The following is a 981,792-nucleotide window of genomic DNA, read 5'->3' as shown; positions in this document are numbered from 1 at the left end:
TGCGTGCACAGCATATCCTAAAGAAAGTCTCAAATATCCTAGGAAAAGTTTACCGCCTTTTAGTCGCCAACTCGCCACTATGTTTAATGCTGACATCTTTTTTATTAGAAATTCAACGGTATTTGCTCGTAGTAATGGCAGTGCCCAGTGTGGATCTGAGGAAACGAATACTCGTAATCAAAATTGGGCAGGAATTGGATTTTCGGGGCATTAAGTGAAGTGGTACAGCGGGGGTGTGGTTGGTAAGCATTTCTAGACACGCACGCCAGAGAGAGGTATGCAGAAACAGGCCTCGTTACTCATCAACAGACACCGGCCATATGTCCGTAACTGGAGCCTGGCAGGGATATAACCAAGGGAGGAGCCGCCCTCGTGCATTCTTACACTGAGACTCATTGCACAAGTGGCACGCCTCACACAGGTGGCATGCCTCCCGTGCCAGCTGTGCATACCCTGCTGATGCAAGGTGCAGCTGCGGCAGGGGCATGTCGTTTGTCTTTCTCATCTCTTGTCATAGGATGTCTTCACATTAAATAAAACAGCATTAAATATAACAATACCATATATTATCATTTCCATCGGCAGTACTTTTTTAGCTGGCTCCGAACGTGTTTTGGAGATTTCGGCCGTCCCTCTCGCAGAATGATTGCCAAGCGGAAGCCACGGTGGGGACTCTGTTCTAATTTCACGTTCAACAATATTACAGAATGTTCTTACGAGTATTGCTTCTGCACATTGACCATTGTGTGTGAATTATAGTGGCAAGAAGGGAAGGTAACTGAAACAGCAAGTGATCAACTGAATTACCATTTACGTTTAATGAATAATATCTTCCGATGGGTGATGATCTAATCCTAGGTGACGTCACAAACTCAAGTGAGGCAAGGCTGTGCAGCCTAATACTCAGTGCACACCTCATGCCCTAATCTTTCAATCTCAATGTCTTTGGATATAACTTTATTCGGATTTTTTTAAATAATAGCTGACAATTCTCCTGATTTAGAGGAAAGCCTTTGGTAATGGAAGTAATGTGATAATCAGGTTACCTCATATTTGTAACAATTATCTGGATTTTAGATAATGCGCTAATTCCTACGGTGCAGTCATGAAATGCCACAGGAACAGGTTTCATGGGCCATGTACATTCTTACTAACTGCAATATATCCACATGCGCCAAGCATGTGGATATATTGTCACCTCAGCGGTGCACACAAGGGATTACATGCGCACAATGCAGAAGGCAGGGCCAGTCCAAGGCATGGGCAGGGCACAAAAACCCCAGGGACACACCTTCCCTCACCACACAGCAGCACACCCCATGAAGGCACAGGCAGGTGCCCATCCTGGGCACTCCCATGCACAACAATAAGCTAGATCGATTCACACTCTGCACCACACAACAAACAACCAGGGAGACAGCCACTGCAGGAGTGGCTGCACAGGAACACACAACACACAGCACAGTGCCAGAGAAACACACACACCACAACACCACCACACACATGGAAACAAACATGAGTACAAGCACCAGCACTCAGTGAAGTAGTGTGGCTCACTGGTTAGAGGCGGCAGACCCGAGAGCAGTGGATGGCCCGGGACCAGGGTTCGATTCCCGGCGCGACAGGTTTCTGGACCAGGGTCAGCGGACTCGATAATTCTCTCGCCTCGGTGCCCACTCTGATCAGCGATCACACTCGGCAACTCTGGGCATTAGCTTGCCTCATCTTCACTAACGGCCCCACCAGACCGCCGGGGATGCCTGGTCTCACCCTGGAGATACCCATTAAGGGACCATCTCTCAGGGAAGCCAGGAAGGGTTTCGCAGCGGTCGAAGCGCCTTGGGACCCTACGGGTAAGTAGTGCACTATATAAATGCCTATACATTTACATACATACACCATAGTAACACATACAAGGAACAACATACAAATGGACACACGCGCTGCATAGTCACACAGACATACCACACACTCACACAGGCACTCAAAATGCCAACAGCAATGGAGCACAATAAATCAGCAAGCCAAAGTGGGATGTACACAAATGGAAGGCCATGGAGACACACAAAAAGCATGTGCACATCACATTCAAGACAAGGAACACAGAACACCCCCCTCAGGCCATCAAACCACACGTGGCTGATACAGTCAGTGAAGATAAACCACAGGCACCACAGTGCAACAACACAAGGAGACAGCAAGGCATACCACCTAAAGGCACAAGGAAGGAAGGAAGGCCTGGAAGTCTAACTGGGAACAGTCACACTTGCATACAACTGCCCCACATTAGTACACGTGCAGCACAACACACACGCCCATATACATACTCCATTACTGACGAACACCATGAGGAATGTACACACATACCCCCCCTCACAACAGCAGCACACAACACCAGTGCCCCACACACTGACGACTGCTAATACTTGCCAGTCCATAAACACACACACATACACACACCCTGGGTGTAGCCACAGACATAACACACACACAGGGATGCCAGAACAGATGTCTGCCTAAAAACAACACAAAACACAACCAAAACACACACAGTGTGCACAGACAAAACAGGAGTGCACAACCTCATCACTCAGGCAAAACACATACAATATACCACAAATCACACAAGAAGTGCACCTTCACAGAACAACAATGCCACATCAAACCATCTACAGATGCACATGAAAGAAAACTGAACAAACCCTGCAGGACATCAGGGGATGCACATTAGGCAATGACAAGGCAACATACACACAGCACTGTATGCACAACAAGCAGTGTGAGCACACCAACAGTCACACACAGATATGAGTGACACAACATCAACCCACACAACACAAATCAGCACAGCCTAAAACACAACAGCACACACAGGAAGTGAAGCAATACCACAGCCAACACACATACATCCAACACAACAACAACAGATGCACAAATCTGGGATGGAAAGGCAGAACCATCTTGACCAGAGCACTGGACAGCACACACAGCTGAAGTGCACATGAGCAGCCATGACTGATAAATAGCACAAGAACATCACATATAATCCATTGGGGCAATGTCCAGAGTGGAACATTTCTCTTGGCCCAAGAACTGCACCACAAAGCACAGTGTCACAAATGAAGTGATGGGAAGGCACAAACACATGTAAACCAAGGGTACAGCTGACATCAAAGTGAAGTGTCTTGCATGTCAGTAGTCGACATTTAAGGGGTGTACCATATACAAATAGAGGGAGTGCAGACTCACAATGGGTAGGCATAAGAAGCACACATAGGGGATGGCATTAGACCACACACCATGTCATACAGGAGGATACAAGTCACCATGTGCTTGCAATGAATGAGAAACACAACCACAAAGGCAGTGTGGAGCAGCAGGTCGGCACAGTCTACACAAACAGACTCAAGACACATGGATGATCAAACACAACACTGATGTGCAAGTCACACAATCTGCACACTCACAAGTGACTAAAACAACAAGTAGGAGTCTGACAGAACAGCACAGACACACCAACACACTGCACAGTGCACAACAGACAACTCACACATGTGTATACAACCACATCCGCAGGGCAGAACAATCCAAACAACAGGCACACAACTCCAGGGTGACACATGTGTGTGTTTGACAATCCAGGGGCACACACACATCCACACCCCCCTAAAAAGTCATACCCTTCACACTGCGCACCTCTTGACTACCCAACAGCACACTTCTCATGTAGGCCATGGGACCAGGATAACGGGCCATCACAAGATGACCATACACATACACAGCTGGGCACATATAAAGGAATAACACACATACATGATGACATTGCCCAGCCTGCATACAAACCTGTGCACAGTATCACACCCTGTGCTGGTAGTGTCCCCCAACCTGACATGTGAACAATGTAGTCAACAATAGCAAACCACGAAAAAGAGAACTGCATCACAACACAAATATCAATGTCTGAATGGCCTGAAGTCTCTGTCACCCCTGTGAAAAAATGTGATGCGGGCAAAGTGCTTGGCAATGTTGAAGTGCCACATAGAGAATGTCACATGGAGTGATAATGCAAAAACTCAAAATGAAACTGATAAATTAATGAGATTAAAGAAAAAGCAAATAGGGCAGAGCTTCATGGCCATTACGTGTTGCAACACTTAAAGTCAGGGACAATTCCTGGTGGTCTCCAGATACGGAATGTTCCAGTAAAATTTTCTGATGATCCATTATACAAAAAAGGCTACAGTTGCTTCGAAACTAAGTGCAACCGGGACCTTATGGTCCTAACAATTGAGACGGCTTAACGGATTTCGAAACAAGAACTGATCGAAATTGCGAAATTAGAGCAAGAAATAAAAGACAAACAAGCAATATTGGACGCTAAAACTTTATTGGCAAAGGTTGAAAAGGAAATAGCTGAATTCAAGGACTACACAATAAATCAAAAAGAGATCAAATTTTATAAAGACAAAAATAATTTTTCTTTGGACACAACGTACCCTTACTTACAAGTGATTTGATTAGCTTTATTCGATTTTGTTTAAAATCATAAAAGCGTACAGTTAAAAATACAATCATGATTAAAAAGTACATACATATGAGACACAAATTATCTACAGATAAAAAGTTAAAAAACATTTGCTCACCCTGTGAATATAACTATCATGATAATAAAATACTTTACAGGGTTCGTATTAGCAATTCTTCCATTACATCAGAAGGGAAGTTGATAGGGGTTACAGTGCTTAAGACTATTATGCGGTAAATCAAATCTGTTAGACGCGGGGATACTACAACAATACGGTAAGCAAACTCCTCTACCCAGCCTGGTACCATCCTCAGCCATTGGCCTGGGAGCAGGGATATACGAGGTGCTTGGGTAGAAGTCGTGAAGATCCCAGGTGGATATGGGGCCATCGCCTTCTTTAAGTTGCCAAGTTCGGAGGTATGGAACAATGTTTCTACTCCTGAATCTTATTAATACCAAGTCACCAATGATGTCTTTTAGAAGGGGGCCTAGCCAACCCACTCTCCTCACGGTCATAATCCTGCCGTCAAGATCATGAGGCAGGGGTCTATTTTTAGATAGCCAAAACTGGACCTTATGTAACAAGTCATGTTGTCTCTCTGGTTTTCCCTTTTTCAGTTGCGGGACTCCTGAGAGGACGCATACGAATGGAGCTGCCTCTGGTGGTAGATGAATTCGAGAAACCCTGTTGCGCTCTACTCTGGGGACAATATTATGTGCTGTAGTGGGTTTAAGAGGGGCTTTAGGAACATTTGACAAATAAGTGGGAACTAGTACTTGAGTTTGGGCAACTTTGTTTTGAGTGGTTAGTTTAGGCGCATTAGGAGGAGCAGTTGACAAGGGATGGTTAGATATAGTAGCGTGGGTAGAGGGTAACAAATTAAATTTGATTTTTTTCCTCAATCCCTGTCAGTCTATCCCCCAAGATGTTAATTTTGTCAATCAGGGGGTGTATAATAGATTTGATCAGTTGTTCGATCATTGACAATAAAGCCATCTGGGAAGAGGGAGCCAGGTCGTCTAATTTTTTAGCCACCTCTGCAGTTGGGGGGGAATTGGTAGGGGGCAGAGTTGAGGTTGGGGGCCCATTTTGTATTTTTTGTATTTTAGATTGGCTCTCATTATATTTATCCCTGTCATGCTTCCCTTTGGTAGGTGTAGCCCGGGCGGGTACTATACATTGGATGTTTGTTTTTGTGAATATGGAAAAGGGTTCCACAACTCTCTCATTTGGAACTAACGGATTAATGTTATTTGGTGGGGAGGGTAATCCTGCAGGGGCATACCTAGTCTTACACAGACTATTTAATTCCTCCAACAATGAGAGGCTACACGCTGTATTGTTTGTTTGTGGAGAGGAATGATTACTAGTTGGACTGTCTATAGGCTGGTCGGAATTATTTTTATCAACATCTCTACGCGTAGGTAACAGTGTGTTATTTGTGTACTTATCTTGCATCCTCGGGCAAGAAACCGGCCGAAGCGCTAGTTTTGTGGCAACCCCTTTGTGGGTCATAATATGACTTGGATGTGAACGAAATTATTGAGTTTGTTAGGCAAATACTACTGTCCAGTACAAAATGTCAATCAGTAGCTTTACCTCCACTTGAAAGGCCAAGTGGGGTGGCCCGTCCCGTCCTCCTCAGGCCTCTGAGGGCCACCGAGGGCCCGCCCTTTGCCCGGGCTTAGCCCGGCGACGTCTGCACGCGTCCGCGACGCGGAGGACGCTGCTCGTCTTTGTGCACCTCCGTGCGCGGTGGTTCCCGGAAGTGGGCGTGTCCGCAAAGGAGTCTGGGAGCTGTAGTCTTCCCCCACTGCAGCTCCGCGATCGAGTTTGCTGTGGCGGCAGGGAAGACCGACAGCGTCAGGGCCCCAGACGATTGGTGCTGCACAGATGTCCAAACCACCCTCCAACAGGTGAGTGTCCGCTTCAATGTCCCCCGCTCCTGAGTGGGAGCTGCTCGTCTTTGTGCGCCTCCGTGCGCAGTGGTTCCCGGAAGTGGGCGTGTCCACAAAGGAGTCTGGGAGCTGTAGTCTTCCCCCACTGCGGCCCCGCGATCGAGTTTGCGGTGGCGGCAGGGAAGACCGACAGCGTCAGGGCCCCAGACGATTGGTGCTGCACAGATGTCCAAACCACCCTCCAACAGGTGAGTCTCCGCTTCAATGTCCCCCGCTCCTCAGTGGGAGCTGCTCATCTTTGTGCGCCTCTGTGAGCGGTGGTTCCCAGAAGTGGGCATGTCCGCAAAGGAGTCTGGGAGCTGTAGTCTTCCCCCACTGCGGCCCAGCGATCGAGTTTGCGGTGGCGGCAGGGAAGACCGACAGCGTCAGGGCCCCAGACGATTGGTGCTGCACAGATGTCCAAACCACCCTCCAACAGGTGAGTGTCCGCTTCAATGTCCCCCGCTCCTGAGTGGGAGCTGCTTGTCTTTGTGCGCCTCCGTGCGCGGTGGTTCCCGGAAGTGGGCGTGTCCGCAAAGGAGTCTGGGAGCTGTAGTCTTCCCCCACTGCTGCCCCGTGATCGAGTTTGCGGTGGCGGCAGGGAAGACCGACAGCGTCAGGGCCCCAGACGATTGGTGATGCACAGATGTCCAAACCACCCTCCAACAGGTGAGTGTCAGCTTCAATGTCCCCCCTTACAAGTGGATTTTTACTCAAGACAAGAATCACGGCGATTCCTCTCTGTTTATCAAGGGAGATCAAGTGACAAGGTTATCTCATTCTCAGACACCTCGTCCTCATCAGGAGGCGAATCAGAAAACAACGAAGGTAGATTTAACACCTTTGACCCTAACAGACTGGGAAACAGTCAACAACAAGGATATTCACCTTTTCCAAATAGAGGCACTCCTTTTTTAGGGAGAGGTCAAACGAGGCCCCGCGACAGAAACAGATATCCAAATCAACCATGGGAGATGAGAACGAGACGTCAATATTACAAAACGTAACTGTATCTCCAATTTTTAATATTTCCAACCGCCAACTTCTCCAGCGGAAGAAAGCTTATTAAACAAAGGATTATCGTATGTACCTGCTAAACAAACAGACTTCATAAAGATGAAGAAAATTACGATTTAAGACTTTCTTTTTGGAAAATTCAACACAATGGCTACGGAGGTCACTGGATTAAGAAATAAATTGACGTATTGTCCACCTGTTAATAAAATACTGAGGTATATACTTTTGAAAAAACAGTCTTATCTGCTATTTCTCATCAAGAAAGAAAAAGGAATTTTGTCAAACATAATATTACTAAACTTGAAAAAGAGGCTATTTCAACCCTAAATAATGATACATCAATTGTAATAAAGCAAGCCGACAAAGGCGGATCGAAAGTGGTTTGGAATACTCAAGAATACATCACTGAGGTCAAAAGATAGCTGGACGTGAAGGAATGGTATAGAAAAATTGACAAAGACCCAACATTGGATATCCAAGACGAGCTAATCCCAATATTGGAATATAGTAGAGAACAGGGATTTGTTGGACAGAAAGAATTCAACTTTTTGAATAAGAAACATCCTAGAGTTCCATTATTATACATTCTCCCCAAAGTTCATAAAAACCCGACCCATCCACCCGGGAGACCTATAGTTTCAGGGTGCGAATCAGTTTTGGAACCCATTTCAAAATATGTAGATTTATTTCTAAAACCATTCATGGAGCAGGTACCGTCTTATATATTCAAGATACAACAGACTTTCTCAATAAAATTGATAAAATTAAATTTAAACCTGGACATCAGATTTTGGTAACACTGGACATTGTATCCCTTTACACTCAGATCCCACAAGAAGATGGGCTGGAGGCAATACAGTCCTTTTTAGAATCGAGACCTCAACCGAGCAGAGTACCCACTGACTTTATAATGACGCTCGCGAGGTTTGCATTGAGAAAAAACTATTTTAAATTTGAGACTGACTTTTTTTTCCAAATGAAGGATGTGTTATGGGCAGTCCTTTAGCACCAGAATTGGCTGTTTTCTACATGGCCAAATTTGAAGAAAAGTTTGTGTACAACAACAATCCATTCATCCAAAAAATATCGGATTGGGTCCGATATATCGATGATATATTTATGATGTGGACAGGGAATGAGCAGACTTTACTTCTTTTCTTTGAGTGGCTCAACAGGTCAGTGGGAATCAAGTTCAGTATCAATCATGCACCACGAAGGATGACATTCCTGGATGTGGAAGTTTATGCATCAGATGGGGGTTTGGCAACAACATTGTACAGAAAAGAAACAGATCAGAATAAATCATTGCATTACAGCAGCCACCACCCAAGGAACCTAAGGGATAATCTCCCTTATGGTCTATTTTTAAGGATAAAACAGAATTGTTCATTCTAGGATGAATATTTCTTCCATGCCAATCAGCTAGCTGAAAGACTATAGGACAGGAATTATCCCAAAAATGTATTAAAACGTGCTATGAAAAGCGCATGGTGGACCCCGAGGGAAGCATTACTGGAAATAATAACGAAAAGTCAATCGGATCGTTTGGTATGTGTGACCACATTCAGTCCTAGTACGAATTTTCTTAAGAAAGTCATTTGTCAGAATTTGGACTCCTCTCTGACCCAACGCCCACTGTTTGTGTTAAAAAAAAGAAATAAGTATTGGCAATCAAGCGGTCCCAGAAACCTTAGGGTCCACACGCGGCACAGGAAGTACAAACAGGAAGCCAAGCACTTTTGCAGGGCTCTTGTCTGTTTGATTGAGACGCAGAGAACGGCCATCCAGAAGGAAAAACAGGATAATCATTGGTATGTACCTAAAAGTAACCGTCAGTGACGGTATGGCAAGACCGCGTTTGCCTACGCGGTGAGGACAATTACATTCCCGCTTTGTTTGGTGATGCCTGAGTCTTAGCGCTCGCCGTAGTGATGGATTGTGACATTGATGTGGCATAGAGCTGAGTCTAGCAACTATTGTAGAGTGGCGGCATTACTATAGCGAATGTTGGACGCATGATGTCTGGCTGCTTTGTGCATTAAATTGGCTTAGGAAACATGCTCGAAGGAGCGGTACGAATACCGAAATCGCATCACAGTGCCTCGTGAAAATCATAATTACACTCTGTGCTGCCCCATCGCATTTGGTCAATAAGTGAATTGCATTAAGGAAGCACAATCCATTAAGAGCATACATGCAACTAGTGTTTCACTAAAAAAGGCTGAAGACGATACGATCCTTGTGCAGAAACATGAAACGCCGTCTGTTTTCCGGGTGAAGCTTTTTGTCTAAATCGTGCAGACACGAGTATGGCCGTTGCGAAAATATCGCCTTAGTATGTGTTGTGTGTAAACATTTGGCACGCTTTGAACAACTCGTTTTTTAAATGTTTTGTAGGTCATTGTTCTGGAAGAATTGCCGCTAAAGCGTAAAATACAATAACAAGGTATGTGGAAGACACTATGGTGTTATATTGGCAACAGTCGATCTTGCAGAAATAAAACAAATTTCCCATTCTTTTAGTCTAATAGAAGCTGTTACTACAGCAAGGATGGCCGCCTGCCACCCCCACCTGAAATATACAAGTGGTCTACATCACACACAGGCCATGAGAGGGCTTTTCACAAATACAAGACTATGATGATTTGCATTTATTCTTTTTTCTTCTTTTATGGTGAACCTGTCGTTGGTTTGATTCAGTTTTGGAGTGACTAAGGTATTGAGAAGTATTCAAAAAAATATCTACTGATCTTTGGATTTGAAGGTAAATGAAGGGAGAAATGGAGCATTTTGCAGAGTGATTGGTAGTGGTTATTAGATAAGAAAATAATGGAGTGTCATTGTTATTTTTTCAGTCACTGGTCCTGATGAGAACCCGGTAGTACATCAACTGGGTTTGAAACACGTCAACCTTATATGTTCTTACAACAAGTGCAGCAAATGAAAAAAAGTCCCAGTGCTTAGAATAAAAACATAAAAACTAAGGGACAAGCAGTTCCCACAGAGGGATGTGGAATAGAGGCATTGTTGTCTTTAGGATAGTATATAAAAAAACTTATAATCAAAAAATGTTTTTCTGTACATAATTTTTATATGTATCTTGTTTAGTTTGTATTTTGAAAATGTTTTTTCTTTTGTTGTTGTATTGTACCTAGGTAATGTCTAAAAAAATGTCCTTTTATTTGCTGTTCAATGTATATATGTATGTAAATTGTGGGTGTGGGTAGTAGATACTAAGTTTGCAAGATGAAAAGAAATTGTTTTTGATACAACGTAAACAGAAATAGAATTTGAAAAAATAAATAAAAGACATGAGACAAATACTGATTGATTTATGGATGTTACCTATATATTAAATAAGACGTGAAGTGATACACAGTATTGCCATTTGTTGTGTTGTTTGGACATAGAGCATGGGGCACAGTCAACCAAATGCACACACCAAAATAACTTTATTCAGCAAGGACACTAACAAAACAGAAAACAGGAGTACCTGTCTTTATTCACATATTGCACAGATGTGACAGTAGAACAACAGTAGAGAAGAGCAAGTCACAGCATGCTGAGCATATGCAAGAGAATCTGCACAGGCCAACTCAAAATAGGAAGGCCAGTGTCCATGGCAGGGTGCACAGCAAGTACATGAGAGGCTGCACAGGGCAGAGTCCAACACAGCAGAGCAACAGGGCCAGTGTCCATGGCAGGGTGCACAGCAAGTACATGAGAATCTGCACAGGCATAGGACAGAGCAGGAAGGCCAGTGTGCATGGCAAGGTGCAGAGGGGGTACGTGAGAAACTGCACAGGCAAGGGCAGAACAGGAAGGCCAGTGGGCATGGCAAGGTGCAGAGTCAGGACATGAGAAGCTGCACAGGCAAGGGCAGAAAAGCAGTGAATGACAAGGCCAGTGGGCATGGCAAGGTGCAGAACCAGTACATGAGAATCTGCACAGGCAAGGGCAGAACTGCAGTGAGTGACAAGGCCAGTGGGCATGGCAAAGTGCAGAGTCAGGACATGAGAAGCTGTACAGGCAAGGGCAGTACAGCAGTGAATGACAAGGCCAGTGTGCATGGCAAAGTGCAGAGTCAGGACATGAGAAGCTGCACAGCCAAGGGCAGAACAGGAAGGCCAGTGGGCATGGCAAGGTGCAGAATCAGGACATGAGAAGCTGCACAGGCAAGGGCAGAACAGCAGTGAATGACAAGGCAAGTGGGCATGGCAAGGTGCAGAGCGAGTACATGAGAATCTGCTCAGGCAAGGGCAGAACAGGAAGGCCAGTGGGCATGGCAAGGTGCAGAGCGAGTACATGAGAATCTGCACAGGCAAGGGCAGAACAGGAAGGCCAGTGGGCATGGCAAGGTTCAGAGCGAGTACATGAGAATCTGCACAGGCAAGGGCAGAACAGCAGTGAATGACAAGGCCAATGGGCATGGCAAAGTGCAGAGCGAGTACATTAGAATCTGCACAGGGGAGTGTCTTTGACTGTACCCTTCCATGGGCAGCAACACCCTCAGGGGGTTAACAATGGGCAGGACAGTCCCACCTGTATGAGAGACAGGTGTGTGAGGGGGACTACCTCTCACAATTGGCTGTCAGGTGGACTTGGAGCTGGCTGTATGTCGGGACGGCAGGACCACTTGACTGGGGAGAGAGAGGACCAGGTGAGGTAGGGCTATCAGTGGCTTGGCAAGCTGGAGGGCTGTTTGGACCAGGTGGTGTAGTGGCATGTGGAGGTGGAGTCATTCAGACCTGTGACACAGTGTGGGTGGGAGAGGTTTGAGGGGTGCCTTTCCTCTTCTTGGGAATTCTAAATGGCTTCCCTGTAATGGGGTTAATGGGAACTGGTGATGACACAACAGGCACACACACACCAACAGAGCCGCATCAGGGGCAGACACTGGCACTCTCTCTGGTGATGTGCTGGATCCTGCGGAATGCGTAGTCTGTCTACACCTCTGGGCCTCCTTCCCCTGTTTGCCAGGTGTACCCCCTACAGTGCCCTCCTTTCCCTGTTTGCCAGGTGTACCTCCTATAGTGCCCTCCTTCCCCTGCTTTACTGGGCTTGGAGTGGGAGTCGATGTAGTGTGGGAATGTGGCTCTAAGCTCTTCCTAGGTGAACCCTTGCCATACAACACCTCCTCAGTGGGCACCGAAACTGCATGCCTAGCTTTGTGTGAAGTTTTATGGACAGGAGAGTCCTTCGCTGGGGATGCCTCTGAGGCATGTGAGCCTGAGGTCTGCTTCTTTGCTTTTTCGGCCTTGCTCTTCCCAGATGGGCTCTTGTCTTTGCATTCTGGGGTGGCTTTGTTCTTCTGTGGGGATGGTGTCTGCGGGCCGGCTTGCTTCGTTTGTTTCTGCTGGGTGCTTCTTATGCTGTATCGTGACTGTGACGCATGTGAACCGTGGTCACTATCAACAGATGTGGCCACTAACTGGGGGTGGACAAAGGCCCTAGAGCAGGGATGGGAGTATGTGCCTGTTGAAGGACAGACGTCACTGTGGATGACAAAGCCTGGATAGTACCATGCAGCCCACCCACGTCAAAGTATATTCCCTCCATGTAGGCAACCCCCTGGCCTAATTTTTGTCATGGTCACTGAAGGCATTGAGGAGGGCTGTCTGGCCAACACAAAGCTGGTGCAGACACTCAACAGACTCAGCACTGAGGGCAGCAGGGGGGACAGGTGCAGGGTCAGCGGTGCCAGGTGTGAATGTAACTCATCCCCTCTTACTGACACGGACACGGGCAGCACCAGAGGAAGTCGATGGGAGGGTGGGCACTGGCCGCTGTGTGGTAGAAGATGATGCAGAGTCCCCATTCCCTGTGCCTGCCAACATGGATGCATCCCCGCAGGCATCAAATGATGTGGTACTTTGTTTCTCAGGCAGGGATTCCTCCTGCATACTCCGGTCCCCCTCTGAGGCGCTGGTGACCGCTGTGTAACTGGGCTCCTGTGCAGCTGTAGTGCTAGCCTCACCACCACTGGTGTCTGGCTCCTGTCCCTTCGTGACCACTGGCGAATCTGCATGAGAGAGAGATGCAGGGTCAGGTTAGTGGCATGAACAGGACAAAGCTATGCAATCAATGCAGTACAAAAGAGGCACAAATCTACCTGTTGCACACCACACTCTGCAATCCCATTGTAGCAAATCACTACATAGAGCACAACAGTGCATGTAACCCTGATAATCTGCCATGACTGTGCCATGTTAAGGCCACACAGCACAACACCCTACCCATGGCTGAAGTCTACCAGACACAAAACTTGCTCTGCGCACACCTAGGGACATGATGTGGGCACACCACTTGTTGCCACTGACAGACCTTGAGGGAACAGGAGGGGACACCACAGACACCTATTACAACATGACAGTTCAAAATGGCAAATAGCCCATGCCGAATACCATGTTGTACTCTGGGGCACATTGTTGTCAGATGTGTAGGCCTCAACTATCATGGTGCACGCAATGTACACATATATGTTGTCACACTCAGATTGTGAACACTGCTGTTCACTCCCAAATAGATTCCCCAGACTATCCCAATGCTGAATAACCATGAAGATCATAACACATACAGCTATGGGAATGCACATCAGGGAGGATCACCTTTGTAAGAACAGTTTGGGCTAATGCATGACACTGGCACCCATCCCAGCAGCACTTACATGATACAGCACTGCACCACCCCACAAACATCACACATGCCACCGCTGCCACATTCTTTGCAAGCCGGCTGATGTGGCAGTGGGTGTGTCATCGGTTAGATACCCCCAGAGCTCGCACCATTGCTGCAATGGCCCTCCACACGGCCTTACGCTGGTGTACCTTATGCTACAGGCATGGGTGACAAGAGGGGGAAAGGATCAGTGACACAGTGTCATTTACCAACATCTATCACTACAGTAGAAAGACACAGACTCATTCCCAAATGTAATCTCTGTCCATCCCACCCTGAGGTACATCTCACATGGGCACTCTGTATGGACTAAGCTGATGTGATTGCATGCATTTATGAGGGCGTACAGAGGCCCTGCTATTCTTACACACATGCAGGATGACAGCACTTAACCCCCTCTGTGGCTTGCACGCATCTCCAGTCCTATGCGTGTCTGGCCACAACATACATCACATATCGACCTGTGTCTGTGGGTAGACTCACTGTGTGCATGGCTGTGCAGCATTCAATGACCATGTTCTGTGAACATATCTGTATGTCATGTGTGTGGCATTGACTCACCAACAAAATATAGATCTACACAAGTGTGGTCATGTGCAATTATACAGGGCTGAGATGGTGCATAGTTAGATTTCAGTGTGAAGAAACAAGAGTAAGGACATAGTAAGTGCAGTGATGTGATCTCGTCTTGGTGGGCGGGCACTGTGCAGAGCATCTGGGTTCAGACTGAGTCAGACAACAGGGGCACACAGAGCCATTCAGCCAGCAATCACTGTCCTGGAAACTGCATGTCCAACATGCTGTGTCTCTGTATGGCTGACAATGTAACACACTTCACTCAGATATACAACTGCAGGCAGGGAAACCTGTTACATTGGGAGACACACTCCTTCACCCTGGAAACAACATGTTTGTCAGTGCAGGACACAACCCCACACCCTCAGGCAAATACTGCAGCAGTTCAACTACATGTGTGCCCCCCCTGCCCTACACCTCCATTTTTAATTACTTACCATGACATTTGGGACCCCACACAGCCTTGGGTACTCTGAGAGCACCAGGTCCACCAGGACCTCCAGCTCCTCGCTTGTGAATGGACTGGCACAGATCTTCTCTGTCCTTGCCATCCCTGTGGACATGAACACCAGTGGTGGAAGCGGATGGTGAGGGGTCTCGGGCAGCAGTCCCTGGAGGCAGCAGCAGATGAGGGTCTCAGGCAGCAGTCCCTGGAGGCTGCAGCAGATGTGGGTCTTAGGCAGCAGGCTCTGGAGGCAGCAGCAGTTGAGGGTCTCAGGCAGAAATCCCTGCAGGTAACAGCAGATGAGGGTCTCAGGCAGCAGGCTCTGGAGGCAGCAGCAGATGAGGGTCTCAGGCAGCAGTACCTGGAGGCATCAGCAGATGAGGGTCTCAGGCAGCAGGCTCTGGAGGCAGCAGCAGATGAGGGTCTCAGGCAGCAGTCCCTGGAGGCAGCAGCAGATGAGGGTCTCAGGCAGCAGTTTCTGGACGCAGCAGCAGATGAGGGAGTAAGGCAGCAGGCTCTGTGAGCAGTGGAAATGTGAGGCTCACTCCCACACATATATAGCCACCTGGGGTTGTTTCAAAGGTGCCAAGCTGCAACAATTGATTGTCCAAGTCTGCCTCATTCAAAAGCATCCAATGACTGCCTCCGCGGTGGCGGAGCACACCTACCGTGATGTTCAAAATTGCATCATGCCACCGCAATCATCGTTACTATTGGCTGTAGGCAATGCTCAATGATGGTGATGCACTGCAGGGGCCCGGGGTGTGCTACCACGATGGTGCTTCTTTCAACAGCATCCAATGTCCGCCTCCACGATGGCGGAGCACGCCTACTGTGATGTTCAAAATTGCATCATGCCACCGCAATCATCGTTCCCATTGGCTGTAGGCAATGCTCAATGACGGTGATGCACTGCAGGGGCCCGGGGTGCACTACCGCGATGGTTCATCTTTCAAAAGCATCCAATATTCGCCTCCGCAGTGGCAAAGCACGCATACCGTGATTTTCAAAATTGCCTCATGCCAGCACAATCATCTTTTCCATTGGCTCTAGGGCATGCTCCATGGCGGTGATGCACCACCAAAGCCAGGCAGTAGTTACCGAGATTTGGGTGGTGGAGCATGCCACCCACCATCTTCACATGTCTCTGTGGCTATCACGACCGCACTTGTGTGGGTGGGGGGTGCTGGTGACACACCGCCGGGTCCAGGCAGCAGCTACCATGATCTGGGGGGCGGAGCATGCCCACCGTCATTTGGGCATGTCTCCCTTCCAATGACTACTGCACCTGTGTCAGGGGGTGTGCCAATGACATAGCGCCGGGGCCAGGTGGTAGCTACCGTGATCTGGGGCACATACAATGGCAATGTCCATCAGTACCACTTCAATAGTACACAGTGGCCACATGGTGAAGGGCACGTCATCGTGCACACATTGCCAATGTCCCATTGACTCCACAGGTGCGTACACATGCCATGGTTGTGTATGTGTGATGTTCATTGGTCTGTAGTCCCTACCATGTCACGAATGCATTAGATGGTTGATGAGGCAGGACAGTGTTGTAGTGGACTCAACAATGTGTACACATATCAATGTGTTGTGGGTCAGTGATGACCTCGGCAAGGCTTGTCTCACTGTATGATGTTGTTACTTACTTGTGCTTTTCTGTCTGCTCATACACGCAATGGCCAGTTCACCACCGACTGTGAACATTGTGTTGTGGATGTGTGCCTAGTTTGAAGGATGCATTGAGGTGTGACAGGTACAGCAGATGAGTATGAGACAGTTGTGTTGATTTGTCGCACAATGGCTGGATGCCACGTTCCCAGGCATGCACATGTGAAATGTGGGCATGAAAATATGTGCATTCACATTGACCAATGTGGTGTTTGAGGCACTTGTGTATTGTAAATAGAGAGGTGTGTCCTCTGTGTGGCTCAAACGTCCACCCATGTAATCTGGTGTGTCACATATTCCTCAAGTCAGTCTTTGTTTTTCCTGTGGCTTCCTGAACAGGATATGCTGTGGCCATCTCATGATGGATGCCATTGACATGTGTCTACTTTCATCTCAACTAGGAGGAAGCCTAATCTGATCCGTCACTTGACACTGCTGGAGGACATGAAGGATGTGGCGATCATTCGCAAATTCTGTCTCGATAGAGCCGCCCTGAAGACCCTTTGTGATCTGTTGGAGCCCCAACCGCAGCCTCGCCACACATACCCAACAGCTTTCACCCCAACTTACAATGTGATGGCAGACCTTCATTTTTTTCCCACTGGATCGTTCCAGGAGACCGTGGCCAGCGCTGCAAGGATGTCTCAACCCATGTTCAGCATGGTGCTGCGGGATGTTCTGTCCGCCATGATGGTCTACGAGGACAGACATATACAAGTCCACAGGGATGCAGAATTGGCAGGTGTGAAGGGAGACTTCTATCCCCTAGGGCACATCCCCCATGTTGTTGGGGCCATAGATTGCACACATGCCAGTCTTGTGCCACCACAGGTAAGTGAGTACATTTTCCAAAATAGAAAACATTACAACTCGATCAATGTGCAGGTGTTGTGCCTGGCAGATATGACCATCTCGTATGTGTGTGCCAGATTCACTGGCTCTGCCCATGACTCATATATCCTGAGGAACAGCATTGTGCCCAGGCTGATGGCTAATCTGCCTCCCGAGCGTGCTTGGATTGTGGGTGAGTATGCCTAGTTGTATGGTGTGCTGGTTGTGTGACCTGCTCCCCTCTGCCTGTGCAACATTGCAATGTGTGTTTGTCATTCCTAGGTGAATCTGCATATCCCAGACGTCCATGGCTGCTGAGCCCACTGCGTGATCCCAGGACCCCTGCTGAAATCCAATACAATGAGGCCCATGACAGGACGCGTCTTGTGGTTGAGTGTACATTTGGCCTGCTCAAGTCACGTTTCTGCTGCCTTGACAAAACTGGAGGTGCACTGTAATACTCGACTGTGAAGGTGTGTAAGATAGTAGTGGCTTGCTGCATGCGCCACAATCTGGTCATTCACAAGGATATTCCCCTACTCCTGGATGTTGATGAGGACCCAAGGCTACCACCTGCACAAGAACATGAGTCCAGTGATGAGGACAGTGGAGAGGAGGAAGGAGGTGACATGCATCAACAGCTCATCAACCGCGACTTCACTTGGAGGTGGGTGACAAAGTACAACATGTACATTGTCTTGTGTGATTGCTGTTGTCGTGAAGGGCTATGTGTGAATGGTACAGACAGCCAGATGTAATGTCACCTGTGTGTGGATATGTGACAGTGACATGCAATCTGTGAACGTATACAGGACTTGTTTGTTGACACTTGTTGCCCATTGTGTTGTCTGCATGTTGGCTTATGTAGATGGTTGGTGTAGTGTAATGTCTGTGATGCCACACTCACACCAGTGAATGTTGTTTTGTTGTGTTCCCCTAGGTGCATCAAAATTATCCATTGCTACATACAGTACATCTTTCTGATAAAGTATGGACATTTTGAAGACTGTACATTTGGCATTAAAGACAAAGCTGACACATTGAAAGTGTGTAAGGTACTTTATTTACAATGTTGACATGTGAGGGGGCGGGCAGATTTACATAAAGGTGGTGATGAAGCAGTGAGTTGACAGTCATGATAAATGAGATGCATGAGTAGACACCACATCGATGTGGTGACCCAGTCCAACAGACAGGTGCCATTCACAAGGCAGTGTGGGGAAGGACAGTCCAAACAGTCAATGCAGTGGGGAAGAGGGTTGCCTTCAGGGCTGGCTCCGTGATTGGCGTTTGGCTGGTGCTTTGCCTCCAGAGACTCCCAAGCTCTTCTTTGGACAGCCCCTTGGTCACTTCGCTGGGGTGGCCCTGCTGTGGTGCCAGCAGCGTCTGAAGACTCACCCCTCTCTTTGGCCGCAGGGGAGGATGGTGAACTGTCATCCTGCAGCACAACAGAGGGGGGTCAAGTCAAGTCAAGTCAAGTCATAGGATTTGTATAGCGCACTACATACCCAGAGGGTTTCAAGGCGCTTAGGAAGGGGAGGAGGATTACTTGTCAAATATCCACGTTTTAAGTTGCTTTCTGAACGCTAGGTGGTTCTGGGTAAGGCGAAGGTAGGCGGGGAGTGAGTTCCATGTTTTGGCAGCCAGGTATGAAAAGGATCTGCCTCCCATGGTGGTCTTGTTGATGCGAGGTACAGTGGCGAGGGCTTGGTTGGAAGAACGTAGTTGGCGGGAGGGGGTGTAGAAGGACAGTCGTGAGTTGAGGCAGTCTGGTCCGATGTCGTAGAGTGATATGTGTGCGTGGGTAAGCAGTCGGAAAGTGATCCTCTTATTGACGGGCAGCCAGTGGAGGTCTTTAAGGTGACCAGAGATGTGTTCGTTGCGTGGGAGGTCTAATATGAGCCTGGCTGAGGCGTTTTGGATTCGTTGGAGTTTCTTCTGGAGTTTTGCGGTAGTACCCGCGTAGAGGGTGTATCCGTAGTCCAGTCGGCTCGTGACCAGAGCGTGGGTGACTGTTTTCCTTGTATCGGAGGGGATCCAGCGAAATGTTTTTCTGAGCATGCGAAGAATGTTGAAGCAGGAAGAGGATACGGCGCTGACTTGTCTGTTCATTGAGAGTGAAGAATCCAGGATGACGCCTAGGTTCCGTGCGTGGTCTGTCGGGATGGGTGCTTTTCCGAGGGCTTCCGGCCACCAGGAGTCGTCCCATGCAGAGGGGGATGTACCTAAGATGAGGACTTCTGTTTTGTCTGAGTTCAGTTTCAGACGGCTTTGTTTCATCCATTCGGCAACTTCTTTCATTCCTTCGTGTAGGTTAGTTTTGGCGGTGCTGGGGTCATTGGTGAGAGAGAGGATCAGTTGAGTGTCGTCCGCGTAAGAGATGATGTTGAGGTTGTGTTGGCGTGCGATGGCCGCGAGGGGGCTCATGTATACGTTGAAGAGGGTGGGGCTGAGTGAGGATCCTTGTGGTACGCCGCAGATGACTTCAGAGGCCTCGGACTTGAATGGAGGAAGGCGGACTCTCTGGGTTCTTCCGGTGAGGAACGAGGTGATCCATTCAAGTGCTTTTCCTTGGATTCCGATGTTATAGAGGCGTTGTAGGAGGGTGCTGTGGCAGACTGTGTCAAAGGCTGCGGAGAGGTCGAGGAGGATGAGGGCGACTGTGTCTCCATTGTCCAGTAGCGTTCGAATGTCGTCTGTTGCTGCGATGAGGGCGGTCTCAGTGCTGTGTTTTGCTCGGAAGCCAGATTGTGAGGGGTCGAGGGATTTGTTGGCTTCGAGGAAGGAGGCGAGTTGGTTGTTGACAGCTTTTTCGATGACTTTGGCCGGGAATGGGAGAAGCGAGATGGGACGGTAATTTTTGAGTTCGGTGGGGTCCGCTGTTGGTTTTTTCAGAAGGGCGGTGAGTTCAGCGTGTTTCCAGTCTTCCGGGAAGGTGGCGGAGTTGAAGGAGCAGTTGATGACGTCTTTGAGGTGCGGAGCTATGACGGAGTCTGCTTTGTTGAAGATGTGGTGAGGGCATGGGTCTGTGGGGGATCCTGAGTGGATTGAATTCATCAGGCGGATGGTGTCCTCAGTGGAGATTGGGTTCCAATCGTTGAGAATGTTCACGGGGGGAGGATGAACAGCAAATGGTAGGGTGGGTTGATTTCCGGGTTGGTTGTCAAAGCTGTTGTGGATGTCTGCGATCTTGTTGTGGAAGAATGATGCTAGGGAGTCGCAGAGGGTTTGAGAGGGGGTGATGTCGTTGGAGTTGGCCGAGGGATTGGAAAATTCCTTGACGATGTTGAAAAGTTCCTTGCTGTTGTGGGCGTTGTTGTCAAGTCGATCCTTGAATGCTGTTTTCTTGGCTTTTCGGATCAGTTGGTGGTGAGTGCGGGTGGCGTTTTTGAAGGCGTCCTTGGTGCTGGTGGTTGGGTCTTTTTTCCAGGCCTTTTCAAGGGAGCGGCAGAGTTTCTTTGACTTCTTGAGATCATCGTTGAACCATGAGGCCTTCTTGCTGCCAGGTTTGCTTTGCCGTTTTTTCAGTGGTGCTAAGGTGTCGGCGGTGTTGGATGGCCATAGGGTGAGGTTAGCGGCGGCTTCGTTGGCGTTAGAAGAGGGGGCTAGGGAGTTTTGAAGGAGTGATGCGGAGATTTGGTCCGTGGTGATTTTGTTCCAGTTTCTTTGCAGGGTAGGTTGGAGGTGGAAGTTGGGTTTTGGTTTGTTGTAGGTGAAGTGGACGCAGCTGTGGTCAGTCCAGAGGAGGTCCGTGGTGTGGCCGAAGGAGACATGATTGCTGGATGTGAAGATGGGGTCGAGTGTGTGACCTGCGATGTGGGTGGGGGAGGTGACTAGTTGTTTAAGTCCGAGGTTGGCGAGGTTGTCCACGAGGGTGGCGGTGTTGCGGTCGTTGATATTTTCAAGGTGAAAGTTGAGGTCTCCCAGAAGGATGTATTCTTTGGAGGGGAGCGCGTGTGGAGTGATGAAGTCCGTGATGTCTTCACTGAATTTTGCGCGGGGTCCTGGTGGTCTGTAGAGGAGAGTGCCTCGGAGTGTGGTTTTGGGGTCGATGGGGATCTGGAAGTGAAGGTGTTCGGAGTTGGCGAGGTTGGCGTCAGAGCTGGTTGAGATGCGGATGGATTTCTTATGGACGATAGCGATTCCTCCTCCTGTGTGGCTGGTACGGTCTTTGCGAGTGATCTTATAGTCTTCAGGGATGGCAATGGTGATGTCTGGTGCGTAGGAAGCGTTCATCCATGTTTCCGTAAGGAAGGCGATGTCCGGAGAAATGGTGTCTAGTAGATTCCATAGGTCAATGGCGTGCCTGTGGACCGATCGGGTGTTGAGAAGGATGCATTTTAAGTGGTTGGGGTCGGGAGTCTGAGGTGTGGTCGTAGCAGAGATGTTGTCGGTGCCGCTGAATTTGCAGGAGTAGCATGAGAAAGGTCCATGGGTTTGTCCAGGGGCGGCTTGGACGCAGTTGGGGGCACGACTGGGGTTAAGGGCTAGGAGGGCGGCGGCAGCGTAGGTAATGCGGGGGGGCTGGGCAGCGCGAGGGGCAGGGGGTCTGGCGCTGGGCACGGTCCAGGCGCGGACGGGCGTAGACGGGCTTACCTTTGGCGCACCTTCGGCGCGAATGGGGTGCGGTCGCTGCGCGTAAACGCTGCGCGCTTGGGCTGCTGTCATATATGGATGGTGGGAAGGGGGAGGGACGAGGGCGTCTCAGCTGGGAGGCGGGGCGGGCTCAGGTCAGCGCACACAGAGGCACAACAACAACAGGGACAAAATGGAGGGGGGGGAGTAGAGCAAGGCGCCGAGGGATAGGGATAGGTTAGGATGCTGGCCTGTCCCTCAGTAACGCCACTTGCTGGCCCATGAGGTCCACCATTTGTCCAATGCGGGTATCGATGGACCTCATCAGCAGGATGAGCTCTCGTAAAAGTTTGTCAGAACGGCCACTTTGTCCCTGGACCTGTTCGTAGGCCCCAATAACTCTGGTGAAGTGGTCCGGGATGGGGTCCCAACTGCTTGATGTCTGGGGGTGACCCTGGTCCTCCCACCTGCCCTGCTTCCACGGGCATGTTGCCTCGTCACTGTGGATCCACGCACACTCTCCCTGCTGTCCACAGTTGTTGGTGTGGGTTGGTCATCCCCTGGGACATGGAGAGTTTTGCGGGTTGCACTGGTGGTGGCAGTGATGGCGGTAGACACACAGGCCATAACAGCAGGGCTCTGCTGTGCAGTTGTTGTTGCAGCAGACATTGTGGTTGGGAGGATGGGGTCCTGGCACCTGGTGCTCCCTGGCTCACCAGATGGGCCGGCCTCGAGCTTATTGTTCTGAGAATCCTGGGAGTCTACATCCGAGAGTCCCTGTACCGGGCATGGAGACTGGCTCTGCGGGTTGTTGATGTTGTTCTCAGCAGTGAGTTCTTGGTCACCTGTGGATTAGATGGGGAATGGTCAGTCTTGTGCACTCTGCAAGAATTCTGTTAGCTCTGTGTCATCCAGAGTCAGTACACTACACAAGTGACTGTTCTTCACATTGTTTTCTATGTGCAATGCTGTGCCTCATAAAATGATGCAGAGGTACATAAATTACTCGTACATGTTGTCAGGTATCAATGCATACCATGCAAATCATGCTGTGATCATGTTCACAGGGACGAGCTGCCATGTAGGGACCGTCACAAATTAGTTTCATGGTTCTCTCATTGTTGATTCGTATGACCTGGCAGACGTCTCATCTGGCCACGGAGTGGCCATTGTATTGTACTGCATGACTTTGTCCTGTAATGTACATATTTGGATTTATAAGCCCACACATGCTTTCTGTAATTTTAAATGGTCCTTGTTGATTGGGCCACATGGCAATGCACTCATCAGTGTGTGCTGTGCATGGTTGTACTCAGTCTTCCTTGTGCATGTTCATTGGTGTGTGAATCTTTGGTAGCTGTGACAGTTCCCTTTGCTTACCTGTGTGCACACTGTGCGTGTCAAGCGGGGTTGGTGTGCATATTTGTGCAAGGAGAGGGCTAGTGTTGACATATAGCACCATTTCATTGGTGACAAATTTGTGGGTGCACGTACATGCTACATACCTGTTAGGTGAAGGGGAACAATGCAATGGCTTCCAAGTGCTTGTGGGTGGGGGAGTGCTCCATCCTGCTAAGGTGTGGGACAGGGGGCATGGTGGGAGTAGTAGTGCATGCCTCCCACCCACAAACACCCTCACTGAGAAGGTGGCTGCCTACCTGTTAGGTGAGGGTGAACACTGCAATGGCTTCCAAGTGCTTGTGGTGTGGGGAGTGTTCCATCCCGCTCAGGTGTGGGACAGGGGGCATGGTGGGAGTGGTGGTATAAGCCTCCCTCCCCCAAACAGGCCTCCCAAGCAAGATGGCTACCTGCCTGTTATGTTGTTTGGAGAACTGCAATGGCATCCAAGTGCTTGTGGGTGGGGGAGTCCTCTATCCTGCTCAGGTGTGGGACAGGGGGCATGGTGGGAATAGTAGTGCAGGGTGACTGTGCTCATGCTCCCATGGTAATATTGCTAGCTACATTATTGTAAATGGGAGTGAGTGACTATTGGATCTGTGAGACAGGTTTTTCTAGGTGTGTGGTGCAGATGGATGTGATTTTTCTGGGGTGGTATTTGTGCAAAACAGTACATATGAGTGTGTTGGTTAACATTTGTATTGACCAGCCTCCGCTACCCCAGATACTCCTGTGAGACTCTCGGGATGCAGTATGGCATGCACCTTCTCCTCCGATGGTGTGAATGTTTTCTATGGGATGGGAGGGCCACTGACAGTCCGGTTAGCCAGCTCCCAGTTCTTGCTCCTCCTCTCTTTGACAACCCTCTTGAGATCATGCCACCGCTTCATGATTTCCTTCTTGGATCAGGAGTGGTCCCTACTGCATTGACCCTTTGGACTATTCTTTGCCACATTTGAGTTCTTGTGGCTAATGGTGTCTGTTGGACAAGGCTACCAAACAGTTGTGGTTCCACTCTGACTATCTCATTTACCATGACTGTCAACTCACTCTCTGTGAATTTCTGTGATGCCATGGTGTCTAGTGTGCAAAGTGTTTGTGGGTGCAAGGGTGTGGGTGGTGGGTGTGGTGTTTGTGTGTGAAGTGTGTTATTTGCTGGGGGATTTTTGATGCTGGTGTGATGGTGGTGGTGGTGATTGTACTGTGTTCTCTTGCCTCTCCTGTCAGGTCTGGTATATGCCCTTGTCTTCTGGAGTGTTGCAAAGGATTGTGGTCATTGAAGGGACTGTTTTTATACTCAGCTATGTGAGTGTGTCCAAATGGGGTCTTGCTGTCAGGTGTGTTGTGGGAGTTGTCCTGGGGATTGTGTGTTTCTGTTTGGCATATATTTGTTTCATTGGGATGTGTTTTGTGTATTTGGGGGGCATGGCTACTGTAATTTGTCGACTGTTTAGCATTGCTGTGGTGTTTTTGCATCGTCCGCCATGTTTCGTATGGATCGTCTGCTGCGGTGGCTATGCTGCAGCTCTTCCGCTGGCTCTCCCATTCACTCCAGTGTGCGACCACGGCGGTCGGAAACAGCATATGGTACCGCAGGACCATCAGGGATATCCTTTTTTGCTTTGCGGTGTCTCCGCTATGCTTGCGTGGGTTGTAGCTTTTCCGCTGTGATTCCGACCGCTGCGGTCAGTTTTTGGACGTCACCGCCCGCATTGGTCGGTTTTTATTTGCCCGATACCGCCGCGGTCGGTCTTTTTTGGCAGTTGATCCTAATTTGACCGCCGGTTTAGCCACGGTCCCGGCGGATGGTTGTTTTCCGGGTCCTTGGCGGTCGAGGAGGTTTTCCGACCCCCATCATAATGGGGCCCATAGGGTTTCCCATGACATTTTCATGGTCGTAAACACACATTTTCCCACCACCTCCAGTATAACTTTCAACACTAAGAAGCAGAACATTCTTTTAAGAGTGACATAACTGTGAGCCACTAGGCCCAACAACTTTGTGCTTGGCAAAGACAGAGTGGAACAAGGTTAGGCTGTATGGGAAAATATTACACACCTTTATCAAGTGTAATAACACTATTACCCATATGAACAGGCATTTTAAAGTGCACTTGTTATTCATAATTCACACTGCACAGCTAGCTGTAAAGGCTAAAAGGCTAGCAGTTGCCAAAAATCAGGGTTCAGAAAAGAATGATTCTGGTGGGTACCATGGACAAGCAGGATGTATTACTATCACATTACCAACGAGATAGGGAGATTGATGAGAGGTTGAATACAATTCCGAGAACGTGATATATTGTCTGGTTGGACAAGTAATGAAGGTGCAGGATATCGTCCCGGGATGCCTAAAATTGGAAGCAAGTTAATGCTGAGAAGGAATTTATGTTCTGTCTAGTTTAGAGAGAAGAGGAGGTTATTTCAGAACTGTGAACACACTCCCATTAGGAATGAACTTAGAGGTAGACATTATTTCAAACTTGGCCTAGTATATAAAGGAATCCAAGAAGCTAGATGCAATTCAGAAGGTAATGAAACAGTATTTATGGAGAAACGTTCCCGACAAAATAAAACCCTGTCCAAGAAGTGTACATAGTGATGACGGAGAAGTCAAGATTAATTTAGAAGTGTCCTGGACTTTACACAGTGCTGAATAACACAAGTGATGTGAACAGCTTCATTGATTCTTTCTAGTCAAGTACAGTAGCTCTTTGGTGTGAACAGGCTTAAGCCCCAATAGAACAGTGCTGACAGTATACCTTTTAGTAGCAGCCAAAAGGAAGGTGTGCGCCTTGGCTAAATGAAAATAGATGGCTCAGTAAAGGGAACAAATAGGGCAGTATGTTGCTGTTCCCTCAAGCAGGTGGTAAGTAGAGGCAGACATTTTAAGAAATGATTGTAGACTGGGAGCCTTGCAAAGCCAGATCTAGTGAACCTCTTCTTGGGCCTCACTAAGGGGCTTATTTACAAGCGCCTTGCGCCACTTTTGCGTCATTTCTCCTATGTTAGAAATGACGCAAAAGTGGCGCAAGGGGCTTGTAATTAAGCCCCCGGGTATTCAGCACCACAGTGAATTGAATCCCTAGTTGCAAGAAGACCTTTCAGATTCGAAGGAAGCCCATCCGTAACATTAAACATTCCTTTCATTAATAATTTACTACCGTGCAGGAAAGAAATGGCTATCTTTGGGAGAATGTGTTTGCCATTGCTTAGACAGTATGCTCGGTACATACTTCGTAGTGCAAAATGGGCACGGGACTCTAAAGAGGCCGTTGAAATAAAGGTATGAAATACAAAGAGCATAAGCCAGGCAAAATGCCCTTATGGTCTGAGCATGTCTCAATAGGCCAAGGAGCAGGCAAGAGAATGCAGGCGCCCTCTTCGCGTTTTTCTGCCTTCATTAAAAACATTCACTCAAATGTAGGTTAGCCATATTTACCAGTCCTTTACCTGCAGAGACTGTGACAGATTATAATGTAGCCAGATGATTTAATAAGAAATAAAGCCACTCTACGGCAAACGCTTCCTTTTAATTTAACACGGTTTCAGTTGAGAAAGCTCTGTGCAAATTAATGCACGGATAATAAAACCTATACATCAATTTACCAGGAATATGCATAACTGCGTGCTTTATTTTATGGAGTTTGTAAAGCGCGCAGCTACCCCCGAAGGGGTGTCCCGGCGCTGAAATCCAGGAGTTACTGAGTGGAGGCGGGGAAAAGAAAAGGAAGGTGCAGGGAAGTTAGAGTCCGGAGAAGAGCCAGGTTTTGAGCTTGGCTCGGAAGATAGTTTCAGAGGGGCAAAACCTCAGCTCAAGAGGAAGGGAGTTCCAAAGTCTGGCAGCAATGACACCGAAACCTCTGCCACCGGTTCTGGAAAGTCTGAAGCGGGGCGAGATGAGGAGGCGGAGGTCATTGGATCTCAATGATCTGGTGGAGCAGGATATCGAGACCCGAGTTTGTCTATGGCATCCTGGATCCAGAAATTATATAGCTTAAGGTCCTTAGACCACTCTCCCGTCGGATGAGGAGGAGAGTGGTCCAACTATTCTAGAGCCTGAGGGGTCTCGGGGAAAAGCATGGGATGATTAGTAAAAACAAATGTTTTTTAAATGCTTTAAATGCTTTAATTTGAATGTATGACATTAGTCTGCAAAGAATTACATATATTGCATATTATACTAGCGAAATAATTATGACAAATTAAATACATTTTTTCTCCTACTACCAGCATTTTAGAACCACTTGTCATTATTGGTTGCCTCTGTCAATTTAAACGCTAGCAGCAGCTTAGATAACGTAGTGAATTTTCACATACATGTACAGATGATAGCAAACCTCATACATTTCTTTCGGTTTTTAAAGATTATGCTTAAAAGTTATATGCGTGGGCAATTTGATCTAATTAAAATTAAGTCGACACATTTGTGCACATTTCCTCTATGAAACAGCAAAAGTCAAAGGCTGCCCCAACACTGACATTTCTCACGGGGTTGAACTTTTTTTTAAACTTAGAGTTAAGCAAGCCCTTTGAATTTTTGCAAGGCGATGCTTTGCATAACTGGAAGAGATCTGTTGAATTTATATTGCAAGAGGTAAGTAGAGAGCTTGTTGCGACAACTACTGAAAAAGGTCTCCCTCCCCAAAAGGGGGCATCCATTTGCAGTTCATCAGGCCACAGAGCCTATTGGTGTCACTTTGTTCCAGTGTGCAAATGAATACTGCTGGGTGGTAGCAGGGCGAGAGGATTAGCAGATGCCACAATTTGCAAGACTACACAATATTGGTAGCCTTCAGTCTTCCCTACTGCAGTTGCCTAGCCAGGTGATCCCATACTGTTTATCAGCAATTGCAGGCAACAGCAACGTCTGAGCACCGTCCTTACCATCAGGTCATGCTTCTGAGAATAGCACAGAGCCCACATACAGTGGTGGCTCGCAGAGGTAACACTGTGGGGTGGTGAGGTGGGGCGGGGCTGGGTGGGGCTGTAGTAGAGTCTGACACACGACGGTTCACCTTTGCCGTCGTGTGTCGGACTCCACTACCCACCCGCCCTACCCCATGGACTTACATCATTACCTCTGCAAGCCGCCACTGCCTACATTAGAGCCTAGCTGCTGGTTCAGACTGTGCCCTGCTGGCAGCTGGCTATAGTTGTGCTTTCGGTCCAAGAGACATACTGATGATAGTTTATGTCTCGCACCATGCTGAGAAGTAAGCAGCATGTTAGGAGGCAATATATTTACTCCTCTTTGATCTCTGTCTGTGGTTAGACACACTGCAATGCCTCTGTCCAGAATCATCAAAAGAGTCTCCTCACTACAGAGACTGGTGAATGTGCTAACAAATGGGCAGTAAACAAAAATCCTCAATTTTTATTTAAGAACTTGCTAAATTCATCAGAACATCTTTAAGATGATTTTTCTTACTTATGGAGCTTCTTGTCAGATGAAACAGTTTGAACGCTTTCAGATGGTCTGAAGGTGACAAGAGGCAAACAATACCACATGCAATAAATGTAGACTATACATATTAACAATAATAGGTTTAATGAGTATGGAAACTGTAACATGTTGAGTGATCAGACATTTTGAAAACTCCGATTGTAGATGCCAATGAGTCTTTTGAAATTGGACTGTATGGTTGGGGGAGATTAACTTTAATACAAAAGCCACTAAATATTTTTCCTTCTAAATCAAAGGAGTTTGAGGGTTTGAGTTTTGATAAAGTCATAATATTGACAAAGCTATAAAAGAAACACTGAGATGGCTTATCCCAAAAGGTTATTCTCAATAAACGTTGTCCAGTAAATCGAAAAATGAGTTTGCAGTTTTCCTTAAATGATGGAAGTTGAGTTAGCAAATAGAACAAATGAACATATCATACGAAATTGAGAGAAATATCCATATATTACGATTTCTTTGAGTCATTAGCAACCACACACTAGGCAAAACAGACAACAATCTCAAATAATTTCCAGCTTTAGTTAAGAAAAAGAAATATCAGCTCAAAATGCCAGAATGCCTCTGATAGGGTGACTTGTTTAACCCACCTTTGGAAAATATATTTATGAAAAGTAACTTTTCTAATAAGAGTGACCATGTATGTACCACCTTGATGTCTGAGAACTCATTGGGGTATAAAAAGGTGCAGGAGCAGTTGTATTAAAATACATTCTAGGCTCAATCGTAGTTTAAGTGACCTATAGTACGCATTTTTTAAATACAGGACACAAATTCTTCTTTACAGTGGAAATGCATCTTTTTAAACTTCAAAGATTGATTTGTCCCATACTTGAAATATAGTAATTCCATTTCTTCCCTTCTTGTCTCATCCCACCCCTCACTAACACGTCCCCCTGATTCTTCTGGCATTTCCCAACCCCAATATATTCGTCTTAGCACCCCAAACCTATTCTCACCTCTGTTCTAAACCCTCTAACCTCTAGTGAAAGCACTTCACACTTTATACTAAAACAACACCAAAATCTATAAATACTCCATATTCAGAAATGTCTGTAACTTTCTACCCAAATGGGCAACTTATAGACCACTTGAAATTATAATATATTGTTCTGACCTACTACCAGAGTGGCAAAAGATTCAGTTCTACACTCAGATTACTTCTCATGACCTAGCTGTACCATGCACCTATCCCAATTTTAATCTACTGGTTTGAGACATTGTGAGAAAGTACCTCTTTTTGCGTGGTCCCTGCAATTTGTAGCCCACTAGGCAAGTTGTATGTTATTTAAAGGTAGGCCATGTAGAAATTTTAAGTTCACATATCTTTACAGTGACTAGCACCCAGAAGCTACTTTCACTTTGGAAAGGCTGGCTGACCCATTGAGACGTACAGGGAAGCAATCAATCAATCAATCAATCAAGAAATTTGTATAGCGCACTTCTCACCCGGAGGGTCTCAAGGCGCTAGGGGGAGAGGGGTCCGCTGCTGCAAGAACAGCCAGGTCTTGAGTCGCTTCCTGAAGGATAGGTGGTCTTGGGTAAGACGGAGGTGGATGGGGAGGGAGTTCCAGGTCTTGGCTGCCAGGTAGGAGAAGGATCTTCCTCCCATGGTGGCTCTTAGAATGCGTGGAACGGCGGCGAGGGCGTGGCTGGTCGATCGTAGCTGGCGGGTGGGAGTGTAGAAGGTCAGGGGGTTGTTGAGGTACCTGGGGCCCAGGTCATGGAGGGCCTTGTGTGCGTGGGTGAGGAGTCTGAACGTGATTCTCTTGCTGACGGGGAGCCATTGCAGGTCTCTCAGGTGTCCGGAGATGTGGCTGTGTCGGGGGATGTCCAGAATGAGTCGTGCGGAGGCGTTCTGGATGCGTTGGAGTCTTTTCTGCAGTTTGGCTGTGGTTCCGGTGTAGAGGGTGTTCCCGTAGTCCAGTCGGCTGGTGACGAGTGCCTGGGTGACCGTCTTCCTGGTTTCGGTGGGGATCCAGCGGAAGATCTTTCGGAGCATTCGTAGGATGTTGAAACACGATGATGAGACAGCGTTGACTTGTCTGGTCATCGAGAGGGAGGCGTCCAGGATGAAGCCCAGGTTGCATGCGTGGTCCGTTGGTTTGGGTGCGCTGCCCAGGGCAGGGGGCCACCAGGAGTCATCCCAGGCAGAGGGTGATGATCCCAGGATGAGGACTTCCGTCTTGTCTGAGTTCAGTTTCAGGCGGCTGTTCTTCATCCACTCGGCTACGTCTTTCATCCCTTTGTGTAGGTTGGTTCTGGCGGTGGCGGGGTCGTTGGTGAGGGAGAGGATAAGCTGGGTGTCGTCGGCATAGGAGATGATGTTGAGGTTGCTTAACATCAATTAATTGATTAATACAGCCAAGCTATCAATCAGCTAGAAAAATAATCCAAGTGTTGTTTTTAATATTTAGCAAATGCACAGGTCAATGGTGGAGTTGGAATCATAATAAATAGTAAGCAAATGCAATTTTATAACAATATTTGCATTAGCCTCCAACTGTCAGTCAACTGGTGAAAGCCCCAGATGAATTGCGCAGAGAAAATGGCCTGGGTGTAAGGAGGTGGTGTTTTTGCTCCTCTGGCAGGAAGGCCAGCTAAGCAGTGCTCAGGAACTTAATTTAATTCAAAGGTGCTTCCCAGTCACAGTTGTCAGATGACACTTGCACAACACCCTTCTTTTGTCCTAACAGTCAAATAGACACCAAACCTAGTGGGGGGAAAGCTGCCCCCGAACTGGCTTGGAGTGACCCCATGTAACTTTTACCCTATTGGTTAGAGAAGGGCCAGAAGTCACTCCATTCACAAGCTAATGCCACGCATAAAGGTGGCATCTCAAGACACTTTTTTCAGAACACTATAAGACCTGTGGAAGAAATAAGGTTGGACTGCATCTCATGTTTGACACCTATAAGAAAACCTTAAAGGTTGGACCTGCTCGGACCTGTTCACAGTACAAAGAGGTGGACACTAGGGTCAGTTTGCTGGCCTCCTGTGCAATCTACAGGGTCTAGCACAACTTCTTGATGACTGTGTGACAACAGGAGTAATCATTCCTTGCCAGTCCATGAAGTTAATTAGAACCTTTGACAGGTTTGGCTCAGAAAATAGGTCAAGGAACACCTGTCACACACATTTTCCCTCACAGACAGGATGCTCACTGGGCTCTGGCAGCCTCTACTTGATTACAAGTATATGGTGGAACACCTCTGTTTCCAGTTGCCCAGACTACATGCCCTTCACTTGTTTGACTGATTACGCCATATATCTTCCTTGAGCTTTCCTGGCATTTAGCCTTTCACACTGCGGAGATGCCCCCGTACACTTTCGACATTCCTTACCTCCTCCCCTTGCCTTCATTGTATCGCTCTTTCTTTCCCTCCCTCTCCTCCCTGCCCCTGTTCTACTACTTGAAGCAGTAGCATTTCTACTTTTTTATTCAGCTGGAGAGTATCATTTCCTCACTTTCTTGTTATACACCAAAGGGCTGGTTCTCCTCTTGTTCATACTCTAAGATGATGGTGGACAGATCATCACCATTGTCCCGCCTCTGTTCCATTACTTCTCTGGAGCTCTCTTTATGGAGGGTCAGCCATGTGACACACAACAAACACTCACCTCTTGAATCTCGAGATACCTGACAGGAATGCAGGGCCTTCCTTGCACATAATGCTTAAATGTACCAGAAGTGCTGAAGCATGCTGACATATTTAAAATAATTAAAATTAATGGGGAGTATTTAGTTGTGTGCCTGTAATTATTATATTTTTCCTTTTTCTAAAGAAAAAGCACTGACTGGGCAACCATTTATTGGGTGCTATAATGTCATGCTAGCGAAGTCTGATTACAAGCTCAAACCACCTCCCCTGAGTAGGCCTTGGACTGCTCTGCTTCACCAACAATGGGGATCTTGGTTCCCAGTAAGGGGAAATAGTGGACCTACTACTTGTACAGGCCTCAAATTGTGCACAACTAGAAACACAATTTCCTACAAGCACAAACTAGAATAGAAATGTACTTAACTATATGTAGTTCCCTTCCCTTCTGCATAAGAACTGGATTAATCTAAGATAGTTTAATCTGCCCCTAATTGTGATAGGTATCCATATTCATTATTAAACCTCCATCAAATCTTAGATATAGTTACTGCATAGTGAATTCCAACGTTGTTTCTAAGGAAAAGCAATAAAACAGTGATTGCATCAGTGCAAAGAAACAGGATCAAAACAGTTTAACATTTTCAATAAGTAAGCAGGGGTTTAGGTCCTATTACGTCATATGAAGTGGTGTTGGCTCTTCAGATTTCCCAGTGTTTTGAAAGAATTCAAAATACATCACTTAAGTGTGTGTGGTACGTGGTGATGACATGGAATTGGGTAGATTGCTCTGGTTTGTTAGACTTTCTATCAACAAAAATAATCTCATGACATGTTTTGCGATATACCCTATTCGCTGCTTTGTTTAAAGCCTTCCTGGAATATCCCCTTTTTCTAAATCTCAAAATAAATTCTCTCCGTGTATTGACAAAGGAACGCTTGGTACTGCAATTTCTCTTAGCTCTAACAAATTGTCTGTAGGGAATAGCTGATGTAAAAGAGGATAGATGACAACAATGGGAGTGTAAGATCAAATGACCTGCTGTTCCATTCCTAGACAATGAAGTCTCAATACTATTGTCTTGAATGTACAATAAGAGATGTAGAAAGACCAACGAGGTACAGCTTGAATTTATTGTCAATTTTAAGTTTAAATCATTTCGATGTAATACCTTCACAAATGCCCTCAGGGCTGAACCAGATCCCTTCCATAAAAGAAATAGATCTGTGCTGCAACTCATCCACACCACAATATCTTTACCATGTTTTCCAAGGCTTAAGTCAAGACCAGCAGCTTCTCCCACCAGCCCATGAATACATTTGCCTAGATGGGGATGGCTGTCCTTTGTATTTGCCAATAGTGCCAGTTGTCAAATAAAAAACAATTCTGTGAGGCAGATCTCAATCATTTCAAGTAACGTGTGTGCATGTTGCAGTAGGTTGATACCTGTTGTGCTTAGGTAGTGGCTGCAGGCCCCGAAACCACCTTGATGTCAGATACTGGTACAGAGGGAAATTCATATCCATTGTCACCAGTATGTAATACTCCTCCCATGTTTTGGATTGTCTTGTAGTCTTGCTATAAAGTCTTGAGTGTCTCTTAGATTATTCAAGTAAAGAGAAAGTGGTCAAAATTCACAATGTATTTTCAAACAGATTGTCTGTTGATGATACTATGGGCATGCCTGGGGGATTCAGAGCATCCTTATATACCTTAGGTAGAAGACAAAGTAGGAATTACAAATGTATAATTTTTTCAAAAACAATATTCAGCCCATGAGAGCAGGGGGCATATGTATGAAACAAATTTTTAGTCGCAAATGCTGTGAATCGCAAAAAAAGCAGCGTTTGCGCCAAAAAATTCGCAAAACGCGGTGTATGAGGAAAATTGCATTGCAATATTAGGGAATCGCTACATTTGCGATTCTTTAATTTTGCGTAAGCATTTAAGGAATCCTGTTTTGCAATTCTCAAATAGCAATTCTCAAAAAATCGCTATTTGAGAATCGCAAAAACGGATTTTCATACATATGCCCCCAGGCTACTATCTTTCTAGTCCATTTTTAGCTCTGAGAATCTATCCCTAAGATCAATATAATATTGCCTAGAATATTATTGTATATGTTAGTGCTATTGTAATATAATGTGCATTTTTATGCTGAGTTTAATTATATTTTACATGTAAATTAGTATTCATTTTTTAGTATTGTTATATACTGTAAAAAATGTTTAAACTATATATAAACACACACACACAGAGTATTAGTATTTTTATTTTTATTAGGCAGCCATTGCTACCTGTATATTTTATTCTACGTACATCATTGTTCGATCATTCATCTTCCAGTCAGCTTTTGTTCGTTACTGCTTTTCACATTTTAGTATAAGACATATTTTAGCTTATGTTTAAGAGTTTTTGGGGTAGTGGGATGTGGAATGGTGTTTTTACTGAAGTATATTGTGTTAGATTGTAGCTTTTGTTTTGTTTAGTGTTAGCGCTGTGGTGTAATGTAGTGTAAAGTGGAAGCCTTTACTGTAGTTTGTGTAGTGTAGGTAGTTATAATAGTTGTTGCAGTTATGTTTTCTATGTAATGGTGTAGTGCCTGTAATGTGTTTGGACTTTAGATTTATTATAGGTTGTGGAGTACAGGCTTTTCCCTATTTTTCTATGCATTCTTTTGTAAAGAGTTTTTGGGTTCATTTTTAGCCAATATTATTTTTGCATTTCCTTTTATTTTTCAGTTTTTGTGGAGTGGCTCCTTAATTAATGTGATATCAGACCCCCCAGGATATAGAGGCATGTATTAGCAAATTTAGAGGCACACAAATGGAAATTTAGTGGGAAAAATATGGACATTTGGCTGCAATTTAGCGGCATTTTATTTGGCGGTTTTTACTACAACAAACACAGATATCTGTGTGTGTTGGTGCCTGGTGTGTCTGTGGTCTGTGTGTTTTAGTCTCTGGTGTGTTTGTGGTCTGTGTGTGTTGTTCCCTGGTGTGTTTTATGGTCTGTGTGTGTTGTTCCCAGTGTGTTGGTCTGTAGTGCGTTGACGCCTGTGCTGCCGGTCAGTGCACGTCTCCAGACAAGGGCCCGTCCGAGAGCCAGGAGAGTGAAGGAAGCCCCCAGAAGGGCTGGGGCAGAGTCAGGCTTCCGGCAGGGACGGATCCCCTGGTCTGCAGTTGCATTGAAATATTCCTGTAATTACAGACACGGCTTTCTTTGAAAGAGCCATCATTGACAGCACCCCTTCCTGCACAGGTCGGATGCTCTCCTTGGAGCCTCCAATTTACAACGCGCCTTTCTCACCCCACAATCGTGGGATCAGCAGAGAGCACCCCTGGAGGGTCCCACAGAGCGGCCCCTCCCCAGGCTTCCCACGGAGCGGAGGCTGCCACTAATGATAGTAGTGATGATAACCTAGGAGCAGAGTTTCCTCCTCGGATGGAGGCATGGATGCAGGTGCCTCAGGTCATTGGATATCCTGGTGTTTGTCGGGAGATATGATCCACTATGAAAGGAAATGGCCAGATCCGGCTGTGGGTATATCTTTTACTAATTTTCTCATGATATCTATCGGCGCATGATTGGCGCACGTGCCTCCTTTTAGAGAATGTGTTAAATCAGTGGTGTCCAACGTTGTCCAGGAGTTCCGTATCCATGTAATATTTTCAGGATATCTACATAAGCTATATTTGCATGCACTGAATACGACTGGAAATGATTTGCCAGTTCAGTGTTTCTCGACTCCGGCTCTCCTGGTGGACCTATGCAGAGAGCGGTAGAGTAAAATAGCAGCATAAGTTGTTTCAGGAAATTACTCTCTCTCCCATTTATACAACATAAACAGAACATTTCACTACAAAATGTAAGACACACATATCACCCCTCCGCAGACCGGCCCCACCACCTTGAAAGGGGCCTGGATGCCTAGATTTCGCGGGCACCTATGTAAAAGTCCTGCCATTTTTACAAAAAGTGCCGATTTTGCGGGCACTTTTGTAAAAGTCACAGCATTTTTACAAAAGTGCCAATTTTGCGGCAAACCCTGAAATCGCGAAATCCTAGAGGGTCTGGTTAATGGGTTTTTTGGTGTTCTAAGATTATGGACCATTTCTATGGATTTATGATTGGACTTTCAGTTTTTGTTTTTTTAGGTTTATTGTTGCCAATGTTTGTGGATTCATGGTGCATCATGGCCATCAGCTACAAAACCATATATTTTTTTTTTTTTTACAAAATTCAGTATGAAATGTTATTGTTACAATATTCATTTGTTTGTAATATAAAATGTAATGTGTAATATATTATTTGTTTGCATGTGATGTGGAGTTTTCAATGTATTGTGACTGAATGTGTTTTGTTGAGACATATTTTTGTCATAACATTTTTAGTTTTCAGCCTTTTTCTATATTTTCTTTCTTTATATTCATGTTATAGACCGATGAGAAAATATATTATGTGTAAGATGTATTACCGATATTTATGTTTTGTGGTAGGCACTTTGTGTTGAGTTCTATTATTAGTGAGATGGGTAGCTTGGTTAGGGTACTATTTTAGCTGTCATTTGGATGTTGTGTATTCATTTGTTATTTACTTTTTTTTTTAATGTTATTAAGATTTTTTTCCCTTTTTATATGTACAGGGCACAGCAAAAACAAACAGAAAAGCAATAATATTGTAACACATTACATTTACATTTTCCCACAGGTAGTTCTAATACATATTAGAGCATATATATTGAGCAACCCAAGTTAAGCTACACATAAAACATTCTGTACCAATCTAACCACTTTTCTCTTCCTTCCATCTACTTATAGGATCCCAGATTTGCCTACCCAGTTTCCTTCCCTTTTTACCCTTTCTTGCATAGATTGCCTTCTCTAGATTATAAGTCGCCAATAACTTAGCTAGCCATTGATGATATGACGGTGGTAGGCAGTCGAGCCATGCCGAAGCAATGCATAACCTTAATACTGCCATTGCTACAAAAATAAAGTATCCACCTTCCATCTGTCTATCAGCATCATTCACTCCAAGCAGTATTATTGAAGGTGCTAAAGTAATCTGTATTCCTAATGATCTTTGAAGAAACATCTCAATATCTTTTAGTGCTGTATGCAGGTAAGTGCATGTCGCATACATATGCACAATGTCGGCCTCCTTTCTTCCACATCTTGGACAATTAATTCCCTTTGTACTCCCCCATTGTGCAATTCTTGCAGGTGTATAATATAATCGGTACAACGTTTTATAATGCTGCGCCTGGAGAGCCGCTGAGCACAAGATGTTCTGTCCCATATCTAACGACAAATTAAAGCACTCCTTTCCCACACCTAACTTCAGAGCCCATTTATCCCCCCACTTTTCCAAATCATCCTGCTTGCTTTTTATCAATTAAGAATAAAATCTTTTAATTGTACAATCTACCCCACCCTGGACAATCTCCATGATTGTATTCTTTTCAAATCCCGCCGGCCCCACTACTTTAGTTGCTATAAATCTTCTCATTTGTAAGTATTTAAAAAAATGTCTTGACTCTAATCCATATTTTGACTGGATCTCCGAGAATTGCATCATTCCCTGTATGCCCATAACATCCCCGATCTTTGTAATAACCTGTCTCCCCCGCTCTCTAAACACTGAATCAGCAAAGATATCTTGGGGAAATGTAGAATTATTAATCATTCTAGTATATGCGTTATATTTCCCTAGGCCAAATCTTTTCATAAAAGCCTTCCAGCATCTCTGCACCAACTAGACTGCCAGGCAATACAGGCCCCAGAGATCTCTAAGGGCCGGCAGGTAGGAGGTGACAGCGCTGCGGGTCCAGATTGGCAATTACCGGCACCTATTACTGAAAGTAATGAAAGAAATGACTCTCTGGACGATGGTAAAAGTAGCCGAGGGGGCAATACTGGGCAGATTCTGTGCTTGAGTACTAACTTAAACATGAATGGGCGATTGGAGGGAACTGAACAGGCTATAGGGGGACAGACAATAAGCAGCACGAAAGCCCCAATGGTGGGGAACCTTAACAAACTACCTGCTAATACTATACCCATTGTACAATGCCCATTCACTACCACTTTAATTCCTGGCTCACCCAGTGATGATTGGTTTTTTTCTGTCAATGATGAAGAGGGCGAAGAGGAGGAGGAAGAAGTATCAGGAATAGGATCACTCAGCGGCAGAGAGTTGTACAGGGGCTTCGGAGCTAGAGTCAGACACTTCAGAGGTAGAGGGAGACACAGTACACAGGGCCTCCTCTCGTCGGAAAGAACCAGAAAAAATTAGCGAATCATCTCCGGCAAAAACAACTGGCCAAAACCAAGGTTCGCAAATAAACGCACGAAGAACCTAAAAGACGTGCTGGTACATACACGCCTAGTCAAAAGGAAGACCATGTCACAGATTAGAGATATTAACATGATGCCTATCACTGGACGTTACCATTGTGGAACTTGTTTGGTGTGCAAACTCACAAATATGACAAAAACACTGCAACTCACAGAAACCCTAGTATGGACTCAAAGACAACATACAAACTGTAATTCCACACATGTGGTATATCTGGTGAAATGCCCATGCCAAAAGAAATACGTGGGCATGACCTGCAGAAAAGTCAAGGTGAGAATAGGAGAGCACATGAGCAATATAAGATTGAAGAAAAACCCCACCAAACTGTGCTCACATTTTGTAGAAGCAGGCCACGCCTGTGAAGAACTGAGATGGACAGTTTTAGAAATGCTAATAGACAAGACTATCAATGCAGAAAAAATATTGGTTGAGAAAGAACAAAGGTGGGTGAACCGCCTCCAAACATACCTTACAGGTCTTAATGACAATATACCGTGGCACCAATTCACATAAAATCTCTGTGAATCCAGTTCTCTTAGCAGTTATCCCTACCGTACAGGCAGTCTCTTATGTCATCACACTAGAAGGCAGACCTAGTCTATTCTACTAACAATTAGAATATTCAAATGGCGAATATCTCTTGGTCAATACATATATTTTCTCTCTACCTTTTTTCTCGCCACGCACCAATTTTAGTTAGGTGGGATCATCATTTCAACCATCTTCTGGTCCGTATTATTACCTATTTAAAACGAGGGTATTTAATATGAGAGGATATAGTGATTAACGCTCCCTGTGATCCATCACATAGTCCTCTTTCCTTTTTCTTACCTATTTGGCCATCCCACACGACATCATTATGAGTTAGGTACAATCTAACTTTGTCGTAATTTAGATGCCAACACATTCAGATGTTTGTATTGATTTACGACATATTTATAATGTTTAATATCGCAAATCAAAATAATGATTGTAATTACAATACACATCAATTCCTTCACGATTATACACTTCTAGACTATCTCGTGACTAACTAAGTACAATTTTAGTGTACCACATAAAGTTTCAGGGATTTTAATGTGCGGCAAGACCTAGTCCTATCTCTATAGAGATGCCTTTACAAATATGCAGTGGGAGCGGCCTACGCTCGTCCAGGGGCAGAGCCAGCACAGGACGAGGAGACCGCTCCAACACGCGGGTAAGAATGGCGGCGCCGCAATGTCAAATCAACAAGGTATAACGGCAGCGCTCTGCAATTTGTTAACCATGGTCCCCCCCCTTTTTCCTCCTTCTCTTTACCCATAGTAGCTCGGGTTTAATTCACCCAGGCACCCAGAAGACGAATGTTATCTCCCTAATGAAGGTAAATCCACCTTTTCTGAGAATAGCGTGCATGTCATGTTTACTCTTTCCGTATGTGCTACGAGTTCATATACTCTTATTAACAACACACATTGGATCGCTAAAATAAGTTTTACAAAGTAATCACATTTCTACTTTCAATTTAACAAAAGAATTCAACTGACAGAGTCTATCTACTTAGTCTATTCAGTCTAATGGGTGATAAAACGATAACATCGATATAGAGAGATGCCAATATCACCAAATATATAATGATTAATGTCCACGCCTACATTGCCGGTGAGGTCATAACTACTTATCTGTTATTTTGAATTGCCTTGAATTTGTCGAATGAACTATCGACATGGTCTCTCGGCCGTGTTTGGAATTTTAACAGTTGCCATTCTTTGCCCGCCTTTGAGAGACGCTGTCTCACAGCAGATTGATGAGTACAAAAACTTTCAATGAAATAATGATTCTATGTGCCAAAAATTTGAAAGTATAACTATGATCTATACATTTTTTTCGTATAATAAGCTCCAAGTGATATCCACTAGGACCCGTTGTCCCCTCCATTGGTCCCCCCCTTTCCTTTTGTTCTTAGTGCTTGAGATACAAAGCAGCTGTATTCGTTTAACCCTCTGCAATTAGAGTATACCCACAGTGCTATATTGTACAACCCTTACATTCATAATGTGGATGTTTGTTCTGTTGTTTCTCCCTTTTTTGTTTCTTTACTTTAGGAATGAAATATATATGAAATCAAGTGTTGAAAATTACATACCTTTTTTTGAATACTGCACAATTGTAGTAAGAACTATTTTTGTTGTCTTGTATGTCCTGACGAATGCTCTATAGTCCCGGTTGGGCCTGAAAGAGCAGAAACATGTCAACCGTTTTTTAAGAGATATAAGGTGATCCAGTAACTTCATTGACCACTATATCCATTTATTTTTAATAACATTACCTCTCCTTTTTACATTAAAGTTTTTTTACTGGAGAAGCAATGTTTTTTAAGCAAAATCTTCTTTTTCTTTTTTCACCTTCACCTCTGGGGGTGTCCCTCATTCTCTTGACACTGCTACCCAGACCAGAGGTTTCCTCAGGATGAGGCTGGCATATAGCACGAAAATTGGACACCCGATGACTATGCCATAACGCTGAACGTGGGGCGGATAACAGATATACACTGCATTCAATATCATAGCATTTATGAGGGTGTTCCATTATAACCAATGGGTATGAAGCTACAAGTGTCCATTTTCCTTTTTGATTACCTTACTACTGTATTGGGGAACTGAATGGATCTCTATTCCTCCTCCCTACTGATTGATTACGTTATGTGTATGACTAGACTACTTTCTTATTTCTAATTCCTGTCTCTCTGTATCAAAAATCGAAAGGTTGCCTCACATACTCTCTGACCACAACCCCTTGATTTTGAACTTAACCTCGGAAACAATGCACAGAAGTGAGAGGGTATGGACTTTTGAGAGAGGGTTGCTGAATGATGATAATTATATACAACATATAACACAATGGATTGGAACCTTTCTCGAGATAAATCGGGACAGTACTGCTGCAGGCAATGTGTGGGATGCCTTTAAGGCGTGAGTCCGGGGAGAGGCCTTAAGTTTTAACACTCACAAACGAAAGCAGGAGCAGGTGAGAAACCTGGAATTAAATAATGCAGTATTGGAGGCCGAGGAGGAGTTGTCTAAATGTGTGACATGAGGTACACCGCTTGACCAGGCTCTCATTAAAGTGGCAAAGGCAAAAATGGACGCAGAAGAGGATGTATCGAAGAAGGCTGCCAAGATCTATCTAGCTAATAGGGAGAGATGTCACGAGTTTAGTGAAACAGTGGGACGCACTCTAGCGGTACGTACTAGACAAAAGGTGGCTACAGGAGAGGTAAGGGAAATTAAGGATAGGGCAGGAAGACTAGTTACAGATCCGCAAGGGATTCGTGAAGCATTTAAGCAATTTTATGCAACGCTATATGATGAGCAACAAGGCAAAGATCCTGATGAAATAAGTACATATCTACGAGATATACCGCTGGCAACTTTAGCAGAGCAAGAACGTGAGAGATTAGACACCCCTTTGGAGCTGGAAGAGATCAAGGCTGCCAAGATGAGTCTCCCCTCTGGGAAGGCAGCAGGGCCAGATCAATTCCCAATCGAATTGTTTAAGGTGTTTTGGAATATATATTGGGCCAGGACATGATAAGTACGATGCAACAAGCACAGGCGGGGGGATCCATACCGGGTTATTGGGCAGGGGCAGACATCGTCATTATTTTAAAGAAGGGGAAGCCGCCAACCGATCCTGGCTCATATGGGCCAATCACTCAAATGAACGCTGACACAAAGGTTTACTCTAAGGTGCTGGCAATAAGGTTCGCTAGTATAATAGATACATTGGTGAGTGGTAACCAGCATGGCTTTATTCCAGGGAGAGGCACTACCCACCATACCCGGAAAGTTATCACTCTATTTGATGCCACAGAAGTCACAGGGGACCCGATGGCGGTAATGTTGTTAGATGCTGAGAAGGCTTTTGATCGGGTCTCCTGGGACTACCTGTGGTATATTTTGAGTAGAGCCTGTTTTGGGGATGGGTTTGTTAAAGCAATACAAGCACTATATAGAGCCCCAGCAGCCTGTATTAGGGTAAACGCGGGATCAACTCTGCCACTACAAATCAAGAGGGGAGTGAGGCAAGGGTGCCTGTGCTCCCCATTGCTATTTTCTATGTATCTGGATCCGCTGAAAAGTAGAATGGAGACGAATGATAACATCACTCCACTGTCCACACACAGGGGTCAATATAAGATACTGGCATACGCCGATGATGTGGCGGTCCTTACACCAAACCCCACAGAGGCAATAGCACACGTGGAAAGGGAGGCTTTGAAGTTCGGTAAGGTGTCTGGACACGCATTAAATACCTCCAAAACACAAATTATAAAGAATCAAAAGGTGGATTGTCTTGACCATCGGGTGGTTCACTCGGGAGTATACTTAGGGGTTACGATTTCCTCCAACCTAGACACTCTAGTGGAAGCAAATATAACCCCTATAATTGCTAAAGTGAGGAAGGACCTGGATAGGCTTCAGAATCTGCATCTATCTATAGTTGGCCGTACCAATATTGTGAAAATGATGATCCTCCCTAAGTTTCTGTACATTTTTAGGGCAGTTCCGCTTTTTTTTTTAAGCCAAATGGTTAAAGATCTTAGAGCATATGATTAACAGGTTTGTTTGGGCTAAGGGAAAGACTAGAAGAGCACTGAGATTTATGGCACTCCCAAGGGACAGGGGGGGTTGGGCACTCCTGGATTTAAAACTCTACTACTGGGAAGCAGCCCTACAGTACATGACGGGTCTATTAGGGGAAGCAGAGACAGAAGGGCAGGACGAGCTGGGTACAATAGTAATATATGCTCTGGTTTGGGAGGATGAGGCGGAAAACTTGCTTCTGAAACACTCTGATTCGAGTTATTTTAAGAGGACCCGGTTCAAGACGATTATTGCAGCCTACAACATCTGGAAGGCTTTCATTTGTTATTTACAATGATTTGCATTTTAAAATACAACATTTTATGCTTCTCTGCCCTGTTTAGATGTTTAGGTTTAATTTGACTTACTGACTGTTCTGTTCTTAGTTGTTAGTAGCTGGTTCTTTTTGTAGGATTTCTAGTAATTTATATAGAATAGAGTGGCTATGTCCTGATATGGCTTGGAATGCACATCCACACGCTGCATTGTTTGTTTTGGGTGGTTGGAATATTTTGCCATTGTATACATCCTCCTTTTGGATTAGGAACCTGGATTGGCGTCTGTGGCCAGGATGGAGCAGTCTGCCAACCCACATGTCTTCAAAGTAGCCCAAGATTGTACTTAGTTTTTGTTCATTACTCTAGTATTATGGAATTCTAATATTATGTTATAGTATCTACTTCTATTACAGGTGAATAGGCTATGGCTATTTTTTGTTTAATTTTAAAGGCAAACTCGCTGTTTATTGCATATTCTACACATGTTGAAGATTTTCACAAGTTTCTTCAAATGCTTTGAAAAAAACTGATACTAGCAGCCTTGTACTGTTGTGTATGTGGAGTCTTTGACATTTTCTTTAATCAATGCTTGCTCAAAATCGATAATTATTTGATTGTGGGCGTTAGTTTGAATTTCACTTTTGTTTATAGTTAATAATATGCTGCACTTTGATTGTTATGCAGCAATATACATTAGGGGTATGGTACTACTATGATATTCTCCATTTATTGTGACTGGTGGAGGGCCCAATTTGAAGATGCCATCCATCGCCCACGTTTTACTTTGAGTTAGTCTGAGAAAATTGTTTTGGCTGCACATGTGATTATTCTTCTGTCTTTATTTCTGTTGTTGTGGAGGAGAAAGGGTTCTTCCTTGTGTTATAATTAGGTGCTCTACAAAGTTTACTTCGTCCTAATTTCTAGAAGCTGCATGGGTATGGGTTGTGGCTTTTTTGTGTGTGCTAATAATCGTTTTAGATTTGGGATTGCCCTCCAATGTACTCAGGAATTTTAGGCAGTATATTGTTTTAAAGAGTGCCAGTTGCTTCCTGAGGGTTATCAGTTGTTTCTCGGAGATCTTGAAGACAGTGCTTTACTTATATTTTAGTTACATTTGGGGGTGGTTGTGTTCCTTAACATTAAATACAGTAACATTTTTAGTTATGTTCCTCCCATAACAAACATTAGCATAATTGTTGTGTGTGTGTGAGTGTCTTATGTAAGATACAATTTGTTTGCCTTTCTGAAAAGTGATGTACCTGGCTCCTTGTGCCATTTTATTTGAAAATGGCAGTCGTATATATTTATTACTGTTAGACCTGTCAGCCTTAGTGTGGTCTTCCCCCAAACTCTTTGCCTCTGCTCCTACATTTTACTGAACTTATTTTGTTTGGGCCCTAGGCCTCCTCCAAACCTTTTGCCATTACCCCACCTATTTTTGCTGAATTCATTTCTATTGGTTTTAGGCCTCTGTGCCACATTACCACTGCTAACCAGTGCAAACGTATTTGTGCTCACTTCCCTAAAACAAGTTGGCTTACACCCAATCGACATATTTTATTTACTTGTAAGTCCCTTGTAGAGGCATATACCATATAACCAGGGCTTGTAAGTTCAATGCTAACAGTGGACCTGCAGCACATATTGTGACACCCATTGAAATAGCACCTTAAAACTTGTCCTAAAACTGCCAATGCATCCAGAATGCAGTTTTAAACACATTTCAACTTGGCATTAAAACCCCCTAGCCAAGCATTAAACCTCCATTTTTATTATATATAATACACCCCTAATGTAGGCCATAGGTAGCCAACTAGGCAGGGTTCTATGCAATCAATTAGTTGGACATATAAAATTGGGAGCAGGTAGCTATCTCATGTTTGGCCTCCTCGGAATTGTAATGAAAGACTCTATTTAATGGTAAAGTCAGGTTTTTGATTACAATTCTGAAAATGACCCTTTTAGAAAGCTCCAAATGTTCTGCTCTCTGCCCTTTCTGTGCCTGCAGCCTATCTTGGATCTCATGATTGGTTGTAACTGACAGTTAGACTTTGTGAATTTCTCTCAGACAATCACATAATAGAGGGATTGGATGTGCCTTGAAGGGTTATTAGCTGGCAGGATGAGGAGGAGGGGCTGAGCACAGCCATACTTGCAACTGGATAGAGAGTGCTCTGCCCTCACACAAAGAGCCTAACACCCACATATTGGCACTGCAGCCAGGTTAGAGCTAGAGCAGGGGAGACAGGAACTTTCATGCACTTCAAAACTTCTGTCTAGAAGCTTCTCCCACCTTCCAGAAAGGAGGGCACCAGGGTATAAAAAGCTGACCTCTGACACCATCTCTTCAGTACGATCAGGACCTATTGATACTGCGCTAGGAGGAAGGACTGCTGTGCTGCTGAAAGGTCTGCCACTCTGCTCGACTGCTGACCTGCTGCTGCCTTGCTAAATTGCTGCCTTTTGGTCCTGTTGCAATCTTGCCTGGAGAAGAAGGGCTCGACCTATTACCTTAACCCAGGACCATCAGAGTGTTTGCTGAAGGTGACCAGATAGCCAAAATCCAAAAGTGGGGACTTGGAAATTTTTGGTTTAAAAACTGCTCCAAGAACCAGGAAGAGACTAGGACCAACCTGCTTACCTAGCCGCTTGAGGTGCATCGTCAGGTGGATTTACTTTGCGGCTTTTCCCACTACGTTTTAATACTCAGAAGCAAATTCTTTGCAGCAGTACTTCACAAGAGGGTTATCCGGCATTGTGGAACTCTTTTTTTCTACAGCCCTCTGCCTTTTCCAGCTGGAGATTTTTGACTTCCATTTCTGAAACTAACTGGAGATTTTCGATTTCCATTTCAGAAATCTTCACTGCTGCTTCGACCCAAAGCTATCCGATAACAATGCTCCTTCCTCTGAGACCTCCTGCAGTCTTTCCCACTAAGATTACCTCTCAGAAATTTTTTTGAAGAAACGTTTCCAAGTCTGAAGGCAAGCGCTGACAGGGTCCAATCCAGTCCTTGTATCAGAACCTCGCTCTTTCGCAGTCGGCCTTATATTTTTACTCTAACCCCATCTTGCATGACTAGATATCCAAGGGTGACATTTTGATCTTTTAGGTGCTAGGTTTTAATAAAAACTTTCTAAATTCATAACTCTGGTTCTACTGATAGTTTTTTTTCGGGGCATTTTGGTTTTAAAAACGTTATCATAATTTACTCTTTTCCTAAAATGGTGTGGGATATTCCTTGTGTCATGTTTTTACTGTATGAGTGTTTGTATGCTACATAAATACATTACATATTGCCACTAAGTTAAGCCTGTCTGCTTATTGCTCCTAGCTACACAGGGTTAAGAGCAAGTTAATTTTGTGACTTTTTGTGGATCACACTGCAAGATATTGTGGCCATTGCTTGACCAGGTCACCCACCCCAGTCAACCAACTACTCAATTTCTCACAATTTCTTTGTGTCATTTTATTCTACTCATTAGCATACTCATAAAATGTATTTTCTATTACATGTCATACTTACATATTTGCGGTCCTTTTAATGTGCTGTTTTTTATGAGTGGGGTTTCTGTTTAATTCAGTCAAGATGTAGTTCATGTGGGGTGTCTCTTCCCGTTAGGTAGAAAGTGTTTGTTTAACACTGGGTTTAGGAAATTGCTAATTTATTAGTTGGATTTGTTTGGGGTTAGTTTTTAATTCTAAATGTTAGAGGGTAAGTTTTGGGATATGTTTAATGACTTTTACCTACTTGTAATTTGTGTTTGCTGATTTTCATGTATATGAAGGTAGGGTTTTTGGTCTGGAGGATGGCTTTTTCCCTTGCAGTGTTGATGTAGTAACTAGAGTTTTTGAAAATAAATGAAAAGGTGGATATTAGCTACCTCCCATAAAAAACAAGGACCTGGGGGATAGGGTCCCAAGGGATTAATAAGGTTCCAGAACTACTTGATACCCCTCCTCTTAAAAAAAACATAAGGCCTTGGGCCCCACTGGCATTATGGGCTTAATGTGGCTCAGGGAGGGGGCCACTTGCTCCCCACCCCTTTGAAAGGCATTAGACCCTTTGGAGGGTTTGTAACAGGGACTGACCACAGGCCAGATCCTGCAGGCAGGCGATTTGCTTTACATATGGTAATAGAATATAAGTTTATGTTAGAAAAACCCTAGAAATTCACTAAAACATTAAAGTAATATTATAGTTAGGTGAATATGTCAGTGACAACATTAACATCTTGAATTTAAAAAAACCCAGAAATTCACAAGTTATAGTTAGCATAGCTAACTATAACTTGTGGCCCCTGCCATGCACTTCTAATGACCTCACATTTTACATCACCCATGACATGTTTTATGAGATCATTTATCATAACACTGATGGATGACATCTCAAATGACATCATTGATCACATCACTGATGGCATCATCCAAGCTGTGTTTTTGCACATATTGCTCTATAAATAAGTGAGGCATTAGAGGCCTGAAAGTAAGTACAAAATAACTCAGAAGAATATGGGGTATCATTAATGCCATCACAAATAAAACTCCCTAAGGTGGGTTATGTGCAACATCGACCCTATACCATGAACTTCACATGGAGCGTAATTTACATAAACAATCAACCATATATATGTGGGAAACCCTCTTTGCATTTAGTATTTAGACTGTGAACAATTGTTCAGATAAAGCCACATCCATAAAATACCATCTATTCCAAAACGAATGCCCTACAATGGAAAGGTGTTCTTTGTATAAAACTCCTGACCTACAGTGAGAAGTGTTAAAAATGGGGGTCTCTAGTTTCTATAGCTCCCATACCATAGCAAAAGCTTCTCTTTCAATTGCACTCCACCTTTGTTCCTGGGGATGTAGCCTCCTACTAATAAAAGCTGGTACACAGTCAAAATATCGAGTCAGAAATATCGATGTACCAAAATATCGTGTCAATAATTTCGAAGGTGCAGAATATCGAAGACAAGAATATCGTTGGACAGAATATTGACCCTAAGGTAAGTAATATCGAAATGCATAATATCGATGTAAGTAATATCGAAGTTAGTAATATCGATAGCATATATATCGATGTTACTAATTTCGATTACACTAATATCGATATTTGTATTATTTCTGTTGTTTTTTATTATGTATGTGTTATATGTTTTAATTAAGTAATTAAAATAAGTACTATTATATGTGTATTACATATATATATTAATACATTTATTTTTAAGTTAATTATATGTTTTAGTACCGGAGCGGGTTGTGAGTTTATAGGGGAATAGGGTGGGAAGTAATTTAATTATGTTAAATTGATTAATAATTAGTAGTTAATATTAATTAATTATAAATAATTGGTAATTAAATTTAATTAATTGGTTAATCATTTTAATTAATTGATTAATTGATAAATATGTTTTATAGCGGGTTGTGGGTTTATAGGGGAATAGGGTGGGGAGTAATTTAATTATGTTAAATTGATTAATAATTTGTAGTTAATATTAATTAATTATAACTAATTGGTAATTAAATTTAATTAATTGGTTAATCATTTTAATTAATTGATTAATTGATAAATATGTTTTATAGCAGGTTGTGGGTTTATAGGGGAATAGGGTGGGTAGTAATTTAAGTATGTTAAATTATAAAATAATTAGTAGTAATTATTAAATAATTTTAAATAATTGGTAAATAAATTTAAATAATGGTTATCTCATTATAAATAAATGATTAATCGATATATATGTTCTGTAGCGGGTTGTGGGTTTATAGGGGAATAGGGTTGGAAGTCATTTAATTATGTATAATTAATTATTCATTAGTAGGAATGAAAAATTAAATATAAATAATTGGTAATTATAGTTAATTAATTGGTAAATAATTTTAATTGATTGGTAAATAATTTTAATTAATTCATAAAGAGATAAATGTGTTCTGTTGTGTGTAGTGGGTTTATAGGGGAATATGGTGGAAGTAATGTAAATGTAATTAAGTAATATTATATTTTAATCGATTGTTTTGAAAATAATATAATTGTTAAAAAATTATTAATTGGAAATTACATATTATAAAATGGAATTTTTAAATATTTATTTTTGCTTAATTATATTGAGGTAATCATGTATTTTATAATGATGTATAGGCATTGTATATGGTTAACATTTTTTATAATACTTTATATCATTATTTAAATAAACAGCTTTTATTTATAAGTATGTTATTTTAACCCCTACGCTATCCAACATTTTCCCTACTGTTGCATTCTCTGGAGTTGGAATAGTAATTGTTACCCCTACGCTATCCAACACTTTCCCTACTGTTGCACTCTCTGGAGTGGGAATAGTAATTTTTACTCCTACGCTATCCAACGCTTTCCCTACTGATGCACTCTCTGGAGTGGGAATAGTAATTTTTACTCCTACGCTATCCAACGCTTTCCCTACTGTTGCACTCTCTGGAGTGGGAATAGTAATTTTTACCCCTACGCTATCCAACGCTTTCCCTACTCTTGTACTCTCTGGAGTGGAAATAGTAATTTTTACCCCTATGCTATCCAACGCTTTCCCTACTGTTGCACTCTCTGGAGTGGGAATAGTAATTTTTACTCCTACGCTATCCAATGCTTTCTCTACTGTTGCACTCTATGGAGTTGGAATAGTAATTTTTACCCCTACTCTATCCAATGCTTTCCTTACTGTTGCACTCTCTGGAGTGGGAATAGTAATTTTTACCCCTACGCTATCCAACGCTTTCCCTACTGTTGCACTCTCTGGAGTGGGAATAGTAATTTTTACCCCTACGCTATCCAATGCTTTCCCTACTGTTGCACTCTCTGGAGTGGGAATAGTAATTTTTACTCCTACGCTATCCAACGCTTTCCCTACTGATACACTCTCTGGAGTGGGAATAGTAATTTTTACTCCTACGCTATCCAACGCTTTCCCTACTGTTGCACTCTCTGGAGTGGGAATAGTAATTTGTACCCCTACGCTATCCAGCACTTTCCCTACTGTTGCTCTCTCTGGAGTGGGAATAGTAATTTTTACTCCTACGCTATCCAATGCTTTCTCTACTGTTGCACTCTCTGGAGTTGGAATAGTAATTTTTACCCCTACACTAGCCAATGCTTTCCTTACTGTTGCACTCTCTGGAGTGGGAATAGTAATTTTTACCCCTACGCTATCCAACGCTTTCCCTACTGTTGCACTCTCTGGAGTGGGAATAGTAATTTTTACCCCTACGCTATCCAATGCTTTCCCTACTTTTACACTCTCTGGAGTGGGTATAGTAATTTTTACTCCTACGCTATCCAACGATTTCTCTACTGTTGCACTCTCTGGAGTGGGAATAGTAATTTTTACCCCTACGCTATCCAACGCTTTCCCTACTGTTGCACTCTCTGGAGTGGGAATAGTAATTTTTACCTCTACGCTATCCAAAGCTTTCCCTACTGTTGCACTCTCTGGAGTGGGAATAGTAATTTTTACCCCTATGCTATCCAAAATATTATATAATTAGTTGTAAAAATATTAAAAGTATATTTAATTTTTTATGTTTTGTACATTTTATTTATGTTATTGTTTTATGTTTGTAAATGTATTAGTAAATTAGAATATATTTTAATAATTTATAAGTTAGTAAAATAATTATTACAACATATTGTTCAGAACATATATATTATATATTTACAGTATATATTTAATTAATATATTATTATTATATATGTATTATTTATTATTTTTAAACATTATTAGATACTTATAACTATGTATAATATATATATTAGTGTTATTTAATTTATTTTACAATTATATTAAAAAAAATAAAAAACGATATTTTTAACATCGATATTTTTAACATCTATATTATTTTTTCGATATTTTTGTACTTACCATGTTGTAGATAGGATGTCGATATTCTTGCCCTCGATATTGTTGACTCAATATATCTGTAGGTCGATATTTTGGAGGTCGAAATGATCCATGAAAGCTATGGGTTGATCTAGGCCCTCTTCATTCAGCTGTGAAACCACGGTTCCACACCATGCTCTGAGGCATCAGAATGCACCAAAAACTCCTTGGAGAAGTCAGGAGCCTTGAGCACAGGCACCTTGCACATGGCCTCATTCAGGGTATCAAAAGTGGTCTGGCATGTCTCAGTCCAGATCACCTCATGCAGCAACTTCCTTAAAGTCAGTTCAGTCAAAGGGACAACAATGGTGCCATACATCTTGAAAATCTTCGGTACACTGTGAGACCTTAGAAGGCTCTAACCTCTGTCTGGGACTTTGGGGGTACCCAAGCCAGAATGATGTCAATCTTGGGTTATAGGGGAGCCACTTGGCTGATTCCTACCTTGTGTGCCGAGTACACCACAGACCCCTACCCTATCTGGCACTTACAGCCTTGACAGTGAGGCCTACACTCTGCAGGGTCTTCAACATTTCCCAGAGGTGGTGAAAGTGGTGCCCCTAATTGGAGCTGAAAACAGCAATGTCGTAAAGGTAGGCAGCACTGATGTTCTGAAGCCCAACCAGGACCTGGTTGAACAGCCTCTAAAAGGTGGCAGGGGAATTCTTCAACCCGATCACTGACCTCTCTTGCACTCTTGGTCAAGACAATCTGCAAGTACCCAGACGTTAGATCAAAGGTACTGAGAAACTTAGCAGCTCCAAGCGGATCAATAAGCTCATCAGCTCATGGGATGGGGTGTGCGTCAGTCTTGATGATGGCATTGAGCCCATGGTAGTCCGCATAGAACCGCAGTTCTGGCATGGCACCGGAAGCAGCAGCTTTGGGAACCAAGACCCCTGGGCTGGACCAAGGATTGCTGGAGGGATCAATCACCCCTAAACCTAACATCTTGGACACCCCTTCCTTGATGCGAGCTTTCACTCTGTCTGTCAACCTGTAAATCTTGTGCTTCACAGGTGGACTGCTGTCATTGTCAATGTAAGGAGTGCACCAATAGGTGACTCTTGGAGTGCGTGATAGCAGAGTGGCAAACTGCCCCAGCAACTGGCAACAGTCACTCTGCTGGTCTAGGGTCGGTTAGGGGAGAGGATCACACCTGCCACTGACCCATCCTTCTCCTTGGCAAACAGGAGGTTGAGGAGAGCTTTACTCTCCTCTTCCACTCCATCATCCCCAGCCGAGAGCATGTTACCTCAGACCTCTACAAGTGGGGTTTGAGGCTGTTCACATGCAGGACCCTCAAGGGGTTCTAGGAATCTGTAAGTCCACCAGGTAGGTGACATCACTCTTTATTATTATTATTATTAATTGGGTTTTGTAAAGCGCAAACAACCCGGAGGCCTCGTAGCGCTGTGTATAGTCAGACTATTGTAGGGGGAAGAAAGTTAAATGAAGAGATAAGTTTTCAATTCCTTCCGAAATTTTAGAAGGCTGGGTTCACCACGAAGGAGGATGGGCAGGGAGTTCCATGCCTTTGCGGCATTCCAAGAGAAGGAACGCCCACCCCATCTGGTGCGTCTGATCTTGTTGACAGTAGCCAGGAAAGCTGTACTAGATCGCAGCGCTCTGTGGGGAAGGTAGGGGTTTGCTAAGGAGCAGATCATGGTTGGGGCGGTCTTCCACATGGCTTTGTGCATGATACACAGGGATTTGAACAACACTCTGGCTTTAATAGGAAGCCAGTGCAGTTTCCTCAGGGCCACTGTGCCTGATTCCCGTTTCTTGAGGCCCAGTAAAAGGCAGGCTGCAGCGTTTGTGTCACCTGCAGCTTCCTTATTGTGGAGGTGGGAGCCCCTAAATATAGGGAGTTCCCATAGTCCAGACGGGACAAAATAATGGCTTGCACCATTATTCTACGGGCTTCGAAGGGGAGAAGTGGTAGCACCTTCCTCAGCATACGCATGAGCCCAAAACATGTGGTGGACAGATTAGTAGCTTGTTGCAAAAAGCTGAGGTTAGTGTCCAGCCAGATGCCTAAACTTTTTATATGGGGCTTTGGTTGGGGCGGAGGGCCCATGCACGGGGGCCAGTCTGACATAGGACTGGGGATGGTTGAGTTGCCTAGCATCATGAGCTCTGTTTTCTCGCCATTTAATTTCAAATGCGAGGTAGCCATCCACTAGGCGACCGCTACCAAACAATTACTTAGATTCGAAGGGGAAGAGTCAGACTGGTTCATAGATACAACTAATTGTGTATCATCGGCGTAAGTCACTATGTCAAGGCCGAACGAATGCACTATATCAGCAAGAGGCTGCATATAAATGTTAAAAAGGGTAGGGCTCAGAGCTCCTTCACCTCATATGGGCCAGACCACTTGTTTTGTAAAGGCTGGGGCTCTACTGAACACCATCACCCGAACCTTCGGACCAGGCTGAAACTCAACCAGAAACTCAACTGGTGTTCTGGTCGTACCAATGTTTCATGTGCTCCTGACTTGATTCCAGGTTCACCTGAGTGAGTTTCCTGAAGCGGGCTGTTTGCTTTCGGGAGGCCAGCATGTAACTGAATACATCCTGGGGTGGCTTCCTAGGAGCTTGCTCCCAGCCCTCCTTGACCAAACTGAGAGGTCCTCTCACACGGTACCTGTACAACCAGGGCCAGACTGACTACCGGGCAGTTTGGAAAGCTGCCGAGCTGGGGGCTGATTTAATTGCAGTGGGGGCTGGTTTCGTTCAAGGAGACCTGCGTGTGTTTCGAAATAAGGAAAGCAAAACAAATTTTGTTTAGTACACGCAGGTCCCCATCAACAAAATCAGCCCCCAGCTCAGAAGCATTCCAAACTGCCCGATAGCCAGTCCGGCCCTGTGTACAACTCAAAGGAGCTAAAGCAAACCCCCTTCTGCAGTACCTCCTTGTAGGTGAAAAGAAGGCATGGAAAGAAGACGTCTTACTTGCACCTCGTGGATTCTGACAGACCCCCCAATCATGCCTTTCACAGAACAGTTGGAACTCTCAACAAACCCCATTACTCTGGGGGTGGTAAGTGGATGTGAATTTGTAGTTCACTCCACACTCCTTCCACATATCCTTTATGTACATCATCATGAAGTTGGTACCCCAGTCAGACATCACTTCCTTAGGGAAACCCACATGGGTAAAGAACCCCATCAGTGCCTGGGTAATGACAGGCATTGTCACTGTTATGAGATGGCTAGCTTCCAGATACCAGGAGGCATGGTCCACCAAGACCAGGATGAACCTGTTGCCCATGGCTGTATTGGGATGGAGAGGCCACAAAATGTTAATGCCCACCCATTAGAAAAAGGGGTGCTCACAACAGGGAATGGTTGGAGGGGAGCCTTACATCTTCCCCCACTATTGCCACTTGCCTAGCAAGTCTGACAAGACCTACAAAAAACATATGATTGCCTTTAAATTTGGGGCCAGAAACAGTGAGTGACAACCCAGTCAAAGGTCTTGCCCTGCCCAAAATGTCCTGCAAAAAGGCACATCATGAGCAAAACCCAGTAGGAAGGTTCTAAAGTTCTAGGGTACTACCAGCACACGGGCTGCCCCAGGCTCAGCAACCTTAAGCTCACTACACAGGAGACCATTCTCCCAGTATATTAAATGTGATTTGGACTCTCTGACAGCTGCCTGGTCCTCGGCCTGCTGTCTAAGATCTACAAGAGTAGCGCACTCCGAATGCACAGCACAGAACTCCTTCCTCATGGGGCCCCCTTCCTGCTGCAAATGGGTCAACTCAGGCAGGTTCCCCAGTTCAGCCACTTCTTCCACTGTGGGTTATGGAATGTTCCCCTCAGGTTCAGCCTCCTTCTGGACTGTGAGAGTTCCTTGAGTGGGTTTCCTGATCCCTTTGCCCCTTCTCTTCTTCGCAGACACCTGGGCCACTGTTTTAGGCTCCAGAATCTCTTGATTACCCTGGGCTTCCATGGACCATGTATTCAGGCACGCCCACTCAGGCAATCACAACATCTGTAAGTGGGACCTGTATTCCATCTCCCTCCAGGCGGTGCTCTCCAGGTCATTCCCCAACAGACAATACATAGGCATGTAAGGGCCCACAGCCCCTCAAAGGGAACCTGAGCCACTTTACATAAGCACTCACTGCTGTCTACTGCCACAACTTGTAGAAGTATATTAGGGACTACTTGCTCTTTAGACACCTTTACACTCTGTCCATTAATGGACGCAGACTCCCTGTATTTCTTAGTGTTATCAGGCAATAGATTTCTCTAGACCATCCTACTGTTCCCTAGTGAGACAAGGGTCATCTCAGCTGATCACAAGCATAACATTTCCTGGGACCCTTCTCTGCAGGTTTACCGGAAAAGATAATTTTTTTTATCGCCGGGGGATGGGCCTCTTTACCCTAGGAACTAGATTGGGGCCCTTTAGAGAACTCCTTATGTTTACACTTATTCCCTCCACTCTTTGGGGGGGGGGCTGCCCACCCTTGGTGGAGTCTCCCCCATACAGCTTCTTTTGGACCCTGGTGCTGAGGCAGCGGTTCACATTCATTCTGGTGTCAGTAAGCTTACTTTCAATCAAGTGCTGGCACAGCTGCTCTGGAAAACACAGACCAGACAATTGCTCTCAAGCCATCAAATTGCAAAGCTCTTGAAAATCTTTGACCCTACTGCTCTTAACCCAACCATCCAGTGCTCTGCAAAAAATATCACTACACTACAGCCATGTCTGGGAAACAAGCTTCCTATTTTCCATAAACTTGACCTTGCACTTCTCATGAGTAAGGCCATATCTCTTGATCAGGGCTTCTTTCATCTCTGGATAGGTAAGCACCTCTAGTGACCCTCACGCCAACAAAGTACTCTGACCTTTTAGGTCCCTGCAGACATGCTTACATTGCTGTACATTGCAGGAATGTAATCTTTCCTCCTCAAATACCAAATTTGCAGGTACAACCGGTGACTCCCTAGACTGAGACATGCTTGTAGCAGCCAAACTCAAAAAGGTTAAAAGACCAAAAGAAAAACAGAATGTGTTTGCCTAATGGTCTGCGATCTGGTAGTAGTGTACACTAATCACTGCATGTAAAGTACAGACACATGTCCTATACTCACCGCTGACCCCCAATATTAGAAATGAGAATCTGTAGATGGCAGAGGTTTGCACCGTGTCCAAGTAGTGACCCTTTTCCAGTCAGGGAAAGGAAGTCACACAGCTAAGATAATCCCTGCTCGCCCCCTTGGTAGCTTAGCACAAGCAGTCTTATCTCAGAGGCAATATGTAAAGCGTTTATACCAACACACACAGTAACATTGTGAAAACTCTACAAATGGACACCACACCAGTTTAGAAAATAACCAATATTTATCTGAATAAAACAAGACCAAAATGGCAGAAATCTAACATACACAAGAAAGGATATCACTTTTAAAACGTTCAAAATAGTTTAGTCCATAGTAAACTAAGGATGTGTGACTTTTACCTCAAAGTACCTGGGATGCATCAAATTCAAATCCAAAAACAGGCTCAGGGGAGGTGAGGCACCAGAAAAGCAAAGCAATGCGTCGATTTCATATTCCCATGGGAGATGATGTGTTGATTCTTTACTGCCAGGGGAGGTGATGCGTTGGTTCCTTATTGCTGTGCAGGGGAGGTGATGTGTCAATTCCTTCTTTGAGGGGAGGTAATGCGATTCCTTACTGTCAGGAACTATAAGAACAACTATGAACATTTGCAAGTTACCAGCGTACATACAAACAGCGACCTTTAACAAATTGTTGCCCTTCCTCGCGCTTCCCATGATGGTAGTAAGGGGCTCTGGCATTTACCGGAGTTCTCCCACAAATGGACTCTCCACTCACAGTTTACTCCTGGAAAATCAAGCACCAAATCCAGTTTAACACAGGGTAAAAGGAGAGCTGAGTTCCTTAGGCTGGCCAATGGAAACATCTTACCCAAAGCTAATAATTCATCTATACAACAGAAGTTACCTGTGGTTATTAGAAAGAGTAGCACGGAAATGCCCAGCGCAACATTTAACAACAAGGTGGGGTGCCATTGTGATTGATCTCTCAATCCATGTGCCACAGATTCCTTACCCCAGGGCCCCCAACTTTTCTGAAATTGTACTGCATGGTAGTTGGTGCTTTGTTTCTAGAACATAGCAGGGCTTAAGGCTAAAACTGATACTGACATGTGGGTCGACTTTATGGAGGCCTTCACAAAAGTCTGTTTGCAAGAAATCCTCCAGCGGACAGATGGGAAGTTTGTTAATTTACCTCTCAGTCATGATACATACCAGAATATTTTTTTACAAAACAGCTACATCTTTTTGCTCAGCCTTGAATTCAGATATGGTAAAAGGTTACTATATTTAACTGGTATACTAATAAACTTCTTTCTAGTAAAACCAGTGTATTGTCTAGGTTGAATATGGACTTGGATTCTTTCACTTTTAGAGAAGGCAAAAATATGGGCATTTTGTCGGGGAGATATTAATGCCCACCTATACCCCCCAGTGCTTCGAGATACTTGTGGGGTTCTAGATGCAGATGGGTTTATAAAGACTTACTTTTTGCATGCTGGTAATGGAAGCAGCCTTAATTTTATCATGTTTATGTATAACCGGGGTTGTGCTAATGAATCTATTGGAAATAACATGCCTTTCTCAACCATGTTTGTGGATAAAGGAGAGGGCTCTCTCATTGAATGTATTATTTTTTTGGTCAATTTGTTTTCCTGTATTGGCGATTTTACTATCCATCAGAGACTTTTTAGTGATCACACGCCGCAAAGTCTATTCATTGATATTTGTTCCTAGCAGACTACTTGTTGCCCAGACAAGCTGTAGGATTAAGTGGGAATGTGTAAACATCCAGGACTTCATATCAAAACTGGTAAAAGGCAACCATCCTCTGCTCAATATTTGCTTGGTTGATGAGACGCACCCTCGTCATATTATTGAGGCCTTTTGTTCCCTCTCCGAGGCCATTAAGGCTGCTCTTGATATGCTCTGCTACCTGCACTCAGGGAAATGGAAGGGCTGGTTTGATACACAATGCTCAAGTACTCATAAGGCACTTATGCTCTATCTCTAAAAACCCTCAGGATAAAGCAAAAACTGTCTCAGTGCAGTAAAATCTACTGGAAGTCAGTTAAGGCCAGGAAAAAAATCCTAAAAAATGAAAACCTTGCTAGCCATAAGAAAGAGCTCAGGGCAATTTGGGGTATTGCGGATCGGCCCTTTTGAAGCAAGGCCGATGAGCAGTCTTTAGAAATAGCTATAGCAGGGCAGGAATGGGCTGCACAGACTCAAGGGATAACTTCCAGCCCAAAATACCTGCCATGTTTTGAGGAAGTGCTGGCGGCTATTAAATCAAGCCCTAGTAGTAAAGCCCTAAGCCCCAACTGGGTCCCCCTGGAATGTTTTAATACCCAGACTGAACTCTGGGCCCCACTGGTCACTAATGTTCTTTCGGCAGCAAACTGCTCTGACAAACTATCTACTTGGTAGCAATCAATCATAGTCCCCATTTCTGAAAAGGGGGACATGGTGATGTGAGTTTTTACTGACCGATCTTTCTCCTGCACTCATTGGTGAAAATACTGGGCTGTGTCCTTTTATTAAATCAAAGAAGAGGGACTGAGAGCCGGGTTAGGAGGTCCTTCACACAGGCTCCGGGGTAAGACTAAGAACTAGAAAGGAGTGTGCAGTTCCTATAAAGATGAGTGGGGAAGACAGGTCTTTCTCCCCGAGAGGTGTCATGCTTCATTATGGGGCGTTGCCCGTCATCAGGCCGGTGCTATAATGCCTGACGGGCTCCTGGAACTGGGGCTCTTTGGTGGGGATCTTTTGAAGAAGCAGCTGTATGGTGCGTGCGGGTGTGGGGGCTAGGTGGTGCACAAGGAAGTATGGTAGTTAAAATAGGTATAGAGCAGTCCTATTGATTCAATTTTCAATAAACTAGGTAGCTCTAGCCTAACTAAAAGCAGTGTGTGTGCCCCTGTATGGAAGGTGTTTTCCCTTGCTTCCTTGTGTTCTACGTCCTTTAGGTCTTCCTTTCTGCTTTGCTGTTTTCGTTTTCTTACTACTTTTTTTCCCACCCTAGTGCCATGTTTGAACAACAGGCAGCAAATGGCGGTACGAGTCCGGCAGCAACAAGCTGCTCGCCTTGCATTCTCCGGCGGTGCCAAGCTGTGCAGACCTACCCCATTTTCTCAGGGGCGCTTGTTTTTTTGTGCAGCGCCAACTCCCCTCAATGCTGGCAGCCAGCGACAGGCCTGGAAGAGAGTACACCATATTGGAGCATCAGCTTCTGTGGGGAGAGTATGCCTGTACATGTGCCATAGCACTGGGGTGCAGCGCATGACACAGCAGCTGACACACAGCTGGCCGACCTGCTAGACCACAAACAGGACCTGCTCGACCTGCTGGGTGTTGAGGTTGCAGGACTCAGTGAGTAATTATTTATTTTTTGTTTTCTTAAAATGCTATTTTTTTTCAAATAGTCTGCTGCTCACACTCAGAGGTACATGAAGTTTACGTAATGAATAATATGTAATTTAGCTTGAGTTAGCCAGGTGCTCGGCGCTACCTATTCATACTCGTCGATGCTCAGTTATGCAGATCCTATGTCCTGTCACGAAGATAGTGGCTCTATATAAATGAGTTAGCATTCCTTTTGCCTTATGTTATGTAGTTCATACAGTCCCAATCTCCCAGTGATCTGTAGTATCTATGCATTGAAAAGGGAGACCGAGTTGGCCCAACCAAGGGGACTGAGATGCAAAGATCATTCATTGCAATGCAATGCAGTCCAAAAAAATGTAGTTTAGGGAATTAGGAATAGGGCTTAGGTTCAGGAAAATAGGAGTAAGTCAACTCTATCCTAATAATATAAGCATTCTGATTTAGAAAAATACAATGCTACTGCATCTGCCTGGCAAAATATTTTTAGGGAGATTAACTGTTTCACTAATCTTTTTTTTTATCTTCTTAATTTCTTACATAACCACCCAAGGGCAGGAGGGCACCAGAGGTGGGTGAAGCTACTGCCACCACAATTTCCCTAACTTGTATCTCTCCCCACTATTAAAATTTGCCTTACTTCTTTTTACACTTTCTCCTTTTTTTTAACTCCTCTATCTACTGCTGGTTAAATTCATGTTATCCCTCCATTATCCTTTTTTTCCATATTTCATGTTTCTGTAGCAGACTTCCTCCATCAGCCGCCATCAAAACGCTATACACTGCTTGTCATATCTTCCAGACATTGTAGCTCTAAGACTTACCTCCTCCCTGTTATTCGACCACAACTGCTCCCCCCCTTAATTGGTTCAACCCCAAGACAACGTGTAATCTATGGGGTTATCTCGGGACTCACGTACTACCTCAATGCTGCTCAGCATACTTGGACTGCTGAACCTATATGTAAAATACTGCTTATTGTATGAATCTTGCTTAAAAACTGTTGTCAAGCGCTCCAATACCCTTTGGTCAGGTTAGCACTGAATAAAACTTCTTCATAAAATAAAATAAAATAAATAAAATGTGAAGAAAATCAATGTGCAAATAAACTAACACCCCCCTTTTAAAAAACGCTGATTAAAGCAAACCGCTTGTGACCTTAAACATGTTTTCACAAAGTTTCCTGAACTCAATATACTGCGTCTCATATGAGAGCAGGAGTGCTGGTCTAGTGGTTCATATGGCTGATGAAGACGCGCACCTGGATGTTACGACGTCACAACGTATGTGTCTCAAAGCTCCAAGCACGATTCTGAATGCTCGGCTGCTTTTAACTCCGGGACCCGGCATAGTGGTAACTGCGGGGTCCTGAGGAAGGGAGCAAGCAGGTTCCACCTGGTTGCTGAACTTTGGTGTAGTGAGGATTGCTTCTCCACACGCATCAGGTCATTGAAGGCAACACCTAATGGTTTACATAACCTTCTGTTATTTGATTTAACCTGCACAAAGTGTGACTACAATTTCTTGCCCCCCACCAGGACCCATGGGGTAAAATTACCGGATATTTTAAGTAAGCCCGGATCTTTTCCACTTTGTTATTCTGTCTAACCTTTGACAACAACAAGCTGTATGTTCGAATGCACTTTGGAGTTCAGTCATGCCCTTCATTTAACGATCTGCATTGTCCGTGTCGGCGCACTAGACTAATACCCGCCTAGCTTTGCATTTAAAAACTATGAAATAACCAGAACTCGATAGTCTCAAATGGCACTTAAACATCACTGAGTACTTACGCTTCAAATACATGGATGTTTATTTATTATGAACATTGCTAGGCACTCCAATCCACTATGGTATTGCCAATAGTGGTATTGTAAAGAGCATCTTTTAAACGGCATGAGCATGTTCACTTGTGGGACTATTCAAGTATGCTTAACCCAATATTTGTATGGTAGTGTGACTTGTACTGTCTCTGTGTATGTTTTCTTTTCAATACAGATACACGTGGCTTTGGCTAATGCTGAGGGCACTACTAAAAACCATAGGTTACACTGGTTTCTTTTACACCACAGGTTAGGGTGCACCTAAGCATGTGCATACCGCTATGGTGCTTTTGGTCCTGATGAAAGCCTTGCAAACAGCAAATGGAGGCAGAAACATTTTGACCACACCGTTTTCTCATTTATACTAGGGATGTATCTGGTCAGTTTTTGTAACATCTATCACACTGCTTTAAAGCAGTGCTTGGTTCACCACAAATAAAGTTTGTTTACAGTTGAACTGAGCACTTTTTAAATCACTCTTCATGTATTCACACTTGTATCACACAAAAACCAGCTCCGATGTAACCAGGTGTCGTAGCACACCAGGGAGGCATTCGGCCTCTCTGGTGGGAACCCAATGATGAAACATGTCACCAACTAGGTTGGTGAGTGAGGGTTCTTTCAACTAACAAGAGTGACTTATTTTGCTGTCTTTCTCCTTTTCCTTTGGACGCACTCTTTTGTTGTTTATTTCATTTGCTTTCTAGCCACACAGCCCACAAGTGTCAAGGTTGGCAGCATCAGCAGCCCAGTAAGACAGCACCAGCCCAGGAGATGGTTTGAGGGGTAGTCCAAGCGATGGCAGGGGCGAATGGCGGTCGGTAACATTGTTTGTTTTTTGACAAATTAGGTATTCTGTACTTGTAAAGCTAGGCAGATGTCCAAACCACCATCATTCATCATCTCCCTGCCCATGGCATTTTGCCACCCATAACCTAACTGTAGCATTGTTCAATTCATCACTGCAATGTTGACTGTGCAATGTGCATCTGCTCCAGTTAATGCGGCATTACGAAGGTTTCAAAGCATTACCGTTAGACCTGGCATGCTGGTTTTCCCCGGTATTTTTGCTGCTGCCGCTTATGTTTTTGCTGTGTGCTGGATTTCGTTTTTGCTTGTCTAGATGCTATTGGCACTTTGCCACTGCTGATCAGTGCCAAAGTGCAAGTGCTCTCTCTGTAAATTGTGAATATATGGATTGGTGTTTCTATGATTAGGGTATTTGACTTACTAATAAGTCCCTAGTATAGTGCACTGTGTCTGCCCAGAACCTGAAAGTCAAATGCTGCTAGTGGGCCTGCTGTAGCAATTGCACCACTCACACAGTCAGCCTTCCAAAGGGTTCTCAGACCTTCACTGCTGTGTCTGCGTGCAAGTGCAATGCCTTGTCAGGCCCTAACCTTCCCTTTACTTACATGTAAGTCACACTTAAGGTAGGCCCAAGGTATACCTGTGGGTAGGGTGCAGTGTATGTGAAAGGTAGGACATGTACTGGTGTGTGTAACATGTCCTGATAGTGAACTACAGTGAATTTCGTTTTTATCTATTGAAAGGCTATTGGTCCCATAGGATAGAATGGGAGTTCATTTATAACATCTTAGAGATATAACTTCCCATTGGGACCAGATGGAAAGGTAAAGTTTAGTATGCCTAAACTCAGATTATAAAGATGCATCTTTTAGTGAGGAAGATTTTTATGTTCTGTGTTTGAAAAGTCCACTTCTAGAAAGTGGGTATTTTCTTGCTTAGCCATCCTGTATGCCTCTGCTGGGCTGTGGATTGACTGTCTGGCTTTGGAGTGACAGGGGCTGGGGATGTGCGTTCATTGTAGACAGCCACTGGGGGGAGGGGGGGTTGAGGTGTTTCATACCTATCCTGGATGAGTCAGGGCTGGGCTGAAAAAACCTGGTCTGCATTTAGAGTAGGGGGAAGAGAATTCCTTTATACAATGCTGTCTCCGCCTCCTGCCGGGAAGCTGGACCAGAGAGGACAGAACTAATTTTGAGAGAGCAAATAGAATTGGAATATAAATATTGGGGCCCAGACCCCAGATCCTTTGAATACTTCTAGACTCAAAAGGAACCTCAGCCAAGGAGAAACGCTGTGAAAGCTGAAGGAGAAGTACTGCCCCTCTGCTGTGTGCTGTTTGGTGTTGGTCTGCAGTGACTGTTTCTGCAAGAAGAGGATAGATACTTTGTTGTGAACTGTGTATCCTGCTTGAAGAAGGTCTCCAAGGGCTTGAAGTAGGGCTTGCCTCCTTTTCTGAAGTCTCATGAACACCAATACTTCACCACCAGCTCCACTGAACTTTCCTTGCTGGGAGTTCTCACCTGCCAATAGGTGTCTGTTGCTTAGTTGGGCCTCTGGAGATTGTTCCTGTGGTTGGGAGCTGGAAAAGAGAAGCGTGATGCATCCGCACCTGTTTCCGACGCATAGCTGAAGAAACCGATGCAGCGCCTGCCAACGGCTGGAGAAATCACAGCACTCTGTATTCTGTCCACCGAAATCCAAGATCATCGCACCAATTGCGATGCATTTTAGAAGTGTATCCCCTTTACCCTGACTAGGATGAAGGGTCCCTACTTAGACAAAGGTGTAACCCATTACCAACGAAAGACCCCCGTTTCTAACACTTACAAACTGAAAACAAGGTGTGTTTCCCAGTGCCCACTCAGTTGCCTCCAACTAGTACTTCACTCCATTATTCTTTTTAAGTTCTGTCTGTAGATTTATGTGATATATATTTCATGGGTTCCATAACTGATTTATGCCTGTTCACATTTTTCCCTTTTGTCATCAGTCAACTGCAATGGCTGACTGAGGCAAAGCTTAGCACATGAAGATCAGTGACACCCCACTATACTATGGCAAAACCTCTACCTAGACTAATCCCTTTAAATCACCTTGCAGTAGAGTAACATTTCTCACTGCTAAGCGAAGGTATTTATTGAAAATAATTTGTGGTGGAAGGCGAGGCCAAGGAGTAAAGTAGGACTTACTGATTGATTTAGGGTTTGGGGGATGGGATGCTCTGTGATGAATGTGTCAAATAAAATCTATATTCCGTTCCTTTCCCTGTATATCAGTGCATTGTTTTTTCCACTGTCTACTTACCGCAGGCAGGATCATTAGCTGCTGTCACAACACAAAGGTGGAGGAGCTGGGAGGGAGGGACGGATAGGCGGAGGTGGGGTGGGGTGAGAAAAAGGAAAAATAATATATTTTTTTAAAACATACCTTTTCCCCCAGCCGCCAATGGCCGCCCCAGCCTCGGAGCTCTCCCAACAGTCTCTAGGAGAGCAGTACCAGGATTGGTCTGAGTGACCTGCTCTGCCGCTCAGACACTGCATGTGAGCATGTAGAATTTTTCAAACCCAGCTGTAAACACTGGGTTGGAGTAGTGCCACAACCTGCCTGCCATGGCCGGCCTGGCCCAGCTCTCCAGACATGTCAGAATTAGTCAAAGAAAAATAAAATGATAATGTTTCATTATTATTATATTATTCAATGACTCTGACTAGTAGGTTTACACCCTGGACAGGATATCTACATTTTGTACATGACATGTGCGACGTAGTAGTAGTAGTAGTATTCATCTGCCTACTTCTAGTCAGGATATAATTGAAAGGCAGTTAGAGAAGAGTAGGGCCGTTGAAATTAAACGAAGATATTAAATTGTCCATTACAGCTGCAGACTTCAAAGAACAGCAAAGTAACCGATGCTAGCATGCCACTATTACATCACACAACAAGACTGCTATTAATTGTGCTGCATATTGCCTTACTCATTAATGAGCGGTAATTTCTATTTTCTTTTTCCAAACAAAGTGTCTGTTTCATTTTATTTACTAGGAAATCCTTTAAAAGAAACAAAATCAGTTAGTTTTCATTTGGTGGTATTTTGCCTTAATTCATTGCAGCCAGTCAATGCTTTTATGTGATGCACGTGTGGGGAAAACTTTGCCCTGTGACTAATCACTTCACATTTCCAATAGTCCTAGGAGACCAGCAATGTATTGCTACTGTTCCACTATATAAACAAGTATGCACATTGAGAATTATTTAAAAATTTTCTTTTTCATTTTTTTCTTTCTTGATATAACTACTCCAGCTGGTCCACCATCATAGCATAAGATAGCAGCGTGGCCGCTGCAGCAATGGGTGGAGGTCATCCAGTCCGAATATTGCCGACTGGTGGCCATGGAGGAGAAGGGGGAGGCACATGCCTGCCCAAGGCCCCAGTACCTCCATCCTGCAGCTAGCACCTCCATCCCAGCCACACAATCAGCAGCCATGTAGGCAGCTATGATCCACCTCTGCTTCCCCTTCCTCATCATTATACCCAGATTGCTTTCAGTTCAGGTCCTACGCGGACTTTGTCTGTTGTGGGTGGAGAGGATTGGAACTTGGGAAGGGAAGTTGGACTATGAACTTTAATTTCTTCTTTTGCTGGAGATTGGCTGTGGTGATTTATTTATTTGTTTGGGAGAGGGGTAGGCATGTTGTGGGTTGAGAGGGTGGATTTGTATTCTTAGAAAAATTGAAGAGAAATTGTTTATGCTGGAAATCTGTCTTTTGTCTTTTACTTTGCACTGTTACCTTTTATCCCTGCCTGTTAGTTTTTTTTCAATCCAAATCAAGTGTATATCAGTTAGCTATACCCTTGTCTTACTATCATCTGTTACAATATTGACCACTAGGGAGGTAGGTCTATGCCTATATTGCCTAAAACAACCTAATCTAAAAGTCTTAATATGCAGTAGAAGATAGCTACTAACTATACTAGTTCACTTCACTCCATAGCTCTCTTATCTGAATAGATTAAGTGATGGCTGCTATCTCTCTCAATCTGCCAGAACATTATTATAGGAATTCCCAGGGTGCCTTCTTTATGGTGATGTTAGTAGTAGCAGGCTAGCGCATTAACAAGGAAGACATGACAAGCGAGGTCCCACACCCTCGTAGGTGAACTCCTACTGTACAATTAATCAGAAGGATTATTCATCACAAACAACGGAAAATGAACCACAGAGTTAGTGGGTTATTTATTTGTATCATAACTTATCAAAGACTGAGACCAGACTACCACCATGACACAAAGATGTAATATTATAACAGACATTAGTCATAGTAGCTTCTTCTAAGCAATGGGGAGCTAGTATTTCATTTATTAAAACAAATAAAACGAAACTCATGAAATCCTGGAGTCAGGAGTAGTAGATTCAGGACAAGGTTATGTATTTAAGTGACACAAGGTCTGAATGATGAAGTTGACGAGTGGAGTGGATCCATCAAGTAAATATAGCTAAGTGTAAAAAGGCCAATACCTTCAGGCAAAATCACCCATCAGGCCTTAAGCATTGCATATCATTATCCAAATTAGTTAAACACCCTCCCTCACTGTCTACCACCACATGAATCATCAAGCATCACTCACAATCACTCAATCATATAGCCCTCATTGGTGCAATCGTTACTTGTTCAAATCCAAGCACAATGGTACACAATTGAATCTCCCCTTTAATGGAAGCAACACATTGGTAGTCTTGTAAATCAAATGATCTTTATTGTGGCAGCCCTGCTAGGGAATGAAAAAAAGAAGAACAAGGATGGGACAGAGGCAGGCATTGTCTCAAATGTCCTTGAAGGGAATGGGAGGCTTCTTCACAGAACACTGGTCCAACTTCAATCTGTCCATTTATGTATCTAAAATGGTGGGGCTGCATACGTCAGACACAATATATAATGTTCCTCTAGCTATCTATGCAAGTTCAAGTTCAAAGTTTATTGTTTGATTACTTAAAATCATTTTAATTTACAAAAAGATAAAATATCATGAAATGCTCAACGAAAATAGTCACTGAACCATAACAATCAATGTTCACGAGGCAGTGCCAGAAAACATATGATTAATAAAAAAAAACGTATAAAATGTGAAACACAAATGGGTCTCGGGCTAAAGTGCTGTCTGCTGTACCACAGGCGAGAGTTCTTCTGAGTTCTTCAAGTATCATATTAGCGCTTCCTGAACAGACTCAGATGTATTTCTGAGTGCCATATAGCCTTATAAGAATTCTTAAACAGCAGCTATCGGCATTCGCTGCTTGGTGGAGCTTAGTTGGCATAGTTAATATGAAGGTGTTGCAGTGACTCAAGCCAGTTCCTCTAGCTATCTATGCACTTTTTTGGGGGGAGCACTGCAGTTCAACCATAATTTAAAGGTGCTATGGTAGCCTACTCAGTACTCAGTCAGTAAACTAGAGTTTGCCCTCAAACTCAGATGGCTTGCCCCGAAGTTGCTAAGCTAATGCACTTAAGTCTGACCAATCTCCCTCATCCTCCTCCTCCTTCTGTGTTGTTTAGTGAACAGTCTAATTGTGAGGTATGAAGTTTTGGTTTATTTTATCCATGGAAAATCTCTCCACATTTTGAGGAAAGAGACTGGTCCTTCTGACCGTGACAACGGCGTCAGCTGCACTAAAAACACTCTCAGCAGACACACTACCTGCGGGACAAGCCAGATACTTTATTGTCAGCCTGTTGTGCTCTGGACATTAGTGAATCTTTCCATACAAAGAGACCAATAGATTTTGATCCACATAGACTTCTTTTGGGTCCACCAGAAAGTGCTGGGACATCCTTTGAATGGTCATTGGTACTGCCACTTGCTAAACCTCTTTTGCCTTTGCCTCTAAACGCGACATAAGCCCTTCCACGTTAAACCAATCCATTGTAGAGGTTGGGTCTGAGTTTTCTTTTGCCCTCTCTAAAGTTTGAAGGCTGCATGCCAGAACTTCTGCCCGGGGCTATAATTTACATCTGTTCTTCTTCCAGGTCTCTTGCTTGATCAACAACCCACATCTTCTATAGTGAAACATCAACTTCTGAAAAAGCAATAAAAGTGGCCTGTATTGTTTTTCACTGTGGATCAAGTATTGTGACACAGATGTACTCTTTGGACAACACAAAGCCTCTTTGCTGCTTTGGATTACCAGCCAAGAGAACGATTAAGTTCGCAGCCAACTCATGTTCTTCTCCTTTGCCGTTCTCCCAAGTGAACCTTTGCAGCAGCTTTTTTGACTGGTCTTGTAGCCGGTCCAACAATGGGATAGTTTCGCACATTGTACTGTGCTCCTTGCTTAACTCCCATGTGAACGCCTCAAAAGGAAGTAGCGTCTGTGTCAGGCATTTGACTAGACCCCATTTGTCCTCCTCCATGATCAGACTTTTTCCAGTTGCATTTCTTCCTCTTTAAATTTCATAGTGATTGATTGGTTTGTAATGCTCAAACAGATGTTGCAACATGTAATAGGTTGATTTCCAATGAGTTGGCAACTCCAGTATGGTGGCTTTAACTTGTACTCTATTAGTATGCTGAATGATCCTCAAATGCTTCCAGGTTTTTAAAGAATGGTTGAAATGAGTGCAGATTCTTCTGCAAGTGGTCAATATGTTGCTGAATATGTCTTCTTTTTATTGAAGTCCAGCACAATCAGGATGATGCAATGTGCGAAACACAGTACCCTGAAATAGCTACCTTCTGAAATTGCCTTAACTATGTTACTGTCATTGTCCGTGGGAACAAACCCAATTCTGAGACTTCTGGTCACAGCCATTCAAACACCTACTATTAAAGTCTTCCAAGATGTTTGTAGCTGTATGGGATTTATCCATACGAGCATGGCTACTGTTGCATGCAACAAATGCCCTTAAAGGTTTCTTCAGTGTGGAGACCTATAGAAAGCTGTTGTCTAACCCCACAAAAGAGATCCAGTGATACACATGTAATCAGTTGCTTACCAACTGGTCCACATGTCTATCATCAGGTGGATAATGTGAACAGCACTCTGCTGCAAAGCTTGTTGAAGCAATTGCAGTACATTGTGATGGAGCGCTGGAACAGCTACTCTGGCAAAATAGGTCCAGCCGGGAACATTCCATTTTGAGCAGATGGCTGCCACAAATTCTAAAAAATCCCACTCCTACAACAAACGAAAAAGGGAGGAGGTCCAGCAGCAACCATTTAGCCAGCTTCCTGTTATATAAACATGCTGTTGCGTGATTGCGTTCATAGGGTCCCTCCTGTCTAAACATGCCTACAACAGTAGCTTGGATTTTCTTCTTTTCTGATGCCACTGGTGCAGGCGGCTTCCAGAAAGAACAAGGAGGTGGTAGACTCAATGTGGTTCTTGGCGATGTCACTGTATGCTGCTGTGTCTCCATCTCACTCTTGTGCCATTTCAAGGTTACTGAGGCTGGTGATACTGGTACACTGCTGGGGACAGGGTTGTTTTGCGTAAAGCTGTCATCCTCTTCTTCCTCGTCACTTCCCATTGTGATCAGAGCTGATATTCCTCTCTCATTAACACCACCACCTGCTGCAATTTTTTCAGGTGTGACTCTCAATGGATTGCTTGATGTTTTTCATATGGATTGTTTGGCCTCCAGTAATATAGTTTAAACCAGACTTACCTGGATGACCAGTGATGTTGCAAATGGAGCCTAATGCAATGTTATCCTCCTGCTTACTAATGGTGAAGAAGTCCCAGACTGAGGAGGAGAACTTTTTTAGTGGGTCACTGGTGCCACTGCCAATGCCCAAAGAACTGGAGGTAGTTGGGTTTGTCGCTGATTGCCTCTCTGCAGTGCGAACTTTTACTGAGGTAGTGGTGGACTCAGGTCTCAGCTAGGGCCTTACAAATATGAAAGCTACTGGTGGTGGTGATACCAGTGCCACATCCCTCAGAGCAGGTTGAATAAGAGGGGTACTGTTGGTGTCCTCTGAGCCAGCTTCCATGACAATAACTGGCTTGTTCTCCTTATCCCAGTCCAAAATTAGAAGGCCTTCAGGAACTTTCCTTTTCAATTGTCTCTCTTGGCTAGTCTTGTACTCAGCCGGGGTCCAATCCATGTCCAGATCATCATAAGGGGTTCTTGGAAAGGATGGTAAAGAACACTTCCTTTTTCTTTGTGGAGATCGGGATGCCAATGGTACAAGAAGAGATACATCTTGCTGAGTAGGAAACTCAACCTCCTGTTCGGCTCCTACTTTGGGAAGATCTACCATTGCTCGCTGTATCTCCTCTTGTCCACTTTGCTTAGCTTTCAGCAATGTCTGGGTAGTAGTTTGCTTCTAAAACAAATCTAATTCTGACTCACTGCTTGTCACCATGATTGCAGTGGCTGCATAGCTAGTCCTGAGGGGGATGGGTATGCCCAGACGCGGGTCCTGTGCTCTCCATGCCACTGGAGTCATGCAATCCTGGTTGATGAGAGCTGAAAGCCCGAAACCATCCTAGGATGCTTGTTTCCAGTCCAGGAAGGACCTGGCCTGGCAGTTTGGGCTGGACTGTTACCATTGGGTGCAGGGTTAAGACTGATTTGCATATGGCTGGGTCCATACTGGAATGGCATGGTGAGCATAAAAACGATGGATATAGGCCCAGACCTCCATACTGGGGTGAATGTATGACATTGTTCTGCATTCTGTCCATCAATTGTTCTTTTTGCATTTGTCACCCCGAGTGGGACAGGTATGCCTAGACGTGGGTCCCATGCTCTTCATGCCACTGGCATCAAGCTATTCTGGCTGATGAGGGCTGAAAACCCGAACCCGGTCCTAGGATGCTTGATTCCAGTCCAGGAAGGACCGGGCCTGGCAGTTTGTGCTGGACTGTTCCCATTGGGAGCCGGGTCAAGACTGATTTGCAAATGACTGGGTCCAAACTGGAATGGCATGGTGAGCAGAAAACAATGGATTCAGGCCCAGATCGCTGTACTGGGGTGAATGTATGACATAGTTCTGCATTCTGTCCATTCTGCATTTGTTCTTTTTGTGGCTGACAGACATGGCCTTGGTATTAGGTTGTGGTGGTGACGTTGTTGCGAGGTCTCACATGTTGTGGTACTGTTACTTTATGCCAGCCTTCTGTCTGGCAGTACTGTGGGTGGTTTCTCTCTGTGCAACTAAAAGCAAACAAGCAAGAAAAACATTTAGTGAATTGTGACATTTTTTCAGTTTGAAAAATTCCTGGTACTGACCATATAATTTACTGTGGTTACTTATTACCCTAAATAATGAACAAAAATAGGGTATCCGTTCCAAAGTCAAACCACACCACCATAAAATAATACTTCATTTGCAATCAGGATAACAACTTACAGATGCTTATGTGCATCTAAGGGTAGACACCTGTGGAAGAAATGGGATCCAGGGTGTGGCATTTTACGGAAATGACCCAGCAATACATGTTTTGGTTTTCCTTATATGTGGTTTATTTATTCATAAAGAAGACTTGTAGTCCATATTAGCTGTTCCTCTTCTACTTTTTTTATAGGGTCTTCTTTGTGTTCTTCTTCTAGAGTGCTTCTGGCCACCGGTGTACCTCTGACAAGAAAAGATTCAGGTAAGTATTTTTTTTCCTTTTGGTAACTTAAGGAAAGGGGAGTGGAGGGAATAGAAAACGTTACTTCAATTAGCCTCCACCAGTGACATGAAAGAGAAAAAAAAGAAAAAGGAATTCTTTTGACCAACTTTTCTTTTCCCCACCCTTACCAACTTCAGTGCTTTTGACTATTGTAATTCCTTTCTTCCCAAGAAGCCCCATATGCGTCCACATACTTGGGAGTGCCATGCCCCTCCAGGGACGTGACGGGTCACTTCACTGTGTTTCTCTCCTTCCTGGTCTCCTCTCCTTTCTGGTCCTTCTACCAACACTTGGGTCACGTTCCCAACAGGTTCTGATTCAGTCCGCTCTCCAGCCTCTAGCAAAGTCTCCTCCTTCTTCCAGGATTCCTCTTTCAGTGTCTTGTCCTCCGGTAGAATGCCAAAAATGACTCCTCCAGCCTCCGAGTGTTGAAATTCTTCCAGTTGCACAAATAGCTGGAGCCCTGTGGTTTGTTCCTGCTTCCTGACGTTAGCATGCACAGACATCTGCAAGCCCATTTTCCTAAAGTGACAATCCTCTTTGCCCTCCCGCTGGCTGATGTCCCAATATGAGCTGTGTGGTGGGGGCTGAAAATTGAGGAGGGAAGAGATGTAAGTGGGAAGCTTTTAAGTGGGAAGCACGTCTTCTTCCCCCTCAATTGTCACTTTGTGACACAGGTTAAATTTGAATAATGCTTAAAAATTAATGCTGGTGTTTGCCTATGGCAGGCAGGGGGGTCACAAGAAAATAGAATAATCCTCCTAAATGACTGCTGACATGCACCAATGGCAGGCAGGAGGTCCGGGGGAAAATGGAATAATCCTTTAAAAATGAATGTGGGTGTGCGCCAATGGCTGGCTCGGGGGGGGGGGGGAACACAGGGGAAATCTTAAAAAATGAATGCTGCTGTGTGCCTATGGCAGGAAGGGGGTGCAGCGCAAAATAAAATAATCCTTGATAAATAAATGCTGTTGTGTGCCTATGGAAGGCAGGAGTTAGGGGGAAGATAGAATAATTCTTACAAAATAAATGACGGTGTGTGACTGTGCATATCTGGCAGTTAAGGGGGTTCAGGGGACAAATAATAATGACAATCCCTAAAACATTAATGCTGGTGGGCATTAGGCTTCTATGGCAGGCTGCGGTGGATAGAGAACAAATGTAAAAAAAATTAAAAAGATATACACCATAAAGGTAAAAATAAACAATGAATTGCTGATGTGCTAGGGGACTATGGGAAACCCACTGGGAGGCAAGGCGATGCAGGAGAAACAAGCATCTAATATTAAACTGTAGCATAAAAAAGGATTGGCAAAACTGAGAGATGACCCTGCGCACTCGCACACAGATGTCAGTTTATCCAGCTGACAAAATATTAGTTGACAATAAATAGGGTTATGGGGAGTTAGCATAAGAATATTATATAAACCACAGAGAAAAGGTGTTGGTCTGCTATTATCATATTTAGTTGTTAGTATATGAATACAGAATTATGACAAAATGTCAAACATCAGTTGGCAAGTAATAATCAATAGCAACCACACTCAAAATGATTTCTAACAGATTACATAAAATTTGAGGATTTTGAAAGCCAAGGTAATTACTTTGTAAAGATACAAATAATTATAGCACTAAAGTAACCATAACACAAGATTAGTCAGTAGTCATAGAACTGACGTAGCAACACATGTTTTGCAGAATCTCCTCCTGGTCAGGAACTTCACACTACACAAAATCTAGAGAACAGCCTGGAAATGTCACTTAAAAGAATAACCACCCAAAATAAGTTCTAGGGTTTGCAACAGTGGAATTGCATCCCATCTCTAGAAGTTGTGCATGAAAGTGGGACACCAAAAAACCCACTAAATTCCAGTTGCAAATCATCTATGACCAAGTAAAAGAGTGCTCGGTCAAGTATCATAGGCTGCTATGCAGCCATTGCTGATATCTGCCTGATACTCAATCAAGCAACTGACATCAATGATGTCATTGAGCATGTCATGAGAGCAATAATGTGTGAGGTTGTAAGCAAAATAGGGTGGGGCACAAGGTATAGTTAGCTTGTGAACTGTAACTGATAAATTTCAATGTTTTGAATTTGAAAATTACATTTTTAGATGACAATTTCACCTAACTAGAACCTAACTTCAGTGAAATTCAAAGTGTTTTTTAATGGAAAGGAAGATATTCTTACCAGACATAAATGTTGGAGTAAGAATTTTTACCTGCACAGCTATCCAAGGACACACCTGTCACCTGCACAACATAACCCCTGTGTAGGCCCTGCTGTTTAGAGGTTACAGGCCTCAGTTACATTGCCCTGGGCACTGCCATTTTCTCTTAGCTTAAACAGAAGCAGAAAGCAAGTCTGACCCAAGATTCACCCAGCCGCTCTTGCCTGCAAGGACCCGCACCCCCACCAGGCCCCACCTCATTGTATATTTCTCACAAACAGCAGAAGTCAAGTTCCTCTATAAATCTTGCAACATACCCCACGTCCCCCACCTAAGCCATGAATGGAATAAGGGAAGTTCCCACCACAGCTACGTCAAGCCAGATATCCGATAAACTGAGGCTAAGGGTGGCGAAATAGTATCGCAGATTGACTGATTGACACATGAATAGGACCCCTCGAAGCAATACTAACACATTTCTGTCGTCCATTGATAGTTTATTATTGGACTTCCAGTCAAGTGGCAGTTCTCAGTCTAGACTGAAGTATGTACCACAATTACAGGAAAAAGGCCATACCTAACCCTACGGGTGGGAAAGGTAGAGAGCAGTCCAGTAAATGACAATGGACAATGGACGGGTATGTGATACGTGGTGGCGTGGGATGACGTAATTATCGTCTCACGTGTTTTAGACAGTATAAGAAGGAGCCCCGCAAGAACATCAGCGGGCAACTCCTCGTCTGTTTGTAGGTATTCAGACCGAGAGTTGTCTCCAAGGGTCCTTGATCAAATGTTCATACTTTTGTGCATGTAAATATTTTACTTATGTTATGTTTTAAACTGCTTTTTAGATAAAGTCATTTTATATCTGCATATGTACTTTTTAACTTGTTCTCTACATTTAAGCATTTATACTGTGGTCTTAGGACATCTCACTGAGATAGCATTTTGAGTGTACCTAATGATAAATAACATGTACTCTGCATTCTAATGTATCTTGCAGGATTACACTTATGAGCAAATGTGAGTATTCATCTATGTGAACAAGCACAACCGTTTTTAATCTGCCTCAGTACTCATAGGTGTACCAAACAAAATCTCTCTCTCTTAGCAAATGTTAAACTGCACTTTGTAAACTATTGTAAACTAAAGCTGGTCCATGTGACTTTCAAGAGAATGCTGGGTACAGGACCAAGTACTATATAATTTTTATGTTATCACTGATTATTTCTAGAAGCTGTGTCTTCAAATAAATTGTACAACTCCAAGCTTCAGTCTCCAAAAGCTCATATGTATGTTTTTTCCTGTTTTAGAGCAAGTGGTCCAGGACAGCCCCGGTGCAATTTAAGCCGCCCTATTCCCCTTAGTTCTCACTCACGGTCTCGCCAGCGCGGCTTCTGAAAGCTGCTGCACTGAGTCCCCCTGGCCCCTCCTGCCCCTAGTAAATCATCCCCTTCAACAAGTGGTGACCTCGACGTGATAATAAGGAATTAAACTGACAGGATGCAGCTGGTTCCTAAGGAGGAAGTACTAAACTGCTAAACGACTCTGCAGCCATCCTGCTGGACCATTGTGAGGGAAAGACTGCGCTGAGGGTAAGCATACATATTATTGTGTCTGCCCGCCGCTGCGCTGTCTCTCTCTCCCTTGGGTTCGGCCGAATGGTGGGCTTTGTTGTGATACAGTGGTACATCTGCCAATGGTCCAGGGGTTTCCTGTCTATTAACCTTATTATTTGATTCCGCGCAAAGGAAGGGATTGTGTGCTATCTGGAGACTGAGACTGACAGTTGGGTAATTACTGAGATACATGTGCTTTTTGTTGCTAAGAGTAGCTTCATGTTTTTGCTGTTTCTTCTGTGATTGCTAAGAAGGATTGTAGCAGTCGAATTGTCAAGGCTTATTCTATATTTACTCTTAAAGCGCGGTGCCTCTCTAGAGGGAGGGGACCTTTAGTACATCTTTTAGGCTTTTTTTTTAAGTGACCCTCTGAAGTTTCAGGGAAGGAGGGCCGCACGTGGCAGGTCTCTCAGCTTATTGTGGAGCCTCTCCAGAGAGGGGGAGGACCTTTGATGCATCTGCAACAGGGTGTCAAGGAAGGAAAGGGTTGCGTCTAGCATCTTTTTCAGTATATTCGTGCAAGTGATCCTCTGTTTGATAGGAGTGACAGAGACGAGGTAATCTCTCATGTCAGTAGTCCATGAGAAAGAAGGAGTTTCAGCAGGTCCGATTAGCTACCGTGACCTTTGATCTTTCCTTAATTTAGCTGTGATATCCCCTACTGTATGTCAAGGGAAGAGTTCTGTGCGGGACTAAGAAGTTTATATGCTCATATTGTAGGCATTATATTTTTTGCCAAGCTAAACGTGGTTTATTAATTATTTTTGGTTTGCCTCACATGTATAAGGAGCACTCTAGCACACTCTAGTGGCCATAGAGCGTGATTTTTGTAAAAGAATTGTTGAAGTGTTTACATTTTATTTTTCTCTTTTTAGATACCTGTTCAGGCACAGGCCTGTATGATAGCGCCTAGTGTTTAATGTTGAATATATTTCTAGGTTCATAGAACTAACTTATATGATCCTTACTGTTTTCATGGTCTCTTTTGTTAGGAGTCACTGGCTGGCACAGAGGCTGACTATAGCGAGACTATACTATACTATTGATATATAAGCGCATTGTGATTGTTCATCTTTCCTTGGCTAATTATAAACTGTGAACATCGAATTTCTGTAACAATTGCTGCTAGTATATTTTGTGACCATCACTTGAGAACTGTTTTTGTAGCGAGATTCAATAACTAGGGAGATTGTAAATGCATTTCTGTGTTTCCCATGTATGTTGATCTGCCACTGACTGACTGAAGAGAGTCTATAAGCTACGGCATTTCGAGCCCCACGGTTGTCACATATATACATATTTATTGTTTTCCTTTTTTCTTGCTGCTATTAAACTGCGTGCACTTCTGGCATTCAGGATTTCCCCTTCCCTCTACAAGCAACTGCAGGCTTCACAAGGGAAGTCTCAGGGAATTGCTCTGCGTTATTTTTAGACTACAGATCGTTTAGAATAAATAAGAAATGTTTCTTTTTTAGCTGCATTCCACGTTAGGAATAGGATACATGAGTATAAGAGGTATCCAGTCATCATAGAAGCATTGTGCTTGTGGTAAACTGCCCCGACCCCGAAAAAACTGACAGGAGGTCAGCCTGTTTCTAATACATATATATACATATAAACAAAAGGAAGTACAGATGAGCCAGGGTGGCCAGAATCAGATTGAGGTGGTCCTGCACATATTGGACGATAAGATAGTGGCAATACAGAACACTGACGCACGAACTATAACTAAACTTGACAGACGCCAGATCCCCTTGGTAGCTAAGGCGTGGACACTGCTGGGACTCCCACTCACGCAAGGCACAGAGATAAAAATATCTACACTACATTTGACGCGACTGTGCCTCCCAGTGCAGACTCACACACCCCTCATTGACAATAGTCAACTCGTACGTGAAGTGTCACAGAATTCCACTTCATTGGTAGAGACACCACACATACCCTTGCAAGCGTCACGAGTGACCCCACCAACACCACATACTGTTGAGGAAACTTCTATAGAATTAAGTCATTCAGTAGAAAGTTTAGTGAGTTGCAGAACTATTGACCTCACCGTCCCGCCCTTGGTGACCTCATCGTCCCTGAGCACAAGCTGCCAGGGAAGACAGGAAGACCCACACGTTTCCCGTACCTCATCAGACTGCGAATTCTACACATTGCTCCTACAGGGACTGTCCATTCCCGACTTGCCCCTGGCCTGTGAGCAACACGCCCAAGAGCTGCACGTGCAGCTGGGGCAGCAGCCTTCACCCAGCATTGTTGAGCAACTGCAGAGACACCCCTTCACAACACATTGCCCCTTATTGTGGGCATATTTACAAAACCGCATAGTAAGCAGTGAGCACAATTGTCAGACTTCTCCGCCACCACTTGCCCGCCCCCCAAGATAACTCTAGGATATGAACAAACAGCCCGCACAAAACAATAGATTTGACATCACAATACATTTAGAGAACGGGCGCGTTACTACCATTACTGAGGATCCTTCAGTATCCTCAGCCCAGGTCCCACCCCTAGTGGGTACAGTTATATTGGCACTAATATCTACTCTGGGAATAGACACAACAGATTTACAGACGGTGACTCTGACTTTAGCCCCCAGTGGAGGTACACCTTTTATCACTTTCCCACCCCACGCTGAGTAACAATGACAACGCCCCTGGAACACGTGATAAAAAACTTTACAGACCAGGAAAAGCGCATTAAAAAACATTGTAATGAATTGCATGAACTTACACGAAATGCGCCACATTCCTGGCCCAGAGAAGGGACTTTTGACAAGATAGTGCTAGACCATGCGAGAACTTTCTTGGAAGGTAAATACTCTGGTAATAGACTCAAAAAGCGTAAGGACACCCTCGCTATGTGGGCTGTCTTTAGGGAAAATGACACAAGTACCCAAACACCTGAAGTACCCACAGCCCAAACACCCACAGCCCAAGCGCCCACAGCCCAAACACCCGAAATGCCCACAGCACCCCCACCTGCCTACTCTGAATCTCGAATTTATCCCGAACTGGTTCTTAAAACAGACCTAGAACAAACTACAAATGATAGGGCAGCCGTAGGCTATGAAGATATCTCTGTCCCAGACCGTGATGCCTTCTCCCCAGACTTTTTAAATGGTCTGCAAGGAAGTACACAAGATAGTGCGCAAATGCACCAAACACTGAGACCCCAAGCCCAAGTGATGCAGGGTGCCACATCTGGAACATCAGGTCAGATTGCAGGACAGATTGATGCACAGTTTACTATAAAGATGACTCGTGCATCCAGTACCCCAAGCCCCCAGCTAGATGAAGATGGAGAGAGTGATAGGGTCTCAGGTGGTTCACAGCACAGCTCTCACATGCCTCTCCCCAGACCCCACGGCCCAGCCCCGATGTCCATTGGAAGGGAACACAGCACATCTGAGGCCAGAATTAGACATTATGGCCCGTTTCTGACGCCTATTCAGCAGAATAGCGAAGCACAAACACTCCAAGAGGAGTGGCGACCCCTTAATACTAGTCCCAATAGACAGGAAGAGCGCCAGATACAGTTTCTTGAAGAGAACAGGGATGGCGAACAACGTATCCCTGGCATAATGAATGAAAGAGATATCGTTAGGTGGAGGACAGAACAGGATTTATACCATGGAGCAGGCAGGACAGTTGGGGACATGCCACTCGAGCATTGCGTGGGAAACGCCACTGACAATGCACTAACTTATCAGCAAAGGCCCTTACAAAATGATAGAAAAAATGAAAGAATGACAGAACTGATGGGTGGGCTGGGCCAGCTGAGTGAAAGGCAACAACCACCGACACTCAATGAATTGGCAAGAGGTGCAAATGATGTAAGGCAACACAGTGGTGGGATCCTAACAACAAGGCCACAGCAAAGGCCATGGATACAATTAGACAATGAGGCCCAGGGTGAGGCCCCACCACAGAGTAACACAGCAGTTAACATAACACAAGCCCCTCGCGCATTCCCTAACTACAACCCCCAGAGGTCACTGCCACAGACACCTGTGCGTCAGGCATCACCTCCTGCAGCCGCACCACGCAGGGCCCAACTCAGAGAGGTAGACATTGATAACTTAGGACTGTCCAATGTGCTTGAACGGGCAGAAAGGAGATACAGGCAAAGGAGGACAGAGGTAGAGAATATCGCAGTGTTAGGTAACCATGGGAGACCTGACGACATCCCAGAAGAATATGATGTAACAGGTAAAGCACGCCTGCGCACCACCAGATCTGGAGCACTGTACAAGATGGCCGTTAGTAGGCCAGGACGGGTGTCACCCAAAGATCTGACACCATATGAGATAGTGGTGCTAGGAGAAGGGAGTAACTATTATGGCGACAAATTCACAGATGACTTGGCAGAATGGACAGAAAGTAAAGCCCCCCAAATGATGGTGTGGCCTCGAGAAGGGTCTTTTCACCCTGAGGACATGGCAACAGCTGAAGACTGTATCTTGAGGGGGGAGGGAGATGAAGACTGGGATTACAATTACATGCGCAGAGGCTTGAGAATATGGCAGAAATACGCACGCAGGTATGACAGCACAAGGCCCACAGGGGTGCTGCGCCAGCTGCCACTGCTATATAAAAATATCGAGGACCGTCCCATCTACACCCCTTGGTCCCTTATGGACAAGGACAATTTAAAAAAGCAACTTCCGCCCCTCACAGAGGGTGCTGGGAAGTGGATACAAGCCTTTGAGAAAAACACTGCAGGGGTGCCATTGGCTGCTGGAGATGTGAAAAGTCTGCTCGTTTCCCTGATTGGAGAGGATGCAGAGGAAATGTTCACACGTATTGACCACAGACTTTCCATCACAAACTTGGAATTGGATGGTAATCCTTTTAATACAATAAGGTCTGCCCTGTGGAGTGAGCTGCGTAGAAAGTTCCCTGATATCCCAGATATCGGGTCCCTAATGTCTCAGACAATGCAAAGCAATGAAGATCCTGCACAGTACATTACTAGAATGAAGGAAAAGTGGCAACAGGAGTTAGGAGAGAAATGGGATATAACAGGAGGCAATTGTAGGTTCTTCTACCATACAATTAAGAAGGGACTGCCAACTGCTGTGCAAGAAAAATTAGATGGAATAGTAGCAATGGAATGCAAACCATGGGCAGAAATACAACACCATATCATTCACTACTGTAAAAAGGAGCAAGAGCAGGAGAAGAAGAGGCAGGTGGCAATTGAAAATGCGGCAGCTAAATTGGTGCAACAGAAATTAAAGAAAAAGGAGGCTGTGGACACAATAATGGTAGCCACACCAGTGAGTCAAATGACTACTGTCACCCAATTTCCACAAAATGCCCAGAGCGCATTACAAGGAGACACACAGGCAGCAGTCCAGCAGACACAGGCACAACACCCCAGAAACAATCAGAGGCAACAACAGTATTATGATAACAGACAAACAAGGTCATCAGGAATGCGAGGAAGAGGTAGGGGGATGGGCTATCAAAGACCCACACAGCAGCCAGGACCCCCACTGTGCTACCACTGTCAGCGACCAGGACACATGATAAGGGAATGCCGCACTAAAATGCATGAAGAATTAGCAGGCAGAGGCCAACCACAGCAAGTCCAGGTACCAGTGCAATACGTTCAGCAGCAGACACAGCCACTGCAGCCTAACGTAGTGTACACCTACCCGTCTGCAGGACAGCAACAGCCAATGTTGCAGCAAGTACAATTACAGACACCAGTCCAACAGATACAGCCACAACTGGTTCAACAACAGGGGCCTGTGTACCAAATGGTGCCACAGACACAGGTTCTTGTACCTCAGGGAGCCACAGTACTGCAGCCCGCCAATACGGTTCTGCAGGGTACAATTCAGCAACATCAGGCTGGAAGGTACACCAGCTAAGATAGCCCACAGAAGACCCTAGTGTGTCCCTTGTTGTCGTGCCTCACAAATATTAGAGAGGACCCAGTTGTGTATGTCACGATCAACAACAAAACGTATAAATTTCTGATTGACACAGGTGCAACATTTTCCTGTATAACAGAGGGAGCACTGCCTATTTCCAATCAAAGTGTAGACACACAGGGTTTCTCTGGGGCAATCACAAGGGTCCCTTTCACCAAGCCAGTACCAATGAAAATAGGAGGCAAAAACATTCAGCAACGACTGCTTTACTCGACAGAATCCCCCGTAAATTTATTGGGCCGTGATCTTATGGCCAAATTAAACATGACAATTCATTTTGATGAAAAAGGCACAATGACTTGCTCCATCCCTGGCACATCACTGGCAAGAATGATGGCTGTCACTGTGGACTCTTCCATGAGAGACCAAATTAGAGCTCGCCCAGTGGATGAACTAGCATTCTCCACAGCTGTGCAAATGGTCATTACCAACTCACCAGAGATGGCGGGGCGCACTGTACAGCTACCCAAAGAATTTCTTTTCCGTCCTCAATTACAGGACATGCCAGGCCCAGACAAAAATATGATCCTAGGAATACAATGTTTTAACATGACACCAACATATGGTGTCTTTATAGCATGTGATGACTATGGCCAGTCATGGGCCTGTGTCATTTTTATTGAGCCTGGACATCGGGTAAGAGACATTACAGATCAGGAATTATTTGGTGATAGAGAAGACATTGTATACCAGATTCCAGTCCCCGTGTCCGTGACAGTTGAAATCAGAACACCAACACAACCCACAGTAATTGATGAAGCACGTGACTCAGACCTAGCTCAGGTGCCCAACATCCTTTGGACTACAGGTCCCAATGATGTGGGGCTCATTCGATCAGCAGAACCATTCAAAGTGACACTGAAACCTGACGCCATTCTTCCCAGAGTGCGCCAGTACCCTTTGTCCAAAGAAGCCGAAGAAGGAATAGCCCCCACCATTCAAGCATTACTGGATCAAGGTGTGATATATCCATGTATCTCACCTTGCAACACCTGTCTTTTTCCTGTGAGGAAACAACAAACAAATCAATGGAGGCTAGTACATGATCTTCGCTCGATTAACAGCATAGTGATACCTGAGTTTCCCATCGTCCCTGACCCTTCAGTGATCCTTACTAACATCCCACAAAATGCAAAGTACTTTTCCGTCATTGACCTGAAAAATGCTTTTTTCAGTGTCCCACTGCATCCTGAAAGCCAGTACCTATTCGCATTTTCATTCAGGCATAGGCAATTTTCGTACAAAAGGCTCCCTCAAGGCTATTGTGAGTCCCCCAGTGTATTTAACAGAGTTGTCAAGGATGACCTATCAAATTTCCAATGTGACAGCACCTTGCTGCAATATGTCGATGACATACTCCTCTGCAGTGCGACAGAGCAAGAGTGCAGAAAAGATACAATTGCCCTGCTTACAACATTAGCACATAGAGGATACAAAGTAGACAAGCAAAAACTACAATACTGTCAGGAAGAAGTACAGTATTTAGGCCAACTGATTTCAGCATCAGGAAGAAGAGTTACACCAGGAAGAGTAGAAGCAATAAGGAATACTCCAGAACCACAGACAGTTAAGGACATGCAAAAGTTCCTGGGACTAGTGAACTATGTCAGACAGTGGATCTTTGATTATGCTACTATAACTGGACCACTCTTGAAAGCTGTCAAAATGGCTAAGGACAGGCATAACAAGATTGACTGGACACCTGAAATGACATCAGCCTTTGTAAAATTAAAGGATGAGATTACAAATGCACCAGTGTTGGGATCTCCTGATTATACAAAGGAATTCTATCTGTTCACACACTGTAATGGACAGGTCATGACAGCAGTCCTCACCCAGAAATACCCCTTGGGTCCCAAACCAATTGCATACTTCAGTGGCATGTTAGACTCAGTGATGAAAGGCCACTATCCTTGTGAACAGGCTCTTTCAACAGCAGCATTCGCCGTTGAGAAAAGCACCCCCATAGTCATGGGCTCCCCTCTGACGCTGTACACTGAGCATGCTGTCTTTGCAATAATACAGAAAGCTAAAACAACTCTTACCACACAGAGAGTATCAGGATATGAAGTCATACTGTCATTGCCTTCATTGAAGGTTGTAAAATGCCACACTGTGAATCCAGCCACGTTCTTTGCACATCCGATTGCGACAGCTGACGATGACACCCATGATTGTGCCACATACTGCCCAGATGAGTCAGGCACAGCAAAGGAAGACCCATTACCAGACAGTGTAATTTACTTTGTTGATGGTTCTTCTACGATTGATCAAGAGACAGGGATCAGGCATACAGGGGCAGCTGTAGTCAGAGCACAACAGAATAACTCCTCAGACACTCTAGACATTGTACAGCAGATAACATTGCCACCCCATTACTCAGCCCAGGCAGCTGAGTTGGTGGCATTAATAGCCGCCTTGAAGCATGGAGCTAATGAAAGAATTACTGTGTACTCTGATTCAGCATATGTCACCACAACAACGCATTCCAGCATATTGAGATGGAAAAGGCGCGGGTTTCTTAAAACAGATGGCACGCCTGTAATGCACAAACAGTTACTTGCAGAACTAATTGACTCCTTGACACTGCCAGCAGAAGTAGCAGTAGTGAAATGTGCAGCACACACGAACGGTCAAGATTTTGTTTCCAGAGGAAATGCAATGGCAGATTGGGCTGCTAAAGCAGCAGCTAAAGGCCAAAGTTGTACACAACAACCATCCCCGACACAGACTGACTGCACCCCCATCTTGCTTGCCAAAAATCCACCCCCAATAGCGCAGGAAGATATGCAGAACGCAGATGAGGACACCAGTAAGTCACCACTCCCAGATACACCCGACCCAACACTTCCATATACAATTGATGACACACAGCAGTTTGACATCATTGCACAGTTGCACCTCAGAGAGATACAAGAAAGTGCCCAAGCTGAAGAAAAAGAGTTATGGAAGAAGAGGGGAGTACAACAGGATGCCTCAGATTTTATTTACAGACAGACAATGACAGGGAAGCCTGTCATGCCACGGGCTCTTTTGCAAATAGCACTTACCCAGCTGCACCTTCCTACACATGTCCCTCGTGATATCATGTCCTCTAACCTGCAGGCAGAATGGTTCATCCCCAATGCACATGAACAGATACAACTCTTTGTCCATCAGTGCCTTATCTGTCAGCAGTATTCACCCAACCCAGCTATGAAAACAGTTGCTTCAACAATCCCAAGGCCTAAGGGTCCCTTTAGGGAACTCCACATTGACTATGTGGACATGCTTGACAGATGTAACAATTACCGATACCTCATCGTGGTAGTATGTCCCTTCTCACGATGGATTGAGGCTGGACCTTGTGTCCATTGTGACGCAAAGGCCGCAGCTACCTTCCTACTTCGTGAGGTCATATGTCGCTGGGGATTACCAGAATCTATCCGCAGTGACAATGGCGGCCATTTTTCAAACTCCATCTTTGAGACGATAGCCACCATGTTAGGACTTAAACATAAACTTACTTCAGCCTATCACCCACAGAGCAATGGTATTTGTGAGCGCCTCAACGGATTGCTCAAAGCCAAGATCAGCAAGATAAGTGCCACTATTGGAAAAAAATGGCTCTATTGCCTCCCAATTGCTTTGTTTGCACTCAGGAACAGCCCCAGCTCTGATCATCACCTCACACCTCACCAGCTTGTCACTGGCAGATCAATGAATATGGTTGTTCCTTCCACCAGACCTAAAGTAGACAATGAAACGTCTTCTGAGATTGTAAAAGCTGAATTATTTGATTATTTGTGTGCCCTAACCCGTGCTGCTAGGTTTCTTTCCATTCAGACATCCAAGACAAAGAAAAAGGACGGCACAATTTCCGATGAACTTTTGCCTATCCGCCCTGGAACACAGATCTTCATAAAGAAGCAAGTGCGGAAGTGGAGAGACCCTAAGTACGAGGGACCATACCTGGTCATTGACTCTTCACCCACTGCGGTCCGAATTGCCGAACGCAAAGCATGGGTTCATTTGAACCACGTGAGGATCCACCCGGCACCAACAGAGACTTGAACTTCAACAGGAAGGAGGGCATCTTATTTCCTATGACGATCCAAGACTGTGAATATGGAAATCGAATGAGGGTCTATGGAATAAGAGACAGTAACAGACCAACGCCTCTTACCAAGATTTCAGTTAAAAAGATATGTACAGTCACTCTTATATTATTTGTTATGTTCGTTGCTTCAATGGCTATATTACATTGGCTTGCATTACAAGCAGAGAGAGAGAAGGCTATATCAAGTCAAGTTAGGCCTACCATCTCAGTAGGATATCACATGCCTAAAACAAGTCCTGGTAACATACTAGATGAAGAATACACCAGCAATGGCTGCACCACCCCTGTACCCACGACACCTTCCACACCCTCTGTAGACCACACCGAGTGGGACAGGGTACTTGATATCACTGTAAATGCCCCTGGGAAAGGTGTCCCTAGACGTTTCCGTCAGCATAAAAGGAGTGTCAGGTATAAAATGGGTCGCAATAAAACACCAAGGAGATATACCCCTCGCACACAACGTAAGGAGAAAGACACAGAACAAATATCAAACTGGGTTAGTGATCTCCAGGACACAGTTGTGTACACATTCGAACAACACTCTATGCCTGATTTTTTCTCCCAGCGCCCTGGTATGTCAGTACAGAATGATGGTACCCATAATGCATTGTTAGATAATATGTGGTACAGAGACATGAGGGAGGTGGGGAGGAAAGCCACAAATGATTCCTGCTTTGTGTGCTCATACATTCCACATGCTGTAGGTGCAGACAAATTGCTCATTCCCAAAGAGATTCCACCGGCCACTGCCAAATGTCTCCTACACCTGTTCCTTTGCCGCATACATGGTCAGATACAGCTCCAGTCAGCAAAAATTAATACAGCATTTGTAAACGTCTCAGACTGGGACAACAAGTATGTTACGTTCACTGTTGTTTCTGACCAAGTAGAATTTGAGAGAAGAATGGAAGTTTACCATGAAATGGGAGTACCTGCTAACATGATACAGGTCTGGGAATATCAGTTTAGAAAATTAGGATACTTCACCTTCCCAACATTCCCCCCTCATAAGGTCACTTTAACATTTACTTTTTTTCATTGAAAAGAAAAAATATATATGGTTTCCATTTTGTCCTGAATTGAGGACACACTCAACAGCAGCCAATTTATCTGAATTCTTTATTTACAGGAGAACCAGCATTTTGCATTCCAGTCAGATGCTGTGTCTGACACGTTTCGGTGCCCCTAGCTTCTTAATCACAGGCATTCCTGAAACTTTGCAGATTCTCTCAAACACTCCTTTACCTACCTCATAATGAAGTCAGTTGCCCACTGATGGGCCTCACAGGTGAGTGACTTCCCAATGCATGCTGGAATTTATAGTGTGTTGAGTCTATTCTTCTCCTTCTGTGGGTTCTGCGTTGTTACAGTGTCATGTATAAATATTCAAAGCCCTCCAGTGGGTCTCAGAAAGCAACTTGCTCAGTTTAATTAAAAAACTGTGGTGCCGTTTGCAGGTTTGGCACAGTTCCATGCCCCTGCTGCCACATACTTTATTCAGATGGTGGTGTAGTCCTCCATGGTCGTTCTGCCTTGAATTATGTTTCCCATTTAGTCCTGAATTTTTCATAGACTTTTGTATTTTGCATGGTGCAAATATTGTTAACTGGATTTTTGTGAAATTTGGAAGCATTGCATATTAGATGGTGTAGCTTATTCTTCTGGCTACTGCAAGCAATGAAATTAAGTAAACATTACGTTAGAAAGTTTTATTTTTAGCTACATCTGTGGCCGTTGGTACATAGTGATGAAAAGGGATAATCTGATTGGCTATTGATGACTTCTGAGAAACATAATTGCAGCCATGTTGTTTTACACAGCACTTTTACTTTTTTTTAAAAGCAATGACATGTTGCGTTAAAAATGCTTTATGACTCTAATTTTAATGAGACTGAGGTTGCAATAGTTGCCTTATGTACAGTTAAAAGTTGCGATATATTGATTTAAAAAAGAATAACGCATACTTATTGACATATATTAAAGCCCATCTTAAGTTGGCTAAATATTGGGAATTTACAAATGTTGTGGTAGGAGTTGGCGCATGTTGGAAATTAAGATGTTATTGCCAGTTGTAGTGAATTGGACACCATCAGCTTGTTAAAGGGAAGCATCTGAAAACCGAATATTGAGGTAATACATGGAGGACATGTTGTGATCTTTTAGGAATGCAGACATCATTTTGTTGATATGTCTGCAGGTTTTTAGTTTGTATTTCTGAGTATTTTGTAGAGTATTTCCATCAGATCTATTGGCAAATTTTCATATACACAAAATGGGTGTTAGGAAATAAATGTATCAAAGATGTAAAAGTTGCATTCATGTCAATTTCTCTTCTTACACCTGTTAGGTAACCAATGCAATTGCCTCCACATTGAATAATGATGACATGAGGATGCTGACATTTACAAAGTGATGAAGTGAGAGGAACATGTTATTCGACCTTCAATCTCTTTCTCACAACCATGTGATGTCAACATTTAGAATTCCTAAATTATGCTGTATTTCTGTTCTTTTGGCATACTCTCTTGATCCAAAAATATAGCTGTGTCCAATTATCAACACACTAAGCACCTGATTTCGATATCAGGCAGAATTGCTTCTGCCCAGCACTGACACAGTCCTGGGACCAACCAACACCCGGTCAGCAGTCCCGATGCCTCATTAGGATGCGATCGAACACTGTTTGGTCGCATTCCCACATCTCTCTATGGGAGCATGCAATATGGCTGTAAATGTATTCTCCCATAGTGTAATGGGAGTTGCAAGTTCATCCCAGCACCCCGTGGCAGTCACCGCAAGATGCCTACCGCAAGGTACATGGATCAACAGGGTGGCACCATAGATGCCCTCTCAGGCTCCAACCGGAGGACATGCACTAAAGGGGGCCCTGCTGGGAGCCCCCAAACACTATTTCTGACATGGTTTCCAAGTCAGACAGGCTGGTATGGAAACCTTGTTGGAAACCATGCACTGTAATCTCAAGGACGGAAAGGCCCATCTTTGAGAGATCACTGGCCGGATTCTGAGTGGCCCACAGGCTCTCTGAGCCCATCCGTAGCCAGCCTGTTTACTTTCAGACAAAGTATATTTTAATTAGGAGGTCGGAAAGTAAACAGAGGAGCCTATTATGGTCGGAGCCGTCGTTGCTGCATCGTAATCGACGCCTATGCATTTTTTCATTTATCACAAAGTAATAGCTTCAATAAGCGGGTACTGAATTAAGTGAAGTGAACTCTTTAGATAATACCCTACAATATTGCCAGATGATCTTATTTGTCACATAATATACATCTGAAAGAACCATGCTGATTGGTTCAATATGAGATTGGGCTCAGAACATATCCCAAACAGTACAACTTAAGCACATTGATTCTTTGAAAGACTAGACTGCTAACTTTTAACATACAACTGAGTATATCAACTACTTAAGTGAAGTTCATTTTATCATACTAACCGGTAGACAATAGTATTAAAAATGTACATCTCAATGATGGGGCTTGCAACATATTATACTTATAAAAGATGCATGTTGATTAGTTTAATATGACATTGGACTTGTACAAGTCAAGGCCATTTATTTCTACAATAACTAGACCGTTAACCTTTAACAAACTTCTCACTAAATACAGCTATTTCAGTAGAATTTAAGGTTATAGAACCATATTTACCAATACAGTATAGGATTACAAATGTCCAGAAATTGATCTTCTGTATAACTTCTTCTACTTCAAAAAGAAGCTTGCTGATTTGTTTAAAATAACACTGGCCTGCTAATGGAGCGGAAACAGTACAAATTAAGTCCTTTACTTCTGAAATATACTATACTATTACTATTAAAATATACCACACTCCACTGTATGCCACTGCACTCTAAAGTTGTACATTCTAAGCTATTGTACTGTACGCCACTCCACTCAATACAACTACACTGTATAACACTCCACTATATGGTTTTCTTCTCTACACCACTCCAATTGAACCCACTCCACTCTACGCCACTCCACTGTATCCCACTCTACTCCAAAGTATTCCACTCTACACAACTACACTCTATGCCACTGAACTCTACCTTATACAACTTTATGCCACTGCACTGTACCCCTCTCCACTATACAGTACTCCACTGTACATAATTATAATGTCAGGTACCTTACTCCATTGAACCATACTCCACTGTACCCACTATACACCACTGCACTGAACGCCACTTCACTGTATACTATTGTAATGTACACCACTCCACTGTATGCTACTCAACTGTACGCTACTGTACTGCATGCCAGGGAACTGTACGGCACTCCCCATCCTCCCACTCCACTTTATGCCATGCTGATTGGTTTAAAATAACATTTGCCTGTTAACATAAACCAAACACTACAACTGTAGTACATTAAGTCTGAAAAATACTCCTCTGTTGCTATTACAGTGCACTCCACTCCATTGTAAGCTACTCCTCTGTAAAGCTCTCCTTTCTATGGTACTGTACTTTATGCCACTGCACCTTACACCATCACACTGTACAAAACTCCACTATATGCTATTCCACTTTACAATGCTCCTATTCAGGCCACTCCGCTGCACGACACTCCGCAGTATTCCATTCAAATATAAAGTATTCCAGTAAACATAGCTACACTGTAAGCCTCTAAACTGTACCTTATTTAACTCTATGGAGCACATGCATCAACCCTAATTTTTGCGATTAGCAAATAGTGATTTTTAAGAAATCACTATGGTAATCTCAAAATGAAATGTATCAAAACAGGGTGCAAATAGCGATTTTCTAATTGTGATTCCTTAAGAATCACAATTGCAATTAGGGAATCGCCATCCGCTACTGCAACTCCATTCTTTCCAATGGGCATCAAGGCCCATAGGTGGGAATGGTCATGCATTGTCTAAATCCTGATTAACTAATTGGTAATTGCAAATTAGGTAATGCAGAGGCAAGGGTGCCAGGGGCCTAAGGCCCTCCTAGTAAATAAATGTGCACATGTTTGGCACGCATATGCCCTAGGGGCATGTGAAAAATGCAGTTTTGTGCATTTTTGAAAGTATACACATGGTTAACATCAACTTCAAATTGATGTCAATTAGCGTGTCCTAATACACAGTTTGCAATTAGGAAAGGCGTCTTGCATGAGCATTAGGGAATCACAAATTGTGATTCTCTATTTGCATTTGCAATTTAGGTAAATCACATGATCTTGTGATTACCTAAATTGTAAATCTGAAAACTTTCATGCATAGCAAAAGGCCATTTTGTGATTGCGAACACAAAATTACTTGATGCATGTGCCCCTATGTCAATCCACTGTACCCCACTCCACTGTTTGCGATTACAATGTAAGCTACTCTATTGTAATCTAGTCCACTGTATGCCAATCTAAGCCACTGCACTCTACGCCACTCCACTCCATACTATTCCAATTTACACCACTGCAGTGTATGCCACTCCACTGTAAGCTTCTTCAGTGTATGCTATTTCACTGTGTGGTACTCCACTCAACGCTATTCCACTGTATCACAGTCAACTCTACACCACACCCCGTTAGACCACTTCACCGTATGCTTTTGACTATATGCCACACTATTGTACAACAGTCCAGTTCAAGGTAATCCACTGTATGCCGCTTCACAATACGCCACTCCTCAGTACAGCGTTCCACTGTACCTATTCTACTGTATGCCAGTCCACTCTACACGTCTACACTGTACAAGACACCACTATATGCTTTTCCACTCTACAACACTTTAATGTATGCCACTGCACTCAACGCCTCTTCACTGTATCCCACTCCACTGTACAGTATTTCACTCTATACAACTACACTCTATGCCACTTAACTGTACAGTATTTGACTCTATACATTCCATTTTGTCCCACTCCACTATACACTACTTCACAGTACGTGACTTCAAGCTACTGCCCTCAACACCACTCCATGGTATACTATTCGAAAGTAGAGCACTGCAGTGTATGCAACTCCAGTGTATCATATTAAATGCATAGTTTGCATTTAGGAAAGGCTTCTTGCAAGTGTATGCTAGTCTTCTGCTTTGTATTCTAGTGTATGGCACTACAGTTATGCCACTCTACTTTACGCCACTCCTCTGCATGCCACTCCGATGTACAACACTGCACTGCACAGTACTTACTGTATGCCTTGCACTCTACATCGCTATACTATGTGCTACTGCACTGTACCTCACTACATTGTATGCCTCTACACTATACGCCACTTCACTCTACAGGACTTCACTGTATGATATTGTAATGTACACCACTACAGTGAATGGCACACACTGTCCCGTTCTCCAGTCTACCACACAGTACTGCACGTGATACCCTGTATGTAACCACACTCCACTCTACGCTATTCCATTCTATGCCACCTCAGTATATGTCACTGTACTGACCGCCACAACACTATACACTATTCTACTGTACGCCACTCTACTGTGCACCACTTAATTCTACACCACTCCGATGTTTATACATACTTATTAATCATTTACCTTCAAGTCTTTAAGCCTTTGCTGCCTGAACTCCCACAAAACAATACCAGAGGATGCAGATGCACTGGAAGAATTCTCTAGAGTTCTGTACCAGAAGACAAAACAGGCAAGCTTCTTATAGGCTGGCAAGATAATTTTTACCTTATTAGATTCAATGTTAACTTCTCAGTGTACTGCAGAACTCCTGAGTTTGTTGTTACGTATCTAGGGCTCTAGTGTAATTTTCCCGATTTATGCCCTTACATAGATATAACTTATCATATCCTTATATAGGCATAAGAATCATAACCATATTTAGACACAGCCAATGCAGTCCAAATACTACATGGCTACTTCCACCAAGCTCCCAGAGTACAATGAGTTCTTGAAGACAACCAGCCTTCAACAGTACAGGAATTCTCCCTGCTTCAGTATTGTTTTGTCCCAGAACTCCTGGAGTGTGTAAAGAACTTCGAGTTCTTGGTGACGTTAATATGTCCACCCTTACGTCAAACTCATCACCTTCCAGGTATAAATATACCAGCATCTGCCCTAGCAAAGACACAGTGGTTTTGGAGCAGATCGACTAACTACTTGCCCGACGCCCTGCTGTATGCGAGTGCCGAAGGAAGACGACCCTCCCTGCTGAGGCACTGAGAGAGACGCTGTCTTTTCTCCTGCCGAGAAATCCAGCTCCAGTGTTTCCCTGCTACCCTAGTGGGTTACTGGGAGATCGAGTCCTGAGAGAGAGATACAAGACCTACTTCATTCTATAACCAAGGTACAGAGTTGATTAGACCCTTAGAGAATTCTTGGATAGATTCTTGGCAGAAACTATTTAAGTCAAGCTACACCTCACTTACTTCTTCCCTTGTACTAGACTTAGGTTAGGTACACCGGGGTAGGCGTATTTTAGATGCACTAGTTGAGTACTTTTAGTCATTATTTATCATTGTATGTATTTTATCTATTTCATATAAATGCTTTTACAGTATTATTTCTTAATACTTTTTTTACTGTATGCACTTTACTTCATAGCAAGTATTACGATTGTAGCAATTCACTTCTCTTGCATGAGAAAGAAGACTGCTCAATAAATAACCTTTTTATTGAAAACGCCTGTCTCTCTATTTCTCTGCACTTCTGGTGAAACCAAGCATGCACGATTGACTGAGTGAAATAGCCATCTATTGTTTCTGCGACTCAGGAGATATATTTCTTATTCTTGGGGAACAAAGTTGTCATGTTATATGGTTGTCAGAAACTATTCCCTTCTTGTGTATTGGAGAAAGTTTCTAGTGACCTCTGAGCTAGCTGGCATTCACAATTAAGTCTAACATATTCAATAGAGACCTAGTTGACTTCAGTCCTACATCTAAACTGTCGTTTATTTTATTCCAATGTGCAGAGCCTATTGGGAATATAGGAACTACACTACAAGTTAGTACCGATGTAGCGGCAGACTTCCATAAAAATATATATATATCACCCAAACATTCAATTAACTATAACTTGCCATACGTAGATGTTTTAATTTCACCATTACAAATGGAATAAAACACCTGTGATAATATATAAATGTATGTTGGCAAGAAAACATTTTTGCACCTACTACTTACAAACAGGGTGAGTTATAGTTCATTGAATGTTTGGTTGATGTTACTATTAATATGTTAATGTTAAAGTATAAAATATGGTATATAATAATGTATTGCAGTACTGGGTTCAATTAGAAACTATAAGTATGATATTTGTAATGTTTTTGCAGTGTGAAAGTGTTGTTATACAAAAATAGATTATGTCACTTTTTTTTAGGGGGGAACATGTATATATTACCTACTGGTGGTTTCTATTCAAAAAGTGTTTTTTCTTTTGCTAATATCTTTGGCATCATTTGACGAATCTTCGCAAAATCTTCAAAACTAATGGCCCGCTCAGGTCAGCTCCGATCCTGAAAGTTTTGGGGTGATTCATCACGAGGGGGAGACAAAAAATGGGGGTCCCAAAATGCGTTTTCCCCATGTTAATTTCCATAGGAAAAATTGGAACAGACTATAGCCCGAACTGCTGAACAGAATTACACCAAATTTGGCAAAAAGGTAGCCCTTGGTTCAGAAAGAGACCTTTTTTTAAAATGGTGATCTGTTCAGTAGTTCCTGAGGAATTAGAAAAAGAAAAGTTTCGATATTTGAGCTCTGAGGAGGGTTCACGAACCCTCCCGAACACGAGCTTCATTCTGATTGGCTGCCAACACTCTAATTCAGAATGTGTCGGCAGCCATATTGTGACTCAGTCACTGAGTCACAAGAAAAGAGTCAAAACAAAAGGTGAAAAACAAGAAAAGGGGGCATGGTAGAAACACCCTGAGTCCCTAGGTCTGCTCAGGAGGTCCCACAAGGACTCCTAGAGCCCAAAAAAGAATTGTTTTTTAAACTGCAGAATTTGCGTTGGGGTCTCGAATCCTGCCGCGAAAATAAAATAAAACGAAGGGCGGGCTCCCAAGCTTTGTGTTTGAAAGCCAGCGGGTGGGCCAGGTCCTGGGGTCACTCGCAAATTAAATTACAGGGGCCCATGGGGCCCCCGCAGCCCCAGGGACTGCCACCTCCCTGGGGCCTATTTAATTAACTGCAAGGGGCACTACGGCCCCACACTGCCACAGGGACTGCCACCTCCCCGGGATAAATTAAATAGGGGTGGGGGCCTTGTGGGCCCCCACACTGCCCGGGGACCACCACCTCCTCGAGACACTCTGTAATGAAATGCAGTGGTCCTTTACGGACCCACAGGCCACAGAGACCACCACCTCCCCAGGGCTTAAAACATTGGGAGGAGGGCCACACAGCCTCCCTGCTGGAGCCCTTGATGGCCATGGGGGCGGCCATCCACCAAGGCCGGCTCCTGCAGTGTCCCAGGCTGCCCACCCCTGGGACACTGCTGTTTGCTATGGCAGGGCAGGAGCTGTCATAGCAAACTCTGCTTCGCTTCTTGGAAGCGAGAGCAGGAAACCTGCTCTCGCTACATGAAGCAAAGCAGAATTGCTTTTGAGCAAGGGGAGCTGCATGTTAGCAGCTCCGATTTCTCAAAAGCAACCCTGGATACCGCAGGAGGCGGGTAGCCGGCGGGACCGTGGGGTCATTGGGGATCCCCCCACAGTCCCCAATGGAGAGGCCAGACACCGGGGATGGGGTCCCCGGGGCCGGAAGTGGCCCCTGAGGGCCCCTATAATAATGTGTTTGTTTTTTTAACCGCGAAAAGACCGGCTACATTGGATGGGGTCCCCAGGGCCATAAGTGACCTGATGAGAAGGGCCACACAGCCCCTCCCAAAACAAAAAGTAAAACAAAAAGGCTGTCCATGCCCTGGGGGGTGGGGTCCCATGGGCCATAATTGGCCTCTGGAGGGGGGCCATGCTGTCCCCTTCTCCAAAATTATTTTAAAAAAAGAAAACAAGACTGCCAAACCCCGGGGTATGGGTTCCCAGGGGCCAAAAGTGGCCCAGGGATGAGGAGCCACGCAGTTCCCCCTCCCATAACAAAAAGAGGAACCGGCAACTCGCCGTAGGCACTGCCCTCTCCCTGCGCCACTCTGCAAACCTGCCCCCGGTGCATTCTAAGTTGAGGAATTAATTCCCCTTCAATTCTGAGGGTCCCTGGCGGCCACCTAGCCCACCAGTTACCTCCAGTAAGCACCACAGAGCTGTGTTGCAGAGAGGTGGTCTGAGGCCACACCCCTTTTTACACCACTCTGCAAACACGGCTTCTGGTGCACTGGTGGTGGGGCGATGAGGTCCCCTTGTGTCCTGCGTACCTCAGGACACCAGTGGACTTCATCCTCTGATCACACACATATATGCACACATACATAGATATACAATTAAGCACAAAGGTACCCCCTATTTTGTTGAGGCCTAAGAGGCGGGAAGGAAATAAATACAAAGAGAAAACCTCGTATCTGGCCTATCTTATTTCTCAAATGGTAAAGACTCTAAACAAAACATTTATTTTGCAGCATAGAAACTAAACACAAAATTTGTCTTGTATTGAGTTTTGTTTGTTTATCAAAAAAGATTTTTAGAATTTTTTTTATACTATTTTTTCTCACACTTTTTTGGTATTTATTGCAAACATAGTAATTCAGAAAACCAATTCACATTATTCTTTCAAATTAGGCAAAAACATCCTTAAACTTTTCTGAACAATAATTTGTATGTCCCATAAAATGTCTTAAAACTAGTCTGTTTCTTCAAGACACATTCCCCATTCTATCAGATATTAAATCATATACAGCCGGTATCACACCTGAATACCTGGGTTAGCATGACAACATCGAATCTCCCTCACGGATAATAAGATAGGCCAGATAAGAGGTTTTCTCTTTGCATATACATATATATATATAAATTCACTGAAAAAACATAGGTTTCAGGCACGTTATATTTAGAAATTAGCATTTAAAAAACCTTGGAAATTCACTGAAAAAACCACAGGTATCAGGGACATTATAGTTAGTTGGACATTTCACTCGTACATAACCAGAGAAATTCGGCTGTTATAGTTAGTAGAGATAACTACAACTCGTGCCCCCGCAATGCACTGCTGATGAGGTCGCATATTACATCACTCATGACATGGTGGTGACATCACTGATGACATCACTCATGACAACTCAAATGACATCACTGATGACATCACTAATGACATCATCCAGTGAATGTGTGTTTCTGTAAAGTTTAAATATGTTTTGTATAGATATATGCTAAGTTGTATTGAAGAATGAGTGGGTGTATAAGTATCTGAATGGATGATTTAGTAGGTGCGTGACTGACTATATAAGTGAGTGACTAAATATGTCTTACTGAATGCATGGGTTAGTGAGTAAACTGTGTAAATGTCTGTATCAGTCTATCAGTTGGTGTATTAGTGGCTGTATGTGATGGTGAGTAGCTACATGACTGTCTATATGGGTTATTGATTGGTTGTCTGAGTATCTCTATGGGTTCCTGAGTGACTCTGTGAGTTGGTGGGGGGTGGGTGACTGTGCATAGATGTGTGAGTGGGTGATTCACTGGGTGTATGGGTTCAAGAGTGTCTCTGTGAAAGGCTGTATGGGTGGGTGAGTGTGTGTATAAATGTGTTGGTGAGTGAATGGATGTCTCAGTGGAATATGTGTGAGTAACTTCATATATGAAAGGCAGTATATCCACCGATACACCCCGCTCCCTGCCGCTGCTCCCCCACAGCCCCACCCCCACTCCGTCCAGCATCACCGCTCTCCTCCCCACTCGCCATCCCGCTTCCGCCTCCCAGCTGCTCCTCCCTCGCTCCGCCCCCCCACTACGCCACTTATGGCGGAGTCCACATGCACGTGCAGCGTTCACGCTCAGTGGGCGCGCCAAAGGCACGCCAAAGGCAAGCCCGTCTGCGCCTGGACCGCACCCAGCGCCAGAACCCCTGGTCCCCGCAGATGCCATCCCACCCGCCGGACGTACGCCGCTGCCACCCTCATCGCACTCAACACCGGCCGGATCCCCGGCTGCCACCAAGCCACCCCAGGACACACCCACGGACCCTTCACCTGCCAATCCTGCAAGTTCTCCTGCATACGGACCTGCACCGCACCCGCTCCCACCAAGCCGAGCACCAACAGCAACCACCTGAAGTACATCCTGCTCAACACCCGCTCCGTCCACAGACATGCCATGGAACTATGGAACCTGCTCGACACCACTTCTCCAGACGTCGCCTTCCTCACAGAAACCTGTATGAACGCCTCCTCAGCACCCGACATCGCCATCCCGGACGGATACCAGATCACCCGAAGGGACCGCGTCAACCGACAGGAGGACCATGTCATGAGTGATGTAATATGTGACGTCATCAGCAGTGCATTGCACGCGCAAGTTATAGTGAGTCCAACTAACTATAACGTGGTAATTTCAATGGTATTATGTCAGTAAAATTTCCAGCTAACTATAACTGGTGTGAAACCTATGGTTTTTTCAGTGAATTTAATAGGTTTTTTAAATGCTAATTCCTAACTATAACTGGTGTGAAACCTATGGTTTTTTCAGTGAATTTAATAGGTTTTTTAATAGCAAATCTCTTTTGGTATGAAATTTAATATTTTTTATAATGAATTTTATATTGTATATTTATGTAATACTATTTTTTTTATGTATATATTTTTATTTTTTTTATTTTTTTGCCCCGGAGCGCTCCCGGGGCGCGTACCGATGCGCTTACCAGTAAGCGCAGTTTTGTCGCGCCCCGGTTCGCGTACCGGTGAGCGCCCCGTTTGCGCTATTGCCGCAAACGAAAACATCATTGTGACGTATCACGTAGCCGCGTGATGCCTGTTATCACGTATCACGCGTAAGCGCACCCGGAAGGGCTGGAGCACATACGATCGCGCTACGTAAGCGCTCCCAGGGCGCGCCCTGACACGCTTACGCTACGCGCCCCCGGGGTGCATAGCATCAGCGTGTCAGGTCATGTGACCTGAAAATAACACTTTTCATTGGTTCAGAACACTTTTGGTTTCTAAATGATGAAATCCCGGGTCATGTACCCTGAAAATAACACTTTTCATTGGTTCAGAACAGTTTTGTTTTCCAAATGATGAAAGCCCCACCTTTTTTCCTCATTCTCACTTTGTTGTTTGAGGGAGGAAGACCTGCTTCTATTGTTAGAGAAATGGCTACAGTAGCAGCATTAGCTGGAGCACCTGCACCACCACCACCACCACCACCACCACAAGGACCACCACAACATCACATTGGTGGTCAAGAAGAAGAGGAGGAGGAGGAGGAGGAGGAGAGAAGGCAGAGAAGGCATTTCCTGCCTGAAGACAATGCCCCATATAAACCTAATGATCACTTTATATGGGAGTTTTTTTAAATCCCAAGGGGTGCAAAGAAGGTAAACGCTGCAATGGTGACTTGTCTCATCTGTGGCGCTGTACTATCCAGGGGGAACCCTGCAAAAAAATATGAATTTGGGAATCACACAATAATTCCGCACATGCAACGATTGCACCCCAATAACTATTCTGCAGCAGAAGGGAGAGAACTGTGCAGAAACCTTCCACAATCGTCTGCCAGCACCTCAACAACCAAAGAACCCACTCCATCTGGTCCAGAGGCAAGTCAGATGGTTCCAAACATACAAACTAAGTTTGGTGATTTCAAATTTGTTTGCATATATTGTGGCAAAACCATTACTTATGGTGAGAAGAGTATTACCCTCATCAACATTGCTGGTTATAACCACAAGTGCCTGAAGAAACCCTAATTTTTTTCCTGTTTTTTTTTGCTCCAGTTGAGCCGTTTATAATTCCCTGTTTTTTGTTTCTCCCCATCAAAAATAAAAAAAATATAAAACTGTTCAGAAAAGCCAAAAAAGTAAAAAAAATCAAAAAAACAATAAAAAAAATATAAAACAACAAAAAGAATAAAAAAACAGTTCTTTTTAGAACTACCTCCAATTCACAAAAAAAACCTACATTTTTAAAAAACTCTGTCATTCTTTTTTCTCCTGGGTATGCTCCCCGGTACGGTCCGCAGTGCGCTTACCGGGCGCTCCCACCGCGCAAATAAAAAAATATCTATTTTTTTTTTTGCCCCGCGAGGTCCTTTTATGGCCCCCACATTAAACCTAGGTGGTCAGGGGGGGTCTAGCCTGCCCCCTTTTGGTCATTCCCTTCTTTGTTTTAGCCACCTCTTGTGTCTCGATCCTACCGAGACACAAGATGGCGGCCGCTCCGGACTGTTTGGAATGTTTACAGACACCCTAGAGCCAATCAGCTTTCCGCGCGCGAACTCGCGTAGCGCACTGGTGAGCGCCCCGGTGCGCGTACCGGGGCGCGCTTATAGATATATATATTTTTTTGAACCTAAATTACTCAAAATCCATTGGAGCACATATCTTGAGACATAGCAAAGCCACATCGGGCTACCAGTCCCTACAATTTGGCCACGTTTCGTGGAAATCCATTCAGCCGTTCGGGCTAAAAGTGAGGTCGACCGCCCTGTGGAAATTAACATGGGGAAAACGCATTTTGGGACCCCCTTTTATCTCGGCCCCCGCTTGACGATTCCCCCCTAAACTTTTCAGAGAAGGACCGGAGCTCGAAGAGGCCATTTTGAGGAAATTTTCAGGCAGATTCGTCAACCGGCGCCAAAGTTATTCCAAATAGAATTTTGAGATTTAACATTGAAAAAAATCCTAACTATAACTACCTACTGGCGACCGCCAGTAGGTAATATATATATATATATATATATATATATATATATATATATATATATATATATATATATATATATATATATATGTCTGCTTCAACAATCCCTCCCCGCAATCCTCGGGAAACAGGAGGCAGCACTCCAAAGATAGGTTACACAAAGTTCTTTTAATCTCTCACAAAGCGCTTTCGGCACTCGGCCTTCGTCAGTAATGAGACGCTGGCAACAAACATCAGCTTGCATTTAAACACCCGCGTTGCACGGGTAGTAAACATAAAGATAGGACTACCATCACAAATCAAAATTGAAAAAGTGGCGGTCGCCATCTTAGAGTGGTTGTAGTCGTAATGTGTTAATCGCATATGCTATCAATAATACACAAGTGTATACCATGGGAGGCAGATCCTTCTCATACCTGGCAGCTAAAACATGGAACTCACTCCCCACTTACCTTCGCCTTACCCAGAACCACCTAGCATTCAGAAAGCAACTCAAAACGTGGATATTTGACAAGTAATCCTTCTCCCCTCCCTTAGCGCCTTGAGACCCTCTGGGTATGTAGTGCGCTATATAAATTCTTTGACTTGACTTGACTTGACTATCCAATTATTGAAAAAGCACACTAAGGCCATTATCAACCCACAATGCGACTGTATAACTTAGGTCATAGAATCACGCCCTGGATGGGCAAGTACAATTTCAGACGGCGTCTGCCAATTCAGAGTGGGTGCAAAATGCAATTATATCATACAAATATAACAGTGTTAGAATGATATGGAGATCGAAATTGATCCCAAACGCCATATGGCCACAATATTAACTCAAACTCATAGTCCCACTTTCCTCTTTATGTTATAAAGCCCTGGATGGGCATAAATCAATCATAATGTCTGCAACGTATCACAACCCTCATGGAAAAAATTCATTAGAAATTCATTCATCATTCTAGTTGAAAACCATTAGAGAACATGAAACAATGTTACTGTCAATTCAAGTCAAATCATCCCAGGTGTACAGCTAGATCCTCATGCATGTTCAGTCCAGTTGGCATTTTACTTAACAAGTCTATAATATATCGTGATTCCAACCGCCTTAACTTTAAGAGTCTGTCACCACCCCTAACACTCACAGGGACAGAGTCCAAGCAGAAGAAAGTAAGCAATTCTCTGTTGCGTGCATGCTCTTTATCAGGCTGGTGCGAGTGGAGCGGATATTTATATATATATATATATATATATATATATATATATATATATATATATATATATATATATATATATATATATATATATATACATATATATATATATATCAGCTCCAAAAGTCCCTCCCCGCACTCAAACGGGAATCAGGAAGCAGCACTCACAGGGTAAACTCACAGTAGTTTATTCTCTTAAAACGCGCTTTCGGCACTCGGCCTTCCTCAGTAATGAAACGGAGAACACGGCAAACACTTTCCATTTAAACCATCACGTGTCAAATCAACTCGACATAGAAATAAGACTCGATGATGGAAAGATAGCCACCATCTTAGAGTGGGTCAGTGATTGGATAATGATATAACATATATACAGAATACCACGAGATACATACAATTCATGAGTATCTAAAAATCAAATAGATCGCATTATGGCTCGATAAAGTGTGCTATCAATATCACGCCCATAATGGGCTATACAATATATATCCTGCTGTCATCAGACCTGCACCACCGGTGCAGTTATACTGCCCTGTATGGGCAAATGATCAACCCCATCGAGATAACGTGATGGTACAAAAAGTCAACCGAATTATGTGTAACATACAACCATTCATATATAAAATAGAAGATAGAAGATAGAAGGGAGCAAAAATTATGGTTAATCATTCACATTTCATATTTACCATTTCAGTTATATTAAATGGACAGCCAAGTCCTCATGCATGTTAAGTCCCATAGGCATTTTGCTTTGCAGATCGATTATATATCTCGATTCAAGTCGCCTGAGTTTTTGTAATCTGTCCCCCCCCCTCACACTAAAGGGGACAGAATCTAGACAAAAGTACGATAACAGATCCCTGTTCCGTGCATGTTCTTTATCGAAGTGTCTAGCTACAGGATAGCTCACATCTGCATTCTGGATTGCTCTCTGGTGTTCTAAGATTCTTAATTTCACTGGATTCGTGGTACTGCCTACATACCTTCTGCCACAAGGACATGTCAGACAATACACAGCGTATGGCGTAGTACAGGTGACAAATTTTTGTATTTTTCTAGGCTGTTTCACCCCTGGCACATGATATTGTACAGTGCGTTTACTTGCTTTGCACGCCTTGCAGCGACCACAGGGAAAAAAACCTTTCATGGGTTCTGACTTGGGTTTAGGTTTGAACTCTTCATGGTGACTATGGACTAAATAGTCTTTCAATGCTCTTGCTTTCCTAAAAGTCACCAAAGGATAAGAGGGTAAATCTTGTTTTATGACATTATCCGTCATCAGGATATTCCAATGCTTACGCATTTTGCGTTTGAGATCTGCAGCATTACTAGAATAGGTCGTGATAAGTCTAAACGACCCTCCATCAGTTTTCTTGTCTATTTTATCTTCTAACAACCCTTTCCTTTCTAGGTTGTGAACCTTGCTCAAAGCCTGCCTGAGTACCCCATCTTTGTACCCCCTAGCTTTGAATCTTTGTATGCTGCTGCTCGCCGCTTTCCGGAACTCCTGTTCTTTAGTATTGTTCCTCTTTATCCGAAGTAATTCTCCATACGGTATACTATTTACTAAACTCTTCGGGTGGCTGCTGGTCGCAAATAAGGTGGAATTCCCAGCGGTCGCCTTATGGAAGAGTTTAGTTTGTAAACTTCCATTCTCCACAAAAACTGTTAAGTCGAGATAATTTACTTCAGTTCGACTCACTTCTCCTGAGAACTTCAGATTATTGTGATTGGTATTGAGTACCTCAATGTATTCTTTGGCCAATTCGACTGAACCCTCCATAACTATAAAGAGGTCGTCGATATACCAGTACCAACATTTCACAAGGTCATACCATTTCTTATTACCAGGCGACCAGGCTACCTGCTCCTCCCACCACCCCACGAATAAATTCGCAAAGCTGGGGGCGTAGCAGGTACCCATCGCCACTCCCGTAAGCTGTTTAAATAAGTCCTTACCAAAGAAAAAGATGTTATTGTTTAGGCAGAATCGTAGAAATTCGAGCAGCATCTTATTATGCTCAAAATATTTCACTGGTCTACTCTCCAGAAACCAGGAAATAGCTGCCAGCCCTTCTTCGTACGTAATACACGTGTACAGGCTGGTAATGTCAATAACCAACATAGTATACCCATCACACCAATTGATGCTGTTAATGCAGTTCAAAAAATGTTTCGTGTCCTTAAGATATGATTTGAGATTAACCACATGGGGAGAAAGAAAAGAGTCTATATATATTGACAAATGCTCTGTGAGGCTACCTTGAGAAGCTACAATAGGCCTACCAGGGGGATTCAATAGGTCCTTATGTACCTTAGGTAGGTAGTAGAAAGTAGGAGTTACTGGATTTAGGCATCTTAAAAATAAATGTTCATCACAACTCAGCATATCTCTATTATACCACTTAAGAATCATATCATGGTATTCCTTAATGCTGGTATTGTATACAGATTCCGTGACTTTCATATATGTGGTGGGGTCGTTAAGCTGACGTAGCGCTTCCTTTTCGTACTGTAGTTTAGTGAGCAAAACAATATTCCCTCCCTTATCCGAGGGTTTGCACACCAAGGAAGAGTCCTCACATAACTTTTTAAGTGCCAGATGCTGTTTATTAGTGAAGTTCTGCTTCTCATGTTTGAATTTCATAGTACTCCTCAAATTGCGCAAATCTTGGATCACAGCCTCAGAGAAAGTGTCTATAGCATCCGCCCCCATCACGGGCATGAAAGTGGAAGTTGGTTTGAAAGTCGTAGCACCACCTTTCTGCTGAACTTCCATATCCTTAACCAGCTATGTGTTCCTCAGATTAGAAACTTCGTCCTCCTCCGCCTCAATCCTGAGTTCTTCTAGAGATCTAATACCAGCCAGATCTCTACAGGTCAATGTATCATCCTCTGTACTTCCAACAGTCATTGGTTTCGCCGGTTGAGGTTTCAATTTAAAGTATTTATGCAATTTCAGTTTACGGGTAAACTTAAAAAGATCGATGCGTGTCTGTGTGAACTCCAAGTTTTTCTGTGGGCAGAACGTGAGTCCAAGTTTGAGGATGCTTTGCTCTTCATCAGTCAGGGTCTTAGGTGTCAGATTGACTATGGTTAGATTGTCCATAGCTTCTACGTCTTCTTCTTGTAGAAGTTCTTCCTGCTCCTGGTTAAGGGTGGCGAGCCTACGATGTTTCCGGCTCCAGCCCCCCCTCCTCGTCTTCCTCTTGGTCCTCTTTTTTCCGGGGGTTTGCCCCTTCCCCCCTGGAATTGTTGTTTCCGCATCACCTGATACTCCTCGTGAAAAGCCGACGACTCAGGTAAACCATCTTGGCCGTCTTCGCTAGACACTTCGTCACCCGTAACTGACGATTCCGAAGTTTCTGGAACTGTAGCAGTTGCTGCCGGTTGCTTCTTTTTCAATTCCTTTCTGGGTTTATCATATTTTTTCGAGAAGGTTAGAACTCTTCCCATGCTATAGTCTCTCTCGTCTCTTTCAAATTTTTCTTCTTTTCTTTGTTTAATCTTTTCTTCATATTTCTTTAAACGTTTTTTCATTGCTTCCCGTTTTTCTTCTAATTTCGATTGATCTTCTTCTTTGGCTAGGTCATGTTCAATGTCTTTAATTTGTGCTAACGCTTTATCTCTGTCGCTCCAAGCAAAGCGCACCAATATCGTAAGACTCCCCTTACAGGACTGGGCAGTGTGTTCAGCCCATGCATCCAATAATAAGGGTCCGGATTTTCGTATGCCAGGATCGTGTAAATCCTAAGTCCTCTCGGGACACGGTCAACATCAATATAATTCTGGAGAGAGGTGGCCTCCCACCATTTTCTACATTCTCTCCCATATAACCGCTCCAATGTCATTAGTTTGGCATTCAAATCCGTTACATTTTTGTTTAGGGTTTCCGGTGCTCCTCCCTGTGCCCCATCAGTTTTGTTTTTGTTTTTGAACATGCCTTGCTCAGCTTTACGCCGCTCCGTTTCACAAAACATTACTCCTGCTCGTAGTCACAGCCGCAACCACGATATTCATATAGTGAGCCCTGATGCCAGCAACAATCTGACATTCGTTTATTGGTAACAATCGGAGATTGCCTTACCCGGTGTAGCCTTAAATCGCCTCGTTATTCCAATCCTTCCAGAAGGCGATGGACACCGTGTGGGACTCCGTTGATATATCCAAAGTCGTCAACGTTGATGTGCGACGGGAATTAATATCCACGCTCCACTTGCACCTGCCTGTCGCACTCATAGGCTGGTGCCTGCTAGTCGGGGGTGCACCCGACAACAATATCGACTAGCAGGCACCAGACTATGAGTGCGACAGGCAGGTGCAAGTGGAGCGTGGATATATATAAATATATATATATATATATATATATATATATATATATATATATATATATATATATATATATATATATATATATATAAAATATTATCTATACTATCGCACAGACAATGGCCGCTTCTGGATCCAGTGCTTAACCGGCGGTAGAGCCTTACTGCATTAATATTTCCCAAAAATCTCCTACTGAAGATTAAATGGACCGGAGTGCCGCAAGGCAAATTTGAGGAAATTTTCAGGCAGATTCCTTAACCAGCGCCACAGTTATTCCCAATAGAATGTTGCGATCTCCCTATTGAAAATAATCCTAACTATAACTACCTACTGGCGACCGCCAGTAGGTAATATATATATATATATGTATATATATATATATATTACCTACTGGCGGTCGCCAGTAGGTATATATAGTGAGGATTTTTTTGAATAGGGATTTCTGAAAATTCCATGTTGAATAACTTTGGCGTTGAAGGACGGAATTGGCTGAAATTTTCAGGACAATGGCACATTTTGTTTCTGAGCGTCCCCTGAAAGCTTGGGGGGGTTTCGTGAAGTGGGCCCAAGAAAAAAGGGGGGCCCCAAAACGTGTTTTTAACATTGAGTTTTCCATAGGGCGGTTGGACTCACTTTTAGCTCGAACGGCTGAATGGATTTCTATGAAACTTGGCAAAATTGTAGGGACTGGTAGCCCGATGTGCCTTTGATAGGTCTCAAGATATGTGCTCCAGTGGATTTTGAGAAATTAACGTTCAAAGAAATATATATATCTGTGACAGCGTCCCAGTTAGCGCCCCGGTTCGCGTACCAGACGCGTAACGGAACTTCGCGAGGAGAAGCGGATTGGCTCCCCGGTGACTGTGAACATTCTAAACAGTTCGGAGTGGCCGCCATCTTGTCTCTCGGTAGGATCGAGAGACAAGAGGTGGAAATAAACGAAGGGGGAAATGAATGAAAGGGTGCAAGGTAGACCCCTCCTGACCCCCTATGATTGATGTGGGGGCTATTAAAGGGCCCCGTGGGCAAAAAAATTGAAAATACAAAATTCTGATTTTTCGCGGTGGAAGCGCTACCCGGTACGCAAACCGGGTAGCTTACCGGTAGCGTAACGGGAGTCCGCCATCTTGCGTTAAGGTCTAATTTGGACACAAGATGGATGATAAACAATGCTGGGATTGTGTAAAAGGGGGCAAGGGAGACATATCCTGACCCCCTAGGTTTTGTGAGGGTGGATGAGGAGGCCCATATATGTCCAAAAAAGAAAAAAAAATTCAAATTTTCGCGCGGTTAGCGCCCGGTGCGCGAACCGGGTAGCGCTCCGGAAAGCGTAAATCGTGAAAATTAGTTTAAAAAAAAGTTACATTTAAAATGTATTTAGAGTAATCATAGTTAGGGTAGCTCTGAAAAGAGCTTTTAGGTCTGTGGAAGATTTAGGTACTTATAAGTAGGTACCAATACACAGTCTTAAATTCTGGATGAAAACTCTGTTCCCCTTATCTGAGAAGTGCACACCATCTTCTCTGTAGATATCTTGCATGTAGTAATGCAAGTTATTGTTGTAGATGGAGCCCATTCCATGGTCTCTCATGTAAGCTGAAACAGACTTATTTACATGCTTCCTCGCTTTCTCAATTTGTGGACAAAATTGTTTGGACCACCTCCATTTCTGTCTTTGGCATATATTGGAATATACCAAGGCAGTTTGAGGAAAAAGTGCCATCAATTGCTCAAAGGTGTCCTTTAAAAGCATTTCCAGACCTACCCCAGTCAAAGTGCCCAAATCATTTCCTCCACAGTGCACTATTATGAGGTCAGGGTTTGGCAAATGCAAAAAGGTTTTCACCAATGGTATCAATTGATGACATCTCAATCCTCGGTGGCCAATCCATTTGATTTCCACATTTTGTAAATTGAGGTTGTGTAAATTTCTGTTATCAACATACCTGTGAGCCCAGTGGATGTAGCTATGTCCAAGTATCCTGACAGAAAACATGGTAAGAGGAGGTTCTGCTGCAGTCAGATGAAGTGTGGGAATGAAATGGCAGTTGGAACAGTAGGAGTTTGTAATGAAAAAAATTGTGGACTTTCAGTGCTACTGATTCAGTAGCAGTGATTGGTGGATTTTGATTGCTGAAAACAGAAAGTTAGGGTGCATGGATGTGTTCTTTGAAAGATGTAATTCGAATGGTTAAGAAAAATCATTTTAAGAAACATTGCACTGGATAAGCAGGTGTACTGAGAGTTCAGAGTTCATTTGAAACATTGTTGTGTGAACTTTTAAACATGAGAGGTCTTTCAGGAGGTAGTTGCTATGGAAAAAAGGCAGAAAGGGCAGAGGGGGAAGGGTGTTGATTTGAAAAAGTGGGGGTAGAGTTTTGATTGGGTGACATGAGAGATATGTGTGATGAATTACAGCATTTCTGTGCCATTGTTGGTTGCAGCCTCTGGAGTGCATACCCTTTGCTCTGCTAAAGAAAAATTGGTGTGTGTCTGAGACTGTTTTGAAATTCAAAAAGCATTTGCTAAGGTGAGAAAAGATTCATTTAATTTAGATAGAGACTAGTATGCTTTAGGGAGAAAATTAGGAAGAAAGTTGTGTATTTAAAATGTTGCTTTGTGTCAAGTGTTTTACAAAAATATTTTGTTTCTTTGAGAAATTGTAATTGGAAATAATGTGAAGTATTAGTACTGACAGGGTGTGCTTGTACATAGGAGCTGTGCTGTGTTTTCAAAATATGACTTGAAAATCGTTTTTAAGGAAAAGGAATGCTTTTTAAATTTAAGAGAAGGAAAAAATGGTGTCTGCTTTTTTAAACAAATATTTCACTTGCCCCATGATTCAGGGAGAATAATTTGTTTACTTGATGTGTTTAAAAACGTTTCTTGAAGTCATTTAGGTTTCTTGATATGTACTGCAAGAGTTTCATAGCCAGTATGGGGCATGTTTACAAGGCCTTTGAGACACTTTCAAGTTATTTTCCCCATGTTAAAAGTGACGCAAAAGTGGTGCAAGGGCCTTGTAAATACGCCCTCATGTGTGTTAGGGCATTTTAAGTCACTTCCCCATGAATGGGGAGAATAATTTACTTACTTGATGTGTTTAAAAACGTTTCTTGAAGTCATTTAGGTTTTTTGATATGTACTGCTAGACTTTCATAGTCAGCATGGGGCATATTTACAAGGACTTTGAGCCACTTTCACGTCATTTTCCCCATGTTAAAAGTGACGCAAAAGTGGTGCAAGGGCCTTGTAAATACGCCCTCATGTGTGTTAGGGCATTTTAAGTCACTTCCCCATGAATCTGGGAGAATAATTTGCTTACTTGATGTGTTTAAAAACGTTTCTTGAAGTCATTTAGGTTTCTTGATATGTACTGCTAGAGTTTCATAGCCAGCATGGGCCATATTTACAAGGCCTTTGAGTCATTTTCATGCCATTTTTCCCATGTTTATAGTGACGCAAAAGTGGTGCAAGGGCCTTGTAAATACGCCCCCATGTGTGTTAGGCCATTTTAAGTCACTTCTCCCATGAATCTGGGAGGATAATTTACTTACTTGATGTGTTTTAAAATGTGTTTTTTGACTTAAAATGGCTCAAAGGCTTTGTAAATATGCCCCATACTGGCTATGAAACTCTAGCAGTACATATTCTGTCTATGCTGCTAAATTACCATAGGTCGAATTGACAACTAGTGTGTTAATTGCTTGCTTACTGTTATTGGTTTACTGTTTGGTAATAGTGGTTAATACCATTTTTTTTTTAATTTACCACTGATCCAACTCAAGATCTTTTGAAAAATTCAAACATGCCCTCAAGGCAAAGGAAAAGAAAAGAAGCAAAGTGACTTACACCCCACCTTGGTAAACCTTTGCAGCAGTCCTCTACAATAAAAACTTGTCAAGTCACCAAAAAAACTGCGGGTAAGACAACAAAATCTTTTTTAAGAAACATTTGCAGACGAAAAAGTATCACTACAGAACATGTTTTAGTCCAGAAAAAGAGAGCCAATTTAAATGGGAAGGAAAGGCCCCTCAAAAATGTTACTGCTAGAGCAGGAGATAACTCTGTGCATGGTAGTAGAAGGAAAAATCTGTTTAGAGACATTCGTAGACGAATGTTCCGCAACAGGATATTTGGCAATTTGTTAAAAAATATTAAGAAAGGTCAACAGAAAGTGGCTTTTTATAAGAGAAAGAAAAATGTAGAGAAAATTATTGATCAGGCTTTCGAAATTAAGCGAAAGTTATTTATTTTGATAATCAATAGAATTAGGAAACTAAACAAGGCAATTTATGATTTCAAATCAAATAGTAGATGGAAGAGAACAGTTAATCGTAGTAATTTTTGTGAAGTTTTTAAAGGAGAATGGATGCATAGTTCAAGTTGTGAGGCATTTTTTAATGAGGAGAGTTATTTCCAGGACAATGATTTGGTGCATGCAGTTGACACCAGTGGTCGAGCATATGAGGTGAAAGACGGTTGTCCGGTTGAAAAAGAAAAACTTGTGTCAACAGAGGCAGAAGAGGTGTTAGGTAATGAAGTTTTAGGAAGACGTCCTAAGGGACCAGTGTACACCTGGAAGTGTAGTAGTATTTGCAGTGTGCGACAGGATTCCATCAATTTGCTTTGTGATTTTGTACGGACATTTAATAAGAAAAGTTTAAAACAGAAAATGAAGTTGTTGCAAGAATTAGATCCTTGCAGAGTGAGAGAAGTGACAGGTTTGCATGGTCATTCACTGGCTTGTCTTTCCAGGAGAGTATGCCAGAGTGTTTTTCATCATTTCAGGATGCTAGCAGTGCATCATAATAAAGTGAGGAAATTAGTTAGAATGTTGTATTATGCTAAGAGTCCAGAAATTATGCTTAAACAATTAAGCACTGCTCTTTTGCATGGTTCTGAAGTAGATGTGAAGAATATTTGTGAAGAAATTGAGTTTTGTTACTTTGCTAGTAATGAGAACAATGTTGAAATTGACCCAGTAGAGGAAGGTAATGTGGAAGAGAGTGTACAGTTTTTCAGTACAGATAAGTTTCACAAGGAAATTTCCACGTTTATGGTGAAATCAAGTGAGAGGCCTAATTTCACTTGTGTGTGTTGTCGACGGACTTATTATAAGAATCAGACTAAGTTAGTGGATTTATATACAAAAAGTGAAATGGTAAACAATAGTGAATGGAAGGATTTTGCAACATACTTGATGGTAGAAAATCGTTTTGATTTGGGATCAGATCAACGTATGTGTACTTATTGTTTTAACAAATTAAATCAAAACCGGATGCCTGCTAGAGCGGTTCATAATAATCTGGAATTGGTTGACATTCCTTCTGAACTGAAGGATTTAAATACTTATGAATCTATTTTGATTCAAAGTGTCCATCCTTTTCAGGCTATTGTTCGAATGGAGCCTAAGACAGGGAAATTGCCTCCTTCAGGTTTACAGAGAGAATTAAAGGGAAGAGTTGTTTATTTGCCTCTGGATTTGAAGAAAAATATTGATACAATTGGTGTAGACAAAGTGGAAGAGGAACCTCTGGTTATCCTAGTTAATGGGGTTCCGACAAAGAGTAAGAAAATCTGGCAAGATTTAGTGGATGTTAGGAAAGTCAAAAAGGCAACGTTGTATTTGATGAAAAACAATGAGTACTACAAGAATGTATGTGTTGCAGAAGACGAACTAAGTGAAGAAGAGGACAGCGATTTGTGTACTGGACAAATAGAGAAAGTAGATGCCTCTAAAAATGAAGAAATATATGAACATTATAGTGTTCATCCTTTGCATTCTAAAGAAGTCATGGCGACTGCTATTGAGTTGTTTCAAATGAAACAAGCCAAAGGGAGTCCCATTAGTGTTTGGGAGGAAAGTTTGGAAGCTCGGTGTTTCCCACAGTTATTTCCAACAGGTCGAGGAGGAAGATATGATGAGCGACCTGATCAAATTCCTGCTTCTGAATACCGGACTTTACGATTGTATGCAGAAGATCCTAGGTTTCGTCAATGCATTCCCTATTTGTTTCATCTACTGTATGAAAGTGATCTGTCTGGACTGTCTTATGCAGTGAACCACATCCTGAAAAGTGGTGTACAGCTGCAAAATATCTCGGCAAGGGAGTTTATGGATAAAGTCAATGTGCAAGACAGTATTTTGGATTCTCACCTGATTAATCTCATGGCATGTCAGCGTACCACTAATGAGTATTGGTACCGTCGTCATGGTGACTTAAAATGTATGCTGAGGAACTTAAGAACTCCCACATGGTTCCTCATTCTCAGCTGTGCCGAGTATGGCTGGGAAGACTTACTTGAATTTCTACGAGAGGCAAATGGAAACATTGAAAATATCGAATTCAAGACACCCGGAGAACTGTGCTCTTTGGATCCAGTCAATGTTTGCAGGTACTTCAATCATAGATTTGAAGCTATGATGTCTTTCATTACGAACAAGAAAAATCCACCTCTTGGAGAGGTGTTGGATTTCTTCTGGAGAAAGGAGTATCAAGCAAGAGGTGCTCCTCATATACATATGCTGCTATGGATCAAAGATGAACCCAAATTTGGAACAGACCTGGATGACTTAGTGATGAGTTTCATAGAACAGTATTCTACATGTGCTGTTCCAAAGAAAAAGGAAGACAAAAGTTTAAGAGAACAAGTTTTACGCTTTCAAAACCATCGTTGTGGAAAGTACTGTCGTCGTAAATTCAGAAACAAGAACAAGTTCTATACAAAATGTCGTTTTGGGTTTCCAGGATCAGTAATATCTGAAGGAAGAGTGAACAATTTGATGTCTTCGCTGCGACATAATGTGACGAGGAAATCACCCAAAAATACATACAATTTAAAAAGAAACGAAGAGTCCAAGTACATCAACGACTACAACCCAGTGATTTTGTCCATGTGGAATGCTAACATGGATATACAGTTTGTGGCTGACAACTGTATGGCTCTGGGTCGGTATGTGACGTCTTATATCACAAAAAAAGAAAAGACAGAACTGAAGGATATGTGGGATGACATTTCACATGAAAAGAGCCTCAGTAAGAAGTTGTACAGTTTCAGTCTAAAGATGTTGTCGCATCGAGAAATCGGAGCATACGAATGTTCTGATCGGTTATCTTCAGCAAGTCTCTATGCCAAATCTAGGAGTATAATTTGGGTGAGTCTTGGTCTTGCTGCAACACATAATCGAGTTCTGAAACCTGTACGGGAAATTGAGTATTTGGCAGGGAAGGAGCCAAACAGTACAGATATTTTGAAGACCAACATGTTGGATCCACATTATCCAAATAGAAGCAGTCACCTCGAGAATGTTTGTCTGTATGAGGTTCTACAAAATTACATATTCAAGAGGAACATCAAAGAAGATATTGATAAAGGAGTGTATGCTGTAATTGGAAGTGAAGGATGTCTGGTCAAGCAAAGAAAATGCCAATTGGTAAATCATTGAAAATTGAATTGCGAATCTCCTGAAAGAAAAGAGTTTTTCTATTTAGCTCTTTTGCAACTTTTCAAGCCTTGGCGTGCAGAAGAGGAACTGCTTGGAGATTTCCTCTGTTATGAAGATTCTTTCAATGCAGTCAAGGAGTCCATAGAATGTCCTGTTTTTCCAAAATATCTAGAAATGTTGAATGCAGAAATCGAGCAGGAAGCAACAATTGCAGCCGAGATTGCTAGAGACAGTTCTCAGGACAGTCAGAGTTCCACTTCATTGAGTCAGGATCCACTAGGAGTACCAGTTATCGAAAATGAAGCTGCCACTGCCATGATTGAAGTGGAAAGAGCCATGGCACATGCTCAGGAAGATGCGGTTAACTTAGAAGATTTGGAAAGACAACCCAACGTTGAGCAGAGGAAAATATATGACGAAGTTACCAACCAAATTGATCATGGATTAAGTCATGAGAAGAAAGAGTGCTCATGTACGTCGTTGAAGCCTGTCCGACTGTATGTGAGTGGAGAAGCAGGAACTGGAAAAAGTTTCCTCATTAAAGCAATTTCATGTTATTTGCAGAAAAGGACTGAGTCATCGCTGTCATGTGTTGTCACCGCTCCAACTGGTCTGGCAGCACATAACATTAAAGGTATTACTTTGCATCGTCTACTGATGCTGCCAGTGGAGCATGATAACAAATTACAATACCACAAGTTATCTGGAGATGCTTGTTGTGAAGTTTCAAGAGTCCTAAAGAAGATGAAACTTCTTATCATTGACGAAGTAAGCATGGTTTCCGATGTCATGCTTGCCTTTGTGCATTTGAGAGTGCAAGAAGTTCTTAAAACAGAGTATGATGTGTTATTTGGTGGCAAACACATCATTGTTTTCAGTGATCTTCTGCAGCTGACACCAGTAAAAGGACAACCAGTGTTTAAATTACTTACGCATGAAGATACCGGAAGTGCCTAGGGAGCATTGGCAACGTCAATATATGGTTAAACTTCAATTATGCTGAACTGCGTGAAAATATGCGTCAGGCGAAGGATGAAGATTATAAGAATATTCTACAAGATGTTAGAATTGGAAAAGTGACTGAGCATGGGAAGGAAGCTTTACATGCACGATTATTGTCAAATTTGTATCCAGATGAAGACGTTCTGTCAGAGAATATTTTTCAGAAAATTGCTGAGAAGAAATCTGGGATATGTTTGATGCCAACTCTGCAAGAATGTTCCATCTTCAACAACAAAATGTTGATTTTAGAAAACCAAGACATAGTGAAACTGGAAGCTATTGACATAATTGAGCATATGGGAGCAAAAATTATTTTGTCTGAAAATTTGAAATCTAAATTGGATTCATTAGCGAAGACTATATCTAAAACTGCGGGTTTTGAAAAGACTCTGAATGTGTGCTTAAATTGCAGTATCATTTTGAGAAGGAATTTAAATGTTGAAAGAGGTCTGGTAAATGGATCAATGGGTAATGTTGTTGATTTTGAGAAATACAGAAATAGAGATGGAATTGATTTAATAAAAATTTAATTTGATGGCATTGAGGATGTACAGCAAATTGGTCGTTGCTCTGCTAGGTTTTTGCTTGTTAAATACTTATATGTTCGCCGTAAACAGTTTCCTGTTTGCTTGGCATATGCGGTGACAATCCATAAATCGCAAGGTTTAAGTGTAGACAGTGCTTTGGTGAATATTGGCAGTTCTGTATTCAAGGAGGGTATGGCTTATGTGGCATTATCACGAGCCAGAACTTTATCTGGATTGTACTTGATTGAGTGTGATGAGACAAATATTTGTGCAGATCTAGATTGTGTTAAGGAATACAATAGGTTAAGAAGAGAGTATGCGCCACATTTGCCTCAATATCCTTTGTTTGAAAAACGTGTGGTAGGCTGGAAACGAAGAAATGTGACCAATAGTAGCGAGGTTATAGCCAAAACACGAAAAGTCGATGAACCAGAAATTGTAAGCAGAAAGAAAATAGATGCTGTTCAAGATGTTGTTGGTTTTCAATTTGAAAATAGTTCTGGTGTCAACTGCTATGCTAAATAGTGGTTAATATTGTCTTTTCTCTAGAAACATTAAAAGAACAGATTGTGGTCAATTCGGATCAAAGATTTTGCTGTTTGTTAAATTCTGTGTTAGAGAAATGTAGCACTGATAGAAGAAAAATAGAAAGTGTATCTGAAATTCGAAATCTCTTAGACAAATGTTCAGGTCAAACGCAATTCTCTCAAAATATTCAGCAGGAATGTCAGGAGTTTTTAATGTATATGCTTGATGTTTTGCAAGATGAAGGTGTAGATGTAGATTATCTGTTTGGCCTTTCTTATCAATGGCAGCATGACTGCGAGAACTGTAGGCTATCAAGTACTACTAGTGTAGACTCAGAAAGATTGATATATTTAACTTTGCCTGACAGTAAATCAGTATCCTTTAATAAGCTAGTAAAAGCAGCCGATCAAAACATGGAGTGTAGCCAATGTAAGTCTGCAATGCTGTCCACATTATTTATACAAAGTTATGGCCAGTATGTCATTTTAATGTTCCAACGATGTAGGTCTGATGGAACTAAATTGACAACTTTAATAAAAAAATTTGTGGCTTCGCAGTTGTCAATATCAGGAAGGACTTTTGTAACTGCAGCAATTATATATCATGACGGTCCTTCAACAACATCAGGACATTACACAGCTTATTTAAAATCTGGAAACGGCTGGTCGTTCTGCAATGATTCTGTTTAACTTTCAAAAAACGTTTACCGTTTGACTTAAAAAATTCTTACCTAATGTTTTTACAACCAAAATTTTAGGGAAGGAAAATGGCCTACGAAGATTGGAGCAGTTGATAAATTTTAGTCTGCTGTTTTAAATTGCTTTGTGAATTAGAGTGATCATAATAAATAAAAATGCAAAGTAGTCATAGAGATACATAACTGGTCTATAATGATTCAAAGAGTTGATATGATTTACTCTGTTGTTTTAAATTGCTTTGTTAGTAACTGAGATCAAGAGAATGAAAAAATTGGAAAAGTCATAGAGGTAGTGTAAGTGTGCCTCATAGTAAAAGGTATCAATGTTATAGGAAATGTGAAACATGAGTAAACTAGAAGGGGAGATATTATTAGTACAAGATTGTGAAAGTGATTTTGGACGTTTTCTTTCTGAAAGTCGGGGAAAAAGAAAATGACGGGATTTGCTTTGAGGAATTCGAAGAGATTAAAATGGCTCTTACACGATTTGGCCTTGAGGAGAAGTGTAGTAGAGAGCAAAAAGTCATTTATTGTTTCTAACATATTACTCAGAAAGAAAGAGCTTTTCTTTCAGAAAGTGGCGGGCATGGATTTTTTAGAGCACAACAGAGTATAAGCTGTTCATCGCATATCATTCAAAGTAAGTAAGTGTACTTTTGATGAGTTCTGATTTCTGATTTGTTATATTATATGGGTTTTTTAAACACAATCATTTTGATTGTGTTTTTTTCCCCGCTGTTATATGATGAATACCTTCAACTCACTGTTTTTAGTGAAATTTGATATATTCTGAGAACAGCAAAAATAAACCATTTAACATGTATAATTAATTCTATATTTTGTATTGTGATTTTAAATTTGTTCTCAACTTGTCTCATGCTCACTTGTCTTTTGCTACCTTATATCGATTCTCTTTACATACTCACATTGCCTTTTGTTTTATTCTCTTTCACCCTTGTTCTCTAACTCCACTTATCTTTCAACCTTTGTTTCCTTATTCCAACTCTGCTTTTTTTCTTTTCTCTCATGCACCATTTTCTAGCTTTTAGACCCTCTGCTTCGCTTCTCTTTTCCATCTTTTCTCCCTTTTGTTTTCAAAATTAAATAATTTTGGGCTCTCCTTTTTTGTTGCAATCAGTTAGTATAACTCACCTTCACTCATTTATCTTTTTTTGCTGCTTCACTCAGTCTGTATCTGACACTCTTTCCTTCACTTTCTGTGCCCCCTCTCTCCCTCACTCTCTTTTCCTTATTCACCCTTTCCTTATTTAGTTTATCTTACACATCTTTAGTTTGTTTTTCTCTTCTATCCTTCTTTTCTGTCACTGAATCTATCCTCCTTTTTATTCACTTAGTAATTTACTCTATTTCTATTTCTTTTTGACTCTGTCTGTCTTTCACCGTTACTTTATTTTCCTTTCTGAATCTTTATCTCTAACTTTATTTCTTTGTAAAATTGTATGATTTTCAACCTTATGCCTTGTCTTTTCTATTTTTTAAATACATGTTTTAATATTTTTCACATTTTTGTTCTTTTTTTCACAGATTGAAATTAAAAAAATTATAAGTGATGGAGTGAACAACAACTATAAAGTAAGTATTTAGTACATTTTCCCTTACATCTCTATCACATTCAACTTCCATTACTTCCACTGCTTTATTTCTTTAACCTTCAGTTTCCTTCCTTTGCTTTTTCCCTCATTCCTTTTCAATTACTTACTTACTCCACTCCTTCCACTCCTTTTGTCAGTCCCTCTGTTCTCACAGTTCCTCACTCCTTTTCACTCAGTCCGTCTCTCTAACTCTAACTGTCTCTGTCTCTTCACTCTTTTACTAGTTGTTCTTTATGCTTTCTCTCTGTAGTTCAAGCACACTATCTTATTTACATTTTTTTGCTGCTTCAAATATTTCCATCAAAGCAGAGGGCTGGATTACACCCAATGAAGAAAGACTCAGCACTTGTGGGGGTGTTCTACTCGTTTTCTCCTGGGTTGACGGCTCTGGGGCCATTGCTGGGAAGCTCTAATATGGGATAAAAGTGGTTTGGACCAAATCGGAGGCAGATTTGTTTTTGTGTTTTTGCTGACTTGCTTGCCTTTGAGGAGCTCTTTGGGGGGGTTCCGGGTGTTTGTGGGTGAGTTTTGGGGTCTGGGAGCACTGCTGGGACAATCTAATCTTGATTGCATTTGATTTTCAAGAAATCCGTGGTGGAAAACTGGAGTTATGACCTAGCTGCACAGCGCGTTTGGACCGAAGGCCGAGAAATATTGTAAGTATGAGATTTTCCTTTTAGGTTGTTTGGGGGTGTTGTGCTTTTTGGCGGGTGGGTTGGCGGGTCTTGGGGCATTCCTGGGAAGGTCTAATACCGGATAGAAGTGGTTGGGACAAAATCCATAAGGAAAAGCCTTTTGGCACTTTTTGTAACTTAGGGTACATTAGGGTTAGCCCTAGCAGCAGGATTGCATGTGTTTCGGGGTGTTCTAGATTTTTGCAACTGAGTTCTGGGGTCTTAGAGCACTCGTGAGAATGTGTAATTTTGGTTGCAAGTCATTTGAAGAAAATCCATGGTGGGAAAGGGGGGATTTGGCATAGTTAAAGAAAGCCTCTGCCACTCTTCTTAACTTAGGGCTCGTTAGGGTTAGCAGTATTTCTATTGCATGTGTTTGGGTGGGGGGGTTTTCGAGTCTTGGAGCGATGCTGGCTATGGATACTTTTGCTTGCTTGCAAGTGGTTTGAATACAATCCACGGTGGGTAAGGGGGTATTTGGGCCTACTTTTACTTTTGAAGTACGTTTTGTCACCAGTTTTCTGCTAGGCCTCGTTTTTTGAGATCTGATTGGGGGTCTTCTACATTTTTGCGACTGGCTTTAGTAAGGGTCTGGGTGGGAGCACTGCTGGGAAGATCTAATTTTGTTCTAAAACACAGTTTACAGTACACCTAGCTTGAGGGGAAAGATCCGTTAAAATTAATTTGTCCATACTTATTTATCCTTCAAAAGGTGACTCAGACAGAGTACGCACTTTAAAAAATGTTGTACTGTCTATTAGGAAAATCAAAGTGTGACTTTTTGCACTACACAGCGTACATACCTTATATTTATTTATCAGTGTTGTTTTTCGTTCATTAATTACAGGCCGGGTTTCAGTCTGTGCAATGGGGAAAAAAGAATGGAGTCAGGCTTCACATTAGCTAGCCGCAATTCAGCATCCGCCAGGCAGGCAGTGGACAGGGTGTCTTCTGGACACCAACATTGATGGACGAAGCATCAGCTGGAACGGAGGAGTGCCGCTAATAAGAGGAATTGTTTGCTGCATGCAACTTACTTACCAAATTCAACAGGACAACTACAACAATACAGATACAGCATCCATTCTTTTCTTCTATGAGTGTGTGTGACTGCATTTCTTTGATCTCTCTCTGCTTCTAAATTGATCCCTACAGCCATTCTGTAGGTTTAACTTCGGCTATTTTTTAAACCTAATTTAATGTAGCCCTGTACTGTCGCATTCTGTCATTCACGGTTGTCGAAAGTACTACTTACTTTTCAGTAACAATGCATTCAGTAGTGCATGCACTTCCTTTATGTCACGTAAAAGATTTATGGTTAGCTTTGTACCCAAAAATTTGTTTATGTTCAATTATTGTTTGTCCATGCTGTGATTTTTTTTTTCTCTCATCAAAACCTACCCAAAAAGAAACCCCCATTCCCATCCATTTAACAAACCCTAACCCTCTTCCCCAGGGCTGTGTGGTTTTGCTTGATGTGTGACTAAATGACATCAATAATTCCACACACTTGCTGGGGAGGATAAGGTCATAGCAACAGGCTGGTGAAGGAATCCGAGGATACATTCTAGACTTACTCAGCTTCAGTACTATTTCTTGCAGTAGTAGCCAATGTCAAAGAAATCCTACACAAGTACAAGTTATACTATCAATACTTTACCATTTGTTAGGCTACATTGTGGCACTGTTCTAGTCTAGTGTACTGTCACCTGCTATATTCTCTATCGTACCGTTGTAATGCTACAGTAAGGACAAACCAGGTTTCATTTTCTTTTTTTCCATAGCCATGCAACTGCCACTGTGTCACACCACTAGTACCACCGCAATGAGGAGGAAATTTCATCCGCCCTGGATTGCCAACCTTAATCGCCATTTCCAGTGGAGCCAGCCCTGTGCCTAGCCCTACTTTCAAACACAAATTACAGGTAAGATAAGCGTTTGGTTGGAGGTAGTATAATGGAGTATTAGGAGAGACGAGAGATTGACGGTAGTACTACTAAAGTCCTAGGACTATTCAGGAAAACAAACTTACTGTTAAACCCCCACCCACCAGACTCAAAAGCAGTAAAAATCAGGTATGATCAGATAAAGTTTCAAAAAGTATATTTTTATAGCCCCAACAAAATAATCTCCCGCAAGACCCTCGCTAACACCAACGATTGTCCTTCAAAAGTCCCCAAAAAACCCAACTCCCAATTCCCACCCCCCAAAAGTCTCTAAAAAAGGGGCAAGGGACACTACGGCAGGGTGCTGTTGACTTTAGCAGCCAGGGCATCATGTTCCTTGCAGAGGGTGGCATGTTCGAAGAGCCACCAAGTTCTTATAGCTTAGGACCTCCTGCTCCAGGTAGGACAGTCTGAGGCATAAGCGGCGCCGGCGTGCCTTGCAAATCCTGTGGGGGGCAGCTGCTGTCTTTGCTGCTTGGCGGTGGCGTTTGGCTTTGGTAGCCCGGCTCCGTACCGCTGGAGCACTGCGCTGGCTGGCAGCCCGCACGGAGGAGGATGCAGCTGTCCCAGTGGATGTTGTTGTAGTACCAGACTGCGTCTCCTCCTCCTCCAGGGCCACCAGCCGCCGATATTCAGCGACAGTGGCATCCAGCCTCCGTTGCCGGGCCATTCGAGCCAGCTCCCTCCTCCTTGATGGTCTCTTGGATTTGGAAGGAGCAACTATATAAAGAAAGAAAGACATAGTCTGTAACCAATGCTCCTTAAGATTAACACAAAATGATTGAGCAGAAAGTTGTGTCACAGTACAAGTAGCAAATTGAAAGCACAGTACATAACTATTGAGGACAGTATCTATGTAACCTCCGACTTCTTCATCCTTGCTCTAACATTAGTGGGAGTTTAAGGAACAAATTCTACGAGCACTATGGACTTCCATTACAGTCGACTATGACAGTACACCAGTCTTATTCTTCTTCTTCTCTCTTGTTTAGGAAAATTGGTACGTTATCTTATGCAAGCCGGCATAATGCCAGCGCAGTGAACTTTCACCCGAGAAAAACAGATGCACACCATGGAGAGTGAGACAGACTTGCGTTACTGTACCGGTCCAGTACATGCAGGTGGTGAAGCTCTTACTTTTCTATTATGGGTGGCACTGAGAATACTCTGTTAAAAGGGCTACTGCTTAATTAATTTAGCTTTCACCCTATAGTGCAAATGAGTATTAGAAAAGGAAAATGAAGAAGCTAAATAAGCTGATTATCTATCACTTCACATGGGATGTATTTGATGACATATGGGATGACTTTAGGTGCTTTGCTTATTATTGAGTGAACAGTGATACACCCACACATGAATGACGTACTACTACTAAACTAAAGTTATTAAGAGAGGTAGGGAGTGTCCACCGTAATAACCGGATGTATGCTGTGCTTGCAGTTGCAATACAAACTACTGCTACTATTCATGGTAGTATTTGGACAAAATTACAACTTCTTTTCCTTGCCTTTCCTACACTGGAACGGACGTGCGGGTGCGGTGTTACATGCTCTCCAATAACACTTAGTTCATCCAGTGAACGTCTACTCTCTCTAGATACACATATGCTATCTAAGAGTCAGATAGTACCATGAATGATCCAGGCATCCATCCATTCAAAGTATATGCACACATACAGTTTCTGTTTCACCCACCCAGGCTGTTCTCCTTCCACCCATCTGTCGTAATTTGACAATGGCTGGGTTAGCGCTTAGCTTTGCTACACGTTATTCCTCTTAACTTGGCCTTATTCGAAAACGCCATTTTGTATGCTACGGCGGCCATTTTAGGGAATGAGCGGCCTCGTGGTCAGCATGCCCTTTAGTCCTTTGTCCGTGCCGTTAACCACTCGAGATTGCCCAGTAACAGGCTATTTTTAGTAACGGTCAAGCCTGTACATGCGCAGTTCCAACTGACCAGTCACCCCTCAGGAATGTTCCGCCAAACTGACCAGTGGAGTTGTAACCCCTCCCATGAGTTGGCTGTGCTCCAAAAATGACCATATATGTACCTAAAACTCTGTAACCTTGTACCGCCTATCTTTTTATTACCTGTAAATTGTATAAAAGAAGGACTCACACCAACGTTCGGTGTGATACTTCTTGTATTGCCGAAGGGTGCTGTAGGAATGTACCACCACCCCATGGGGTCTTAATAAACTTGTCTTTTGTACTTTTCAGTTTCCGTGCCAACAGTTCTTTTGGTGTAAGTGGGTATTTCTGCGGAGCATGTAGGCCTTGGGAACCCAAATACCACAAATTGGCGACCACGAAGGGACTCATCGGCGACTCGGATGCCCGAAGAAGAGGTCGTGACAAAGGATTGGAAACTCGCCATGGACGCGTACGCTGCCACTGAGTGACCCTAGTCTTGGTACCCACGGTGTTTTCTTCCTTTCCTTCTGATCTGACCTTACAGGTGGCGCCGGTCTCCGACTGAGATCCTGATCGTCTGCGTTGCTGTACAGTGCCCGTTTGGCTGATTCGATTAAAGACCTTGGCAGTTGGAATCTGGATATTTGAGATTGGGTAAGATTTGTGATCGGTAAGGTAGTCTATGGACGCTTACTGAAGTTCTATGATTGTGACTACGATTTGAGTTAGCTAACATTTTGACTTTGGGAACTTTGAATATATATGTGTAGTGCACTCCACATAGGCAGGCATGTAGAGATGTTTCTCTAATTTTGTTTGTACTCTGAGCGGCACATTTGTGTGAAGTACTGTAAGTGCCATTTTTACAGTATCACGCTTTCGTGGTACTTTTTGAACATGCCTGTTTTAAGCACACTCCGAGGGATGTGCTGTCTTGGAAATGGTACCACAATTAGGTTAGCGGAATCTCAGCCGGCTCCTCCAGAGGGAACTCCCAACCGTGAGATGTATGTTAAATTTGGCCTTCCCCCATACTGTACAGTAAATTATGGCATAAATACACTAGAACTGATCCCGAGTTGCAATGGCCATTACATGGGTCGTTTGATTTGCGAAAGGTTCAGTTTGTGGAGCAATGTTTGTTTCAGCGCAGGTCTAGAAAGAATATGTTTGATTGTGTGCGAATGTGGGAGAAAGCGGTGCGTGAACGTATGAAGCGTGAAGTTGCCTTGGCGGACAAAGAGCAGCGTAAGGCTGCTCGAGATAAAGCTTTACAGCTTGAGGAAAAGGAGGCGCAGGAAAAGAAAGAGAGGGAGGCACAGGAACGTAATTTGCAAATGACCGGTCAATTTCCTATTCGACGACCGCTTTATCCTGTCCTTCATAATGAAATTGATGATTTTTCGTTATTAGATCGATCTCCGCCTCCGTATGTTCAGCCTACGGCTCCGACTGAAGACTCTGGTGATGAAGAGTGGGATAAGACGGATAAGTCGAGTGTCAGGTTATCTGCGGAGAGAGCCGCGGATTTGCGTAGTTTTGCTAGAAAGCTAAATTTGAATCACGTAACTGTGCCTGAAGTTTTAGCTGAAAAGAATACGTGGACAGAACGAGAATTGTTGTGTTTTTTGAATACTTTTACAGAGGAAGTTATTACTCGATTTCGTAAACATTCAGAGACCCTAGAACCCAAGGCTCTGTTAGTCCATCGTGAGAACTTGGATAAAGGTTTATTTGTTCTTACAGATGCCGATGACCTTTTCACGCGATTGCTCCAGCTCCGGGATGAGGCGTCCAGATTGCGGGAAGAAGGGAAAAAATCTAAGGAACCCGTGCCGGGGTCGATGGAGAAGTCCAAAGAGTGTTCTCTCCGGGGTTCAGATAAGAATTTTGAAGTGCATGTTATGCCTATGCCTGAAGCTGCACCTCTGTATGTTCCCCCTAAAGGGGACGGTACAGATGAAGATAAAAAGTCGGCAAATTCAAAGGGGTATTTTGTATATAATTGGGTGCAGACGCCGTGGAATAGAGCAGATGTTATGGCACTAAAAAATGCTTTACCCGATCTTCGTAAAAATCCAGCCGCATTCTATGAAGGGGTGGAAGGGGCCATTTCCTCTTGTGTTATGACTCTTGTTGATATAGATCTCTTTTTTGGGTTAATTCTTCTGCCTGATATGTGGAGGTCGATTCGTAAAACTAATGATCAAGCGATGTTTGGGGCAACTTGGAAAGAAATAAACCAGGCTGATTTAGACAGGGAACCTGCATGTAAACCATGTGATTTGATTTTAGAACTCCCAACGGCTATTTTGAACAAACTAAAAACGCTTGTTCCTTCTAAAAAGATCGATTGGACTATGTTAGCTTCGTGCAAACAAAAGCTAGATGAATCGGTATCAGATTTCTTTACACGTTTCGAAGAAGCGTTTCATGATTACAGTGGTCAATCGTTAACAGATGATACGGGTAGGCATCTGTTTGTTGATAAGTACGTGGCTAATCTCCTACCGGAGATTGCAAAGCGGTTAAAAACGAGTGAAAGTTCCTGGGCCACGGCGACCCCTGCGTCTTTGTTAACAATGGCTCAGTATTACGAGCGGCAGGAATTAGAGGCTAAGGAAAGTGCAGATAAGAAAACGAAGGAATTGAAAACGAAGGTGATGTTGGCGCAGGTTCGCGGTGCGCAATCTAAAGGAAATGATAGAGGCAGGCGAGGAGGGGGTAATGCGTCCTATGGTCGTACCGACATTGCTGAGGACCAATGTGCATATTGTAAAGAGTTTGGGCATTGGGCTGAAGATTGTCCGGTGCTTCGTGAGCAACGTAGTCAGCGTGGTCGAGGAGGTGGAAGGTCGAGGAATAATTATTCAGGAGCGAGAGGTGGAGGAAGTGATCGTGGTAGGTTTGAAACGAGGGGTCGTGGTCAGGATGAACGTAATACTTTTGATAGACGAAATCAATACCAGATCTCGGAGGGTGAGAATGTGGAGCATCAGGATTATGTGCATGCATAGGACTGCGTAGGATGGGGTACGGAATCAGTTGAAGTGCCAGTAGATCAAAGAGGTCCATATGTATCAGCGGGCATTTTGGGTTCTACTGATCAGTTTTTAGTTGACACAGGAGCTACTCGTAGTGCTTTGTCCAAAAACTTGGTTCCAAGGGCTCCCCTGTCTGGCGAAACGATAACATGTATAGGGTTTGATGGCACACCCTCTCCTAGTCCATTATCACAACCCCTTGCACTTTGTATTGACAAATTTTTCAGTTTTTGTCCATTTTTGTTGTCACCTCACACTCCAGATAACAATATGGGCATTGATTTGCTCAAATATTTTCGAGCAACGATACGCTGCGCTCCTGAAGGAGTGCGGGTTATTTTGAATGACAATTACCCAGATTCAGACAGATTTTGTACAATAAAGGAAATAGAAGCATTAGCCTCTCTCCCTCATACGTTGTGGGCGACCTCAGATACGGATGTGGGACAGATGCTTATTCCACATATTCGAATTACTGTCAAGGAGGGAGTACTTTTGCCACGTGTACCACAGTATAAGATTTCTAGGGAAGGTGAAATTGCCCTGACGCACATCGTTCAGGATTTGATCGTTGCAGGAGTAGTGGAGGAAGTTCCTTATAATGTCTGTAATAGTCCTATTCTCCCGATTCTTAAGAAAGACACTGACGACAAAGTCTATCGATTTATTATTGATTTGAGAGAAATTAACAAAATTGTCATCCCTCGATACCCAGTGGTGTCTGATATCACGACATTGCTTACATTGGTCCCTCCAACAGCGACAACCTTTTCTGTCATTGATCTTAAAAATGCATTCTTTTCCATTCCCATCCATCCCGACAGCAGATACTTATTTGGCTTTACGTTAAATAATAAATCGTATAGATTTTGTCGTGTTCTTCAAGGTTACACAGAGAGTCCTAGCATCTATAGCCAGGCTTTAAAAAGACAGCTTGATTCTTTTGAACTGCAATCCGGAGTAGCCCTTATACAGTATGTTGACGACCTCCTGTTGGCTGCAGACACTTACGCACAATGTGAGGAGAGTACACTTGCTTTGCTTTCCTTTTTGGCTCAGAACAACCATAAAGTCTCTAAGAAAAAGCTTCAATACTGTAGACCCAAGGTGACCTACCTCGGTCATCTTTTGTCTAAGGAGGGGCGTGCATTAACATCAGATCGAATTCAGGCGATTTTAGACACACCAGTCCCCCGCACTCAGAGAGATGTATGCGCCTTCATAGGATTAACGTCATTTTGTAGACAATGGATCATGGGGTTTTCACACATTATAAAACCTTTGCTAGCGTTACTGTCCAAAAGTACACCAATGCCCCTTGAATGGACAGATGAATGTCAAAATGCTTTTGAATAGTTGAGACAGGCCCTTTGCTCTGCACCCGTGCTAGGTACACCAGATTATTCAAAGATTTTCACATTGTACGTGAACGAGAAAGATGGGTGTGCGTTATCAGTGTTAGTGCAAGCACACGGGGACAAGCAGAGGCCATGCGCGTACTTCTCTGCCATTCTTGATCCTGTAGCACGAGGGTTACCTGGGTGTTTTCGAGCAGTTGCAGCAACAGCGGTAGCTATACGGCAGAGTGAGGGAATAGTGTTATCGCACAAACTGTTGGTGCTAGTTCCCCATGCAGTAGATGCCCTGTTAAATCAAACAAAGACTCAATATCTTACGAGCGCACGTTTAACAGGATATGAGCTCACACTCTTGGCGCCACATATCACACTGAAAAGATGTGCTACCCTGCACCCTGCCACTTTATTGCCTTATCCGGTCGAGGAGGGTCAGGAGGAAAAACATCACGATTGTGTTTTCCTGACTGAGGAACAAACAAAGGGTCGTGTCGACTTACAGGATATGCCACTTCCAGATGTGGATGGGGAACTGTGGGTTGATGGATCATGTTTGAGGCTGCCAGATGGCACGACTTCTGCAGCATATGCGATCATGACACTTAAGACAGTGGTAGAAACAGCACGAATACCACAGAAATCGGCTCAAGCAGCAGAGCTGATAGCCTTGACAAGAGCCTGCGAACTGAGTGCTGGCCTATGTGTGAACATCTACACAGACAGCCGGTACGCCTTCGGAGTAGCGCATGACTTCGGCTTACTCTGGAGAGAGCGTGGGTTTTTGACCTCTCATGGAGTACACATTATGCACGGAGAACTAGTGCGTGATCTCCTAAACACGTTGCTTTGCCCAAAGAAAGTAGCGATAATTAAATGCAGTGCACATAAAAAGGTCACTGACAAAGTGGGACAAGGCAATGCTTTTGCAGACAGTAAAGCAAGACAAACAGCTATGTCCCAAAATGACTCCCCCATGTATGTAGCGAAGTCGCAGGCCGAGCGATGGCATGATGCTAGAGCAGAGATACTAGACATCCAAAAATCAGCGACTGAAGCAGAACTTGTAACATGGGCAGCAGAAGGGGTACTGGATGACGAGGGTTGTTGGAGGAGTAGGGACATGGAGAGATGGAAATTGCCTGCAGCTTACCTGCAAGCGATGGTCCAGATGACACATGGGCTAGCACATGTGGGAGCTCTTGCAATTACTCAATTGTTAAGACGAGTTGGGGAGCATCCTGAGATTGCCAATACTGCTAAGAGAGTAGTGCAGACCTGTTTGATATGTTTACAGCACAATCCTGCAAAAGGGACGCATACTCCGAAAGGAGGGTTCGTTCCACCTTCTGCACCATTCCAGGTACTTCAAATGGATTATATCCAGCTTGAGCGTTGCAATAACCTTAAGTATGTCTTAGTGGTGGTGTGTGCTTTTAGCAAATGGGTCGAGGCCTTCCCCACGAAAGATAATACAGCTTTGACAACAGCTAAGGTTTTGCTCATAGAGTACTTCCCTCGATTTGGAGTTTGCAAATTTTTGTGGAGCGATAATGGTCCTCATTTTGTTGGGAAAATTGTGGAGTATGTGCTAAAGGGACCGGGGATCCAGCAGAAGTTTCATGCTGTGTTCCACCCTCAGTCAGCAGGTCTTGTTGAGCGGTACAATGCCACGTTGAAATTGAAACTGGCTAAGTTTGTGGCGTCCACGTCATTGAAGTGGCCGGATGCCTTGCCGCTAGCATTACTCTCTCTTAGATCAGTGCCCCACTCTCGAACTGGCCTCACACCGTATGAAGTGGTGTTTGGAAGGCCTATGAACATATGGGGAGTTCCTAAGCCGCGATTGTTACATGATGTGCCTTGTATAATGATGAACGATTATTTGGCATGATTAACAAATGATTTGCTTTCTATTCATCAACAGGTTCGAGAAGCGCTCCCTGACAATTCCATTGGAGAGGCCCATAATCTCCGTCCTGGAGATTATGTTATGGTGAAGTCGTTTGAGAGAGCGAACAGCTTGGAACCGAGGTGGCGTGGCCCCGAGCAGGTCCTCTTGGCGACTCGAACGGCTGTGCGAGTGACCAACAGAAAGCGGTGGGTGCATTCAACTCACTGCCGTCGCGTCTCTCCGGACCTGGTGAATCCTACTGTGTTGTCCGACTACAAAGAGATCTTGGACAAAGAAAAGAGCCCAGCTGTGACGTCGGCCGAACCTGAGGGAGCCTTCCCGGACCACACCGTTTCTGGACGACAGCGCTACGATCTGCGGCCAAGATAGGAAGAAGATTTTTTTTTTGTGCGAGACTGGTTGGTTACCGCTCTGGGGTTTGTGAAATGGAAGCCGGGAATCTCAAGGGGGGGGATCAGTTCTGCCAAGAGTAGCGACACCCGTCTTGACCCCGGAGAAGAAAACAACGGCTACCTCGGAGCTCAGCACCATCGTTTTTATTTTTATTTTTTTTGTAGTTGTGTATTTGAGACATTGTGAACTCTTGAACTATGGCGTCTTCTGCATCACGGGACAAGAGATTGCTTGGTGCCATCGTGTTTGTATTGACAATTGTGGTGATAGCAGTGATAGCCTGGGTAGTAGAACTTGTGGTGCCTGTACGAGAACATTTGCTGCCGACTACCCCGGCTCCATCTGAACATTTTCACTTCACCTTACCCTACCATGAAGAACGGCACCGACAGACTTACTTGAACAATAGCTTCATTCAAATTTTGCATCATACTCACAATATGACGAACACTTCTAACTGTTGGGTGTGTGGGATGTTGCCTGGGCATCAGAAGAAAGGGGGCCCCCCCGCTCATCCCACTCCCATTTTCCCACAATGGTTCCTGTAATGCCTGGTATACTCTTTTATTCACTCTACGATGGCCAACAAAAGGGCGGGTGCTTTTCCGTTTAAACAAGATATGTTATCATGATTGAGATGGCTATCCACGAGCTGAGGGTACTCGATTCGAATGGGAAGAGTACCGCCCGACAACGTGTCTGCACCCCGAATTTACAGCAATCAAAGGAACATTAATATGTCCAGCTCCCATGTCATTAATGTTATAGATACTAAGGCTGATCTTTGTATACGTAATAAAGGTACAATCCCGGTTGGAAAAAGTGAATGTAACACTACACTTACATTTGACAGTCCAAATGGCATATCATTTGTTGCATCTCAAAATACATACTTCATTTGTGGTAATAAAGGCTATCATCAGCTCCCATTAGGATGGTTAGGTACATGCTATATCTCTTTTGTATTGCCCCCTGTATTCATTGCCCCACCAATGTACCACAATGATTATGTGCTCTATCATGACTTTGTGTTAAATAGAGTTAGACGTGCTGTGGTCTTGGATGATATCGACCAGACCGATACTGCCTTACAGCAATATGTAGACTTTAATTTGGGATTGTTTTCCTTTGTGGGGGCTGCTCTGAACAGTCGGAAAATACGACGACTGACCCGTGTTGTTGAGGCTGTAGCTAATGACACTGCTTTTGCATTAGGAAATATAACGGAAGAACTTCAAATATCCAGAATTGTTACGCTTGAGAACCGAATGGTTCTTGATGTGGTTCTAGCTGATCGAGGGGGGGCATGTAGAATTATCGGAAGTAACTGTTGCGTTTATGTGCCTGATAACTCGCCATCTGTATATGATGCGATTTACAAACTCCACAAAATCGCTGCTGAAATACACCCGAACAATGGTACATGGACTCTTTCGGGGTGGTTCTGGTCAATGCTTAGTACTTGGGGCTGGAAGCTACTGACGATTTTATGTATCATAGTTGGGATACTATTCTTTGTGTGTTTATGTATACAATGTGGCCCTGCCTTAAGTTCTATGTGCTTATCAGCTTGCATTCCATCTAGACGAGCTCTTGCCCAAAAGGAATTGATGCTTCATAAAGAAGTCGCTCAAATAATGTCAATTGATATCGAAGATGAGTATCCCGACTACGTCCACTATGAGGTAACTTCAGCTAAACGCTAAAAGGGTCGTCTGTCGTAATTTGACAATGGCTGGGTTAGCGCTTAGCTTTGCTACACGTTATTCCTCTTAACTTGGCCTTATTCGAAAACGCCATTTTGTATGCTACGGTGGCCATTTTAGGGAATGAGCGGCCTCGTGGTCAGCATGCCCTTTAGTCCTTTGTCCGTGCCGCTGGCCACTCGAGATTGCCCAGTAACAGGCTATTTTTAGTAACGGTCAAGTCTGTACATGCGCAGTTCCAACTGACCAGTCACCCCTCAGGAATGTTCCGCCAAACTGACCAGTGGAGTTGTAACCCCTCCCATGAGTTGGCTGTGCTCCAAAAATGACCATATATGTACCTAAAACTCTGTAACCTTGTACCGCCTATCTTTTTATTACCTGTAAATTGTATAAAAGAAGGACTCACACCAACGTTCGGTGTGATACTTCTTGCATTGCCGAAGGGTGCTGTAGGAATGTACCACCACCCCATGGGGTCTTAATAAACTTGTCTCTTGTACTTTTCAGTTTCCGTGCCAACAGTTCTTTTGGTGTAAGTGGGTATTTCTGCGGAGCATGTAGGCCTTGGGAACCCAAATACCACACATCCTTGCTTCATCATTCACCCAGTCATGCACCATACCATATTCTTTCCTTCCCAGCCACCTTGGGGACCAAGCAAACACATATCATTCTTCTTTGCCAGTCATCATTACATTTCTCGTCCTTCCACACTTACTTACACCCTTCTTTCGCTTTTCGTTCATCCCATCCATCAAGTTCATCTCAGATCTGATTGGGATTCTTCTCGCCAAAAACTTCCCAGCTAAGTCGAAGTACATTTAGAGGAGGCTACTACCTGGTTTATTTATAATATACCCGTGCAGAAAGCACACTCTGCAGTCTTCAATCTCAATAAGTAAGGAATATATAGCTTACCTCTGCCCGCCACCACCGTGTTATCCCTCACAGAATTGTCCGGCACTTCCTCCGCCTCCTCCCCAGAGTTGTCCTCGTCCAATGCCACCACCACCTCCGCGTTGGCCCGCCTCCAGATGTTCCACCTACAAAGTTCATTTAATAATGTTAAAATACACCACTCATTACTATATAATATTTGGTCTAGGAGGAAGAAAGAAATGTGAAAAAAACAGTATACAATTTAATAATTTGTGACTGTCTACTCTAAAGTAAAAATTTCCCTTTTTCCAGGGAAGGCTGTTGTCTTGCTGCACTTTTTGTCACAACTGATGAATGCTTGCTTTTTATTTTCAACACGCACCACTTTTTCTCCTAACAGACAGAAGCTTGACTTCTAAGAACACGAGCAGGATCAAGTTCAAACCAGGTGAGAGCTCGGCTCGACCACAAGAAATGTGTCCAATTAATCGTCAGCACTAAGCACTTTTCCATTTTCAGCTAAACGTTTACTTTTATGACAAACTTGATTTTAATAAATGTGTTTACTTTTAATAAAGCTTTTAAACTTAAATAGACTCTGTGGTTTTTGGTCCTCCAGACTAGAGTGGATGAGCTAAAGGTTTTGCAATTTTTGCAAGCATGAGTCCGTGTCTCTGACATCATTGGGGATCAATCATCAGTGACTTTGGGAGCTAAATGACTCTGCCACACTATCTAGTCAGTAAGGAGATTGGGGGTTCAACTACAAAGTCTGTTATCACTGAGGTATGTGGAAAGTCTAACAGCACCTATTATAATTGATAAGCTAAGCAATGCATTATTTAGTGTCCATAGTTCTGTTTGTGCAGATTTGTCCCTGCAACAGTAGTAGAATGGATTGTCCTCCTATCCAAACCAAAAGTAAAGTAGTATCTTATTCTTTCTTGGTGGTCATTCACCTTTTTATTGTTGGCAATTGTCAAAGCATAAACATTTAGAAGACTTGAAAAGACATCATGGACAATCCCAGAGGACTGCACTCAGTGCATAGAGCTATTGCTGACTAGAATGGGAGTCCAATGCAATTGCCAAATGTGCAATCTTAGTTAGCTACACAGACAGACTAATAAGAATAATCTAGTAATACCACACGGAGTCATAGTCGAGGCAGGATAAGAATTTAGATCCAGTCTACAAGAAGATCAAAGACGATTTAGAAAAAATCGAATGAGGAACGCTAGGAAAAAATAAGTACTCTATATTAAAATTAAAACTTACTGGGGCCAGGAAAGGAGCCCTCGCCTGCCCGATCCTGGCCTGCATCCTGAACAGCACCCTCCTCCTCCTCCTCCTCCTCCTGTGTCCTCCTCTTGCCCCTGGGGGAAGCTGATGTACAACATGAAAGAAAGAAAAACAGAAAACATGGATGATATTTGTCAACCAAATCAAACATTTCAAAAGAACTAACAAAATATTTTGGCGAAATAGCAAATAGAAAACTATTCCACGGGATATATTATTGACCAATCTCATGTGGTCTACTACGTTATTAGTATTGCTTGATTTGCGGACCGTCGAATTGGAAACTTCTTATGTAATTCACTAAACAAAGATCTAAAAAGGTTTGCCTAGGATTGGCAGGTAGCAGTCCGCAGCACGCGAAGTGACAGCGAAGTCCATTGTGATTGCAGATCAGCGACAACACTAAAGTTTCCTACTACATTAACCAGTCATTAAAATGCTCAAACTATCAATCCACCACCACTATTTCTTCTTATCGCCATGTGTACAAAGGAAGGACTGGACTTGAGTCTGTAGGGGCTGATTTAGAAGCCCCTTGCGGCTCTTTTGCTCCATTGTTGCATGACTTTTGTGACGCAGCGGCAGCACAAAAGAGGCGCAATGGTGCGGCGTATATTAACAACTTGACACATGTGGGAGATGCATCATGTTGTAAAGCCCTGCGCCATCAGGGGGCGTTCTGGCGCAAGGGAGGGCGTTCCTGCGCAGGAACGCATCCTAAAAGTGGCTGAGGGAAATCTACAAGATTTCAATCACTCACTTTAACGACAATGATGCGTGACTCAAACCCTGCGCCTGCTTGAAGCAGACGTACGGCTTGACGCAGCATTGGGGACATAGGGCACCCCAGAGCATTGATGGAGCTGCGCCATCGTTGCGACGCAACTCCAGCAATGCGCCGCCTTTACGGCACAGATGCGTAACGCTTTGGTGACGTTTTGGGCCCATGGTGCGCCGCATTGTAAATACGGCGCACCATGGGTGATGGTGGCGTGGCGCACAATTACTGGCGCATCCCTGCTACTTTGCAGGGATGCGCCGGTAATTAAAAATCTGAACCTTAGTGTGCAGCATTACGCAGTTCTTTAAACTACACTCATACATAATTTCACAGGCCAATGAAATGAACACAAAATCGAAAACAAATAAGCATAGTAGCAACACTACTGAGAAGGAGAGCAGTGCACCTGAAATGCACAGAAGATTTTGAAATATAATTTACCTACAATGTAATGAGCAGCATTATTGCTCTTGGTAAAAAACTAAAATTTGCAATATAATAACACAGCAGGAGAAAACAGAGTAGTAAAGAAATAGCTACTACTACTCACCAAGCCCGGGGATCTCAAGGCCAAGCAGGTCGAGCAGATCTCGTTCACGGGTCAGGACATCCGTCCAGCGGTGGGTGGCCTGGTTGTAGGTGTGCCGGACCCGAGAGTGGTGGTACATGGCCCGGCACACCTTATCCCACCGCTTCCGGCGCTCCCGACACCGATCCTGCCGCCTGCCATGATGGTCCTCATAAAAAATGAGTGCGGCCACCTCCTCCGGGCTAAAGATCTCCCTGGGTACGACCTGCTCCCCCCTCAAACGCCCGCACGGGAGCCGGGCACAGGGTGCGGGACCCTTCCCCTTCTCGGGATGCTTCCCGGGTCCCTTCACCATGGTCTGGGCAGAAAGGAATAAAGAAAATAGAATAGGGAAGAGAAGAAAAGAAAAGAGTTTAAAAAAGTAGTTTAAAATTAACCAAAAGTAGCAGTAAACACAAAAATATAGGGCTAGAAAAATAGAGGGATAGATAATAAGTAAAATAGATTAAAAAAAACTTCAAACAAGCAAAGGATGGCAGAGTTTTAGAGAGGATATAAGAAGCATGCCCAGAACCATAGCAATGAATGAGAAACAAGATGGCCGCGCCCGTTCACGACCGCGTTGTTAAGTTCGCGCAAGATTTTCCTCGCGAACACGAAATTGTACTGGCGAGCCGCACACTTTGCGAGATTACGCTTCGCGCCCGGACACGGAAATACGTCATGCAAACAAGATGGCCGCGCCCTTGAACGACCACGAAGGTAACTTCGCGCCTTGCGCTACAAGCGGCTTGCGAAAACGCACAAAACCTTGCGAACTAACACGCCGCAAAAAAACAAATCGCATATTCGCACGAATTCGCAGCTTCCGAACCCGATCTCGCGCGTGTTTGCGCCCCGCGAATCCCGCGAAATTGCAGAAAAACGAGTTTTGCAAAACTGAAAGCACTCGGCAGGTGCAAGAGTTCAAACTCATCATTAGTAACCATTCCCTGTAGTGCTTCCTGAGTTCAGTTGCTAGTAGCAACAAATGTATGACCCTGCTCTGACCCTCACAGCAGGCTCATAAATTAGCTACAAGTAGGCCACAAAGGTCCTGGAAAAAAAATTGCACTGCAACAGAGAGCAAATTACTGATAAGGAAGCAGGTGCCAGACCTGGAATTTTAAAACAGTGACACATTAATAAACTAACCCCAAATTAATTCATGTCAGTTGAAGCAGGGCAGGTGTGCTTGCTTCCCCCCCCCCATAATCTACAGTGATGATGAACCAGAGGGTGGCATTGATGTAAAAGAGGGTGGCATGGGTGAAACAGAGGGTGGCAGTGGTGAAACAGAGGGTGCTGGGAACCTGTGATGATGAACCAGACGTAGAAACAACATAGTCGCGACCGTTGCGAGCCGACAAGTAAGTTCGCGATTGCGAACTGGTACCAAACCCTCGCGAACTGGCAGAAACCCTTGCGAACACAAAAAAAAAATCCGCAAATTGGCAAAATTCGCGAACGCCAGATTCGCAAAATTCACCCTTGCTTAAAAAGAACATACTGCTGACTGGCTCGCTACAATACTAAAGCAGCAGTGTCACAGTGTTTGCAGGAAGTCTAAGGATACAGACAGGGCAATTGAAGGCATAAAACACAAGTTTGCAGCTGCATACAAGACTGCATGTATACGCCATACAGATTTTAAGCAATCGATACCCTCAAACCCACTTTGCATATTTTAAATCAACACAAGCATTTAAAGAATATATAACTGAATCTATAACTGCTTCACTTTCAGTACAATAAATACATTAGTAGATAGTGCTCAAATCTTTATTGTTTTTCAACAATAAATTCATTCTTGTAACATCTCATAATTTAACAGACATTCCAATGCAACTTCATCAGATATATCATTCAGATCAATTTCCTCGTCAGCAGTTTCTGACTTAATTTCTACTAAAATTTCAACATAATTTAAAACTTCCAGAAATTCTCCATCAAAGCTTTCGTCTTCAAAATCACAATTCATGTCTGCAGCACTAATTTCTCCTTCTTCACTCTCATTGCCTGTGACAGATACCATTAGTTCTTCAATTATACTCAAAGTAATATCCAAAATCTCCTGAGTATGAGGCTTTTCTCTTTCCATAATTTTTACTTTATGTTCTTGCTCCTTGTATAAAAATATAAACAGTTAATTGTATATATATTACAAAACTACTGTTTTCACCTATTTTGGCCTACAAAAAATACTGTATAAATACTATTATCTAATAACAGTCTATTAATAGAGTTTTAGCTCTTTGCAAAATTATACAACTATAATTACGTAACATTCATTAACCTAGGCCTCACAGTGTATTGTCAAATTTTTATGTCATTAATCTCCTCGTGTTCTTCTACTAACTTTTCTTTATGCAGTTGCTTGTTATCTATGCTCTCAATCCTTCAATATCTTATGTTTTTCATTAATGTTCCTTCTTAATTCAAAAGTTTTCATACTATTCCTAACTCAATGTGTTCTTTTCCCTTAAGACCTTCTTTAACACGAATTTTATCGTTTCTTGTTTTAATTTAGAGAAAATACATCGACTGAGTACATTCAATATTGTCTATAATGTCAGGTAAATTTACTTACTCACTAACTTGTCAAACAACGTTCTTTAACTCTCACAGAAATATTTCCACTTTCTCTTCATTTCAAGCGTCACCGCAAGAGCTCCTGTGCCCTTTTTCTGGATAACACCCGAGGAGAAAACCTGACCTCTGCCTTTCACCAAACCCGACTTCCGCCCTTATCCAAACCCTGTTGCGTGTTTATCTAGGTTCCTGATCGATACTGTGACCTTATGCCCCTATTCGGCTATAAATCCATTTATTCCCTATATTGGCATAACCGTTCAAGTGCGATATTCAAAAAGTCATCTCTGGCCTCACACGAACAGAGCCACATTCCAGCATAGCTCTCTGCCACTTCCTTTGCGACCAATTAGTGCAATGACAGAGCAGGAGTCACTATCTGATATTCCTAGATTAACACTCCGAGTTCTTCAACAAGATAAAAACTCAGCAAACCTGGAAATCCCCGCTTGCTGTGTTTTGATTAGTAATGGAACTCTAATGAGCAACTGATAGCTATCACTTCCTAGTGACATCTTTAATTGACGTCTTATGTCCAGCAAACTTGCGTCAAACCCGGCACCTGTCAGGTATAAATATTACCAACGTTGCCTTAAGCAATAGCTCGTTGCTCGTTGCCTGTTGTTAGCTGTCTGCAAGACCCCGTGTTGGTGAAGCTAGCACCCTGTCGCTGCAGCCTGCTGTCCCTTGGTGGTGAAGCTACTGATACCATTATCGCTGCCAAAGCGCGTACGATGGTGCAGTACGCTTAGGAGCTGAACAGCCGTCCCTCTGCGAAGACATCCAGCAGATTCCAGCTGCCCGCGGACGCTGTCCCCCCTCCTTCCTCAACGCGCTGAAGAGAGCCGCTGCCTTTCTCCTGCAGAGAAATCCAGCTCCAGCGTTTCCGGTCTGCCCTCGCGGGTGACTGGGATATCGAGTGCCCCCTGAAGGAAATACCAGACTTCCATCATTCTATTCAGAGGTATGGTGTTGACTAAACCCTTAGATGAGAATTCTTGAAGCAAACCTTGGCAAAACCAACTTAACTTAAAGCTACTTACTTACTCCCCTTCCACGTGTTAGGCTTAGGTCAGGCACACTGGGGTAGGCGTAGTTAGAAGCACCAGTTGAGTATGTTAGCCTAATGTATATATGACTGTATATATGTTTTATTACTTTTAAACCATTGTATGGCTAAGAAACCATATCAATGCTTTTACAGTTCTATTTCGCAATCCTTATCTTACTGTACGTACTTTTTATAATAACAAGTCTTGCAATTGTGGCAATACATTTCTCTTGTACGAGAAGAAAGACTGTTCAATAAATGTTAACCCTTTATTGACAAACGCCCGTCTCTCTATTCTCTACATCTCGTGAAAGTAAACTGCACTAAACTGACTGAGTGAAATAAATGTCTATTGTTTCACACGACCCTAGAGATTGACTCTTGATCTGAGGAGCAAAGTTGTCATGTTGCACGGTTGTTGGAAAACTGAATCCCTTCTTGTCTGTGCCAGGGAAGCTGATCACTTTCCATGCAGAGAAGAAAGTTTCCAGTGACCTCTGAGCTAGTTGGTAACACACCCAATTAAGCTTAGCATAATCAGTGGAGGCCTGGAATATCCGCAGTTCCACGTCGATACTACTGTTTATGTTATTCCAATGCGCAGGGCCTAGTGGGAAACTAGGAACTACACTACATGGCGCCCAAACGTTTGGTAAGGCGATAAACTAACACAAGACATTAGAGTAACTCAGTCGTGCATATTTCACACAGACCCCTTTCTCCCGTAAATACTCCAATAGACGTCTGGAGTGGGTGAAAGGTTAAAATCCGCCCGAACTCAGTAGGAAGAGATTCCTATGTAAAGCTCTGGTTTATTCAACGTTGAAGGATACAGTGTTCCAAAATATTGTGCACCTACTCTGCAAACCTTGCATTTTAACAATGCCAGGAGAAAATAACGGAACCACTGGGGCCGCAGTAGATGCGACTCAGCAAGGTCCCGAATACACAGACCCGGATGCTATTATCCTCCCGGTCCAATTAAGAAAATCTATAACGTTAAAACTTATAGAGAACGGACTGACACCACAAGGTGGTACAGTAATTTTCGTGATAGAGGCTCACGAATATCGGCAGACAGAGGTATTCTATTCATGGATAAAATTTCCAGCGGTAAACGCTACAACACAAGAATTTCACTATTACAAAATAGAGAAACCTCCGGAAGAGTACGCTCCTTTCGAGGAGATTGAAATTCCACTTAAATTTCAAGAGCACCTGCTCTGGTTTAATGGCGCCCTAAAACACAATGATCACATAACTAGGCTCGGTCCACTAAGTAGACCAGGAGCCACGTGGCCGGTTCTAGCCAGCTACACACCACATCCTGACATTGTAAAAATGTCAAGAGAAGAGCTGTTAGTACAGCTAAACACATTAATAAAAATACATAGGCAATTAGTACAATATGTAATGCGGACTGCAACAGTCCAGCCAGCTGTTAATGCACCACAGCTGACCCCTCATCAGGGGAACACTAATAAAATCACACCACAGAACATACAGTCATGTCTTGGTAAAACACCTGTAAAACGGGAACAAATTCCTTTCTGGTTAGCACAGAAAATCACTCAAATAGAGGCAGTATTTCCTGATTCTACCCCTATGGAGAAACACAGAATCTTGACCATCTGCCTTCCTATGGGAATCGCATGACATGTGGAGGACTGCGACACTTGGGGTACAGTCTTTGCTTCCATTTACACAAAAACACACGGTGTTCCGTCTATGGCGGTAATACCAGAAGTGCTAAAACAGATTCAAAATGAATACGGTCCAGAGCCCGCTTTAAATCTAGGTATGAAATTACTGAAAGACTTCAAGCAGGTCTCGGCTATATTATTAGCCAACATAAAAGGAGAAGCAGCATCTGTGGCGATCCGCCAGAAGTTGAAGGAAACAGATATAAAAGATCCTGTTGAGCTTGCAAAAATCATAGAAAAATGCTATGAAGAATTAGGTAGAGACAGATTGGGTGGGAAACCGGTAAAGCCCCAACTGCTCGAAAATCCTGAAAAATTATTTATTACAAATAATTTAAACACTCCTAAAAAGAACTGGGATGGAAATAAACAATCCACTCCCAAGGAAAAAGTTTTCCAGACCAGAGGAAGGTCTCCTCGACGGAGGGAAAGAACTCCTACTCGAGAACGCCAGTCTCCCCAGAGGGAGCCCTCTGAGAAAAGATATAACCTTAGAAATAGGGATAATCTGAAAAAACCTGATAGATATCAAAGTATTGATACACGTCCCTCTCGATCTTTTCCACAGAATTCGGAAAGAAGAGGACGGTCAGACCCAGGAGAGCACACCAAGTCCAAAGACAAGGAACCTGCTCAGAGTAAAAAATCTCAATTTCAGAAGAAGAAGGTAGCCAGTATTAGAGTAATCAACCATGCCGAGAATACTGAGGACACAGTTGAAAAACGGGGAGTGGGCATTGACAATGTTGGACAGTGCAGCAGAAATCAGTATAGCGTGCAAGATCTTGATGAGTCATCTGGAGACAGTGGACACAAATGAATTCATTCAGGTTGAAACTGCCGACACCAGACTTAGCGAGCCCCATAAAATACACGAAATAACATTGCGTATAGAGGGTGATAAGACTAGGAAAATTAGAGGTCTATTTTGGGATAAGCTCTCAAAAGGCTACGATATTCTGTTAGCTGAAAAAGATTGGCCCCCAGAGTTTGTCAGGGAGTGCCCTCGTGGCGAAGAAGTGATTATGCCTGCCTTCTCGAATCACATTCCGATTCATAAAAAATATACATACGCAAGGAAATGGGCAGTAGCCCAGGCACCTGCATTGTATAAAAATCATGTAGGATGGGATGAGGATTCTCCTCCTCACAAAATCCAATTAAAAAGTGAACCAACTGCCCAACGGCAGTATCCCATTAAGCAAGAAGCTAAAAAACAGGTCAGGGAGATCTTAGATCAACTTGAGTACCAGGGGGTGATCGAAACATGCACCTCTCAAATGAACAATCCTTTGTTTCCTGTCTCCAAGCCAGACAATTCATATCGTCTAGTTTTGGACTACAGGCATCTTAATACATGTTGTAAAACTTTTGCAGTACAAAACTCGCATAGTGCAGCCCTAATGAATAACATAGTTAGGAAAAAATATAAAACAACATTAGACATATCTAATGGTTTCTTTTGTCAAAACATTGCACCGGAAAGCAGATATTTGACCGCTTTCTCCGCATTTGGGTCGCAGAAAAAATTATGTCGACTCCCACAGGGGTTCAAGAACAGCCCAGGACTATTCTCAGCTAGGGTAACAGAGTTACTACAAATCTATGATGATGAGGCATTATCTTACGTAGATGATATCTATCTCACAGACGACGACTTGGATACTCACTTGAAAAGGGTGAACACCATTATACTTGGGTTCGCAGCAGAGGGTTACAAATTCAACTTTAAAAAGTCCCGAATTGCCCATCTGACAGTACTATTTTTAGGGTAAGAATTATCAAGTGAAGGGAAAAGCCTAGCGGACAACTTCTTAGAGAAGTGCGCTGTACTCCAAGCTCCAAAAACGCTGAAGAATTTACAATCCATTCTAGGTTTTCTGAATTTTGGAAGAACTTACATCCTAAATTACGCAGAGAGGGTTAAACCTCTCTACGAACTAATTAAACCCGATTTTAAACAAATCAATTGGACTCAAAAACACACAGAAATTTTGAGATCACTGCAAACAGACATGTTAGCAAAAACTAAATTAGATACACGTGACAACACGATCGATCTTGTAATCCGAGTCATCCCAGGAAGATGCGGATTCACGTACCTGACCTCTAATGAGGGAGAAAAGGTACCTATTTCAATTAAATCTCACTTGTACACACAAGCAGAAAAAACATTCAGTCACACAGAAAGAACTGTGAAAGCAGTGCAAATCGCATTAGCAAATGAACGAGAACTAGCACACGGCAAACGGATTAATATCCTTACAGCGGAATCCGCCTTCGAAGCGCTATTCAGCCCAGTAAACCTGCCTACAGTGTCACTGGATCCGAAATGGATACAGTGTATAGATTCTCTAGGAGCGGAAGACGTGAAATACTATTTCGCCCCACAATTTGAAGAACAGAATGATTTAGAATATGAAGAAGAATATCCTTTGCCAATCGAAATTCTGCCTCTCCCACAATACGCCTGTATAATCTATACAGATAGCTTTGTACAGCATTTCAACGTAGAGAGAAAATCCTACGATGCAGCATGTGCGATCATTAAAGGTCGTTGGCTGTGCGGTAAATTCAGACCGAAAGTAACAAAAACTGAATCTGTAAGAAACTGTTCGGTTCAGAGAACTGAAATCAGATCTTTAAAGATGGCGCTCGAAAATGCAGAACGTGAATTCCCGACACTTATCGTGTGCGATTCTCATTTTTGCGTCAACTCTTACAATAATAAACTGCATAGTTGGATCAAAAACGACTACAAAGATGACACAGGTGCCACAATAAAGCATAAATTGCTCTGGAAACAAGTAGCTCTTTTACACAAAGAACTACGAAAGACTCACGTGATTCACGCACAGAGTCTTCAATGTGATGGCGTTCACGTTGCAGGGAATTCATTGGCTAATACAGCCACAGCGGAAGCAATTAAACCGGCTTCCGTAGCCACAAAAAAGCGTACAGATAAATACATAAACGGGGAAACCATGCTGGCAGTAAAAACGACCGTAAAAGGCGACTGTGCAGCACTACCCGTAAACTATCCACTCAATTATGCATACATAATCGATGCAAACTCCGTTCCTTTTGCTCGAATCCCTGGAGTGGGGGACAGAGTAAATCCAAACACGAACAGGAGAATATTTTTAATAGCAGACGCACACATGGGATTGGGTCTGAGACACCAAACAATCAGGGACTCTCTGACTGAATTACAATCAGTATACTGGTGGCCGGGAATGAGTGTAGAACACCAAATATATGCAAACAACTGTGAAAACTGCAATAGGGATCGCAGTAGTGAACCATGCTACTGGCTACCGATCAGAAACAGCGTAACGCTGCCTGCACCCCAACCTGCGTCCTATTAATCAGTTAAGGCTAAACACACTTAAAAAATTAGGCTTCCAGCACTCGGCTGACGCTAGAACGGTTATAAAAGATTTGCGAGTCTTTATCGGCACATACGCAACTACCACGTTCCATTCTGACCAGGGTCCTGCTTTCAGCTCTCGAGCCTATAAGTAGGCCATGGCTAGCATGGGAATTGGGTTGCGGTATTCTTGTCCGTCGCACAAGTGTGGTAGAAAGAAAAAACCGTGACTTAAAGCAATCTATAACAGCGAAGGTATTAGGTTCAGGCGCTGGGTGGGTCAAACATTTAATAAGTGTCCAGACTAGTCTTAACAACATGCCAAGAAATTCTTTAAAAGGTTTCAGCCCATACGAACTATTGTTCGGAATTAGAATGCGTATTCAGGACCTCGATAGTCAGATGTCAGTGGTACAAGAAGAAACAACGCACTTTGATGTAAAGGATCGTTTGGCTGTTTTACAGGAACTGAATGAAACAAGAAAATCCTTAAGCAACATAAAGTTAAAGCAACAGCCAAATACCACTGACGAGGCACCACCAGCAACAGCCCCAGCAAGGCCTGTCTGGATTCCAAAGATTGGGGATCTAGTCAGAGAAAAGATCGCGGTGAAGAAGGAATTTGGGCCTTCTTACAGAAAAGCAGTACCTGTCTTGGCAGTCACCGGAACAAGATCAGTTGTGCTACCGCCCCTTGCTGGTAAAAAGTGGAACAGAGTCATGTCCATCGACCTGGTAAAACCACAAGCATGTGGCCTATAATCAACAGTAGGCCCAGTGGACTCCCAAGAAACAACAGAATACCCAAACTTGCAACAATCCAAGAGGTTCAAACTGAAAGACTAATCACATTCGATCAGCCTGCAGTGCACAATGAAGGACTATGCAATAATGCCATGGAGCTCGTGACTCTTGAGACACAGATTGAAACAGTTCGTCAAGAAACAACACCAGTCTACACTAATGTGGCATCAGAAAATGCTACCGAAAGACAGATTGAAAGAACAATCCCATCAATTGACAGAACTGCCTCTGGTTATTTCATCAACTTCGACAACTTCTCTGAAGATCAAAACGACCCCGAAGTGATGCCAGAAACAAAAAAGTATTCTAAAGAACATACAACAGGACTCCTTCAACAAATCAAATAATTATATCTGGATTCTCCGTTGATTGAGCATTGGATTATTTCAGGGGTATTCATACTCCTACTATGCCTAATTTTAGTTTTAATTTTAGGAAAATATATTACAATTGACACAGCAAGTCAGAACATCAACCTAGTCCTGAAACCACACAGATCATCACACGTGAAGAAAAGAGAACTATCAACAGTAAATGTCACAGCAATTCCAATACCTGGTGGGGTAGTATGGGAGAAAACTGACTATGAGATATATGGTCCGGTCGAAATCCTGAAGTATCCTCATCAACTAAAGGTTTCCTTAAGTGACTTTGGAACACCGAGTACATTCTCTGATGATTGGGACTTTAACAGTATTAATGACATGATGTCTGATTTAGTAATGTTAGCTAGATTCACAGATCATGATTATTTACAAGGTTCATCTAGTTATGAGCAGTTATTCTGTTACACACACTATGGTGATCATTACTTGCATAAACCTGCACAGCCTAGAAATGTTTTTATGTATAATCAATGGGAACATTGTGCTACACCACCTAAAAGCAGTTCTAAAGCATTTTTTGAGAAATTCAAATACTTCTCAGGGTTTAACACCAGTAATGCAGAAACGTTTTATTACAAACTGTTAGATAAAACAGGAATGAAAACAATGCTGACAAATTCTAAATTGATATATTCAGAATCATTTTATGACAACATGATGACATTTGGTTTTGATTATTGGAAAAATAATATTGAAACAAAAACAATTTGGGGTACAAAAGATTGGCAGGTACAAGGCATTGAAGCACTATTTAGAACCTGCATGATACCAGAACAAATGTTGTTTTTAAATGACACAATACACCAAACATCTTGTCTTGGCCTAGCTAAGATCAAAGACCTTAAAACACCGTCTGTACCAAAGCCAATACCTGAGAATGCAACTGCAGATATTGAGTTACATGTAACACAAATTTTACATTTCAACAGAACACATCCTGATTGGAAAAAGTGGTTAATCTGGCCTACTGACACAAACAGCTGTCAAGATAGATTCCTGAATAAAACACAGGGATTAACAATGACCAGATTAGACTCGAGATATTCCCAGAGACAACATCCAGGGATAATAACAACATACAGTGTAGGGAAACTCTGCCTTGAATGGCTAACTTCATCCACACTGGCTGAAATTAAGCAACACTTGTCTTTACTAAAAGATGGCGCTGATTTGCGCGATTTCATTCTTGGACCACGCAAACAGCGTCAGAAGCGTTTCATAGCGACCAGTATCTATGCTGCTTACAATGAGGCTTGGAAAGTCAAACAAATTGAAACTGCTGAAAAAATACGAGAAATTGATCGTATTAATTTGGAGAAATCACTTTCTGTAGTAGACAATGGGTTAATGACTCTGTCTTCCTGAATATATTCGTTGGACAATATTGTATCCTCTGCCTTTGATGTGATAGACAGAGACTTGCTAATGTTACAACATGGCCAGTCGCAATTACGTTCTATTGTAGAATTAGGCTGGACGCTGCAAAATCTTCGTTCAGGCTATGTGCCTTGGCGTTTAATCAACACAACGTCATTATTTTCCATTTTTTAACCTTACTGATAAACAGATCAGTTTGGCACAGAAAGGAGCAGACTATACAATCCTGAGCATCGAAAAAATCGAGAGATTACCATTGACAATGTCAGAGAGTCCTGTCATTGAATGGATAATACACGGAATTATCACCATTCCGATAACAACTTTCCGATTTAAAAAGTGCCTTGAGTACATACCTGCTGGCCAGTATGAACAATTGGGTAAAAGATATGAAAAATCTGAATGGAAATTACCATACACACATTCTTGCTATAGTGACAGCGACAAAAATTTATTTCTTAGTGGTGACAACTGTAAACATTCACTAAGCGGTATACTTTTGTGTCAGGGTATTAATTTACACGGAGCATGTGATGGAAATTCTAACAACCTTTCATGCCGCCAGCTAGTCACACCTGCAACTCAGATAGAGCCCTTCTTCATGCAACTCGCTAACGGGAGTTACATTCTTAGAACGGATCACAGATGTTGTGGCCTAGTGCCAGGGAAAAGTTATCTAGTAAGTGTAACATCCATGGTCAAATGCTGTATGCAAGCATTGTTCCCGAGTGGGCCTGCAGACACAGTGACTCCCATCTGGCCTCGTCTGAATCTCTATTCTATACGAATTGATACTTTAAGCAAAATGAAGTCTGTGCTTTTGCAGACAACAGTGCCTATAACGGCATCAAAAGAGACGTATGATCTTCTAGTTGCAAGGACAGCTACTGAAGTTCATGACCTTTTATCAACAAATTGCCCGGTGCATTTCGTAGAAATGTTGAGCCAACTCCTTAACATGTCTAGTGCCACAAGCATCCCAGGCATATTTAAGACAGTCTTTACGGGACTTATAACACCCTTCCAGGCAATTTTGGGAATCGTTCCTAATTTTGTACACTCTGTTTTTGGCGGCATACCATTATTTTTGGGACTCGTCGCAGGGATTTTATTTTTGACCCTCCTGCTTCGTTATGGACAGGTGTCCAACACGCATTCTTCTCCGCATAGCATATATCGAAGAACAGGTAAGATGCAGGTCTGCCATATAGGTCTGAATGAAAGAAACCAGGTCATGTTCAGATCTCTCAGCCTGGCCAATCCAAGGACTCTAGTTATGCGGTCCCGGTAGCGTATTGCTAGGATCGTTTCTTCCATCCCTGCTGGAGTCATGTCTGAGTTTTGGCTTGCCATATCGGAGCAGGAGGGTCAAAAATAAAATGCCTGCTACAAGTCCCAAAATCAGGGGTATGCCGCCAAAGACTGAATGGACAAAATTAGGAATAATTCCTAGGATTGCTTTAAATGGTGTTAACAGTCCCGAAAAAATGGTCTTAAATACGCCTGGGATGCCTATGGCACTTGACATATTTAGAATTTGGCTAAGCATTTCTGTGAAATGCACGGGGCAATTTGTTGATAAAAGGTCATGTATCTCCGAAGCTGTCCTTGCAACTTGGAGATCATACGTCTCTTTTGATGACGTTATGGGCACTGTTGTCTGTAAAAGCACAGACTTCATTCTGCTTAAAGTATCAATTCGTATAGAAGAGACATTCAAACGAGGCCAAATGGGAGTCTCGGAGTCTCCAGGGCCGTTTGGAAACAATGCTTGCATACAGCATTTGACCATGGAAGTTACGCTTACGAGATATGCTTTCCCTGGCAAAAGGCCACAACAGCTGTGATCCGTTATTAGAATGTAACTCCCGTTAGAGAGCTGCTTAAAAAAAGGCTCTATCTGCGTTGCAGGTGTGACATGTTGGTGGCATGAAAGGTTGTTTGAAGTTCCTTCACAGGCCCTGTGTAAATTAATACCCTGGCACAAAAGTATACCGCTTAGTGAATGTTTGCAATTTTCACCACTAAGAAATACATTTTTGTTGCTGTCACTATAGCATGTGTGTGTATATGGTAATTTCCATGCTGACTTAATGTATCCTTTACCCAATCGTTCATACTGGCCAGTCGGTATATATTCAAGGCAATTTTTAAATTGGAAAGTTGTTATCGGAATTGTGATAATCCCATGTATTATCCATTCAATGACAGGACTTTCTGACATTGTCAATGGTAATCTCTTAAGTTTTTCGATGCTCAGGATTGTATAGTCTGCTCCTTTCTGTGCCAAGCTGATTTGTTTATCAGTAAGGTTAAAGATGGAAAACAATGACGTTGTATTGATTAGACGCCATGGCACATAGCCTGAACGAAGATTTTGCAGCGTCCAGCCTAGCTGTACAATAGAACGCAATTGCGACTGGCCATGCTGTAACAATAGCAAGTCTTTGTCTATTATATTGATGGCAGATGATACAATACTGTCCAGTGAATATATTCTGGAAGACAGAGTCATTAACCCATTGTCCACAACAGAAAGTGATTTTTCCAAATTAATACGATCAATTTCTCGTATTTTTTCAGCTGTTTCAATTTGTGTTACTTTCCAAGTCTCGTTGTATGCCGCATAGATGCTGGCCGCTATGAAGCATTTCTGACGCTGTTTGCGAGGTCCCAGAATGAATTTGCGCAAATCAGCACCATCTTTAAGTAAAGATAAGTGTTGCTTAATTTCTGCCAGTGTGGATGATTCTAGCCATTCAAGGCACAGCTTCCCTACACTATATGTTGTTATTATCTCTGGATGTTGTCTCTGGGAGTATCTAGGGTCTGGTCTAGTCATTGTTAACCCCTGTGTTTTGTTCTGGAATCTATCTTGACAGTTATTCGTGTCAGTAGGCCAGATTAACCACTTTTTCCAATCAGGATGTGTTCTGTTTAGATGTAAAATTTTAGATACGTCTATTTCAATTTCTGTTGTTGCATTATCAGGTATTGGCTTTGGAATAGACGGTTTGTTAAGGTCTTTAATCTTAGCTAGGCCAAGACAGGATGTTTGGTGAATTGTGTCATTTAAGAACATTATTTGTTCTGGGATCATGCAGGCTCAAAATAATGCTTTTAGGCCTTGTACCTGCCAATCTTTTGTACCCCAGATGGTTTTTGTTTCAATATTATTTTTCCAAAAATCAAAACCAAATGTCATCATTTTTTCATAAAATGCTTCTTAATATATCAATTTAGTATTTGTCAGCATTGTTTTCAACCCTGTTTTATCCAACAGTTTATAATAAAATGTTTCTGCATCACTTGTGTTAAACCCTGAGAAGTACTGGAATTTCTCATAGAATGTTTTCGAACTGCTTTTAGGTGGAGTAGCACAATGTTCCCATTGGTTATATTTAAAAACATTTCTAGGTTGTGCAGATTTATGTAAGTAATGGTCTCCGTAATGTGAGAAGCAGTACATCTGTTCATAATTAGACGAACCTTGTAAATAATCATGTTCTGTAAATCTCGCTGACAACACTAAATCAGACATCATATTATTAACACTTTCAAAATCCCAATCATCAGAAAATGTACTTGGTTTTACAAAGTCACTTAAGGAAACCTTGAAATGGTGAGGATATTTCAGGATTTCGACCGGGCCATATACTTCATAGTCAGTCTTGTCCCATACCACCCCGCCGGGTATTGGAATGGCTGTGACATTTACTGTTGATAGTTCTCTTTTCTTCACGTGGGATGATCTGTGTGGTTTTAGGACTAAGTTGATGTTCTGACTTGCTGTGTCCATTGAACTGTATTTTCCCTCAATGAATTTTCCCAAACAAAGTACCATGATGAGCCAAAGCAGGAGGAAAAATATACCTAGACCAAACCAAAACTCTAACCATGGAGAAACAAGGTACATTTCCTTGAGTTGATGAAAGAGTTCTGTTGCCTTTTCTTTGAAAGTCTTTGTTTCTGGAGTCACTTCAGGGTCGCTTTGATCGTCAGAAAAGTTATCGAAATTAATGAAGTAGCCAGAGGCAGTTCTGTCAATTGTTGGAATTGTTTTCTCCATTTGTCTTTTGGTAGCACATTCTGATTCCACATCATTGTAGACTGGTGTTTCATGATGAACTGTTTCAATCTGTGTTTCAAGAGGCACGAGTTCCATGGCATTATTGAGTAGTCCCTCTCTGTGCACTGCAGGTTTATCAAATGTGATTAGTCTTTCAATTTGAACCTCTTGGATTGTTGCAACTTTGGGTATTCTGTTATTTCTTTGGAGTCCACTGGGCCTACTGTTGATTATAGGCCACATGCTTGTGGTTTTACCAGGTCGATTGATACAACTCGGTTCTCCTTTTTACCAGCAAGGGGCGGTAGTACTACTGATCTTGTTTCGTTGATTGCAAAGACAGGTACTGCTTTTCTGTAAGAAGGCCCAAATTCCTTCTTCACCGCTATTTTTTCTCTGACTAGATCCCCAATCTTTGGAATCCAGACAGGTCTTGCTGGGGCTGGTGGTGCCTCTTCAGTGGTAGTTGGCTGTTGCTTTAACTTTATGTTGCTTAAGGATTTTCTTGTTTCATTCAAGTCCTGTAAAACAGCCAAACGATCTTTTATATCAAAGTCTTTATTCTTATCTTTTACCACTGATGCCTGACTATCGAGGTCATGAACATGCATTCTAGTTCCGAACAATAGTTCTTACGGGCTGAAACCGTTTAGAGAATTTCTATGCAAATTGTTTAGACTAAGTTGGACACTTATTAAATGTTTGACCCACCCATCACCCGAACCTAATACCTTCGCTGTTATAGATTGCTTTATGTCTCTGTTTTTTCTTTCCACTACACTGTTCCCTTCGGGGTGTGATGGACATGAGTATCGCAACCCAAGCCCATACTGGCCATGGCCTCCTTATAAGCTCGAGAGCTGAAAGCAGGACCCTGGTCAGAATGGAACATGGCAATTGCGTATGTGCCGATAAAGACTTTTATAACAGTTTTGGCGTCAGCCGAGCGCTGGGGCCACATTTTCTAAGTGAATTTTAGTCCTTATAATTAATAGGACGCTGGATGGCATGTAGACAGCATTATCCTGTCTATAAATGGTAACTGGGCAACAGGCAGGACCGGTTCTATACTGCCATCCCTGTCACAGTCGGGACAGTTCCTTACATATATTTGATGTTGCACGCTCATCCGGCCACCAGTATACTGATCTTCTATATGTGCCTTGGACCTTCACCCGTCTGCTATTAATAACTTTCTCCGTTTCATGTTTGGAATTACCCTATCCCCCACTCCCGGCATTCGAGCAAAAGGAACGGAGTTTGCATCAATTACGTATGCATAATTGAGTGGATAGTTGACGGGTAGTGCTGCACAGTCGCCTTTTAAGGACGTTTTTACTGCCAGCATGGTTTCCCCGTCTATGTATTTTTCTGAATGCTTTTTTGTGGCTACGGAAGCCGGTTTATTTGCTTCCGCTGTGGCTGCAATAGCCAATGAATTCCCTGCAACGTGAACGCCATCAGGTTGATGACTCAGAGTGTTTATCACGTGAGTCTTTTGTAGTTCTTTCTGTAAAAGAACTACCTGTTTCCAAAGCATTTTATGCTTGATTGTGGCACCTGTGTCATCTTTGTAATCATTTTGAATCCAGCTCTGCAACTTATTATTGTAAGAGTTGACGCAAAAATGCGAATTGCACACAATTAGTGTCGGAATTCACGTTCTGCATTTTCAAGCACCATCTTTAAAGATCTGATTTCAGCTCTCTGAGCTGAACAGTTTCTTACTGATTCAGCTTTTGTTATTTTCGGTCTGAATTTACCGCGCAGCCAGCGACCTTTAACAATCGCGCAGGCTGCATCGTAGGATTTATTTTCTACGTTGTAATGCTGTGCAAATCTGTCTGTGTAGATTATACAGGAGTATTGTTGTAGAGGAAGAATTTTGATTGGCAGAGGATATTCTTGTTCATAAGTTAAATCATTCAATTTTTTCATGTGCGGGGCAAAATAGTATTTCACATCTTCCGTGCCAAGAGAAGTTACACACTGTATCTATTTCGGATCCAGTGACACTGTAGGCAGGTTTACTGGGCTGAATAGCGCCTCGAAGGTGGATTCCGCTGTGAGGTCATTGATCCTTTTGCCGTGTGCTAGTTCTCGTTCATTTGCTATTGCAGTTTGTACTGCTTTCACAGTATTTTCTGTGAGACTGAATGTTTTTTTCTGCTTGTGTGTACAAGTGAGATTTGTAAGGTATTGGTACCTTTTCTCCCTTATTAGAGGTCAGGTACGTGAATCCGCATCTTCATGGGATGACTCGGATTACAAGAATTCATGTATTGTCACGTGTGTCTAATTTTGTTTTTGCTAACATGTCTGTTTGCAGTGATCTCAAAATTTCTGTGTGTTTTTGAGTCCAGTTGATTTGTTTAAAATCAGGTTTAATTGGTTCGTAGAGAGGTTTAACCCTCTCCGCATAATTTAGAATGTAAGTTCTTCCGAAATTCAGGAAGCCTAGAATCGATTGTAAGTTCTTCAGCGTTTTAGGTGCCTGGAGTACAACGCACTTCTCTAAAAAGTTGTCCTCTAGGCTTTTTTCCTTCACTTGATAATTCGTATCCTAAAAATAATACTGTCAGATGGGCAATTCGAGACTTTTTAAAGTTGAATTTGTAACCCTCTGCTGCAAACCCAAGTATTATGGTGTTCACCCTTTTCAAGTGAGTCTCCAAGTCGTTGTCTGTTAGATAGATGTCATCGACATAAGATAATGCCTTATGCCTCATCATCATACATTTGTAGTAACTCTGTTACTCTGGCTGAAAATAGTCCTGGGCTGTTCTTGAATCCCTGTGGGAGCCTACAGAAATTTTTCTGAGACCCCATTACTGAGAAAGCGGTCAAGTATCTGCTTTCTGGTGCAATATTTTGACAAAAGAAACCATTTGATATGTCTAGTGTCGTGTTATATTGTTTTCGAAGTATGTTATTCATTAGTGCAGCACTATGCAAATTTTGTACTGCAAATGTTTTGCAACATGAGTTTAGGTGTCTGTAGTCCAAGACAAGACGATATGAATCATCCGCTTTGGAGACAGGAAACAAAGGATTGTTCATTTGAGAGGTGCATGTTTCAATCACCCCCTGGTATTCAAGTTGATCTAAAATCTCCCTGAATTGTTTTTTAGCTTCTTGCTTAATTGGATACTGCCTTTGTGCAGTCGGTTGACTTTTTAATTGGATTTTGTGAGGAGGAGAGTCCTCAACCCATCCTACATGATTTTTATATAGTGCTGGTGCCTGGGCCACTGCCCATTTCCTTGCATATATATATTTAGTGTGAATCGGAATGTGATTTGAGAAGGCAGGCATAATCATTTCTTCGCCACAAGGGCACTCCCTGACAAACTCTGGGGGCCAATCTTTTTCAGCTAACAGGATGTCATAGCCTTTTGAGAGTTTATCCCAAAACAGACCCCTTATTTTCCTAGTCTTATCACCCTCTATACGCAGTGTTATTTTGTATATCTTATGAGGTTTGCTAACTCTGGTGTCGGCAGTTTCTACATGAATGTATTCATTCGTGTCCACTGTCTCCAGATGACTCATCATGATCTTGCGAGCTATGGTGATTTCTGCTTCACTGTCTAGCATTGTCTGTGCCCACTCCCCGTTTTTCAGCTGTGTCCTCAGTATTCTCAGCATGTTCGATTACTCTAATACTGGCTACCTTCTTTCTTGGAAATTGTGATTTCCCTCTGGGGAGACTGGTGTTTTCGAGTCGGAGTTCTTTCCCTCCGTCGAGGAGACCTTCCTCTGGACTGGAAAACTTTTTCCTTGGGAGTGGACTGTTTATTTCCATCCCAGCTCTTTTTAGGAGTGTTTGAATTATTTTTAATAAATAATTGTTCAGGATTTTCGAGTAGTTGGGGTTTTTCTGGTTTCCCACCCAAGCTGTCTCTACCTAATTCTTCATAACATTTTTCTATAATTCTGGCAAGCTCAATTGATTGATCTGTTATATCTGTTTCCTTCAATTTCTGGCAGATCGCCACAGATGCTGCTTCTCCTTTTATGTTGGCTAGTAATATAGCCGAGACCTGTTTGAAGTCTTTCAGTAATTTCATACCAAGAGTTAAAGCAGGTTCTGGACCGTATTCATTTTGAATCTGTTTTAGCACATCTGGTATTACCGCCATTGACGGAACACCATGTGTTTTTGTATAAATGGAAGCAAAGACTGTACCCCAAGTGTCACAGTCCTCCACGTGTGGTGCGACCCCCATTGGAAGGCAGATGGTCAGGATTCTGTGTTTCTCAATAGGGGTAGTATTCGGAAATACTGCCTCTATTTGAGTAATTTTCTGCACTAACCAGACAGGAATTTGTTCCCGTTTTATGGGTATTTTACCAAGACATGATTGTATGTTCTGTGGTGTAATTTTATTTGTGTTCCCCTGATGAGGGGTCAGCTGTGGAACATTAACAGCTATTTGGACTGTTGCAGTCCACATTACATATTGGACTAATTGTCTATGTATTTTAATTAATGTTTTTAGCTGTGCTAAAAGTTCTTCTTTCTGCATTTTTACAATGTCCGGATGTGGTGTGTAGCTGGCTAGAACCGGCCACGTTGCTCCTGGTCTACCTAGTGGACCGAGCCTGGTAATATGATCGTTGTGTTTTAGGGCGCCTTTAAACCAGAGCATATGCTCTTGGAATTTTAATGGGATTTCAATCTCCTCGAAAGGAGCGTACTCTTCCAGTGGATCCTCTATTTTGTAATAGTGGAACTCGTGTGTTGCAGCGTTTGCCGCTGGAAATTTTATCCATGAATAGAATACCTCTGTCTGCCGATATTCATGTGCCTCTATCACGAAGACGACTGTGCCACCTTGTGTGGTCAGTCCATTTTCTATAAGTTTTAACGTTATAATTTTTCTTATGTTGACCGGGATGATTATCGCACCCGGTGGGTAAATTCCTGTTTCATCGGAAGCCTGCTGAGTTGCATTTACTGCGGCTCCAGTGGTTCCGTTCTCTTCTTATGACATTTTACTGTCAGGAAGGTCTTTTTGTTGCAGATCAGGTTTCAAGGAGGACAAAGATTAGGTGTATCTGTTGTCACTGCTCAAAGGTAATTATAGATTTTACAGAGAAGCTGCTGTACTCTAGGCACACTCGCATAATTTTGTCGCCCAGGCTTGCCTGGGCGACAAAATTATTGCCACTTTGTCGGCAGGAAATTGCTGCTAAAGTGGCGATAATGGGTTTGATAATATCAACACTCGAAACCAGGAAGTGTTGGAGGCCATCTTGTGCCTCGGTAGCACCGAGTCACAAGAAAACAGTAAAACAAAAATTGAGAAATAAGGGAAGGGGCAGGGTAGAAACATTCTGATCCTTTAGGGTTGCTCAAGGGGTCGTATATGGATGTTTACTCTCTTTATTTTTTTAAAGAAAAATCGTGCAGTACGCTTACAGAAATCCGTACAATTACAAGCAGGAGCTGAATGCTGATTGGCTGTCAATACTCCAAACCAGGAAGTGTTGACAGCCATCTTATTTGTCACGACAGCCGAGTCACAAGGAACCAGTAAAATAAAGTTGAGTAATAAGGAAAGGGGGTAGGGTAGAAACATTCTGAACATATACTGTTGCTCAGGGGGTGGTAGATTTATTGTACGCGTACCAAGCACGTATGGACGACGTACAGCTGGAATGTTGAAAGTCGTCACTTAAGCGTACGTAAGCAAGAAAAATAAAAATCATTTTAGATATTTATGAAGTGTATTTGTTTATTTGTTGTGCGGCTCTAAAAAGAGCTGTTGTGTTTATTGGGAGATTTTAGTACCTAAAAGTAAGTACTGATGCAGAGTCTTAAGTTTATGAGCAAGACTCTGTTCCCCTCATCTATGAAATGTACACTATCTCTCCTATGGATGCCATGCATACTGAAACGCAGATTGTTGTTGTAAATGGACCCCATTTGGTAGTCTCGGAGAAAGGCAGAAACAGATTTATTCACATGTTTCCTAGCTTTTTCAAACTGTGGACAATAGTGGTTGGACCGCTTCCATTTCTGCCTTTGGCATATATTAGAACATACAAAGGCAGTTTTGAGGAACAGTGTCATCAATTGTGCAAATGTGTCCTTCATAAGCATTTCCAGAGCTACCCCAGTCAAAGTGCCTAGGTCATTCCCATCACTGTGCACAATTATGAGGTCAGGGTGTTGGAGATGCATAAAGGATTTAACCAATGGCATCAATTGGTGACTCTTTATTCCTCTCTGTCCAATCCATTTAATGTCCACATTTGGTAAACCTAGGTCTTTGTGAATTCTTTTCTGTTGTGCTTACCTTTGGCTCCAGAAAATATAGCTGGGTCTCACAATCCACACTGTAATAATTTTGAAGAGAGGTCTGGATGCACTCTGATGGCGTCTGTAAATGAAATGGTAGTTTGAAAAGTAAGATTTTTCTAAAATGGTGGACAACATGCAGTTTTGAAAAAGAAAAGAAGTGATTGGTTGTTTGACAACATTTTATAGAAAACTAGGTTGCATATTTCTGTTTTTAAAAAGCCTTAATTTTATTGGTTAAGAAAAAGTGATAGAAAAGAACGTTACATAAAATAAGCTGGTATATTCCCCAGTCAAGCATACTTTCTGTTTCAATTTGCAACAATGTATGATGAACTTTTCACCTGTGTGCTGAGTTATTTGTTCCCTGAAGTGTTTCTATGGTAACTGGCAGATTTTGGAATGGGGGAAGGGTTGAAAGTTTTGTTACTTGGAAACGTTTGGAATGTTAAACCAATAGAAATGTGTGTTTTATTTTTAATTAGCGTGTTCAGGATTTTAATTGGTTATTTATATGTATGTATGTGTACAATGAGAGGGAAAATGTTCCATTTGACGGTTCTGCTGCAAACACGGAACTAGAGAGATTCTGTACAAGAATATCCACTGTGTGAGTGGTAATCTTCTTAATCTACAAATCAATTTGAAAGGTGAGTTGATAAATTGTATGGGAGTGTGTGCGGTGCATCTTTGTACAGTAAGGAATTATGCGGTATATCAAGACAGGCGACAATATTATTGCTGCTTTATGGATAGAAAACTGCAGATAAAGCAGCGATAACTTTATCGCCTATCTTGATAATATGCCCCCCTATTCGTCCGTTGTTAAACATTTTATAGTAGTAAATGTGTTTTGCTATAATGCATGCTGTTATGTTTTTTTGTTTAATATCATTTTGTGCGTCTCTGTACATTAAAGGATTATGGGCCATATTATCAAGAAAGGGCGATAGATTATCGCCGCTTTTATCGGCAGGAAACTGCAGTTAAAGCGGCGATAAAGATCTCGATAATATATCCTTGTGAATTCTCATAGAAGCCCAGGTTATGGTCTTAACCTGGGCTTCTATGGGAATTCACAAGGATATATTATCGAGACCATTATCGCCGCTTTAGTGGCAGTTTTCTGCCAGTAAAAGCAAAGATAATGTATCGCCCTTTACTGATAATATGGCAATGACGGGCATATTATTAAGGACCGGTGTAAAAATTATCGACGTTTTATGGGCAGGAAACTGCTGATAAAACGGCGAAAATGGGCTTGGTAATAAAAGGCATATTACCAACAGGTAGCGATATTTATCGCTAAATAGGCTTAGCGACGATTTATTTATCGCTGCCTATCGCTGGATATGTTAGCGGAGAAAACATGCTATTAGCAACGTTTTTCTCCATTGTGCTCAAATATCCAGCGATAGCGGCGAAATGCGTGAATATCGCTGAGAACACAGCAATATTCACGCATTAGCGACTAAATGCTCTTAGCCATGTTATCCACCTCCCATTGGATAATATGGCTAGGAACTGGCCTGGGCAAGTGTTAGTATTTGGAGATATTCGCGCTTAGCGCAAATATTTCCAACGCTACGCCTGCTTTGCTAATAGGCCATAGCGACGTTAGTGACTGCTTACAGTCGCTAACTAGTTGGGTACCCCCACTTTGCATGTCATTAGCGATAAACATCGCTGACATGCAAAGCGGGCCCCAAACCGCTCGCTATCGCCTAAAAGCTGTCGCTAACATCAGTTAGCCACAGCTTGCTAATAGGGCGATATAATTATCGCCGCTTAGCGGCAGAAAGCGGCCACTAAATCGGCGATAATTGCCTATCGCCTCCGTTGGTAATATGCCCCTAGGTTCTTGTAAATAGCTATAGTAGCCCAGGTTCTGGTGTTAACCTGGGCTGTTATGGGAATTCTCAGGAGCATATTATCAAGATCATTATCGTCGCTTTATCAGCATTTTCCTGCCGATAAAAGCAGCAATAATCTATCGCCTTTTGTTAATAATATGTCCCGAAATTCGTTTTATTAATTTAATTGTTTACTTACCTGCAATGATCCACATTCCGTTGTTTATCACTCCTCACCATGCCCCTCCACGCCCCGCCTGCCTGCCCCATCGCAACTCCCTCCACGGGCCGCGGCTGTTTCTTTATTCCGTTATATTGCAGTGTCTATTTATACTCTCATTTTTTATTATATTTTCCTTGTTTCATACTCCTTGTTCTTTTGTTGTAAGTACTTTTATTTTTATAGTCCGAGGTTTGTACTCATAATCATCCCTCTGTTCTTGGAGGCAATATAATAGAATATTTGATATATTTTTGTTTGTAATGTTATATATATATTTTTATTATAGGTTGTGTTTATCGATACTGCAAATACTCTATGATGCCAACGAAGTTCTAAAAGCGCAGGCAACGAAAGAAAAGTGTGTATTTGAAGAAAAGTCATCAAGAAGATTTACATGAAGAGACATATCTTAAAAAAAAGAAAGAAGGTCCTGGTAAGAGCAGGAGCACTTTTTTGAGGAAAATATTAAAGACTAAGAGTAGTGTTCAGAAAGGGAAAAATGTTTTAAGTGTATCAGCAACGAAAAAAAAAATACTAATAACGAAAAGAATAATGGAAAATCAAGTGCAGACAAAACTGTGTATAGTAAAAGGAGAATTTTTTTTATAGAAATTAGGAAACAAATGTTTTATAATAGATTTGTAACAAATTTAATTAAGTAAATTAAGGTATGTAAGAAAAAACAGTATTTTATAAGAAGAAAGCTATAGAAAATGTAGTTGAGAAAGCTTTCGAATTGAAAAGAAAATTGTTTATTTTAGTAATCAATAGAGTTAGATCACTAGATAAGCGAATCCATTTAATGAAGTTCAAAAGTAAGTGGAGAAGTAATTTTTGTGAGTTTTTTTCGGGTGAATGGAAACATAGTTCAAGTTCTGAGCCTTTTTTAATTAAGAAAGTTATCTTCAGAGTAATGATTTGTTACATGCAGTTGATACCAGTGGTAGTGCTTATGAGGTTAGAAATGGTTGTCCTATTGAGAAAGAGAAAATTATTTCTAGAAATGCAGAAGAGGTGTGAGCTGGTGAAGTTTTAGGGAGACGTCCTAAAGCTCCAGTGTACCCTTGGAATTTTAGTAGTATTTGCCGTGTGCGGCAAGAATCTATAGATTTTTTATGCAATTTCTTACGCAATTATACTAAGAAAAGTGTTAAGCAAAAGATTAAGATGTTGCAAGGACTAGACCCTTGCAACGTGAGAGAAAATACTGGTTTGCAAGCTCATTCTCTGGCTTGTCTTTCTAAAAAAGTATGTCAAAGTGTTTTCCACCATTTCAGGATGTTAGCAGTTCATCATACTCAGATGAGGAAATTAGTAGGAACATTGTATTACGTGGAAAGTCCAGCACTAATGTTCAAAAAAGTTGAACAGTGCTCTTTTGCATGGATCTGTATCAGATGTAACAAATGTTTGTGATGAAATTCAGATTAGTTACTTTGGTCCTCAGGAAGACAGTGGAGAAAGTGAGAGATTAATGGAAGAAAATGTGGAATAGAATGTAGGACAGTGCAGTGTAGAAAATTATGATCAAGAAATTATACAGTTTAAGGTGATTTCAGGTGAAAGGCTACATTTTTCTTGTATCTGTTGTCGACGAATTCATTATAAAAATCAGACCAGGACTGTTGATCTATATTTAAAAAGTGAAAAAGAAAATAATAATGAGTGGGAGGATTTTGCAACTTATTTGTCTGTAGAGATTTGTTTTGATTTGGGTTCTGATCAGCGTATTTGTAAATATTGTTATAACAAATTAGATGAGAACAAAATGCCTGCTAGAGCTGTGCATAATAATCTTGAGTTGGTAAATATTCCTTCGGAACTGATGGATTTAGATACCTATGAGTCTATTCTTATTCAATGTGTGCATCCATTTCAGGCTATTGTTCGTATGGAGCCTAAGACAGGAAAACTGCCTCCTTCTGATTTACAGAGAGGATTAAAGGTAAGAGTTATATATTTGCCTCTAGATTCAAAGAAAAATATTGAAACTATTGGTGTAGAAAATGTAGAGGATGAACCTTTAGTTATTCTTGTTAATGGCGTTCCTACTAAGAGTAAGAAAATCTGGCATGAATTAGTGGTTGTTAGGAAAGTAAAAAAAAGCAACATTGTATCTGGTAAAAAATAATCAATATTTCAAAAATGTGTATGTGGGAGATGAAGAATTAACTGTACAAGAAGATATTGACTTGCCATCTGGACATACTGAAAAAGTGAATGTATCCAGAATCAAAGAAATCTACGAACATTACAGTGTTCATCCATTGCATTCCAAAGAAATGATGGGGAATGCTATAGAGTTATTTCAAATGACAGAAGCAAAAGGAAGTCCCATTAGTGTAGGGGAAAAAAGCTTGGAAACTCGTTGATTCCCACAATTGTTTCCTACAGGAAAAGGAGGACGATATGATGAAAGACCTGTGCAGATTTATGCATCTGAATACCGGACATCAAGATTATATGCAGAAGATCCAAGATTTCGACAATGTATTGCGTATTTGTTTCATTTTTGTTTGAGAGTGATTTGTCTGGACTTTCTTATGCAGTGAACCATATATTGAAAACAAGTAGATATTTCCAAAATGTTTCGGCAAAGGAATTTATGGATAAAGTACAGCAGAAAGATAATGTTTTGGAATCTCAGCTGATTAATCTGATGGCATGTCAGCGTGGTACTAATGAGTACTGGTACCGTCGTCACAGAGAACTCAAATGTATGCTAAGGAACTTAGGAACTCCTACATGGTTCCTTACTCTAAGATGTGCTGAATATGCTTGGGTTGATTTACTTCAATTTCTTCAGGAGGCAAATCCAAATATACTAAATATCGAATTCAAGACACCTGGAGAACTGTGCTCTTTGGATCCTGTTAATGTATGCAGGTATTTCAATCATAGATTCAAAGCTAGGATGTCTTTTATCGCCAATAAAAAAAGATCCTCCTCTTGGAGAGGTTCTGGATTTCTTTTGGAGAAAGGAGTATCAAGCAAGAGGTGCTCCTCACATACATATGCTATTATGGATCAAAGATGCTCCCAAATTTGGAACAGACTCAGATGATACTGTGTTGACTTTTATTGAAGAATATGCTACATGTGAAGTACCCAAAAGAACACAAGATAAGGACTTAAGACAACAAGTCTTACGATTCCAAAGCCATCGTTGTGGGAAATACTGTCGTCGAAAGTACAAATCTAAGGACAAATTCTACAGCAAATGCCAATTTGCATTTCCTCGACCTGTAATATCAAAAGGAAGAGTGAACAGTTTTATGTCATCTTTGCGTCATACTATCACAAGAAAGTCTCCTAAAAATACCTACAACTTAAGAAGAAATGAAGAGTAAAAATACATAAAGGACTATAACCCAGAAATTTTGTCCAAGTGGAATGCTAATATGGATATTCAATATGTTGCAGACAATTCCATTGCTGTTGCTCGATATGTGACATCGTACATAACAAAGTCAGAAAAGATGGAATTGAAGGAAATGTGGGAAGAGATTTCCCATGAGAAGAGTCTAAGTAAGAAATTATACAGTTACAGTTTGAAGATGTTATCTCGAGAAATTGGAACGTATGAATGCTTGGATCGCTTATCATCTGCAAGTCTGTACTCTAAATCTAGAAGAATCATTTGGGTGAGTCTAGGTCTTGCTGCAACACGAAACTGAGTTCCTAAATCTGTACAAGAAATTGAATATTTAGCTGAAAAAGAGCCAGAAAGTACAGATATTGTGAAAACATATTATCCAAATAGAAGTCATCATCTTCAGAACATTTGTCTCTATGAAGTGCTGCAAAACTATATTTTTAAACAGAATATTACCAAAAACATCAATAATGGTATATATGCCGTGATTGATTCCGAAGGATGTCTGGTGAAACAAAGAAAAGGACATTTTATTAATCACCGGGAATTTTACTATTTAGCTCTTTTGCAACTTTTCAAGCCATGGCGTTCAGAATTGGAATTACTTGGAGATTTTGAGAGCTATGAAGATTCCTTCAATGCAACTAAAGGTACTATAGAATGTCCGTTTTTTGCTAATTATGTGAAAATTTTGAATGACGAAATTGAGCAAGAAGCTATAATTGCAGCTGAGATTGCTAGAGACAGTTCTCAAGACAGTCAAACTTCTGCTCCATTGAGTCAGAACCCATTAGGAGAACCAATTGTTCTAAATGAAGCAGCAACTGCTATGGAAGAGGGGGAAACAGCAATAAATCAACGTCAAGAAGATGTAATAAACTTAGGAAACTTGAAGAATAACTAAATCTTGAGCAGAAAGAAATATATGAGCAAGTGAGAGTTCAGATTGACCATGGATTACTTCATGAGAAGAAAGAATGCTCTTGCTCATCATTTGAACCTATCTGTCTGTATGTGAGTGGACAAGCTAGAACAGGAAAAAGATTTTTAATTAAAGTAATCACACGTTTTCTATAAAAAAAGACCTAAGTCGCATTTGTCTTGTGTTTTCACTGCTCCAACTGGATTAGCAGCTCACAATATTAAAGGAATTACTTTGCATTGTTTATTAATGCTACCAGTAGAGCATGACAACAAATTAGAATACCACAAGCTATTTGTAGAAGTTTCAAGAGTGTTGAGGAAAATGAAGCTTCTCATTATTGATGAGGTAAGCATGGTCTCAAACTTAATGCTTGCCTTTGTGCATTTAAGAATGCAGCAAATTCTTAAAACAGAGTATGATGTATTATTCGGGGGAAAACACGTCATAGTTTTTGGAGATCTTCTACAACTTACTCCTGTAAAAGGACAGCCAGTGTTTAAAACAATGGTGCATGAAGATACTAGAAAGTCTTTGGGGAGTATTGGCAATGTAAACATTTGGTCATATTTTCAGTATAAGGAACTTACTACAAATATGCAACAGGCAAATGGTGTTGATTATGGAACCATTCTTCAAGATATAAGAATTGGAATATTGACCAAACGTGGCAAACACACTTTACAGAGACGAGTACTTTCCAATTTGTTTCCAAGTGCAAATATTGTCCCAGAGAAAATATACATGAGAATTGCAGAAAACAAATCTGTAATCTGCTTAATGCCAACACTGCATGAATGTTCTATATTCGATGAAGAAATGTTAAAGTTGGAAAATGAAGAAATTATAAAATTGGAAGCAATTGATAAAATAGAACATGAAGTAATCAGTATTATTTTGAGTGAAAAGTTGAAGAGGAAATTGGATTGTTTAGAGAAATCGATAAGTAAAACTGCTGGTTTAGAAAAGAATTTATATGCATGTGTAAATTGTAGGGTAATTTTGCGACGTAATTTGAATGTGGAAAAAGGTTTAGTAAATGGAGCAATGGGTAAAATTGTTGATTTTATTAATTATGTAAATAGAGGTGGGATTGAATTTTTGAAAATCAAATTCGATGAAATTGCTGTAGTACAACAAGTTAGTCTTTGTGCAGCTCGTTTTTTGCTTGTAAAAGATTTGTATGTTCGCAAAAAACAGTTTCCTGTTTCTTTGGGGTATTCAGTGACCATTCATAAATCTCAAGGTTTAAGTGTAGATTGCGCTTTAGTGAATATTGGAAGTACCGGGTTTAAAGAAGGTATGGCATATGTTGCATTGTCTTGAGTCAGAACTTTATCTGGATTGTACATGATTGATTTTGATGAGACAAAGGTTTGTGCAGATGGAAATTGTGTAAAAGAGTATAATAGGTTAAGAAGAGAATATGCACCCAATTTAGGTCAATATCCAGTAGTTGAAAAGCGTGTGGTAGGTAGAAAAAGACGATTTTAGAATATCTGTTGTTAAACTCTAGAGAAAGAAAAAAACAAGATGATGTTGTGCCTGCAAGTAAAAAGAAAAATGACAGTGTTGAAGAGAATGTTGGTTATCGGCTTGAAAATAGTTGTGATGTCAACTGCTTTGCTAATGTAGTTGTTAATGTTGTTTTTTTTCTCGAAAGTTTGCAACAGCAAATTGTAGAAAATCAGGACAAAGGATTCTGTTCATTGTTGAATTCTGTTTATCAGAAATTACTAGTGATGTAAGTAAAACACAAAGTGTTTCAGATATTCGAAATGTTTTGGACATATGTTCTGGTTGTACTCAATTTACGCAGAATATTCAGCAAGATTGTCAGGAATTTTTAATGTTTATGTTTGGTGTATCGGAAGATGAGGGTATAGATATTGAAAACCTTTTTGGCCTTTCTTATAAATGACAAAATGACTCAAAATTGTTTGTTTACATGTGTCACTGTTCTTCTTCTTTTGGTTAGGATCCACTTGTAAATGTTGCAGAGCATGTGGAGGGTGTTATAGCAGTACGAGGAGACATTGTAGACTTTGTTACACATGGAGAGGGAGGAGTTGAGGTTGAATCCTATGTTGCGGACATGGTTGGTAGGAGTTAGTACTGTTCACAGTGCAGTCAGGTAGCAGGAGTTGTCTGAGGCTGAGGGGGCGGGTCTGAGGATGAGTACCTTCATCTTGTTATAAAGAATGAAATCTGGATGATTGCAGGTAAGTAAACAATTAAATTAATAAAATGAATTTCGTATCCTGCGCCCTGCATTCCAAAATGCGCTGCAGGGCACCGAACGAAGGGGCATATTATCAACAAAAGGCGATACATTATCGCTGCTTTTATCGGCAGGAAACTGCCGATAAAGCGGCGATAATGGGCTTGATAATAGGGCCTTGGAAATTCCCATAGCAGCCCAGGTTCTGGTGTTAACTTGGGCTGTTATGGGAATTCACAAGGGCTTATTATCAAGCCCTTTATCGCCGCTTTATCAGCAGTTTTCCTGCTGATAAAAGCGGCGATAATCTAATATGCCCCATAGTTTTACCACGCATGCTTTTACAAGTACTATTTATTTACCACGCATAATCTTAATAATGACTTTGTGTTGACGAACACGCGTTGTAATGCCTGTGACTTACGTCCTTCAAATTAGTTTTTAGGCATACGTGTGACCAAGTCTGATAACATAAGAGTTTAAAGACAAACACAGTGGTGTCCGTGCCTTGAAATCTCGTTGATCACAAAGAAAATACGAGGACGATAAAATGAAAGTAACAGATATAATAAAAACAACGGTGAAAAACGACTAAAATGGCGCTGGACGGAGTACTTGATCAACGTTTGGTGCCTCGGCACTACGTTTCAAATAAATCTAGATAAAATACGATTACTAATATATTACAAAAGTACAGCAGCGGATGGCACACACGAACAAAGCGGCAAATTTAATACCTGAAATAAAGAAAGGTTTGTTTGTTGAACTTGAAGAAAAAGAAAAAAAAGTGGACTTTGAAAAGAGGCTGCGCATACGTACTGAGTAAAGCTGCTACACAATAAAAAGGAAAGTTTTACATACTATCATAGAAATGAAGGGGCATATTATAAAAAAAAAAGGCTATACAATACCGCCGCTTTTATCGCCAGTAACTGCCGATAAAGCGGCGATAATGGGCATGATAATAGGCCCTTGTAAATTCCCATAGCAGCCCAGGTTCTTGTATTAACATGGGCTGCTATGGCAATTCACAAGGGCATATTATAAAGACCATTTTCACCGCTTTATCCTGCCAATAAAAGCGACGATAATGTATCACCTTTTGTTGATAATATGGCCCATTGCTCATTTTTTGACCAGTAAACTTAGGTGCATATTATCAAAGACCGGTGTAAAAATTATCGCCGTTTTATTGGCAGGAAACTGCGGATAAAACAGCGATAATGACCTTGATAATACGGCCTTGTTATTTCCCATAGAATCCCATGTTAACACCAGAACATGGGCTTCTATGGGAATTAACAAGGATGTATTATCAAGCCCACCCTCCCAACATTAATTAAAAAAAACAGACAGTGCAGATACCCGGAGCTGGAAGGTTATTTTTACATATTACTGCCCTTAAAACGTGGCATTCCCCGCGATGTGTACGGGGATAGAGGGAGGGGGAACTCAAAACATATATTTTTTTAAAAAGACCCGAGGGGTGCCGCTCCCCGAGACAGCTGGGAGTAGGACCGAAACCCCCGCATACTTCAAAATAAAACCACAGCAGTGCGGTTCCCCAGTGCTTACAAGCCCCCATTATGCAAAATATTTGACCCCGTAATTTGCCCCCCGGGACCTAACAAATAAAACTGACTTTTACTTTTTTTTCCACCTTTTCCACCGTGTTCGAAAACTGGACGAGTACCCCGCAATTTTTGATTTAAAAAATAAATACAAATTGAGCCTAAAGATCCATATACCACTCCCTGACCAACACTATAGGTTCAGAATGTTTCTACCCTGCCCCCTTTCCTTATTTCTCAACTTTATTTTACTGTTTTCTTGTGACTCGGCTCTCGTGACAAATAAGATGTCTGCCAACACTTCCTGGTTTGGAGTATTCACAGCCAATCAACATCCATCTCCTGCTTGTAATTGTACGGATTTCCGTACGCGTACACCGCGATTTTTCTTTATATAAAAAAAAGAACCTAAACATACATGTACGACCCCCTGAGCAAGCCTAGAGGTTCAAAATGTTTCTAGCCTGCCCCTTCCCTTATTTCTCAACTTTGTTTTACTGTTTCCTTGTGACTCGGTTCTACGGAGGCACAAGATGGCCGCCAACACTTGCTGGTTTCGACTGTTGACAGACAGTTCACAGCCAATCAGCATGCAGTGTGCGCTCGTAATTGAACGGATTTCCGTACGAGTGCTAAACTCATCTCTAGATATCGCTATGATTTTCTCAGAAACTACAGAATGGATTTACACCATTTAACAAAAATCACAATCTGCGAACAGAACTTCACCTCTCTGCCAAATTTCATGTAATTCCGTTCAGCCGTTCGGGCTGTAGCCCTGGCTAAAGTTCCCTATGGAAAATTGCATGGGGAAAACAAGTTTTGGGAACCCCAATTTTTTCTCGGTCCCCACTTGACGAATCATCCCCAAACTTTCAGGTAAGGAGCGGAACCGAGCAGGCCATTTTCTTGGAGAAATTCATGAAGATTCGTCCACCGGCGCCAAAGTTATTCCAAATAGAATGTTGTGGATTTCCTATCAAAACAAAACCCTTTCAGGTATAGAGTGAGACATAAATTATGCAAAAAAGAAGCGGAGAACTCTGGGTAGTTATCCAGTTTAAATGGAAAGCAGCTCCTGTATAGAGCACCCTCAACACCAGTGACAGTCTAGATCTACCTCAAATGTCTGCATGCATTTATATAAAAGACTTTAAGCATAGGAGTAGCACAGTGCCATCCACGGTGAGATAGAAATGGACAAAGTATTTTGCCATTTCTACAGCAAAGTCTTTAAGCAAAGGACTAGCTAAGTGCTGTCCATGCCGAGCTGTAAAATGACAAAAGCCTTATACCATTCCAGACACAGCATTACAGCTCTGAATTGGTAAAATACCAACCAAGCCAATCTTTTTTTTTATGTTCAGAAAGATTTTATTAAATTTTAAGGCAAAAGGAAAAAGAATAAGTACAATACAAAAAAGAGGAAGGAAGTTACAAGCGTAAGCGATCAAATAACCAATATGAAATGCATTCAATCAAAATACGCAATATTAACATATAATAATACAAGAGAATCGCAATTAAAGAGGAAGGGTAAGGATGAAAGGGAGGGAGAGGGGATGGAAATAACATGTCATAGGAACGGGAATTCATAAACTACAGAGTTACAGTTAAAATGTAATGTAAAAATAGAACATAAGAAAATGTATAACAATATCATTGCAAAACATATGAATCAATAGGAGACCAAAACGATTGAAATGATTGTGGATTATGAGTAACGCCTTTAAGAGAAAGCTGCGCACCTCTTCTCGTAAAGGTAATCCATGACCACCAAGCATGGACTGAAAGAGAAGAAGCATCTTTCCAACAGAAAGCAATGGATTTTAAGGCAGCTGTGATTAGAAAATTAAACAATTTTGCCTCTGACTCAGAAAGGGGATGAGTTAGGGCAATCGATTTGCAAATTAATAAATTAAAGGAAATATCATCTTGTAAAAGTATAATTTTCAAAATTACATTCCATACTTCCAACCAAAATGTCATAATAACTGGACACTCAAATAACATATGGCGAAGTGAACCAGGGCTAGCGTTGCAGTGCCAACAAACATCAGAAAGTAACAGTTTTGCATGAAATAGACGTGATGGAGTCCATAAAGTGTTAAATAAAATATAAGCATTGGTTTGATAAAGGGACACTGGGAGCCAGCCAGAGATACTGTCAAGCCATATAGAGGACCATGAGTTATTTGACAGGGAGATGGAAAGTCCATTGTTCCAAAACGACGAAATAATCTGGACATTGGAGCCCTGTGAGGAGGAGAGTTTTTTATAAAAAACAGAGACAGCTTTAGGGGACGATGTTACAGCTGTGAGGTAAATTAATAGGTCATTTGTGGTGGAAGAGGGAATACCATTGGGGAAGGAATCCAAAATAGAGTTACACAAAAATTGATATTTTAAAAGGTAAGTAGCTGGGATACCAAACTTTAACTGTAGCTGTTCAAAAGGAATAAAAGCATTACCATTAAATACATCTTTAAGATATAAAATTCCTCTAGAAATCCAAGGGGACCAGAAGGAAATGTTTCTGTTCAATTTAAGTAGCGCACTGTGCCATAAAGACAAGTGGACTGTGGAGAGTAGGGGTAATTCAAAATTAGAATCTAAGTCAACCAAGCCAATCTGAAATGAATAAAAGCAACACCCTGACACATATTTTGCTCCTGTTTTCCATGCAAAGCTGTACAATGACAAAAAGCCTTTTACACAGTATTACAGCTCTGAATTGGTAAAATGCCAACCAAGCTAACCTGAAAGGAATAAATGCAACCCCTGACACGTGTTTCGCTCTCAGTAGAGCTCTTCAGAGAGGTATAGCTATGTCCAGACACAAGGGAGCACACAGTATAAGTAAAAACAAAATACTTTCATGAATAGAGTGACGGATAAATTATGCAAAAAAGAAGCAGAGAACTCAAGGTAGTTCTAAAGTTTAGGTGGAAAGCAGCTCCTGTATAGAGCACCCTCAACACCAGCGACACTCTAGATCTGCTCATCTCAAATGTCTGCTTTTCTATCAAAGTCTTTAAGCATGGGATTACCACAGTGTTATCCACGCCATTTCTGGTTTCATGTCTGTAAATTCATCTCAATATCTCAATGGCCATTTAATTCTGATTCTCGTTTAAGATAAGCAGTTCCTATACCATCAAAATAACTTTGAGGAGTGGCTCACTTTTGTCTTGAATATTCTTTGTCTTATATTCCAGTTTTCCTTGTTGTTTTTGTATACTTTCATTCCTTGCACTGTTTACCTCTCTGTCTTTCTTAGTTTTATATTTGTGGTATTCTTTCAGTTAAGTGTGGTCAGTCTGCTCTGCCTGTTATTTGCCATTACCTGTTCACAGTTAAGCATGAGCGGATTTTGCGGATTGGCAATCCGCGAATTTTGCGGATTTGCGGATTCGCAATCCGCAAAATCCGCGAATTCCCGCGAATTTGCGGATTTTTTTTTTTTTGTGTTCGCCCGTGTTTCTGCCGGTTCGCGAGGGTTTTTACAATTTCGCAATTTGCGAACTTACCTGTCGGGTCGCAAGTTGTTTCTACGTGTCCAGCCTGTTTGGGACACTCTTCTTCATCACTGCCACTCTCTGTCACCACTGCCACTCTCTGACTACTCATGCCACCCTCTGGCCCACCCATGCCACCCTCTGTTTCATCACCACACCCTCTGGTTGTCCAGTGTACATTATTTTCCGCAAAGCAAAGCACACCTTTCCTGCCTCAAGTGACCTGAATTAATTTGGGGCTGATTAATGTGTCACAGAATATTTTTTTAGCTGGCACCTGCTTCCTTAGTGCGCCCTGATTAGTGATCTTTTGCACTTGCTAAGTGCTTTCATTGTTGCAAAATTAGTTACAACACCTGCCCTGCCCCAACTGACAATAATGAATTAGGGGCTGATTAATGGATTTTAACTTCCAGCCTGGCTCCTGCTTGTCTCCCTTAGCTGCAATTCAGGACCTTTGTGGCATATGTGTAACTATTCTGAGGTTCAGAGCAGGGTCACATAATAGTTTCAACTGGCAACTGAACTCTGGAGGGGCCCCTCAGGAAGCACTACAGGAAATGGCTACTAATGATGTGCCTGAACCTTTGAACCTGGTAAGTAGTTACTTTCAGTTTTGCTAAAATCGTATTTCTGCAATTTTGCACTTATTCGCGGGGCGCGAACTCACGCGAACAGTGCGAGCAGCGCGAGCAAAATCCGCTGCTCGCGGATTTGCGGATTTTGCGGGAAATTCGCAAATCTCGCGGATTGCGGATTTCCCGAAAATCCGCAAAATCCGCGAGCGGAACGGATTTTCCGCCCACGCCTATTCACAGTACAGTTTCCTAGATGTCTATCCTGCTACTCCTGAGTCTATTTTATCGGCATAGTTGTGCTTGTTATATTTCCTGCTCCTTTGTTGTTCTTCCATGGGTATGTGTTTGCATTTGGTTCCTATCCCCCTGTATCTTTATTCTCTCTTGTATTTGTGTTAAATACTTTGCTAGTGTTATCAGTTGGTGCCAGTGAGTTCTAAGCCTTGAACTGGAACTTACTTTGACACTTCCCTTAAGGCCGATGGGTGTCTCTTGAGACTTTGTGAGAATACCTTATATGTCTCACATTGTGACCTCTTTCAATTAGAAAGATATTATTTTAAATGGAGCATGTTTGTTGTAACATGTTTTACACCCTACAGACAATACCAAATTACTGTTCAGCCTTCAGATTTCAGTCCAGCCACCTGATCCTATCCAGTTCCTGTTAAGCCTACTCCACTGCTCAGCTTGGTCTACTCCTTATTCTCAGACTACACAAACTCCATGGTATATGTTATAACCTATCCTTCCAAATTTAGTTATCAACAGCAACCTTCCCATATTATTGTGCATAGCACTTCACCCTACTCTTTGTCTAGGAAGTGGGAATACATAGGAGGACATTTGGATAGCTGTCCATTTTTGCAGCTGTTTCTTAGCCAACAGTACATGCTATTACAGGCTTCTCAGGGAGGTAGAGTGAGGTATCCAAGCTCAGAGCTCAACAATTAACCCAAATACTCAATAAAGTAAACATCTAGCCCACAGCTTAGGTGCAGTTCGAATACTCACAGATTAAAAATACACTTGTTCTTTTTATCTTACCACTTATTGATTTAGATGAGTGCTCGTAAGTCCTTTCTAACGTGTCTGTGCACCCACAGCTTCTCTTCCATCCCCTTAAAAGAGCCCAAGTGAACCAGCAAGTCTTTGTTGTAGTCCTTCAGAGCCATATGTGGGCCATCTTCAACAGCGCACCCTCCCTGCATTTCTCTTATGGTAATTCATTTAGGTACCATGGAGATGAATTGAGGATACAACCATTGTAAATGAAGTATACTTGTAAAGCGCACTGTTACTCCATCTCGGAGTGTCCTGGCGCTGTATACCGCTGGGGAACCCGTCCTGGCTTTCCCTGTGAGATGGTCCCTCCTAGGCACCCCCAAGGTGAGACCAGGCATCCCCAGCGTTGAAGGGGCCATTGTGAAGATTAAGCAAGCTATTGCCCAGAGTTGCAGAGTGGAGCCCAAGGTTAGAGTAGGCGCCGAGGCGAGAATTATAGAGTCCGCGGACATTGACCCAAGACCCTGCCGCGTTGGGAATTGAACCCCGGTCCCGGGCCGATCTCAGCTTCCAGGTCTGCCGCCTATAACCACTGAGCCACACTTCTTCACGAAGCCTGGATGTAGCCTGGATGGTGTGGCTCTGGCATAGCAGGTACATTGCATGGTCCTGAAGTGATGCATTCCTGACCAGACTAAAGGTAAATGCAGTCCCAAGTGTGATCCTCTATGATCGACAGTTGCATGGCCCATCTGGGCAAACTGTTCAGCAGATGTGTCCCAGCTGGGCCTTAAGCAAATCAGCAGTTCCAGCACTCCTTAGGCCTTCAGCAAATCGACAGTTGCAGCCTTGGCCGGCCTCTGCAAATTGGTAGTTACAGCCCCACTGGGACTTCAGCAAATTGGCAGTGCCAACCCAGATTGGGCTTTCAGTATCACTATTTTCCACAGAAACCAGAGTGAGAGTCTGGGGGAACCAAAAGACACTGAGATCCTTTCAGATTGCTCTCGTTCAGCATGTCTCTTCCTGGGTGCCACAAAGCCAATGGGCATGCACTGCACCTCGCTCCTTCTTGAACAGTTTCTCCTCCTGCATATACTGGCAGGCTCCTACCCTCTCTCACCTTCTCCTACCCTCTCTCAGCAGGATAGCAGTCATCTAGGAACTTCAAGGCAGGTACACAGCTCCTCTTCTAGAAAACCACACTTCAGGTGATATCCCAAAGATTTTGCGTAGTTTGGACTTGCCACCTAATAATGCTTACCTATTGCTAGGCCCTGCAGCCAACTACACACAGGCTGCCAACCCCCACCCCCCTGCCATCGCCTTCGGCCCCCAAACCTTTTTATAATTTTTTTGTTTGTTCCGCTAAACTCTATAGGGACTACTACAACACTCATCAACTGGGTTGGCATCGGCAGTGCCAACCCAGACTGGGTCTTCAGTATCACAGTTTCTCCCAGGAACCAGAGTGAGAGTCTTGGGAGCCGGTAGACAGGAGGTTCCTTCTTGATTGCTCTTATGCAGGCTGTCTATTCCTGGGTGCCCCAAAGCCATTTGAGATGCAATGGACCTCGCACCTTCTTGGAGATGTTTTCCTTCTGCAGAGATGGGAAGGTTCCTATGCTCTCTTAGCAGATAAGCAGGCACCTAGGCACTTCGGGACAGGTATGCAGCTTATCTAGCAGGGAACCCACACTGCGGGTGAAGTCCTCAAGTGCATAGAACGGGCTAACCACCTAATGGCGCTTACCTATGGTTGTGCCATGCAGCCAACCTAACACAAGCAACCGACACCGCCACGTACTGCCTTCGACCCCCAACCTTCATCTTTATATTCTTTTTTTTGCCATGCTGGACTCTTGCAGGACTCCTATGAGAGTCCTATGTGACAATACAGGGGGTTCATGCTTGGTTGTGCAGGACCATAAGAAACCCACATTTTTTTTATTTATCCTCCGAGTTGGCCCTATGGAACCCCCACTCAAGGGCTAGTTGGTCACGGTTTCCCTACCATGTGCCTTCTATATGCTTTTCTAAAAAAAATCAGGACTCAGTGACCGAGTCCCAAAGGCCTGTTATGGTGGCCTCAACATTGTTCTTCATGTTGTGGCCACCAATCACATTGATTGTTCCCATTGGACCAGCAAATAAAAAACGCTCTATTTTGCTGCACAGTCCACCGGAAGTCTCACCTCTACAGATATCTGTAAATTTTTAACCCTAATTTCTTTAAAACAGCTGAACAGAATTACATCAAATCACAAAAAGCAAGATTTCTGAGTAAAAATCTAGCTTTAGGTCGAATTTCCTGTAATTCTGTTTATTGGTTTTTCCTATATCATTGTCTTGCATTTTGTTATCCCCCCTTTTTGTTGGGCCATGCTTGTAGGATCCTTTAAGCTTTCCAGGAAGGAGCAGAGGTGAAGAGTCGACGAAAAAGATATTAGGAAACAAAATGCGACAAAAAAGATATTACCTAAACAAAAAATGTTCTTTCTATGGGAACACTAACCTACCTGTAACTACACAATGGCAATTGTACCTTATGTTAAAAAACTCCAAAATCTACAACAGTTCTTGTGACGTTATAGTTAGGGGTTAGAATGACACATGAGTTCAAGTTTAAAAAAAACAAAAGCACCGAACTATGCCAGTTAAAGTTTAGTGAAATAAGTATAATTTCCTAAAAGGCTTATGACCTCACATATTACGACACTCCTGACATGTTAAATGACATCATTGATGACAACTCTGCCATGGCTTCTGACCAGACTCTGCATCCAGTCTGCATCAGGACTTTGACTCAAATGCTTATGCTCCAGCAAGGCTCTGCATCAAACACCCTGCAAACATCAAACCTCAACTGCAAACAATCTTCACTCACACACAGGGGTTTAGCCTGTGGCCAGGGTCTACTCTGCATCCACTCTTCCACAAGCAACCATCCCCAACCATGCACAGATTTTGGACATATCCAGTGGAGGTTTCTCAAAGGCCGTGTGTCACACCAGACTCTTCATTCTAAACACTATAGGGGTAGGGCAGCGGGCTTGCACTAGGGCCATGTGTTGTGCCCAGCCCTGCGTGTGAGGCCATTCCCAACTCTGCATGCAAAGTGGGTGATTGGACACTGTGTCTCACTTGTGGCAAGGCCCTGTGCCTACCTTTACATAACCACACATACATACATACATACATAACATTCTACTAGTTCAGTCTTAAGTCCTTCACAGCAAATGTTGACCAAAAGGTTTATTGTTCAATAATATTCAATGGCCCATTCTCCACAAGTGACCTACCCCTAATGAAACCATCCTTTGAGTGAATGCAAGTGAAAACACAATCATGAAACATCTGAAATATCCAATCAATTTTTTTATCTTTTTCACATTACAGACAAGCTTATGTGTGTCTACACTTCGATTTGCATTGTTGTATTACTCCTCATTCGGTTCAAATCCTACCACATACTGTCAAAAGCATTGGTTGTTTGCATTAGTAATTTCAGCAATGTTTTTATTTAAATCCATTCAGTGATTCCATCAGTCATGTCATTTGACATGTCATGTGTTATGTAATACTAGCAGCCCGCCCCAGCGTTGCCTGGGGCAGAAGGGGGCTGGGGGCAGCATTCCAGGCTTGCATGCACCTTACCTCAGCGCTTGCTCCCAGTCTCACAAACCCAGGCCCCCGCTCCAGTCCGCCTCACTTCACCGCCCCCCACTACTCTCACTTAAATGTCTGCACCCTCCAATCCGCCTCACTTCACCGCCCCCCACTACACCAAGCCAGTGTACACGCCCCACTGCAGTCCGCTATCCCGCTCCATTCCGCCTCACTTACCGCTCCTCCCCTCGCACTTCACCGCTCCTCCCCGCATTTCACATACCTCATGGCGCTGCAGTCTTGCTACGTCCTCCGCTCCTCCATGTGCTGTTGTCCTCCATTCTGCTCCAGTCCCCCTTACTTCACCGCTCTTCCCCGCAGTTCACGTACCTCATTCCCTCCAGTCTGGCAAAGTTTTCCGCTCCTCCCCGCGCTGTTGTCTGCTCCTCCTCGCGTTCCTGTCCTTCGATGATGTCAGCACGCATGTTGTTAGCACACACAGCCAGCGCTACTTCTTAGGGGCTACTTTTTGTTTATTGTTTATTTTTTAAATAACGTTTATTTTTATTTTTTATAGCCTATGTCCATCTACTGGACCCCCCCCCCTTTCCAACGCTGTATAGGGTGTTGCGATTGGTGGTGTACTTTGCGAGTTTACCTGGCTCAAAGGACACAGTTCTTTCTTTATAATAGTAGTATAGATATAATGGCATAAGCAGTGCACAATGAGGTCAAAAGTTATAATTCAATAAACTATAAGTGCCGTATTTCAGTGGTTTGGGATGTTTTTAATGTAAGCTGATGTCTCATTCCAACATCTAACTATAATGTTACTTTATTCTTGTTATTTTCAGTGAGTATATAAATATCACCCAGCGATTTTCATCAATGAGTAGTCATTGCTAGTTCTATGTTTCCATAGGAAAAGTATTTTTTTAGTTTGCCACTAACTTTATAAATATTTGATGAATGTTCAGAAAACTTGGCCCAAAAAAGTCTCATCCACCTCAACTTCTTCCTGTGAGGTTTTGGGGTCGTTGGTTAAGGAAGGTCCAGAAAAGGGGGTGGGAGGGGGGGTGGGGGGGAGACACACTTTTCCAAAGCATTTTTCCATAGGGACTTTAGACACAGCTGCACTCAAAACAACTGTAATTTGGTGTAAATCTGTTCAGCACGTTTTAAGAAATGTAAGCTCAAAATTCATGTATATTTTTTATTGCCACTGTTCCAGCGCGGATCCTCTGCAGTGGAGCCGTGAGCTCAAGCACAAATTGTGATTGGCAAGACGTAACCTGAAGGAATAAATGCAGTCAATATCTTACGACTTGAGGACTCACTGACCTAGTCTTACAAAATAAGTTCAAATAAGATAGAAGGGGCAAGGTATGGGTTCCCTAAGCAGCAGGGCCATGTGGAGGGGGTCCCAGTAGGATCTGTCAAGGGCAACATTTATAAAATCTGTGGATCTATGGGGGAATAATATAAAACATAAGTGGCATTGGGCACCTGCAGGGGGATGAGTCCAAGGCCTGTCCCATGACCGCAGCATGGGTTAAGCACCCAATCCCACCAAAAGACTGTACGTGGCCTTGGATTAGGTGCCCACAGGGGATTGGGCAGACGGGCTGGCTGGAGACCAACTCCTCACCATACACGGCGATGGACATCTTATTTTACATTAAAAAACCCGTGGAAATTCTCTGATAAACCAAAGGTTTAAGTGACTTCATAGATAGAAACTGTAATAATATCTTACTTTACATTAAAAAAACGTAGAAATTGACAAAAAACACCAAAGGATAAAGATACATTATAGTTCGGTAAAAATGTCAGTTATAATATAATGTTTTAAATTGACGCAACCACTGAAATTCACCATGTATGGACTACTTGTACCCTGTGTTTCTGAATCAAACAACATGCATACCTTGGCACAACATCCACAGGTCCTTCCTTTTCCTTGTCACCTACTTGGAGCACAATCTTGCACTCGTCATCTGACCCATACTCCACATCTCTCACCTTGCCTCTAACTCCACTAGATCTACAATTGGATGTTAAAAGGCCCTTGCGACCACATTTTCAACAAATGACCTTCAAACCTGGACAATCCTTGCTGTTGGACAGGTGAGACAAGCTAACACAACAGAAAAACCATATTTCAGTTTTTCTAACATCTTTCAAACGTTCTTTGGTGTCTTTACATTATTCTTTGCTTTCTTTAAGAATGTCTTTGTTATAGGATTTAGCTTTCACACTACAAATCTTATCTCCATCACCCCTGTCACATTCTCCCTTTTCTTACAGGACTGATTCCTTCTTAATAGCATCAACATATACCATGGAATATTCTAGCGTTTTTGCTGTAAAAAGTACCTCACTCAGGGTAGGGCTGTGTTAGAAATGGGGTTTCTGGTTGGCTAGGGTATGCACCTAAGGCAGGCAGAACCCACCACACTAATCATGGGAAGTGGTTTACACACACAAGATAACCCTGCTCACCTCCTTGGTAGCTTGACATAGTGGTCAGGCTTATCCCAGGGGCAATATGTAAAGCATTTGTGCAACACACACACACACCAGTGACACAAATGCACACCACAAAAAGAGACTTCACACAAGGTTGTGTAAAAATATCCTTTGCATTATACATCAAAACACATAGACCACAATCTCATAAATTAATACTTGTGTTTGTCAATCACTCTGTAATTAAATGAGCATTGTGAATTAGGAAAACCTAACATCACCTTCCGTGTACTAGAGCCAATACACACACTTTGCACATAGACCACTATGTAAATGCATGAGCATTGTCAATCAAGCAGAGATAACCTCATCTTCAGTTCACTGGAGCCAGTGCACGCACATTGCACATAGGTCACTTTTAAAAGAAATGCATGTTATAGTGAGGCCCTGCAAACATGGTGCTGGTTCTCTGGTCATGGACAGGAGAACGAAAGAAATGGCCGCTAATCACCTTCTGAAATGACACTGCTAGTGAGAGAACCATACAGGGTTGTTGCGTCATTGTCAGAACTGCTCCAGTGCGAGGTTGCTGTGGCAGGTAATGGGCCTGCCTGCCCGTCCACCACAGTAAGTGTGGCCAAAATCAGGGAAAGTGCCCCCATCAAACTTGCCCAGGTCGGAGGCACGGGGTGCCACTCCTGCACCGGTGTGTGGTGTGTCAGGCTTGTGCGGCTGGTGCTGTAAGAGCAGGGCTTCTGTCGGTGGTCCCTAGCTGACGAGCACCTTGCTCAGACTCACTTCGGGGACTTCTCTTGGTGGGGCCGGCTGGCTGGGCAGCTGCTGATGATTCCACGTCCTCTTTGGCCTTTGGAGGTGTAGCTGAGCAATGCGGGGAACTAAAGTCAGCTGTGCAGGTGGCCCAGCAATGTTGTAGACTTTCTTGCACTAGTCTCGCTGATGAGCGGTCGTGCTTGCACTTATAGATCTTCCCCAACCTCGGGCTCCACACAAAATGGGGGGGGGGCTCAGCCCAGAATCCTAAAGCCAGATTAACACTCACTTGGGCTGAAAGGAGCGTAAAGTCAGGGATTCTTCCAGAAAAGTAAAAGCATTAGGCAATTCTTCACATGGCCAGGAAGTCTTCCTGTAATAAAGCATGGGGAATCTTCTCAGCAAACACAGCCCCCAGTAATTCTTTAGCAATGTGAAAAAACTGCGGAAACTTTGATGACCCTGAGTTTCCCAGAACAGGAGGCAAGCACACGCAGGCCCTTGGAAAGTCCTTCACAAGCAGGATACCACAGCAGGGTAAAAATAATCAGTCCTTTTTCTCCACCACAGACAGAACCAGCAACTGCAGGCCAACCCATCCCTAACATGGAAAATGCAGCACTTCTCACACAGTCCTTCAGGCCCTTTTTCTTGGCACTGTCCTCTTGTTCCTAGAAGTAATCTAAAGTCCTGGGGTTATATGTCCAATACTCATATCTCATTTTGTAATTATTCTCTTTGTGGTAAGGGTCTCTGAACCGAGTCCACACCAGTGCTGTCCTCCCTGGTTCAGCATGACCACAGGGTATGGGGACAGCATTGTGAAGAGGAGCCACAGCCGTTACAGGTGCAAGCAAAACTCCTCCCACACTCTAAATGCAGACCAGGTCTAAGCATGGGCGGAAAATCCATTCCGCTCGCGGATTTTGTGGATTTTCGGTAAATTCGCCATCCGCGAACGCTTGCGAATTTACCGAAAATCTGCAAATTTGCACGCAGCGGATTTTTTTTTCTTGGTGATACAATTTTGCGGCATGCGGCATTCACTTACCGTCATTCAGCGTTTGCCGAGTTGTTTTTCTCAATATTTTGCAAGTGCTGCGCCATTTTGGATCTTGCTGCGGGATCCCGCGGGAGTTTGGCGACGCATCGCGAGAGTTCGCAATTGCGAACATGTAGGTGCGGCGGGCAGCAACAATCTCACACTCGCAAAATTACAAAATTTGCAATTCTGCACAAGAAATCCACTAGCAAGCAGCATAGACCTTCTGAAAATCATGATTTTTATCAGAATAACTCCTCAGGTTGACATTTGCCTGCACTTTTTTGGATTTGAGGCCTTTTGACTCTCTTTGGATCACTTTTGGATTAGAAATCAACTTTCATAAGTAAGTTTGTTTAGGGCATTACAGTTGCTGTTCTGCAGAAAGCACTCAGCAGGTGCAAAAGTTCACTCATCATTAGTAACCATTCCCTGTAGTACTTCCTGAGGGCCCCCTCCAGAGTTCAGTTGCCTATGTTTGTTTAGGGCATTACAGTTGCTGTTCTGCAGAAAAATGAATTTTGCAAAACTGAAAGCACTCAGCAGGTGCAAATGTTCAAACTCATCATTAGTAATAGTAACCATTCCCTGTAGTGCTTCCTGACTGGGGCCCCTCCAGAGTTCAGTTGCTAGTTGCAACACTTGTATGACCCTGCTCTGACCCTCACAGCAGGCTCATAGAATAGCTACAAGTAGGCCACAAAGGTCCTGGGGAAAAAAATTGCACTGCAACAGAAAGCAAATTACAGATAAGGAAGCAGGTGCCAGACTGGAATTTTAAAACAGTGACAAATTAATAAATCAACCCCAAATTAATTCATGTCAGTTGAAGCAGGGCAGGTGTGCTTGCTTTTCCCCCCCATAATCTACAGTGATGATGAACCAGAGGGTGGCATTGATGTACCAGAGGGTGGCATGGGTAAAACAGAGGGTGGCAGTGGTGAAACAGAGGGTGCTGGGAACCTGTGATGATGAACCAGACGTAGAAACAACATAGTCGCGACCGTTGCGAGCCGACAAGTAAGTTCGCAATTGCAAACTGGTACAAAACCCTCGGGAACTGGCAGGAACCCTTGCGAACACAAAAAAAAAAATCCGCAAATTCGCGAGAATTCGCAGATTTTGTGGATTGCGAGTTCGCAAAAACGCAAATTCGCGAAAGCCAGATTCGCAAAATTCGCCCATGCTTAACCAGATCTATTCAGTCCAGTGATGAGTCACTGAGGCAAGGCAGGACACACATCAACCCCTCCCCATTGACTGTCTAGAGTGAATGCACATCCCTAGCTCCTGTCACTCCAATACCAGATGCCGAATACATAAACAGCTAGAAACACACAGGATGGTAAAGTAAGAAAATGTCCACTGTTTGAAAGTGGCATTTTCAAACACAGAATTTAAAAACCACCTTTACCAAAAGCTGCATTAAAGACATTCTGAGTTCAGAGATTCTAAACTCAATTTTCCCATCTTTTGAAAGCTACACATTTAAAATGTTACAGCGCAGCCCCAATAATAAGCCTGTGGGACAGACAGCCTTTCAATAGTGAAAAACAAAACACACAGTATTTCACTATCAGGACATGTTACACATACCAGTACATGTCCTACTTTTCACATACACTGCACCCTGCCCATGGGGGTACCTTGGGCCTGGCAAGTGGGTACACTTGTTAGCAACATGGCAGTTTAAAACTGCATGTGCAGACACTACAGTGGTAGCTCTGAGACAGGTTTATTCCTGTGGGTGACACAACCAGTGCTGCATGCCCACTAGTAGCATTTGATTTACAGGCCCTGGCACACACCATGCACTTTACGAGGGACTTACCAGTAAATCAAATATTCCAATCATGGATAACCAATCAGATGAATAATTTATCCAGGGAACACTTGCACTTTGACACTGATCAGCTGTGGCAAAGTGCCCAAAGCATCTAAAACAGAAAACCAAAAATCCAGTATACAGTCAAAAATTCCAGTAGGCAAAAAAGTCACGGGACACCATGTGAAGGATGCCCAGGCTAACAGGCTGTCTTTCTGCCATAAAGTTTCCCTTGCTTTCTCAATGACACGCCCTACCATAAATTGATCATGGTAGCGCTCCTCACATGAGGCGCTCAAGTTACATAAAGAGGCTAGTTTGCGCAAGGAAGTAATGTATATCTCCACTGATTCATCCAACCTCTCCATTCGCTTACTAAAAGGGTACCACTCTAAGACCATATTCACCTTTGGTAAAAAATGCAAATCCAATTTCTTTATGCTGATTTCGAAATCATTTAATTCAGCTGCCTCAAGATCACTCAAACCTCTAGCCCTTCCAAGCCCAAACAGTATATTAGCAGTGAATGTTTCCATTCCACACTTAAATGTGTCCCACATACCTTACTACAACGAAACAAAATTTTTTTTCCCATTTAGCCCAACACAGAATTGGCTCTCCAGGAGAGGATAAGAAGAATGGAGCGGGGCTTACATTTCGCATATTAACAGAGCACAGATTAGCCAACAGTAAATGTGGATGAAAAGGAACAAATAAATACACAGTATATTCTATTAATTAGACCAGAAACAACTGTACATGAAAGCAGACAATTTTCTTTTTTTAAACGGTGGTATACGATTTATACCAGAGATTCCCTCTGACAGGAATAAATGTTGGTTAACAATCCTTATTCATTAGAGAACTCATTACATGTATGCTTTGTAATTTTTAAAGGCGGTGTGAGAATCACCAATACAATATACCATAATCAGCATAACAGAAAGCCTGCCATAAATGAGCGAATAATCGAAAGCAGTACTAATGATTTGACAAGTCAAGGAAAAACAACAATGATGCAAATCGCCAACATTTTTAAAACTTGAATGTGATGGCTATGACCTTTCCCAACTGCTATAAATGCTCACAATGGATTTGTAATATGTATATATTTTTTTTAATTGGTGTACGAATCACCAATACCTCAAAGAGCCTGTCAGTTCCCGATGTGATGCAACACCAAATATATACTTGAGGGTATTATTTTGTCAGCTCTATTCTATTTTGTTCACTGACTACTCCTAGATGTGGGTTCTTAAAAGATTTTTGAGAAGTCATCTCACCCTCAAAAGTAAATTATAAAATATACCTAGGGGTATACTCAAAATATTATTTATTTAACAAGTACCTCTGGTTTGTGCACATTACAGCAATGAACAGGGGGTAAGGATAGGTGAATACATCACACAGATCTCCTGACGATTGCGTGACTATAGAGGAGGCACCCCCAAACGTAGCTATGGAGCCTGCAGTTTAATATGACTGGGGTATTTTTCTCTGAACCGTTAGAGGGACCGGTAGGGTGCACATTTTTCACCTTATTGCATGGTTTGAATGTACACCATTGCCTTATAGTTGTTCTACCCTGAAGAAGACCCTAGACCTTTTTGGCTCATACCGAGGTCGAAACATTTTGGTAACGCATAAATACTAGGTCAGGTTATCCATTGTATTTCACCTAATGACCATTTCTTTTTAAGGTTTTTCTTGAAAAGGGGTTGGCGGGATTTGTGTAATAACGGTACGCAAATCTCAGCAAAAGCGCCCCAAAATCTCAGCAAACACATGGAAATATTGCAAAGATGTGGAAGTGTTTGCCCCGCCTGTTCGCAATGTTTTTTGCGTGATCAAGTTGAAAATGTGTCGACAACATCCCCACGTGGTCGCTTATGGGCCCGGCCATCGTGTTTTCCGGCCGCTTGTGTTACTTATTTCCTGTTCCGGTTTGCTCATTGAATGCTCCCGCCCGTTCGCGATATGTATTTCCAGTTCGGGAACGCGTATTATATGTTTGCTCGAGAGGGGAAATATCTCGTGAACTTGCCCATGCGGTCGCAATGGGTGCGGCCATCTTGTTTTTTACTCTATTGCTATGGTTCTGGGACCTGCTTTTTAATCCTCCCTCTATCTTTTCAATCCTTTGTTTCAGGAAACTTTTTTTTTAACTAATTTATTTATTATCTATCTTTCTATTTTCATGATTCTATATTTTTTGTTTTTGTCTATGTTTTGTGTGGATTTAACTACTTTTTCACTCTTTTTCTATTACCTGCTTTTTCATTTCTTTTACTTACTTTTTTAATTTTTACCTTTTCTTTTCCGCCCCCCCCCCACCCCGCCTACCCAGAACCATGGCAAAGGGCCAAAAGGGCCAGGCTTGTCATAGCCAACGCTGCAACTGCCTTCCGGAAGGCAGCGCCCACAAGGGTGCAAGCATGGCCCTTATTTCGGGAAGTAGAGTTGGCTGCACTGGTTTTGTTTGTGCAGCGCCACCTCCCCTTAACCCTGGCAGCAGGCGGCAGGCCTGGGTCTGGGTACGGGCTCCGGGAGCATCAGCAACATTGGAGAAAGGTGCGCCGTGCAGTGTTTCGCTGCTCTGGTGTCCAGCACACCCATAACCAGTTGACGCACTGGTGGTCTGATATCCTTGACCGGGAGCAGGATCTGCTGGACCTGCTAGGAGTGGAGGTCCTGGAGCTTGGTAAGTAGTTATTTAATTATTACTACTTTGTGTCTGTTCTTCTGCTCTGTGTTATATAATGGGAATATTTTTTTTCCGACCAGCTAGAATGCTGCTGATTACATTGCTGATAATTTACGTTTAAACGTCTTCTGTGATTGTTATGACACAGGTGCTCTGCGCTACTAATCCTACTTGTTTGCAACTTTGCGCTTGCTTAGCGTGATTATGTAAGAGTTTCTTTTAGAGAACTTAAGTTAGGTAATGCCAGAGTGACTCTAGTCCTTCCTTTGTCCTGACACTAAGAGATAGTGGTGGATTAATACTTAAGGTATAGTTACCTATTAGTATCAGTTGGTAATTTTTTAGTGGTCTGCATGACGCATCCTCTGTTATGTCACATGCTGCTGAGTGCTGCTTATCCCAGTCCTTAGTACAACCTTTTGTAGTTTGTTCAGTGAGTGGTAACAGCACTATCAGAACATCAGCAACAACCAACCAACAATTTGGTGTATGCAAAAATGTAGGCATGTTTCCTCCATTTATGCATTTTTGAGGACTAAAAGAAGTGAATATGCAGACTTAATGAACAATTGGATTGGCACACCTGGAATTGGTGGGGTAGGTCAGGTGGTACTTAGGCTTAGTTAGTATACTGGAATCAGAATGGAACACTGGATTAGTGTTGATAAATAATAACTAGTCGGTCCGCGATTCTCTCGATACTACTAGTCGACCAGATTAGATAGGTAAAATGTATTGCAATTGTTGTTTACATAAATATTTTTTGGACAGTTTAAAAAAATATTGTAATTGTTTCATACCAATCATCAATGTTTATCTCTTACTTTCTTATATCTTTCAGGGGCAAGAAGACAGGGTCTGAGTCGGCGGGAGCAGTTGAACACCAGGGTCAGGAGGACCAGGACCAGGGCTCTGCTGCTGGCCCCATTCAGTCTTCTTGGGCCATATTACCAAGGTGAAGTATCACCGCTTTTTTGGCGAATTGTGCCGAGAAAGCGGCAATACTTTTAGCGCCCTATTAACAAGGACATGCTAACGCCTGCCTCAAGCCCACTTTGCATGTCAGCGAGAAACATCACTAATGACATGCAAAGTGGGCGTTCCCACGTCCAACCACATGTAAAATGTGGTTGGAGGTTATAACACCCTATTACCAAGGCAGGCGTTGGGAGAAGGAGACCTGCGATAAACTTGTTTATCGCAGGTCTCCCAATGCCTGCTCTGATCACGTGTTAGGCATTGATAACATAGGGGTGTGGATCATAAAGCTGAATCCACCCCCCATATTATCAAGGCACACATTAGCGCGTGTCAACAACGCTTGTTTTCACGCGCTAATGTTCCCTATTGCCGGATTTAATATCAAAAACGTGTTGCACGTTGATAATGATGCGCTAACACGGCGATAAAATCCGGCGATAGCCGGCGATAGGGAAATGTGATATGTGCGTTTTTTAAGGCACATCTTGGTGTTATGGCCCCTTGTTTTTAATATTAATAATTCTTCATCTCTAACTTTCACTGCACCATATTTTTTTCCAAATTATTGTTTCCATTTCCTAATGCTATTTTTTACCAATTTACCTTCGATCTAGATTATCTGTTTCTAAATTCTTGTTATTCCTGCCCCGAACCGCCTCTGCTATGACTCTCTGTACTACTACTATTAGTCTGTCTTTAGATAAGCTTGCCCATTTGGCGGCCACTCTTTATTTAAAAGGTTTGAAATAAAACTCAGACACCAGTAGCTCTAACCATTGAGTCCAATCCTTTGGGTTGTCCTCTTCTACTACTTCTAGTCTTCTTAATCTTGGGGCTTTCTTAATCTTGAGGCTTTTCAACAATTCCCACCATCAAAATGCCCAACCAGATTTTACTATTTTTGATATGATAGGACATACTACTACTTTTGTAAGGATTTTGCACATACAGAACTTTGCACAAGAAAATAGGACGTTGGTGATGGGAGGTTGGACCTCCCTCACACCTCAATCAGAACCCAACACAATCCCCTGCCCGACTAGTTATAGTAGTGTCTCATTACTATTAGCTCTCCGAACTCCCCTAGGCTACCCATTGAGTAGACAACCCATAACATAACATTCCTGACCTCTCAGTCATGGAAGCAATGCACATGCACACCCTTCCTTTAGCTCACTCACTCGTGTAAGTCCACACCAAATACCACCAAATCTATGTAAGTTAAAAAGGTTTATTTTCAACTGACAAGCTCTGTACGTTGTTCTATAATGCAGCACCAATATCAAAATGCATTAGGTTTAAACAATAAACATTGTTACATTTAGTTACACTTACAACAACTACAAGTCCATAGAACAAAGACAAAATGCAAAATCATGATAACTGAACAGTGGTGGAAGCACCACCATCCCCTTGATAGGAATATAGTTTATATAAAATTATAAATGAAGATCTCTGAGAGAATTCTGGGGACCTCTCACCTTAGAAGACCCTATTACTGGTTTCATCATAAGCTCTGCAATGATTTGGTTCGTAGAAGGTAATCTTCCGTCTGTTATGAGAAAAATAGTGAGCGTTAGTATATTGCAAGCATTTCTCAGTCGTGCCAAAAAGTGTAGCATTTTTATGGATAAGCAATATGGACTAACACTAGAACTCCATAACAAAGTGTGTTGTTAGACCTTGTATGCAGCGCTTAGACAGTAGCAGTATGAGCTCATGTGGGCGCAAAGGTGTCTTACACAACAAATTACGAGGAAACATGCGCAAAAATAAAAGACTAGAATGCCCCTAGGGACCATATAACTACTAATGTCTACTCTACTACCTAATTTGTACGAGTGATGTATGGTGTATATGTATGTATTAACTCTTTTTTCAATCTTGCTAGTGAAAAATAGGGGGAGGTGTATATGACATCTAAAAAATGTGGGCGTACTACCGACCACCAGTGCCGGGGCCAGTGGTGAAGGCGACTCGGCTGCTGAGGATGCAGCAGTTGTTGAAGGAGCAGCAAGGGGTGAGCCAGCACTAGTGGAGGGCGGTGGTGGGTTATATTCCTAACCCTTACTTATTGACATTGGACTCACTGCAAGGGTGTACTGTATACTGTTGTGTTGAGACTTACTAAGTAAGAAGTTTTTGTGAGCGCCCCAGTTAAAGACAGCCTTAGTAAAAGCATTAGCGGCGGGAGTGTTGAGTAACCAATGGCCTCTTCTATCTAACTTCAACTCTGCTATGAAAGTTTTATGGAGAAGACTAAAAGTCAGATCAGATGACCTTGATGGATGGGTGGAATGAAAAGGGAAAGAAGGGTGGAAGGAAGAAAGACGGGAGAGATTTAATATTTATGACTGGCAGATAAGGATACGTAGGATGTATGCATGCATAATGCTAAACAATAAGAGGAGTATCACCAGAGAGAATCGTGGATTCTTAATGGGACGTGTTCTGGGAAAAGGAAAGAATTCTTCCTTTTGTAAAAAAACCCTCACTCACCAACCTAGTGGTGACATGCTTCATCATCGGGGTCCACCCTGATGACCGAATGCCATCAGGGTGTGCTACGACACCTGAATTACAGTGGAGCTGGATTGTGAGTGAAAAGTGCAAAAAAGGTGTGTTAAAAATTGTCCTGGTTTAACTTAATAAAAATGTATTATTTGTAAGTAACTGGACAATGTTAAAAAGAAGTGTGGAGATACTTTGAGGGAGATCATGACCAAGAGTATCTCTGGAGGTGGTCTGGTCTACATGTTTCAATCTATGTGTGGAAGTTACCAGGTTTTCGTCAGGACCAGGACATTACAGGCACGTAATTACATTTATTTATGATTCCTTTCCTTTCCTCCCACAGGTCTTTTTTATTACAAGCCCGCCCACTTTGGCAGGAGCTTATACCGATAGCAGACTTTTTTGCTTATCTGGTCACGATAATTTAGGATAGGGTACACCTTTTAGGGGTTGTATACCATCCACTTTCTCCCCCCCCCCCTGGTCCTGACGAGAACCTGGTAACTTCCACTGTAATTCAGGTGTCGTAGCACACCCTGATGGCATTCGGTCATCAGGGTGGACCCCGATGATGAAGCATGTCACCACTAGGTTGGTGAGTGAGGGTTTTTTTACAAAAGGAAGAATTCTTTCCTTTTCCCAGAACACGTCCCATTAAGAATCCACGATTCTCTCTGGTGATACTCCTCTTATTGTTTAGCATTATACCTTACCCAGGGGAATAGGAGTAATCCACATTCACCTTTTGTGAATACAGGGGCATATTATCAAGGGGGTTTATCTCCGCTTTTTTAGCTTTAAAAGCCAAAAAAGCAGAGATAAAATTATCTCCCTATTACCTAGCTGTCGCTAACACCAGTTAGCGACAGCTAGTAGGAGATAGCAACCATCTTGGGCCCCACTTTGCATGTCAGTGATATTTATCACTAATGACATGCAAAGTGGGCGTGCCAAGATGTTAGCGACTGAAAACAGTTGCTTACATCGCTATCTCCTATTACCAACTTTTGGAGATAGTCTCGCTAAGCGCGAATATCTCCAAAAGCTAACACCTGCCCTGAGCAGTTCTTAGCCATGTTATCCAATGGGAGGTGGATAACATGGCTAAGAGCATTAGCTCGGTAATGCATGAATATCGCTGACTTTCCAGCGATATTCATGCATTGCGGCGATTTTTATCGCATTTGCGATAAACCTTGGTAATACCTAGGTTTATTTGCGGTAAAGATCGCCGCAGCTCAGCGGTAAATTTTTGTCTCTAACCAAGCAATAGCGATAATTATCGCTATTGCTTGGTAATATGACCCACAATCCCTTATTCTCCCTTTTGTTGTTACATGTCCTGGCAGCGCACAGCTGCGAGAGTCTACACTTTGCAAGACTACCAGTGTTCAATACGACATTCACGACCACCATGTCGGACAACCAAGGCCTATCCTACTCGGTAGAGGAGATAGACTCTATCATGAGTAACCTCACAATGTTTGCTGACACCAACATCTCCAATACAATTTCTCAGACTACTGACTGGGAAAAACTCTCAGAATTAAAACGCAACAGAATAAGGACAATATTACACAGTACTATATTGAAGGAATACCTGACAAACAAGATGGCACCTAAGGGACTACTAGTTACCAACGCTCCATGCATCTTCCTAGAAGAAGCAGAATTTAGAAAAGACTGGGCCCTCATTGCGTGGCATTGTACACATGATTGGATCCTGCTCATATTAAAAACTGCCCTACGCCTATCAGAAAAGATATGATAGAAATACAAGTCACCAAAACTCAAATCAAGGCCAGCATCACGGGTTACAAAAAGAAACTGGATGACCTGAATAAAGATATCAATGAATACTGGGACAATCTAACGCAACAAAAAGTCCAAAAATTCCATAAAGATCTCAAACAGTTCTCATTTGTGAAAGCATACCCATACTCTGACGCTGACTACAAAGCACCGGCATCAGCAGACCCAGACTCCGATGCCTCGAGTAACACCTCGAATAGCAGCGGTGGATCCGGCTCGGGAAACACCCGACAGAGACAAAGAGGAGGCTACAGAGGCCACCACCAATGGCCCCAATACAGTCAACCGACGTTTCATGGTCCATTTAATCCACAACAACAATATCTGATATATGGATGGCAACCATCCTTCCAACCTCACCCATTTCAGCAGATTCAATTTCGCCCTCCTTTTTTAGCCAGAGGCAGGTGCGGAAGAGGAAGGAAAAAATCAGTGAACAATGTCCAATGGGAGGAAGACGACCCAGTAGGCAGCTACACCAGGAGCAAAGCAGGTCCGAGCAATGTGCGGACTTAGTGACAAACTTGTCATCCAGACCACTCTCTGTGACAGAAACCCGGGTCCTCAACGAAGGACTTGGTTGTGTCCCAACGGCTCGCCTGGACAAATTCAAACTACACTGCGGGCTCGCAGCTTTCTTTAGGAAAAACAGGATAAAACACTGACAGAGGAGACCACAACCACAACTGAGACCACCAATGAGACTGGACTCAGGATAAAATCCACCTTCATACCACCTCCACACACTATCCCAGTGGAAATCAGTACTTTTGAGCAGGCAATCTACAATGACATAGAGGCGATGGAAGTCACCTCCCAATTCCAGAACCCGAGCAAAGCTGAGAATAACGCTATACAGGAACTCAAGACTGATGACACTATCATAATAAAACCGGCCGACAAAGGCAGGGGCCTTGTGGAAATGGACAGATCAGCATACAATGCAGAATGCATGAGACTTCGGGGCGACACAAGAAATTATCGACCCTTACCATCAGACCCAACTGAAGAACTTCGGGCTGAAATCCTACAACTAGTGGAGTCAGCGGAAATAGCGGGGAAAATATCAAAACAAGAAGCGGACTACCTGGTCAAAAAAGATGGAAAAACCTGTACTTCTATATAGTACTGAAAATGCATAAAGGAAAAATTCCTCCCCCTGGAAGACCTATTGTATCAGGGATAGGTTCTCTTTTAGAACCACTATCCAGATTTTGTGATTTCTTTCTAAAAACATTGGTACAGTCCACCCCCACATACCTACAAGATACAAAAAGCTTACTAATACTCCTAGAGGACATAACAGTGGATGAAGATACTATTCTTCTGAGTTTCGACTTCAGAAGCTTGTATACAAGCATACCCCAAGATGCTACACTATCTGTACTGAAAAAAACCCTTGACAACTGCACATGGACTCACAACACTCCAAAGACGTTCATACTGGAATGTGCTACCCTTGCCCAGAAAAGGAATTATTTCGAATTCGAAGGATCCCTATACCTACAGACAGGGGGCACTTCGATGGGCAGCGTTTTTGCCCCCAGCGTGGCAGGCCTATACGTACACAATTTTGAGCAGGAGTACATCATGAATGATCAGAACCCATATGTGAACAACATAAAATTCTGGAAGAGATACATTGACGACGTCCTGGCAATCTGGCAAGGTCCACTAGACACACTGAATGAATTCATCGTCTGGATTAACACATGCGAATCCAACCTGAGGTTCACTCACTGCTTTGATAAAAAGAAATTGATCTTTCTAGACATCGAGATCAGCAAGGTCAACGACCGCCTTATGACAAAAACCCACTTCAAACCCACGGCCAAGAACAACCTGTTGAGGTATGATAGCTTCCACCCTCGCCCATTAAGAGAAAACCTCCCGTACGGCCAATACCTGAGACTCTGCCGCAATTGTTCCCAATTAGCGGACTTCAAAGATCAGGCTAAAGACCTCACCACGAAACGGAAACAACGTGGCTACCCCCCTATAATTGTCCAAAAATGCCAGAAAAGGGCCAGAAACCAACCGAGGGAAGCACTACTCGAGCCTAAAACCACCACCAGTGACACAATTCCTCTGACATGTGTCACCACGTACAATGCCATATGAAACCAAGTGAGCAGAAGCATCAATAAACATTGGTCAATACTCAATACCGGCAAACTCAAATGGGACAAACCACTATTTTCCTATAAGAGGTCACAGAGTCTTAGAGACACCTTGGTGAATACAAGACCTAAAGAAATTGTACACACCACAGCCCAAAGTATTACACAAACTTGGGGTCTCCCAGATATAGTGGGACACTACCGATGCGGTGACTGCAGCGTCTGCCACTTGACAGAGAATACTAAAACTCCCAATCTGGAAGAAGGCAAAATCTGGAAACAATGATCCCACACCAACTGCAACAGCAGCAACGTCATATATCTGATCAAATGCACATGTGGGAAACCATATATGGGTATGACGACACGGAAGGTCAAACAGCGCATCAGCGAACATCGGAGCACTATACGCTGTAAAAAGAATGCAACAGGACTGACAGAACATTTCCTGTTAGCTCGTCACACCCCCAATGACATGAGGTGGACAATAATTGAGCTGGTCAAACCAGGACCCAACCTGCACAATCGCCTCTTTGAAAAAGAGCAAGATTGGATTTATAGAATGTCCACAAACAGCATTGGTTTAAATGATAACATTCCTTGGGCCTCAATATTTGAGTAACCGTGTAAAAAATCCGAGATGAACAATCCACTGAGCCTGATACCGGACCCTCTGGTCACCCTCCTCTCCCCCTCTAAGAATTGGTCCAGGTTTCAATGTTCAAATCCTTTCTCTAAACCTGCAGCCACGACCCATTAGGGGTACATCACTCTCTTGCCCGATCAACCACGGGCATTTTTGCTTGTGTGGCACACTCGTCTACCGGGCATTCCCCGGCACCATTTGCCATACAGGCTTTGAGTACCCATTTATTTTTCTTTACCACCTTTCCGACACTCCTAGTACATCGCTGTACTCACACATGGAGGTACGGACCCCGTAATCACACTCACTTAGCGCACGCTTAGTGAATGTCCTCCCTGGCAATACCGGGCATCCAGATCTCCTAGCGTGACTATTCTGAACTTCCTTCGTTTTTAAGAACTGCATATAAACATGCTTTTGAATACAACCCCTACAGTTCTGAACATGTCAGGCCACCACACGGCTGGCACACCGCGATCACCATAGCAACCCACACGTGACCGCGACTTGACCATGCCCACCCCGGAAGCCAGCTCCGGTCTTAACAGACCCGGGAAACGGCAGTCACTGTAGCGGGTCAAGCGGACATGGTAGATACGTAAACAGCCATTGCTCACTCAGCTGCACTGTAAGTAATGCCTTTCTTTACAGCCCGATGCTCCCACTTCAATTCTTTGAGCTTGGACTATGCGCTACGAACCGCACCTCTATGCGGTCCCTGACCAATAGCGCATTAACTCTACCCTTATCTCTCACTACGCACAGAATATGATTTAGCTGAGAAATACCCATCCCCTGCCCTCCAAAGCCTAAAGACACCTAGTAGGAGTAAGAAGGACCAATTAACCCGCATTATATGTCTGTTTGTCGGTCTTGTCCATTTGTTGGTCTAAGTTTGTCCGTTGGTAATACTGGTAAAAATTGCATGCTTTTAATCCCGTCCTCACACATAATTTTGCGAGGCTGCAAAAGCACTCCACTACAGATTGGACGTGCGTGTGACTAAATTTAAGCCACCTCTCACACACGTATTGATCAGTGTGAATGTCGATGGCTCCCTACCCCTCTAGGGTTACCCAACAGCGACACAATAGCACCGTATAGTCGATATTACTATAAGCAATCCCCCTTAACCTTCGACAGGCGGCGCACTGGAACTTAATGGGAATGGCATGCTGTATGTTGACACGTGTGAATCGTCACCACGTTACAGGCGCGTAATTAAATTTATTTATGATTCCTTTCCTTTCCTCCCACAGGTCTTTTTTATTACAAGCCCGCCCACTTTGGCAGGAGCTTATACCGATAGCAGACTTTTTTGCTTCTCTGGTCACGAGAATTTAGGATAGGGTACACCTTTTAGGGGGTGTATACCATCCACTTTCTCTCCCCCCCTTGGTCCTGACAAAAACCTGGTAACTTCCACACATAGGTTGAAACATGTAGACCAGACCACCTCCAGAGATACTCTTGGTCATAATCTCCCTCAAAGTATCTCCACACTTCTTTTTAACATTGTCCAGTTACTTACAAATAAACAATGTTTATTAAGTTAAACCAGGACAATTTTTAACACACCTTTTTTTGCACTTTTCACTCACAATCCAGCTCCACTGTAATTCAGGTGTCGTAGCACACCCTGATGGCATTCGGTCATCAGGGTGGACCCCGATGATGAAGCATGTCACCACTAGTTTGGTGAGTGAGGGTTTTTTTATAAAAGGAAGAATTCTTTCCTTTTCCCAGAACACGTCCCATTAAGAATCCACAATTCTCTCTGGTGATACTCCTCTTATTGTTTAGCATTATACCTTACCCAGGGGAATAGGAATAATCCCCATTCACCTTTTGTGAATACCATCCTTTACTCTCCCTTTTGTTGTTACATGTATGCATGCATGCCTGAAACTCCCACAAATGTTACAGGCCAAGGAATTGGGAGGATAGATACATACCACAAATGTTATGTACTGTGCGTGCTAGTGCTACCGTGCCTCTATGTGTAGAATTAATTTGTCTTACTGCTTTGCTAAGAGTATATTTTACAATAGTCTTGTTTTTTCTTCTTGATATAGCTATTCCTTCCAAAGGGAAACCGGACAGGAAGTATTTGGCAGCCAAGGCCCGGCGCCGGAAGCTGGAGGCCATACAACGGGAATACCGTCGGCTGGTGATTCTGGCAGAGGAGGAAGAGGAGGCGACAGCAGCTGCAGCCTCCTCTAATGCTCGGGCCCCAGCAACTCCCCTCCAGTGTTACGGCACCACCGTCTGGCAGCTACTCGCCGCCGCCCCTCTTTTATTATCACTGCAGCCTCCCCTCCTGTGGATGCAATTGCCGCGCATTGAAGCGCTGTGTTGCTCGGCTAGAGGAGTAAGTACGTGTCCTCCAGGAGAGTCAAGGTCACCGATCATAAAACCCTGTAAACTGACACTTTTTTATTTCTTCTTTTGGTGGGTGGGAATCGGGCGTTGGAGTTAACTTTCTTTGGACAATTGGACATTCATTTAGGTTGGACTTTTTCGTTACGGACATTGGCTGGGGTTAGGGAGAGGGGTGAGTCAGGTGTTGTTGTGGGATTTTTTTTACATAGTTTATTTTTGTTAGCGGATTAAATTATATATTTATACTTTACATACAACGTTGTTAATGTTTTGAGGGTGGGGTTACTGTTTTAAGTCACACTGTTTATTTGCTGGTGCAGGGCCACAGCCAGTGTTTGATTTAAATAATTGGCTGACTTTGTAAGACACAAACAGATAGATGCATCACCCCTCACTGAGTGACTTGTCCTACTAGTACGTCAGTCTCTCCTCCTAGTCTATGCATTCTGTATACTGTACTTTTGAGACTTACTAAGTAAGACGTTGTTGTGAGCAGCCCGGTTAGACACCCTTTACTTAGCATTAGTAAAAGCATTAGTGGCGGGAATACCGTCGGCTGGTGGTTCTGGCAGAGGAGGCGGCGGCAGCTGCAGCCTCCTCCATTGCCTCAGGCCCCAACAACCCTCCTCCAGTGTTACTGCGCCACCGTCTGGCAGCTACTTGCCGCCGCCCCTTTTTTAACATCACTGCTGCCCCCCTCCTGTGGATGCAATTGCTGTGCATTGAAGCGCTGTGTTGCCCGGCTAGAAGAGTAAGTACGTGTCCTCCAGGAGAGTCGAGCCCGCCGATCATAAGACCCTGTTAATTGCCCCTTTTTTATTTCTTCTTTTGGTGAGTGGGATTCGAGCGTTGGAGTTAACTTTCTTTGGACAATTGGACATTCATTTATTTTGGACTTTTTCGTTATGGACATTGGTTTGGGTTAGGGAGAGGGGTGAGTCAGGTGTTGTGGGATTTTTTTTACATTTTTGTTAGGGGATTACATTATATATTTATACTTTACATACAATGTTGGTAATGTTTTTTGGGTGGGGTTACTGTTTTAAGTCATACTGTGTGTTTGCTGTGCACAGCAACAGTCAGTGTTCGATTTAAATAATTGGCTGACTTTGTAAGACACAAACAGATAGACGCAGCACCCCTCACTGAGTGACTTGTCCTACTAGTACTGTCAGTCTCTCCTCCTAGTTTATGCATTCTGCAACTGGACTCAAACGGGTGTGTGAAATTGAATTAATGAAAAAAGTCCATAATTTATAACCCTCCACCAAATTTCTCTTACCTTTGCTTGATGTTTAACTTAGGCACAGCGATGGCTGTAAGGTGATGATGTTTTTTTTTCCTAACATGCCATGGTTGTGGTGGTAGTAGTAGTAGTAGGCACTGGCAGTAGCATTTGCAAAAAATAAAATGAGACAGTCAGTAGCCTGAGAGAGACTGTTGGAGGAGGAGTAGTAGAATGAAGTACAGTACAAAACTTACTGCCAAACAATAATATGAAAAATACAACAAAACGTAATGGTGGTGGGGATAGCCTAGTACATAGTGTTACAAACTCTAGTTGTGTCGAGTCAATTGACTAGGCCTACAGTGCACTGGACACAAGCGTAACTGTTAGTGCTGTGTAGGAGGTGACAACAAATCCAATCAAAGCCGGCAATTAATGCTAATGTATTAGGTTCCTTTGGTAAAAAAATTACCTCATAAATATACTGCTCATGGGTGAGCAAGCAGAAGAAGATCTTCGCCCTGCCTTGAAATTGAATTACTGTTGCTTTTGCCACATCCGCCCCAGCAAGCGTGTGATAAAATATTGGTGTACATTTAATTTAGTCACACCTTAATAAGTCACACAGCCTGGGGGAAGAAGGTTAGGGTTTGTTGAATGATTGGGAAGGGGGGTTTGGGGAAAGGTTTGACAAAGAAAAACAGTATGCATGGACAAACAACAAAGCCCAATCTTTGTAGACTACCATATCCATTTCAATCTGTTAGGGAAGAAAAAGGAAATGAATGCATGATGATAAGGAGACCCGGATTGCATACACTTTGTGTTCAGTTGTACCGGGCTTACTTTTAAGGATTGCAAAGAAAGTTTAAAAATATCTATAGGGATGAATTATAAACAGAGAGCAAACATAATGATAATAACAACAACACACTGTAGTAATGATTGAAGACAAAAAAATGAATCAAATTATTTAAAAGATGATGAAAGTTGATACTGTTACTGTGTTATCCTGGTCAAAATGGGGAGTTTCATCTCGGCATTCCTCTTGGTCCTGCTCCGTCCATCAATCTTGGGTGATGCCACTGCCTGCCTGGCAGACGTAGATTCATTGGTAAGGTAAATCTGCATTGTTTTCCCAAGTTTAGCATAGGGTAATGTAATTGTAGATGGAAAAACAAAAGGGATATTGAGAAACCAAGTAAAAATAATGCAGAAGTTATGGATTAGTGGCACAAGAACACTTTCAGAGGCAGCATGGATGGATCATGTCTACTCTAGTCTGTTTCCAGCATTAACCTACAACAACAACAGGACAGAGCAGGCCCACAGTGATGGCACCCTTTGCACATCGTCCATTTAGCGTACAGTTTTTGAAAGAGTGGGACAAAGCACATATCCAGCAACATAGCATTTTATAATTTAAGTGACTAAATCAATGCACCGCAGTCATACCACACTATACTCGACTCCACTGCTACACAGACATTTAGGTCTGCTGTGGTTGTTGTTGACTTGTTTACCTTTTATGCCACTCATGAAACACTCTGACTTATTCCATCAATCATCTCCGATCCTACTGAGTGACTGCAAAGATACTATGTCGCTGTGGTCATCATCATGATGGTGTTGTTCAACTCAGTCTGCAGTGTACCAAGGGAGTTCAGATTCCATATTCAAAAATGAAATGGATCGGCCTGCAGTAGAAGTACAATTTTGTTATTAAACAACAAGAGTGGAAATATTGACTTGAGTCACTGTTAGTGTGTAGATTAAATAGTACACTTTAACTTCACTTCATGCACAACAAACAACAACACAAACACCAATCACTCAGAGTGTGTGTCCAATGCATGCCATTCATTACCTGTTTCTTCTCATCTTAAGTGAAAGGGGCAGTCTCGCTCATCATCATCATCATGGTGTTGTCCTACTCAGTGTGCCGTGTACAGATTAAGTACCTTTCTATATTCAAAATGCAATGTATCCGCCTGCAGTAGAAGTGCAAATTTGTTATTAAAAATACAAGAAGCGAAAAATTGCTGTGAGTTACTGAGTTAATGGGCAGACTCTCTCGGCTTTGAAAGGAGGATAGCTATAGTACGCTTTTAATCAAAAGGGGGGGAGGGGGGATCACTTGTCCTGTATAACCTGGGTACAGTTCTAACTAGAATGACCCTTGTTTAAAAGACCCTCATACACGTGCAATCATGGTGGTATGGGCGGTGTATCTTGATTCTCCGCCTTCGTTTACACGTCTGTGCAAAATCACGGGGTCAGTTGGTATGCACCCTCCACCCGGAGGAGAACACCCTAGGTTAAAACAGTAGTGATCAGTGATTACTGGTGAGGTGACTGTGCTCTTCTTAAAAACAATCCAATCTTGCCGGGAATGAGATAACTTTATTAACCGGGATTGAATTGACAATGGAGGATATGGTTGAATACGTGGGAGAGGAACTATTAGGATTCATACATATTCAATCCTCCTGTGTGCAAAAATGGTCGACATGTTTCGGCCTTTGTCGCCCTGAGGGTCGGTACGGCTTTCTTCAGGACCAGGTGAGATTGGTGAAGGGAGTGGCTAAGGCCTACTCTCTATTGACGGTCAAAATTGGACCTATGAGTGAAAAAAGGGATTGTGTTGCTAGGGTGTGGGTCATGATAATTAATACAGAAAATTAGTTTGGTATACTTTGACAAATTAAAAACTGCGCTATCAGACTCCTTGACTCAGGGGGACGAAAACCACCTACTCAGGACTGGCAAAACTAGTCATGTAAGGGAACCTTGACTCGTACTACGTTGGAAGGAAAAGCTTTGGTTTTTAAGTTCATGCTCCTCCCCTTCGGTACCTTTGGACATTTAGTAAATCCGTGGGATGTGTAGAGATCCCTGTAAAGAAACTATAAAATCCCCTTCAGAATTGTGGGATATGTAGGAAGTTATTGTTATTAAAGGAACGCTGTTTGTTATACTACAACAAAAGCACACCCCTTTGGACATTAGTAATTCAGTGGGATACGTAAAGATCCCTGTAAAGAAACTGTGAATTCCCTTCAGAATTTTCGGATATGAGGGAAGTTATTTTGACTGAGAGAACACTGTTGTTATACTACCCCAAGATGAGGCGATAAAAAACACACACAGCCCTTTTAAACACATACCTTCCATTAGTTATACTCAACTTCTCACGGGTGATTGCTACGGATAGCTATAGTAGTCATCATCATGTTCCACTTCTTTTGGAGGGACTCAACAAGGAAAGATTTTATTTTTTCTTCTATTTTGCATCATTCAATCATCATCTGGCTTGAGGGCAATGGATTTTGGGAGATTCAGGAGGATGGAGGAGCAGGATTTGGAGGAGTGGACAGTGAAATGCTGACAGCTCAAACTCGTATATGGCAATAAAAAGACTAGAAGACGGTGGTGATGGATTTGTTGTGATTCGAAGTTTCTAACCAGAAAGAAAGACACACAAATAAAAGACAATAAGGGAGGAAGACAGTAAGAAGTGTAAGCCTAATTGTCAAGGAAGTAGAGCTCATCCTCAAACTCTGGGGGTTCAACCAGAAAGAGGTAATCATCATCTAGCACACTACTTCCGTCACCTGAGCCGATGTCCTCATCTTCCTCCCTTGATTCATGTATTGTGTAGTTCAGTGGTATAAAGTGCTGATTAATTTTGATCATGGTTAACCTCTCCACTTTTTTGAGCAAGAGACTGGTCGTTCTCACTGTTACAATGGAGCCAGCAGCACTGAAAACACATTCAGAAGAGACACTTGCAACACGGCAAGCCAGATAGTTTATCGCCAGCCTGCTGAGCAGAGGCCATTGGCCCCTTTTCTCATATCAATACTACAATGGGTTTTGATCAATGTACACCTCTGTTGGGTCATCCAGATAGGCCTGGACCTTTCGCTCAATGTTCAGGAGTGCTACACTTTTTTCGGGCTCTTTTGTCTTTGTATCAGCACTGGACCTACCAATTCCTTGCTGTAAATACCAATCATTTAACGATTTGACTGGGTCTAATGATCCAGTTCTTGCTGTTGTCGATAGTGTTGGTGAGTGTTCTGAGCCAAAGGCACTGCCCTCAGGCACCAAAGTTGAACTAGACGCCAAATGCCCTGCTGCAGTACTTGTTGTGGGTTTATCTAGTGGGCTTTTAATTAGCAGCCATTAATTTCCCAACTTACTGGCTGGCTCAGCTATCCAAGTTTTGTATCAGGTGTTAGACCTGGCATCAATGGCATGAGTCTCCCATCCATTTTGACGGATTTCCTCCTCTGTTTTGATATGTTTTTGCTGGGTTTATGCTTTGCGCACTGAGCCACTGGTAATCAGTGCCACAGTGCAAGTGCTCCCTATGTTAAATTAATGTACTAATTGGTTATTACATGATTGGGTTACTTGATGTATCTGTCAGCCCCTAGTACAGTGTACCATGTATGCCCAGGGCTTGTAAATCAAATACTGCTAGTGAGCTTGCAGCACTGGTTGTGTCACCCACACATGCAGCTTGTAAAGTGTGTCTCGGGCCTGCCATTGCAAGCCCTGTGTGCAGTCTAGCACTGTCATGTCGACTTGGCTAAGTGCACCCACTTGCCAGTCCCTAAACCTTCCCTTTGCTTCATATTAAACGCCCCTATGGTACGCCCAAGGACAGGGTGCATTGTAAGTATAAGGTAGGACATCCTCTGATGTGTGTAGCATGTTCTAATAGTGAATTACAGCCATTTTCCTTTTTGACTATTGAAGGCTACCTGTTCTCATTGGCCAGAATGGGCAGTTAGATTATTACATGCTAATAATCCTAACTGACTCAAGGAACACTGTAGAAATTCGAATTTAGTATGCCTGAACTCAGATTAATAAAATACATCTTTTAGTAAAGTTTATTTTAATATTCTGTGTTTACAAAAGCCACTTTTAGAAAGTAGGTATTTGCTTGCCTAACCATTTGACCCTTGCTCTGCTGGGTTGTGTATTCCTTGTTTGGGTTTGTGAGTGACAGGGCTGGGGGATTCCACGAGACAGGTTGGGGCAGCCCAGGGGTGAATAGAGAGATCTGCATATAGATGGGAGGGAGAAGTTAAACCTTGGCCCTGAATAGGGCTGGGCCTTCCCTGTACAATGCTGGGTCCACCCCCTGTGGCTTGTCTGATGTCTCTGCCCTGCGAATGGAGAGGAGGAATCATTTCAACAGAGTGCTCCAGAGCAGTATCTTCCCTCCCCTGTGCTGGCGTCTGATATCTCTGCCCTGCACAGTGAAAGGAAGAAGAGAGTCATGTAGCTGAGTGCTCAGGAACTGGTTTGGACTAGGCAAGGCGTCTCTGCCTTCAAAGAACAAAGGATTTTGGGGTATAAATGTTGGGACCCTGATCCCAATAAATAAGATCACTTCTGGAACAAGAATCCTTCTGCCAAGGAGAAGAACTAAGGAAGCTGCAGGAGTTGTACTGCACCTCTGCCAGTGTACTGTTTGCTGGGTTGGCCTGCACTGGATGCTTCATTGCCAAGGGAAAGGAGAAGAAACTTTGTAAGGACTTTCATCTACAGAATATTCTCAAAGGGCTTGAAGTGTGCTTGCCTCCTACTGAAGTCTCAGGGACAAAAGACTTCACCTCCAGCTCCCTCCTGAATTTCCTTGCTGGGAACTCTGACTCCAGTCACTTGTTTGCCGCTGGGAGCTGGAAACGCGACGCATCGAGAAGAAGCGTGTCACCGCCGCAGCTGAAATCATCGCAACGCGGGAGAAGCGTGCCTTCGTCGCATCTCCCTGGAAGCGTGTGTTCATTGAAGCTGCCTGCTGTTGCATCACCGGAGAAGCACGACGCCATCAAGAGAGTCGCCAACGCATCACCTGAGAAGCGTGTTGCAGGGCGTGTCGCGGCTCCAAAGTACAGAGTCGTCGCAACGCTGCCTGGGTGTCATCGAATCGTCATCGCATCGCCACATCAAGGGCACCATCTTCTCGCATCGTAACCGGATCATTGCATCACCGCATCATAGGCGCCATCTTCTCGCATCGCAACCGGATCATAGCATCACATCAAGGTGCCATCTTGCGCACCACAATGGGTCCGCAGGCTGAGAATCTACGCATCACCTCCGCACCGGTAAGGGTCACGATGAGTCCCCTACTCTGCGCAAGCATTGAGGAAGGACGCAACCATTCCCCCGGGTCACAGAACCGACGCATCTCCCCTTTTGCGAGCCTTTTGTTCACTTTGCGTTACACATCCAGGTACTTTGTTGAGAACTTTGTCGCATTTACCAACAACTTGAGCTAAGCATTTGAATCATCTTTTAAGTAATCTTAAGTGTAGTATTGTGGATTTTTGTTGTTTGTAGTCTTGTGTTTAAGTCTATATAAAGAATACTTATTTTTATAAAACATGTGCTGTGTCCATCTGTAGTGTTTCCACTGTATTACTGTGTAGATTCTCAAATGCTTAACACACTGCCTCTGAGATAAGCCTGTCTGCTCGTGCCAAGCTACCAAGGGGGTGAGCAGGGGTTATTAAGGAATGTAATCCCTTATCCTGACTTAGAAGTAAGGGTCCCTATTTGGACAAAGGTGAATACCATTGACAACTAGAGACCCCCAGATCTAACACTGGGCAACATCCATTTCTGAAAAAGGAATTAATGTCTCACTTTTTAGTGCCATTTTTGACCGTGGATCCAGAATTGTGGCACAAATGTAATGTTCTTGTGATAAAATCTTATTTTGCACCCTTGTATTGTCAGCTAAGCGACGGGCAAAGCTCTCCACTAAATCATATGCTTCTTTTTTCCCTGTACACCTTTGTATGCTTTAGGCACTTCCTTCAGATGTTGCTCTAGCATTTGCAACAATGGGATAGCTTGGCCCATGATACAGTCCTCCTTGCTGACTTCACATGTGAAGACCTTGAAAGGAAGAAGCATCTCAGTCAGGCATTTAACTAGGCATCATTTGTCCATCTGAAGGGTCATGCCTTTCACAGTAGCATCCCCTCTCCATATGACATATACATTGATTGGCCTGTACTGCTCAAACAGACGGTCTAGCATGTAATAAGTGAAGTTCCAACGTGTTGCCACCTCCTAGATGAGTGCTTTGACTGGCATTCTATAGTCACGTAGAATGATCCTCAGCTGCTTCTAAGCTTTAAAAGAATGGCTGGTGGTCCGTAAGTTGCTGACTATGGCTTCTTTTTTCAGAAAGTCTTGAACTATAATGTTAATGCAGAGCGCCAAACACGGGACTCTGAAATATGAACCAAGCACTATGGCTTTCAGTACATTACTGCTATTATCTGAGGAAACAAAACCTATCTTAAGCCCCTTGGGTGCAGCCATTCAAAAACCTTGCTGTCAAACTCTTCCAATATGTTTGCAGCAGTATAAAATTTCTCCATGGCGAACATGGCTACAGTTGCATGTTTCCTAGTAGCATTAAAAATCTCATTTGTGTCAACAGCACCTACTTCAGATAGCTTATCTTTAACCCCCACAAAAGAGACCAAGTGTGCAGTGATGCACATGTAATCAGTGGCTTGGCAACTGGTCCACATGTCTGTTGTCAGGTGGATATTGTGAACAGCACTCAGCTGCAAAGCTTGGCCAACCAATTCCAGCACATCATGATATAGTGCTGGAACAGCAACTCTGGCAAAATAGAACTGGCTGGGAACCTTCCATTTAGGGCAGGTGGCTGACACAAATTCAAGAAAACCCACTCCTTCCACATATGAAAAAGGGAGAAGGTCCAGCACTAAAATTTTTGCCAGCTTCGCTTTGTACAACCGTACCATTGGGTGGTTGCGTTGGTACTACCCCTCCAACCTAAGCATGCTCTCAATGGTAGGCTGGATTATTTTCCTTTGTGGTGCAGTTGTTGTCTTGAACCCAGTTAGGCTCAACAACACACTTTGTTTCATTGCAGTACTCGGTTGCCTTGGTGTCTCAGGATGACTCTGAGTATGGCTCTTACTGCGGTGCCACAGAGATGTTGCGGAGGATGTGGGCGGTACTACTACACTGCTGGGGACAGGGCTAGAAATGTATCCCTCTTGTTCACCTTCCACCACTATAATATCTTCCCCTGATTCTTCATGCCCAACGACAACTAGTTGAGTTTTACTTTGTTCTAAGCGAAGTAGTGAGCCTCTCACATGATATTGTGGTGTATTTTGAGATGACTTGTATGGCCTCGGTATCATAGTTTGCACCTAGCTTACCCCACCTAACAACATGTCGACAAATTGAGCATATAGCAATGTTCTCCTCCTTACTGCTAACCGAAAAGAAGTCCCAAACTGGGGAGAAGAACTTTCGGGCACTGCTGGATGTGCCACTTTCAATACTAAATGAACTGGAGGGTGTGCTTGGAATGTGACACTGTGCAGCTACACTGTGACTTCTACCACTACCTATTGAGGTGGTGGTTGAGCTAGATGTAGATCCCTGCCGGGCCTTTGCAAATGCAAATATGGAAGCTGGAGGTCGTGGTGGTGTTACCTGTTTTGGTGGTATTCGTGCTACATCCCTCGCAGATATTTTGGATAGGGTAATAATGTTGCTCTCCATCTCCTTTGGGCTGGAAGTGATTTTCGTGATGACTGGCTCGTCATCATCATCATCCCCCTTTTGTACATCTACCTCCATAACTCTAGGGCTTTCTGGAACCTTCCTTTTCACTAGCCTTTTCTTGTGGCGTGCATCACTCTCAGACTGAGCTGGTGGCTTCCAAGTGGCATCTCGATCATCAGAAGTAGGGCGTGAAGAAGGAGATGATGAACTAACCCTCCTTGTCCTTGCTGGGGGTCTGGAAGACAATGGATCTTCTGAAGCAGTGGCTTGCTCCACTTTGTCTGCAGGAAGCTCGATTTCCTGAAATGCCCCTTCTTCAGGAGGAACAACTACTATTGTGGGCTGTTGTTGTGGCTGTTTTTATGGCTGCTGCTGTTCTTGCGGCTGCTGCTGTTCTTGCGGCTGCTGCTGCTGCTCTTGCGGCTGCTGCTGCTCTTGCGGCTGTGCCATCTGCTGCACACTTATCTGCTGAATTTCCTACTGCGTTGTGTACTACTTTGCAAAAATGACATTTCAACATCGCTGCTCTTTTAGCAGACTGGCTACCTCTGCAACACTCATGGGCTTGGGCATAGGTTGTTGAGGTTAGCCCGCTAGTGCGGAGGTGCTGTTCCCAGCTTGGCCCCCGGACAACGCTGCTGCAGGCATAATTTGTTTGGTCCCAAAAAACACATTGGCCGGCACACCATTCGTGGTAAGTGCCACTTCCATTTTCTGTTCCTTCTTCTTCTCACCGGTAACTTTCTTGGTACTGGAGGACTTGCTACCTTTCTTTGGGGCCATCTTCTTCAGATGTCAGGCAGGACGCAGATACATAAGTTGCAGAGATGTCTGTGGTTACACGTGGATCTGATGTGATGCGCAGCAGAACTTCTGTCTGGCAGTACAACGGGTGATGATGATACCTCCTCCTCTGTCTTTTTGTGCACCTAAAAGCAAAGAAGCCAGGAGAAGAACATCAGTGAAATGTTGCATTTGTTGTTGTGGTTCAATTACTCCTAGTACAAACACACTCACAAATCACAAGCAACAAGCAGGAGGCCTGGGAAACAATGTACTGACAAAAGTCCTAAAATAGTCAGGCAAAGGATACGTGCTAAACCACACTGCTTTGCCTTTTTAATGCAATAAAATGCAAAAACAAAAATCCACAGGGCAAAACAAGGTCTGCAAGGTACACACCAACACACCACAGACACACAACAAAGGCATTTCTTTAACACACACCCAAAAACAGAAATACCCCCCTAAAAAACACATTTTGCAAATCAATCCAATGCCATCCAAGCCCTAAATGATGTTTGAAATACATTCAACACACACCAAAGGAACAGTTGAATTATCCTGCACCCACGCATTACTAGCTCTGAGTCTACTGGCTACCAACAACTATTTAAAAAAAATTAATGATAAGTACCAAAATTGTAGTTGCAGCAACTGCAAGGCCCCCAATCAAACACACACCAACTTACTTGTAAAATATCAAATTCAAAAGTGCTCAAATCCAATGATAATGATGCAGCAGACACAAAGAGTGATCCTTCCAGCTCAAAATCCAAAGGCAGAATGAACAGGAGATGGACAAAGCACAGGGAGGAGCCTGCTGGATAGGCACAGGAAGTTGGGGACTCTGTGGCACTTCCTCCCTCTCCCCTCAAAGTATTTTTTTTAAAAGGACTCCTTGCACAAAAAAGGACAGTCAAATGTCAATCTGAGGAGTGTTTTTCATCCAAATCATCATTTACAGAAGGTTTTATGCTGCTAGATATATTATTCTTCACCAGATTGAAAATGTTGCGTGTTCGAGATCGCAAGCTTCACCACACTTCCGCCGGATGTCGATGGCGCGTCCAAAATGATGTGTTCACAATCTCACGCTCTCTGTCGCAGTAAAGAGCTACATTTTCATGACCTTATGCTCTCTCTCACGGTGGAGAATGACGTGTTCACGATATCAGTCTCTTGCGGTGTCTGATGGCGAGGCGAATAACAGGATCGCAATCACAAACTCCCATGGGATAGCGCGACCGGCTACCAACAACTAGTGGAGCACGGGAACGGATCGGAAAACTCACCAGCGAACGCAGGGATCCCGGTAAGGCAAACGCGAGCGAGCCAAGAACGCATTTTCAAAGCGTGAACATGCTAAAAATCACTGCTACACCCAAAGATCGCGGAAATGTCAACATTTACGCGTTCTCCGTGGGAAGCAAAAATGTCAAAATATCACAAATTCCACGAGCGGAACGGAATTTGACGCCTATCCCTATTGTTGAACAAATAATATTTTGAGTATACCTCTAGGTATATTTTAGATTTAACTTTTTCCACAGGACCCAGTGTATTTTCCTGATCAGAGATTTATAAGAACTCCTAGGGATAGACTAGCTTTCCCTGGTCAAGTCCACCGGGGCACTATTGCTCCTACTCCGGTCCGAGAGGTCGTCAAATGACAAAGCATGCCTCGATAAGTTGAGGGTGAGATGACTTCTCAAAAATCTTTTGATGATCCACATCTAGGAGTAGTCATTAAACTAAATAGGATAGAGCAGACAAAAACATACCCTCAAGTATATTTTTGTGTTGCATCCTGTTGGACTTGGTCCTTTTTGTAGGGTCATCCCAGAACTTTTTGCCTTCCTCCTGGTATTTTTTCTGACCTGGTGTTGGTAGTTTTAGGACTCTGGGCACTCTATCATTGCTGTCCAGTGTAAAGTGCATGTGCTCTCTATGGTAAAACATGGTAAGATTGATCTACACCTGTTTGGCGTATTTAATTTACCTATCAGTTCCCAGTAAAGTGGTATCTCATATACCCGGAGCCAGTAAATTAAATGCTACTGGTGGGCTTGCAGTGCTGATTGCGCCAGCCACCAAAATAGCCTTTCAAACCTGTCTCAGGCCTCTGCTATTGCAGGGCATGTATATGCAGTTTACTGCTGCTGTGACATGGCACATAAATTGGTTGCCATGCCTGTGACTCCTCTTTTACTACATATCAGACATCCCTACGGTAGGCCCTAACTAGCCCTATGGGCAGGGTGTACTGTAGGTAAAAGGTAAGACATGTGCCATAACTGTATGGGCTGTCCTGGTAGTGAAAAACAGCCATTTTTGATTTCTCTCTGCTGAGAGGGTGCCCTCTCATAGGAATGCTTTGGGGATTTCCTGATGTGTGTTTCAGTGGTAATTCCTGATATGAGAGGAGCAGTGTGATCATGTTTGGCATGTTTGGAACAGTGGTGATAAATTCTGAGTGGTGGTGTGCGAAGATTTATTATCACTATTTTAGAAATGCCACTTTTAGAAGTTGGCATTTCTATTTGTTATGTGTCTTTGTGCCTGCCTGTTGTGTATTGCATGTCTGGCTCTAGAGTGACAAGAGACTGGGGAGGTGCAGAGGCTCGAGAGGGGCTGGGTGAGTCAGCACTACGCTGAATGGGCCTGATCTGCATTTGGAGTAGTAGGAGGAGTAGCCCCTGAATAGGTCTGTGCCTGCCTTGTACAATGATGGCTACGCCCCATGTGATGTGTCTGGGGTCAGAAACTACACTGACAATGGGGACTGTTGTGCACTTGTTAAGTACCCCTCAGAACTGGTTTGGACTGGGTCCCAAGCCCGATGCCAGGGCAGAACAAAGACCGACATCGGTATAAGTATTAGGGCTGTGACCCCATAAAAATAGTTTTACTGCTTAGGGCCTGCTTGAGGCCGGCAGGCTGCCGGACTGCTAGGAGGAAACGCCAATAGAGGACTGACCTGCTGCCCTGCTTGGCGGCTGAAGGACCTGCTATTATCCAGGGAAACCTGGTGTGCTGGCTTCCATGTGCACTTTGGGGAGAGAAGGATGCCCGCTCCCTACTGCTGTCTGCAGAGGAGAGACTAGCCGGGTGCTGCTGGGGCCACCAGTGATATGAGGAGCGCAGTGACCAGATCCCCTACTACTGGGGGGCATGTGAGGGGGCATTTGGAGCATTTTCATTTCGCGCTCACAAGCAATGTGTCCTGCGGTAATCGGCCTTCAAAACCGGAAGTCAGGCAGAGCCTGATTGTGGGCAGAGAAAGGAAGCCAGGCGAGGACTGAGCCTTGTGGAAGGTGTGGTGACCAATGAGAAGGGATGCTGTCATGCCAACCTTCAGGCGGGAGCCCACCCCGCATTGCTGTGTCCCATGGAGATCCAAGGAGGAGTGCGGACCAACTGAGACTTCGCTCCGCGATCCCTGCGGTCAGGCAATTTGGTGCCTATTTGTGGGTGGGGCTCCCGGGAGGAAAGGGAGAGCCCCACACATTGCCTGGAGCCGCCGGGAAAAGAGGAAGTCAGGTGACGGATGCCTGGTTGAAGGAGGGCCGATGGAGGCTTCACTCCGTGCTTGACTGCTCTTGTATCGATTTGCCTATGACAGAGAGCAGCCCCGAACAGGGGGGGTCACAAGGCACACTGTTGGTGCCCCCTGGTGCCCCGGTGAGTGGGGTTCCCAAGGTACACTATTGGTGCCTGCTTGTTGCAATTTCACTATGAAGGGGAGCCCCCAGTGGGGGGGCTCACAAGGCACATTGTTGGTGCCTGCTTGTTCCAGCTGCACCACCAGATTGCGGGCAGCTACAATGTGGGGATCATTTTTTGTATCACCGAGAGACATGGCTGAATTGCACCCTTGTCCCCATTTGTGTACCGGCCCATTGGGGCCAGTACTCTGCTGCATCAGCAGCCTGGTGGCCAATATAAGGCCACATGCTAATAGAGGCCTGACGTTGGGACCAGGGACATTACGGGACAGCCCAAGACGGACCCCCGAGGAAGGTCAGTTGGCCTGGCGGTCACCTTAGGTTCTAGTGGGGCGTAAGGCCCTAATATGATGTGTGCACCTCAATAGTGTTACTGTAGTGCTGTGGTAATTTAGGATGTATGCCTAAGATGTTATGCAGAATGTGCTTATGCTACCTGCAACATTACCAGTAGTTACTGGTTGTGATTTTCAATACTTGTGTGTTCTAATGGTGATGACAGTGGCCCGATTGGCCCTGTAATGTATATAATCCCCTGTAATGTAATACCTAGAGCAAGGTGGCACAGTGCATATATGTGAATATGCCCTGATGTATTTTATTGATAATATAAAGGCTATTTTTGCATGACCTTGTGTGGGGGTCTTCTTTTGTGGTGTGTGAGTGTGTTGCGCAAACGTTTTACACATTGCCTCTGGGATAAGCCTGACTGCTTGTGCCAAGCTACCAAGGGGGTGAGCAGGGGTTATCTTCAGCATGCTACTCCCTTGCCCTGACTAGAATGGTGGTTTCTGCCTGGCATAGGCGCTTGCCCTAGCCAACCAGAATCCTATTTCTAACACATCCTTTCGTATTTATAGTGCCAATGGTCCAGAACTAAAAAGATGAACAAATAACACTCCTGAGTGTTCTTCTTCATGTGTAATATACTGTGTAACATTGTATCACCAACCTGTGAGATGTTTTTTTGACACAGAGAAATTGCTCTGCATAGACTGTTGACGAGTGCACAGGCACATTGTTGTTTTGTTGACCTTGTGTACATTTCAGGATTCCGGGTTAGCCCCTACCTGTGGCACTGCCTCATATTCATTGTAGCTACATATAAATGCACACCTGTTGTAGGTGCCATTGCCTACCACATATACTGAAACCCTGTCCTTTGAAACGTTTAGGTTTAACACCACCCTCGCCAATTACATGATCCAGCTATGTTACTGTACGTTCAGCAAATTTGCATTTTCGAAATTCTCCTATTAAAGTGTGCACCTCCAGGATTCCTAAAATTCTTTGTAGCCTGGCATCATGAACGTACTTGTCTTCACAAAAAAACGAGCATGTCATCCTGGAAGAACATCACGCCTTCCTCTTTACAGAATAACTTGTGCATTAGCTTTCAGAATACAGCTGTAGCGTAGAATGCGGCCACTGATGATGCGTGATGTGTTCTGTGGAGGACTTCAGGCTTGAGAGGTGTAGGACCTACCTTCCGTTACTGCGACCTGAATGGGAATAAATGGAATAAATACTCTTTAAAGCATTCGGAGCAGAGTGGTTAATGTCTTATTAGTTACCGTTAATCATCATTACCCCGATTGGGGGCCTCCCCGTCCCAATCCTTACAACGTGAGGCAGTCCTGCCTCCACCAAGCCAATCACAATGCCAGTATTCTAAAGCTTACATAAGCCCCTCCCACCTACCGCCATGCCTGATATCAACAAGACTCCAACACAAACACAACGGGAGGGCGGGAGGGTAGAGGACTGGGACAGGGAGGACCCCAATCGGGGTAATGAAGATTACCGGTAAGTAACAAGACATTACCCCCTAATGGGTCCTACCCGTCCCAGTCCTTACAACGTGAGGAACTCACAAGCAGAGAACCAACAAAAAATGCAGGACACCAGGGATCCATGCAAAGCACAAATCTGTGAAGATCAACGAACAGCAACGTTCAAGACGCCAACAGAAAAACTGCCAGCAGAGGCATGTAAAACATCAAGCCAATAATGTAGCACAAATATGTGGCGGGACAGCCAGGTGGCCGCCCAACAAACTCCTGGATAGAAACCCCCATTGCCCCAGCCCAGGAAGCAGACACAGAACGCGTTGAACAACCCAGCCCCAGAGACAGAGAAGGCAGATCCAAATGACTGAAAAGGCAGGCAGACCGCCAAATGCACTCACTGACCAACCATAGAATCGGAAACCCACATTTCCAAAGCCACAGCCCCGACAGGAGACAAACAGGGCAGGAGAAAACCAAAAACTTCAGGGAATGATGGAGGGAAAAACCGGAGAGTCCAGCGAACAAGCAAGGAAGGGGGAACAAAGGACCCCCGCCCCAGCAGGCAAATCAGGAAGAATCACCTACAGCTGCCAAAGCTAATGGGAAGAAACCACAGGTAGAAAGGCTGGAACAAGCCACAAAACAACCCTATCCAGCAGGAATTTAGGAAAAGAAACTAGCAAAGCCCCCAACACATCCAACCGACGAGCGGAGGTGATGGCTAGCAAAAAACCTACCATAGCAGACAACCAGAACAAGGGCTCAAAAGGGGGCAACAGCAGACCCCCAAAAGAGCAGGCAAAACCCAAGAAACCACGAGCACAGGAGAGACCAGCCAACGAAGCCAAAAGCCCTGTAGAAACCGACTCACCAAAGGAGCAAAAACCACCAAGGAGGCCCCAGGACCCAGACAAGCATGAACCGCGGCCCACTGAGAAGACAAAGTGGAAGGGGCAAGACCCAGTAAAAAAAATCCCTGAGAAAATGTAACACAGAAGTAAGATCCCCCAGCACAGGAACTACCCAATGGGAAGAACACCAAGAGAAAAAAGTACCCTAATGACGACCACAGCACTCAAGGGTCGAAGGCCGACGCGACAAACGGATGCCACGAGCCACCACAGAGGAACAGCCCAAAGACGCCAACGACAGCCGCACAAGAGCCAGGCCATTAGAAGCAAGTGACAAAGAGAGGGCAAAAACCAGCTGCGGACCCAAAATCTGAGCCCGAGTCAATGGAGTCTGGCCAAACCCGACCCCCGCCAGCAGGTGTGGAAACCAAAGACAGCGAGACCAAGGATACAGACACCTACATACCCCCTTACAACCCGACTATTCGGGAGGAGAAAATAGGAGGGAAGGCACACAGAAAGCCTGAAGGCCAAGGAAATGTGCACGGGCCATGCAAATCCACACCAAATCGAACCAAACAATGAAAAGGCGCCATCAAAGTGAGCACCAGATGGCACAAAACAGAGGACAGGAGAAAACAGCCCAAGCTGCGTCTGTTAGACTTGGCCCTTCTGGCAGGATAACCCCAAAAATGTTTTGCTTTGTGTGGTGACCCAGTGCTAGTGATTTTTGGTTTCTGCGTCCCAGTGGAAAGTGTGTGCACACTCTGAGTGCGTGTAGTGAGGTTGGCCTGCCCTCCTATAGGAATGCATGGGGAATGTATGTGTCCATGCTAGTTCCTGATGCGTTGGGAGTGCAGGTGCGAGTTTGGTATGTGCGGACTCGTGTGATTAAATGCTGTGCAATGATGTATGCGGCGTGATTATGTCTAGTGTGGAAGTGCCCTAGAAGTTGGCATGTTTGTGTAATTTGTGTCTGGCGTTTGATTGGCTGGAGCTGGCTGATGAGCCTGGCTCCAGGAGTCAGAATGGGTCTGCCCCGGTGGTGAGTGTTGAGATTAGCATGCTGATGGCTGGGGAGGAGTACACCTGGGACCTGAATAGGGCTGGGCTTTCCCCACACAATGCTGGCTCCGCCCCCTGTGGTGCGACTGATGACCCTACCCATCCTGTGAATAGGCAGAGGGGCTGAGCCAAAAAAAAAAGTGCTCAGGAACCAGTTGTATCTGGTTCCCCCCTTGCCTGCACCTTTAGACAAAGGATTTATCTGTATAAAAAGGGGCTGTGTCCCCATGAAAGTTGTTCTCTTGTTCCTGATCTGAAGAGGGAGGCCTGCTGCTGCTGGGCACCAGGAGGACCGCCACTAGGACTGCCTCCCTGCCTGGAGGGCCCAGTGAGCTGGCCCCTGGGCCCAGCCTTTGCCCCTTAGGGACTGGTGCTTGAACATTTCCCTAACGCTTGGAGCGCTTTATTTTCCCTACAGTGCCTGGAAGCACTAGATTTGTCCCCCTAGCGCTGGGGAGCGCTTTCTTGTTACTCTACCAGGAGCCCAACCTGCAGGTTTGCCGCTTTTGGGGCTTACATTCCAGAGGGTGCCCGCCCCTCGCTTTGCCCAGTGTTTTTGCCCCGTGTTCAACTCGCCGGCCCTGGAACTGGAGGGGCCATTTCCCAGAGGTCGCTGTCGTCAGGGGAACGCCACGCTGTGATTGGCCACAGCGTTGGGCGTCCCCTAGCAACCTGCAGCAGCGACCCGGAAGCGAAGGGAAGGCGGCCCGAAGTACTTAGCACACCGTAACGGGTGCCCACCCCACCTCCACCGGACCCAGCGCGTTGCCCGCTCCGCACCGGAGCACAGGAGAAGTCCGGCTGCGATAGTCACGAGGTTCCCCGAGTGAAGGGAGAGCCCCACAGCCAGTGAAGAGAGCCGCCCCAGCAGCAGAGTAGCAGGAGGAGCCCCCCGCCACAGGACCGGGTGAATGGGGCCGCTGTATCTATTTGGGAAGAGAGGGAGGCGTCGGGGCACATTGCCAGTGCCCCGACCCCCCCTTCGCAGCGTGGCCTTCAGTTTGGGGGCACTCCGCATTTTTCTAAGAGCCTAAAGGGCCCCGGGGGCATATCTTTGAATCTGAGTCCCCCGAGCGGGACTCCAACGACCGGGCAAGATTTGTTTTTGAGCCCAGAGAGGCTCAAGGGCCTTGCTTTGTTTGTGAGCCCACGAGAGGCTCAGGCGGCATTTTTGCAAGTGGGACTCCACCAATTAAGGGGCATTTTGTTTAGTTTGAGCCCAAGAGGGCTCCGAGGCCATTTGCTCACTTAGAGCCTGTGAGGCTCCCCTGAGGCTCCTGGACATACTTGTTCACGAGTCCTGAGAGGCTCCAAGGCACCACATTTGTTTCAGAGCACACGAAGCTCCTACGTCCCGGGGGCATTTAGGGTAGTAGAGCGGCCCCGGTTGGCAGGGGGCCGCTCCCCCCAGTGGTGACATTTATTTATTGGGCCCACAAGGCCCCAAGGGGGGGCTTTTGTCTACTGAGACTGCCAGGCTCCCTTCTACAGCTGCCCAGCACTTAGTGAGCAGCTGCTCCGTTTAGGCCCCCTGCGTTCTTGTTTGGCTGCCTGCACAGCCTGCCCTGACATTGGGACACAGGGCGTTTCAGCCCCAGAGAGGTTAGTTGGCCTTGAAGAACCAGGCCCTAAATCTCCGAGTTCACCTGCTTTGTTGTACAGAGACACAGGACACTCTGTTAAGCGTAGACAACAGGATTTATTAGCTGCAGCTACACACAGTGATCCTAGAAGTACACCAATGGTATGTTCTCAGGAGACTGCCCCTTTACTCCGGGGCTCACAGTCTTTTATATTCTTTTACATCTGCATAAGAACGCTCCCAGTGCGCAAAATTTAAACCAATGAAAAGATATGTTTTTCGGGAAAAATAAGACGTCACATGATTAAATTATCCACCCTCTAGGTCATGTTTTGACTAACCCCACAGGTGATTCAATAATGGTGTCCCTGAGTTAATCAACAGTGGTAGACATGTTTGTGTATTGCAGAAAAGGCTAATTTGCAAGGTAGGATAAGGCGGGAAGAAGGACAATGAAAACCAACAGATGGTTTGAAACAAGGATTAGTGAGTCAGGGCAAGAATACTGAAGGCCAACAGACAGTTTGGATAAGGATTAGTGAGTCGGATTGATTCCTGGAATTGACTTCACCTCAAGGATAGAGGTGTTGGTTGATACGTGGCAGTACGAAGGGCAAGAGTTCTCTGTTTGTCGCGCTGCCGGAGTGAGGGCAACAGAAAATGGTGGTGCAACACAAAATGGAGTCGGAACCAAATTCCCTCAGACCCTCCTTTTGCCATTACGCAGGCAATATATAAACTCACGTTAATCTCAGTCTATTTCGATGGCCATAATGTCTTTAAGCTGTTGTTGCAACATCATTTGTATGTTTTCTGTTTTCTGCGGAGTAGGTCTTGGCACACACATGGTGACATAAAAGCCACAGATGGCGGGACCACATTGTAGGCAGAGGCAACATGTAAAGACAATGGCTAAAATCATTCCAATGAACGTCAGGATCTTCCATCCCCTTGTGGACAGTAATTTAGAGATGGCCTGGTATACTGTAGGTGCGTTATCAGGTATGTAAATGCAACAACTAGATCCGATCAATTTACAGACTCTACCAGGATCTGCAAGAATGATGTCTAACACCATTCTGTTTTGTAATGTCATAAGGCGATCCGCCTGAAGCTCGGCGGTGATATTACCCAGTGCTCCAACAGTTTTATTAATTGTTGCTTCAACTACTCGAATGAGATTCCTGATGTTTCCACTATTGGCCATAGGGCCCCAAAATGGGAGGAATCATTTAAGGAAGTCACCTCCTTCTTGTCCTGCTGTGTCTTTTCGATTAAAGACATCTCTCTTGTACTAATTTCTATGATGTCCTGAAGGGGCGGTATATGTTGGAGGGAGGAGAAAAGCTATATAACAAGTTCCTGAGTATTCGGCTGGTAGCCATGTATAGGCTCTGTCATGGCAAATGAAATATGTTCCTTGGGACGTTACCAGTGGTGGAGACATTTGAGATGCATAGGTATATGTGATGTTACAAGTGCTCTTTCCCAATTGGGCCTTAGGACTTTGACAATTTCCTTGGAGACATAGGTGACCTCGGTGGGGTACAGTATATATAGGTGGGGATCTTTTCCTTTTGGCTCTTTCAGTAAGACTAGTGACGTAATGTGTCACATTCCAATCAATGTATGCTTGTCGTTCGTCAGTAGGGAATTCATTAAATTAGTTATAATGTTTTAACATAGCCACTGTTCCTTTTATTAGTGTGTCATGACTAACGTAAACTCCATCCCTATATGGACCAACAGGATGCGATGTTGGTTCTCATAGGCATTGGCAAACAATAAGCCCAAGCGGATCCTTTTAGGGAGAAGGGTAGAACTAAATATGGCATTCCTTTATCTGTATTGTGGGGTAAAAGTCCACATACCCAGCAATCGGTGGTATTGATCAACAATTGATGCTGGTGTAACAATTAAATAAAGGAATTGTTGTAATACTCCATTCTCCCAACTTGCTCATGCTCTGGTAGTGTATAAAATTGATGTGGGGAAGCAGTAGTGCGAAAAGGTATGGGCTGGGAGGTAGATATATGTTTGTGCTGTACAATGTGAACAATCCAACCCACACACGCTAATATAATACATAAAGAGATTAAAATACACAAGGTTATACTACATTTGGTATATAATAGTTTGCAATATTTTTTCATTATATTATTTTCAACATTTTTCTCTAACATGGCAGAATCCATCTTCTAGGTGTTGCTCGTGGCAGTCTTCCTTTTTCACTTAGTTGTGATTATTAGCCGTCATATGACACTGCAAGTCCCACAGACCTATTACCACAACTCGGGTCACTAACTAAGATTCTTACCACGACCCTGCAACCTAATTAGATGGTAAACGTTACAAAGAGCAGAAGTTTCCTAGTTGTCCTTAGTTACTTTAGATCTCAAATTGTATCTAGTTTTGTTCGGCACAGTTTGTTTCTGAAAAGGTGTCTCTGGATCGGTTGTGTTTAACCTCAGATGTGGTGGGACAGCTTCTTGTAAAACATCATCATCTTCTGTTTAAGACTGAGTCCAATACAGGTGTGCATCGCTAAAAGGTACAAATCGGGGGATTCTTTCACTTTCAAAATCACCAATACCTTTGCGGACCCACTGGTCATAGGGTAACGACAAGGGTACCTTTTTGCAATGCACACCATGGATCCAGTTCTTTTTGCCAACCACCTTTACAGCTGTACGTGTGGTGAGTAAGACTTGGCAAGGCCTTCTCCAACGAGGTTTCAAATTCTTTGATCGCTGAAAATTCATGATGCAAACCCAATCACCGGGTTGTATGGTATGGCCAGGATCAGTGGAAGCCTGAGGCAAGGTGTCTTGTACCTGTTGATGAAGGACACACAATTTAGGGGTGAGGTCATGTAAATAATCAAAACAATGGATGCTCTATCTCAGAATATTTCTTTGGTCTTGGGACTCCCCAAACATTTGCTGTGGGTCCAAACACGACCTCATAGGGGCTGAGTCCCATACGGGAATGAACAGTTATTCGAGTGGACAATAGTGCTAAGGGTAAAGCATCGGGCCAAGCAAGACCCTTGCTGGCCTATATTTTTGCTAGTTTGAGTTTAAGAGTACCATTATAGCATTTCCACTAAGCCCGCTGACTGAGGGTGATTTGCTGCATGACATTTCTGTCTTATTCCAAGACCTGCACATACTTTTTGCATTATCTGACCTACAAATTCACTTCCATTGTTGCTTCAAAGGATTCGAGGCAGGCCGAACCTCTGGAAAAATTCCTTCAAAAGAATTTTGGCTGTAGATAGAGCAGTATTATCCTTTAGGGGGTAGGCCTCTAGCCATCTAGAAAAGGCACACACTACCACCAGGACATACTTGAGATTGTTGCATCGCTCCATGTGAATGTAGTCGATTCGCAACACTTCAAAAGGATATGTTGGAGGAGCAAAATGACCTGCTGGGGTCGGTGTTCGTTTTCCAGGGTTATGCATCAAACAAACAATACAGTGTCTAACTAGGTTGTCTGCACATTTCAGAATCCCCTCATTCTGCCACACAGGAGCTAGAAGTTTACATATTCCTTTAGCACTGATGTGGGCTGGACCATGTGCCATGGTAACAACCGGAAGCACATAGGCATCTGGTAATAGCCAGCGCTGATGTTCAGATAATTCTATCCAACATCCTGTTGCATCTAACATTCCTTTAGTCTCTCTCCACTCACTTAACTCTTTCTCTGTAGCTTCTTCTTGAATCATTTTCATACTTTCTAATGTGTCCTCACACATCCCTCCTTGTTTGATCCATCTAGCAGGGCCTGCAACATTCATGCGGCTTGTAACATCTCTAGCTGTTTCTTTCGCTGTCTGATCTGCAAACTTATTTCCTTGACCCATATCATCAGCAATCTTCTTATTTGAGTAGGCAAGGTAAGTGATTTGAGAAGATCATTCACCAAATCACCATGCTGTATCTTAGCACCATGGGAGGTGAGAAATCCTCTCTCCCTCCATAAACGGCCAAAACTATGGGCCACTCTGAACGCATATTGACTATCGGTGAACACATTTACTCTTTTTCCTTTAGCCAATACACAAGCTCTAGTAAGAGCTATTAATTCAGCTGCCTGAGCTGAATTCTGTTTAATACGTGCAGTTTCTACAATTGTATACAGAGTCGTAACTGCATAGGCTGAGGTCGTCTCAACATTTGGGAGCTTAAAACAAGAACCATCAACCCATAAGGTTCCGTCTGGATTTGAGAGTGGAGTATCTCTTAGATCAATTCTACCTTTTGTCTCCTCCTCTGTACGGAAGAAACAATCATGTTGTTCTTGAGTATTTGCTTCTACTAAAATTGGTAACAGTGTGGCTGGGTTTAGGGTATTGCATCGTTTTATATGCACATGACTAGCAAAAAGTGTCAGTTCGTACCCGGACAAACAGGCACTAGTAAGATGCTGGGTCTTTGTCCTATTTAGGAGTATATCTACTGCATGTGGTACCATGACAACAAGAGTATTATTTAACACCAACCCAGCAGACTGGTGAATGGAAACTGCCGTTGCTGCTGAAGCTCTCAAACAACTGGGTAATGCCTTGGCCACAGGGTCTATTGTGGCAGAAAAATAGGCACATGGGCGTATCGGAATCCATTGTCTACAATAAGAGGTAATGCCCAGGAAAGCACGTACCTCCTTTTGGGTATTTGGTACAGACATTTGAGCAATTGCTTGGATACGTTCTGGTGTTAATTGTCTTCCCTCCTTTAACAAGAGATGACCTAGGTAAGTGACTTTTTGGCTGCATTATTGCATCTTGGAGAGTGAGACCTTGTGGTCAAAATTAGCCAAGTGTTGTAACAATGTAATAGTAGCCTGTTTACAAATGTCCTCAGAATCAGCAGAAATCAATAGATCATCTATATATTGGATAAGGGTGGCACCTGGAGGTAGAGTGAGAGTATCGAGCTGTGTTTTTAAAGCTTGACTATAAATGGAGGGACTCTCACAATAGCCTTGAGGTGCACGTGTGAATCGGAAACGTCGGCCTCTCAAAGAGAAGCCAAAAATATCTCTACTTTCCTCAGCAATGGGAATACTGAAGAATGCGTTTTTCAAATCAACAACAGAAAACCAAGTAGCAGAAGCAGGTACCGTTGTTAATAGGGCAGTGATATCTGGGACAACAGAAAATTGGGGTGCAACAATCCTGTTGACCTCCTGGAGATCGATCACAAAGCAATAAACTGGAAGGTTGGGAAGGATCAGTATGTTTAAGAATAGGTATAACAGGACTATTGCATATATTTCCTCTAGTCTCTTCAATTACACCTTTCTGAACGAAATCATAAATATTAGCCAAAAGAGCTTTTTCACCATCGCTGGAGACTTTGTACTGGGGAATATGTGGTAACTTAATATTGGGTTTGAGGGTAACAACGTAAGGCGGGATTTTCAAAAGGCCAACATCATTAGGACCTGTAGCCCAAAGAGTGGTAGGAAGAGAATGCAATTCAGGGGGAAGTTTGTCTTTAGACAAATACACTGGGGAAATCAATTCTCTACCTAAAGTGAGGTGTACACAAGAAGGAGAACAATGTAGGGTTGCATACAATCTTTTTAATAAATCCAGACCCAACAGATTTTCACCACAACCAGTTGTTAAAATAAGTGGAGCCTCTAGATCATAAGGACCTATCGAGATGGGCAAAGGTTGAGAAATTGGGTTTTTAAATGGGGCGCCAGAAAATCCTACTGAATTATTCGTTAAGCCAGACAAAGGTGCCCCAGGGAGTTTAGAGTGGATGATAGAACTCTTTGTTGCACCAGTGTCCAATAGAAATGGCTCTGAAACCCCTAATGTAACTACCTCAACATAAGGCCCATTCTGATCCACTGGAACTGATGTGACTCCCTTACTTTGTCTATGGCTGTCCTAGCTGGTATGAAAATCTTGACTCTCATTCTCATTATAATAATTCTCATTATAGTGTTGAGCAGATTGAGTATTTTGTTGGTCAAAATAATTCAATGCAGTTTGAGGGGTAAAAGATTGCTGATGCTGATCGTAAGATGACCTACCTCGTCCCCTACCCCTAGGTTTTGACTGATAGCCATCTCGGCTACTAACCCAGACATATCACCAGTATGATGTAACAAAACCGGACAACTTGTCTTGAAGTGACCTTCCTCCTTACAATAAGCACATTGATTAGGACCCAATGGAGACCTTGGAACAAAGGGTTCAGGTTTCTGTAATAACCTCTGAATTTGGGGATGTGACTGTTGGACGCTGAGCAGAACGAGGAGGATAAGCTTGTTGTGAAAGAACCTTCGTTTTGAGGTCTTTATTTTTCTTTTCCGTCTTCTCTTTCTCCTCTAAATCCCTATTCTCATAGTATTGAACCATCGTCAAAATTCCCGAAGGCGTTGCCACAGGCCACGCACTTTCGGACATTTTGAGTCTGGTAGATAATTCCGGAAATAAATTGGAGATGAACTTATCTACAAACAATCTTTGGCCACCAGGCGTAGCCATATCTTGCCCGCTGTGACCAACAAATGATTCCTCGAAACGCGTGAAGAAGTCAGACACTGACACATCCTTCTTTTGCCTACAGGCAGACAATTAGTCCCAATTAACTGCTTTGCTGGCATCAGAGTCTTCATTAGTGTTATTAATTTGTCAGGTAATTATGTAATCACTTGTTCTGGTTTAGCTCCACCCACTTGTCTTCGGTCTGCTTGTAAAATGGCAGTCCAATTACCACCTAGCTCTGCAACATGATCCTCCTTACGAATTTTATTCCACATTTCAGACGGGACTACTTGACCCATCAACATGTCTATATCAGATAATGTTAGAGTGCAAGAGGACAACGTTTGCGTTAATTCTTTATAATATCCTGCCAGATTTTTACGTGGATCAGGCAATGCTTGCTTTAATGCAATAACCTCTGATCATTTCCACGGAACATGTTCCCAAACTTGTTGAAAATGAGCAGCCACAGGGTGAGCTCCACCCACAGCATCACGCCATACTGGTTGTACCTCTCGCATAGGGTTTAATTTGTCTGTTGTAACAATTCCTTCTGCCCCTGAGTTTTTACAAGATAGCAGATTTCTATACGTTACTAAATTCGATATCGCATCTTTATAATCTTGTCCTATCACTGCTCCAGAAGCTACTTCCCTTCTTAATTCTATTAATCCCCTAGGTGGGCCATTTTGAATTTCACTCTCCCACATTTGAATCAATATCTCACACATGAGATCAAACACATAACGCTGAGTGGGTGTAGGCCATTGCATTGCTGAATCTTGAATACCAGATGACCCATACATATTACCATTTGTCATCCATTTTCGAGCCTGAGATTAAAGTATTGTTTCCTCATGGAGGTCAAGATGACTATGACTTCAAAGAGTTGTTTTCATAATAGGGGAATTACGAACTCGGTCTATTATAGGGGAAAAGGCTGAAAAGAATCTATTCTCCTTTCGCCGAACCGTTTGTGAGGTAGAAGCTTGTGACAAAGGAGTAGAGGTGGAGACATGTGTCGATGCGGGAGGCATCACAGGGTCTACAGGACCCACAGGAGTAGCTGGGATCATATGTTGAAGCACAGGCAGAGGTGGAGGTGGAGGTATAACAGGTAATATAGCAGGTACTGGTGGAGGAACCAAGGCTGGCACATAAGGCGGTGGAGCAGACAACATAAGGGACATCAATGGATCTTTTTCATTCTCCTCATCTAATGATGAAGAAGTAGGCAAAGCTGGATAACATTTATCTACTGTCATACGATGTTGTCTATCTGAAATCTCAATTGCATGATCTGATCAATTTCATTATCTTTAAATTACTGAGCTTGTTTAATTTCTTTCTGTTTTGATTCCTTTCGCCAAATGCAAAATGAGTCAAACATTGCCGGCCGGGCTTTTCTCTTAAATAATCTTTTCTCTAAATTATCCAACACACAAGGCTCAAAACTACCATCCTTCGGCCATTGTAAAATACCATCATTCTTAGTGTATTTTCCCCAAAGGTCGACAAAGATAATAGGACCAGTTTCATGTTTGGAATAAACTTCATATTTTTGAGTCCCTACTGAAGGCACTGGACAAGTGTCTTCTAATCGGGAATCTCTTAAGCAACAACAACAACACCATTTCTTGAACTTACTAAAACCAGGCATCGTTATTGCACTGGCCCCTTACTAACATCAAGGGGTTAATCAACTAACACAGTACAAATGTACTCACCCCTCGGCGTCGATTATTGCAACACTCGAATCAAAGCACAATCAAAAACAAGGTTGGGGGAGCTACCCACAATTACTTAACCAAATTGTTCTCTCACACCAACAGAGGCCCGTCTATCGTCTTGAAATGCCAGTCATCACCAAACACGAACCAAAGCAGGGCGGTGGTCAGGGCAGCAGTCATCAGCAGCCGTCGGAAAGGACCTACTGGATGAGGTTGTAATTTTTTCCTTTTTTATATTTTCTCCACTGTGTAGTACTGAACACCTAGGTCCTGAAGAATTGCCATGACAGCAAGAAACATGTTGACCTGACCTGAGGGTTGCAGATATTTTACTGTGAATATTCCCAGTTTATATCTCCCCTCCCACCCTTTTAACCAAGGGAGCCAACCACACCAATAAAGGCCATTGTGGACTGACTCACCTTTTTTAACCCACTTTCACTTCACGACTACACCTTTCCTTGCCCTCTCACACGCATGCACCTTATGGCTGGAACAAAAGATCTCCGTTAAAGAGCCCCTTTACGGGTGCCCGTCAGACATTGCAGCGCCAGACTGACGAGGAGCAGAACCCATATGATGAGGCATGACACCTAGCTTGCTGGATTTGAGAGGGTTTTAGTTCCAAAAGGAATTATCCCCCCTTTTCTTTACTCTACGCCACACACTGTCATTTACACTTCTCTTGGGGAACTTTGTACTTCTTTGTGTTACTATGTTTATATATAACCTTGTGTGGAATTTCCTTTGTGGTGGGCCTTGGGTGTTGTTGCTGGGTGCACGCGCAAACGCTTAACTTACATAGCCTCCGAGTTTAGCCTTACTGCTCGTGTCACGTTACCAAGGGGGTGTGCAGGGGTTATCTTGGTGTGTAACTCCCTTGCCCTGACTTAGAGTGGTGGTCCCTGACTGGTTTTGGTGCAAGCCCTAGCCAGCCAGAGATCCCATTTCTAACAGCGTCTATGATAAAAAAATGCAGACGTTCCCGAACAGAAACTCAAATCCAACAGAGGAGACACCGCCCAGAGTAAATGTAAATGTAAATGTATAGGCATTTATATAGCGCACTACTTACCCGGAGGGTCCCAAGGCGCTTCGACCGCTGCGAAACCCTTCCTGGCTTCCCTGAGAGATGGTCCCTTAATGGGTATCTCCAGGGTGAGACCAGGCATCCCCGGCGGTCTGGTGGGGCCGTTAGTGAGGATGAGGCAAGCTAATGCCCAGAGTTGCCGAGTGTGATCGCTGATCAGAGTGGGCACCGAGGCGAGAGAATTATCGAGTCCGCTGACCCTGGTCCTGAAACCTGCCGCGCCGGGAATCGAACCCTGGTCCCGGGCCGTCCTCTGCTCTCGGGTCTGCCGCCTCTAACCAGTGAGCCACACTACCTCTGTGCCACCAGGAACACAAGACATACCAATGAGCTATAGAGTTGTGGGAACAAAACAAGGAAGCCAGCAGGAACAGAGACATGCAACTGACCCCCCCCCCCCAAGAAGGCCCAAGTAACAATGAGCCACAGGAATTCCAGCATTAATTAAAAAACTTGTCAGCCACCAAGGACCCCAACGTGGACCCCAACCCCAAGGACAGGTGTCTGAGGACAATAAGGGGAGAGAAGGGAGCTGAAAAAGCACCCCAAACACCAGGATGGGAGAGCAAAGCCACCAGGCCAAAGTTGGAACCAGTATAAAATAAAATAAAATATGAAAAACCTCTGACCTCAACCTGGAAAAACAACCGGATGAGATGTAGACGATGAGACCACAAAACTCCCAAAGCTGAAAAGCGTCCAGTTTCTGGTTCCCAGGAATAATGAGCATTGGACCAGCTATATAACACATCAGGAGTATCCTCCATAAAGTGATACAAAGAACAAGGAAAAACACTGAGAGGAGCGTGACACAGAATACCCAGTATCAGAAACGTCACTACCCACGGCTATTCCCTAATATATAAAAAAATGATATAACTTGAACCCATGGAATCTAAAACGCATTCCCAGGCTCTGATATTCTAACATTTGCAGAGGATAAAGAGACAATCTGATCAACATATACTACTGGTAGAAGTCTATGTTGGACAAATAGAAATGAGAAGAATCCCCAGCTTTTCAATGAATACTAATATCTACTGGCCCTGATGAAGGTTGCATTCCTTTTGGTTGCACCGAAACGTACCGAGGCCATATACAGGCATCTGAGAAACTCCACTGAGAAGGACCCCTAAGAGAAGGACATGGAATTAGAATATTGGGGATGATGCCCATGGACAACATTTGAAATAATTCTTCTTATTTTGGGCTCATAAAACTCAGTTAATGTCTGTTGTTTCGGTATGTGTAGAATGTGAGAGAGTGTGAGTAGGAGTAGATTGAATTGAGAGAATGATATGAATGAGTGTATAAACCCACTGTTGTACATATTTTTGTCTTTTCAATTTAAGACTAGCCCCCTACATGGCATCTTTCTCCCCTAGGTTCCTTAGCCAATCGTGCAGGTCCCAAGGGAACAGACTGCGGGGCACCTTAGGAAACCCCCTAGGGTAAGCATCAATATACTTGTTTCCTTAAACTTTTAGTATCTTCTTCCTCAGTCTCAATCGAGATTGCCATTGCTTTCACGATGCCCTGTGCACCTCTGTTTTTAAAGTTTCTGTATATGTGTGTCACGTAGAGTACTTGCGATCTAACAATCAAGAGAATATCGCACTGACCATATTCCCTCTGTCGCTTTTACATATTTTCTAGGTTGCATTATTAGAGTAGGACCATTTGGCCTGCCACTTCACTGACCTACCTAATGAGTGTATAAACTGTAAGCATGGGCTAAATTTGCGGATTTCCCTGCAAAATCGCAAAAACAATCCGCGAATTCACAAATTTTCCAGCAAAATCGCGGATTTTTTTGCGATTTGCCCTGGAGTACTTTTTACTGGCTAATCCAGTAAGTGCTCCCTCATTGGGTAAATGTATAGTGCTTTTACTACACTGCAGCTGCGTAAAGGGCCAGAAGATGTGTCTCCAGTGACCCTGTGTGCCTGTAACACAGGCACAGGCACACATGGTCACTGCAGACACATCTTCTGGCCCTTTACGCAGCTACAGTGTAGTCAAGCACTATGGATCAGATTACAAGCCGCTTGCGCCTCTTTTGCGCCGCAGTTGCGTCACTTTTGTGACGCAGCGGCAGCACAAAAGATGCACCATGGTGCTGGGTATTAAAAACGTGACGCATCTGAGAGATGCGTCACGTTTTAAAGCCCTGCGCCATCAGGAGACGTTCCGGCGCAGGGGAGGGTGTTCCTGCACAGCAATGCCTCCTAAAAGTGGCTGAGTGAAATCTACAAGATTTCACTCAGTCACTTTTAGGCCAATGCTGCGTCAAAACCCTGTGCCTGCTTGAAGCAGGCGCAAGGCTTGATGCAGCATCAGGGAGATAGGGCCCCCCAGGGCATTGCTGGAGCTGCGTCGCACTTGCGACGCAGCTCCAGCAATGCGCTGCTTTAAGGCACAGATGCGTGATGCATCTGTGCCGTTTTTGACACATGGTGTGCCGCATTGTAAATGCAATGAATGCAAGTTGCTTGCAAGGGATTTTTTCTGATGTCTATTGATTTCAAAAATGACTTAGAAACAGGAAATTGATCAAGCTTGACTGACTTTGATTTTGTGATCAACTTAAACTAATTAAAGAACCTGTTTTTGATCTGATTCCACATTCATTGATTTGACAAAGGAGTAACAACTCTCTATAGAAAATGCTACACAGGGAGTAGTTTTATGAAAAAAGTTTTATATATCAAATTTCATTTTATGGGGTACAGTTTTGATAAAAACCAATAATGAATAATCAGCAATGTACAAGTGGATAAGACATTTTTAAATTGTTCTTTGAAGTCCACTTGCGTTGTAGTCCACTCTTGTAATAAGTAATCACACAACGAAACAATGTCTATGTAAACAAAAATAACGTTGTATAAAGCTTAATCCAACATAAAACAAGAAGAAGAAAAGATGTGACATTGTAAATGCGGTACAAAAGGGGGTGGTGATGGACGGCGCACCATGGGTGGCGGAGCTGCGGCACACAATAACTGGTGCATCCCTTGGGATGCGCCAGTTATTGTAAATCTGCCCCTATACATTTAGCCAACAAGGGAGCACTTACTGATTAGACAGTAGAAATTACTCCAGTTGAGTAGAGGTATTGCACAAAAAGGTGGCATCTTCGTGGACAAACAAGCAGGGCGGGATTCATTTTCCCCCCTGTTAGACTTGTTTGTTGTGCCCTACTGCCCTCTGTTAGACTCATTTTTTCCTTGTTTTTCTGCCCTTCTGCCCCCTGGTAGTCTCGATTTTTCCCTTGTTTTTCTGCCCTTCTGCCCCCTGTTAGACTCGTTTTTTGTGCCCTTCTGCCCACTGTTAGACTCATTTTTCCCTTGTTTTTTTGCCCTTCTGCCCTCTGTTATTCCCATGTTTTTGTGCCCTTCTGCCCTCTGTTAGACTCGTTTTTTGTGCCCTTCTGCCCTCTGTTAGACTCATTTTTGTGCCTTTCTGCCTCTTGTTAGACTCGCTTTTTGTGCCCTTCTGCCCTCTGTTAGACTCGTTTTTCCCTTGTTTTTCTGCCCTTCTGTCCTCTGTTAGACTTGTTTTTTCTGCCCTTCTGCCCTCTGTTAGACTCGTTTTTTCCCTTGTTTTTCTGCCCTTCTGCCCTTTGTTAGACTGCTTTTTGTGTCTTTCTGCCCTCTGTATCACCACATCATCACTCAGCGCTACCCCAGCATCACTCAGCAGCACCACATTATCAGTCAGCACCACCACATTATCACTCAACACCACCACAGCACCACTCAGCACCACCACAGCATCACTCAGCACCACCACAGCATCACTCAGCACTAGCACAGCACCACTCAGCACCACCACATCACCACTCAATGCCACAACAGCATCACTCAGCACCACCTCAACATCACTCAGCACCACCACATTATCACTCAGCACCACCACAGCACCACACAGCACCACCACAGCATCACTCAGCACTACCACAGCATCACTCAGCACCACCACAGCACCACTCAGCGCCACCACAGCATCACTCAGCGCCACCACAACATCATTCAGCGCCACCACAGCACCACTCAGCACCACCACAGCGCCTTATACAAAGTTGGAACCAGAACAGGGGAGAGAGGAACCAGAGCCACGTAGCCTGCATGGAAAAGGACCCAAGGAGTCAATCAGAAGAAACACCAAGGACAGGAGGAGAAGGCAAGCCCAAGGAACCTACAGCCGTGGAGGCAACCACCATCCCCTGGATCCACAACCAACCCCGAAGGGTAGAAGGGTGACACAGCAGGATGCGCAAAATAGTCAACAGGGAAGAGAACCGAGCCGGAGGGAGAAAACAGCCCCCTGCAAAGCTACGAACAGGCCCCAAGAAATCGAAGGCCCAGAACAGTAACCAGATGAAAAATGTCCAGCACCAATACGAATCCCAGAAACCGGAACAAGGCCATCAACGCCACCATCGCCAGAATAGCCACAAGGAGGGTGGAAGCAGAAACCAGACAAAAGCCACATAGGGAAAAGCCTACAGCACCTGCCCATCCCAGGCGGTTATCCATCCAGGTATTGAATAGGCCTGACCCTGCATAACTTCTAAGAACAGAAGAACAGGTGGCAGCAGCGGTGGAATTGCCAATCAGCAAACAACCCGCACAGCAGGAGCCAGCACCACTGAAAAACCTGGGGAGCAGGAGAGAGGCCAAAAGGCAACACACGAAACAGAGAAAGGAACCCATCAACAGCAAACCGCAGGAACCGCGGACCAGCCGGACGGATGGAACGTGAAAAACAGTCAACTCCCAAATCCAGGGAAGCCACTAGGAAGAGGGGAATGACAGACCGCAAGGGGAACAACCGCCCAGCGGCATCAAACGGTATAAAGCCCCGGGACACAAAACCGTGCAGAAAGGAACCAACAGGCGCCAGGACCAGAAGCAAAGAGGAAGAGGAACCCTGGCCCCGCTCCGCCACCGGAACCAGCACAACAATGCCCAGAGACAAAAACAGGCCGACGCCCAAAGAAGAAGGAAAAACGCAAGAAGGGCCAAAGGACAATGGAGCAACCGTGAAAATAGCCCAAAATAGGGGACGGCCCGGAAAGGAATCCGGCAACCAAGAGCGAAGACTGACAGGACCCACCAGTCGGAAAGAAGGCCGGACCAACAAGCCAGGAACAACGGATCAGAGCCCCCAAAACCGCAACAACAACAGCAACGGAGACAGGGAACCCACTACCAGATGAACACCAGGAGTGGAACACAGACCCCAAGAAGAAGAGACGCAACCGCAACCACCAGGTCACGGAGACCCCCCTAGGGCACAACAATACCCAAAACCCCGGACGACCAACACCCAGGGGCAGCCGCAGGCGCAACAGAGGCCGGGAACCAAACGGAACACAGCCACCCCACCACCCAACCACGAAATGGCCGAGAGGAAGACAGAGCACCACCACACAGACTGTCAGTAGAGAGAGCCAAAAAGCCAAGGAGCCACAGAAAAAAAGACAGTGGACTGAGGCTCCAGTTCAACGTCAGCCGAGGAGAAGACTCAACCCACCAAGCCAAGACAGGAAGGAGGGCCCGTAAACAGCAAAACAACTCCACACAACGCATGAGAAGGACCAGTGACGTACAGGCCGAACAAGAGCCAGCACGCACCCCAAAAGAAGAAGCAGCATATGGAAATGCAGGACAGTGAGAGACAAAGTCTGCCAGGTGAAACCGCCATCCCAGAAAACGCGGAAAACCCTGTATATCTGCCGTAAGCCATAGTCAGGCTATCCAACAGGACATCATGAAAGGGAAGTTCAACCACCATAGAGGAAACAAACTGTGCAGAAAAACTCCACGACAGCCAAGGAGCTAGGGCCACAACCTAGCATCACCCGAATAAAGACCTATCCTCAGGACAACGCACCGCAGGCCCCGGCAGCACAGACTTGACAGCCGAAATCATCAACTGTGTAAAAGCAGAGATTGAAACTTTACCACCTCAGGGCAATGTGACAGCATGGGCAGGTGCCGAACCCCTTCACAGTATCCAGCGCAGCCCCAGAATCTGCAAAAATGTCATCCACTTGCAGAACCAGGAAACTGCCGCATTGAAACAGCCCAAGCAGGCACAGGTGAAGACACCCCTTCACACATTGTGAACGAACCCGAGCAAACCAAACAGGAACTCATCACACAACAAAAGAAGTGCCCAGCAACCTTCAAGTAACACTGCCCCCAATCACCAAATCACGCAACGTGAGACCGGTGAAATGAAAGAAAAAATATAAGGGCAGCCCTGTAGTCACCACCCACAGCCCTAGGTCAAAAGACCATGGCCTTGGTGGCCGAAAGCTGCACTAGAACCACAGCGCAGGAATGACCCGGGGCCAGGATACCACAAAAACTCTCCGCCCCAGCCCAGCACATATACGCGGAGAGTCTCTGACCCCCGAACAGGAGCGCAGCTGACCGGGGGACCGGAGCTGCTGCGCAGAGAGAAAAACACACAGTAAGCAATGCAGAAGTAAAAAACTGAAAATGAAATACTCCTGTAAAATTCACACAGTAAATAATGCAGAAGCATAAAACTGCAAATGAAACACCCACGGCACAGTCTTGAAGAAAATCCGAAACAAAACCGGAACCTGGAGCACCAGCGTTCCGACCGCCGTCGGAGCAGAAAAAAAACAGGCATGGTGGTAGGTGGGAGGGGCTTATGTAGGCTTTGAATACTGGTGTTGTGATTGGCTGGGTGGAGGCAGGACTGCCTGACATTGTAAGGACTGAGACGGGGAGGACCTGTGAGGGGGTAATAAACACAACATACAGCTGTTCCCAGGGAGGCATGCAGAAGAAATCATTTTAAAAGCACACGGGCCTCCACAGAGCGATGCCGCAACTCAGCCTAGCTGTTCTTGCAGCAAAACTCTCGCCAGGGAGACCCACCGCATAGCTTGTAAATCGGGAGCATCTCCCAGAACAAAACACAGCGATGCACAGCAGCTACTGTCCCTTGCAGGCAAGCCAAGGAAGGGCAACCTAAATCATCTCAACCACAATTCCCACAAAATGGCTGCAACATAAAGAAGGACAAGAGCCTCACTGGAATCGAGCCAATAAGGTAAGATCAACCAGGGGAAATTAATAACAGACACTCATTTTAATAGAACCACAGCCTCCAATAAAAATAATGAGGTGGCGTAAATACACGTCAAAGGAAAGTATCTCCAGACAGGGTTGGATTGGGATTGAAAATCGGCCCGGGCACGCAGAAAAAAAATCGCCAACATTTGCATAATCACACCTCAAATCACTGCTATGGCGTCATCATATTAAAACAAATTTAGGATGGGGGTGTAAAAAAATGCACGCGTTAGTTTACAGTGGTGAAAAGAGTTAGGCCACTTCAACTCAGGCCCCCTACCACCACTCAGTGTGTGCACACATTAATGGGCAGGCCAGCGAGAGAAAGGGAGTGACACCTCTTGCTTGTTGCTAAACGGAGGTAATGAGCGCCCATCTGCCTCTAGAAAGGCCACTCAGACACCCACTGGGCCCTGGCTGTATTCGAACAATGGAGACAGCGCCCAAATGGCCCCCCAGACTGCAAAAAAAAGAGGCCCACAGCAGCACTCGGACACCGGCCCCTCGGGCATTGCCCGAATGCCCACGTTACCAATCCAACGCTGTATTCAGACTCCTGGCCTTGTTTTGTGCACTGCACAGAGTCTACTTACCAGGATTCGAAGAAGTGCTTGGAATCTTCCTCGAGGAGGTAGGTTCATAGTCCCCATAGGTCCTGCGATCCCTGTAGAGCAGAGAGGAGAAACAGGAAGTATGGGTGCTTCCGGCCTCTTATTAGCGTAATGGAAGGAGGGGCATGAAGAGAGAGGAGTGTTTTTTTCTATGTACTTTCCATTGGTTCAGCTAGATCAGTGGTGCCCGGGTAGAGGTTAGACAGCTCATACGGTAAGCAGACTTAAGAGAAAATGGGTTGAAGAGGTATTTACCAAAATGGCAGCGGTCTGCACTTGCCCGAGTAAGAAGACCATAGATACATCGAACTGAAGTGGAGTAACAACTAACATATTGCTCAGGAATCCACTGGTAGAATAATAAAACGCGAAAAGTGTCTTCTCTAAAGCAAAACAAAATTTGCAATTATAAAAATGTTTCGAAATACTATTGACGCAGCATCAATCAGTAATTGTAACACAATATCGCCCCCTGGTGTTTAGATGGAATAAATGCAGCCTGTTTCATTGTAAAATAACTCCGCAAATGCAACTTTAATGTACCCAGTACACGGAAAATGTTGGTGCTGCTGGCATAAACCATGCACTTGGGGGATGGGGTACGTACGCCGTAGCGAGTGGTACACTACTAGACATACGTCGATGCACCTCTCCATGGGTTAAGTAATGAGCCCATACAGAAGGTTGTCAGTGCTAGTAAAGCTGTGTGTGGCGGACTGGGTACCAGTTGTAAATCTCTGAAGCAGGAGGAGTGGTTCTCTGGGGCTGTTTTGAGTTTGTGCGATGAAGTAGCTCTAATAATGTCAATGTGCTAGGAGAGAAAAATACCTGGATATGGAGGTGGCAAAGGGTGGTAGCCCAATGGTTAGGAGATGTAGGCTCAGATCATGAACATGTCATGCAACGCAAAACAGCACCCAAAAGAGACTGCGCTGGGTTGCGTGACAGGGAGGGAGTAGGAGAGCGTAATATTCACATAGAAAGGATTCGCTCCTCTCCTTAGCGCTGACGCTGATTTCAGTTGCTGAGCGCCATGCACACACCTTATCGCGTAACACTAGGGTGTGCGCTTGAGGTTTCGTACAGGAAGGGTCCTGTACAAAATACATTGCTTCGACAAGTAAAAAAGCATTTCCTACTTTGTAGGTGTGCTGCACAGTGCAGAATGCATGCAAAGTCAGCAAAGCATGGAGAAATGAAAACATTTCTCCGCTTAACTCCTGCTTTTCAGCAGCGCTAATTTTTAGCACTAAACCCTTTCTGCTGATGTTTGAGAACTGGTTTAGCATTAAAAAGAATGGTTGGTAGCATGGATACGCACATACACTCCCAATTGAAGGCCCCCTTGACACAAAGTAATGAAAAGCAACGTTGTGTATTGCTTTTGCTTTGAGTTATTTGTGTTGGTTTGTGAATCCCCAAAAAGGTTTAGCGTTGGTTTATCATCTCAAAATTAAGCTAACCTGATGCTAAACCTTTGAGAATCTGTGACATAGTGTTTAAATATGTGTGAGAGAGTAGAAGGCGAAGGCGTGAGTGGGGAACAAGAGGAGAACATTGAACGATTTGAACACGAAGGTGAGATCTTTAAACAGGAGTCTCTCTCTGGCTGGTGCTGGAAAGGAGAGAGGTTAAAAAGAGTAGTAAGCACAACGTTACATTCTTTCTTCAGCCGTAGGAAGGATCAGTGAAGGGGACCAACGAGGAACCTACTGCAGTACTTTAGGATGGTGAGGACTGGGGTTTTTGCTCGGGGACTTTCTGAGAAAAATTAAAGGCGTGCCACTGTGGAAGCTGACTAAGACAGAGGGGAGAGTTAAGGTTGGGAACCAACGTAAATTCAGGGGTAACGGTTGAAAACTTCTTTTCATGGCCATATTGACACTAGTTAGTGCTTATATTTGGAGTTGGATTTTGAAAGCCTATGAAAATGTTTAAATACATGATTTACTACCTGGTTCTTGGCGTACTATACATCAACTATTGTCAGCTCTGAGAAAGTTTCACTCACAATTTGACCGCAATACGCAAGTTTATCCACTTGCTCACTGAGCTTCATCTAAATTGCTGTAACACAACTCCTGTTTAAACTTTCAAGTTACTACCAAACTAACAACTAGTAACGCTCAAGTTCTTAATCATTCCTTGCAAGAGTGAAAACTACAAGATTTCACTCAGTCACTTTTAGGCCAATGCTGCGTCAAAACCCTGCACCTGCTTAAAGCAGGCGTAACCCCAAGATTTGGCAGCTAGGGCTACAACATGCATCAACTTAAAAGGAATTTTCAAAGCATTCAAACAATATTTTATCTATTTTCATCAACACATTTAATATGTTATTTTCTTCACAGATTACACTTTTTGAGATTTATCACCAAGAATCCATGATACATTTTCTTAAGCATAAATTCTACCAGCAGTTACAATTCTTGAGAACCCAATGCATTTCGGGACTCACAAAGGTCCCTTCATCAGGGGTACCTGTATTACAAAGAAGAACAAGGAAACAATTTTATGTGATGCCATTATGAGCCTATGTAAAATTCAATACAAAAACAACAATAGAAATCAGTACATCAGTAAAACACTCATTGTGTAATTCGTTTCAAATGCGGTCATGACACAACATGTAATTTATTATTTGCCAACTAGATGTGCATTTATATAGTACTTGGATCACTGTTAAGAAGTACCTGTTCTACTTCTTACCCTTCCAATAATCAATGGAGTCAAATATGTTTCTAAAAAAGACAACTATACTAATATATGTTCACAATTCGCTTACCTGAATTGTGAAAAAGATAAAAGAAACTGCCTGCGGATACAAAAATTCATGGGTTTTCAATAATTTTGCGGTAACGGTAATATGATGTATCAACTAATACCAGATACAAAATCTCACCTGGTATCACCGTGATCGTCACGATAAGTGATAATGCAATCTAAAAAAACAACAAGAGTATATCCTAATTTTAGCAACCGGAATGTAGAGAAAGCCGATTAAAACGACACAGAGGTGAAAACGATATCACATCTCACCTGCTTTAATAGCGTTTTAGTCCCTCGAATAGCGAGAACAGGGTTCGCCGACCTAGTGCTCTAAAAAGCAAAAGGATACATACTGTTGGAAAAAGACCCAACAATTGACATATCAAACACATTAAGCAAATTGCTTGAGAAAGCAGAAGAACTAAATTGGATTGACAGTAAAACAAAGCGCTTTCTTTAGCAGCCATTTCCAAGGAGACCAAAAATATATTTTTTGGCAAAAATCCATAAAAACCTGGAAAACCCACCGTTCAGGCCAATTGTATCCGGATGTGGATCAATTTTTGAATCTCCAGGTATCGTCATTGACCATTTCTTGCAATCATTTGTCAGACGATGGTCTACTTATATTGAAGACACGTCAGATTTTTTGAGGAGCTTGGCTGAATTACCCACAGATTCAATGCAAAACTGGATTCTTTGCACAATCGATGTTGTATCATTGTATACTTTAATCCCTCATAAATCTGGTTTGGAAGCCGTGGAATGGGCTCTATTACAGGAAGAAGGACCTGAAACTTTGACATGGATGATTTTGCAGTTACTGGAATTTTGCCTTGAGAACAGTTATTTTGAATGGCAGAACAAATTCTATAATCAAATGAATGGAACTTCCATGGGCTTTCCAGGAGTGCCCATGTACGCTAATACGTTCATGGCCAAACTAGAACATGAATATATCTTATAATACCAGACAAGATGTATCCCTGGGGATGCGCCAGTTATTGTAAATCTGCCCCTAGATTTTCATGATATTTGGAACAGCCCTGTTGTTTTTACCTGGCCACAGTACCATATTTTCTCACTTTGGGTTTGCATCACTGATTTTGAAAACGATAACCCAGCTGAATACTATGAAAAATGTTACTGCCTCATCACTATAAGCCTTTCTTGCATCCTGAACTTGCAGCTTTATTTCCAAGTGGTAGATGCCTTGTTTTGTTCCTTTCTGGTACTTGCTTTCAAATACTAGGCATGTTTTTTACTTTGAAAAAGTGCCTAACACAGTTTGTTTCTGCACCTTGATACTGAATCTACTCTCTCTCTGGATAAAGAAAATTAAGACCAAAAACTCACCTAAACTCTTCCATTAAATTCATAGCAATCTCATTCAACACTGTAATTAAAAGTTATAACCCCACTGAAGTTACTTATAACAAGATCAGGAATTTTGCATCTATGGCATCTCAGTTTTAGTTACCATTCACTTTTTGCTCCCCACCTCTAAAAGTTTATGTTTACACTGCTGCAGGGATAGTGGGCACCTTTTTGATAAGATTTTTGTTTTTTTGTCTCTTCCATATTACTCATCTCAATGAAACTCACTTGATCCTCCAATGGATCTACTGTTGTGCCACTGAGTGGTTGGATATAGGAGATCTAGCAGCTAGATATCCAATGAGGACCAGGAATTAGATATCCGATTCACAAATTTGTAATCAAATTCATGTATATGCCTCTTAACTCCAGACTATGTAAATTAAGGATTATTGCTGCGTCTCTAAACTTTCTGGAGAAATTTAGCCAGACTAAAATCATGCAAACCAATAATTCTGTTAAGGCAATGCAAAACAATAACATCATTTTATTTATTTATTTTAGAAGCTTATAAAGAACGCACCTACCCCCAACGGGGGTGTCCCAGCGCTTGGACAGGCGAAGGGGATGAGTAGACTCAGCAGTTTGAGCACTAGAGCAGAGCTAGGTCTTAATATCACGTCAGAAGATAGATTTGGATTTGGTCAGCCTCAAGGGCAGAGGCAAGCTGTTCCAAGTCTTGGTGGCGAACACTGCAAAGGCTCTACCGTCCATTCTGGCGCTGTGTAAGCGGGGGTGACATGGAGGTGAAGGTGGTTGGATCTAAGTGTGCGGCTAGACTGTGCATGCTTAAGCCGAGCTCTTAGGTAGGCCGGGCCTGTACCCTGCAGTGCTCTAAAGCCGAGAACCATTGACTTGAATTGGATGCATTTGGTCACCGGGAGCCAGTGAAGCTTCTTCAAGTATGGGGAGATTGAGTGGCGATAAGGAATGTTACATATCAGCCTAGCTGCCGCATTCTGAATAGTCTGTAAGCATCTGATCAGGTACCCAAAAGCCCCAGCGTACAGACTATTAGCGTAGTCGAGATGTGAAGTGATCAGTGCGTGGACAATGGTCCTGTGAGATTCCTGAGGGAGAAAGGGGAAAAAATGTCGTATCATATGAAGTTTTCCGAAACAGGGCTGCAGATATCAATCCGGAATCCCAGATTCCTTGCTACTGGTTCCGGAGGGGGGTTCAGTTCTGATGGCCACCAGAGTGGAGGAGGGGGAGGGCTTGTTTGATTAAAAAATAGCTTCTCAGTTTTATCTGACATTAGCTTAAGTGTGTTTAGGGCCATCCAGGAGAAAATATTGAGCAAGCAGTGTCTAAAATTAGAGAAGGTTGCTTTGTTGTGGTCCCTGAATGAAAACACCAATTGGGTGTCGTCAGTGTAGGAGATTGCCCTGACTCCACAGGATTCTACTACAGTGGCCAAAGGGGAGAGATATATATTAAAAAACAGTGGTCTTAGTGCGGAGCCCTGAGGGACACCGGAGTTCAGTGGTTTCTCCTCAGACACAAAAGGCTGAAGGAATACCTGTTGAATGCGATTTAAAAAAAATGATCTGATCCAGGATAGAGGGGTGCCCTGGATCCCGAAGCTGAGTAGTCTCTCAATCAAAATAGCATGAGAGACCGTATCGAATGCCGCGGACAAGTCGAGGAGCACTAACATTGCCGCTTCACCTGTGTCCACGCATTGAACCCTGATTGTGAGTCATGTAGAATAGAATAGAAGGGATTCTTATATAGTGCATGGCTACCAGGAGGCATCCCAGCGATGTATGATCACTAGAGTAGGGACTGCCTTTTAAGGACAGAGCCAGGAGTTGTTTCCGAAAAGCTTAGTGACTGCAGTTGTCTCCACAGCTGCAGTTGAAGGCTGTTCTACAGCTTGGAGGCATTATATGAAAAGCGACTGCCTCCGCTGTAAGATGTGGCCTGATTCAAGATAGATGAATAATTGCTCCAGGTCTTGTTTTTCAATAACTTTGGCTGGTTTTGGTAGTAAGGAGCTAGGGCAATAGTTTTTTAAAAACCGAGGTGTCAGCATTTGATTTTTTTAGGATAGGTATCAGCATGGCCTGTTTCCAGGCAGAGGGGAAGACCCCAGACTGCAATGCGGAGTTCCATATGGAGTTCAGGGGTGTGATAATGATAGGGGCCACAGAACTAAAAAGTGATGCCAGGCAAAGGTCCTCAGGGGAGCCAGATTTACAGGCAAATCATTTTTGAAGAGCAAGTTCAGTGGGGTTGTGAGAAAATGAGGTGAACGAGCTGTGATTTGAAACCACAGGGTTTTAGATCGAGTGCTTCTGGGTGGGGCCGAACGTGGAGAAAATGTCCAGAATTTTGTCGTAAAAAAAGTTAGATAGACCATCATAGAGTTCCTGAGTAGGGGGAATCCTACTGGATAGAGAGGCAGATTTAGTAAAATCTTTGACAATTTTAAAAAGAGTTTTGGAACAATTACAGGCAGAGTTTACCTTTTTAACAAAGTATTCTTTCATTTCGGCGCGCTTTAGTGTATGAAAGTTCTTGATTGAGGCTCTATAAATAGCTTTGGCCTCAGTATTGTAGGTGAGTCTCCAGCTTCGCTCCAGTTTTTGCACCGACTTTTTTCAGCACGGGGTAAACCAGGGAGCGGAAGGTTTTTATCTGGCAGAGACTGCGGTTTGAATAGGGGCAACCTTATTAAGGGCAGAGGATAGCTAGTAATTGAAGCTCGAAACATCAAAATCCAAATCCCCCCCCCCCTCCCCCCCCCCCGAGCCTGGGAGACAGATAGGGCAGGGGCCAAAGTATTACATGTAATTTTGCACCATTTCCTGCTTAGATCACGGTAGGAGATAGCTTAGTGGATCGGGGGAAGGTGGTCATACTGAATGGGATTAAAAAATGGGTCGACCAAGTAAGCGGAAGAGGTGAGGCAATGAGGAGATTTGGGTTATTTGTGAACAGTAAATCTAAGGTATGGCCTGCCCGGTGGGTGGGGCCTTTAACCCTTTGAGTTAGATTAAGGCGTTCCAGGCTTTCTAAAAGTTGGCCAGCTTTAGCACAACAGGTATCATCAACATTTAGGTTAAAATCACCAAGAACTGTGAATTGTGCGTGTTTAAGTGATAGATTAGCCACAGTATCATAAAAATCTGAAATATGTTGCAGTAGGAAGTTAGGGGGTCTGTAGATGAGGATTCCAGCCAGCACAAGGTTGGATGTGGAGGAAATGCCGAAAAACATAGCTTCCAAATGGTTAATATTAGGGATTTTTCTCGAAGACATATCCCATCCTACCCGAAGAATCACTGCAATCCCACCCCTAGAATGTTGTTGGCCCTATTTATTCCATCAAAGCGGTATTTGGGAGGTAAAGCCAAATTAAGGTCGGAGTTGGAGGAGTCTCTGACCCACATTTCCATCAGAAACATTATGTCCCAGGCCCAGTTGCCAAGGAGAGCCAGATGTCCTCGGAATGGTTGGGAAGTGATTTACAATTAAGTAGGCAGGTTTTCATGGGCGAAAGCGGGCCCGTTTATTCTTTTGAGGAAGTAGGGTGCATGAGGGGGAGGGGGGGACCAGGAAATTGGAGGGGTTCGTGATCAGGTTTGAGTGTGGCTGTACAATTAGTGCATTGAAATTGAGAGAGAGGTTCAGTGACTTTATACAGGGTCGGGGCGCTGCAACCTCACCACTTGTCTCTTATATCTAGTATGTGCACTTAGACCAGCGAATTCGGGCACTAGAGGGGCAACCAGCAACGTGGCTGGTGCTGGCCGTGGAGCAGGCGGGGACAGGCACAGACAGACTTACCTTAGGCGCGCCCTAGGTGCAACAGTGGCTCACCTTCTGCGCACGAATGGTGTGCGCGTCCGCTGTGCATCTGTCCAGGCATGGGTTCATATAGAGAGGTAAGCTAGACTGCTAATCTACCGACTGATGATCGGAAATTTCCTTTTGCTGATCTCTCCCTGTTATTAATAAATCAATTGAAATGCTCAACTAAAGCAGCCAGAGTCTATGGTTTTGTTAAAGGTAAACTTATCAAAGATATTCAGAAGGTCAAAAGATCATTTATAAACATTTAGAGGCAGTTTTACAATTACTGGCGCATCCCTGTTAATTAGCAGGAATGCGCCAGTAATTGTGCGCCACAGCTCCGCTACCCATGATGCGCCGCATTTACAATGCGGCGCACCATGGGGCATAAACGGCACAGATGCATCACGCATCTGTGCCGTAAAAGCGGCGCATTGATGGAGTTGCATCGCAAGCGCGACGCAGCTCCAGCAATGCTATGGGGGGCCCTATCTGGACAATGCTGCGTCAAGCTTTACACATGCTTCAAGCAGGCGCAGGGTTTTGACGCAGCATTGGCCTAAAAGTGACAGAGTGAAATCTTGTAGATTCACTCAGCCACTTTTAGGAGGCATTCCTGCGCAGGTACGCCCCCCCTGCGCCGGAATGCCTCCTTATGGTGCATGGCTTTACAACGTGACGCATCTCCCAGATGCATCACGTTATTAATACCCCGCACCATGGCGCATCGTTTGCGTTTGCGCCGCCGCTGCGTCACAAAAGTGACGCAACGGCGGCGCAAAAGAGGCGCAACGGGCTTGTAAATCTGCCCCATCGGATCTAAAGAGTGCAGGACAGTCTAATTAGTTTGGGCTTGCCATGAAGTGAAAAAGTAGCTTTGGAAAGTTCAGCAAGGACATGAGTTATGACAGCTCATGGGTAGTGTCCCATTGAGAAAGAGTCCAACATTGGTGCACGCAGCATATGGGAAAAAGAGCAAGTAGAGTCCACAGAGGTTCCCAATGGGAAAATGCAGGAATCAAAGGACAGTCTCTGGAGTCCGTCAGTGAACCAGAGATACTGTTCATCCATCAAACCAAAGTATAATATAATCCTCCAGTTCCAGGTTAACCCTACCTTAGTTACCTTATTTGGTGACCTGACCTCGGGTCACTCCCCACGCCTCACGGCTCCTCCTGGTGCCCGTGCCTCACTCCCGCTGCCACCGAGGGTTCGCCGCCCCTGGTTAACTGCTGCCTGGACAGCTAAACTCTTCTTTTCTCCCATTGCCTTCTGTATCCTGCTTTTTCTCCCATTGCCTTCTGTAACCTGCTGTTTGTATTTTTGCACATTGTGCTTTGTCTTCCCTTTTGCATGCTAGGCGCTCTTTTTCACGCCACTGCCCTCTGTGCCCTTCAATTCTCGCTGCTGCTCCCCACGGCCCGCCCCCTTTTTGCCTTCTGTCGCCCATGCCCTCACCCATTGGCACCCCGCTCCCGCCTCCCAGCTGCTCCTCCCTCCCACTTGGCATCTTATGGAGGTCACCGCGCGGCAGTAAGTGTGACCTGACCTCGGGTCACTCCCCACGGCTCCTCCTGGTGCCCGTGCCTCACTCCCGCTGCCACCGAGGGTTCGCCGCCCCTGGTTAACTGCTGCCTGGACTGCTAAACTCTTCTTTTCTCCCATTGCCTTCTGTATCCTGCTTTTTCTCCCATTGCCTTCTGTAACCTGCTGTTTGTATTTTTGTACATTTAGCTTTGTCTCCCCTTTTGCCTGCTAGGCGCTCCTTTTTGCACCACTGCCCTCTGTGCCCCCTCCTGCGCCCCGCTTCCCGCCGCTGCTCCCCCGTGGCCCCACCCCCTTTTTGCATTCTGTTGCCTGTGGCCTCGCCATTGGCCCCCCGCTCCTGCCTCCCAGCTGCTCCTCCCTCCCACTTCGCCTCTTATGGAGGTCACCGTGGGGAAGCGCAGTGGACGCACGTAGCAGGCGCGCCGAAGGCACGCCAAAGGCGCGCCCGTCTGCGCCTGGACCGCGCCAAGCGCCAGAACCCCTGGCCCCAGCCGTTGCCAGGACACCCTGGAGTTCTGGACTTTTTGGTACTGTCCAGAGGCGTCAGGGACAACACCCGAAGACCCCTGAGTTCTACCTGTCTCGGTGCACAAATAAACAGAAACACGGGCTTCTCGATGGTGGCGTCAAAGACCAAAGGTTTATTACTGCAGGGACACAGAAGTCACAGAAACTACACACGGGCAGATTCTAGGAGCCTGTTCGATTTGTACCAAGTGGGTTGCTTCTTAAATAAAGAATTTTTAGCTAGGGGCAAAATTCTTCACATGTTGGTATGTTTCTAAACCTTTATGTCCTAAACAATAAATATTTGGCGTTACACAAGAATCGTCAACAATATCTGATGTCAAAACATTACGAACGAGGGGTTCCCACTGTTCCATCATAATCCCATGTCAACTTTTCATTCAAGAGCCGGACCGCCTCATCGTAAATTTCGTTACCTCCCCCTAATAAAGGCCCAGAAGGAAAGGAGCAGAGCCAGGTGCAGAAGATAGAAAAGCAGGATAAGAGATGTTTGTGGGTTGTAAATGGGCAAGGCTACCAGCTTCGGCCGCCTAATCATGATCAGGCCAACGAACACGAGAACCAGTATAGCAGGACTGGCCTCAGGCTGGGGAGGCAGCTTTTGCCGAGTCATGCGGCCACAGCGTTTCTGTTCTAAAGTGCACGTGTCACTAGCAAGGTGAATCGCCGGCTAAAGCTTACGTGTCCTTAAGCGAAATGGGTTGATCAGAGGTCACTGCGTGTCCATTGACTATGTGAGGGCAAGGAAACAAGATGGATGCCATGATCTAAAACGGATGCCATCGGTGTATCAGAAATGTGGTTATAACAGGAGTGCTCTTGCTCGTAACATAGTGAAAACACCAGGATATGCTAAATGGATCATTTGCGGTTCATTGGTACCAAAATTATGAGTTTACGACAATGTTGAAAACACGGGTTCAAATCGTCACAGAACCTCAGACCCTCCTTTTGCCCTTACATAGGCAATTACTCAGTCTATGTCAGAGTCTATCTCGATGTTCATTAGGTCAGTGATATGTTGTTGCATCATCATCCTTTCTCGTACCTTGTCTCCAAACACAGGTGGTTTTCTAAAACAGGTTGCAGCACAGAGGCTACATAAAGCGGGACCACATTGGATAATAAGGCAGCACGAGAATAGGAATACTAGGATAATACCAATGACCATATGAACCTTCCATCCCCACGCTGATATTAGAGTCCAGAGCCATTCCATTAAGGACCAATTTCCCTTGTCTACGTGAATAGAGTCAGAAATCTTGTGTAGCTTGGAGATCGCTTCATATACTGTCGGAGCATTATTGGGGATAAAAACACAGCAGCTCGATTGGATCATCCTGCATACCCCACCTCGATCTGCAAGTATTACGTCAAGAACCATACGATTCTGTAACGTCATGAGACGATCCGCCTGGAGCTCAGCTGTTAAGTTACTAAGGGCACCAGCAGTTTCTGTAATAGTAGATTCAACTAACCGTGTTAGCTGACGTAGATTTCTACTATTGGCCATAGGCCCCCAAAATGGAAGGAAACCTTTGAAAAAGTCTCCGGCTTCCTGACCAGCGGTATCTTCTTTGCTGAAAACACATCTTGCTACTCTGGTCTTGTGATAATCTGGGGAAGCAGTGTACGTCGGAGGCAATAGTCGAGCAATATAGCATGAACCTGAAAAGTCAGCAAGCAACCATGTATATGCCCTATCCTGACAGATGAAGTAGGTACCCTTAGCAGTGAGAAAGGCAGGGGAAGAGTTAGACGGATACACATAAGTCTCAACGCAGTCACTCTTCCCTAGCCGAGCTCTTGGATTTCTCCCATTACCTTGCAAACAGACTTGACCTCGGTGAGGCACGACCCAAACTGGAGTGGAGCTCTTACGCTTGCTTTCACCCAAACTAATGCGATACTCTGTAGAATTCCAACTCAGATATACTCGTAGTTCATCCCTAGGATAAGATGGGGTGTTATTGACGTCTTTAATCATGTCAATGATTCCCTTGACTAGAGCTTTATTAGCGGAGTTATATTTAGAGGAACGTGGTGGACGCGGGGGATAGGTCTCAAGGGCATAGACAAATATAGTCTGAAAGGCCGAAATGATCCATTGTAGCTAAAAGGCAAGACCAGATAGGGAATGCCTTTATCCATAGTGTGTGGTATCAATCCACATACCCAACAGTCTGTTGTGTTAACTACCAGTTGGTGTTGATGCAAGAGTTGTACAAAAGTGTTATTTATGAATTCTGAGCGTCGAGCTTGCTCATGTTCAGGGAACAGGTGAAAAGAATGGTAAGAAGCAACAGTAGAAGAAACAAGATCAAGGGGAGGTACTGTACTTGTTATCGGTGCAAAAATTAAATGTACACCAAAGACGATTACACCCACCAACGTTATTAAAACAATCAAAAACGTAATTGGACATTGCATCAGAAAACATTTGTTACGAAGAATCTTGTAGAGTCTATTTCTGCGAACATAAATTACATTCTCTCGGTGCAGCTCAGGAAGCTCCATCTTCTAGAACCGCTCGCGACCACTGATGATATGTACGTAGTTGAAAATGCCTCTATCAGCCCTGGGAGTTCCCAGAACTAACAGAAAGACCGACCTTGTGTCTGGCCCCCGCAGATTCAACTAGGCACAAAGCCACGACCCTACGGCTACCCAGACGGCAAGGTAATTAAAACAACAAAATATACTTAGAGAAATACAAAATATTAGCAAACTTCCTGGCTGGAGGCAATGTATCAAATTAAAATATGAAAGAGATAGGCAGTTTCCTGCTTTATTTGTCCTTAAAATGAGAACGGAGGTTGTATCTCAGTTTTCCTGGCGTTGTTTGGTCTGGAAATAGACTGTTTTCAGCAGGAGTTTCAATGTTCGAGTCCACAGATGGCAAGTGTTCGTTTGATGCAGAGGACAAATGTTCAGTGTTCAAAGGAACAGTTTCAGAAGGGGAGTCAGAGTTCGGTGAATCAGTAATTAATTCTGCATCGCTGAAAGGAATGTATCTAGGAACTTGTTCTGTTTCAGAGGCACCAATTCCTTTTCTCACCCAGTTATCATAAGGAAGTGGAAGGGGTACACGCTTTGCATGTGTCGCGTGGACCCAATTCTTTCTGCCAGCCACACGTATAGCAGTCCTTGTCGCCAAAAGAACTTGAAATGGTCCGACGAACTTCGGTTGTAGATTTCTGGTCCGTCCAAAGTTCCTGATGACAACTTGGTCGCCGGGTTTCAGCTGATGACCTGGACTTTCCGGTGGCTTTGGCAATGCATCGAAAACCTGTTGGTGAATGAGACTCAATTTAGCAGTCAAGTCAAAAAGGTAATCAATTAGCATTGGATATTCCAGTTGTTTAAACTCTTTCGGTCTAGGTACCCCCCAAACGTTTGCAGGTCGACCGAACACAATCTCATAAGGGCTAAGCCCTACTCGAGAATGTACAGTCGTTCTTCTGGATAACAGAGCCAAAGGTAGTGCGTCTGGCCAGGACAAGCCCGTGGAGGCTTGTATCTTGGCCAGCTTCAGCTTGAGGGTGCCATTGTAGCCTTCAACTAATCCAGCAGACTGGGGGTGATTCGCACTGTGAAATTTTTGTTTAATATTTAAACCTGCACACACACTCTGCATAACTTTCCCTACGAATTCACTTCCGTTATCTGACCATACAATCCGTGGCATACCATATCTGGGGAAATATTCTTTTAGAAGGATTTTGGCAGTGGACAGGGCAGTATTGTCTTTCAGTGGATATGCTTCGATCCACCTCGAAAAAGCACAGACTACCACTAGAACGTACTTGAGGTTGTTACAACGATCCATGTGAATGAAGTCTAACTGAATCACTTCGAAGGGGCAAGAAGGAGGAGCGAAGTGACCAGCGGGTGTGGGGATTCCCTTGCCAGGATTATGCATCAGGCATATCATGCAATTTCTCACCACTCTTTCTGCACACTTACTAATTCCATCATTCTTCCAGACTGGAGCCAACATCTTACAAATCCCTTTAGAACTGATGTGCGCTGCTCCATGCGCCATCGTTACCACCGCCAGCACATACGCATCAGGCAACATCCACCGCTGCTGTTCCGACAAATCAATCCAACACCCATTCGAGTCCAACTTACCCATGTTCTCTTTCCATGCAAGCTTTTCCTCTTCAGTCGCTTCTTCCTGAATTGCTTTCACACTTTCCACTGTATCCTCACACATTCCTGATTCAGTAATCCATCTTGCAGACGTTGCAACATACATTCTACTCATCGTTTTTCTAGCTGTCTGTTTAGCGGTCTCATCAGCAAAAGCATTTCCACGCCCAACATCATCCGTGATTGCTCGATGAGCACTGCACTTCACAATCGCAACTTCAGTCGGCAAGGTTAGAGATTCCAACAGGTCATTGACTAGCTGACCATGTTGGATCTTAGTCCCATGGGACGTAATGAAACCTCTTTCCTTCCACAAACGGCCAAAACTATGGGCAACGCCGAACGCGTACTGACTATCTGTGAACACATTCACTCTCTTTCCCTTAGCTAAAACACACGCTCTTGTCAATGCAATTAATTCTGCAGCTTGGGCAGAATTCTGACTCACTCTTGCAGTCTCCACAATCGTACTCAAAGTCGTTACTGCGTAGGCAGCCGTTACATCACCATTCTCCAATTTAAAACAAGACCCGTCAACATACAACGTGCCATCTGGATCTGGTAACGGAGTGTCTTTGAGATCAATCCGTCCCTTTGTCTCTTCCTCGGTTCTGAAACAACAGTCGTGAGGCTCAGAATCACTCGACTCCTGACTAGTCGGCAACAATGTTGCTGGATTCAATACATTGCATCTTTTAATCTGAATATGACTTGCTAGCAGTGTCAGCTCATAGCCTGATAATCTAGCGCTGGTAAGGTGTTGTGTCTTGGTTCGGTTCATGAGTGTGTCCACGGCGTGAGGAACCATGACCACTAGCATGTTGTTCATGACCAAACCAGCAGATTGTCGAATGGACGCTGCAGCTGCTGCTGTAGCTCTCAAGCAACTAGGCAACGCACTGGCTACCGGATCTAATGTTGATGAAAAATACGCACAAGGGCGTTGTTTATCACCAAATCGTTGCGTCAGAACACTCAACGCGCAACCTTCTCTCTCGTGGACATAGAGAGTGAAAGGTTTACTGTAGTCGGGTGTACCCAATACAGGAGCTGAACACAATGCATTTCGTAACTCAGAGAAACTTTGCTGGCATTCGGCAGACCATGGCACCGGACTCGGAACACCTTTTCCAGTCAAGGCCACCAATGGTTTTGCCAAAAGAGAAAAATTTGGGATCCATTGCCTACAGTATGAAGTAATACCTAAAAAGGCACGCACTTCTCTCTGTGTACTAGGAACATTCATCTGCGTTATTGCTTTTATTCTCTCTGGGGTCAACCTTCTTCCCTCCTTTGACAAGAGATGACCTAGGTAGGTCACTTCTTGGCAACAGTATTGCATTTTGGAAGGTGACACCTTGTGATTTAAATTAGACAAATGATGCAGTAAGGAAATTGTAGCTGCTTTGCAAGTTTCCTTGTCATCGGCAGCCACTAGAAGATCATCGACATATTGCACTAAAGCAGAACCAGAAGGAAGTACAAAGGAATCTAACTGACTTTTTAATGCCTGACTGTAAATGGATGGGCTTTCACAATAGCCTTGTGGAGCACGTTTAAACCTGAAGCTTCGGCCTCCTAAAGAGAAGCCGAAAATATCTCTGCTTTACTCGGCTATCGGAATGCTGAAAAAGGCATTCTTCAAGTCGATAACTGAGAACCATGTGGCTGTAGCAGGCATCAACGTTAACAATGCAGTAATGTCTGGAACCACAGGAAACTGTGGAATCACAATTTTGTTAACCTCTCTAAGATCGATTACAAACCTATAGACTGGAGGCTTTGAAGGATCTGTGCGTTTTAAAATAGGCAATACAGGACTGTTACAGACATTTCCTCTAGTTTCCTCTATTACGTCTTTCTTGATCAAATCTTGCACGATCAATAAAAGGGCACGTTCACCTTCACTAGAGATCTTGTATTGTGGGATTCGTGGAAATTTGACATTTGCTTTCAAAGTGACTACATATGGTGGAATTTCTAAAAGACCAACATCGTTAGGACCAGTCGCCCAAAGAGTATCAGGGAGAGAACGCAGCTCCAGTGGGAGCGCATCCATTGACAAATACATCGGGGAGATGATTCTCTTACCTAATGTAAGCTGTACTCCTGCCGGAGAACAGTACAAAGTCGCATACAGGCGTTTTAACAAGTCTAAACCAAGCAGATTTTCATTACAACCAGTGGTCAAAATCAGGGGTGCTTTCAATTGACGTGGTCCAACCGAAATAGACAAAGGACCAGATACGGGGTTGTGAACAGGGGCGCCTGAAAAACCTACTGAAATATTTGTTAAGCCAGACAAAGGTGCGCCAGGGAGTTTCGCATGTATGATAGAACTTTTTGCTGCACCAGTATCCAACAGAAACGGTTAGACTACACCTGATGTGGCTACTGCGACATAAGGCCCACTCTGATCTACTGGAACTGATACTACTCCCTCTCTTTGTCCATGGCTGTCCTAGTACTCATTTTGCTGAAATTCCTCACTAACTTCACAGTAGTCTTCAACATGATACTGTTGAGATCTAGTAGGTTGAGCAGACTGTCCGTTTCGCTGATCAAAATAATTAGAAGGGCAATCATTCATTTGTGGAGGTATAGCACCTCGTCCTCGACCTCTAGAATTTTGCATAGAACCACCACGACCTCTCTGAGCTGCTGCAGCATTGTTTTGTGCTAGTACTGGACACTCATTCTTATAATGACCTTCCTTTTTGCAGTACGCACACTGATTCCATTGGTATTGTGGTCTCTGAGAATTATAGTCTGTCCTCTGATATGGCCCTTGCTGGGTATTTGTCTGATTCGTGCGAGGCGGATATGCTTGTTGCAAAAGGACTTTAGTTTTTAAATCTTTTGTTTTCTTATCTGACTCTTCTTTTTCTTCCTTATCCCTATTTTCATAGTACTGAGCAGTTGCAAGTATCTGTGCAGTCGTAGAGACAGCCCACGCACTTTCAGAATCTTTTAATTTATTACTGAGCTCTGGTAACAGATTGTGCACAAATTTATCAACAAATAATCTCTGGCCTCCTTCTGTGCTCATATCCTGACCACTGTGATCTACGAAAGTTTCTTCAAACCTTGTGAAAAAGTCGGAGACACTTTCGTCCTTCTTTTGCCTGCATGCGGACAACTTGTCCCAGTTAACACGTAATGCTGGCATCAGAGTTTTCATTAATTCGATTATTCTACCAGGTAGATCAGCAATTAGAGGTTCGGGTTTAGAACCACCTATTTGTTGACCATCTGCCGCTATTATAGCTGCCCAATCACCACCTAGGGCAACTGGATGATTTTCTTTACAAATTTTAGCCCAAATTGGTTGTGGTACTACATTGCCAAATAACATGTCAATGTCCGCTAAATTCATAACGCAAGCTTCAACTGTTTGGGCCAACTCTTTGTAATATCCAGCTGGATTCTTACGCGGATCTGGCAAAGCCTGTTTTACTGCTAACACTTCTGCTCGCTTCCACGGAATATGTATCCACACTCTTTGGAATTGAGCCGGAGCGGCTGCAATACCAAGCACTGCATCAGCTTGCACAGCCTCGCGCCATATTGGAGGAACTTCTCTCATAGGATATTGACGACCTTGTTTCGTACTACGCTTGTCTAAATCTCTTGGTGAACGAAGGGAAGGATCGAATCTAATATCTAAAATTAATTCCATTGCTTCTTTTATCTCTTGACCAACTATCATACCTGCAGCGAATTTTTGTTGAACTTGGATTAATTCATCCGGTACCTGTTCAGATTCGCTCTCTTCCCATTCTTCACGTAAAAGGGAACACATGACATCAAACACATAGCGCTGTGTCGGTTCCTTCCATTGCATGAATGTATCTAATACATCTCGTACATTATACCTCCCAACTTTTGAAATCCACCTAAGGGCAGTGGAGTCTAAGATTCCACGTTCTTCACTACTAGGGAGCTGACTACGTCTCTGAACGGAATCAGAGACAGGACTCCTAATCAAAGTTTTGTAAAAGGGAGATAGAATATTAGTGACAGAATCAGTGATTCTCCAACGAACAGAAAGCGGAGTCATATAGCTTGCAGAGGTTTGGAGGAGAGTTGTAGTCGGGACAGAGGAAACAGCAACAGTAGGGGTAACAGGCAAAGTATCTTGTGAAACAACAGGAATCAGCGGTACAGGCATAGGCAGAGGAGCCGGCAACCCTGGAAGAGGGGGTGCCAGAGGAACATTAAGATTAACCACAGGAAGTACAGGAGCTTGATTCGGGGGTGCAGTAGCAGGTATACCAGGCTGTCCAGCAACCGGTAATTGAACATTCGGCAAGGGTGGAGCTGTAGCACCCTGTGCATATGGTGGGGGTGACCTCAACAAGTAAGACAATAGGGGATCCTTTTCAGGGTCCTCTACTATCTTAGCTGTACTTGATGGCAAGGCAGGATAGCACTTGTCTATCGCTAAATTACGCTCTCTATTGGCCACCTCCATTGCTTTCTCAGATTCATTGAGTTGCAGCTGCTTGGCAGACTGTTCTAAAGTCAACTCTTGTTCTTTTTGTTCTTTCTTTAACTTTTTAGTTTCTCTCTGTTTGGATTTTTTTCGCCAATAACGGAAAGAATCAAACATTGCCGGCCGGGCTTTCTTCTTAAACAATTTCATTTCTAAATTATCAAGAATTTCAGGTTCAAAACTACCATGCAGTGGCCAACTAAGGACACCGTCTTTTTCCGTGTAGCGGATCCATACCTCGTTATAAGAGATAGGGCCCACACCGAACTTGCAATAAAGATCATAAAGAGGAGTTCCAATCGGAGGAACCAGACATGAGTCCTCCAACCGGGAATCCCTGTTGCAACCAAAACACGACAACATACAATTTTTCCGACTTACCATTTTATAATCCGGAACACAGAACAGACAAAAACAAAGGTGCGCACTCGAACCAAGAACTTAGGCCTACCAAAGCGAACAAATGTATCGATACCCAAACTAAACCAAATGATTATCGTAACTAGAACAACCAGTGATAATCTTACGAAACCAAACCAAACCAAGGACTAAAAGGATTATCCAAACAGGAGCAAACCCTTACGAAGTAACCAAACAACTAGCAACCACTTAATACTTAACTGAGGCACTGAAGACGTCACCAAGGAGAAACCCGTCTTGTCTCGCCGTACTAAGGTCTGCACCTCGGGTCCAAGACAGGGCGACAGTCAAGGCAGCGGACCACTGCAGCCGTCCGAACGGGAACCCTCGTGGAAGAGAACGTCGGGCCACTTTTGCGATATGCCGGGATCGATGAAGTGGGGCGCCTCCCTCTGGAATCTTCGCACGAAGCTTCTCGAACTCTTCAGGCTTTTGGACTGGTACCGAATGACGTCGCCCTACGTTGGGCGCCAATTGGAGTTCTGGACTTTTTAGTACTGTCCAGAGGTGTCAGGGACAACACCCGAAGACCCCTGAGTTCTACCTGTCTCGGTGAACAAATAAACAGAAACACGGGCTTCTCGATGGTGGCGTCAAAGACCAAAGGTTTATTACTGCAGGGACACAGAAGTCACAGAAACTACACACGGGCAGATTCTAGGAGCCTGTTCGATTTGTACCAAGTGGGTTGCTCCTTAAATACAGAATTTTTAGCTAGGGGCAAAATTCTTCACATGTTGGTATGTTTCTAAACCTTTATGTCCTAAACAATAAATATTTGGCGTTACACAAGAATCGTCAACAATATCTGATGTCAAAACATTACGAACGAGGGGTTCCCACTGTTCCATCATAATCCCATGTCAACTTTTCATTCAAGAGCCAGACCGCCTCATCGTAAATTTCGTTACCTCCCCCTAATAAAGGCCCAGAAGGAAAGGAGCAGAGCCAGGTGCAGAAGATAGAAAAGCAGGATAAGAGATGTTTGTGGGTTGTAAATGGGCAAGGCTACCAGCTTCGGCCGCCTAATCATGATCAGGCCAACGAACACGAGAACCAGTATAGCAGGACTGGCCTCAGGCTGGGGAGGCAGCTTTTGCTGAGTCATACGGCCACAGCGTTTCTGTTCTAAAGTGCACGTGTCACTAGCAAGGTGAATCGCCGGCTAAAGCTTACGTGTCCTTAAGCGAAATGGGTTGATCAGAGGTCACTGCGTGTCCATTGACTATGTGAGGGCAAGGAAACAAGATGGATGCCATGATCTAAAACGGATGCCATCGGTGTATCAGAAATGTGGTTATAACAGGAGTGCTCTTGCTCGTAACATAGCGAAAACACCAGGATATGCTAAATGGATCATTTGCAAATTATGAGTTTACGACAATGTTGAAAACACGGGTTCAAATCGTCACGGAACCTCAACCCGACTGACTAAACGACACCGCCACCCTCACCGCACTCAACACAGGACGACCTGTCGCCTGCCACCGAGCCACCCCGAGGCGCACCCACGAACCCTTCACCTGCTAGCTTGCAAATTCACCTGCCACCGAACCTACTCCCCGCCCACCGAACGCAGCAACGACAACAACAACCACCTCAAGTGCATCCTCCTCAACACCCGCTCCGTCCACAAACACACCGTCGAATTCTGGGATCTCCTTGATACAGCAGCACCAGATGTCGCCTTCCTCACGGAAACCTGGATGCACACCTCCTCGCCCCCGACATCACAATAGCCATCCCGGATGGCTACAAAATCACCCGGATGCACCGCGTCAACAAAACCGGAGGAGAAATCGCCATCATCTACAGGAACACCATCAACATCACAACCAACGCTGAAGACACACTCACCGCCGCCGAACACCTACACTTCCAGGTCCACACCGACCCCCAGACCACCCTCAGAGGAACGCTCATCTACAGGCCCCCGGGCCCAGAGACACAATTCAGCAAAACCATTGCCGACTTCATCAGCCCGCACACCCTAGCCTCACCAGAGGACATCCTCCTAGGGGACCTGAACTTCCACCTAGAGAAAAACAACGACAACAACAACACCACCCTGCTCGACAACCTCGCCAACCTCAGACTCAAGCAACTGGTGGACACGCCCACCCACCTCACTGGCCACAGGCTCGACCCCATCTTCTCCGCCAGTAACCCCGTCTCCTTCAGCCACTCCACCAGACTACACTGGAAAGACCACACCTGCATCCACTTCACCTTCAAGAAGATGACATCCCATCACCACACGCCACAGATCCCCCGCAGATGCTGGAGCAAAGTCACCACAGACCAGCTGACCACATCGCTGAGCCAGAACCCTCCTGTCCACACCCCTGACACCAACGAGGCAGCAGCAACCTCGCACAGTGGATCACTAACTGCGCCGACAACCTCGGTCCACTGAAGAAACCCCCTGGCAAGACTAGCAACAGAAAAACCTCATGGTTCACAGACCCCCTCAAAATCACAAAGAAATCATGCCGAACCATCGAAAAAACTTGGCACCACAAACGGACATCTGAAAACATTACAGCCCTCAAGAGCTCCACCCGCGAATACCACCAGATGATCTGCACCACCAAAAGGACATCGTTCAAAGAGCAGCTGGACAACAACTCCCACAACAGCAAAGAACTCTTCAGCATCGTCAAAGAGCTCTCCAACCCCAGCGCCAGCAAAAATGACATCACACCATCACAAGACCACTGCAACTCCCTCGCCACATTCTTCCACCGCAAGATCGTAGATATACACGACAGTTTCGGACACCAGAGTCCGCCTCCAGCCATCAAACCAATGACCCCCACCACCAGCCTCCGCGCATGGAGGCCCATCAGCACTGAAGACACCACCCGCGTCATGAACACCATCCACTCCGGCTCCCCCTCCGACCCATACCCTCATCATATCTTCAACAAAGCCGACACCATCATCGCATCCTACCTCCGGAACTTCATCAACAGCTCCTTCACATCAGCCTCCTTCCCTGGAAGCCGGAAAGACGCAGAAATCAACGCCCTTCTGAAGAAACCAACAGCGGACCCCAAAGACCTCAAGAACTTCCACCCCATATCCCTGCTCCCCTTCCCGGCTTAAGTCATCGAGAAGACCGTCAATAAACAGCTGACTGCATTCCTCGAAGCAAACAACTTGCTCAACCCATCCAAGTCTGGATTTCGAGCCAACCACAGCACCGAGACCGCTCTAATCGCAGCTACCGATGACATCAGGACCATGATGGACAACAGAGAGACAGCCGCTCTCATCCTACTGGACCTCTCGGCAGTCTTTGATACCGTCTGCCACCGCACCCTAATAACCCGCCTCTACAGCACTGGGATCCAAGGAAAGGCCCTGGCTGGATCACATTGTTCCTCTCTGACAGAACCCAGAGTGTCCGCCTCCCTCCCTTCTGCTCCGAGGCCACCAAGATCATCTGCGGTGTACCCCAGGGCTCCTCACTCAGCCCAACCCTCTTCAGTATCTACATGAGCCACCTCGCCAACATCGCACGCAAACACAACATCAATGTCATCTCCTACACCGATGATACCAACTGATACTCTCCCTCACCAAAGACCCTCTCTCCACCAAAGCCAACTTCCAGGACGGAATGAAAGATGTCGCAGAATAGATGAAGCCCAGCCGTCTGAAGCTCAACTCGGACAAGACAGAGGTCCTCTACAATCCCCATCCACCTGGGACGACTCCTGGTGGCCCACGATGCTGGGCACCGCACCGACACCCACGGACCACGCAGGCAACCTAGGATTCATCCTGGGCTCCTCCCTCATGATGACCAAGCAAGTAAACACAGTCTTGTCCTCATGCTTCAACACCCTGCGCATGCTCCGAAAGATCTTCCGATGGATCCCCACCAAAACCAGAAAGACGGTCACCCAGGCCCTCGTCAACAGCCGACTGGACTACAGGAACGCCCTATATGCAGGAACCACAGCCAAACGTCAGAAACGCCTTCAGCGCATACAAAACGCCCACGCACGACTCATCCTCGACATCCCTCGCCACAACCACATATCCGCCCACCTGAGAAACCTGCACTGGCTCTCCGTCAGCGAGAGGATCACGTTCAGGCTGCTCACCCACGCACACAAAGCGTTCCACAACATGGGCCCGAATACCTCAACAACCGCCTCTCGTTCTACACCCCCACCTCCACCAGCCTCGCCCTCGCCACCGTCCCACGGACTCACAGAGCCACCACCGGAGGAAGATCGTTCTCCTACCCGGCAGCCAAGACATGGAACTCCCTCCCCGCACACCTACGACTGACCCAGGACCATCTCACCTTCAGGAGACACCTCAAGACCTGGTTATTCGATCAGTAGCAGCACCTCCCCCTCCCTTCAGCGCCTTGATACCCTCACAGGTGAGTTGCGCGCTCTACAAATGTATTGATTGATTTATTGATTGATTGATTGATTGATTGATTGATTGGTCAGACCACTCAGTCCATTGGTCAGTTCGTTTAAGATGATTGTCATATACTATAAAGGAAGACGCATATTATAGAAAGAGGCAGTACTGATCATGTAAGTTGTCAGATCATCTGATATATGTAAACTTCCAAACAATGATCCTTTAGCAACCAGCACATAAGCGAGTTCAAGAGAACAGTTTTCCATAACAGATGTTCTCAAATGATCAACTTTGGTTGCAAATTGTCCTTGTAAGCGAGTGAAAACTGTTCTTGTGAGAGACAGTTTTGCTTCACATTTAAGGTTTAGGAAATCTTCTCACAAGTGTAAGTCAAAGCAAAGTAGGAAAAATGCAAGCCTATAATAAAGCTAATTTAAAATATGCAGTATATAAAGTAATGGAAACTTGCATTTCAAGGGGAAAAATCAATATTCTAAAACTCCTTTCAACTTAGGAGCACTCAGTCTACGTTATTTGTTGCATTACAAAGATTACATGTTACTATGACATATTACTGCATTTTCAAGATAGTAAAGTATACAATTATTTCAAATCTTAAAATACTAATATTGCCTCAAATGTTTTACATTAGTACGTAAATGGAGATTATTGTCCGACAGTTTCAGGACATTTGTACTAAATATGGCAATGCAGCATCAGTTTTTTTTCTCATTCGGTGCACAATTTCACATATGCAAATGATTAGAAGGAAATCCTTCAATATCACATGTAAAATTGTCTAGATTACGTTAGATTTCATTAAGTCTTTACACACATTATTATTTCAATAAGGATGATTAGGAATTTCATCACCCTTGAGTACATCCTTTTAACTTTTTAATGCACATTGATTATACATGCTAAAGCTGGTTAATAAAATATGAGCCTATATTATTCAAATGAATATGATTTCTTCTATTCTACAATTATCTGCATGTTTTTACAATGCAGTAACTAAGTTCTCTTACATTTATTTCTCATGTTTCTTTAATGTGTGGTTAGTGCACGTTTATTCATAGACTGCTTAAAATGGCTCCTAAGCGGGTTATGTGTCAAGCAAGGGTTCTGACAGCTTTTCAGCTGTATTAACACCATTTCATTGTAGCAAGCCCAAGCAAAAAAATTCAAAAGAATCATACCAGTGTTCCTTAAGGTCTAGTCAGAATCCTACCGGAATCCTACCAGGGCTGTTAAGGTCTAGGCAGAATCCTACATGTGTCGAGCATTCTAGAGTTGTCCTTGAGGTCTACCCAGACTCCTACAAGTGCACCTTAAGGTCTAGCCAGAATCATACAGGTTGTCTATTAAGGTCTAGCCAGAATCCGACCAGAATTCTACCAGTGTCTCTTAAAGTCTAGCCAGAATCTTACCAGTGGCCCTTAAGGTGTAGCCAGAATCCTACTGGTTGTCCCTTAAGGTCTAGCCAGAATTCCACCAGTGTCCCTTAAAGTCTAGCATGAATTCTAACAGTGCCCTTAATGTCCTAGCCAGAATACTAACAGTGTCCCATAAGGTCTAGCCAGATTGACTCTTACAAATGTCCCTCAAGGTCTAGGCTTTGTTCTTCACAGTTGCATAATGCCAACAACTTTCTAGTAAAATAATTTAACTTAGATTCATGGGCCCCTGGGCACTTCAGACCTATTGTGGGTCCTCCAGTAGTTAGAACAATGCTTAAAAGGGCAGTGAATAAGCAATTGTTGAATAACCCGAATAAAGCTCTCTTATTTCACTCCCATTAGAAAAGTCAAAAGGCCGAGACAGAACTTCTGAATGTCGAAGACACATAAAATACATCCTAGCTTGGAGTGTAGACCATGCTAGCATTCATGGGGCTCCTGTTCATCGCTTTTGAGACAATAGGCCACGACCTCCTGCTAGAAAAAAATACATACTCAGGCGCAGAGGAGCGTCACCCCACAAAAAAATTGCCCCCAGAGATAAAAAAAATAAACAGTAATAAAGTTCATTTATTACCGTTTTGTTGCAGTGACAGGCAGGGCATTTTAATTTTAAAGTGTGAATTTTTTTTTGACCAGTCAGACATACACATTTTAAACCTGTCTAGCTTAGACAGCTGGGTTAGAGACAGTATAGGGCTCCAGTGCCCTCGGAAGTGCCGAAGAAGGCCAGTCCCCTCAATCCTGGTGTGTCTTTCATGCTGCATTAGAGCAGCGCCAGGCCTGTTTACTGCAGTTTCCTGGGTCCCACGTTGGAACCTGCCTGCCTGGGGAAGACCCATGCGAAGAGGAGGACGTCATGCCAGGAAGGTATGTTTACTTATTTATTTACTTTTATTTTTGTCCTCTGCCCCAACACTCTCATTACATGCCAGACACCATTGTACATACTGTGTTCACACGGGAGGACATAATGTTGCCTTTCTTTAAATCATCTTTGTCATGTCATGCATCCCCACCCCAAAGGCTTTAGACTGCAAGTCGCTGCAGAGCTCCCGTTCCCTTTGTATACATACCAGTCCATTAATCGTATTAATTAATTAATTAAAGGAGGTTTCCTGCATCAGTTTTAGGTGGAGGATACTTGATTGTTGATTGCACTTAAGACGGCTTCACATTGATACCTATACCTCTGTGTTGCTTTATGACATGTTGACCGCTGAAGGCATTACATATGGAACAATTTCAAAGAAGATTTAATTTAAGTTAGTTGTTTGTGGTAGCAGGGCTCATCTTTATATTGGCTTGCATGGGAAGAGCCATTCACTTTTGACCAGAATGCTAAACTGGCTCATATTTTAAAAACACATTATGTAACAGGATTACATTTAACATCAGTTAAGTTTGCATGTGTTGATAACATATAGGGGCCGAATACGATTCAGCCTGGAAAGGCTCCGACCAACGGTCGGAGCCTTCCCTGGCCAAATCTTGGTTTAATTTCCGACCGCCGCATTACAATGCTGATGGTCGTAAATTAAACTGGCCGGCCTGTAATCCCCAAGTGCAGCCTTTCCACCCTTATGATTATGAAACTCGGTCTCAGGCAAGATTTAATGTTTGGATTTCCAACATGGAAAGCCTGTCTGATAGCGAGTATGGGGGCCCCTAGCAGGGCCCCCTTGCCTGGGGCCCCCCTGTTAATTCCTGCTCCCCGTGGTAGGCACCTTGAGGTGCCTGCCACGGGGTGATGGGATTTAAACCACCTCCCATTTCTCTATCGGAGCATGTACTATAGCCAGTTTATTGCCACAATACATGTACCCCTAGGGAAATGTCGGAATGCAACTGAACAGTGTTGGCTTGCATCCTAATCAGGAGGTCAGGACCGACTGACCTACGGGTCAGGACCGCTGACCGTAGGTCAGTCGGTCCCAGTTCTGAGATGGTGTCGGGCGAACGCAATCGTAATAGGCCGCTATATATTTTTCTTGTTTAAACTTTGTAAACATATCCTCTTAGTTCCACCATCTTTGAGATTAAATATCATTGGACACTTCCGGCCAAGAGAGGAAGACCAGGGTGCGAAAACTGCAGAGCTCTACATTGGTAGATTAAAAATAAGATGCAACTTACAAAATATGTGTCTGATTCATTGGTGTCCAATTAGAAAAGCTCATATTTATCTGAAAAGTAAATTTGGTTTACTCTGACCCATCAGAGCCTGTAAGTCATCTGGCACAGAACATTTGTCTGCTGACCCATTTTAATGCCGGTAGATATTAGCATCTCTCTGCATCAAAATGTGTAACTATTGGTATTACTATTGAAGGTAACCGGATTACTCGACTCAACTCTCGCTTCTTGTGACAATACACCACACAAATTGTCAGACTTTATTTGTGAGTAATGGCCACAGTTTATTCAAGATTTAGCAATTTCTTTTTTTTTTACTAGTTTTTATTGGAGTTTTTATACATACAACATAAAACATATAACATATAATCATCAGCGCTATGTCGGTACATGGTAGCAGCCCAGCCTGGCTATGTTACTGGTAGTACAGGTTTGCAGTATCTATGCTTGGCTGCCCCCAATCCACTATCCCAGTGAGGTGGGACGGAGGGTGTGAGAGTGGGGGGAAGTAGGAAATTAAGGTGGAGAGAGAGAAGAAAAAGATGGTAGCATACCCTAAGCGTGGTAAGTTCTCGGTGGAGTTTTGGTCTGGTGGGGGGGGTGTAGCTTTGTTGCTGTTCATGGTGGTTCGTATGGGCCAAGGATGCCCCTTCGCTGCTGTATCCATGGTGTGTTACGTAATGCAGCGTTGTCAGCCCTTCTGAGGTATATCACCCAGTTGAGCCAACACTTGAAGGTTGCTTTGGAAGTGTCTTTCCAGTTGGTGAGTACTATTTTGACAGCTGCTATTAGTGGGAGGTCTAGTAGGTCCCTGTCCTGTTGTGAGTCTAGCTCTGTTGTAATGAAAACGGTGGTGAGTGTAGCAAAGTCGTCTTTTGATGTGCAACCTAGTGTTTTATTTATGAGGGTGAATATTCTGCTCCAAAATTCTTTAACCTTGGGGCAGTGGTGGATGAGGTGTGCCAGGTCCCCCTTTTCTTTGTCGCAGTTCCAGCACTGGTCGTTTTCCCTCAGACCCAGGGATGCCAGGCGCTCCGGGGTTCAGTAAATTTTGTGAAGAAGCCAGAATTTTGTCTAGGCTAGCACCGGGGAGATCTTGTTTTGCGCGGGGGAGGACCAGAGGAGATGGCTGTCTTTCTTGCTGAGTGTGGAACCAAGCTGTTTTTAACAGTATGTGGTGGTTTTCTCATTAAGCTTGAAGAAACTGGGACATAATCATCTCTAGAAGTGGTATACCTGGTGGCCTATTCTGTTGAGATTCCCCATGTATTGGATGCGTCCTAGCCCCTACTCTGTTTAATCTTTTCCTAGCAGACCTACCAGGAGAATTTAAAACCATCAAATCGCATGCCTCACGTTTGGGAGACATCAGGCTGTCCAATCTCCTATACGCCGATGACCTGGTCCTAATAAGTCGCACTCCAACTGGTCTCCAGCACCTTCTAAACACCACCAGCTCATTCTCACAGCGTAACGGACTAATTATCAACTTAAAGAAAACACGAACTTTGGCAGTGAACTATAAGAAGGCTAGGAAAAACAGCTGGTACCTGGAAGGACACAAATTGGACCATGTATCGAGCTACAAGTACCTGGGGGTCTTATTAGATAGCAGAGGTTCGTTTAAGCCCCAACTAGAGACGCTTCATCGAAAAGGCACCATGACTTACCTAGCGATGAAACCCCTGAAAAAAGTACTGCCTGACTGCACGCTTGACCCGCTTCTACAAGTATTGAGAGCTCACCTTCAACCGACGCTGACATATGGGAGCGAATTTACATTTGGTACAGACACACCGATCCTCGACAAAGTGATCAGTAAAACCTACAGATCCATCTTCCAGTTACCCACCTATGTATCCCCTGCCCAAATTCGCCTTAAATTAGAGGTACAAAAACAGACAGTGGAAAGAAGGGGCAGCTATATAAAATGCTGGCATAAGATTAAAAACGCAGAGCAAGGTACCTTAAATGCCCATCTTTGGATTGAGCTGCAGCAACGAGAACGATCACATGCCAGAGAGTATTTGATGGATTCATTAGAAAAACTCGATTTGACTGATCTCTGGGACACCTCAGTAGACCATAAATGCTTCAAAAAGTTAGTAACCAAAGTAACAAAAATAATATCGCTAATGGAAGACAAGGAAACTCTAGCTAAGAGGGCACATGGATGGACAGTCCTAAACGACTATAAAATATTAAAGCCTCAAACGTACCTGGCCCACGGATTCAAACAGAAGACTAAAGAAAAATTTCTAAAGCTGCGCCTCGGAATATTACCGATTCTCCCTCATCTGGCTCCATGGAAAAGAAACCAGGAAGATCAAACTTGCCATCTCTGCGGAGCAGGACCTAAGGATCTAATTCATATAATATGTGTCTGCCCATGCTTAATGGACAAAAGGAGATCCTTACTACGTGCAACATGGAACCAGAAGGGCACCAGATCTTGCAGACAGGCAGTCAAACTATGTCTTAATTCGCAGGAGACTCAATTAAACTGCCGATTTTCAAAATTCCTTGACCCAGTGACGGAGAGAATCAAGGCAACACAAAAAGAGGAAACTAAGCAACAGATAGACAGTACTTCCGAGTATAATTTTGGGTCCGCAGCTCAAACGAACAATAATAAAAAGTAAATTGATAAGATGATCTTCACATATTATCGCATAATATGGCGATTGGAAAATTTTATTTTTTGAAAATCACTTTTTTATCTCTGATATTTATCTCTTTTAAAGCTATGTATTTTAAATTGTGAGTTTTTATTAACTGTGCAATAAAGGTACTTACTTACTTACCATGTATTGGATGATCGAGGGTTTGTGTTTTGTGAGTTTTGTTTTGGACAGGACAGTTCTAATTTTAAGGAAATTGTACATTTCTATGTCTGGTAGGTTGTGCTTAGCTTTTAGCATGTTGAAGGTGCAGGGGCTTCCTTCCTCCTCCAGCTGAGCGGGGTAGGAGATCCCTAGTCTTTTCCATGTATCCATGGATGCAATTTTCCCCTTGTATTTTATCTTTGTGTTTGTCCACAATGATTCCCACCTTGAGTTTTTTATGCTATGCTCTATTTTTTGGTCTATTTTGAGCAGTGCGTTTCTTGTGTTTTTAAATATCGGGTTTGAGTTTTGAGTCTGCTTGTTGGCTGTAAGGAGGGCTATTGGTTTGAGGTTGTTTAGTATGACTTTTTCTATAGTAAATCAATATAATGAGTCTTTGCAAAGCAAAGACTGCGTGTCGCACAGCTACACAGGCCCTGAATCAGGCCTAATGAACATTTAACTCATTTTTCTCTAATTACATCATAAAGAATTTGCAAACATACTCAGAATGAGATTGCTTCATATTTTTCATCTTTATATGAATTGCAATGTATTGTCGCTCTTTTAAACTGCAAAAATTATTCTTTAAACAAAATATCAAATCAAGTAAACAATCCAAACTGTTTTCATCAAATGACAACGTATTTAACAACTCAAAAATATGACTCTTCAATTTTTCCTTCCCAATGCATTTCGGGTTCAAAATTGAACACTTCGTCAGGGGATTAGCAAATTACAGAATGAAACATAGTTTGATGAAGAAGATTCCGAAGTAGTTCTCGTCCGAATCTATAACACAAAGTAATGTGCTTAGTATTACATAATTCTGTACATTCTATTCCTATAAACAATACTGAGAGCTTTACTGTGAAATTATGAAAACCCCCGGTAAGGCAAGTGTAAAGAAAACCAAAGTATTAGATCCAAATTTTCTCCGAATGGAAGTGAAAGCATTAATATAGCCCAAGTGATCTAAAAAAAGGTGAATAGAACTGTAACCAGACACACTATATCCCCCGTGGTGTGTTGATCAAGAAACATGCAGATATGTCAGGTGTTATTATCCTCAAGTGCAGATGTGAACTGCGGTGTTTGAAACCTAAAAATGTGACCCGATGTGACTGCCCGTTCTAGAGACACATGCTATCCTAACTTCCGTATTACGATATTAAACAAAGACCGTCGTAACCTGCCAAATAGTATAATGGGCCTTGTTATATTGATTCTTATTTAGTAGAATTACACAGTGTAATTTGACCGTTATCAAAGAGTCTTACCCACTGATCTTGTGAAACCACAGTAGTAAACGGGTGTAGAACTCGTATATCACACTGACTGCCAACTTCGTCCGGGAATCTACATCAACAAATCTAATAAATACTAGATCCCACACGGGGATGCAAAAAGTTCAATTCTATGCAATTTAAAGATTTAACTCACCCTGGGTTCTTTTTCTGTAGCGTTCTATTCTGCCGCCATGTATTGAATCTGCGTGGTCACGTGTACTCGATTTTCCAATCTACTGCGATTAAAAAAGAGCCTAGAGGTAGAAAACGGACTACAATACCTCAACAAGTCTCCGGGGTAGAAAGGTAGAAAACGGACTGCAATTTACGTGCAAACTCTAAGAGAGAAACTTTATTGTTCCCCTTTATAAAAAACGGCCAAACTTATCATTGATATGTTTAAAGATGAAACCAAAATATTTCAGTTGTGTGTATACTGTAAATAGTGGAAAAAAAGAAGAGAAGATTGAAACAAAAGGAAACCAAAGAAGTGATGTGCAACACTAAGCTCCCTTACAATCTAATTGTGATATAAACAATTTTACATGATAATGCATGATGAGTCATTGAGACCTATTTACAAGAAGCATAATAACTCATAATGATCATTCAGACCCCCTGGGATAAGAGTCCCTAGGTGTTTTATCCAAAATGTTTCCCTGTGCGCCAGTAAGGTATTTATGTCTGTGTCGGTGCGCTTGTCAATATGCTCAAGAATTGTGAAGCGTAATTGTGGTATTATATGTGAGGTAGTTGCCCAATGGGCAGCTAGGGCAGAACTCATGTTTTTATTCCGAATGCGACTCTTGTGTTCTACAATTCTTGTCTTGATCATTCTACTCGTTCTCCCTACATATATTAAACCACAAGGGCATTTAATTGCATATATCACTCCTTCTGTTGTGCAATCCGACGTGTGTCTCAAAGTGATGGCTTTGCCAGTATGAGGATGTCTGAATTCTTTGCCAGTCATTCTTCTCATCATTGAGGAGATCTCGAAAATTTTGAATGAACTAAGCTACGACATCAATAAACTTAAAGATGATATTGCCACTAATATCGAAAAAGAAGATTGGTCGGCTGTGTTGTTGCTCCAGTTGAGTGTAAAGGCTTTGTTGATTCCACGGAGGAAAGGATTCTGAGCAGGACTTCTGGGCGCTGAGTCGGGCTCCGCTCCGTGCAGGGCTTCTAGGCCCTGAGGCGGACTCCGCTCCATGCAGGGCTTCTGGGCGCTGTGTTGTTGAGGGATCCCGACTAATCAAGGTGACAGTGGTCCTCAAATACAATTGCCACTACGCTACTTATAAAGATATTAAGGAACCATAATTGGAGACTGTTAGACCTGTCTGCTTCTGAGGGTCCCCTCACAATTATGATTTATTTTGTCCCCTTTGGCCTCTGAGTGTTATTATTTTTTTTTTTATGTCCACCAGGACTTTTGGGTTGTCAGCATTAACTGGGGGGCTAGGTGTTCCTTGAGCAGGACGTTTCGCCTTTCCCTTGAGGCCTAGTCATCCTCATGAAAATTTAGTGAGATCCAAGAAACCTAAAATGGAGTCCACCAACTGTCATAACGGTCATCTCAACCAAGCTGACCCATTGAGTTGCATGGAGAAGGTTCTGGAACCCTCTAGCAGGTTCCAACAGACTAGGGTCAGCCTATAAAAAGGCCAGTACTCAGGTGGCCATTTTGTGTAGAGAAACCTGTGACCAGAGAAGGAGAGAGGCAATATTGTGAGGAGGACAGTGCTTTACCAGGGAACGATCGACTTGTGGGCCGGCAATCACCTGTTCTGACGCTGCCCCTCTGGTGTTGACCAAACCCTGATCTGGCTTGGGACAGTGCCGGTTTGGAAGGAATCTCTCCGCGGCATTCAGTATCCTCGTTCCTCTCGTGCAAAACAAGTGCGGAATTACCCATCCCACTACTGGAAATCCCGTGTGTGCAGTACATCCCTTCGGGACCCCACTGGGAGGGCCACTCCCTCCGTACCCAGTTGTGATTCAAGTCCAATATCTTTTACCACAGTCGGGCAGAAGTAATTAAGCCGACAGAGCACAACAACACAGCTCTACATAAATAAGAAGTTGAGAATCGTACGTCTCATTGGGTTTAATCAATATACCCAATCCCAGATTCTAATACGGAGGGCCGTGTGTGAATTCCAAGTCACCCCGATAGAACAGACTAGTACTAGTTCTACTCACACCTCAACCCAGCGTGGTTTAATGAAGGCTGTCTTGCTATCCATCACAGTCCTGAAGAAGACCCGTTTTTGACTTTACACGCTTGCTAGTTTAGGGTCGAAACGTCGACGATCAAGTGGATTAAATGCATACATATCATGTATCATTACTGATTAATACTGTGTACATTATGATATTTGTATAATACGCATTGACCACACGTTTTCTTCTCTTCCAATTTTTTAAAAACAATTGTACAGTATTCACTATTTGTGTACAGTCTTCTTTTGCAAATTAATTACTAAAACTAGTGTTTATGAATGACTATAATTGATAAAATAGTGCATAAATACGTAGATGGTCTCTGGATTCTGTTTGTGTGTATTAAATATCTACATAACTTTATGAGATAACAAAAGTAATTTTGTGTTCCCCAATGAACCAACTGTTTTTGAATATAACAGAGAAGGAGAGAGGCAATATTGTGAGGAGGACAGTGCTTTACCAGGGAACGATCGACTTGTGGGCCGGCAATCACCTGTTCTGACGCTGCCCCTCTGGTGTTGACCAAACCCTGATCTGACAGAACTATAAATAATTTTCGTGCCCAAACTATTAATTTGCATCACAAAACTTGTGAATAGAAAATCAACCCCAAAGTCTGGCAGTCGGAAGGAGTACATACATCAAGGACTGCCCGACATTTCAGAGACTCCAGAACTCCACCTGACACTGACTGTGGAGCCTGCACCCCGCTACAGAATCGGCCTTGCGTGTGAGACGCAGAACTCACCGAGCGGAGAGAGAGCGGAGACTCCGGCGTTGGCGGCAAGAGGAGCAGCGGTCGTATATCCCGGAGGAGATCGGGAGAAGCTGTCCCGCAGCATCGTCGAGGTGACAGGCGGATCAACGCCAGTGAGGGCGGAGCGGAGGGAGAGCTTCCGGAGGTGCCCCCGGCATCAGCAGAGAAGGGGAGGAGCCGCGGCCGCATCCGGTAGGGGATCGTGAGGAGCGGACCTGCAGCACCTTGACAGCGCAGCGGAAGGAAGGTACAGCTAGCGGTTCTGGGTCGCTGTGGAAGAGCGCTGCACGGCGACATTCAGACCCCCGTGGTGAGGCCGCCCCCTGAGTCTGACTCGCACAGGCAAAAGGACACCAGCGGAGACAAAAGTAAGCTGGGGCTTCCCTTGGGCGAAGGGTGGAGTCAGTTCTAGGAGGAGCGGTGCCTAAAAGGGTGTCAGGTGATTCCCGCGAGAAATAGAAACCGGCCAGAGTAATTTCCCTGAACTATTCTGCCACAATACGAGCAAGCTATAAGAGAACTAATCCTGATGAGCACGAGGACTGCCAAGCGAGTAGGGGGAGGAGATTGAGAGGAGAGAGTGGAACTCGTGGGGGGGTTTAGATCCCAATAATAAGGAATTAAGGAGAGAAAGGCTGAATCCCTAGCACAGGGGAAAGTGTAGGTACAGTCACACGATCAGAGGAAACAGTGTATTAAGATCCTGCCAAGCTGTATTTATGACAGCAGGGGAAATGTCACTGGAGGCAAAGTGAAATGTGATGTTAACCTACCTATTCTTTCCTAGTGATACAGCCGTGCCAACCATTGTGAAGTATTGTGTTACAGTGAATGTTAGAGCGTTTTGATACTGCAGTCGTGGGGGTGAAGTATACTCTGGTTCCCTCTAGGGAATCATCTAACTCAACAATCTTTCTGTGTGTAATTGTAGTGTATTGATTTCTCTAGGAAAAAGGAGGGACATGTAAACTGATACTGAAACGTGTTATGAAATGTATTAAGTGATATAAACTGCATTAATTTGAAAGGTGATGTACTAATGTAACAAAAGAGCTATCAAACCAAAGAGAACAGAGTCTATTTTTATAAAGTACGAACCTTATTTTCCTAACAAGGTGTAGTGTCATTTTTGGAATGGATGGGCGCTGAGTTCCTGAGAGGTTTTACGCAAGCTTAACAAACTAAGCCTTTGGAATTAGTCTTCCCCTCTGTGCCAGGCTATCCACGTGTTGGCTAGGAAGCCCCTAGGTCTAACATATTGGTGTTTCAGCGGTGGGATGCTACTTGTGCTTGCGTATACCTTGCAGTAACTCAAGGTGCACCATAGGCCTACACCTGGAGTTTTCTCCAAGCGGTCTCCCAAATTTATATTTTGATGTTCCAACTTTACTCCTGGTGGTGGGTGGAGGTTGTCCTCAGATTACACTTCTTAGTTCTCTCCTGAGTGCCCATTTGATACCATATTTGAAAAATGGAATTGAACCTTGAAGAGATAGAGACCTACACTGTGGCCCAACTTAGAGAGTGGTGTCAACGTCAGGGGGTGTTCTTCAAGAAAGGTGCCAAGAAAAGCGAGTTGCAGACAAGCTTGAGGGCATGGGTGGAAGCTCATATAGAGGAGGAACGGGAAACAGAAGAGAGTGATAGAGACACTGTCCTTGGGGCAGGGCTGCTGCACCAAACTGAAGGGGGGAATCTGCTGACAGGTCCCAGGACACTTTCAAGGGAGGGCAGCAGTGTCTCAGTGAGGAGCTTTACTGAAGCCGAGCTGGAAGACAGGAGGGAAGAGAGGAGACTGAAATTGGAGTTAGCTAGATTAGAAATGGAGAGGGAGGACAGGAGGTTGGCCCACGAACTAACAATAAAGGCGCTAGACCTTAAAGCCTTAACATTAGGGTCCCCCAATCCTAACAATGGTGGCAGCAAAAACAAAGAGATCACCAGAGAACCCAGACCCCACTTACCCAAGGATGTCATTGCTAGTTACACCCCAGGTGATGATATTGCCAAGTGGCTAGCCGCCTATGAGGTCTCCTTAAGGGCCCATGGGATCTTGGAAACCCACTGGGGGGGTGGGCTGTATAAGTACATGCCGCCTGCTGGCAGGCATACATTGTTGGCCCTGGAGCGGGATGAGCAAACCCACTACCCTACTATGAAAGTGGCGCTGGTGAAAAAGTTTGGACTAACCCCGCAGAAATACCGTCAGAAGTTTAGGGGGAGTCACAAATTAAGCACACAAAATTGGGTGGATTTCTTGGATTATGCAAAAAAAGCCTTGGAGGGTTGGGTGAAAGGCAGCGAGGTAGGGGATTATGAAGGTTTATATGACCTCATACTCAAGGAACACTTACTCGAGAAATGTTTTCCCGAGCTGCGACAACACCTGGTGGACAGCAAGCTGACCAGCTCCAGGAAGCTTGCTGAGGAGGCGGACATCTGGGCTACTACCCGGGTGTCCTCGAAGGGGACTGGAGGGATTCCCATAAGTCTGGACAGGGCGCCCCCCAGAAGAAAGAGGGGGGAGATAACAAGAGGGAGTTCTCAAAAGGTCCACAAAATACTTCTTAAGGAAGGGGCAGAGGATTCATCCCTAAGGCTAACCCACCCCGAAACTCTAATCCTGGCCAAAGCCAGCAGCCAAGGATTGTCCATTGCTTCGAGTGTGGTGGTGTGGGACACTATGAAGGAGACGTGAGGTGCCCAAAAAGACCACCCCCTCCCACTGGAGGAAAAGCCCCGGGAATAACTAGTGTAGTGCTCGGGGAGGAGATGCCTTTGGGTAAGGGAGGGGAGCGGGCGGGTGTCACTTTAGTTTCCCTGGGAGATAAGGAGATGGTTCCAAAGACTCAGTTGCCCCCAAATACTACCAAGTATGAGCAGTGGGTCACCATCAATGGCCAAAGAGGGGAGGCTCTGAGAGACACAGGAGCCAGTATGAATATGGTGAGAAGTCATCTGGTGTCTCCAGAGCAGGTCATCCCAAATGTACTCCATCCCACTGTGATGGCTGACAGCAGATTGGGCCACTATCCCATGGCCGAGGTTCCCTTTGAGTGGGGATGGGTTGCAGGTTCACTTCGGGTTGCCGTAAGCCCTGCCGTGCCTGTTGATTGCCTGTTAGGAAATGACATGGAGCACAATGCTTGGAGGGAGGTGGAATACTGGACTCATTCTGAGATGCTGGGTACACCTGACTGGGCCTGTGTCAGCACAAGGTCCGCGACTACCCGGAGGGGGAGTTCGCTTACGCTGGAGCCTGGAACAATGGCCCAGCCCGCTGCCAGAGAAGAGAAGGACAGTAGGCAGGAGGAACCTGCCTCAACATCTCTACCTCATGAGATAGATAGGCCACCTGCGTAGGTGGATCTGGAGTCCACGGAGGAGAATGTTACTTCCTTGGAGAACCTACCCATCCCTGCTGAGTGGCATGTGGAGGGAGGTCCTTCCAGGGAGGAATTCTGCAAAGCTCAGAAGGAGTGTCCTACTCTTGAGGGGCTGCGGCAACAGGCCAAAGCCCAGGCAGCAGGGAACGTTGTAGGGAACTACCAGATTTACTGGGAGGATGGACTCCTCTACAGTGAGCCCAAGGCACCCGGACATGGTTCATCCAGGGCCTTGGTGGTCCCTCAACGTTTTAGAGCCTTTCTTCTAGAACTGGCTCACAAGATACCCTTGGCAGGTCTCTTGGGTCAGGACAAGACCTTTGCCCGGCTTGTCCCCCACTTTTACTGGCCTCGGATGAGAGTGGCGTCTGATACCTACTGTCAGACGTGTGTGTCTTGCCAAGCCAGTGGGAAAACAGGGGTGAAGCTGAAAGCTCCCCTGGAACCACTTCCTGTCGTTAGCACCCCCTTTGAAAGGGTGGGCATCGACATTGTAGGGCCATTGGATCAACCAACTTCAGCTGGTCACAGGTTCATCCTGGTTCTAGTGGATCATGCCACACGGTACCCAGAGGCAATTCCTCTGAGGACCATCACTGCACCTGCAGTGGCAAGGGCCCTGATGGGGATCTTTACCCGAGTGGGTTTCCCCAAGGAGGTTGTGTCCGACAGGGGGACTAACTTCCTATCAGCTTACATGCGGGCTATGTGGAAGGAGTGTGGTGTCACCTACCGGTTTACCACTCCTTATCACCCACAGACCAATGGTCTTGTGGAAAGGTTTAATAAAACCTTGAAAGGCATGATAAGAAGTCTGCCTGAGAGCCTGCGGAGGAAATGGGACGTCCTCCTACCCTGTCTCTTGTTTTCCTACAGGGAAGTGCCACAGAAGGGAGTGGGCTTCAGCCCCTTCGAACTTCTGTATGGGCACCCTGTACGGGGTCCACTCAGCCTGGTGAAGGACGGATGGGAAAAGACTCCCAGGAAGCTTCCCCAGGACGTGGTGAGCTACATGCTGGCCTTCCGGAGCCAAATGGCCAAGTTGTGAAAGCAAGCTTCGGACAACTTGGGAGCCGGCCAAGCAGTAATGAAGGAGTGGTATGACCACAGTGCTCACCCAGTGGAACTGGAGCCTGGACAAAAAGTGTGGGTGATGGAACCTGGAGAGCTAAATGCCCTTCAGGATCGTTGGACAGGCCCCTTTGAGGTATTGGAGAAAAAGGGTAAGGCCACTTACTTGGTGGACCTTAAGACCCCGAGACAGCCCCACCGGGTGCTTCATGCCAATCGCCTCAAGCCACACCATGAGAGGCCCGAGGTCGTCTTGATGATGGTGACCGATGGAGCAGAGGAAGAGGAAAGCGAGCCTCTCCCTGATCTTTTCTCGTCTCAAGAAAAGGATGGGTCGGTGGAGGGAGTGATTCTCTCACCATCCCTGATTCCTGAACAGCAGAGAGATTGCCGCCAGATCCTGGAGCAATTTTCCTCACTGTTCTCCCTTGTCCTGGGAAGAACCCACCTGTGTACCCATGATGTGGACACAGGAGACAGCCCACCTGTGAAGTCTAAGATCTACCGGCTGTCAGACAAGGTGAAGGCCAGCATCCATGGTGAAGTCGCTAAGATGCTGGAGCTAGGAGTGATCGAACCTTCTAGTAGCCCTTGGTCCAGTCCGGTGGTTTTGGTACCAAAAGCTGCCCCACCGGGCGCCATACCTGAATTAAGATTCTGCGTGGATTACCGAGGACTAAATTCAGTAACAAAGACAGATGCTCATCCGATCCCCAGGGCGGATGAACTTATTGACCGGCTGGGAGCTGCCCAATGCTTAAGTACCTTTCACCTTACTTCCGGGTACTGGCAGATTTCCCTTACTGAAGGAGCAAAGGAAAGGTCAGCCTTTTCCACGCCTCAGGGTCACTACCAGTTCTGGGTGATGTCCTTTGGGCTCAAGAATGCCCCTGCCACTTTTCAGCGGCTGGTGAACAAGGTCCTTTCTGGTATGGAAGCTTTTTCTGCTGCTTATCTGGATGACATTGCTGTCTTCAGTAGTAGCTGGGAGGATCATTTGCAACACTTGCAAGCTGTTCTCCAGGTCCTGCAACAGGCTGGCTTGACAATCAAGGCCAGCAAGTGTCAGATCGGGCAGGGGTCGGTGGTGTACCTAGGCCACTTGGTGGGCAGAGGGACGGTACAGCCCCTCCAGGCGAAGATCGAGGCTATCATGGCCTGGGAGCCCGCCAAGACTCAAACTGAGGTCCGAGCCTTCCTGGGCCTCACTGGATACTACCGTCGCTTCGTGAAGGGGTATGGCAACATTGTGGCCCCCCTCACTGAACTTACTTCTAAGAAACAACCCCGACGGGTAGTCTGGACGGAGGCTTGCCAGCGAGCCTTCGTGACTTTAAAACAAGCATTGTGTACTGCTCCAATACTCAGGGCCCCTGATTTTTCAAGAGAGTTCATTGTCCAAACAGATGCATCAGAACATGGCATTGGGGCAGTGTTATCGCAACTAAATGATGAGGGCTTGGATCAACCCGTGGTCTTCCTGTCCAGGAGACTACTCCCCAGGGAACAGAGGTGGAGTACTATAGAGCGGGAAGCCTTTGCGGTGGGTTGGGCTCTGAAGAAGTTGCGTCCATACCTGTTTGGCTCGCACTTCCTGGTTCAGACCGACCACCGGCCCCTTCGTTGGCTGATGCAAATGAAGGGGGAGAATCCCAAGTTGTTGAGGTGGTCCATCTCCCTACAGGGAATGGACTTCCGGGTGAAACATCGGCCTGGAGAGGACCACGACAATGCAGACGGTCTCTCTAGGTATTTCCGCCTTAGTGATGAGAACTCCCAAGGGATTGGGTAGTTCTCCCCACTTTCAGCTGGGGGGGACGCGTGTTAGACCTGTCTGCTTCTGAGGGTCCCTTCACAATTATGATTTATTTTGTCCCCTTTGGCCTCTGAGTGTTATTATTCTTTTTTTGTATGTCCACCAGGACTTTTGGGTTGTCAGCATTAACTGGGGGGCTAGGTGTTCCTTGAGCAGGACGTTTCGCCTTTCCCTTGAGGCCTAGTCATCCTCATGAAAATTTAGTGAGATCCAAGAAACCTAAAATGGAGTTCACCAACTGTCATAACGGTCATCTCAACCAAGCTGACCCATTGAGTTGCATGGAAAAGGTTCTGGAACCCTCTAGCAGGTTGGCATGGACTAGGGTCAGCCTATAAAAAGGCCAGTACTCAGGTGGCCATTTTGTGAAGAGAAACCTGTGACCAGAGAAGGAGAGAGGCAATATTGTGAGGAGGACAGTGCTTTACCAGGGAACGATCGACTTGTGGGCCGGCAATCACCTGTTCTGACGCTGCCCCTCTGGTGTTGACCAAACCCTGATCTGACAGAACTATAAATCATTTTCGTGCCCAAACTATTAATTTGCATCACAAAACTTGTGAATAGAAAATCAACCCCAAAGTCTGGCAGTCGGAAGGAGTACATACATCAAGGACTGGCCGACATTTCAGAGACTCCAGAACTCCACCTGACACTGACAGTGGAGCCTGCACCCCGCTACAGAATCGGCCTTGCGTGTGAGACGCAGAACTCACCGAGCGGAGAGAGAGCGGAGACTCCGGCGTCGGTGGCAAGAGGAGCAGCGGTCGTATCCCAGAGGAGATCGGGAGAAGCTGTCCCGCTGCATCGTCGAGGTGACAGGCAGATCAACGCCAGTGAGGGCGGAGCGGAGGAAGAGCTTCCGGAGGTGCCCCCGGCGTCAGCAGAGAAGGGGAGGAGCCGCGGCCACATCCGGTAGGGGATCGTGAGGAGCGGACCTGCAGCACCTTGACAGTGCAGCGGAAGGAAGGTACAGCTAGCGGTTCTGGGTCGCTGTGGAAGACCGCCGCATGGCCACATTCAGACCCCCGTGGTGAGGCCGCCCCCTGAGTCTGACTCGCACAGGCAAAAGGACACCAGCGGAGACAAAAGTAAGCTGGGGCGTCCCTTGGGCGAAGGGTGGAGTCAGTTCTAGGAGGAGCGGTGCCTAAAAGGGTGTCAGGTGATTCCCGCGAGAAACAGAAACCGGCCAGAGTAATTTCCCTGAACTATTCTGCCACAATACGAGCAAGCTATAAGAGAACTAATCCTGATGAGCACGAGGACTGCCAAGCGAGTAGGGGGAGGAGATTGAGAGGAGAGAGTGGAACTCGTGGGGGGGTTTAGATCCCAATAATAAGGAATTAAGGAGAGAAAGGCTGAATCCCTAGCACAGGGGAAAGTGTAGGTACAGTCACACGATCAGAGGAAACAGTGTATTAAGATCCTGCCAAGCTGTATTTATGACAGCAGGGGAAATGTCACTGGAGGCAAAGTGAAATGTGATGTTAACCTACCTATTCTTTCCTAGTGATACAGCCGTGCCAACCATTGTGAAGTATTGTGTTACAGTGAATGTTAGAGTGTTTTGATCCTGCAGTGGTGGGGGTGAAGTATACTCTGGTTCCCTCTAGGGAATCATCTAACTCAACAATCTTTCTGTGTGTAACTGTAGTGTATTGATTTCTCTAGGAAAAAGGAGGGACATGTAAACTGATACTGAAACGTGTTATGAAATGTATTAAGTGATATAAACTGCATTAATTTGAAAGGTGATGTACTAATGTAACAAAAGAGCTATCAAACCAAAGAGAACAGTCTATTTTTATAAAGTACAAACCTTATTTTCCTAACAAGGTGTAGTGTCATTTTTGGAATGGATGGGCGCTGAGTTCCTGAGAGGTTTTACGCAAGCTTAACACACTAAGCCTTTGGAATTAGTCTTCCCCTCCGTGCCATGCTATCCACGTGTTGGCTAGGAAACCCCTAGGTCTAACAGAGACCATCAAAACTATTTGTCAACAAGTCAGAGGGAAATCCCTAGAGTGCGCTCGTTTACTTAATGTATCTATACCATTGCAGTTACACTAGAACATTTAAATAGCAGGCTACTATATTTCGCTGTGCTATGGTGTCAAATTTAGTAATAATTTCCACAGAAAAATAAAATTCGTTAACAATCTATGTTTAATAGAAAATGTCATACAATAAAAAAGGCACAATATTTAAAATTTCAAAGAAATATTCCTTGAAAAGTAAAAATACATAGAATCAATCTCTCATATGCACAGTTGGACAATACAGTAATTAAAACTACAGAGCAAAGGAATACATATATAACACATTTGCAATTCATAAACCGTAAAAAGTTTTACAAAAACACACTATAAAGTAATAAACCCCTATTATGACTGTGGCTCCTGGATATTCTCGCCACAGTTGATTTCTAGATCCAACAGCCTAGGATTGCATTAACTATCGTACACAGCTGTGACAAAATTGTATGTACATCCAGTGTGTACTAGGCTTCACTTGGATTCTTTAATTAAGAAATGCGTCGACGCGTTTCGGTGCAATACATTTAATTCTGTGGCACCTTCCTCAGGACTTCTTGATAGGGGTTTCCTGTGTCAAGAAGATTTCGAGTTTTAATTTCTCTGTTTAGGGAGCAAGATAATAATATGTCAATATCCATTCTCTTAGATTGTGCACTATTCACAATTCAAAAGTTATCTATGTTACTTAGGTTTCTACTTTACTATGGACATTCGTATACCTATACGATACGATACAATCTGGGATTTCTACCTTCAATCTATGATCTCATAATAACAGATACAGTATACATTACTGCGTTATAGCAGGTTTTTCTATTGGTATTGTAGTGCAATGTCATTCTGTACCAGTATCATACTTTATCTCTTATTACAGTGCTCACATTAAAACATTTGTATACGTTGAACCTTATTCCCTCCAAATCCATTTCACTGTGGAAACCATCACTTTTAGGGTTTCTGATTAAAGAAGTGGAATTAAAGTGGCTCGAGCATCATTCTCATATTCTCACCTTTACATAGAGGGTGTTCTCACCACTAATGGATATGATAAGGGATCCGGTCAGGGCCTGTGCAGCGTGTCGTTTAATGTCTACAGTCTCTTGCTGCTATGGCCTGATAAGAGACATATATAGTTGGTCAAGGGCTGATTATTGAAGGAATAGCGTTAGCCCTCAAATAAATGGGAGATCGATTACTGTTTTAGTGACCTTTTTATCTTCGACAAAACTCTTCGTATAGGGTTTTCTTTTTTAGTTTATTCGGTCTTTTTGCTTTTTAAGTGCGTGTATCTATTTAGACAAAAGAATACATTCGTAATTGCCTTTCCGTTTCTAACTTTAGTAGTGTTAATATAATTTTTTATCACGCGGGTATCTTACCTTAAAATGTTATAAAACCCTCTTCGAACGGGCATAGGATATCTGGGAACCTCACAGGAACTGGATATGTTCTAGTGGGATCAAAGAACGTATGGAACGATTATTTTGAATGCTAACCAAGTTTGGCTATTGTCTATTCTGTTCTGGAGCATTATATGGGATGTTTCACTCTTTAACTGGACACTTTCCACTTGAAAACTTGTATTTTTATGATTAGCATTAATCCCTTAATTATGTCTGGCTCTCTGTATTACTCCATGTGTGGTGTTGTCACCAGATTATACAATAGATCGTGGCGGTGGTTATAAAGTTCCATGTTAGGTTAATCACCTCCATCCCCTCCCGGGGTAATGCCCTGTTAGATTGCTACAAGTTGCATTTTAGCTCGGGCGCCTCAGCGTAGCGTTAAATGTCTTTTATCTCCACTGTTCTATCTATTTAAAATACCCCCATTTATCTGGTTGTGCTAGTTAAGGCTCTCTCGCCCTTACCTCCGTGTTTTTGGCGCCGCGTCTCTGCCTCGTTCAAATCTCTCTCTGGCGTCTATGCTAAACGCGCTTCTATTTACGTGTATGTTACGCCGATCAATTACTGACAGCTGGTTAGTCAGTTTCCGTTTGGGGCGTTACGTGTGTGCGTAGCATCGCCATCTTGGAGTGGTGTCCGTATCTTCAATTTTATAAATATATTACTGTACCCCTCCCTTTTTATTCTCTTGGCCAGTTTGATGCATGTATATGTAGATTTTCCGGGGTAACGGACCTCAATAGGGAGTATTCCGTGTCTTTTTATTCAAGATCGGAACCTCGCCGTTCCGTCATAACAATGTTTGTGGCCAGGAAAATCCCTCAGTGCCATCTTAGAACAGTATCTGGCCGTCAAAGATATTTATGTATTATACAAAAATAGCCGGTGTTCATCTACCATTGTTTATCTTTGTTGGGCCCCTGATATTTCATGACATCTACATTTCTTAACTGGAGGGAAAAGTAATTTTTTCATTGGTTTATTTATTTATTTATATTCCCTTTGTCAAAATTCTATGTGTTTTTTTATTTGTTATTTATTTATTTATGTTCCCTCGGTCAAAATTCTATGGGTTTCGTTGGTTTTTGAGTTTATTGTTTATATTCCCTTAATCAGTGTACTATGGGTTTCATTGGTTTTTAAGTTAGAGGGAGAACTGTTCCACTTTAATTAAATAAGCATTGTACATACCTTTATTGGTAGATATCTCATGGGGTCAAAAGCCCACTCCATTGTGTTTGAAAATCTCTTTTAATTCTGGACATTGCGTTGGTTAAACAGCCCTCTCTGTTGTGTCACGGTTTGTAACTTTTGAACAACATGGGCATGTATGTTAGTTATTTGATTTTGGAGGAACTCATCATATATATGGGGACTGGTTTCATTGAATAGGAAAGGGGATCGATTTGTCCTGCATTAAATAAGGGCCTCCCATTCTTCCCTTGAGTTGAGGCCTTTCTTAATTGTGTTGAATTTAATCATATACCACTGCTCTTGTTGTTTACGTCTGGTGGTACTGTTGCCTAATCTGGTCAGCTCTTTTATTCTTTCTAAAACGATCCATCTAAGATCTTTTCACTGTGGCCTTGTTCTTTCCAGTGTGCTACCAGAGGGGCATTTTCTTTGTTGTTTTTAATGGCGGACTTGTGTTCACTAATCCTTAGCCTTACCTCACGGCCAGTTTCTCCTATGTACGCCTGCTCGCATGGACACAGGATCATATATATTACGTTTTTAGTTCTGCAGTTGTTTAAGGTGGTAATGTCATGTGTCACTCCATTATGCACCACCTTTTTTGTAACTACACATAAGTCACAGATGCAGCAATTGCCGCATTTGTTGTTTCCAACTGCTTTATTTCCAGTAAGGGTCGTTTGGCTTTCTATGACATCATCCCTGTATGTGTGTACAAGGTTGGATCTCAAATTCTTGTTTTTTCTGTATGCATATAACGGACGCTCCAAGGTACTGGTATCTGGTCCATTATTAAGGATTTTTCAATTATGGTTAATTATATTTTTCACCTGATTTGCTATCACAGAGTGTTGGCTGACCATCACAATTTTATCCTGTACTTTCTTCTTCTCTTTTTTAATTAGTAGACACTCCCTGTCGTAATAGCGTGCTCTTTTCATAGAGTGATCAATCAGTTTCTTAGGGTAACCTCGCTCTCTGAATTTCTTTTTCATTTCCCCAGCATGCCTATGGAAATCTGTTAGATCTGTACAGTTTCTTCTCAGGCGGAGAAACTCCCCAAATGGTATTGAGTCTTTTTGACTTTTGGGGTGATAGCTGTTATAGTGCAGAATGGAGTTACGATCTGATTCCTTTTTATAGAGTTCTACTTTGAGTTGTCTGTCCTCGCTCTTAATACAGATATCCAAAAAGTTTACCCTCGTTTTACTATATGCTGCTGTGAATCTAAGATTAGGGTCTCCCAGATTTAGCCATGACAGGAATTCCTCCAGTAATTCTGTGGTTCCCAGCCAGATGAAGAATATGTCATCAATGAAGCGAGCCCAGTTTCGAATATTCTCAAAAAATGGACTCACTTCATTGTATATATGCTTGTTCTCAAATAAGCTGACATATATACAGGCCAGACTGGGCGCACAGGTTGCGCTCATGCTGGTCCCTTTCTTTTGAATATACAGATCTTTTTTAAATAGAGAGAGAGAGAGAAACTCTGTTTATTTAGACCGTGGTCTTTAAACAATGAGATCGAAATGCATCACATCAATATCAAAACCATACAAAATGTATAAAATCAGGCTGTTACTCTCCATGCCGCTTTCTATATGTTATACAAAATTTAAAAAGAAAAGGCATTCTATGGGTAGCACAGACATAAAAAATGTTAAGAGGAATTTTAAAACACATGCTATACATAATAAAACTGGAAGATATTACATTAAAAGTAGGCAATTTCGATATGTTTCTCATTACAGTACTATCCGATATCTTATAGGCTTGCAATCCCTCGTAACTTAGCTTTTACTTGTGTGTATCGATATAGGTTCCTCAATTTGATTTATTTTGTTGTTCCTGTGCTATGCGATTCACCTTTTTCAGAAAGTTACCAAGTGCAATTGCTATTTCCAGATTTTCCATTCCTATCAATAAGTTTGCCGCTTGTACTCGTTGTCTTATGCCATATTTTATAAATAAAGGTCGTAAGAACCGTTTTCTCACTTCTAGACATGTCAAGCAGTCAAGTAGTATGTGCAGCATTTCACACTTGGCCCCCAGGCCACATTTACATGTACCATCTGGATATAACATTTCTGCCTTGACTCTCCCTTCCATTAGCCAAGGGATGGTGCCAATTCGGATTTTCAGTATCTCCCACCTAAATGCATAATTTGGCAGGGTTTCTAAGTATGGGTACCCAGTCTCGTTTTCCCATGATTCTATCATATTTACCACAGATTTTTTGTTTCTTAGATATCCTATATCCTGCCTTCTGGAGTACTCCCTTCCTTTTACTCTGAGTGTACTCTTCGTGAACTCTACATCTAGAGAATTTTGGTTTACTCCCACTTTTAGATTCCCGAATATTTCCTTTATTTTTCTTTTTGCGTCTAGTGCCCACCTTAGGTTACTGTGGCGGATTTCTTCACTACACCAATGTGAGACCTTTTCCCCTACCCCCTGGGATTGGCGTTTCCAGAATCTTACCATCGCCATTTTGGCCTGAGTAGTCCATCCAATCATATCTGTTTCCAGTCTAATTGCCTGTATCATAGATGACTTAGGTAGTGACAATAATGTTTTCAGGGCCTTACCTTCCTCACGATCCCAGCCTCCCTTTCCGCTTAGAAGGAGTACTTCTGCACCATACAGTACTTGGGGCGGTATCATGGACTCGTATGCTTTTAATAACGGTTTGTGTGACATATCCCCATAGTTTTTATTGAATTTTTTCAGGCCACAAATGGAGGAAGATGCTTTTGCGTTTTGGTGTGCCAAATGTATGTCCCATTTTAAGGAGGGTTCAAACCAAAGACCAAGATATTTATATTCTTTTACCGTTTCTAATTTTATTTTATTTAGGTACCAGCTAAAATTCTTGGTCCCTTTACCGAAGCACATGATCTTTGTTTTTTCCATGTTCACTGTCAGCAATTTATCCTTACAGTAATCATGGAATACATTTAGTTTTCTTTGTAGCCCGAGCTCTGTCTGGTCAGTAATCACAAGATCGTCTGCATACAGCAAGCAAGAGACCTTTCTACTATTCATTCTCGGGCTCGCGCTTCTTTCTACCTCTAGTGCTGCTGATAGATCCGCTAGAAATATTGAAAAAAGGAGCGGAGCTAGGACGCAGCCCTGTCTCAGTCCATTCCCTATTTCAATTTTCTTTGTCAGCGCCCTTTGTATATCTTTAATGACTTGGGCCCAGTTCCCTCTGTGTAATTCTTTCAAGATTTCAAGTAAGCACACAGGGATTTCATATTTAATCAGGCACTCCCATAGTTTCCCCCGGTCCACTGAGTCAAAGGCTGCCCGGAAGTCGACGAAACAGCAGAACAGGTTCCCCTTTTGTTCTATCGACTTCCGGGCAAGGGCCCAAAAGGCATAACAGTGATCCACGGTGGAGTGCCCTTCTTTAAAGCCTCCCTGTTCCACCGGGATAATTGAGTTCTCTTCCACCCAGTCCTTTAATTTGCCAAGAACTATTTTTGCAAATATTTTCTCCCCGATGTCCAGTAGATTAATTAATCTATAATTTTTCGGGTTGTTCATCTCCCCTTTCTTATGTATTGGCCTTATTATGGCCCCATTCCAGTTATCGGGGAGTTTACTAGTATCTAAGATGACTTCAAACATATTTGCAAAAAATTCCGCCCACCAATCTACTTGAGTTTTGATTATTTGAGCCGGGAGGTTATCTGGGCCTGCTGCTCTTGTGAGATTCAAACCTTTTATCGTCTTTTTAACCTCTGGGGCGGAAAAACCGGGTTTTATTTCTGCTACCAGACCGCTCCAGTCTGTGTACAGATTTTCTTCCCGGTCTTTCCCTGGGCTGTACAGATCGTGTAAATACTCCTCCCATGCGGACTCTTCTACAATGCAGTTCATTTTCCCTGGTTGGCGATCTGCTGCTGAGTGGACTAACTTCCAGAAGTTTCGTAAGTTCTTAGTTTCAATTGCCTCGAGTAATTTTTGCCAGCATCCCTCTTTAAATTCCCTTTTTGTCCTTCTGATAAGCATGTTATATTCTCTTTTTAGGCCCACTAGGGTGTTTACATTATCTTGGTCACTCTTTTGCTGAATGCGGCGGGTCATTCTCCTAACTTCCCTTTTTTTCTCCAGGCATTCTCTAGTAAACCAGCCGGTAAGTTTCTCTATCTTCTCACTTTTCGCTTTATTTTTGTTTTTGCCTCTATTTATATTTTTTATACCTATACCAAGAGTTTGAACCACCTCCTCGATTTTTCGTACATACCAATCGAGGTTTCGACCCCTTGCTACATTCAGGTCTAGGTTCTGTTGTAATTTTATTAATCTGGCAACATATTCTTCTGTAAGCCTAGTTGAACGGCGTCTGGGATAATCCACCTCTTGTTCCATAACCTTTGGGCCAGATTCGAAGTGCACACCCGGGATCTCTAAGGCTACCATGTTATGGTCACTTCCATCTCTATTCACAATTCTGAACCCTGAGATTAATCTAAAATTCCATGGTGTGGTAAAGGCATAATCTATGGGGCAGATTTGAGAGCCTGGTTTAAATGTTTTTTTAGCGGGGCAGTCTAGCTCGCATCTTCCATTTAAACAGAACAGGTTTTTTGTTCCCAGGAGGTTTCCCAACTGCAAATCTTTAGCACTAGATATACTTTCAGGGAATGTTGCTTGAGGTATTTCATAGGCCTCCAATATGTCTAGAAACCAACAATCTACCTTCTCGGGGTGAAGTTTGTGATTAAAGTCGCCCACGAGAATAAGCATATCCCTGCCGTATTTTTCACTAAGGTAATCTATATCCTCCTTAAAGAGAGCCATTTCCTCTACATATTGCTCTGTGGTGGCCCATTGCATGTACACATTTAACATTAGAATTGTATCCATTTTTATACACCCTGATAGTATTATTCTACATGCCAACAACAATTTGCATTTCACATTTATTTCAATTACTTTCTCCATGATCTTAGTCGATACCAGAGTCATAATTCCACCAGCAGAACGCCCAAATCTACATTTCTTTGCAGGTCGGTTTAGCTGGTAGAAGCCATCAAAAATCGGGGTCTTGCCACATAGCCAAGTCTCCTGGATACACATAATGTCTATATTTTCCCCCAATTCCCTTATATTATTTTGTTTCAAGTCATTTCCTAGGCCATTTATATTCCAGGAGATTATCCTTATGCTATGTGGCATACCTTTTCCCTATTCAGTATCATCTAGCCAACCTTCCTCCCCGCAGTAATTTGTGTATCTCGATGAGGGTCCTGCCTGGTCAGCCTCCTTACTCCAGTTTCCCCACCCATGTGCCATCTCTGAATTGTTTGCAACTATTTTTATGTTTCCTAGGGGCAATACCTCCTCGTCCTCCAGGTCACATAACCTAACCTGTCTCTTTCCTAGCCCTGCGTGGCATTTTAGAAAGTGGTTTCCCTGCCATCCCTTTCCTTCTACTTCTACTAAAACTTCGTTCTCATTTAGTAGGCGGATACCTTCTTTTTGTAACTCGTTTACTGCCTTTTCAATCGTGTCTTTTACCAGGTTTGAGTACAACGTGATTCTAGTAATCTCTTTTCCTTCTCTATTTTGTCTAAAACCCACTTCCCTAATATCGCTTGTTCTTATCGCTTTCAGCTTTTGGCATTTGGAAAAGCCTTGCAGGAGTTGAGACCTATTCAGAGGCCGCCTCTTACCTAGCTTTTTCCCCCTAGCCTTAGCGGGATTTGTTCAAGGTATAGCCTCATATTATCGTTTTCATCTTTCCTTGACCTGCTGGGTATAGGATGTTCATTCGTATCTACCTTTTCTGACTGGATATAGGGTCTGTTTACTCTCACCTCCCGTGTTACCCAAGCCTCTAAGTTTCCTCCCAGTTTCTCCCCCCCCCCCTTCGGCTGGCCTATGTGTTTGTTATCGACTGCCTTCTTCAGGGGTTTGTGTGGGCCTGCACCTTTTCCCTGAGGCTTTGTGTTGTTTGATTTTGGGATGCTCATCTGCAGGTGGGGACCTTTTATTTCCTTTCCAGTAATCCTATCTTCCTCTTGCGTCGTGACTACTTCCTCCAAGGAGGGGCACACCTTCCTAACTGGTTTAGTTCCTGCTCGTCTTACTCTATTTATTGGCCCACGTCTTGTCTGCTCTGCCCTTCTTATTATCCTCATTGGCCACTTCGAAATATATATCTGGTGGCCCTCATTGGATTGATTGTCAGATTGGGGCAGGGCCTCCCTCAGCGGGGCTGGATCAGGGTTAGGGATTTTGCCTACCGTACTTGGTTTGTGCTCATTTCCCTTTGGATTTTTTACGGTTTCTCCCTGTGCCTGAATTTGGGGCTCCGGATCGGGGATTTGTTTTATCATGTTTGGCATATGTGATTTAATCCCCCGCAGCTCCCCCTCTATATTTGCAAGATATGTTTTCTGAGTTTTTAAAATAGAGTTATTAGACAGGGTGACCTCTAAGAGGCCTTGCAGGGTCCTTTGTAGCATTAACATTAAGTCCAGCATTGATGTGGCTGACAATGATGAAAGATCGCGATTAGGTTCGAGGTTTAATTCAGATGTTTTATCCAGTTCGGCACAGTGTTTTGAGCTGGTGTTTCCAGTTTCCGATGGACATTTATTTTGGCTCCTGTTCTGACTTGTCCTTTTATTCAGGGAGGTTTCTTTCTCCGTTCCTACCCGAAGTATTGGGCTGTCCAATGGGATTGGGCTGTCCAAGGATCCTCCCTCCACTTCATAGGAGAAGGATAGACGAGGTGATGATGACAGCCGTGGCGGGATCAGGCCCCCCTGGTCTAGTAAAAGCTGTAGCGATTGATTAGCCAAATTGAGGGAGTTGGACCCATGTATCTCCAGGGGTAGGGAGGCCCCTGCGTTCTTCTTCCCCTCTTGGCTTGCATTCAGAGATGCCACTTTACTAGTTGTAATGTCTTTGTCTTTTGCAGGTGAAAACACCTTTTTAAAGTGCTTCCCCATAAACTCCTTTATTGAGTTTGACGCTGCACTACCCGGGGTTTTGGCCGTCACCTTTGGTCTTTTGGCTCCTTTCTTTTTAGTTTTCGGTGTAAATTCCAAACACTCACTGCTCTCTTCCAAGCTGCCCGGGTTTGTCGCATTTATAGTGTTTACAGCGTTGAGTCTTGGTCTCAAGTTATGTTCTACCAGTTTTTTCCCTTTTTTTGAGGCCATAATTGGCTTTCACCCAGCGCTGTTAGAGCTCACCGGGGCTTGGTCTCCCTTATTTCACCTGATGAGTTCTGTTTTTATCCTTACTCTATGAAAGTTGATTCAGTTAAAGTCTGAAGGATAGTTCCGTGCGTCTATTGGATCAGAAAGACTTTTTAGGCTCACTACTAGTATCTAGACGTGCTCTGTAGAAAGTCTTTACTTAAATTTGGAGCGGTCCAGACATCATATATTTATTCATAAAAAAAAAAAAACGGGTAAAAATGCAAAGTTGTGTTCAGCGTTTTCACCACCTCGCCGTATCCCCACTTAGGTGAGTGGCAGGTGAGCAGGCAAGCAGGTGGTGTTCTGAGGCTAAAAGAGCTGTCCAAAACTAAGAGGGGCCAAAATAAGCTGATATCAGGAGCGTGGGCAGAGTATGAGCGAGCAGGATGCAAGGTAGTGCCGCTCCTCTCCTCCTCTCCCACCCCCTGCCGTATGGCTCCTGGCTCCTGACACCCAACGCTCGTCTTTCGGCTCACCTGTAGTGATTGCAGGATCGAAGTGGTACGAGGGTAGCGCGGTGCAATGTCCCGTATCCCGTGATACAATCAGTGTTGTTGTCCCGACTCCCGGGTACGCTCCTGCACCTCCTGCGGAGGTGAGGCTGGGGCTGGGGCTGTCAGCTGCAGGTCGATTCGTCCGGTGGGGTTAACGAGCCGTGGAGCCTAAGGCGGCCCGTCACCTCCAGAAATCGGGAGTCGGGCGAAAATACTTTCTGCCGGTCTGCCTGCCGTTCTGCCTGGAGCAGCGATGTAAGCAGCTCCTTGCACTCCACTTCAAGTTTCAAGCTCCGGCACCGGCACCAGGCTCCTGCTCCAAGCTCCTGCTTCGCAACAACGCTCTCACTGATTCGCTTTTTTAAATAGGAAAATATTGTTAAGAAGTACCATGGAGACACATCTAACAATAAATTCTTTGTTTCCACCCACAATCTCGGTATCTTCTAGGAGACTGCTATGATAGTATCTTTCTGCGGTATATTAGTGTAGAGTGACTCTACATCGAGAGTCACCATGAGTTCATTATCCTCGTCAAAATGGGTCCCTTCAACTTTTGCTATCATGTCCGCAGTATCGCGGATGTAGGACTTTTGCTTTTCCACCAGTGGTTTTAAGAACCTGTCCGCATACTGGCTCAGGGGTTCCAGTAGCGAGTCAATAGAAGCCACTATCGGTCTCAGCGGCGGATTATTGAGACTTTTGTGGACCTTTGGCAGTCCATACAGGGCTGGTGTTTTGGGATTTGGGTTATTCAGGAATTTCCATTCATCTTCGGTAATGCCTCCCTCTTCCAAGGTTTTTTGGAGCAGGGTTTCTACATCTTTTTTTAATTTATTGAGTCTGGATTGGGGGACTCTAGCGTAGTGTTGTTCGTTAGATAAAAGACACCTTACTCCTTGGTCATAGTCGATTGTATCAAATACTACGACTCCTCCCCCTTTATCCGCAGGCTTTATTGTTATGTTGGTGTCTGCGGATAAGGAATTGATGGCCTCTCTTTGCTCCTTATTGATGTTCTGTTCTTGGAAATGTTTTTTCTCCAATAACATACCTATCTCTAATTTTACGATGGATTCAAAAATCTCCAGATTTTTGTCCACCATACCTAGGCTGGGGGTGAATGTAGATTTATCTCGTAGACCCGAGTCTGTTGGTGGTTCTCTATTCGGTCTATTCTCAAAGAACCTACGTAGTCTAATTTTACGAAAAAAAGCTCTGAGGTCTTTCTCTAACTGAAACTTATTTATACCTGTAGTTGGAACAAAGTTAAAACCCATACCCAATACCTGCTTTTCTGTATTAGTTAAAGTTCTCTGGGATAGATTTATGATTGGAGTTGTATCTAGCGCCAGCATATTTTGTTCCTGGTCCGCTTGCATTCCTGAGGGGCCGGGTTTTGTTGATAGTCCTGCTCCTGTTCTCTTTGGACAGGTCTCTTGGAGTATTGACCCCTCCCTCTGCCACGGAAGTTCCCGCGACTTCTCTGTGGGCGCTGGTCTAAAAAAGGGGTTTCGTATTCCCTATTTGGTCCGGCATATTCCTCATCTTCTCTACAGTGTTCTTCCTCCTCTATACTGCTTTCTGATGTCCCTGAGAAGTGTACGTGTCTTGGTCTTCTAGGTTGGAACCTTGTCTGGAATCTAGGTTTTGAGCCCTCATTTCTGTAGTTATCAGATTTTTCGGTGTGATAGTCTTTTTGTAAGAAAGGGTAAACTACTTCTTGGCTGAATTTGTTTATGTCTTTTCTCAGCTTTTGAGTTTCACGGTTGGTTAGATACTCACAATAACCTTTCACATCTCTATTGATTTCTTCAAGTCTTTTCTTAACATCCTCAACTATATTGTTCTCTAGCAGTGCTTTTTCTAACTCCTCCATTTCTTTTATTTCTATGAGGACAGTGGTCTGGGCAGTTTCAATGATGAGCAGCATAAGATCTCTACTGCATCTATTGCAAATGAATGTCCATCTTTCCAGGAACTTTTGGTTGTCTACAAACAGCCCTGGTTCATTGCGAATTTGCAATCCTATTGGTATCTTGCCTGCCCTTACATACTGTGTCATAAATTCAGCATGTAGTTCAGTCCTAATGATTTTCTTTTTTAGGTTAATCAGTTGATTCCACTTTTCCCCTCCATTTGGGATAACTGTGATGTTACTGCTGCCTCTATTAGAGCTTAATATTCTGTTGAGTTGATCTTCACTAAAGCCAAAGGTCTTTAGTGTATCCATTCTATGATTGGACAAAGACTATTGGGTTTTATTTGGGTAGGAAAAACTGTAATAGTCACCATGAAAAACCTAAACTCTCCAGCACAAGGCCGTACTTAACAGATTTCAAGAGAGAGGGTACCCCACTGTCACCAGGGAACAGGGCACAATGACAACAAGTCAGAGGGAAATCCCTGGAGTGCGCTCGTTTACTTAATGTATCTATACCATTGCAGTTACACTAGAACATTTAAATAGCAGGCTACTATATTTCGCTGTGCTATGGCGTCAAATTTAGTAATAATTTCCACAGAAAAATAAAATTTGTTAACAATCTATTTTTAATAGAAAATTTCATACAATAAAAAAGGCACAATATTTAAAATTTCAAAGAAATATTCCTTGAAAAGTAAAAATACATAGAATCAATCTCTCATATGCACAGTTGGACAATACAGTAATTAAAACTACAGAGCAAAGGAATACATATATAACACATTTGCAATTCATAAACCGTAAAAAGTTTTACAAAAACACACTATAAAGTAATGAACCCCTATTATGACTGTGGCTCCTGGATATTCTAAAAACTATTTGCCCTGAGGAAGCTCCCGATGTGGGAGAGAAACGCGTTGGCTGATTCTTGTATGATTGATATGATGAACTTTTCCACAAAACTTAATGAATAAAGAAGGAATAATTTTGATACAAACTTTGCCTTTTTGGACTTTGTGATGGTGCGCCCCCACTATTCTTAAAATGTTTCTGGATCTGGCTACACAGTGACGTTACTCAGCAGCATATGTCAAGGGAGGCAGCACATTTGCTAATACTTATTTGGAACTGGGACTAAGGTGCAGCACCTCTAAGGCCCGCTGCTGTTCTTGTTGAAAAATATTCAATGTAGGTGTTCCCGTGTTAAAAGGCACGTTAACCCCACTTTGCGATATTCTCAATGATTGCACGGACCAGCGATGCGATGAAAACACATACGCTGAGGCCCGTTAGCTGCTGGAACTTAAGACCAGAAAAAAGGAGGTCTTAAAAATGATGATAAATAGCAGTATATATGGAAGACTAACCCAGAGCTTCATCTGATGAGCCACTGATGCCATGGAGGTACTAATCAAGCAGCTTGGAGCACCAAGAAGGCCACAACAACCACCGCACCACCACATCCCCCAGGACCACCACCGAGTCTGCCCCGAATAGGACAGTGTGCCCATCGCCTCAGCCTCACAGACCTAACGCCAGAGGAAGTCATTGCCCACTACAGGCTCAAAAGTACATTCATCCGCCGCATTGTTTCCTGCCACGGATGGTGGAGAGGCGAGGCGAGGCTGTATCCTCTCTGGATATGATGTAAATGTACGGAAGGTCAGGTTGGAGCGTGTGCGGGCGCAGATGCTGTATGTCATTGGGGTGGACAGGACTGTGCACCAGTGGAAGCACGGCTGTTAGGATGGCCTGGCCCATGAGGGTGACATGCTGGACCACCTTGGAGTCATTGTTGGCCTACAGTGTGGCAAGTTAAAACTCCAAATTTGATTATGAACACTGTAATGTAAAGCCAGAATTTACGTGTATGACACACTGGTGTCCAAGTGCAAATATGTGGCAGAGTGAGGTGGGAGACGTAATGCGTTCACGCCTAACGTTAGCACATCAGAAACACAATGCTGCATCATATTGACAAGCATAGGGTCCCGGTTGGTTTTATCCACTGAGCTTGCCCAACACTTAGCACTGTAGTGCCAAGGCTGGCACCATTATGCAATACTCCGTGCAGGACAAAGGTCGTTTGTGCACAGGAAGGGTGACTGTACATGAACAATCCAAGGCATTGTTTCGGGGACCTGTGTGCTACACAAAAGGCTGTATATTTCCCATGTCATGCACTGGCATGTCAGTCTCCCCAGCATGTAGTCACTGATCCTGTATTCAAGATTTTGCTGTGCAGGTCACTCTCTGAATACACATAGTTAGGCCAGAGTTTAGGCTCCCACTTTTGAGTGATCATGTATTCCAGATTTGTATGGAGAACACTGACATAGTCCAAAGGACTCACAAATGTCCATTGTTCATATTTTGCAGACAAACGCCAGAGAAGACCCATGCCTTCCAGGTGAGGAAGGACCGGTACCTCCACATTAGGAAGGTTGTGATAGGGTACCGTAACGTGGAACGGAGGTACCAGGAAGACAAGGACGCTGGCACTTGGAAGTTGGTGCCCGAGGTAGCAACACGTGGGAGAAAAAGTTCCACACAGCCCATCCCAGGACCCTCTGATGTTTGTGGTGGGTCCCAGCATGGACAGGCAGTGTCCAATCCCCCTATAACTTCACACACACAAGGGACAATGCCACCTTCACCTGCTGATCAGGTTGTGACTTTCACTTTGTGGGACAGGAGGACTCTGATGGTCAACAATATTATGCTGGCAAAGAGTAGGAGAGAGATGTCCGAGCAGACCAGGCTCATGGAGGACATGAGGAAAGCCCTGGGACTCCCATGATGCCTGCCCATGTAGAGCCCCATCACACTCTTCTCCCTTCCCCAATGTATCATCTAGTATATTAGGTAGTGTTAGGTAAGTATATTAAGTGTTAGGTAGTGTAGTTTTACTGTAGGCAATGGTATTGTTAGATTTTAAGGTAGTCTTAGAATATTACTGTTCTATAGTATTTGGGGCTAAGTTTCCTTTTCCTTTGGGTGGGGGGGTAGATGTATTTGTTGTTTAAAATAGTTTCAAAAAATATAAATATACCTTTGGTTAGGTTAAGTGTGTAATTCGTTTGTGTATTGCTTAGATGTCTTTGTCCTGTCTGATGATGTGCCTTTAAGGTGGGAGGGGGGTAGATGACTTAGATATATTGTTGCATGCTTAGGATTAGTTAGGGTACAGAGTTCATGTACTTTTTCACTTCATTCTAGTTAGCTTAGATTAGTAGTAGTTAAGATTATTGATAGTTTATATAAGTAAACATTTGTAATTTTTTAATAAATGGTTACTAGTTTTCATTTCTGCTTACACTTCTGTCAGGAGTGATGTGGTGGAGCGTGGCTTTTCACCTTGTATGCATCTCATATCATCACTGGAGACTCATTTGAATGTGTAAGTGTGGTCATGACATGTTACTTAGCAGGATGGATTGTGTCAGGATACCTTAGATGTGAGCACAGTAAACTTGCATGGATAACAATGTGGCAAGTAGGATTTACGGCCTAGTCTAGGGCCAGTCGTTTGTGAAGTTATACATCTTAAGTGTGTCTCACAGATTCGGACAGCACATTGTTGCCCATTTACAATACTACGTAGGGACATGGCATTGAGAGGATATTGTAGTAGCTACTGTTATCCATCATAGAGATGGATGTATGCACCGGGTACCACAGAGTCATAGCCCTACATCTCACATGCTCTTGGCGCTGAGTCCTTCTACATTGCACATACCTTGGCACACTTGCTAAGTCATGCAAGTGTATCAGATTCATGTGAATTATATGTTCCTGTGCATGGAGTCTGAGCCTCTGGGCCATGCAAGAAGTAGTCTTTCTGTGGGTCGATTGGGAAATACATATGGCAGAACAGTGGGCCTGATTCACATAAGTCATCTGAGAGTAAGTAATGAGTTTACGTTTTCTGGTATTCACAACTGGCATTTAGGAGTAGTACAGTTAGATGTACTGACTTCTCCTCTCCTAAATGCCTTTTGTGAATCACTGAGTTGGAACGTCATGATTTTGTCACCTTTAGCATTTTTGTGCATGCACACAGTTCTAGTGCACACAAAAGATGAAATGTTGCATTGCGCCCTTTGTGCCAGTGTCATGGCAACTTCTCCCAGCTGTTGCCTTTTGGCATTGGCTCATAGTGATGCAACCATTGAAATGGTGGCACTGCTTCTGACTATATGGTCAGTGCAGTGTACCACGCATCCCTTGTCACATTGCCCTAGCCGCTCACAGTGGTCATAGCATGTGAGGGTTCAAAAGTCAGTAAACATTGTTCATCCACAGGAAGGGACTGACTGACGCCTTACACTTTGAGGTGAGTCCCTATTGCCAACTTCACTGAGGCAGAGATTGTGGTTCAATTAGTGGCTGGTAGACATGTGCCCTTACGTAGTTTCATCAATGTATATATGGTGTGCACCATCTAAGGATGTGAAATGCAATGTGTACCTTCACAACAGACTTCGTCCACCCTGTAGAGTGTGAGTAAAAATGCAAGAGATATTCTTTTTGCAATTGTAAAGGGGGAAACTACTTGTGGCCTGCAAAAGACGTTTGCTTTTTTTACACACATTCCTATTTTCTTCATGGATGTGGGGCTAAGTTGGGATATTGTTAGATTGGTGTATTGGAGCAATGGGGCACAGCTGGTCCACACATACCCGGTCCTCTCACTGCCAGTCCGGATCACAGTAAAACATGTACACTTGTATTATTTCCCTGGGTGTACCTTTTGGTGGATTCAATGCTCCTACGTGTTAACAGACTGCTATACTGGATTGGTCATGGACAACAGACATCTGTGTGATTTAAAAATATTTATTCACATGTCTGTTGACACAGTTGGCCACTGGACCAGTACTTGGCCATGTAATCCCCACATTAAATTGATGCCCAATAGGGGGGCCAGACAGAGGCCTTTAGGGTTGATAAGTCCAAAGGATGAAGAAGAGTTCAGTCAGCAGTCCATGTCGAGGTCCAAGGTGAGTGTCACAGAGTGTATTGGGGGACAGTGGAAGGTGATATTCTAGGCTATGATACTGAGCCCAGAACCAAGTAGAAACTGGCCATTTGGCATAGATGAATGCCACTGCTGCCTTCTTTGAAAAAAGTCACAATAATCCACATCTTTGTCCTCTGATGTGTCATGTGCCTCACATGTGGGTGGTGGTAGGTTGGCTGTAGCTCTGTGAGGCACTGACACACGGGGCGGAGATGTGGCTGTTGAAGCAGCAGCATTCATCTGCACCAGACCTTGCTCCAGCAATGCAGTGATGATGATCTGCAGGGCATGGAAGATTCCAGCTACATCTTGCTGGTGTGCAGCCATGGCAGCCATTTGTTCTAACTACATCCGCTCCAGGTCTTCCATTATCCTACAAATGCGGCCCAACTCCTGGCTGCCATCACTGGAACCACTCTGACTGGACAGTTGTTCTTGTCTCTAAGTCATGAATCCAGTGATGTCAGCCATGGAGTGTTGGAGAGCATTAAGCAGACTGTGGGTGTCCGTGATGTTGTGTAGGTGGTCCCGGATGGAACTCAGACACCCATATGCAAAATCAAGATTGGCCGCCAGGCTGTCAAACCCCACCCGCACCTGATGAGCCGTCTTCTGCTGGACCTCTAACACACGGCGTTGGAATGCCGGATGTGGGTCCAGGTTGTCCTGGGAGACAGCCGTGGTGGTAGGTGCTTGCTGCTGTGTGGTTTGTGCAGGGAGTGGGGTTTGCGCGATGCAGCTGGGTTGCCCTGCTCATGTAAGTGGTGGGCTGATGGAGTCTAGCAGCTATTGGAGGGTGTCCGTGTTGAGGGTGGCAAATTCATCCTCTTCATCAGTGACGAGTGGGACAGGCTGCTGTTCAGGAGGTAATGTTTGTCCCTCTACAATGTAAAGCGGAGATGCAGTTTAACTGTGTGTTTCATGTATGATCATGCATTAAATGAGTTTACAAGCAGACTGCATGACAATGTACATTGTGACTGTTTGGGAGGGGCTGCCTATTTGTTGCGGTATGTTGACATTTTATACTACATCACGGATATGAGGTTGTACTTGTACATTGTCATCTCACAGTTTACAGCTATGACGAATGTGATTGGCAAGTTCATACACACAAGTGGCACCAGTTGTGTCCTCTGTTCAGTTGTGAAGGTGATGCAGTTTGTCCCACATTGTAGTCAATGTTGATGAGCTCCAATTTTTATGTGTGCGCTGCATCGTGGGACACTCACCCATGCAGCTGTGGTTTTAATGCCCCTTATCCCTTTCAGACAGTGAGCCTTCACTTCTGTCCATTTACAAGGCTGAGATGTTGGAAGCTGGAGTAAATATGTGTCTTGCTCAGAGTTGGAACACTTGTGCATTGCTTTCATGCAGATGTCTTTGTTACGTCAATGGTTGTATGTTCACAAGTATGTGTCCGAGTGTGACCTGCTCCTTTAAGGATATGGTCCACACTCAGTCACCTCAATGATGTAGCCTGCACCATGTTGAGAGGTTCGGGGTGCAGGCATGCTATTCATCATGCACTGTTACTTGCCTTGTCAGTGTGGCTTACAGACCCGCACCTTTGCTGTGAACTGCACATGTGCATGTGTTTTTTTTGCGAGATTAGTTATGTGTGAGGAGGGCCCCCTTTGGGCCCATTGGCTACTGAGGCCTGCTTGCTGTTTCAATGTGTGCTGCACTATGCTGTACACATGTGCATCTAGGTAGCTTTTTCTATTTGGATTTGTCTTGTGTGCATGTCGTCAATCATGATTTGTCTTCCATGCATTGCTTACGGCCCTCATGTTGGCTTACCTGTTGTGAGTGTTGTGCTGCGTGAGTTTCTATAGTTGTTGCTGTCTGGACAGACAGTGGAAACATCCATTACCCTCAATGTTGACTCCACGTGTGGTGTGTAAGGGGCCCTGGATTTGTTGGATGTGGATTTCCTAATGCATATTTGTGGTGCTCAGGCCTTGTCACCGCCACCCTCCCAACAGAGGCAAATTGCAGGGTGATGTGTGGTTGTGTGTGTGCCATGCAGCTGGTCACATGGATGATACATACTGTCCTGGTTACAAATGTTCAATGCATGGCTTTGCGTGTGGGTGATAACAACCGTGACTGCATATTTGTTCACTGACACAGTTGACTTAGGTTAGCGATAGTGTTCACCCATTGTTGGGAATATCCCCCCAGGTCTTTAGATATGTGAACTCTCTTTTCCTCATGAGACACTGTGATTTTGATACCACCATTTTTGCTGGACCCTGTGCTTTGTTTGGTCTTCTTTCATGCAGGGCGGCCAGTTTCTTTTCTTCAAGGGGCCCTGTTGACTTGAACCATCTCCCTTGCCAATGCTTTCTCTCCTTTAGCCTTCTCCTTTGCTAAGTCTCTTTCTGCCTTAGCCTTTCTTTCATCTGCCTCTATCTTATCATGTATAGCTGCAGTCTGAGCTCCCTCTCTGCCCTCCTGTCCTACAGCTCCTCCTGGGACAGATTGCAGTCAGATATGCTACTCCCTGCTCCAGATATGAAAGGGAAGCCTGCACCTGTGGGCCCTCTTTTCTCCTGTGGAACCAAACGCAGGGGGTTGTCATCCTCCCCTTCTATTCCCTCCTCCTGCTAGTCCTTAACGTCCACCTCCTCATCGTTCTCCTGTGCTTCAGCCTGGGCCTCCCACCAGATCCTGAGGGCCTCTGGAACTCCTACTTCTTGGAACTCCTGTTTGCTGGAGGCCCTTCTCTCCAATACGATTACCTTGAGCTCAGCAGAGTGCAGCTCTCCAGGTAGTTAAGCTCAAACGACATGCTTGCAGCAGGCAGAGTCACAGGTGCACAAAATCAGGTGGAATAGAAGTGAGCTTGGAAAAACAAAAGAGGCTAATCAAGGAGAATTTGAAAATGAGGTTGAATCTGGTGTCAAAATATTTATATGTGATTTTTAGCGTTACACAAAATCACTGTATGGCACTGCACAAACAGAAGTACTGAATACCACCATTGAGCACCAATATGAGAAAATTGGCTACTGGTTAAGAGGGGTGAAACTCTACTCAAGCATCAATCACAATCCCCATCAGGGTGAACCACAAAGAGTCACTAAATTAACTTGTGCCTAACCATCTGATAGCGTTGCAAAAAAGCAGTCAGCTGTAACTTAGAGGTACTGTGTAAAGTATTTATACAGTACAGAAAAAAGTAATAAAATGAAAAGACAACAAAAGAAAAATCCCACACTAATTTAGAAAAAAGAGTAACATTTAATAAATCATTTGACACATAAAAATGACAGCAATCCAACTAGTAGAACTGGAGATATGCACTTTTAAAGATTTAGGTGAGTACAAAGCACTACTTGTGGTTATTTGGTCTTTTGAGATCAGATAAAATTCACAAGTTCAGGTTGACTGCAATGGAGGCTGATTGGATATAGCGAACATGTCAGTCCTGCTGAAAAGATACATTCTCAAAGTCTGGTGCGAGGAGTCCAGTTTGCAATGTAAAAGGTGGAGGCAGAGCATTGTTGAGTGGATCGTCATTACTGTAGCACAAAGGCCAGCCTGCGCATTGAAGATGGTATTCACTATAGAGTGAAGATCCTGTTGGGTATCGTGTATGGTTGCTACTTGAGCTTCATGTTTTGCAGTCAATGTGGGCTGTCAATGCTGTAGAGTGATGTGTCGATCTTGCATTGCAGATTATTTCTGGCAGTTGCTGAGTAGTCGGGTTCACCAGAGCTTTACATTGGCAGTCAGTGTAGACAGCAAGATTGTGGTACAAAAGGGCCCCTTTCAAGGTTGCGAAGAGCCCAAAACTTTGGGATTTCTTCCAGGAGGGGCTTAACGGATGCTACACCAAGGGTCTAGGACCTTGGAGGCATCTCTTTGGGATCAGGAACTCACTCCAGCAGAGGCCAGCAGGGATCAGGCAGGTTATGTTGCAGCAGGTGCAGAGAGGTGCAGAGAGGCTGCTGGAGCTTGTTGTGTCTCTGTAGTTCAGAACAGAAGAGCAGCTAACTGGCCCTTGGATTCACTCAGGTAGCCTGGGAGGGATGAAACAGGCCCAGTCTTCCTTCTCAGACAGCAGGACAGGCCTCCAACAACAGGACAATCCTCTGGTAGCAGGGCAGTCCTTGTACTGTAGTGTCCACAGGTGCAGGAGTATATGGAGGAGTTGGTCAGAGGGTCCAATATTTATACCTGGTGCCAGCTTTGAAGTATGTGAAACTTCAACACTTCCCCCCTTATCTTGTTCGGGGATTTCCATTCCTCCCCTCCCCTAGCTCCAAGGGGTATGGGCTGACAATAGACTAATGTGAAGTCCATTGTGAATGGGCTGAGGCAGTCCCTTGAAAATGCAAGTGTGGTAGATAACATCTTTGGCCCTCACATCTTGAAAAGATGGCTTATCCTAGCAACACCTAGTCCCCTTGGTATCACTGTCTTGGAAGCATACACAAAGAATAAATGCGAACTACACCTAATAATGCGACCCAGGATACAAGCTGCAGGCACTAAATGGTTAGAGCAAGAAAATGGCAACTTTCTAAAAGATGTTAGGATTGTAAATTTAAAAATTCAACTTTACCATTAAAGAGGGCTATACATTACAATGCATTTGAGAACAAACTTGCCATTCCTACCTCCTCCCAATTAAAGCTTATCACATATTAAATATAATAAGGTATAACAAGGTAACCCAGTGTCATCCTATGGGAGATATAGGCCTTACAGTATTGAAAAATACATTTAAGTTTTTAACTACAAGGACATGTAAAACTTGAAAGTACACGTACAGTTTTTTTTAAAACACTGCACCCTGTTGTGAGGTTGAGGACTGGCGAAAGGGTTATTTTACTGTGTCGAAACAGAAGTTTAAAACTGCATACGGGCTACAATGGTTGGCCTGAGACATGTTTAAAAAGACTATTTAAGTAGGTTGCACATGCAGTGCTGCAGGCCCACTAGTAACATTTAAATTACTGGCCCTTTGTACATGTAGTACCCCTTTACTAGGTTCTTACAGGTACTTTAACCATGCCAATCAGGTGTAAGCCAATTGTACCATACACAAGCTCATTAGTACATTAGCACTGGTTAGTAGTGGTAAAGTGCCTAGAGTCATAAAGCCAACAAAAACAAATTCCGTAAAACAAAGGGGTGAAAGCAAACTGTTTGTAGGTGATCCTGCATAGAGGGCCAGTTCCAACACCAGCCATTCCCTACCCCCAACAGGCTCACATCCTTTGCACAATTAGCCTTGGGGACCTGCACTTATGTTTTTACAATTAAGTATCAGACTAATTATTTATTAGGTTCTCTGAGGAGAGACAGAGAAGGAGTTCATGGTGTGCACTTGGTGCAAATAGCTAGGGCAAGTGCCCTCCAGAGTCAATCTGAAGTGACCTGGAGGAAACAGTATAGTGAGTATCTGGTGCTGCCAGGACTAATAGTGCTGACGGTTGGGAAGAGCGTGGATCTGCTAATGGAAGAATAACAATGGTAATTGTTCATGCTTTCATAAACTAATGCTGTATATCTGTGATATAACGTGGGTAATACGTGCATATATTTACCTCAAAAGTCTGTTTTCATTTTTAATTTCAAAGAATTGAAGTCCGTGAAATACATCTTATTCTGTTTTATAGAAGATAAGTTTGAAATGCAGTTAACAGTGGAACTAAATACGTTTGGCAAAAGGAAAATGGAAAATCATGATAAACCTATATATCAGCAGATTGACAGAAAAGTTCTTAAATGTACAATAATTCTATCCATCAAATAAATAAAACAATTCACGGGGCTTTCAAGGCAATAAGAGTAATGTTTCTTTCCAAAGGACCATGTCACATTACATTGTGCACAAAAGCCATTGTCAATAACTGTAAAAAGAAATTACTTTCTAAAGTGTGAATTTGCCACACTTTGAAACTCAGTAGTGTAGAATTGTTCCACTGTATTGTGAGGTCTAAGACCACCGGCAGTGAGTCCCAAAAACTGATTATTTACAAAGAAAACTGAAATGTATTTTTGTCATAGATCTGGGACCCGACGAACAACTGGCATCGCCTCGCTGAAACACTATGCTGATCTGCTTGCAGTCTGCTGGGAGGTATAGGACTCCAAATCCCCAGCTTTTCCAGGGTTACCACTGGGCGCAATGATTCATTGGGAAACTATGCTGAAATATTGCGGATCTGCAGACCAAACAAATGTTTATCTTTGCAAAGATCATTTCAAAAGTTGACTTTTTCTATATGTGGTACACAAAGCTGCAATTTCCACAGCTATAATCACAAAATCAGATACACGATCTGGAAGGATAAACTTTAATACAGCGAACTACAAATATTTTCGCAACTGTTGCTTATAATGACATAACATTAAATAAATAGTGGCTCAGGGACATGCTTTCTAAGCATAACAATTTAAGGGAATAGCGTAAGGCCTGGAAAATAAAACATTACATTACAAATAGCTTCTCCACACTTTGAGCAAGGTTAAACTGTGCTTTGTTGCCTTTGTTTAAATTTGGCTTCGTCTTTTTTTGGTGATAGATTTGGACTTATTGTGGTTTGTTTTGACACAGTGCAGAGTTGCCAAGGAGAATTGGGGCATATTTACAATGCCCCTGTGGCACTTTTACGCCACCAGAAGGTCACTTTTGTGACGCTCTGGAAGCTCAGTGTGCCAGTCCATATTTACAAGGCTATGCAAAGTCACCCTGCATGACTTTTCATGGCTTTGTAAATATGGAGTAAGACAACGCATTACTCTATGTGGAAGGGGCCTTCCATGGGTGTTGCTCTGGGTGTTCTCACACGACATCCATGGTTTTTGACACTGCCTCAGATTACCAACATAATTTTAAATCACAGACAGCGTCAAAACTAACTTCTTCCCAAAGCTGGAGAACTGAGGAGACATGTTTGCATTTTTACTCCTTTTTTCCTCTTGCCACATGTGCTGCATTCTGCAGCACACAAATAATGAGGAAAACACCTCCTTTGATAGTTTTTGTGCAGAAAGATGTCCCTTCATGCACAAAAACAATCATGCCAACAACATAGACGCCCTTGCTTCATGGTTCAAGGGTGCCTACATTGGCGCTCGGATGTAGTTGTGCTCCAGCAAAAGGACAGGAATGGGCCCTATCTTGTAGATGCAGTACATTCCTGCCCTTTTCTTTTGAGACAGGGCAGTACAGCTAGAAGGCTTGCGGTGCTGCCCTACGCCAAAATATTGTAAATATGCCCCCTTGTCTTATTTCCTCTCTGCCTTAGTCTAACAGGGTTTTGCGTCACTTACACCTTTATTGGTGTTGGGTCCAGGTAGCAGTGCTGACAAATAGACCCCATCTTGTCCCTTATTTGTCCTAGTCTAACAGAGCAATGTGGCACATGCACCTTTCTGTTGCTGAGGATTTTATGGTGGTGATTTAACTCCCTTGCTAATTAACGATTGAATGAATAGCTAGGTGCGGCAAACCTGCAGCTGCTTACACATAATGGTGCTGGGGCCCAATTATATTGATATCTCTTTAGTGACCAATGTTGAGCTCCCTAAAGATTTGGATTTTTCTCCTTGCTTACATCTGCAGACAGCAGTACAGTTCAGTTCATATTTGGCCATTCCGAAACACAACAAAATGTCAAATGCAGTGTCTGTTTACCCCTGATTTCAACATATTAGCACCAATTAACAACATATTTTTTGCATATCTCGATCTGGGGTTTAGCACTAACCTGCATAGTAGCAGCTCATACCCTGGTCTAAAAATATTGGGACATAAAGGGCATCAGGCTTAAACACTCATAATGCTACCAGCTTAGTCAGTGAGGTCCAGGAAAACCTCAATCAGAGTCTCGCACTGATAACATCTCGATATTTCTTTTGTTGCAATAGGGCAAACAGCAACCCAACAATTATCTGCATGGCAGAAACTGTTCACATTTAGTCTGGGAAACATATACCCATTGTATTTAAAACGTTACGGCTCACACACACTTTGGTGGAGTAATGTCCCTACTCTCCTGCACAACAAACATGAGTACATGCTTCATATGGGGCAGTGAATACCCAAACGTGTCCTACTCTTGTTTGGTAGAAGAAACAACTGTGAGGTTACAATAAGAATGTACAAGCTAGTATGAAGTTCCATCCTGTATGCTCCTTCGAGGGTCACCTAATACACTGACTATGTCAGGAATCCTGCCTTGAAAGCATTACGTTGCTCTACGTCTGAGGGCTAAAGTTTACATGTGGGGCTTACCTATTACGGAGATGTAATAGGATGTCAATGTATGTTCTAAACTTACCTACATAAGAGGGTAGCTTTAAGGTGGTGGTGATTCACAGCCACTTGCTGCCTACTCTTATATTCATTCAGGTCCAGGTCCAGCTATTCTTCCCAAGCCTCCATGTGTTGCTGCATCTCTCAAGCAAAGGCCAGTGTTGGGTAAACACGGAGGTGTGTTAGCAGCCCTATGATGAAGCATGACACAGCTTGCTGTGTGTGAGGGCAGTTTTAAAAGCAAGGTGCTTTTTCTTCACTCTCTCATAAACTCTTTATGAATTATTTTGATCCCTCTTCTGATAAAAGTCTGAGCGGGAGACCGAAGGGGGTTTTGATCCTCTCACCCCTCTTTTCTAGTGTGTTTTCTGGGTGAGTGTTTGACATTGTTCAGCATTCCGTACATCATTTGTTCTTTTTGCATTTGTCGTCCTAAGTGGGATGGGAATGTTCAGACGTGGGTCCCCTGCTCACCATGCCACTAGAGTCCAACTATACTGACCGATGAGGGGTGATACCCCGAAAGTGGTCGTGGAATGCTTGCCTCCGGTCTGCGGAGTACCTGGCTTGGCAGTAGGGGCTGGACTGCTGCTGTCACTGATGATACCTCAAATGACATCACTGATGACATCATCCAGTGACTGTGTGTTTCTGTAAATTTTAAATATGTTTTATATATATATATATATATATATATATATATATATATATATATATATATATATCAAACACCACAGTTGCCCATGTGGGGAGCCACACACCTCCAGAATCACACCACTTCGTGGGGGGGCGTGGTAGCAGCAGGCACTCCGCACTCCTTATCGCCATACGCGTTTCGAGCTCTTGGCAGCTCTTGTTCACTGGCATGAATAGGCAGGAAGCTGGTAACAAAGAACTGCACTTTATTTAAATAATTGGAGTCCCGCCCCAGTGGGCGTGTCGAACAAGGCACGCTGGTTATAGTAGTCCATAGATACTGCCTCAGACTCCTCGTGTTCTCTTACCAAGTGGCCCCAGTCCTGCCACTCACTATAATAACAAATCCCTGTAGGAAGGAGAGCTGAAAGTGTCCCGCAGCTGTACACCTCCAATGTCTCCGCGAGTGAGGCTCTGTCTGTCCAACGAGTGCCGGTATATTCCAGCACTCAGGGTCCGTTATTACAACGTCGGGGCTCCCCGCGACCGAGCAGGCCGCTATAAACCAAACACCACAGTTGCCCATGTGGGGAGCCACACACCTCCAGAATCACACCACTTCGTGGGGGGGCGTGGTAGCAGCAGGCACTCCGCACTCCTTATCGCCATACGCGTTTCGAGCTCTTGGCAGCTCTTGTTCACTGGCATGAATAGGCAGGAAGCTGGTAACAAAGAACTGCACTTTATTTAAATAATTGGAGTCCCGCCCCAGTGGGCGTGTCAAACAAGGCACGCTGGTTATAGTAGTCCATAGATACTGCCTCAGACTCCTCGTGTTCTCTTACCAAGTGGCCCCAGTCCTGCCACTCACTATAACAAATCCCTGTAGGGAGGAGAGCTGAAAGTGTCCCGCAGCTGTACACTTCCAATGTCTCCGCGATTGAGGCTCTGTCTGTCCAACGAGTGCCGGTATATTCCAGCACTCAGGGTCCGTTATTACAACGTCGGGGCTCCCCGCGACCGAGCAGGCCGCTATAAACCAAACACCACAGTTGCCCATGTGGGGAGCCACACACCTCCAGAATCACACCACTTCGTGGGGGGGCGTGGTAGCAGCAGGCACTCCGCACTCCTTATCGCCATACGCGTTTCGAGCTCTTGGCAGCTCTTGTTCACTGGCATGAATAGGCAGGAAGCTGGTAACAAAGAACTGCACTTTATTTAAATAATTGGAGTCCCGCCCCAGTGGGCGTGTCAAACAAGGCACGCTGGTTATAGTAGTCCATAGATACTGCCTCAGACTCCTCGTGTTCTCTTACCAAGTGGCCCCAGTCCTGCCACTCACTATAATAACAAATCCCTGTAGGGAGGAGAGCTGAAAGTGTCCCGCAGCTGTACACCTCCAATGTCTCCGCGAGTGAGGCTCTGTCTGTCCAACGAGTGCCGGTATATTCCAGCACTCAGGGTCCGTTATTACAACGTCGGGGCTCCCCGCGACGGAGCAGGCCGCTATAAACCAAACACCACAGTTGCCCATGTGGGGAGCCACACACCTCCAGAATCACACCACTTCGTGGGAGGGCGTGGTAGCAGCAGGCACTCCACACTCCTTATCGCCATACGCGTTTCGAGCTCTTGGCAGCTCTTGTTCACTGGCATGAATAGGCAGGAAGCTGGTAACAAAGAACTGCACTTTATTTAAATAATTGGAGTCCCGCCCCAGTGGGCGTGTCACTCAATGCTGTCACTGAATGCTCGCGGAGACATTGGAGGTGTAGAGCTGCGGGACATTTTCAGCTCTCCTCCCTACAGGGATTTGTTATTATAGTGAGTGGCAGGACTGGGGCCACTTGGTAAGAGAACACGAGGAGTCTGAGGCAGTATCTATGGACTACTATAACCAGCGTGCCTTGTTTGACACGCCCACTGGGGCGGGACTCCAATTATTTAAATAAAGTGCAGTTCTTTGTTACCAGCTTCCTGCCTATTCATGCCAGTGAACAAGAGCTGCCAAGAGCTCGAAACGCGTATGGCGATAAGGAGTGCGGAGTGCCTGCTGCTACCACCCCCCCCCCACGAAGTGGTGTGATTCTGGAGGTGTGTGGCTCCCCACATGGGCAACTGTGGTGTTTGGTTTATAGCGGCCTGCTCGGTCGCGGGGAGCCCCAACGTTGTAATAACGGACCCTGAGTGCTGGAATATACCGGCACTCGTTGGACAGACAGAGCCTTACTCGCGGAGACATTGCTGGTGTACAGCTGCGGGACACTTTCAGCTCTCCTCCCTACAGGGATTTGTTATTATAGTGAGTGGCAGGACTGGGGACACTTGGTAAGAGAACACGAGGAGTCTGAGGCAGTATCTATGGACTACTATAACCAGCGTGCCTTGTTTGACACGCCCACTGGGGCGGGACTCCAATTATTTAAATAAAGTGCCGTTCTTTGTTACCAGCTTCCTGCCTATTCATGCCAGTGAACAAGAGCTGCCAAGAGCTCGAAACGCGTATGGCGATAAGGAGTGCGGAGTGCCTGCTGCTACCACGCCCCCCCACGAAGTGGTGTGATTCTGGAGGTGTGTGGCTCCCCACATGGGCAACTGTGGTGTTTGATATATATATATATATATATATTCAATACAAAGAAATGAAATCGCTGCACACTTCTTGGGTCTTCACGCAGTTATTTATTCAAACGTGCCACACTCCTACGTGTTTCGAACCGTAGTACCTGGTCACGGTAGTAATTGTGAATAGTCCCTTTTTAATCCTTTTTAATTTCTGTATTTATACTGATGCACACCACTTTCATTATCTAGGGCATGCTGGGACTTGTAGTTGTCACAAGTATTTTGCTCGAATTGAATCGCCTTTGGGGGCCGCGGATGCTAGCGGGGTGTAGATTTAGTTACCTCACTGAAAGCGTTCCCAGAGTTATGGGATATCGTCGCTTTCTGCTCGTAGTCGTGCCATGCACGAGCGGAATGGATCCTGAATCAGTGTCTGAGGACATGTTGTCCAAAGTTACACACTAAGATCAAGGATCAGGTACACTGATTCACGATCCATTCCGCTCGTGCATGGCACGACTGCGAGCAGAAAGCGACCATATCCCATAACTCTGGGAAGTCTTTCAGTGAGGTAACTGAATCTACACCCCGCTAGCATGCGCGGCCCCCAAAGCGCGATTCAATTCGAGCAAAATACTTGTGACAACTACAAGTCCCAGCATACCCTAGATAATGAAAGTGGTGTGCATCAGTATAAATACAGAAATTAAAAAGAGACTTTTCATAATTACTACCGTGACCAGGAACTACGGTTCGAAACGCGTAGGAGTGTGGCACGTTTGAATAAATAACTACGTGAAGACCCAAGAAGTGTGCAGCGATTTCATTTCTTTGTATTGAATAATTTTTGAGACACTGTCCTGGTCTCAACGCTGGCACCTACTGGACAGTGCTCCCGCTGCGACAGGACAATTTGTTTTGCTCATATCTATGTATATATATATATATATATCCCAAAAGAACGGCGTTCCGACGAGCGCTCAGAAAACAACACTAGGAGTCAGGTACAGTACACCAGAGCAAAAGGGTTTATTCCGTCATAAACCTTGCGACGCGTTTCGCGCTTGAAAAGCGCTTGTTCACACAAAGTCTGTAACAGTTAATTCTCGCTTTATGGACTCAAACACTTCCGCGTTGGAGGACATCGAAATAGGACTGACAGTGTCCGCCATGTTGCAAAAGTATTTTACGAACAAATGGTATATACAAAATATATAAACACGTAATGTTTCATATCTGTTTACAGCACGGTGGTACATGTCTGATAGCTCAAGAGAAGTAAGCTCTGGTGCACTATACCTGACTCCTGGTGTTGTTTTCTGAACGCTCGTCGGAACGCCGTTCTTTTGGGATATTCATTCCGGCTGCTCCGCCGGACACGAGCCACTTCTTTGAGCATTTGGATTGCCAGCAGGAGTGGCGTTGCAAGTGATATATATATATATATATATATATATATATGTTCCAAACAAAAGGTTGCCCTGTCGTGGAAACTCGCCGCCAGCAAGGCATAAATCCATGACGACTTGCCTTTTCAGTCTATAGTTATTTATTAAAATCCTTACGTGTTTCAAGACCTCGCGGTCTCTTCATCAGAGGAAAGGGACATTAAACAACAGAAAGTGCTTGCCAGGGTATTTAAGCGCATGCGCTATAATTTCCACAGGTGTGCTTATATATCTTTGGCATGCTGGTACCTGTAGTTTTTAACTCAGCCAGCATTACCTCAGTGGGTTTCTGGCGAGATAATGTTGTAATTCATAGTCCAGTAAAACCTCAGTGGGCCTCCAGGCCGATCAGGCAAGAGATTAGCACAGTCTTGCAATGCCACTCTTACGACGTGAAAATCCTTTCCTTCGTCGTCGGCCCCGCAAATCACTCCGCGGTGGCAAGTTTCCTGCGGCCAGGCTGCCGCAAATAATGCTTCAAACAAAAGGTTGTCCTGTTGTGGAAACTCGCCGCAAGCAAGACATAAATTCATGACGACTTGCCTTTTCAGTCCATAGTTATTTATTAAAATCCTTACGTGTTTCAAGACCTCGCGGTCTCTTCATCAGAGGAAAGGAACATTAAACAACAGAAAGTGCTTGCCAGGTATTTAAGCGCATGCGCTATAATTTCCACAGGTGTGCTTATACATCTTTGGCATGCTGGTACCTGTAGGTTTTAACTCAGCCAGTATTACCCCAGTGGGTTTCTGTTGAGATAATGTTGTAATTCATAGTCCAGTAAAACCCCAGTGGGCCTCCAGGCCGATCAGGCAAGAAATTAGCACAGTCTTTCAATGCCACTCTTACGACGTGAAAATCATTGAATATGCTTATCTACTCAATAGAAATCCGAAGGTAGCGGCATTATACCTCCTGCCGAAACTGCACAAAAATGCCACCTCCCCACCAGGACGACCCATTGTGTCTTCCATGGGTTCTCTACTCGAGAACACATCGAAGTATATCGACTTCTTTTTACGTCCTTATGTGGAAGGAGCTCCCTCCTATCTTAAGGATAGTAGGGATTTCATCAACAAAATACAGAAGTTTGTTTTTGGTTGGAGAGCTATCTGCTGATTACTCTTGACGTGTTTAGCTTATATACATCAATAAGACACAATGATGGAATCGATGCATGTAGCAGGCTCCTTAAGACCAGATCCATTTCCTATCTAGAACACACAGAAATGATCATCCAGATGATGACCTTTTGCCTAGAAAAAAACTTTTTTGTTTTCAAGAAGACCTATTATAGTCAAAAATAGGGGCTGGCGATGGGAACTTGTTTTGCTCCCAGCTTTGCTAATTTGTTTATGGCTAGCTGGGAGCAAAAAGTAGCGAGGACCCATCACCTGTACCGTAGCCATGTGAAAATATGGCTGCAATATATAGATGATCTATTCATTGTGTGGGATGGCCCTGGAGAACAAGCTGAATCATTTATACAAGATCTGAATGATAATACTCTCAATCTGAGACTAGAAGGAAAAATCAGTAGCTCTGAAGCTACTTTTCTAGATTTATCCGTCGAGGTGTTCAACAAAACCTTGACGACAAAACTTTTCCGCAAAGAGACAGCTGGGAAAACTCTGCTTCATGCAGATAGTGGACAGCCTAAAGCACTGATCCGCAGTATTCCATACGGCGAGTTCCTCCGGGCTCGGAGGAACTGTAGTCAGGATCAAGACTTTGCCAAAGAGAGTAAATGCATGAAGGAAAGATTCGAAGAGAGAGGTTACCATCCTAGAGTCATCGAAGAGGCATTTCAGAAGGCTAATAAGATTAGCCATGAATCTCTATTGAACCCTGAAAGAAATGATAAAGGGCAGGATAAGGAAATCATCAGATTTATATCAACTTACCATTTTAAATTATGGAAAGTTCAGAAAAGTCTTATCAGACACTGGAAAGTGCTCAAGACAGAATCAGCTTTGTTTGACGTTTTGGGTGACAATCCCAGTATGACATACCGGAGGGCAGACTCATTGAGAACCAAAGTGAGTCATAGTGAGTGAAGTAGTGTGGCTCACTGGTTAGAGGCGGCAGACCCGAGAGCAGAGGACGGCCCGGGACCAGGGTTCGATTCCCAGCGTGGCAGGTTTCTGGACCAGGGTCAGCGGACTCGATAATTCTCTCGCCTCGGTGCCCACTCTGTTCAGCGATCACACTCTGCAACTCTGGGCATTAGCTTGCCTCATCTTCACTAACGGCCCCACCAGACCGCCGGGGATGCCTAGTCTCACCCTGGAGATACCCATTAAGGGACCATCTCTCAGGGAAGCCAGGAAGGGTTTCGCAGCGGTCGAAGCGCCTTGGGACCCTACGGGTAAGTAGTGCGCTATATAAATGCCTATACATTTACATAATGAAATTAGCACAATAAGATCTAAGACCAGTACCATCCAAGGTTTCTTTACATGTATGAAATGTAAAGCGTGCAAATATAGCTCTAACGTGAAAAAGGTATTCTTCCCAGTAGAGGAGAAAGAAAAGAACATCCGGAAACATCCAACATGTCTCTCTGAATATTGTGTATATATTCTGGTATGCCCTTGCCCCAAAAAATACGTTGGGAGCACAATGTTCCCAGCCAAAACACGAGTCCTTCAACATATGAGGGCTATCCAGAATAAAGATCAAACCTCACCTGTGGCTCGTCACTTTGAGGAGTATCACAAAAGTAATCGGGATCTCCTAAAAATTTTTGTCATTGACAAACTTCCACCAATGCCAAGGGGAGGGGACAAAATCCGAAAATTGAGACAGTTGGAAAATAGATATATCATCAATCTAGATACCCTGATCCCTGGAGGCCTCAATTCTGAAGAGGACATGATATGGCATCTGGGAGACACGTAGACTTTGCCTGACCATGCAGGGTTTTTTTCAGTATTTGTATGCATATATCTCTTTCTGTAGTATGTCTTCTGTATATAATGTAAATACACTCACCTGAGTCTCCTCCAAGAACTTGTTTTTAAACATTTATCAATTGATTTATTGTTTTTCACATGTTTAATTCATTTGGGGAAAGAATAGAGCACTGGTAGAAAGTCATTTGAAGTCATCATTATAGGTGTTATGCATGGATATTAGCATTGACAGGCATATTTTGCTTTGTATTTTCCCCTTTCCTGCAGAGAGCTGTGGAGGAGTGTGATTGCTGAGAGACATTCTTAAAGCTTTATTAATTTGGACACTGGCCATGATACCTTCCCACTGGGGTAGCAGGATGTTCTCAGATTCAGTTCTTCTGGTCTGCTTACGTGTTTCTCTCCTTCTCTAAATCTACAATTTTGGAGTTGATGATTTGCTTTGTTACCTTAATCCACTGGGAATTTAATTGATTTACACAAATATATTAGGCACTTGCGCTATATAAATTGGTTGTAAATGCTGGGCATTTCAAGAGATCAACTAATCTTGCAATGGAATTTTTAATTTGAACATTGTGAGCAACTAGATAAATTGATGTATATATAACGTTAATTTTCGAATTCATACAGATATTGTCTCCCATGAATTTCAGGTCCTGCAGCAAACAGGGTGCAAATACTACAGCAATTGAAATATTAATTCTTTTGAGCAGCAAACATAGTATGGTTGACAGTTTCCTTTACATGTGTTTCATAATGTTTTACTATGCCCAAACACCACTATAAGATGACCACCACAATTTGACTTTTCTGTCCTTTGTTAATGTCTTCACTGAGGTAATCACGTGTGCATTAGTGTTTTTTTGAAACTTTATTTATACATGTTTTGACCATTACTCAACTACCCGTGATCAAGGCGACTGGTTCGCTGAAACGCTTTGGGCTGTTTCATGTATCTGTGTGTGGAACCGATGTAAATAAATATCATCTTTGCAAGCACACCTGACTGTTCGAGTGATTGACGTGCCACCTGAATGGAGTGCATCGGCACAGTTTTTACTGTGCTTTGTGAACTACAATATATATATATATGTAAGAGTGGGTAATTGTGAGAGCGGCTGTATAGATGGGTGTTTGCTTGTATTATTTATTGTATAAGAGTGTAAGTATGTGTTTTTATATGTTTGAATAAGTGAGGTGGTGTGTGTATATCTGTATTGGTAAGTAAATGGGAGTGTCATTGATTGATTCTTTGTATGCCTGACTAGGTGTTTGAGTAACTCTATGGATGAGTGGTGGTGTGTGAGTGTCTGTATAGATATATGAGTGCATATGATAGTGCTGTATTGATGGCTGACTGCATGTATGAGTGACTTTATGGGTGAATGAGTGGATGAGTGTGTAGACCTAGGAATTAGTGAGTGGGTATGTACTAACTGGTATTGGTGTGTCTATGGTTTCGAAAATGGTAGTCTGTTTTTTAGAGTGGGTATATCAAAGTTATATTAGGGTATGAGGAGGTGCATCAGATTATCATGTGGATGATGTCATCAGTGAAGTCATCAGTGATATCATTTGAGATGTCATCAGTAATGTCATCAGTGATGTCACTGACCATTTCATGAATGATGTAATATGTGACATCATCAGCAGTGCATTGCAGGGTGCGAGTTATACTTAGCTGAACTAACTACAGCAGACATATTACTATGGTTTTGTACAAGTGAAATGTCCAACAAACTATAACATCCCTGAAACTTGTGGTTTTTCAGTGAATTTCAAAGGTTATTTAAATGCTAATTTCTAACTATGCCTACAAAGGCAGAACATATGCAGAAAGAGGAAGAATGGCGCAGAAAGAAGCAAGAGAAATGCAGAAAGAGCCACCAGAAGTCCAGAAAGACAAACAAAGGTGCATAAAGAAGCAAGAGATGTTCACAAAGAACCAACAGAGGAGAAGGAAGAGGCCTTGTTGCAAAGTCATCCTGTGCCCCCATATTTTTGCTGGCGGGTACTGGTGGTAACTGACTCTGACTAACCAGGGCCTGCAGTCAGTGCTATGCTGAAAGACACTTAGAATACAATGAAAACACCTACATTTACTAGGATACACAATGGGTTGGGATATCCCGGTGATTGGCATGACCTCCCCTGTATGGCACTAGTACATAATAGGGTAGGGAGATTAAAGCTACCTCTACCTAAAAGGTGCAGAAGGAGGCAAGAGTAGTACATAAAGAAGCAACAAAGGTGCTGAAAGAGGCAAGAAAGGTGCAGAATAAAGCAAATGAAGTGCAGAAAGAGACATGTGAGCCCCAGAACGAAGCAAGAGCAGTACAGAAAGAACCAACAGATGTGTGAAAAGAGACAAAATGGGTGCAGAAAGAGGTAGGAGAGGTACACAAATATGCAAGAGAGCTACAGAAAGAATTAAGAGAAGTACAGAAAGAGGCGAGAGAATTGCTGGAAGAAGCAACAGTGGTGTAGAAAGTAGCAAGAGAAGTACAGAAATAGGCAAGTAAGGTGCAGAAAGAAGCAAGAGCAGTGCAGAAAGAACCAACAGAGGTGCAGAAAGAGGGAAGAGGGATGGAGAGATAGGCAAGAAAGGTGCAGAAAAAGGTAGGATGGGTGCTCAAAGAGGCAGGAGAGTTACCGAAAAAAGGCAGGAGGAGTGCAGAAAGAAGCAAGACAGGTCCAGAAAGAAGCATGGAAAGTGCAGAAAGAAGCAACAGAGGTGCAGAAAGAGGCAAGGGAAATACAGAAACAGGCAAGAGAAATGCAGGAAAGGCAAGAAAAATGCAGAAAGAGACAAAAGAGGTACATAAAGAAAAAACAGGGGTACAGAAAGAAGCAATACAGGTGCAGAACGAAGCATGGAAAGTGCAGAATGAAGCAACAGGGGTGCGGAAAGAGGCAAGAGAAGTGCACAAATAGAAAAGAGATTTGCTGAAAGAAGCAACCGAGGTATAGAAAGAATCATAAAAAGTGCAGGAAGAGGCAAGTGAAATGCAAAAACAGGCAGGAAAGGTACAGAAAGAGGGAAGACTAGTGCAGAAAGAGACAACAGGGGGGGAAACATTGGTTACATTGCAGTCTTCACACTGCAATACCTTTACAACGCGGCCATTACAACGCAAGTCATTACAATGACTTGCGCTGGATGGCGTTCTAGCTAAGAAATAGCATGATTTACTATTTCAACACCTACCCTACTGTAACGTAGGCCGGAGTTCGAATAGTAAATCATACTATTCCTAAGTCCAGCACCCTCCAGCATGTAAATGTACATGTATTTATATAGCGCAAATCACGGACCGAGGTAGGTATCTAAGCGCTTGCTTAGGGAACCCGTCCTGGTATTCCCCTGTGAGATAACCCCGGCAGGGTATCCACAAGGTGAAAGCCAGGCATCCCGCCGCGAGGGGCCGTTGTGGAGATTAAGCAAGCTATTGCCCAGAGTCGCAGAGTGTGAACCCGTGAGTCGAGAAGGCACAGGAGCGAGAATTATCGAGTCCGTGGAATTTTTATGAGCCCAAGAGCCGCCAAGGCGGGGAATTGAACCCTGGTCCAGGGCCGATTTCGGCTTCCGGGTCTGCCGCCTCTAACCCCTGAGCCACACTTCTCCACTTATACGCATACGTCCTTGTAATGACTTGCTTTGTAATGCCTGTGTTGTAAAGGCACACAGCGATGTAACATCATCTATTCCAACAGGGGTGCAGAAAGAAGCAAATGAGGGACAGAAAAAGGCAACATTTGAGCAGAAAGAGGGAAGAGAGGTGCAGAAAATGGCAAGAAAAGTGCAGAAAGAGGCAAAAGAGGTGCATAAAGAGAAAACAGGGGTACAGAAAGAAGCTAGACAGGTGCAGAAAGTTGCATGGAAAGTGCATAATGAAGCCACAGGGGTGCAAAAAGAGGTAAGAGAAGTGTAGAAAGGAGCAAGTGAGGTGCGGAAAGAGCCAACAGAGGTGCAAAAAGAGGCAAGAGAGGTGCACAAATAGGCAGCAGAATTGCTGGAAGAAGCAACAGAGGTGTAGAAAGAAGCAAGTGAGATGGAAAAACAGGCAGGAAAGGTACAGAAAGAGGGAAGACGAGTGGAAAAAGAGACAGCAGGGGTGCATATAAAAGCAAATGAGGTGCAGAAAGAGGCAACAGACATGCAGAAAGAGGGAAGAGAGGTGCTGAAAAGGCAATAAAAGTACAGAAAGCTAAAGGAGATACATAGAGACAACAGGGGTGCAGAAAGAAGCAAGACTGGTGCAGAACGAAGCATGGAAAGTGCAGATTGAAGCAATAAGGGTGCAGAAAGAGGCAAGAGAAGTATAGAAAGGAGCAAGTTAGGTGCAGAAAGAGCCAACAGAGGTGCAAAAAGAGGCAAAAGAGAGGCTGAAACCTGGGAGAAAAATGGACAAAGAGGCAAGAGAATTGCTAAAAGAAGCACCAGTGGTGCAGAAAGAAGCAAGAAAAGAGCAGAAAGAGGCAAGTGAGATGCAAATACTGGCAGGAAAGGTACAGAAAGAGGGAAGACGAGTGCAGAAAGAGACAACAGGGGTGCAGAAAAAAGTAAATGAGGTGCAGAAAAGGCAACAGAAATGCAGAAAGAAGGAAGGGAGGTGCAGAAAAAGGCAAGAAAAGTGCAGAAAGAGGCCAAAGAGGTACAGAAAGAGAAAACAAGGGTACAGAAAGAAGCAAGACGGGTGCAGAAGGTTGCATGGAAAGTGCAGAATGAAGACACAGGGGTGAAGAAATAGGCAAGAGAAGTGTCAAAAGGAGCAAGTGAGGTGCAGAAAGAACCAACAGAGGTGCAGAAAGAGGCAAGAGAAGAGCTGAAACAGGCAAGAGAAGTGCGCAGAGGCAAGAGAATTGCTGAAAAAAGCAACAGAGGTGTAGAAAGAAGCTAGATAAGTGCAGAAAGAGGCAAGTGAGATGCAAATACAGGCAGGAAAGGTACAGAAAGAGGGAAGACAAGTGCAGAAAGAGACAACAGGGGTGCAGAAAGAAGCAAATGAGGTGCAGAAAAAGGCAGCAGACGTGCAGAAAAAGAGAAGAGAGGTGCAGAAAAAGGCAATAAAAGTGCAGAAAGTGGCAAAAGAGGCACAGAATGAGAAAACAGGTGAACAGAAAGTAGCAAGATCGGTGCAGAAAGAAGCATGGAAAGTGTAGAATGAAGCAACAGGGGTGCAGAAAGAGGCAAGAGAAGTACAGAAAGGAGCAAGTGAGGTGCAGAAAGAGCCAACAGATGTGCAAAAAGAGGCAAGAGAGGGGCTGAAACCAGCTAGAGAAATGCACAAAGGGGCAAGTGAATTGCTGAAAGAAGCAACAGAGGTGTAGAAACAAGCAAGGAAGTGCAGAAAGAGGCAAGTGAGATGCAAAACAGGCAGGAAAGGTACAGAAAGAGGAAGGCAGAGTGCAAAAAGAGACAACAGGGGTGCAGAAAGAAGCAAATGAGGTGTAGAAAGAGGCAACAGACATGTAGAAAGATGGTAGAGAGGTGCAGAAAAAAGGCAAGAAAAGTGCAGAAAGAGGCAAAAGTCTTACATAAAGAGACAACAGGGGTACAGAAAGAAGCAAGATCGGTGCAGAAAGAAGCATGGAAAGTGTAGAATGAAGCAACAGGGGTGCAGAAAGAAGCAAGAGAAGTACAGAAAGGAACATGTGAGGTGCAGAAAGAGCCAACAGAGGTGCAAAAAGATGCAAGAGAGGTGCTGAAACAGCAAGAGAAGTGCTCAAAGAAGCAAGAGAATTGCTAAAAGAAGCAACAGAGGAGTAGAAAGAAGCAGGAAAAGTACAGAAAGGCAAGTGAGATGAAAAAACACGCAGGAAAGGTTCAGAAAGAGGGAAGACGAATGCAGAAAGAGACAAAAGATGTGCAGAAAGAGGGAAGAGAGGTGCAGAAAATACAAGAGATTTGCAGACATATGTCAAGAAAAGTGCAGAAAAAGAGGGAAACATGCAGAAAAAAGCAACAGAAATGCAGAATGAGACAAGAGAGGCACAGATGGTACCAATTTAACACCCACATTAGCAATACGTAACAGGTGACCATTCTAGGTTTGTAAAGGGCTTTCCACCATGCTGTAACACTTGTCGCTGCATTTTTGGTAACGTTTGACCCGTTTCAGCTAGAAAGGCTTCATTTGTTCAAATCTGCAGATTAGGGTGCAGATGATGAATTATGTGGCATATGCAGAAAATGTATAATTGTGCGAAAGTCAGTGCAGCCAAACAGTCACATAATTCCCATGGCTCTGCTCATACCACTAACTAGGTCCACAAGTGCTCCTCAGTGATTCCATCTTTTTTTGTCTCACTGAGTTCATAGTTGAGCATCTATGGAAACGAGGAATACTAACCCTGAGGTTACCACTGCACAACACAGACTACCAAACCACATAATTACTCTACATAACTCATTATCCCACTATACATCATTCCTATACACTAAATACCACATACTTTCTATCCACATAATTTCACTGCACAACATACCACATGATCCCACTACACACAACATACATCCACTCCACTCCAAACAAATGAGCCTAAACCTTTTGCTTTTACAAAGCCAATAGCTCTAATTCTCGCAAATGTGAAACCTATTATATTGCAAACATGTATTTAACTAGTGGTCGGGTTTGCAGAGTGGTGGTGAAAGGGTGCTGGGCCTCCAATCAGCGCTCAGGTACATGAGGTACCAGTAGGGCTTCTTGGCCCCCGAAGTCCCTCAGGAGTAAATTGGACTTCATCCCCCATCCCATAGTCTGCCAGGAGGCGGGTTTGTAGAATGGTGGAGAAAGGGGGGCATGGCCTCCGAAGATATCTTAGCAATCCCACTGTACAGGACTTACTAGAGGTAACAAGAGGGGTAGTTGGCCCCCAAAGACATCTTTGGGGGCCAACTTCCCCCTCCTATCACCTCCAATAAGTCCCACACAGCAGCATTGCTAAGTTCGAAGAGCAGGCCACGCCCCTTCTTCCCACCACTCTACAAACTCGCTCCCTGGTGCGCTCTTGCATAGGGATTGAAGTCCCCTTCGCTGCTGGGGTTCCTTTAGGGGCCAACTAGCCTCTTCTTACCTCCAATAAGTCCCACACAGTGGGATTGCTGAGAGGTGGACAAAGGCCATACCCCTTTTCTCCACCACTCTGCAAATGCACCCCCTGGCGCATTCTAAGTTGGGGGAATAAGTCCCCTTGAATACTGAGGGTCCCTGTGGGCCAACTAGCCCACCAGGTACCTCCAGTAAGCACCACACAGCTGGATTGCAGAGATGTGGTCCGAGGCAATGCTCCCTTTATTCACCATGCTGCAAACACAGCTCTGGTGCACTGCTACACTTGCGTCCTGACGTCCTCAGGACACAAGAGGACCTCATCACGCGACCAGCGGTGCACCAGCAGTGCACCAGAAGCCACGTTTGCAGAGTGGTATAAAAAGGGACATGGCCTCAGCCCACCTTTTTCCAACCCAGCTCTGTGGTGCTTACTGGAGGTACTTGGTTGGCTAGTTGGCCCGCAGGGTCCCTCAGGATTGAAGGGGACTTAATCCCTTAATTTACAACGTTGCAGAGGGTGGTTTGCACACTTGGTACATCAGGCCCACCCCCTCCCTGCATCACTGTGCAAACAAACCCCCAGGAGCATTGTAACTTGTGGGATTAAGTCCCCGTGAATCATGAGGGTCCGTGGGGGCCAACTAGCCCATCAGGTACCTTCAGTAAGCCCAAAAAGCTGTGTTTCAGAGAAGTGTAAAGAGGGGCGTGGGCTCAAACCACCTCAGGCATGAAGGGAAATTAATTCCCCAATTTACAACATGCCAGTGGGCGCGTTTGCCACTTGTCATGTCAGGCCCCGCCCCCTCCCCGTATCACTGTTCAAACGCGCCCCCTGGTGCATTGTAATTTGTAGAACTATGTCCCCTTGTATCCTGAGGGTCCCTCTGGGCCAACTAGCCCACCAGATACCTACAGTTAGTGCCACAGAGCTGTGTTGCGGAGAGGTGGTCAGAGGGCATGCCCCCTTTTACACCTCTTTGCAACGCAGCTCTGTGGCTCTTACTAGAGGGACCTGGTGGGATAGTTGAACCCCAGGGACCCTCAGGATTAAAAGGGATTTATTCCCCCAACTTAAGATGCGCCCCTTTGCGCGTTTGCACACTTGTCACATCAGGTCTGCCCCCTCCCTTCACCACTGTGGAATCGGGCCCCCTGGCATGTTGTAAATTGGGGGATTAAGTCCCCTTGAGTACTGAGGGTCCCTGGCAGCCAACTAGCCCACCAGCTACCTCCAGTAAGCACCACAAAGCTGTGTTGAAGAGTAGTGTAAAAAGGGTGTGAGGCCGTGGACCACTTCTCTGCAATGCAGCTCTCTGCCACATACTGGAGGTACCTGGTGGGCTAGTTGGCCCCCAGGGACTCTCAGTATTCAAGGGGAATTAATTCCCCAACTTGCAATGAGCCAGAGGGTGTGTTTGCAGAGTGCTGCAGGGAGAGGGCTGGGCCACCGGCACAATGCCAATTTTCCTTTGTTTAGAAGGGGGTCTGTTTTAATTTAAAAAAACGGGAAGCGGGCTGCGCAGCCCCCCTCCTGTGGCCAATTTTGGCCCCGGGAACCCCATATGCCAAGGCATGGCTACATATTGATTTATTTTTAATAAATATTTTTTAAGGAGGGTGCCCAACCCTCCTGAGGCCTCTATTAGTCCCTGGGACCCTACCCCTCGGGGCTGGGCCTCTTTTAAAAAAAATATTATTGAGGGAGGTCGGCCACATGGCCACCCCTCCCAGGCAACTTCTGGCCTCAGGGACCCCATCCCCCGGGGCCTGGCCGATCCATTGGGGACCGTCAGGGGAGCCCCAATGCCCCCACGGTCCAGCCGGCTCCCTGTCTCCTGCAGGAGCCAGCATTGCTTTTCCACAAGGGGATCTGCTTACATGGAGCTCCCCTTGTGGAACAGCAATGCTGCTTTGATTAATTGAAGTGAGAGCAGGTTTCCCTACTCTTGCTTCAATGAAGCAAAGCAGAGTTTGCTATGACAGGGCGGGAGCCGTGCTCCTGCTCTGCCATAGCTAACAGCAGTGTCCCAGGGGTGGGCTCCGCTGGACACTGCAGGAGCTGGCCCTGGGGTTGGCGGTCCCCAGGGCCATCAAGGGCTCAAGGAGGGGGGCCGCGTGGCCCCCTGCCAAAATTTAAAGCCCCAGGGAGGTGGTGGTCCCAGGGTACAGGGGTCCATAATAGACCCCCATATTTAAATACAAAGTGCATCGTAGAGGTGGTGGTCCCTAGGGCAGTGTGTGAAGACTTGAGCCCCCCCACATTCATTAATTATCACAGCCCTGGGGAGGTGGTGGTCACCTGGACTTAGGGGGGCCCGTCAGGACCCCCACCCTTATTTAATAAAGCCCCGGGGAGGTGGTGGTCCCGGGGCAGCGTGGGGGAGGTGAGACATCCCATGCATTATTTATTGAAAAAGCACCGGGGTGGTGGCAGTACCCGGGGCTGCTGGGGGCCACGTGCCCCCGTATATAATCAGCATAGCCCCGGGAGGTGGAGTACCCCAGCTATTATTTTTTGCCAATTCCCCCAGGACCTGGCCTACCGGGGGCCTCATTAAAATGTAGAGCGGGAGCCTTTGCTTTATTTTTTTTTCCAGTGGGATTCGCTACCCCAACGCGAATTCTGCCATTTGAAAAAAAAAGGTTTTTTTGTGGGACCCCCTGAGCAGGCTTAGGGGGTCAGGGTGTTTCTACCTTTCCCCCTTTTCTTCATTTTTCACTTTGCTTCACTGTTCACAATATGGCTGCCAACACTTCCTGGTTTGGAGTGTTGGCTGCCATTCAGAGTGAAGCTCATGCCCGTGAGGGTGTGCAAATTCTCCTTGGTGCTCAGATATCGAAACTGTCTTTTTCTAATTTCTCAGGAACTACAGAATGGATTTACACCATTTAAAAAAAGGGTTCTTTCTGAACCAAGAGCTACCTTTTTGCCAAATTTGTTGTAGTTCCGTTCAGCAGTTCATGCTGTAACTTTGTCTAAAGTTTCCTACGGAGGACAGAAATCGAACCATTTCTTTTTTTAATTTCTCAGGAACTACTGAACAGATTTACTCCATTTAGAAAAAGGGCTATCTCTGAACCACGACCTACCTTTTTGCCAAATTTGGTGTAATTCTGTTCAGCAGTTCGGGCTGTAGCTTTTTCTAAAGTTTCCTTTCGAAAATACCATGGGGAAAACCCAGTGGCGAGACACTATAAACAACACCATAAGAGTAATAGTGAGCAACTGGTGTACTTTGCATTAGACCACGTGCCTGCAAACCCAAGAGGGGGAGACAGATTGCTGAAATTGAGGAGGATAGAATCCAGGCACATCATAGACATTGGCACTAAGAACCCCAGGGCCCGAATAGCCATGAAGAAATGACAGTACATCTGGGTTAAGGGGACCCTTACTCCAAGGAAAGTTGTACAGTACAAGTTGACCCGCAAGATCCTCAACAATATGAAATGAAAAGGATGTTTTAGATGTAATCTATTTTATTTTGGTTGGGCATTATGATTTGCACTGTGTGTTTTGTTTTGTAAAAGTCTAGAGAGAGATAGTATTTGAGGGACTGTCGATTAATGAAAGGTTTACCTTCAGCACCCCGGCCCATCCAGGGCGAAATAATGTTGTATATGAATAACTGAGAATGTAAATCAAGTATAACACTGCTTTAAAAATGTAATCGCATGTAAATATATAAATCAAATTGGGGTAGCGAATAAGAAGGTTATGGCATAAGCCCATCCAGGGCGGTATGTTTGGGATGATGATCGTTTAATACTGCAAATAACCGTTCCAATATGGCGCACATGTATGTGACATAAGTCCTCTTTCTATCTCCATGACAATGTATAATGTATCACGTGAAGGGTATTTAAATAAGAAAAAATGGCGCGTCAGTGTACCACTGACAAAGGCAGTAGCCGAAACGCGTCTGGTGCTCTGAGGGTATAAAGTAAAACCTTTGATCCTCCTCCCGTGAGTGCTGTCTCTTCTTTAGGGAGAAAGAGAAGTGAGCAGCTGCGATAATAGCGAGGCACGCCCCTCACCAACAAGCACCCGTGCTGGAGTGCATGGCCCGGCGTAACAAGGGAGCAACAATATATATATATATATATATATATATATATATATATATATATATATATACACACACACACACACATACAGTTACATTTCTTCAATGAATGTTTTTGGCACTTTGATTGTTCGACCTGATATCTTGTCATTGGAAACTAGGAAATATCACCGTCAATGTCCAGGATATGCGTTGACAGTGGAGAGACAACAGCAGTCACTGGTGCATCAGAACAAGTCTCTCCTTGAACATGTAGAGCGAATAAATGATGAGTTAAACATCGAAAGGGAGAAGAGTTTCTGGTAATACACTTTCCAGGGTGTTGGGCAGTCACCATGTGTCCCTTCCTAGACACCACTTTAAAAAAAGGTTCTGCAATAAATGGAGCATCAGATTTTCTTTTCTGCATCTGCTGTGTGAGCACTCGATCTCCTCTCTTAAAGATGATGTTCATAGACTATCTTTTGTCAGCATATGCTTTCATCTTTTGTTTATGAACCACGTCCTTCACACAATCTGAGTTCTCGTCTTTCTCTCTCTGATTGGTCGACTGAGATACCTTGGTTGTCATTGCTCTCTCAAACGTCAATGTCGCAGAACTTTCACCTGTGGTCAAGTGAGGTGTTAAACAATAATCTCTTAGGTTAGAAGTTAAGGCAGTTTTTAGATTGAGCTTTTAAGGAATAGCACAGAGCATGGCTTTCTTTAGTGTATTCATAAAGAACAAACCATGTCCATTTGCCTGCGGTCACAGAGGTGTGCTCTTCTGATGCTTTACATTCAGATGCTTTAAGAAATCCTTGAACTCTCAACTGCTAAAAGGTGGGCCATTGTTAGGCTTTAGTATGGCTGGAACACCCTATGCCGCAAAGTTGCCATCTAGTCTCTGAATGACCCGGTCTTAAGTGGAAGATGAGAGATCCCCAATTAACGGAAATCGGGAGTCTTCATCCACAATCACCATCAGGTGATGTCCATCGTCAGGTACACTGAAAGCTCAATGGCTACACTTTCCTAGGCATGCTTTTGGAGTTCTAACATGTTTAACCCTTTCGCTGCTAGGCCGTTTCCCCTCCTGTGCTAACCCTTTTTTTGGGCTATTTGGGGTAGTGCGCGCTTAGGCCCCTGTAACTTTTTGACCACATAAGGTATCGACCCCAATTTTGTGTCATTTTCTTCAAACATCATGGGAATTCTAAAAGTACCCAGGGTTTGTGTATTCCCTTAGAGAAGTCCCAGAAATTAGCCAAAATACAGGACAAAGTTGTTTTTTTTTTTTTTTAAATGGGAAAAACAGGCTACAAATGAAAGCGTCTAGGCTTTTCCCTGCAAATGTTATCAAAAAAAGGTTTGTGGGGCGGAAGTCACCATTTACCCAGCTTTTAGGGAATGACAGACTTTTGTTAGAAAACCAACATTTTTTACACAGTTTTGGCATTTTTTGGGACATAGCCTATTTTTGCTATTTTTTGTGGGAGGTGGGGGCGGAGTCCAAGATGGCGGAGTGAGGACTCTGCTTGCGGCGGACTAGGAGCTCTCTCCCTCCTCTAGGCAATATCGGCTGTGCTAACGGTTCTGTCTAAACCCTCCCGACCCTGATAGCTGGTCCCAGTGAAACGCAACAAGCTGGGCGGTGATGAGCCGTGAAAATCTGTACGGAGTACACGGAGCATAATAACAACTGGGAAAGGGTGAGATAAGCAGAGCGGCAAAAGCAAACGCAATGCTCAGACTGACTCACCCGCGCTAGCTGTCTGACGTGAAGCATCGGATTCGGTACAGAGTCCGTTTTCTGGACTAATAGCTTCTAATCATTCCTGTCGCCCTTTGCAGCGTCTCCGACGGTGTAAGGGAGAGAGCTCTTTTCAGCAGTTTCAGCAATATCAGCCGGGCAGGGCAATACCGGCCGGCAGCTTCAGCCAGCGACGGCCCTTGGAGGGAGTTACGGTGGGGCAGGAGGGCAGGGAGGGGGAGGGGCAGGGTGGAGGTTGCTAAAAACCGGCATATGGATAATTGCAGGTAAGTAAACAATTTAATTAATAAAACGAATTTCGTAGTGCGCCTTGCATCGCAAAATGCAATGCAGTGTGAGCTACGAAATTCGTTTTATTAATTAAATTGTTTACTTACCTGCAATTATCCATATGCCGGTTTTTAGCAACCTCCGCCCTGCCCCTCCCCCTCCCCGCCCTCCTGCCCCACCGTAACTCCCTCCACGGGCCGTCGCTGGCTTCAGCGCTACGCACAGAAAAACGCTGGAAAACATCGCTGCAACTTTGTTTCAATTGCCACAGCTATCTTTCATCGCAGCCGAAGGTTGACGAATGCTGTGGCAAACTACGAAGATTTGGAGAGCTGTGAAGATCTGGCTCACTCGCTCTGGGATCATTGTGTTTGGTCTGGCTAAAACAAGGTTTCAGTTTACAGTTATAACTACAGCTACTGAAGGCATGTCACCTAAACACCCTTCGCGAACAACGCGAAACACAAAAAACTCAACAACAGCCGCGGCGGCAGCAGCGGTGACCACTGTATCTGTACCTGTTTCTTTGCCCTCGGCAGGAGACTTATCGGCAGCTCTGACCCCGGGCCCTATCCCTGCTCCAGCTCCAGCCCAACAGACTGCAGGGATTCCAGCAACTAGAACGCAGGGGGGCGTGGAGAAAACGACAGCGAGTATGGAGCCGAACGAAAAAGAAGCAGAAATGGCAATGAAAGTTCCATCAGCTCATGGAGCTAAAGGCAATCCTGAAAAAAACGAAAAAACTGCTACTGTCAAGGGGAGCGATAAGAAGATGGCAGGTAAGACGGTCCTGCACCCTCCTTTACTTAACTGTGGAACAGTTCCAAAAAAAAATACAATGTTAAAAAAAAATACAGACACTAATGAAAGTGCTAAAGTCGGGACAAATTTAAGGGGGGAAGGAGGCTCACTCAATAAAAACGATAATAATGATAACACTCCTACTATGACCGAAGGCAATAAGACTCATGATATAATAGAGCTGGAAAGCCCCGAGATAATTATTGAGCTAGAAATGGCAACTGAGGTACCAAACACTGCTAAACCATCATTATCGGCAAGGATGGAAATTACCGCAGATAATGGCAAAAATACAATGGAAGAGTTTAACTATCTTGCCACTGAACCCTTGAGTAATCACATGTCAGAGCAAACTCCGGAACTTAATGATGATCACCCCTCTTCTGAGGATTGTGACTATGACACAGAGGAGGAACTAGACAAAACTACGAACAAGACCTTGAATAAACTACCTTCACGGAAACGCAGAGGCAAGGTCAAGACGATCAATAAAAAAAAAGGTAGAACTCTGACCAACATTTTAGCAGGAGTAATACCCTTGAGTACAAGAAAAACTACTATCGACAAAAGCCCTTTAAGAAAGTGGATGGAGGCTAAAGGACTAGTTAAAAATATGACCTTAAGGCTCTCAGGGGGCAGCCCTACAGACTTTGACAATGGGATAGAGCAGCCTCAGGAAAATGGGTCTAACTCAATGACGCAAACTCCGAATCTTATTACTAACGAACAGGTTAACGAACAAATCAAAGGGGGGAATGAAGACCTGGCAGGTGCATCCTCATTGGATTCAGCAGTTACAGTGGACCTGGGCTCGGACTCTGAACCAAACCAATCTAATGCTGAAAGCAAGCAGGGTAAATCAAGGGAAGAGCCCAAGTTGGGCAATACCGACCACCCTCAGCTAGATGCCATCTTAAATCTTCTTGTGAATCAGAGGGCAGAGTCGGAGGCACACTATCAGCAGCTAAAAAATTATAATATAAGACTGCAAACCTCAATAACTGACATAGCCTCCATACTAAAGGGAGTCACACAGGAGATAACAGAGCTACAACAGCGCACAGTTTTGGTTGAAGAAAGAACGCAAAGGGTTGATGCCACTGTGGAGCGACATGACTCAGTACTAACCCAGCTGCAGGGGAAAGTGGATGACCTGGAAAATCGCTTAAGAAGATCAAATCTCAAACTGTATGGTATTCCGGAAGGGGCAGAGGGGTCCGACCCTAGGGCCTTCTTGGTGAAACTGATGCCCCGAACATTTCCTGAACTCTCTGATTGGGACTGGGACTCCCAAATTCAACGAGCACATCGGCTCCCACTTGGTCAAAAACGCCTCAACAGTAAATTCCCGTGCCCGTTTTTGATCTACTTTGGCAACTTTCTGCTACGACAAGCGGTGTGGCAAAAAGCTAAACCCAATACTCCAATTACTATTGACAACTTTACTATCTTTGCGCGCTCAGATTTAAGTAAAGCTACGATGGACAAGAGATGGGAAATGCGCAAATTAATTGACCCAATCAATAAACTGGGTGGCTCAGCATATTTGCAGGAACCAGCTCGACTCAAAGTGATCTTGAAAGGACACACAAACTTCTTTTATGAAGTACAGGAAGCGCAGGCATTCTTAACCAGTGTTAAGCGTTAATAAGAGTAAATAACCACAAAGTTGAAATGAAAGGAGGTAGCTTATAACAAAAAAAAAAAAGAAGAGGGGAGATTGATCCAATACTACTAGCAGATGTAAAATCACTAAGGATGGAGGGGGGCGGTCCTAGGTTCCACGCCGCAAGTGCTGCCTTATCAACGGCAGCAGTAGGTAAGGGGGGGAGGGGGAGGGTAGGTCTTCGCAGTTTGGGGGGGTTGTGTGCGGGGTGGACGGGTGGAGAAATGGCTGGGGAAAAAGGGGGGAAGAAAAAAATATTTTCAACCTGGTAGAAAGACTTAAGAAGAGATTTAAGTTTGTAAAGTACTTTTTTTCATATGTGAGAGAATGTCAAACTATGCTGTTAATAGGCACTATTGTTTATTCTTATTACTTTAAAGATGCAAAGTATTAGATGTTTAGCATGGAACGTCTCAGGGCTAAACAATAAGCACAAAAGACACTTAGTCGCTGAAGAATTAAATTTATACAACCCCCAGCTAGTATTTCTGTCAGAAACCCATATCATAGATAGTGATAAGAAGCTGCTGAATCAATTGGGCTTCGAGATGATAACATATTCAGCAGCTGCCTCACATGTCAGAGGGGTGGCCATATTAAAAGATAAAAGATTTAAGGTAGAGATAATTAAGACGCAATCTGACAAACGGGGGAGGTGGGCAATCACTCAATTATGCCATAACAATATGAAGCTTGTGGTTTGTGTTGTATATGGACCAAACAGAGAAGATCCGAGAATATATGAAGAATTAAATATAGCTTTATTAGACTGGGAAGGAGAAATTATAATAATGGGTGATTTTAACTGTATCATGAATTGTCAGACGGACACAACACGCCCTGGTAACCTTATCCGAATGCCCAGAACCAGAACATCTATCTTAAATCTGTGTAAGCTACATAATGTTAGAGATGTTTGGAGGTCATTATATTCTAATGCCCCAGGATATACATACTACTCTGCTCCTCACAAGCTATGTTCACGTAATAGACATGGCTCTAATATCAGACTCTTTGATGAGCTCTATCACAACAATGGTCATATACCCACGCATCACATCTGACCACAACCCTATTATGGTGGAACTAACTACCTTTCAAAAACACAATCCTCCTAGAGCCTTTACGTTTCCAAGGAATTTAATATCGAATACGATTTTCACTTCACAACTGAAACAACATATTATAGAATTTCTGATTTTTAATAGAAATACTGCTTCCTGTTTAACAGTCTGGGACACATGTAAAGCTAGTATTAGAGGGTTCGTACAGATGTATGTCCTAAAACAAAATCAAGAAAGACGTAAATATAACTTAACCCTGACATCGGATATTGTTGTAGAAGAGACGAAACTAGTGGAGGCTTTAAGAGGAAATCTTCCAACTTTGGCTATCAATACCAATCTTAGCCGGTTAAAATGTAAGACCAAAGAAACTTTGATAAAGAAAAGAAGTGCACAGATTCATAAATATAAATTCGCACAATATGAAGGGGGTGACAAAATTGGCAAAATTTTAGCATTTAAGGTAGCAGAGGATAGAGCAGAATCCACGATTTCACAAATTATAGGAGTTGACAATAAGAGATACAATCAGACAGACAATATAATACAACAGTTTGCCAAATATTACGAAATGTTATATACTCCGGAAAACACTCCCAACGGCGACACAATTGATAACTACTTAAAAGAGAACTTAACGAATAAAATAACAACCTATGAAGCAGAAAACTTGGCTTTAGAAATAACTAGAGAAGAACTAAGAGAAGCTATAAAATCATTACCATCAGGTAAAGCTGCTGAGGAAGACACCATTCCTCTGGAATTGTATAAATCATGTATGGAAGAGTTAACACCCCTCCTCTTAGAAGTAATCAACCATATAAGCAGAACAGGGTCCGCTCCGCGCTCTTGGAATAAGGCGAAAATTATTTTTTTTCACAAAAAAGGTAAACCCAAAGAGGAGATGGGCTCATACAGACCTATATCCTTAATCAGCGCCGACGCTAAGATATTTTTGCAAAATGCTTAGCAGGAAGACTAGCACCGCTATTGCCTAAAATAGTAAGTACACAACAACACGGATTTGTGATGGGGAGGGATACATCAGCTCACGTAAACACGGCAATACCAGCTTTTGACATAGCAGAAGTAGAGTCCACTCCCTTAGCAATGATAATGCTTGATGCTGAAAAAGCATTTGATCGGGTGGGGTGGGATTATTTATGGCATACAATGGGAAACTTTTTAAATGGGATCCAGGCACTTTATGATAATCCATCCGCATATATTAGTTATTGCGGCCTCACGTCAAATCACTTCACAATCCGGAGAGGCACACGTCAAGGGTGCCCCTTATCTCCTTTATTATTTGCCTTATCATTAGAACCGTTTCTAAAGGCATTGGATAATCAACCAGAAATAATACCCTTCAAAACCAATAGGCAGAGCTTAAAAATAACCGCATACGCGGACGACATAGCCATATATTCTACTGAGGTTATCGATTCTCTGAAAATAATTAATCTAGAAGCATCCAAATTCGGCAATGTATCTGGTTACAAATTAAACACTCACAAAACTCAAATAATAGCTAACTTTGTTCCCCCCCAAATAATGCCTGAAATTTGTAAGACTGCGACATATTTAGGAGTACAAATCACCTCAAATATCAAAGAGATAAACAAGATCAATTATAATAAACTAATGAAAACCACCACCTCGAATCTTAAAAAATGGCACTGACTTCCACTAAACTTAATCGGCAGAATAAATCTAATAAAAATGAAAATCATACCCAAATACTTATATCTATTCAGATCAATTCCTCTGGCACAAAATAGGCTTTTTTTCAAACAATTAGACAGCGTTTTCTGTAACTTTATCTGGGGTTATAAGAGAGCTAGGAGATCGCTAAAGATGTTAAAAAATCAAATAGGATCAGGCGGTCTCAATTTTCCTGATTTAAAACTTTACTTTTGGGCGTCATTTATAAGGCGTATTAGATCCTTATTAGATTCAGAGAATCTGCTTTTCTACCACCATTTACTTTTAAAAGGAGATTCCAAACAGTTCTTACTTCGTATTACAGACCCGAACTTTTACAAAAGGGTTAAATTTAAGACTGCACGGGATCTAGTAAAGATATGGAAAGATATACTAACCTACTGTAAAAGCAGCATATATCACACCCAACTAACCTTATGGGACAATCCTGGACTACCTAACATATTTAGTGACGGGGAATCCCGAAGATGGCAATCGAAAGGAATCGAGACACTAGGGGACTTATATACCTCTCAAGGCATAATGGATTTTTGCACCTTAAAACAAATATATGGATTACTCGACACACATGAGTTTAAATATAGGCAAATATACGATTTTCTAGTGCGGAAGAACAGAATTAAAGTCTTATCGAGCGGGGGTATCTGGGATATCCTAAACTCAAAAAAGGAGAAATCAATAATCAGTTTGGCATACAAGATATTGATAGATTTAAGAACGAATGATAACGAAATAATAGCGAATAAATGGAATGTAAAATTGGGAATCAATATAACAGGAAAACAAATAACCAATTCGTACACTAACATTCATCACTATGTAAGATCCTCTAGTCTACGTCTACAGCAATATAGAACCATATATATGCTATACTACACACCAGAAAAGATCTCTAAATGGGCCCCAAATAATAATCTGGGAGAAAAAACCAAGTGTCCAAAATGTGACGAATATGCAGCAGATCTAATACATATGCTGTTCACATGTCCTAAACTTGGGAAGTTCTGGGAGAAATGGAAAAAATCTTAGCTATAAAAAATGTTACCAGCACACCAATAACAGCCCCTATGGTAATATTAGGTTTACACACCACAAATCAACCACATCCTGTATTATTATCTATCCTACTATCCTGTGCTAAATTAACTCTAGCTAGAGCTTGGGTCAGCCCTAACTCACCTAACGCCTTGGAATGGTGGTATTTGGTTAATGAAATCAGCACCATGGAATGTACCTTGGCAGAACTTAGAGGTGTCAAATCGTTGCAGAAATATGAGAAAATATGGGGGAAATTAGAATTGAATTGAATTGACATTAAGTCTCGATTTATGTACAGTAATGATATTTTATAAGATGAGAGCAGATCATGTATGTATATGACGAACTTGTTTAATCTGAAATAATATTTGAATGTTATTGTAACTTTATACCAGGTGAAAATAATAAAATATTTTTTTTAAAAAAGAAAACCAACATTTTTTACACAGTTTTGGTATTTTTCTGGGACATAGCCTATTTTTGCTATTTTTTGTGCTTTCAACCTCCTTCCAGTTAATGGTAAAAATGAGTGTAAAGAAAATAATGGATCCTAGAAAGCTATACATTTTAGGAACGTAGATAAAATTCTGAATTTACCAAGGGGTCATTTGTGTAGATCCATCAAGGTTTTTTAATAGAAACTAACAGTTAAATATTGTGAAAAGTGAAAATTAGTTGAAAAAAACAGCCTTTTGTGATAATGTTTTCACCAGTAACTTCTTGTAGTTATGAAAGATCTTTGAAACCAATATACTGTTACATCCACTGGACCTTCCTGGTTGTGGGGATATATATTACTTGTAGGTTCACCGAGAACCAGACGAACCCAGAGTCAAAAACTGAGCAGCAGTTTGCAAGGGCTTTTTATTATTTACCGGGTATATAGCAATCACTGGGGGAAAATGTATACATGGAAAAATCGGTATGAAAGACAACTATGTATTTTTGAAATGGGATCTAATTATAGAGTTTAAAAACAGTACATATTTGCACATTTTCGAAATTTGGAATACTCATACTAGCATGAGAATTATCGGTCATTTTTCAAAATGACTTCTTTTTTACACAATGTCTTTCATTTGGAAGACAAAAATGCATCAAAAATCAATAGGTAATAACAGTTTCTTTACAACTATGAATTATCCTAAGTCTCCTGATAAAAATGATACCTCGCTTGTGTGGGTAGGCATAGTGCCCATGACAGGAAATGGCTCAAAACCCAACACGAACACACCAGCTTTTCACAATGAAAATGTACCTTTTTTTGCAAAGTGTCTAGCTGTAGTTTTTTAACACTAGCTCTGCCGCCACCTAGGGAAACATAGCAAACCTATACATTTTTTAAAACTATACACCCAGGGGAATCTAGTATGGGGTAATTTGATTGCCTCCCACCAGGTTCTGTTGCCCAGAATCCTTGCAAACCTACAATATTGCCAAAAAACACACATTTTCCCCACATTTCTGTGGTGGAAAGTCCTGAAATCTGTGTGGATCCACAAATTTCATGCACCCCGCGTTCCCCAAAGTCTTACTAGAAAAATGGTACCTCACTTGTGTGGGTCGACCTAACGCATGCAACAGGAAACAGCACAAAACACAATGTGGTCACACCTCAATTTCGCAGTGAAAAATGACCCTGTTTTGGCAAAGAGCCTAGCTGTAGTTTTTTAAGCCTAGCTCTGCCGGCACCAAGGGAAACCTAGCAACACTATACATTTTTGAAAACTAAACACCCAGGGTAATCCAGGATGGGGTGACTTGACTGCCTCCCACCAGGTTTTATTACCCAGAATCCCTTGCAAACCTAAAACATTTTCTAAAAAAACTCATTTTCCCACCATTTCTGTGGTGGAAAGTTCTGGAATCTGCATGGATCCACAAATTTCAACCCACCCCGCTTTTCCCAAAGTCTTCCGAGAAAAATGGTACCTCACTTGTGTGGGTCAGCCTACTGCCTGCGACAGGGAACGGCTCAAAACGCAACGTGGTCACACCTCAATTTCGCCGTGAAAAATGACCCTTTTTTGACAAAGTGCCTAGCTGTAGTTTTTGAACCCTAGCTCTGCTGCCATTTAGGGAAACCTAGCAAACCTTTACATTTTTGAAAACTAGACACCCAGGGAAATCCATGATGAGGTGACTTGACTGCAACCCACCAGGTTTTGTTACCCAGAATCCCTTGCAAACCTAAAAAATTGGCCAAAAGAACAACTTTTCCCCATATTCCTGTGGTGGAAAGTTCTAGAATCTGCATGGATCCACAAATGTCTACCTGCCCTGCATTTCCCAAAGTCTTACGAGAAAAATGGTACCTCACTTGAGTGGGAGACCAAAGTACCTGCGACAGGCAATGGCCCAAAATGTCGTGAGGCGACATCGAAAATGCCTATCTCAAAACCACCTGGTTTTGCAAGGGGAGTCACCTGGGTTTTTGGCCCCGTGCTGGGCGGTCATGTAGGGAATCCTACCAAACCCACACATTTCTGAAAACTAGACACCCGGGGGCTTCCAAGGAGGTGTAGCTTGCATGGATCCCCCAATGTTTCCTTACCCAGAATCCCTTGCAAACCTCTATTTTAACTGAACAAATCAGTTTTTTCACACATTTTTGTGTGGGAAAGTTTGGCATCACCGAGCTCACACAAATCTCCTACCACCCAGACAAAATTCTGAATTCACCAAAGGGTCATTTGTGTAGATCGATCAAGGTTTCTTTATAGAAACTAACAGTTAAATATTGTACAAATTGAAAATTTGTTGAAGAAAACAGCCTTTTGTGTCAACGTTTTCACCAGTAACTTCTTGTAATTATGACAGATCTTTGAAAACAATATACCGTTACATCCACTGGACCTTCCTGGTTGTGGGAATATATATGACTTGTAGGTTCACCAAGAACCAGACGAACCCAGAGTCAAAAACCCCGCCCCGCATTTCACAAAATCTTACGAGACAAATGGTACCTCACCTGTGTGGGTCGGCCTAGTGCCTTCGACAGGAAATGGCGCAAAGCGCAATGTGGTAACACCTCAGTTTTGCACTGCAAAATGACCCTTTTTTGGCCAAGTTCCTAGCTTTAGTTTTTTAACCCTAGCTCTGCCGGCATCTAAGGAAACTTAGCAAACCTATACAGTTTTGAAACCTAGACACCCAGAGGAATCCGGGATCAGGTGACTTGACTGCCTCCCACCAGGTTCTGTAACCCAGGATCCCTTGCAAACCTAAAACATTGTAAAATAAAAACAAATTTTCCACACATTTCTGTGGTGAAAAGTTCTGGAATCTGTGTGGATTCACAATTTTCCACCCACCACACGTTTCCCAAAGTCTTCCGAGAAAAATGTTACCTCACTGGAAGAAGCAACAGAGGTGTAGAAAGAAGCTAGAAAAGGATCGTTGGAACTTAACTCTGCCATTCCTTTGAACCAATCTGCTGCCGCTCACTTTCCTGGCACCACAGACCCCTTGGACCAACGCAGCAACTCGCCGGACCCCCTTCGCGGGTCCCGAAGCGCGGTCCTAACCGCAGGGAGCTGCTGCTGACAGAGTGGGGTTCTTTTCTGACAGCTAGGGGTGCACAGCGGACTCCGGCAGGGCTGCAACCGGAAGGCAGGGACTCCGTGGACCAGGAGTCCCTGCGCGCATGATCTTTTCCACCTGGGCTGCTCTCTTTGCCGGCCCCGCCCACCCGCCCACGGAGATAAAACGGGAGCACTCGAACTGTGCCGGTGGGATCGTTGGAACTTAACTCTGCCATTCCTTTGAACCAATCTGCTGCCGCTCACTTTCCTGGCACCACAGACCCCTTGGACCAACGCAGCAACTCGCCAGACCCGCTTCGCGGGTCCCGCAGCGCGGTCTTAACCGCAGGGAGCTGCTGCTGACAGAGTGGGGTTCTTTGCTGACAGCTAGGGGTGCACAGCGGACTCCGGCAGGGCTGCGAGCGGAAGGCAGGGACTCCGTGGACCAGGAGTCCCTGCGCGCCTGATCTTTTCCACCTGGGCTGCTCTCCCTGACGGAACCGCCCACCCGCCCACGGAGATAAAACGGGAGCACTCGAACTGTGCCGGTGGGATCGTTGGGACTTAACTCTGCCATTCCTTTGAACCAATCTGCTGCCTCTCACTTTCCTGGCACCACAGACCCCTTGGACCAACGCAGCAACTCACCGGACCCGCTTCGCGGGTCTCTCAGCGCGGTCTTAACCGCAGGGAGCTGCTGCTGACAGAGTGGGGTTCTTTGCTGACAGTTAGGGGTGCACAGCGGACTCCGGCAGGGCTGCGAGCGGAAGGCAGGGACTCTGTGGACCAGGAGTCCCTGCGCGCCTGATCTTTTCCACCTGGGCTGCTCTCCCTGCTGGCCCGCCCACCTGCCAATCACGCCCCTAATCGGCTACTTTAGAAGGTCGTGCACCCGCTGCGCGGGAGCGCGCAGGAGCGCCCGGGGCTAAGCCCGGGCAAAGGGCAGGCCCTCTGTGGCCCTCCGAGGCCTGCAGATCCTGGCCTTGGCAGGTCCCTTTGCCTTTCTTCTTCCCACGGTTAGCCTTCCTGGTTGCTGCACTAAGTCACTTTTTCATTCTTATTTGTTTCATTTTTGCTGCTCTATTATTTACCATATCTGCCCGTAAAACACGAAGTCAAAGAGCGGGCAACGATAAAACCAAAAAAGTAATTGGCACTTTAGATAATTTTATTTTGCGCACTGATTCTTTGATTGACCAGGGATTTTTACTCATGGAAAGGAGGGTCTCGATGGATCTTGTCCAAGCCAAAAGATCATCATTAGGCAATATTGCCCTAGTTCGCTCCCCGATTAAAAATGGTTCAAATAGTTCTGATCCTGTTTCTAGCCAACTCGTTGAACGTTTGGCTTCCCCTTCGTGCTCCGCACCACCACCCCCGACTCTCCCCTTAAGAGTACACCTCCTACTGCCACCCCCTCGTCGAACAACATAGTATCAATAGTAGTTGATATTCATCAAGAGAGTAACTCTTTACAAGTGGGTAGTGCGGAAAGTGCAGCGTCAGTCCCAAAAAACCTGAATCATATGATTGATAACCCTATTCCTACTGCACTAGAGGCCCCGGGACAAATTGATAGGGAGGTTGTTACGGGTCCTTTGGTGGTAGAAGATAGGGACCACTTGGTTATTAATGATCATTTGGAGAGTGATATTGCCGATCCTGCTCTTCACTTATGTTCATTGGGTGTCCCAGATGATATAACTCCTGATAGCAGTTTGGCGAGTATCCTGGATGCTAGTAGTAGTGATGAATCTTCATCAGACCAAGAGGGTAGTAATGCCTCTTTAATTAATTCTATGTCTAGCCTTATTAAATCACTACTCTTGCCTTTAGAGACCAGATTAGTGAAAATCGAACAACAGCTTGGGTCTATTCTTCTACTGCAAGAACCAAAGATGGTTATTCCTGTTCCTGTTACTCCTGTTGTATCACTTCCTGTCCACAACAAGGTGCCTATTCCTAAAAAGCACCCTACAGGGGCCAACACCATTCCCAAGACCCGCCCACCCAACATACCAATACCAGTGAGCAATAAAACTAGTACCAACCAGCCCTCGACAACGGCTCACACTCATATTGAGAAGGGTACCACTCTTACTACTCCAGCTCCTAGTTTACCCCCTTCTTACTCTAAAAAGACCAGCATACGCCGGAGCATCAATCTACCACCTGATGCCTGCCCTTATGTGGTAGTCTTGACTGGCATTCCTGAACTGGCTCCTGCCAGCTCCGAACCTTTTTGGGCACTCAAAAATAAAATCTGTCACTGGCTAGATAGAAATTATCCCCCACCTCCTGGATTAAGTATTAAAATCCTTATGGTAGAGAGGGCCCCCTGGGTAGGTGGGAATAAGAAAAGTTTAAAGGGTGATTGCGTTGTTGTCACATTTGAGGATTCACGGTTGGTAGAATTCATTTGCTCCTCTCCTCCCTGTGACAGCAAGTCTGTGGTAGCAGCCAAACCCTTGTCATTTTTCTATATGCAAGAGAACCATCAAGATGCTAGGTGGAGCTGGCTGAGGTCGTCCAACCCAGGGACTGAGAGAGGGAGAAACAGGAGGGAGAATCTTAATAACCAGATCCCCCAAAGGTGGGGTGGGATTGAAGAGGAAGGTTGGAATCTAGTTGGTAGGAGGGCGGGGAGACCATGGGTGGGTGATTGTCAGCCGAATGGAGAAGGGTTGCGTCCTCAGCTAAACCGTCCTTTATTCCCCTGCTACAATCGTTACAGTGGGTTAGAAGGGGTGGACTGACTACCATCACAGTCCCCTGAATTATTCGGGGAGATTGGGGAACCTACTTTTCCGGGCCCTAGAGCAAACAACATGGTCAGGGAGGTACCACTTATCAAGGCCAGCATTAGTCCAGGTATAACAGAAAGGGAGCCTGATACGCTGACCTTGTCCAAATAATTATCTTCAGCACACACCCCCATCAAGATCTTGTCAGGGAACATAGCAGGTCTTAAAAAAAATCTTGATAATCCTGCCTGGAATGATTTCATAAATGACTTCCATATATGTATGTTCCAAGAAACTTGGTGCACCCGGCCACAATATAAAAATGGTTACTCAACCTTCTTCATTCCTGTGGTTTCCTTGGGGAAAGGACGCCCGTCAGGAGGTTTACTCATTTGGGTCAAGATAGACTTAAACTGTGTCATTACTACTCATAATACCTCCTCTAATGACATCCTGCATATCTCTGTTAAAAGTCCTTCCGGCAATAACAAACTAGAACTTTTTTGTGTATATGCTAGAGGTACTCCGGGTGGCCAAATTTCACCCATATTAGATTCGTTAGATAACAGGCTATCCTCCCTCCCCACTAGATCTAAAATATTGGTGGGGGGTGATTTTAATTGTACCTTCGAGCCCCTGGACGAGGAAGATTTTATGGGTTTATATAATGAAGCCGGGAGTCAGTCCATACCACCTCTAGCCCTCACCCCAATCAAGAAATGGACCGAGAGAGCAATCCAGTTAAACGCTCTGGTACAGGAACACAATCTACGGGCCCTCAATGGTCGTACCCTATCCGATCGTGAGGGAGCAATGACCTTTAATCGGATAGGTAGCCCATCACGGATCGATTATATCCTTCTGGATATGCAGTCATGGGTGAATTTAGTGGATATGAAGGTCATACAAAGGAGAGACAGCGACCACAATCCTCTATGTATGGTAATTTACTGGGGAGACAAGTTTAGTAAAAGCGGTCCCAAAGAGATGACCACTAAAGAGGTAGTTCCCTCTAACTGCAATCGCAGGCTCAAGTGGAGTGCAGTTAGGTGCGATGAAGGAAAACTAGATAATACCAAGGAACTAGTTATGGCCGCATTGTGTGACCTGGCACCGGTCACTACAACAGTCCCCCATACCCCGGGGTTAAACCTAGCAGCTAAGTATAAGAATTTTATGCGGGAGATAGGTGGGTTTTTTATTAAAATATCTAAAGGGCAGAAACAGGTTCAGCATAATCAAAGTAAGAATAATCTCTGGTACACAGCCAACTGTAGGAAAAAAAGGAAAGCAATTTCCTTGGCTATAAAAAGCAAGGACCCAATAGTTCTAAGAACTGCTAGACAAGATTATCGCAAAAGTATTGCGACAGCTAAGAAGTTATGGGAAGAAGACCATTGGCAGGTGCTCAAGGATGCGGCATATGGGAAAAACCCCACTCTTTTCTGGAATCTAATTAATATCCTCGACAGGCGAGGGGTAGAGCCCATCCCAAACCATATCACCAAGCTCCAATGGCACTCCCACTTTTTAAAATTATATTGTGAAGGTAGCGTGGAAGTTTCATTGACATCTCCTGCCCTGGGTATTGCTAGCATGGTCAACTCAGATCATGGCAGTATCGATGAGACATTCTCCCCCCGTGAAGTTCAGGATGCCATTTACAAAATAATTCCAGGTAAGGCTCCTGGTCCTGATGGTGTTCCAGGGGATTTACTGTTGTATGATCCTATAGTTTGGGCAGATCTCATAGCTAGAATTATGAATCTCATTCAGTCTGGCCATCCTGTACCCGATTCCTGGAAGGGTGCTGAGGTCATCACTATTTTTAAGAAAGGCGATAGAGAGGACCCTGCCAACTACAGACCAATCAGTTTAATTGAGACCGTTCAAAAAGTAGTTGGCAGGGTCATTATAAATCGGACAGAGATGTGGCTAATGGAAAACAATATTCTGACTCACTTCCAGGCCTGTTTTAGATGTAATGTAGGGGCAATGGACCAGGTTTTTAGATTTTGTGCGTTTTTTGGGAAAACGGTGTTAATAACTAGAGGGAGCCTGTACCTGGCCTTTATAGATTTAAAAACGGCTTTTGACGTAATCCCCCGCGCCAAACTTTGGGAGGTTCTTTTGGACATGGGATTCCCTTGTTATTTGCTACAGTTTATAATCAAACTACACAAAGGTAACTTTACTAGGATTAGGTGGGGGGCTCAGGGGCAACTCACCAAGAGGATTCCTGTCAATAGAGGGTTGCGGCAGGGGTGCGTGATGGCTCCGACCTTGTTTTCTCTGTTTATAAATGGAGTGGTGGACCATCTAAGAGAGGTACCGGCAGACTCTCCTGTCATGGCCGGGGAGAAAACACCAACACTCCTCTTTGCAGACGACACCTCCTGTTGCCTAAAACACCCAAAGGTCTGCAAACACTCCTTGAATGTGTTTTGTAAAGTGCGGGGGCTAACGATAAACACTTCAGAAACGAAACTAATGATTATGACTGCAAAGAGAAACCACAGGAAGACCCATCTCTCCTTGAATGCGTTACCCTTGGAGGTAGTGGACAAATTTGATTACCTCGGGGTTAGAATTAGAAACAAAATGAACTGGGAATCCCATTTGAGGAAAATGGTTTTAAATCTCAAAAGAGTATCTGGTGCCATTTTAAAGAACCAACGCCTTTCAGTGAGTAGACCAATTGCCCCTACACTGATAGTCTATGAGGGAAAGGCGTTAGCATCAGTGGTCTATGGATCAGAATTATGGGGCACTGAGAATACCCAAGCATTGGTGGTGGCTGAGAATAAGTTCGTGAGAGACTAAGTCTCGCTTCCCGTCTCAACTCCTCTGAAACCTTTATTTGCAGACTTGGGTAAGAGATCCACTTGTGACATTGTCCAGCTCCGACCACTACTTTTCTGGGTGCGTCTTAGGAGGACCCCGGAACTAGTTAATTATGCTTTAGTATTGGATGAATTGATTGTCCTGAATGCTTCGAGCAAGATAAAGTGGTTAAATGATTTAAAGAAGCTTATGGTTACCCTAGGTTTAAGTGACGTCTGGGCATCACAAACTCCCTCACCTAAACAAACAGTTAAAAAACTTTATTGGGATTGGATAGAGGCTAAGGTTCTGTTAAACCCAAGTTGGGGTCAATTAACGGAGACATTTTAATCCCACAAGCTTACTACTAAGCTAGAACCATTTCTGGATTTTTTTCAGATTCCTCGTGACAGAACTCTATTTCTGAAATTCAGACATGGCACTCTCCCTCTCAAAAATTTTATGGTAGGGTGGAAAGGGAGAAGGGAAGAGGACATGAAATGCCCGGGGTGTCCCTGCAAGGAAGAATCTTTAGGCCACTTTCTTTTTGCATGCAAATCCTATAAACAGGCTAGGAATAAATGGTTGAAGCCAGTTTTTATAAATCTTGGAGTTAGGGATTGTAAAACAGCCCTAAGAATCATTGTTTCCAATACCACCTGCATGGTTACTGTTTGTGGGGTCGCCAAGTTTTTATCAAGTGCTTGGACCATTAGGCTAAGGTTGATGTCCCAGTTGTCCACACCCCATATCCCCATATGAATTTTAAATGTTTAACTTCTCTATCACCTTTTAATGCCATAATGTTGTGTTTTAAAAAGTGTATTTGTGGAATTTATGTGTAGGTATTTTATGTTGTACTTTTATGATACATGTATCGAATAAAGTATGAAGTAAGTAAGAAAACTAGACACCGAGGGAAATCAAGGATGGGGTGACTTGACTGCCTCCCACCAGGTTCTGTTACTCAGAATCCCTTGCAAACCTAAAGAATTGTCCAAAAAAACAAATTTTGTCCACATTTCAGTGGTGGAAAGTTCTGGAATCTTCGTGGATCCACAAATTTCTACCCACCTCTTGTTCCCCAAAGTCTTCCACAAAAAACTGGCACCTCACTTGTGTGGGTTGGCCTTGTGCCCGAGACAGGAAACGGTGCAAAACGCATCGTGGTCTCTCCTCAATTTTGCAGTGAAAAATGACCCTTTTTTGGCAAAGTGCCTAGCTGTCATTTTTTAACCCTAGCTCTGCCGGCACCTAGGGAAATCTAGCAAACCTATACATTTTTTAAACCTATACACCCAGGGAAATCCAGGATGGGGTGACCTGACTGCATCCCACCAGGTTCTGTAACCCAGAATCCCTTGCAAACCTAAAACATTGTAAAAATAAACAAATTTTCCACACATTTCTGTGGTGAAAAGTTCTGGAATCTGTGTGGATTCACAATTTTCCACCCACCACACGTTTCCCAAAGTCTTCCGAGAAAAATGTTACCTCACTGGAAGAAGCAACAGAGGTGTAGAAAGAAGCTAGGAAAGTGCAGAAAGAGGCAAGTGAGATGCAAAAACAGGCAGGAAAGGTACAGAAAGAGGGAAGATGAGTGGAAAGAGACAGCAGGGGTGCAGAAAAAAGCAAATGGGGTGCAGAAAGAGGCAACAGACATGCAGAAAGAGGGAAGAGAGGTGCTGAAAAAGGCAAGAAAAGTACAGAAAGCTAAAGGAGATACATAAAGAGACAACAGGAGTGAAGAAAGAAGCAAGACTGGTGCAGAACGTTGTATGTAAAGTGCAGAATAAAGCAACAGGGGAACAGAAAGAGGCAAGAGAAGTGTAGAAAGGAGCAAATGAGGTGCAGATAGAGCCAACGGAGTTGCAAAATGTGGCAAGAGAGGTGCTGAAACAGGCAAGAGAATTGCTGAAAAAAGCAATAGAGGTGTAGAAAGAAGCAAGAAAAGTGCAGAAAGAGGCAAGTAAGATGCAAAAACAAGCAGGAAAGGTACAGAAAGAGGAAAGACGAGTGGAGAAAGAGACAACAGGGGTGCATAATGAAGCAAATGAGGTGCAGAAAGAAGCAAAAGACGTGCAGAGAAAGAGAAGAGAGGTATTGAAAAAGGAAAGAAAAGTGCAGAAAGAGGCAAAAGAGGTACAGAAAGAGGGAAGACGAGTGGAGAAAGAGACAACAGGGGTGCAGAATGAAGCAAATGAGGTGCAGAAAGAGGCAAAAGACGTTCAGAAAAAGAGAAGAGAGGTATTGAAAAAGGCAAGAAAAGTGCAGAAAGAGGCAAAAGAGGTACATAAAGAGATAACAGGGGTGCAGAAAGTGGCAAGACAGGCACAGGAAGGGGCATGGAAAGTGCAGAATGAAGCAACTGGGGTGCAGAAAGAAGCAAGAGAAGTGCAGAAACAGGCAAGAGAAGTGCACAAATAGAAAAGAGAATTGCTGCAAGAAGCAACCGAAGAATAGAAAGAAGCAAAAAAGTCCAGAAAGAGGCAAGTGAGGTGCAAATAAAGGCAGGCAAGGTGCAGAAAGAGGGAAGACAAGTGCAGAAAGAGACAACAGGGGGAAACATTGGTTACATTGCAGTCTTCACACTGCAATACCTTTACAACACGGCCATTACAACGCAAGTCATTACAATGACTTGCGCTGGATGGCGCTCTAGCTAAGGAATAGTGTTATTTACTATTCCAACACCTTCCCTACTGTAACATAGGCTGAAGTTGGAATAGTAAATCATACTATTCCTAAGTTCAGCACCCTCCAGCGTACGTCAATGTAACGACTTGCATTGTAATGCCTGCGTTGTAAAGGCACACCGCGATGTAACATTATCTATTCAAACAGGGGTACAGAAAGAAGCAAATGAGTTACAGAAAGAGGCAACATACGTGCAGAAAGAGGGAAGAGAGGTGCAGAAAGAGGCAAGAGAAGTGTAGAAAGGAGCAAGTGAGGTGTAGAAAGAGCCAACAGAGGTGCAAAAAGATGCAAGAGAGGTACACAAATAGGCAACAGAATTGCTGGAAGAAACAACAGAGGCGTAGAAATAAGCAAGAAAAGTGCAAAAAGAGGCAAGTGAAATGCAAAATCAGGCAGGAAAGGTACAGAAAGAGGGAAGACGAGTGCAGAAAGAGACAGCAGAGGTGCAGAAAAAAGCAAATGAGGTGCAGAAATAGGCAACAGACATACAGAAAGAGGGAAGAGGGGTGCAGATAAAGGCAAGAAACGTGAAGAAAGAGCTAAAAGAGGTACATAAAGAGACAACACGGGTGCAGAAAGAAGCAAGACTTGTGCAGAAAGTTGCATGTAAAGTGCAGAATAAAGCAACAGGGGTGCAGAAAGAGGCAACGGAGGTACAAAAAGAGGCAAGAGAGGTGCTGAAACAGGCAAGAGAAGTGCACAAAGAGGCAAGAGACTTGCTGAAAAAAAGCAATAGAAGTGTAGAAAGAAGCAATAAAAGTTCAGAAAGAGGCAAGTGAGATTCAAAAACAGACAGGAAAGGTACAGAAAGAGGGAAGACCAGTGCAGAAAGAGACAACAGGGAGTAGAAAGAACAAAGAAAAGTGCAGAAAGAGGCAAGTGAAATGCAAAAACAGGCAGGAAAGGTACAGTAAAAGGGAAGACGAGTGCAGAAAGAGACAATGGGGTGCAGAACGAAGCAAATGAGGTGCAAAAAGAGGCAGCAGACATGCAGAAAAAGAGAAGAGAGGTAATGAAAAAGGCAAGAAAAGCGCAGAAAGAGGCAAAAGAGGTACATAAAGAGACAACAGGGATGCAGAAAGAAGCAAGACAGGTACAGAAAGAAGCATGGAAAGTGCAGAATGGAGCAACATGGGTGCAGAAAGAAGCAAGAGAAGTGCAGAAACAGGCAAGAGAAGTTCAAAAATAACGAAAGATAATTGCTGAAAGAAACAACCGGGATATAGAAAAAAGCAAGAAAAGTGCAGAAAGAGGCAAGTGAGATGCAAAAACAGGCAGGAAAGGCACAGAAAGAGGGAAGACGATTGCAGAAAGAGACAACAGGGGGGAAACATCGGTTACATTGCAGTCTTCACACTGCAATACCTTTACAATGCGGCCATTACAACGCAAGTCATTACAATGACTTTTCCTGGATTGCGCCCTAGCTAAGGAATAGCATAATTTACTATTCCAACACCTTCCCTACTGTGACGTAGGCTGGAGTTGGAATAGTAAATCATACTATTCCTGAGTCCAGCACCGTCAAGCGCACGTCGTTGTAACGACTTGCATTGTAATGTCTGCGTTGTAAAGGCACACCTCGATGTAACATTATATATTCCAACAGGGGTGCAGAAAGAAGCAAATGAGGTACGGAAAGAGGCAACATACATGCAGAAAGACGGAAGAGAGGTACAGAAAAAGGCAAGAAACGTGCAGAAAAAGGCAAAAGAGGAACATAAAGTACAACAGGGGTGCAGAAAGAAGCAAGACAGGTAAAGAAAGTTGCATGGAAAATGCAGAATGAAGCAACAGGGGTGCAGAAAGATGCAAGAGAAGTGTAGCAAGGAGCAAGCAAGTGAGGTACAGAAAGAGCCAACAGAGGTGCAAAAAGAGGCAAGAGAGGTGCACAAAGAGGCAAGAGAATTGCTGAAAGAAGCAACAGAGGTGTAGAAAGAAACAAGAAAGTACAGAGAGAGGCAAGTGAGATGCAAAAACAGTCAGGAAATTACAGAAAGAGGGAAGACGAGTGCAGAAAGAGACAACAGGTGTGCAGAAAGATGCAAATGAGGTGCAGAATGAGGCAATAGACATGTAGAAAGAAAGAATAGAGGTGCAGAAAAAGGCAAGAAATGTGCAGAAAGAGGCAAATAGGTACAGAAAGAGACAACAGGGGTGCAGAAATAAGCAAGACAGGTGCAGAACGAAGCATGGAAAGTGCAGATTGAAGCAATAGGGATGCAGAAAGAGGCAAGAGAAGTGTAGAAAGGAGCAAGTGAGGTGCAGAAAGAGCCAACAGAGGTGCAAAAAGAGGCAAGAGAAAGGCTGAAACCTGCAAGAAAAATGGACAAAGAGGCAAGAGAATTGCTGAAAAAAGCAACAGTGGTGTAGAAAGAAGCAAGAAAAGAGCTAAAGAGGCAAGTGAGATGCAAATACTGGCAGGAAAGGTACAGAAAGAGGGAAGACGAATGCAGAAAGAGACAACAGGGGTGCAGAAAAAAGTAAATGAGGTGCAGAAAAGGCAACAGACATTCAGAAAGAGGGAAGGGAGGTGCAGAAAAAGGCAAGAAAAGTGCAGAAAGAGGCAAAAGAGGTACATAAAGAGAAAACAAGGGTAAAGAAAGAAGCAAGACAGGTGCAGAAAGTTGCATGGAAAGTGCAGAATGAAGCAACAGGGGTGAATGAATGAAAGTAATTTGTATTGCGCTACTAATACCCGAAGGTGTCAAGGCACCTACCAAAACTGAACAGGAAGGGCAGGGCCCGACTATAGGTAAGTCCGCATAAAGAGATGGGTTTTAAGTGCATTCCTAAAAAGCTGAAGGGTAGGAAGAGAAGGGGTGAAGAAAGAGGCAAGAGAAGTGTCAAAAGGAGCAAGTGAGGTACAGAAAGAACCTACAGAGGTGCAGAAAGAGGCAAGCGAAGAGCTGAAACAGGCAAGAGAAGTGTGCAGAGGCAAGAGAATTGCTGAAAAAAGCAACAGAGGTGTATAAAGAAGCAAGATACGTGCAGAAACAGGCAAGTGAGATGCAACTACAGGCAGGAAAGGTACAGAAATAGGGAAGACAAGTGCAGAAAGAGACAACAGGGGTGCAGAAAGAAGCAAATGAGGTGCAGAAAGAGGCAGCAGACGTGCAGAAAAAGAGAAGAGAGGTGCAGAAAAAGGCAATAAAAGTGCAGAAAGTGGCAAAAGAGGTACAGAAAGAGAAAACAGGGGAACAGAAAGAAGCAAGATGTGCAGAAAGAAGCATGGACAATGCAGAATTAAGCACCAGGGGAGCACAAACAGGCAAGAGAAGTGTAGAAAGGAGCAAGTGAGGTGCAGAAAGAGCCAACAGATGTGCAAAAAGAGGCAAGAGAGGGGCTGAAACCATCCAGAGAAATGCACAAAGGGGCAAGAGAATTGCTGAATGAAGCAATAGCGGTGTAGAAACAAGCAAGGACGTGCAGAAAGAGGCAAGTGAGATGCAAAAACAGGCAGGAAAGGTACAAAAAGAGGAAAGTAGAGTGCAAAAAGAGACAACAGGGGTGCAGAAAGAAGCAAATGAGGTATAGAAAGAGGCAACAGACGTGTAGAAAGATGGTAGAGAGGTGTAGAAAAAGGCAAGAAAAGTGCAGAAAGAGGCAAAAGTCGTACATAAAGAGACAACAGGGGTACAGAAAGAAGTAAGATCGGTGCAGAAATAAGCATGGAAAGTGTAGAATGAAGCAACAGGGGTGCAGAAAGAGGCAAGAGAAGTACCGAAAGGAACAAGTGAGGTGCAGAAAGAGCCAACAGAGGTGCAAAAAGATGCAAGAGAGGTGCTGAAACAGCAAGAGAATTGCGCAAAGAAGCAAGAGAATTGCTGAAAGAAGCAACAGAGGTGTAGAAAGAAGCAGGAAAAGTACAGAGAGGCAAGTGAGATGAAAAAACAGGCAGGAAAGGTACAGAAAGAGGGAAGACGAATGCAGAAAGAGACAACAGATGTGCAGAAAGAGGGAAAGAGAGGTGCAGAAAATACAAGAGATTTGCAGACATATGTCAAAAACAGTGCAGAAAAAGAAAGAAACATGCAGATAAAAGCAACAGAAATGCAGAATGAGACAAGAGAGGCGCAGAGGGAAGAAAGAGTGGCTTGTACACCATTAGTTCCAATTTAACACCCACATTTAGCAATAAGTAACAGGTGACCTTTCTAGATTTCAAAAGGGCTTTCCACCATGCTGTAAAACTTGTCGCTGCATTTTTGGTAACGTTTGACCCGTTCCAGCTAGAAAGAAGGCTTTATTTGTTCAAATCTGCAGATTAGAGTGCAGATGAGGAATTATGTGGCTAATGCAGAAAATGTATAATTGTAAGAAAGTCAGTGCAGCCAAACAGTCACATAATTCCCCTGGCTCTGCTCATACCACTAACTAGGTCCACAAGTGCTCCTCAGTGATTCCATCATTTTTTGTCTCACTGAGTTCATAGTTGAGCATCTATGGAAACAAAGAAGACTAACCCTGAGGTTACCACTGCACAACACAGACTACCATACCACATAATTACTCTACATAACTCATTATCCCACTCTACATCATTCCTATACACTAAATACCACATACTTTCTATAAACATAATTTCACTGCACAACATACCACATGATCCCACTACACACAACATACATCCACTCCACTCCAAAGAAATTAGCCAAAATCTTTTGCTTTCACAATGCCAATAGCTCTAATTCTCGCAAATGTGAAACCTATTATATTGAAAACACGTATTTAACGAGTGGTCGGGTTTGCAGAGTGGTGGTGAAAGGGTGCTGGGCCTCCAATCAGCGCTCAGGAATTCCGATGCATAGAGCTTACAGGAGGTACCAGTAGGGCTTCTTGGCCCCCGAAGTCCCTCAGGAGTAAATTGGACTTCATCCCCCATCCCATAGTCTGCCAGGAGGAGAATTTGTAGAATGGTGGGGAAAGTGGGGCATGGCCTCCGAAGATATCTTAGCAATCCCACTGTACAGGACTTACTAGAGGTAACATCTTTGGGGGCCAACTACCCCCTCCTATCACCTCCAATAAGTCCCACACAGCAGCATTGCTAAGTTCGAAGATCAGGCCACGCCCCTTCTTCCCACCACTCTACAAACTCGCTCCCTGGTGCGCTCTTGCATAGGGATTGAAGTCGCCTTCGCTGCTGGGGTTCCTTTAGGGGCCAACTAGCCTACCTCTTACCTCCAGTAAGCCCCACACAGAGGGATTGCTGAGAGGTGGACAAAGGCCATACCCCTTTTCTCCACCACTCTGCAAACGCACCCCCTGGCGCGTTCTAAGTTGGGGGAATAAGTCCCCTTGAATACTGAGGTTCCCTGGGGGCCAACTAGCCCACCAGGTACCTCCAGTAAGTGCCACACAGCTGGATTGCAGAGAGGTGGTCCAAGGCAATGCTCCCTTTATTCACCATGCTACAAACACGGCTCTGGTGCACTGCTACACTTGTGTCCTGACGTCCTCAGGACACAAGAGGACCTCATCACCCCACCAGCAGTGCACCAGCAGTGCACCAGAAGCCACGTTTGCAGAGTGGTATAAAAAGGGACATGGCTTCAGGCCACCTTTTTCCAACCCAGCTCTGTGGTGCTTACTGGAGGTACCTGGTTGGCTAGTTGGCCCCGAAGGGATCCTCAGGATTGAAGGGGACTTAATCCCTTAATTTACAACGCGCCAGAGGGTGGTTTGCACACTTGGTATATCAGGCCCGCCACCTCCCTGCAACACTGTGAAAACAAACCCCCAGGAGCATTGTAACTTGTGGGATTAAGTCCCCTTGAACCATGAGGGTCCCTGGGGGCCAACTAGCCCATCAGGTACCTTCAGTAAGCCCACAGAGCTGTGTTTCAGAGAAGTGTAAACAGGGGCGTTGGCTCAAACCACCTCAGGAACGAAGGGGAATTAATCCCCCAATTTACAACATGCCAGAGGGCGCGTTTGCACACTTGTCATGTCAGGTCCCGCCCCCTCCCCTTATCACTGTGCAAAGGCGCCCCCTAGTGCATTGTAATTTGTAGAACTATGTCCCCTTGTATCCTGAGGGTCCCTCTGGGCCAACTAGCCCACCAGATACCTCCAGTTAGCACCACAGAGCTGTGTTGCAGAGAGGTGGTCAGAGGGCATGCCCCCTTTTACACCTCTTTGCAACGCAGCTCTGTGGCTCTTACCAGAGGTACCTGGTGGGATAGTTGAACCCCAGGGACCCTCAGGATTAAAAGGGATTTATTCCCCCAACTTAAGATGCGCCCGGGGCGCGTTTGCACACTTGTCTCATCAGTTCCGCCCCCTCCCTTCACCACTGTGCAATCGGGCCCCCTGGGACGTCGTAAATTGGGGGATTATGTCCCCTTGAGTACTGAGGGTCCCTGGGAGCCAACTAGCCCACCAGCTACCTCCAGTAAGCACCACAAAGCTGTGTTGAAGATTAGTGTAAAAAGGGTGCGTGGCCTTGGACCACCTCTCTGCAATGCAGCTCCCTGGCACATACTGGAGGTACCTGGTGTCATTTGAGATGTCATCAGTGATGTCATTTGAGATGTCATCAGTGATGTCATCAGTGATGTCACTGACCATGTCATGAATGATGTAATATGTGACATCATCAGCAGTGGATTGCGGGTGCGCGATATACAGTTATTGCAACTAACTATATATGCGAATTTCTATGGTTTTGTGCGAGTAAATTAAGGTTTTGTAAATGCTAATCCCTAACTATATATGGTCTATAACCAATGGTTTTTTCAGTGAATTTTCATGGTTTTGCAAATGCAAATTCCTAACTATATATGGTCTATAACCTATGGTTTTTTCAGTGAATATATATATATATATATATATATATATATATATATATATATATATATATGTATTACCTACTGGCGGTCGCCAGTAGGTATATATAGTATATATAGTTAGGATTTTTTCTCTATGGGACTTTTGAAAATTCTATGTCTAATAACTTTGGCGTTTGTGGACGGAATCGGCTGAAATTTTCAGGAAAATGGCACATTTTGTTTCTGAGCAGCCCCTGAAAATTTGGGGGGGTTTGTCAAGGGGGGGCCGAGAAAAAAGGGGGGTCCCAAAACGCGTTTTTAACATTGAGTTTTCCATAGGGCGTTTGGCCTCACTTTTAGCTCGAACGGCTTAATGGATTTGCACGAAACTTGGCAAAATTGTAGGGACTGTTAGCCCGATGTGCCTTTGCTGGGTCTCAATATATGTGCTCCAGTGGATTTTGAGAAATTAACGTTTTTAAAAAACAGTTATATCTGTGACAGCGTCCCGGATAGCGCTCCGGTTCGCGAACTTTTCGCGTAACGGAACTTTGCGAAGCGAAGCTGATTGGCTCTCCGGTGTCTGTCAACATTCTAAACAGTCCGGAGCGACCGCCATCTTGTCTCTCGGTAGGATCGAGAGACAAGAGGAGGAGAAAAAAACGAAGGGGAATTTAATGAAAGGGGGCAAGGTAGACCCCTCTTGACCCCCTATGATGTTGGGGTTATTAAAGGGTCCCGTGGGGCAAATAAAAAAAATTTGATTTTTCGCGGTAGAAGCGCTTTCCGGTTCGCGAACCGGTAGCGAAACGGGAATTCGCCATTTTGTGTTTCGGTTTAATTAAATTACAAGATGGAGGAAAAACAATGTGAGAAATGGGTATAAGGGGGTACGGGAGACGTATCCTGACCCCCTATGTTTTCTGAGGGTGGCTGAGGATGCTCATATATGTTGATACATGTCTTCCAGCGGCTGCGCGTGAGCGTTTTTTTTTTTTATTTGCTGCGTGACGTCTATTAACGTTCGATTCGAAGGAAATCAGGAAGTGTTGACCGCCATTTTGACACTGCGAGTAAATATATTGTTAAAAATAATTGTTATAAATTAATCCGTATTGATAAACATTGTCTGCGCCATCTTGCTTTTTTCCAATGGCACACTTTTGTCGTGCACGGCAGCCATTTTACATGCCTTGACCAGACCCACTCTCTGCACGCCGCCGATCGTGACGTCTGTTAACGTTCGATTCGAAGGAAATCAGGAAGTGTTGACCGCCATTTTGACACTGCGAGTAAATATATTGTTAAAAATAATTGTTATAAATTAATTCGTATTGATAAACATTGTCTGCGCCATCTTGCTTTTTTTCCAATGCCACACTTTTGTCGTGCACGGCAGCCATTTTAGATGCCTTGACCAGACCCACTCTCTGCACGCCGCCGATCCTCAGCATGGCTCCCCACCCTCGCAAACATCTCCCCCACGCACTGGTCACCCCGCTCTCTGTCTTATGCATGGGCCATAAACCTCCCCCCATCTGCGCTGCTCTTCCCTGAGAATCACACCCTGTGCCCGCCCGACACCTCCCTTTCACCCTATTCACTACCACACCCTCTGACATTCCTCTTCCTTTGTGTCTGATTGTCCAGGCCGGTCCCAGGCTATCACCTAGCCCTGCGGATGTAGTTTATGGCCTCAACTGTAAAGAATCACCCCCCTTCAAAGGAGTTACAGTAGATCAAGGCCCCCACCCGATGAGATCCGTCACACCACACGCGTTCCTACTATCTGATAACGATCCTGTATTGTGATTGGGGAGGGGATTCTCACTGTGAGGGTGTGTGGGACCGAGCCTGAAGCGGAAGATTCCAGGGATGCCTTTTTGTACATCAAAGTCTTCACAATTTAGTGTCACATTAAAAATATATAGCACTCCAACAAAGTAGTAGGATTATAACACTTTAATAACTTATAAATATATACAATGCACCAAAAACAGTAAACACGTTAAAAAAACATTTTTAAACAGGAGCAACAATGGTCAGTAGCGGTCTGTTGTGCGAATAGTCCGAAGGCAGCACAACGCGCTGAGATCTGGACGGCACCCAAGTGATGTCCTTTACTTGCCGCACTGGTTTTGGCATCCTACAATGCTGCTCCGAAAAACGGCGTGGGGGGCCCGGGGGGGGGGGGAGGCGGCGTGAACGGGCCTCCCCAGGTGGAGGGTCATCTGCTGTAGTGGGGCGCCCCTTTAGCATTTCACTTGCCATTCAGCGGTTTTCCGCCCGCTTTTGCTACGCTGTGCCTCGTCAGTAGCGGTCTGTTGTGCGAATAGTCCGAAGGCAGCATAACGCGCTGAGATCTGGACGGCACCCAGGTGATGTCCTTTACTTGCCGCTCTGGTCTTGGCATCCTACAATGCTGTGCTGAAAAACGGCGTGGGGCGCCCCGGGGGGGGGGGGGGGAGGCGGCGTGAACGGGACTCCCCAGGTGGAGGCTCGTCTGCTGTAGTGGGGCGCCCCTTTACCGTTTCAGTTGCCATTTAGCGGTTTTCCGCCCGCTTTTGCTGCACTGTGCCTCATCCGCCATTCAGCTGTTTACCACCCGCTCTTGCGGCTACAGCGTCTCGCTCACCATCTAGTTGAATTGCGCCCACTCTTGCGGTGCAGCGATAGGCGGCTGCCACAGGACTCTTAAAATGGCGGCCGGCTCTCCGGATTTGGGCCTGGTCCACTAAAATGGCCCTGGGACAGCTTGGAACTCGGACGCTTGTCTGCTAGGGCTTGGGCCCCATTCTCGAAAGCGTCCCCTCAGCCTTGAAGATTCTACAAAAGTCTTGGGGGCCCCCGACTCCCGCAGGCTTCCGGTGGGGAGCGGCTGCCATGATTGCTTGCGGAATGGCCACGACGGAGCTACGAGATGGTGGTGCTCTCATGCTGACGCCAGCTTCAGTCTGAAACATCAAGAAACACTGTAGACTATCAATTCGATGAGTTCAGGTGGAGCCCCAACCTGACCCGGTAGGGAAGAACTTGCCCTCCCCTTTTTTGAGTGATGGTTCTTGTTGCCTGTCCCCTCTGTTGTCATCTAACCGAACCTTTTTGGATTGCCGAGTGAAAAAAAAAAGGTGGGTCTTTCATCGTTTGGGAAAAAAAAATGTTTTAATCCAATGATAAGTGTTATTTTCAGGTCATATGATCAAGCATTTCATCATTAGGAAACCAAAAGTAAAATGAACCAATGAAAAGTTTTATAAACAAGTCACATGACCTGTTATGCGGCTTTGGGCTATAAAAAGCCTACAAAATCCGTTGGCCTGTGAGGCGGACCGATGTGCGAATACGCCGAAGGCAGCACAACGCGCCGAGATCCGGATGGCACCGAGGTGGTGTCCAGCAAGTTGCCGCACTAGTGTGGCCATCCTACAATGCTGCGCCGAAAGTCGTCGTGTCCAGCTGAATTGCGGTTACTTTTGCTGCTACAGTACGCCGAAGGCAGCACAACGCGCCGAGATCCGGATGGCACCGAGGTGGTGTCCAGCAAGTTTCACTGGTGTGGCCATCCTACAATGCTGCGCCGAAAGACGGCGTGGGGTGCCCGGGGGGGGGGGAGAGGCGGCGTAAACGGACCTCTTCCGCCTCCCCAGGTGAGGGCACCTCATCTGCAGTGGGGTGCCTCTTAGCGTTTCACTTGCCTTCCAGCTGAGTTTCTCCCGCTCTTGCGGTACAGTGACTCGAACGCGCCGAGATCCGGATGGCACCGAGGTGGTGTCCAGCAAGTTTCACTGGTGTGGCCATCCTACAATGCTGCGCCGAAAGACGGCGTGGGGTGCCCGGGGGGGGGGGGGAGGCAGCGCAAACGGGCCTCTCCCTCCTCCCCAGGTGGAGGCACCTTATCTGCAGTGGGGCGCCTCTTAGCGTTTCACTCGCCTTCCAGCTGAGTTCCGCCCGCTTTTGCGGTACAGTGACTCACCCGCCATCTAGCTGAATTGCGGCTACTCTTGTGGTGCAGCGATAGCCGGCTGCAACAGGACTCTCAAAATGGTGGCCAGCTCTTTGGATTTGGGCCTGGTCCACTAAAATGGCTCTGGGACACCTTGGAACTCGGACGCTTGCCTGCTAGGGCATGGGCCCCATTCACGAAAGCGTCCCCTCTTTTGACTGATTGTTCTTGTTGCCTATTTCTTCTGTTGTCATTTAACGGAACCTTTTTGGACTGCCGAAAAGGGTTCTGGTCCGACCGCTGGTTGGTGGAGACATTTTGACTATATCCTGGACCTGCCCGGCCTCGCCCAAAATGGCGCCGGTATAAATGGGACTCGTAACTCCTTGTTGTGTACTGGTTGCCCAACCTTGATTTCACGAGATACGTATGCAGTTTTGAAGCACATGGCGGGCGGGGACGAGAATTGATTGAACATTTGGACATCCCTATTGATATTAAGTTCTGATGTGTTATTGATTACTGTACTATTGAAAGTTCGAATTAACGTCACCCATGGTACTTGCCCGCAAATGTATATCTAGATAATTTTATTGTAACTGGCCCTGTCGTACTTTAATTATAAAATGTACGTCCACCGATTCCGCAAATGTTAGACACCTTAGTTCTTGCAACCTAATGGGTCGCCCGTTACGTTCTTCTACAGTGTAAATGTCCCCTCATCATATACGATTCCAGTTTGCCCCGTGGCCGGCCCACGTGGTTATAGGCCCGTATTTGTATACTGACATTTTCACAATAAAGGTTTTTAAAACAAAACATGGTAGTAGTACCTACATTGGTAAAGTTTTGAATAATAGCCACTGTTTTCGAATCAATAAAAGGCAAGTGAAATAAAGCAGTCCAATTACATGACGGTTAAAAGGTATAATACGCAGGAACGCAGTAAGGATAAATGGTCAAGGGCTGTTGTGTTTTCCACTCCTGCAACATAAAGTGATCGATAAGAATCTGATATTCATGCCTATCAGCGACTAAGACAGCAGGCCGAGCCTCTTTTGTTCAACGGCTCCCTCATGCGATGAAGAAACACCCTTTTTCTCAAAATAGGAATATTTTACTTGCAGGACAGTTGTAAATTTCCCGGGGAAATACATTAGTCCTTTGCTTTACAAGTCAGAGTGAGAAAAAAAAGGTGGGGCTTTCATCATTTGGGAAAAAAAAATATTCGAAAGTAATGAAAAAGTTATTTTTAGGTCATATGACCAAGCCTTTCATCATTAGAATAACAAAAGTAAAATGAACCAATGAAAAGTTTTATTACAAGTCACATGACCTGTTATGCTTACGTTACGCACTGCGCGCCGCACTCTGGATCGTTTCCGGGAAGCTGCGCCTCGCTCACCGGACCACTTCCGGGTGCGCTAACGCGGCGCGTCATATGACGCATTACGCGACAACGCAGGTCCAGAATATAGTCAAAATGTCTCCACCAACCAGCGGTCGGAACACAACCCCTTTCAGCAGTCCAAAAAGTTCTGTTAAATGACAAGAGAAGGGACAGGCAACAAGAACCATCAATCAAAGAGGGGAGGCCAAGTTCTTCTCTACCGGGTCACGTTGGGGCTCCACCGGAACTGATCGAATTGGTAGTCTACAGTGTTTCTGGATGTTTCAGACAGAAGCTGGCGTCAGCATGAGAGCACCACCATCTTGTGGCTACTTTGTGGCCATACCGCGAGCAATCATGGCAGTCGCTCCCCACCGGAAGTTTACGGGAGTCGGGGGTCCCGTTGACTGTTGTAGAATCTTCAAGGCTGAGGGGACTCTTTTGGGAATGGGGCCCATGCCCTAGCAGTCAAGCGTCCGAGTTCCACGGTTGCCCAGAGCCATCTTTGCAGGCCAGGCCCAAGTCTGTGGAGTCGACCGCCATTTCGTGAGCTCCGTAGCAGCCGCCTGTCGCTGTACTGCAAGATTGGGTGCAATTCCGTTGGATGGCGGGTGAGACGTTGTAATAGCAAGAGCAGGCGCAATTAGGCTGGCCGAGTGAGGCACTGTGTCGCAAGAGCGGGCGCAAGTCAGCTGGTCGAGTGAAGCCCTGGGGTATAGCTGAGAAACCTCCACCTGGGGAGGTGGGGGAGGCTCGTTCGCGCCGCCTCTCCCTTCTACTGCACCCCAGGCCGTCTCCTGGCGCAGGTATATGTGATGGTCGGACCAGGGCACCGCAGGACGTGTCTTCAGCTCAAACGGATTGTGGGACAAGGTGTGGAGCAGGCGCAATTATCTCGGGGGCCTCCGTCAAGTGGTTCAGGGAGGCACCGCATCACATTGTTTTCTAATGCAGTCAGGTCCACAAACAGCCCCCATTTACTTTGAGAATAGTGAAGCTGTAGCAGGTGCAAATAAGCTTCAGACAGTGTTACAAGCGTTGCTCGGAACCCTTAACTATTGCACCCAACATCCAGGACTTATGCCATTTGTGCAAGGCAGTGACATCGAAGCATCTCAGGGACAAAGCAACATACCATATCCAGAGTCCTTCCCACAACCTCTGCCTTCCTTCTTACCTAGTTATTGTTCTTTCACTCCCACTCCAGGCTTTTAGTCTGTGGATGGAAAACCATGAACCTACACTCACCTATGAAAATCTTACTATTGATGGTTTATTTTGAGCCCAAAATACAAAGGCTTGTTTGGATCGATGTTGCAGCAGGCTGCCATGTAAATAGTTATTTAATAAAACGTTTTAGCCTGTTACTTTGCTGGTGTGTTGTATATATTTATAATATTTGCATAGTGTTTGTCGTTATTTTGGGTGGGGTGGGCGGCGGAGCCGAGCTGTCTTGCAGCCATCATGGTGTCGAGCTCAGTTCCTCTCACTAGTTTCGTATTTGTCATGAGGGGTTGTTCATAATGTTTCTATTTTAGCGAGGTCAAAAAAAGAGCCCATTAGTGGCCTACTGATTTTGCTTGATTCCTTTTGTTTTTTCAACGATTTTTCACTATCTGCAAAGACTAAACAGAGTATTGCTTTCCTTCACCATCAGCCTCTGAGGAAGAAAGAATTTGAAACGCGTAAGGCTACGATGGTAGCTGGACTGTGAATAGGGAACAGCCGGCTGGAGCCTTTTTACCTGTTTATTGGAGCTGAGGCTTGGAGCTCTTCACCTCTTCTCGAGTGCACCTCGCACGACGACACCAAGCTGGGAGCAGTAATACATAGGCGGCGGTCGTGCCGCCGAGATGCACCACCCTTTGAAGCAGGGGGCCACGGGGGCCAGTATCCCACGAGCCTCTGACATGGAGCAGAGGTTCTGGATCTGAAGACACATGCAGACTGGGGCTCAATCTATGAGCTTGAATTACCCACAGTAAAGAAAGATGCAACGAGGATGAAATGGATGCAAATAATATTTTTTTCCGACCACAACTCCCACAAAGCAGCACGCAGTCTCATCTCGAGCAGCCCATCAGAGGGCGTGTTATCAAGCTAGAAAAGGGACTGTGGTTGGATACTGCACGTTGCTTTCCTTCACCATCAGCCTCTGAGGAAGAAAGAATTCGAAATGCATAATGCTACGTTGGTAGCTGGACTGTGAATAGGGAACAGCCGGCTGGTGCCTTTTTACCTGTTTAATGGAGCTGAGGCTTGGAGCTCTTCACCTCTTCTCGAGTGCACCTCGCACGACGACACCAAGCTGGGAGCAGTTATATATATATATATATATATATATATATATATATATATTCACTGAAAAAACCATAGGTTTTACACCAGTTATAGTTAGGAATTAGCATTTAAAAAACCTATTAAATTCACTGAAAAAACCATAGGTTTCACACCAGTTATAGTTAGCTGGAAATTTTACTGATATAAAACCATTGAAATTCCCACGTTATAGTTAGTCGGACTCACTATAACTTGCGCGTGCAATGCACTGCTGATGACATCACATATTACATCACTCATGACATGGTCAGTGACATCACTCATGACATCACTGATGACAACATCCTTGTGACACAGTGACAGACCTCCTTTCACTGTAAAGTAACCTTTGAAACACATATTCAAAAATAGAAACTAACATTAACAAAAAAGTGGATATACCCATACCAGTTACAACAACCAATTCAGTAATTTCACCATCTATATACAAATTCACACATTCACCAACAGTTTTATGTATTCACTCATACATATACTCACTCATCATATGTAGTGATACCCCTATTCATTCTGTTACACACCGACAGTCATCAAAAACTTACTCATACATATACTCACACATGCAAATAAACTAATAAACATCCATTTATTTGCATATACAACTATACACACATTAGCACATTACTTCTAAGGAAACTTGCACATACTTACTCTCTTAAACAATCACTTATAGAAACACATACTTATTTAAACAGGAACTCTTTCAATCTCTCACTCTCACATATACTCACTTATATACATCAATTCTCATATATACAAGATTAAAACATATGTAGTTACTCATAAAGACACTAGTGAGAGAGGCATTCACTCTCTAACACACACATATACACACTCATCCACCCATACAATCCTACACAAATGCTGTCTTCAAAACACATACAAACAGTGAGTCAGTCATTGATGCATCTATGTGCTAAGTAACAGCCCCACCAAACCATACAGACACTCATACTGATACTAAAAAAGCATCTAATAACCCATATACACACACATGTAGCTACTCACCAACCCATGCAGCCACTTATACACAAAGTAAAACACTGATACATATATTTAAATATTTAAACATTACTCGCTAATATATGTATTCACTAAGATACACTTAATAAGCCAGTTAACCAATCAATTTTTTTTAAAAAAACATCCATTTAGACACTTATTTAAACATTTATTCTTCCATCGACCTTAACATATAAATATATAAAATATATTTATTTTTCAGAAAGACACACATTCACTGGACGATGTCATGAGTGATGTCATTTGAGATGTCATGAGTGATGTCATGAGTGATGTCACTGACCATGTCATGAGTGATGTAATATGTGATGTCATCAGCAGTGCATTGCACGCGCAAGTTATAGTGAGTCCGACTAACTATAACGTGGGAATTTCAATGGTTTTATATCAGTAAAATTTCCAGCTAACTATAACTGGTGTGAAACCTATGGTTTTTTCAGTGAATTTAATAGGTTTTTTAAATGCTAATTCCTAACTATAACTGGTGTAAAACCTATGGTTTTTTCAGTGAATTTCATAGGTTTTTTTAATGCTAATTCCTAACTATAACTGGTGTGCAACCTATGGTTTTTTCAGTGAATTTCATAGGTTTTTTTAATGCTAATTCCTAACTATAACTGGTGTGAAACCTATGGTTTTTTCAGTGAATTTCATAGGTTTTTTTAATGCTAATTCCTAACTTTTTATACAGACTCATACCTATGTGTTTTTTAGTGAATTGCTAAAGTATGTTTTTGTAAAAATGAACACTATAATGTATATTGAGATAATATTTTTAATTTAAAATATTTTTTTTTTATATTTCACTTTGGTGCGCTTTCGGTGCGCGCACCGGTGCGCGTACCGTCAGCGCACTTATAAAAAAAAGGAAAAAAAAAATAATGAAGGAGGGACTGTGTAATAGATAGTAAGACAGATAAAAAGTGTAAAAGGAAGTAACTAAGAAAAGAAAAATGAATAAGGGAGCAAAAGAAAGAGAAAAAGGAAGAACACTAAAGTAGAGGTTAAGGGAGAATATAAATGGATATTGAAAGTAAAAAGAAGGACAGTTAAGTATGAGAATGACAGGTAGTGACGGAATCAGAGGAAAAGAATAGCAGTGATTGAGGGAAAGTAAATATCAGTGAATATAAGTAAAGAGGGGTGAAAGAGGGTACATATAAGTGAATAAGGGCAACACATGGGGAGTAATAGAGAGAAAGAAGAGAGAGAGTAAAAGAAAGACAAAAGGAAGAACTAACTGAACTACAGTACAATGAGTGTGAAAGAAAAAAAATGGAGAAAGAGAAAGAGGGTTAGGACACTAAAGCAGTGGTACTGTGAGAATATAAAAAAGATAAAAAGTGGTGGAAGGAACTGAGGAAATGCAGATAGTCCCTATTAGATTAAGAAGTTGTGAATGAAGTACAGTAAAGAAACAGCAATGAAAAAAGAGTGTAAATTAGTAAAGAGAGGTAAATAAGGGTGAAAAAGAAAATGAGTGCATAACAATGTGAACACAATATAAATTACATAATGCAAACTACACAATAACTTCTACAATATGTTACATTATTTATTTTTGCTGTTCTCAGAATATATTGAATTCCACTTAAATTAGTGAGTTCAAAGTCTTCATCATATAACAGCGGGAAAAAAAAAACACAATCTAAAAGATTGTGTTTAAAAAAAACCATTCAAACATACATCTCATATATGTACACTAATCTTTGATTCACTTACTTTTCCATGAGGCCAAGTAGAAGATAGTGAAGGTCCTTTTGGTAGAAAAAAAGTCTGCTGTTCCTTATAAGTTCCATTTCATCGACTTCCTATGAAAAAAGATCTAAAAACATCATACCATACACAATCCTCACGGCCAATTTGTGTCTGATATATCGGTATTTTTTACTTTGAGATCCACTTAAAGTATCTACATGAGATAAATAATTTAAAATATTAGATTAACTAACTAACTAACTAACTTTTATTAACTATTCCCGTCTTCAAAGGCCAATTCCCTTTACTAAAACTTTGGTTTTAAAAACACTAGATAAGAATTTGTAGAGTCATAAGGCAAACGTTGTTTATAAGTTAAATGAGAATCATTGCAGTAACTCCATCCATTTTCAGATTTTAAGTAGCATGTATAATGTCCTGAGGTGGTCGAAGGTCCATCATGATAAATAATAGCTTCAGTTGTAAAGGTCCTTCCAGAAATTGATAACTGAGAAGCCACAAAATTTTTGATAGAAGTTGTCAATTTAGTTCCATCAGGTCTACATCGTTGGAAAACTAAAATGATATACTGCCCATACCTTTGTATAAATAATGTGGACAGCATTGTACAGTTACATTGGGTACACACCATATTATGATCTGCTGCTTTAACTAGATTTTTAAAAGACACTGATTTACAGTCTGGTAAAGTCAAATATATAAATCTTTCAGTGTCTATTCTAGTAGTACTTGATAAACTACAATTGTGGCAGTCATGCTGCCATTGATAAGAAAGACTGAAAAGATTATCTACATCTACTCCTTCATCTTCCAAAACACCAAACATATACATTAAAAATTCCTGACAATCCTGCTGAATGTTTTGTGAAAATTTATCTTGACCAGAACACAAATCTAAAATATTTCGAATTTCCGTTACACTTTCTATTTGTGGTGTACCACTGCTACATTTCTGAAACACAGAATTCAATAAACCACACAATCTTTGATCCCGATTTTCAACAATCTGTTCTTGTAAACTTTTAAGAAAAAAAACAATATTAACCACTACATTAGCATAGCAGTTGACACCAGAACTATTTTCAAACTGAAATCCAACAACATTTTCTCCACAATTCTTTTTCTTCCTGTTTTCAATTACAGTTTTCTCTACTTTTTGTCTTTTTGCAACTACCTCACTACAATTATCCTCATTTCTTGTTTTTCGGCCTACCACACGTTTTTCAAACAGAGGATATTGAGGCAAATGTGGAGCATACTCTCTTCTTAACCTATTGTATTCTTTAACACAATCTAGATCGGCAGAAATCTTTGTCTCATCACACGCAATCAAGTACAATCCTGATAAAGTTCTGACTCGAGATAATGCCACATATGCCATACCCTCTTTAAACACAGATCTTCCAATGTTCACCAATGCACTATCTACACTTAAACCTTGAGATTTATGAATTGTCACCGCATACGCTAAACAAACAGGAAACTGTTTTCGGCGAACATATAAGTCTTTTACAAGTAAAAATCTAGCAGAACAACGACTTATTTGTTGTACTTCTTCAATGCCATCAAATTTTATTTTTAAAAATTCAATTCCATCTCTATTTCTGTAATTCACAAAATCAACAACATAACCCATTGCTCCATTTACCAGACCGCTTTCAACATTTAAATTCCTTCTCAAAATGATACGACAATTTAAACACACATTCAGAGTCTTTTCAAAACCAGCTGTTTTTGAAATACTTTTCTCCAATGAATGCAATTTAGTTTTCAAATTTTCTGACAAAACAATTGTTGCACCCATATGCTCTATTTTATCTATTGCTTCCAGTTTCACAATCTCTTCATTTTCTAAGTCTAACATTTTTTGGTTGAAGATGGAACATTCTTGCAGAGTTGGCATCAAACATATCCCAGATTTCTTCTCAGTCATTTTTTTAAAAATATTCTCTGGAAGAATGTTTTCATTTGCATACAAATTTGAAATTAATCGACTATGCAAAGCTTTTTTCCCTTTCTCAGTCATTTTTCCAATTCTTACATCTTGTAGAATATTTTTATAATCTTCATCCTTGGCCTGTCGCATATTTTGAAGCAGTTCAGCATAATTAAAATTTAGCCATATATTAACATTTCCAATGCTTCCAAGGGACTTCCTGGTATCTTCATGCGTGAGCATTTTAAACACTGGTTGTCCTTTTACTGGAGTCAACTGCAATAGATCTCCAAAAACAATAATGTGTTTTCCTCCAAATAACACATCATAGTCTGTTTTAAGAATTTCTTGCATTCTCAAATGCACAAAAGCAAGCATTAGATTTGAGACCATGCTTACTTCATCTATGATAAGAAGTTTCATTTTCTTCAAGACTCTTGAAACTTCAGAACACGCATCTCCAGATAGCTTGTTGTAATGCAATTTATTATCATGTTCAACTGGCAGCATCAATAAACGATGTAGAGTAATCCCTTTAATATTATGTGCTGCCAGACCAGTTGGAGCAGTTACAACACAAGACAGTGGTGAATCAGTCCTTTTCTGCAGATAACTTGCAACGGCTTTAATTAGAAAACTTTTTCCTGTCCCCGCTTCTCCACTTACATACAGTCGGACAGGGTCAAATAATATACATGAGCACTCTTTTTTCTCATGTCTGAATCCATGTTCAATCTGCTCTGTGACTTCATCATATATCTTTTTCTGCTCAATGTTTAGTTGCTTTACCAAATCTTCTAAGTTAACTCCATCTTCTTGAGCTTGTTCCATAGCTCTTTCCACCTCATCCATGGCAGTGGCAGCTTCATTTTGGATAATTGGTCCTCCTAGTGGATCCTGGCTCAATGAAGTAGAACTCTGACTATCTTGAGAACTGTTTCTAGCTATCTCTTCAGCAATTGTGGTTTCTTGCTCCATTTCTTCATTCAACATTTGCAGATAATTTAGAAAAATAGGACATTCTATGGTATCCTTAGTTGCATTAAAAGAGTCTTCATAACACAGAAAATCTCCAAGTAGTTCCTCTTCTGTACGCCATGGCTTAAAGAGTTGCAAAAGAGCTAAATAGTAAAATTCTCTTTTGTCTGGAACTTCACAACTCAATTTTCGATGATTAATCAAATGGCCTTTTTTCTGCTTCACTAGACATCCTTCATTGCCAATGAGTGCATATTTTCCATTATTGATATCTTCTGTGATGTTCCTCTTATAACTGTAGTTTTGAAGAACTTCATACAAACATGTGTTCTCAAGGTGAGTACTTCTATTTGGATAGTATGTATCCAACATATTTGTCTTCAAAATATCTGTACTGTTTGGTTCTTTTTCCGCCAAATATTCAATTTCTTGTACAGATTTCAAAACTCGGTTTCGTGTTGCAGCAAGACCAAGACTCACCCAAATGATTGTTCTTGATTTGGCATAGAGACTTGCTGATGATAACCGATCAGAACATTCATATGCTCCAATTTCTCGATGCGACAACATCTTCAGACTGAAACTGTATAATTTCTTGCTTAGACTCTTTTCATGTGAAATGTCCTCCCACATTTCCTTCAGTTCTGTCTTTTCTTTTTTGGTGATGTAAGATGTCACATATCGAGCCACAGCAATAGAGTTGTCAGCAACGAACTGAATATCCATGTTAGCATTCCACATGGACAAAATCACTGGGTTGTAATCGTTGATGTACTTAGATTCTTCATTTCTTTTCAAATTATATGTGTTTTTGGGAGATTTTCTCGTCACAGTATGTCGTAGAGATGACATCAAATTATTTACTCTTCCCTTAGAAATCACTGGTCGAGGAAATGCAAAACGACATTTCGTGTAGTACTTTTCCTTGTTTTTAAATTTTCGACGACAGTACTTTCCACAACGATGAGATTGAAAACGTAAAACTTGTTGCCTTAAATTGTTTTCTTCAGTAGATTTTGGAACAGCACATGTTGAATACTCTTCAATGAAACTCATCACTGTTTCATCTGAATCTGATCCAAATTTGGGTGCATCTTTAATCCACAACAACATATGTATATGAGGAGCACCTCTCGCTTGATATTCCTTCCTCCAAAAGAAATCCAAAACCTCTCCAAGGGGAGGATTTTTTTTGTTGGTAATAAAAGACATCATAGCTTCAAATCTATGATTAAAATATCTACAAACATTCACTGGAACTAAAGAACACAGTTCTCCTGGTGTTTTCAATTCTATATTTGGTATGTTTTCATTTGCCTCTCGTAGAAATTGAAGTAAATCGTCCCATGCATACTCAGCACAGCTAAGAGTGAGGAACCATGTAGGAGTTCCTAAGTTTCTTAGCATACATTTCAATTCTCCATGACGACGAAACCAATACTCGTTGGTTCCACGTTGACATGCCATGAGATTGATTAGCTGAGATTCCAAAATACTGTCTTGCAGATTAACTTTCTCCATAAAGTCCCTTGCACAAACATTCTGCAAATGAGGTCCACTTTTTAATATATGATTAACTGCATAAGAAAGCCCAGACAAATCACTTTCAAACAGTAGATGAAATAAATAAGGAATGCATTGACGAAACCTTGGATCTTCTGCATATAATCTTAGAGTCCGGTATTCAGCTGCAGGAATTTGAACTGGTCGATCATCATATCGTCCACCACAACCTGTTGGAAATAATTGTGGAAAACAACGAGCTTCCAAACTTTCTTCCCATACACTAATGGGACTTCCTTTTGCTGCTTTCATTTGAAACAAGTCAATTGCATTTCCCATTACTTCTTTGGAATGCAAAGGATGAACAGTATAATGTTCATATATTTCTTCAGTTCTAGACACATCAACTTTTTCAATTTGACCAACTGAAGAATCACTATCTTCTTCTGTAGCTGTTTCCTCTACTCCAACACTTACATTTTTGTAGTACTCATTGTTTTTAACTAAATACAACGTTGCCTTCTTGACTTTTTTAACATCCACTAAATCTTGCCAAATTTTCTTACTCTTTGTTGGAACCCCATTAACTAGAATAACTAAAGGATCTTCTTCTACTCTTTCTACACCAATTGTATTAATATTTTTCTTTACATCTAGAGGCAAATAAACAACTCTTCCCTTTAATCCTCTCAGTAAATCTGATGGAGGCAATTTCCCTGTCTTAGGCTCCATGCGTACAATAGCCTGAAAAGGATGGACACATTGAATCAAAATAGATTCATAAGTATTTAGATCCATCAATTCAGAAGGAATATCTATCAACTGAAGATTATTATAAACTGCTCTTGCAGGCATTCTATTTTCATTTAATTTTTTCAAACAATAATTGCAAATACGCTGATCCAAACTCAAATCAAATGAATTCTCCACCAACAAATAACTTACAAAATCCTCCCATTCACTATTATTTTCCAATTCACTTTTTGCATATAAATCAACTAACCTAGTCTGAATTTTATAATGAGTCCGTCGACAACACACACAAGTTACATTAGGCCTCTCACTTGATTTCACCTTAAACTTGATAATTTCCTCATCAAACTTTTCAATACTTGAAATTTGTCCATTATCTTCTGCATTACCATCCATTACTATATCTATTTCTACACTGTCCTCTTTGTTCCCAAAATAACAAAACTCAATTTCTTCACAAATAGTCTTCACATCCACTTCAGATCCATGCAAAAGAGCACTATTTAACTGTTTAAGCTTAAGTGCAGGACTTTTTGCATAATACAACTTCCTCACTAATTTCCTTACGTTATTATGATGCACGGCTAACATCCTAAAATGATGAAAAACACTCCGACAAACTTTTCTAGAAAGACATGCTAGTGAATGCCCTTGCAAACCTGTGCTTTCTCTCACTCTGCAAGGATCTAACTCTTGCAGGATCTTCATTTTTTGTTTGAGACTTTTTTTACTATATGTACGTAAGAAATTTCGAAGCAAATCAATTGATTCCTGTCGCACACTACAAATACTACTGCATTTCCATGTGTACACTGGACCCTTAGTACGTCTCCCTAAAACTTCATCAGCTAACACCTCTTCTGCATCTCTAGATACAAGTTTCTCTTTTTCCATCACACAACTATCTTTCACCTCATATGCATGACCACTGGTGTCAACTGCATGCACCAAATCATTTTCCTGAAAGTAACTCTCCTCATTAAAAAAAGGCTCAGAACTTGAACTATGCATCCATTCACCAGAAAATACTTCACAAAAATTACTCCGATTAATAATTCTTTTCCATCTACTGTTCGATTTGAAAACATCCATTGCCTTATTAAGTATCCTAATTCTATTGATTATTAAAATAAATAATTTTTTCTTAACTTCAAAAGCCTGATCAACAATCTTTTCTACACTTTTCTTTTTCTTGTAAAAAGCAGCTTTTAGTTTACTTTTCGTATCATTTTTTAGCAAATTTAAAACTACCCTATTGCGAAACATTCGCCTACGAATGTCCCTAAAAACATTTACCCTTCTATTGCTAACCATTCTCTTCTCTCCTGGTCCAATGGAAACATTTTTTGTGGGCTTCTCTTTCCTTTTTACATTTGTTGACTTTTTCTGTATATTCACATTAGCAATTTCATTTTTTTTCCTACGACATATGTTGCGAAGAAAGGGCTTAATTGGCTTACCAGAAGCTTTTCTGGTGTTTTTTGAAGTACTTGTTGAAGAGGATTCCATAAAGTCTGTTGTTGATGTTCTCCTTTTCCGTATGGTATTTTTGATATTTCTTTGCCTTGATGGCATTTTTGCTTCCTTTTCAGAAGTTGATTTGAATCTGTTGTTCTGTTAAAAAAACACATTAAAGACCACTATTAGCAAACAACAAAGTAATGTTAAAAAGCAAACAATATAAACAATAAATTGCAACATATTTAAGTTTATACAATAGCAACTCATGGCTTTATTTTTAAAGGCCTTGCCCCACCAGTGCGTCACTTATTACCCATGTTTAAAGTGATGCATCAGCTGCACATGGCATTCATAAATAAGGGCCAAATGCAAATACCAATCAATTGCACCCAAAAATCGATTTTTGAATAACATGTAAGAAACACTGCGCAGAACCTATGTACAACCACTCAATATCATCAAACAAAGTCAGGGCCTTATTTATGAAAGCCTTGCGCCACCAGTGCGTCACTTATTACCCATGTTTAAAGTCATGCATCAGCTGCAGATGGCAATCATAAAAAAGGGCCAAATGCATATACCAATCAATTGCACCCAAAAATCGATTTTTGAATAACATGTAAGAAACACTGCACAGAACCTATGTACAACCACTCAATATCATCAAACAAAGTCAGGGTCTGATTTATAAAGGCCTTGCGCCACCAGTGCATCACTTATTACCCATGTTTAAAGTGATGCATCAGCTGCACATGGCATTCATAAATAAGGGCCAAATGCATATACCAATCAATTGCACCCAAAAATCGATTTTTGAATAACATATAAGAAACACTGCGCAGAACCTAAGTACAACCACTCAATATCATCAAACAAAGTCAGGGTCTGATTTATAAAGGCCTTGCGCCACCAGTGCATCACTTATTACCCATGTTTAAACTGATGCATCAGCTGCACATGGCATTCATAAATAAGGGCCAAATGCATATACCAATCAATTGCACCAAAAAATCGATTTTTGAATAACATGTAAGAAACACTGCGCAGAACCTATGTACAACCACTCAATATCATCAAACAAAGTCAGGGTCTGATTTATAAAGGCCTTGCACCACCAGTGCATCACTTATTACCCATGTTTAAAGTGATGCATCAGCTGCACATGGCATTCATAAATAAGGGCCAAATGCATATACCAATCAATTGCACCCAAAAATCGATTTTTGAATAACATATAAGAAACACTGCGCAGAACCTAAGTACAACCACTCAATATCATCAAACAAAGTCAGGGTCTGATTTATAAAGGCCTTGCGCCACCAGTGCATCACTTATTACCCATGTTTAAAGTGATGCATCAGCTGCACATGGCATTCATAAATAAGGGCCAAATGCATATACCAATCAATTGCACCCAAAAATCGATTTTTGAATAACATATAAGAAACACTGCGCAGAACCTAAGTACAACCACTCAATATCATCAAACAAAGTCAGGGTCTGATTTATAAAGGCCTTGCGCCACCAGTGCATCACTTATTACCCATGTTTAAACTGATGCATCAGCTGCACATGGCATTCATAAATAAGGGCCAAATGCATATACCAATCAATTGCACCAAAAAATCGATTTTTGAATAACATGTAAGAAACACTGGGCAGAACCTATGTACAACCACTCAATATCATCAAACAAAGTCAGGGTCTGATTTATAAAGGCCTTGCACCACCAGTGCATCACTTATTACCCATGTTTAAAGTGATGCATCAGCTACACATGGCATTCATAAATAAGGGCCAAATGCATATACCAATCAATTGCACCCAAAAATCGATTTTTGAATAACATGTAAGAAACACTGCGCAGAACCTATGTACAACCACTCAATATCATCAAACAAAGTCAGGGTCTGATTTATAAAGGCCTTGCGCCACCAGTGCATCACTTATTACCCATGTTTAAAGTGATGCATCAGCTGCACATGGCATTCATAAATAAGGGCCAAATGCATATACCAATCAATTGCACCCAAAAATCGATTTTTGAATAACATGTAAGAAACACTGGGCAGAACCTATGTACAACCACTCAATATCATCAAACAAAGTCAGGGCCTTATTTATGAAAGCCTTGCGCCACCAGTGCGTCACTTATTACCCATGTTTAAAGTCATGCATCAGCTGCACATGGCAATCATAAAAAAGAGCCAAATGCATATACCAATCAATTGCACCCAAAAATCGATTTTTGAATAACATGTAAGAAACACTGCACAGAACCTATGTACAACCACTCAATATCATCAAACAAAGTCAGGGTCTGATTTATAAAGGCCTTGCGCCACCAGTGCATCACTTATTACCCATGTTTAAAGTGATGCATCAGCTGCACATGGCATTCATAAATAAGGGCCAAATGCATATACCAATCAATTGCACCCAAAAATCGATTTTTGAATAACATATAAGAAACACTGCGCAGAACCTAAGTACAACCACTCAATATCATCAAACAAAGTCAGGGTCTGATTTATAAAGGCCTTGCGCCACCAGTGCATCACTTATTACCCATGTTTAAACTGATGCATCAGCTGCACATGGCATTCATAAATAAGGGCCAAATGCATATACCAATCAATTGCACCAAAAAATCGATTTTTGAATAACATGTAAGAAACACTTCGCAGAACCTATGTACAACCACTCAATATCATCAAACAAAGTCAGGGTCTGATTTATAAAGGCCTTGCACCACCAGTGCATCACTTATTACCCATGTTTAAACTGATGCATCAGCTGCACATGGCATTCATAAATAAGGGCCAAATGCATATACCAATCAATTGCACCAAAAAATCGATTTTTGAATAACATGTAAGAAACACTTCGCAGAACCTATGTACAACCACTCAATATCATCAAACAAAGTCAGGGTCTGATTTATAAAGGCCTTGCACCACCAGTGCATCACTTATTACCCATGTTTAAACTGATGCATCAGCTGCACATGGCATTCATAAATAAGGGCCAAATGCATATACCAATCAATTGCACCCAAAAATCGATTTTTGAATAACATGTAAGAAACACTGCGCAGAACCTATGTACAACCACTCAATATCATCAAACAAAGTCAGGGTCTGATTTATAAAGGCCTTGCGCCACCAGTGCATCACTTATTACCCATGTTTAAAGTGATGCATCAGCTGCACATGGCATTCATAAATAAGGGCCAAATGCATATACCAATCAATTGCACCCAAAAATCGATTTTTGAATAACATGTAAGAAACACTGCGCAGAACCTAAGTACAACCACTCAATATCATCAAACAAAGTCAGGGTCTGATTTATAAAGGCCTTGCGCCACCAGTGCATCACTTATTACCCATGTTTAAAGTGATGCACTAGCTGCACATGGCAATCATAAAAAAAGCCAAATAAAAATACAATTCATTTGCACCCAAAATCGATTTTTGAATAACATGTAAGAAACACTGCGCAGGACTTATATACTAACATACAATTTCACTTCTAAAACATAACTATCTGCTTCCAAATATTCTCCATAGAGCAAATAAATCTTTATCTAAATTAAATGAATCATTACTTACCTTTACAAATGCTTTTGGAGATTGAAAACAGTGTCAGACACACACACCAATTTTTCTTTAGCAGAGGAAAAGGTGTGCTCTCAATACACTGAAACCAAGACTGGCATAGAAAATCTCTATCTTTGTACACATATGCCTTAATTCAACCAATGAAAACTCTTCCCTCACTATTTTCAAACCAACACCCATCCCCCTCTCAAACCTTTCTATCTGTTACCATAGCAACTCCCTCCTAACTGAACTGTAAGGTTCAAAAGTTTATCTTACAATGTTGCAAATTAACTCAGCAAGGATGTTTGACCTCTCAATACAGCAGCCTATACAGGGTATTTTTGCTTTTGGTGACTTTTTTTAAACCATTCAAATTGCTTCTTTCACACAACATAACCATGCACCCTAACTTTCAGTTTTCAACTATCTGAATCCACCAATCATTGCTTGTGATTCAAGAGCAGAGAAACTCCACAATTATTTTTTTGTAAACTCCTACTGTTCCAACTGCCATTTCATTCCCACACTTCATCTGACTGGACCAGAACCTTCTCACATCATGTACTCTGTTTGGATTATTGGACATAGCTACATCCACTGGGCTCAAAGGTATGCAGCTAGCAGAAATTTTCATAACCTTGATTTATCAAATGTGGAAATCAAGTGGATTGGCCACAGAGGATTAAAATGTCACCAATTGATACAATTGGTGAAAACCTTTTTGCATCTGCCAGAACCTGACCTGTTAATTGTGCACTGTGGAGGTAATGATTTGGGCACATTAACTGGAGTAGGTCTGGAAATGCTTTTAAAGGACACCTTTCATCAATTGATGATACTTTTTCCCCACACTGCCTTGGTATATTCCAATATATGCCAAAGACAGAAATGGAACTGGTCCAACCAATTTGGTCCACAATTTGAGAAAGCACGGAAACATGTAAATAAATCTGTTTCTGCTTACATGAGAGACTATGGAATGGGTTCAATATACAATAATAACTTGCGTTACAACATGCAAGACATCTACAGAGGAGATGGAGTGCACTTCTCAGATGAGGGGAATAGAATATTCCTCCTGAATTTAAGAATGTGTATTGGAACCTACTTGTAGGTACCTAAATCAACCACAGAACCCAAAAGCTCTTCTCAGAGCTACCCTACCTCTGATCATTCAAAGCGTTTATTTTTTTTCTAACTTTTTTCACTATTTTTCACCAAAGTACGCTTTCGGGTACGCTTAAGGGTGCGCGCACCGGGCGCTCCCCCCGTGGAAAATTAATTTTTTTTTTTTTTTTTTACCGTTTATGAGCCTCCTAAGCCCCCCTCAGAAAACCTAGAGGGTCAAGAAGTCTCTACAGTGCCCCCTTCTACCCATACCGAACATTGTTTACCCTCCATCTTGTGTCTCGATTGTACCGAAACACAAAATGGAGGACTCCCGTTACGCTGCCGGTGCGCGCACCGGAGCGCGCACCAGTAAGCGCACAATAAAAAAAGGTGGGAAAGTAATTAACGGAAAACCCAATGGAGACACTTTCATCAAATATAGAATACGCCCTACTACATAGCAGTCCCTACCATTTGCCCAAATTTGGTGAAATTCCATTGAGACATTTAGGCTACAGCCCTGTCTAAATATCCTGAGGTAAATTACATGACAAAAACACACTTGTAATGTTAGAATTTACAACCAATTAAAAAATATCTTTCATTTTCTACGATTATTTCCTGACGTTTGATTGGTTAAGTACAAGAATATATATAAAAGAAGAGAGGGAAACACAGCCATTTTGACTACTGCTTCCAGAAGTACATTTGAAAACAAATTTCACTGACAACTTCAACTGATTTCTCTAAGGTAAGTTGTTATTATGGAAGTATATTGTACACTTTAAGTTAATTTCTGAAAAAATATTCTGTTAGTGATATGCTATCCCTCTTTAATAGTTAGAGATAGAGATAGACTTCTCTGTAATAGTTATGGATTGAGTTAGGCTTCTCTGGTATACAGTACCCTAACTCTACTAATATAGTTAATTTGTATGCAATTTTCAGAAAGAAAATGGAAGGAGAAAATCAGGCAAATGATACTTCTATCAAAGTAAAGGTGGAAAAACCAGAAGATCAAAAAAAAGAAGTTGATTTCATGGATGACTCTTTGGATGAACAGTTTATAGAATGTTTGGAAGAAATGGAATCATGTACATATAATTATGAGGAAATTCCGGACAATATTATGTTAGAAATTTTATTAAATTATGAAAAAGAATCAGAGGAATAAATTTATCTTTAATAATTTCAAATTGTTTCAGACAATATTCTTTTTTATATGTAATTCATAAAGTATTACCAAAAATGTTTAAAATATAAAGTGAGACTTATAGTATACTGTTCAACTATTTTTCTGTTACATAGTAAGTTTACTCATAGTTACTACCTTTCTCCCACTATATTATCTCATATGAATATTTTACGAATGTATGATTAAACAACTACCTTTTATATAACGAATGCCTAAAGCACGAAGGCTAAACAACGACCAAAGCCAAACAACTATGTACTTAACCACGACTTACTGAACCACGAAAATGAATCTATTGGCATATACTCTGAATCTACCACTACGTTCACAACAATGCATGTTTGAAACACGATCCCAAAAATGCAATTTATTTAAATTAAACAACACTTCTATTAAAAACTATTTTTTTGTGTTCAAATCATTTTTATTAGAGAATAACAAGAAGTGAAAAAAAAGGGCAGGAGTGCATCAATGATACATATATTAAAAACTATTTTTAATAAAGAATCTAGTGCCTCTACTGTTCCCGACATGCCCAGGGACTCGCACTGAAGCAATGTATTGCTTCAAATCAACCCTTTTCAAAGAAAACACAGCGACGCTTTTGCCATTACTAATTGTGTCACCCCTTTCCGAAAATTCTTATCTTGGAAATTGGGTCATCGCTGGTCATTAAATTGATATTTGTTAATTGCGTGCTGTCCAAATAAGCGAGTGTGTAATTTTAACCGTGCCGTGTCAAGTTACATCCAGCCACTAGATGTCAGTTTTGCCAAAATTACTGTACACCTGCTGTTTATTTGCAGCTAGAAGCGTCTGCTTGTAATTAGTCCAGTTTCAGTTTTTGCACTCGGTCGGGGTTTTAAACTCAAGGTCATGAACATGGACATACTTTTTAGCCTCCTACCCTTGTCACATACTTTAAATAAATACAGATGGCTCACTTAATTGTCGTGCTTGCTTTTAAAAAGATGTTCATATTTTAGTAAACATGATAATGTTGAATTATTTAATTCAACCAATTACACTAATATGATCTGTTGAAACCGTTTACCATATTTGTGTACTTATAAATACACTTGCCTCTGAAAATTCGTTCTAAATGAAGTATTAAGGAGGTCGTGGTTCAGGTCAAGTAGTGGTTAATGAGGTCGTGGTTCAGGTACAGGTCGTTGTTTATGATTCGTTGTTAAGCCCACTCGTTGTTAGATATTCGTTATTAAGGTTGTTTCCCATATTTTACACCTCATTTTCATAAGTGAGCAGGATAGACTACTCATGATCCCCTAGAAATTCTCAGGGAGTGCTTAAAAGATCTGTTTCTCCTTTCCAGACAGACTATGTTATGAATTCCATATACCACAAAAACATACAATAACAACATGCAAGATATCTACAGAGCAGATGGTGTACATTAAATGAAAGTCTCTGCATTGGTACCTACATGTAGGTACTTACATAAAATAAAAAAAAACAATTAATAAACATACAATTTTTTAAAGTGATTATTTTTCCATAGTACCCTCCTTGGAGCGCTTCCCGGTGCGCGCACCGGGCGCTTCCCCCGCGAAAAACGCAAAAAAAAAATTTTTTTTTGAGGCCCCGCGGGGCCCTTTAATGGCCTCCATATCAAACCTAGGGGGTCAGGGGGGGTCTACCCTGCCCCCTTATAGTCAATTCCCCCCTTTGTTTTTGCCACCTCTTATGACTAGATTTTACCGATAGACAAGATGGCGGCCGCTCCGGACTGTTTAGAATGTTTACAGACAACTGACAGCCAATCAGCTTTCTGCGCGCAAGTCGCGTGTCGCGCCCGGTGCGCTCCCCGGTGCGCGTACCGGAGCGCGGCTACAGATATATATATTTTTTTGAACGTTAATTACTCAAAATCCACTGGAGCACATATCTTGAGACATAGCAAAGGCACATCGGGCTACCAGTCCCTACAATTTTGCCAAGTTTGGTGGAAATCCATTCAGCCGTTCGGGCTAAAAGTGAAATTGACCGCCCTATGGAAATTAACATGGGGAAAACGCGTTTTGGGACCCCCCTTTCATCTCGGCCCCCGCTTGACGAATCCCCCCCAAACTTTCAAGGAAGGACCGGAGCTCGACGAGGCCATTTTCAGGAAATTTTCAGGCAGATTCGTCAACCGGTGCCAAAGTTATTCCAAATAGAATTTTCAGATTTAACATTGAAAAAAATCCTAACTATAACTACCTACTGGCGACCGCCAGTAGGTAATATATATATATATATATATATATATATATATATATTCTCCACCAAAGCGATCCCCAGGCTCTATGAGCTCAACTGTGGGTGCTGTGCAAAGGAGCCGGATCAGGGCCCAATCAACAATTTTCTCACCAAGGATGCGGCACTCAGCGTTTGTAAGTTTTAAACAGCTTATACTTTATTTCTCCAGCTCGGACCAACGCCATCACAGGCTTTGTTCACGGTAAGTGAGCTTTTTTCTATGCAGACTGTAAATCGAACATCGTACCATAGGGTACTATACCCAGATAAAAGACTAATGTTTGACAATTTGATATACTGACACAAATCTCTATTAGAATTGTTATTCATGCTAGGAGTAGCGAGAGATGATATATGTCGGGAGATTATCAATGGTTAATGAGAATAATGCTGTGTTGGAAATGGGTACTATACCCGACACACAAGAAAATGTCTACATATGATGATAATATGAGACCTTAAGCATGATGTGCGCGTAAAGCAGAGCGTGTGTATTAAGAACTGTAAATATTATGATTATACGTTGCAATTTGCAATTGAAATATAATTAACTACTAGTCCCATAATGCACCATAACTGTCTAAATTGGGATAAATAGTGGGCATAGAAAAAAGCTCACTTACCGTGAACAAAGCCTGTGATGGCTGAAACGCGTTGGTCCGAGCTGGGGAAATAAAGTATAAGCTGTTTAAAACTTACAAACGCTGAGTGCCGCATCCTTGGTGAAAAAAAAAAAAAAAATGTATATATATATATATATATATATATATATATATATATATATATATATATACATATATGTATATATTACCTACTGGCAGTCACCAGTAGGTAGTTATAGTTAGGATTATTTTGTATAGGGAATTCGCAACATTCTATTGGGAATAACTTTGTTGCCGGTTGAGGAATCTGCCTGAAAATTTCCTCACATTTGCCTCACGGCACTCCGCTCCTTCCCTGAAAGTTTGGGGGGATTCGTCAAGCGGGGGCTGAGATAAAAGGGGGGTCCCAAAACGTGTTTTCCCCATGTTAATTTCCATAGGGCGGTTGAACTCACTTTTAGCCCGAACGGCTGAATGGATTTCCACCACACTTGGCAAAATTGTAGGGACTGGTAGCCCGATGTGCCTTTGCTATATCTCAAGATATGTGCTCCAGTGGATTTTGAGTAATTTAGGTTAAAAAAAATATATATATCTATAAGTGCGCCCCAGTACGCGCACCGGGTGTGCTCCAGCGCCCTACGCGAGTTCGCACGCGGGAAGCTGATTGGCTCTCGGGTGTCTGTCAACATTCCAAACAGTCCGGAGCGGCCGCCATCGTGTGTCTCAGTGGGATCGAGACACAAGAGGTGGCAAAAACAAAGGGGGAAATGACCAAAAGGGGGCAGAGTAGACCCCCCTGACCCCCTAGGTTTGATGTGGGGGCCATAAAAGGGCCCCGCGGGGCAAAAAAAAAGTCTTTTTTTCTTTCGATTTGCGCGGGGGGAGCGCCCGGTACGTGCACCGGGGAGCGTACCATAGGGAAAAAACAATGACAGAGTTTTTAAAAAATGTAGCCTTTTTTTATAAATTGGAGGTAGTTCTAAAAAGAACTGTTTTTTTTCTTCTTATTGTTGTTTTATATTTTTTATTGTTTTTCTGAACATTTTGTACTTTATTTGGCTTTTATGAACAATTTTATATTTTTTTTGTTATTTTTAAGGGGAGAAACAAAAAACAGGGAATTGTAAACGGCTCAACTGGAGCAAAAAAAAAACAGGAACAAATTAAGGTTTTTTGGGGAAATTGTGGTTGTCACCAGCACGGTTGATGAGTTTTATGCTTTGCTCACCATAGGTAATTGTTTTACCACAAAATATACAACTGATTTTGTATTGTCCAAACTGGGGTTGTATGTTTGGGACCATCTCCCTTGTCTCTGGACCCGATGGAGTGGGTTGCTTACTTTTGGAGGTGCTGGGTGAAGATTGGGGATGGTTTCTGGCCAGGCAAGTAACCCTTGGCGCATTTACTTTTTTGAGGTCCTTTGGGATTGAAAAAAACTCCCAGATAATGTGCTGCTTTGGCCTATATGGGGTATTATCTTCTGGCAGGAACATCCTTCTCTCCTCCTCCTCCTCCTCCTCCTCCTCTTATTCATCTCCACCATTGTGGTGTTGTGGTGGTCCTCTTGGTGGTGGTGGTGGGGGTGGTGGCTGAGATGCTCCTGCTGCTACTGAAGCCATTTCTGAGTACAAATTAGTAATAGCTCTGGAAACAGGTCTTCCTCACTCAAAGTACAAAGTGAGAATGAGGAAAAAAGGTGGGGGCTTTCATCATTAGGAAAAAAAAAACTGTCCTGAACCAATGAAAAGTGTTATTTTCAGGTCACATGACCAGGGCTTTCATCATTTGGAAACCAAAACTGTCCTGAACCAATAAAAAGTGTTATTTTTAGGTCACATTACCCGACGCGCTTACGCTACGCGCCCCGGGGCTCGTGTCGCGTAAGCGCGTCGGATGGTTACGTAGCGCGATCGTATACGCTCGAGTGCTTCCGGGTGCGCTTACGCCCTGCGTATCACGCGGACGCGGCTACACGATACATCACCATGATGTTTTCGTTCGCGGCAATACCGCTAACGGGACGCTCACCGGTACGTGCCCCGGGGCGCGCCGCAAAACTGCGCTTACCAGTGCACTCACCGGGGCGCGCACCGGGAGCGCTCCAGGGCAAAAAAAACCAAAAACCATGAACAATATACATAAAAAAACATAGTAATACATAAATATACAATATAGGATTCATTATAAAAAATATTACATTTCATACCTATAGAAATTTGCTATTAAAAAACCTTTGAAATTCACTGAAAAAAACATAAGTTTGAGGCCCTATATATAGTTAGGAATTAGCATTTAAAAAACCTATGACATTCACTGAAAAAAACCATAGGTTTCACACCAGTTATAGTTAGGAATTAGCATTTAAAAAAACCTATGAAATTCACTGAAAAAACCATAGGTTTCAAACCAGTTATAGTTAGGAATTAGCATTTAAAAAGCCTATTAAATTCTCTGTCACTGTGACAAAATGTCACTGACCATGTCATGAGTGATGTAATATGTGACGTCATCAGCAGTGCATTGCACGCGCAAGTGATAGTGAGTCCAACTAACTATAACGTGGGAATTTCAATGGTTTTATGTCAGTAAAATTTCCAGCTAACTATAACTGGTGTGAAACCTATGTTTTTTTCAGTGAATATATATATATATATATATATATATATATATATATATATATATATATATATATGTGTGCATATGTAAATATACACACACACACATTCAGTTACATTTCTTCAATGAATGTTTTTTGGCACTTTGATTGTCGACCTGATATCTTGTAATTGGAAACTAGGAACTATCACTGTCAATGTCCAGGATATGCGTTGACAGTGGAGAGACAACAGCAGTCACTGGTGCATCAGAACAAGTCTCTCCTTGAACATGTAGAGCTCATAAATGATGAGTTAAACCTCGAAAGGGAGAAGAGTTTCTGGTAATAAACTTTCCAGGGTGTTGGGCAGTCACCATGTGTCCCTTCCTAGACACCACTTTAAAAAAAGGTTCTGCAATAAATGGAGCATCAGATTTTCTTTTCTGCATCTGCTGTGTGAGTACTCGATCTCCTCTCTTAAAGATGATGTTCATAGAATATCTTTTGTCAGCATATGCTTTCATCTTTTGTTTATGAACCACGTCCTTCACACAATCTGAGTTCTTGTCTTTCTCTCTCTGATTGGTCGACTGAGATACCTTGGTTGTCATTGCTCTCTCAAACGTCAATGTTGCAGAACTTTCACCTGTGGTCAAGTGAAGTGTTAAACGATAATCTATTAGGTTAGAAGTTAAGGCAGTTTTTAGATTGAGCTTTTCAGGATAGCACACAGCATGGCTTTCTTTAGTGTATTCATAAAGAACAAACCATGTCCATTGGTGTGCGGTCACAGAGGTGTGCTCTTCTGATGCTTTACCTTCAGATGCTTTAAGAAATCCTTGAACTCTCAACTGCTAAAAGGTGGGCCATTGTTAGGTTTTAGTATGGCTGGAACACCCTATGCCGCAAAGTTGCCATCTAGTCTCTGAATGACCTGGTCTTAAGTGGAAGATGAGAGATCCTCAATTAACGGAAATCGGGAGTCTTCATCCACAATCACCATCAGGTGATGTCCATCGTCAAGTACACTGAAAACCTGATAGCTACACTTTCCCAGGCATGCTTCGGGAGTTCTAACATGTTTAACCCCTTCGCTGCTAGTCCGTTTCCCCTCCTGTGCTAAGCCTTTTTTGGGCTATTTGGGGTAGTGCGCGCTTAGGCCCCTGTAACTTTTTGACCACATAAGGTATCCAAGGCAATTTTGTGTCATTTTCTTCAAACATCATGGGGATTCTAAAAGTACCCAGGGTTTGTGTATTCCCTTAGAGGGGTCCCTGAAATTAGCCAAAATACAGCACAATGTTGTTGTTTTGTTTAAAATGGTAAAAACAGGCTACAAATGAAAGCGTCTAGGCTTTTCCCTGCAAATGTTATAAAAAAAAGGTGTGTGGGGCTGAAGTCACCATTTACCCAGCTTTTAGGGAATGACAGACTTTTGTTAGAAACCAACATTTTTTACACAGTTTTGACATTTTTTGGGACATAGCCTATTTTTGCTATTGTTTGTGCTTTCAACCTCCTTCCAGTTAATGGTACAAATGAGTGTGAAAGCAATAATGGATCCTGGAATGCAATACATTTTAGGAAAGTAAATAGAATTCTGAATTTACCAAGGGGTCATTTGTGTAGATCCATCAACGTTTTTTTTTATAGAAACTAACAGTTAAATATTGTAAAAATTGACAATTAGTTGAAAAAAACAGCATTTTGTGTTAATGTTTTCACCAGTAACTTCTTGTAATTATGACAGATCTTTGAAAACAATATACAGTTACATCCACTGGACATTCCTGGTTGTGGGGATATATATGACTTTTAGGTTCACCGAGAACCAGACGAACCCAGAGTCAAAAACTGAGCAGCAATTTGCAAGGGCTTTTTATTATTTACCGGGTATATAGCCATTACTGTGGGAAAATGTATAAATGGAAAAATCGGTATGAAAGACACCTATGTATTTCTGAAATGGGATCTAATTATAGAGTTTAGAAACAGTACATATTTGCACATTTTCGAAATTTGGAATACTCATACTAGCATGAGAATTATTGGTCATTTTTCAAAATGACTTCTTTTTTACACAATGCCTTTCATTTGGAAGGCAAAAATGCATCAAAAATCAATAGGTAATAACAGTTTCTTTACAACTATGAATTACCCAGATTCTCCTGATAAAAATGGTACCTCGCTTGTGTGCGTAGGCATAGTGCCCATGACAGGAAATGGCTCAAAACCCAACGTGAACACACCACATTTTCACAATGAAAATTTACCCTTTTTTTGCAAAGTGTCTAGCTGTAGTTTTTGAACACTAGCTCTGCCGCCACCTAGGGAAACCTAGCAAACCTATACATTTTTAAAAACTATACACCATGGGGAATCCAGTATGGGGTAATTTGACTGCCTCCCACCAGGTTATTTTGCCCAGAATCCCTTTCAAACCTAAACAATTGAAAAAAAAACCACACACATTTTCCCCACATTTCTCTGGTGGAAAGTCCTGGAATCTGTGTGGATCCACAAATTCCATGCACCCCGCGTTCCCCAAAGTCTTACTAGAAAAATGGTACCTCACTTGTGTGGGTCGACCTAACGCATGCAACAGGAAACATCACAAAACGCAATGTGGTCACACCTCAATTTCGCAGTGAAAAATGACCCTGTTTTGGCAAAGTGCCTAGCTGTAGTTTTTCAAGCCTAGCTCTGCCGGCACCAAGGGAAACCTAGCAACACTATACATTTTTGAAAACTAAACACCCAGGGTAATCTAGGATGGGGTGACTTGACTGCCTCCCACCAGGTTTTGATACCCAGAATCCCTTGCGAACCTAAACAATTGTCCAAAAAAACTAATTTTCCACACATTTCTGTGGTGGAAAGTTCTGGAATCTGCGTGGATCCACACATTTCCACCAACCCCGCATTCCCCAAAGTCTTATGAGAAAAATGGTATCTCACTTGCGTGGGTCGGCCTAGTGCCTGCGACAGGGAACGGCGCAAAACACAACGTGGTTACACCTCAATTTCGCAGTGAAAAATGACCCTTTTTTGGCAAAGTACCTAGCTGTAGTTTTTGAACCCTAGCTCTGCCGGCACTTAGGGAAACCTAGCAAACCTTCACAGTTATGAAAACTAGACACCGAGGGAAATCCAGGATGGGGTGACTTGACTCCAACCCACCAGGTTTTGTTACCCAGAATCCATTACAAACTGAAAACATTGTCCCAAAAAACACATTTTCTCCATATTCCTGTGGTGGAAAGTTCTAGAATCTGCGTGGATCCACAAATTTCTACCCTCCCCGCAGTTCTCAAAGTCTTACAGGAAAAATGGTACCCCATTTGTGTGGGTAGGCCTAGTGCCTACGACAGGAAACGGCGCAAAACACAACGTGGTTACACCTCAATTTCGCAGTGAAAAATGACCCTTTTTTGGCAAAGTACCTAGCTGTAGTTTTTGAACCCTAGCTCTGCCGGCACTTAGGGAAACCTAGCAAACCTTCACAGTTATGAAAACTAGACACCGAGGGAAATCCAGGATGGGGTGACTTGACTCCAACCCACCAGGTTTTGTTACCCAGAATCCCTTACAAACCGAAAACATTGTCCCAAAAAACACATTTTCTCCATATTCCTGTGGTGGAAAGTTCTAGAATCTGCAATGATCCACAAATTTCTACCCTCCCCGCAGTTCTCAAAGTCTTACAGGAAAAATGGTACCCCATTTGTGTGGGTACGCCTAGTGCCTACAACAGGAAACTGCGCAAAACGCAATCATGGGAATGTCTATGAAATCAAAACGCAACCTGGTCACACCTCAATTTCTCAATGCAAAATGTTTTTGGCCAAGTGCCTAGCTGTAGTTTTTTGACCAAAGCTCTGCTGGCACCTAGGGAAACCTAGCAAACCTATACAGTTTTGATAACTAGACACCTAGGGGAATCCAGGATGTGGTGACTTGACTACCTCGCACCAGGTTTTGTTATCCAGATTCCATTTAAAACCTAAAACATTGTCCAAAAAAACACATTTTCGCCACATTTCTGTGGTGGAAAGTTCTGGAATCTTCGTGGATCCACAAATTTCTACCCACCCCGTGTTCCCCAAAGTCTTCCACGAAAAATGGTACCTCACTTGTGTGGTTCAGCCCTGTGCCCGCAACAGGAAATGGCGCAAAACGCAACGTGGTCTCACCTCAATTTCGCAGTGAAAAAGGACCCTTTTTTGGCAAAGTGCCTAGCTGTAGTTTTTTAACTCTAGCTCTGCCGGCACCTAGGGAAATCTAGCAAACCTAAACATTTTTTAAAACTATACACCCTGGGGAATCCAGGATAGGGTGACTTGACAGCCTCCCACCAGGTTCTGTTACCCAGAATCCCTTGCAAACCTAAAACATTGTCACAAAAAAGAATTCTCCACACATTTCCGGGAAAGTTCTGGAATCTGCGTGGATCCACAAAATTCCACCCACCCCGCATTCCCCAAAGTCTTAGGAGAAAAATGGTACCTCATTTGTGTGGGTCGGCCTAGTGCCTGCGACAGGGAACGGCGCAAAATGCAACGTTGTCACACCTCAATTTCGCAGTGAAAAATCACCCTTTTTTGGCAAAGTGCCTAACTGTAGTTTTTGAACCCTAGCTCTGCTGGCACTTAGGGAAACCTAGCAAACCTTTACAGTTTTTGAAAACTAGACACCCAGGGAAATCCAGGATGAGGTGACTTGACTGCAACCCACCAGGTTATGTTACCCAGAATCCTTTGCAAACCTAAGAAATTGTCCAAAAAAACACATTTTCCCCATATTCCTGTGGTGGAAAGTTCTAGAATCTGTGTGGATCCACATATTTCTACCCGCCCGCATTCCCCAAAGTCTTACGAGAAAAATGGTACCTCACTTGTGTGGGTCCGCCTAGTGCCTGCGACAGGAAACAGCTCAAAATGCAATGTGGTCACACCTCAGTTTCGAAATGCAAAATGACCCTTTTTTGGCCAAGTGCCTAGCTGTAGTTCTTTTACTCTAGCTCTGCCGGCACCTAGGGAAACCTAGCAAACCTATACAGTTTTGAAAACTAGACACCCAGGTGAATCCAGGATGGGGTGACCTGACTGCCTCCCAACAGGTTCTGTTACCCAGAATACCTTGCAAACCTAAACAGTTGTCACAAAAAAGAATTCTCCACACATTTCCGGGAAAGTTCTGGAATCTGCGTGGATCCACAAAATTCCACCCACCCCGCATTCCCCAAAGTCTTAGGAGAAAAATGGTACCTCATTTGTGTGGGTCGGCCTAGTGCCTGCGACAGGGAACGGCGCAAAATGCAACGTGGTCACACCTCAATTTCGCAGTGAAAAATCACCCTTTTTTGGCAAAGTGCCTAACTGTAGTTTTTGAACCCTAGCTCTGCTGGCACTTAGGGAAACCTAGCAAACCTTTACAGTTTTTGAAAACTAGACACCCAGGGAAATCCAGGATGAGGTGACTTGACTGCAACCCACCAGGTTATGTTACCCAGAATCCTTTGCAAACCTAAGAAATTGTCCAAAAAAACACATTTTCCCCATATTCCTGTGGTGGAAAGTTCTAGAATCTGTGTGGATCCACATATTTCTACCCGCCCGCATTCCCCAAAGTCTTACGAGAAAAATGGTACCTCACTTGTGTGGGTCCGCCTAGTGCCTGCGACAGGAAACAGCTCAAAATGCAATGTGGTCACACCTCAGTTTCGAAATGCAAAATGACCCTTTTTTGGCCAAGTGCCTAGCTGTAGTTCTTTTACTCTAGCTCTGCTGGCACCTAGGGAAACCTAGCAAACCTATACAGTTTTGAAAACTAGACACCCAGGTGAATCCAGGATGGGGTGACCTGACTGCCTCCCAACAGGTTCTGTTACCCAGAATACCTTGCAAACCTAAACAGTTGTCAAAAGAAACAAATTTTCGGCACATTTCTGTGGTGGAAAGTTCTGGAATCTACGTGGATCTACAAATTTCTACTCACCCCGCATTCCCCAAAGTCTTATGAAAAAAATGGTACCTCACTTGTGTGGGTTGGCCTAGTGCCTGCGACAGGGAACGGCGCAAAACACAACGTGGTCACACCTCAATTTCGCAGTGAAAAATGACCCTTTTTTGGCAAAGTGCCAAGCTGTAGTTTTAGAACCCTAGCTCTGCCGGCACCCAGGTAAATCCAGCAAACCTATACATTTTTGAAAACTAGACACTCAGGGAAATTCAGGATTAGGTGACTTGACTGCCTCGCACCAGGTTCTGTTACCCATAATCCCTTGCAAACCTAAAATATTGTCAAAAAAACACATTTTACCATATTTCTGTGGTGGAAAGTTCTGGAATCTGCGTGGATCCACTCATTCCCACCCACCCCACATTTCCCAAAGTCTTCTGAGAAAAATAGTGCCTCACTTGAGCAGGTCGGCATAGTGCCAGCGACAGGAAACATTGCAAAACGCAACGTGGTCATACCTCAATTTCTCAGTGAAAAATGACCCTTTTTTGGCAAAGTGGTTAGCAGTAGTTTGTGAACCCAAGCTCTGCCAGCACCTTTGGAAACCTACCAAACCCACACATTTCTGAAAAGTAGACACCCGGGTGATTCTAGGGAGATATGGCTTGCGTGGTTCCCCCAACGTTTCCTTACCCAGAATCTTTTGAAAACCTCATTTTTAGATGAAAAAATCACTTTTTTCACACACTTTTGTGTGGGAAAGTGAGGCATCAATGGGCTTACACAAATTTCCTACGACCCAGCGTTCCCCTAGGTCTCCCAATAAAAATGGTGCATCACTTGTGTGGGAGGCCCAAGTACCTGCGACAGGCAAGGACCCAAAATGTAGTGAGGCAACATCAAAAATGCCTATCTCAAAACTACCTGGTTTTGCAAGGGGGGGTCACCTGGGTTTTTGGCTCTGTGCTGGGCAGCCATGTAGGGAAACCTACCAAACCCACCCATTTCTGAATACTAGTCCCTCAGGGGCTTCCAAGGAGGTATGGCTTGCGTGGATCCCCCAATGTTTCCTTACCCATAATCCCTTGCAAACCTCTATTTTAACTGAAAAAAACATTTTTTTCACACATTTTTGTGTGGGAAAGTGTGGCATCACAGGGCTCACACAAATCTCCTACCACCCAGAATTTCCCCAGGTCTCCCGATAAAAACAGTGCCTCACTTGTGTGGGAGGCCCAGTACCCGTGACAGGAAAGGGCCAAAAACGAAGTGCGGCGACATCAAAATTGACTATCTCAAAAAACATCTGGCTTTGCAACTGGGGTCACCTGGGTTTTGGCCCCGTGTTCGGCGGCCATCAAGGGAAACCTACCAAACCCACATATTTATGAAAACTAGACACCCGGGGGCTTCCCAGGAGGTATGACTTGTGTGGATTGCCCTATGTTTCTTTACCCAGAATCCCATGCAAACCTCAATTTTAACCTACAAAATCTGGTTTTTCACACATTTTCGTGTGGGAAAGTGTGGCATCACTGGGTTCACACAAATGTCCTACCACCCAGTGTTCCCCCATGTCTCCCGATGAAAATGGTGCCTCACTTGTGTGGGAGGCCCAAGTACCCGCTACATGCAAGGACACAAAACGTTTTGATGCAACATCAATATTGCCTATCAAAATTTTTTTGGGGCCCTTGCCTGTTTCCCTATGTGCCGGCTGTGCTAGGGCCCGAAATTGACAGGTAGGCATATTGCCAAAAAAAATCAATCCCTAGTTTGCTTTGTGCCACCCTGGGGGGATATTGGGAGGGGTGAGGTTGCCCTGATATGCCCTTAAGGGGGTCAGAAGCACTGTGGCTATTTGTTTGAGGGGTGGGGGAATTGGTATGCCCATTCTGGGCAGACCCCACCCCACACATAAAAAAACAGTGTAATCATTGGTGTCTAGTGGGCTTTTTTCCCCCGGTCAGCAGATTGGGAGCAACTGCCCACATTTTCCCCCAGGGGGGCATAAAGGCTGTAATTGTTGCAGGTGGGGGTGGGGCGTTGGTATGCCCGTTTTGGGCAGCCCCCACCCCAATTAAAATGAGCCCCCATAAATTATTGGTGTCTAGTGAGCCTTTAGCCCCCCGGGGGGCAGATTGGGGGATACTGCCCCATCTTCCCCCTAGGGGGGAGTAGGAAGGGTGTAATTGTTGTGGGGGAGGGGTTGGGGGCATGGACACAACTGTTTTGGGCAGCCCCCACCCTAATTCAAATTTGCCCCAAAAAATCCCTGGCGACAAGTGTCCTTTTAGCCCCCCCCCACAGGGGTGCAGATTGGGGCTAATGCCTCCATATGCCCCAGAGGGGAGGCATAAAGCCTTCTAGACACCAAGGTTTTTTTGGAGCAAATTTCAATTAGGGTGGGGGTTGCCAAAAACAGGCATGCCACCGTAATAAAAATGTGCCCCAAAAAATCCCTGGCGTCTAGTGGGCGTTTTGCCCCCTGTCTGTTTTGGGCAGCTCCCACCCTAATTCATGTTTCCTTAAAAAAAATCCCTGGCCACTAGTGGACTTTAACCCCCCCCCCTGGGGTGCAGATTGGGACCTAATGCCCCCATCTGCCACCAGGGGGAGCAGAAAGTCTATTATATGGCAGGAATTTTTTTGAGCAAATTTTAATTAGGGTGGGTGTTGCCAAAATCAGGCATCCTAATAAAAATTTGCACAAAAGAATCCCTGGTGTCTAGTGGGCATTTTGCCCCCTCAGGGGCAGATTGGGGGCTCCTGCCCCATCTGCCCCCCAGGGGGGGCAGGAAGGCTGTAATTTTTTGGGGGGAGGGGTGGGGCATGCCCATTTTGGGCAGCCCCCACCCTAATTCAGATTTGCCGCAAAATGACCCTGGCTTTCTATACAGGAATACATGGAAATGTTCAAGAACCCATACTATGGCTGAACTTTCTTTTTCAGGTTGTGAATAAGCAAGTTTTGCTTGGGACAAACCCCTTTTTGCAAATGCCACAAATCCTGGGCTAGGATTGACAACAAGCTCTGTAGTAAGCTTTGCATTGAAATAAGCCATTTCAGTAGCATTCTCAGTGGCTTGTTTGATTTTCTTAAAACTTTTTTCACATTTACGTGATCAATTAAATGAAACCTTCTTTTTTTGTCAAATCTCTCAATGAAGCAATTACAGTGGCAATGTCTCATATATATCTGTAACAATAGCTGGCCATGCCAAGAAATGAATGTACCATGGAAACATCTTGTGGAAGATCAGCATTTGACAATGCTTGCACTTTAGCAGAATCGGGTGTCATACAAAGATATAGAAAAGATATGGCAAAAGAGTTTTATCTATGTCTTGTGGAACTCACAATTATCTGCATTCAACGTCAAACCTTCATCATCTGTTAAACATACTTTTGTGAGAGCCTTATCATGTTCTTTTTGTGTAGCTCCAAAAACCAATATGTCATTTCTATATTTGAACACATGATACGTTGATTGACATCAAGAAAAAGTTCTGCAGCAGATGACACACTAAAACATCTGTATAGAAATATATCTGCATGTGTAGAAAAGGTTGAAATGTACCTGCAATTTTCTTTGAGTTTCGACTGATGATAACCTTTATTCAAATCAAGGTGAGAGAAGACCTTTGCACCATTTAATTGTGTTATCATGCCAGCAATGTGTAGACCTGGATGTCGTTCTTCTTCAGTTGCCTTGTTTGCCTGATGCTTGTCAATGCATATGCATACAGACAGATCCTTCACTGTCCTTTTTGGGCACTCCCACTATTGGAGAAACCAATGACATGGGACCAGTAGAACGTTCAATGATATCATACTTAAGTAACAATTTAAGTTCCTTTTCAACACCATTGTGTAAATAAAAAACAATTTGTCTATGTCTTTGAGCAACAGGACGAACATCCTCATTAATATGCATCTTTACTTTCATAGTCTTAAGCTTTCTTAAACCATGAAACAATGTAGGGAATTGACTTACTATTTCCTGGTGAACATTATGGAAATCAGTCTCATATCAGTAGCTGTGCTGGAACTGAGTAGGCAGGCACTTGATGCTGTACCCTGAAGCACATGAATTGGTGCTTGCACATTTGTTTTCTTGTGTTTCATTGTCGCTAAAAATAAACCATGACTTTTCAAGATCGTTGATGTAGCCCATGCGTTCCATTTGGTTTTTGATTGCTTAAGTTGCAGTAATGGAGACAATTAATTATATTTCTCCTTCAGGCATAGTGTTTATTGAAGCACCATTGGCAATGTATTGAACAAACATTTACTTTCAGTGTAACGTTCAGACAATGTTTGAGTGACTTTGGTGCTTTAGCATGGTGACTTTTCTTTGACTGACATTTTTCTTCACATGCGGCCAGTCCAACATGCGCACGCTTTTTTGAAGTAAACATCGACATGACATAGCCATCTTCTTCATTTTCATTTGATACTCATATAGATGTTTGACGCTGATTTAGATGACAATTTATTTTGTTCAGTATCGATTTGTCTTAATTGATGTCACCACTTAGCTTAGTGGGTGTGTGTCGAACTTTGCTTCTGGAATGTTCCGGCAGCCATTTTGTCTTCTTCTGTGACACGTTTTCTTTTTCCTTCACTTTGCAAACAGTCACAAAATGGTTCCCAAAGCCTTTACATGTCTGTCCAATGGCGGTACATTTACCTTCATGTGAAAAAAAATTCTTCATCTAAAGCACAACTCTTTTTTTATATAGACATCACCTAGTGGAATTCAGTCTTTTTCTTAAGTTTATTTTTCACACTCACAACCAATTCTTTCAGGGCACATTCAGCCTCCATGTCAGCAGCTTGTCCATTGCCACACTCTTCAGCTCTGGCAGCCATTAATACTCGCTCCAGACTACAAGTGTCTCTCAGCATTCATCGTCTGAATGAAGCTGACAGGCATCCATTAATAACTATAAGACGTATAGCTTCTTTATCATTAAAATAATTGAACTTACAGTGTTTGATGAGTCTGTCGAGTCTCTCCACAAATTCATCAATGGTTTCACCAACTTTCTGTCATTATTGACTTAAAGGGCCTGATGTAGGTAAATCCCATTTACCGAATTTGAAATACCGAATTTTACCGATTCGGTATTTCAAAATCGGTAAATGGGATGTAGGTCCCAACATCTGGAATCGTTACCGATTCCTTACAAATTCGGTATTTACCGATTCGGTAAATACCGAATCGGTATTTGCTATTGAATCCTATGGGCCTTTGAAGCCCATAGGATTAAAGTCAAATACCGAATCGTATTTACCGAATCGGTAAATACCGAATTTGGCAAGGGTGCAGGGGGTGTCACTTTGACACCCTCTAGCACCCCCAAAACGGGCATGTGTGCAATGTGGCACACAGACATGCCCTAAGGGCACGTCTGTCTGTCACATGGCACATGTGTACATGCACAGATGTGCATGTACACAGGAATCGGTATTTTACCATTTGTATTCCATGGTAAAATACCGATTCTGTAAGCCATGTGCTGATGGAACATTGGCTACCTACATTGCATTTTCGGTAATTTTACCGAATCGTTATCATTACCGAATCGGTAAATTTACCGATTCGGTAATGATAACGATTCGGTAAAATTACCGAAAATGTTTCCCTACATCTCGATAGCCCTTTACCGATCGGAAACGGCCAAAATCGGTATTTTCGGCCGAATCCGATCGGTAAAGGGCTACCTACATCGGGCCCAAAATGTATCCTTTGTAATCCACACTGGTCATTGGATTACATTTGAAATTCAAAGTTTGTTTAACTTGAAAGTATGTGATTTTTTTAATCAGATCAAAGCATCTTCCTTATAACTTCTTTTACTCCATCATCAGCAAGATTTTTGAGATATTTGATAATATGTTTACCAGTCTCTTCAAGTGTATCAATGAAATCTTCAAAATTCCCTATCCAAACACTCCATCTATGGCCAATATTTTACTTCTTGGTGTCATTGAACAGTGGCGGTAGTTTGAAAAATGCAGCAGCACTGTAGACCAATGTAAAACTTAATGAGGCAGATTGTGGATCACTGTGACTTGGTTTATGCAAGTCATCTGTGAGGCCTTGTGACGTGACTTGCTGGCCTCTGGAGCATATTTAATGATAGCTGGAAGCGTAACTTTCTTCAATGCCATCTGAAAACTTTCACTATCCTGAGAGTCGCTCTAGGCTCTTTATTTTTCGAAGACCTCTGAAGTTGTTCTGAGCCCCACTCAGCAGTTTTTTGTGGCTGACCACTTCGGATATGGATGGCTTGGTAATCACGACCTTCGGCACATCTTGCACAATCTCACCAAGTACAGCAGTACGATAACTCTCTTTAATGATTTCAATACGTTCATTATTTCTTCTTTTCTAAACGTCAATTTGCACTCTCTGACACCTGGTTTGTCTTCACCTTACATTGCTTCTGTTTTGCAGCATTGACACTCCATATAGCGTGCATGTCAGCGCGCTACCATTATGTATGGTCTGACCAGCAGGTTCTGAGCCAACAATGTGTAGATTCTCTGCAATGTTTCCATTCTCTTCACCTGCTTCACAGCAGCTCTTTGACTCCTCTTGCATTGAGCATCGATTTTGCACTTTGAGGACGGCACACTTGTACCAACACAAATTCTCAGATACAGCACTGTTGATCTTCGGGTTACTTATCCCCTATGTCATTGACAATTGTTGCATCCTCCCCACCCTGTTTACCCACCAATGACTGCACCACACACGGAACTTAAACTTGATACAGGGCACATAGAGCTCTTGAACCTGCACATTTTGTATTTTAGCAGTAACTTTTTAAAGACTGAAGGCTTTTTTATATGTTTACTTTGCGCCAACCTTAGTGATTTATTTTGAATCCTACACTAAATTAGACTGCTGATAATCCTTACCCTTCTTGCGAGAGCACTCGGCTTCCTGCAGTCTCCTCGGTCCACCAACAGTCATAAGCGGACTGCTTGTTGTGGAGGGAGACTCCAGGGCTAGCCAAGCATTACAGAGTGCCGCACTTCCTGCTAGGCCCACTCAGAGCGGCCATCTTCAGTATGTTAGCAACTAGTGCTCCGGGAACAATCAGGACGAGCACTACAAATAGGACAGATGCAGCAAACGCGCGGCGGACGCGCGCAGAGGACGCACCAAATGCAAGCCTGTCAGCGCCCGTCCATGCCTGGCCCGAGCCCAGCGCCAGTCCACCTGGTGGTCCACATACAATGCCCACTCCAATTATCCACACCTATTCAAAACCTCAGTTGCTGGATATAAAAAAACCCAATAATAACAATTCCTGCCTTCCTTTTGATGAGGATGCGCTATTCAATACAGAACTCTCCACCTGCCCCAATTGTAGGGGCAACATAGAACCTACTAAAGCCCGCTCATTCCTTAGATCCCACATTCCCTTAGCTAAACCTGACACCATTTGTTTTGCGCTCCTAAATGTTCGATCTCTACCTAAGCACAAGCTTGAAATACATGATTTTCTTTCTCATTATATTTTGGACCTGTTATTCCTAACTGAAACCTGGGGTGACTTATCCTCTGGTCGGGATTTCTGTGCTGCTACCCCGAAGGCTATTGTGTATACAGACAGGAAAGGACGGGAAAGAAGGGCGGGGGCTTGGCAATTATTTACCGCAACAAATATACAATTAAAACCGGCATCTCAAATTTTTCAGTGTGTGAAGCTTTATCTTTCTCTTTTACGCTTTCAAATACTCAATCTTTTAAAGGAACCTTACTATATTGACCACCAGGCTCACAATCAGATTTCCGTACGGAACTACAAACCTCACTAGAATCAATAGCCGGTATACCAGAATTCACTATCCTGGGAGATTTTAATTTCCATTTGGAATGTCCATCTGATGTCCATCTGATACGCAAGCCTCCTCTCGGATTTCTGATCTGTTATTACTAGGTTTACAACAGCTGGTCACCGTACCTACACATAGGGCAGGCCACACACTGGATGGGCTATTTACCAATAATTAAATTCAGTTACCCCATGACATGGACTGATCACTATGCAATATTTATTAATATCAAGCTTAGGAAATCTAATCACATAGGAATCAGCCACCAAACACCCAGAAAGACTTGGGCATGGAACAAAATTGATGCCCAACATCTGCAGGAATCTTTGTACTCTTTCCATTATATGCCCTGAGAGGATCCTGAAATAGCCTCCAAAAACTATACGGACTAGCTACACAATATCTTTGCCTTATCAGTACCACTTAAAAAGATCTCCATCACTCGTAGGGTCCATTCCCCCCCCTGGTTCTCAGAGAAACTAAGACTAGAGAGACAACACTGCAGGAACCTAGAGAGACACTGGCGCAAAGACTACAATAACACAGCTAAAATGCTATACAAAGAGGCAATGACAAAATATAAACATCTGATCACCTTGCACAAGAGTAAATACTATTGTACTCAAATAGAATCTGCTCAAAATTCGCCAAAAGAACTTTTCAAAGTGGTAACCAATCTCTCCACACCACCAACGGGGTCTACGGTTCAAGTCTCCCATTAGCTATGTAACTCGCAGGCTGAATTTTTTAAGGATAAGGTAACTCGCATCTACTCTGACTTTGCCACTCAGATTAAGCCAGACCTTTCTACGTGCAATAACCTCCAAAACCTCCTCTACTTCTAGTTTTTCGGAGCTTACGCAGGTTTCTTTTGAGCAGGTACGCAAACTTGTCCTCTCAATCAAATCTGGATCTCCTTTAGACCCCTCGCCACCTTCAATCGTTAAATTAATTCTGTAGCCTACTTCGACCATTCTTAGTGATATCTTTAACTCTATGTTCTACACAGGGGTTTACCCCATACTCTGGAAAAGGGCTATCATTAAACCTTTGCTCAAGAAAACCAACTCGGATCCCTTGGAACTGAAAAACTATCGGCTCATAGCATGTCTTCCTCTCCCATCAAAAATCATAGGATGATTTTGGATAAGGGAGGAGCACCGGTCCTCATTCTGCTGGATTTATCCACAGCGTTCGACATGGTCGATCACTCCATCTTGATCGCCGGTGTCGCTGCCATTGGCATCAATCATCAATCAATCAGCCAGGGCCTTACTCACTTCTTTCCTTGAAAATCGGATACATTCTGTCAAGCTGGGTGACTTTCAATCTCCGGTCTTCTCCCTCCCATGCGTTGTGCTTCAGGGAACTTCCTTAAGTCTGACCCTATTTAATATATATGTATCGGACCAGGCGAGAATCATCAAAACCCATGGGATGGGGGTGACCTCGTATGCCGACGACACCCAACTTGTTCTTGCTATACATAATGATGGAGCAGAAGTTGCAGACAATTTTCAGGAAGGTATGCGTGACATCAGTCTTTGGATGTCTCGCAACTGCCTGAAACTAAACTCCGATAAAACAGAGGTAATGACTTTTGGCAACTTAGTCCCTAGCTGGTCCCCAACCTGGTGGCCAACTGAAATGGGACCTCCTCCACCCCCTCTAGCAAAGGTTAGGAATCTGGGAATGCTGTTCGATGATAAACTTTAATTTAAACATCATGCCAATGCTCTTGTGTCCTCATCTTTCTTCACTCTTAAAATTATCAGAAAACTCCTTCCTTTTCTTCCAATGAGTGCAGGAAAAACTTTGATGTGCACTTTGATCTTATCGAAGATCGACTATTGTAATGGTCTTTTTTTAAATGCCCAGGACAAGTATTGAATAAATTGCAGCTAATTCAAAATCCAGCAGCAAGAATTCTATCTGGCACACCGAAGTTTAATTCGATTTCTCCGGTAATACGCCAGCTTCATTGGTTGCCAGTTAGGAATCAAATTAAATTCAAAGCCCTCTGTATAGCATACAGGGCGGTCAACAATTCAGGACCTAAGTTCCTAAGAAGGTCACTAGGGCGCTATATCCCCAGTAGACTTCTCTGCTCCTCTTCTGCCTGTCTTCTAACTGTCCCTCGTCCAAAAAAATCATTTTGGGGAGACAGATGTTTCTCAATTACCAAAGTTATGGAACACCCTTCCTTCCCACATCAGGGCTAGCCCCTCTCTCCTCACCTTTAGGAAGTCAGTAAAAACCTGGCTTTTTAACCAGTAAACACTATCTCGATCTGCTCTGTATTATTGTTTTTCCAGCGCCGAGACACCTCCGGGTATTTGTGCGATATACAAATTGCATAAATAAATAGTATTACATGTATTTATTATTCTACGTTTAACTGCGAACCCAACGTTCTAAGTCAGCCTTAATTGCATTCCATTCTCACACTTATGTCACAACTCTTCGGAGTCATCAGGAGCCAAAAGAGTCCCGTCACTGCTACCTTACAATACACTACAGGTACTATTTGTAGGTAATTTGCTTGCTGTAGCCATTCAGCCTACTGCGTTTAACACCTTCGCTGCTAGGTGTTTTCCCCTCCGGTGCTGGACGATGCCAATTTCCATTGTTTCATGACGAGCTCAGCTCGTCATCAGCACAGCTCAACCGTGCATCATGACGAGCTGAGCTCGTTATGAGCATGGAAAGGGTTAATATTGTTTCATGAATTTTTAGGTCTCATTTGTTGTTTTGCTTTGCCATTTTTTGTACTACTGAGTAACTCAGTTCCATATTGAGTAAACTAATGGTACATTCACGATCCTTTACTGCAGTCTTCAGGTTCCTTAACACATTCTGGCAAGTACACTGAAGGAGAAAAGCCACCCTTACCACAACACATCCAAGCATAAATTATTCATATTTGCTGAAATCTGCAGTTTTCAATGGAAGATTTATAGAATCACAACAATCCTTGAGACCAAAATCTATAGCAAAAATGTATAAACAGAAAGCGTGCTGCCTTGAGCGCCCTAAGAGGATCCATATATATATATCCCTAATTATGCCAGACATTACATTACTCAAACAGTCATTCTAGATTCCAAAATACAAAGCCTTAGTCTCATGTCATACCTTCTCCAAGACTTCATTTGGAGCACATGTAACATTTTACCGCCTTAACTACTTGGGCTATTCCCACTAATGCTGAGCCCTTTTTTGGCTATTTGTGGAAGTTTGTCCTTAGGGCTTATTGCAAGGTCATCCCTGTGCCCTGGGCACAGCCAATTTGTTTTGCTAACAGATACTGATCGTAACTGACTTTGACTGTCTCTGCCTAACCCCCCAGTGGTGAGGGGTCAGGTATTTATAAGGAAGCCCCTTGTAAAATGAGTTTTATATAACCTAGGTTTAGCAAATTTGCGCATTTCACTCCCCACAATGTGGTAAAGTGCTTCCCAAAATCGACTTTTGGTCTAGGAGCCCTGTGGAATGAGGATTTGCAATATGTGTACATATTGAGAATCCCTAAGTCTCCCCTAGGTGTTCCAGGGGTGGGGGTCCTGTACATGTAGGCAGTGTCCTTATAAAGGATGTTTTATAAGCTCTGGTGGTGGGAAATTGCCAGGTTCAATTTCTCTATTGCAGATCCCCAGCCACATACGTTAACATGGCAAGGGGCTAGTGATTAAGAACTAAAGAAAGGGGTTTCATAAAATATCATTCAGGGTCTCAGTAGACTGGTATTGATAAATCCAACAGCATGATATTGTTGAATTTATTCTAAAATGTATTGGCAAAAGCTATAGGAATTTCTTGTCTGTAAGCAAAAATTTGGCCTTCTAGCTGGATAAGCCAAGAGGTGATAAATGACCTATAGGGTTAGGGATCCCTTCTTGGAGGAGAAGGTGCTGGGATAGGAATGGAGGTAACAGGCTGGAGAACTCAGTTTCATTTACACCTCTACCCTCTGCCCCCAGCCCGATGGCAGGCTTAGAAAGGAATTGGCAAATGCAAAAGGGAAGGAAATTTTATAAATGAGTCATCCTGTAGGCTGGTTCGGTTAGCTCTTCTTCCTCTGCTGGAAAATCAGTTGTATTGAATTTTAGAGAAATGGTGCTCTCTGGGAGACTATAGTGCCACACTTTGCAGGATGTGGTCATATCCTGGGGTGTTTACCTGTACCTCATTGGACAGAAGAGCTCTCCTCCTTGCCACAGGGAACTTGGAAAAAGTATCTGAGAGGGGAAGAGCCTCACAGATCTGCTGCTTGAAACTTAAGGAAGAAGAAGGGTCCATGCTTGAAGTTTGATTAGCACCTACCAGGCTCAGTACTCTGAATGACTGCACATGCTGCACAATCTGGAACCACAATCCTGTGGATCAAACCTGCTTTAAAAGGACTAAAGAGCGGACTCCCTACAAGCTACAGGTTATCAGAGCTTACCTGGACCATCACCAGCTAAGAAACCCCGGCCTGGAGTACTACCAGTGGACATGTAAGGGTTTTGTCCAAGTGGCTTGTGGGAATTGCAGTCCCAAACTTTCACAGACCATCTTGGAGCTACCAGACACTTGTGGTAAGTTTTGGACAATTTGTGACACTTAAAGGAAATTAAGGAAGATGTTCCAGAAGTTTGAAGAAGTTTGGAGCAACTCTGAAAGAATGTTTCATAAGTGGACTGACTCAACCTGGCTAGTCAAGCTGGAGATCCTCAACTGCAAGCCAGCCTGCAATCTAGGTCCGTCCCATCAAAGTCTCAAGAGGTCCAACTTCCTGAGTTTAACCAGGAGTTGGCTGAAACCCAAGCCGGCAAATCCTCACCCAATCCAACCTGGTGAATAGCATTGAAGGACCCCGCAAGAAAAAGCGATGTGAAAGTTTCTAAGTCCGAATGTAGAAAACGGTGATCGGGAACAACCGCAAGAGTCAAACCGCCCACCTTCAACCACGAGCTGGCCTGCATCTATAATTCATCCCAGTGGAAAACTCCGGAGGCCTGACTTAAAGGAGTTTGACCGGGAGCTCGTCGCAAGGCAAATCGGCGAATCCTCACTGAATCCAGACTGACTGAGAGCTTCGAGGAACCTCGAGAAGAAAAGCTTCATAAAAGTCAGAAGGTAAAAACTTTCACAGAAACCTACAGTGAGAGGTAGCCACGCAGGGCTCCATCACGGTCGGTTTGAAACTTTGACTTTGTTCATTCAATGTCATTCATTCATATGAATGACAATTCATATCTCTGGTTACATTGGAATGTTTTCATGTCATTTTAAAGATAAAAATATTCCCTATTTCTTAAAATTGGTATTGGATTTTTATTGTTTGCCGTGTTTTAATTATTTACTGAATTGTTTTTTTTAAATACTTTACAGACCTAACTTTGAAGTTAAACTTGTCTGCTCGCAGCCAAACTACCAATGGTTGAGCGTGGGACTAATTTTCTAAGACTTATACTGGTAGATATACATTTACCACTACTAATAACCGACTTTCTAACAGGGCTCAATAACTTTTTTTCCACATAAGTTGTCCACTTCAAATTGGTGTCCTTTTTTTCCAACATCAAGGAGATTCTAAAGGTACCCAGGATTTGTGTGTTACCCGGTAGGGCATTGATAAAATGCCCAAAATATAGCTAAAGTTTGATATTTTGGGAAAAGTAGGGAAAAAGTGCTCCACAAAATATTTCTGCTTTTTTCCTAAACATGGCACCAGCAAAAGGTTTGCTGTGCTAAAGTCACCATCTTCCCATTTTTCAGGACTATCCAGAGTGGAATCAAAAAATTGAGGGACATATTTACAAGCCCTTTGTTCCATCAGTGCACCATATTTTCTGATGCAGCACAGTGTGGTGCTCCATATTTACAATGTCCTGTAGTTCCTATATTAAATATACAGGATCTGCTCATTTAGACAACATACACTGTAGGATTGGTGTCAGACGAACTCTCATCACCCCCACCGGGTATGCTGGCCCTTTTGTACCAAATAGCTTACAATGCCACTAGAATCTCGTCTTACAAAGGAGGGAATAGTTCTTTGCAACCATCAAACATGACAACCCCGATCCCTCAGGACTATGGAAACAATGTACTACCTTTTGTTCAGTCACTCGTGCTTACTTAATTTGTCTCAGAGAGATACATGGAGTGAAACAGGCTGGGCATTTTCAATAATCATTTATTGAACAGTTGTTATACTGGTGTAAAAAAGATGTGCTGCAACAACTGTTAGACAGTATAAGATGTAAATGATCAACAGTACTATGAAGGTAAAAGGATGGTATAGTTCTACCATCTTACTAAAATCATAAATACATTCAAGTATATAACACACATGATAAATGATGCGTACTCCCACGATGCCTCCCTGTCTAGATGTACCTAAGTGTACCTAGCATGGGTGTAGGTGTTAAGCCAAGAATCCTTCTAGGATCTAGTCAACCACAACACCTTAAGTGTGACTGTGGGACCCCATTCTTGTCTCAAGCTGGACACCTCGTGAGGGATGTTAGACCACTGTGAGCTGGAGCATCTACATGCAGGAACCTCAGCGTCTCTGGTCAGTGTGTCTGCCGGGAAGTCTCAATCTCCTCTAACTATCTTAGCAATATGAGATGTATATATACCCATTGGTCTCCCTAGGGGTCCTACTTTGCTGTATTAATGTGTCGGCCTAATGATGACATCTGGCATGAACTTTGTACACAGATTTTTTACAGGAGATGGCAGTCCTGCTGTGCTTCCAAGAACCCTCATGCATAATGTATGAGATTTCGAACTAGGGAAAACCCGTGTTCTGAATGCAGTGTAATATCTAGGTAAAAGGTCTGTCCCTGTAAACCGTGACAAGTGTAATTTAGGGAGAGAACATAGGTGAAGGGTAACAAGTTTACTGAGGCCTATATTATAATATATATATATGGAATATAACACCCACTCCTCTTCAAAATGGAAGACATTGTTAGAAATTCTACACATACTACTAGGTGTTCTAGATATGTGTACGCAAATATATAAAACATTAGTTTGTCATCATGTTAAAAACATTCGTTGAAAATGTTTTACTTAAAAAACAAATTACATTAGAAAAAAGGGAAAGTATTAGAAATTGACAGATAGGCTACTTCTCTAATATGTTGGTAGGTATAGTCTGAAACACTAAAAGCATTTTGAAATCCATACAAGCGTTAAAGGAATGTCAATTTTGATATAGAGTTTTAATTATCGGGTTTGTTTTTCAAAAGCCGAATTTCTTCCCAGTACACGCCGGGCCAAATGCGTCAAATGTTTATGTGTCCTGGCTGGAAGACGCAACATTCTTGTTGCTGGCTTCCGCAGTTGGCGGTCCCTCTAACACTCCACAGATTATGTCTATTGAGCACAGATAACTTTCTGTGCAGTCCACAGCCGTTGCTGGGACAGCCTGTGCACCATCCAAGGCCTAGGTGTCAGAGGAGGAGCCAGTGTCCGTACCAACAGGCACTGATGTTACCTGTGGTGGCTCTAAGAATGCCAACATCAACATGGGAATAGCTGGGGACAATGCAAAACATGGGCCGTTCTCGGGTCCAGTAAAGAGTCAACGTCTGGTCACGCACATGATGGGAGTGTCAGACAGACATCCAACATGCATTCATCTCTGCAAAACAGGCATCGAAGTACAGGAAAGATACAGTCCATCCAGACTGGTCTAAACGACAAGAACCAAGAAGCACTTAGTTCCCTTAGGCGAAGTGTGCCTAGAAGTTGTACCATGCGATCATGGTATTTTCTCTCCAGGACTACTGTTTTCATCTCCAGTCAATGGACTAGGATGTCCATTGCATAGCAGAAACATGACAATCAGGATACCTGCTATTAGAACAGGATCAGCGGCAGTCCTTCAAAAATGGTTCCAAATACGGAGTGTATAAAGTTTGGTATAACACGAGGACCGTCTGAAAGGTGCTTAATAGTCCAGAACCTATGTTCTTAAAAAGGTGGACAATGCCTGTTATATCAGACATGTTAAAGATACGATCTACCATTTCTGCAAAATGGAAAGGGCAGTTTCTACATATAAGTGCCTGTATCTGAAGACCTTGCTACTTGGAGCTCAAAAGTCTCTTGAGCGGAGGTTAAGGGCACGGATTTCAGTGTAAGCATGGTTATCATTCTGCTCAAAGTATCAAACCGTATTAGTGAAATATTTAATGAACGCCATACCTGCGCCTCCATGACTGTATGTGTTTGGGAAACAATACTTGCATGTATCAAGTAACCCTGAGGTTTACAGTTGCCTGATATGCGATGCCCAGAAGCATTCCACAAAAACCTTGATCATTCAGCATCAAGTATCTCCCAATCGAAAGTAGTTTGAATACTGAGTGATCACGGCAGCAGGGGCACCCTCTAAATGACAGGATACATTTGCTACCAAACCATTACAGGCCCCATGAGGCATGATATCCTGGCATATAAGTGATGCACTTAAGGTATTCTCATAGTTAGAACCTCTAAGAAACACTTCTTTTTCCCCTCTCCGGCATCAAAATCTGTACGGCAATTTCCATGATTCCTTGATGAATTCCTTACCCGCTTCATATCTGCCTGCCTGCATTTGTTCTAGGGAATACTGGAACTTAAAGGTTGTGGAAGTTATGTGGCCATGGATTAACCATTCTGTGGATGGTGATTCTGCCACTGTGAAGGCTAGTAGGTACAGTTTTTCAATGTGCAGCATCTTATACTTCGCTCCCTTCTGTGCCATTTCTATCTGTTTATCTGTCAGATTGTATGAGGAAAACAGAGAAGTGCTGTTTATAAAACGCCATGGCACATAGCCTGTGCACAAAGATTGCTGCGTCCATCTTAACGACATAACAAAACGCATTTGTGATTGTCCGTGTTGTAATTTGGAAAAATCCTGTTCTAGTACATAGATAGCAGAAGATACAATGTTGCCCAGTGAATATATTCTGCATGTTAATATTGATGTTAACCCATTATCTACCACTGCTAGTGCTTTCTCCAGATTAATACGATCTATTTCTCGTAATCTTTCCGATGCCTCCTGTTGCGAGAACTTCCAAATCTCATTGTAGACAGCATATCGAGGCATAACTTCTCATCATGGTACAATGTCTCTACCCCGGAGGTGTTGTCTTTGTACATAACGTGGATCTGGCCGATTGATACTAGATCCTTTAGTTTTACCCAAGAATCTTTCTTGACATTTATTGGTGTCTGTGGGCCAAATCAACTATCCCTTCCAATCGAGGTCTAATCTGTTGTAATGCATGATGTTGTCAAGTGTAACTTCTTTTTGTGTTATTATTTTACCCTCAATGTGTGATGGTTTAGGCAACTGAGGTGTATTCAAATCCTTACTCCTGGCTAATCCAAGAGAGGTTGTTTGCTGCACTGTGTGAGAAGTTGGCCTGGCATATGATGTCCACTATTCTAGTGGGCACCTTTCACCAGTCCAAACGACCCTTATTGAAGGTAGGTTTAAAGTCAACCTTTATAGAAAGCTATCCTAGTGGTAGCTGTGGAGAGCAGCCTTCAGGCTAAGACTTAGAGGCAAGTGAAGCTAGTTGTTTTACCAATTATAATCTCTTGAATGACCAATTGAAAGCACACCACACAAGGTATAAATCAAATATAAATGTATTTATTCTAAACACAACCCCTCTGGACTCTTTATGAGGTCAGAGGTAAAAGTAAAATACAAGGAACTTAATTAGCATACGATAAGTTGCACAGTATACATTATGTCCTAGGGGCCCTCACAAACCATATACTAAAATAGTGGTATAAGAACCATGTGAGAGTTAGAATGGAGGCCTAGGGCTGGTAGAACAGCTGGGGCTACCAGGAACCACCCAAGGTTAGGATGCAGGAGTCCCATGGAGGACGAGTGCAGTGTCTAAACACAGCCGCGGATCACCATTGACTTTCTATGGAGAACAAACAAGTTATAATTTTAAAGATTAAGGGCACTTTAAGGCGAACTATGATGAAACCCTTTTAGACTAAGACACTTCCAGAGTCAAGACCCACGGGAGCACCTCCTTTACTCGTGTTACCTCACCCAGAGAAGCTGGGTGCATAGGTGTCTTTTGGTGTCGGGTTTTGTCGTCGATTCATATGGAGAGCTGCAAAGAAATGCTGCAGGCGACCAGAGGTAAAGTGTCCGAGTGGATCCAAGGGTGGATCAGAGCTGTGAAGAACCTGAAAATAGAGGGGACAGAGTCTGGGCCACTAGCCAGTGACCAGGATGCGAGGAGAAGATGCCAGCTGATGTCAGGTGTTTTCAGGTGAAAGAGGTGAAGCTTGACTTTTCAGCCAGGAGGACCAGGAGGCGTCAACAACAACCAAGAGCTGCATTCAAGCTCTCCCACAAATGTTCTAGCCGACTGCGGCGTTGGAACCCGGATTGGACCCAACAAGCCTTGGCAACAGCAACCCACGCAAGATGACAAGATTGGCTTTGGTGCAGAACAGCAAGGTCTTAGGGACTCCTCCTTTGGAGAGGAATGGGAGCAGGTCTGGTGCAACCAGAAAAGCTAAAATAAAAAAGGATTGGCCTTCATGGGGGCTTACTAGCCAACGGACTAGGAACCACAAAGGCGCCTCGAGCTTCGTTGAAGAAATGGGACTCACGGGTCACTCGTTGAGTGCTGGCCTCTGTACTTTGGTGCAAAAGGAGCTCAGGCCTTCAAATAACCCAATGCACAACTTCGGGATACCTCGGGAAGTAGGTGCAGGTGCAAAAATGGAGGCTGTCCAGGAGTTCCGGTCCCACGTCTCTCGTGTCAGCTACGGGTCTCAGCTTTGCTGGGAGCTCGGGTCAGCTTCAGAGATGTCTGGAAGTCCATGTCCTGTGTCGCAGATTCTTCGGGATCCGTGTGGAGCTGTCAGGATTATTAGGGCGGCTTGCGGTCTAGGGCCCGCCCCATGTCATGTACCATGCTTGAGGTATTTGTGTGGAAAGGTTCATAGTTTTCCCTCAAGGGGGCGTTGGTGGTTCACTTGCACAGCCCAAAGAAGTATATGTTGATGTAAGGTGAAACGTACTTTGAATGTCCTGAAATGTGCTCTTTATACCCCCTTGTCCGCCTAATGCGTGAGGTTTGGCAGCCTCACGCGAAATGAGTGAGGTTTGGCAACCTCACGCGAGATGCGTGAGGTTTGGCAAGCGGCTTATAGCAGTCTCACGCGAAATGCGTGAGAAACGGCAAGCGGACGCTTTAAACATCGGGCGTAGCCACGTAAACGTGCGCGACCACGCCCAGACCTCTTTGCTCACTATTCCTAGGATCTTGAAGGTGTAGCTGCGTCCTCCAGTTGCTCTGAGTGGTGTTCAGAGTTTAGGAAGCATTTTTCTTGGCCTTTACTTCAGTAAGTGGTTGGCATCCAGCTGAAGGTCCTTGGGGAAGGCGCAACCTGCTGTGGAAGTAATTTGGAATCCTTGGCTGTACCTGTAAGTTGTTTCTCCGAAGCCTTGGTTTCTTCGGCCACGCCCTGTGTTTCAGTAGAGTAGGTCGTACTCTACAGGTAGGACCTTTTAAGCTATTTACTAGACCAACATTTGACGCACATCATTGAGAACATGTTTAAAATGTGTTTTTGAGTCTATTTCTCTGCGCAAATTAAACATTCTTTGTTTCTTGTGAAATAATTCACTGAGAGCTTAGGCTCTATCTTGTTGGGTCTACTTCTTATGGTTTTTGGTCGCAATTCTTAACAGTCGCAATACGAATTGTAATTACAATAGAAAGAATTGTTTTGTTAAAGAAAGGATATTCAAGTGAAGATTTAGAACTTGAGATTATTGATGTAAAACTGCATATTTACCCTATCAGAGGTTATCCATGTAAAGTTTATATTTTACAAGGCAAAGAGACATTTTTGACTGTCATTGTAAAGCGGTTATTTACAAGAAAGGTGTCATTACGTCTGTGTGGAATCTGAGATTTAAATGTGTTTTCTTTTAATGCTCAATTCAAAGGAACAATCCTATATATGTTGATTTGGAGTTAAGCCCAGGTTAAAGACAAAAGTCTTTTATTGTGAGGCGTAATTTTAGTTCTTTAAGTTGTTGCAGAGTTCTGAGTATATTGGTAAAGACTTGCAGCACTAACTTTTCCTTTTCAGATCTCCTTCCCTGCTGTTCCCTTCCCAACACCCTTTTCCCCCCGCTTGATCACTTCAATATTCTGTGTATTTATTACAATCAGAATTGGAGGTATCGAGAGGTGGGCCCTTATATCAACTCGACAGATCCTGAGGAAGACCTCGTCTGACAGAATAGTAAGCCCACGAATTTTTTTCCTCCTGATCTGTCGGAGTTGCTGTAATGGCCACCTTAGATGATTTGATGGCGGTAATTGTTAAAATGCAAGCTGATCTAAATGAAACCATGAATGCAACTGCGTTATTGGCTGAAAAGGTGGAGAACATTCAACTTCAGAATACACCACTTCCTGACGAAGTTCAGGATACAGGTGCTCGGGCTCCCACTAATATCTCTGTTACTGTACCCCCGCAAATTCCTTTAGCATCCCCAGAACGTTTCACTGGAGATCCTTCTAAGGTGCAAACCTTCTTGACACAAATTGAGTTACATTTTTCTTGCAGACCTGCAGCCTTTCCTACTCCTCAATCCAGGATTGCGTTCCTTATATCCTATCTGTCCGGAGATGCCGCTACCTGGGCGGTTCCGTTAGTCAGACAAGATAGTGCTTTATTATATAATTGGAGACGTTTTGTAGGGGAATTTGAAAAGGTGTTTGATAGGCGAACTGTGACTTTATCTGCAGATAGAGAATTATTGCAGTTAAGACAAGGGAACAGAGACCTTATTTCTTATTTGTCCCATTTTAATAGACTGGTGGCCGAAACCTCTTGGCCCGAAGAAAAGAGAGCTGCTCTTTTTTATCAGGGTTTGCGGGATGAGCTAAAAGATGTTCTTGCACAAATTGATCCCCAACCAACAGCATGTTCGGATTTGATTAATCTGACCTTACGACTAGATCACCGGCTCTCTGAAAGAAGGTCAGATAAAAGAAAGAGCGAGAAGCCAAATTGGAAGAATGAACCTAAATCTCGGACTCAACTATCTCACTCTGAATCCAGTTCAGAGCCAATGGAGATCGGAGCTCTTAGACAAACATTATCTAAGGAAGAAAAAGAAACCCGACGTAAAAATGGACAATGTCTTTACTGTGGTCGCAAAGGACATTTCGTAAAGGATTGCATGATGAAACCAAAAACTAAATCCTTCAGTGCAAACAAGGTGGCAATCCTAGAAAAAACAGATCAAACGTCGGAAAACTAGTTTGCCCGAGATGTTTAGAAGGGGATCTCTTGGGTACCATCGCTTACCCTTCCATAAACTCTTGTGTGTCCAATTACAAAGCTCATTTCAGGTTGGCAGTGCAAATCCAAATAACTCTTAAGATTTGGCAAATGGAAGTTTTAATCGACTCTGGAGCTACTGGGAATTTTGTTGATCTAGAAACTGTACAGAGACTAAGTATCATTTGCGAGAAAAAAGAAACTCCAGAAATTGTTCAAGCAGTCGATGGGAAGGTTTTGTCCGGAGGGCCAGTTACAATGCAAACCTCAAAGGTGGTTATGGTCTGTGAGGATTCAAAGAAACAAAGACATTTGGAAGAAGTGCAATTCGATGTGATTCAAGCTCCTCAATATGGGTTTATTCTGGGCATGCCTTGGCTCTGCTTGCATAATCCTCTAATCGACTGGCAAAAAAGAGAACTTGTATTCCTCTCAGAGTTTTGTCAGTCATCTTGTTTAAAAATCTTGGAACCAATTGTGAGTAAAATCGCAACTGCAGAAGAAAAAGAGACAATTTTACCCAAAGCATACTGAGAATTTCAAGAGGTGTTCAGTGAAGAGAAAGCAGCAAAACTTCCACCTCATCGAAGCTATGATTGTCAGATTGATCTTATGCCAGGATCATGTGTACCCAATTGTAGAATTTACGCATTATCGGAAAAAGAAAATCAACATTTGAGAGACTATCTAGACCAATATTTAGAAAATGGTTTTATCCGTCCTTCTAAGTCTCCAGCTGCCTCCCCTTTGTTTTTTATCCCAAAAGCGAATGGGGAATTAAGAACTTGCATCGACTATAGGGCACTGAATAAAATAACCATCAAAAATAAATACCCATTGCCGTTAATCCCTGTCCTTTTGGATCAAGTCAAAACAGCAGTGATTTACACCAAACTTGATCTTAGAGGGGCTTATCACTTGGTACGAATCCGACAGGGAGACGAGTGGAAGACTGCATTCAAAACTCGATATGGTCTGTTTGAATACTTGGTAATGCCATTCGGTCTTTGTAACGCCCCAGCAGCCTTCCAATTCTTCCTCAATGATGTTTTAAGAGAATTTTTAGATCTGTTTGTTATCGTCTACATCGATGATATTTTAATCTACTCAGACTCTGTGGAAGAACATGAAGGTCATGTAAAACAAGTTTTGAAAGCCCTACAAAAACATAATTTGTATTGTAAACAAACAAAAGTTGACTTTCATGTATTTGAAGTGGAATTTTTAGGAGTCCTACTCACCCCAACAGGTATGAAAATGACTGATCGAAAAATCCAAGCAGTAGCTGAGTGGCCTATCCCAACTTCAGTCCGGGATGTGCAATGTTTTTTGGGTTTTGCAAACTTTTACCGTCGATTTATTGATCACTTTTCTGCAGTGGTAGCTCCTATCACAAGATTGCTGAGAAAAAAGGTAAAGTTTGAATGGTCTTCCGAGGCAAATGATGCATTTCAGAAATTAAAGAAAGCGTTCACAGCAGCTCCAATTTTAATGCACCCAGATGTTAAGGAACCTTTCATAATCGAAGCAGATGCTTCAGATGTGGCAATTGCAGCTATTCTTTCTCAAAGGCACTCTAAAACTGGCCAAATGCATCCGGTGGCATACATGTCACGAAAACTGACCTCAGCCGAACAAAACTATATCATCGCAGAAAAAGAACAACTTGCTATTCTAGAAGCCTTCAAAGAATGGAGACACTATATAATGGGAGCTAAATTCACGGTAACTGTATACACGGATCATAGAAATTTGCAATTTATGAGCTCAGCCAGAATGTTGACACCCAGACAACTAAGATGGATGATGTTCTTTGCAGAATACGATTTCGTAGTAACTTATCGTCCGGGTCAAGACAACAAGAAAGCCGATGTTCTTTCTAGGAAAGATTCTTCTTTGCACAGGTTCGAAGGAGATCCACAAGCGATCATAAGCCCAGATAAAGTACTTTGCTTGTTATCAGCTGATCAATTCCTAGAGAAAATACATGAAAACTTCTCTCCTACTCAATGGAAAAAATGGGAGAATAAGGAAGAGAATCAAACTATCAAGGAGGGACTACCATTTCATGGAAGGCAGATCTATCTACCAACCAAAGAATTACAAAGAACTGTTTTCAGTTGGTTACATTCCCATCCAATGGCAGGACATCCGGGTCCGAAAAAGACAGTAGAAAAAATACAAAGAATATTCTGGTGGCCAACTCTGCAGAAAGATGTGACTCAAATGGCTCAAAACTGTGAAACTTGTGCAAGATTCAAAACGGATCATAGTAAACCAAAAGGTCTGTTGCAAGTGCTACCCACACCAACCAGACCTTGGGAACATATTTCCTTGGATTTCATTACAAATCTTCCGCAAAACAGTCAACATTCAGTTATCTTGGTAGTTGTAGACAGTTTAACAAAGTATGCACATTTCATAGCTTGTAAACGATTGCCTACAGCAGGACAGTTAGCACAAATCTTTCTAAAAAATATTGTGAAACTACATGGACTGCCTTCAGTACTGATATCGGATCGAGGTTCTCAGTTTTCATCCAAGTTCTGGCAACAATGGTGTCAATGTCTACAGATTTCGTCAAATATGTCAACCAGTCATCATCCTCAAACGGATGGTCAAACCGAACGATTAAATCAAACCTTGAAACAATATCTGCGATGTTATGTAACAGATTCCAAAGAGTCTTGGTTGGATTTGCTGAGATAGCCTATAACTCATCACCTCATTCATCTACAGGATCTACTCCTTTTGAGGCCCTATATGGCTATCTACCAAAGACAATTCCTTTAAATCTGCCCAAAGAAGAGAGCAATGCACCTGCAGTTCAAGAGACAGTACAATTTATGCAAAGCATTCATCAGAAGATTCACAAAAGGCTATTACAAAGTAAAGAGAAATACAAGCAGCAATATGATAAGCGTCATCGGGCAGGACCAGTGTATTCTTCTGGAGATAAGGTGTGGTTATCCACTAAGAACTTACAGTTTAAACACAAGAACATGTTTCGTCCCAAATTCATTGGTCCATATTCAGTAATCCGTCAAGTTAATCCAGTGACATACAAACTACAACTTCCCAAGAACTTGCGGATTCATCCTGTATTTCATACGTCATTGTTAAAACCAGCTAGACAAGGTGTAACTCCCAGACCAGCACCGATCCTGATTCAGGGCAATTGGGAATATGAGGTGCAGAAAATATTGGATTCTAAACGCAGGGGCACAAAACTATGGTATCTGGTTTCTTGGAAAGGTTACGGTTCTGAGAATGATTCTTGGGAACCGGCTGAACATGTTCATGCCCTCAGTTGTCACGCAGATTCCACCTCCTTCATCCTTCAAAGCCGGGCCCTAGACCGCTCTTGGGAGGGGGAGGTACTGTCAGGATTATTAGGGCGGCTTGCGGTCTAGGGCCCGCCCCACGTCATGTACCATGCTTGAGGTATTTGTGTGGAAAGGTTCATAGTTTTCCCTCCAGGGGGCGTTGGTGGTTCACTTGCACAGCCCAAAGAAGTATATGTTGATGTAAGGTGAAACGTACTTTGAATGTCCTGAAATGTGCTCTTTATACCCCCTTGTCCGCCTAATGCGTGAGGTTTGGCAGCCTCACGCGAAATGAGTGAGGTTTGGCAACCTCACGCGAGATGCGTGAGGTTTGGCAAGCGGCTTATAGCAGTCTCACGCGAAATGCGTGAGAAACGGCAAGCGGTCGCTTTAAACATCGGGCGTAGCCACGTAAACGTGCGCGACCACGCCCAGACCTCTTTGCTCACTATTCCTAGGATCTTGAAGGTGTAGCTGCGTCCTCCAGTTGCTCTGAGTGGTGTTCAGAGTTTAGGAAGCATTTTTCTTGGCCTTTACTTCAGTAAGTGGTTGGCATCCAGCTGAAGGTCCTTGGGGAAGGCGCAACCTGCTGTGGAAGTAATTTGGAATCCTTGGCTGTACCTGTAAGTTGTTTCTCCGAAGCCTTGGTTTCTTCGGCCACGCCCTGTGTTTCAGTAGAGTAGGTCGTACTCTACAGGTAGGACCTTTTAAGCTATTTACTAGACCAACATTTGACGCACATCATTGAGAACATGTTTAAAATGTGTTTTTGAGTCTATTTCTCTGCGCAAATTACACATTCTTTGTTTCTTGTGAAATAATTCACTGAGAGCTTAGGCTCTATCTTGTTGGGTCTACTTCTTATGGTTTTTGGTCGCAATTCTTAACAGTCGCAATACGAATTGTAATTACAATAGAAAGAATTGTTTTGTTAAAGAAAGGATATTCAAGTGAAGATTTAGAACTTGAGATTATTGATGTAAAACTGCATACTTACCCTATCAGAGGTTATCCATGTAAAGTTTATATTTTACAAGGCAAAGAGACATTTTTGACTGTCATTGTAAAGCGGTTATTTACAAGAAAGGTGTCATTACGTCTGTGTTGAATCTGAGATTTAAATGTGTTTTCTTTTAATGCTCAATTCAAAGGAACAATCCTATATATGTTGATTTGGAGTTAAGCCCAGGTTAAAGACAAAAGTCTTTTATTGTGAGGCGTAATTTTAGTTCTTTAAGTTGTTGCAGAGTTCTGAGTATATTGGTAAAGACTTGCAGCACTAACTTTTCCTTTTCAGATCTCCTTCCCTGCTGTTCCCTTCCCAACACCCTTTTCCCCCCGCTTGATCACTTCAATATTCTGTGTATTTATTACAATCAGAATTGGAGGTATCGAGAGGTGGGCCCTTATATCAACTCGACAGATCCTGAGGAAGACCTCGTCTGACAGGAGCCTCAAAAATGCAGACCAGCAAAGATGCTGATGTTGCCTGTTTGAACTTGGTGGTCACTCCTTGACCACTAGGGAGATTTCTTCCATCTTGCAGTCGATATGGAATGTCGAAGGTCCGAGATATATGTTGCAGAGTTTCGTCCAGGGTAATCTAAAGTCCTAGGGACTGGGTTCTATACTTATAGAAAGTTTAGGGGTTGGACTACCTCTAAGGTCCCTCCTATGGGTGGACCTGGAGAGGGGGTGGTTACACCCCTTCCTCTTTGTCCAGTTTTGTGCAAGAGCTGGGGCTGAGTGCCCCAGCAACCGGTTTGAACTGGGAAATGCATGGAGTACCTTGTGGGCCCCAGTCAGTGCCTGAAAAGCATTCACTGATTGAAACTCACCCTGCCCCAATACACTAAAGTCTGTCTGGGGAGGTGCTAGTAGCTCCCTGGACAGGAAACCTATTGTCCAGGCCTCCCATGCCAGAGTTTTGTCCAGCGCAGGAGGGCAGACTCGTGTCTGTGTCAGCAGCATCCATTTTGTGATGCTGGGGCTCTGTTTAACTTTAACCGGGTTTACCAGTGTGTACATGTCTTCTTCCTCTAGAAGGGTGGAATGTTACCCTCACCACCAGAACTGGTGGGGGATAGTATTCCAAAGTGTTTGACACCTTACACAACATGTTTTGATAAAGCCAAACCAAAGTTAGCAATACCAGCGAGGATTATAATGCACTTAAGAGTATATGGTATGGCTTTATCATAGGACAGCTATAAGGAGATGGTTCTGAAAGCTGCAGAGGGGCTCAGCTCATACTAGGGCACCCTCTCACACAAAACCAAGCACTCTGCCTTCAGGATTGTCAAGGCCTGCCATAGGGGTGAATTATAGGTTAATATGTGTCTTTATGTAAAGGTAGATATAGGTATACTATATTCCTTACCCAGGCTGCAAGTGCAGAGCTGTGGTTTCAGTTTGGAAGACTAACCAAAGTTGGCACAATGCATGCTTCAGACTCTGGTAGGCCTCTGGTGTACCTATGCCCTGGATACATAAGTTACCAGATACAGGGACTAATAAGGGTGACCCAGTAACCAATCTAGTATGTACCTAAAGTACATGGTATCAATTTAGAGAGAGAACAGCTAGGCTGTAGGCCCGATTAGCAAGGCCACATCCATATTAAAGTCGAAAAACCAGTGAAACACAGCAAAAATTGGGGTTACCATAGGAAGCAGACCCTACTCTCCTACTTACTGTTTCATTCAAAAACATTATTTAATGAGGAATCAGGCATACTCTAACTAGTGCCTCTGTTCCCTGGACTTGCCAGTCTCTAGTAGCCCACAGATTTAAGGACGATGGTGTCTTTCCATAAGATGAAACCATGTTCAGACAAATGGGCAATAAAGGCTGCAGAATAGATCTGATTGGTATTTGTCAACATATTTTTTGTGATGGTGCTGTTGCAACCCTCTAGTAATATGAGGCTGGATCTGATGTATTAAACCCTGAAAAATATGGACATTCTTATACAGATGTTTTTGAACTGCTTTTCGGCGGTTTCGGGAAATGTGCCCATTGGTGATATGTTGAAACATTCTTAAGATTAGCAGATTTATGCAAAAAGTGATGACCATAATCTTGATAGCACTATATTTCCTCAAATTCAGATGTGTCCTCCAACATTTCATTATTAGAAAAAGCAGCAAACTTTTCTAAATCAGGCAACATAATATTTGCAGTCTCATAATCCCAATCATCAGAAAAGGCACTTGAGGTAATGATATCGCTCAATGATATATTAAATAAATGTGGTATTTTTAAAAGTACAGTCAGGCCAAATATATTGAAATTCACCTTGTCCCATACTATACCATCAGGAATAGGGACTGCTGTAATATTCACTGATGACAGGTCTTTTCTTTCAAAATGTGACGATAGGTACTGTTTCCGAATCATATTCACTTTTTGTGCCACAGAGCTTTCTCAAAGATAAATTCCATTAATAAGCATACTAAAAACAATGACTTGGCCTATACAGAAAAGAAAGAAAAGTATTCCTGTTGCTACCCAGAGTTCCACCCAAGGTGATACCAGGTAAGTCTTTTTTTAAAAGATCAGAAAGTCTTTACATCGCTGTAGACGAGTTTTTGGGCTGGCGTCGTTTCAGGTTCTCTTGGATCCAATGAAAACGTATTAAAGTCAATGAAATAGCCAGATGCAGTTAGATTAATTTTAGGTAGTTCTGCAGGTTTTGGGGAAACTGTAGTTTGCTCTTGTTGGGGCATGTTGACCTAGATATCGTGTTTGGTCAAATTGAAATTTGTCTTTCAGTTGAGTTCTCATTTTGAACTTCAGTATCAAGAGGAACGAGTTCCATTGCATTGTTGCTTAGCCCTTCATTCTGAGTTGGTGACCTGTCAAACGTGATGAGTATTTCTGTTTGAACTTCTTGTATAGTTGTGAGAGGAGGGTGTCTGTTACTTCGGAGTCCACATGGCCTACTACTCAGTATCTGTCACATAGTGTGGTTTGATTAGGTCAATTGAGATTAATCTTTTCTCCTTTTTACCGGCAAGAGGTGGCAGAAGTACTGTTCTTGTTCATTCAACTGCCAGAACAAGGACAGGCTTTCTGTACGATAGCCCAAATTATTTTTTGTCCGCTATACAGACAGGTCTTGCTGTGACACTTTTCACTTCCCCAGTGGTGTTCTTCTTTATATTGACATTATTCAGCTGTACCCTGGTTTCGTTCAGGTCCTGTAACACAGCCAAGCGTTTATGGATGTCAAAAGGATTTTTATCCGCCACAGTGCCTTCACAATCAAGATCAGGTACCCACATTTTCATCCCAAAAGGGACCTCTTCAGGAGTGGCACCCCCTTGAGAGCTTCTTGGCTGATTATTTAATGCCCTTTGTACTCCATACCGATGTTGTACCCAATTTCCACCCAAGCCTAATACACTAGCTGTTAAAGCTTGTTTAAATCCCGGTTTTTCCTTTCCACAACCAAATTTCCCTCTGGATGGTACAGAGAGGAGTATCGCAATGCTACAACGAGACTTCCCGTAGCTTTCTTGTAAGCCCTAGAGCTTAACGCAGGGCCACGGTCAGAATGAAGTGTACCCATTGCGTATGTCCACATAAAGACTCACAAATCTTTTATAACAGATCGAACATCAGCCGAGCGCTGGGGCCACACCCATAGGAACCTAGAGCAGGAATCAACTGCAACCATGATATACTTGTAAGCCGCATCAGATTATAAGGGGCCACAGTGGTCTAAATAAACACATGCTTGTGGTTTGTCTGATATTAATAATTGTGTCTACACTGGAGGTGCATTTTAAGACATAGTCTTTAGTCTGCCTTCTTAGCCCAGGCCACCAGTAGTGTTGTTTCAATAGAGAAACTGTAGCAAAAACCCCTGCGTGTGCAGAAAATATACCCTCATGTGCTATTAGAACTAAACCTAACCTTCGATCCATATTTGGTATTACTCTATCCCCCACTCCAGGAATTTGAGCAAATGGAACACTGTTTGAATCTAACTTGTAGGAGTACTGGAGTGGAAAAAGGTTTGGTACTGCTAAGTTGTTGCATGTAGCAATAATTGTAATCATTATTTCACCTTCTATCCGTGATTGCAGCTATGGGAAGCCGTGCGTACAGCCCCCTTCAATGTGAATGCCATCACCTTGATGACTCAGTGTGTTTATCACATGAGCACTTGGTAGTTCTTTTTTTAACTCCACCACCTGTTCCCAAAGTGTTTTATGTTTATCTATTGTTGATTTGTATTTTTTCGCACAATGTTATTCATTAATGCTGCACTATTTTGAACTGCAAATATCTTAGTGTAAGTGTTCAACTGTCTGTAATCTAAAACTAAATGATAGGAAATGTCTGGTTTTGATAATGGAAACAAATGGTTATCATTTGAGAGGTGCAAGTGTCAATCACCCCTTGATATTTAAGTTGATCTAAGATCTCCCTGGCCTCTTTTTAGCTTCTTGCTTTATAGGATACAGGTGGATTGTTTTAGTGGAATAAGGTAGTGGTTTGAATCCTCATCCCATCCAACATGGTTTTTGTATAATCCTGGAGCTTGGGCTACCTGCACATATGTATATTTTAAATGTTTGGGATCATAATCGGAAAATGCTGGTAAAATGACTATTTCTCCCCTTGGGGAGGACAGGAGGTTGCGAGATTAGAGCCAGGCAGACTGTCACATGACACATTAGTGATGTGTTACCCTCAAGGGGGGGCATGCGTGCTCCCCGTGAAGTCCTGGTTTGCTGGGCATTTGACCGCCCAGAGTGCTTGACCAATTTATGCAGCCTCTGGAGGTCATTCCCCGAGGAGGGGAAAGCCAGGGTCAGGGTATAGCCTGACCTGGAAGGCAGGGCATCTGTAATCAGTGTCCTGGCCGGGTTGCCTCCTAGGGGTACCCCTGTGAACACAGGTGGGACTCAACTTAAAGTGAAGAGACCCTGTGTTTCCCAGAAGGGGTGGTGCACGCCTCGCTGGGATCTTTAGGGTCCCTGGCTGAGTATGGTAGTACTACCCTGAGAGCAGGAAGGGCCCATCTTAAAGGAAAGGGACCCTGCTCTACAGTGAGAGGGTGCAGAACTCTGGAAGGGGGTGCAGAGGGAGGGAGCCCTCGCCTCTGACCCCAGTGCATCCGGTGAAGTAGATCCCAGGCAGTAGACCCGTGATGGAGAGAGGTCCTGAAATGGTGGGAGAGTTGTGTTCTGGAGGGTGCTCCCTGGGAGGGTGCGGAACCACCAAAGTAGAGATAAGATGGTGCACTCTTGTCCATGACCTCTGGTCAGCCTGAGGGTGCGGACCCTAGGTTGAAGGACCAATGGTAGTTTGGACCTACACTGAGAGGGAGAGTGGAGAATGGCTATTGTGGGCCAGGGGTTACTGCCCCCCACTCTGTGGATTGGCCAGGACCTGTGACATCTGGATGGCCTAGGGCCTGGTCTTGCTGTTGCGGGCCCACATACGTGTTCTATCACCCAAAGCAGGGAAGCCCATCAAGGGAGTGATTGGTCTGCCCTACGTTTTGGCTGGAAGGGTGTTGTGTTGGTTTTTGCCCTTTTGGCAGATTCACCCCGAAACTTTTTGCGTTCTCCTAGCCTGTTTCTGTAACCTGGTGTTGATGATTTTTCTCTGCGCACTATTTCACTGTGGTCCAGTGTAAAGTGCGTGCACTCTCTGTGTATGTGTGGTGAGACTGGCCTGCCCTCCCATACGAATGCATGGGGGATAAGTGTGTCCATGGTAATTCCTGATGTGAGAGGAGTGCAGGGACGAGCTTGGTATGTGCAAACTCGTGAGAATAAATGCTGCGCAATGGTATGCGCAGATTCATTGTGACTAGTGGAGAAGTGCCACTTTTAGAAGTGTGTGGTGATATTGTAGTTGTTGTGTTTTGAACTTGAGCTGTATTAGTTGTTACCATTGCTAGCTGGATTGTGAATGTCCTCATGACGCATTACGTCATGTTTCTATAAAGTTTTATTTATTCTTTGTGAAGTGTGAGTGAGTCTGGTCCTGGCATTGTTTCAATGTCAGGATGTGGTGTGTAGGCTGCAAATATTGGCAATGTCGCTCCTTTTCTTCCGAGCGGACCAAGTCTTACTATTCTTCTTATGTGTGGTAGGGCGCCTTTAAACCAGTATGAGTGTTCCTGGTACATAAGTAAAACCTCAATGTCCTCAAATAGACAGTATTCCGCTGGTGCATCACCTTCTGTGTAGGTGTGAAATGTTTTTGTTCTTGCATTTGCTGCTGGGAATGTAACTCATGAATAGAATACCTCTGTTCTGTATGATTTGTGTGCCTCAATAAGTAAAGCGACTATGCCACCCCTAGGTGTTAAACAATGTGCAAGCAGTTTCAGGGTGACTGCATTTCTAAAATTCTCAGCAATTGGATTTGCATTTGCATCTTTCTCGCCATCTGTGAGGTGCAGGTTTAGCACAACTCCTCCCACGTTATCCGCGTCTTCAGTCATTGTTTTTAGAGACGAAGTACTATTCCAGGAAATTACAGATAAGGTTTTTTGCACAATTTTAGGAACTTTGTGTCCTTCTTGCTTGATTAACCAACAGCCAATAAATAGGATGTTTGCCTACTCAGCTGTGGCGAAATTCAGCCTACCCACTCCAGACGTCTCAGTTTTTTTGGTGAATAGGAATTTCTGAGTATAGCACAACTGAACTACTCAGATTCTACTGTTAAATAGGTACCCAACCAACGTTGGTGGTGCCATGTTTTGTAGTTCCTATAGAAAACATACAGGATCTGCACTTTTAGACAACATACACTGTAGGATTGGTGTCAGACGAACTCTGATCACCTGCACCGAGTATGCTGGTTCTTTCGTACCAGCTAGCTCACAGGGCCACTAGAATCTCCTCTTACCAAGGAGGGAATAGTTCTTGGCAACCATGGAACATGACAACCCTGATCCCTCAGGACCATGGAAACAATGTACTACCTTTCGTTCAGTCTCTCGTGCTTACTTCGTTTGTCTCAGAAATATACACCGAAGGAAACAGGCTTTGGCGTTTTCAATATCATTTATTGATCAAGGTGTTATTCTGGTATAAAATAGATGTTCTGCAACACCAGTTAGACAATATAAGATATACATGGTCAACAGTACTATGAAGGTAAAAGGATGGTATAGTTCTACGATAATACTAAAATCATAAATACATTCAAGTATATAAAATACATGATAAATGATGCGTACTCCTACGATGCCTCCCTATCTAGATGTACCTAAGTGTACCTAGCATGGGTGCAGGTGTTAAGCCAAGAATTTTTCTAGGATCTAGTCAACCCCAGTACCTTAAGTCAGACTGTGGAACCCTGTCCTGGTCTTGAGCAGGAGACTAACCCTGGGCGAAGTACTACCCTACGCTCGAGTAGTTTGCTAAGTTTGTGCTACTTCGCACTATTCGAATTGCACGTAGCACAGTGCAAACATGCGTAGCAGTAATTTTTTGCTTGCTCGTGGTCCTCAACGTCAAGTTGGCGACTGCGAGCGAGCAAAATTACATCCCGGAGAGACTTTTTCCTTATTCGCGATCAGCAAAATCAAGTTGCTGATCGTGACCGTGGAAAATAAACCTCCCGGAGAGATTCTCAATGCAGGGAGGTCAGGTATCTCATTGCGAGTGGTCGCGTATGCTCGCGACCGCTCGCGATGAGAAACTACCAGTCCACGTTGAGAAAGCTGCAGCTGGAGTAGAAATCTACACGACACATGGTGTATCATCTTTATCCAAGGTCCTAATGTTAACATTATCTATGCTCTATGAGCAGGAGGGAATTAATTCAGTATTTAGTGCTTATCAAAAAGAACGGAGCACAACATTTCAAACTAGGAAGCTGTCAGGTCACAACAAATGTTGAGGCACAAGAGAAAGCAGACATGGTGGCACACAGACCTATAGACATTACACCACTTGGCATGTAAGACTACATTTCCCAGAGTCATTCGTATCTCAGCCACTAGAAGAAATGTGCTGTGCGGGTGAGTAGTGTGCTATACAAGTATCAATTCACAATTTACAATGTTGCTGTCTGTATATGATAATGTGTTTTCCCGCTATTGTTTAGTAAAATATATGTGACGGTGTGCTCCAAAATGCAGGTACATACTGTACCCTTAAAACTCTTGCTCAATGGCCATGACTCATTTGTAACACTTGTTCTTTGTGTGATACTTGTTTTTTTTTTAATCCTCATGACATCAGTGATGTAACATTGATGGCAGCACCCCCACTCTGAAAATTGTTCCATCATCACTGGTTTGCCCTGGAAGCCATTTTGTCTTCTTGCCGCTGCCTGCCTAAAGAACAATGCTTCAGTGGTGGGATCGATGAGAAGACACCCAGTCAATGGTCAGGAGACCCTTAGTGCAGCATCTCTCTCCTCTGCTTCATCTGGCATTGCAAGGGCCTGGACAAGTAAAAGGACCAGGGGAAAGTGAAGCAGTCACACCTGCCAGGAATGCCAGACCTGTACAGCTGGTGCCTGTAGGTTGATGTATCCTGAAAAGTGGGCTTCTGATTTGTGCCGGAGGAGAGTGTGAAATGCAGGTGGCTTCAAGCTGGCAGGACCCCTCAAACAGACATATATCATTTTAATATGACATTTCTTTTGTAAAAATGGCCACCTGCAGTGTCTGGTTTGTTTTGTGCACCTTAATCCTTTTGAAATCCTATTCTTATTCTTACTCAGGGAAACACATAAGAGAGTTCAGGTTTGCAACGGTCATGTCAGGTGATGAAGGTAAATTCATTTTTGCTGGATTTTGTGAACATTCTTAAAAACAGGAATTTGACCTTTGACAGCGGTACACTCCTGTATGATAAATATTGAAGGGAAAGGTATGCTCCACAAAACCAGGACTTTGATCATATTTCATGGTGAATAGTGTCAATGGCACTTTGATGGTCTGTAGTTTTTTTTTTTAGCTTAAACGATTTGATTAAATGAAATTCATATTTTCCAGGGAAAATCTGTCTTACAACATTGGCAGTATGGGACTCATGTGAAATGTTCTTTATTTTCATGCACATTGTTTAGTTTATGACATTTGTGGAATTTCATATAACATAAATTATGTGAATTTTCAAAATTTATGCAGCAGCAAAACTTCAGATGTTTATTTTTGCCATCGGGGTTTCGTCCGAGCAGTAATTGCCTTGCAGGAGATGGCGCCAAGCTAAATATTTCTAGCCAGTTCCATAGCCAGTATGTCGAGTGCTATAACCTTGTGCTCAATTTTCACTCAATGTGTCCGAAGCACATTTTGTGTAAGTTATTCATAATTTCCTCACATTTTTCTACAAAAAGTATATCATTTGGCGCATATCTGGTCCAGTAATTTAGTGGTGGGAGGGAGATCATAGACCAAAACAAGAGTGCTTGAACAATACTGTGAAAACCTGCCACGGTTCAGTAGGAGCAAAGACAATTGTCTTTTATCATTTAAAAACATTTGCTTACTGAGCAACATTCTGGTAGGTAGGTGTTGTGATGTCTGGAAAAACAGTTGTCAAGTCACAGGGATGGGGCACAGGTCACAACAAAACAATAGGAGACTGTCTACTCCATTCTTAAAGACAGTCAGCAGCCAAGACAGCCAATATACAGCACAGCAATGGCACCAAACAGAAGCCACAGTTTTATAAAGTAAAATGCAAATATTGACAGGCTAAAAACCTGTTTTCTTGCCCGACTACTGTGGCATGTTTCAGATTTTTTTTTAAATAATCGTTAAGGTTATTAAAGCTGTACTTATTAATACAAAGTGATGCCGCACAGGAGGATATGGAACCTTTTCACAAAGGTAAATGTACACTGTAAATGTACTCTTGTGTAAACCTACTACTGCAACTAGTAGTAACTTTACATTTACTAATCAGTGCAAACTTACATGTCTCCACCCCCTCAAAACAGGGTATGGTGCAAGCAAGAACTGGATTTACAAGTGCAAAATTACTTCTGGTAAGTTTTCACATATAGATGGAGACCTCAAACACCAAAGTAGAAGTCTCCCTGTGGTAAAGTACATGGAAATATTTAATACAATTGTTATAATTAATTAATTCAGTAGCTAAGATTAAGGATGAAGGCTTATTGTTCTTAGTTCTTAAGATGGTCTTGTAGTAGATCTGTATTCAGCCCCACCAGGAACAGCCTCCCTACTGCTCAGCCCATACTCCAAATGACACTCCACATCACAGGCATCCGCACATTCCATTACATCACCATGCACAGCAACACTCCACACATCATATTCACACTGGCTGAGCAGCAAGGGCAGAGAAACAGGAAAGATGCATTATATCATAAACCAGATACAACACATCTTTCCCTTTACAATAAAACATATGAAATTGTGAATACAAGAAGGAAGCATAGCAATTACATAAAGAAACTTGCATGTAAAAATGCTGCAATCACATCATGGAAACATTGCATATGATGGAACACAACGCAATTCATGAGATGATATGCATACAAATACATAAGATAAAATTCAAAGAAAACATTGCCAAATGTAAGATGTAAACATTGCATTAACTTACCAAAGGTGACACACATATCCCCCTTTGCAGAGCAATTGAAAATACCAACAAGAAGAATAAGAAGGCAACAATGCTCTAATTTGAAGGTAAAACTTGCATACTAAAGGGCTGAAGATGGAACAAAACAGTCCAAAAATAACATCCAAATAAGGAAGGATACATAAGTGAAAATACATATTTCCCTCCACAAGCGTATACGAACAAACATGACGCTCAGTGTTACCAGCACAACACATCAGCCGGCCAGGCTAGCATGGAAATGAGAAATAAAACAGAACACCAACCATAACAGTAAAAGACACAACCTCAAAGATAACACAGTGTACTCCCAAAAAAATATGCCACACAGGACTCTCCAACTCACACACGCAAACAACAACCACTAAACCTGACAATAAAGCAATGGGTGAATTGCACCCATCACATCTTCCCTGTGGATAGGGCATCTACTGAGAATCAATGAGTGGGTGAAGTACGCCCTAATGTAACAGGAAGCAGAAAAGCAAAAACAGGTGGACTACACCCACACTAGTGTATCAACAAGGGGCATGACAATAAATAAGTGCAGACTCCATGCACTAGAACCTTGTGCAAAGGTGAAAAAGCACGAAAATCCAATAAAACAGCAGAAGAAAAAGAATACTATCCCCAAAGGTACACTAAGAAGAAAATGTAAAAATAGATCACACAAGCAAGTTGTAGAGTATAGAACACTAGCGTGACAATAACAAGGGCAAACCTCACGCACAAGAACCTTGGCAGAGGTGAAAAAGCACACTGTCACTGATACATTCTAACACAAAAGCAGAATCACAGAAAAATTCCCACACAGGAAAATTAGCATACCAAATACTGAAAACTAAACTAAAGTGAATGAAAAAAATACATAGGTGAACAAGTCCATGCAGAAGAATTTGTGCTACGGGTGGAACATCACACTATAATTGGAAAACCTATAAGTTAGCAGAAAACACAAATACGTTCTCACACACCAAAACAAAAAAACTCATATGACAGTAATAAAAGGTATAATTTCATGCAAAAGACTCCTGCGCACAGGTAGAAATAGACACTGCTGCAATGAACCTTTTAAGATAGCAAGTTCACAATAATAACACACACACACGAAACTTGCATACAAGAAAAGGACGGAACATCATGACTGAAACAGAGTAAGGAAATTACATATTAACCAACTGTGAATAAAGGAATTGAAGAATTGCACCAGTAACTACACAATACTTGAAAGCTAGCAATAACTCCTAAACATGATAAGATCCCCTGAGAATGGTGAAAAAAATAAAAACACACTGCAGCAAAATAAAAGCTAAACAAATGCATGGCACTGAAAGCAACTGCCATTCAATAGTGTATGACTTCCAAACTAACACCTTCATGGTACATGGTACTTTACGCAGGTGTGCCTGTCCCTGAGAAATGCAGCAATAAGCGATGACAGTTGGGAGAGTAAATTATCAGGGTTGCGATGTACAGTTAAGACTTTAGACCCAGACAGTCAAAGTAGTAAAGAACCGCGTTTCACCTGAGCATGCCCCAGCACAACTTAACACTCCTTCCCACTACACAAACATCCTATCAAGCAACTCCTCGGAAAAGAAATTGCATCACTTCCCACCATACCGGACGGCTGAGCTTGGGAGAAATCGAAGCTGGTACTGGACAGCTTGCTCCAAAATCAAGATGGCGGCACGCAGGGTTGGCACACGCCGGAAGGCTCCAGATGCGTTGGTGTTCGAAAGTGTCCCCCAGCAGCTAGAATTCCAGAGATTCTGACTGGCAGCAGAAAGACATATAGAACATCCAGCAGCACCCTCGCGTGACCGGGTGCGCGCTCTGTGAATATGAATTTATCGTGGATCTTTAGAATGGTGCACGTTGGTAACGGTAATGGAAGTTTACTATTAAAACAATACGCCGTACAAAAATACCATTAATCCCAAATGTGGAAACTCAAAATAGGATCCCGGCATCCAATATTGAACAGTTTTTCCTCAAAAAGGGCATCTGCCGGATGGTGTCTCACAAATCCTGAGATTTTTAAGGGAATACCTTAAAACTTAGTTGTCCATTCAATGCACCACTGCACAGATGGCCAATGTCCCCATCGTCAGAATGAGTATTGCTAGATCTGCCGGTTCTCATCCTCGTTTGTAGATAACGAGTACACAACAGTGCCAATAACTTGAAAATCTGCTGCTGTAACATTGCCAGGCAAATATAATTAACAAAGCAGAGAAGAGTAGTTTCACGCAGCTGCACTCTTCAGCATACCTGAAATAAAAACTGTCCCTTGAGATGTACTGAATGAAAACACTTGGATGTTTGATCTGCCAATAGGCTGTCCGATGAGACAAGACACTGGTGGGGCTGCAGGGCGTTAAAATCCTTCAATCAGGTTCTTGACTAAATTCTCAACTTGTTTCTTTAGTTAAGTTTCCTTTATAGTAGCTTAGAGTAGATCCTCACGCCAAGTTTCTGTAAATTGTTCTCGAAATTGTCACCAAAATGTTGTAATGAATTGATTCAGTAGCCGAGATGTAGATTTAAGATGAAGGTTTATTGTTCTTAGTTCTTAAGATGATCTGTAACTAGCCCCACCAGGAGCAGCTCACTGCTGCTCAGCCCATATTCCAACTGACACTCCACATCACAGGCATCCTCACATTCCATTACATCACCATTCACACCAACATTCCACACAGCACGTTCACATTGGCTGAGCAGCAAATGCAAAGAAATAGGAAAGATTCCTTATACCATAAACTAGATACAACAAAAATGCTCTACTTCTTTAAGAAAAAACAATAACAAATGTTGAATGTAAAATAAAAATGTTAATTTTATTAAAATAATTATTAACCTTAAATTAAAAATGTTGCAAAACATTAACTTTTCAAATTAAATGTTTAATAAATACATGTATTAATTACATTTATATTTATTTTAAATAATTTTAAATTCCTCACTCACTTTCATTAAAATAATAATTTCATATAAATAATTATTCATTAGTTCATTTTATTAAAACTTATTTGCTTGGTTAAATTATTTTATAAACAAATGTAAGTATTCATTTGTCAATCAAAATAATTTTACATTCAATATAATTTTTAACACATATAAATTTACAATATATGTAATTTAAAACTCAAAATGATTTATTTTATTTAACATTGTTTTCGTTGGTGTATTATTTTAAGTCCCTGCCATTATTTTCTATGAGAGTGTGTTGAAGAGAAAGAAAGCTGGAGGTTAAGTACTGAGCTGGTAAAAAAGGGAGACAGAATCCAATAAAATTAAATATATTTACTGAATGTGAGGAGTCAGCTTAATGCTGTTTAGGTATGATGTCCTAACAGCACTCTAGTGCTAAAGATGTCACCTCAATGTCTTCAACACGTGAAACAACATTTTTGAGCATTTCGAAGAAAATAGAACTTAATAGAGAAGGGGCCAATAGAGATATGGGATCTGTTTTCGTTTGAAGTGTTTAATGCATGAGAAATCATGCTCACGCATGTATTTTCTATTATATATTATAGAGTCATGCGTTTTTACTTACTTGTTTCTTTTGTCTATACCTTAACATACATTCATTTTGATTTTTACCACCCCTTGAAAAACACATTTTTCTTTTTTTAGTTAGATCTTACATGTATCCGCAGCACAGAAGAACATTGTAATGAATCACTTTTCCATCTGTATTGATATTCATTACTCATTTTATAATCTAGTCTATCTATGTTTGGGCATTCTTGCATTCACCTTGTGACAGTTCTAATGGTATGTTTTGTGCGGGGTTTGAAATGATCAAGTGATTATTGAATTGACGTGTTTTCAGGTGATATATGTTATAGCTTGCTGTCATTTTCTGTAAGTATCAGTTTCCTTCACTATCCTACTGATGATCAACTACATTGAACCACAACAAAGAAAGAGACAGTACAGGATCGTCTGGCATGCAATCATTGCCTACTGGAATGTACTGCTTTATTTAGGAGGGTGTGGTACCAAAATATTGAATTTCAAAAATTGACGCGCAAAAATGTTGTTACAAGAATATCGGCAAACATGATATCCTGAAGCTAAGTGTATATATAGATTAGTATAGGTATGGTACTTTACGATACATACATTCTAAGGACACGTAGATGTGGAGTTTAGAATAGTTAATTCTATACATACCAATATACCACATTGTGGTTTTCAATATTCTGGCCATGATATGCTAGCATGTTGATATTTTGTATTTGATTTTCTTATACATAAGCCAATACCTTAACTTTCAGTAGAGGATGTATCACTATCTCCTAAAAGCACACGATTTTCTATTACCAACCAACTACTGCACTACCACTGCCAAGGTGGTCCTTGTCCAAAGAATTCTCAAATGCAGTCAGCAGCACCTCCTCTCTGGAGCAGGAATCCCTTCATTTACTCTCCGAAAAGACTGCATGCAGATATTCTCATTTGCCACACATTTCTGAATATTCTGTTACAGCATTATTCACTCTTTTCTTGAAGGCAAGAAATGTCAGTTTGGTTTTTATATAGGACATTTCAGAAAAAAACAATGCTACTCAATGAATAGCAGGTTGTATAGCATTCACAAATCTGAACATAAAATGCTCTTTTTGTGGAGAAAATTGTATTCTAGTCAGTGCACAAACTGCCTGGGAGCAGAGTGCATGACATTCTGCCTCTCTTGGCACCTTAAACATTTGTACATTATTCCATCTTTGTAGAGAAAAACACATTTGAAGACCTTTGTTAGCTGCAAACAGAAAGGAAGAGCATTAAATTGCAACAGATGAGGAATACCAGGGCCATAACCCTGTGACCAAGAATGCTGTGATACAAATAATGAAATTGAAATTACAGAGCCTCAGAGGCCACATACCAATAAAAATAAACTGTTTTGTTAAGGGTATACTCTGTATCACACTGTATTTAATTAATTTAAAAATAACGGTGATTTGAATGTGTTTAATTTAGCATAACTAGGCTGTAGTCAGAGACTAGGCCACAGCCAGCTTGTATTGACATTCATTTAGAAAAAGTGTGAACTTTTATTCTACAATGAATAAGCTTTGCCACACTCATTTTTGTGTGTGGATGTTTGCATTTTAGAAAATATGTAAAATAGAAGTTCCTTACAAGGTGTCTACTTTTTGATTTAAAAAAATGTGTTTTAATTTACCTCCTCACAAAGAAGCTGTGCTGGGTATTATTTAAATGCTGCAACATTTAAGGCCTCATGTCTAAGGTCTAATGAGAGAGAGGTATTCATTATGGTTTGATAGGTACGCCTTATCATAATTATGTATGAAAGTAAGTGTTCTTAAAGGTTTCCTATTTAATGTATCACATTCATGTTTCTATGGGCTTATGTGCTAGTTACTTTATTAGTAAAGCTCTATGGGCCAGATGTACGACCATTGAATTTTGCGACTTGCAAATTGTGAAAAATTTCAAAATTCAATGTACACCAGTGTCTCAGACACTGTTTGCGATTCCCAATGGGGTAGCAAATTGCATGCCTCAGGAATTTTAATGAGGCTGTCATAATTTGTGACCCTATTAGGAATGGCTCGCACTCACAGGGATGGTGGCCTGCTGGGGTCAGCAGACCACCATGTTTTTAAATAAAGCAGTCTACAAAAAATGCATCCTGTTTTCCTTAAAGGAAGACGGGATGCATTTAAAAAAGAAAAATGAAACGTTGCAGTTTCATTTTTTAAGGGCAGGCAGTGGTCCCTGCTCTTAAAAAATATGTGCGCGCCCATTCACAATGGGAAAGGGGTCCCATGGGGATCCCTTTCCGTTTGCCAGTGCGGTACCACCCTTCAGAGAAGGGTGGTAAACTGTGAGCCCTTGGCACGCCCCTTCCTAATAGCGAGTCGCTAACCACATTTTAAGAGTCGCTAATTGGTCAGAGACTCGCAAAATAGGGTTAGTACATTGGCCAGACATTTATTGCGGTCGCAAAGGGGCCAAATACTCCTCTGCAACTGCAAAACATGGTCGTACATCTGCCTCTATAATAGATACTAGATATCATCTTGTTGAGAGTGTGTTTTTGTCTGTTGGAAAGCTATAAAATGTACCCTTTTTGGGACGTGTACCTGACTTTTTGCTTACTTTCTCGAAGGCAGACTCTATGTTGATCTGTCTGCTGATTTATACTATGCAGACTCTGCTCTGGTCTGCCTAGTGATTTATACTTAGACTTTCCTTGATTTGTAACCTAAGAAGAATTATGCCAGCCCTTTTGCTGAACTATACTTTAGCTCTGGCTATTTACTTGCTTTGGAGGTTTACCTTATATTGTTCTATTGTTACCTCTCACAATTGTCATTACTTGATGCATGATTGATGCTGATTTATATCTAACAAACAAATTACTTTTTGCCTTGTGTAAATACACTTAAACATGCATAAACCTTTTATGGTTTTGACTTTGAATAATGTCTTGTGATGGTTATCTTGTTAAGTGTATGTGATTGTTATAATTTCGCATTGTAAACAATTGCAAGATTATTAAATAAGCCACATCCAGTATGTAACTCTAAAATGCACTATCACTCCTTTTGTGCTTAGGCAACAAGAATGTCCATGATGTTTAAAGGATTTTTAGAAAAAATATACCTTAAATCAAATATAATATATTGATTACACAACACAATCATTTGTTAGGCCCTTGTCAACCAGCTAAAACGTTTTTTATTAAGCTCAAATATGTAAGTGATATTGAAGCAGAAGTTGTATCTCAAAGTCTGTATTCATGCATGATATCCTATACAATTAAAAAAGGAGTATTGTGTGCTTGAATATACATAGAAAAACAGCAGCATTGCAGACAAAGCTTTTTGGGCGATCATAGGCCAGAAGGTGCAAGTTATATAGAAATGTTCAAATACTGCATTTACTATTAACTGGTTAACTGCAATATTTTCTGGTTAATCAGTTAAACGCCCCCCTACCCCAAGAATCCTAACACCACCCCACCAGCACAGTTAAGAATGTCCATGGTGTAATTCATGTTCACACACATCGTCCATTTTCTGATTCTTCTTCAATAACCTCTTCTGTTGCATCAGAATGAGGAAGCATAACGAAACAGGCAGAGGATGCTGGATTGTATTCAACACTTGGGACCGTTTCAGCATCCCCAACTAGGGAGTACAGAAGAAAACAGAATAATATTTTCAAAACATTATTAGTAAAGCATTAAATAACATTTTCACACTAGCATTTCCCTGAACCAGAAGAACTAACCTCTATCCTTGGTCAATATTGCATAAGAAACAATATTAGATTGTGATTCAGGGCTCATTAGCAGTGTGAGTCATTCAGAACAACTACCTTCATATATGTCAATTTTGTACGCAGTCTCAGCTGAGTTCCACCATTACAAGAGTTTTCATTTGTTCTGTTGTTTTTATAGAGTGTCTTCCCAGAGGAAGTGAAGATCAATCCAAATACTCAAAAACAAAACACGTATGTGGAGGGTCCAGGGGAATGTTTAACGACCTGTCTGCTCGCTCCCCTAAAGTCAAATTACAAAACACAAGAAAGAGCAGAACAGGTCTGGGAATGGTGTGTGACTATGCTGATCACTGTAAGACAGTTGGATGGATGTGTGCAAAAAACGATTGAGAAACATACGCTAGAACCAGACCCATCAGCCCAACCTGCAGTACACGAAGACCAGGACGGAGCAGAAGCGTTTGTGGGTCAGTCTCACCATTTATTGCTCCCATTGGCTGGGCTGGAGGGGCAGCGAGACAGCGAGAGGGTGCTTGGGATAGGGAGCGGCACAAGAACCGGGAGCCGCGGCAGTCCGGGATAAAACCCGCACCGGTACGTAAAGTTTACCTAATTCTCAAATCAACCACATTGACACACAGTAGTTTGTCATCAGTGTATGGGATTGAGGTCCAACAACGCATAGTGGTTTTCATGGGAACAGAAAATGGACAGCTCCTCAAGAGCGGGGCCTCATACTCCCGAGCGGTTGCCGGGTGAGATGAGGTCTTCACCCACAAAAAGCTGGGAAGAAAACATACGTCTCTCCCTCCAGTGGACATACAATCTTTTAAGTTCCTGGTAGATATGTATACTTTTGATATTTTTCACTTCACATACGTTGTAGTTGCAGTAGTTATTCCATGATTAAGGGTCCTGAAGAAAGCCGGGGAAGTCCCCCATCAGGCTGAAACATGTCGACCGTCCTGCGAAGCGCCTAAGGGTAGTCTTACTACTTGGCGTGTTTTTAATTCTTGACACTCAGACTTCTATTCGAACCTTCTGTTGAATCTGTGTAGTCATTTTTATCCCACAACCACTTGAGCACTGCACCTTACTCACATTACTCCACGATGAGTCACATCGCTAGAGTATTGACATTCTGTCCCGCACCGGCACTATATGGCTGGATGTGGCGAGGAATAACCAGTAAAACCCCCACATGACGTAAACTCAGACATAAAGGTTGGGCTTATGGGTCTGGTTCTAGCGTATGTTTCTCAATCGTTTTTTGCACACATCCATCCAACTGTCTTACAGTGATCAGCACGATCAATCCAAATATACATGTTAACATGCAGTGTTCACGAGGAATCTCAAATAAACTCTAGAACATATCGCAAACAAAGTAGACTGCTCAAACTTCAATATATTGTTTGTTACAGGTATGGGGAAGTGCATGTACCAAAGTGGGAAGTAGGATTGGGATGATACTCATGAAATTCACACAAACAAAAGTGTGCAATAATAAATGCCTAATGCAACATACTGAACTCAAATTTACAACTGTGAAGGATCAACCACTCCTTTGGAATCTCATATTTATATTGTAAGAGTATTAGCAATACTCAATTCATTGTAATTTCAAATAGCATGATCTTTCTTTATTCTTATTGAATAGTCTCTTTATAAATATGCATTTGTTATGGTTTCATAACAAAACTTTTTTTCCTGCAGAATTCAAACATATTTACTACGTAAATAACGGTGTGACTTTTTTTTAGCTTAGTCTGTTTGGCATTACATTTAGATAGTGATATATTTGGTACGAAATTAGGCAAGAGCACAAGTAGCAGGAGTGTGTGCAAATATTAGCACCTATTTAGTTATCAGTGCAGATTGTAATTGATCTGTGGCTCTTTGTCTCAGCAGGCTAATAGCTAGTAACAACGATGTGAGTAAACTAATCAAACGGAATAAAATCGTTTGGGCCTTTTATACTCTAGATTTGGGGCTCTATTACAATGTCATTCGGAGTTGCCTCCGACCAACACCGTTGTGGTCTCAGGACCGACTGACCGCTGGTCGGCAGTCTCAACACCACAATTACAATGCGACCGCACATGGTGCGGTTGCATAATCCCATTTCTCTATGGGAGCTGGTGCTTCAGCTGTAAACCGCCATAGCACAAGCTCCCATAGAGAAATGGGAGATTGTGGTAATCCCTGCACCGCGTGGGAGGCACCTAAAGGTGCCTGCTACATGGTGCAAGGTTTAACTGGTGCCCCCTATCATCCCAACCAGAGGCTGCAAGAAGAAGGGGGCCCTACTGGGGGCCACAAACCTACTTTTTCAACACACAAAGGGCCCAGTGGGTTATTGCATCACAATGCTACAAACATGGCCCATCTACTGAACTATATTGTTGTTGTAGATGGATATCTGATCACTACAATGGCATTCAGTATTTTGGGGGACAATTTGTATGTAGATAGGTCTTGAAAATGTAGAACTTGAGTTTGAAATGGAATTGGCCTTCGGATCAGGAATACCCGGCCAATTCGGCTGCCATAAGTTCATGCGTCACAACCTTTTATTGCAAGAAAGGGATTGGAAGGTACCCATAATACATATTGCAGGTCAATCCCATTGTGAGTGTGTCCAACACGGAGCTCCTTGACTGAAACTTCAGTGAATAAAAATAGGGATATTTTCTTTTGACACAATCTATGGCTGATTTACCCCAAGCTTAGCTTGAAAAATGTGTCTGTTTGTAAGATGTGCTGATAAGCGGTTGAAAGACCATTCCCTTGCCTATGGCATAATCCATAACGCTTATCGCATCATTGGATAAAGGCCTGGAGCTTGCGCCCCCCAGCTTGTTTTGCTAAAACTTGTTTGAGATGTGGCCTTTCACAGTCTGGACATGGGTCCCTTGGAGATGTAAAAGGAAGACTAATAAGGGTAGTCAGATTGCATTTCATTGTAGAAGACTGATGTTCAATGGTCATTCCATAGGAGACTATTCGGCACTGAATCTTTCCCAATTGCTCCCCCATCTTTGAATGTGTAACAAGAATTATAGATATGATTACATTTATTTTTCTGGGCAGTGATTATCACATCTATGGTGAATTCTAGTTGGCACTATGCTCATTTATTATATATAGATATCAGCAAAACACATCTCTGTGGTTTGCAGAAAGTCCAAAATGCTGGCATTTATCTAGCAAATGAGCAAGACACACACCCTGTTGGATACAGGTAAAATTACACTGACGTCCCTTTGCCTGATTTGAAGTTCACTGTGCAACAATAAGATGATGTGTACTTCATAATGACATTGCTATGGCTCCAAAACAAAAAACGGTGTCTACATATATAGTCTTATTTTTTTATAGAATGTTGCAGAATGGTTGTATGTATATGGTATGGTCTATGACATATCCTGACAGCTTTATTAGCCCATTCAAAAAATTTCTGTTTTAACCCTTGTTATGGCAAATGTAATTCCTTTTTAGGTTACCACCGGGGTCCAAGGGCAGCAATGTTTCTACTGTACGATTTAAACGGCCTAGGGCCACATGTAGCAGTCGTAAAATTTGAATCAGCCTGTTTGCAACAGCTAAGAGCCTTTTGCCATATATTAACACTATTTTGCAAGTCAGTAACCTATTACTGACTCGCAAATAGTGTTTGCAAGTTGGCATTAGGAAGGGGCATGTGAAGGGCGTCCCTTCCTAACAGCCGCAGGGGGATAGGGGGATGTACAAATGCTTTGTGTCCTTAATGCAGTTGCAAAACATTTGCAGTTTACTGCAAACTTCAAGTAGGTGGTAAGCCAGTCGCAAATGGGAATGGGTCCCCCGGGACCCCATCTCCTTTTTAAATGGCAGCAAAAACTTTTTTTAAGAGCAAGGAGAGGCCAGAGGGACCTCTGCCAATTCTTAGAAAATGTAACTGAAATTTTTACTTTTAATTTTGAAACGCATTCCATTTTCCTTAAAGAAAATTGGGTTGCATTAAAAAAAAGTTGATTTATTGAAAAGCAAATACGGATATGGTGGTCTGCTGTCCGCAGCAGGCCACATCCCTGCGTTTTTTGTGATTCACACATTGAGTCCTAATTAATAAATATCAATGAAGTAGGTCAATCCCGTTTCAATTAGGGATCACTAAATGTGTCTGAGACACATTTGTACATCTCGTTTTGCTAGTTCCTATTTGTGAGTCGAAAAAAAACTCAATTTGGGACTTGCAACATGAAATGTTCCTCAAAGCAAATATTTCAGTATGCGGATGACCTGATCAACTCAGAATGCAGTGCAACAAGTTTTGATAGCAGTTAATAACTTGAACGACAAGTCTGTGCTTTAAAAAATGTAACGACTTAAATAAACATAAAAAATACATGTACACTTACAATCAACAAAGAAATCCAGAAGATTCTGGCATAGAGCACTTTCTCATTAAGTGCTAGAAAACTGTTTAACATTGAGGCTTATATCAAATGTTGTCCCATGGGACATGCTTCAGACCAGTTGGTGGGAAAAAAGCATAGATACAAGAACCGTTGTTATATTTTGATCTAGACAGATGTGATCCCGAAGGCTGCTCCTACATAAAAGGAAGTGCCATTAAAATACCAGGGAAAGCACATAGGGTTGTGCAGAAAACGAATAAGAGCTCGCCATGTCAAAGCCATAAAAAGGACTTTTGGCCTAACAGCACTCCAGAGAACTTGTGCCTAGAGACGACTTGTGTCAAAGTGTTGCACTATGACAATTCTGCTCACATTAACTTTTGCATTTACATTGGTCTTCCTGTTTGCAACGTTCTGGACTTAAGTATAAGAACAATTTTAACCTTTCAAAGTGAGTTGCCTCCTGTTTTGAATAATAGTAGGCTTTTTAACTTTCTCTTAGGTCCTCGTTTCGTTACCCTTGATTTATTTTATTTTTTGGCTGTGTGCTTTCTCTACAGAATATTTTAGAAGCATATACCAGAGCATGTATGATTGGAACCAATTCACCTACATCACTAAGGGCCCAATTATGATTTTGGTGGTGCAGCATTGCGTATGCCCTGTTTCCTCACTGCCAAACCTGTGGTAAGGCTTCCCACCAGATTAGGAGTTTCCTCCTGTCTGGCTGGATTTTTTTGGGCGTTCTGATGGCGGTGTATGTAAACACGGTCACTTCAATGGGAATGGCAAAAACAGTTTCTGCACAGCATGGACTGAAAAGTCCATGTCATGCAGGTACTAGTGTGCATACACACAGGGGGGCACATGTTGTGCATGCATCCAAAGCGTGCAGAGGCACCAGAGTTTCATCTCTGTCAGGCTTTACAGGGAGGAGGAATTGCTATGAAAACCCTGGTGGAGAGGAAACTCCTAATATTCTTGATGGGACTGAACTACTGTACCCTGATAGTGTTGCAGCAGGTCGAGAGCAGCCCCACTGCAATATCTCGTAGTGGGGTGGTGGGGGGACTGCCACCACGGTGACCCCTTGAGTCTGGCTGTCTGTCGACCAACAGACTTGTAATCAGCCTCAAGTGCAGGGAAGGAGGGAGAGTGCAGCAATACCAGAGACAGCGGGAGGGGGCAGGAGGACAAGCAACACAAGGGTGGGACAGGAGACGGAATGTAGACATGCACTCTTAAAGAATACACGTCAAAAAGTAAAATAAAAAGTGCCTTCAGGAGCATGCGGCCAGTGAAAGGACACTGGCCATAGAGAAACCTGCACTAGGTCCATGCTCTGCATCAGGGACCAACACTGGAGGTGCCTGGAGAAAGCAAGAAGCAGCAGGTGGCTCTGACCAATTATAAGCAAGGAAACAAAGGACATAAACGCCTATTTTTAGGCTTGGTTTTGTATTAACAATATATTTAACTGACACCCATACATGAAACCTAAAAACTATGCAAATTTGCAAGTTGATCATTGCTCCGCATCAGAACCATGTGAGTTATTAAAAACCGAGCAATAGGATTTGACGCAAAGTCAGAAGAACTATAACGGCCTAGCTCTGTGGTGAAAGAGTATGTTAAGAGGAGCTAGGCATAAACAAGGGTCACAGTGGTAATCTGCATGTGGAACCTATGTGTGATATTTGTGAAGTAAGTTCACTCACACATCTGCCATTATTAGCTTGGCCTGCAGTTTATTTTATGTATGAATTGGTACTGGAGGGTGTTCCTCTTGTACAAAACCTATGGTAACTTCTGCTGGGTTGTTCTTGGCACCTTGCAGCTTTTTCTAATATCAGTGCTGGTGATGACATCTTCATTCAACAACACTCTGTAAATCCCGAACTGCACATTCCCGAACTGCACATTTTCATACAATGCAGCACTCCATCCTTTTCAGCTGCACTCTCTTATATGAAGGATAGTCAATTTAGGTCTTAGTTTATTGTTGATTAACCAATCCCAAAACAATAGCTGACTTAGTTTTTTCACATCCAATCTTGCAATTGTCAGGCAGTGGTGATAGAGAGTTATTACCAATTTCAATCAAGCTTACTGGTCTGTGGCAGAAGTGGTTTGTGATAGCAGCTGCTTGACTAATTAGAATCATCATTCTTCTGTATCATGATTCTGGGGAGATTGTTCCACATGCACGTTTTTCAAAGCTAGTCCTAAACGTTCTGGAGTCCTGGAGCCTTATAATGTTCCAGGTGATCAACTGCTTTTCCATAGTCCGAAGTTAAACATCATTTTTTAAATTCTTCTGCTTCAGTGACATCATATAAAGTTTTAGGTTTGGCTTGGCCGCTTTAGCTGTCTCCAACCTATTGTTTACAATATATATAGAGTGGTTATTGGGTCAGCATCTTTCAGCCCTTGGCTTGTTTTGTTCTTCCCACTGCAGCCAAAGCTTTAACACTTTAGCCTTAGCAGTCCCATCTCTGATCAAGACCAAGGAATGCTTCTACCTCATGTCAAGTTAGTGGATGCAATGATGTATGATTCCACCTCCGAGGGAGCACTTTCACTGCAATGCATAGAGAGCATTGTTTTCTGAAAGTGGCAGGATGCTTTAAATGCAAATTATAGTTTTATTCTCCCTGATCGACTAAACACCTGCTATTATGCATAAACTGATTCTCTCAACTCATATCGGAGTACCGCTTGGAAGTCCAATATGGCTGTCTTATTTAACCTTATGGTTGGGGTCTCTATTCAGCCAGTCCTTCATATATTTATGTGCTGCTGCCCTTGTTCAAGGTCCTAGTACATTTTTTTATATATTGAAGCTGCTTCGCTGATCTCTTCCTTTCACTGCAGCTTTATTATTTCCTGTGATACATGTCAGTTACAGGGGGTATCTGCAGCTCCATGAAGTCTCCAGCTCCACCACATCACTAGTTCGAATCCTTCCCCCATTCTCTGTTGCAGTTGGTTATAGCCACTTCATTGCAAATTCTCGCACTTTTAGGCAACTTCAACGAACTAGAAGAACTGACAAATGCACTATTTTCATTCCGATCCAACTTTATTTGAGCTGGGGTTACTGGGACATTAGATACTAAATGAGCCGGATCAGACTCTGTATCACTTATTTAGAGTTCAATAACCCAGGGCTCCCTCCATTTTCAACCTCTACCAGCAGCATTTACTGCCACCAGCAGCTGGTAGACCTGAGTGCCCACATTTAGTGCGACATTCTGATGATGCACAGATGCAGAGGAGAGAGCAGCGCAGAGCAGAGAATCGATTGTCGAGAAGCCTGGCAGGAAGTTGAGGTTGAAGAGCCGGTGTACCGTAGTTATGATCTTCCCATCTGGATGATCTTCCCCGAACAATCTGCGCATGCGTATTTCACTACGCACGCGCATATGCTGCAAGACTACTTTCGCCTGTCTGTATGATCTCCCCCTCAGCCAACGCACCTCAGCCCTGCCACAAAGTACTACCTGCGGTTGATGCCATTAACATCGCATGCAATTACAATGCATGCGATGTTAATGGCAAAATGCTGACTCTCACATGCCAATACGACGCACAGTTGTTCCCTTCTACAAACTGAAGACTGCAAATAATCACGTCACGGAAACGGGCTTTATTACAATGCATGCGATGTTAATGGCAAAATGCTGACTCTCACATGCCAATACAACGCACAGTTGTTCCCTTCTAAATTTGTGAGCCCCGTAGGGGGAGACCAAAACTACGGGAGCGGAGCTAGTTAGCTTAAGGCTGTAATTGTAATCTCCCCTCTGACAGGGGGAGATCAAACCGACGGGGAAGAGGAGACAGTTAGCTTCGAGCTGTATTTTTAAACTCCCCTCTGACGTAGGGGGAGATCAAACCGACGGGGGAGATCATCTAGTTAGAACACCGGCACCAGCAATCCAGCACTCCGTTAGCCCCAAAGTTCTCATCTGGTGGCGCAGTAATCAGGAATTTAGCGGCGAGCCACAAACCATGAGTTAACCGCAGGCTGTGCATCGGCATCCTGCAACCTGCTTCTTGCGGTGGGATAAAGCAGGAGAAAAGAAAAGATGCTGCAGCTGCTCTGCAGAGCCAATGGGGCCAACAGGTGAGCAGGTGCCAGCTTGAGCTGAGAGCCTCTTATCACGGTGAGGTGAACAGAGCTTCCTACTCCACGGCATTCTCCTCAGCATTTTACAGTGCAGTGCCCTCCCATCCTTCCACTAACACACCAGCCTGCTGGCCTGGCCCAGGGAAGCTTGTGCACTGACAGCCCACTGCATTCCTGGCACAGGAAGCTACGGCAGGATGAGATGATTGATCCAAGTCGGTAGTCAAAAACCATCAGGATTGGGGGCATGGTGGCCTGTTGAGTATAAATCTCTCCCCCACTATTGATAGCCCGCAAATGCAGCCCTAGACTTGCCCCTGACCTGCCAGTCTACAATTTGCAAGTAGAGGGGGCTTGCAAAAGAGATAAGACAATCAGGCAACTGGGTCAAATGAGCGAGTCCACCGACATATGTGAGTTGACACGTGGTCGGACATAGGTGGTGCAAAAGCAGCCAGCCTTGTGGTAAGTGTGGCTTGCACCCCAATTGCCCGAGCTCCAGATTTACCTGCAAGACCCTCAAGGAGGGTGTAGCCTAATTTACCTGAATTACCTGGCTATACCATGATATCACCCCCTATGAGGGCAAGGTACAAGGAGAACAAAAAACAAGGAAGGATTAAGGAAGCCTGGAAAGTATGTAAAGAAGGGGTAGTTAACCATGATCATACCCTCTCAACCCTGACCAGGTGAATTTCTATCCAGGCCACACGGGGTCGCCCAGTGTACATTGTGGTGTACATCCATAGGTTGAGAGAAGGTGGTGGCAGGTTCCACACCAGGCTACACCAAACAGCACAGCATCAAGGCAAAACCTTAAATCACAAATCTTAGCGCATTCCAGGAGAAAGGTTCAAAAGAGGAGAATGAAGTCAGGATAAACCCAGCAACCTTTGCCTCATAAAACCTGAAAATGCCCAAATCAGATGGATTCAACTTTGTGTAACAAAACTTCAAATAATAACATAACCAGCTCCTCCAAGGCAGGAGTCTCCTAAGGGCACATTCTCCTAACTTCACCAACAGTGACATTCTTTGTGAAAGCCAAACCAAATCACAAATTTGCCTTTTTTCAAGACCCCATGAAAATGAAAAAGTTCCTCTTTTGAAATGATTAGCTGCCACTTTTTGCCTGGTTTTGTTGTAGTTTTTTAATGTATTGTACATATCCACCCTGTAAATTCTTGGTAAATGGTACCCTGGGTACCTAGAGCCTGGGAGCTGAAGCGGGTCCCCTGAGAACAACCTCATGAGGACCATGCCACTGCTCTTGTAGATTTCAAATCCCTGTGAGGTGAAAAACAACAAAGTGTACATGGCATCCTGCCTGGGTGCCATGCCAGCAAGCACTGCCTGAAGGTATAGGTAAATCGTCACTCTAGCAAGCCTTACAGCCCTAAGGCAGAGTGCACTATATCCCAGGTGAGGGCATATTTGAATGAGTAGACATGCCCCTACAAAACATAAGTAAATTCTTAAATATTGTAAGTGCCAGGGAAGCCATGAAGAGTAAATTGGCTGGAAACTCTACAACTCGAGTTCCCCAGTGCCATTATGGCTACACTGAAACCAGGAGTGTTTGGTCCCAAACGACTCCATGTAATAAATCCCCACTGATGCCAGTGTGAGATTTATTACAATAATGTACTCAGAGGACACCTCAGAGGTGCCCCCTGAAAACATACCAGCTCTGGTTGGGTCACTGTTTGGCTTTAGGCAGCCTGCCAAACACAGACATGTTTTTGGACTCCTGGGTGGAGAGCCTCTGCTCTCTGGGACCGGTAACAATGCACATCCTGGGCACAGGTATCACACCTTCTTCCCCAGCATGGGCCCAGTTCTCGAAGGGGAAGCTTCAAAGGCCTGCCACCTTTGTAATGCAATTCCCAGCCTCTGCTGCTAGCAGAGATGGCAGCCCCAAGTTTACACCACCACTTTGGGTGGGAAAATCAGAGGGGAAATTAAGAAAGACTCAGAGATGTGCCCACCTTTGCCAACTCCACTCCTCAGGCGGGGAAGGCAAAGTTAAGCACACTTTTCAGTTTCCTTCATCTTGAAAATGAGGGGACTCCTTCGATCAGGGCTAGGACTAAGCCCCCCTTCCACAGGAGGTTGGCATAATAGAGGGTGTAGTCACCCCAGGTAAGGTGCCCATTGGCCCTACCTGTTACTTCCTTAAAACATCCCCTAAATATAGTATTTAGAAGACTCCATCAGACCTTAAAACTAGATCTGTGATGACCTAAGAAGACAGACGACATCCCTGTAGAGAAGCCTGAAGACGACGACTGCCTTGGCCCAAGCCCTACCAGCCTGTCTCCACTTTGACGATCCTGCGATCTGTCTTGCAGCCAGTGATGTCTGAAAACCCTGGAGGACTACTGCTTTTGAAAAAGACTTGAATCTCCTATGGACAGCGGACATGTCCCAAAGAACCTAAACTCCTATTACTCCCGGATCCCACCCTGCACCTGACGCCCATGGCCTGAGTGGCTCACCTGTCCAGTGAAATCTCCCCAGAAACCCTGACCTCAAATCCAGCATTGGCTGACCTCTCCTAGGCTCTGTGTTGGCACCTGCAGCCTAATTCCAGAGGCTTTTCCTGATGGCGACCGGCTGTGGTAAGAAGAGTCCGACGTTGAAATGTACCCCTGCACCCCTAGCCCCTTCCAGGCAGAATGTCCTTGGTTCCAGTAGATTTCTGATATGGTAGTATCAGGGGTCCAGGACTTATACCCAAATGTGCCTTTTGAATTTGGGGTGTCATCAAAGAGGCCTTTGAAGATCACAAGACCCTTTCCTGTCCTGGCTCACTACAGGGGGTATGCAGCTCTTTGTGTGTGGATCGGCACATCCCTATTCAGGTCGAAGTGTCAGCTCCTGCCTGCCAATCTACCTCAGAAAGGTCCATCAGCCTGCTGATGGGCCGTCAGGATGCACGTGTCAGCCTCCTTCTCCCTTTGTGTGACTGTCTAGATGAAATACACAAAGCCCAGCTGCCATCCAACCCAGAGGTGTAGTCAGAGACAGGCAGAGGCACTGAATGATTAAAGTAAGAAAATGCCAAGTTCTAAAATTATCATTTTCAGACTTACAATTTAAAATCCGACTTCACCATGAGTTGTGATTTGAAATTGTGAGTCCAGAGACACCAAACTCCAAATTTCTATCTGCTCCCAATTGGAAATTACACTTAAAAAGTGTTTAAGGCAATCCCATTGCTAACCAGGAGAGACAGGCCTTGCGAATTTAAGAGTATTTCACTACCAGGACAAGTAAAACATAAAAGATTATGTGGTACTTTTTAAAGACACTGCGCCCTGCCATGGGCAAGTCTGAGCAATGTTTAAAGGGCTATTGAGTGGGTGGCAAAATCTGTTCTGCAGGTCCACTATTAGCATTTAATTTACTGGGCCTGGGCACATATAGTGCACTCTACCAGGGACTTATAAGTGAATTAAATATGCCAATGGTGTATAAGCTAACGTTACCATGCTTTGAGTAAAGAGCATATGCACTTTGCTTGGAGAGGATGTAGTCTTACGGCTAGAGCAGTCGACCTCAGAGCTGGGGAACCGGGTTCAAGTTTCGGCAAAGATGATCAACATCCTGTGATTCTAGGCAAATCACTTAATCTCCCTGTGCCTAACAAAAATGAATGTGTCCTTCTATAACGAAACTGGTGCTCATGTAAAGCTCTTCGATACCAGATATCTTTGGGTCTAGTTCGCGCAATATAAAACTCTTTAAAAAAACAAAAAAAACGTTATCACTGGTTAAAAGTGATAAAGCACCCAGAATCCAAAAGCCAGTAAAAATGATGTCAGCAAAACAGAAGGTGATGAGGCATAAAGTCAGGGGAAAGGATGCCAGGTCTAATAAAAGTCAAACTACAGGTCAGCTCCTAGCAATTCTCAGGGAACAGGACACTTATTTTCAATAAACCAGGGCATACAATTGGACAAAATTCCAGATTGGTAGTCAACACTCTTAACAACGTTACAATCTTCAAGGGGACGTGGCTTTGACGCCGATGGCGATGGTCGCCTGAGAGCTCGGCTCTGGGACTGAGCCCGCTTTGATCCTGCAGATCGGAGTCCGCGGGGCACCCAAGCCCCCGCAAACCGGAGATCGGACCAGTGGGGTCCTGCTGGGACGCCCGGCGACACTTGAAAACCGGCGGTTTCGATGAAAAACCGAAGTTAAGAGGACCGCGGAGCGGGACCCAAGATGGCGCCCGGACCTTCTCGATTGCTTTGTCGAGACCCTAGACCTGTGGGAGCCTAGTAGGACTTCGCGCATCCTATCTACATCCTATCTCTCGTTGGTCTGGTTGAATATTTGGAAGGGTCCGAGCGCGGTGGCCATCCCCAGACGAACTGTTCATCGCATTTTCGGTGAAATCTGACCACGGACGACCAGAGGCCCCGTGTGGGGAGACGATTCCACGGGCCGCAAAAGACTGCCCCCCACTGAGCGCCTGAACTCGCCGAAACCCCTTGCACTTCATGGGCAGCACAGCGACCTGGCGCCACAGAGTTTCCGGTGGCACTGGTGATTCTCGTTCCAGATCCACATCGATCAGGCGGACCTGCCAGACCTGGCGCCGATCATCCCCGACTCCCTCTCGTTGGATTCCGGCGACACGACAGTGGAACGGCCTGAAGGCTCGGAGGAGTAGTGGACCCTGGCGACGATACTCGACGGCCCTCAGCACAACAACTGCGTGCCAGGAGCGCCATAGTCGACGTCCACACTTGGTGGTGCCTCTGACGAACTTTCCTCCGCGGGATTCAACCGCCATGGGGAAACCAAGGGGGCCCAAAGGAACCACCCCGGCTGCCTCGGACACGGAGGCGCCGGATAAAGATGATCGAGGTGACCCGCACCTGCAACAACAATTTGACCGGGTTCTGGAAGCGATCGCAACCACGCGCTCAGCCCTACAGCAAGACATCGCCCAGGTAGCGACGAGCCTGGGCCTCCTGAGGGCAGACCACGGCAAGCTATCTGACAGGGTTAAGGAGGTGGAGGATTCGGTGAAGGTCCTGGAACCGGCACAGAAGACTCTGGCCGCGACAATGAAGGATGCCCTGACCCGGATTGAGGCCCTGGAGAGGCGGGCGGAGGATGCCGAAGGCCGTAAAAGGCGGAACAATATTCGGGTGGTGGGCCTGCCGGAAAAGATCGAAGATGGCGACATGGTGGCCTACTTGGAAGCATGGCTCCGGGACAAAGTAGCTCCGGAGGGCCTGTCCTCCTTCTACACCTTGGAACGGGCGCACAGGGTGCCGGCGAGGCCGCCGCAACAGGGCCGCGCCCCGCGACCGGTGGTGGCACGTTTGCTGCACTTTCGGGACAGGGACCTCATCCTCAATGCCGCCAGGCATAACGGCCCTTATCAGGTGGAGAATAGCCAGGTGAACATTTTCCCAGAATACACGTATGAGACCCAGCGCAAACGGGCTTCTTTCCTGGCGATCAAGCGTGAGCTCCGGAGCGAGGGCATCCAATATTCGCTCCTGTTCCCTGCAAGGTTCCGCATTATCATGGACGACAAAACCCAGTTCTTCGATTCCCCGGAGGAAGTCTGCAATTGGCTAGAACTTTATAGGGCCGGCAAGGATGGCTTCGGCTCGTCGTCTCAGCTGGCCGTAGAACCTGGGCAGCAACGTCGTTCCAAGAGGCTCCGCAGCCGCCGTGGCAAGCCAGGCAGGCCTTCGACTATGGAGACAATGGCGGAGCGGCGAGGAGTGCTGGAGATGGTGTCTACTCTGTCTGGATTGCAAAGTGGCCCCATTGTGGAGGAACTGGAACCCGGAGGCGAGGGGGCGCAGACAGACACGGAGGAATCAGAGACTGATAGTGTCCACTTGCCAGTGGTTACTCCAGACTCGGCTGAGGGCATGCTGGACGGACAGGGATGACTGGGTGAGCTCCTTCCATTTGGGTGGGGGTCTGAGGCGGGTGTGGTAGGGGAGGCGATTGATTGCGGGATCCGGTGGAGGAGGGAGGGTGCCCTGCTCGAGCAGTAGTTTTTTGTTTTGGGCTCAATCTAGTCTCGGCAGTCCGAGACTCGAGGGCCCATCACTGGCGCCCAGCCCGCACCTAGCCCTTAAGGCTTCCCTGCGGTGGCGACCGCAGGATTAGTCGGGATTGTGGGATTGTTGGGGACATGGTTTGGATGGGAACTAGATGGAACTATTTGGGTCCTGTTCTGGGGAGGGTGGGAGGGGGTTTGTTTCAGAAGGGTGTTGTTCTTTTGTTGGGGAAAATGGCCACCATCAGTGTTGACTTGACTGTCGCTTGCCCTTTGTTGGAGCCTTGGTTGGGAAGCCCGGAACAGACACTATGGGACAATGGTTGATATTGCTAATGTGAAATGCATCACTTGGAATGTGCGGGGGCTTCACACTATGTCTAGGAGGCACAAAGTTCACGCTTATCTAGTGCGTAGAGGAGTACAGATAGCTCTGCTGCAGGAGACTCATCTCAACAAGGGGCGGCGCTTCAGCGTAGATGGAGGGGGCAGGTCTTCTATACCTCGTACTCAGCGTATGCAAGGGGGGGCGCTAATATGGATCAGGGCTGGGGTTCCCTTTCAGGTTGCGAAATCTGTGGTAGATACGGAGGGTCGTTACGTGGCGCTCTCAGGCACACTTGGGGGTAGGGACTTAAGCATTTGCTGCATTTATGCACCTAATGTGGACCAGCTTGCCTTCCTCTCCAGGTTATCAGGTTCGTTGGCCCACTTTCTTTCGGGAACCCTCTTACTTGGCGGTGATTTTAACTCGGTAGTAGACGTAGAGGCCGACCGCTCGCACCCCCCCCTCCCAGACTCCCCTGTCCGCCGGGTGGCTAAAGGGAGGAAGGAATGGCAGACGCATTGGGGGCTCACGGACATCTGGAGGGCACAACACCCAGACTCTAGGGATTACTCCTATTTCTCTGGCCTACATGAGTTGCACGTGCGATTGGATGGGTTTCTGGGATCGGCGGAGTTGATATCCGCAGCGGTCCGCTCTGAATATTTGACCAGGACCCTCTCGGACCACAACCCCCTCCTGGTGGACTTCCGTTGGTTTCCCGGGGTTCCTAATGTGCCCACCTGGAAAATGTGACCGGAGATCTTGGAGGACATAGTCTTTAAGGCGGACCTGGGGGACAAAATCTCGGAGTATTTTACGTCCAATGGGGGTACTGCGGGATCGAGGGCGTTAGAGTGGGACGCCTTTAAGGTTGTGATCAGGGGCTACTGCATTTCTAAAAAGGTGGGCATGCGGCGGGTCATCCTTGATGACTTGGCCGCGGCGGATCGGAAGCTCCGCGACATGGAGCTTCGCCGCCCCGGTCATCCTGAACTCCAAGAGCGTACGGCAGCGGCGAGAGAGACTGTGGCGGCGGAAGTCGAACGGCTACGCTGCTTCGATTATAAGGCCTACACTACTAGGTCGCTCACGGAGGGGGACAGGTCGGGCGCGCTGTTAGCGTGGCTAGACAATCCTACGCGCCGGACCTCGCTGACGACGTCCATGCGTACGTCTGAAGGATCTGAGGTGCACACCCAGCCGGAGATTTTGGGCTGCTACCTGCGCTACTATGAGCAACTGTACTGCAGCTCCTCGGCCAGGGACCCCGCCCTGATTGATGAGTATCTGCAACCCCTAGAGTTGCCAACGCTGGAGCCGGAAGTGGCAAAGGCTCTGGGCTCCGATATCGAATTAGGTGAAATTCGTAGCGCCATTAAAGGGATGGCGAGGAATAAGACCCCGGGCCTGGATGGCCTCCCGGTTGAATTCTACTCCGCCTACGCTGACCTCTTGGCGCCTCGGCTGTTAATAGTCGAGCCACCTTTCGGCTATTACGATCCATGGTGGTGGGATTCCTTTGGGGTTCGGGCCGCCGGAGAGTGGCCCTCAAGACCTTGATGAGGCCGAAATCTGAGGGTGGCCTCGCGGTGCCGGATTTCGAGAAATATTACCTGGCGGCGCAATTGCAGACCTTCACCCAGGAGGTCGCCAGGGAGTTTCGTGGCCCGGAGACCGGGAGGGGCATGGGGATGCCTAGGCATGCTATCTCCTTCATCACCTTACGACAGCGTTTGGCCTTGCAAGACCTGACGCTTGAGGAAAAGACCATTCGATTATGTTGGAATCGCGCCCACGCCCGGGGACAGCTGAGGGTTCCATATGCACCTGAAATACCACTAGGGATGTTGACGGCACTGCCTCACGGGGGAGATTGGTCATGCCTGGGACACTGGGAGGACGCGGGATTGCAGTTAGTGGGGGACCTTTATGAGGACGGGGTGCTATTGCCCTTCCAGGAGATCATAGACCGCTTTGACGTCCCTCGAGGCGACTTCCTTTTATACACGGCTTTGGTCCGAGCGATTCAGGCGCACTGGAAAAGTGGACTGGAGGAGCCGCCTACGTCCCCGGTGTGCCAGTATGTTATGATGTCGGCGGGGACGGTCAAGACTGTCACATGCCTGTATAGCAGATTGGCTAACGATGGGTTGACCCCCCTCGCCACTTTACGGACCCGCTGGGAGGCAGACATAGGGAAGGAGATCCCAGAGACGACCTGGTCACAGCTCATGCGTCGGGCCTGGAAGGGCACATGCCATGCCCGCTTCCAACTGGTCCACTTCTACATACTCCACAGGGCCTATTTGACCCCGGTGAAGATCCAGCAATATTTCGCCGCGGACTCTGCAGAGTGTCCCAGATGCCGGGCCCCTGAAGCGGACCTCCTTCATATGCTGTGGTCTTGCCCGGCGCTGTCCTCCTATTGGCCTGGATTGGGGGACACTCTGAATAGGGTAACGGGGAGGTCCTTAGCGGTCGACGCGGCGGTGGGGCTCCTACATTGGTTCCCGCATACCCCCAAAAATAACATTTCAAGTAAATTTATTGACTTGGGGCTCCTCCCTGCTAAGCGGGAGGTGACCAGGAATTGGAAGGCAAGAGTTGGTCCGACAGGGGCTAGGTGGCACAGCGAACCTTTGAAATGGGCGGCGGGGGAGAGCACTCTGCGATACCAATTGGCTAGGCAGCAGCATAACGAGAGAGCTCAGGAATCAGCACTAGAATGGGAGACGTTAGTGCAGGCCCTTAGAGATTATTGCGCTTCCAGCGATTCCGAGACTGATGATGCGGCACATCTCGAGTCCCGATAATCTATCATACTTCAGATTACTATAGAATCACCCGGGGTTTTCCCACAGGCCTTCCTACACGTACTACAACACACACTGATGGCTGGGTTGGGATGGGAACTAGTTGAATCATTGGGCGGTTGGGGGGGGGGTTTCTTTTGTCCCTTTTGTAGGTTGATCTAGAAAAGCAGATGAAGACCATTGGATCATCCGGACCGGCTTCGACCTTCTTTCAGATCCCCTCTGGTATTCGCCGCCCGACCCTCGGGTTGTGGGCTGAATGGCTGTGTACGCTTATCTTTTTCTAAGTGGGGATTTGATATGTTCGATATCTCTGATTGCACCTGTGGTGCTAGTCCGATATGTAATCTTGGCTAATTCCTGCAATAAAAATATATTTAAAAAAAAAAAACAAAACAAACGTTACAATCTTCAATAGATGCCCTAAACTTTCAGTCAGGCAAACTTGACATCCAAATAGACTCCATGAACCTAATTGCATCACACATTTCTGGAATCAACACCCAACTGGAAACGCTGACTGAACTAATAACCAGAGGTTAGGCTATATACTCTCCTTCCCGGAGAAAGTGTTCTTGTGTTCCAGTACTAGATAAACTGTCCACCCTTCCGGAAAACCTTCTAAGTCTTCTGGAAATATGGCAACCATCTCATCCAAGTAAGCAAACCATAGGGGCCCGTTTGAGAGTCTTAAATGGGCATGAACAAGACTGGAAAGGTGCCTCGAAACCGCACAGATAAACAGCTTACAAGAAGACAGTATATATACTATAAAAAAAAAGGAACGTGAAGAAGTTCAGTCTCAAACCTCCCTCTCCAATATACCTTCTCCATTGAGAGAGGCAGGGAATTCCCCTCCTAAACTCACCAAAATACAGCACAAACATGCCAGAAAGGCAAGGAAAAAGGAACAGAAATCCAAGGAGGCCTAACCAAAGGGGATCTACACAATATCTAGGCCAAAACAAAATGATAGTCAAAGGCCTCCTACAAACAATACACCAAACTCTCTTATCGACACATTGTCAATTACAGACTTTTGCAATAAAAGACACTTTTCCATTGATAAAAAAGCAATAAAAAGTCCAGAGAGTCAAAGGGATTGTTACACACTAACAGAAACCGGCAATCGTAGTGAAAAAGAATGGAAAAAGAAGCATTCCCCCATCAGCACCCTAGTGGCATTCCAACTAATAGTCTGTGAAGGCGCAGTGAGCTTGAACCACATCGTCAGACCTGACCCGGTCATCGACTTACATGAAACTTGTGCCACACCTGAGCAGGGCCTTGCTCCAATTAATACTCTCTCTGCTATGGACAAGGCAAGGCAGGGGCCATCCCAAACAAGAGGGCATATGAATCTCCAATTAACAGATAATGAGTAACCACAAATCATGATTATGAGCGATAAAGGACACGATTGAAGAATCATGTTGTTGCACCAAATGGTTAAAAAGCACTTCAACCACTCCAACTAAACAGCGGCATGCAAAGCACTCATCAGTTTCTGTAAAGCCGTCAAACTCATCAATAGAACACCACAAATCAACCTCCTCTAAACTCTCTTACAATATAAACGCTTGCTCACATCATGAGACTTGCAGTAACCAACTTTTACTAGAACCTGAATATACTTTTTAAGGGACAAGGGAAACCCAATATGCGATTGGTCAGGGACTTTGGGTAAGTACATGATTACTAAGGACCGTGGTCCCTAGACATCTTCTGGATATACTCGATAGTAAATATAGACTAGATAGGTTCTATATTCTTTGTCCAGCTGGACAGAATTTTAATATTCAATAAATATATATAGAGAAAAACATTCATGCACAATTCAAGTGGGACACCACCTGGGTCCTACTACCACATTAAGACAAACAACAAAATAAGGGAAAACGGTTCAGGAAACAGGAAAAAGTCTGCGAACATAAAATTATAGTAGACTTAGATAGCATGGAGACACCATTGCCGGTAAAGTTATACAGTATATTAGCATGCATATGGAGTACAAATCGTCGACGACGTTTCGATCCCTATGTCACAATAAAGGGATCATCTTCAGGACATTAGAAAATTCATGCCTGTATACTTTCTGCCCAAGACAGTACAATTTGGGTCTTAGTACATTCAGTAGCAAGTTTACTACATTTGGTGCAAACCACACGATGGGAAGGAAGAGGGAAAACGGGAAGGAAAAAGAGCAAATAGGTTATCTAGGAGCTAGTGAGCCCTGTATACACATAGAAAATAGCATTAGTGACGGGTGATGCGACGAAACGAAATTAGAACTAGTGAATCTAACGACCGTGTGGAGAGACAAGCGAGACGTAATAGAATAGAGGAGCACTAAAAGGAGGTAGTTTGGCCGTGCGGGTGAAGAACTAGTTTTAAAAGAATTTTCTAGTCAAGGAGGGCAAGGGTCCTTACTGGTTCGTGACTTATAAGATCACAGGGCAGGTAGGTTAAGTGATGTAATAACCGGAGAAACTTCGAGGGGTTTTAAGAAAGGCTTAGGTACAACCATAAATATCCTAGCAACCTCCTTAAAGAGTGACCCTGCCTGCTATAGACCTATCTCCCTCATTGACTCTGCGGTTAAAATCTTGGGCAGAGTCATTTTGGGGAGGTTAACATCTTGGTTGGAAGGCAGGGGAATCTTATCTAACGCACAATATGGTTTTAGGCCCAAAAGAAGCACACTGGATCAGTGCCTTAATTTGCATTTGATCATCAGCAAATATACCGTAGTTAAAAAAGGGGCCTTATATATGGCATTTATGGATCTCTCCTCAGCCTTTGACCTGGTTAACAGGTCAAGGCTGTGGGGGGTCCTTTTGGAAATAGGCATAGAAAGTTCACTAGTAGGCTTCTTGGCTGATCTGCATCAAGGATTGGAGGCATCGGTCAGAGTTACCAGGGATGGTAGATGCACTAAACCCTTTAACTCTGAGAGAGGAGTGAGACAAGGGTGTATCCTTGCCCCTCTCCTCTTCACACTGTATATAAACACACTCGAGCCGGTGTTTTCTGCCTTGGGGGCCGATGTTCCGCGTGCGGGAGAGATTAACATTCCGGTCCTCCTGTACGCGGACAATGCGGTCCTCTTGGCACGAACAGGTGTTGCACTTAACAAGTTACTGGCCTCTTTCGGGGACTTCATGAGTTCCTTAGATTTAAAAATAAACACGCAAAAATCACATGTTATGATTATGGGACTCAATGGCAGAAAAAAGAAACCCATAACTTTTGTTTGTACAGGAAAGGAGGTACATAGGGTCCCTTCTTTTACTTATTTGGGTGTCTTATTCGATGATAAAGGTACCTGGGGTGCCCAACATAAGGCCAAATCGAATGCAGTGAGTAGATCTGCTGGAGCCATCTTGAATTTTGCTAAGAAATTGGGGTCACGACCGACGAACGCCATTCTTAAAGTGTATAACGCTAAAGGCATGGCGATCGCCATCTATGGGGCCACGATTTGGGGAAATACAAGTCCAGTCCTCATTCAGAGGGCAGAAAACAGGTTTCTCAGATCATTACTCACTGTCCCCCAGTCCACCCCCACCTTTACTATCCATTCAGAGCTGGGCGTTGGGTATGTCTCAGACGTTATAAAATCCGCCCCTGTCATTTCCTGGCTAAAAACTTGGCTAAACGATGAGATTTCATTAAATCATAAAATCCTCGAAGATTGCTTAAGTATGGATGGAGCCTTAAAGATCCCATGGTTGACGTATGTAAAAACAATGTTAACCAAGGTGGGATGTATTGATCTTTTTAACTCCCCTGAGGGCATCCAAAAGGAGGATGTCAAAACGATAAAGGCATCACTGATAAATCTTTTTACAGTAGAGCGGGAGGAAATAGAATTAAAAAAAACAACAGTGAGAAGATAATTTTGCGCTTAAAACTGTCCCAGGTCCAGAACCATACCTGGTATTTGTTAATAAACCATTTCACCTCTTTCTTTTAATTAGATTTCGTTTGAATTTAATACATTTTCTGTTGGGCACATACTACAGATGGGATACTCCTGATAACAATAAGCCATGCGACTGTGATCACTTTTCACCTCAGGATACATTACATTTTATTATGTTTTGCGATCACTACGCTAAAATCAAAAGAAAATATCTTGTTCCCATCCTTAGAGAGGCTGGCTTTTTACAGGTTAGGCCTGCGCTCCTATTTCTGCAACTTTTGCACAATACACAAATCACTTTTCATGTTGCTAACTTTTTAGTAGCAGGAGTACGTATCAACAAAATGCGCAGTAAAGGTAACATTGGATTAATTATAAACAAAATACCTTAAGTGTATCTATAACAGATAACAGATATCATGATGTCTTAAAATGTTTTAATAGTCTTTTTAAACATTTGGATTGTATATATTGTTTATGCACATGTCACTTTAAAAATGTTCTCCTTGATGATATGATTTATGATTCATTATGTAAATACATTATGTACATATTTTTGATATTGTCTTTTTATACTTGGTGTATTTCATGAACTGTATCCTGTGTCTCTTTTTATGATTTTCAAAAATCGAATAAAAGTGATTGACTGACCTCCTTTATAATTGAACAAAGTAGAAGGCTGAAGAAGAAATTACATCTCTGAATTGTAGATTTTAAAGCAGCTTTTGACTGTGTCAGGAGGGGGAACAAGCTAAGGAAATGGGGAATTCCCCAAAACCTGCTTTGAGCAATAGAACAGCTTTACTTAGATACATAGATTTAAGTCAAAAGAGAAGATGGTGTGAGAATATCTAGGAAAATACCAACCAACCAAGAACTTAAGCAGGGCTATGTGCTGGCACCTCATCTTTTTAATCTATTCATGGTAGACCTTTCTACAGCTTTCGACCAGGTAAATTCTCATCCGCCTTGGGTGGGTTCGCTCCACCTCTAACATTTGTCTTACGTAGACAATATCATTCTGTTCAGCATGACAAAAGTGGGCCTACAAAAATTAGCAAAGGCACTGGCTACTTATGCTAACACCAACCACTCAGAGGTAAACACTACAAAGACAAAAGTAATGTCTATCTTTAATCAACCAGGGCAGGCACCCATTATATTCCTAAATAATACCCCCCCTGAAAAAGTTTCACAACTTCAAATATCTGGTACTGTATTTGACCTCAATGGGTAGTTTCTGTGTCCAGAAACAATACATAGCGAAGAAAGGGCATGTCCTAACCCACATTTTCAGCATGTTAGCGAAAAAACTGGACTGCCACTCCTTTTAGCCACTATTAGCAGTCATCTCTGCCAAGTAACTCCCAACAATAACATAAGCAAGCGCCACTATGAGAGGGTTAGATGCAGTCTTACTAGATAAAGTGGAGACCAACACCTACAGGTGAGCATTCTCCCTGCTTCAAACATCATCTCCAGCACAAATCTGGCTTGAGTTTGGACTGGCAAAGCAAGACGTGGATAAAAGATCAAGTTCAATGAAATGCAGGTTCAAGATATATCAAACACAAGATACCCTCCTAAATATCGCAATATGGGCAACCCTACAAAATGACCCGCAGTCGGCGAATAAAGCTCTTTGTCCCGCAGTCTTTTTTCCCGCATGGAATCACAACGCGGTCGTTACCATGACCGCGTTGTGATTCCGCATACCATTACTCCGCAAGTCGGAACAACTACTTGAAGTCTGTGTGGACACTAGGGAAGGTGTTGGATTTTAAGTCCAACACCTCCCCCCTCCTCCGCAAGTCGTTATTCCGACTTGCGGAGTAATGGTATGCGGAATCACAACACGGTCCTGGTAACAACCGCGTTGTGATTCTATGCGGGGAAAAAAATCATCATTAACGTTGTTTACCGCAGTCGGCCTACCACAAATATTTAGAAAATTCCATCAACCAATTGTATTTAACTGAATTGTGTGGCACAAACATCACACGACACATTTTAAAAAAGAGCAATATAAACAAAGCTGTAAAATTGTAATGGAGCCTGGAAAACAAACATAAATTCAGCTCTCGATCTCACTCCTGGATGGTGATCAAAAGTTATGACGTCTAGAAATCAGGAGCGAAGCTGGGCATCCCCTTTTCAGCGCGCATTAAACATAGACTAATGATCCTGTGTTTTGGAAGAATACCAGCATTGGCTAGTTGGCCACTTTGGGACTATAGTGGACCCACAGAATGTACACTTTTTAAAGCAAAAAAGAGAACTTTATCCACCTAGTCTGTACCTGTCCAAAACTGCACAATCTCCAATCAATGTTATTTTAAAAACTTTTAATGACAGAGCCATTTTATCATGTAGAGATGTCATATTAGCGAGCCTCAAGCCAGACGACCTGTAATTGAGTTGCAAACGGTGAAAATCCTGGCAATGGCCTCCATCTGATATATAATTAAGTAATTTTCATGCTGTAAATAAAACAGCCTGGCTGGTAAATGGACCAATACCAGTAATCAGGATGATTGCCCGGGGTGGTAATTATTTTAAGTCAATGTGTACTTGGTTTTAGCATTGCAGAGTCACGCTTTTACCTTTGTTCTATTTTAACTCTCTATATAGACAGAATTGCAAAAAGAAATATTGCTATACTTTTAATAAGCTGAAACAATAAAACTATGGTTTGATTGATTTACCTGAGTGCAATAAAGTGTTATTATGACTAGCCCCAGCCTCCGGGTACCTGCCTAAACAAAGTATCCTAACGAAGTGCTTGTACTAATGGAGATTTGTATCAGTTTTAAGAACAAATAAGGATAGTGATCATTTCTGGTAAACAATGCACTCTGGTGTTAGGGAGAAAATAATATTGCAGTCTCTAGAATGATGTATATAGCAGGCTGCAGTGATGTTGATGAATCCAGTTTGCCTGAATGGCCACTGAGACATTTTAAGTGACGCCAAACAATGTGGACAATTGCTATAATGTGCTTCCGGTCCCAGAATCTTCCTACTGATGATGTATTTTATGAACCTGCCCGACTCATGATTTCAATAGCAGGTCTCAAACCGTGACAACACCAGAGCAGGGTCCCGGTTATGTGTTGCTCTACCATGCCAAGCATCCAAGAGAAGGGCATATTTGTGATAACAATTCAAACTGCTGTTTTTTAACCAAAAGTTTGAAGAATCTCGGCATAATTAACTGAAACTTCAATGCCACATAGGCAATAGGTGGTTACTGAACCTGACCCATGTTGAAAGCTAACTTGTTTTATCTGACAAGGGCACGTGATTACTTCCAATAGGATGAGTTAACCAGCAATGTTTCTCACTCCTGGAAAGAAAAGTTAGATCAGATGTTGTCCTTTTTATAGCCCACGCTGCTTCTTAGACTACAGACTCAGAAATGCAACACAAAACACATCAGGTTATACATCTATGTACACACTGCAAGAGCCCTAGCTGAGTTCACAATGGAATCTAAAGCAGCTAGTATAAGTAAATCAGCACTAGGCTAAATCTTCTTATATCTATATTTTAAATAGTATTTGTTCCTTTGAATTTGAAGCCAAATCTTGGGTTTTGGAATATGTTTGTTCAGCTGTCTTGGCTGGAAATATTTGTCCACAATCTTTACAACTTTGTGGGCTGCTTAATTTATGTGGTTCCCTTGGCCTCCGATATCAACATTGCCTTATGGTTCTTCTTCAATGGTAAACAAATTCCACAATTAGGATTCCTCGGTCTTTTCATTTGGGACTTTATGCTTTTTGTTTGGTTGACTGCAATGGTTTGAGTGCCTGAATGTGTACTGAATCTTGGACATTAACTTGCTTCTCTTGACCCATGATGCGGTTGCTTCTTGTTCTAGTTTTTCTCCTTTATCATCCCCCTGCTTGGCGTCGTTTCCCAGAAAATGTGTTGTTAATGTTCTGTTTATATTTATACAAAGTGACTTTATGAAAAGAAACCGCAAAGGGCCTAAAAGATTATGTTATGCAGCAACCAGATTTTGGTAGCCTTTAATATTTCTACGGGGTTTTGTCTGCTTAAAATGTATAATAGGGTACACTGACCAGGGTAATGTGCTCTGCTTTACAGTGATTTTGAATTATTTGACAAGAACTCAAAGGTTTATAAAAGTCGGGGCCTGTGTAGTTGCCTACCTTTCATTCAAGTTATATTCTATACTTACCAGTTAAGGAACGGTATAATTTCGGCCTTTTCCCAGATTCAGAAAGCTGTGAGTAAGCACCTTCCCTCTATGAATTCAAAAAAAGAAAAGATAGTTTGTAGAATCATTGAAATAAAGGGTCACATGCTAAGTCTAAACAAACAGCAATTCCTAACCCTGAAATACCAATATTTAATTCTTTACAGAAATTTAAATTTGAAAACTGAAGGATGCTAATTAAATATTTAAAATTGAAATGAAAGGTTTCCAGTAATAAGAACATAGTGATAATTGTATAGGTGTTAAAAAGTTTATGATATATGCTGTCTTCTAAGGAAATGAAACTGCTTCACAGCCTTAAGTCTGTGTCTAAATCTAAATTGTGTTTTCAAATGAAGCTGCTCATGTCTCTCACGGGTGCGATATTGTCATTCCATTAAAACAAGTAATGCCAGAAGCAATAAGGTTACAGAACTTTCCTCAAGCTATAATCAAGATATCTCGCATGTCATGGACGAATACAATTCAGATATTATCATTAAAGCCATCACAGATGTGTCAATGGGACATTGTTAAATAAATCAGTGAGAGCAATGTTAACAGGTATGGGTTCAGGCACTTTGCATATTTCAGATGTTCAAATATCAGCCCACCTCAATCACTCAGAAGGCATCCTTGAACAAGTGACATGGATCCATTAGTATGTGCATCAGTGACTGGTTGCATGAAATAATGGCGGTGATGTCTGTATCACCACATGCACATTAAAGGCATATACTTTTTGCCTAAACAATGTTAAAGAAACGAACCATTTTTAAAGACGCGTAATTGCAGAATATCCTCTGACGGACTGCAATATTTTTCAACTATGATTGAGCAGATGAATAAAATTGTAAGACAAGATCATTGTTTGAAGTGCTGAATAGGAAAGAGCACATTTTGGACAACCTCTGAATCACTGTTACCCTCCACTCTATATTCTTCATCACATCTGCATCAAATGCTAGTCAAAGATTAAGTGGCCCACAACACATTGATTAGACATTTTGGTTTGTATAATCAACATTGGGCAAGGCTAAACGCTGCAGAATACAGCCTTGGATATTTAATCTTCACTATCCTTGTAGTAACAAATAATTTAATTCAGGAAGCTATGAATGGCAATATTTAGAGTATAACTATACTAGTACAATTATAAATGAAGATAGAAAATTACTTTGACCAAAAACAAGAGAGAGTGAGAAGAAACGCTAGGTTCATCATCCATGTAAAATTTTGCTTCACAAAAAAGGTGCCTAGCTGTTAATTTATGGAGATAAAACTCTTCACTTTTATCTCCACAGATGAACTTTATAACTGTTGATCAGGTGAATCACCAACAAGGTGGTAATTACATATACTTCACTAACCATGCAAGTGTATGTGCATAAAGTACAAAGCGCAGGAGTGGGCCCGGGAAATTAGTTACCCTAGGTCCTGATGAAAAGCCAATAGGGGTAGAGCTAGAAACATGTTGACCTTGTAGGAAGCAAACCTATCATTTCCCCTTTCCCCCTCCTCCCTTGTACAAAAAACCATCTAGGGGTTATATTAAATTGGTCACACCCACTAGTCAGGTATTTTTAAACTTCGCTCTACACTTTAACCCCCCACATCGTCTTTATCATTCTACAGAAGTGGAAAGGGTATGCCAAAACGTGGGTCTTGTGCTCACTCCGCCACTGGATTCAAGCTAGCCTGGCTGATGAAGGCTGATGCCCCGAAACCGGTCCCAGGAAGCTTGTTTCTAATCCAGGGCTGGCTTGGCAGTTCGGGCTGGACTGTTACCCTGAGGAAGAGGGTCAAGACTGATTTGCAAATGGCTGGTTCCAAACTGGGGTGGCGTAGTGAGAAAAAAAACAATGGAGTAAACCCAGATCTTTGTGACTGGGGGTGAATGTTTGCATTGTTCAGCAGTCCATCCATCATTTGTTCCTTTTGCTTTTGTCGCCCTAAGTGGGAAGTGTATGCCCAGATGTGGTACCCGTGCTCACAGCGCCACTGGACAAAATATAGCCTGGCTGATAAGGGGTGATGCCCCAAAACTGGTCAAGGATGCTCGGTTCCGGTCCAGGGAGGGCCTGGCTTGGCAGTTCAGGCTGGACTGTTCCCATGTGGAACAGGGTCAAGACTGATTTGCATACAGCTCGGTTAAAACTGGGGTGGCATGGTGAGAAAAATAACAATAGATTAAACCCAGATCTTTGTGACTGGGGGTGAATGTTTGCATTGTTCAGCATTCCATCCATCTTTTGTTCCTTTTGCTCTTGTCACCTTAAGTGGGAAGGGTATGCTCAGATGTGGGTCCCATGCTCACTGCACCATTGAATTCAAGCTAGCCTGGCAGATAAGGGGTGATGCCCCGAAACACGTCCCAGGGTGCTTGTTTCTGGTCCAAGGAGGACTAGGCTTGGCAGTTCAGCCTAGACTGTTCCCATGAGGAACCGGGTCAAGACTGATTTGCATATGGCTGGGTCCAAACTGGGGTGGCATGGTGAACAAAACAACATAAAAAAAACAGAACCCAGATCTTTGTGACTGGCGGGTGACTGTTTTCATTGTCCAGCATTTCATCCATAATGTGTTCCTTTTGCATGCCCAGTAGAGGCATTTAATTTACAGACCCTGGGCACGCATCGTACCGTGGGGACTTATAAGTAAATTAAATGTGCCAATCAAGGTGATGCCAAATGCACCATGTTTTATGGTGAGAGCAAACACACTTTACTACTGGGTAAAAGGCAAAAAGTGCATAGAGTCCAAATGCCAACAAAAACAGGCTCAGCAACTGAGGCAAAAATCTGGGGGTGAGCCTGCAAAGGTCCAGGTCCAACAGATTGTAAGAAATCGGGTTATTAGTTCAGGGGGATGACTATCCACCTTAAGTAACACATGCAATCCTTCTCAGGGTGAACAGTTAAAGTCACTAAATGTAATCTGAGCTCAACCCCTAGAAACTATGTCACAGAGCCTATAGGCTTAACTTACGGCAATGTGTAAAGTATTTATGCAGAACTTAAAACAGTGATAGAGTTAAGATACAAAACAACAAAAACCCCGAACCAATTTAGAAAAATAGAGAGTTTTTTATTTAATAAAATGACACCAAAACAACAACAACAAAAACAACAATGAAAACTGGAGAAATTAATGTTTACATTTTCAACTAAAAAAGTGCCCAAAAGTGTAAAAAGCCTAAAGCGCTAGCCTCTGTCAACTGGTTGTTCAGACTGGTACCTAGTCGTGATTTCAGGCTAACCGCGATGGAGCACAGGTAAGATACAGATATCAGGTTTGACCTGGTCTGGTGTTCTGCCATGGGACTTAGCTGAAGGCTCCACTATGTCAGATAGCCATTCTACGGTGTCCCGGAGAAGCCGTTAGTTTTTGGTACTAAAGCTCTCAGCAGGAGAAATTTGAATTTCAAGCTCAGAGAAAGTCCATCTATGGCAGGATACTTTTAGTATCTTTGCTCTGTGCAGATATCTTTGTTCTCACTTAGTCAATCTTTTAGAGCTCTGATTCCTCCAGCAGGACAAGGCTGCAGGTTATGGCAGAAAAGGGCTCCACGAAGGCAGATATAGTCTCTGTGAGGTCCTACTACAGAGGATTTGCCATTGTGAAAATGCTCCTGAGGGGGCTAACCATGAGTCTGAGGCCATTCACCAGGCACCTTGATCAGATCAGCTTGCCAGGTTGGTAAGCATTCTCCTGAGGTCTTTGGACCCAAACATTTTCTAAATTCCAGGTTTTTCAAGGGTGATATGAGAAATCTAGCCACACTCAACCAAGAGTTTCAGGACCAGCTCTTGACAGTCCGGACCCACTCCAGCAGAGTCTACCAGCAGGGTCTTTGGCAAGTTTAATTGGAATTGGTCAGCTGGTAAATTGCATAAAATACCTCTTGTAGCTTATTGTGTCCCTTTAGCTTGAAATAGGGGGTCAGACTACTGACTCTTTGCGTCACTTGGTTATACTGGGTGCAATAGCAAGTAGCTCCAGTCCTTCAGAGCTCTCTTCAGGACCAGAAAGCGTTCTGTGGAGAGTACATGAAATGCCATATTTATGCCTGGTACAAGCTAAAGAATGAGATTGACTACTGGTTCCTATCTAACAAATGGGTTAAAGTTCCTACTGGTACTTCCACAACAAGATCGCAGCCATACACAGCAGCTTCAGCACACAAATGACACACCCCACGACCGCACCAACGCCACCCACCTCCACCCTCCGCGCCTGGTCCCCGATAAGCACCGAAGACACCATCCGCACGATGAACTCCATCCACTCCAGATCTCCTACCGACCCCTGCCCTCACCACGTCTTCAACAAGGCCGACTCTATCATCACACCCCACCTGCGGGACATCATCAATACCTCCTTTGACACCGCTACCTTCCCGGAGAGCTGGAAGCACGCCAAACTCAGCGCACTACTGAAGAAACCATCAGCGGACCCCACCGAACTCAAAAACTACCGCCCCATCTCGCTCCTCCCGTTTCCGGCCAAAGTCATCGAGAAGACCGTCAACAAGCAGCTGGCCGCCTTCCTCGAGACGAACGGATCCCTCAACCTCTCGCAGTCTGGCTTCCGGGCCAACAACAGCACCGAGACCGCCCTCATCGCAGCCACCGATGACATCCGAGCCCTGCTCAACAACAGAGAAACAGCGGCCCTCATCCTCTTGGACCTCTCCACGGCATTCGACACTGTCTGCCACCGCACCCTAGTGCAGCGCCTCAGCAACGTCGGAATCCAGGAGAAGGCACTAGAATGGATCATCTCCTTCCTCGCCGGAAGGACACAGAAAGTCCGCCTCCCCCGTTCAGATCAGAAGCCACCAAAGTCATCTGCGGCGTTTCTCAAGGCTCCTCGCTCAGCCCCACCCTCTTCAATGTCTACATGAGCCCCCTTGCGGCCATCGCATGCCAACACAACCTCAACATCATCTCCTACCCCGACGACACCCAGCTGATCCTCTCCCTCACCAACAACCCCGCCACCGCCAGAGCCAACCTACACGAAGGGATGGCAGAAGTAGCCATGTGGATGATGAACAGCCGTCTGAAACTGAACTCAGACAAGACGGAGGTTCTCATCCTGGGCTCCTCGCCCTTCGCCTGGGATGACTCCTGGTGGCCCCCCGCCCTGGGCAGCGCACCCAAACCAACAGACCACGCACGCAACCTGGGCTTCATCCTGGACTCCTCCCTCTCCATGACCAGACAAGTCAACGCCGTCTCCTCGTCGTGCTTCAACATCCTGCGCATGCTATGTAAGATCTTCCGATGGATCCCCACCGAGACCAGGAAGACGGTCACCCAGGCCCTCGTCACCAGCCGACTGGACTACGGCAACTCCCTCTACGCCGGAACCACTGCCAAACTCCAGAAGATACTCCAGCGGATCCAGAACGCCTCAGCAAGACTCATCCTCGACATCCCCCGACACAGCCACATCTCCGGACACCTGAGAGACCTGCACTGGCTCGCGGTCAACAAGAGAATCACCTTCCGTCTCCTCACCCACGCACACAAAGCCTTACACAACCAAGGCCCAAGATACCTCAACAGCCGCCTCAACTTCTACAATCCCACACGCCAGCTTCGATCGACCAGCCACGCCCTCGCCGCCGTCCCCCGCATCCGAAGAGCCACCACAGGAGGAAGGTCCTTCTCCTACCTGGCCGCCAAGACTTGGAACTCCCTCCCGACTCACCTCCGCCTGACCCAAGACCACCTCGCCTTCAGGAAACAGCTCAAGACCTGGCTGTTCGAGCAGTAGCGGACCCCCCCCCCTCCCCAAGCGCCTTGAGACCCTCCGGGTGAGTAGTGCGCTATATAAATGCTTTGATTGATTGATTGATTGGTATTATTGAATATTTCTTCCGAGTGTTAATCTAAGTCAAGTCAAGTCAAGTCAAAGAATTTATATAGCGCACTACATACCCAGAGGGTCTCAAGGCGCTTAGGGAGGGGAAGAGGATTACTTGTCAAATATCCACGTTTTAAGTAGCTTTCTGAATGCTAGGTGGTTCTGGGTAAGGCGCAGGTAAGTGGGGAGTGAGTTCCATGTTTTAGCAGCCAGGTAAGAGAAGGATCTGCCTCCCATGGATGTCTTGTTGATGCGAGGTACAGTGGCGAGGGCTTGGCTGGAAGAACGTAGTTGGCGGGAGGGGGTGTAGAAGGACAGTCGTGAGTTGAGGCATTCTGGTCCGATGTCGTAGAGTGATTTGTGTGCGTGGGTTAGCAGTCGGAAAGTGATCCTCTTATTGACGGGTAGCCAGTGGAGGTCTTTCAGGTGACCAGAGATGTGTTCGTTACGCGGGATGTCTAATATGATCCTGGCTGATGCGTTTTTGGATTCGTTGGAGTTTCTTCTGGAGTTTGGCGGTAGTACCTGCGTAGAGGGTGTTTCCGTAGTCCAGTCGGCTCGTGACCAGAGCATGGGTGACTGTTTTTCTGGTTTCGGTGGGGATCCAGGGAAATGTTTTTTTGAGCATGCGAAGAATGTTGAAACAGGATGAGGAAACGGCGCTGACTTGTCTGTTCATTGAAAGTGAAGAATCCAGGATAACGCCTAGGTTCCGTGCGTGGTCTGTCGGGATGGGTGCTTTTCCAAGGGCTTCCGGCCACCAAGAGTCGTCCCATGCAGAGGGGGATGTACCTAGGATGAGGACTTCTGTTTTATCTGAGTTCAGTTTCAGACGGCTGTGTTTCATCCATTCGGCAACTTCTTTCATTCCTTTGTGTAGGTTAGTTTTGGCGGTGCTGGGGTCATTGGTGAGAGAAAGGATCAGTTGAGTGTCATCCGCGTAAGAGATGATGTTGAGGTTGTTTTGGCGTGCGATGGCCGCGAGGGGGCTCATGTATACGTTGAAGAGGGTGGGACTGAGTGAGGATCCTTGTGGTACGCCACAGATGACTTCAGTGGCCTCGGACTTGAATGGTGGAAGGCGGACTTTCTGGGTTCTTCCGGTGAGGAACGAGGTGATCCATTCAAGTGCTTTTCCTTGTATTCCGATGTTTCTGAGGCGTTGTAAAAGGGTGCTGTGGCAGACTGTGTCGAAGGCTGCGGAGAGGTCGAGGAGGATGAGGGCGACTGTGTCTCCATTGTCCAGTAGAGTTCGAATGTCGTCTGTTGCTGCGATGAGGGCGGTCTCAGTGCTGTGTTTTGCTCGGAAGCCAGATTGTGAGGAGTCGAGGGATTTGTTGGCTTCGAGGAAAGCGGCGAGCTGATTGTTGACAGCTTTCTCGATGACTTTGGCCGGGAAAGGAAGGAGTGATATGGGGCGGTAATTTTTGAGTTCGGTGGGGTCCGCTGTGGGTTTGTTCAGAAGGGCGGTGAGTTCAGCGTGTTTCCAGCTTTCCGGGAAGGTGGCGGAGTTGAAGGAGCAGTTGATGACGTCTCGGAGGTGCGGTGCTATGACGGAGTCTGCTTTGTTGAAGATGTGGTGAGGACATGGGTCAGTGGGGGATCCTGAATGGATGGAGTTCATCAGGCGGATGGTGTCCTCAGTGGAGATTGGGTTCCAGTCGTTAAGGGTGTTCAAGGGGGGAGAATGTTCAACATATGGTTGGGTGGGTTGGTCTCCGGGTTGGTTGTCGAAGCTGTTGTGGATGTCTGCAATTTTGTTGTGGAAGAATGAGGCTAGGGAGTCGCAGAGGGCTTGAGAGGGGGTGATGTCGTTGGAGTTGGCTGAGGGATTGGTAAATTCCTTGATGATGTTGAAAAGTTCCTTGCTGTTGTGGGCGTTGTTGTCTAGTCGATCCTTGAATGCTGTTTTCTTGGCCTTTCGGATTAGTTGGTGGTGTGAGCGGGTTGCGTTTTTGAAGGCGTCCTTGGTGCTAGTGGTTGGGTCTTTTTTCCAGGCCTTTTCAAGGGAGCGGCAGAGTTTCTTGGACTTCTTAAGATCATCGTTGAACCATGAGGCCTTCTTGCTGCCAGGTTTGCATTGACGTTTTTTCAGTGGTGCTAAGGTGTCGGCGGTGTTGGATAACCAAAGGGTGAAGTTGGCGGCGGCTTGGTCTGGGTTAGAAGAGTGGGCTGGGGTGTTTAGAAGGAGCGATGAGGAGATCTGGTCGATGGTGATTTTGTTCCAGTTTCTTTGCAGAGTTGGTTGGGGGTGGGTGATGGGTTTCGGCTTGTTGTAGGTGAAGTGAACGCAGCTGTGGTCAGTCCAGAGGAGATCCGTAGTATGGCTGAAGGAGACATGATTGCTGGAGGTGAAGACGGGGTCGAGTGTGTGACCTGCGATGTGGGTGGGGGAAGTGACCAGTTGTTTAAGTCCGAGGTTGGCAAGGTTGTCCAAGAGGGTGGTGGTGTTGCGGTCGTTGTTCTTTTCAAGGTGAAAGTTGAGGTCTCCCAGAAGGATGTAATCTTTGGAGGGGAGCGCGTGTAGGGTGATGAAGTCCGTGATATCTTCACTGAATTTTGCGCGGGGACCTGGTGGTCTGTAGAGGAGTGTGCCTCTGAGTGTGGTCTTGGGGTCGATGTGGATCTGGAAGTGAAGGTGTTCAGAGTTGGCGAGGTTGACGTCAGAGCTGGTTGAGATGTGGATTGATTTTTTATGGACGATAGCGATTCCTCCTCCTGTGTGGCCGGTACGGTCCTTGCGTGTGATCTTATAATCTTCAGGGATGGCAATGGTGATGTCTGGGGCGGAGGAAGCGTTCATCCATGTTTCTGTTAGGAAGGCGACGTCTGGAGAGATGGTGTCTAGTAGATTCCATAGGTCAATGGCGTGTCTGTGGACCGATCGGGTGTTGAGAAGGATGCATTGTAGGTGATTGGGGTCGGGAATCTGTGGTGTGGTCGTAGCGGGGATGTTGTCGGTGCCGATGAATTTGCAGGAATAGCAAGAGAAAGGTCCATGGGTGTGTCCAGGAGCGGCTTGGACGCAGTTGGGGGAGCGACCGGGGTTAAGGGCTAGGAGGGTGGTGGCATCGTAGGTAATGCGGGGGGGTTGGGCAGCGCGAGGAGCAGGGGGTCTGGCGCTGGGCGCGGTCCAGGCGCGGACGGGCGTAGACGGGCTTACCTTTGGCGCACCTTCGGCGCGGGTTGGGCGCGGTCGCTGCGCGTGGACGCTGCGCGTAAATGCAGTGGTCATATATGGATGGAGGAGGAGGAGGGGCGAGGGCGTCTCAGCTGGGAGGCGGGGCGGGTCCACGAGGACGACAACAACAAACAAACAAAATGGAGGCGGAGGGGGGAGCACAGACGCGCAAACCAAGTACAAAGTACACTTTAAATTACAAATGTGCAAATGCAGCTAAAGCGGCGAGCAGGCTAAACGCAGGCAATATGAAATTGGCAGTAGTAACTGAAGCAAAGGAAATGCAAGTCGCTAAGCAGCCCAACGATACCAGATGCCTGCAGGGGACACTGGGAGCGACCACTCAGCTCGAGTGAGAGGCAACCAGCCTTCCTACTGTGAAAATAGCTTTGGGACTATTCACTGTAAGAGCATATTTAACATTATATTTCTACATGTCCTACTTTTAAGTATCATGCACCCCCCTTTTGGACGATAAGGCCTACATAGGTGTCACCTATTGATATTTTAAAGAAAGGGTTTGACATGTCGAAAGGGTTTATTTTGACACATTTAATTGCATTTTTGCACGGCTATGGTCAGGCTGCATTGTTAGGTCAAAAGAGAGGTTGGCACTGCCACTGTAGTGGTTGGCAGAATAGTTGTTGCAGTTCACACGTCACATGTAACCTACATGGGATATGTGTTTGTGAACTGATGTTCCTTCTTTTTAAACAAATAATTGACGAGGATAAATCTTTATTGTCAAATGTTTCGCTGATAAAGGGCTATTGTTCCATTTCCAGTAATTAGCCACTTATTTAATCCATTATACTCTTTGTTTGTGTCATACATTTTTATTGAGGAAAACAGCCAGCTTTTATTGATAGTGAGGAAAACAGCCGACACGTGTTTCGCACTTATGGCAGATCATGCCAGGGCTTTTTTCAAGACTGCAACAGAATAAGAATGCAATCAATGCTTTGTAAATAGCAAAAGAGTGACCCCAAAGAGTGAGCAAAACAAACCAAGAGGCTGGTGATCAAATGCAGGGAGAGACGAAGGCAAAAAAGCCGAAGTGACTTCAAGGAATTTGTCTTTTTCCAAAGAGATCTAAACAAGGTCAAAAAGAAGCAGGCAGGAAAAAGAAGAATCCTGCTTCCAGAAATCACTGTGCTTACAGGATTTTGTAAAGGTGAACCTTAAGCCCAATAATAAAATATCAAAAGCGCATTATCTAAACTGAAGTATGCCACAAATTGTGACATCTTATAATGGCACTGATAGTAGTTTCAGATGTTAAGAGAGTATTTTAAAATGATTTTTTTTTTGTTGGAGAATATATGAGGAGGTTGCCTTCGATTATTCAGAGAGAGTGCACAACAAATAAGAGTCAGTGCTTCTGTTAGTCAAAGAGATTCATGCTTGAACAAGGCATGCAGTATGAAACAAAGTTTGTAACAGACCACAGATGGTCATTTGTAATACCTAAACAGTTTCATCAATTCTTGTGATTAAATCACATTAAGCAGCTTTTCAGTAGTTTGAGTTGAACATCCAAATTTCTAAAAGAAGAGTCGTTTGTTATAATAAGGGTGCATTAATCTCCATTTGGTTGTGACATTGAGCTTTTGAAAATTAGTACACAAATTGTTTACAGCTTACAAGCTAGCATCCGTTTCTTACAAGACTAGTTAAGGAATCATCAGTATGTTCTCAAATGGCAAATACAAGTACACATTCCTAAAAGTTTCCAAATGAAATAAGACAATCCTCCTTTGGGCTCCCCTAAATACGGAATTGTTGGACATTAGGGGGTATAGGGCAGTAGCCAATGGGCTACTTACCCTGGGGGACTCAGTTCTCTATATACCACTTCCTGGGGGAAGTGGGTATAACCCAGTCCCAGAGATCCAAAATTGGCCATCACCAAGATGGCCAGTTGTGAAAAGTTGCATCTGCTTCAGGTAGCCCAGTTCAAGGGTGGTGCTAGCCTGAGGGTGGACGCTCCTTTCTTGCCAAGCTCATTTTCCAGCCTCTCCAGGTGCCAAAGGGCTCTGGGCAAAGAGATCGGTTTCCTCTCCTATGAGAGAATCCACCTTCGCAGACCAAACACAGTGACCCTCTTTGAAGCTCGCCGGCCCTGAAATGCTAAGCACTCCCTACTTGAGAAGGCTTCGCTTATGGCCCCGAGAGCAAAGACCCTCAACCTTGGGGGTCAGCAACTCGTCTCTGCTGGCAGACTGTGTTATTGGAGAGTAAAGAAACAGAAAGAGTTAACACCAATGCCACCCAGAACCCAAACTTCAGGCATTTCACCATTTTTATACTGATTTAGCACAGGTGAAGTTGACACACCAAATTGGAGAATTCACATGTGGCAGGTTATTCATTGTGATATAGCGCAAAATGAATTCCTTTCATCTGTAGGGTTGCATCATAGTCCCGAGTAGTTCGCACCCGCATATATTCCTTTGTTACATTAACCAGAGACAGTAGAACATGGACTGTAATAATGTGAACTGTGGTGTATTAGGGACATTTTATTGTAAACGTGAAGAAATCAACATTGAAACTAGATGCATTTAGTTGAAAATATAAACGTGTAGAATTTGTGTATGCTGCTGACAATTATTCACATACTTTATGTGCTATGTAACATGTTCATTTAGAAGTGCTCAGTAAAAGGTGTTTATTTTATATGTAATTTCATAATGCTTGCATGCTATTTCCTTATGTTGGCTGAATTATGTAGGCCTGAAATGTTTTACCCTGGAAGCTCTCGCATTAGATTTAATAGTTGAATTTCATGTGCATGTTGGATTTGTTCTTCTTCATGTTTCTTCAGGTGGAAGAATCTTCTTCTCATCGGACCAATCCTGGGAATCAAAGTCATCTCACCAAATCTTGGGAGTATCGCTGCCTAATGGAAAGTTACCTATGAGGAGGTGGCCTGACTGGATGGCGTGAATTGCAAAGCACCCTGGGATACTGCCTGTGGTATTGATGTATCATAACTATGATAAGTAGGGAATGTGTCTGGGGAATTCTCCCTTACCTGCGAGAGAGGGAACATCTTACAACGAGCTCAGTTGCTTTATGATACTTGACCAAACTGACGTGAAGAGACTTCTTAGGAAGGCTTCACACACTGACACCATAACTGATCCTGCCTTGGGAAATAATATGTAGTGATGTCATGTTAGTGCTAGAGTAGGGACAGCTTAATGCTTTATACTCATAAAGTTACGATGAAGGGGAATTTGGATGTCTGCTCAATAATCTTTTGTAGCCTGATTCTCAAACTAATCATCTTGTGTATGTTGCACCGCCTTAACTTCATCCATAGATTTGGCTTTGTGTTAGTTCCAATGTATTTCCACGCCCTCACATTGAGGTGCTTGTACGTCCAGTTATTTCTTAAGAGTCATAGTAAATTGGAACTGAAATGAATGATCTGCTATCAATTCCCCCCCACACACTTTCACGCTGATAAAAAGAACCATTGACACAAGGTTCCAGAGCAGATCTAGAACATGGAATCCGGCTCCTTCAATAGTTTGGAAGACACATAAACTTAAAATGTTGAAACTACTAGGGTAGAACTTCCATCAGCAGAGAGTGCAGAAGGATCTAGTATTTGCAGTGATCTGGTGGGTGAATGTGGAGCTGCTGCATGTATTAGGAGTAGGAAGAGAGACATTCAGGGAGGTGGTAGATAGCTGGGAAGCCCCAGGCCAACTGTGACCAGCGGAACACAATTATAGGAGGCCATTGGGCTTTGACGTAGGATTACTTACTCATGTCTACTGCCCCTCCTGGGTGATAGGCTATCAACCAGGACTCCAGTAAATTCCCAACTACCTTTGGCAGGGTCACCTATGAGATTTCACATACGCCCTGGGCAACTCCCTAACACAAGCAGGTGTAAGTAGCAGATATGTATGTTGGCATTGCCAGGCTACATTGGTTGAACCTGCCTAGCTTGGGCTAACATTTTTCTATTAGGGAAAATATCACTCACCTACTGCACTATGTCTGTCCAAAGGGCATGACTCTGTCTAAATATTCTCTGTCTTATCCTTCCCTGCTTGGTTTCTAGTTCATGCGTCCTCACATGTTTTTGTGCGGGATGGGATGCAATGTTCATTGAGATGCTGCATGTTCTTCCACAGCCATTGACATTTCCTTATGGAAATAGATACACATTGCTATCAACTGTATGTATTTGTTTTTAATTGGTTTTGGATAAATTGACTCAAATGTCCCAAATACAATCATGAACTTATCATGAAAAATACATAATTTTATACTGAAATTCTTGATTTTTCTTTTTTCTATTAAATGTAAGTTTGATCTGCAACTATCACATATGGACAAATTCTGCCTTATGTGCCTATCCATCACCACTGCATGGTAGTAATATTTATTACATGTTGAATATTTCCATCATCATCAAGTCAATGTTGGGTACCACCCTATAAATATTATGACAAAAATTACCACCACCTGTAGGTAGGAACACAGGTAACCCCAGATTTGCTTCTGCCTATTTCTGCCTCTTCAGTGAAGTATAGCTTAGTTCCTACAAATCAGTAAGCATGGGATCCCAAACAGACATACTTGCTAGGGTTTTTTTTTTGGTTCCTACGTGTCATTCCACTTCCTGGCTTGCCCGTCTCTCCTACGGCCTCCCCCCTGCATTCTCCTTCCATGCTCTTTGTGTTTTTAAACTTCTGCTTACAAACCCTTTAGGAAGTGTTCCGCTCAATAAAACCGGCCCGCTAACATGGAGCCATTTCCACTTGATCCACCCTGCTCTTGTAGTGTCACTGACAGTGACCTGGCTGCCGTGGGCATCCTTGTGATCACTGATTTTCTTTGGTGCCTGACGCCTCTCAGGGCAGTCCTGATGGACACTGGACAAACTGCTGATATCATGATGCCAGCCTGCAATCAGCACCAGTTGTTGCAGCGGGATGTTTTTAAATTTCCAACCAGCCCAGGCCCCCATGCACTGCTGCTGTAAATTATATGACAGAGTCCGCCCTGACTTCGCTCGTGTTGTTGCCCTGTTCTGTGTAGGAGGGGGTAAGTGCGTCCAGTCATGGTGAGAGAAGAGCCACACAGCACAGCGTAGCCACCAAACCAAGAGCTCTGTTTTGTGAACACTACAAGGCAGGGGCTTCACAGATTATCCGTCAAGCTTATCTTTGCCCAGCCTGCTTCCGAGTCGAGTCGAGTCTGGGTAGCTCTCAGCAGCCCACTTGGTCTGTCTAAGCAAGCAGTGCTTTTTTTGGCCAGATCAGGAGGCAATAAGCATGATGCGCCTTGCATGTTTTGCGCAAACGGTGAACAGTTGCGCACACAGACAGCAGATTTGGCGCTGGCAAACTCAATTGTTGCGCCCTCCATGAGCAGACAAGTGATCCTCCCATACCCTGCTCACCCTACTGGGCCATGTTGACCCCTCACAGTGCTCTCCCTACTATGGGGCAGAGTCATGCTGGCAGGAATTCTTCTGCGTCAGCTCATTCTCCAGCCTAGGAAGACATCATTGGGGCCCACCGTAGACTGTGGACAATCCTACGATCGTACACTGCATTGAGCCTTTTCTAAACTTGGAGAAAGCCCCTCTCTTACTGCACTGGAAAAGCTTGCAACAGTAATCCAAAAGTGACCATTCGCAAGATGGCCAACGCTCTGAGCAGAGTGTAGAGTATAGTTCCCTGGGCACGGATAGTGATTAGTATCCATCCCTAGCTTTGTAACTATACAGACTTTGGAGCGCAGAGCAAGTCTATGTTAAGTGAGTTGTATCCTCCACTCGTTGCTGCAATTATGCAATAGGATTTCGTATGATGACTCGCCTGAACCGACAGACTTTGATTCAAGTTAAACACGCCTCAGGGATCATGTCTTCAGAGGAAGGAGTTGGGGAGTAGGGTCGGGAACTCACCCTCTGTGCCCCTCCCTGTGAGCACGAGAGGCACTTCTAACTTCATTTACAAAGCACCTCAAAGCCACCCCTGGGTATTTCGGTGCTACAGTGCATAGAGCAAAACACTTCACATTCCCAATAAAATAGGATGTACAAGATATGATGCAGTTTATGGACTATTAACGGTAAAATACTTAAACATATTTCAAAGTTAAGACTGGATAGATTGAGAAGGTTTGTACCATGCTTTAAACCCATTATCTGAAGACAAATTTCCATTTATTACCTAAGACATGCAAGCTGTTGTACCAAAGATGGCCCATGATACATTGTGTTGCTGTAAGCATGGTTAACGGCCGTTAATACAGTTGTTCAAAATGATCATTCTATTGAGGATTTACTCGTGATCTAATCTCTGATAATATTGAGCCCACTTTTGTAGGAGTATTATTGATCCTCGCGACGGGCCACTAATGTATGTACCTTGAGGAGCCACAGATGCATGCATTGCAAGGAACTATGGATGACTGCAATGTAAAAGGGCCACTGATCCATGTATTTTGAGTTACCACTAATGCATGTACTGCTTACGGCCCCTGATAGAGGTCTATGGTGAGACTAAGGATGCTGCATGCACTCCACCTCTTCTTAGCTTGGAACATTTTTGCATAGAATGATTGAAGTGATGCAAATGCAGCGAGTTGCAGTTTTGTAACAACAGCCCATATGAAAAGTGAAACAGCAAGTCACAGAATGCATTTTCACACTGTTCGCTAAAAAAGCCAATTTTGATAAACATATTACACTGGTTTCCTTTCTTAATACATGTTTAGCCACTAGGACCCCTCTCTTAACTGGGGATAATTTTTGATAATGTGAGATTAAGGTCTTGAAAGTCAGTTTGGTGAGCTGTGTTTACGTTATTTTCACCCCATGTAAGGTGGCCCCATTGAGAACCATCTACTGTCCGTTAGTGCTAGTGCAGCATGCAATTCTGACATATTTCCCGGGCCTAGCCATGCATACACACTCCACCATCAAACTGTGGGTGAGAAACAGAGAGTGGAAGTAGGAGAAAGAATTTGCATAAGCTGTTCAGATGTGAGACAGTTGTTTTGAGACCATTCGATTAGTACAAAAGGGATCATTTCAGAAACATCTCAGGGATGTAACTGCTATTTTCTGTTCTTGAAACAGTGTCACTCAAAATATCTCCCAAATGCCACCCAAATGACAATCACAAAAAACGTCACACATATACAACCTGAAAGCTTGGCAGCTATGAGGCTCCGCGCTGGGGCCCCTCCCAACTCCTAGTGCCCTTCCATCTCTACTGCTTTGCAGCACTTTTAAGGTCTTAGAGATTCTCGTTGCTCAAATGAGTGAATTTCTGATATTTATATGTTTTCATTGTCTTCATTGCTTGGTTTTACTCGAGAGAAAGTGTCTTTGAATGTCACTCATAATTACACTGAAATTATGAAAATTTAACTTAAATGGCAACAGGGGATTACGCCCCTACTCTTCACTTTTTGTAGGATTTCGCTTTATTAGACACGTCTTTTTTTCCCTATATGTTACTAAAATCCTTTCTCTGCATATCTCGCATGCAATCTTCATACTTTCCATCACTGTTTTCACTGTCCTACAGGTACTTGTGCATGTACCTCTTTGTGTGCTCTCTTACTATGCCTGCTGTCATACACACACTAATGTCTGACCTTTAAACACGCTTTTTTCTGTTTGTCAATAATTCGTCAGGTTTGTACCTCCACGCACTTTGACACAAATTGGTAATTACCACTGGAAAATAAGTGTCCATTGCTCAGTGCGCTATGGTTTGAGGTTTAAGGATTGGATGAGCACATAGTGTCAACACCTCTAAGATGCAGTGACATGCACTGTGAGAAACTCCTTACCTGCCTTTAGCCGCAGCTCCAGAGCTCTGTCATGACTATGCACAGAATACTTACACTCACCAATCCCTAGAGGTCAGTTTACAGTGTGCGCTAGAATAGTCATACTTAAAAAAAAAGTCAGAAACACGAAGCCTGGTGAAAACAAAGGGCCTCATTTATGAGAAATGACGCATCGCTGCGTGAAAGTAGCGATGCGTCCCTTCTCTGTGCGCACTCCTTGCGACATTTCTGATGCGTCATAGTTAATGTATGACGCATCATGTTGCAAGGAGTTACAGATACGTCAGTATTTCTGACGTATCTGTAAGCGCAAAAGTGACGCATTGCTGGAGTGTGTCCCAAAAGTGACGCAACTCCAGCAATGCGTCCTTTCACATGGGGCAAGCCCCATGTGAAAGGGCCTGCGTCAGTCTTACGCCTGCTGTGAGGCAGGCGCAAGATTTTGACGCAACGGCAACCTAAATCTCATAGATTTCACTGCATCACTTCTACGACCCTTCCTTGCTTCAATACGCCCCCCTTGCATACATTATACCTGGTGCAGGTATAATGTGGCGCAGGGGTTTACAAAGGGACGCATCTACCTAGATGCATCACTTTGTAAATATGGCGCAACAAGGCACATTTTTTACGCCAATGGTGCGTCACAAAAAGTGACGCACCGGCGGCGTAAAAGTGACGCACAGCCTCATAAATGAGGCCCAAAGAGTTTTAGGCAATGCAAGAAAACACGGGCTGCTTTTATCACATGTTAAAATGTGTTAATTTCTCCATGCTAAAATCAGTGCCACCTTGGAAAGGGTTAGTATCTCCTCTATGGTGCATTGTATGCACAAATGTTTCTTACATTAAGGCCAAACCTGTTGGCATTGCCATTCTTGTTTTACACACAGCTAAGTCAGCTCATACTTCGCTACTTCTGCCACTCAGCAACGTAATTCTCTCTTCCCACTGTCCAATTCATTTTTTTCCCACATCCTGCTTTATTTAAATTTGATTATGGGCTGCTCTTTCATTCAAAAAGAAAAAATGTTTGCCCTCTCTTTATAGAATTTTTTTTAATTTAGCTCTCCAAGATGGATGTCTAACTATCCTAAAATGGTAAATGAAAACAAAATAGACACCATGTGTGGTGCATTAGCAGGTATATGTACTGAAAAATGAACGCCTATGTGTCTGTTACCAAGGAGAGGGTCAGCCACTTTCCTGAAGTTCACAGGTGTCACTTTCTATGTGTGAGCTTTTTTTTAATATGCATTTTTATTAAATAAAAGGTAGTCCCTGTTACCTGCTATACATTCCATCTTGCATTTTATGATCCTTTTCCCTATTTTTATTCATAATAAGTGATGATATCTTTCATTTATAGTGGTATCAAGTTGCTAGATACCACTAAACCTCTGGGCTTGTTACCTTATCTGGCTTCCCCTACCCACAATAAGGGGCACTTGCTGGATCAAATTTTCTGTACAATGCCCATTGCTGTTGCCCCCCCTCAACCAGTGTTGTGGTCCCACCACATGTTGGTGTACTTTGATATTCAGTACAAAGCTAGCCCTTCCTTCAGAGAGATTGGCCCTCCGCCCCAGACATCTTGCGCGTTCCATAGAGTATCTCCGGATATGGTTGCACAGTATTTGCTGGCCCACCCGTGCCCGTCAATAGGTGACTTAAAGCAGGATCTTGATCTTTTTCAAACATGGTTAGCGCAGTGCCTTAAGGAACTGATCCATCCTCAGCGGAAGCTTAAGATCTCCTCTCGTGCCTCAGCACCGTGGTTTACGCCAGCGCTTAATGCCAGCCGCAAGTTGTGTAAGAAGGCCGACTACGATGAACCTATGAAGGAGGCCTATAGGCGGTGCGTCAAGGCTTACAACAAGGAGATTTTTGTGGAAAAGAAATCCTACTTTGCTAAGAGGATTGAGGAGGCCTCCTGCACCAGCAAAGAAATTTTCCTGATTGTGAAGGAATTCACCTCCCCGGCCTCTATCACTCCTAAGTGCTCCTTTTCGGAATCTTGGGTCACCCAAATGGCAAACTTTCTTGCTAATAAGATCACTAGCATTCAGGCAACTTTCTCTCCTGCTGTGAGGGTGGCTATTTCCAACATTGTACCGCCCTCCCTCTTGCCTGCAGAGGGGCAGCCCATTCTTGCAAATTTTCCTCTTATTGAACCGCAAGCCTCACTGGAAAGCCTATCCAGAATGAGATCTGGGTCACCACTGGACCCCTGTCCTGCAAAGTACCTGGCCAAAATGGCACACGTTATTAACCCCATGGTTAACCCAATTTTGAATCACTCCTTTGAGACATGGGTCGTGCCACCAGCTTGGAAGCAAGCCTTGGTCCTCCCTCTTTTAAAGAAACCGTCATTAGTCCCTAGCATTCATGCTAACTATCGACCCATATCGCTGCTCCCGGTTCTGGCTAAGGTGACGGAGAAAGATGTGCAGACAGTTCTGGCGGACTTTGGGGAGTCTCACGGCGTCCTTCATTACACCCAGTCCGGTTTTCGGGCAAACATGAGCACTGAGACAACTCTGCTGGAGGTGTCGGAAGCAATCAAGGAGGTCCAGGATAACGGAGGGAAAGCACTGCTGGTGCTGTTAGATCTGTCGGCGGCATTTGACACCGTTCCTCATGACCGTCTCCTGGCAAGACTCTTTGAGAATGGTGTGAGGGGAACGGTGTTCAGATGGTTCGAGTCTTTTCTTTCTAACCGACAACAGACAGTCAGGGCCCCTCCGTACTCGGCTGCAGTGCCGCCTTTGGAGGTGGGAGTCCCACAGGGGTCGATTTTAAGCCCCACCCTCTTTAATATCTATATGCCCCCTCTGGCGGCGCTGGCTGAGTCTTATGGTGTCCAGATTGTCTCTTACGCCGATGACACCCAGCTTCTCTTCACCTGCAGTAAGAACAGGGACTTCGACGGAGATCTCATTAAGAGTTGCCTGGGTGCGGTGTTTGGCTGGTTTCAACAAAACCAGCTGAAATGCAACTCAGACAAATCGGAGGTCCTCTTCTTTGGGTGTCCACCGGACCCCTGCTGGAAGTCCTGGTGGCCGGCGGCTATGTACCCACCCTCCTCAAACACGGGGATGGCTAAGAATCTCAGAGTTAAGTTGGACAACGGTCTGACCCTCAAACCTCAGATTCTGGGCCTGGTGGGTCAATGCTTCAGGATATTAAAAATGCTCAGGAAATTTCTCCCTCACCTATCCATTGCCCACAGGAAAAGCATGGTGCAAGCCCTGGTAGGGTCCAGGCTTGACTATGCCAACATGCTCTACCCCAGCCTCCCTTAGTACCTCCTATCGCGTTTGCAGGTGGTGTAGAACTCGGCTGCTTGAGCAATCTTTGGCCTTGGCTGGAGGTCTCATGTCTGTTGAAATCTCTCCACTGGCTACCGATACGGAAACGTATCGAGTTCAAGGCGCTGACCATGGCATTCAAGGCACTCCACGGTTCAGGTGCCTGGTACTTAAGGAAGAGGATGGGATTTCACTGTCCGTCTAGAGCCTTACGTTCTGCCTCCCTGTCACTTGCCACTGTTCCGGCAGTTAGGCGTGCTCGCATCGGGGGTCGCTCTTTCAAATATCTTGCACCCCGGGCCTGGAATGCACTGCCACTGTCACTAAGAAGAAGCGAGAAATTACTGTCTTTTAGAAAGGAGCTTAAGACGTGGCTGTTCTGTAAGTAATCCTCCTCTACTGCGATGGTCGTGTTGTGCGGTGTCTGATAGCGCCGGGACACTCGGTTCGAGTAGCTGAGCGCTCAATAAAACTCCAACTAACATAGCATTCATCCATTTACACCCCTTTAGGTTAACATAGCCATAGCTTTACTGTACAGTTTCTATAAAAGCTTTTAGTATGGTATAGGGTGCACCTTTTTCTTTAAATTATCACTCCACTTACAAAATGCATTTTACAATGCCAATAGCTCCAAATCCAACAATTGCGAGACCTATTGTATTGCGAATGCTTGCTTATTGTACTGGCGATACAGCTAAAGCTAAAAGTTGCTCTAAGTTCGTGAATTCTGTGTTGACAAAATAGTATGCAGCATGAACTCATGATAGTAACTGTCGATATATCACTTATAACACAAACTTACCTGTTTGTCATTCAAGTCAGAGTTATGTCTTCTGTGGTTCACGCGAAAGCTCTGACGTCTCCGTATTAGGATTTCCTTGGCCTGTTTTACACCAGTTTCTGTTGGCAGCGTGTGCCTGTTGTATGCCGGTGTCTGATCTCCAAACATGAAAAACACAATCATTAACAGGACTATCTACAAAGTTTGAATATGCTGGCAGATGCACTGATGTATCTTGCTTTGGAATTCAATTCTCTAACATAAATTACCCTCCACAGCTTTCCCCCTTCTTTCTCCCTAGGGCATGTATCAGGCTCTCAAATTACCTTGTATATATATGCACATCAATTTGTCTCAATTCGTGTTTTATATCATGTTATCTTCATTATGCATATACACCATAAGTATCTGTCTGTTTCATTGTTTGCATTCACATAGGTATCTTTTCATGTTCTTTTTATATTCAGATTTAGTGCTTATTTTATGCAAAATCTTTCATGTAAAGTGCTCTGACACACTTCCAGTCTGTATCTCACATAATAAAATAACTAAAACCACTAAATACATGTGATTGACTCACAACGTTATTCGTTGTTAAAACTCACACCAAACATTAAAAGGGCGAATTCAAACAACCATGCATTCATGCATTTCAGTAGTATTTGTAAATGTAAACTTGTCACAATGGACATCTGCTGTTTGCTAAACACTTTCAGCTCTGAAGAATAAGACAACCGAGGAACAGGAAGGTGTTTCGCCCAGGACCACACAATTCGGGCAACTGAGAAGATCAGATTAGGAGACTGATCTCACGTTTTACAGATCACCGTCACCGTGTTCATATCTTCTCAACAGCATAGATGTTAAGATGCAGGGCCGGCTTTAGGGGGGTGCGACCGATGCAGCGGCACTGGGCGCTGACCTGGAGGTTGGGGCACTTACTTTAGGGGGGTCGCTGTGTTTAGCAATAATTTACAATTTAAAATCCCCTGCTGCAGAGTTACTTCAGCATCCAGCTTTCAGGCAGCAATAAAAATGTCAAGATAACTCTTGTGATCAATGTTCCTGCTAGAGAGTGAGAGACTAGAGTTTCCTCTAATGGCAGTTTTGACTCGCCATAAAGAAGAGCAGATGGTTAATAGGCCTGCTGCAAAGAACAAATCTGTATTTTATGTGGGTAGCTGGGTGGATTAGTAAAGCCAGCCTTTACCAGTGCTTGAAAACAAATTAAATGTATGTGAGAGAGGGGATATGGAGAGATGAGGTGTACTTTTACAGGGCAGAAGTGAGTGAATCCGAGGAGGTGTTGCCCAAACAGACTGCTGCGCCAGGCACTACCAGCGCTAAAGCTGACCCAGTTAAGACGTGCATTGTTTTCCAGCGACTTTCCACCTTGGTATTCTTGAGAGGCATGGCATGCAGCTGCCCATGGAAGCCATCACCTGCAGATTTATGACTTCAGCCAGTGAGAAAAGAGAGGCGTGCGAAGACAGAGGACAGCTAGTTAAGAGCACAGAGGCATTTTTGTGAGAGGCTTGCATCACGTTTGCACCATGCAAAATGGTACATGCATTCCGCAAGCCTCTAAGTCAGATTTATGTAGCTAAGCAAAGGTACACTGAATGGTTTTGAATGGCTTCATAAATATGGAATAAGGCAACATAGCACAGATCACTGCGCTGCCCTACTCTGTGGAAGGGAGGCGTTCCATGGGTGTTGCGGTGGGTGTTCCCATGGACATCCCATGGCTTTATCTTCTGCAGCACACATAGAAAGAGGAAACACCTCTATGGATTGTTTTTGTGCAATGAGGTGCCCCTTCCTGCACAAACGTTATACTGCTTTTAACAAAGGCACCCTTGCACTACGGTTCATGGGTGTCTGCGTTGGCACTAGGCTGCTGAAACGGTGCCAATGCAGGGGGAAAGGACAGAAAAGTACTGTATTGCTTACATATGGTGCTTTCCTGCCCTTTTCCAGTGATGCAGTGCAGCAAGGTGACTTGCTGCACTGCCCAGTGCCATTATTTTCATAAATATGCCCCATAGTGTGACAGCTTCTGAAGGGTATGCTCCCACACCTCCACAGTAGTATGAGAGGTGGCTGAGCACACCTTCACTGGAATGCAGTTCTGCGCTCTGGCCCACACGTTATTGCTCTCAGAGAACAGTGGTTAGAAATAAATCCACACACTTGGCAGCACCCTAGTGTGTCTGATTTAAAGAAGAATCTCCTTCACTATACTGAGTGAGCGGGAAACAAAAGGACCATATAAGAGAGTGACATAGTTAGAATGGCCTGCCCTATACTGCTGCTTTCCCTCAGGCAAAGTTAGCTAAGCATGTATTCCATTATCTGAGAATGTAGGAGTCAAGACAGAGGTGTAGAAGCCTTCCATGACAACCAGAAAACATACAGTTATAGGTGAGCTCCAATAAATAAGTGGAGATTAAGGGAGTGAACACCAGCCATTTTATGCACAAGGGCATTAGAAAGATGGTAGGTGGAAAGATGGAATGAAACAAGAAGTAGAATATTGTATATTATCCAGTGCTTAATTTGTGAAAGAATGAGTGCTGGTTCCTAAACCTCTGCTTAGATGCTGCTGATCAGTGCAATACAATGTCGATATGCAGAATACCAGGGCTTTTAGTCAATTGTAAACTTTATTCAGTGCTTTTCAGTATAATAAAAGTGCAACACAAAAACATTTTAAAATGCATTAAAATGTTAAAAGTGTAACTCTTCATATAAACAATTCAGTTAAATGTAAGGAGAGGAGTGACTGGTTAAGAGAAGAACCAATTTCATCCATTTATGTAAGTCATTTAAAGTGCAACGATTAACCTGTTGCGTGCGTTAATTGTGGGAAGTCCCAGTGCAGACCTTTCCTTGTTTTCAATAGCTGCTATAGGTAAGAGGGCATAACACAGCACACGTAGGGGGTATGTACTTATTGTAAAAATAAAAGTGCTGCTTTGCACTGCCTAAAATTAAGTGTTTTGAGTGTAGGTAAAATATATCTCTTCCCACACAATTTTCAATAGAATACTAGCTGCAAATTGGTTATGAGTGTCACAGTGTCGCACGGCATAAGGCTATGTCTGACAGGGAGTGACAGTTAATCAGGAACCCTAACATCAGCAAGAGCATATTTACCCTAAATCGGGTCAGGATAAACCTTTGTTTGTCATTACATACCAGGGTCAAATATGGTTTCACGCCCTCCTGTGGGGCTAGCCTGTTGTAAATGACTACAGACTTACTCCCTCGCCCTCCCTTCTCTTTTTCCATGATATTATTCTGGGAATGTTGTTTCAGCTTATCCTTATCTGGTGATTTACAGGTTTTAGAGTTCATAAAATGTTTCGGTAGGCCGATCCTCTCGCATATAGATTTGACATATCTCAGCAAGGGAATTTCTAGCAAGTGGTCTTATTTCATTGCTTCATTGAAAACTGAGGGGCATAATATCAAGGGGGTTTATCTCCGCTTTTTTGGCTTTAAAAGCCAAGAAAGCGGAGATCAAATTATCTCCCTATTACCTAGCTGTCGCTAACACCAGTTAGCGACAGCTAGTGGGAGATAGCGACTATCTTGGGCCCCACTTTGCATGTCAGTGATATTCATCTCTAATGACATGCAAAGTGGGCGTGCCAAGATGTTAGCGACTGAAAACAGTCGCTAACATCGCTATCTCCTATTACCAACTTTTGGAGATATTTGCGCTAAGCGCGAATATCTCCAAAAGCTAACACCTGCCCTGAGCAGTTCTTAGCCATGTTATCCAATGGGAGGTGGATAACATGGCTAAGAGCATTAGCTCGCTAATGCATGATTATCGCTGACTTTTCAGCGATGTTCATGCATTGCGGCCGATTTTTATCGCATTTGCGATAAACCTTGGTAATACCAAGGTTTATCTGCGATAAAAATCGACGCAGCTCAGCGATAATTTTTTCACGCTAACCAAGCAATAGCGATAATTATCGCTATTGCTTGGTAATATGCCCCTGAATTATTTAGCCCCATTTCTTCTCACAACTAGATCATTTGCCAGAGCGAAATAGGGGTCATCTTTAGTCTCTCAGAGACATAAGGGCGTCCTAGTTCAGCGTGAGATATGTAGTTCGAGCGACTAAAGGGGAGGGAGAGAGTATGTTTAAAAAAGGAGTTCTCAATCCCTTGGATGCTCTGTGTGTTAACCATTCCCCAGACCACTGCACCATATGAGGCCACCACCACTGTTTTGCATGCATCTGTAGTAAGGAGATCCCTTATTGCCTTAAAACCCAATTCTTTGTGAATTATGATGTCCCATTAATGGATTCTAACCTCTATTGTTTACCATCAGAGACCACATATTTTTATTAACAAAAGTATCTCTAGGAAGGAAAAAGTGGATGATTCGCTCAGTTTATGCCCCTCCGCATAGAAAACAGGTTTTATATTAGGTTTGGCCCCATAAGTCATGATGTAGGCTTTGAAGCCATTTATCTTCAGGTCCAGGTCTGCCATAAAAGTAATATAATCATCTAATAGGCCCTGTAATCCCCTCCAAGTTCGAGTGATTAAAACAGCGTCTTCTGCATACAAAAGAACTAAAAAGGGGATAAGAGCCTGGCTGTGTCCCTGGTGGAGGATCTTAGGGCTGAATCTGTCCTGCTCGTGTAGAGTGAGAATAGGAAGGGAGCTAACACACAGCCCTGCCTGACCCTTCTTTTGATGTTGAACCTCACTGAGCATTCACCGTCCCTTCCAAAGCGCATGCACGCACTTGCATCCGTATACAGTTGCCTTATGTAGTTGGTAATTCCTCCCTCAATCCCCATGTCCTCCACGGCCTTCCACAGCCTCGAATGAGAAACACAATCAAAACCTGCAGACAAGTCCATAAATGAGAGGCATTGATGTACTGTACTCAAGCCCTTTTTGAAGCCACATTGAGTGTTCACCATAATGTTGTTTGCTACTGCCCATTCTTCCAGTCTGTTAAGGAGGATAAGCCCTATAACCTTTGCGATGGCATCCAACAGTGATATTGGCCGATAGGTTTTGAGATATGGACTTGTCACCCTTTTTATGGATCGGAATAATAATTGAAGTTTTCCATGAGTTGTGGGCCGGCACTGATGGTAGCGCTATAAACATTTGTGAACAGGGGATCCCATAGTTTTTGCTGATCCCTATACATATCTGAAGGGGTTCTATTTGGGCCTGGGGCCTTTCCTCTGCTGCTCTCGTGTAAGGCTCTTGTGACCTCAGCCAGTGTCATGGGCTGGAGGGTGTTTTGTGACATAGTTCTAACATATGTCTTAGGATTCCTAGGGGTAATGTGTGCCACATGGTCTACTCCTATAAGTGGAGGGTCTTTAGATATGGCTGAAAAGTGATTGACCTAGACCTCCCCAGCAACGTGGACCTTCGTTGACGGCTCATGGGGTCCCCTGAAGTAATTAATATTTATAACCTTCCAAAAGGATTTACTGTTGTTTGAGGCGCTTGCCTGAACCAGCTCATCCCCATACTGTTTTAGTGATGTTTTTCTTTCTATAAGCAATGGTCCGTTTGAAGTGGGCACAAGCCAGCCTAATTGATTGTCGTTTATTCAGTTCCTGCTTTAGTGCTATATGTAGCTTTCTCTTTGCTAATGTGCACTCAGCATCTCTCTCATGCGCTCGTGTTGGTTGCATCCTATGTGTCAACCCATGTTTGATGCAACGTGAAATTGCGACAATCGAAGTGATAGTGTGTACTGGCTCAACCTTGGGATCTAGACATCGAGCAATGGATGGGAGAGTGGCGGCCTGGTCTACTTTCTCCCTTTTAATGTAGAACCAATTTTCAATGCCAAAATTAGATCACAACTCACTTTGTTCTATATTTCGTTTGCGTGGGAGGGGGCCATCCTTATCTCTAACATGACATGATCACTATATCCTGCGAAGGTGGCATCAAATCTTTGAAATATAGGCCTAGGGATTAAGAGGTCATTATGTAATCTATCGTAGACTCACAATCATTTCTTAAGAAGTTAGGTACTAAGCTATTACTCTCACTTAACACACTATTTTAGATCCTCTGGCGTACTTTCACAATGAGACTATTGAGCGTTAGACCATATGTATCATGAGTAAAATGGGGACCACACCCTGTGTATCAGGGATGCTGCATATTGATTTGGCTACATATGGGCAGTAGTGTATGTTAATATCACCTACCCATATAATGTTTACAGGGTTGTGATGTGAGTCTGAGACTCTCTGAATAACGCTTTTCAGGTCTCTTATAACTTGGGTTCTTGTGCTATCAAAGCTGTTATTATCGAAATTAATTAAAATGATATCTCCTCCCTCACCTGCTTTGCATAATAGCAAGTGAAAATAAGGAGATTCGTAAAAAAATTCCCGCATTCTCCATGATGTAGTATTCAGGATATAGGTTGCACAAAACTTCCCTTCGCCCTTCCCCTTTCAGAGGGTTCAGCCGTGGTAAAGAAGCCTAGATATTTATCAATATGATGGGCCGACTTCGCCTATGTTTCTTGCAGGCAAAGAATATGGGTGTTTGATAACAATCTATTGGAGTCAGATATACCAATCTTGTTTTTGAGCCCTGAGACATTCCGTGAAAGAAGCCTCACCCATGGACTATAGGTGCATGTGCAATGTTATTTTTACCTATGATTTCCTTCACCAATGGGTTACTTTTCGCAGTCCCCAAATGGTCCTGCTCAGGCACTGGCTCTGGGGGTTCTTCTGTCCTGCACTGAGAACATTTCAGTGGGTAGAACCAGATCCAGTCTATTCATTTATCCCAGAGAGAGACTCAAATCTATTACCCACTCTCCAGGAATCTCTTGGGATTCTAGGGGTCTCTGACTGTAGTCCCAGGTGGGTTTTCCATCTACTTTAGTATGGCTTAAAGCTGGTAGTCCTGAATCGATGCCTCTCAAATCAACTACCACACACGCCCTCCTCTTTTATCTCACTCCTGTACATTCCTGTTTTCTGCCTTTGTGAAAGGTTTGCCATCTTTCTATTCCTCAGTCTTTCTCATCTGTGTGGTTTACCCTCGCTTGCTCTCGGGAAACAGCAATTCCCCAAAAACAAGTATACATGTCCCTCACTGGCAAACACTCCTCAAATTAAACACTGTAATTATCCCTTATGACTATGCTTTATCCCTTGTCAATCGGGAGAGTTGTGGAGAAAAATTCAAATGAGAGAGGGTGTTAACAATTAGATTTAATTATGATTTTATGAATTATCGTCTCCCTATTTCTAAGATTTGGACTGGGGCTGCTTGGGCTCCTTTCTGAAGGGATGGACACTACCTAGCAGTTTGGGCTGCTGGTGTAGCTGGACCAAGATTGATTTGCTTATCATTGGTCTCTGCCTATAGTTACACAGTAGGCAAAAAGCAATTTGCTGGAAGGTGGGCTAAGCGATCATCAGTAGATGGGATTAATTCAAACATTCCTTCACCACTTTAAAGTTTACTGCAGTAGTGACACTAAGTGCAGCAGGTGTGCCTAGACTTGTATTGTCCTTGTCACAGGATAAAACCAATACCATACTGATGAGGTCCCAAACTGATGATGGTGGAGCATACTATTTGATTTGATGCATTTTTAGAAAGAGTTTCTAAGTAGTATTTCAAGTGTTCCAATATCTATTGAGCACCTGTGATGGGGTGATAGTTGTTTGGATCTGTGCTGTATAGGGTATTGTAACAAATTGGGTTATTGTTTAAGGGGGGTGGAAACCCTACTGAAGTAACAATCACCATCCCTGTCAGGGTAAACCAGAGAAGTAATTAAATTAACCTGTGCCTAACCTTCTGGTAGCTTGGCACAACCACAGTCAGGCTTAGCTTAAAGGCACTTTCCAAAGTATTTATGCAGCAGACACAGAATTCTTTACAAACTCACCCGTTTAGAAGAGCAGAGCACATTATATTAAATAAAATGATACCAAAACAACAGAAATCCAATTAGTAGAACCGGAGATATTCAATTTTAATTTTTTTGGTAGATAGAGCACCTAAAAGCACAAAGTGCCACTCATGGTCATTTGGTCATACTAGACTGGGGAAGTCACATGCTCAGCCTGACCATGATGGGGCATGGTCCAGATACAAGGAAGAAGTTAGACCTGCTGAAAATGTTACTGTTAGACCTGTCATCCCTATGGTGGTCTCCCCTCAACTTTTTGCTTGCTTACCTCCATTTTTTGCTGTATCTTTGTGTAGGTATTAGATGTCCGAGCACTTTACCACTGCTGACCAGTGCTAAAGTGCATGCACTTCTCCCCTAAAACATGGTGAGATTAATATATACCTGATTGGCATATTTCATTTATCTGTAAGTCCCTTGTAAAGTGTTATACCATATACCCAAGGCCTGTAATCTAAATGCTACTAGTAGACCTGCAAAAACAACAGTTGATGGACAGAATGCAAAACAATGTCATACATTCACCCCAGTACAGAGATCTGGGCCTAAATCCATTGTTTTATTGCTCTCCACACCACCCCAATTCAGACATGGCCATATGAAAATCCCCCTTGACCCTGTGCCTCATGGGAACAGTCCAGCCCGAAATGCCAAGACATGTCTTCCCTGGACTGGAATCAAGTATCCTAGGACCGGTTTCTGGCTATCAGCCGTCTTCAGCCAGGATAGCTTGACTCCAGTGGCGTGGAGAGCACAGGACGCACTTCCGAGCATACCCGCCCCACTCGGGGTGACAAATGCAAAAACAACTGTTGATAGACAGAATGCAGTACAATGTCATACATTCACTGAGGGCTGGACTGGGAACAACAACCGGCCCTGGCAAAGTGCTCGGCCGCCCTCCCTCCCCACTCGGGGGGGTTGGAGGTGCCGCCAAGCTGTTTTCTGGGGCCGGTTTACTGCCAATTTTGGTACAGGGCCGATTTTGCAGCTATGCTGCAAAAACGGCCCTGTAACAGAAACGGCCCCCTGGGGTCCAAAACTGGCCCTCACCCGCAGGGCGCTCCTGGGGACTGCCCGTGCCCGCTATGGCCAGTCTGGCCCTGTATTCACCCCAGTACAGAGATCTGGGAAACCGGTCCCATGATGCCTGTTTCCGGTCCAGGGAAGACATCGCTTGGCAGTTCGGGCTGGACTGTTTCCCATGAGGCACAGGGTCAGACTGATTTGCATATGGCCATGTCTGAACTGGGGTGGTGGAGTGAGCTAAAGAATGGTGATGGATTAAACCCAGATCAGTTGACTGGTGTTTGATTTGCTCAAACGCTTCGTCCATCACCCTTTTGGTATCACTGGTAGACCTGCAGCACTGATTGTGCAATCCACACAAGTAGGCTTTTAAACCCATCTCATGTCTGCCATTGCACGGTTTGAGTGTGCAGTTTACTTTTATTTGGCATTTAAGACCACTTGCCATGTCCCAAACGCCTCTTTCTGTTACACATATGTCACCTCTAAGGTAGAGCCTAGGTAGCTTTATGGACAGGGTGCTATGTAACTAAAAGGCAGGACATTTACTTTTAAGTTTGACATGTCCTGGTAGTGACATACAGCTAATTTAATGTGTCACTACTGCGAGGCCTACACCTCTCATAGGCTAGCACTGGGAATTCCTTGAAACACGTTTAAGCTGTAATTCTTGATTAGAAAGGAGTTGCTAAGTCATTTTTCATATCTTTGGAATGGTAATGATAAATCCTCTTTAATGGTAAAGTTGGATTTGACATTACTATTTTAGTAGTGCCACTTTTTGAAACTGCACATTTCTCTACACTAAACTTTGATCTGTGCCTGCAGCCGGTCTCCAATACATGCATTGGCTGACTGACAGTTACACTTTGAACATTCCCTCTAGACAGCCACACACACAGGAAGGTGAGTCTCCTCTGCATTCTGAGCACTCTTCTGCATTCATCTGCATTCTTATGGGCCTTCCTGGAGGAATGAGAGCGGCTGACACCTGCACTTCAATAGGTAATGGCCTGTCTCCACAACAAGGATTAATCCCCCCCACAGTTAGACTGGCAGACAGGCCTGGGTTGAAAGAGATCTTTGTGCACTTCAGAGAAGTCATCCCTATATCAGTGGCACTTTTGGGTGTAAGTGCCGGAGCTCTGATCCTACCAAATCACTACACTACTGGACCTAGGAAGAACTCTGCTAGAGTAATAGTTGCTATGTTGTAAAGATTACCACTCTGCCTTGGCTGACTATTCTGAGGATATGCTTCTCTGCTTTGCTGAGCTGCCCTGCTGCCTGCTGATCTCTGCCCTGCTGAAGGCAAGGACTGGACCCATCTCACTTGAACCTGGAGTGACGTCAAGGGCTTGCTGGCTTGCCTCTTCTTTTCTAAAGTCTCAGAGACACAAAAGGCTTCCTGCAATCCTGCTGGAGCTGCTGGACTCTGCTATCTGTGAGTCAAAACCTTGCCTGAGGTGCCCCCTCCAGTCCTGGGCCTCAGAAGTGGGTTCTGTAGCACCTGGCTACAAACTGTAAACTGTATTCAGAGGATCCAAAAGGTTGCTACTGTTTTATCAAGTGTCTAAAGCCAGGAGTCACTTTATCCCCAATTATACAAAAAGTTCTCAAGCTCCTTCCCAGAGCCTGTTTCTAACTCAAGATCCTCGGTCAGAGCAACTGGTGCGTTGGTTGAAAAGCCATAGGCGCCAAGAAGAACACATCGGGAGCTAAACAACCCCTACACGCATGTGATCTGCCATTTATTTCACTGTGGTCCACTGATCACACCACCTAGAAATTCAAAAAAGCTTCACCTTTTCCAAGACCCCCAATATTCATAAATGCCCCCACTCTCTCCAAGTCTGCATACCAGATGATGTTGAGTGCTTCCACCCCAGCTGACACACAAACTACAGTTATAAGTGGGTTCATCCTCTCAGCACCTGCAACCAATGATGAGTTCTGCTCCACCTCATATCCCTTGTACCGTTGATTTATTTAACTTCATGTGACGGAAGGTTTGCAATAACACAAAGTCAACTAAATAAATAAATTGTACAAATAAATAAACTAAATAGGTGAAACACACCATACTAAACAGTTGTTTTTTCTACTTTCTCTATGCTGCTAATATAATAGGCAATGGTCAAACGTGATGCATCTGGCAACACACTTTTTAACTTAATATGTTTCCAGTTCAAATAGAGCCTAGTAGTCAATTGATGTAAATAGACAAGATGCTTGAAAGGGTCATATCTGGGAGTTCAGCATCCAAATGAAAAGCTGCAAAAGTACTACTGCTTGGATTTCATCCTCAGGGAGATATTTTCGTTTACCAAAAAGCCCAGCTCAAATGTCAAGCAAGCTCTCTCTCTGGGCTTCAATCTACTATGTGGCTTCTCTAGACATATGCTGTTGCAATCAGTGATTTGCGAGTTTCAGAGACAAATAATGCAAACTGTCTATATATTTTCCCAAACTTCTTTCCACCACAGGAATGACTCTTGAAAAATTAGCTCGCATTATGGCAATAAGGTAAGCTGAGGACAGGTTTGCCTCATTAAAAAAGAGAAGAAATGCTCTGCCTCCAGGAAAACCATTGACCAACCAGCCTAAGAGATCAGATGTGTCCACAAATAACTGCTCTGAGTGAAAGCTAGACTTAAAAAGACACATCTGTGTTCAATGATTGTTACTCCACAGAGCAGAAAAGATGAACTGTCTCACTCACACTACAGTGCATTACAAAAAATTAAAGCCCATTCTGCTGTGCAGTGTAAATTTCTTTGAACCAAGGTGATGCACATAGGCCCTTGAGGTATAATGGCATGCTGTTTATTCTCTTCTGGGAGAAAATTAAAGAAGGCTTTTCAGTCAAATGCATTCTTAGTATTGGGATCTGATTACAAATGGCATTATTTTAAAATAAGCAAATGTTATCTATTAAAATGTGTTTTGGGATCTTGCAGATAGGCAGAGATACTCTAATATTCAGGTTTGTCAAAAAATGAGTCATGCTGAAGAAAGTGCAACTCTGCAGAAATAGAGCAGTATGAAAAGTTCTTTGGAAATGGAGCACCATTGCCTACAATCAAAAAATTAAACCTAGACCTAAATCTGTTTTCGGACACTTTTTTTTATCATTCTTTCATTCACCTTGAATGATACAACTCGGGGGACGATTACGATGTGGTCGTAAAAGTTTCCAAACCTTGTTTGGAGCCTTTACAACCCCATCGGACTATGCCGGTCAGATTCCTTTATGACCGCCTCATTACAATGGAGGCATTTATTCTGGCTGTCTTCCGATAGGCTCAGAGAGCCCGTCAGCCATTCAGATTGCAGACTCTAACCCCAAGGGCAGCTCTTTCCACCCTTGTGATGATTACGATGTCGGGTTTCGGCAGACTTTCCGTGCCTGCCTTTCTGACTCAGAAAGGCTGTCGAAACTTGTATTTTGGGGACCCCAGCAGGCCCCTTTGGGTGCATCGGCACTGCACTCTGTCCGGAGAGCTCCTAATTTAGCCCGGAGGGGGCCCCCTACATACCTTGCAGGGAGGCCCCCTCAATTTTTGTTATGCCAGTGGGGTGCATGGCCTCCGGTAAGAGGCTGAGTACCCCTTGCTGATCTCTACACCCCATGGCAGACACCACAGGGTGTAGGAATGAGCTTCACCTCTCATTATTTTACAATTGGAGCATGCATTCTGGACAGTTTACGACCAAAATGCATGCTCAGATTGTAAAATGTAGGAATGCGACCCAACAGTGTTGAGTCGCATTCTAATGGGCCGGTGGGGACCGCCGACCTGGTGTCAGTCGGTCCTATGACCAAGAAGATGTTGGGTTGAGGCAACTCCACCCAACATCGTAATCAGCCCCTAAATGTAATATTCGAAATGAGAAAAACTAAAGTCGAGTAACATATGTAATAAATAATTGCACATAAAAACAATTCAAGCTAATTTCATTAGTCTCGTATCTGAGGTGAGGTTCTTACCGTTTTTCTTATTTGATAAAGATTTCTTGATAAGATTTTCTGTATATTGTCAATCTGCTCTGGTGAGACTAGACCTTTTGTACTTGAAATTTGGTTGTGGGTGCTGAAAAATATAACATTTTATTAGATCATCATAGTTTCACACAATTGCAAATGATCTATGGTACATTCTATTTGGCTGTCTTTCTATCTACCTCTCTGTCAGTCTAGCTCTCTGTTTAGCTATCATGATGACAGACAGCCTACAGAATCCCCCATCAAAGCTTAAAGAGGAAACAGGTAAACATGAAAAAATGATGAGAATTCAGAAAGTTGGAATTACCATTATTCCTCAAACACACTCTTAAAATAGAAACAGGCCAGAACTTTTGATTAAAAAATTAGGGGCATATTATCAAGACAGGCAATAAAATTATTGCTGATTTAGCGGCAGAAAACTGCCACTAAATTGGCAATAATGGGCTTGATAATATGCTCTATGGTATTCCAATTGAAGCTCAGGTTAGATGCCCTTCAAATCTAACATGGGCTTCAATTGGAATTTCATAGAGCATATTATCGGCCAGAGTGGCAATAATTGTATCACCTGTCTTGATAATATGCCCCTTAATTCTTTAACAAGGGATCACTAAGCATGGGCGGTAAATTCGTTCCGCTCGCGGATTTTGCGGATTTTCGGTAAATTTACGATCCGCGAACGCTCGCAAATGTACCGAAAATCGGCAAATTCGCACGCAGCGGATTTTTTTTCTTGGTGATACAATTTTGCGGCGTGCGGCGTAAGTTCGCAATTGCAAACATGTAGGTGCGGTGGGCAGCAACAATCTCGCACTCGCGAAATTACAAAATTTGCAATTCTGCACAAGAAATCCACTAGCAAGCAGCATAGACCTTCTGAAAATGATGATTTTTATCAGAATAACTCCTCAGGTTGACATTTGCCTGCCCTTTTTTGGATTTGAGGCCTTTTGACTTTCTTTGGATCAATTTTGGATTAGAAATCAACTTTCACAAGTAAGTTTGTTTGGGGCATTACATTTGCTGTTCTGCAGAAAAACGAGTTTTGCTAAACTGAAAGCACTCAGCAGGTGCAAAAGTTCAAATTTATCATTAGTAACCATTCCCTGTAGTGCTTCCTGACTGGGGCCCCTCCAGAGTTCAGTTGCTAGTTGCAACAATTGTAGGACCCTGCTCTGACCCTCACAGCCGGGTCATAGAATAGCTACAAGTAGGCCACAAAGGTCCTGGAAAAAAAAATTGCACTGCAACAGAAAGCAAATTACAGATAAGGAAGCAGGTGCCAGACTGGAATTTTAAAACAGTGACACATTAATAAATCAACCCCAAATTAATTCATGTCAGTTGAAGCAGGGCAGGTGTGCTTGCTTTTTCCCCCCATAATCTACAGTGATGATGATGAACCAGAGGGTGGCATTGATGTACCAGAGGGTGGCATGGGTGAAACAGAGGGTGGCAGTGTTGAAACAGAGGATGCTGTGAACCTGTGATGATGAACCAGACATAGAAACAACATAGTCGCGACAGTTGCGCGCCGACAAGTAAGTTCGCAATCGCGAACTGGTACAAAATCCTCGCAAACTGGCAGAAACCCTTGCGAACACTGTAAAAACAAACAAATCAGAAACTCGCGGATTTTGCGGATTGCGAGTTCGCAAATTCGCGAACGCCAGATTCGCAAAATTCGCCCATGCTTAATCATTACCCTACTGGATTCAAAGGAAAGTAAGACCCTAACTAACTGATAGAATCTGATTGACCAATGCGGTCACCGAGAGAACTAGACACTGACTGGGGAGGCCTTAACTAGGGAATGTGATTAAAAATGATTGTTATTAAATTCATTCGAACCTTTCCAATAAGAATAAAGAATGTTTGCAAAGCCATGAGGCCTAGGAAAAAAATTAGGCAATGGTTATTTTGTTTCTTTTTTTTATTGCAGTATATGTATGCCACAAATAAGGAAAAAACAAAGGTTTGAAGTTGCCTAATCATGGCAACTACATGGCTGCAATAAACATTTTAAATAAAAAAGAATAATTTTTATAGAACAATACTGGTGTATCCAAGCGAGCATGTGTGCTTAAAGATGTTTAGAAAACATTTCTAGTTCAAATGCACATCATAGAAAAATAAACATTTTTCACACAAGAATATGCAAAAGAAGTGCTGGATGGAATGCTTGAATTTGATCTCAGCCACTGATAATTAATTGGGCGGGTATGCAGACATAATATCGATGTTTCAATATCAATATACCATTATATCGATGTTTAAATATCGATATGACAGAATATCAACCATTAAGAATATCTTCGACCAGAATATCGAAATGCATTCAAGAAATATCTAATTAATTAATGTGGATGTTGGTAATATCGTTAGTCAAAATATCGTTGTTAATAATATATACTTTTTTTGTGTTTTTTATATTAGTGTTAGAAATGGGATCTCTGGTTGGCTAAGGCTTGCGCCAAAGCCAGGCAGAGACCACCACTCTAGTCAGAGCAAGGGAGTTACACGCCAAGATAACCCCTGCTCACCCCCTTGGTAGCTTGGCAAGAGCAGTCAGGCTTATCCCAGAGGCAATGTGTAAAGCATTTGCACATGCACACAGCAACACCAGCCCAGACACACTACTAAAGGAACTCCACACAAGGTTATATATGAAAATAGCCTTTGTATTCTCATGACACATTAGAATAGTAAACACATAACATACACTATGCCAACTGGCACTGGGCAATATTTACAAGGGATTATGTACACCTGACAGGGCCACATGGACCACTGTCAGAACCATCACAAAGTGAACTTGGTAAAAGTAAATCAGAACATAAATGTACAACCAGTAACCACTGGTAATTACTGTACTCCACCTCAACCTGTAACATAAACTACATTATGCACAGTCACATCAGGCGCGGATTACATTCTGCGCCAACCTCTCCAGCATAAGCACAATATGCAATCTACTCATTAGACTAAACACATTAGACCCTACCTCCTAAGTATAACGCACATTAGAGGTGTACCTGACACGATGAAACATAATCTCACTTGCATAACCACATGAAATGCAAAGTAACCTCATAATCACAAGCCATATGTAGAAGTATCAAAACAGGTTGCGTAAAACATACTAAATGCATTACATTTCCTAGCACCACATCGCATGAGCACATCAATCACATTAGGGCCTTGACCTGTATACATCTACCAGTCCACATGGCCAACTGGCCATCTCCAAAGGGGGCTCCAATGCCCTGTGTCCAGAATGTCAGGGTGCGCTGCCTAGACAGCGGCAGTCAGGGGTGCGCCATCTGCGCAAACCTAAACGTTGCAGCTGCTACTAAGTCCTGCGCAGCTTTGTCAGGGGCAAAGGAGCTCAACTCACTCCTACTCAGACATGCCCCTGAAGTCAAGAATTGCGGCCTAAACTGTGCAGCTGCCCACTACTTGAGGGCAGCAGTAAATACTCAAGTGAGGCCTGGCACCACTGTGCTGCTTCTGTCCCTCTCAGGGACTCTCTCAATACTGCAGAAACGTGGGCACCACTGTGCCACATCACAGGGGAAAACATAGCCCCTCTGGGCACTCATGGAAGTAATTGCGCCCATCGTTGGAGCCACACGGGGCTCTAGAAATAAGGTTCCCTGGGGCACATGAGTCCCTGAAATTATTGTGCGCCACATAAACAGAATAAACTTGCCCCCAAAATGTTGCAGCGGCCCACAACTGCAGTGCTGCTGTGAAGCAATCAAAAGAAACGGGCACCACCGTGCCTGGCGACCCCCACGTGGGCCCTTCAACAATTATGGCAAAGTTAGAGCCAGCCACACGGGGCTCTTTCTGAAGAGACTGTCCCCTCGGGATAGGGTGGCCCTATGCCATTTGGGGCCCCTCGGGGAATGAGTCTGCCATGCCCCCTGCCCAGCCCTCATTACCGGGCTCCGGTGCAGGGGACTTCTCCTTGTGCCAGTACTCGGCTTCCAGCGGGGCTCCATCCCAATCACCAGAGCCCTGCTCACCACGCTGCCTTCCTCGTCGGGTGTAATGATTCACCCGTCCCTCATCTCGGGACCGGGACTTCAAGGGAGGAGCTAGCAAGGCTCCATGCTGCCGCCTCCTCACTCCTCTTTGTATGCGGTGGGGGCAGGCACCAGCTATGCGCTTCTGTCCCCCTCCACTGCCGTCACCATACCTGTGGGGCTCTCCCAGGCTCACGGGAGTACCGCACTCACTTCCGGCCACACTTCACTTCCTCTGGACTTCCTTCAGGCCTCACGAGGCCACGCCCATGTCCCCACTGGGTTGCCTGACAACCGGGTCGCATTTGCAGTGGCCCGGCAACGGTTTTTAAAAGCGGCTCGGGCTACGGCGGTGAAATGCGGGGTGGTCGCCTGCAATTTACATAAAAATAAGCGGGTGGGCACCCGCATTCAGGACCACATAAAAAATGGCAGTGAGGGGTAGGCTCCCTCTGAATCGTCATGCAGCCCCGGGGCAGTGAAGCTCCAGCTCCCCGGGGAATTCGTGCAGAGCGCTCCAGTGCGCAGAGAGAGACCCAGGGGCATTTCAAAAACAACGCCAGCACTCACAAGGTGCTGCATCAACCCCAAAGTCCCATGGCTACAAGCAGTCCAACAAAAAGGTTCCAGGGAAAGCTGGGCCCAGGGAGGCAGCCTCCTGGCAAGTCCTCCTGGGCCCCAGCAGCCGCACAGTCCCCCTGGGCTCTCTGCACCCACATGCAGAACAGAAACATGGGGTCACAGACCCTCTTTTATACAACTTATCCTTTGTCTAAACGGTGCAGGCAATGGGAGAACCAGATACAACTGGTTCAGGGGAGCTCCTGAGCACTTTGTTTTGCTCAGCCCCTCTCTCCCTTTCACTGGACAGGCTAGGGACATCAGACGCACCACAGTGGGTGGAGCCAGCATTGTGGAGGGAAGGCACGGCCTATTCAGGTCTCAGGTGCAACTCCTCCCTCCCATCTACATGCAGATCTCCCTATTCACCACTGGGCAGACCCATCCTGGCTCCTGGAGCCAAGCACACCAGCCAGCACTTGTCACTCACAAGTCAGACACGCAATTCACATCACACTGCACACAGAAATGCCAACTTCTAAAAGTGGCACTTCTCCTCAAGCCACAATCAATCTGCGCACACCATTGGGCAGCATTAATTGGGGTTTGCACATACCAAGCTCACCCCTGCACTGCTCTCACATCAGGAAATACCATGGACACACATATCCCCCATGCATTCCTATGGGAGGGCAGGCCAGTCTCACCACACATACACAGCGAGCGCACACACTTTACACTGGACCACAGTGAAAAAGTGCGCAGAGGCCTAAAATCACCAACACCAGGTTACAAAAACAGGCTAGGAGAACGCAAAAAGTTTCGGGGTGAATCTGCCAAAAGGGCCAAGTCAAACACAACCCCCTTCCAGCCAAAACGTAGGGCAGACCAATCACCCCTACAAGGCAACCCGGCCAGGACACTGATTACAGATGCCCTGCCTTCCAGGTCAGGCTATAACCTGAACCTGGCTTTCCCCTCCTTGGGGAAAGACCTCCTGAGGCTGCACAAATTGATCAAGCACTCTCTGGGCGGTCAAATGCCCAGCGAACCAGGGCTTCATTGGGAGCACGCATGCCCCCCTTGAGGGTAATACATTACTAATGTGTCGTGTGACAGTCTGCCTGGCTCTAATCTCGTGACCTCCTGTCCACCTGACACGGCGCAGAGATCACCCAGGACAGAAGTGGCGTCACCATGGTCACTCACTGGTGGCTCAGCCCTTCTGGCTGGCCCCAGACCCACTGGTTCTTCCACTGGGTACTCTTTCCCCCTCTCACCCCTCAACCAGGACTTCTGCACCCTCCACTTAGGAGGGGTACTGCCCAACACCAGGCCTGCAGGAGCTCTGGTTACGGACACTCCACGTCCTCTAGACACAGGAAGATCCTCCAGAAATGATCTGTAAGTACAGCCTAAGCCCCCGACCTGGCGCTCCCTTAGGGAATCCTCCAGGCCCTGAGACAGGGTTTCGGGCCACCGTGGGACTCCTCGTCCCACACTCACTCCATCTCCACTGAGACAGAACGTGAGCCCCTACACCCCTCCCATTCTACTGGGACCTAGCTGGGCTACACATGAACCTCTTCTCCCACACAGGACCAGAGGATACACAGGCCATTCCTTTTGGAATCACTCCCCAATGCCTCTGCAGGACCTCCAGCACACCGCCAGAGGTCCACCTCGCGTGCAAGCTCATTGTGACCAAAATAACTCACACCCACTCGTCCAGTGCCGCTGCAGGACCTCCTGCACACCACCAGAGGTACACCTCCCATGCATGCTCCTTATCACCAAAAGAACTTACACCTACTTCTCTAGTGCAACACATCACTCGCCCACACATGCCCCCTACAGACTGGTGAGATAGTTCCTCACTGCCCCTGACTCTCAACCTACACCCCTTTTACTGAGCACCAGGCACCATACTCTGGGAAATGGGAATGGGACTTCACGCACCGGACACACTTTTGCTGCCACTACTGGTTCCCACCGTACTGCGGAATCCAGACACACTCACTACACTCAGGCGTTAACCACCCTCCTGAGCTAGCCATTTCTCCTCCACACTCCCTCTCTCCTATCTACCCACACCTCTGGGGACAGGAATAGGGATTGGGCACTGGACCCAGCAAGGGATTCCCTATCTATGGGAACCTCCCCACCTACTGGCGTCCCACCATGTCAATTTTTCTCTTCTGCCACTAAACATAAAAGCGCAGGAAACACCATTTAAAAATGACACTCCTGAGGAACAAAACTAAATCAAAAACAATAATCCCTTTCCATGTGACTATCTAAAATGCAGAGTTTGGTAGTGAAGCCAGTTGTCGCTGTGCTACTGCGCAAACACAAGTCCTAATCCTCACCGCTGGCAACCAGTTGTAGAAATGGTATCTCTGGTTGGCCAAGGATTGCGTCAAAGCCAGGCAGTGACCACCACTCTAATCAGGGCAAGGGAGTTACACGCCAAAGATAACCCCTGCTCACCCCCTTGGTAGCTTGGCACGAGCAGTCAGGTTTATCCCGGAGGCAATGTGTAAAGCATTTGCGCATGCACACAGCAGCAACATCCCAGGTACACTACAAAAGGAACTCCCGACAAGGCTATATAAAAATAACCTTTGTATTCTCATGACACATTAGGATAGTGAACACCTAACAAACACTGTGCCAACTGGCACCAGGCAATATTTTTCAAGTGATTATGTACAGCTGACAGGGCCACATGGACCACTGTCAAGACCATCACAAAGTGAACTTGGCAAAAGTAAATCAGATCATAAACGTACAACCAGTAACCACTGGTAATCACTGTACTCCACCTCAACCTGTAACATAAACTACATTATGCACAGTCACATCAGGCGCGGATTACATTCGGCACCAACCTCACCAGCATAAACATATTATGCAATCTCCTCACTAGTCTAAACACATTAGACCCTACCTCCTAAGTAGAGCTCACATTAGGGGCGTACCTCACACAGTGAAACATAATCTCACTAGCATAACCACATGAAATACAAAGTAGCCTCATAATCATAAACCATATGTAGAGGTATCAAAACAGGGTGCGTAAAACATACTAAATGCATTACATTTCCTAGCACCACATCACATGAGCACATCAATCACATTAGGGGCTTGCGCCGTATACATCTACCAGTCCCCCTGGCCAACTGGCCATCTCCAAAGGGGGCTCCAATGCCCTGTGTCCAGAATGTCAGGGCGCGCTGCCTAGGCAGGGACAGCCAGGGGTGCGCCATCTGGGCAAATCTAAACGTTGCAGCTGGCACTAAGTGCTGCGCAGCTGTGTCAGGGGCAAAGGAGCGCAACTCACTCCTTCAGACATGACCCCGAAGTCAAGAATTGTGGCCTAAACGGTGCAGCTGCCACGTACTTGCTGGGCAGCTGTAAATACTCAAATGAGGCCTGGCACCACTGTGCCACTTCTGTCACTCTCAGGGACTCTCTCAATACTGCAGAAACGTGGACACCACTGTGCCATACCACAGGGAAAAACATGGCCCCTCTGGGCCCTCAAGGAAGTAATTGCACCCATCGTTGAAGCCACACGGGGCTCTAAAAATAAGATTCCCTTGGCCACACGGGCCCCTGAAATAATTGTGTGCCACATAAACAGAATAAACTTGCCCTCAAAACATTGCAGCGGCCCGCAACTGCAGCGCCGCTGAGAAGCAATTAAAGGGAACGGGCAGCACCGTGCCTGGGGACCCCCACTGGAACCCTTTAAAAATTATGGCCAGGTTAGAGCCACACAGGGCTCTTTCAGAAGAGACTGTCCCCTCGGGATAGAGAGGCCCTCTGCCATTCAGGGCCGCTCGGGGGATGAAGCTGCCATGCCCCGGTCCCAGCCCTCACGTACCGGGCTCCAGCGCAGGGCGACTTCTCCTTGTGCCAATACTCGGCTTTCAGCGGGGCTCCCTCCCGATCACGGTTGCCCTGCTCACCACGCTGCCTTCCTCGTTGGGTGCAATGATTCACCCAGTCCCCAATCTCAGGACGGGTACTTCAAGGGAGGAGCTAGCGAGGCTCCATGCTGCCGCCTCCTCACTCCCCTTGGTATGCGGTGGGGGCAGGCACCAGCAATGTGCCTTGGGCCCCCTCCGCTGCCATCACCATACCTGTGGGGCTCTCCCAGCCTCATGGGAGCCCCGTACTCATTTTTCGGCCGCACTTCACTACCTCGATACTTCCTTCAGGCCTCACAAAGCCACGACCATGTCCCCACGAGGTTGCCTGACTTCCAGGTCGCATTTGCAGCGGCCCGGCAACGTTTTTAAAAGCGGCTCGGGCTGCGGTGGTGAAACGCGAGGTGGGCACCCGCAATTTACATAAAAATGAGCGGGGTGGGCACCCGCATTCGAGACCACATCAAAAACGGCAATGAGGGGTACGCTCCCTTCGAATCTTCATGCAGCCTCGGGGCAGCGAAGCTCCAGCGCCTCGGGGAATTCGGGCACAGCACTCCAGTGTGCAGAGAGAGGCCCAGGGGCACTTCAAAATCAATGCCAGCACTCACAATGTTCTGGGGCAACCCCAAAGTCCCATGGCTACAAGCAGTCCAACAAAAAGGTTCCAGGGCATAGCTGGGCGCAGGGAGGCAGCCTCCTGGCAAGTCCTCCTGGGCCCAAGCAGCAGCAAGCCCTGCGGGCTCTGCACCCACAAGCAGAACAGAAACATGGGGTCACAGCCCCTCTTTTATACACCTAATCCTTTGTCTAAAAGGTGCAGGCAATGGGAGAATCAGCTACAACTGGTTCAGGGGAGCTCCTGAGCACTTTGTTTTGCTCTGCCACTCTCTCCCTTTGACTGCACAGGCTAGGGACATCAGACGCAGGTGGTGGAGCCAGCATTGTGGAGGCAGACGCATCCTGGCTCCTGGAGTCAAGCACACTAGCCAGCACCTGTCACTCACATCACACTGCACACAGAAATGCCAACTTCTAAAAGTGTCACTTCTCCACTAACCACAATCAATCTGCGGACACCATTGCGCAGCATTCATTCTCACGAGTTCTCACATACCAAACTTGCCCCTGCTCTCCTCTCACATCTGGAATTACCATGGACAAACATATCCCCCATACATTCCTATGGGAGGGCAGGTCAGTCTCACCACACATACACAGAGAGCGCACGCACTTTACACACAACCTCAGTGAAAAAGTACGCAGAGGCCTAAAATCACCACACCAGGTTACAGAAACAGGCTAGGGGAAGGCAAAAGGTTTTGGGGTGAACCTGCCAAAAGGGCCAAGTCCAACAGTTAGTATTTGTGTTAAAAATATAGCTGATTTTCGTAATGTATATTTGAATGTTTTATAAGTAATTAATTTTATGTTAATTAATTGTTGCGTATTTTAGTTCTGTAGCGGGTTGTGAGTTCATAAGGGAATAGGATGGGAAGTAATTTAATTATAATATATTTATTAATAATTTTTTTGAAGTTATTTTTTTTTTAAAAACAGAAACATTGTGTTTTACTTCTGTAGCGGGTTGGGGGTTTTTAGGGGAATAGGGTGGGAAGTAATTTAATTTGTATTAATTAATTAATAATTCAGAAGTTCAGTCACAAGAGTCTATGGGTCGCAGGACCGATTGCAGTATGTTTCCCGAGGACCCCAAGGCTCTGATCATGGCTTCCTTGCTTGAGCTTTACCGGACCCCTCATTTGCGCGGATAGATTGGCAAAGTCATACTGTGCGTAGTCACATGAGGCAGCACCCAGGAGTTCTAGCAAATCTGGGCTGTTTCCACTCCAGTGATCCTTGATAAGTTGCACTTCCCTCCTTGCTCCAATGGGGCTCCAGTGATGTCTTTGATCCTCTGGCTTCTTTGGCTAGACCCACCTTGGTCACAGGAGCAATTTCTCAGCCCCGGTTGACGGCCCAAACCCTTGGCCTCAGCTTCTCCGGCTGCCCCATCTGGCATACACGTCCCTAGCCACGCTACTCACAAGTCCGGTCATGCTGACGCCTAAACAGCGCCCTGCACCCAGCCACCCTTGTGCTGCTGTGGGTGTACTTTGGGTGCTAACTCGGATCCCCCTTTGCCCTGATCCAAACACCAGGATCTTTACTCCCACAACCCTGTGGCCAGCTCATGAGCAGCTACCAATTGGAGGCCCCATTACCCCATTGGATAACATTGGGGCTCAGCACTCTGCAACCGACCACCCTAGTGCCACTGAGGGTGTTTTAAGAGTGCATCCTTGATCCTGGGGGAACCCAGGTTCTAACCCCAGAATACCAACTCCCACAAACAAGTGCATACCTGTAGACCGTTAACTTCATTTTTCTCCATAGGAATACATTGACTGTTTTTCCTTGAAAATGGTTCGAAGTGTGGAGTTGGTTTTGTATGAGAACATGAAAAACTGCAAATAACTAAGAACTGCTTTACTTATATTTTCTCTAAGAAATGTCCCAATCTGATATCTACTCTGTACTGCCTTCCTAAAGAGAAGACTTGTTACTCCAGTGAGGGCTTGGAGTAATCATCATGCATTGAGCAAACCGTTTACATCCAGTAAAGTTTTTGTGGTAAAACTGCTTTTCAAGTGCAGGCTTACAGCCTCAGGGATGACGGTAAAAAAAAAAAAATGTTGTAAAACAAAAATAAACAACAAATTGTTTCAAGCCGAAATAGGTAATAACCAGGTGCCTTCCAGCCTTTACATGTATGCTCATAGGTTGTCATACATGTAAAGGCTGGAAGGCACCTGGTTCTTGTGCTGCTGTAAGTCCTCATTTTAAGCGCAGAACGTGCGAAATAAAACACATCTGTAACGCCAAGGCTGCTAGAAGGGTTCACCTTCTAGTTCTGCGCTCTAGCGAGAATGAGCACTAAAGTGTTAGTGTTAGTTCCCCAATAATTCTTATGGCAAACCTCAGCCCTGAGTCATACTTGGGGTTGTCTCCCTACACTACGGGTGCTTGCAGCCTGACAGTGTATTGCAGGGTCCCTCGATGCACGTGAACGAGCAGTCATGTGGTTAAAGATTGTGCATGAGTCTATGTTTTCCCCTGACAAGCTGAATGATCCTCACATACAACCACTGCACACCCACAATTGCACAGTTTAAGGCCCTCTAAGCCCTCTTTACGATCTACCATGTTAACGTGTTCTTGCCGGGGCAGAGCAATTCGCTTCTCTGACGGTTTCCATAGATATGAAATGCACTCTGTTTTCTATGGTTGAAGCCAACCATGAGAAATGTACCTTTTTACCGCGCAAGAAAGGCGTCTTCTCCAAAATGGATTCTTTGGGAACTCTTGCTGAATGAACGGCAATGGGAACCCCCCCTTACCACCAGCCCTCCTCTGACAGGCTTTACTAGGGTGCAGAAATAATGCATTTCCTGCGCTCATACCATGCCCACACTCTAGTTTAGAAGTCCTTCTCAGGAAACTTTGTCCGAGGTGATGCTAGATGAAATCGAGTTTTAATGCTTTTTATTTGTCTTTCTTTCACTCTTAACTTTGCCTGGTCCTCATCTGCTGTTACTCTCACGCTGTGCATTTGTTTTTGGCTGACTTTCTCTACTCTCTGCTGTGTATGGACCATATTTATACTCTGCTACAGTATATGAGTATTTTTGTACGTTAAACATTAAGGTACAGTACTGTAACCATCTCCAGGGTTTAACATGGTTACAGCAATAACTATAAAAAAAAACGCATTTGCAATGTAACAGGTCTCGCATTTACGCAAGTTTTAGCTATTGGCATTGTAAATGACAATGCCTTTTATTTATAATTTGGTTTTTGAAACATAAATAAAAAACATTGTCATTTACAATGCCAATAGCTTAAACATGTGTAAATGCGAGACCTATATTCATTGCAAATGCTTGTTTTTTAATGACATTCTCGTGAGGGTTGTGTGCCATCTGTACTATTAAATTAAAAGAGTTATCATCCATTCTTTTGACTGCTTGACCAGAACAAAACAGACATACACTTGATTGAGGAACATAGACACATACAAAAAGCTATAATGGAACAGGAAGACACAAATATGGACAATAGAGTGATTTAACACAGACACATAGGCACTGGGTCACAGAGAACAGGCACAGGAACCGACTCTAGGACAGGGAGACATTGCGTCAGGAATTTTAAAAGATGAATACTCAGTGATGCAGATACATGCACTGATGTAGGGAAATGGATACCAGGATTATAACGCTGGAACAGTGAAATATGTGTGTGAGGAATAAAAAGACAGAGAGGGAAGCAAGGGACTAATAATTGGACAGAGAAACACAGACTTGGACACCAGGTGAGAAGAAGCCATATATGGGCACTGGAACAAGTCACAAACACTGACGCTGGGTTATCAATACCCAAACACAGATGCTGAAACTTACGTATACGAGAGCCGAGGGGCACAACCGGAGACTATGAGGCAAGAAGATGCTCAATGGGGTTGGTAAACAAAGGCAAGGGAGCAGGAAAAACTTAGGCACTTTGAAAGTGAGTCATGAGCTCCCTGTCAAAAATCTGGGTTCAAACAGTAGTTGGCATACAAGAATTATATGTTGTTGCATATCAAGCACAGAGTTAAAACAGGAATTAAAAATTTGCAAACATTCGTGACAAGAATTTTCAATTCTATTAAGGACAAGGAGGCGAGGATTATGCTTAGTCTCATTTCTTTACTGACACATAGCAGCCAATCACATTACAGTAAAGAAAAAACAGAAACAGGGCAACCATAGAGTACACCCCTAGTATATAAACAGTCTCAGAGGTAACCACTTCCTCTTTCTTTGTCCAAAATCCAAAATGAAGAACCAAGTAACATCAGAGGAACCCAGGAGAACATCATCCAAAAGGGCCAAAATCCGAAGTAGAAGGCGGAGGAACTTCCAAAATCCAAAGGAACAGGAGCAGGCCAACGAGGAGTAGAAACTCGCAGCAGAACTTCCACAAGGACGGAGCCGGAGGAACCTCACTTGGGATCAGAGCCTGAAAAAAGACACAAAGCCGTAATACACATCCTGTGTAATCATGAGCAAATAAGGGTGGGTATAGAAAAAATCAAAGCATTCTTCACATATCATTATGAAAGATTTTTTGAAGTATTGCATAGTAACAATCTAATCAATACATGCATAGGCAACGGGTGGGATAATCCTCGCCTCCTTGTCCTTAATAGAATTGAAAATTCTTGTCACGAATGTTTGCAAATTTTTAATTCTATGTCAGGACAGGAGGCTCCGATTATGCTTGTTCAAAGCTGATCCACTACTACAGACGCAACACTATTTATAGGTTTAAAATAAAAGGTCTTAAACACAGAAGCAGATGACCAATCTGCAGCCTTCATTATATCAAACAGAGTAACACCCATGGAATAGGCTTTGGACGCCATCGCACCCCGTGCAGAATGTGCGCCAAAAACAGAAACATCAATTCCAGCTTCAGTCATAAGACCCCGCACCCAGCGCGCCAAGGTAGCTGGAGAGACAGAGCGGAAAGGCTTTTGCAATGCAATAAAAAGTGGACCCTGCATGTCAGAGCGCAAAGAAGCAGTACTCACCTCATAAGCCTTGAGGCATTGAACCACACAGAGGTTGGGGTGAGAAGGGAAAGAAGGATAAGAAATAGAAGGTGTATTAGATTTGGTACGTCTGGAGAGACGAAAGGAAACTCCTTCAGGAGTAAAGCTGCGACCCGCCAGGTCCAAAGCGTGTACGTCTGACACGCGCTTGCAGGAGACCAAACATAACAACATAGTTAGTTTTGCAGATAATTGTTTGCGGGATAAAGACGCATTGGGAGGCCAGGCCTCCAAAAACTTGAGCACAACCGACACATCCCACAAAGTAACATACTTAGGAGTGGGAGGTTTCGCGAAACGAACCCCTTTAAGTAACCTGGAAACAAAAGGATGTTCACCTGCGGGTTTCCCATCTATGTGGGCATGACCCGCCGAAATAGCCGATCGAAAACCGTTGATAGTTGAATAAGCCAGACCAGAGGTGGCTAAGGAAGCCAAGAAATTAACAATCATGCTGATATCTGCTGAAACGGGATCAACTTGGTGTTGTGAACACCAATCACACCAACGCTTCCAAGACCCCTTATACCGTTTGTGAGTATTGGGAGCCCATGCTTCACTAAGGAGCTTGGAAGCGTCGCTTGAAAGGCCTGGGAGCGACCAGCGATCCCCGAGATCCTCCACGCGAGGAGTGGGAGGGAGCCTGAGAGGATCAGGGGATGAGGATCTCCGAGAGGGTCCAACAGGAGATTCCACAAAGGGGGAAGGAGAAACGGTGGAGCCGAACACATTTCTAGAAGGACCGGAAACCACGCTTGAGCCCTCCAGAGAGGGGCAATCAGAATCAGATCCGTCTGAAATCGTTTGGAGTAGGCCAATACCCTGGGAATCATCAGAAATGGAGGGAAGGCATAACAGAGGGTCGATGGCCACTGCTGGAGAAAAGCATCCGTGGCCAGAGCCTGAGGGTCCGGCCTCCAACTGTAAAAATGCGGAAGTTGCGCATTGAGGCGTGAGGCAAAGAGATCTAGTTGGCAAGGACCCCAACGCCGATGGAGAGCACGGAAGACCCGAGGATGCAGCCTCCAATCGCTGTAATCCCGGAGATGTCTGGAGTGCCAGTCCGCTATCTGATTGTGGCATCCCGGAAGGTACTCCGCAATAACAGTGATCTTTTTCTGCAGACAGAAGTGCCAAAAATCCTTGGCAATCTCCGCCAGTATTCTGGACCTGGTCCCGCCTAGTTTGTTGACATAGCGGACCGCTGAAACATTGTCCATCCGGAGGAGGACACAACAACTGGTTTGCAGAGGGGAAAAACATTTGATCGCAAAGGAACCCGCTAGGAGTTCCAGACAGTTGATATGAAGCGTCAATTCCTGAGGGGACCAACGACCCCCTGTCGAGATCGAGCCGCAACGGGCTCCCCAGCCCCACCGACTGGCATCGGACTCTATCACTAGATCCGGAGACACACCGAAGAGGGCTCGGCCGTTCCAGGCCTCCATGTGGTCCAACCACCACTGCATCTCCCTTCGGACCTCCTCCGTAAGAGGAATCTGATCGGAGTATCCGAGGCCTTTCCGGAGATGAAGAATTTTTAGGCGCTGCATTGCCCTGTAATGTAGGGGACCCGGAAAGATCGCCTGTATGGAAGAAGCCAGTAGACCGACTACACGTGCCAACGACCTCAACGACACAGTCGGTCTGGAAATAACAGATGTCAACTCTCTCTTGATAGAACGCATCTTTTGGTTGGGCAAGAGAAGCTGACAAGACATCGAGTCGATCTGAAAACCCAGGAAATCTATACGCTGGGACGGGATCAGCACTGATTTCTGAACATTGATCAGGAACCCCAGAGACTGTAAAAGAGTGATGGACAATTCCAGATGTTGAATAAGTTTGATTGGACAATCCGCCATAAGGAGAATATCGTCCAGATAAATAATCAACCGGACACCCAGAGACCGCAGATGCTCCACAACTGGTCGTAACAGCTTCGTGAAGCACCAAGGTGCCGACGAAAGACCGAACGGGAGAACCTGATACTCGTACCAGACTCCCTGCCAGCGAAACTGAAGAAAACGGCGATGCGGTTTGTAAATCGGAACCGAGAGATATGCATCTTTGAGGTCCAGCCTGACCATCCAATCCTTTTCTCGAAGGAGATCCCTCAAGAGATGGATTCCCTCCATTTTGAAATGTCGATAGACGACTCCCCCGTTGAATTCTTTCAGGTTGAGAACAAGGCGAGCACCTCCTCCTTTTTTCTCGACCAGAAAGACAGAGCTGGCAAACCCCTGGGGATGACGGGTGGTCGGAATCACCGCCCCTTTTTTGAGAAGAGAATCTATCTCCTTGGAAAGACAAACTTGATCTTGAAGATAAAAACTCAGACAAGGAGGGGGACAAGACTGATGCATCGGGTGATAGAATTCTATTCGGAACCCCTGAACAGTTTGTAGCACCCAAGCATCGCCGGAGAGCATGCGCCAAGTCTGCAGGAAAAACTGAATGCGACCCCCCAACATCACCTCGCATGCAGGAATCAGCCTCACCTGTAGAGTGGGAATCCTGGTACTGTCCCTGATGACCACCGGAACGTCCTTTGCCGTACTGGCCTTTTCCCTTTCTGGAAGGATAGAAGTTGGCTCTTGAGGAGTAACCTGCGTCGTAGGAGCCTCTGTGTTGAGATGAATTGCCCCTCTGGGACTGACTGGCAGAACCACGGCCGAACGAGCGTCCCCTACCTCGTCCGGCCTTTCCAAAAACCGGACGCATGGCTCTCCGCAAGGAGGCCTGCGCCTTGTCGATGCCACTAAAGGTTGATACAAAGCGCGTGAGTTCCTTAAGGAATGGTTGGCCAAACAGGAGGCCGTCCGCCTCAGGGCCCGACTCAGAAGTGGCCAATTCAGAGAGCCTAGGGTCAAGCTTTAATAAGATGGACCTGCGACGTTCCGCAGATATCGCACAATTCGCATTACCTAACTGGCAAATTGCCCGTTGCGCCCATTCTATCATCTCCTTAGGGTTGACGAGGGCAGAAGCTTCCTGGGCTCTGTAACCTAGGTCCAAAATTTTTGTGAGAGGCCCAAGGACGTCCAACATCTTATCCTGGCAGGCCCGCCAGGATCTATCTAGGCCCTTCTTCGGGTCCTTGGCATATTTTTTCAAATATGTGACCATCATTGGGTCAACTTCAGGGGTATCAGCTAAATGAGCAGACAAATCAGGCCTCGGGCATTCCGAGCGCAGTCTGGCACGAACCGAAGCCTCAAAAGGCTGACGGATATGTGCCTCAATGTAGGCAGCTACAGCCGGAGAAGGCCCCCATGATGAAGAGTTGGGGTGAACAATGTCTGCCGGCTCGAAATTAAGCACTGGAGGACGCTCAGGGGCGTCCACAAAATGCTCCTTACAGACCCGTTTTTTAGGTGGAGGGGAAAGATGGTCTGAAGAAGCGGAGGATAACCCATTGTCCGAATCAGCCTCCTGAAGACCAGCAGTCGTGGATGGCGCAGATGCTAAACTTTTCGCCAGACGCTGAAAATCAGTCTTGTGAGGGTTAACCGGCGACTTCGCCGTCTTCTTAGAAGCAGGCAACCAGCCCTGCTGTTGAGCATAGAGACTCAGATGACGTTTCAAAGGGTTAATAGCACGTACTAGTGCTTTGTTGACTGACTTTTGAACACCCTTATCCAATTGTTCAACTAAGTCTTGTTCCAAGGAGCCTTCCTCCTCATCAGCATAGTAGTAGTCGTCTTCCACGTCATCAAAATATTCAGCCATTCTACACCAAGGTAGAGGTAACAGCCCACAAGACGACTAGAATATGGAGTGTTGGAGACACCAGTCAAGGGGGAGTGTATAACCCCAAAGCAGGCTTAAACGCAGGAAAAACCTGCCTTGATAGCAATTAGAACGTGGAGGGAGCCAAAGCCTGCACCAAACTACACTCTAGGCAGAGCCTATGCCAAGAAACACCCTACCAAAGTCCTAAAAGACCTCAGCGTAGGACGGGGTTAACTGTACTGACAGGTTGTGGGCAAACGTCAACAAACGCCTTCGTCAAACCAGCTGAAGAGAAAAACAGCCGGAAATGGGACAGCGCGCATGCGCGACTGTCGCCTGCCAGTTAGAACCGTCAAAGAGCGCTCGCGCTCTCAAAACCAACGGAACCCCTGCTCCCGCTCCACAAACAGCGCGCGAGCAGCTGGGAAGCGCTCGGCGACTCAACGGAGGTGAAACACACGCTCCGGTAAACAAAGCAATTGCACGCTGGAAGCCGGCGAAAAGACGCGACTAACAACACCGGAGCACAAGCCCCAGACGCGCGTTACACACAGCGCAATGGCAAAGCATAAAGCGGCAATAATCCACAAGGCACAATAACAATAGCCAAGCAATGAAATTCAAGTAAGTAAGATAATGCACTTAACTGGCTGCGGAGCAGCAAAGAAAGAGGAAGTGGTTACCTCTGAGACTGTTTATATACTAGGGGTGTACTCTATGGTTGCCCTGTTTCTGTTTTTTCTTTACTGTAATGTGATTGGCTGCTATGTGTCAGTAAAGAAATGAGACTAAGCATAATCGGAGCCTCCTGTCCTGACATAGAATTCGAGTTAAAGTTATTAGTAGCCTTGTGGAGTCTAAACAACGTGGGCCTGAGGTCAGGGCCCTCTAGGAGCACATAAGCAACTGGACAAAGATGGATCCAAAATATGTTATATATCTGGGTTTTTTCTATCAATAACGAAAGGCAATTCATTGCAGTGCACCCTTACCTGCCTGAAACAAGCAAGGATGACGAGATGAAAGGTACTGTGCAATGCCACCAAGAAATGAGCGAAAAACCAAGGACTTTCACGGTTTGTCCCTCCTAAATAACTACAGTGATATTACTGGAATTACATACAGTAGCAGAATTGTTGTAGACCGCCATAGGTTTCTCCCAGAAATATACCCGCCCACAATAAGTTCAAGGTCCTTATTGATTGGTTCGTTCTTGAATTGACCATAGACTCTCTCTGCAGTTTGTGTAAAAGGCACACTTACTTTAAAGACATGGTAGAGGGCGCATGAGACAGATGCCCGGATTCTGCCAGTTCGATTGCATGTTTCTTCTCCAGTTTCTGATAGAGCAGCACGATGCTGGAGCTCGGCTGGCTGTGGTCATTGAGCAGAATCCTCTGCAGGTATTTGGTGTTGAAATACTCAAATCTGCAAGGAGACAAGGTGAACAGAGACTCGAAGTTATCCCTTTTAACCAAGTGTAATTGAGAGGATCTGGGATTTAGAACAAGTAGTGTAATCGTACAATGCCTAACTCACTGAAGAGAATAAGATGGCGCTGCCATGGTTACAACAAGTGATGCTAAGGTTGGCGCTGAAACAGGAAAAGGCTCGCACCTTCCTCATATTATTTTTACCAAGCCATTTTTTTCCCACAGAGAACCACATTTTTACATACATTTATTTAAAAGTCAGAGTTCAACAAACGTTATTCCTATGTAGAAAAGCCATTCCCAATTACGAACTGCAACGTTATGAAGAGCTGCACAGAACATTCACAATGTGGTACAGAAGGCTTTGGATACTCACACTTGGTTGCGATTAATTACCGTTTGGGCACCCTTCTTAACTCTTTTGCAGTATAACATTGGGTAACACACACGCAAGCTGAGTACTAGTTGCTTGTTCACCATTGATTCTAACTCATGTTATTATTTTTACTTGAGACAATGTGCGATTCTTCCATCTAAGACCCAGTATATATGTCACTTTCATTTGCAGAATGTTCCCCTGACGAAGGGCAGAACTCATGCCCGAAATGCATTGGGATTAATTAAAATACGGGGATAAATATGGATTTGAACATTCACTAAACTTAAGTGAACATCATGATGATGTAATGATGATTCATTGAATGGAGTAAACTTTGATAAAGGACTGTTGGTCATTAAATTAATCAACAACTCATTGTACCTTCTTCATTATATTCAGTCAAGAACAAACCAAATCTTTGGCTTTTTACGCCGTGCAAATGGGGGACAACTCTTATTCAGGAGTTGCATCAGTTTGACGTTTACTTAACACTTCAAGGAACAGAAAGTGAAGCCCCGGTAGCACGCGACACTTATTCAACCCACAGATTACTCTGAACACCCCAGGTCGTGCGTGTCCTTCCATTGAATTTATATACTTACTGTCTGTCCTCCGACACGGCACACCCACATTTACAAATATGAATTATGATACTATAACAAACCTTACAGACTCTAAAGCAGACACCTTTGCATTCTCAGAAGACGATGCCAATAAAATATATGGTCTTATCAAGGAAGATATATCGCCTTCGTCCAACACCATAAATAAAGAAAGCAATATTAAACAGCTATTGTATTTATTGAAGAAAGAATCCAACCAAAGATTACACGCCAGCACGCTTGTTAGATACCACCGTGCCCATCGCATCCCTAGGGGCCTGAGAGTCCTTTTAGGACCTTTATTATGCAAGAACAACTCCCGCTTTGTTGAGAAATGGTACGCCATTCTCAACAAATGCTCTTTAGACCTTATCTTGTTGATAATTGAGGAGCTATCAAAAGCCCTGGAAGAACTCTCAGCTGAGATTAACCTCATCAAAACCGAATTGACTGACACCATGGAAGCCATTGACTTCAACAAACTTTGGATGATATTAATGTACAACTACACAAATACACTCAAGAAATTCAGGAACGTAAGATCCGTAAGTTTAAAAGAGACACTATTGACTACAAACTTGGCGAGGTATACACTTGGGCAGAAGTGCATGCCCGCCGCCGTCAAACCCAGCCATACAACCCATACTCTGCTACAGATACTGCTACATCGAATCACAATTCAGAATTTCACAACACAAAGAAGGACCAGTTGATAAATCTCTTACAACAACCAGCACCGCGGTTCATTTTTTAGAGGAAGGCCCAAGTGGGCAGGACGACCCAGGCGGGACCAAAACTGTAGAAAAACCAAAAGAAACCACAGAGACCAAAAACAATCGTGGCAAGAAGAGATAATGGACTTTAACAACTTAGTTATCAACATCTCCTCTCAAAAGCTAGCTCAATTTGAAATACAAACCTTACAAAAGGGACAAACGTTTGTACCCACAACAACCAAAAAACACCCTTGAATTAGAAATCAGTTTCTTTAAGCTTATGAGAAATATCAGACTGAGAAATTATTTTGAGAATGTGGTCCAAGCAACCACCCAAGAAGATGACATGTTAATGGGCCTACGGCCACGAAGTACCTTTTTAGCCCCAGTAAGTCACAAAATCATTGACACCTTTGAAAACCTAGTGAGACAAGAAATCACTTCGCTCAAATTCCAACAGACTTCCAAACATTGCAATCTTACTAAGAAAGATAGAAGCATCTTGAAGAGACTCGATAACAATCGTTCTAAAATGTGCCAAAATGCAGATAAAGGCGGGGCCTTAGTTATCATGGACAGTTCATACTATCGAGAACAAGTCTTGCTACACGTTTCGGATACCAACACTTATGCCAAATTGGATTACAATCCTAAACAAGAATTTAAGGCTCTATTGTTGAACATCATACACAAAGCATTGGATGAAGGGATCATTACAGATAGGGTTAAAAGATATCTGATCCAAGAGAACCCCAGGTCGCCATCACTGTACATGCTACCCAAAATCCATAAGAATTTACAGAATCCTCCATTCCGACCTATTGTTTCCACCAAAGGCAGTATTCATGAGCCCATCGGAAAGTTTATTGACAAATATTTACAGCCCATCGTTGCCAATATTCCATCATACATTCGAGACACCACTGACTTCATGATCAAAATCAAAGCCATTTACACTGACCCTGAAGAAGAATTATGGCTTTGTATAGTTGATGTGAAATCACTGTACACTTCAATCCCTCACAATCTGGGCATAGAAGCCATTGAGCGAGCTCTCCTTCATTCTAACATTTCACCCAAACTGCAAATACTGCTGATGGAACTACTGATGTTACACTCTATCAGAGTTACTTTAAATGGGATGAAAATTGGTACTTACAGTTGAGTGGCAAGTCCATGGGCAGTTGTGCGGCTCCAGTCTATGCCAACCTGTTCATGCACCACTTCGAACAACAACATATTGTCAACAAATCAATCTGGTTAGAGCATGGTACGATTTTTCTTCGTTCTATTGACGATATCTTCATCTTATGGTCAGGTACAGCTAACTCACTGATGCAATTTTTACATCAACTTCATGAGATAGATGATCGCGCACAGTTTACATGGATGTCCAACTACAATTGGAACATGGCAAATTCTCTACCAATCTATTTAGTAAAGATACAGACCGAAACAGCATTCTACACTACACCAGTTTCCACCGTCCAGGTTTAAAGAACAACTTACCCTTCTCCCAATTCTTGAGAGTTAAACGCATTGTATCTGATCCTGAGGAATGCGACAAACAAATTAATGAGATGTCCAGCAGATTCAAAAACCGTGGATACCCTGAAGAGATTTTGGTACCCTGCCAAAATAGATGTGATGCCCTAAATAGACGGGACTTACTGTCGGCTCAACCCAAAAAAGATATGAACTGCATGGTAGTGGTTTCCAACTACTCAACAACCAGCAATAAGTATTGTAACATCATTCTCAAGCATTGGCAATTACTCAGTAGAGAGACAGATTTCAGAGGTCTTTTTGAACACAAACCGATTTTCTCATATACCGGAGGACTAAACTTGAAAGATTTGCTTACATGTACCCCAGAAGACCAGCAGGCTACCAGATATAAGGGCTTGGTACCATGTCACAATTGTAGTAATTGTAACAATTCCATACCTGGAAATTCTTTGCATCACCCCATTAAGGGTTCCACCATAAAACTGAGAGTCAATGCGACATGAAACACTTCTAACGTTATCTATTTACTCAAATGCCCTTGTGGCCTATGTTATGTTGGCCACACAGAAAGGAAAATACGCATCCGTATTTTGGAACACAAAAGCAACATCAGAAAAAACAATTTGAAATCTACAGTGGCTTCACACTTTGTGGAGAAAAGACATAATGTTTCACAACTTCGCTTCCTCATCCTAGAAGTTATAAAACAGGTTGAAGGCAGCCACAACAAGAATAGACTCCTTCAAAGAGTAAACTTTTGGATACGTTATCTGTGCATGATGCAGCCTAACGGGCTGAATGACAGAATGGAATTTCTGTGTTATCTTTAATATAGTTCTTTTATACGGTGATATATAACTTGTTTTTCTTTACAGGTACTTCAGTATATTTGTTTATCATTTTTATGTTTGACTATTACCTTTATTTCATGCATATGTATAGTTGTCTCTTGCATCTCTTGTAGTTCTATAGAGGTCTCTTTAGTGCACGTGACCCTTTTACCATCACGTTTTTCACTCACATTGACTCGCGTTCTTATCACATACTCCACTATAAGATGGCGGCCACACTTTTTGTTTTACCAGTCCTCTTTTGATGTTTACACTTGACTGCGGTGTGTCCGCTCGTCAATCCTCTCCCTATTTATTAGTCGAGTGTTTTCTCACACCGTTCATCCTCCTTCGGCTGTTCGATGTGCTGCCGTACAATCTCTAGCGTTTACAAGCTCTCGTAATCTTCCAACAGTAAGTACCTCTTCACGAGGACCCGATTTTTGTTCGGTTTAGCACTTCAGTTTTTTCCTACCTAATATGTTTTTTTCCTTAGCGTGAACAGTTTTCTCTACTGTTGTTTACACGTGAGATTTCATTTTTTGTCATCCCGCTGCACCCAGCCCCGCATGTTTCCACTTTCACCTGCACCGTTTTAGTGGTTAGTAATCTGTGCTCGTATGCACGTCACATCGGTCCCCCAGCACTTCATCCTCCGACCGCTGTAACTTGCTCTGTTTCACGTTGTGTCCTATGCCTCATGCACTCACATTATATTCCTTATACTTACGAGACCTTGTTTTCTGACTCACCCTTGGTCGCGAATAATTACCGTTTGGGCACCCTTCATAACTCTTTTGCAGTATAGCATTGGGTAACACACATGCAAGCTGAGTACTAGTTGCATGTTCACCATTGATTCTAACTCATGTTATTATTTTTACTTGAGACAATGTGCGATTCTTCCATTTAAGACCCAGTATATATGTCACTTTCATTTGCAGAATGTTCCCCTGACGAAGGGCAGAACTCTTGCCCGAAATGCATTGGGATTAATTAAAATACGGGCATGAATATGGATTTGAACATTCCCTACACTTACCTGTGAACATCATGATGATGTTATGATGATTCATTGAATGGAGTAAACTTTGACAAAGGACTGTTGGTCATTAAATTAATCAACAACTCACTGAACCTTCTTCATTATATTCAGTCAAGATCAAACCAAATCTTTGGCTTTTCACGCTGTGCACATGGGGGACAACTCCTATTCAGGAGTTGCATCAGTTTGACGTTTACTTAACACTTCAAGGAACAGAAAGTGAAGCCTCGGTAGCACGCAACACTTATTCAACACACAGATTGCTCTGAACACCCCAGGTTGTGCGTGTCCTTCCATTGAATTTACATTCTCACCTGTTGCCATGACTGCCATGTCGACCTCAGGAACCGTTATTTGCTCGGCAGTGGAGTGGCACAAAATAAGCAGGCCTTGACCCAAAATATGTTGCGAGGCGTCTCAGATCTCCAAAAAAAGAGGTATATCTCCTTAGATATAGGTGCTCGCCTACTCCAATAATTTAATTGAGCATGTGGTTCTGATTTTTAGCAGGATCTGTGGCCTCGGTGTTAATGACAATGAACACCCCCTTGGATCAGTGCTCGCTGGAATAATCCTGACCTAGCAGACCCAGCTGCCTATTGCTGTTCCATGTGCAGTGCATTGGCCAGCCCTCTGGCTGATGGAGGTACACAGGTTCCACCGTTATCCACCTGGAAGCGGTGGGGTATTGCCCGTTTAGACTCGGGTGAGTGGTGGGCAGGTTGGTTCCGAAAGTGAAATGCATAGAAAGTAGTAAGAAGCATTTTAGGACCGATTAACAACATAACATGTTCTAGACACATAAACAACACAGGAAGTTATGCGTGTATGTATGTGTAGTCTACAACATCTAACATAATTAACTGTGACTCACGTATGAATACACGTGTCCCAATACTTATCAACACCTCTTTGCTCTTAATATACATGGGTGGTTTGCACATGTTTTCCAAATCTCAGCCTTGCGTGTTTTATCCACAGGTTCATTACGTAAGCATATTGTAGAAAAAACACACATTCACCGTATTTAAACTATTACATACTTCATTAAAAATGGTTTGCACACCGCCTCCCTTCTTGCACATATCTTGTAAATATAACTTAAACTGGTATACTCCAAAGCATGTTCGGTTTTACTTACGCAAATTGAGATTAGTGTGGCAAGGTACGAGGAACTACTGCATGTTCTAACCAATGCCTACACCTAGAAAAAAACTTTTGTCAAGTTGTTCCAATTTGCATTCAATTTTACAACATGGATTCCTTCATATAAATACAATGAAAATACACCACTTACCAGATTCTTTTTGTATTTTCATCAACTTCATCAATTAATAAATCATTTTAAGGTACGAGATTACAAAACAATTATTGTAATTAGAAACTTGATTAAAATAAATAAATAAAATAAAAAACAAAAGTTAAAATCATTGTTATTTTTAACACCAACAACTCTAACTTTAACAAATGCAAGACCGATTGCATTGCAAATGCTTGTTAACACATATGTCATCCTTAAGGCAGGCCCTGGACAGGCCCTAAGGCAGGGTGGAGTGTATTTAAAAAGTTGGGCATGTACTTTTGAGTTTTACATGTCCTGGTAGTGAAAAACTATTTCGCTCCCCAAACGCTCCTGGACCTGTCTTTAGCGAGTTCCTGCCCCAAGAGGTGTCCCTTCAAATCCTGGACCCTTGATGTGGTTCTTGAGCTCTCAAATTCAAGATTTTGGGCTCTTCGTGACTGTGAATGGGCTCATTTGTGCCAGAACTGCGCAGCTTGCATGGAAAATCAGCATGAGCCACTGCAAGTTCGTCTCCTCACACAGCAAGAATCGATCGCCTGGGTGGGTTGCCAACATGAGTCACCAGCCCATCCATCTGCTCCTTATGCCACACCACCCACCACCATTCACTCTCTTCTTTTCCCGACGATCTTCTTCCATGCGAACTGAACTCTTGGTACAAAACATGAAAAGGTAAACCTTCTGCTGGACTAATCTGGACTGTAACCAACCCACGCTCCATCAGAGTCTTACTTACTTATGCTTACTTGCCCTTCTAGTGTATAAGCCATTAACCAGGATTCTCTAGCCATCTCTGTCCTAGGCTTTCTTTATATCTGATGCCAGGTGTAACCCATCTCCCTGCAGTCAGCCTCGAGGCCTCGTCTCCAGGGATTTCTTGGCCTTCCTCTTTAAGTTTTCCCTTGAGGGTTCTAGGTCAGGGCTTGCTTGGTGGTGTTTGATGTGGGTTTCCAGGGGGTGGGACCTATCCAGCGCCAATGTCTGTTCACAATATATTAATGAGCAGGAAGTTGGAAAGTCTGCTGCCGTAGGTTGTTCTTGCTGATGATGTTTGGCTAGCGAATTTGGAGTTTCTGACCAAATCCACTCTGTGATGAGGTGTCAGTGCTTGACATTCAGCCTGGATACTGAAGTGCTCAGGTCTGAGACAATCAGTGACACTCCCCCGCATCCAGGGGGGGGGCTTTGAGGTGTTTTGCAGGATGAAGAGGTTAATCCCACAGGAGCTGTGACATCTTCAGCCCAGCAAAGTTTAGTTCATGCCACCAGGAGCCTGCACACTTATTGCTTGTCTAGCTCCTGGATGCCTGACCTAAAAGAAGTTGGGCTGTGAGAATTGCCTTCCCCGCCTCACTCTTTGATGAGGTATCAGTGATTGACCTGAAAATAAAGAGTGTCTGTCAGGCTGACCTTACTCAGCCTGACAGACACTCTTGTTTTTGGCCAAAAAGTGAGGGTGTGTGGCCCCTTCACTACTTAGCACTGGCTGCTGCTGGTTTGTGAGAGTAGGACCAGGTCATCTGCAGGATGAAGAGGTTACTCCCACATGAGCTGTGACATCTTCAGCCCAAAAAAGTTTAGTTCATGCCACCAGGAGCCTGCACACTTATTGCTTGTCTAGCTCCTGGATGCCTGACCTAAAAGCAGTTGGGCTGTGAGAATTGCCTTCCCTGCCCCACTCTTTGATGAGGTATCAGTGATTGACCTGAAAATAAAGAGTGTCTGTCAGGCTGACCTTACTCAGCCTGACAGACACTCTTGTTTTTGTCCAAAAAGTGAGGGTGTGCGGCCCCTTCACTACTTAGGACTGGCCGCTGCTGGTTGGTGAGAGTAGGACCAGGTCATCTGCAAAGTCCATTCCGAGCTGGGTACAAGGTGTACACTAGGTCCCATTTCTTCTACTAGCTGTGGATCTATTCATTTTCCAGTCTATGGCCAGCAGGAAAAGAAAAGGGGAGAGAAAACAAACATGTAGGAGTCCGGTCCTCACTTGGAGGCTTCTGTGAGTCATCATCCATGGACTATCTTACACGTCATTCCCTCAAAGAGGCATAGGAGTTTCCAAGTGGTCTCTCTGTCCACGTTGTCAAATGTCTTCTCATAGTCAATGAAGTTAACACAGAGAGGGGAGTTCCTTTCCATCCACTGCACAGTGTTGCAATCTAGTCTGTGAAGAATCTATCTATGTAGACACCAGCTTGCTGGTCTTACAACTTAACTTTGACTTGTTCCTTCATTCTGTTCAGGTTGACTATGTTTAACAATTTGCCTGGGGTTGATAGAAGAGGTAATACTCTATAGTTCATGCAGTTACTCTGGGTCACCTTTCTTGGGGATCTTGATGAGATATCCTTCCTTTCAGTCTGATGGTATCTTTTCCTCTTCCTAGATCTAGCCGAACAAAGGGTAGAGTATGTCTACTGATGTTTCTATGTCTGCCTTTCATGCCTATTGCCAAGTCCTGCTGCCTTCCCATTTTCCCAGGTGTGTAATGGCTTGGTTGGTCTGCTGCATTCGATTGGCAAATACTTGTCAGCTGGCTGTATCTGTCTGGTGGAGACTGTGGTACGGGCTGGTTCAGCAGTTTTTCAAAGTGCTCCACCCATCTTTGATGTTGGTCTTCATTACCCATGATTGCATTCCTAGCTTTGACATTAAAAGGTGTTTCTGGCTTCCTGTATCTGCCAGAGAGTTTTCTTTTTATGTCGTAGAGTTCTTTCAATGTCCATGTCTTGCTGCTTCCTGGGCTTCTGTAGCACGACCATCGAAGAATCTTTGCTTGTCTGCTCTTAACCTTCAATTTGCTTCCTTATTGGTTTTGGAGTATTCGCCTTTGAGCTTTTGCTTCTTTTGCTCTTTTTCGGCTGGTGTTGACTGCAGCTTTCTTTTTCTTTCTCTCTTGGATTTTGCAGAGAGTCTCTGTGGAGATCCATTCTTTATGTTGATGTTTCTTGAGACTCAGTACTTCCTGGCAGGTTGGTGTCACTGTTTCTTTGATATTCTCCCACTGACTTTCTACTGGGTTTCTGTCATCTTCTAGTTCTTGCAGGACTTGAAACTTGTTACAGAGGATGACTGACTATTCACTATTTTTTGTGCATCTTTGAGGAGGGTGGTGTTATATCGCTGGCATTGGTTTGTCAGTTCCATCCATCTTTACTTCAGCTTAGCCTTAGTCTGGCCTTAACAAGGTGATGGCTTGACACTACGTCAACTCCTCTCACCACTCTCAGATCCTGCAGGGACCTCGAGAACTTCTTGGCAACGCATAAATGATTGATCTAATTCTCTGTCATTGCAGTTGGCTTGAACGTTTGACTTTGACCTGGTCCAGCATGATCAGAAAGCTCTACATTGCAGTTTAGTGTTTCAAAATTCATAACTCCGGTGCAACAGATTGAATTTTTGTTGTTTTGTCTTGTTTTATTTATTACATTTTGCTCTATTTTTCTAACCTGCTGTGGGATATTTTGTGTGGTGTTTCACTGTTTTACTGCTTGAAGTCTTACACAAGTACTTTACACATTGCCACTCGTTTATGCTGGACTGCTTTGTGCCAAGCTACCAGGGTGTTCAGCACAGATTAATGCGGGATGTGCTTGTGCCTTACTCTAACTAGGATTGTGGTTACTGTTTGACCTGGGCTCAGACTGCAGTCAACCAGTAACTCCATTTCTAACAGTTTTTAAATCTAAATATTGCCTCTGGCCTTCATGCACATTACTAAGTTACCATATGAATGGTAAGAGGATAAAAAACTAAAGAACAGGAGGCCTTGGTTGTAGGACTGTGACAAAACAGATGTGGGCCCCAATCGTGATTGGGTTGCAAAGGTAAGCTCCAATTTTAGCACCTTTAATTCACAATATAGTTGGACGAATCATGATAAGGCCATTGGAATATGACTGATTCATATTACTGGTAGACAAGAAAGAGAAAACCTCCTTGTCCACCTTTTCATCTCATTACGTGCTCAATAGCCTACCATGTTTCAACTGACTACTCCTCCACAGATAATATCTAGAGAGCACCCCTCCATTTCCCCGTGGAACACTGATTGTTCTGTAAGGTGGGGTTGTGCGGCAACTTTAGGGTGTCAGTTTGTAGTGGTGCCTAATTACTGCAAAATTCACAAAAATAGCCCCCTGTTGAGTCAATGGGATTGATGGGTCATTTTGGGCAACATTTTATTTTGTCTAGAGAACCGAAAACCCTGAAAACACTGTCCTTGAACCAAGGCTGCAATTGCAGCATATCAGATTATTTGACCAACCTGAGTACCTTTCTGTAAAAAGAATCATATTTGGAATCAGTTACCTGTAAAAATGTCTGCTTTACTGACTATGACGTATTCCTATGTCTTTCATTTAGAGGGTATTTAAGCAAATTGCTCATACCACCTCTTTTCAATACTACATATAATTCTAGAAAATAAAAGGGGATATTTAAATTTGATTGATAACTGTCCCTACTGTCCAGACCCGATCTCTATCCCAGGAACAAAGCAGGAACACTATGCTTAGTCTTTAGATAAGTCAAGGTGGGGTGGATTGTTTGTTTCATAGCCATAAACATTGTTTTGAACTCCTTGCCATCCTGTAGGCTTTCACATGCTGTCACCGGCAATACCTTTGGGTTCTCCATTTGCTTTTCACATTGAGGCACAAGCACTGCACTTCTCCTGGATGCTGCCCGTCAGTGCCAGCCATGCTTTTAACAAGTGCAGTGGATCTACCCTTCCAAGAGTGGATGGGCAGTGCAGTCTGGTGATGGTGCCCCACTACAATTTTCCACACGTCAGATTACCTTACACTACTGATACCTCTTTGGTACCTCTGTGTGCATGAGGGAAACTTGGGCCACTGGTGCCCATGTGGTTTTTTTTGGGTTGTAAGCGAAACTTGAACTGATGTTGCCCATGTGTTTCCAGTTAGGCATGCACAAAAGTATTTTCCACTCCATTTGCTACCACGTCTATGCGTTCATAGGCAGATATGCCCTGCTGCAGACTCAGATGTACGTTTTCAGGGAATATAAGAGAATCTTTCCACAGCATTGCACCCTGTGCATCATTTGCATGTTGCACTAATAATTACACACTAATTTCCCTCCTCCCAGGGCCCCTGATATTTCTCTCTGTGCCCCTCTTACAGTGTGTCCACTTGAACTTTCCACACTCCCCCCATTACTCCCTGCTCTTCATTTCCATTTTCCTGACCCCCACCCTTCATTTACAAAACTTTGTATCATGAAAAGTTCACCAAGTTTTAGTAACATCCAGCCTGGAGCTTGACTGAATTAAGTCAAGGTTATTTTTGTCACTAACAGAGGTCTGTTCCTGTTTGATCACCAATCTCTATAACAAATTAGATTGGTAATGTAATGTATATAAGGGATGGGGTAATTGGCTGCATCCGCAATTGATGTCTTCAATAGTGGGCTCACCACTTCCATTTTCAATCGTTTTGGTAAGTAAGTAAGATTGCAATTGGAGAATTTAAGTTGTGCTTAAACTGATATTTTCCTCTACCTATAACGTCACTTTAACCTTTGTTTTTTGTCAGTGAATTACTAAGGTTTTTTAAAAAAATTAAGATATTGTCCCCATACTTAGCTTGAATGTCATTTTAACCTTTGTTTTTATCAGAGAGCTATCTAACTATAACTAGCGCCCTCGCCATGCAGTGCTTATGACATCATCTGTTACATAATTCCAATATCTTAGAGTTACTTTTTTCCTCCCTCACAGGATCCTTGATAAAACTAACTAATGTATAATTGTAGTCCCATGTTGAGTAGTCCATTGCCAACAACACATACTCGGGACGATTACCTGGTCCAGAGTAATGTGAACTATCCCTCACCTCACACTAGCGATTTCAATTAGACCTTTAAACCTCTTATTATTATTCACACTAACAAAAGAGAGGAGGATAGGAATTGGGACATTCTTGCACTATCGGCTCCATCCCTAAAAAAATGGCTCTATTAAATAGAAATGACAAAGTATGCTAGGTATCATGATTTAATTATGTTAAATCCTGGTTCTATAAACTGGCCATAGATGAGGTCTGGGACAGTCTAAAATCCATCTCTAAGTGAACAGATCTACTGAAATCAAGTCATTGGTTGTATGTTCATGAAAGGTGGCTTCTAGAGCCATGCTTATTTAGCCTGCCTGAGAGGTTTTTTGATTTCAAAAGTGTGCTGGGATTTGAACAGTTTAGGGATCAGATAGAGCCTCCTGAAGCAAGATCACAATTTCTGCAATTTAGGCATCACATTTTAACTCTTAATTGCTGTTGTTGCAACTGACATATATCGGCTGAAAGCTCAAATGTCTGTCCATCTTGTAAATCCCACCCAGAAACCACTGCACGCCTAATGTTTTTCTTTATCCTGTATACCTTAATATTACAAAGACTTGGATAAATCCATAGTTGTCGAAATTTGGCCAAAAGATAGCATGAAGCAGTACTTAGTATTCTAAGATTACACAATCTCGTGCTGTGGTTAAGATGTACGATACACACTTGAAAATATGGTTTTATGGTGCTTTTTCATGTAATGATCTGACAGTTGATTTCATTAAATAGATAAATGGACTTAAAATGTGTCAGTGATGGTTTTTATCTGAATATTTAAATTGTATTGTTGTATGTTTGATCGGGCTGATCCCCCAAAATAAACATTATTTATACACTTGAATTATGGATTTATACTCATTTGGCTATGAGATTACAAATCACTCGCACTGCTTCGCTTACCTTAGACCTTAGGTCTTCCACACCTGTTCAGGATATTGTTCCATCACATATGTTCAATGGTAACTCCATTGTAGGAGGCGTAACACATTCCTCTTTGGCACCTATGAAAACAATTCTACACTCTGCGGCTAGAATGGCTTCTAGAGCCAGAAAGCTTGAACACATATCACAAGTATTGAAAGAACTTCACTGGCTTCTACTAGAAGACATAAATAAGCATAAATGTACATGCATCGCATACTCGGGCATTACAATTAATACAAGGACTATATCAAAGCCTGCCCTAAAATCTCTGGAGCCATCAAGAATTCGATGAGTATTGATAAACGTAGTATAGAATCCGAAATAATCGACTCCTGAAAAACTAGCACCATCAGGAACTCACTACCAATTGATCTGAGATGTTTTAAAACCTCTACAGTTTCACAATACACTGAAGACACACTTGTTTAATATCTACCTGAGTTAATTTTATTCACAAACTTTCTGCTTCTATTTTCCTACCCTGGTCGCCCTTTTTTTAACACATTCCTTAAGCTCTTCTTCTATTGACACCCTATTCTACTTCTACCCCCTCTCACACCAAAATATTATTCGTGCACATCATCTTTAACCCTAGGTCTTATTCTACCCACCCTCTACTCATTCAATTCCTCAAAGCCACCCTCCTTTAATCTCTAGTTATCTTCATATCCTACGTTAGTTCTGTTATAACCCATCACCTAACTCTTAGTGCTTTTCAATTTGAGATTTCCACCAAATCTATCACCCTAGTTAGGTGTGCATCTAAATCACCATTGGTGAGATAGATGTCATCAATGTATGGTAGCACCTCCCAGTGGGTAATTTGTGAAAAAATAAGTCCTGGGTCTCTCGTCAGGAGGCAGTTTGCACCATCCCATTGCTCCTATCAGTGCCACCTATAACAAAACCAACTACTAACCATGAAACCCTTTAAGTGGGGAGAGGATGTGGTGTAACAGGCAAAGCTGCCCACTTTGGAGCTGGGGAACCAAGTTCGAGTCTCGAGTGTAGGCTCAACGTACTGTGATTTCAGGCAAATCACTTAATCTCACTGTGCATACCAAACTTGTATTGTCCTTAACTGGTGCTCATGAAAAGCACTCCAATACATTTGGGTCGAGTTTGCGTAAAAGCGCCAGTGTTGACAATTAAGTGTCGGTGATAAGCACGGCTCAAATTAAGCACTGGCCCCTCCAGATCTAGTGGTCAAATCTACATTATGAATGCTGATAATAGGCCAGGGCTGTTCTTACACCCCATTGGCAACCTTTTCAAAGAGTACTGCACTCTATCAAAACCAAAGGCGGTTAGATACTCACTTTCAGGCGCTATGGTTTGGCTAAAAAACCCATTGAAAATATCCAGGGTGTCTTGCATTTTTTTCTGTACTAGGTTTATCATTAAATCTGTGATGTGAGCATTTTGTACTGCTTATATTCATGTGTGAGTGTTTGTTTATTAAGAATTGTAAGAGTATCTATCTGAATACTGATACTGTTCTGGATTTTTAATCTTCTCACCGTCCCTTAAATTATAACCACCCTGACTAGTCTCCTGCAATACACAAGATCCAGTTCATCTTTTCTCTCTCCCCCTCTGCTTCTTCTTACCTTCCGTTACATGCTTTTTCTTAATGAATCTCTGAATTTCACTTTTAGGTTTTAAATGCAGTTTAATGGCTTGTGTTCCTAGTGTGCCAAGTCGCTCAGTGGAATAATCTGTCAAAATTATTCTAAGTAGTTCCCGGTCTTAAACCAGAACTCTGGAGTATGGCCAAGGCCATGTTTCTCTTTTTATGTTGCTTAGGACGATTGAGGAGACAGGTATGATGTTATTGAGAAACTTATCTACAAATTCCAGAGCTGGTGCATCCTCATGCTCATTTTGTACTTGTTTCAATACTTCACCGAGAACTGTCAATGAAGGTCTGCTGAACGTGTTAGTGTAAATGCATGCAAATATTCTACCTCGGGCGCTGCACTCCTCTTCAGGTGGCCCCATTCCAAAGGGAAGACACATAATCAATATTCTATGATTGTCTTGGGGTGTCATGAGAGGGTAGAGTACATCTACCGGGTTGGTCTTGTGAGCAATCCAAAAGGCAGTATTGTTGTGCTTCGTGGGCAGCTTTCCCATGATAGTGTTTATCTTTGTAGACTAATCGCTTTTACAGGAACCTGCCCCTGTTCTACTAGTTCTGTTAGAACTGGTCTAGAGTTTATGTTTTGCAGCACATAATGAATCAATTTCCTATATAAGGAGACTGTATCAATCAATCAATCAATCAATCACATAATTTGTATAGCGCGCTACTCACCCGGTGGGTCTCAAGGCGCTGAGGGGTGGTCCTGGGTCAGTCGGAGGTGGATGGGGAGGGAGTTCCATGTCTTGGCTGCCAGGTAGGAGAAGGATCTTCCTCTGGCTGTGGCTGCGTGGTATGGCGGCGAGGGCGAGGCTGGTCGATCGTAGCTGGCGGGTGGGCGTGTAGAAAGTCAGGCGGTTGTTGAGGTACTTGGGGCCCAGGTCATGGAGAGCCTTGTGTGCGTGGGTGAGGAGCCTGAACGTGATCCTCTTGCTGATGGGGAGCCAGTGCAGGTCTCTCAGGTGGCTGGAGATGTGGCAGTATCGGGGATGTCCAGGACGAGTCGTGCAGAGGCTTTCTGGTCTTTTCTGTAGTTTGGCTGTGGTTCCAGCATAGAGGGTGTTTCCGTAGTCCAGTCGGCTGGTGACAAGTGCCTGGGTGACCGTCTTTCTGGTTCCGGGGGGATTCATCGGAATATCTTACGGAGCATGCGCAGGGTGTTGAAGCATGATGACGAGATGGCGTTGACTTGTCTGGTCATCAAGAGTGCAGAGTCTAGGATGAAGCCTAGGTTGCATGCGTGGTCTGTTGGCTTGGGAGTGGTGCCCAGGGCAGGGGGCCACCAGGAGTCGTCCCAGACGGAGGGCGATGATCCCAATGAGGAAATATAAATTTTATGGTCGAGAAATGTTCCCTAACGTGTACCCCACCGTCTCCATGTACGAGCTTAAAGTGCATGTAACTTCCCTCCTGTGACAGCTATGAAGACGCAAATACATTTGCGTCCAACGTTAACATGTCCTCTTTCAGATCCACCCTGAATGGGTCGGATATTCCGTTCCTAAATATGCCTTGCCACCGTCTTTGTATGGTGCACTTTCACATATTCCTGGCTCTGTGCGAGTTAGGCCCTGTTTTCTGTCACCGAGCCTCTTTTCAAAGTCATCTCTGCCTCCTGAAACTGCAACGAGGGATGCCCTCCCCCATGAACTCTGTCCTACTCCCTGCGAGGCGAGCGGAGCCTGGCTCGGCCTGCCTGCCTGCCAAAGACAGTATTTTACCTTCATGCTATCAGTATAGCCAAGCTCAGCTTCCCGAAAACACATTCCAGTCCAGTAGAATAGATAAACAATCCCCGGCTGCAGAGCAAAGGGCCCGGCCTCTCTGTCTCCATGCAAGTAATTCATAGCTCCCGTTACCATGGTAGGCCCATGGCCCCCTCGCTTTACACATAGACACGTAGGCACATATGCACGCATTCATAGTCAAGTATAGGATAGCCTCTGCCCAAGAGACCTTTCCTTCTAGATAATATGGTTCCCAAACATCAGATATCAGATATGATATAGGAACGAGTTGATCTGACATCCCAGACTTCTGTCTCTTTCCTCTAGTGTAAATGTCAAGTCCCCTGCACCCTCCAGCTTTACGTCAATCGCACGTCATGCAGCTGCGCGCGCATCCAGACCTCAGATTTCTGCTGACATTGCAAGATTCTGCCATGTACCCACCCACTTGTGACACTTTCATATGACGTTTTCTAGCACACACCTCTGTACACGCTCTAGTTCACGCCTTCTGATTACGTATTGCTAACACGTGTGTGTTCTTATCTTGTTTCTCTCAGCTGTTACGCCTTCTGCATTGGTTTTCATTATGTGCATTAAGTATAAAAGTTATGTATTGTCAATAAAGTATGCTCTATCCCTTCCTGAACCCCAGTGGTGTCAGGAATCCGATATCCGGTTCAAGAACCATTCCTTTTTAAGGAATAAAACCCCTAAGAACTCTAACACCACGGACTCTGCGTCTTTCTTTCCGATTGAGTTATTTTATTTTAAGTACTTACCTGCATAGAAATTAGGACGGTAATTAAATATTTACCACATTAATTTGGCGCCCGAACAGGGACCCCTCCCCCACCCCACGCGCCGGTTGGTGCGTTGCAGCCTGTGCCCCCTGCCACAGTCAAGACGGACAACTACGCGTACCCGCAGGATTTTCTGTATCTCCCTCAGACCTACGGAGGTGACGGAGACTGCGATCAGCACCCAGACGAGGCGGTGAGGAGTGCGGAGGATCCCGACCAGAGCCTAGCCGAAAGAAGCAAGGTCCGAGGTGTCAAGAGGCCCACCAGTTCCGAAGTGTTCACGTATCGAGTCGAGTCCAGTCCAGTCCGGTCCAGTCCAGTCGAGTTTTCCGAGGCCTTCTGTTCCGTGCTTCCCGGTGAGTACCGTTGCTAGGGACGCATCTAGACGGGTGCATTATTATGTATCCGGTAAAGACGGGTTTGGGTACACAAACACGGTCTGCACTGTTTTAGACAGTGTATCTGTGCTGTTTAGCAGTACAGCAGGCATTCAAGTTCTTGCACTCTTCTGGGCAGTGTATCTGTACTGTTTAGCAGTATATAAAGTATTCAAGGTTTCGATTTTTGTCCTTGTTTTCTGGAATTCAAGGGTAGTTCATATGTGTTCAAAATGTTTCATGTGATAAATGTCGTGGTATGAGTGACTGTTTGATGTTTTTGTGTAACTAGCTGTGTTCAGAGTAAGTATCAAGTATTGAGGGACCAGTACCACGTAACAAGATGCCGTTTTTCAATAAACTAAGACAGATAGGAACTAGGAAAGGGATACTAGAGGAAGAAATTCCTGTCCCCCCTAGGGACACTCCTTGAAATTTTATGTACCATAAGCATGGCTTAGATGCCATACTGTATCTAGATTTATGGGCCGATTATACCAAGCACCTAGAAGAGAGACACAGGTGGCCTGCTACAGGAACATGGGATGCCGAGTGCATCATGAGAGTAGAGGAAGCGCTATGGAAAAAGAAAGCCAGACAATCCCAGAAAGATGCCATAGAATTGTGGCGTAAAAAATCGCATAAGCGTACAGAAAAAGCACTCCGAAAAGCTGAGAAACATAGAGAAGAGTCAGATGAAGTCCGAGAAAATGAATTAGTTATTGAAGGTATCCGAGTAAAAGCAGAACAAGTAGACCGCATGCGAAACACTCTTGCCAATGGCATGTATTTAGTGGCCGAGGGTTCGCCTAAGGCCACTCCAGAAATACCGAAAGATCTGCCGCCACCATTGGTTCCGACTAAAGTAAGTCACAGGACCACCAAAGACATATTCCTTGCCTCCTATCTAGACGATGTAGCTCCCGCTTACACCAATTCACGTACTAACGTACCGCCTACTGACGGTGACGGTGGTGGCAACCCACTCCAAGACAATGCCCAGCCCGTACCGCAACAGAGTTCACCTGTTCGAAATCCTGTTCCACCTGTTCCTCCACCACTTCCTACACCTAAGATGAATACACTGAATCCGTTTGGGCCTGATCCTGGTAAAACACCAGTTCAGTTACTTACACAGACTCCACAGACAAGTCATGCTCAAGCCTCCGCCTCAGACGGTGCGACAGGAGGTCACCAGACCCCGCCACAAACACATAGGTTAAACCTTAGGGACATATTAAAGCAACGTACACCCCGAACACCAAGTTACGACATGCTTAAAGAACCCCTTCCAATTTGCAGATACGATCCAGTACCCGGTAAAGACGATAGGATGTTGTTAGCATCTCTACGCTTACGAAAAGTTACAGATTATTTAGTGTTATTCCCAGGAATGACTGAACACCTAGATAGAATATATCATTTTATCCAGACTGGGGAAGATCCTGAAAGTATTAAAGAGGCCCTGGCTCACCAGAAAGTTGACACTCAAGGTTGTATATTACGCTTCTTCATAAATTGTTTAATAAGAGAACGAGACAGGCCTGGAGTAGACAAGGACGAGATGGACGCACTAAACAAGTGGGGTCAGAATATAGCCGATGGAAAACACGATAAACAGAGTTGTATAGCAAGTATGTATAAAACAATCAGGAAAGAAGTAATAGAAATGCACGAAAGAAAGGAACAAGAAAAGGATGGAGATAGCGACAGGAATAACTCCTCCGAGGAGGACGAACCAGAGGAACAAGAGTCTGCTAAAGAAATAATAGCATATGTAGGTAAGGGAAATTACCTTAAGAAAGGCATTCGTCCAGAAAGCAAGAGAGTTTTTCTCTCTGGCATCTCAAAAACGAGTTCTCCTGAATATATGTTTCAGGTTACCGATAAAATTCTTCAAGAACGAATGGGGTACCATGTACTCAATTCCATGGATGAACAAGAACTAGCCCGGTCAGCAGTACTATGGGCTGACAATCCTAGTACATATAATGATAATACAGTAGCACAGACATTTTTGAACCTTTCCCCAGACGAGCAGAAATTGGCTGGTATATACATGATTCAGCATCTCATCACGTTATACAGACATCAACAGTCTGATCCAGGTCCTTTACCTGATACATTAGAAGCACTACTTATGAATAGATGGAGAGGCCTAAGTACCAGGTTAATTCAAATAATTCTAGAACAACGGCACAGATATAATGCTTTCTTAGGCCCACAATATGTTCCAGCTCCGCCCCCAGAAAGGAAAATGTTTCATTTTGACAGGCAGAATCCTTTACGAGAAGTACACCCAGTTATGAATGCTGATAATACCCTACGACGTGTGTTTGTGTACACACCTTTAACAAAGTTGGAATTGTTAGAAATGAAGAAACTAGTGCCCTGTCACGATAAAGACCCGGCAGGTTTTCACCGAGAACTTAAGGACATGTTACTCATGGGAGATTACACGTATACGGATATTATGAAATTGTTAAAAGTACTGCTGCCCACGGATATTTACGAGAAACTAAAGGAAAAAGAATGGGAGGTGGGAGACAAAAAGATTACATGGACGGAAATAGAAGATGAGGAAAAAGGTCGTACTCCAGGGCTAGGCCTTGGGGACAAAGCTAAAGCATTACCAGGTTTAATAGTACAGGTTCTGCCAAGATTACTGACAACTAAAAAGGAAGATTGGGACGCAATCTCAGCTTGTAAACAGAAACACGATGAAGATACTAGTGACTTCTATTCAAGATTCGAGAAATGTTTCATTATTAATAGTGGCCTGAAACCAGGTAGCGAGTCATACCCGCACCTTTTTGTAACAAAATTAGTCGAGAATTCCCTGACACAAGTTAAGAACCGTGTATATAAAGTCGAAAGTACATGGCAAGCAAATACGCCATCCCAGATGTTACAAATGTTACAATATCATCAGAACAGAATTAGAGAAGAACAAGATCATGAACAGAGACGTAAGAAAGACACGAAAATGAAAATGTTAGTGGCCCAGTCGGTTTCAGCCGACGGTCAGAAAAAGGGTGTGACCCAGACAAGTAATTCAGCAGCTCCTGTTAAAGGGACATGCAACTATTGCAAACAACCAGGTCACTTCGTAAACGAATGTCCAGTCCTGAAACACAATATATCAACAGGTAAAACTAAAGAAAGACCGCGTCAGCCTAGACAAGACCAGGTCCAGCAACAGACTTCACAGAATATACAGCCTATGCATGCTTCCCCACATACAGCGCAGACCGTAGCGGTATCACAGCCACAGCCCATTGCCGCGACCCAGCAGGTTTCGCAGCAGATGTACCAGTATGCCCAATCTGATTATCCCGATTATCAGCGATACACATAAAATAGCCTAGAGAGGGAGGTTGGCTTGCCTCTTATTGAGATTCCTGTAGATCAAGAGGGTCCTTATGTGCATAGTCAAGTATTAGGAAAAGACAGAAAGTTTCTAATTGACACAGGGGCAAGTCGCACCACGATAAGTCACGACGAAGTTCCAGGGGCACCCCTCTCAGGCTCACAGAATGTTTCCCTTGGTTTTTCAGGACAGCCAATTGTAAATGAAGTATCAGAACCTGTCCCCCTAGCAGTAGGTCCATTATCACGTGTTACAGACCTGTTACTCACAAAATCATGTCCAGAAAACTTGTTAGGTATCAAGACACTGAAGGCTCTAGGAGCAGTGATATGTTGTTCTCCGGAAGGAGTTAGACTTTTTCTACGTGACTTTAAGGGTCACTATGTATTACGGGAGTTTGATGTCAGATTGAAAAATGTACCGAAACACCTGTGGGCACAAGGCCCAACCGATGTAGGTTGTATGCACATTACACCATACCGTGTTACACTCAAACCAGAAGTTGTTTTACCCCGAATCAGACAATACAAGTTACCACCTGATGCTGTAGTGGCTTTACTGGAAATTATTGAAGAGCTCATTGCCCAAGGAGTGGTCGTAGAAACCGACTCCAATATCTGTAATTCCCCTATCATTCCGATTCTTAAACGTACTGATCCCAATGCACCGCCAGTATATCGGCTGGTGATTGATTTATGAGAACTGAACAAATGCATTGTACCACAGTATCCTGTGGTTCCCGACATCTCATCCTTATTGACTGCTATTGATTCAGAAGCGACGTTCTTTACTGTAATTGACCTCAAGAACGCCTTCTTCAGTGTACCCATTGATCCAGAGAGCCAATATCTCTTCGGTTTCAGTTTAAATGGCCGAAGCTTCAAATTTTCACGCGCACCTCAAGGATTCACAGAAAGCCCCAGCATCTATAGCCAAGCGCTAAAAAGACAACTTGACTGTATCCAAATGCCAGTTAACACTGCCTTACTCCAGTACGTCGATTTTTTTTTATTTATTTATTTATTTGAAGCTTATAGAGCGCACAGCTACCTCCGACGGAGGTGTCCCGGCGCTAGAATTACCTGATTATCCCCATAAAGAGAGACCAGAATCAAATCATACAGATGGACTAGGAAAAGCGCAATTGATCGTGTCCGATCCTACTGCTTAGTGAACAACCAGGTTTTGAGTTTGCGACGAAAGATAGGCTCAGATTCGCAAAACCTGAGGTCAAGGGGGGGACCGTTCCAGAGCTTGGCGGCAGTGACGGTGAAGGATCTGCCGCCAGTCCGAGAAAGCTTGAATCTAGTCCGAGAAAGCTTGAATCTAGTCGATGATCTGCTGATCACCGCACGAAGCGAACCCGAATGTGAACAAGCATCACTGACAGTTTTACATTTTCTGGCCGACAAGGGACACAAGGTGTCTCCTTCGAAGCTGCAATTCTGTGTTCAGCAAGTGGTGTACCTTGGGCACTTGCTGTCCAAGTGGGGAAGACAGCTCACACCTGATCGAGTTCAGTTAATTGCACAGTTACAACAACCCAAGACACAAAAGGAAGTGCGGGCCTTTATAGGCCTCACCTCGTACTGCAGACAATGGATTCCTCAGTGTGCATTTCTAGCTAAACCACTGATACAGTTGACAACACAGGAGGCAGCAACTTCGACTGTCCTCCCTTGGACTCAGGAACATACACAGGCTTTTGAGGAATTAAAGAAAGCTTTATGTCAAGCACCAGTTCTAGCGACACCATGTTACAGCAAACCTTTTACACTTTTTGTTACAGAACGTGATGGTGCAGCGTTGTCTGTCCTCACACAAGATCAAGCAGGTTCACATAAGCCTTGCGCTTATTTTTCAAGTACATTGGATCCAGTGGCCCAGGCTCTGCCTGCATGCCTAAAATCAGTTGCAGCGACAGCCTTAGCAATCAGACAAAGCGATTCAATAGTATTAGGACACCAGTTAACAGTACAAGTGCCACATTCTGTAGAAGTCCTTCTAAACCGAACACAGACTCAACACCTGACTATAGCACGACTGACAGGTTATGAATTGACACTATTCCAGCCACACATAGAAATCAGACGCTGTAACATTCTAAATCCTGCCACATTGTTACCCTCGGTTGTGACAGAGTCAGCCCCGCATGATTGTATAGAGATCATTAATGCAGTAACAAAGCCCCGACGAGACTTAACAGATGTTGCACTGACCAACCCAGACCTGACACTTTACGTGGACGGTTCATGTTTGAGAACAAGCACAGGAGAACTAGTGGCCGCATATGCAGTGACCACCGAAACTGAAGTCAAAGAAACACACCGTATTGATATACTGTCCGCTCAAGCAGCAGAGCTTATCGCTCTGACCCGAGCCTGTATACTAGCCAAGAACAGAAATGTTAACATATACACAGATTCACGTTACGCTTTCGGAGTTGTACACGACTTCGGAATGTTATGGCAAGAACGAGGTTTCTTGACCTCTCACGGTGCCAAGATCCAACAGGGTCCCCTCATTCAAGCACTGTTAGAAGCAATACATCTGCCTTCAGGCATATCCATCATGAAGTGTAAAGCACATACTAAAGTTACAGATTCTATTTCCCAGGGTAACGACCTGGCAGACCAAACAGCAAAACATACCGCATTAACTCACACCCAGACAACTGATGTGACAAAGACAATAGTACCGACACATTGTATGACAGTTAGGGATCCCACACTAGATGTAATCGATATTCAGACACATGCTACTCCAGACGAAATCAAGAAATGGACTGAACTAGGAGGGGTCCAGACAGATCAGGGATGGATGACGAAGGGAAAATCTACATGGTTTCTCCCCGACTCTATGGTTCAAGTCATAATAAATACAGCACATAGCCCAGCACACCTGGGAGAAAAAGCTATGTTAGACAGTTTACAGAATCTCTGGTTCAACAAACATTTACGAGCAGCAGCAAAACAGAAAGTGCGTACTTGCATGATCTGTTGTCAGTTCAATCCAGGTAAAAGCGTCCCTGTAGAGCAAGGTGGATTTCATCCTCCCGATCACCCTTTTGAAGTCCTCCAGATGGATTATATCCAGATGGAACGTTGTCGAGGATTCAAGTACGTCCTCGTAGTTGTTTGTGCACTTTCCCGTTGGACAGAAGCATATCCAGTCCCAGATTACACTGCCCCGACCACTGCCAAGCAGCTGGTTCGAGAATTCTTCCCACGGTACGGCTTGCCTTGTATCGTGTACTCAGATAACGGACAGCCATTCTCATCCGAGCTCATGAAGCAGGTTTCACTCCTGCTAGGATATCAGTGGAAATTCCATTGCGTCCGACATCCCGAGGCCGCTGGCCTTGTAGAGAGGCACAACCAGACACTGAAAACCCGTCTTGCAAAAATATGTAAAGAGAAAGGGGTCGACTGGATAGTCGCCCTGCCAGTTGCACTATTCTATATGAGAATGGTCCCACATTCGAGATCAGGGCTATCCCCGTATGAGGTGGTCTTTGGCCGGCCACCAAATATGTGGGGGACGCCCATGCCTAAGAAATTAACCGATGTCGACTGTAATATGCTGACAGATTACCTTGCCTCCTTGATGTCTGCACTCCAATCATGTCGTTCACAGGTTGCCGCAGCTTTTCCCGACAACACTGACGTGAAGCCACACGATGTCCGTCCCGGAGATACTGTCCTGATACGTAATTTCGACAGGAGGAGTCCGCTGGAGCCCCGTTGGCAGGAGCCGAAGCTCGTCCTTCTGACCACGAGGACTGCAATCAAGGTCGAGGGCTGCAAGGGGTGGATCCATACGAGTCATATTAAAAAATGTAATGAACTATTGCCAGAGACTGACTCTTCCACCCCCTCAAAGGACTGCCCAGATTCTAGTGACTTTAAACTCCCCATGGTAGAGAAAACTCCGCAAGAGGAGTATAAATTAAAATTGCGGTCTAGCAAGTCAGACAGTTTAATTGTTTAAGTCCTCCCCTAGGTGAATCGGTTAAATAGTTTCTGACATGTATCCCCTAGACCCCAATAGAGAGAGAGATAGAGAGAAACAGATCAAGAAGCAACGATATTGCAAAGCTCTCAAAAGTTACTGTATTGTTACCTTATGGATTATGTTTTCTTTAAGTCTTACTATTATTGTCACAAGTATAATTTTACATATCTATTTTCCTATTGCTACTCGTGCACATTCTAATAATACTGCTGAGCATTCTTTTAGTGAGTTACCCCCTCACGAGTTGTCTTACCGACTTGCACTGCGCAACAATACATTCATTAGTATGTTACATCACTCTCATCAGACCAGCAACGCTACTAATTGTTGGATATGTGGCCGACTCCCTCCCTACCAGAAATACAGGGGAGTTCTGCCCCTCTTCCCGTACCCGTTCACACACAATGGTTCATGTGGAGCCTGGTTTAGTTTGATTAATGCCTTAGATTCACATTCCATAGTTTATCAGGGTAACTGGGTATGGGGAAACCTGAACACAGTTCTGCATAAAATATGTTATCCTGACAAAGAGGGACTTCCCAAAAGGACAGGGACTGATCTAGAAAACGAAGTATATGGATTAGGAAAGTTTACACTTAATCTCATGATTCTGAATGTTGAATCCGAAACCGAGCCAGACTTGCCCACTATGTCAGTACTACCAGTCAAAGGTGAATTATGTGTCAGAAAGAATGGTTCCGTACACCTTGGTCATAGTAAATGTACTACTGTGGTCGAATTTAGTGATAAGGGCAAGTCCACATTCAAAGCTACACGTCATTCCTATTTCATTTGTGGTCAGACAGCATACATACGTTTGCCTCTAGATTGGGATGGGACCTGTTACATTGGATTCTTACTGCCACCTGTTTTCCTAGCTCCAGCTGATTATCATAGAAATTCCCGTCTAGTCCACAGACCAAAAAGAGATCTCCCAATTGTCGACTATACTGAGACAGCATGGGAACAGTATACAGATTTCAATAAAGGTTTCTTTCCCTATTTAGGAGCTATTTTTAATAGTAAGTCTATCCGTCACTTAACCAGAACCCTTGAAGCAGTAGTAAAAGAGACTACTTCCGCCCTAGGTAACTTGACTGAGGAACAGTCTGCTATGAGACTTGTCGTTCTTCAAAACCGTCTTGTTATTGACGTCATACTAGCCGATCGAGGAGGAGCCTGTAAGGTCCTCGGGTCAGCTTGCTGTGTTTTCATCCCAGATAATGCTCCGTCCGTATATAAGGCTATTACACGTCTCCATAAGATAGCTAGTCAGATACATAAGAATCCAGGCACTTGGACTTGGTCCGGTTGGCTCTGGACTACTATTTCAGCCTGGGGATGGAAAATACTGTCACTCCTTGGAACAATATTACTCATAGTGTTCAGTTGCTGTCTATGTTTACAATGTGGGCCAGCGATTTGCGGCTTGTGCGCCACATCCTGCACTCCCCATTCAAGTCAAAGTTCTAAAACTCGTGTGAAAAAGGATGAGCAGATGATTCTCACTACACAGATAAATGGATTAATGAAGATTGATGTATCATGAAGGGTCCGTAGGGAACAAGGAGGGAATGAGGAAATATAAATTTTATGGTCGAGAAATGTTCCCTAACGTGTACCCCACCGTCTCCATGTACGAGCTTAAAGTGCATGTAACTTCCCTCCTGTGACAGCTATGAAGACTCAAATACATTTGCGTCCAACGTTAACATGTCCTCTTTCAGATCCACGGTGATGACAGAATCCTCGCACTCGTGATTTTTGAAATAAAGTTTGTAAGTCTTTCGTTAAATGTATGTAGGTGCTAGATGAGATCTCCCTTCTGGGTCATGGGAGTATAGTAAACAACTGATAGTAGCGTTGCTCCAGCAGGGAGCAACGTCCTCATCAAGCACTCAAGAAAAATATTCCTTAGAACTGTGTTAGTGTCTCTTCAATAAAGTTTTATTCAAATGATTTGTATCACAGTTAAATCATATTTTCATTCGTTAATGTTATCCTTCTTATAAATCAAAGTAAAATGCCCAATGCATTTCGGGCTTTTAGCCCTTCTTCAGGGGCATGGTATTCTGTTGAGGAAAAACAACACACTTGTAATGTAGTCATGTAAACACAATAGAAGTAATTACATTGTTTTCATCAAGGTCTCTTTCATGAAAAGTTCCTTATATCCCTTCAGAACGTGATGTTTATGATTGACAGTCTCTTTAAACCTCACACTTAAAAAAACATTGTAGCTGGTGTAACATCAAACATGTGGGTTGCGTGACTTTATCATGCTACATGCGTTGTGATACTGTGATTTTATCCCAGATGTGTACAATTCGGTTACCTTCGTCGTCATATGAAAGTATCTAAATGTCGATGGGTTGGGTGCCCAGAAAATGTGAGAAACCTGTGATGTACACAAAAGTGCGTTTTAGCCACATTGTTCAAAACGAAAAGGGTGTTGGAAGGTTGAATTAGATAGATTTACATACCGGCGTCGGTATCCGGCGTTCTACGCTTTGCGGGATGCTTTTGTGAAAAGCCTTAAACATTCATGCGAGACTTTTTCTAAAACGAAAGGCGTGCAGATGATTACAAATCGGCAAAGTCGGCATTAACATGAGGCCAAATTATATTTCGCACTTAGCGGAGCTTACCGGCAAGGTAACCAAAGGTCGAAGTAGTCGGGTCCCGAAGCGATCCGAGTGGCGGTAGCAGTACACGACTTTTGGGAAACGGGATGAATTTAACCCGGAAGATCCTGTGAACAGGCCGGGCCTGGTGAAACATCGACATAAACGTAGGACTTAATTCGCGGAAATGAATTCCCACAACAAATATGGCGGGGCTAAACAACGAAGCGCTGTTAAAATCACGTGTGTTCTAAAAGTAGATGGAGTGGATCGATCGGTTTCGAAGGGATATTGGAAAAGGTGTAAATGAATGAATAAAAGTGCAATTCTACTGTCCAAGAAAACAGTAAACAAAAACAACATTGGTTAGGCAATTAAATAGAGTGTGACTGTCCTTCAATAGTTGAAGATGGAGTTAACACAACTATTATTTTACCAAACATCATCATTATTAAATATCATCATTATTAAATAAAGCATCATCATGATTCAGATAAATCGAGCAAAATCATTATCACTATTAAATGAAACAGTTTAGGTCCATACGGTCATTAAGACCTTTTGGTTGGCAAGTGTTCAAATAGGATATCCAGAATACTTCTCTACGTAGAAGGTGTTGTGAGTTGTCTCTGCCTGGTAAAATGGGAACGGATTCCAAAATCAAGAAACGCAGTTGGCTTGGAGTGTGATTATTGTCATTGAAGTGACTTGCTAAAGGCGACTTAAGATTCTTGGTTCTAATGCTGCTCTTGTGTTCAATTATTCGAGTTTTAATTTTTCTCTCAGTTTTACCAACATATGCCAAGCCGCACGGGCATTTGATAAGATAAACAACATTCTTGCTGTCGCATGTAGCGGTCACTCGTAGAGGAATGGTGGTACCTTTACTTGGATGTTTGATCTCCTTTCCCTTGATTATAGCATTGCAATTTCCACAATTTAAGCAAGGGATGGTTCCTTTGAATGAAGCTTGTGGTTCCAAACTTTTTTTGTTTAGCACTTCTTTTATGTTCCTTGATCTTTGATATGCAAACCTTGGTGGGTGTTGAAAAATACAATTGAAATCATCCTCTGTCGATAGTAAAGGCCAATTTTTCAATATTATTCGTTTTATTCTGAAGCTTTCAGTTGAATACTTAGAAACAAAGACCATTCTATCTTTTGTAGGCGATTTTGGTCTGGGTTGCAACAAAGTCTGTCGGTCGAGTTTGCTCATTTTTAGTGATGCTTGTTCAAGAATCTCTTGGGGGTAACCTCGCTCACTGAATTTCTCAATGCAGATTTTTGTGTTTTTTTGTAGTGAATCCTCTTTCAGATCCACCCTGAATGGGTCAGATATTCCGTTCCTAAATATGCCTTGCCACCGTCTTTGTATGGTGCACTTTCACATATTCCTGGCTCTGTGCGAGTTAGGCCCTGTTTTCTGTCACCGAGCCTCTTTTCAAAGTCATCTCTGCCTCCTGAAACTGCAACGAGGGATGCCCTCCCCCATGAACTCTGTCCTACTCCCTGCGAGGCGAGCGGAGCCTGGCTCGGCCTGCCTGCCTGCCAAAGACAGTATTTTACCTTCATGCTATCAGTATAGCCAAGCTCAGCTTCCCGAAAACACATTCCAGTCCAGTAGAATAGATAAACAATCCCCGGCTGCAGAGCAAAGGGCCCGGCCTCTCTGTCTCCATGCAAGTAATTCATAGCTCCCGTTACCATGGTAGGCCCATGGCCCCCTCGCTTTACACATAGACACGTAGGCACATATGCACGCATTCATAGTCAAGTATAGGATAGCCTCTGCCCAAGAGACCTTTCCTTCTAGATAATATGGTTCCCAAACATCAGATATCAGATATGATATAGGAACGAGTTGATCTGACATCCCAAACTTCTGTCTCTTTCCTCTAGTGTAAATGTCAAGTCCCCTGCACCCTCCAGCTTTACGTCAATCACACGTCATGCAGCTGCGCGCGCATCCAGACCTCAGATTTCTGCTGACATTGCAAGATTCTGCCATGTACCCACCCACTTGTGACACTTTCATATGACGTTTTCTAGCACACACCTCTGTACACGCTCTAGTTCACGCCTTCTGATTACGTATTGCTAACACGTGTGTGTTCTTATCTTGTTTCTCTCAGCTGTTACGCCTTCTGCATTGGTTTTCATTATGTGCATTAAGTATAAAAGTTATGTATTGTCAATAAAGTATGCTCTATCCCTTCCTGAACCCCAGTGGTGTCAGGAATCCGATATCCGGTTCAAGAACCATTCCTTTTTAAGGAATAAAACCCCTAAGAACTCTAACACCACGGACTCTGCGTCTTTCTTTCCGATTGAGTTATTTTATTTTAAGTACTTACCTGCATAGAAATTAGGACGGTAATTAAATATTTACCACACCAGGATGAGGACTTCCGTCTTGTCTGAGTTCAGTTTCAGGCGGCGTCTTTCATCCCTTCGTGTAGGCTGGTTCTGGCGGTGGCGGGGTCGTTTTTGAGGGAAAGGATCAGTTGGATGTCGTCTAAGGGTGGGCGGGCAGCTACGCTCTGTGCACGGAGTGTGCGTAGTGCCGGCTTCTACGCATTTTGCGTAGCAGGCGTGGAATTCGGCACTACGCACGCTCCGCAGATGGAGCGTAGCTGGCCGCCACCCACCTCCCTCCCACCCTCCCCAAATACTTTAATTTTAATGTGTAAAAGAATTAAAAGGCACTTACCTTGCCCGCCGCTGCCCGCCGCGTCCCCGGGGCTCGCTCTATTCGTCGCTTCCGTCTTGGGTACTAATGCGCATGCGCGGGCGGCCGCGCATGCGCATTTCTCACGAGAAATGCGCATGCGCGGCCGCCCGCGCATGCGCATTAGTACCCAAGACGGCGGCGATGAAGAGAGGGTGCCCCGGAGACGCGGCGGGCAGCGGCGGGCAAGGTAAGTGCCTTTTAATTCTTTTACACATTTAATTTAAAGTATTTAGGGAGGGCGGGAGGGAGGCCTGCGGTGCGTAGTGGGGCTACGCGGAGTGCGGAGGTGGGCGTAGTTTCTCGCCCACTTCACGTAGCTCCGCGAAGCCCCACTACGCCCGCTACGCCCAGGGTTAGTGTCGTCGGCGTAGGAGATGATGTTGAGAATGTGTTTGCGTGCGATGGCTGCGAGAGGGCTCATGTAGACGTTGAAGAGGGGTGGGCTGAGTGATGATCCTTGTGGTACGCCTCAGATGACTTTGGTGGCCTTGGATCTGAACGGGGTAGGCGGACTCTCTGGGTTCTTCCTGCGAGGAACGAGATGATCCACTGCAGTGCCTTCTCTTGGATTCCGATGTTGCTGAGGCGCTGCACTAGGGTGAGGTGGCAGACAGTGTCGAATGCTGCAGAGAGGTCTAGGAGGATGAGGGCCGCTGTCTCCCCGTTGTCGAGCAGGGATCTGATGTCGTCAGTGGCTACGATGAGGGCGGTTTCGGTGCTGTAGTTGACTTGGAAACAGGACTGTGAGGGATCGGTTCGTCTCGAGGAAGGCGGCAAGCTGTCTGTTGACGGTCTTCTCGATGACTTTGTCAGGAAAGGGGAGGAGCGAGATGGGGCGGAATTTCTTGAGGTCGGTGGGGTCCGCTGTTGGTTTCTTCAGGAGGGCACTGAGCTCGGCGTGATTCCAGCTCTCCGGGAAGGTGGCGGTGTTGAAGGAGGCGTTGATGATGTCCCGGAGTTGGGGTGCGACGATGGAGTCGGCCTTGTTGAAGACGTGGTTGGGGCAGGGGTCGGTTGGTGATGCGGAGTGGATGGTGTTCATCGTGCGGGCGGTGTATACCTCAAGATCCATACAACCTCAGCGATGGGTGGGTTATAAGATTGTGAAAAGGCAGGTATTCAGCTAATACTGGCCTTGTAGCCACTTCATTACTCAGGGGACTTATCTAACATTCCTGTATGTCTGTGGCAACTCACCAGCAAACCAATTTTGGTGTTCTTAATAAGTCAAAGGGACTTTCAGATACTTGTATGCCCTGTAGTGTGCAGGCGGTGCTGCCAGACTGTAAGACTGAAACTGACCTGAGGCAGCGACTATAGCCTCAATCGTCACTTGTGAGTAAAATATCTCAAAGCCATACACTACACGTGCAGCTGCTATACATGTAACTCCCATCCCACTGTATTGGGGACACCTCTAACCCTAATATGTTGTGTGACTGCCTCTCTGTAATTTACTCTATCCCAAAAGTATCTGCCATTTGAACCACATGGATTCAAAAGTCACTGGAGTCAAAAGTCACAGAAAATCCACAGATGAGGAATAGCCTTTTAAAAGGCAAGCATGACAAACTACAGCAATAGGTGATACTTGTTCCCTGTAGGAAGTATATATAATTTCTACAGAAGTATCTGTGTCTCTGTAATGATGGGTTTCTTGTGTGCATATTTAAAGACTACTCAAAGGTCCAGAAAATCTGAACGCTGGCATTGGGTGCCAGGATACATAATTTGACCCATTGACTTAGCTCTACAATGACCCTTCTACCCACTGGTGCCTGACCTTAGTTCTGGGACCCAACACTTGAGAGTGTGGAAGTACAGTTTGTTGTAGTCCCACATAACCCTCTCAATACATAGCTGATGTGGTGTTTGAGCTTTCTGGATTACTAACTGTCCCTTAAAAATGGGTCAGGGATGCAGTGGTAACTGAAACCAAATTTAATTCTTTAGAATATCACACACTAGTTCCTCACTAAGGGCCAGATGTACGATCAAGAAAATTGCGACTCTTTTGCGAGTCGCAATTTGCGAGGCGCAATTTCGGATGTACAACAGTATATGTCACACTGTTTGCGAATCTTAATGGGGTCGCAAATTGCGAGGCTCATTAATATAAATGAGCCTCTCACAATTTGCAAGTGGGAATGACAGCCCTCCCAGGGATGTTGGCCTGCTGGGCTCAGCAGACCACCATGTCTGGGACCCCTTCTCCTTCGCGAGTGGTTTACCACCTACTTTAAGTAGGTGGTAAACTGCGAGTATTTTGCGGCCGCAAAACACTAGAGCATAGCATGCGGACTCGCTATTAGGAAGGGATGCCTCTTCCTAATAGCGAGAGTGAAGGACTCGCAAAATAGCATTTGTCCATGCTATTATCCTTTTTTGCGGCCGCAAACGTGAGGTTCTCCTGTTTGCGGCTGCTAAAAAGGGTAGTGCATCTGACCCTCTGGGAAAAGTCACTTTATATTTAAGTGTTTAATTTCAACAGTTGCATCATGTTGTTTAGCAGATGCAAAAGAGCAACACAGAATATTATTTAAACAGTACTGATGCATGTTACTAACAAGAATAATAATATGAACGTTTCTAACATAGTAGAAATGTCATTTGGCAACCTAACACCCTTAAGACAACTTTTATGTGCTATATTATGAGATCATTGAGAAGTTCAGCACAGTGCATACCTGTTTACGGCAAGAAACTGTAATTATCAGTAGCCAGAAGAGGATGTTGCCTCCAAATAAAACAAACATCAGCTGAGCTACGCCTCTCGGACTTGACTCGGTATCAGCTTGCAGCATAGGACTGGATGCTGCTGCAGTATAGCAATCTGGCGGTCAAAGTGAAAATATCTGGCTGTATCATGTTTGATAATCTATGGCAAAGGACCCCTCTAACCCAATGGCCACTTTATGTGCCTCTCAAACTGTTTATCTCCAATCTTATCCTAAATGTGGGATTTCTGACATAACCTGTATGCATTGATATATTAGTCTTAGACACATTAGTATTTGCAGATATGGTAAAAATGTGAATTCAGAATACAATGTTTATGTTGTCATTACTTGACCTTGAAATATAGACAACAAGGCACTCAGTCAGCGTCTCGAGACAACGACGGACAGAGCGGGGTCTCACATATCCTGAGCCAGGTCCAGGAAGAGGTGAGGTCCACTCCCCGGACACACTGGATAAATTTTAGAAACCAGGTGCCGAAGAGAGGAGTTTACAGATGAGGGAATAATATATCGTTTACTGTTGTGTTTCACATGTGTGTTTTTTTCATATAGTTTTTTCACACTTTTGTCCACTTACTAGCGGTAGCAACAATATAGAACAGAGACCCTGACGAAAGCCTGGGGCATCTCCCGGTGTTGCTTTAACATGTTGGTCTGTCCGCAGCTATTTGTGTGTACTGCGATGATTGTGCTAGACTGTTCTTGTTTTTAACTTGGAAGGGGCTGACGTTTATTAAAATAGGTTTTTGTCAAGTTCCCTATCCTTTTTTAACTACAACATATATTGTTTTTGCACTGCACATTCCCATCATATCAACACCATGTGGTTCAACCAGGTGATTGTGGGTGACTACCCCGAACCGTTTATCAGGGTATGCTAGTGGTCTCAATGATCAAGAGACACAATACCCGATAAGGATTACCAGATGAGAATATTGATTCATACAATACTTTGATGGGAATCCTCAAACCATGGGTGACTCACGATTGCTGGTGTTTCGCATTTTGGTGATATGGTCTGTCAATTTTATGTGATTTTTCCTACGCACATTGTTTGGCATAAGGAATATATTTTGGAATCACTAGTGGATTTCTAGTGTAGACCCCTAAGTTTTTTGTTTATAGCTCTAGTTCCATTGGGGGATATTACTTAGGCAGGGTCTTTAAACATCCCTCTAGCCCTTTAACAGTGCATGTTTTTTGTGAACAAGGCACTTGTCCCAAACTGATGTTGCATTAGGTATCTTATTGATGTTTTTGTCTGGAGGATTAAGCACCTTCACAGGTTCTTGGGAAAGATAAGGACAGAACACATCCATGTGGAGAAGTGTGGCTCAATGGTTAGAGCGGCAGACCCTGATGCAGAGGTCTAGCCTGGGACCAGGGTTCAATTCCCCACCTCGGTGGGCCTTGGGCTCAAAATTCCACGGACCTGATCATTCTCGCCTCGGTGCCTATTCCAATCATGGAGTCCCACTATGCAACTCTGGGCAATAGCTTGCTTAATCTCCACAATGGCCCCCACAACGCTAAGGATGCCTGGCTTCCACCTTGGGGGTTCCCAGGAGTGGACGCCTCACATGGAAAGCCAGGATGGGTTCCACAGCGGTATTCGTACAAGCGCCTTGAGACCCTTGCAGGTGAGTAGTGCGCTATACAAGTATCAATTTACATTACATGTAAAAAAGCCTGCTTTTTAGCATGCAGATAATGGAGTCCTGGTCTGCTGAAAATGAAGTTTGGCCTTAAGGTCTTCATGTCATGATGATATAAGCTGTGATGGCATGAGCTTGATCCTTGACCCAATACAGGACAGGAAATTTCCTTCAATCACAATCTGGATTTTCGATTTTAACTGAGGTAGGCCACTTAGTAACTGTCGACTGTAATGATAGCATGAGTTTAGAGTTAATTGTATTATTGCCTACCGTTATATGCTATATGGAAAGGTTTAAAGTACAAGATACCGCCACACATATTATTTTTTAGGACCATCATTACCTGTATTGGTGGTGGAAATTCTAGGCTTTCTTGCTCGCCCCAACAGGGTAATCCCCCTTGTAGGAAGCTGACCCTATATATACTATACCAAAAAGAGTTATAGTGTGCACAGAGTCCAGTGAGTCCCCAAAGGTATGGCAGACTTTGAAGTAGATAATACCTTACTCTCAATTTAGTGGGAGTTGGGCTGAGCAATTAGGCTTATTAGAGGGTAGTGTGAATGCATTTGGTGTTAATACTTATACAACGGAACTCAGTTGCAAATAAATAGACTTTTCAATTGCAATTCTTTCAGATTATTGGCAAGAGGCTTGTGTAGTATCAAACAGTACTTTACATGTGCATAAAATACTTTTCAATGTAAAGAAAGATACTTTGTATTCAGGATCACACTTAGGGCCTGGTTTCGATGTCAGGCGGACTTATGTCGCCTGACACCGACACGGAAGCAGGACCACCCGACTAGGAGATGGAGGTCCCTCTGGCTACATTACGATGCGACTGCCTTCATGGTGGTTGCAATGTGTATGTTTTGTATTGCGGTGTGTGCTGCAGGCTTCCGATATCATATGAGGAATGAAGTATCCCCTGTTGTACATTAGAAAGATATTTCAAGTCGCCAAGGAGTTCCATAACCATATAAAAGAAAAAGGCAGAAGGCCGATTTCCTTTATAAGGTTGTGGAACTCCAAGGTGACTTGCATCCTTATAATGTATGTCTGGGGGCACTTTATCCCATGTAATACATGGTCACACCATCACCTTTCCCACAAACCACTTAAAACCTTGGTGTGCAGTTCTAAAATACAAAGAGTGAGCATGATTGCAAACATGTGGAATACAAATAAAACCTTTAGGGCAAAATTAAACACTTCAAGAACCTGCTAGATATGTTTTGCAACCAGATATAAGAATTAATTCCTTTCAGACAATTAAAAAAAAAACTGCTCGGAACATGTAGAAACATGCTGAAAGATTCTAGCTATTGTCTAACTATCTAAAGAGTGGCAGACATAAACATGTTCTTTCGGCGTGTCATTGTAAGCCAGAAAAATAGAGCAGAAGAAAGAAAAGAAACATTCTGTTTTTGTTGCTTTAAGCAGATGCTTTAATTAGGCTTTGTGACCAATTCGTCCTGGAGGAGTTTGTAAACCTCACTAGGAAGCTCATCCGTGCCAGCTGCCTTGTTCTTCTTACATTTGTTTAACTGTATTCTAATCTCGCTCTCGGCATTAGGAGCATCTAGACTATCTCGACTACCTTCCATTAGTTCTGACAGAGCTTCATCTTGCAACCATTTTTGAAGAGTTTCAGAGCTAGGTGCTATCTCTTCCTTGTACAGCTCTGAGAATAAGGAGAGGAGGCGGGATTGCATGTCCTCCACTCTACTCGATGTTGCCCCACTATCATTTATTATTATTTCGTTAATGTTGTTTTAGCACAATCTACTCTTGCTTTCCATGCTAAGAGGGCACCCGCCTTCTCTCCATACTCGAAATTCTGCATATTCTAGGTCGCCCACTGAGCCTTCACCTTCTGGTCTTACCTACCCCTGTAATCCTGGTGGGCACAATCCAGGTCGCTAAGAACTTGTATCAACCTATCTGGGTTTCCCTGAATACAACAAGACCTCTCATCCTCTAGGTTAAGAATTTTCCCTTCCAAGTATTGTAACTCCTGTACCCCCATCCTATTCTTAGAACAGATCAAGCTATGTAACAGACCCCTTAAGTGGGCTTTAAAACCATCCCATACAAAGTCCATGGAGGTTGAACTGATAATTACAGAGAAATAATGTAGGGCAGCAGTTTTAAGAGCACTAATTATTTCTATATCCGACAGCAATGACCTTTTTAACATCCATCTAAGCCTAAGACTATACATCTTCCCTAGATACACAAATGAGAAAGGGGCATGGTTTGATATGTGACTAAGTAAGATAGAAATAGAGGATACATTTTCCAAACTAGGCCTATCAACTAAAACATAATGGATTCTGGACGAGTGACCATGCTTCTTACTGGAGAAAGTATACCCCTGTTTATCACCCATCTTTGCTCTCGAAACATCAGCAAGGCCGAGATCGTGTATCATGTTGCTCGGGGCCCGACGGATACGTGGGACTCCTACATAATGGCGCTGATTTGATCTATCTCTTAAAGGGTCAAAAAGAACGTTGAAGTCACCACCGATAATTGTAGGTGATGGGACTTCCATTAGTTTAGACTGTAATTTGCAGATATGCGTCGGATCATCAACGTTTGGGCCATAAAAGAAGGCAACGGTTAACTCTGAGCCTCCAAAATTTAACAGGGCTACAATCCATCTCCCTGTATTGATTTAATGGTGCTCTTTGCCCGCTTTTTAATCAGAATAGCCACCCCTTTACTATGAGTTATCTGCTCAGAAGAGCAAAAATATTTTACCCAGGGATATTTAGCAAAGGTAGCCCAACATTCCGTATGGCTTATATCTGTCTCCTGAATGAGAAAGACTTGGGCGAGAGATTGTTCTAAATATTTCATGGACAATCCTTGTCTATGTGGACATCTCAATCTGTTAATATTCCACGAAATAAACTTTATTTCACTACAAATCGGGGCGACTCATTCCACCCGGGACAGAAACTCTACGCAGACGGTCTAATACTAAGTGGAGATTGAGGATATTTTTTTAATTATTTCCCGCTGCTACCCCCGTGCACCCCACCCCCATACCTGCTAGGCATTAAGCTTGTTTGGCCTCTGTCCCCCAGGCTTAAAGCAAAAAGAAATAAACTTAACGTTTCATTACCAGGTCCCTCAGAAGAGCCCTGAACACAATTGACCCCTCTATACCCCCTTACACCCGACTCTCATTCCTTGTTTTATCAATGAGGACATCAACCTCCTCCACTGAATACAGCATATGCATGTGATTATTCCACATAATACACAAAGATGCTGGGAACCTCAATTGAGCCTAAACCTCAAGTTTGTTTAAGGTCTCCATTCTTTTACCCAGCTCTCACTGTTTTGTGGCTGTAATATGAGAGACATCTGACCTAATAGAAAAGGAAAAGGGGTTGGAAAAAGATTTAGATTTAATCAATCCTTGTTTCAGAGCCGACGTTAAAATAATTTCTTTAACAGTGTACGTAAGAAAGTTTACTAAGATTTTCCTTGGCTTCTGTTTTGCAGGATTTCTTTTGAACGGGTCGCAGTGAACTCGCTGTATTTCATGAACCAGGTCTAGATCCGGGGAGTCCTTCAAGACTGTATCTTTTAACAGGGATATCACAAAACCTTTGACATCTGCTCCTTCCATATCTTCGGGCACATTAATGAGTCTTAGGTTATTCTTTCTTGTATGGTTCTCCAGGCGCCCCAAGTCATCTTTTAATTCCCAATTTTGGTTGGCTAAGTTAGCCATCTCTCTTGTGGAGGAGTGGAATGCCTCCTTAATTTTGGGAATATGAAATTCTAATGCACCTGTTCTTAGAGATACCTCTTCCAGCTTGAGGTCTAGCACCTCGCACAATGATTGAATTGCTGCTTGGTTGGTCTCTGAAACCGTGAATCTTTTCCCTATATCATCTTTAAGAGCCAGTAAGATATTCATCAGAGACCCAGGCCCAGATCCAACAGAAGCTACTGGGTCCTTTGAAGTTGCTAGTTCAGGGTGGGAGCCCGGTTGGGCATCTTGATCCTCCAATGCCGAAAATCTATTGGAGGTTCCAACCGAGGGATGTATGGTAAAAGGATGGTCCCCAGATACTTCAACCTCCACTGCCCCTGAGTTACTGAAGGGACCAGGTGGTGCGAGGGACTGCATGATATTATGAGATAGAGCTGGCTGATCTGGAAACTTAGACAGAGGAGAGTTTGGTGAGGAAGTGAATTGTGGACTATTAGGCGCCAAAGAACTTCCTTTATTAGGGCACCAATTTACAGGAGTGGAGGAAACCTTGTAGAACGTCTTTAAAGAAGGAGTAATTTTCACTTTGGAAGATGGGGCTTTCTTTCCTCTACCTTTCCCTCTTCCCCTGACTGCAGTAGTATACTACATAATAATTCTTCCCTTGCCCTGCCTGGCAGACACTCTAACTTCAGCAATAGGGAGAAAGGCCCGAGTCAAAACTAGAGTGTCTGTACTTAGATAGGACTGAAAGCCCTAGTGTGCAGGGTATATCTACACACATTGGGTAGTAAGATGTCAAATTGCTGGACCTGGGCAGCGCTATTCTCCATGCAATACAGAGAACCTTCTTGTACTCTGCCTGTCTCTGAGGGCTTCCCCTGCCGATATAAGATTTCATAACGAAAAAAAGTCACCAAGGCGTCTTGAGAGGAACAAAAATAGCTCTCATCTTGGTCCCAAGAGACAAGATCAGCTTCAGAAATATCGAGAGTGCCAAAATCGGGACTCCCTAGCTTACACGGACGTCATACCGCGCACTCCCCTCTCCGGACACCGATCTTCAAGCTCGCATAGTCACAAGTGCTGACTCTTCCGCATGTGACCCGGGCATGAAGGCAAGCAATGCTGCAGCGCTTCCAGTCACGGGCTGCGCCCTCCCACCACCAGAGCGCTGGCTCTGGCAATCCGCCTCTTGACTTGGAAATCATTAACTGCCCTGCTCCACGCCAAATGCGGCCCCCGGGGGAATGCAGGTCGGCAGACTAGTCTTCCCCCGGGGTGTTCGCGCGAGGACACAGCAGGCGGAAGTTAGGTCAGGGGGTTAGGTCAGGGGTGGGAGGGGTTAGATAGGAGGCTATTTTAGGGGGGGACAGGAGAGGAACAACTTCCTTTTCCTGTCCCCGGTGCCTCAGGGAAGAGTTAGGTTTTGCAGCGTAGGCGGAGTGCTTTTGTAGGTAGGCGGAGTGTGATTTAGTGTTTGGCTCATCGTTCTGGTGCCCCAGGACGGCGGTTAGGCTAGTTTCCTACGGCGCATTTAGGTTGGGTGTGATTTAGTGCTTATTTGCTTATATCGGCACAGGAGCTCCGGGCGGCGAGCGAAGGGGTGCTAAACGTCACGCATCTCGCGGACGGAACGAGCGGGTGCCGAACCTCACGCATCTCGCGGAGGGCATTTTTGACGAATTCCACATGGCTGTCCCTGACGCTGAGGCGGTGAGGGCTGCATTGCTTGTACTTGGCCGGGCTGGGAGGGCAGATCTCCTCCAGCCCGGTGTCCTGGACCAGGCTTGGGTTGGCATGACCCGCCCGACCAGGTCTGCATCAGCAGGGGTGGCTGCAGTGGTGGCTGCCTGCATGGATGAGCCTTCTGGGTCTCGGGAGGGGGGGCCCAGGAAGGGGAAGGCCAAGAACCTGCAGGAGCCCCCCAAGAAAGGGGGGAGGAGGTTGAGTCTCCCTGCCAAGGTAGGGGCAGGGGGGGAGGTGGTCACGGAGGAAGGGGGGGGGGCCGTGGGTGGGGGGCCTGAGGGCCCGAGTTGGCAGTTGAGGAGCACGTGCAGGGCCAGGCTCCACTGGCGTCGCAGGCCAGGCTGTCCAGGAGCTGAGCCAGTTGGCGGGGTACGGGGAGAGCAGCGATGGCAGTGGGGGGGGGGAGGACTCTGATGAGTGGGAGGTGGCTGCTGGGGAGGATTTTTCCCTCATGCTGTCTGGGGAGGAGTCTGGGGAGGAGGCTAGTTTCACCGTCATTGAGCAGCCGGTCGAACTGTCGGGGGGCCGGAAGGGGGTGGTGAAGTCCCAGGGTTCCAAGGGCAAGGGCCCCCTAAAGGTGCAGCAGCGCGGAGGGGCAGGGCAGGGAGCGGGAGGTGCTGCAGCACCCTTGCCCGGGAAAGGAGGCCTGGGGGGCCGGGGCAGTCATCGATGTTCGACCGGTGGGCCCAGATGACCGAGGAGGAGAGGGTGAGGGACCAGCGGCGTGTCATTGAGGAGTATGAGAGGGAGTGGCAGCGCCTATGTGCCGCCAGGGAGGAGAAGGCGGGAGGGGTGCCCATGGGTGATGGGGCCCAGGCACCAGGGCGTGGCAGGGTGTTGGCCGATGGCCGAGGTAGGGGGTCCCCGGGGGCGCAAGCGCAGTGGGTCTGGGTGGAGAGTGCAGGGACTGCCTTGACAGATCAGAGACCTGGTGGCACCCGGGCCTCCCCGAGCGCATACGGCTCGGGGGGGGGTCAGGCCAGCAGGGTCAGCTGGCAGAGGCCGGGGTGGGCCGGCAGGGTGCAAGACGACCTCCAAACGCCGGGACGAAGAAGCAGGGGGGTCCGCGGCGGCTTGCCCTCCACCGAGGGAGCGGGCACCGACCATGTTGGAGTGTGAATTTACGCCTGGTGTGAAAGGGAAGGGTGCTAAGAGAGTCGTGACTGAAGTGGTGCCACTGGATGTTCAGGATGAATGGTTGGACTATGAGGATGAGGAGGATGAGTTGGAAGAGGGTGAGTTGCGTGAGCCTGGACGTGGGTGTAAGGCTAGGGGGGCAGTGACCAAGGTTGGTGCTTCCCAAGAGGCACGGGATGGCGCCAGTCGGGCCAGCAGAGGGATGTCGAGGCCGGCGGACGCACGGCGACAGGAGCGGGAGGCTCCTGCAACTTTGTCAGGTGAGGGCTCTTGGTGGGACGCCTGGTTGGATGGGGGGGAGTGGGGGGAGAAAGAAGCCCTGCCGGTCGGTGGGGGTGGGAGATGGGTGTGTGCGGGCTGGAGCCCAAGGGGGTGTGGACCTGTGAAGGCCGGTGGGGGAAAGCAGGTCGCGACGGCCAGCACGCAGACAGACAAGGTGGAAGACCTGGAAGGGAAGGAGGAGGGTGTGAGTGGGGTGGAGAAGCTGAGGAAGAAGTTGCCGTACATGGGGCTTGCGATGCCCCTGGGGTCACATTTGTCAGAAAAGACTAAGGCAAGGATCTGGAGGCACGAGTATGTGGATGTGTTTAAGCTCTTACACAGGGAGATTCAGGCGAAAGAAGGGTCTAAGGAGGAGGAATGGGAATTGACCAGGCGGCCGAGGGTGCCGGTTACAATGGAAAATTGGACGTCTGCCTTCATGATTTATGCGAGTATATATTGTGAGAAGCATGGGGATCGGGCTATTGCTTTGTTCAAATATATGGACGTGATAAGGAAGGCGCATCTTCATTTTGGGGGTTTTGCCTGGTTGAGCTACGACGAGGAGTTTAGGGCTAGGGTCAGCGTTAACCCTGACAAGCCGTGGGGGGATGTGGATCAGGAGCTTTGGATTCAGTGGATGTCCTCGACGCAGGCGGCGCCGTCTACCCATACGGCCAGTGGTCTTCCGGTCACGTATCGGTCTTTTCAGCCGCACCCCGTCCAATCTGGGGTGGGTAACCAGGGAGCTCCAAGTGGACATGGGAGCCAGCCTGTGTGGTCTGGCTCAGCAGGACAACAGTACAAGCCGGTCGCTTCGGGGGCCTGCTGGGGGTTAAACAAACGTTTCTGCAACCGCCCCTCTTGTAAATTTAAGCATGAGTGTTCAAAGTGTGGGGGGCGTCACCCGGTCACGCAGTGCCTCACCTTGGCTACGCCATCAGAGCAGTGGAAATTTGCCAAGGGTAGGGGGCAGCCTGGGCCGAAGGGCCCGTACTCCGGTTAAGGTGGAGGCCATGGGTCCTTGGCTCTCCCGGTACCCTGATAAGGAGGCGGCGTTGCGTTTGATTTGGGGGTTTGTGGAAGGTTTTCGGATTGGTTATCAGGGGCCCAGGGAGAGGCGTTGGGCTGAGAATTTGCGGTCTGCTAAGGAGTTGCCGGGGGTGGTGGCGCGTAAGTTGGAGAAGGAGGTTTCGGAGGGCAGGATTGCAGGTCCTTTTTCGGAGTGGCCACTATCAGATCTCATTGTATCACCTTTGGGGGTGGTGCCCAAGAAGGAGCAGGGGGAATACAGGTTGATCCATCACTTGTCTTGGCCGGAAGGTGGGTCGGTGAATGATTTCATTGCTGAGGAGGACTTGAGAGTATTGTACGCTTCGGTGGATGATGCCATTGGGTTGGTACGGTCATGCGGGAGGGGGGCGGAGTTGGCCAAGTGTGACATCAAGTCGGCCTTTCGGCTTTTTCCCATTCATCCGGCGGATTATCCTCTATTGGGTATGCAGTTTGATGGGGCAATCTTTGTGGACATGGTGTTGCCAATGGGTTGTGCAATTTCCTGCGCGCTCTTCGAGACTTTTAGCTCCTTTTTGCAGTGGGCCTTTGTGGACCGCAGTGGGCACCGGCTGGTGTCTCACTATTTGGATGACTTTCTGTTTGTGGGATCTGGACGTTCTGGCGAATGTGGTCGGGCTCTGCAGCAGTTTCAGTTGTTGGCTCAAGATTTTGGGGTGCCGTTGACACCAGAGAAGACGGAAGGGCCCAGTTGTTGTCTGACATTCCTCGGTATTGAATTGGATTCGGTGAACTGGCAGGCGCGTTTACCGGTGTCGAAGGTGGCTGAGATCTAAGATGCTTTGAGGGGCGCCCTCACGGTTCAGAAACTGGATTTGAGATCTGTGCAGCGTTTGCTGGGGTTGTTGAACTTTGCTTGCAGAGTGGTGAGGGCCGGGAGGACGTTTTGTAGGTGGCTCGGCATGGCCATGTCGGGTGTAGCCCTCCCACATCACAGGGTCAGGATTACACTGGGGGTCCGGTCGGACTTACGAGTGTGGCTGGTTTTCCTCGAGGACTTCAACAGCGTGTCTTTGGATTTTGTGTGGGACAGGATGGTGTGGCAGGTTCAACTCTACTCGGACGCGGCGGGGCGGCTGGTTTCGGAATTTTCTGGGACGGTCGATGGTGCGCGGAACGGTGGCCGGATCATTGGCTGCGTCAGGGCAGGAGCATTGCGTTCTTGGAAATCTTTCCCTTGTTGGTGGCATTGCTGGTGTGGGGCCCGGAGTTCAAGAACAGGTCTGTGTTGTTTCATGTGGACAATATGACGGTGGTGGACTTGGTCAACAATCAGAAAGCGAGGGACCTGAGGGTGCTGCAATTGCTGCGAAGCTTCATGCTGCTGTGTCTGAGTTACAATGTGCTGTTTCGCGCGCAACATGTGCCTGGCGTAAGTAACGAAATTGCGGATGCGTTATCTCGTTCGCAGTGGCTGCGCTTCAGGGAGCTGGCGCCGGGAGCGGAGGCTTGCAAGACCAAGGTGCCAGAGGGTATCTGGGCATGGGGGGAGTGAGAGTGGTTGGTCTGGTGGAGAGGTCGTTGGCGGAGTCTACTAGGTGGGCGTACAGATTGGCTTGGAGTGAGTTTGGGAATTTTGTGGGCCTGGGGACGGAGGTGGTGAGTTTGCCAAAGGAGGAGTGCGAAAGGAGGGTGGTGCACCTTGTGTTGGATTGCATGGATAGGGGGTTGTCGCAGACAACAATTGCTGGCAAGTTGGCGGGTGTGTCTTTCTACTGCATGGTGTATCTGGGTTTTTATCCGGCTAGTTCGGATCTGCTGAGCCGAATGTTGAAGGGTTGGGGGAGGGTGCGGGCAGAGTTGGGTGGGGGGGAGTTGCCTAGAGAGGCAGTCACGTTTGACTTATTGAAAAAGGTTTTGCAGGAATTGGACTTTTGTTGCTACGACGGGGGGGAGGTGGCGATTTTTCACCTATGCATGATCTGGATGTTTTTTGGAGCGTTTCGGGTGTCCGAGCTGCTGGGGGCTCGGGGGGCGCCGGGTAGGTTGTTTGCTGATGTGCGTGGGGATGGGTTCCGGTTGGGCATTTGGTTGGGGCTGTCCAAGACTGACCAGGGGGGGCGGGGTAAATGGGTGTGGTTGACGGAGAGTGGGTGTGCAGGTGTGTGTCCGGTGCGGGAGTGGCTGAGTTCTGGGCAGAAAGTACGGAGGACGGAAGGGGAAATCTTTGTGCATGCGTCACGGAAGCGTTTGACGTCGGGGCAGTTATTGGCGGTGTTACGGATGGCTTTGAGGAGGCTGGGCAGGGATCCGGCTCAGTTTGGCACGCATTCCTTTCGAATTGGGGCGGCTGCGGCGGGTTTGGGTTGGTTGTGGGAGGAGATCAGGAGGATTGGTCGCTGGAGGTCGCGGTGCTGTGAGCGCTATGTGCGCAAGTGAGGGCGGGGGCGCAATGCTTGGACGGCGGCGCTGCTTGGCGTTTTTTCTTGTCATGCCTTGGTACTAATATCCTTTTCTTCGTAGGTTGTGTTCGTGGACCGGGGGCCGAGATGGTCACTTGGGTCGTGGGGCTCTCTTTTGTGCATTGGGCTTCGAAGTATGCTGACAGGCAGGTGTACGGCCGTAGCCTGGGCCTGAGGAGCAGCCATCATGAAGTTCAATGGTGAGGGAAGAGTGGAATGAGGTGGGTGGGGGTGAACTGTTGCCGTGGCTGACAAAGAAAGTGTCGCAGCTGGGCTGCCCGGACATGATCATCGTCCACCTGGGGGAAAATGACTTGGTGAAACAATCGGGGGTGTCACTGTTGCATTTGATGCAGAGGGACTTGGAGGTGATGAAGCGCAATTTGGCTGGCGCCTGCATTGTGTGGACTGAATTTGTGCCACGGAGGATTTGGAGGGGTGCACTCAAGCCTGCGGCCGTGGAAAGGGCCCGCAGAAAACTAAACAGGGCTATGAGACTCTTTTGTGCGGATCGGGGTATTAAAGTGCTGGCTCATGTCGGGCTCCAGCTGGAACAACTTCTTCTTTCAGGGACGACCGCGTGCACCTTTCTCACATGGAAAATGCATTCTACCTGATGGAGCTGCGGGACTTGATTAGTTGTCTATGGAATGAGTCAATCTGGTGTAGGCGGGACTGAGTTCGAAAGGTGCACGCTTGGTGGGGCAGGTAACCGCCCTCCGAGGGTTCCCTGGGTGGCGGGAACTGGAAGGGGTGGGAAGTCCATGACGGGCAGAATCACCCTTACAGGGAGGGGGTTACAGGCGCAGGATGGGAGAGAGTGGTAGACGGGAGTGTGATGGATGGAAATGACCGAGGAGTCGGAAAGTGGAAAGGGGAAGTGAATGAGATGCAAAGAGGTTGTGGTGTGATTTGGGAATGGCTGGTGGAGCACGTGAGTGGATGACGGTTGAAAGGCAGGATGTTGGGGGGATTGTTAAGTTAATAATGTTATGTTTTTGTAAGCTGTCATGCCTGTCCTAATAAATGGCCTTTTACGCAAACTGATGCATGGAGTGGTTATTGCGCGATGCGGCCCCCGGGGGAATGCAGGTCGGCAGACTAGTCTTCCCCCGGGGTGTTCGCACGAGGACACGGCAGGCGGAAGTTAGGTCAGGGGGTTAGGTCAGGGGTGGGAGGGGTTAGATAGGAGGCTATTTTAGGGGGGACAGGAGAGCAACAACTTCCTTTTCCTGTCCCAGGTGCCTCAGGGAAGAGTTAGGTTTTGTCACCCGCCCACCCTACATTGCAAAAGGGAGTTTTGGCGCGGTGTTGTTGTAGTTGCCACGTTGGGCAACATGCCAGTTTAGGACAGGATGGCACCTGAGGGGTACGTTTCCGGGAACTGGGAGGGGTGGGGAGTCCATGACAGGCAGAATCACCCTTACAGGGAGGGGGTTACAGGCGCAGGATGGGAGAGAGTGGTAGACGGGAGTGTGATGGATGGAAATGACCGAGGAGTCGGAAAGTGGACAGGGGAAGTGAATGAGATGCAAAGAGGTTGTGGTGTGATTTGGGAATGGCTGGTGGAGCACGTGAGTGGATGACGGTTGAAAGGCATGATGTTGGGGGGATTTTTAAGTTAATAATGTTATGTTTTTGTAAGCTGTCATGCCTGTCCTAATAAATGGCCTTTTACGCAAACTGATGCGTGGAGTGGTTATTGCGCGAAAGGGAAACACATTCGAATTTGGGGGATTGGAGAAAATCAAGAATTTTGTTCAGCAGCTGGGTGTACTGTAAGCGAGGGTTCCCATAAGGGTACTGTTGTTGTCTGTTTGTATTTTTAAGTGTAAGTGTTCCAAGAGGTTGGTGTCAAAGATGTGGCGGTGGTGCAGTCAATTGTGTTTTGTTGATTATCACGCGCTGTCTACCTGGTTTGTGGGTACGGTCTTGGCGTATGATTTTGTAGGTGGGCTGGATGGCTGCAGGGATGTCCGGGTTGGATGATAGGTTAATCCAAGTTTCGGTCAGGTATGGAAGGTCGGGTGCATGCATTACTGATTAGGAGGTCCATAGTTTCTGTGTGAGCAGACATTAAGGAGCTTAGCTGACAGATGGTTTGGGGTGGTGATGGTGATGGGTGTCAGTTGTATGGTGAGGAGTGCTGGTTGCTTTGTGGTGGTTGTGTCAGCGGGTGGAATGTCGCAGCTGAAGTTGCAGTAGGCACAGGTGAAAGGTCATGCTGTGTTGTGGGAGGAAGCACGGTAGCAGTGAGGAGGTTGGTGTGTGGTGTTGAGGTTGTGAAGGAAAACAGCAGAGTAGATGTGGCATTTGTTGGCTCTGGGTTTGGTTGTGGCAGCTGATAGGGGTCCTGCATCGGGTGGTATGGGGCAACGGTTCCTGGTTCTGGGCACAGTCCAGGCTTGGATGGACGTAGATGTGCTAAGCACACACACTGCAAAATTTCACAGCAGCCTGCATTAAATAGGGTCTGGGGTAGGTGGGGCTACGAGAGAGCAGAAAACCTTTTGGGAGAGCGCAAAACCTGGCAGTAGCAGAGAGAACGGGGCATCAATGAGCTGCCCAGAGCAAAATAGGCTGAGGGAAGCTGGTGCAACAGCTAGCAGTATGAGCCCAGGTGTCTACTTATGGTATGATAGGAACATTTTGCAATAGTTAGTTTACAAATGAGTCAGAGCTGAAGACTTTGGCAGGATAGATTCATAAATCAAATTGATCAACTCAGAGCTTTCAGAGTCCAATGGTATTGCAGAGAACAGCTAAGGGATAGAACATTGTTTCAGTAAACATAAACCCAGAACAGCAGAATCAGTAGTTTTAGCGAAATTTGCTCCTTATCTCTGGATTGATGTGGAAAAAACTGGAGAAAAAGGAGCAAGAGGCATTTATAAAGTCAAACTGTGAAAGACATACCTATTTTTTCATGTTTTTTAGAATAGACTCTTTTTTTTAGATATATGCACACGTTGTCAGTCTGCAGAATGAGGAATCACCCCCATAGAGTAAGGAAAACGATGACAGAAACAGACAATGCAGTAATGGTGTACTTGTAGCTTACTTCTAGTTGTAAAAGTTCATGTTTTGTGAGCAGATCTCTCCAGATGACATGTACGTGGTTGTGTACTTTTCAAAATGTAATGGTATGACCCATAAATAGGACCCATACCATTAGAACAGCTATTTATACCAACATGAAAATTGTATGTTTGTCATGTACTTTTTGCCCATTTTTGTAAAGAAAACATTCAATTCTAATGCTGTCTTACATAGCCTCTTTATAAACCACAAGATGCCTCCAAAGATTGGTGATCAGGAGGGAAAATTCATATTGTCCAATTTAGATTAATATTGAGCAAATGCTTCTATATATTGTTGCATATGCTACACAATTAGCCTGTGGGTCCCATTCTTTAGAACTTACTGAGAGAAGACCAAGTAAAGGAAAATTATGCAAAAGACTCTCTGATTGAAAAAAACGAACACCCACTCCTAACCGAACACACCTCTGACTCAACCTTCTTTCCATGATTGTCTGTAAGGTTAAAAAATGCGGACCAATAGCTTTGGTGTAAATGTATATTCCACACCTGGCCTAATCACGAGAAATGATGGTTGAGTTTTAGATAGTTTTACAGTACTTGTCACTTTCAAAAGCATACTATGAATCTACAATGAAAAGCGGTAACTGTTAAGGTTAGAGCGCACAGCAGGTAAAGGTATATTATAACTTGATTGTCCAAAGTGGTGCTCAAAATGAAGCAAGTCGGTTACCACGACAAGAAATATGCTATAAATAGCTCAAACAATTATATATTCCATCGAGCACTCAAATAAGTCCAATAAATTCTTTTTCAAGTAGTGCAATTGTTATTTAATCTTGAATATTTCAGTTCTTCTCTTCATTGAAATACAATCTTCAACAATCTCCAAATGTGCAGCCAACACGTGTTTCGTCTAGTCTGATTTGACTTATGACTTCCTCAGGGCTGCAACCCAAAACAAAGTATAAGCACTATTATAGCACTATATCATAGTTAGGTATAACAGACTAGTCATTTTAACCATATGTGTCAGGGACACTTCCCAAAACCGACCCTGTGTATAAAAAGGGGGTATAAAGTGTATAGTATAGTCCTCAACACCAAGAGAGAGCTAGAATGCTCCACAGTGATCTATAGACACTTATATACATATCTGAGAACTTTATGATCTAAAAGTATCTCTATAAGTAAAAGAAAGAAAAAAGTGTATCAAAAAGTATCAAGTGCACAGAAAACGACCATGTGTAGAGGGTGTCATACCTATATGCCTCCTCGCTGAGCCAACCATTTCAAAAATGTTGTCCTTAATTCTCAGTATATCAATCTATAAAGTATTGTAATAATATGAGTCAGTACGAGATTATTTAATGTCATGTTATACAAGAGACAAATTCTAGCGGTGAGCGCTACCCGCTATCTTACCTCTTTATAGTAGGTTAATACCCGTAATATGCGTTTTGTATTCAGGTGAACGTATCTGTCACCTGAAATAAACATAAATCTTAGTGTTAGATTAGCGAGTTAAGTTAGTGTAGGGGTACCTATCCTAATATCTTACATGCTCGACTCCGTATCCAATCTCACCTAGTATAGGAATCTCCGTACTTCGAACCGCGTCTCGTCTTCTCGGCATTCTAGTGTAGCGCCATCTTGAGTTTCTAATTTATACTTTAAGTTGCGAGATGCGCCATATTAGTATAGTTAAATTAGTAACTCGAACGAAACTATAGAGTGTCGGATGGGACAGAAGTATGCTATGGTGTATTTAGCAATGTTTATGTCGATATGGCGTATTGTGTATATCGGACCGTAATATTTTTTGCCATCATTAGAAATTTCCGTAGCTATCAGCTAAATTATCCGTAACGCTAATTGAGGTCTATATATTGTTTAAGTAGTCTGTCTAGTAGTAGTAATAGTATTAGAGTATACGTATTGTGGTATGTCTAAATTCATAATAGTACGAACATACGAAAAGTCGTCCGCCATCTTGGAACAGTCTACAAATACTGTCATTCATACTAAGTGAGGTATTGATTTCGGCTCTGTATTCCGGTTCACACTGTGGTGGGTACCTACTCTAAATAAATGGTGTATTAACGAAATTAAGGTTCTATTGATGACCATCTCGATATCATCTAAATAGAGTCACAATTAATGGTGCTTATTAAAAGCTTATCCTTATATATTGCTTAGCGCTACGATGTGGCACACACGTAATCAGCTCCTCTTCATAGTCGAAAAGTGTTATTGGAAGTAAAATACTAGCAAGAGGATTGGAGGTTTGGGTTTGGAAAAGGAGGTCATAGTTCTACACTCCACATATTTGTTGTTTATGTCATATACATATGCTCTTTTTGGTTGACACAGTATCCAGTCATCATTAAATTATTAACAACAACAAAACATCCATAAAATTGTATGGGAGAACATTTGCTATATGAAAACAGTATACTTGTGACATTACATTAAAAACATTGAAGTCTATACATATCATTTACATGAGTTCAAGTAAAGAAAGCCTTCTCATAGGTTATTTATAATCACTCATTTCCTAGGAAGAATTCATACTCATTATCGACATTGAGTCCCTTCTCAACAGCTTTAAGTTTTATGAGCCATGTCACTTCCTTTCTCCTAAGTGTTAAAATCCTATTCCCTCCCCTGGGTTCTGGATCAACACGTTCAATGCCATGATAGCTGAATGAGTGTTTCAAACTATCTTGTGAGTTCCTAATCAAGTGTGCAGTCGTAGGATAGCGCGTATCACCTTGCTTAATGGCTCTAAAATGTTCTGCCATCCTGTCTTTAAGTCTCCTCTTGGTGCTTCCCACGTATATCATTCCACAATTACATGAAATGATATAGACTACATAGGTCGTGTCACAGTTTATAAATTTGTCAATAACATATTCTCCTGTGTCATTATAGTTAAATGTAACTACCTTTTTCTTGGCCCATCTGCATGAAGAGCATTTACCACATTTGTGGAAACCCCTAGATCCAGAAAGCCAGAGTAGGTACCCACCACAGTGTGAACCGGAATACAGAGCCGAAATCAATACCTCACTTAGTATGAATGACAGTATTTGTAGACAGTTCCAAGATGGCGGACGACTTTTCGTATGTTCGTACTATTATGAATTTAGACATACCACAATACGTATACTCTAATACTATTACTACTACTACTACTACTACTACTATTACTACTACTAGACAGACTACTTAAACAATATATAGACCTCAATTAGCGTTACGGAGAATTTAGCTGATAGCTACGGAAATTTCTAATGATGGCAAAAAATATTACGGTCCGATATACACAATACGCCATATCGACATAAACATTGCTAAATACACCATAGCATACTTCTGTCCCATCCGACACTCTATAGTTTCGTTCGAGTTACTAATTTAACTATACTAATATGGCGCATCTCGCAACTTAAAGTATAAATTAGAAACTCAAGATGGCGCTACACTAGAACGCCGAGAAGACGAGACGCGGTTCGAAGTACGGAGATTCCTATACTAGGTGAGATTGGATACGGAGTTGAGCATGTAAGATATTAGGATAGGTACCCCTACACTAACTTAACTCGCTAATCTAACACTAAGATTTATGTTTATTTCAGGTGACAGATACGTTCACCTGAATACAAAACGCATATTACGGGTATTAACCTACTATAAAGAGGTAAGATAGCGGGTAGCGCTCACCGCTAGAATTTGTCTCTTGTATAACATGACATTAAATAATCTTGTACTGACTCATATTATTACAATACTTTATAGATTGATATACTGAGAATTAAGGACAACATTTTTGAAATGGTTGGCTCAGCGAGGAGGCATATAGGTATGACGCCCTCTACACATGGTCGTTTTCTGTGCACTTGATACTTTTTGATACACTTTTTTCTTTCTTTTACTTATAGAGATACTATTAGATCATAAAGTTCTCAGATATGTATATAAGTGTCTATAGATCACTGTGGAGCATTCTAGCTCTCTCTTGGTGTTGAGGACTATACTATACACTTTATACCCCCTTTTTATACACAGGGTCTGTTTTGGGAAGTGTCCCTGACACATATGGTTAAAATGACTAGTCTGTTATACCTAACTATGATATAGTGCTATAATAGTGCTTATACTTTGTTTTGGGTTGCAGCCCTGAGGAAGTCATAAGTCAAATCAGACTAGACGAAACACGTGTTGGCTGCACATTTGGAGATTGTTGAAGATTGTATTTCAATGAAGAGAAGAATTGAAATATTCAATATTAAATAACAATTGCACTACTTGAAAAAGAATTTATTGGACTTATTTGAGTGCTCGATGGAATATATAAATACTATGAATCTAATTGCATGTTAATTTGATACGAAGTATTATGGGGATCCTTTGGCTGCAGTGCTCTCATGCATTGATAGTTAAAAATTCTTTCTTAACAAGACTGTGCGCTGTTCCTCACATCTTTGAGGAAAGTTATGCATCCCACAGCCACAATAATTAAGGCCCAGATAAACTTTGGCAAACATCACCCCAATTGTATTTGTACTCTACTGGTTCTAACAACAAATAAGCACATTTTAACTGATTTCTTCTTGGTAGACTTCCCATTACTTGATCCTTCCATGTGATGTGACAAGAGATTGGGAAGTTGGTACGAAATGGGCAGAAGCATGCAGGAAGAGTGTGTGTGTTTGTATGTGTGTATACCTATCTGTGTGTCTGTGTTTTTCTCTGTGTGTCCAATGCTGTCTATTTCCCCGTTGTCCAGTTCACTGTTAATCAACCTGGGCTTGAACAGGTGGCAGTATTTTGGTGAGGAAAATCCAGGTCAGTAGAGGTGAAGAATCAATGCTGATGTGGGTCCGAATATTCCCAAATTCTTCAAATCACCAGCCGCTGGTAGGCTCCCCAGAGAGCTCTTGGAAAATGTGGCTTGAGGGAGGACTTGGGCAAAAGAAATGTGATTGTAGATGTAGCGAAATCCTTCTTTACTCTGTTTTCTCTTTTTCATTCTGGAAAACAGGTGTTTTGCTCTCTGTAGTAGTTAGTGGCCTGCCCCGTCCCATATGCTCAGTTTAAAAGGATAACCATGTTATTCTTAATTGCCAAACTTGTATCTCAAGTCAATTTACAAGGTTGCTTTGAAGTTCTGCTGAGTATTGATGTGAGAAGACAGAGGGAAAAATAATTGCCCCATCGGCATCTAAAAAAAACATATGCATTGAAAGTAATTCTCACTGGACTCAGTGTGGAATTACATTTTCCCAAAGGATAAATCATGAAAACCAGAATTCAGCAATATTTTGTAGGAATGTGTTTCAGAAACCAAATTTGCAATGTATGGGAAAGCTAGGCATAAAAGAACAGTGTAAACTAGTAAATTAGTATTACATGTAAGCCTTTTACTAGTTTGTGAATAATAAATACATGTGCCCACTGCATCTCCTTAAAGGATCCATTAAATGTTCAGTCAAATAATGCTAATGATTCACTCAGTAGTGCCTTACAGCTTAACCAAATGATTTGCAAGTTGGTTCATGATAATGATAAATTCAGGTTGCACTATCCAGTATCCTTTCTAAAAAAAAAAGAAACAGTTGTTACAACTTTGATGCTTTTTCATCCTAATCTTCAGCTACAGACAGTATTTTCCTCTGCACCAGGTTAACTTAACACAATTTTGAAGTAAAATCTGTCACTCCATGTAACAGATATTTTGTTGATATATTTTAGAACAAAGGGAATAAGAGCAGCATGTAATCTAGGAAGATGGCACAACATCCCTAAAGATTAGGGATTCAAAATTTGTCTCAATTGGATTGGCCTTTTCTGTCCCTCAGAAATGGATCTTGTTAGACCTGGCCCCCTTGGCATTGGTCTCCTTACATTACTCTCCTGGGCCGCCCCCCCACAACAGCCCGTACACAGCCCCCTTTATGTAACCCATATAGCACCCCCTATCCCCCGGACTCCTGAAGCCTAGCCCTAGAACGAAACAGTCCCCAAGCCTAATTAGACTTCACCCGTCCTAAGACCCCTGACTCCAAAAAACCCCCACGAAGGGCCCCGAACCGAGAAGAACAGGGACGCCAAACGCTCATGCCAGGCTCGGAGCAGTGAGCCTTTCACAAAGGAGGAGGGTGGAGGAGTTTCAATCCCACCTCCTACCTCTCCCCCAGATGGCCCCACTCCCCGCTGGTCGTCTGGGCATCGGGCGGCAAAAATTCAAAGAAGCCAGACACCAGCTGGCAGGAAGCCCTCGATCAACACCGCAGCACCAGAGACCCGCCTACGACAGCTCCAAACTTCAAAGGAGAAATGGGCTAAAACTGGCTGCCGGCGGCTACCAAAGGTTGTTCTGATGCTGTTGCCTGAGAGAGCCCAGCTGACCTGGTCGCGGCTCTCCCAGTGATTGGAACCAGAAGAAAATCCCGAGAACCTGAAGCAAGCCCAGATGACCTGGTCGCAGCGCTCCCAGTGATTGAAACCACAAGAAGAACCCTAGAACCTGGAGCAAGCCCAGCTGACCTGGTTGCGACGCTCCCGTGATTGAAACCACAAGAAGAACCCTAGAACCTGGAGCAAGCCCACCTGACCTGGTCGCAGCGCTCCAGTTATTGAAACCACCAGAAGAACCCTAGAACCTGGCGAGAGCCTTGCTGACCTGGTCGCGGTGCTCCAGTGATTGAAACCACCAGAAGAACCCTAGAACCTGGAGCAAGCCCAGCTGACCTGGTCGCGGTGCTCCCAGTGTTTGGAACCAAAGGAAGAACTCTAGGCCCTGGAGCAAGCCCAGCTGACCTGGTCGCCGCTCTCCCGGGGATTAGAACGTGGAAGAAGAACCTGCTGTGCCCCCCACTCGAGCCCTGCTGATGTGCTCGCGGCTCGAGCTTGGCACTGGCCCGCATTTGTGCGCAGAAAGAACCCCGCCCCCCTCTCTGGGTGCAACTCGCACATTTGGTACGTGGCGTACTGACTCCGTGTGCCCCGCGGCTCAAAGTATCCGAACCGAGCCCGAAGTGCGACCCGGACTGGGAACTAGAGCAAGAGGTGGCAAAGCTCCGGGTGCGAATCGCCCATTGGGTACTTGGCGTACTGTCTCCGTGTGCCCCGCGGCTCGAAGGATCCGAGCCGAGCCCGCGGTGCGACATGGACTGGGAGCCGGAATAAGAGCGTAGTACGTCGCGGACTATCTGTCTCCGTGTGCACCGCGGCTCGAGAGGTCTAAGCCAAGCACCCGGTGCAACCCGGATTGGGAGCTAGAGAAGACCGTGGCTAACCACAGCGGGCGAACCAGACCTTGGAACACTACGCCCAGGAGATATCTAAGACACGCGTGGCTCGTGGATTGACAGCCCCCTGCGTGGAGAATCCCGCTTCTGCCAACCACAAAACCTTCCCCGTGGCTTGAGGATTGAGTGCCGGTAGTGCCCCTGCTACTGCCCACAGCCCCGAGAGACCGAGTCCTGTGTGGAGTCCTTTGAGCCCGGACACTGGTTACTCCCCTCCCCTGTCAGACTGTGAGTACGGCCAGAGCCTCCCCCAAGGAATCCCCACCAAACTGACCCATATTGCCCCCGTACTAGGGATTGCTCCTATCCCCCACCTAATGGCCTAGTGTATTCTTGGACTGTGCGAACCTGATTACTTTTGTGTTATAAAGAACTTGTTTTGTACCCTCCACTGGTGTGGTGTCCCTTTGTGGGGGAGGTGAGATCTTACTGTACATAACTGTAAATGCCTAACCCTCCTCTATGAGTGTCAGACTCTAAGTGCTTGGCAACGTTCCTGGAGGAGGAGGGTCCCTGGGTGGCCAGAGGTAGCAACCCCTGCCATCCCGAGACCTCCCCCCTCTAACACTGGAAGCAATGGAAAGGATATGAACAGGCATTTATAGTGACTGTACAGTGAGTGACTGACCTACCACCTAAAAAGGACAGACCCTAACGTAGCCATAAGGTTGGGAAACTGAACCCATTTGTACAAACTCGCTCCAAAACTGGCTGGAGAGTCTTACCGGGCCCCACGTGAACCCGACCTTTCCGGAGAGCCAACTAGAAAGTTACACCCATATGGAGTTAAAACAATTCGGTAAAGACTTACAAATCCCTACCACGGGCCTAAGCACCAAGGAAGATCTCCAAGAGGCCCTGAAGGCCTGGGCAGGGTCCAGGCCCCCCCCCATGTAGAAGGGAAGGGGCAGCAGGACAAACCCGGGGTACCGGAGAAAGAGAGAGCAGTCTCCCCTACGCGTAGTAGCGCGTCAGAGAGAGGCCTGTCCCCCGAGGAGCTGGCGGACGGAGAACGAAGTAGAGCCCACGAATTAGAGCTAGCTAAGCTCAAGATCGAAGGGGAAATAAAGTTAGCAGAGAGGAATTTTGCTATGGAGGAGTTGAGGTTACAAGGGAAGTTAGAAGAAAAGAAATTACAGTGGGAGCATAAGGGCAGTAAACTCCAGTTAGAACATGAACGCAGCATGAGGGAACTGGAACTCAAAGCTAGGAATGAGGAGGCTGGACCCCCTGGGAACAAGGCCCCCCCCACCCCTCTGTAGAAGCCAAGGTACACTTCCCCAAATGCTATAGGAATACTATAGGAATGACGACATTCAACAATGGTTTAAAGCCTATGAGGTAGCTATGACCTCCCAACGGGTCCCTGAGAAGGATTGGGGGGCCGGGTTGTGGGGGCGGTTCCTGAGCGAGGGAAGGGATACCTTGCTAGAACTCCCCTCCACGGTACTGAATTCCTACAGCCACATGAAGGAAGCCCTGTTAACTAGATATGGGCTCACCCTCGAGATGTACCGACAACGATTCAGGGATTGCAAAAAGCTCCCTGGTACCACTTGGGTAGAGTATGTTAACTTTTACAGCAGAGCCTTGGAAGGATGGATAAAGGGTAGCAAGGTCACCACTTTTGAAGAGTTATTTGATTTGATAGCCTGGGAGCACCTGTCCTTAAATTGCTTTGTAGAACTACGCCAGCACCTCCTTGACAGCAAGCTTACTAATCCTAGAGGGCTTGCTGTAGAGGCAGACCGCTAGGTGAACACCCGGGTCCCCAGTGGGAGACTATGCCAGAAGTGGGCAAGGTCTCCGACAGCGGGGAGGGGGAGTGGGGGGAAGGTAGGCAGAGGGATTCTCAGCCAGGGCCCCCACGAAGCCCCCAAGGGAACCCGCAGCAAAGATCACAGTCTCCTCCCGTAACTAGTCCTGTGGCACCTCCAGGCAGACGGGGCCCAGGAATGCCATAGCTTGTTACAAATGCCAATAACCAGGCCACTATGCCAGTGATACTCAGTGTTCCCTCTACAAAAAGCCAGCCATCTCTGGCACCCCTGCCCGAGAGGTAGCCTCTGTCGCCCTAGGGGAGGAGCTAGAGGCTCCCGATGAGTGGGAACCAGCAGCCATGTCCCTAGTCTCCCAGGGGGATGGAGAAATGGTCCCCGGAGCCCCGCTGCTGGCCAACACTAATAAATACCGGCAGTAGGTGACCATCAATGGGCGCCGGGGAGGAGCCCTCCGCGACACTGGTGCAAGTGTCACGGCTGTCACTTGGTATCCGAGGAGCAGATTGTCCCTCATGACCTCTGTCTCATCATTTCGGCAGACAATTCTGAGAGCCTCTGCAAAATGGCCCAAATTCCCTTTGAGTGGGGGGGAGTCTCAGGCACCTCACAAGTTGTGGTCCGATTCACCATGCCTGTCGATTGTTTACTGGGCAACGATCTGGAGAATTCACCATGGACACAGGTGGAGAGGAAAGCTCGCCAGAAAATGGTGGGACTGCCAGAGTGGGTGTGCGCCATCACTCGGGCCATGGCAGCCAGGATGGGCGCTCAAGAGGATTCAAAGCCAGAAGGGATGGCCCAGAGCCCCGCCTCAGAGGGGGGCGAAGGGGAGTCCGGGCAACCAGACCCCTCCACTCCCACCATCCAAGCGGAGACAAACCCTGAAGGGGGTGCCCTGGGCCCTACCAGTGAGCAGATTGAGGAACTGGGGGACCCCCCTGGATTGGCCCAGTGGCTACAAGAGGGTGGGCCTTCTCTGGAAGAATTCTGCCAGGAACGGAACACCTGTCCCACCCTCATAGGTGAATGGCAGCAGGCCGCCGCCCAGGCCACCGGCGACCAGTCCGGGTCCCACTGGATCGACTGGGAAAATGGTATCCTCTATAGCAAGCCTAAGACTGCGGAGCTAGGGTCAGCCCAGATGCTGGTGGTACCCCTCCGCTGACTACATCCTCCTGGGGGACCTCAACTTCCATCTGGAGAACAACAACGACCGCAACACCAGCACCCTGCTCGGCAACCTCGCCAATCTTGGACTCAAGCAGCTGGTGTCCACCCCGACCCACCTCGCCGGACACACACTCGACGCAGTCTTCTCTTCCAGCACAGACATCGACTTCAGCCACGCCACAGAGCTTCAATGGACGGACCACAGCTGCGTCCACTTCACCTTCAAGAGAACGACGACCCACCACCACCAGCAACAGGCCGCCCGCAGAAGCTGGAACAAGATCACAGCAGACCAGCTCGCCACCTCCCTGAGCCAGCACCCTCCTGCCAGCTCAGCGAACCCCAGCCAGGCCGCCGACAACCTCACGAAGTGGATCAGCATCTGCGCGGACGAGCTCGCCCCGCTGAGGACCCCGCCCAGCAGACCCGGCAGCAAGAAAGCCCCATGGTTCACCGACGAACTCAAGAGCTCCAAGAAGAACTGCCGAGCCCTCGAGAAAGCCTGGAAAAGGGAACCTACACCGGACAACAGGACCTCCTTCAAGCTTGCCACCCGGAAGCACCACCAGCTGATCCGCGCCGCCAAGAAAACAGCATTCAAGGACTGGTTGGACAACAACGCACACAACTGCAAGGAACTCTTCAACATCGTCAAAGAGCTTTCCAACCCCAGCGCAGGAAACAACGACATCACCCCATCGCAAGACCTCTGCAACTCCCTCGCTTCATACTTCCACAACAAGATCGCGGACATACACAACAGCTTCAACAACCAACCAACGCACACCATGACCAAACAACCACCCCCCACCACCACCCTCCATGCCTGGACCCCGATCAGCACCGATGACACCATCCGCACGATGAACTCCATCCACTCCGGATCACCGACCGACCCCTGCCCTCACCACGTCTTCAACAAGGCCGACGCTGTCATCGCACCCCACCTGCGAGACATCATCAACACATCCTTCGACACCGCCACCTTCCCTGAGAGCTGGAAACACGCCGAACTCAGCGCTCTACTCAAGAAACCAACAGCAGACCCCACCGAACTCAAGAACTACCGCCCCATCTCGCTCCTCCCGTTTCCAGCCAAAGTCATCGAGAAGACCGTCAACAAGCAGATGGCCGCCTTCCTCGAGACGAACGGATCCCTCGACCCCTCACAGTCCGGCTTCCGAGCCAATCACAGCACCGAGACCGCCCTCATCGCCGCCACCGATGACATCCGAGCCCTGATGGACAATGGAGAAACAGCGGCCCTCATCCTCCTAGACCTCTCCGCGGCATTCGACACGGTCTGCCACCGCACCCTAGTACAGCGCCTCAGCAACATCGGAATCCAGGACAAGGCGCTGGAATGGATCATCTCCTTCCTCGACGGAAGAACACAGAGAGTCCGCCTACCACCGTACAAGTCAGAGGCCTCCGAAGTCATCTGCGGCGTCCCTCAAGGATCATCTCTGAGCCCCACCCTCTTCAACGTCTACATGAGCCCCCTCGCGGCCATCGTACGCAAACACAACCTCAGCATAATCTCCTACGCCGACGACACCCAGCTGATCCTCTCCCTGACCAACGACCCCGCCTCCGCCAGAGCCAACCTGCACGAAGGGATGAAAGAGGTAGCCGAGTGGATGACGACCAGCCGCCTGAAACTGAACTCGGACAAGACGGAGGTCCTCATCCTGGGCTCCTCACCCTCCGCCTGGGACGACTCCTGGTGGCCTCCTGCCCTGGGCACCGCACCCAAACCGACAGACCATGCACGCAACCTGGGCTTCATCCTGGACTCCTCCCTCTCCATGGCCAGGCAAGTCAACAACGTCTCCTCGGCGTGCTTCAACATCCTACGCATGCTACGGAAGATCTTCTGGTGGATCCCCACCGAGACCAGGAAGACCGTCACCCAGGCCCTCGTCACCAGCCGACTGGACTACGGCAACGCCCTCTACGCCGGTACCACCGCCAAGCTCCAGAAGAGACTCCAGCGGATCCAGAACGCCTCAGCCAGACTCATCCTCGACATCCCACGAACCAGCCACATCACCGGACATCTGAGAGACCTTCACTGGCTCCCCGTCAACAAAAGAATCACCTTCCGCCTCCTCACCCACGCACACAAAGCCCTACACGACCAAGGCCCGAGCTACCTCAACAGCCGGATCAACTTCTACGCTCCCAAACGCCACCTCCGATCAGCCAACCACGCCCTCGCCGCCGTCCCCCGCATCCGAAGAAGGATTACAGGAGGAAGGTCCTTCTCCTACCTGGCCGCCAAGACCTGGAACTCCCTCCCTCCCGACCTGCGCCTGACCACCTCTCCTTCAGGAAGAAGCTGAAGACCTGGCTGTTCGAGCAGTAGCGGCACCCCCCCCCCCCCCCCCCAGCGCCTTGAGACCCTACGGGTATGTAGCGCGCTCTATAAGTGTCACTGATTGATTGATTGATTGATTGAACCTGGCCTGGCTCATGACATGCCTCTCGCCGGACACCTGGGACAAGATAAGACCAACCACCGGCTGGTCACCCATTTCTATTGGCCCCGGATGCGGATGCGCCACACCGTGGAAACCTACTGCAAGTCCTGCCTGACCTGTCAGGCAAGTGGGAAAAGTGGGGGAAGGTGCAAGGCTCCCCTCCAGCCCTTCCTGGTGGACAGTACACCCTTTGAGCAGGTGGGAATCGACATTGTGGGACCTCTGCATCCCCGGACTGCCATTGGCCACAGATTCATCCTAGTCCTGATAGACCATGCCACCAGGTACCCCGAAGCCACCCCCCTCCGAAAAGTGATGATGGGGTGGGCCCTGATGGGAATATTCACGCGGGTGGGATTCCCCCGTGAGGTAGTGAGCGACAGGGGGACCAACTTCATTTCCAAATACATGAAGTCCCTGTGGCAGGAATGCGGGGTTGCTTACAAATTCACCACCCCGTACCACCCCCAAGGCAATGGCCTGGTTGAGAGGTTCAACCGGACCCTCAAGGGAATGATCATGGGCCTCGAGGAGCCCCTGAGTTGTAATTGGAACATCCTCCTGCCCTGCCTCCTGTTCGCCTATCGAGAAGTTCCCCAGAAGCCCTTGGGGTTCAGCCCTTTTGAACTGCTCTAGGGTCACCTTGTCCGAGGGCCCCTAAGCCTAGTCAAAGAGGGCTGGGAGACAGCCCCCGGAACCCTCCCCAGGATGTGTTTCGATACTTCCTGGCCCTAAGGAATCAGACTCGGAAGTTCAGGGAACTCGCGGAGGCCAACCCAGAGGCTAGCCAGGAAGAAATGAAACGCTGGTGTGACCAGAATGCCACTCGGGTCGAGTTTCAGCCTGGTCAGTAGGTGTGGGTGATGGCCCCGGTGGAACCTTGCGACCTCCAGGACAAATGACCGGCCCTTCAAGGTAGTGGAGCGCAAGAGCCAAGTCACCTACCTAGTGGATGTGCAGTCCCCAAGGAACCCTTTAAGGGTCCTTCATGTGAACCACCTCAAGCCCCACTTCGAGCGATCTGAGGTGAGCATGCTCCTAGCCACTGATGACGGAGTGGAAGAGGAGACCGAACACCTACCCGATGTCCTATGTGCTAAGGAGAAGGATGACTCTGTGGAGGGGATGGTTCTCTCCCCCTCCCTGACCCCTGAACAGCACAAGGTCTGTTGTCAGTTATTATGACAGTTCTATGACCTATTTTCTCTGGTTCCCTGTGTCACCGATTGGTGTGTCCACGATGTAGACGGGCCATGTACCTTTCACTTGTAAACACGCAAAATCCTTACGATAGTAAAGAAACCTTCAGAGGACCCTAAAGAACTAGCCAACCACAGGTCAATATCTTTACTTCCAGCCTTCTCTAAGGTATTGGAAAAATATGTATACACAGTCAGTGGCAAGATGGCGTCGGGATGTGTAGTCGCTGGCTGAGCACTTTCCTGCTCCTGAACTCTGCCCCTTAGCCCTGCATGAAGGTGATGATGATGAGGGTTAAAAAATCCTGCTGGCTCGGTTCGGTTCAATTGAGTTGCTGAGTTATACTGAGCTAAGACTGAATTGGGGTAAAAACTTTTATGGAATTAAACGGTACTAAACGGAAAACTTTTTATGGCACAAGGATGTGGTCTGTCATCTGCCAGATGATGATTTAAACCTGGGCATGTTTATGGTTTTGCAAAATCTGACATCTGAGGCGCTACGGACACTACAGATACAGATATTGGCAGATACCGATGGACTCTGTGGGCTCTGCGACTTTGCTACTTTGTGAGCACTCGTTGATGGCTCGTTTCGTCCCCCAACTCCCTGCCTATACTCCTGTCTCCTTTCTCTCGCACTGGTGCTGCTATCCGTGGATTGCTCGTGAATTAACTGCCTGCGAACTTGCGAACGCCCTGGTGAAAGGTAAGATGCGACGCCTCAGAGCTCCGCTGGGGGTAATAACAGAACTGTAACATTTATATGCGGCATTTCAGATCTAAAATGCCTGGTAGCACTGAGAGGTCGTCCGGGGGTGCTGGAGTGTACCGCTTACCGTGCTGTTAAATGCTAACGGCGGAGATGACCAAAATATTTCCCTTGTCCACAGCCGGGTTACAAGCCCTGCTGGGAAGGTTCTGATCTCGTCATCGCTCTGCTGCTAATCACTTGTTCAGTGGTTACAACTGATGTTTTAAAGGCTTCAGAAGGAAAAAAAGCGGGAGAAAAAAAACGGAACCTAGTCTTAAAGCTACAGCTTACAATGAGAAGAGGGCCTCGCTGCCTGAACATCTCATCAAGGAGGCAGCTGGTAGGCTCAAAAATGCCTACTAAGTGCATGCAACTTGACAAGCAACAGGTAAAAAAAAACGAAAACCTGAATGTAGCATTATTAAACTGACTCAGCTCTGTCATTTAAATTGTAAAATACGCGCTTATGTCCCATATATCATATTCAGCGCTTTGATCACATTGAAAGTATTAAAACTGGCAAATGTAATGGAACAGAACGCAAGGCAAAAAGAGACAGAGATAGAGACAGAGAAAATTAATGGCATGGATCAAAGCTTGCTATTTGAAGAACCTATGCCACGATCTGATCGCGAGGTAGACACAGGAGACCAATGCACTGAAGAAACTGAACTTAGTGAAAAGGTACAAGATGCACCGGATAATAATGCGCATACATCAAAGACATTGAAGCCAAATCAGAGACGAGTAGAGACAAGAGGAGCAAAAGCAAAGGAACTTAAAAATAAAGATCAAGAACAAGATAAAGATAAAAACAAAGGGAAAGATAAAGAATTGGTCAAGGATAAGGAGAAGGAGAAGGAGAAGGAGAAGGAGAGAGGCAACAAAAGGGGCTTAGAAAGGAGAAACATAAAGACAAAGACAAAGCTAAATGCAAAAACATGAGTAGCTGCGACCAACAAGGAGACTTTGAAAAGCCTGAAAAGGATGAGAAGAGTGATAAAAATGTAGTCAAACCTAACGGCATGGATTTAGAGAAAAAGAAGGAAAAAGTCAAGGAGAGATCCAAGCAGAAAGAGAAGGACTTTGAAGATACCGAAGAGATGGAATTAATGGTCAAAAAAGCAAAGCGGCTACAAACCATTAAGGATTTGAAAGCAAATGCAAAATTGACTGGGCAATCAACTGCCTCGCAGCCTAGTATTTTAAATATCTTCAGCCCAATATCCAAAATGGGGGCGAATACAGGGCCAAGTCATGAGCCTGTGGGTCAGGACTCAACAACACGAGTGGTGCAAGTGGGGCAAGTTCAAAACTTGTTCCAGGGATTAACGCTCATTCAACCCAGAATCCTCTCTTGGATAAACAACTCTCCCTGGAAATTACCTTACACTCAGATGAATCTGATGCAGATATTTACAAAACTGGTATATCGACTTCCAGTGAGGCAAGTGATGTTAACCAAGGCCAAGACCAAGATGTATCAACCCCAGAAATATCAGGCGGATCGGATATTAGGAAAATGAGCGATCCTGGGCAAGGAATTACACCTAGGAAAAAACTTGAGAAACGAAGAATAAGGAATAAAAAATTAAACAAATCAACTTATAAAGACACCACTGATCAGGGAAGCAATCCAGAGCGAATCAATACACGAAAAAACCTAAAACCTAAGAAATTAACGGAAATAGCACTGGCTCAAGAAAGTGCAGAGTACTCAACCTTGGACATCTCTCAAGACGATGAAATAGGAGAAGCGATCGAACCGTCTCTGAAAGATATACTAAGCTCCATAAGGAAACTTCATAAAGATGTTAAAATAGACACTCAAAAGCATCATATAGCCATCAAGCAGCTGCAAGGTGCGGTTAACAAGGTGGGAAGCACTTGTCTAGCGATATCAGAAAGGATGGTGTCAGTTGAAACACAAACTGACCATCTAGAGAAGGATGTCACTTGCCTTCAGAAGCAAGGAAAAACACAAGAAGGAATTATACAGGACCTGTTGACCAAGATCGAGGACCAGGAGAATAGATCAAGGCGAAACAACTTGCGCTTCCTGGGGCTTCCTGAAGGCATGGAAGGCAATGACCCAAGGGGGTATGTAATTAGACTTCTTAAAACAGCCCTCCCAGAACTGCAAAACTGGGAACTGGAGAGAGAGGTTCAACGAGCCCACCGCTTCCCTCTTACCCAGTCTAAGCAATCACAGAACCAATCTAAATTTCCAAGGGCAATGCTGGTGTTTTTGGGAAGTTTTTTACTTCGGGACACTATCTATGACATAGCTCGTCCTACAAGTAAGCGAGAATTTAATGGCACCATTTTCTTTGTAAGACCAGACTTTGCCCACGCAACCGTCGAGAGGAGATGGAGGTTTAGGCAGCTATTTACTCCCTTCGAGGAGATTGGAGCGAAAGTATTTCTACAGAACCCTGCCCGACTAAAAATAGTCTTTAGGGGATCAACACGCAGCTTCACTAGCGAAATACAGGCTGAAAATTACCTCAAAGAAATCTCAGAGACCGCAAAAAAATAATATCAATAATGTTCAAGAAAGAAATCTTTCGATATGATGTGGATTGGACCATATGTACTATATAAAGAATCTTTTTGTGAAAAATATGGGGAGAACAATATCAATCACTAATCAAATATGGTATAATATATGACTATTAATAACTGGGGTTAAACTCTGATTTTCATAGATCTTCACCCTATGTAACTATTAAATTAATGTGGGGCGGGGGGGGGGAGTGCACAAAGGCGTACTGACCAAACGGACGCCCACACCTGGATCCTCCAGGACCCAGGATGCCTCAAGGGGAGGTAAAGCGGGGAGGAGGAAGGGGGGGGGGGGTGAAACCAGGTCCAAAGATGTTTATCGGGGGCTTGAGGTACACACAGAGAAACATAATGAAAGAAACTACTGGGCGGCAGTTACCGTTTTAAGAACGCAATATATAAAACAATCATTGTGTAATAATAAACAACCATTATGGCTAAACTAAAAATACTTTCAATGAATATATGTGGCCTCAATGATGTAAAGAAAAGGCAGAAAGTGGCAGAGGGACTCAAGCTTTCATCTGCCAATATTATTTGTCTGCAAGAAACACATATCGAGGGGGCACAAAGCATCTACTTCAAACACTTGGATACCGGCTTATTTCCGCCACTACACAAGGATCACGTACCAAGGGGGTGGCGATTTTAGCAAAAGGGGCAGGGTTCCAGTTTTTAAGATCCGTTGCGGACAAATCTGGACGATATGTTATAGCAGAATGTGGATATAATAAAGGGAAGAATAAACTAACACTTTGCACCATTTATGGAAATATTAGTGACGATCCAGACGTGCTGATCACTGTTTCTGATGAACTTGTGCATTGGCCCCTTCCATTGATAGTGTGTGGGGATCTAAATATTCACTTACCTAGCGACTGGTCTATGGGTCCAGAGTTTAAATTTTGTGGGCGGAAACAGAAAGTTTTTCAAGCACTAAAAGATATGTGTGGGATACATGGTTTAGTAGATGGATGGACAGCGAAACATCCAGGGGATCCCGGGTATACCTATTTTTCTCACCCGCACTCACGGCACGTAAGGCTGGATTACATGTTTATGTCTAATGCATTAAAATCAGAGTGTTAAATAGAAAAATTACCTAGAATCCTCTCGGATCATAATCCATTAATGCTCAGCCTTACGTGTGGCGCAGATAAACCTTTGCTAAACACATGGACATTTGAAAAGGCACTCTTGCACAACGAAGGATATTGTCAACATATGAGAACATGGATTCCGGTTTTCCTGTCCGAAAATAAGGGGTCCGCAACAGTGGACGTAGTGTGGGATACCATGAAAGCCTGCATTAGGGGCGAAACTATGCGTTTTTCTTTCCAGCTTAATAAAGAAAGGAGGTTAAAAATGATAGCTCTTGAACATAATTTACGTAACGCTGAGGAGGATTTGATCAAAGCAGTTAAGTATGGGCGGAAAATCGGTTACGCTTGCGGATTTTGGGAATTTTCGGTAAATTCGCAATCCGCGAGATTTGCGGATTTCCCGCAAAATCTGCAAATTCGCATGCAGCGGATTTTTTTTTTCTTGGTGATACAATTTTGCGGCGCGCGGCGTTTATCATCGTTTACCGAGTTATTTTTCTTGATATTTTGCGAGTGCTGCGCCGTTTTGGATCTTGCTGCGGGATCCCGCGGGAATTTGGCAAGCGCGATTACGTAATCGCGGCTTGCCAACTAACGCGAGTACGCCGTGATCACGTATCGCGGTACTTCGCAATTGCGAGCTTTGAGAAGCGGCGAGCAGCAACAATCTCGCACACGCGAAAATATAAAATTTGCAATTCTGCACAAGAAATCCACCAGCAAGCAGCATAAACCTTCTTGAAATGATGATTTTTATCTGAATAACTCCTTAGGTTGACATTTGCCTGCACTTTTTTTGCGAGGAGTCCATTTTGGGGAGGGGGGGGGAGGAAGGAAGTGCCCCACAGTCTTCAACTTCCTGTTCCTGTCCAGCAGGCTCCTCCCAGTGCTTTGTCCATCTCCTGGTCACTTTTCATTTGGATCTGGAGCTGGAAGGATTACTTTTTGTGGATGCTGCTGGATATTTGGATTTGAGGCCTTTTTGACTTTCTTTGGATCACTTTTGGATTAGAAATTTCACAAGTAAGTTTGTTTGGGGCATTACAGTTGCTGCAACTACAATTTTGGAATTTTCGATTTTTGGGCTGTTTTGGGGCCTTTTACCCAGGGGTACTCAGTGGTGGGTGGACTGAGTCTTTCTGTGGGGTGTCTTGAACTTAAACATCATGGAGGGCATGGATGGATTGGGATTGTGCTGATTTTTCAGTGATTTTCGTTTTTTGGGGCTGTACTTGTGGCCTTTTCACCAGGGGTATTGAGTCTAGCATGGGCCTAGTCTTTTTGTGGGGTGTCTTGAACTTAAACATCATGGAGGGCATGGATTGAATGGGATTGTGCTGATTTTTCAGTGTTTTTCGATTTTTGGGGGTGTTCATGGGGAGGGACAGGCCATGTGGCTGGGGGCCATTTTGAGTGCTGCTACAGGCCCTGGCCATGTGCTGGGAGGCAAGTGGCCATTTTGAATGCAGGCATTGTTGTTAGGCCTGCAACCATTTTGCCTACTTTTCAACCTTTATGCCCAGGGGTAGTGAGTCTTGCATGGGCCTAGTCTTTCTGTGGGGTGTCTTGAATTTAAACATCATGGAGGGCATGGATGGAATGGGATTGTGCTGATTTTTCAGTGATTTTCGTTTTTGGGGGCTGTACTTGTGGCCTTTTCACCAGGGGTATTGAGTCTAGCATGGGCCTAGTCTTTCTGTGGGGTGTCTTGAACTTAAACATCATGGAGGGCATGGATGGAATGGGATTATGCTGATTTTTCAGTGTTTTTCGATTTTTGGGGGTGTTCATGGGGAGGGACAGGCCATGTGGCTGGGGGCCATTTTGAGTGCTGCTACAGGCCCTGGCCATGTGCTGGGAGGCAAGTGGCCATTTTGAATGCAGGCATTGTGGTTAGGCCTGCAACCATTTTGCCTACTTTTCAACCTTTATGCCCAGGGGTAGTGAGTCTTGCAGGGGCCTAGTCTTTCTGTGGGGTGTCTTGAAATTAAACATCATGGAGGGCATGGATGGAATGGGATTGTGCTTATTTTTCAGTGATTTTCGTTTTTGGGGGCTGTACTTGTGGCCTTTTCACCAGGGGTATTGAGTCTAGCATGGGCCTAGTCTTTCTGTGGGGAGTCTTGAACTTAAACATCATGGAGGGCATGGATGGAATGGGATTGTCCTGATTTTTCAGTGATTTTCGTTTTTTGGGGGTGTTCATGGGGAGGGACAGGCCATGTGGCTGGGGGCCATTTTGAGTGCTGCTACAGGCCCTGGCCATGTGCTGGGAGGCAAGTGGCAATTTTGAATGCAGGCATTGTTGTTAGGCCTGCAACCATTTTGCCTACTTTTCAACCTTTATGCCCAGGGGTAGTGAGTCTTGCATGGGTCTAGTCTTTCTGTGGGGTGTCTTGAATTTAAACATCATGGAGGGCATGGATGGAATGGGATTGTGCTGATTTTTCAGTGATTTTCGTTTTTGGGGGCTGTACTTGTGGCCTTTTCACCAGGGGTATTGAGTCTTGCATGGGCCTAGTCTTTCTGTGGTGTGTCTTGAACTTAAACATCATGGAGGGCATTGATGGAATGGTATTGTGCTGATTTTTCAGTGATTTTCGTTTTTTGGGGCTGTACTTGTGGCCTTTTCACCAGGGGTATTGAGTCTTGCATGGGCCTAGTCTTTCTGTGGGGTGTCTTGAACTTAAACATCATGGAGGGCATGGATGGAATGGGATTGTGCTGATTTTTCAGTGTTTTTCGATTTTTGGGGGTGTTCATGGGGAGGGACAGGCCATGTGGCTGGGGGCCATTTTGAGTGCTGCTACAGGCCCTGGCCATGTGCTGGGAGGCAAGTGGCCATTTTGAATGCAGGCATTGTAGTTAGGCCTGCAACCATTTTGCCTACTTTTCAACCTTTATGCCCAGGGGTAGTGAGTCTTGCATGGGCCTAGTCTTTCTGTGGGGTGTCTTGAATTTAAACATCATGGAGGGCATGGATGGAATGGGATTGTGCTGATTTTTCAGTGATTTTCATTTTTTGGGGCTGTACTTGTGGCCTTTTCACCAGGGGTATTGAGTCTTGCATGGGCCTAGTCTTTCTGTGGTGTGTCTTGAACTTAAACATCATAGAGGGCATGGATGGAATGGGATTGTGCTGATTTTTCAGTGATTTAAATTTTTTGGGGCTGTACTTGTGGCCTTTTCACCAGGGGTATTGAGTCTTGCATGGGCCTAGTCTTTCTGTGGGGTGTCTTGAACTTAAACATCATGGAGGGCATGGATGGAATGGGATTGTACTGATTTTTCTGTGTTTTTCGATTTTTGGGGGTGTTCATGGGGAGGGACAGGCCATGTGGCTGGGGGCCATTTTGAGTGCTGCTACAGGCTCTGGCCATGTGCTGGGAGGCAAGTGGCCATTTTGAATGCAGGCATTGTTGTTAGGCCTGCAACCATTTTGCCTACTTTTCAACCTTTATGCCCGGGGGTAGTGAGTTTTGCAAGGGCCTAGTCTTTCTGTGGGGTGTCTTGAATTTAAACATCATGGAGGGCATGGATGGAATGGGATTGTGCTGATTTTTCAGTGATTTTCGTTTTTGGGGGCTGTACTTGTGGCCTTTTCACCAGGGGTATTGAGTCTAGCATGGGCCTAGTCTTTCTGTGGGGTGTCTTGAACTTAAACATCATGGAGGGCATGGATGGAATGGGATTGTGCTGATTTTTCAGTGATTTTCGTTTTTTGGGGGTGTTCATGGGGAGGGACAGGCCATGTGGCTGGGGGCCATTTTGAGTGCTGCTACAGGCCCTGGCCATGTGCTGGGAGGCAAGTGGCCATTTTGAATGCAGTCATTGTTGTTAGGCCTGCAACCATTTTGCCTACTTTTCAACCTTTATGCCCAGGGGTAGTGAGTCTTGCATGGGCCTAGTCTTTCTGTGGGGTGTTTGAATTTAAACATCATGGAGGGCATGGATGGAATGGGATTGTGCTGATTTTTCAGTGATTTTCGTTTTTGGGGGCTGTACTTGTGGCCTTTTCACCAGGGGTATTGAGTCTAGCATGGGCCTAGTCTTTCTGTGGGGTGTCTTGAACTTAAACATCATGGAGGGCATGGATGGAATGGGATTGTGCTGATTTTTCAGTGTTTTTTGATTTTTGGGGGTGTTCATGGGGAGGGACAGGCCATGTGGCTGGGGGCCATTTTGAGTGCTGCTACAGGCCCTGGCCATGTGCTGGGAGGCAAGTGGCCATTTTGAATGCAGGCATTGTTGTTAGGCCTGCAACCATTTTGCCTACTTTTCAACCTTTATGCCCAGGGGTAGTGAGTCTTGCATGGGCCTAGTCTTTCTGTGGATTGTCTTGAAATTAAACATCATGGAGGGCATGGATGGAATGGGATTGTGCTGATTTTTCAGTGATTTTCGTTTTTGGGGGCTGTACTTGTGGCCTTTTCACCAGGGGTATTGAGTCTAGCATGGGCCTAGTCTTTCTGTGGGGTGTCTTGAACTTAAACATCATGGAGGGCATGGATGGAATGGGATTGTGCTGATTTTTCTGTGATTTTCGTTTTTTGGGGGTGTTCATGGGGAGGGACAGGCCATGTGGCTGGGGGCCATTTTGAGTGCTGCTACAGGCCCTGGCCATGTGCTGGGAGGCAAGTGGCCATTTTGAATGCAGGCATTGTTGTTAGGCCTGCAACCATTTTGCCTACTTTTCAACCTTTATGCCCAGGGGTAGTGAGTCTTGCATGGGCCTAGTCTTTCTGTGGGGTGTCTTGAAATTAAACATCATGGAGGGCATGGATGGAATGGGATTGTGCTGATTTTTCAGTGATTTTCGTTTTTGGGGGCTGTACTTGTGGCCTTTTCACCAGGGGTATTGAGTCTAGCATGGGCCTAGTCTTTCTGTGGGGTGTCTTGAACTTAAACATCATGGAGGGCATGGATGGAATGGGATTGTGCTGATTTTTCTGTGATTTTCGTTTTTTGGGGGTGTTCATGGGGAGGGACAGGCCATGTGGCTGGGGGCCATTTTGAGTGCTGCTACAGGCCCTGGCCATGTGCTGGGAGGCAAGTGGCCATTTTGAATGCAGGCATTGTTGTTAGGCCTGCAACCATTTTGCCTACTTTTCAACCTTTATGCCCAGGGGTAGTGAGTCTTGCATGGGCCTAGTCTTTCTGTGGGGTGTCTTGAACTTAAACATCATGGAGGGCATGGATGGAATGGAATTGTGCTGATTTTTCAGGTTTTTTTCCGATTTTTTTGGGGTGTATAACTGAACTGATGTTCCTCTGTCTTCCATTGCTTTTAGGTGCACAAGACTCAAGAGAACCACCAGTGCCAGGAAGAAGTCCTGCAGCGGTGTGTGTGTGCAGCATAACGTCACGCGACGTCACGTCTGGCCTCAGACAACTCTACAATTCGTGCAACTGCGGCCTGCTGTCTGACCTGCTCTGAAGAAGATGGCCCCAAAAAAAGGTCTCCGTAGCTCCTCTAGCAAGAAAGTTGCTAGTAAGGAGCAGAAGATGCAAGTTACCGAGGAGGCTGGTGTGCCGGCCGCCGCGTTTTTTGGGAGCAAAAAAACAAGTACTCCTGCAGCAGCAGCAGGATCTGCTGGGGACCAAGCTGGGAGCAGCACCCCCGCTCCATTAGGTTCAGTGCCTCCACCACCACGCCAACTTAAGTCAAAGCCCTTGAGTGCTTCAGAGGCAGTCAGTGTACTTCTCCAATCACCATCGACCAGTGATGTTGGCTCATCGCAAGAAAGTAGCAGCAATGTCCCTGAATCAACACAGGTTGTTGTAACTCATCTGACAAGTGTTGAACAACCACAGCCGCAACAACAACACCATGTGCAAGTACAAGCCCAAGTACATGTGGAAGGAGAGGCAGCGCAAGGAGATGCGCAAGCAGAGGTGCATGGAGGGTCACAAGTGCCCACAATAGTTGTTCCTCCCGAAGTAGGGGCACATCAGGAAATCGACAATCAAGCCGAGGTATCATTGGAAGCCACTCCTCCTGATGATCATTCATTGTCTTCCACATCCCTAGCAAGGAAAAGATCAAGGTTGGTGTCTACATCTTCTTCAAGCCCACCTCCTTCTGATGATACGGATCCCAATTGGGAACCAGCACCACTGCCGTCTGAGAGTGAGGCACACCATGATCTGACAAAGGTACCTAAGCGTAAAAGGAAGGTCGTCGAAAAACTCATAGCTATGGAGTGTGATGAGGCTCAACAAGAAGTGACGCATACTGCTGCTGATGAAGCCCTTCACAACGACGATCCAGTCATCATAATGGTCACTGCAGCCCCAGCGGGCATGCAGCAAAGAGACATTTTGACCCTATCCCGAGAAGCTGCTGAGCGTGATGATGATGTCGACGAGGAGTCAATGGAAACACAACAATCATTGGATTTGGAGTTAACTAGTACACCAACACCTACCGCTTCCATATTTCTTCCTCGCAAGAAGGGACCTCCATCCACCTCGACCTCAATTAGTGGTGGTGAAAGTGCAAAACGTACTGAAGTTCGGCAATCCACATCCTCCACTTCATCTGGCATTAGCAGCAGGACCACCACCACCAGTATCGCCGCCTCCTCCGGCCCCCAAAGACATTTCAAGTCTCCAGTTTGGGACTTCTTTAGTGTTTGCCCAAAAAAGGAAAACATAGCCATTTGTAGCATTTGTAAGCTTCGAGTTAGTTGTGGTAAGTTTGGTACCAACTATGGTACCGGAGGCCAGAGCGGTCATCGTAGGAGAACGCACGCTGTCCAATGGTTTGCGCACCTAGAGGCGGTCAAGGAAGCCCGAATTGCACGTAATGAAAACGTTGATTTTTCATCTGATGATGACGAGGAGGAAGAAGACGATTCAAACACTTCACTTACACCCAGTACCCCTGTCAGCAGCACACCCCATGTGAGACACACTAAGAGTGTGGGAGAGAGTGAGACATCAATGCGGAAAAGTTCATCAGCGAGCATAACTGGGTCGAAGATATCATCATCATCATCCCGTAAATCCTTGGTCCAGGGCAACATTAAAAAGATGTTGTTTACAGAAGCGCAATATGAACGCAACCACCTACTGACGCGTCTGTATAACACTAAGCTGGCTAAAATGCTAGCTCTGGACCTTCTCCCTTTTTCTTTTGTAGAAGGGGTTGGTTTTCTAGAATTAGTGGCAGCGCTCTGCCCTAAATGGAAGGTTCCTAGCCGGTTCTATTTTGCCCGAGTTGTGGTTCCAGCACTACATGAAGATGTTCTGAAGGTGATTGGGGCAGCTTTGCAGAAGAGTGCTGTTCACACTATACATCTGACAACAGACATGTGGACCAGTGGCGCAGGCGCTGATTACATGTGCATCACTGCACACTGGGTCTCTTTTTCAGGGGCTAAAGCAAAGCTAAACGCAGGTGTTGACGCGGACATTGTTTTTAAAGCTGCTCTGAAACATGCAACACTAGCCATGTTTGGTTTGGAGAAACGTCACACAGCAGAAAACATTTTGGATGTCTTTAACACAAAGGTCCTTAACTGGCTGTCCCCAAAAAAATGCCAGGTTGGTTATGTTTTCACGGACAATGGCGCCAATATAGTTAAGGCCATGAAGCTGGGTGACTATTTCAGAGTGCCATGTTTGGCGCACTGTATAAACCTGGTTGTCCAAAAATTCTTGGGTAATAAAGCCAGTGCAGCGTACAGTGTATTGGACACCTGCCGAAAAATGTGCAACCATTTCAGCCTTTCTTTTAAGGCCCGGAAGCAGTGGAGTTCTGGACTTTTTGGTTCCGTCCAGAGGTGTCAGGGAACAACACCCAAAGACCCCGGAGTTCCACCTGCCTTGGTGCGCAAATGAACAGAAACACGGGCTTCTCGATGGTGGCGTCAAAGACCAAAGGTTTATTACTGCAGGGACACAGAAGTCACAGAAACTACGCATGGGCAGTAACCAGGAGCCTGTTCGATTTGTACATTGAGGGTTGCTCCTTATATACTAAAAATTGTGCTTCAGGCAAATATTTCACATGTCAGTACATTCCTAAACCTTTGTATCTTAAACAATAAATATTTGGCGTTACACAGGAACTGTCGATAATATCTGATGCCAAACATCACGAAGAGGGGTTCCCACTAGTCCATCACAATCCCTTGTCAATATTGCATTCAAGAGCCGGACCGCCTCATCGTAAAGTTTGTTACCTCCCCCTAATAAAGGCCCAGAAGGAAAGGAGCAGAGCCAGGTGCAGGAGATAGAAAAGCGGGATAAGAGATGTTTGTGGGTTGTAAATGGGCAAGGCTACCGGCTTCGGCCGCCTAATCATGATCGGGACAATGGATACGAGAACCAGTTCAGGTGGGCTGGCCTCGGGCAGAGGAGGCAGCCTTTGTCAAGTCATGCAGCTACAGCGTGATCTGGTTTAAGGTACACGTGTCATGAAAGAGGTGAATCTCCGGCTAAGGCTACGTGTCCTTAATCGAAATGAAGTGATCAGAGGTTATTGCATATGTGAGGGCAAGAAACACAAAATGGCGGACATGATCTAAGATGGATGCCGTGGGTAGATCAGAAATGTGTTCATAACAGGAGTGCTCTTGCTTGTATCGTAGCGAAAACACCAGGATATGCTAAATGGATCATTTGCGGTTCGCTGATACTAATATTATGTATTTCCGACAAACTTGAAAACACGGGTTCAAATCGTCACGGAACCTCAGACCCTCCTTTTGCCCTTACATAGGCAATTACTCAGTCTATATCAGAGTCTAGTTCTATACTCATCAGGTCAGTAACATGTTGTTGTATCATCATCCTTTCTCGTGCCTTTTCTCCAAACGCAGGTGGTTTTCTGAAACAAGTTGCAGCGCAAAAACTACACAGAGCAGGACCACACTGGATAATCAGGCAGCATGAGAATAGGAATACTAAGATGACACCGATGACCATTAGAACCTTCCATCCCCACGCTGAGATCAGAGTCCAAAACCACTCCATAAAGGACCAGTTTCCCTTGTCTACATGTATAGAGTCGGAAATCTTGTGTAGCTTAGAGATCGCCTCATAGATTGTTGGAGCATTATTAGGAATAAAGACACAGCAGCTCGATTGGATCATTCTGCATACCCCACCTCGATCTGCAAGTATAACATCTAGAACCATACGGTTCTGCAACGTCATGAGTCTATCCGCCTGAAGCTCAGCTGTCAAATTGCTAAGGGCACCAGCAGTTTCAGTAATAGTAGATTCAACTACCCGTGTTAGCTGACGTATGTTTCTACTATTGGCCATAGGCCCCCAGAACGGAAGGAAGCCTTTGAAGAAGTCTCCAGCTTCCTGACCAGCAGTATCTTCCTTGCTGAAGACACCTCTCGCTATTCTGGTTCTGTGGTAATCAGATGAAGCAGTGTATGTTGGAGGCAACAATCGAGCAATATAGCATGAACCTGAAAAGTCAGCAGGCAACCATGTATAAGCTCGGTCTCGACAAATGAAGTAGGTACCCCTAGCAGTAAGGAAGGCAGGGGAAGAGTTAGCCGGAAACACATAAGTCTCAACGCACTCACTCCTCCCTAGCTGAGCTCTCGGATTTCTCCCATTACCTTGCAGACAGACCTGACCTCGGTGAGGTACGACCCAGATTGGAGTTGAGCTTTTACGCTTGCTTTCTCCTAAACTAAGGCGATACTCTGAAGTATTCCAACTTAAATACACTCGTAGTTCGTCTCTAGGGTAAGATGGAGTATTATTGACATCCTTGATCATGTCAATAATTCCCTGGACTAAAGCTTTGTTGGCAGAGTTATATCTAGTGGAACGTGGTGGACGCGGAGGATAGGTTTCAAGGGCATAAGAAAAGATGGTTTGAAGGGCCTGAAATGATCCATTGTAGCTGAAAGGCAAAACCAGATAGGGAATACCTTTATCCATAGTGTGGGGTATCAAGCCACACACCCAGCAGTCTGTAGTGTTAACTACCAATTGGTGTTGGTGCAAGAGCTGTACAAAAGTGTTGTTAATGAACTCTGTGCGTCGGGCTTGCTCATGTTCAGGAAACGAGTGAAAAGAGTGTATAGAAGAAACAGTAGAAATGGCAGGATCAAGGGGAGGTACTGTAGTAACTGGCACAAAAATCAGATTTATACTAAAGACGATTCCACCCACCAATGTTGCTAAAATAATCAAAAATGTAACGGCACATTGCATCAAAAAGCATTTGCTACGAAGAATTCTGTAAAGTCTGTTTCTGCGAACATAAATCACATTTTCTCGTTGCAGCGCAGGAAGCTCCATCTTCTACAATCCGCTCGCGACCACTGATGATGTGTACGTAGATGAAAATGCCTCTGTCAGCCCTGGGAGTTCCCAGAACCAACAGAAAGATCGACCTTGTGTCAGACCCCTGCAGATTCAAACTAGGCACACAGCCACGACCCTACGGCTACCCAGACGGCAAGGCAATTTAAAAAAAAACAATAAACAATAGCAAACTTCCTGGCTGAAGGCAAATGTTCAATATATCAAAATCACAATATGCAGTTGCCTGCTTTATTTGTCCATGTTACGTTTTCTCAGGTTGTATCTCTGCTTCGCAGGTATTGTCTGATCGGAAAATAGTGTATCACTAGCAGCTGTTGCAGTGTTTAAGTTCGCAGATAGCAAAGTGTCTTCTGATGCTGGAGACAAATGTTCAGTGTTCAAAAGAGTCTTTTCAGGAGGAGAGTCAGATTTTGGAGTGTCAGTAATCAATTCGGCATCGCTGAAAGGGATGAACTTCTGTGTGCTTTCAGTTTCGGAGGCACCAATTCCCTTTTTCACCCAGTCGTCGTAAGGTAGCGGCAAGGGTACACGCTTAACATGAGATGCGTGCACCCAATGCTTGCGGCCAGCTACACGAACTGCTGTCCTCGTTGTCAGTAAGATCTGAAAGGGCCCCACAAATCTTGGTTGAAGGTTCTTCGTCCTCGCGAAGTTCTTGATGACAACCAGGTCTCCTGGTTTCAGCTGATGCCCTGGACTCTCCGGAGGTTTTGGCAAAGCATCGAAAACCTGTTGATGAATAAGACTCAATTTAGCAGTCAAGTCGTAAAGGTAGTCTATCAACATAGGATATTCTATAGACTTAAATTCCTTAGGCCTTGGCACACCCCAGATATTTGCTGGGCGGCCAAAGACCACCTCGTATGGGCTAAGCCCCACTCTAGAATGTACAGTTGCTCTCGTTGATAACAAAGCCAAAGGAAGTGCGTCTGGCCAGGCTAAACCTGTGGATGCTTGTATTTTAGCTATCTTCAGTTTGAGGGTACCATTGTAACCCTCCACTAAACCAGCTGACTGGGGATGGTTCGCACTGTGAAATTTTTGTTTCAAACCTAGGCCTGCACATACACTCTGCATAACTTTCCCTATAAACTCACTTCCGTTATCTGACCATACAATCCGTGGCATTCCAAATCTAGGGAAATATTCTTTGAGAAGAATTTTGGCAGTTGATAAGGCAGTATTGTCCTTCAGTGGGTATGCTTCTATCCACCTGGAAAAAGCACAAACCACCACCAAGACATATTTTAAATTATTACAGCGTTCCATGTGAATGAAGTCTAACTGAATCACTTCAAAGGGGCAGGAAGGAGGAGCGAAATGACCAGCTGGAGTTGGAGTTCCCTTGCCAGGATTATGCATCAAGCACACCATACAATTTTTCACCACTCTCTCTGCACACTTACTGATTCCCTCATTCTTCCAGACCGGAGCCAACATCTTACATATCCCTTTAGAACTTATATGCGCTACTCCATGCGCCATTGTCACTACTGCAAGCACATACGCATCCGGCAACATCCAACGCTGCTGCTCTGTCAAATCAATCCAACATCCATTCGAGTCCAACTTGCCCGTACTCTCTCTCCATACACGTTTCTCTTCCTCAGTTGCTTCTCTCTGAATCTCTTTCACACTTTCCATTGTATCTTCACACATCCCAGACTCGGCGATCCATCTTGCAGACGTTGCAACATACATTCTACTCATCATGTCTCTAGCTGTCTGTTTAGCAATTTCATCAGCAAAAGCATTCCCACGTCCAACATCATCCGTGATTGCTTTATGAGCACTGCACTTTACAATTGCAACTTCAGTCGGCAAGGTTAGAGATTCCAACAAGTCGTTAACTAGCTGACCATGTTGAATCTTAGTCCCATGGGACGTAATGAAACCTCTTTCTCTCCACAACCGGCCAAAACTATGGGCCACGCCAAATGCGTACTGACTATCTGTGAATACATTCACTCTCTTTCCCTCAGCTAAAACACATGCTCTCGTTAGAGCTATTAATTCTGCAGCTTGGGCAGAATTCTGACTCACTCTTGCAGTCTCCACAATCGTCTTCAACGTCGTTACCGCGTAAGCAGCAGTCACATCACCATTCTCCAATTTAAAACATGACCCGTCCACATACAGCGTACCATCCGGATCGGATAACGGAGTATCTTTCAAATCGATGCGTCCTTTTGTCTCTTCCTCCGTTTTAAAACAGCAGTCATGTGGCTCAGAATCACTCGACTCTTGATCAGTCGGCAACAGCGTTGCTGGATTCAATACATTACATCTTTTGATCTGAATATGACTCGCTAGTAATGTCAGCTCGTAACCAGATAATCTCGCACTAGTAAGGTGTTGTGTCTTCGTTCGGTTCATGAGTGTATCCACTGCATGAGGAACCATGACCACTAGCATGTTGTTCATCACCAAACCAGCAGATTGTCGAATGGAAGCCGCAGCTGCCGCTGTAGCTCTCAAACAACTAGGCAACGCTCTGGCTACCGGATCTAATGTTGATGAGAAATACGCACAAGGGCATTGTTTATCACCAAACTTCTGTGTCAGGACACTCAACACGCAACCTTCTCTCTCGTGAACGTAGAGCGTGAATGGCTTACTGTAATCAGGTGTACCCAATACAGGAGCTGAACACAAGGCTTTTCGTAATTCAGTAAAACTCTCTTGACATTCATCAGACCATGGCACCGGACTCGGAACATTTTTCCCAGTCAAAGCTACCAATGGTTTCGCTAAAAGAGAAAAATTTGGAATCCACTGCCTACAGTAGGAGGTAATACCTAAAAAGGCACGTACTTCTCTTTGTGTGCGTGGAACACTCATTTGCGTAATTGCTTTTATTCTTTCTGGGGTCAACTTCCTTCCCTCCTTTGACAAGAGATGACCTAGGTAGGTCACTTCTTGGCAGCAGTATTGCATCTTGGAAGGTGATACCTTGTGATTCAAATCAGACAAATGATGCAATAACGATACTGTAGCTGCTTTGCAAGTTTCCTTGTCATCGGCAGCCACTAAAAGATCGTCTACGTACTGTACTAGGGCAGAACCTGGAGGAAGGACAAAAGAATCTAACTGGCTTTTTAATGCTTGACTATAAATAGATGGACTTTCACAGTAGCCCTGTGGAGCGCGTTTAAATCTGAAACTTCGACCTCCTAGACAGAAGCCAAAAATGTCTCTGCTTTCCTCGGCTATCGGAATGCTGAAAAAGGCATTCTTCAAGTCGATGACTGAGAACCAAGTGGCTGTAGCAGGAATCAATGTTAACAATGCAGTAATGTCTGGAACCACAGGAAACTGCGGAACCACAATTTTATTAACTTCTCTAAGGTCTATGACAAACCTGTACACTGGAGGTTTCGTAGGATCAGTTCGTTTCAGAATCGGCAATACAGGACTATTACAAACATTTCCTCGAGTTTCTTCAACCACACCTTTCTTAATCAAATCTTGCACAATCAATAAAAGTGCACGTTCTCCTTCACTAGATATTTTATATTGAGGAATTCTTGGAAATTTTACATTTGCTTTCAAAGTTACTACATACGGTGGTATTTCTAAAAGGCCTACATCATTAGGACCAGTCGCCCAAAGAGAATCAGGGAGTGAGCGCAGCTCTGGCGGGAGTGCGTCCATTGACAAGTACATCGGAGAAGTGATTCTTTTACCCAAAGTAAGCTGTACCCCTTCCGGAGAACAGTACAATGTCGCATATAGTCGTTTTAACAAGTCTAAACCAAGCAGATTTTCATTACAACCTGTCGTCAAAATCAAGGGTGCTTTCAATTGACACGGTCCAACAGAAATAGACAAAGGACCAGATATCGGGTTGTAAACAGGGGCGCCTGAAAAACCTACGGAAACATTTGTTGAGCCGGACAAAGGTGCGCCAGGGAGTTTCGCATGAATGATAGAACTTTTTGCGGCACCAGTATCCAACAGAAACGGTTCGACTACACCTGATGTTGCTACTGCGACATAAGGCCCACTCTGATCCACTGGAACTGATACTACTCCCTCTCTCTGTCCATGGCTGTCCTAGTACCCATTCTGCTGAAATCCCTCATCCACTTCACAATAATCTTCAACAAGATATTGCTGAGATCTATTTTGTTGAGCTGACTGTACATTTCGTTGATCAAAGTGATTGGAGGGACGATCATTCGTTTGCGGAGGCATAGCACCTCGCCCTCGACCTCTAGAATTCTGCACAAAACCACCACGACCTCTCTGAGCTGCTGCTGCATTATTTTGCGCTAAGATTGGACATTCATTTTTGTAGTGACCCTCTTTCTTACAGTACGCACACTGATTCCACTGGTATTGAGGCCTGGTTGAACTATAATCTGTCCTCTGATACGAATTCTGTTGCATATTAGTCTGATTCGTGCGAGGCGGATACGCCTGCTGTAAAAGAACTTTAGTCTTTAAGTCTTTCGTTTTCTTCTCTGATTTTTCCTTTTCCTCTTTATCCCTATTTTCGTAGTATTGTGCAGTCGCAAGTATTTGCGCCGTTGTGGAAACAGCCCACGCGCTCTCTGAATCCTTTAATTTATTGCATAATTCAGGTAACAAATTATGCACAAATTTATCGACAAACAGTCTCTGTCCTCCTTCAGTGCTCATATCCTGACCACTATGATCTACAAAAGTCTCTTCGAACCTCGTGAAGAAGTCGGAGACACTTTCATCTTTCTTTTGCTTGCATGCGGATAATTTATCCCAATTAACACGCAACGCAGGCATCAGAGTCTTCATTAAGTCAATTATTCTACCTGGAAGATTAGCAATTAGGGGTTCGGGTTTTGCACCACCCGTTTGCTGACCATCCGCTGCAGTTATAGCTGCCCAATCACCACCTAAGGCTGCTTGATGATCCTCCCTACGAATTTTAGCCCACACTGGTTGTGGAACTACATTGCCAAATAACATATCGATGTCCGCTAAGTTCATTATACAAGCCTCAACTGTCTGTGTTAATTCCTTGTAATATCCAGCTGGATTTTTACGCGGATCTGGCAAGGCCTGTTTCACCGCTAGCACTTCAGCTCGCTTCCATGGAATGTGTATCCACACTCGTTGGAACTGTGCTGGAGCAGCTGCAATACCCGCATTATCATCACGTTGTATTGCTTCGCGCCAAATTGGAGGAACCTCCCTCATAGGATATTGGCGACTTGGCTTCATTTTACCTTTCTCTAAATCTCTCGGCGAACGAAGAGATGGATCATTCCTAAAACTTAAAATGAGTTCCATCGCTTCTTTTATATTATCGCCCACTATCATTCCTGCAGCAAACTCTTTTTGAATTTTAATTAAATCTTCCAAGTCTGATTCAACATCATCTTCCTCTATTTCCTCACGTAACAACGAGCACATCTCATCAAAGACGTACCGTTGCGTTGGTTCCTTCCACTGCATAAACGTATCTAGTACATCTCTCGTACTATATCTTCTAACTTTCGTAATCCATCTGAGAGCCGTGGAATCTAAAACTCCCCGTTCTTCAGTACTTGGTAGCTGACTACGTCTCTGAACTGAATCAGGAGTAGGAGTCTTAATTAAAGATTTATATAAAGGAGACAGTATATTAGCAACAGAATCAGTTATTTTTCGACGTACAGAAAGTGGAGTTAACACACTTGCAGACGTAGAGAACACAGTAGAGGTAGCAACAGATAGCGAGGCAGTAGGAGTATCGAGAAAAATAGTTTGTGATGTAGTAGGTGTAAGCGAGACAGATACAGGTATAGAAGTCGGCAACCCAGGAAGAGGAGGAGCCGTAGGAATATTCACATTAACCACAGGAGGTACAGGAACTTGATTCTGAGGAACAAGAACACCAGGTTGTCCAGCAACCGGCAATTGGACATTCGGTACAAGTTGGGCCGTAGCACCTTGTGCATACGGTGGAGGTGACCGTAACAGATAAGACAACAGAGGATCGTTTTCGGGATCCTCCAGTATCTTAGCTGTTTTCGATGGCAAGGCAGGGTAGCACTTGTCAATCGCTAAATTATGCTCTCTAATTGCTACATCTATGGCCTTTTCGCACTCATTATCTTGCAATTGTTTAGTTGCTTGCTCTAGAGTTAGCTCTTCTTTCTCTTTCTGTTCTTTCTTCAACCTTTTCATTTCTCTCTGTTTGGACTCTTTTCGCCAATAACGGAAAGAATCAAACATTGCCGGCCGGGCTTTCTTCCTAAACAATTTCGCTTCTAAATTATCAAGAATCTCGGGTTCAAAACTACCATGTAGTGGCCAACTAAGGACACCATCCTTCTTACAGTAACGGACCCATACCTCATTATAAGATATAGGACCCACACCATGTTTACAATATAAGTCATAAAGGGGAGTCCCAATCGGAGGAACCAGACAGGAATCCTCCAATCGTGAGTCATGGTTGCAACCGAAACAAGACAACATTTTCCGACTTACCATTTTCAGTCTGGAACACAAAACAAACAAAACACGGAACAAATATGTGCACTCGAACCAAGAACTTAGGCCTACCAAAACCAAACTAATGTATCGATACCCAAACTGAACCAAATAGATTATCGTAACCAGAACAACTAGTGATAATCTTACGAAACCAAACCAAACCAAGAACCGATCAAGGATTTTAACAATCCTCACAAAGTAACCAGCTAGCTATCACTAAATACTTAACTGAGGCACTGAAGACGTCACCAAGGAGAAACCCGTCACGTTTTGCTGTACTAAAAGCTGCACCTCGGGTCCAAGACAGGGCGACGGTCAAGGCAACGGCCCACTGCAGCCGTCCTGAACGGGAACCCTCGTGGAAGAGAACTTCGGGCCACTTTTGCGATATGCCGGGATCGATGAAGTGGGGCGCCTCCCTCGGAAATCTTCACACGAAGCTCCTCGAACTCTTCAGGCTTTTGGACCGGTACCGAATGACGTCGCCCCACGTTGGGCGCCAATTGGAGTTCTGGACTTTTTGGTTCCGTCCAGAGGTGTCAGGGAACAACACCCAAAGACCCCGGAGTCCACCTGTCTTGGTGCGCAAATGAACAGAAACACGGGCTTCTCGATGGTGGCGTCAAAGACCAAAGGTTTATTACTGCAGGGACACAGAAGTCACAGAAACTACGCATGGGCAGTAACCAGGAGCCTGTTCGATTTGTACATTGAGGGTTGCTCCTTATATACTAAAAATTGTGCTTCAGGCAAATATTTCACATGTCAGTACATTCCTAAACCTTTGTATCTTAAACAATAAATATTTGGCGTTACACAGGAACTGTCGATAATATCTGATGCCAAACATCACGAAGAGGGGTTCCCACTAGTCCATCACAATCCCTTGTCAATATTGCATTCAAGAGCCGGACCGCCTCATCGTAAAGTTCGTTACCTCCCCCTAATAAAGGCCCAGAAGGAAAGGAGCAGAGCCAGGTGCAGGAGATAGAAAAGCGGGATAAGAGATGTTTGTGGGTTGTAAATGGGCAAGGCTACCGGCTTCGGCCGCCTAATCATGATCGGGACAATGGATACGAGAACCAGTTCAGGTGGGCTGGCCTCGGGCAGAGGAGGCAGCCTTTGTCAAGTCATGCAGCTACAGCGTGATCTGGTTTAAGGTACACGTGTCATGAAAGAGGTGAATCTCCGGCTAAGGCTACGTGTCCTTAATCGAAATGAAGTGATCAGAGGTTATTGCATATGTGAGGGCAAGAAACACAAAATGGCGGACATGATCTAAGATGGATGCCGTGGGTAGATCAGAAATGTGTTCATAACAGGAGTGCTCTTGCTTGTATCGTAGCGAAAACACCAGGATATGCTAAATGGATCATTTGCGGTTCGCTGATACTAATATTATGTATTTCCGACAAACTTGAAAACACGGGTTCAAATCGTCACGGAACCTCAGCAGCTGAGGAGCCTGCTATATCAACGTCAAATGCCAGTGAAAGCACTCATCCAGGAGGTGGTAACACGTTGGAACTCAACCTTCTACATGCTTGAGCGTCTGTATGAGCAGTATACGGTACTCGATCACTATTTATTAACACAGGGTACAGCTCAGAAGGAGGACCTGAGGATGGGTGTGGCGCAATGGAACATAGTTAAAAGCCTGATACGCATGCTTCGTCCTTTTGAGTTCTTCACACGTGCAGTCAGCAAGGAGGACTGTAATTTGGGAAAAGCTATCCCATTGTTGTACATGCTGGAGCACCAACTGAAGGAGGTGTGTTCTGTGTTTGAAAAAGATGAAAAAAAACAAGACTCTTTTGTTCTGGATGAGAAATTATTAGAGCACCTACAAGGTGATGAACGTCTTAAAATAATCCACTCAGACCAGCATTACATTTGTGCTACTATTCTGGATCCACGCTACAAAAAGGCGCTGGCAGGCCAAGCATTCTTTCCTTTTGCTGATGAAGATGTTACAAGTTACAAACGGTGGATAGCCTCCTCAGCCAAGAGGTTTGAAAGAGAACAGCAGAAAATTGAAGGAGAAGGCAGTACATCAGCATCAGCAGGCCATCCCCAGTCACAACAATCCTCTTCTGCACCTGTGGCTGCGGCACAAGTGACCTCTCAGCCGTTAAAGAGGCAACCGGATCATCTGCACCACCAGACGCAACAGTAACATTGGAGGCTGAAGAGGATTGGCTAGCTCGGCTTGGGTTTGGTTCTCAAAAGGTCACAGCAACAGCTAAGCAAAGAGGAGGAACCTTGGAGGAGAACCTTGATTCGATGGTCAAGGACTATCTGAATGACTCAACAGAGGTCTATGTTAATGCTGACCCATTGGCGTATTGGCATGGGAAAAAAGAATTGTGGCCACAGCTCACCAACCTGGCTTTAAACTACTTGTCTTGCCCACTCGCAAGCGTGTCTTCTGAACGTGTTTTCAGTGCTGCTGGTGGCATTGTAACTTCCAAACGGAGCCGCCTCTCGCCCAAAAATGTGGAGAGGTTAACAATGATCAAGATGAATCAGCACCTCATACCACCAGATTTCAGAGTACGAGAAAGCGCGCCGGATGAAGACGAGGTGGCCAGCAACATAGATGAGGGAATTTCCACTCTGTCAGGTGACACTGAGCTCACCCTACCCGAATTCGCAGAGTATGATGACGAAGCCTTATTCTCATTCCTGGACCGTGATACCGAGCCCTGAAAATGAGACAACGAATCAATAACTTTCTTTTTCGTCCTTATTCACTTTTATTCCTGTGTGTCTGTCTTTGTTGTGCACAGTTAATATAATTCAAACTTTAATCAGATAATCACAAAACAAGCCCATCAGCAGAACTGTCTTCACTTGTTTGCTAATTGATTTGAAGGTGCCGCAGTCTGCATTCCTCAGGTTCACAAGTTCAGAAGAACATGCTCCTCTATCCTCCTCCTCCAGACTCCTATTTCCATCAAAGCAGAGGGCCGGTTTACGCCCAATGAAGAAAGACTCAGCACTTGTGGGGGTGTTGTTCTACCTCTTTGCAGGTGAGTTGACGGCTCTAGGGCCATTGCTGGGAAGCTCTAAAAGTGGTTTGGACCAAATCCGAGGCGCAAATTTTTTAGTGTTTTTGCTGACTTGCTTGCCTTTGAGGTGCTCTTAGGGGGGGTTCTGTCTGTTTGTGGGTGACTTTCCGGTTCTGTCAGCACTGCTGGGACACTCTAATCTTGATTGCATTTGCTTTTCAGGAAATCCGTGGTGGCAAAACGGACTTATGGCCAAGCTACGCAGCGCGTTTGGACCGAAGGCCCAGAAATATTGTAAGTAGGAGATGTTGCTTTTGGCCTGTTTGGGGGTGTTATGCTTTTTGGCGGGTGGGTTGGCGGGTCTTGGGCCATTCCTGGGAAGGTCTAATACCGGGTAGAAGTGGTTGAGACAAAATCCAGGCCGATTTTTTTTGTTGCTATTTCTGACATTTTGCTCAATGTAGCGTTTTCGGGGGCCGGTTTGGGGGGCTTCCTGGTGTTTGTGGGTGGGTTTCGGGGTCTGGGAGCACTGCTGGCTATGGATAGTTTACTTTGCAAGAGGTTTGAAGCAAATCCATGGTGGCAGAGGGGAGTTAGGGCCTAGCTGCAGAGCGAGCGCGGAGTGATTTGGGAAATTTGGGAAAAAATGACTAAGTCCCCATTTTTGTACTTTTGCTCTTTGGCTGTTTGGGGGTCTTCTACTCGTTTTCTCTTAGGTTGACGGCTATGGGGGCATTGTTGGGAAGCTCTAATACCGGATAAAAGTGGTTTGGACAAAATCCGAGGCGCAAATTTTTTAGTGTTTTTGCTGACTTGCTTGCCTTTGAGGTGCTCTTAGGGGGGGTTCCGTCTGTTTGTGGGTGAGTTTCGGGGTCTGTCAGCACTGCTGGGACAGTCTAATCTTGATTGCATTTGCTTTTCAGGAAATCCGTGGTGGCAAAACGGACTTATGGCCAAGCTACGCAGCGCGTTTGGACCGAAGGCCCAGAAACATTGTAAGTAGATGTTTCTTTTGGCCTGATTGGGGGTGTTATGCTTTTTGGCGGGTGGGTTGGCGGGTCTTGGGCCATTCCTGGGAAGGTCTAATACCGGGTAGAAGTGGTTGGGACAAAATCCAGGCCGATTTTCTTTTTGCTATTTCTGACATTTTGCTCAATGTAGCATTTTCGGGGGCCGGTTTGGGGGGCTTCCTGGTGTTTGTGGGTGGGTTTCGGGGTCTGGGAGCACTGCTGGCTATGGATACTTTACTTTGCAAGAGGTTTGAAGCAAATCCATGGTGGAAGAGGGGAGTTAGGGCCTAGCTGCAGAGCGCGCGCGAAGTGATTTGGGAAATTTGGGAAAAAATGACTAAGTCCCCATTTTTGTACTTTTGCTCTTTGGCTGTTTGGGGGTCTTCTACTCGTTTTCTCTTAGGTTGACGGCTCTGGGGGCATTGTTGGGAAGCTCTAATACCGGATAAAAGTGGTTTGGACAAAATCCGAGGCGCAAATTTTTTAGTGTTTTTGCTGACTTGCTTGCCTTTGAGGTGCTCTTAGGGGGGGTTCCGTCTGTTTGTGGGTGAGTTTCGGGGTCTGTCAGCACTGCTGGGACAGTCTAATCTTGATTGCATTTGCTTTTCAGGAAATCCGTGGTGGCAAAACGGACTTATGGCCAAGCTACGCAGCGCGTTTGGACCGAAGGCCCAGAAACATTGTAAGTAGATGTTGCTTTTGGCCTGTTTGGGGGTGTTATGCTTTTTGGCGGGTGGGTTGGCGGGTCTTGGGCCATTCCTGGGAAGGTCTAATACCGGGTAGAAGTGGTTGGGACAAAATCCAGGCCGATTTTTTTTGTTGCTATTTCTGACATTTTGCTCAATGTAGCATTTTCGGGGGCCGGTTTGGGGGGCTTCCTGGTGTTTGTGGGTGGGTTTCGGGGTCTGGGAGCACTGCTGGCTATGGATACTTTACTTTGCAAGAGGTTTGAAGCAAATCCATGGTGGAAGAGGGGAGTTAGGGCCTAGCTGCAGAGCGCGCGCGAAGTGATTTGGGAAATTTGGGAAAAAATGACTAAGTCCCCATTTTTGTACTTTTGCTCTTTGGCTGTTTGGGGGTCTTCTACTCATTTTCTCTTGGGTTGACGGCTCTGGGGCCATTGTTGGGAAGCTCTAATACCGGATAAAAGTGGTTTGTACCAAATCCGAGACGCACATTTTTTAGTGTTTTTGCTGACTTGCTTGCCTTTGAGGTGCTCTTAGGGGGGGTTCCGTCTGTTTGTGGGTGAGTTTCGGGGTCTGTCAGCACTGCTGGGACACTCTAATCTTGATTGCATTTGCTTTTCAGGAAATCCGTGGTGGCGAAAACGGACTTATGGCCAAGCTATGCAGCGCATTTGGACCGAAGGCCCAGAAATATCTTAAGTAGGAGATGTTGCTTTTGGCCTGTTTGGGGGTGTTATGCTTTTTGGCGGGTGGGTTGGCGGGTCTTGGGCCATTCCTGGGAAGGTCTAATACCGGGTAGAAGTGGTTGGGACAAAATCCAGGCTGATTTGTTTTTTGCTATTTCTGACATTTTGCTCAATGTAGCGTTTTCGGGGGCTGGTTTGGGGGGCTTCCTGGTGTTTGTGGGTGGGTTTCGGGGTCTGGGAGCACTGCTGGCTATGGATACTTTACTTTGCAAGAGGTTTGAAGCAAATTCATGGTGGCAGAGGGGAGTTAGGGCCTAGCTGCAGAGCACGTACGGAGTGATCTGGGAAATTTGGGAAAAAATGAATAAGTCCCCATTTTTGTACTTTTGCTCTTTGGCTGTTTGGGGGTCTTCTACTCGTTTTCTCCTGGGTTGACGGCTCTGGGGCCATTGCTGGGAAGCTCTAATACCGGATAAAAGTGGTTTGGACAAAATCCGAGGCGCAAATTTTTTAGTGTTTTTGCTGACTTGCTTGCCTTTGAGGTGCTCTTAGGGGGGGTTCTGTCTGTTTGTGGGTGAGTTTCGGGGTCTGTCAGCACTGCCGGGACACTCTAATCTTGATTGCATTTGCTTTTCAGGAAATCCGTGGTGGCAAAACGGACTTATGGCCAAGCTACGCAGCGCGTTTGGACCGAAGGCCAAGAAATATTGTAAGTAGGAGATGTTGCTTTTGGCCTGTTTGGGGGTGTTGTGCTTTTTGGCGGGTGGGTTGGCGGGTCTTGGGCCATTCCTGGGAAGGTCTAATACTGGGTGGAAGTGGTTGGGACAAAATCCATACCGAAAAGCCTTTTGGCACTTTTTGTAACTTAGGGTTCGTTAGCCCTAGCAGCAGGATTGCATGTGTTTCGGGGTGTTATACATTTTTGCAACTGAGTTCTGGGGTCTTAGAGCACTCGTGAGAATGTGTAATTTTGGTTGCAAGTCATTTGAAGAAAATCCATGGTGGGAAAGGGGGGATTTGGCATAGTTAAAGATAGCCTTTGCCACTATTCTTGACTTAGGGTTCGTTAGGGTTAGCAGTATTTCGATTGCATGTGTTTGGGTGGGGCGGTTTTCGAGTCTTGGAGCGATGCTGGCTATGGATACTTTTGCTTGGTTGCTTGCAAGTGGTTTGAATGCAATCCACGGTGGGTAAGGGGATATTTGGGCCTACTTTTACTTTCAAAGTACGTTTTGTCACCAGTTTTCTGCTAGGCCTCGTTTTTTGCGATTTGATTGGGGGTCTTCTACATTTTTGCGACTGGCTTTAGTAAGGGTCTGGGTGGGAGCACTGCTGGGAAGATCTAATTTTGTTCTAAAACACAGTTTACAGTACACCTAGCTTGAGGGGAAAGATCCGCTACATTAATTTGCCCATACTTATTTATCCTTCAAAAGGTGACTCAGACAGAGTACACACTGTCAAAAATATTGTACTGTCTACTAGGAAAATCAAAGTGTGAGTTTTTGCACTCCACAGCCTACATACCTTATATTTATTTATCAGTGGTGTTGTAATATTATATCACTTCCTGTTTTTCGTTGAATAATTACAGGGGGGTTTCAGTCTGTGCAATGGGGAAAAAAGGATGGAGTCAGGCTTCACATTAGCGAGCCGCAATTCAGCATCCGCCAGGCAGGGAGTGGACAGGGTGTCTTCTGGTCACCAACATTGATGGACGAAGCGTCAGATGGAATGGAGGAGTGCCGCTAATAAGAGGATTTTTTTTCTGCATGCAACTTACTTACCAAATTCAACAGGACAACTACAACAACATACAGATACAGTATCCATTGTGTTTTTCTAGGACTGTGACTGCATTTCTTGGATCTCTCTCTGCTTCTAAATTGATCCTATAACACATAACTTAGTCCACTCCACTATCACATCTGCACCACACATAGTCATTTGTAAGTGCTCCTACGTAATTCGCAAGTCGCAGCACGCCCCAGCCCGTAGAGGACTGGGATGGCCCCAATGATGAAGCATGTCACCAAGGGGCAACCCTGGTGAGTGAGGGGACACCTAGAAAAAGAGCAATTTCTCCTTTTCTATCTACTATACCTTCCAGACCAACCCCATTGAGTGTTGTGAATGGATTTATAGTGACCAGCAAGGCTCTCAGGTATCTGGCAACAGAGACCTTATGTTGAATATAGTTATCAATAATTCCACACACGCCCTGTACTGTCGCATTCTTTCTTCCACAGTTGTCGAAAGTACTACTTACTTTTCACTGACATGTATGCAGTAGTGCATGCACTTTCAAAGATTGATGGATAGGTTTGTACCCAAAGATTTGTTTATGTTCACAATTGTTTGTCCATGCTGTGCTATTTTTTCTTGTCTCCCAAAACCTTTCCCAAAAACCCCCGTACCCATCCATTTTTCAAACCCTAACCCTCTTCCCCCGGGCTGTGTGGTTTTGATTGATGTGTGACTAAATTACAGCAATAAATCCACACACTTGCTGGGGAGGAAAAGGTGATAGCAACAGGCTGGTGAAGAAATCCGAGGATATATTCTTACTCTGCTTGACAAAGACCCATGGCTAATGTCAAAGAACTTCAACCGAATTAGTAGTTATACTTTACCATTTGTAAGGCTACAATGTGGCACTGTTCTAGTGTACGGTCACCTGCTATGTTCTCTATTGTACCGTTGTATTGCTCAGGAGGACAAACCATATTTCATTTTCTTTTTTTTCATAGGCATGCAACTGCCACTGTGTCACACCACTAGTACCACCGCTATGAGGAAATTTTATCCGCCCAGGATCGCCAACCTTATTTGCTGTTTCCCCTGGAGCCAGCCCAAGGTCTAGCCCTACTTTAAAACACAAATTACAGGTAAGATAAGCGTTTGGTGGGAGGGAGTACAATGGAGTATTAGGCGAGATGAGAGACTGACGGTAGTACTACTAAAGTCCTAGGACTCTTGAATTCACTTCACTTACTCTGTGAGAGGCACTTAGTGTTGAAAACATTTGGGCATTTACACTTAAAGGAAGATAATGGAACTAAACTTTCAGGAAAACAAAGTTACTGTTAAACCCCCACCCACCAGGCAAGCAGTAAAAAACAGGTATGCTCAGATAAAGTTTGAAAAAGTATATTTATATCCCTAACAAAATAATCTCCCGCAAGACCCTCCCTAACCCCAACGGTTGTCCTTTAAAAGTCCCAAACCCAACTCCCGATTCCCACCCCCAAAAGTCTCTAAAAAAGGGGCAAGGGACACTATGGGTGGATGCTGTTTACTTTTTGGGCCAGGGCATCATACTCCTGGCGGAGCAAGGCGTGCTCTATGCGGAGCCCCTCCAACACGTTTGTGAAGTGGTGGAGCTCTTGCTGAAGGCGGGACACCCTCAGGTTACTGCGGCGCAGGCGTGCCTTGCAGTTACAATGGCTGTGAGAGGCAGCTGTTGTCCTTGCTGCTCGGCGGTGGCGTTTGGCTTTGGCAGCCCGGCTCAGTCTGGCTGGAGCACTGTGCTGGGTGGCAGCCCGTGGGGGCACGGAGGCCGATGCAGACGAAGTTGTTGTTGTGGACGACTGCACACTTTCGTCGTCCTCCAGGGCCACCAGCCGCCGATATTCTGCAACAGTGGCAGCGATCCTCCGTTGCCGGGCCGCTCTAGCCAGCTCCTTCCTCCTTGTTCGTTTGGAAGGAGCATCTATATGAAGAAAGAAAGACATAGTCTGTAACCAATGCTCTTTAAGATTAACTCAATCATTCAGCAGAAATTTGTGTTGCAGTACAACTAGCAACTTGCAAGCGCATTACATAACTATTGAGGCTAGTATCTATCTAACCTCCCACTTCTTCATCCTTGCTCTAACATTAGTGGGAGTTTAAGGAACAAATTCTACGAGCACTATGGACTTCCATTGGAGTCGACTATGAAAGTACACCAGTCTTATTCTTCTTCTTGTCTCTTGTTTAGGAAAATTGGTACGTTATCTTCAGCAAGCCGGCATAATGCCAGCGCAGTGAACTTGCACCCGAGAAAAAGAGACGCATGCCATGATGAGTGACCTAGACTTGCGTTACTGTACCGGTCCAGTACATGCAGGTGGTGAAGCTCTTACTTTTCTATTACGGGTGGCACTGAGAATACTCTGTTACAAGGGCTACTGCTTAATTAATTTAACTTTCACCCTACAGTGCAAATGAGTACTAGAAATGGAAAATGAAGAAGATAAATAATCTGATTATCTATCACCTCACATGGGATGTTTTTGCTTATATATGGGATGACTTTAGGTGCTTTGCTTTTTATTGAGTGACCAGTGATACATCCACACATGAATGACTGAGTACTACTAAACTTATTAAGAGAGGTAGGGAGTGGCCACCGTAATAACCGGATCTATGCTGTGCTTGCAATACAAACTACTGCTACTATTGATGGTAGTATTTGGACAAAATTACAACTTCTTTTCCTTGCCTTTCCTACACTGGAACGGACGTGCGGGTGCAGTGTTACATGCTCTTCAAAGTTACACTTAGTTCATCCACTGACCGTCTACTCTCTCTAGATCATGGGTACTCACAAACTTTCTCTCAGGGGCTAAATTTACAGTGTAGTTTGTGGCCAAGGGCTGCACTGGTGGGGGCGGAGTCAGAGGGGGCGGGGCTAAAGCAAAACAAAAACTTGTGACCATGAGGTTGCACACAGTTCCCTGCAGCAGATGCCTTCATCCACTGAGCCACCAGACCCAGCATTTACATACATCTCTCTCCCTCCTGCTCTCCCTCCTTCCCTCCCTCTCCATCTCTCTCTTCCTCCTGCCCTCCCTCTCCCTCCCCCTCTGTCATCTCACTGTGTGTGTGTCTGTCTGTGTCAGCCTTCAGCCGGGCTGAGACAGCTTCCTCAACGCGCACACACAGACAGCCACACCAAAGTACTTAACAGGTCTTTAAAAGACCATTAACATATTATTGAGGCTTTGTTTGTTGTAGCGTCCCTGCATCTCCACCCGGACAATCACTGCTTGCCCGGCCCCACAGAGCAGAGGCTTTGTTCTATTTCACCTCTTTGTGGCCCTGCATCTCCACTCTGCTCTGTGGGGGCCGGGGGAGCAGTGATTGTCAGAGTGGAGATGCAGGGGCGCTAACAGGTAAAATACAACAAAGCCTCTGCTCTGTGGGGGCCGGGGGACCAGTGATTGTCTGCAAGGTCTGTGCACCGCCAAGGAAGGCTTGCCGGGCCGCCACCGGCCCGCAGGCCGTACTATCAGTACCCCTGCTCTAGATACACATATGCTATCTAAGAGTCAGATAGTAGCATGATCCAGGTATATTATGGACACATACAGTTTCTGTGTCACCCACCCAGGCTGTTGTCCTTCCACCAATCATTGCTTCATCATTCACCCAGCCATGCATCTCATATTCTTTCCTTCCCAGCCACGTCTTCAATCTCAATAAGTAAGGAATATATAAGAGCTTACCTCTGCCCACCACCGTCTGAACTCTCACAGCCGGCACTGGAACCGCCGCATCCTCCCCTGAGGAATTGCCTTCCGCCTCCGTGTCGAGCACCACCACCTCCGCGTTGGCCCCGCCACCAGATGTTCCACCTACAAAGTACATTTAAGAATGTTAGAATAAACCACTCACTAGTATTTGGTCTAGGAATGAAGAAGACATGTAAAAACAATGTAATTTGTGACTGTGTACTCTAAAGTAAAAAAAAATGTCCCTTTTTCCAGGGAAGGGTGTTGTCTTGCTGCACTTTTTGGCACAACTGATGAAGGCTGGCTTTTTAACACGCACCATTTTTCTCCACACAGACAGAAGATGGACTTCTAACAACAAGATCAAGTTGAAACAAGGTGAGAGCTCGGCTCGACCACAAGAAATGTCTTCAATTAATCGTCAGCACTAACCACTTTTCCAGTCTCAGTTAAACGCTTAGTTTTTTTATTATGACTTCATTTTAATAAATGTGTTTACTTTTAATAAAGCTTTTAAACTTAAATAGACTCTGTGTTTTTTGGTCCAGACTAGAGTAACTGAGCGAAATGTTTTGCAATTTTTGCAAGCATGAGTCCGTGCCTCTGACACTTCTTGACTCTGACTCCGAGTCCATACTCTTGAGCTACGTTGGATAATCATGATTGGGGATCAATCATCGATGAATTCGGGAGGTAAATGACTGTGCCACACTATGTAGTCAGTCAGTAAGGACATTGGGGGTTCAAAGTCTGTTATCACAGAGGTATGTGGAAACTCTAACAGCGCCTATTATAATTGATAAGCAATGCACTATTTATTGTCCATAGTTCTGTTTCTGCAGAAGAATTGTCCCCGCAACAGTAGTGGTATGGATTGTCCTCCTATCCAAACCAAAAGGTAGTATCTTATTCTTTCTTGGTGGTCATGCACATTTTATAGTTGGGAATTTTCAAAGCAGATAGAACACTTCAAAAGACATTATGGACAATCCCAGAGGACTGCACTAAGTTGATAGAGCTATTGCTGACTAGAATGGGAGTTTCGCCAACCGTGCAATCTTAGTTAGCTACACAGACAGACTAATAAGAATAATCTAGTAATACCACAGGGAGTCATAGTAGAGGCAGGATAAGAATTTAGATACAGTCTACAAGAAGATCAAAGACGATTTTGAAAAAATTAAATGAGGAACGCTAGGAAAAGTAGGTACTAGTCTAAAATGAAAACTTACTGGGGCCAGCAAAGGAGCCCTCGCCTGCCCGAACCTGGCCCTGTTCAACAGCATCCGCCTGCTGCTCCTGTGTCCTCCCCTCGCCCCTGGGGGGAGCTGATGTACAACATGAAAGAAAGAACGGAAAACATGGATGATTGTTGCTTGTCAATGTCAACCAAATCAAACATTTCAAAACAACAATAATAAAATATTTCCGCGAAATTATATTGATTAGGGTTAGTTTTCATTGATTTGCGGACCTGCGACTTCGAAAGTCACGTATCTCACTAAACAAAGTACTGAAAGGTTCACCTAGGACTGGCAGGCAGCTGTCCGCAGGCAAGACGCAAAGTGACAGACAAACTCCATTGTGATTTCAGTCAGATCAGTGACAACACTAACAGTTGCCTGCTACATAACCAGTCATTTAAATAGTCAAACTATCAATCCACCGCCACTATTTTTCTTATTGTCAGGGGTACAAAGGAAGGGGCAGATTTAAGCCCCTTGCGGCTCTTTTGCTCCGTTCTTGCGTGACTTTTGTGACGCAGCAGCTAAACAAAAGAGACGCCATGGTGCGGCGTATAATATTATAACAACGTGACGCATTTGGGAGATGCATCCCGTTATAAAGCCCTGCGCCATCCGGGGGCATTCCGGCGCAAGGGAGGGCATTCCTGCGCTGGAACACATCCTAAAAGTGGCTGAGGGAAATCTACAAAATTTCAATCAGTCACCTTTAGGACAATGATGCGTCACACAAACCCTGGCCTGCACCTGCTTGAAGCAGACGTACGGCTTGAACCGGCATTGGGGAGATAGGGTACCCTAGAGCATTGCTGGAGCTGCACCATCGTTGCGACGCAACTCCAGCAGTAAAGCTTCGGTGACGTTTTGGGCCCATGGTGCGCCGCATTGCAAATACGGCGCACCATGTTTGGTGGTGGTAGCGGGCTGCACAATTACTGGCGCATCGCTGCTACTTTGCAGGGATGCGACGGTAATTGCAATTCTGCCCCTTAGGGGCATACTTACTTACGCGTTCTGGCGCATCTCCAGAGATGCACCAGATCAAATGCGTCACGCAAAACTACCCTTGCGACACGGCAGATGCGCCTCATTTACAATGCGGCGCGCCCTGGCGCAAGGGTAGGCACTTGCGTGACTCATCTCGTCACGTAAGAGCGGCCCATCGCTGGAGTCACGTCGCCAACGCAATGCAACTCCAGTAATGCTCAGGGCCACCCAATACTTAACATGCTGTGTCAGCTTCAAGCAGGCATAAGGAATTGAATTGACGTAGCAGCGTCGCAGAAGTGCCTGCGTTAAATCTTGTAGATTTCACGCAGGCACTTTTGCGAGGCGCACAGCCGCAGGACCGCCCACCCTGAATACTAGGAACGCACCCATTGTGGCGCAGGCCTATGGCTTTATGACGTGACGCATCTCCCTAGATGCGTCACGCTGTAAATGACTCGCAGGGATGCACCACGTTTACGCTGCTGTTGCGTCGCGCATGACAACGTAAACGTGGCGCAAGGGGCTTGTAAATGTAATCTGCCCCCTAGTGTCTAGCATTACGCAGTTCTGTAAAGTACACTCATACATAATTGTTACTCAGGCCAATGAGACCACAAAATAGAAAACAAATAAGCATAGTAGCAACACCACTGAGAAGGAGAGTAGTGCACCTGAAATGCACAGAAGATTTTGAAATATAATTTAACTACAATGTAATCGTCAGCAGCATTATTGGCTTGCTCCATGTAAAAAACAAATATTTGCAATACAACAACACAGAGCAGGAGAAAACATAGTAGTGAGTGATGAAATAGCTACTACTACTCACCAAGCCCGGGGATCTCCAAGCCGAGCTGGTCCAGCAGGTCGCGCTCCCTGTCCAGGACGTCCGTCCAGCGGTGGGTGACCTGGCTGTAGGTGCGCTGGACCCCGGAGAGTTGGGACATGGCCCAGCACACCTTCTCCCACCGCTTCCGGCGCTCCCGGATGTTGTAGCCGGCCGCGATCCTGCCGCCTCCCGCGATGGTCCTGGGCAGGCGGCGCTGACGAAGTAGACCAGCGCGCCCACTTCCTCCGGGCTGAAGATCTCCCGTCGCGTCTCCTGCTCCCCCCTCAATCGACCGCATGCTGTCCTGGCACGGGGTCCAGGACTCCTCCTCCCCGCCGCCGCTGCGGCCCTCAAGTGCCTGGGCAGCTTCACGGCGCCTGGCTTCACCATGGTCTGGGCAGGTAAGGTAGGAAGTAGAAAATTAAGAAGGAATAGGATAGGGAAGAAGAAAAGAAAAGAGTTTAAAAAAGTAGTTTAAAAGTAAAGAAAAAAAGCAGAAAAGACAAAAATATACAGCTAGGAAAAGAGAGGGATAGATAAGAAGCAAAATCGTTCAAAAAAAACTGAAAACAAGCAAAGGATGGCAAAGATAGCAAGAGGATTAAACACCATGTCCAGACACAGGAAATGAATGAAAAACAAGATGGCCGCCCGTTCACGAGCGCGAAAGTAAGTTCGCACGAGATTTTCCTCGCGATCTCGTGCGAACTTGTACTCGCAATGCGCTTACTTCGCGAGATTATACATAGCGGGCGGAAAAGGAAATACGTCACGCAAACAAAATGGCCGCGCCCGTACTCGACCTTGGGGTAAATTCGCGTGTTGCGCTGCAAGTGGCTCGCGAATACTGGAAAAAAACTCGCGAAACAACAAGCCGCAAAAACAATATAAAGCTCATTCGCACGAATTGGCGGCTTCCGCGGTCGGTTTCGCAAGACGCCGCGCCTCGTGAATAGCGCGAAAAAAACGAAAAACGATTTTTGCAAAAGCAAAAGCAATGAGCAGGTGCAAAAGGTCAACCTCATGATTTGTAACGATTCCCTGTAGTGCTTCCTGAGGGGGCCCTCCAGAATTCGGTTGCCTGCTTGCAACTATTGTGTGACCCTGCTCTGACCTTAACTGTATGCCACAAAGGTCCTGATTTACAGCTAAGGGAGCAGACAACCAGGTGCCAGGCTGGAACTTCAAATTCAGTGACACATTAATTAGCCCCTAATTCATTATTGTCAGTTGGGGCAGGGCAGGTGTTGTTAATAAACTAACCCCAAATTAATTCATGTCAGTTCAAGCAGGGCAGGTGGGCTTGCTTTTCCCCCTCATCTTCTACAGTGATGATGAACCAGAGGGTGGCATTGATGTAACAGAGGGTGGCATGGGTCAAAGAGAGGGTGGCAGTGGAGAAACAGAGGGTGCTGGGAGGCTGTGATGATGAACCAGACGTAGAAACAACATAGTCGCGACCGTTGCGTGCTGACAAGTAAGTTCGCAATTGCAAACTAGTACCAAATCCTCGCGAACTGGCAGAAACACTTGCGAACACAAAAAAAAAATCTGCAAATTCGCGGGAATTCAGGGATTTTGCGGATTGCGAATTCGCAAATCCGCTAAATTCGCGAACGCCAGATTCGCAAAATTCACCCATGCTTAAAAGCAGTACATGAAGGCAGGGAAATAGATCCTGTGGTAAGTAGGGTAGCAATCGCAAAGAACTACATCTCAGAACTTTTAATTGAAAAGGCGATTGTCAGGGCAAATTCCCAAAAAGAGAAAACGTACGAGTTAAGTGAACGGGTAGGTCATCAATTAGCTGTCAGAACCCGGAAAGAAACATCAAGTACTTTAATAAAAGAAATCATTGATCCCGCAGCCGGCCTGAGAGTAGAATCTTCAGATATTAGAAAAGCTTTTCAGAATTTCTAACAGAATTTATATCATGAAACTGATACTGCGGGCCGCAAACCTGAGTTATATCTGGGTCTAACTATCATAGATCAGTTGGATACAGATGATCGGGATTTACTAGATAACCCCATACAGTGGGAAGAAATCTTATTATCAGTGAACTCTATGCATAATGGTAAGGCGACGGGTTTGGATGGAATACCCACAGAGTTCTATGTAAAGTTTGCGCCACAAATCAGAGGGATTATCTCAGAACTTTTCCAATTCATTGGCCAAGGAGGGAACCCACAGAGGTCATGGTCATTAGCTAAAATAAAAGTTTTTCCAAAGAAAAAGAAAAATCCACAGGAATTGGGATCTTATCGACCAATTACCCTGATAAATGGGGATTCCAAAATCTATTCCAAGCTATTAGCAGCACAGCTTGCACCAATGATCCATAAAATAGTTTCTGAGAGGCAACATGGGTTTGTGCCAGGAAGGTCTACTATTGACCACGTACAAAGAGTTATTTCCCTCTTTGACTACACGGGAACTACAGGAGACCCTATGGCGCTAATCTTGCTAGATGCGGAGAAGGCGTTTGATAGGGTCTCCTGGAAGTTCCTGTGGGAGGCAATGGCAAATTGTGGTATCGGTGAGAAGTTTATAACTGCAATTCAACAGTTGTATATAAACCCTAGGGCCTGTGTCTTGATCAATGGGATGCTGTCAGAAAATGTTATTATTACCACGGGAACAAGACAAGGGTGTCCTTGCTCACCCCTATTATTTGCTATCTATATAGATACATTTATTCGTAGGTTGGAAAATAATGTATTAATCCCTCCTATCCGAGTGCGTGATATGGAAACAAAATGTCTAGGATATGCTGATGACATCGCCATTGTCACAGGGGACCCTATAAATGCTATAAATATGATAGAAGTCGAAGCAGTACTCTTTGGTAAAGCCTCTGGGTATAAATTAAATGCAAGCAAGACACAGATTGTGTTGAATAGTAAGATTATGATGAGTGACTCTAGAGTAACTGAAAAGGCCACCTATTTAGGGGTTAGCATCTGTGCTACTATAGAGCTTATCATCAGTATTAATATAGATCCGCTTATACAACACACCAAAAAAGAACTGACCAGATTGAACAATCTACACCTCACTATTGGTGGTCGAACTAACGTAGTTAAGATGTTGTTTTTACCTAAGTTTTTGTATTTTTTTCAGGCTATTTGTTTAGAATTTTCTCCACAGGTATTTAGAAATATAGATACATTGTTTACTAGGTTCGTTTGGGGATATAATCGACCGCGTAGGGCATTGCAGTGGCTCACTAACTCAAGAGAACGTGGAGGTTGGGCGCTTCCCAACTTCAAGTTATATTATTGGGCTGCAGTATTAAGGTATAGCTTGAGTCTTATAACTGGTAACACAGGAAGCGGCAATATATTAACACCACAAGAACTTATTTTGGGAGAAGGGGCCGCTGGATGCCTATGGCGACATGTTAATGACGGGTATTTTAAAAAAGTCAAATTTAAGACCATCAATAATATTAGCAAAGTTTGGGGGGATGTTAAAAAGCTATTAGGAGTAGGTCGCTATTCTTACTACACTCCAGTGAATCAGAACTCAGATCTGCCAGAGATATTTCATGATAACGATATAAAGAAATGGAAGGATCTGGGGATCACTCAGCTTGGCTGTTTTTTTTCGAATAATGGATTTAAATCATTTGACGAATTAAAACTAGAATTCAATATTCTTAATAAGGACTTCTTTAAATTTCTTCAAGTGAGAGATTTCCTATTGAAGAAAGGGGGTGGCCGAATCAAATTTCAATCGTGTGCATTCATAGGAAACCTAAATAGGGAAATACCCCTATAAATTGGTGAGATTTATGGGGCTCTGAATGCTTTGCTACCAGATGACATGAACAAACACATAGTGGCATGGCAGACTAAACTCGGACTCTCGACCCAAAGTGTGGCATATTCATATGAAATGTCACTTTCATGCCTTATGTCCATTAGGCTTCAAGCACAATACTATAAGACCTTTTTCTCATTGTATTATACTCCATCTAAAATAGCTAAATGGGGAACTGGGAAAGGTACAACCTGCCCACGTTGTGCATTCCCAGCGGCAGATATTATCCACATGTTTGCCTCCTGTGACTTGCTAACTAATTTAATCGCCGAAATATCAGGCTTTCCTACAGAGATAGCTCACCATGAGGTAAACATTACAACAGCAGAAGTCATGCTGGGGGTATCAAACAGCGATAGGCCAAAACAGATACAAGGGTTAATTTTTGTCGCGATGGGGGTGTTCCGGCTGTGTGTTGCATCAGCTTGGCTTGATACGATACCACCATCATATATACAGTGGAGGGCCAGACTGTTGGCGACATGTAGCCTTGAAGTTGCCATCTATAGGAATAAAGGCTATAAGACTCGTAGAAGAGGATTGAAGATATGGGGTCCCCTTCTCGAATGGATCGAAGAGAATGATTAGGGGGAACAATGGGAGATACTTGATATAGTAATATCTTGTTAGACGCAGGAGGTCTTCTTTTATTTTTATTTCTCGTTAATGTATTTCTCTCTCCTCCCCTTCTTTTTGTTTTCTTTTTCTTTTGGATTCCTTTTCTTTTTCTTTTTTCTTTTCTTTTCTTTTCTTTGTATCTATCTCTTTTTTTTTCAGAAAATGATTGAACTGTAATGTGTATCTACTGTAGTGTGGCTCACTGGTTAGAGGCGGCAGACCCGAGAGCAGAGGACGGCCCGGGACCAGTGTTCAATTCCCGGCGCGGCAGGTTTCTGGACCAGGGTCAGCGGACTCGATAATTCTCTCGCCTCGGTGCCCACTCTGATCAGCGATCACACTCGGCAACTCTGGGCATTAGCTTGCCTCATCTTCACTAACGGCCCCACCAGACCGCCGGGGATGCCTGGTCTCACCCTGGAGATACCCATTAAGGGACCATCTCTCAGGGAAGCCAGGAAGGGTTTTGCAGCGGTCAAAGCGCCTTGGGACCCTACGGGTAAGTAGTGCGCTATATAAATGCCAATACATACATACATACATACATACTGATATTTGACTGTATAAATTGCAACCTGGTCTCGCGGGGGCAGGTGGATGGGGGCGTGGGTAAAATGTAAAGCTAATAAAAATGTGTAATAAAGATTGTTAAAATAAAAAAAAAGGAAAAATATGTATACACAGTCATATTCAAGTATGTGAAAAAAACGGCTTTCTACATACTAGTGTGTCAGGTTTCAGGGCTAATTATAGCACAGAAACAGCATTGCTAGAGGTTACAGATCATGTCAATGAGAAGTTGGATCAAGGGGGAAGAGCTAATCTTGTACTGTTAGACCTGTCAGTCACCTTTGACACAGTCCCACACACCAGGCTCCTAGAAAGGATTAAGAAGCTAAGTATTGAGGGCTATGCGTTAAAGTGGCTGACCTCTTTTCTCAAGGATGAAGTTAGGATGTTTGGACCCCACCCTTTACAGCCACCATGCCCAATTTGAAAGTAGGGGTCCGACAGGGTTCTATACTGAGCCCCACAATTTTCAATTTGTATATGTCACCACTAGTATTATTGGCTGAAGCATGCAGGACTAAAATAATCTCATACACTGATGATACCCAGCTGCTTTTTACCTGTGAAAAAAGTGCAGATTTTGAGGGTGGGCAGATTCAATCATGCATGTTAGAACTGGGGGTCTTTAGTTGGCAGAGGTAGGTACCACTGTCCAAATAGGGACCCTTGCTTCTAGTCAGGGTAAGAAGGATACACTCTTTAGATAACCCCTGCTCAACCCCTTGGGAGCTTGGCACGAGCAGTCAGGCTTATCAAAGGCAATGTGCAAATTATTTGTACCAACACTCACAGTAACACAGTGAAAACACCACAAACTGACTCCACAATAGTTTACAAAAATAAAGGTACACCATTCATTCTCAATGCAATTTCATAAGAAGTAAACCAGGCATAAATATCCTCACTCCTATTATATTTCTGTCCCAAAACCTTGGGAATATATACTTTACCCCGTAGCACTGGATGTGCGCTGCCATCTGCTTTGCCTTGATATCCAGTTTCCTCATGCTTAACTCATAAGCCAAAAGCAATATCTTTTCCTCCAAGGCAGGGGCATTTTTGCTCTCCTCCGTCGCCCTTTCTACTTCCAATTGCTTCATTTTCATTCTCATGACTATAGTCTCTTATTATCTTATGGTTGCTGCCAGGCCTTGAGCCTGGATTGCCCACTGGCAATTCATGGGGTTGAAACCCCTCTGTTCCATTTGCATTATTTCCTTCTTGGGCCTCCCACCAGGCCTTCACGATTCTCTGAAACTCATCCTTCCTATAGTTGCTCTTTATGGAGCACTCAAATTTGTGGCAGAATTGCTGAAGCTCTGCAGCTCTGTAGGTATACAAATCCTCAATGGCCCCTCACTAGTCATATCTTTTTTTTGCTCCTTATACAAAGCCCGAGGCAGTAGCTGTGAGTAAAAAAGAAAGTCACACAGAGGCAAGGATAGGATGGGAAGATTATCCTCAGAATGGGCACTTTGGAACATTCCTCTTTCAAAATTGTAGGTCAGGGACACAAGACTGGAGCAACCAAGAAGATGATGGTAGCTGAGAGGTATGGAGATTATTTTAGACACTTGGGGCATCCGCCCGCCATCCTAATGGGGCCCCTGGTTTGCATACCTGTGTGACCCAGGAGTTGGGTTAAGGTACAGGGAACTACTGTATGTGTAACAGTCTTCATCCAGCTCCATTTGGAACATTCCAAACTCAATTGCTTGTTTTTTTTTATTTTACCATTTTCCTTTTCTCAGTCTGTTGATGTTTTATAATGTGCAGTAAGATGGTAGCCTTGACCTTCAAGCTTATTTTTATTTATGTTATGGAACTCCAAGGTAGTGCACATAAAATCTCAAAAAATATACATTCAAATAAAATGAGTTCAGTAGCTAGCGGCCGTCGCCCACTCCTCTACTTCAATGCGGCTAGTCGTCTCTCCAGTAACCTACCCTGTGGTTCCCGGCTGAAGCGAGAAGCGGGAGGATCCAAAATCGCCGCGATCCAAGGCCCCCAGAGGCAAGTGTCACCGCTACCGGTCCTTCCCCGCCGTCGCAGCCTTTCAACCAGAGCGCGGCCGCTGTGGGGGGGGGACCGAGGGGAGCTGGGAACTACATCACCCAAGCTCCCTTGCGGCCCTGCTGAGGGAGAAGACGCGCCAGAAGGCGCTTTAAATAGAACGTCACCCCCGGCGGAGCGGGGGATTTAAACTGTTCACGTTTGTCCTGCAGTAACCTACCCTGTGGTTCCCGGCTGAAGCGAGAAGCGGGAGGATCCAAAATTGTCGGGATCCAAGGCTCCCAGAGGCAAGTGTTGCCGCTACCGGTCCTTTCCTGCCGTCGCAGCCTTTCAACCAGAGCGCGGCCGCTTTGGGGGGGGGGAGGGGCGCTGGGAACTACATCACCCAAGCTCCCTTGCGGCCCTACTGAGGGAGAAGACACGCCAGGAGGCGCTTTAAATAGAACATCACCCCCACATCGCGGGAGCGCCGGGAGAAGCCCGGGCAAAGGGCGGGCCCTCTATGGCCCTCAGAGGCCAGAGGAGGCTAGGCTGGGCCACCCCCTAACGTTTTGTACACAATAAGATAATCTCTTTAACGGGTGAGAGAACATTGCTAATCTACATCCATTTATCGTTAGAGCATGAGGAAGACCATTAAAACTACTAGGATGCCTACCCTATGCTCTAACACCAGGCGGAAGGCAGATACACCCCAGCCCTTACCAACGCTGACAGAAATTGATAAGATGCTAAAACAAACTACAGGGGCAGTAGCCACGGCAATAGTGAACACTGAAAGGAGGCTCTCATTACCACTGGCCATAACCATTCAAGAGTCAGGAGAGGACCTCTCAGTAATAGTAACCGATGTCCAGGATACAAGCTTATGTCTTACCTCCTCCTATGCGGAACTTCCCTGTGCACAAGCACCTGTGGAGACCCCCAGAGGATCTGACAACACCCTGTGAAACCCAAGTCCAGCGCACGTTATTGAAAAGGAAAGACCAAGCAATACTAACCAGAAAAAGTCTAAAGAAACTTGAGGAAACAATAAAAGAAAAGGGAGAAGTCATATGGCGAATCATAACTTAGTGGCTCCAATAGCTAATACTACACCTGGGATACCTTGTTGGGTGGCAAACATGGTAGCCGATATAAAGGCAGACTTAGAAGAATCCATCACTTCCCATATTAAACCCCTGATATCAAAGATTGATAGACTAATATCTACAATAAATAATAGGGGTGTAGGAACATCCAGGCCCGTGTTACAAGAGGGATTACCAGCCCAGGCTGGGCAGGTAAGGGGAATCCCTAATAACACTCACAAGGACAAGACAGTACCAGTCGTCAATTCTTCCACTAATAAACCTAAGAAAGGCACTCAAACTACTACCCCAAAAAACAATAATGCTTTCACATCCCTGACCCCTCTACCACCACCACGCTCCAATTACAAGCAAACCAGGGAAAGGGAAATCCCCCAGTTTCAAATAGCGCAAGGGGCCCTAACAAGATGGTGAGCAATACTACAAACAAAACTCCTCTATCTAAAGATATACCTGAAAAAACAAAAACGGTTCGCTTCCACACAATAAATCTTCCCCCGGAAGCTTTGCCCTTTGTCGTAGTACTGACAGGAGTCCCCCCCCTTAAGGAGGGGAAAAGAGAAACACACTTTGAACTAAAAAACAAATGTGTACAGTGGCTAAGGGCGAATAGGCCTTTACCTCCAAATATCTCTGGTGAGATACTGGCTGTCAGAAGAGGGGAGTGGATAGGGAAAGGCATAAAAACCCTAGCAGGGGACATCATAATGATTAACTTCAGAGACACCGCTGCAGTGAAGTATATATGTAACGCCCAGCTGAGTGGAACAAATACACAAATTTGCCCGCTGCATCTATCATACTTTTACCCAATCAAGCCCCAAAGATATATGCAGACAAATAGGGCCCCCGTGACTCGAGACTATCACTTTGACCTCCATCACAGAGTGCAACAATGGCAATTACCATGGCAGGGTACACCCATCTATGACCCTAGTATCTCACAGTATGCCCATTGGAACAGGTTTTGCTTATTGGACGAAGTGGACTGACTTGAACATGCAGAAATTAGCATAACACAGATGGACATGAGACCATTTGGAGAATGGCCTTTAGGGATAGGTAACATCACTCCCACCACCCCAAAAGAAAATGATAGTGGGAGGGTCAGTAGAGAGAACATTCTTGAACAACAGGGGGAGATAAACCACAAAGAACCTAAGGTGTCAGCTAACTTAGCTATGACGAATGTAGATTGTCCAGCAAAAGAATTGGAAGGACCAAGAACACTGGTGAATCAGGATAGCATCAGAATCGTCTCTTGGAACGTTGCAGGTCTGGCGGCCAAATATGATTGCAAGGAATGGCGACAATACATAAACAAGTTTCAAATTATTTGTTTGTAAGAGACTTGGGCGGTTGACCCAAACCAGTACAGCATGGAGGGGTATAAATGCTTCTCTGTTCCTGCTGTAAGATCATCATCAGGGAGAGCGAATGGAGGATTACTAATATATGTAGCCCTCCTCATACAAGGTGTTTGGTTAAACTATAACTGGGACTCACAAAATATGCAGGCGATAGGCTACCGTGCTAAAGGGACTAATATTTTAGTGTTAAACTGGTACAATGCAGTGGGATTAAACGGCAGAGGAAATGTAATAAAAGAATTAAACACCAGATTAGATGCATTAACATCATTAAATAAGTTAACAAGTATCCCTAGTATAATACTCACAGGAGAATTTAATTGTCACCTCTGTGAGAACCTGAGGCCACTGAACAAGGACTGGTCCCGGTGCACTGTGTTACGTGGACCACACTTTACCCATACCCCAGAGGGCTGGGAAATGGATAAGGTAACCAAAAGACACAATCTGGTCCACACCATGGACCTGATAGAGTTAGACAGCAATGGAGACCCGAACCCAACATTTAAGGGCAGAGGCTGCCACTCATATATAGACTTTGTTATGGTCTCGCCCATACTCAAAAACAGGATTAGTAGTATGGCAATAGAAATTAGTATATTCAGTGACCACAACCCCATGGTCATTGAATTAAAAGGTCTAAATTGCAAGAAACCAGCACGTAGAACAGACACAATAGAAAAGGCGGTGGACCAGGGGAGGAGGCTCAAGTGGGCTAAGACAGATGGGGACAAATTTTAGAAATTTAATAACTGCGGAGCAAAACGCAATAAATATATGCCTTGATTTAAGCATTGAGGGAGGGATGGTGGTTAGTGCATTTGAGGAAATAGCAAACCACGTAGATTGTCTATTAAAAACCTCCAAAGGAAGCAATACAGCACCTGTCTCGCGCTGGGTTGACCAAGATTGCATTAAGGCGCATAATGACCTCAAACATAGCCTGAAGCAGCGCCCTAGAGACAATGCCAAAATAGCCCAATGTAGATCAAAATACAAAAAGGCTTTGAAATCTCGCAAACTAAGTCTACAAACACAAGCCTGGGAGGACCTAAGAGAGGCGGCTGAAAGAGGAGACATGTCGGGCTTCTGGAAAGTCATAAATACACCTTGCTTCCATGAACCCGACAAACCCCAATTAGTAAATGTCATCTTACCAGAACAATGGTACAATCGCTTTCAAAGTCTCCATAACTACACAGGGAAATCCACTCACGATGAAGAACAGAGGCCAAAATTGGCCTCACGATTAGACTTTTCTATGGCAGAAGTGGAATCGGCTATTTTAGGGTTGACTAAGAACAAAGCCCCAGGCCCCGATGGTATACCCCCTGACCTATATGTGAGCAACATAGAGTTGTGGGCGCCCATTCTTACGAGGGTCTTGAACGAGGCAGTTGTGGCAGGGCTGCCACGCTGCTGGTCATCGGCAACTATTGTTCCAATCTACAAAAAAGGGAATCGGGATGACCCACAATGCTACCGCCCAATATCTCTAATTGACGTGACGGCCAAGGTACTGGGTCGTGTTATTTTAAACCGTCTACAAGAATGGGCCGAGGAAAATCAAATTCTCTCAGACATACAATATGGGTGCAGGGAGGGTAGATTTACGACCGATCAGTGCCTGAACTTATATCTTTTGACCGCCAAGTATACCATCGCTAGCAAGGGGGCCATTTATATGGGGTTTATGGACCTTTCTGTGGCCTTCGATCGTGTAAATAGAGAAAAACTATGGGCTTTGATGATAAATATAGGAGTGGAACAGAAATTAGTGGACATCCTCAAAGCCCTTCACTGGAACACTTCAGCCATGGCCCGATATAATCAAGAGGGCAGCAAGACGGATCAATTTTTATGCACGAGTGGAGTGCGTCAGGGCTGTATTTTTATTTTCTTTATATATTAATAATCTGGACAAAGAACTATCTAAACTGAGGGTGGATCCCCCCCAAATAGGACATCGTAAAGTGCCCGTGCTGCTTTACGCGGACGACGCGGTGCTGCTAGCAAGAACACCATTGGGGCTCCAGAAGCTGATTGACGGATTTGTTAACTTTATGGCTACACTCGACCTTTCACCTAACCTGGAAAAATCCTATGTTATGATAGCGGGAGAGACAGCAAACAGGAAATTTGCATACAAAATAGGCTCTCACAAACCAGGCCAGGTCAAGTCTTTCTCCTATTTAGGTGTGTTATTTGATGAACACCTAAATATCCAACCCCTCATGGAAAAGCATGCAGCGAAACTGGTGGCCTCATCGGGGGCTATAATGGGTTATGGGAGAAGACTTGGCAGATGGTCACCAGAACAAGTGCTAAACTTGTATAGGTCAATCTGCTGTGCGAAAGTAACCTACGGCTCAGAAGTATGGGGTTTCTCAAATAAACATATGCATCAGATTCAGTTTGAGGAAAACAAGTTTTTCAAAAGAATCTTGAAAGTGCCACAGAGTACTCCAGCCTATATAACACACGAAGAGTTGGGAGAGCCCTACATTGAGGACCGAATTAAGATCAGACCGCTATTATCTTGGATTAAAATCTGGACTAACCCAGAGGCAGGCCTTACTAGGCAAATAATTAAAGACTGCCTGAAATGAGACAGAGGGGGTCAAATTCCCTGGATAAATTTTGTAAAGGACTCCTTGGATGCAATTGGCTGTAAAAACTTTTTTACAGCACCGGATACCTTATGCACTCAGAACAAGTTAATGGTCAAAAAACTCTTCAAGGATAAGACAGTTACTAATAGGGCTGTTGCTGAAAAGAGTAAATCTACAGTCTTGACCTATTGCTCACTGAAACAGACCCAGGTAATGGAACCATACCTCACAGTGCAGTATAATGCACAGGATAGATTCTACATGACTCGTTTCAGACTTAATATGTTACACCATCTACTCTTTGTCCCCTCTGGTTTCACCCCATCATTGGAGTTGAAGGGTACCTGCGGCTGCGACGATAGATCTACGCAGGATACCCTTCACTTTGTTTTCTTATGCTGTTTTTATTCTGTCCCTAGACATAAGTTTTTAGTGGGGATCCTGAAGGAAGCTAAATTTAGACGAGCGAAAGCAGCATTAATGTTTTTACAGGAAGCCCAGGATGCTCATACACTGTTCTGCACAGTAAGCTTTATCAAGGTGGCATTAAGGTTAAAGAACACTAGAGAAGCAAGAGACTGTATTGCCCTGTAATCAGAGTCTTACTTTTTAGAACCGTTTTTAAATGATTGCAATACATTGTGGCCTTTTTAAATCATTTTTTAAACATGCATCTGTTTTAAATATTTTTAAAAATGTATTTGCTTATGTACTTTTATGGTGTCTTTTTAAGTGCTGAATAAAGATTTAATTGATTGAATTGAGTTCCATTTGTGCACAGATTACAAGGGAACAGCCATGGCAATAGATCCCACAATCAGAATATACAAAATTCTAAACAGTTTCCCAAATAGCAGGAAGCACCAAAAAGTACATAAAGTTACTTTTGTGCCGTTCATACAAGATATGTAAAAAATATATAATGCAAAACATATACAACAACAAGATCAAGATATATAATACATAAAAAGCCAAGATTCCTTCTTAAAAGTCAATAAAAGCCTCAATACAATACAGACTAAGACATCATTAATATAGCTTTAAAAAGCACTTTAAAAAGTTACAAATCATTTCACTCTGGGTTACATAAAGCAACTAGAATACTGCTGGGGCTGAGAGGATAGACAACTGCAAACATATAAGCCTTAACCAATTCCACCAACATAATAAAAGAGCAGGGGAAAGAAATAAGACATGGTTAGGATCTTGAGGACTATTTTGGCCCAAATTAAAAACTGCTGAAGAGCCACACCATGTTGCCAACAGGGGATTTAGTGGGAGCATAACGTGCCTCAAACATATCCAAAAGCGTCTCACTCCAGGTTCCCAAAAATATAGTGCTTCATTTATTAAACAAGAATCAATAGCGGAATGCAAGCACCTTTTTTGTTTTCATACCCCCCAATCCAGATGAAAGACCATGTGGCTTGTTTTAGACTAACTTTTAATTGCTGCATTGTCAGAGTGAAGATCAAAGCGGGATCTAATTGATGCAAATACAGCTAGAACATTTCTATAAATAATGAGTTTTCTTTTGAGCCATTTACAATTTCTTTTCTTATACAAAACCTTAATGAACCATGATAACTCTTTGCTAGGCACATGGCCCGGCGCACATCCCCTTAGAGACCCTGCACAAAAGCACTTCTCAACCCAAATTCTAACCTTGAAGCCGCAACCGAGAGGGCAAACGTCTAAGGACTAAGCCTTCCATTATATTTTTAAAAAAAAGAATTTGCAACATCAATCGATTCCTTAGCATATAATAAAAAGGCAAGGATATTAGTTCGATAGACCTCCAATAAAAGTGCAAAGTGCTTCTCCCAGTGGCCATATAAAGGACACCCAGAAATGTAGTCTTAGAGTTGGATTTTGTCTTATTGTTTTCCATGTGGGCTTTTTCACTTAAATTCCCACACACTATCATCCCCAGTAAAATGTATGATTCCCTACATTTCTAATATTTCATCACTCAAAGACCATACCAAATGTCCATATTTCGGCTTTTTCCTTCCATGGAAACACACAACTTTACTTTTAGATGTGTTAATCTTTATGTAATAAGCTTCTGCAATATGTTGTGATGCCAGCAACCTGAAACGCTCTGGAGCAGAGTCCACGGAGTATGTAACCTTCACAAGCAATGGTAGCACCTGCTGGAGCACCTTGTGGAATCCATCTCAGAGTAACCAAGTCAGCGCTACAATGGAATGTAGATAGCCCTGGAAGTGTGAGTCTTCTGCTGCTACAACACTTATCAATACATCATTATATGTATTTTAGTGCTTTCAATTGACATCCCTAGCTTTGAGCTCATGACTCCTGCACCTCCAAGAGCCATCTGGGCTCATTGAACAGTACTCTGGAGGGTGCTGCCTACTGTCTCCAGCGACCTGAGGTGACATGTCTGTCGGTGTGTTCTGCAGCATTTAGCAGCAGTAAAACAAACATTTGATGCTGTAGAAATAACTATATAAAACCCCAATAAAGCCTGGTTTAAAAAATGAAGCAGCAGTAAATCTCACTAAAGAGGTATCTAGGAGATCTCCATATCTTGGATCAACTTCATTTTTCAATTGTAATCTACTGTGGCCATACCAGAGAGATAAGATATGTTTTGGTGCAGTCATAGTCTTGTACTGGCTGTGTAAAGCTGGGTAGACATACAGAGGAGGGCATGGGTCTAGTTAGTGTGGCTGAGGGGTAGCTAAGCATAAATGAAGCATAGATGGGACAAATTACCTCTTCTGATCGTTGTAGTTCCACACTGCCCCAAATTCCACAACATACATGTGGGTAGAGAGACTGATGCCCTCATCTGAGTGTTAACCCACTGCCACTCAGTTTTACCCCATATCTGTTGATTGCATAACCTAGCCTTAACATCATTCCCTATGGAACCAAATCTGATGCACACAAGTCATCGTGTGACACTGATGGGGAAACAGAAGATGAGGGTGCATGCATGAGTGCTTGCTTGAAGGAAATTCTAGATAGTTTGTAACAATAATTGCTTGAAGGAACATATGGTATCTCCTCCATATACTACACTATCATTAACCACCTGAAACTTCCTAGCATTGCCATTCATGCAAACACTGCCTACAGGAGAAGGCCAAAGGTACTCCATTTAAACTTGAAGTGATGTCCCAGTTCTCAGTATTTGCAGGCAAGCAATCAGCATCATAAAATATATACGGAAAGTCACAACAGGCTTCTAGTCTCCCAGTCAGGATTCTGGCTTTAGAGATGATATTCTATTAATGGGGAAATGTCATCTAGAAGGACTTTAAAATATTTGGTAAACTTATTCCTGACCATAGTATGCACTTATTGCCTTACTTTTACACTTTTGAATAAATGTACTACTTTTGAATATTTGCCATTGTAAGTGAATAGTTCCTCGAAAGTCTACATTTACAAGTCTCCACCTCCTGAAACAGGAAGTGGAGTCAAATTTATGAGTGTAAGCTAATGCAGCCAAAAAGGAGGAGTAGTAAGTCCCGCACCATACATGGGCAACTACTAATACAGCAACAACCTCCCATAGGAGATAATTGAAAATGTCACTTAAAAAGAGCCATATAGGAAATCTTAAATTAAAATCATTTATTTTGACTTGTAAAAAATATTTGTAAATTAAATTGAATGTTAAAAATATACATATTTTGAAAATATTATTTACAGATAAAATGTTTGATACCATTTTTTAATTTGAAATACAATGTCATTTTATTTTTTTTAAATACATTTCAATTGGTTCTATGCATAGCTATTTGCAATTATTGTTGTATAATAAATACAAACATTTTATTTCACAACTTTGTGTACAAAATCTTTACAATGAACTATTTATTTAATTTTAAAAAAATTTAATAATTAAATATGTCATTCCAAATGAATTCAATTGTGCTGTAACAATCTGTATTAATTCTAATGAATATATAACATGAAAAAGATGATAGTTTGTATGCTAATTATTACATGCGATCGGTAGAGTTGTTTAAAAGTAATTTAATTACATTTTAACAAAAATAAAATGACATTCATTTTTTAATTTTAAAAGCTATTCAAATATTTAACATTAAATAAAATATGTGTTATCTTTAGATCATTTTTTAACATTAAATACATGTTTTAGATATTTGTATTTAATGTAACATTAATTGCTATGGGGTAGTATTTTAAGCCCTTATCTTAATTGTTTTCTATGGGACTCATTTTTGGCTCTGATATTTTTAGAAGTACACTTTGTGAATAGTAATATTCTGCTTACTCTTTTCAAGCAGGTATACAACTACACCCTAAGCCCCTATCTAACCTCCGTAACCCTTTCGTACTCCTCCCTAAAACTCACCTATTGTGCAGTTAGTAAACCCCATTTTTCAAGCACTCCCTTGGTCTCCTCAACCATTCTATTAGAAAAGACAGAAGAGGCAGAATGGAGATCTACACTTGTAAGTTTGTGAATAGAATTGTTTTGTACTTTAGCGCTATTATAGTAGTACCACTCAATGTGCTACAAACAAACTTTGCAAACAGGTCGCAGTTATATTTAAAATGAATATTTTCCCAACTCTCAGTATTAGTGTATAAGCAGGAAGAATACATGTGCACTTACTTCTGGCCATTAGGATGTTTACAATCTATGGTAAATATTTTTGTTAACAATATTTTCACAGTTCTTGGCCTATTAGTACATTTTTTAGCACAGATGCAAAACCTTTTTCTGAACTTTCTATAAAAAGTAAACTAAAATTAAAATATGTATTGCATTCCCTTGCTCACTCACCCTACCATTGTCCTTCACTGATACTCTGCTCTGCGCATGCAGGAATGACAAAGGAGAAAATAAAAAAAGTTGTAGTCTACAAGCAATTAACTCACATTTAATTTCTAACCTCAAATCTCAACTACAGTTGTAGTCACCAAACCAAGAATCATCAGAAAATTTGGGCCATTCAAATATGTGCAGTTTCGGTCACTCAGAAGGACATAAAGCATTCATTTCACCTACATAGATTATCTGTTGGCGGATTCTTACTTGTCTTTCCATGAGTATTGCCCCCAGTGTCCACAGACATCTTCAATGCCAGCCAGCAAATGGTCTAATACCTACAAGTGAAACCAGAAAGTTGTAAAGCACTGGGAATCGGTTTCACACCTAACAGTTACAAGTCTCATAGTAACAATGTCACAGCTCTGAAAACTACCATTCAGGCATGTACCTCCTCTGTGTGTTGTGTCATAGATGGCCATACCACCCCCTCTGAATTCACTCGGTCATTGCTGCATCCAGCCTGCTATTTATACAAATACAACCAGTGAATAAAAGTGACAGTTACTTTACATTAACATTTTTACATGTTCTGCTCAGTATTCGGTCGACCAGAAATTTAGATTTTTCACTCAGTATGAAGTGGAACGACAGTCACTCTTTCTTCACAACTTGAGCAAGCATTACAACACCAATAGGACTGGCTTTGTAATTTGAGTACCTTCTCAGTCAATGATGGTTTAAGGCATTCATTTTGATAACATGCTTGCACTCTGTCACTCATCTTAGCTCTCATGTGTCCATTCATCCACCTACTGACTCATTCTTGCATTCATCCACTTACACAAAAACAATGAGCTCACACACAATCTCAACACAATACACAAGGTACATTAAAAGAATAAAAGTAGTAAAAGAACACATGCTGCCACCTACACAGGCAGGCATATCCTTGCAATAACAAAACTGAACATAGCAGTGGGTGGATGTCCCGCAATGGTATTGTATGTGGTGGTTCGTCAGTTTGAAGATCCTGCATGGCTGTCACATTTAAAATGAATGTGATGGCCGTTGTGGACGGTGAAACATCGATACTGTGGGCAATATTATTCCATAATAGCCTCACAGGTGTAAAATGGCATCTGAAAATGAAATCGCTCATACAAAGATATGATTGTAAGAATGTATTTAATCACCAATAGATCTCTATGCACTTGCACAATAGTGTTATCCAACACAACTATTACCTACACCAAGGATCTTACTATCTTGCTATTTTGATGAAAACCCTGCCCTTAAATGATTGAATTGGGGTGAAAACATCTATATATAACATTGTTGGCCGGACATTTAGGGGCATATTAATTAGAATGGTGTTGCAGGGCAGCGCAGCAAGTTACCTTGCTGTGCTAACTTGCATCACAGGGTAAGGTCAGGAATGCACCGTCTTTACCCATTACGTGCATTCCTGTCTTTTCCCCCTGCGTTGGTGTCATTTCAGTAGCCTAGGGCCAATATTGGCTACCTTGCATCATGGTGCAAGGGTGCCTGTGTTACAGCCAGGATAATTTTTGTGCAGGAAGGGGCACCTTACACAACATTAACAATCCATAGAGACATTTTCTTCTTGCTATGTGTACTGTAGATATATATATATATATATATATATAAGCAAAACAATACCCTTTCAGCCTTAGAGTGCCGCAAAAATTATGCAAAAATAGAAGGAAAGAACTCTGAGTTGTTCCCAGGTTTAGGTGGAGAGCAGCTCCAGTAGAGAGCACCCTACACCAGTGACATATGCTTGTCAACCAATTTCTGTTTTCCTAGCAAAGTATGCTAGAATTAGCACAGGGCCATCCATGCTGATCTAGAAAGGTACACAGTATTTTGCCATTCTCATAGCAAAGTCTTTAAGCACAGGGTTAGCATTGTGCCATCCACGCCAAACTATAAACTGACAAAAGCCTTATACCACTGCAAGCACAGTATTACAGCTTTATATTGGTAAAAGACTTATCAAGCTACCCTTAAATGAATAAAAGCAACCCCTGATACGTGCTTTGCTACCATTATAGCTCTTTAGAGATGTTTCGCTTTGACCAGACACAATGAAGTATCCATTATAAGTCAAAACTATACCCTTTCAGACTTAGAGTTCTGCTTAAATTACGCAAAAAAGAAGCAGAAAACTCTGGGTGATGTCCAAGTTTAGGTGGAAAGCAGCTCCTGTTTAGAGCACCTGACAGCATCAGCAACACTCTGAATCTGCTCATCTCAAATGTTTGTTTTTCTAGCAAAGTGTATAAACTAGGATTAGCACTGTTCGATCCACACTGAGCTAGCAAGGGACAAAGTATTTTGCTAGAAAAACAGACATTTGAGGTGGGCTACATGGAAATAGAATGTGGGAATATTGGAAAGTGTAACTTACATGTAATTGGGACTTGATCATAACTAAACATAGCGTAATATATAAGCATATTGGCGACTGTCAATGATGGGTTAACTGAGCATATGAGTGTGTTATACTCTCCTTGTCTACGCAAAACTGTCAGACTTCTGAGGACATAATAAAACTTGCCACAATGAACAAAGTACTGTAAAAACACGGGTTGACCCAATGAGTCGCTGGGACCTGGGTGAATAAGTGATACAAACAATGTGGTCCCAAATACTAAAACGAATAAACCATAAATGAACAGCTTAAATGAATTCAAAGAAATTATAACAACATTGTTTTTATTCACAACGTATACCATAAAAAATTATTCATAAAATACATCAGTAATTGATCACATTTGATGCCCCTAAAGAGAAGGAAAGGGAAGGGTAGTGATTGGATGGTGAAGGGACTGAATGAGTAATAGAACAATGGTCACTATGACCTCAATAAACCAGAACTAATAATTAATTGACAAACTGAAAATCACAATTCATAAATTGATTAAAACAAACTCATGCCTCAGAAGAACAAAATCACAAATGATAAATCAGGAAAGAGGCTGAAGATAGGAAGGAGTGTCAATGTTTCGACCCAAACTGATGCAGGCATGCAGAAACCTTGCTAGAGGGTCTTCATCAGGACAAGGGCGCAAAAGGGGGCAGTGAATCTGACACATTCAAAACGCTGGACTCTGATGAGGGGTCTGGATTCTATAATGGAGGTTGATTAGGATTGATGGTGAAGACAACCGTCGAGAGGTGTCCAGCTTCTTTCAAAAGTTCTCGGGCTGTCACGAGGGTCTAAAATATCGTAGTGAGATGGCCACATAAGTAGGCCAGGAATCGTCTGGAGAGAATCACGGACTTGCACGGATGATTTGAACTCCCGTGGAGAGGTACTTTAGACTCAGTCAAAGAATTCCATCTGTGGCTTAACAGTCAGAACCAGTATCTCAAATTCACCATGGAGGCGCATAAAGAGAGGATTGCCTTTTTGGATTTGTCTATCTATGCCACACCTGCAGGCTTGCAGAGTGAGCTTTATAGGAAACCCATGGCGCGCAATTCTCTGCTCCTCTACGAGAGCTATCATCCTAAGTCCCTACGCCAAAATCTACCCTATGGGCAGTTCCTTCGAGTTCGAAGGAACTGCTCGAAAAAGGAGGACTTTGAAGCACATGCCAGTAACCTGTGCACACAACTGAAAGAAAGACACTATTACCAGTTCATTGATCAAGAGGTCAAGGAAAAGAGCAATGAATAACAACAGAGAAGCCCTCCTTGAACCTCCTACTCCAAAACCACCATTAGAAAGAATCACTTTTGTGAGTAATTTTAATACTAGAAGCAACAGTATTCAAAAAATCGTGAGGCGACACTGGCGCATTCTCAATCATAGTAAGGACAAGATAGCGCAGCCCGTATTTGCGTTTAAACGGGCTAGCAACATTCGGGACCGGTTTGTGCACACACGCCCGAAAGAAACCATGAAGAAAATTGGCGATACCCTGTGGAATCTCCCTCCGGTGGTGGGGCACCACCCATGCGGCACTTGTTCTGTTTGCCCCCAGACAAAACATACAAGTGAGATAGACACTGGTACCAATAGACCATGGGTGCAGTGCACTTTTAGCAACTGCAACAGCAATAACTTAATCTATATGTTGACATGCAGCTGCTCTACTAGATATGTGGGTATGACAACCCTAAAAGTCCGCACGAGAATGTTAGAGCACAAGAGCTCTTTTCGCTGCAAGAAGTCCCACACAAAACTCACAAGACACTTCTTGGAGAAACAACACAATGAGACTGACTTCCAATGGACAGTCTTCGAGAAGCCTTTTATACCTGGACATATAAGTGATGTATCAAGTTACCTTTTCTTAAAGGAACAAAAATGGATTTATAAGCTCCAGACCGATACCATCGGATTGAACGACGATATTCCCTGAACTCTGTTATAGGGATCCATTTGAGGGATCAGTTTACTCTATCATGACCTCAGAATAAGCCACTGCTTCCTATGTACTTAGACATACATTTTACCACCTATTAGAGATGTCATAGATCAATGCGGCGTGGCTTTAGGTTCATTACCGTAGTGAGGACCTAAGTGAAGAGATACAGTGTCATATACCATCATGACTATTAGTGACCTCATTATCATGACATTCTACATTAAAACATTAAAAAAAGGTGTAGATGTACCACAGGAATAGTGGATTCTGTACCACCAGGTTTTACAAGAGGATGCCCCTCTCTTTATTTGGTGCCCTTTGCTGTGGGGATACATATTGAGTGGGCATTTGTACTATGGATGTAAATATTTAGCAATGCCTAAAACCCAATGGGTTCAAATACCGTATTTGTAAGACTGTGAGCCACAGAGCTGGGTTGCTAAACATTGCTAGAAATGTCATTTATAATTAAACCACCACAATGGCCGACATGAGGTCATTGTGGAGCGGTATGGCTCACTGGTTAGAGGCGGCAGACCCGTAAGCAGAGAATGGCCCGGGACCAGGGTTCAATTCCCGACACGGCAGGGTCGTGGACCAGGGTCAAAACGATAATTCTCACCTCGGTGCCTACTCCAACCAGGGAACACACTCGGCAACTCTGGGCATTAAGCTTGCCTCATCTCTACAACGGCCCCCCACGGACGCCGGGGATGCCTGGGTTCACCTTGGAGATACCCAGAAAGGGACCATCTCACAGCGAAAACCAGGACGGGTTCCCCAGCGGTCTTCAGCGCCAGGATACTCCATGGAGTCGCAGTGCGCTTTACAAGTACACCCACATTTACATTTACATTGTGTAGTTCAGAGTATAAGAGATCTCGCGAGTTCTCGACACGAGACAAAGTCCCTTGCATTTGGGAAAGCGATGTCCCTAATGCGAGTGGTTGCGCGACACACCCAGCGTAAATGCCGAGTGCATCACATTATTGGTCACGTTGATTGGATCACTGCCATCGATCGGAGCTGGTTGAACGACCGGAAGCTGTAATAGACCCTCGATCATCACTGCATAATATCACCTAACCAACTACCAAAATGGGGCTGATGACCTCATGCTGTAGTTTAGAGCGCGAATTCCCGCGAGATTTCGAGTGTAAAGTAGTGCGCTTTTAACTTTACAACAAACGGGGTAATAATAATGCTTTCTGGTTATTTGCTACCAATTCAGCAGAGATAAGCACTGGGGGTGGCAAAATAATCGCTCTTGAGAGTAAAGAACTGCCATTTATTGTTGCTATTCTGACAAGTGAGGCGGAGGGTTACAATACCAACAAACCCCAAGTTAAATATTTAAGGAGAGTCCATCTACAGGTCGGTGCAACCCCAAAGATTCAGATGTGAGCTTTGAGGTACCAACGGATAGGTGATTCTATAGCTGATTCATTATATGAGAAGCCACAGGAAGCTCAGTATGGATAACAAAGCCAGAAAAAATGTTGTTGTTGGAGTCTGCAACTCAGTAGTAGTCCCACTATGAATAGATAATTAACCTCTATGAGGATATATTTGTGTTGGAAGTTAGACCTGGGAGTCCAAGGGGCTGGGCACAGATATTTCAGTTACTAGAGTCTCCTCACATGTTGGTCCCTAGATGTAAGGGGATCTAATGGACAGGAATGTTGGGCACTGGAATAGACTGTGTAATTATGCTCTATGGGTGCTCTACTTCTGTTTTACCGCTTATATTTATGTAGTGCGGGGCCTCGTAGAACCTGAGCAGGTCCAGGTGAGGTGAGGTCCATTTCCCTACCATGAAGGGTGAGCATAAATACAATGTTTTCTTGGAAATTGTTTCTGGTGAAACACATTGTATAGGGTATTGACATAGTAAGTTTATAATGACTATGCATTTTCCTCCATAGAATTCGTATTTCCTATCTGACATGTAGGGTTAATGTCATTGGTTGGTACAGGTTGTATCGTACTCAACCCTTTTACATCCTACTTTTTCACTTTAGTGGTGGTGGTGTTTCTTTTGTTTCATCACTACTTAGTGCAACTATTGCAAGAACAGAGGCCCTGACGAATGCCATGGGATAAAATACCCGCTAGGCAGAAACATGTAGGCCCTTTATTAGACAGATATTTGTTGACTGTCCTTTTTTTGCACTGTTCTATGTTTTTAATTAGGAGGTGTGGTTCGTCCGTAGAATAAAGTTAGAAATAGGAGGACACTCCATCCGATTTTAAAGTCACTATTTTTTCTGTTGCACGGTTTCTCACTTTACCATCAAAGATCCGCCATCATTGTTGGTCTGTTTGTATGGGTGGACCAAATCCTTGACCATCAACTAATGGTGCGGCGCTTGAAGTCCCAATGATCAGGGGACTAGCCTGATTTGTACCGGGGTTTGGCCATATGATAGGACTGATCATTGAGTCAATTTGATGGTAACCCTTTGCTATTTGTTTTGGATTTGTCAACCATGTATGAATGATCTGTACCGTGTTGGTTTTTCCTATACATATAGTGTTCACCTTGTTTTGAAATAAGCTGCCTTGATGTGACTTATCCACCCCGAGATTCTGTTAACTCGGATTGGCAGTGCAGCCACATAACTTAGCTGGTAGACCCCCCTGTTTTTTGTGTTATACAATATATTCTGGAGGACAGAGTCGTTAACCCATTGCCCACTACAGAAAGTGATTTTTCCAAATGTATACGATCAATTTCTCGTATTTTTTCTGCTGTTTCAATCTGCATTACTTTCCAAGCTTCGTTGTTCGCAGCATATATACCAGTCGCTATGAAACGTTTTTGACGCTGTTTGCGTGGTCCCATTATGAAATCACACAATTCAGCACCGTCTTTAAGTATAGTCAAGTGTTGCTTAATTTCAGCCAGTGTGGATATCTCTAGCCACTCAAGGCAATGTTTCCCTACACTGTATGTTGTAACTAACCCTGGATGTTGTCTCTGGGAGTATCTAGGGTCTGGTCTGGTTATTTTGAACCCCTGTGTTTTGTTCAGGAATCTATCTTGACAGTTATTCGTGTCTATTGGCCAGATCAACCACTTTTTCCAATCAGGATGTGGTTTGTTTTGGTGTAAAATATGGGATACGTCTATCTCCACATCTGCAGTGCTGTCACTATCAGTTATGGGTTTCGGAATAGACGTTTTTTTTAAGTCTTTTATCATAGCTAGGCCAAGACAAGTAGTTTGTTGAATTGTGTCATTCAAGAATATCATTTGTTCTGGGATCATGCAGGCCATACATAATGCTTCTAGGCCTTGTACTTGCCAATCTTTGGAACCCCAGATCGTTTTTGTTTCAATGGTGTTTTTCCAAATTTTGCAAACCAAATTTAGAAATTTTGTCATAAAATTTTTCGGAATAAATCAGTTTAGTATTTGTCAACATTGTTTTCATTCCTGTTCTACTTAACATTTTAAAATAAAATGTTTCTGGATCACTGTTATTAAACCCTGAGAAGTACTGGAATTTCTCATAAAAATGTTTTCGAACTGCCTTTTGGTGGAGTTGGACAGTGTTCCCATTGGTTATAAGATAAAGCATTTCTAGGCTGAGCACTTTTATGCAAATAGTGATCACCATAATGGTTATAACAGTATAACTCTTCATAATTCGATGAACCCTGTAAGTAATCATGTTCTGTAAATTTTGCTGACATTGCTAAATCTGACATCATATTATTAATGTTTTCAAAGTCCCAATCATCAGAGAATGTACTTGGTGTCACAAAGTCACCTAATGAAACCTTGAACTGATGTAGATATTTCAAGAGTTCAACCGGGCCAAAAATGTCATAATCAGTTCTGTCCCATGCTACCCCACCGGGTATTGGATTGGCTGAGATGTTTACTGATGTCAGTTCTCTTTTCTCGATGTGGGAGGATGTGTGAGGCTGTAGGACCAAGTTGATGTTCTGACTTTCTGTGTCCATTGTACTATATTTTCCATCAATGAATTTTCCCAAACATAGAACCATGATGAGCCAAAGCAGGAGAGTAAGTACACCTAACACAATTTAAAATTCAATCCATGGTGAAATCAGATATGTTTCTTTTAGTTGGTGAAAAAGTTCAATTACTTTGTCTTTGAAAGTGTTTGTTGGAGGCGTTTCTTCATGCTCGCTTCGATCTTCAGAGAAGTCGTCGAAATTGATGAAGTAGCCAGATGCAGTTCTGTCAATTGTTGGAATTTTTTCCTGATTTTCATTTGCTTTTGCATTTTTCTTTGTTTCATTAGCATAGTCAGGGGCTACATCATTGTAGACTGGTGTTTCTTGACGAACTGTTGTAATTTGGGTTTCAAGAGGCACCAGTTCCATGGCATTATTGCATGGTCCTTTGTTACTCACTGCAGATTTATCAAATGTGATTAGTCTCTCAGTATGAGCCTCTTGGATTGTAGCAAATTTCGGTATTCTGCTATTTCTTGGGAGTCCACTTGGCCTACTACTTATTATTGGCCACATGATTGTGGTTTTACCAGGTCGATGGATACAACTCTGTTCTCCTTTTTACCAGCAAGGGGCGGTAGTACAATTGATTTTGTTCCGTTGATAGTTAAGACAGGTACTGCTTTTCTGTACGAAGGCCCAAATTCCTTCTTTACCGCGATCTTTTCTCTGACCAGATCCCCAATCTTTGGAATCCAGACAGGTCTTGCTGGGACAGGTGTTTTTTCTTCAGTGGTTGTCGGCTGTTGTTTCAAGTTTATGTTACTCAGGTTTTTTCTTGTTTCATTTAAGTCCTGTAAAACTGCCAAACGATCTTTGATATCAAAGGATTTTTCTTCTACCACTGAAGTGTGACAATCAAGGTCCTGAATTAGCATTCTAATGCCGAACAATAGTTCATATGGAGTGAGACCTTTTAGAGAATTTCTTGGCAGATTATTAAGACTACGTTGGACACTTGTTAAATGTTTGACCCACCCATCACCCGAACCTAATACCCTCGCCGTTATAGATTGCTTTATGTCCCAGTTTTTTCTTTCCACCACCGCATTTCCCTCAGGATGGAAGGGAGAAGAGTACCGCAATGCGATGCCCATGCTGTTCATGGCCTCTTTGTAAGCTCGAGAGCTAAACGCAGGGCCCTGATCAGAATGTAGCATGCCAATTGCGTATGTGCCGATAAAGACTAGCAAATCTTTTATAATAGTTCTGGCGTCAGCCGAGTGCTGGGGCCACATTTTTAAGTGAATTAAGTCTTTTATTAATTATGGGACGCATTTCTCCGACTGGATTTCTGCGCTATAGATAGCCTCATGCTATCTAATAGTGGTATCAGGGCTACAGGCTGGTTTGGTTCACAACTGCGATCCCTGTTGCAGTCCTTACAATTTTTTGCAAAATAGTAGATATCTACGCTCATTTCCGGCCACCAGTACACTGATTGTAGTGCCATCAGAGATTCTAGGATCTCTTGGTGCCTCAGACCCAAACCCATATGTGCTTCTTGTAGCAAGAAGATTCTCTGGTTCGTGTTTGGAATTACTCTATCCCCCACTCCAGGGATTCGAGCAAACGGAACGGAGTTTGCATCAATTATGTATGTATTACTGAGTGGATAGTTGAGAGGTAATGCTGCATAATCGCCTTTTAATGAGGCTTTTACTGCCAGCATAGTTTCTCCATCTATTTGTTTTTCTGAACGCTTTTCAGTGGCTACGGAAGCCGGTTGAACTGCTTCTGCTGTGGCTGTGTTAGACAATGAATTCCCTGCAACGTGAACGCCATCACGTAGATGACTTATTGCGTGTATCACATGAGTCTTTCGTAGTTCTTTCTTTAAAAGAACTACTTGCTCCCGAAGCCTTTTATGCTTTATTGTGCCACCTTTTGCATCTTTGAAGCCATTTTGAACCCAGTTCTGCAAGTATTCATTATAAGACTGAATGCAGTAATATGAATCGCACACTATTAGTGTGGGGAATTCACAATCGGTATTTTCAAGCGCCATCTTAAATGCTAGTAATTCAGCTCGCTGAGCTGTACAATCTCCTAGAGAATGAGTTTTAGTGACCATTGGTCTAAATTTCCCTTCATGCCAACGACCTTTAACGATCGCGCATGCAGCACTATATGCTTGTTTTCCCCCAACTGCGGGTTGTGCTGATCCGTCTGTATATATTATACAACCGTAATGTTCTAGAGGCAGGATTTCAGTCTGCAGAGGACATTCATATTCATATTGGAGAAATTCTTGTGTTTTTAAATTAGGATCAATTTGTATACTGCGTCTGTTGCAGCAAGAGAATTAACCCATTGTATCCATCTCGGATGTAATGCTTTAGCATTTGGAATGCTTGCTTTTGTTACTGCTTCTAAGGCAGGTACCGGTGTAACGATTATTATTCGTTTACCTTGTGCTAGGACTCTTTCTTTTGCTACAGCAGTTTGAACCGCAGTCAGATTTTTTTCTGTAGAACTGAATTTCATTTCAGCTTGAGTGTACAAATGAGATTTGTAAGCTATAGGTACCGTTTCTCCCTCATTAGAGGTCAGGTATGTGAATCCGCATCTTCCTGGGATGACTCGGATTACAAGATTGCGTATGTTTTCACGAGTTTGTAATTTTGTTTTAGCTAACATGTCTGTTTGCAATGATCTCAAAATCTCTGTGTGTTTCTGAGTCCAATTGTTTGAAATCTGGTCTTATTAATTCATAGAGAGGTTTAACCCTCTCTGCATAGTTTAGAATGTATGTTCTTCCGAAATTCAGGATACCTAGTTTTGATTGTAAATTCTTCAGCGTTTTTGGTGCTTGGAGTACAGCACATTTCTCTAAGAAATTGTCTGCCAGGCTTTTGCCTTCACTTGATAATTCATATCCTAAAAATAGGACAGTTAGATGGGCAATTTGTGACTTTTTAAAGTTGAATTTGTAACCCTCTGACGCGAACCCAAGTATTATGGTGTGCACCCTTTTTAAGTGAGTCTCCAGGTCATCATCTGTGAGATAGATGTCATCGACATATGGTAATGCCTCATCATCATATATTTGTATTGTAGTAACTCTTGCTGAGAATAATCCTGGGCTATTCTTGAATCCCTGTGGGAGTCGGAAAAATTGTTTTTGCGATCCAATTATTGAGAAAGTGGTCAAATACCTGCTTTCAGGGGCAATACTTTGACAGAAGAATCCATTAGAGATATCTAATGTTGTTTTATGTTTTTTTTGCACACAATGTTATTCATTAGTGCTGCACTATATGAGTTTTGTACAGCATATGTTTTACTGCAGGAGTTAAGGTGTCTGTAGTCCAAAACTAGACGATATGAATCGTCTGGCTTGGAGACAGGAAACAAAGGATTGTTCATTTGAGAGGTGCATGTTTCGATCACCCCTTGATATTCAAGTTGATCTAAGATCTCCCTGACTTGCTTTCTAGCTTCTTGTTTAACTGGGTACTGCCTTTTTGCAGTGGGCTGATTTTTTAACTGGATTTTGTGGTGAGGAGAATCCTTATCCCATCCTACATGATTATTGTATAAAGCAGGAGCTTGGGCCACTGCCCATTTTCTTGCCAATTTGTATTTTTTATGAATCGGAATATGATTTGAGAAGGCAGGCATAATCATTTCTTCGCCATGAGGGCACTCCCTGACAAACTCTGGTGGCCAGTCTTTCTCAGCTAACATGATGTCATAGCCTTTAGAAAGTTTTTCCCAAAAGAGACCTTTTATTTTCCTAGTTTTAACTCCCTCTAAAAGTAATGTTATTTCATATAGTTTATGAGGCACAATAACTTGTGTGTATGCAGTTTCCACCTGAATGTATTCATTCGTGTCCACTGTCTCCAGAAGATTCATCAGGATCTTGCGAACTATAGTCACTTCTGCTGCGCTGTCTAGCATTGTCTGCGCCTACTCTCCGTTTTTCAGTTGTGTCCTCAGAATTCTCGGCATGTTTAATTTTAATACTTGCTACCTTCTTTCTGGGAAATTTAAATTTTTTACTTTGATGAGCAGGTTCCTTGTCTTTGGACTTGACGTGCTCTTCCCTGTGTTCTGACCGTCCTCTTCTTTCCAATTTTTGTGAGGAAGATCGAGAAAGAGTGAGTGAGAAGGACAGAGAGGGACGTGTATCAACATCTTGATATCTGTCTGGTTTTCTTATTTTATCCCTATCTCTAAGGTTATATCTTATTTCAGAGGGCTCCCTTTGGGGAGACTTGTCTTCCCGGCCTGGAGATCTCTCTCTACGCTGAGGAGAATTTCCTCTGGGCTGGAAATGTTTTTCCCTGGGAGTGGATTGTTTATTACCATCCCAACTCTTTTTTGGTGTTTTTTAATTATTTTTAATAAATGTTTTTTCAGGATTTTCAGTTAGTTGGGGTTTTACCGGTTTCCACCCAAACTATCTCTTCCTAGCTCTTCATAGGATTTTTCTATGATTCTGGCGAGTTCAAATGGTTGGTCTGCTATATCTGTTTCCTTCAATTTCTGGCGGATCGCCACAGATGCTGCTTCACCTTTTATGTTGGCTAATAATATAGCAGAGACCTGCTTGAAGTCTTTCAGTAATTTCATACCCAGAGTTAAAGCAGGTTCTGGACCGTATTAATTTTGAATCTGTCTTAGTACATCTGGTATGACCGCCATAGACGGGACACCATGTGTTTTTGTGTAGATCGAAGCAAAGACTGTGCCCCAAGTGTCACAGTCCTCCACATGTGGTGCGATCCCCATTGGGAGACAGATAGTCAGAATTCTGTGTTTCTCAGTAGGAGTAGTATCTGGAAAAACTGCCTCTATTTGGGTAATTTTTTGTGCTAACCAGAACGGAATTTGTCCCTGTTTCATGGGTACTTTACCAATACAAGCATGTATGTTCTGTGGTGTGATTTTGTTTGTGTTCCCCTGGTGAGGGGTCTGCTGTGGAATATTGATTGTCGGTTGGACTGTTGAAGTCCGCATGACATATTGGACCAATTGTCTATGTATTTTTAATAAGAGTTTTAGCTGAGCTAAAAGTTCAGGAACTGACATTTTATCAATGTCTGGATGTGGTGTCTAGCTGGCTAGAACCGGCAACGTTGCTCCTGCTCTACCTAGTGGACCGAGCCTGGTGATGTGATTATTGTGTTTTAGGGCGCCATTAAACCAGAGCAGGTGCTCTTGGTAATTTAGTGGGATTTCGATCTCCTCGAAAGGAGTGTATTCTCCCGGAGGTTCCTCTATTTTTTAAAAGTGGAAATCTTTTGTTATAGCCTGTGCTGCTGGAAAATGTATCCATGAATAGAATACCTCTATCTGCCGATATTCATGTGCCCCTACCACGAATATGACTGTACCACCTCTTGGTGTCAGTCCATTTTCTATAAGTTTAGGAGTTATTGTTCTTCTTATATTGGCCGGAATGATTATAACACTCGGGTCATTTTCTTGGAGGGTTGTGTCTTCCTGTAAGAGTCGAGCTGCTAAGGCTTCTCTTTCTTTTTCTTCATTGCTTTCTGACATTTTACTGACTTAAAGTTTTCTGTTGCAGATCGAGTTTCAAGGAAACAAAGATTAGGGGCACAATATTTTGGAACACTGTATCCTTCAACGTTGATCAAACCAAAAACTTAATGCATAGGAATCTCTTCCTACTAGGTTCCGGCGGATTTTAACCTTTCACCCACTCCAGACGTCTATTGGAGTTTTTACGGGAAAAGGGTTCTGTGTGAAAAAGCACGACTGAGTTACTCTAGTGTCTTGCGTTAGATTATCGCCTTACCAAACGTTGGGCGCCATGTAGTGTAGTTCCTATTTTCCCAATAGGCTCTGCGCATTGCAATAACATAAACAGCAGTGTAGACGTAGGACTGAGGTCATCTAGGTCTCTACTGACTATATTAAACTTAATTTAGGTTTGCGCCAGCTAGCTCAGAGGTCACTGGAAACTTTCTTGAATGAATAGGGAGGGATGAACTTCCCTGGCTCAGACAAGAAGGGATTCAGTTTCCGACAACCGCATAAACATGACAACTTTGCTCCCTCAGAATAAGAGTGTATCTCTAGAGTCGTGTGAAAACAATAGGCAGCTATTTCACTCAGTCAACCGTGCATACCTAGTTTCACCAGAGTGCAGATAAATAGAGAGACGGGCATTTTCAATAAAATGTGTTATTTATTGAGCAGTCTTCTTTCTCATGCAAGAGAAATGAATTGCCACAATTGCAATACTTATCATAAAGTAAATTGCGTACTGTAAAAGTAGTATTATGAAATAATACTGTAAACGCATTGATATGGTTTCTTAGCCATATGATACTTTAAAATGGATAAAATATATACATACACAAATACATTGACTAATGTACTCAACTGGTGCTTCTATCTAAGCCTACCCCGGTGTACCTGACCTAAGCCTAATACTCGGGAAGGGATGAGTAAGTAGCAGTTTAAGTTAAGTAGGTTAAGATAGTTTTGACAAGAATCTGCATCAAGAATTCTCTTAATCCCATCCATGCTCATGACGGAACGGTTCCGTCATGAGCATCGGTTGAGCTGTGCTCATGACGGAACCGTTCCGTCATGACCACGCCCGTTTTCATTAGGGCTCAGCACCTGCGTTAAATCGGGACCGCACGGATGTGGTTAAGGGTTTAGTCAGCTCCGTACCGTGGTAATAGAATGTGGGAGGTCTGGTATCTCTTTCCTCAGGACTCGATCTCCCAGCCACCCACAAGAATAGGCTGGAAACACCGGAGCTGGATTTTCTCGGCTGGAGAAAAAGACAGCGTCTCTCTCAGTGCGTCAAACGGGAGGGGCGACTTCCGTGGGCTCTTGCATCAGCTGAGCTCCCGGGCAAGTAGATGGCCGCTCTGCTCCAAACCACTGTGTGTTTGCTTAAGGCAACTGTTGGTATTTTATACCTGGAAGGTGCCGGGTTTGACGTAAGGTTGGACATAAGACGTCACTAAGAACTAACAGTTCTTTCTGGACTTCAGGAGTTCTTGTTCAAATCAAAACAAAAGCAGGGGGGATTTTCCCGGGTTGATGGAGGCTTGCTTTGTTTAAAGAACGCGTTGTGCTTTCTAGGAGTTGATGGGAGTAGCCGTGCTGTGCTTTGGACTGCATGGGCTATTACTGAATATAGATCTGATTCTTATGCCTTTATCAGGATAATATTGATTATAACCTCACAAGGGCATAAATCGGGAATATCGAATTAGGGTCCTAGATATAAACACGACACGAGTCTTTATCGGCACATACGCAGTCGGCACGCTACATTCTGACCAGGGTCCTGCGTTTAGCTCAAAGGCTTACAAGGAGGCCATGGCCGAAATGGGCATTGCATTGCGGTATTCTAGTCCATTCTATCATGAGGGAAATTCGGTTGTGGAGAGAAAAAACCGGGACATAAAGCAATCTATAACAGCTAGGGTATTAGGCTCGGGTGACGGGTGGGTCAAACATCTAATAAGTGTCCAACGTAGTCTAAACAATCAGCCAAGAAGTTCTCCGGGTGGAATCACTCCAAATGACATCTTTTTGGAACTAGAATGATTGTCCAGGACATTGATCGTCACACTTCAGAGGTAGAACAAAAACCTTTTGATATCAAAGACAGTTTCGCTGTTTTGCAGGACTTGAATGAAACAAGGAAAAGTCAAAGCAACACATTGCAGAAGCAAACGACCACTGAAGGGGAATCACCCATCCCAGCAAGACCTGTCTGGATCTAGTCAGAGAAAAAATTGCAGGACAAGAAGGAATTTGGGCCTTCATACAGACAACCAGTACCTATGCTAGCAATCCACGGATCAAGAACAGAGTTCCCCTTGCTGGAAGAATGTAGAACAGGTTTGTATCTATTGACCTGGTAAAACCACATCATGTGGCCAATCATACATAGTAGGCCAAGTGGACTCCAAAGATGTAGCGTAGCAGACGCTACTATCCAAGAGGTTCAAACTGAGAGACTCATCACCTTTGAAGACTCTGCAGTGCAAAAAGAAGGACTATGCAACAAAGCCATGGAACTTGTACCTCCTAAGACCCAAATACCAGTTCATCAAGAAACACCTGTCTACAATGGTATATCATCTGACTATACTAATATGACAAGTGATCAAGTAGCTCCAGTGATTTCAAATAATCCTGATGCAATACCTACAATTGACAGAACTGCCTCTGGCTATTTCATTAACTTTGATAAGTTTTCCAAGGATCCCAGCAAATCTGAAACAACGCCAGTAAAAAGAACTTTTAAAGAGCAAGCAACAGAACTTTTTCATCAACTGAAAAAGACTTATCTGGTTTCACCATGGATTGAAATGTGGATTGTATTGTGTGTACTTTTTCTTCTACTTTGGTTGACCCTTGTATTAACTTTGAGAATGCTGAAGATATAGTAAAAAGGACACAGCAAGTAAGAACATCAACTTACTCATCAAGCCACACAAATCATCTCATTGTGAACAAAGAGACCTGTCATCAGTGAATATCTTAGCCGTTCCTATACTTGGTGGTATAGCTTGGGACAAAACTGATTATGACATATTTGGTTAAGCAGAGCTGTTGAAGATTCCACACCCATTCAAGGTTTCCTTGAGTGACTTTGTTTCATCAAGTACCTTTTCTGATGATTGGAACTTTGAGACTGTTAATATTATGATATCAGACTTAGAAATGTCTGCAAAATTTACAAATCATGAATACTTAGAAGGTTCATCGGATTATGAACAAATGTACTTTTATGATCACTATGGTCATCATTTTTGACATAAATCTGCAAATCATAGAAATGTTTATACTTATAATCAATGGGAACATTGTCCAACACCACCAAAGGGTAGCTCAAAACATTTCATGACAGATTTCCATACTTTTCAGGTTTTATTGTCTCAAATCCAGAAGCATTTTACTTAAAAAATGTTAATAAAACAGGAATGAAAAGTATGTTGACTAATACTAAGTGAATGTATTCTGCTGCCTTTTTTTGTCCAGCTGTCTACATTAGGTTTTGACTTTTGGAGAGACAACATTGAGACAAAAACTGTCTGGGGCACAGAAGTCTGGCAGGTGCAGGGATTATAAGCTTTATTTAGAGCCTGCATCATCCCTGAACAAATATTGTTTTTGAATGACACTGATCAGCAGACATCTTGTCTTGGCCTAGCTAAGATAAAAGATTTTTTTAAAACAACCATACCTACACCTACACCTGATAGTAAGAATACTACAGAGAGGTGGTCGACGTAAACATTTTTTCATTCAAAAACAGAACAGATCCTGATTGGAAAAAATGGTTAATCTGGCCCACAGACACAAACAACTGTCAAAATAGATTCCTGAAAAAAACACAAGGGTTTGCATTCACTAGGCCAGATCCAAGATATGTCCAGAGACAACATCCAGGGATAGTAACAACATACAGTGTAGGACAACTGTGCCTTGAGTGGCTACAAAAGTCCACTCTAGCAGAGGTAAAACAACACTTATCTTTACTCAAAGATGGAGTTGATTTAAGGGACTTGTTACAAGGACCTTTGAAATGGCGTCATAAATGTTTTATATACGCTGGTATATATGCCATTTATAATGAGACTTGGAAAGCAACACAAGCAGATACTGCAGAATGAATACAAGAAATTGATCGTATTAATTTTGAGAAATCTCTCTATTCAGTTGACAATGGGTTAACAACTCTGTCATCCAGAATTTATTTTTTGGACAGCAAAGTATCCTCCTCCATAGACATAATGGAACAGGACATTCTATAATGCTTTTAGGCTGGACGTTACAAAAACTTCATTCTGGCTATGTGCCATGGCATTTAATCAACACCACGTCATTGTTTTCTGAATTTAACCTTACAGATAAAAAAATCACTTTGGCACAAAGAGGAGCAGACTATGCGGTGCTGAGCATTGAGAACTGGAAAGATTACCATTAACTGTTTCTGAAAAGCCAGCAATAGAATGGATAATACACGGAACAATCACTCTGCCTGTCACAATATTCCATTTTAAGTATTGTTTGAAACATATACCAGCAAGCGTAAATGAAAGGTTGGGTAAAGAATACATCAAGACGACCTAGTATTTACCATATACACACAGATGTTGGAGTGGGGGTAAAGAAGTGTTTCTTAGTGGTACAGACCTCAAAAACGCACTGACCAGTACACTTTTATGGCAGGGTATTAACTTACACAGGGCCTGCAATGGTTCTTCAACCAACTTATCCTGCCACCTGCAAGGTTCTCCAGCTGCAGTGATAGATCCAATTTTTAGACAGCTTTCTAATGGAAGGTATATTGTGTTGAATGATCACAGCTGCTGTGGCATGTTGCCAGGAATAGCCTATCTCGTAACTGGGTCAGCCAGGGTCACTTGCTGTATGCAAGTATTGTTTCCTAAAACCAAAACAGACGGGGAGTCGCTGTTCGGACCTTCACTGAACATCTCTTCTATACGAATTGATACTTTAAGCAGAATGAAAGCCATTCTTTTACAAAAAAACTGTGCCATTGAACTCGTCCAAAGAAACGTATGAACTGCAAGTTGCAAAGACTTCAGCAGAGATATATGCCCTTTTATCGACAAACTGCCGTATACATTTCTCAGAAATGTTAGCTCGTATCTTAAACATGTCTGAGACAAGTGGTATTGTACATGTATTTAAGACAGGTTTTTCGGGACTGTTAGCACCTTTTGAAGAAGTCCTCAGCATATTTCTAAACTTCGTGCACTCTGTGTTCGGCGGCCTGCCTCTCATTTTAGGACTAGTAGCAGGAATACTATTTTTGTTCCTTCTGCTCCGATATGGCAAGTCATGTAACCATCGACACCCAGATTACCTTAGAGAACACTCTCCTGGAAATGAAGTGTAGTGAGCGCATGATTCAGATTCTGGGCTTGGCTCGTTTAAGAGATCTAAATACCACATGGTTTCTATCATTCCGACCAAACTGGCAAGATTGCATCTTACCTGTTTTACGATGCCTGCTATGTGGAGAAGAATGCGTGCTAGACATCTGTCTGACACGTTGATACTTTGCTTGGACCAGTAACGGCTCATGCACTGTGTTGTCCCCAGAGGCTACCAATACAGATGATGGCATTCGTTGAGATCTCACAGACGCAGATTGCAGACGGTGAGATACGTGGAGCGACAGGCACACAGGTACCATCTACTTTGCTAATGCAGCTGACGCTGACGGAGATGCTTATCATCTTTGTGCAATCGATCTGCTTAAAGAGGTAGTCCAACTTTCACCTACAATAGTAGACGGATTCTTTACCAGCTTAGAAGATTTGATGTTTTCTCCAAACAATGAGGCTGACTTTTGAAGTTAGCACACAGTGTTCTGTGGGACTCTGTATTTGACCTACACTTTCCAAAACAGACTTCTAACTTTGAAATTCTATTTTTCCATGATTTGACTTTTTCCAAAATTGAACTTTTTTTGCCACAAAGTATTCTGCTTAAAGTAGAACTATTCCTAGATAACAAGAATTCTTTGAATACTTCCAAGAGACAAAATTTTACCTTTGTCCACAAACAAACAAATTATAAATTATGTCATGGAATGGTCTCGACTTTTTTTCTTCTGTATTTAAGAGCCATTTCATAAATGTATTTTAGTGATTCATTCGGAAAGCATTTCCAATGTCATACTATATGCTTTGAATGACACATTGCTTTTAAATGCGTACAGCACAAATGCTCTTTTAGTGTACAACCATTTCAAATGCATTTATATGTATTTTGGGTGGGGTTTTAACACATCATGCTTTAGATATGTTTTATGTGCTTAGAACTTAGTAATGTCGTACATAATAAAGTGGAGTGGGTGTTGTATGGCATTTTAGGATCCAAGCACATTTTCCAGATTCATGCCCCTATATAGGTACAATTCACTTTGCCTTAATATAGGCATAGAAATCATTCCCTTATTTAGACATAACCCATGCAGTCCAAATACAGGCATGGCTACTTCCACCCGTACCAAAACGTCACAACGATTTTTTGGAAAATCAGCTTAAGCAGTCAGGGACCTCCACTTGCCTGAATATTGATTTGTCCAAGAACTACTTTACAAAGAACTACTTTTCCCTTGGGGTTCTTTACTGACATTAATTTGCCTGACTTTACGTCAAACTGGACACCTTCAAGGTATAAATATTCCTTCACTTGCTCTAGCAAGACATGGTGGTTCGGAGCAGTTCGACTATCTACTTGCCCGACGCAGCTCGCTACAGCAAGTGCCAAAGGAAGCCGACCCTCAAGCTGACGCACTGATTGTCCTTTTTCTTGCTGAGAATCCAGCTCCAGTGTTTCTAAGCTCCCCTTGCTGGGTGTTGGGAAATTAAGTCCCAAGACAAGAGATACCAGACCTCCTTCATTCTAAACTAAGGTATGGAGCTGATTAGAACCTAAGAGAAATCTTGGATAGATTCTTGGCAAAGAACACTAAACCTATGCTACACAATACTTACTTCTTCCCTCGTACTAGATTTAGGTTATGTACACTGGGGTAGGCATATTTTAGAAGCACCAGTTGAGTATTTTAGTCAATGTATTTATGTATGTATTTGTATATGGCTTAGAAACCATACAATGCTTTTACAGTATTATTTTATAATATTGTTCTCGCTCGCTATACGCACTACACTTTGAAGCCTGCATTACGATTGTAGCAGTTCACTTTAATTGTTTGAGAAAGAAGACTGTTCAATAAAACCTTTTATTGAAAACGCCCGTCTCTCTATTTCTCTGCACCTCTGTTGAAACAAAGCATGCACGATTGACTGAGTGAAATTCTTATCTATTGTTTCCATGACTCTAGAGATACAATTCTTATTCTTGGGAAACAAAGTTGTCATGTTTATGCGGTTGTCCGAAACTAATCCCTTCTTGTGAATTTGAGATAGTGTCTAGTGACCTCTGAGTTAGCTGGCACTCACTATTAAGTTTAATACATTCGATAGAGACCTAGTCGACCTCAGTCCTACGCCTAATCTATAGGATATATTATTCCAATGCGCAGAGCCTATTGGGAATATAGGAACTACACTACAGATATACTTACTAGTTCTATTTCTAATTTAATCTGCTAGAGTGTCATATTAGATTATTTTGAATACATAATCTGAACTCACCTGTTATATGCAACCTGGGTACAATGGAGCATTCAAGTATGCACTGACTTATTTTAAAGACTTCCCATAGTGTGCTAAGTGGGTCTAAGGTCGAATGATCTGTTAACCTGGAATAAAGAATACGATAATTATGAGTAAGTGGAGATATTGCCAACTGTCAAACATATGCTAGTGCGCCATAATGGTAGCTGGCAATTGTATATTTATTGGGCATATTGGCAACTTTTGAAGACATACTAAATGGTTACAGGGGCAGGACCCTAATTTGTAAAACACGCCTATTGAAAACTGTAATTATGTAATAATTTTCCTGACAATGAGGTAAAGTATGTTGGCAGTTCAAGTGATTATTGCAAATATTTTGTTGCAAGTGAGGTCGCACAGTCACCCTTAAAATGTGGTAAGTCAGAAACTGTGTCATCACGAATAGTCAGAAGTGGTTTGTCACGATGTAAATTGTTTTACCAAGATATAACCCAGAAATAACATATTATCTATAAATATTAACCAATGAGGGGCGCAGGAATGGAGGATTTTCATACATTGTGATATCAGGCCTCATTCATAAAGATTATTCTGAGAGTAAATGTATCGTCCGCATAAAATACTCATGATTTTCCATAAGTATACCACAAATTTCCAAAGATGAGAGCTGTGTGAAACAGGTCCAGTATGACCATCTTGTTGGACAGGAAATGAAAGGATTACAGGAAAAAACATGTGATGAAAGTTTGAGAGGGGCAATTTGTGTGATGGATGATTGTAATGTTTCCCCTCCCCTTACTTACGTCACTAGTCCCATCTCACATGAAAATATCAAATAGGTGAGAACCAGGTAGTGGAATCCTATATCCATGATTTGGTCAACAAAATAATCTCTATTATGAACAATAGTGTTTTTATGTACAGTTTTAGCATAGGCAGTTGGCTACCTGCATTCAGAAAGATATTAGTCCAAATGGGAGTAAGTAGTACAGACATTAGTAAGGCAATGCTGTTTTGTGGATAAGGGCAACACAATATTGATAACTCATTTAGGTGGTGGTGAGAAGGTATTACAATGGGGCTAATGTTGACTATAAGATTTAGCCCAATATATTTCCCCTTTTTATGCAGTAAAACATGCAATGACAACTACAACTTATAATAGGTGGTAACTAAATAATCCAACTTGCACTGTTTCTGAGAGTCACTAATGCACAAGTAGTTCCTATGTTATTGTAATTCTTGATAATTATTGATATTAGTAGGGGAAGTTCAGTCTTTCTGCTGTTTTTCCTGCTGCTAATCTGGACTTCCAAAACACAGGAGGAAGTAGAGAGGTGTTGATAGAATCACCCTCCAATCAGATATGCACAAACAAAAGGATTCTATCAATGTGTGTTCGCTAGAGATTTATTTTTATTTTTATATTGTGGTTCTGTGAATAGTAGGATGATTGACTCTCTCTTAGGGTGGTAAAGATGAGAGCACAATGTGCTTGTTAAAATACCCCTCACACACTAAAAAAATCCAATAGTGTCATGCTTCATCATTGGGGTCTTCCCGTCCCTCTACGGGGCGGGGCGTGCTACGACCTGACGAACTACGCGGGAGCACTAGTGATGTGACAAGGCTATGTGATAGTGCAGGGTGGTAAGTGTCAGTGAAGTGTAGGGACCTAATAATATGTGAGATAAAAGCAAAAGCTAAAAATCCTCTGGCTAGTGGAAAAAAACCAATTTATTCACTTCCCTAGCTGGGGACGTTAAAAAGGGGGTTTTGGGGTAGAGCGATTAGCTACTACCTGGTCAACATGTTTCGTAAGCAGTCCCCTACTGCTTACTCATCAGGACCTTCTAGTGGCCCCTACAAAGAAATAGCTCAGTTGCTAAGTATAGTAAGCCTGTCGTCCTAAAAACTAGCAGTAAAAATCAACTGTTAGTTTTATGCTTCAGGGCATGAGCTGGCCCAGGGGAAGCGTAAAAACTCAAAATTGATGACCTAAATAGGTCTCTGTAAGGAAAAAAGGGGAAAAAAAGAGAGCACAAATTTTACCATTGTAACTGTGATTCATCTATAGACACAACATATAAGTAGCGCCACATGTCCCACGGGTCATTCACATTATGCCCATTTCATAAAGAATGTAATTAAAGCTTTATGGACAGAGTGATGGTTCAATCTGCCATCCCCTGCACGTTCGTTTGTGTTCCGAACATATTATTGCCCCATAAAATTAAGGGCGGATTCATAGTAACACACATGCACATTCATAACTCGATGCACCCATCGGCACACACATAGGGTTAAAAAGAGGAATCCGTTATTTGTTTTTTGTTATTTGATATTACAACCGGTGATATTGCCTTCTAGTTCAATGTCATACCCGATAATCTTTAAAAAACCCATGACGCACACATAGATTGTTATATAGATTGCCATACATACTGCTGAGGACGTTTTGGTGTGCCCCATGAGCTGACAGTCGATAGGTGTGTCAACGCGGTAATCTGGAAGGGGAGAAAACCGCGCCCATAGCGTCAGAACACACACACACATTGCAATGTTATCCCTATCTCTTGGGCCAGGTATTTAGAGACGTCTGGCGGGGTCTAGTACTTACAGTGGCCGCGTAAGGATACTACCTTACTTCTATCCGTCCTGCCGCTCTGAAGAGTGCTCGCGTCTGGAGACCGGTGAGTATTTAAGCATCACTGGGCGCCGGGCACGCATTTGGAGACTAGCGCGCTAACCCAAAATGGCCGCCCCCGATGGAACACGGGGTGTGCAAATAACGGAAGTATTTTTTCCATGTCTATTTCGTTGCCCCTTCGATATTTTAACAGAATCAACAATATTTATAATGATTATAAATCGAAGCCAAGAGGTCCTGCCCGGTGGTTTTATATTAATGGACCCTTATTGCTGATAATGCGAGAGGGCTCGCCCAGGGACCGTTATAGACAAATTGACTGCTGTTAAACGTCCTGAGATGCACAGGGATCCTTCTTGGTGGCATTGATCCTGAATATTTCACAATTTATCTTGAAATTATTTTTATTAGTTTAGTGACCACTGAGTCACATTAACGGCTCCATACCGGGTATCAAGTGATATCACCAAATAGGACTCTGTCATTGGCAGTTAGAGTTTCGTGAAAGCCAGACAATTCTGTCCCCCATGAATCTCTATAGGGTGGATACAGATAGTGTGAGTTGCCCTGGAGTGGGGGTGGGTTTGGGGGTTATGGTTCTTTGGTGTTGGGCGACAGGGAATTAAGATGGTCTACAGCTGACCCCACGGTATTTCATCGTTGAGCCCATGTTTGTTTGACTGAACACGAAAAACCCATCTTTGTTCCTTCTCCAGTAGGTATCTCTCGTGATCAATCTGCTCAATCACTGTCCACGCTATATCCTCAGGTTTGTGCCCACTTTCAAGGAAGTGGTTGGTTAGTTTAGTGCTTGACTTTTTGCACTTGATAGTGCTTTTGTGTTCGCCTATTCTTATTTTTACAGCCCTGCTTGTCATGCCGATATACTCGAGACTGCAAGGGCAGGTGATCATGTAGACGACATTCGAACTGTTACAATTGCTGAAACTTCTCTGCTCCCATGTAGTTCCATTTTTGAAAGTCAGTTTCTTGCTTTTTTTAGTAAGACAGCATACCTTGCAACCACCACAGGGATAGTGTCCTTGTACCATGCTGGAGTTGCCTGATGTCTTAGCCTCCTTGGGTCTAGTATGTACCAGTATGTCTCTAACACTTTGAGCTCTTTTATGAGAGAACATGGGTTTAGGAATATCGAGGCCACCACTGTTCAGAATTTTCCAATTCTTGTTGATGATTTTAGAGACTTGGTCAGAGTTGGTGTTATATGTAGTGATACATATTGGTCTCTGTATATCCACTTTTTTTACTTTCTCTTCGAGTAGGCTCTCTCTGCAGTTGTTCCTGGCTCTTTTATATGCTTGATTGATGATCCTTTTTGGATAGTTCCTCCTTTGTAGCTTCTTTTTTAGATCATTGGATTGAGTTTTGAAATTGTCAATTTCGGTGCAATTCCTGCGGAGACGCAAGAACTGCCCATAGGGAAGATTGTCCCTCAGATGTCTCGGGTGGAAGCTCTGGTACATTAAAAGGCAGTTCTTAGACGTGCTCTTAAAGTGTGTAGTTGTCATAAGTCTGCCAAGTTTTGGAAAGATATTCAAGTCCAGAAATACCAGGTTAGTGTTGGAAGTGACACTGGTGAATTTGAGGAACTCGTCTTGATAATTTAACCACGTGAGGAACTGCTGAGCAGTCCTCTCATCTCCATCCCAGATGATGAGGATATCATCAATGTACCTCTTCCAGGTCAGGATCTTCGATCTGAAGGGGTTGATGGTATTCAGTATTTTTGTTTCCTCAAGGTGGTGAACATAGAGACCAGCTATGCTGGGAGCAAATGTGCTTCCCATGCTGGTCCCATGCTTTTGAAGGTAGAGGGTGCCGTTGTGTTCAAAAAAGTTGTCTTTAAGTGCCAATGAACAGCACTCCATCACCACGTTTCGTGGGGTTTGATACTCCCAGTCATCCGTGAAGAGAACATCCTCAATGATTGCCAGCGTTTCATTGTGGGGCAAGCTGGTGTACAGACTTTCTACATCACAGCTAATTAACAGCTGTGTATTGGGATCAAAAGACACTTCCTCCAGTAGATTTAACACATCCTTGGTATCTCTAAGGTAAGTTGATGTTTTTTGTACCAAGGGTCTCAGAAATGCGTCCGCAAATCTAGAGACTGGTTCAAGGACCGACCCGATCCCCGATACGATAGGTCTTCCTGGGGGATTTTCCAGGTCCTTGTGAATCTTCGGTAAGATGTACAGATAGGGGGTTCTAGGGTTCTTTTGACATAAAAACTCCCCTTCTTTGTTGGTAATCCAGTTATGGGACAGCGCCTCTTCAACCATCATTTTGATTTTGGTAGCTATTCTTTCCGTGGGGTTTGTTGGTAGGATCTCATAGTTCCTTTCATCTTGGAGTAACCTAGCACATTCTCTGTCATATTGTTCTTTGTTCAACAACACAGTGGCACCGCCCTTATCCGCTGGTTTTATGACCACTTCTTTTTTGTTACTCAATTCACGAAGTGCTTGTCGTTCACTATTTGACACATTCTGAAAGATTCTTTTCTGATTGGGGTCAAGGGCTTCAAGATCCTTCATGACAGCCTTCTCGAAAGTTAGAAGTTCGATAGGAAGAGTGTTATTCATAGGCGTGAAGGTGGATCGTGGCCTTAACCCTGTGTCGCCTTGTTCATAGTTGTCTTGTTTGTCTTTGAAAAAGACCTGCAATTTAATTCTCCTTATGAATTCCTGGACCTCTTTACACAAGTGGAACTTGTCCATGTTAGCCGTAGGAACATATCCTAGACCCTTTTCAAGTACACTTAGCTGTGAGGCAGATAGCTCTGTGCCTGTTAGATTTACAACTAAGCTCATTTCTGGTTCTTCGATGCCCCTGTCATACTCCTTGTTGACACTCTCGCGGCCCCTTCTTCTTCGGGTTCCCAGTGTACGGAGTTGCCTCTCCGGTTCCTCCCTTTGTTCTGTCCTCGGCGTGACCCTAAAAAAGGAGCCGAACTTTCAAAATACCCATAATCTTGTTGGTATCCCCATTGCGGGAATGGGCCGTTGGGGTATTGAAAAGATGGTGGGCCATATTGTTGGGGAGGGTACATCATTTGCTGGGGGTAGCTGTTCCATCCCCGCATGCCACGTTGATTGGGTCGTCGGAAGTTTCTTCGTGTGCCCTGGTACCTTGGGCTTTTGTTGCCACTTGAATTGGAGCTGCTTGATCCTGCTTCGGACGAATCATCATTTGAAACATTATCACTTGATGGTTTGTAGTTGTCTTTGATGTAGGGGTAGATCTTTTCTTTGCTCCACCTACTGGTGTCTTTTTTGAGTTTCTCATATTTGCTATCTTTTAGGTTCGTTTCAAAATCATTCAGTGTTTTATTCAGCTCATCCAGATATTTCTTAAGATTGGCTGGGGATTCATAGCTTTTCAGACGTATTTCGATAGCTTGTATTTCTACTTTCAGATCACTCGCTAATCTGCTTGCCGTCTTAATGATCAAGACGATCCAGTCTCGTGTGCATCTCCACGAAATCTTAGACCAATCAATTTTGAAAGTCTTATCCTCCAGAAATATGAATGGTTCATTACGAACCACAAGACCAGCTGGAGCAGTGTTAACCTTAAGGTACTCGGACATGAGTAACCCATGGATGGCAGTTTTAATTTGGGTTCTCCTCAGTTCTTCCAGTTCGTCCCAGTCACTATTCTTAGTGGTGGGGCATCCGGAATTCAACCCTTCAAAGGTTCCTAAGGTAGCCATTAAATTGGAAATCTCATCTTCAGTAAAGGCAAGGCCTAGGTCGGCCATTTTCCTGCCAGAGAAACGGAAACTCCTCTATCCTCCCTATGTGAAAAACCTCGGAGTGCAGAATCACAAAGTGATGTGGGTAGTTGAATCCTTGTTGCCTTCCGCAGCTGCACGCTGCCAGTAATTCCAAAACACAGGAGGAAGTAGAGAGGTGTTGATAGAATCACCCTCCAATCAGATATGCACAAACAAAAGGATTCTATCAATGTGTGTTCGCTAGAGATTTATTTTTATTTTTATATTGTGGTTCTGTGAATAGTAGGATGATTGACTCTCTCTTAGGGTGGTAAAGATGAGAGCACAATGTGCTTGTTAAAATACCCCTCACACACTAAAAAAATCCAATAGTGTCATGCTTCATCATTGGGGTCTTCCCGTCCCTCTACGGGGCGGGGCGTGCTACGACCTGACGAACTACGCAGGAGCACTAGTGATGTGACAAGGCTATGTGATAGTGCAGGGTGGTAAGTGTCAGTGAAGTGTAGGGACCTAATAATATGTGAGATAAAAGCAAAAGCTAAAAATCCTCTGGCTAGTGGAAAAAAACCAATTTATTCACTTCCCTAGCTGGGGATGTTAAAAAGGGGGTTTTGGGGTAGAGCGATTAGCTACTACCTGGTCAACATGTTTCGTAAGCAGTCCCCTACTGCTTACTCATCAGGACCTTCTAGTGGCCCCTACAAAGAAATAGCTCAGTTGCTAAGTATAGTAAGCCTGTCGTCCTAAAAACTAGCAGTAAAAATCAACTGTTAGTTTTATGCTTCAGGGCATGAGCTGGCCCAGGGGAAGCGTAAAAACTCAAAATTGATGACCTAAATAGGTCTCTGTAAGGAAAAAAGGGGAAAAAAAGAGAGCACAAATTTTACCATTGTAACGTTGATTCATCTATAGACACAACATATAAGTAGCGCCACATGTCCCACGGGTCATTCACATTATGCCCATTTCATAAAGAATGTAATTAAAGCTTTATGGACAGAGTGATGGTTCAATCTGCCATCCCCTGCACGTTCGTTTGTGTTCCGAACATATTATTGCCCCATAAAATTAAGGGCGGATTCATAGTAACACACATGCACATTCATAACTCGATGCACCCATCGGCACACACATAGGGTTAAAAAGAGGAATCCGTTATTTGTTTTTTGTTATTTGATATTACAACCGGTGATATTGCCTTCTAGTTCAATGTCATACCCTGCCTGTCCAGATGACCACATTGCAAGGGGCACGGGTTGAAACTGATTCCCCCACGCCGCGCGCTAAAAAGTGCCCTCCACCAACAGTGGCACGGGACTTGCATAGGCTAAGCAAAGGCCAAGGCGGGCCCGTCTTGCGCCCGTCAGTGCTAGGAGAAGACAGGGCAGGGTGACCTCCTTGGCTCTGCGACCTGATTCACCTTGATAGATGTGCTCACGTTTTGTGGCAGACTGCAAGTCCCAGACACCCAGGGCCTCAGGAGGAAGTCCCTGCAGCTTGCCCAGCTGGTTGCCATTATCGCGCTATAAACACAATCAGTGCTCCAGCAGTACAGGTTTCTCCAGCTCACCTTTGTGGCAGACTACAAATCCCACATGGCCAGGGCCCCAGGAGGCGGCCCCTGCAGCCTGCCCAGCTGTTTGCCATCATCGCGCCATAAACATGCTTAGTGCTCCCGTGGTGCGGGATGCATACGGGCCGCACCACGGGCAAAGCCCGGGCCAAGGGTGGGCCCATCATTGACAGGAATAGACAGGGCAGGGCCACCCCATGGCCCTACCATTCAAAATTAACTGTGTATGTTTCGATTGGGTCCTGTAAGTTATCTTAAAATTAACGCTGTTTGTGAGACTGTATCTGTCATTGTTGCTGACTACTTGTTTTCAGTCTATTTATTCTGCTAATTAGGGGCGAATTCCGATATCGGTTGGAAGGGCATCGAATCGGGTTCGGCCTTAGCGGATAGGATTTGGAGGCTGAATTTCCGTCCGATTCGTTCACAGGTCCGGACGTCGAAGTATGATGCAAACTAGTGCAAAATCTCTGTCCGATTCGTTTCCAGGTCCGAACCGCTCCGTACGTCTTGGCCATAAGCTAACTGTGGCGCGCAATGGAAGTGTATCCTGACTGAGCCAGAACGATGCTCAATTCGGACAGCCGGTTCGAGTCAGAGCTTCCGGACCACAATAGCTCCCAGAGATGGGCTTTGGGGGTCCGCATGGGACCCCCTGTTACCCGCAGCCTTACGACTCGGACACAGGAGGAGACCCATGGGTCTCCCCAACACAGGCAGGTATGGTGCGGATGGCACCAATGCGTACCCACTGTCAGGGGCGCACTTGTCCACAACGTACCCATTAAGTCAATGGGAGCCCATGTATGCATTGTACGATCTGCTCCCATTGACTTCTATGGGAGTCCGACTGAACCGAGTCCGACAGCATACGGCTGCATCGTACTCGCTCGGTCAGACTGCAGGAGTCCGGATCGGTTGGAAAACACCCCAGATCTGGCCCGGTCGGAGTACTTTCCAACCAAAATCGGAATAGGCCCCAGAGTTGGCACGATGGGACAAAGAAAGGCGACAAATGATCAGTCCTCCCTAAGGAGATAGTCATCAGGGACCCCTTTATTAACGTTAATGTAATATCTTACCAGGACGATGGGGGCAATTGAGAAACAGATCACAACTGTGGAAGAAATGATACACTCAAGTGGGTTGGGGTAGTAGCATCTAAGAACAGCAAGGAAGCGGCAGTCTTGGCGGCAACAACCAAGACTCCCAAGGTCCATCATTTTTAGAATGGCTGTGTTCAAAATATCTCACAGCTAGTGACCTTGAATGCGCCACACAGCCAGCATTGAAAAGCCCAAGAAATCCCGAGGGCATCCTCAGTGAGATAAACACGAAGAAAAAACACATTATGCACCTTATAATACCACCCATTTCAGCCACAGACTGAAAAGGAAGATCGCAGGGGAAAAAACTGTCCAAAAACCCTCAGACAGAACCCACCAAATTATTTACATACTATAGTGGAAGACCTAGACAGATTTTTACGAGATGCCCTAGACAGTTTAAAGAACAGAGTGGCTTCAATTGAAGAGATGTTAAAAAATTATCTTGGAAGGGTAAGGGTGGTTAGCCAGGACAGCCTAACCAATAAGCAAGGTGGTGTAATAATTAGCCCACTGACTCCCTCCATGGCAGCCAATCAAACCATAGAGCCATATTGTAAGGTGTGTCGAACAAAGGTCTACCCAAAGACCCAAGTAGAAGCCACAACGGCTGCTTCACAACCCATCCAACCTGATATAAGGAGGGACCACTCAAGATTGGGTGAAAGTCTATCCACCCTTAGAATTACTCCTCCTAATAATAAATATTACAACCTATGGCAGAAATAAAATAGGAATTTCCCTGAGTTGGAACGTCTGGACCTCCCGCCAGCAGCCACCCCCTACACAGTAATGTTAGATAATGTACTGAGAATATCAGCCCAGGAAACAGAATGTTGGGATATCTTAAGACAGAGGTCTTCAAACTTTTCCAGGTTGAGCCCCCCCAGCTGAATTTCCCCAGATGTTGGGCCCCCCCACCACCCGACAGAAACCTCGGGAATCCGGCACACCACATGATCGACTGCCACGCGCACACCACGGGCCATATCCGGCAAACAATGCTCAACACAACAAGAGTGCCTAGCAAACTGCAGGCCTGTGAGTGGGTTTGACGAAACGACAGAGGCGTACCAGACAGCTCAAAACACAATCCTCCAAGACAAAATGTGCGCAAATTCACCCCACTAGGATGCCCTGCCTTACACAGGACACAGATCAACAACAACACCACCAACATGAATGTGACGGGTGTGCCGGTGCCCAGCCACACCTAGACTCTCAATCTGTGGGTGAATCCCTGCCACTGACATCCTCAGGCTGTGCTCCACATCCAGTTCTAAATGGTACCTAGTCTTCAACACCGCAAGTGCTGAGAACCCAATCTCACAAACTCCCCAACAAATAAACAAATACATTGTAGGATGTAAAGCACCATGCACAAGTGAACCAAAGGGAGGACCACCGTGATGAACCCACTATAGGGAACACACCATGGGTGCTTCACCAAGCGGAATCCAAAACATGGAACCCGACATTGCCCATGGGGGCCCCGCATTCAAGTAGCAGCTGGACGTCACGCAAAATGTCACACGCATGATGCATAGATCCCACACATGAGCACACATAGAATACACAACAGTAACACATAGGCAAGGGAGCAGCCAAACAATTCAAATACCTTCCACTCTGAACCACAGCTCTCATGGCACCAAGAAAGCAAAGGAAGTCATCACAACCCTCCCCATCCATCATGTACACCTTGTCATCCACCAACTCCCCCACCATTCATTCCGTCCCTCCATCTGAGCCCCATCCACATCCAAACCCCTTCAACCACTTGCAAACCCATCCACCTTCCATCCCTCCATCCATCATCTCACCCATCCATCCCTCCATCCACCCCCTCACCCATTCATCCATCATCCATCCATCCCTTCACCCAATCTATCCCCTCACCAATCCATCCACTCTTCCACCCATCCATCCACCCACTCATCCATCCAACCATTCGCCCAAGCTATCCTCCCACTCATCCATCCACTCCTTCACTCATCCATCCACTCCTCCACTCATCCATCCACTCTTCCACCCATCCATCCACTCCTCCACCTATCCATCCATCCATCCACTCATCCATCCAACCACCCACCCTCTCACCCATCCAGCCATCCCCCCACCCACTCATCCATCCACCCAGTCACTCATCCGTCCACCCACTCAACCCCCACTCATCCATCCACCCATCCATCCCGCTCTCCACCCTCCCCCCACTCATGCATGCACTCTCTGACCCATCCATCTCCATGCTCCTCCCCTCACCCATCCATGCACACACCTGCCCATCCACTCTGCCAATCATTCATCCATGTGATCACTCATCCATCCATCCATCCTCCCCCTCTCTCTCCATTCCCCCCTCACCCAGCCACCCATCCCTCCATCCACCCTTCACCCATCCACCCACTCATCCATCCACTCATCCACTCATGAATCCATCCATTGACCACTCATCCACCCCTTCACTCCTCCATCCATCCCCCCGTCCATCCATCCTCCTCAATCACCCATCCATCCCCACATCCACCCCTTCACTCATCCATCCATTCATTCATCCCTTCACCCATCAATACATCAATCCATCACCTCTCTCATCCATCCACCCACTGACTCGTCCACCATCCACCCCCCATCGATCCATCCACCATTTCACTGATCCATCCACCCCTCCACCCATCCATCTACCCTTCCAACCATACACACATCTATCCACTCCCATCCATCCCTCCACTCATGCATCCATCCTCTCTCCCACCATCCATTCACCCCTTCACTCACCATCGATCCCCTCACTCATCCATCCACCCCCACCCATACATCCACCACTCCACCCTCACACCTTTTATGATTCAAATTCGAATCTGCAGACCAACATCCCTGAACACCGACACTTCGGTGCCCACACAAAGATCCTCATGAGTTGAGGACTACAGACCGGAGCCCACTGTCCCGATTCATGGCCCAAACCCGGATTGCAATCTCTCCCTCCCTTCCCAAAATAACTGAAGGACCCCCGCCCCCCCCAACTCCCCCTCACTCCCACCCCCCTTGAAAGGCTGGGGCCCTGGACCAGAGCCCACCCTGCCCGTGCCTCAAAACCTCTGCGAAACCTTCTCTCCCTTCTGGGAAGAGCTAACTCTCCCAGGAAGGGGTTAATTCACAGAGCTGACAGCTTCAGCTGCAGTGGGAGGCAAGGGGTTTCCTCTGCTAAAACTGAAAGCATGTCTGTTTGTTTGCTTTCGTTTTTAGCAGAGGAGACCCCTGCCTCGCACCGCAGCCGAAGCCGTCGACTCCGTGAATTGGCACCCTCCTGGGAGAATCACCCAGACAAAGAAACAGGCACAAGGGGAAGATCTAAGTGGAGCCCGCGCCCCCCCTGGGATGGCACCGCGCCCCCCAGGGGGGCGCGCCCCACAGATTGAAGAACCCTGTCTTAAGAAATAAAGCCCTCCAATGGATGGGCACGAAAAGGGGGATTAACTCAGGTACTTTTTTTAGACTTCAATATGGTCAGAAGAGTTGGATGGATTAGGAAAGAACGTAAAATCTTGCATTGTGATTGTGTGTGGTATTGTCATTTAAATCGCTGCACCTGGTAGAACACATAATCAGAAGAGCGGGCAGTCAGATGATCACCAATAATGATATTAATCTATTGCCATTGGGTTATTTCTATCAGCCACCGACTAACATAAGATCAAGACCAAGAATTAATCATGGGGATCCAATTGAATACGCACACTATGCATATAACATCCCTGTAAATAATCAGTTTGATAGCCTCCGAACATTAGATGAGGTAGATTGACTGAAACCAACAGACACAGGTGGAGTACCAGGTAATGTTCAGATCTTACGCATAGCCCCAGAATAATCAGAGCTCATTTTCAAGACAGTAAAAATTCCAGTTAAAGAATTAACAGTAGACACTCAACTACCAACTTCATCCCCCCATAACATGGTCCCTGATATCTTAATGATTAATCCTATTGTGAGGTCAGATGGAGTAATTGGTCTAAACCCAGATATTTTACTCACAACCACTCCCCAAGGGTTAATTAAGGTAACTCCAAAGGTCATAATAACAGAGATGACCAATGTAGTGTATTATTCAGATCACTGACAGAATATCGACAGTCAGATTATCAAAGTACAAAAATATTGACGCAAAAATATTGATGTCCAGGATATCGAAGTCCTATCTATATAAGGGTAAGTACAAAAATAGCTACGAAAAAAATATTGTTGTTAAAAATAACATTGTTAAAAATATCGGGTTTTTTATGTTTAAATAATAATGTAAAATAAAGTAAATAATGCATATAATTTTATTAAATATAGTTTAAATTATTAAAAAATGTTTAAAATTATAAGTAATGCATATAATGTAAAAATTAATTAAACATATATATGGATAAAATATAATATATATGCTTAATTAATATTATTTATAAATAATGATTTTATTTACCTAAATTGTTAAAAAACATATTAAAAATTATTAATCTAATATATACACACACACCAATAACATACATTAAAAAAACATATATAACAAATTAAAATATAATTTAAAAAAACTTTGTAAAATAAATTTTACACTACATTTACTAAAACAGTAGAGAAAATATTGTATAGCAGAGGGGATAAAATTACTATTCCTACTCCAGAGAGTGCAACAGTAGGGAAAGTGTTGGGTAGCGTAGGGGTAAAAATTACTATTCCCAATCCAGAGAGTGCAACAGTAGGGAAAGTGTTGGATAGCGAAGGGGTAAAAATTACTATTGCCACTCGAGTGAGTGCAAAAGTAGGGAAAGTGTTGGATAGCATAGGGGTAAAAAGTACTATTTCCACTCCAGGGAGTACAACAGTAGCGAAAGTGTTGGATAGCGTAGGGGTAAAAATTACTATTCCCACTCCAGTGAATGCAAGAGTAGGGAAAGTATTGGATAGCGGAGATGTACACATTACTATTCCCACTCCAGAGAGTGCAAGAGTAGGGAAAGAGTTGAATAGCGTAGAGGTAACATTTACTATTTCCACTCCAGTTTGTGCAACAGTATGGAATGTGTTGGATAACGTAGGGGTAAAATGACTGATCCCACTCCAGAGAGTGCAATGGTAGTGAAAGTGTTGATTAGCGTAGGGGTAAAAATTAATATTTCCAATCCAGAGAGTGCAACAGTAGGGAAAGTGTTGGATAGCAGAGGTTTAAAATGTACATACTTATCAATTAAATAATTATTACAATTAAATAACCAATTCTTAATTAATTCATAATAAAATAATTATAAATACTAATAAATACATATTAATAATTACTTTAGTAAAATTAAATTACTTCCCACTCTATTGCACTATAAACCCAAATAACGCTCTTAAAAAAATAACACAATTAATATAATAATCTATTAATTATTTTATATAAATTAATAACCAATGTGTCAATTAATTAATAATAAATTCATTATAAATAATAATAAATAAAAATTAATACTTATGTTTTATAATTACATTACTTTCCACCCTATACCCCTACAACCCCACAACCCACTCCTAAAAAAATAACACAATTAATATAATTCTCTATTAATTAATGTTAATTAATAACCAATTAAAAAAGAATTAATCATACATTAATTATAAATAATAATAAATAAACATTAATAATTATTTGTTTTCTAATTAAAAGACTTCCCACCCTATTCCCCTATAAACCCACAACCCACTCCAGAACAAAAATACGCAAAAAATACTTTTCATTAAAGTAATTACTGCTAAAAATTTAACACATACATTCAAAAAAGACACTTGTACCAAAAAATTACATCACATACTTTTAACACACATACTAAAATACAGAACACTAATATAAATATCGATATTATGAACAACAATATTTTTCCATATGAAATTACTGTCTTCGATATTTAAAAAAACGATATTGCTTACCTTACTGTCGATATTCTGTACAACAATATACTTGCTGTCAATATTCTCGTATCTCGATATTTTAAACTCGATATTGTTGTAGTTCAAAATAAACAACTCGATATTCTGTCTGTACACCGTATTATTCTGGAATGTTGCAGGTTTATGGAAAAAAGCAATAAACCCCCTCTGGTTGGACTCTGTAGAGAAATGTAATATTCTGTGCTTTCAGGAGACCTGGGCAGAGGAACCTATGCACATCAGTGGGTACAAGACCTGTCACACCGCAGCAATACCCTCGGCACATCGGAGAGCTACGGGAGGGCTAACCACGTATGTGTCAGACTATATGAATGTGAAATATCACTATAAAACTGTGATACATTTTTATGATAATGCTCTGCCAGACCAGATCCTTCAGATTGATTCTTTGCATGACTGACTATGTGTGTGAGTAACTCCATGGATGAGTGGCAGTGTGTGAGTGTCTGTATAGGTGTATGAGTGCATATGATAGTGTTGTATTAATGAGTGACTGTATGTATGAGTGATTCTATGGGTGAATGAATGAATGTGTGTGTAGACCTAGGAATCAGTGAGTGTGTATGTAGTAACTGGTATTGGTGTGTCAATGGTTTCAAGAATGGTAGTCTGTCTTTAACACTGGGTGTATCAAAGGTTATATTAGAGTGTGAGGAGGTGCATCGTATTATCACATGAATGATATCATCAGTGATGTGATCAGTGATGTCAAATGAGATGTCATCAGTGATGTCATTTGAGATGTCACCAGTGATGTCATCAGTGATGTCACTGACCATGTCATGAATGATGTAATATGTGACATCATCAGCAGTGGATTGCGGGTGCGAGAAATATAGTTAGTACAACAAACTATATAGGAGAAATTTCAATGGCTTTTTAAATGCTAATTCCTAACTATATATAAGGCCTGAAACCTAGGGTTTTTAAGTGAATTTGCAAGGTTTTTAAAATGCTAATTCCTAACTATATAAGTCCTGATTCCTATGGGTTTTTAAGTATATATATATATATATATATATATATATATATATTTATATATATATATATATATATATATTATATATATATATATATATATATATATATATATATATATATATATATATATGTGTGTGTGTGTGTGTGTATATATATACATATATATATTAAAAATAAAATTATATGTTTATATGTTTTTTTATACATTATTATTTATTAATTTTAAGGTTATTTAAATATTTTTAAGTATGTTTTAGGTAATTAGATGTATTATTTCATTGATTTTAAATTACTTTTAAGACATTTAATAAAATTCGATATTTTGACTAACTATATTTTTTACAACTATATTTTTGATTCAATATTTTTGTACTTATCTGTTTGGAGATAGGGATTCGATATTTTTGCATTTTATATTTTGTCCACTATATTTTGGTAGGTCGATATTTTGGCATTCTATATTCTGTCAGTGATCCTTCCCATCATGCTGAATCAACTTAGATGAGGGTCGAAATTCACTATGCCTTGCCCCTGGGGTGGATGGGATAATGTAATCATTTATGTGATTGCAATAACTTCATGGCCTAACTGGTACATGAATAACCTAGTGAGTTTATTTTTTTCACATAAACAAAAAGAAACACATAAACAAAAGAAACATACGCAGGCTGCACAAAATGGTGGTAGTTAGCTTACCCACCACATGGCCAGTGAAGGAGGTATGGAAAAAGACAAACTGGCCACTGTTGTGTCGGGCACAGACTGGACAGTGCCGACACATGAAGGGCAGTGAAGGATGCAGGGGCAATGGGGCCTACTACTAAATAATCACAGGAGACCAAGTTGCGATATAGTGTGGGTGTCGTCTCCGTCGCCAACTGGCCGGCGTGAGCACGCCCCCTTATTTATTAACTATGGGTCATGTGACCTGTGCGTCGTTACGTGGTACTGACGTCACCTATCGCGACATTACATTCCTTCCCAACAAGGTTTTAAACCAATATGACTTTCAAAGCGTTGATAGATATCAAACAGCTTGCAATTATTAAACTCAACATCATCCGCACCATGTGGTGACGGGTGCTCAGCATACAAGCAAATACTCATGGAACAGTCTTACGTGATATAGTCCTTTAGTCTGGACGATGGCTCAGGGTTTCTTCGCAGTGATATTGAGACAGACCTCGACCACAGGGAGGAGGACTGGATACATCAGGGATCATCTCAGACTGGCAATCATCCAGCAGACTTGGATCACTGGCACCTTTGTCTTCATCAGTGCCACCGGCTGCTTCAGCTTCCTACACACTCAGATTTTCAGGGGCATCGCTGACAGGCGTGGGGATCCTGACATCTTGGCCGCTATGCTCCAGTCCGGAGGCCGCAGCAGCAGCAGGGGTGACCGGAGTCATTAGTTCAGCATGGAAGAGTTTGAAATGAGACACGTTGCGGGATACTGTTTCCCATCCACGAGTGGCAATAACTCTGGTGCCTTTTATCTTCACCACAGTCCAAAGTGACTTCTCGTAGGGCAACTGAAACTTGCCAGCATGGTAGCGATTTCGCAGCAAGACTAGGTCTCCTTCCGTGATCCTGCTTCTTTGGCACACCTTCTGAGACTCACATGGGCGTGGGCTTTCTTCCATCGAGCATCAATCAGCGGGGTGTTCGGACCATTTGGCTGCAAGCGATGATGATGGGGTATGGTATCGGTGACGACCCGACCCGATGTTGCAACTTCAAGACTATAACTGTCGCGTGGAATATCAACCCGGGTTGGTATTCCACGTGACAGTTATAGTCTTGAAGTTGCAACATCCACTTCTCAATTCGCGGCAGAGGTTTTGTGGAGGTTCCTGCAAATAGGGCCACTAGGGGCTTGTGATTGGTTGTGACCGCAAACGGTTTCCCATAAACGCATAAGTGAAAATGGCGGCACCCCCAATGGTGAGGAATCTACTTGCAAAAGCCACTGGGGCCCAGTCTCACTCTTGTCGTTGTTTCTGTAGGAGAACGGCGCCAAGGCCCACCGGGCCTGCATCCACAGCGATTTGGGTCATTTTCTCTGGGTCAAAGAAAACCAGTGTAGTGGCTTCCGAGAGAGCATTCTTTATATCCTTGAAGGCCTTTTCCTGAGCCGGGCTCCATTTCCAAGGGACTGAGTCTTTAGTCAGTTCCCTTAGTGGTAGCGTGAGGCTGGTTAGATCCTTGGTGAATCGCCCGCAATAGTTGACCATTCCTAAAAAACTGAGAACTTCAGTCACACTGGCATGGGCAATCACACTCTTGATGTCCCGCACCTTGTCAGGGTCTGGGTAGACCCCCTCTGTGGAAAAGGTGTACCCAAATAACTGAAAATTGGTCCTTAGGAATTCACATTTCTCTCGATGCAGCGTGAGATCAGCATCTCTCAGCCTTCACAGCACCTGCGTGAGATGGGCATTGTGTTCCGGAAGAGACTTGGCATGAATCATTATGTCATCACTGACATTTATAACCCCTGGGATGTCTACAATCAATTCTTGTATCACGTTGTAACGTTGCGTGGCACCTTCTTTGTCCATCTCGGCGCAGGCTTTGTAGTTACCGCATTAACCGTCTCCATCTTCATAGGGGCTTGAAGGGCCGCCTCCATATGAGCTGCTCAGGCCTTAGACAACTCCTTGGTACGTCCTAGAGTTAGGATTTCTGCCAAGGGCTTGCCCGACTCTTCGAGGATCCGTCCCCTCAGTTTAGCGGACTCACATCCTTGTATTATCTGTCCCCTTATTTCTTCCGTCTCGTCCCGGCACCCACATGTTAAATCCAGATTCTTTAGCCGTGCATGGTAGGTGTCCAGTTACTCCTCCGGAAGCTGTCATGCCTGACGAAAAATAAATCACTCATAGTCCTGGTTAGCCATTGGCTCGAAGTGAGCGTTTAGTGCATTTATCAGGGAGTGATAGTTTTTTGGCGGCACCTCCACGATCGTTTTGGCGATGTTGTGTATGTCCTTCCACCTAGGTGGAGCAGCATTGGTCACTTTTGATCAATATGTACCTTGGTGGCCTCAAAGAAAATCTGCAAGCGGTCCACCCAGTCCTTCCATTTGGGCGCAAGGGAGGACGGGGATCCTTCTACTATGAAGGGTTCAATTGGGGGTATCTGCGACATGACGCGGAACTATGTGCGTATACTGTATCCTTTGTTGCGTGCTTCCTACGCCAACTGGTAAGCTGGGAGGGGCGATGTGCCTGGAGCTTCACCAGTAATCCCCTCTACAGGAGGTGCGGTAGCGTCAAAGTGCAGTTAGGGTGCTGCCTCGCCGGTGCGCCAGGGATGCTGACTGCGGCGATAGTGTCAGGAGACGAGTATTCATTTCCACTGTTCGGTGTACTGCTCATAGGGTTCTCTCTGGTGATTATGGGCCTCCTTGTTCTGCCTTGTGGTGGTGTGCTGGTAATCTGTGCAGGTATCCTCCCCCACACGAGCAAAGCAAAAGAAGATAGTGCTAACCCCTGTGGCCAGAATAGGGAACACCTCCTTATCCCTGACGAGCTGCTTGGGGGCTGGGATGCAGGCAATGATGCTTCGCGCAATGCCCACTCTTTGCACCAGGGCCCAAACAGGAAGGGTGGGCAGAGCGGGTGCGCAGGGGTTCGGAATAGTGGGACTACGCTGGTCGCTTCATGCACCACGTGGGCGCAGCAGACACTCCACACCGTTGCCGGGGGTGCATTTGCGACCAGCGGCACCCCGGAGCCACACACCCCGCAGGCTCATGCCAGGCCTCTTCTCCGTTTTCCGGCAGCGTCATGCTGGGCCGGAGGACAGGGTGCGAGACCGGGGCCTCGCTGGTAAAAGGGGCACAAGCGCTGTGAGCTCTGGAACACGCTTGCGGCCGCCACACCAGCATGCAAGGGCACCACCCTCATCGCCAAATGTTGTGTCGGGCGCAGACTGGACAGCGCTGACGCGTGAAGGGCAGTGAAGGGTGCAGGGGCAATGGGGCCTACTACTAAGTAATCACAGGAGACCACGTTGCGATATAGTGTGGGTGTTGTCTCTGTTCCCAACTGGCCGACGTGAGCACGCCCCCTTATTTATTAACTATGGGTCATGTGACGCGTGTGTCGTGACGAGGTACTGACGTCCCCTATCGCGACATTACAGCCACCATACACTTTTTTTTTTTTTTTTTTTTTTTTCGGGACAAGATGAGAAATTTGCTACTGCATAATCATTATCCTCCCATTCTCCATGGCACGTTCTTCCTATTAAAAAGCAAACATTTATTTCATGCTCAAAAAATAAAAATTCATTTCAAAAATGTCTTTTTGAGTTGATTTTCTATTCACTTGCTTTAAACGAAATGCTGCTCACATTTGGAATTGTTTCGCGTTCCAAACAATTACCCAAACAGTTTGCTCAGGTAAAAACGAAACCTGAATTATTTTCGGACTGTCCGCATCAAATAACTGCTGTTCGCATTGTGAAAATGTAGCTCGCGTTCATGCTGATCACAAAGTTTCCATGCTTCTTGCTTCAAGAATTTTCCCTCAAACAGGATTTGTGGTACATGTTGTGGGATAGTGGTATAATCACAATAATTACTTGTGAAATGTCATTCGAAAATTATTTGTGTAATTAAAATATCATCCAAGCCAAAACCCTAACTTGTGGGCTACAAGGTCCAACACGTAGGATTTGATATCTACAAGCACATTTATTTTCTGTCAAAAAGGGTTATTTTTTATATGCTCATCTGCAGGTTTAACAACTGTAGAAGTTAGGCTACACAGGTGGGCATGAAGCTAGGTTTTCTTTGTCATTCTATTGGCGACGTGCAGCAGTATACATGTGCCTTTTAACTATTCCCTGGCATTGGCGTATTTCTTGCACCATATAGTTTGCCCATACTGAGAGTTAAATATACCAATTAGGAGTTAGCCAATTCCACTGTCATTTAGAGGTCACAGTACAAACGGATCACTGACATAATATCGAAGTCAAAAATATAGAACTACAAAAATATTGAGTAAAAAATATAGAATACAAAAATATCGAATCCCTATCTTCAAACAGATAAGTACAAAAATATCAAATCAAAAATATTGTTGTAAAAAATATAGATAGTCAAAATATCGAATTTTTTAAGTATCTTAAAAGTAATTTAAAATTAATATAATAATAAATATAATTAACATAAACATACTTAAAATACTTGAATAACCTTAAAATTAATAAATAATTAATGTAACTTACCACTCCAGTGAATGCACCAGTAGAGAAAACATTGGATAGCGTAGGGGTAAAAATTACTATTCCCACTCCAGAGAGTGCAACAGTAGGGAAAGCGTTGGATAGCGTAGGGGTAAACATTACTATTCCCACTCCAGGGAGTGCAACAGTATGGAAAGCGTTGGATAGCATAGGGGTAAAAATTCCTATTCCCACTCCAGAGAGTACAACGATAGGGAAAGCGTTGGATAGCGTACTCATAAAATGCACTATTCCCACTCCAGAGAGTGCAACAGTATGGAAAGCATTGGATAGCGTAGAGGTAAAAATTACTATTCCCACTCCAGAGAGTGCAACAGTAGGGAAAGCGTTGGATAGCGTAGGGGTAAAAATTACTATTCCCACTCCAGTGAGTGCAACAGTAGGGGAAGCATTGGATAGCGTAGGTGTAAAAATTACTATTCCCACTCCAATGAGTGCAACAGTAGGGAAAGCGTTGGATAGCGGGAGAGTTAAAATTACTATTCCCACTCCAGAGAGTGCAACAGTAGGGAAAGCATTGGATAGCGTAGGGGTAAAAATTACTATTCCCACTCCACTGAGTGCAATAGTAGGGAAAGCTTTGGATAGCGGGAGAGTTAAAATTACTATTCCCACTCCAGAGAGTGCAACAGTAGGGAAAGCATTGGATAGCGTAGGGGTAAAAATTACTATTCCCACTCCAATGAGTGCAACAGTAGGGAAAGCGGTGGATAGCGTAGGGGTAAAAATTACTATTCCCATTCCAGAGAGTGCAACAGTAGGGAAAGCATTGGATAGCGTAGGGGTAAACATTATTATTCCCACTCCAGTGAGTGCAACAGTAGGGAAAGCGTTGGATAGCGTAGGGGTAAAAATTACTATTCCCACGCCAGAGAGTGCAACAGTAGGGAAACCGTTGGATAGCGTATGGGTAAAAATTACTATTCCCACTCCAATGAGTGCAACAGTAGGGAAAGTAAATACTACGGGGCAGATTTATGTTAACTGGCGCATCCCCAGGGATGCGCCAGTTAATGTGCGCCACAGCTCCGCCACCCATGGTGCGCCGCATTTACAATGCGACGCACCATGGGGCAAAAACGGCACAGATGCGTGATGCATCTGTGCCGTAGAGGTGGTGCATTGCTGGAGTTGCGTCGCAAGCGCGACGCAGCTCCAGCAAGGCTCGGGGGTGCCCCATCTTCACAATGCTGCGTCAAGACCTACGCCTGCTTCAAGCAGGCGCAGGGTTTTGACGCAGCATTGGGCTGAAAGTGACTGAGTGAAATCTTATAGATTTCACTCAGCCACTTTTAGGAGGCGTTCCAGCGTAGGAACGCCCCCCCCCCTGCGCAGGAACGCCTCCTTATGGCGCAGGGCTTTACAACGTGACGCATCTCCTACACACAACACAGAGTCCAGAAATCGAATGCTGGCGCTGCCACAGGAACAGCTTGAGGTGAGCCCAGGGACGCGCGGGATCCGGACGAGCAGCGACGCACAGCAGGAGCCTGTACTGCCCCTGCAACGGGAGCCGAAGGTGACCGATGGTGAGGCGCCGCCGCCCAGAGAGCAGCATGATTAGAGCCATGAGCACTCGGGTCAGTGGGTGACATCGGAAATCGGTCCGGCCAGAGCCTACCTCTCTGCACGGGGAATTTAGGTGAATTGCAGTGTCGTTATTGTTTCCACCACTGACGGAGGAGATGGCTGTCTCCTGAGACCTGGGGCAGTAGGGAAAACACACGCTGCGCACACACACCAACCAGAAGGTGGTGCAACAGCGATGGGTGTCCTTTCCCCATTTCTAGAACAGGAAAAAGGAAAATAAAAAAGGAAAAAGGCTTCACTTGGCACGACTCCGCTGGCAACATCGTGGGTCTATATGGGCAGAACCATAAGAAGGTATTTATCGACCCTGCACACATTTCCCTTTTTTTTCCTGGTGCCTCTATTCAAAATGGCTGTGGCCATAAAACGGCAGCAATAAATCACCTCCTGCATCGAAGAGGCCCACGAGGCTCCCAGGTCTGTCTCTGACTCCCCCACACAGACCAAATTACAGATAAGACTCCCTCCCAGCAAGAGAGGATCTGGCCTTGCTCAAACAGAATCTAGAATCTGACTCTGCCCTCCCTGTGCCTAAAGCAACAGAAACTAAAAGAGGACTGCCGTAGCTATCTCCTCTACTTTGGCGGCCATTTTGGAGTGGTCTGACCCTATCTCTCCTCTCTCCTAATCTCAAGTACCGAGTTTCTACAGTTTATTGCAGTATTATACCTCTACATGTACTTAATGCACTGACGTATACCTCATATATTTCTGGCTGCTCACTAGGGGCATCTCTGACTCCTGCTGCTTTTCTTTTGCACATGTATTATGTATATAGACCCTGACCTGGTATATCATTAATATTATACTCTGTTAGGTATATTACACCCCTCGCACTTTCAATATAGTATTGCACCGTTAACTACCTCATATTTCAAAAAACTGCATATCTCTTCACTCTGTATACCTGTACCTTGTTCTAGTGTATCACTAATATTACACCTCTAGACTATCCACTGTTATAAGCTGTACCCTTCTTCCTCTATCTCAGTACTGCACCGACTGCTACCTCATACTTTTATTATTACTAGTACTATGCTACCTCATACCTGTATTATTACTATTAGTATTTTTATGCTTATTCTACGTCGATCTCCCTTCACATATTTCTGTCTCCATCCCCTGCGGTAAGGTGAACCCATTCCACTCCTCTCCCTGGACTGCACCAATTACCACTTCCTACATCCCGTTTTCGTTGTATTTTGTGTCTGATTGTGATTATTGTATTTAGATTTTGATTCTGACCATGTTTACAACGACTGCTGAGTCTGATTAGGATTATTGTATTTAGATTTTGACTCTGACCATGTTTACAACGACTGCTGAGTCTGATTGTGATTATTGTATTTAGATACAGTGATTTAGATTTAGATACATACTACCTCATATCTCTTTTGGACGCTACCTCATATCTCTTTTGGATGCTCACTAGTGTCACCTATGACGCCCTAGCTCCTACACCCAATATTACAGCCTCTAAAATGGAGCGCAACGGCAAGCACACTTTTAGAATTAACTACCCTTCCACCCTCACCAAAAAAGCCACTAAACGTTTTAAACATAACTTCATGAGGTCGCACCCTGAAACACCCTTTGCCGACACCTACTTCTCACCGGGCAATGGAGCCCTGAATACCGATATCATCTTCCACACATCACGCAGAGCCCAATGGAAAAAAACGTTCCTAACCCTACTCACCGTCTCCTCCACCAGGAAAACAACTCATTGCCTAACTCTCTCTATCACACCCTCCCACCTCTTCCCTGGCAGGACTACCATTACTATCTATAACAATGGGATTGTCCTAATTCAATCCACGGACAAGAATTTGGAACTACTAGACAACCTGTTCCCCAAATTCAAAGAGCACCTCTCCAATCTGCGGACCCCCACCCAGATCTCCACCAGCACTATCACCCCTGACGTTGCAGCCCCCACCTACAACACCTCTACCCCCAGCACCCCAGTAAATTGCCCACCTGCTGTTAACACCCCACACTCCCCAAGGACAGACACCCCCAGTACCCCAGTAAATGGCCCACTTGCGGTCAACACCCTACATTCCCCAACGACAGACACAAATGCCGCCACCTCTTATACTAACCGCCCCTCTAACAGGATCCCTTTTACCCCCACTCACATCCCCCCTATCCCTCTCCTCCCTGACATAACAACCCCCACCTGCAACACGCCACCTGAACACACCACCGCTCAGAGTTTATCCACCCCCCCTCCCTTCCCCCCCACGACAGACACCTCTCCCTCCTCAGCTCCCTCCCCACTCTCACCCACGACACTCTCACACCTAACAGAACAACTCTCACCCACAACACGCCACCATCTGATAACATCACCACTCGGAGTCTATTCACCCCCCCTCCCATACCCCCCACGGCGGACACCTTTCCCCCCCCAGCTCCCTCCCCACCCACGACACTCACACCCTCCCAACAACACACACAGAACATACCACCTCCCCTACCTTAACATCCCCCTCTCTCCCACCTCCTATTCTCAGCCCTCTCTACCCCCCGGTCTCCCCCACTGTCTTCAGCCTTCACTCACTCTTCCACTCACCGGCACCGTCTCCCACTGACGGCACTACCTATGCCTCCCACCCACCGCCTTCACCGCCTACTTCACACACACCCCCCGCCCACAAAGACGCCCACTCTTTGAATGCCATCCCACCCATCTGCACCGCAGAACATTCCAACAACGCCAGTATACCCTTCCCTTCGATTCCCTGCCCGCTTTCCAGCTCACTACACAACCATTCACCATTGGCTCTCACCACCACCTACGCCATCCCCAATGCACCCCCTGACCTGACTTTACCCACCCTCCAACAAGTCAAAGAGGATATTCTACAAATCAAAAAAGATGTCCACGCAATCAAAGACCTTCTCTCATCACAGCCCAGTCTACCTCCCATCATCCCTCTACCCTACAAAGGACGCTCCCGCCCTACATACCCTCGCCTCCAACGACATCCGCGCTGGCCGACTATCCCCGTTCGCAACAACTCCCACCGCCCCCGCCGTGTCCTCAACCCATTGTCGGACCGCGACCTATGCTCTCTCCTAAGCACTTATGGCCCAGGTCCGGTAAAACACATACCTAGCACACACATCCCCATACCCACAATTCTTACAAACCCTCTGAGGCTCCCAACACTCAACAACAGAGGTTCCGTCCCTAACAACCTCAGAAAAGTTCCCCTCACTCTAGAAAGCTCGACCACCCTTCTCTCTCCCAAACTCAAATGCATCCTACTCAACTGCAGATCGGCCCAGAGACACTCCTCCGACATCGCTGATCTCGTCTCAACTAGGGATCTGGACCTAGCCTTCCTAACAGAAACTTGGCTCACGGAAGCCTCTACCCCGATTATGGACATACTAGTCCCCCCCAACTATCACATCATTAGGCTAGACAGGTCCTCGGACAAGACGGGCGGGGGAATTGCATGCATTTTTAGAAGCAACCTCTCCGTTACTAAAGTCCCCTCCCCCGCCCTCTCCTCCTGTGAACTCCTCTGCCTCGACATCACCAGCGAGGGCAAACAAGTTTGTGCTTTACATCTCATCTATCACCCGCCTGGTGACAATCTCATATGCACCCAACAACTCATGGAAATGATCACTTCCAATGCCGGTCGGCAGACCACCCAAGTCTACCTGGGTGACTTCAATCTCCACTGGAACGATCAGAAAGACACAGTGGTGAATAGTCTCAAAACTTTCCTTAATGCGCTTGACCTCACCCAAATATGCGATAGACCAACACACGACAAAGGCTCGATACTTGATCTCATCATTGCCAAAGAGAATTCCACACAACTGGAGACGATTCTACCCTGCGACTGGTCAGACCACCACATTATCACCTTCTTTATCAATGAAAAAGTTAAACCTAACCCGGCTCAACCAATCAAATCCAAAACATGGAAAAGGGACATGAAGAATCTCAACCTCTCTACTATGCCTCCCCACATCGGCAATCTCCTCCTTCCCCCTTCAGGTGCCTCGGATGTTCAATCACTGACTGACCACTACCTTGAATCTATGAACACATTAGTCAATGAAGTCGCTCCACTGCAACTGAAGAGAGTCTCCACCAAAACTTCTAACCCCTGGTATGACGACAGACTCAATGACGACAGGCGTTCGATGCGAATGGCAGAGCGCACCTGGAGAGCGGACCCCTCAGCACTGCACCTCAAAAGGCTTAAAAACAAGAGAAATGCCTACTTCAGGAAAATAAAGCGCACAAAGTTGGACTTCTTCAGCCGCCAGTTGGACCAAGCAAAAAACAGGCCAAGAAAACTGTTCGAACTAATCAAGACCCAAACAAAGGCACAACCCTTACAATCAAATAGCACAACAAGCGACACCCCTCACTGTGAAGACTTCTCTGCTTTCTTTAAGCTAAAGACTGACAACATAAGAAATGACCTCATCATGGATGTAAGCTGATTCCCCAACCACACAAGAATGGCTAACACTCAACCTAAAAACATGGCATCCTGGCGATACTTCGATACCTACTCGGAAGAAACAATACACAAACTGCTCTGCACCTTGAAGCCCTCTAATCACCTCACAGACCCTCTACCTGCTAATGCTGTAAAAGACTTTATCCCCTTGCTCCTCCCTCTCTGGACCAAAATCATCAACTGCTCCCTGCAACAAGGCCTCATTCCAGACTCCCTCAAGGTGGGGCAAGTCACGCCTATACTCAAGAAACCTACAGCTGATCCGTCTGACCTAAACAACTACCGGCCCATCACCAATATCCCCACCCTGGCCAAACTGCTGGAGAAATGTGTCCAACTCCAACTAACAAGACACATTGACCAATTTGACCTCCTCAACTCTCATCAATCAGGCTTCCGAGCGAAACATAGCACGGAAACAGCTATGACACACATAATTGATGACGCCCTCCAAATTCTTGATCGCAATGAGTCCTGCCTCCTCATCCTTCTTGACCTCTCGTCAGCTTTTGACACGGTCAAACATGAGAACTTGCTGGAGCTGCTAAGCACTAGAATGGGTCTATCGGGAACGGTTCTCAAATGGTTTTCGTCCTTCCTTCACAACCGGTCTCAGAAGTTCAAGATCGACAATGTGCTATCTTCACCTGTGCCTGCCGATCTAGGTGTTCCACAAGGATCCTCCCTCTTCCCCACATTGTTCAACCTCGTCATGGAACCGCTCGCCACCTTGCTCCAAGCTTCTAATGTCCAATTCCATATGTACGCCGACGACACACAACTGTACCTAAAGCTTCAATCTCCGGAAGATATCAAACATCTGAATTCCACGCTTATAAACACTCAATCTTGGCTAGCCGATAATCACCTCAAACTAAATGCTCTGAAAACTGAGTTCCTTCTCATCTCACCCTTGGCGAAAATTTCCACCATCCAAACATGGCTCAACAACCTAACAGCACTCAATGTCCAACCCACCATCGTGGACTCAGCGAAATCCCTAGGCATCACACTAGACGCCAAGCTCAACATGCAGCAGCACGTCAGCAAAGCCACAAAAGCAGCTAATTTCCAAATCAACACACTGAGGAAAATTAAACCCTTCCTCCCTACTGAAGACTTCCAAACTGCTGTACAAGCGTTAGTCATCCCTCGAATAGACTACGGAATTGTGGCCCTCAGCGGACTCCCGCTATCCACAACAGCACCCTTAAGAGCCTCCCTGAACGCTGCCGCAAGACTCATTACTGGCTCAAGAAAACATTCGCATATTTCCCCAGACTTAAAGTCCCTAAAATGGCTGCCTTTTGAAGCCAGAATACAACTAAAAATTGCAGTTATGACACACGCGGCCGTGCACGACAATGCACCTCACTACCTCGCTCAAAAGCTGTCTATATCAGGAGGTTCGAGATCCAATAGAAGCTCAAAAAATCTACTCCTGAAACCCCGTAAATTCCGGAAAGAGAAAACTTATAAGCGCTCCTTCTCAGGAATGGCACCCAGGATCTGGAATGCGCTCCCTCCTGAAACCAGGCGTATCTCCTCCACTGCACTCTTCAAGAAAGAGGTGAAAACCATCCTTCTGGCCAAGATCTCCTGAACCTTATAGGTGCTGGATCAGAGACTCTGCATTGCCTTGTGTCAATACTCACCTTGTCCTTTGGCACTATACCTCTACTTGTTGGAGACACTACTACGCTACTTTCTTACTATATATGATACACGTTGGGTCACTGATTCACCCTCCCGGGTGCCCCCACTCAGTGCTCTCTCTATACTATAACACTGGTATAAGCCTTCCACACACCCAAAGTGTACCTGAACACCTCTGTAGTGGGATCAATGACTTGTGCCGTCTTATACTACCTGTTTACCTAACTGTATATTGATATGTTACCTGACTGTATATTTTTTATGTATGTTATTATTTTCCTTTCATGTTAGTGATTACTACATTGCTCCCATTACCCCTGTTCATTCCTACTGCTCCTACCATGTCACTGTGAAGCGCTCTGATATCTGTAAGGATCTTGTTTGCGCTATATAAAACTTTGAATGAATGAATCAACTAACAGATCAACAATGCTATTAACCGTTTCGGTGCTGATGACGATTCCCAGCCGTCATGAGTCACTGTGGGCGTGTGCTGATGACGGCTGGGAGCCGTCATGACCACGCCCGCAATAGGAATGTCAGCACCGGTGCGGAATTCCAGCCGCAGCCAAGCTGTTAAAAAGAGTAATTTATTTATCAGATTTTATACCATGCTTTTGTGCTGCATTTACAGAGTGGAGCCAAATAGAGCATGTCCTCCTAAGAGAGACAATGGCCAGAATAGGGAACACCTCCTTATCCCTGACGAGCTGCTTGGGGGCTGGGATGCAGGCAATGATGCTTCGCGCAATGCCCACTCTTCGCACCAGGGCCCAAACAGGAAGGGGCAGCCGCCCGTGTGATTCCCGGCTGCGCAGAGCGGGTGCGCAGGGGTTCGGAATAGTGGGACTACGCTGGTCGCTTCATGCACCACGTGGGTGCAGCAGACACTCCACACAGTTGCCAGGGGTGCATTTGCGACCAGCGACACCCCGGAGCCACACACCCCGCAGGCTCATGCCAGGCCTCTTCTCCGTTTTCCGGCAGCGTCATGCTGGGCCGGAGGACAGGGTGCGAGACCGGGGCCTCGCTGGTAAAAGGGTCACGAGCGCTGTGAGCTCTGGAACACGCTTGCGGCCGCCACACCAGCATGCAAGGGCACCACCCTCATCGCCAAATGTTGTGTCAGGCGCAGACTGGACAGCGCTGACGCGTGAAGGGCAGTGAAGGGTGCAGGGGCAATGGGGCCTACTACTAAGTAATCACAGGAGACCACGTTGCGATATAGTGTGGGTGTTGTCTCTGTTCCCAACTGGCCGACGTGAGCACGCCCCCTTATTTATTAACTATGGGTCATGTGACGCGTGTGTCGTGACGAGGTACTGACGTCCCCTATCGCGACATTACAGCCACCATACACACACAAACACACTCACTCTCTTTCTCTCAGTCACACTCAATGGCTCCTTAAAATAGTGGGTGCCATATGGTCAGCAAAGAACGAGGCTAACAGAACAAAGATAAAAATGGCCACAACTCACACATATGCTACACAAAATGGCTATTGCAGCATAACTAAAAATGGTGGCATATGACAAACATACACATACCAGCTACACACAATAGACAGCAAAGGAGGAGACCTGGAGAACAAAGAACGTGGTAAAGATTCCAAGGATGTGGATACAGCTGCGATTCAAGAAAAAGGATATGATGCTTTCCCTCCAAAATGACCAAGAGCTGAACAAGAAGCATGAGGAAACTTCGGGACAAGATGAGAAATTTGCTACTGCATAATCATTATCCTCCCATTCTCCATGGCACGTTCTTCCTATTAAAAAGCAAAAATTTGTTTCATGCTCAAAAAATAAAAATTCATTTCAAAAATGTCTTTTTGAGTTGATTTTCTATTCACTTGCTTTAAACGAAATGCTGCTCACATTTGGAATTGTTTCGCGTTCCAAACAATTACCCAAACAGTTTGCTCAGGTAAAAACGAAACCTGTATTATTTTCGGACTGTCCGCATCAAATAACTGCTGTTCGCATTGTGAAAATGTAGCTCGCGTTCATGCTGATCACAAAGTTTCCATGCTTCTTGCTTCAAGAATTTTCCCTCAAACAGGATTTGTGGTACATGTTGTGGGATAGTGGTATAATCACAATAATTACTTGTGAAATGTCATTCGAAAATTATTTGTGTAATTAAAATATCATCCAAGCCAAAACCCTAACTTGTGGGCTACAAGGTCCAACACGTAGGATTTGATATCTACAAGCACATTTATTTTCTGTCAAAAAGGGTTATTTTTTATATGCTCATCTGCAGGTTTAACAACTGTAGAAGTTAGGCTACACAGGTGGGCATGAAGCTAAGTTTTCTTTGTCATTCTATTGGCGACGTGCAGCAGTATACATGTGCCTTTTAACTATTCCCTGCCATTGGCGTATTTCTTGCACCATATAGTTTGCCCATACTGAGAGTTAAATATACCAATTAGGAGTTAGCCAATTCCACTGTCATTTAGAGGTCACAGTACAAACGGATCACTGACATAATATCGATGTCAAAAATATAGAACTACAAAAATATTGAGTAAAAAATATAGAATACAAAAATATCGAATCCCTATCTTCAAACAGATAAGTACAAAAATATCAAATCAAAAATATTGTTGTAAAAAATATAGATAGTCAAAATATCGAATTTTTTAAGTATCTTAAAAGTAATTTAAAATTAATATAATAATAAATATAATTAACATAAACATACTTAAAATACTTGAATAACCTTAAAATTAATAAATAATTAATGTAACTTACCACTCCAGTGAATGCACCAGTAGAGAAAACATTGGATAGCGTAGGGGTAAAAATTACTATTCCCACTCCAGAGAGTGCAACAGTAGGGAAAGCGTTGGATAGCGTAGGGGTAAACATTACTATTCCCACTCCAGGGAGTGCAACAGTATGGAAAGCGTTGGATAGCATAGGGGTAAAAATTCCTATTCCCACTCCAGAGAGTACAACAGTAGGGAAAGCGTTGGATAGCGTACTCATAAAATGCACTATTCCCACTCCAGAGAGTGCAACAGTATGGAAAGCATTGGATAGCGTAAAGGTAAAAATTACTATTCCCACTCCAGAGAGTGCAACAGTAGGGAAAGCTTTGGATAGCGGGAGAGTTAAAATTACTATTCCCACTCCAGAGAGTGCAACAGTAGGGAAAGCATTGGATAGCGTAGGGGTAAAAATTACTATTCCCACTCCAATGAGTGCAACAGTAGGGAAAGCGGTGGATAGCGTAGGGGTAAAAATTACTATTCCCATTCCAGAGAGTGCAACAGTAGGGAAAGCATTGGATAGCGTAGGGGTAAACATTATTATTCCCACTCCAGTGAGTGCAACAGTAGGGAAAGCGTTGGATAGCGTAGGGGTAAAAATTACTATTCCCACGCCAGAGAGTGCAACAGTAGGGAAACCGTTGGATAGCGTATGGGTAAAAATTACTATTCCCACTCCAATGAGTGCAACAGTAGGGAAAGTAAATACTACGGGGCAGATTTATGTTAACTGGCGCATCCCCAGGGATGCGCCAGTTAATGTGCGCCACAGCTCCGCCACCCATGGTGCGCCGCATTTACAATGCGACGCACCATGGGGCAAAAACGGCACAGATGCGTGACGCATCTGTGCCGTAGAGGTGGCGCATTGCTGGAGTTGCGTCGCAAGCGCGAAGCAGCTCCAGCAAGGCTCGGGGGTGCCCCATCTTCACAATGCTGCGTCAAGACCTACGCCTGCTTCAAGCAGGCGCAGGGTTTTGACGCAGCATTGGGCTGAAAGTGACTGAGTGAAATCTTATAGATTTCACTCAGCCACTTTTAGGAGGCGTTCCTGCATAGGAACGCCCCCCCCCCCCCCTGCGCAGGAACGCCTCCTTATGGCGCAGGGCTTTACAACGTGACGCATCTCCTACACACAACACAGAGTCCAGAAATCGAATGCTGGCGCTGCCACAGGAACAGCTTGAGGTGAGCCCAGGGACGCGCGGGATCCGGACGAGCAGTGACGCACAGCAGGAGCCTGTACTGCCCCTGCGACGGGAGCCGAAGGTGACCGATGGTGAGGCGCCGCCGCCCAGAGAGCAGCATGATTAGAGCCATGAGCACTCGGGTCAGTGGGTGACATCGGAAATCGGTCCGGCCAGAGCCTACCTCTCTGCACGGGGAATTTAGGTGAATTGCAGTGTCGTTATTGTTTCCACCACTGACGGAGGAGATGGCTGTCTCCTGAGACCTGGGGCAGTAGGGAAAACACACGCTGCGCACACACACCAACCAGAAGGCGGTGCAACAGCGATGGGTGTCCTTTCCCCATTTCTAGAACAGGAAAAAGTAAAATAAAAAAGGAAAAAGGCTTCACTTGGCACGACTCCGCTGGCAACATTGTGGGTCTATATGGGCAGAACCATAAGAAGGTATTTATCGACCCTGCACACATTTCCCTTTTTTTTCCTGGTGCCTCTATTCAAAATGGCTGTGGCCATAAAACGGCAGCAATAAATCGCCTCCTGCATCGAAGAGGCCCACGAGGCTCCCAGGTCTGTCTCTGACTCCCCCACACAGACCAAATTACAGATAAGACTCCCTCCCAGCAAGAGAGGATCTGGCCTTGCTCAAACAGAATCTAGAATCTGACTCTGCCCTCCCTGTGCCTAAAGCAACAGAAACTAACAGAGGACTGCCGTAGCTATCTCCTCTACTTTGGCGGCCATTTTGGAGTGGTCTGACCCTATCTCTCCTCTCTCCTAATCTCAAGTACCGAGTTTCTACAGTTTATTGCAGTATTATACCTCTACATGTACTTAATGCACTGACGTATACCTCATATATTTCTGGCTGCTCACTAGGGGCATCTCTGACTCCTGCTGCTTTTCTTTTGCACATGTATTATGTATATAGACCCTGACCTGGTATATCATTAATATTATACTCTGTTAGGTATATTACACCCCTCGCACTTTCAATATAGTATTGCACCGTTAGCTACCTCATATTTCAAAAAACTGCATATCTCTTCACTCTGTATACCTGTACCTTGTTCTAGTGTATCACTAATATTACACCTCTAGACTATCCACTGTTATAAGCTGTACCCTTCTTCCTCTATCTCAGTACTGCACCGACTGCTACCTCATACTTTTATTATTACTAGTACTATGCTACCTCATACCTGTATTATTACTATTAGTATTTTTATGCTTATTCTACGTCGATCTCCCTTCACATATTTCTGTCTCCATCCCCTGCGGTAAGGTGAACCCATTCCACTCCTCTCCCTGGACTGCACCAATTACCACTTCCTACATCCCGTTTTCGTTGTATTTTGTGTCTGATTGTGATTATTGTATTTAGATTTTGATTCTGACCATGTTTACAACGACTGCTGAGTCTGATTAGGATTATTGTATTTAGATTTTGACTCTGACCATGTTTACAACGACTGCTGAGTCTGATTGTGATTATTGTATTTAGATACAGTGATTTAGATTTAGATACATACTACCTCATATCTCTTTTGGACGCTACCTCATATCTCTTTTGGATGCTCACTAGTGTCACCTATGACGCCCTAGCTCCTACACCCAATATTACAGCCTCTAAAATGGAGCGCAACGGCAAGCACACTTTTAGAATTAACTACCCTTCCACCCTCACCAAAAAAAGCCACTAAACGTTTTAAACATAACTTCATGAGGTCGCACCCTGAAACACCCTTTGCCGACACCTACTTCTCACCGGGCAATGGAGCCCTGAATACCGATATCATCTTCCACACATCACGCAGAGCCCAATGGAAAAAAACGTTCCTAACCCTACTCACCGTCTCCTCCACCAGGAAAACAACTCATTGCCTAACTCTCTCTATCACACCCTCCCACCTCTTCCCTGGCAGGACTACCATTACTATCTATAACAACGGGATTGTCCTAATTCAATCCACGGACAAGAATTTGGAACTACTAGACAACCTGTTCCCCAAATTTAAAGAGCACCTCTCCAATCTGCGGACCCCCACCCAGATCTCCACCAGCACTATCACCCCTGACGTTGCAGCCCCCACCTACAACACCTCTACCCACAGCACCCCAGTAAATTGCCCACCTGCTGTTAACACCCCACACTCCCCAAGGACAGACACCCCCAGTACCCCAGTAAATGGCCCACTTGCGGTCAACGCCCTACATTCCCCAACGACAGACACAAATGCCGCCACCTCTTATACTAACCGCCCCTCTAACAGGATCCCTTTTACCCCCACTCACATCCCCCCTATCCCTCTCCTCCCTGACATAACAACCCCCACCCGCAACACGCCACCTGAACACACCACCGCTCAGAGTTTATCCACCCCCCTCCCTTCCCCCCCACGACAGACACCTCTCCCTCCTCAGCTCCCTCCCCACTCTCACCCACGACACTCTCACACCTAACAGAACAACTCTCACCCACAACACGCCACCATCTGATAACATCACCACTCGGAGTCTATTCACACCCCCCTCCCATACCCCCCACGGCGGACACCTTTCCCCCCCCAGCTCCCTCCCCACCCACGACACTCACACCCTCCCAACAACACACACAGAACATACCACCTCCCCTACCTTAACATCCCCCTCTCTCCCACCTCCTATTCTCAGCCCTCACTACCCCCCGGTCTCCCCCACTGTCTTCAGCCTTCACTCACTCTTCCACTCACCGGCACCGTCTCACACTGACGGCACTACCTATGCCTCCCACCCACCGCCTTCACCGCCTACTTCACCCACACCCCCGCCCACAAAGACGCCCACTCTTTGAATGCCATCCCACCCATCTGCACCGCAGAACATTCCAACAACGCCAGTATACCCTTCCCTTCGATTCCCTGCCTGCTTTCCAGCTCACTACACAACCATTCACCATTGGCTCTCACCACCACCTACGCCATCCCCAATGCACCCCCTGACCTGACTTTACCCACCCTCCAACAAGTCAAAGAGGATATTCTACAAATCAAAAAAGATGTCCACGCAATCAAAGACCTTCTCTCATCACAGCCCAGTCTACCTCCCATCATCCCTCTACCCTACAAAGGACGCTCCCGCCCTACATACCCTCGCCTCCAACGACATCCGCGCTGGCCGACTATCCCCGTTCGCAACAACTCCCACCGCCCCCGCCGTGTCCTCAACCCATTGTCGGACCACGACCTATGCTCTCTCCTAATCACTTATGGCCCAGGTCCGGTAAAACACATACCTAGCACACACATCCCCATACCCACAATTCTTACAAACCCTCTGAGGCTCCCAACACTCAACAACAGAGGTTCCGTCCCTAACAACCTCAGAAAAGTTCCCCTCACTCTAGAAAGCTCGACCACCCTTCTCTCTCCCAAACTCAAATGCATCCTACTCAACTGCAGATCGGCCCAGAGACACTCCTCCGACATCGCTGATCTCGTCCCAACTAGGGATCTGGACCTAGCCTTCCTAACAGAAACTTGGCTCACTGAAGCCTCTACCCCGATTATGGACATACTAGTCCCCCCCAACTATCACATCATTAGGCTAGACAGGTCCTCGGACAAGACGGGCGGGGGAATTGCATGCATTTTTAGAAGCAACCTCTCCGTTACTAAAGTCCCCTCCCCCTCCCTCTCCTCCTGTGAACTCCTCTGCCTCGACATCACCAGCGAGGGCAAACAAGTTTGTGCTTTACATCTCATCTATCACCCGCCTGGTGACAATCTCATATGCACCCAACAACTCATGGACATGATCACTTCCAATGCCGGTCGGCAGACCACCCAAGTCTACCTGGGTGACTTCAATCTCCACTGGAACGATCAGAAAGACACAGTGGTGAATAGTCTCAAAACTTTCCTTAATGCGCTTGACCTCACCCAAATATGCGATAGACCAACACACGACAAAGGCTCGATACTTGATCTCATCATTGCCAAAGAGAATTCCACACAACTGGAGAAGATTCTACCCTGCGACTGGTCAGACCACCACATTATCACCTTCTTTATCAATGAAAAAGTTAAACCTAACCTGGCTCAACCAATCAAATCCAAAACATGGAAAAGGGACATGAAGAATCTCAACCCCTCTACTATGCCTCCCCACATCGGCAATCTCCTCCTTCCCCCTTCAGGTGCCTCGGATGTTCAATCACTGACTGACCACTACCTTGAATCTATGAACACATTAGTCAATGAAGTCGCTCCACTGCAACTGAAGAGAGTCTCCACCAAAACTTCTAACCCCTGGTATGACGACAGACTCAATGACGACAGGCGTTCGATGCGAATGGCAGAGCGCACCTGGAGAGCGGACCCCTCAGCACTGCACCTCAAAAGGCTTAAAAACAAGAGAAATGCCTACTTCAGGAAAATAAAGCGCACAAAGTTGGACTTCTTCAGCCGCCAGTTGGACCAAGCAAAAAACAGGCCAAGAAAACTGTTCGAACTAATCAAGACCCAAACAAAGGCACAACCCTTACAATCAAATAGCACAACAAGCGACACCCCTCACTGTGAAGACTTCTCTGCTTTCTTTAAGCTAAAGACTGACAACATAAGAAATGACCTCATCATGGATGTAAGCCGATTCCCCAACCACACAAGAATGGCTAACACTCAACCTAAAAACATGGCATCCTGGCGATACTTTGATACCTACTCGGAAGAAACAATACACAAACTGCTCTGCACCTTGAAGCCCTCTAATCACCTCACAGACCCTCTACCTGCTAATGCTGTAAAAGACTTTATCCCCTTGCTCCTCCCTCTCTGGACCAAAATCATCAACTGCTCCCTGCAACAAGGCCTCATTCCAGACTCCCTCAAGGTGGGGCAAGTCACGCCTATACTCAAGAAACCTACAGCTGATCCATCTGACCTAAACAACTACCGGCCCATCACCAATATCCCCACCCTGGCCAAACTGCTGGAGAAATGTGTCCAACTCCAACTAACAAGACACATTGACCAATTTGACCTCCTCAACTCTCATCAATCAGGTTTCCGAGCGAAACATAGCACGGAAACAGCTATGACACACATAATTGATGACGCCCTCCAAATTCTTGATCGCAATGAGTCCTGCCTCCTCATCCTTCTTGACCTCTCGTCAGCTTTTGGCACGGTCAAACATGAGAACTTGCTGGAGCTGCTAAGCACTAGAATGGGTCTATCGGGAACGGTTCTCAAATGGTTTTCGTCCTTCCTTCACAACCGGTCTCAGAAGTTCAAGATCGACAATGTGCTATCTTCACCTGTGCCTGCCGATCTAGGTGTTCCACAAGGATCCTCCCTCTTCCCCACATTGTTCAACCTCGTCATGGAACCGCTCGCCACCTTGCTCCAAGCTTCTAATGTCCAATTCCATATGTACGCCGACGACACACAACTGTACCTAAAGCTTCAATCTCCGGAAGATATCAAACATCTGAATTCCACGCTTATAAACACTCAATCTTGGCTAGCCGATAATCACCTCAAACTAAATGCTCTGAAAACTGAGTTCCTTCTCATCTCACCCTCGGCGAAAATTTCCACCATCCAAACATGGCTCAACAACCTAACAGCACTCAATGTCCAACCCACCATCGTGGACTCAGCGAAATCCCTAGGCATCACACTAGACGCCAAGCTCAACATGCAGCAGCACGTCAGCAAAGCCACAAAAGCAGCTAATTTCCAAATCAACACACTGAGGAAAATTAAACCCTTCCTCCCTACTGAAGACTTCCAAACTGCTGTACAAGCGTTAGTCATCCCTCGAATAGACTACGGAATTGTGGCCCTCAGCGGACTCCCGCTATCCACAACAGCACCCTTAAGAGCCTCCCTGAACGCTGCCGCAAGACTCATTACTGGCTCAAGAAAACATTTGCATATTTCCCCAGACTTAAAGTCCCTAAAATGGCTGCCTTTTGAAGCCAGAATACAACTAAAAATTGCATTTATGACACACGCGGCCGTGCACCACAATGCACCTAACTACCTCGCTCAAAAGCTGTCTATATCAGGAGGTTGGAGATCCAATAGAAGCTCAAAAAATCTACTCCTGAAACCCCGTAGATTCCGGAAAGAGAAAACTTATAAGCGCTCCTTCTCAGGAATGGCACCCAGGATCTGGAATGCGCTCCCTCCTGAAACCAGGCGTATCTCCTCCACTGCACTCTTCAAGAAAGAGGTGAAAACCATCCTTCTGGCCAAGATCTCCTGAACCTTATAGGTGCTGGATCAGAGACTCTGCATTGCCTTGTGTCAATACTCACCTTGTCCTTTGGCACTATACCTCTACTTGTTGGAGACACTACTACGCTACTTTCTTACTATATATGATACACGTTGGGTCACTGATTCACCCTCCCGGGTGCCCCCACTCAGTGCTCTCTCTATACTATAACACTGGTATAAGCCTTCCACACACCCAAAGTGTACCTGAACACCTCTGTAGTGGGATCAATGACTTGTGCCGTCTTATACTACCTGTTTACCTAACTGTATATTGATATGTTACCTGACTGTATATTTTTTATGTATGTTATTATTTTCCTTTCATGTTAGTGACTACTACATTGCTCCCATTACCCCTGTTCATTCCTACTGCCCCTACCATGTCACTGTGAAGCGCTCTGATATCTGTAAGGATCTTGTTCGCGCTATATAAAACTTTGAATGAATGAATCAACTAACAGATCAACAATGCTATTAACCCTTTCGGTGCTGATGACGATTCCCAGCCGTCATGAGTCACGGTGGGCGTGTGCTGATGACGGCTGGGAGCCGTCATGACCACGCCCGCAATAGGAATGTCAGCACCGGTGCGGAATTCCAGCCGCAGCCAAGCTGTTAAAAAGAGTAATTTATTTATCAGATTTTATACCATGCTTTTGTGCTGCATTTACAGAGTGGAGCCAAATAGAGCATGTCCTCCTAAGAGAGACAATGGTTATTGCATTTATATGTTTTCTGCATAAATGTATGTCACAGTGGTGCATGCACCACTTTCAATTTAATTGTTCATGTCCTTCCTGGGCAAAGTGCATGCTATGGTAATATGCACAACAAACGTTGTTTGCAGTTTCAAAGGTTTGGTGTTTATCCACAACAGCATGGAAGTCCATTATTCTGATGATCCCAAAAGGTAATGCAGGTCATTGAATCTCATAGTCTGCACTTAAGAATGGATAATGTGTATTTGGCCAAATAAAGCTAGAATATTCGGGGCACTTTATTGATGAGAATGGTATTGTACTAGGCCTAGGCTGATCAAAGCTGTTAAAGAGCCTCCTGCTCTTAGCAACAAGCATCAGATTTTCTTTTTTCATGTTCATTCTTCCTAACTTTACATCAGAGGTGGATCTCTCACAAGATTCAGTAATAAAAGGATTTAATTTGTGCTGGGTAAGTAACAAGAGTTCGTTTTTTAGAAAACTTAAGTCTGATTTATTGAATGCAATCTTACTGAAAAACGTTTTGGTCCTGGTATATCATCAATTGTCACTATAGAGGTCAGTAATCATGGGCTTGGTGCTCTTTTAATACTAAAACCAGAAGGAGTATACAAGCTGCAGCATTTGCATCATGTGATTTCAAGGAGGTAGAAAAACAATATTCTGTGAGAGAGAGAGATGCTTGGGTGCATTTGGGTCATTCAGAAGTTTAGGAAATATTTGTCAGGTACTTGTATTACTCTCAAACATTTCCTGGGTATTTTAAGAAAATCTGGGTTGTGCTCCAGCAGAATGATGGCTATGTTGGCAAAGTTGAGTAAACAAACTGTTATTTCCTTTTGTGGTGGAGCACATCCTAGGCAGATTCAAAAGGAAGGTTAATTTCTTCTTACTGTTGCATGTGTCAGATGGGAATAAGTAGGAGGCAGATTCAGAGAACCTTGAAAGTTTTTCCACAAGTCGTGTGTTACAGAATAACAATGGCATGAGGTTACAGTGCAGAATTAATTATTAGACCGTTTGGGGTTTGTCACGGAGAAATGGTCATAACAAAGGTGTTTGGAAGGTGAGTTACAGTGCAAAGATAGTTTCAGAGTTGTCCCCTGATAATGGGATACGTTTAGAGAAGATACATGTGTTCCTCCCTTTCTCTTGAGAAATAAGCAGGCAAATTTGGCTCATATCGGCCATTTAGGTATTACACCAACAAGAAATGTTTAAAAGAGACATATTGGTGGCCAAAGATGGACACTGATATGGAGCCCAAAGTACAAGGGTATAGGACATGTATGGCTGATAAACATCTGGTCATAAAAATGCTACCCATGCTCTTTGTGGGCATACTGGAACGCGTCTGGGACAAATCACTTTAGATTTCTTGAGGTCTTTTCTTGGGGAGAGGCTTGGCGGAAGCTAATTTGCCTAGTTCATTGATTATAGCTTGAAGTACAACTTCCTAGACATTAAAATACTAATGTGGTTGTTGATTTTATTCTTTAAGGGTGTTAGTTGCCTGTGATAATCTCCTGAGTATCTTCCTTACTGACAGTGGGGTACAGTTCACACCAGTGTAAATGAAGGAGTTTCTGAAAGTCTTCTAATCATCATTCGAGAAGCTGGCTGTATCATCTCCAGGGAATGGGATGAAAGAGCTGATATAATAATTGACAGTGTCATTAGATTGGCTTTGGTGGAAAGACTTCCAGTGGAACACGTTGTATGTATGATTTTCTGGTCAAATCAAGCCACATCATACAGAGCTCCCTTTGAAATGTAGAGGGGCAGAAGGTTAGTACTCTGATTGAGCACCAGTGGCTTATATTTCATTCAAAAAAACTGGTGTATAAATAATTCATAAATAAGCGGATGCACACCAGTATGAAAATACTAATGTAGTTGTTGATTTTATTTTTTAAGGGTGTTATTTGCATGTGATAATCTCCTGAGTATCTTCATTACTGACAGTCGGGTACAATTCACACCAGCGGAAATGAAGGAGATTCTAAAAGTCTTCTAATCATCAATGGAGAACCTGGCTGTATCATCTCTAGGGAATGGGATGAAAGAGCTGATATATTAATTGACAGTGTCATTAGATTGGCTTTGGTGGAAAGACTTCCAGTGGAACACGTTGTATGTGTGATTTTCTGGTCATATCAAGCCACATCATACAAAGCTCCCTTTGAAATGTAGAGGGGCAGAAGATTAGTACACTGATTGAGCCCCAATGGCATATTTTTCATTCAAATAAAGCGGTGTATAAATAATTCATAAATAGGCAGATGCACACGTGTGAGAAACAATATGAGTTTTTACATTATGTACTAATCAAAAGGAGACTGACAGTGTCAGGATTAAGTTGGTACATGGTGTGAGGACGAGTGATTTCAGATTTAGTCCGGAGGTGGTGGTTGCGAAAGTGTCATGAGTGGCAGTGTTTGTGTCTGGCGGCAAGTGCTGGGAAAAGAGTGTGGAGGTGGAGAATTTGAGGTAGTATGTGAAGATGCTGCCCAAAAGGTAAAAGAAAGAATAATCGTGGGACGTTGTTTCCGATTTTGCAAAAATTCACACAATTAGGTGAACCATAAAGCTTCCCAGTACAAATAAAAATGTTGAACAGTGTGGTAAGGGGATGAGCGTTAAGAAGCATTCCTTCTGGATGAGGGTTTTTGCATGAAATGGTATTACAACTATTTTTTAACACATTCCATAATATTGTATCAGGTCTCTTCAGCTTAGTAGGTTTCTTGTTTTGTGTCACTTTTCCTTCAATGTCTTTTGTTACTGTAATTAATTTGTTTGTTTTTCTTTTTGGGAAAAGATATAAAGATGTGTTTTGGCTTGCATCGTACCTTACCTGGGTGCACGTGCGTCTCGAGCAAGTCTTCCTCTATCATCATAATGGAAATGTCTGTAGTTTGCAAAACCAAAGAGGATGATGGACGGAGTGTTGAACATTGCAAGCACTCACCCCCAGTCAACTGATCTGGGTTTAATCCATCATCATTCTTTAGCTCACTCCGCCACCCCAGTACAGACATGGCCATATGAAAATCAGTCTGACCCTGTGCCTCATGGGACCAGTCCAGCCCGAAATGCCAAGCCATGTCTTCCCTTGACCGGAAACAAGCATCCTGGGACCGGTTTCTGGCTAATCAACCGTCATCAACCAGGCTAGCTTGAATCCAGTGGCAAAGTGAGCAATGGACCCACATCTGGGCATACCCTGCCAACTTAGGGCGAACAAACCAAAACCAAAGAGGATGATGGACGGAGTGTTGAACATTGCAAGCACTCAACCCCAGGCAACTGATCTGGGTTTAATCCATCATCATTCTTTACCTCACTCTGCTAACCCAGTTCGGACATGGCCGTATGCAAATCAGTCTGACCCTGTCCTCATTTGAACAGTCAAGTCCGAACTGTAAAGCCATGTCTTCCCTGGACCGGAAACAAGCATCCTGGGACCAGTTTCTTGCTAATCAGCCATTATCAGCCAGGATAGCTTGAATCCAGTGGCAAAGTGTTCCTCACCCTGACAAAGATTCTGGTTGCTGCTTACACCCCAGTCAACCCACAACCCAATTTCTCCCAATGACTATGCTCCCGGTTCTCCCTGGCCATTTCCCCCCATTTGCCCCCATGTTCACTATATTCTGACCACTGGCTCCCTGTTGAGCCATTACATCCCTGGAAAAAGACTTCTCACAATCATAGTAAATTAGCATATACTTGGGGTGAGATGTAGTGTTGTCCTTTTGCATTTCTCAACATGGTGGAGTTGATACTTAAATTGCGTGTGCCTTGGGACATGCAGACAGAAAGCAGGGAGGTGGGAAGAGGCAGTTATCACACAGATATGCAAGAGGCAAGCCACACCTCTGTAAGACTGTCCATTGGTGCTTACAAGTGAAAGCTGCAATGTGCTGTTTCGACATTGCAGCGACGTGCTAACTAGCGATGTATGCTGTTGTTGATACAAGAAGAGCGTCATCATGGACTGGTCATTACACAATACAACTAGTTAGAGGATTCTAATCTAGAGACTAGAGAGCAAATATAGCCTATACATATATATATATATATATATATATATATATATATATATATATATATATATATATATATATATATATATATATATATATATATATATATATATATATATATATATATATATGTATAGTGACTAAAGTAATGTTTAACGTGTATACTATTTTATATATTTTATATAGTTCTGTACTTCCCACTTCTCACAATGTTCTCAGATATCATAAAGAAATGTAATGTTTTCAGGAAATGCCTTTATCGTCTGCAGCAACCTCCATTTTAGGGAATTCCCTGCTTTGAAATTCCTAGACCCACTGATCAAAAGGCCAATCACTTATGTTTCTCCTCTTTTCTACAGTGCTGCATTACATCGACTGAATGAAAGCAATCCTGAGAAATGTTCTTTTCTTGCTGTTGATCTGTAATCTAGAGGTGTTGCACAATGCTGCGACCCGCTCCCGTTGAGAGTGAGCATGCTCGCTGGGGCAAGGATGAAATGTTGTGAGTAGCCTGGAGCCTCACCACCTATGACAGGTGTCTCCAAGGAGACAGGATGACAGTTCTGCAGAGTGGTTGTCAGCAAGTATGCAGAATATGGAAACAGGTGTGAGTGCTGGCTGTGGTGCATAATTTTGCAGTACTCACTTGCATGAAGCAAAGGCTAAATGTTGGGGGAAAGGTGGGTGAGCCATGGGGCAGGGATGGCTACAGTGAACTTTAGGACAGAGGCTGCATGCATGGGTCAGAAAGTTGATGTGTCTGGAACCAAGGGGATGGAGGGAAGCACTTTTAACTTTATTGAGTTCCTCTAACTGCATCCCAGACATGCGCTTCTTCAGCTGTAACCGCTTGTGTGTCTTTTAAGAAGCACGGCCACCCCTAACATAAGCGGCTGCTTTCAATCACTTTAACCTGGCATTATCTTGTGTCTGTTTCAAACCCTCGCAAACAAAATGGATTTAGAAATGATTAGCGAATTAAGTCATCTGAATTCCAGGTAGCACATTATCCTGTGCTAATGGGATGAAGCTGCCAACAGCACATCTGTGTTACATGTCATCTGTACTAAAGCCCCCTGAGGGGTTGTTTTCAAAAGCCTGTTTTATTAACAACACCACCACCTCCAATACCACCACCACCAATGCCACCATCAAGACCACCCACACCAATACCACCACCTCTACCAATACCACCACCACCACCAATACCACCACCGCCAATACCACCACCAATACCAACACCACCACCACCTCCATCAACTCCACCAATACAACCAGCAATACCACTACCACAAACACCACTAATACCACCACCACCATGAAAACCATCACCACCAAAACCACCACCACCAATACAACCATCACCAATACCATCACCACCATCAATACCACCACCTCCACCAGCAATACCAACACCAGCAACACCACCACCAATACCAACACCACAAATGCAAACACTGATACCACTATCAATACCACCCCCACCAATACCAACACCACTTTACCAACACCACCAATACTAAAATTCCAATACCACCATCATCAATACCACCAATGCCAGTACCACTGCAAATACCACCAGCACCAATACCACCACCAAATTCACCACCACCATTAATACCACCTCCAACAATACCGCCTACAATACCACCACCACCAATACCACCAATACCACCACCAATGTAACCAATACCTATACCCCAACCACCAATACCACCACCACCAATACCACCACTAATACCACCACCACCAATACCACCACCAATCCCCCACCACCAATATCACAAATATCACCACCATCAATACCACCACCAATCCCCCCACCACCAATACCACCACCACCAATACCACCAACACCAATACCACCACCACCACCAATACTGTTACAATTAACACCACTGATACCACCACCAATATCACCACCAATACCGCCACCACCAATACTACCACCATCAATAGCACCACCAATAGCACCACCACCACCACCAAAACCACCACCCCCAATCCCAATACCACCAACACCAATACCACCACCACCAACACCACCACCACCAATACCAACACCACCAATACAACCACTAATACCACCACCATTGATACCAATACCTGCACCAATAACATCACGAGCACAAACACCACCTCCACAAATACCACGACCATCATTACCACCACCACCAATCCAATACCACCACCAGCAATACCACCACCACCAATACCAATACCACCAATACCAATACCACCACCACCAACACCACCATCACCACCAATACCACCACCACCACCAATCCAATACCACCACCAGCAATACCACCACCACCAATACCAATACCACCACTACCAATACCACCATCAATACCACCAGTACCAATACCACCACCACCAATACCACCATCACCACCAATACCATCACCCTCCTACAAACTCACAAATAGAGGGACACATGGAACACCAGGCAGTTGGGGAGACGCAAGGGGAACGAAACTCATCTAAAGACACAAGTGGTGCAACAGCAGATAAACATGGAGACATGCAATGAACAGAGCATGGGAGTGCCTGGGCAAGTCTGCTAAAAACAGTGCAACTCCTGGTAGAGGCCCTGCAATATCAATCTGATAAAATGGATACACAACTAACCTTATTGAACACTCTGGCCGTCTTTGTGGTTGCAATCGATGGCAAGCTAGGCACGTTAAACACTTTATTGCAAAATATACAGGATCATGCTCAATCTAATATCCAAAACTGTGGATGTAACTTGATTGTTGATAAATTAGCTTCCCTCCCGCTAATGCTGAGTGCTTTATACTCACAAAGTAAAAATCTCACGAAAAGTGTACATATTCAGCCTCAAGATGATCAACCTTTAAATGGTAACCAAGAAGTTATGGCAACTCAATTGACTTCAACCAATAAGGAAGAGTACTCCTCCATTAAGATATAATCCCCCCCAAAAAAATATAAGAAGCAAGAGTAGTAAAAAAACAATAACATTAAGCCAAGTGTCTGATCCCCATGTAGAAGACAAAGGGGGAAACAAAATGAATGCAAGACAAAGACGCACACAAAAATGGAAAAGTCGGATTCAAAAATTAAGTATTAACAAGAACGGATTCTTGTGCCTCTTTGGAACAACACCATTGCAAAAAGAAATAAATCAACAAAATATAGCCATACTAGGAGAAATAAACAAAAAGAACATAGGAACAATGCTAGGACAAAGTCAAACTTCCCCAAGCGTAATGCAAGAAGCAAATACAACTGAGTTAGCTGGGAAGGCAGTGGACAAAGAATCAACACAGCCCCAATCAAAAAGAAACACTACTACTACCCGAAAGAATAAAAATTATGCACCAACAGGAACAACAACAAGAATCCAACCACCGGATTTAAGATAGGATCTTTCGCTTTTTAGTAATCCTTCAACATCATCTATAAATTATCATACATCCAAGGGCAACCAGGAAAACATTGGAAATTTCGAAAAACAAATGTATAGAAAATAGGGAATCAAAAAATACAAGGATTAGCCAAATTCATCATAAAAGCATGATGGGTATACAAACAACCTCCTTTATACATATAGAGGATCACTGGGGTCAGGAATTTCAGGTGTCCCCAAAACAAAACCAAAGTAGCCTAGGACCACACCGGCAAGGAAGTATAGGACAACTGCCAGGATTAGTACAAAATGAACAGCTGAAAAGTGTAGAAGGGAACCTGCCAGTATCAGGACTAATAGGTAACGAGGCCATCTTTCTATCTCCAAATAAAAAAAACTGGACCTCAAGGGACAAGTGGGAAGGAAACTATTGTCTTATGGTTTACACCAGAATATAGATCCAAAGAGAGGCATGACATCATGAAGCGAGGTAACATATTGCGTCTGCTGTCCCACATACCATCCTTGACAGAGGTGAAGACGTCAGACTTAGATTCAATAGAATTTATCAAATGCAAGGACTCCGTGGAAGGAGAAAAAACAAAAACAACATGAATATCATCAACAATTGCATGAAAATACTTTTAGAAAGCAATACTTTTAAGAACTGGGGCAAAAACATTACTACATTCACCAAGCCAGGATAACATGATTTGCTAAACCCAGAAAATACAAGGGCAGACGAGGCAACTACAAACAGACTAGTAACAACAGTGCTGAAAAGAGCGTGGGGCACTGTCAAATGAGTAGGGAACCTCCACCAGCAGAAACCAGAAACCGCCATGATCCTAAAACTTTACAGAACTGGGAAACTGATCTGAGATGGATTTCAAGAACAATAATAACAGAAAAGTTTGACAACATCTCTGTCCGTCGAGAAGGATCAGTACAAAAGGGTTTCTAAGAATATGCTCATGGAATGTAAAAGGACAAGCAAACAAACTAACAGACTTAGATGTTATCACCTATATAAGGGCTTTTGGCATCATGGCATTACAAGGCACTTGGAAATGTACTCTCCTCATCTACAGGGATTTCTGCGTTTTTTTACCAGTGCACTTAAAGGTGCAACATATGGTCACAAGCATACTCACAACCCGGGACATTGGGCCATCATCGCCAGCGACCTTGGCAGTAAACCTACTCACCCCATCATCACTATCAAATGAAAGGGATACCAACATTATGATAATAAAAGCTTACATTCAAACGAAATGGTAAACCAAGGCAGCAAAGGAACTGTGTAACTTTTTGGAAGCATGTATAGGGGAAGGGTCCACATTTGACCTTATTCTTAATGGGTACCTAAATCTCAATCTAATGGGTTCCTCCTCGGGTGAAGAAGTGTTACTTCAAAATACAATCTGGAACATCCCACTGCAAGGGAAACCACAAATAGGCAAGCAAACTAAGGCTGGACAGTTGGTTCTGGAGGAACTGGAACATCTTAACCAAAGAGCAATAAATGGAAGATCCGCTGGAGCCAATTCTCTCGCAACAACAAATAGCTCAATAAGAACAAATACAAAGCTGGACTACACCTTCATCTCCCTAGATTTATATCATCAAATGTTGTTGTTCTAACTGAGCGGCAAAGGTGATAGTGACCACCGGCTAAAGAATTTGAGCTTAGAACACTCATTTCTTTGTTTGCACATTCTTTAGCTCCTCAAGGATCAGAATTTACCATCAATCTTAAAAGAATTAAGTTCATGCAAGCCACAGATAGTAGGATGTTGGAAATCGCAAAACAGCACTTTGAATCGAGGGTCAGATCAGGTGAAGTTGTGAAATGGGAGAATTTTACTACAACTATGGCAGTATGTGCAACCAGGATTAAACCTTCAATTCAACAGAGATTTAGCAGCGTGAAGCCTATGTCACAAACTGCCAAGAAAGAAATCTAGCTCACAAAAAAATCCATTTATAGTTCACTGTGACAACTTCGCTGCAAGCCAAATGATAAAATACAACTACAATAAAAGGAAAAGACTCTGTTGAGAAAACAAAAAAGGAACGCAAATAGATCTGCGGAGGTTAATCTCTGGGCAAAATTATATGCCAACATTAAACAGGGTAACAGCACCAGATTCTGGAGTAGTATAAACAGAATAATCTGCCCTGCCCACGAGGGGATCTCTTCTAACTTTTCAGAAGAAGTATGGATATATTATCCTAGGTCCCATTTTCATCAAGATACTGTACTCATGGCTTGGGGTCAAGAAACTCAAAATGTATCAGAAGGCGTAACTACCAACAATGACTGGGCTGCAAGTACCCATATGGTACTTGGAAACTAGAGTGACCCGCCAAGGAGCAACATTAGTACCATGAAACGGTAAATAGGAAAGGGAAGGAGAGAAGGGGCTCTAGGCCCAAATGGAATACCACCAGCACTTCATAAACAAGAGGCACGTTTTTGGGCAGAAGCGCTTGACCCACTCTTTCAAATAAATATGGGGGTTGAACACTCTGACGTGCTCCTGCTGAGGATCAATTATCTCACCAATTTACAAGTCAGGCAAAAAGTCAATACCACAAAACTATCGGCTAGTGGCCCTCATGGACAATGAGACAGAATTATTTGATGGAATGTTACTAGAGGACTTCCAGGCATGGGCTAATGTGAAAGCCATAGTCCTATTAAATCAAACTGGATTCTCAAAATCAGTTGAGACAACCACAAAGATACTAACTATGGCAATGCTTATGGATAAGGCTGAATCTGCAAAGATGCCTCTTCAGCTATGTTTTATAGACCATAAGGCAGTTTTTGACCATGTAAAACGCAACAATCTGTGGTCCAAATTGCACAGCTGGGAGTTGCCACATCCCCTATTAAACCTGCTGATAAATCTGCACATGGATACTTGGGTGCAGATAAAGTTGGGAGATGGGTCACTCCTGTCAAGATGCATACCAACGGAAAAAGGGCTTAAACAAAGATGTGTTTTTAGCACCCACACTATTTAATTTATTTTTAGTTGAACTCGTACCACTACTGAATAATTGTGCCTCCCAAGCCCCAAAAATAGTAGGCTTAACACTGCCATGTCTCCTATATGAGGACAACTTAGTCCTGATTAGCCAAACACAAGGAGGCTTACAACTTCTTTTAACCCATTGACCGCTGAGCAAATTCCACAGCGGTGCGGGCCTTCTAATCAGTGGGCAGGGTTCCTCCGCACACGCCCACCGTCCGTCGCACTGAAGGGGTTAAATGTCACAGAGGACTTTTCTAATGCAAATGGTTTAACAATAAATTTGGAAAAAACAAGAACCATGAATGTCAGCAAAAAATTGAAAAAAATCAGCAGCTTGTTTCTGGGGAAAGACTCAAATTGAGGACACCCTGGAATATAAATTTCTTGGCGTGAAGTTAGACAAAGGCGGACGATTTTTGGCACAGAAAAACAGCATCAGGCATAAAGGTCTTAACCTGGCATTTTCTCTAAAAGCATAAAACATGAAATTAAATGGTCCATCGATTCAGCCGTTGGTATAGGTGTCTTTTGCTTAGAAACTGCCAACAATTACCTAAGGCAGCGAGGCACAGAAAGGAAGAGATGCTATAATACTTGACACTACTGTACCAGCTACTTTCAGGGTCATTTTTGGCCAGCCCAAATATACCTCGCCTGCGCAAATAAGGCTAGAGTTTGGCATACAGAAACAATCTCTTGCAAGACAAGGGGCATACGTTATGACCTGGGACAAAGTGCTGAAACCCGCTCAAGGAACTCTAAATGAACATCTATGGAAGGAGCTACAACAACAAACCACTTTACCCATTGTGAAATATCTTAAAAGCAGCTTGCATAATATGGGCCTGAATCAGATTTGGGAAACACCTACAACTACCACCACATTTAAGAAACTGGTTTGGAAGACAGTCAAACATCTCTCATGAGTGGAGGACAAGGCATCTCTTCAAAAAGGGCTGATGGATGGATGACTCTGAATACCTATACAGAGCCAGCTGCTCAACATTATTTTGAACTGGGCTAATCTAAAACTACAAAAATCAGATTCTTGAATTACAGATTTGGTCTGCTACCCTGTATACAGCATTTTCCACGCTGGCAAAAGAAGAAAGCAGGCTCTATTTGCCGCTAAGGGCCAGAGAATCTACTGCACCTACTTGATTCATGTATAGAACTTTTACATGAACAGAAACAACTGTTAAAATGCCAATTTAATCAACAAGGGATACGCACTAGGAGACAAGCGGTGTTGGCATGTTTTACACCTAATGACCCACAACTGAACTGTGTGGTTTAGTAAAGTTCCTGAGGCTATGCGAAAAGAAAATGCAAGCACAGTAGTTATTAAACATTTTAATTGTCTGGAACAAATGCAAGTTCAACGAGGAGGCTTGAAGAGGATGCCTCCATATACCTCTTTTCTTGGCACTAATGAACTTTATCCAAGTCTAAAGCACCTCAAACTGATCATGGGCATAATTAGTGAAGGGAAGCATGGACTGAAATTAGGTATCTTTGTTTCTAATGAGCCACAACTGAACTGTTGTCTAGCAACGTTCCTGAGGTTATGTGAACACAACAGCTACTAATGACTTCAGCCTTTAAAAATAGGTGCAAGTTTAATTCAAAGGCTTGAAGAGGATGCTCCCTTCTTGGCACTAAAGCACTTTATTCAAGTCTTAAGCACTTCTTTGCACTTTTTACAGAATTCTGGCGCAGTTAGTGAAGGGAAGCACAGACTGGAATTAAGTAGCTTAACCTATAAATGATATGGGGGAAATCAAAAAATAATTAGGCTAGGAAACTTGTTTCTTCACTTGGCTGATTACAATACAGACTTAAAAATTATATATATATAAGATATATGAACTATGATATTTTTATATGTACACTTGGTTTTTAATGAAGCTATTTTGTATTGCAACGGTTTTAATTAACTATACCATCATCACCACCAATATCACCACCACCAACACCACCACCACTGATGCCACCACCAATACTACAACCTACAATAACACCACCACCACCACCAATACCCAAACCATAAATACCACCACCATCCATATCAATACCACTGCCAACACCACCACCAACACCACCAACCCCAATACCACCACCACCACAAATACCACCAACAATACCACCACCACCAATACCACCACCAATACTACCACCACCAATACCACCACCACCAATGCCACCTCCAATACCACCACCACCAATAACACCACCACCAATGCCACCAACACCAATACCACCAACACCAACACCAATACCAATACCACCACCAATACCAATAACACCACCACCTATACTACTACCACCAATACCACCATCACCACCAATACAAAAAACACCAATATCACTACCAATACCACCACTAATACCACAACCAATACCACCACCACCAATAACTCCACTGATTCCACCACTACCAATACCGCCATCACCAATACCCGCACCACCACCAAAACCACCACCATCAATACCACCACTACCAACAACAACACCACCAAACCAATACCACCAAAACAAATTCCAATACCACCACCATTACCAATACCACCACCACATATACCCCAACCACCAATACCACCACCACCACTAATACCGCTACCACCACTACCACCAATAACACCACCACCAATACCACTACCAATACCATCAACACCAATACCACCACCAATACCACCAACACCAGAGCCCATACCAATTCCACCACCAATACAACCACCACCATCAAAACCACCACTACCACCACCAATACCACCGCTACCACCTCCACCACCACCAATACCACCACCACCACTAACAAAAGCAATACCACCACCACCACCAATACAACCACCACCACCAATGCTACCACCACCACCAATACCACAACTGCCAGTACCAATACCACAACCAATACCACCACCACCATGAATAGCACCAATACCACCACCACTATAACCACCACCACCACCAGTACCAATACCACCACCAATAGCACCAACACCACCACCACCAATACCACCACCATCAATATCACCACCAATATCATCACCATAAATACCACCACCACCACCAATACCAACACCACCACCAATACCACCACCACCACCAATACCACCACCAATACCATCACTAGTACCACCATCAATACCTCCACCAATACAACCACCACTAATATCACCATCAATACCACCACCACCAATACCACCACCACCAATACAATCGCCACCAGCAATACCACCACCAATACCAATACCACCCAATAGCATTACCAGCAATACCACCAACACAAATATTGCAATACCACTACCACCAATACCACCACCACTAGCTATACTATCAATACCACCACCAATACCACCTCTAAAACCATCACCACCAATACCAGTACCACCAGCACCAATACCAATACCAGCACCAATACCACCACCAATACTACCAATACCACCAACCATACCAATACCACCTCCAATACCACCACCACCATATACGAGTACCACCACTACCAATACCAAAATCAATACCACCACCAATAACAATACCACCACCAATACCACCACCACCAATACTAATACCGCTACCACCAATACCACCACCACTAATACCAGTACCACCACAAATACCAATAGAACCATCACCAATACCAATACTACAAATGATACCGCCACCACCAATACCACCCCTCCAATACTAATACCACCACCACCACCAATACCACCGCCTCCACTTATACCACCACCACCAATACCACCAATTCCACAACCACCAATACCACCATCAGCACTAATACCACCACCACCAATATCATCACCAATACCACCACTAATACCACCACCAATACCTACACCAATACCACACCCAACATCACCACCGCCAATACCACCACCACCACCAATACCACTACCACCAATACCACCATCACCAACACTACCACCACCAATACCACCACCATCAATACCATCACCTCCAGCAATACCAGCATCAATACCACCACCACCAATACCACTAACACCAACAATACCACTACCACCAATACCACCAACACCACCACTTATGCAACCAATACTACTACCATCAATACCACCACCACCACCTATACTACCAATACCACCACAAATAGCAGCAATATGACCTTCAATACCGCCACCAATACAAATACCACCACCACCAATACCAATACCACCACCAATATCAATATTAACACCTTTACCACTAATACCACCACCACCAATACCACCACCAATACCACCTCCAATACCAGTACCACCACCATCAATACCAGTACCACCACCAATACCAAAAGCACCACCACCACCAATACCAATACTGCCACCAATACCAATACTGCCAAAACCAACACCACCACCACAACCAATACCTCCACCATTACCACCACCACCAATATCACCACCACCAATACCACCACCTCCAATACCACCTTCACTACCAATGCCAATACCACCACTACCACCACCACTACTAATACCACCACCACCAATACCATCATCAACAATACCACCAGCACCAATACCACCACCACCAGTACCAATACCAATACCACCATCAATACCAATACCACCACCACCAATACCACTAAACCCACCACCACCAATACCACCACCACTACCTGCATCAATACCACCATCACTATCAATACCACCACCAATACCACAACCATTACCATCAATGCCACCACCACCAATACCACCACCATTACCATCAATACCACCACCAACAATACCAATACCACCACCAATACCACCACCACCATCAGTACCACTGCCAATACCACCACCAATACCATCACCACCAATACCACCACCACCACCAATGCCACCACTACCAATCCAATACCACCAAAACAAATACCAATACCACCACCAATGCCAATACTACCACAACTACCACCACCAATACCATACCACCACCACCACCACTAATACCACCACCACTAATACCACCACCACCAATACAAATACCAATAACAGCAACACCAAGGCCACCACCACCAATACCACTGCCAATACCACCACCAATACTTCCACCATTACCACCACCACCAATATCACTACCACCAATGCCACCGCCACCAATAACACCCCACCACCAATACTGCCACCACCATCACCAATACCACCACCACCAGCAATACCACCACCAATACAAGTAACACAACCAATACCACTACCACCAATACCTCCACCAACAACTATACTACTGATACCACCACAACCAGTACCATTACCAATACCACCACCAATACCACCACCACCACTACCACCACCAATACCCCACCACAATACCACCACCAATACCACCATCAATACCACTACCAATACCACTACCACCAATACCACCACCACCTATACCAGTACCACTACCACCAATGCCAATACCACCACCAATACCAACACCACCAATACCACCACCACCAGTACCAATACCAATACCACCATCAATACCAATACCACCACCACAAATACTACTAAACCCACCACTACCTGCATCAATACCACCATCATTATCAATACCACCACCAATACCACTACCATTACCATCAATGGCACCACCACCAATACCACCACCATTACCATCAATACCACCACCAACAATACCAATACCACCATCAATACCCCCACCACCATCAGTACCACCGCCAATACCACCACCAATACCATTACCACCAATACCACCACCACCAATGCCACCACTACCAATCCAGTACCACCAAAACAAATACCAATACCACCACCAATGCCAATACTACCACAACTACCACCACCAATACCATACCACCACCACTAATACCACCGCCACCAATACCAATACCAATGACAGCAATACCAAGGCCACCACCACCAATACCACCACCAATACCACCGCCAATACCACCACCAATACCTCCACCCTTACCACCACCACCAATATCACTACCACCAATGCCACTGCCACCAATAACACCCCACCACCAATACTGCCACCACCATCACCAATACCACCACCGCCAGCAATACCACCACCAATACAAGTAACACAAACAATACCACTACCACCAATACCACCACCAACAACTATACTACAGATACCACCACAACCAGTACCATTACCAATACCACCACCAATGCCACCACCACCAATACCACCACCACCCCTACCACCACTAATACCCCACCACAATTCCACCACCAATACCACCACCAATACCACTACTAATACCACTACCACCAATACCACCACCACCTATACCAGTACCACTACCACCAATACCAATACCACCACCAATACCAACACCACCAATACCAATACCACCACCACCACCAATACCAATACCACCACCACCAATACCAGTACCACCACCAATACCAGTATCACCACTACCAATACCAAAACCACCACCAATACCACCACCACCAATACCACCACAACCAATACCACCACAACCAATACCACCAATACCAATACCACCACCATCCATACCAATACCACCACCACCAATACCAATACCGCCACTCAACACTTACTGGTTATAGCAGGGGCACTGTAGGAGACTGGAGCTGCAGACGAGGCCATCCCTCCCTCCCTCCCTCCATGGCTGCCATAAAGCACAGGCTACCCTACACCAGGAGATGAAGCCAGGGCCTTACTACAGCTGGAGTGTTTTTATTAGGCCAAAGATAGCAATGACATTACGCAATGCCACCCTGCACACTCACATCATGAAAAAGGCAGGAAATAGCCCCTACTCCCGCTCTTCCTCCTGAGCTGCGACAGTGTAATCACAGAGCCAAAGGTGGTGAAGCGCTTTGTTAGTGTTTATCATATGTAACTTTCACTTCACACTTTGTGTCTATGTAATTTACCACACTTACACATCTTCTTCAATGTACTATTCATCACTACTTTGAAGACGTTGCAGGCCTATCTCTTCCTCTGATATTTACATTCTAACAAGTGGTCAAGAATGCCCTTTATTGCAATGCAACAGGTTTCGCATTTGCGAAAGTTTAAGCTATAAATATTGAAAACTACAATGCCTTTTATTTATGTTTTGAAACCCAAAACATAAAAAAGGGCATTGTCCTTTACAATGCCAAAAGCTCTATTGCATTTCAAATCCTTGTGCAACCAGTTATCACGCGCAATAAAATAGTAGAGCACAGAGGGAGGATCCAATCCTACCCCAAAGCAGGGCCACGCGATATAGAGGCAGCTACAGAGTAACTACAAAATAAAATCTCACTTACCCGAATGTGAATCTGCTCACTCACAGTGGGGGGATTTTTACTTCTCCTCTTAACATCTAGTAATTCAACGAGAGGACGGATTGTCATTCCCTGTAGGACAATGAAAAAGAGAAGTTACAATTTTAAATGTGAAAAGGGTTTTCCTAATGAAACACAATAAAAACGCTCGTGTTGTTTAATCTTACAAACTCTGGTCACACCCACTGTTTTGCAAATAAAAATGAGAGAATGCATTTTCTTTCTCAGGTTAAGAAATAACCTACGACAGTTTTGTTGCAAATACCGAAGCAGATTTGTTTCGGAATATGGGCTATCGATGAACAGCACCAAGGGATATTCTACAATAGGAGAATGCAGCCACAATTGAAAGGAACGATTTTAAGCGTTGGGAGATGGTGATCATAAAAAAGGGAAGAGTCAATTGACAAAAGGTAATATCGGAGTACTGGTGTTCTGTAACAGATAATTTTCATTTGTATACTGTGGATTGGGTTTCAAGTGACGCACATTCAGGCCTTTTTCCCACAGGAGTAAATTCAAAAGATTTTGGAAAGACGGTATACGATTCAAGAATTGCACAGCAGCAATACCTAGTGTACGTGTTATATGATCACTGCTTGAGCTCCTATTGGTTAAAAGGAGCCGGAGCAAACAGACATAAAAGAAGGAGCAGAAAAGTAGGTGCTGTATTCCTGCAAAATAACTATTTAAAAGGAACACTTCAGCAAAATCTTTAAGATCGGTGATCACTCACCTCCTAGGCTGGATAAAGAAATGGCATTCCCCTACTAGCTGTGTCTTGCAAGCTAAGCCAAATGTTTGTTGCTCGCCCTGGTGGGGGGTGAGGGGGGAGGTGGAGGGGTTGAAGAGATGGTGGAGGGAGACAGAAATAAAAGGATAGAGAGCAAAGTAATGTGCTTAAGGCACATTCCAAACCCTATAGCACTGGATTCATCCTTCCTATGATTACAAACTCTATTGCACTTGTTAATAAGAGGAGCTAGAGATTCCACATCTTGCATAGAATTTGTGATATTACTTCAATCCCAAATGGTATTGTCATGTCAGTTTCAAGATTATTATTCAGCTATTAAAAATAAAACAGCCATAAAAGTTCATGCAATAAAATACATTTAAGGAAGATAGCATATAGTTTACAGTACCAGTTCTTCAAAGCAATTCATTTGTAGATTATAGCAAAATACTTTTCCTTGCATTAATCGATTTCAGGATAAACTGAGCAACATTATAACATATTAACGGATTCTCTAATGTCACCAAATATCCCATAGCAGTTTTGTGGGACTTAATATTATGGGCAGCAAACAGAGGCTTAAGATAAAAAAAGTCTAAAATTACGATACAAAATTACAGAATAATAGAAAGTGCAAAGTGCTTTGTTTACTCATATTGTCACACGGACATGGTACTAAATCTGGGAGGAGTGATTTCATTTTAGGGAATGCGACAAAATAATGTGCATTACCACATCTCAATCTCAGTAACACTTACAGCCTGATTCATCAAAGTACCGTTTTGCGAGTTCTCTAATAGCGATTCATAAGGAATCGCTATTTGAGACACACAAAACGGTATTCATGTAGGAATCGCAAAATAAAATGCGATTCCTACACATTCCTTATTTGCGATTACCAAATTGCTAATCGCAAATAAGGAAAAACTCCCCATTCATTCCTATGGGCCAAAAGGCCCATAGGAATGAATGGGGAGTATTCCTTATTTGCGATTAGCAATTTGCTAATCGCAAATAAGATAGCGATTTTAAGGGTGCCCGGGGTCTCCAAAGGACACCCTGTAGGACCCCTTAAATGCAAATATTAACAGGTGTTGCTCACACACATGTCCAAAGGACATGTGTGTGTGCAACATGCAACTTAGAAAAATGCTTTTAAAAGCATTTTTCTACGTTTTCGCTATTTACCAAGAGGTTTGACCTCGCGGTAAATAGCGGGCCGAAATTGCGAATTCGCTATTTAAAAATGGATCATGAATTGCATTTAAGGAATCTCAAAAGGAGATTCCTTAAATGTAATTCCTCGCTAAATTGCGAATTCGCAATTACCGATTTTTGCATTTGGGATGATGAATCCCAAATGCAAAAATCGCACTCGCAAAGGGCCAGATTCTCAGAATCTGTCCCTTTGCGAGCGCAAATCAGCTTGATGAATCAGGCTGAGAATGGTGTTGTACATAGGTCACGTGTGACAGATAACTGTTGTCTACCTCCTTTAACAGTAAATATCCATGGTCGGTTTATTTAGCTCCGATTTTGCTCTGAGATTCCACCTTTGTAACAGGAAGGAATCTTTGATCTCTTTCTTAGTGAGGGACAGTATTGTTATAGGGTCTGACCATACAGATAAATTAAACAAGTTCCCTAATGTGACATTAATGTAGGATAGCCACTGAATTTTTAGAACATCATCCAAGTTTAAACGATATAAAATAATTGACCTGGTAAAAGTTGTCTCTTCCTGTCTAGAATTGATGCCCATAACAATAATGGCCCTGCCATCAGGATATCCACTAAAAATTGGAGCCCGACCTTTGATGTACAATAGTATTTGATACTATGGCTATCTGAAAACAAAGGAGGCGGACCGCGGGGATCGACTACACAAGCACACTAAAGGTCGAATTTTGGAAACATCTAATTAGCTTGGTAGGTGTAATGTATGTCGCTATCAACAATGGGTCTGGCTCTCTACTCAAGAAGGCAATATGAGATAAAACCAATCAGGACTAGTTCGAGTATTAGGGATGAGGTTGCGTGGAATGTTTTTCAATAATGCTATGATACTGACTCTTTTGAAATATTCTGCTGTTGACTTAATAATAGTTTGCTACTAAGAGGGCACTATGAGATGAATCAAAAATGAATTAACTTGGGGACAAGTGTTAAGATACTTGGGTATGGTTTCCAAAAAAATGTTTTGTTGCTGACTGCTTATTATAAAGGTTTCAAGGTGTACAAAATCATTTCATCAATTTTTGTATGGAGTAAAAATAGATTTTCCAACTAGGGAAAAATAATGTATCTGTTGTAAATGTGCTTTAAAAGGGAATATTGGTTAGAAATTTTCACAAGTGGTATTTGGGGATATTTATTCATTTCTGTGAGGTTTCATGTGTTGCAATGAGAGCTTTTATCATTCACTGGGAGAAAGGGTATGCTCTCATGTCTTTTTAGGCTATGTAAAAAATAGGTTCTATTTAATGGATGCTCTCCTGTCTTTTTAGGCTATGTAATAATAAGGTTGTATATAATGAATGTTGTGTATAAAATTTACATGTGATTATAGTGTATAACATATGTTTTTAAATATTGTCTTACAGCCCTGATGAAGTTCTTCGCAAAGAACGAAACGCGTTGGCTGTGTGGTGTATAATTATCAATATTGCAAAGACGAATAAAGAAATCTGACTTTTCACAACAGTGGATGGACATTTGTATATTTACATCCTTTTGAGACTTTCCATATCAAGTGGTGCAACCTACAGTTGTTAAAGTGTATTTGGGTCGTTGGAACCGCCCCAGACAAACTGTGGGGGTCGTGGAGTTGCACACATTGGGAGCATAAGGCTCTATTTTCAGTTCAAAATATTGAGGACATTTTACAAAGAGTGAGGTGCACCACAAAACCTGGGGAGTTTTTGTATAGGTTGGCCATTCTCTTGTTGTTTTGAAGTTCTTCACAAGTAATGTTCCGGGTGTGGGACCTTCCTCCATAGGACTCCAGGTCAGGTCACCCCATTATAACTAAAAATCCCAGTGAAATGTGTCACCCATTTTTCTGCCACAATGAAGGAGCAAAACTCTCTGATTTCATCATTCATTAGGAATGGTGCATTTACTGTATCCCAGAAAAGTTTGTCATTCCTAGTTTCTGCTGAAATAATCAAGTTTTCCCATGCTTCTTCCTGTAATTTCTTTTTTCGGGCAGCTAAGGCTAATTTATACTCTTGTCATAGGTATTTAATAGCAAGTATGTCTCGCAGTGTTTTAGACAGTGCATACTTTAACACCTGTAGTGCTTTGGTGCAAGTACCATCAAAACATCCCTTTTTATTGCTGGCTGGTATTTCAATCTACCTGGTTAAAAGTGGTTTAATAAACGTTGTAATGCAGTGGAAGTTTATAAATATTGTATTTGGGGATATCTCTTCCTGAAGACAGTAAGCTATTTCTCGCTGGTGGTACATTATTATTTGCTGCAATATCATGCATGGGTAAACACATGTCCATATTATTCTAATACCATTTTTCCTGGAACGATAAATATGGTTAACTAAATCATATACTTCACTCCTCGAGCCCCAAAAGAAAAAAGATAGGTTGAGCAAATTATGATCACTGAATATGGAGGGAACAACACTAAGGTTGCCACACCTGGATGTATCCGGGGCAGACACTAGTATATGATCAATGATAAAAAAACATATTTTTCCCTTTAAAAGTTGGAAGTAAATCCCCTTTGAGGCCACCGGTCCTCCTAAGTAGATGGAAATCATATCTTGAGGTCATCCAGTTTAGGGCTTCACTATACTCATTATGGCAGAAATGATCCTCTCCCTCACCATCCACATAAGCAAGGCTGCATACCTGGTTATTGGGTATATCACATGCCTGAATAGTTAAATCTTCTGCCCATAACTGAACATAGTCGGTGCTAATTGGAGCTAAAAATATTTCAAGGCCACGGTCATGGGGTGTAACCACGTTGGTACATGTTGAATCAAAGACATTATTATAAAAATGTACTAGTATCAGGTCTTACCCGCCCTTTTTGCTTAGGCATACTATCTGTGCGTTGGGTCCCACCGATGTAGCCTTTTTGACCCTAATGGAAATTTTGTTAGAAATAAGTATCTGTAAACCCCCTTTTGCTCGTCCTGCTTGTGACACGATCGCTGCTAAAAAATATGAGGAATATCCATCTATGTGTACAGGGTTTATACACCAGGTTTCCTGTAGACATATGATGTCATAACAAGATATAGTGTTAACCCAATCAACATTCCCAGCCCTCTAAATAGAAAAGGTGGCAGTGGAATTACAGAAACAGCCAGCACCTCCAATTTGTTTGCACTAAAGTGAATGAATAGTCCTTTCTTTCTAGGCGTGCTCTATATCTTAATACTGTGCCACCCACAGTATCACCTCAATATGTTACAGAAACCTCTGCACCCATTGACAAACTTTTTAAGCATAGACAGAGCACAGCACAAATAAGTTAACAGCTGATAAATCCAATGCAGCAGAAATTATTTTTGATACAGAATTTTAATCGTATATTCTGTTTAGCATAGATTCTTCATGTTGATTGTTCCATACATATCTATACTAATCTAATAAAGAGAGAGCCCAAACCTTTAAGGCGGGTAATCTCAGGAACCACAGCACCAATCACAACACCCAATACAGCGTTGGAAAGGGCAGTTGCAGCAGAAGGACATAGGCTATGCAGACGCCCACCATATAAATTTAAAAGGTTAAAGATCCATGCCAGCAAAGTAATCCCTTGTGGGTGTGTCTGCGTTGTGCTGGGGGCGTGACAAACGCTGGGGGCGTGTGGTACGTTCCGCCCTTAATGCCATGTCTCATATTGTGTGCTAATCCCACCCTGCTCCCTTTAAATACCCCTGCACCCCATAATCATAACCCACTCTTACTCCTTAAAATACCCCAACACCCTTAAGCACTAACCCATCTTAACCCTATAAATATATCCTGTACCCCAAAACCCAAACGTATCCCTAAATGCTAAAAATACCCCTGTACCCCAAAACCCAAACCTAGCCCTGAACCCTATAAATACCCATGTACCTCAAAACCCAAACCTACCCCTGAACCCTAAAAATACCCCTGTACCCCAAAACCCAAACCTAGCCGTGAACCCTAAAAATACCACTGTACCCCAAAACCCAAGCCTACCCCTGAACCCTAAAATACCCCCGTACCCCAAAACCCAAACCTAGCCCTGAACCCTTAAAATACTCCTGTAGCCCTAAACCCAAACCTAGCCCTGAACCCTTAAAATACCCCTGTACTCCAAAACCCAAACCTACCCATGAACCCTAAAAATACCCCAAAACCCAAACCTAGCCCTGAACCCTTAAAATACCCCTGTACCCCAAAACCCAAACCTATCCCTAAACCCTAAAACTACCCCAGTACCCCATAACCCAAAATTATACCTGAACCCTAAAATACCCAAACACCCCAAAACATATACCTCAGTACCCCAAAACATTTACCTCTATACCCATACTTACCTTATCCAAACATTAAAAAAGAACATGCTTTTACCATTCATGCATTTACAACGAATTTCGTTGTAAATGTATGCGTGGTAAAAGAATATAAAATGTAATGCCATGCGTTATAATGGCATTGCGGAGTCATGGTACTTTCGTAATGAAAGTTTGCGGAGTGATGGCATGCGGAAAGAAAGTTCCGAAATAATGGGTGTTTACCCTCCCCCGGTAACTACATTGGTGGCACGGCGGCCCACATCTCCAGCAACATACTCATATTTTTTCACCACCCATTTGAAAAATGCACAGGTCTCTCTCATTGATGGCCAGAACCGACATACACTTTTAGACACACCTCCCGCCACAAGTTCTAGAATTGCGAACTTTAGAGCTGGGGAACTACTTTCGAATCTCGGCATCAGCTCAACATCCTTTGATTCCGGGCAAATTGCTTTGTCTCCCTGTGCCTACCACAAATGAATGTGTTCTTCTGTAATGTAAATTGTGCTCATGCCATGTTGTCGAGTTCGCGCTATATAATATTGCAAGGAAAAATAAAGTAGGGAAACTCGAGTTCACACAATACTGAACGCGCACTCTTAAGTGCATCAGCAGTGCACTGTGAATCCGAGCGTTTCACATGCCTGTCACAGATAAGAAATGCTATCAAAACGAAATCCTACAAACAATATACTACTGGCCGGCAGCAATTCATACCCGGACAACGTCGGGACGGGCTGCTAGTACTTTTATAATCCAGCTACAGCCAGCCGACACGTGTTTCGTCGCAGTGCGCGACTTTTTCACGGCTGTTGGCAAAATCATACAGATGTGTTACAAAAAAAGGAGAGATATGCCTAAATCATTCCTTTAATTTGGTGTACTCATCAGTGCTTCCAAGAATTACTGGTATATGTGTGCACAGAGACCTCCATCTTTAGGTGTTAGTGAAGAATATATGATAATAGGAAAATAATAGGAAACTCTGATCACCACAGGAAAGATCCTTTGTGGTACAGAGTGAAGAGAGTTTGAACATGATCATAGAAGTTTCATGCGACAATAAGAGAAAAAAAAGGAAGAGAAAGAATAGAAGAAACCATTATGTTTGACCAAGAAAGAAAGGAAAACACACCTTTTTCTGTGACAATTTAGGAAAGTTGGTATTCTAAAATAAGTAAGAAATACCTTATGGATTTTGTAATCAAAAGTTCAAAGTCTTCTAAGTCAGAATCAGTCAGGACTCAAAGGCGATCTGGATATAGTAGTCCGAAGACTGAATGGATGGTTTCGAAAAAACATTATCTAGAAATAAGATTATCCTATTAGATTTTTGTATAAAGAAATGAGTAGCGATTTAAGGACCAAAAAGAGAAGAACATTATCAAACTATCAATAGGAGATTTGTGTTGGCCAGAAAGAAATCAGAAAGCGAAAGCTAGTTAAGATAAAATAAAATCAAATGCCGCACTTAAAAAGAGATGGTATTCCAAAATTTACAGGCACATATTTGTCTATTTTAACCCCAAATTAGGAGCATTTGGTGTGTAATGGACAGTCATTTAGAACTAATTCATTGGCACATAGACGCAACACCAGCATAAGTTTGGAATAAATTGCACGCAATGTTCCAGAAAGTGCTGTGTCATTGGTATATACAGATGTGTTATATATTTTTATCTATAAACAACTTACTTTAAAGGTCACTGGTAGGTATTACAATCCAGAACAGAAAATGTGTATAATGTACACCACGATGACCACAGGAAAACAGGAAAAATTCCTATTAGTGTATGGTATTGGATAGACCACTGTTTAAGAAACAAGAAAGAAAAAAGATAATAGTAGTATAAAATATTATTAATATAAAAGTGGCCAAGTTCTACTTCATTTAGTATGAATAATAAGCCTGTGATAGTCACTGTTTAGTCAGGAGCTAAAGATACAGGCTAAATATACCTTTAGCAATGTCCAGTATAAAAGTATTATTACTCCAGTATCTGGCGAACAGTCCATGGTATAGTATAGGAAAAAGTCGGTATGGTACTCCCCAGTGTCGTGGGAATTCTCACTGAAACTTGAACAGGCAAAAGAACAACCCTTAAAATCATTCCCAGCCCTATTTATTGGCCCATTCACATTAAAGGTTGCAAACTCAAACCCTTCCCTAGGGGGTTGTTCTTCTGCTCAATACCTATTATACTTGTGGGTGTAATATTGACTCTAAGAAGGTCTTTGTCAGGTACCTCACATGCCTCCACTACCTCAGTTACTATAGCTTCAACTAACCCACCCATAGAGGGTGCCTCTCTTGTGTATGGGCAGTCCCTTGGGCATAGCTTGCTTAGACGACTAGCTGTATGAGACATTTTGGAGGGCCCTCTCTGACAACTCATTGGATCTTCGTCATGAACTTGATCAAAATTAAGTCAGTCTTTATTGTTTAGACTACTCAGCATCTCTTATCTATTGGGTACAGCAAAATCCCAGACATATTGTGGGAGTAAACTAGTGGTATCCCTCTGTCTCTGGGGGGTTTGATAAGCCCTTTTGACATTGCTCCAATCCCTTCAAATGACGGTAAAAGAATGCTAAAAAGGAGTATGCCCATTGCCTGTCTATTTATTATTGATGCACCTGTCACTTTATGGATACTGTTAGCAGTTCTCTGGCCACCAAAGTTAATTATTACGCAATCACCAAACAGATCTTTTTCCAATGGTCCAATCCACCCCACTCTTCTTGTAAACGTAATTTCCTGCACTCTACTTGGGACAAATAAGTGTCTAGAATTAACCATTGAACCACCTTGTTTTTCTAACATTCCGTAATTTCCATTACTCCTGGCTTCAGTGGGGAGACATTAACTAATACTGCCACATATGAGCAGCTAGAAAGTGCAAATTAACGGTGACTCGTTTAAAAAAAAAAAAAAAAACAGTCCAGCCCGAACTGGCTGCCATAAGTGTGGCAGGGTATGCTCAGACATGAGTCCCTTGCTCACTTTGCCACTGGATTCAAGCAAGCCGGGCTGAAGACGGCTGGAATGCCAGAAACCGATCCTCGGAAGCTTGTTTCCGGTCCAGGGAAGACATGGCTTGGCAGTTCGGGTGGACTGTTCCCATGAGCCACAGGGTCAGACTGATTTGCATTAGGCCATGTCTGAACTGGGGTGGCAGAATGGGCTAAAGAACGGTGATGGATTAAACCCAGATCTTTTGACTGGGTGTGAGTGTTTGATTGATTCAGATGCTCAGTCCATCACCACCCCCTTTTGTACCGCTTTTGGCTGCCATAAGTGTGGCAGGGTATGCTCAGATGAGAGTCCCTTGCTCACTTTGCCACTGGATTCAAGCAAGCCGGGCTGAAGATGGCTGGAATGCCAGAAACCGGTCCTCGGAAGCTTGTTTCCGGTCCAGGGAAGACATGGCTTGGCAGTTCGGGCTGGACTGTTCCCATGAGGCACAGGGTCAGACTGATTTGCATATAGCCATGTCTGAACTGGGGTGGCAGAGTGGGCTAAAGAACGGTGATGGATTAAACCCAGATCTTTTGACTGGGTGTGAGTGTTTGATTGATTCAGATGCTCCGTCCCTCACCACCCCCTTTTGTACCGCTTTTGGCCGCCATAAGTGTGGCAGGGTATGCTCAGAGGTGAGTCCCTTGCTCACTTTGCCACTGGATTCAAGCAAGCCGGGCTGAAGACGGCTGGAATGCCAGAAACCGGTCCTCGGAAGCTTGTTTCCGGTCCAGGGAAGACATGGCTTGGCAGTTCGGGCTGGACTGTTCCCATGAGGCACAGGGTCAGACTGATTTGCATATAGCCATGTCTGAACTGGGGTGGCAGAGTGGGCTAAAGAATGGTGATGGATTAAACCCAGATCTTTTGACTGGGTGTGAGTGTTTGATTGATTCAGATGCTCCGTCCATCACCACCCCCTTTTATACCGCTTTTGGCCGCCATAAGTGTGGTAGGGTATGCTCAGACGTGAGTCCCTTGCTCACTTTGCCACTGGATTCAAGCAAGCCGGGCTGAAGACGGCTGGAATGCCAGAAACAGGTCCTCTGAAGCTTGTTTCCGGTCCAGGGAAGACATGGCTTGGCAGTTCGGGCTGGACTGTTCCCATGAGGCACAGGGTCAGACTGACTTGCATATAGCCATGTCTGAACTGGGGTGGCAGAGTGGGCTAAAGAACGGTGATGGATTAAACCCAGATCTTTTAACTGGGTATGAGTGTTTGATTGAATCAGATGCTCCGTCCATCACCACCCCCTTTTGTACTGGTTTTTGTGGGAGGCATAATTCCTGGTAGGTTTACTTAAAGGCTCCTGTATATTCCTATTCGTCAACCCCTCTTGTCTCGAGTTATTTAGAGTTTAGACATGAGGGGATATACAGCCTGTATTACTACTTGTACCAGTAGTTGTTATTTGGGCCCCCTGGTCCAATTGCATTTGGCTCAGATCAACAACCTTTTTCAGACCCTCCTCCAGCTTGGCCAATCTTCCTCTAAGTGGGGTAAATAAACTGCTGGTAATAGTTGTTAGTTTATCCCCAAAAGGGGCCAATATGTAATTCTCTATATTGTTCAAGCCAATTCCTTGTTCCCTCTCCTCTCCCCGCCCCCACAAACAAACATTTCCTCTGGGTTTCTTCATTTCGCAATTATATCATCTTGTGTCTTCCTTTTATGTTTGGCTGCAGGCTTATAGGCAGTGTTGGAAGTTTTTGCAGCTTGTAAAGTTGATGATCCTGAGACATTGGGAGTGAGGCCCTGATCTGGTACAGTTAATGTCAATGTTTGGCCCAGAACTTCACTCGAGCATCCTGCGCTCTGAATTTCATAGATGCTGCCTGTACTAGGTGTCCCCTCTGTGAATATTGCCAATTGGGCTTCTCCAGTTTGCCCTGTTTTGGAAAGGGACATACGCTGTTCTGCCAAATCAATTTCCTTGTTTGGGACCCCAACGGCACATGCTAAAAAGGTGTCTATGGTAGTCCGTTTGGCGATTTGCTCAGTCAATGGCTTTGCACCCCCCGCCTTCCGTTTACCCATATTGCTTGTAAAACTGGTTTGGTTTTTGTTAAATAGTCAGACACACAGAGGAAGAAAAAAATGAACCTACTCCTCTCTCCGCTCCCTTCGTAGTGCCTCTCAGTTGTTCTCAGATGGCAAATGCAGAGACTGGTGGTCTACTGACCGTTCTACCCGCAAAGTATAACCAAGGGACTTGGCCCAGCCCAGCCTCATCCGGCCACGGACGGGCGCAGATGGGTCTGCCGTTGGCCCCGGCTTGGCCCAGGCATGCACGCGTGTGTCCCGCGCTGCAGGAGTCTGCGCTGCTTTTTAAAGCACCTCCGGGCACTGATGTTTGGCGTGGGTGGCGGCATGCCATTAGGAACTGTTGGCCTCAAAGTCCTGACTCTGGTGATGTGGCAGAGTAGAGCGGCAATGAAAACAGGCTCCCCAGTCATTTACCTTATTATCCGGTGAGCTAATGGGACCTTAACCTCGGCACACACACTTGAGATGGAATCTAGATCTTTAATTTGGGGGGGCTTGCTTTTTTTTCTGCGGCCGGACCCACACCTGTCACATGATGACTTGAGGCAGGGGGCAGGGTCACAGCAGCACAGGGCTAGGTCACACTCACCACCAGGCAACCTCAGGCTGGTCCTAGTCTCCACCAAAGTGAGTGTGTACCATGCGACTTACTCAGAGTTAGTAAGCAATTCAGAAGTCACAGGCTATAGCCTGTTCATTGGTCTTGGGACTTGTTGCCGCTTGTCATGTTGGTGGTGGTGATGATCCCGATGGACTCCTCAACTGCAGTCACCCGGTGCCGCAGGCTGGCTGTCCCCGCTCTGAGAAAGCCATTGCCAGTGATAGGGAAGGAAACTACATTGTTGAGAAATAAAGTTCAATACTAACGTGTGTTTTTATGTTACATCTATGTATGTTAAGAATCATTCAAGTGACAGATATAATTACAATTCACTGAAGATAGTTATCCACATGAGCGTATTCCATCTTTCAGCTCTAGGAAGTCATAGAGTTTTCACTAACCATAGAGAGTGGTTGTGAGAAGGTGGTTCTGATCATCTGCCGCCCAGATTTTCACTTTTTGATCACCTGATTTTTAACCTTTTACTGTGGGAGAGCCTCATACCTTGGGGCTCACCACCAGTAAACTCATGGCAAAATGGACTGTGCATGTTTACCCTGGTGTCCACCTTGTGAGACAAGGCTGTTGCAACACAACAAGGGTAAGGGGTACTAGACTGGTAACATGTGGACATGCCTGCACACATGTGAAAGCTGCACGTGAGAGACTCATGTCATGCGCAGCCCACGAGCTGTGCACAGGTAGCCTAGCACAGAAGGGAATATGCAGAGTTGGGTGGTGACCTGGAATAGGCTTTATAATGAAGAGGTACACAACATGTAGGGAAGTCAGTGTGCATTACTGTCTTAGATGTAGTAACACTCTGTTATAATCCTATGGGAAAGGCTGCTTTAAGGTGCAGCGTATGTTCCCCGGGGTTCACAAATTTCGGAGTTGCTCCAATGTACACTGTAACCTGTGTGAAAAGAACAAGTCTGTAAAGTTCAAAAGCATATCTGTACAGCTTATGGGTCATCCAGAAATGTCATATGACCTTTGACTCAGCTGAGAATCAAAGCACAGGCCGTGTGTGAGCCTGCCAGGTTGGATGAATTACTTTTCTCCCCAGCGGCAGGAACAAAGGCTTCGCCCTTCAAAGCAAGCATTTGACGGTGCTTAGGGCTACTCTCAAGGTGGGAGGGACTGGGAGTAATTGCTCTGCATCAATCAGCCAGCTGTCATTCTCTGCCAGGCCCAGGACCTGCCCTGGACCCCTTGATCAGGAAGGGGGCTCCTTTTTAAAAATTTGCTTGGGGAAGGCCCTGGCGGTGATGTCAGTGAGCGAGGGATCTTAGACCCTCAGAACCCATGTGGCAAACGACTCCTGGGTGATACCATATTAAAGCATCCGAAAAGATTGTGCAGAAAGTTCGAGACTGGGGTAGAGATGCGATGTGGCACCTCGGGATAGGCCAGGGGTGAATTCCAATTGGCATCTCTTGCCTTCCGTAAAAGGCCTTGCGCAGGAGGAGAGTGCTCTCTCTTGGATGTGCTTTTCCTGAATAACACTTGGACTGGAGGCTGACGCCATGGACAGTTGGAAGGAGGAAGCCTCTGAATGCTTCCAGGGCTCAGGAATATGTCTCTGATTTACCCCAGGACCATTGTGGAAAAGACTGGGAGACCGCTCAGGAAATAGAAACGCAAAGTGAAAGGTTGGTGCAGAGAGCCTGTAAAACCAACTCCTTGCAAGGTTTGTCATCCTCTGAGGCAAGGAGAACTGAAGCACTTGCAACAGGTGGCTATGGCTCACCACCAGGACCAAAAGTAGCCAAGGATCGCCTATATTACCCAAATAGGGCCTGAGATACGCTGTTTAAAGTTTTGGGTGATCTTTGACCTTTACTGTAAACAGAGCAAGTGGATCTCCGCTGCTGGATGATCATTGTCCTCTAAGGTGGGGGCCAGGCCCTGGAGGCAGCCCCCGTGGAGAAATGTGAAGAGGGAGCAACATCACACCACCTTGTACTATAAAGCAACTGGCCCAGGACCCCATCCTTGGGCCCAGAGAAGAGAAATAAAGCTGAAGTGCACTATCGCTCCCCACAAATATGTACAGGGTCCCATGAACCCAGCCCAGGGCCCAAAATGCCAAAGCCGGGTGTGCCATTGCGCCCCCTCAAAGCTGTACAGGGGTCCAGAACCCCATCCCTGGGCCCCAGCGAAGAAGATGAAGGAGGGGGAGCACCACTATGCTCTCCCCTGTGGCCTGATCACCAGCCGCAAAGCTTGCGCCTGCCTTCAGGGATGGACAGACCGGAAATGAAGGGCCGACTCCTGCTGCAGCACGCAAGTGTGCAGGCCATGTGAGGGAGCCAGTGCAAACAGCTGGGGTGGGCCCTCCAAGCTTCTCTCTAACTTTGAGAAAAGCGTGGGGTGTCCAGGTGGGACCGGGCACCATGACAAAAAGGAAAGCGAAGAAGAAGAGAAACAGCTCTCCATACGCAGCGGGAGAGCATCTTCTACAAAATTCACCAAAAACTCTGCAGGAGCGCCCCATCATGCCCTGCTGGTCTTGGCTGTTGGTTTTTGTTCTCTCGTGTGTGGAGTCCTCAGGAGAAAAAGATCTTCATCAAAGTGACGCAAGCATGAGGGGAAAGCTGCTGGAGGAGCACAGCCTCCACCCTTGGATTCGATGTGTTTTAAGTATTCCCTTGGTAGGAGCATGGGATGTACAGCTGCGAATGCGAAGCCTTCCATTGGCAACGACTATGGCCCCAAGCTTTGTGGCTTGTAAGTGTTCTATGAAAAATTGATAATGTTTAGACATGTGAGTTGTGGCATTAGACCCCCTTCTTCTCCGTTGGGAGGAGTAAGAATGATTATTCAATGTTATGCAAAAAAGTAATTCCATCAATCTGTGTATATTTGTACATTTTTGCATAGTATTGAGTAGTATGCGCATAATAAATGTGATTTTCCTTTTTCTAAAGAAAAGCACAGATCGGGCAATCACTTATTGAATGTTATTATTGTGTGTCTGTGAATGGTGATTACTAGCCCACACCACCTCCCTTAGTAGGCCTTGGACTGCTCTGCAACACTACCCTATGAGGGTCAAGCGCTACAATGGGGTGTTTGGTTCCTAGTGAAGAACAAATGTAGACCCATTACTTGTGCAAGCCATACAACTAATGACTCATTTTAAACAGTGGTCATGCAGAGATTGACACAAGTTATATCATATGCCACAGTAAAAATAACAAATGTAAAGTCATTGACAAAATACTAAAATAATTATTTCTTGGTATATATATCAATGCCTCTGCAGAGCAGGTTGAGCCTAGCAGTAAGAGTGGGAAGAAGAAATATTTCCAATGTCTGTTTCTTGTCCCATTCTCCTTGCTGACCATCATAAAAAATAACTGTTGCATAGTAGCTAGTGGACTCCAAAAAGTGTGAAACCTAGCATTGCTTCTGTTGCATCTGGATTGCCAGGGTAAGTAAACTTTGGCATGGTCCCATTAATACCTTGCAAGTGTGTCATTAGCATTTAGATACTAACCAATTTAAATTTTTGGATGATGATTTATAGTAAGCACAAATAAGATCTTCCTTGTCAGAGAAATATAATGTGGTATACCACATTGCAAGACTACTGTCTTTAAGGAAAGTATCCCAATTTGTGAGAATAACAAACAAAAGAGTGTTCTTTATTCTAACCATTACTGAGAGTAACCTAAGTCGCATGTTCTGGGTGGTCTAATCATTGGTTCCTTTGCTATAGGACGAAGAACGAATGTGACACTGATGCTAGTCAGTTAGGGCTTCTAGGTATTGAAGTGAGTTTTTTGGTCCACCACAATTTACTAAGGTCCTGGGTCTCTGTGCACAGTTCTGTGTATGAGCAGAATCCCTGCAACAGTACAGTTGAAAATAAAGACACCAAAATATGAAGCCTTCATAAAGATTGAAATTAGGTATTGTAAAGAACAAGGATGTGCAATGTTGGAAACTCAATTAGATTAACACCTGCTCCAACGTCATTGTTCTGACACCATCAAACACTCACTGGTATTTGGTTCCTAAATGTTGGAATACTTGGCCCTTGACAGTTCATCAGGCTCAGTTAGAAGATCTTTTTAGGGAGAAAATCAAACCCTGGTTCTTTAGCTCAGGATTCATGGGGGTTTAATAGTTGCATTAAGGCATGCGGATACCTGTACCTAGTGTTTGGACACCTCGCACGAGGTAGGGACATGCTTTAGAAATTGCATCACTAATATTATTTGACTGTAAATGCATTCGTACTCATAAAAATGGCTCTAGTACATTCAATTAGAAGTACAAATTATCGGAAGGTCTGCATGAAGTCAGGCCAGTCCGAAAGTCAAAACAACATGGTAACATTCTTCTGGTGGTTGATAGAGAAAGCCTTAGCTGCTGCAGCTACATTAGGATAATTATCAAAAAATGTATAGGAAATGATATCGAAAACACTAGCCATCAGGTGACATGGGTGAGGAGATGTTGGAAAGCTAAAAGAGTAAAAAGTGAAACACGAAGGACTGTAATAGTCTACTAGCGATTACCACATGGAAGTTAAAATAAATAACAAAGGAAAAAGAGTCATAATCATCCTCTATGTTAAAGGTGGCATAGTAATATGCCCATTGAAGCTAGAACAGGAACACATCCCAACAAGACAAATTGTCTATGGGTAACCGGATACCCGGACTGATGAACATTTGTGTTCAGGGCCAGGACCTCAAGATGTGACACCACTTTCCAAAAACCTTTGATAAATCTGTAATTCCATCCCTTTGGTGATGGGATTTGTAAGGAAATCACTATGAGTGATAACATTCCAAAACTCCTCAACCTGCTTAACGCCATGATGGGGCTATATGGGAGTGAGCAAGGGAGTCCATAAGATTAAGAGGATGAAGAACCTGGCTCTTTTTGTCTTGTGTTTTTGTCTTACGCGGATGACACTCAACTAATCCTTTCTCTCACCAATGACCCCAGCACCGCCAAAACTAACCTACACAAAGGAATGAAAGAGGTTGCCGAATGGATGAAACAAAGCCGTCTGAAACAGAACTCAGACAAAACAGAAGTCCTCATCTTAGGTACATCCCCCTCTGCATGGGACGACTCTTGGTGGCCGGAAGCCCTTGGAAAAGCACCCATCCCGACAGACCACGCACGGAACCTAGGCGTGATCCTTGATTCTTCACTTTCAATGAACAGACAAGTCAGCGCCGTATCCTCATCCTGCTTCAACATTCTTCGCATGCTCAGGAAAACATTTCGCTGGATCCCCACCGAAACAAGGAAAACAGTCACCCATGCTCTAGTCACGAGCCGACTGGACTACGGAAACACCCTCTACGCAGGTACTACCGCTAAACTCCAGAAGAAACTCCAACGAATCCAAAACGCCTCAGCCAGAATCATATTAGACATCCCGCGCAACGAACACATCTCTGGTCACCTGAAAGACCTCCACTGGCTACCCGTCAATAAGAGAATCACTTTCCGACTGCTAACCCACGCACACAAATCACTCTACGACATCGGACCAGAATGCCTCAACTCACGACTGTCCTTCTACACCCCCCCCGCCAACTACGCTCTTCCAGCCAAGCCCTCGCCACTGTACCTCGCATCAACAAGACCACCATGGGAGGCAGATCCTTCTCATACCTGGCTGCTAAAACATGGAACTCACTCCCCGCGTACCTTCGCCTCACCCAGAACCACCTAGCATTCAGAAAGCAACTTAAAACGTGGATATTTGAAAAGTAATCCTCCTCCCCTTTCTAAGCGCCTTGAGACCCTCTGGGTAGGTAGTGCGCTATATAAATTCTCTGACTTGACTTGACTTGACTTGTGTGCAAAGCTACTAATGGGCTATTGTGTCTTGGACATATTGACATATTGACATATTGAAATATTGGTGAGGTTTGCCTTCTAGAGTTTATAAAAGGTTATAGAGAATGAATTCCATTTTTCAGCAATGCCTAGAGAAATTCATCACTTTCTATTCCAGAAGCAGTTTTTTATGTCAGAAAACGACTTCCTTTAGAGGATGCACCATAAGCATAGATGGCAGATTCTACGAATATATGTATCCATTGAAATGGGCCAGTGTCACATTGACAGGTGCAGACAATCAATACCTTAATGAGGAGCCACCCAGTAGTGGCTTGGCAGATATGGATGTGGCTTACTGGAATCTAATGCTGTTGAAAATAATAAACTCCTTCGGTTTAATTGTCTTGTATTTAATAACAGATAACTGGGATTTGTTGATGTTAAATACAGCAATGGCAAGAAACACGAGAGCTTTAATCTTCATTAACAGTCTGATATGGTCAGGAAGACTGGCTTAGAGTAAGACGATCCAGACAGAGTTGAACAGTGTACTCACTCACACAGCCTTTCATGGGTGATGGTTTGGGATGTCTGTTGTACAAGCAAAACAGGCAGGATTGTGCTTCGGACATTTGTTTAATAGAAATATGCTTACCAGATATACTGAAGGATATAGTGATGCCAATGGTAATTTTATGTTGGAGTAGAAATTACATCATCTGAGAAATATTTGGGTGCTAAGAACATCATCTGGATTTTGGTAGGGGAAATTAGATGTTAGTCAGTCACAGTGGCTGGGTTCGACATCTACGACCCGTGCGAGCCTGAAACATTTAAGTTTGCTGCAAAGGAAAGGTCCATTAGGCCTTCCTACAGAAGGGCCATTATGTGGGAAAAGTAAACATTTGGATTCAGAAAGAAGAAGGGCGGTTAGAAATGCAGTCTGTCCTTCGGACATAGGCAGCCCCTGGCATTCCCCATCCCCACATAATTATCCTCTGAATATCAGAAACTGTTGGCGAAAGCACAGACTGTGGACGTAGCAAATAGTGGAAGAGTTACATCAAAATTACACCATCGTTCCAGGTTAACTCCTCAGCTAGCCATACTGGAGGAATTTCACACAAAAGATGTAAAATATTTTTTAAAGATCTCCTGCAAAAATGAATTAAAACAAATATATTTTTGCAAAGTTGTCCTAGGGACAGCATTTTGAATTAATGAACATGCATTTTATCCATGGACACTCTGAGGCCAACATAATGGACCCATGCAATAATGGTATAAAAGTCATGATCTATATCTGTTTGAACATGATTTTTCTAGGCTTATATTGTATTACCTAAGATATATATGCTTAGACTTATTTTCCAATACTCCTAATCTACTACTGAGCTACAGGAGTGAGCTAGACACATTACAAGAATACATTAAACCTAAATAAAGCAATACATTTGTGATTAATGCCCAGTGACAGTAGTGTTGGTGGGTGATTCACAGTGAGTACGAGTATGAGTAGGGGTAACTTATTCTTGTGGCACTCCTGGCTAATTCTTGAATTAATTCCAGACATAAGCTTGGAGTACTCCTAAATTCCAAGTGAAAAACAGGACTAATCCTGCCTTGCTCCTGTGGTTTAGGAGCAAGTAGGAAGAACTGCAAGTCTAAAGTATAGTGTGTGGCCTTCTGGCTTTCCATGTCAGTGGAGGTGATGGTCTGCACTCTCCTGGCAGAGGATTGCCCACTGTATTCAGAGATCCATGTGAGGTTTGCTGCACTCGTAAGGCAAAGATTTTTGTTTTCTAGAAACAAACTCCAAAATCAGGAGTTGATTTCTTGAAAACAAAATAGCGATGGGCCTGATGCACAGGGAACTTTCTCCTTGAGAAGGAATATCATTGTGCCTTATCTCTACTTAGAAATGCCATGCCTCCCCTGTCCCAGGTAAGGACAACCAGTGGCAGTCCCTCTGCCCTATCTAGCACAAAGCAGCCATCACTGAGACCTGATGGCCCTGTTGTGGACGGGCTGTCAGGTCAAAAGTTCATGCCAGCTGAAGAATTGGAGGTGTAAACACCATGGGCCTCATTTATGAGGCTGTGCGTCACTTTTACGCCGCCGGTGCGTCACTTTTTGTGACGCACCAGTGGCGTAAAAAATGCGCCTTGTTGCGCCATATTTAAAAAGTGACGCATCTAGGTAGATGCGTCACTTTGTAAACCCCTGCGCCACATTATACCTGCGCCAGGTATAATGTATGCAAGGGAGGCGTATTGACACATGGAAGGGTCGTAAAAGTGACGCAGTGAAATCTATGAGATTTCCCTGCGTCACTTTTAGGACGCCGTTGCATCAAAATCTTGCGCCTGCCTCACAGCAGGTGTAAGACTGATGCAGACCCTTTCACATGGGGCTTGCCCCATGTGGAAGGACGTATTGCTGGAGTTGCGTCACTTTTGTGACACACTCCAGCAATGCGTCACTTTTGCGCTTACAGATACGTCAGAAATACTGACGTATCTGTAACTCCTTGCGACATGATGCGTCATACATTAAATATGACGCATCAGGAATGTCGCAAGGAGTGCGCACTGAGAAGTGATGCATCGCTGCTTTCACGCAGTGATGCGTCATTTCTCATAAATGAGGCCCCATAGATTTGGTGTGGCCGGCCACCTGCAAATTTACAACCTAGCATCTGCTCCCATACACCCCAAATGCCCCCCGCCCCCCAAGTCATAGCAAATTCTTTGTGACTGGCCGCATGTCTTTGGAGAATCAGATTGAAATCCTTTATTTTAATGGCTGTTTGAGAAAGGCAGACAATGTAAGAATGTGGCCAATATTGGACTCTAGTCAAATTGAACAAGCCAAATACAATAAACGTTTCATCACAGCACACTCATATGCCATGCATCATGGTATTATTTTGAGCAGTTTATTAGATGTAAGGCACTACAGATTTGCACTAAGAGCCTCACATGTTTTGAGACATGCCAGATACAATTAAAGTTTCATCACAGCACACTCACATTCCGGATACAATTAAAGTTTCATCACAGCACACTCACATTCCGTGCATCATGATATCATTTTTACAGTAGTCAGTTTAATAGATGTAAGGCTCTACAGCCGCAAATGTTTTCATAATCGGCACATATTTGTGATCAAGAAAAAAATCTCACTTTCCCATTTACAGATTTAACAAGCATATTTGTGCAACATCGTCTGCATACTCGCAGGAAATATAAATGTTTCTCCTTCATTTGAGACCATAAACACCACTGCTAGTGAAATAATTCAGCACTAAGGAACAGAATTCCGTGTTTAACTTTACTTTAGGTGTAGAAATATTGGGGCATATTAGCAAGAACCTCGTTAAAATTATCGCTGTTTTAGCGGCAGGAAACTGCCGCTAAGACGGCGATAATGGGCTTGCTAATATGCGTTATAGAATTCCAATAGAGGCCCAGGTTAGATGTGCAGAACATCTAACCTGGGCTTCATTTGGAAGTCTATAACCCATATTAGCAAGCCCATTATCGCCATTTCAGCTGCAGTTTCCTGCCGCTAAAACTGCAATAATTTTAACGAGGTTCTTGCTAATATGCCTCATTATTTTTTGCACTGACCTTGAAGAGACTTTTAAAGCTGATACATGGGTATGCATTTCCATGGGTGATGGGGATACATCGGCCACAGCCTATTGACATCAGCAAGTCCATGTCACAGCACCACTCATTGTACCTGAAGTATTGAGGGGATTATTTACAAGTCGTTTGCGCCACCTGTGGATCACTTTTATTGACGCTCCAGCAGCACAATGTTCTTCCCCATGTTCCCCATATTTACACAGCCATGTAAACTCATCCTATGTGACTTTTCATGACCTTGTAAATATGTTTCCCTTTCAGGCATAACTTTGCATGAAAGGAGCTTTCCATGGGTGTTGCTGTGGGTGTTTCCAAGCAACATCAATGGAACTTGATGCATTCCCAGATTCACAACATTTTGTAAACCTGAGAATGCATCGGAATCCTATGTCTCCCAATCTGCAGCTTGCATAGAAAGAGGAAAATGCCTATAATTATTGTTTTCATGCAGAAAGGCATCCCTTCCTGCACAAAGCAATCATCCCCTCAGTGCAGGCACCCTTGCAAAATGAGTGTCTGTTCTTACGCATGACTGCTGATTGTGCTCTGGCGCAGGCGAGAAGGATAGGAATGTGCCTTATCTTATAGACACAGCGCATTCCTGCCCTTCTATTTTGGCACACGGCAGTGCAGCATGAAGGCTTGCTGCACTGCCGTGCATCAAAATATTGTAAACAAGGCCCGAAATTCTGAAACTTGTTAGTGGCAAGTTATGATTATGAAGACCCTGAGGACCACAAGAGGAGGCTCAACATTTTTTTTAAATGATTGTGGATAGATAGGAAACAAATTCAATAAGCGAAAAGGAACCCATTTCACAAAGGACCTGATTTACAATAAGATTTGTGTGAGTAGGTGTGATTTACACCTGGCTTACTGCTGAAATTCATGAGCCAGGAGTCCTAAAAGAGAAACTACAAAAACTTTGTGAATGGGTGCAATGGTTGTTTGGGCTCTATGCACAAAGATTGTGATGTGATTTACTTTTGCAGTACTCCTGAAATCCAGGAGTAACTGGGCCTAATATTGTGTCAGACCCCCTTTCAGAGGGATACTGGGCCCAACCACGGATGCTGAGTTATTTCACTCCTGATGTTCTGAGGTCAGGTACTACCCCTTTAGCACTTGACTCTCAGTGGTAACGTAATGGGGCATTACAAAGCTTTTTGTTGGGGAGGGAGTTGCAAGATTTACAAGGGCACAAGACTCCTGTCAGATATTTACCTTGATGAAAACATTAGTATTTATATATGAACACAAAGTGAAATGCAGCACACCACAAATAATATACACAATCTTATTAAGGTCAGCCCTCTAGTATTTTCCAGGTAAGATCCTGATTCCGATTTCCCTGTCTATGGACTGTGGTTATTCTACATTTGCGTGAGGCAAGATTCAGGCTAGCCCCCACTAGTGAGTACATGACTTAGAAGCTGCACTGTGGGTTTTTAAAAGTCAGAGTATCTCAAAGCCATAGTACGGAGCAAGTTATCCCAAAGAACTGGTAGCCCATATTTCAGTGTTGCCTATTCTCACTGTAGTTGTGTTATGCAAGGTCCAGGTGTGTGTCTTCCTGGGTCCAGCGGCTGGTCTCAGGTGCTTCTGTGTTTAGGCTTTTGAGTCAATGCTCTGCTTTCAAGGGTGGCAACCCACTACACTTTACTGTTGCACCCTGCTCCTAGGTAAAGGACGTCTTTCTTCACGGTACCAACATCTGGCATACCAGGGTCGCAAAGAGTGGCATACAGTGTGATGGCCCCTCTGGGTCACAACACTGCACAGCGTGGCATCCCAATTCAGTCACGGTGAGGCACCAGTGAGAAGGCACATACTCTTGCCTGTGGCCCCACCTGGCATTATTGGCTTACCAACTGGCACACAATGCGCAGGAAGACGGGCCTCTTCAGTCACACTGCTGCACCAGGAAAAAGCCCCTAACTCCTCACCATGGCCCCCATGGCCCCCATCTGGCATACGGGGGTCATGAACAATGGCACATGGGCAGATAGCCCAATCAATATGGTGGTCCTGACATGGCTTGGGATCACACGCTCACGTAGGCAGGCGGATGCTGGTGCTCCAGTGTCCAATGCATTGATACTCCAGGGTGATTTTCCCTCATCCATCAGGGAGACTAGCAAGACCTTGGTCCTCAGACCTGGTGGTCACTACAGCCAGAAGTTATACTAAGCTTGATGTTGATTTAATGTACTGCTACAGTATGACAATTGTGGGAGCCTCACGTTCATGGATGTCAATAGGCATGACCTCGCAGCTTTTCTTCTCCCTTACTTTGTTTTACTTTAGTTATGTCACTACCTATAATATCAACAGGAACAAAAGTCACATGACTTACTGTAATGTTACAAGCAGTGATGATATGTGATGTCACTTCCTACGATGTTGTCACAGGTGAAAGGGCATGTGATGTCACTTCTACTACCCCTGGTATTTTGGCAAATCGGCATCCATGCTCCATGCTCAAGCTCACCTTTTTATAATCTGTTTCCAGACACAGATGTTTTTTAGGTACTTAGCCTTAGAACGTTGTGTTGTGAGGGTTGCCCACTGTGAAGTGCCCATTCCTTTCTCCTGTTCTTTGTTCAGGAAACACCTTTTCATAGCTGGAGCCACTCTAAACGTGATAGTCCCACAACCCAGGCCTTGAGAATGACTAGAGGAACACATCTAATTTTCAATTTTCAGCATCACTGCTATATGCCTATCAAAAGTTATAAAGGTCCCAAGCCTTACTCTTTATGATTTCCTCATCAGACCCATCTCCTTCCTTAGATGTGCCCAGGGCCCAATACCTTTTCAGAATCAAAGAACCCCTTTCAAGTCCACAATTGTTTCTGGCTCTCCCTTCCTCTAGTGAGTCTGTCCGGAATGAGTTCATCCCCTCCACATGACTTTCCAAGGCCCTGGACTTCCAATATGGAACACATAGGCCTTCATGTAGTGTACCACACACATACATTACAGAACACACATGCGATCATGCGATCATGAGGATGCTGCATAGCACTACTTTCTAACATGAGGTAGGCCAAAGGCAAGTTTGGTACACAGCACCAGAGCTTTACATGATTTACTTTACATGAGTCAGTAGGCATCAGTCCAGTGACGCACATTAAAAAGGTATGTTCCCTCTACTGATCACAATTACAAACACAGCATGCTGCCATCAATGGGCTTGTGCTACCTAACTCTTGGTAAGGTGTCATATGGTTCCTACTAATAAGGAAAAAATGCTTTTGGAAAACATATGTGTTAAAATATGTGGACTTATTCCACCATATTATCAGAATATGTTGGCCTAATTCCTGCCTAGTTCACATTGAGCCATATAGACCCCTAAATATGACAGGTTACGAGATGGTGTCTGCAACCTTAGAACAAGACTACTTTCACTCCCCCAAGGAAATCATGGAAACAGATCTACCTTTTTGTGGTTACCAAAGGCATGCCAAAAAACGAGACACACAAAATACAAAAATTGACTTTCAAACATTTATTTCAGCTATTGGATTCATTTGCAAAATACAGTAGCCACAATTTTCAGTAGAAGGAAACAAAGCATTGTTACCAGTATTACAAAAATTGTAAAGAAGATGAATAATTCAACCATTATAACTTTGCAATGATTATATGAATATATATCATAACGATAACCCTACCTAACACTGCCTCAATTCTAGAGAGCGTGATAAGAAGTGCCTTCTGCCAGATCTATAAGAGCAGCTTAACTTCCCATTTGCCTGTATGTGTGACATATCTGGAAGTCAGTTTAGTGTAGAACAAGCCGCCATGCCATGCATTTCAGGATAATGATGGTAGTCAGCATGGCTGGCAATCAGTCAGAGGTAAACTGGTTCAATAGCACTGTGTCTGAGGTCCTGGCCTAAGTCATTGTTTGTATTTCTGATTCAGAGCTGCCTCCAAACGGACAACAACATACAAGCGCAGCGTACTCAGTGTACTTTATCCTTCAACATAATGTACAGTTTCACGATAAAATGCTTACAAAGAAATGTGATTTGCAAGCAGACATTATCGTGTACGTGCAAAGTATGTTAGAAATCACCATCTGAAAAGGTGTCAAGTCTAAACGTGGACTTATAAAATGGACGTTTTTGAGCATTGGATTCTGTTGAAACTCACAATAGAGTGCATTAGCCTTACCACTACGAAGGTAACTCTAGGTGAGCACTTCCCAGTCTAATAAGTCTGCTGTCCATAAAACAGGTCTACGTCCTGGCACACATGCATGATCCGTATTCACCCATGACAAAAAAATAGATACCAAGAGACCAGATATTACTGCTTCTGGGGCACTAAGGGAAGGGGTGCATGTCTATCACCATGCTGGGATTTTTTGCACTCAAACGGGCATTACTATGTCTGGCTTACTCTTAAAATTCATAAATTGGACAAACGTACAGTAAGAGAAAGTCACACCTACTTATACAGTCTTATTTGTTAATTGGGTCCAATGTGTACAAGTGCTTCTGTAGTGGTACTTGACATACATGGAGGTAATTTGCTAATCTGCAGGCATAGATGTACACCAACACCTCTCCTAAGTCTTATATGCAGAGTTCTCCGTCAAAAATGATTAGGACTCTGTACATGTAGTCAGATATTTTCGGTGCAAATGTGATAGCAGCTGCAAAAATGAGTCATAACTATGACAAATTATGAGGTAGCACAAAAAAAGGAGAAGCACAGACAGGGACTTGTAAATATAAAACACACACCCAAAAAAGGGTAGCTCAGTGCAGTACACCAAAGCTAAATTCACAACTACATTATCTCACACAGCCTCAAATCTCCTCGATTAAGCTTTGGAGTAAGTCCCATGCCAATCATGGCCACTCATAGGTCCTGCAACGAATCATGTAGAAATCAATGTAGGCAGAGAATACCACTACCAGCACAAAGCACAACATACACTTTTGACAGTGTGTAAACCCATTGTCATCAATCACAAGGGTGGGCTTTGAATATTCAGTTTGAATTTACCTACTGAATGCCTTCAACCATGAGAGCTGTTTTGAGTACACATTTACTTCTGTAATGCCATTCACATCTAGAGAGAGGTTTCAGTATACCATCACCTGAGTGGGGTGCTGGAGCAGCTGTGTTTCCCTGTCTCTCACTCTCTCTCCTCCAAAGCTTTCCTCAGTGTTTGAGTCAGTTGATCCTTGACATCGCAGTGCTCGTGCATCTAGCCAAAATCTTGAGTGGACTATCTACATTTTTCTCGAGGAGTATCGGGGAATATCGGTAGGCCCACCACTTGCATCCCACCAAGTTGCTAGATGCTAGGCTGGGTGGTACCTATTGCAATTCTTCAGGGAGTATCAGCAGGTACGGATTGTCACCACCAGCATCCCATGAAGTCACTTAAGGCTAGTCCTATCAATATCTATTGAAATTCCACGCCATCCTTCCCATATGTTTTCTGGCTTTCTTCCCGTCTGGGAACAGGTTTTTTTAGAGCCCATGGTATTAAGGACTTAGGGGCCTATTATGATTGCGGTCTTCCCGCATCCTCCGGGCCGGCAGAAGCCACCGCCGGCCCGGAGGATGCGGGAAAACCGACACGGAGCCTAGAAAGACTCACCGCCAAATTAGGATGGCTGGTGGGTCTTGCAATTAGTCCGCAGCTTTTCCGCCGCGGTCGCCTTCCGACCGCGGCGTAAAAGCTTTAACATGGCTGGCGCTGTCTATCAGACACCGCCAGCCATATTAGGATGGTGTAGACTGTATGCTTTTCCACGGTGTGGAAAAGCATACGGACCTTCACTTCGGGGGCCCGTTGCGGGCCCCCTGGGTGAAGGGGGGGTGGGGGGTGCACATGGGGGGTACCTATAGTACCCCCTTGCATTTGCGTGAACAAAGCAGCAGGCACCGCGCGGTGCCTGCCGCTTTGTGCACGCAAATGCCGTGCATGCAATTTTTAACATTGCGGCAGGTGCAGCTTGAAGCTGCACCCGCCGCAATGTTAAAGATAGAGGATGTGACCGCCACCCTGGCGGTCACATCCTAATCTGCCCGAAGGGATGCCGCAGCCCATACGGACGTTCCCTCCTACTCTGGGATCCTAATCGACCCCTTAGTCAATATACAAACTCGAAACAGAAAACCCAATAGAGGGCAACCACCCAGCAACCCACTGAACATTCTACATATTGATCAGTCCTGTGAGATTTTACAGGGATAATTAGTGGACACCCGACCCTCTTTTGTCATGAATAGACACACTCAAGAACACTAGGAAATCGGGAATGTATTTTAAATATATATTTCTTTCAAAAGCCTGTCCTCATGCATACAATATGAATTGTAGCTGTTGTAAAGAGAAACACGATAGAGGCAATGATACTTATCAGAAGGCAGAATAGTTTAAAATATTGCAACAAGATGATGGTACATTTTTTATATCAATATTCCCAACCACTGTTTTCTCAGCACTACAAAGAGCCCACTTTGAGTGTCATAGATCACACCTGTTTAACTTTTTGAACAATAAAACCAATATACAGCAAAAAAACAGTAGCTGCATCTGCAAGTTAACAGAAAAGTCAAGTGAAGGCAGGATGTGCGTTCCCCTGGTAGCCTTCAGCAAGGGAAGTTAATTAGGACTCTGTATGACCCTCAATCTGAAATCCTTGGCACAAAGTTCCTCTCTATCTTGTAACATTCTATTCTAGTTTATATATTCTATCTGAATACTGTTGAACCTTTTCAAAATAAACAATAACTAGTAAATCCCTTCTAATCTTTCACTTACATTCTGTGAAACCTTGCTTATAGTTTGAAACAATAAGAAGCTGGAATATCAGTTTCCATGAAGCTTTGTTCACATATTTAAAAACAGTTACAAGAAAGACAATTCCAAAATAGTACAAAAGAAAACATGAACATATTTGCAAGCTTCATATTTAAAGCATGTGTCTGAATAAATAGTATATATTATTTAAAAGGGGATACCTAAAAGAGAAAATATATGATGATTATAGCACGTCCTTGACGCCATCACCTGCTGATGACGTCAGGCCACATATTACCTGGAAATAGAAAAATACCAGTACAGTGGCAGATGCCTGGCTCTCCTGTTGGCTGTCATCATAGGTGACTGTGTTCTGGACAAGGAACAACACCCTAGCAGCAAGTTTCACTTGCCGTCCGGGTCATGCCCTTGGGGGTTGACCCAACTCTTTGACACTGTGATCACTGCTTGTAGGGGCACTGAGACTTAGAAAGAAGTGAGTTCCATTAGGAATCTCCAAGGCGACTCCATTAACCCAGATGCTGCGGATATGTAAGGTGAAAGTGAATTGAATGTGAGTTATGATTCCTTAGCTGTCTTGGAATCTCCCACTACACCTTCATCAGTATGGGTAACTCTGGCAAGATGCCCAGCTCCATAGTCTCTGCACAAATGTATAGTCCTGTCTCCCGACTTTGGATCACTTGTTACTTCCCCGAACCAGAGAAAGGGTTACCCTCTGCTTACCCTGCTCCATCTCAGCACTACTGAGACTATGTGGTGTGAACTAGACTTATTGGTTCTATTTTATTATGATTATATGTGAATTGAACTGTTAATCTAAACGTAGGTAGAATGGTGGTGTTGCACGTGCGAAGGCACAGACAGTTTGGGCACTACCATGACTGTTCTCCTGAGTTTGAAGGTCTGATTGGTTTTGCCCAGGTCACGTGGAAGAGGTTGTAAAATGAAGGTAAAACCCCAATGCCGAGACTTAGCAGGTAATGCAGTCATCCGGCAGCACTTTTTTTTTTCTGCATGAGCAGGTCTTTAAGTGGGCCAGGTCCTGCCAGTGTTGAGTACCGGCAGTTTTTAAAAGAGGGTATCGAACTGAGTCCCTATCGGGCTCTGTTTTCATGCCCTGGCACAGGCAGTCCTGTTTTTCCACAAATGATAGCATTGGAGTTAGCATGCGCACTAGTGTGTAAACAGGAGATGTGCGCATGTTCACTTCTTACAAATGGAGATCGCTCAAAGATGAAACTGACAAGTCTGAGTTCTTCTCTATACTGTTTTTTAGCAAGGTGGGCCTGACGTGAGTTTCTCTGCTTCAGTCCTACTGGCTGTTCAGTGTAATGAACCCTGTAGCGGCCTTCCTGGCCTTTTGGGGAAATTCGCTGCTCTGATCCTTAAATAAATAAAAAGACGAATGATGAAAGTAAATAACACATACCTCTCTACGTCAGACCTCCGGATGAAAGGAGAGGCTCGGGATGGCGAAAATAAATGGCCAGCCACCTACAAAGGCATGAGAGGGGTCAGGCAAATGCAGTCAAAGGATGGGGGGAAGGTGAGCCCCCCATCACAGACGTTTTAAGGCTTGAGCAAAGTGGGCAATTGCCTATGATCCCCACTTTCCAAGGGCCCCCCTTGTGTTCCTCTCTCTCTATGCCAAGAGGCAACTTAAGGATTTTGTGGATCCTGGAAAGTGTAAGCCTTGTTTTTGCAGGATTATTTGGCATCACACAGGTTTCGATTAGTAGAAAATGGTCAGTAAAATATGAGTGGGGGCCCTAAAACATGTCTTTTCCAGGACCCCAAAACTCCTTAAGACGATTCTACCTCCATGAAGATGTGAGAGGGAACAAGAAAGTGAAACAGAGTAACAGAGATAGGAGTACATGCAGAGATAGTAGGGGAGTAATTCAATTTCAATTTCAATTTCAAAAGCTTTATTCGATAATTTAAAAAAACAATCATAAAAACATATACATACACGGAAGAATTCATTAAAAACTAGAAAAATTACAGATTAGGTGCGGCTCGAAGATACAATAAAAAGGAGTAATTAAAATATCATGCTTTTCCTTGCGGCCACGGATTTCAAGATAAACATAGCTGTACAAAAGCAAATGTCAGGGTCCTCTAGGGAGAATAACAATCTCATAGCCGAGTTAACCGTAGTAACTGTCCATTTTATGAATAAGGGTTTTAAATAAACAACACGAAGATGTTTATAAAGGTCACACAACACTAAAAAATGTACAGTACTCTGTTTGGTGACCCCATCACAAGGACATGGAATAGAAGGATAGTTTTTCATTACGGGGAATGCTACCAGGTGGTGGACAATTCCAAATCTTAATCTAGTAAGGACAAAACGATGGGATGGTCTGGTGACAACCTTTAGATATTTTGAGAAGCCAGATGAATCTCGGTTTGAATAATAGTACTGGGGGATAGTTAGCAGCATTGTGGTATCTCTGCGTACCAGGGCTTTCTTATGTAGATAGGAGCACGTGAGTTCTTTCTTGGAAATATCAGAGAAACTCTCTTGATCCTCAAGGAGATTGAGATTAAATAAACCCCTTGCAGTTGTTACAACATAGTCAATCTATGGGATCAGTGTGCATTTCTCTAGGCGGAGACAATCAGTAATGATACTCCTTGTAAAACAAGTTTCCTTGTTATGCCATATTGCTCTACATACCAACAGTGGTCTTAGACAGATTAAATCTGATAAAAACTCTAGACCCAGTTCCTGGTGAATTATTATTGTGGAAGCAGACTTGGGGAGGCATAACAATCTTTTTAAGAAGCTATTTTCTTCTATTTGCAAATCTTTATGGTGACAATGCCCCCAGACACCAGATCCATAAAGCGCAATAGCAACGCATCTACAACAATAGATGTGTAGCATGTCATATATGCGCCGGTCGCCAAGTTTATTTGCAAATTTAAATACACCATAGGCATTTTTGGACATCTTGGCTTTTACATTTGACATCTCTTCAGACCACAAACCATTACTACAAAAAGTTATGCCCAAGTAACAAAATTTGTTTGCAACTTCTATTGTTTGTCCCTCTATATGAAAAGATTTTAGCTTCTTCATTTTCTTTCCACATGGCATAATGAAAGATTTGGAATTATTAATTTTTAGTATTTTTTCCTTGATGAAACCCGCAAATTTATCCATAATTTTTTGAAAACCTCTAGGAGATCTGGATAGGAGGACGGAGTCATCAGCATAAAGTAAGATGGGAACAGCCTGGCCATCAACTAACGGAGCATCTGAATTATTTGAGCTCAGAGTCTATTGAGTTAATAAAAAGGGAAAATAGGAGGGGCACAAGGACACAACCTTGTCGTATACCTATCTTAACACTGATACAGTCAGTGCATTCCCCCCCCATGACCCTATCTAATGCGTGCAGAGAGTTTAGAGTACAATCTAGCCAGGAAATAAACAATCTCTGCTGGGGCACGTTGGGCTAATAAGGTTGATCACAGCAGCGCGCGATCGACAAGGTCAAACGCGCTGCTCAGGTCAGCACAGCAGAGAAAAAGCGAGCCCTTCTTAGCGCGGGTATACTTCCCAATGAGAAAGTCTAAATTAATACATTGTTCCACTGTGCCTAGGCCCTTACAGAATCCGAATTGGCACCGTGCAAGGATACCGCTACCCTCAGCCCACTCTTCTAATCTGGCCAGCAGTACCCGGCTCATGGTTTTAAGTGATGAATCTAAAAGGGAGATAGGGCGGTAATTTTTAGCATCCGACCTATCCCCTTTTTGTATATAGGAATAATTACGGATTCACCCCAAGTGGGCGGTGTGCCCTCCAGGACTGCTGCATTAAAGACCCTAGCCAAGACTGGACCCACAAGAATGAATCTGCCTTCGCTCCTTTGCTAGTCCTAATGGCAAGTTCCACCTCCGAAACTGTGATACTTAGGGGGATAATTGGCCATGGATCAGCCTCTACCCGGGATGAGTCTACCACCCTCTGTGGGTTGAAAATGCTAGCAAAGTGAGCGACCCAACAATCCTCACTGACAAGAGCAGTGAGGATAGGTGTTTTGTCACCTTCAAGAAAAGGGAAATTGACCGTATCCCAGAATAGTTTGCTGTCCGATAATTCAATGGCCTTAGACAAATTAGTCCATGCTTCCTCCTGCAATTCCACCTTCCGACGTTTTAGTTGACCCTTGTACTCGGCCCTGAGTGTTATAATGCTTGACCTATCTCTGGGCTTGCTAGATAGAGCCTTCTTGAGCTTCTGCAAGGACTCAGTGCACAAAGAATCAAACCAACCTATCCTTTGTTTGCCATTAGTAAGCTTAGTAGAGGTCAGGGTAGTATCAACTATGTTGTTAATCCTGATAAAACTAGTTAATATGTCTCATGAATCTGTGCTTTTGTCCAAGCAGGAGCACAGATCGGGCAAACAAGCCGCCACAATATTAACCAACAGCCTATCGGAGTTTTCGCCCTTCCATTTTATTCAGTGGCCGTTTGGTCTGCATGGGACGATATCGGTAACAACAGTTTTAGCTGGAGTTACTATATTGCCCCACACAAACAACATTACTGTGACACAGTTATGGTCACTGATCGCAAGATCCAATATAACCGGGGTGTCACAATATTTACTAATATCAGCTGAGACCAACAAATGATCAATTACTGAGGCCGAGTTCCACCCAGTAAAGGTAGGGACCGGATTTCCATCACCGTCTCCTGCGGGTTGTAATACGACCAGTTCGAACTTAGCGAGAGCAGAGTTCAACGATTCACCATAGGTGCTATGTTTAAAATGAGCATACCCTTCTCCTCTGTCATCATATATCCCGCATACCTCGGTAAAAGAAAAAGGGCACAACGGAATGTTAAAATCTCCACCCCAATCGAGTTCAAGGTTAACATGATTAGCCCGAAAAATCCCATCCAGGGCCTTGTCGACCTCGCTAACCGCGGTCGATCGGGCAGGTTATTATAAAAGTTAATCAATAAAACATTACGACCATTCCTATGTCTCAGCCATAGCAGTTGGGAGGGATTTCCGATCATCAGGTATCTTATGACCTGCACAGGCAATTTTACGGAAAGCAAAATAAGTAGACCCCCTTTAGCTCTGCCCATATTCGATCCCTGAGCTGGTAGATTATATGCAACATAACCATCATAACTAATATCATCTACGCTCCATGTCTCTTGTAGACACAGGATGTCATAGGAGTCCACTATTTCTCTCCACCCAAGAACTCCCAGTTTACTGTTCCATCCCGCAATATTCCAACTTGCTAAATTATACCCTTGGCTTATATTTTCTTTTATAATATCAATTGCTTTTTCGATCCCTACCTCAGGGATACCACCCCTATCCCGGTATATAGCTTCTGTACCCTTAGTATTTGCTAAATTACTACTACATCCTTGTGTGTATGATAGGCCTATATTATCCTGGGCAACGTGCTTGTACAATTCTCGGTCTTTATCTCCAATGGGGCCACTGTCCTCTATGTTGTTAGGTTGTACATAACCAAGCAGCTTTGGAGAAGCAACAGTTATTTCTACAGCACCCTCCTTGTCCTTAAAGGTTCCTAGTTCATTGTTAGAAAAGTGCAGTCAGTCCACAGCTTCAAGACAGCTAAAACGATTGAAATTAAGGGAGTGATCCGGGATATACATAGGGATCAATCTACTCCAATTCCTCCTGTATCCACCCCGCCATTCCACTCTCATCCATTCATTTTGCCTCCCCTTAGCTACCACTGCTTTAGGGGGGGGCTAAAAATAGGCTAGTGGTAAAGACTGGATGGTAGTATCCAGTACCTGGTTAGGCCAAGCACAGATCTAAGAAACAGTACTAGGGTCCCTGAATGTAACCACTATGCAATCCCCATCAATGTTTTTTGTCGTTCCACCTATCCACGGTGTTCTCCTCACCATAACGATCTCGCTCGAGCCATGGGGGGGCAGGGGTCTATTTAAGTTGAGCCAGCTGGTTACCTTGTTTCTCAAAGCAGCAAAAGGCTCCTTTGCATGTTCTCTCAACTCAGGGACTCCTGCTAATATTACCACTAAGGGGGTAGCTTCTGGTGGTAAGTCTGGAGTTAGTAGCCTACCCTTCAAACTATTATCTACATGCACCTGTCCTTTATATTTTTCACCTGTGTTTGTGGGGTTAACTTTATCTGCCATTGGAGGCCCAGTTACTGTATCCCCACTGGGCCCGGGTACTGCAACAACTAAGGATTCTTTTACAGGTTGGTCTTGTGTGGCAGGCAAAGTTATAGGTACTTTGTTATGAGTGTTCTGGGGCTGGCCAGATTTCGTTAATACCTTAGTGGGCTTTGTATGAGTCACCAGCTTGTTCAGTGAAGTGGAGTTGGCTTTCACTAGAACTTCCAGTTGATCTAGTTTAGTATTGATCAGCCTGGTTCGTTCTAGTAAAGGAAGCATTAGGGATTTCAATAAAAATTCCAAATGTCCCAGGAATACATCATTAGTGCTAAAGTCTGTACTCGGGTTAATGATTGAGGTGGGCCCTATGGGTAAACTAGTAAATATAGGATCAGGGGCCAACACGGGGGGGTGGCTTTAGAAATAGTTTGGGGAATTTTAGGCACATTCCCCTTCCGGGAGTCACACTTTCTTTTCCTTTTACCATTTTTGTTATTTGTTTTAGACCCAGGATTACCATTATCTACTGCCGTAGGGTTAGGGTTAGTTGCAGGGGGACTTAATATTATAGGACTGAGAGGGGAAGTATTAAGCAGAGAAGGCGACCCAAAAAGTCCATTGATTGTAGTTTAATTTAGGGTATCCTCTACTGAATCTACAGTGCCCGGTCCTGTCAATGTGGGACCTGATTCAGGGCGCTGAGCTGACGTTAAATCAGAAGAAGATGGATTAGGAGAAACAGCCGCCCCTATAGCGCCCAGTGATGAGCGCTTCCCTGTGACTAAATCAAGGGAAAAACGCTTTTCCGTCAGGGCAATTTCTTTGTCTAGTATGGCAGTAGCACGGGTTAAAAATTGGTCAATAGTTCCGGTAACTAACCCACCTGAGGTAGTGGCTGTCACATTCCTCCCCTTCCCTGAACGGAGAACAATGGTGCCAGGTGAGGACAATATAACAATCTTCTATCAGATCAATACCACAAGCTAGGCACAGGAGATACACGAAAAATACAATACAAAAAATAAAAATTAAAAGGGAAGGGGCCCAGCCCGGCCTCTGCCGACCTCGGACGGCCACAGACAGCCCGCCCTTTGCCTGGGCTTAGCCCCGCGCTTCGTCCCGCGCGCGTCCCGCAATAGCATTACCGGCGTATCTCTAATAAGAGGAGAAGGGAGCGGGAAGAGGCACCAGGTGCGCAAGGTTGCAACAGCGCAGAGACCTTTGGGCCTCATAGTCCCGCACCTCCTTAAACGCCCAGATGCAAATTTAATTACGAGGAAAGCAACAGCAGCTCCAGGTCCACCGCCGCAATGGCAGCTTGTAAATCAGCAGTCCCGGTCCCAACACGGTCCCAGCACGAAAGAGGGCTTTAAAAGAGAACACCAGTCTTTAAATAAACACAGTCCACGACTCCGAGCGGCGAGTCGTATTTGAACTTGGCAGGGAGGAGGGGCGGGAAGAGGCACCAGGTGCGCAAGGTTGCAACAGCGCAGAGACCTCTGGGCCTAGTAGGGGAGTAGCAAAAACAGTAATATCACCGAAAGAACAGGAGAGACTGAACCGAGCCGACCGAATAGCAACAGGGAAGTAAATAACAACCAGATGGGCTAACAAAAACATAGGGAGAGTAACAGTGAGGGAACTAGAAAGTACTGAAAGACAGTAACAAAGAGGAGTGACCACAAGAACATATAGAAGGTGTGGGGGTGGCTAGAAGAGACAGCGAGGGAGTAATAGAGATAGTAACAGCATTTGCAATGCAATCGGTCTCACCTTTGGGACCTTATATGTATTTAGCTATGCAGCACATTAGCCTGGGTGCTGAAACATCTACTGTTCTTTAACATGGAGGAAAAGTAAGCACCAAACTGCGTGACAGGCCACGTATGGGAACACATGGAGAGAAATAATGCATTTCAGCAGGAAATGGTATGGTCCAAAGTTCTGTTTTTAATGTAAAATCAGGGCCTTCGGTGGTCATATCACTGAAAATACAAGATTTGAAAAAAAACATTAATTACTACGGGTGCTCGTAGTAGACAATTTCTATGGACTGGAATCTAGAGAATGCTAAAGTGATTCTGGTATGTTTACTTACCCCTGCTGGTCGTTTTCTATCAAAGTTAAATCGAGGTAGATGCCAGAAAAAAAAACAATAATAAAGGGGCATATCAACAACAGACGGCGATAAATATCGCAAAGCGCGATTAGTGCTATTATATTTATCGCTTTCTATAGCTAGAAAATATCGCCCGGTTAGCGCGGTATCAACAACGCGTTACTCCAGGGCGATAATATTCCAGCGATATCCAGGGAAATGGGCCAACATCGCTTAAAAACCAGAGATGATGCACTCAAAACGGCGATAGCCTTGGTGATACGACCCTGTGGTTGTTTCACCATAACCCACCTCCCATGTTAGGTATGTCTTAGACGGGAATTTAACAGACGTTAAATTCCTGCGGTAAGGCATAGTTAGCAGGATGATTATTATCCCTAAGGCTCTTTGCTGATATCGCGAAGCTGCCTTAGCCATACTTTCTCATGTATTATTCCCAGCCATGCCTACTTTGCATCGTATTAGCGATGTTTATCGCTGAGATGCCAGGCATTGAGAATTCGCCAGCTAGCATGCGCTAATGCATGTTAGCGCCACCTTGTTGATAGGGAGTTAAATTATCACCGATTTAGCAGCAAAAAGTGCAGCCAAAGCGGCGATAATATCCATGATAATATGGCCTAAAGTCTCTCAGCAGAAAGCAATTCTGGTATTTTACTGAACTCTCTTGGTCGTTTTCAATTAAGACAGTTAAATAGAGGCAGTTGAACAGAAAAAAAAAGTCCCTAAGCGGAAGCAGACAAGTCCTAGGGCTGATCTCCAGAGCCCACCAAGTACATACACATATAAGTATAATAAGTATATAGTAAAGTATATACCAGAGGTCTCGAATGCTTGACCTGAAAAGCAGTATACAGATGGAGTAATGGAGGTAGATAAGGCTGCCAGAGAGGGATGGGACTGGCAAGACATTCCGAGTGAAAGGGTACTGAGTAAAGACAAGCGGCCATTGCATGTATCACAAGTACGTACCTACTCTCAGCAAAGTTTTTTGCTATTTTATTATCCTTTTCTCAGTAAGAACTCATGATTTCCTTAAACAGGTAATGCTAGTTCCCACGATTTAACGAACTCCCCTAACTGGGGTGGCCACACCCCTTTTACCAGGTTTGCCACGCACCTTCTAGAGACCCCCCCCCCCCCTTCCCCGCCCCAGTTTTTTCATCCCACTTAAAGCCCTGTGCAAGAGTAATTTCAACTTATTTGCACGTTTACACTTAGATATGCAAATAGTGTTGTGATTCTTTTGTCGCCTCTTCCTAAGAAGCTGAGAAACAAACCTACGTTTATGACGTTGACAAAATAGTCAAATGTGCCGGAAATAAAGCACAGTGAGCAAAAAAAGATGGAATAAATCACTTGCTGAGATTAACTTCATAATTTCCATCAACTACTTGTTTTTTTCAGCAAGTTGCTAAATCTTAACATGTATTTTTAAATAATTCTTGATAATCTGAAATTCCACATCTCGCAGAAACCAGATCATAGATGTTTTAGAGCTTGATATTCACTAAATAGTACCACCATGCAAGAATCGATGACGAATCATTGTCACAAAGCCCGCTTTATTTAAAATAATACCAGCCATTAGGTTAGAAACTACGTCATCACAGAGCGTTGTTTGAATGCACAAAATGCACAAAAGCATTCCTCGACCTTGACAATTCCTTTGTTGGGTTTCAGCTGCATCGCGCTGGAGCATTACACCAGCCTTTGACAAAAACTTCAGAATGCCAGCCGTTCTGAATGGTCATGCTAGCCAAGTAACAGGGTCTTTTCACACCCTAACCCATATTTGCATCTTAAAACTGGCAACCTTGTCCCGTACACCGCTCCCGTAGCTCACGCTATTCAGTCTGCCCAAAATGGGTTGAATGGTGTGATTTGCCTTACAACCGAGAGGTGTCAAATCAAACTAAAGTACTGGCAGTGTGACAAATAGTTTTAGAAAAACAAACCCAATCGGCAAAACCTTCACCCACTTGTTTGAGAATGAGATTTGTGCTGGTAAAGCGCTTGTAATAAGACTTTTTAATTTACTGTGGTCAAAATAATCATATCAAACAGGACACGTAATCTTCCCACCAAGAAAAAAGTACAATTTCTATTTCAATTTAGTGTCTGTGAAGGAAAACAGAAAAGTTATCAGGCATGATACGTTTTAAAATCTTTTTATACCACTAGATGGTAGCATAGTTCCAGAAAAATCCTCGACAGTACGTGCCATGCTCGAATGAAATATTAGAAAAAACATAGAAATTGTGCTCATTTAGGTGATAAACAGATTAACACATGATGCACGATAATTCCTCCTAGAAACCTGTAAATGGAAATTTTCTGAGCAGTGCAGATCACGCTAGGAACCACAATACTTCCTAGAAACTGTTCAATCATACACAGATGAGCCACTAAATGTATTCCTCAAGTTTACACTATAATCATATTAACATAAATGACACAAAAAGGAATCTGCAGTCAGTGTTGGATTCTACATTATGTTTTTTTTAATGAGGAAGAAGGACTTTGAATAATCAGATAGTTCTAACCAAAAGAGGTCTTACAGAAATCGAAATTGTAAGAAAATGAATTATTATTTTGTGTGGGCGGTGGCCTACCTCAAGAAATAATAACACTAACCTGCCAGGCATACCCTAAAGTCTCTAAATTAGCCTGAGCTCACGTCCCTTGTAGCTTTGGAAAAGAGCAGATGGGTTTAACTTAGGGCAATGTGTAAACTATTGATGAAATACTAAACAGTCATAAAGTCAAAACACCAAACCATAAACATCCTAAATCATGTTAGAAAACTAGAGAGCATTTTAATAAAAAGAATGACACAAAACAACAAAAATCCAATGAAGGTTAAACTGGCATATGCAATGTTATAAATTTGAACGAAAATATCGCCAAAGCCACTAAGAGCCAATGATAATCTATAGAAGCAGTTGCTAAACAGAACCTAAGCATGAATTTAGGTTGACCACACTAGAACACTGGTCAAATGCACCAAGTGGGTTTGTCCTGGTCAAAGAGTTTATCTTCTGACTTAAGAGCAGAGTTACTAAGAACTTGGGTTGTTCTTGCTTATAGCAAGCTGTAGCAGGGCAATGCAAGGATGTAAATGGGATTTACAAAGGTAGGCAAGCAGCTTTTTTCCTCGCCTTGTGTAACCTTCCAAACAAATGTGGTGCAACGCAGCAGCATGCACTGCATTGCATTACATTTCATTTTGATAAGGTGTTTCATAGGTGGAGCATGGGCGTTCCTGTGGAATTTGATGCAATCCCATTATTTACTAAAAGTAGTAAATCTGGGATTACGCCAAAATGGTGCATTCTACCACAGAGAGGCATAACGAGGAGAATGAAGTTAAGCCTACATACAAACAGGACTAGCTTTAGGTGACTTGGTGGGATGCTAGTGGTGACCTGCTGTGCCTGTTGATACTTCCTGAAGAATTACAATATATATCACCCAGCCTAGCATCAGGTGCCTTGTGCTGTGCCTGCCAATACTCCCAGAGAAAAATGTAAGTAGTCCACTCAAGAATTTGGCTAAATGCATGAGCAAGGCAGTGTCAAGCCCCAAGTGACTCAAACACTGAGGGCGGAATGTGGAAGTAAGCGAGAGAATGGAAAACACAGCTGTTCCAGATTCTGCTCAGGTGATAGTATACTGAGATCTCTCTCTCTCTGTGAATGGTGTTGTAGGAGTAAATGTGTGCTCAAACCTCTCTTGTGATTATGGTATTCAAGAGATGAATTCTGCATCACACAAAGAAAGAGTAAAATGCTTCTTAGGGTTGTTTTGGTGCCAGAAGATATTCCTTCCTACACAGAAACATTCCTGCCTTTAACTCAGGCACACTTGCCTACTTTGGCTCTAGGTGGCACATAGTGCACTAACGCTAGGAGAGCGCAGAAGTATGCCATATCGCAGTTTATATGCCACATTTCCACTCTATTCATTTCACGCTACGCAGCAGGTTGCTTTGCAGCTTTGTGTTGTGCGAAATATTAGTAAATTTGCCCTTAGTCATTTATAGAGCTCAAAATCTTCCAGCAGGGCAAGACTGAAGCTGTATCTGACAAAGTTGCATCAAAATCTAACACCTTTGCTGTGAGTTCCTGGTGATGGCTTCTGAGGTCATTGAAGTCGAAACATTTCAAACTCACAGCTTTTCAGGGTTTCAGGAGCATCTTCTTTGAGTCACTTCTAAGGCTCTTAGGTCCTCAGGGACAGCACTTAGTGGCCATGACTAACTGAATCAGCAAGGTCAAGTCCAGCTCCAATTAGTACCAGACAACTGGTCTTGTCAGGAGAAAGGCCTCTTTCAGCTTGTTGTGTCCCTGGTAGTCACACTGAAGGTCAGCCAACTGACCCTTGGAGTGCACTTCGTTATCCTGCATACAAGAGGAATTCAAGATGGATCAGACCTTCTACCCTTGAGAGAGCTTGTGAGCCAGTCAGGGGTGTGTTTAGGGAAGTAAGCAATCTCCTCCCTCGTGTACACTCAAATTGGGTCTGGTGGTGGCTTACCTCTCACTGGTTCACAGCCTGTCTGGATGATGTGGGCCTTGGGGACAAAGACTTTCCCTTCTTCAGGTCTCTCCTTACACTAAACTATCAATGGACAGGCTTCACCTCTATCCGGTTCAAGTTGATGAAGTTCCTGGGTCTAACACAACAAATCCTTCCTGGGCTGAAAAGGATCAAATTCCCTATGCCTACTCCATCCTATCACCAGGCCCAATTCACTGTTCTGCTACAGGAGTAGTTTTCACACCTCATTATGGTAAATCACTTGCTGGTCAGCTGCTGGCAGGCTAATGTAAATAAGCCTTCATGAGATACAGGCAGGGAAAAGGTAACTTTCTAAAAGTTACCTTTCCTAAATATTTATTAGAAATCCAATTGTTTCCTGTCAATAGTTGCAAATTAAGTTTATAGTATGTACTTAAATGTTTTCTAGGAATCAGCTACAGCTCTGCCAGTGGAAATAGTTGTTGGGGTCTGGTCTCTGGAGCCACAGGCCAGGTTTAATTTCACACAAGTTCCACTTGCATATATCATGCACCGTACCGTGTGGGTGGCAAATGTTCTTAGGAGAGTCTCGTTTAACATTTAAAAACAGGATTGCTAACCTGTGAAAAATAGTTATTTCAACAGGGTTGACTGCTAGTTGTATGCTGTTGACTGCGGCTACACATGGTAGGCCTCAGGCCATGTTTTACTGGCAAGTCCTGTGGATGGTACAGTAGGTGCTACAGTCCAGCGGTAGCATTTAATGTGCAGGCCCTAAATTTATTTTCTACACCATACACCAGGGACTTATATGCAAGTTAAATATGACAATCGGGAATACGCCACTATATCCATGTTAAAGGGGGAGCACAGATACTTTACTTCTGTGTAGCTGGGATAAAGTGCTCGGAGTTCTAATGCCAGCAAAAATAGGTTCTTGGAAAAGTAAAAATAAATTTGGGGTCACCATGCAGAAAAAGCAGACTTGCTACATAAATCAATACTTTGGATTTACTGAAGAACTGTAGACATGTAATTTGCCCATCTGTGCATGTTTGGGGGGGGATTGGGGTGTATGTGATTTGGGGCTCTGGAGTGATTTTTCCATGAGCCCACAGTCCTCTCTTTACTAGCTCAAGGATTAACAAGTACTGTCCAGCACTTGGTGCAGCGTCTCTTGCCAGTTTCAGGGAACAGAAGGGTCTCGCTCTCTCTCTCTCTGCAGTTTTGTAGTCCACCCTGGCGGTATGGCTACTTGAGGCCTAAAAAATGGTTTGGTAACTGGTCTCCCCTCTCTTTCCCTGAGACCAACCCATCTATCTCAACAAAAGAGTAGCACTATTGGTGTGTGTATATCATGTGCCCTTCAAAGTTGGCTTCCCCCTTGAAGCACAGATGTTGGGCTCACACCCTGTGTGGCTTCCTTCCAGGGAGAGGTGACATCTCTTCCAACAGCAGGCCTCTATTCTTCTTACTCTTGGGATTTGTTCACATTTTTCCCCAGGAGTGTATAAAGATGGCCTGTGGCCAGCATCTGCATGTGATCACAGAAAACTCAGGCAAAAGAGTGGCAACTTTCTAAATGTTGCATTTCTTTAAAAATACATATAATTCGACTTGGGCATCAATTTGGGTTTAATGTAAGAATTGTTTTAATACTTTGAAGTATCAACTTTAGTAGTCCCTTTCAGAAATTAGCAAAGCTGAGTTGTCAATGTGTAACCCTGTGCTCACCAAAGGGGCTACTAGTACTAACATTTGTGCAGTAAAAATGAGAATTCAGTGTTTACACTGTTAGGACATATAAAATTGTGTGCCCTACTTTTTAATATACAACCCTAGAAGCCATTGAAGAAGAGAGCTCCGCTCTCGAAACGCGTTTGGCAGGAACTGTTTGGGGGACACTTATGCTGGAAACCTGCTGGCAAGCTGGCGAGAATAAAGGAGGTTTGAATTGACTTCGTGTGTGGTCTCTCTCCGAAGGGGTTCCTGCATTGTGTTTTGATGTTATTACGGCCGGCCCGGTCGTGGAGAGGAGACCTGCTGCGCAAGCAGAACCAGTGCTGACACCTACTCAGGGTCAACGAGGACACGAATCGACCGGGGGCCCTGCAGGGGGGCCTCCGTGTTTCTTCTTCGTCAGCTGCAAAGCGGGGCAGGAGTCCTACATACAGATGTCCTCCTATCCACTTGGATTTTACAGGGGTTTTATCTGCACTGAGAATGCATCCACTTGGCAAATACCGGCACTACAGATCCCACAAAACGCTGCTGTGATGAGACACGCCCAGTGGGCGGGGACTGTTTAAAATTGTGCGCAACTTCATGGCATTCTCTTGTGACTGCAACCCTAGAAGCCATTGAAGAAGAGAGCTCCGCTCTTGAAACGCGTTTGGCAGGAACTGTTTGGGGGACACTTATGCTGGAAACCTGCTGGCAAGCTGGCGAGAATAAAGGAGGTTTGAATTGACTTCGTGTGTGGTCTCTCTCCGAAGGGGTTCCTGCATTGTGTTTTGATGTTATTACGGCCGGCCCGGTCGTGGAGAGGAGACCTGCTGCGCAAGCAGAACCAGTGCTGACACCTACTCAGGGTCAACGAGGACACGAATCGACCGGGGGCCCTGCAGGGGGGCCTCCGTGTTTCTTCTTCGTCAGCTGCAAAGCGGGGCAGGAGTCCTACATACAGATGTCCTCCTATCCACTTGGATTTTACAGGGGTTTTATCTGCACTGAGAATGCATCCACTTGGCAAATACCGGCACTACAGATCCCACAAAACCCTGCTGTGATGAGACACGCCCAGTGGGCGGGGACTGTTTAAAATTGTGCGCAACATCATGGCATTCTCTTGTGACTGCAACCCTAGAAGCCATTGAAGAAGAGAGCTCCGCTCTCGAAACGCGTTTGGCAGGAACTGTTTGGGGGACACTTATGCTGGAAACCTGCTGGCAAGCTGGCGAGAATAAAGGAGGTTTGAATTGACTTCGTGTGTGGTCTCTCTCCGAAGGGGTTCCTGCATTGTGTTTTGATATATATATATATATATATATATATATATATATATATATATATATATATATATATATATATATATATATATATATATATATATATATATATATATATATATATATATATATATATATATATATATGTGTATATATATATATATATTTTGCCAAGTTCAGTACGAGCGCAGCAAAAACCACAGCTACGCCACGCCACGCCACACTGAAAAGATCGAGTAAAGCCACAGACTCCATGCTCCGTTGTTAGTGCATTTATTCGTGAGGAATAAACAGCCCACCAGTCGCCATTATATATATGAATCAACATCCCCTTTCTCCTCAACAAATAGGACACAGCACTTTTTTGGTTTGACTTCAGCGGTTTAATGCGGCAACTGCAGTTTCAGAGACGTTATAGTTAGGAATAAATATTTAAAAAACCTTAGAAATTCACTGAAAAAAACAGAGGTTTCAGGGACGTTATAGTTAGGCTGACATTTCACTTGTACAAAACCAGAGAAATTCGGCTGTTATAGTTATCTGAACTAACTGTAACTCTTGCCCCTGAAATGCACTGCTGATGACGTCACATATTACATCACTCATTATAAGGTCAGTGACATCACTGATGACATCTCAAATGAAATAATGAAATCATCCAGTGACGGAGTGTTTCGAAAAAGTTTAAGAATGTGATAAATATATACATACATATACGCCAAGGTGTATTGAAGAATGAGTGGGAGCATGAGTGTCTGAATGGATGATTTAGTGGGTGTGTGACTGACTGTATAAGTGAGTGATTGAATGTGTCTTAGTGAATGCATGCGTGAATGGCTAATCTGTGTGAATGAGCAGTAAAAATATGAGAGTGAGGGAAAGGGACACCCTCAGTCCCCCGGGCAATCTCAGTCAAACAACAAGAGAGTGTCAAAAAAGCAGGTTAGCACAAAATCAGAGATGAAAAACTTCCTCTAGGATACATATTAGAAATCACTAGGAGTTTTCTTAGAAGCCCTCACTCACCACCCTGGGTGGTGACATGCTTCATCATTGGGCCCACCAGGAGAAGCCGAGTGCCTCCCTGGTGTGCTACAATGCCAGATTACTGCGGAGCTGGATTTTCTGTGACAGTGGTGTGAGAAAACATGATATTAAAATTGTCAAAGGACTGTACCAGAAAGAAAAAAAACTATTATTTAGTGGTCAGCCTGACAAGGTTAAAATATGTGTGGGGAAATGTGCCAATTAATGTATTGGTTATTTCCACTCAAAGTGGGGTCGACATGTTTCAGCCCTTATGTGTGGGATTACTGGGCATTCTTCAGGACCGTTGGTAGTGTACCTTGGCGGTGTGGGCGCGCTAAGGTCCACCCTACCAGAGGACGTGAAAGGTAAAAATTGCTGTGTAAAAATAGTGCAAAGAAACAAACCTAGTTTGACTTCTATTATGAGTAAGTCGACAACAAATACAAACATAGTTTGGTTTTTCAGAGGACACTGTCTTAAACTTTGTAATTTATTCTACAAACTCATCAATACTAATCTCTGTCCCGTGTTCTTCAACATCTACACTTATCAAGCTCTCACGTTCTACACACTCCTATTGTGAACCAAAAAAAATAAACTGTATATCATCACACATTTTTTGTACATCTGATAAAGAACCATGTAAAAGAGTTGTGTTCATTTCACTTAAACATAATGCAGGAGTTTTTACATAGTACACTTTCCTTGCCAACTTCCGCATTCCTGAGTCGTGTACTGCTTCCATTCTTATTTGATGAAAAGTACTTTTACACACTTTTATTGAAAGACAAGCCAGAGACTATCTGTGCAACTTAGTATATTGTCTTACTTTACATGGATCTAGTCCTTATAACATCCTAATCTTCTGTTTAACACTTTTTTTGCATAATCTTGTAAAACATTTCACAATATGTCGATAGGTTCCTGTTGAACACTGCAAATACTGCTACAATTCCACTTATATACAGGAGCTTGTGTACGCTTCCCTTGCACTTCTTCAGCTATTACTTCTTCGACACTCCTAACAACTGTTTCTTCTTTTGGAATGGGACAACCATCTTTCATCTCATACCATCGACCACTAGTATCAACTGAATACACTAAGACGTTCTGTTGAAAGTAGCTTTCTTCATTAAAGAAAGGCTCATTAGTAGAAGTGCGCGTCCATTCGCCAGTTACATTTTTACAAAAGTAACTTCTATTAAGAAGTCTTTTCTTTTGCTTTTGTCTTTCATAAATTGAATTCTTTTATCCAATGTTCTCATTTTCTTCAATATTAAAATTAATAATTTCCGTTTCAAATCAAAAGCAATATCTACTACACTTTCAATCTGTTGCTTTTTCTTTTACACTTCTGATCCTCTTTCATACCTTTTACAATATTTTAATACATTTTGGATTACTCTACTTCAAAAGATTAATACAAGTATCTGTTTAGATTGTTTTTCTCTTCTTCTAACATGTGCTGTTTTCTGAAAAAGGAATGTTTTTTCACCTTTAGAAATGTCGTTCTCCATCTGCTTTGTTCTAAAACTCTTCTTTTTCCTTTTATTGCTATTGTCTATCTTTAATTTCTCTGCAGGTGTTTTAAGAAAGTGTTTAGTGCTCCTACCAGAACAAACTTTATCCTTAGTAACATTTTCATCTTTTTGTTACAGTCTGTTTACTTTAACTAAATCTTTTTTTGTTGGCTTCTCTTTTCATGTTTTCTTGCAATCTTGAATTTGCAATCCAAGCAAATTCACTTTCTAAACAAACAAGAACATTTTCAATATTTTGTTTCATGAGTTACCTATTTTAAACTAATTACATATGAATAATGATATCAACTAGTAAGCAATTAATTACAATTACATTGCTATTCTCTTTATTACCAATAAAAAACAAAAGTGTAGAAACAAGCAAGAGAACTGCAGAAAGAGGACAAATCATACTCAGACAGAAAGAAAGGGACAGAAAGAAAAAAAAGTTTAGAAACACCTAAAAGAAATACACAAAGAAAAACAGCTATTAAAAAATGTGCGAAATTCAGAAAGATACAAAAGAACTGCACAAAGAGACAATAGCAGTGAACAAAGAAATAACAGAGGTGCACAAACATCCAACAGAAGTGCACAAAGACGCAAGAAAGATGTAGAAAGAGGCAACACAACTGAAAAACAGGGAAACGGGTACAGAAATAGGCAGGAGAGGTGCAAAAAGACCCAAGACAGGTGCAAAATCAGACTCACAATAAATGCAACAAATGTGCTGAAAGATAGAAAACAGGTGCAGAAACATCCGAAATGGGTGCAAGAAGAGGTAAGATGACAGACAAAAGAAGCAACATAGATGCAGACAGAGGCAAGACAAGTGCTGAAAGAAGCAACAGACTTGGTTAAGTGGCAAGACAAGTGAATAAACAATCAAGAGATCTGCAGAAAGAAAGATGGAACAGATGTGGAAAAACATGGAAGAGAGCTGTAGAATGAGACAAAAGATCTGCATACATGGGAAAGAGGCCTGCAAAAAGAAGCAAAAAGGGTGCAGAAACAAAGAAGACAAGTACAAAAACAAGCAGCAGAACTCCAGAAACACACAAGAAGGATGCAGAAAGAAACAACACAAGTGCAGAAACAAGGAACTGACATGCAGAAACAGTCCAGACAAGTGCACAAACAAGCAAGAGAACTCCAGAAATTCAAAACACCAATATTTGCAATGTTACTATTGTAAATCTCACCATGCTACTCAAAGCATGCATGCATGTGGATGTGCTGTTTGCTAGTGCCATCATACATCTATTTGTGCGTATTTTTTTATGTGTGATGCCACTAGCAAAAGCCACAGACACATGCATGCATGCGTTCAGGAATATGGAGAGACTTACAACAGTAATATGTGAAGGATTGCTGCTTTCTATTTGGCTATGCCAAACACTCTAAGTAGTCACTGAATAGTGAAGCTATAAGACAAAACTGAGGTTTAAAACCTGCTGGCAGAGGGATTAGTGATTAGGCTAGTTTGTACGAGTCTGTGGAAAGGTACATTTGAAGTACGCCGTAGAACTTTTGGAGCATTATTAAAATGAAAATTAGTCTCTCTAGTTGAAAAGAGTGCACGGTCTTGCGACTGAGTTATGTCTCTACTTGTACATCTATTTTCACACGTTATACATCTAAAGAGGATCCATCTATAAAGCACATGTATACATGTATTTGTATTTTCCTTTCATGTAGGATGTCCCTACAATCCAACGAAGTAGACTAATCACTAATCCCTCTGCCTGCATGTGTAAACCTCACTTTTGTCTAGCACCTTTACTATTCTGCAACTACTAACAGCCTGATTCATGAAAACCGAAATCTGCGATTTTCAAATTGCGATTAACAGCGAATCGCAATTTAGAAATCGCAGATCGGTATTCATGAAATTTTCCGAGAAAAAAATGCGATTCACACGCGGCTGCAAAAAGCGATTGCGAGTTACGGGAATCGCAGAATAATCGCTATTTTCGGCAACATCCGTGTAGGAATTTTGATATCGCAAATAGCGATATCGCAAATAGCGATATCGCTAATTGCGAGATCGCAAAATGCGAGATCGCAAAATCGCGAGATCGGGAAAACGGGAAGTCGCATTTCGAGCACAGTGATGACATCACAACCAGGAAGCAGCCAGTTCCCACCCCCATTCTCAACAGTGAGGCAGACCTCGAGGTAGCAAGCAACTCAGCTCCTACCAGGGCACCTGCCATCTTGTTTTTCAACACCCTATCTCAGTGCAGCTATGGCAGAGGAGGCTGTACCTGGGCCCAGCAACACCGGGCGCAAGAGAAAACTGAAGTTCTCCGAACAGGAGTTGGAGCACCTCATCGAAGGTGTGGTGGAGAACCACTCTAAACTGTTTGGCAGAGAATCAAGGCGGGTGCCTGTGAAGGGAGAAAAGGCAAATCTGGGTCGGGATAGCGGCCACAGTGAACTCCGTGGGCGTGGCACCCAGGTCCTTGGAAGAACTAAAGAATAGGTGGTACGACCTCCGAGGTCGTGCCAAAGAGAAGGTAGCCGAGAGGCTGGGCGAGACCCTGGCCACTGGAGGGGGATGACCTACAGTCCCTCTCAACACCCCCATGGAGGACCACGTCGAAGACACGTTGGAGCCCGAGGCATGCATTGGGGTCACAAGATTGGACTCATCCCGCCCCACCCAAGAGAGCCAAGGTAAGAGGCATGCGACTGCGACCCTGTCCCCTATCAATGGCCATGACCCTATAGCCTCCCAAAATATTCCAAAGTCATGCCCTCCGTGCACATTAGGTAATGCCCTAAAGCATTGTGGGACATGTAGTCTGCCCACAATGTACAAGTACCCCAATGCAGCCAGGCAGGTCCCAAAGTACGCAATGCCACAGCCAGTCAGGGAATGTCAGCCAGCATGCATGTAGCAACTGCACGTGTGACAGATACATGCAACTAATGAACGTCCACTTCCCCTCATAGGTGGAGCAGACAGCAGTGACAGTGACAGGCTGCTCATCGATGAGCAACCACTGGATGCTGAGGAGGTGCCGACACCAACACAGCCTGCACCGTCTGGCGCAGCACATACCCCTGCAGCCAGGCCCACAACATCTGTGCCTCCACCGTCTGGCGCACCATCTACCCCTGCAGCCAGGCCCACAACATCTGTGCCTCCACCGTCTGGCGCACCATCTATGCCTAGCTCAACTCCACCAGCAGCTGGAGCATCCACATCTGGTCCAGCGACAGCGGTGACACAGCGGCCACCCACTGTGGCCAGCCAGCAGAGCAGGCGTGGCAGGGCTCGCCTGCAGAACAATGCAACCAGCGCCAGGAGGGGGATGGAAGTGCGCTTGCCGAGCATGAGCATAGAGTGTAGAATGCTACGAATTCACCAGCTGCAGGCACGCCGGCAAGGGGCCATACAGATGCAGCTACACAATATAGGCCGCAATGTGGCAAATGTGGCTGAGCGGATGGACCACAAGACGGCAGCCATGGAGGCCAACACAGCTGCGCTGATATCCCAGCGCAACACCGCCCGCCGCCGCCACCGGCAGCTACTGACGCGGCTGTCCGCTTACACTAGATCAAACTACGTGATCGGGAATGCGACGTCACAGCTATCGCGACGGTCCCTGGCGCAGCAGCTAATCCAATGCTGCGAGGATGTGGCCAGAGTGTTAGAGCACCTCACCACTGCTGTTATGGCACTCCATCCCGCTCTACTTGGCAATGTCGGGGGGGACGATGCCAGCGAGGGCACCTCAAGTGTGAGCAGCCAGTCTGCCTCATAGGTGGCGGTGTTGAGACGTAGCAACAGGCCCACTGCAGGGTCACGTCCGGTGGCAGAGGAGGAGCCGGAGAGGCGCTTGGGTGCTTCGCGCCGGAGGTGCACATAAGTAACATGTACTTCTACAGGGACATGCTGACACTATAAGCCTGCCCTGTGTTTTGGACGCAGCAGTATGGGGCAATACTGATTGCATAGGAAGGATGGCAACTTGCACTATTATTGTGAATCAAACAATAATATTTATTTTTGCATCATACATTGGCGTCCTGTCATTATTTCCATTTGCATGCAATTGTGATTTGTTGGGTGAGGGGAGTGGGTGCACTAGAAACTGTTCATTGTGATGTGGTTGCGGCGTCTGTGGCCTTCAGCTTGGTTCTCCCCGCGTGCATGGCGCACATGTGCAGGTGGCCGGTCGTCCCCTTCCGACTCACTGCCAGAGATGTCTACAGGTATCCGGCGCTTGGTAGCAATGTTGTGTAGTATTGCACACACAGCCACAATGTGGCAGCACACATCAGGACTGTAGTACATGGCCCTACCTGTCTTGTGAAGTATGCGGAATCTGCTTTCAGTAGCCCAAAAGTCCTCTCAATGCAATTCCTTGTGCGTATGTGTGATACGTTGTACCGCCGTTGCTGTGGTGTAGCAGGGTTGAGGTATGGGGTGAGGAGGTATTCACGCAGGGCATCGCCACTGTCATCTGAATGAGAGGAGCAGAGGGTGAGTGCCTGTGCAGCGCAGCTACTTCATCGCAGTGTGACATTGTGGGCAAGGTGTACTTACCAAGTAGGTGTCCTTCACCGAAGTCTCCCCTGGCCAGTCGTGTGTGGAGGCCGCTGTGCCGGAATATGAATGAGTCATGTGTACTCCCCGGGTACTGTGCCACTATGTCCGTGATGTATGTCTTAGCATTGCAGACCATCTGGATGTTGAGGGAGTGGTAGGACTTGCGATTGCGGTACATGTACTCCGTTGCAGCTGGTGGGCAGATGTGGGTGTGGGTACAGTCAATGCATCCTATCACGTGTGGGAAATGGGCGACATTGTAGAATTGAAGCTTGGTCTCATCCAAATCCTGTTGGCTTGTTGGAAATTTGATGTGGTGGTGTAGCTGGGTCAGCATTGCGTCAAGGAAACTCCCTAGGCAGCGGGACATGGTGGGCTGGGATATCCCCCCAGCAGCCGCAACTATCCCCTGGAAGCTCCCGGAGGCCAGGAGGTGCAGGCTACACAATACCTGGACATGTGTTGGCACGGCATTAGTCCGCCTTGTTGGGTGCTGCATCAAGGGGTCAAGGTCCTGAATTAGCTTGATGATCATTGCCCCATTCAGGCGATACTTTGCGTATATTTGCTCTCTGGTTTGGCCCAGCAGGGTGACCCGCTGGCGGAATATCCTGGCCTGGATTCTGAGTCTCCTCCGTGCTGCTCGCTGTAGCCTTCGCCGCCTGACCACCATGTACATTCCTGGCATTGTGACACTCCTTATGCTGATGCTGCTTCTCCTTAAGTGTGTTTGGTCAGGCCAGCCCCAGTTGCTGATTGGCCAACGGTTTTTCAAATTGTTTTTTTACTATGGGTTTGATGGTTACCACCTGCTTTGGGTTGTCCTTAAATTGCGCTTCGCAAACTGCGATTTTAGGTTTTTTCGCAAATTGCGATTTTTCATGAATCCCGATTGCGAGGATATTGCGATTTCTTTTAGCGATTTCGCAATTCTGTGTTAGCGAATTTGCTATTTTCGTGGTGAATACTGATTAGGGAAATTGCGCCCGCGATAGCATTTTCGCAGCTATTGCGAGCGCAATTTTGCTTCATGAATCAGGCTGTAACAGTGTTGGGCCTAGCCAAACATAAAGCATGAACTCTTTGCATGTCATCATATTCCTGAAAACATGCATACATGTGTCTGTGCCTTTTGTTAGTGACATCAGACATAAAAGAAGCATACAAATCCATGTATACCTCTGTTTTATAGGTCTAGGATCTTCACATGCATACAATGTATGAAAATACATGGCTAGTGCCTCAGTAAATTAGTGACTACAAGAGTAATGTATGGCTGCTTAGAAGACTGTATGGGTAGTGCCTGAGTGATTGGATTAATGCAACTGGATTGCCTGCATCATTGTCTTATTAATTCAATGTGTGCATAGGTAGTGCGTCCTTGATTGCATTAGTGCAGGAGTACTGCCTCTGTGATTGTATGAGTGCAGCTGTAGTGCCTGCGTGATTCGATGAGTATATGAGTGATGCCTGAATGGAACGATGCATGCAAGAGTAATGGCTGCATCATTGGATGAGTGCATACATACTGCCTGAGTGAATGGATGAGTGTATTAGTAGTACCTGAGTGAATGCTTTAGTCCAAGAGTAGTGGCAAGGTGATTGCATGACTGTGTAGGTAATGCCTCATTAATTGGATGTCTGCATAGATACTGCTTCTTTCATTGCATGACTGCATGGGCAGTTCATAAGTAACTGAATAACTACATAGCTACTGCCTGAGTGAATGGCTGAGTGCAAGAGTTTTACCTGACTGATTGCATCAGTCCAAAGGTACTGCCAATGTTATAGCATGAGTGCAGGGGTAGTACCTGTGTGATTGCATGAATGCATAAGTTGTGCCTGAGTAACTTCATAACTGTGAGGATCTCATCTGAATGCTTAGATCAGTGCATAGGTAGTGCCTGAGTAAAATTATGCCTGTCACATTAATGGCTGGGTCATTGCATGAGTGCCATATTAGTGCCTGAGGAAATAGATAACTGCATATGTAGTAACTCAGTGAATAATAGAGTGCAAAACGAGTGCCTTTTTGATTCCATAAGCACATGAATAATGCCTTTGTGATAGCATGAGTGCAAAGGTACTGCCTGAGTGATTGTATGAGGAAATAGGAAGTACCTGAGTGAAACTATGAGTGCTAGGCTAATGTTTTCATCATTGGATGAATGCATGAATAGTGCTTCATGAAATGGATGACTGCATAAGTTGTACCTGAGTGAATGGTTTAGTGCAGCTGGAATGCCTGTATCATTCAACAACAGCTTCAGTATTGCTTGACAGAATAGATGAGTGCATAGGTAGTGGCTTAGTGAATGGTTGAATAGAAGACTACTGCCTGGATGATTGCATGTTTGCATATTTGCACAGGTAATATCTGATTGATTAAATGTGTGTATAGGTAGAGTCTCCTTCATTGCATGAGTGTATTGGTAGGGCCTGGATGATTGCATGAGTACAGGGACAGTGCTTGGGTGATTGGAAGACTCATACAAAGTAGATGTATACCTGTGTTTTATAGATGTTGGATCTTCAAATGCATAACATGTGTGCAAATATTTGTAGAAGTGTAGCAATGTACAATGGTCCGGTATGTAAGTTGCAACTGTGTGCGGCTTTTTTATGTAGCATGGAAGTCGATTAGACTTTATCTGAGCTCTTCAGATTCAACCTGCAGCCCACTGAGGGCCTAAGTGGTATTTTGCGATGCAGATGGAACTCTGTTATCTTCCTTTTACATACATAGGGGGAGGAAGCATTTTGAGAGGGGGAGGGGAGGGGGTTAAGGGATCTGCAAAACACACAAGATGATGATAGACGGAATGTTGCACATTGGCAAAACATTCCCCCAGTCACAGATCTGGGTTTAATCCATTGTTATTTTGCTCACCACGCCACCCCAGTGCAGACATGGCAATATGCAAATCAGTCTTGACCCTGTGCCTCATGGGAACAGTCCAGACCGAACTGCCAAGCCATGTCTTCCCATGGCCATATGCAGGTCAGTCCTGACCCTGGCAAGAAAACCCCTAGTCCAGGGTCTTATTCCCATAGTCCTAATGGACTATGGGAATGCCCTATTGGCCTGCACCAATAAAAAACTTCTATCTAAGTTGCAGGTTCGGCAGAATACTGCAGCAAGATTAGTCCTTGATCTTCCTTCAAGATCTCCTTCAGCTCCCAGTTTGAAACTTCTGCACTGGTTGCCTGTTCGAAAACGTATACGTTTTAAGGTACTTTGCTTGACGAATAAGAACATGTACATAAAAGGCCCAGGGCAAAAATGTTTACCTGGCAGAACCCTGATATCTAGCAATCAAGCGCTCCTTGTGTCTCCCAGAATACACACCACTACTGGTGGAGGGCGTTCTTTCTCCTTCCTTGCTCTGTCTTTCTGGAATCAATTACCTTAACACCTACGCACTATTAGTGATCACAATCATTTTCATAGGGACCTAAAGACATGGTTGTTCGACCTTTAGTTGCATATGAAGTCTTATCCTTTCAGAGACATCCACCAGCGCAATGAGACTCCTGAGTGATATCCGAGCTCAATAAATGTTTATGGTTTGATTTATTTTGATTTGATATAATAGTATTGTAGAATATGAAATATCAGAAACTCATGAAAAATGTTCTTTCTCACACAATATATGTAATGCAGCACTCTCCCCGAGGTAAAACCAGTAATGGCAAACTTTCCCTCTCTTTTTGCACAGAAATAAATGTAAGTAACAAATCAAATTTGTTCCTTCAGTATTTAAAATTGTAAAACACATTTTTATTGGTTACTCATACTTACCCTCTCTAACTCTCTTCTAAAAGTGCCCAAACTTGTACTGTAATGTTGTGGAGTAGCGACTCCACCACGCTGCCGCATTTCCATGGAGCTAGAACACTTACGAGAGTTCAAAAACCTATTTCAAATAATGCTACTGCTAATTTTGAACGACATACTTCTTCTAAACATACCACTTATTTAGAAAAACTGACTTTAATAGCTTATCACTTGTATTTAAATCGACATTTTATATTGTAATACAACAGTTGTTTCAACCCTTCCCCCATTTTCCTTAATGCCAGTTTCCATAGCAACAGTTTCTTCAACATTCAACGGCAATGGCAGGTCACAAGTTCACCATATATTTCCGTTCAGAACAGTTACTTCCAAATGCAAATAGCAGGTGTGGTTGACTTCTGCAATATGTTATCTTATCCTATCTATTGTAAGTTTCAAAAACATTTTATTAACCAATCAGAAACATGCTTTTTCACTAAAGTAACATGCATCCTATTTTTCAGTGCACGATGTTGTTCAGCCAATCAATTATTGGTTTTCTAAAAAAAAAGCTTGTTCTTCACCTTTTTAAATATATATCATTTTACCAACGGACTACATCAGCTACAGACATCTTTTGATTCCTTCCTGACATCCCATCAAAATGCTTACAGTATGGATTGTTGGGCACAGCTATGTTTTCTGGTGCAAAAAGTATGCTGAACGCAGAGGTATTGATAAAGACCTAGGTTTTCAAAATGTGGATATTAAATGGATTGCACAGAAAGGATTAAGATGGCATCAATTGATGCCTTTGGTTAAAACCTTTTTGGATCTCCAACCCCCTGACCTCATGATAGTGCACTGTGGTGGCAATTACCTAGGCACATAGACCAGGGTTGGGCTGTAAATGCTAATGAAGGATACCTTTGCACAATTGATGTTGCTTTTGCCTCAAACTGTCTTTGTGTATTGTAGTATATGCCAAAGACAGAAATGTGCTTTTGCATTAGTCTCAAAAGCAAAGTCATGTTAGCAGTTTAAATCTGCTTATGACCTCTCATATTAAATCACTCAACACATATTAAACACAAGCTGTTCAAGCAGGATGCAGGAGTGACTGATTACCGCCCCCTGTCCACTTTAAAATCCATATGTGCAGGGATTAATACAAATGGACCAGAATGGGTTCATACCCATGTGCAGTACTTCACATTAATTTAGGAGATTATACCACGTCATATATCACCCAGCAATACAGAGTGATTGTAAAGCAATGCTCATGTCAGTGGACTTGGAGAAAGCCTTCAACACAGTGAGTTGGGCTCTTTCTGTTTGCTGTAATGAAACTTATGGGTCTGGGAGAAGAATGGGTTCAATGGGTCAGACTATTGTACAAGGGCCCAAAGGCGAGAGTTAGAACAGAAGCACACTGTCACCACTATATGGAGTATAAAGAGGCACCAGAGAGGGATACCCTCTTTTCCCGCTGTTCTTTGCCCTAGCAATTGAGGCCCTAGCTACCCAGTTTCGGCAAGTGGGAAAGGGATAGGGCCTGGAAGTGGAGGGCTAGGAACACATCAAATCATTGAATGACGACGACATGCTGCTTTATTTCAGAGATGGACTGATGGACATCCCCCAAGCCATGACACAGCTAAAACAGTACGAATCTGCTTTCGGCCTTTAGGTGAAAACATCCAAAACACACATATACCCATTATGCAGAGGACTGGAGAGACCGGTGTGACGGCCACCTGACTTGAACTGGTCCCTGGAATCCTTCAAATACCTCAGAATATAGGTATTCCATGCGATAGAAGACTTGAAGGACAGTAATCTGGGTGCAGCCTCACATTCCCTCAGTGTATAACTTTTTGGAGGGTGCTGAATCTGCCCATCATGGCCCGGGTAGCGATATCCAAGATGGTGATGTTACCAAGGCTCCTTTACTATTTTGCCAACATGCCATTATACATAGCAGCTTCATGGTTCAAGCAATTAGACATTCTGCTACGCAATCTAATATTGAATGGGGCCGGCACAGAGTATCTCTGGCTACACTTAGATGCACAACGGACAAGGGGTGTCTTGGAGTCCCAAATTTCAAGTTATATTTTTTAGCATCCCAGCTTAAGTAGCTCACGCAGTGGCTAGACGGAGGTAAACAAGATGAATTACAGCAGTCAGGAAAGACAATGCCAATTGACCTCCTATAGGCCAAATTACTAAATACAGCAATTGTGATCCCCAATCCAGGAATCGTATTGGCCATGGGCCTACAGTGCTGGCGTAGGTGTGTATTCAAAACCAAGGAAGCAGCTCTGTATCTGCTTAGCAAGACTATCACATGGAGAACCTACAGCATATTTTACCCACAGACAACTAACAGCCTGGACAGAAGCAGGACTACTCACAGGAGGTGACTGTTACCAGCAGGGTACACTAATACCTATGGAAGATCTCATGGATTCTTAACAGCTACCTCCTGGAATAGTTCTCAGATATACAGCATTAGTACGAGCATTCCAAGAGTTACGGGTGGAGTGGGGATGGAACCTGTGACGCATAATACATTGCAGCCATTGGTGTCCATGGGGGTCACAAAACACTAAGTGACATGGTTTTATAGATCACTTGCAGACATGATGAGAGGCCCACTAACGGCACTAAAGGTCAGATGGGAAAGGGCTTTCAAACGGGACCTAACAGACTCCGAATGGCAAAGAATTCTAGCCTCGCCAAAACAAATCTCTAAAAATACCAAATATACCCAATATAACTATGTGCACATGACCTGTGTGAACCACATAGATTGCAGAGTATATACGGAGGGTATCCCTGAGCCTATTGATGAGGGTTCCGTACACATGGTACGGGACTGCCTGCAGTTACAGTCATTCTATTAAAAAATACTGGGGGCACTAGACCTTACACTGGGGCGAACCCCACCTTTGACTTTGGAGGGGTGTAATCCGAGGTTATACCCGAGACCGAACTGCCAAAAAGTTGGAACTAGATTCTTAGTCTTGACGTTAGGATTAGCTAAGAGGAGAATTGCTATGGAATGGAAGTCAATGACAGGGCCAACAGTCAAAGCATGGACAACAGAAGTGACACAATGGGCTAAAGCAGAAGAGCGTGCACTGATTAGACAAGAAGCAAGTTGGGCTAGGCTCTGCCTGATAACGGAATTATGGACAGAAATATTAGCAATGTGTGAACACCCAGAGCAAAAAGGCAATGATGAGCTGCAAACAGACACTGATACCAAAGAAAATGAAGAGAATGGGCCAAACCTCAATATGGTAGAAGAACTGTGAAACAAATTTAAACACTAATCCGCCATTGCGACACTAGACCATGCGACAATAAGATATCCCCAGGTACACTATATACATCTTCGCCAGGCATATTACCTTGGACAGGGATCACACAGACTGCCATACACAAGGCCATGCTAGATACTGCAAATGCCCCCATTCCCTCCGCACTAAAAAGAATACAGCAATCCGTTGGAGCTCACTCCTTTTATCCCACTGCCCCTGGGGTTTTTTCTTTCTTTTCGTCTCTCTATGCTCCTCCTTAAATTACCCCTCCCTCCTCTCTCCAACCCCCTCTGACGTTAAGTAGAATTCCAGTTAAGGTGTATGCGATTGAACAAATGATATCCTGACATTAATGCTAATTGTTACTCTCTCATTGTACACATTTAACATACCCCTGGAGCATATAGGACACAACAAGGCGCATACTTGAACATCAGAATTTGACAGCTTTTTACATAGAATTTTACAAGACACAAGAAGAAAATATGATATTGAATGTAGGCGTGCATCAACTGAGAGACAGCCAAATGTGCTATCATTTATACTGTGATGAGTAAAGTGACATATAGAATGCGTGTTGATGATAACTAATGATGTAACACTATTTATGACTAGCGCATTAAAAAACACCAATAAAAAGATATTTAAAAAAACACAAAAGCCGTTCCTGTTCTGGTTGTTCATATTGCTTCAGTGCTAAACGTTTGCTGTGAATAGCATATTATACATGTGACTCGAAAGAATAATTTTGAAATACAGCTTAGGAAGTGAAACACAAAATTCGCAAAATGGCTTGAGTTTTAGCCAATGTAACATAGATTTCCCCTAGCCTTGGAAGCGAAATCTATGGCGATGCACAGCATCATGGAGGTGAGGCGTCAATGATGAGATCGAGACCGGTTCCTGGCTGCCACGGGGAAGGTGAGGCATTGTGTCCGTGAGGAGGCGACGTGTCGAATCCAGGACAGGGGAAGTCAGTTGCGGCGGCTGTGAGGCATCGGTTCTGTTGACGGTGCAAAGTCAGCAAGTTTATTGAGTCACCCTTGGTGCTTATAGGTGCCATGTTAACAGGATGCAGGTGCTGGTGATGATGAAGACGGTGCGAGTAGTGGCGTCAGAAATGGCGATAACTGCAGGCGTCGAAGGGCGTTGGAGCTGCGGTGCAGGCTGGGCGGTGCGTTGTGCACTTCACAAGCGGTGCCCCTGGCCTCGGTACAGGTCACAGCAGCACAGAAGCATCGCTGACAGTGTTGAAGACAGGTTTGCTTACTTCTCTTAAGTTTTTTCCAGCTCCCAACAGCAGGAACAACCTCCAGAGGCCCAAAACTGGATTAGGCCCCTCCTGGCAGGTCCAAACTCTCAGCAAAAGAGATCAGGGGACCTGGGGTGAAGTCTTTGTGTCCCTGAGACTTCAGAACAGGAAGAAAACACACTCAGGCCACTGGATATTCTTCTTCAAGCAGATTCACACAACATTCTAGTCTTTTTCCTTTCCTTGGCATAAACAGCAACTGCAGGCCAACCCCACAGAGCACAGAGCAAAGGGGCAGTACTCCTCCTCACAGCTCTTCAGTTCTTCTCCTTGGCAAAGGTTCCTCTTGAGCCCGGAAGTGATCTAAAGTTCTGGGGTTTTAGGTCTACTACTTATATCCCATTTTATCTTTGTTTTTTTGTGCAAGGGTCTCTAAACCCAGTCCAAACCAGTTCGGTCCTCACTGGTGCAGTATGACCACAGGTGGTGGAGATAACATTGTGCAAGCGAAACAGGCCCTATTAAGGTGCAAAGAAAACTCCCACTACTCTAAGTGCAGTCAAGCCCCATTCAGCTCAGCTCTGATGCATCCAGGAAGGGCCAGGCACACCTCAACCCCCCCAGTGGCAATCTACAGTGAATTCACATCCTGAGCCCCATCCATTCCAAAAACAGACAGTCAATCCACAAACAGGCAGGGACACACATGATTGTTAATCAAGAAAATGCCTACTTTCTAAAAGTAAAAGAGACAAATGGTGCATGGAATGCTGATCAATGTAAACATTCACCCTCAATCAGAAAGATCTGGGTTTAATCCATCGTTCTTTTGCTCATCGCACCACCCCAGTATGGACCCAGCCATATGCAAATCAGTCAACCCTTTTCAACATGGGAACAGTCCAGACCGAACTGCCAAGCCAGGTCCTCCCTGAACTGGAAACAAGCATCCTGGGACTGGTTTCGGGGCATTAGCCCTCATCAGCCAGGCTAGCTTGATTCCAGTGGTGCAGTGAGCACAAGACCCATCACTGGGCATACCCTTCCTTCCCACTTGAGGCGACAAATGCAAAAGAGAAAAATGATGGATGGAATTCTGAGCAATGCAAACATTCACCCTAGTCACAAAGATCTAGGTTGAATCCATGTATCTTTTGCTCACCACGCCACCCCAGGTTGGACCGAGCCATATGCTGCCCCGGTTATTTTTGGTTATTGTGATTAGTCTTGTGCTCTTAAGGAAACTACTCCATGCATTTACTCCAGTTTCCATGTGTTAAATTACATTAATAGAACTTAGATGTGCTTTTTTAGAGTGGGGAGTTGTGAATTCATGCAAATGGTTAGCCTAATTGTTAGAAATTGGGGTCCCCGTTCCGCATGGGAACAGTCCATCCCGAACTGCCGGGCCAGGACCTCCCTAGACAGTTTGGGTTGGACTGTTCCCATAGGGAGCAGAGTCAAGACTGATATGCATATGGCTGAATTCAAACTGGAATGGCATGAGGATTAAAAAAACGATGAATTTAGGCCCAGATCTCTGCACCTGGTTGAATGTATGACATTGTTCTGCATTCTGTCCATCAGTTGTTCTTTTTGCATTTGTCACCAAGAATGGTACGGGCATGTCCAGACGTGGGTCCTGTACTCTTCATGCTACTGGAATCAAGCTAGCCTGGCTGATGAGGGGTGAAACTCCGAAACTGGTCCTAGGAGGCTTGTTTCTAGTCCAGGAAATACCTTGCCTTGTAGTTCAGGCTCGACTGTTCTCACAGGGAGCAGGGTCAAGACTGATTTGCATATGGCTGGGTTCAAACTGGAATGGCATGGGGAGCAATAAAACTATGGATTTAGGCCCAGATCTCTGTACTGGGGTGAATGTATGACACCGTTCTGCATTCTGTCCATCAATTGTTCTTTTTACTTTCTAAAAGTGGCATTTTCAAACACACAATTTAAAACTATCTCTACTAAAAGATGTGTCATTAAATTCTGAATTCAGGGAGCCTTAACTTTCTTTCTCTATCTTGTCCCAATGGAAAGTTATACTTGTAAGATGTTACAAAGTACATCCCATTCTATCTGATGGGGCAGATAGCCTTTCAATAGTGAAAAACGAAATTGGCAGTATTTCACTATGAGGACATGTCACACACACCAGTATATATCCTACCTTTCACATACACTATGCCCTGCTCATGGGAGTATATTGAGCCTACCATGGGGTACCTTATATGTAAGAAAAGGGAAGGTTAGGGCCTGGCAATTGCGTGCACTTGCCAGGTTGACATGGGAGTTTAAAATTGTACACATACACTGCAATGGCAGGTCTGAGATACCTTTTCAGAGCTACTCATGTGGGTGGCACAATCAGTGCTGCAGGCCGACTAGTAGCATTTGATTTACAGGCCCTGGCACACTCATTGCAGTTTACTAGGAACTTACCCATAAATCATTTATGCCAATCAGGGAGAACCAATTGTAATAACAATTTAAATAGAGAGCAAATGCCTTTTAGCACTGATTAGCAGTGGCGATGTGCCCAGAGTCCTATAGCCAACAACAGGTCAGGAAAAAATATGAGGAAGAAGCAAAAAGTTTGGGGATAACCCTGAGGAAAGGGTCAAGTCGAACAGTAATTAATAGATGGAACAACTGCATCCTTTAGATGTAGATACATTAGATCGGATAGCCTCCAAGGTGATCTCAGGCTCCCCACTGGACCAACCTCCACTACAACACCTTATTGCGATCATTGAATCCATCCGTCCATTTGTTCTCGAGGTCTTGAGCTGTTCAATCACATCCAGCTCGGTTCCGCCTTCGTGAAAATGTGCGATGGTCAGGGCCCTCTTGAAGAAGCCAAGTTTGGATCAATCTAATCTATCCAACTACCGTCCAATTTCTCTTCTCCCCTGGCTGAGTAAATTGCTGGAAAAACATATTAACAACATTCTGGTTAATGATCTAGAATCCAACAAATTGCAGGACATCTCACAAACAGGCTTTCGCCCGCAACACAGAACCGAAACGGCTCTGTTGATGGTGAAAGAAGAGGCAAGGAAGCTGGTGGATGAGGGAGGAGTGGCGACCATTATCCTCCTGGACCTCAGTGCTGCGTTCAATACGGTCAACCACACCATCTTGACCCACCGTCTCAAGAGTGTCGGAGTCATCCTTCCTCAACCGCTGCTTTCAGGTCTTCGAGGGGGATGTGATGTCCTCCAGACTACCTTTGAGCTATCGGGTACCACAGGGTTCTGCTCTGAGCCAGACGCTCTTAATATCTACATGAGGCCACTGGCAGGGGTCATTCATCCATATGACATTAAGATTGTCAGCTATGCAGATAATACCCAGTTAGTGGTTTCTTTACATCGCGCTGAGGGATCTCCTAGCTCCCTGGACCCCAGCCTAGAGGCAGTGGCCGGATGGATGGAGCGCTCCTACATTAAACTTAACGGAGACAAAACAGAGATTATGCTGTTGGGTAACTCATCTCCCACTGCCTCTCTTCCCGTATGGCCTCCATGTTTGGGTCCCCCCCAACCCCCCTACCGAAGCCACAGATAAAGAGCCTTGGCATGTGACTTTATAGCTCTCTCAACTTCGCATACCAGGCAACCGCACTCTCTGCAATCTGCTACGGACTGATGAGAATGCTCCGTAAAATTATCCCCCTCATTCCCTTCCAGGCGAAAAGGATAATGGTTCAAGGTCTCATATTATCTCGCCTGGATTACGGGAATGTTCTGTACCTTGGAGCTCCCCAGTCTACAATAAATAAACTGCAGGTGACCCAGAACTGTGCTGCACGTATGCTTCTTCAGACCCCACGCTGGCAATCGGCAAGACCAGCACTGAAACAGCTACATTGGCTCCCAATCTCAGCCAGGGAGATTGGGAGCCACAAGCTATGTGTTTGGCACATAAGACCATATGGAAAACCGGTCCACCGATCATGCACCCACTAATAACTCTCTACCTCCCGCATAGAACTTTACGTTCTAGCTCTTCACACTTGGCAACCCTTATAAAAATAAGGAAGGTAAGATGGGGCGGCCGCTCTCTCTCATTTGCTGCTGCAAAGCTGTGGAATTCCCTCCCCGAAGGCCTTGCGAGGGAACAACAATCATCTGGGCTTTCGTAAACATTTAAAAACACACTTATTTGGAATGCCTGTCTAGCTCTGCGGGTTGGCTTCACTCTGTTCTTCTTCCCTCAAGCGCTACGAGGCCTCCGGGTAGTTAAGCGCTATACAAATATCCATTCATTCATTCATGAGAATAGTGATTTTTATGTTGCAGGGATATGAATTTTATGCTTCAACTATTTTTATTGAATTCAACTCAGAAAAGGAAAAATTCACACCATGTACATTCTGGTCATGTGCTTTCGATATGATTTTTAAAGGAGAGGTTGTGATCTTTGAAATGAGATGACGGCAATTTGCACAAATACAATAAAAGGGAATATGGCAAACATGCATGTGATTTAGAGCAGGCTGTGCTCAGAGAGAGGAGGTATGAAGAGGACTGAAATTAAGTAGAGAGTGATGTGAAAGAAGAAGTGGTGCAACAATTGTATTGCAAGCTTTAAGTCAAGTTTAATTTCAGGGAAATACAAACAATACCATTTTGAGATTGTATGTATTCTGAGTAAGCAGAACTGTTGAAAGAACCATTATTTGCAAGAGATGGAGCTATATTAGGTAATTCTGATAAGCAGTAGAATCAGGCAAACAGTCTATCCGCTAAAGGCTTCTACTAACCACCACTTCAGCAAGAACAGCTGATTAGCCTCAGGGCTGGAATTGTGAAGTAATGACTGAACTCATATGCAGGGAAATATTGAGAGAGCTAGGCTGCACTCGAAAGCAGCAGTATCTCGTGTTGGAAACCTCCAAATCGTAGATTTCCTCTTACCATTGGCAAGATTCTTAACTTTCTGCGAGGTCACAGAAATACCCACAACCACACATAGAAATATTCTACACACACCTGCTCCTAACGACGTGGATTATCCACCTTTATATAGAATCATTTAAGATATAACTTGGCATGTATTTTTTTTTAGACCAATCTAAATTATTTTTCCTGTGGAAATGAAAAACAAACTTCCCAATATTTTCCAAAATGCAGGTAGAGCAGGGCAGGGAGGAAGAAAAGTTGGGGGCCTTCATAATCAATTTCAAAGCCAAGCTACACACACACACACACACACGCACACATCTTCCAGTATTTTCTGGCACTACGTTTGGATTCTCAAATTGGATGTGAAAAAAAAAATAGGGTTTGTGAATATCACTAAATATACGGCTTTGAATTTTAGTCTGCACTTCGGTCCTAAAGGTAATTCTCTTGCCATTCCACTGGGAACCATGCCCCTACCCTTAAACTTAGTGCCTGCCACCCTGAACAATTTTCCACTGTGCGTTCTCAAATGTACATTTCCACACATTTTGATCAGGAGTTTAAAATATTCTCTTGGAAATTACTTGTCCGTGCAACTACGTTTAATGAAATGCACAAACAGTATGTAGCCGAGCCCTTTTTTTAGCTGTCCAACATCACAGAGCTGATTCGGTGTCAGGCGCCTTTTTGCCTATCATGAAAAATAATCATTTTTCACAATCATTTTTCACGCACCAACGCCCTGCGTGCACACTGCCAGGCCCATAGATAAGCACGGGCGAGGCCGGAATGATTCATAATTCACGTGGTTTCGACTTGACAGGAATTTTGTTCATACAGATAGCAGAGTAGTTTAGACTCCCGATCCTTCCAAGGACACGAACTAACCTGAACCATACATTTTTATACATGTTCTTCACCTTTGTCAATGACACTCCGAATTACTATCTGGGTTTTCATTAATATATACTATACAGTGGTAACTCCTTCTTTGAACGGATGTATGTATCTCTACTGTTATAATATAGTGCAATGAAGAGGTTTTGCCGATAAAATTAAATAATGAGTTTGTAGAATATGACTATTATTACCTCATATTTCCTACATTCATTGATAAGGGTTGTGAAAGGTCATACAAATTGATTCATTTCTTATTTTTCTTATGATGTTAAAATCAATTTTATTTTTCACCAGTTACTTACTGGAATTGTCCTCGGCAAAATGTTGGAATATGAGCATTGCAACAAATGAGTCCATATTATTAAGACGATTCGGCAGGATCGAATTTATATTTCTTTATCTGATTTTTTTTCTGTATTAAAACTTTTAGTCTTTTTATTGGCATTTCTCGCATATGATATTTGAATCGCATGTACATGTGTAATGAAGTTGTCATGATATCAATTCATTCTCTAGGTTCTCCAGGTATCTTTATTGGAGGTTGTACTTTTATTTCTTTGCATTTTGTTCCTCGCCACGATATTAGCTGTAAAAATAGGGCAAACATCATGTTAATATATATCTCCTATATTGAGCATTTCTCATATTTTACAGTTTTATGTCATTTTTTGTGCATTTATCTTATCTGATTTTTAGGTCGAGCATTCGAGACTACTTGTATATACTTTAGTTTATACTTTTATATTAGTATATACTTATATGTGTATCTACTTTGTGGGCTCTGGAGATCAGCCCTAGGACTTGTCTGCTTTCACTTAGGGACTTTTTTTCTGTTCAACTGCCTCTATTTAACTGTCTTAATACAAAAGGACCAGTAGAGGTGTGTAACATACCAGAATTGTTTCTGCTGAGGGACTTTCTTTTTTTAAATTTTTCTGGCAACTGCCTCTATTTAACTTTTTTGATAAAAAACGATCAGCAGAGGTCAGTAAAATACCAGAATCACTTTAGCATTCTCTAGATTCTAGTCCATAGAAATTGTCTTTGACGAGCACCTGTAGACAGTAATGTTTTTTTCAAATTTTGTATTTTCAGTGATATGACCACCGAAGGCCCTGATTTTACATTAAAAACAGAGCTTTGGACTATACCATTTCCCGCTGAAAGGCAATATTTCTCTTCATGTGTTCCCATACCTGGTGTGTCACGCAGTTTGGTGCTTACTTTCCCTCTATGTTAAAGAACAGTAGCTGTTTCAGCACCCAGGCTAATGTGCTGCATAGCTAAATACATATACGGTCCTAAAGGTGAGACCGATTTCATTGCAAATGCTTGTTTTCATATGTCTTTCATTTGGTGTTTGTGCCAATGATGGTTACTACTAAGTGTTTCACAATGTTTTTTCCTTTCCTAATGCTGGCCAAAGACACTGTGCCAGAAGTCTCTAATCACGTATTTGCCCGGACACCATGTAGTGTGCTTTCATGCAGGAAACACTGCTTTCAGTGAGTGGAAGGAAACTTTCCAGTCGTTTACGATCTTAAGTAAAAGGCATTTTTATCTGCCTTTCTCTATTGCCTGAAAACAGGGCATAATAATACAAAAAACCACAACTTGGAGGGGGCTTTGGATCAGATCCCTTTTTGTCATTGTTTAGTTGGAGTGTCATTCACCTGTTGGGTCACACTGCACAACTTAGATAGAATTAGGCAATGGTTATCTCCTCAGCTACTCACCTTGTTGCCAGTGTCATTCACATATTGCATCAGCCCACCAGGCAGCCATTCGGTGATTTCTGGTCACACATTGTATCTGATGGTATTTGTTTGTTTACTGCTGAGTCCACCTTTGGAAGGGTAAAATAATGGTTCTCCATGCACAGCCATTGCACATTGCACTTCACTACAGGGATTGTTGTGCACAACATAGGCATAGGAAGTTGAAAGAATACACTGCATAGTTAATGGAACCTGCATTGGCAGCATGTATGACACTTGGAGCCAGATTGGCATTTGAGGTGAAATCTGGCACCTAGCAACATCAGAGCTGGACTTTCACCACTGCCGGATGGGTGTCCCTTCAATTGACCAGAAGATGCAGAGACAGGGGGTTTTAGGAGGGTTCCAGCCTGTGTAGGTGCTAGAGGGAAAGAGGCAGCCAACATGCTGTATCATGCTATCCCATCACCTATCCATCGCCCTTGCACACACCTCCCCTTCGATGCTGCTGCAGCAGGCATTCAACAGTTCCTCAAAGGCTCTGTAAAGACAAGCTGACTTATTGCAAACCTAAGTGTGCATCAACTGCATAAAAGGGTAAAGGATCATTTACCTGGACGAATACCGTGAAGAGAATCACAACGGTTGTTGCTGCAATAAAAAGCTTCTTTCTTGAAAAATCAGGGAGCAAGAAGACGAGGGAGAAGCAGATGGCACCCCTCAAACCGCCATAGGCTATTATGAACTGGTCCTTGCGGGTCACTGCGTTGACATGTAATTTATTGATGATAAAAGTCAATACAAGTACTCCTAAAATATGAAAGTAGACAAAACATAGTCAGTGTCCTATTTTTCTATGTTACAAATTTGTAAGCAGTCAGTCGCAGTTTATAAAGATAACCTTTTATCGACATTTTGTTAAAGCGAGATTTCATTGATTTTATCTAAACATAAAATAGTCCTGAGGAGGTGGTAGTAAGGAGAGTAAAGGAGTATGAAGACCTATTAATCCTTTCAGATTCTTGCCCATGTAATAAGCTCGGACTCCTCTTTAGAAGCGATTAGGCTTTAACAGTCATTACACATTATCAATTAGTGTAATGCAAAACTAATAATACAAAAGCTCATGTGTCACTATTGTGAAAAATGGAGATGGGTGTGACAGCGTTTAGAAGCAAATGCGAAGATATATACAATTTAACAACTTCTGAAACATCAATGCATTTATGATCAGCTTCAAGATACTCTTTCACTCTACAAGTGAAAACAAAGAACGTTAATTAGAAACATTTTAACAACTTTTGCATTCAGCTTTCACATTATCCTATTTTTGTAGCAATTGTGTGTTCTTTCACTGCAGACCACCATTACATCATATTCTGTATGGGACAAAACAGCGCAAAGCAAACATGAAAAGTGCATAACCAAATAGAGGCACGGTGCTGCATGCATCAGTATCAAGGGTTTGTAATTTGGAAGGTTATATTCAGTTACTGTCAAAGAAAGTCCCTCCATCTATAAACGATCCTGACATCCTTCACTGAGCGCACCCATGCCTCCCTTACGTCGTGTGTGATGGCAAAGAACCATCATCTATGTCAGTTGGTGGGATATAGGCACCACTGAAACTACACGTTCTGATGAACTTTGGATCAATCTTTTGGAGGGGTCAACAGAGCCAAAGACTGCAATTGATTCCAACAAAATGAGGATTAATAATCACCTTAAGATGGGTTTTTTTCTGGTAGGCCATTTCAAAGCAATACCAAGTTTTTTTTACATGGTCAGTACTCAGTCAGACAGTGATTTAAGGAGTGGATAGGTGTCTGGGCATCCCAAATGATTGCTATTTTATTAGTGTCAAAATATAGTTCTTATGGCACCTGGTATGCAGCCTTCCAGAAGAGATTAATTCAGGAGTGTAGCGAATGAAGGATAAACGTTTCCGGATTCTTTTACCAGCCATGTTGGCTCTAGTGGTGGTAATTGGTTTAAATAGGTAAGGTGGTTGTTATTTTCAGCTTTCAAAAGCAGAATAGAAAAAGTACATTTAAAATAAAGAATGCATCAAAATGTCACACTCAGAACACACAAAATGTAATACGGGAAATGGGGTGCAGAGAAATACATTTGACACACTTTGTAAGAGACAGCAGCCATGGTAAATTTAGGAATGCCTATAACAAGACCCAATCAAGGTAATGCCAAAGCCAATGGTTGTATTTTCGAAAATAAAGGTTGGTGGTGAATGGATGTCAGTTGTGAATTTTCAGTGGTTGAATGATGGCTTCCCCATAGTTTTGATATTCTTTCAGTTTTCGCTGGTGCGTTTCAGGGTCATCCTCGTGTTCCTGATGTTTATTGTGATCCTGGAAGGGGGTCTGGGGCACTAGGAAGGTGGCATATAGTAAAATGAAAATTAAATCACTCACTTAAGGGAATAACACACAAGCTCAGCAATAGACGAACAGCTCACAGACTCACAAATAGGTAGTTTTTGCACTGGCTCGGGTAAATGTGGAGAGCTTAGAGGCTATGAAATATATATATTTCCAGTGAGCAAGGCGACTCCGTTCGCCGAAACGCGTCTGGATTACAGCACATTGCAGTTCACATGAAAAATTTTAAATAAAATGCCTGCTTCAAGAAGATGAAAACAAGCTTTCGTTTCTCTGTTGTTTGCAACATGCAAATCAGGAGAGTTTGAATCGAGATATATATATATATCACCTACTGGCGGTCGCCAGTAGGTATATATAGTTAGGATTTTTTTGAATAGGGATTTCTGAAAATTCTATGTTGAATAACTTTGGCGTTGATGGACGGAATTGGCTGAAAGTTTCAGGAAAATGGCACATTTTGTTTCTGAGCGTCCCCTGAAAGTTTGGGGGGGGGGTTTCGTCAAGCGGGGGCCGAGAAAAAAGGGGGGGTCCCAAAACGTGTTTTTAACATTGAGTTTTCCATAGGGCGGTTGGACTCATTTTTAGCTCGAACGGCTGAATGGATTTCCACAAAACTTGGCAAAATTGTAGGGACTGGTAGCCCGATGTGCCTTTGCTATGTCTCAAGATATATGCTCCAGTGGTTTTTACAAAAATTAACTTTGAAAAATATATATTGGGCTACATTGGGCTATATATATGTTAGAGCCCAAATGTAGCCCAATGTAGCCCAAAGATGGCCACCAGAGACAAAAAAAACAAATGTAGCCCAAATATCAGCCAGATGTAGCCCAACTATAGCCCAGTGACAGAATGTCCCAGAGTGTTCTAAAGAACAACTAGAGCGCTAACAGTCTTACTTATGACAAAAGTATGGCACACCTGAAGTCATCTTGATTGGAATAAAGTGTTAACACTTAAAACATTTAATTTGCAAAGGAACAAAATGAGGGGGTTCATTTTGCCATAGAAATTATGATTAGTGCTGAAGAAAGAAAAATTAGGGCACATTTTGAGTGACTTCTCAAATCCTCTTATATTTCATTAAAAAAATTCTGATATGCAGTCTGCCAAGATGGCCACCAGAGACAAAAGAGCCCAAATGTGGGCCAAATATCAGCCAGATGTAGCCCAACTATAGCCCAATGACAGAATGTCCCAGAGTGTTCTAAAGAACAACTAGAACGCTAACAGTCTTATTTATGACAAAAGTATGGCACACCTGAAGTCATCTTGATTGGAATAAAGTGGTAACACTTAATACATTTAATTTGAAAAGGAACAAAATGAGGGGGTTCATTTTGCCATAGAAATGTTGGTCGCCAGTAGGTATATATAGTTAGGATTTTTTTGAATAGGGATTTCTGAAAATTCTATGTTGAATAACGTTGGCATTGATGGACGGAATTGGCTGAAATTTTCAGGATAATGGCACATTTTGTTTCTGAGCGTCCCCTGAAAGTTTGGGGGGTTTCGTCAAGCAGGGGCCAAGAAAACAGGGGGGTCCCAAAACGTGTTTTTAACATTGAGTTTTCCATAGCGCGGTTGGACTCACTTTCAGCTCGAACGGCTGAATGGATTTCTATGAAACTTGGAAAAATTGTAGAGACTGTTTGCCCGATGTGCCTTTGCTAGGTCTCAAGATATGTGCTCCAGTGTATTTTGAGAAATTAACGTTCAAAAAAATATATATATCTGTGACAGCGTCCCGGTTAGCGCCCCGATTCGCGTACCAGACGCATAACGGAACTTCGCGAGGAGAAGCGGATTGGCTCTCCGGTGACTCTCAACATTCTAAACAGTCCGGAGCTGCCGCCATCTTGTCTCTCGGTAGGATCGAGAGACAAGAGGTGGAAATAAACAAAGGGGGAAATGAATGAAAGGGGGCAAGGTAGACCCCTCCTGACCCCCTCAGATTGATGTGGGGGCTATTAAAGGGCCCCGCGGAGCAAAAAAATAAATATTTTTTTTTTCTCGATTTTTCGCGGTGGAAGCGCTACCCGGTACGCTTACCGGGTAGCTCACCGGTAGCGTAACGGGAGTCCGCCATCTTGTGTTTCGGACGAATTTAGTCACAAGATGGAGGATAAACAATGTTGGGAATGGGTATAAGGGGGCACGGGAGACATATCCTGAACCCCTAGGTTTTCTGAGGGTGGCTGAGGAGGCCCATATATGTAAAAAAAAAATCCTTTTTAAAAAAAATTTCGCACGGTTAGCGCCCGGTCCGCGCACCGGGTAGCGTTCCAGAAAGCGTAACAAGGGGAAAACAAAGGGAAATAGTAAAATAATATTTTAGAGTGCTTTGAGGTAGGGTAGCTCTGAATAGAGCTGTTCTTGTGTGTGGGTGATGTAAGTACCAACATGTAGGTACCAATGAAGAGTCTAAAATTCAATGTACACCGTCTCCTCTGTAGATATTTTGTATGTTCTAATATGGGTTATTTAAATGTAAATGTGTGGAAAAGCACTTCATGCTTTAAAGCAATTGTATTTTTGAACTGATTGTTCTTTCCTCTTAGTCCTCCTCTTTGGTTTTTTTCCCCACACTCTTCTTCAGCATGATAGTTGATAAATGTGTTCCCTCAAAAAATTTATATACATAAAAAAATTATATTAAATACATATAAAATATATTTTTCCTTTAAAAGAAGAATACATTTTACAGCTTTTGATATTTGCTATTAAAAAACCATTGAAATTCACTGAAAAAACCATAGGTTATAGACCATATATAGTTAGGAATTAGCATTTACAAAACCTTGAAAATTCCCTGAAAAAACCATAGGTTATAGACCATATATAGTTAGGAATTAGCATTTACAAAACTTATTTTAACACTTAAAACATTTAATTTGCAAAGGAACAAAATGAGGGGGTTCATTTTGCCATAGAAATTATGATTAGTGCTGAAGAAAGAAAAATTAGGGCACATTTTGAGTGACTTCTCAAATCCTCTTATATTTCATTAAAAAAATTCTGATATGCAGTCTGCCAAGATGGCCACCAGAGACAAAAGAGCCCAAATGTGGGCCAAATATCAGCCAGATGTAGCCCAACTATAGCCCAATGACAGAATGTCCCAGAGTGTTCTAAAGAACAACTAGAACGCTAACAGTCTTATTTATGACAAATGTATGGCACACCTGAAGTCATCTTGATTGGAATAAAGTGGTAACACTTAATACATTTAATTTGAAAAGGAACAAAATGAGGGGGTTCATTTTGCCATAGAAATGTTGGTCGCCAGTAGGTATATATAGTTAGGATTTTTTTGAATAGGGATTTCTGAAAATTCTATGTTGAATAACTTTGGCGTTGATGGACGGAATTGGCTGAAAGTTTCAGGAAAATGGCACATTTTGTTTCTGAGCGTCCCCTGAAAGTTTGGGGGGGGGGTTTCGTCAAGCGGGGGCCGAGAAAAAAGGGGGGGGTCCCAAAACGTGTTTTTAACATTGAGTTTTCCATAGGGCGGTTGGACTCATTTTTAGCTCGAACGGCTGAATGGATTTCCACAAAACTTGGCAAAATTGTAGGGACTGGTAGCCCGATGTGCCTTTGCTATGTCTCAAGATATATGCTCCAGTGGTTTTTACAAAAATTAACTTTGAAAAATATATATTGGGCTATATATATGTTAGAGCCCAAATGTAGCCCAATGTAGCCCAATGTAGCCCAAAGATGGCCACCAGAGACAAAAAAAACAAATGTAGCCCAAATATCAGCCAGATGTAGCCCAACTATAGCCCAGTGACAGAATGTCCCAGAGTGTTCTAAAGAACAACTAGAGCACTAACAGTCTTATTTATGACAAAAGTATGGCACACCTGAAGTCATCTTGATTGGAATAAAGTGGTAACACTTAATACATTTAATTTGAAAAGGAACAAAATGAGGGGGTTCATTTTGCCATAGAAATGTTGGTCGCCAGTAGGTATATATAGTTAGGATTTTTTTGAATAGGGATTTCTGAAAATTCTATGTTGAATAACTTTGGCATTGATGGACGGAATTGGCTGAAATTTTCAGGATAATGGCACATTTTGTTTCTGAGCGTCCCCTGAAAGTTTGGGGGGGTTTCGTCAAGCAGGGGCGAAGAAAACAGGGGGGTCCCAAAACGTGTTTTTAACATTGAGTTTTCCATAGCGCGGTTGGACTCACTTTCAGCTCGAACGGCTGAATGGATTTCTATGAAACTTGGAAAAATTGTAGAGACTGTTTGCCCGATGTGCCTTTGCTAGGTCTCAAGATATGTGCTCCAGTGTATTTTGAGAAATTAACGTTCAAAAAAAAATATATATCTGTGACAGCGTCCCGGTTAGCGCCCCGATTCGCGTACCAGACGCATAACGGAACTTCGCGAGGAGAAGCGGATTGGCTCTCCGGTGACTCTCAACATTCTAAACAGTCCGGAGCTGCCGCCATCTTGTCTCTTGGTAGGATCGAGAGACAAGAGGTGGAAATAAACAAAGGGGGAAATGAATGAATGGGGGCAAGGTAGACCCCTCCTGACCCCCTCAGATTGATGTGGGGGCTATTAAAGGGCCCCGCGGAGCAAAAAAATAAATATTTTTTTTTTCTCGATTTTTCGCGGTGGAAGCGCTACCCGGTACGCTTACCGGGTAGCTCACCGGTAGCGTAACGGGAGTCCGCCATCTTGTGTTTCGGACGAATTTAGTCACAAGATGGAGGATAAACAATGTTGGGAATGGGTATAAGGGGGCACGGGAGACATATCCTGAACCCCTAGGTTTTCTGAGGGTGGCTGAGGAGGCCCATATATGTAAAAAAAAAAATCCTTTTTTAAAAAATTTTCGCACGGTTAGCGCCCGGTCCGCGCACCGGGTAGCGTTCCAGAAAGCGTAACAAGGGGAAAACAAAGGGAAATAGTAAAATAATATTTTAGAGTGCTTTGAGGTAGGGTAGCTCTGAATAGAGCTGTTGTGTGTGGGTGATGTAAGTACCAACATGTAGGTACCAATGAAGAGTCTAAAATTCAATGTACACCGTCTCCTCTGTAGATATTTTGTATGTTCTAATATGGGTTATTTAAATGTAAATGTGTGGAAAAGCACTTCATGCTTTAAAGCAATTGTATTTTTGAACTGATTGTTCTTTCCTCTTAGTCCTCCTCTTTGGTTTTTTTCCCCACACTCTTCTTCAGCATGATAGTTGATAAATGTGTTCCCTCAAAAAATTTATATACATAAAAAAATTATATTAAATACATATAAAATATATTTTTCCTTTAAAAGAAGAATACATTTTACAGCTTTTGATATTTGCTATTAAAAAACCATTGAAATTCACTGAAAAAAACCATAGGTTATAGACCATATATAGTTAGGAATTAGCATTTACAAAACCTTGAAAATTCCCTGAAAAAACCATAGGTTATAGACCATATATAGTTAGGAATTAGCATTTACAAAACTTATTTTACTCACACAAAACCATTGAAATTCGCATATATAGTTAGTTGCACTAACTATATATCGCGCACCCGCAATCCACTGCTGATCATGTCACATATTACATCATTCATGACATGGTCAGTGACATCACTGATGACATCACTGATGACATCTCAAATTACATCACTGATGACATTACTGATGACAACATCCAGTGACTGTATGTTTCTGCAATCCACTGCTGATCATGTCACATATTACATCATTCATGACATGGTCAGTGACATCACTGATGACATCACTGATGACATCTCAAATTACATCACTGATGACATTACTGATGACAACATCCAGTGACTGTATGTTTCTGTAAAGTTAAAATATGTCTTACATATTGAAGAATGAGTAGGTATATAAGTGTCTGGATGAGGGACTTAGTAGGTGCATGACTGACTGTATGAGTGAGTGAATAAATGTGTCTCACTGAGTGCATGGGTTAGTGACTAAACTGTCTTAATTTGTGCATCATTATATCTGTTGTTCTGTAAACTGCTGCATGTGTTGATCAGTAGCTATATGATTAACTATATGGGTTATTGATTGGTTGCCCAAGTATTTGTATGGGAGACTGAGTGTGTGTGTGGGTGGCTGGGAGGTGTATGACTCTGTGCATAGATGTGTGAGCAGTTGATTCACTAGATGTATGGGTTCAAAAGTGCATGTGGAAACAGCTGTATGGGCGGTTGACTGTGTGCATGAGTGTATTGGTGAGTGAATGGATATCTCAGTGCTACATGTCAAAGTAAGTACATATGTAAAACACAGTACATGTGAGAGTTGACATATATAAATAACTGTGCATAAGAGCCAGTGAATGTGTGAGTGGCTGTATGGATCATTGTGAACTTGTATCAGGGATTGTATAAGAGAGTAAATATATGTTAGTAAATGTTTGAATAAGTAAGGTGTGTATAACTGTATAGTTGTGGAAATGGAGGTGTGATTGATTCTTTGCATGACTGACTAGGTGTGTGAGTAACTCTATGGATGATTGACAGTCTGTGAGTGTCTGTTTACACTGAGTGTATCTAAGGTTATATTAGAGTCTGAAGAGGTTCATCGTATTATCACATGAATGATGTCATCAGTGATGTGATCAGTAATGTCAAATGAGATGTCATCAGTGATGTCATCAGTGATGTCATTTGAGATGTCATCAGTGATGTCATCAGTGATGTCATTTGAGATGTCATCAGTGATGTCATCAGTGATGTCATTTGAGGTGTCATCGGTGATGTCATCAGTGATGTCACTGACCATGTCATGAATGATGTAATATGTGACATGATCAGCAGTGGATTGCGGGTGCGCGATATATAGTTAGTGCAACTAACTATATATGCAAATTTCAATGGTTTTGTGTGAGTAAAATAAGATTTGTAAATGCTAATTCCTAACTATATATGGTCTATAACCTATGGTTTTTTCAGTGAATTTTCAAGGTTTTGTAAATGCTGATTCCTAACTATATATGGTCTATAACCTATGGTTTTTTCAGTGAATTATATATATATATATTGGACATTAGATTCTCCCACAAGACGCAATGATGGAAATCATCCGGCACTCCAAGATAGAGAAAAGTCTTTACTTTATTATAGACGAGTTAAAAAACATCAATGCGTTTCGGGAGTCAAGCTCCCTTGATCACGATGTTAAAGCGTCATTTTGGCAAGGTTAAAATACATATTACAGTGGTGATTGACAGCGATGTGGGACACTGGAATCTAAGTGTTCAGGTACCATTATGTCTAACACAGGGGCCATTTTAAAACATGTTATTACTACCAGTAATCATGCGTTTTCGTGCACTGGAATAGTCTTATAAGCTTCTTTCAAAAAGAAAACATTTTCAAAGAATACATTGGTAATTATCTTTTTTTTCTTTTTCTTCCCAGCACATTCAATTGCATATTTTGAAAAAAGTTTTTTCAGACCATTACTCAGTTTTCCTGGAGAATAAATATTTTCGGCATGTGCCCATATTAATTCGTGGTCCCACAACTTTTCTAGAGTGCCAGTGCAGATATTCAGAGATTTCAGCTCTTTTACATGGAATCATTCAATTCAAATTCATATAGGAAAAGAATACATGTATATAATCATTTACTATCAAAGGCAAAAAGGTACATTCATTCATCAAGAATCTTTCTTTCCTGTCTTTTCCTCCCCATATTGCATTTTTCTCGAAATAAAGTGCCAGTGCTCTTTGTAAACAATAATTTTTCTTATGTAAACAATTCACTCATATATAGTCAAATCAAGTTAAAAAAGAGGATTATATTTCCTCAAAAACCAAAATCAATGAATGTAAATAAGAATCCTTCTTAGTATCGACAGTCCATTCATCTTATTAGTTACCTAAAATAAACGCAGTACTAGTTAAGACTGATATACACACCAATAAACATTGGTTAAAAATGTGTATACCATCACCAATATGGTTAAAAAGGGAGAGACACTTCAATGTGAACGTTTCACTCTTTTAAGAACCCAACTGATTACAGTACTGCGACATCCCCAAAAAAAAGTGCAAATGCAAATACATGCTTTATATATCTTTCCTGAAAGAAACATTCCATTTAGAGCCTTTTAACTACAATGAATACAGTGCAAGTGCAAATTCGTAAACATCAATACCACAGTAAATTATAACAAAAGGTTAAAAACACAATCAATTCATCATTCTTGGTGCAGTTATTTTTGAAGCTCCCATTCTGTTATATATTTATTCATATATTCAGGATAGGCATGTATAGAGATCTTCGTCCACATTCAAACCATGCGGCTCTTTACAATTAAATTCTAGGATGAAGTATGTCTCTAACTTGCGAAGTTCCCTCTCCCGGTCTCCCCCTCTCTTCTTTTTAGGGACCTCTGCTATGCAGGTATATTTTAAACCTTCGGGGTTACTTTGATGGAAAGATTCAAAATGCCTCGCAATGGGATATGTCCTATCCTGATTAATGATTGCACGTCTGTGCTGGAGGATTCGCTGATGGACAGGTACGGTTGTACTGCCTATATATATCTTTAGATACGGGCATTGCAGAAGGTATACAACAAAGCTACTTTTACATGAAATAGCACTCCTAATGTTGATGATTTTATTAAAAAAAATTCTAAAATCAGTGCGATTCATGCCATGTTGGCATGCCTTGCATTTTGAACATTTTTTGAAGCCAGGTTTCTGTACGAGCCAGTTGGAAATGCCATTCTTTTTGTTTTTGTCACTGAACTCACTCGTTACAATCAGGTCTTTAAGAACTTTCGATTTTCTAAACGTGATATCAGGATTTCTTTTTACTCTACAGCCCAGCACTGGGTCATTTTTTATCAGATACCAGTGCTTTCGTAGGATTGATCTAATCTCCTTTTGCTTTATATTAAAAGTGGTTATAAATCTTGAGTTGTCCTGATCCCTTGTCTGATTTTTCTGTTCATGTTGCTTTCTCGTTCTGGAGGGTTCAAATAATATCTTTTGTCTCACCAGGTTCTTAGCTTTTTTCGATGCCCCTTTCAAGATATCCAACTTGTAACCTCTTTGGGTGAATCTCTCAGTCATTTCATATTCAATTCGGTCATATTCTACCTCACTACTAAATGTTCTCCTTGCCCTATAGTACTCTTCAAAGGGAATACTCCTTATCAAGGCTACTGGATGAGCACTTTCCGCATGGAGAATGGAATTTCCAGCGGTGGCTTTACGGAAAACAGTAGTTTCCAATTTTCCTGCAGTGGGTGTGATTTGATTATCAAGGAAATCAATGACTTCCCTGCTGTGATGCACTACAAACTCTAAATGTAAGGAGTTTTGATTAAGGGCATTGATGAACAGTTTAATGTCTGTCTCCGTGCCCTGCCACAGCACGAAGACATCAACAATAAACCGGACACACAGCAGGACATGATCAATCCAATGGTCCAAGGGACCGCCCCTGAGCACCCGTTCCTCCCACCAGCCTAGATGTAAATTAGCATAAGTGGGGGCAAAGCAGGTGCCCATCGCGGTCCCCCTTTCCTGTAGATAAAGATCATTGCCAAACAAGAAGATATTCTTGGTGAGGCACCACTCCATAAGTTCTAAAATCATGGAGTTTTGTGAGGCAAATCACACTGGTCTTCTATTCAAGAAATATTCACTTGCTTTTAAGCCGTCTGCATGTCTTATGCTAGTATATAAGGTGGAAATTTCTAGCGTTAGCAGTACCATACTCTCAGCATCCCAACTAATATCAAAACTACATTTTAAAAAGTCAGTTGAATCCTTGATGTATGATGGATGTGATCTGACTATTGGATTGAGAAAGTAATCAATATAGCAAGAGGCATTCTCAAAAAGGCTACCACATGATGAAATAATGGGTCTCCCTGGTGGATTAGTGGGGTTCTTATGAACCTTGGGAGCATATAAAATACTGGGACTATTGGTTTTTATATTTTGATGAATTTATGCTCGTCCTAGCTAAGCAGGCCACTGTCTCTCCAATAGTCTAGTCTTCCAAAGAATTCCACCATTACGTTATGATATTCTTTGGGACCAATCCTGCTATAACAACTACAATCTTGTAATTGATTCAATGCTTCTTTTTTGTATTGTTCCTTCCCTCATAGTACAATATTCCCTCCTTTGTCCAAGGGTTTTATTAGGACTCCATCTTCTTCTGTAAGCATTTTCACTGTTTGTGGAACATTGCTTTCTTAGGATCCATTTTCCTTTTCTTTTGATTTTCAGCTAAATATAAATCCTTAAGAACCTTGGTTACATTGTCCCCAAATAAATCTAAATTGTCTCTTGGTGTTTGTGGGATAAATCTAGAAGGTGTTCTGAAAGGTGTATGGTCTTTTTGATTTAAACCAGATTTCGTTTCCGTTATCTCTACATTTTCCGACTGGTGATTGACATCTAATAAAGATGTCATGTCTTCTAGAGCTGGTTTATCGTTAACATTTAGGAAGGTGGTATTATTTGTAGAAGTATCTCTTGTTTCTTCTACTTGTGGTTTATGGGTATTCTTTTGCCCTGCGTGCAACTTGGATAGCTTGAGTTTCCTTACAAAATGATAAAGGTCCATCCTACTGTTAGGATAATTATAATCATTACTGTCACAGTAGGAAAGTCCTAACTTCAATACCGTTTCCTCTTCTGCTGTAAATTTCACAGTACTCAAGTTTATAATAGTTACATCTTCATCATTTCTTTCATTTTTTCCATTATTTCTTTGTGTTTGAGCGCAGTGTCCTTTTTGTTTGCAAGTCTTGCGCTCCTCCTGTACCCCTTGCCACCTCTTCTCTGTCGCCTCTTCCTCGACCTCTTCCCCACCCTCTTTCTCTGTTCGTACGATGGTCGGAATCTTGCTCCATGAGCATAAAATGGAATTCATCAGTAACTCCCAATTTTACATCTCTCGCCCCTCTTCTATTGGATTCAACTGATTCCTGTTCTGAGCCTGTGTCTGAGCTCACTTCACTGTGTGAGGCGGTCTGCTGGTCATATACAATATGGTATATATACAATTCCCACCTTCTCCGAAGACAAAGTGCGAGGCCACAGCAGGGGAACACGAGGAAACACCTTTATTCCATCATAGAGGCAAAAAGAGCAGTTCCACCACCACTATCTGCGGATGCATTTCGACAGTAACTTGAGCCTTCCTCAGCGCCAGTGGTGTGTTGCTTCAGGTGTAGGGCGGGTATCACAGATAAAGTATCTTGCCCTATGCTGATTGGTTGTACGCCGCTCCGCCCCCAAATGGTGAATGCCTATCGTGGACATCACTGGAAAGTCACTCCATGTTCTGTGACAACCAGTCATATAAATAATATATATATATATATATATATATATATATATATATATATATATATATATATATATATATATATATATATATATATATATATATATATATATATATATATGTATATATATATATATATATATATTACCTACTGGCGGTCGCCAGTAGGTATATATAGTTAGGATTTTTTCTCTATGGAACTTTTGAAACTTCTATGTCTAATAACTTTGGCGTTTGTGGACGGAATCGGCTGAAATTTTCAGGAAAATGGCACATTTTGTTTCCAAGCAGCCCCTGACAATTTGGGGGGGTTTCGTCAAGGGGGGGCCGAGAAAAAAGGGGGGTCCCAAAACACGTTTTTCCCATTCATTTTTCCATAGGGCGTTTGGCCTCACTTTTAGCTCGAACGGCTGAATGGATTTACACGAAACTTGGCGAAATTGTAGGGACTGTTAGCCCGATGTGCCTTTGCTGGGTCTCAATATATGTGCTCCAGTGGATTTTGAGAAATTAACGTTTAAAAAAACAGATATATCTGTGACAGCGTCCCGGATAGCGCTCCAGATCGCGTACTTTTCGCGTAACGGAGCTTTGCGAAGCGAAGCTGATTGGCTGTCCGGTGTCTGTCAACATTCTAAATAGTCCGGTGCGGCCGCCATCTTGTCTCTCGGTAGGATCGAGAGACAAGAGGAGGAGAAAAACGAAGGGGGAATTTAATGAAAGGGGGCAAGGTAGACTCCTCTTGACCCCTTAGGAATGATGTTGGGGTTATTAAAGGGTCCCGTGGGGCAAATAAAAAAAATGTGATTTTTCGCGGTAGAAGCGCTTCTCGGTTCACGAACCGGGTCGCAAACTGGTAGCGAAACGTGAATTCGCCATTTTGTGTTTCGATTTAATTAAATTAATAGATGGAGGAAAAGCAATGTGAGTATTGGGTATAAGGGGGTATGGGAGACGTATCCTGACCCCCTATGTTTTCTGAGGGTGGTTGAGGAGGCTCATATATGTTGATACTTGTCTTCCAGCGGTTGCGCGTGAGCGTTTTTTTTTTTTTTGCCGCTTGACTTCTGTTAACGTTCGATTTGAAGGAAATCAGGAAGTGTTGATCGCCATTTTGACACTGCGAGTAAATATATTGTTAAAAATAATTGTTATAAATTAATCCGTATTGATAAACATTGTCTGCGCCATCTTGCTTTTTTTCCAATCCAACACTTTTGTCGTGCACGGCAGCCATTTTAGATGCCTTGACCAGACCCACTCTCTGCACGCCGCCGATCCTCAGCATGGCTCCCCACCCTCGCAAGCATCTCCCCCACGCACTGGTCACCCCTGCTCTCTCTCTCATGCATGGGCCATAAACCTCCCCCCATCTGCGCTGCTCTTCTCTGAGTATCACACCCTGTGCCCGCCCGACACCTCCCTTTCACCCTATTCACTACCGCACCCTCTGACACTCCTCTTCCTCTGTGTCTGATTGTCCAGGCCGGTCCCAGGCTATCACCTAGCCCTGCGGATGTAGTTTATGGCCCCAACTGTAAAGAAACCTCCTCCCATATGCGTTGCTCTTCCCTGAGAATCACACCCGTGCTGAGGAAAATTCAGCCCAGATTACAACCGATGCCCAGGCTGCTGGCACAAGACGCCACTTAGTTCCCATCTTGAACGGTTACCAAATAAAGAGACGGGCGCTGGAAGCAGGAACACAAGAACAGAGTTTTATTTCTCATGAGGAGAGCTTGTCATTTCACTCTACATATCATACAAGTACCACTCAGCCCCCCGGCCTCTAATCCTGAGGCAGAATTGCCACTGCAACAAAGGACTTAAACTCCTGCAAAGAACACCATGTAACATTTAATATCATTTACCACCAATGTTTTCATATATCAGTGTTGCAGAACTCACTCAGTGAAATGTCGCTCATTTCATTAAATCACTTTTAAAGCATGCCTTATAACAATGCACCCAATCCTATGTGGAAGTGCTTATATTAAACATGACATTGCTTTAACCAGGATAGACAAAGAAATGACACAGTGATGTAAAAGTTTCTGAAAGAAATGCCAAGAACGTCCCATGTGAAAGTGAATTTTATCTGGCAATTTTTTTCTTTTCCTTCTCATGAAAAGAAAGTTAATGCCAGGTTCGTTACCTGCCTCATCTGCAAAAAAAAAACTTTCGAGAGGGACCGAAAAAAAATATAGCTATGGTAATTATACCATGCATCGGCACATGGAGAGGTGGCACCCTCTTAATTATTATAAAGCACAACTTTGTGATTTGGTGGATAACCCCCGACCGGCAAAAACATCCACCAATGACTTAGCAATAAGTGAGTCAGAGGCAAGGGAAACTGTCCCAAATCTGCAAAATAACTTTGGGCAGATGAGATTGACTTGTGTAGCATGTGGAAAATTAATTTCATGCGGAGAGATGAGTATTACTTTAATAAATAGATCATATGAAAATCATCAAGGTCCAAAACGTCCTAGAAAGTAATTTTTGTCATTTTTGAGGAAGAGAGATAACCTACAGTGGTACGGGGTCATTTTCTTTCGTACTAGGGGGGCCAGGTGACATTCCTTCGGGGTGGCTTAGGGGCATTTAAAACAACTTCCCTGATACAGGTAGCATATAAAGTAGGGGCTAAATACCAGGATCTTTATCGATTGCTTTATGCTGTACAAAAATGAAAAACACATACAACAAACCTGGACCATTTATATTTTCAATGTTTCTGCGTACTATACTTTTTAACCCTTAACTAATTGAGCTGCTTCATTTCACCTGCTTTTAAAAAATCGGAAACAGTGGCCATTTATTCGAAACTTACCAATCTACGCGTTACAACTACGTTTGCTCGTGGGCAGGCCACGGAGCAGGCTGGAACTGTAAATGGGGGGGGAGGTATTTATTTGTGGAAAACATAACAGAGTCAGTGGTAGTTGATTTCATAGTAAAAAGTGCAACAAAATCATATCGATAATTCATTGTGAGCAAGTACCAAAAGTTTCGACAATTCGAACCTTCAATAATAAATACAGTAATCAATGATGCATTAGAACTTAATATCAATTCATTGTTCCAACGTGTAATCAGTACCCGTCCCATGTCAATTCATTGTTCGAACGTATAATCAATACCCATCCCGGATCAATTCATTGTCCGAACATATAATCAGTCTTATCCCATATCAATTCATGTGCTAAAAACTGCATACATATCTCATGATATCAAGGCTGAGCAATCGGGGCACAACAAGGAGTTGAGAGTTTCATTTGTACCGGCGCCATTTTGGGTGAGGTCAGGAAGGTCCAAGTATAGTCAAAATGTCTCCACCAACTCGTGGTTGGACCGGGACCTCTTTCGGCAGTCCAAAAGTTTTCGTTGAAGGGTAGCAGAGGGGACTGGCGACATGAACCATCAGTCAAAGTGGGGTGGGAGGCAACAATCTCTCCTACCGGGTCATACTGGTGTCCCACCGGAATTGATCAAGTTGGTAGTCTTGCAGGATTTTGATCATTTCAAGACTGAGGCCGGCACCGGCATGAGCGCGCCGACGTCCGGCGGCTACATCGTGGTCGTTCGGTGGGTGATCATGGCAGTCATTCCCCATCGGGGGTCGGGGGCCCCCGTGGCTCTTATAGAATCTTCAAAGTTGAGGAGAACGTTTCTGGACGCAGGACTCATTTTCTAGCTGAACTCAAAAGCGTCGTTGTACCGCAAAAGTAAACGAGACCCCCGTTGGGTGAGCGGAGCATCATTGCCTCGCAATAGTGGACGAGACCTTTTGTCGGGTGAGTGCAGCGCCGCTGCATTGCAAGAGTGGAGGAACCCTTTTGTTGGGTGAGTGGAGCGTTGGGGGTGCAGCTGAGGGGCCCCCACCTGGGGGGGTGGGAGAGGCTCGTTCGCGCTGCCTCTCCCTCCCAGCGCACCCCACGCCGACACCTGGCGTTGATATCCGTGATGTCCGGACCAGGCGATAAGAGGGGGGGGTCAGAGGCAGAGGCAAGACATCCCCCCCGTGGCCTGCAGGGCGCCGCTTCAGGACCTTTTGTTGGGTGAGTGGAGCATTGGGGGTGCAGCTGAGGGGCCCCCACCTCGGGGGGTGGGAGAGGCTCGTTCGCGCCGCCTCTCCCTCCCAGCGCAACCCACGCCGACACCTGGCGTTGATATCCGTGATGTCCGGATCAGGCGATAAGAGGGGGGGGGGGGTCGGAGGCAGAGGCAAGACATCCCCCCCGTAGCCTGCAGGGCGCCGCTTCAGGACCGAACGGGGAGGCCAGACCAGGAGATAGGTGGGGGGGGTCAGTGGCATGTGCAAGACATCCCCCCCCAGTGTTGTCGCAGCCATTATTAAAGAAAGAAGAGGGATCCTGTCGGCCTCGACTCCTCTCCTGGCCCGGAGGGGGGGGTCGGTGGCATGTGCAAGACATCCCCCCCAGTGTTGTCGCAGCCATTATTGAGGAAAGAAGAAGATCCTGCGGCCTCGGCTCCTCTCCTGGCCCGGGGGGGGGGGTCGGTGGCATGTGCAAGACATCCCCCCCCAGTGTTGTCGCAGCCATTATTGAAAAAAGAAGAGGGATCCCGTCGGCCTCGGCTCCTCTCCTGGCCCACCTTAGGCGACGACGTCCCCGGCCGACGGCTGCCAGCAGGACTCGCCCTACACGTGCCGAAGGCCTTGTCATCAGGATTCAAGCAAGCCGGGCCGAAGAGGCTGAAATGCCAGAAACCGGTCCCCGGTAGCTTGTCTCCTTTCTGGTAAAGAATTGGCTTGGTAGTTTAGTCTGCCCTGTTCCCATGATGCACTGGGCCAGGGACAGACTGATTTGCATATAGCCAGGTTCTGAGCTGGGATGGGGCAGTGAGATAAATAACGGTGATGGATCAAGCCCTGATCTTTGGACTGGGTAAGAGTGGTCTGCTCAATTCAGACACTCTGTTCATCACCACCCCCTTTTGTAAATCGATCTTGTCTTCCGGATGGGCGTAGCCGCGAACCTGTTGCACTTCGGGAGTTTCCGGAATGGGGGTAGGTATCTGCTGATTTGTATCTATTTCATGTTACCGTTGTTGGGCGTGGCGGGCGGTGGGACAGACATGCTTGGAGCAGTGGGGGGGTGGCGGAGCCTAGCTCCCTCGTGGCTGCCGTAACGTCAAGCTTGGCTTCTTTCACCACTTCCATGTTTCTTATTTCTAAAAACTCATCAGTGGCCTACTGATTTTGTTCGATTTCTTTCCCTTCCTTTTCAAGTGTGTTTCATGCTAAAGTTTCTGTTTAACAGGATACAGTGATTACTTCGTATTTTACATATGTCTTCTTTATTAGGGGTACCCTCCGGTTGAGCCAGATGATGTACCTCTAATAAATGGTCCGTGTGGAACTAGTTTCTCAATCAGTGGGGAGTAGATGGGCATGATAGATTACAACGGGGGACAAAGGTCCGCATTACCCACCCTTCACTACTTGCAAAGACTAGACAGAATATTTCTATTCCACGTTATTTGCAAACAGAGAATACCTCGAAAGAACTATTCCTTGAACAATAAATGTCCAGCCAATCAATCAATCAGTGGGGAGAAAAACAGGCATGACGGATTACAACGGGGGACAAAAGTCCGCATTACCTATCCTTCACTATCTGCAAAGGGAGACAGAATATTCCTATTCTTCTCTGTTTGTAGACAGGGAATATTTCAAAGAGCAATAATCGATAAAAAATTAGTAGGATTATAACACTTTAATAACTTATAAATATATACATCGCAACAAAAACAGTAAACACCTTAAAACATTTTTTATTAAAACAGAAGCAACAATGACAACTAACAGTAGTGATATCCTGGGCGGGTGATGGAACTGGGATTGTTAATGGAAAAAGATCTACAGAGGAAGCTATTGATGAATTATACTTCTCCGGAAATTTAAAACTCACAAATGTTTTATTTGTGTAATCGTTTCAGGTCAAACGGATTGTGGAAAAATGTTCAGAATGGAAGAGTCACCAAAAGGCAAAACGTATACTCATGTATGAAAATCTTACTATTAATGCTTGACTGAGGCCAAGGAGATCAGAGTGCATGAGTCTCATGCTTGATCGATTGAGCTAGCCGGAGCGGGCAACAAAAAGTATAAAATAGTTATGTAAATAGTTATTTAATAAATGTTTTACCCTGTTACTTTGCTGGTGTGTTGTATATATTTATAATATTTGCATAGGGTTTGTCGTTATTTTGGGTGGGGTGGGTGGCGGTGCCGAGCTGTCTTGCAGCCATCATGGTGTGGAGCTTAGTTCATCTCACTAGTTTCGTATCTCTCATGAGGGGTTGTTCTTAATGTTTCTATTTTAGCGAGGTCAAAAAGAGATCCCATTAGTGGCCTACTGATTTTGCTCGATTCCGTTTGTTTTTTTAAACAATTTTTCACTTTCTGCAAAGACTAAACAGAGTATTGCGACTCTGTGCTTGTTTGTAAATAGAGAATGAACCAAAGAGAACCAATTCTAAAACAGTAAATGCTTGGATATCAATCAATCAAATAGAGAGAGAAGCAGGCACGACGGATTGCAACGGGGGCAAAGGCCTGCGTTAACTACCCTTCACTTTATGCAAAGAGAGAGTACTCCTAAGAGAAAAGAGGTGGGGGAGGAGGGGCAGCGTTCAAAGCACATCAGCTTGCATAAACACGAAAATGTTTTTACTTACCCCGTACTTCACATTTGACAGCTTTTGATATTTGCTATTAAAAAACCATTGAAATTCACTGAAAAAAACCATAGGTTATAGACCATATATAGTTAGGAATTAGCATTTACAAAACCTTGAAAATTCACTGAAAAAACCATTGGTTATAGACCATATATAGTTAGGAATTAGCATTTACAAAACCTTAATTTACTCGCACAAAACCATAGAAATTCGCATATATAGTTATTTGCAATAACTATATATCGCGCACCCACAATCCACTGCTGAAGATGTCACATATTACATCATTCATGACATGGTCAGTGACATCACTGATGACATCACTGATGATGCTTTCATCAGTGATGGTCTATAACCAATGGTTTTTTCAGTGAATTTTCAAGGTTTTGTAAATGCTAATTCCTAACTATATATGGTCTATAACCTATGGTTTTTTCAGTGAATATATATATATATATATATATATATATATATATATATATATATATATATATATATATATATATATATATATATATATATATATATATTATTTATTTATTTTTACAAGATTCTGATTCTCTGTAATCTATTATATGGTTGGCGGTTGCCTTAAACAGTAGGGCAAAGTGGACCATACATGCTGTCAAATGTATATATATATATACACATATACATACATATATATACTAACAGGATGCCAAAATGCTAATGCTAATATGACACGTAAAGCTGTGAATTGTTGCACATTTTGCACAAAATTAGAATGCCATGTTGCACTGAATATCTTGCGATTTTGCACACTTTTGTATTAAGGTTGTATTAGGAATGGTTTTAACAAAAAGTATATATACTTATTTATACATTTTTGTACATCAGATTGTATAGGTTTTTTACCAAAATATTTATGAATTTTAATATTTGCGGAAATTTGCACAAACGTATATGAAACATTCAAACATGTCAAGTAAGGAATAATTGCGGCATCTTAAATGAGTGGCAATGTATTAAATGTCTGATCGCACTATAGCGGTTCGTGAGGAATGAAAAAAGAGGAAACAACAAGCTTTTTTCTATGTCCTTAGGCCCAAGGTCAGGTGACTAGCACATGCACTGTATAATAGGGTGTTTTTTTTCACTAACGTCATGTGATCAAGGGCTCGAGGGCCCGAAACGCGTCATGGCGGCGATTGTGTTGTACACAAAATAAAGTAACGCAAAGTACCTGAGTGAGTCCGAGTTCGTTTTTTACCGGCGGAAAACTGGAGGAGTGAAACTGAGTTCTTCACATATATATATATATATATATATATATATATATATATATATATATATATATATATCTGCAAAAATCTTCAAACCTCCACTACAGAGCGGCGAGAGAAGAGACAGACCCCACGTGTTTCCAGGCAAGATGTTTTATTCAGTTCCTGTGCCTTCCAAAAGATGCAACGTGTCTTCTTTTTGTGGAAGGAAGAATTTTCGTCACGTTTTCTGCGCCAGCCAGAGGTGCAGCATGGAAGGCCCCTGCCAGACAAAGAGACTCGACCCCATAACTGGCGTTCCGCTGTTCCAGCGTTTTCAAAGTTGAGGGATCAACAAGGGTCGGAGACCGCCAGGAACGTGATGCAGGAATTCGAGGAAGGGGGTATTTTATCTCCTAAAGCAAAAACGCCTCGCATTTGGCAGCTGACTCGCAGTTTCTGCATTAGGGAAATGGCCTTGGCAGGAGTGAGGGGACAAAGAGGAACGACTACAGTGTTGGGGCCGATGTGAACAGTCCCTTTCAACTCACCTGTAACACACACGGATCTATTTTCTTGAAAGTCCACCCCCACGCCACTGACCTGGTCACTGCCGAGACTGTGCATGCTGGGACATGCAGTTCCGAGGATTGAATTTGGAGCTGCACAGGTGAGCCTACAGCTTTAGGGGGAGGAGCATGTGTGCAGTTCAGTATTTCATGCAGGAGGAGTTTGATTCGAAAAGGACACAGAACTGGGCGCTGAAGAAGGTCTAACGACCGAAATGCATTCGCCGCTGCTGGCATTCTCCTCAATAAAGTCAGCTGTTCCATCAGAACTCCCCTCCGGCCTCTGTCTTCTTTTTGTGGAAGGAAGAATTTTCGTCACGTTTTCTGCGCCAGCCAGAGGTGCAGCATGGAAGGCCCCTGCCAGACAAAGAGACTCGACCCCATAACTGGCGTTCCGCTGTTCCAGCGTTTTCAAAGTTGAGGGATCAACAAGGGTCGGAGACCGCCAGGAACGTGATGCAGGAATTCGAGGAAGGGGGTATTTTATCTCCTAAAGCAAAAACGCCTCGCATTTGGCAGCTGACTCGCAGTTTCTGCATTAGGGAAATGGCCTTGGCAGGAGTGAGGGGACAAAGAGGAACGACTACAGTGTTGGGGGCGATGTGAACAGTCCCTTTCAACTCACCTGTAACACGCACGGATCTATTTTCTTGAAAGTCCACCCCCACGCCACCGACCTGGTCACTGCCGAGACTGTGCATGCTGGGACATGCAGTTCCGAGGATTGAATTTGGAGCTGCACAGGTGAGCCTACAGCTTTAGGGGGAGGAGCATGTGTGCAGTTCAGTATTTCACGCAGGAGGAGTTTGATTCGAAAAGGACACAGAACTGGGCGCTGAAGAAGGTCTAACGACCGAAATGCATTCGCCGCTGCTGGCATTCTCCTCAATAAAGTCAGCTGTTCCATCAGAACTCCCCTCCGGCCTCTGTCTTCTTTTTGTGGAAGGAAGAATTTTCGTCACGTTTTCTGCGCCAGCCAGAGGTGCAGCATGGAAGGCCCCTGCCAGACAAAGAGACTCGACCCCATAACTGGCGTTCCGCTGTTCCAGCATTTTCAAAGTTGAGGGATCAACAAGGGTCGGAGACCGCCAGGAACGTGATGCAGGAATTCGAGGAAGGGGGTATTTTATCTCCTAAAGCAAAAACGCCTCGCATTTGGCAGCTGACTCGCAGTTTCTGCATTAGGGAAATGGCCTTGGCAGGAGTGAGGGGACAAAGAGGAACGACTACAGTGTTGGGGGCGATGTGAACAGTCCCTTTCAACTCACCTGTAACACGCACGGATCTATTTTCTTGAAAGTCCACCCCCACGCCACCGACCTGGTCACTGCCGAGACTGTGCATGCTGGGACATGCAGTTCCGAGGATTGAATTTGGAGCTGCACAGGTGAGCCTACAGCTTTAGGGGGAGGAGCATGTGTGCAGTTCAGTATTTCATGCAGGAGGAGTTTGATTCGAAAAGGACACAGAACTGGGCGCTGAAGAAGGTCTAACGACCGAAATGCATTCGCCGCTGCTGGCATTCTCCTCAATAAAGTCAGCTGTTCCATCAGAACTCCCCTCCGGCCTCTGTCTTCTTTTTGTGGAAGGAAGAATTTTCGTCACGTTTTCTGCGCCAGCCAGAGGTGCAGCATGGAAGGCCCCTGCCAGACAAAGAGACTCGACCCCATAACTGGCGTTCCGCTGTTCCAGCGTTTTCAAAGTTGAGGGATCAACAAGGGTCGGAGACCGCCAGGAACGTGATGCAGGAATTCGAGGAAGGGGGTATATTATCTCCTAAAGCAAAAACGCCTCGCATTTGGCAGCTGACTCGCAGTTTCTGCATTAGGGAAATGGCCTTGGCAGGTGTGAGGGGACAAAGAGGAACGACTACAGTGTTGGGGGCGATGTGAACAGTCCCTTTCAACTCACCTGTAACACGCACGGATCTATTTTCTTGAAAGTCCACCCCCACGCCACCGACCTGGTCACTGCCGAGACTGTGCATGCTGGGACATGCAGTTCCGAGGATTGAATTTGGAGCTGCACAGGTGAGCCTACAGCTTTAGGGGGAGGAGCATGTGTGCAGTTCAGTATTTCACGCAGGAGGAGTTTGATTCGAAAAGGACACAGAACTGGGCGCTGAAGAAGGTCTAACGACCGAAATGCATTCGCCGCTGCTGGCATTCTCCTCAATAAAGTCAGCTGTTCCATCAGAACTCCCCTCCGGCCTCTGTCTTCTTTTTGTGGAAGGAAGAATTTTCGTCACGTTTTCTGCGCCAGCCAGAGCTGCAGCATGGAAGGCCCCTGCCAGACAAAGAGAATCGACCCCATAACTGGCGTTCCGCTGTTCCAGCGTTTTCAAAGTTGAGGGATCAACAAGGGTCGGAGACCGCCAGGAACGTGATGCAGGAATTCGAGGAAGGGGGTATTTTATCTCCTAAAGCAAAAACGCCTCGCATTTGGCAGCTGACTCGCAGTTTCTGCATTAGGGAAATGGCCTTGGCAGGAGTGAGGGGACAAAGAGGAACGACTACAGTGTTGGGGGCGATGTGAACAGTCCCTTTCAACTCACCTGTAACACGCACGGATCTATTTTCTTGAAAGTCCACCCCCACGCCACCGACCTGGTCACTGCCGAGACTGTGCATGCTGGGACATGCAGTTCCGAGGATTGAATTTGGAGCTGCACAGGTGAGCCTACAGCTTTAGGGGGAGGAGCATGTGTGCAGTTCAGTATTTCACGCAGGAGGAGTTTGATTCGAAAAGGACACAGAACTGGGCGCTGAAGAAGGTCTAACGACCGAAATGCATTCGCCGCTGCTGGCATTCTCCTCAATAAAGTCAGCTGTTCCATCAGAACTCCCCTCCGGCCTCTGTCTTCTTTTTGTGGAAGGAAGAATTTTCGTCACGTTTTCTGCGCCAGCCAGAGCTGCAGCATGGAAGGCCCCTGCCAGACAAAGAGAATCGACCCCATAACTGGCGTTCCGCTGTTCCAGCGTTTTCAAAGTTGAGGGATCAACAAGGGTCGGAGACCGCCAGGAACGTGATGCAGGAATTCGAGGAAGGGGGTATTTTATCTCCTAAAGCAAAAACGCCTCGCATTTGGCAGCTGACTCGCAGTTTCTGCATTAGGGAAATGGCCTTGGCAGGAGTGAGGGGACAAAGAGGAACGACTACAGTGTTGGGGGCGATGTGAACAGTCCCTTTCAACTCACCTGTAACACGCACAGATCTATTTTCTTGAAAGTCCACCCCCACGCCACCGACCTGGTCACTGCCGAGACTGTGCATGCTGGGACATGCAGTTCCGAGGATTGAATTTGGAGCTGCACAGGTGAGCCTACAGCTTTAGGGGGAGGAGCATGTGTGCAGTTCAGTATTTCACGCAGGAGGAGTTTGATTCGAAAAGGACACAGAACTGGGCGCTGAAGAAGGTCTAACGACCGAAATGCATTCGCCGCTGCTGGCATTCTCCTCAATAAAGTCAGCTGTTCCATCAGAACTCCCCTCCGGCCTCTGTCTTCTTTTTGTGGAAGGAAGAATTTTCGTCACGTTTTCTGCGCCAGCCAGAGGTGCAGCATGGAAGGCCCCTGCCAGACAAAGAGACTCGACCCCATAACTGGCGTTCCGCTGTTCCAGCGTTTTCAAAGTTGAGGGATCAACAAGGGTCGGAGACCGCCAGGAACGTGATGCAGGAATTCGAGGAAGGGGGTATTTTATCTCCTAAAGCAAAAACGCCTCGCATTTGGCAGCTGACTCGCAGTTTCTGCATTAGGGAAATGGCCTTGGCAGGAGTGAGGGGACAAAGAGGAACGACTACAGTGTTGGGGGCGATGTGAACAGTCCCTTTCAACTCACCTGTAACACGCACGGATCTATTTTCTTGAAAGTCCACCCCCACGCCACCGACCTGGTCACTGCCGAGACTGTGCATGCTGGGACATGCAGTTCCGAGGATTGAATTTGGAGCTGCACAGGTGAGCCTACAGCTTTAGGGGGAGGAGCATGTGTGCAGTTCAGTATTTCACGCAGGAGGAGTTTGATTCGAAAAGGACACAGAACTGGGCGCTGAAGAAGGTCTAACGACCGAAATGCATTCGCCGCTGCTGGCATTCTCCTCAATAAAGTCAGCTGTTCCATCAGAACTCCCCTCCGGCCTCTGTCTTCTTTTTGTGGAAGGAAGAATTTTCGTCACGTTTTCTGCGCCAGCCAGAGGTGCAGCATGGAAGGCCCCTGCCAGACAAAGAGACTCGACCCCATAACTGGCGTTCCGCTGTTCCAGCGTTTTCAAAGTTGAGGGATCAACAAGGGTCGGAGACCGCCAGGAACGTGATGCAGGAATTCGAGGAAGGGGGTATTTTATCTCCTAAAGCAAAAACGCCTCGCATTTAGCAGCTGACTCGCAGTTTCTGCATTAGGGAAATGGCCTTGGCAGGAGTGAGGGGACAAAGAGGAACGGCTACAGTGTTGGGGCCGATGTGAACAGTCCCTTTCAACTCACCTGTAACACGCACTGATCTATTTTCTTGAAAGTCCACCCCCACGCCACCGACCTGGTCACTGCCGAGACTGTGCATGCTGGGACATGCAGTTCTGAGGATTGAATTTGGAGCTGCACAGGTGAGCCTACAGCTTTAGGGGAAGGAGCATGTGTGCAGTTCAGTATTTCACGCAGGAGGAGTTTGATTCGAAAAGGACACAGAACTGGGCGCTGAAGAAGGTCTAACGACCGAAATGCATTCGCCGCTGCTGGCATTCTCCTCAATAAAGTCAGCTGTTCCATCAGAACTCCCCTCCGGCCTCTGTCTTCTTTTTGTGGAAGGAAGACTTTTCGTCACGTTTTCTGCGCCAGCCAGAGGTGCCGCATGGAAGGCCCCTGCCAGACAAAGAGACTCGACCCCATAACTGGCGTTCCGCTGTTCCAGCGTTTTCAAAGTTGAGGGATCAACAAGGGTCGGAGACCGCCAGGAACGTGATGCAGGAATTCGAGGAAGGGGGTATTTTATCTCCTAAAGCAAAAACGCCTCGCATTTGGCAGCTGACTCGCAGTTTCTGCATTAGGGAAATGGCCTTGGCAGGAGTGAGGGGACAAAGAGGAACGACTACAGTGTTGGGGGCGATGTGAACAGTCCCTTTCAACTCACCTGTAACACGCACGGATCTATTTTCTTGAAAGTCCACCCCCACGCCACCGACCTGGTCACTGCCGAGACTGTGCATGCTGGGACATGCAGTTCCGAGGATTGAATTTGGAGATGCACAGGTGAGCCTACAGCTTTAGGGGGAGGAGCATGTGTGCAGTTCAGTATTTCACGCAGGAGGAGTTTGATTCGAAAAGGACACAGAACTGGGCGCTGAAGAAGGTCTAACGACCGAAATGCATTCGCCGCTGCTGGCATTCTCCTCAATAAAGTCAGCTGTTCCATCAGAACTCCCCTCCGGCCTCTGTCTTCTTTTTGTGGAAGGAAGAATTTTTGTCACGTTTTCTGCGCCAGCCAGAGCTGCAGCATGGAAGGCCCCTGCCAGACAAAGAGAATCGACCCCATAACTGGCGTTCCGCTGTTCCAGCGTTTTCAAAGTTGAGGGATCAACAAGGGTCGGAGACCGCCAGGAACGTGATGCAGGAATTCGAGGAAGGGGGTATTTTATCTCCTAAAGCAAAAACGCCTCGCATTTGGCAGCTGACTCGCAGTTTCTGCATTAGGGAAATGGCCTTGGCAGGAGTGAGGGGACAACGAGGAACGACTACAGTGTTGGGGGCGATGTGAACAGTCCCTTTCAACTCACCTGTAACACGCACAGATCTATTTTCTTGAAAGTCCACCCCCACGCCACCGACCTGGTCACTGCCGAGACTGTGCATGCTGGGACATGCAGTTCCGAGGATTGAATTTGGAGCTGCACAGGTGAGCCTACAGCTTTAGGGGGAGGAGCATGTGTGCAGTTCAGTATTTCACGCAGGAGGAGTTTGATTCGAAAAGGACACAGAACTGGGCGCTGAAGAAGGTCTAACGACCGAAATGCATTCGCCGCTGCTGGCATTCTCCTCAATAAAGTCAGCTGTTCCATCAGAACTCCCCTCCGGCCTCTGTCTTCTTTTTGTGGAAGGAAGAATTTTCGTCACGTTTTCTGCGCCAGCCAGAGGTGCAGCATGGAAGGCCCCTGCCAGACAAAGAGACTCGACCCCATAACTGGCGTTCCGCTGTTCCAGCGTTTTCAAATTTGAGGGATCAACAAGGGTCGGAGACCGCCAGGAACGTGATGCAGGAATTCGAGGAAGGGGGTATTTTATCTCCTAAAGCAAAAATGCCTCGCATTTGGTAGCTGACTCGCAGTTTCTGCATTAGGGAAATGGCCTTGGCAGGAGTGAGGGGACAAAGAGGAACGACTACAGTGTTGGGGGCGATGTGAACAGTCCCTTTCAACTCACCTGTAACACGCACGGATCTATTTTCTTGAAAGTCCACCCCCACGCCACCGACCTGGTCACTGCCGAGACTGTGCATGCTGGGACATGCAGTTCCGAGGATTGAATTTGGAGCTGCACAGGTGAGCCTACAGCTTTAGGGGGAGGAGCATGTGTGCAGTTCAGTATTTCACGCAGGAGGAGTTTGATTCGAAAAGGACACAGAACTGGGCGCTGAAGAAGGTCTAACGACCGAAATGCATTCGCCCCTGCTGGCATTCTCCTCAATAAAGTCAGCTGTTCCATCAGAACTCCCCTCCGGCCTCTGTCTTCTTTTTGTGGAAGGAAGAATTTTCGTCACGTTTTCTGCGCCAGCCAGAGGTGCAGCATGGAAGGCCCCTGCCAGACAAAGAGACTCGACCCCATAACTGGCGTTCCGCTGTTCCAGCGTTTTCAAAGTTGAGGGATCAACAAGGGTCGGAGACCGCCAGGAACGTGATGCAGGAATTCGAGGAAGGGGGTATTTTATCTCCTAAAGCAAAAACGCCTCGCATTTAGCAGCTGACTCGCAGTTTCTGCATTAGGGAAATGGCCTTGGCAGGATTGAAGGGACAAAGAGGAACGGCTACAGTGTTGGGGCCGATGTGAACAGTCCCTTTCAACTCACCTGTAACACGCACGGATCTATTTTCTTGAAAGTCCACCCCCACGCCACCGACCTGGTCACTGCCGAGACTGTGCATGCTGGGACATGCAGTTCTGAGGATTGAATTTGGAGCTGCACAGGTGAGCCTACAGCTTTAGGGGAAGGAGCATGTGTGCAGTTCAGTATTTCACGCAGGAGGAGTTTGATTCGAAAAGGACACAGAACTGGGCGCTGAAGAAGGTCTAGCGACCGAAATGCATTCGCCGCTGCTGGCATTCTCCTCAATAAAGTCAGCTGTTCCATCAGAACTCCCCTCCGGCCTCTGTCTTCTTTTTGTGGAAGGAAGAATTTTCGTCACGTTTTCTGCGCCAGCCAGAGGTGCCGCATGGAAGGCCCCTGCCAGACAAAGAGACTCGACCCCATAACTGGCGTTCCGCTGTTCCAGCGTTTTCAAAGTTGAGGGATCAACAAGGGTCGGAGACCGCCAGGAACGTGATGCAGGAATTCGAGGAAGGGGGTATTTTATCTCCTAAAGCAAAAACGCCTCGCATTTGGCAGCTGACTCGCAGTTTCTGCATTAGGGAAATGGCCTTGGCAGGAGTGAGGAGACAAAGAGGAACGAATACAGTGTTGGGGGCGATGTGAACAGTCCCTTTCAACTCACCTGTAACACGCACGGATCTATTTTCTTGAAAGTCCACCCCCACGCCACCGACCTGGTCACTGCTGAGACTGTGCATGCTGGGACATGCAGTTCCGAGGATTGAATTTGGAGCTGCACAGGTGAGCCTACAGCTTTAGGGGGAGGAGCATGTGTGCAGTTCAGTATTTCACGCAGGAGGAGTTTGATTCGAAAAGGACACAGAACTGGGCGCTGAAGAAGGTCTAACGACCGAAATGCATTCGCCGCTGCTGGCATTCTCCTCAATAAAGTCAGCTGTTCCATCAGAACTCCCCTCCGGCCTCTGTCTTCTTTTTGTGGAAGGAAGAATTTTCGTCACGTTTTCTGCGCCAGCCAGAGGTGCAGCATGGAAGGCCCCTGCCAGACAAAGAGACTCGACCCCATAACTGGCGTTCCGCTGTTCCAGCGTTTTCAAAGTTGAGGGATCAACATGGGTCGGAGACCGCCAGGAACGTGATGCAGGAATTCGAGGAAGGGGGTATTTTATCTCCTAAAGCAAAAACGCCTCGCATTTGGCAGCTGACTCGCAGTTTCTGCATTAGGGAAATGGCCTTGGCAGGAGTGAGGGGACAAAGAGGAACTACTACAGTGTTGGGGGCAATGTGAACAGTCCCTTTCAACTCACCTGTAACACGCACGGATCTATTTTCTTGAAAGTCCACCCCCACGCCACCGACCTGGTCACTGCCGAGACTGTGCATGCTGGGACATGCAGTTCCGAGGATTGAATTTGGAGCTGCACAGGTGAGCCTACAGCTTTAGGGGGAGGAGCATGTGTGCAGTTCAGTATTTCACGCAGGAGGAGTTTGATTCGAAAAGGACACAGAACTGGGCGCTGAAGAAGGTCGAACGACCGAAATGCATTCGCCGCTGCTGGCATTCTCCTCAATAAAGTCAGCTGTTCCATCAGAACTCCCCTCCGGCCTCTGTCTTCTTTTTGTGGAAGGAAGAATTTTCGTCACGTTTTCTGCGCCAGCCAGAGGTGCAGCATGGAAGGCCCCTGCCAGACAAAGAGACTCGACCCCATAACTGGCGTTCCGCTGTTCCAGCGTTTTCAAAGTTGAGGGATCAACAAGGGTCGGAGACCGCCAGGAACGTGATGCAGGAATTCGAGGAAGGGGGTATTTTATCTCCTAAAGCAAAAACGCCTCGCATTTGGCAGCTGACTCGCAGTTTCTGCATTAGGGAAATGGCCTTGGCAGGAGTGAGGGGACAAAGAGGAACGACTACAGTGTTGGGGGCGATGTGAACAGTCCCTTTCAACTCACCTGTAACACGCACGGATCTATTTTCTTGAAAGTCCACCCCCACGCCACCGACCTGGTCACTGCCGAGACTGTGCATGCTGGGACATGCAGTTCCGAGGATTGAATTTGGAGATGCACAGGTGAGCCTACAGCTTTAGGGGGAGGAGCATGTGTGCAGTTCAGTATTTCACGCAGGAGGAGTTTGATTCGAAAAGGACACAGAACTGGGCGCTGAAGAAGGTCTAACGACCGAAATGCATTCGCCGCTGCTGGCATTCTCCTCAAGAAAGTCAGCTGTTCCATCAGAACTCCCCTCCGGCCTCTGTCTTCTTTTTGTGGAAGGAAGAATTTTCGTCACGTTTTCTGCACCAGCCAGAGGCGCAGCATGGAAGGCCCCTGCCAGACAAAGAGACTCGACCCCATAGCTGGCGTTCCGCTGTTCCAGCGTTTTCAAAGTTGAGGGATCAACAAGGGTCGGAGACCGCCAGGAACGTGATGCAGGAATTCGAGGAAGGGGGTATTTTATCTCCTAAAGCAAAAACGCCTCGCATTTGGCAGCTGACTCGCAGTTTCTGCATTAGGGAAATGGCCTTGGCAGGAGTGAGGGGACAAAGAGGAACGGCTACAGTGTTGGGGCCGATGTGAACAGTCCCTTTCAACTCACCTGTAACACGCACGGATCTATTTTCTTGAAAGTCCACCCCCACGCCACCGACCTGGTCACTGCCGAGACTGTGCATGCTGGGACATGCAGTTCCGAGGATTGAATTTGGAGCTGCACAGGTGAGCCTACAGCTTTAGGGGGAGGAGCATGTGTGCAGTTCAGTATTTCACGCAGGAGGAGTTTGATTCGAAAAGGACACAGAACTGGGCGCTGAAGAAGGTCTAACGACCGAAATGCATTCGCCACTGCTGGCATTCTCCTCAATAAAGTCAGCTGTTCCATCAGAACTCCCCTCCGGCCTCTGTCTTCTTTTTGTGGAAGGAAGAATTTTCGTCACGTTTTCTGCGCCAGCCAGAGGTGCCGCATGGAAGGCCCCTGCCAGACAAAGAGACTCGACCCCATAACTGGCGTTCCGCTGTTCCAGCGTTTTCAAAGTTGAGGGATCAACAAGGGTCGGAGACCGCCAGGAACGTGATGCAGGAATTCGAGGAAGGGGGTATTTTATCTCCTAAAGCAAAAACGCCTCGCATTTGGCAGCTGACTCGCAGTTTCTGCATTAGGGAAATGGCCTTGGCAGGAGTGAGGGGACAAAGAGGAACGACTACAGTGTTGGGGCCGATGTGAACAGTCCCTTTCAACTCACCTGTAACACGCACGGATCTATTTTCTTGAAAGTCCACCCCCACGCCACCGACCTGGTCACTGCCGAGACTGTGCATGCTGGGACATGCAGTTCCGAGGATTGAATTTGGAGCTGCACAGGTGAGCCTACAGCTTTAGGGGGAGGAGCATGTGTGCAGTTCAGTATTTCACGCAGGAGGAGTTTGATTCGAAAAGGACACAGAACTGGGCGCTGAAGAAGGTCTAACGACCGAAATGCATTCGCCGCTGCTGGCATTCTCCTCAATAAAGTCAGCTGTTCCATCAGAACTCCCCTCCGGCCTCTGTCTTCTTTTTGTGGAAGGAAGAATTTTCGTCACGTTTTCTGCGCCAGCCAGAGCTGCAGCATGGAAGGCCCCTGCCAGACAAAGAGAATCGACCCCATAACTGGCGTTCCGCTGTTCCAGCGTTTTCAAAGTTGAGGGATCAACAAGGGTCGGAGACCGCCAGGAACGTGATGCAGGAATTCGAGGAAGGGGGTATTTTATCTCCTAAAGCAAAAACGCCTCGCATTTGGCAGCTGACTCGCAGTTTCTGCATTAGGGAAATGGCCTTGGCAGGAGTGAGGGGACAAAGAGGAACGACTACAGTGTTGGGGGCGATGTGAACAGTCCCTTTCAACTCACCTGTAACACGCACAGATCTATTTTCTTGAAAGTCCACCCCCACGCCACCGACCTGGTCACTGCCGAGACTGTGCATGCTGGGACATGCAGTTCCGAGGATTGAATTTGGAGCTGCACAGGTGAGCCTACAGCTTTAGGGGGAGGAGCATGTGTGCAGTTCAGTATTTCACGCAGGAGGAGTTTGATTCGAAAAGGACACAGAACTGGGCGCTGAAGAAGGTCTAACGACCGAAATGCATTCGCCGCTGCTGGCATTCTCCTCAATAAAGTCAGCTGTTCCATCAGAACTCCCCTCCGGCCTCTGTCTTCTTTTTGTGGAAGGAAGAATTTTCGTCACGTTTTCTGCGCCAGCCAGAGGTGCAGCATGGAAGGCCCCTGCCAGACAAAGAGACTCGACCCCATAACTGGCGTTCCGCTGTTCCAGCGTTTTCAAAGTTGAGGGATCAACAAGGGTCGGAGACCGCCAGGAACGTGATGCAGGAATTCGAGGAAGGGGGTATTTTATCTCCTAAAGCAAAAACGCCTCGCATTTGGCAGCTGACTCGCAGTTTCTGCATTAGGGAAATGGCCTTGGCAGGAGTGAGGGGACAAAGAGGAACGACTACAGTGTTGGGGGCGATGTGAACAGTCCCTTTCAACTCACCTGTAACACGCACGGATCTATTTTCTTGAAAGTCCACCCCCACGCCACCGACCTGGTCACTGCCGAGACTGTGCATGCTGGGGCATGCAGTTCCGAGGATTGAATTTGGAGCTGCACAGGTGAGCCTACAGCTTTAGGGGGAGGAGCATGTGTGCAGTTCAGTATTTCATGCAGGAGGAGTTTGATTCAAAAAGGACACAGAACTGGGCGCTGAAGAAGGTCTAACGACCGAAATGCATTCGCCGCTGCTGGCATTCTCCTCAATAAAGTCAGCTGTTCCATCAGAACTCCCCTCCGGCCTCTGTCTTCTTTTTGTGGAAGGAAGAATTTTCGTCACGTTTTCTGCGCCAGCCAGAGGTGCAGCATGGAAGGCCCCTGCCAGACAAAGAGACTCGACCCCATAACTGGCGTTCCGCTGTTCCAGCGTTTTCAAAGTTGAGGGATCAACAAGGGTCGGAGACCGCCAGGAACGTGATGCAGGAATTCGAGGAAGGGGGTATATTATCTCCTAAAGCAAAAACGCCTCGCATTTGGCAGCTGACTCGCAGTTTCTGCATTAGGGAAATGGCCTTGGCAGGTGTGAGGGGACAAAGAGGAACGACTACAGTGTTGGGGGCGATGTGAACAGTCCCTTTCAACTCACCTGTAACACGCACGGATCTATTTTCTTGAAAGTCCACCCCCACGCCACCGACCTGGTCACTGCCGAGACTGTGCATGCTGGGACATGCAGTTCCGAGGATTGAATTTGGAGCTGCACAGGTGAGTCTACAGCTTTAGGGGGAGGAGCATGTGTGCAGTTCAGTATTTCACGCCGGAGGAGTTTGATTCGAAAAGGACACAGAACTGGGCGCTGAAGAAGGTCTAACGACCGAAATGCATTCGCCGCTGCTGGCATTCTCCTCAATAAAGTCAGCTGTTCCATCAGAACTCCCCTCCGGCCTCTGTCTTCTTTTTGTGGAAGGAAGAATTTTCGTCACGTTTTCTGCGCCAGCCAGAGCTGCAGCATGGAAGGCCCCTGCCAGACAAAGAGAATCGACCCCATAACTGGCGTTCCGCTGTTCCAGCGTTTTCAAAGTTGAGGGATCAACAAGGGTCGGAGACCGCCAGGAACGTGATGCAGGAATTCGAGGAAGGGGGTATTTTATCTCCTAAAGCAAAAACGCCTCGCATTTGGCAGCTGACTCGCAGTTTCTGCATTAGGGAAATGGCCTTGGCAGGAGTGAGGGGACAAAGAGGAACGACTACAGTGTTGGGGGCGATGTGAACAGTCCCTTTCAACTCACCTGTAACACGCACGGATCTATTCTCTTGAAAGTCCACCCCCACGCCACCGACCTGGTCACTGCCGAGACTGAGCATGCTGGGACATGCAGTTCCGAGGATTGAATTTGGAGCTGCACAGGTGAGCCTACAGCTTTAGGGGGAGGAGCATGTGTGCAGTTCAGTATTTCACGCAGGAGGAGTTTGATTCGAAAAGGACACAGAACTGGGCGCTGAAGAAGGTCTAACGACCGAAATGCATTCGCCGCTGCTGGCATTCTCCTCAATAAAGTCAGCTGTTCCATCAGAACTCCCCTCCGGCCTCTGTCTTCTTTTTGTGGAAGGAAGAATTTTCGTCACGTTTTCTGCGCCAGCCAGAGCTGCAGCATGGAAGGCCCCTGCCAGACAAAGAGAATCGACCCCATAACTGGCGTTCCGCTGTTCCAGCGTTTTCAAAGTTGAGGGATCAACAAGGGTCGGAGACCGCCAGGAACGTGATGCAGGAATTCGAGGAAGGGGGTATTTTATCTCCTAAAGCAAAAACGCCTCGCATTTAGCAGCTGACTCGCAGTTTCTGCATTAGGGAAATGGCCTTGGCAGGAGTGAGGGGACAAAGAGGAACGGCTACAGTGTTGGGGCCGATGTGAACAGTCCCTTTCAACTCACCTGTAACACGCACGGATCTATTTTCTTGAAAGTCCACCCCCACGCCACTGACCTGGTCACTGCCGAGACTGTGCATGCTGGGACATGCAGTTCCGAGGATTGAATTTGGAGCTGCACAGGTGAGCCTACAGCTTTAGGGGGAGGAGCATGTGTGCAGTTCAGTATTTCACGCAGGAGGAGTTTGATTCGAAAAGGACACAGAACTGGGCGCTGAAGAAGGTCTAACGACCGAAATGCATTCGCCGCTGCTGGCATTCTCCTCAATAAAGTCAGCTGTTCCATCAGAACTCCCCTCCGGCCTCTGTCTTCTTTTTGTGGAAGGAAGAATTTTCGTCACGTTTTCTGCGCCAGCCAGAGGTGCAGCATGGAAGGCCCCTATCAGACAAAGAGACTCGACCCCATAACTGGCGTTCCGCTGTTCCAGCATTTTCAAAGTTGAGGGATCAACAAGGGTCGGAGACCGCCAGGAACGTGATGCAGGAATTCGAGGAAGGGGGTATATTATCTCCTAAAGCAAAAACGCCTCGCATTTGGCAGCTGACTCGCAGTTTCTGCATTAGGGAAATGGCCTTGGCAGGAGTGAGGGGACAAAGAGGAACGACTACAGTGTTGGGGGCGATGTGAACAGTCCCTTTCAACTCACCTGTAACACGCACGGATCTATTTTCTTAAAAGTCCACCCCCACGCCACCGACCTGGTCACTGCCGAGACTGTGCATGCTGGGACATGCAGTTCCGAGGATTGAATTTGGAGCTGCACAGGTGAGCCTACAGCTTTAGGGGGAGGAGCATGTGTGCAGTTCAGTATTTCACGCAGGAGGAGTTTGATTCGAAAAGGACACAGAACTGGGCGCTGAAGAAGGTCTAACGACCGAAATGCATTCGCCGCTGCTGGCATTCTCCTCAATAAAGTCAGCTGTTCCATCAGAACTCCCCTCCGGCCTCTGTCTTCTTTTTGTGGAAGGAAGAATTTTCGTCACGTTTTCTGCGCCAGCCAGAGGTGCAGCATGGAAGGCCCCTGCCAGACAAAGAGACTCGACCCCATAACTGGCGTTCCGCTGTTCCAGCGTTTTCAAAGTTGAGGGATCAACAAGGGTCGGAGACCGCCAGGAACGTGATGCAGGAATTCGAGGAAGGGGGTATTTTATCTCCTAAAGCAAAAACGCCTCGCATTTGGCAGCTGACTCGCAGTTTCTGCATTAGGGAAATGGCCTTGGCAGGAGTGAGGGGACAAAGAGGAACGACTACAGTGTTGGGGGCGATGTGAACAGTCCCTTTCAACTCACCTGTAACACGCACGGATCTATTTTCTTGAAAGTCCACCCCCACGCCACCGACCTGGTCACTGCCGAGACTGTGCATGCTGGGACATGCAGTTCCGAGGATTGAATTTGGAGCTGCACAGGTGAGCCTACAGCTTTAGGGGGAGGAGCATGTGTGCAGTTCAGTATTTCACGCAGGAGGAGTTTGATTCGAAAAGGACACAGAACTGGGCGCTGAAGAAGGTCTAACGACCGAAATGCATTCGCCGCTGCTGGCATTCTCCTCAATAAAGTCAGCTGTTCCATCAGAACTCCCCTCCGGCCTCTGTCTTCTTTTTGTGGAAGGAAGAATTTTCGTCACGTTTTCTGCGCCAGCCAGAGCTGCAGCATGGAAGGCCCCTGCCAGACAAAGAGAATCGACCCCATAACTGGCGTTCCGCTGTTCCAGCGTTTTCAAAGTTGAGGGATCAACAAGGGTCGGAGACCGCCAGGAACGTGATGCAGGAATTCGAGGAAGGGGGTATTTTATCTCCTAAAGCAAAAACGCCTCGCATTTGGCAGCTGACTCGCAGTTTCTGCATTAGGGAAATGGCCTTGGCAGGAGTGAGGGGACAAAGAGGAACGACTACAGTGTTGGGGGCGATGTGAACAGTCCCTTTCAACTCACCTGTAACACGCACAGATCTATTTTCTTGAAAGTCCACCCCCACGCCACCGACCTGGTCACTGCCGAGACTGTGCATGCTGGGACATGCAGTTCCGAGGATTGAATTTGGAGCTGCACAGGTGAGCCTACAGCTTTAGGGGGAGGAGCATGTGTGCAGTTCAGTATTTCACGCAGGAGGAGTTTGATTCGAAAAGGACACAGAACTGGGCGCTGAAGAAGGTCTAACGACCGAAATGCATTCGCCGCTGCTGGCATTCTCCTCAATAAAGTCAGCTGTTCCATCAGAACTCCCCTCCGGCCTCTGTCTTCTTTTTGTGGAAGGAAGAATTTTCGTCACGTTTTCTGCGCCAGCCAGAGGTGCAGCATGGAAGGCCCCTGCCAGACAAAGAGACTCGACCCCATAACTGGCGTTCCGCTGTTCCAGCGTTTTCAAAGTTGAGGGATCAACAAGGGTCGGAGACCGCCAGGAACGTGATGCAGGAATTCGAGGAAGGGGGTATTTTATCTCCTAAAGCAAAAACGCCTCGCATTTGGCAGCTGACTCGCAGTTTCTGCATTAGGGAAATGGCCTTGGCAGGAGTGAGGGGACAAAGAGGAACGACTACAGTGTTGGGGGCGATGTGAACAGTCCCTTTCAACTCACCTGTAACACGCACGGATCTATTTTCTTGAAAGTCCACCCCCACGCCACCGACCTGGTCACTGCCGAGACTGTGCATGCTGGGGCATGCAGTTCCGAGGATTGAATTTGGAGCTGCACAGGTGAGCCTACAGCTTTAGGGGGAGGAGCATGTGTGCAGTTCAGTATTTCATGCAGGAGGAGTTTGATTCAAAAAGGACACAGAACTGGGCGCTGAAGAAGGTCTAACGACCGAAATGCATTCGCCGCTGCTGGCATTCTCCTCAATAAAGTCAGCTGTTCCATCAGAACTCCCCTCCGGCCTCTGTCTTCTTTTTGTGGAAGGAAGAATTTTCGTCACGTTTTCTGCGCCAGCCAGAGGTGCAGCATGGAAGGCCCCTGCCAGACAAAGAGACTCGACCCCATAACTGGCGTTCCGCTGTTCCAGCGTTTTCAAAGTTGAGGGATCAACAAGGGTCGGAGACCGCCAGGAACGTGATGCAGGAATTCGAGGAAGGGGGTATATTATCTCCTAAAGCAAAAACGCCTCGCATTTGGCAGCTGACTCGCAGTTTCTGCATTAGGGAAATGGCCTTGGCAGGTGTGAGGGGACAAAGAGGAACGACTACAGTGTTGGGGGCGATGTGAACAGTCCCTTTCAACTCACCTGTAACACGCACGGATCTATTTTCTTGAAAGTCCACCCCCACGCCACCGACCTGGTCACTGCCGAGACTGTGCATGCTGGGACATGCAGTTCCGAGGATTGAATTTGGAGCTGCACAGGTGAGCCTACAGCTTTAGGGGGAGGAGCATGTGTGCAGTTCAGTATTTCACGCCGGAGGAGTTTGATTCGAAAAGGACACAGAACTGGGCGCTGAAGAAGGTCTAACGACCGAAATGCATTCGCCGCTGCTGGCATTCTCCTCAATAAAGTCAGCTGTTCCATCAGAACTCCCCTCCGGCCTCTGTCTTCTTTTTGTGGAAGGAAGAATTTTCGTCACGTTTTCTGCGCCAGCCAGAGCTGCAGCATGGAAGGCCCCTGCCAGACAAAGAGAATCGACCCCATAACTGGCGTTCCGCTGTTCCAGCGTTTTCAAAGTTGAGGGATCAACAAGGGTCGGAGACCGCCAGGAACGTGATGCAGGAATTCGAGGAAGGGGGTATTTTATCTCCTAAAGCAAAAACGCCTCGCATTTGGCAGCTGACTCGCAGTTTCTGCATTAGGGAAATGGCCTTGGCAGGAGTGAGGGGACAAAGAGGAACGACTACAGTGTTGGGGGCGATGTGAACAGTCCCTTTCAACTCACCTGTAACACGCACGGATCTATTCTCTTGAAAGTCCACCCCCACGCCACCGACCTGGTCACTGCCGAGACTGAGCATGCTGGGACATGCAGTTCCGAGGATTGAATTTGGAGCTGCACAGGTGAGCCTACAGCTTTAGGGGGAGGAGCATGTGTGCAGTTCAGTATTTCACGCAGGAGGAGTTTGATTCGAAAAGGACACAGAACTGGGCGCTGAAGAAGGTCTAACGACCGAAATGCATTCGCCGCTGCTGGCATTCTCCTCAATAAAGTCAGCTGTTCCATCAGAACTCCCCTCCGGCCTCTGTCTTCTTTTTGTGGAAGGAAGAATTTTCGTCACGTTTTCTGCGCCAGCCAGAGCTGCAGCATGGAAGGCCCCTGCCAGACAAAGAGAATCGACCCCATAACTGGCGTTCCGCTGTTCCAGCGTTTTCAAAGTTGAGGGATCAACAAGGGTCGGAGACCGCCAGGAACGTGATGCAGGAATTCGAGGAAGGGGGTATTTTATCTCCTAAAGCAAAAACGCCTCGCATTTAGCAGCTGACTCGCAGTTTCTGCATTAGGGAAATGGCCTTGGCAGGAGTGAGGGGACAAAGAGGAACGGCTACAGTGTTGGGGCCGATGTGAACAGTCCCTTTCAACTCACCTGTAACACGCACGGATCTATTTTCTTGAAAGTCCACCCCCACGCCACTGACCTGGTCACTGCCGAGACTGTGCATGCTGGGACATGCAGTTCCGAGGATTGAATTTGGAGCTGCACAGGTGAGCCTACAGCTTTAGGGGGAGGAGCATGTGTGCAGTTCAGTATTTCACGCAGGAGGAGTTTGATTCGAAAAGGACACAGAACTGGGCGCTGAAGAAGGTCTAACGACCGAAATGCATTCGCCGCTGCTGGCATTCTCCTCAATAAAGTCAGCTGTTCCATCAGAACTCCCCTCCAGCCTCTGTCTTCTTTTTGTGGAAGGAAGAATTTTCGTCACGTTTTCTGCGCCAGCCAGAGGTGCAGCATGGAAGGCCCCTATCAGACAAAGAGACTCGACCCCATAACTGGCGTTCCGCTGTTCCAGCATTTTCAAAGTTGAGGGATCAACAAGGGTCGGAGACCGCCAGGAACGTGATGCAGGAATTCGAGGAAGGGGGTATATTATCTCCTAAAGCAAAAACGCCTCGCATTTGGCAGCTGACTCGCAGTTTCTGCATTAGGGAAATGGCCTTGGCAGGAGTGAGGGGACAAAGAGGAACGACTACAGTGTTGGGGGCGATGTGAACAGTCCCTTTCAACTCACCTGTAACACGCACGGATCTATTTTCTTAAAAGTCCACCCCCACGCCACCGACCTGGTCACTGCCGAGACTGTGCATGCTGGGACATGCAGTTCCGAGGATTGAATTTGGAGCTGCACAGGTGAGCCTACAGCTTTAGGGGGAGGAGCATGTGTGCAGTTCAGTATTTCACGCAGGAGGAGTTTGATTCGAAAAGGACACAGAACTGGGCGCTGAAGAAGGTCTAACGACCGAAATGCATTCGCCGCTGCTGGCATTCTCCTCAATAAAGTCAGCTGTTCCATCAGAACTCCCCTCCGGCCTCTGTCTTCTTTTTGTGGAAGGAAGAATTTTCGTCACGTTTTCTGCGCCAGCCAGAGGTGCAGCATGGAAGGCCCCTGCCAGACAAAGAGACTCGACCCCATAACTGGCGTTCCGCTGTTCCAGCGTTTTCAAAGTTGAGGGATCAACAAGGGTCGGAGACCGCCAGGAACGTGATGCAGGAATTCGAGGAAGGGGGTATTTTATCTCCTAAAGCAAAAACGCCTCGCATTTGGCAGCTGACTCGCAGTTTCTGCATTAGGGAAATGGCCTTGGCAGGAGTGAGGGGACAAAGAGGAACGACTACAGTGTTGGGGGCGATGTGAACAGTCCCTTTCAACTCACCTGTAACACGCACGGATCTATTTTCTTGAAAGTCCACCCCCACGCCACCGACCTGGTCACTGCCGAGACTGTGCATGCTGGGACATGCAGTTCCGAGGATTGAATTTGGAGCTGCACAGGTGAGCCTACAGCTTTAGGGGGAGGAGCATGTGTGCAGTTCAGTATTTCACGCAGGAGGAGTTTGATTCGAAAAGGACACAGAACTGGGCGCTGAAGAAGGTCTAACGACCGAAATGCATTCGCCGCTGCTGGCATTCTCCTCAATAAAGTCAGCTGTTCCATCAGAACTCCCCTCCGGCCTCTGTCTTCTTTTTGTGGAAGGAAGAATTTTCGTCACGTTTTCTGCGCCAGCCAGAGCTGCAGCATGGAAGGCCCCTGCCAGACAAAGAGAATCGACCCCATAACTGGCGTTCCGCTGTTCCAGCGTTTTCAAAGTTGAGGGATCAACAAGGGTCGGAGACCGCCAGGAACGTGATGCAGGAATTCGAGGAAGGGGGTATTTTATCTCCTAAAGCAAAAACGCCTCGCATTTGGCAGCTGACTCGCAGTTTCTGCATTAGGGAAATGGCCTTGGCAGGAGTGAGGGGACAAAGAGGAACGACTACAGTGTTGGGGGCGATGTGAACAGTCCCTTTCAACTCACCTGTAACACGCACAGATCTATTTTCTTGAAAGTCCACCCCCACGCCACCGACCTGGTCACTGCCGAGACTGTGCATGCTGGGACATGCAGTTCCGAGGATTGAATTTGGAGCTGCACAGGTGAGCCTACAGCTTTAGGGGGAGGAGCATGTGTGCAGTTCAGTATTTCACGCAGGAGGAGTTTGATTCGAAAAGGACACAGAACTGGGCGCTGAAGAAGGTCTAACGACCGAAATGCATTCGCCGCTGCTGGCATTCTCCTCAATAAAGTCAGCTGTTCCATCAGAACTCCCCTCCGGCCTCTGTCTTCTTTTTGTGGAAGGAAGAATTTTCGTCACGTTTTCTGCGCCAGCCAGAGGTGCAGCATGGAAGGCCCCTGCCAGACAAAGAGACTCGACCCCATAACTGGCGTTCCGCTGTTCCAGCGTTTTCAAAGTTGAGGGATCAACAAGGGTCGGAGACCGCCAGGAACGTGATGCAGGAATTCGAGGAAGGGGGTATTTTATCTCCTAAAGCAAAAACGCCTCGCATTTGGCAGCTGACTCGCAGTTTCTGCATTAGGGAAATGGCCTTGGCAGGAGTGAGGGGACAAAGAGGAACGACTACAGTGTTGGGGGCGATGTGAACAGTCCCTTTCAACTCACCTGTAACACGCACGGATCTATTTTCTTGAAAGTCCACCCCCACGCCACCGACCTGGTCACTGCCGAGACTGTGCATGCTGGGGCATGCAGTTCCGAGGATTGAATTTGGAGCTGCACAGGTGAGCCTACAGCTTTAGGGGGAGGAGCATGTGTGCAGTTCAGTATTTCATGCAGGAGGAGTTTGATTCAAAAAGGACACAGAACTGGGCGCTGAAGAAGGTCTAACGACCGAAATGCATTCGCCGCTGCTGGCATTCTCCTCAATAAAGTCAGCTGTTCCATCAGAACTCCCCTCCGGCCTCTGTCTTCTTTTTGTGGAAGGAAGAATTTTCGTCACGTTTTCTGCGCCAGCCAGAGGTGCAGCATGGAAGGCCCCTGCCAGACAAAGAGACTCGACCCCATAACTGGCGTTCCGCTGTTCCAGCGTTTTCAAAGTTGAGGGATCAACAAGGGTCGGAGACCGCCAGGAACGTGATGCAGGAATTCGAGGAAGGGGGTATATTATCTCCTAAAGCAAAAACGCCTCGCATTTGGCAGCTGACTCGCAGTTTCTGCATTAGGGAAATGGCCTTGGCAGGTGTGAGGGGACAAAGAGGAACGACTACAGTGTTGGGGGCGATGTGAACAGTCCCTTTCAACTCACCTGTAACACGCACGGATCTATTTTCTTGAAAGTCCACCCCCACGCCACCGACCTGGTCACTGCCGAGACTGTGCATGCTGGGACATGCAGTTCCGAGGATTGAATTTGGAGCTGCACAGGTGAGCCTACAGCTTTAGGGGGAGGAGCATGTGTGCAGTTCAGTATTTCACGCCGGAGGAGTTTGATTCGAAAAGGACACAGAACTGGGCGCTGAAGAAGGTCTAACGACCGAAATGCATTCGCCGCTGCTGGCATTCTCCTCAATAAAGTCAGCTGTTCCATCAGAACTCCCCTCCGGCCTCTGTCTTCTTTTTGTGGAAGGAAGAATTTTCGTCACGTTTTCTGCGCCAGCCAGAGCTGCAGCATGGAAGGCCCCTGCCAGACAAAGAGAATCGACCCCATAACTGGCGTTCCGCTGTTCCAGCGTTTTCAAAGTTGAGGGATCAACAAGGGTCGGAGACCGCCAGGAACGTGATGCAGGAATTCGAGGAAGGGGGTATTTTATCTCCTAAAGCAAAAACGCCTCGCATTTGGCAGCTGACTCGCAGTTTCTGCATTAGGGAAATGGCCTTGGCAGGAGTGAGGGGACAAAGAGGAACGACTACAGTGTTGGGGGCGATGTGAACAGTCCCTTTCAACTCACCTGTAACACGCACGGATCTATTCTCTTGAAAGTCCACCCCCACGCCACCGACCTGGTCACTGCCGAGACTGAGCATGCTGGGACATGCAGTTCCGAGGATTGAATTTGGAGCTGCACAGGTGAGCCTACAGCTTTAGGGGGAGGAGCATGTGTGCAGTTCAGTATTTCACGCAGGAGGAGTTTGATTCGAAAAGGACACAGAACTGGGCGCTGAAGAAGGTCTAACGACCGAAATGCATTCGCCGCTGCTGGCATTCTCCTCAATAAAGTCAGCTGTTCCATCAGAACTCCCCTCCGGCCTCTGTCTTCTTTTTGTGGAAGGAAGAATTTTCGTCACGTTTTCTGCGCCAGCCAGAGCTGCAGCATGGAAGGCCCCTGCCAGACAAAGAGAATCGACCCCATAACTGGCGTTCCGCTGTTCCAGCGTTTTCAAAGTTGAGGGATCAACAAGGGTCGGAGACCGCCAGGAACGTGATGCAGGAATTCGAGGAAGGGGGTATTTTATCTCCTAAAGCAAAAACGCCTCGCATTTAGCAGCTGACTCGCAGTTTCTGCATTAGGGAAATGGCCTTGGCAGGAGTGAGGGGACAAAGAGGAACGGCTACAGTGTTGGGGCCGATGTGAACAGTCCCTTTCAACTCACCTGTAACACGCACGGATCTATTTTCTTGAAAGTCCACCCCCACGCCACTGACCTGGTCACTGCCGAGACTGTGCATGCTGGGACATGCAGTTCCGAGGATTGAATTTGGAGCTGCACAGGTGAGCCTACAGCTTTAGGGGGAGGAGCATGTGTGCAGTTCAGTATTTCACGCAGGAGGAGTTTGATTCGAAAAGGACACAGAACTGGGCGCTGAAGAAGGTCTAACGACCGAAATGCATTCGCCGCTGCTGGCATTCTCCTCAATAAAGTCAGCTGTTCCATCAGAACTCCCCTCCGGCCTCTGTCTTCTTTTTGTGGAAGGAAGAATTTTCGTCACGTTTTCTGCGCCAGCCAGAGGTGCAGCATGGAAGGCCCCTATCAGACAAAGAGACTCGACCCCATAACTGGCGTTCCGCTGTTCCAGCATTTTCAAAGTTGAGGGATCAACAAGGGTCGGAGACCGCCAGGAACGTGATGCAGGAATTCGAGGAAGGGGGTATATTATCTCCTAAAGCAAAAACGCCTCGCATTTGGCAGCTGACTCGCAGTTTCTGCATTAGGGAAATGGCCTTGGCAGGAGTGAGGGGACAAAGAGGAACGACTACAGTGTTGGGGGCGATGTGAACAGTCCCTTTCAACTCACCTGTAACACGCACGGATCTATTTTCTTAAAAGTCCACCCCCACGCCACCGACCTGGTCACTGCCGAGACTGTGCATGCTGGGACATGCAGTTCCGAGGATTGAATTTGGAGCTGCACAGGTGAGCCTACAGCTTTAGGGGGAGGAGCATGTGTGCAGTTCAGTATTTCACGCAGGAGGAGTTTGATTCGAAAAGGACACAGAACTGGGCGCTGAAGAAGGTCTAACGACCGAAATGCATTCGCCGCTGCTGGCATTCTCCTCAATAAAGTCAGCTGTTCCATCAGAACTCCCCTCCGGCCTCTGTCTTCTTTTTGTGGAAGGAAGAATTTTCGTCACGTTTTCTGCGCCAGCCAGAGGTGCAGCATGGAAGGCCCCTGCCAGACAAAGAGACTCGACCCCATAACTGGCGTTCCGCTGTTCCAGCGTTTTCAAAGTTGAGGGATCAACAAGGGTCGGAGACCGCCAGGAACGTGATGCAGGAATTCGAGGAAGGGGGTATTTTATCTCCTAAAGCAAAAACGCCTCGCATTTGGCAGCTGACTCGCAGTTTCTGCATTAGGGAAATGGCCTTGGCAGGAGTGAGGGGACAAAGAGGAACGACTACAGTGTTGGGGGCGATGTGAACAGTCCCTTTCAACTCACCTGTAACACGCACGGATCTATTTTCTTGAAAGTCCACCCCCACGCCACCGACCTGGTCACTGCCGAGACTGTGCATGCTGGGACATGCAGTTCCGAGGATTGAATTTGGAGCTGCACAGGTGAGCCTACAGCTTTAGGGGGAGGAGCATGTGTGCAGTTCAGTATTTCACGCAGGAGGAGTTTGATTCGAAAAGGACACAGAACTGGGCGCTGAAGAAGGTCTAACGACCGAAATGCATTCGCCGCTGCTGGCATTCTCCTCAATAAAGTCAGCTGTTCCATCAGAACTCCCCTCCGGCCTCTGTCTTCTTTTTGTGGAAGGAAGAATTTTCGTCACGTTTTCTGCGCCAGCCAGAGCTGCAGCATGGAAGGCCCCTGCCAGACAAAGAGAATCGACCCCATAACTGGCGTTCCGCTGTTCCAGCGTTTTCAAAGTTGAGGGATCAACAAGGGTCGGAGACCGCCAGGAACGTGATGCAGGAATTCGAGGAAGGGGGTATTTTATCTCCTAAAGCAAAAACGCCTCGCATTTGGCAGCTGACTCGCAGTTTCTGCATTAGGGAAATGGCCTTGGCAGGAGTGAGGGGACAAAGAGGAACGACTACAGTGTTGGGGGCGATGTGAACAGTCCCTTTCAACTCACCTGTAACACGCACAGATCTATTTTCTTGAAAGTCCACCCCCACGCCACCGACCTGGTCACTGCCGAGACTGTGCATGCTGGGACATGCAGTTCCGAGGATTGAATTTGGAGCTGCACAGGTGAGCCTACAGCTTTAGGGGGAGGAGCATGTGTGCAGTTCAGTATTTCACGCAGGAGGAGTTTGATTCGAAAAGGACACAGAACTGGGCGCTGAAGAAGGTCTAACGACCGAAATGCATTCGCCGCTGCTGGCATTCTCCTCAATAAAGTCAGCTGTTCCATCAGAACTCCCCTCCGGCCTCTGTCTTCTTTTTGTGGAAGGAAGAATTTTCGTCACGTTTTCTGCGCCAGCCAGAGGTGCAGCATGGAAGGCCCCTGCCAGACAAAGAGACTCGACCCCATAACTGGCGTTCCGCTGTTCCAGCGTTTTCAAAGTTGAGGGATCAACAAGGGTCGGAGACCGCCAGGAACGTGATGCAGGAATTCGAGGAAGGGGGTATTTTATCTCCTAAAGCAAAAACGCCTCGCATTTGGCAGCTGACTCGCAGTTTCTGCATTAGGGAAATGGCCTTGGCAGGAGTGAGGGGACAAAGAGGAACGACTACAGTGTTGGGGGCGATGTGAACAGTCCCTTTCAACTCACCTGTAACACGCACGGATCTATTTTCTTGAAAGTCCACCCCCACGCCACCGACCTGGTCACTGCCGAGACTGTGCATGCTGGGGCATGCAGTTCCGAGGATTGAATTTGGAGCTGCACAGGTGAGCCTACAGCTTTAGGGGGAGGAGCATGTGTGCAGTTCAGTATTTCATGCAGGAGGAGTTTGATTCAAAAAGGACACAGAACTGGGCGCTGAAGAAGGTCTAACGACCGAAATGCATTCGCCGCTGCTGGCATTCTCCTCAATAAAGTCAGCTGTTCCATCAGAACTCCCCTCCGGCCTCTGTCTTCTTTTTGTGGAAGGAAGAATTTTCGTCACGTTTTCTGCGCCAGCCAGAGGTGCAGCATGGAAGGCCCCTGCCAGACAAAGAGACTCGACCCCATAACTGGCGTTCCGCTGTTCCAGCGTTTTCAAAGTTGAGGGATCAACAAGGGTCGGAGACCGCCAGGAACGTGATGCAGGAATTCGAGGAAGGGGGTATATTATCTCCTAAAGCAAAAACGCCTCGCATTTGGCAGCTGACTCGCAGTTTCTGCATTAGGGAAATGGCCTTGGCAGGTGTGAGGGGACAAAGAGGAACGACTACAGTGTTGGGGGCGATGTGAACAGTCCCTTTCAACTCACCTGTAACACGCACGGATCTATTTTCTTGAAAGTCCACCCCCACGCCACCGACCTGGTCACTGCCGAGACTGTGCATGCTGGGACATGCAGTTCCGAGGATTGAATTTGGAGCTGCACAGGTGAGCCTACAGCTTTAGGGGGAGGAGCATGTGTGCAGTTCAGTATTTCACGCCGGAGGAGTTTGATTCGAAAAGGACACAGAACTGGGCGCTGAAGAAGGTCTAACGACCGAAATGCATTCGCCGCTGCTGGCATTCTCCTCAATAAAGTCAGCTGTTCCATCAGAACTCCCCTCCGGCCTCTGTCTTCTTTTTGTGGAAGGAAGAATTTTCGTCACGTTTTCTGCGCCAGCCAGAGCTGCAGCATGGAAGGCCCCTGCCAGACAAAGAGAATCGACCCCATAACTGGCGTTCCGCTGTTCCAGCGTTTTCAAAGTTGAGGGATCAACAAGGGTCGGAGACCGCCAGGAACGTGATGCAGGAATTCGAGGAAGGGGGTATTTTATCTCCTAAAGCAAAAACGCCTCGCATTTGGCAGCTGACTCGCAGTTTCTGCATTAGGGAAATGGCCTTGGCAGGAGTGAGGGGACAAAGAGGAACGACTACAGTGTTGGGGGCGATGTGAACAGTCCCTTTCAACTCACCTGTAACACGCACGGATCTATTCTCTTGAAAGTCCACCCCCACGCCACCGACCTGGTCACTGCCGAGACTGAGCATGCTGGGACATGCAGTTCCGAGGATTGAATTTGGAGCTGCACAGGTGAGCCTACAGCTTTAGGGGGAGGAGCATGTGTGCAGTTCAGTATTTCACGCAGGAGGAGTTTGATTCGAAAAGGACACAGAACTGGGCGCTGAAGAAGGTCTAACGACCGAAATGCATTCGCCGCTGCTGGCATTCTCCTCAATAAAGTCAGCTGTTCCATCAGAACTCCCCTCCGGCCTCTGTCTTCTTTTTGTGGAAGGAAGAATTTTTGTCACGTTTTCTGCGCCAGCCAGAGCTGCAGCATGGAAGGCCCCTGCCAGACAAAGAGAATCGACCCCATAACTGGCGTTCCGCTGTTCCAGCGTTTTCAAAGTTGAGGGATCAACAAGGGTCGGAGACCGCCAGGAACGTGATGCAGGAATTCGAGGAAGGGGGTATTTTATCTCCTAAAGCAAAAACGCCTCGCATTTGGCAGCTGACTCGCAGTTTCTGCATTAGGGAAATGGCCTTGGCAGGAGTGAGGGGACAAAGAGGAACGACTACAGTGTTGGGGGCGATGTGAACAGTCCCTTTCAACTCACCTGTAACACGCACGGATCTATTTTCTTGAAAGTCCACCCCCACGCCACTGACCTGGTCACTGCCGAGACTGTGCATGCTGGGACATGCAGTTCCGAGGATTGAATTTGGAGCTGCACAGGTGAGCCTACAGCTTTAGGGGGAGGAGCATGTGTGCAGTTCAGTATTTCACGCAGGAGGAGTTTGATTCGAAAAGGACACAGAACTGGGCGCTGAAGAAGGTCTAACGACCGAAATGCATTCGCCGCTGCTGGCATTCTCCTCAATAAAGTCAGCTGTTCCATCAGAACTCCCCTCCGGCCTCTGTCTTCTTTTTGTGGAAGGAAGAATTTTCGTCACGTTTTCTGCGCCAGCCAGAGGTGCAGCATGGAAGGCCCCTATCAGACAAAGAGACTCGACCCCATAACTGGCGTTCCGCTGTTCCAGCATTTTCAAAGCTGAGGGATCAACAAGGGTCGGAGACCGCCAGGAACGTGATGCAGGAATTCGAGGAAGGGGGTATTTTATCTCCTAAAGCAAAAACGCCTCGCATTTAGCAGCTGACTCGCAGTTTCTGCATTAGGGAAATGGCCTTGGCAGGAGTGAGGGGACAAAGAGGAACGGCTACAGTGTTGGGGCCGATGTGAACAGTCCCTTTCAACTCACCTGTAACACGCACGGATCTATTTTCTTGAAAGTCCACCCCCACGCCACCGACCTGGTCACTGCCGAGACTGTGCATGCTGGGACATGCAGTTCTGAGGATTGAATTTGGAGCTGCACAGGTGAGCCTACAGCTTTAGGGGAAGGAGCATGTGTGCAGTTCAGTATTTCACGCAGGGGGAGTTTGATTCGAAAAGGACACAGAACTGGGCGCTGAAGAAGGTCTAACGACCGAAATGCATTCGCCGCTGCTGGCATTCTCCTCAATAAAGTCAGCTGTTCCATCAGAACTCCCCTCCGGCCTCTGTCTTCTTTTTGTGGAAGGAAGAATTTTCGTCACGTTTTCTGCGCCAGCCAGAGGTGCCGCATGGAAGGCCCCTGCCAGACAAAGAGACTCGACCCCATAACTGGCGTTCCGCTGTTCCAGCGTTTTCAAAGTTGAGGGATCAACAAGGGTCGGAGACCGCCAGGAACGTGATGCAGGAATTCGAGGAAGGGGGTATTTTATCTCCTAAAGCAAAAACGCCTCGCATTTGGCAGCTGACTCGCAGTTTCTGCATTAGGGAAATGGCCTTGGCAGGAGTGAGGGGACAAAGAGGAACGACTACAGTGTTGGGGGCGATGTGAACAGTCCCTTTCAACTCACCTGTAACACGCACGGATCTATTTTCTTGAAAGTCCACCCCCACGCCACCGACCTGGTCACTGCCGAGACTGTGCATGCTGGGACATGCAGTTCCGAGGATTGAATTTGGAGCTGCACAGGTGAGCCTACAGCTTTAGGGGGAGGAGCATGTGTGCAGTTCAGTATTTCACGCAGGAGGAGTTTGATTCGAAAAGGACACAGAACTGGGCGCTGAAGAAGGTCTAACGACCGAAATGCATTCGCCGCTGCTGGAATTCTCCTCAATAAAGTCAGCTGTTCCATCAGAACTCCCCTCCGGCCTCTGTCTTCTTTTTGTGGAAGGAAGAATTTTCGTCACGTTTTCTGCGCCAGCCAGAGCTGCAGCATGGAAGGCCCCTGCCAGACAAAGAGAATCGACCCCATAACTGGCGTTCCGCTGTTCCAGCGTTTTCAAAGTTGAGGGATCAAGAAGGGTCGGAGACCGCCAGGAACGTGATGCAGGAATTCGAGGAAGGGGGTATTTTATCTCCTAAAGCAAAAACGCCTCGCATTTGGCAGCTGACTCGCAGTTTCTGCATTAGGGAAATGGCCTTGGCAGGAGTGAGGGGACAAAGAGGAACGACTACAGTGTTGGGGGCGATGTGAACAGTCCCTTTCAACTCACCTGTAACACGCACAGATCTATTTTCTTGAAAGTCCACCCCCACGCCACCGACCTGGTCACTGCCGAGACTGTGCATGCTGGGACATGCAGTTCCGAGGATTGAATTTGGAGCTGCACAGGTGAGCCTACAGCTTTAGGGGGAGGAGCATGTGTGCAGTTCAGTATTTCACGCAGGAGGAGTTTGATTCGAAAAGGACACAGAACTGGGCGCTGAAGAAGGTCTAACGACCGAAATGCATTCGCCGCTGCTGGCATTCTCCTCAATAAAGTCAGCTGTTCCATCAGAACTCCCCTCCGGCCTCTGTCTTCTTTTTGTGGAAGGAAGAATTTTCGTCACGTTTTCTGCGCCAGCCAGAGGTGCAGCATGGAAGGCCCCTGCCAGACAAAGAGACTCGACCCCATAACTGGCGTTCCGCTGTTCCAGCGTTTTCAAAGTTGAGGGATCAACAAGGGTCGGAGACCGCCAGGAACGTGATGCAGGAATTCGAGGAAGGGGGTATTTTATCTCCTAAAGCAAAAACGCCTCGCATTTGGTAGCTGACTCGCAGTTTCTGCATTAGGGAAATGGCCTTGGCAGGAGTGAGGGGACAAAGAGGAACGACTACAGTGTTGGGGGCGATGTGAACAGTCCCTTTCAACTCACCTGTAACACGCACGGATCTATTTTCTTGAAAGTCCACCCCCACGCCACCGACCTGGTCACTGCCGAGACTGTGCATGCTGGGACATGCAGTTCCGAGGATTGAATTTGGAGCTGCACAGGTGAGCCTACAGCTTTAGGGGGAGGAGCATGTGTGCAGTTCAGTATTTCACGCCGGAGGAGTTTGATTCGAAAAGGACACAGAACTGGGCGCTGAAGAAGGTCTAACGACCGAAATGCATTCGCCGCTGCTGGCATTCTCCTCAATAAAGTCAGCTGTTCCATCAGAACTCCCCTCCGGCCTCTGTCTTCTTTTTGTGGAAGGAAGAATTTTCGTCACGTTTTCTGCGCCAGCCAGAGCTGCAGCATGGAAGGCCCCTGCCAGACAAAGAGAATCGACCCCATAACTGGCGTTCCGCTGTTCCAGCGTTTTCAAAGTTGAGGGATCAACAAGGGTCGGAGACCGCCAGGAACGTGATGCAGGAATTCGAGGAAGGGGGTATTTTATCTCCTAAAGCAAAAACGCCTCGCATTTGGCAGCTGACTCGCAGTTTCTGCATTAGGGAAATGGCCTTGGCAGGAGTGAGGGGACAAAGAGGAACGACTACAGTGTTGGGGGCGATGTGAACAGTCCCTTTCAACTCACCTGTAACACGCACGGATCTATTCTCTTGAAAGTCCACCCCCACGCCACCGACCTGGTCACTGCCGAGACTGAGCATGCTGGGACATGCAGTTCCGAGGATTGAATTTGGAGCTGCACAGGTGAGCCTACAGCTTTAGGGGGAGGAGCATGTGTGCAGTTCAGTATTTCACGCAGGAGGAGTTTGATTCGAAAAGGACACAGAACTGGGCGCTGAAGAAGGTCTAACGACCGAAATGCATTCGCCGCTGCTGGCATTCTCCTCAATAAAGTCAGCTGTTCCATCAGAACTCCCCTCCGGCCTCTGTCTTCTTTTTGTGGAAGGAAGAATTTTTGTCACGTTTTCTGCGCCAGCCAGAGCTGCAGCATGGAAGGCCCCTGCCAGACAAAGAGAATCGACCCCATAACTGGCGTTCCGCTGTTCCAGCGTTTTCAAAGTTGAGGGATCAACAAGGGTCGGAGACCGCCAGGAACGTGATGCAGGAATTCGAGGAAGGGGGTATTTTATCTCCTAAAGCAAAAACGCCTCGCATTTAGCAGCTGACTCGCAGTTTCTGCATTAGGGAAATGGCCTTGGCAGGAGTGAGGGGACAAAGAGGAACGGCTACAGTGTTGGGGCCGATGTGAACAGTCCCTTTCAACTCACCTGTAACACGCACGGATCTATTTTCTTGAAAGTCCACCCCCACGCCACTGACCTGGTCACTGCCGAGACTGTGCATGCTGGGACATGCAGTTCCGAGGATTGAATTTGGAGCTGCACAGGTGAGCCTACAGCTTTAGGGGGAGGAGCATGTGTGCAGTTCAGTATTTCACGCAGGAGGAGTTTGATTCGAAAAGGACACAGAACTGGGCGCTGAAGAAGGTCTAACGACCGAAATGCATTCGCCGCTGCTGGCATTCTCCTCAATAAAGTCAGCTGTTCCATCAGAACTCCCCTCCGGCCTCTGTCTTCTTTTTGTGGAAGGAAGAATTTTCGTCACGTTTTCTGCGCCAGCCAGAGGTGCAGCATGGAAGGCCCCTATCAGACAAAGAGACTCGACCCCATAACTGGCGTTCCGCTGTTCCAGCATTTTCAAAGTTGAGGGATCAACAAGGGTCGGAGACCGCCAGGAACGTGATGCAGGAATTCGAGGAAGGGGGTATATTATCTCCTAAAGCAAAAACGCCTCGCATTTGGCAGCTGACTCGCAGTTTCTGCATTAGGGAAATGGCCTTGGCAGGAGTGAGGGGACAAAGAGGAACGACTACAGTGTTGGGGGCGATGTGAACAGTCCCTTTCAACTCACCTGTAACACGCACGGATCTATTTTCTTAAAAGTCCACCCCCACGCCACCGACCTGGTCACTGCCGAGACTGTGCATGCTGGGACATGCAGTTCCGAGGATTGAATTTGGAGCTGCACAGGTGAGCCTACAGCTTTAGGGGGAGGAGCATGTGTGCAGTTCAGTATTTCACGCAGGAGGAGTTTGATTCGAAAAGGACACAGAACTGGGCGCTGAAGAAGGTCTAACGACCGAAATGCATTCGCCGCTGCTGGCATTCTCCTCAATAAAGTCAGCTGTTCCATCAGAACTCCCCTCCGGCCTCTGTCTTCTTTTTGTGGAAGGAAGAATTTTCGTCACGTTTTCTGCGCCAGCCAGAGGTGCAGCATGGAAGGCCCCTGCCAGACAAAGAGACTCGACCCCATAACTGGCGTTCCGCTGTTCCAGCGTTTTCAAAGTTGAGGGATCAACAAGGGTCGGAGACCGCCAGGAACGTGATGCAGGAATTCGAGGAAGGGGGTATTTTATCTCCTAAAGCAAAAACGCCTCGCATTTGGCAGCTGACTCGCAGTTTCTGCATTAGGGAAATGGCCTTGGCAGGAGTGAGGGGACAAAGAGGAACGACTACAGTGTTGGGGGCGATGTGAACAGTCCCTTTCAACTCACCTGTAACACGCACGGATCTATTTTCTTGAAAGTCCACCCCCACGCCACCGACCTGGTCACTGCCGAGACTGTGCATGCTGGGACATGCAGTTCCGAGGATTGAATTTGGAGCTGCACAGGTGAGCCTACAGCTTTAGGGGGAGGAGCATGTGTGCAGTTCAGTATTTCACGCAGGAGGAGTTTGATTCGAAAAGGACACAGAACTGGGCGCTGAAGAAGGTCTAACGACCGAAATGCATTCGCCGCTGCTGGCATTCTCCTCAATAAAGTCAGCTGTTCCATCAGAACTCCCCTCTGGCCTCTGTCTTCTTTTTGTGGAAGGAAGAATTTTCGTCACGTTTTCTGCGCCAGCCAGAGGTGCAGCATGGAAGGCCCCTGCCAGACAAAGAGACTCGACCCCATAACTGGCGTTCCGCTGTTCCAGCGTTTTCAAAGCTGAGGGATCAACAAGGGTCGGAGACCGCCAGGAACGTGATGCAGGAATTCGAGGAAGGGGGTATTTTATCTCCTAAAGCAAAAACGCCTCGCATTTAGCAGCTGACTCGCAGTTTCTGCATTAGGGAAATGGCCTTGGCAGGAGTGAGGGGACAAAGAGGAACGGCTACAGTGTTGGGGCCGATGTGAACAGTCCCTTTCAACTCACCTGTAACACGCACGGATCTATTTTCTTGAAAGTCCACCCCCACGCCACCGACCTGGTCACTGCCGAGACTGTGCATGCTGGGACATGCAGTTCTGAGGATTGAATTTGGAGCTGCACAGGTGAGCCTACAGCTTTAGGGGAAGGAGCATGTGTGCAGTTCAGTATTTCACGCAGGAGGAGTTTGATTCGAAAAGGACACAGAACTGGGCGCTGAAGAAGGTCTAACGACCGAAATGCATTCGCCGCTGCTGGCATTCTCCTCAATAAAGTCAGCTGTTCCATCAGAACTCCCCTCCGGCCTCTGTCTTCTTTTTGTGGAAGGAAGAATTTTCGTCACGTTTTCTGCGCCAGCCAGAGGTGCCGCATGGAAGGCCCCTGCCAGACAAAGAGACTCGACCCCATAACTGGCGTTCCGCTGTTCCAGCGTTTTCAAAGTTGAGGGATCAACAAGGGTCGGAGACCGCCAGGAACGTGATGCAGGAATTCGAGGAAGGGGGTATTTTATCTCCTAAAGCAAAAACGCCTCGCATTTGGCAGCTGACTCGCAGTTTCTGCATTAGGGAAATGGCCTTGGCAGGAGTGAGGGGACAAAGAGGAACGACTACAGTGTTGGGGGCGATGTGAACAGTCCCTTTCAACTCACCTGTAACACGCACGGATCTATTTTCTTGAAAGTCCACCCCCACGCCACCGACCTGGTCACTGCCGAGACTGTGCATGCTGGGACATGCAGTTCCGAGGATTGAATTTGGAGCTGCACAGGTGAGCCTACAGCTTTAGGGGGAGGAGCATGTGTGCAGTTCAGTATTTCACGCAGGAGGAGTTTGATTCGAAAAGGACACAGAACTGGGCGCTGAAGAAGGTCTAACGACCGAAATGCATTCGCCGCTGCTGGAATTCTCCTCAATAAAGTCAGCTGTTCCATCAGAACTCCCCTCCGGCCTCTGTCTTCTTTTTGTGGAAGGAAGAATTTTCGTCACGTTTTCTGCGCCAGCCAGAGCTGCAGCATGGAAGGCCCCTGCCAGACAAAGAGAATCGACCCCATAACTGGCGTTCCGCTGTTCCAGCGTTTTCAAAGTTGAGGGATCAAGAAGGGTCGGAGACCGCCAGGAACGTGATGCAGGAATTCGAGGAAGGGGGTATTTTATCTCCTAAAGCAAAAACGCCTCGCATTTGGCAGCTGACTCGCAGTTTCTGCATTAGGGAAATGGCCTTGGCAGGAGTGAGGGGACAAAGAGGAACGACTACAGTGTTGGGGGCGATGTGAACAGTCCCTTTCAACTCACCTGTAACACGCACAGATCTATTTTCTTGAAAGTCCACCCCCACGCCACCGACCTGGTCACTGCCGAGACTGTGCATGCTGGGACATGCAGTTCCGAGGATTGAATTTGGAGCTGCACAGGTGAGCCTACAGCTTTAGGGGGAGGAGCATGTGTGCAGTTCAGTATTTCACGCAGGAGGAGTTTGATTCGAAAAGGACACAGAACTGGGCGCTGAAGAAGGTCTAACGACCGAAATGCATTCGCCGCTGCTGGCATTCTCCTCAATAAAGTCAGCTGTTCCATCAGAACTCCCCTCCGGCCTCTGTCTTCTTTTTGTGGAAGGAAGAATTTTCGTCACGTTTTCTGCGCCAGCCAGAGGTGCAGCATGGAAGGCCCCTGCCAGACAAAGAGACTCGACCCCATAACTGGCGTTCCGCTGTTCCAGCGTTTTCAAAGTTGAGGGATCAACAAGGGTCGGAGACCGCCAGGAACGTGATGCAGGAATTCGAGGAAGGGGGTATTTTATCTCCTAAAGCAAAAACGCCTCGCATTTGGTAGCTGACTCGCAGTTTCTGCATTAGGGAAATGGCCTTGGCAGGAGTGAGGGGACAAAGAGGAACGACTACAGTGTTGGGGGCGATGTGAACAGTCCCTTTCAACTCACCTGTAACACGCACAGATCTATTTTCTTGAAAGTCCACCCCCACGCCACCGACCTGGTCACTGCCGAGACTGTGCATGCTGGGACATGCAGTTCCGAGGATTGAATTTGGAGCTGCACAGGTGAGCCTACAGCTTTAGGGGGAGGAGCATGTGTGCAGTTCAGTATTTCACGCAGGAGGAGTTTGATTCGAAAAGGACACAGAACTGGGCGCTGAAGAAGGTCTAACGACCGAAATGCATTCGCCGCTGCTGGCATTCTCCTCAATAAAGTCAGCTGTTCCATCAGAACTCCCCTCCGGCCTCTGTCTTCTTTTTGTGGAAGGAAGAATTTTCGTCACGTTTTCTGCGCCAGCCAGAGGTGCAGCATGGAAGGCCCCTATCAGACAAAGAGACTCGACCCCATAACTGGCGTTCCGCTGTTACAGCATTTTCAAAGTTGAGGGATCAACAAGGGTCGGAGACCGCCAGGAACGTGATGCAGGAATTCGAGGAAGGGGGTATTTTATCTCCTAAAGCAAAAACGCCTCGCATTTGGCAGCTGACTCGCAGTTTCTGCATTAGGGAAATGGCCTTGGCAGGAGTGAGGGGACAAAGAGGAACGACTACAGTGTTGGGGGCGATGTGAACAGTCCCTTTCAACTCACCTGTAACACGCACGGATCTATTTTCTTGAAAGTCCACCCCCACGCCACCGACCTGGTCACTGCCGAGACTGTGCATGCTGGGACATGCAGTTCCGAGGATTGAATTTGGAGCTGCACAGGTGAGCCTACAGCTTTAGGGGGAGGAGCATGTGTGCAGTTCAGTATTTCACGCAGGAGGAGTTTGATTCGAAAAGGACACAGAACTGGGCGCTGAAGAAGGTCTAACGACCGAAATGCATTCGCCGCTGCTGGCATTCTCCTCAATAAAGTCAGCTGTTCCATCAGAACTCCCCTCCGGCCTCTGTCTTCTTTTTGTGGAAGGAAGAATTTTCGTCACGTTTTCTGCGCCAGCCAGAGGTGCAGCATGGAAGGCCCCTGCCAGACAAAGAGACTCGACCCCATAACTGGCGTTCCGCTGTTCCAGCGTTTTCAAAGTTGAGGGATCAACAAGGGTCGGAGACCGCCAGGAACGTGATGCAGGAATTCGAGGAAGGGGGTATTTTATCTCCTAAAGCAAAAACGCCTCGCATTTAGCAGCTGACTCGCAGTTTCTGCATTAGGGAAATGGCCTTGGCAGGAGTGAGGGGACAAAGAGGAACGGCTACAGTGTTGGGGCCGATGTGAACAGTCCCTTTCAACTCACCTGTAACACGCACGGATCTATTTTCTTGAAAGTCCACCCCCACGCCACCGACCTGGTCACTGCCGAGACTGTGCATGCTGGGACATGCAGTTCTGAGGATTGAATTTGGAGCTGCACAGGTGAGCCTACAGCTTTAGGGGGAGGAGCATGTGTGCAGTTCAGTATTTCACGCAGGAGGAGTTTGATTCGAAAAGGACACAGAACTGGGCGCTGAAGAAGGTCTAACAACCGAAATGCATTCGCCGCTGCTGGCATTCTCCTCAATAAAGTCAGCTGTTCCATCAGAACTCCCCTCCGGCCTCTGTCTTCTTTTTGTGGAAGGAAGAATTTTCGTCACGTTTTCTGGGCCAGCCAGAGCTGCAGCATGGAAGGCCCCTGCCAGACAAAGAGAATCGACCCCATAACTGGCGTTCCGCTGTTCCAGCGTTTTCAAAGTTGAGGGATCAACAAGGGTCGGAGACCGCCAGGAACGTGATGCAGGAATTCGAGGAAGGGGGTATTTTATCTCCTAAAGCAAAAACGCCTCGCATTTGGCAGCTGACTCGCAGTTTCTGCATTAGGGAAATGGCCTTGGCAGGAGTGAGGGGACAAAGAGGAACGACTACAGTGTTGGGGGCGATGTGAACAGTCCCTTTCAACTCACCTGTAACACGCACAGATCTATTTTCTTGAAAGTCCACCCCCACGCCACCGACCTGGTCACTGCCGAGACTGTGCATGCTGGGACATGCAGTTCCGAGGATTGAATTTGGAGCTGCACAGGTGAGCCTACAGCTTTAGGGGGAGGAGCATGTGTGCAGTTCAGTATTTCACGCAGGAGGAGTTTGATTTCAAAAGGACACAGAACTGGGCGCTGAAGAAGGTCTAACGACCGAAATGCATTCGCCGCTGCTGGCATTCTCCTCAATAAAGTCAGCTGTTCCATCAGAACTCCCCTCCGGCCTCTGTCTTCTTTTTGTGGAAGGAAGAATTTTCGTCACGTTTTCTGCGCCAGCCAGAGGTGCAGCATGGAAGGCCCCTGCCAGACAAAGAGACTCGACCCCATAACTGGCGTTCCGCTGTTCCAGCGTTTTCAAAGTTGAGGGATCAACAAGGGTCGGAGACCGCCAGGAACGTGATGCAGGAATTCGAGGAAGGGGGTATTTTATCTCCTAAAGCAAAAACGCCTCGCATTTGGCAGCTGACTCGCAGTTTCTGCATTAGGGAAATGGCCTTGGCAGGAGTGAGGGGACAAAGAGGAACGACTACAGTGTTGGGGGCGATGTGAACAGTCCCTTTCAACTCACCTGTAACACGCACGGATCTATTTTCTTGAAAGTCCACCCCCACGCCACCGACCTGGTCACTGCCGAGACTGTGCATGCTGGGACATGCAGTTCCGAGGATTGAATTTGGAGCTGCACAGGTGAGCCTACAGCTTTAGGGGGAGGAGCATGTGTGCAGTTCAGTATTTCACGCAGGAGGAGTTTGATTCGAAAAGGACACAGAACTGGGCGCTGAAGAAGGTCTAACGACCGAAATGCATTCGCCGCTGCTGGCATTCTCCTCAATAAAGTCAGCTGTTCCATCAGAACTCCCCTCCGGCCTCTGTCTTCTTTTTGTGGAAGGAAGAATTTTCGTCACGTTTTCTGCGCCAGCCAGAGGTGCAGCATGGAAGGCCCCTGCCAGACAAAGAGACTCGACCCCATAACTGGCGTTCCGCTGTTCCAGCGTTTTCAAAGTTGAGGGATCAACAAGGGTCGGAGACCGCCAGGAACGTGATGCAGGAATTCGAGGAAGGGGGTATTTTATCTCCTAAAGCAAAAACGCCTCGCATTTAGCAGCTGACTCGCAGTTTCTGCATTAGGGAAATGGCCTTGGCAGGAGTGAGGGGACAAAGAGGAACGGCTACAGTGTTGGGGCCAATGTGAACAGTCCCTTTCAACTCACCTGTAACACGCACGGATCTATTTTCTTGAAAGTCCACCCCCACGCCACCGACCTGGTCACTGCCGAGACTGTGCATGCTGGGACATGCAGTTCTGAGGATTGAATTTGGAGCTGCACAGGTGAGCCTACAGCTTTAGGGGAAGGAGCATGTGTGCAGTTCAGTATTTCACGCAGGAGGAGTTTGATTCGAAAAGGACACAGAACTGGGCGCTGAAGAAGGTCTAACGACCGAAATGCATTCGCCGCTGCTGGCATTCTCCTCAATAAAGTCAGCTGTTCCATCAGAACTCCCCTCCGGCCTCTGTCTTCTTTTTGTGGAAGGAAGAATTTTCGTCACGTTTTCTGCGCCAGCCAGAGGTGCCGCATGGAAGGCCCCTGCCAGACAAAGAGACTCGACCCCATAACTGGCGTTCCGCTGTTCCAGCGTTTTCAAAGTTGAGGGATCAACAAGGGTCGGAGACCGCCAGGAACGTGATGCAGGAATTCGAGGAAGGGGGTATTTTATCTCCTAAAGCAAAAACGCCTCGCATTTGGCAGCTGACTCGCAGTTTCTGCATTAGGGAAATGGCCTTGGCAGGAGTGAGGAGACAAAGAGGAACGACTACAGTGTTGGGGGCGATGTGAACAGTCCCTTTCAACTCACCTGTAACACGCACGGATCTATTTTCTTGAAAGTCCACCCCCACGCCACCGACCTGGTCACTGCCGAGACTGTGCATGCTGGGACATGCAGTTCCGAGGATTGAATTTGGAGCTGCACAGGTGAGCCTACAGCTTTAGGGGGAGGAGCATGTGTGCAGTTCAGTATTTCACGCAGGAGGAGTTTGATTCGAAAAAGACACAGAACTGGGCGCTGAAGAAGGTCTAACGACCGAAATGCATTCGCCGCTGCTGGCATTCTCCTCAATAAAGTCAGCTGTTCCATCAGAACTCCCCTCCGGCCTCTGTCTTCTTTTTGTGGAAGGAAGAATTTTCGTCACGTTTTCTGCGCCAGCCAGAGGTGCAGCATGGAAGGCCCCTGCCAGACAAAGAGACTCGACCCCATAACTGGCGTTCCGCTGTTCCAGCGTTTTCAAAGTTGAGGGATCAACAAGGGTCGGAGACCGCCAGGAACGTGATGCAGGAATTCGAGGAAGTGGGTATTTTATCTCCTAAAGCAAAAACGCCTCGCATTTGGCAGCTGACTCGCAGTTTCTGCATTAGGGAAATGGCCTTGGCAGGAGTGAGGGGACAAAGAGGAACGACTACAGTGTTGGGGGCGATGTGAACAGTCCCTTTCAACTCACCTGTAACACGCACGGATCTATTTTCTTGAAAGTCCACCCCCACGCCACCTACCTGGTCACTGCCGAGACTGTGCATGCTGAGACATGCAGTTCCGAGGATTGAATTTGGAGCTGCACAGGTGAGCCTACAGCTTTAGGGGGAGGAGCATGTGTGCAGTTCAGTATTTCACGCAGGAGGAGTTTGATTCGAAAAGGACACAGAACTGGGCGCTGAAGAAGGTCTAACGACCGAAATGCATTCGCCGCTGCTGGCATTCTCCTCAATAAAGTCAGCTGTACCATCAGAACTCCCCTCCGGCCTCTGTCTTCTTTTTGTGGAAGGAAGAATTTTCGTCACGCTTTCTGCGCCAGCCAGAGGTGCAGCATGGAAGGCCCCTGCCAGACAAAGAGGCTCGACCCCATAACTGGCGTTCCGCTGTTCCAGCGTTTTCAAAGTTGAGGGATCAACAAGGGTCGGAGACCGCCAGGAACGTGATGCAGGAATTCGAGGAAGGGGGTATTTTATCTCCTAAAGCAAAAACGCCTCGCATTTGGCAGCTGACTCGCAGTTTCTGCATTAGGGAAATGGCCTTGGCAGGAGTGAGGGGACAAAGAGGAACTACTACAGTGTTGGGGGCGATGTGAACAGTCCCTTTCAACTCACCTGTAACACGCACGGATCTATTTTCTTGAAAGTCCACCCCCACGCCACCGACCTGGTCACTGCCGAGACTGTGCATGCTGGGACATGCAGTTCCGAGGATTGAATTTGGAGCTGCACAGGTGAGCCTACAGCTTTAGGGGGAGGAGCATGTGTGCAGTTCAGTATTTCACGCAGGAGGAGTTTGATTCGAAAAGGACACAGAACTGGGCGCTGAAGAAGGTCTAACGACCGAAATGCATTCGCCGCTGCTGGCATTCTCCTCAATAAAGTCAGCTGTTCCATCAGAACTCCCCTCCGGCCTCTGTCTTCTTTTTGTGGAAGGAAGAATTTTCGTCACGTTTTCTGCGCCAGCCAGAGGTGCAGCATGGAAGGCCCCTGCCAGACAAAGAGACTCGACCCCATAACTGGCGTTCCGCTGTTCCAGCGTTTTCAAAGTTGAGGGATCAACAAGGGTCGGAGACCGCCAGGAACGTGATGCAGGAATTCGAGGAAGGGGGTATATTATCTCCTAAAGCAAAAACGCCTCGCATTTGGCAGCTGACTCGCAGTTTCTGCATTAGGGAAATGGCCTTTGCAGGAGTGAGGGGACAAAGAGGAACGACTACAGTGTTGGGGGCGATGTGAACAGTCCCTTTCAACTCACCTGTAACACGCACGGATCTATTTTCTTGAAAGTCCACCCCCACGCCACCGACCTGGTCACTGCCGAGACTGTGCATGCTGGGACATGCAGTTCCGAGGATTGAATTTGGAGCTGCACAGGTGAGCCTACAGCTTTAGGGGGAGGAGCATGTGTGCAGTTCAGTATTTCACGCAGGAGGAGTTTGATTCGAAAAGGACACAGAACTGGGCGCTGAAGAAGGTCTAACGACCGAAATGCATTCGCCGCTGCTGGCATTCTCCTCAATAAAGTCAGCTGTTCCATCAGAACTCCCCTCCGGCCTCTGTCTTCTTTTTGTGGAAGGAAGAATTTTCGTCACGTTTTCTGCGCCAGCCAGAGGTGCCGCATGGAAGGCCCCTGCCAGACAAAGAGACTCGACCCCATAACTGGCGTTCCGCTGTTCCAGCGTTTTCAAAGTTGAGGGATCAACAAGGGTCGGAGACCGCCAGGAACGTGATGCAGGAATTCGAGGAAGTGGGTATTTTATCTCCTAAAGCAAAAACGCCTCGCATTTGGCAGCTGACTCGCAGTTTCTGCATTAGGGAAATGGCCTTGGCAGGAGTGAGGGGACAAAGAGGAACGACTACAGTGTTGGGGGCGATGTGAACAGTCCCTTTCAACTCACCTGTAACACGCACGGATCTATTTTCTTGAAAGTCCACCCCCACGCCACCGACCTGGTCACTGCCGAGACTGTGCATGCTGGGATATGCAGTTCCGAGGATTGAATTTGGAGCTGCACAGGTGAGCCTACAGCTTTAGGGGGAGGAGCATGTGTGCAGTTCAGGATTTCACGCAGGAGGAGTTTGATTCGAAAAGGACACAGAACTGGGCGCTGAAGAAGGTCTAACGACCGAAATGCATTCGCCGCTGCTGGCATTCTCCTCAATAAAGTCAGCTGTTCCATCAGAACTCCCCTCCGGCCTCTGTCTTCTTTTTGTGGAAGGAAGAATTTTCGTCACGTTTTCTGGGCCAGCCAGAGCTGCAGCATGGAAGGCCCCTGCCAGACAAAGAGAATCGACCCCATAACTGGCGTTCCGCTGTTCCAGCGTTTTCAAAGTTGAGGGATCAACAAGGGTCGGAGACCGCCAGGAACGTGATGCAGGAATTCGAGGAAGGGGGTATTTTATCTCCTAAAGCAAAAACGCCTCGCATTTGGCAGCTGACTCGCAGTTTCTGCATTAGGGAAATGGCCTTGGCAGGAGTGAGGGGACAAAGAGGAACGACTACAGTGTTGGGGGCGATGTGAACAGTCCCTTTCAACTCACCTGTAACACGCACAGATCTATTTTCTTGAAAGTCCACCCCCACGCCACCGACCTGGTCACTGCCGAGACTGTGCATGCTGGGACATGCAGTTCCGAGGATTGAATTTGGAGCTGCACAGGTGAGCCTACAGCTTTAGGGGGAGGAGCATGTGTGCAGTTCAGTATTTCACGCAGGAGGAGTTTGATTCGAAAAGGACACAGAACTGGGCGCTGAAGAAGGTCTAACGACCGAAATGCATTCGCCGCTGCTGGCATTCTCCTCAATAAAGTCAGCTGTTCCATCAGAACTCCCCTCCGGCCTCTGTCTTCTTTTTGTGGAAGGAAGAATTTTCGTCACGTTTTCTGCGCCAGCCAGAGGTGCAGCATGGAAGGCCCCTGCCAGACAAAGAGACTCGACCCCATAACTGGCGTTCCGCTGTTCCAGCGTTTTCAAAGTTGAGGGATCAACAAGGGTCGGAGACCGCCAGGAACGTGATGCAGGAATTCGAGGAAGGGGGTATTTTATCTCCTAAAGCAAAAACGCCTCGCATTTGGTAGCTGACTCGCAGTTTCTGCATTAGGGAAATGGCCTTGGCAGGAGTGAGGGGACAAAGAGGAACGACTACAGTGTTGGGGGCGATGTGAACAGTCCCTTTCAACTCACCTGTAACACGCACAGATCTATTTTCTTGAAAGTCCACCCCCACGCCACCGACCTGGTCACTGCCGAGACTGTGCATGCTGGGACATGCAGTTCCGAGGATTGAATTTGGAGCTGCACAGGTGAGCCTACAGCTTTAGGGGGAGGAGCATGTGTGCAGTTCAGTATTTCACGCAGGAGGAGTTTGATTCGAAAAGGACACAGAACTGGGCGCTGAAGAAGGTCTAACGACCGAAATGCATTCGCCGCTGCTGGCATTCTCCTCAATAAAGTCAGCTGTTCCATCAGAACTCCCCTCCGGCCTCTGTCTTCTTTTTGTGGAAGGAAGAATTTTCGTCACGTTTTCTGCGCCAGCCAGAGGTGCAGCATGGAAGGCCCCTATCAGACAAAGAGACTCGACCCCATAACTGGCGTTCCGCTGTTACAGCATTTTCAAAGTTGAGGGATCAACAAGGGTCGGAGACCGCCAGGAACGTGATGCAGGAATTCGAGGAAGGGGGTATATTATCTCCTAAAGCAAAAACGCTTCGCATTTGGCAGCTGACTCGCAGTTTCTGCATTAGGGAAATGGCCTTGGCAGGAGTGAGGGGACAAAGAGGAACGACTACAGTGTTGGGGGCGATGTGAACAGTCCCTTTCAACTCACCTGTAACACGCACGGATCTATTTTCTTGAAAGTCCACCCCCACGCCACCGACCTGGTCACTGCCGAGACTGTGCATGCTGGGACATGCAGTTCCGAGGATTGAATTTGGAGCTGCACAGGTGAGCCTACAGCTTTAGGGGGAGGAGCATGTGTGCAGTTCAGTATTTCACGCAGGAGGAGTTTGATTCGAAAAGGACACAGAACTGGGCGCTGAAGAAGGTCTAACGACCGAAATGCATTCGCCGCTGCTGGCATTCTCCTCAATAAAGTCAGCTGTTCCATCAGAACTCCCCTCCGGCCTCTGTCTTCTTTTTGTGGAAGGAAGAATTTTCGTCACGTTTTCTGCGCCAGCCAGAGGTGCAGCATGGAAGGCCCCTGCCAGACAAAGAGACTCGACCCCATAACTGGCGTTCCGCTGTTCCAGCGTTTTCAAAGTTGAGGGATCAACAAGGGTCGGAGACCGCCAGGAACGTGATGCAGGAATTCGAGGAAGGGGGTATTTTATCTCCTAAAGCAAAAACGCCTCGCATTTGGCAGCTGACTCGCAGTTTCTGCATTAGGGAAATGGCCTTGGCAGGAGTGAGGGGACAAAGAGGAACGACTTCAGTGTTGGGGGCGATGTGAACAGTCCCTTTCAACTCACCTGTAACACGCACGGATCTATTTTCTTGAAAGTCCACCCCCACGCCACCGACCTGGTCACTGCCGAGACTGTGCATGCTGGGACATGCAGTTCCGAGGATTGAATTTGGAGCTGCACAGGTGAGCCTACAGCTTTAGGGGGAGGAGCATGTGTGCAGTTCAGTATTTCACGCAGGAGGAGTTTGATTCGAAAAGGACACAGAACTGGGCGCTGAAGAAGGTCTAACGACCGAAATGCATTCGCCGCTGCTGGCATTCTCCTCAATAAAGTCAGCTGTTCCATCAGAACTCCCCTCCGGCCTCTGTCTTCTTTTTGTGGAAGGAAGAATTTTCGTCACGTTTTCTGCGCCAGCCAGAGGTGCAGCATGGAAGGCCCCTGCCAGACAAAGAGACTCGACCCCATAACTGGCGTTCCGCTGTTCCAGCGTTTTCAAAGTTGAGGGATCAACAAGGGTCGGAGACCGCCAGGAACGTGATGCAGGAATTCGAGGAAGGGGGTATTTTATCTCCTAAAGCAAAAACGCCTCGCATTTAGCAGCTGACTCGCAGTTTCTGCATTAGGGAAATGGCCTTGGCAGGAGTGAGGGGACAAAGAGGAACGGCTACAGTGTTGGGGCCGATGTGAACAGTCCCTTTCAACTCACCTGTAACACGCACGGATCTATTTTCTTGAAAGTCCACCCCCACGCCACCGACCTGGTCACTGCCGAGACTGTGCATGCTGGGACATGCAGTTCTGAGGATTGAATTTGGAGCTGCACAGGTGAGCCTACAGCTTTAGGGGAAGGAGCATGTGTGCAGTTCAGTATTTCACGCAGGAGGAGTTTGATTCGAAAAGGACACAGAACTGGGCGCTGAAGAAGGTCTAACGACCGAAATGCATTCGCCGCTGCTGGCATTCTCCTCAATAAAGTCAGCTGTTCCATCAGAACTCCCCTCCGGCCTCTGTCTTCTTTTTGTGGAAGGAAGAATTTTCGTCACGTTTTCTGCGCCAGCCAGAGGTGCCGCATGGAAGGCCCCTGCCAGACAAAGAGACTCGACCCCATAACTGGCGTTCCGCTGTTCCAGCGTTTTCAAAGTTGAGGGATCAACAAGGGTCGGAGACCGCCAGGAACGTGATGCAGGAATTCGAGGAAGGGGGTATTTTATCTCCTAAAGCAAAAACGCCTCGCATTTGGCAGCTGACTCGCAGTTTCTGCATTAGGGAAATGGCCTTGGCAGGAGTGAGGAGACAAAGAGGAACGACTACAGTGTTGGGGGCGATGTGAACAGTCCCTTTCAACTCACCTGTAACACGCACGGATCTATTTTCTTGAAAGTCCACCCCCACGCCACCGACCTGGTCACTGCCGAGACTGTGCATGCTGGGACATGCAGTTCCGAGGATTGAATTTGGAGCTGCACAGGTGAGCCTACAGCTTTAGGGGGAGGAGCATGTGTGCAGTTCAGTATTTCACGCAGGAGGAGTTTGATTCGAAAAAGACACAGAACTGGGCGCTGAAGAAGGTCTAACGACCAAAATGCATTCGCCGCTGCTGGCATTCTCCTCAATAAAGTCAGCTGTTCCATCAGAACTCCCCTCCGGCCTCTGTCTTCTTTTTGTGGAAGGAAGAATTTTCGTCACGTTTTCTGCGCCAGCCAGAGGTGCAGCATGGAAGGCCCCTGCCAGACAAAGAGACTCGACCCCATAACTGGCGTTCCGCTGTTCCAGCGTTTTCAAAGTTGAGGGATCAACAAGGGTCGGAGACCGCCAGGAACGTGATGCAGGAATTCGAGGAAGGGGGTATTTTATCTCCTAAAGCAAAAACGCCTCGCATTTGGCAGCTGACTCGCAGTTTCTGCATTAGGGAAATGGCCTTGGCAGGAGTGAGGGGACAAAGAGGAACGACTACAGTGTTGGGGGCGATGTGAACAGTCCCTTTCAACTCACCTGTAACACGCACGGATCTATTTTCTTGAAAGTCCACCCCCACGCCACCGACCTGGTCACTGCCGAGACTGTGCATGCTGAGACATGCAGTTCCGAGGATTGAATTTGGAGCTGCACAGGTGAGCCTACAGCTTTAGGGGGAGGAGCATGTGTGCAGTTCAGTATTTCACGCAGGAGGAGTTTGATTCGAAAAGGACACAGAACTGGGCGCTGAAGAAGGTCTAACGACCGAAATGCATTCGCCGCTGCTGGCATTCTCCTCAATAAAGTCAGCTGTACCATCAGAACTCCCCTCCGGCCTCTGTCTTCTTTTTGTGGAAGGAAGAATTTTCGTCACGTTTTCTGCGCCAGCCAGAGTTGCAGCATGGAAGGCCCCTGCCAGACAAAGAGGCTCGACCCCATAACTGGCGTTCCGCTGTTCCAGCGTTTTCAAAGTTGAGGGATCAACAAGGGTCGGAGACCGCCAGGAACGTGATGCAGGAATTCGAGGAAGGGGGTATTTTATCTTCTAAAGCAAAAACGCCTCGCATTTGGCAGCTGACTCGCAGTTTCTGCATTAGGGAAATGGCCTTGGCAGGAGTGAGGGGACAAAGAGGAACTACTACAGTGTTGGGGGCGATGTGAACAGTCCCTTTCAACTCACCTGTAACACGCACGGATCTATTTTCTTGAAAGTCCACCCCCACGCCACCGACCTGGTCACTGCCGAGACTGTGCATGCTGGGACATGCAGTTCCGAGGATTGAATTTGGAGCTGCACAGGTGAGCCTACAGCTTTAGGGGGAGGAGCATGTGTGCAGTTCAGTATTTCACGCAGGAGGAGTTTGATTCGAAAAGGACACAGAACTGGGCGCTGAAGAAGGTCTAACGACCGAAATGCATTCGCCGCTGCTGGCATTCTCCTCAATAAAGTCAGCTGTTCCATCAGAACTCCCCTCCGGCCTCTGTCTTCTTTTTGTGGAAGGAAGAATTTTCGTCACGTTTTCTGCGCCAGCCAGAGGTGCAGCATGGAAGGCCCCTGCCAGACAAAGAGACTCGACCCCATAACTGGCGTTCCGCTGTTCCAGCGTTTTCAAAGTTGAGGGATCAACAAGGGTCGGAGACCGCCAGGAACGTGATGCAGGAATTCGAGGAAGGGGGTATATTATCTCCTAAAGCAAAAACGCCTCGCATTTGGCAGCTGACTCGCAGTTTCTGCATTAGGGAAATGGCCTTTGCAGGAGTGAGGGGACAAAGAGGAACGACTACAGTGTTGGGGGCGATGTGAACAGTCCCTTTCAACTCACCTGTAACACGCACGGATCTATTTTCTTGAAAGTCCACCCCCACGCCACCGACCTGGTCACTGCCGAGACTGTGCATGCTGGGACATGCAGTTCCGAGGATTGAATTTGGAGCTGCACAGGTGAGCCTACAGCTTTAGGGGGAGGAGCATGTGTGCAGTTCAGTATTTCACGCAGGAGGAGTTTGATTCGAAAAGGACACAGAACTGGGCGCTGAAGAAGGTCTAACGACCGAAATGCATTCGCCGCTGCTGGCATTCTCCTCAATAAAGTCAGCTGTACCATCAGAACTCCCCTCCGGCCTCTGTCTTCTTTTTGTGGAAGGAAGAATTTTCGTCACGTTTTCTGCGCCAGCCAGAGGTGCAGCATGGAAGGCCCCTGCCAGACAAAGAGGCTCGACCCCATAACTGGCGTTCCGCTGTTCCAGCGTTTTCAAAGTTGAGGGATCAACAAGGGTCGGAGACCGCCAGGAACGTGATGCAGGAATTCAAGGAAGGGGGTATTTTATCTCCTAAAGCAAAAACGCCTCGCATTTGGCAGCTGACTCGCAGTTTCTGCATTAGGGAAATGGCCTTGGCAGGAGTGAGGAGACAAAGAGGAACGACTACAGTGTTGGGGGCGATGTGAACAGTCCCTTTCAACTCACCTGTAACACGCACGGATCTATTTTCTTGAAAGTCCACCCCCACGCCACCGACCTGGTCACTGCCGAGACTGTGCATGCTGGGACATGCAGTTCCGAGGATTGAATTTGGAGCTGCACAGGTGAGCCTACAGCTTTAGGGGGAGGAGCATGTGTGCAGTTCAGTATTTCACGCAGGAGGAGTTTGATTCGAAAAAGACACAGAACTGGGCGCTGAAGAAGGTCTAACGACCGAAATGCATTCGCCGCTGCTGGCATTCTCCTCAATAAAGTCAGCTGTTCCATCAGAACTCCCCTCCGGCCTCTGTCTTCTTTTTGTGGAAGGAAGAATTTTCGTCACGTTTTCTGCGCCAGCCAGAGGTGCAGCATGGAAGGCCCCTGCCAGACAAAGAGACTCGACCCCATAACTGGCGTTCCGCTGTTCCAGCGTTTTCAAAGTTGAGGGATCAACAAGGGTCGGAGACCGCCAGGAACGTGATGCAGGAATTCGAGGAAGTGGGTATTTTATCTCCTAAAGCAAAAACGCCTCGCATTTGGCAGCTGACTCGCAGTTTCTGCATTAGGGAAATGGCCTTGGCAGGAGTGAGGGGACAAAGAGGAACGACTACAGTGTTGGGGGCGATGTGAACAGTCCCTTTCAACTCACCTGTAACACGCACGGATCTATTTTCTTGAAAGTCCACCCCCACGCCACCGACCTGGTCACTGCCGAGACTGTGCATGCTGAGACATGCAGTTCCGAGGATTGAATTTGGAGCTGCACAGGTGAGCCTACAGCTTTAGGGGGAGGAGCATGTGTGCAGTTCAGTATTTCACGCAGGAGGAGTTTGATTCGAAAAGGACACAGAACTGGGCGCTGAAGAAGGTCTAACGACCGAAATGCATTCGCCGCTGCTGGCATTCTCCTCAATAAAGTCAGCTGTACCATCAGAACTCCCCTCCGGCCTCTGTCTTCTTTTTGTGGAAGGAAGAATTTTCGTCACGTTTTCTGCGCCAGCCAGAGGTGCAGCATGGAAGGCCCCTGCCAGACAAAGAGGCTCGACCCCATAACTGGCGTTCCGCTGTTCCAGCGTTTTCAAAGTTGAGGGATCAACAAGGGTCGGAGACCGCCAGGAACGTGATGCAGGAATTCGAGGAAGGGGGTATTTTATCTCCTAAAGCAAAAACGCCTCGCATTTGGCAGCTGACTCGCAGTTTCTGCATTAGGGAAATGGCCTTGGCAGGAGTGAGGGGACAAAGAGGAACTACTACAGTGTTGGGGGCGATGTGAACAGTCCCTTTCAACTCACCTGTAACACGCACGGATCTATTTTCTTGAAAGTCCACCCCCACGCCACCGACCTGGTCACTGCCGAGACTGTGCATGCTGGGACATGCAGTTCCGAGGATTGAATTTGGAGCTGCACAGGTGAGCCTACAGCTTTAGGGGGAGGAGCATGTGTGCAGTTCAGTATTTCACGCAGGAGGAGTTTGATTCGAAAAGGACACAGAACTGGGCGCTGAAGAAGGTCTAACGACCGAAATGCATTCGCCGCTGCTGGCATTCTCCTCAATAAAGTCAGCTGTTCCATCAGAACTCCCCTCCGGCCTCTGTCTTCTTTTTGTGGAAGGAAGAATTTTCGTCACGTTTTCTGCGCCAGCCAGAGGTGCAGCATGGAAGGCCCCTGCCAGACAAAGAGACTCGACCCCATAACTGGCGTTCCGCTGTTCCAGCGTTTTCAAAGTTGAGGGATCAACAAGGGTCGGAGACCGCCAGGAACGTGATGCAGGAATTCGAGGAAGGGGGTATATTATCTCCTAAAGCAAAAACGCCTCGCATTTGGCAGCTGACTCGCAGTTTCTGCATTAGGGAAATGGCCTTTGCAGGAGTGAGGGGACAAAGAGGAACGACTACAGTGTTGGGGGCGATGTGAACAGTCCCTTTCAACTCACCTGTAACACGCACGGATCTATTTTCTTGAAAGTCCACCCCCACGCCACCGACCTGGTCACTGCCGAGACTGTGCATGCTGGGACATGCAGTTCCGAGGATTGAATTTGGAGCTGCACAGGTGAGCCTACAGCTTTAGGGGGAGGAGCATGTGTGCAGTTCAGTATTTCACGCAGGAGGAGTTTGATTCGAAAAGGACACAGAACTGGGCGCTGAAGAAGGTCTAACGACCGAAATGCATTCGCCGCTGCTGGCATTCTCCTCAATAAAGTCAGCTGTTCCATCAGAACTCCCCTCCGGCCTCTGTCTTCTTTTTGTGGAAGGAAGAATTTTCGTCACGTTTTCTGCGCCAGCCAGAGGTGCCGCATGGAAAGCCCCTGCCAGACAAAGAGACTCGACCCCATAACTGGCGTTCCGCTGTTCCAGCGTTTTCAAAGTTGAGGGATCAACAAGGGTCGGAGACCGCCAGGAACGTGATGCAGGAATTCGAGGAAGTGGGTATTTTATCTCCTAAAGCAAAAACGCCTCGCATTTGGCAGCTGACTCGCAGTTTCTGCATTAGGGAAATGGCCTTGGCAGGAGTGAGGGGACAAAGAGGAACGACTACAGTGTTGGGGGCGATGTGAACAGTCCCTTTCAACTCACCTGTAACACGCACGGATCTATTTTCTTGAAAGTCCACCCCCACGCCACCGACCTGGTCACTGCCGAGACTGTGCATGCTGGGATATGCAGTTCCGAGGATTGAATTTGGAGCTGCACAGGTGAGCCTACAGCTTTAGGGGGAGGAGCATGTGTGCAGTTCAGTATTTCACGCAGGAGGAGTTTGATTCGAAAAGGACACAGAACTGGGCGCTGAAGAAGGTCTAACGACCGAAATGCATTCGCCGCTGCTGGCATTCTCCTCAATAAAGTCAGCTGTTCCATCAGAACTCCCCTCCGGCCTCTGTCTTCTTTTTGTGGAAGGAAGAATTTTCGTCACGTTTTCTGGGCCAGCCAGAGCTGCAGCATGGAAGGCCCCTGCCAGACAAAGAGAATCGACCCCATAACTGGCGTTCCGCTGTTCCAGCGTTTTCAAAGTTGAGGGATCAACAAGGGTCGGAGACCGCCAGGAACGTGATGCAGGAATTCGAGGAAGGGGGTATTTTATCTCCTAAAGCAAAAACGCCTCGCATTTGGCAGCTGACTCGCAGTTTCTGCATTAGGGAAATGGCCTTGGCAGGAGTGAGGGGACAAAGAGGAACGACTACAGTGTTGGGGGCGATGTGAACAGTCCCTTTCAACTCACCTGTAACACGCACAGATCTATTTTCTTGAAAGTCCACCCCCACGCCACCGACCTGGTCACTGCCGAGACTGTGCATGCTGGGACATGCAGTTCCGAGGATTGAATTTGGAGCTGCACAGGTGAGCCTACAGCTTTAGGGGGAGGAGCATGTGTGCAGTTCAGTATTTCACGCAGGAGGAGTTTGATTCGAAAAGGACACAGAACTGGGCGCTGAAGAAGGTCTAACGACCGAAATGCATTCGCCGCTGCTGGCATTCTCCTCAATAAAGTCAGCTGTTCCATCAGAACTCCCCTCCGGCCTCTGTCTTCTTTTTGTGGAAGGAAGAATTTTCGTCACGTTTTCTGCGCCAGCCAGAGGTGCAGCATGGAAGGCCCCTGCCAGACAAAGAGACTCGACCCCATAACTGGCGTTCCGCTGTTCCAGCGTTTTCAAAGTTGAGGGATCAACAAGGGTCGGAGACCGCCAGGAACGTGATGCAGGAATTCGAGGAAGGGGGTATTTTATCTCCTAAAGCAAAAACGCCTCGCATTTGGTAGCTGACTCGCAGTTTCTGCATTAGGGAAATGGCCTTGGCAGGAGTGAGGGGACAAAGAGGAACGACTACAGTGTTGGGGGCGATGTGAACAGTCCCTTTCAACTCACCTGTAACACGCACAGATCTATTTTCTTGAAAGTCCACCCCCACGCCACCGACCTGGTCACTGCCGAGACTGTGCATGCTGGGACATGCAGTTCCGAGGATTGAATTTGGAGCTGCACAGGTGAGCCTACAGCTTTAGGGGGAGGAGCATGTGTGCAGTTCAGTATTTCACGCAGGAGGAGTTTGATTCGAAAAGGACACAGAACTGGGCGCTGAAGAAGGTCTAACGACCGAAATGCATTCGCCGCTGCTGGCATTCTCCTCAATAAAGTCAGCTGTTCCATCAGAACTCCCCTCCGGCCTCTGTCTTCTTTTTGTGGAAGGAAGAATTTTCGTCACGTTTTCTGCGCCAGCCAGAGGTGCAGCATGGAAGGCCCCTATCAGACAAAGAGACTCGACCCCATAACTGGCGTTCCGCTGTTACAGCATTTTCAAAGTTGAGGGATCAACAAGGGTCGGAGACCGCCAGGAACGTGATGCAGGAATTCGAGGAAGGGGGTATATTATCTCCTAAAGCAAAAACGCTTCGCATTTGGCAGCTGACTCGCAGTTTCTGCATTAGGGAAATGGCCTTGGCAGGAGTGAGGGGACAAAGAGGAACGACTACAGTGTTGGGGGCGATGTGAACAGTCCCTTTCAACTCACCTGTAACACGCACGGATCTATTTTCTTGAAAGTCCACCCCCACGCCACCGACCTGGTCACTGCCGAGACTGTGCATGCTGGGACATGCAGTTCCGAGGATTGAATTTGGAGCTGCACAGGTGAGCCTACAGCTTTAGGGGGAGGAGCATGTGTGCAGTTCAGTATTTCACGCAGGAGGAGTTTGATTCGAAAAGGACACAGAACTGGGCGCTGAAGAAGGTCTAACGACCGAAATGCATTCGCCGCTGCTGGCATTCTCCTCAATAAAGTCAGCTGTTCCATCAGAACTCCCCTCCGGCCTCTGTCTTCTTTTTGTGGAAGGAAGAATTTTCGTCACGTTTTCTGCGCCAGCCAGAGGTGCAGCATGGAAGGCCCCTGCCAGACAAAGAGACTCGACCCCATAACTGGCGTTCCGCTGTTCCAGCGTTTTCAAAGTTGAGGGATCAACAAGGGTCGGAGACCGCCAGGAACGTGATGCAGGAATTCGAGGAAGGGGGTATTTTATCTCCTAAAGCAAAAACGCCTCGCATTTGGCAGCTGACTCGCAGTTTCTGCATTAGGGAAATGGCCTTGGCAGGAGTGAGGGGACAAAGAGGAACGACTTCAGTGTTGGGGGCGATGTGAACAGTCCCTTTCAACTCACCTGTAACACGCACGGATCTATTTTCTTGAAAGTCCACCCCCACGCCACCGACCTGGTCACTGCCGAGACTGTGCATGCTGGGACATGCAGTTCCGAGGATTGAATTTGGAGCTGCACAGGTGAGCCTACAGCTTTAGGGGGAGGAGCATGTGTGCAGTTCAGTATTTCACGCAGGAGGAGTTTGATTCGAAAAGGACACAGAACTGGGCGCTGAAGAAGGTCTAACGACCGAAATGCATTCGCCGCTGCTGGCATTCTCCTCAATAAAGTCAGCTGTTCCATCAGAACTCCCCTCCGGCCTCTGTCTTCTTTTTGTGGAAGGAAGAATTTTCGTCACGTTTTCTGCGCCAGCCAGAGGTGCAGCATGGAAGGCCCCTGCCAGACAAAGAGACTCGACCCCATAACTGGCGTTCCGCTGTTCCAGCGTTTTCAAAGTTGAGGGATCAACAAGGGTCGGAGACCGCCAGGAACGTGATGCAGGAATTCGAGGAAGGGGGTATTTTATCTCCTAAAGCAAAAACGCCTCGCATTTAGCAGCTGACTCGCAGTTTCTGCATTAGGGAAATGGCCTTGGCAGGAGTGAGGGGACAAAGAGGAACGGCTACAGTGTTGGGGCCGATGTGAACAGTCCCTTTCAACTCACCTGTAACACGCACGGATCTATTTTCTTGAAAGTCCACCCCCACGCCACCGACCTGGTCACTGCCGAGACTGTGCATGCTGGGACATGCAGTTCTGAGGATTGAATTTGGAGCTGCACAGGTGAGCCTACAGCTTTAGGGGAAGGAGCATGTGTGCAGTTCAGTATTTCACGCAGGAGGAGTTTGATTCGAAAAGGACACAGAACTGGGCGCTGAAGAAGGTCTAACGACCGAAATGCATTCGCCGCTGCTGGCATTCTCCTCAATAAAGTCAGCTGTTCCATCAGAACTCCCCTCCGGCCTCTGTCTTCTTTTTGTGGAAGGAAGAATTTTCGTCACGTTTTCTGCGTCAGCCAGAGGTGCCGCATGGAAGGCCCCTGCCAGACAAAGAGACTCGACCCCATAACTGGCGTTCCGCTGTTCCAGCGTTTTCAAAGTTGAGGGATCAACAAGGGTCGGAGACCGCCAGGAACGTGATGCAGGAATTCGAGGAAGGGGGTATTTTATCTCCTAAAGCAAAAACGCCTCGCATTTGGCAGCTGACTCGCAGTTTCTGCATTAGGGAAATGGCCTTGGCAGGAGTGAGGAGACAAAGAGGAACGACTACAGTGTTGGGGGCGATGTGAACAGTCCCTTTCAACTCACCTGTAACACGCACGGATCTATTTTCTTGAAAGTCCACCCCCACGCCACCGACCTGGTCACTGCCGAGACTGTGCATGCTGGGACATGCAGTTCCGAGGATTGAATTTGGAGCTGCACAGGTGAGCCTACAGCTTTAGGGGGAGGAGCATGTGTGCAGTTCAGTATTTCACGCAGGAGGAGTTTGATTCGAAAAAGACACAGAACTGGGCGCTGAAGAAGGTCTAACGACCGAAATGCATTCGCCGCTGCTGGCATTCTCCTCAATAAAGTCAGCTGTTCCATCAGAACTCCCCTCCGGCCTCTGTCTTCTTTTTGTGGAAGGAAGAATTTTCGTCACGTTTTCTGCGCCAGCCAGAGGTGCAGCATGGAAGGCCCCTGCCAGACAAAGAGACTCGACTCCATAACTGGCGTTCCGCTGTTCCAGCGTTTTCAAAGTTGAGGGATCAACAAGGGTCGGAGACCGCCAGGAACGTGATGCAGGAATTCGAGGAAGGGGGTATTTTATCTCCTAAAGCAAAAACGCCTCGCATTTGGCAGCTGACTCGCAGTTTCTGCATTAGGGAAATGGCCTTGGCAGGAGTGAGGGGACAAAGAGGAACGACTACAGTGTTGGGGGCGATGTGAACAGTCCCTTTCAACTCACCTGTAACACGCACGGATCTATTTTCTTGAAAGTCCACCCCCACGCCACCGACCTGGTCACTGCCGAGACTGTGCATGCTGAGACATGCAGTTCCGAGGTTTGAATTTGGAGCTGCACAGGTGAGCCTACAGCTTTAGGGGGAGGAGCATGTGTGCAGTTCAGTATTTCACGCAGGAGGAGTTTGATTCGAAAAGGACACAGAACTGGGCGCTGAAGAAGGTCTAACGACCGAAATGCATTCGCCGCTGCTGGCATTCTCCTCAATAAAGTCAGCTGTACCATCAGAACTCCCCTCCGGCCTCTGTCTTCTTTTTGTGGAAGGAAGAATTTTCGTCACGTTTTCTGCGCCAGCCAGAGTTGCAGCATGGAAGGCCCCTGCCAGACAAAGAGGCTCGACCCCATAACTGGCGTTCCGCTGTTCCAGCGTTTTCAAAGTTGAGGGATCAACAAGGGTCGGAGACCGCCAGGAACGTGATGCAGGAATTCGAGGAAGGGGGTATTTTATCTCCTAAAGCAAAAACGCCTCGCATTTGGCAGCTGACTCGCAGTTTCTGCATTAGGGAAATGGCCTTGGCAGGAGTGAGGGGACAAAGAGGAACTACTACAGTGTTGGGGGCGATGTGAACAGTCCCTTTCAACTCACCTGTAACACGCACGGATCTATTTTCTTGAAAGTCCACCCCCACGCCACCGACCTGGTCACTGCCGAGACTGTGCATGCTGGGACATGCAGTTCCGAGGATTGAATTTGGAGCTGCACAGGTGAGCCTACAGCTTTAGGGGGAGGAGCATGTGTGCAGTTCAGTATTTCACGCAGGAGGAGTTTGATTCGAAAAGGACACAGAACTGGGCGCTGAAGAAGGTCTAACGACCGAAATGCATTCGCCGCTGCTGGCATTCTCCTCAATAAAGTCAGCTGTTCCATCAGAACTCCCCTCCGGCCTCTGTCTTCTTTTTGTGGAAGGAAGAATTTTCGTCACGTTTTCTGCGCCAGCCAGAGGTGCAGCATGGAAGGCCCCTGCCAGACAAAGAGACTCGACCCCATAACTGGCGTTCCGCTGTTCCAGCGTTTTCAAAGTTGAGGGATCAACAAGGGTCGGAGACCGCCAGGAACGTGATGCAGGAATTCGAGGAAGGGGGTATATTATCTCCTAAAGCAAAAACGCCTCGCATTTGGCAGCTGACTCGCAGTTTCTGCATTAGGGAAATGGCCTTTGCAGGAGTGAGGGGACAAAGAGGAACGACTACAGTGTTGGGGGCGATGTGAACAGTCCCTTTCAACTCACCTGTAACACGCACGGATCTATTTTCTTGAAAGTCCACCCCCACGCCACCGACCTGGTCACTGCCGAGACTGTGCATGCTGGGACATGCAGTTCCGAGGATTGAATTTGGAGCTGCACAGGTGAGCCTACAGCTTTAGGGGGAGGAGCATGTGTGCAGTTCAGTATTTCACGCAGGAGGAGTTTGATTCGAAAAGGACACAGAACTGGGCGCTGAAGAAGGTCTAACGACCGAAATGCATTCGCCGCTGCTGGCATTCTCCTCAATAAAGTCAGCTGTACCATCAGAACTCCCCTCCGGCCTCTGTCTTCTTTTTGTGGAAGGAAGAATTTTCGTCACGTTTTCTGCGCCAGCCAGAGGTGCAGCATGGAAGGCCCCTGCCAGACAAAGAGGCTCGACCCCATAACTGGCGTTCCGCTGTTCCAGCGTTTTCAAAGTTGAGGGATCAACAAGGGTCGGAGACCGCCAGGAACGTGATGCAGGAATTCGAGGAAGGGGGTATTTTATCTCCTAAAGCAAAAACGCCTCGCATTTGGCAGCTGACTCGCAGTTTCTGCATTAGGGAAATGGCCTTGGCAGGAGTGAGGGGACAAAGAGGAACTACTACAGTGTTGGGGGCGATGTGAACAGTCCCTTTCAACTCACCTGTAACACGCACGGATCTATTTTCTTGAAAGTCCACCCCCACGCCACCGACCTGGTCACTGCCGAGACTGTGCATGCTGGGACATGCAGTTCCGAGGATTGAATTTGGAGCTGCACAGGTGAGCCTACAGCTTTAGGGGGAGGAGCATGTGTGCAGTTCAGTATTTCACGCAGGAGGAGTTTGATTCGAAAAGGACACAGAACTGGGCGCTGAAGAAGGTCTAACGACCGAAATGCATTCGCCGCTGCTGGCATTCTCCTCAATAAAGTCAGCTGTTCCATCAGAACTCCCCTCCGGCCTCTGTCTTCTTTTTGTGGAAGGAAGAATTTTCGTCACGTTTTCTGCGCCAGCCAGAGGTGCAGCATGGAAGGCCCCTGCCAGACAAAGAGACTCGACCCCATAACTGGCGTTCCGCTGTTCCAGCGTTTTCAAAGTTGAGGGATCAACAAGGGTCGGAGACCGCCAGGAACGTGATGCAGGAATTCGAGGAAGGGGGTATTTTATCTCCTAAAGCAAAAACGCCTCGCATTTGGCAGCTGACTCGCAGTTTCTGCATTAGGGAAATGGCCTTGGCAGGAGTGAGGGGACAAAGAGGAACGACTTCAGTGTTGGGGGCGATGTGAACAGTCCCTTTCAACTCACCTGTAACACGCACGGATCTATTTTCTTGAAAGTCCACCCCCACGCCACCGACCTGGTCACTGCCGAGACTGTGCATGCTGGGACATGCAGTTCCGAGGATTGAATTTGGAGCTGCACAGGTGAGCCTACAGCTTTAGGGGGAGGAGCATGTGTGCAGTTCAGTATTTCACGCAGGAGGAGTTTGATTCGAAAAGGACACAGAACTGGGCGCTGAAGAAGGTCTAACGACCGAAATGCATTCGCCGCTGCTGGCATTCTCCTCAATAAAGTCAGCTGTTCCATCAGAACTCCCCTCCGGCCTCTGTCTTCTTTTTGTGGAAGGAAGAATTTTCGTCACGTTTTCTGCGCCAGCCAGAGGTGCAGCATGGAAGGCCCCTGCCAGACAAAGAGACTCGACCCCATAACTGGCGTTCCGCTGTTCCAGCGTTTTCAAAGTTGAGGGATCAACAAGGGTCGGAGACCGCCAGGAACGTGATGCAGGAATTCGAGGAAGGGGGTATTTTATCTCCTAAAGCAAAAACGCCTCGCATTTAGCAGCTGACTCGCAGTTTCTGCATTCGGGAAATGGCCTTGGCAGGAGTGAGGGGACAAAGAGGAACGGCTACAGTGTTGGGGCCGATGTGAACAGTCCCTTTCAACTCACCTGTAACACGCACGGATCTATTTTCTTGAAAGTCCACCCCCACGCCACCGACCTGGTCACTGCCGAGACTGTGCATGCTGGGACATGCAGTTCTGAGGATTGAATTTGGAGCTGCACAGGTGAGCCTACAGCTTTAGGGGAAGGAGCATGTGTGCAGTTCAGTATTTCACGCAGGAGGAGTTTGATTCGAAAAGGACACAGAACTGGGCGCTGAAGAAGGTCTAACGACCGAAATGCATTCGCCGCTGCTGGCATTCTCCTCAATAAAGTCAGCTGTTCCATCAGAACTCCCCTCCGGCCTCTGTCTTCTTTTTGTGGAAGGAAGAATTTTCATCACGTTTTCTGCGCCAGCCAGAGGTGCAGCATGGAAGGCCCCTGCCAGACAAAGAGACTCGACCCCATAACTGGCGTTCCGCTGTTCCAGCGTTTTCAAAGTTGAGGGATCAACAAGGGTCGGAGACCGCCAGGAACGTGATGCAGGAATTCGAGGAAGGGGGTATTTTATCTCCTAAAGCAAAAACGCCTCGCATTTGGCAGCTGACTCGCAGTTTCTGCATTAGGGAAATGGCCTTGGCAGGAGTGAGGGGACAAAGAGGAACGACTACAGTGTTGGGGGCGATGTGAACAGTCCCTTTCAACTCACCTGTAACACGCGCGGATCTATTTTCTTGAAAGTCCACCCCCACGCCACCGACCTGGTCACTGCCGAGACTGTGCATGCTGAGACATGCAGTTCCGAGGATTGAATTTGGAGCTGCACAGGTGAGCCTACAGCTTTAGGGGGAGGAGCATGTGTGCAGTTCAGTATTTCACGCAGGAGGAGTTTGATTCGAAAAGGACACAGAACTGGGCGCTGAAGAAGGTCTAACGACCGAAATGCATTCGCCGCTGCTGGCATTCTCCTCAATAAAGTCAGCTGTACCATCAGAACTCCCCTCCGGCCTCTGTCTTCTTTTTGTGGAAGGAAGAATTTTCGTCACGTTTTCTGCGCCAGCCAGAGGTGCAGCATGGAAGGCCCCTGCCAGACAAAGAGGCTCGACCCCATAACTGGCGTTCCGCTGTTCCAGCGTTTTCAAAGTTGAGGGATCAACAAGGGCCGGAGACCGCCAGGAACGTGATGCAGGAATTCGAGGAAGGGGGTATTTTATCTCCTAAAGCAAAAACGCCTCGCATTTGGCAGCTGACTCGCAGTTTCTGCATTAGGGAAATGGCCTTGGCAGGAGTGAGGGGACAAAGAGGAACTACTACAGTGTTGGGGGCGATGTGAACAGTCCCTTTCAACTCACCTGTAACACGCACGGATCTATTTTCTTGAAAGTCCACCCCCACGCCACCGACCTGGTCACTGCCGAGACTGTGCATGCTGGGACATGCAGTTCCGAGGATTGAATTTGGAGCTGCACAGGTGAGCCTACAGCTTTAGGGGGAGGAGCATGTGTGCAGTTCAGTATTTCACGCAGGAGGAGTTTGATTCGAAAAGGACACAGAACTGGGCGCTGAAGAAGGTCTAACGACCGAAATGCATTCGCCGCTGCTGGCATTCTCCTCAATAAAGTCAGCTGTTCCATCAGAACTCCCCTCCGGCCTCTGTCTTCTTTTTGTGGAAGGAAGAATTTTCGTCACGTTTTCTGCGCCAGCCAGAGGTGCAGCATGGAAGGCCCCTGCCAGACAAAGAGACTCGACCCCATAACTGGCGTTCCGCTGTTCCAGCGTTTTCAAAGTTGAGGGATCAACAAGGGTCGGAGACCGCCAGGAACGTGATGCAGGAATTCGAGGAAGGGGGTATATTATCTCCTAAAGCAAAAACGCCTCGCATTTGGCAGCTGACTCGCAGTTTCTGCATTAGGGAAATGGCCTTTGCAGGAGTGAGGGGACAAAGAGGAACGACTACAGTGTTGGGGGCGATGTGAACAGTCCCTTTCAACTCACCTGTAACACGCACGGATCTATTTTCTTGAAAGTCCACCCCCACGCCACCGACCTGGTCACTGCCGAGACTGTGCATGCTGGGACATGCAGTTCCGAGGATTGAATTTGGAGCTGCACAGGTGAGCCTACAGCTTTAGGGGGAGGAGCATGTGTGCAGTTCAGTATTTCACGCAGGAGGAGTTTGATTCGAAAAGGACACAGAACTGGGCGCTGAAGAAGGTCTAACGACCGAAATGCATTCGCCGCTGCTGGCATTCTCCTCAATAAAGTCAGCTGTACCATCAGAACTCCCCTCCGGCCTCTGTCTTCTTTTTGTGGAAGGAAGAATTTTCGTCACGTTTTCTGCGCCAGCCAGAGGTGCAGCATGGAAGGCCCCTGCCAGACAAAGAGGCTCGACCCCATAACTGGCGTTCCGCTGTTCCAGCGTTTTCAAAGTTGAGGGATCAACAAGGGTCGGAGACCGCCAGGAACGTGATGCAGGAATTCGAGGAAGGGGGTATTTTATCTCCTAAAGCAAAAACGCCTCGCATTTGGCAGCTGACTCGCAGTTTCTGCATTAGGGAAATGGCCTTGGCAGGAGTGAGGGGACAAAGAGGAACTACTACAGTGTTGGGGGCGATGTGAACAGTCCCTTTCAACTCACCTGTAACACGCACGGATCTATTTTCTTGAAAGTCCACCCCCACGCCACCGACCTGGTCACTGCCGAGACTGTGCATGCTGGGACATGCAGTTCCGAGGATTGAATTTGGAGCTGCACAGGTGAGCCTACAGCTTTAGGGGGAGGAGCATGTGTGCAGTTCAGTATTTCACGCAGGAGGAGTTTGATTCGAAAAGGACACAGAACTGGGCGCTGAAGAAGGTCTAACGACCGAAATGCATTCGCCGCTGCTGGCATTCTCCTCAATAAAGTCAGCTGTTCCATCAGAACTCCCCTCCGGCCTCTGTCTTCTTTTTGTGGAAGGAAGAATTTTCGTCACGTTTTCTGCGCCAGCCAGAGGTGCAGCATGGAAGGCCCCTGCCAGACAAAGAGACTCGACCCCATAACTGGCGTTCCGCTGTTCCAGCGTTTTCAAAGTTGAGGGATCAACAAGGGTCGGAGACCGCCAGGAACGTGATGCAGGAATTCGAGGAAGGGGGTATTTTATCTCCTAAAGCAAAAACGCCTCGCATTTGGCAGCTGACTCGCAGTTTCTGCATTAGGGAAATGGCCTTGGCAGGAGTGAGGGGACAAAGAGGAACGACTACAGTGTTGGGGGCGATGTGAACAGTCCCTTTCAACTCACCTGTAACACGCACGGATCTATTTTCTTGAAAGTCCACCCCCACGCCACCGACCTGGTCACTGCCGAGACTGTGCATGCTGGGACATGCAGTTCCGAGGATTGAATTTGGAGCTGCACAGGTGAGCCTACAGCTTTAGGGGGAGGAGCATGTGTGCAGTTCAGTATTTCACGCAGGAGGAGTTTGATTCGAAAAGGACACAGAACTGGGCGCTGAAGAAGGTCTAACGACCGAAATGCATTCGCCGCTGCTGGCATTCTCCTCAATAAAGTCAGCTGTTCCATCAGAACTCCCCTCCGGCCTCTGTCTTCTTTTTGTGGAAGGAAGAATTTTCGTCACGTTTTCTGCACCAGCCAGAGGTGCAGCATGGAAGGCCCCTGCCAGACAAAGAGACTCGACCCCATAGCTGGCGTTCCGCTGTTCCAGCGTTTTCAAAGTTGAGGGATCAACAAGGGTCGGAGACCGCCAGGAACGTGATGCAGGAATTCGAGGAAGGGGGTATTTTATCTCCTAAAGCAAAAACGCCTCGCATTTGGCAGCTGACTCGCAGTTTCTGCATTAGGGAAATGGCCTTGGCAGGAGTGAGGGGACAAAGAGGAACGGCTACAGTGTTGGGGCCGATGTGAACAGTCCCTTTCAACTCACCTGTAACACGCACGGATCTATTTTCTTGAAAGTCCACCCCCACGCCACCGACCTGGTCACTGCCGAGACTGTGCATGCTGGGACATGCAGTTCTGAGGATTGAATTTGGAGCTGCACAGGTGAGCCTACAGCTTTAGGGGGAGGAGCATGTGTGCAGTTCAGTATTTCACGCAGGAGGAGTTTGATTCGAAAAGGACACAGAACTGGGCGCTGAAGAAGGTCTAACGACCGAAATGCATTCGCCGCTGCTGGCATTCTCCTCAATAAAGTCAGCTGTTCCATCAGAACTCCCCTCCGGCCTCTGTCTTCTTTTTGTGGAAGGAAGAATTTTCGTCACGTTTTCTGCGCCAGCCAGAGGTGCAGCATGGAAGGCCCCTGCCAGACAAAGAGACTCGACCCCATAACTGGCGTTCCGCTGTTCCAGCGTTTTCAAAGTTGAGGGATCAACAAGGGTCGGAGACCGCCAGGAACGTGATGCAGGAATTCGAGGAAGGGGGTATTTTATCTCCTAAAGCAAAAACGCCTCGCATTTGGCAGCTGACTCGCAGTTTCTGCATTAGGGAAATGGCCTTGGCAGGAGTGAGGGGACACAGAGGAACGACTACAGTGTTGGGGGCGATGTGAACAGTCCCTTTCAACTCACCTGTAACACGCACGGATCTATTTTCCTGAAAGTCCACCCCCACGCCACCGACCTGGTCACTGCCGAGACTGTGCATGCTGGGACATGCAGTTCCGAGGATTGAATTTGGAGCTGCACAGGTGAGCCTACAGCTTTAGGGGGAGGAGCATGTGTGCAGTTCAGTATTTCACGCAGGAGGAGTTTGATTCGAAAAGGACACAGAACTGGGCGCTGAAGAAGGTCTAACGACCGAAATGCATTCGCCGCTGCTGGCATTCTCCTCAATAAAGTCAGCTGTTCCATCAGAACTCCCCTCCGGCCTCTGTCTTCTTTTTGTGGAAGGAAGAATTTTCGTCACGTTTTCTGCGCCAGCCAGAGGTGCCGCATGGAAGGCCCCTGCCAGACAAAGAGACTCGACCCCATAACTGGCGTTCCGCTGTTCCAGCGTTTTCAAAGTTGAGGGATCAACAAGGGTCGGAGACCGCCAGGAACGTGATGCAGGAATTCGAGGAAGGGGGTATTTTATCTCCTAAAGCAAAAACGCCTCGCATTTGGCAGCTGACTCGCAGTTTCTGCATTAGGGAAATGGCCTTGGCAGGAGTGAGGGGACAAAGAGGAACGACTACAGTGTTGGGGGCGATGTGAACAGTCCCTTTCAACTCACCTGTAACACGCACGGATCTATTTTCTTGAAAGTCCACCCCCACGCCACCGACCTGGTCACTGCCGAGACTGTGCATGCTGGGACATGCAGTTCCGAGGATTGAATTTGGAGCTGCACAGGTGAGCCTACAGCTTTAGGGGGAGGAGCATGTGTGCAGTTCAGTATTTCACGCAGGAGGAGTTTGATTCAAAAAGGACACAGAACTGGGCGCTGAAGAAGGTCTAACGACCGAAATGCATTCGCCGCTGCTGGCATTCTCCTCAATAAAGTCAGCTGTTCCATCAGAACTCCCCTCCGGCCTCTGTCTTCTTTTTGTGGAAGGAAGAATTTTCGTCATATATATATATATATATATATATATATATATATATATATATATATATATATATTACCTACTGGCTATCGCCAGTAGGTATATATAGTTAGGATTAATTCCCTATGGGATTTCTGAAAATTCTATGTCTAATAACTTTGGCGTTTGTGGACGGAATCGGCTGAAATTTTCAGGAAAATGGCACATTTTGTTTCTGAGCAGCCCCTGAAAATTTGGTGGGGTTTCGTCAAGGGGGGGCTGAGAAAAAAAGGGGGTCCCAAAACGCGTTTTTTGCATTGAGTTTTCCATAGGGCGGTTGGACTCACTTTTAGCTCGAACGGCTGAATGGATTTGCACGAAACTTGGCAAAATTGTAGGGACTGTTAGCCCGATGTGCCTTTGCTAGGTCTCAATATATGTGCTTCAGTGGATTTTGAGAAATTAACGTTTAAATCAAGATATATATCTGTAACAGCGCTCCGGGCAGCGATCCGGTCCGCTTACTTTTCGCGTTTCGGAACTTTGCGTGCAGAAAGCTGATTGGCTCTCCGGTGTCTGTCAACATTCTAAACAGTCCGGAGCGGCCGCCATCTTGTCTCTCGGTAGGATCGAGAGAGAAGAAGAGGTGAAAAACGAAAGGGGAATTTAATGAAAGGGGGCAAGGTATCCCCCTCTTGACCCCCTAGGAATGTTGTTGGGGTTATTAAAGGGTCCCGTGGGGAAAAGAAAAAAAAATGATTTTTCACGGTAGAAGCGCTTCACGGGCCGCGAACGGGGCCGCAAACTGGTAGCGAAACGGGAATTCGCCATTTTGTGCTTCGTTTTAATTGTTTAGAGATAAAAATTATCGCCGCACATCGGCCACAATGCATGAGTATCGTTGAAAAGTCAGCGATATTCATGTATTATCCAGCAAATGCTCTTAGCCGTGTTATCCACCTTCCATTCGATAACATGGTTAAAAACTGCTCTGTGCGTGAGCTTTTTTTTTTTTTTTTTTTTTGTTTTTGCTGCGTGACGTTTGTTAACGTTCGATTCGATGGAAATCAGGAAGTGTTGACCACCATTTTGTCACTGCGAGTAAATATTTTGTTATAAATGAATCCTTATTGAAAAACATTGTCTGCGCCATCTTGCCTTTTTGTCCAATGCCACAATTTTGTCGTGCACGGCAGCCATTTTAGATGCCTTGACCAGGCCCACTCTCTGCACGCCGCCGATCCTCAGCATGGCTTCCCACCCTCGCAAGCATCTCCCCCACGCACTGGTCATCCCCGCTCTGTCTCTCATACATGGGCCATATACTTCCCCCCATCTGCGCTGCTCTTCTCTGAGAATCACACCCTGTGCCCTCCCGACACCTCTCTTTCACCCTATTCACTACCGCACCCTCTGACACTCCTCTTCCTCTGTGTCCGATTGTCCAGGCCGGACCTAGGCTATCACCTACCCCTGCGGATGTAGTTTATGGTCCCAGCTGTAGAGATTTCAGACATGCCAACCCTCCCGATTCAGGCGTGTGACTACTGATTTCAGTGCTAGTCTCCCGCCTCCCGATTTCTGCAAGCAAAAACTCGGGGGCATATTACCAACAACTAGCGATAATTTTTGTCTCTTATTTGTTTAGAGACAAAAATTATCGCCGCACATCGGCGATTTTTATCGCAGATAAACCTTGCTATTATCGCAGAAAAGTCAGCGATATTCATGTATTATCGAGCAAATGCTCTTAGCCATGTTATCCACCTCCCATTGGATAACATGGCTAAGAACTGCTCAGGGCAGGTGTTAGATTTTGGAGATATTCGCGCTTAGCGCGAATATCTCCAAAAGTTGGTAATAGGAGATAGCGATGTTAGGGACTGTTTCCAGTCGCTAACATCTTGGCACGCCCGCTTTGCATGTCATTAGTGATAAGTATCACTGACATGCAAAGCGGGGCCCAAGATGGTCGCTATCTCCTTTTAGCTGTCACTAACTGGTGTTAGCGACAGCTTGGTAATAGGGAGATATTTTTATCTCCGCTTTCTTGGCTTTTAAAGCCAAAAAAGCGGAGATAAACCCCCTTGATAATATGCCCCACGATTCTTCGGGGGTTTCAGCTGACAAGGCTTGGTATTGTGTTACGTGGTAATTTTTCCAGGAAACGTCAGAGGGTCGATGCAGGGGTTCTAGAAGAGGTGATAAACCATTTAAGCCTCATGAACAAGCGCATGGTCTTTTAAAGATTTGTGAAGTACTCGGGGCGGCGGTGTGTGTGTGCCCTCTTTCAGGAGCGGGCGGGGGGGCACTGCCAGCAACTTGCCAGGTCAGGTAGTGTTCAACACGTGCATCACCCTTTCTCTGCCTGCTATTGCGCTCCATGCTTTGGAAAGGTAAGAAAAAGAACGTGCATTTGAGTTTGAAATGTCCGATCCTGCAGCAGCACACTTCCAAAGCCCACACATGACAATAACCCGATTCAAGGCCCCATTCACCCGTTTTAAAAAAAATAGATAACACTCCAACAAAGTAAGATTATAAAACTTTATTAACTATTAACTATAACGAACGGAACAAAAACTAAAAACATTTAAACATTTTTCAACACAAAAAGCAACAATGGTTAGAAGCTGTCTTTTGTGCGAATAGTCCCAAGGCAGCACAACGTGCAGAGTTCTGGACGGCACCCAGGTGATGTCGCCTGGGTGCCGCACTGGTTTTGGGATCCTACAATGCAGCACAGAAAAACAGCGTGGGGCGTCCCGGGTGGTGCGGGGGGAGGCCTCGTCAGTAGCGGTCTGTTGTGCGAATAGTCCCAAGGCAGCAGAACGCGTTGAGATGTTGATGGGACTGTGTCCAGTGTCACATGGCTGACACAACATGTACGACAGGCACCCAGGTGATGTCCAGTAAACTGCCGCACTGGTTTTGGTATCCTACAATGCTGCTCCGAAAATTGGCGTGCGGCGGCCCGGGGGTGGGGGAGGCGGCGTGAACGGGCCTCCCCAGGTGGCGGCCATCTAGCTGAGTTGCGCTCGCTTTTGCGGCTACAGCGTCTCGCTCACCATGTTGTTGAGTTGCTTCCACTCTTGCAGTGCAGCGATAGGCGGCTGCCACATGGCTCTTAAAATGGCGGACGGCTCCTCGGTTTTGGGCCTGGTCCACTGAAATGGCCCTGGGACACCTTGGAACTCGGACGCTTGCCTGCTAGGGCTTGGGCTCCATTCTCGAAAAGCGTCCCCTCAGCCGTGAAGATTCTACAAAAGTTTTGGGGGCCCCCGACTCCCGCAGGCTTCCGGTGGGGAGCGGCTGCCATGATTGCTCGCGGAATGACCACGACGGAGCCACGAGATGGTGGTGCTCTCATGCTGACGCCAGTTTCAGTCTGAATGATCCAGAAACAAGGTGGGGCTTTCATCGTTTGGGAAAAAAAAATGTTCTAAACCAATGAAAAGTGTTATTTTTAGGTCATATGACCAAGCCTTCCATCTTTAGGAAACCAAAAGTAAAATGAACCAATGAAAAGTTTTATAAACAAGTCACATGACCTGTTATGCGGCATAGGGCTACAAAAAGCGTAGAAAATCCGTTGGCACGTGAGGCGGCGTCAGTAGCGGACCGATGTGCGAATAGGCCGAAGGCAGCACAACGGGCCGAGATCCGGATGGCACCGAGGTGGTGTCCAGCAAATTGCCGCACTGGTGTGGCCATCCTACAATGCTGCGCCGAAAGACGGCGTGTCCAGCTGAGTTGCGGTCACTGTTGCGGTACAGTGACTCGAACGCGCCGAGATCCGGATGGCACCGAGGTGGTGTCCAGCAAATTGCCGCACTGGTGTGGCCATCCTACAATGCTGCGCCGAAAGACGGCGTGTCCAGCTGAATTGCGGTCACTGTTGCGGTACAGTGACTCGAACGCGCCGAGATCCGGATGGCACCGAGGTGGTGTCCAGCAAATTGCCGCACTGGTGTGGCCATCCTACAATGCTGCGCCGAAAGACGGCGTGTCCAGCTGAGTTGCGGTCACTGTTGCGGTACAGTGAGTCGAACGCGCCGAGATCTGGATGGCCCCGATGTTGTGTCCAGCAAGTTGCCGCACTGGTGTGGCCATCCTACAATGCTGCGCCGAAAGTCGGCGTGGGGTGCCCCGTTGGCTTATGAGGTGATGTCAGTAGTGGACCGATGTGTGAATAGGTCGGAACCAGCACAAGGCGCCAAGATCCGAACGGCAAGTCCTGGATGTTGAGTGCCTCAGTTGAGAGTTCTGAGCAGTGCTTGTAAGACTATCTGAAGTTTATTATAAGAATCAGAGTAAGTTGAAGACTGTCTGAAGCTTATTTGCACCTTTTGCAGCTTCACTATTGCCCAAGGTGGTGTTCAGCGGAACTTTTTTCCTTTTCCTTTCTGCTTCTTTTCCTACAATCCGTTCCATCTGAAGACACGACCAGGTCCCTGAATGTGTGTAGGGGGACGCTATTGAGTGAATGAAAATGGCGGCTTGTCCAGCTGAATTGCGGTCACTTTTGCGGTACAGTGAGTCGAACGCGCCGAGATCCAGGACCGATGTGTGAATAGGTCGGAACCAGCACAAGGCGCCAAGATTCGAATGGCAAGTCCTGGATGTTGAGTGCCTCAGTTGAGATTTCTGAGCAGTGCTTGTAAGATTGTCTGAAGCTTATTTGCATCTGCTGCAGCTTCACTATTGCCCTTGTGTGGCCAAAGGTCGCACATGACATAGGCGGCCGGCTCCCGAGGTCCGGCGGAACTTTTTGCCTTTTCCTTTCTGCTTCTTTTCCTACAATCCGTTTCATCTGAAGACACGACCAGGTCCCTGAATGTGTGCAGGGGGACGCTATTGATTGAATGAAAATGGCGGCTTGACACAAAGCTGACTCAAGCGTTACTGTTGATGCTATACAGACAAAAATTGGTTTTCAGTTTGTACATTCTTCATGTTTTTTTTTTCCATCCAAGTCTGATTAAGAGTTTGTAGAAAAATGGCTTCAGATTTTCCACATACTACTCTTCAACATTCTTCCTAAATGTAACAATGTGAAACTCACTAGGAGAACGGCTGTTTCTGTTTCCTTTCAAAATGCTGCCAACAATATTTTCTGAATGGAAGACACCATCTTGTAGCATAAAGGGCCGAAAGGGGTTCTGGTCTGGCCGATGGTTGGTGGAGACATTTTGACTATATCTTGGACCTGCCCGGCCTCGCCCAAAATGGCGCCGGTATAAATGGGACTCGTAACTCCTTGCCCGCAAATGTATATCTAGAAAATGTTATTGTAAGTGGCCCTGTCCTATTTTAATTACAAAATGTATGTCCACCGATTCCGCAACTGTTAGACACCTTAGTTCTTGCAACCTAATGGCCCGCTCGTTACGTTCCTCTACAGTGTAAATGTCTCCTCATCATATACGATTTCAGTTTGCTCCGTGGCCGGCCCACGTGGTTATAGGCCCGTATTTGTATACTGACATTTTCACAATAAAGGTTTTTAAAACAAAACACGGTAGTAGTATTTACATTGGTAAAGTTTTTACTTTTAGTCACTGTTTTCGAATCAGTAAAAGGCAAGTGAAATAAAGCAGTCCAATTACATGACGGATAAAAGGTATAATATGTAGGAACGCAGTAAAGATAAATGGTCAAGGGCAGTTGTGTTTTTCATGTCTGCAACATAAAGTGATCGATAAGAATCTGATAATCAGGCGTATCGGCGACTAAGACAGCAGGCCGAATCTCTTTTACTCAACGGTTCCGTCATGGAAGGAAGAAACGCCCTTTTTCTCGAAAAAGGAATATATTTTACTTGCAAGACAGTTGTAAATTTTCCGGGAAAGTACATTAGCCTGGAATATTATAACATATGTTTGAAAAAAAAATATTCGAAAACAATAAAAAGCGTAATTTTTAGGTCATATGACCAAGCTTTTCATCATTAAATTAACAAAAGTAAAATGAACCAATGAAAAGTTTTATTAACAAGTCACATGACCTGTTATGCTTACGTTACGCGCTGCGCGCTGCGCCTCGGATCACTTCCGGGTGCGCTAACGCGGCGTGATATATAACGCATTACGCGACAACGTAGGTCAAGAATATAGTCAAAATGTCTCCACCAACCAGCGTTCAGAACACAACCCCTTTCAGCAGTCCAAAAAGTTCTGTTAAATGACAACAGAGGGGACAGGCAACAAGAACCATCAGTCAAAGAGGGGAGGGCAAGTTCTTCTCTTCCGGGTCATGTTGGGGCGCTACCGGAACTGATCGAATTGGTAGTCTACAGTGTTTCTGGATGTTTCAGACTAAAGCTGGCGTCAGCATGAGACCACTACCATCTCGTAGCTCCGTCGTGGCCATTCCACGAGCAATCATGGCAGCCGCTCCCCACCAGAAGCCTGCGGGAGTCGGAGGCCCCCAAGACTTTTGTAGAATCTTCACGGCTGAGGGGACGCTTTTCGAGAATGGGACCCAAGCCCTATCAGGGAAGCGTCCGAGTTCCAATGTGTCCCAGGGCCATTTTAGTGGACCAGGCCCAAAACCGAAGAGCCGGCCGCCATTTTGAGAGCCATGTGGCAGCCGCCTATCGCTGCACCGCAAGAGCGGGAGCAACTCAACTACATGGTGAGCGAGACGCTGTAGTCGCAAGAGCGGGCGGTAAACAGCTGAATGGCGGAAGAGGTACAGTGTAGCAAAAGCGGGCGGAATGGCAACTAAAACGGTAAAGGGGCGCCCCACTACAGCTTGTCTTCAGGTGAAACGGATTGTGGGACAAGGTCCAGAATTGAAGAGTCATCAAAAGGCAAAAAGCTCCGCCGGACCCCGGGAGCCGGCCGCCTATGTCGGGGGCGATCTCAGGCTACACCAGTGCTATAAGACTTGGGGAGGGTGTCGGAGCCAAGCGTCTTATCCGAGTCCATGGCCATCACACCGCCCCTCAGGGGCCTCCGTCAAGCTGTTTAGGAAGGTAACATATCACATTGTTTTCTAATGCAGTCAGGTCCACAAACGACACTCACTTACTTTGAGAATAGTGAAGCTGCAGTAGGTGGAAATAAGCTTCAGACAGTGTTACAAGCACTGCTCAGAACTCTTAACTATGGCACCCAACATCCAGAACTTATGCTATTTGAGAATGGCAGTGACATCGAAGCAACTCAGGGACCAAAACCATTAACGTACTTTCACGTATGAAAATCTTACTTGGGGAGGGGGCAGGAGCGAAGCGCCCCCTCCCAGTCAGCGCCACCACACCGTATGTTGAAAATTTGAAGCCATCGTTCTACAAAGTCAACCAAACTTGGATTGAAAAATCTAGAAAAATGTACAAACTGAAAACCAGTTTTGGTCTGCTTAGCATCAGTAGCAACGCTTGAGTCAGCTTTGTGTCAAGCCGCCATTTTGATTCAACAAAGCACAGGCATTGAAAAAGGCTCAAACTCAGAACTCTGAACTATGGCACCCAACATCCAGGAGCTTGCCATCCGGATCTTGGAGCCTTGTGCTGCTTTCGATCTATTCACACATCGGTCCACTACTGACATCATCTTATAAACCAACGTTATGTAAATAGTTTTTTAATAAAATGTTTTACCCTGTTTCTTTGCTGGTGTGTTGTCTATATTTTTAATATTTGCATAGGGTTTGTCATTATTTTGTGCGGGATGGGTGATGGAGCCGAGCTGTCTTGCAGCCCTCATGGTGTGGAGCTCAGTTCATCTCACTATTTTCGTATTTCTCATGAAGGGTTGTTCCTAATATTTCTATTTTAGCGAGGTCAAAAAGAGATCCAATTAGTGGCCTACTGATTTTGCTCGATTACTTTTATTTTTTTACACGATTTTTCACTATCTGCAAAGACTAAACAGAGTATTGCGACTTTGTGCTTGTTTGTAAATAGAGAATGATCCAAAGAGAACCAATTCTAAAACAGTAAATGCTTGGACAACAATCAATCAAATGGAGAGACAAGCAGGCACGACGGATTACAACGGGGGCAAAGGCTTGCGTTAACTACCTTTCACTATCTGCAAAGAGAGAGTACTACTAAGACAAAAGAGGGGAGGGGGGGTGCAGCGTTCAAAGCACATCAGCGTGCATAAATATGAAAATGTTTTTATCTATCACGTACTTGACATTTTAAAGCTTTTCATATTTGCTATTAAAAAACCAATGAAATTCACAGAAAAAACCATAGGTTATAGTGGATATATAGTTAGGAATTTGCATTTACAAAACCTTGAAAATTCAATGAAAAAACCATTGGTTTTAGGCCATATATAGTTAGGGATTTGCATTTACAAAACCTTATTTTACTCGCATAAAACCATTGAAATTCCATATATAGTTATAAGCGCTAACTATATATCGCGCACCCGCAATCCACTGCTGATGATGTCACATATTACATCATTCATGACATGGTTAGTGACATCACTGATGACATCACTGATGACATCTCAAATGACATCACTGATGACATCACTGAAAACATCTCATTTGACATGACTGATAACATCACTGATGATATCATTCATGTGATAATACGATGAACCTCTTCAGACTCTAATATAACCTTAGATACAATCAGTGTAAACAGACACTCACAGACTGTCACTCATCCATGGAGTTACTCACACACCTAGTCAGTCATGCAAAGAATCAATCACACCTCCATTTCCTCAACTATACAGTTATACAAACTTTACTTATTCAAACATATACTAACACATATTTACTCTATTATACAATCCCTGATACAAGTTCACAATGATCCATACAGCCACTCACACATTCACTGGCTCTTATGCACAGTTATTTATATATGTGAACTCTCACATGTACTGTGTTTTACATATGTACTTACTTTGACATGTAGCACTGAGATATCAATTCACTCACCAATGCACTCATGCACACAGTCAACCGCCCATACAGCTGTTTCCACATGCACTTTTGAAACCATACATCTAGTGAATCAACTGCTCACACATCTATGCACAGAGTCATACACCTCCCAGCCACCCACACACACACTCAGTATCCCATACAAATACTTGGGCAACCAATCAATAACCCATATAGTTACTCATATAGCTACTTATCAACACATGCAACAGTTTACAGAACAACAGACATAATGATGCACAAATTAAGACAGTTTAGTCACTAACCCATGCACTCAGTGAGACACATTTAATCACTCACTCATACAGTCAGTCATGCACCTACTAAATCCTTCATCCAGACACTTATATATCCACTCATTCTTCAATATGTAAGAGATATTTTAACTTTACAGAAACATACAGTCACTGGATGTTGTCATCAGTGATGTCATCAGTGATGTCATTTGAGATGTCATCAGTGATGTCATCAGTGATGTCACTAACCATGTCATGAATGATGTAATATGTGACATCATCAGCAGTGGATTGCGGGTGCGCGATATATAGTTAGCGCTTATAACTATATATGGAATTTCAATGGTTTTATGCGAGTAAAATAAGGTTTTGTAAATGCAAATCCCTAACTATATATGGCCTAAAACCAATGGTTTTTTCATTGAATTTTCAAGGTTTTGTAAATGCAAATTCCTAACTATATATCCACTATAACCTATGGTTTTTTCTGTGAATATATATATATATATATATATATGTCTTATCATTTGTACTTTACTCCAGGTGCAGTGTGTTTTAAAATTGCAATTTTAACGTTTTATGATGCATTTATAGTGCAGTTAATATTACGTTGGAGCAGAGTTGTAAGGCATTTATTACTTTCCCTTTTCATCTTTGAGGGATTTGTTTTGAGATGATTAGCAGTTTTATGGTTTATTGGTGATATGAACAGAATAATGATTAATTGAATTGATATATTGCACATAGACTCAGAAGTGAACAGCAAACACACTGTCAATGGCTGGTTTTGGCTACAGTATTGATGAAGTCTTCCCTTAAAAAACTGGTAAACAATACAAAAAGAAGCTTTCTGAAAAATTCCAGGCAATGAATGGACCAGGACAGGCTACAGGATCAAAGGTACTTAAGGTTGGAGGGTAAAACAACTGAGGATGGATGTATGACGTTACAACGCATACTTTTACAATGCATACCTTTACAACGCAACATCCATTACAACACATGCCATTACAACGAATTTATAAAAACTACCTTTACATTGCATTCCATTACAACGCATACTACCTTTACAACGCATACCATTACAATGCATACCATTACATTGCATGTATGGTAAGTATTGGATTGTGTAGGGGTAAAAATTACTATTCTAACTCCAGGGGGGTGTAACAGTAGGGTAAGTGTTGGATAGTGTAGGGGTAAAAATTACTATTCCAACTCCAGGGGGTGCAACAGTAGGGTAAGTGTTGGATAGTGTAAGCGTTGTGATGGTATGCGTTGTAATGGTATGCGTTGTAATGACTGTGTTGTAATGACATGCGTTGTAGTGGTATGCGTTGTAGTGTCATGTGTTGTAATGGTTGCGTTGTAATGACATGTGTTGTAATAGATGTTGCATTGTAAAAGTTTCGTTGTAATGGTAGTGCGTTGTAAAAGTTGCGTTGTAAAGGTTGTTTCCCCTGAGGATGCTTAAATAATGAACAACAAGTTGAAAAATATAGCAGCACACTGAAATCGTGGACTTCATCCATCTGTAGTTTCATGACAGGAATGACTGAAGCTCTTCAACCTCTTTCAATTTAAAATTACATTTTAACTTAAAAGAACAAAGTAAGGGGAGGGCTGGTGGAGAATATTCTAGATTCCTGTTGGAAAAAATTGAAAAAATCCAGAATAGAGAAATCCCAGGCAACCTTCCCAGGCATGTCACAGGTTCAAAGAACCTGAAGAGCGGAGGCTTCCAGAAGGAGCCATGAGTAGAACAATATTGTGGCACGCAAAAAGAAACCCAGAGCGGATTATGAAGATACAAGAATTGGAATAATTACTTTGTCCCCGGAAGTACATGTCTGACACCTTGGATTAGCATAATACAAGCAAATGAACAGTGACACCACACACAATAATACAGGACTCTGTGTCCCAGGATTCCTTTGGACACTCAGCCATAGGTGGCAGAGGCACTGAGCCCTTCTTTTCTGGCTTCAGCACTCTTAAGCTTATTTCATCTCAAGTGCAAAATATGCCATACATGAAGCTACAGAGCTCAGTTTCCCAGGATTCATTTGGACACTCAGCCACAGTTGTGATGGGAGGGGGGCACTGAGTACTTTTTTCCTGGCCTCAGTGCTCTTAAGTGCATTTCATCACCTGTGGCGTGGGGCACTATGCAAGACTCTACAGGACTCTGTGTCCCAGGATTTCTTTAGACACTCAGCCACAGGTTTGTGTGGGAGGCGGAGTCACTGAACCCTTATTTCCTTGCCACAGCACTCTTAAGCGTATTTCCTCTATTGTGGCGCAGGACTCACATGGAGTGAATCTGCACTCTGCCCAAGTGAGGACCGGGCCAAGAGTGGGCCTGTCTGCACATGTCAGAGTCTGGAGGAGGCTGGGCCACCCCTCTTATGTCCACGGAATGTGCTGGCGTATATCCCAAGATGGGTAAGTGGAAATCTCCCTGCCCCTCTGGTCCTGCTGCTTCTAAGAGACAGGAAAAAGGCCCTCTATAATTACATTTCTCACCTCAGCAGTTTGGGCTTCAAATGTGGAAATTGGATCTGTAGAAGAAGAACTGGTTCTCAGGATGATTTGCCCCTGACACCCAACATCACCCGATTTAAGGAAGAGAGTCAGGTGGAAGAGACATGTCTGATAACCAAGAGAATTGAAGAAGGCTCTCGCTAGAAGATATACCCTTACTCAGTTATCAGAGTGGCAGAGGTTCATCTTCACCCAGTTACGTTCCCCACTGATTTGGACCAACCAGCAAGGAAAAAAAGGATATGAGACTGAAAAAGGGATTAGTCACCCTGTGAACTTGCCTTAAGAGGCACAACAACTCTACATTGGGAAGTGTGCAACCAGTTAGTAATGACTTAATCACTGACATCAACCAGTTTCATAGGGTCTCAGGGACGTATATAGAAACCCTGATGATTAAACTAGATCAGAAAGTGGAAGTATTAATTAAAGGAGTTGTGGAAAGATTATATATTAAGCTATCCAAGATAGAGTCATTTATTGAATATTTGGACTTCCCGTCAGTTGAAAAAACAAGCCAAATGGTTAATGGGGCATGCATACCTTCACAACCATCTAGTGAAATTTTTGGAGAAGGCATTACTCCAACGGCAAACCCCGGCACCCAAAGAATCCTTTTTTCACCCGCAATTTAGAAATGTCTAGGAATATGGGATAGGGGAGTTCTTTGAATGTTGTATCTAGAGAGCCATAAGAGAGAGGTCCTGATTCTCTGAGTCTCTTCTCCCAGCAAGACCAATTCACAGAGAAATCCTCAGAAGGAAACAGGAATTCTCAAGCTCTCTCTACCCCACCCAGCTAGATTAACCCACTTTGAGATCCTAGAAAGTAAACAGGAATCCCCAAACGATCTCTCCCTTTAGTAAGCCCAATGCCATAAACAGTTTACAATTTCCACCAGATTCTATATCTTTAGCAGCCATCCTTAAGAGAGTTCTACCGCTGAGAGAGGGAATAAAGGAAACTACACTCCGACTTAAAAATAAAGTTGTCCATAAGTGTAACAGTCAAATGGGAGGAAAACATTACCTAGTCACACATATTAACATGGCACAGAATGGGCGGTCAGTAGAGAGAAAGAGTGGGCAGAAGATTGCGTTGTTATTAATGTTGCTCAACCAGATATTGCTTCTTATGCAACAGAATAACCCACTTTCTAGGATTAAGATATTACATTAGGCTACTTTTACCCACCCGCGGCTAAATCTGTTGTTGGGAAGGGTAAGGGGTATTTGTAAAAATGACCAAACAAGCAGGTCATATCCCTGCAGCTGTCAGATAGATTTGAGACCTTTCGATAACTTGATATTAATGATTGGCTAATCATTCCCGACAGAACTTTAGCACCTCTGCAAGATATGAAAGTTCCTTTGTTAACAACTCAAATATCTGCCGAAGGAGGGCATTCATACTTGCTCATTAAGCATTTGTCCTGGAATATAGCTGGTCTGGGGAATAATAAATGAGGTCCAGCATGTTGTAACTTTATTAAGGTTTATAATATCTTTAGATTGCAGGAATCATGGGACAAAACCAACTCCCTTTAAATGGATTGTTATATTTCCTTTTTTTCGTCCTGCTACCACCTCGGTGTGTAACAGAGCAAGTGGAGGATGGTAACTCCTACAACTTTAGACATCAATTGACACAAAAACTTCGTATTTTCTAGCTGTCTGCCTAATTTTTTTTAAAAAGCGCAAATATTTTATTGCTTAAAATTTACAACACAAATTACCAGGCATAGGCCACGGGGCGTTTACTGGCTTTAAAGACCATTTTGGATGCCTATGCTGATAAATATCACCAACCACATCTGTTAGTTTTAATGGGGGGTTTTAACATACATCCCTGTTTTAAGTCCTGTCATGTTAACACAATTGACAATATGTGCCAATATGAAAATCTTCAACATGTGGAGCATTCCAGGCCAGAGAATTTTCCTATCCCAATTTTGGCTAATCGTAATTTGACGTTTCCTAATTTGATTGTCAAGGGTATGGAAGATTTTGGAGTTACCCCCACATTTATGGGTAGAGGATCTGCAGCGACTATAGACTACCTTTTTATCTCTGCTTATCTAGCTAACTATATTGAAAACTTTGTACATATCGAGAACCCCCTTAGTCATCATAATTCTTTTTATCTCACCATAAAGTGGACAAAAGAGGAGGACGCTCTGAATAAGGTGGGCCCAGCGAACCTGTTTTAAAAATTAACTGCACAAGGCTGCAGACTGAAATGGCATATGTGGGTCATGAAGACTTTTTTTGATGCTTAGATAATGTCTGTGGTCATGAATTGATATTTGTTTAGAGGCTACATCTCACTTAGGGATAACTGTAAGTGGTTATAGCACGGTCTGAATTATGCTTATTATATTTAACTCGTTCAGTGGCCAAGCATAAGAAGGTCCATTATACATGGTTCGATCACAAATGTTCAGTGGCTCATTGAAACTTCTTGAAAGCTCTTAAGGAAATCCCAGAACCACATCTGAAGTTATTAGTTGTTGGAAAAAGTTATAGGTCTGCTATAATGCAATGGTAAAATGGAGTTAAAAACAAAGCCTGGGACCAACAATTACAGCATAGCATGTTATCATGAGGCACAATGTTTTGAGAAATTGTCAATTGTTCGTGTTTTGATGGAAATGGTAGAGGTGTAGTGGATTGTCATATTGCACCAAAAAGCGGACTAGAACACTTTGACAGGGGTTAATGGCATAGATTCCAACAATGAGTTAATTATTAACAAGGAGAGTCTTTTAGATAAGCCCAATATAGAATGTCAGGTATATGTATTAACTGAGGCAATTATATATTTATCTAATAATAAGGCTCCAGGCCCAGATGGGTACCTGCTGATTTATGTAAATCTGGTCCTTCATATTGGGGAAAAATGTTAAAAAACATTTTAAATGTGGCATACAAAGTGGGTTTTGCAGCATCATGGTCTAGATCTGTTATTGTACCTGTCTTTAAAAAAGGGCAGAGGGATGACCTGCTATGCTATATGTCCATAGGTCATCTTTTTTAGATTAACCACTTTGATGAAAGATAACAACATATTGTTTGACCTGCAATATGGCTTCAGAGCAGCCCGGTGTACCCTGGACCACTGTCTAAATCTACAAATGATAAGCAGCAAACATAAAGTTACAACGGGTGGATCACTCCATAAGACATTTATGGATCTTAAGTCGACTTTTGACCAGAAATTAACTATGGTGAATCCTTCTTAACATAGAAGTTGACAGAGATATAGTTAGTTAGTTTTATATATGAATTGCATGAAGATCTAACAGCTGTGGTAAGATACAATCTAAATGGGAGTTGTACCACACATTTTAATAATCAGAGGGGGGTGAGACCAGGGTGTATTTTAGCTCCAATTCTCTTTACAATGTATATCAATGACCTGGGTCCAACATTATGTGCAACATGCAAAGACATCCCATAGGTGGGAACTCATCTAATTCCGGCATTATTGTATTCCGACGATGCAGTGTTGATAGTGAGTACTGCCGTTTAAGGGTTTATGTAACCAATAAGGAAAAGTAACTGCTGCTAAATTATGAAAAGGGAAACAGACTTAACAACAACTGTAATAGGGGCTATATTAAACTCGGGAGCCTAATATAAGAATCTGTTTAGAAGAAAAACAGAGGAACAATAATACAGGCTCAGTTTGAGCATAAGAAATGCAAATGCAGATGCAAGCCATTCATATAGATATTGATAAAAGCATCAAAATACTGGCACCCTCAACATCATATTATGGGGCACTCAAAAGAGGAAAGAAGGAGTATCTCCCACATCCACCTCAGAAACTGATGCCATCAAGGAAAAGCAGGCCACAAGGCAAACACAGAATGGCAGGCTGTGCAACAAACAGAGACCCAGAAGATCTAAAAACAGCAAGAAAAGGCATTGTGCGTGACAGATATAGAGAGTGAGGCTTCCAACCAAGGCCAACAAGGAAACCTCAGACTAAGAATTTAGTCATGTTAGAGCTGAGAAATCACTTTTTCCTCACACTCTGCACCCCCTACCTCCAGTTTTTCAGATGTTTCAGATGGAATTACTACATCCAATAAAGAGCATCAATAGAACATATATCACCATGGGTAAATTCTCCCAGTCTACCAAATGCTGTAATGTACTCATAAAAAAGCAGAAGTCACAAATTGCTTTGACAATACATACCTCAAGGCAGTCAATTATTGGAGGTTTTGGTTGCATACAAATCTTCTCAGAATAAGAATGCTGGGATGGGTTTTGCAAGAAAAGGTATTACCTTAAGAAAATCTATTAAACTCAACCACTTAAAGTTTTGTTTTTTCTATCATGTTCAAAAGAATGCTCTGGCAATTGTTATGACTATGCAAGTCAGAAGGTATATTTTTTGTGCACAAGAAACTTTTTTGTCGGAAAACTAGAAAAATTGCATTACTCTTGTCATCAGTGTAGCCTTCTGTTTTTTGATTCACTTATTTCTGTACAACTCCCACCAGAACAAAATGGGTAAGGAATTAGTAGCAAGAAGAGTGATCAGTGATTCAGGCACAAGGGTATTGAAGAAGTGAGCTGGGCTATTTTTGAATTTAACACCTTTAATTAAACAAAACCAGAACTTTAAGTATTAGAAGGGTGAAAAGATTTGACTCTTTTACATCAGATGTCGGTCACTGTACTAAATAACAAAATAACACCCTGAAACAATAGTGAGTGCAGAATATACACTACCATCTTATTGTCAAGTTAAGTAGATATAGGTAAGTATAGGTTTATCATTCTCAAGTATATGCATATTCACTGAAATAAAACAAAGGTTATAGGGACGCTATAGATAAGCTCAGATTTCACATGCACAAAACTAGAGAAATTCAGCAGTTCTAACTAGCTGGGCTAACTATAACTTGCACCCCTGCAATGCAATGCTTAGGACCTCACAAATTACATCACTCATGACATGATCAATGACCTTACTGATGACATTTCAAGTGACATCACTGATGACATCATCAAGTGACTGTGAGTGTTTTAAAAAACGTTTACGAGTGTTGAATATAGATACCAAGGTGTATTGGTGAATCAGTGGGTGTGAAAATCCCTGACTGAATGATTCGGTGGGTGCGTGGGTAACTGTACAAGTGAATTATTAAGTGTCTCAGTTGATGTATGGGTGAGTGGCATGTTATCTGAATGTCTGTGCCTGTCTGGCAGTTGGTGTCTACGTGGTTGTATAGGTGTGTGAGTGGGTATAAGCGCTTCTATACGGGTAAGTGATTGGTTGTCCGAGTACATGTATGGGTGTCTCAATGTCTGTGTGGGTGGGTGAGAGGTGTGTAAATGCCTGTATGGATGAGTGAGTGGGTGAGTCAGTGGCTCTATGGGTTACTGAGAGTTTGTATAAGTGGTTGTGTGGGTTAGTGTGTGTATGGTTGTGTCAGTGAGTGAATGGATGTGCTACTGGTATATGGGTGAATAACTGCGTATGTGAAAGGCAGTATTGGTGAATGTTGGAGTGACTGTATGAGTGACTGAGTGATTTCGAGAGTGGCCATATGGGTGAGTGTGTGCTTGTGTCAGTGACTGTACAGTTGACTGAGTATGTGTTAGCATCAGTATGAATAAAGGAGTGGATGTGTGTATAAATGTATAGGTGAGTAAATGTCTGTGATTGACTCTATAGCTGAGTGAGTAGGTGTGTGAGTAGCTTTATGAGTGACTGTATGTGAGTGGCTGTATGGGTGTATATATCAGAGGCTATATTAGTGAGTGAATTTTTGTATGAGTGGTTGTATAGGCAACTGAGTGGATGTGTATTTGACTCTATACGCAAGTGAGTAGGTGTGTGAATAGCTCTATGAGTGACTGTGTGAATGGCTGTATGGGTGTATGAGTGGATATATCAGTGGCTGTATTAGTGAGTGAGTTGGTGTACAAGTTGCTGTATAGGTAACTGAGTGGAGTGTGTGTGTAGACCTATGAATCAGTGAGTGGGTGTGTAAGTACTAGTATTGGTGTGTCAATGGATTTGGAGAATGCTAGTGTAGAAGTTGGAGTGGCTACATGAAAGGTTATATGGGGTGTAAGTGGGTGTGTCACTAATTGTGTAGAGGATTTCATCTGTATTGTCATCAGTAATGTCACTGACCATGTCATGAGTGATGTAGAATGTGAGGTCCTAAGCAGTGTATTGCGGAGGCGCAAGGTATGGTTAGCTCAGCAAAATAACTGCTGATTTTCTCTTGTTTTGTGTAAGTGAAACCTGACCCTAACTATAACGTCCCTGTAACCTTTGTTGTTTTCCATGAATTTCTAAGGTTTTTTTTAATTTCTATTTCCTTACTACAACGGCCCTGTAACCTTTATTTTTTTCAGTGAATTTCTATGTTTTTTTAAATGCTAATTCCTAACTATAACGTCCCTGTAACCTTCCTTATGATTGAGCACTGTGATGGCAATGACCTAGGCCCAAAATACCTTGTTGCCTTCACCTGTAAAGCGCACTCCATCATTTCTTTAAATTCCATGCATGTCAAGCTTCAGATTATTGTTATAGATGCAGCCCATGCAATGATCTCTTAGGAATGCAGAAACTGTTTTATTAACATGTTTCCTGGCTTTGTCAATCTATGGACAGAATTGATTGGACCACTTTCATTTCTGTCATTGGCATATGTTAGAGTACACTAAGTCATTGCAAGGGAAAAGCCTCATCAAGTCAACAAAGGTATCCTTCATTGGTATTTCCAGTCCTACTCCAGTTAATCCTAGGTCATTGCCACCACTGTGCACAATCATGAGTAAGGTTACAGGGAAATTATAGTTAACAATTAGCATTTTAAAAACCTTAGGAATTCACAGAACAAAACAAGGGTCACAGGGCCATTATAGTTAGAAAATAGAATTTAAAAACCTTAGATAACATATGCAGTTACTTACCCATTGACACATCCATTCACTCCCGACACAGCCATACAAACAGTCACCTACCCATACAGCTACTTACACACACACACTCACTACCCAAAGAGCCACTGATGCACCCATGCACTCAACCATGCAGAAAGTTACACACCCCTTACCCAACCACATAGACATTGAGACACCCCTACTCGTACAGATGGTAACATACCAGAAGTAGAATTCCTATGTCTGGTGATTATAGGTAGCTCATTGGTGTTAGATCCTACATCCTTGGTTTGGTATTCCCTCAAACATTTTGCTTTTACTCCTCCTGTTTTGTTAATTTTCCAATTTTTTGCCTTTAAGACTAGGAAACAGCATATTTAATAAGTAGGACATGGGTGCTTAAGTTTTACATGCCCTGTCAGTGAAAAAAGTCGTTTTTCACTGATTTAAGGCTGTTCTCAACCATTGACCAATAAGGAATTATTACATTTAATAAGTGCTAACCTTGGATTGAGAGCAGATTCAGATATGCTACTTACACACAAACAAATTGTAATTAAAAATGCTCTTTAATGGTAAAGTCGGACTATGTTAGTGTTCTTAAAATTGTACTTTTAAGAAGTTGGAATTTCCTCGTCCCAACCAATTGTGCCTTCACCCAGTGTCCTGGGTCACATGACTGCAAATGGCTCTTCTGTTGGGGTTTCTGTATTACTTCCAGACAGTAAACAAAGAGGGGTTCGGTGTGGGCCATCCTGGAAAGACTGGGGAGGAGCAGTGCCTAGACCTATTTACGCTTCAAAGAGCTTTACCTCTTGTGCACAAAAAGGAACCTTACACCAGATCTGCCTTGCCTTTTTTCACCCAATACAATTTTGAAGCCTTGACAGGGAAGGAGAAGAACTTTCCAGAAGTGGGGATAGGACAGGTAGTCCTCCCACATAACATGCTGATGCCAGGTATAAATATTGGACCTCCAGAGCAATTCACTAGAACACTCCGGGACACGTGGAAGTTACCAAAGAAAGACTGCCCTGCAGACAGATAACTGTCCCACTGCTTGAGAGGCTGCCTTCCTGTCTGAGAAGAACGACTGGACCTGCTTGCCCTTTTCCCTGGCTCACAAGAGTTATTCCAAGGATCAGTGGTTGACCTCCTATGTGAACTACAGGGTCCCAACAAGCTTTAGAGGTCTTCCTGCAACTGCCAAGCTGACATGCTGCAGCGGGACCAGCAATTGTACCTGCCTGAGCCCTGCTGACCTCTGCTGGAGTGAGTCCTTGATCCCCAAGAGGTGCCTCCTCAGTTCCTGGACCCCTGGCAGGCATCAATGTATAACTCCTCCCAAAGAAAAGGTGAAAATTCTGATGTTTGGGCTTCTCACAATTACAAATGTGCCCATTCTTGCCAAGACTCTGCTGCCCACGATGACAGCCAATGCGAAGCTCTAACGAGACCTGCTCTTACGTCAACAGAAACCACCAGCAACCACCAGTAAAGCAGGATCCACACTTTGCGTTCTAGCAATGACAGCCACCGACAACCACCCGAGCAAAGCTACAGGAAAGACCGTCCACAAAGCTTGACTGGCACTAAGCGCTACAGTGATGACCATCTGTGGAGGCTGATTTGCCCTTCCTACTACAGGGGTGACTATCCATGATGCTAAGTCTCCTCTTCACCGCCTCCTCCAGTGCAAACTGAACTCTTCACATCGTACTTTGATGGTAACTCTTCAGGAATATTAGCCTGGTTTTATTACAATCAGCCTGACCTTGTAACTACCCCCAGTCTAGGGTAACCAGATAACCACTTGGGATGCTTTTAGACGCTATCTCCACTTAAAAGTTTAAAATTGAATATCTCTGGTTCAACTAGTTGGATTTTTATCATTCTGGTACCAATTGCCTCTAAATTAAGCATGACTGTATTTGTGCCAAGCTACCAAATAGTGGAACACAGGTTAACTTAGTGACTTTTCTGATTCACTGTGACAAGAATTGCAGTTTTTGCCTGAGTGGAGCTTCCACCTAGCCAATAAACAACCCAAATTCTTACAATTGGCATGCAAATATGTAGTAAATATATTTATATAACTTGCAGGCCAGACATTTTGTTGTTGCAAGAGGTGTATAAGCCTTATATTATTATAACTGTGGGTAATAATACATATTATTTGTGTAGGACAGAACAATTCAATGTCAATCACTTCTTCAGTCAGGAAGTAGGTAGAAGTGGGCCATTTTGAGGTGTTTACAAATCCAGCCTCTCACTGCCTCACTAACTGTTTCTCTGACTGATGTACTCAATTTGCTAGGGTAATAAATCTTACCTTTCATTAAAAAAAAGCTACTTACAAATATTCCATATTACCTAAGGCTCTCCAGACAAGGCAGAAGATAAGGGTGAAGACGATGTAAGGCCAGTTCCACTCGTGGTTGTCTTCAATTGTTGAGACCCCAAGAAAGATGAAAATAAGCGTCTCACTCACGCTACTCCACATTTTCATGAAGTATTTTATCGTAGTATGGGATTTCTGAGAAATATTAGCTTCCACGTATCGTTTCATGCTCATGGCACAGGCAATAATTCTGGGGAAAGAAAATCAAACATTAGCACTGTAAACTACTTTACCACTTTATCAAGCAATTTTAGTTTTAGTTTTGGAGTAAAATGTTATTTCAAGCACTAGTTATAATTCAGTCACTAATGTTAACAAACACTGACTAAAGCCATTAGCCTGGGATCACACAGCAGGGTATGTGCATACACAAACAGACCTATATTGATAAAGTTCATTAAACATACAGGCAGTTACACATATATTCTAACAAGCATAATAGCATATTTGCATACAGACCACCATAAGTGTACATAAGCATGCAGCAGGGGGCAGGCACTAAGCGATGTGCACCAAGAGAGCACAAATTGATACGCACTAGGAGAGCACTAATCATGCACCTCAGAGGTGCACAGGGTGTGAAGCTTCAGGGAAACACAAAATTAAAGACCTTCAGGGAAAGGGTAATCTTCCTCACAGAACCAGTGGTTGATATGCATGAAGTGTAGTACTGTGTGTTGTGCAAAAGGGTTGCTGTGTGTGATTTACAGTTACATTATGAGTGTAAAGGGAGGTGTGAATGCACTGCTGTGAGGGCCTCGCTCGTAACAATTATTCTTTTCGAGTCTCTTGCACAATGGGATCCCTTTACCCAAATTTTAGGGGTGGGCAAACAAGTGGCTATAAATAAAACCGGAGGGCCACCTATGGCAAGCGACCATGAAGATTGTACACATGTGAGATCGCCACTGGGTAGTACTAGTTAGTAGCACATTTCCACAGGGAATTGATTCTTTGGTTACTTCTCATCTCTTGGAATACCTACTGTCATTAAGGTCAACACTGTTTCCCCATTCGAGGGAAGGAAAAAAAAGAGTTTGTGCAAGGAACATTGGCTCCCACCACCACATAACCACATCAATCTGCCCAAAAACCATTGGCATTAAAAGGTCACAGGGCTATTTTGACCAAAACAATGCTAGTAACAAAGCTCACCATGTCACCAATCTCCAGCTTGCAATAACAGACTTTAAAGGACTCCAGCGACCCCCCTTAGAATCAAATGAAAGTCACTTGTGGACATCTTATCTAGCAGAAAACCTGAGGCTCACACTCGAGCGTACAAAGATGTAAAAGAACTGGAAAGCTCAAAGAAGAGGATGAATGTGTATGCTACCACGAGAAGGGCAAATGCAAACAGAACGTGCACTGGCAAAATCCAAATGCAAGGATGGTTTACCGTTTGGCCCTCAGCGGTACCTCATAACATATATGAAAGCGTCTATGTTCCTGTCATAGATAAATTGACACATGATGGTGAGAAATGCTGCATACTTCTGTGTGCTAGATGTGAGCTATTATTGTACAATGGGGACACAGACAACGAAGACGAGCATAAGGAAGACCCTCATGGATGACTGTTAGACATGGGATCCTTGACATGGTTTTCCCCTAACTTTTTGCCTTCGGACCTCATGATTTTTGCTAATCTCATTTTTGTTGGCATTACGACTGCGCACTTTACCCTTGCTAACCCTAGCTAATGTGCTCTCTCCTCAAACCATGTTGAATAGGCTTATACCCAATTGACATATCTAATTTATTGGTAAGTCCTAGTAAATTGACACTACCTGGGCCTGCAAATTAACTGCTACTAGTGGGCCTGCAGCACGGGTCTTAAGGTGGTTGAAGAATATTCCCTGGTTACTCCTGATCTCAGCCCAGAGAACAGTAATTCAGGCCCTGATTTTGTCCAAATTGGACTATTTTAACATTTTGTATCTTGGGGACTCCACGGCTCCAGTCAAATGTTTGCAGGTGGTACAGAACGCTGCTGCTAGTTTGCTTCCTTGTCTTCTGAATTTTTCTTCTAAATCCAATCTTCTCAGAGACTTTCAAAAGTTTCTGTTGAAAAAAGAATCCACTTTAAAGCATTGTGTTATGTGCACAAAGCTTTGACCAATGCAGACCCACAGTACTTAAGATCACTGGTTGGTATTTAATATTTGTAAAGCGCGACATATACCCGAGTGCAGCTTGGTGCTGGAGTCTACAAGAATTCTGCAGTAAAAGAACAAAAGTCAGAATCTAAAGAAGGAGTGAAAATAACCAAGTTTTGAGATGTTTCCTGAAAATCATCAGATTCATCTGGCTTCTGAGGTGCCAGGGAAGGTGGTTCCATAGCTGACAGGTGGAGTAGATGAAGTTTCAACCACCCCCTAAGACTCCTTACGATTCTCGGGTACCATCGCTTTTCTAAAAGATGAAGATCTAAGATATCTCTTCGGGATATACCAAGAGAATTTTGTCTGTAAATATTCTGGACCTATATTATGGAGAGCTTTGTGCACTGTACACAGTGCTTTAATAGCTACTCTTTTGCACACTGCCATCCCAAACGCTTCCTCCAGTCAGACTACTGTAATCTTTGTACAGTTGCCAGAAACGGGAGAACTTGTCATGGAGGCTGTTCTTTATCCTACCCAGGTCCTAAGCTATGGAATGCACTTCCTGCTTCAATGAGAACATACCATTCCCTTAGTGCATTTAGTAAACTTTTGAAGATGTGGCTATTCTAACTCAAGCACTGATACGCTGCCTCCGGATGGCTTACTTTATATGTTCTAGTGCTGGGGAGCCTGATTGGGTAGTTATGCGCTCTATAAAACTTCATAATAATTATAATAATAATTGTGTCACTTACTCAAGTAGTATTTTAAAGATGTCTCAGGCCTGCCATTTCAGCCTGTGTATGTGCAGTTTTAAAATGCGATTTGGATCTGGCAAAATAAATCCTTAGCAAATATGTTAGAATGGACTCAAAGTATAAACATAAAGTAATCATACAATCAACAAACCTTGTAATGTAAACAAGATTTTAGTGTGAAACGATGGTATAAGCTCTTCTCCCTGCTTGCATATAATATTGGCAAATAGCTGGGCATCAAGGGTCCACCAGACACAAAGTGAACACCTTTTCTGACCTCGTTCTTCCAATGTAAATACAATTCAACAACTTTTAACAGATCTTCAAAATGAAATTGATGCTCTTCGGTACTTTTCAATTACTTTACAGAAGACAGATGATGTCAGTGTTCATAGTTAAAAAAAATGTTGCTTCACATTTGTGAAATTAGAGTCTGACCATACGAAAATCTTCTTATTTAAACATTCAAAACCTAATGCATTTTCACTCATAAGGGGTAACTATAAAATAGAAATAAGAAACACGAAGATCCAATTAGGAGACTTCATAGGGAAATTGGAAAAAGGTGTGATTGCCACACTGCATCACATGCAACACGCAGATGCCGTTAACACTTCTTCATGCTTTTACAGGATAACTCATGCGTGGCATCCATGATGAAAATATTGGTGATGAATTTCCATACATCTGATACCCACAGGGAGCTGACTAATCACCAGATCTTGTTGTGTCATGCAAACTCAAACCATGATCACAGTGTTTCATCTGTAATACATAGGAAACAGACAGCTGCAGAAACAAAAGGTGCAACACAATCTGTCAAGCAAGCTGTATAGCAAGCCTAGGAGGAAAGATGGTTCAACCAGCCTTACGCTATATAAAGTTCTTTATACTTGGTGATTTGAACATGCACTTCAATAAAAAAGAGAATAAGGAAGCCCAATCCCTATGTATGGACCTTATGGCAATGAACCTTATTCAACAGGTGAATAGCAATTCACCAAAAGGGCCATATTCTTGATCCCATATTTACTAACCAAGAGGAAATAGAAGTGGAAACACCATGGCCTATCCCTTGGACAGGTCACTACCAGATCCCATTCTCAATATCTATACCCAGCTCAAGGATAGAGGGACCTAGTCCGAAAACTACACACAGGAAATGGGCCGGTTTTAATACTAGTTCCTTTTCACAGGCACTGGAAAAAAAAACAATATTAGGAACAGATATAAACACTGCCAATGTTCAATTTGAGGGATGGATAACAGGTGCCGTTGATGAGATAGCGGCAGGGAGCACTAAGAGTCCCAAGAAACAGAAGGCTTCAGCACCATGGTACAGTAAAACTCTTGCTAGAACAAAGAAAGAGTGTAAGAAGTTAGAGCGGAATTGGCGCAAACATGTTTGCAACAAGGCCAAGGATTGCTATAAAAAAAGAACTAAAAAAGTATCACACATTAGTTAAGGAAACAAGGTGCGAGTTCAACACGGAAAAAATAGAAAGAGCGAGGAGCTCCTCCAAAGACATGTTTTCCATATTAAAGTCACTTAAATCCTATGAAAATCACAAGGATGAAGAAACACCCTCATTAGAAAACTGCAATAAAATTGCTGAATACTTTGAAGGCAAGGTGGCTAAAATATATAGCACGTCGGGGGAGCAGCTTAGAACCTAGGAAGGAGAAGAGATTTTTAGGAGAAAGGCTCATTGAATTTAAAATGTTAGAACTTAACGAACTAAAAAACAAACGCAAAAGGAATTAAATCTGGATCCCCACGAGATCCTGCGTGACCAGATCAACTATTGATGGGAGAAGTTCTTATCAGGCCTTACATTTCTGAGTTAATTACAACCTCCTTCCAGAAAGGGGAAGTACCTACTAGATGAAAACAAGCGATAGTCCATCCGTTGAAAATAAAAACATCCATAGACCAAGCAGTTTTAGAAAACGTACGCCCAATCTCATTGTTACCATTTGATGCAAAGATTGCGGAGAAACTAGTAAAAAAACAACTAACCAACCATATACAGAAAAATGACCTATTACACACCTCCCAATCTGGCTTTAGAGCAGCCCACGCCATAGAATCAGCTCTGTTACTGGCTACGGACACAATGAGACACTGGGCGGATGCGGGGCAGACAGCTGCAATGATCCTTTTGGACTTAAGTGCGCTTTCAATACCGCCTCCCATGGGTTGCTCTTGCACAGACTAGATGAATGTGGTGTAGAAGGTATTGCATTACGTTGGATGACATCCTTCCTATTGTCACGTAGTTTCCAAGTACTACAGCAATCGCAATTATCTAAGAATATCTTATTGCCCCAGGGAGTCCCACAGGGATCAATTTTGAGTCCCATGCTATTCAACCTATATGTGGGACCACTGGCAGAGGTAGTGGAAAAACATCAGGTCGCCATCGTATCGTACGCTGAAGATACTCAGCTGACTGTAACACTCTTGGGAAATAACAAACAGACAGTGCTCAATTTTACTAGCTGCTTAGAGGACATAGCAAAATGGATGTCCAATCACTGCCTGAAGTTGAATGGGAATAAAACAGAGGTAATGGTAGTGGGTAAAACACCGAATATATGGTCCTCTGCATGGTGGCCAGAAACATTGGGCCTGGTACCGACTCCCAAAACAGATGTAAAAAATTTGGGAATCTGGTTCGACACTAAATTGTCTTTCAAGGCCCAAATATGGAAGGCAGTGGGTAAGTGCTTTGGCACCTTAAAAACCTTGAGAAAAATTCTGGACCTATTACCACCCAATACAGGGAAAAATATAGTGCACGCACTGGTGACTTCCCAATTAGATTATTGGAACGTACTGTATCTGGGAGCGCCAAAGAAGGGGCTAGCCAAATTACAGGTGGTGCAAAATGCAGCAGCCTGGTTGGTATTGCAAAAAAAGCCCTGGAGGACTTACATTGGCTGTCGGTGGAAAAAAGAGTCCAATTCAAGTCAATGTCTTACTGCCATAAAAAATTCTTGCTAAAAAGGTCCACAATACCTGCACTCTCTAATAACACATTATATTCCTGGCTGCAATTTGCGATCGGAAGGAAGGGCATTAGTAAAGGTCCCTAGAATACAGACCACAAGAATGGGGGCACAGTCCTTCAGATATCTTGCGGCAAAATCTTAGAACAAGCTCCCGGAAACCCTAAGAATCGAACCGTGCGAAAATACATTTAGGAAAAAACTAAGAACATGGCTATTCTCCTCTGCATCATAAGGTAACGAAGGCAGCAGTAACGCGTCCGTATGCAATTCTCTGACATTTTTTATGTTTAGCGAGTCTACTTAGCGCAGGGACACGCTGGTGGCGTAACCAGGCGCTTTAGAAATGTATAACTAAATAAAGTGCCTTTGATGCGGCGAACATATCTGTAAAAAGTGATATCCAAGTGAACAAGTGTAACACGCATAATGCGACATGCATAATGAGAAACCGTTTGCCAGGCCCAACTTTCCTTTTTAATGTATATGGGTCACCCCTAAGGTAGGAAGGACATGGACAACCCTAAGGGCAATGTGCAGTGTCTTTAAAAAGTTGGATATGTGCTTTTACATTTTACATATCCTGGTCATGAAAAACTCCTGAACTTAATTTTCTCTACTGCAAGGCCTACCGCTCCCATATAATAACATTGGAATTACTTTATTACCTTTAGAAGTGTCATTTCCAAATGGGAACATGTTACTCCTTCCTGTTTGAGGTTTCTGAAATCCTAATTTAAAATCCTAACATAGTGAAGTCTGATTTAAATCCCAATTCTGAAAATAACACTTTTAGAAAGTTGCCATTTTCTTATCTTAGCCTCTTGGTCACATAATCGGGTGTTGGTTACAGTTGGGCTTTGTGTAGTCCTCCCACCCAGCTTAGGTGTGACTGGATGGGCTATCGCTGATAGGAGGGGAGGGAGAAGCAGGGTCCAACCCCACTTACACCTGAAAAGGCTGTGTCCTGTCTTCACACAAGGGGCTGCATACCCCCTATTGTTAGTGCACTTCAAAGATATTCCTCTAGTAGCTTCTCCCCACTTCAAAGGCATAACTGGGTAAAAATGCTAGACCTCAAAAGCCACTTCTTCAGTACATTCTGGACCTGTGGATATTCTGCCAGGAAGAAGGACTGTTGTGCTGTTACAAGAACTGCTGAACTGCCACTCTGCTCTGAAAACCCTGTTGTGTTGACATACCTTCTGCTGCTCTCTTGCCTGGGTGAGAATGACTGGACCTGCATCTCTTGACCCCAGAACCCAGAGTGACTCCAAGGGCTAGTTGGCTGGACATCTGATCTGAAGCCTCAAGGAGATAACAGGCTTCCAACAACAATGTATCTGCACCTGGACTCTGCCTTCTGTGAGTCTGCCGTTCCAAACAGTGCCACTCCATTGCTGGACCCTTGAAAGCGGGTTTAATGTGCTTTACCAACCTTTGTGGATCCAGCAGAACTCATACATCTCTCCTGTATGGATCAACCTCAAGCAGAACCAGCGCATCTCTGCTGCTTTGTGGAATGGACCCATTGCAAAGACCTATATTGCATTTCCCTGACTGTGCGCTGCATCCTCACTGCAGGACATCGCATTGCAAGTCCCGTACACAGGATCCTTGACAACAAAGCAGGCCTCGCATCACAGCCTCGCCCATCTTGGAACCAAGGCATCGGTTTGGCTGCACAACGCATCTTCAAGAAGGATCCTTGCAACGTTACACAAAGCAGAATTTAAGGTACTTTGTTCAGTTGGCCTAACTGTGTCTCTATAGCCATGCCACACTTCATTGTGGTCGGCCTGAACTTGTGACTTTGTCCCGGTCCGGCACGACCAGACATCCACTGTTGGTGCTTTGTGATTTATGGTGCTATTTTAACTAAAATCTTTAAATTTGAATATCTCTGGTTCAACTAATTGGATTTTTGTTGTTTTGAGTGTAGTGTTTTAACTTTTTTACTGTTAGAAGTGTTGCACATTGCCTCTAAGTTACGCCTGACTGCTCTGTGCCAAGCTACCAGAGGGTTGAGCACATGTTAACTTAGGGCTGGCTTGTTCCTCACCCTGACAAAGATTCTGGTTGCTGCTTCATCAGGGAATACACACCAGTCACCCAACAACCCAACTTCTCACAATGACTATGCTCCCAGTTCTCCCAGTTCAGTTTCCTCATTTCCATGTTCACTATATTCTGACCACTGGCTCCCTGTTGAGTCATCACATCTCTGGAAAAAGACTTCTCACAAGAATGGGCTAATCACAGTAAACTAGCATATACTTGGGGTGCGATGTAGTGTTGTCCTTTGCATTTCTCAGCACAATGGGGTTGATACTTTCATTGTGTGTGCCTTGGGGCATGCAGACAGAAAGCAGGGAGGTGGGAAGAAGGGGCAATTATGACGCAGATATGCAAGAGTCAAGCCACATCTCTGTAAGACTGTCCATTGGTGCTTACAAGTGAAAGCGGCAATGTGCTTTTTCGACATTGCAGCGAGGTGCTAACTAGCGACGTATGATATTGTCGATACTGGAAGAGCGCCAACAATGGACTGGTCATTAAACACTATAACTGGTTAGAGGATTCTAATCTAGAGAAGTTGTGAATGTATCTAGGACCCTAATTAAGACATTCCCGATTTATGCCCTTATGTGGTTATAACAAATCATATCCTTATAAAGGCATAAGAATCATATCCATATTAAGTCATAGCCAATGCAGTCCAAATACGGCAAGGCTACTCCCATAGACTCCTAGAAAGCACAACGCGTTCTTAAACAAACCAAGCCTCCAGCAGCCCAGGAATTCCTCCTGCTTCTGTTTTGATTTGTCCTAGAACTCCTGGAGTCCTGAAAGAACTGCCAGTTCTTAGTGACGTCTTATGTCCTACCTTACGTCAAACTCTGCACCTTCCAGGTATAAATATATTAGCATCTGCCTTAAGCAACACACGGTGGTTTGGAGCAGATCGGCTATCTACTTGCACGACGGCCTGCTGATGCGAGTGCCGAAGGAAACCGACCCTCCCTGCTGATGCACTGAGAGAGACGCTGTCTTTTCTCCTGCCGAGAAATCCAGCTCCAGTGTTTTCCGGTCACCCTTGCGGGTTGCTGGGAGATCGAGTCTTGAGAGAGAGATACAAGACCTCCTTCATTCTATACCTAAGGTACGGAGCTGATTAGACCCATAGAGAATTCTTGATTCAGATTCTTGGCAAAAAACTGTAACTCATCTACTCCTTCCCTGTACTAGGCTTAGGTTAGGTACACCGGGGTAGGCGTATCTTAGAAACACCAGTTGAGTACGTTTAGTCATTACTTTATCATTGTATGTATTTTATCCATTTTAAGTATCTTATGGCTTAGAAACCATATAAACGCTTTTACAGTATTATTTCATAATACTCCTTTTACTGTTCGCACTTTACTTTATGACAAGTATTGCAATTGTGGCAATTCATTTCTCTTGCATGAGAAAGAAGACTGCTCAATAAATAACCCTTTTATTGAAAACGCCCGTCTCTCTATTTCTCTGCATTTCTGGTGAAACAAAGCATGCACGATTGACTGAGTAAAATAGCTATCTATTGTTTCTGCGACTCTGAAGATATACTCCTTATCCTGGAGGGAGCAAAGTTGTCATGTTTATGCGGTTGTCAGAAACTAATCCCTTCTTGTCTATTCAGGAAAGCTAAACACCTTCTTGTTTACTCAAGAAAGTTTCTAGTGACCTCTGAGCTAGCTGGCACACACAATTAAGTCTAACATATTCAATAGAGACCTAGTCGACCTCAGTCCTACGTCTAAACTATCGTTTATGTTATTCCAATGCGCAGAGCCTATCGGGAATATAGGAACTACACTACATGGCGCCCAATGTTTGGTAAGGCGATAATTTAACGCTAGATACTAGAGTAACTCAGTCGTGCTTTTCACACAGACCCCTTTTTTCCGTAAAATCTCCGATAGACGTCTGGGGTGGGTGAAAAGGTTAATATCTGCCAAAACTTAGTAGGAAGAGATTCCTATGTATTAGTTTTTGTTTAATCAACGTTGAAGGATACAGTGTTCCCAAAAATTGTGCACCTAATCTTTGTTTCCTTGAAACTTGCTCTGCAAACTCTCATTAAACAATGTCAACTAACGGCGAAACCGGTGGAGCGGCAGTAGATGCAAATCAACCGGGTTTTGACGTTAACATCCCGGTAAATGTAAGGAAAACCTTAACTATAAAACTTATAGAAAATGGAGTATCATCAAGAGGTGGTACAGTCATATTTGTTGTCGAGGCACATGACTATTGGCAGACAGAGGTATTCTATTCATGGATAACTTTTTCAGCAGCAAATGCTGTAACACACGAGTTCCACTACTACAAAGCAGGGGAACCTCCAGCGGAATACACTCCTTTCGAGGAAGTTGAAATTCCACTAACTTACCAAGAGCATGAGCTCTGGTTCAATGGCGCCACTACAGAGACTAGAGAGCAAATATAGACTATATATATACATATAGTGACTAAAGAAATGTTTATAGTGTGCAATAATATGTATAGTTTTTAAAGATCTTGTTTGGGTCCATATAAAACTGTTAAAAGAAGCTTTCCTTTCCACTTCTCCCAATGTTCTCAGATACCATAACGAAATTCAATGTTTTCAGTAAATTCCTTTGTCATCTGCAGCAACATCCATTTCATGGAATTCCCTGCTTTGAAATTCCTAGACCCATCTATCAAAAGGCCAATCACTTTGTCTCTTTTTGGAAAGTAATTCCCTATTGCTTCAGTGTTTCTCCTTTTATCTACAGTGCTGCATTACTTCGACTGCATGAAGGCAATCCTGAGAAATGTTCTTTTCTGTTCTGTTCTGGTTGTTGATCTGTAATCTAGTGATGTTCAGCAATGCTGTGACCCACTCCCGTTGAGAGTGAGCATGCTCGCTGGGACTAGGCTGAAATGTTGTGAGTAGCCTGGAGCCTCACCACCTATTACTGGGGCTCCAAGGAGATAAGATGACAGTTCTGCTAAATGGTTGGCTGCATGTATGCAGGATATGGAAGCATATGAGAGTGCTGGCTGTGGTACATAATTTTACAGTACTCACTTACTTGAAGCAAAGGCTAAATGTTGGGGGAAACGTGGGTGAGCCATGAGGTTGGGATGGCTACAGTGCATTTTAGGACAGAGGCTGCATGCATGGGTCAGCACGTTGAGGTGTCTGGAACCAAGGGGATTGAGTCCGTATTCAGGATGAAAAGTCATGGGATTTTAATGAGGGCCTATTGAGGAAGGTAGGGCTGATGAATGCTAAAAAGATGGATATGGTCTATAGGATCAATTCCACAAACACTCCTTGTTTTAGATTCTGGAAGATGGAACTCAGTAAGTAGTCAGATGTTAAACAGCGTGAGTCACCATCAGTTATGGTGCCATGCTAAGCTTACCACATTCTTTGTGAGAGAGATGGCTTTTTGTCTCCCAAAAAGGCACATTCCAACAATAATCATGAACATGCTGTTCCCAGCATTATTGTCACATTCTCTTGTGTTTGCTGGCTAAATCAACCACCTTGCATTTCTCAATAAGGCGCCAGAGCTCCACTACCAGGTAGAGACTCTTATAATTCTGAAACATGTTATGGTTTGGTATTTTGAAATGCACCTCTATTTAAAGTGCCAACACTGCTGAACTGTGAGGGCTCTTGAGTTTTTAGTGAATTGCATAAACAGTGCCTGTGAATTGTTGTTCCCTTGTGTATGGTTTGCTGTATCGTGGCAAAACAAATAAGCCACAACTGCTCTATCAAAACTTCCTTTTTTGCCCAATCACTGTATTCAAACTTACAGAATTCATCTCAATTATCCTAATATCGTGTAATATCCGGTGATGTAACGATCCACAAATGACCATTAGTAATGTTATTGTCGGAATTCTATTTTTACGACAGAAAATGATTCTATAATAGATGCAAAATGATGTAAAAAATGGAAAGATCATTAAGATTTAAGTACTTGCTCTTTGCTGATGTTGCGGGCTGTGTTCTCCACTTTGATGTAATACTTATGGACGCAGAGTTCCAATTACTATTTGTCCACTTAGCCCTTCCATTAGTGCTGGGATATTGCATTGTGAATTATTGACTTTGTCCGCCCAGGGGAAATGCAGAACAACCATGGACACACTCTTTCGCACGTTGTGTATATGAGAAAATGAGTTCCTGCATCAGTTCAAGGCAGCCATCCTGGAAACAGCAACGGTCTTCTTCTTTTATATTGTTTCTTAGCATTTTTAGGATAATCGGCAACCTTTTAAAATAAGGGGGCACTTCCATTCACATTATTATGGATTTACCAATTGTTTAAAATTAAAACCGATTTCTTTATTTTCAGATGCGTATTTTATCACAGTAACATGCTTGGCTATATTTTGAAGCAGAAATATTACTCATTCAGCAGTGCGTGGTAGGAGGGCCCAAACCCTGCGGCTTCCCTATAATGATGACATTTTAAATATTTTCAGTAACTTTGAACTGGAACTGAAATGACTGCAGGGCACCGAGGAGATTGTGAAGTATGTATTTACAATTTTACTCATAATCAGAAAATAGCCAATGAGATGAGAACGCATTACACTTCTTTTAATTTTCAACATATTTTTGGGGTGATTGAGGGATGTAAAAAGGAGACACATTTTTGGGGGTGGGTCTTTGTCCTTTTCTTCGTTTGGGTGGCAGGAATCCGGGCACAAAAGTAAATGCAGGCTTTCAGGAAGTGGAAGCACATATTTCATGGGGCATGTGTCATCTTCAAGTGTGAGGTGACATGAGGCAGGGACAGAAAATCTAGATTTAAGGTCTGTCTAAATGAACTACCCTTTGTGTATTGTAGATGTGAGCGCAGAACTGTTTCTTGTTAAAACAAAGCTATTTTTTTTATTTTTAAGCACCCTGTGGAGATTGGGGACAGTATTGTGATGAGCAGATCTTATTATCTTTCAATTTAGAGGGGCATCATTTGCTGGTGGCAAGTGACCAAAGTCAGGGAGTAGGAGAAAGCTGTAAAAGTTGGCCCTCTGATACAGTATTAACTAGTATAATTATTTTTTGCTTTTGATTTTGGCTTTTGTGTTACATTTACTGCTTTCTTGGATGATATTCGATGTTCATTAAAAGTTAAGGTGACTAAGTCAATTGACTTCTCATGCACCTCTAGGGACAAGGCTGAGTAGTTGACAAGAGTGGTACCTGGGGTCTCTTAGGTGTTGGTCATGAAGATGAGTCAGAGGTATTTTTCCGTTGTTTCCAAGTATCATGATAAGAGGCAGGACCGTTTCGCTGATGAAATACTTTTATAAGTTAATTTTAATACACTCCTCAATGTCTACATTATATACGTCTTGAATCCATGCTTATTTACTCTTGCCTTCATGTAGAACAAGACAAATTTCCTTTGAAAGAAAATGTTTTCAATTAGAAATCATTTTAAAAGGGGTGTGGCTTCAGAGCCAAAGAAGATGGCCTCTCTTGCACGGAGCTCCGTAACAACGTGAGGGGTCAGATCTCCGGGCGCGTTCACCGCCTATTTGGATCCCCTAAACGCTGGAAAACCTGTATGAAGCCCAGCGCTACAAGTTGATCTGCTTTTTAAAGCCCAGGGAACATCTGATATCATTGTTCTATGGCAAAAGTGCGCTCTACATGCAATTTTACTAATTCTATGGACAGCAATTCAGTGGAAGACTATAACCCTTTCAGTGTCTTACATGAAAGCATGGAAGATATGGATTCTAGTCTTCCTCACACAGGTAATGTGATACCTACTATGCCTCGTAACATTTCTAAGCAGTCATCTAAGATTCCCTCTGCCTCAGCCGCTGTTTCATCTAAAAGTGTCATGAAAGATCCACCTTCACCTTCTAATTCTTCCACGTTATTATTAATGGAAGTACTTCTTGAGGAAATACGTGCTCTCAAGCCTTACATGGAGGAAACAAATATCCGTCTCCAAGGTCTTGAAGATAAATGGTCCCATATAGAGCAAAACATTATACACCTGGAACAACGTGTTGACTTTGTTCTTTCTGTTACCAGTCAAATTCCTCCTTTTTGCTGTTCTGTAATGATTCTGTATTCTATTTATCTTGATCTTTTTTAATTGTTACTCATTATAATTCCTGTAACAATCTTTCTTTTCTACTGTCAGGAGTGGTTCATCGTAGTCCTTGGTCTGTGATCCCATTTTCTTGCCTGGATGATGTCTCCCTTTCCCATTTTTTATCTTGGAGTGTTCCAGCTGTGCTGTTTTCCTTATGTGGTTCCATCAGCCCCATGTTTTCGTGTATTTTTGTGGTATGTTCTTTTATTATTCTTTCATTCCTTTTTGCTTTGTATTTTTTTAATTCATGTTTCTTCTATTACTTTTTCTACTTGCTTTATCTTTTCCTCTCCCTTCCTACGTTCCTTTCTTATTCCTTTTGCTGGTCTCTCCTCTTTCTCTTCAGCATATCTCACTTTTTGACTCCCTATAACTTTTCTTCCTACTTTATAACAGTCTTTTTTTATATTTATCATCTACAGAATTCCTTCTAGTTGATATTCTGATATATGATGTGTCATTATATTTACATACTTGTAATTGTTTATATCAAAGTTTACTATTTATTCTATATACTTAAATGTTGTTAAAAATTAGATCTTGGAATGTTAAGGGTTTGGTTTTTCCTATCAAACGTCAACAAGTTTTATCTCATATTGCGAGTTTAAAGGGGGATATTGTTTTATTACAAGAGATTCATGTGACAGATATTGAGATAACTAAATTACACCGTACAAAGTGTAGGTCATGTTTTCGCATCCCCAGGTTCATGTAAACGAAATGGTGTAGCTATTCTTTGCCATAAACGTTTAGATAATCAACTTATATGACAAGATAATGATTCTGAAGGTAGATGGGTTTCAGTGTCTTTACTGATTAACAAAACTCCTTTAACCATTTTTAATGTATACACACCACTCACTATGATAAACGTTTCTGGCCTCAAATTCTCTCTACTTTAATGACTTATACTGATGCTTATTTAATCTTTGGTGGTGATTTTAACATGGTTGTGGATCCTTTCATAGATAGACGCAACGATCTCTGGTGTATTCTTGGAGACTATATCGCCCTACTCTTCAAGAATGCACTTATTTCTCACCAATACACTCCTCTCAATCCCGGATAGTCTATGGGGCATATTAGCAAGAACCTCATTAAAATTATTGCCATTTTAGCGGCAGGAAACGGCTGCTAAAATGGCAATAATGGGCTTGCTAATATGCGTTATAGAATTCCAATAGAAGCTCAGGCTAGATGTCTTGCACATCTAATCTGACTTGGGTGAATCTTTTCCTATTCTAATATGGAAATAAATCTGGAATAAAATAAGGAAGTCTTCTAGAGCAGCAACTACTACCCAAACTTTATTTTTCATATACAATAGACTTCTGTTTACTCCGGCTAAATAACATAATATAGATCCTACCATCCCATCTACCTGTTGGTCTTGCCCTGCCACATCAGCAAATCCTATACTGGTTGATTGCCTATCTTTTCATAATTTCTGGATCAGAGTGGGGCAACAAATTAATACTATTTTCCATACTCATATCTCTTTTTCTCTTTCCCATATTTTTCTAGGCAGCATCTCAGAGGTGTGGGCCTCTCATGATACTAATATCGGCAATATTGATTTACTCATAGCTGTAGCATTTCAACAAATTACCAAGTCATAGAAAAATACTTTGAATGTTTCATTTCAAGCATGGTGGTATGGAATTTGTTACAATCATAGACTGGATAGGGCTTATGTTTACACAAACACACTTGCCATTAAACGAGACCTACTGTGGTTACCTATCACTAATTTCCTAAATGTGCCAGCTCATACCTTACCCTTGATTAATCTTTGCAATGAAGAAATATCTAAACCTCCTTGATTTATTCGTTTATTAATATTTTTCTAACCTATTTTATCTTATGTTCAAATACTACCTTATTACAATAGGAAGTATTGTTACTTAATTGTTGTGTTTCATTTACAGGACCAAATATAGAGTTTGATATCCCACTTTCCTCATTTCTTTTCCTTCTTTCATGTTTTCCTTTTCCTATTTCTATATGAATTAACTGCATTATGCTATACATATGTATTGTATCTTTACATATTGTACTTTGTTTTATCTTTTTCATCAAATAAAATCTGCTTTAAAACTTAAAAAATAAATCATTTAAAAAGTTGGAGTTGACACGAAACTTCCAGACTCAAAGAAGTCAAGTAGTGTGGTATAAGGGGGGATCAACCTGTATGAATATTTTGAGAAAAATGAACTGTGGCAATCTACATAAGGCACCCCGTACTAGAAGACAATGCGATATACTGAAAAGGCAGGTTGTAGCTCACAAAGCACTGCTCCTGTATTAAGTCGTTACAACCTCTTCTGGTTGTGTATGTGGAAATAATCAGTCTCCAAAGAATGCAATAGGTTAGCTTTGTTGCTGTAACCTAAGAATGTTTTAACTACTGATTCTTGCAAATTAACTTTTAACTCATCTACCCATAACTCCCAGTATGTGTCAGAATACATGGAAATAAATGGAATGCATGGTGTCATATGTGACATGGTTGCTCTCAGATGTTTCCTGCTGTTACAAAAATTTATGTAAAAACTCCAAAGGAGCCTATTTACGAAAAATGCATTTTCTGAGCACATAAAGCATCCCTCCTGTTGGACTTGGCCCATTCTGCAGGGCCAAGTCCAAACTTGTTGCATGCACCTTCCTATTTTCTAAACCTGTTTTTGTTGACTTTTAGGACTCTGACAATTTTCCACTTTAACCAGTGCTAAAGCGCATGTGCTCTTTCCTTTAAACATGGTAAAATTGGTGTACACCCAATTGGCATCTTTAATTTACTTGTAAGTCCTTAATAAGGTGGTGCTACATGTACCCAGGGCCTGTAAATTAAATGCTACTAGTGGATCTACATCACTTATTGTGTCCTTTTTAAGTAGTCCCTTAAGCATGTCTCAGGCCTGCCATTGCATCCTGTGTGTACATTTTAAACTGGCATTCCGACCAGGCAAAATAAAACATTTGCCCGACCTAAACATCTTTTTTAATACATATAAGTCAACGTTACCCTTAGGGCAGGGTGCAGTGTATGTTTGGACATGTACTTTTAAGTTGTTAATGTGCTGGTAGTGACAAACTCTTAAATTTGGTTTTCACTAATGTAAGGTCTGCCTCTCACATAACACTACATTGGGTTAACGTATTAAATGTAATAATTAATAACTTTCAATTGGGGGCCAATAGGAATGTTGAATTCGGTGCCTAAAGAACTGTAATAGAAAACCCGCTTTAATGATGAAGCTGGGTTTTAAGCCACAACTCTGAAAGTTGGTACTTTCTTAACGTAGTCATTTGGTGCCTGCAGCCTTTATCCTGGGTCACCTGACTAGGTGTAGCTAGCAGTTGGTCTTTGTGTATTACTCCCAGAGAGTGAGACAAAGGGGGAATAGGTGTGGGTATGATAGCATCTCTAACTTCATAATGAAGCAGGACTGTCACCAATCACACTTGCACATCACAAAGCCTCTGCCACAGCACATTCACAAAGGGTTCACACTAGTTTTTGTGTCCATAGACAATCTGGCTGCAGGCCTTTGTGGGTGGAAACCTCTAAAAATGTATCCTACTTCAAACTTGGCACCAGAAACAATATTTGATCCTCAGACCCAACTCTTTAGTACATTTCTGGACCTGTGGAAGACTAAGAAGAAAGACTGCTCTGCTGCTCTGTTGCTTGCCCTGCTTGCTGAGAACGAAACTGGACCTGCTCCCTTCATCCCAGGCTGGGTGACTACAAGGGTCAGTTGACTTACCTCCTGTTCTAAGCTAGAGGGACAAAGCAATCACCAGAGGCCTCCCTGTTCCGCTGCACTGGAACTCCAACTGGTCCTTCAACCTGAACTGCTTGAGCCCTGTTAGCCTCTGGTGAGGTAAGTCCCTGATCCCCAGGTGGGTCCTTCCATGGTCCTGGGCCCTTGGCTGGCATGAGAGAGTGTTCCTCCTGGCCTAACTGAAAATTCCACCAAATCCAACTCGAAGCCCCGCAAACCTCTCTGCACAGCTGCCAGCCTCACCAGAATTGACGGTAAGTAGCACAAAGCCCGCAAAGCCTTGCCGCAAAGCTCATCGGAACCAATGCAGAGCGAGGCAAAGCTGTGCAAAACAACACCACACAGATGCCGCACCAAGGACACAAGGTAAAGTCCTCAGCTGGCCAAATTTGGTCCTGTCCTCAACCTGCAGTCGGCCTGAACTTGTGACTTTTTCCTGGTCCAACGCGACCAGATTCACTCCATTGGTGCTTTGTGCCTTTTAGTGCAACTTTTATCTAAATGTTTAAAATTGCATATCTTCAGTTCATCCGATTGGAATTTTGTTTTATTGGGCTCAAAGAATTTGTTAAATTTACCTCTATGTTTTTTAATTGGTTTGGGATGTTTCTTGTGTCGTGTTTCCACGTTATTACTGTATCCGGTGCTGCATAAATACTTTACACATTGTCTCAAAGTTAAGCCAGGCTGCTTTTGTACCAAGCTATCAGAGGGTTGAGTACATGTTAATTTGGGGTTTGCTTGTGTTTCTCCCTGACATGAATTGTGGTTGCTGCTTCATTAGGGTTTTACCCCCTTTCAAATAGCAACCCAATTTCCTACACCTTCTTTTGCGCTCTTTTATGACCACATGTCTTTATGAATTAGCCCCATAACATTTAAAATGGCAACATTCGAGGAGTATTTGTGTGCAACTAGAAAGGAATGTGTACTCTTTGGACTTTTACTAACAGTTGGGTGTCATTGGGACCATTTATAAAGCCATGTATCCATATCTAAAACAGTACTCCTGTAGTAATATTACACATACTCATAAATGCATTTCTATATCGTTCCCTTTAAGTACAACGTCAAATTCCCAAGGCAAATCTCAACTCAGGGACAGAATATCTGTACTTGCCGACAATGCTGTGGTGGAGGCAACCATTGCTATTATGAAGAGTTACAAGAAAAGGTTACAAGAAAAAGTCTTATAACAGTTTTAGCTGTCTCTCACTAAAGACCTACTGGCACCACACAGAGTAGATTTTGGGTCAGTCCCTTTCTCATGATTGGTTGTCTATTTCAGTTCTTTGCACTGTATTTGATGGCTTTCCTGCATGGGCTTATGTTTGACATGTCCCAGCAGCATTTCTTTCTGACAGTTTTCAGATTGGTTGACTTATATACTTCCACTGCTGATGTTGCTTGCATTCAAAGAACTATTTTTACCTTTCTTTCTCAGCACTGACTGGGAGTGCATATGTTTTCTTTCTTTCTCCCCTGCGTGCTTTCTTTTAAATATTTATAAACTGTAAGGTCTACATACACTGTGCTTGCCTGACCATGTTACATATTGCATGCTTTTATGAAGCCTCCGTGATTTCACAAAGCGAAATTGAGGGGCATAATACCAAGCAATAGCGATAATTATCGCTATTGCTTGGTTAGAGACAAAAATTTACTGTGGAGCTGCGGCGATTTTTATCGCAGATAAACCTTGGTATTACCAAGGTTTATCGCAAATGCGATAAAAATCTGCCGCAGTGCATGAATATCGCTGAAAAGTCAGCGATATTCATGCATTACCGAGCTAATGCTCTTAGCCATGTTATCCACCTCCCACTGGATAACATGGCTAAGAACTGCTCAGGGCAGGTGTTAGCTTTTGGAGATATTCGCACTTAGCGCGAATATCTCCAAAAGTTGGTAATAGGAGATAGCGATGTTAGTGACTGTTTCCAGTCGCTAACATCTTGGCACGCCCACTTTGCATGTCATTAGTGATAAATATCACTGACATGCAAAGTGGGGCCCAAGATGGTCGCTATCTCCTACTAGCTGTCGCTAACTGGTGTTAGGGACAGCTAGGTAATAGGGAGATAATTTTATCTCCGCTTTCTTGGCTTTTAAAGCCAAAAAAGCGCAGATAAACCCCCTTGATAATATGCCTCTATGTTTTTCATATAACCTGCAAAACGTTTTTCCGTCGATATGTGATCTTTCAAACGTTCTTGCCGCTTAAAGCACACCAAGCCGGGTGCTGCAAAAAGTGGACGTCTGACACTCCTCAAAATGTTTTTGGGAAAGTTGAAACAGCACCTTTCGCCAGTGTCCAATCCAAAGACATACAGAATGGTTTATGAACAGCAGTTGTGAGTCGCTTCAGGTGTCAGAGGACTAGAAAGCACGGACGCACTCCATCACCAGCACGAAAATTTCCCCTGGGCTTCTTGGATGTGAACAAAGTGTCCCCTAAATGTAATATACTAGGGTGCTTATTTGATGGCATATTGTGTGCAATTGCTCTCTAAAGGAAAATAAGACATGATTTTGTGCAGACAATACTTTGGCACTGTTCTGTTCTTTCTCAAGGACTGCTTTTAAAATGTGTCATCGTCTCTTTTGCTTCTTCTTTTCTTTTCTTTAATGTATCACAAATAGATATGGCCTGAAACTGCTTCACGTTTTACATAATATGCACATTTGTTAAACATGCTGCTACTTTCAGTTCCATAATATACACAGTAGGGTTTTTGACCTGTTGAATAGGCGTTACGACTTCAAAATAAAGGGCCCGATTCACAAAAGTAATCTGAGACAAAATCCTAACTTTACTACCACTAAATGCCTTTTGTGAATACCAAACGTCTTAAAGTTAGGAATTTGTCTCAGATTACTTTTGTAAATCGGGCCCGAAATTCTTTAGACCTCCTAAATTATCCCTGCTAGTCGTTTTCCACAATACGAAGGTGTCTCCTTTTTCTTATTTCTGAAGAATAGATAAGTGTATTTGTCACATCAACAGATTTTATTGCTTACTTTAAAGACTCGGGCCTTATTTATGAGAAGTGATGCATCACTGAGTGAAAACAGAGATGTGTCACTTCTCAGTGTGCCCTCCTTGTGGATGTGTCATATTTACTGTATGATGCATCATGTTGCAAGGAGTTACAGATGCAGCGGTATTTCTGACGCATCTGTTGGTGCAAAAGTGACGCATCGATCGGGTGTGTCTGAAAACAGATGCAACTCCAGCAATGTGTCCTTTCACATGGGGCAGGCCTCATGTGAAAGGACCTGAGTCAGTCTTTTGCCTGCTGTGAGGCAGGTGTAAGATATTGACGCAATGGCGTCCTAGAAGTGGCGCACTGAAATCTCATAGATTTCAATGCACCACTTCTACAAGGCTTTTTGCAGTGGAATGTCCACCTTGCATATATTATACCTGACGCAGGTATAATGTGGCATAGGGGTTTACAAAGTGACGCTTATACCTAGATGCGTCACTTTGTAAATAGGGCGCAGCATGGTGCATTTTTTACGCCACCGGTGCGTCACAAAAGGTGACGCACAGGCGGGGTAAAAGTGACACACGGCCTCATAAATACGGCCCTTGGTCTGCTGGTAAGTGTATGTGCTGTTCAGCATTAAAGAAAACTACGGGTTTTAATGTCAAAATGTAAGTTAGTCATATAGGTGAGCAGTTACCTGAATTATGTCTTCAATTTCCGAATTCTACAACAATTGTTAGTTGTGGGGTAATTTCATTTGCACAGATAGCATGCTTGTTGGTTTAGAGGCCTTTATTTTTTCTATTTCTTTCAGTACTCCATGGGAGTGTGTAAGAAATTGGGCTGATGGTTGACCGGGGTGTAACTCTTGGTCAAGGAGCAACCACTATCCTTGTCAGGGTAAGGCACAACCAAACCCCAAATTAACCAGTGCTCACTCAGCAGAGATGCGTCGGAATCACTGGCAAGCACCGCAGGCCAACTTCCAAAAGTCCTTGACTGGGATGGCACCATTTGTCAGGGTGGACTCACAGAGGGCAGGTGCAGGTGAAAGGTGGTTGGAAGCATGGTATGTCTCTGAGGTTTCAGATCAGGAGTCCTTGGAGTTACTCTAGGTTCAAGAGATGCAGGTCTAGCCCTACTCACCCAAACAAGAGGCTAGCAGTCAGCAGGTCAGTACAGCAAAGCAGGAGTCCAGTAGAGTGCAGTCCAGCAGAGTGGCAGTCCTTCCGCAGAACAGCAGTCCTTCCAGGCAGAGAATCTACAGGTTCAGAAGGGTATTGAAGTGGTGATGTCTGATGTCCTTCTTGTACATACAGTTGTGCCTTTGAAGTGGAGAGAAGCACCTAGAGGCATGCCCTTTAAGTGCACAGATGCTCTGCCTTCCCTGCCCTAGTTCCAGACTAACTACAGGGAGAATGCAGCCCTTTGTGTGTAGAGGAGACACAGTCTATCCAGGTGTGAGTGAGGCTAGGCCCTGTTCCTCCCACCCATCCTGCCCATTCAGTCACACCTAAGCTTCCATTGTGTATGTGTGATTGTCTAGGAAGAATACACAAAGTCTAACTTCCAACTACACCGAGTCATATGACCAGAGACAGGCTGCAGGCACCAAATGGCTAATGCAAGAACATGCCAATTTTCTAAAAGCGGATTTTTCACAAGTATAATTGAAAATCCAACTTTACCGTAAGTTAGGATTTTAAATTAAGATTCAAGAAACACCTTTGGAAATTACAAATATAAAATGTAATAAGTTGCAAGGCTTATAGCTCCCTATGGGAGATATAGGCCTTGCAGTAGTGAAAAAATTATTTAAGAGCTTTTCACTACCAGAACGCATAAAACTTAAAAGTACATGTCCTACTTTTCTAAATACATTGCACCCTGCCCTCTGGGCCGTACCTTCCTACCCATTGTGATGTGTACCCTGTTCTGTATTGTACATCTGCAACATGGTTCTGTTCTCAATAAAGATTTACAAAATAAAAAGGAAGATTTGGGCTTGGCAATAGGTTTATTTTGCATGGTTCCAATGTAAGTTTAAACTGCACACACAGACTATGCAATGGCAGGGCTGAGACATGTTTAAAGGGCTATTTAACTGGGTGGGACACTGGTAGCATTTAATTTACGGTCTCTGTGCAATTATAGTACCATTTTACTAGGAACTTATATGCAAATGTAATATGCCAATTGGGTATGAGCCAATATTGCCATGTTTAGAGGAGAGGCACATGCACTTTAGCACTGGTTAGCAGTGGTAAAGTGCTTAGAGTCCTAAGGCCACTAAAAACGAGGTCAGAATAAATAGAAGAGGAAGGTCAGAAGTTGGGGGTAAGACCATGCTAAGGCTGACAGGTCTAGCATGTGTTTCCCAAACTAAGAGTGGGGAGAACTAACCAACCCCTTGGAAGTTCCCATCACTACGATGGAAGAACCTGGATATCAGCATGGGCGTGGTCTGACCCAGAATGGCGTTGTTGTGTAGTTCCTATCTAAAATATACAGGATCTGTGCATTTAGACAACATATACTGTCGGATTGGTGTCAGACGAACTCTGATCACCCCCACCGGGTAAGTTAGCCTTTCCTTATCAGCTAGATCACAGTGCCACTATAATTTTCTCTTACCAAGGAGAGAATAGTTTCTGGCAACCTCAGAACATGGCAACCCTGATCCCTCAGGACCGTGGAAACAATGTACTACATTTCGCTCAGTTACTCGTGCTTACTTAGTTTGTCTCAGAGAGGTACACCAAATAAAACAAGCTGGGCGTTTTTCAATAATCATTTATTGAACATTTATTTAACAGATTGTTCCAGGCTTCAGACACCGTTGACTCCCTTCCCAGGCAGATATGGACCATGCGGACATTCAGACCCATTCATGCAATCCCAACATCTCCAAGGATGACTATAGCTCTACCTCTCTCCAGATAGTGTGCTGCAGCTTGTTACCCAACTGCAAGCAGGGCAGGGCTCACAACTACTTTTAGTGAACCAGAGACCTCCCCCCCCTACTTTAAAAGGGAACCAGAGCCACCGGTAGATGGCTCCCACATTTGAAGAGACTATGACTTGGTGGAATGTGTTAAGAAGGAGGTGCTCTGAGGATACCAGCTGAAACTTACCAGTAGTCATGCTGGCTCCGGTGTCTCCGCCAATTGCCCATTGATGGTGACCACTGCTCAATATTAGAAGTATTGGCAGGCATATGGGCTTATGGCACCATCTCCTTAGCCCCCAGGGAAACTAGGCTCACCTCTGTCTGCTCCCCAAAACAAACTGGGACAACCACCTCCTCCTGTGCGCTACACCCATCAAACCAGGTGTCTGCCCACTGTTGGGGGGCTGTGCCCTCTTGGGACATTTGTAGTCGCCCTTTGAGTACCCATACTTGCAGCACTCTCTACATTGGGGTACAAACATTCGAGTCTCTTGTAAAAGAACCCTTTCTTATTAGGCTCAAACTGGGAGTGGTTGCCACTATTACCTTGGGAATTATTTTGGGGGCCTTAAGAGAACTTATTTTTAGGTTTTTCTTCTCCCTCTTTCTTCTAGTGAGACCTCTGACCACCTTTGGGGGAGTCTTCCTAGATACCTTTTTGGACACTCTGGTACTAGCCCAGATGTCTTCCTCCTCAGACAGCTTACCGGGGTGAGTCAGCTTGCTGTCACCTAGGTGCTGGTATAGTTCTGGAAAACAAATACAGAGCATGTGCTCTCTCATAATCAGATTGTACAGCCCACTGTAATCATTACCTTTACTGCCCCATACCCAACCGGTCAGTGCCTTGCTAGAGGAAACTAAGAAATGTACCCAGGACTGGTTGGGGAGCGTCTGACTGTCGCTGAACCTGTGATGATATTTTTCAGGGGCCAGTCCAAACTTAGCAATCAAGATGGCTTTATTTGGAGTGTACCTGCTTTGCTCCCCAACCTCTAAACTAAAAAGTGTGCCCCACCTAACTGCAGGCATGTGTTTCCACAAACCCACCCCACCCCTACATGCTCTTCAGAGATGTTGTGCACCCTCAGGGCTACCTCAAAGGCATAAAAGCATTTGTCAATGTCATCTCCCACCACATAACTAGGCACCAGATCCTTGGGGATGCAGACCTTTTTGTCTCCTTCAGACAGTTCAGGTATGCTGCCTCCATCACTGATGGACACTGCCTGCCTGACCTTGATGTCCAGCTCCTTAAGGCTCAGTTTATGAGTCAATAACAACTTTTTCTCCTTCAATGCCATTTCAGCCTTCTTCTACTCCATGGCCTGTTTCCTTTCCACTATCTTTAACTGGGCCATCTGCAGCCTGAATTCCCTCCATACCCTCTGCCAGCTCCTCTGGGGACTGGCTGTGGGAAGAGACACACCTCCCTGCCTTGACAGGGGGCTCCATTCCAGGGGGCAAGTCAACCCCTTCCAGTGTACGTACTAGTCAGGAAGGTCCTCTACAGGCCCCTCAATCACATTATCCTCTCCTGTGGTTTCAACCAGTGTTCTGTAGGTTTCTGCCCAGCCCCGCAGAGCCATTCACAACTCCATGTTCCTGGGGATGCTCTTGGCAGAAAGTCCGCTCTTCTTGCAGAACTCCTTGAGATGGGCAACATTTAGAAATCCATGTTGGCCACCTTAAACACCATTCTTGCAGGTGTGGTCTTAAGAACAACAGTCAGAGAAAGTATTTAGAAAAAGGTAAAAAAAAATGTAGAATAAACAAAAAAACGAATTATTTATGTGGGGTGACAGTGTAATGGAAAATTATTGTATGGCACTGTACAAACACAAGTTTAATCCTCACATCTGAAAACCAGTGTAAGAAATTGGGCTGTTGATTGACTGGTTTCCAAGTCAAGCAGCAACCACAATCCTTGTCAGGGTAAGGCACAACCAAACCTTAAATTAACCTGTGCTAATTCCCTTGGTAGCTTGGCACAGAGCAGTCAGGTTTACCTTAGAGGCAATGTGTGAAGTATGTGTGGAGCACTGTGACAGTAAAACAGTGACAACACACCACAAAAGGTCCAATCCACATAGCTGCTCGGAGATGCACCGCTCAACTGAGTTGCATCGGTTCTGCTCGGAGATGTATCGCTCAGCAAAGACGATGTATCGGTTCTGCTCGGGGATGTTTTGACCAGAAAAGAAGGTCAATCAGTTTAACTGGCAAGCACCTTAGGCCCACTTCCAATGGCCCAGGACTGGGGTGGCACCACTTGGCCGGGTAAACTCACAAAGGGCAGAGCCCAGGTGCAGGTGAAAGGTGGTTGGAAGCCTCTTATGTCCATGAAGCGTCTGATCAGGGGGCCAGCTAACTAGCCCTTGGAGTCACTCTGGGTTCCGGTTTTCAGAGATGAAGGCCCAGACCTTCTCACCCAAGGAAAAGAGCAGCAGGTCAGTAAAGCAAAGCAGGAATCCAGCAGAGTACAGTACAACCATGTTTCATTTTGGAGGTGTAAGAGAAGGGCACATCTCCAATTCCTCATGTGGCTTGGACCTTAAGCCCTGGTCTCATACATTGCATTTCTGTCCAGGATCTGGCTCCTATATTTTGGAACTTCACCCATTGAAAGGAGCTTATTCATAGTCTGGAGTCAAAGAAATGTAGGATGATAATAATCTATTGATCCTGATCTATGAATCCAAATGATCAAGCATGTTGTTGGCCAAAGGCAGTTTATATTCAACCTCTTGTCATCTCTGAAATGTTTTCTGTGTGCCAGAACAAACGCAGCACTTGAACAATGGAGATGTTGGGATTGTCTTGTAGTATAGTAAAAAAATATCTGAATCTGACTTATTTCAGATTTTAAGCCTGTGTCACCTATTAGTTAAAGACATGAATGGCCCTGTCTTGCCTGTGTTCCGTAGCATATATGTTTTGATTTCTTGGTGCTGTGAAAGCTTGTTGCAAAGCATTTATGCACTTGCTTCTGCCAAGTTGCATTCTACAGTTTGGGGTGATGATAGGTAAGCTGATAAACACTTTCAGGTTACTTTTTAGCTATTATAAAATGCTAACAATGCTTTCACATATGGCTAATTGGTTGGAAACCTTCTTTTCGCTTTTAAAGAGTTTTTTTACATCAGGTTCAAGCAGTGTGCAAAAAAGTAACATTTGCCATCTGCTAGTACAAGTACATTAGTACTGTTATTGTTTGGCATATAATCCACAGTCAAAACCCTTGGTATAAGTAATTGAAATAGCTTGCATTGAATTTCATTCCAATGAAGACAGCTCAGTGGCAGTTTCTTAACCGCATCGCTGCTGCGGCTTTTCCCGCTGTGTGCGGCGTTTTTTAAAATACCACTTTACATGACGAGCTCAGTTCGTCATCAGCATACAAGTGCCGTAGCTGATGACGAGCTGAGGTCGTCATCAGCATCGAAGGGGTTAATAGGGGTGCAGGGGCATTCAACCCCTACTACTGCAAACCACTACGTCCCAGGCTCCTTTTGACAATTACATTATCCCTGTATGCCCGTACTTCCTTTAAATTGTATTTACTAATGGGGCAGGGCTATGGAGCTCTCAGTGGGTGGGACGAACAGCTCAGACTGAAACTAGGTTGAGCATGTCAGATTGACCAATATTTTTACTTTGGCAAACTTGACATGCGCAGAGCAGACTTCCACATTGAAGGCTATCATGGAGCTGCATCAGCGAAAGACACAGCCCCATCGGTTTTCAGTGGATCGTTGTGCATGCATGCTTAGCCAATCATAGCACGGTTGTTATGCTGCATAGTATTATATGCAGGACAAGAGCATTGCTTGGTTTGGTTAGGGCGCTCAGGCTTATTTTTCCCAGCCAGGATTAGAAACACATTGCGAGGCGGTAGCATTAACCTGGGGAGTGCTGCTTGCAGTAGAAGAAGATCGTCAAGGTATGTATCTTTTATTATATTCATGTATGTATATTTAATTGTGTTATTGTAATGCCCCACTATTTTTTAAGTCAGCATCCACCACTGTCAACTCATCTATGGTGAACATAGCAATATTAGCATACTGACCGGTCTTTTTCATGGTGCTCGATCTTGTGTCAAGTTCCTTGAACCGCTTCCATTGGTAATACAAATGTATACTGCATCCCACTCACTGCTCTTCAACTCCATTTTCAGATGAATGAGATTGCTGAGATGCAATAATCTATGACATTCATCTATGAAGCTGAAGGACGGTGACTGTAGAGACTTATCTGAGGTTTATTTTCTGAATTTTTTCATAATAGTTTGCACAATGTGGATAGTTGAATATGGAAGGACAAACGCCAAGAACCTGTTTATCTTCTTATTACAAACAAGCCTTGGCAAGACCAATAGTTTGTGTCTTTAAAAAGCAGATTAGGAAACAACAAATGAGCGGAGGAACACGCTTAGTGCAATGGCAGGGATTTGAGGGGAAAGCAACACACATGGAAGAGAGTAAGAAAACACATGCATTTTGTTAGACCAGTCAGTCCCCAACTTTTTGCCTTCTTCCTCCTTTTTTTCTGACCTTGCTTTTCTGGCCATAGGAGTCTGGGCACATTACCATGGCTAACCAGTTCTAGTATTGGCTCATACCCAATTGGCATATTTAATTTGCTTATAAGTTCCTAGTAAAGTGCCCAGAGACTGTACATTAAATGCTCCCTGTGGCACATGGAGCACTGAAGGTGCCACCCATTTAAGTAGCCCTTTAAAGGTGTCTCAGGCCTGCCATTGTAGAGCCTGTGTGTGTAGTTTAAACTTCCATTTGGCCTGGCAAAAAAATCCTTTCGCCAGGCCCAAACTTTCCTTTATAATACATATGTCAACTCTAGTGTAAGCCCTGGACAGCCCAGAGGGAAGGATGCAATGTATTTAAAAGGCAGGACATGTACTTTTAAACTTTAAATGTCCTGGTAGTGAAAAACACTTACATTCATTTTTCATTACTGCAAGTCCTCAGTCTGCCATAGGAAAACATTGGGATTACCTTATTAAATTTTCTAAGTGTAATTTCCAAATGGGAAGATAAAAATGATTCACGTTTGGTGTTTCTGGAATCCTAATGTAAAATCCTAATTTATGGTGAGGTCCAAGTTTAAATTACACTTCTGAAAATGCCACTTTGAGAAAGTTAAAAAAAAATTGCCTTAGCCATTTGGTGCCTGCAGCCTGTCTATGGTTATCTGACTGGGTGTAATTGCCAGCTGCACTTTCTGTATTCCTCCTAGACATCCACACACAATGTCAACTTAGGTGTGAATGCGTAGGCCATCACTGGCATGATGAGAGGGATGAGCTGGGCCGAGACACACTTACACCTGAATAGGCTGTGTCTTGTCTCCACACAAAAGGGGTGCATACCCCTGTAGTTAGTCTGAAGTCAGGGCTCGAAAGAGAGGGCCTCTGTGCACTTCAAAGGCATGCCCCTAGAAGTTGCTCCTCACTTCAAAGGCACAACTATGTATAAAAGAAGAATTTCAGACACCACCACTGGACCTGCGGATACTCTACCAGGAAGCAGGACTGCTGTGCTGCTGATTTTTTGGGTTTCTCCCTTTTTCTTCTTTTGGTTGTGGGTGCCTGGTCCCACACGGGCTACAGCCACCAGGGGCAGTTTCAACAAGCACCCTCAATTCCAATTTGGCACATTCTGCACTCCCTCCCTGTGCCAGCTCCCTTCTCTTCTATGCCGTTCACAGACCCCATGGGCTCCTGACCATCTGCGGGGACAGTGTCGTCCAAGTCTTCCCCCAACTAGTCCCTAGGGGTTGGGAGTGAATCAGCTTCCCTGCTCCTGGAGAGACCCACTGGATCTCGGGTCAACTGGAGGCAGAGTCCATTGTCCATTACAGCATTGGGGGCTTGTCCTTCCAGTTGTCCATGGCTGCTGCTGCCGTCGCAATCCTAGTGTCCCGATCCAACCACAAAAAGCTTCTCTCTGTCTCTCCATTGCGCAAGAGTTTTTAAATGGGGGTAGAAGGTTCTAGAACCCAGACACCACTGTTCAATTCTAGGGTGCCATATCACCCCTCAACACATGTCCCAACCCTCCTGCACCGCATGATAGGACAGTTCAGGAGGATGCCTTGCAAAAATCACTGGTCACATCTCCTCTAGGGACCTCCTCCTCACTCATAACTGACATCACTACCAGGGCATTTCTCATCAAAACTTCAAAATAGAGCCCCCTCTTGTGTTAGCTCCAGTTAACTGTGATTCATTCTTTGTTCAGTGGCCCTGGGCTGTCCAAGCCCTGGTATAGTATGACAGGTAATTAACCAGTGCAGACAATCTTCCCCACCTCATCAGCCTCAAGAGCTGAAGGAAGTACTGTTATTTACTTTTGTGTTAGGATAAATGTTTCCCCTCTACTGGAGAGCAGAGTAATTATCGTGGCCAAACAGAGTGACAAAAGGCCTGGACTCTGATCCTGAGCTGAGTCAGAGAAATATGAACATTCTGGATGACCCATAATGTGTACATAACACTGCTCAGACTGGCATAATCAATCTTGGCACACATGCTGTACACCTGTTTCACCCAAGGTAAATTTCTAATTCTGCACAGTCTCCTTTGTGCCAGGCTACCTGTGCACAGTTACTGGGCTGCGCATAACGGTAGTATCACCTTTGAAGCTTTTACATTCGTGCAAATGTGTGTACAAACGTACGTGTGTAACCAGCAAAGTGCCCCTTACCCTTGTTGCATTGCAGTTGCCTTATATTAAAAGGCAGATACTGGCAGTAAACAAACACAGTCAGTTTACCATGTAATAACCATAGCCAAGAAACAAGTAGTGAAACTCACCCACAGTAAACTAGTCTAAAACTGGGTGGTCAAACGAAACAAAGAAATCCAGGTATACTAAATGGGAGGAACCCATTTCACAACAATCATTAAATCCTACTCCTCGTTGTGCTCTTCACATTATACATTGTTGCATCTTAAGGTGTACCAACTGACCGATTTCATGAGTGAGGCCACCATCGATTGCTCCTTGTGGGGAGGGGGCTCCAGCAAATATGCCAATTCATTAGACATTTGCATTAGACCTGGTTGAGCAAGCTGGGCAGTTGGGATGCATTGAGATACCTGAATGCTTATATGTCAATTATTGCATTAATGGGGATGGATAAAGCCCAAGGGCCAGCACAACAGAGTACAATTCACAAAACCAGCACTGGCCCAACCATAGTGACAGCTGAAGATGCTGAAGGAAGGTTGCATTGCAATAACCTAAGTCTTGTGGAGGCTTGGAGGGGGTGCAAGGCGCATGACTTGAATAGTTCCTTACAGCATAGTCACCTGGATTTCTGCAGGAGTGAGCGGATGATGCAAAGTTATCCCAACTTCCAAAAAAGACAAGAGAGCCCAACATATAGTCAAAGCAACTCCTGCCCAACTGGGGAGAGGGGAATGTATGGAGAAACACACGCTGCTTTTGTTGTTGACAATTTCCCAAAGTGCGATCTGTTACTCACAAATTGTCTCCAGGTTCAATACCTTGAACATAAGTGAAGGAAATTACAAAAGATCCTAAATACATGTTTAAACATTCCTTTAGATATGACCCCTTGCTCTCGGAAATATCAACCTGACTCTTCCCCTCTCCCATCTATGGAGAGTTGTAGGTAATGGAAAATTGCAGAACCTCTAAGAGCAGGAGTGGAGACTTCTAGAAATGATCATGCACACTTGTGAAATATAAATTATATCAATTAGGTGTCACCAAGCACTTGCCCCTGAAATGGCTTAGAGAGCTGTCTCCTAAAATGTAAATAACGGGTCATATAACCACGAACATAAATAGCAAGTGTGGAGGAAGCTGATTAAAGCATAATTAAAAAAGAATGTTAAGAAAGATAAGAAGTAAAAACATTACATCATGCTTGAGCAATTATCACAACATGACTTTGTAACCCAGCTTATAGAATGCTAGAGTCCTAATAATTGCCCTCATAAGCATAAGAATATAATGTCCTTTCTTTTACATTGCAGACATAGCTCACATAATATAAATTCCTTTTTATAGTGCAGTTATCCTCCAAAATAGAAGCCTCCAAGTAACAAAGCAGCCTTTCAAACAGAATCCAGAAAACAAGATCAGTATTGAATGCTCTGGGGCACAGTGCCTTACCTAACAGTTGTGGTGTCAAACTGCCTATTTTGTGTTGCTTTGTAATTGCAGGTTTAACATGTATCACACGTCTGAATATGACCCCCCCCCGCCACCAGAGCAGAAGTCAGCAAGAATGCTGAACAGATGCCACCAAAGACGCCATTGATACAGAGGAAAGACGCAAATCCATGGTAAGTCTGGTTCCACCGCAACACCAATTGCATTTTTGAAGCTGCCCCAACTTACATGGGAGGCGTAAATATGGGGCGGCGCCAAAAATTAGATCAGGGAAATCCTTCATAATTTCTCCTCATTTGGCTGTTTCTATATGTTCTGCATTCTGAAGAACAAATAGAAACAGCAAATCGCTGTTAGTGATTGTTCATGGCAGGAAGAAGTCTCTTTCTGCACATATACAATCATAAAGAAATTACATTTTGCAACTTCTAACATAGAAGTTACAAATCACTATTATTGATTGTTCATGAACAATCATTTCCTGCAACGCAGGCACCCTTGCACTATCGTGCAAGGGGGCCTGCGTTGGCGGTAGGCATCCAATTTAGCGCCAGCGCTAGGGAAAACGCAGGGGTGTGCCACATTCTTGTAAATACTGCGCATCACTGCGTTTTGAAACTGTCCGAGTACGGTGTAAGCAATTTTGGGTTCACACCGCACTCCGACAGTTTCCCTGAAAATATGCCCCAAAGGGTCAAATGAGACCGCATTTCATTTGAGTGGAATACTCTGTTAGCTGTTCTGCTGGTTGTTGTTTCCTGTTCCTTGAGATCATATCATATCATTATCATATCCTTGGGATATATTATTTCTTTCTGATTAATATGTTTGAAAGTTTTGACAAAATACAAATAAATAGATCTTTTAGAAAAAAAAGTAAAATAACCTATTTGGAAATATTTTCCAGAAGTTGATCTCTTGGCAAAGAAAAGTGGATAAATGCCAATATCAATAGGGTTAACAAAGAAAATGCCATCTCAAAGCAGGCTTGAAACATTATCTGATGCAAATGTGTAGTATGCTAGTCCACATGTTCAGGTAATGAAGTAGCTGAGGCAGACGTAGCTGAGATAAGTAGTAGGTTTATTAAGTCCATAAGTGAGATAACAGGAAGCAGAGATCTGGAACAAGCATCCCCGCCAGGAGCAGCCTATTAGCTGCTCAGCCCATCTCCCAAATGACAACACTCACACCAGGCACCCAAGCATTCCATCCATGTCAATCACACTAACATTCTACCCGGAACACACACACTGGCTGAACAGCTAGATACAGAGGTGCAAGGGAACATATGTACAAACCTGAGGATATTACAAAATGCATCCTCTGAAATAACTGCTAAAAGAAACGAGGCTCAGTAGTATTGGGCGAGTACACCGCAGCTTTCAGTCTATGGCCGATGCCCCCAGAGGCATTCAAGTAAAGCAGTTCTCTGTCTTAAGCAGGCAGGCAACATGTGACAACAGCCAAAAACCTGGCAGGGTACACTTCGTGCATACAAGCATATTTTCCAACATCATGTTAGCACAATATTTTCTAAGTAGATTAGTACAATGGGGCTCCATTGTCCCGAAAACATGATAACTACATAAAAATTGCTCTGATGTTGAGCATGTATGAAATGGCAGCGAGCTAAGGATTTTGCCAGCCAACCCTAAAAAGGAAAAAAGGACATATCTATATGGAAATGATGGAGTGGGGATCTGTGCCAAATTTGGCAGCGCTGCGCTACGGCCATTCTAAAACACAGGGATGAGCCGTATTTACAGCATACGGCACACCCCTATGTTTTCCCTATCTCTGGTGCTAAAATTAGCTGCCTCGCATCAACACATGCATCCTTGCAGCATACTGTAAATGTGGATTGTTTATGTGCAGGAAGGTGTCTCTTCCTGCACACAAACAGCCATTAATGGCATTTTGCTCTTTGTATGTGTGCTGCAGAATGCAACACACATAGAAGAAGCAAAACCCAGAAGAAATAAAACTGTTTCTCCTCATTGCGTCATACTAAATCCTGCTATTGCATGGTGTTAGTTTTTGGCGCTGCCTCAGATTTACACATCCTTGTAAATCTGGGGCAACATCAAAATGCAATGGGTGTTCCAGTGGAACGCCTACAGCAACACCCATTGCAAGCCCGTTTCACGCAAAGTGATGCGTGATAAGGGGCAGCATTTACAAGACAACGTTTAGTCACTCAAAGTGGCTTACCGACGCTTTTTAAATACGGAGAAGGGCATAGTGCCACCAGAATGTCACCCAAATGATGTTCTGGTGGCGCTGTCTCCTCAGTATGTAGATTGCAATACTAAGACTTTATTTACCAGAGTAGAGAGGAAGCTGAAAAAGTGTAACACTGAGAAAAGGGTTGCACTTTTAAAATGCTTTAATGCAATTTTTGTGTGAGTGAGAATTCTTTCCACCTGCCTCAAAGGAAGCTCTTTATTCAGGAAAATGACTGACCAAAAACAAACCTTTATAATCTTAGACACAAAAGCAGGGGTCAATAAGCACTGTATCTCTCTAAAGTACAGCACAGAATGGACACAGTGCTCCTGACTGAGCCACCCGTCCAAATGTCGGCTCTTTTATCAGCAATGTCCGGGCGTATGCAGATAGTTGAGTAGCCAGACACAGTTTTATCACTTCATGTTACTGATGCAACATGACAGTCTGTTAGTGCTGTCAAGGCAGCACAGTTGTGGGTTAGAGCTTCAAAATATGTTAAAGCTAAACCTAATGCTCTTTTTTAGGTCGCGCATCAGCCGCATGCGCTGTCTGCAAGACCTGCTGTATTCACTCTACAGGGAGTAATTCCACCTGCTGCTTGCCATTGGTTCATTCCTCCATCTCTCTTTATTTCCTTGCTCCTTATTGGTTAATGCTCCTGAAACATCTCTTTCGTTTTTAGGCCAGGAGCACTGGCCAACTACAGTTTCCTTACACTGCAGGTCTTTATGTATTTCTTTGGGGACTACTTGCTTATTACCATGACACCCACTTAACTTGCAGCCACGCACATATGTGTTCTGTACACAGGCACTATGCTTTGTTTCAGCATGGCACCCGCTTTCAGGTTTGAACAATAGCAGCAATGTTGGATTTATAAACATGACATGCTTCCGAGCAGGGGCTGCCCGTGGTGCACGAAAAAAAGAAAGAATACCTCAGCTGAACTTTATTTTATTTTCTTCTGCACTGCGCAGCGCGTCGTGCTGTGATGTGGCTGCGCCTCGTTCAACACTGTGCGACTCGCCCACCACTATTATTAATTACTGTAAACATATTTTAACTATCGGCAAATGTTACATTTAAGGTAACATCATGTTTTCCTAGTTCTTCTTGCACATGCTGCTATTTACATAAGTTGTTGTACTTTTCAATAACTGTACATCAACATCCAATGTTACTTACTCCTGATCATGTTTGAGCCACTATCACAGTAATTCACTTTCGGTCTCAGGCATATACTGCTATGCAGCGTCGTGATACGGGCCATGTTGGAGGTAGGCAAGAGAGGGAAAACGAATTTTCGTTTGTTTCCCATTTGGACTGTCCATGAACTGTCACCATGGAACTGCGAAAGCGGTATAGAGTGTGGAATCAAGTTGCACCAGACATGGGTGAAGGACAGAAAAGGATCTTGTATTTCTTGTTTCCTCAGATAAGAATGAATAAAATAGACTATTTGTATGTATATATTTTGGTCTCTACGGCCATCTGAGTTCAAGCAAATATGGACATTTCTAGGACCAAGGGGAGGGCTCCAGAAGCACAGGAAGAGGAGGTGGCAATTGTTCCTTTGCTCTGCTGCATGAACTACTATGGCCTCCATTGATTCCCAGGGCTCAAGGATTGCACAAGCAGTGAATGTAATTTTATGTATGTGATATCTTAAAACATTATCTGATCTGATCAGGCAATGTGGTGGCAACATTTTGAAAAACTATGTGGGTCCACCGTAAGGGAGGACAGGGGCAATAGGAAGTGCAGCACAGTAATCAGGACACGTATATATACATAGAAGGTGGATTCGCAAAAGCCCTGCATGTATAAATATTATAATATATGACCTCATGCAGCCGTCTTATTTGGAAAACAATTAGGATTTGAAATCAGCGCACCATCATAATATTGACCATCAGTCCAATTGTATAATTTTGCTGTCGTCTATGTTTATATATGTTTCTACTTAGTGTCCCGATGGCTGTGCTGTGTCATTTGGTTGTCCAGCAAGCAAGCAGGAGGAGGAGCGGAGGCTGCCCCGTGTTATAGAATCTCTGGCCACAGCACACAATCGAAACATGTCCTGGTGGTGGGTTGCTGCTCAGGGGTAGGCGTCCTGTGTGAATACTTCTGATGCCCATGCTACCACAGGGCACGTGGAAATCCCCTCCTGTCACTAGGGTTTGGAAATCCGCACCGTCTCCCAACTGAAGGTGTGTGACACCCACTTAACTTGCAGCCACGCACATATGTGTTCTGTACACAGGCACCATACTTTGTTTCAGCATGGCACCCGCTTTCAGGTTTGAACAATAGCAGCCATGTTGGATTTATAAACATCAAAAACATTGGCCAGGTAGATTGTTTATAAAGACAAACTCTAGTACCACTTATCCAATAGATCTAAGCGGACACACTTTTCATTTAGTATTTTTTACTCAGTCTTTCGTTTTCAAAACAACATTCATATATGTCTGAAGAATGATACCATTTCAGTAGCAAAATTCACATAAAAATACAATATTCCAAACACAAATTTAACAATCACTGTGAATGAGACATATTTACATTTACACAATATATACAAAAACACAGACAAAAAATGCCTATCTTCATTCAATGTTTAAGGCACCTGTCCTGATATAAATCCTACAGACAAGCAAGGGGCCGTTCAGTATTTTTGCTGGCCTGCTTGCTTGATTATGCTAGAACATACTGACTACTAAGGTCAAAACTCAGGTAGATTTTATCTACAATTTGTCTTTATAAACAATCTAGCTGGCCAATGTTTTTGCTGTTTCAATTTGAGTGGTCTAGGCCAGTTAGTAATGTGAATTTTGCTACTGAAATGGTATAATTCTTCAGACATATATGAATGTTGTTTTTGAAAACGAAAGACTGAGTAAAAAATACTAAATGAAAAGTGTGTCCGCTTAGATCTATTGGATAGGTGGTACTAGATTTTGTCTTTATAAACAATCTACCTGTCCAATGCTTTTGCTGTTTCAATTTGAGTGGTCTAGGCCAGTTAGTATATAGACCCAAGCCTTCTTTGTTTCCCCGGATTTATGAACATGACATGCTTCCGAGCAGGGGCTGCCCGTAGTGCACGAAAAAATGACAGAATACTTCAGCTGAACTTTATTTTATTTTCTTCTGCACTGTGCAGCCCGTCGTGCTGTATTGTGGCTGTGCCTCGTTCAACACTGTGCGACTCGCCCACCACTATTATTAATTACTGTAAACATATTTTAACTATTGGCAAATGTTACATTTAAGGTAACATCATGTTTTCCTAGTTCTTCTTGCACATGCTGCTATTTACTTAAGTTGTACTTTTCAATAACTGTACATCAACATCCAATGTTACTTACTCGTGATCATGTTTCAGCCACTATCGTAGTAAATCTCTTTCGGTCCCAGGCATATACTGGTATGCAGCATCGTGACAGGGCCCATGTTGGAGGTAGGCAAAAGAGGGAAAACGGATTTTCGTTTGTTCCCCATTTGGACTGTCCATGAACTGTCACTATGGAACTGCGAAAGCGGTCTAGATTGTGGAATCAAGTTGCACCAGACATGGGTGAAGGATGGAAAAGGATCTTGTATTTCTTGTTTCCTCAGATAAGAGTTAATAAAATAGACTATATGTATGTATATATTTTGGTCTCTATAGCCATCAAGCAAATATGGACATCCCTAGGACCAAGGGGAGGGCTCCAGAGCCACAGGAAGAGGAGGTGGCAATTGTTACTTTGCTCTGCTGCATGAACTACTACGGCCTCCATTGATTCTCAGGGCTCAAGTATTGCACAAGCAGTGAATGTAATTGTATGTATGTGATATCTTAAGACATTATTTGATCTGATCAGGCAATGTGGTGGCAACATTTTGAAAAACTATGTGGGTCCACCGTAAGGGAGGACAGGGACAATAGGAAGTGCAGCACAGCCATCAGGACACTGAGCAGAAACGTATATATACATAGAAGGTGGATTTGCAAAAGAGCCCTGCATGTATAAATACTATAATATATGACCTCATACAGCCATCTTATTTGGAAAACATTTAGGGGCTACAATTGTTGGTTATACTGATGAACAAAGACGGCTAACTGTTTGAAATCAGCGCACCATCATAATATTGGCCATCAGTCCAATTGTACAATTTTGCTGTCGTCTATGTTTATATATTTTTCTACTTCGTGTCCCGATGGCTGTGCTGTGTCCTTTGGTTGTCCAGCCAGCAAGCAGGGGGAGGAGCTGAAACTGCGCCCGTGTTATAGAAACCCCTGGCCACAGCACACAATCGCAACATGTCCTGGTGGTGGTTTGCTGCTCAGGGGTAGGCGTCCTGCGTGAATCCTTCTGATGCACATGCTACCACAGTAGGGCATGTGGAAATCCCCTCCTGTCACTAGAGTTTGGAAATCCGCACCGTCCCCCAACTGAAGGCGTGTGGCAAAGGTAAAATAATTGTGCAAACCGATGAAATGCATTTAAAACGTGCTGAGGTAACGTTAACTCTTGAGCTCATTATGCTGTAGCATTTGTCTTTTTTTACATTTATAGTTTACATAATATTTGAACGTTGATACTTAAATGTAATACAGAAATACAGTTTAATGCACAATGTACACCAGTGTTCATCACATCAGTATACAAATTCCTAACGTGGCCTAACGGTCAGAGTTTTTCATTTTGGAACAGAGAATCAACATCCTGTGATTCTGAGTGAATCAACCAATGTCCCCATGCCCCCCAAAAAACCCTGACCTTGTGTACTGGAATCTAATGGTCATGTAAAGCGTTTGAATGCCCCACCTTCGTCCTTGCCCTGCAGCAGCTGATAAGCCTCCCACAACACCGCTCCGCAGCACTTGAAATGGCGGGGTCACTGGTGGACAGAGGAAGCCGCTTGGCGATGGTAGGTGTCCTTCATGTTTGTTCCTGTCTTCCTCTCACTAAATTGTCGGGTTAATTCAAATAAGCCAACAAACATCTATAGATGGTCAATTTTGTCACTGAATGATTACCAAGTATGGGAAAATAACATTCTTCACACCTTTTCAGAGCTGTCATTACTTTCAAGTGCTTGACCGGTCTTGCTTCCTCATTTTCCTTAGTCCATATCGTTAGTTATGTTTTTTTAATGGCTAGTACTGTGGTTTTATTTTGACTCATTGTTTTAACGTTTCCAGTAGATTGCCTAAGATGCAGACTTCATGGGCTTAACTCTTATCATGCAGCAAATGTCTAGCCTATAACAACTGCATGTCATGGGAGTTATTACTCGCTGCTGCAGTTAAATAACACTTTGGATGCCAGACTGAAGACATCTGCTAGGTTGGTCACGCCACTTATAGTCAGAAGTAAAGGTCAGGTTATTACATTGGCTTCCTTTACCACAGCACCTTTAGCCTGCTCCGATTGCCACTGTGATCAGCATTCCTGTCCTGCCCTTCCCTCATCGAGAACATTTGCGAGTCAGCGTTGGTTGAATGTCTGTATCTGTATTGACATGTTAAAATGTTACAGGTAGGACCTCCTATCCTTAGAGATTTACCTTATTAACCTATATTACAGTTTCAGTAGATTGGTACTACTCTATTTACACCCACTAGTTCTAAATCCAGAACTGGCAGTGCAACCTGCAGTTGGCAGTTTAAAAGTGAACGTGTGCGCTTGACACTGTGGAACAGATATTCCAGATCTTCTGACTTTAGAGAATAGCGTCGTATTATATGAATTGTTGTGTATTCAGCTTTTAAGTGAATTTCAGTGGTTCGAATGTGTTGATAGCTATTGTAAGGAAGCAATCTCGTAGGCAGATAGGGTTCTTCAAGACTTCTTTAATGACATAAATGTAGAAGGCAATACAGCGAACTGAAAGCACATCCTCCGCCTTCCCTTCCTGTAACCGACTCCCTCCCACAGCATTCTCCCCGACATACATTCCACGCATTCCACACGAGAACATACACACACGCGCCTGCATACACATACACGCGCCATCCACACGAGACACACACGCGCACAACACATAACACGATACCACACACCCTCCTCCTCAAAAAGCTTAAGTATCCACAAACAGAATCATCCTAAACTGAAATCAGAAAAACGGACAGGCAACTTCCTTACTCTTTCACTACGGCGAAGACATTCATCATCAACGCCCAAATTAGAAGAAGAAGGTCCAGCATCGCCAACATCCCCAACACCATTACTAGACTCACAATCGGTGCTACAGCTACCTGCATTGCTAGATGATGCTAACCCTTTTACAAGACCAAAATCATCACCTAACAAATAACCGCTACAAGACCCGCCATCATAATGTGCACCTACCACACCACTCCTCTCATTACAAAAACTCAATTGGCGAAAATTCCATCTTTTACCATCTTCTAATTCAACAGCACTTCCAAAAACCTTTATTACCCTCAGGGGTTTAGACCACACACTTTCACCTTTCAATACTTTCCTAGGGTTCTTCACCCTAACCATCTGACCAATTCTAACTAAAGGCCAAGCACGTCTATTACCATGATACTGCTGGTTACGATCTTGGTACTTCTTAACCTCAGATCTGACTTCTTTATCAATATCCTTAGTGTTGCATTGCATCTTATCATTTCTTTTCCTCAACCACCAGGGTACCAACCCAGAGAATGGTTTCCTACCTCTCAAGATCTCAAAGGGTGTTTTCCCTGTAGCTGAATGGGGAGTGACGCGATAAGCAGTCAGCCTCTCTTGCAAAGCTTTCCTCCAAGGCAAACCTGCACTCAGTGCCAATTCAATCGCTTCCTTAACCACTCTGTTGAAGCGTTCAACTTGGCCGTTTCCTTCTGGGTGATATAATGATGATTTAATGTGTTTGATACCCATCACCAGTAAAAATTCTTCCATCTTCTGTGATACAAATTGGGGACCATTGTCTGAAACTAATATTTCAGGAACACCCTCTCTCGAGAATACGTCCTCTAAAAATTCAATAACCACATCTGTTGACATCCCACTTACCATTCTTACCTTGGGCCATTTTGAATAATAATCAACTAGTACAATGGCATAACAGTCCATAGACGCCACAGCAGAAAAGGGCCCCATGAAGTCGATAGCAACCTTTTGCCACGGGTATTCGGGTAACTCCACCATAGTTAATGGTACGTTTAATGGTTTAACCACATTATCACTAGTACTACAAATCTTGCAATCCCTTACCAATCGGTCCACCATGGAATCTACACCTGGCCACCAAAACCACTCTTTGACCACCCTCCTTTTAGAACTGGACATACCACCATGCCCTAAGTGGCTTTTCTCAGCAATATCTTTCCTTAAACCAATGGGAGGAACAATCCTGTCGTCTCTTAGAATAATATCATTGACAATACACAATTCATCTCTAATTTTAGAAAATGCAACACATTCACCACGTAAATTGGATTCTCTTGGCCAACCCTCGACTATAAAACGTTTGACCTCCTTCAAAACTACATCCTTCTCCATCTCATTCATCCAGGATGCTTCAGAAATACCACTAATGGCATCCTGAGTACTTACAAGAAATACATCCTTAGCAGTAAATGCTATTTCACAATCAGTATTGGTTTTGACCTCCTCAGAATCCACATTGGGTAATCTGGATAAACCATCCGCTACTACATTATCTTTACCTGGAATGTATTCTATGTCGAAACTAAACATCTGCAGCTTTGAAGCTAAACGAGCTAACCTTGGAGTTAAATTTTTTCCTCCCTCAGGTCTTAAAATGTTCACCAATGGTTTGTGATCAGTGCAAATTTTAAACTTCCTCCCCCACACATACATTCGAAATCTTTCAGCTGCCCATGAAGCAGCCAACAATTCTTTCTCTATTACGGAATAATTCCGCTCCGCCTGGGTCAAAGTGCGTGAAGCATATGCTACCACCCATTTTTCAGACTTGACTCGTTGGGAAAACACAGCACCAATTCCATAACCAGACGCATCCACAGATAACACACATTCAGCCGTTGGTAAAAAAGGTTTCAGACAAGGAGTAGTAACTATCTCCTTCTTCACTTTCTCAAAACATGTCTTTTGTTGCTCACCCCATGTAAATACTACGCCTCTTTTTAATAATGATCTCAAAGGTTCAACCTTTGAAGCATAGTTCTCAATAAAACGTGAATAAAACTCTGTGAGTCCAAGGAATGACATCAATTGTTCTCTGCTAGTAGGCTCCGGAACAGCTAAAATAGCATCTACATGACTGATTTTAGGTCGAATGCCATCCTTAGATATTACATGTCCTAAGTATTCAACTTCAGATTTCCCAAATACACATTTCTCATTTTTAATAGTTAGCCCACTTCTTCTCAATGCATCTAAAACCTCGAATAAACTCTTATCGTGACATTCTTTGTCTTTCCCATATATCAAAATGTCGTCTTGAAACACCTTAGCATTTTCAATACCTTGTAAAACTCTGCACATTTCCCTTTGGAACACGGCAGATGCACTGGCGAGACCAAATGGCATCCGTTTATACCTAAACATTCCTTCTGTAGTGATGAAGGCAGTGCAATGTTTGGAATCATCCTCTAACACAATTTGATGGTATGCACTGGTTAAGTCTATCTTGGAAAACCAAGATGAGCCACCAACAGAAGATGTAAGTTCCTGCAGATTAGGAAGAGGAAATGTGTCCACCCAGATAGCTTCATTTAAACACCTTAGGTCCACACACAGTCGTAAATCGCCATTAGATTTAAGCGAAATCACGACTGGCGAAACCCAATCTGAGCTTTCAACAGGTTCGACAATACCATCACTACACAGTTTCTTAAGTATCTCACCTAATTTCTCTCTATAGCTGATGGGAACATTCCTAAGTTTTTGTCGAATAGGACATGCACCTTCTCTTAATATTATTTTGTGCTTGAACCCAACCATTTTGCCGATCCCATTCGAAAATACATCAGGAAATTTTTCTTGTAGGTTTGAGTAAGCATTATTCTCAACGCATTCATCTTGAATAGAGTACACAGGACATTCCCGTCTGGGGTCGATTTTCATGCCCAAATCAAAAATGTGTGGCCATCCCAAAATAGTCGCACCTTTGTCGGCCACATAAATTTTACCCTGGCACGAATTACAGCCAAAGGTTATTTTAGCAATTATGAACCCTTCTAAAGGTATTTTATGCCCAGTGTAACTACCAGGACGTACATCAGGACCTAATAATGGTCTGGTAGGCCAAAGGGATTTAAACAAATCCATGCCCATAATGGTGTACCATGCACAAGAATCTACCATGACCTTTACTTCCAAACCATCAATATTGACAAGGCATGATGGTAGTTTTTTTACCTTATTTGTCCCTTTAACAGATTCGTCCTGTATACTACATACATCGCCTACAACGTGGAAAGCATCATCTTGATTATTAGCATGGACACAATTAATGTCATCTTGCTCATCATTTTGTAAATAATTAACTTTAGCTTTAAAATTCCGACAAACTCTAGTAAAATGTCCCTTTTTTTTACAATTAGTGCATATTTTGTCGAGAGCCGGACACCACTTATAGTTTGCTAGATGAGTCGAAGACCCACATCTAAAACACGCAAACTTTTTTAGTTCATTAGTTTTCTCATAAGTTTTTTCATTTCCCTTTTTATTAGAATAAGATGAACAACTAGTCATCTTACTATCAGTCTTGGGTTTATAATTATCAACCTTATTCACTGCATTGATTGATGTAGAATCAATATCATTTTTTTAATTTCTAACCTCACGAATGCATTGGTCAGAAATTTCTACACCTCTGGCAACTTCAATAGCATTTTTCAATGAAGTACTCCCAGATGACCATAATTTCTCCTGAATTTTTTTAGATTTGGTCTTCATAAGGATCTGGTCTCGCAAAACTTGATCGTACGTGATAGTTTCAAATTCACAGGTGACTGCTAAACCCCTTAAAGCTGAAACAAACTGATCAATTGACTCATCACTTTTTTGAGCTCTTGAATAAAACTTAAACCTTTCCATCACTACATTAATTTTCCTTCCAAACCTTTCCTGCATTTGTTTGACAGCACATTGATAAGCACCCATATCACCAGCATTTTCAATTTTCGGTAAATTTTTGAACTCCCTTAAACCTACAGCACCTAACCTATGTTTAAGTAATGATACCTTCCTATCTTCAGAAGATTCTTCTTCAGCTAACACTTCAACATAAGCCTCAAACATATCAATCCATAAATCCCATGCAATAGGAGGTTCACCAGACTCCGCCAAAAAAAATGGAGGTGGATGAATTGAAGACATTACAATTACTAATTTAACACTTGAGAGAAAAAAAATGAAAATAAATAATAATAAAAATAAATTCCTCTGTAAATACTTGTGCAAAAAGTTCACCAAAGTCCAAGCAAATATGACTTTTTCTTGTACAAAAAGTTCACCAAAGTTAATATAATGTTGAATTTGTAGTGTTAAAATTGTACATAAGATAGTACTAGTAATTTAAAAATTGAAAAACGATGTTAAAATGAGTCATATGAGTGTTACCAACAACGTAGGTCAACTGGTATGGTTAGCGTTGAATTTGCTGATAACGTAGTAATTTGTGTCCATTTGAAATATTAATCAGAAATTGAACGCGTTAATCTGGACGCGTACGCGGTGAAGTGCTCCTCTGTTGTTGTGTAAATTTGCCGCGTTGCTACGATACATCCAAAATGGTTACACGTATACGTGATGACAATATCACGTGGTGATGACGATTGGCTACGCGATGGCATCAGCTACGGGAAGTCAGGAGGTTCACAGTGATGATCCGCACGCGCAGACTGATTGACGAGGCAATTTAAAAGATGCACCATGCGTTGCCGAGGCTTGTTGCAATAAGGTAACTTTTCCTCAGTATACCAGTTTCCTGCACAGTTATATAAATTGTTACTCACAGTTAATGGACATTTCTTCTATTGAAGTTGAAATTGGTTGCAAGTAAGCGTTGAATACTCCAACGGAAACGAAGAAGAATTTTATTTTTTTTTTTTAAAGAAAATCAATGTCGCTGCTGCCGTATCCCGCTCGTCGCCATGTATTGTAAGGAAGCAATCTCGTAGGCAGATAGGGTTCTTCAAGACTTCTTTAATGACATAAATGTAGAAGGCAATACAGCGACATGAAAGCACATCCTCCGCCTTCCCTTCCAGTAACCGACTCCCTCCCACAGCATTCTCCCCGACATACATTCCACGCATTCCACACGAGAACATACACACACGCGCCTGCATATACATACACGCACCATCCACACGAGACACACACGCGCACAACACATAACACGATACCACAATAGCCTTCTTAGCTGTTATGCCTTCGATTCATGGTAACGCTAATAAGTATAGTTTTTGAATTACTGATAGTTGACTTGCCATTGCGTTCCTCTGGCTCTTGTGGCATGCAGGTGCTGCAGGGCTTTTGCAGCAAGTGCTTAGTTTGGTGATCTGTTTGGCATGACTGTATGCACTTAATTTGGTGACTGAGTGCCAGTACTTCCCTCTCACTTTGTAATCAGGAGTGTCATGTATAATGTCTTGAGATGATCTCCTAAATATTACTCTCCCAAGCTTTGGGTACCTCAATGTTACTAAATGTGATGTCCATTAAATTGCCATGGCCAAAACCATCATTTTTGTTTTCTGTGGTGCACGTGCTGCAAATACAAATTCCACTATACACAATACCACATAACTATTAACCACATAATTCTACGACACATCCTACCACATAATTCCTCTACACAAATCCACTCCATACCACACCACACAATTGCACAACTAAGAATTCCTATCCAGCCCATTCCAATCCACACCACATACAGCCACTCTACTACAAATCAAAACACATGGGTGAAAAACATTATCCTTTACAACGCCAATAGCCCTAACTCTCACAAATGCGAGACCTATTGCATGGCAAATGCTTTTTAAAAATGGTGCCACTGATATGGATTTGCATTACTAAAAATGTAATCCCGCGGGAAGGAGGGACCCAGGGGCAGCCGAGCGGGAGCCGGTCTCTCCCCTAGGTTTGTTCGCATGAGGACAGTGGCCACAGGTGCGGGAGGGGGGTTTAGCTAATTGAGCGTGAGGGAGAAAGGCATAAATAGGAGTGGTAAGGGCGTGTAAGGTACTGTGCTGGCAGGAGGCGGGTGTCGTAGGTTGTTTTTTGTCCCACCCACCCTTCCCTCTTCTTTTTTCCTTTTTCATTTTTTCAGGCCCTGTATGGTAGTCGTTTTCGCTATGCTTTGGGTACTGCTGAAGCTGTCTCTCAGGGTTGCCACGCTAAGACAGGTTTAGGTTCCCATTTTTAGTCGGTAGGCGTTTTTTTCTGGGGGGTGGGCAGCCTGGAGTGGGTTGGTCCATCCTCAAAGGGCAGTAAAAGGAAAGAAGGGGGGTATCAACAAGAGTCAGTTCTTCTGTGTTTGTTTGGGTTAACTTGGTGGGGGTTCATCTTTCATAAGGATTGCTAAGATAAGTTGGAGAATTTTGGTTTATTAAATAATGAATTGCACGATGTTTTTGATTAGTTATTTTTTGCACCTGTCTTAATAAAGTGGCCTTTCTTGTTACCCAAGAAGTTGTGGACAGTGAGTTATTACGCGAATTCACTTGGTTGCCTTTAACGTTAGCTAACAATGTGCCACATACGGTAAGAACCCTTATTTAGTCAGTTGGCAAGCTCAGCCAGACAGGGAGTTCAGGTCCATTGTTTAAAGGGCAATGCCAGTCAAACCAGACAGGAACTGACATATCTGACACTTCAGCAGTTGCTGTAGGAGAATGCTTCATGTCTGCGTATACTTTGAGGGCTCCTGATTAGAGTCTTCCCAAAAATAACAGCACAGGCTATCTATTCAAACAACCCAAGCTGAACTGCTGGTCTTCTCATCTAGTCTCATCTGGAGCATTCCAGCGAAGTGAAAGGCAGTTCTCTTATCAACTTGCATTCAATGATCTTTCAACAAACGTATGAGTCAGATTCCATCTGTTTCATGGAGCGCTCTGCAGCTCACTTCCATTGTGCTCCTAATCTTTTGCGCGCCTGAATTCACGCGGAATAACATCTGCGTTTATTTATGCGTAATTGTGCAGTCTGTTTTGTGTGATTTTTCTTTTAATTTGACTTTTCAAGGGTTTTACAAATGTAAGGTGTTCACCACAGCATTCTATTCTCTTCAGGTTGAAGACTAGCGTCCACTTCCTTTGTGATGCGTTTTCACTCAATGTTAGTGCTGAAATAAAAAAACATAAATGTGTGATACACAATTTAGAAAATACTTACGCGACAATGCCAGAGAGGTGGAACATCTCTGCAGTGAGGTAGGATAGGTAACTGTACAGGAACACGAACAGGGGCTCAATGACTCGGATGTTCTTGGTAAAGCGGGTGGTCAAGGCAGCAACGAGTCCAAACACAAGACCAACAAATATACCACCCAGGCCGACCACGAAAAACTTCCCTACTCCAGCCAATATGTCCACAATTAGAATTTCAGGCATTTTACTGAAGTTTTCAAAGATCTTGTACAGCACCTGGAGGAAAGAGAGACGGGAAAGAGCATTTGGTGAGCAGCTGATTTCTGCCTCTTGGCTTAAAGCCAAGCACAATAGCAACAAGCACTAGCAAAGTTCATGGGTCTGGCTTTAATGTGCCAACACAAGTGAACACTGCCATTCACAAACGCTGTTTACATGTTTCATGCCCAAATGTTGTTGATCGTAACAAGATTAGCCCTATTGGCTTTGTAAACAATGGAAAATGTAGCAGGAAGGATTACTTTATGTATGGAATGCATATAGGCTACATTTCTACTTTTGGTAAATCTTATAGAGAAACACATGGCCCCTTTGCCCACTGTTACGTTTGAATATCACGGTCCACAGACTGCATATTATTAAAAAAAGAACAACCATATTAACTCGGAACGATTTGATAAAATAATACATTTGCATAATGTCTAGATTGGTAATTGTAAGGAATTGCCTCCTTTTGCCTTATCACCCCCAAAGTTTTGGACTAATGCTGCAGGTTTTTCGACTCAGAGTGCACTGCGGCCTGCTACCCAGACCTAAGTGCCAATGTTCTACCCCCTTACAAAATTTATGTTGAATTGGCTGTCCCCAATCAGCATTAGCTGACTTACTTATAAGTCCATAGCATATGGTACCAAGCATACAGAGGGCATGTGAGTTAGAACACCCAACCAGGGCTGCAGCATGCATTGTGCCACCCACTCTACATGTGATAAAGTACAAAATGGCTCCCAGACTGCCACTGCAGCCTGGAAGAGCAGTTTTAAACTGCTAGTTCGACTTTACCATTTAAACCAATGACAAAACCCCACTTCCATTATCAATATATATGTCTCCCCAAACGAGCCCTAAGGTAGGGAACAGCATATTATTAAGTGGGATATGTACTTTAATATGTCCGATCTGTAAAACTTCAAATTGTCATTTTCATGTGGAAAAGCTAGTAGCCACATTAGCTAGTACAGAGTGGTACTTCAAGGTATCGAATTAATTGTGGCATTAAAACTGACTTGATGTCCAAGTCAAATTTAATGTCACTTTAAAGAAAAGACAGTTTTTGTTAAGTTGCAATTCTGTTACCCAGTTTTTCCGGTGGCCTTTTGCAGTTGCAGGCCACCAGACAGTTATCTGCCCTCCTAGGAAGAGGTGTGAACAACTTCCAGACTTAGGAAGAATAGAGGCCTGCCACAGAGTGTTACCCCCCCTTTGCATGAAGCCACACTGGGTGTTGGCCTAAAAGGCGAGCTTCAAAAGAGAAGTCACCTTAGTGGGCACATGACGATCACACTTGAGAAGGGCTGCCCCTTTGCTCAGGAAGATGGGTTGGCAGCAGGAAAAGGGTAGGAAAACCAGCAGCCAAACGGTTCTTTCCTGGGCAAGTAGCCTCCAGATAGGAACTCCTCTGGGGGCGCTTACCAAGCAACTCACAAACTAGGAAGGGTTCAGACATCTTGTGAGTGGGCGGAATAGTGCACTATGGGATTGTTAGATTTCACACATAGCCCAAAGTCACAAGGCAGAAGGGATCCTGGTAGCCCATTGACTACTAACCCTATCATCACCCTAGGGCACCTTCTTGGCACAAAAATATGGCACCCCAGGCAGGCTGCACCTTGTATCGCATCTGGCCTGGAGAAAGGACTGAATAAAGACTGCCCTGTTAACTCCTAGAGCTGGCAAGAGAGGCTGCACAAATTACTGGAGACTACACCTGCTGCTCCTTGGGTTAGTGAGGCCTGTGGTTTTTGGAAAAGTTCCTCCAGAGCCCCAGATGAAAAGGTGACATTAAGGGTCAGTTGGCTGACCCCCTGTTCCAACACCAGGGTCATAAAAGTTAAAGGTGCCCATCCTGGCTAGTCAGTAGCCAACTGCAAGGAATCGCAGCTAATTGCCGATGTGCAGTCAAGAAGACCTCCCTTCAGGACTCAAAAGTTTCTCCCTAGTTTGCCAGATCCAGGAAAGTCACCAGAGTGAGGACTGGTCACCAAAGAAGGACACTAGCCCTCAACAAAAGAAGCCAGTGGACCTGCTGTGACTGGAAACCAGAAGCCCAGTGACTGCTGGACTTCTGCTGGCCCAACGAGGACTGCTAGGGACACCAGCCTCTGTGGCTAAAGTTTCCCCATCTTTCATGTGAACTGAGGAATAATCCCAAGGAGACCCCCATCGACCGCACAGCATCCAGATCATCTTTCAGCATCCTCTAGCCTCAGCACAGGGAACACTCCATTGAAGTGCATTGAGGTTTTATTGTATTGTATTGTATTGTGTATTGTGGTATACTTATAGAGCGCAGCCTGTCACCACCAAGGGCATCCTGGCGCTTTGAACCCTGATCTAACAACAACTTCAGCAATTAGCCTATCCTCGGGAAGAGGTGGGTTTTCAACGCCTTTCTAAAGGCTGGAAGAGCCTCAAGGCTCCTAAGGGATAGTGGCAGAGAGTTCCAGAGTTTGGCCGCCGCTACTCTGAACGATCGGCCACCCATCCTCACTCTCTGGAAACGCGGGACTACTAACAGCTTGGATGACGAGGAGCGTAAGGCTCGAGCTGGAAGATACCAAGCAAACATTCTCCGCAGCGGGATAGGTCCCAAGCCATGAATAGCTCTGAACACTATGCATGCGGCTTTGTAGCGGACGCGAAGGTGAATCGGCAGCCAGTGGAGTTCCTGTAGTGCTGCTGTAGCCGAGCTGTAGTAGGGGCGGGACAGAGCGAGTTTGGCCGCCAGATTCTGTACCCTTTGGAGCTTGCCCAGTAGTGTTACAGGGGCATCCATTGTAAAATGTGGAACTGGACTTGAGACTGCTTTGGTGACTAAGTAACTGTCTAAATATTCCTTACTGGCCCCCATGACCTTCTCCCTTTCATAATTGGTCTCCCGGTCCAGGCAGGAGTAGCCAAACACAACTCTTTCAAACTTTCCTAATGTCCAAACTTTACAATTACCAATACTTGTTCGCACTTGTGATTAAAAAGCTGAGATTTAAGTTTTTTTTTAAATCTATATCTCTGGAACTCTCTAGTGCGTTTTGCTCATCATAGTGTTTTACCAGCATCTGTTACTTTCTAAGTTATCTAGCCCTAAAGAGCTGTGAAAGATAGCTGATGAATGGGTAAGCACTAGGTGCCCACAAAGTCCAAAGTTCCAAGGTGGCGATCACAAAAAAAGGGGACAGGCCCCCCTTCTGGGGAAAGATAGGGTCAAGCCTAAAGAGGCAGAGCCCAGAGCCACATCCCATTCACCTGGGAAATAACTTTCACCCTACAAAAGTTGTGATGTGCTATGACTGTAAGTAGCCAAGGCACAAAAGGGGAGATACTGTGTGCACCAAGAGGTCACCCACTGGTGACCATCCCAAAGGTATTGCCAGTGTAGGAATGGGGGTAGAAGTTGTCTCTGGGAATTGCAAGGGTTACACTAAAGCCTCTTTAGTCTCCTAGGGTGGAGAGGAAATTGAACCTTTGGCCCACTAGCTTGCCAGTATGGAAAAATACAGACCGTGGTCAAGAATCAATTGAGTTGAAGTCAAGGACCCTGAGGGATATAGGTGCCAACATTACCATAGTTATCATCAAACTGGGTTCCCCAGAGTAGATCATACCTGATGGCGCACACCAGATAGTAAACTCTGACAATGTTACAAAGTCACATCCCCTAGCTGTGGTAGACTGTGAGTGGCGATGGGTTACTAGCCCTAAATAGTAGCTGTGTACTGTGACTTCCCTGTAGAGTGCTGTTATGTTTCATATAGGTACCCTAATATAGGCCCGGGTAACATCATACCCCTTCACCTACATTACCTCCCCTACACTACACTGTAATGAGTCTTTTTAGGATTGAACCTTTTACCTAGTTCTAGTCCTGGGTGCGAAAGGAGGGTTTCTCCTAAACAATAGAGTCCTATAACTACATCAATAGACTCACAGTATGAATGAATATTCATAAGAGTTCCTAGAAATCAGGCTGGGGCTACACAGCCTTCCTCCCCATATCTACGTACACGGTTCATACCATACGTCATCCTCAAATTCAACAATGGCTAATACAAGCAACAAGGGACAAATGAGCCCTAGATACTTACTGTATAAATATAGCACCTCTTGCTAGTGTTAGTTGGAGGGAACCGAAACTTACAGGCCGACACACTGACTAGAGATGCTGAGGCTCCTGCATGCAGACTCTCCAGCTGACAGCGGTCTAAACATGGTGCCCAATTCGAGACCAAGAAGGGCTCCTACATTCTCAAACTTCAGATAAAGGGGTTCAACTAAATCCCAGAGGGATTCTTGGCTTCACACCTACCCACATGCTAGGTACACTTAGGTACATCTAGATAGGCATGGTAGGGGTATGTACACTTTTATCAAGCATTTTATATTCATGTATTTATTTGTGCTTATTGCAAGACGATAGAACTGTACTATCCTTTTATGTTCACTGTACTGCTAATCATATATCTCTGCTAATGTCTAATGGTTGTCGCAGCACATATATTTTACACAAGAATAACAACTGTTCAATAAACCCTTATTGAAACGCCCAGACTATTTATTCTGTGTATCTCGGAGATAAACTAAAAGAGCACAAGTGACTGAGCAAAAAGTAGAACATTGTTTCCACAATCTTGAGGAATCAGGGTTGTCATGTTCTAAGGTTGCCAGAAACTAATCTTTCCCCGATAAAAGGAAACACTAGTGGCACTGTGAGCTAGTATAAATGCAAACAGGCTAACATTTCTCTGTGGGGGTGTACGGAATCAGTCTGCCACCAATCCCACAGTTTATGTTATCCAATCGTGCAGGTCCTGCATGGATACTATAGGAACTACACGACATAAGGAGAAGTGTGGCTCACTGGTTAGAGGAGGCATACCCTGAAGCTGAGGTCAGACCCGGGACCAGGGTTCGATTCCCGACGCGGCAGGGTCCTGAATCCAATTGTCCACGGACTCGATAATTCTCGCTTCGGTGCCCACTCTAAGCACCAGTTCACACTATGCAGCTCTGGGCAACAAGCTTGCTTAATCTCCACAACGGCCCCCCGCGGCGGGATGTCTGGCATTCACCTTGGGGATGCCCAGCACGGATGATCTCACAGGGAAAAACCAGGACGGGTTCCCAAGGCAAGCGCCGGGATGCCCAAGGGTAACATCGAGCGCTATATAAGAACACACATACATACATAACATAACATAATATAACATAACAAAACATTTGTAAAGCGCATTGTATACCCGTGCAGGTCTCAAGGTGCTGGGGGGTGGGGGCTGCTACTGATCGAAGAGCCAGGCCTTGAGAAGTCTTCTAAAGGTTGGCAGGTCCTGGGTCTGTCGTAGGTCGGTAGGGAGAGTGTTCCAGGTCTTGGCGGCAAGGTAGGAGAATGATTTGCCACCGGCGGTGGTTTTCCAGATGCGAGGAACTGTGCCGAGGGCATGGCGGGCCGAGCGGAGGCTGCGGGTGGGGGTGTAGAAGCTGAGTCGGTCGTTGAGGTATGCTGGTCCGATGTTGTGGAGGGCCTTGTGTGCGTGGGTGAGGGTCTTGAAGGTGATCCTCTTGTCGACGGGGAGCCAGTGCAGGTCTCTCAGGTGGGGGGTGATGTGGCTGCGTCGTGGAACGTCGAGGATCAGTCAGGCTGCGGCGTTCTGGATGTTTTGGAGCCATATCAGGAGCTTGGTTGTTGTTCCTGCGTAGAGGGCGTTCGCGTTGTCCAGTCTGCTGGTGACGAGGGCGTGGGTGAAGATCTTTCTTGTGTCAGAGGGGATCCATTTGAAGATTCTGCGGAGCATTCGGAGGGTGTTGAAGCAGGACGCGGAGACGGTGTTGACTTGCTTGGTCATGGAGAGGACGGAGTTGAGGATGATCCCCAGGTTGCGTGCGTGTTCGGTGGGTTCTGGGGGTGTTCCTAGCACAGTGGGCCACCAGGAGTCGTCCCAGGCTGAGCGGGTGGAGCCGAGGATGAGGACCTCCATCTTGTCTGAGTTCAGTTTCAGTTTGCTCTCCTTCATTCACTCGACGACGGCCTTCATTCCTCTGTGGAGATTGTCTTTGGTGGTGTGGGGGTCTTCGGTGAGAGATATGTTCAGCTGGGAGCTGAGAGATGATGTTGAGGTTATGTCGTTGTGCGACGTGGGCGAGCGGTGCCATGTAGATATTGAACAGCGTCGGGCTGAAGGAGGATCCCTGTGGGACACCGCAGATGATCTTGGTGGTCTTGGAGCGGAAGGGTGGGAGGCGGACGCTCTGAGTTCTGCTGGAGAGAAAGAATGTGGTCCATGCCAGGGCCATGTCTTGGATTCCGGCATTGTGGAGGCGTGCTGTTAGGATGCGGTGGCAGACTGTGTTGAAGGCTGCTGATAGGTCCAGAAGGATGAGGGCGGCTGTTTCTCCTTTGTCCATCAGGATCCTGACGTCATCGGTGGCGGCGATGAGGGCGGTCTCGTTGCTGTTGTTGCTGCAAAAGCCGGACTGGGATGGGTCCAGGATGCTGTTGTATTCGAGGTAGCAGGTCAGCTGTCTGTTGATAATCTTCTCTGTGACGTTCGCCGGGAAGGGGAGCAGGGAGATTGGCCGGAAGTTCTTTAGGTGCTTGGGGTCTGCCTTGGGTTTCTTCAGTAGGGCGTTGATCTCGGCGTGTTTCCAGCTCTCCGGGAAGGTGGCTGTCTCGAAGGAGGTGTTGATGGTTTTCCGGAGATGGGGTGCGATGACTGTGCCAGCTTTGTTGAAGATGTGATGGGGGCATGGGTCCGATGGGGAACCGGAGTGGATGGAATTCATGGTCTTGATGGTGTCTTCATCGCTGACGTTGGACCAGGCGGTCAGGCGACTGGTGCTGGTGGAGGTCGCGGGGCTGGTGTCGGTAGTGGATGTGGAGGTGTCTGAGTTGAAGCTGTCATGGATGTCGGTGATCTTGTGGTGGAAGAAGGTGGCCAGTGAATCGCACAGGTCTTGTGAAGGTGAGATGTTGTTGGTGTTGGAGCTGGGGTTGTAGAGTTCTTTCACGATGCTGAAGAGCTCATTGGAGTTGTGTGCGTTGTTGATAGGCGGTTCTTGAAGGCTGTCCTCTTAGCGGGCCTGTTGAGTTGGAGGTGTCTTTGGGTGGCGTTTTTGTGGGCTGTGTGGTTGTCTGGAGTTGGTTCGCGCAGCCATCTCTTCTCCAGCTTCCGACAGATGTGTTTGGAGGTCCGGAGGTCTTCGGTGAACCATGCAGCTTTCTTGTTGGTGTGATGGGTTGAGTGGGGCGAGGGTGTTGGCACAGTAGTTGATCCATTTGTTGAGGTTGATGGTGGTGGCGTCGGGGTCGGTGGGGTCATCGGGTGGACTAAGGGCGAGGGTGGTGGTCAGTTGGTCCACGGTGACCTTGCCCCAGCGGCAGCGTGGCAACTGTTGGGTGCGGTGGTGTGTGGTAGGTTTCCTGAAGGTGTAGTGGACGCATCTGTGGTTGGTCCAGTGGAGTTCGGTAGTGTGGTTGAAGGAGACGGAGAAGATGTGGTCCAGTGTGTGTCCACCGGCGTGGGTGGGTGTCGTCACGAGCTGTTTGAGTCCAAGGTTGGTGAGGGCGGTGCTGTTGGTGTCGTTGTTGTTCTCGAGGTGGACGTTCAGGTCCCCGAGGAGGATGTAGTCCGTGGAGCCGAGGGCGTGGGTGCTAATGAGGTCGGCGATGGTGTCGCTGAACTGTGGTCGTGGTCCGGGTGGTCTGTAGATGAGTGTTCCTCTGAGGGTGGGGTTGGGGTCGGTGTGGATCTGGAAGTGCATGTGCTAGACGGTGGTGAGCGTGTCGTCGGTGTTGGTCGAGACTCTGAGGGTGTCCTTGTGGATGATGGTCATTCCCCCTCCCACTCCTTTGGTGCAGTCTCTGCGGGGGATCTTGTAGCCCTCAGGGATGGCTATGGTGATGTTCGGTGCCGAGGTGGCATTCAGCCAGATCTCCGACAGGAAGGCGACGTCCGGGAAGGTTGAGTCTAGGAGGTCCCAGAGTTCGATGGCGTGCTTTCGAGCGGAGCAGGTGTCGAGGAGGATGCATCGGAGGTGGTTGGGTTCTCTGGTTGATGGTTTGGCTGCTGGATGCTGGTGAAGCTGCAGTTCCGGCAGGAGAAGAGCCCGTGGGTGTTCTTTGGGGTGGCCAGGTGGCAGGAGTGATCTGGTCCGACGTTGAGCGCGTGGAGGGTGCTGTAGTCGTAGTGCAGTGTGGTGTTTCGGCGGCCTCAGGGTCCAGGGGTGCTGGCGCTGGGCGCGGTCCAGGCACAGACAGCCTTGCCTATGGCGCGCATTCGGCACGCAATCGGCGCGTTCGCTGCACGTATGGGCAACGGTCGACATAAAGGAGAGGATGGAGGGAGGAGCAGCTGGGAGCGGGGCGGCGAGGGGGCATGGCCGCAGGCGAAGCGGCGGGAACGGAGGACACAGAAGGCAAAGGGGGGAGGGAGGGGGGCCGAAGGAAAACAATAACGGGAAATCAGCGGTAAAAATGGAACAGCACAATAACCAATAACAATAACCAACAGTAGAAAACAGACCACACAGGCGTGGAACGAGGCACAGGGGTCTTGAACCCTAGGAGCGGCAGCAGCGGGCGGGAGAGGGCTCACAGGGTGCTGTGGGCATCAAGGGAGCGATCCGGTCCCTGGAGCAGGGCCGGAGGTCATCCCTGGCTTCCAGCAGCGATCTCCTTAAGAGAAGGGAGGGAGGAGCAGCTGGGAGCGGGACGGCGATGGGGCATTACAGCGGGCGAAGCAACAGGAACGGAGGACACAGAAGGCAAAAGGGGAGGGGGGGACGGAGGGAAACAACAATGGGAAAGTCAGCTGTAAAAATGGAACAGCACAATAACCAATAACGATAACCAACAGTAGAAAACAGACCACGAAAGTGCCAGCTATGCAATGACCTCAAAATATCTATTTGGTAGAGGTAGAGAGAAAGAGTCATGCAGCAATGCTAGGTCTCCCTGAGCAGATATATGTCTCCACTAGAGCACAAAAGGCCTCAAGGGACTTTGTAGCCTCAAAAGTTTACCCAAGAGGAAGGGCAGAATGTCTGCCAAGCTCACTTACTAAAGTCCAAAGGTCTCACTGAAACCCATAAAGTGTACTTTGATAAGGGAATCCTCTACAGTGAGGCAAAGGACCCCAAACGAGGGGCAACCTGGAGAGTTGTGGTCCCCAACAGTTCCTCCTTAACCTGGCCCATAACATTCCCTTAGTTGGACATCTGGGCCACAACAAGACCTGGGAAAGGCTGGTCAAACATTTCAACTGGCCTCAGATGTCAGAAAAGGTGAAGGAGTATTGTTGCTCCTGTGTTACAAGCCAAACCAGTGGCAATATAGGTAATAAGACAAACGCTCACCTTATACCACTACCTGTGGTATGGACTCCCTTTGAGAGGATGGGGATTGACACTGTTGATCCCTTTCACCCACTTACTGCCTCTGAAAATAGGTTCATCTTGGTGGTAGTGGAACATGCCACCAGATATCCTTAAGCCATTCCCCTTAGTAAACTTACTGCCCCTGCATCAGCCAGGGCTGTGTGATGCAACCACACATGCACTTACCATGCACGCTGGTTCTACACAGTCTGTACAACACAAGTCCTTACCACTAATATGCCTTTACTACGCATGCCTTTACAACGATTTATGCGTTGTCAAAGCATGTATGGTAAACACATTTCCGTGATTGAGACTTGACCACCTGACCTCCGCCCTGAGTCGTAAGACTACCCCCTCTCTCTTCTGTAAACCAACCCCCTCCCTCAGCCCTAAAAACATCCCGTCCTTCACACCTAAATGCTACCCCGCCCTTCCATAAGCCCTAAAATTAACCCAACCTCCCCCTGAGCCCTAAAAAATGACCCCCCCAATCCCTAGAACCTACCCAGACCCAGAGCCCTAAAAACTACCCTGAACCCCCCCACCCCTGAAAACTACCATGAACCCCAACCCTGAAACCCACCAAGAACCCCCCACCCCAGAAAAAATCCTTGCACACCCTAATCCCCAACCACCCCTGAAAACTACCCCAAACCCGTAGACCAGGCTCCAGCCCCAGTTACCTGTCCATGACCGCTTCCAGACCCTCCTCTTTGGAACACTAGAGAGCATTTGTCTTAATCACGCATATGAGTATAGAGTGACTTACAAATTCACTTCCCTCTGCAATCCCCAAAATAATGGTCTTGTAAAAAAATTCATTAACACCATGAAAAGCATGATTTGGGGTTTATCAGAAAAACGCAGAAGGAGGTGGGATATACTCCTGCTATGCCTCCTGTTTGCATACAAAGAGGTTCCTCGAAAAGGAATAGGTTACAGTCATTTTGAACTGCTCTTTGGACATCCTGTATTACGTCCCTTGAGTTTGGTGAGAGAAGGTTTAGAGAGTCCTCTCAATGAACCCATACAAGATAAAGCGGATGGGGTGAGGCAACTCACAGTTTCCAGGCTCCACTGGTGAGATTATCCTGTACCTCCCCTGTGTCTTGTGGCTCCCACTGGCTGGAGAGTGGTTGCCCAAGATGCAGACTGGGGTGGCAGCTCCTAGTGGATGGTTGGTGGCGGGATGGTGGCAGAGGCAGGGATCGATGCAGTGGAAGACAGCAACAGTAATGGTGGGTGCCAGTGCTGCCTGAGCAGAGGTGCGAGAGGTGGTGGTGGTTTTAGGGGCGGAGAAGGCCTTTCTGGGCCCCACAAATGACTGAGAGGGGAATTGCCTCCTGGCGGATGTTGGAGCTGTTATAGACCAGAGCGCAGTAGGCGCAGCAGGCTGAGGGCCATAGATATTGGCTGCTCATGCTCAGGCCTGAGAACACACATTGCTGCTCTAGGTGGAAACAGACTGCAAAACAGGAAGAGACCCAGCCCGCCGGGACTGGCTGCTGACCTGATGCCCATGTGGAGTGTGCCATGGGCTTAAGAGGAGTGAGGGGCTTCTGTAGAGTGAAGCCTCCCCCGTCCCACATAGAATTGGATGCAGACAGGGCAGGAGCAGAAGTGTAGGAGCAGGCCCTATTGAGGGTGGAAGGCTGCTGTAATTGAGACTGGAAGCTGCCTCCCACATGGATTGAGGGATGCAAGCCTCAGTGGGGAGCATCACCTATCCCCCCGCAAGAGGGGTGAGTAGCAGTGCAAGGGGGTACTTTGCAAATGCAAGGATCTATTGACGCACCTAAGCAAGGGGTTGAGAGCAGGGGAGGCTCCCCCAGGACACCTTCTGCCTGCAGAAGTACCACAGGAGTCCTCCTCCATATGATCCCCGTCGATTGGACATTGAGGCGGTAGGACAACTTGTGCCATCTTCCACATCTCTGGGCCCCACACCAGCAGGGATATGAAGGGAAGGAGGGAGTGGGGTCGAGCTAGAGACTTGTAGTCATCCATGGCATCGAGATGGTCTGCAATAAGCTCTGCAGCCAAGGGAGGATTGGAGGGTGGTCCAGTCAGATGGCCACTGCACAAAGGGGGCCATGCCAGACTTGAAGGCTTACATGACCAAGATACTAGCGCCCAACCTAGACATCAAGACATCCTGTAGATAAAGATAGAAGTGCTAGTTGTCGATGTTTGCCTACTGTGTGCAGTCCATAAGAAACTGTTGGATAGTGATCTAATCTAGTTCCTTGCTGTGCCTCTCTCTCCTACCGTCCCTCAGCGCCAAGAAACCGTTTTGGTTAACGTGCGCTCTACAGGTATTTTTAACTTAACATAACAGAATGGCCGCTGCAGAATCCAAGTTTGCACAACTGAGGCCGACAGCCATGGACCCTAAGGCTATGCTGCATAACCTACAGATGGTGGTGGACTCTCTCGCAGCAAGACTAGAGGAGACAGAAAGTTGATCCCAATGCAACAACATCCGCCTGGTGGGGGTGCCTGAAAATGAGGAGCGCCCCTGCACTGAGTTATGGTTGACATTGACGGTGCTGGAGGGGAAGGTCTCTAACCTCTACACCGTGGAATGAGCACACAGGGACCTGGAATGGCCCGCTGCACCAGGGGCGCACCCCAGACCTACAATCGCAAGTCTGCTGAACTTTGGAGATGTACATATTATTTGACAGCATGCCAGCTCTCATGGGCCCTGGCAAATGGGAGGGAGTCCAGTTAGTATTTGCCCAGGTTATACTATCACAGTGCGACGTCAAAGTGAAACGCATCAAATATGCCTTGCTCTTTCCAGCGCATCTTCTCATCACAAAAAACTCAGAGGCCCACTTCTTCGTAACAGCATCCGATGTGTGGGATTAGTTGGAGCTTAGGGGCCATCCAAAACCTGAGTCATGGGACAATGACCGGCCCAGTCAATGGCACACACAGCGATCGAATATATGATATTACAATGCAAACATTTACAACCCATGCCTTTACAACTCAGTTTTTATATCTCAACTATCATTACAACGCATACCATTACAACGCATAATAATTTTGGGGCAACAGTGGGGTAAGTGTTGGATAGTGTAGTGGTAAAATTCACTATTCCCATTCCAGTGAGTGCAATAGTAGGGTAAGTGTTGGATAGTGTAGGGGTAAAAATTACTATCACCCTGTACCTCAAAACCCATAACCACCCTGAAATTAAAAAATCCCCATTACTTACCTTATAATGTGTTGTAATGGCATGCGTTGTAATGGTATGCGTTGTAAAGGCATGCGTTGTAGTGACAAGCCTGGTAATGGCATGCATTGTAACGGCATGCAATGTAAAGGCAGTTGTGTTGTAACAGCTGCGTTGTAAAGGTGGTGCAATGTAATGACTGTGTTGTAATGGTTGTTTCCCACAGCGATCCCAGAACAGACCACACTGATCTCCTAAAGCAACTTCCTCCCAGGTTGAGGCGCAGACATAAAGGGACAAGGTGGTGGCGGAACTGCAGTGAGGTGAATCACTGAGCTTGCAAAATCATAGGGAGGCAGTAGACAGTGACTCTTGGAAATTGGATTTGTGCAAATCCGCCTCTGGGGTGGACTCAAAAGGAGTTGTGTCCCCAGGGTCACCACTATCACCACATATGCGTTTGTATGAAGAAAAGGAAGGATGTTGCAACTAGTGGGTTCGGCACAGTCGCTGAGAAGGTGATGCAGCCCTGACTGTTATGCCAACTGGCTGTCCTATAATATGCCAACATTTACTATCCCTTGTGAGACTGTACTGTGGAGCTGTAAATTTAGTTGATATTGCACAATGTAAGTTGGGGAAGGCGACAGGCACCTCAGGCATTCAGGAGGCCGGTAGTTTTTAGCTCCCAACATGAGCTGATAGGGAGGGAGGGTAGAGTGGGGATGGGGGAATGACTGTGACAGAATGGACTGATCATTAAACTGGGAAGGGGCCCAAGACAATCCTCAATTGTACTCCAGAATGCATCTCAAACACTAAAGGAGGGCATCTTCCTTAAGATCAGGTCCTGGAATGTAAATGGCTTCGGGAATAAATTGAAAAAGGGGTGTTGCTCAAATTTGCCCGCCCTTCCCCGGAACGTATACTTCTCCAGGAAACACATCTGTCAGTCAACAACTGTGGGTCCTTAGGGAGGGGCCACTATAAAACCATGGTTCATATGGGCTACTCAGCAGGATCTACAGTGATGGGAATACTTGCCCATAGAACACTGCCCTTCCTGGTGGTGAAAACATGGGTGGACCCCTTGGATTGTTGGGCAGCGTTGGAAGGCAGGTGGAACAGAGAATGGTTGATAGTGGCATCCTGGTACCTCCCAATGGGCCTTCAGGGGGAAGGTCTGTGAAAGATGGGAGAGAGGCTGAAAGGGATCACTGACATGTTGCTGTTGGTGGGAGAGGACCTTTACTTGACCCTACATGGGATATAAATAGAGTACTTCACACAGGACAGCCACACAGGAAAGATGTATGTCTCAATAAAAGAACAAGGCCTCAACCTCCACGGCTGGGCCCAGTAGCCCCTGCATGCCCTGTGTCCCTCTGAAAAAGGCTCCGATATATGTATATTATATATAATTTTTTTTACCTGAGAACAAAAAACATACGTCCCTTTACCGCTACCTGCCCTGATCCCTGAAACCCCTTATATCTGTTTACCTCTCCCTGAACAGTAAAAACCCTTACTCCTTTATCTTTACCTTTACCTCTACCCTCCCCTGAACCCTAAACACCACTTACCTCTTTACATCTGCCGGTCCATGAACCCTAAAATCCTCTTTCCCTTCTGAGTCTATCTGCCCTTGAACCATAAAAATACCTTACCTCCTTTTCCTCTAGCCGTCCTTTAACCCCAAAAAAATCCTTACCTCCTTTTACCTCTACCCGCCCCTGTACCATAGATAAATCTTGCCCCCTTTAGCTGTACCCACCCCTCCACCCTAAAACCCCTTACCCCTTACTTCTACCAGCCCTAGAACCCTACAAAAAGTTACATCACTTTATTACTACACACAGCTGAACTCTAAAAAAAACTCACCTACCTGTACCTGCACCCTCCCCTTAACCCTAAAACAAATATCAACTAACCCTGAAATACCCTTTTTTTTAAATGGCATTAATAATATGTACCAAAAAAAACATACTTACCTGCATGGTAATGTGTCATGTCCTAAAGGTGGTAGTAAAATCTGTATGGTAAACGTTACATAGCTATTTTGAATTCCCTATAGAAATGCAACTCAAGTGTGATGAATTGGATGTTTAATTTCGAGATTTTGTGATTTATTTTTAATGCTATTGACGTAAGTCTTTTGTATTAAAACAGGTTAAGCCAAAAGTTGCTAGGGTCAAAGCCAATATAGAAGAGGAAGTTATTCCACAGCCAAAAGGTTAAATATCACGGGCTACCTATGCTATCATGTCACTGTCATAATTGTTTGATGTTGTCTAGTGTTTGAGTGAGAATGTCTGCCAGCGGCTATATCATGATCTCTCGTTTAGTATGGACCAGAGTTAGAACTGGCATGTTCTGGCTGAGGCGAGGCCCTAGCCAGGCAAAACCTACCACTCCCGTCAGGGGTGGGTGATTACACTCACTGTATAGCTTGCGCTCATCCTTGGGTAGCTTGGCACTGAGTAGTCAGGCTAATCACAGAGGCAATGTGTGAAGTATTGTCACAGTACTCTTATGCAATACATGCACTGTGTCAACAAAAGAGAATACACACGTCATGTATGTAAATAGAGTTTGTATTCAACACACACATTAGCTATCACAACATGAACAGCATGTTTTTGTAGGCGTAAATCACATTTGGAAATATCACTAGCAGAACTAGAACCAAACGTGTTAAAATAACATCAGTAATTTGCACACTTGGGAAAGATCATATTTTATCCCCCCTGCACCATTATGAGGTGTGAAACATTATCAGAATGAGGTCCACCCTGAAAATAATTATAATTCATACCACACAGTTATAGGGTGCACCCCAGATCACAATGACATCAGAAATGTACACACACAGATAATAACAACACTTTTAAACAGCACTGTGGGCCAGGGCCGCACTGGTAAAAAACAATGTCAAATATAGTATTCTTTTGGCAGGGAGTCAACGTGTAAAGCAATACCACCATGCGGCGTAAGTAATAACAGGCAGTCACTCCCACACACTCACTCAGCACTGATATGCGGTGCCACAGATATCAGGCAGGTCCATATGGAGAACACTCGCACACGTACACAGCACTGTAATGTGATGCAACAGATATCCAGCAGGTCAGTTGATAATGCACAGGCAGACCTCGTGGCCCAAGCCCTTCTCCACGATTCAGCTAACCCCACAGGCTGGAGATAAGAACAACCTCCCCCGATACTAGGGTGATCTCGGCCAGATTCACACTTAGTCAGGGTCCCATGGAAGAAGGTGGAGGTAGGTAGCAGGGCTAATTAGGCAGCAGTCAACAAATGGGGGTTTGGCCACTACTTGGGTAGTTCATCCACGGTATGTGGAGCAGAAGTTGGCTGAGGGCTGCAGTCGTTCAATCAGGAGATTCCGCACTGTGCCTTCAAGCACCAGCCCAGTTCTGCAAAGCACAGGGGAGTCACAGAGTCTCTTGACTTGCTACCAATCCCTCTCTGAAGCGTTCCTTAGCACAGTCAATTACTCTCTCCACTCAGGCCTGATCTGGATAATTCTACCTAGCAACATGAAGTCGTCGATTAGGGTGAGGAGTAGGCACAAAAGGATCAACAATGAATGGGGGATGAAGCAGGGAAGCATCTCGGAAGAAGAAGGCTCTCTGTCACATGTCGATCAAAGTAGCACCCAGGCAATCCATGCACCACAGAACACAAATCTGCTCATCCACACCTCCATGGAAACGAGGAACAAAGTCTGGTGCACATTGATACGAGTCGCACCAGACTGTTCTGGTCACACAAAATGAAGAGTCGAAAACTCAGTACCTCCCTTGAAATAAGGCACATTGTCTGGTGAGCATTGATCTGGGTCACACCAGACAATGCCAGTCACACACAATGAAGAGTTGCAAATTCTGTACCTCCCTGGAAATGAGGCCCAACGTCTGGTGCTTGCTGATACGGGTCACACCAGACAATTCGGGTAACACACACAGGCATGATTTCAGCAGTGCCACACGAGGTAGAATGAGTCACTACTATGGGTACGCGCTCACCTATGAAGGTCGCACCCAGTGAATAGGACACAGCATGCAATGACCATGCAGTCAGTGTGTCACAAGAGAGAGATGCACCATGATCGACGAAGCGTGCCACGTGGGGTCCTGCAACTGGTGAATTATCTCACCATCACCAAGATGCTTATAGGTGTTGAGGCCCCATGACGCAGGGGCCATACTCCTTGGATGCGGGCAATACTTTTGGGGCTCCGCACAAGGCAATCTAGTCTCCAGGCACAATACTTACTTTCACGCTCATGTTGCGCTACCAGTTTGGATCCAGCAGACGAGATGGGTACTTAAGAGGGCACCGCTCCTTAGGTGTCACAAGTAGATGGTGCGGTTCCCTCGCGGGAGGTCTTTGATGTCCCTTTGATGTCCCTCTGACCTCCACAAGAGAACAGGGGCCAAGTCAACAACCACGTTGAGAGTACACTTCAGAGTGCCACATAGCAGCAGGTAGGCAGTCCAGTCCAGCCACTATTCAGGAAGGGTGCATGGTCCATTCCACTGTTAGTAATTCACCTTATACATAACATATTCCTCTGGCATTGTGAACCACACTGTTCCATGATCTCCGGTCCCACAACCCTGTAAGTTTATTTCTATCCTGCTGAAGTATGGCACCAGTAGTTATACTGTAGTGTGTCTTTGGGGGTGGTTCTGTAGGTTGCCCTTTGAACTACAGACATCTGCCCTAAATTTTAGTCCCGTCTGCCATGGGGCCATGGAATGCTGCTCTTAATCTTTAGTGGAGCTATGATCAGGCTTCCAAGAGGCCAAGTTTCAAAACATCTCCCTCCAATCTATCAAGCCAGACCCTATAAGCGCAGAGGCCTGTTGTTCCAGTTGCATGCCCAATGTTTATAGATGTCTCTGGGGAATGTACATATGTGCTCCACCAGCCTCCAGTGTGGACTGGATTCAAACTATACAAGGACACAAAGAGGTTTAGAGTATAGAATTCGGCGCTTTCGAGTAGTGGCATTTCTAAGCTAATAATGACAATTCCCTCTTTACCACAGGAGAGGGTCTGTCATTATGAATTCAATGATTGGAAACATTATGAGCTGCTCCACTGTAAGCCACTATTGCAGCTTGAAGTAATTTCAACCATTCTCAAATGTTATCTTATTGGAAGAGAAAACCTCTTAGATAGTACTACCTGGCAGGATACCCTGCGGTTCACCTACCACTTGCTTTACCCCTTAAGACTTACCCCAGGGGTGCCCTAGTAGTACTGAAAGGTCTAACTAACAAAGCAATAGTGGCAATGTGGTAAAAAAAGAACAACCAGCACCTCTGCCTAGTGTTAGCAATAGTATGTATTCGGACACATTTTCTTATATTGCTTGCTCTATGCCTGATACTGTGCCACCCACAGTATCACTCAATACAATCAGATCGCTTCGAGTGCCTCAACAATTAGAAAAACAAAGACAGACCACAGCAGACAATCAAGTAGATAGCTGGTTGAGCCCAACCAGCAAGCTTATTTAATGCAGAAATCCAATAAAGTGTATTCTGTTCAGCAAACAATTTTCATTACAGATGTTCTGAGATTACAACATAGGTAGAGGTACAGCCACAACCGACACGTGTTTCATCGCCACAGAATTTATTTCGCAACTTTTTCAAGGCTTTCTCTAAGCTTTCATATGGATTCTGGAAACTCTGTCCAAACCAGAAAAAAACATAAGATTCGGAACTGAAAAATGTAGTCCAGATAAACGAGTTACTAAGTGACTTGAATGTATAAATCACTGTACACGCGACGAGAATCTTCTGGAATTCAAACGTAGAAGCAAAAGTGGTAGACGTCTCTTATTTTTCTTGTAATACGCGTCACTACAAATGTGATAGTTTCTTACAATAACAACGTTACGTAACGTTGTTATTGCAAGAAAGTGCATGTGGCGCAACTACCAGTTTGATATGGCCGTTTGAAAGAAACCAAGGGCCTCCGGTGTACTTAACAGAGCGCTACACGGTATGATGGATAAGAAGCTAATATAATAAACAACGTACTAGGGAGAGCGTTAGGTCACTAGAAACTATCATATTTGTAGTGGCGCGTAGTACTGAAAGGTCTCCTCAGAGTTGGCCAGTGGTTTAGAAAGACCAGCCTGAGCATAAATGCAATTACGCACACAGGACTGCAATGGCAGGCTTGACACATTTTAAATACCTCGTAGGTGTGAATGCATACCCATAGGGCTGCAATGGCAGGCTTTAGGCATGTTTAAAAACATTAGGTAAGCCCCACTTTCTAACGTGTGTAGGAAGGGCATGCACACTTTCCCACTGCATTTACATTGAGAAAACCCTAAGGCCACTAAAAGAGAATTTGCAAAACCCATGAGAAAAAAAGCAAAAGGTTTAAGGAAACACTACTTCAAGCATGTCAGGTCTAACACCCAGGCTCAGAATGTGGCAATACCTCTGACTTTTCATGGAGTGGTGAAAAAAATAAAATAACCCCCACTTTGAACTGTATGCACTGAGGCCCCAATTCACAAAAAGCCTCAGCACTTGTGGCAGAAGCTCCTAAGTCTTAGGGAAAGGTTTAAGGAAACACTACTTCAAGCATGTCAGGTCTAACACCCAGGCTCAGAATGTGGCAATACCTCTGACTTTTCATGGAGTGGTGAAAAAAATAAAATAACCCCCACTTTGAACTGTATGCACTGAGGCCCCAATTCACAAAAAGCCTCAGCACTTGTGGCAGAAGCTCCTAAGTCTTAGCAGGATCTCTGCAATTGTGGCAGGATCTCTACACTGTTTCCCATTACAGGAATCCTTCCCACTTAAGAATTCTGAGATCCCGCCATGACTGAGGAGTCTCTGCCATGAGTGCAGAGGCTCTTAGTGAATCGTGGCCCAATTGAGGTAGTTGTGATCCTGATCCTTTCTATTAAGGTCACCTAGAAATTTTCCTCAAAGCAAAGTTTCATTCTCTCCTTGCGTTGTTACTTCCTTTGCTTAATTATATTCCGTTTTACATCCCATTCCTTCTTCCTTTTGTGCTCTCATTCCATTTTCCCCACACATGCTTTTCTTTGCACTTTTAAGCATTTCTCTGTCTCTAAACATCTTTGTTTACTTTACCAACCTGTAAGCCCCTACCCTAAAGCACTGCCATGGTATCATTCATGCTGGGTTGTTTTTTAGTTTCTTCTCAATCTTGTGAAAAAGACATTAAGAACACTTGAATCTGCCAAGTTGCAACCCTGGTTTAGAGGGTGCATTCATACACCGTTGTCTGCAGCGCATCATTAACACTGAAAATCTCAGTATTAGAGCATGAGCTGCAGACTAAAAAACTCTGAAATACAAAACCATAATTGCCTGTCTGAGCACAAAGAAAAATGTCTCACACCACACACACAACTATCTCTATGATTTCAACTACAAAGTGGAGGACAGTGACCAACAAGAAAATGTGAAGAGTTGCTAATACGGAATTGGAAACAGAGCCCAAAGATAAATCCTCACAAGTAGTAGTAAGGAGGACTCAAACAACCTTAACTTTCACTAGAAATTTCAAAGGGAATAGAGTCCATCAATAATGTATAGAGTATTCTCTCAGATGGAAGCCTGCTTCAACATAAGAAGGTAGCTCCCTCAAGTTGTATAAGACTGAAGGAAACACAGACAGACGAAAAAGAGGTAGTTCAAGTTTCAAAGGACATGAAGACAGATCCTCAGGAACAAACCCAAGATGGTTCCTAAACCTGTAAGAATGGACTCCCTGTGAAGGAAATGACCCGATTAGGGTCACCCGGGTCAATTACGACAACCACTTAGCCGTGCATACAAGTGAAGAGTCGGTCAGGCAGTAGAGAATATAAACAATCATTTATTAGTAAAATACACTGCAGCGGAGCCCAATCTGACCAGCATCCAGGGATGTCTGTCGAGGGGACTGGCTCCCCAACACTTGGTAATGCATAATGATTCTTCCGACGACCCCCAATCAAACCCCCAGTGGACAATTACTAGCTTGAGCCATTCATGAACAAAGAAGGCACAGTAGGATTGGCTACCACCTGTGAGATGGGTACACACTATCACTATCTCAAGGTTGCCTTGCTAGGTCTCGGCTCTTCCTAACGTGGGAGCAGGGCTACAGAGAAGGATAGGCATGCAGGGGCAGAATGGCCTATTCATTTGTAAGTCAGAATACAACCTTGGACACGAAAGAAAAAAATAGCTGAACACAGTCTTCTGTTGAGGTAAGCAATACAGATAATTGAAGTTCAATCCAGTCACAATGTAACATGGCCAAGAAACTGCAAAATGGAGCTGCAAATTCTAACTTAAGCTTGTATGACAAGGAAATCTCAGTGGGGTATAGTGCGTGTGGCGGCTGTTACTAACATAGCCTTATATATGCTAACCTAACATAAAGCAAATGAAAGTACATAAATTGCTGAATTCCAACACCTGGTGCAGTCAAAACTTAAAATGCCTATGGTGGAAGACCCACTCCTAAAAAATATGACACTTGAACAGCAGTATTTTATGATTACTAATGTTACAAAACCATCTCATCACATCCCATCAATGTTCTGCAGAATAAGTTGATGACCTGGATTAATTCTAAAGTAGGCCCATGTTGGACTTGGCCCTTTTTGCAGGGTCATCCCAGAACATTTCGCCTTTCTCCTATATTGTTTCTGACCTGTTTTTGTGGGTTTTATGACTCTGGGCACTTTACCACTGCTGATCAGAGCTGAAGTGCATATGCTCTCCGTGTAAATTGTGGTTATGGATTAGTGATTCTATGATTGGATTATTTGATTTACTAGTCAGAGCCTAGTGCAGTGCCCTGTATGTGCCCAGGGCATATAAATGAATGCTGCTAGGGTGCTGCTGCACTGATTGTGCCACCCGCAGAAGCATCCTTTAAAATGTACCTCTGGCCTGCCATTGAAGAGCCTGTGTGCAGTCTGGGACTGCCATGTCGACTTAGCAAGTGCACACACTTGCCAGTCTCTAAATCTTCCCTGTTCTATATATTAGTCACCCCTAAGGTATGACCAAGATATCCCTGTGGCCAGGGTGCATTGCATGTGAAAGGTAGCACATGCCCTAATGTGTGCGGCATGTCCTGATAGTGCATTACTGCCAATTTAATTTCTCACTATTGCATGGCTACCTGTTCCTATAGGACAGAATGGGGAGTTTGTTTATAATATCTTATAAACATAACTGGCCCAAGGAATAAGCTAGCAAAATAAAGTTTAGTAGGCCTGAACTCAGAATATTAAAGTGCATCTTTTAGTGAGGGTGATTTTTTCATTCCGTGTTTGAAAATACCACTTTTAGAAGGTAGGTATTTTCTTGCCTAACAATCCAGTGTGTCTCTGCTAGGTTTGTGTATTGCATGTCTGGCTTCAGGATTACAGGGGCTGGGCATCCAGAAGTCTGATGAGTCAGGAATGGGCTGAATGGACCTGGGGGAGGAGATTTCCTTTTCACCTGAATGGACCTGGTCTGCCTTTACCAATGCTGTCTCCTCCTCCTGCCAGGAAGCTGCACCAGTGAGGACAGAAATTATTTTTGATAGGTACAGACACTCTTTGTCTTCAGAGAACAAATGATTGTGGTGTATAAAAACAGGGGCCCAGACCCCAGACTTTTAGTTCACTTCTGGGAATCAAGAGAAACCTTTGCCATGGAGATGAGCCTGAGGAGGAATACTGTCCCTGTGCTGTTTGCTGTCTGGGGTTGGCCTGCAGTGGCTGATTGCTGCTAAGGAAAGGAGAAATTGACTTTGCTGTTTGCTTTGTCATCTTGAGGAAGATCTCCAAGGACTTTTAACTGGGCTTGGCTCCTGTGCTGAAGTCTCTGGGACACAAAGACCTCGTCCCTTCTGCCTCTCTGCATCTTGAACTGCTGTTTCAGCTCCTACAGAAGGATATTTTAACACAGACGCCAGCGAGCAACGCTGTATCCTGCACCGAAGCCGTTGGCACCACTTGTGAAGAGCACAACGTACAGCCCCGACTTGCACCATAGGCCTGACACTTGTTGACGCTGTGCTGCATCTACTCTGAAGCCGTCATCGAGGCTGCTGCCTGCACCAGAGCCAAAGGACACCTCCCGTGATGTCCACGATGCGCCGCCCGGATTCGCACCGCAACCCCAACTTCATCGACGCTGGTGCTTCATCAACGAAGAGCCGATCCTCGATGTGGGTGACTCCCAAATCCATTGACATTGCACCGTCGTAAGGACCCGATGCCTCCCTGCCTTCTTGACGTCACCTCCCCGACACAGTAAGGAACAGGCGCCTCTCTTCCCCTGCGCCACAGAAAAGAACAGAGGCTTCACCTCCCCTGAGGTCGTAAGGAACCAGCGCTGCTCGGCGCCAACAATGCATCACCTCCCCAACGCCGTGCACCGTCTTTGCTTTCATCAATTTCAAGTTACTGTTCTTTGTGGGGCTGCTTGACTCCGGACCCGACACAGTGCACCTCTCCGGTCGGTGCGGTTCTTTGGGATTTTCATCTGTCACGACATCGTAATAACTCCAGGTGGAGTTATCTGTTGCTCAAGTTTTATTTGAATGAATAACCTATTTCCAAGGATATTTGTCATACTCTACTGTAGATTTTTGTCGTTTGGTCTTGTTTTGGTTTAGAGAAAAATTACTTATTTTTCTAAACTGGTATGGTGTCCATTTGTAGTGTTTTCACTGTATTACTGTATGTGTTTGCAAATGCTTTACACACTGCCTCTGAGGTAAGCCTGTCTGCTCGTGCCAAGCTACCAAGGGGGTGAGCAGAGCAGTCTATCCCCCTTACCCTGACTGGAAGCAAGGGCCCCTTTTTGGACAAACGTACCTAACTCTGCCAAATAGAGATCCCCATTTCTAACAGACCAGGATTAGTTTGACCATGAAATACATGAGAGGTAACCAGGGAAAGGATAGACAGTTGGTGAATTCTAAACTCCCTGGACTGTATCATTGTGGGCTGTGTGGAGAGTAGCCTCCCTAAACTTTTGAAGTTAAAGAATGCGGGCCCGATTCACAGAATGAACTTAAAACTCAATCCTAAACTTACTACTATTTTGGTATTCACAGAATGCACTTACTACTTTTGGCATTCACTGAATGCACTTACTACTTTTGGTATTCACAGAAGTTAGGATTTTGTCTTAAGTTTGTCTTAAGACAAACTTAAGACAGACTTAAGACAGACTTAAGTTAGGATTTTGTCTTAAGTCTGTCTTAAGTCTGTCTTAAGTCTGTCTTAAGTTTGTCTTAAGTCTGTCTTAAGTCTGTCTTAAGTCTGTCTTAAGTCTGTCTTAAGTTTGTCTTAAGACAAACTTAAGACAAAATCCTAACTTCTGTGAATACCAAAAGTAGTAAGTTCATTCTGTGAATCCCAAAAGTAGTAAGTGCATTCTGTGAATACCAAAATAGTAGTAAGGTTAGGATTGAGTCTTAAGCTAATTCTGTGAATCGGGCCCTGCCATAGCAACACAGCTGTCTGTTCAGAATGTTATTCTAGCTACTTAGTGATCTTATCATAGACACATCATGCAATCAGATGCCCACAAACTGATACCGGTGGAAAGTATATCTGTGGTCTGATCCTGAAAGCCCATCAAAGTCTGTTAAAAGGTCGTACAGTAGGAAAGAGGACATTCAAAAACCCTATACTGCAATTAACACCCCCAGCAAGATTTAATTTCATAGACCCCAGGTGACCCAGGCTCCCTATCTAATCTAAGGGAGGAACTAATCTGAATGAACTACCATAAGAACCAATTGTGCTCAAGCAATGGAAGAATTGACTGGAAGACATTCACTCAAGAGGCATGTTGGTGGTAGAAAAACAAATAGATGATAATGGGCTGTGGAGCAGTAACTGAATAAAAGAAAAGAAAAGATTTAAAAGCTTTCTTGACACTCAGAATGTTAAGAGATGGCTTTCAAACCCAGAAGCCGTGCATTCCATAGCTCAGGAATAATAACCAAGGAGGATCTACTCCCACTCTTGATTTTTTAAACCTAGGCACAGTGAAATTCAGATAAATAATGGAACATAATCTTTTCACCAGATTGCACATAGCAGAGCAGGACTCTAGACAGGGGCCTTTCTGGTCCATTAAAAACTCAGTGAATAAGACATTAGGCCTCAAAAGTGAAAATTCATAACAGCTGTGGAAATTTGATCAGTTTTTCTTTGTCCACATGCAACGTAAACAGCAAAATTCAAAATGTTGCTGCAATGGGACATATCAGGGTGACCGAGATAGAGGAGATTGCAACAATCTAATCTTGATTATACACAAAGCGATGTCTTGGATGCGTAACTGTTGGGGCAGGAACAAAAGTACCTTTTTCTATATTTAAATAAAAGCTGGATGAGACTACAGCCTTGTAATACAATAAATAGTTGAGAATCAAGGTAAATCTCAAGAGATTTCAGTGATCTTCAATGTATCTGTTTAAAGCCTAAAGCTGTGGGAGAGTGTTATCCCATCTATTTAGGTTTCTGCCTGACATTAACGGCCTTATTACAAGTTTGGCGGTCCATTACCTGCCATGCCTAAGGTCGCGGTCTGACCGCAGCGAGCTCAGATGTCCAAACGCCTTATTACAAGATGTACGGAATGCTATTACAAAGACCACGGCTGACCCGCCTATACTGTCATCACACCATAGACACCCGTGGTCATGGTCCAGGAAAACCAGCTGCCATAAGGCGGTACAGGGGAGTTTCACTGCCATCCATATTATGAGTTTGCTTTCCAAAGAGACCACGAGCTTCAAGATTGTGGAAACACAGGATTTGGGGTGCATACTCACCTCTTTTCTTTAATATCCGTTAGAGTTCAACGTGTATCCCTTTCTTCAGGTTCCCCCTTCAAAGCACCATCTTCATCCCAAGGATTATGACTCTGTTCGCGGCGATATACATGTGACTTTTTTTGTACCATATACCCATTGCCTGGACTGCCCACATAAGGGCCAGGCTCCAGAAATGAGTAGGTGGTATTTTTCTACCTGTATCATGCATATGTGTGCATTCAACATTTATGCAGTAGAAATGTTTACGCAGGCATCAATACATATGAAAAACTAATCACCACCACCACAAGATCGCAGCCACACCACTGACACTGTGGTAAACATGTAATACGGCAGTCGGAAGACCGCCAGTGCTGTGGTCTTCTGGCAGCCACTCTGTTCTGGCGGTCGGTTCACCAAACTTGTAATCAGGCCGAAAAGTTCTGCGTTATTAGCATTTATTTTTTGTAAAATAAACATCAGCTATTGTCAAACAGCTAGGAGACAATTTGGTAACTCCCTGACTGAGCCAGGTGGTTGCGGGTCTAGCTGAAAGATGATCTGAGCCTCACCTAAATATGATAGAGCTGATCTGCCATAGGTTTTAATGAACGTAATCAAAGGACAAATGTACAAGTAGAAAAGAATGGGCAAGAGAGAAGAGCCCTAGGGAATACCACAGTAGACCCTTTGAGCTTAGAAGTAACAAGGTGGAAAAACTACCAGTTTTCTAATCTGTAACCCAACCCTTACCCTGTACAGATCATCAAATCTCATTGTGATAAACAATATTTGCAGTTTCCACGTGAGACTTGCAAAGAGATAGACTGAACATCATGGATCTCTGCCAGAGAGTTTTCACGTCCCTGGGAAGACATCCAGGTTTTGCTTCACATAATGCTGTACCACATTAAAACTTTATCACAGAGAATAACAAATATGAAGTCCTTCATTTCCTGGAGGAGTAATCACTTGAATCTGCATAGGCATTGAACATTCTCTGCAATTTGCAGTACTACTAACAAATCTCTTTTAACCAAATCAGGCTCACTCCCACAATAAGAAAAGTACTTGCGTGCCCGAATCTTATCTACCCAAACTCATGAAGAATGTTTCCCAGGGAAAGTTTGATGGAAGATTGTCTTGACAAATAATAAAATAATATCTGAATGGAATTGTCTGTACTGTATTGCTTAATAAACCTGATTAGTGCATGCTGTGTATTTTTATTTCCGTCATATTTTCTGCTTTTGTTTTCACACTAGCATCCTATTTGTATTACAAGGCCAAATGTAAATAAAACTAGATTTGATAACTCATGGTTAATGTTAAGCATTTCCTTAGTTAGTGGTGCATGGATGCATTTTACATTGAACACCTTCTTGGCTCATTTGATAGCTTTACTGTGACCATTCCTGTCTCCTGCTTTGAGTTTTATTTTCTGCAGCCTGACATATTTCCATTCTTGTTCCAGGTTGGAGTTAGAACATTACAACTCCACTTGGTCTCGGTTGAACCATTTAATGAGTGATTTGATAACCGTGGGGCTAGCAGAGTTTGACAATCCTGAGCTAACAAACACGTTGCAAATGTCCATCAAAGTCTGGGAAGTTCTTATGTAGCACCCATGATGACAACATTTCACGTTCTTGCATAAAAATGACTGTTCAATAGGGATGTGAGGATGCATTGTGTAGTATTTAGTTTAATTTTGCCTGAGTCTGTACGGTTTAATATTAAGGAAAGCATTACTATTGTTTGTGGGAGGCTGAGATATCTACGTGCAATGTTTATTTCTTTCAGCAAGTGGAGAAGAAATTGTTGCTGCTACAAAATTGAGACCTGTCAGGGTGGTGTTTGGACAACACACGGAATAAAAAAATATCATGAAACAAAAATATGTTGTCAAGAATATTGTGGGCAGAAATATCAGAAGTAAGATTATTGTATTAAGTGCTTTCCAAAATATTGTTGTATATAATATTGTTTTTATGTTTATTTTTTATGTTGTTTGTAGTATTTAATTTGTGTTGTATGTTAATTTGTATATTCATTTTTCATTTTCAATGTATTTATTATAAAATGAAAATGTTACATTTTTTAAAGAATTGTATTTAGAGTAAGTTTTTAATACTTTTTTTTACATTTTAGGAAAAGAATTTTAGGTTTATAGAGTAAAATGATAGGGAGATCTTTAAAATATATTTGTATTCAACTTTTTAAAAACATTTTCCGTATTAGTGATATGATATTTTATTCATGTAATTTTAAATGATATATTTAATACTTTTTATTTAATATGAAAATAGTTGTAGAAATTTGTATAAACAATGTTTATAATGCAAATTATGTTTTACTATTTTGTAAATATTTTTACAAAATTTGTACTGTTATTTTTTACAGCATTTCCTATACTTTTTGAGAAAAACAAAACATTTTATATAATTTGTTAACATAGTTTCACATATTGGTATTTTTCAACCTTTTTACAAAAAAAATATTTTTTTCTCAATTATATATATTTTTATTACAGGTTTTATATATTTTTACAAGTATATTATGAATAATACTAAATTGTCATATTTATTGTTTGATAGTACTATTTACATTATACTTTACATGATTATTTATATTTTCATAATACATTTATTGAAATTGTTGACATATTTTATAACACTGTAGGGGGTAGGGATGTGGGTAGATCTAGTTAATCTTAGTCATAGTGTTAGTTTTGACTCTGATGGTTATTTAGTAGTAGTTTGTTTGTTTTCTCTTGTTTAGTAGTGCTATGTGTTAGGCCTACTTAAAATTTGGTACTAGTCTCATGTTATTTTAGATACAGTCATGTTATTTGTTGTGTTTATTTCAGTTTTAATGTAATGTTTATGTTGCATTTGAAAATAGTGTTTTGTGAGGGTGTGTATTTTATCTCTTGTACAGGTTTATTGATAAGACGTCTTTCCACAGACATGTGCTTTCTGCGTTTGTTAGTTTGGTTTTTAGTAAACCAATATTATATTTTTTTATTTCCTTAGATTTTTTGGGTTTCCTTATGACTTTGGATTACTTGGATGGATTGCCCTTTGGCTTTTTAATTTTGGGATTTTTTGCAGGTTTTTTTGCCTTTTTTATTTACATTTTGGTGGATTCTAGCTTGACAACATGGACCAAGATCTACAGATACAGAGCTATAAGTCTAGTTTAGCTATTTATATATGGTGGTAATTGCTATACTTTATCAGGTATATGCATTTGCTGTCATTATAATGTATTGTTTTACCTTTCTGTGTGTTGGACTTACTTAGTTCAATTTTGTTTTTGTTTCTAATGTTGTGCTTTGTGGTTGATAGGGTTGATATGGTGATTTTTAAATGATTATTAAAAATATTATTTTTATTTTTCAGTCTTTTTTACTATGTTATGCATGTGCTGTTTTGTCTCATATATAAATATAATTGTTTAATATTGAGTTCAAATTGTTAAGTTATGGTGGTGTTTACCTTTGTTAAGGTTTGATGGTTAGTGTGTAGGTAGTTGGGTGTTTTCTATTAGGCATTTTGCTATTGACTCTAAGTAGTGTACTTCTTTGTTGTATAAAGATTCTAACTTTACATTGTGGCATGTCAAACAATCTACTGATTTGTTCACTTATTTTAGATTTAATTTGATTTACTGATTGCTCAATTCTTAGTTGTTGGTAACTTTGTTCTTTTTGTAGGACTTCTAAGAATTTGTATAGATTAGGTTGGGTTCTTCTTAGTGTGGCTTGGAAGGTATTGTTTCATTCTTCTGCTGCGTATGTGGTTTTGGCTTCTTGAGATATGGTGCTGTCATAGACTTTCCACAATGGTATTTGGAATTTGGGTTGCTGTCTGCTTCCAGAATGGTGCAATCTGCCAACCCAAGTATCTTCAAAGAAGTTCATTAGGGTACTTAGTTTGTGTTTGTTTTGTTGATGAAATGGACATTTATATGTAAGTTGTAGTGGTTAGTCTCTGTTCCAGGGACAAACACTAATGCAATTAGTTCTTTTATTTCAAATGCAAAGTGGATGTTGGTTGCAACACTTAGTGCAGAGTGTTGGAGATGTCTTCAAATGTGTGTGTGTGTGGGTCTATTTTGAGAATTGTTTCATGACTTGTTCAAAGTTGATTAATCTTTTTTGTTGGGAGTAGTTCTTAATTTTAATTTCAATGCTATTGAGTATTCAATAGTAAGTTCTACATTGTTTTTTAGGTAGCAAGCCACATGTGAGGGTTTTATTAGTGTTTTGATCTTCACCATGTATGGTATATATCTGAGGGAATGGTCTAGGGCACAATTTAAATGTCCCATCCGTTGTCCATGTTTGAAAGTAGCTAGCTTAGTATTAATAAATTATCTGCTATAGCAAATATAAAAACATGTTTGTCATTATTAAGCCTGTCATGTAGGAGGAAGGGTTCATCATTATGTGTGGTGGTTAAGTGTTCAGTAATATGGATGTCTTGGTATTTTCTAAACCATCAGGAGAATCACTGTTGGCTTTCTACATTTTAGTGCTATTGATTGTTTTATAGTCGGTATAGCTGACAGATGTCCTGTAATGTGTTTGGGTACTTTAGGGAGAATATGTTTTAGAATTGTAGTAGATATTCCCTCTTTTAAATCTTGAAGTACGTGCTATACTTCCATTTCAATGACATTTGGGGGTTAGTTGTGTTCTCTCATGTTAATAACAACATAATTTTTCATAGTAGCCACCCATATCAAGCATTAGAATAGTATTTTGTACATTTCCAATTCACATTCTCTGTGCTTGGCTGTTATTGTAGCCCATGTGCAAGAGTAATTTTTGCCTTTTCATGATGTGATTTATCTTGTTTTTCTGTCCAAAAACGTATTAATATAGTTAAATAAATTGTAATCCTTTTACTTTTGCTTTGCTACTGTATATAACATTTTACAACAATCATTTTGTATTTTATACTTAAAGATATGTTCATGATTATAATTGTCGTTCTTCTTTTCCACTTATCCATTGAAGCTTTTCCAATGTGGATCAGGTGGTTTGTTTTCAGTTAGGGGAAAAAAGTTGTATTAGTTATATTTTAAACATTTGTTTTGGGGTAGTTTTAAGGGTTGAGGGCTTTTGTTTTTATTTTTTATGTTAAAGGATTTGCTGATGTTTATAAGTGATTTGACTTTATTTGCTTATTGTGTGCCTTTCTCCAGGTCTTTGATTGTGGAATTTTATTGGTGGTTCTGTAGGTTGTGGATTGTGTTGCAGATGTTTGACATTATCTAAAGTTTGGTAGATAAATAAGAAGAAAGAGCTTGTTTAATAATTTGTACCTTAACATTTTAAAATAAGTGACTTTCAATCATGTTAATTTAAATGTCTTACTTATTTAGGTACGGTAGTTGTATATTTTAATTTTCTTCGAGTTTTCTTTTTGGTTTTCGGTTGCTAATCTGGCAGAGTGTCTTTGTCATGCAGCTTTAGTGTTTTTGGTGTGGTAATTTGTGTTTCTGTTTGATGTTTAATATGCATTTCTGTTTTGCGTGTTATTTTGGATATATTTTCTATGTTTAATTTTATTTATTAATGATAGGTCTTATATTACATTTATTTTAGTAAGTATATTTTATTTGATAATTTTTCTATGTATTGTAATATATTTTCATTTTATTTTATGTATTTAAAGTTCATGGTAATTTTCGAATATTTAAATAATGCAGTTAGATGATTTATTATTTCATGTTGCGTTTAATTGTATTTATTTGCTAAAGTAAAATAGAGGTTTTGCATTTTATATAGTTATTCAATGGTCACAATATCTTTCTTTTCGATATTTAGGGCCTCATAATTAATAATAATAGATACTCCAGTATTTTCATCATCAATATTTGTGTTTGTGTTAATTAAGTATAGGATGGCAATATTTTTGTAAACAATTGTTTCTCTGGGATATTTGTGAATCAATACTGTTTTTATCAATATTATGTCATTTATCCATCTGGATGCCTATTCACTATGGTATGTTATGTTACTTTAATTTATATTGTGCAAAAATCATCCCAGTGAGTGTATCTCGGTGCAAAGCATGTGAGAGTACAGGTATGAGGAAAAATATAGAAATCCATATTATATCAGGCAGTAACACATTAGATTTGAGGTTATGCTTCAGCTAGAGTATTGTGGCATATGATTTTCTTGGTTAAGGTGTTCAATTTGAAGTTGGCTGGATTTGTTGAAATTAAAAATGTGTGATGCTTCTAGAGCACCTAAAAAGAAGTATCCTTTGATGCAAATATTTAGGCATATAAAAAAGTGATGAACAGAATGCTTGAATTAATCTCATCAACTGGTAATTACTCGGGCCTCATCCGAGTCCATTGTTATTTTGCACACCATGCCACCGCAGTTTGGATTCAGCCATATGCACATAAGTCTTGACCATGCTCCAATGGTAATAGTCTATCCCGACCTACAAAGGCAGTCCTCCCCAAACCGAAACAGAAGCAACCCACAACCGGTTACGCCCCTAATCTGGCTCATCAGATGGGTATAGCATGGTTCCAGAGTATATATGCGGACAATGCCAATCAAATTTGATTTGATTTGATTTGATTTATCTATTTCTAGAGCGCACGAATGCCCGAAGGCGTCTTGGCGCTATGACATGCCCGTAGTCCTGGGCTGGTCTTAGGTTTATGCCGTGAACAACCATGTTTTGATTTGCTTTCTGAACAAGTCCAAAGATGGGCTGTTTTTTATATCTAATGGTAGTTGATTCCATGTCCTTGCTGCGTGAACGAGGAAACTTCTTCCCCCCCAGTTTGCTCGTTTGAACTTGGGAATTGCTATCAGTTTTTGTTGGCCAGATCTAAGTAGTCTGGATGGTTCGTATTTCCTCAACTGCGTCTTTATGAAAAGAGGTCCTTTGCCCTGCAGGGCCTTATAGGTCAAACATAGTGATTAAAATTTGACTCTTTTGGCGACTGGAAGCCAATGAAGTGATGCTAATTTATGGCTGACGGACTGAATTCAGTTTATACAAATTCAGTTTATGCATTCCCTAGGTACCAGATTTGCAAAATTACCCAACTGCGCATAATTATTTGGTGGGGGCTATAATATGGTAGTTGATATTCAAAAGGACAGATCTGCTTTGCCTCTGCAAAATGCCACTTGCAGGGCGAGCTCTTAGCAGGTTAAATCTTGGCTCACACAATGGCAGTTGACTAAGATATGTAGGGAACAGCATCTAACTCGAGATGACTATTCATATTACTCAGTCATGCACATGGTATACACATTGTTCGATATATTTTTAGGTAAACGTAGGGCGAAACTTGAGATAACAGGAATGGAGAATTTTGGAGCACACAAATAGATCAACAGCCATTATGGATGAGGGTGGAGATCGGTGTCCCACAACCCTTTTGCCCACTTGGAGATTGCAGGTAGATACACTCTTGTACACCATTCAGACAAACAGGAGGGAGAAATATTCCACACCAATTCGGGGAAAACGAGGGACGGGCAGTGATAACACTTCTGAATGGGAGCTTTTAAAGTTGTATTTAAGGGCATATGCCTGAAACTATTTATGGGACTGGAAAGATCTTACCCCATCAGTTAAAAGAACAGGAACAGTAGATGTGTGGACCGGAGATGATAAGTGTCATAGACCCAGTGGTTCACAAACAAATCTAGGCCAGAGATAAAGAATATCATGATCTGATGCTAACAAATTAAGCTTCTCAATTATAAACAATACGGGCTTCATTTATGAGGTTTTGATGCAGGGCAGCACCACAAGGAATCTTGCTGCACATTCCTGCCCTTTTCCCCTGCTCTGGCGCATAACGGACTGCCATGCGCCAATGCAGGCACTCTTGTGCAATGGTGCGAGGGTGTCTGCGTTGCCTGGCTGATTTATTTTGTGCAGGAATGGTCACCTCCCTATACAAATGTAATCAATTCAGGTGATTTCCTCTTTCTATGTGTGCTGCAGAATGCAGCAAACAAAGAAAAAGGAAGAAAAGTTGAAAAAGGAAATATTTCCCTCACTGTGCCTCCCTAACACCACCACTGGGGTCGCACTAGATTCTGGCACATTCCTAGGTTTACTCATAAATCTGGAAATGCTTCAGATTCACCCACAGCAACACCCATGGAACACCCCTTTCACACTGTTTTCTGCGTGAAATGGGCACACATTTACAGGGCAATGAAAACCCACATAAAGTGGCTTTATGTGGCCTTGTAAATATTCCAGGACTCATTGCGCCTCCGGAAAGTTAAAAAAGTGACTTCTCCACCAGCGCAAAAGTGCAGCACGGGGGTTCATAAATTCAAACAATCAATCAGAGCATTTGTGAGGGTCTCAAGGCGCTAGGGGGAGGGGTGCGGCTACTGCTCGAACAGCCAGGTCTTGAGTAGCCTCCTGAAGGTTAGTAGGTCCTGGGTCTGCCGTAGGAGGATGAGGAGGGTGTTCCAGGTCTTGGCGGCTAGATGGGAGATCGATCTGCTGCCGGTAGTCATTCTTCAGATGCGGGGGTCGGTGGCGAGGGTCAGGTCGGTGGAGCAGAGCTGGCGGTTCGGGGTGTAGAAGGTGATTCGTCTGTTGAGGTATGCCAGTTCGGTGTTGTGGAGTGCTTTGTGTGCGTGGGTGAGGAGCTGGAAGGTGATCCTCTTGTTGAGAGGAAGCCAGAACAGGTATCTCAGGTGCGGTGTGATGTGGCTGCGGCGAGGGATGTCGAGGATCAAGCGTGGAGAGGGGTTCTGTATGCGTTATAGTCGTCTCAGGAGTTTGGCCGTTGTTCCTGCGTAGAAGGCATTTCCGTAGTCTAACCTGCTGCTGACGAGTGCCTAAGTGACCGTTCTTCTTGTTTCTGTGGGGATCCACCAGTTTATCTTGTGGAGCATGTGGAGGGTGTTGAAGCAGGAGGACGAGACGGACCGACTTCCTTGGTCATGGAGAGTGTTGAGTCGAGGATGAACCCTAGGTTGCGTGTGTGGTCGGTGGGTGTTGGTGCAGCTCCCAGTGCGGTCGGCCACCAGGAGTTGTCCTAGGCTGAAGGGGTGGAGCCGAGGATGAGGAGTTCTGTTTGGTCAAAGTTCAGCTTCAGACCGCTGTTCTTCATCCTTTCGGCGACGGCCTTCATTCGTTCGTGGAGGTTGGTTTTGGCGGTGAGGGGGTCCTTGGTGAGGGAGCGGATCAGCTGGGTGTCGTCGGTGTTGGAGATGATGTTGAGGTTGTGCCGTCTGGCGACTTGAGCGAGCGGTGCCATGTAGATGTTGAACAATGTCGAGTTGACGGATGACCCTTGGGGTATGTCGCAGAAGATCTCAGAGGCTTTGGATCGGAAAGGGGGGAGGCCGCCGCTCTTGGTTCTGCCGGAGAGGAAAGAGGTGGTCCATTCCAAAGCCTTGACTCGGATCCCTGCGTTGGAGGCATGCGGGTAGGGTGCGGTGGATGACAGTGTCGAAGGTGGATGACAGGTCCAGGAGGATGAGGGCAGCGGTTTCGCCGTTGTCAAGCAGGGTCCTGATGTCATTATTGGCGGCGATGAGGGCAGTTTCGGTGCTATGGTTGCTGCAGAATCCGGACTGGGATGGGTCCAGGATGGTGTTCTCCTCGAGGTAGCGGGTCAGTTGTCTGTTGACGGTCTTCTCAAGGACCTTCACCAGGAATGGGAACAGGGAGATGGGTCGGAAGTTTTTGAGGTCTTTTGGGTCAGCCTTAGGTTTTTTGAGTAAGGCATTGATCTCGGCGTGCTTCCAGCTCTCCGGAAAGGTCGCGGTCTCAAAGGGGATGTTGATGGCCTTGCAGAGATTGGGTGCGATGGTGGCTCTGGCTTTGCTGAAGATGTGTTTGGGTATGGGTCTGACGGAGAGCTGGAGTGGATGGTGTTCATGATTTTGATGCTGTTGTTGTCATTGATGTTGGTCCAGGTGAGCAGGGGATTGGTGTTGATGGTGGCCGTGAGGTCGCACGACTCGGTGGCTGTTGGGGCGGTCAGGTTGTTGAAGCTGTCGTGGATGTCTGCGATCTTGCCCTGAAAGAAAGAGGCAAGGGAGTCGCACAGGTATTGCGAAGGTGGGATGTCGTTGGTGTTGAAGCTGGGGTTGGAGAGTTCCTTCACGATGTTGAAGAGCTCTTTGTTGTTGTGTACGTTGTTGTCTAGGCAGTCTTTGAAGGAGGTATTTTTGGCAGATGTGATGAGGTGATGGTGTCTGCCCTATGTTGCTAATTTAGCATGGCCAGATAGAGTGAGGAAGACAACTACTGGCATGACTAGTTTGTGCTGAAAAGGAGCAAAACACAATTTATGCCAAATATATGGCAGTCAAACAGCTTTTCTAATGGGCACTGAACTTTTTACTAATTATTTCTATCCAACACCTAATGTTGGCAAGTCTTTAAAATAAATAATTCCCACCCATAGGGCTATGTCTCTCTCATCTCATTCTATTAGCTGCTTGATGCATCTTTGCACATTTTATTCAGGGTTTTCACAGGAACGCCTGAGGGACTATTTTACAACTGGAAATAATCACACTGTTAGCTACTTTCAATTCTTTATTTCACATCTTCAGGATTTACAGAAAGCAATAATTTATTGCAACTATTTCCCAGTATTCTCAGTGCCAATGGATCGGGCTTCAATGTGCTAAACAGCATTTGGCAATGCAACTCATGCGAAAACAGTTGAGCATACATGTATGTATGTACATGCATTACCATATTGAAGCCTCAGCTATTGGTCTTGCTGATGTTTGCATTTTGAAGTGTGGCCTTTAATTAATGCCTCATAGGCTCTTTAAATATGACTGTAATTTTACAGTTTGTTGAACAGCCGTTCAATTTGCCATGTAATTATCCAGAAGAATCTGCAATATTAGCAAATATTGTTTTGCGTGACTAGGTCCTCTTACAATTGCTGCATGCTTTTGCTGAATAAACACACATTGTCACCAACTCCCTCCTCTTCCGGTTGTGGGAGTGTAAAGGATACGCATACAACTCCAGTCCCCAAGCAATGAAATAACTTAGTTTGTTTGAACAGTCTGAGAACATTTTAAGTCCTAATCTTCGTAAATAAACTTTAAACCCATCTGTCCTTGAGGTCAGAATACCCGGAGAAGCGGTGTCATCTCTGACATCATTGTTTCCAGACTCTTCCATCAGCTACTAAAGCATATGTCAAAACATAAAAGGGCCAGTGTATTCACAAGGCATTTCAGATGGAAGCTTGAGGCACCGACGGATAGTGAGGGGCCTCATATACCTGAGTAGAGTCCAGGTGAGGTGAGGTATATTCCCCTACCAGTAAGGAATTCACTGTAACCTAAGTGAGTTGGAGGGTGAAAGTCCATGGTTACTACAGGTTGTACCGTATCTAACCAGTTTTTACTTTATTTCTTTGGTGATGGTGGTGATTCCTTTATCTCACTACTAGGAGTGCACCTAGTATAAGTGCAGAGGCCCTGATGAATGCCAAGGGATTTAACACCCATTAGGCAGAAACATGTTAGCTCATTTATAGTCAGATATTTGTTACTGTCCTTTTTGCACTGTTCTGGTTTTTAATTAGGAGGCGTGTCATGTCCACAGAATAAAGTTGTCATAAGGAGGGCATTTCATCCTATTTTAAAGTCACTATTAGTTTTGTTGCACTTGTCTATTCTACCATCAAAGATCAGTCATCATGGACGTCTCGTTTATGTTGGTGGATCAAATCCCAAAACAGCAATAAGGTGCGGTTTTGTCCCAATGATCAGGGGACCAGCCCTTCATGCACCAGGGTTTGGCCAGATGATATGACTGATCATTAAGTCTGTTTTGATGGAAACCCTACATCATTTGTTTTGGACTGGTTAGCCATTCATGAATACTCTATGATGTATCGGTCTCTTCTATGCATGTAGAGTTCACTCTTCTTTTCTTTTGTCTTCACAAATATAGGGTCTATGTGATATATACACTCTGAGATCTCGTCGACCCAGTTTTGACAGTGCAGCTCCAATATTCAGCTGGTAGACCCCCTGTGTTTCTTGTGTTATACATTGAGTAGGAGCTGGGGATAAAATCAGGTGTGGGTCTTTAAACTATATATCCCTTGGACACTTTGTAACTATTGTGGTTTTCCTCTGTGGGAGTTGGCTGGCTGGAGTACAAGATGGGTGAGGAAACACTGGGGGCCTCCATTATGAGCCATGCGCACTTCAAGAACTTGTGAGGCTAGTGTTGATATTTTCTTATTTTGATGGTATATGAGATGTATAATCCCCCACTGTGCTTAGAAATGGTTTTCACAATGAGAACTTCCACTGTGACACTGTTATTACGGTTTACGTTTGTACTCCTAGTGCTTTGTGTAATTCCAAAAAAAAACGAATCTAAAAAAGATTCCCAAGCCACATAACTTTCATTCTGGTTCTCCCATTCCAATGCGATCTGCCAAAATCAGGTATATATTGATGGCAATAACAACTATTGTTATCATCAATATAGGGACATCTTGTTAATCTTGTTATTCGCACATACCTTATTGTATAGCATACGAATGCCCTTATATTCTTTTTTAAACTAAACATTTAGTTAGTGGGAGAATTTGGCCTAGATATGCTTTCCACTAGTTAAAGTGGGCACCCTGTACCAGTACAAACAACCCTTATTGATGTAAGAGGTCAAAGACAACCGTATAAATCTATCCAATTGGTAGCTGTGGAGAGCAGCCTTTAGCCTTAGGCTTGAAGGATTGTTAAGCAGCTTGTTTTACCAGAACGCAACCTTATTGTATTGGTTAAATGAAAGGAAAAACACACAGTAGTTATAAAAATATGTATTTATTATTATAGCACAATCTCAATAGGTTATATTATCTGCTACATGCAAATAAACATAAAGCACACAATACTGAAGCACAGAAACAATCATAAGTAGCACTAACACACAGTGGGCTCCAGGGGAGACAAAACCATATACTAAAATAGTGGTATAAGAACCAAAAATCGAGTCAAGACAGTTCCTAGGGGATGTAGAATGACTGGTACCCGAAGGAACCACCCAAGGTGAGTAAGTAGGAACCCCATGGAGGATGGGTTCAGTGTGGGAACACGACCGCGTGCACCATACAATTCTATGGGAGAGTCGCAGTTGCAGTATTAACATTTAAGGATCCTTGTAAGCGGACTTTGAAGAAACCCCATGGAAGTTAGGGGGTTGGAGAGCCACCCCACCTGTGGATACCGTAGTGCCAGAGTTACCTATCCCAGGGAAGCCGGGTGCATAGGTCTGACGTGGCGTCGGAAACCGCTGGCGATCTCTATGGAGGACTTAGAAGAAGAGCCACTGCTGGGAAGAAGAAAAGCGTCCGTTGGAATCCAAAGGTGAATCCTTGATGAATGAGTACCTGAAAGCAGAGGGGACAGAATCTGGGACACTCAGGAGTGACCAGGGGCACATTAGACGAACACCCACCAATGTCGGGTGCTTCGGTGTGAAGAGCGGGTTCTTGACTCCGCAGCCACAGGGACCAGGAGATGTTGAGGATGACCCTGAGCCAGATACGAGCTTTCCCACAAAGGATGTTGAGTGCTGAGGGGTAGGTGACTGGCGGGAGCACCAACAAGCTGTGGCAGAGGCAACCTATACAGGAAGGGTACTGTTCGGACCAGCAAGGTCCAGGAGACTCGCCAAATGCAAGGGTGTCAGGGCAAGCCTGGGGCAACCAGGGGAGCCCAAGAAAAGCAGTGTTGACCCTCAAGAAGACCCACAGGCCAGAGGCACAGGAGCCGCAAGGGTGACCTCAAGCAGTTTCACAAAGTAGCATCCCATGGAGCACTCGGTGCGAGGAGGTCGGCGTTCTTTGTAGGAAATGGTGCCAGATGTAAAGGCTACTCGGAGCCCAGTGTACTTGTTTTGGGAATGCCAACAAGCATATGCACTTGCAAAAGTATGCAGTGCACACGGGTACGGGTGTTGCAGCCCCCACGAGGGATTCTGACCTCAGACTTGGTGAGAGAGCAGCTCAGACCTGGAGGGACTTGGAAATGCCTTTGCAGTCCGTAGGAGCTCGGAAGCAGCAGAACAGCCAATCTTGATGTGGTGCCTGCGGTTGCAGGGGAGTGACTCTTTTACTCCAAGGGATATACCTTCAGTTGTTCTTGATGCTCTACAAGTCCTGTACGGAGCCTGTATGGTGCACAGGCACAGACAAAGCTTCAGACTGAGAGGGAGATGAAGTTGGGCCCAATCGAAGTCCAGAGTGTCCAGACCGTCGAAGTTCAGTGGTTTCTGGTTCAGAATCTTGTCCACTTTGAATCTAGGGTCCAAAGCCAGGTAAGCCCTTTTGTACGCATGGGAGAGGGGTGTACAGATTCAAGGGACCCTCCCAGGGGAGGGTCTGGACAGAGGGGAGGTTACTCCCATGTCCTTTGTCCAGTTTTGTGCCTGAGCAGGAGCCAACGGCTCCCAAGACTTGTTTCAACTTGACTATGCACAGAGACACCAAATGTGCCCCTCATGCAGACTTTCTGTCACTGGCAAGCGCGCCCACCCAGGCCTAATACATGCTTCAGCGCATGGGAGGCCTCTCGGTTACCTATGCCCTGGGTACATGGATACCTTATACTAAGGACTGAAAAAGGTACCCAAGTACCCGATCAGGAGTGTACCTTAGTACATAGCATAACAGTTTCGGGAGAAAGCAGATAGAAGGGGGTCCTGATTAGCAGGATCCAAGTCAGATTGTTCCTAAACAGTATCACATGAAGCAAAAAGTGGGGGTAACCATAAGAAGCAGATCCTACTTTCCTACAGTTAGTATGCCCTCCAAGAACAATATCGCTGCATCTATTCGTTTTGAGAGAAATAGTTCAATTGTTATACTTTTGAGGCAATTATTTAATTTAAATAGATTGAGAGATTTGATATGGAACAAGGAGAAATATGGTTCTGTATGTATGTGAGTTTTTAATTGGAGGTGGAATGAGAAGAATTTTCCATTCCTTTTACTGTGGACAACAATGAAATATTGAATGATTGGCAAACCTTCTTTCAGCACACGTTGTTGAAGTTCGAAATCCTTACCTGCATGGTTAAGTAAAATTGCAGGAAAATTGTGCCTAAGTATACAAAATGCAAATCCATCATTCAGCACTATATTTTAAGATGATGCAGGTACAAATTTTGGTATAAGAAAATAACACAAAAAACCCAAGTGGTTTGAGCAGCAGCTGCTCGGTTGTGGTCATTAGCATTATTCCCGAATGCTAGTGGTAACATTTTTTCATGAAGAGTACATAATTATGTGACTTAGTATAATGGTATTATTTGGGGAATTTCAGTAACAAGCACAACACAAAAGTATGTGAATTACACCAGCGTAATAAAAATTACAATCGGGCCTACCATACTTTCATAAACTCACTTGAAATTTATAAAATATGAAGCTGCCTTACTGAGTAATTTTCTAGTCTTAAGACCGTCTTATCCAGGTAAAAGGGACTGATTTTAACTGGGTTTTTAGCCTGGGTTAAGACAGTCTTTGCTGGCTAAGCACATTGGTAAGAGTATTGGGGCTGGAGTACATTTTTTTTGTCCTTACTTAAGGCAGGCTTAAAGCCGAATTGAATTAGGCCCTAAAAACTGATGTAGCAGGAAATATATGCAAATATTCCTAATAATAGCTGCCTATAACACTTTCTGTCAGACCTTTTGGTATTTTCTAGCAATGAAAATAAAAGTTGCTTTCCCTGGACCTGAGAAAAGACAAAAGTCTTAGGCCCTCCTGTTGAGATGTGTTTTTGCTATTTATGATATTCGCTTTCTCATCGTTCTTCAGTAACTTTGAAAATGAGGAAAATCCAACATGTGTGAAATCTTAAAAACGATCCATTAATTGCACCGTTTCTTCCAAAACGTCTCTCAATACATATGTTGTGTGTGATTAAATGACAATACTTACAACAGTGACTGCATCGTTAAGGAGAGACTCTCCAAAGACCAAAATGTGAAGCTTTTCGTTGACATGAATTTCTTCGAACACAGACAGCACTGCCACAGGGTCCACGGCTGCGATCAAACTCCCGAACCAGAGATTGTGGAGAAGGGATATTTCCTGCAAGCCAAACGCCTCCACCTGGCATATCCCATACAGCGAGACACCAATTCCAAACACGTTCCACATGGTTCCGATCACTGCATACCAAAGTATAGTCCCCAAGTTTTCAAAAAATGGCCGACTGGGCATGAAATAGCCTGCATCTAAAACTATAGGTGGAAGTAAGTAGATGAAAAAGATATCGCTGTTCATGACAGGCGGAGACTTGACTTTCACTCCATTTATGATTCCGCCCATGACGAGTCCAACAATTATCAAGACGCAGCTTTCAGGTACAACCGAGGGGAGTTTATTGGAGAGGTGGAACCCTGGGTAGAAGTGGGGCAAAAAAGAAACAGCGTACTGGATTAGAAGGAAATATTCTACTTTCATTTCAGGATATATATTTATTTGAATGTACTCATTACTAAACAGTCACAAATCAAACCTACCTGTGGGATGCACACTTACTAGTATAGTAAATATTCAATCCAATATCTAGTGTTTTGTGAATAGTTTCTAAAAATCCATGTACTTAAACATCCTCAAATTTTAATAGACATTGTGAATCTAAGTGTTAGACCTGCAGTGGACAGAAGACTTGTTTCAGAAAACCCAAGTGGCTGACTTAGTTAATAAACGACATCATTGTCACACTGAAAGTCTTGGCCGAGAATGTTTAACATAAATTAAGTTCTAGGGGGCATATTACCAAGCAATAGCGATAATTATCGCTATTGCTTGGTTAGAGACAAAAATTTACCGCTGAGCTGCGGCGATTTTTATCGCAGATAAATCTTGGTATTACCTGCATGGTAATGCATGTCATCGATTTAGTTCCATTCTTATTTCAAGTTTTACTTAATCCTGCATTCCCTACAGACCAGATGAATGACTTTTTTAGTAGTCGCAAATGGGAAATCTGACTGTTTGCGATTGCTAAATAGGTCTGTGCAATGTACAAACCCTATTTTGCGAGTCAGTAATATGTTACCGACTTGGAGCATAGGGTTTGCGACGCGTTATTAGGAAGGGGTGTGCCAATGGCGTCCCTTCCTAATAGTGTGACACACTTCTATGTACAATTGTGTTGCGAGCACAATTACAGTTGCAAAACACTTGCAGTTTACCACCTACTTCAAGTAAGTGGAAAGCAACTTACAAACAGGCAGGGGTCCCCAGGGGACCCTACCACTTTGTGACTGCAGCAAAAAAAAGTTTTTTAGGAGCAGGCAGTGGCACTGCCTACTCTTAAAAAATGAAAAAGAAACGCTTCATTTTTCTTTTTTAAATGCATCCTGTTTTCCTTCAAGGAAGACTGTCTGCATTTAAAAAAAAGACTGTTTTATTTAAAAACCAGTCACAGACATGGTGGTCTGCTGATCCCAGCAGGCCACCATCCTTGTGAGTGCTGACCATTCCCAATGGGGTTGCATGATGAAACCTGAATATTAATGAGGCAGGTCATTTGTGACCCCATTGGGAATCACAAACAGTGTATGAGACACTGTTGTACATTCTATTTTGCGAGGGCAGAAATTGCAACGCTCTAATCTATACATTGTAGTGTGCATGCAGTCTTTGATGACAGTTAATCATTCACTGTTTGATATTAAAATATGCCCATTGTCTATGACCAAAGCTTGTGGGTATAGGAGTGACGAAGGAGACGATTGTACACATTTCCCACACAATTATTCTGGAGGAGCATTAAACACAATGATGGAGAAGTATGACATTGATCTGTTACAATGTGTCCATGACATTAATGGCGGTTTGATACCAACCTATATAGGCTGGAATGCAACATCTGTGATTGGCCATGTGTTAAATTCTACAAGTATTATTTATTTGTGTTCTACACCAAGGATAGCACAGTTATCACTAAGCAACCATAATTGTATCATAATGTCAATATTGGTATGGGGGCAACAGAACTGTATTCCAACAAGATGCTATTGTTAATATCGTCTCGATTAGACCAAATGCTACATGAATCAAATGGGAGTGGGTAGACCTGATAAAAGTATTACATGATATTGATGTAAAATGTGGGACAGAGATTTCTTACTGCCTCAAGGAGGATGTTAATCCCACCATGACGTTAACTAACTTCTGTAAAATGAATAGCATTATTGATGGGATATTGACTTTCCCCCCAGGAAAAGAAAACTCTACAATGTAGGGGATGGTTCGATCATACCTGTACTCAGTCTTCTAAACAACTAAAACAGGCCCTTAATAATAAACCTAGGAATACCGAATTAATAAATAATTTAAGATTCAATTATAAATCAGCCCTTAAAGTAAGGAAAAGAGAGTTGCAGGAGCAAGTGTGGGACAAATTATCATTGGCAGCAGACACAGCTAACATTAAGCTATTCTGGGAAATTCTGAATTCATCATTTTTAAAAAGTGACTCATTCCTAGAATTACTGTCTCATGTGAGCTGTAAAGCAGGGGTGTTACATTTTTCTAGTATTTTTAACCCACCTTATCATGAAGTACTTAGATCCCAAGTCAAATACAATGCAAGCGACCCGTTATACCCCTAAATATTACACTTGATGAGGATAAGCGAGGACTGAATGGAAGTAGGGGAGGGAAAGCCCCGGGACCAGACGGGGTCCCAGTAGATGTTTATAAAACAGTTACAAATCTACTGGGACCTGTTCTTACCAGAGTTTTTAACTCAGCAGTGACAGAGCGTACACCACCTATATGGGGCCAATTGATAATTATACCCATTTTTAAAAAAGAGAACAAATCAGAAGCTAAAAATTACGTCCCCATTTCACTTTTAGACTCATTAGTAAAAGTGATGAGCATGTATTATTGGCAAGATTGGAAGAGTGGGTCACCGAAAATTAGATTGTATCACCTGCACACTAGGGTTTTAGAAAAGGGCTAGCAACGATAGAGCAATTTATTAACTCAGAGCTTTTAATAGATAAATATGTGCGTGCAAAAAGGGGAGCTTGTATTTATGCTGTGCAGAGCTCAGTAGTGCTTTTGATCTTGATGATTTAGCTGTCCTGTGGCCAAATTTGCTCAACCTTGGACCTCGTGAACCCATTATCTTTTTTCTCGCTAGTTAATATGAGAGAGCAACATGCAAAGTCTGGTATGGGCAGTGTGATGAGTGCACCCCAAATTTTGAGGTTAAACGAGGCATCCGCCAAGGGTGCGTTTTAGCACCACTGCTTTTTACGTTACTTATAAACAAGGTTGACAAAGCCTTTCAGTCAGTTCAAGTGGATGCACCCCAAATTGCAGGTAGCCCTATACCAGTTCTGCTTTATGCAGACAACGCTGTGCTTTTGTCTAGAACTCCTGTTGGCTTAATGGACAAGTTTAGAACTTTCATTATTAGTTGGAAGCTGTTAATTAACAAAACAATAACTTTTACTATGGTATGTGGTCCTCAACTTAAGAAACATAAAAACTTTTTTATTGATAGCACTAGAGTGGAAACCGTTAATAATTTCTGCTACTTGGGAATAACTTTTTCAAGTAAGGGTAACTGGTCGTATGAATTAACCAATGTCTATTCAAAGATTCTAAAGAGCGCACATGGGGTCTTCCGATTTGCATCGAAATTGGGAAATGGTCGCATAAATGACATGATAGATATTTATAAGGCTAGATATTCTTCTATTGCTTTGTATGGGGCAGGGGTGTGGGGGCATAATTGTAGTCAGATATTACAACAAGAAGAAAATTCCTTTGTAAAACACCTTTTATGCTTGCCTTTCTCCGCATCCACAGAGATAACGCACCAAGAAGTGGGACTAAGGTATATATCAGACTTGATTGCCATGCAACCACTAATGCTTTGGAGAACTATCTGGGGCAAGGTTGAGACAAAATTCACCCAAAAAATTATTAAGGATTGTCTACAATTGGACATTAGTTCATGTGTTCCTTGACTAAAATATATCACTGATCTACATAATGAAATATTTAAGATTAAGACCTATGAAAATCCGGAACATGTGATAGCCTTACTGAAACAGGAACTAAAGGATACTTTCTTGGCCCACAAAAACAAGATCCGTTTGAGAATAGTAGGGAAGCAAACTACATATATATTTTACAAAGCATTTGTAGGCAGAAGTGGTTTTTAGACTATTTGTCTATATTCACTAAGCCCTCACACCATTTTGTATTAATAAGACTGAGAGTACGAATATTACATCATCTAATTGCTTTCCCTGAAATGAAAATGTGGCCTACATCCCCATGGCCTTGTGACGAGCATTTCAAATAGAGCACTATGCACTTTTTGCTCTTCTGCGACTTTTATTTGTATCTGACGTTTTTATTTAAAGCCATAGTTTAAAAAATATAATGTGCTGCTATGAATTTACTTGTTACACTAAATGAACCAGGGATATGCTTTTATGTTGCATCATATATCCAAAAATCTATTTATGTGAGAAAAAGTATTGACCTTATTCACTGATTTTATATGCACACTGGGTAGGTACGGTTGAGGAACATTATCAAGTGAAAAGGCATTTTTGACTTGGCTCTAACTCTGGTCACCAGAAAGATCTGCTTTACTTTGCAGTTAGGGTGAGCGGGGTTGTCTCCCATTGAACATTTGGCTAACAACTACAAAAAGAACTACTAAACTGATTTACAACATGAATGAAGAACTTCACTAAGTAAACACACTTTTCTTGTTTTGTGGTAAATCTTTCCAGTGGTATTGAAAAATTAGAGTTAGCTATTGGTGGAAGTTAGATTTGAAAGGGTTATCACCTTTGTGTATATTATCAGTTACATTTGTGAATTTGCTAGGAAACTTGCAAATGAATGAAAATAAGAGTAACAATAAAAAACAGGCTTCAAAATAACACAGACATCCTGTTGTATAAGAAAAATGACACTATTTTAACAAATTACGAATTTCATGAAAATCACAAACATTGAAACTTGCAATTTTCATGAAATTTGCCAATTTTATTTTAAGAAAAGGTAAAAAATAATTCAGGCTGTGGTTGGGTGAAAGCCCTCATCGGGTGCATAGGAGAATGGTTGCAACCTGCACTGCTTCCCAGACCGGATGAAAACAGCCAAAGCCCACGCACAGTACAAAAATGCGCACATGGAAGGTCAAACAAGCACTGGCGTTGCCAATAGGTCTCGCAGTAGGAAAGTTGGAGCTATTGGTTTTGTAAATGACAAAGCCCTTTATGTTTTTAAAATGAAAACAAAAATAAAAGACATTGTTATTTGCAATTGTAATTTGCGATGCAATAGGTCTCGCATTAGGAAAGTTTGAGGTATTGGTATTGTAAATGACACATTTTTGATTTATGTTTTGGTTTTGAAAATTGCGAAATTAATAGCTTTGCCATTTACAATGCCAATAGTTTTGACTTCTGCAAACGGGACAACTATAGCATTTGTACTGCAATATGTGTTGTATTTACATGACTTAGATGTATTAATATTACAAATAACAATGGCTTTTATTTTTTTAATAATTAATACTTAAATAAAAGTTATTTTAATTTATAATGGCAATAGCTTCAACTTTTGTAAATAACTTTTGGGAAGATTATGTTCAGTGCATTTTATTGTGATGAAAATCCAAGAACAGAAGTGAAATATTAACTTCTTTTTGTGACATTTGTAACAAGATGGCAAGAGAGAGAAGGAAGGGGGGATGAGAGAGAGGGAGGAGAGGGAGGGAAGGGGGAGAGAGAGAAAGAAGGGCCGAGAGATGGAGGGAGGGAAGAGGGAAGGGGAGAGGGAGCAAGAGAGAGAGAGGGAGAGGGAGAGAAAGAAGAGGGGGGGGTCTAAAAAAATGACTCTCTCTCTCCATCAGAAAATACTTAGAAGGTCCCAAAAGCGAGACCTATTGTCTATGCCAATGCTTGTTTTATTTTCAGTGGGAAGAGGCTCAGAGGAAGCAGCGATGGAGGAGCTGGGTGTTGGGGATGTAAACAAATGGGGGGGAAGCATTTGGTTGGAAGAGTAACAGAGAGCGGGGGCAGGGATGTGAATGGGTAAGCAGCAGATGGCGAGGAAAGAGCAAAGCCAGAATTGCAGAGGAGCATACGAACTGTCCCTGAGGTGAATCCGGGCACAGAACTCTACCATGTTTTGTCACAATCATCATCTAAGCTGGGTAGTAGTGGTTATTTATGGCGCTTAAATAGGGAGAGTCTTGCACCAGCGTTATATGTAAATACATTATTCTTTCTATAATGCTTGGTTACCGCCGGCTTCCTTTGTTAACACAGAGCACACTGTCTGCTCATGTGCAATGGAATATTTACTAACTCTCATCTCATATAAACATAGCGTTAAATTCCCTTTCATCAACACATAGAAGCTGTTTCATAGGAAGTGCCTAGAAAGCAATTTTATCCATGCAAACTCTGTTTCAAAACATACTGTATTTTAGATTGTCCTTGCTGCCTCTGGGCGCTAGCAGGCGAAAGGAGATAGCTGATCTCTCTACCTTCTCCCAACCTTCCTTATATCCATATGTTGACGAGTCGTAAAAAGCGCCTAAGGTTGTCTTTAAGGTGGTTTGGGGAAGAGCGCTTGTGTGCAGCAGAGTTCTTCACTGGGGGTGTCACTGTGCGGGGGAGCACACCCGCCTGGCAACATTTCCCATGCAAATATGATTCGATTTGTAAGGGGCTCTTTGACAACTCCGAGCAGCGCTTGGAAGGCCTGCCAGATTCCGGGGAATTATGGGGGAGGTTAAAGGCGGTTGTTGATAAATGCGTGAATGAATCGGATATCTTTTAAGGTGTGTATTATACTCTAAATAAAGGCGGCCTCTTAAATGTATTTATTCACCTATAAAGTAAAATACAGCAACAGATGTTCATACAGCCACAAACATAAAATAGGTGCGTTTGTTGCATTTCCTCATGTATTCCACTGTTCAAAACATAAATGCCAAAGTACTTAGCAGTATTCGAACCGTGCCATTACTAACGAGCATAGCAAGGAACAAGAATGCAGTACCAGCCACAGACCCCTTTGAGTTTCTGACACCACAACACAAGTGACCTTCCTTCAACAAATGTCCCACAAAGAGCAGCGGAAACTGGCATTGCTGTGGGGAGGGGGCGGCCGTGAAGTGTGAAACAGTGGGTGGGGAAGCAGATCCCTTTGAAGCTCTCGGAGGCAGGAGGGGGGGGCAGGGATGTGAATCGGCAAGCAGCAGATGGCGAGGAAAGAGCAAAGCCAGAATTGCAGAGGAGCATACGAACTGTCCCTGAGGTGAAGCCGGGCATAGACACACCAGTCAGTGTGGGGGGGTGTGGCGTACATGTATTGAATTAAAGCGCTTCAAAGCCATGCCAGGGGTAGCGAGCGCTATATGAATGCAATTACATTACATGTACGTAGAATCCAATGCTGCTTTGTTTCTAGCATTTTAAACATGTACAGTAACGTCGTACTGCAGGTGTGAATTATAAAAAAAGCCTGTAGGGTACAGGGTACTTACCTCCTGGTTGCAAGCCTTGCTTTGGCATTGCCCCTGTAAGGGCCTTTATGCTGTGGTGTAGCGCTCTACATATGCTCGCGTTGGAAGTTAGCCGCCCATTTAAATGGAGGTATAAAGTGAGGCCATTCATTCGATACTGGCGTGCTATTACCCACCTCGCGCCCACCACCGTAGGCGCACAGTACAGTTGTGCTGGTGAGCTAATGGCCGGGGTCGATGTAATCACAGTATACGCTGACCTCTGGGGAGTGCAACGGGAGCCCCTCTAGGACTGTGCGTTGCTTACCCCGGTAATTGCAGGAGGTCAGATCTCGGTAGCGGTGAGGAAAGAAGTTGAAGGCTGTGCTTAAAGTGAGCTAGCAGCTCGATCGGACAGACAAAATAGAAAAATGTAAAGAAAAACTAGCGCTGCGCGCCTATGGATGCAGGGTCCCGAGGCACCCAGATTCCTTATGTTGCAGCACCACTGACCCATCCTAGACAATGCCTAGTGTGGGGTTGTCTTGCAGCTTGGTGAGCAGAGACCTCCTGTATCTCTGTGTGTACCATTGAGCACCGATGTTGGGCTTTACCTCTGCCATGTGCAGTGCACTGCACGGCTCCGCTGTTGCGCCCGGTGCACACCGGATAATATCTCTGCTAATAATTGCCTTTTTATTGCGGCGCTTTCTATGACTTCCTGTTTCCTCCTCTCGCTGGGGCCCTGTCTGCAGGGCTTCTTTCCGTGACCCTGTCAGGCTTGCAGATAGCGCGCGGGAGAGGAAGATGCACCGACTGCGCGCGCGAGGAATGTGAGGCGTGGAGCCTGCTCCCCGGCCCGCAGGGCGCGCGTGGGCTCGGTGCACGCGGCGCGAGGAGCGGGTTCTGCACTTTCTCGCATGGGTTCCTTTGTCTCTGCAGTGCTATGAACAGGCACTGGTGCTACAGCGGCACAGAGTTGTCAGAGGTTGACCTGGGACACAGGCTCGCGCACTGTGTGTTTCGTTTTGTTAGCAGCTGAGAAGAGGCTTTGCGAGAAGGATGACTGACTAATCATCACACATTTAATGCTCCCAGGGAGTACACCACTGCTGAACAGAGTTTACCTGTGCTACAAATAAGATAGTATTCTCAAAAGAAGCCAACAAACGTGGTTGTATTGTAAGCGGTGAACATAAAATGCAGTCAAAGAAACATAGCACTTTTGGCCAAGGGCCAGTAATGTAACATTTATAAGAAAGCATATGTGTGCGCACATCATTGCTCTATGGAAAACAAGGTAAACAAGACGGAGGGAAGGCAGAGAAGGGGAGGGGGGAGGAGAGGAGAAATGCGACACGGTGTGAAGCAGCAGGGGCCTTTGAAGTGAAGCTAAGCTTCACTTCAAAGGTGTGGGAGGAGTGCTGCTATGGCCTGGGGGAAGCTGGCTGGGGAGGGGGAGGAGAAATGCAAGTTTATGGCCCAAACGCGCGTGCCTGTGGCCACATGAACTCGAAGAAAACCACAGCAAAAAGCCCGAGGTTTCACGAGGATTTTGAGCACTTGAATTCTCGCTTCCTCAATGCGCTTGCGCGCATTGTAGGTCACAAGACCTAAAAAGTATATCATTTAAAAAACACTAATTCAGTTAAAAAACTGAGTTAAATGGTATCTATTGTTCAAAAGGCACAAAACCTGAAAACCAATGCAACTCGCCAGTAATGACATACAAAGCAAAACACAAACTTTAACTCATGCCCCACATTGATTTCTTGTTGCTAAACAACCTTTTTTCACATGACCTGTAGGCAAAGGGTGGTATTGAAGATGGTGGATGGGGTGTTCAGTTATGGTGTGTACTTTGCATAGCATACCATAATTGGTGTATTTCAGAGGTTGTCAGGATTTGCTTTTGATTTTATTACACAAAATGCAGTGTATAAAAAAAGCACATATTTTACAGAAAATCAAGCAATATGAAAAAGGTTTTACAGTCCTCGTGAGGGCACCCACTGCCCTGGTTTGATCATTTACTGTTGTGGGAACTAGACCCAGCTACACGAGTTGGATAGCGTTTTTATCAATACAAGTGAGGGAACACAGGGTAGATCCCTGAAGATTCCAGAAAATTAGGTGACAGACAGGCAAGAGAAATGTGTGATCTTAGGCAAAGTGTGAGGGTTGCAGAGCATTATGGGTAAGAAAATGTTGTTGGTTTAGGGACACCAGCCTGGACTCCCCTGGGTGTCTAGTTTTCAGAAATGACTGAGTTTGGTAGATTTCCTTTCATGGCCATTAACCTGGGTAACAATACAGCGGCTACATCATTGCCCATTTCTACACCTTGTGTATTGGGACATTTTGTGTGATGGGCAGTAGGCTCATTTAGATTATCTACAGGGAAGACTTTGGAAGCACGGGGTTGCCATAAAATTCAGAAAAGAAATGAAATGAAATGAAATTTGATTTGTAGAGCGCATGGCTGCCCGAAAGCGTCCCAGCGCTTGCTTAGGGAACCCATCCTCGTATTCCCCTGCGAGATAACCCATTACTGGGCATCCCCAAGGTGAAAGCCAGGCATCCCGCTGCGAGGGGCCGTTGTAGAGATTAAGCAAGCTATTGCCCAGAGTTACACTCCATGATTGGAATAGGCACCGAGGCGAGAATTGTCAGGTCCGGGGAAATTTGAGCCCAAGACCCGCCGAGGCGGGGAATTGAACCCTGGTCCGGGCCAGACCTCTGCATCAGGGTCTGCTGCTCCAACCACTTGAGCCATCCCTTCAGATTCTAGAAGCTTACATCCAAGAAAAGCTAGGAAAATGTGTGATTTTAGACAAGGTGTGGATTTGCAGGGCATTGTGGGAAAGTAAATGTTGCAAACTTTATGTGAACCACACATGGGATACCACTCTTGTTTCTCCTCAATGTGTTACGGAAATGTCTGGGTTTTATATGTTTCCCCAGGTGATGGCCGACCAGAGCCCAAAAAATGCATCCATTCAGCATGGCAAGACAGACGATATTAGGATTTAGCCTCACTCTGCTGGCCCATATGTAAAAACAACAGCTACAAGTATTGAAATGTCCTCTCTTTTACCATAGAAATGAAGTAGCTTTATTCTTCAGGGTAGCCGACAGACTGTTGAGGCTTTAAGGGTGGGGACTGATGTCAGGATTGGCCAGATCCCATTATTTTGTCAAAAACATTCCTGGTTCCCAGTGGGTATTCTGATCCCCTGCACTCCCCAACCCTGCATGACAAACCACTGCTTGACCCCTAAGGGGTGCAGAAAGACTGGTTTATCCCACTTGAGGTGATGGTGATGGAGCAAGGACTAGTAGAAAAGAGACTTGCTCAGAAGCAATCCTCCCATTTAACTTCCTAACATGTAGTAGTAGTAAAATCTTTATTCGGTTATAATGTTACAAAAAAAAACATAAAAGCATACATACATTTCATTTCATTATAACATTTCTACAACATATTCAGTTTGTTTTAAAATTTTATCGCACAGTTGATTTATCAAGGAGATTGAAGATTGTTATTTTGTAGGTTTAGCCTGTGTTTAAAAATACATTTTAAAAAAGTGCTTACAACTTTACATGCATATTCAGAGCTTTAAAACTGCAGCCACAACATTGCAGGGCAACACCTTCGGAGGCCTGATTTTCGGAGCAAAGGGGTTAACCAAAGTTTGCGATGTGCCGAATAAAATTTACAAAACAGTACTTTGTGGACTGTTGTCTGCTCAGATAGTCCATCGCATGGGCAAGCCATTAAACTTTCTTCCCAGCTGTTTCTGTTGGGAAAGGCTACAACCCTATGAAAAATGTTCAGCCTGAATCTCGCTAGTAAGAATCGTTCAAATTGCGAGTCGACATAGGTTAAATATGGTTCCATGTCCAAGGTGGTCATGACCGCTAGGGAGTGCTGTACAGATGGTTTCTTGATTTCCACAGAAATACATAATTCTTCGAAGTGGCTCAGCGCCTTTGCCTTTAGTTCTTTTTTAGTGATTTCAGCAATGGATTCGGGTTTATGATAAAATTCTGCCATTCCAAGGTCAATAAAAAGTTTTTTTACGTATTTTAGCCAGTCTATTTCGGCACAGTCTAGGGTCATGCAGTCCGCAATGATGTCTTTGGTGAGGGTATTTTTAGTTGAAACCCATATTCGGCGCCATAGTAATATAGGTTCGATTTTGGCCAAGTCCTCGATATGTGGTAGCCCCAGTTCTGCATGGCAAGCGAAAGTAGAAGCTCTTTTTGGAACCGCAAGTAAGAATCTTGTAAATGAGTTCTCCGCAACCTGGAGGGCCTTCGTGTTTTTATGTCCCCACAGGCCCGCCCCATAAAGTGCGATGGAATGGCCTTTGGCTCTATAGATCTGTAGGAGTTCGGCCGGGGGCTTTTTCCCTAGCTTCTGTGCAAATTTCATGAGTGCGGCAATAGAGCGCAAAAGTTGGTGTTTACGCGCTTCTATTGCCGCTTTCCAGTTGAGCCTCTCATCTATCATAATCCCTAAATAGGGGTACTGGGGGGTGGTGTCCAGTTTTTCGTTGTTAAGGTAGATGTTTTTTCCCTGTTTCCTGGATTGGCCAGCTACCATGACATAAGTTTTTTTATGTTTATCTGAAGGTCCAGATCACTCATAAACTTCGCATAGCTGTTCAGGGATTTTTGGAGCTCACGTGGAGTGCGTGCTATGATGACCGCGTCATCCGCGTATAGGAGGCGGGGACCAGTCGATCTTTCACCCGGGGCAAGTCCAAGCCCCCCCTCAACATCTCTACCTCAAGGCCATTGGTGTAGAGGGAGAAGAGAAAGGGGGCGAGGACGCACCCCTGCCTGACCCCGCGCTACACAGGAAAAGATTCCGACAGCTCGCCTCGTACTCCAAAGCGAACCCTGGAGGAAGCGTTGGAATAAAGTTCCCTGAGTACGGTCAGAAGGGCCTTATCAATTCCCATGTTAGATAGCACCGATCATAATTTTGCGTGGGAAACGCAGTCGAAAGCCGCAGAGAGGTCGACATATACCATGTAGAACCTTTCGCGTTTTGCAGACACGTATTTCCCCATCAGCAGAGCCAGGTTAAGGGCTTGTTCCGTTGTTCCTAGTCCCTCTCGGAAACCATACTGGATATCCGAGAGGGTCCTGGTGTCTTCCGCCCACTCCTGTAGTCGCTGGAGTACCACTCTGCCCAGTACTTTCCCCAGTGAATCCTGGAGGGAAATTGGTCGGTAGCAGGTCCCCTCCTCTCTGTTTCCCTTTTTGAATATGGGTACCAGTATAGATTGGGACCAAGAGGGGAGTAAGCCGCACTTCATTGTTGCGTCGAATACCCTTGTTATAATGGGAGCCCACAGATCTAATTTAAACTTAAAAAAATCGACTGGGACCCCATCTGGGCCCCATCTGGGCCAGGGGCTTTTTTGCTCTTACTGGCGTTGACTGCAGCTATTACCTCTAGTAGGTCAACTGTCAGTGGGATTGGGAATGGGTTATCCTGGATTGGACTGTTAGTGTCTAAGAGGGGTACTACTGATGATTGACTAAAAATTTTTGCGAAGGGATTTACCCAAGTTTGTTCCTCAATGGCCACTTCTAAGCTAGGGCGATTTTCTGTGTCTGTTAAGAAGGGTGCCTTTACCACCTTCCAGAATGAGTCGCCATCTTTGTTTTTAGAGCTTTCATGCAACTCTTCCCACAAGGCTTTTTTGAGTTCTTCTTTTCGTGCTTTACACGTAAGCCTATATGTTTTTCTCAAAGTCCTAATCTCCTCTTGATCTCTTATTGGTTTCGATAGGGCTCTCTTTAGCTTTTTATGGGTGTCTGTACAATCATGGTTAAACCAACCTTTTTTTCTTTCCATGGTCCCTTTCTGATTTACGGTGAGACATTCATTCACTTTTCCTAGAATTAGATTAAACTGAAGCAGGACTTCCTCTTCACTTGCCTCCATATCTAGACATTTCATTATTGCCGATTGTGCACCAGTTATGACCCGATTTGTTAACTCATTTGGATCGATCTTCCCCCACCCCAAGGTATAGCCATTTATTTTTGTGAGCTGTATGTTGTGCTGGGCGAGGGCGGACATTATAGTTTGGACAAGTGGTTGACCATTATCTAAGGATAATTCAAGAGCCAGAGCTGAGTGATCGCTCAACGTATTGATTTTGACTTTAAAATTTGTATGCCTATTTACGAGAGTCGGTGTTATCAGAATATAGTCGATAGTTGTTTCGCTGCCTCTACCAAGGTATGTGAGATCCAGTTTCCCGGATAAAGGGTTTATTTGATTTAATATGACTAGATCCAGACTTGACATAGTTTAATTTAGAAAGTCCCCCACTACCGAGTGGCTGAAATGGGTTATTTGCTCTTCTGTTTCTACCCCCATCCCGCAAACATTACTATTGAGCTTATCACAGGGGTGATGGTTAAAATCGCCTCCCCAGATAATACTTGGGGGTTCCAGCCCTTGTGTTACTTTCATGCCGTTAAGCAATTTCTTGCGGAGGGCCCCCAGTATATTTATTCTCTCATTTTCCACTAGATTGTTATATAGATTAACAAGAAGAATAGTTCCCTTTGTCTTAGATGCTAGTCGTAGAATTTGATATTGTGGTTCTAGAGTGAGTACAGTAACTGCCAGACCTACTATAGTTTTTGATATAGAGGTTATCAACCCACCTTTAGCTCTCCCATGAGTTCCTGCGATTCCTGGTGAGAAATAGGTTTTATACCCTATCACATGCATTTCTTTCGTGAGCCAGGTCTCCTGGAGAGCCAGAACTTGGCATTCTTTGGTAAATTCTTGGAAACTTCCGTCCAAGAGTATTTCTTTGAGGCCCGCAACATTCCAGAACATTGTTTTGAGTTTTTCTGGTCTGCTATCAGGGACCTGTCTTTTGCTTGCCCTGTTTTCTTTGTCTATCGCTGGTGTCTCTGTGTCTGGAACATGTTCCTTATGGTTTAAGGTGGGTGGTATGGTTATTTTTATTTTATTCTGCCTCGTAAAGTTTTCCCCCTCCCTCGGACACGGTCCTCTAGTACTACCGGTTCCAACCATAGTAATTAAGGTGGTATCACCAGGGGTAGTCTCTTTTTCTGTCTTGGGGGATTCTTGCATCAAAGGGGAGTTACTATCAAGTCAATCTATTCCCTCTAGACCATACAACGTTGAGAAGGGGTTGAACGTTGGTATGCTAAAATCCGGGAAAGTTGTTTGGTAATTATTATTCAAATTACCCCAGTATGACTGGGGGTAGAAGAATTGTGGAGGTTGGCTGGGGTAATGATTCTGGGAGGATTGGTAGCCTGCTTCTCTCCAGTCTGGACGTGGCCTTCTGTTATGATGGTGTTTGGGATTGTTTAACAGTTCCCGGGGGTAAAAGTAACTGACAGAGTGTGTGGAAATATTGTCCCCCCCTATGGCCTCGTACCAATCTCCTATTGTTCTAACCGCCCTATGGTCCTTAAAATTAATAATTATCACGTCCCCCCTTTTATCTTTAGGCCTTGAGCCTACCCAGACCGCTCGCCTTACTGACAGGATTTCTCCATTAACGTGTGCAGGGAGGGGTCTATTCTGCTTTAACCAATAAATGGTTTTATTTTTTAAAGCGTGATAATCCTCTCTTGCCCCGTCTATTAGTTCTGGTACTCCTGTCATAACAATTGTGTATGGGGCTGATTCAGGGGGCAGATCTACTATCCTACGTCTAGGTCTCTACGGGGTTCTTCTCTGCTGTACTTTTCCCTCTTACATCGGTTTTTGCCTGGATGTTATTGGGTGGTTTAGGGTTTACGTTATTGGTTGTTTCTTTTGAGGATTTGGCCACTGCTTTTTTTCCTGGGGCATTTCCAGCTTTCAATGATACGCCGCTAGTGGATGGTTGTTCTGATAATATAGTTTTAGGGGCAGTAGAGCTTTGTCTGGTGTCTTTATTAAATTGTGGCACTAGATTGGTGATGACCATAGTATTTTCTTCAATTTGTTTACCCAGCGTTTCTAGATGCATACTCATTAATCTTGTTCTCTCCAGAAGAGGAAGCATAAGTGCCTTGACTATTACTTCTATCCTGGAGAGAAGTTCAGCCTCCATTTCGGGGACTAATCCTGATATGATGTTCTTTTTCTGAGCCATACTGGGCTTAGGGGATGGTATGGGAGGAGGGGTTATATTCACAATAGTGGTTGTATTTGGAGATGAGGGAGAAGGTTGTCTCTTTCTTTTCTTTGGATGGTTATTTAATAATTCCGAAGAAGTTGGAGAAGAGACTGACAGATTGGGAGAACTAGATAATCTAGATATGTCAGGGCTGACTAACAGGATTTCTGGGGGTGGCTCAGGTTCATTACTTTTTGTCTGATTCATCTCCTCTCTAGCTGCAGTTCCCAAGGGGGTAAGTGAATCAATGTCAATGGGGGTTGCAATGGAAGTCAGGGAATGTAAAACAGTCGCGCTAGGTGAGGTTACTTTCCCGATCAAACCTAGAGAAGAGCGCTTACCAGTTAATAAGTCCATAGATAAGCGCTTTTCAGTATCCGCTATTTCTTTTTCTAGGACAATCGTGACCCTTTTGAAGAATTGATCAATAGTCCCTGTTACTGGTCCCTTTGATGTGTTGACAGTTATGTTTATGGGTTTTCCAGAGTCTGAAGACATGATTGCACGTTGATATATGTACTGTTTAATAGGGCAGGAACAACCATACAACGATGCACGGTGACTCGTGGTGCTTTAGTCAGTGAACGATTCCTGACGGGTGTAAGTGAAATAGATTGAAGCTTACCAGGGAATAGTCGGTAGTTGTTAAGGAGGTGGCCCGTCCTATCCTTGATCGACCTTGGACGGCCTTAGACGGCCCGCCCTTTGCCCGGGCTTAGCCCCGGGCGCTCCCGCACAGCGTGTTCCGATGGATTTTATGTACTCCGGGACCTGGATGGGCGGGGCGGGGCGGTCAGGGAGAGAGGGGGCCAGCTGACTCGGCCTTTGACAGACCAGGACTCTTGGGAAAGTGAGTCCCGATCACGCTCGCAGCCCTGTCTCTCACCCCACACGAACCAAACCTTCAGCAGCACTGGCTGACGAAGCGGGACCCGCGGAGCGGGTACCGCGAGGCGTAGATGCAGGTCCTTCTTAACTCGACAGGAAAAAGGTCTCAGTAAGGCTCCCACGTTGTTTGCGCTGATGGTCTCCTTTTGAACAGGATGGGCGGGGCGGGGCGGTCAGGGAGAGCAGGCCAGCTGACTCGGCCTTTGACAGACCAGGACTCTTGGGAAAGTGAGTCCCGATCACGCTCGCAGCCCTGTCTCTCACCCCACACGAACCAAACCTTCACTAGCACTGGCTGACGAAGCAGGACCCGCGGAGCGGGTACCGCGAGGCGTAGATGCAGGTCCTTCTTAACTCAACAGGAAAAAGGTCTCAGTAAGGCTCCCACGTTGTTTGCGCTGATGGTCTCCTTTTGAACAGGATGGGCGGGGCGGGCGGTCAGGGAGAGCGGGCCAGCTGACTCAGCCTTTGACAGACCAGGACTCTTGGGAAAGTGAGTCCCGATCACGCTCGCAGCCCTGTCTCTCACCCCACACGAACCAAACCTTCAGCAGCACTGGCTGACGAAGCGGGACCCGCGGAGCGGGTACCGCGAGGCGTAGATGCAGGTCCTTCTTAACTCGACAGGAAAAAGGTCTCAGTAAGGCTCCCCTTACTAACATGTAATTCATTACAAATTGTGTAAAACTAATGTGCACCACATAAAAATAAGGGTTAGAGAAGCTTGCATATGTGTTTCCTAACGCTAACAAACTGGAACAAAATAATGATGCCGCTTTAACAGGGAAATCTTTATTTGGCATGCGTCAACTGCATCTACGTAATATGATGAGCTGTCGCTTGGAGAGAAATTCTAGCGAATGAGCAAAAGGCACTAATATGGAGTCTTGAAGACTCGCATGCATGGCACCTGCTTAGCTGAAAAGAAATCGAGCTATTTAACTTATGCTAATGCGGGGAAAGTATTAAAGAGTAAAGTGGGTTAGAGTAGAGATGGGTGTTATACAGTGAAACCATTTATTCTTTAAAGGAACCACTGTCTTTCTGACTTCATCATTAGTGCGCATTTGGGCCTCTTGTGAATGTCCGGAGTGAGCCTAGTCACATGGTTTCACGAGCATGACAAATGCAAATCAGCCCGGAAGGATGTTGTGTGGTTCAAGAAGAGTGCAAGGCCACAGCCTGCCTGAAGCATGAGAACTGGCAGTACAAGACCTAGATGAATAAACCCACATATTGAAGTGAAACAATTGTAACAAATGTAATATGAATGCGGGTGGGAAAATAAAATTTGAATAAAAATTAAGGGGAAGGGTTTGTCAACAAAGGACTATCTGAAAAGAGTGATATGTAAGCATGGTGTGATGATCTTCCCCTCCTTGCCTGAACAATCAGAGTTAGTATTTTACGATATTGAAACATTAATGGGTGGTACATGAGGAACGGAAAGGTATAATTGAGGTCGTTTTTAGTTAGTTAGTTAGACATCGATGCTGTAAGCCGTCAGTGCTGTCAGAGTAGCAAGAGATGCTGATGAAGAATCAAATGCAGATCTTAATATCCTAAATTATTAGGCTTAAAAAGAAGATCGCGGAAGAATCTCGAGGAGGAAGAAAGTGTCAGAGAGAGGTGCGATGTGACCGTCGGTGTTAGAGAGGTCATCTATCATGCCCTGAATCCTGTCCTGAAATCTTTGTCTCCTGAACTACCCCGGGGGACCCCTACCAGCCCTTTGGCCAGGGGGTTGGTCTTCACACCATTTTCGTGAATTTGTAGTTGTTATTTTCTCTCTGTCCTCTCCCTTCTGAACAATAGTCATTGCAAGTCTGGAGTATGTGTGATTTGATTAATTAAATCTTCTCTCCTATGAGTGGTGGTGACTGTACTTTGAAGTGGTTCACATGCAATTAATTTAGATAAAGACTTAAAAACGTAGTCGAGTCTGTGATTATTTACTTAATGTATAAAAGTTAGAATTAAGTTAATTTTTCACCATCAACTAGTTTAACTAATGGTCCGTTGACTAGAGGAAAGAACTTTTTGATCAGTAAAAGGTTGATTAATAGTATGGAATAATCAATCTTAAAGAATGGGAAATAATAGATATTGACTCCAGCAGTTTACTGAATTGTGTGTATTTATGGGCCCAGGTGAGTATATGGTTTTGGAGTATCTCTGTTGTTGGTACACCCCTGGTTCAGTTTTCTGGTAGCAGAGCTATGGTTATTATTGACTAGTTCGGTGATGAGTATTAACCCCTTGGCTGCTCATGACGGCTCCACGCCGTCATGAGTCATGGTAGGCATGTGCTCATGACGGCCTGGAGCCATCATGCCGCTGCAGCTCCGCCCACGCGGCACTAATTCTCCGCCTGTGGGGGCGAATTAATGAGCGGGCGGAGTCATGACTGCACGACGCCGTCATGAGCACACGCTCCCCGTGACGCATGATGGCATGGAGCCATCATGAGCACTGAGGTGCCACGCCCACCCCTTAGCCCCCCGCGCCACGGCTGAATTTGCGGCACAGGGATGGGGTTAATTAATGATTATTGATTTATGTTTAAAAAAAAAGAGTTAGTGTCCTATTTTTATGTTGTCCAGAAAATCCCGGGGAAGGAATAGCGGGTGGTGATAGAAGCCAGACTGCAGTGAGGTTACTCGACTGTTAGAATAGCACTTAGAAGCTACACAGGCTGGCAATGTTAAAGTAGCAACTATTTCGTATAAAAGTAGAATGTGAGTGATAGCGAAAGGTTAGCTGGTGAAACTTTGGTCTTATTTCACCTAGTAAGGGTAACACTGAAGGAGTAACAGGCTCTCTCGAGCTTGAATGAAGGGTAAACAGAGGCTTTTACTCGTAGTAAGAGAATGAGCAATTCTGAGATTCCAGAATAAATCGAAGATCTATCCTTTGTTTTAGTGGAACAGGCAGAGTAGCAAATGTTTTTATGTTGTTACTAACTGATTTTATTTTAAGAAAAGTAAAGAAATAAGTTTGCGTATTACCTTGTGAAGGGAAGGTCAGTAGCAGGAGTTGTACTGATGTCACAGGGAGCCACGCTGGGATTGGTTGGTATAGCTGGTGTGATGCAGAAGCTGATTGTAAAGGAGGGGTCAGTTGTAAGGAGTAAAACTGACATCACAAAAAGCTGCGCTAGCAGTGGTCAGACCAGAGTTTTGGTTGGTTTTTAGATAGAAGCTGCATTAGTATTGCCTAAATAAACAGTGAGAGTCTGATTTCAATTGGGCATAACATAGAAGTTTTTTTAGAATTGGTTAAAAAGAAAAGTGTATGTCAGATTCTGATTTGACTGCGGGTGAGGATCACACTGACAGGAGACTTCAAGAGTTTGTGGAGTATTCTTTTGAACATTGTCTATCCAAAATGTATGGAGGGAAAAGAGAGATGTCGTTACTAAAGAGAATTAAGAATTTCTTTAAGAAGGATAGACCTTTGTTGACTTGAGAGGGAATTCTTATTCCACCACCGAAAACTGAGTCTTTTGAACGAGAGAGAAACAGGAGTGGGAGATATTTGGGACCTTTTCCTCGATGAGTCACATGAAGGCTGGATGAAGCAATGGAGCAGAGCTATGGTTTCAGAAGGTCTATACCCAGTCTTAATGGCTGAGGAACAGTCAGGGAACAAGGTGAATACAAAACACATGATTGTGAGAGGATATGGTGAGTCAGATGATGAATTGTTGGAGGACATTTTAACTAGAAATCCTTCTCTATATCAAGAAGGACCCAATAGGGTAACCCCAAGGGCACCAGTGATGGAAACACCCTTAATTCCACAAATTGTACATGATACATCAATTAATAGGGTACTTAAAGACATGGAAAAAGAAGCATTGAGTAAAAATAGGGAAGAATTAATAAGAAAAATAGGCCAATTGTGTTTAAGCCTTGAAGCATTGACTGTACCAGTGACTATAGGTCCTGTTATTCGATTATATGGAGATAAAATAGATTGCCCAAAACACCAAGCTGTAACAATTCCTTTGAGTAATCCTAGAAAGGAGGTAGTAATATCTGATGATCAAGTCAGTGAGTGCGATTCAGTCATTTCAACTAATGGACCTTCCGATAAGAGATTCAGTAAGTGAAATCCCAAAAAGAGTTACACCTAGTGGTTCGAAAGAAAGAATGTCTGTAGTACCCTCATGAACTAGAAGCTCAGCAACAGTAACTCCAGAAGATTTGGAATGATGGGCACATGGAATAGAAAAGCAAAGCACACCCCCAAAGATTTTAGATATCTACAAATTGAAAGTAGAATTGGAAGAGATGATAACTGGAATTATGGGAATAGAAAGATTGAATCATTATAATGAAGAAGAATTGTTGTTTATATGTAGGAGTATAACTAGGAATGTAAAATTGTTTCATGAGAAATTAACAGAGCTTTCCTCAGAGAGGGGAATAGATATAGGGAGATCAAAAGTATTACAGAAACCATATCGAGTGGAATTTACTGATAAGGATTTGGAGAATATGAATGTATCTGGTAAGAAACTACAAGTTAGGGAGTCAATTAATATTCTGCAAAACTGGGGAGACATTGACAAGTGGAGAACAAGGTGGATAAGAAAGAAGGAGGAAGCCCAGGCGAAGGAAGCGTTGTCTGCATTCTTGTCAAAAGAATCAGAAAAGGCAGAAACATTGTGTCCCATGAGAGAGGTACCTGGTGGTGGATATGTTCATGTTCCATGGAGCAGACAGAATATTTTGTTATTCAAAAACAATTTTCCTAGATTAAGAGAGAAACCAGTTGAATAGTACAAACAAGTTGAAAGATTTGTGAATGTGTCAAATGTTTTGCTAAATGATTTGGATGGTTAGTTTGACATAGTGGAACCTACTGATTTGTGGATGGAATGTAAGATTACCATTGATTGGCCGAGTGAGGAGTTTCCAAGGGACAAGAAAACAGGAGCACCCTTAGATGAGGTGATGAAGAAATATCACCAAGTAATTACTTTTCTGAAAGGGAAAATCCCTCCCAAAAAGACAGATTGAGTAAAGATAGATAGGACAACTCAAGAGCCAGATGAGTCTGTACATGCGTATTATGAGCGACTGCTACAGGTGTTTAAGCACCATAGTGGATTTGAGAACATTGGATATAAGGATATGGGGTATTTCGTGTTTCTATTTGTGTATGGTCTGAAACCAGAGATTAGTCAGATGATTCAGCTGCACATGTTGTGCTGACAGAGAAATACAATAGATGATATTTTGAAATATGCAAAATATTGTGGAGGTGATATTGAGGCAAGGCATAGAAAGGTAAAAGAGAAGATGATGTGGGTAGAAGTAAAATTAGAAGAACAGCAGGGATTTAAGTTGGATGGTTAAACAGATAGTCAGATGAAAGAACAGACTCTGAGTAATCAGGCGGCAAATGGTGGTAAATTAGGAGGATGAATGAACAGAGAGGATGCTAAGAAGAAGTTTCCTTGTCATGCGTGTGTAAAGCTTGGACATTGGCAGAAGGAGTGTAAGAGTATGCAGAAAAATAATGGGCCAAATCAAAATTTAAATCCACAGATGCAGAATGAAGTGCTTATGAATCAGCAGCAGCTGGTAGTTAATCCACAGTGTCAGGTGACAAATTTTGGGAACCAATCAAAGTACAGTGCGGACGCTGGAGTTTAAGGAGGATGTGGTAAGAGAAATTCTGTGGTTTCACAATGTCTTTTGCAGAATAATGATGATAAAAATAGTTACTTACAATGACGGTGCCTGAGAGGGAGGAAGAGGAGTGCGTACTTGGTGCATCCTTGGCAGTATATCAGTCAGGTCCATTTATTGATGGGAAAGTGGTGGGTAATGATATCACTTCTCTATTGGATACTGGTTTTACCCATTCTAATGTGAGAACAGCAGACACCCCAAACCTACCCCTCTCAGGAGATTCTATCCAAGTTGTTGGCGTTTCAAATCAACTGATTAGAATCCCTATCACAGAACCAATGGAAGTACATACTGGAAATTTTGAAGACATGCATAGATTTGTTGTTTGTGATTCTAGTCCAGTAAACCTATCAGGAAGAAATCTGTTGTGCAAAATAAATTTCACAATCTACTGCATACCGGATGGTGTTGTGTTCCAAACTACTGATGAGGACTTTATATATAAAATCATGCTAGTGAAACAAGGAACAGAAATAGATTAAATGCATTCCCCGATGACAGTTAATGATTTACTAGGAGAACTAAAAACGACAGTGAACCCAAAAGTATGGGATTTCACAGGAAAAGAAATTGGGCTAATGTCAAACATAGATTCAGTGAAGGTGACAGCAAAAGAAGGTGCAGTTTATCCCAAAACCGGGCAATACAAAATGAGTTCAGAGGTGAAAGCAGGAGTTACTTCAGAAATTGACAGAATGATTAGACAAGGCATTCCAAACGAAATAACGAGCAGTCATTGTAATTCGCCTATAATGGGGCTTAAAAAGCCTAGCGGAAAATACAGGATAATGCAGGATCTGAGAAAGATCAATAAAATTGTAGTGCTTTTTGTCCCGTAGTGCCAAATCCAGCAGTGATTCTTTATCAGATTCCATGGAATGCAGGCTGATTTACAGTAATTGATTTATGACAAGCCTTTTTCTCTATTCCTTTGCATCCAGAAAGCCAGTATCTTTTTGCATTTAAATTCGAAGACCGTATCTTGGCATGGTATGGTCCTGAGTTCCTCAAGGGTATACAGAGAGTCCCTCAATTTTCAATCAAATTCCTAAAAAGTGTCTGGAAAAATTTGTCATGCCCAGAAATTCAGTCCTGGTAAAATATATTGATGACCTACTAGTGGCATCAAAATCATGAGAAGACTGTGTTACTTATTCTATTGCATTGCGGAGTCATTTAGCTG

The 981,792-nt window shown here is 44.3% G+C and overlaps 1 protein-coding gene and 1 pseudogene across 1 annotated transcript; one reads left to right on the top strand and one right to left on the bottom strand.

Annotated features, from left to right (window-relative positions):
• The first annotated feature begins 84,166 nt into the window (after positions 1-84,166).
• On the top strand, positions 84,167-85,124 carry LOC147718780 (uncharacterized; annotated as a pseudogene).
• A 336,282-nt stretch (positions 85,125-421,406) lies between these two features.
• On the bottom strand, positions 421,407-958,720 carry LOC147718779 (sodium/hydrogen exchanger 2-like). Its single transcript, XM_086918760.1, has 11 exons — positions 958,261-958,720; positions 916,630-916,880; positions 869,100-869,317; positions 763,214-763,410; positions 695,561-695,650; positions 616,576-616,646; positions 501,903-502,067; positions 482,701-482,803; positions 469,745-469,876; positions 448,717-448,783; positions 421,407-422,774 (listed from the first exon to the last, which is right to left on the bottom strand). Exons 1-11 carry the CDS (start codon positions 958,651-958,653, stop codon positions 422,644-422,646), a joined length of 1,818 nt encoding a protein of 605 aa, XP_086774886.1. The 5' UTR covers positions 958,654-958,720; the 3' UTR covers positions 421,407-422,643.
• Between the last annotated feature and the right edge of the window lie 23,072 nt (positions 958,721-981,792).

Source organism: Lissotriton vulgaris, chromosome 4_1 (assembly GCF_964263255.1).
Source record: "Lissotriton vulgaris chromosome 4_1, aLisVul1.2, whole genome shotgun sequence".
NCBI classification, from domain to species: Eukaryota; Metazoa; Chordata; class Amphibia; order Caudata; family Salamandridae; genus Lissotriton; species Lissotriton vulgaris.
Note: the sequence above shows the minus strand (reverse complement) of the source record. Positions and strands in the feature narration are given on the sequence as shown.

Excerpts from the sequence above, each read along its gene's own strand:
- LOC147718779 (XM_086918760.1), bottom strand. The coding sequence starts at position 958,653 with ATGGGCGGAATCATAAATGGAGTGAAAGTCAAGTCTCCGCCTGTCATG. Across the intron at positions 482,804-501,902 it reads CCCTCTACCATGTCTTTAAA|CACCCACAACCAAATTTCAA; the intron begins GTAAGTGTGCCT and ends TATATTTTTCAG. Across the intron at positions 422,775-448,716 it reads ATTATACCGTTCCTTAACTG|TTGGGGATGCTGAAACGGTC; the intron begins GTAAGTATAGAA and ends TGTACTCCCTAG.